General features: G+C 37.3%; 2 protein-coding genes, 4 long non-coding RNA genes, 2 other non-coding genes and 5 pseudogenes across 20 annotated transcripts, besides 27 other annotated features; 9 read left to right on the top strand and 4 right to left on the bottom strand.

Moving 5' to 3' along the window:
- Window positions 117,987-118,511: an enhancer, noted in NCBI's record as "NANOG hESC enhancer chr11:28795368-28795892 (GRCh37/hg19 assembly coordinates)". NCBI's record gives its function as "activates a minimal SCP1, AML or CMV promoter by ChIP-STARR-seq in primed H9 embryonic stem cells {active_cell/tissue: H9 hESC(primed)}" and the evidence as "EXISTENCE:reporter gene assay evidence [ECO:0000049][PMID:30033119]".
- Window positions 125,493-125,994: an enhancer, noted in NCBI's record as "H3K27ac hESC enhancer chr11:28787885-28788386 (GRCh37/hg19 assembly coordinates)". NCBI's record gives its function as "activates a minimal SCP1, AML or CMV promoter by ChIP-STARR-seq in naive H9 embryonic stem cells {active_cell/tissue: H9 hESC(naive)}" and the evidence as "EXISTENCE:reporter gene assay evidence [ECO:0000049][PMID:30033119]".
- Window positions 155,365-155,519: a silencer, noted in NCBI's record as "fragment chr11:28758360-28758514 (GRCh37/hg19 assembly coordinates)". NCBI's record gives its function as "represses an EF-1alpha promoter that drives an FKBP-Casp9 reporter gene in an ReSE screen in HepG2 liver carcinoma cells {active_cell/tissue: HepG2}" and the evidence as "EXISTENCE:reporter gene assay evidence [ECO:0000049][PMID:32094911]".
- Window positions 212,691-353,385, bottom strand: LINC02758 (long intergenic non-protein coding RNA 2758). The gene is made up of 8 exons (XR_002957243.2): window positions 352,546-353,385; window positions 349,072-349,179; window positions 336,739-336,966; window positions 328,004-330,104; window positions 268,336-268,550; window positions 230,933-231,102; window positions 213,029-213,227; window positions 212,691-212,782 (listed from the first exon to the last, which is right to left on the bottom strand). It is a non-coding gene; the product is annotated as a long intergenic non-protein coding RNA 2758 (long non-coding RNA).
- Window positions 263,332-264,054: an enhancer, noted in NCBI's record as "OCT4-NANOG hESC enhancer chr11:28649825-28650547 (GRCh37/hg19 assembly coordinates)". NCBI's record gives its function as "activates a minimal SCP1, AML or CMV promoter by ChIP-STARR-seq in primed H9 embryonic stem cells {active_cell/tissue: H9 hESC(primed)}" and the evidence as "EXISTENCE:reporter gene assay evidence [ECO:0000049][PMID:30033119]".
- Window positions 284,784-285,320: an enhancer, noted in NCBI's record as "H3K4me1 hESC enhancer chr11:28628559-28629095 (GRCh37/hg19 assembly coordinates)". NCBI's record gives its function as "activates a minimal SCP1, AML or CMV promoter by ChIP-STARR-seq in naive H9 embryonic stem cells {active_cell/tissue: H9 hESC(naive)}" and the evidence as "EXISTENCE:reporter gene assay evidence [ECO:0000049][PMID:30033119]".
- Window positions 285,321-285,858: an enhancer, noted in NCBI's record as "H3K4me1 hESC enhancer chr11:28628021-28628558 (GRCh37/hg19 assembly coordinates)". NCBI's record gives its function as "activates a minimal SCP1, AML or CMV promoter by ChIP-STARR-seq in naive H9 embryonic stem cells {active_cell/tissue: H9 hESC(naive)}" and the evidence as "EXISTENCE:reporter gene assay evidence [ECO:0000049][PMID:30033119]".
- Window positions 353,386-359,856: 6,471 nt separating the features above from the next.
- METTL15 (methyltransferase 15, mitochondrial 12S rRNA N4-cytidine) lies at window positions 359,857-783,944 on the bottom strand. 11 transcript variants are annotated; one of them, XR_007062458.1, is made up of 12 exons: window positions 783,880-783,944; window positions 781,931-782,166; window positions 778,728-779,014; window positions 681,134-681,270; window positions 601,935-602,126; window positions 595,401-595,579; window positions 540,174-540,242; window positions 530,296-530,395; window positions 498,489-498,570; window positions 467,968-468,033; window positions 365,812-365,854; window positions 359,857-365,716 (listed from the first exon to the last, which is right to left on the bottom strand). XR_007062458.1 is itself a non-coding variant. In NM_152636.3 (8 exons), exons 3-7 carry the CDS (start codon window positions 778,995-778,997, stop codon window positions 564,194-564,196), a joined length of 822 nt encoding a protein of 273 aa, NP_689849.2. In that variant the 5' UTR covers window positions 778,998-779,014; window positions 781,931-782,166; window positions 783,880-783,944; the 3' UTR covers window positions 558,825-561,936; window positions 564,167-564,193. The 11 variants fall into 11 exon arrangements, 9 of the variants coding, with proteins under 9 accessions (NP_689849.2, NP_001107000.1, NP_001284704.1 ...); XR_930849.3 differs by lacking the exon at window positions 498,489-498,570; NM_152636.3 differs by lacking the exons at window positions 359,857-365,716; window positions 365,812-365,854; window positions 467,968-468,033; ... (1 more) ...; window positions 530,296-530,395; window positions 540,174-540,242 and adding exons at window positions 558,825-561,936; window positions 564,167-564,237.
- Window positions 370,593-371,792: an enhancer, noted in NCBI's record as "MED14-independent group 3 enhancer chr11:28542087-28543286 (GRCh37/hg19 assembly coordinates)". NCBI's record gives its function as "activates an origin of replication core promoter dependent on BRD2, BRD4, P300/CBP and CDK7 cofactors, and independent of MED14, by STARR-seq in HCT116 cells {active_cell/tissue: HCT116}" and the evidence as "EXISTENCE:reporter gene assay evidence [ECO:0000049][PMID:35650434]".
- Window positions 379,713-380,213: an enhancer, noted in NCBI's record as "H3K27ac hESC enhancer chr11:28533666-28534166 (GRCh37/hg19 assembly coordinates)". NCBI's record gives its function as "activates a minimal SCP1, AML or CMV promoter by ChIP-STARR-seq in primed H9 embryonic stem cells {active_cell/tissue: H9 hESC(primed)}" and the evidence as "EXISTENCE:reporter gene assay evidence [ECO:0000049][PMID:30033119]".
- MIR8068 (microRNA 8068) lies at window positions 414,784-414,851 on the top strand. Its single transcript, NR_107035.1, has one exon. It is a non-coding gene; the product is annotated as a microRNA 8068 (primary transcript).
- Window positions 595,766-595,815: a silencer, noted in NCBI's record as "silent region_3212". NCBI's record gives its function as "represses an Ori minimal core promoter by ATAC-STARR-seq in GM12878 lymphoblastoid cells {active_cell/tissue: GM12878}" and the evidence as "EXISTENCE:reporter gene assay evidence [ECO:0000049][PMID:35858748]".
- Window positions 598,947-599,139: a silencer, noted in NCBI's record as "fragment chr11:28314740-28314932 (GRCh37/hg19 assembly coordinates)". NCBI's record gives its function as "represses an EF-1alpha promoter that drives an FKBP-Casp9 reporter gene in an ReSE screen in HepG2 liver carcinoma cells {active_cell/tissue: HepG2}" and the evidence as "EXISTENCE:reporter gene assay evidence [ECO:0000049][PMID:32094911]".
- RPS15AP31 (ribosomal protein S15a pseudogene 31) lies at window positions 604,689-605,136 on the top strand (annotated as a pseudogene).
- Window positions 630,813-631,138, top strand: RN7SKP158 (RN7SK pseudogene 158; annotated as a pseudogene).
- Window positions 722,213-722,413: a silencer, noted in NCBI's record as "peak1236 fragment used in MPRA reporter construct". NCBI's record gives its function as "represses an SCP1 promoter by STARR-seq MPRAs in K562 erythroleukemia cells {active_cell/tissue: K562}" and the evidence as "EXISTENCE:reporter gene assay evidence [ECO:0000049][PMID:32103011]".
- Window positions 747,087-747,603, top strand: ATP5MGP8 (ATP synthase membrane subunit g pseudogene 8; annotated as a pseudogene).
- Window positions 750,726-751,925: an enhancer, noted in NCBI's record as "MED14-independent group 3 enhancer chr11:28161954-28163153 (GRCh37/hg19 assembly coordinates)". NCBI's record gives its function as "activates an origin of replication core promoter dependent on BRD2, BRD4, P300/CBP and CDK7 cofactors, and independent of MED14, by STARR-seq in HCT116 cells {active_cell/tissue: HCT116}" and the evidence as "EXISTENCE:reporter gene assay evidence [ECO:0000049][PMID:35650434]".
- Window positions 750,726-752,420: a biological region, named in NCBI's record as "MED14-independent group 3 enhancer GRCh37_chr11:28161954-28163153".
- Window positions 751,814-752,420: an enhancer, noted in NCBI's record as "NANOG hESC enhancer chr11:28161459-28162065 (GRCh37/hg19 assembly coordinates)". NCBI's record gives its function as "activates a minimal SCP1, AML or CMV promoter by ChIP-STARR-seq in naive and primed H9 embryonic stem cells {active_cell/tissue: H9 hESC(naive and primed)}" and the evidence as "EXISTENCE:reporter gene assay evidence [ECO:0000049][PMID:30033119]".
- Window positions 781,811-782,040: an enhancer, noted in NCBI's record as "active region_4550". NCBI's record gives its function as "activates an Ori minimal core promoter by ATAC-STARR-seq in GM12878 lymphoblastoid cells {active_cell/tissue: GM12878}" and the evidence as "EXISTENCE:reporter gene assay evidence [ECO:0000049][PMID:35858748]".
- Window positions 781,811-782,403: a biological region, named in NCBI's record as "H3K27ac hESC enhancer GRCh37_chr11:28131476-28131976".
- Window positions 781,903-782,403: an enhancer, noted in NCBI's record as "H3K27ac hESC enhancer chr11:28131476-28131976 (GRCh37/hg19 assembly coordinates)". NCBI's record gives its function as "activates a minimal SCP1, AML or CMV promoter by ChIP-STARR-seq in naive H9 embryonic stem cells {active_cell/tissue: H9 hESC(naive)}" and the evidence as "EXISTENCE:reporter gene assay evidence [ECO:0000049][PMID:30033119]".
- Window positions 783,649-783,728: an enhancer, noted in NCBI's record as "active region_4549". NCBI's record gives its function as "activates an Ori minimal core promoter by ATAC-STARR-seq in GM12878 lymphoblastoid cells {active_cell/tissue: GM12878}" and the evidence as "EXISTENCE:reporter gene assay evidence [ECO:0000049][PMID:35858748]".
- Window positions 783,915-784,438: an enhancer, noted in NCBI's record as "H3K27ac hESC enhancer chr11:28129441-28129964 (GRCh37/hg19 assembly coordinates)". NCBI's record gives its function as "activates a minimal SCP1, AML or CMV promoter by ChIP-STARR-seq in naive H9 embryonic stem cells {active_cell/tissue: H9 hESC(naive)}" and the evidence as "EXISTENCE:reporter gene assay evidence [ECO:0000049][PMID:30033119]".
- KIF18A (kinesin family member 18A) lies at window positions 784,176-871,713 on the top strand. 3 transcript variants are annotated; one of them, NM_031217.4, is made up of 17 exons: window positions 784,176-784,268; window positions 794,339-794,709; window positions 797,532-797,689; window positions 800,819-800,923; window positions 801,605-801,715; window positions 803,611-803,808; window positions 807,524-807,700; window positions 809,089-809,163; window positions 809,364-809,476; window positions 815,163-815,325; window positions 822,909-823,073; window positions 829,816-829,937; window positions 833,171-833,406; window positions 855,668-856,115; window positions 856,838-856,945; window positions 868,482-868,591; window positions 871,050-871,713. In NM_031217.4, exons 2-17 carry the CDS (start codon window positions 794,385-794,387, stop codon window positions 871,130-871,132), a joined length of 2,697 nt encoding a protein of 898 aa, NP_112494.3. In that variant the 5' UTR covers window positions 784,176-784,268; window positions 794,339-794,384; the 3' UTR covers window positions 871,133-871,713. The 3 variants fall into 3 exon arrangements, with proteins under 3 accessions (NP_112494.3, XP_016873868.1, XP_016873869.1); XM_017018379.2 differs by having other exon boundaries at window positions 784,176-784,843; XM_017018380.2 differs by lacking the exons at window positions 784,176-784,268; window positions 794,339-794,709; window positions 797,532-797,689; ... (4 more) ...; window positions 809,089-809,163; window positions 809,364-809,476 and adding an exon at window positions 810,564-810,724.
- Window positions 784,439-784,963: an enhancer, noted in NCBI's record as "H3K27ac hESC enhancer chr11:28128916-28129440 (GRCh37/hg19 assembly coordinates)". NCBI's record gives its function as "activates a minimal SCP1, AML or CMV promoter by ChIP-STARR-seq in naive H9 embryonic stem cells {active_cell/tissue: H9 hESC(naive)}" and the evidence as "EXISTENCE:reporter gene assay evidence [ECO:0000049][PMID:30033119]".
- Window positions 784,639-784,898: an enhancer, noted in NCBI's record as "active region_4548". NCBI's record gives its function as "activates an Ori minimal core promoter by ATAC-STARR-seq in GM12878 lymphoblastoid cells {active_cell/tissue: GM12878}" and the evidence as "EXISTENCE:reporter gene assay evidence [ECO:0000049][PMID:35858748]".
- On the bottom strand, window positions 835,422-835,517 carry MIR610 (microRNA 610). Its single transcript, NR_030341.1, has one exon. It is a non-coding gene; the product is annotated as a microRNA 610 (primary transcript).
- Window positions 871,714-871,911: 198 nt separating the features above from the next.
- On the top strand, window positions 871,912-896,117 carry LOC124902655 (uncharacterized). Its single transcript, XR_007062636.1, has 2 exons — window positions 871,912-872,860; window positions 889,832-896,117. It is a non-coding gene; the product is annotated as an uncharacterized LOC124902655 (long non-coding RNA).
- Window positions 896,118-909,572: 13,455 nt separating this feature from the next.
- On the top strand, window positions 909,573-913,679 carry LOC124902654 (uncharacterized). The gene is made up of 2 exons (XR_007062635.1): window positions 909,573-910,154; window positions 913,217-913,679. It is a non-coding gene; the product is annotated as an uncharacterized LOC124902654 (long non-coding RNA).
- Window positions 957,059-958,258: an enhancer, noted in NCBI's record as "P300/CBP strongly-dependent group 1 enhancer chr11:27955621-27956820 (GRCh37/hg19 assembly coordinates)". NCBI's record gives its function as "activates an origin of replication core promoter dependent on BRD2, BRD4, P300/CBP, MED14 and CDK7 cofactors, with strong dependence on P300/CBP, by STARR-seq in HCT116 cells {active_cell/tissue: HCT116}" and the evidence as "EXISTENCE:reporter gene assay evidence [ECO:0000049][PMID:35650434]".
- Window positions 957,059-958,434: a biological region, named in NCBI's record as "P300/CBP strongly-dependent group 1 enhancer GRCh37_chr11:27955621-27956820".
- Window positions 957,933-958,434: an enhancer, noted in NCBI's record as "OCT4-NANOG-H3K27ac hESC enhancer chr11:27955445-27955946 (GRCh37/hg19 assembly coordinates)". NCBI's record gives its function as "activates a minimal SCP1, AML or CMV promoter by ChIP-STARR-seq in naive H9 embryonic stem cells {active_cell/tissue: H9 hESC(naive)}" and the evidence as "EXISTENCE:reporter gene assay evidence [ECO:0000049][PMID:30033119]".
- Window positions 958,016-958,310: a silencer, noted in NCBI's record as "tiled region #8898; K562 Repressive non-DNase unmatched - State 24:Quies". NCBI's record gives its function as "represses a minimal TATA promoter and a strong SV40 promoter by Sharpr-MPRA in K562 cells {active_cell/tissue: K562}" and the evidence as "EXISTENCE:reporter gene assay evidence [ECO:0000049][PMID:27701403]".
- On the top strand, window positions 962,203-967,971 carry LOC124902653 (uncharacterized). Its single transcript, XR_007062634.1, has 2 exons — window positions 962,203-962,361; window positions 967,825-967,971. It is a non-coding gene; the product is annotated as an uncharacterized LOC124902653 (long non-coding RNA).
- Window positions 975,218-975,497: an enhancer, noted in NCBI's record as "active region_4547". NCBI's record gives its function as "activates an Ori minimal core promoter by ATAC-STARR-seq in GM12878 lymphoblastoid cells {active_cell/tissue: GM12878}" and the evidence as "EXISTENCE:reporter gene assay evidence [ECO:0000049][PMID:35858748]".
- Window positions 975,898-975,977: an enhancer, noted in NCBI's record as "active region_4546". NCBI's record gives its function as "activates an Ori minimal core promoter by ATAC-STARR-seq in GM12878 lymphoblastoid cells {active_cell/tissue: GM12878}" and the evidence as "EXISTENCE:reporter gene assay evidence [ECO:0000049][PMID:35858748]".
- Window positions 1,001,240-1,004,161, top strand: HSP90AA2P (heat shock protein 90 alpha family class A member 2, pseudogene; annotated as a pseudogene).
- On the bottom strand, window positions 1,083,774-1,085,973 carry CBX3P1 (CBX3 pseudogene 1; annotated as a pseudogene).

The following is a 1,089,291-nucleotide window of genomic DNA, read 5'->3' as shown; positions in this document are numbered from 1 at the left end:
ATTTTGCAAGTTTTTAGGGTGAGGGGCTGGTGCTTGGCTGATCATTGAAAAGTAATGAAAGACAAAGGCAAATAAAGAAGACAGTAAGTAGGCAGAAAGATAAGGATCTGAAGAAAGAGGCTTTGAGAAAAAATTAGGAATTTATAAAATTTGAACATGGTTGGAGGAAAGAGTAAATATGAAAAGTAGCAAATGAGAAATGACAGCAGGAGCCTATAATGAAGTTTCTTCTAAGCTATGTTAAGCATCCTGAGGACAATGGTGAGCCATTACAAAGCTTCAAGTTTATAGTATGGATGGCTATGGCAAAACACAGTGGTAAGAAATTGAGTGATGAGACTCAAACTAAGGTTCTAATGTGTCCGGAATCGGTGGGTTCTTGGTCTCACTGACTTCAAGAATGAAGCCACGGACCCTCGCGGTGAGTGTCGCAGTTCTTAAAGGTGGTGTGTCTGGAGTTTGTTCCTTCTGATGTTCGGAGTTTCTTCCTTCTGGTGGGTTCGTGGTCTCGCTGGCTCAGGAGTGAAGCTGCAGAACTTCGTGGTGAGTGTTACAGCTAATAAAGGCAGTGTGGACCCAAAGAGTGAGCAGTAGCAAGATTTATTACAAAGAGCGAAAGAACAAAGCTTCCACACTGTGGAAGAGAACCCCGGCAGGTTGCCACTGCTGGCTGTGGCAGCCTGCTTTAATTCTCTTATCTGGCTCCACCCACATCCTGCTGATTGGTCCATTTTACAGAGAGCCGAATGGTCTGTTTTACAGAGAGCTGATTGGTCCATTTTGACAGGGTGCTGATTGGTGCGTTTACAATCCCTGAGCTAGACACAAAAGTTCTCCATGTCCCCACTAGATTAGCTAGATACAGAGTGTTGATTGGTGTATTTATGAACTCTGAGTTAGACACAGAGTGCTGATTGGTGCATTTACAAACCTTGAGCTAGATACAGGGTGCCGATTGGTGCATTCTCAATCCCTTAGCTACATATAAAGATTCTCCAAGTCCCCACCAGATTAACTAGATACAGAGTGCCAATTGGTGCATTCACAATCTCTGAGCTAGACATAAAGGTTCTCCAAGTCCCCACCAGGTTAACTAGATACAGAGTGCCGATTGGTGCATTCACAAACCCTGAGCTAAACATAGGGTGCTGATTGATGTGTTTACAAACCTTGAGCTAGATACAGAGTGCTGATTGGTGCATTCACAATCCCTTAGCTAGACATGAAGATTCTCCAAATCCCCAGCAGACTCAGGAGCCCAGCTGGCTTCACCCCTGGATCCCGCACTGGGGCCGCAGGTGGAGTTGTGTAGCTGCCTGTCAGTCCCTCGCCGTGCGCCTGCACTTCTCAGCCCTTGGGCAGTCGATGGGACTGGGTGCCATGGAGCAGCGGGCAGCGCTCGTGGGGGAGGCTTGGGTCGCGCAGGAGCCCACTGCGGGGGCATGGGGGGAGGGGGAGAGGGGGCTCCGGCATGGCGGGCTGCAGGTCCCAAGCCCTGACCCGCGGGGAGGCAGCTAAGGCCTGGCGAGAAATCGAGCACAGCAGCTGCTGGCCCAGGTGCTAAGCCCCGGTTCCCGCAGGCGCCTCTCCCTCCACACCTCCCGGCAAGCTGAGGGAGCCGGCTCCGGCCTTAGCCAGCCCAGAAAGGGGCTCCCACAGTGCAGCAGCGGGCTGAAGGGCTCCTCAAGCTTGGCCAGAGTGGGCGCCAAGGCCAAGGAGGCACCCAGAGCGAGCGAGGGCTGTGAGGGCTGCCAGCACACTGTCACCTGTCACTAACACTAGAAATCCTGCACACACACATGCACATATACACGAAGAACACATACATAAATATGGTTGATTTGTCTTAGAGCAGGAATGGGCGAAGTTTTTCTTTGAAGGACAAGAGAGTTAAAAAAAAAAAAAAAAAAACTTAGGTATTGTGAGCTACATGGTCTCTATTGCAACTTAATTTTCTATTGTAGCATACCTAAACAAATGGACATACCTATTTTCCAATAAAACTTTACAAAAATAGGTTGAGTGATAGAGTTGGTCTGCAAGTTGTAATTTACCAACGTCTGTCTTAGACTATGCCTAATTGAGTTAGCCTCACTTTCTACCCTAGATATAACCAAGTGAGAAAAATATTTGTTACTATTTACAATGTGCATTCAGAAATGCACTGTTTTTTATAGACAGTCATTTTTCTTTTGATCCTAGAAACTGTGGCTCTCATTTGTGAAGAATATCTGTGGATCCTCCATAGCAAAATGAATCCACAGTAAACATCTGATAAGATCCTACAATCTTAAGTGTCTCCTGAGCTGTTGGACCTGAAACAAATACTCCACAGTCCATTGACCATAAATAGGTATGAAAATTTGTTTAAATTCTAAACCATAGTCATTATTATTTAGCCATCTTTGGAAATGTTACAATCCATATACCTTGAAATTTTTACCTGCATGAACACAAAGGCAATTGATAGAAATATAGTAATCTTCCTTATAGAATGTTTTTATTAGGAACTATTCAATAAATATATCTGAGTAATATTATCAAAGTGACATTCTCAAGTTTATCATCATCATCCATTTAATAAAAAAGATTCATATCAGGTATTGGATTAGACACTGGGATGCATTTATGAATAAAACATGGTCTGAGTTTTGAAGGTAACCACAGTCCAGGGTGATTGTTGGATTGTGTAAATCCTTTGTTAAATGCCAGCATGCTTTGTATCTCACTAGTTTGAGTACAGAAACAAATTTTATGACCAATCAAAATGACTCTGGGACCAGCCATTTTACTAGTTTTACCATTTTCCAGGGAACTCCCTAGCCCAAATACTCAGTGATGCTTAAATATGTCCATGAATTAGTTACTAGTACTGCTTGTCTTCAATTGCTTGACAGAAGAACAGATTCTGAAGCCTTCTTCTGAAGGCCAGAATCTATAAATGCAGATGTTTTAATAATTGTGTGTCCTCTTTGGATGTCACCAGTGCTGCTGACAGAGGTGCTTAGTGTCCACAAGCATTTGATTGATAATGACTATGCCAAAATTCCTAAGTAGTTGTACAGTGAAGTCACTATGGCTGAACTTACCGTCCTTATTATCGCTGGAGCCTTGTTTGTGGCCCCCATATTTTTCCTGCTTCTTCCTAGACTTCTACTAATTAATACAAATAAGGTCTGTATCATATACTTTCCCCTCCGCAACTGAAACTTAAGGATGCCCTACAAGAAAGCTGCCTGGATCTTTAGGACAAGGTTTCTCCAGGCACCCCCAGGATGCCAAGATGACGGTAGCTTTTACAGATTCCCAAATTATCCACAGTGCATATCCAACAATTCTCCCACAACTACCTTCATCCCTTACTTAAATAACTGAGGTCTTTGTAATAAATTCAGGTACTGGTCCAGAAACAGCCCTCTCTTAAGGAGCCTCTCCATGAGCCCTTAAGAAAGGGCTGTTTCTGGACTATTAATATTTTCCAATTCCAATTTAGGAACCCCCTACACCTATGGACATTACATATACAAATAGATATGTGAGGCTTTTTTCTTTCCAATCTTAAAAACCCAACGAAACTATTTTAGGGACAAGTGAGTCTTAATATTACTTATGAACAGCTTAATAATAAGCATTTACTAGTTACAGTCAGAATTACTATAGCATATGCTTCCACTTAAAATATAAAAAGCTCCGAAGAACAACAGCCACACCGTAACAATGAGAAAAACCTGAAAAGCCTAAAAAATCACAACTTTTCTTGAGTCTATCAGAGAGCTGAGGTTTCAAAGCAACAGAATAACTTGAATTCCAAAGAGAAAAAGAATAAGCCCTTCCAAGGACAGACAAAATACAAGAAGCATGTCACCTTTGGCAGAACTTGGAGAAAGAGGTGAAAAACATTTTTTTTCTTATTATACAGGCAGGTAAGAAAAACATCAATCTACAACGTAATATATTATAAAAGGCCAAAGGTGGGCTAACATGTTAATTTAGAATAAACAGAGACAGGAGACATAAGGCAAGTCTATATTCACTTGCAAGATCTTTTCCATGGACCTCCACTGGGTTCTTAGAAGAAAAGTTGAGAACAGGGCAAAAGACTGAAAAGAGCCCACTGCACCATTGCAGGCATGTGGGAGTTCACTGGCAGCTACTAACAGGCAATTATGAACCTCTGCACATGCTACGGACCCTTCTCTTCTACAAAGCAAAAGTTTAAAACTATTTGGGAAAGGGCAGTAAAACTGTCATTCCCAGGACACAGAGATCCACTATGACTAGAGAAACAATAGCAGAAAAATAATTCTCCACCCCTGGGGAAGGAGGAGTAAATTATCTTGTACCCAGAATCCTGCACTGATACCAAGCAGAAGACTGAAGCTACTGCAGGAAAAACAGGAAACTCCTGCCAAAGACTAAGTGATGATGAATGGGAGAGTTTGGTTGTTAAAGTGAAGAGGAACAGCTAAGTTGAGAAAGACTCACCCCTGAGACTCACATATACGGAGCCTGCTCAGACTGAGACTGGTCCAGAATGACAGAATATAGTCCAGCTCCCACAACAAGTCCAGCACTAAGTAATCCAGAAGCAGCAGTCTCTCACTCAGCAGAAGCAAGGGTGTATAGACAGATTCCCTCTATGGCTCAAGTATACAGAAAGCTGAGGGGTATAGCACTGCAGACCACACTATAAGAACAAGGCAAAAGCAACCTACCAGTAGAGAACTGGAAACTTGTAGAGCACTGAAGGTAATAATAAAAACCCACCATTCAAAACTAGCTAGTAGCTCAGTTGCTGACTAGGTAGACTCAACTTCCATACTCAGAGTTGGGTAGAAATATTTGCTGAGATAGACCATATTCTGGGCCTTAACACAAACCATCAACAGAGGTAAAAAATTCAACATTCCCAAAATGGAATTAAACTAGAAATCAAAAAGACAAGTTAAACCCCAAATTAAAAAAATTACCACAGGTTATAGAGGAACTCACAAGAAAAATTAGAAAATATTGTCCAGAAATCATAACATGTCAAACATTGTGGAATTCAGGTAAAAAAAAAGGCTTAGAGGGAAACATACAGCATTACATGCTTATATTAGAACATAAGAAAGGCAATATCAGTAATATCAATAATACAATTGTTCTTAAGAAACTAGAACAAGAAGACAAACTCAAAGCAAGCAAAAAGAAGGAAATGCTACAGATGAGAGAAAAACCCAATGACATTGGTAACAGAAAGTCATAAAAATTAAATAAAATCAGAAGTTTTTTTCTATGAAAAGAGCAATAAAATGATTAAACCTATATACTAGAAAAAAAGAAGACATAAATTACCAATATCAGGTGTGACAAAGGGGACATTACTACAGATCCTAGAAATAGTAACAGAACTTCAAGGAGGATCATGAACAACTTCACATACATAAATTTTATAACTTGGATGAAATGACAAATATCTTGAAAGACACAAACTACCAATCTTAGGTAGAAATATATAAGCTTGAGAGTTTTATATTTATTGAATAATGTATAACTAAAAACCCCCCAACATTGAAAACTCCAAGCACACATGGCTTCATTGGTGAAGACTATACCAAACATTTAGAAAAAAAAATCAATTCTATACAAACTCTACCAGAATACAGAAGAGGAGGTGACAGTTTCCAACTTTTTATGAAGCCAGCATACCCTAATATCAGACAAATGTAACAAAAAATAAACCACAGACCAACATGCTCATGAACATGAATGCAAAAATTTTTCAAACTGTAGTAAATTGAATGCAGCAACAATTAAAAAATAATATATCATGACCAAGTGAGGTTTATTCCAGGAATGAAAAATAAGTTTAACATTTGAAAATCAGAAAACATAATTCGCCATCATCAACAGGCTAAAGAAGAAAATCATGTAATTATCTCAGCAGATTTTTTACAAAGGCTTTTGGTAAAATTAAGCATCCATCAATTATAAAAATCCTTAGCATACTAGAAATATAGTATCCTCAACCTGATAAAGTGAATATATGATATATATAGCTAATATCACGTATATGGTAAGCCTTTAATACTCTTGCTAAAATCAAGAATGAGGCAAAAATGTTTAGTCTCATTATTTCTATTCAGCATCATAGTGAAAGCCCTAGTCAATAAAATAACGCAAGAAAAATAAATACCAAAAAAAAAAAAAAGGTACAGACTGGAGAAGAAGAAACGAATGTATTTGCAAAAGACCCAATTGTTGAGTAGAAAATCCAAAACATTCTACAAAACGCTATTAGAACTAATAAGTGATTTTTAGCAAGTTCTCAGGAAACAAACATCAGTTGTCTTTCCATGCCGGCAATGAAGAATTTCAAATTAAAATTAAAAATAAAATTACCATATAACAGCCTCAGAAAAAATTTTTAGGAGAAAATCTAATAAAACATGTAAAACTTGCATACTAAAAATAACAAAACAGTGCTAAGAGAAATCAAAGATCTAAAAACAGAAAGATACACTGTGTTCATGGATTTAAATATTTAATGTTAAGAAACTAATTCTCCAAAAATAAATCTATATATTCAACTATAATCCCAATAAATAAATAAATTCCAGAAGGGTTTTGTGTTAATTTAAAATATAGTTATAAAATTTATTTTTTTTCTCTTTATTATTATACTTTAAGTTCTAGGGTACATGTGCACAATGTGCAGGTTTGTTACCTAGGTATACATGCGCCATGTTGGTTTGCTGCACCCATCAACTCATCATTTACATTAGGTATTTCTCCTAACGCTATCCATCCCCCAGCCTCCCACCCCCCACAGGCCCCAGTGGGTAATGTTCCCCTCCCTGTGTCCATGTGTTCTCATTGTTCAATTCCCACTTATCAGTGAGAACATGCAATGTTTGGTTGTCTGTCCTAGTGATATTTTGCTGAAAAGGATGGTTTCCAACTTCATCCATGTCCCTGCAAAGGATGTGAACTCATCCTTTTTTATGGCTGCATAGTATTCCATGGTGGATATGCGACACATTTTCTTTATCCAGTCTATTATTGATGGACATTTGGGTTGATTCCAAGTCTTTGCTATTGTGAATAGTGCCACAATAAATATACATGTGCAGGTGTCTTTATAGTAGCATGATTTACAATCCTTTGGGTGCAAATCCAGTAAGGAGATTGATGGGTCAAATGGTATGTCTAGTTCCAGATTCTTGAGGAATTGCCACACTGTCTTCCACAATGGTTTAACTAATTTACACTCCTACAAACAGTGTAAAAGCAATCCTATTTCTCCACATCCTCTCCAGCACCTGTTATTTCCTAACTTTTTAATGATCGCCATTCTAACTGGTGTGAGATGGTATCTCATTGTGGTTTTGATTTGCATTTTTCTGATGACCAGTGATGATGGGAATTTTTTCATATGTCTGTTGGCTGCATAAATGTCTTCTTTTGAGAAGTGGCTGTTCATATGCTTTGTCCACTTTTTGATGGGGTTGTTTTTTTTCTTGTAAATTTGGTTAAGTTCTTTGTAGATTCTGGATATTAGCCCTTTGTCAGATGGATAGATTGCAAAAATTTTCTCCCATTCTGTAGGCTGCCTGTTCACTCTGATGATAGTTTCTTTTGCTGTGCAGAAGCTCTTTAGTTTAATTAGATCCCATTTGTCTATTTTGGCTTTTATTGCCATTGCTTTTGGTGTTTTAGACATGAAGTCTTTGCCCATGCCCATGTCCTGAATGGTATTGCCTAGGTTTTCTTTTAGGGTTTTTATGGTTTTAGGTTTTACATTTAAGTCTTTAATCCACCTTGAGTTAATTTTTGTATAAGGTGTAAGGAAGGGATCCAGTTTAAGCTTTCTATATATGGCTAGCCAGTTTTCCTAGCACCATTTGTTAAACAGGGAATCCTTTCCTCATTGCTTGTTTTTGTCAGGTTTGTCAAAGATCAGATGGTTATAGGTGTGTGGTGTTATTTCTGAGGTCTCTATTCTGTTCCATTGTTCTATATGTCTGTTTTGGCACCAGTACCATGCTGTTTTGGTTACTGTAGCCTTGTAGTATAGTATGAAGTCAGGTAGCATGGTGTCTTCAACTTTGTTCTTTTTGCTTTGGATTATCTTGGCTATGTGGGCTGTTTTTTGGTTCCTTTTGAAATTTAAGTAGTTTTCTTCCAATTCTGTGAAGAAAATCAATGGTAGCTTGATGGGGATGGCATTGAATCTGTAAATTACCTTGGACAGGATGGCCATTTTCACAATATTGATTCTTCCCATCCATGAGCATGGAATGTTCTTCCATTTGTTTGTGTCCTCTTTTATTTCACTGAGGAGCAGGAGATCCTTCACATCCCTTATCTGTTGGATTCCTAGGTATTTTATTCTCTTTGTAGTATTCGTGAATGGGAGTTCACTTGTGATTGGCTCTGTTTGTCTGTTACTGGTGTATAGGAGTGCTTGTGATTTTTGCACATTGATTTTGTATCCTGAGACTTTGCTGAATTTACTTATCAGCTTAAGGAGATTTGGGGCTGAATGATGGGGTTTTCTAAATATACTATCATGTCATCTGCAAACAGAGACAATTTGACTTCCTCTTGAATACCCCTTATTTCTTTTTCTTGCCGATTGCCCTGGCCAGAACTTTCAACACTATGTTGAATAGGAGTGGTGAGAGAGGACATCCTTGTTTTGTGCCAGTTTTCAAAGGCAATGCTTCCAGTTTTTGCCCATTCAGTATGATATTGGCTGTGGGTTTGTCATAAATCGCTCTTATTATTTTGAGATATGTTCCATCAATACCTAGTTTATTGAGAGTTTTTAGTATGAACGTCTGTTGAATTTTGTTGAAGGCCTTTTCTGCATCTATTGAGATAATCATGTGGTCTTTGTCTTTGTTCTGTTTATGTGATGGATTACGTTTATTGATTTGTGTATGTTGAACCAGCCTTGCATCCCAGGGATGAAGCCAACTTGAAAGTGGAGGATAAAATTTTTGATGTACTGCTGGATTTGGTTTGCCAGTATTTTACTGAGGATTTTCGCTTTGGTGTTCATCAGGGATATTGGTCTGAAGTTTTTGTGTTTTGTTGTGTCTCTCCCTGGTTTTGGTATCAGAATGATCCTGGTCTCTGATAAAACAGACTTTAAACTGACAAAGATCAAAAGAGACAAAAAAGGGCATTACATAATGGTAAAGGCATCAATTCAACAAGAAGAGCTAACTATCCTAAATATGTATTTACCCAATACAGGAACACCCAGTTTTATAAAGCAAGTTCTTAGAGACCTACAAAGAGACTTAGACCCCCACACAATAATAATGGGAGACTTTAACGCCCACTGTCAATATTAGACAGATCCATGAGACAGAAAATTAACAAGCATATCTAGGACTTGAATTCAGCTCTGGACCAAGCGGGCCTAATAGATATCTACAGAACTCTCCACCCCAAATCAACAGAATATACATTCTTCTCAACACCACATCACACTTATATCAAAAATTGACCACATAATTGGAAGTAAAACACTCCCCAGCAAATGTAAAAGAACAGAAATCACAACAAACTGTCTCTCAGACCACAGTACAATCAAATTAGAACTCAGGATTAAGAAACTCACTCAGAACCACACAACTACATGGAAACTGAACAACCTGCTCCTGAATGACTACTGGGTAAATAATGAAATGAAGGCAGAAATAAACTTGTTCTTTGAAACCAATGAGAACAAAGACACCATGTACCAGAACTTCTGGGACACATTTAAAGCAGTATGTAGAGGGAAATTTATAGCACTAAATGCCCACAGGAGAAAGCAGGAAAGATCTAAAATAGGCACCCTAACATCACAATCAAAAGAACTAGAGAAGCAAGAGCAAACACATTCAAAAGTTAGCCGAAGGCAGGAAATAACTAAGATCAGAGCAGAACTGAAGGAGATAGAGACACAGGAAAACCCTTCAAAAAATCAATGAATCCAGGAGCTGGTTTTTTGAAAAGATCAACAAAATTGATAGACCACTAGCAAGACTAATAAAGAAGAAAAGAGAGAAGAATCAAATAGACGCAATAAAAAATGATAAAGGGGATATCACCACTGATCCCACAGAAATACAAACTACCATGAGAGAATACTATAAACACCTCTATGCAAATAAACTAGAAAATCTAGAAGAAATGGATAAATTCCTGGACACATACACCTTCCCAAAACTAAACAAGGAAGAAATTGAATCTCTGAATAGACAAATCACAGGTTCTGAAATTGAGGCAATAATTAATAGCCTACCAACCAAAAAAAGTCCAGGACCAGACGGATTCACAGCCGAATTCTACCAGAGGTACAAAGAGGAGCTGGTACCATTCCTTCTAAAACTATTCCAATCAATAGAAAAAGAGGGAATCCTCCCTAACTCATTTTATGAGGCCAGCATCATCCTGATACCAAAGCCTGGCAGAGACACAACAAAAAAAGAGAATTTTAGGCCAATTTCTCTGATGAACATCGATGTTAAAATCCTCAATATAGTTATAAAATTTATATGGAAAAGCAAAAGACAAAATAATTGGAAATTTTTTTAGAAAAAGAACCAAAGTTGTTATACATACAAAAGCCTGATTTAAAGATTATCTACAAAGCTACAATAGTCATGATAGCATAGTACAGATAAAAAGATAAACATATAGATAAATGAAAAAGAAAAGCCAGACATGTATAAACATATTGATGTCAATTAAATTTTGAGAAAGATGCTAAAATAATTAAGTGGAGTAAGAATTGCCTTTTCAGTATAAAAGTGCCCCTAAACTCATTGAGTTTATCTTAAACTAAATCATAGTTCTAAATGGAAAATCTAACTCTATAAACGTTTTAGAAAAATGTAAAAAATCTTTGGACATTGTCTAAAGCAAATACTCTTACATATAATAGGAAAAATTATAAACTCTAAAAAATGTTAATGGTACTTCAGAATTCAAAATTTGTGTTGTTTGAAAGGCATTGTTAAAATGAAAAGAAAAGCCACAGATTATAAGAAAATATTTGCAAAATCTACATTTGATAAAAGACTGGTATCAAGTATTATGTAAATAATTCCTACAACTCAATTATGAGGAAATCAATGAACTAAGAAATGGGCAAACAATTTGAACAGACATATCACAAAAGAAGATATACAAATAGCAAATAAGCACAAGAAAAGAAGTTAAACATCATTAGTCATTAAAGAAGTGAAAATTAAATCCACAATGTGATACCACTATCTATCTGATGGAATGATTATAGTGTTTTTTTTTTTAATCTGAAGATACCAGGTACTGGAGTGGATATGGAGAAACCCGCACTCTGAATTATTACTGGTGGGAATGCAAAATGATACAGGTACTTTGGGGCACAGTTTGGCAGTTTTTATTAAGTTAAACCTATAACTTCCATACAACTCAGCAATCCTGCCCCTGGTATTTATGCAAGATAAATGAAAATATGTCTACCTATCCATACATTAATATTTATAGCAGATTTATAATTACCCACATCTAGGAACAGCCAAATATCCATTAACTGCTGAAAGGATTATCAAAGTGTGGTGGTACACCCTTATAAAGGAATACTATCTACCAATGACAAGGAATGAACTACAGATACATTCAAGATACGTGGTTGAATCTTAAATATGTTACACTATTTGAAAGGAGTCAGAGACAAAGGCTACATACCCATGATATTCTTAAACAGCCAAAACTGTAGGTACAGAAATCAAATTACAGGTTGACAGTGGATAGGGTTGGAGAAAGGGACTGATTCTAATAAACCGTGAGAGAAATTTTCATGGTAATAGGTATATTCTATATCTTTGTTGGAATGGTGGTTACACAGCAATATATATTTTTCAGACTTATAAACAATGCGTATTTAATGAATATGTATCTATTTATGTAAATTATACTTCAATAAACCTGATCTGTTTCAAAATATTTTTTAAAAAATCTATAATAGGTCTTAACTCACCTTATCTTTGATGATTATAAGACAAGAGGATAATAGGAGCTTCACCTCTCAATCGTCATGAACTCTACGGAAAATTTAATGCTGAACACTTGGAAAATATTGTCTACCTCTCCCTATTTGCTTCTAAGGACTTTCTAAATGAGCATACTAAGACAAAGCTTACTTTATTGGAAATATAAAATGACAAAGTAAAAAACAAAGGCTGCCTCAAGAAACTCTTAGGAGAATGACTCAAACCTTAGTGTTTAGTGAACATGGGAGGGTCTAGGGTCAACACACAGGTGAAGATAAACATAAGTCACATGGCATTTTTCTCCGTTTAAAGAAAGGTGACCAACAAAGTGTCTACTATGGGTCTTAGCCTAAAGTCAGGGTTATACTGATAATAAGATAAATAATAACATTTCTAATAAAAATTGTTAATTGAAATTAAATCTTCCTATCTTCCAGGTCCAGAACTGATTTCTATCTCCCCAAAATCTGAATGTTTAATGAGTATGACACATATATCATTGATATCATTTTTCTCTAATTTCATAATGTTTAAAACTATTCAATATTCCATGCTTGCTTTAATTTAACAAATTTGATGAGTATATTCTGGGTAGAGCTGTCGAGATTATCAATGCAGCTGCTCTGGACTATGATGTTAGAGCTAATTTTCAAGAGAATTTCCTTTGTGACATTATATAAAATTTTTCTTTTGATTTTATCTATAAGAGTTATTGACTGGTATTTCCTAGGTTTTCTTCTAGGGTTTTTATGGTTTTAGGTCTAACATTTAAGTCTTTAATCCATCTTGAATTAATTTTTGTATAAGGTGTAAGGAAGGGATCCAGTTTCAGCTTTCTCCATATGGCTAGCCATTTTTCCCAGCACCATTTATTAAATAGGGAATCCTTTCCCCATTTCTTGCTTTTGTCAGGTTTGGTCAAATGGCGATCATTAAAACGTCAGGAAACAACAGGTACTGAAGAGGATGTGGAGAAATAGGAACACTTTTACACCGTTGGTGGGACTGTAAACTAGTTCAACCATTGTGGAAGACAATGTGGCGATTCCTTAAGGATCTAGAACTAGAAATACCATTTGACCCAGCCATCCCATTACTGAGTATATACCCAAAGGATTATAAATCATGCTGCTATAAAGACACATGCACATGTATGTTTATTGTGGCATTATTCACAATAGCAAAGACTTGGAACCAACCCAATGTCCACCAATAGACTGAATTAAGAAAATGTGTCACATACACACCATGGAATACTATGCAGCCATAAGAAAGGTAGAGTTCATGTCCTTTGTAGAAACATGGTTGAAGCTGGAAACCATCATTCTGAGCAAACTATTGCAAGGACAGAAAACCAAACACCGCATGTTCTCACTCATAGGTGGGAACTGACCAATGAAAACACTTGCACACAGGGCGGGGAACATCACACATCAGGGCCTGTCATGGGGTGGGGGGAGGGGGGAGCGACAGCATTAGGAGATATACCTAATGTAAATGACGAGTTATTTGTATGTTACAAGTTATATGTATACATGGCACAGGTATACATATGTTAACAAACCTGCATGCTGTACACATGTACCCTAGAACTTAAAGTATAATAAAAAAGAAAAAATAAATAAGATAAAATGTATTCAAAAACATTTTAAAAAGAGTTATTGACACCAGCATCTCACTGAAGAAAGCAGTGTGCTATAACATTAGGATTCTTCTTTTTCTTTCTTTTTTCCTTCTTTTTTTTTTTTTTTTTGAAAGAGGTGAAACTTCTGATAGAGTCAACCACTGAATAGGCAGCATCCACAGAAATACCAACTTAGTTACTCCAACATTCAATTTTTGTTTTGTTTCAAGATATGGAAACAAGATATTAAATTTAACCTGGCACTTACCTGTTGTTTGAAACTTTTTGCAGCAGAAAAAGCGTTTTCTTAAATTTCACCATTATTTACAAATCTTACAATGCAACATTATGACATTTCTCGCTGAAATCTGTTGACTCATCAATCTGGAGAGAAACTGTTGTTTTTCATGTATTACACAAAACCTCTTAAGCATGATGTGACATGTCATCAATACGTCAACTTACTCTGTTTGAGAGCAAAGCCTTCAATTTCTCATACTGCATCCTATCCAAACATTTTACGCACTATAATTTTACATGCTGACATCATTAGTTTCTCACCAGCTGTGTGACTTTTCCTTTTCTGGGTAATAAATTTAATTACTAAATAACTTGATTCCTGAGGCTTCTGACTAAGCATGACTTTCAAAAATAAAACTTTGCTCTAGTTTGAGAATATGATAACCATTTAATCACTAGCTTTACCTGTTCAAATGGTTGTGACTTGTGTATTAGTGACTTTTTAAAGTTTTTTTTTGAGTCTATGTTTCATTTGTAAGTTGTGATTCTTTATAATCCATTCTTTAGAAACTGACATCAACCAAAAATCCTCTTCTTCCATGTCTTAAATTATTTTCAAATAATCACTATGTTAACATAGCCAGATATGTTTTTAATATACAAAGGCCAATACAACATAAAATAGGAGGGCATAATAAATAACTAAATGATAACTTTTTAAAATACCACAAAATTTCACAATAAAATTCAATCTAATTCACAAAATTTTTATTTTGCCAAGCACACAACAGCAAAATGCAAAGGAGTAACTAAGTCACACTGCATAAAAATTATTTTTTTGTTACACAGCCAGAGTATGTTCAATCCTATGAACTAGTCAGCAGCACATAAGGGAAGGTGACAGGAAGTAAGTTAGAGGGAGAAGCTGATGTCATCAACACACTTTCCTACCCTCTCTCCAAAAGAGACATCAATAGTCAATGGCCTCCCATATTTCATGACAGAAGCTGATAGTGAATTCAACCAAATGAAATGGCCTTTCCTTCTGTGTACTGTCATAAAAGGCTGAAAGACCTATAATAAAAATTCTAATGGTGATGAGCTGTCAATATTCACTACTGGCAGTGTTAGCTTGGAAAAGCACTCAAAATCTAAGTAACAATTATTTTTTCTAATCATCATGTTTTACGGAAACTCTAACAACATTTGCAGAACCCCAGTTGAGACACTGTTATAAAAACAATTTAAATAAAATCAACAGAATATTGCTTTAGTTAAACACACAGAATTTTTGGAATTTTAGAACTCAGAATTAGATGTCTATACTGATGGGATACTATTATATGATAAACATGAAGTTTAATTCGGTGAGTAAAATATAGATTATCTAATGAAAGGTGCCGACAAAACTTGGTAATTTGAAAGAAAATAATAACTCCTAATATCCGAAATATCCTAAATAAGATTCTGAAATAAATGTCAGGTAGATAAAATGGTTAACAATAACCAAGTAAACCAAAAGACTTGCAAGAAACTCTAAAAACTATACTATCTAGGAATCAGGGAGACTTTCCTAATTCAAAGCTAGATAATATAAAAGAAAAAAAAAACAGATTAAGGTTTTTGTATAGAAAAAAATACCATTAAAAAAAGCAAAAAGAAAAGAAATTTTTCTAAAAAATGTAAACAAACAGATAAATAATGGGTTAATTTATAGAATACACAATATCTCTTACAAGATAAATACAGTCCTCTCTCAGTTTCCATAAGGGATTGGTTCCAGGACTCCCTTGGATACCAAAATCTGGGGATGCTCCAGTTCCTTGTATTAAACGGTGAAGCATTTGCATATTCCCTACACATAACTTCCCATATACTGTAAATCACCTGTAGATTACTTATAACTAATATAATGTAAATACCACATACTTACTATACTATATTGTTTTGATTTGCATTATTTTTATTGTTTTGTTGTTATTTTTATTGTTTTCTCCTTAACGTTTTTAAACCATGGTTGTTTGAAACTGCAGATGCAGAACCTGCCCATATAGAGGGCTAAACTCACTGCTAAACAAAATAAAATAATACGAAAATGTACAAATAAAAGAATACATAATTCAAAGGAGAGCAAATTCAAGTAAACAGCAAATATGTAGAAATGTTTTCAATACCATTAACTGTCAGTAAAATGTGGATTTAAGTGACAATTATATAGCATCTAAATTCAAGTGTCTAGAGCTCTTTCTGATAGGAATGTTTTTTCTTTTTCTTTTTCTTTTTTTTTTTTTTTTTTTTTTTTTGCAGGTTCAAGCAATTCTCCTGCCTCAGCCTCCTGAGCAGCTGGGATTACAGGCGAGCACCACCATGCCCGGCTAATTTTTGTGTTTTTAGTAGACACGGGGTTTCACCATGTTGGTCAGGCTGGTCTCAAACTCCTGACCTTGTGATCCACCCACCTCAGTTTCCCAAAGTGCTGGGATTACAGGCATGACCACTGCGCCCGGCCTAATTTCATATATTCTAATTGTACTGTGAAGTGCTATGGCCCTTTTGGAAGGCAATTTAGTAATATTTACTCTAAAATAACTCTCATAATATTCTACCGAATGGAAGGAAAAGTATCAACTCCTAGATAATAAGGGCATATGGATGAGGATGTTTATTTAGCCTTGTTGACAGTGGCCAAGAACTGAAACAGAGACTGCCCATCAAAAGAGGAATCACTAGCTTCATTGTTGTGATGCACACCATGCAATATTACACAGCCATTGTAAAGAATGAATTTAAACTATAGCAGATGATAGTGAGAGATTCACCAAAATGTTTTAAAGGCTGATAAAGGAAATATACAGAAAAGTAACTAATAACATGCTTTTTAAAAATAAATCTAATATCTAATCATCCTTTAATAGAAATGAAAAAGAAAAAAATATGTGGGTATTACATATGTGTATATGTATAATAATAGAAAAAATAAAGACATGCATACACTATATTATCAAAATTATTTATCTTAAGGAGTGAGATTAAATGGGCTGATATTGTGGTCATAAAGGAGAATAGGAAATGTGTCAAAGATAAAAAAATAGATAAATAATTAAATATTATAATAGTAAATAATATAAAAGAAATGTTCTTAGGAACAGAAATAAAGAATAAATACATGGAAAAAAGACATGGAAAATTAATGATAAAAATGTTAACTCTACTTAAAATAATTTGCAAATTGTGTGCAATTCTAATAAAATTAATAATAGAGTTAACACTGGAAATAGATAATATTATTTAAAAGTTCATATACATAAAAAGGAAACTTGTCATAAAGAGCCAGAAAATTCTGAAAAGAAGACTCAGAGAGTAAGTGCTTCATCAAAAATTAAAATATGGCAGAAGATCCCGTCATAAAAATGTTAGAAACTAGCATATAAACAAAGGTAGATACATGGAACAAGTGAAAGTCTAGAAATAAACCCCAATACATATGGGAATGTAGTATACATGGTAAATGTAACATTTCAAATCAATGAGTCAAACATTTAAAAAAAAAATGTTGAAACAATTGTGCAGCCATCTGGAAAATACAAACTTAGGTTATAAAGTCATCTCTGCTTCCCAAATACTGTCCAGATGTCTAAAACATTTAAATATATAAAATGAAATCATAAAGGATAACAAAAATATATGGAAGTATTTAAATTATAATATAGTAGAAAATTTTTATTTAAAACATAACACAAAGAAAATCATAGAATGATTGATGAATTTGACTTACAAAAGTTAAAATTTTCTACGAAGCGAAGAACACCGTAGACTAAGTCAAAACAAATTACAAAATGGGACAGAGTATTTCCCACACTAGAAAAAAGATCAAATACTTATAATACATAAAAAGCATTTGCAAATCAATAAAAAGGGGTTAAAGGATATGGATATGAAACTCACAGAAAAAAATAAAATAGAAATTTAAGCCTATAAACACAATACCATTCAGGACACAGGCATGGGCAAGGACTTCATGACTAAAACACCAAAAGCAATGGCAACAAAAGCCAAAATTGACAAATGGGATCTAATTAAACTAAAGAGCTTCTGCACAGCAAAAGAAACTACCATCAGAGTGAACAGGCAACCTACAGAACGAGAGAAAATTTTTGCAATCTACTCATCTGACAAAGGGCTAATATCCAGAATCTACAAAGAACTCAAACAAATTTACAAGAAAAAAACAAACAACCCCATCAACAAGTGGGTGAAGGATATGAACAGACACTTCTCAAAAGAAGACATTTATGCAGGCAACAGACACATGAAAAAATGCTCATCATCACTGGCCATCAGAGAAATGCAAATCAAAACCACAATGAGATACCATCACACACCAGTTAGAATGGCGATCATTAAAAAGTCAGGAAATAACAGGTGCTGGAGAGGATGTGGAGAAATAGGAACACTTTTACACTGTTGGTGGGACTGTCAACTAGTTCAACCATTGTGGAAGTCAGTGTGGCGATTCCTCAGGGATCTAGAACTAGAAATACCATTTGACCCAGCAATCTCATTACTGGGTATATACCCAAAGGATTATAAATCATGCTGCTATAAAGACACATGCACACATATGTTTATTGCGGCACTATTCACAATAGCAAAGACTTGGAACCAACCCAAATGTCCAACAATGATAGACTGGATTAAGAAAATGTGGCACATATATACCATGGAATACTATGCAGCCATAAAAAATGATGAGTTCATGTCCTTTGTAGGGACATGGATGAAGCTGGAAACCATCATTCTCAGCAAACTATTGCAAGGACAAAAAACCAAACACCACATGTTCTCACTTATAGGTGGGAGTTGAATAGTGAGAACACTTGGACGCAGGAAGGGGAACATCACACACCAGGGCCTGTTGTGGGGTGGGGGTAGAGGGGAGGGATAGCATTAGGAAATATACCTAATGTCAATGACGAGTTAATGGGTGCAGCACACCAACATGGCACATGCATACATATGTAACAAACCTGCACGTTGTGCACATGTACCCTAGAACTTAAAGTATAATAAAGAAAAAAGAAAAAAAAAGTGATCTAATTCCACTCTCATCATTCAAGAGGAGGAAACAGAAGTCAAGACAGTGACTTGGCTAATGATCCAGGGTAAGTTTGCTGTAGAGAGTGTCAAAAAAACAAATTTTCTGATTTGGACAGAAACCCAGGACAGAACCACTCCACCACAATGAGCAGGTTCATACTCTCTTGATTTCTAAGTCTAAACCATCTTAAAGATCATTTTACAGCAAATATTTGCCATTAACTTACGTAAATAGCCACCTCTCTAGAACTATGGCCATTAGTAAGCAAAACCTAGTAAGGTCTAAACTGAGAAATTGCTGGTTTGGGGAAACTATTTCACATCTCACTTGCTGAATGTCCAAGGTGTTGCCTGAATTCTAAAGTGAATAACCTCCTGGAGCTATCTGTATTTTCCACATTGGGTAAGATTTAGTTGGTAACAGCCATTTTATTTGTCTCTTTATGATTGCTAGAGTTGAACAAAAAAAAAATTTATAAAATGTCCAAACACTTTATAGTTAATCTGATCATTCTAAAAGGAAAAATTGAATGCACAACACATCTCAATGCTCACTTTTGCCCTAAAGTCACATTGGGAGAAGAGTGGACAGATGGTAATGGAAGAATATATTGTTTCACTGATTAATTGCCTGGCCTTGAAAAATTTCTCTCCCCTTTTTGTGTGGGAGTATCTATAAAGCAGTCATTGCTTTATAAACTTTATTCAATAGTATATTTGGAGTTTTAAAATATTTATTAATTTTTTAAATAACCTAAATGCCACAAAATGAGAAGAAAGTTAAATTATGATACATTCACATGATGCAAACTTTTCATAAAATGTTGAATTACAAATATAATAATAACAAGTAAAATAGCAACCACAACAAAAGTTTACACTACATGCCAGGCAACATGGTAAACACTACATGAAAATTATAATAGCCCTGTGAGAAAAGGCCTTTGATTATCATGCTATACATATATATATATATATATATATATACTTAAAAGTAAATATGTCAAAATGTAAACAATAATTATTTGGGGGACAGATGATTATTTTTACTGTGTGATATCCTTTTCCAAATATCTGTATTTAAATTACTCACTTTTAAAGTTAGCTAAAAGAGTTGTTTTCAAAATTGAATTAGTTAAATGAGATATATCAAATTCTATAAAATTTTGCTTGGGTAGAAAAAGTCTATAATAACAAAGGCCATAATAGTTGGACAACCATTGTTTAGTTTCTCATTTCTTTTGCATTATAGTAATACTTGCATCAACAACTGCCTGTGACAGCTCAGAAAAATCACAATCTCAAGAGCATCAAGAGCTTCATGTACCCGCCCAACAGCTAAAATTAGCTTCCATTTTGTCTGTAATGACACCTAAAATTTTACAATAATATGAAATCAATTATTTTGTAATCTCCCTGGGAAAAATAACTCATATTTCTTAGACGCTAACAATTTCCAAGAAGTTAGTTCAATGGTTCTTGACCAGGAAGATTTCACCCCCTGAGGGGATATTTGGCAATGTCTGGAGATAGTTAATTCTATGATTGGGGAGGGAAACTTCTGACATCTACTGAGAAGAAGAGAGGGATGCTTCTAATCATCATGCAACACATAGGACATATTCCCAAAACCCAACATAGTATTATGTACCCCAAAATGTCAAAAGTGCAGAGATTAAGTAACCCTGAGTTAGCTTAATTTCTTGCTATAAGAAACGGTCTTTCTAGGGCCAAGGACGAGGGTTCTAGATTGAGGTTGGCGAAAAATACTAATACGCAAAGTGGAAAGAGAAAACAAGATTAAAAAAAGTCAACCTTAGTAAAAACCCAGCTCTTCTCTTCCTCAAACTGAAAATGTAACTTTGTGTGAGTTACCACAGCCTCATTTTCCTACCTGTAAAGTAGGAATCATAATTACAATTTTTTTTTGGTAATAAGGCTATGACAAACAAGCATCTATAAAATTTCTGGCATGATTGCAACTTCAGCTGGTGAGCCAGCAATGAACAGTGATGATGATGATGATGATGATGATGATGATGATGATGATGATGATGATGTTGATGACAACAATGATTATAATGATTGTAGTAGTGGTAATTGCTATGGGTTGAATGTTTGTCCTTCAACACATGCTTGAAATTCATGTGTTGAAGCCCTAATCCCCATGTGAGATATTATAAGGCTGACTTTGGGAGGCAATGGCTTTTTTTTTAAATGGAGTCTCACTATGTCACCCAGGCTGGAGGGCAGTAGCGTGATCTCAGCTCACTGCAAGCTCAGGAGAATGGTTCACGCCATTATCCTGTCTCAGCCTCCCGAGTAGCCTGGACTACAGGCACCCGCCACCATGCCTGGCTAATTTTTTGTATTTTTAGTAGAGACGGGGTTTCACCACGTTAGCAAGGATGGTCTCAATCTCCTGACCTCGTGATCCACCCGCCTCAGCCTCCCAAAGTGCTGAGATTACAGGCGTGAGCCACCGCGCTCGGCCAGTAATGGCTTTTAAACGAGGTCATGAGGGAGGAGCTTATGATTGGATTAGAGTTCTTATAAGAAAAGAAAGAGACACCAGAGCCCTTTCTCTTTTCACCATGTGAAGACACAGCAAGAAGGAAGTCATCTGCATGTCAGGAAGAGAGCCTTCCCCAGACACCAAATCTGCCATCACATTCATCCTGTACTTCCCAGCCTCCAGAACTGTGAGGAATAAATGTCCCTTGTTTAAGCCATCCTGTCTAGAGTATTTTGTTATAGCAACCTGAGCTGACTTAGACAGTGATAGTGATGACAATGGCATTCATGGTGTCATGATGATAACCGTGATGGTGGTGCTGTTCATTATTTTACTGTGCCTTAAAATCCTCTAATGTTTTAGGCTGAAGACCATTAGAAATAGAGATGACAAACCTGCTTAGTTTTTAATTTCTCAAAAATTGGATTTATTCTATTTGTTAACATTTTGGCTACAGGAATATAACTCATTACTCAAGAGAATGATCACCAGGGACCAAGCAGAAGAATTCTGTGGACAGAGACAAGAAGAGCAGAGATGCATTAGAAAGGAGGTGCAACCTGAGCCTAACACTAAGCATCTGATACTTCCACAGAGAAACCATTCTCCCAGAAAACACTGCTGAGGTAACTACAGCTGTGGTGAATGTCCTTCTAAAACAGGAATAAGTGGAGACAGAAAACAGAACTTCAGTGGAGTCTTGAAGACAAACAAAATTAAAACTAAAAATGAAAGTCAACTATTCACTCAACTGCTCAGGACATAAGATTGTCACTGGACCAAAAACAGGCTTCATGACTTTACACAATCATTTCAAAATGTTAAGTATGATAAAAAGCACTGCCATTTTCATTATTGGATGGCTTTGGCATCTTCCAATTACTCTTCGATATGAGTTCACTTTTTTATCCCACGGATTCTCAAGTGAAGTTCAATGAGCTTGTCACTTAATGATGACCCTTGAAAGGATTTCAAGAAAAGTAATAGATTCGAGCTAACTCTACCTGTCAATCATTTATGATTTTTTTTCAATATCGACCCACTCAATTCGATTCCAGCTTGAAGGCTCTTGGGATGGTTTGCTCAATAGTTCTGTCTGTCCAAGTTGTTGTTGCAGTGTCTGGACACTTTCATCAACAAATGGCACAGTTCTGTTTAGTGTATTAGAATAAAAGTGTTTATATTGCAAACCATATTGCATGATCATGCCACTCTACCTGCCTGAACTGTTCATCTTGGCCTTTTCTGTTTGTCTACTTTTAATCCTGTTTTCAAGGTCTAGCAAAAGTTCCACCTCTATTTCTTACCTAAATTATTGTAACATATACGGACTGCTCCATTCTTTTGATTTTCCACACTTAAACTTTCTTTGCTTTGGTTTCTTTATCTGTAAATAGGGATAGTGGTAGAATTTATCTCATAGTATATAAAGCATTTTTCCATTGCCTGACACATAGAAAGAACTCAATTGTTAGGTATGATGCCACTGAGTTTATTATCCCACTGGATATTTGTTTGCTTGTTTCTCTCTCCCGTTGGGTTGTAAGCCCTTTGGGCAAAAACACAGCAGCAGTGGCAATGTGACAGACCTAGATTCTAAATTTAACATTTAGTAGACCTTCAATTTCCTCTATTCTTGTTTCCTTAAGAATATTGTTTCCTTAAGAATATTGAGAGGACAAAGAGACTTAATAATTAATTATATGATATTTAGCATATTATCTGGGTCACAATAGGAGCTCAATATATTTATTTATTAAAAGCTCATTAAGCTCTCATTTATTGAGTGTGGCTTGATGTGAAATGTGTGTTTGCATGCATTACTTCATTAAATCACATCACATCATGATATAACGCATGTGAACACACATTTCACATCAAGCCCCACTCAATAATGAGTGAAAGAAAACGGTACTGTGGAACAGGTACCATTTTGACCCCCGTTTTACAGAAGGGAAGCGAGGTTCAGGGATGCTTAGGGTTTAAGATCACAAAGCTCAAGTGGCAAAGCCAAGAGTTAAATACAGCATTGTCAAACTTCAAAGACTTGCTCTCTTAACTCCTCTGTAATTTTCCCCTTTTCTTCCCTTTACATCAATACATTAAGTATATCAGCTGTAGAATAAGTGCTTATTGGTAATTACTATGCAAACTGTGTTTATTATAATGTTGAGCAATCAAGAGCAAATAAGTACTATTTTGGCATTTTTTAATATCTGAAAATGTATTGGAAACAATTTCTATTCAGAGGTTTAATATAGGTTTCCTCAAATAGGGAATGTTTTCCCACATAAATATTCCTAGACAGTATTTATGAACCAAAACCATTTGTTTAAAATGAACATTGAACAAACTTTAATCTTACTGGAATGAACCTTTTGAAAAAACAAAATGTATCAAGAACCATAAAGAAAGTGCTAAAAGCAATGATTGTTTTGCTTAATGGAGCAAGTGGAAAGTCTTTGATGCTGCTCTTAATAGTAGTCAGTAAAACAGTTTCCAGTAAAACTTAAGTGAGGAAATTAATCCCATAATAACAGCATGCATGCAGGTTCAGCTCGAATAATAGTGTGATCACATGGAGGAAAGGGGCTTTAATTTGTGTTTTAAAATGTATTTATTGGGCAAATTGCACACTCACGTAGAGAGTTATTTCATAAATTTTTTATTATTCAGCAAGAATTTTGAAAATACAATATTAGGTAAGTCTTATATAACCTAAAAATATCAAATAATAGTTTTGCAATTGAAATGCTACTATAATCAATCATTCAGTAAATATTTATTAGGAATCCACTACTTTGTACCAGGTACTTTGCTGCTAGGCTCTGAAGCTATCAAATTATAAATGGAAGTGATCTTCATCCTCAAAGAGTTCACAAAGCAGTGGGAGAGATCAGCAGATAAATAAGATTTTAACAACAGTATAATGTAAAAAGTTCTATGTGACATAGACTGCTGTGTGTGCACAAACACCCATTTCAGTTTTCCTTCTGGGAAACTAGAATACATTTCCCAACCTCCTTTGCATTTAATTGTGGTAATGTGACTGAGTTCTTGCCAATGAATATGGAAAGAAATGATGGCACATATAAACCACCCACAGGAGATACTTTCTCTCATTTCCTCACCTGCTAGATAAATGGAACAGACTCCGAAATCTTAAACATGGCAGAGCCACAACACAGAAGGAGTTTGCATCCTAGAAACTCGGCTCACTCAGTTTTCTGCTGAATACCCCCACTGAATGCTTACCTGAGTAAAAAATAAAGATCAATTATCTAAAGCCATTGATATTTGAGAATTTAGCCAACTCTGACTAATACACACTTTATTTATTTAATTTTTTTTGTTTGTTTTTTGTTTGTTGGTTGGTTGGTTGGTTTTTTTGAGATGGAGTCTTGCTCTGTCGCCCAGGCTGGAGTGCAGTGGTGCTATCTCAGCTCACTACAACCTCCATCTCCCAGGTTCAAGTGATTCTTCTCCCTCAGCCCCCTGAGTAGTTGTGATTACAGGTGTGTGCCACCACACACCTAATACACACTTTCTACAAAGAAGATGAGCAGGCGAGCCAAAGGCGCACAGAAGCAGGGAGAAGTACTTCTGCCTAAGTCACACTCTAAAGGTAGTAAAATTCAGACTGGATCTTTAGGGACACTTTCCCTTTACAGTGTACATGTTAAAAGTGCTCAGAGATAGCCTACTCCATTCTTGCAAACCTTTATCTCAAATGAGACATGGTTCTGTTTTGATCTTTCTGGATTCGAACACTCTAGAACCAAGGATTTATGCCTGAAAATTGGCCAATCGGAGACATGCTCTAGTGAGCTACCAATATTAACATGGAGTTGAAATCATGCTTTCAGGATGGCAGCCCTCTTCTAGCAACTACTTATGTGAGATGGTTAGAGTAGGTCACTGACAATATGTTGTGCTTTCTGGTACCTAAGAAAAGAGACCCTCTGTATTCACACAGATTACTATGTATATGTCTACATTAACATGATTCTATAAATGATATGGTTTGGCTGTGTCTTCACTCAAATCTCATCTTGAATTGTAGCTCCCATAATCCCCATGTGTCGTGGGAGGAACCCAGTGAGAGGTAATTGAATCATGGGGGCATTTTTTCCCGTGCTGTTCTCATGATAGTGAATAAGATCTGATGGATTTATGAAGGGCAGTTCACCTGCACACGCTCTCTTGCGTGCCACCATGTAAGGTGTGCCTTTGTTCCTTCTTCACCTTCCACCATGATTGTGAGGCCTCCCTACCCATGTGAAACTGTGAGTCCATTAAACCTCTTTTTCTTTATAAATTACCCAGTCTTGGGTTTTTCTTCATAGCAGTATGAAAATAGACTAGTAAAATAATTTTCTTGTCTTTGTCACTATAATTTACTATTCCAGGAAACTCTTGTCAAGGAAGGTGATAATTTTAAATAACTTTATTGTTCATTCTGTGATATTTCCTGAATGACCTATTAACTGTTCTTAGAAAGCTCAAATGACAGTTTATACTCTAAGATTTTTGATCCATCACGTCAACTCTCTCATTTTGCTATCCATCTGTCCTAATGGTCCTTACCCAGTGCTCAACCCATTTAAAAGTTCACCTTCAAAATCTCAACAAATATTCTGATGACATCCCTACCCTCTCTAAGAAGATACTAAAGCTCTGTCAAGATAGGAGATAGTGTTTGTCCTATTGCAGTAAGCGATAAACTCAACTTTAGCTTATTAACAGGTTGTTGGGATAATTGATTAATTTTCTAAGGCTGATGTAACAAATTACCACCAACTGTATGGCTTAAAAGAACAGAAATTACCACAAACTGTGTGGCTTAAAAGAACAATTCTGGAGGCTAGAAGTCTAAAATCAAGGTGTTGGAAAGGCTGTGCTATCTCTGGAGAGCCTAGAAAATCCTTCTTTGCCTTTTCCTAGCTGGTTATTTCCTGGTTATTGACAGCAATCCTTGGCATTCCATGGCTTGTAGTGGGAACTCCAAACTCTGCCTCTGTCTTAACGTGAAATCTTCCTTCTGTGTGTGTCTGTGCCCAAGTATCTTCTTCTTCTAACAACACCGTCTTGGATTAGGGCCCGTCCTAATCCAGTATGACCTCATTTTAACTTGATTACATCTACAAAGACCCTACTTCCAAATGACATTAAATTCACAGGTTCCAGTGGAAATGGATTTGGTGGGGACACTATTTAACCCAGTACAGATAATATTTTGGAGCACAAGAATTTGAATTCCCTCTACTCTACCTTAGAGACACCAAAGCATATTTTACTGTGACAGAACTTCTTGTTTTTAAATTAAACCTAAAATTCAGATACAACTGGAGAGAAATACTGGTACGTAAATTTGCATTAAGCTATAAATGACTGGTATTAGAGTCTTTCCAGAAGGCAGGCTTTGCAAAGGAGATGTAGACAGAAAAAAGGAATAGTGGGTTTAAAGGAATTCTGGGACTATTACACACCCTCTGCCCCCGCCCCCCTCCCCCGACCACACACACACACACACACACACACACACACACACACACACACACACACAATGCCCCATAAATTTGGGCAAAAATACTAATATTAATTCTAAGAAAAAGTTCTGTGCTTTTTTTGGCCTATTTTAATGATTAAATTCCTCTTAAATGATTAGTCATTTGGGATCAGGGCAATTTGTCCTTAGAAAATCCAGCCTTTACATGTAAATGTTTTGGAAAGAGGTGACATCTTAAGATATTATCCGTTAACATTTTAGTGGAATTCTTTAACAGATAACCAGTTATCTATCAGAACTGCAAAATAAAAAGTCAGAAGAGGGCTAACAATACAGCAACCCCTAGCTTCTTAGCTAGGAAGATACTGGGGGAGAAAGCCTTGACAATACATTTACAAGTAGTTATTCTTTAGAGTTATTGCACCATAAAGCTAATCAATAATTTATCAACACTTTTTGTATTTGTCTAACCAACTGTAGGAATGATAATTAATATTGACTAGTGTCATCTTTACTTATTATAAATATTTCTGTTTTTCCAGAACTTTACCATGAGCAGAGTTGCCTACTAAACTTCTGATAACTGTTTATGCTTCAGGTGCCTAATAAATTCACCTGTGAAGTCAGCAAAATCCAATTTTATTGAACCTAGAAGCCCTATCAATTAATTCTGCAAATCGAGGGAATGGAACCCTTACCAGCTCCTTGATAAACACATTCACTCACTCCCCAACACAAAATTTCTGCTTAAATATTTTAGTTTAAATTTGCTAATGACTAATATAAGCTTTCTAACATCTAATTTCTAGTTTACCTGAAACCTGCCACTGTCCTCTTTTAAAATCTAAAACATGTTAATTTCTCCAAAATTTTAAAAAGTCTGCTGTTTTCTAAAAGTTATCAAAGTTTTGTGCATTTTTCTGAAAGTACATATGCAGACTTTTATATACTTTAAATATACTTTAAATTATATACTTTAAATATAATTGTCTTTGCATTACATATTTTATATATCTGGTCTTATATTTGAAATTATTTTACATGACTAAAAAAGGAATTACACCTATTGTGGGTTTCAAGTGTCTGTTATATTTATTTCACCATCTGCCAATTAAAAAGAAATGCTCTTTTGTGTAGAATTTTCTAAAATAGTGAACACATTCATATTTTCATTGATATAATTTATGCAATCAATGTGTATGGATATACATAATTTATAATGCCAAAAAGATAAAAATTATCCATTTCAACTAACCAATTCATAAACATGTGAGTTCCACAAGCAGATCACTTGAGTTCCAATCTCAAACTAGCTGTGTTACTTTGGGTAAGGTACTTAACTTCTCTGTGCCTCAGATTAATGAGGTTTTACTGAATCAGTCTGTGCAAACTGCTAAAAGCAGTGACTGGATGCAATAAGTGCTCACTAAATGGTATCATTAACATTATGATTCTCTGAGGAACCAAAAAAAAAAAAAATCCCCAAAGTGTTCCTGCCCTCAAGGTGTTTGAAGCCTGGTGGTGAAAGGCAGTATAAAAGGTAACCAATCAGGCAGGGCACCATGGCTCATGCCTGTAATCCCAGCACTTTGGGAAGTGGAGGTTGGCATATCACTAGCAGCCAGGAGTTTGAGACTAGTCTGGCCAACATGGTGAAACTCTGTCTGTATTATTTTGTTGTCACACTGCTCTAGAGAACTACCTGAGATTGCGTAATTTATAAAGAAAAGAAGTTTAATTGACTCACAGTTCCACATAGCTGGGGAGGTCTCAGGAAGCTTGCAATCATGGCCAAAAGTAAAGGGGAAGCAAGGCACATCTTCCCGTGGTGGAGCAGGAAAGAGAATGAGGGGAACTGCCACATACTTTTAAACCATCAGCTCTCATGAGAACTCAATCACTATCACAAGAACAGTATGGGGGAGACCAGCCCCATAATCCAATCACCTCCCCCCAGGTCCCTACCCCAACATGAGGGGATTACTATTTGACATGAGATTTGGGTGGAGACACAGAGGCAAACCATATCACTGTCTCTTCTAAAAATACAAAAATTAGCCTGGTGTGGTGGCACATGCCTGTAATCTCAGCTACTCGGGAGGCTAAGGCATGAGAATCACTGGAACATGGGAGGCAGAGGCTGCAGCGAGCCAAGATTGTGCCATGGTACTCCAGCCTGGACGCCAGAAGGTAACCAATCAGTAATAAAAGGTCTGTTGAGCTACTAGTCAAAGGAGGCTAGAAGACTGAAGTAATTAAGGCTTCATTGTGAACTTCTGACTGGAAGTAGGTCTTGAAAGATGAATAGGTATAGCTAAGGATTTAGGAGAATGGCAAGGAATCAGGGCCGGGGTGTAGCCTGAAGGACAGCATGGAGGTAACAATGGACACTGCATTCATCAGATAGGGAGACATGCTTTTATGGGACAGATACTTACTATTAAGCAGAATCAAGGATGAAAGTAGATGTAGCCTATTACAGGAGGCCCATGGAAACCAAGCTAAGGTGTTTTGTTCTTGAAGATCATGTTCATGAAAGAGACATGCAGCAATATTTGGCTTGAAACAAAGTCAAGACTGCTATCTGATAGCAAATTCCTATGTGAAATACTAATGTCATTAAATTATAATTTTATCCAAAATAATTTTTCAGAGATGGATTCAGCCACAATACTAAAATTTTATATTAATAATGTATAAAGATTTTGTCATTCATTCATTCCTCTGTTGTTTCGTTTGTTTTAAATGCATCAATGCTCTAGAAAAAGTACTATAGGTGACAGGTATATTATCTATACTAAAGATTATAAAACAATGAGTAAAACTGGGCTGTGTCCTCAAGGATCCCACAGTCCAATGAGAGTAATTAAACTGGCCTTAATTATTATTCAATATAGAGAATGAGCAGTGCCATAAAAGACACATTGATAAAATACAACAGGAGTTCAGAAGTGGGAGAGGACACGTCTGTCTGCGAAGATCAGGAAAGACGGTGAGTTACACTTAGACTTAGCTTTGAGAGATACTTGAAAATAGCAGCTGAGGCATTCCAGGGTGAGAGACCATGAATGGACATAGGAAACTGCTACCCAACAGTTCAGCAAATCTTTCCAGAACACATAAGGCAATGTAACACTTCCCTTAGCAAGTTAAATATATATATATGAAAAAAGAGAATCTATGACCAAGTAAGTTCAGAAAAACTTAAACAAAATGGATCCAATTCCATTATTAAAAGACTTCTTAAAGATTTTAATATGCTAATTTGCATAATAAATCTTAACACATTAATAAGCTAATTTTACTATGGAATCCACCTCCTCAGCACATTTAAAAAGATTAATATTCAATGAAGATACATTGTAAAATGCTTGGTTAGAGCATAGAGCAGAGAATGCTTAGAGGGATCTGATGACAGAGAACTTAGAGAGCCAAGCTAATGAATTCTGGCCTTTATTCGGCAGATTTCAGAAAAACAAATCAGCAAGGGAAGCCAATGTTTGCCTCTGTAAATTGATTCATTATAGAGTGTATTCGAAACATAGCATTGGTCAATTGGGAGTCATTCTTATTCTAAAGCTTACTAGCCAGAGGAAAATTGAAAGGAATTTGCCAATATGCCCATGGTAATATTCAAATGATCATGAGCCAACATTTTAAATGTGGGTGGGATAACAGCATGTTTAAGAGGGTACAAACAGGAGGATAAGCCTGGAGACCTTACTGAACAGAATGTTTTTATGCCTCTATGTCCCCAGCTATTTTATTTCTACATTTATGTCATATTGACCTAAAAAATAAATATGATAATACAGTGAATAGGAAAGAATTTTCAGTCCTGTAGCTAAAATATGCTCTATAGAAATCCAGCTTATTGGTGCATATCCGTGTTTATTATTATTTTCCTACTTTATCACTGAGTTGTCTAGGAAAGCAGAAAAAAATGGATTTTGGTCTTTGATATTCCTACCAAGCTACAAGGAATTATCAAGCCTGAAAGCCAAAGCCAATCATATCAGGCTTTAAGAATTCTTTAAGAAAAGGGACCAAATATTTGCAAAGATGCTTGAGCTCCTTAAAACAAAGATGCAACACGCTTAGCTCACATTTCAAAAAGTAGAAAATTAAATTGATTTAAAGAGGAATTTTCTCCCCAGGAGAATCTATTTACGCAGCCTCTGCTTTCATTGCTCTTACACTCCATGAGTCATCAGGAAGTAACACAAAGTCACACAAGAACACAGAGTCCTCCTGGGATTTTGAAACAAATGGATTTGAAACTGCACAGTTGATCCTACCCAGAGGATGATATATACAGGAATTCAGCATAAGGAGAGCTTGATCAGTGCAATTAAATGTAAGCATTGCACCTGTGGAATCTGGAACAGAATGTAGCACTGTGATTTATGAGGCCAGAGTGGATGGATTTCATTAATTCATAGCCTTACTATCTTGCATATTTGCCATGTAGTAAATATTACTACCATTTTAATGATACTTGAAAATTATCAACAAATGAAATAAGAAGCATATTTTTCAACTTCCTATAAATTTATTGAGTGCCTACTGTGTGTCAACTACTGTGAAAGCAACTGGGAATACAAAAGTGAATGAGAATCAGTCTGGGTTCTTTAAAAGACAACTAAAAGTCAGTGTGATAAGTAGTAAGCTATGGGCAAGCACAAGGGCCTATATGGGCATGTTGGAAATAGACTGTACCTTCAGTGTTGGGAAGAGATGAAATAATTCTAAGCAAGTTACAGAGGACTGGACAGATTTGGCTAGGCATAGCTGGGAGCAGACCTGGGAGGTAGAAAGAGCCAAGGTTCCTGACCCAGATAAGGGTAGGACTGATTTTAATTTTGATAATATAGTATTCTGTGAAGCCAAGGACTTATGTAAAGCTTATGCAGAGCTCAGAAAAAGTTTTGCCTGTCATATTAGAAAATATGGAATCTATCCTGAGAAACATGAAAGATACTAAACTGTTTTTAAGCAATGTAAAGAAAATATATATGGAGATAATAATCATTTATCTGTTTGGGCCCAACTGGCATCCATTTCTCCTTTCTACCTGCACTCCCATTTCTTCTTGGGAATGCCTTCTTACCTCATCTCAATGTTAGTGAGATTATAATTCCAGTGCTTCTGTCTTCAAAAATTGAAAAAGTCTTTGGGGGCTCCAATAACCACATCCTTTTAGTATTTTATGGATATCACTCTAAACAAAATAAACACCTAAGATCGGCCAATCAAAGGGAGGAAAACACTTTTTCACTTTTTTTTTTCCATTTCCAGCACATAGCCAAATTTATTGAGAAAGTCCTACTGGTTTTCTTTAGAATTCCCTTCTATCTTTAAACTTCCATGCATCTTTCCAATTCTTTTTACTGTATCACTTTTTGCTTTAGGTAACTAGAGATGGTTTCTCTTGCTTGCAACTGAGAAACTCTAATTAACATAAGCAATTAGCTTGATCTCTGAAGAATGACTTGAAGAAATACAAAAGTGAAGGCATGAAAACCAGTTAAAAGGAAACTGTAGGAATCTAGTACAAGAGATAATAGGGTACAAAAATAATGTAGAGGGTAGAGGGTTTGAATGAAGTGAATGCAAATAAAATATATTAAGGAGTAGTATTGACAGGACTTTGTAATTAATTAAATGTGAAAAGTGAGGGAGAAAGAAGACTCATTTCACCCAGGTTCCTGGCCTGAGCAACTGAATATGTGATACTGCCATCCACTGAGACAGGAAACACAAAAACTGGTACACAGTTAAGGACAAAGATGAGGAGTTTGTGTTTAGACATATCCAGTGAGGCATACATGTTGAAATAGCCCATCAATTATTAACTATTCTAGAGCACAGGGAGACCTTAGTAGGACATAGAAATATGGGCATTATACAATGTTAAGAAAGAATTAAATAAAACAGATGCATCACAAACCTAGTGCCTAAAGTGAAGAGAACACAGTTAAGGATGAATAGAATCTGGATTTAAGGAAAAAGCAGAGAAAGAAAATCCACAAAGGAAAGCTGAGAAAAAAAAAACAACCATAAAGATAGGCAGGTAGAAAAAAAAAAAAAAGTTGGTAATGGAAATCAAGTAACAAGAGGAGCAATTGGCCAAGAGAGATTTAGACTTATTGACTTTAATAAACAAGAGATTATTAGTGACTCCATCAGATAGCTATCCATACACAAATGCAACATGACAAACAACCCTCAAAATCAGCGGTTTAAAACAATAATCCTGACACCTCCCCAGAATTACATTCTGCTATGCTTCTTGTACAGCCTGCAGAACTGTGAGTCAATTAAATCTTTTATTATAAATTATCCAGTCTCAGGTATTTCTTTATAACAGGGCAAGAACAGCATAATACAGAAAAGTGGGCCAGATACAGTGGCTCATGCCTGTAATTTCAGCACTTTTGGAAGCCAAGGAATGTAGATTGCTTGAGCTCAGGAGTTTGAGACCAGCCTGGGCAACATGGCAAAACCCCATTTCAAAAAAAAAAAAGACAAAAATTAACAGAATGTAGTGGTGTGCACCTGTAATCCCAACTACTCAGGAGGCTGAGGTGGGAGGATCACTGGAGCCTGGGAGGTCAAGGCTACAGTGAGCCATGATTGAGCCACTACACTTCAGCCTGAATGACAGAGCAAGACCCTGTCTCAAACCAAAAAAAAAAAAAGAAAATAAAGAAAAGAAAAATGGTAACAAGGAGTAGGGAGTGGGGCTTTGCTATAAAGATAGTTGACGATGTTGAGGTGACTTTGGAACTGGGTAACAGGCAGAGGTTGGAAGAGTTTGGAGGACTCAGAAGAAGACAGGAAGATGAGGGAAAGTTTGGAACTTCTTGGAGACTGGTTAAATGGCTGTATCCAAAATGCTGATAGTGATATGGACGATGAAGTCCAGACTGTCAAGGTCTCAGATTGAAATAAGGAACTTATTAGGAACTGGAGCAAAGGTCACATGTGTTATGTCTTAGCAAAGAGCTTGGCTGCATTCTGTTTATGCCCTAAGGATCTGTGGAATTTTGAACTTGAGAGTGATGATTTAGGGTATTTGGTGGAAGAAATTTCTAAACAGCAAAGTTTTCAAGACGTGGTCTGGCTGCTTCTAACAACCTATGCTCAGATGTGGGAGTAAAGGAATGACTTAAAGTTGGAAGCTATATTTAGAAGGAAAGCAGAGTATAAAAGTTTGGAAAATTTACAGCCTAGCCATGTGGCAGAGAAAGAAAAAGCTTTTCCAGGAGAGAAATTCAAGCAGGCTGTGGAGCAACGACTTGCTAAATATATTAGTATAACTAAAGGGGAGCCAAGTACTAATATCCAGGACAATGGGTAAAAGGTCTTGAAGCCATTTCAGAGAACTTTGAGGCAGCCCCTCCCATCTTAAGCCCAAAGGTGAAAGAGAGAAGAATGGTTTCATGGTCAGGCCCAGGGCCCTGCTGCCCTGCACATAATGCTCCCCACATTCCAGCCACTCCAGCTCCAGCCTTGGTTCAAAGGGGCCCAAGTACAGTGCAGGCTGCCACTCCAGAGGGAGCAAGCTACTGTAAGCCTTCTTGGCTTCCACGTAGTGTTGAGCCTGCAGGAGTGAGCCTGCAGAGCAAGTGAGGCTTAGCAACCTCCACCTAGATTTCAAAGGATGTATGAAAAAGCCTGGGTGCCCAGCTGAAAGCCTGCTGCAGGGGTGGAGCCCCATAGAGAACCTCTACTAGTGAAGTGCCAAAGGGAAATGTGGTGTTGGAGCCCCCACACAGAGTTCCCAATGGGTCATTGCCTAGTGGAGCTGTGAGAAGGGGACTACCATCCTCCAGACCCCAGAATTGTAGATACACCATCAGCTTGCACCCTGTGCCTGGAAAAGGCACAGGCGCTCAACAATGTGAGAGCAGCCTGGTGGGCCTGTACCCTGCAGAGTCATGGGGTCAGAGCTGCCCAAGGCCTTAGGAGCCCACCCTTGCAGCAGTGTGCCCTGGATGTGGGACAAGGAGTCAAAAGAGACTATTTTGAAACTAGGAGATTTAATGACTGCCCTGCTGAACTATGAACTTGCATGGGGTCTGTAGCCCCTTTCTTTTGGCCAATTTCTCCCTGTTGAAATGAAAGTGTTTACCCAATGCCTAAAGCCCCATTATGTCTTGGAAGCAACTAACTTGTTTATTATGTTACAGGGTCATAGGTGGAAGAGATGTGCCTTATCTCAGATGAGACTTTGGACATTTGAGTTAATGCTGAAATGAACTTTGGGGGACTGTTAGAAAGGCATGATTGTATTTTGCAATGTGAAAAAGACATGAGATTTGGGAGGGGCCAGAGGTGGAATAATATAGTTTAAATATTTGTCCTCACCCCAATCTCATGTTAAATTGTAATCTCCAATGCTGGAAGTGAGGTCTGGTGTGGGGTGTTTCGATCATGACGGTGAATCCCTAATGGCTTGGTTCTGCCTTCTCAATAGTGAGTGAGTTCTCTTGAGATCTGGTCATTATAATAGAGTGTGTGACATACCAACCCCCCAATGGTCAATCTCTCTCTTTCTGGCTTCTGTTCTTACCATGTGACGTGCCTACTCCCCTGCCATGATTGGAAGCTTCCTGAGGCTTCCTCAGAAGCAGATGCCACTATGCTTCTTATACAGCCTGCAGAATAATAAGCCAATTAAATCTCTTTCCTAATAAATTACCTAGTCTCACGTATTTCTTTATAGCAGAGCAAGAATGGCTTAATACAGTAGCATATATGGTAACTGAATTTTCTGAAACATTTAGTGGTTTTTTATTAGACAGCTCTACCAGAGCCATCTAATAAAACTTTCTAGAATAATGGAAAGAGCCTTTATTTGTGATGTCCAATAAGAGAGCTACTAGTCACATGCGGCTACTAAGTACTTGAAATATAGTTAGTATGAGTAATGAACTAAATTTTAAATTTTAATGAATTCTAATTTAAACAGCTACTTGGGTAGAGGCTACCATGTAGGATAATACAGCTTAGGCTTAATTGCAGTATTTTGGGCATATTAGGCTGCTGTGTGATCATAATATCTACTAGGTATCACTGTAAATTTTTCAGAAGTCTTATCAAAAGAACCTACAGTCATACCATGTAGTTAGTCTGTATTCTGAGACCATGTATACATCAGCTATTTCCTAGATTTAATCTTCAGCCCCAGAATTTATCAGAATTGAAGTTTCTTTTATTATCTGGAAGAGTTGGAGATAAGAACCTCTTTTACTTTCCAACCCAACAGGTTATAGACTTTGCATTCTCACCAAATTTTGCTACAATCTGATTCGTATTTTTCTAAGCTTATCTCTTTCTTAAAGTAGTATATCAAACACAAGTAAAAGAAACAAGAGTGCACTTCAACATTTTGCTTAGGGTTTACTCAGCCAAGTACAAAAATCTATTAAATACATTTACTATCTTCCCAGTTATTGTAACAGACAATATTACTAATTTCATCACTATTTTACGTGGATTGCCATTTACCCAGCCTCTTCTCATTGTTCCTTCATCACTGACCTAGTGATGAGGGAACATCACTGGCTAGTTCTTTTTTTTTTTTTTTTTTTTTTGAGACAGAGTCTGTCTTGTCACCCTGGCCGGAGTGCAGTGGCACGATCTTGGCTCACTGCAACCTCTGCCTCCCAGGTTCGAGTGATTCTCCTGCCTTAGCTTCCTGAGTAACTGGGATTACAGGTACCTGCCACCATGCCCGGCTAATTTTTGTATTTTTAGTAGAGATGGGGATTTGCCATGTTGGCCAGGCTTGTCTCGAACTCCTGACCTCAGGTGATCCTCCTGCCTTGGCCTCCCAAAGGGCTGGGATTATAGGCTTGAGCCACCTTGCCCGGTCCACTGGTTAGTTCTAACACTAGCTAGTTCTCAAACTCATGCCACAAATTGTAAGTATTTAATACAGCAGCACTTCACTTTCAGGTGCCAAATTTTGTATCAGTCAGCTACTTTATTTTCAGGAAATGTAGCTTTGCAGCACTTGATTAGGCCAGATCCAGTGGGGATGGTTCCAACCTGCACTATACATCTTTCATCTTTCTCCTGGGACCAGTAGACTATCCCAGAAATGTCATTCTCATGAAAAAAGCAGGGGCATGAGAAGGTAAGCTCAGTCACACAGAAATTTTTAAGATTTTTTTAATGCCATGCCTGCTAATATCACATCAACAAAAGTAATCCACATGGTCAAACTCAAAGTCAAAAAGCAGGGAAATAGTGGTAGGAACTGCAAAGTCATATGGTACAGAGTATAGCTATACGATGAGTGAAGAATTAGGACCATTAGTGAAATCTAGCATAGTTTCTTTGCTGAGAGAATTCAGTTGACCAGTAATTAACGGAGCCAGATCACAAAAGGTAAAGAGTTAATGGCAGAAAATAGAAAGTAAGACATCTAAATGACGTACTTCATAGGATCATGGGTTACTAGGGTTACAAGGAACCATGCAGGCTATTCAGTAAAACTGTCATCTTGAAGCTTGATTTTTTTCCCTAAAAACCTCTCAGCGAGTACTCTTCATGTGACTTCTTGGGTGTCTTTACTGACAAAAAGCTAACCACATATACTTATTATACTATATTCTGAGAAATCTATGTTCTTCATGTATTTCTTGAAACTCTTTCTGAAACAAGTCAAGGGGTAATGAAATAATTCTACTGTCATGTGTCTGTGACTACTTAGTATCAGTTTTGTTCTTTATGACAATGCAGAATAAGACCATTCCTTCATTTGTGAAATAGCATTCTGAATGACTGAAGTCAACCATGATGCCCATTGCCAAAATAGCCCACCTTCAACCTATATTTACCTAGTTCCATTGGCTGTTTCCGATAAAATGGGGTCTGCTTATCTATCTGATTTGGGCTTTGGAGCACTAACAAACTTTGTATTATAGCAGAGGTAATTATCTAGTTCTATAAAAAGTTACACTACTTATTAGAATTTACAAGTACAATATTTTAATCATTGTTGCATTAGCAAGATGATCAGTTCTTGAGGAACTCGATGAAGGTAGGTTAATCTGGTTTTGATGCTGAATTGTGAGTATTACATAAATAGATAATTGTAGAAAGGAATATTCTCTGACTCTTCTTTGAAAGGAAATGCTCCTACAACATATGCAATTATTTTATATTCAATTGTGAATTCAATAAAAATGATAAAATATACTCATACAATTGATAGGGGATATTAACTTGGTAGAGTTGCCTGTAACTCAGAATAACAAAGTAGTTAAAATTAACACTTGATTAATTTTTAAAATAGTCTATCAGAAAAAGGACAAAGTTTACTGGGGATAATTGTTAGCTTTTGCACTAAAGAGCTTTGAAAAAAAGTCAGAAAGTCTGGTTAGACTTATGTACAGCATAAAAGATGGAAATATCAAGGTGGCTTGCAAGCTGGGAGGGAACTAGTACTGTTCGGTTGCTTCTTAATAATTATTAATTAGTTACAATGGATAATTAATGATAAAGAGTAATAATATTGATGAAATAAATACAAGAGAGGAACTACAAATAATAGGGTGGACTCATAGACTAGCAGAGATTAGAGATGAAGTTAGCAGGTAATACCATTACAATGGAGTTCATATTTAATGTTGATGCTTGCTTTAATTTATATTATGGCTGCCTATTAAACAGGATGAGGAGGTTTTTAGAAGTGGACCCTACTGTACACTTTTTCATGAATTTTCTAAACATATCCATTTATATTCAGATAAGATAGATACATAGAAGAGAAAGAGATGAGAACCAGATCCATATTTTTAATGTTATTAAAATATAACAAAAATCACTCAAGACTGCTTACCCAAAGCAGGGCTCTCTTCAGATTCCCATTAGTGTCTGCATGGGATTCAGCCAATGGAATATTTAATATTAATTTTATTTCTTAAGAGGGCTATGGATTTTTTAAATAAGAAAATAGTACAAGTGTGAAATGCTGGCTACATTTGATACTTTTCCTGAAAGAAGGTATTTAGTGCCAGTAAATGGCTGACATGAGCTGCTATCACTTCTGAGAAACAAGAGAGATGCCCTAGCCCAATTTCCTCATACTCTGGATGTTGCTTCATCTTACGTAAAATCCAACTGAGTCCTTATTATTAACACTCATCACGTTTTGGTTTCGTTTATTTATGCTAATTTATTCAAAGGCCTCTCGTTCATCATCTTTTCAAAATGGATTATTTCCTATGGACTGATAGGGGTGGAAAAGCAAAAGCAGAAAAAGCCAGTTATTACACACATCTCAGGCCAGACAAAGTGGTGGAGAGGGATAGTAATAGCCCAGAAAAGCACAGCACAGTGAATCCTTGTCATGAACATATTTCACATTTCATGGGGTTACAATTCTCAAGCAACCCCAACGATCCCTGGCAGTTAATCTGGGGTAATTTTGCCAGGAATGTAAATTTGAATCATGGACTTTGAGAAGCCCATGAAAAAAAAAGTCATTATTTACGACTGGAGCCACCAAGCCACTACCCAACAGATACTTCAGAGCATATGTATAATGAAGCAAAGTAATGCATATTCGTGTATTTATAAATATGGATACTTAAATATATTAGGATTTATCACTACATTTATCTAATATTTATTAAGTGCCTATAATGGTCATCAGTGTGTTATTGAGTCTCTCCAGTCCTTAGATTTCCTTTCTATAAAATAAGATTAAAATGACCCACTTTTTTCTTTGTCTTTTTGAGGATTAGGGAATATTTTTAAGGCCTGGTAAATTGTCTGACACTTAGTAGATGTTCAATTAGTAAATCTTGACAATACTAACAGTAGTATTAGAATTGTATTTCCTAGTGAGAAATCAGAGAATATATACATGTACGTGTGTGTGTGTGTGTTTACTAAGATTGCAGTTTTTGAATTAGGGTTCAGAAATAGTAGAATGACCCTTGAATCTCACAGTGATCAACAGCATTCTCTGAGCCAATGTAACTTGATTGAAATCTTTTATTTGCCATTTCCTAGATTAGTGATTTGAGCAAATTATGGTTTTCTGGGCCTCAGTTTTCTCATGATTAAATAGATAATAATGAGCACCTGCCTCAATGAGTTACTATGTGGATAAAATGAATTACTTTTTAGATTTAAATATTTAGAATAATGCTTAACATCTTATAAGTGTTCTGTAGATGTTAACCATTGTTATGAATAATAAATTGCCAAAGCTCACTTCCATTTTGCACGTAATAGTAAACCTATTTTAGCTGCTTTGCTGGGTATCCTGAATAGAAACAAGAATGAAAAAAAAAAAGACTATTGGAAAAACCAGGCAAGAGATGATGCTAGAATGCACTAAGAGTAAAAACAGTGAAAGTGAAGTGGTAAGAAGTGGTCAGAGTCATGGCGTATCTTCAAGGTAGCCACAAAGAAATTGTTGACACTTTGGATACAGGTTTTCAGAGACAGAGCAGCAGTGTGGATCATTCTAAGTAGATGGAATTATTATTAACCATATGGGAAGAACTATGGGAAATTCACTGAAAGTCTGGTTTTGGAAATGTTACAATCAACATGTATTCTGAACTTAGGCAATGGAGAGAATGAACTGACATTGGGATGTATGAGTCTGGAGGTTAAGGGAGAGGTTTGTAGTACAAATATAAACTGTGGAATCATCCTCATGTAGATGTTACTAAAAAGCACGGGACTATATGACACTACCAAGGAAGAAAGTTCAGATACAAAAGAGAAGGGGTTCAAAGATTTAGCCCAAAAATGTCCACATTAAAAAGTAAGGTAGATGAGTAGGAAACATAAGATTGAGGTCAGTGGGATGGGATAAAAAAACAAGAAAGTAAATAGTTTTTAAATATATGAGTTGCTCAGTTTGAGAGAAGCATAAGCAATGAAATTATTCAATGAAGTTTAAGGGGGAAAAAGGAGCTTATTTTGAGGGATATCATGTAATATCGAAAAATGCTGAGCAACAAGGACTCAGGGAAGATGGAGAATTAGACATCCCCAGGGAATGCACTAAAACAGGTGTCCCCAACCCCCCAGATCACAGTGGCTCATGGCCTGTTAGGAACTAGGCCACACAGCAGGAGGTGAGCAGCAGGCAAGTGAGCAAAGCTTCATCTGCATTTACGGCTGCTACCTAATGCTCACATTATTGCCTGAGCTCCATCTCCTGTCAGAGCAGCAGTAGCATTAGATTCTCATAGAAACACAAATCCTATTGTGAACTGTGCATGCAAGGTATCTAGGTTGCATGTTTCTTATGAAAATCTAATGCCTGATGATCTGTCACTATCTCCCACCACTCCCAGATGGGACAATTTAGTTGCAGGAAAACAAGCTCAGGTTTCCCACTGAATCTACATTATGGAAAATTGTATAATTGTTCCATTATATATTACACTGCAATAACAGAAATAAAGTGCACAATAAATGTAATGTGCTTGAATCACTCTGAAACCATCCCTCCCACGTCTCCTCCCCCAGGCCATGGAAAATTTGTCTTCCATGAAACCAGTCCCTGGTGCCAAAAAGGTTGGGACCAAGGCACTAGAAGACTTTAAGAGCTTACCCTCTAAAACTACCAGTTGCACAACTCAACTCCCAACTTTTCTTCACAGCATAAACTTCCAAGACCCTAAAATATGATTGACCCAGCTTTTGGTAGGTGTCTATCACTTCTCCAGTTAAAAATAGCCAGGGGTCAGGGGTTAGATTGCACAAGCATGTATGTGTGTTATCTGAAAAATTATGTCAGTTCCCAGAGAAGAGAAAATTGTAAAGTTGGTAGACCATCCAAAGAGAGTCTGCAATTTAAAAATTAATTGTAAAATCACTTGAAAATACTGTTTTCTTTGACCTCCAGATATGTTAGTTTAGATGTTTAAATTTATCAGCAAATTTGTTATAGTTATTATAATAAACTTTCCCATTGCTGGTCTAAGGATAAAAAATCCAAAATATTTAACATCTTATATCTCAGTATTCTCATCTCTATGGACAATATTGGATTTCAGAAATGGCAACTTTCTTAATCCCTATATCAACTCCTATCAATTTTGTCTAGAGAGAGTTCTGAGATAATATATAAGAGATGCTGGAAAGGAGACATTAGCTTGATCAGTTAATAAAGCCAGCCACACCTGTTAGAGGGATAAGGCCTAGCAGAAAATCATTTAGCCAGGTCCTTGTCTGGCAGAAACTAGATGGTTTATTTATCAAAATGCATTTATTGAGTATTCGCCCATGCCTGCCACAGCATTAAGCAAGGGGAAAGATAAAGATGAATTGGTAAAGTAGAGTTCCTTGTCCTGGTGAAACTCAGATTCCAGCAAGTGTAGTAAGAGTTATAAGAAATTGTCTCCAAAGGTTATTCAAGCTTTAAAACTGTATGCATTCCTGATTTTTCTGAAGGTATAAAATCTAGCTACTTCAGAGAAACTCTTTACACCCTTACTAACAGTCCACTTTCCCCCATTCTCCCATATAAGTTCATTAAGAGAGATCATTGCATAGTGATAGAGAGCCTTATGGATAGTTAGTGGTGCTGTGGGCAGGAATGGCAAGCAAATTTGCAAAACTGATAAAATGAAAACAGCATATTGCCATTGCCTCATGGAATATACTCTTAGCTCTCACTGCACACATCACTGATGCAGAGCATTTGACAAGAACACTAAATCTGCTGCCTTTGCACACAGGATGTATCCGCCACAAAATTCTGATACTCTGAATGGATTTTGCACAATTCATGCTCCTGTACCACTAGCTTCTTATTCAAAGTCTGAGGTGAGCCTGAGTAGGGAGCATAAAGTGCTTAGACATTAGCTGCAAGGAGAATAGTAACTTCAGTTTCCATAGTGTACTTTTATTACTTGGAAGAATTCTAGAACTTCCCTATTTTTTGTTCCCACCCAGTCAATATATACCCTTTTTGGGGTTGTGCCCTTAGTTACACTTTTATCAGTGGTTTTCTTATTTGTACATCAATCTTTTGTGAGATTAGTTAGCATGAGTCAGGATACTCATGTCTGATCATGTCTCATAGTCTCATATATTTTTTTAAAGAAAAATTTATGAGCTTATGAGCAGGTATTGCCCAAACCCTGGTATATAGCAACTTTATCAGGGAAAAATACTACCTTCTGAGACCTCTAAGCAGTCATCTAGCTAGACTTCTAGTAGCAACTCTGCATCACCACATGTTGGAGGGTATGTTTTCTTTTTTAGACTTCAAAAATGATAGCTGTCAATGTGGTCGAATAAAACCAACTAGAGCCACTGACATACTTGTTATCTTGCAAATTGAGAAGGAGGTTAAGGCCGGGTGCGGTTGTTCATGCCTGTGATCCCAGCACTTTGGGAGGCCGAGGTGGGCAGATCACAACGTCAAGAGATCGAGACAATTCTGGCCAACATGGTGAAACGCCGTGTCTACTAAAAATGCAAAAATTAGCTGGGCGTGGTGGTGTGTGCCTGTAGTCTCAGCTAATTGGGAGGCTGAGGCGGGAGAATCACTTGAACCTGGGAGGCAGAGGTTGCAGTGAGCCAAGATTGTGCCACTGCACTCCAGCCTGGTGACAAAGCGAGACTCAGTCAAAAAAAGAAAGGAAAGAAAGAGAGAAAGAGAGAAAGAAAGAAAGAAAGAGAGAAAGAGAGAAAGAAAGAAAGAAAGCGAGAAAGAAAGAAAAGAAAGAAAGAAAGAAAGAAAGAAAGAAAGAAAGAAAGAAAGAAAGAAAGGAAGGAAAGTAAAGGAAGAAAGGAAAGGAAGGAAGAAAGGAAGGAAGGAAGGAAGGAAGGAAGGAAGGAAGGAAGGAAGGAAGGAAGGAAGAGAAAGAAAGAAAGAAAGAGAAAGAAAGAAAGAAAAAGAAAGAAAAGAAGGTTAAAGCTATAAAGGAAACACTTGCTAGTTCTGCCAACAACAACAAAATACTGTTAGGCCATGAGTAACAGTTTCCTTTCTCCTAAATAGCATGATATAGGTTCTCCTACAACAGTCTTTCTTCTACTGGTTCCTCTAAGTACCCCAATATCTCTGTTTCCTCTACTTTCTATTTAATTGACAGGTAACTGCCAGAATAATTTTTCTAAGGCATTGTTTTAAGTATACCAATCTCCCACAATGAAAATTTTCTGTGGTCTCATTTTGCCCAATACCTCTCAAACTGATATATAAAGCCTCCTACAATCTGGCCCCACTATCACCTCAGCATCTTTCCCCACTTCCTATCCCCATTCTTTTTTTTCCTGCATGTCCTCACCATTGTTCTCTTACTTGAAATGTCCTCCCCATCACTTCCAATTAGCTTTTGATCATTACAGCTCCTACAGGAGCACTTCTGTTGAACTTTCCTTATTCCCTCAAATACGTTTACTTTCTTCCCCTTTTAAATCTGAATAGACACATTTTTCTAAATTGCATTATAATTTGCATGGAGAAAATGTATGGATTTTAGGTGTCCAGCTTACAGAGTTTTAATTCAGGCAACCCTAAGTAATGTGTAGAACATTATCACCAGCAGAGAAAATGTCCCCATGCCTCTTTCCAGCAGGGCCCTCCACCTCAGAAGCAGCCACTAATATGACTTCTATCACAAGAGTTTTGCCTATTCTGGAAATTGATGTAAGTGAAATCTTGCAGTGTGTACTCTATTGTGCCTGGTTTCTTTTCTTCAGTATATTTTTGAGATTCTTCTATGTTATTAGTTGTGGTAATAGTTTCTTCTTTTTTTTGCTGAGTAGTATCCCATTGCGTGATTATAGTATTGTGTCTTTATCCTATTTTATTTCAATTTTTTTATTTGTCTACTATCTCAGTCCATCAAGAAATGAAGCATACTGATATTTTTACCTTTCCTATGAATCATTACAATAATTTTGTAAACTGTCTTATTTGCCCTTTGTATTGTATTTTCTGTTAAAAGAAAAAAAATGAGAAGGAAGTCATTTAATTCCCATTATACTCTAAGTGCCAAGCTAAGATACTCTATTTAATCCTCACCACAGCCCTATGAGGTAGATATTATGCTCCTTTACAAATGAGAAAATTAAGGTATAAAGTATCGTGCCTCAGGTTGCACATTATGTGGAGAAAGCAGAATTTTAACCTGGATACTCCCAGCTTTAAAGCTCTTACACTTATTTTTGTGTCATGCTTTGTATCCTGTGCGAAATCCTGCAACTGTGCTTTGTATATAATTGTTTGTTGAACTGAGAGATATATTCAGTAGTTTGTAAACATTGTTAAAAGATGCATAACTTAACAAATAATAAGAGAAACAGGAATCACAGTAAACCAGTGTGATAAAATGTCCTCAACTAACCATTGTTACCCAGTCCTATGGCAGGCAACAAAGTGATGACTGACAGCTTTCCCAGAAAAACAGTTGATGCCTGTTCTTCTTCCCATGATATCTTTGGATGCATTATTATAGCTGTTTTACAGATTCCATCTACTAGGCATTCCATAATTTCAAATTCTTCTTTAGCACCATCTTTTTCAGACATTCCTCTCTAATGTGGTAGAAATAACATAGATTTAGGATGCTGACTTACCTAAATACAAATTTCACTTGCACCTACTTACCATCTTTGCAAGACTGGATAAACCATTTAACTCTCTAAGCCTAAATTTCTTTATTTTTAAATTGAATGTAAAAACATTTACATCTCAGTATTGTTGGAAGAATATACACAAGTTTGTATGACATTCTTAGCCCAGTGCATGGCATGTGGTCAATAAGTATTTTCCAAAATTAATATTGTTATCCCAAAAAAACTAAGTCTATTATGCTGATCACCATGGTCTATTAAGTATCACCTAGATTCTCTGTTAACAAAGAAAAGCTGACCCACAATGAACATACAGGAAATAATTTAAATTTAACACCTGAAGGCACACCAGCTACAGTCCTGTAGGAAAGGAGAGCTAAGGACATTGTTAGAAGGAATGACACTACATGGGGGAATATTGGAGTGGTTAAGCATGGATTGTAGAGTCATCATCTATATTAGAATCCCGGCTCTAACATCACCAATTGTATGATAAAGGCCAAGACACTTAACCTTTCTGTGCTTATGATCCTCATTTGCAAAGTAGGGTGGATAATAATGGAATCTACTTATGGGATTGAGAATTAAATGAATTCATGCATGTAACATATACAGCATACTGTCTGGCACACTGTGAATTTTTAATAATTTAATTTTTGTAATGATAAAAAGTAGTATTGTTGTCAGTACAGTTGGGGTTATGAGGGTCTGCTTTAGCCAACTGTCAGTTAAAATGATAACTGAGTTCACATCTGTTTGGTTTTCCCCAGAGGACCTGCTTTTGTGTATCTTCCCCAAGTGCTAATCTTTTCTGACAGAAAAGTACATGGTAAATGAAGTACCTATCCCGTTATTGGGGAAAATGGCTGTTTTCCACAAGTAGACAAGCTGACGTCCCACTTTGAAAACCACAGTGGTGGGAGGTTATCACAGTTGAAGAAGCAAAAAAATAGTGAGCTGCCCCAGTATGAAGGGTTAAATACAAGAGTATTACCACAACTAGGCACTAAATAATCACACATGAAGTCTCAACAGTGTTCACAGCAAGCAAAAAAGAACCTCCAAGGAACTCACAAAAAAAAAAATAACCCTGCACATTAGAAACCCTGCACATTAGAAACCCTGCACATTAGAAATAGAAGCCATGGAAAAGAGAATACTGCTATCTGGGGCCTCTGATTCCTGGAAAATCAGTGTTGAAGCACTGTACCTGAAGCCTTGAGCAGCTAGGACCTGAATTCCACCTTTCTGATAACATGTAATTGACTGTGAGAAAAGGCCAGATGTAATGGTCAATGAAACTTGTAAGTAGATCATATATGTGGTAAAGTTTTTCCACACTGGATTTCTTTGAACCTAAATTCAAATGATGAATGTTATGTAAATGCTGTTTAGAAACAAATATTATTGAATTGGCCAGGTAAATATTAGATAAACCTATGGAAAAGTTATCACTCAGAAATAAGCTGTTTCAGAATAGATTATGCCATTTTAGGATCCACTGCAAAAATTTTAGGCACAAGAACTTTGAAAGGAATGTACCTAAACAATAGTTTTCTAAGCAAATGACCAACATATATGAGTTCCTTTTTTACCAGGTGAATATGCAGAGTTCTCAAAATATAAACATTTTTTCAGTTGAAAGCTAGTAGAAAGAGGGCATCACCCCTCATTAACTAGCTATTTTCCCATCCAGAAGAGATGTCTTCTTGACATTGTAATGCTCTGTGGATGCACAAAATAAAAGCCATTACCTCCAGCCACTGGAGTTAGTGCCCAGCTCTGGGTCTCTGGGAAACAGCAAAATTGGTGGTGTGCTGCCTACAGAAAGGTCCTTGTAGGAAAAGCCCCTGAACTGGAGTGCAAATAAAGTATGAAGATTATACCCTGGCAGGGGGAGGTATCAGGGGAAAAGACAGAAAGAAAATAGAGGAGGGAATGAGGGAAAGAGGGAAGGAGGGAATGAGGGAAGGAGAGAAGGAGAGAAGGAGGGAGGGAGGGAAGGAAGGAAGGGAGGGAGGGAGGGAGGGAGGAAGGAAGAAGAGGGAGGGAGGAAGGAAGAAGAGGGAGGGAGGGAAGGAAGTAAGGAAGGAGGGAGGGAGGCAGGGAAGAAGAAAGGGAGGAAGGGAAGAAGGAAGGGAGGGAGGGAGGAAGGAAGGAGAGGGAGGGAGGAAGGAAGAAGAGGGAGGGAGAAAAAAAGAAAGAGGGAAAGGAAGAAAGAGAAAGAAAGAGAGAAGGGGAAAAAAGAGAGAGAGAAAGCAAGGAAGGAAGGAAAGAAGGAAAAAAGAGAAAAGTGGGAGGGACGGAAGGAAGGAAAGCAGCATTGATATAAAGACAAAGAGAGGTGAATTTAGATGGAGTGAGAATCAGGCCTAAGGCATGGAAGCACTAGAGTTTATTAATTTAAAAACTAACTTTTTATCCTTTACCATGTGCCAGAGATAAGCTGATACACAAGACAGACAAGGACCCTGTTATCATGAAACTTGCATTCTAGTGAGTAAAAATAGACAATGAATGAGAAAATAAATGTCTTAGTTTGTTTTCTATTGCTCTATCAGAATACTTGAGACTGAGGAATTTATCAAGAAGAGAGGTTTATTTAGTTCACAGTTCCGGACTTTGGGTAACTCGAGATCTGTCAGCCACATCTGGCAAGGGCCTCATGCTGCACCATGACCTGGCAGATGGCATCACATGGCAGAAGCGTGTGGGGAGCAGCAAGTGTCTACATATGTAAGAGACAGGGGGCACAGGAGTCTGAGGCAGGAGAATGGCGTGAGCCTGGGGGGCGTAGTTTGCGGTGAGCCAAGATCATGCCACTGCACTCCAGCTTGGGTGACAAAGTGAGACCTTGTCTCAAAAAAAAAAAAAAAAAAAGAGACTGGGGGCAAAGGAGGCTGACCTGCTTTAGAACAACCTGCTCTCTTTCGTGCTTACCCATTCTCCAGAGACAGACATTAATCCATCTTAATGACTTAATCATCACTTAAAGAAACATGAGTTGAGGTGGAGACAAACAAATCATATTCAAACCATAGCAACAAATGAATAGAATAATCACAGACAATGATAAACACTAGAATTAAAATAAAAGGATAATGTGATTGACAATGACAATGGGGAAGGGGAGCATCAGAATAGGTGGCCAGGGAAAGAAAACCTCATTAAAAAGATAATGCTGAAGTTAAGAACTAAATGATGAACAACTGTCAGTTATATGAGGTTCTGAAGAGTGGATGCTCCCGGCAGAGAGAAAAGCAAGTACAAGGGCCATACGAATGAAATTTTTTATTCAAGAAAAATGAAAATATCACATATGCCTAAGGAATGCAGGGAAGAAGCTTTGAAAGGAAAGTGAGATGTTCAAATGTTATTTTTATTGGTATGGAATATCACTGGAGCATTTTAAGCAGGGAAGTGACATAATTTAATTTGCATTAAAAGTCTTTATGACTGCTTAGGTGGTCATGGATTTTAATTAGGCAAGGGAAAAAAAAAAAAAGAGGACCAGTTGGGAGGCTCTTCCAGGATTCTAGACAAGTAAGATAGTGTCTTGAATAGACATGGTAGAGATACAGAGAAGTAGACTGTTTGGGGCTATATTTTGAAAACACAGAAGTTTTTGACAGATTATATGTAGGTATGATGTAAAGGAAATGATACATATGATTTGTTTTGCTTGGGGCTTGAGTAACTAAGTATTGCCACTCACTAAAATAGAGAACACTGGAGGAGAAACAAGCTTAAGTGGAGAGGAAAATGAAGAGTTTGTTTTGCCCATCCAGTGGAGATAACAAGTAAGTGTTGGAATATGCATGTTTGTAAGTAAATAAGGAGACCAGGGCAGGAAACTTAAATTGGGAGGTCAGCGGCCTACAGAATGCTAGTTAAAGCCACAAGGGCAGATGAGATCACCTGGGAAAATTGTGTCATCAGGGAAAAGTAGAAGAAAGAACCCAACAGGAACCTAAAGAAGCAGTAGTTAGAGGTTGAATAGAACAAGAGGAGTTCACAAAGGAATCAGAGAAGGTGCCATCTGTGAGCTGGAAGAAAATCCAGTAGTTGTGGCATCATATAAACAAGAGAAAACGTGTTTGAATTAAAATGCCATAGTCACTACATCAAAATATGCTGAGAGAACATGTAAAATGGCAGAAAAAATGGCAACTGGATTTAGCCATGTGGACTGACCTTTTCAAAGACTCAGAAAAAGACTGGAGAATGAAGCCCATTCATAGTTCATTGAGGAGAGAACAGAACATGAGGGAGTGAAGTATGAGTTATCTATAATTTTTGATGTAAAGGAGAACAGAGAAATGGTCTAGGATCTAGAAGACTTGCTTAAAAAGGTTTTTTGAGTTTATTGGCATGCTATTTGGGATGGGAGATATGAACACTACTAATTCTAACTATTTATTTTGTGGTTACTATGTGCAAATGGCTATTATAAATACAGCCCCTGATTTTTATTTACAAATCCTCACAAAATCCCTATGAGATAAGGACTACTAAGATTTCCTTTTATAGATGAGAAGGGAGAGGTATAGAATGGCAAGGTAATGTGCTTTACCTGGTGGCTGCTGGAGCCAGTGTTTAAACCAAGGCAGGCTGACTGTCAAGTTTATACTTTTAAGCCCTGTTATGAGTTGCCCTTCACTATGCTGGTCTGCCTCTACTACGTGTATTGTTATGCTGATGTAAATGAGCCAGGAGATAGAGAAAAACTGGTGTTACCAGAAAAGAGAGGAGCACTGCAGAAATGATGTCCTTGAGAAGATTTAATGAGATTGGCACAAAATGACTTAGATTATAAGGACACTTCTCCAACTGAAGGGAAAGGAGAGAGCATGGGTCTGGATGAGGAGAGTTTTATAGATTTGATGGGGAAAAGGGAGGAAGGCATTGCCAGATGTATTTTTCCTTCTCACCAAACGGTAAAGTTGAGGTCTTCTAGATCTTTCCAACCAAATTATGAAGCAAAGTAACAAGAGCATTGATGTTTTAAAACTAAGAGAGAAATAGAAATGGAAAACGTAGAGAGTTCCACAGAGTACATGCCCAGGAGCACAGTAGGATCCGTTGACAGGGTCAAGTGCCCTTTTGAGATAGGTGATCATGAATTTAGAGTGAGTCAGCATGGTTGTGTGTTTTTCTCCAGACTCATTTACCAGCTTGGGGACAGGTAAAAAGTATGCAAATTGTTGGGTTTAATCAGGCATATAAGATGGAAGGACAGTGGAGCAAGTAAACTGGGAGTGCTGTCACAAGTTGAGTTCTCTAGGAGAAAATGCTAGGATGAAGTTTGGGGTGCAAGTTGTTTATTGGGTATCAGCACCTGTGAATGGAAGAGGGACAGTGCGGGATTCAGCAGAGAAAGGAGTTAATCTGAAATACAGACAGAACAAAAAAAATGGGGCAACCTGGTGGAGAGCTCTGGAGTAAATACTGTCCCATCAGGGTTTTCTCACATGACCACATCAGGTAGAAATGGCTGAATATTATGATACCTCTACCTCGCTTAGTCAAGGGATGCAAGCTGCCCTGTAAGGGATGAAACTCCAGACGAGGTGATTCTCCAGCTGGGGCCAACTTTGTAGGATTTGAGAGTTGGAGACTGCCTGATGATGGCACTCCCTATACTTGGCAGCAAATCCTTCTGCCAAGTCGTTGGCAGAAGGGGAATCTGGACAGCCCATCTTTGTCTATTACAGAGAGGAAGGGTGAGAGAGTATGTTATAATAGACCAAAGAATTTAAGGCTAATAAGGACAACTGTGAGAGAATGATTTTTTTCTTGTATTATATAGTTTGATATCCACTCCTGGTGTAAAAAGTGTCATGTGAAAATACCAAATAGTGATGGACAATCGTAACTCATGCAGATTATGCTCATCCCTAATGGCAATTTGGAAATAATCTAAAAGTGTGTAAAATCCCAAAGCAGTCTTAGACCCTCAGATTGACGTTTGCATTTGAACACCCTCCTTCATATTTATCCAAACACCCATAGCAATGTGGTGACTGGTCAATTGTCCCTTATGAGAAGATCTAGACTCTATCACAAGAGATGAGAGCTATTTGACTTTAAGGAAAGTTTCCGTCACCTGGCGTGACTTAAATGTGATCCAGCAATAAATTAAAGAGACAAATTAGATGACCTCCTAAACTGTCTTCCTTCCTGGTAATGTCTATAATTGTATTTTAATTTTGTTTAACGTATACAAGTTTAAGAAACTAGGAGCAAAGCATTATGTATGAAGATTATTTCATTGTGATGTTACACTCACATTTAGAGGGCAAATGAGTCAGGAAATAATACCAAGAAAGCCTTTTACTTTCCTTTATTTTACTTTTTCATTATGATGGACAATAGAATATGCACCACATCACATCCTCTTCCTCACAAGAATATCAGTCCCCTTGAAGGTAATTACAGAGTCTCCTGGTTATAGACCCCACCACCTAATGTAATTGCTGCCAACTCTACCACCTACCATCCCTTTCATTGGAAATGGTCGTGTAATACCTTGCGGCTCTGTCATCTGCTGATACAAGGTAAGATATGTTGTATGGCCCTCTTTATTTTCTGTAAATCATGTGACTAAAAGCAATGGCTTTGGTTGCTTAACAAAAGATTGTTTCATCTTAAGCTGTGATAATTTTGCACTCAGGAAAAAAAGAATTATTGTAATGACAAATTTAACAGCCTGGGCTATTAGCGGCTAAGTTTAGATAGACTTTACGCTAGTTACTATGTTTAGACTTGAAAATGAAAATATTATTTCAAGATGGAGTGGAAATGCTCACCATGCTTCTTATATGGGAAAGAAATAGTTGTTTAAATGAGTTTGAATTGGTTATGAATATAATGCAATTATTCTTTTGAAAACATTGGCTAAAGGAGTTTTTTTTTCTAAAGATAGGAACCAAATAGGCTGAAACTACTTCGGTGAGGTTCCTCCTCCCCAATTCAGACTCCAGCGACCCCCAAAATACACACATCCAGATGGAAAAATTTAATATTCTTAGTCAATCAATCACTGACAAGTATTTGCCACTGAGCACCTGCTTGCTGCTCAGGGAAAGGAAGCATGACGAATTAGGAGTTGAGACTACTGCTACTGCTATATTTGTGACCTTGGAGAAGCCACTTTCTCTCTCAACCTGCTTTCTTACTTGCAAACTAAAGCCACTTTCAGATGTAAAATTCTATAATAATATCCCCATGGAAATAAAACAGCCATCTCTGATATTTCTGCATGTGATTCTAAAGGCAATGCCGGTTTTGCAGAATGAGCAAAGGATCTACTCAGCAAAGAAGGGATTGAGTCAGGTAAGCACAAAACCAACAACCTGAGATGCTTACTTTGTGTCAGACATGATTCAAGACACTTTACAAGCCTTATATCTCCTTTTATCCTCTCCAAAATACACCCATGAGAGTGTAATCACTATGAGATGGACCCAAGGGTCAGATTGTTACAACACAAAACATGTAACCCACCAAGGCATTTGAACCCTGGGCAAGGTCATATTGATTCTATGATTTCAAGCTTTCCTACACATGCAAAACTTTCCCCTACTTATAGAGTAAATTAAGTGGTGATAACTTCATATGAGAAATTCATTTCTATTTGTTTTATTCTTTCCAGATATCTCCTTTTGAAATAAAACATTTCATAATTTGAAGTACAACATATTACTTAAGAGTCAGCTTGAGTTGGAATTCCAACTTTGTGATAATTTGAGAGAAAAGAGGTAGAAAAAACACTCATAGAGATGGAATTCCAATGACGACATTCTCATTTACTTTATAATTTTGCTGCTGATTGGCCCTGATTAAAAACAGGAAGGAAGAGTTCAATTTCATCACTGGTATTTATTTTTGCTGATGCCCTTTTAAACTTGAGCACCCATTCATTCTCACCCCAAGTGGTTTTCAAGCTGAAACTGCCAATTATCCAAAATGTCTTCCTAGTATCTAATGTCCATACCACTTGGGGCTCCCTTATCCCATAAAACTAATTTAATGTATGAGCTTAATTACATAGAGGTAGATCAAGGGCCTTAGAGGCAAAAGGCTAACGAGGGCATTAAATCCTGAACCACTTAACAGCTGCCCCATCACTTGGCAGAACTGTATTTTAAAATAGTGTTTGAAATATATTTAAACTGAAATAAATAAAACATGTTTTCCTGTAAATGATGCCAAGTCCTGCCAATTAAATTCATATCTATTTAAAAAAAAAAAGATCTTTAGCTCTCAACAAATGCTGGCTGCTTCTTTCCACTAAAAGCAATTCTGAGCATTCATGCTCTCACTTCTTCCCTGTATCATTATGCTGTGTTCCTCTTGTTAATATTTAAAGCTTCTGAAACTGTTTTTCCCATATGCTTTTGGACTAGAATGAAAAACTTAAGTTTTCCATTTTTATGAAGCCTTGTAAGAAATAATCTCATTAAGAGATTACTATTCTCTTAAGAAAAGATAATGCTAATATAAACAACATAAATTCTTACTAAATATGAAGAAAAGAAAAAGGTAAGATTTTATAGAATACATTTCATCTTTATCATACTGTACTGTTGACCATTAAACTTGATTAATAACAATGATACAGCAATAATCATAATTTTTCAATGTGAAATTTCAGGTACATTCCCAAACACTTTACATATACTTTTGTTAAATTATATACTCACTACTACTATACAATTATTTTTCTTTTTTTTTTTTGAAACAGAGTCTCGCTTTGTCACCAGGCTGGAGTGCAGTGACACAATCTTGGATCACTGCAACCTCCGCCTCATGGGTTCAAGCAATTTTCCTGCCTCAGCCTTCCGAGTGGCTGGGATTACAGGCGCCCACCACCATGCCCGGCTAATTTTTGTATTGTTAGCAGAGATGGGGTTTCACCATGTTGGCCAGCATGGTCTGATCTCTTGACCTCGTGATCTACCCGCCTTGGCTTCCCAAAGTGCTCAGATTACAGGCATGAGCCACCGTGCCTGGCCTACCACTATTTTTCAAATAAAGAGACTTAGTATCAGCGATTGAAGAAACTTGCCTAAGATTTCAGAGTTGTAAGCACCTAACCTAGAATTTGTGCCCATATCTGTCTAACATGAAGTGAAATCACTATGTTATTCTGCCTTTAAATTTTATAGTTGGTGTTGTTAACCAGATATGATAATGGAAACCACAAAACATGTACATTAATCTAGATGTTACAGACTCAATGAAAGAGTGACTATTATTTGGATCATAAATCCCAATTTATGGGATGAAATGATGAAGTCATATGATCAGAGGAACTATCTTCTCTGAATTGAGGGGCTGATACATCAATACAGGATATTTTAAGGACACTGAGGTTTTGAGCACTGAAGAAGATGCACTTTCTGTGTCCTGATAGAGTGGGGATCCCAGCTGAAATGTAACGGGTTGGGGTACAAAAAGGGCTGGACATCTTTGGTAAATTGCTGGAAGAGTCCTATCTAAAGTTAATTTTAATAAAGTGCATCTTACAGAGCCATGAACAAAAAGGTGGACCCAGTTTGAAAGCCAGAATCAGAGGAGAAGAACAAATCTGACTGCAATAAGCTGTTTCTTAGATTGATCTCCAAGTACAGCCACTTCCTCAGACTAGATTCTAAGATTCTAAATCAGTGTTAATGAGAATATGAGTGAAGGGGATGGGAGGGGACTCTATATAAAACACCAAAGTTTTCTCTCTCTTCAGATAAATCTTACCTGTCTTTAATCAACTCTACAGCAGTTCACTACTTTGATAAGGACACTTACTCCTCTCACCACCCAGCTTATAATACTTTACTCTTGAGTAAGACATCAGACCTTAACGAGGCTATTCTAGCTCTTATAGGCATCAGGTTGCAGCATTCTCTCCCTTATTCTCTGTAATTTACCTACTCTGGATTTTTTCAGATCCTGAGAAGTTTCACACTCCAACTGGCACAGAATCTTTGGGTGATTTCTTTTGCTGTGATAATGGACCCCTTGTTCCCACTCTGTGCATCCCTACATTACTTAGCTAGTGCTTACTAATCCTTCAAATCTCATAGCAGTCTCTTCCTTTAGAATTCTTCCTGTGATTGTGGTCTTGTGTGCGTCATTATTGGACTTATTTGAGTAAAGTCTGGCTCTTCTACTTAACGTGGGTGCTTTTGCTAACTATTTTATATCCAGCACCAAGCACTATGCCTGGACTGAGTACACATTCTTTAAATGTTTGCTCCATGAATAAATGGACTTTGGTACCAACGGAATGCTGCTTTAGAACCCTCTAACAGGATATAACACAAGAGAATGAAAGCCAATCCCTCCTTCTTTCACAAAAGAAAATTACACAGCCCAGTGATCACTTCCTGTGTCCCATCACAGCATGAGACTGGCAAGAGCTGGCAATGCCCTGCAGCATCAGACTGCAGAACTCTGTAGAAGCTATGGAGGTTCCTGGCAGTGTCTGAAAAATGTAGTGACATTTTTACATTTAGTGGGAGTGGGAGTCTAGGCAGGAGACAAGTGGAAAATTAGTATCACCAGGTAACTAGTCAAATTGATGATGGAGATATTTTCTTGATCATGTTTGAGACATCTTCTAAGAACTCTCAAAACATAACTCTTGAAGGTTTTTAAAAATCTGAATGTCCTGATTTGGTAGATTCAGGCTCAAGTATTTAAAATTTCAAGACGAGTGTGTTAATTTCCCACTAATCCAGACCAAGGTCAAGGCCCTGTTAGAGGAAGAAAGTCAGTGATCGCTGACTCATGGCCAGCAATTAGAATGTAGGTGCTGGCTCTTTGCTCATAAACCACATGATTTAGGACAATTAGAGGATAATGTTGCTTCGGGATTTCTACATTTAGCATTTGGGCCTATCTCTTGTTTTATTATTTCTTTATTATTCTATAGTTGTAGATGTGCTTTCAGAATTTACTGAGCCTCAGTATTTAGAATAATGTATTGCTGTTAATGTGTTTTTTTAGCCACAATCTTAAACATTTCCATCTTTCTATTACTTGGAAACCATATTAGTTAATACATCAATTTCATAACATTGCAAAAAGATTTAAGACATTACACATATTACCCTAATTTGCTTCTTAGGATAATATGTCAAGATTTCTCCCCATATATATATATTTTTCAAACAACCATTCCAGATGTCTTTGGCTGTAGTTTGCTCCCAAGAGGGAAGAGTGTGGTGATGGACCACCCAGATTCTTTTTGCTAAGCTAATGCAATGGGAAATTAAGTCTTTGCACTGCCATCAGTCCCCAAGCCTTCCATTCCTTTTTCTTGTCCCTTAAATTATTAGCAATTCCTGTTGTTCATTTTTTTAAAAGCATTTCTATGGGCCTTTCATCTTGTGCTCATCTCCCCTCATGGTTTTTTTTTATATATACTTTAAATTCTAGGGTACATGTGCACAACGTGCAGGTTTGTTGCATATGTATACATGTGCCATGTGCGTATGCTGCACCTATTAACTCATCATTTACATTAGGTATATCTCCTAATGCTATTCCCCCCCTCCCCCAACGTGGATGAAGCTGGAAACCCTCATGTTCTTAATGCCAGCAACATCTGCTGGTCCTGAAAAGCTTGCTGGCTGATACACTCAGATTGTTAACATAATACTAACAGTCAAATACTTGGTGACTCATGACCTATCAATTGACTTTCAGCTCTTGTTCTTTCAGTTTAAAACTGGCAAATTAAAAAGAAAATACATGCAAATTCTGCAAACAGAGACAGCCTTTTGTCAGCTGGAATCGAATTTCCTTGTAGTCTTTTTTCAATGAATTTCTCAACTTTTCTTCTTCCAGCACACTCCCTTTTACCTCAATTTTTGCTAAGGAGTGTTTCATTTTCTTCTCATTCTTCTCAGTTGCCTAACTCTTACCTATGAAGCCTCTCTCAAGTCTATATTTTCAGTGAAGCTCTCACTCACTAATGCAATAGTTGTAGGCTTCATAGCTACTGGGAATCTCCATCCAGATGTGCCACAAGCAATTCACTTCCTGTGCTCCTAAAAAGAATTATCACATGAAGTGAGAAAATCTAAAAATGGTATTCTTTTACTATCCAGAATATTTTCCATGAAAAACCACTGAGGAAACACAAAATAATTGTGATTTCAGAAATGATATCTCAATAACTTTTCTTTCAAGACACCTTTTTCCTTAGCTAAGCTGTGATGAAATCAAACTTCTGATGATACCAACATAATCAATTACTGTGCTAAAAATTTTCCTAATCACTAAATTTTCCTGGTGATATTATGACCAACTGACATCAAATTCCCTTCCAAGTTGAATCCCTCTTTCCCTATACCTCAACAGCCTCTGTTTCCCCATTGCATATTTCAGTGAGCACCACTAAATATCCACCCAGTCCTCTGAGAATCTTTTTTCCCAATCCTCAATACCTAAAGAATTGATTTTTACATGTAGCATTTTAACATTTATACAGTTTTCCTCCATTCTATTCATTTCTGTCCTAACACTTCCTATCTTCAGGCTTTCATCACCTCACTCCTCAATTTTTGCAAGATACTCAAAAGATTTCTTCCTATATTGGTCCATACCTTGTTCAATACATTCTTCTCAATGATTCTGGAATAGTTTTCCTAAAACAAGAAATGTAATTATGTCATGTCCTTACTTAAAATTCTTTAATAAGCTCTCATGTCACTCTCAGGAAAATAATTCAAACACATTAATGTAACATTTCATATCTGACCCTTGTCTGCTCCCTGACTTCATGCGTCACCAATCCCCTCCATTCAATAAATGCTCCCATTCCTTCTGAGCAACTTTCACTTATCTGAATGCACCATGCTCTCTCATTCCTCTCTGACTTGGCACAGGAAATTCCACTTGTCTGAAACACATGCATTCCTTCTTTGCCTACGTAAATTCTATTCAGACCTCAAAATCTTCTCAGATCTTGCTTCCCCAGAAAGATTTCTCTATTTCCTCACATTTCCATCAGAATGGTTGATGCTTCCTTTCCACTATAGCACCCAGCACCATTTATAATAGTTTGTCATACTCATTGCAATCATCTGGGTCTGTGACTGATTTTCAATTGTAGAACATTATCTATCTTTGTAAATGCTAAGACTTAAGTTATTCTTTAAGTAGAATTTTCACCAATGATACTGATAAAAAGTGTCAGTTCCTTCAAAATATAATTTATAAATTTTCTACTGTCAGTTACTTATTAAGTAGGAATGGCTTCTCTCTATTTCAGCAGCCAAGGCATTTCCTACTTTTCTCAGCCTCTGTGTTCAATGCATACTGTGAGATAAGGCAGGCTTTGGTAGACATAATGGCTTCCTGACTCTACAAAAAAGTATCTTCCACCCCAGAGAAAAATGTGGATTCTAGATCTGTTCTATTGTGTCAATATTAAGTATTCTACATGACTACTCCTCATTGGCCACCTTACACCGATTATTCAGAGAAGCTACTGGTATTGACACATGTGACCTCCCTCAGGAAAAAAATCGTTGTGTTGTGTCTCTTACTATTAGCTGACTCAAGTTTTTAAAAAGTACTATTGAATTTTCAAAAGTCTAAATATTAATGTAAGTGCTTAATGAATAATAACTAAACAAATGAGGAATCTTACTTGATTAGATTTAAACAGTTTTGAAGTAATTATCCTCAATAACCTAATATAACTTAATAGTATAAAGGAAGGCTTTTATGCATTTTAATAGATGTAGAAACATATGGGGACCTTGAAGGCTTCAGTTACTCCTTAGGTGATGCTACCTGAGGGCATATTTTTTTATACTATAATAAAACTCAATCTGTTTAGAGATCACTTTGGTTCAGATGAATTTTATCCATGTGATAAAATTATCTTTTATTCTCTTTTTGGAATACTTTTATCAAAAAAATAAGAACATCTGAGTCAGGATGCACAGTTTGTCTAACACATTTTTGGTTCAAGGGGATTTTTCCCCTTACTAATACTATTATCCAATATGATTCTATGGTAAATATTTAAAGTTGTACAGGCTTTTACTTGTACTTGAGAACAACAAATTTTCAAATGCTAATCATGTTCACTTCCTGTGGTCCTAAAAAGAATTATCACATGAAGTGACAAAATCTAAAAATGGTATTCTTTTACTATCCAGAATATTTTCCATGAAAAACCACTGAGGAAACACAAAATAATTGTGATTTTAGAAATGATATCTCAATAACTTTTCTTTTAAGACACCTTTTTCCTTAGCTAAGGTGTGATGAAATCAAACTTCTGATGATACCAACATAATCAATTACTGTGCTAACAATTTTCCTAATCACTAAATTTTTCTGGTGATATTATGACCAACTGACATCAAATTCCCTTGCAAAGAATATAAGTCACCACTGGTTGTTATAAAAAGAGGAATGAAAATGGTTGGAAATAGAAGGTAATTCCTTTTAGTATTAATAGTGTGGACTTCAGAGTCAAAAAAAAAAAAAAAAAAAACTGCGTTAGAATCAGGGCTTTGTTACTTATTAGTTAGAAAGTAATAAACTTAGACAAGTTATTTACCTCCCCTGAGTTTTACCTATGAAATGAGATAATAACACAAATGCAATTCCTAAAAGATACATTTTTAGGATTGTTTGAGGCTATGTATATAAAACATGCAGCACAATGCCTGGTATGTACCAAATGCTCATTGACTGATGAGTAGCAAAGTTCAAGGAGAGAATTCTTCTAGGCATCAGCTGTGCTGGAAAGCTATTGTTGTCTTATATTTACTATTACTTTAATATTACTTTCTAAATTATCTCCAGTTGCATCAGTAAAATAGCAAATGACAAAGTCCACTTCTAAAATTTAAGCAAATGTTACTTTCAAATAATCCTGAAGCACACAAAATGACTACAACTTCATAATTCCACTCTTTGTCCCCATCTCCTCTGAGAAATTTAGGAAAAGAGAAATATTAACCCCGACTTGTACCATATTTGTTCAAAGAGTGATAGCCTCTTACCTACATCTTTAAGTCAGACAGTAAAGGGAGTAGATTTTATAAATTCGAAATTAAAAAACAAAATTTATAAAGCCTCCAGTGATTTCCTGAGAAACCAGACAACATAACTTATTAAGGACGCAAACAAAGCTCCTTGATCCCACTGTTCCAGAAAATGTTCTTTCAGTACATAAGGAAAAGCAGGGAAGAAATGAACATGAAGACTAAAAGCAAAAGAGAAAGTGAGAGTGATTGTCAATCTCAACAGCGGCATTCTCTATGGACAGAAGACTTTACTGTCACCTCTGTAAAAGATCAAAAAAGCCTAGAGTCATCATGCATTTTAAATTTAAAAAAAAATAGTTAAAGTCTTCTCTTTAAGCATTATAACACTTTTCAAATAGATGATTATTGTTATCACCAGATGACACTAATGGAAGTGCATTTTACTGACGCACTAAATTCTACCTAAAATAATAGAGCAATGCATCAATTCCAGATTTACTTAAGTTGAATTTTTTTCAGGGCTGGGAAATCTACTTCAGATTTACAGGGGGGAAAAAGTGACCGAGCAAAAAACCAACCTTCAGTCTGTAGATACTGAACTAGCCTGTGAACAATCCATAGTGATTTGGCATCCAATAGTTATATCCCTACTTTTGGCTGGAAAAATCAGTCATTTAAGTAGATGAAAATAGTCATCTAATTGGTGTGATATGAAATCACCTGAAAGATTCCTCAGTCCCCTGAACACCATGGTATTCCTTGTCATGGTGTCTAAAATTCTACCATTTGGATATTTGTTATTTTTGTTACAGAAAGTTATTGTCCTTAAAAATCTACCACAGCTCCAACACTTTGCCTTTGTGATACAGATAATATGATATCTTGCTGAAGTTTATTCATCTATTCATACAATGTGTATGTATTCTTTGACATATATTAAAAACATTTTATTTCACTGGGGATAGAATAATATGCAAGAGGCATAGCTCTTGCCTTCAAGAAGTTTATAGTTAGTGCATCCCAAGAGACTGAAGCAATATTATTGAGGGGAAGGATACTGTCAGGATAGGTACCCAGGAATATTGTATAAGAGAGGTGGAGAAAAAATGTGATAGTAATGAAAGAAGCAAGAATGCTTTGAGGATTTTTGAACATATTTCTACACATTTATAATATTTCTTAACATCAGCCAAATTTGAGACATACCCTTGATCAATAAAGTAATCAATTATATAATTCACTGATTAATTTCTTATCGACACTGATGAATGCCTATTATCTTTGGGTTTGTTATAGATTTTAATGCTGTTCTCGTATTTAGTTTCAATTATAAAAAATTAAACATATTAAAAGTACAAGTGATATTTTAACAGAGCCCTACATGTGCATACCATTAAGATGTTATATGTTAACATGTCACCATATATCTGTCTGCTGTCACTCTCTCGAAAGTGCTCTCTCTCTCCCTCTCTGAATAAGTACAGTTACAGCTAAAGACTTACCCTTTTATACCTGTTTTTTGCCTTTTTCCCTTCTCCTCAAAAATAACTAATATGAGGCTGCTTCATTTATTTATTATTTATTTATTTGATAAATATTTAATGAATGGCTACCATGTGCTAGACATTATTCCAGGTATTTGAAATGTATCAGTGAACTAAAAATAAAAAAAAACAACAACAACACAGGTTGCTGCCCTTCCAAAGTTTACAGTTTAGATGGGCAACATGTATTATAATCAACAAACAAAATTAATACATACATTTTATATTATTTGAGAGAGTGACCAATGCTGTGGTAAAATAAAAATGATGGAGCAGATGAGGAAGATCGGGTGGGGGTGACAATTATAAACTGAAAGCTGACAGAGCAAAAATTTTAAAGGGGTAAGAAAATGAGGAAGTGAGCTTAATGAATATTTGGAAAAATTAATTTCCAGACAGAGGGAATAAGTATAACAAAGACTCTACAGCCAAGGTTTACCTTGCATGCTTTGGGCTCTAGCAGAGGGAACTAAGAAATGAATTCAGAAAAATGTTAGGAGTTGGGTTATGTGGGGCCTATTAGCTCATTAATAGAACTTAATTTTAGAGAAATGGGAAGCCATTGTAGGGTTTTGAGCAGAAACACAACATCACATAACATGTTTTAAAAGGAACATTCTGATGTTAAAAACAGATGGAAGAATAGCAAGGGTAGGTGTAGAAATACAAATTAGGAGGAAATCGAAGTAGCCAAAAGGTTATGGTAGCTTGGGCTGGTGAGGATACTAAAAAGTTTCTGATAATGCATATACTTTGAAGCAGAACCTGAAAGAAGAGCATCATTCTTAATCTTTGCTACTGTTACTTAAGCATTTGTGTTTTAATTTGCTACATCCTGATTTCATTGCATGGATTATTATATTATAGTAAATTCAGTGTATCACATGTGTTTATTAACTAGATTTATATCTGTTAGGAGATGACGACCTATACACTCTGCAACTATGAAATTAAGATTTGCTGAAGACAAATTAGAGTAATTAATCACATTATCATGTGTCATTCAGACAGGCAAGAACAAAACTGCAATGAAAGGAAAGATGAAATCCAGTTATGAATTTGTAATTTACGTGAAAATTTAATACCTGCTGAGCAACATTCACAATTCAAATGTAATTCAGAATCACTTTATTCCTTTAATTGGATAGTACTATATAAAGTTTTAGTAATCAGGCAAAGCTTGTTTTGAAGAAAATATTTTGTTGCTAGCAACTTTGTTGTGTTTACATCTAAAATATTGTTAGCACAGGAAACAATCATTTATGCCCTTCATAAATCTAGTAAATTGCCATATCCTATATCAATCTTTAAAATATTTTCTTTAATGATTTTCAAATATCTCTCATTTTCACCTACCCATGTGTCTAGGATGTTCCAACCAACCAAAGTACTTTTCGTTGGAATAATAAGTCCTAATACTTCTGAAACCTTCAGCTACTTCGTACATACTGCCACATTAATACTAGAAAAAGCCATTTCTTCCTCTTTGATTCTATAAAATCATATCTAATGTATAATTTCTTACTGTATAGTGCAGTAATTTGAGTCTCTACAAAGACTTTCCAAGTCATCATAAATACTTCAGAAAGAATACATCAAAACTAGCTTGAAATGCAAGGAGAAAATAATAATTTCTGAGCAACAATTTAACACAATTTTCTTTAGTTTACAAGAGAAAATATTAGAAAAAATAATGTCACTGAGAATATAAATGATAAGATAGTAAGAGCAAGTTAAAGCATATTTATTAAAATCTGTGCCTTAAAAATATAAAGGGTATCAGCAGGATAGAGAAATAGGAAGCCCCACACCTTCCTTTTTCCATGTAGGCACCTACTCAACAACTATACATGAACAAATTCCACAAATCAGCTAAGAGGCTTCTATACCTCAGGCAAACATGCAACCAGCTGCATCAAATTGGTAAGAAAATTCATGGTATTCATTTGGTATAGTCCTTCACAATGGCTCAGCACAGCATGACCAAGTGAAAATTAACAGCTCTCAACTTTTCCTTCAGTAGGGATACAGAAGCCTGGAACATACTTCCAGTATTCAGACTTTTGGGTGGGAGGCTTTCTGAGGTTTCCACCTTGCCTGACTCTTACTAGTGACAGAAAAGGGTGCCAGGTTAAGGGCCATGCAGAATAAAGGCAAAAGATTGGACTAGTGCATACTCACTGCCATAGTTCCTCCCTTCCAGCGCCACACAGAAAAAGTAGAAGAAAATTCCTAACTTCTAGCATCTCCCTTAGGAGGGAAAGAATTAGAAAATGTGTCCAACATTCTATCATTTTGGAGGGCTTCCTGAGGGACTAGTTTCTGTCTCACCTGTCTCAGGATGGGAATAGGACTTGGCATTCCCTAGATTGCTAGGGACCAAAGAGAACAAGAGAGAACTAGGTGGCTTGCTGCTGCTCCCAGAGATCTGTGGTACAACAGACAGAAGCCAATACAGCATAGCAGCCTCTCCCTCAGTGGGGAAATGTAAGAGTGGAGCTTGCATACAATCATATGAGGCCTTTTAGCTCATTGATAGAACTTACTCTTAATTTCTGTCTTGCCCACCTTGGAGCATTCATGGAGCCTAGAATAATCTGGAATTCTGGGAACTGCTAGGAACAACAACAACAACAACAACAAAAAAAAAACTGTGTGAGTTGCATCAGCTCCAGAGAACCTGCAATGAGGCAGAGAAGCAACTGAGGGAACAAGACAGAATGAGGTCCTGAGGTAAGAAACCAACAAATCATTCTAATTGGGAATTTACACATACAAACTCAGAGAAGACACATCCATAGAAAAGGTATGAGAGGCCCCCAGAATCTCAACCGGGGCTGATTGGTGAAGATCTTTCCTGTATGAAACCAGTCCATGAAGACTGGGAGAGGTGGCTGTTTTTCCAAATGCATGAATTTTAAAACAGTTAAAAACATGATCGAATTAAAGCAATAAAATGTACCTCAAGAAACCAACTGTAAATAAACAAAAGTAAATAAATTACCTGACAAATGATTAAAAATAACCATCATGAAATGCTCAATGAGCTCAGAAAAATAATGTATGAGCAAAATGAGAATAATGAGACAAACATTTTTAAAATCAAGGAGAAATCTTAGAGCTAAAGAATATAATAACTGAATTTAAAATTTCACTAGATGGTCTTAACAACAGACTTGATCAAGCAAAAGAAAGAATCAGCAAATTTAAAGGCAGGTCATTAAAAATTAACCAATCAAAGGAGCAAAAAGAAAAAATAATTTAAAAAATTAAAGCATAAAGGACTTACGGGAAACCATCAAGTGGAAAACTATATACATTATGAGAGTCAAAGAAAGGGGAAGAGAGATAAAACAGGAAATAAAAGTTATTTAAAGAAATAATGGCCCCAAATTTTACAAATCTGGAGAAGGAAATGGACTGTCATATTCAAGAATGAATGAATCCCAAATAGGATGAACCCAAAGTAGTTTACACTAAGACACATTATGATCAAATTGTCAAAGACAAAAAGGAAATTTTGAAAGGAGCAAGAGAAAAGCAACTCATCACACACAAGCGAGCCTACATTAAAATATTAGTGAATCTCTCAGCCAATACCTTGCAGGCTAGGAAATCTTGTGGGATGATATATTTAAAGTGCTGGAAGAAAAAAACTACCAAATAAGGATACTATAGTGGCAAAACTATCTTTCAAAAATGAAAGAGAAACAAAAGATTTTCTCAGAAAACAAAAGCCAAGTGAGTTCATTACCACTCAACCTGCCTTATAAGGAATGCTAAGGAGAGTCCTTCAAGTTGAAATGAAAAGATACATGAAAGCAACACAAAAGCAAACTAATATATAAAGTTCTCTGATAAAGGCAAATATATAGACAAATACAGAGTATTGTAATACAGAACCATGGTATGTAAATCTCTTAATTATCTTAAAGAAATTAAAAGACAAAAGTATAAAACTAAAACTATAAAAACATGTTAATGAATACTGAATTGTTACAGGCAGAAGGTGTCACCCCAAAATTCATATGTTGCAACCTAATCCCCAGTGTGATGGTATTTAAATGTGGGTCATCGGACGTAATTACATCATGAAGGGGGAACCCTCATGAGTGGAATTATTGTTCTTCTAAGAGGAGGCCAGAGAGCTAGCCAGCTTTCTTTCTGCCCTGTGAAGATACAGAAAAAAACATGGCCATCTTCAAACCAAGAAGATGGCTCTCATCAGAACTCAACCGTGCTTTTACCCTGATCTCAGGCTTCCAACCTCCAGAAATGTGAAAAACAAATGCTTGTTTATTAAGCCACCCAGTCTATGGTATTCTGTTGAAACAGCCCAAACTATGATAAAAATATAAAAAGATGCTCTTGCTTATATGGAGAATCTAATAAAGTTGAACTTGTAGAAGTAGAGAGTAGACAATGGTTATCAGAGGCTTGGTGCAGAGCAGGTTGGCAGTGAAGAGGAAGGAAATAGGGAAGCTGCTTATTAAAGGATATAAAGTTTTAGATAGACAAAAGGAATAGATTTGAGATTTATGGCACACCAGGGTGTCCATTGTCAATAAAATGTATAACTTATTTCAAAATAACTAAGAAAGTAAATTTCAAATCCCTCACCATAAAAAATGATAGGCAAGCAAGGTAATAGATATATTAAGTAGCTTGATTTAATCATACCAAATTATATACATGTATCAAAACAGCACATTGTACTCCATAAATACACATAGTTATAATTAGTCAATTTTTTTAAAAGGGAAAATAAAAGAAATTTAAACTTCCACAAATTCTATCTGTATATTTCAGGACATACTCTAGGAAAATAAAGGACAAAATCATTAGGTAGGAAGACATGGGACCTGGGAAACTGCAGGTTAGAAAGAACTAGAGGTTAAAAGGCTCAAAGAAGGGAGAAGCTATTTAATTCAATAGAAAATCTGATTAAACAGCTAGATAAATTTGACTAAAAGTAAGTTTGTTCATTAATAATATTATTATAATTACATCAGAATGACCTAGCTGAATTTGTTAGGCTCAAAATCTATGACTCCCAGACATTCATTTGACTCAATATACATTATTATACTTTAATATCCAAGAAATGTTGCTGCGCATCCCAAGGATAAAGAGTTAGGAAGAATCCCTATTTCCTTACGAAACTCAGCATAGAACTGGTAGTGCAGAAACTTTGGAAACAATCACAGAGACATTTGGTGTCCTCAGGGCTTTAATCTGTGGGAATATGTGGCATGAATCCATAATAAAGCAAGCACCTTTTATCAAAGGTTATCTTTCTTACAAAGGGTACCACCAGCTGAGAGAAGAGGTGGCCACACATACTTCAAGAAATTTCAGCATCAATAAGGAGGCCAGAGTGGAAGACCATACCGTTAATTCTGAACACATCTATTGAATACTCTCTGGAAATAAAAACAATAAAATCACTAAGATTTGGGATAGGGTAGTGTTTGGTTTACAACTGTCAATAGGGCAGAGTTCCTGATCAATGAGCCAGCAACCTTTAAATTATTCATAATACATTTTAAATCATATCCACAAGCTGATAGAGATAAGAAACATTCATTTTACATGAGAAAATTTATTAAAGATTACATTGCAAAAATAATTAAATGAGAAAACACACGTTTTTTTCAAGTGATGGCAAAAAAAAAAGGCCTTTGATAAAAATTAAACAGCTGTTCCTGGTTAAAACTCTCAGAAAGCTAAGAAAAGAATATTATGAATATAATACCATAATATCTAATATAATACTTCATAATGAAACACTGGAGTTGTTCCCATGGACATCAAGAGCAAGACAATAATGTGGAATATTTCCATTATTATTTGGCATTTTCCTGAAGCTTTATCTCATAATATGTTAAAACGAAAGGGGTAGAAAATTTACCATTATTTGAATAATGCAAGATTATATGCACAGAAATTCCAGGAAGATAAACGAAAATTTCTAGAATCATTAAAAGATGAGTAACAATATTTTCAGATTAACACATTTCAACATTTTCATATAAAACAATAATAATAAGTTTGAGAATATTTTAAGTTTTGAGTTGCATAGCTATAAAAAAAAATCCAGAAACACTGCAAAGAATAAATATGAAAGACCTTTATGAAGCAAGCTATAAAAATCTCTAGAGAGACAGAAAATAAGTTTACATTTAAATATGGAATGTATTTATTTCACATTTTTGGTGGGGAAACTAAACATTACAAAGTGTGAATATGGAATTTTTACCTATTTTTTAACATGCCAGTATTTTCCAATTTTTCTAAAATGAGTGGCCAAAAAATTTATAATAAAAAAGGTAACAAGTACACTGAAGGGGAAAACAGGCTGAATGAAACACAATAGTAATTAGTGGTCCATTGTGTGCTTTGCCAAAAATGAATAATGGACATAAACAATGATGCAGGAAGATCATCTAAGGGTGTTGGCGGGGGTAGATTTGAGGGGAAACAGGCTACGGTATGAAAGACCAGCAAGAATACAGCTATATGACAAGAACTATGAAAAAGAGAGAAAAAGAAATAGTGAAAAGGGGAAACACTCTTGAGGATGAACTGATGGGTTTCTATGATAATAGAATAGAGGGACTGGAAGGGAGAGGAAGCTAAGATCATCAGTACTTCATCTTGAGGGACTGCAGTATGGAGGTGGAGAAAACTGATGAGAAGGATAAAGTAGAGAAACAGGTCATGAGTTTCATTTTGGACAGAGCACACTTCAGAAGCAGCACACCATTCTCAAGTTCAGAGTATTAGCTGTGCTCCTCATGTAGATGTATAAGTTAACTAGGATGATAGTAGTATTGGAATATGAACATCAAGCAGCAAATAAATGTCTTCAAAGAGAGGACAATGAATAAGATAGTGGACAGATGATAGTGACAAGGAGGGATGGAGGGTTGTATAGTCAAATATAATGTTCAAAGAAGAAGAAGGAATTGTGATCTGTAAGACAATATGAGGGTTATGGCTTAATTTGACAAATAATACTGTTATTTCAAATATTAGAGCATTTTTCTACATAAGGAATTTAACAGAAAATATGTTATGATTCTGCATTTAAAAAGTAGTATCTGTGTAACCCTGAACAAGAGTAACTATTTCATAATTCTGCTAGATCAGAAGCTCCTTGTGGATAAGAATAATTCTATTTGATCTTCATAAAATTCCATATTCCATACCACAGTGCTGGGTTTCCCCCTGAATCTCAACAGAGAAAATCTGGCAATGTACAATGCCACATCGTTATAAAATATTTGAGTCATCACAGCAGATATGCACAAAGCTATTTAGCACAGGTGTCTCCAAAGTTGAGACACATTTGAAGAGTAAAAAGGTACCTACGGTTCTCACACTCACACTCCTGGTGTGATTTTGTGCTAATGTTAGCACACCGAGATATAACGTTAAATGTGTCATATTTCTGGGTGACTCATTAGCTGGTAGGAATTTGTTAGAGGAGAGTCAAAGCTTTCCAATATGTCTATCTTTATTTGGTAATTTCTATGTTTATATTTCCCCATTTAGAGAAAATTCCAGAGAGTTTGGAAGCATATATAAATACATATGAATAGCTTAAAGTTTTATATGCCACATATTATTTTGATATACCCCAACTGGAGAGTAGAAACTCTCTTATCTGTGTCTCTAAAATACGCACCTACCTCTGCACTTACATGATACTGCAACTATTTATATTTACATCTATCTTCCTCAATATACTGAGAGACCCTTGACACAGAAACCATGCTTCATTCATTTCTGTATTAAGGTTTACTAAAACAGTTTCTTGCACATAATAAGCATTCATTAAATGTTTCTTAACTAAATGGATGAATTAATTAACATGATTTAAAAATTAAATTCTTATGAAACAATACAAACAATTCAGTAAAAATCTCCAAGATAAGCAATACTAATTATTCCATTTACCGAAATGTGGGAGTTTGATTAAAAAGTTTTCCTGTTATGTCATAATTTTATTTTTTCTGTCTATCATATGGTTTTAATCCTAGGTTAGAAATTATTCCTGTATATTACCTTCAATTAGGAATAAGAACAATACATTTATGGTATTTATTAAATAGCTATAAATCCTGTAGGATCTCAGAATTCACAGTTCTAGATATCACTTTTAGTTGCAAAGTTTGTAAGAGATACAGACTGAAAAAATAAAGAAAATTTGAATGGCTATATGTTATGTGAGCCTAGGATGTTATAGGAGTCAATAATATCAGATTTTTGATATTTCACTTTTCTCCTAAGACTAAATGCAACTCTTCCTTTCAACACATTACCAAACAAGAAAAAACCGATACTGAATGTATAAGGTAAAAAATAATAATTTTACATTGCTCTGAATAAATTTGATATGCACAGAATGGAGGACTTGAGGTCAAAATTCAGTTCAGCTCAAAAAACATTCATTCAGCACCCACACAGGCAGGTTCTGTGCTAAGTGCTATGGTCTGTAAAGATGCAAGCCCTCTTGGAGCTAAAAGTTCACTGGGGAAATCAGACAAAAATAATTACAATAAAAGCAAATAAGTATAACACAAATGTTCCAGCTCTGTGACTATACGTGAGTTAACCTCTATGATCCTCAATTATTCTCATTTGCAAAATAATGGAAATAGAACCTGTTTCAGATCATTGTTATGAGAATTAAATAAGACAATGTATATAAAGTTCTTGGCACAGTGCATGGCATATTGAAGCCACTCAACAGTGCTATCTATTACTAGCAATTATTTTATATGATACTCAAAGAGGTGTCATAGACAAGACAGTGATTAGTTTTATTTATAGGATTATGGTTTACAGATTATATCAATCAGGGAATAATTTATGGGGAAAGTGATATAACAGTATAAAAAGAGAGCACAGAGAGCTATGTATAAACATTAATTCTTTATTTGCTAGCAGTGAGATTCTATAAACTCCCTAAGGCTCTACTTTCTGATCCGTAAAATAAAAATTACAATGTGTACCTCATCACAATGAAGATTAAATAAGACAATGTGTGGAAAATATTGCCTGACACATAACAAGCATTCAGAAAAAGGAAAGAAGGGTGGAGGGAAAGAAAAATTCTGAGAGAAAGAGAGAACTTAACAGAAAGAGAGAAAAGAAGAAAGGAAAGAAGTGGAAAAGAGAGACCAAGGGGTAAGTAATAAAACTGCTAGAGTGTTAAATCAGTTATCATTACTGTGTAACAAATTATCCCAAAACTTTGTGACTTAAAACATCTATTATTTCACAGTTTCAGTGGGTCAGGAATCCAGTTCCAGTTTAACTGGATTCAGGTTCTCTGGTTCATGTTCTCTTAGAAGGCTTCAATGTGTTGATGAAATCCATAGCCCTTGCAACGCTTGAGTAGAGAAGGATTTACTGGCATGCATATTTGTGTAGCTGTTGACAATATTCAGTTCTTCAAAAGATATTGGCCTGAAAACCTCATTTTCTGATGGCTGTTGCCTGTAAGCCACCCTTAGTTCCTTGCTAAGTGGGCTTCTCTATAGGACAGAGGGAAGAGAGAAAGAAAAAAGTCATAGACTTTTATAACCTGATTTCAGAAGTGATACCTCTCCTTTTTTTTCTGTGTTCTGTGTATTACAAGCAAGTCATTACATATTAGATCCAGCCCTTGCACAAGGGGAGAAAATTACACAAGACTTGAATACCAGGAGGCAGGGATCACTGGGGGTCATTTTAGAAGCTACCTACTGAAAGTGTTCATACCAAGGTTGACATTTATAAATATAGTGGTTAAAAGTATGGGCTTCTAACATACTGCCTGCACTCAAACCCTGGCTCTATTACTTAATAACGTTATCATTCAGAACAAGTTACTTAACCTCTCTATTCCTCAGTTTTTCACCTGCAAAGGGTAGATGAAAATAATTTCTACAACATTAGGAGTAAATAACAATATTTAACATGTAAAGTACTTATACAGTACCCCAAGTAAACCCTCAGTACATGTCAGTTATTGTTTTTGTTATCAGTGTTATTTATAAACTGTTGAAAATAGAGCCAAAATGCAGCAAGTCACAGAGTGACAGAAAACAAAAGGAGGAAAATGAGTCTATACGTTCTTGCAACACGTTTTTCCCAAGACATCTTGGTAAGACACCTTGTCTGGGTCAGGTTGGCAGTTTGAAACAATCCTTGCCTACGGTGCAGTGCATTATGTTCTGTTGCAATAGCAAGTCACCTGGCAGCCAGGAGGAAATACTTCCCCACTGCCTTGTAATTGGCAGGTAGTGAGACAAAAGATGTGTTATCATTGGCAAGGGAGAACTTTCCTGATAATTCCTCTTAGATGAGCAAGCAATTTAATCAAATATGTTGATATAGTTTGGACGTTTGTCCCTCTAAATCTCATGTTGAAATCTGATCCCCAGTGTTGAAAGTGGGGCCTACTGGGAGATATTTTGATCGTGGGGGTGGATCTATGAATGGCCTGGTGCTATTGGTGCATTACCGAGTGAGTTCTCAAACTATTAGTTCCCACCAGATCTTATTGTTAAAAAGAATCTGGCACCTTCCTCCTTCATTTCTTTCTTCTCTCTTACCATGTGACGCCTGCTCTCTACTTTCCGCCATGAGTAGAAGCTCCCTGAAGCCCTCACCAGAAACAGATGCTGGCACCAGGCTTCTTATACACCCTGCAGAATCATGAGCCAAATAAACCTCTTTTTAAAAATAAATTACCCAGCCTCAAGTATTCCTTTATAGCAACACAAATGGAATAAGACATATATAAAATCAGAAGATTGGATCTTCCCAACCCCCTCCCCCAGAATAGCAAAGCTAGAAATATGGAAGAAGCAATCCCAGTTTTTATAAATGGTAAAAGCTGTTAATTTTGCAGTGAATTTTATACATGTTTATTCACAGCAGAGAAATCGTGTTATTTCCAGCTCCTCTTTTTATTGCTAGGAAGCCTCACAGAATTACAACCAGTGAAATATTCCCCTTTTCTCTTGGGTGATAATAAATTTCCCGGTGGAAAACAAATAGTTTTGCATTCTTGCTATATAATAACTCAAATATTTGGGCATGTTGTAGTATAACATTTTTAATTGTATAATCAAGACAAGACAATGCTTTCTTTGCTTAAATATCTAGCTATAGATATGTTTTTATATGCTTACAAGGAATTATATATGTAAAGGAGACCCGTGAAATAGCCTAATGCTTTCATTTTACAGGTGAGGTATAAGAGGCTGAAGGGCTAACAAATTTGCCCAATTTATATAATTGTTGGACTCTAATAAAATAATAGCTTATGTATTTTTAATGAAAATATCAGTACTGGGTCAGGCACTCTGCCAGATCCTTCCCACTTCTAGCTCATGTAAATCACAAACCAAATATTTATGATTATACCCTTTACAAATGAAGAAACTGAGGCTAGATAATTCATTTGCTCATTGCTTTAATACTGTTGCGCTCCTTTTATATGTCACTATGTGGGACACGGGGTGAAATGTAGTGAGATGACAGACCTAGTTTCTACCTCTGAAGAGCTTAACTTAGTGTAGGGGTGTGGAGGGGAGTGCACAACAATCAAGTACAGAAACAAATATATCAATTCAAATTGTGACTGGTGAAGGGAGCAACCAGAGAGCTATGCTAAGACTAAAGGAGGAAGAGGAACCAACCTGAAACTGATGTCTCTGAAACAGTAAATCTTCAGCTGAGCCTGAAAGAGACGTAGTCCATCAGGAGAAGAGGGGAGACAGAAGACTGCAGCCATTTGTGTTGTGTCCTCCTGAACAATATTCCATGAGAGAGGACTGAAGGGACAAGGGACCTAAGAGCAGGAAAGAATCTGACTGCTCAAAGAACTGGAAGAAGCCTGCTATGGGCTGCATAACTTGCCTGAAGTCATTGGGATAAGACCCCAAGTTTGTCTTTCCCCAGCTGCCTGACTCTAACATCCATAATCTCTCCCCTTCCTTGTGCTCATAAGTAAAGTAGGTGGTAAGAAAAGGGGCCAACATGGCCATAATCCTAAACCTCTATGTGCTCATAAAACACCTTCCTTCTACAAATCTTCAGAGGTGACAGCAACCCCAGTAGAAACTTTCATCTTTAAAATTCACCATGAGGAGGCAAAGAAGACTGCAGCCATTTGTGTTGTGTCCTCCTGAACAATATTCATAACACAAAAAGGACCAAAAAGAAGGGGCTTTCTTCTACACATCTCAAAATAAGACTACACAGGAGCTAAAAACAATACCAGAGCTGCCTCCTACCCTCTCCCTGAGGCACTGCCAGTTGAAGGTAATGCTGGCTCCCCAAAATCCAAGGCTGGAACAATTGCAGTACATTTTTTTTTTCTTTTTGATAGTGCTAACTGATAGCTCTAACTATGAGAGTAGCAAATAAGTCTTATCTTGGCATTAAAGGAAAAAGAGAATTAATAGATCCTGATCACCTATTAAATGCCAAATAACATTCTAGGCCCTATGTTTATATTACCTCATTACTTCCCTCATAGCAAACTGAGTTGTAGGTGTTTTTTGAAATGTAGTTATTTGAAAAAGGCTCAGAAAAAGTAAGATTTTTAATCTCTCACAAATAAAAATTTTTAACTCATGCTTAATTTACTCCAGATTATAATTTTTGTATTTTCCCAATACAATTGCATCTTTTGAGGTAAGATAGTGGGGTAGAGTGGCAGAGTTCATAGCATGGATGGAAGAGGAAATTACTGTATATGATGGTCCACAAATAGCCTCTGGTTTAATAGTACAGTTTTGGGATACATTTACAAAAGCAGGTTAGGGACAGATTATATTCCACCTAATTGGCACACAACCGGATACATTTTGATACACTATGATCATTGGTAGGTCATTTTACCTGAGCAGCCATAGATAAAATGTAGAAAAACCCTATGCTGTAATATGGCATTTAAATGAATTTTCCTGAATTCCAATCTGTAAGCAAAGGCAGATTCAACAAATCTCTTAGGACAGCCTCTGGTGTAGGCAAACAATCTGGCTCCGAATGCAAACACCCCCATACATCCCACATTTGTGTGCTGAGTCAAAATGCTATAAGAATATAAATTCCTGCCCAGTAGACTCTGGGACTGCGTGCTTGCTTTCAGAGATGGTTTTGTGAGGTGCTGTCCCAATTCTCTTTTTCTACACTAATGGGCAGATTGCCTTACAAGTACAAATCGTATCAAAATAGACCAGAGATTTGACAGTACCTTTCATCGGCAATTTCAAATGCACTAGCTGTATGCTAAGGTAAAATAAATCAACCTGTTCTAAAAGCAGGTAAGTTGAGCTACAAGTTAACTTCTGGAAAAGGCAAGTGTAAATGAGGCCCACAGTCCTCTGAACTGAAGGAAAAAATATTCAAGGCAGAAAGGTATTACTTTTCTTTATTCCCCCAAGCAGTTCTTAAGATTTAGATTTAATTTTTTTTCTCTTTTAGCTCTCTTGCTCATTTAAAAAATGCCAGAATATGGGTGTTAGGTTTAAATATCCCTTTAAAAAGTTATATAAGAGTGGCATTACAAAAATGCCCACATGAACCTTTGCAAGTAAAAATCAATCAATCAATTAATCAATCAATCAAAACTAACATTTCTGAGCCTCTAATGGGCCAGGTACTGTGCTATAAAATCTACATATGAGCTTGGGTATAAAAATGGGACTTTCCTGTTGTATGAGCATTTTGGCTCAAGTTACACATCTGCAGACAATGAGAGATAAGTCCCACAGCATTCTGAAGGCAGCAGTCAAGGAGATATAATAGAGTTATCTGGGTGCCATAGAAAGTGCCACGCCAGCCCTTCAACCTTCAGCCTATCACCCCATCCAGTTCATATAAGGTCGGATGGAGAAGAGTTGCCAGCCTACTGGGAAACATGTCCACCTCTCTTCCCTAGTGGGAGAGAAGAGGTAGGTGGTTCTCTGCTGGCCACTAGCCAAGAGATGCAGAGGACCAAAATAAAAACTCACAGACATCGAGAATGCTTGAAAGAAGAAAAAAATGTCATATTCTTCCATGGCTGGATGCTTGATGACCTAGAGAAACCCACAGACTCAGCTCAATGTTTTCATGAGAACATAGTGTGGGGAGAAATGTCTTAGGACCTGGATATATATTCTCTAGAGTTTTATCCTGAATTGAGATTAGTATTTGCTTTTCATCAGAAAATTCTTAAGGTGGGAGGATGACAAGAGATGCCATAAAGTGTAAGACAATAGGAAAGAGTAGCAAATAGAATAATTTTTCCTGTTCATGTTTGGAAAAGATGGTGTATTAGTCCATATTCACACTGCTATAAAGAAATAATGAAACCGGGTAATTTATAAAGAAAACAGTTTAACTGACTCACAGTTCCACATAGCTGAGGAGGCTTCAGGAGACTTATAATCATGTTGGAAGGAAAAGCAGGCACCTTCTTCATGAGGCAGCAGGAGAGAGAGTGTGAGTGTGCAGGAGGAACTCTCAAGCACTTATAAAACCATCAGATCCATCAGAGCTCATGAGAACTCACTATCATGAGAACAGCATGGGGGAACCATCCCCATAATCCAATCACCTCCCACCACATCCCTCCCTTGACACATGGGGGTTATGGGAATTACAGTTTGAGATGAGATTTGGGTGGGGACACAGAGCCAAACCATATCAGATGGAGTCTCTTTGGGCCAAGTAGATTCCATAAGACATAAGCAGATAACCAGCTTGAGGCATATTATTGAGACTACCCAAGGTATAAGGGTACAATAAGTACCTCGGGGTAAACTACTAGGACAAGATTCAACAGGCCAGGTGTAAAATGCCTTTGTGTTATCAACTGTCCAGTGTGAAAATCTATGATGGGTATTCAACCAAACCACATATTTGTGCCTTACGAAAACATGAACATTTGAACATTTGCCAAAACAGAGGAAATGACAGATAATACGAGCCAAAATAGAACTTCAAACAGGGCAAGGTAAATAGAAACCACTTTCATCCCTTTCCTCTTCTCTTCCTTAACGCTGAAGGAGCTTGAAGGGTGAGGAAAGAGGGGAGATGGAGGAAAAAAGGATACTAAAAGGAGAAACCATGCTGTCTTCCCAATATAGGTGGAATATATTTGAGACTGAAGTTTCAAGTTTACAATTGAAGTCATGAAAAACATAACTACCTGAAACTGAATGTTTATGGCAAAAATGGAATTACTCTTGTTAAAATAATCTAAAGCTGTAGATTCATCACTAGGTATTATTAGAGTAAGCGAAGTCCAACAGAGCATGTCTGAAGGGGGTAGAAAAATAAAATAGTTTCCTCATTGAACCACCCTATGTTTAGCCTACTAAATAAATTAGTTGCATGTCATCTTTTTTTTTTTTTTTTTTTTTTTTGAGAGGGAGTCTCACTCTGTCACCCAGGCTGGAGTGCAGTGGCGCAAGCTCCGCTCACTGAAAGCTCCGCCTCCTGGCTTCACCCCATTCTCCTGCCTCAGCCTCCTGAGTAGCTGGGACTACAGGAGCCCACCACCATGCCTGGCTAATTTTTTGTATTCTGTTTTTAGTAGAGACGGGGTTTCACCGTGTTAGCCAGGACAGTCTCGATCTCCTGACTTCGTGACCCACCCGCCTCGTCCTCCCAAAGTGCTGGGATTACAGGTGTGAGCCACCGCACCCAGCAGTTGCATGTTGTCTTATTGTAAATTTATGACATCCCAACTGAATAGGATTGAGAGCAATAAAACCATTCGAGGTCACATGCATTGTCATGGTTGCTCTAGAATTCACACTAAGATCTATCAGATTTCCGAGTCTTGTCTCTTCCTTTTACACAGGAGAATCCATAAAGGGGAATATGAGGTTAAACCTGGAATATCTAGAACTTAAGTTTATATGAGTGAGTGGTTAAGTTATTTATTTGGAGAAGCAAGAAAAATCAAAATGAGATTATGTATCACATCAAAGCATTAAGACTTAATTTTGTCCTCATCTTATTCCCTTTTATTCCTTCAAATAAAACAGGAATGGGATTCAACAGGTGGCCTAGGAATGGGGACAGGAATGGAAAAGGAACATAAGTGGCAGAGGGTGGGGTGACATTCCAGGAGGAACAAACAGCAAGAGCAAAAGACACATGCAGGTCTCCATCTCCACTTGCTCTTCCTTCTGGCTGAGGTGCCACCCACACAACCCCACCCATCACATCCAAAGTTTGTATTTACAGTGAAGATTTGTTGATCTCTCTAGCTAAAGTTAGGGTCCATCTCTGATTTAATAGTTCATAGTAATTTACTTTATACCACATTGTGTTTCTTTAATATGATATGTCCTTCTCTGTCTCCCCTTCAGATCCTGTTTAAAGAATAATGACTATGTGTTACATTCATTTTTGAATAGTCTGTACCTAGCAGAGTATCTGATACACAGTAGACTTGTCAAATACGATAATGAATGGATAGGGGCAGTGAGGAGGGAGAATGAGGGCATAAATTTAAAATTGAGGCAGTCAAATTCACCTATGAGAAGCAAAATCTCCTTTACAAAAGAATTAAAAAATAATAAATCCAGAATAAACTCCAAGAGAAGCAGACATATTTTGGAGAAAGAAATGAGGTTTAGTTGGTTAATTTGTAGATTAAGGTTTTAGAATCATAGTAAAGCAATATCTACATACGTTCTGAAGTTTAGATGAAGTAGTCTCCTCTGTCAAGGTAAATTTAAATTGAAAATAATTTCCATGTAAACATGTTAATTTAATATTTAATTAGATTTTGTGTTAGGCAGAATAATGTCCCTCCCCAAAGATGTCGGTATACTAACCCCTTGGGGCTGAGAATACATTATGCTACAGAGCAAGAAGGGATTATATTTGCATATGGAATTAAGGTTGATAATTAGTTGTATTTAGAATTAAGACATTATTCTAGATTATCCAGGTATGCCTAATGTAGTCACAAGCGTCCTTTAAAGTGGAAGGTGGTGATAGAAAAAGAGGTCAGAGTCAAAAGGAGATTGGAAATGCTATGCTGCTGGCTTTGAAATAGAGGGGGAAGGTCCCAGAGTCAAGGAATGCAGTGGCCTCTAGAAGCTAACAAGGCACAGAAACAAATTCTCCCCTACAGCCTCCAAAACACCCCAGCCCTGCTAATGCCTCAATTCCAGCCCAGTGAGACCCATTTCAGACTTCTGAGCTCCAGAGCTGAATGATAACAAGTTTGTATTTTTTAAGTTACTGAATTTGTAGTAACTTGTTACAGCAGCAAAAAGAAACTAATCACATGTTAGAGTCCACATTAATGTAATTGAACGGTAACATTTAATAAAGACAAGAAAATAGCCCATCTCCCATATTACTAATTGATCTATGAAGCATATCATAAAGAACAAAATCTCAAATCTTAAAACCTGCTTGCACCATATGTGACTGGTTTTTGCTGATTTTTTCTTTGCATTTTCTTCATCAATCGTTAGTTACTACCTGCCCAGAATCCCCCTCTCTTTCTTACCTATAGTCTTAGATCTGAACACAAGGACCTGGCTGTGCAGACTCCATACAATGGTGCCCTTTTCTTTGCTATATATATAATCATTAACTCACTTGCTGTTTTGAATAGTGCTTTCATTATCTCCAAATCAACATCTGTATCTTTAGTGGAACATTAAATCCATTTTCCAGGCTTGGCTTTTTTCCTTGTTTTGTTCTAGGAAATGATTTCTGAAATAACTCCGATCCATTGTGTATATAGAAGAATATTGAGAGATGGCCTCAAATTAGCTCATGTTTTATTGCCACGTGCATGAAGCAAAATTTTATTGGTCTACTCCCCTTCCATTCTGAGGACATGCATCCAAAGGATCTTGAGAGGGAAAAATCAAAATAAAGCACATCTTGATAGACGGCACAGCTAAGTCTAGGCTATCTATACTATATGAAAAGGGAACCCTAAGAGAGCCAAAGGGGCTGTGTGTTTTTTGCAACAACGTCTAGGCATCTAGTAAGTATTTCTATTTATTCTGATTACCTACATTCCAAATTACCCCAACATGAAGAGAATATCCTGAGGAAAGCATGCTAACTCATTTCTTTCATTTCTTTTCCCTTTGTTCAGTATCTCACTGGTATCATTTTAAGCCCTCTATGATATTTTCTGTTGTCATTATGGCCTTCTGAGGATTTTTGCTCTTTCTCTAGACAGTCACCTGTAACATTCTGCTTGTAAGCTTCAGGTTGGTTTGCGGTCCTGCTGGGAAGCTTTATTAATCATTTAGGTGCCACAAAGTACCATCTCTCAAGTTGGGCTGAATATAAAGGTTGGCAGGAAGTGACCTGAACAGAAATATTTTGTCCCTTCCTGCCTCTCACTTCCCGCACATGCCCACTCTTTTTTCCCATAAACATTTAGAATGTGCAAGTTAAAACTTTCTCTCCCATCTCTTTCCACCAATGAAAAATGCAGCAAATTTAAAATGTCAGTATCTTCTATAACCAAGTGCCCACATTCATTCTAGGTGCAATAAATGGTGAACCATCAGAAATACCTGTTCTAGAGTTTGTGAGGAGGTAGGACAGTTTTGTGACAGCTGAATATATGGGCATTTTCTCCAATATTCCTCTGACCTTTACGCTGAGACAGGCATTTTGGTGGTAATGAAATCCTTAGTCTCTATTGATAGGAAAAATGACAGTTTTATCACATAGTAAATTGTCCCAAATGCAGCTAAGAGAGTAGACTTACTCTCTTGACTTTGTTAAGCAGAAGCCTCAGAATTGAGCTTAAGCTGCTAATAAAAGCTTTAAAAATAAAATAAAGTGAAAACAGCAAAGCTATTCTTGGCATATATTTGGCTTTATGCCGTCTTCTCTGAAGTTCAAATACTAAAAGATGCCTTTATGCCAAAAGAAATTGCTCCCTTGCCACGTATGGAAGCTCAGTGTCACAAATTCATTCCTTCATAAAACCCTCTATGGGTTTCCACTGAAAATAAGTCAGTCTAATGTCACTCCATCTGCATCTTTCACATTGCACCTTACACTCTGGTAATTCATATGCATGTCTTATCTTCCCTGAAAAACTTCCCCTTTCATTTTGAGATAGGGACCAAAAGTGGTGGTAGTAATAGAAAAATAAGTTTTGGTTGCATACTTCAGAGACTCATTTTCAAAACTAGGCTGCACAATTTACTGGCTATATAAACTTTTAGAAAACCATTGTGCTTCTCTGCACCTCATTTTATCCTATTTCTAACTCATTTTAGTCAGAATTGTGGAGCTGCTCTGGTGTCCCTTACCATCCAATGATAATTTGCATTGACTTTTCACTAAAATATCTTGCCTTAACCTTCTTTTTTCCTAGCTGGTGTATGTAATCTACATAATGTTGGCTTCATTTCTTCTGTTGCTCGTAGACATGTGGGAAAGACCCGATTATACCTTTTATGGGAAATTAAAATATGGATTCCTTAATACTTTTGTGTTTATGCTGATGGTTGTAAGATGCCAATAGTCCAAGGAGACAGTATCAGAACAGTTATCTGAGGACAAATGTCTCTGCGTTAGCAGCACACAGCTCAGTGACAGGCCGTCATCCCTGTTACCTCTGGTGATAACATGGATGTAACAGTATCAGAACTCTAAGACCAAGGAATGTTACAATGAGAGAAGTAATTTTTGCTGTTTCTTGTGGTCATTTTAATCTTATATGCTTTGTTCAAAATTGAGACTTTGAGCTGGGGAAGGAGAATTCTTAACTTAGTACCTGAGGTTATGTTGACTATTAATAAAACTGCTTTAGCCTCCATAAGCCAGAGAGGTCTCTGCCTTTACTGCCTGCCTTCCAGTTCCCCAAAAGATCATGCTCCCTGAGAAAAGAGTCTGGGTATTAACATCAATGTAAAATATGTTTAAGAATATCCATTTGCAGAGTACTGTTTTGTGAAGTAGTTAAATTAGTGTCTAATTTTAAAAAAAATGCTTTATAAATGATTTAGTACAGGATGAATTTATAGGAACACTGTTACATTAAATTTAAACCTTCTGGCACAGTGTATAAATCCTCATGAATACATCACAAACTAGCCTCTTCAAACCATGATTTCCCAGCATGCATCTAATTGTCTAGCCACACCAGACTAGTTTTCTCCAAACACTTCATACTTATTTTATACTTATGTGAACTACTTTAAATTCTTTGTAGAATGAGAAGTGTAAATAAATAAGTGACGTTATTTAAATAAAGCTTTTGGTGCCCTTGTTATGCAGTTTCCTCTGCTTTCCTTTCCTCCCTCTCTTCACTCACCTCTAAGGTCTATCTCAAACACTCTCTCTTGCATGAAGCTTTTCCTGATATTTAGCCCACACCACCCCTGGAAAACCAAGCAGAATGAATCACTCACTTTTCCGGGTTTCTGCAGCACTAAGATTCTTCTATATTTTATCACATCGTGTTCATTGTTCATCCATCTGCATGATGGGAAATCATGGTTTGAAGAGGCTAGTTTGTGATGTATTCATGAGGATTTATATACTGTGCCAGGAGGTTTAACTTTTCTTTTACTAAGACTTCATACAGGTGTGATAGAACATCTTAAGTAGAAATGTATTAATTGGATATAAGGGACTAATGAAATCCCCAAACAAAAATACAAGCAACATACTGTATCTTTTGGCACAACTTTGCAGACAATCACATTGTACATGTATTTATTCATTCAATAAGTGTTTCACAATATATTGTTACTTTATTAGTTGCAACAAGATGAACCTGATTCTTGCACTCAGGGTGAAATTTAGTAGAACAGATAATTATCAGACTGATAATCCAACAATTAGTAATCTTTGTGTAAAGTGCTAGAATGGAAAAATGCATGTTATTATGACAACATTTAAAACAGACAACTTAAGCAAGTTAGGGAGGTCAAGACATTGATTATTAAAGTAATTTGGTCAAATAAAGACAGATATTCTGTGGTATGTGTGAAAATGCTTATTTTTATAAGGGAAAGGTTAATAACATTTGTATATATCTGTTCATTTAACCAACATGTACTGAAGTATGACTAGGTATGAAGCACTTTGGGAGAAACAGGAACAAAAGTTCTCAGCAGTATGGGTACTACAATCTATTGTAATGTAATCACACACCTTTCATGTAGTCTACTGGTTACAAACAAGTCATGTCCTGCACAGACTCAAGAGAAGGGGATTATAAAAGGTCATGAACACCAGGAAGTAGCAATCATAGGAACCACCCTAGAGACTATCTGCCTCAGCCCTCTTGGGAAAGGAACAGCATGAAACACAGGAGATGATTCTGGAGTCTGAATGAGCCAACATAATGAATCCAACCAGGTCAAAACACAGAAGTCCAAAATCAAACACAGTAATGGTTTTCCAGGTTCATTGTGCAGTGCTCATATTTCTGCAGATAATCATGCTTAATTTAGATGTAAACAATATGCAGTTTTCATTTCTTAGTGTGATGGGTAAATCATTATTTAATCAGTGGATTAGTCATAAAATTCTATATCGATTTATAATAATTGTATATATAGTTTTATATTTACAATTCATAGTTTTTATTAATTAAAAAAATTACTTTCTAGTTCCAGGAAGAAAGCTATAAGCAGGCCCTTTTTTCTTTTATAAAAGTGAGTTGATTATTGAGAACACAGACCAGATTCATATCCCAGAGAAAGAAATATTTGGCTCTTCATTAAATGATCCAAATAGTTATAAGTCAGAAGTGCCCTTGCATTTTAGGGCTGGACTACCCAGACACAAGAAATCAAAATCCTTTAAAAATATGTGGCTACATCCTAGTCTAATCATACCTCTCAAAGTGTTTGTGCTTACACACAAACTACTGTGTCAATCAAGTTGCAACTGCCTGTTTTTATATTAATTCCAAAACTTTCAAACACTTCAGGAAAGAGTCTGATAACTAAACAAAGTCAGGATTTGTTAACAAGAGATATTTTCTTAAAAGAGAGGATTTTAAATTTGGGACTTCTGTAAAGGTGTTTGTTCCTGAGAGCCACCTACAAAGGCAAGCGCAAAGTTAAATATTCCTCTAGGTGTTACTATAAATAGAAATAGACACCAACTAGTTCCTACATAACTACTGCAGTTCAGAAAATATGCCGAAGGTGAAAAACACCTGATACAGTGTGTGTGTGCTGGGTTAGAAGAAGAAGCTGTAAATTTGACTTCCAACTATTCCATAAACTGTTTTGATTTTATCAATTTCCTCCTCTGAAAAGTGCAAAGGGATTGAACTTGAAAAATCTAAAAGCCATTTTCTGCTCTAAAAGCCATGCTTAGGCCATTGGTACATTTTATAGCAACACTTTTATTGGAAATACTCAAACATAATCTTTTAAAATGTGTAAATATTTATGAGATTTCAAAAGGTACCCCACAGATGCATTTTAAAACCTCCTTATTTGATAAATTTCATAACTCACATTTGCAATAATAACCTGGTAATAAGAAATCTTTTTATTTGTTTGTGCTTTTTCCCAAGTAAATTTTCTTTCCCTGCTGTTAGCCCACCCTTTCAAATAAAGTGCCCTAAATGGAGTTTTCCTTACAGCCAGCTCAGTAACACTTTTGGCATCAACTTCCTTGGAGCATATCTGATATAGAATTGTTGGGAATGTTTTTTCCTGTCTCCAATGCCATTTTAGCATAATTCAGCAGAGAGAAGTCGGCAACGCTCATGTGAGTGGGCGCTTTCTTGGCATCTTCATTATGGGGCGTAAAAATGTGGGTGCATTTTTCTAAGCCATCTTGGAAATAAAAATGCCCAAATGGCTTATTATTAATGTATTAGAAACCAGTCTATTTCATCCCCTAAAAAAGAAAACAGTTTTTTTATGTACTTGTCATCTGCTTCAAAACCCAAAGCCAAACAGTAGAACTTGATAAAAAGCCAGAGAAAATTAGTCCCACTAATTGAATGGCCTTTGGCGTATAGAAGAAGAGCAATGCTTGATGCTCAATTTATAAATGAGAAAATTATATGTACCACCTGTGAAGAAACACAGCCTCATTTTTTTCCTATTCTAAGGTTGTTTATATTGTATATTCCTAAAGAAAATAAACCACTAATTGATACACAATAAAACTGCACTGATCCCAAATAAATCACATGTCTAGGAAGTAAGATGTAAAAATACTTAAATGCTCATGGTTAACACTCAAAATAAACACTGAAGATTAAGTAATTTTGAGAAAATGAGTCCCATTTAACTTAAGAACATTGAATTCATGAGATCTGAATAAAAAATAATTCAACACTGATAATACGCATTTATACTTAGGGTAATTAAACATTTCACTTTATACCTCCTGCTAAGAGCATCCCTCTTCACCCCAAATGTGCCCATGTTTGAATGCTAAAGTATATGGTCACCCTGTTTATAGTTGTCAATGTCTTATATGACAGCAGCTAGCAAAGGTTACAAAACATTCTAAGGCATTGATTAGAACATCTGTCTTTTCATGAGCTGCTTCTTTAATTTTTTTCCATTGTCAACCTTTAAATTGAGTAGCACAAAATGTCAAAATTATTCTTCAAGGTATCTGTGTGAAGAACCAACTCATGAATATGGAAATGGAAGATTATAATTGCGGGCCCGACCAGTGATCTTCCTGGCCCAGAACTGTTCCCGTCGTAGATGCTAAGGCAGATGTTACAAACTGGCAGCCTGTGGGCTGAAAAAAATCCCATAGGTACTTCTTGAGAGGCTTTAAACATTTTTAAATTGGCAGATTTCATATAAAAATATAGAGTTTTAGCTTTTCTTGAAAAAGTCAAATATCTGGCAACATTGACCCAGATTCCCACAGGGCAGTAACAGGCAGGACCTAGATAACAGCTGCCTCATCTATACAAGATGCTCTCTGGCATATGACAGTCCCCCATCATTATCCTACACCCAAGCCTCTCTGCTCATTGAATTACCTGCCTGACTCCCATAGGCATTTAAATTTGCTACTTCAGGGTTAGAAAATGAGAGTAGCGGCTACCACAAGGTTTGCTTTATATCTTAAATATACTCTCCTATCTCTTTCTATTTTACCTGGCCTTAGGCTAACCCTCTGATATTTCTTATACCTCTTAGTGGCATTCCTCTTTTTATTTTTTTTCCTTTTAAAGTGTAATGTTCTCTAGGGCTTCATCTTAAACCATTTTATTCTCCTCTCTTTCCTTGGACAAATTTAATCATACCTGTGGTCTTAATTATTCGTGGATGTCTCTTAAATATATATCTCAATCCCCGACCTCTATTCTGACCTCAAAGCCAATAGATCCAACTATATAGAGGACATTTCCATTGGAATATTTCCTATAAATACTACCAGCTAAATTGGACCAAAACTTTATTATCTTTTTTTAAACAAAATCTTCCTCTTTTGGTATATTCCATCTTACTGAGTGCATTATTATCTGAAATAGATCCCTGACTCCTGTCTCTAACTTTACATATTTTGTTGATTCTATATCCACATCTTCATTTTGCCACCCCTACTCATACCTATTTTCATTTTCTTAGTCAATATCCTTATTACTTCTCAACTGGATTACTGAATTATTTTATTTAGTTATTTACCCTCCATGTATTTCTCTAGTATCTAAACCAGTCTTGATATGCCACCAAAATAAATTTTTCATACCACAAATATAATTGTTTGACTCCAAATATGGTGGTCAGCCTCATGGCCTATCACTCTTCTATCTTGCCATATAAAATAATTCCCTGGAGAATTATGTTATTCTATTATTTTGACTATGATATGGACTCTTCTCTTCCCCATGAAGGCAACAGCCGTTTTTTTCTTGGACTGTCAGGTCAAGGCAATAGCTATTTTTTTCTTGGACTCTCAGGTCAAGTGTTACCTACAGGAAGCCCTACCTCCCTGACCATTTTGATGTTAGAGATGTTCGCACACTATATTCCTCCACCAATAGTGCCTATCACCCTATACTCTGGTGTTTGCTTGTTTTCTTACTTTCAATGTAGACTCTTAAAGCCTAGAAGACAAGAGTAGTATCTTATCTATATTTGCATTTAAAACATTTACCACAGTGTTTGGCACATAGTAAGAACTCAATACAGATAAGTATTTTTATCTGATTGAATGAATAGGTCTTTAAGGTTAAATGTTTAGTTCAATGGTCTTTGAAAATTTTTGAAACTTAATTGATTACACTATTAAGCCAACTTGCTCATTCTCTAAAAATGCCAGTTTTTGAGTTCCCTTTTTAAATATTATTTTTCTAAAATTACTTATTTTACATTTTAGTATGGGTAATACTAAATGTATTTCTCATGTAATAAGATCTGATGATATTTATGGACTCTCTATACATACCAAAAGTGATTTTATAGAGATAAATCTCATATCCATTATCAGTTATCCTTACTGACTACATAGCCCTAACTAGTTTTATCTTCACAGTGCAAAGATCATGTTAGGCTCTCAGCTCTGCCTTGAATGATTATGACATCTGTAACCTTGTATTATAAACTTTGTGTCAACCATGATCACTTTTACCCAATATTATAGTGGAGGCTCTAACTAAAAAAGAAGGAAAAAAGAAGACAAAAATTGCCATTTAATGATCACTTGTATAGAAAACCCAAACTAAATTATGAGAAATAAGATAATTTCTGGATATACTATCAATATGTAAATTATCAACAGTGTTCTTGTCACTAGCAGTAAATATTTGCACAATCTAATTTTTGAAGGGAGGCTATTTAACTTGCCCAAGGTCATACAGCTGTAGTAAGCAGGAGCTGGGATAGAAGACGGAATTCTGTGGACTGGCAAGTCAGGCTTTTAGTGATGGGTATGTTGTCTCTCTAGCACAGTGAGCAAATCTGATGCACTATTGTTTTAATCCAAAAGGTGTAATTATATAAAAGTTATCTAGGCTGCAGCAAAATGCCTTTTGTTTTCATTGTTTATAAAATAAAAACCTAAAATATGGGGATGAGGGTAAATGATCATCTAAGCAAATTTTTGGGAGAAACCATTTGAAAAATGTAGTTCAGTTTTAATTCAGCAAAAAGACTCAGTAATGTTTACTTTTCTCTAAGTTAAAGTTATTATTATAGTTTTTCTGAGACCCTGTAACACTTAGAGTCAAGCATTTGTTGTCATGAGTCCCTTGTTATATTTAGATAAATATTTTATCCTAAGCAGGCATCTTTCTTATAATAAAATTGGTAATTAGCCAAACACTGGATTTTACTGTAGCCTTGGTGAGCCAAGTATGTGGATGAGTGAAAACTGAAAAATTATTAAAAATTTCATCCAAATTTTCTGTCTTTTAAATTTATCCTGCTTAGGAGATTTGTAAAAATAATTGTCTCTTGATCTAAACCTTGTGCTTTAGGATGAATAATGCTCCTCAAATATGTCTATGTCCTAATTCCTGGAAACTATGAATATGTTACCTTAAATGGCAAAAGAAACTTTGAAGATGTGATTAAGTTAAGGATCTTGATATGGGAAAACTATTATTGACTATCTATTGTAAGCATCCTTATACGAAGAAGACAGGATGATCAGAAAGATAGAAGGCAATGTAACAATAAATGCAAAGATTGAAATGATTTGCTTTGAAGATGGAGGAATGGTGCACAAGCCAAGGAATGCAGGTGTGCTCTAGAAGCTGGAAAAGGCAAGGAAATAGATTGGCCCCTAAAGCCTCCAGAAGGATCCAGCCATCCAGACATCTTGTTTTTACCTCAGTAAAATGGATTTCAGATTTCTGGTCTCCAGAATTACGAGGTAAATAAGTTTATGTTGTTTTAAGTCATTACGTTTGAAATAACTTTGTACAGCAATAATTGGAGGAAAATACAGATTTGGGTACTTGGAAATGGAATGCTGCTGTAATAAAACCTAAAATGTAAAAGTGTTTTTGGAATTGAATAATGGGTAGAGGTTGGAAAATTTTCAGAGAGCATGATAGGAAAAACTTACATTGATTTGAAGAGACTGTTAGTACAAATACGGATGTTAAAGACTCTTCCAGTGAAGACGCAAGAGGAATTGACGTGGGACCTGTACCATCTGTGGAATACCTATACCATCTGTGGAATATCTAAATTGTGATAAACAGTCTGTTGGGTAGAAAAATGGACATTAAAGGTACTTCTAGTATGGTAGAAAATGAGGAATGTTTTATTGGAAACTGTAGGAAAGAGGATCCCTGTTACATAGGATCAGAAAGCCTCACTGGGCTACATCCTGCAGTTACGTGAAAAGCATAACTTATAAACAATGACTTGGATATTTAGCTAAGGAGATTTAAAAATACATATACAGTGGAAAAGTGTGAAAGGTGTGACCTGTATTCTTCTTGCTGCATATAGCAAAATGTGACAGAAAAGGGCAAATTAAGGGAAGAACTGTCAAGCTAAAAAGAACCAGAAGTCGATAATTTAGGAAATTTTCAGCCATTCCACACTGCAAAAGACGCTAAAATTAGGGAGATTCTCTTCTGGAGACAAAGCCAAGGTTTGGTTGGAAAACCTTTTTGAAGTGCCTCTGAAGAAAAAAATCATTATAAAATTTAATCACACAGAGGGATATCTGAAGAGATTAGGTATGTGATTTAGGGAGCTCTTTAACTTTCTCAGCAGATGTCAAAAATAGTGATGGGATTACCTTAGAAAGACTTGTGTAAGAACTTCCCACCTAGGCTGGGCGCGGTGGCTCAAGCCTGTAATCCCAGCACTTTGGGAGGCCGAGGCAGGTGGGTCACAAGGTCAGGAGATTGAGACCATCCTGGCCAACACGGTGAAACTCCGTCTCTACTAAAAATACAAAAAATTAGCCGGGCGTGGTGGCGGGTGCCTGTAGTCCCAGCTACTCGGGATGTTGAGGCAGGAGAATGGCGTGAGCCCAGGAGGCAGAGCTTGCAGTGAGCCGAGATGGCGCCACTACTGTACTCCAGCCTGGGTGACAGAGCGAGACTTCGTGAAAAAAAAAAGAAAAAAAAAAAAAGAACTTCATGCCTAATGGAGTAAAAGGCTGTGGCATACATAGGAGACCTATAAGGTTTTAGAAAATTTTATGTATCAGCAGAAACACTGTCAGCTTAGACTGAAATAAACAAGAGACGATGTAGTGAAAGAAGGCTGCCAGACTCAAAATTCTACATGGATGAAACAGACTAATGAAACTACTCAGCTGCAAACATATGCTACTTTTATGAAAAAAAATCATAATTCAGAGGACCATGCCTTGAGTCCAGAGGGCAGAACTTCAGTCCCAGAGGTTAGAGTCACGTTCCCACAGGGCAGAGCCAGAACCACAGATAATTAATCCTAAACTTTGAAACCTAATTAAATTTTCCTGATTAAATTTTAAAATTGCCTTGGGCTAGTGACTTGTCTTCCATTTCCTTTCCTTCTTTTTTGTGAATGTAAATGTCTATAACTGTTACCCTATTCTTATCCCACCATTGTATTTTGGGAGCAGATTATTTGTTTTCTAGTTTCACAGATTCCACAGAGGAAGAATAATTTTGCTCCAGGATGGATCAAACCAAACTCTTAGCTTATCTTATTTAGATAATGAGATTTGGGTGTCTTAAGATGATAATATTGAGATGAAATTTTGGCCTTTGAGTTGAAGCTGCAGTGAGTTGAGAATTTTGAGGATGTTAAGATCAGTTTAATGTATTTTGCATGAGGGAGTGACATGGCCAGAGAGGGCCCTGTTACAGGCTGAATAATGACATCTCCCCTTTCCCGAAAGATGTCCGTGTCATAGTCTCCAAAACCTGTGAATGAATATGTTACTTTACACGGCAAAAGAGACTTTACAGAGATGATTTAATAATTTTGAGATATAGAGATTATCCTAGATTACCCAAATGAACCAAATGTAGTTACAAAGGTCCTTATAAGAGGGTGGCAGCATGGTTAGAAAAAGTGAATGCAATGTAAGGACTGAAGCAGATATTGGAATGATGTGCTTTGAAGGTGGAGGATGGGGGCATAAGGCAAAGAAGGCAGGCAGCCTCTAGAAGCTGGAAATAGCAAAGAAATAAGATTCTCCCTGGAGCCTCCAGGAGGAATCAACTTTGAAGAAACCCTGACTTTAGCCCAGTGAAACTGATTTCACTGAATCTGTTTTCAATGAAACTGTCTTCTTGCCTCTAGAACTGTTAAAGAATAAATCTGTGTTGTTTTAAGACACTAAATTTGTGTTTATTTTTAACAGCAGCAATAACGTTTTAATATATCTCGGGTTTTTTTTTCAAGTGTGTTGAAACAAAACTCGGCCAGCTTAAACCTTAGTATGTAAAAGTTACAAATACACATCTTAGACTGATGTTGCAATCTTATTTTTAATTGAAATTTGAATATTAACTAAAATGGCATTGAATGAATAATAATATAGGTGGCACATGACATTAATTTTGTATGTAAATTGGGTCTCGAAGTACTATCATATAGAACATATACTTTGGAGTCAATGTCACGGTGCTTCTTTGCTGGTTCTCCTGCTTAATAGATGAATAACTATACAAGCTATTTTCCTTCTGTAAGCATCAGTTTTTCCATACGTAAAATTATACCACTTACTGTCTCATAGTAATGTGAAAATTAAATTATAATGATGACAACTTAAACATACATACTTTTATGTGCCAAAGAATGTTCTAAGCACTTTCTATCTATGGATTCACTTATTATTTACAAAATCTCCATCAAGTGGGTACTATTATTCCCATTTTACAGAAGAGGAAACTGAGGTTTTTAGTAAGTCTGAGGTCACACAATTAGTAAGTGGCAGAAGAAGTCTGGTGCCATAGTTTGTGCTATTTAACAACTGTGTTAAATATATTTAGACCAGTGGCCACAGAAAGGGCATAACTAGTTATATTATTAAGACTTCCTGTATCTGACTTAAGAGTCCTTTATCTTTTTTACCTCAACCCACTTCAAGTAAAATACTTCCAGAACTACACAGTTCTTGGAATAATCCCTGCTAGGTTGATCTCTAAGGTTCTTACGGCTCAAAGAGTCTATGAAATGGTCATTGTTAGTCTCCAAAGGTATTAGGTGATCAAAGTTCTTGCTCTGAGAAATAAAATGCAACTTCAATGTGTACAGATGTTTTGGCTAACTGACCAATTCTATCCCATTTAGACCACTGAATCTATAATAAACTACCCAGGAAAAATAATTTTAAAAAAGAACCTCATTAAAAGTATCTTATTTCAAAAGGCAAAAAGGATTATTATTGGAAAATGAGTTTATCACTTATTAATCCCAACATATCCTTTCTGGGAATATGTTTGTCATATTACAAGTCAAAGGTTTTGCTTCAGTACAAGATGTAGAAGGAAAAATACAACCACTTCTAAAAGGTCTTAATGGGATTTTTAGCATTTTATTTTTATCTTCAAACAAACTGAGAAAATATTTCTAAAGAAAGCCATAAAATTCCTTCCATTCTACCCAAAGCATTTGCATTTTCAGAGTAGCACTTTATTTAGCCCACTGTGCTCGTATTAATTTTCAGTGCTGTGAGCAAGCATGTCAGTGTATATTAACACCTGATCTATAAAGGGAACACTGAGGCCTTACTCAAAGTATTAGTCACTGTACCTTGGGAATGCTGTTGTGCTTCTGCTGTTGGCTTCAATGCGGAAGGATGCACATGCTTTGATTCTTAATGAAACATGCATATGAGCAAATTTATCACCAAGAACCCTGAAACTTGAACAACTTTTCCCAAGTTCAGATGGACTTTCTATGTATCCTCAGTTATATTTTTAACTTCCAGTGGTCTCTGACATATGAAATACCACTTCCCAAATAGAATGCTGGAAAGAGAATTGTAATGTGCAGGAGAGAGGCCTCTCTTAAAGATTTTTCTGTGTTTAGCACCTTTGTCAAGACCTTTACACCTGATATTCCCCCAGGTTTAGTTTTCATAAGTCAGAATTGAAAACCTCAGTTTGGCTTATTTGTCTCTCTCATCTTCTAGGCTATAAGTTAATACGGTACCTTATTCATTGTTGTGTCCCAAGCAGTAAGTGTAAAGATAGTAGCACCATAATGGGCATTCAATCAACATCATCTGAATAAAAAGAAGAAAGAAGCTCTGATACTTACCAGTTGTGTGACCTTAAACTAGTTACGGAAAACCTGTTTTCTCTTCTTTAAAATTGGAATAATAATAGTACCCACTTGATAGAATTTTTGTAAATATTGAGTTCATAAGTAGATAGTACTTAAAGAAAAGTTTCTCCCCTGGGTATTTATCTATCAGATATTGGTTAATATTTTTCATGCCTAAATAAATGTTCAGATCTCGCCAACAACTTTTTGGTTTACTCAGTTTCTCTTTTTTTTTTCCTTTTACTATTAAATTCCTGAAAACAGTAGTGTTTATTCTTTGTTTCCTTTTCTTCAAAATGTGTTTACTTCTTAGCTCTGGCAGACTGTTTTATTCTCCCAATTTTCTACATAAATTTTTCTATCGAAGACCATCAGTGACCTTCCTGTTACCATTTGTTCATTTTCACTACTTAATCACTTCATAGCATGTTGCATTGTTACTCATATATTTTTCTTGGAATTGTTTCTGTTTGGTTCTTTATTCTTGCTTTCTCAGGTCTCCCCTCAACTTTCATGATAGCAATCTTTCCTTGAAAGTTATTCAGGCCCTTCCCTCAGCCTTTTGTTCTTCTTTCTCTGTAATCTCTCCCTTGGCAGTCTCATTTATAGTTGTCTATCTCCTGACTTTATCTACCTAGTTTCAATACCATATTGTGGCAGAGACGATATACTGGCTACTTATTTTTTGCCTTTCCCTGTTATAGAGGCTAAAACATGCATGTGTGTAGTCCAGTGCTGGTTATATCAGCAGAAGTCATTAGGTAGGACTTCCTGGAAATAATTTCTAAAGTGGCAATCTTTGATAAAACACTTTTTTGGCTCTTCCTTTTATCCTTTTCCCTTTTTATTTCCCAAATACAGAGGTGTAGCCTGAAGACACAGTGGTCACCTGGCAGCCATGGAGTCAAATGCTTTTTCTAAAAAATGGTGAAGCAAGAAGACTTATAGTACCTGTATGCCTAATAGTGTCAGAGAGCAACTATACAGTCCAAAATTTTTATTCTCAGGATTTTGCTAGGGTAATATTTTATTTTATCTAAGGTTGTGTAAGTAATATGGTTTGGATCTGTGTCCCCACTTAAATTTCATGTTTAATTGTAATCCCCAGTGTTGGTGGTAGTGCCTGGTAGGAGGTGATCAGATCGTGGGGATAGATTTCCCCGTTTGGTGCTATTCTCATGAGAGAATTCTCATGAGATCTGGTTGTTTAAAAGTGTGTGGCACCTCCCCAATTTCTCTTCCTCCTACTCTGGCCCTGCAAAGTTCCACTTCCCCTTTACCTTCTGTCATGATTGTAAGTTTCCTGAGGCTTCCCCAAAAGCCAGTATGCTTCCTGCACAGCCTACAGAACCATGAGCCAATTAAACCTCTTTTCTTATAAATTACCCATTCTTGGGTATTTTTTTATAGCAGAATATAGTAAGTCAATAGAAGCTAACTTAACATCCACGTGGACATCTAGATGTTTTGCTTTCACCTAAAGCATATTTTCTAAATAGAACTAATTATCATTAATGCCAAAGCCAACTTCCATTTCAAACATCCCTCTTTCTGGCCATGCTACTACCATTTTCACAATCATCCGAATCTTAAATTCCTTTCCTTTTTCCTCTATGTTGTCAATCTCTGAGCCTTATACATATTTCTTCACAAAAACTGTCCCACAAAGCTGTTGTTCCTGTTCATAACCAGTGCCACCACTCAATCCAGTGCGCTTAACATCTCCAATGCACTTAACTACATTGTTGCCTCTTGTCTCTTATCAAATCTACATTTAAGACTCCTCTTTTGAGTTCCTTTTTTTTATATACTCAGTTCCTAATACTGAGCTGTTACATCAGAATTATCCAAATATCAATGCCATTATGATAATTATAATGATGAACGTATACCAAGAGTTATTTGATTCTTTGAGGTCATCCCATCAAATATCACTTTCAAGTAGTCTGCTCAAAGATCCCTGACCTTGCTAATGTTTGTGTTTTATCATCTTGGACAGTGCAGGATTTCAGATTCACACTTTATAATCCCTAGCTATACTTGACTTTTTATTGTTCTTTGAATTTCAGAAGTCTGACTTTTTGGACCTTTAAATCAACAAGTCATCTCTTCAGGATAAGATAGATACCATATAAAAGTGGGATACTGGAACATTTTAACTACTTGTGGCTTCAATCCTAAATTTATTATCTGACTTGCCTCAAATTATACTTTCTGTTCTAGCTGATACCTCTGCAAATAAAAATGCCAAAAGCTGTCTATATTCAATTGCATTCCAGTCATATAATCTGATCATTTTTCAATAGTTTTGACCTTTTGCTTTCTGCCTCAACTATAACTTAGAACCTCTGTTTAGTTGTGTTTCTTATATAAGCACTCAAGTAAATACATTCCCTCTTTTTGGTCAATCACCCAGGAGTTTTGTTATCCCTAGATCCATGCGGATATTGATGGACCTATAGACATAAATTGAAAACTAGTGTTTTCCAGGGTTTCTGACTGCCCCATTTACCCTCCAAGCTATATCACGATAATATCAATTAATAACAAAACAAAAAAACAGTATGGATGACTCAGAATAAACTCATTGCCACCATTAGAGAATAAAAAAATCTAAAAACAAATCTTAGAACATGGAAAATGTTAGAGAAAAAGTTGTTTCCATGCAGTCTTTTAATAGAGTCAAAATCAGAAATTGTGTTCAGTGAGAATTACTCACCTTTAAAGTCAGATTCTGTAATTCAAAATCTTTCCATTCTTAAGGCCAAAGCAAAGACTTGAACGCAAAACTGGATGAATGCTGAGGCACTGACAACAGGTGTAAAAAAACTTTTCACATAAAGAATAGAAAGCTTGATGATCTTTCTTTTCTGGACTTGACACTGAAGCTAGGAATTCTGTATGGCAGATAAGACCAGTATCAGTATTCTGGTCTCCATATAGACCAGATGAAAAATTGTATGTTGTAACCACAGATGACAGTCATACCCAAGCCTATCTTCTGGAATGTTTGTCTTCGACTAAAATGATTGCTGCCTCTTATTTGTATGTCTCTGAGTTTATAAATTTTATCAACTAACATTGACTGAATACATGTCATTAGTCAAGTACTATACTAGGTGTTGGGGATACAGAGATGAGGAATAAAACATAGTCTCTTCACCACAGTGGGCAAGACGATTTACCTCATGCAACATATTGCTAAAATGGCAAAGGGTATGACTGAATAACAGTTGGTGCAATAGTTTAAGTTCTGGACTTAGTGGAAGACTACGCATAAGCCAGTACTGTTAAGGAAACCTCATGTTTCCCTTTATGATGCTGATTAGGCCAAAATAAATTTAAATTTACTATCTGTTTTGCAGAAACATCAAGTTTACAAACCAATAAAAATAAAGAGTTTAAAGAGTTGTGAAGGGAACATATTTTGACAGGAGAAAAGTACTTGTTCCCTATGCAGATTTATCTGCCTGTCTGTCTGCTTACCTACCTATATATCTATTTATCAATCTCTGCTTTAATATTTTGGAGGCAGGGTCTTTTTAAATTCAGTTCTGAACATAAGGAGTTTCAAAACCTTTCACTACTTCCTACTATTTTTAAAAAATTTTTCTTTATCGAATAGATTTGTTGCCTGCACTAGAGTATTAGCTCCTGTAGACAAGTTCAATCAAAAAACATATGAAGAGAAAGGGCCTTCACTATACCATGAACTGACTCTCTCTCTCTCTCTGTGTGTATATATATATATATATATATATAGTTCTATATATAATTTATATTATATATTTATATATAATATATATATATTTATATATATAATTTATATATATAATTTATATATATTTATATATAATTTATATATATTTATATATATATAATTTATATTATATATATAAATATATATATATATTTGTAACCCATTAATGCAGTGGCTTATGTTTTAGAGGGAAAATTGCATGATTGATATGTTACATTCCTTGCATAGTTGTCTATGCATGAATTTATCTGTCTCCCAGTGTTAAATATATTGAATTAAAACAAGAATATTGTGTATTAATTAACATTTGCTAGTAAAACATCACTTTTTATAATGGTGATGGCAATTATGGTGATTTGTAAAACAAAAGCCATGTGCATTTTGATTATATAAGCACTTTATCTCTTCATCTCTTCCATAAAGCTTACCAGATCACTTTAGTTCTAAGTATTATTTCTTTTCTAGGAATTCATAGCACAGATTGTTTATAAATCTTCATTGACAACCACAGTTAGTAGCACCTCTTTTCAGTTTACTTCAAACCAATAAATATATATTCATTGTTGATTTTAAGAAAGGGAGTTTATGAGGTATTGTGGGAATAAGGGAATGACTAAGGTATGGTTGACCCAATCAAGGAGTAAGGTGACATATTCATAAAAAGTTAACATAAGATAGATTATGAAATATGCTATAAAGTATACAAAAGGAGCACTCAACTGTATAGGGTAAAAGAAAAACACTGAGAAATCAAAATATGTACTTACAAAATACATTCATTGTTGATACAAGATTCCATTTCCTGAGAGCTTACTTCAAGGATATTTAGTCTTATTTTAAACACAGCCGCAAGGGAATTTGTTACCACTAGACACGACTTACAAGAGATCCTTAAGAGAGTTCTAAACATGGAAATGAAAGACTGATACCTGCTACCACACACACTTATGTACATAGCCAACAGACCCTATAAAACAAAACTATGAAACAATGAGCTAACAACTTCCCAATATAATCAAAACCTCATATATCAATATTAACCTGGAATATAAATGGTCTTAATACCCCACTTAAAAGGCACAGAGTAGCAAGGCAGATTAAAAAACAAGACGCATCTTTCTTCTGTTTTCAAAAGACCCATCTCAAAACAAAAGACACCCATAGGCTCAACAGAAAGGGTTGGAAAAAGAGCTATTAAGCAAATGGAAAACAAGAGCAGAGGTCACTATTCTTATATCAGAAAAAACAAACAGACTTTAAACCAAAAACAGTAAAAAAAGGTTAAAGAAGGGCACTACATTACGATAAAGGTTTCAATTCAACAAGAATACTTAACAGTCCTAAATACATATGCACCCAATATTAGAGCATCCAGATTCATAAAATAATTTCTTCTTGACCTGTTAAAAGACTTAGACAGCCACACAATAATATTAGGGAATGTCAACACTCCAATGATAGGAAGACAAAGATCATTAAGTCAGAAAACTAACAAATTCTGGGGGCGGGGCTGAGATGGCTGACTAGAAGCGGCAGCCATCAGTGGCTTGAATGAAAAAGAACCATAATTAGCATGTGAATACTTCACCAGCAACCAAGGTATCCAGATTCTCTCATCAGAGCTGACTAGGCCGCTGATGTGATCCATGGAGAGGAAGGAAGAGCAGTGTGGTGCCATGGCTCACCTGAGAGCCACATGGGGCAGGGGAGCCCCAACCCCCTAGTCAAGGGAGGCAGTAAGTGAGCATGCTAGTCCGCCGGGAAACCATGTTTTTTCCACGGAACTGTGCAACCCACAGATCGGAAAGTCCCACTCATGAACCCATGCCACCAGGACCTAGGGTCCCAACCTCCGAGCTGAGCAGATGCTCAACAGCCTCTCAGGTGGAATCTGCCTAAGCCTGTGGAGCTCCTGGGGGGAAATGTGACCAGCACAGCTGCCTGCTGCCTAAGCCATTTGATTTCCTTGTGGGAGGGCAGCAGCCAGCACTGGGACTCATAGCTGCCTAACATGCTAAGCTTCCTAGTTGGGGGAAAGGCAGCATCCATCTCTACAGCTCCAGGCCACATTTTTGACCCTGCTGACGCCAGGGAGGTGTGACAGCTTGGTCCCCAAGAGATGTCCCCCACAACACAACACACCAGCTGTGGCAAACTGTGGCCAAAGCACTTCTTCAGGCCTGACCCTGACACATCCTTCCTCACTGGGCAGGGCTTCCCTGCAGGAACTCCAACAACTCCAGCCAGAGACTTAGGGACAGAAGCCAGATCTCCCTGGGCCTGAGCACGTAGCAGGATGGGTGGACACAGTCTGTGAGGACCAGCAGACTTAGCCTTTCCTCCTGGTAGTTCTGAGGAATCCATGCAGCCCAGATGAGTGGGTTTCCTGTAGCAAAGCATACTCTCTCCACTAAGGGACAGTCAAAGTGCTTTGTTAAATGAGCCCTTGCTCCCCGTGCCACCCAACCGGGTAAGACCCTCCAATGGGGGTTGTCAGACACCCTCCACAGGAGCGATCCTACTGGCATCAGGTTGGTCCCTTTCAAGGTCACAGATCCCAGAAGAAGGAGCAGGCACTCATCTTTACTGTTCTCCAGCCTCCTTGAGTGACATCTCCAGGTGTGGGAGGAAACCAGATGAATAGGTCCTGAAGGGAACCCCCAGCAAACTGCAGCAGCCCTAAAGAAAAGGGACCTGACCATTGAAAGAAAAACAGAAAGCAACAACAACAGCATCAACAACAACAAAAAGTCCCCACAGAAACCCCATCGAAGGGTCAGCAGCCTCAAAGATCAAAATTAGACAAACTCACCAAGATGAGAAAGAATCAACAAAAAAACACTGAAAACCCAAAAGGCCAGAGTGTCTCTTCTCCTTCAAATGATTGCAGCGCCTCTCCAGCAAGGGTGCAGAACTGGACAGAGGATGTTATGAATGAATTGACAGAAGTAGGCTTCAGAAGATGGGTAATAATAAACTGTACTGTTTTAACCCAATGCAAAGAAGCTAAGAACCTTGATAAAAGGTTAGAGGAGCTGCTAACTAGAATAATCAGTTTAGAGAAGAACATAAATGACCTCATGGGGCTGAAAAACACAGCACAAGAACTTCATGAAACATACACAAGTATCAATGGCTGAATTCACCAAGCAGAAGAAAACATATTAGAGTTTGAAAACCACATTGCCAACATAAAGCATGCAAACAAGTTTAGAGATAAAAGAATGAAAAGGAATGAAAAAAGCCTCCAAGAAATATGGGACTTCGTAAAAAGACCGAACCTATGATTGATTGGAGTACCTGAAGGAGATGGGGAGAATGGAAACAAGCTGGAAAAGCCATTTCAGGATATTATTCAGGGGAATTTCCCCAATCTAGCGAGACAGGCCAACATGCAAATTCAAGAAATACAGAGAACACCACTAAGATATTCCACGACAAAATCAACCCCAAGACACATAATCGTCAGATCCTCCAAGGTCGAAATGAAGAAAAAATGTGTTAAGGGCAGCCAGAGAGAAAGGCTAGGTCACCTACAAAGAGAAGCCCATCAGACTAACCATGGACCTCTCAGCAGAAACTCTACAAGCCAGAAGATATTGGAGGCCAATATTTAACATTCTTAAAGAAAAGAATTTTCAACACAGAATTTCATATCCAGCCAAACTAAGCTTCATATGCAAAGGAGAAATAAAATCCTTTCCAGACAAACAAATGGTGAGGAATTTCATTAACACCAAGCCTGCCTTGCAAGAGCTCCTGAAATAAGCACTAAATATGGAAAGGAAAAACCAGTACCAGCCACTGCAAAAACACACCAAAATATAAAGACCAATGACACTATGAAGAAACAGCATCAACTAGTGTTCTAAATAACCAGATAGCATCATAATGACAGGATCAAATTTACACATAACAATACTAACCCTAAGTGTAAATGGACTAAATGCCCCAATTAAAAGACACCAACTGGCAAATGGGATAAAGAGTCATGACTCATTGGTGTGCTGTATTCAGGAGACCCATCTCACGTGCAAAGATGCACATAGGCTCAAAATAAAGGTATGGAGGAAAATTTACCAAGCAAATGGAAAGCAAAAAAAGCAAGGGTAGCAATCCTAGTCTCTGAGAAAACAGACTTTAAATCAACAAAGGTCAAAAAAGAAAAAGAAGGGCATTACACAATGGTAAAGGGAACAATTCAACAAGAAGAGCTAACAATTCTAAATATATATGCACCCAATACAGGAGCACCCAGCTCATAAAACAAGTTCTTAGAGACCTACAAAGAGACTTAGACTCCCACACAGTAATAGTGGGAGACTTTAACATCTCACTGTCAATATTAGATAGATCAATGAGACAGAAAATTAACAAAGACATTCATGACTTGAACTCAGCTCTGGATTAAGTGGACCTAATAGACATCTACAGATATCTACAGAGAGTTCTGTAGATATCAACAGAATCAACAGAATATACAACATCAACCGCATTATTAGAAGTAAAACACTCCTCAGCAAATGCAAAAAGAACTGAAATAATAAACAATCTCTCAGACCACAGTGCAATTAAATTAGAACTCAGGATTAAGAAACTCACTCAAAACCACACAATTACATGGAAATTGAACAACCTGCTCCTGAATGACTCCTTGTAAATAATGAAATTAAGGCAGAAATAAAGAAGTTCTTTGAAACCAATGAAAATAAAGAGACAACATACCAAAATCTTTTGGACACAGCTAAAGCAGTGTTAAGAGGGAAATTTATAGCACTAAATGCCCACATCAGAAAGCTAGAAAGATCTCAAATCAACACCCTAACATAATAATTAAAAGAGGTAGAGAAGCAAGAGTAAACTAATCCAAAAGCTAGCAGAGAACAAGAAATAACTAAGATCAGAGAAGAATTGAAAGAGAGACACAAAAAGCAGCCCCCCCAAAAAAATCAATGAATCCAGGAGCTATGTTTTTTTGAAAAAAATTAACAAAATAGATAGACTGCTAGCTAGACTAATACAGAAGAGAGAAGAATCAAAAAGACACAATAAAAAATTATAAAGGGGATATCACCACTGACCCCACAGAAACACAAATTACCATCAGAGAATACTATAAACACCTCTATGCAAATAAGCTAGAAAATCTAGAAGAAATGGGTAAATTCCTGGACATATACAGCCTCCCAAGACTAAAATAGGAAGAAGCTGAATCCCTGAATAGGCCAATAACAAGTTCTGAAATGGAGGCAGTAATTAATAGCCTAACAACCAAAAAAAGCCCAGGACCACATGGATTCACAGCCAAATTCTACCAGAGGTACAAAGAGGAGCTGGTAACATTCCTTCTGAAACTATTCCAAATGATAAAAAAGGAGGGACTCCGCCCTAACTCATTTTATGCAGCCAGCATCATTCTGATACCAAAACCAGGCAGAGGCACAACAAAACACAAAAACTTCAGGCCAATATCCCTGATGAACATCAATGCAAAAATCCTCAATAAAATCCTGGCAAACCGAATCCAGCAGCACATCAAAAAATTTATCCATCACGATCAAGTTGGCTTCATCACTGGGACGTAAGGCTGGTTCAACACATGCAAATCAGTAAATGTAATCCATCACATAAACAGAACCAAAGACAAAAACTACATGATTATCTCAGCAGATACAGAAAAGGGCTTTGATAAAATTCAACATCCTTTCATGTTAAGAAAAAAAAAACTCTCAATAAACTCGGTATTTATGGAACATATCTGAAAATAATAAGAGCTATTTATGACAAACCCACAGCCAATATCATATTCAATGGGCAAAAGCTGGAAGCCTTCCCTTTGAAAACCAGTATAAGACAAGGATGCCCTCCCTCACCGCTCCTATTCAACATGTATTGGAATTTCTGGCCAGGGCAATCAGGCAAGGGAAAGAAATAAAGCGTATTCAGAGAGGAAGAGAGGAAGTCAAATTGTCTCTGTTTGTAGACAACATGATTTTATATTTAGAAAACCCCATCACTTCAGCCCAAAAACTCCTTAAGCTGATAAACAACTTCAGCAAAGTCTCAGGAAACAAAATCAATGTGCATATATTACAAGCATTCTTTTACACCAATAATAGACAAGCAGAGAGCCAAACCATGAATTCCCATTCACAATCGCTACAAAGAGAACAAAATACCTAGGGATACAGCTAACAAAAGAAGTGAAGGACCTCTACCACTGCTAAGGAAAGAGAGGACACAAACAAATGGAAAAACATTCCATCTTCATGGGTAGGAAGAATCAATATTGTGAAAATGGCCATACTGCCCAAAGTGATTTATAGATTCAGTGCTATTCCCATCAAACTATTATTGACATTCTTCACAGAATTAGAAAAAAAAAAAAAGTACTTTAAATTTCATAGCCAGGACAACCCTAAGCAAAAAGAACAAAGCTGGAGGCATCATGCTACCTATCTTCAAACTCTGCTACAAGGCTACAGTAACCAAAACAGCATGGTACTTGTACCAAAACAGACACATAGACCAATGGAACAGAGCAGAGACCTCAGAAATAACTCCACACATCTACAACTATCTGATCTTTGGCAAGCCTGACAATAAACAAGCAATGGGGAAAGATTTCCTATTCAATAAATGGTGCTGGGAAAACTGGCTAGCCATATGCAGAAAACTGAAACTGGACCCCTTCTTTATACCATATACAAAAATTAACTCAAGATGGATTAAAGACTTAAATGTAAAACCCAAAACCATAAAACCCTAGAAGAATATCTAGGCAATACCATTCAGGACATAGGCATAGGCAAAGACTTCATGATGAAAATGCCAAAAGCAATTTCAACAAAAGCCAAAATTGACAAATGGGATCTAATTAAACTAAAGAGCTTCTGAACAGCAAAAGAAACTATCATCAGAATGAACAGGCAACCTACAGAATGGGAGAAAAATTTTGCAATCTACCCGTCTGGCAAAGGTCAAATATCCAGAATTTACAAGGAATTTAAACAAATTTACAAGAAAAAAACAACCACATCAAAAAGTGGGCAAAGGATATGAATAGACACTTCTCAAAAGACAACATTCATGTACCCAACTAACATAAAAAAAAGCTCAACATCACTAATGTTAGAGAAATGCAAATCAAAACCACGATGAGATACCATCTCATGCCAGTCAGAATGGTGATTACTAAAAAGTCAAGAAACAACAGTTGCTGGCAAGGCTGTGGAGAAATAGGAATGCTTTTATGCTGTTGGTGGGAATGTAAATTAGTTCAACCATTGTGGAAGACCATATGGTGATTCCTCAAGGTTCTCAAACCAGAAATACCATTTGACCAAGCAATCTCATTACTGGGTATATACACAAAGGAATATAAATTATTCTATTATAAAGACACATGCACATATATATTTATTGCAGCACTATTTACAATAACAAAGTCATGGAACCAACAAATATGCCCATCAAAAATAGACTGGATAAAGAAAATGTGGTACATATACAGAATAGAATACTGTGCAGCTATAAAAAGAATGAGATCATGTCCTTTGCAGGGACATGGATGAAGCTGGAAACCATCATCCTCAGCGAACTAACACAGAAACAGAATGCCAGACACTCCATATTCTCACTCATAAGAGGGAGTTGAACTATGAAAACATATGGACACAGGGAGGGGAACAAAACACATCAGGACCTGTTGAGGGGTGGGAGTGAGGAAAGGGAACTTAGAGGACAGGTCAATAAGTGGGGCAAAGTACCATGGCACACGTATAACTATGTAACAAACCTCCACATTCTGTACATGTATTCCAGAACTTAAAGTAAAATAAAAAATAAAACTAACAAATTCTTGACTTAAATTCAACATTTGACCAATTGGACCTAATAAATATCTATGGAACACTTCATCCTTCAACCACAGAATACTCATTTTTTTCTCAATCACACACAGAATATACCCCAAGATTGACCACCAGCCAGGCCATAAAATAAATCTTAATAAATTCAAAAAAATTGAAATCAGACCAACTGTACCCTCAGACCACAATGGAATAAAAACTGAAAGCAACAAGATCTCCCAAAACCACATAATTACATGAAAATTAAACAACTTGCACCTGAATGACTTGTGTAAACAATAAAATTGAGGCAAAAAGAATTCTTTGAAATAAATAAAAACAGAGACACAACATTCCAAAATCACCAGGATGCAGCAAAAGCAGTGTTAAGGGGGAATTTTATAGCTCTAAACATCTACATCAAGAAGTTAGAAAGATTCCAAATTACCAATCTAACATCACATGTAAAGAACCTAGTGAACAAACTAACCCAAAACTAGAAGAAATAACTAAAATCAGAACAAAACTGAACGTAATTGAGACTCAAAAATACATATAAAAAATCAACTGAGCAAAAATTGGTTTCTTGAAAGAGTAAACAAAATTGATAGATCACTACCTAAATTAACAAAAATAAGGAGAAAAGATCCAAATAAGAACAATCAGAAATGACAAAAATAGCATTACAACTGCTCCCACAGAAATACAGAAATCTCCAGAGAGTACTATGAAGACCTCTATGTACACAAACTAGAAAATCTAGAAACAAAATTATAAATTCCTGGAAACACACCACCTGTCAAGATAGAATCAAGAAGAAATTGAGGCTGGGCATGGTGGCTCACACCCATAATTCCAGCACTTTATGAAGCCGAGGTGGGTGGATTGCTTGAGCCCAGGAGTTCAAGACCAGGCTGGGCAATATGGCAAAACCCTGTCTCTACACAAAACACAAAAATTAGCCAGGCATGGTGGTGCATGCCTATAGTCCCAGATACTTGGGAGGCTGAGGTGGGAGGATCACTTGAGTCTGGGAGGTCAAAGTTTCAGTGAGCTGTGATCGCACCACTGCACTCTAGTCTGGGTGACAGGATGAAACCCTGTCCCCCCCCAGAAAAAAAAAAAGAGAAAGAATAAGAAATTGAAATCCTGAACGATTGAAATCAAGTTCTGAAATTGAATTAGTAATAAAAAACCTACCAATCAAAAAAAAAAAAAAAAAAGCCCCAGACCAGATGGATCCACAGCTGAATTCTACCAGATGTAAAAAGAAAAACTGGTACATATTCTACTGAAAGTATTCCAAAAAAATCAAGAGGAGCAACTCCTCCTTAACTCATTCTACAAAACCAGCATTATCCTGATACCAAAACCTGGCAAAGACACAATGATAAAAGTAAACTACAGGCCAATATCTCTGGTGAACTAGATGCAAAAATCCTGAACAAAATACTAGCAAACCTAATTCAACAGCACACCAAAAAGTTAATTCACCATGATCAAACAGGCTTCAATCCTGGGATGCAAGGTTGGTTCAACATATGCAAATAAATAAACATGATTCACCACATAAACAGAATTAAAAACAAAATCCATATAATTATATAAATAGATGTGAAAAAGTTTTCAATAAAATTCAACATCCTATAATGATAAAAACGCTTAACAAACTAGGCATCAAAGGAACATAGCTAAAAATAATAAGAGCCATCTATGAGAGACCCATTGACATCATACTGAAGAGGTAAAAGCTAGAAGCATTCTCTTTGAGAACTGTAACAAGATAAAGATGCTCACTCTCACCACTTTTATTCAACAATGTACTGGAAGTCCTAGTCAGAGCAATCAGGCAAGGGAAAGAAATAAAAGGCAGCCAAATAGGAAAAGAAATAAAACTATCTCTCTTCATAGATGATATGATTCTATACCTAGAAACTTCTAAAGACTCTGTTATAGGCTCCTGGCACTGATAACTGACTTCAGTAAAGTTTCAGAACACAAAATCAATGTGCAAAAATTAGTAGCATTTCTATATATCAATAACATTCAGGCTGAGAACCAAATCAAGAATGCAGTCTTATTTAAAATAGGCACAAAAAGAATATACCTAGTTATATATCTAGGAGGTAAAAGACCTCTACAAGGAGAACTACAAAACACTGCTGAAAGAAATCACGGATGACACAAATGGAAAAATGCCCCATGCTCATGTATTGGAATAATCAATATCATTAAAATGGCCTTACTACCCAAAGCAAACTACAGATTCAACACTATTTCTATCAAACTACCAATGTAGAAAACACTATTCTAAAATTTATATAGAACCAAAAAAGAGGCTGAATAGCCAAAGTAATTCTATGGAAAAAGAACAAGTTCAGAGACATCCCATTACCCTGATTCAAACCACATTACCAGGTTACATTAACCCAAACAGCATGGTACTGGTACAAAAACAGACACATAGACCAACGGAACAGAATAGAGAACCCAGAAAAAAAAAAAAGCTGCACACCTATAGTCATCTGATCTTTAACAAAGTTGACATAAATGAGCAATGGGGAAAGGACTCTCTATTAAATAAATGGTGCTGAGAAAGCTGACTAGCCATATGCAGAAGAATGAAACTGTACCCCTACCTTTCACCACAAACAACAATTAACTCAAGATAGATTAAAGATTTAAATATAAGACCTCTAACTATAAGAATCCTAGAAGAAAACCTAGAAAACACCATTCTAGATGTTGGTGTTGGGAAAGAATTTATGGCTAAGTCTTCAAAAGCAATTGTAAGAAAAATGAAAATTGACAAGTGCCTTCTAATTAAACTGAAGAGCTTCTGCACAGCAAAAGAAACTACACAATAAACAGGCAACCTACAGAATGGGAGAAAAAAATTGCAAATTAATTATGCATCCAACAAAAGACTAATATCCACAATCTATAAGGAATGTAAACAATTCAACAAGCAAACAAAACAAAACAACCCTTTTAAAAAGTGGGCAAAAGGCATGAACAGACACTTCTCAAAAGATGAAATACAAGCAACCAACAAACATATGAAAAATGCTCAACAGTACTAAGTATCAGGCAAATGCAAATTAGAACCACAATAAGATACCATCTCACATCAGTCAGAATGGGTATCATTAAAAAGTCACAAGATAACAGATGCTGGTAAGGCTGTGAAGAAAAGGAGATGGCTACATACTGATGGTGGGAATGTAAATTAGTTCAGTCACTGTGGAAATCAGTTTGGAGATATCTCAAAGAACTTAAAATGAAACTACCATTCGACATCCAATGTCATTACTGAGTATATGCCCCAAAGAAAATAAATTACTCTACCAAATATACACAAGAACTCCTATGTTCATTGCAGCACTATTCATAATAGCAAAGACATGGAATCAACCTAGGTGCCCATCAGTGGTGGATTGGATAAAGAAACTATGGTACATATACACCAAGAAATACTATGCAGCTGTAAAAAAAGAACAAAATCATGTTCTTTGCAGCAACATGGATGCAGCTAGGGGCCATTATCCTAAGCAAATGAAAAGAAGAAACAGGAAACCAAATACCACATGTTCTCATTTATAAGTAGGAGCTAAATATTGGGCACTCATGGACGTAAAGATGGCAACAATAGACACTGGGGTCTACTAGAAGGAAAAGGAAGGAAGAGTAGAATGGGCTGAAAAGTTAACTGTTGGGTACTATGCTCACTTCCTCAGTGATGGCTTCAATCATACCCCAAATGTCAGTGTCACTCAACACACCCATGTAACAAACCTATATATATATCCCCTGAATCCAAAATAAGTCAAAATTATTTTAAAATTAAAAGAAAAATAAAAACTAAATGTAAAAAGAGCAACAAATATGAAGTAAAATAAACACAGCCATAAGTAATTAGCTCATATGATATTTGGAATGGCCAAAACTCATAATATCTAGCCGTATTCAAACACTGTTCCTTTCTAAGGAGTTACATCTCAATGAGTAGCTAAATTGGCACCAAATATAACTGGCCTTTTAACTTGGAAGGTGACTAGGGAATTCTAAAATGATGGGGCATAAAAGTTCCACTTACATCATCAGGGTTAATTGAAACTTTTATGAATGGTTGACAGAAATACTAAGACAAATAATAGAAGTAGAAAGAGAGTAGATGAGTGGGTGAAATTAGCCAATTTGTTTTGCTAGAGTCCTGAGGATGAGAAGGTGATGAGATAACCTAGTGTTCAGAATTGCTTTGTATCCTGAATGACTTTCTAGTTCCCAAACCACTTTCTAGTCTCCTTTGATTGTTGCTAGGTTCCCTTAGGCATGATCATCTGAGAGACATTTCTATATTTGTTATTTCCACATGCATTCTAATGAAAATCCCTCTAGCATTTTAGGTATAACAATTCTGTTTCTTGAACTAAAGGAATCCAACACACACACACAGACATACACAAAGAAACACACACTTACATGCATTACACACACATTCAGATATACTCACCCACTCTCAAAACAAGCCTTATTTTCTAGTCCAAAGAACAAGTAGTAGAATATTTTTAAGTAGCACATCAGAAGACAGAAGAACAATTTTTTAAAGAAAAATGTTTGAAGTCCAGCCACTCAACATTTTTCATTAGGGTTCATTAAATGTAAAGAATATACTTTAGGTTTCCCTGTTTTATAACACAGTTAAAATTTATAGTTTTTATCACCAAAAGAAATTTAACATGGCTACTAATATGGTTACAAAGTAAGGGGGATATATATAAAGCTTCAACTAGACTGCCATCGAACAATCATAAAATTAAGAACCCTTCAGGCTGGGCATGGTGGCTCACATCTCTAATCCCAGCACTTTGGGAGGCTGAGACAGCAGGATCACTGGAGCCTAGGAGTTCAAGACCAGCCTGGCCAACATGATGAAACCCTATCTCTACAAACAATACAAAATTTAGACGGGCATGGTGTCACATGCCTGTAGTCCCAGCTATTCAGGAGGCTGAGTTGGGAGGATCATTTGAGCCCAGGAGGTTGAGGCTGCAGTGAGCCATTAATATGGTTTGGCTCTGTGTCCCCACCCAAATGTTATCTTGTAGCTCCCATGATTCCCACATGTTATGGGAGGGACCTGGTGGGAAATAATTAAGTCATGGGGGTGGGTCTTTTCTGTGCTCTTCTCGTAATAGTGAATAAGTCTCATGAAATCTAATGGTTTTAAAAATTGGAATTTCCCTGCACAAGCTCTCTCTGCCTGCTGCCAACCATGTAAAATGTGACTTGCTCCTCCTTGCCTTCTGCCTTAATTGTAAGGCTTCTCCAGCCACATGGAACTGTAAATCCATTAAAACTCTTTTTTTTTTTTAACTGAAGATTTGATTATTGTTTATTGGGTCAGGTTTTTGATTTTTGTGTTTTTTTTCACTATACTTTAAGTTCTAGGGTACATGTGCACAACATGCAGGTTTGGTACATATATATACATGTGTCATGTTGGTGTGCTGCACCCATTAACTCAACATTTACATTAGGTATATCTCCTAATGCTATCCCTCCCCACTCCCCCAAAACTCTTTCTTTTGTAAATTGCCCAGTCTCAGGTATATCTTTATCAGCACTGTACAAAAAAAAAAAAAAAATGTGTATATATATATATATATATATATAGTAAATTGGTACCAGAAATGGGGTGCTGCTGATAAAATACCCAAAAATATGAAAGCAACTTTTGAACTGTGTAACAGACAAATATTGGAACAGTTTGGCAGGCTCAGAAGAAAAAAGATGTGGGAAAGTTTGGAGCTCCCTAGAAACTTGTTAAATGGCTTTAACCAAATTGCTAATAATAATATGAATAATGAAATCCAGGTTGAGGGTCTCAGATGGATATAAGGAATTTGTTGGGTACTTGAGCAAAGGTAACTCTTGTTATGTTTTAGCAAGAGCCTGGCAGCATTTTTCCTTGCCCTAAAAATTTGTGGAACTTTAAACTTGAGAGAGATAATTTAGGGTATCTGGTAGAAAAGATTTCTAAGAAGCAAAGCATTCAAGATGTGACTTGGGTGCTGTTAAAGGCATTCAGTTTTATAAGAGAAGCAGAACATAAAAGTTTACAAAATTTGCAGCCTAACAATGCAATAAAAAAGAAAAACCCATTTTCTCAGGAGTAATTGGCTGCAGAAATTTGCATAAGTAAAAAGTAACCAAATGTTAATCCCAAAACGATTGGGAAAATGTCTCCAGGGCATATCAGAAGTCATCATAGCAGCCCCTCCCATCACAGTCCCAGAGGGCTAGGACAAAGAAAGTAGTTTCATGGTACAGGCCCAGGGTCCTGTGCTGTGTGCAGCCTAGGGACTTGGTGCCCTGTGTCCCAGCCACTGCAGCTGTGGCTGAAAGGCACCAATGCACAGCTCAGGCCATGGCTTCAAAGGGTGCAAGCCTCAAGACTTGGCAGCTTTCATGTGGTACTAAGCCTGTGTGTGCACAGAAGTCAAGAATTGGAGTTTGGGAACCTCTGCCTAGATTTCAGAGGATGTATGGAAATGCCTGGATGTCCAGGCAGAAGTTTGCTGCATGGGCCAGGCTCTCATGGAAAACCTCTGCTAGAGCAGTGCAGAAGGAAAATGTAGGGTCAGAGACCCCACACAGAATCCCTACTGGGGTGCTGCCTAGTGAAGTTGTGAAAAGAGGACCACTGTCCTCCAAACCCCAGAATGGTAGATCCACCAACAGCTTATACCATATGCTTGGAAAATCCACAGAAACTCAACACCAGCCCATAAAAGCAGTCCACAGGGAGGCTATATCCTCCAAATCCACAGAGACAGAGCTGCCCAAGGCCCTGGGAGCCCACCTCTTGCATCAGCGTGACTTAGCTGTGAGACATGAAGTCAAAAGAGATCATTTTAAAGCCTTAAAATTTAACTGGCCTGCTGGATTGCAAATTTGCATGGGGCCTGTAATCCCTTTGTTTTGGCCGATTTCTCCCATTTGGAATGGCTGTATTTACCCAATGCCTGTACGTTGTATCTAGGAAGTAACTTACTTGCTTTTAATTTTATAGGCTCATAGGCAAAAGGGACTTACCTTCTTTCAAATAAAACTCTGGACTGTGAACTTTTAAGTTAATGCTAAAATAAGTTAAAACTTTGGGGTACTCTTGGGAAGGCATAAGTATTGAAAATGTAAAGACATGAAATTTGAGAGGGGCCAGGGGCAGAATATGGTTTGGCTCTGTGTTCTCACCCAAATCTCATCTTGTAGCTTCCACAATTCTCACCTGTTGTGGGAGGGTCTCAGTGGGAAATAATCGAATGATGGAGTGGGGTGGCGGCTCTTTCCCATGCTGTTCTCAATAGTGAATTAGTGTCACAAAATCTAATGGTTTAAAAAAATGGGAGTTTCCCTGCACAAGCTCTCTCTTTACTTGCTGCCATCCATGTAAAAGGTGACTTGTGCTTCCTTGCCTTCCTCCATAATTATAAGGCTTTCCCAGCCATGTGGAACTGCAAGTTTATTAAACCTCTTCCTTTTGTAAATTGCCCAGTCTTGGCTATGTCTTTATCAGCAGCATAAAAACAAACTAATACAGCCCTGGTTGTGCTATTGCACTCTAGCCTGGCAACAGAGCAAGAACCTGTCTCAAAAAAGAAAAACAAAAAAATCACTTCAGTACTTAACAAGTGTCACATAATTTTTAGGAGAATATTTTTCCCTAATATTTGCCAGAAAAAAAAAAGGTTTTAATGTATGCCTTTGGAACTTATTTCATAATATCATTTTTAAGTTTTACTGATCAACTGTGTTGTTATCTAATGAACTTTATTTATATCTTGGCTCTCTCAATGAGATTTTAAGTTCCCTGGGCAGGAACTAACAAACATTTGCATCATTCCTCTTGATGAGAAAATATAGAAATATTTACTTTTTAATATTCACTTACAAAGACGTAACCAAGAAAAACCTTTATTTTATATTATTTTAAATCACAAAATCCTGAAATAAACCTCAGCTCAAATATAACAACACTTTTTAATCATTACATTAAGCTTTTTCATTGTCAGCGACATGAGGATGAGATTGGGAAATAGAATATCATTAAGTCAATGATTTAGATGAAGGATAATAATTTGCTTTTGAAGTGCAGAGCACATTTCATTCACGAAGAAGATGAGTAACTAGATTTATTTTCTTTCCCCATAAAGTACTAGAATTCAAGGGCATAGTAATTATGACTGGCCTGATTGCTTTCCATGTTTGCAGCCTTTTCAGAGTTACTTACAGCATTTAATCTAACATTTAAACAAGCTCCCCAATTTGGGTTTCAATGATGCTTTCTATGCTTTGAAAATACAAGTTTAAGTTTAGCTCAATTGTACATAAACCATTTGGCCCCCAGTATCAACTGGATGCTTTGTTTATGTGTAGTTTTATGCTGGGCCTGAGTGGTTAAAGAATAGCATCTTTTATTTCTTCTTTTTTTTAAGATGGAGTCTTACTCTTTCATCCTCCCAGGTTCGAGGAATTCTCATGCCTCAGCATCCCAAGTAGCTGGGACTACAGGCACACACCACCACACCCAGCTAATTTTTGTATTTTTAGTAGAGACGGGTTTCACTATGTTGGCCAGGCTGGTCCTGAACTCCTGACCTCAAGTGATATGCCCCAAAGTGCTGGGATTACAGGTATGAGCCACTATGTCCAGCCTAAAAAATGTCACCTTCTGAGACAGGGTCCTCTACCTCATTAGGATAATTATTGAATAAAATTAGAATTCTAAAAGCAAAAAGATAACTTATTTTATAATCCAAAAACATTTTCCCAAAAGTAATCGGAACATGTTTAAATTTTGAATTGAAGTCACATGCCTCCTAATGATTTTCCAAGGTGAGTTAGATCTTAAAAACTATCTGTGAGTTTCAGGCATAATTTTTCTACCGATTATGTCACCAAAACTTCACCTTACATAGCCAAAAATTGTGAGAGTTTTTGGATGTTTGGTTTTCTGGAGCAGTCAGGTGGTTTTATAGAACATATCTGCAAAAGTGGCACCAGTTGAGGTTTACCCACAAAGGGAGGTAATCCTCCCTTGGTGTTCTTGCTTCTCAAATTATTTCTTGGCTTCTCTGAAAATTAAAGAGAAAATACATAACATTTTGTTGCTTTTGTTTTCAATTTCCTTTTCAGTTTCCACTGCAATTCTTTGAATCTTACATTACTTGCATACATACCACATATTGTGAAAAAAATATATTAATACAGAAGCTATTGTTTTACTAAAACAGGGCTTCATGACATATACATTTCTTATCATTTTCTTTCTCTCCCCCAAATACATTATACATAATTGATTTTCTTAGAAACACTGTTTTTCCCTTTGAAGTCCAGTGTAGTAATTTTCAGATAGTTCTGAAATCTGCTGATCTCAGTTAACTTTTCATGCCAGTGAAGGTCATGATTGACATAAATTTAAAGATGAAGACCAAAACTTGAACAAAAAATATTTCAAGAGAATCTATTGTTTTAACCACACTGAAAACAAATGTAAAATTTATATGTTCCCATCTTTTAATGCAATTTTTGTCTCCAGTGAAACTTAACACAAATTTGTACCTCCCAATGTATGAGAAAGGGTTGTAAGATGCAGTGAATGTCAAACAGGGGAGCTGAAAGACAACTGAGAATACTGTACCTATAGCTGGAGATCTCAGAAATTTTAAAAAGTATTGGAACATCGTTATCCAAAGTAGATGACACACGATGAGGGGCAAAAAAACTAACAATTCCTTGTTTCATACAATAGGAATGAAGTTTACCAGTGTAATCTTCATAAGACCAAATTTTGTACTTAACCTAAAAAAAAAAAAAAGCATAGGGAGATGGCTTGAAGGAAAACTTACAAAGACTCCCAATATTTACCCAAAACAGTGCCAATAGAGTGGAGGATAGAAACTCTGTAAATATAGCTGCTCATATCTTTGCCTGAGGTGAACTAAAGGGTAAAAGAACTCCCTCACAGTTAATACTTTGTCATGGAGAATGTCGGTTTAAATACTCCCTAGCCGAAAACACAATCCCGGCCTTGAAACAACGGAGACTTTCATTAACGTTTGGCCAAAGAACATAATTTACTCATTGAAATGCAAGTAATAGTTTCTAAAAATTCTGATGCCTCTTCACATATTAATTTTCTTAAAAAAAAAGAAAAGACGACAACAAATGGCAACTGACAGAGGATTACTTGTTTAGCAACACTACCTTCAATATATCCCTGTACATCGGGACCAGGCACTTGCACAGAAAAATTAAACCAATTATTTAAAGAATAATTAACATTAAAGATATTTCTAGAACATAGAAGAAGAAGTAATACTTTAAATTTTGTTTGTATAAAATTAGCAAAGCATTAATATAAGCCCACAGAAAGACAACTACAAGGAAATCTCATCTATACAACTCAACATAAAAATCTTAAATGGGCCGAGCGTGGTGGCTCAAACCTGTAATCCCAGCACTTTGGGAGGCTGATGTGGGTGAGGTGGGGGTATCACGAGGTTAGGAGTTCGAGACCAGTCTGGCCAACATAGTGAAATCCCGTCTCTACTAAAAATACAAAAAATTAGCCGGGCGTGATGGCGGGCGCCTGTAATCCCAGCTACTCGGGAGGCTGAGGCAGGAGAATTGCGTGAACCCAGGAGGCAGAGGTTGCCGTGGGCCGAGATCATCGCGCCATTGCACTCCAGGCCGGGTGACAGTGCGAGACTGTCTCAACAACACCCCCAAAAAAAAAAAAAAAAAAAAAAAAAAAAAATTTAAACGAAATACTGACAAACAGAATCCAATAGAACATTAAAAGATGAGTGCACCATGATCAACAACATAAAATTTACACAAGGAAAGCAAAGACAACCCAGTATTAGAAGCTATATTGTGTAATTTATCATATTGATACACTTAAAAGTCAAATCATAAATACACTATCAAAATGCTAAGAATATATTTGATAGACTTTTTTAAATATTCAAGAAAGAAATATTGTAAAAAGATATCTTTTAAACATGATAAATGTACATATATCCTCAAAACAAGGATTATATCTTCTGATGAAGCTTTAGTGGTACTCAAATTAAAATTCAGAGAGAAGAACTTTTTGCATACTATTACTACCGTTATATAACATTTTTCTAGATAAAATATGGAAGAATATATAATCAGTATTAATATGAGTAATCTTGGGAAGGGGGTGATGTGAAATACAAGAGACATAAAGGAGAAAAAATGACCAAACTAAAAGGAAAATTTAAAAAATTACAAAAATGATGAATGTAATTTTCTTAATGTATTACATACATATAATCAATCAAACAATAATAAAAATAACAAAAGCACTATACTGCTTGTACACCAGTGCTTCTCAGACTATATTGGTAAAACACCAATCTTTCGATTTTCAACTTATTATGGTTAATATTTTGTTTTTTTTTTATATAGGGTCTCACTGTGTTGCCCAGGTTGGAGTGCAGTGACATGATCATGGCTCACTACAGCCTTGACCTCCCTGGGCTCAAGTGATCCTCCCACCTCAGCTTCCTGAGTAGCTGGGACCACATGTGTGCACCACCATACCCAGGTAATTTTTGTATTTTTTTTTTTTTTATGGAGACAGGGTTTCACCATGTTGCCCAGGCTGTTTTTGAACTCCTGGACTCAAGACATCTACCCATCTCGGCCACCCAAACTGCAGGGATTACAGGCATAAAGCACCACGCCCGACCAGGTAATTTTTTGAATATGATAAATATGAATTTGCAAAACCATCACAACTTCAATAAGAGTCATAATCATGTAAAATTACTCTGAAAGTTTATGTTTAATTCTTGTTTTATTCTTATCGCATTGCAAACCAGTACCAGTACACAGACTATTTTACTCAAGAACTTGAAACAGTGCAAAGCTGTGTTTGTGGATAGGAAGGCCCAATTTCAACATGATAGCAATTCTCCATAAGTGAATTTATAAATATTGTAAAATCACAAAAATATACCAAGAGTTTTTAGAACTATAAAGATCCTAAAGTTTATGTGAAAAAAAAAATAAACTAATTTTGTCAAAATAGCTCTAAAAATAAAAACTGATAAAGAAGAATTAGACATAGCAGCAATTAACATATTTAGGGCTACAATAATTAAAACAGTAAAATAATGACATATGAATAGATACATATCAATGGAACATAACCGAAAGTTCAAACGTAGGCTCAAAATTATTTAGAAATTTAGTTTATTATGAATACAGCACTTCAAATAAGGGGATAAACATTAGCTTATTCAAATAAATGGTGCTGTGAAAACTACATAGCCACACTGAAAAAAAGAACATGGATTTATTAATTATAGAAAAATACATATTTGTGTCAAATATTTTAATGTAAAATATTAATTCATAAACTATATAAAACAAAATGGGAATTTTAGAAATGATCTCAGAGTGGGAAATATCCAACAAAAAGAACAAATGAAAGCTAAATTTTATTGCATTAAAATAAAAAGTACATTGTAAAAATAAGCACGTTAATCAGGTAAAACATGTATCACACACTGGAGGAAAATTCATAACTCATATCACTAAGGTTTTAATTATTTAATATATAAATAATGTCTATCAAAATGAAAACTCAATAAAATAGTCAAATTTTATTAATAGGTCACAGAAACAATAGGCAAATAAATCTTAAATATATGCAAATATACCCATATTTACCCTTAAAAAGAGGAACGCAAATTAAAACAACAATGAATTACCATTTTGGTATTTGTCAAAGAGCAAAAATTTTGATAAGACACTCTATTGAGCAAAGTGTGAAAAACCAGCACTCTCAATGATTGCTAGTGGAAATATATAGCTTTATTTTGTTTCTCATCAACATTCGTTAAAATATTCAAAATGTACATATTCTTTAAACCAGTACTTGTATCCTTAGAAATACTCTAGAGATAGAAACCCACATGATGAAAATAATATATAAATGATATTTGTTAAAATATTTTGATCATGAAAACATTGCAAAAATAAAATCCCCTTAGATGGAGGTTTAATTAAATAAATGATGGCACATCCATGAAATAGAATGCTATATAGGTATAAAAAAGAATGAGAGCAAGATAGCAGAATAGAAGTTTTTAGGACTTAGCCCCTAAAAAAAAAAAAATCAATTTAAACAACCATTTATATGCAAAATTACCTTCACAAGAGCTAAGAAATCCAGGTGAGAGATTATACCACATGAGTGGAGCATAGAAATAAGAAAAGACACATTGAAATGGATAGGAAGGACAGTTTTACATTAATCATGTAACTCCTCCTCTAAGCCCATGAAACACAATACAGAGAGAGATACTCTCCTGGGAGAAAAAGAATAAAGTTTTCAATAACTTTGCTGCACAGCCTAATTTCCAGCACCAGACTGATCTCTGCAACCCTAGTCTTCAAGCCCATCCTAGCACCAAATGTGCCATAATGGCCCTGGGATCCAGCATGGTTCCTGATGTCCCAGACTCCAGGCCTGGCTCAGCACAATGGCAGCCCTTGCAGACTCAGGCTCCAGGTCTGCCACTGTGCCAGGGCTGCTCCGACAGCTCCAGGACAGTCCCTGCAGATTAAGGCTCCAAGCTCACTGCAGTACCAAGTTAACTCCTATAGATCCAAGGCACAGGCAAGCCCACAGACCCCACCAGCCAGCACACTCAAAATCTCTGAAAGGACTTACTAGTGAAGGACTTTCCCTGCAGAAGACAGTCTATAAAGATTGGAAGAAGTGCCTACTTCTTCAAATTCAACAGATACCAAAATAAGATCCAATGATTATGAATAATTAGAGAAACATAATACCAACAAATGAACAACGACAACAAAAAAGCAAAAGTAACTCCCCTTAAATAAATGGAGATCAGCAAACTGCCTGACAAAAAATTCGAAATAATTGTCTTTAAAAGGTTTAGCAAGGTACAAAAGAATACAGAGAGACAACAAAAAGAATTTAGGAAAACAGTCCATGAACAAAAGAGGTTTAACAAAGAGAAAAAAAAAAAAAAACTACAGAAAAGTGCTAAACAAAAATTCCGTTTTTTTGTTTTTTTTTTTTTTTTTTTTTTTTTGAGATGGAGTCTCCCTCTCTCACCCAGTCTGGAGTACTGTGGTGTGATCTCAGCTCACTGCAACCTCCACTTCCTGAGTTCAAGCAATTCTCCTGCCTTAGCCTCCGGAGTAGCTGGGATTACAGGCACACACCACTGCACCCAGCTAATTTTTGTATTTTTAGTAGAGACGGAGTTTTGTCATGTTGGCCAGCCTGGTCTTGAACTCCTGACCTCAGGTGATCTGCCCACCTCGGCTTCCCAAAGTGCTGGGATTACAGGCGTGAGCCACTGTGCCTGACCTCCAAACAGAAACTCTAATGTTGAAAAACACAATAAATGAACTGAAAATTTTCATAGACAGCTTCAATAGTAAACTAAATCAGAAGAAAGAAGCAGCAAGTTCAAAGACTTGGGTCATTTGAATTACCCAATTAGAGAAACAAATAGACAATAATAAAAAAGAATGATGAAAGCCTAGGGGCTTACAGGACATCATCAAGCAAATCAATATGTGCATTATGGGAGTCCCTGAAGTAGCAGAGAAAAAGAAAGGGGACTAAAACTTATTTTTAAAATAATGACAGAAAACTTCCCAAATTTGAAGAGGGAAATGAACATTCTGATCCATGAATGTCAAAGAACTCCAAATAAATTAAACATAAAGAGATCTTCACCAACACACTATATTCAAATGCTCAATAATCAAAGACAAAGAGAATTTTAAAAGCAGCAAGAGAAAAGCAATCTGTCACATACAAGGTAAACTCCATAAGGCTATAAGAAATATTCTCAGCAGCAATAGTGCAGGCTATCTTAGAATGGGCTAATATATTCAAAGGACTAAAGAAAAAAACTGCAACCAAGCATACTATACCAGGCAAGCCTGTCCTTCAAAAATAAAGGAGTGAAAGGCTTTCCAAGATAATCAAAAGATGAGGAAATTTGTCACCACCAGTCCTGCTCTACAAGAAATGCTAAAAGGATTTAAGTTAAAACTGAAAGATGCTAAATAACATTATGAAAACATATGAAAGTAGAAAACTCACTGCAAAGGTAAAAAAGTCAAATTTAGGATATTCTGAAATTGTAATGGTGGTACATAAGTCACTTTAGTGTAAAATTCAAAAAACAAAAGCAATAAAAATAACTATAGCTAAAAATAATTTATTAAAAGATACACAATATAAAAGCTTTAAATTATGACATCTATAAAATAAAATGTGAGGGGGAGAAAAGTTAAATCGTAGAGTTTTTGTATGTGGTTGAAGTTAAGTACCTGTTATATTAAAATAGACTGTTATGTTTTATGCAAGCCTTGTGATAATCACAAAGAAAAAAACTGTAGTAGATACACAAATGATAAAGAGAAAGGAATCAAAGCATACCACTACAAACAAAACAAATTCCAAAAGACAACATGAGAGGAAAATAGAAATAAACAAACTACAAAAAAATTTTTTTAATGGCAATAGAAGGTGCTTACCTATCAAAAATTGCTTTAATTTAAATGTAAATGAGTTTAATTATCTAATCATTGGACACATTTAATTAATTAAAAAACAATATATTACTACATACTGTTTACAAGAAGCTCACTTCAGCTTTAAGAAAACACACAGGTTGAGAGAGAAAAGAAGAAAAAGTATTTCATGCAAATAATAACCAAGAGAGAGCAGGGGCAGTATATTAGTCTCTTTTATGTTGCTATAATAGAATACCAACACTGGGTAATTTATACTGAACAGAAATGTATTGGCTCACAGTTCTGGAGGCTGAGAAGTCCAATATCAAGATGCTGGAATCTGGCAACGGCCTTCTTGTTGTGCCATAACATGTTGGAAAGCATCACATGGTGGAGGGGGCAAGGGAGAGTGAGAAAGAGAAAAACTTGCCCTTTTATACTGGCACCAATCACACCCATAAGGATAGAGGTCTTATCGACTAACCACCCCTTAAAGGATCCACCACTTAATACTGTTAAAATGGCAATGAAATTTCAACATGAGGAGGATACAAACATTCAAATAAAAAATTCTGCCTCTGCCTCTCCAAAACTCATGTCCTTATTATATAAAAATATGAATATTTGGTCCATCTCAATAGCCCCCAAAGTCTTAAATTCTTCCAGCACCAACTCATAAGTCTCAATAGCCCCCAAAGTCTTAAATTCTTCCAGCACCAACTCAAAGTCCACAGTCTCATGTAAATCAGATATGGGTAAGATGCAAGGCATGATTCATCCTGAGGCAAATTTTCCTCTAGCTGTGAGCTTGTGAAATTAAACAAGTTATCTACTTCCAAAACGCAATGGTGGAACAGCCAAAGAATAGATAGTCCCATTGTAAAATGGTGAGAAGAAAGGAGTAGCAGGCCTTAAGTAAGTCCAAAACCCAACAGGCAATATTGCCAGTAGGCAATATTAAATTTTAAGATTCATAATCTGTCACTTCATGTGTCACCTCCTGGACACACTGGAGTGGAGGTTGGGCCCCCAACGACTCAGACAGCCCTGCCTGTATGGTTTTGTTGGGCTTGGCTCATGCAGCAATTCTCATGGGTTGGAGTTTTGTGCCTACAGCTCTCCCAGGCTGGAACTGAACACTAGTAGCTCTACACTTCTGGAGTCTCAGGGGAGGTCCCACTCCCATGGGTCCACTAGACATTACTCTAGTAGGGATTCTCTGTGGTGGCTTTGATCCTGTAGTTCCACTGGACATTATCCTAGTGGGGGTTCTCTGCAGTGGCTCTGCCCCTGCAACAAGCCTCTGCCTGGGCTTCCAGTCTATCCACCACATTATTTGAAATTTAGGTAAAGGAAGTCATGCCTCCACAACTCTTGCATTCTGCATTGCTGCATAATTTGCACTACCACATGGATGCTTCCAAGATTTGTGACTTGTACTTTCTGGAGCTGTGGGTCAAGTTTCACCTGGGCCATCCTGGGCCATGGCTGAGGAGTGCTGCACAATAAATAGCGGAGAGACACTTGAGAGCAACAAATACTGAGGTCTGGTTGGTGCCCTATTGACGTATTTCTTTCTCTAAGGCCTTGACACTTTGGACCTCTGATAGGTAATTTCCACAGTACCTTTGGGGACATTTTCCCATTGTCCTGATGAATAGCCCTTGGCTTCATTTTAGTCATACTAATCTTATCAAATAGTTACTGGGCCACACCCTTGGTTTTCTCTCCTAAAAATGCTTTCTCATTCCCTACCACATGGCCAGGCTGAAGGTCCTTCAAATCTCTACATTATATTGTTCTTTTAATTATGAATTCCATAGTTGAATCATTGGTTCCTCACATTTTACCATGTGTGGTTGAAAGAAGCCACGCAGCACTCTGAATGCTCTCCTGCTTAGATGGTTTTTTTATGTCAGGTATCCTAGTTCCTTTTTCTTAAACTCTGCTTTTCACAAAGCTCTTTGGCATAGATGCAATTCAGCCAAGTTATTTGACACTTTTTAACTAGGCTGTTCTTTCCTCAAGTTTCCAATACCTTATTCTTCATTTCTATCTGAGACCTCACCAGAATGGCTCTTGCTGTATATATTTCCACCAGTATTCTTATCCAAAGCACTTAAGTAATCTCTAAGAAGTCTTAGACTTTTCCTACAACTCTCCTCTTCTGAGCCCTCACAATAATTTACCTTCAGTGTAGATTAAGTCCATGTTTCTTTGTTGATTTCCTGTTGGGATAATCTGCCCAACTCTGAAAGTGGGGTATTGAATCTCCAGCTATTATTGTATTGGGATCTTTTATTTCATTGGGATCTATCTCTCTTTAGCTCTAATAATATTTGTTTTATATATCTGGGTGCTCCAGTATTAGGTACATATATATTTACAAGTGTTATATCCTCTTGTTGAATTGATTCCTTCATTATTATATATAGACCTTCTTTTCTTTTTTAATACTTTTTGACTTGAAATCTGTTTTGTCTGATATAATTATAGATGCTCCTGCTCTTTTTTTTGTTGCCATTTGCATGAAAAATATTTTTTTCTATCCCTTTATTTTCAATCTATGAGTGTCTTTATAGGTGAAGTGTGTTTCTTGTAGAAAACAGATTGTTGGGTCTCTTTTTTAAAAAATTCATTCAGGTACTCTATGTCTTTCGACTGGAGAATTTAGTTGATTTACATTCAATGTTATTATTGATATTGTAAGGACTTAGTTCTGCCATTTGTTCTCTGCTTGTTCTGTGGTCTTCTCTTCCTTCTTTCCTTCCTTCCTTTTAGTGAAGGCAATTTTCTTTGGTGGTATATTTTGATTTATTGTTTTTTATTTTTTGTGTATCTGTTGTATGTTTTTCCATTTGAGTTTACCTTGAGACTTGCAAATACTCTCTCATAACCCATTACTTTATGCTGATGACAACTTAACACTGATTCCATAAACAAGCAAAATGAAAACTAATAAAAACTCTATACTTTAGCTTCATCCCCCTGCTTTTTAACTTTTTGTTGTTTCCATTTATATCTTACTGTTCTATGTCTTGAAACGTGTTGTAATTTTTGATCAGTTCATCTTTCAGTCTTTCTATTCAAAATGAGTAGTTTACAAACCACAATTAGTGTTATAATATTGTGTTCTGTGTCCTTACTATTACCAGTGAGTTTTATTCCTTCAGTTAATTTTTAATTGCTCATTAATATCCTTTTCTTTCAGACTGAAGAACTCCCTTTAGCATTTCTTGTAGGACAGGTCTGGTGTTAATGAAATTCCTCAGCTTTTGTCTGGGAAAATTTTTATTTCTCCTTGATGTTTGAAGAATATTTTTTGCTGGAAATACCTAGGATACAAGTTTTTTCCTTCAGCACGTTAAAATGTTATACCATTCTCTCCTGGCCTGTGAGGTTTCCACTTAAGTCTGCTGTCGGACATGTTGAAGCTCCATTATATGTTGTTTCCTTTCTCTTGCTGTTTTGAGAATTATTTATCCTTAACCTTTGGAAGTTTGACTGTTAAGTGCTTTGAGGTAGTCTTCTTTGGGTTAAATCTGCTTGGTGTTTTATAACCTTCTTGTACTTGGATACTGATATCGTTCTCTAGGTTTAGGAAGCTCTCTTATTATCCCTTTGAATAAATTTTCTATCCCATCTCTCTCTCTACCTCTGTTTTAAGACGAATAAGTCTTAGATTTTCCCTTTTGAAGCTATTTTCTAGACCTTGTAGGCTTGTTTTACTCTTTTTGTCTCCTCTGTGTATTTCAAATAGCCTGCCTTCAAGCTCACTAGTTTTTTATTGTTTAATTAATTCTGCTGTTAAGAGAATCTGCTGCAATCTTCAGTGTTTCAGTTGCATTTTTCAACTCCAGAATCTTGCTTATTTTTATTTCATTTTTTTTGTTAAATTTATCTGATAGGATTCTGAATTCCTTCTGTTATCTTGAATTTCACTGAGTTTCCTCGAAACAGCTATTTTTAATTCTGTCTGAAAACTCATATATCCCTGTCCCTCAGGATTGTTTCCTGATGTGTCATGTAGTTCATTTGGTGAGGTCATGTTTTCCTGGATGTTCCTGATGCTTGTGTATGTGTGTTGGTGTCTGGGCCTTGAAGAGTTATGTATTTATTGTCATCTCCATAATCTGGGCTTGCTTGCATCCATCCATCTTGGGAAGGCTTTCCAGGTATTCAAAGAAACTTGGTTGTTGTGATCCAAGTCTTTGGTCACTGCAGTCATTATCTGCATTAGGAGGCACCCCGGCCCAGTAATGCTGTGGCTCTTGGTAGACTTCTAGATGTACTACCTTTGTACTCTTGGATAAGATACAGAGAATTCCCTGGATTACCAGGCAGAGACTCTTGTTATCTTATTTTCTCCCAAAATAATAGAGTCTCTCTGTCTGTGCTAAGCTGTTTGGAGCTGAGGGAAGGGTGACATAAGCACCCCTGTGGCCACTACCACTAGGACTGCTCTACATCAGACCAAAATCAAGCACAGCACTAGGTCTTGCCCAAGGCCCATAGTAACCACTCCCTGGTTACTGCCTTTGTTTGCTCAAGGTCCTTGGGCTCCACAAACAGCAGGTGCTTAGCTAGCCAGAGTTGTGTCCTTCCCTTCAGTGTGGCAAGTTTCGCTAGCCCCAGCTGGGTCCAGAGATGCCATCCATTTGGGAGACAGAGCCTGGAGTTGGAAACCTTAGCAATCTATCTGGTGCTCTATTTTACTGTGGCTGAGCTGGAACCCAAGCCACAAGACAAAATGGTTCCCAATTTTCTCTTTTATTTCCACAGGCAGAGGAGTCTTTCCCCATGGCCACCACCACCACAGGTCCATGGGGAATACTGCCTGGCTACCACCAATGTCCACTCAAGACCCAAGGACTCTTCAGACAGCTTGCAGTGATTACCGACAGGCCTAGGACTCTTTCTTAAAAGCACTGGGCTCCCCTCTGGGCCAGGGCAGGTCCAGAAACATCCTCCAAGTGCCAAGACCTGGAATAGGGCACCCCAGGAACCTACTTAGTGTTCTACCCCACTGTGGCCAAGCTAGTACCTGAGCTGTAAGGCAAAGTCCTCTCTATTTTTTTCTCTCTCTGTCTCAAGCATAAGGAGTCTCTCATCATGGCCATCACAGCTGGGAATGTGCTGGGTCATATCTGAGCCAGCATGACTCTAAGTCTCACTCACAGCCTGTGGCAAGTACTGCCTGGGTACTTCTGATGGTTTTTCAAGGCCTAAGGGTTCTACAGCCAGCAGGGAATGAGTTCTTCCAGGACTGGGTCCTTGTTTTCAAGACAGCAGTTTCCCTTCTAGCCCAGAGTTTGTCTAGAAATATAACCCAGCAGCTAGGGCCTGGAATGAGTGTCTCAGGAGTACGCCTAGTGTCCTATCCTGCTGTGGCTGAGCTGGTATGCAAATTCCAAGATGAAGTCCTCTTTACTGTCCCCTCTCCTCTTCTTAAGAGGAAGGAAGGCAGGTAGAGCTGTGAAGTACCTCCCAGAACTGTGAGGTACACTGCCTGGGGTTGGGAGAGAGGTGCCACAAGTATTTCCTTGGTCACCCTAGCTGGTGTTTCACTAGGTCACATGCCACCCATGTCCACTGGCTCTAGGTCCAGCATAGCACTAGGACTTACCTAGGAATTGTAGTCCTTCTGGTCTAACCTGCCTTTTAAGTTTATTTAGGACCCCAGAGCACTTTAGCCTGCAGAGACTAGACTTGTCAGAACTTAGGTTCCAACCCCTGGAAATGGCAATTTTCCTCTGGTTGTTCTAAATGCTCCCTCCTTGGGTGCCAGGTGAGTTCTTCCCCATGCTGCTTTCTGTTGTGACAAGGCAGCACTGAGTTTCAATACAAAGTGTTACAATCACTGAGCTCTCCCTCTCCCAAATGCACAGAATCTCTCTCTGCACCACATGGTGCTGCTAGGGGATGGGGGAAGGGTGGTGTCAATTCAAGACTGTCTTTCCTACTCTCTTCAGTGCATCATTTAGTTATATAAAGTTAAAACCAGGTACTGATTGCTCATCTGATTTTGGATTCTTATGAAGGTACTTTTTTGTGTGGATGGTTGTTCAGTTTGGTGTTCCTGTGGAAGGACAATCAGTGGAAGCTTCTATTTGACCATCTTGCTCTGCCCCCAGAATTTACCTTAATGCTTCACTCATGAATGCCTAGGCTTTCTCCAGCATTCACTTCAAAATTATTTCAGCCTCTACCCACTACCCAGTTCCAAAGCTACATTTGCATTTCTAGCTATTTGTAACATCCCTATTTCTCTACTACCATTTTTCTGCCTTAATCCATTTTTTGCTTCTCTACCAGAATACCACAGACAAGGTAATTTATAATGAGCAGAAGTTTGTTTCTAACAGTTCTCACAGGCTAGGAAGTCCCACATCAACGTGCCAGCATCTGGTGAAGGCCTTCTGCTGTCTTATAACATGGAGGAAATAATTACATTGTAGAAGGGCAAAGAGGGCAACAGAGAAATCAAGAGGTGCAAACCCACTCCTGCATTGATGACATTAGTTTATTCCTAAGAGTGGAGCCCTCATGACCTAAGCACCTCTTAAAAGTTCTACCTCAATACTTTCACAGTGGCAATTAAATTTCAAATTTTGGAGGGGCCAAACATTTAAACCACAGCAGGTGGCTATACCTGTGTAAGATAAAATAGACTTTCAGTCAAAAACTCACAAGGAAGATTATATGATAAAGGCTTCAATACATCAATAGGATATAGTAATGATAAATATATTTGCACTCAACATCAGTGTACCTAAATATATAAAGCAAATATTAACATAAAAGGGAGAAACAGACAGCAATATAACAGGTTTCTTCAATAACCCAGTTTTAATTACAGAGAGATCATCCATATGAAAATCAATAAAGACACACTGGATTTGAACTATACTTCAGACAAAATGGACCTAACAGACACGTGCAGAGCATACCATCTAAGAGCAGAACAAACTTTCTCAAGTGCACACAGAACATTCTCTAGAATATATCATATGATAATCCACAAAACCAGTCTTAATAAATTTTAGAAGACTGAAGTCATCTCAAGTATCTTTTCCAACCACATTGGTATGCTCATTGGTATTGGTATACCAGATATTATCAGGAGAAAAACTGGAAAATTTACAAATATGTGAAAAATAAACTATGGAACAATCAATGGATCAAAGAAGAAATAAAATATAAAACCAATTCCTTTTTGGCATTGTTATAATTGCAGGAGCTAATGAAATAGAATGATTGCCTATAGGACAGTTGGTTGGGGAGAAGGTGATTCTGCACTTTGGCTCTGTCTGCAAGATCCTTCCAGGGCAGCTCATATTCTCATAATTCCCATATAAGCACTGGAGAGGCTTAATGATGATAAAAGACTGATTTGGGTTGTATGCAGTTAAGGATACCTATAAGCAAACATCCCACTGGGAGGTTACAAATCATGTTGAAAGCCAAGTTTGTCCCCATTGACTTCTGAAAAAAAAATTAGGGACAAGGAAAATTGATTCTGTCCTACTACATCAGGCACAGTCAAGATTCTTGCTTGATTTTTTAACAAGGTTTTCCTAGATATTGAAAAGAAAGCACACAGTGCTAAAACCCGGGTTTTAAGTCTCTTTTCAGCAACAGGCAGAAACAGTTATTTTTTTCACAGATCCTATCATCTTATTACAATCAGCTGTGGTCCATTTCATTCCAATCTCAGATGTCTCATTCTTTTTTGCCTGTTGTCCCTCTGACAAAGCAAAAGGGATTCCAAGTTACTAATTACAAGTTACAATTTGCATTATCCACTGTTAACAGAATATCTTTCACCTGGTGCTGTTTTCTATTGTTACAGCCAGTCCCAACTGGAAAGGAGTTTGGAAAATATATTTCTGTGAGATACCTCTGCTTCCTGCTGCCCCTATTTCAGAAGTCAATGGATTTTACAAGACCTTGTTCAAAGTTAACCAGTGGATGTTCCAATACATGCTCAGTATACTCATTGTGGAGGAAACAATTTGGAGGAAAAAAAGTGTGAAGAGAACTTGAATTATCCAGAATAAATGCATTCACAAACCCTACTGACTTATAAAGAAAACATTGCATATTATATGTCACTTCCAAAAGATGTTGGACCAAAAGTTATGAAACTTTTTTGTGTGAGTCTTGTTATTGATCAATTGAATTTTTCAAGCAAAAAGAATTCTTACCAGTAATTCCTCAAAACCAACTGCCATAGGCACTACTGTGACCTTACTCTCACTTTTGCAGGGAACACTGGTTCTACATTGAGTCTGGGTATTTTAACTTTAAAGAATGCAGCATCAATATTACTATATGTCTAGTCATAAAACTAGCACTTTCTGTCAACTTCTCCATAGTTCCTAATATGTAATAATTGGCATCATAATCCCAGACTTAAGATTTCAGAACTGCATAAGCAGCATATTTGCACGCCCCAAAGGATGATCACATTACTGAAACATGATAAAACCAAAAGCATTTTTGTAAATGCAAATATAATATATAATTTAGGCACTATCTCTCCAACCATAGATTACTATGCTTTGTTTTGTCATTTTTCCCAAACATGTCTTTAGCCAATGTTCCACCAGAAAACCATTTCTAAAGCACAAAGAGAAACAGAGAAGTATGACATATATAGTTTGTGTGTGTGTGTGTGTGTGTGTGTGTGTGTGTGTGTGTATAAACTAAGTAGCTAACTTTTAAAAGGGATCAATTTAAACAGTTACAACATAAAAATTCTGGAAAGAACTCTGCATGTGAGGACAACAATTTCCAGGGAAAAAAGACTAATGTATTAGAAATAGCCTGAGGACAGAGGAGAGATGGCATTAATCAACCGGACCTGGGACACAGGATAAGATACAGCTTGGAATGTTAGGATCTATGCAAAATATCTCAAACAAATGACTTTATAAACTCTATAAATAAGTTTAGCTTCCTCTGAGAAAGGTATTGGGTAGCTTAAGTATTATGGAGGCTCTTTTCCTCTCTTTGAGACAATCTTCGTCTTTTGCCTTTTTTACTCTTCAATGCCACACTAAATTCATGTGGCAAATTAACCCTGAAAAAGCTGAGAAATTACTTTTCTGCAATCATTTGGAATAACTGAAGTTATGAAGCTTTCACTGCATAAAGTGCTTTGGCCTGTATCATTGCTTGTCCTGAAAAAGAACTCCAATATATAGTGTGTTTGTTTAAAATAATAATGCCATAAACTGAAATAATGAAAACCCAAAAGTCCAGTTTTATTTTAAATAAAAAATATGGAAAAGGCATCACTAGTTTTTTCCAGTACATCTAAGGATGCATTCTATTGATTGCCAATCAGTGGGAAGACCCAAAAAGTTTCTAAAGATTATCTCTGTACCATGCCTATGAGGGTAAGCAAACCCATCCTGCTTGAATAATATGGAGACAAAAAGGAACAACTGGAGCTATAAAATTTACCTCCAGACTTAGTGTCTTAAAACAACAAAGATTTATTATTTCTTATTCTTTTGAGAGTTAATTGTGCAGTTCATAGTGAGCCAGCTAAGATGGGCCTGAATGATGTTGGAAGGCCTCACTAACATGGCTAGTGATGGACTGGATGCTAGCTAGAGTGAGAGAGAAAATCTTGCCATGTGTCTTTCATTATCCAGAAGGCTAGCTCAGCCCAATCCACATGGTGGTGGTCTCAGTGTTTCCAAGAACAGCAAGAAGAAAAGCCCCATAATGCAAACACGTTTTAAGGGTCTGCTTGCATCACGTTTGCTAACAATCCTTTGACCAAACTAAGACAGATGGCCAACCCATATCCAAGGAGTAGAGAAATAAACCCCATATCTACCTTTAAAGGAGAAACTGCAAAGATGAATTGTTAACGGGCATGCATACATGAATGAGAAGAATTCGTGGTCCTTTTTGTACTCTACTGCAAGTATCACAGAGGTAGGATGGCCTTTGAAACTAAGTTTGTTCCAGGTCCTCTACGGAAAGCTAGTGTCCAAAAATTGTCTAAATGAAAATTTTTTTGTGATTTGTTGATGCCAGAATTTCCCTTGAAACAGATATATATTTCCCTAGCATGGTTCAAGGCTATACTACAGGTTTTTCCCATTCCAAAACCTTGATGTGTGGATAAACACAAACACAGCCCACCTGGAAGAAAGTGGAATCTACTGGGTAGAGAAAAGACGCTGCTTGCCATTGGAGGCTAGTAATTCCTGGGTATCATTATTCTGTCTGTTGTCACTTGTCCTAAGTTGCAAATCAATACAGTCTGAGTAGCTCAAGAGGTTAAAAAAAATCTAAATACAAAATATTTCATGTTGTGATTTTCTTCTAATTCTGTCTTGAAGCCTCTTTCTATCCCTGCTCTGTTAGAACTCCAGCAAAGGTGGTCTTGGATGTTTACGGTATGCTTTCACGGGATGATTCTTTATCCAGGCAGACAGCCTAATGGTTAAGTGCCCACCCCATGACCAGGTGTGCCTCTCACAGAAAACTTGTTTATACTGGCAGATGTTCTGTGGCTCTTTTCTGGCCTGTATCCAGTTTATTTCTACCAAGATAGCCACTTTGTAGGAGAGCCCTGACCAAAAGGAGTGTTACGTTTGAGCATGTTGGTCAGGTGAGACACAGAGGAGGCAGAACAACAAAACACATGACATAACAGAAGCATTTGATTACTTACAAATCCACAAGAAAAAAGGATGTTCACAACAGCCAACAGGAAGCGCAGAGATAGCAAGCGTTCTCAACCAGCAGGAGAGAAGTAGGAGAGAGAGGACTAGGCTTTTATTAAGCTTCATGAGCATTATCTGTTTTGCTTTTCCTCAGGGGTTTTGAATTGACTGGTTTAAAGGAAACACATGCGAAGGGGGAAAGTTACTTATATGAGTCAGGTGTTAACCATTAGGTTTATTGTGGTCAGCGGCTTTGGGATTTGTTGGGTTTTGGGTCAGTGAAATGAACAGAGGGCTATATTGCAAAGAACCACACAGAGAGGAAAAGTTTTAACTAGGCCAAAGGTGATGGAGTATAATTGAATTTCAAATACCTATGTCTGGCATAAAAATGGATCCCGAGGCAGCAACTGTATTAAACAAATTGATGTAACTCATTACTCGAATTAGTAAATAAAAAAGGTAATAAATATATGTATCTGAACAAAATAGCTGAACCTGTAATTAAGTTTAATAACATATACTAGTAAATTCTAGGGTAGATTTTTGAGCCATTTTAGATCTTGCATTCTACAAACTTTAAAAGACTACTTAAATAGTGATTCTTCTACCATTAACAAAATAATTCATGGTGAATGGCAATTTGTTTACAGTAATAATATATTTATTTACCATCAGCAATATAATATATAGTTTTAAACCTCAGACCAATGTCCTATCTTTCTTTTGTTCAAAGAATCATCTTTATGGTCTTAAGGCAGAGGATAAACAGCACATTCCATAATGGAGTAAAGTTTTCCTTCAACATCTCAACATTCATAATGAAAGCTAGTCAAGTTTGAAAATATTTTCTTTCACTTCAATCAGACATTACTGGATTAGCTACTTTATGAGTCTATTCCTGCCTGGTCTAGGTTCTTTCTAATTTTCTAAAATAATTTAACTAACAATACTTCTTAGTCCTGGAACTTCAAAGAACATTGACACTCTAAAGAAATGTAATTAACCTCTAGTTCAGAGATGTTTGTGGGATTTTATCTTATTTATCAGCTCTAATAATTTGGTAGTTGCTGCCAGAGTACTATATTGAGAATGATTCTGAGGTTATATCTGGTCTCAGGATGGAAGAATACAATGATCAATTAGTAATGTCTGGCATAGGAAAAAGAGGGATGGCAATGTAATTGCCACTTACTTCCCATCCCTACCATAAGTCAAATTTGTCATTTTAGACTGAGAAAAAAAAAAAAAACAAACAAAAACAGGCTTATCCAAGGTCTCACAGCTATTGAATGATAATGTTTAGTCTAAAAACCCACCATGACTTCGAAACAATATTTTTTGGGGAATAGACATTTGTCACTTTCCAACTTACCATCATCCACTTCCCAATATTTTTATTAGTCCTTTACTGTGTGCCAATGTGGTTGGAAGATGATTTCTAGTTCTTGATTCCTTTTGCTATTCCTTTCTCAACCACAGCAGCTGGGACCTTCCTCTACCTGGCTATACCACAGAACAGGCCAATAAGCTAGGCTTTGCTGATAAGGTGTTTGTTCTGGAACTCTGAATCTTAAGTAATGCAAAGAATGAGGAAATGGGGGAGGGAGGGTTGTTAGATGATCCCATAGCCAGAGTTCATGGATCAGAAAGTTGTTGCAGCATGATTTTGACTACATTTCCTGCTATCTTGATTTACAACTCTTGGTTTTCTAAACCTTAGACTACCAAGTTAATTGTCACTTCTGGGAAACTGATGTCTTTCCAATGCATCTCCTTTTTCTTAAGGCCAGAGATAGGTTCTGTTGCTTCAAACCAGAGATCTTGACTGATAATTTGTTTAGCTCCACAGTCATGAGCAAATGTTAGTGATGCAATGTTTTTCTCAGCCAAATTATACACTTATATTTTCAACCCACAAAAACTGAGTAAAACATTTTTCATTGAAAAATATAAAAGATTCTCCTGTGCCGAAATCATCAATGTTTGACATCAGAAAGTAGTAGGCTGAAGGGTATAAAATGATAAATACCAGTCATCATTTTGTCATTTGATAAAAACATCTACAGTCATGTTATTTCAGACAGTAGACCAGCACAATTATACCATGATATTGGGCCTCTTTTTTTTTTTTTTTTTTTTTTTTTGAGATGTAGTTTCGCTCATGTTGCCCAGGCTGGAGTGCAATGGTGCGATCTTGGCTCACTGCAACCTTGGCTCACCACAATCTCTGCCTCCTGGGTTCAAGTGATTCTCCTGCCTTAGCCTCCCGAGTAGCTGGGATTACAGGCATATGCCATCACGCCTGGCTAATTTTGTATTTTTAGTAGAGACAGGGTTTCTCCATGTTGGTCAGGCTGGTCTTGAACTCCCAAGCTCAGGTGATCTGCCCACTTCGGCCTCCCAAAGTGCTGGGATTACAGGCGTGAGCCACCGTGCCCAGCTGATATTGGTCCTCTTAACATATTTCAAATGTCATCAACATTATCTTATTCTTTCAATGGCAATCATGAAAAAGCAAAAATTAAATAGCTGAAATTACACAAAGACTTGGCTTTATGGATTAAATAAGAACTGACTGGGGAAAATTCCCTCACTTTCTCTGCTCTGTGTTCAGAATATATAATATCTGCTGACGCTAGGTAGTAAAAATATATATATATTTCTAAGATTAAAGTCTGGTTTACAGACATTTTGTTCACATAAGCTGTAACAAACTAGTAAAAAGTCTTACTACAAAAGTCTCCAGTAAAATACATTGGCAAATCTACTCCTAAGCCGTGGTTTACTTATCTGCTGTCAAGAAGAAAAGGTAAGTAGATATGCTGTATGAGAACCTTATAATGTATTTCCATCATACTGATATCACTTTGAGGCTATTCCATAGGGTATATATCACTCTTCTTGACTATTTACATTAAGACTCCATTTAACATTTTTTTCTTTTAGCCTTTCTGTCTTCATTAATGAAAAACGCTACATTAAGAAATTTCTGCTTGCTTTTCCTTCTTGTTTCATATAGAGACCCATGTGTAATCTGCAAAGTAGTCTGAAAAGAATGGCACAAGCAGTCAAAATATTTACATATTTCTCTGTAAAATATTTCATATAAAGATTTAACAGGCGTAAGTAAGCTATGACAAGCATGCTCACTTATCTGAAGAAAAATACTTTGAGCTGATTTTCTGGCACTGAAAGGAAAGCTGGCTAAGTGACATCTTCCTTTATGGAATGCAATGATTAAACCAATGAGTTGTGCTTTACCTTCTCCAGGAAGGTCAGTATGATATGGAGCTGCTTTCAGTGATGCCCAACATATTGCACTTGAACTTACAGAACCTGTCACTAATATCGGTAAGTAAAAGCAAGGCTTAATGTTGAGGTTAAAACAAAAATGAAAGGAATAGAGACCAAAAACAAAATAAAACTGTATGAGAATGTAAATATTATATGAATAATTTCATACAAAAACTGGGAAAACAGTGAGTGCTCCAATATTAAGAACTATCTCAGGTTTAAAGATGAGAAATGGAGTATCTCAAAACCAGGTTTTATCTATAGACTAAATACATTTTTCTCTCCTCCTAAATTGTAAGAAGAAAATAACTGGAGAATATTGCTGTGATCTCTTACAAGTTCTTTCTTCCAGCTTTGGAAGAAAGAGAAAAATAAACAGAAAATTCATTTATCTCGAAAGATAAGTATCCAAGTTCAGAAATCCCTGTTTGCTTCACAGAGGAACAAGCTCTAATCTCACAAGCTATGGAGAAGTCCCATAGATTCTCCTATATTGAAGTCATCAACATCTCACATCAGAGAGTAGTAGGTTGAAGAGTGTAAAATTATGAACACTGGCACATCGGGAAGACCACATTCCAGCCCAAATTTCTCACCCATCACAATGACCTGAACTTAACCTCTACTACTTGCCACTTTTCCTTACTTGGCAATTGAAGAAAATTCCTTTCCCTTGACATAATTACAGAAATGGAATGAGTAAGAAGTTTATAGCCTATGAATAGTATTGGTCCTACTTTGGACAAGAGGGATAACTTGGAATAAGGTTGGATCCTTACTGTGTAGCAAAAAGGCTGGCTACCACAAACTCCCCAAAAAGATTACCATAATATTGTACAGTGCCTATTGGTGAGAGGCCTCCTTGTTAGCAGCTCTGAGCATAACATTCACTCTAACCTATCTTAAATTGCACAGTTTGTAAATGCATAGGCAATAAGTCTTGTCTAACAGGATTTCAATAGCCTTGCAAATTCTACCTTTGGAAAATATTCAAACCAATAATTGTCATTCATATTCTTTACCACCTTCTACTCATCTGCACAGAACAAGAAGCCAAGCTGGGCCTCTTAGAAGACTCGGTTCTGGTTGTTCAGCTTCTGTGATTTGATTCCCTACCAGTGACAGACAGGATGGGCAAGTGAGGCAGGGCTTCCATCCTAACTTAAAGGCTCAGCATTTAAAGGGTGACAATCTGCTCATTCCAATATGTCTCTCAAAGGAGTTAGTAGTAGTTGTCAATGTTTGTTTTCAGTATGATGTTTTTCAAGGCACTTTTAAAACCAGATGGAATTGGCACCAACTTTAAAAAATTCAAATGGGGTTTTCCCTGAATTTAGAAATATCTGGTAATTTTTTTATTTTTATTTATTTATTTATTTATTTTTTGAGACAGAGTCTCTCTCTGTCATCCAGGCTGGAGTGCAATGGTGCGATCTCAGCTCACTGCAACCTCCGCCTCTTGGGTTCAAGTGATTCTCCTGCCTCAGCCTCCTGAGTAGCTGGGACTACAGGCACGTGCCACCACACCCCGGCTAATTTGTTTGTGTGTTTTCAGTAGAGATGGGGTTTCACCATGTTAGCCTGACGGTCTCAATCTCCTGACCTCATGATCCACCCGGCTCGGCCTCCCAAAGTGCTGGGATTACAGGCGTGAGCCACGGCGCTCAGCCTAAAATGTTATTTTTTAAAATAAAATAGGAAGTTAAAAAGCACTGTGTACTCTTACATTCTGCCCCAGAAATAATGGGATGGATGAATAATGGGTTGGATGAAGATTGGGCTGAAAAGAGATTTCACCTTTGGGAGGCATCTCAATACTTCATTTGAACAAGGTAAAATATTTTTCATGAAAATAACCTATGTATCAACCTGAAAGCCGGTATGTATATGGAATCAATTTAAAAGATGGAGTATAGAGTTTGAAGTCAGGATGGTCAGGGGGCTAATCGCAACTTAAACAAGTGACAGCTGTATTAATTATCTGAGCCTCTTTCTTATCAATCAGCGGGACTAGTAATAGTATATGCTGCATGAGTTGTTTGTAGATATTAAATGTGATGTCAAATATAAAGTGCCTACTTGATATTTTTGATAAGGCACTTAAAAATACATGTTTTATTTTATAGCTTAATGACAGCTAAAGAGGCAAATAAATATTGTATATGAGTCTTTGCCACAGCTGCATACCTACCTTTCAATTCCCTGAATCCTTAGGCTTCATTCACTTTATCTCACCTGGATTACTGTCCTCCTGGTGGTAGGATCATTTATTCTTTTGTCATTTACTGACAGTCCTCTGTGTACCAGGCACTGTGCTATGGTCTCAGAGGGCAAAAAGTGCCATACATTCTGTACTCTCTGTCTTCAAGGAGCTACGCTTCAGGTGGTGGTGAGGTAAGCAGTGGCTTCTGATAGCTTTTACAATACATACAATGATGTGTCATGATAGAGGTGTGTAGAAGCTGCTAAACTGCCTTCTTTGGGGCTGGGGGAGATAGTCAACTTCATGATGAAAACTTCTGCTGAGCTGAATGTGATTTCAGAATTAATAGCACAAAGGACAGCAATATTCAAAGACAGAGACTCCTGCAAGAACAAGGTGTTCAGTTTGGTTGGAATGCAAGAAAGGTTTCATAAAGTAGTAGTAAGTGAATGGGGAGGGGTGTCATCTTCTGAAATTACTAACTTACAAAGATAGAATAAACTTGACTGACTGAAATAAAAGCAATCATATCAGCAGTCATTGCATATTATTTGTTATGTGTCAGGACACTTTTCCATATTAACTCATTCAATGCTTAGAAACACCCTATGATGTAAATATCATGACTGTATTATCATCATTTCACACATTAAAAAAAAAAAAAACCTGAGGTACATAAAGGTTTAGCTGTTTGCCCAAGGATATCCCACTAGTAAGTAGCAGAGCTGAGATTCAAACTGAGTCAGTCTAGGTCCTGAGCTGGAGTCTCATCACAACCATATTCTGCCTCTTTTGTTTTTGCATTATTAGTTACAGAAGCTTGTATCCCAAAAGATAAATGATGAGAGCCCATGGCATATGACTGGCCTCCAGCTACAGTGGCCTTATCAGCATTACACTGACAGACTGCCACTGGAGATCTTTCTATGAGCACCGCAGATGCATACACTTACAAAATGGGAAACATTCTTACCTCAAAAGGCTCTGAGGACCCAAAGTCATACATAAGCCTTTAGCCTGAGACATGCTAAAGATTAGTTGTAAATTTCTTTCCTTTCCTTTATTCTCTCTTCCTTTTTTACTTCTTTTTTCTTTCTTCTTTTCCTTCCTTCCTTCCCTTCTTCCCTCTGTTCCTCCCTCCCTCCCTGTCTCCCTATCTTCCGTCTTTCCTTCTTCTTATTCCGTCTTCTGAATTACTACCTAGTAACTCTTCTACTTCCCTGAATGACCTTTTGTGATTGTACCCCATAATAAAGCTTTAGTGACAAGAGACAGCTAGAAAAAATCCACTAATGCTGATAATTGTTGGTGATCATTCACAGGATTACTAGATGAGTTAGGAAAAGTTACTAGATGAGTTAGGAAAAGTTGTTAGATGAGTTAAGACCCAATCTCAGAATCATGGTCAACATTGAGCTATATCCATTTATAGTTTCCACTATTAAAAAATCTCCTTTGGGAGGCCAAGGCAGGCAGATCACGAGGTCAGGAGATCGAGACCATCCTGGCTAACACAGTGAAACCCCATCTCTACCAAAAATACAAAAAATTAGCCAGGCGTGGTGGTGGGCACCTGTAGTCCCAGCTACTGGGGAGGCTGAGGCAGGCAAATGGCGTGAACCTGGGAGACAGAGCTTGCAGTGAGCCGAGATCGCGCCACTGCACTCCAGCCTGGGCGACAAAGCAAGACTCCATCTCAAAAAACAAACAAACAAACAAACAAAACTCAGGCTGTCAAGGTATCAGTTATTTGTAATATAATATCCCCATACTACCACTCAAGGCAACTGTTGGGTAACTAATGTAATAAAATTATTATTCAAGAAAGACTTTCAACAGTGTTATCATTGTAAAATATCAGGATTGAAAGTCATCAAGAAAGAAATGCATTTCCAAAACTTGGCTTGAATTTCCTCTAGAATAGACCAACTAAGTAGCAGGTCTGAGATAGAAAAACCAACCAAACAAAAAAAAAATCAGTCTTAGAGGTCCTCTCTTTATCTTAAATTTACATATACAGTTTAAGCAGGGATGGTGAAATGGCAGGGGGCTTGGGGGGAGCACTCTTTATGCTATGCCATTCTCCTAATTTCATACATATTTATTTATTAAAATTATACATATATATTATATCTGCATTTTCATTTATACACATGCTAGCAAGAATTTTCAAAAATTCTTTATAAATTTGAAACCATCTCGTTTCCAACAGAAGTCCAATTTACCTATTTTTCGACATCCTGTTCATTTGCTACTTGTCTTATGAATGAAAGTATGAAGCAAATAGTAATGTATTCATGTGCCATCTCCTCAAGTGTATAAAGGTTAAGGAAAATTGATTACAAACAAATGATATCTATGACAAAAGCAGAGGAGTAAGGTAACCAGCCCCCCAAATTAATCAGCATATAAATTAATCTTGCTTCCAAACAAAAAGTAGGACAGGAAGCATTGTCATCAATAATCTACTATGCCAAGACATTCTCCAGGATGAATACTAATGAATATAAACAAATAGTAGCTGGAAGAGAAATATAAATTCTTAAAACATTAAGAGGAAAAAGTATGAAAATTTTCTAATCTGTAAACCACACATATTTTATGTATCCTACTATCAACAACAGTGCTAGCTCAGTAATTGATTACCATTTACAGAGCACCTACTGGGTGTCCCACACTATGCAAAGACCTTTCCATATGTTACCTTTAGTTTTCACATTCACCTTTTACGATTTTCACAACTGGGCCTCAGAGAGTTTATGTGACTTACTTACCAAGCTGTAACAATATACCTAAATCTCTCCATTTTCAAAAGCTAGATGCTTTCCACAATCTAGAGAAAGACTGAAAATACTTTTTCAAAAGCAAATAATTTTAATGATATACTCTGTGTTTCTACAGTTCTGATGTGCATTGACTAATTGCTACTTTTGGTTTATTTTAGAAGTTATACAGTTTTTATAGAAAGTATTACATTTTCTTTTGACTACTTAATTTTTGATCTGTTCTAGAAATGACCTTCCATAAAGATCTGGATGAATGAAGGACAGAGATGATCTGAGGTAAAGACTGTTTCTGAGGATAAACTTTCCTAAGGGAGGAAGATTCTTTGATGATGATTTTGCCCTATCTTACTTCACAGTGTTTGCCACAGTCCTCTAGTTTTTCCTCTCTAATTGCCCCTCAATTCTCTTCTCTATCAAGGACAGAAACATATAGAAATCCTATATTTTCAAACCCAACCAACCTACATGATTATGAAGTGTTCTGAGGAGAAAAAGAGCCATGCATGGCTAATAATTCTTAAATAGACTGTTATGCATTAAGGATGAGTAGAAAATTAGCAAAGATTTTAAATGTTGACAATAAAATTGCATATGCTGTGACAGATGAAAGAAAATAAATAAATATTTGTGTGACTGTGAATAAGGGTTTCCTCTCAATTAGTTAAGTCACACTTTGCAAAAAATCAGGTTGCAAGTCTTTTTCTTTTTTTCTGTTTTTGTTTTTTGTTTTTTGTTTTTTGTTTTGAGACGGAGTCTCACTCAGTTGCCCAGGCTGGAGTGCAATGGCACGATCTCTGCTCACTGCAAGCTCCACCTCCCGGGTTCACGCTGTTCGCCTGCCTCAGCTTCCCGAATAGCTGGGACTACAGGCGCCCGCCACCACGCCCGACTAATTTTTTGTATTTTTAGTAGAGACGGGATTTCACCGTGTTAGCCAGGATGGCCTCAATCTCCTGACCTCATGATCCGCCTGCCTCGGCCTCCCAAAGCGCTGGGATTACAGGCGTGAGCCACTGCGCCCTGCTGCAAGTCTTTTTAAAATATCCTTGAATAATACCTGAAAACACTGTGTTTAGTAGCTAAAAACAAATAACCTACATTTCCAACATGACACATTATCTATCCATGTAATACTATACTGCGCAGCCACCGGTGTGTGACTGCTATAGAACAATGTCAAGAAAGAAATCTCCATGGGCCGGGCGCAGTGGTTCACGCCTGTAATCCCAGCACTTTGGGAGACCGATGTGGGCAGATCACTTGAGGTCAGGAGCTGGAGACCAGCCTGGCCAAAATGGTGAAAGCCTGCCTCTACTAAAAATACAAAAATTAGCCAGGCATGGTGGCAGATGCCTGTAATCCCAGCTACTTGGGAAGCAGAGACAGGAGAATCTCTTGAACCTGGGGCAGAGGTGGCAGTGAGCCAATATGGTGCCACTGCACTCCAGCCTGGACTACAGAGTGAGACACTGTCTCAAAAAAAAAAAGATATCTCCATTACATTGTTAATTGAAAAAAAAGTGATTATAATATTATGAACCCATTCAAAATAGTGTATTAAAAAACATACATTTTTCCATAAGGAGAACATTATTTTTATAAATTTTGGATGGACGTATTGTCTCGACAGTTTTTTTTAAGTTAGAATGTATTAAATTTACATGGTTAAGGGGAAAAATTAACATATAATTATAATAAAATATACCCAAGACATTCTATAAAATTCAGTAGCCATTCTTAATACAAACTCTATTCTAAGACATGAAAACTAATTATCAAATGTGATGGAAAATGTTTCTGTTGTAAAACAGGCAATGAACATTATATTAACTACTGAAATACCAAGACCATTCTCATTAAAATGAGACAAAATACTGAAATGACTACCATCCCTACAATTTTTCAGCATTGTGTTGTAGTTTCTAGCCAATACAATAAGAAAACCAACTAGCTATATAATTATGGGAAACAAGAAAACAAGTTTATCTCTATTTGCATACAATTTAACAGTCCAGATAAACTCTATAAAATATATAATAAATAAGAGAAAATCCTGATAAGGTTAACTAGATTTTTAAAAACTATTTATATACTTTTTCTTTATTCTAGCAACCCATTGAAATGTATGTATCTCAAATATAAAATATGTATAGGTTTATGTAATACTAATACCCTGCTGACAATAGTGATAAAATTATTATGTATCTTGTAATAAAATGTTTAAAAGTTATTACATATTTTAAATCAACATAACCTGAATAAAAAGCTAAATGGTATCTTACAGTATTATTGAGTCATAAGACAATGTCATATAAATACATTCCTCAAATTAATACATATATTTAATGAGATTCCACTCAGAATTCAAAGATTTTAAATTAAACTAGGGAGTTTTATTTTTTAAATTTATGTATAAAACACAAATATAAAAAACCTTCTAAAAGATTTTTCAAAAAAGAGATGAGGATAAATGTCCTGCAACATATAAAACATACTATGCTGCTTATTAAAATCAATATAGTAAGTGAAGACCAAATACAAAGCAAAAGTGCAGAAGATAAGTTGAAAAATAAACACACAAATCCAAGTATTTGTGGAAAAATCATAGTTTATTTAATCAAAGATCTTAGCATAAGCAGCTATAGATCTTAGAATGAAAGAATTAAATCCCTGCTTTGCAGTATAAAATATTAAATTCCAGAAGGATTAAAATAAAAAATGTAAAAACCAAAATATAATAAAAATAGGAAAATGTTTGTATAACATAGGGCAAGGAGACATTTATCAAACAATAAATCCAGATGCCATGAAAGTGTTGATAGATTTGACTGTATATGAATTAACATTTTGAATAAAAAGGAAGACCATTAAAGCGATAGTCAAATAAAAATTTGACTATTAAAAATTGTTTGAAAATGCCTTAAAGCTCCTTAGTTCACGAAGAGTCTCTATAAATCAATGTAAACAAGACAAACAATATTATTTAATGTGACAATAATATAAACAAAATAATCACAGAAAAAGGAAGAAATATGGCCAAAAACTTCAGAAAGATCCACAACTCAAGAATAAACCAAAAATACAATCAAATCAACATTGAGAATCCATTATTAACCCACTGCATTCTATTGAAATTTCAATACGTTGATCACACTCTGTTCTGGAGAGGATGTGGGAAAGCATTAATTATATATTGTTGGAGGAAAAAAAAGCATTGTGTGTAATGTAACATAGCAGTAGCTAATAACCTTTAAAACACATGCACTTTGACTCAGAATTTCTATTTTAGCAAAGCTATGCTACAGATAAAAGCATATGATCATTATAACAATCACGTCATTGTGACATGTGATCATTGTAAGATATATTAGTTTTCACAATGATTATATGTAATTTTTATAAAAGCAGTAAAGTTTTAATAAAGAAAAAAGATAAAGATCTTGCTCAGGAGATTGATGTTGAAGTTTAAGGCTGCCAAAGGAGCTAGCATTTGAAGGGAAAACATCTGGAGAGTAGAAAAGATCAAAGAATAAATTCAAAAATCTACATTCAAATTTCCACTTCACAACTGCTGACTTCTAACTTAACTGCTCAGAACTGTTTCTCAAACTGCATATATATGCTGTATTCTTCTAGGTTATTTGGTGTAGTGAGAGAAAGAAGAAAATAGCAGTTGAGAGGCCTGAGAATGAATATTAGCAGCCACATGACACTGGGGAGACAAAAGTTAAAGTTTAATTCTTGTCAAAAGTGGGAGACATTTGCAAATGTCTTGGTATTTCTCAGCCACGACCTCAGAAGGGGTCATTCTAGAATTAATGTGACACTTAGTGCCATACTTTAGAAGTAAGGACTATACCCTAGATGTAAGGGCAAAACTTAAGCATTTTAAAGATGTTTAAAACCCTTGCAAATAAAGCCTAAAACCAAGCCTCAATAGGACAATGATGATCTGCTAGTAATCTATCTACTTGATAGAAGAAAACTTAACCCTCTTTGGACAAATTTCCGTCATCAAGAGCCCCTGCAATGTTTCATCTATCAAGGCAAAAATTATGAGGCAAATAAAAAATAGGATTAAATCATTGAAAAATCAAAGTAAAAAATAGACAATATAAATAGACCTCCAGACGATTCAGATATCAAAAATACCCAACAATGACTTTCAAACAACTATGATCAATACATTCAAGAAAATAAAAGTTGGGCAAAGTAGAAGAAAAAGGTAAGAATTTCAACAAAGAATTATAATATTTAAAAAGTAACCAAACTGGGCATCCTAAAACTGAAAAATAGAAATAAGAGTTTAAAGATCTTGACTGCCAAAGTTCAAAATTCATTTATTAAATCCACAAATAATTATTGAGCAACTATTGCCAGACAGTGTTCTAGAAGTAGAGGATAAAGCAATGAACAAAACAAAATTCCTGCCCTTATGGCTCTTGTGATCTAATGAGAGAAACAGAAAATAAACCATACAAGTAAGTAAATTCTATATTAGAAGGTGATAACCAAGGGTGATATGAGAAAGAAAGAAAAGACTGAAAATGTTAATTGGATGAAATAAATAATAGAACAAGAAATAAAATTTGAAGAAGAGCCTTCCTAAAAGACGCAATAACAAATTTGAAGGCCTCAAGAGGGTGGTGATTTACCAGCTAAAGGAAAACTGAGGAGTTTAATGTCATCTTAATAGTAGGAGATAAAATTATTAACTACCAGAAGGGTTTGGGATTTTACTGTGAATGAGATGAGAAGGTTTTAGAAGGTTCTTAGTGGAAAAGTGACATGATCTAACATACATTTTAACATTTTACATCTGAGATTATAAGAGCTAAGAGCAAAAGTAGGTAGAACACTCTAGAGACTACTGCAACCATCTAAGCAAGAGATGATGTTGACTGAACCAAGATGGTAGCAGTGAAGAAAGTAAGAAATGTTTATATTCTGGATAAATAGCCAACAGGGGATATAAGAGATAAAGGGGGCATATGGGTGACTCCAAATGTTTTGCCTGACCAGTTGAAGAGATGAAATTGCCACTGAATGAAATGGAGAAAACAGTGAGTATATTAGGTTTAGAAGTGAAGGAAGATCAGAAGTTGAATTTTGTACCTGTTGAGTAAGAGATAACGATTAGACATCTAAATAGAGATGTCAAGGGCAAAGTAAAGAGTTGAGTACATTTGGGTAAAGGTCTAAACAGAAATTATGAACATGGAAGTTATTGGCATATAAACTATATTTAAAACAATGAGACTGGATGAGGTCTCCTAGATGTAATAAGCTGAGGAATATAAAAGATTTAAAATTATTATTTGCTAAATAAGAAGAATAAAATTAGGATAGAACATTTGTTTATAGAAAATGAAATGGTTTAGTGCTAGAAGTTGACAGAAAAGATGGAATCACTCAACTTCAAATTTTTTCAGCCTTCTATAGTAATAGAGATAGAAATATAATAAAACAATAAAAAGATTATATTGTACCATAATATAATAATAAAAATAAACATTTGCCCTGTGACCATTTACAACTTTTTTTAAAGATGCAGTCTCTCAATTTATCCGATAGTAAAGGATCATCTATATATTGTTTTATTACTGAATGATTTTTTAAGTGACAATCATCTTTGTAGGTTGCTAATGAATTAACTCATGATTTGAGACCTGATAAGTAAAGGCAGAAATAAGAATCAGGCATCTAACCCATCTTTCCTATCAAATTGTTTCACAGGGTAACCAAATGATAAATGACAGTTAAGATTTCCTTAAAAGAAGTATTCCACTAGTAATATAAAGGAAAAATAAAATTAGAATATCACCATTTGACATCCCCCAGTTAATTAATGGATCTAGACACTGAGAATCAATGACTGCTAAATTCATAAAAAGAGGCACAAAGCAGACAATATGTCCTCCTGATTGAAGTAACTTTGTTAAAAATTTTAACCTGAATCTATCAAGCCACAAGTTCCAACAAGTTTCAAAGCCATGAGACCCCCAAATCAAAAGTCTGAGGGATGAGCTAAATTGATTGTTTGGAAGGGAGGAAAGAAAGATTTGTTTCATCTGAAATGACATGAGGAATTTAGACAGAGAATATAGCATGTAAGTCGGACTCTGACTAGTAAGTATGCTTTGTGAAAGAGGAGAGATTTGAAAGGATTTTTTATGTTGAGAGAGCAGTCTGGGCAAAGACAGGGAGAGTTAGATGTATTTATGAGACTGCCAGTTGTACGTGTGGCTGAGGAAGAAGTTTAGCACAGCAATAAAAACAAACTAGAAAGCGAAGTTTGGGCCAGGTGCCGTGGCTCATGCCTGTAATCTCAGCATTTTGGGAGGCACAGGTGGGCAGATCACCTGAGGTCAGAAGTTCAAGACCAGCCTGGTCAACATGGTGAAACCCTGTCTTTACTAAAAATAGAAAAATTAGCCTGGTTTAGTGGCACACTCCTGTAATCCCAGCTATTTAGGAGGCTGAGGCATGAGAATCGCTTGAACCCGGGAGGCAGAGGTTGCAGTGAGCCAAGAAAGCACCACTGCACTCCAGCCTGGGCAACAGAGTGAGACTCTGTCTCAAAAAAAAATATTTTCTAAATAAAAGAAAGTAAGGTTGGGAGTGTGTGTGGGTGTAGATGTGTTTGTGAGTTTGGGTGTGGGTGTATTTTCCTTATCTATGCTTTCTAAATTTTCTAACATTGAAAAGGAATTATTATATATTATATAATTATTTATATATAAGTTTATATAATATATAAATATTATAAATATATTTATTATTTTATATAATATAAATATTATGTAATGATTCTATAATAAATATATTTCTATACTCCTATAAATCTAAATTTTTTAATGTAATTAAACAAAGAGAGTTTTGAGCCAACTAATGGAAGACTTGCAATGTCATGACCATTGTTTTACTTTTGTCCCCCTCAGCAGTCTTGGTTATGCAACTAAAGAAATAGTTGGCTGCAACTCTCCTTCATTAAGTGTTGATGCTAAGAGTGGCACCAGTCATCAATTTCAGAAAAAATTAGGTAGCTTTTTCAGTAAGCTAAAATCATTACCATTACCGAAATATTCAATTTGAAGTCCAGTGAAAGAAGTAGAAAATTCCTCCTCTATCTTCAAGGAAGTCTTGCAACCATATTTAATGGTGATGCTAGTAAACTTTTAAATACACTGTGAATGTAAACATAGTCAATATAGTTTGTAGATGTGCCGATTAAGGCAGATATTAGAGGTATGGTTTGATTTCCAAACTTGTCTTTGTCCTCCAGACTGGGGACGATTTAAGCTTTGTCTTCCAGATTGGGGACTGTTTAAAGCTTAATAATTGATAAAATATGGCCAGTCAAATGGAAAGAGCAGAGACAAACATAGAAGAATGGACAAAAACGGAAAAAGTGATCAATGGGGAAGAGAGGAATCACTTCAAAGACTTGAGAACTGCAAAGATTTGAGAAAACCACAGGTCTCTTGATCTCAGATTCTTGGTAAAGGGAGGCTAGGATAGGAGCCCAGAAGTGCAAAGCAGGTCTGCTCAAGCTGTTATCCAAATTGGCTAAGAGCAGATACACTTCAAGGGGTATGAACAATTTTAAGCTGAAGAATAAAACTAAGATCTGTTCATAGAATTGGTCTCAGGCCTAGAAGTAGTGTTTAAATCAAGAGATCTGGATCCCAGATGATCAAGATTAGATTGAGAAAAAGAGCAGGGAGGCAACAAGGTGACAAAGGGATCATTGTAACATTTGAGACCAGCAAGGATGCTAAGAACTCATTCTTGTTAGATAGTTCTATAAGGAAAGCAGTTTTGCTAATTTAAAGAGGCAATACTGGAATAAACCCTTGCATTTGGATGTCGTATTTTAGGGAAATCTGCCCAAACTTTGTGCTTTCTCTACCTTCCTGATATGGTTTATGTGTGTGTCTCCACCAAAATCTCATGTCAACTTGTAATTCCCAAAGTTGGAGGTGGGGCCTGGTGGGAGGTGATTTGGTCATGGGGGCAGATTTCCCCCTTTGGTGCTGTTTTTGTGATAGTGAATGAGTTATCACAAGATCTGGTTCTTTAAAAGTGTATAGCACCACCCCTCACTTCTCTCTCTTCCTCCTGTTCCAGCCTTGTAAGACGTGCCTACTTCCCTTTTCACCTCCTGCCATGATTGTAAGTTTCCTAAGGCCTCCCAGACATGCTTCTTGTATAGCCTGCAGAACCATGAGCCAATTAAACCTCTTTTTCTTTATAAATTGCCCAGCCTCAGGTAGTTTTTTATAAAAGTGTGAGAACAGACTAATACACTTCCTTACCCTTACTAATCAATATAAATTTGGTGGCAAGTAATGTATATTTGTTAATAGCTCCCGGTGTATGTGTGATTTGTATAATATGAAATTATTCATGGAATATGCAATGTATTCCCTGTTGAGAGCACCATATATTAATTCATTCTACAAATATTAATTGGATACATACTGTTTGTAAGTTCTGTTGTAAACTGCTAAGTATGCAGATGTGAATAAAGCAGACACGTATCTGTTCTCATGGAAGACATTCTAATGAGAGATGTGAGCATTAGATAAATTAAATAGTAACAAATTCCAGGCAGAGTCTCAGAACAATGCGATGTGATAATGACTGAGTGGCTACTCTAGATTAGGGTGGTCAGAAAAGCTCTTTGAAAAGGTGGCACTCAAGCTGCATCCTAAATTTTAAGAAACAGAAATCTGGGCTGATTGGGATTCGGGGTCTAGATGAAAGACAGGGAATAGAAACAAGACAGGTTGCATGATCTAATATCTTGGGAAGTACTGGGGGAAACCACAGGTGTTTGAATTTAATCTCACGTCTACTTTGAGCCCCTCTTTTCAGAAGCATTGCTACAAGAAAAATGTCCAGAGGGAGTTTTTAAAATTTGGAATCTTCTCTAACAGAGAAGAATAAAGAACTACTACTAAGTTGAAAGGAAAATGTAGATTTCTGTAGGGGAAAAAAGAGATGAAGCCACTAGGGTTTTATTGTACCAGCTGAGTTTCATAGCTGAATTTGATACTTGCTACATCCCCTGCACACCTGAATGAAATAAATGAGAAATGCAGGAGATGAAGGTACAAATCCAATTTCCCCTTTGCAACAAGAGTCAGTAAGTCTTTGCTGCCTTCTGCATTTGAGAACCTATCTACATTTTATCCTCCTTCATAAACAATGTTTAGATAAACCCAGTGAATAATGGGGTTGAAAGGAAATTTTAAAGGTCATTTTGTGTATACTCCTTGCTTCAGGCAAGATTGCAGTCATGCCCACCCAAGAAGTAGTCTTCTCTTATGTCAAGTTTTGTTCCAGATGATGTTTATTTTTTCCAGGGCAGGGAGTTGAAGTAGGAAGAAGAGTAATGAAGAATGTGTTTGCCTTAAAAGCATAAGCAGAGTTATTTTTAATGTAAGTGCCCTCCCCTTTTTGTAATGCCAGGGGCAGAGTATTCTCCAAATGCCTTATACACTTACTTTCAGCACTAAATGTATTTGTGCAAATCCCATGAATCATCAAGGCTTTTGAAAATATTTATAGGGAGAGAAACTCAACCCTTTTCATTAGAGTGAGTAAAACTCACACTGGTATCTTGCTATTGTTTAAGGAGAACAATGGATGGGTGGATGAAAGAGAATGTCAGCTGGATCAACAAACAGCTGTTCCAACAGAAGTCCTGCTATCCTATACAATAAAGCAGTATTAATTGCTGCCTTCCCTGGAGTCTCTAAAGATACTCGGTAAGTGTACAGTACCCTGATGAACTAAAGCCAAAAGTTAGGGCTGATTTCGGGCTTCATCACGGTGAACACCTCACCTCCAGAGAGAAAGTTGTAGGCCTTTAAAGCTTTTGATCTCAGAGAAGACTCCACCGCCTTTCAAGGCAATAAATTCTTGCCTCTTCTCCAAATACTCTAACTGAAACTTCTGCTGTTGCAGTATAATTCAATGTGTTTTTTTCCAGACTTCAATGAAAGCAAGAATTCTCATTCTGCATGTAATTATATCCCTTATAATACCCACAGCCTCCTGCAATATTACTTTTTCTAGGCCAAATAAATAATTTTTTTTCTAAAGGCAGTTTGGTATTCAGTAAAAGTTATAGTAATTGGGCACAGTTCTGGATGAGATTCTTGGCTCTAACATTGACTAATAATATGGGCAACTAATTTATTAAGTATGATACCCAGTTTAGTCAACTTTCTTAAAGAGTCGTTGTTAGGATTCAATGTAATAATACATAAGAATTATTTATGATAGCATTCTTAATACACACTGATACACACTATGTAACAATTTTATCACTGCTTATCCACCTTTTTTCTTATCAATGGATGTTTTCCAAGTTTTTATCTGTTGTTTATGTCATAGAGTACAGATACAGGTTCAGTTATCTAAGAACTGTAAATTCTTCAAGTAATGGAAAGATAACCTTACACTTCATAACTAATTCACATTTCTAAACACTTTACTAACAATAAAGTATAAATCTTGTGAATTAATATTTTGCTTATGGTCCAAAGTGACCCATAAATCTTTTTCTGGAATCTTCTTGAAGCCTATCTTAACTAACATATATTCAGAGATCATTTTTCTTTTCTTTACATAGTATTGCAAGCAGTGTTAAATTATATCTACACATTTCTCAAATTCTCAAAGCATTTTAAATACTTTTTTATCTTGGAATCAGATAAAATATTGTCAACAACAGTATTTCTGGTCATTATTCTGTCATCCAAATTATAAATAAAAATAGTAAATAAAGTCTTTATAATTGCCAATTTGGAGGGTAAAACATTTGATATATCCTATGCACATAATACATAAAAATGTGCTTTTAAACCAAATTATCTTGTACTTACGAGTCATGCCGTAGTTTTTTTTCACCAATAAAGTTCCAGAAGTCAAGGTAAGAAGGCTGAAGGGCATATTCTTAGAGACTTAAACTGCAAGAGGAAAAAAAATTGCAAGCGTGTAAGTTATAACACAACTTGGCGACTTGTTATGGAGTCCCTCTCTTTCCGGAAATCCCAGATTCCTGATAATAGAAGAGGATCCCAGACAGTTATCACCCTAAGCATTTTCATTCAAGATCACCTGAGTCTAGCTTCTGCTCTTAAGTACAAATTCTCTACCATGATTTTTACAGCTCCCCACCACTGCCTTCTGTGTTTCTCTCTTGCACTAACCTCCCCTGACAGTAGAGGAGGCAGAGCATTCCAATGAACCTATGTGAATAAAGTCTCAGAGACACAAAAAAATCTTGGCATATTAAGGAATATGTGGAAATTTGAGGTAGCTGGAGAAGACAGGAGCCTGTGAAGAGCAGCAGGAAGTGGTCCAAGGTGATAGGTTGGGGTGAGAATAACTATCAACATAAAGAAGTAGATTTAGTTCTATGGACAATAGAAAACTAACAGAAGAGTTTGGTTCTTCAGTTGTTTTGTTTTATTTTTACACAGAAGCAAGTTCTCATTAGACTTATTTTTGGAAGATGACTGATGAGTAATGGTGAGGAAGATGAACTGGAAGGGTTAACAGGTAGAAGCTGAGATCAGCCAATAGTGGAGATCTAGGTGAGTCATGATAAAGCCCTGATACAAGTCTCTGCTAAATTAATTTTCTTATCTCAGGGTCAAATAATAACGTGTTTGGGTAAGTGTGTGCAACCACCACATTAACTTTTTAATCTGTCACGAGAACATGTCTCAGAAACACAGGGCAGAGAGGGGCCATAAAAGATGTTCCTCCAACCCATGTCATGGTTTAATCTTCTCTAATTTGGAATGTCAGTTTGCAGAACACAGTTCTTGAACTAAATGATGACTGCCTGAGTTTACTGTTCAAATTTCCGAAGATTATACTTAATGTGATTTTTTTTTCCCCCAAGAATCTCTTAACCACTACATTAGCTTGGAGAGTCCTGCTACATCCATCTCTTGACAGTGAGACTGAATCCCATTATACTATAACCCTTAGCTCAGTTTTAAATGTCCTGCACTTTACTAGTAAATTGCCTACATGAAGACTCAGAAACCTACACTGGTTGTAGTCTATTGTGGAGGCTCTGTTATTGTCCCTTGGTTTAGAGTGGATGGCTATCACACATCATGAGATTCTAGAACCTGGGGCTTCTCTCGGATAAAGAAAGATAACCTAAAGTCAGCTGTATTCAAGGCTCTGACAATTGCTGATAAAGCTAAGAGGATATAAAGATCATCATAGCCATTTCACTCCTCCTGAAGTAATAGTCAAACATTATCTAACAATCAGCTGCTGGGATTAAACTGCAGATGGCTTGCTGAGATAGTCCATCTTAGTCCTGGCCCAGTCAGTATCTCTTTTGGCAGCTTAACTCCAGTGATGTCAGAACATTTCATGAGTCTCATAAGATTGACCAAGACATTTACTCTGTACTATCTATTAAAATAAAGGCCTTCTTTTTTAACCTTTCCCTCTAATTACCAGACATTCTCTCCCAGTAAACCACCAACACATTTCCCAGGAACAAATGTCAATTTCACATTTCCCACTACTAACCTTTATGATAGCTATAGATGTTTGACAGCATTTAACTTAAATATATCAACAGAGCTTAGCATATTTCCCCAAGAAGCAATTGGTGGAACTGGGAAGGAAACAATATACCATTCAGTAATCAATCTGTACCTAACTGCCTGTATGTCTCCCTTCCTGTTCTCCTTCCTCTCTGGGAGGTTGCCATGGTGCCAAATTACTTGTGTTGTGACTGCTGCTGTTTACAGTTTAAAATGAAGTATATACCTATTATAGAAAATTTGGGAAAATATGTAGAAAAGTAGAATGACCAAGAGAAAAATCCATCTATAATAAATCAATAATCATTATTTTAGAACAGTTTCAGGGTACTAGTTAATGAATGCAATTTTGGAGTTTTGCTGGATTTTTTGTTTAGTTTTGTTTTTAGTGCATGTACATTACTATGATCCATATTAACTTGTTATAGTCAAGACTCCTTTGCTTGTGAGAAAAACCCAAACAAATTAACTTAAGGGGAAAACAAAAGATAATTATGTTCATGCAGGTAACTTGGGAGAATGTGCTGAGCAGGTGTTTTTCGTAGTCATTACAAACAGGAAACATCCATATAATGTGTCAAGAAGGGGGAGATTGTTTTGATGTCTTGGCAGCTTAGGACCCCAGAGGAATGAGGGGCATTCGGGCTCCCAGGGAAAGACTCTGGTTGACCCTGGATCAGTTTCAGTGTCGGTGCGGAGTACTGTGACTGACACCTCTGGGAATAATAAGTTGGAAAACAGCAATTTCCCAAAGAAAGGTAAGGTGCTGTTACCAAAAGTGCAGCTAGGAGAAACAGTAGATAGTCAAAACCAAAAGATGAATATTTTATAATGTCATAAACCATTAATTTTCCAGTAAGTAAGAATATTTCTTATACTAGGAAGGGGGAGAGTGGCAGAACACCATGAAGTGCATTTTAAAGTAGACCTTCTGCCCTTCCTCAAAAGATTTTTATTTATCGCTTCTTGCTTCTTCAGCTGTCAGTCTTTGCAATAGTGATTCAGTGTTGCAGGTAAAGGTGTGGTGTGCCTCAAGTGTGTTGAGTTAAAAAGAAAAGATTAAGAATCACTTGTTCATCAGCTAAGTGATTAATCATAATTTGCATACCAATTGATTTATTGTTGGAGGTTTATGTTGTATCTATTCTTTTAACATTTTTAATAATGCTCTCTGTAAACGTTTTCAAGATTTATGATTATTTAAGACCAATTTTTAGAAGTAGAAATCAAAGTGTTCATTTTAAGACCCTCAACATACACTCCTCTGTATTGCTGAAACTGTATTTAGTGATTGCAGTAGCTGGACAGCTAGCCTACTTTGGCATTAATTGTCCAGCTGCCTGCTTATATCAGCTCTCATTTAGAGTTGTTAGTGCTAAGTACAGTGTCTTGAGTATGAAATGCATTCCACAAATGGTTCTCAATGATGAACAAGAAGATTCTGATGCTGAGAGTCCAGGGACTTTCCTAATTAATCTGTATTTAGGATAAAGGAGTGAGAAGGAAATTCCTTTTATACACAAGCAGGACACTGATGACTAATGACTGAGAGATGAAAGTAACTCACCTCATTCATTAAGTATAAAGGGTAATTTAAGTTTTACCTGCCTGTCTGCTGCTGGCAGGAGCTTAACCTACTCCATATGTCCAAAGAAGATTAAGCAAACCAGTATTTATGGAAAGAAGCCATTTGGTGCAAATAGCAGAAAGAGCTCCAGCTCTGGAGCTGTGAGACATAAGCTCCAGTGGAGGCTCTTAACCTATCCAAGTGTTAGTTTCCTTATTTGATCAATAGTTAAGAATGCCTGCCATGGCTGCTTCTCAGGGCTGCTGTGAGGAATGAAAAGCCTAATGCATGAGAAAGTTCTTTGTAAATTATACATTTCTCCACAAATAAATTATTCTGCCATTATTACTACATGTCCAGAAGAATTGCTCTTAAATGATGTGAGGTCATAGAACTCTTTGAAAATGTACTTGAAGTTATGAGCTTTCACTCTCCAAAAAATAAACATACTTTAATAATTATATATAATTTCAGGGAGTTTATTAAATTCCTGAACTAAAGGGTAAATGATTCTCAGGCCAAGAATTCTGGACCTAAAATATTGTAATATTTTAAAATTATTAGCTATTTCAAGCCTCAGAAACTTACATCACAGACTCCTGTGTACCCATCACTGACACTTAAAAAACATTAGCATTGTGACATATTTACTACAGATATGTAAAAAATATATAATTATAGATATAGCCGACTCCAAACATGCCACTGTATTCTACAGTATTTTATGCAAATAAAATCTAAACTGTTGTCCCTGCTTACAAATCATTTTCATGCTAATCAAATGGACATTTACAAAAAGAGAAAAAGAGAGAGAGGGAAAAATATAGGATGTGGTCATTATGAAAGCTTATAAAGATGAGAGAGTCCTGGCAAGGCTGAAGCCATCCAGATAATCATCACAGAGGAGCATCATTTGAGACAGCTTTTAACAAAGGGTTAAAGGTATGTAGGTTAGAGATATCTAGCACATAACAAGAAGTCAAGCAATATATATTAAATGAATAATTAAATATATGAATGAATAAATGAGTGGATGGATGGATTTCTTGAATGTCTGTTATGTGCCAGGCATTAAGCTAGGTCTTGGACACATAACATAAATAAATTAGACATGTTTGCTAATCTTAAGAAGATGCTGCTATAAAGGAAACATAAATGAAGGTCAGAAAAGACAATGTGATACGATAAAGTCCAGTACTTTTTGGAGGAGGGTGCAAACAGGCTTTTCAGAGGAAGTATCATTTGAGGTTGGTTTTGAAGTGTGAATAGAATTTAAGTAAAGATGACAGCATTTGGAAGGAAATGGAGATCTGAAACTGTTTGCTATTAGTACTAGAACATAATGGGAAAGCATAGCAAATGAGGCCAGAGCCAGGGAGTAGACTTGCTTTTCTAAGGAAAAGCACCTTCATCCTGAAGATAAATTCAAACTTGATAAGAATCACCAAATGTTTTATTAAAAAGCAGATTCCCAGCCTCTACCTCCCAAGACTCTCATTCAGAAGATGTATTGGGATCTCCATTGTTTATTCATGTCCTAGGGAATTATTACTCTTGGGCAAGTTTAGAAAATAATACTAGAGGTAATATCCAGGCCTGGCACAGTGGCTCAAGCCTATAATCCCAGCACTTTGGGAGGCCGAGGTGGGCAGATCACTTGAGGTCAGGAGTTTGCGACCAGCCTGACCAACATGGTGAAACCTCATCTCTACTAAAAATACAAAAATTAGCCAGGCGTGGTGGCACGTGCCTGTAATCCCAGCTACTCGGGAGGCTGAGGCAGGAGAATTGCTTGAACCCAGGAGGCGGAGGTTGCAGTGAGCTGAGATAGTGCCACTGCACTCCAGCCTGGGAGACAGAGCAAGACTCCATCAAAAAAAAAAAAAAAAAAAAAAAGAATAAGAAGAAGTAATATCCAGTGACAGTGAGGGGTTTTAAGCTGTAAAAAGGTATAATTGGTCCTGAAATTTTAGTCATTTTTTTAACATTCGTTAGATGAAGGTTGAAGCAGGAAAGTATTACAATGTCACTTAGTCACTTATAAACAAACATAACAGCTTTTTTATATCTAGCTAAATTCTTCTTTCTTTTTTTGTTTCATTTTCATTTCTTTCTTCTTGCTTAACCCTAGTGCAGATAAACCAATACCCAGTCCTTCATGACTCTGCCTCTGTTTTCTGAAGCCTTGGCTCTAAGTACTCTTTGCTTTAGCTTAGGCTTTGGTCTCCTTAGTTCTTTCCCACATTTACCCCCCACTAGAAGATGCAAGAGTTTATTTACAACAGTAGACCAATTTCTTAGTAATCCCTGCACCTTTTTATGGCTTGACATTCTGCTTACATACACTTCTTAAACAGCAAAACAAAAATGATGACACATAGTCAACCAATTCTGTCATGTATTCATGCAACAAATATTGATTGGTTATTACAGGCTAGGCACTATGCTAACTACTAGGAACACAACAACGAATAAATATAATAGTTTCTGTGTTTTAGAGTTCAGAGTTGGCAAGGGGAGGGGAAAAAAGAAATAAACAAAATTGCCAGAAAATGTACTTACATTTAGAATAGAGGGAAATAAAGTATTTGAGAAGCACAGAGGATAGAATCGTCTAGTGCTGATCAGTGGGGTCAAGGAAAGTTTCACAGAGAAGGTGATATTTGAATTGAATCTGGAAGGAATAATAGAAAGTTTCAAAGTATAAGTGGTGGATGAGGGGCAGAGGCAATGCCTGCACTCTTGGTGTTCTCCAGGAAAGATTTGGCTTTACCAGCTTCTTTCATTTGAATGTATCTCTGATCCTTGTTACACTTTCCCCTAGAAATGTATGACCACTTCTCCTGCCTGTTTCACAGCTTTAACTCACTAACAGTCCCCTGGGTTTAAGCCAGTAGAACTATACAAATGCGCCCAGGTTCACCTGCACACTCTATCATTATTGTGTGAGTCTTTGGAAACCAGAGCTGAAACCAGATAATTTTTACATAGTTTCAAGTTTCACCAACAACAATTCACATGATACCAGGCCCAATTCATGTATAATATAAGCAGGTGTAAAATTTCAGCCACAAGTTGCTATAGACATATGTTGGATGGGCCTTGAACTTGGCTTCACCAAAATGATTTGAGCTTCCACAGAATAAATTTTTCCCACTTGTCATCACTGCAAGTATCCTCTCCTCCAACACACACACCAACAGCCACTGGTCTAATTGTGGAAAAAACACTACCCGATTTGCACAACAAGGACAGCAGATGCACCATCTCCAAACTGACAGCCTGGTATGTTGAGGCATAACAATGGCCAGCCACAAAGCTTAGCGAAAACTAACACAACATTTTAGAATAATGGGAGATGATGAATTGAATCTGCAATGAGGACTTAATATGTGATTTTAAAAACCACTAACATATGAGAAAACTTTCCAACTTACAGCAGTATGGAAAGTAATGCAATAATATGTTTGATTAGAAAGTACTTCAGGATGTATTAATGTAAGCACTTAGCAAGTCTCTCAAACATACCATTCGGCAACGAGCATATAGATTTTTTCAAACATATCCATTTCCACTTAGGTTGTGCTCTAGCTGATTGCTTTAAATGCAGAGGAAGTTCTACGAGCTCTTTCATTTTATGTACACTAAATTCAAATCTCTTGGTCCCATTTTGCTTTTATATTTATTAATTTAAAAAAATACTAGAATCTCTGTATTTCTTCATAAGCAATGTACATTAGCCTGGTTCTGAAAGTATCTTTCCTCTTTGAATGTTTGTGAAACAACCATTTAACCCTATGCCCTTTCCCTCTGATTCTCTTGAGATCCTGATTTACTTTAAATTCAAAAGGGCAAAACATTCAATCAGATAATAAATCAATAGTTAACCTGGAAAGACTTATGTTTAACTAGTCTTGGCAATGTTTGAGTCCAGCTGTTCTGATACAGGGAGCAATGCTTGAGAGCCAGGTAGAAAAACAGAGAATGCAAGATTCGTGGGGTGTGTCAGGTAGGGGGATAGAGAAAGGGTTGTTTCCTTAAATAAATATGATGGGAAAGCCCAACCTCAGAGAGAAACTGCAGAAGTTTTATCAAGACTGAGTACTATATGTGAATTTTGAAAAATAGGAAGAAAGCCAAACTGAAAATGAGAAAAGGTTGCAATTGTAAAATTAAACAGGTTTATCATCAGTGAGCAGAGCCTCATCCGAAAATGAACGAGGGGGTCCTGTCTCACACTCGCTGCAATCTGACCATTAGTGAAATGCACACAGAGAAGAAAAGGTAACCCAGACGGAGGCAGTGCAACCCTGCTTGAGCCAGCCTGAGGTGGCAAAGGAGAAGGTCATTACTTCCCAGTCACTCACTTGGGTGTACACCCAAATCACCTGGGGTGGTTTTTGTAAAACTACACATGCTTCGATCAGTCATCTAAGAATCTATTTCTGAACTGTAAAATACAGATTTCCCCAACACTCCTTAACACAAGAATCTGTATCTTTTTCCCAACACCCACAAAAAATCTCTCACTAGCCATGGTTGACAGTGAATCTTAAACTTCTGCCTTCACTACATCCACAATTTTCATTAATAGCCACTGCAGTCTTCCTACAGATTCATACTAGTCCCTGGATGTGCTGAAAATACCTAAACCTTTACTTCTAGGTATGTTAGTTTCCTAGAGCTTCCATAACAAAGTACCACAAACTGAATGGCTTAGAATGACAGAAATTTATTGTCTCAAAGCTCTGTAGGCTGGAAGCCCAAGAACAAGATGTTGGTAGGGTTGGATCCTTCTGAGGGCTACAAGAGAGAATCTGCTCCATTCCTTTCTCTGAGCTTTCATTTATTTTCTAGCAATATTTGTCATTCCTTGGTTTGTGGCAGCATCACTTCAATCTTCACATGGCATTCTCCCTGTGTTTCTTTCTGTGTCCAAATATCCACTTTCCATAAGGATGCAGTCATATTGGAGTAAGACTCCCACTACTGACTTCATCTTTACTTGGTCATCTGCAAAGAACTTATTTCCAAATAAGGAAATAAGGCAGAGCTACTACAGATGTAAGATTCAACATCTTTTGGAGGGATACAATTCAACCCATAACACTAGATTCCTTCATTCATTCAAGCAACAACAAGTATTGATGGATCAGAGTCTATGAGCCAGGGACTCTAAGGGACTCATCCTAGGCAATGGATGTACCAAAATTTACAAGAGAACTTCAAGATGACTGAATTTTTCTATAATATGTGATATCAGTATATAAGAATAGTGAACACATTGCAATCCTGGGAAATAGAAGTACCTCATTAATTCATTCATCTCTCGATAATTTCTGTTATGCAGAGTATAGTGTTAGGAGTCATATATGAAGAGATAAAACATAGTTCCTGCCCTCAGGATGCTTATTTTTTAGCAAGACACACACACACACACACACACACACACACACACAAACTATTAATTTTGAAATACAGACTAGACGAGAAGAATGTATATTATGAGAAAACAAAGGAGGATCCTCTAAGTGAAGCAGGGAGAGTCAGGAACTGCTTTTATGGGGAGAGAATACTTGATATGTGTCTTAAAAGACATGTAGAGTTTGGGCCGAGGGCCAAGAGATGAAGGGTGGTTTCGGGCATAGAAAAGAGCATGTGTAAAAGCAGGGAGACCAAAAAAAGCATAAAATGTTTGGAAAATTGTAAGCAAATCAGTGAGTTGAGGAAAGGAGAAGTATGGACATGAAAATGTGACAGGAAAAAAGGTTCTGAATAGTGCTTGGGGTCTGGGTTTCCTCCAGGAGTTGGTGGAGCCAAAAGACGGGAGCCATGGGGTTGGGTATGTGTTTCAAGAAACTTATTCTGAGAACAGTGTGGATAATAGGATGGAAGGCAAGGCAGGAGGCAGGAAGGCTACTGTAATAATAGTCCACGGAAGAACAATGAGAACCTGAACTAAGGCAGTCGTAGTAGGGCAAATATGAGAAAAAGAGTTGAGTTTCATGAGATATGGTGGGGTGGGAGGAATCAAATTTACAGTGACCAATTAAATATGAGGGTGAGGAGGAGGAAAAGTATGAACCAAGAACACATGTTATCAGAAAAGTTAAATTTTGTTCCCTATTTATGGATGCTTCCAATACTTGCTCTCTGCCTGAAATGTATTTTCTTCCATGAATAAGAAAGAACTCATCCCTTAATATTCAGTCCAGCATTATGGCTGGAAAGCGTCCCAGTTCATCTCTCCCTACTATATTCTCATAGTAGTTTGTATGCTCATATTCTTGTGAACTTTGCAGATACACTCTTTGAAATAGCACATCCTTATCCCCTAGTACAGTGGTCAAATCATAGTAGATTTTCAAAAATTGTTAATTGAATAAATTAAATGTGTTTGATATTCATTCTACCTAGGCCATGTAGGTGGAATTATTGGCAATTTAGACAGTTTTTCATCAAAAGAAATTGGTAAATAAATCAAACTCTGTTGCTGGAAAAGTTAAGCTACAGTTTTCTGGAAATTTTGATAATTCTAGATCACTGTAGGATAGCCTTCTCTTGTATTTGATAGAACTTAATTAGTGTTAGTACATAGTTATTACTTAGTATCAACACTTTAACACTGAAAGTAATTATAACAAGACTTCTGGCTCCCAGTCCTTTAGTCTTTATGCTTTATCAAGTTGGAATGCAATAGTATTTTACTCGTTTTGCAAATGGAAATGGGTTGAACGCACCCATGTAAAGTACAGCAACAGCAGCACCATTCTCCTTCCTTTTATTGTTTATTTTCCTAGCACACCACCCACAGGAAAGTGGCTTCATCCATGTCCCCACATTTCCACTTCAGTTGGGCTTTTAATGTGTTAATGAAGTTAGTTAGTTGTTAAAGAAACTAAAACATTTTTCCAATGGTTAATGCTGGAAGCAATTCTTTGAACTTTGGTTCCAAAGGCATTACAGGAATCTATGAATGAAATGAAAATGTTTGGAAACCCAAGTTTCTTTAATAGGCCAAGCAATCATCAGTAAATTGCAGACTTTACAGGTATCATTTTCAGTAAGGGTCAGGAAAATTCATTCATTAGAATTACGGGAGATAAAAATTTAAACGTCTCTGTAATATTTATAGGAAAAGTGTCATCACTATAAAGCGGCCTTAAATCACATTCATTCATTCATTATTAAGCACTCCTCTACATTTCTGAGTGAAGTTTCTAATGGGATGAAATCTCCTCAGCTGCAATAACATCATGACTATCTATTTATAGCCAAGTTGTCTTTGGTTGTGGAAGTGCCCGTTTAGATTGAGTATTAAAACAGGTTTTCCCTTCAATAGCAGACATCTAACTTTAAATGAATGTAAACTATTACTTAGTAAACAGGAGAGTTCACTAAAATTGGAAACACCTACTATTTATCATTATAAAATGCATGACATGAAAGTATGGTACCACAGGTTTTCTAAAGTCTGGGCTTTGATTGAATTGTATTTTGTTTTGCCTTTTAAGGGCTAGAGTTCCACTTTCTATTTAAAAGGAAAAAACAAAACCAAAACCAAAATACAACCCAGGGAGCATAAAGCCTCATGCTTGTGCATGAAGATCTAGTTGAATATGTTTCCCCTTTACCGTTAAGCACTCTGGAGGTTAAGTAGACCATTCTCTCTTTATATCATTAAAGATCAATTATCATCCTATTAATGCTCATTTCCTTCCCACACATACCTGAGCTTTCGACAATAATAGCCCCCTTACAACTATCACTCATGAATGACAACATGCTATTTAAATATGCAGAACTGGAAACACACTGATGATGTAGCTGTTCATTTTCTATTCATAAATGATATCACCTATGTAATTATTTGCAAAATTGTGCCCTTTGCTAAGAAAGCCTCAGGTTGCAACCAAATCATTAATTATGATATGTAAAATATTTAAAGCCAGTGACAGCACTAGTGAAACATAAGAAGAACAATGCAGCAGGAGCAGAGCTTAAAAATAGCAATAGGCAATATTCTTTGCTTGCACTTCTCTGTCCCAATTACACAGATAATTCGGGCATGAGCAGGGATAATTGAGTCATTCCTCCACTTTGTTCTGAAGTTGTAGAGCTGGCCAAATACCAGCATTCATCAGGGCTGATGAGGATCTTCTTTTAAATATGCCCGGAGGCTAACAAATGATAAGTGAAAAGAATGATGAAATATACCCTCATCAGTTGGTAGGAGATATTCAATTGCATACTATGTGTATTTATTCAAGGTATAACGTTCTTTATTAGGTCAATTTAGCATGTCTGCTAAACTTTTGCCTTACAGAAAAGTTTAAGAGTCAGCAGCCCAATCAAAGAAATTCCTAGAAACATAACTATAAAGGTGATGGAAAGCAGATTGACAAGTCAGGCTATAATTTTTAAGAAAATGAGAACCAGGAGATCTAAACTTTAAACTTTGGAGAGACAGAATCAATAAAGGTTAGATAAAACTCCAATGAAGCTTTGGATGTTATTCATCAATATGGATTCAAATTGTTTTATTCCAAACAGCCTGGTGACTAACTTAAACCCTATGAACCCTCTAGCAAAGAGGGTATCTATACAACACCCTGGTCAAGTTGTATAGGAGCAATGTCCATGGTAGATGACCTAAGAAACAAAGATTAGATGTCAAGACAACTGCCAATAAAATATATTTTTACATGTAACCTTTTCCTGAAACCAAAATGAATGAATGATGTGACCACTCTCCTCTGGTAACTTTTCACCCTTTCTATTGGAATGGTGCACAAAACTAACTGAACAGAAGTTCTTGGAAAACCAATAAAATAATTTTAAACTGACAATTATAAAACATGCCCCTTTAACATACATTGGGCATATAAAGGGCTTAAACATCAATAACTTATATAATCCTCCCCAAAACCCTGTCAAGTGGGTTTTCTTATAAATGAACGACGCAGGATTTTTCTTGGTCACTTTGCAAGCTGGGGACTTCTGTGGCCAGCAACATCCTCGCCTGGGCCTTGGTCGGACCCAGGCCTGCCACAGGAGGCACCCTGTCCACTTGGCCTGCTGGGCTGCATTTGGCTTGTGCACTGGCCCACAGGTGTTACAACTCATACCCACATTTGGCGGTTCCCAAGTTTGGCCCACGTCCAAGAAGAATGAGGTTATGCTGACAATTGAAAGGTGAAGAGGGCAGAGAATAATTTTATTGAGTGATAGAACAGCTCTCAGTGGAGAGGGGACATGAAGGTGGTCTCCCTCCAAGTGTGGCTGGGTCTGGGGCTTTTATGGGTTCATAATGGGGGAATGCATGCTGATTGGTTTGTGAGTATGCAAAAAAAGTCTAAAACAAAGGCATCATTCAAAGGTGGGCATGATAGTGTAACAAAAACAATTAGGGAAGGGTAGGTATATGTAAAATAGGTGAAGGGTGAGGATCAATCAGAGGAAAGCATGCTAAACAGGAAGAGAGGTTCTCAACACAGTCTGTGGATTTACCCAGGACTTGTAGCTTGGCCTTCAGGCTTTAAACTGTTTTTGGTTTGAAGGTTGGGTTTCACCAGGGACCCACCCCTATCTGCCTAGGCATTTGACTGCCTCCTGCTGCTATCATGAAGAGGTAGTCAGAATTCTGGGAAGAGGTAAGCTGAAATCTGATTCCAGAGCCCTGTATGTTTAAGGTAATGTTTTTAAATAAAAATTAGCTTTCTTTTTCTATCTAATATCTGACGCAACTTTTACTGGCAGCTATTCCCCTGGCAAGGGATTCCCCAAATATACTAAATCAATAATTAAGACTCAGAACTCAGTGTGTTAGTGTCACTGCATTTGGTTTTCTACCAGTCTTCCATCTCTCCATGTGAGCATAACTAGGCACACAGACACTCAGGCCTCCATGCCCACCTTGCTTATCCCCTTCTGTGCATGCAGCTGTCACATCCCTCACTCATCTCAGTATCCTAATATATCATCCTAATACTGAGATATTTTTGTTGGCTTATCTTATCTCAGGTCTATACTGTTGTTATCTCTTTAAAAGCTCCTTCTCTAGAATAAACTTTCCTTTAATGCCTCCTTCTCCTATTCTACTACCTATTGTCTTAAGATAGCCTTTCTACCCACTATTCAAGGCATAGTTATCCTTTTTTTTTTTTTTTTGAGACAGAGTCTCACTCTGTCATCCACGCTGGAGTGCAATGACATGCTCTTGGCTCACTGCAATCTTCACCTCCAGGGTTCAAACAATTCTCGTGCCTCAGCCTCACCAGTAGCTGAGACTACAGGTAGGTGCCACCACACCTAGCTAATTTTTTCTATTTTTAATAGAGATGGGGTTTTGCCATGTTGGCCAGGCTGGTCTGGAACTCCTGGCCTTAAATAATCCACCTGCCTCGGCCTCCCAAAGTGCTGGGATTACAGACGTGAGCCACCAGGCCTGGCCTGCAGTTATCAATTTTACACAGCAGATCATCTGTCATATCACTCTGAAGCCAGTGGCTTTGCTGGAGGGTTAAGGAATGAAGGATGAGGTATACATGGGATCAGCTCTGAGGTCCTATGTTACATAATAGAGAATCAAGAATTCATGAAGGCTGGGGAGTCTATACTACAACATTATTCCTGCTTTGTCCAGAGCAACATTTTCTAAGCTTAAATAAAATAATGAAGTTCCATAATGATAGCTCCATATCAATATAAAACCACAGACTAATTAATATACCACTTCTTTCTCATATCTTAGTCTCTAATTAGAATTACTTCTTCATCTGAATATTTCCCTACATAAAGGTTACTAAGTTTGTGCATTCTGCAGTTTTGTTTTGTTTGTTTGTTTTTCATTTTTTGGCATTTAAAAATCAAATCATAGCACACAGTAAGTCTGGGAACAATTTGCTTTAGAGAACAGATACTTCTCTTTGTTTTAGAGAACTCAGGGTACACCAAGTCACAGCAACAGCTGACCTTCCACATACGTTCACCAAACATGTTAGGCAAAACTCATTCTTGTTCACCGTACAGTGTATGAGCAATAAATCCTGAAAACATTTTGAGCCAGACTTTTTTTTTTTTCATTTAATGTTGGAAAAGTTTAGATGGAAACCAAAATCACTACAGAGATCTCTGTACTCCAGCCAAGTGCAATTGAGGACTTTCGTTCTTTTCTGGTGTTTGTACTCTTGATTAAGCTGATTCACAGTTGGGTATTTCTCAGCTCTCCCAACAGCACTTAAAGAAGGATTCATTCTCAGGCTACTGAGCATGGCTCCACCACTAGCAACAGAATCAGTCTACAGAAGGTGGTGTTTCTTCTACCTCGCACCTATTTTGAGCCTTCTTCAGGGCTGGAGTATATTAGCCAGGAAGAGATATACTCCATTCAAGCTGTGAAGATTTGCTTAATATCTTTCAGTGAAAACCCCAGCAGGTTTCATAGGATGGGTCTCAGCTTGTGAATAAAGCACAATGACTTCCAGGTAAAAATGCAGTTAGAAAAGACAGGCAATGATGCCTAACAAGAGATACAAAAAGAGTTCAGAGGCAGCAAGAACCAACCACATGAAAGGAAAACAAGAAAGGGAACTGAGCCTGGCACTGAAGCTAAAAAACAAAAGGCTTGACTAGGCCTGGAGAGGATGGGAAAGGGTTTTTGGAGAGCTGTCCTGTGACTAGAAATGAATGAGGCAGGTGATGACAGTACAGACCTCAAAAGACCAACAATCTTGTGTGTATAGAGAAGCATTCAGAAAGGACCTCTATTGGGAAATATTGCTTGGAAAAAGTTTTAATCTCTCACAAGTACAAGAAAATGTCTTAAAAGTTGTCACTGATTGAAAGCATTTCAAAGAGCTTTGCCAATCTGGCCAAAATCAATTAGAATTAACAGTTTCTCTCAAGGAAAAGCTAATTTGACAAGGGAAATACAGAAGAATCTAGGAAGAACAAGAATTAATGTATTGAAATCTTTCTCAGCACACATGCACATGCACTCACACCCATATATAAATATTTATGAGACTTGAGAACTAGAATTCCAATTGATGTTTATTTTTTTAATAAATATTGTAGGCTAAGATATCGTCTGCATGCTTATTCACCTTTTTCATCTTCTGGAAACCACCCTGTACTTTCCATCCCATGATAGCAGTATTTCTGCCACTCCTTTAAAGACACCTGTAACAATGTTCCATTTATCACAATCCATATTTATTCTCCTACTTATTCCATTTGTTTTTACCAAAATAAGTGATTATCAAGTCTACTATATCAGTAAGTTGCTCCCATCTAAAATATTCATATCTTTGCGGATTTTTTAATTTGCAACTCACCTCTCCAAATAAAACAATAGTATAGTCAGTCTTCCTCTTAGCTCTCACTTCAGATTTATGTAAAAACCAAAATTATATCAGGCAAATGTCTGTAATCACAAATGTTGTTATAGAGAAAAGACATGCTGAACCTTGATTATTTTATTGTAGCCTGCTCTTTTTCCAACATATATCCAAAGAAACTCCTCAAAGTCCACAAGTACACTTCTGACGTGGATATCACAAAGAATCATTGTTCCCATGAAATTGCCAAAGAGGTCATTCTGATTCTCTTATATCATAATTTCACATTACACACCTAGTGTGATTTCATCAGTATTCTAGTTTTTATCTTGGCAAAATAAAAAACTACACTGAAATCACAGAAAACGTAAGTGAATAATAAGTGTGAATATAGCTATCTCCAGAGTCGTGAGGATTAAATAGGATAACCTGTGAAAACACCTTCTGTGATGCTAGTATATTAAGGCATTCAATAATTCCCCTCCCCATTATTTGATTTTTATAACAATTTCTGTGTGTATATTATCTGAGGCAGCATACTTACTATAGAGTAGTGCCTAAGAATATTTACCCTGGAATAAGAGACCTGAATTCAAACGTTTCTGTCAAATGATGTTAAGCAAGCACTTAATCTCTTTGTGTTCAAGCTTTACTTTCCCTATGAGATAAGAACCATAATGCTTACTGCCCAGAGTTTTAGTGATTATTACATATAAAAATAATAAATTTAAAGTCCCTAACCCAGGCACTGGCCCATGGTAGATCCTCAGTAAGCTATATCTATTATTCTTATTTTTTCCCTAATGCCCCTGAGGTCATTATCTGTATTTTATGCCTAAGGACACTAAGGGTGGAGAAGTTAAGGGACTTCTTAATTGCTATAAAAAGGATGATGAAGATGAGACAAGCATCTCTTGACCCTGGCTAAACTACCTCATTCACAATGGAAGGTTACAATCACAATGGTCTAGAGACATAGACGTAATCCAGACTGCATTCTCCATTGCTGGCAAAGCGAATGGACTCCAATACAGTAAATAAAGAGCCTGAAATATATTCACCACGTTAAGACATTTCATTCACTAAGTGAAAAGCCACAACTCATTTAGTGGATAAACGTCAGAAAGGTGCATGTTGAAAGGAAAAACATGCATTGTAATTTTTAGTCTGCTGTGAAATTAGAGACTTGAGGAAGAACAATGTTGACTCTTTTAGATCAAACTTTGCAGCCAGCTGATGGAATATTCTCTGCAGTATCATTCAGGTTGGTTGATTGACATCATGACAGTGTTAATTATTTAGCTTATACATCATTTTTTCTCTTAGTGTTTGGTTTTCAGATATTCTCTGTAGTTCAATTATCACCTCAACTAATGTGGAGAATCTGTATCTGAATTATTTTCAATACAGCCTATAAGAGGGCAAGCAATATCATTCTTTAGGCACCTACTATAAGCCAGCTCCACGTTTGGCTTAATAAGAATCTAAAGTTCAATTAAGTAAATACTGATTTTCCCATCATTTTGAATCTACTATTAGCTGTGAGTTCACTAACTAGGCAGATACTAAATTTTCCCAATGAAGAGGTCAAATAACAAATTACATAATGGCAGGATCCAAGTATCTATTACCGATTCAATAAAACTACCCATGCACATCTATGCATCGTTCTTTAATATGACTTTGTCATTTATATGATCAGCTCATAAACTATCTTAGCATGAGCCACTGTCAAATAAGTCTTTATTTTTTAATGGTTTCAAAAAACTATCAAATGCATGCACTGAAGTTAATAGCCATTTCTACTAAATTATAGCACAAGCATGTAACTCCCAATGGTAGATCTAATAAAACATATATGGCTATGTGTAAGCCAGCTTGATAATTATTTTAAATTGTGCTCATTTCAAGCTACCAACAAATCCTTTATTTATTTACTTATTTTTTCTGTGTGTATTTCAACAGGAGTGAACGCCCTTGGCTATTTCTGCTACAACTTATGTAGATGACCTTGGGAAAGTCAAATCACCCTTCAAACCTCAGTTTCATCATCTCTAAAATGGAGGCATTGAACAAGATGACGTATAAGGACATCTTCTAGCCCTAATGCTCTTGGATTTTGTCTCTCTTGAGGAAGCCATGCAGAAGATATAGAGGTTACTGGGTACTCTAAATCCACTTTTGGCCCCCTATGTCCTCTTGAGGCATGAGTGTTCTATTGCTTCAAGACTTTGCAGGCACACTTCATACACTTGTTGAATCAAATAACTTCTCTTAGGTATTATGTGACATAGAGCCAATGTTTTGAATAGCATTGATGAGAAGGATGGTTTTGGGGTCAGATGGATCTAGATTGGAGTCAAGGCTGTGTCATTCAGTTGGCCTGTGATCTTGGGTGAGTCATTTAATCTCTCTGAACAGTAATTTCTTCATGTGGGACTAATAACAATATCTACTTTAGGGTTTAAGGATTAAATGAAAATTCAGGCATAAAGTTCTTAATATAGTGCCTGGAACAAGGTACCAATTAGAAATACTTTTAATATTTTTTTGTTAAAAAGGAGATTCTGTTTTTAATTTCAAGTCTCTTAATCTAATCAACACATCCTTTCCTCATTAGAAGACCCAACAATTTACTCCAATAAGTTTTCTGGTTTCTCAGGTATTGTGCTTTTACATGGAGATTTGTAATGTAAGAATTGTTGGAGAAAGATTCACTTCCATAAATGGTCCCAAAGGGGTAGTTTGAATTTAAGATAGGAAAGATATTATTTGAGATAATTATGTATGGAAGCTATTTCTTCCATTTTACTAAGTCTTTAAACTCATTTAGCAAGTATGCAATGAAATCTTATTCTGTTCCAATAATCCTGTTGCCTACCCTCATGAAATGTATATTCCAGTAAGTATTCAAGAAAATTCAGAGATGTATGATGCATGCATCAGTGATAAGTTTGCTGTAATAGAAAAGTGCAGGGAAGGGACACATGTTCCCAACTTCCAGGATCAGGAAAAGTCTCCTGGGAATCTAAAAGTTGCATACGAGGAATCAAGGAAGTAGACGAGTAGCGTTCCTGGAGGAAGAATTATTGTATTTTCTGGTTTTACTATTCAATTTCCCCCATTCTGTAAGAGCTAAACCCCCCAAATTTTACTTGTTCATCTAACAAAGTGATTGTCCATTCATTTATGTACTATACAGTCATCAAGTGTGCCTCACATTCCATGCTCTGTACTTGGTGAACACAGTAAAATAGCAGTGAACAAAGTAGGTAAATGTTCTGCCTTCTTGAAGCTGAATGTATAAAGCAAGAGACAGACAATAATGAAAATAATTAGACATGCTGCCAAAAATTAGTTATCAAAAAATGTAATGAGAGAATATGTAATTAGAAGGAACATAGGGCAGTTTTTGATAGTTGTAGGAGCCAACACCCTTTTTCCCCCAAAGATTCACTGAAAAAAATCACTTACATGGGGCAGATTGATTAAACGGAGAAAAGACACACAAATTTATTTAATGTGTATACAAAAGAGCCTTCAGAATGAAGACCCAAAGATACAAGAAAAATTGTTCATTTTTATGCTTAGTTTCAACAAAGTATAGACAGCTATTTAGAAATATGATTGTACAAAAATGTTATAATCTAATGCTTATAGATATTAGCATTAGTCAAGGCTTTTCTGTCTAGATTCTTCTTGGCCTGAGCATGTATTACTTCTCTCTGTGTGTGAGATAGGGCCCTGTCTGGAATAGGAGTCTTATGACTTATGTCAAACAAGGTAGGTTAGATAACTTCTTTATGGCCAGTTTTTACATTTTATGGCTGGATTTCAGGAAAAGAGGTTCTGGTTTCCATGACCTGCCTTGGAGAAAAGGGATCCTAGTTTCTATGGCTAGCCTTGGGGGAAAATGAAATTGAGATGCAGGCGAACAGGAGAAGGTCAGAGAAACATTTTTGTTTCTGATGCTGCTGCTGAGGGCTGCATTTTGGAGGATTGTTTTCTGAAACAATACCCAACATAGTACTGTCAGGAAAGGCCTCAGAAGAGGTAGCAGTTGAGTAGAGATTTGTCAGAAGTATGTCAGCCCTACAAATATATAAAGTATATTCCATGCAGAGGGATTTCAAGTGCAGAAATCCTAAGGCAGGAATGTGCCTGGTGTTCAAGACAAAGTAAGAAGGCCATCTGTCTGAATCACTTTCCATGCGCCATGAGCTATGCTTGGCAATGATCCGTCATGGGCAAGACATAGAGCTCCAGTACTCACACAGCCTAGAGACCAGGCTAGCAGATACTAATTGAATAATAACAAATAATAGTGTGAGTAAATAAAAAACTACAAAGGAAATAGGTACTTAGAAGAAAAACTGTACATAGAAATGACAAAGTCAGAGGATTTATGGTAGATCTCCCTGAGGTAGGTTAAAATGGATTTTGCATCTTTCCACTGAAATATGAGATCACAATAGCACAGAATACAGAGACAAGATCTGCTTCAAATAACTATTTCTTTACCTATAATTATAAAACTATCTTTGTGTTATAGACCAAATTGTGTCCCCTCAAAATTCATACATTATGTTGAAGCCGTAGCCCCCAGTGCAACTGTATGTAGAGACAGGGCCTTTAGAGGGATAATTAAGGTTGAACAAGGTGATAAGGATGAGACTTTAATCTGACAGAATTAGTATTCCTATAAGAAAAAGAAGACACCAGAGCTCTCTTCGTCTCCCAACACCCCTGCCTCCCGTGTGTGCACAGACAAAAGGCCAGGTAGGACACAGCAGAAAGGCTGCCATATAAAAGCCAGGAAGAGAGGCCTCACCAGAAAACAAACCTGCCAACACTTTCATCTTGGACTTTCAGCCTACGGAACCGTGAGAAAATAAATTTCTGTTGTTTAAGCCAACCAGTCTGTAGTATATTGTTTTGACAAGCAGAGTAGACTAATACACCACCTATCTATCTATCATCTATCTATCTATCTATCTATCTATCTATCTATCTATCTATCTATCTATCATCTATCTATCTATCTTTATGTATTCTTTTCCTGTTTTCTCATGGCTTTGGTTAGCTTCTCCTAGTAGCTGCTTCAGTTAGCTGCTTTGGATAGACTAATGAATTATCTTCTCTTGCATTCATGTGAGCAACAAGTGCCTCTCCTAGCCCAGTCATAATGCAACCATCAGTGGCTGCTGGAGGTTGTCTTCAAATTGAAGTCATTTGAGCCTCTTTTTACTTTCTGCCTGAGGGTGCATAAAGGGGAAAACAAAGAAAAAGAGAGAAGGAAGAACACTGCGTCCTGCGTCCAGGTCAAAGTATGAATACCAAAGGGTTGTTTGGAGAATATTCTCTGAAGTTAGTATGTTCTCTTTAGTAAATCAAGAGGAAGGTAGGGAAAATCCCTTCATCTTAAGATACCTCCAGAGGGATGAAGAAAAATATTTTTCTTCAAACCAAGAATACTATTGAAAGTTTAAAACTAAAATCTTTCCTTCCTGAAGATAACAATAACAATAAAACAGTTAATGTTTACTAGATACTTTCTATATGCCAGACACTGTGCCAGGTACCTAACAAGTATTATCTTATCTAAAAATAACAGCTAACATTTATTTAATGCTTAAAATTTTTCAGACATTTTTCTTAGCTCTTCACGTGTATAATGTCATTCTATTACATGCCACTCCTACAAAGTAGGAGGAATAGTTTACATTTCATAAATGAGGAAATAGGCCACGAGTGGTGTCTAACGCTTGTAATCCCAGCACTTTGGGAGGCCAAAGCAGGAAGATCCCTTGAGGCCAGGAGTTTGAGACCAGTCTCAGCAACATGGTGAAACCCCATCTCTACAAAAAAAATAAAAAAATTAGCCAGGCATGGTGGCATGCCTATAGTCTCAGTGACTTGGAAGGCTGACTTGGGAGGATCACTTGAGCTTGGGAGGCCAAGGTGGCAGTGAGCCATGTTTGTGCCACTGCACTCTGGCCTATGTGACAAAGCAAGACCCTGCCTCAATAATAATAAATTAATACAAAATAAAATAAACAAGGAAACAGGCTTAGGGAGAGAACAAGTGAATTGTTGAGGTACAACTCTGGCAACCTGAAGAGCCAGGATTCAATTCCTGGCTCTCCAATATGCAGCCTCAGTGACCTAGCAGAAAGCGGGAAGGTAGGGAGAAATGCAGAACAAGGTAGTGCTACTCATTATGGAATACTAGATCCGGAAAGAACTACAAAGACGGTTTCATCTGAACTCCTTGTTCTACAAGAAGATCAACTGAGGGCTAAGGTTGAAAAAGGCCTTTCCCAACCAAAGACACACAGCTAGAAAGTGATAAAGCTAGGACTGGTCCTCAGGTCTCCTTACTGTCTATGGAAAAAGCATAAAGCTCTTTGCAACGTAGAAACCAACTGGAGTCACAGTCCATAGAAGGAAAGGAGGCATTACTCAGTGAGATGCAGACAGCTGAGGATGTGCAAAGTCCCGTAACTTCCTCCTCTTTCTCTCCCAAATAAAATAGGCTTCTCAGCAATATTGTCCAAGGTCTACATATTGCCATGTGATCCTAGTCTCTAAATTGGAGGGATTGAAAGGGCTTTGTTCCTTGAGGGAATCTGTGTTTGTTTACTAACATGAAAAGGTGAGGGATTGGACTACAAACCTCAGATAATGTTTGGGAAATGGTAAATCAAAAAGAAGAATGTTTATACTCTCTGGGAGCAGATGCTCCTTTAGAGGAGTTAACTATGCTCTCCTTTTTAATTCTTTGAATTGCTTAGGTACAGAGATGTTACCACGTTTTGCTGTTACGTTCTGGTTTTGAGGAGCCCAGAATCAATGTGGCCCAAGTCAAACTTTAGGGAGAAGAGTCAGGAGAATTTGTTGCTTTGTTTTTATTTTGTTTTGTTCTGTGTTTCTTCACAGGCCCAAGGCCTAGGAAATCAAACCAGAGGAACATCTGCCCATTCTTGCTCCCAGTCCTAGTTTTCTAACTTCCCAGCAGTTCATCCCACAGTTTAGTGACTAAATAAACCAGGACCCATTGGAGATCCTGACACTCACCTCTTAGGAAGCAGCTTTTCTGCCCTAGTACAGGGAGGTGCTGGTCATTGCAAGAATGCATCAAGTTCACTAAGGAATTTGCTATTTTCTAACATAAGAGCCATAATATTTTTCCTCTTTGCATTGATTTGGAAGGCAGCTTCAGAAGTACATTGAGAAATATATATGTAATTTTTTTCTGTCTTTGATAGCTCCCCAAAACGCAGGGCAAAATGTAAGATTTCCTTTTACACTTGGCCAGATACAAATTGCCATAAACAGCTGAAAATACTTTGGGAAATTACGAGTTGCTTGTGGATGGATGTCAGAGTGCACCACTAATTGTGTCAAAATTTCTATTGCTTCCACAAGAAGAACACTTTCAAAATAATGAACATTTGTATTGAGGGTTGGCTGGAAAAATAGTTTGTTGTTGGATGACAATTGGTTTTTGCATTTTGTTTGTTTGTGCTTTTAATAAGCAGAATATCACATATATCCAGACTGTTAAAAAGACCCTTTCTGACTTCAGTATATCTTTCAAATCAGACACCTTAGATCTTCTCAAACATATCTTTGTTTACCTTTTTCAGTAACCCACTCAACACTAATAATCCCATCAAAATATTTTCAAAAACATAAACCAACAAGAATGAGTCAAATTGACCAAAGCTTAGGAAATATAATTTCAGAAGGTGGCCCAGAGATTTGAAACTACATATTCCAATGCTCTAAACAGTAAAAAGAAAACCCTCTTTGCTCAGGAAAACAAATTTATTTCCATTATTAAAGGGTATGTTAGGCTTAGGAAATAGATTATCTCTTCTCGCCATTTCCCGGGTACAAAATATTATTTGAAATTTACAAGCTCTCTGATAATGTTAATTTTAACATCTTATTTGCACTAAAAAGGAGTTTTGAACACTCCCCAAATCTAGAATATTTGGTGGAATTTGGTGTGTTAGCAGCTGTGGTTGAGTTCTTGTTTTGCCTTGTAATGCTGTATAATTCCATATGTTGTATATGTCAAAACTGAAGATAATTTTTCTTTTGATCTAATAAACAAACAAACCCTTCTACTCAAGGAGAGAGTTTTATTAGCACTGGGCAGACTGAAGCTTTGTGTCTGTGGAGAAGTATTAATAATCTGCTAAGACACACCTGTGGATTGTGAATGGCGGCCTATGGCATGCATATTTATGAGGTACCACATCCCAGGGCATGTTTTATTGCCTTAGAAGAGCAAAATAGATGCTGACTTATCCTGTGTAAGGAAGCAGGGAATGAATTTTGTCTCAGGAAAGCAAAGTCTTGCAGATCATGGCAACAAACGCAACTCTAAATGTGTGTGTAGACGTCATAGTGAATATCAGACAGTCCCACAGCTTCTGAGTCTGAGCCCCTGGAAAGCAATGTGGAGGGAGAAAAAAAATCTAAACTCAGGTTCCTGCTCCAGCAGTGGTTAAAAATTTCTAAGCGCTCATCCCAGCTCTGCCTTTGCCAGCTATGTCCTTGTGTAAGTCACTTATATCCTCAACTAAGAACTACAGATAATCATAGTACCTATTCCTTGAGTTTACAGGCAGACTAAATGATACATTTATTAAAAGATGTCCATCACATTATTTATACTATTAAGTACTGAAAAAACCTATATGCCCAATAATAGGGGATCTATCAAATACACTATAGTTTATCTATGCAATATTATATTAAAATTAAAATGGTGCTTATAGATCACAGTACAATTTGCAACATATATGCACAAACTTGGACATTAATAAGAATTGCAAGGAAACACATCAAAATGTTAACTGGATTTGTGTCTGGGTAGTGGAATTTTGAGAGTTTAATTTTTCTTTTTATTTGTCACATCCTCTATAATGATCTTATAATATTTTTAAATCAGAAAAAAAGTTTTATAAAATGAATGAAGTTTGCTTGCCAGAGACAAAAAAGTGATATTTGCAAAAATCATCCCCTACAACGAGAACATGTAATCTGAAGTGAGCAAAGCAATTTAGGTAGCAGTGTACTATGTTTGTTTAAAGTTAGACATTGTAGCTGAATTTTTGCTGTACTATCTACTGGTTGAATTACTTTATGCAACTTACTAACTTCTCTGTTTCTGTTCCTTCCTCTGTAAAACATTACCTCATGAAGTTTTGTGAAGATAAAATAATAATGCATGAAAATTTTTTTTAATTTTTAAAAATTATTTTTAAAATGTTTTGTGGGTACATAGTATGTATATATATTTATGCGGCTTGAAATCTCTTTATATAATGCTTGTTGTTACAAAGTAGATGTTCCAAGTAGATATTAAATAAATATTTAATAAATATTCCACACTTGATACATTGCATCATTTTAAGAGCCTGGGGAAATCTTACCCCCAAGTATCCTTTGCCACAGTTTTTGTTGTCATTGTTGTTGTTGTTGTTGTTTTCAACTAATTTAAGAAAAACAACCCAAAACTTGGAGATAAGGCAAAAAGATTATAGCATTCTCTTTCAAAGCCCTACAGGGCCATTGTTGAAAAAGCCCACATTGGGGTCACTCTTTGCTTTAGGGAAAGGCAGCCGTATTTGACTTTGCAATCATCTTCATTAGGGCCTGGACTTGGTAAAGCTAGATCTTAACTTGCAGAAGATGGATAAGCTACAAATTATTTTTATCTAGTAGAAGTGCAAATAATTTCTGTCCCATAGAAAATATAACTCCAAAGGTTAAGATTTTATTCTACTGCAGAACATCAATCAGTGTTGAATCTAATTCTGCAGCCTTATTTTGGCATTGGTTTTTCTTCTCTCTCTCTCTCTTTCTCTCCATCTCCCTCTCTCTATATATACATATATTTATGTGATTTTTTTTCTCATTTTCTCTTTTGAACTAGGTCTATCATTATGCAGGTTTTCTTCTTAATGAACTAAGTAAATATTTGGCACATGCTCACTATGTATTTGTATGAAAGCCATGTTTTTAACTTATTGAAAATTATATTTTAACATTGATATTAGACCTGTTTTCATTAGAGATTCATTCCCATCTAAAAAATTTTTGACAGATGCTTACCTTTATGATCATGACATATAAAGTTTATCAGTGATGAATATAGCAGTCAAAAAGAAAGATGTTACATGAGATCTTATGTCAGGATGCCCAGATACTTCCCGGGGAGATGCATCCCTCAGAGTGAGATACACAGGAAATATATTTTGAAATCAGGAAATGTTCATAAATAAGGGTTTAAAAGGTAGTATTTACCCCAGGGATCCCATTTAAGATACTGTGCCTCTTGATCTGTCAAGAGTGCTGGTGGACGGGGGCATAGTGGCACCGGCAGTGAGAGAGGGTGGGTAATTAGCCTAGAGTTAGTCATGCCTTAGAAATGGATTTTCTCAAAGAATGGTCTGAGAACCCACAGAGGTGCTTAAGAACTTTTCAGGCACAAGGTCAAAAAGATTTTCATAACAATACTATGATGTTGTTTACACTTTCATTGTGTTGACATTTGCGTGGCTGGTGAAAAAGTAACGGTGAGTAAAACTGTTTGCACTTTAACATGACACTAATCTGTACCAGTAGTCATTATATTCTTCACTAAATGAACACACAAAAAGAAAGCCAGTTTTACTTATTAATGTCCTTGATGGAGCAGTAAAATTTGTCAATCTTATTAAATCTCACTAAGAGATTAATGTATATTTTGAATATGTATTTTTAATATTTTGTGTGATAAAATGAAAAGTATGCATAAAGCTCTCCTGTCAAATACTAAAGTTGTCTTAAAAAATGTGCATAATTATGATGCAAGCTGAATTAGCAGCTTTTTTTTCCCCATGGAACATTATTTTTACCTAAAAGAATGACTGACAAATTGTGATTATTCAGACTTGGGTATCTGGCAGACATGTTTCTCAACAGTAAATGAAGCAAGCATTTCACTTCAAAGAAAACCACCGGTAGAATTTGTTGTCAGTTAATAACTTTTCATCTTGCAAGCAAATATTCAAATTTTAGAAAAGTTGCAACCACCACTGTGAGTTTGTCAATTTCCCAAAGCTTAAAGACTTTTCTGTTGAAATAAATGGTAACATTCAGAGATGTAATTTTTATGTTGTGTAATGGACTCAGTCAACATTTAGAAGAGCTAGCTACATAACTCAGTGAACTAATATTTTCCAAATGACCATTGAATGATGCTACAGAGTTATGCACGGATAAAGGATTCACTAAAATATATGCCAATAAATTTTAATATACAAAGTACCACCTGTCAAGTTTTGATATAGTATCAAGAAAGAACATCCTCAATCTTATATGTAAATCATAGTATATAATCATAGATTTAAAACCAGTTGTAGTACTAATGTATCAGGAGAATAACACAGCACAAGCTGAGCTTAAAAATAACATCAGGTGTTAGGCAAGAATATCCTCAATGATTTAAAAAGTCTCTTAAAGTACTCCCTTTTCAGACCACATATCTACATGATGCAGCATTTTCTTCCCATAATGCAATCAAAACCACATATTACCATAGATTGAGTGTGGAAGCAGATATAACAACCCAGTTGTCTTCGATTCAGCCAGACATTAATATTTTTTGTTTCGGAGAATATATCTATATATCATTTAAAAATGTTATTAATGTTAACATATGAGTTTATTATTGTAATTTTTTAATTAATATATGTTTTTTATTTCTTAGTCCTAATTTCTAATATAGACTGTACCAGTGCATATGACCCACATAACAAAAGCTCTTTGGGGGTCTTCAATAATTTTTAAGAATGTAAACAAAAAGTTGAGACACACTGTTCTAATATATTGAAGCAACAGAGATATCACCATGCTCAATTAGATTCTACATCTGAAGAACAAAATCATTTGTTAACTGACAGCAGAAATAAATAAAGAGTTTAGGAACTTGAGGCATTGCAGAGTTTGGGAATTATTTTAAGTACAAAAGTTCTGTAAAGTTTTCACAACAGCTTGGAAAACAAACAATGAAACTATGATTTGATGAATAATTTTTATCTGTAAAGAGTCTGGGAACAGCTCATATTGAGGCTTCCATTTAAATAAACACAATGCTTATTTTAAAAAGCATTTACTTTATGAGTATCCACATAAAAGGCTTTCGTTTACAATACTGTTGATATTAATTCTATTTCTTTGTGTTAAATCTATGACCAAACATACAAACGTACCCAATGTTTACACAGATGTCTGGAATGGAAGGCCAAGAGACTACATTTGATTTTCAGTTAGTTCCAACATGGAGGTGACATCATTATCTACCTGGCACTAGAGGTCTTACAAATCCTGTTATTAAAGCTCCTTTATTGACTGTCTTTCATTTTTTCCCACATTAACTTCCCAACACAGTAAAGAATCACAGGATTCCATTTAGGTGTCAGGCGAAGTCATGAGATAATGAGGAGCCCATCAAAATAATTTTATAATTTATGTTTGGAAATGTTTCACACAATTTCTGTGCCCTAGAGCCCCCAGTGACCCTGAATTACAGGCTCAGGCTAAGGTCTAGAGAGCTATAGGCAAAGGTCTCCTCCTCATATGAGCTCTCCTGATATGTTAATTACTTTTAAAACTCATTTTTTTTGTGTGTTCTTCAAAAGACAGGAAATAATTTCTGAAAATCTGAATCCAATACACTGACCCATGCTGGTTAACAGAAAAAGTGATGAAAAAGCCCAAAGGTGCCCAATCTCACTGATTAGTTGAAAATGTCTTTGTTCAACTGCACATACAGTATTCATGGTCAAGTCAGATTTAAAGTGGTGGTGATGATGATGATAAAAGGAAGAAGGCTCCTGGGATAGTAGAGGAGGAAACTACAGGATTTCCTATTTTTCATTTTGCCAAGTAAGGGCATTAAACAACAACAACAACTCTACTATTTTCTATCTTCACTTAGTAAAAGAAAAGGCATTTTAACACCAAGAAATAAAAATGTGAGTGACACAATCTCAGAATAAAGGAAAGTCTTTCTTAAAATAAGTTGGCTAACAACCTTATACTGATTAAGTATATCAATAGAATTTGTACATATAACTATGTACTTGAGGTATATAAATACACACACACACACACATATACATAGCACAGCACAGTGCCTGGCACTAGAAAGTGTTTGATAAAATGGTAACTATTTTAACTAGGTTTTGCACAGTTAGCTTTTTAGAAGAAGAAGTCATAGTGGCGTAACACTAACAGGAGATGGTTGGCATAATTTTAAAAATTGCCTGCCTTACTGGCTTTTTCCTTCATTTTATATTCTTGCACACCATAAAAAGTTTGAAACCACTGAAGATGAATCTCCATGTTCCCCACGAAGTCTTCTAAATGGGCTTCCAAAAGCACAGTGAGGACCTAAAACAATATTAAATAAATTTCCAGGTGTGCCTGCCACTATTTAAGGGACCTTGGACTTACGTCCAAACAACAGCTCAGTTTGTGTTTTCTTTAGAAATACTGTCTTTCAAGAGATTACAAACCAAGCAGAAAGACTTGCTTAGCAATGAAACTGGCAATAGGTCCTCAGGTGAATCACAGTAGCAACTGTGTATATAAATAAGTTGGTAGTAGGCATTTAATTAGAAAATAAGCTTTCTATACAAATCCTTAGAGTTACATGAATTTAGCCCAATATTCTAGTCAAGAAAATCAAATAACTTAAAATGAATGCATTCACTCTCCTCTCTCATATCCATTACAGGTGTCATAACCATGCCTGTTTCTTCCAAGTGCAGAAAGAGTCTCAGAACGCCTTTTGACACCCAAGAGACTGATACTATCAACTGGCCACATTTAGCATAGGGAATGAAATGCATTTGCTATTTCTGATCTAGATTTCCATCTCTTTTATGAGACGGGGTTTTGTTCTGTCACCCAGGCTGGAGCACAGTGGCATGATCACAGCACACTGCAGCCAAGAACTCCTGGGCTCAAGTGATCCTCCCACTTCAGCCTCCCACGCCTGGGACAAGAGGTGCCTGCCACCATACCTGGCTAATTTCATTTTTTATTTTTAAGATATGGGGTCTCACTTTGATACTCCAGCTGGTCTCAAACACCTGGCCTCAAGCAATCCTCCCTTCTAGGCCTCCCAATGTACCTCCTCCAGTCTAACCAACTCTTCGCATCCCAGAGTTTCTCATTCTGCTTTATAACTTCATTGACTTGCAAATGCCTTCTCTTTCTCTAAAATGTGTTTTCCCCCCAACCTCCATTAACTTTAATGAAGTCCTGTTATTATTCAAATGTCGGATGAGGGCCATCTCTTTTTACCAATCCTTCCAAAATGACTTCTCCAGAGAGGGTCTGGTATCTCTTCTTCCGGTTCTCACAGGACCTTTGCTCAGCAGTTAGCATCTTGCAGTGTAATTAATAATTTATTTTTCGTCTTTCTCACCAGTCTTTAAGGTTTTGGAGGTCAATTCATCCTAACTGCCTCCATATCCCAGGCATCTAAGTCATGTTCACCACAAATAAGGAACTGAATCAATGTGTATTTAATGACTGAGTAATTGAAGTTTTTTGAGGAAATGTCTTCACTCACAATGTCTGCAGGAGTTGAAATAGAAAATCTAGAACAGGTTGGGTGCAGTGGTTCATGCGCGTGGTTTTACATCAACCACTAAAGAAGAACTTGAAAATTTGTCTTTTAGATCACCCATCAAAGAAGAACTTCAAAAATTCCACATTGGGAGTTTTACTCATTATTAAAGCAATTTGGCATATATGATATAAAACTTAAAAATGTATCAGGATCTGGTTAATCACCAAACCAGAAGAATAGAAGGAATATGCTTTGTAATTATCAGTGTATCTAATTTCAAAGTTAGGAATTTATAATCTGAACTATTTCCCTGGATAAGCCACCTAACATTACTAGGTATCAACTTTGCAGTTTTAAAAATAAGGCTAGTAAGATGTTCTTAATAGAGCTACTGTAAAGACTGAAGAATTGTGGTACTTATGACAACTATTTAAGTGCTCATCTCAAAGTTTCCACCTTTTAAAAATTATAGCTTTATCTTTACAATTTCTCTGATTAAAAACTTTAGATTTGCCCCTGACTCCTTTCTCTCTTTCTTTCACACCCCACGTCTGGTCTGTGAGCAAATCCTCTTGATTCCACTTTCAAAATATATATCAATCATCTCACCCTTTCCCACCACTTCCATCACAACAATTCTGATCGGAGCCAGCATCATCTCTCAGCTGGGCTGCACAACTCAATCACCTCCTTCCTCACACAGCAGCCAGAGATACTATAAACATATAAGTCAGACCACATCTCTCCTTTCAAAATGCCTAAAGCCCGCCAATCCCACTCAGCCCAAAAGCCAAAGTCCTCACAGTGACCTTGTAGGCTCTACCTTATCCAACTCCATCTCTCTCTCTTTGACCTTCTCTCCCTTGCTTCCTCCATTTCAATCACCCAGACCTTCTTGTTGATGTTCAAACATGACAAAAATAACCATACCTTTACTCTGGCTGTCTTCTCGGACTAGAGTACTCTTCCTTCAGATAACTGCAAGACCTACCCCTTTGCCTCCTCGTATCACCACTGAAATGTCACTTTATCATTAAGGCCCTCACTGACTGCTCACTATTAAAGAGCATTCTCTCTCTCAGTGCTCCCTATTCCCTGTTATACTCCTTAATTTCTCTTCCAGGCCTCCTATCACTGTATGTGATCACCCTCAGGGCTATTGTATGTTCCTTCCAAACATGTAGCAGCATTGTACTTCCTTACCCAAGCTGACATGAGGCACAAACATGCGACTAGCTTTTGCCAATGAAATGTATGTGTGTTCTGGCTTTAAGGGCCAGTCCACAGCTCACCATCTTTTTGGGGATCAAAATGCATGGGGGAAAATGAAGCCTCTATCCTGAATCCCTATGTAACTGAATTTCAGATCCTCTCTGCTAACCTGCATGGAACATACAGCATGAGTGAGAAGTAAAATTCTAGTGGGTTTAGCCACTGATATTTGGGGTTGGTTTTTTTTACTGCAGCACAACCTAGATGATCCTGATGAAGCTATCACCTAATCCACATTTACTTATTGATTCATTTATTATCTGAATCCCTTACAAAACATAAGCTTCAGGAAGGCAAGGCCTTTGTTTCTTTTATTCCCTGCTATATCATCAGCACACAGAATGATGCCTGGCACACAGTGCATGTCTATTAACTATTGGTGGAATAAATAAATACATGAATGAAGTCTTAATATGTGGCCAGCAATAAGTGATTTGCAGCTACCAACAATAGATTTGCAGCTACCAACGATATTATTGGTAACTAACATAATAACTATTGTTATTATGTCCATTTCGCAGATAAAGGAACTAAGACTGAGAAGGGAATGGCACCTGACACAAAGTAGAAAATCAGTAAATATTATGTCTGTGTCTTTCCTAAGAAGAGAGACTAGGAGTAATAAGGCACTAGAGCCCTTACCTAAGAAGTGGTCAATAAATGATGGTGAATGGATTTGGATAAACATAGTATCATAGAGTCTATTGAATCAAAGTAAAAGATGATTAATTTGTACCCTCATTTTGCTCTCAAAAAATGTCATAGTGAGAGAAAATTTATAGATTATTCCAAGGGCATTATGTATTTGCACCAAAATACTTCCACATAATATTCAGAGCTTTTCTTCATAGGTCTGTATTCCTTTTTTAGTCCAAGTTCATCATAAGAGGAAGAGTGGATGAGTTAATAAAAAGTAACTTCAGAAGTGGGGAGGTGGAGGGGAGGAGATGCTATTCCTAGGTTTCAATCCCAGCTTGGAAATGCACTAGATGTGTGACCATAGATTAGTTCCTTAAAAGCTCTGTCTACATTTTTTCAATATACTATAAAGGTATTAATATCTATTTATAATAGATAAATGGTACTGTGAGGAGCAAATGAAGCTATGTATACAGAGTGTTTGACAGAAACTTAACTTTAAAAAGGTAGCTATTAGTTGTAAAACAATGAAAATACATAAATGTGAATTCCTTTTCCCTCTGCCCTGCTCTATGGCAATGTTTTCTAAAATGTATTCTGGGAAACGCTAATTCTGTGGAATTTAAATAGCTGTTGCAAGAAAAGATGTTTACTGTGATCACTATATTAAAGTAAACTTAGGGGAAGTATAGCATTGCTTCCAAATGCATGAATTCCGGAGGTGCACTGCTTGACATCCATCCCATTTACTAGATGTGCAGTTCTGGACCACTTAACCTGTCAGCGCTTCAGTTTTACCAACTGTAAAGTGTAGGTAATAATTGTATTGTGCATATAATGTGGTTTTAGGTATTAAATTAGATCATCTTCATATCAAGTAACCATATAATTTGTCATCCAAGACACTTTTTCCGCAATGTTTTATTATGGAAACTTTGAAACATACAGAGAGAACTTTAAAGAACTTTTATCTGCCAACATATGTATCTTCCACTTAGATTCTATGATTAAAATTTCACAGAAATTCCTTTATTACATGTCTATCCATCCATCTTTTTTAAATTTTTTTCTAAGAAATGTTTGAAAGTGAAAGGTGACACTTAATATTTACGTGAGGACAAAGAGGTTATATTGGGACTCTTCTAGGCAGCTCTGGGACTCTTTCAGACCTGAATATGTGGTCTCCCTGTATGTCATTTACCTAGCAACAGTGATCAGCACATTGTAGGCACAAAATAAATGATAGTTATTTTAGCTTCTAGTTATCTAAAAGTGCTGGATTAAACAAAGATACATGGTGTTCTGTCCTGCAGGGACAATCCTGAATAACGTCCTGATTACTCAGTTCATTACTTACTTGAGGTTGCCTCCGTATCACAGCAAAATTTATTTTATAGTACCCTACAGACTCAATGATTATTAGTGGTCACTGTGGCATCTTTGCCCCACCTCTGTTCCTTGAGAAAATTAATAAAACCTAAAAAAAACTTGGATAGGAGGCATAAAATGTTATCTGCAGAGTTAACCACATTGTAAAATAAAACCCACTTCTGCTTGCAAAGTTTCCCAGTTGACCACTCAGTAACTGGCCTACTGAAATTCAGCCTCCAGCATCCTGACTTGTTTAATTCTTTACAGTGGAGTGATTTACCTGGAGGATAAAAGAATGGGCTCACTAGCTAGGTTTGTAGACATCAGCCAAATTGGCCAAGGAGAGGTATACTTACAAATCAGTTTGAGGTAGAGAATATTAATAAAAGTAATAATAAAATAGAACTACCATGTATTAAGCACTTAACCATATGTCAAATAGTGTGTTCAGCACTTTACATGGAGGATCCTTGGACTTGGTGTCTAAGACCATGTTTATGTCTCTTCTTTTAAAATCTGTGACAGTGTGACTTTTACTAGGCCACTTAACCAGCACTTTCTGGACAAAGATACCTGGCCACCCTGCTTCCCAGGACTGTTGGAAGGATTGATATGATACTGTAAGTAAATGTCCTCTGTCAACTATAGGTTGCTATACAGAGTACATTGTTTTATTTTGGTTACTAGTTCTTTTTCAGTACCTGGAAAATCATTTATGAATTCTACTGGTTCAGTAATAGATACTAATTAGAAAATACTAAGGTTGAAAGAAGTGAGGAATTTCTACCTGGAAAGGGAAAAAAGTTTCTTTATTATAATAAATAATAGTAATATAATAATATAATAAAGAAACATTTTCCCACCACATATAGAATTTATGAAACATCAGCTTGAGGTTGTATAACCCTGAATACATCTTTAAAGTGAGGATGCTATCACCTATATTCCAAGATTATTATGAGAAGTAAATAAGACATGACATATAAAAGCAAGTTATAAAACTGAAAAACATCCCAGAGATATATGACATAATTATTCTTCCCATGTACCTGAATATTCAGTTTCTGTAACACAGAGAATTTAGACTTCAGAACTTCTTATAATTAGCACTTAAGCTGCCTCCAGAAAGGATGTATTTTATATTCCTTTCAAGAAGGCATTTTACTTAAGTTTTAATACTCTGCAGCATTTCTAGACAAATCCAAACTGGGTTACAAAAAAATGTATTATGTCATAAAGTGTTCTGCAAAGACCCTACCAAAGTAATATTTGCAGCTTGATTCCATTTAATAGTACTAAGTGACACTAGTTGGAAATGTCCCCCATTCCACAGAGGGAGCATTATAATTCTGCTGACTGAGACATCCCATTTGCAGGAAAAATTGCAATTGAGAAATAGTGGATGTTGTCTTGTGTCCCCACCCAATATGCTTTTTAAGTTTATAAAATATGCTTTCCATGAAAATCAATCTTGTAATGCAAAATTAGCTTTTGGAGGGTCACTCTGTAGCTGTTTGCTAATAAATATCTCTAGAGTTGTCTTGTACTGACATTGTAATTAGTAACACAAAGAAAGAGAAAAAGTGGGAGGAGAGAGAGAAGAGAAAAAACCTGTAAGAGCTTTTGATGCATAAATTTAAAATAATTATCTAAATATATTTCCTGTTTTTATATTTACTCTGTAATTTCTACTCCAGAAGGAGTATGACATGGCAGAAAACATATAAACTTAAGTACTCAAGGCCCCTCTTTGAATTTCACCTTCATCTCTTCACCTGGAAGCAACCTGTTAAATACCCCAGGCCTAGCCTCATCTATAAAACGGGAATCGTGATCTTTTCTCCATATTGAGAAAATCTGGATAAGTCATGGGAGCTCCAGCCCACAATCAGGGACTAATAAGTATGCATTATCATCTACTTCTCTCTTTCTTCATTCAGTCATTACCTAATTATAACTCATTCATTTACTCATTTGCTATAAAGCAAGCCAAGTACAATATATGGAGACACAAATTCTAATTTTGTTATTTACTATTTGTATGAACTGGCTCTGAATCTCAAATTCTTCATCTATAAAATGGTGATCCGTGGAAGTACCTCTGAGGTTGCCTTAGGGTAATGTCAGGGTGGAAGAGAAGGATGGATGAATGGTAAAGCTCTGGGCTCCTACCTTCTTCCCTCAACCATAGCAGCTCTGCATTTATCTACTTTACAATTTGAGGCTTCCTGCAAGATTTTCTTGTAAAGAAATAATTCCATATATGTGAAATAAAGAAAAGAAAGAAAATATCTGGACCAGCCAAATAGCTAAAGATAGATTTCCATTTTTACTCTAATTTCTAATGATTTTAAGTGTTCCTTGGAGTCTTATTTCGTGCTCAATCCTGAAGACCTAGTTTTTCAGGGAGCTACAGAAGCTATGGGGTTTAAAACTTGGTTCCTACTCTAAAGGAATTCAATCCCCTAAAGAAGATGAGTTTTCTGCCCACATAACGGTTGAAAAATTATGGGATGTTGCAAGTGCCACTGTGAATGATAAAGTGGTGAGTTATGGGAACTCAGAGACAGGAAATTTCCTCAAGGCCTGGCATGATGAGGGTTTCAGCTAGGCAGGGAAGGGAATGTCGACTGGGGTTACAAAAAAGGAAGGCCATATGCAGTAAAGAACATAGTATAAAGCAAAGATGTGGCATGAGAAAAGAACATGGGAGGTATGGGAAACTCCAGGAGGCTGGCCATCCCCTACTGGAAAGTGATGAATGGAGATATTTATAAGGCCTTAAATGGCAAACTCAGGCATTTGGCGCTTCAGTGTATGATAATTAAAACCAGCGAGAGTTGTTTTGAGTAGGACATGATAAAAAACAAGTTTTAGAAAACTAAACCTAATGATATTGAGAAAGTTGGGGTGGGAATACCAGGTTTCTGTTCAAGAAACCTTTCAATTATCCTCATCTTACTTTGCAGCATTTATCAAAGTCAATCTCTTTCTTGAAACACTTTATTTGCTTGGCTTACAGGACACTATGTTCTGGTCTTCCTCCCACCTCACAAGCTGGTCTGATTTGCGGTTCCCTCTCATCTCTCCAGACTCCGGACCTTAGGACACCCTGGGGCCCACCCACTACCCCTCTTCATTCTTCTTTCTATATTAACGCTCTTGATGATCTCATCCAGTCTCATGACTTTTAATATCATAAATATGCTGACTCCTAAACATAAACCTCCCACCTGAACCTCACCCTTGAGGTCCATAGTGTTACAAACACTTGCTACTTAATATTTCTAATAAGCATCTCAAACTTAAATGCCTCAAACATACTCTTCTTAAAATGACAGCTCAATTTTTCCAACTGCTTAGGCCAAAAACTCTGGCAGTCATCCTTGAATAGACTTCCTTCCTCATACACCATGTCCAGTCTATGAGCAAATCCTCTTGGCTCTTACTTCAAGATATATGCAGGACCCCCTGATACTCCTTACAGTCTCCACCAATCCTACTCTGGTCCAAGCCACCATTGTCTCTCACTCTGGTCACTGCAATAGCCTTCTAACTGGTTTCCTTACCTTTTTTACTTGCCCTTTAGAGGCTGACCGCAGCAGCCAGAATAATTCTGTTAAAATATAAGTTAGATAAGGTCTTTCCTCCTCTCAAAGTGCTCCAACAGCTGTGGCTCTTACTTAGCCTAAAAGCCAAAGTTAATGGCCTTCAGGTCCCTGCCCTGCCTCTCCCATTTCCTACCACCCTTCCTCAGGCTCACCTCAGAGATTTTGCTATAAGTTGCTCACTCTCCCTGGAATGTTCTCCCACCAGATATCTACAGGACTTGCTCCCTCAAGATTTTCAAGTTTTTATGGAAAGATTATCTTCCTTTAAAGATAATCTTTAAAAAAGTAAGGATTTCTGCCCTTAAAATTGCCACCCTTACTACCAGGAAAGAAATTGCCAGTTCACCTTCTCACCATGATTTTTCTCCATGGCTCTTAATTCACACAACATACCCTTTTTCTCCCCCCAGTTTTTTATTTGATTTCTGATTTACTTACACTAGAAAGGAAACTCCATGAAGGTAGGATTATATTACAGTTTTATTAATTTCTCTTTTATTTATCTTATTTTTTGCTGCTGCATCCTTGTGTCTAAAACAGTGACGACAGTACAAACTCTAAATATTTGTTGAGTGAATGGATGTTGTTATGTTGATAAGAATTTGGACTATGGTGGCAACAACTGTTTGAAAAGGAAGAAAAGAAAAAAATCAAAGGAGAAGGGAAACAGATGGAAAAAAATCGCAAGTACTAAGTGGTCTGCTGGAAAAAAGGAGGAAGGAAGGAGAAAGACTGAGGTTGTCACAAGAGCAGCCCATTGTCACTCATATTTCTTAATATAATTGCATAAAACTAACTCTCACACAGGCACCCCTTCCCCTAAAAGTAACAATGACACAAATGAAGGGAACAAAAGCCTCCTATCATCAAAAAAATATCACTTTTCATAAGGTAAATCCTCTCAACACATTAAGGAAGACAAAAAGAAACTCAGCATGTCTCAATTTCAAAAAGGTTCTATTTTTAAGCAAGGCACAATTATTGGTAGGAAAATAGGTCTGAATATTAAATGACTTGCCCGAAAATAGTGTAACCATTCCTTGAGCACAGCGAGCCTGATAATTTTCTCGGTATATTTTCTAGTACCCAGATAGTGCCTAGCATTTAATTGACTCCTGATACATGCTTAGAGAACTGAATAGGACTAAAATACAAGGAGAAAGTTAAACATTCGTCTAAATTGCTCTCAAACCTCTATGATCCCTACTACTTGAGTTGTTTGACAAATAAGAGTTACAGTTTTTTAGATGATGTCATATACTACTCAATTTGTTGTCAACAAAGAGTTTCAGTAACACCTGAAATCCATGCTAAGTGCAGTACAAAAGACAGAAATAAATTATACTATATACCATAATCATAAAAATAGTTCAATACATATGTATTTATTAACTTAAAAGCCTGCAGTCTTTTGACCTCAAGAAACCTCCAATCTAGTGGGAAGGTGAGAAGTGCATACTAAGAAAAACTATAGAAAAATCTGATATATAATCCAATTAAATTATTTTTAAAAGGAAAAAGCCAAGTTGTACAGATATTCATGTAAGGGAAAAAATAATGTAGACAGAAAAGCTTTATATAGGTTGTGAAATAAACTAGCCCCTTTGGGGAAAATACAGCAAGGGAGAGTAAGGAACTGATCAAATGGCAGGCGGGGGAGGAGGGTTAAGATAAGAACATTCCAGATGGGAGGATCATTAAGGTAGGCTGGGCACAATGGTGCATACCTGTTGTCTCAGCTACTTAAGAGGTTGAGGCAGGAGGATCACTTGAGCCCAAGAGTTGGAGACCAACCTGGGCAACATAATGAGACCCTGTCCCCCCAAAAAAGGGTATTCCAGAGATGTCACAAACAACATAATGAAAAAATATGACTCTTCCTCAATTCCAGAGTAAGACATAATAGGCAAGAAAACATAATAGGCAACACTTACTTGAGAAACAGCCTCTGAATCCTCAAGTCTTGACCACCCTAGGAGAGTAGATGATAATCAACTCTTTTTAACTTCTCTATGATACAGAAAAGAGCCAGAGCCACAGAGAAGGATAAAGAGAACAGCTCTCTGAAAGTCCTCCTACAAACTACAGGAAATAAAATCATTGAGAAGGGAGAAAAGGAGAGCTGTACACTTCTAAATCTTGACATTGCTCAGCAAAGCACCTTGCCTTAATAAAAATGAAATCTTCACAAGTTATACATATTTAATTTACTGATTCAAAGATGAGTCAGAAGAGGAAAACAATAGTTGTGAACCTTTCAGTGGGAGGAAGAGATGTTTTCTAAAGTGTTCCCAAAGCCTTTCCGAGGTCAATCTTGTCCTGAGGTTGCAGTAAATGCATAGAATTTGTATTCTTAGAAGTGGCTTGATGAGACCAGAGTAATCATAATTCTTATGAAGTAGATGTCATTAATCAATAGGAGGGGATATAAAAAGTCACACTTCTCCCTCCCTGTGCCAGGAAGGAGGATGGCATTCCATTTCTGGATGTATGCCATAGCCGGCAGTGACTCATCCTATGCCAACATACCACAGGGACGTGAGGGGAAAAGGAAGAAGTGAGGACTGTGACAGCCCAGGAAAGCAGTGGCCACCATAATCAATCCAACACAAGCCTTTTGTAATAGCTTCATTAATAAGAGTTTTGCTGAATCAGAGGCCTTTAGAGCTGGAAGAGGCTTCAGTGAGCATGTAGTAAAAAACCCTCTTTTTACAGATGAGCAAACTGAGTCCCAGAGGAAGATATGACTGCTCCAAGGACAGAAAGCAAGTGAATGGCAGAGACCAACACAGAGCCAGGAGCCCTCGATCACATCTCTGTACTACTACTCCTTTCGTAACAATCACAATAATGATGAAAACGTCCCAACCATCTGCATTCCAGAAACCATTTGTAGGTTGGTTGGGGAACTTAGTGTCCCCATAAAAATCATGATGTGTGAGATGGGGCTTTGGAGAGCAGTGATGAAATATTTAAGGGGACTGGAGTTGGGGCAGGGGGGTAATGACAGTTTCCAGATTAGTCCTTAAAACTTACTTCATCTAAAATCTATTGGAATAACCACTCTACAAATGAAACATGATTACAGCCAAGTCCCTTCCATAGCATTCCTATGGAATAATGCAGTTGGAATATAGGTGAAGGAGGCAAGCATGTACATTGTACCCTGAATGCCAATGACTCTTGCCAGAGAATCATGGATGGAATGTGGATGGAGGAGCTGTGTTCCAGCAGCATTAACTCTGCACTAATAGGAAAGGCAAGTCTTTCATTCAGTCACTGCCTAGTTGTCCTGATAAGAGGGTAAAAGGGAAGCAACAAAGGGTAGTGCTTTACTGTGCCACTCCCCCATTCAGATGTAGGCTTTACTAAGTCTGGTTCTCAAGATCCAGGTGTGTGACTGACCCACTGTGAGCTTTGCACTGAACTGGATTCTTTCATATGGTCTAGCTTGTAAGCAAAGACTGACCATTGCTGAATGGCTAGGGAGGATTGGATATAATTGCACTGACAACAACAATAAAGATAACAGATAGCTAAATGTTACTGTTTATATATTATTATGTGCTGCGTAATATGCTAACAATTGTACATATGTTGTTGGTACTCTTTACACCATTTAGGTTGATGATATTATCCTCACTTTATAGAAGATGAAACTGAGGCTTAGGACAATAAAACAACTTATTCAGTACAGTTTATAAGAAATCGAGGATACTAACACAGAATTGTCTGACTCACAAGTTTAGCCTTGCAAAAATGCCATAAAATAAAGCCCTTCAAGCCATATTGGATTCTACTTTGGGCATAATTAGCACTGGATACCAGTCAAATGCCACAGCCTCAGGTGTCACTGAGCTAGGATGTGGCAAGACTAAAATGTGATGATTTTCATTCATCAAATACATTTATAAAATGACTATCTATAAGGAAGCACACACCATGGAAGGCACTAGAATAACAAGATGCATAAAGTCCCTGACCTCATTAAGTTTCAGAATCATATCTTTGCAGTCTTGCCCACCAATACCTTCAACAAGAGCACCTAGATCATGTGTGTGTGTTTTTTTTAATTGACAACAATCATCTACCCTGGATTTTTTAGGCCAGTTTATATTTTAAAAAACTACCTCTTGGTCAGACCACTTTATCACTTTTTTGTACACTGAGATCAATTTCTCAACTGGTCTCTCAACCAGCACTTTCTCATTCCCCTCTAGACTATCATAATTATTTCTGCCAAATTTATTCCTCTGAAGCATAGCTCCTTGTTATCCTGTATTTACAGCTGAAGAAACTAAGGCTTAGAGAATCTCAGGAGCTTGGCAAGAGTATAACAATCAAGAAATGGGGGAGCACAATTCAGAGCCAGGTTCATCTATCACTGAGTCCATGTTCTTCCTCTCACTCCGTATCTATATTTTGGAAGCTGAACCTGAATGGTCATAAAATCACCAGGTCGTATTTCTTGGAGGAGCAATGTACATGAAGGAGTCTATTTTTAGCTGATTGGAAGAAATGCACCTTTAACTTCTAAACAGGCCCACAATCTACAGGGTAGTTGGGGCAAGCACCAAGCTACAGCATGGAAAGATAGAAGCTTCCTGGAGCAATAAAGAAGGAGGAGTAATGGATCAGCCATTCTCAGAGAAGAAGGGATGGGACACAAGATGGCAGCTAAAACCTGTCTGAAAAAACAGTCAGCTTACCTCAGTTAACAAAATGTCACAGAGCTCTGTCAGAACCTTCATACCCAGTAGACTGCCCTAGAAGCTTTTTGACCAAAGAAATTCACTGTAGCCTATTTAGCCTCTGAAGGCAAGGTACTGAATCTCTGAGCTCTGCACTTGACTGCTAAACACAACTGTTCTGTGGCTTCTAATGTTTATTTTTTTTATGTAACAGTGATATTATCTGTGTCACATCTTCCTGAGACTAGGGATTCTGCCTTTCACTTCTTTGAATCTCCATGATCAGAAGCTTACACAAAGTGAGGGAAAATTCTCACTAAATATTTGTGCTCTGATTTACACACTGATCTATTCACATATCAGCCAACATATGGAGGCAGATTATGCTCTGAATAGAAATACACAGGTGGTCTACCAGCGATTATGTAACAATGCCCCTAACTCATTTAAAGATCAGATTTTTGGCGACATCATCTGTCTGAAATATAGCCACAGAGCAGAACTTCATGGGGACAGGGCTGAGGGAATAGTTCTCACAAAGGCCACATGCTGTCTGCCACAGGATGAAGTGAAACAAACCTAACGTTACCACAAAGGGCTACAGGGTGTCAGAATTTCAAACATTTTTGTTTAGTATTATGTAACATAAATAAGAATATTGGTTTCCAAGATGCAGAGGTTTAGCATCAGCAAATAAGAGGTGGGAGAGGGGTGATTAGTACTGAAGAAGTGAGAATGGAGAGCTAACAGCTTATCAACAGGAGACAGAAGTAGTAAAACTACTAAACAGGGATATAAGCATCAGTAAAAATCACTCTAAAATCATCACTCAAAACAGAGGGCTTTTAGAATTGGTACAACTAGTTCTGCTCTACTCGGTAATATCTGAGAAGGTTATACCTGTGTACAGCGATTTTTAAAGTGTCTTAGGTCCTTGGAGATATGCTTCCTCTAGATCATTATATAGGTGATAAAAATGAAGATCAGAGGCTGGGCGAGGTGGCTTAAGCCTGTAATCCCAGCACTTTGGGAGGCTGAGGCGGGTGGATCACTTGAGGCCAGGAGTTCGAGACCAGCCTGGCCAACATGGTGAAACCCCATCTCTACTAAAAACACAAAAAAATATCCAGGCGTGGTGGTGCACACCTGTAATCCCAGCTACTTGGGAGGCTGAGGCATGAGAATCGCTTGAACCCAGGAAACAGAGGTTGCCGTGAGTAAAGACTGCACCACTCTGCTCTAGCCTGGACGACAGAGTGACACTTCTTCTCAAAAATAAATCAGTTAATTAATTATAATGAAGGCCAGAGATATAAGGATCTTATCCAACATCATCCTCCTAGTTACTAAGTCTCAATATATTTTGACACAAATATACCACACACTGATATACATGTTAGAGAGACACAAAAATTTAAAAGTGAAGTGCCATCTTTGCCCTCTAGGGGCTCAGGTTTGTTCACTGTGTATTTATACTCCTATACAATGCTCTGGCCAAGAGTTCAGTTTCATCATGGAGGAAGTGATGGTGCGGCGAGGAAAAAGCTACGAAGAAAAGGAAAGGGATCACAAAGCCATCAACAATCTGAATTCATGCAAAACCAATGTAATCAACAACTGTAGCATTTCACTAACACAGGTTAGTAATTCTCATTTAAAAGAAGATCAGGTTATTGGTGTTAATATATTTCATGTGTATATAGAGACCTATTGCTCCACACAAGATCATTAGGTTTTTTTCAGTGCACACAAACCACATCTTTAATAATCCACTTTGAGATTTTGCTGGGAATTAATGTGACATTATTTAATGTATACTTTCTAGAATACATTTCTCTTTCTGTAGCGAGAACTAAAACAAAATTTGAATGTGAGGGATTAATGCATACAACAAAGGGTTAAGGAGGGCACACCTCCCCTCCCCCAGTTCAAGTAGAGAGGTACTGTCACCAGATGCCAGCAGGGGGCAGCAAATAGCAGTTGAGGCTGGGAATTTAGGGAATTCGGTCTTGAATGAAGGACTGGGTAGAAATTTGGGGTACCCAGAACACTGTAGCTATTTTATTGCAGAGAGTGAGATGGAAAAAAAATAAGAAAATAAAAACTTAGAGTTTAGGGATGGGTCTCAAAGTAATAACTTTTTAGTGGCAAAATTATAACGTTTAAATTATATTTATCACACTTTATTTAAGAAGGTAGAAAAGTGTGCCCAGCATTTTAGGAACATTTTCACTAACAGCAGTTAAACTTTGTATAAAAGTTACTGAGTGACAAGTGGAACTTCCTGTAATCTAGAAAACTCACTTTTCTGGAATACACCTATTTAAGTGAGGTTTCACTGAACTATGGCTCTATAGGTTTGTAGACAAGTGTGTGTGTGCCTATGTGGTAATGGGAGGGGGAGCGATGTAGAAAGAGAGAGAAAGGGAAAAATGAAGAGATACAGAGTTACAGATGACAGAGAGAGAAAGAGAGAGAAAGGTGATGGGGTCAGGGAAGAGTGGGAGGAAGAAATCCTTTTGGGAATAACATCAAGTAAAAGAGATTATTCACCCCAAGCCTATTTTCCAAGTTTTCCCATAGTCTCCTTAAAAATAAGTCCTTCTCAAACTAAAGATATCCACACTTCCTCTGAACTCTAAGGTGAATTTCTTTTAAAAAAAAATTTATGGGACTTCATTCAGCTCCTTTCTCGGCTACATCAAGATGAATTTTAAAAAAATTTCCATTCTATAAAAAAAGCCTGCAATGATTTTTCTTTCCACTCTCCGAACTTAACAAATAGTCAAGGCTGAAAAGTTCAAGGCTAGCAGGATCTTAGCTCTCCTTGAAGAAGGAAAACCACATCAAATATTAAGAAAACAATGGTTACGTATTTTTAAAATTATTAATGTTCAAAATTCTAGATCTCCACAAAGGTAGAACACTTCCTTCCTGGTGTTGTTGAGGACCTTCTGTAAAGTCAGTTCTGCTGAGATGTTCCATGGTTAGGGTGTCAGCTATTCCAGTAAAGTGCTACTAAAAGAAAAGGACAGAGATACTAAAAAAAAATAATTTTAGGAAGGGCTGTCAATTGTGGATTTGCTGTGATAAATTGCCTTCATTTGGTTTCCTGAAATTATGAAAGCAGAAACATCTTGGTCATTAAAGATTTAGGGAGTTGTGGGAAAGGATCAGAGGTGAAAGGGAATTTGAAGTTGTTCAAAATAAATCCCCAACCTGCCCTTTCTGTTTTATCTCCTACCACTTGCCTGTGCACTCTACATCCTAACCACATTCCTCTTTCTTCCCACACTGTCACAAACCTTCCTCCCCTCTGGTTTTGCTCTTGTACCAGTATCTAATGCTGCCTCCCCCAACAGACTCCCAGGGCTCTCTCCAGAAAACCTTGGAAATTCCTATTCATGTTTCAAGAGCTAGTCTAAATGTCACTTTTTCTGGAAGAATTCCTTGATTTTATCGAGGCAGAAATAACCACAGAACTCTAAACAAACCTCTATTATTTTACCTAAAATAGGTTATTACAGTTATCTGGATATGTTGTCTCCCTGGTTAACTGTGACCAGCTTGATGTCAGGGATTTTGTCCCACAAATCTCTGTATCATCAGTATTGTAACCTGTGGTGTGGCATACAGTAGGTACTTCACAACTTTTAAAATTACCCTGTTAATTCCTTAGTCTAAGTGTATAACCATGCAAATTCTATCAACCAACAATTCTCAACCATATTGGTAAGATTGTATATTATTAATATAATAGGAATTAATACTCAGTATTTTAAGCAGATGTCATTGCATCTCTTGAGCAGCTGGATGGCTTCTCAGAAGACTCTGGTGATCTTGAAAAGTAGATGATCATATTCTATTATGTAGAAGACTGAGGTGACCATATCCAGCCAAGATAGAAAACTTTGCCATATGTGAGGAGCATCACTAGAGAAGGAGGGTGGAATAAAGATGACCTTGAATCTATACCCATCTGATAGAGGAAGCTCTTGTGTTCCTCTGCATTGCCCTCTCCCTGGGGGAATTGTCTATTTCCTTTTCCTTGCTTTACTTTCCTCTCTTTATGCCTTCAATACTTCACAACACTTGCCAGTTTGCCAATCTGTCTCCCCTCCTCGACTTAATCTAGCACATATTAAGGGCTCCAAGAATGATTGATGAAGGTCTAGATTCATGACTAGAGAAAAATCTGAGGAGACAGCACCCTCTGTATTTTCTTCCCAGCCAGGAATCTAGGCAAAGATTCTTATCGTGGTCTTTGCACAAGATCATTGGCAAATATTTTGAACATTTGTCTGGCAAAGCTTTAGAATTCACCAGTAGGACTTGATCTACCAATTGAAAAGTCCTCAATGTACAATAGATCTAATCATGAAAACAGGATTATCCAAAATAAACTAGGCCAGAACCAAACAGGAGAATGAAGTGCTTCATGTTAAAGTGTGAACTTGGGCAAGTCATTAACATCTATGAGCAAAGACGTTCTCATGTGTTAAGAGAGAGCTAATGATATTAGGTTGGTGTAAAGGTAATTGTGGTTTTTGCCATTAAAACAATTGCAAACCCACAATTACTTTTGCACCAACCTAATAGTAAGGTTTATTGAGAACTAACTGAGAAAACCCATGTAAAGTTAGCACAGAGCCTGAAATACAGTGAGAGCTCAAGTAATAGCCAGTCACCCAATAACAACAATAATAATAAACCTCAGCTCTGAAAAATGCCTCTAATAGCTGGTGTGTCCTACGAAATAAAGCACAATTGTTTTTATTAGGCATCCCTAAACAATATAATCCCAGTTTCCCCGTCACTCTAGGATCTGCTAGAATTGAAATGACTCCCCTCTTTTATTTTGATTGTTTTCATTGACATGAACCTGAAGTTTCACATCACCAGATGCAAACAGATTAAAGAGTTTCATGAGCCCTTCATTTTCTCCTAAATATGATTCTAAGTGCCACTGATAAGGTGAGAATCCTCACTAGCTTGTATTGCTAACTGGGTAGTGGACTACCCCTCCAGCAAAAGACAAGGTTGTTTTTTAGCCTCTCTAAAAACCTTCCTTGGGGCAAAGATTATGGGCCTGTAAACTGAAATTTGTTTTCACTTCCTATGGTGAAATTTTCTTCCAACTTCCCTTTAACTTACAGGCATACCTTAGAGATATTGTGGGTTTGGTTCCAGACCATCGCAATAAAGAAAATATCGCAATAAAGCAAGTCACACAAAAACTTTTTTATTTCCCAGTACATATAAAAGTTAGGTTTATACTATACTGTAGTCTACTATGTGTGCAATAGCCTTATGTCTAAAAAATGTACATACTTTAATTAAAAAATGCTTTATTGCTAAAAAAAATGCTGAAAATGCTGACACCTCTGTGCCAAAAGTGAACACATGCTGTTGAAAAAAATGGTGCCAATAGACTTGCTCGACACAGTGTTACAACAAACCTTCAATCTGTAAAAAATAAATAAATAAATAAAACAGTATCTGTGAGGTGCAATAAAGCAAAATGCAATAAAACAAGGTATGCCTGTATTTGCTTTACATATTTGGGAGTCAAAGAAACTGATTCTTCTTTGTATACTTAAAGAAATATATATACTAAAAGCAATTTAAACAAAGGAAGCTCTGCCAGGCGAGGTGGCTTACGTCTGTAATCCCAGCACTTTGGGAGGCTGAGGTGGGCAGATTGCCTGAGGTCAGGAGTTCGAGACCAGCCTGGCCAACATGGCAAAACCCCTTCTCTACTAAAAATACAAAAATTAGCTGGGTGTGGTAGCAGGCACCTATAATCCCAGCTACTCAGGAGGCTGGGGCAGGAGAATCGCTTGAACCCAGGAGGCAGAGGTTGCAGTGAGCCAAGATCGTGCCATTGCACTCCAGAGCCTAGGCGACAAGAGCAGAACTCCATTTCAAAAAAAAAAAAAAAGGAAGCTCAAGTAGGGAAATGTAATATATTACACATTCTCCTTTTAAGTATACCATATAGGAAAAAACATAACAATCACAGCCTGTTTAGCTGAAGGTATCAGTTAAGGTGGTATTCAGTTGTGTATATCAGAGACCTGATAATAGCAGCTTAACCAAATACGACATTATTTCTCCTGTAATAAAAAAAAGGAGGTCGGCCAGTCCAGTGCAAGTGCCACTCTTTAATAACCTCATCAAATACGTGGGCTTATTCAAGAATCTTCCTCCATCATTCAAAGTGCATGACATTTGTCTTTATAAAGCAAGATGGCTATTCCTCTAGCATTGTTCCTGTGTTCAGGGTAGAAGCAGGAAAGATTGGGATGGGGTAAGGGAAAAAACTTCTTGCCCCATGAAACTATCCCTTTTTGTCAGGAATATAATTGCTTGCCCAGAATCCTCACCACCCTCTTTGGAATTTTGTTTGACTTTTATTGGCTGGAACAGGGTCTATATAGCCATCCCTAGCTGCAAGGGATTAGAGGAGGTGAACACATTTATTTATTTATTTATTTATTTATTTATTTATTTATTTGAGATGGAGTTTCACTCTTGTTGCCCAGGCTGGAGTGCAATGGTATGATCTTGGCTCACTGCAACTTCTGCCTCCCGTGTTCAAGGGATTCTCTTGCCCCAGCCTCCCAAGTAGCTGCGGTTACAGGTGCCCACCCCCACGCCCAGCTAATTTTTTGTATTTGTAATAGAGATGGGGTTTCACCATGTTGGCCAGGCTGGTCTCAAACTCCTGACCTCAAGTGATCCATCCACCTTGGCCTCCCAAGGAGGTGAACACTTTTAACGGGGCACATTGACACCCTTTACCAAAACACAGTTCTAGTGGTAAAGCAGGAGAAAGAAGGGAAATAATGAAATATGGTAGGCAGCTAACAGTATCTGATGCACTTAAGAATAATAATCATCCATTTGTTCCTGTAGGAAGGACAAATTTTTACAGTATAAGTGCTACTTGGGCAGTTTCCCTAGGATCCCCATTAATAGCCATCTTCTATTCAAAACAGAATGACTAAATGATGCCTTTTCCTTATCTTGACATTTGTAATACTGGTCCCCTCCTCCTGAGAAGGCTTTTTTCTCTCCTAGTCTCCATTGAAATCTTTCTCATGCTTCATGAGCCAAATCTGAAACAACTCTGAAGCCTTCTGCAAACATCTTACCCCACTCTATTCATGGGGTCAGCTTCTCATCCTCTGCAGTAACTCCAGAATACACTAACATCTCAGCTACACTGGGATTTTATTATAATTATTTGTTCATAATTAATTATTAATAGCTAATGTTTATTGAGTGCCACATTCTGCTGCTGTATGCTTCAGATGCATTATTTTATTTTATCTCCACAACAAAAATTGGGCACTCCAATGTTCATTAATGCACTATTTCCAAAATGTAAAAACAACCTATATTCCTATCAAAAAACTGAACAAAGAAAATGTGGTATATATACACAATGAATACACTATTCAGCCTTAATTAGAAGAAAATTCTGTCATGTGTGACAACATGAATAAAGACTGAGGACGTAATGCTAAATGAAATAAGCCAGTCCCAGAGAGACAAATGCCATATGATTCCACTTACATGAGGTGTCCAAAATAGTCAAATTTATAGAAATGAAAAGGGAAATTTGCAGAGGCTGGGGGTTGGGGTAATGAAGAGTTTCTAATCAGCTGGCGTAAAGTTTCAGTTATGCACAATGAGTAAGCTCTAGACCAGTGGTCCACAACTTTTTGGCACCAGGGATGGGTTTTGCGGAAGGCAATTTTTCCATGGAGTGGAGAGGGGGACTACAGGGGGAAATTTGGGGATGAAACTGTTCCACTTCAGATCATCAGGTATTAGTTAGATTCTCATAAGAAGCATGCAACCTAGATCCCTCACACATGCAGTTCACAGTAGGATTTGTGCTCCTATGAGAATCTAATGCTGCTGCCCATTTGACAGGAGGAGGAACTCAGGTGGTAATGCTCACCAGCTGCTCACCTCCTGCTGCGCGGCCCAGTTCCTAACAGGCCATGGACCTGTATCTGCCCGTGGCCCAGGGATTGGGGGCCCCTATGCTAAACAACATTGTACCTATAGTCAACAATAATGTATCATACACTTTAAAACCTGTTAGGCAGATAGATCTGATGGTAAGTGTTCTTACTACAATAAAAAAAAAAATACTTAAGGTAGTCCATTATTTCCTTGAGACAGAGTCTGCCTGTGTCACCTAGGCTAGAGTACAGTGGCACAGTCCTGGCTCGCTGCAACCTCTGCCTCCTGGGTTCAAGTGATTCTCCCGCTTCTGCCTACTGAGTAGCTGGGATTACAGGTGCCTGGCACCACACCTGGCTAATTTTTTGTATTTTTTAATATAGATGGGGTTTCACCATGTTGGCCAGGCTAGTCTCGAACACCTGACGTCAAGTGATCCACCCACTTTGGCCTCCCAAAGTGCGGGGATTACAGGTGTGAGCCATCATGCTCAGCCCATTATTTCCATTTTATTGATGAGTGGTAGGTCTGAGTTTTGAACCCAAGTTAAACTGACTATAGGATCTAAGATCATCATCACCATACCATTCATAAATATCTGAGAAAATTACTATCCTTTTTGAAGACAAAGACTACTTCTTAAACTTCTATTTCTTTACTAGATTCTTTATAGCATTGGACTTGGTTCACTACAGGGGATCAATTAATGTTTCATTTCACAGACAAACAGACAAACAAATTGAGAGTAAGGGAAGTTTATTAGTCACAGAGCTTGGGCAAGAACTATGTTATTTTTGCCCTGCTTCCAGTCCACTTGTCTTTACTCTACACTGTAATATACTACCCAATCTTTCAAAAAATATTGAACACCTATCATGGGCCAGGCAGATGCTATGTTTTGCCTAGGTCGAAGGCCCCTAGCTTTAAGGATTACAATCTTGTTTACTGAGAAGAAACAAAAAATACTGGAAAGGATCACACGAAATATTTTCATCTTTCAGCCTGGGGCTGTGTGAAACTGTTGCTAGCTCTGGGTCCAAGGGAATGCTAGGATGAAATCCATCAAGTCTGTCCTCATTTATCATTTTGTGGGGTTTCTGCCCCTGGTTTCTCCTCTGCTCCCTACAGACCATTTCTGATGTCATAACAGCAGCTTAGCTCTACAGAAGACATATGTCTGGAAATCCTCTGCTTTCACTCTCCTGGGTTCTGAGTCACACCGCTTCTTCCACCAGCTGAGGGATAAGTCTATCAGAGAACCTCACAAGACTTTCAATATGTCAGAATTGTCATTATTTGCTGTGCAAATTTTTTCTGCAGTCTTTGAAACCATTTGTAAAAAAAAAAAAAAAAAAGAAAACATAAACTTCAGATAACTCTAGATTTTATGCCAATGAAAGTTCAGGCCTGGCATGGTGGCTCACACCTGTAATCCCAGCACTTTGGGAGGCTGAGGCAGGCGGATCACTTGAGGTCAGGAGTTTGAGACCAGCCTGGGCAACATGGTGAAACCCTGTCTCTACTAAAAATACAAAAATCAGCTGGGCTTGGTGGCGTGCGCCTGTACTCCCAGCTACGTGGGAGGCTGAGGCAGGAGAATTGCTTGAATGGAGGAGGCAGAGGTTGCAGTGAGCCAAGATCATGCCACTGTACTCCAGCCTGGGTGACAGAGTGAGACTCTGTCTCAAAAAAAAAAAAGAAAAAGAAAGTGTAAAGAAAAGCCTTTGCCCCTTGTCTTTGGGTAAGTCAAGCCCTCCAGCCCCTCTGACATTCAAGTGTGCCCCCCACCAGAGGTAGCAAGCATGGAACTCTGCCTGCAAGGAACTCTTCATGGCAGGAGATCTTGCTGACACCGAAGTCAGCAAAGAGGTTATCTATTTCTTCATATCTGCAGTAAATGCCCAGGTACACAGGGAGAAGGAAAGAGGGCAAAAGTTAGCCATGGCCAGTGGCTACCTGTGGCCCCAAACTTCATCTAGAGAAAAGAAACCAACCTGGACCAGTGGGCTTAATCAATTATGAAGATGGCCTTCAAAGTTCCTTTTGCAGCCAGTGAATAAGCAATAAAAATGCACATCCTACCTCCACCACATGGACAAACTCTGACTTCTTCTTTCTCCTGGCTTTTTTGTTGAGAAGCTAAGGTGATATAAATGTACCTTGAAGAAGACATATTGAATTATTCATGCTTCTAGGAGTTCATTTTAACAGCAATTCTTTTCTTTGAATCTTTACATTCGCTTCTGAGGACACAGGGGTGTTTACGCAAGGCCAGTGAAGATGATTTCCTTCAAATGATCGGGTTTGATTTGGCACTCGCTCTGAGGGAAAGGGCATAAATAAGATGTGTAAAGATGAAAGGGCACATGTAGAAGATGTCTTTGGTGCCCCTCTTCCCATGCCATGGGCATACCTGTGATTTTAGCTGCAGTTATAGTGCATTATTTCAAGAGAGCTAAGACTCACCTTCCTCTGTGAGTATCCTCTGTCTTCAGCTCCGTCTGGAGGTCTTTTCTGAGGCAACAGGAGTCCATTCAGCTGGAAAGGCAGCCCAGAAATGCAGAAGAATTCATGTCTGTGGGGGTAATTCTCAACCAATGAGGTCAAGAGTTGGTGGGTACACAAGCCAGCCTCCCTCCCCCAGATAGACAATTCTGGGAGACACTCACACCTCTCAGGAGGACTGAGCAGCTACCTCGATGCTTTACTCTTACGTTGGCCTTTCCTCCTTCCCTGTCTCTCTCTCTCCTGGACTCTCCATCCCTGCTTACTGGGACTACCTTCCCAGTTCAGAAGTCCCTGTATTAGGTACTTCTTTCAGTAAAATCCAAACTCAGATGCTACTAATACCAAAACAGCTCATTATAGATTCAAGTCCGTCAACCGGATAAATTTGAGAGAAGAAAAAAAATCAACTCATACTTATTGACATTATATAAGCTTAGGAAAAAAAGTGTTTGATTAATTTTTTTAGTGATTATGTTGACAGTGCTTGAAAGCAGACTACAGGTGATATTATACTTGAAACAACTGGTCTACTGTAACAAAGGATTATGTAAAATTTATTAGCACAAATATTGCATACACTAAGCCTCCCTAGCTCCTTTCTATTCTTACCTAACATAGACCTTTTTGCCAGGCAAAATGTCCTCCAATTTGGTGGTCAGACAACAAAAAAATCATGGCTCCTGAAATTTAACTAATTTCCATAGTATAGACATATTCTAGACTATCAATATATTTGCAGTTCAAAGAAGAAAATGCAATAGGCTTCACTTTGCCATAATCAGGCCCCTGTCACATGCTGGTATTGTGCTCTAGGACTATGATTTAGCTGCAGCCTATCTGACAACATGTCATAACAGAGTAATTAAATGTGGTTCAGCTGTATATTGATAATTGTCATAATCTGGTCTGGTTTGACATAGTTATAGAAATACTGTAATTGTCTTACATAATTGAGTCATAATACATTGAAAATCAAATAGATTATGTATTAGTTAGGGTTCTCCAGAGAAACAGCCAATTGTACACACAATGTGTGTGTGTGTGTGTGTGTGTGTGTGTGTATAATGTATAAATGTATATATACACTGTGTGTGTATATACGTGTATATATATATATACACATGTGTATATATATATATATATATATATATATATATATATACACATGTGTATATATATATATATATATATATATATACATACACAGTTGGCCCTTGAGAAGCTGAACAACACATGTTTGAACAGTGCAGGTCCACTTATAAGCAGATTTTTTTTCAATAAGTATATTTGGAAAATTTTTGATTTGTGACAATTTAAAACAACTCACAAACACTGTAGCCCAGAAATATGTTTATAATTATGAAAAAATTAGGTATGTCATGAATGCAAAACATATATGTAGATACTAGTCTATTTCATTATTTACTCTCATAAAATATACACATATCTAATATAAAAAGTTAAAATTTATCAAAACCTACGCACACAAACACAGACAATATATGGTATGTTATTCACAGTTGAGAGAAATGTAAGCAAATGTAAAGATGCAGTATTAAGTTCTAACTGCATAAAATTAACTGTAGTACATACTGTGCTACTGTAATGATTCTTTAGCTACCTCCTGTTGCTATCGTGGTGAGCTCAAGTGTTAGAAGTATTCACTTAAAACTCTCTGTGATGGTAATCATCTCCAGTAAATGGTGTATTGCAGTAAAAATGATATTTCACAGTTCTTGTGTATTTTTCATTGTGTTTAGTGCAATACTGAAAAGCCTGAATAACATCATGGGACCCATATGAAGTGCCACTAGTGATGCTAGAAGGCTCCCAAGAAGCAGGGCAAGGTCATAACATTACAAGAAAAAGTCCAGTTGCTTGATAGTTACCATAGACAGTTCTGCAGCTGCAGTTGCAAACCATTTCAGGAAAAATGAATCCAGTGTAAGGATCATTGTAAAAAAAAAAAAAGCATTCATGAAGCATTTGCTAGAGCTAGGCTAGCAGCCATGAATACCTTGCACTTTTTACAAAATACCTTTTTAACTTGAATTGAAAATACAGTTGTTTTTGTGAGTACAGGATTGCTATAAAAAAAAGCCATGCTTACAGATTCTAGTATGATTTGAGAAATAGTGGACTCATCATATGATAACTTAAAGTGAAAGGGAGGTGAGGGATCTAAGGCTGGATAATTTAGTGCCAGTAAAGGATGGTTTGATAATTTTAGAAATATGTTTGGCTTTAAAAATATTAAGATAGTCCAGGTGCGGTGGCTCATGCCTGTAATCCCAACACTTTGGGAGGCCGAGGCAGGCGGATCATGAGGTTAGGAGATCGAGACCATCCTGGCTAACACGGTGAAACCCCATCTCCACTAAAAATACAGAAAATTAGCTGGGCATGGTGGCGGGCGCCTGTAGTCCCAGCTACTGGGGAGGCTGAGGCAGGAGCATGGTGTGAACCCGGGAGGCGGAGCTTGCAGTGAGCAGAGATCGTGACACTGCACTACAGCCTGGGTGACAGAGCGAGACTCCATCTCAAAAAAAAAAAAAAAATTAAGATAACAGGAGGGGCAGCTTCTGCTGACCAAGAGGCAGTAGAGTTCCCAGATATCATTTAAAAAATCACTGAGGAGAAAGAATATATGCCTGAACAGGTTTTAATGCAGACAAAAGTGCCCTATTCTAGAAAAAAGAAAAAAGCCACAAAGGACATTTATTAGTAAGAAAGAGAAGCAACCACCAAGATTTAAGGTAGGAAGGACTAGACTAACTCTATTGTTTTGTGCAAATGCAGTCAGGTTTACAATCAGGACTGCCCTTATCTACAAAGCTGCTAACCCCGAAGCCTTGAAGAGAAAATATTAACACTAGGCGCCAATCTTTTAGTTGTACAATGAGAAGGCCTGGACAAAGGGAACCCTTTTTTTGGATTGGTTGCATCAAGGCTTTGTCCCTAAGGTCAGGAAGTACCTTTCTAGTAAGTGATCGCTTTTTAAAGTTATCTTGATATTGGGCAACGCCCATGGCCACCCAAATCCCCATGAGTTTAACTTTGAAAGCATCGAAGTGTTCTAGTTGCCCCTAAATAAAAACATCTCTAATTCAACCTCTAGATTAGGGGGTCATAAGGATCGTTAGGGCTCATTACACATGGTACCCTATGGAAAAAATTGTCAATGCTAAGGAAGAGAGCCCTGATAGAATATCATGAAAGTCTGAGAGGATTACACCATTGAACATGCCATTGTTATAGAAAAAGCCACGAAAGCCGTCAAGCACAAAACAATAAATTATTGATGGAGAAAACTGTGCTCAGATGTTGTAAATGACTTCATAGGATTTATGGGAGAGCCAGTCAAGAAAACCATGAAAGAGATTGTAGATATAAGGAAAAAGGTGAGGGTTGAAAGGTTTCAAGATAGAGATCTTGGAATAACTCAAGAGCTAGTAGACACTACAGCAGAGGAATTAACAGAAGATGACTTGATGGAGATGAGTGCTTCCAAACCAGTGCCAGGCAATGAGGAAGAAGAAACAAAAAAGGAAGCACCAGAAAAAGTGATATTAGACAATCTGTCAGAAGAGCTGTGTTTATTCAAAATTGCTTTTAACTTCTTTTGTGACATAGATTCTTCTAAGACGTGGGCACTGAAACTAAAGCAAACAGTAGAAGAAGTGCTACCATATAGAAACATTTTTAGAGAAATAAGTAAAAGAAGTCAGAAATTACAATGTATTTCTATAAAGTTACACTGAATATGTCTGCCTCTCCTGCCTCCCCTTTCACCTCCTTTGCATCTCTCACCCCTGAGACAGCAAGACCCACCCCTCCTCATCCTCCTCCTCAGCCTACTCAAGGTGAAGACAATAAAGATGCAAACCTTTATGATGATCCACTTCCACTTAATAGATTATAGTAAAACTGTTTACTCTTCCTTATGATTTTCTTTTCTTTAGCTTACTTTATTGTAAGACTACAGTGTATAATATATAGAACATATAAAATATGTGTTAATTGACGGTTTATATTATCAGAAACCTTCCAATCAACAGTAGGCTATTGGTAATTAAGGTTTCCTGAGCCAAAAGTTTTATGTGAACTTTTGACAGTGCAGGGAGTGGGCACCCCCAACCTCTGCATTGTTCAAGGGTCCACATATATGTATGCATATATACATATGAGGAGATTAATATGGGAATTGCCTCATGTGATTATGGAGGCTGAGAAGTCTCACGATTGTCTGCAAATTGGAAAAACAAGAAAGGCAGTGGTGTAATTTAGTCCAAAATTGAAGGTCTGAGAAGAAAGGGGGCCATAGGTGTAAGTACCAAGCCCCAAGAACCGGGAACTCTAATGTCTGAGGGCAGGAGAATATGGATGTCTCAGCTCAGAAAGAGAGAGAGAGAGAGAGAGAGAGAACTTACCCCTCCTCCACTTATTTGTTCGATCAGAGGCCCTCCACAGATTAGATGGTGCCCACCCATGTTAGTGAGGGTATGTCTGATTCAAATGCTAATCTCTTCCAGAAACGTCCTCACAGATACTCCCAAAGTTATCTTTTACCAGCGTAAAACTTAATGATTGAATTAAAGGGCATCCTTTAATGCAATCAAATTGAAACATAAAATTAACTACTACAGATTAAAAAAATGGAGATTAGCTTGTCCCTTCCAGGTCCACCTGTGAATGACATTCCATAACATTAACACAATACATTTTAATAATTGTATTTACCTATCCTATATAACTAGATGCATGTTAAGGGACAACATGTTTTAGATGAAATTGGTGCTAAATAAATATATGCTAAATGATAAATCAATCCATCAAATATTCATTAAACCAAAATAGAATTAGAGGAGCAGTTTATTTCATAGAAGACTTAGGAAATCTCAACCAAGTTCTGGATGATAAGAAAGAATCAAAATTGCTATAATCTATGTATTTTTCCTCTTCAGAGTAAGATGCAAAGTCTCCAGAACTCATAAAGTTTCTCAGTCAAAGCACCATTTCCCTCCATCCAGAGCTGCGAATGTATGTTTTCATCAGATCACAAAGTCTGCTCCCAGGCTGCTCAGTGATCCCTGGGCCTCCTAGCCCCCCGACCCTAGCCCCTGCCCCTCCCACCCTCCACCATCCCCTCCCTTGGAGCCTATCTGTCTGGGACCAAAATTAAGTTAAATGAAGCCAATTGGCAATCCATTCTGCTACCGGCATGAACAGCTTTGTCATGTCAAAAGGGTTCCTCTGCTTATGTCTCCTGAAAATTTATTTCCTTAAGTTTTTGTCAGTCTGGCCAAATTTGCTGATCTAGGAAATGCTTGGAAAAAACTGAGAGGAATGTTTCAACTCTACTATTGTTGAATTTTATCTCCACTTAAAAAATCAAGTGGTATACCCCAAAGTGCAGTGTGTACATGAGCTTCTTGTAGCCACAGTGTAAAATCTGCTTTTATAATCAGGTTACCAAATCCCAACAAGAAGTACAAGGGCCAAACAGCTCAAAAATCATGACACTTCATTTTCTCGCCATTATTTAGAGCTAGTCATAGCTCAGAGCTGAATGAACTTAGTAAGCTGTATGGCTTATTCCATTTAACCTTCACAACAATCCTATACATTTGTTCAGTTCTTATCATCTCCATTTAGAAAACCCAGGCTGACAAAAATCAAGGAATTTGCCCAAAGTCATACAGTTAGAAAGAGGTGAAGATAAAGTCATGATGACAAAGGCAAGTTTTAAATATTGTTTTATTTTTAAAATATCACTAAAATAACCTATTAGTCAAGCAAAACTGAGTTTATTGCTCACTGCTGTGAGAATTTACTACCTTGACAGAGATACGGTAATGTTTCAAGGTAGGAGGGCAAAGCTAAGATATTTATGAGGTTGGGTGGGGTGGTGCTGGTTTAAGGTGGGCCTTTGATTTGATTGGATAAGGATTATAATATAATGGTTTATGATTGGTGGATATATCGAAGTAAGGATTTTAAAAGCAAGAGTTTCAAGGAGGCTTAGAGAGGAAGCAGTTGTTTCATGCTGTCTATTAAAAAAACTGAGCAGTTTTAAATGAGTTATGGGTAACTTGCTGAAAGAAAGAGAAGTCATTCTTTGGATTTTTAAATTTATGGGCAAAAGTTTTCTGGAGTAGTAAAATTGTGTTGGAGAAGAATGTGGAATAAAAAAATGGCGTATTAATGTAGAACAGATTGTCAGCAGACAATGGTGTTACATTTGGAAAATATAGTTACAAAACTTATCCTCAAAGGGTTAAAAACTATAAGGAGATGGAAGTTTCCTAGGTTTCAAGTTCACACCGACTACTCTGGCTGAATTTACATACCAACCTTCAGAATGAAGATCCTTCATGGGAGGAAAAGGCCTTCTAGATTAGAGACTGGAAATGAATAAACTCCTGAGGGAGAAGAAAGAATTTATTGTATTCATTGAGGATTCCCAGACCCTAGAACTGTGCCTGCAATAGAAGATGTGCTTGATAAAGATTTATTGAATAAATACTATATTATTAAACAATATAATAATAAATAACATAATTATTAATAAAAGTTCATATTAATATCTAATGAGTTTTTTCTCTGTACCAGTTATCAGGCTGGTACTATTTAATTCCCATTATGCTGGGGACAGATTTCCAAAGCCCACACTCAAAGATGCAGAGCCAGGATTGGAACCTGGACTGTAGAGCTGAGAATGCTGAGCCCAACATCTTTCTCACTATCCCATGCAGAAAAAAAGAAAGCAAAAGAATATTAGATTACAAATTGGGAAGAAGAAAATTATAAAGTGGAAACTTTGACTGTAGGATTGCTAGACATGTTTGGAGTGTGTGTAAATTCCCAGCCTTGTAGTTTCTATCAGGACATGTTTGCTTTGTTTTTGTTTTTTAACTTTTCTTCACACTTTGTACAAATTTATATTGTTATAGCAAATATCATAGTACAAGGAAATTCCTGCTTCTGTGGAGTCCCACCTACTGACCCCTAAGCTCTTTGAGCTTATCTTTGTATCTCAAGAGTCTGGCATAATTCTGGGTACAGATTTGACATTCAACAAACATATCTGCTGAATAAATAAATATCACTTTCTCATATTAAATAGCAATAAACTCTTCAAATGCAAATGCTTAGGGTGTTTCTATTTTGGGAGATTTAAAATTTGAGTCCAACAAATAATACAACTCTTCCACATCCCCGCTCTGGAGACACTGATAAATAAGACACTGATAAATATTTGAGAAAGCTGATTTTGGAGAATGTAGCTTACACCTGCTGATGTGTAGGTTTCTTCATACTAAACTTTAGAATTAGCAGACATCTATGTAGTCATAGATAGTTCTGGAAAGCTGCAGTCATCTGTCCGTAGGAACAGGGCCTTTGTCACTAAACTCATGCCCTCTGCAAGCAGGTAAGTTCCCCTGAAGGTAAAGGAGAGAAAGGGGCTGAGTTTTTCAAAGTCATCTATCAGATTAAGTCTCCCCTCCACCCTGTCCAGGAGTCAGTTAGAAGCAGGAGGACTGCACTAGTAACATTTCATCCACATGAAAGAAAACATTAAGAAAAGGATGTTTGTGGTATCGCCCAACTGTATTCTAAGACAGCCAAGATAGAGGCCATCTTGAGATTACAATGAACTGTGCAGCTAGCCTGATAAACCATAAGAAAATCAAGGAGAGGCTGACAAATTTTTGAAAAGAAGCAGCCATTGAAATTCTAAAAGTTTGAGGAGGAAAGAAAACAACAATGCAGGTTGCATTGTAGCAATGGGCTGTTTTACAAATAGAAGACCTACGTAGTTTCCTGATAAAGCTAATTATCTATCAGTGCAATTTCCGACACTATGAGGATTACAGTAAAGAGTTCCTCTTTAAGATTTTGTATAAATTACATAAAGGGGTGCCAAACCCGCCCTTTCAAGACTATATTTTCCCCAAGGTTATAGATGGTTTCCTACTCATCTTTATTGTAGGTGCTAAAGGAATCCAGAAACCAATTAATCCATCATTCGGTAGGCCAACTGTGCTTGTGATGAAAATGATCACAGACTAGCCTAGAGCTTGTATTTTCCCATAAGAGATGCTGCACAAAGAATTTGACCACTCTCCAAGAAGATTCCCCATGTTTTCACAGCAGTGGCTTCAGACTGGGAAAAGCATCGGTACCATTTACTGGCATTTCAGCGATTAAGTGAGTGAAGGAGAAAAAAGCAATTTTATTTTTAAGTTAGAAAATCCTAAAGCCAGCATCACAGAGAGACTTAGAATTCAACTGTTTGCCTTACTGGAAACCATCTCTTAAATAATGCAAAGGGAAAGCTGCATGTATATCCTCAAAGACTGAGTGTTATGAAAAGGCAAGAAAGCAGGCCTACCAGATCCCGGAAAATCCCAGTGCTGCTCCAGGGCACACCCAGGCTGTCAGGTAGGCTCTGCCTGGGCAGAAGATTGTGCAAAGGAGACCAGTCCAGGGCTCCAGCCTGGAGGTAAAAAGCACAACTCAAGCATTCTTATCACCTCAAGGTATAAGAGACATATGAGATTAGAACCACATTTTGGACACATCAGCCTTTGTTCTTGGGGTTAGTTTCTTTGTTCAGAGATTGTACCTAACACTTTGAGATGAGAGACATAAGAAGTCAGCATAGAGGATGAAAAAAAGCAATTTGGAACTCAGGATCTAAGTTCTTCCTATCTGTCGGAACTTGGGTAAATCTTTCACTTCTTTGAGTCTCAGTTTATACATACACAAAATGGTAATACCAGTCCCTGCCATGCAGGTTTATTGAGATGAACAAGTGAGATAATTATGTTGGTACATTTTGCAAAAGGGAAAGCAGTCAGTGTTCAAGGAAGGCCAAGAAAGCAGCTGCCTGAGAAACTGCCTGCAAATCGGTCTGAAGCCACAGCCAGGTCTGTCTTTAAGGATAAATGTACCTACTAAACTTTAACTTTGATCTTCACCGCTTTCCCTGCCTGTGACCCTCTCCACTTGTTTTAGCCTTCCTACACCTCCCTTCTTTCTCCATACACTTCCCCTTTTCCAGGATCTCCTACCACTACAGTTTTCCCTCGGGATTTTCATTAGGTGATAGCATTTTAAATTAATCGAGTAGCTTTCCCTTCTTTCTTTTCTTCCCTGATCAAAACTTGTTTGTCATTCCATTTCCTCAAAGCTTTTATCCTTTGTTAGGAAGGGGGAAGGAATGACTGACACCAAATAAGCTACTCACTAAACTAGACACTGTACTTATATTACCTCATGTAAGAATTCTCATACTCACCAAGAGCTCAGCATCTCCTGGGAACTTGAGAAAAAAATGCAAATTCTCAGGATCCATTCCTGACCTGTGGAATCAGAGCTCTAGGATGGGGCCAGGACTCTGTATTTTAACAAGTCTTTCAGGTGATTCTGTGCACCCCTCAAATTTGAAACCACTGATCAAACGCAATCCTCCCAACAAGATAATCATGATTTGCTTTATGCATGTAAGAAAATTGAGTCTGAGAGGTTAAGCAACTTGCTTGAAGTCATACTGTTTATAAATAGCAAGGCTGGGGATTCAGATTCAAGGCATTCTGGCCACAGTCTGGCTCAAGTCCATGCCTCCACCCATAACACCATAATGACCATGACTGAAAATGTCATCTTACTCCTAAGAGAGAATAGTTTTATCCCAGCAGCCACACAGTACTGGGGCTAGAACACAGGGTTTGGGATCACTCAAACATTCAAAGCCTGATCATGTATCTCTTAGCTATGCGACTGTGGGAAAGTCATCCTATATCTAAGACATCATTTCTTCATCCGTGTATCTTTAACTTGATTTAATTTTCATAAGCTTTAGCAACAAAGATTCCAGATAGTTCTGTCATCATTCATGCAAGAATGAGTGACATTTTAGGCAGTGACATTATCTTACCTTCACTCCTACAGGTAAACTTTTTGTTTTGAAGCTCTGGGCCTCTTTAGACTCATTCAAGTTCTATTGTCCGAGAGAGGGAGCATGACCAGCTGTTCTGTTTAAAGGAAAAGGAGAGGAAGCTATAAAATAGATATGTTATCCAACCCCCAAAGCCAGATTTAGGAACAAACAAACTCAAGTCCTTAAGGACCCAAGCTCAGTTGGAGGCAACAAGATCTCTTATCTGAAATGAGAACAAATGGAATAAATACTTTTGTGCTTAGAAACTGAAAAGGAAAATAGTCCAACTATTAGTCGAAATCAGAGAAATTGTGTGCCTGAGTCTGTAGTGGACACATACCTGAACGTAGTCTGGAAATAACAAGTCATGTTATTTCCCTGATGGCTGGTCCTGTGGAGCTTGACCCTTGCCTGGAACTGATAGACTCAAAGACTTAAGTTGTCATCTTGGGGGAATAAACAGAAGCACATTTTTCTTAGCTCAGGCCAAAGTGAAAGAAGTGTAATCTTTCTCCTTCAGTGAATCTCAATTTCCTCATCTATAAAATAGGAATAAAATGAATGATTGTTTCTAAAATGTCATTAATAACAATAACATGTATCAATTCAATTTCATTGCCAACTTCTATTAATTTTTAGTGGCAACCTTAGAGAGCTATGTTCAGAAGGATTCTGAAGCTCAGTGTCATAGTTGATTAATAATGAATGGCGCGGACATGGGGAGGCCAATGGGCTACCTTTAAGATACAATCCAAATTCCTCAATGTACCTTAAAATAAAGACCTTTGTGATAGGGACTTCTCCAGTCTCACCTCATCTCATCTCTCAATTACTCACCTCATCCCTGACCACCTAATCTGCTCTAATCAAAATAAATAATTTTCACTGTCTCAGAGATAGCATTGTAATATTGTTTCTTCAGCCTGGGATATTTTTGCTCTCTACCTTTTCTCCTCCCAAGCTTTATCATAGCCCCACACCTTCTGCCCACATGTGTACACATACACACATCCCATATTTTACAGGAAGTTATTATATCCTCCTATGATATGTTCCTTAGTATCCCATCCTAACCTGAAAATTTGATTGGGTGTGATTATCAGTTTTCTTGTCTTTCACTGGATTATAATTGCTTGCAGTCAACAGTACTGACCTAAGGAGTATTGTGTGTAAATATATAGAGAATATTTAGAAAGTGCCTGGTGTATAGCAAGCACAGCACAAATGTCAGTTATGATTGTCATTATTTGGTATTAACCTGTTATTTTGAAATCACCAAAATCTGGACAGTTTCTTAAATCTTGACCATAACAAAATAATGATATTAAATATGTGAAAAAGTCTTTAAATTTAAGTAGTAAAACCAGGAATTACAACCTCAGCACTTAATTCTTAAGTCGGAGCTCTCTCCACTGATATTATAGCTGTAATACCTGAAATACCTCCTTTCTTAAGCACTTAAACATGCAATATGGATCCCACAGTAAACTGAAACTGATTACAGCATGCTATATTACACATATACAACAAGTACAGATGATTTTATTAACATTGAAACATATTCTAACTTTGCCCACTCTAGGCTGATAGACAAAACTTGCACCTCCTATTATATACACTATAAAACTTACACATTAAAATATTAAATAATTGTGACTGGCTATGATCAATAAGTTATTTTGTCTGGCATATAATGCATTATTTATTATAACTTGCCTAATCAGCATTTTGATATTTTAAAAACACAATTTCAGAACAATATTGAATATCTAGACCTATCTATTTATTTATCCAGTTCTAAACTGTAAAGAAAGTGGTTTCAGGGGTCATGACTGAAACCTGGTCCACATTTAACTCTCTATGGCTCTCCTTGCTTTGATGCTCAAATTCAGAACACATCGAAACTCTGTACTAATAACATGTTTTCACCTCATACAATACAGGTAAAAGAGTATCAGTTGAGAAGTATGGAACGCCAAGGTCTTTACTAAGCTTAAATTCAGAATAAGATTCTCATTTTTCCCTAAACCCCTGAAAAATGACATAATTTCAGGTTCTTTGAAGAATCAGAAGTCAATATTACCTCATGTATCAACAAGTGAGTTGCTCAAATGTAGATCTACTATCGCAGATCTACAAAGATTGCAGATTGTAAAGACTGTAAGAGAATGGAAACTAATGTTGGCTGTATATAATTGATAAAGCTATGAATTTATGCACTCATAACAATATGTTTGCTTTAAGTAAGCATCTTTAGAAATAAAAGCTATTGCCATTTTGTATACGTCAAGGTGTTGGAGAGAACTACTAGTTTCAAAACAATGATGGACAACCCCATAAACCTTGGGAAGAAATTATCTTATTGATCTTTAATTGCATGCCTAGCAAAGGAAGAAACACAGACAAAGCAGGCCCTCTGGAAACATCTGTTGAGTTGATCTGAGCTGAAACAGAACTGTCATCATAGAGGATATCTGATTCTTCACAAGTTTAGTCAATTTCAATCAAATATATATATTTCATTTCAAAACATCTCTCAAGCTTGTTTAGTGTCATATACAGCTACATCTTATTTAGGGAATTGCTTTCCATTTGAAAATCCAAGCCTGAATCCAAAGTTCATAATTTCATGTGAGTTTTCCTTAAAACAGCATAAAATGAACCAGAACTCATTGGCAACTAAGGAACGTAAGCAGAATTCAACTCTCAGAATAATTTTATTTGTAAAGGAAAATGCCTCTGCATCTGTACATTATTAAAGCAAATATTGTCAGGTAAATAAGCAATGAGGAGGGAATATTGATATTGTTCATGGCACCCCAGGAAGACAGAATATAGAAGGAGAAGGATTGAATGAGTTTACCTCCTCAGAACCCTGCATATTATATTGACACCAGCTTAGTGAACAAGAGGACAAAAAAGAACAAAAGAGCTGTTTATTAAAAAGGATCTGTGAGCCTGCAGTACCCTGCAGATCCTACAGAATCTACTTGAAAAGGTGCCAAGTAGTGAGTCTGTCACCACACACACTCCAACGACATATGGCCAATAGGTTGTTGGTAAATATTTAATACACTGAAACTAGAGACTCTAATGCCAAACCACTAGGGTTACAAAGGAAAGCCATCACGACAAAGCCCAGGCCTGCTGGTGACAGTGGTGCTGTATTACTGAGCTCTGATCTGCAGACTAAAATTAAAACTCACTCCATTCACATAACACAACTCCCTGCAGGAGACCTTGGTAGATCTTCTCTTTAGTTAAAACTGTCTTCTACGGTTCGGCAGCTTTAGCACAGAGGGAAATTATATTGTTGGACCTTCACATCTATCTTACATACTCTACAGTGACTGAAGTTACTTTTTGGCCTTGGGTTTCCCAAATCCCCAATGCAATAGTGGTGTTTACTTTTTGTCAAACTTGTCATGCTGTCCTTATTCTGATAATGTGGGATATTTTCCGTGTTAGCTAATCCAACGTGAGGGAAACAAGATATCTGATTAGATATATACATATCTATAGATTTTTTTTAAATCAGAGGTCTGAATTTTGGTTGATAACCATAACCCAATTGTTGCATAGTCCTGAAGAAGTTTCAGAGTATTCAACAATCCACCAAATAGGAGCATTCATTCCTACTTCCTACCACCCAATACTGTTGACTCATCCCAAAAATTCAGGTCATCAGGAAAATAACTGGAGAGGAGAAATGTTAATAATATTACTGGCTCCTATTTTTTTGACTGCCTGTTTGCACCAGATCCTGTGCTAAATGTGGTTTGTACATTATTTCCTTTCATCTTCACCATAACCTTGTACAGTAGGTATTATTATCTATGTTTTGTTGAAGAGAAACTGAGACTCAGAAAAAGTCATCTGTCTCAGAGGGATAAGCCCAGAATTAGAATATAGGTGCCTATGATGTAAAACATGTGCTGTTTGTCACCAAACTATGATAACAGTTCTCTGAAAAGTCCTTCTAGGGGAAGGGTCCTATGGGACCAGGCAGGTAATACAGTGAGAAGTGGGATGAGAGTAAGACAGAGGTATATCTATAAAAAACTATTTTTCTCTGTTCTAATTCTAAAGGGGAAAAAGATTAATTGCAATTGACACTTTGTCTTTATATCAGGGATACCTCAAAGGGGAGAAAAGTTTAGAAGTTAATGAAGGGATACCTCATACCAGTAATGAACTTTGGCTGTCCTGGAGGGACTGGTCTGCACTTGATGTTGGAGGACTGTGCTGCACACGTCATCATCTTGCTTTAAGGAACATTTCCCAAGAAGATCACTATAAAGGGGCGATGATGCAGCACATGAAATCTTTCTTCAGATTCAACCTTCCCTTGTTTATTGGGTACCAAATATTTGTAAGACACATATAAATGCATGAAGCTGTTAGTGGATCATACTATAGTCTTACATTTTAATGGAAATTTTAATTTAATATTTTCATAAGCATTTTCACATACATGTTTCAAAACTTATTATTAAATACCTATAAAATATCTCGTCAGCCTAGGACCACCTAAATGGATGAAGGCCATTACTAATTATATGTGCCCATCCTAGTGTTTGGCCTTGGCATCTGTTCGGATCTTATTGTAAGGCATACTATTCTCCCCACCCCCAATACACACATGTTAATACACTTATGCCTGAACTAGTCACCCCTGGTCAATGCAGCGGTCTTTAGGACATAATTTGATTTACAGTCTCAACATTTTCACTGGGATTATAGATCCTCAAAAACCAGAGTGTCTGCCTGAAGGTCAGGTGACCAAGTCTGTGTTGCATTACTCATTGTCAAAATTGCAGCCAAACGAGGAACATATGTAAAATTTATAGACATTCTGGCATCACTCTTAATTAGTAACCACGATCTGAGCATTTGTTATTTAAGCTCATTTAATTCCAGCCAGATTACAGTGTGTTGCAATGCAAGCTGCCTTCTGCATCATGCAATGTTCCATTAGCAGGCTTCAGGGAAGCATGAAAAGTCACATTCAATCAGTTCTCAGAGCATACTGTCCTGAGCTGTGGAGGCTATGTGAGCTACCACGGGCCACAGCTCTGGCATGTGGACCACCAGGTGGCACTATCAGTGAGGGGCTACTGGCCGGCACACTGCAGTGACTGCCACAGGCCTTTTTAATTTTCTACCATATGTTACATAATAAACATTATTTAGGAACCATGCGTTTGTGAGTGTGTGTACTCATTCACCCATGTGAGTAGGGAGAAAGAAATATTTTTTTTTTCCAATGTAGATGGTGTGGTCCGGAAATGCCATTGTTGACCTGGGTGGAGAGTGGGATGCTTAATGAAGATTAATGGATTTTTAAAAATGAAAACAAGTGTCAAGTTATGGGTTCAAAGGTTCTCAGTTGGCCATGTGGTTGCATGTCAGAGGGCTTCATGTACTGTGGTCGAAGTGTTACAGCTCTTTCTAATAAAACCTAAAACTTTTGAATGCAGAATCTGGCAGGGTTTGTCTCTCCACAAACACGCAGGGCAGTTTGTGCCAGTATGTGCAGAAAAGCGAGCAGAAGGGATCAGGGAAGAGAAAGATGTTCAGTAAACGAATGCGCTCTCTCTCTCTCTCCTCTCTTCTCCTTTCTTCTCAGGGGGAAAGGAGGTTATTTAAGGACCTTTTGCCTATAGGGGAGGACTGGCGGGAAGGTACGTGTTTTCGACTAGAAGGAAATAAAAGGAAAACACTGGGGGAGAGTGGGGTGGAGCCCAAGGGAAAACGATGAGTCATCGAAATGTGGTCAGGAACAGTGCAGTCATCCAGTCCATCTCAGCTCTCACCTGGGATTCTAGTCCTGATTCCCCTCCTGTCAGATATGGGCCAGGACTGTATTTCCCTGGATCTCATTTTCTTCACTGGTCCTATAAGGAATTGAATGACATGACCCTACAGATCTCTTCCCAATTTCAGTATTCCATTATTATTTTATGTGATGAAGTCTAACTTCTCTGCAATTCTTATTGTTTGAAATAAACCCCTGTTTATTTAGAGAAATTTCCTCTATTTTAAAGCATAAGCAGAAATATGTTTAGCAACAACTAATCTTTTAATAAAAAGCTTTGTTATTGAACGTAAAACTTCTTTCAATGGATCAATGTGTGTTTAGGACCTTTCCTGGGCTCAGTCCTCTGGTGAGAGCTGCTGGAGATATGAGACGTAAGAAGTAACTCCTGCCCCCAAGGCGTTGGCAGGTCAGTGGAGAGAAGACACAAATACACATGAAGCAATGAGTAAATGGGACAGCATGGGATACAGTGGCACACTATGAGGGGTCCTTGAGGGGAAGAATCTTAGATAGATCTTGGAGGATACAGAATGATACTGAGCTTTGCAAAACAACCACAAAAGGGTAAAGGCAGGGGATTTCCTAAACAAAGAAGAGGAAGTCATTTATAATTTACAGGATGTATCCAAGCAGGGAAAGGTGCAGAAGGGATGGAGCAATAGCAAGGGCATGGCCTAGACTATGGAGAAGTAGTCATGGAATGAAGCAGTGGAAAATATGAGAACAATACAGAATCAAAAGACCTTAAAGGCCGGCAAAATTTAAAATATATACTATATCTATCTATCCATTAGATCTATGCTAGCTTTTGAACATAGCCTTTAATCATACTATAGTCTTACATTGTATTAGGCATTTTAATTTAATATTTTCATAAACATTTTTATTTCATATGCTTCATAAACTCATTAAATACCTATAAAATAGCTGATCAGCCTAGGACCACCTAAGTTTGAATCTTTGCCTTACCATGTGCTATTTGGGGCTGTCCTTAGACAAGTTTTTAGCCTCTCTTTGCCTCAGTTTCCTCATCTGTAAAATTAGAATATTAATAAAATTTCCATTAAAGTTATATGCATTAAGGTATCAAAAGTGTCTAGAGCAGTATCTGGCACAGGGTTAGCATTCAATAAATGTTAGCGCTTAAGTAGATTTACCATAATTTATTTAATCATTATCAAGTTTTAGGAACTTACATTATTTTCAATCTTTCACTATTGAAAGAGACATCACTGTGCACCTCTTTGTGCAAAAAGCTTTTTTGTTATTTAGAATTAGATACTTCTTTAGAAGAAAAGTTCCCAGAATTGGAATTAACAGAGTCAAAGGGTGTGAATATTTGAAGATGTTTGTAACATATTGCCAAAGTAGCTCCCCAATGGACTGTACAGCCTTGCCTGCATGAGATAGGGCCTCCTTTAAAGAGAAATAGAAAAGTCCCCAATTTGATAGAGAGGATTGGTATATCAGTGATGTCAGTTTGATTTGTATTTCCTTAATTATTAGTGAAAACCAACATCCTCCCATCTTTGTAAACAAACAACATTTTCACTTTTGTGAATTATCTTTCAGAATTTTTGCTTATGTGTCTGTTGAGGTCTTGATCACTTTAACACTGCTTCCTCTTGGCATTACGTATTCAGTTTGTACTTGGATGATATTTAACAGGCACTGATACATTCCTCCGTAGTTGTCCTCGTGTCATTTAATCCATATGTGTTTCCTTTTCAGTATAACAAGAACATTATCTCATTCCTTAGCATCCATTTCTGACAATTCTTAGTACCTGAACAAATGCTTTGTATACAGTAGGTATTCAATAAATACCTGATGAGCCAACAGAAGAATGCCATTTTCTTCACCACTTTAATCAACAGTTTTCTATAATTTTAAATTCAGATTATCTATCTATCTATCTATCTATCTATCTATCTATCTATCTATCTATATTTGTAATGCTCAGCACGTGACTCTCAACTATACTCACATACTTTTATTAGAGAAAATGCCAAACTTATGCCTTTTTACAGACTGCATTATTGAAGCTTTGTCAAGGAAGAATAGTATTCATTGATAAATCCCAATAGTATAATCAGATGATCTTGAACCAGGGAACCATTTCCTCAATCCAAAATCTGAACTCTGTTTTTCAACAAGATCTCAGGCCTGGAAAAAGGGAGAAAGGAGAACGCACTGTTTTCCCCTCATACTTTTTGGCCATGGAAGTTTTGATGGATAGCAGAGGAGTAATGAAGTGCATATTCTCCTGGACAGTCTGACGTCAGCAGGGAAAGCAGAGTGGCCTATATTTCAAGAAGTGAAACGTTGACGAGGGCCAAACTGCAAGCTCTCAGCACTCAGGTCATTTAATTAGCATTTGTTATTTTTATACATTGGTAGTTATGGATGTCAATGGCATTTTAATATCCTAGAATGGTCATAGCACCAGTACACTCACTCCCACTAATATTTCATGGCTCATGGATCATTTCTAAATCAAGAGCCTGGTTGGTAATACATTTTAACACTTTCTATAACAGAGCTAGAAGGAAGCAAAAAGTGATACTCTCTCCTGAGTACACAACATACTCTCTCCCACTTAGTTTATGATAACCAACATTATTTTTCATTTATTTTTGTGAGATTTATAGGGCGTATTTGCTCCAGAGGATTCTGTTCAGAATTACAAGTAGTTAGGTGATTTGCTTGCATGCTATTAATTTTTACTTACTCTGTTATAGTTTTAACATATGTTAGACTCAGGAACTGATGCATCATACCCCTCTTAAAGACCCAAACCAAATATTAAGCCTCTCTGTGAAGTCTTTATTTTATGACCAATACCTTCTTAAAAGCAGAATTAATATAAATTGAGCTCTCTTTCCCCACTCTATCATATTGTTACATGATATGTAGCAACATAATATAATTAAGGGAGCTTAGTTTATATTAATTCTCCCTGTTGTGTAGAAGACATCTCTTGAATGGTCTGCTCAACTCCTTACTATGTTAACCAACATCTTAGAGAGCAACAGATCACAGGGTAAGATGGTGAAAGCCACGTTTTACATTGTAGCCCACCCCTATCTACTGCTAATTGGCTCAGAAGTAGCTACCTGACAAGTTAGACCAAGCAGAATCTTTCCTAAAAATTTGAAATTAGGAGCGAGGGTATGGGGGGTGCTTTTTCACCTTTTAGCTAGGATCAAGTGGACAGAGAGGACAGAAGAGGGAAAAACTATGAAAGATGAAGAGGTGGAAGACTGAAGAATGGAAAGGAGAGATTCAGAAGTCCAGTAAGAAATTTGACTGTAATTGATATACAATAAAAAGTGGTGTGATATGGCTACCCCTGTTCAGCCACAGGTATCGGAGGGGCACAGGTGCCATGTGTCCAGGAAGAGCAGAAGAAGCAGACAGGTAGGGAGGAGCAGAATCCAAGGTGGAGAGAGGTTTAATGGCTCTCTAGATCTTGTCTCCAATCTCCTCTCTAGTCCCAGTTATGTTCTTTTCTGCTTGTAATACATGCCCTGTTTTAAACTTAGATCAGATTATTAAATTGGTTTCCAACACTTTTGACTACAGCATCTCAATATTATAATTGTAAATGTCTCCCTAGTTCGACTATGAGTTTCTTAAGGGAAGGGACTCTACTTTATCTGTCTTGATTATATCCTAAAATGTCTAAAGGAGTACCTGGCAATAGTATATGCTCAATTAATATTGGTCAAAAATATTGAATCACTGAATCATTCAACACACACCCAGGAATAACACATGAAAAAGACCCATTGTGAATATTTTGGGATAAATTTAGCAAGTATTTTAACAATTACCACTTCAGCTTGGGACTTAGTATATGCCACCCACCTTTGAATGAGATAGAGACTAGATAATTTCAGATTATTTCAAAGTTTCTTTCTGGCAAAAAGGAAATAATGAGCCACAGTATCACAGTTTTTACTTTTCTCAAAATGTTCCAGTCTAGTGTAAAATATTTTGAACCTAAATATAATTTTTTTAAAGTAAGGCCTTAAAATTTTCTAATTCATAATAGGTGGATAGCTATTCATTTATTCTGTGAACATATGCTGAGCCCCTTATACTAGGTACTATGTCAGGTACCAAATTGGAAAGGAAAGAGAGTGAGAGTCTCTCATCTTGAATCTGTCTAGGGAGAAAGATAGTTATCAAAATACATGATTGTACTATTTGACATGGTTCTAGAGTGGAGGTCTCTATGAAACATAATGGAAATCAGGACTCAGTGGGGGAAAGATAGGAAAGCCCTCCCAAAGCAAACAAGTTCTGAACCGGATACTAAATGATAAATAGTAGTTAGCACATTACAGCAAATAAAAATTATTTATATTAAGTTGTACAAAGTAGAATATAAAATAGCAAGGGTTGGGAAGTTGTTTGGGTCAGATTGTGAAGGCCCTATTAGAAGCTATACCTAGGAGTTCAGATGTTCTTGATGACAAAAAAGTTGAGAGTATAAGACTATCACACATGTGTTTAAGTAATTATTTAATAGATACCATTACTGAGAATTTAGTAAGTGACAGATACTGTGGTAAATATTTTGTAGATGTGATACTATGAATCTACAGGGAGAAATATAACTTTTGTAGACCTCTAAGTGGTATTATGTGAAATTGTATGCATAACAAGAATATGTTAGCTATCCCCCAAATGTTATTTCCCTTTTCCTTGATTGTAACCTTAGAACCAATCCACTAAATAGCAAGCTCTTTGAGAGTGAGTGCTATGTTTTATTTTTCTTGGAACTGAAGGTACACAGTAGGAGAGTAATAAAAGTTTTGATGAATAAATGGATTAACAAATTATATAATCACTAGTGAGTTGGGGAGGCACACTGGAGAATGATCTTATTTAGAGTCAGAAAATTCTCACATCTGACTTAAAGCTCTCTCTTGTATCTTTTGCAATAATCCTTTATTCCTCTCCAAAAGACACTGCCATAATGATAACAGCAATAAAGTATAAAAGAAGGGGCAGCTATTATGGGTCATCAGTGACCTTGGCCATGATAGTGACCACTCTGGAAGTATTCCTTCATTCATAGGAGTCTGCTTACCACGGGTGTGGGAAAATTTAATAGTGTGAAATGTAAGGTATGGTATAAATGATAACAACAGTATGAAATGATAAACATTGAGTTAAAATAGACAGAATCATTATTAACCCAGGGCATTGAATGATGCAAAAATAGAAGGAAATAATCAGGAGAAATAGGAGGAAATAGGAGGAAATTATCAGGAGAAAACAAGATTTTAGGCATTTCTCAAATCTTCCACTACCTGTGTCTTTTCCTTCCTCCCCAACTACAAGATTTCACCAGTTCAGATTCCATGTTCAGGAATGAGACTTAACTAATACAAATTTTTCTACAAAATGCATACAGTAATGCTTTTTGGGAGAAAAGTCAAGATTAAAATAACATAGCTGTTGTACCTCTTCAACCCAACCATCTTCAATCAATACTTAGGACTTATGGATGACCACTGGCTGTGAGCAGAAAGTATTCTCTCCCCACAGGCCTGGCATATTGGGTCAGGTGCACCAGAGGAGGAAAGATTCATCTTCTTTGGAAACATCTAAAATAGGCACTTGCCAGAGGCAGGGAACCAGGATGCAAGGCCCACTGGCCTCTGAAATATTTTGAGAACTGATAGAAAATGTGTTTGCAAATGTGACATTCACCTAACTTTCAAAAGAATCTAGAAGACCACACTGAGGTTATACAGAAAACTGAGGAACCATCTGATAGAGGCAACAGTACTTTCTGCTCATCCTTGAAACCAAAAGATCTAGAGTTCAGGCCCAGAGCCGCCACTTATTTACCAGGTGTCCCTAAGCAAGTCACTTAGGGTTTCCGGGGCTCTGTTACGTCTTGTGCAAAATAAAGGTGTTGGAGTGAACGTTGGGTGTTGGGATAAGGGACAGGAGTGGACTCTGGCTAAATTAAGTTTAAAATAAATGTATTAGAAGGATTTGGGTTGCTCACAGAATTGAAGGAAGGCCTGGATAACCAGGCCAGGAAAGGACAGGGACCAGAGATGCCCTGTGGACCCCAGGAGCAGGAACTCCTGCAGAGCCTAACCAAGATGACCATGCCAGAGAGAATGAGCATCAACTTTTCTCTTCTTTTTTTTCTGTCTTTTTATCACATTATACAAAGCCTAGAGGGAGAGAGCCCACTGACCTGGTTTCTGACTCTACCTGTCTATTGGCTAAGCAGGAGCAAAAGAAGTGCCCAATAAATCCAGTTAAAGCTGCATGTGATTGGGGAGGGATTATTCCCCAAAATGAAGTATGGCCGAAGCCGAAAGAAGATAGGATGAGCTCCGAGTTGCTGAAAATCCATGTGTCCAGTTCAGTGGGCATTAGATTCCTATAGAGCAGTAACATCCAGGGATTTCATTTAAATTTTATTATATCATAAAAGAATATTGATACATAAGTGAAGGTAATCAACAACACAAGGGAGGTATATATTTAAAGGAAAATGGTGGCTTTTCCAAAGAGTCTGATTTAGAAAGTCTTGGATGGGCCCATGAATGCGTATTTTCAGAATGTTCCCAAGCGGGTTCTGATGCCAGGTCAGATTTGAAAGTTACCACTCTCCTTTCAATGTATTGAGCTAGAAATTACACACACACACACACACACACACACACACACACACACACACAAATTTTCCCTTCCAAGAGTGCTTTCACATATTATCTAATGACAGCCAGAGTAACAGCCATACAGCCTAACATCACAGTTCCCTAACCTCCTCTACCTTATACTCTAGGCCTGGAGGGCAAGAGAGCACGCTATTGCACAGTACAGTTTAGCCCAAGGAAAAGCAGCAAATACTCTCCCACTCTCCTTTATTAGAAACACTCAATTTAGCAATCCTCCTCCCTCCTGCTGTGCTCACTGCTCCTCCTCCCCACCTCATACGCCATATGCTTTTAATCATGCCCCCACGGTTTCTCTTCCTGCAATGTCCCGGGCAAATTAAACTTGAAAAACAGAAATCTGAGAACTTGGAGCAAACATGGAAACTCGTGACAATGGTGGGAATCAGCAACCAGGCTGAAATCTCTAGCCTACAAGCGAGGAGATAGTTTTGGCCCTTAGCATAGCTAAACCCATAGTATACAGACTCCCCATGAGAGGGTTTAATTGTACTTCTTGTGACTTCCCTTAAAGATTTTCTTCATGGGCCTCTGAAAGTTCATTCTAAAAGGTCCTCTTAGATCCTTACTCAAAATTTCACAATCTCATTTTTGTATTTTTTTCCTTGCAGTTCCATTTAACTATATTTTAGGGGGTCTATGAAATCTCTGACAATGCCCCCAGAATATTGAATGATGTAATCATGTGTATTTTTCTGGGGATTTTCACAAAGATTTATCCACTTCAGAAAACACAAAATCCACTCATCTTAAAGGCTATAAATTAATGACTAAAGTGTTTAAATCTATAGGTCAGAGAAATCTGCTGCAAATCCTTTCTTCATCACTTCCAAGATATGAGACCCTAGACAAGTTACTTCTAAATCTGTGTGCTTAGTCATTTGGCAATAAGAACATCTGGTTCATCACATTGTCTTACAAATTAGATGAATTAAAAATACAAGTTATCACACAGAACCTGCTACTCCATGAATATTGGATTTTAATATTATTATTAATATTACACATTATTATTATTATTGGCAGATGCAGAATCTGAAAGCCACAGAAGTCCAATATCATCAGGTGCTCACAAAAAAAGAACGTGAAAGCAGGTCTTTCAATTTCCAGGGAGATTCACCACTGGGAACAGATTCCAAATTATTTTGGATTTATCTGGATCCTCTGGCCCAAGAAGGGGAAAATGTTATTATATTAGAACCAGGTTTGCAACATGGCAAACATCAAATCTGACAGGCTTTGCTTCTGTTAAGGATGAATTAAACTAAAAATCTAACTAATGAAATTTACAGCTTCACAAAGATTCATGGGACCTTGGGAATCATTAATCCCAAGCATTTCATTCCTGGGTGGAAAACCGAGGTTCAAATTGGTCAGGTAACTAAACACAACAGAAGTCAATTTGAAAGTAAGCCACAGGGCCAGTTTATTATGGGCTAAAAGTTAATTCTGCATCCTCATTGCATTGCCTAAAATTATACCTGAGAGTCATAAGAATTGGATTTTAATTTTCGGCTGTAATATACATACTAAATGTTTATTCTCAGAGTATTTAGCAAGTACCAATTAGGTGTAAGGCATTGTAAGCTTCAGGGAATTCAGCAGTGAGTAAAACAGATCAGATCTCTGACCTTACAGAGCTTACATTCTAGAAAAGAAGATATATACACTAAACAACAAGTTACAATTGATTACAATTGTGCATAACAACTCCGTGGGTCTAAACACGCCTGCCTCACACATAGGGCTACCATGATTACAGTGTGAACAAATACCTGTTGGGCACAGAATAGAGTGAGTGCTTCACACTCATTAGCTATTATATCATCATATCAGCTTCCCCATTCCCTACATTGTTTGCCAGATACCGCTTTGTGTGTAAAATACAAGTCAAGAAATTTCATCTCACAAAGTGCGTTGAGTTTTGACTCCAGTTTGGTGGAGGTCACCATGATTTTTTTCATGGACACCGCTGAAACACTTTCATGTTTTAGAATACTTTAGTGATCTTCTCCAGGTTTTATTCATTTTTCCCCCAGTTCTGAGAAAGCCTTTGACAGGTAAAATCATGAGTGACTTAAAATGAAATCACTTTTTTAAAAATTTAAACACAAAAAGATGTTTCTTTTTCTTCACCATTTAAAGAGGTGGGGCATAGAGCGATGTTCCGGGAGGTTCTTTTCTTCATGCTGACCTAAAAGGCCAGGACTCTGTGAAGTTAAATTGTATCCTCACTGTATCTCTAGCAGCCAGGTTGAAGCCCAGCCATCCCTGGCTTTACTCACCTTTAACCATCTCCCAGCCTCTCCTTTTTTCTCTCTGCTCCACACTGACACCACATATTCTTCCAATTCTTCTTTTGTGAAATCCCTGCCCCATGCCAGCCCCCGAGTTATCTCCTTATTATTGAAGGATCAAGTTGAACTTCTACTGACTTTCTAATCCCAGCTCTGCCTTGGACTCACTGTGTGGCCTTGGGCGAGCTCCTAATTGTTCTAAGCCTATTTTCTATGCATGTAAAAGGGGCAAATACCAAGAGTGGGTGATTGCAGGATTAAATGAAATGCCATGAATTAGCTCCCAAGGCCACATTCAGTAGGTGTTCAAAAATGTTATGTCCCTTTTCTTCCTCTAACAGGAAACCTAGCCAATGACTGGGGTTTTCTGAGGGTGTTCTGTGGAGCCCTGGCTTTCTGCGGAGGGGCCTCAGGATTACCAAGCCCAGTGAGAGGAGAGACAGACAGCCAGATACTGAACCTGCAGCCCTGCTGCATCTAGAGCAACTTCTTATACATCTGCTCTGTGTATTGGGATTCTGAAAGCATTTTGTTTTAAAAAATAATTTTAGATAAGAATGAGTTGAAAAGTGGGAAAGTTAGACAACTGTAAATTTAGAAGGAAGAGTTCACAAAAGACTCCACTCACTTCTGACACCAACTGCAAGTCCATTGGGTTCTCAAAACCACCCTCAAATACAACAATTCACTAGAAGGACTCAGAACACACTGAAAGAAATTATATTCACAGTTACAGTTTGTTACTGATAGAGGATAAAGATTGAGATCAGCCAAGGTAATAGGCACATAGCACATAGGGCAGAGTCCAGAAGGGTGTCAAACATGTAGCTTGAAGTTGTCCTCTTCCTGTGGAATCAGAGACATGTTATTCTTTTGATTTCACTGTGTGACAGTACTCCCAGAGTACTGCCATCTAGAGTAGCTTACTCGAGCCTTGGTGTCCAGAGTTTTTAGTGGGGCTTCATCACACAGTCATGATTGACTATGCACATGGAGCTGATCTCAGTCTCCAGGCCCTGTGAAGTTGGATTAATATTGTGTGACCCCAAACCCACACCCTAAATCTATTGTTACTGTCTGGTATGGGCAACCACCCCCTAAATCACTTTGTTAGATTACCTAGTATGACCTAAGGCCCTGAGGCAAAGACACTCCTATCAAGCATGACATTTCACATGCCTAGAGATTACCTCCCAGAAGCCAAGGGCAAACATCAGAACTCCTTTGAGCCAGGTTAAATTCTTTACTATACAAAAAGCTACTCTCAAATGCACCCTATCTATTCTAAATAAGTCTGTCAAGATCTGCCTCACCTTGATTTTTTATTCCTTCCCCACCGAGAATTCCCTATCACCTTCATTCTGTTTACCCCCAGATCAAGGCCTATCTCAAGTCATACCACTGCCATCAAAGCCCTCCTTGACCACACTGGTCCATGTTGACCCTTCGTTTTTCTTATTTCCAGGAATGCATTTTATCTATGTACTTTCTAACTCTTCAGTTCAACAAACATTTATTATTTGTATAGTGATCTAGAAAAAAGGAGAGACGGAAATCACCAACACATTGATCACTGATTTAAAAAAGTTTCACATCTAGTAGGACAGGCAGGTTATTTTCATTTGCTTATTTAATAAATATTTATTGAATATCTACTCAGTACCAGGACCTAAACTTGTTTAACTAAGTGAAGTAACTAGTTAAATAAGTGAATGAAACCTAAATACAAGAATATATAGTTATCTATAATTACAAACAGAAAAATATAAGACCCAATGAGAGAAGATGAGAATGACAAGATCTGATTCTTGTAGGTCTCAGTAACACATTATTTCATGAATGGTGAAACATTTACCCTAAGATGATTTTTAAAGTTAGTAGTTTTGTATTTATTTTAATGAACCTCTTAGAACAACATTATGTGACCAATATACTACAACCTGGGATTTCAGTTATTATTGTTTAAAACAAGGCAAATTATAAAGAGTAATTTTTGATTATTTAACAACTACTATGGCCATATTGCTGCATACCAGCTGAATCATAGATAACCTGCAGCTATGACTAAAGTCATGTAATCAGGATTAGAATAGCTGAAGTTTGGGAATTGCTACATTGGTAAAGGGAATGACATGCTCGGATATGGCTTTCAGTAAAGTCTCCAGGGAACTGCCATAAAAAAAATGGATCAAATTGGGATAAGCCAGTAGCTAGGGAGACCAGTGAAGATGCTATTGGAACAGTTCTGGTCAGAAATGAGTAAGATACAAATCAGAGCAGAGGAGTGGGGTTGGAGAGGAGGGGATAGATTTTTAACAGTCTTTAGGACTTTGAGGATGGACCAGAAGTAGGAGTTAAGAAAGAAGGGAAAATCTAGGATGACACCTGGATTTCTAGCTCATAAAACTCAAAAGATTATGGTGGCGACCAAGGAAACGTGAAAAGAGAAACAGGTTTGGAGGGGAATCAATTGAGTTTTTTAACAAGGTAATATGAGTCTTCACTATATTTAAATGTATGAAACTATCTCATTGTTTCATATGTATAAATTATATCTCTTCAATTAAAATTTAATCAAAAACAATAAATAATTTTTATTGTGGTACCCTTTTTTCATAAAAAATAAGAAATGATATTCCTTTTTTATATTTCCCAGGACATGTTTAGTGGAAGAACATCATCTTTTTATTGGAAGGCTTTTAGAGTCATTCCCAAATAGCTGTGTGATCTAGACAAAGTTGCTTAACCTCCCTCAATCTCAGTTCCACATCTCCAAAATGGGATAATAACATTAATAACTGCCACCACATTGTAAAGAGCTGCGCAAGTTTTAGTTAGGAGGGGGATGGGAGGTGGTCTTGTGTTGAATAAGAATTCCTTCTTAATTGGTTTGAATCTCTTTTCAAAATATCAGTAGTGAGAAACTATCTGCGAGGAGGCCTTGTTCAGTAACCACATGTATAATATTTTTCTTCCAATATAACTTTCAAAGAGCAAGGCTGTCTGATGACTGTATCTAGACTTCAAAATGAAATAGATATTTTCCTCTCTAGCCCCATGTTTCCTTCATCCTTGAGATAAACAAAGCTCCACACCTCAAATTCACTTGCATGGTCGATAGGGCTTTCTCCCTTTCTTTTCCCTCACCCACTTGCCTCAGTCTTCTCAGGCTATACCCAAGCCTAGTTGTGATATGTATTGTATATTTTAATGCCTAACTGCTCGGTAATTCTCTAATGTACAAAAAGGTTAGGCTCTCCAAGTGGAAAATGAAATCCACCAGGGTATAACTTAACAGTGTGTTTCCAACATGGGAAAAATGTCAATAAAAGGCTTCCCAGAGCTTCTACAAGAAGACAGAAGGAAAAGATCAGACTACAAAGAGAGAAGAACAAGAAGACTTCAAATACCTCAGTGCTGAAGAACACAAGTGATTTCTAGTTGCCAGGTACGTTGCACTGGAATTCTTTCACTTGACCCACCAGATCCATGGTCCATCCTCCTACATCTGACCTTGGTAGATTATATTAACAGGCACTCTCACCCTCTGGCTTCCTTTTTGATCCAGCCAATGGTAAACCTGAGCAGGAGATTGGAGGGAAAGAGAAGATTACTATGGTATGGTATTCTTTCAGCTTTCTCTCTGGGGAGGCAGGGAGAGTGGGGACAGCAGTCAAAGTGGCTGAATATCCTATCAAGTGCTCCTTTCTAAAACATTCTCCTCTGCCAGTTTCTATTAATCACTCTCTCCCCTTTCCTCTTCAGGCCTAGGGGTGGTAGATGTGCTTTCTGTGTCCTGCTATTGAGTAGTAAGTAGTATTTCTTGGGGCAAAGCCCTCATTCCTCATCTTTCTTTGCTGCATCCTTCAGTCACTTACCTACTTCAGCTACCTTTGCTCTGTAGATAACTCCAAAATCCTTGTCTCTAGCCAAAAATTATCTCTCTTAACATATTCATCATTCCTTTATTACTCTCTCAACAATTTTGAGTATCTACTATGTATTAGGTTTTCCATAACACACAGGTAAATAGCAACATCAGCCTTAATAATGGCTCACAATTATGTAGTATGTTTATATGGCAAACACTGTTCAAGGGCTTTACATACATAACTCATTTAATCTTCATACAACACTGTAAGTTAGGGTTGTTATAGTTCCCATTTAAAGGTAAATGAACAAGCACAGAAAAATTCAGCAATCACCAGAAGCGACACAGTTAGTAGGAAATAGATCCAGCATTTGAACACAGATATACTGGCTCTAGAATGTAAGCTCCTTAACCATTATGTTATACTGTCAGTGTCACACTTCTGGGGTAGTCCCCATCTATCTCATGCCAGAAACTATGGTTTTAAACTTTCTATGAGGTATATTCACAGTGCACCAGAATCTAGAGGCTCTCACTTCCTTTTTAGAGCTGTCTAGAAGCAAAAATATCTGAATTAAGCTTAAATGTAAGAGTTTGCATGTATAGTTTTTTTTTTCTAAAGTCATTGGTAATAAGTATTACTAATGTGGATCAAACCCAGTCTCTAAACCTCAGAAAATAGTATCTGGACAGAGAAATCAGACATTAAGACAGAGAGGTATGATAGAAGGAATCCACCTCTTCCCACCCTGGAAGGCAATTTGCACAATGTCTAAAAGGCTGTAAAAATATGCACATTGTCTGATTTGGCAATTCAATTCTAGAAATATATTCTGAAGAAATAATCAGAGAAGTACAGAAATATTGATAAAAAGCATGTTCATCTGGAGCATGAATTATAAGAATGTCAAACTTGAAATAACTGAAACATGTAGCAAAAGAAAACTTCTTATCCATGGAATGTACATTAAACAGTGACTAAGAATGAGTATATGTATATGTTCAGAGAGAAAATGCTCATAATTTGTTTATTTTTTAAAGTAGTTTAAAAAGAGTACATATTGTGTAATCACTTTTTTTTGTTTAAAGAATTACGCATATGTGTAAGATAATTTTAAGAACCTGGAAGCATATATACCATGTTGTTCTCTCCAGATTGTAGAGTTGTGGATGGATGATTTGTATACTCTTGTGTATTCTTATTGCTACTTCCAATGTTATCTCAATTAACAATTTTTTATAAAAAGTCGCTAGTTTCTTTAATAAATGGCATATTAAATTTTCTTCCACAGAAGCCAAATCAGAAGTGGGTATGTTAGTATTTATTTGCTAGAACATGATTATTTCCAAGAATCATGATTCTGCAGAAATCAAATACAAGTCTATTTATTGTAAATTTACAGCCACCAATTCCATGATAGATTTCTTTTCTATTTAAATTGTCAGAGTCTAATTTACAGGTAACTCTTCTTGCCTTGTTCCTTAATTAAAATTTGATAAAGGAAGGCAGACTGTTCCCTGATTGGATGGATGATGAAAGAAACAAGCATACACAAATAAATAAATAAAAACAATGGGAATACAGATCCCTGTTCTGCTGTTTGCTGGATAAATGATCTCAGAAGAAGTTAATCTTTCCTCATCTCAAGTTAGTTTCCCTATATGTGGGGATAAAAAATAACAAATAATTCAAATAAACTTAATGAGAGTTTAATAAGATGTATGGAAGAGGCATTCTGTAAATCGAAAGTGTTACGTAAATGTTAATCAGGGATAGGTGATAGTATTTTCTGTTTTTCTGTCACTAACTCATTGTGAGACCTTGAGCAAGTCACTTAATCTCAATGACTGTCAAGTCCTTCATCCTTAAAATGAAGAAATGAATGGTGCTAGTGACCTCTCGAGTTGTTTTTGACTCTGTCATTCTATTATTTTGTGACTCTACTGGGCTGTTTATGGGTCATGACAGATGTTTGCAGAGCCCTGGAAAATGATATAAACATTGAAATCATTGAGTTTGGCAGGAAACACAAGGCTGTCTTCAGTGCTGATGTGGTGATGGGTAGGATGGCTTTAGAAGAAATGCTCAGTCCTGGTTCCTCTGAATCATTTTCTCTCCAAGTGAGGACAAAGATGAAGAGTGAAGAGATTCTGCAGCAACTGTATACATGGAAACTGACCCAGAATACTTTCCCAAGGAGCCTCTTGGGAGCAATGCCCAGAGGACAATCTCTGTCCCCCTGGAGGTCTGCCGCTGCCTTCCCAAAATGCTCTGGCTGACTCTCCTGCACTGCCTGTCTTGGAAAGCCCTGTGCTAAAACTTAGTGGTAATGACTCTTTAAATGTATTTATGGTAGCAAAAAAAAGTGTGTGTGAACACTGAGCAGAAGAATGCTCCTGACCAGAGAAATGTGTTACTTATAGAAAATAACTTCTGGAAAAAACAAGCCATTTTTCTCACAGTGAAAGGTACAAAAATCTTCAGAAAAACCAAATATCAGAAGCACAAAGGTATGTAATGATTAGTTGATTCAGCTCAGTCTACTATAAAGGTGGAAACTGAGTCCAAGTGGGAAGAAGGGGGAACAATAAGGGAGATTAGTTACTCAATACCTATTGTTTTCCATTGCTTAGCAATGTCTAATTTTTATTTTCTCTCTCTCTTTCTTACACACATACACCTGATATATATACATCCATACACACATATACACATACATACATATATACATATATATAATAGATACATATTACATATAGTATATTTGTGGGTATAATACCAAAATACATAAATAGATTTCATGATACCAACTCATAAAATGGACATAATTCATTCTCCATTTCTGTAATAAGAAAGCAGAGATTAAGCTAGATTGAATGATTTCTCAAGGTCACAAATATAATTAGTAGAAGAGCTTGGGCCTTTTGTCCTTGACAATCAGAATCAGAGGAAAGAAAAACTTTTTTTTTTCCAGCTTAGAACATCCGGCCCAGGGATGAGTAAGCAGACGCTAAGGTACTTTTTTAACTTCCTAAAGATATAACAACTTGGATGCCTCTAAGTATCAGCCAGTTATTCCTTTATAGTCTTGCTTTCTATCCTGGCCACTGGCAAAGTGGCATTATTATCCTATGAGTCATCATGCTAATAAATATATCTAATTTGAAGATAACCCCTTCTTCACTTTGCAGCATGATTTAACCCTCCCTCCTCTTCATCTTTTTCCATTCCCAGCAACAGTCTCTCGTGTCTAAAAACAAAATGTCACTGAAGCCAGTTTCATGAAATGAGGAGAGGATGATAAGATCCTAAAATATTTCAAAACCATGACTTTAGAATGGAACTTTTGGAGCTGTTTAAAATGACTTACAGAGTGAGTGCCTTTGATGACAGAAAGGATGCAGGAAAGAGTGTGTTCGAGTACATACTAGAGTTTGCAAAGAGACTGTCTTCTGAAAATTACTGGTAGTGGTCAAGGAGTGATATGGAAGGGAAGCGGTCAGGTAACAAGTCCATATTTTTTCAGTTCTTCTTCCAGCCTCCCAAAGCAATTTGTACCTTGGTTTGTGATTGCATTTATCTCCCTGCCTTTTGGCTGTTTCTTTTCATAACTGTATCTTCAAGGGCAAAGATTATTGATTAAAAAGATAATACTCAGGGACTAGCCCAGAGCTTGGCATAGAGAACATTTTTGCAAATATTTGCTTACTGGAAGAATAAGGTTCACAGAAGTAGAAGTTCGGTGAGGCTGTTGAATGGTTTTTATCTGTATAACATTTCTTCCTCCTCTCTCCAATTCTACAATAACTCTTCTCACTTTGAAACATTCGAGTGGGTATAACCCTCACTCACACTGAACCCAGTGATGAGCTTCTGAACCAGGCCTAACCAGCAAGAGCTTGCTACCCCTAGGCCTACCAGGTCAGGTAAATGTGTATGATTCATGCCAGACCAATCAGGGCTTTTCCTTAACATTCTGCAAGCATACTTGGGGAAGTTTTTTTTTTTCTTTTTCTGACTGCATGTGCTCTAAAGACCAAGACCACCATGGGGCCTTTTGCTAATGAGAGAGAGAGAGAGAGAGAGAGAGAGAGGAGAGAGAGAGGTTATATGAACACTCAAAGGCTAACAGAGTTAAGAGAGAAAGCCTTAGTGCCATTCTATAAACACTTGAATCTAGCTTTTACATGAATTGTCTCTTTGTCTTTCCAGATACAAGAACCAGTAAATTATCTTACCATTTCAGTTGGTGTTCTATCACTATCAATCAAAAGAGACAATTCCAAGGCAATAAATCATGTGATTTCTCACAGTCCCTTTCCAAATTTTAGATTCTTTCATCCCATTAATGGAAAGGATGAGCTACTGGCTCATAAAAACTCAACATAAAGGTATCAACTGGGGGTTTCATGGGTGACCTATGTTAAAGAAAATTTCATATTAATGAGAGTTTTTTTCTGGTTTTGTTTTGTTTTTGTTTTTAAAAAGTCTGGCTCTGTTGCCCAGGCTGGAGTGCAGTGGTACAATTATAGCTCACTGCAACCTCCATCTCCCAGGATCAACTGATCCTCCCACCTCAGCCTCCCAGGTAGCTGAAACTACAGGTGCATGCAAACATGCCCAGCTAATTTTTGTACTTTTTGTAGAGACAGTTTCACCATGTTGCCCAGGTTGATCTCGAACTCCTGGCCTCAAGCAATCTACCTGCCTCGGCCTCCCAAAGTGTTAGGAGCCATTGTGCCCAATCTTAATGAGAGTTTTCTAGCCCTGTAAAGAGATTCTCAGCAAAAGCAGTAAAAGAATATTTTCTTCCAGAATTTCAAGTTCTGGCACATATATTTAGGCTCTCACCTGTTTTCCTTGTTACTGTTTCCTAGAACAGTCCATGTGTAATAGAATGATTATCAGGACTGGACTCAGAAACCCTGGGCTTTATCATCTACCATGCAGTACCTCACTGCAACCTTGAATAAAGTCACATTAATCTTTCCATGTCTCACATTCCTTATTGCTAACAAAGGAATAATAATAGCTATTTCAGGGATGGTCACAGAAGTTAAATGAAATTAATTACATACGAATATGGAGGCCTGATGTCAGGCACAAAATATCATTTGTGTTTTTTCATTCTAGCAATTGAATCATGCAAAAAAACTTTACTGAATGCCTACTATGAGCCTACTGTGCTTACTATTTTATTTAGTTTTTAAAAAATATTCAATGGACATTGACTGACATTTTCATGTGGACAAAAGAGAGAGGCTCAGTGAAATTTTCCAGTGAAACTTCATCAGTCTTCATTAGTTAATCTTGACTCTCTTTTTGTACCCTCATGAGATGGATGGGCATCAGCTCCTGCTCTTCCTAAATACTGTAATTCCCTCCAAATCTCTTTCCTCTCTGGAGCCGTTTACCTTTGTGAGATTCTGATGTCTGAATCCTCACACGTATTATTCTGATCAGTCCATCAAAGATTTTCATTTATATCCCTACTTTTTAGAATATACAGGAGATGTATATAGTATTTTTTTCCACTGTCACATTGATTTTTCTCACATCCTTCTCAAAGATTCCTACCATAGGTCTTTGAACCTAAGGTCTATAGTGTGTCTTTTCCACAGACTTCTTGAGCTGGAATTTTGTTAATTATTATTGTTGGCTTATTACAAAACAATGACAATATTCCTGCTATCATAATTGAGCTATCAACATGATTGATACTCTTTTTTCAGAGTCTAGTTTAGATATTAAAGCCATGATCAAATCAAGGATGCTCCCTTGTGATATTTACATACCAATGGGGAAGAAAGAAAACAAATAAATATGTAATAATATAATATGTAACAATATATCAGGAATTGATAAGCTTCACGAAGAAAAATAAAGCAGGGTAAAAAAGTTACCACTTTACATAGAGTAATCATGGAAGGCATCATTAAAGAGGTGGTTTAAGCAGGGAGCTAAATGAAGTGAAGTGATAAGCCATATGATTATCTAGGGAGAAACATTCCAGGTGGAGAAAACAGCCACTGACATGATTGAGGACCAGCAAGGAGGTCATTAAGACTGGAGTAAAGCAAACAAGGGAAGAGTGGTAAGAAACAGCATATATGTCTGGTTTTAATATAATTGTCCATTTATGTATCTGTTTGCCACACTCTACTAAACTCCTCCTAAGCAGGGCAGCATCTTTTGCATCGACATTTCCAGTGCCCAGCATAATACCAACAAAGAGTGGATGCTAAAATTCTCAGTAAATATTTATAATAAATGATACAGGCATGATTGAATTATTGGAACTCTATAAGTGATTGTCAGATTTGGAACCGAATAATACATTCTGGTCAGGCCAGATGTGACATGTTTTAAACACATGTAACTACAGAAACTGTATTGCATGGATAATAAATAGCAAGTCTTGTGTTTTGGTGCTTTTCCGTCAAATGAGACCACTCATGTGAAAAGCACTGAGGTGTTACAGAACTGCTAGTGGGCATATTTTTGTATGTGGCTCCTAATTAATTTAACGTGCTAAATGTGCTAAGAATGTGATGACTTCTGTGACTGAGAAATGTGAAATACAGGAGAAAACAGTGATGAAGGGTTAGGAAGTGAGTGACGCAAATCCATGGTTGAAAAACAAACATGGTAATGACACCAGTGGCATCTTTGGCACTGAAATGACAAAATAAATGATTACTTGCCTAATTCTCCTGTTTTAACTAGATACTGGACAAAGATATTTTTCTAGACACACTAAGAAATAGAGAATCTTTTACACTTTTAGACATTTTGAAGTTTTCAATAATATTATAGTTAAATATCAAAGTATCCTTCATATAAAACACTCAGAAAGGTGATATCACACGACTAAGGTCACACGTGTCAGGAAAGAACTTCAACTCAAGTCTTATAATTCCCAATCTAGTGTTCTTTCCACTTCAGAAGGATTCAGCCACTAACAAGAATTGAAGAATCATTTAGACTAAAGCAAACATGGAATTAAAACTTCTAGAAGTGGCTGTGTTTTTTTAAAAAAATGTCCAGGACAGGACTACTTTAAGTAGGAAATAGTCTTAATTTTATAATCATATTGAACTAACCATGAAATATATAAACATATATTGCATGCAAACTATAACAATTTACTTTTATTCAGGATCTTAACAGAACAGAATAAAGTCCAATTTTAGTTCATTTTGAGGACATTTGTATTTTTCTTATCTAGGCTAGACTTTCATGAATTTGCATGATTCCAGAACAAGGTCCTCTTTATGTCAATATACATAATTTAAATCTCTATAATTAACAAACTATAGGAAATAAATCATGCAATGGAAATATACACTTATTACCACAGGTAAAATTTTCCTCTACTTTAACATCCTTTCTTTTTACTAATAATGTCTTTCCTACCCTTTACATTATTTATGTTAATTATTTTCTATTGTTTGTAAGATATTAAATATCCAAAAATACAATGTAAACACAATGCAAATTAACTAAAAATAAAGGTACACATCTTGTAAGAGATTTACAGCTCTGTGAAGTATGTTAAATTTTCAATGCAGAACTTCTCAAATCCTCCCACAGTCATTCATTGACTCAGGAGAATATGGTAAAATTAGATCAGCTAATTAATACAGAAGAAAAATCAGCAAGGATGATGAGATATGCATTTCAAAGTAGAAAAAGTTTAATACCAAAGGATTAAGAGCAGCCCTATAGAAAATTAGTGCCATTACAGAATATTTTTGCAAAAGTAACCTTCTTAATTATCATGTTATAAAAGTCAAATGTAAACTAAACTTCTAATATTGTACTGTCATACAATTATGCTGAAAAAACTTGCAAAATGAAATCAATGCTCAGTATACTCTTTATCCTAATACTGAGCACATAGTTGCAATAATAATTTAAGCATTATTAAACATAAGATAAACTGTTTTCAAGCTTTAAAATTGTAGAAAACATACAGTGGCTAATTTGTGATTCTTTTATAAATCACCTCCAAAGCAAGAAAGGAACAAAAAACAAGAACACAAAATCCTTCTTCACCAAAACTATAGCAACTAGAATGTAAATAGTCTACATATGTAAACTACACATATAGAATTCTACATACATAGAATGTAAATACAGGGAAGAATGATAATTGAAAATTATACTAGGGTATGGAAAGACAATGAATGAGGATATCCATAGCTTTAACAAACACGGAATAGGTTATTTATCCAAAGTATGTGTCACATCTAGGGAAACAAGACTCATCAGAACAAAAGGTGAATGGCATGGGAAGCATATAAGTTGTAGTGGGAGCTTCCTTAAATCAATTTAAGCATAAAGTATAGATTAGCTGGGAAAGCATGACAAAATATAAAATATATGGAAAGCAACCTGTCAGTGAGGCATAGAAAGGAGATACATTCTATATTATCAACAGCACTAGAGTACAAATTTAGTCCTTCTCATCCAGACTAGAACTTTTCTTGCTCTCTTACATTAACCATCTGAAAAACTCTCCTAAGACCGAAAGATGCTATATGAGAAAAGGAAACAAAGAATAGGACTTTTGTAGCACAAGAAAATTGTGACAAAATGTATCACTATGAATTTTTACAACATAGTATAGTAAAAACTTTTATAAAACAGGAGCACAAAGGAGATCTAAAAGAGCTCAGGAATGCTATAAAACGTAAATAGAAAATAAAGCATTAGTATAAATAGCACAGAAAAGAAGTGGAAGAAAAATTAAAGTCAAACTGGGCCAACAGAAAGTTTCTATGAATTCCAAAAAGTAGAAAAAAGTAAAGACAATATTCCCTAATCCAAGTATTAAAAAAAAAGCAAAGGATGAAAGGAGGGAAGGAAAGAAGAGAAGAAAAGAAGGAAGGAAGGAAGGAAGAGAGGGAGAGAGGGAGTGAGGGAGGGAACTATAAATTGACAAAAAGAAAGCAACAAAAATCTGCCTACAGGAAATTCTAAACTTCTCCCAAACAAGTATTAGATGAAAGAAGAAATTAAAAGTAAACCTGAAAAATATTGTTAAAATAACCATAATTTAAAATAACCATAGTCTACATTTTGAATTTATGAAATATAGCTAAAACAGTGCTCAAAGAAAAAAATCATAGTCATAAGAACTTGTGTCAATAAAGGGAAAGAATAAATGAATCATAGGGAAATAATCATTATTTAATAAATAATAATGAGTAATAACATACAATAAGCTAAAAATAATAAGGGTAAAAACATACAATTATTTCCATAGATGTGGCAAAGGTTCATAAAATTTAACACCCACTCTTGAAAATACCTTTTAATAAAATAGGAATAGGACTTGGAGCTAGCATCTTAATTAATGAGGAAACAATGGGACTAGTTGCATAAAGTAAAAAGCTAATCGAGAATGTCTTTATCATCATTAGTATTTAACACTCTGTAGAGAAATTAACTGATGCAATTAGGAAAAAAAGAGGTATATAAACATTTAAAAGATGGAAGTAAAATTATTATTCATACACATAAAAAATGATTTCGTAGGAAACTTGGAGCATGGGTAAGAAACTATTACAAATTTAAAATAACGTAGTATGGTATCTATACACAAAATTTACATACAGAAAATAATGGGCTTAATATATGCCAACAAAACCATTAGATGAAAATATCTCCATTTACAAAGGCAACAACAGATAAATTTCAAACTTAAGAAAACACATATATGATCAACATGAATATAACTTAAAATGCTAATCATTGGCTCAGAAGTAGTAGACAAAAACATGAAAAGTTTTGTCATGATCTTGGGTGAAAAATTCAAAATCACATACTTCAGTCGTGCTTTAATCAATAAACTTAGTGTATTTTCAATTTTTAAAAAGGCAACAGATGTCTTTGGGAAATAGGAAAGTAGAAAAATATTACTATTTTTATAGATAACAAACAATAATAATCCAGTATATTTTAAATAAAGGAAGAGTGCTAAAAATAATAATTGTGTCAAATATAAGACATGTTATAGAGCTGCAATAATTTTAAAATGTGGTATATTCAGTGAAAAGATCATTTCTGGCTCTTGTCTTGGAAGTAGAATGGACTAGCTTTAGATCCAAATAAGCTGGGATCCATTTAGAAGGAACTCTGGGACTTAGAGACAAAGAATTCCCAACCTTTGAACTGTTGTAACTTTAGAGAGACTGCTGAGTTTGATGGAAACAAAACAAAAAAAAAAGAAAAGAAAGTCAGAGCCAATGATTATTGAGGAATTGGGTCACTTTCTTTCAATAATTATTTACTAAACAGTAGTAAGCCCCATGTCAGGCCCATGTCAAGCACTAAGAGATAAGAGTTTTATGATATATTCTTAAGTCACCTATCCTCACAAAGCCTATTATCCTTCTCTCTTTTTTTAACCTTTTGTTGTTGTTTTGTTGTTTGTTTGTTTGTTTTTAAGAGACAGGGTCTTGCCCTGTCACCCAGGCTGGAGTACAGTGGAGGCTGAGTGCACTGCAGCCTCAACCTCCTGGGCTCAGGCAATCCTCCTGCCTCAGCCTCCCAAGTAGCTAGAACTGTAGGCATGCATCATCATGCCTGACTAATTTGTTTTTATTCTTTGTAAAGACGAACTCTCATTATATTGTCCACGTTGGTCTCAAACTCCTGGCCTCAAGCAATCCTCTCACCTTGGGGTCCCAAAATGCTGCAATTAGAGGCATAAGCCACTGTGCCTAGCCCTTTTATATCTTTTATAAAGTTGAAAAAGTCAATTACATATTTTCTTAACCTCCCTTGTAAGGGCAGCCATGAGTCATCGTTAGGCGAAGTACAATGGGGTGTTCAGGGAAAGACACTTCTTTCCCAAATAAGAAAATGGTGAACGAGGAGAAAGGCTCTCACCACCATTGCAGTCCTCTTGCTTTCTGACTTTGAATGAAGTCATGACTTCTGGATCTGTTGCAGCCATCTTGAGAGCATAAATGATAAAACTATGGTAGAAAAGCTCAGGAAAGGTAGACCAGAAAAACAAAGAATTGTCCAGGTTCTTGTTAATATTGTCGAATAATTGAACCAGACCAGCAGCTACTATCTCCAAACTTATGAGAGAAAAGTACTCCTATTTAGCTAAGCTACTGCCAGTAGGGCATTCTGTTATTTGAAGTGGAATGCATTCCTAGTTGAAAAGACGAATGTAAAAAGCAATAAAAACTGGGCAGATACAGTTCCTGCTTTTACAGAGTTTAGAGTAGTAAGGAACACTAAAATACAATGTCAAAATTGGTTCGAATTTTGTTACTAACCCTTGTTTAGAATTTGTCTCTTACTGTCCATTGTTTAGAAATCACTTTTTATCTATTTGTTTTGACTCACACAAACTCCATGAGTTAGTCTAAATGATGGGTATGTGTGTATGCTTGTGTGTGTGTGTGGATGTGTCTATGTATGTACATACACATATGCACTACTGGCATGGAACACTAAATTGAAAGACTAGACAGAGAGTAGAATGGATGTGTGTGCCCCTAGTAAAAATGGCATGGAGAAGATTGCAACTCTTAGGTTCTAACAGATGAACTCCAATTCAGTAGTTAGTGGGTAGCTAGAGAATTTGTCACTGAATTCTCTGAAGGAAAAGACAGAGGCTGCCTTACATTTCATGTCTGTCATTAAACAGGCATGAGTGAGTAGTTCTAACTTCAACCTGGTTTTCCTTCATGTATGACCTGAGGCTCCAACTAAGATGCTACAGTTTCTTGACTCTCACTGGACAAAAGGATTTGCCCCCAAGAATACAAGAACACTCATACATATGGGCAAAGCCAACCAGAATTCTCTATGCAAAAGTCTCTTCACATTCTTTGTCATGTTTATTAATTATCCTTCCATCAGCTGGAAGACAGTGGGCCCCCTGGAACGCCAAGCTGGCTGAGGTAGGCACCGCATTCATCACCGGACAACTGGTGGAGCCTGACATAATGTATACAGATCCAATTCCAGACAGAGATAACCTTCCGTCGCAAATGCTCACAGCCGTATGGTTTCCCAGACACCCAGTGCCTAAAAGACAGGTTGACCTTTTCAAGTTTAGCTTATCAAGGTACTCGTTCACCTCACCAGAAAAAAAAAAAAAAGAAAAAGGAACATTCTGCCTATGAGTTCAACAGAGGAAGTTTCTGCCTTACCTGCGGATATACCATCCGTCTTCAGATTTTTAGTATGAAGTGGAGCCAACAAGACACTATCTTGTATATATGGCTCAAAATTTAATTCACTCACTTGCTAAAGCACATATAAAATGTGATCATGTATTTGAAAAAAACTTTATAAACACTAAAATATTGTATCTATATATGATATGAATAATAGGCGTCCTGACATAAAACAGTGACGGTGTTATGTCCTTGTTCAAAAAACATAAAAGCCTTCTATTTCCTACACAGGTAAGTTTTAACTCCTTATCATTAAGAGAGAATGGTTATTCCCCTTCCCACGGTCTCTATAAAAAATATGAGGGTACTTCAGGTCTACTTTCCAAAAGACAGTCATACTGGAGGCACATTTGCTGTCCTTCTCTAGTAAAGTGATTAATATAATTGGTGAAAACCATAACCAGAGAGTGAAGCCACCCCACTGATCAGTTGGCAACAGATCCCGGAACCCAAGGGGAGATTTCTGCTTTTCTGCTCCAGCTTCATCTCCTACAAACAGATGGAGGGAAATCTGGGTCATGTGGCCTCAAGATATAGGCTTCACTCTTTTCTATCTGTTTTCAGAAAGTCCTATCTAAAAGTGGTCCCTTGCCCCATCTGGCTCTTCAACCCAGAAACTTGAAAGTAAAAAGTGTGAGTAGGTGGAAATCAAGCACCAACCTACACTGAGGCCCCAACATCCTCAGGGCCCTCCAAAGTCCCTGCCTATGTTTCTAGCCCCATCTGTCCCTACATCTCCACAGGTTTTTCAGTGCTATGATCATGCTGGATTAGTCAACATTCCGAAGTCGTGCCTCTTCTTTCCTTCCCAGTGCCATCCTTTATGCTGTTTCTTCAACTTACAATTCTCCTCCTTCTATTTCTGCTTTTTGAGGCTGTGTGATTCTCAATCCTGGTTGCACATTAGACTCACCTGTCAAATTTTGAAAAACGCAGATTTCAGAGCCTGCCTCCAGAGATTATGATTCAATAGGATCAGAGTGGGACCCAGGCACTGGGAGTTTTTTTTTTTTTTTTTTAAGTAAAGCTCTCCAGATTGTTTTAAGGTGGAGCTATACTTGAAAACCACTGATGTGTCTTTGCTCAAGTCCTACTTACTCTATGAGGCCTTCCCAAAAATGCTTTTAGCCAAAAATAAGTAACATCACTTATTACAGGTAATAAATGTTGACATTTATTGACATATTCCATGTTCCAGGCAAGGATTATTCACAAGGGTTGTTCAAGGGTTACTCACACAGACAAATTCTTTTTTTGTTGTTTGCTTTGTTTTGTTTTGATTATTGATTAATTTTTTATTTTATTTTATTTTATTATACTTTTAAATTCTGGGGTACATGTGCAGAACATGCAGTTTTGTTACACAGGTATACATATGCCACAGTGATTTGCTGCACCCATCAACCCGTCAACTACATTAGGTACTTCTCCTAATGTTATCCCTCACCTAGCCCCCCACCTCCCGACAGGCCCTGGTGTGTGGTGTTCCCCTCCCTATGTCCATGTGTTCTCATTGTTCAACTCCCACTTAAAAGTGAGTGAGAACATGCGGTGTTTGGTTTTCTGTTCTTGGGATAGTTTGCTGAGAATGATGGTTTCCAGCTTCATCCATGTCCCTACAAAGGACATGAACTCATCCTTTTTTATGGCTGCATAGTATTCCATGGTGTATATGTGCCACATTTTCTTTATCTAGTCTATTATTGATGGACATTTGGGTTGGTTCCAAGTCTTTGCTATTGTGAATAGTGCCACAGTAAACACACATGTGCATGTATCTTTATAGTAGAATGATTTATAATCCTTTAGGTATATACCCAGTAATGGGATTGCTGGGTCAAATGATATTTCTAGTTCTAAATCCTTGAGGAACTGCCACACTGTCTTCCACAATGGTTGAATGAATTTACACTCCAACCAACAGTGTAAAAGTGTCCCTATTTCTCCACATCCTGTCCAGCATCTGTTGTTTCCTGACTTTTTAATGATTGTCATTCTAACTGGCATGAGATGGTATCTAATTGTGGTTTTGACTTGCATTTCTCTAATAATCAGTGATGGTGAGCATTTTTTCATATGTCTGTTGGCTGCATAAATGTCTTCTTTTGAGAAGTGTCTGTTCATATCCTTTGCCTACTTGATGGGGTTGTTTGTTTTTTTCTTGAAAATTTGTTTAAATTCTTTGTAGATTCTAGATACTAGCCATTTGTTAGATGGATAGATTGTAAAAATTTTCTCCCATTCTGTAGGTTACCTGTTCATTCTGATGACAGTTTCTTTTGCTGTGCAGATGCTCTTTAGTTTAATTAGATCCCATTTGTCAATTTTGGCTTTTGTTGCCATTGTTTTGGTATTTTAGACATGAAGTCTTTGCCCATGCCTATGTCCTGAATGGTATTGTCCAGGTTTTCTTCTAGGATCTTTATGGTGTTGGGTCTTATGTTTAAGTCTTTGATCCATGTTGAGTCGATTTCTGTATAAGGTGTAAGGAAAGGGTCCAGTTTCAGTTTTCTGCACAGGGCTAGCCAGTTTTCCCAACACCATATTTTAAATAGGAAATCTTTTCCCCATTGCTTCTTTGTGTCAGGTTTGTCAAAGATCAGACAGTTGTAGATGTGTGGTGTTCTGAGGCCCCTGTTCTGTTCCATGGGTCTATATATCTGTTTCGGTACCAGTACCATGCTGTTTTGGTTACTGTAGCCTAGTAGTATAGTTGAAGTCAGGTGGTGTGATGCCTCCAGCTTTGTTCCTCTTGCCCAGGATTGTCTTGGCTATGCAGGCTCTTTTTTGGTTCCATATGAAGTTTAAAGTAGTTTCTTCCAGTTCTGTGAAGAAAGTCAGTGGTAGCTTGATGGGGATAGCATTGAATCTATAAATTACTTTGGGCAGTATGGCCACTTTCATGATGTTGATTCTTCTTATCCATGAGCATGGAATGTTTTTCCATTTGTTTGTGTCCTCACTTATTTCCTTGAGCAGTGGTTTGTAGTTCTCTTTGAAGAGGTCCTTCACATCGCTTGTAAGTTGGATTCCTAGGTATTTTATTCTCTTTGTAGCAATTGTGAATGGGAGTTCACTCATGATTTGGTTCTCTGTTTCTCTGTTATTGGTGTATAGGAACGTTTGTGATTTTTGCACATTGATTTTGTATCCTGAGACTTTGCCAAAGTTGCTTATCAGCTTAAGAAGATTTTGCGCTGAGACGATGGGATTTTCTAAATATACAATCATGTCATCTGCAAACAGAGACAATTTGACTTCCTCTGTTCCTATTTGAATACCCTTTATTTCTTCCTCTTGCCTGATTGCCTTGGCCAGAACTTCCAATACTATGATGAATAGGAGTGGTGAGAGAGGGCATCCTTGTCTTGTGCCAGTTTTCAAAGCGAATGCTTCCAGTTTTGCCCATTCAGTATGATATTGGCTGTGGTTTGTCATAAATAGCTCTTATTATTTTGAGATACATTCCATCGATACCTAGTTTATTGAGAGTTTTTAGCATGAAAGGCTGTTGAATTTTGTCAAAGGCCTTTTCCGCATCTATTGAGATAATCATGTGGTTTTTGCCATTGGTTCTGCTTATGTGATGGATTACATTTATTGATTTGCATATGTTGAACCAGCCTTGCATCCCAGGGATAAAGCCAACTTTATCATGGTGCATAAGCTTTTTGATGTGCTGCTGGATTCAGGTTACCAGTATTTTATTGAGGATTTTCACATCAATGTTCATTAGGGATATTGGACTGAAATTTCTTTTTTTGTTGTGTCTCTGCCAGGTTTTGGTAACAGGATGATGCTGTCCTCATGAAATGAGTTAGGGAGGATTCCCTCTTTTTCTATTGATTGGAATAGTTTCAGAAGGAATGGTACCAGCCCCTCTTAGTACCTCTGGTAGAATTCGCCTGTGAATTCATCTGGTCCTGGACTTTTCTTGTTGGTAGGCTATTAATTACTGCCTCAATTTCAGAACTTGTTATTGGTTTATTCAGAGATTTGACTTCTTCCTAGTTTAGACTTGGGAGGGTGTATGTGTCCAGGAATTTATCCATTTCTTCTGTATTTTCTAGTTTATTTGCATACAGGTGTTTATAGTATTCTCTGATGGTAGTTTGTATTTCTGTGGGATTAGTGGTGATATCCCCTATATCATTTTTTATTATGTCCATTTGATTCCTCTCTCTTTTCTTCTTTATTATTCTGGCTAATGGCCTACGTACTTTGTCGATCTTTTCAAAAAACCAGCTCCTGGATTTGTTGATTTTTTGAAGGGTTTTTCGTGTCTCTATCTCCTTCAATTCTGCTCTGATCTTAGTTATTTCTTGTCTTCTGCTAGCTTTTGAATTTGCTTGCTGTTGCTTCTCTAGTTCTTTTAATTTTGATGTTAAGGTGTCAGTTTTAGATCTTTCCTGCTTTTTCTTGTGGGCATTTAGTGCTATAAATTTCCCTCTATACACTGCTTTAAGTGTGTCCCAGAGATTCTGGTACATTGTGTCTTCGTTCTCATTGGTTTCAAAGAACATCTTTATTTCTGCCTTCATTTCATTATTTACCCAGTATTCATTCAGGAGCAGGTTGTTCAGTGTCCATGTAGTTGTGCAGTTTTGAGTGAGCTTCTTAATCCTGAGTTCTAATTTGATTGCACTGTGGTCTGAGAGGCTGTTATGATTTCTGTTCTTTTGCATTTGCAGAGAAGTGTTTTACTTCCAACTATGTGGTCAATTTTAGAATAAGTACAATGAGGTGCTGAGAAGAATGTGTATTCTGTTGATTTGGGGTAGAGAGTTCAGTAGATGTCTATTAGGTCCGCTTGGTCCAGAGCTGAGTTCAATTCCTGAATATCCTTGTTAATTTTCTGTCTTGTTGATCTGTCTAATATTGACAATGGGGTGTTAAAGTCTCCAACTAATATTGTGTGCAAGTCTAAGTATCTTTGCACGTCTCTAAGAACCTACTTTATGAATCTGGGTGCTCCTGTATTGGGTGTATATATATTTAGGATACTTAGCTCTTCTTGCTGCATTGATCCTTTTACCATCATGTAATGCCCTTCTTTGTCTCTTTTGATCTTTGTTGGTTTAAAGTCTCTTTTATCAGAGATTAGGATTGCAAGTCCTGCTCTTTTGTCTTTTTTTTTTTTTTTTCTGCTTTGCATTTGTTTGGTAAATATCCCTCCATCTCTTTATTTTGAGGCTTTGTGTGTCTTTGCACATGAGATGGGTCTCCTAAAGGCAGTACACTGATGGGTCTTGACTCTTTATCCAATTTGCCAGTCTGTGTCTTTTAATTGGGGCATTTAGCCCATTTACATTTAAGATTAATATTGTTATGTGTGAATTTGATCCTGTCATTATGATGTTAGCTGGTTATTTTGCTCATTAGTTGATGCAGTTTCTTCCTAGCATTGATGGTCTTTACAATTTGGCATGTTTTTGCAGTGGCTGGTACCAGTTGTTCCTTTCCATGTTTAGTGCTTCCTTCAGGAGCTCTTGTAAGACAGGCCTGGTGGTGACAAAATTTCTCAGCATTTGCTTGTCTGTGAAGGATTTTATTTCTCCTTCGCTTATGAAGCTTAGTTTGGCGGGATATGAAATTCTGGGTTGAAAATTCTTTTCTTTAAGAATGTTGAATATTGGCCCTCACTTTCTTCTGGCTTGTAGGGTTTCTGCAGAGAGATACACTGTTAGTCTGATGAGCTTCCCTTTGTGGGTAACCCAACCTTTTTCTGGCTGCCCTTAACATTTTTTCCTTCATTTCAACCTTGGTGAATCTGATGATTATGTGTCTTGGGGTTGCTCTTCTCAAGGAGTATCTTTGTGGTGTTCTCTGTATTTCCTGAATTTGAATATTGGCCTGTCTTGCTAGATTGGGGAAGTTCTCCTGGATAATATCCTGAAGAGTGTGTTCCAACTTGGTTCCATTCTCCTCGTCACTTTCATGTACACCAATCAAATGTAGATTTGGTCTTTTCACATAGTCCAATATTTCTTATAGGCTTTGTTGGTTCCTTTTTATTCTTTTTTCTCTGATCTTGCCTTCTCTCTTTCCTTAAGTTGACTGTCAGTCACTGATATCCTTTCTTCTGCTTGATCAGTTCAGCTACTGAAATTTATGTATGCTTCACGAAGTTTTCATGCTGTGTTTTTCAGCTCCATCAGGTCATTTATGTTCTTCTCTACACTGGTTATTATAGTTAGCAATTCATCTAAACTTTTTTCAAGGTTCTTAGCTTCCTTGCATTGGGTTAAAAGATGCTCCTTTAGCTCGGAGGAGTTTGTTATTACCCACCTTCTGAAGCCTACTTCTGTCAATTCGTCAAACTCATTCTCAATCCAGTTTTGTTCCCTTGCTGGCCAGGAGTTGTGATCCTTTGGAGGAGAAAAGGCATTCTGGTTTTTGGAATTTTCAGTCTTTTTGTGCTGGTTTTTCTCCATCTTTGTGGATTTATCTACCTTTGGTCTTTGATGTTGGTGACCTTCGGATGGGGTCTTTGAGTGGACGTGCTATTCCTTTCTGTTTGTTACTTTTCCTTCTGACAGGCCCCACTGCTGTTGGTCTGCTGGAGTTTGCTGGAGGTCCACTCCCAACCCTGCTTGCCTGGGTATCACCAGCGGATGCTGCAGAACAGCAAAGATTGCTGCCTGATCTTTCCCCTGGAGGCTTCGTCCCACAGGAGCACCTGCCAGATGCCAGCCAGCGCTCTCCTGTGTGAGGTGCCTGCTGGCCCCTACTGGGACCCTTAGCAGAGTTTGAATGCTGTACTGGGAGGTCCTCTGCTCTCTTCAGAGCCATCAGGCAGGGACATTTAAGTCTGCTGAAGCTGCGCCCACAGCCTCCCCTTTTCCCAGGTGCTCTGTCTCAGGGAGATGGGGCTTTTATCTATAAGTTCCTGACTGGGACTCCTGCCTTTTTTTCAGAGATGCCCTGCCCATAGAAGAGAAATCTGGCAGTCTGGCCACAGTAGCCTTGCTGAGCTGCAGTGGGCTCTGCCCAGTTCGAACTTTCCAGTGGCTTTATTTCCACTGTGAGCATAAAACCACCTACTCGTTGCTTTTGGTGTTTTAGACATGAAGTCCTTGCCCGTGCCTATGTCCTGAATGGTATTGCCTAGGTTTTCTTCTAGGGTTTTTATGGTTTTAGGTCTAACATTTAAGTCTTTAATCCATCTTGAATTAATTTTTGTATAAGGTGTAAGGAAGGGATCCAGTTTCAGCTTTCTACATATGGCTAGCCAGTTTTCCCAGCACCATTTATTAAATAGGGAATCCTTTCCCCATTTCTTGTTTTTGTCAGATTTGTCAAAGATCAGAGAGTTGTAGATAAGCGGCATTATTTCTGAGGGCTCTGTTCTGTTCCATTGGTCTGTATCTCTGTTTTGGTACCAGTACCATGCTGTTTTGGTTACTGTAGCCTTGTAGTATAGTTTGAAGTCAGGTAGTGTGATGCCTCCAGCTTTGTTCTTTTGGCTTAGGATTGACTTGGCGATGCGGGCTCTTTTTTGGTTCCATATGAACTTTAAAGTAGTTTTTTCCAATTCTGTGAAGGAAGTCATTGGTAGCTTGATGAGGATGGCATTGAATCTATAAATTACCTTGGGCAGTATGGCCATTTTCACAATATTGATTCTTCTTAGCCATGAGCATGGAATGTTCTTCCATTTGTTTGTATCCTCTTTCATTTCATTGAGCAGTGGTTTGTAGTTCTCCTTGAAGAGGTCCTTCACATCCCTTGTAAGTTGGATTCCTAGGTATTTTATTCTCTTTGAAGCAATTGTGAATGGGAGTTCACTCATGATTTGGCTCTCTACTTGTCTGTTATTGGTGTGTAAGAATGCTTGTGATTTTTGTACATTGATTTTGTATCCTGAGACTTTGCTGAAGTTGCCTATCAGCTTAAGGAGATTTTGGACTGAGACGATGGGGTTTTCTAGATATACAATCATGTCATCTGCAAACAGGGACAATTTGACTTCCTCTTTTCCTAATTGAATACCCTTTATTTCCTTCTCCTGCCTAATTGCCCTGGCCAGAACTTCCAACACTATATTGAATAGGAGTGATGAGAGAGGGCATCCCTGTCTTGTGCCAGTTTTCAAAGGGAATGTTTCCAGTTTTTGCCCATTCAGTATGATACTGGCTGTGGGTTTGTCATAAATAGCTCTTATTATTTTGAGATACGTCCCATCAATACCTAATTTATTAAGAGTTTTTAGCATGAAATGTTGTTGAATTTTGTCAAAGGCCTTTTCTGCATCTATTCAGATAATCATGCGGTTTTTGTCGTTGGTTCTGTTTATATGCTGGACTTCATGTCTAAAACACCAAAAGCAATGGCAACAAAAGCCAAAATTGACAAATGGGATCTAATTAAACTAAAGAGCTTCTGCACAGCAAAAGGAACTACCATCAGAGTGAACAGGCAACCTACAGAATGGGAGAAAATTTTTGCAATCTACTCATCTGACAAAGGGCTAATATCCAGAATCTACAATGAATTCAAGCAAATTTACAAGAAAAAAAACAAACAAAGCCATCAAAAAGTGGGTGAAGAATATGAACAGACACTTCTCAAAAGAAGACACTTATGCAGCCAAAAGACACATGAAAAAATGCTCATCATCACTGGCCATCAGAGAAATGCAAATCAAAACCACAATGAGATACCATCTCACAGCAGTTAGAATGGTGATCATTAAAAAGTCAGGAAACAACAGGTGCTGGAGAGGATGTGGAGAAATAGGAACACTTTTACACTGTTGGTGGGACTGTAAACTATTTCAACCATTGTGGAAGTCAGTGTGGTGATTCCTCAGGGATCTAGAACTAGAATTACCATTTGACCCAGCCATCCCATTACTGGGTATATACCTAAAGGATTATAAATCATGTTGCTATAAAGACACATGCACACGTATGTTTATTGTGGCACTATTCACAATAGCAAAGACTTGGAACCAACCCAAATGCCCAACAATGATGGACTGGATTAAGAAAATGTGGCACATATACACCATGGAATACTATGCAGCCATAAAAAAGGATGAGTTCATGTCCTTTGTAGGGACATGGATGAAGCTGGAAACCATCATTCTCAGCAAACTACCGCAAGGACAAAAAACCAAACACTGCTTGTTCTCACTCATAGGTGGGAATTGAACAATGAGAACACATGGACACAGGAAGGGGAACATCACACACCGGGGCCTGTTGTGGGGTGGGGGAAGCAGGGAGGGATAGCATTAGGAGATATACCTAATGCTAAATGACGAGTTAATGGGTGCAGCACACCAACATGGCACATGTATACATATGTAACAAACCTACACATTGTGCACATGTACCCTAAAACTTAAAGTATAATAAAAAAATTTAAAAAAAAAACATAAAAAAGTAAAAAAAATAAAAAAAAACCAACCACCTACTCAAGCCTCAGCAATGGCAGATGCCCCTCCCTGCACTAAGCTCTAATGTCTGGAGTTGATCTCAGACTGCTGCTGTGCTGGCAGCAAGAATTTCAAGCCAGTGGATCTTAGTTTGCTGGGCTCCATGGGGGTGGCGCCCGCCAAGCCAGACATCTCAGCTCCCTGACTTCAGCACCCCTTTCCAGGGGAGTGAATGGTTCTGTCTCACTGGCTTTCCAGGCGCCGCTAGGGTATGGAAAAAAAGAACTCCTGCAGCTAGTTCTGTGTCTGCCCAAATGGCCATCTGGTTTTGCGCTTGAAACCCAGGACCATGGTGGGGTTGGCACCAGAGGGAATCTCCTGGTTTGTGGGTTGTGAGGACTGTGGGACAAGCACAGTATCTGTGCCAGAGTTCCTCAGGCTCAGTTCCTCACAGCTTCCCTTGGGTAGGGGAGAAAATTCCCCCACTCCTTGTGCTTCTTCGGTGAGGCAACACCCCACCCTGCTTCAGCTGGCCCTCTGTGGGCTGCACCCACTGTCCAGCCAGTCCCAGTGAGATGAACCAGGTACCTCAGTTGGAAATACAGAAATCATCTGCCTTCTGCCTCAGTCTTGCTGGGAACTGCAGACCAGAGCTATTCCTATTCAGCCATCTTACCAGCAATACCCCAACAAACTCTTTTAAAGACACATATCATAGCGTAGTCAGTGAGAACTGGGATCCAGATACCTTGGTTTGTTTCTTAGATCTTCCAGTTACTATTTAGAAGACATTGGGTAAGTTATTTAACTTCTCTGTGCCTCAGTTTCTTCACTTATAAGTGAGAAAAACAATAGTTTCCATCTCATAGGGATGTTATGAGTATTAAATGAGTTAATATTTACACTGGGCTTAGAAAAGAACATGGCATGAAGTAAACTGCTATACAAGGGTTTGTTGAAGAAATAAATTTAATTATTTAAAATTCACAACAAAAAAAAGACAAGCGTTCAGTACTCAAGGAACAGAGACTATAAAGCCTATAAAGTAGACACTATTCATATTTCTATCATTGATATCTGATTAAACCAGTACCCAGATAGTTCAATAGCTTCAGCCAGCTCATGGAGCCATCCAGAGACAGTCAGTGCTAAACCCATCTTCTGATTCCTCATTTAGTGTTAACTTGTTTTATTCCTACTCTTTGGGTCGCCTTGTCTCCAGGTTGGAGCTACCGAAAGAATTTGGTAGTTTACGTTATTGCAGCAGAGTTCTAGAGCAGGTAGTTGGACATGCAGAGCTGCATCTACTACCTAGAAATACTCTCCTCAAAGCTAATTCTAGGCTGGTGAATATCTGGTCATAGCTACACCTCTCCATCATGCTGCATTACAAAATACAGTAGTGTGAATTATTTTCCTTTCAACATTAGCTACATTGAGCTAAGTGGCAGTAAAGAATAGGCTCCCATCATGGCCATCACTGTGAAAATGCCAGCAGCAGGTGCAGCTGGGTTGGAGCTTATCAGGAAAAGGCAATGTGACCAGAAGCTGAACTTCAGTTCCAGAGTGGTTATGTATAATTAATTTCCGTGTTGAAAAATAAGGGAAACTTTTACCATATTACATTGTACCCCAAACCATGGCAGTCTTCTGAGCCAGAGAACCAAAGGGAAAGCAGAAGCAGGATTTCTTCAGGCACCTAAGTATACCATTAGCCATGCATTGCTAAAATACCTGCAAGTTATCTTCTAGACTTCAGGAGGGTAGGAGAGAGGGGCCAAAGATGAGGGTGTGAGCCATCTTAGTATTTTCATTTCTATCACTTATACTATCTTTGAGGAAACTTTGTAAACCAAAGCTATGTGGGAGGCTTAAGTAATCTGAAGTTGGAGCAGGATGCTGTTCCTGCTGCCACTGCTATCACCGTACGTCAAGCCGCACCAACTTGACTGAATTATGGACACCATCACTGGCACCACTACTGCCATGACTGGATATTGAATGCCACTTCTACCATTGGCATTGGTGGAATAAATTCTAAATCGCTGCTGCTTCTCTGTAGCATCTGGTTGGTCGAAGTTTAGTCACATGTCCTGGTCCTCAGGTGGTTACCAGATTCAGCAAGTAAAAATACAAAATACACAGTTAAAAATGTTATATAAACAATAAATTTTTTCAGTGTATTTCCCATGTAATATTTGAAATATATTTATACTGAAAAACCGTTGTTTATTTGAAATTCACATGTAACTGAGTGTCCCTTAATTTATCTGACAATCCCACCCCGAGGGGCCAGCAGAAAGGAGGAGTGAATGTCTGGCTTTTCGTGTCTGGCACGTAAGACGGTAAACCCAGACTTCCACAAAGATGTACACTATGATGAATTTTCCAAATATAGAAAAGAGATTATTTTGTTGTGCTGCCAGTGACAGGGATATCTACTCTTCAAAGTCAAATTAATATGCCATCCCTTGCATAACCAATATAAAAAAATACTTAGTTATTCTAACTTCTCAGGAATGCATTTTTAACCCAAACACCTAAAGGATGGGATGAAGCAGGCAGAAAGCCATGTTCATGTTTGCTTCTCATGAAAACTTGGTATTTGCAGATGTGCAAGTACAAAGCATTGGATATCTTACATATTTTTTAAAGTCCAAGTCTGGGCTTCAGCCGGAACAAAGATGTGCAGAAGGCACAGATGTAACTGACTACAACTGCATTGTGAACTCGACTGGGCTGTAGGGTTTTCTCAGCCATAGACCTTTTAAAGAATTTCATAGACAGACAGCGTGAATGCTTTGGGTAGGGGCTATTACTCAGAGACTGTGATGAGACCATTTCAATAAGCACCATATATCCATAGTGCTTCAGCAGGCCCAGCAAAAGTATGGCCTTAAGGAACCCTGCTCCAGTTTTGATAGAGAGGTGCTTCCACTAGACCCCAGGACTGTTGTCTGTTCCTGTGCTGCTGGATAGAAGCTATGCCTAGGCAGGGCCGTGAGCCCCTCTGATATATATCCCAAATAAAGGGGAGGTGTTATTGTCCTTGAAAGGCACCGTCTCCCAGATAACCAGAACCATATGTCCCATGCCTGTGGGGCTTTGTTCTCAGCAGGATGTCAGATGCTGTCCAGCCTTGGAATGTACTTGCTCCACGCAACCAGTACCAGGTGGGAGAAGGAATCCTCACTGAGTCCCTCCCCCAGGTCATCGCAGGTTTCAGAGTCTCCCCAGGGCAATCAAATCATTCATCTCTGTCTTTTACACATCCCATCCATCAACCTTTTCCAAACAGAAAAAAGGAAAATGATGTTTTCAAAGTGTTGCCCCTTCCTACCTGACACTTCGTCTAGACAGTTTCCAAAAGAGCCTCTTTTTAGAGCCCTCTTTTGTGTGCTAGATGGGGAAAAGAAAAATATTTTCTAAGTCTCATTGTGATTTTATAAAAATGTTTAAGATCATTCTATTTCATAATATCCTCCCTACCCTATCCCCAACATACACAGTCAGACACTCATCAGATATTAAATCATTTGTTAGCTTACTTTTATTTGCAAATATTTATTAAGTATGTTGTTATCATGAGGTGCCAAGTATTATGTTATGCATGAGTGATATAAAGATGAAAAAGATAAAGTGATCTTGGCCTTCACAGAGTTTTCTTATTTATATACTTCACAGAAATAAGTATAAAGCTTTACATATAGTTCGTTTCAATTAAACTAGTATTTAATGAGTAATTGGAATCCCTTGAGAGAATAAAGTCACTAGGAGAATTAAATCTTATTGAGAAGATAGATGCCCTCCCTTCCTTCCTTCCTCCCTCCCTCCCTCCTGCCCTCCCTTTCTTCTTTCCTTCCTTCCTTCCTTCCAATACATATTTATGAAATGTTCATCTTGTGTCAGGTGTTGTGCTAGAGGCTGAGTATCCAAGAATGAACAAACTCTCAGAGGAATCGCTGTTGTAATCACGATTACAGCCTAGTGGGGGTGAGGCACATTAAAATATCATCTCCAAAATGAAATTATAACTGCAAACTGTAGTAAATTATGATCATCTCTGTTGACTGAATGAATAAATGAATAAAGGGTACTATGAAAGTATTCAACCGAGGAGTCTGGTAAAGCCCAGGGGGTCAGAGAGCTTAGATTGAATTCAGCGTATGACAGTATTACGGCCAAGTGAGGAAGAGGAGGGAAAGTGAGGAGAGCCTACCATACACCAGGCACCGTGCTATGAATTGACAAATTTTGTTTCAGCCTTTTGAGGTATTCATTATTATCTGCATTTTGTGAACAAAGAAACTGAGAGTCAGAGATTTGAAGTAATTTGTTCACCATCATAAGGCTACTTAGTAATGGTAGAGCTGAGATTTGAAATCAGAACTGCTTGACTTCAGGATTCACATTGTTTTCATCACACCACATTCCCTCTCCCTACAGCTACTAGGGCATCACTTTTCAGTAGATAAGCAAAAGGGTAAACATGATGGTCTCATGTCTTAGCGGCCTGTGCTTTGCGCACTTGGCTCCACATTGGCCTTTGTGTTCTTTAATCATGTTCCCATCTCAGGACCTTGCACTTGTCTATATGTTTTTGTATCTCTGTCCCTCCCTTAGTCAGATGTTTGCTCAGCAGTGACCTCCTTAGAGAAGGCTTATCTGACCACATTTACTAAAATAGTGCCTGTTACTCTGTTTACTCTGCTTTATTTTCCTTTATACCACTTATCACCATATAATAATGTATTTGATATTCATTTGTTGGTTGTCACTGCCCCATAAAATGTAAGCTCTAAGTAAGTTAGGGACTGAATCAGGCAGGGTCTTAGCAGGACAGGAATTCTACTCTGATGGTTTCACTGAAAGGATTTAAAAAGAAAAAGAAAGGTGGGCACTTTACAGAGGTATTTAGGCAGGTTTAAAGAAAACAAAGAAAAATATTGAGACATCTAGAAGTGTGAAAAAAAACAGAAGTCATTACCACCCCTAGGCTTAGAGGGAGGGGTAAGGGGAGGAAATACTGTTCCTGAAATCAGTTATTGCTGGAGTTTGAAGGAAGGCCTGGCCAACAGCAGCTGTGGTCATAGAGGAGATGGCCAATGCTGGGGCTATGACCTCTGAGCAGAGAGAAACACCAGGCAAAAAACTCCAATCTCTCACCACTCCAGCCTCGCATCTTTTGCATTGCCTATCACTGGATAAACCCAACTGGAATCCAGCCAGCGAGGTTACACAGGTGCCGTCTACAGTAATCCAACTCCCAGGCATACAGCAGGGAAGAGAAGGTAGAGAATAAATCTGAGACTAGAAGAAAATAGGGAATAATGAAATATAAGGACTTCATGTGTTTTGTTTGCTTCATTTTCCCATCATCTAGAACATTGCCTCCCATACCTTGAATGGTCAATAATGTGTGTGCATGAATTTTAAAACAAATGCCCTGTAAATGAGAAAGACATGAGATGGACATCAGAACACAGGTTTGGTTCCATGAGGACTTCTAACCAGGTGATGCTTGTGAGCATGGAATGGAAAACCATACCTGAAAGCTGCTTCTAAAAAGTGACTAGATTTCTGTTTGTTCAGTGTAAAACACTTCTGTAAAGTCTAAAGGCCATATAAATTGCGAGACACAGATCATACCCACAAATGTTAAGGAATGCCTTCTGCATGCAATATAAACCAACATCCACCCTTCCGTTGGTCTGAGCTGGTGTCCAGGTAGGAAGGAGAAGGGAAGAGCTGAGGTTAAGTGCTCATGCTGGCTGGTGCCTAAGTTGTGGATCATCAAGATGCAAGTAATAGAAATGCACTTAAATGTGCTAAAAATCAAAACCAATAATATATTATGAGGACACAAGGCTATCTAAAGGGACCTAAAGAAAGGAGATGTAGGGGAGGGACCACTGTAATTACTCTTTCCACCTCTATAAGGCTAGATGGTCTGTCAGTCATTCAGCAAATATTCTGAACTCCTACTGTGTGCCAGGCACTGGGTTAGATTCCGAGGTAAATATAACAAAGAGTCTCATCTCTGCTTGTCTGGTTATAGTTAAATACTCTCTTGTTCTCTGTCACTCTCTCTCTCTCTCTCTCTCTCTGCCTCTCGCTCTCCAACCCACTATTTCATTGGCTTTACCTCATTTTGTGCAGGCAGCCTAAACTAGCAACTCTCACCCCTAACATGTCTTTACTGCCTTTTGAAGTCTAGTGCCTGCAGAAATATGAAGCTTCTGTGTTTTGATTCTAAGTTCCAAGCAGAGAGACTCTAAGGAGATAATTGGGGGGTCCTATTGTCCAGTCAAGCCATCAAGCAGACCAGTGGTAATTCCTGACCCATTCGGCATGGATAACAGAAGCATATTCTGTGAAGGGAACATGGGCAGCCTCTCCAAGAGGAAACTGGAGGGAGGAGACATTATTAGTATGATAGGACATCTCTTCTTCATCTCCACCCATTCAGCCTTCCCATGCCTTCTTTATTTGTACACTCCACGGAAAATGTGTAAGGACAGGATTTGAAAGAGGATATGGGAGGGTGTACAGGTGAATATAATATTCTGGCTCTATTTATGAATGCCCTGTGAGTGGAATCACACCCTCTGAGGATTTATTCTTCCAGCTTGTTTGTAGAATGTTCAAGCATAACTCATCAGACAACCTATCTACCCACAGACTCTGCCCTCTGGGTCTGTCACCGACGATACACAGCATGATATGTGGCAAAATATGAAAAAAAGGAAAGGCATTTCTGCCTCTGATTTAGTTCTGACTAAATGAGCAACTACAGTGAAGACAGGCAGATCAAACAAATTCCTGACATTAGTCCATACTAATGAAAACATCTATAGTGTAATTAAAGATACAAAAAAAATCTCTTGTAAAATGTGGAGCCCATAGAAAGATGAGGTGATTCACCCTAAACCAAATATAAAGCAGTTTAGAATCTGAGTCATGTGGTACTCAGTGAATTATCAATTCTTGCCAGTGGCAATAGTGGTAATGTTCAGAAACTTTAAAATATTAACTTTATTTAGTTCATTTATGCCTTGCCTTGAAAAAGCTGGAGAGAGGCCGAAATCCAGAGAAGACCAGAATCACATGCAATTGTGTCCATTTTACTGCTTTATTCCATTCAGGCTGCTATAACAAAGTATCAAAAACTAGCTAGTTTATAAACAACAGAAATTTATTTCTCACTGTTCTGGAGTCTAGGAAGTACACGGTCAAGATGCCAGGAAATTCAATGTCTGGCGAAGGCTGTTTTCTCATTTATATATGGTGACTTTTCACTGTGTCCTCATGTGGTGAAAGGGGTGAACAAGCCCCACTGGGCCTATTTTATAAGGGGATTAATCCCATTCTCATGGGATGAAAAGACCCCCTCATAAGGCCTTAGATCCTAATACCATCTCCTTGGTGATTAGGTTTCAACATATGAATTTTGTAGGGACATAAATATTCAGGCCATAGCATCCACATAAAAAATCGCTCCCAAAATGCCCCTAACCATGATAGGTGTCACCATGATAGGTGTTGTCAAGATTAGAGGAGTTAGAGCCATGAATGAACAGAATGGTCCATATATGTTTCTTCATCTCTGAAAAGCAGCTTACATACTAATAGGAAGTGGGCAGTGGCACTGGAATCAAAGGACTTCACGTGGTACTGAAAGGGCAAGGGTGGCCCACCTGTTTCACCCCCCATCAGCCTGACCAGGAGAACCTTCAAGAGCTTCCAGAAGGCAGTAGACACAAATATGTTTCATGTCAATTCCAAAGACTCATAGAACCAGCAGCAACCTTAGCCTTATCAACAACACCTCCTTCATTTTATAGGTGAGCAAAATTGGGACTCAGAGTGGTAAAAGCATATCACCCAAGGTTATAGGTAGTCACAGGTCTGCCATGAGAGCTGATTACCCCCACTAGCATATGCCTTCTGCTATGCAGAATTCTTGGATGACCTCCAACGATTCTCATCTCCATATAATCCCCTCCCCTTTGGGTGTGGGTGGCACCTGTGAAAATGATGAGCTATCACTCTCATGATTATGTTACATTTGGTGGCAAGGAGATACTATCCTGGGTGAGCCTGACCTAATTAAAATGCTGGCTTCTGGCTAGTGGCAGAAAACAAAGTCAGAGAGATGAGCTCTAGCTGGCCTAGAAGAAAGTATCTACTTTGTGAACTGCCTGTGGGGAGGGACCATGTGGCAAGGAACTGCCAGGGGCCTCTAGTAGTTGAGAGAAGTCCCTGGATGACAGCTAATAGGAAAATAGTAACCTCAGTCCTACAGCTGTAAGCAAATGAATATTTCTAGCCAACAAGTTAGACTGGAAGAGGACCCAAACCCCAGATGAGAACCAAAGCCCCAGCCAACACTTTGATATCAGACTGGTGAGATATTAAGCAGAAAATCCAGCCATGTTGTGCTCGAACTTCTGATCTGCAGGAATTCAAAGACAACAAATTGCTTATGTTTTAAACTGCTAAGTTTGTGGTAATTTGTTGTGCAGCAAAAGAAAACTAATATACTCCCAAATGAATTTATCTGGGCAGGGCTCTTTTGATTTCAAAGAACTGAAGCTTTATCAAACCAGCTTGAGTAGAATAGAAAATGGGGAAAGAGATAATTATTGTAAAGACAGAAATTGCATAGAATCCAAGGACAAAAACAAAATAAAAAACTGAAGGCTAAAAAGAAATAAATAAATAAACTAAAAAGACTAAGGCTGAATTCTTGCAAAACTTTTACAACTGAATCAGCCACCTCATCCACCCACCCCACTGTGAACCCCATATTCCAGATGCATGAACTAGTCAGTTATTTAAACTACTTCCCTGCCACTATGCCAGGGTAATAAATACATTTTCTCTTGATGCCCAGTCCATTTGACTAGCCATAGCTGTCTGTAGTGCTGCAATGAGGAAGATTATGAGATTGATGTTTGGGATCAGCAAGAATGATGAATTAGGATAGCAGGTAGTGGCTGCCTGAGCGAGGGAGGGGCTAATAGCCTGTGGCCATCTATTTGCTAACCCAGTGGTCTGTCACTTTTTATGCTGTCTCTCCAGCTTGAAATTGTTCTTCCTTATTTTACCCCTGCTAGCCCAAATTCTATTAATCATTCAAGGCTTCTCCAAGAAGCCAATCCTAATCACTCCTCACTCTATCCATCCACAATTAGAATTATTCTCTCCCTCCTTCTGGTCCCAGAGTACTTAAAGAAAGTATTTAAATAAAGCACTTTAAGGAAAGTGCTTTAAATAAAAATAACTCAATTTTTAAATGTAATACTCTTTTGGGTTGAATTATGTCCTCCACAAAGATATTTTGAGGTCCTAACTCCCAGTACCCCAGAATGTGATCTTATTTGGGAAACTGGGTCTTCGCAGATGTCATTAATTAAGATAATGTCACACTGGAATAGGGTAGGTCATTCAGCCAATATGACTGTTGTCCTTACCAGTAGAGAAGGAACAGAGACATGACACCCTTATGGAAAGATGACCAAGTAAAGACAGATATTCCACTTTTGCTGTCAAAAGCCTAAGAAAGCTTGCAGCTACCAAAAGCTGAAAGAGGCAAAGAAGTATCCTCCTCCAGAAACTTCAGAGGAAGCTTGACCCTGCTAACACCTTAATTTTAGACTTCTATCCTCAAACTGTGAGAGAATAAACTTCTCTCATTTTAAGCCACCCAGTATGTGGTACCTTGTTATTGCAAGCCTAAAAAACTAATACAGATACACTATTAGGTTTTCTGTAAATTTCTGTCTCCTTTATTAGAGACTAAGCTCCCTGAACACAAAGTCCGTATTGCATTTACATTATTTTTTTACATGATAGATGTTCTCAGTAAATTTGAGATAGGTGGATGGATTTTTCAACACATTTGTTGATTCAGCAAATATATATTGAGTGTCTATTACGTGTCAACTACAACTCTAGGCCCTTGGACATATAGCAGGGTATAAAATCAGCTTTTAAGATCCTGACTTCAAAAAGCTTTTCAATGAATGAATTAAAGACAAATGGATGGATAATGAACAACTATTACATCTTACAGTCTGGCAAGGATTGGTTCACGTATCTGAAGTAAGCCAAATTTGCAGAATGAGTTTAATAGTTTAATTCATTCATCTTCTAAGGTTAATGCAATGGCTCCTAACAGGGGCAACTTTGACCCCCAGGGAATGTTTAACATTTTTTGGTGACGTTTTTTATTATTACAACCAGGAGAGAGGGCTACTGGCATCTAGCAAGTAGAGGCCAGGGTTGCTGCTAAACATCCTACAACGCACAGGACAGACCCCACAGCAAAAGAAAAAAAAAAAAAATCATCTTGTCCAAAACGTCAATGATGCTGACATTGAGAAACCTTCAATTAGAATATACAGGGAAACCAGGGAATAGGTAGGAAAGCAAATGAATCTGTAGCATCTCCCATAAGCTAAGCACTGTGCTGAGATAGATATGTCAATGTACTTCATCTCACTTTATAGATGAAGACACCAAGGCTCAAAGTTAAATAACTTTCCCAAGACTGAACATTTAGTAAGTGTTAATGCCAACATTAACCCAGGTCTGACTCCCAATGTTCTTTCCTCCACATCACAGGTGCTTTGTTCAGTACAACTTCCCTGACTTGAAATTGAATTGAAGTTGATCCCCAGGCGTGAGGACATTGAATCCTAATCAATAGACATAAAGGAGACTCCTGGGGCCATTGTTATACTGCCAGGCCTTCAAGAGTGCTCTGCGGGGACTATCGGTATCATGGAGTAGGCAGCCCCATCTGGGGATCAACTCAAAGGGGGCGTGGGGAGATTGAAGAGTTGACCCTCCCCTAAACTTGTAAGCCAGATAGAAACATAGGTAATGAAAGGTTATTCTCTAGTAATACAAGAGTTCCATAAACTAATGAGGACAATTGGGAAGTGGGGGCAAGAGAGAAACATCTAAAATGAAATAATGAGAATATAAAAACTACAGCAAATAAAAAAGATAGAGATGAGAAATATCTGAAAACGAGGGTTAGAAACACAGTTTATTTATTTGTCCATTCAACTGATATTTATGAAGTGCCTACTTTGTGCTAGGTAATATGCAAACACTGGATTATACACTGGTGAACAAGTGGATGTGGTTCCCTTTATCATGAGTTACAGTCTGATGGAACACGTCAAAACAATCTCATAATAGGTGTGTGTGTGTGTGTGTGTGTGTGTCTGTGTCTGTGTGTGTACATAGATTTAGTCTCAATTACATTTAGTGGCAGTTTGGAAAATCAAGAGGCTATTATGTAACCTTGAGTTTCCATGTTTTCTTAAATTATGCATCCTCTGTCAGCCTCTTTACATGCTTTCTTCAAGGGTAACAGCATAATGATGATAATGATCTTCTTTCTTGTGTTCAAAAGATTGCTCAGCAGCCTCTGATGAGGCTTAAGCAGTAGGAGACAAAAGAAAAAAGAGGACTGGGTTTGGAGTGGCCCATTAGAGGAAATTAGCTGGGAGGATTAAGCCTCTTCAGAAACAGAAAGGCTCTTTCTAGAGTGACCTAGTTGAAATGATTTAAAATATATCATATTTGGCACTCTAATAATTTAAAATCCTATTTTTCTGGTTGTTGTTACCATCTTCATATTCCCCTCTCACAGAGAGCTTCACAACAGTCAGTTCTGAAACAAGTGACTACGGTAAATTACAGATTTTTCTGGGGAGGTCTCTGATAAATGTTTGAAGCAGGTAAATTCCATCTTCAGGGTTCATTCACGCCCAATGCCTAGAAGAGTTTTAGCCCATAGTAATTACTCAATAAATATTTGCTGAATGAATGAATGAATGCTCTTTTCTTTCAGGACAACCTCCCATCCTTGCAAGGTACTTAGTACTCTCTCTTTCTTTGATGACTGGGGGTCACCCTTGCAGTTCCTGATACCAGTCATCCATTTACGTATTTGATGAGTACTTACTATGTGTCAGGCACTGTGCTACCAGATACTTCAGGACTGAAGTTTTATTATAGTTACTGCTGTTATTGGGTTATTTATCATTATCACCGAGGAAATGATATGCACTCTTCAATGGAAAACATCAATTTTTTAAAAAGTTAATATATTTTAGCAAAAGATTCTCTATTATTTTATCAACCCATTTACCTCTGCTCCTTACTAGAATGTCAATTCCAAGGAAGCAAAAAACTTGCCTCCTTTATTTACAGCTGTGTCATCACTGTGTGAACACAGTCTGGCATATAGCAGCTGTTCAATAATTATGTGTTGAAAGAAAAAATAAATGAGTAAATTTGTCAATGCATAGAAAGAATTTTGGAAGAATATAGTGGGCAAGGAGCTTCATAGGTAGAAAAAAGGAAAGAAGAGAATGTATCTCTTTACTTAATACACTTTTATATTTTTAAATGTCCCACAAGAAGCTTGTATTACTTGTAATTTTTAATAACGTTTTGTAAAGATTTTTACAGCAAAGTTTGATCAGCTTATACAAATAGTATAACTCAACTTTCTGCAGTTGAATTAAAGTCCGATTACATGAAGTAAACCACCCTTAACAAAACATCATAGGATAAGAATATTGGGTACACAAATAAGAAATGACAGAAAATGAGCAAGGAATAACCCAGACTGGATTTAGTCATTGCTATGGTCTGAGTGTTTGTGTGTCCCCCAGATTATATGTTGATATCTTAACCCCCAAAGTGAAGGTATTAGAAGGTGGGCCTTTTATGAAGTGATTAGTTCATGAGGGTGAAGTGTTCAAGAATGCAATTAGTGCCTTTTATAAAAGATGCCTCAAAGACTTGCCTTGTCCCTTACACCATGTGAGGACACAGTTAGAAGGCATGATCTATGAGCCAGAGATTAAGTCCTCACCAGACACTGGTGGCACCTTGATCTTGGACCTCCCCGCCTTCCAAACTGTAAGCAATAAATTTCTGTTGCTTATAAGCCACCCAGTCTAAGTCTGGTTTCTTAACCCAACCAGACTAAGACAGTTATCATCAACCAATAATTTTGTCATTTTTAGAAATTCTTGTGTTAAACCTTCTAGAGAGGTGGTTCCTTCTGCCCTGCTATACAGAAGCTTCTAGAGCAAGAAGATGGTTAAAAAATATGACTGTCTTTTAAAGGCTTAATTTTGTCTGAGTGACACATTACATATATATACATACATATATACATTATACATACACATTATACTAGACACATAAGTTATAAAGGTATGTAAGGTATATCTTTCCTGTTCCCAAGAAAGAGCTGCCCCAAGAAAGAGCTTAAGGTTTGATGGGTAAGACAGATATGTGAATAGAAGAATTGTGATACAATGTGCCAACATCTGAACAAATTGTTCTTGATAGGAGTTTGCTTATTAAAGAAGTTACGAGAGAACTAGGGGAGAAATATATGTCTGGTAGTTCTTGGTGAATAATCAGTCTTTCCTATAGCAGCAACCAATGCTCTTGAACTTTTAATACACAAACATTGACTGGTAACCTAATATGTGTTTAGCAGGGATGGGAGAGTATTAGAAAGTGATAGTTGAAACAGTATTTCACTTCCTCAAGCCCTGCTTGTTTGAATCATATGTAATTAGCTAATGAGAAGAAATATACAACAAAGGCTAATAACTACCTTGATGACTACTTGCTTCAAGATAGTATTTTCATTTTTGCCCCAAACCCTAGCCCTTTACCCATAAAATAAATTTTATAAGATATTGAATAGGTAGAGCTGTGGAGGAATAAAATTTGCTTTTTCCCAAATTATACCACATGGATAAGTGGCCATGCTGCTACTTAGAATAAGAATTATCAATGGACAAAGCATCTTGCCAACACCCCTGACATTCTGTGTTCTCATTATACAGAGCTACTTGCAATTCTGCAAACACGTACATACTACTTAGGATTTTCACTCCCTTCCCACTCGCAGCAAAACCCTACTTAGAAATCACCTTCTGACTTCCCCAACTCTCGAAGAGTCTATCACTCATTCTTTCCTTTCAATTAATTCTTTTCCTGTTATGTTCTTCTCTTATAATAATTAACTCATGATAGTGTAGTTTCTGGTTATTATGGTTCTTTCCTACCACACTATCAGCTCCTTGAGAACAGAGAGTATCATGGTTCACTCAACTTTGCATTTTCAGTATCTAGCACCTTGTCTGGGACAATGGTGGTGTGAAGTCTGGACAACAGAAATTCTTGAGCCAGAATAATCAGTAAAGATATTATGTTTGTTTAAACAAAAAATCCAGGGGCACAGTTCATCTTTTCTCCACCCATCCAAAATATCAAATTCTTATACACAAAGTTCGAATGTACTAAGCCATTGTGTTTTAAACCTAATTATCAACCCCTCTGCTATGGTTTGACTGTATCCCCCAAAAAGCATTTGTTGAAAACATAATTCCCCACGTAACAATGTTAGGAGGTGGGGCCTGGTAGGAGATATTTAGGTCATGAGGGTTCCACCCTCAAGAATAGATTAATGTTGATTATAAAAGGGCTTGAGGCCTGGGTGCAGTGGCTCACACCTGTAATCCCAATACTTTGGGAGGCCAAGGCGGGTGGATCACGAGGTCAGGAGATCGAGACCATCCTGGCTAACATGGTGAAACCTTGTCTCTCCTAAAAATACAAAAAATTAGCTGGGTCTGGTGGTGGGCGACTGTAGTCCCAGCTACTCAGGAGGCTGAGGCAGGAGAATGGCGTGAACCAAGGAGGCGGAGCTTGCAGTGAGCCGAGATCGCGCCACTGCACTCCAGCCTGGGCAACAAACCAAGACTCCATCTCAAAAAAAAAAAAAAAAAAAACGTAAAAATAAAAGGCTTGAGGCTGCCAGTTCAAGACCGTTTATACTTATATATGTGCTCTTGCTCTCTTTTGTTCTCTCTTTGCCCTTCTTCCATGAGACGACACAGCAAGAAGGCCCTCATCAGATGCTGATCTCTCAGTCTTGGACTTCTCAGCCTCCAGAACTATGACCCAATGAATTTATGTTTATCATAAATTACCGAGTTTCAGGCATTCTGTTATAGTAGATCAAATGGACTAAGTCAAGCTCCTACACTCAAAACTCACAAATATATTCCTATTTCTGTGGTTCTGATCTCAGTGAATGATACCACCACCCACAGTTACCCAAATCAGAAAATAAGGCATCATATGAGGTGGACGTCTATTGTTTTATCTACCCACTAGCTCCTTACTCTCATTCTGATGACCATGCCATGAACTCTGTTTGGAGGAGCTGTCCCTGGCCAACTCTTAGCCCAAATGCTTTGGGATAACACAGTCTCTAGGGGAGGTACACATACCTTGTCAAAATCAGGCATACTCATTTCACCAGTCACAGTGATTGGCTCCAAGAAGGACAGTGGTCTAAGTTAGACAGACGATGTCCATAAGGCTCAGTTCTACGACTGTTGTTTGACCCATTGGAGAAGTGGAATCTCTCTTTCCTGAGGCTGGGTGCCGAGAAAATGTCATCCTGAGGTTACTAGGGGCATCACGCTGAGCCTAAGAATAAAGCCTGGAGAAAACAATGGACAGATGGTCCCTGAGAACATTTGACACCATGAAGTTACACCTGAAGATTGTGTAGTTACTTGAGTCAAAACATTTCCTATTTGTTTAAGCCAGCTTGAGTTGGGTTTTCTGTAATTTGCAATAGAAATTTACATCATTATGGACTCTCCCTCTCTTATCCAATCAATCACTAAATTAATCAATTAATATCTCATGAATCTGTCTAGTTTACAAGTAGACAGTGCCATATCCACTGGCAGGAGATGCTTGCTATCAGCATTGCTTACTGAATTTTAGCCTCAACTTTCCACTCTTTTTTATACCCTTTCCAAGCCAATATCTATACTATAATCAAGGTGATTTTTCTAAAATGCATAACATGATCATATTACTGTGCTGAAACCACCACCTATATTAAACTTTCCCTTACTCTTTCAGTCTACCGGGATCTTTCTTTCTGTCCTGTCAACTGACATTCATTGGTATCGTGTGCAGGCCACTTTTCCACAAACAACTCTAGCAGTTGCATGACTTTTTCCTCAACCTTCTGCCCTAGTCTTGTCCTTCTCCAGTCCAGTCTCTACACTGCACCCTGTATGAATTTTCTAAAATACGTTATAGGATAATATTATTGTCTTTCTTAAAAATTCTTCTGGCTGGGCGCGGTGGCCCACGCCTGTAATCCCAGAGCTTTGGGAGGCTGACGTGGGCGGATCATGAGGTCAGGAGATCGAGACCATCCTGGCTAACACGGTGAAACCCCATCTCTACTAAAAATACAAAAAATTAGCCAGGTGTGGTGGCGGGCACCTGTAGCCCCAGCTACTCGGGAGGCTGAGGCAGGAGAGTGGCACGAACCCGGGAGGCGGAGCTTGCAGTGAGCCATGATCGCGCCACTGCACTCCAGCCTGGGAGACAGAGGGAGACTCCATCTCAAAATAAAATAAAATAAAATAAAATTCTTCCATATCTCCCCATTGCCTGCAATATAATATCTGAAACTTATACTACATACAGGGTCTATGCTTACTTCTCTAGCTGTATTGCTAACTACTCCCCTCACCTGTAGTCTTCTCTCCAGCCACACTAAACTACAATCAATTCCCTTAATGCACTGACCTGTCTTATCTCCTGACTTTTGTTCATTCAGTTCCCTTTATTTTGGAAAGATTTCTCTACTGCTTCCTTTTTCCCCATCCGACTCCACCTAGCATCTCCTACTTATTCCTAAAACAAGTGCTTAGGCATCATTCTTAAAACAATCCTTAGACATTACTATATCCGGAAGCCTTTCATATTGTACCTCACCCAAGTCTGGGTGAGGCATACTCCTCCTGGGTGGTACATAATAATCTTGTGCACACCTCTCTTGTAGCACTGAATTGTAATTACCTGGCTTAATTTGTCTGTTTTCTGCCTATACAAAAATCCCAAGAAAGCAGGAATTGTGTCTTACTCAGTGTCATATCCTCAGCATCTGACACAGAACTTGGCACAAAATCAATGCCTAATAAATATCTGTTGACTGCATGGTAAGTGTATAGTAACTTGAAAAAATATTCTACCCTAAAGTTGATAAATATTTTCTCCTAAAGATGGGAGTCAACCTTAGCTGCTGCCTCCCTCAGAGCTGAGAACAGGTCTCATTGCAGCAGAGGGAAAAAATAAGCAGGAACAGATGATGCGGCATATGCAGCTCCTTGCTCTTTTCCTGCAGCGAGAATTCACTTTCGCTTTCAGGTAGGCCCAGGCTGCTGTGCAGTCTATTCCATGGCCTCCTCAGGGAGCCTAGAGGAAAGACAACTTGGCACTGAGTGAATGAACTGCGTTCTGATGAGAAAGTGGGGGGGATTTTCCATCGCATTATCCGTCCAGCAGACTGCTAAGCGGCTGCATTTGTTGGGTGATGGGGAGGAGGAAGGAGGACTAATAGACCAACCCTGGCCAGTGGTGCAATGCAGCTTCCAGGAAACAGAAAGCAGTGAATTTTTCCTGGCCGCACACCAGACAACAAGAAGAGAAGGGAGGTGGGGAGGAATGGGTCCTTTTGGAGGCTGATCTTGTCCCAGATCTGAGTAACTCCAGCCTTTCCTTACAAGTCTGTCCAAAGAGTGCCCTTTGCTGCATCCCTACCCTAAACCCATCACCTCAATTAAACCTTCCCTAACTCTCCAACATACAGCAATCTCTCTGGCTCTCCTACTAACCACCATACCACTTACTGACCATACATCCATTGGTACTAAGTACTGACCACTTTGCCACAAACTGCTGTGACTGAGTTGTCATGCATTTTCTTATTTAACAATAGAAGCAAGCCTTCACTTTCCTCCCCAACCAGATTGAAAGGTCAGGGATTATATTGTGTACTTCTGTATATGCCCTTTATACTTTTGCAGCATTAAGCACAGTGCTGTTTGTGATTAAGATATCAAGAATCAGGGCCAGGCATGGTGGCTCCTGCCTGTAATCTCAATGTTTTGGGAGGCCGAGGTGGGCAAATTACTTGAGGTGAGGAGTTAGAGACCAGCCTGGGCAACATAGTGAGACCCCATCTCTTTCAAAAAAGTTTTTTAATCACTGGGTGTGGAGCCACACACCTGTAGTCCTATTTACTCAGGAGGCTGAGGCAGGAGGATCTCTGGAGCCCAGAAGTTCAAGGCTACAGGGAACTGTGATCGTGCCACTACATTCCAGAAGAGGTGACAGAGAGAGATCTTGTCTCAAAAAAAAAAAAAAGAGAGAATCAATCAACAGATGAATAAATAGATCAAGTCTGGCTCATTCATGGAAAGACTCAGTGTAAAGGAATCTACTAAATAGACACAGGTAAGGCTTCCTACAGGAATCAACTTCTCCTGACCCGAAAACCCCAGAGTATCAGTGGCAGATCTTCACTTTACCCTCAACCAAATGACATTTGATAGACAGGATCAGGTGCTGGAAAATATGAGCCTCCATGGATCCTGTATCATACACTATCTATCTATGTCCTCTTATGTCTACATTTAGCTCATAATCTGCAATGCTATCCCCAGAGCTCCTAGGGTTATGTTTAGTACCACGGCTACTAGTCCCTATTAGGTTTAAATGGGATTGAGATGTAGGTTAAGTTGTAGTGAAGTGTCTGTTGTTTCAGAGAAAGAGTTTGGCCTCTGTGCATTTGACAAGTACGAGTGCACCCCCTTTCCTGTGATACGGGAATCAATGTAGAATATTCACAGCTACTACCACATTCAAGGAAAGATATTATAAGCCCTTAGGGCTTCAAGAACAATCAAGATATAAGTCTCCACTCTCAAAAGAGATTGCAGTCTAGAACTTGTGGTCAGCAAAGTGTCAGTTCACCAAAGAGTAGGAGTTCGGAAAAGGGAGTAAACATGTCAAAGGAAAAGGAACTTGAGTTGAGCACCAGTGTATACATGGGATTTAGTCAGTGAAAGAGGTTAGTTAGTGTGAGGTCATTCTAGGCTAAGGAAACTAAGAAAGCCACGTATAAAGGCAGGAATGTGCCAAACTCTTTAAGAAACAGTGTGAAAATCAATCATTTGCAAAACAGGTAAGTAAATGGATGGTTATTCACATAACAAGACTCACAGTAGCAGTCTCTTTAACAAAATTTGAAACCTATTACTACAGTCGTTTTAGAGGGTTGTTAGAAATCTACAGTTGTTTTAGGGAATTATTGGAAATCGGCACTGCATCTTTTAGGATTGCAGTATGAAGCTGCTTGTGAGGCTGCATTCATTGCTGAGAGCTGGAACAGTGCTTCTCGAATCTTAATACAAATATGAGTCATCCAGGGATTGTGTTAACATGCAAATTCTGATTCAATAGATAAGGGAGGTAGGTCCTGAAATTCTATATTTCTAACTAGCTCCTGACTGACATGGATGCTACTGGCCCATGAACCACACTTTTAGCAGCAAAGTGCTAGAACATCTTTCACTTTGTTGAAGAAATTCCTATCTATCATTACAGATATTTCATTAAACATTGTAGATGAGAGAATCCTTGGAAGAAAAGATTATATGTTGCAAAATGTATAAAAGAATAACGGTAATTAACTTTATCCCCTATATTGGTTCATACAGGGGCTGCTCACCATCAAATGTGTATTTCAGTCAGCACAACAATGTAGGACTTGTATGGCCTATAATAGGGATCACCAATCTACTGCCTATGGGCTAAATCCAGGCCCCCACTTGTTTTTATAAATAAAGCTTTATTGGAATACAGATACACCCATTCATTTACACATTGTCTATGGCAACCTTTATGCTACAATGTCAGAGTTAATTCATTGCCACAGAGACCACATGGCTCTCAAAATCTAAATTATTTGCTATCTGGCCCTTTTTTCTGTAACGTTTGCTGACTCCTGGGCCTGTAAGATTGAGGACATGATTTCTGAATGTCTTACTAGCTATGAATTTACACACTTAGCTGCCCTTTAAGTTTTCTGCCCTGAAACCCAAATGTTCACTTTCTGCCCTGAAATCCAAATGTCTAAGACAGTGTTTAGAAGAAATATAAAGTCCCCCCAAATTATCTTGTCCAGAAAATCCCTACATCATCTGACTAGTTGGAGAGATCATAGGAGATCTGAACCAAGAGGGCTTATATAAAACTCTTGGCAAATGCAAAACACTTTCAGCACATTTATATCCTTGGTGTTAGGTGTGATCTGTGAACGAATGGTGTGCTGGTTCAGGAGTAAATTCAAGCAAAGGCAACGTTAAACTGCAGGTATGTGGTTGTTTTCACCCATCCTGGAACCCAGATTAGAGTTTGGGGTCTGACCCATCTTACTTGATAAAAAGCTAATCCTTCTGGGAATCCTTGTTTCAGTGTCTATTCCAATCTTGTCATAGAATTATGAGAGCTTCAAAAACACAGGAAGTAAATCTCTGCTAACTACCTGGGGAATTTAAACTGTCCCAGAAAAGAGGCATTTTCCTGGATACTCTTCTAACCTGTTCCATTGGGCCTGGATTGGTAGATCATGAAGATCAAAAGGAAATTAGGAAGGATGCATGTGAAGGAGTGACAAGGGCAAAAGTAACGTGCCCTTAAAAGTTTGACATGAGGAAAGTAGAGGCCTCCTGAGAATTAAACTATAAAATCACCAGAAATGAATCATACTAAAAATATGAGAAGTCATGTTAAAGATTCAGAAAAGCACTTCCAGGCCTGTAAGACTTGACATTAATCCAGATGAAATTATTTGCGCATTTAAAGGGGGGAAAATGTGCCTGGCAACAGAAAAACTGCTCAGCAACAGAAGCCTGGAGTGGAGATGAAGATTTGAGAGTTAATATTTGTGGTACCCTTCTTTGCCCAGACCAGAGAAGAGGATGCTCAGGACTTGCCTCTTTGGGGATTTCGTCCTTCCTTTCTCCCTAACCTCTCTCCTTCTCTCCCCTCTCTAAAACTCCTCTTTCCCTTTCACCCATTCCCCTCTCTCCACCCCACTTTCTCTCTCTCATCTTCCCTTTTTCCTTTCCACAAATATGTATATAATATATATATTCCACATTAGGCCCTGTGCTGTACAGTCTGGGAATATAATATGGAAAAAAAATGGACATGATCTCCACTCTCAGGCAGCTCAGAAATCTAGTGGAGGAAGCAGGCATTAATCAAATAATGGTACATAGAAATGCATAATTGCTCTAAGTAATGCATGAGGTAAATGCTATAAAGCAGTAGCACAATGCAACCTTAGGGTCTTTGGGCTTGCTATTTCTCTTATCTAGAATCTGCTTTTCCTAGATACCCTTAAGGCTATCTCCTTACTTCCTTCAGGCCTCTGCTCAAACATCATTTATCAGTGGAACCTTCCCTGATAACCCTGTATGTAAAACAGCAACTTCCTCCTTCCTCACATCTCTTGTGCCATTTATATTTTCTCCAACATATTTATTACTTTCAGATATTACATATATGTATATATTTTATATTTTCTTTTGGTGGTTGTTCTTTTTTGTATGGCTCTGTTCATGGAAGGAAGGAATGTTAGCTTCATGAGAACATGGACTTTGCTCTGTTACATTACTAGTATCTATAGTAGACACAGATACATGTTTATTAAAAACATGAATAAAAATATATCTGATCTTAAAGTGTTATTACTCATTTGTTAAAAGAGTAATAGGAGTTAACTAGGATAAGGAAGAGGAAAGCCATTGTAGGAAGAGAGAAGCAGGTCAGACCTTGGAGACTAAAGGCAAACCATGAAGCTAGAGGGAAGACGAGGCAAAATCATGTCAGACTTTACGGAACAAGTTATTTTTTCCACTTTTATTTTAGGAGCAGTTCAAAACCATGGAAGGTCTTAAACTGAGAGATGACATGTTCAGATTTTCATTTTCTCAGATTAAATTTTTTAAATGTCATCCTGGCTACCAATTGGATGGTGGATCAGAGGTATCAGAAAAATGCCATAAAGCGTTTGAATCATACAGCAAACTTCCCTTTCTCTGATTCCATGCTCACTAAACTCTTAACTGATTCGAATTTGGCTTTCTGAAATTTGACAAAGAGAGACCATGACATGTGCTTTCGAATGTACATGAAGGATACGTGAGTCAATAGAAAGCAGTAAATGCATATTCTGTGTTTCCTGTCAGTCTCTTCAAACTCAGGTTCTGTGAGACTCTCCTGTGAGATAGATCCTGCCTCTGCGAGCTCACATGCCAGGTTTCTAAAGCAATAAAGCTGAGGGTCAGCCCTTAGGTCTCATCCACCAGGCTAAATTAAATGTCCATCTTGCAGTGCCTCGGCAGCCCCCCAGAGAGCCTGCCCTGATAAATCCCCAAACTCAAACCTTGCTGTCCACTCAAGTCTTTGGGCTACTAAGCAGAAAATCACTGTTGAATTCTGAAACAGGCTTTTGAGGGCTTACATGAAATTCCGAACCAATGCAAAACCTATCTTAGCTGGTGGCTGACCTCAAAGAATGAGCAGTTATGCACAAGGAAATGCAGTGGTTTGGCAACTCTGAATTTTGGGGGAGCAACTCCAAATGAACATCTATAAAGATCATTATTTGAAATGATAACAAGGTAACAAATAAGGCATTTGTTTGAAAGCAAATAAAACTAGTCACTTTGAGGTTCTGCTGAACTCATTTGGAAAGAAATTTGCCTGCTGAAAATGTGAAACGCAGCCAATGAACCAACCATACCCATTAAAGGACTAAAAGGGATTTCCAAACAATGAAGTGCAAATGAAACTTCGGAAAAGTCAACAGCTTGTTCCCTTAATACAACCCCATTCCACCAGGTTTTTTTCTATCTAGACATCTGAAGAGCCCAGCCATCACACAGCTTCCCAGATGCCCCCACACCCACTCCAAATATCGCTCTAAAACCAAATTTTTCCAGGTTGGCAGTATAACCACATGGTCTCCCATACAAAGTAAATAAAACAACATTATTTCCACATGTCATCCTTGACATTTACTTCTGTGCTTTTTTTTTTTTTTTTTGACTTCTAGTTTCTAAAGAAAAAAGTCACTTCCTCCAGGATTCGGTGTTAAGGACAAAAAACCAAACAGCACATGTTCTCATTCATAGGTGGGAATTGAACAATGAGAACACTTGGACACAGAAAGGGGAATATCACACACCGGGGCCTGTTGTGGGGTGGGGGGAGGGGGGAGGGATAGCATTAGGAGATATACCTAATGTAAATGACGAGTTAATGAGTGCAGCACACCAACATGGCACATGTATACATATGTAACAAACCTGCACATTGTGCACATGTACCCTAGAACTTAAAGTACAATAAAAAAAATTTAAAAAAAGACATTAATTCTACTCCTAGCTTTGTTACTAACTAGCTATGAGACCTTGAAAAGGATCTGAGCTATAGTACATGACATTTATTTGTTTATTCATTCAACAGCCTTTGATACTTTACACAATGCCAGGCCCCATGCTATGTTCTTAAGAAATAAGGTAAATAAGAGAAATCCTTTTATAAGCTGTTCCAAGTTCCTTGGGGACAAAAAAAGCATTGCAACAACAGCAACACGCTGTTGCAGAAATATGCACAGAGCATTAAGTGGGCTTAGAGGACAATGCAACTCTGCCCAAGGGAAGCTGGAAATCCATCCAAGAGGAAGTGGCAGCTGAATTAAGATTTAAAAGAAGAGTTGGAGTTCACCAGGGAAGTGGGGCGGGCCTCCTCTGGGGATGGAGGATATTCCAAGCAAAGACATAGCATGAGCAATGACATTGAAGTAAGAAAACAAATGTTTTTTTGAAGGAAACTGTAAATCTTCAAGAGAACCAAGGTTGCTATGAGTTGTGCAGGAGAAGAATGAACAGAAGATAAGGGATAGGGCATTGTGCCTTATACTGCCAGGCCTCTGACCGTATCCACTCAGTACTCATTGTTCCCATACATGCTGACTACTCTTTCTGCCAGCACTAGTGAATCTTTTCCAGAGTGCTTTCTCTGATCTCAGGAGCATTTTCTTCCTATTCACAAGGTGGACTGAAGTACTGAGGTGTTGAAGCCACACACCAATGATGAATGGTAGTTGGTTGATAAATACTCAACAAGCTCAGCCTCTGAGACAGTTTCTACATGGTGCCCTATAATTCCCAGTGTGCTCATAAGCACACATATTAGCTTTCTTCCCTTCCCTGTCTCACCTCTCCACTTGCCTAACATAGCTTCCTAGGATCATTCCCTGATATGGTTTGGCTGTGTCCCCACCCAAATCTCATCTTGAATTGTAGTTCCCATAATCCCCGTGTGTCATGGGAGGGACCCAGTGGGAGGTAATGGAATCATGGAGGCAGTTACCCTCATGCTGTTCTTATGATAAGCAAGTGGGTTCTCACAAGACCTGATGGTTTTAAAAGGGACTTTTCTCCCTTTTGCTTGGCATGTCTCCTTCCTGCCACCATGTGAAGAAGGATGTGTTTGCTTCCCCTTTCACCATGATTGTAAGCTTTCTGAGGCCTCCCCAGCCATGCTGAAGTATAAGTCAATTAAACCTTTTTCCTTTATAAATTACCCAGTCTTGGGTATGTCTTTATTAGCAGTATGAGAATGGACGAATACACTCCCTAAATAAATAAATAACTTGCACTGAAATCTTTGTCTTACTTTGGGGTTTCCCTTAAAGATTTCAGTACAAGTAATTTATTTGGCACGTGTACAGCATGTGCTGCATCACAATTACTAAGATGTTCATCTCCTGAGGGTTGGGATGAAATGCGGGTAGAAGGCTTAGGCATTAGCTCTAGGATTTTAAAGACAGGAATGCAATATTAAGCATAAAAATGAAGTTGTCTGTGTTGTTTTAATGGCAACAGAAAACTTGAAAATACAATGACAGATCAGCCAACTATCAACTCAGGGCATAATGTGAAAGGTGGCGCGACTCCATGGCAGCATGAAGAGACTTAATTTCCTGCAGCTTGAAGGCAGACTATGGCTGAAAATAACACCCAAAATCTGATTGTAAAAATGACAGAGTTAAAAAGGAGGCTAAATTCACAGCTCTGGCAAGACCCTTATGTGAGAGTTCAGGTCCTAAAAGGAAGGAGTGGGTTCTTGAGAACAGGAGTGAGAATATTTGGTGAATCTGCTTGAGAACAAACTCAGATTCCCCTCACCCTTCTGGGCTGGCAGAAGAGGCTGCCTCCACATGGATAAAGAAGAGCATCCCTCCATGGCCTGGAAACCATGCAAAGTCCTTCATTTGAGACAGACTCATTGTAAGATAATCTTGGCTTCTTCAGGATCTGCCTTTATCTTCCCTCATTGTTTTGAGAAGAGTGAAAAATATATTTGACTAATTAGAAAATTTATTGTTAATTAACTTTTAGCATATGTGTGGTTCTTACTGTATACACTTAAAAGAACTCTTATACTTTTAAGTGTTTTATGTGAACTCACTGAATTTTAAGATAGATTTCATTATAAAGATTTATGCCCCTCTGTTTTACTTATTTTGCAAAGGTAGAAAAGGGACAAAGATAAACACAGTCTTAATAAGTTGATTTTTCAAATAGGGTAGTGCAATTATGTCAAATATATAGAACTTTCAATCACTGCAGAAAATACTTTTGGATAGCAGTGGCTCTAGACATATAGGTTATATAGGACCAAGTCACAGCATGGCCCAAGCAGAGACTTATTGAAATGGGAAACAAGACCAAAATGGCAACCATGATCCTTGAGCCACAGGAATCTAAGGTGACTGCTAATAAACCATGCATGTGCCAAAGGTAAGGTAGATGGACAGCTAACAAGAATAAAGCTTAACTCATATACCAAAAATATAAAGACAAAAATATGACTCTCAAAACTCAATAATAACTTTCAAAACAAACCAATAAAACAGTGTACAAAACATTTGAACAGATGCCTTGCCACGAAAGAAACCCAGAAGGCAAATAAGCACTTGAAAAGATGATCAACATAATTAGTCATTAGGGAATATAAATTAAAACCACAAGGAGATACCACCACACACTTACTAAAACAGCTAAAATTAAAAAGACTGACCATACAAAATGTTGGAGAGGATGTGATGGAACTGGAACTCTCACAGAACAACCACTTTAGAAAAAAACTGGTGATTTTTTAAAAAGTTAAGACACACCTCTCATGTCATGCATCCATACACTCCTAGGTGCTTACTAAAGAGAAAAGAAAGTATATGTCTGTACAAAAACTTGTATATGCATTTTTAAAGCAGCTTTATTCATGAAAGCCAAAAACTGGAAACAGTCTATATGTCCATCAACAGGTGAATGGATAAACAAAGCATAGGATATCCTCATAGTGAAATATACAGGCTAATGAATAAACAAAGCATGGTATATCCTTATAGTGAAGTAGCAATGAAAAGGAGTACATTATAAGTAATATACAACATAGATGACTTTCAAAATGTTTACACTGAGTAAAAGAAATGGGGCTATTTCTACCCTCATACAAAGAGCAGAATTGCTTTCGCTTGCTACAAAAGCAGTAACTCCCCAAGCTCAGTGTTCCTCAACCATGTTGCAAACCTACCGTGTGTGCAGCATCTACTCGGGCCTCTCCACATCATTCCCATATGATTTTGAACAGTGGTAGTGGCAGGGATAGAGGCTATGCATGGACACAACAGCATGGTTTCCCACTCACCAAGGCTAATGTAGTAATCCCTACTGTCAAATATTTAACTTGTTGGCTAATGCCAACAGGTTGGGATACTAACACTGAGCCCTTGATATAGTACCATTCCTCAAGGAAACCAACCAGCCATTTGTTGGTAAGTCAATGATATCTGTCTCCACTCTAAAAGTGTAGTGAATCATCCTGAAATTGATAATATATTCTGGTTATGAATTTTCCTTCTCTGCCTGTAATATCTTGGTCAGCATCATTATTTAATGGTTTAGAGACTGTCTATTTACTGAGATCCCATATAATATCCCCTCAGACAAATGACTCACTTTAAGACAAAGGAGACGTGAAATGGGCATGTGATGATGAGACTAACTTTTCCTACCAATACTGCATTATCTGGAAGCTGCTGGCCTGATAGAATGTTGGAATAGCCTCTAGAGATGTAGTTAATACACCAGCTTAGGGATTAACCTTGCAGAATTGGAGTGCTGTTCTTCAAGATATAGTATATGGTTCTAACCAATGGTCATTATGTAGTGTTCCATTTCTAACAGAATACCAGAATCTGGGAACTCAAGGATGAAACAACTACTTCCAGTGATCTGCTAAGGGAATTTGTGCTTCGCATTTCCACAACTTCAGATTCTACTGGTCTCCATGGGGAGGCACTTTTGCCAGCAGACAGTAAAGGTCCTTTTAATCCTAAAGCTGTACCTGCTGCCTGATCATTTGGGGCTTTCTATTGACAGGAACCACTGAAAGTTTCTATATTGTCAGCAGTAGCTAACCCTAGGAAGCATGAGAAGGTTACTGCTATGGAGTTGGAGTAGTAGAGAGAATTGTGTGGAACTTAGGGGATTCACTGGGGCATCTCTTGCTATTTTCCGACTGTTGATAAACGTGAACCATCAATTCCAGAAGCAACAGACTGACTAGGGCCAGTAATAAGGACGCTGACCCTCTCAGGGATAAAGGTCTGGATTACTCAATAGGCCAAGCAACCTAGAAAAGCAGAAGTTTTGGATGAGGATGAGGGAAATCTAGATGGATGGTATAGGAAGGAGACGATAAGTATCAATAGTGGCTTCAGGACCATCCACAGCAGTGGGTACTGTAACTTATGCCACTAAATCTCTTTTTATTTTTTCTTCCAAGAAATTGTAATAATCCACTATAATGGAGAACCAGTAAGGGAACAGAATAAACTTAATATGGGGCACTAGTAGATATCAGAGGGCAAAGGAAGAGTCCATCTGGTGGGCTAGTAGATATCAGAGGGGAAAGGAAGCAATTCCACCTGGTCTCACAGAAGCGCCCTCAGCCTTGAGCACAATTGCCTTGCAGCAGGAAGCTTCTCATCGATCAGTCTTATGTTATCTTCCTTCCCCTCCTCTCATTTTCCCACTAGATGAGGAATGCCAAAGAGTATATGAGGAAAGTCGAACTGGATGATTTCCACATTCACTTTTATTTTAAAGTTCTGTACTTTGAAAACCAAATATGAGACTCAACCCCTTTGAGATGTTTCCCCTCATGAGCCCCATATCAAATTGAGCACATCTTAGTTCTTCTGCTTCTCAGTACTGGCAGTTTGGATGACAACTTTAATTCAGATTTACTTTACTTTCCAGTTGTGGAGTCCCAGTGTGGTCTCCCCAACTAGATGCCTCGTCAAACCATATCATCTAAAGTAGTTAGTTTCTAAGTATTTTATCCTCAAAGTAATAATAATAACTTCACCCAAGTACTCACAACAACCTTGTGAAGTAGGTTCTATTATTATTGTTCCTATTCTGTAGAAACATGAACTAAGACTTGGGGATATTAAGTTATTTCCCCAAGGGCACTCGGCTTGTAAGTGGAAGCAGCAGGCTTTGAACTCAGACACTCTGTCTTCTTAACCATTATCCTCTACCACTTCTCAAGGACTATTTTTAGTCATGTTTTTCCTTTATGGAAACCTTTTTTGAAACATTTGTCTGTATAAACTAATTATATATGAATTACCAAATTTTATTAAATAATAAATTCCTTTTCTTTTTTAATTAACCAAAGATGTATAGAATTTCCAACCATAAACTTGAACAAGCTAGTATAATAACTAGAATATAATCTCTATAACAGCTATTTGTTGAATGAATGAAAAAGCTTAGCTTATATAATTCCAGCGAAAGTTAAATACACTTGATATTTAAGTTAGCCTCTGCAACTTGGACAGGGGTATTTTCGTGTTAAGTTATTCCAGATATAAAATATCAAAAACAAATTCAACAAACTTCATTGTCACCTGCTGGACTCTAAGTGGGCTAAGGATTCCAAATGTTTCCTTATCTGCTGAACTCTTTCTGGGGGGGTTTGCAGAAGAAGTGGCTGTTGTTGTTTTGTTTTGTTTTGTTTTGTTTTGTGTTTTTGATCTTTTTCTTCTATTGGAAAGCCCCAAGACTCCTTTGCAAAACAAAAAACTGATTCCTCAGGAATGGTTCAGCTACAGTGGTAAGGAATAGAGCACTCAATCTCATTTGGACTACTCCTGATATACTGATTTCTCTGGTTTCACACTTGTCCCCATATGTCACAGTTATAATTATCACTTAAAAATACAAATCAGATCCTAGCACTCTCCTACACAAAACCCTTATGGGGCTGCCAATGTTTACGTTAAATTAAATCTCAACTTTTTACCATGGCTTATAAGACTCCGTAAGACCTATTTTCCAAGAAAAATACTATATGCTTCTTTTTTTCCCTTGGAAAACTGAACAATCTCCAGAAAATCCGTGAAATTTGGTGGATCTTCCTATTGAAATGTGTCGCTCACCATTCAATCATCTGATAGTAGTCCACCAATCCAATCTCAGACACAGAACTCTCAATTGGTCTCTCGGTGCCTCACACTTGAGTAGGAACTGACAGCTAAGGATCAGCAGGTGTTTTAGGAAGGCTTCCAACATGAAAGAAAAAGACTCAAGCAGGCAAACAAACAGAAATAAATCCATACTTAATAGCCTCACAATTAACAAAGGATAATTAAATTTTTTTGCATCCAAATAAGAAGAGGATTCCATGAAAATAAAGAAACAAGTAGCAAAGAAGAAATCACTCCTGGTAATTTAAACTAGCCAAAATAAAACACTCAATAGGAGGTTTAGAAGAAGGCATCAAGAAAATCTCTAGGAAAGTACGCAAAAGGACCAAGAGAAAATAGGAAAGAAGAAAGAAAAACAGGAAAGGAGAAATAGAGGGTCAAACAGGAAGTTTAACATCTCTCTAGTGTGGGTAGCAGGGAAACTAAAAATACATAGAAGTGATAAATTTATCAGAGAAGGGATATAGCAAAATTCCCCAGAACTGAAAAGGAAATCTCCAGAAATAAATGGAAAGAAGGACTATAAAAGAGGTAAATCTTGACTTACCTCAACACGGGCAGTTAATAACTAATGTCTAAAGTTAACAAACCAAGAAACAGCAGTATAAGCATGTTATTTAGAAACTCGGAGGTAAATACCCAAATCAATAGGTATGAGGGTTGAAATGAATCCCTCTGAGAAGAGAATCTGAAGGATAAGGTAGAATAGGGAAGAGTAAAGCAAAGGAGTGCTATTTATGTATATATATAAAAAATTATATGTACTCTTTGGTATCTTAAAATATGCACATGTATTACTTAGACTAAAATATAGAAATAAAGCTACAGTACATAAACTATGTAATAAATATTTTTTTTCCAAGGCATGGTTTTTGTCCTGGAAATTTTGGCCTTTTGGCAGCACCTTTCAGGAATATTTTCCTCACAGTATTCCTTTCAAACTGATGTGCTTAACGTTATTTGTGATATCGTCCTGATGTGAGTTTTATGGAAGTGATCTGAGGACCATGCTTTGGGAAACTGGTCTATTCCAAAGGATTCCCTGCAATTGCAAGCATTACAGCTCAGCTAGGGGTACTGCAAGGCAATTTAAGGAAAAAACAAACAAAACCAAAAACAAAATAGTTAAGTGTGACTTTAGTCTTTTTCTTTGTCCTATATCTTCCATGTCAATTGTGGAATTCGTTGTGATTATCAGAAGTGCTGGTTGAGTATTCAGGCCCCGGGGTACCCTCATTTCTCCTATCTATTCCTTATAGATATGGCTTACCGCATCCAACACAGTGGTTTGCCCAGTATTAATAACTAAGAAGGTACCTAATAGTTAGGGAAAGAAGGAAGAGACAGGAAGAATGGGATAGAAAAAAGATATGCAGGACATAATCAATTTTTTATATCTGAAATGCTGTACAATGAACAACAGTAATTAGTTGGTGGTTGGCTCTACATATAGAATGTAATTTAATTGTTTTGACTGTTATAATAAAAGACTTTCAATCTATAGTTATTGTGCATCTAAGCTAATGACCAGCACAAGATATAGAAAGAAAAATATCATAAGCATTGACTAATGTCCATAAGTACTTTAAATTCTCCTCTGGGATACAAAGTTGACACACATGAAACAAGCAAGCGTGTAGCTATTATGTGATGTGATTTGGGCAGGAAGTACAAAATAAGTCATTGCTTCTCAAACAGACCAGAAATTATTACTTGAGTAATAAAACATGTATGCTACCTATATTGTAGCACTTTTCATGTATTCTTTTACATACTATGCATAACTGCTTTGTAAGTAATTATTATTACTGCCTCCATATTAAGAAAGACTTGGAGGAATTACATATGTCGGATTCACACAGCCAGGGTGGTGATGTAATTTTAACTGATTCCGGACTTAGGTCGGCTCACTTATTGTTCTAAAGAGCAGATAACACACGGAGAGGTGCAGAAGAGAGGGAAAGCCATCAAAAGTGAGAAAAGAGAATCCGAGCTGGGATGGGTACAGGAGGATGCCCCGCAGAGTCAGTGCTGAGAAACAACTGACTGGGAGGGAGCCTGGACTCAGGCATTTACGGGCTTTGGAGCCAGACAGAGTGAGATATAAATTACAGCTCTGTATCTTACTGACCGTACGAAAGAGCAGGAGAGGTCTCCAGCCTCTGTTTCCTCATCTATAAAATGGGATAACTGCTTCTAAGGTCTGTTGTGAGATTTCAATGACACAATTTCTATTTTTAAAGAGCATCTCTCATAAATTCTTATTTCTCTTTTTTTTTCTGATTGGAGTAGAGTATGATTGATGGTAGAAAATAGTGGTGGGTTGTTGGTCACAAACACTGTCATTCAAAACAATCACCTGCACAAAAGCAGAGCTGTACATTCTTCACTGGATTTTGACAGGTTCCTCGGTTGTTTTATTTTGACCAGTTCAAGTCAGTCCAAACAGTTCGTGCAGTTCTAGGAAACAAGCTGAGTTTGGCCTGTGCATTTTGGCATCCTGAACCACAGGATCATGGTGGGGAGGGGGAGAGGAGGGAGGATGGAAAAGTACCCGGCAGTGCCTCCTGAATCCAACTTCCTGCTGGCGAAATCCACCTCTCGCTGACTCTGAGTCACCAACAGCATGCCTTCCCTCCCCTGCGGCCCATCCGCCCATTAGGCCCGGCAGCTCCCCTCCTAGGCTGACTTCCCTCGCTTGCTCCCACACGTGTGCTCAAGGTGGAGGCAACCCTAATGAGGAAACACGAGGCAGCTGCTGTGACAGGCGTTTCTTCCTTGGCCAGCAAAAGGAGGCCTGCAGCAGCCTCGCCTGCAGGGCCTGCTGGCCCACTGCCTTGCAGGTCACCCCTCAAACCCAGGCTCCCCTCAGCTCTGTAACCTGGAGCTCGCCCTTAGGATGGGGAACCATAGGAATTCTAGGCTGGGATCATAGACCCCAAAGGCACCAGAGCAGCCTCCGTGGTGAGGAGAAACCCTTAGACACTTGCTGTTGGGACTTTTCTCATGTATTAACACACCAGGAGACCTGAATGCAGTGTGATATGATGAGCATCAGGAAGATGTTTCCTGCAAACTCTTCTTGAAGCTACTGTCCCTCAGCCTGATATCAACATTCTCTATAATCTGCCTTTTCAGTCCAGTTTCCAAAATGGCCCTCTGCTCTAGCACAGCGTTCATTATGAACTTGACTAGTCTATCATGACTGCCCTCCAGCACTTGATAGAAACACAGACTGCAAGATTCTGATTCAGTAGATTGGGGTGGGGCTCAGGGATTCTGTGTATAAGAAAGACCTTAGATGATTCTCCTGATCCAGCAATATGGGGAGACGGCACTGGCCCAGTGGTTTTCAGTGTTCAGGATGGGCAGTCCTAAGGCTCGGTCGAGGTGCCTCAATGGTCACTTTAGAAGAGGGTAGCAGTTGAAGCAAGGGGAGCTCAGAATCTCAAAAATCATCCCTGTCATGGGTTGAACTGACAGGTTGAATAAAATATATGTTGAGTTCTAACCCCAGATTGCTGTGAATGTAATGTTATTTGGAAAGAGTTATTGCAGATGTTATTTGTTAAGATTAGGTCATATAGAATTAGAGTGTACCCTAAATTCAATATGACTGTGTCCTAATAAGAGGAGGAAGTAGGAGATTTGGATGCAGTTACACACAGAGGCACAAGAAAGAAGGCCATGTGAAGACGGAACAGAGATTGGAATCAGATTGCCACAAGCCAAGGAGCACCAAGAATTACTGGAAGTCACCAGAGACTTGGAGAAGTGAGGAAGGGTTCTTCTCTAGAGCCCTCAGAAGGAACATAGCCTGATTAACACCTTGATTTCATACACAGCCTCCAAAACTGTGAGAGGATAAATTTATATTGCATTAAGCCACCAAGGTTGTGGTAATTTCTTATGGCAGCCCTAGGACATTAATACATTCCCTCTGGTTGTCTTCTATCACACACAAACACACACACATGCACACACTCACACACACTTTAATTAGAACAGCTTTGTTATTTTGATTTATGTTATATTTTGGAGTTCAGCATAACCTTTCATTTGGCGAAGGAAAAAAAGGAGTTTTATTACTAACCAAAATTTGAAAATCTATCACTTTAGCCAGACTGAACCATGACTTATTCCCCAGGCATAACCTGAAGTTTTTTGATGCTATAATTGTACTCACAGCATTCTGTATATCTGGGCACTTTACCTACTTTCCTCCTGTTAAAATATCTAACCATGAAGCTCAGCTTCAACATGATCTCCTTCACTAAGTCATTCCTGATATCCCTGCAATTACATGTGACTTCTTTGGCTTCTGAATTCCAACTGAATTTTGGATCTTCTCTCAGAGCATCTATCTTATTCAACATTGTACTTTAGCTGCATGGGAAATGTCTTGGTCTCCATTTTGACTGCATCTTGGGTTCTGTGTTTTATCCATTTTTGTATCCTGTTCCCCACTCTGACCCAGTGCTTTCTAGAGTATCTTTCACAGTGCAACGGTTATTCAGTGATCATTTAATCAACAGAAGCTTGTGGGAAAATTTCACAAAAGGCCCTACTCATTTGGATTACTTGTGTTTTGTAGGTGTGATTATAATCACATGATAAAATAAAACTTTTGCAATGTTTCTTAACTAGATATTAATTTCAAATTCCCAAGCACTTTTTTCCCCCAAATATGCCTAGCCCTCAGAAAGTTTCCTTAGGCCATATTCTTTGCTAAGAAATGGCTTGTTTTATCTTACTTTAAAAATGGATATTTAATTTCATCCTAATAATCCAGGACAATGGGTTCTTACCATAGAAATCATGCAAGTAATAAAAAATGTTAATCCAAAAAATAATAAGATTGCACCTGAATTTCACAATATGTTTATTATAGTTTGATATACACTAAACTCAACTTTCTTAGTCCACTTTCATACTGCTATAAAAATACTTGAAACTGAGTACTTTATTAAAAAAGCGGTTTAATTGACTCAGTTCTGCATGGCTGGGAAGGCCTCAGGAAACTTACAATCATGGCAGAAGGTGAAGGGGAAGCAAGGCAATTCTTACATGGTGGCAGGAGAGAGAGGGTGCAGGGGAAACTGCCACTGTAAAACCATCAGATCTTGTGAGAACTCCCTCAGAAGATCTGAGAACTCCCTCACTATCATGAGAACAGCATGGGAGAAATCACTCCCATGATCCAATCACCTCCCACCAGGTCCGTCCCTCAGCACACTGGGATTACAATTCAAGATGAGATTTGGGTGGGGACCCAGAGCCAAACCATTTCATCAGTCAACCAGAATCTAGCTTACTAGATTTTTCAATCTGATGTATTTGCTTCTCATATTTAGGAGACAAGAGTCTGATGATCATAAAAGATACTCTCTTAGGGTTCTTATGTTAGCTTCCAGAATATGTTTCTGTTTCAACCTGCAGTCATCTCAATCTGTTTCAGGTTCAATGGCTACCTTTAATGTTCCTTGAATGTTACAAAGCAGGGTCCTTATCTTAATCATCTTTAAGATATCCACACCCACCGTAAAACCTGCTATACTACAATTACTCAGTGAAAAATCTATTGAATGGATAAAGAAGCCCTATTAATCCAAAGAAATCTTGCAGCGTAGCAAGATTTTCAAGTATCCATTAGAGAGGCAGAAAATGAAATTTAGACATTTGTGAAGCAAGATAAACAATTAAACAAATAATCAGAAAATATAACTGTCCGGAATCCCACAAGCTTCAGACATCTGATTATTTCAGATTTTCTGTTACCTAAAGATAAAGAAGGAAACTCCAAAAGGCCTCCCTATGTGGAGAACACTGTTTTACACCAGCGTGCTACATAAAGAAAAAGAGGTCTATTCTGGTCAGTTGGCTGACAGCACTATTTTTCAGGTATCAACAATATTCTGTATTTAGTCATCAAACGATCTCCATCAGGTTACCACGTCCTGGTGCTATTCTATTTTCATAAGTGTTCTTTCGTCACCAACACATTTTCATCCTTCTTAATATTTCCAATGGCATCACTGCACTCCACTAACGTAAAAAAACAAGCAATCTAAAAATTACCCTCTGCTGTTTCCCACTCATCCACAGAGAGTGAAGTTGCCATTTATGGACACTTGCTGTTGCCATGTTTTTCAGAAAGTTTGCCATTCCACAAGCTGTTTTTAGCCCCCATACCCACGACACTTCTACAGGCATTTAGTATTTCTTTATCTGACGCTTTTCCAAGGCAATACCTCCGCCTCCTCATTGAATCATGCGGGCTGTCTCTTAATCAAATGATATTTTTTGAAGTGTTTCCTCACTGGAACCCACAAGGTTGTTTCTCATATTTTCCCCCACACCTGCTTTGTATACTAACCTAGGGAGGACTACTTACGTGGTTTATTGTCTTTTTTGGAACAGAAACACGATATTTGTCATTTTCCTATTCTCCACAATCTGGCCCAACAGTTGAAAGTGTCTAAAAATATCAACTAATACTTCGTTATTTTCATGCTCTCCAGAAAATAATATATTTTCTCTGTTTGTATCTGGTGTTCTATAACAGCTTGGTCAGAATCAAAACTCTGTGGTGCCATAAAAACAGCTTGAAAATTAGTAGCAGAAAGATGGATTTAAATCCCGTTGATCAGAGATGTGACTTTGAGTACAAGGGCATATAAACCTCAATATTCTTGCCCACAAAATGGGGATACAAAAATTTAAATAACAAAGTTGGGAAAGAGTTAAATGAGATAATTGTTCTGCAGTTCACATATCTAACACACTGCCTGACACATGTTAGGGAACCAACAGTGTCTCCAAATATAGAAATGTCATAACTGTGGCAAGATGGTAGAGCAGGTACCTGTGCAGAGGGTGGCTGTTCACCACCCATGATATCTTAGTATTAAGATAAAAAGAAATTACTAAAATTAGAAATGGAATTCTTCTTAAGATGAAGTAGTTTTTGTTTAAGAAAAAAATCTTGATACATCTCTTAGAGAGTAGCAGTTGAAACCTATCATACAATAGCAGAAAGCAACAAAAATGTAGCTTAACTATTCAGCAAGATGAAGGAACCGAAATTTGGAGATGGGAGAAAGCAGATAAGTGAAAACAGAAAAGAGAAAAATGAAGACGGCAGAGCGTCATGGTGAGAGATTAGAGTCTAAGTTAGCCAATGTGTTCAAGGGAATTTTTAAAGAAGAAAAATGGGAAATGTCCAATGATCAACTTTAAGCTATTGTTTTAATGATATATCATCCTCCTCCATATCCTCAAAGCCTAACTCTTACATAAAGTTCTGGAAGAATGTTTCATCACTCAGGTTTTGTCCTGCAATGGCTATGGACATCAAGCAGTGAAGATAGAATTCTCCTTCTGAGGTAACATGACAGGGAGAACACATGTGAGGTGGTGAAATAATCCATTTGTAAGTAGAAGAACTTGGATTTGGAGAGAACCATGAGAATATAAGCCCCTGGAAGATTGCAGAAAACTTAGAGAAAGTAAGGTCCTTTCCATAGGACAGGAGAAGGGGGCTCCAGCACTGTTATCTAGACCAGGGTTGGCAAACTTGTCTTCCAAAAGGCCAGATAGTAAATCACGTAGGCTTGTGGGACATATAGTTTCTGTTGCATCTACTCAACTCTACATCATAGCAGGAAAGCAGCCATAGACAATGTGTAAACAATGGAGTTTGATTGTGCGTCAATAAAATTTTATTTACAAAGACAAGCACTTGGCTGGATTTGGTCCATGGACAGTAGTTTGCCATCTGCTGATCTTGACCAGGGTTCAGCAAACTACCTTCTAAAGACCAAGTATAGTCCCCTGCCTATTTATGGCCCCGTGAGCTACAAAATGTATTTCACTTTTAAAAATGATTACATTAAAATGATTATATAAGTACTTACATAATATCTACTATTTTGCTTCTTGCACCAAAAGGCCTAAAATATTTACTATCTGGCATAACCTTAAGAAAAAGGTTATGCTACGGATTGAATAATTGTATCACCCCAAAATGAATATGTTGAAATCTTAACTCCCAATGTGATTGTGTTAGGAAGTGGGGGCCTTGGGGAGGTAATTAGCTCGTAAAGGCTAACCCTCATCATGGGATTAATGCCATTACTGAAGAGGGAGAGGCATGAGATCTTGCTTCCTCTCTCTGTTCTCCATCATGTGAGGATGTGAGAAGACAGCCATTTGCAAACCAGGAAGAGTGGCTTCACTAGACACATGATTTGCCAGTGCCTTGCTCTTAGACTTATCAACCTCCAAAACTAGGAGAAATAACTTTATGTTGTTTATAAGCCACCCATCTGTGGTATGGGTATAGTTTGGGCATAGTGTCCTGAACTAAGGCAATTTGCCAACACCTGTTCTTAACCATAACAGCCAGTCGATACCTGTATTATACTGTTTTTCATACTGCTATAAAGAAATTCCTGAGACTGTAATTTATAAAGGAAAGAGATTTAATTGACTCACGGTTCAGCATGGCTAAGGGAGCCTCAGGAAACTCACAATCATGGCTGAAGGTGGAGGGGAAGCAAGGCACCTTATTCACAAGGCAGCAGGAAGAAGTGCCGAGCAAAGGGGGAAGAGCCTCTTTTAAAACCATCAGATCTCTTGAGAACTCACTCACTATCAGGAGAACACCATGGGGGATACAGCCCCATTATTCAATTACCTCCACCTGGTATCTCTCTTGACACGTGGGAATTATGAGGATTATAGGGACTACAATTAAGATGAGATTTTGGATGGAGACACAGCCAAACCATATCAACACCTGAGTTCCATGTACATTAGACAAGAATTTCTGTCCCTTTTGTTAAGGCCCAAAGTTGACATCTGAAGGAAAACATGAAGAAAAAAATTCTTGTTAACTCTTAAATATTCTCCAAAAGCCATCTCTACATATCAGTAAAAGAGGCCAGTATATACACAGTTACAAAAGCACGTAACCTGGAAGTCTTCATTAACTGTCTCTAGAGCCCTCATTTAAGGATCCACAAAGACCTGTCAGTTATATTTTGAAAATATCTACCCTAATCCAAGTTACTAAAATTATCATTGATATTATCCTAGTCCATGCTATCATCCACCTCTCACCTAGATAACTACCACAGCCTCCTTCCTATTCTCTTCCTGCTTTTCCTCTCACTCCCACCACCATATAGTCCATAACAGAAGTTGGAGAGGTATTTTTTTAAATTTAAGTTCCATGTTACCCCTTTAAGTAAAGTCCTCCAATAATAGTTCCCCTATTTCATTTAGAATAAAAATCTAAACTCTTGACCATGGCCTGCAGCGTCCTGAAAGATCTGTCCCCTATATGCCTCCCAAACATCAAATGATGTGATCTGAGCCCATTTCACTTGGTTCTTGTCTCCTTTACCTTCTCTCAGTCTCTAAGACTGGGCAAAGCTCTTTTTCAAAACAAGCTATTTGGGCTTTGCTTTTTCCTCTGCCTGAAATAATTTTCTCCTGGATTTTCACATGTATGACATATTTTCATCATTCAGTTCTCAAATATCACCTCATCAGAGAAGGCTGTCATATCTCTCTAAAGTTGATCCTCTACCCCATTATTCTGCATCCCACACCTTGTTTAATCTCATATAATGAATTTACCTCATTAGTAAGCTCCATGCATACTATGAATTGCACCTGGCACAGTGCTCAGCACTCATTAGTAAGCACTCATAAATATGTGCTGAGAAAATGACAGAATGTAACAAAGTTCATATTAATAATCACAAAACAACTCAACATTTTATTGCAATTTGGCGATTCATGAAACATTTTCAGATCCATTAACTCACTTAATCTTCATGGAACTCTGTGAGGTAGTTATTTTATGATTATTTTATAGATAAGGATAATGAAGCTCTCAGAGGTTGAGTAAATTTTATGAGATCACACGACAATTAAGGGAAGAATCCAGGCATGAGAAACATATTCTCTCACTGTACATTTGCTACTCTTTCCAAGACAACCACAAGACATCTACTAAGAGTCAAGTACCACCAACATGCTGTGGCTTCAGATGTGGTTCTTTGCAGTTATAGTTTTGCAAAGCCTAAGGGGTGAGACTCCTCAGGGGTACAAATCCTAGTAGGAGAGATGAAAGTAACTAAGTGCAGTATAAAGTATTTTGTAAACAGAGAAATAACTTCTGGGTTTAGGATCATTAGGAAAAATGTATTTGTTTCCTAAGGTTGCCATACCACAAACTAGGTGGTATAAAACAGCAGAAACTTATTCTCTGACAGCTCTGGAAGCCAGAAGTCTGAAGTTAGGTGTCAGAAGGGCCATTTTCCCTTTAAGACTCCAGGTGGAGTCCTTCTTTGTGTCTTCCTAGCTTCTGGTAGTGCCCATTAATCCCTGGCCTTCCTTGGAAGGCAATTGTATTACACTGATGTCAGCCTCTGTTTCCACAGTGTTCTATATTTCTATGTTTCTGTTTTTCCTTCTTATAAGGACACCAATCATAAACAATTAGGGCCCATTCTAATCAAGTATGACCTCATTTTAACCTGATTCCATCCATAAAGGTCCTATTTCCAAATAAGATCACATTCAAGGTACCAGAGGTTAGGACTATGTCTTATCTTTTTTGGGAACACAATTTAACCTGTAACAGAAAGCCTTCCAGGAGAAAGAATAAAGGCAATATTTTGAAGGCAGTCATTCTCAAAGTGGTATAAAAGAGGATTTTATCAGTTAGGTTTCTGCTAGGATAAGCTGCATGGTAAACAACCCCCAAATCTCAGTGACATACAAGAAATGTTTTCTTGCTAATGAGGCTGAAGGCTGGCCAGGGTAGCTTTTCCTCAAAGTGTCGGGTCAGATTCAAGCCTTCTTTAAGTCTTTCATTATAGAACCAGGGGTCATCTTCTCACAGCGGATGGCCAAAATGCAAGAAACCAAGCAATTCAGACAAGCACACATAAAGCCTCTGCTTGCCACACCTCTGCTAATGTTCCATTCACCAAAGAAATTCACATGACTTAGCCCAACATCCAGTGGAGCCAGGAAGGATACTCTGTCCACTCTAATGAGAGGCATATGGCAAAAGGAATGAAGAGTTGCAAACAATTATCCAATATTTTACAAGGTTTATTACCAAATATTTACTCACTGGGGCTCTGATATTTTCAAGGAACTCAGACATAGAGACGGGGACTGGGACTTTCTTCTAAAAGCCCTCATGAAGGTCTTACATCTGGAGATCTTTATTTATACTATGTAACAATTACATGTATCAGATATTAATAAAAATGTCCCAGGAATTTAGGTATCATGGAAAACTCTCTAGAATTAATGAGAAATTAGTTTCCCCAGGTACACATGCTCTATGTTTTTGTTTTCACAAATGGCAAAAATGGGCCCTGCTTGTATAAATACAAGAAGGCTATTACAGGGACAAAGGTCCAAGAGGCCAAAATGAAGAGAAAGATATCATATGTGAGGTCACTGGGGAGAGAACAAGCCAAAGAAATAACAGCCAGTCAAAGCACTTACAAGAATATTGAGAGTCAGAGCTGAGTGAAAATTACAAAAGAATCAAGTCTAAAACAAGGCATGAGGTCAAGTGGAGACTAGTCAGGAAGAGTAAGGGGAGTCCTGGAAATGCCAAAAGTATCTATCTCTCAAGCATCCTTGGCTTCCCTTCAGTGACTGGCATGTGTATGGCCTATTGGCACATCAAATAAGGTGAAATATAGATGCAGGGTACATGTGTTACATCTGAATACCCAGACTGCAGAGTAACATGCAAAATTAATTTTGTTTTGTTTTGCTGCAAAAACCTGCTCCACTCAGGGAAAGAATGTACTATCGAAAGGTATTGACAGCATAGAGCTACAGTGGGGGAAAATGCCCCATCAGTATGAAGTGAGTCAAAGGGGCCTGAAATGGTTCAGTTAAGACTTTGTATTTAATTAAGTAGAAAGTTATCATGTCCCTATATTGACAGAGGTGCTTCCTAGAGCCAAATGAGTGGAAACCTTTAGGTTTTCTCAGAATATTTTCAGACGAATCAGGAGAATGAAAGTTCTTGAAACTGTGGCATCTGAGAAATGCTGAAGTCCCAGAAGACTTTTTAGCCTTGAGGACCCACAAATATTTAAAGTGTTTTCTGATAGACTGTTCCACATGTTTCCAAAAGGTAGCCCAATGTATGGATACTATATTATCAGTTCAACCTATGGAATGAGAACTAGTGAGCTTCCTGTAAAGCTTAAAGTGGGGAGGGGCAGGAAAGGTGGGGCTCAGGAAAATAATCTGGTCTTGGTCTCATGTTCAAAACTTTTGGCATTATTTCTGTATGAGGTTTTGTGTTTAATTGTTGTGTTATCTTCCTAGTGTTTTCTCTGTATATGTCAAAAAATTAACATAAACATGACAAATGTAAGATAACTCTGGCTTGGCATTAAAAAAATACTTTATGAACCTAAAACAGAGAAATTACTCAGATCTCTCTCAACCTGTAAGAAGTTTTGATTCACTGCCACTTACATCGTTTGAAAGGGAGAGGACATCTATCCAAAGATGTGGGAATTTATGTACTGTACATAGTATTGTACTAGATGTCTAAGACTCCATTCAATATTGGCATTTTTAAATTCTAACTTATCTCACCTATATTTTTCTTGTCTGTAAAGATGGTTGAGAAATTCTTAGCATTTCTCAATGTGGAGTATGAAACAACATTATCTATTCCTGGAATGCTCTTTGTTCTCTCCCCATGTCCAACCCCACAACCTCCACTCCCCAACACCTCAGTAAAGTTTAGTAACTCATACTCCTCCTTCTGGTTTTAATTGGAATTTTAGTTCCTCGCAGTAAACTAATTTATCGGTTTAGGTTAAGATTTTTGTTAGACACTCAGCTACCTCACTTAAACTCCTTGAGGGGCTGGAATCATTTATCATTTTGCCAATATCTAGTACACAGCATGGTGCCCTGTGAAAAACAGAGGCTCAACAAATAGTTATTAAATGAATAAATGAATTATTTGTAATATTAATAGGTGTCGAATGAGAAATGCCGAATTAACTATTTTTAACAGGTTTCTTTTTTTTTTTTTTTTTGAGACGGAGTCTCGCTCTGTCACCCAGGCTGGAGTGCAGTGGTGTGATCTCAGCTCACTGCAACCTCTGCCTCCCAGGTTCAAGTGACTCTCCTGCCTCAGCCTCCTGAGTAGCTGGGATTACAGGCACGTGCCACCATGCCCAGCTAACTTTTGTATTTTCAGTAGAGATGAGGTTTCACCATGTTGTTCAGGCTGCTCTCGAACTCCTGACCTCATTATCCGCCCTCCTCAGCCTCCTAAAGTGCTGGGATTACAGGTGTGAGCCACCTCGCCTGGCCTGTTATTAACTGTTAATAATTATTTCCTACATTAGTGGTATCATAGAATTAAGGAAATTCATTAGTGTACAATGCTTCTCTAATGTGGTTGATTGCGGAATTTTTTTTTTTTTTTTGAGATGGAGTCTTGCTCTGTCACCAGGCTGGAGTGCAGTGGTGCGATTTCAGCTCACTGCAATCTCTGCCTCCCGGGTTCAAGAGATTCTCCTGCCTCAGCCTCCCGAGTAGTTGAGATTACAGGCATGTGCCACCACACCCAGCTAATTTTTTTGTATTTTTATAGAGACGGGGTTTCACCTCGTTGATCGTGGAATATTTTTAAAAGAGCTTCTCCTGGGACTAGTGTTCTGTGGTGTACATTTTAGAAAATACTGGAATAGAATACCACTTCCAAATTTACTAACCTTTGAGTCTATTGTCCAGAATTGGGAAGCAATGTGCTATACATGGAAAGAACAACAAACTATAGCTACTGAGACTTGAATATTTCTCAGCCTGTTTAGTAACTCCAAACAAGTCCTTTAAGCTCTCTGAATCGTGAGTATTTTATCAATAATAGAGGGACAATGATATCTGCCCTGCTTACCTCATAGGACTATTATTAGAGGATAACAGGAAAGTAAAATGTAGAGGTCAGATTCTGGTTAAAGATATTAGAATGAACAAAGAGTTTATATTCCCCTCTTCCCAAAAATACACTGAAATGACAGTAAAGTGATCTTTTTAAAAGGGCTAAGCTCACAAAAATAAAAAAAGGAAGAGGAGAATACAGCAACATTTTGGAAGCTGGAAGGCAGATGGATGAGTGATAACTGATTCAACAGATCCTAAAATACTGAAACCTAAAGAGGAAAACAGATAAGTAACTTAATTTGCACTCCTCAGCCCCAGAATATAATTGTAGGAATGAAGTCTTTGAGAAGGCAAGAAAGAGAAATCTAGAGCAAAAACAGGATGTGAAGGTCTTCCCACTTGAGGAGAAAACATAGAGGAGGACATTACCCCTCCCAAAAAAAGAGAGAGAAAGCGAGAATAAAAAACAAATGTTCCAGAACTGACATATGTTTCCTCATTGAAAGTTCCTACTGGGTGCCCAACACAATGAATAGAAGAGAACTACCACCATGACACATCATTATAAAAGTTCAGAATTCAGCAGATGAAGATAACTGAAAAGCTTTCTGGGGTGGGGATGAGGAGACAGAATCAGAATGGAATTAAACTTCTCAATAGCAACAATTAAGTTGAGAGTTTGCCTCATGTGTTTGACCATATTGCTAGTAGAGTTACACTTATGCAGAGGGTTTGATGATGAATTAGTGATTGGTATATAGAAAGCAAATCAAAGAAAACCAATAGAGTTATTTATCCTGGAAAATAAAAATATTGAAATAAATGAAATGTAACTATAAAACACCATTATCATTCACCTGCAAAAATGTGTCCACAAAATTATGACAGCATAAACTTTGAACACAAACAAAACCATTATTTTTATATACCTATATTCAAAGAATGGTTTGTTATTTTTCTATTGTGGTTATGAAGAATTATCACAAACAGCATCTGAAAAAGGTGCACATTTATTCTGTCATATTTCTGTGGGTCAGAAGTTCAGGCAGAGCTTAACTGAGTCCTCTGCTCAACATCTTACAGCCTGCAATCAAGGTGTCAGCTGAGCTGCATTCCCATCTGGCGACTTGACTGTGGAAGAAGCCACTTCCAAGCTCATTCATATTGTTGACACAATGCATTTGTATTGACTATAGGATTCAGGGTAGCTTTCTTCTTCAAAGCCAGGAAGGGCCTTTGAAGACAAAGAGATGAGTTTGCTAGTAAGATGAAATCTTATGTAATGTAATATAACCAAGGGAGTAACATCGCCTCACCTTTGTCATAGACTTTTGTTTAGAAGCAAGCCCACACTCAAAGGGAAGATATTAAACAAGAATGTAAATACCAAGAGGTAGAGATCACTGGGGCCTCCTTAAAGGCTAAAATACCAAACCCAGTACAACGGGCAATCTCTTCTTTTTCTGATACCCCGTAGTTACATGGTCTGGTGGAATTAGAGATTGGGATAGAATCTTAGCTGTTCCATTAAAAAAAAAAAAAAAAGCTTCAGTAAATTTACAGAGTTGTGTAACCATTCTCAAAACCCAGTTTTAGAACATTTCCATCATATCAAAAAGATGCCTCATGCCCATTTATAGTTAATTTCTGTTCTTAATCTCAGTCAACTACTAATGTGCTTTCTGTCCCTATAGATTTTTCCAAGCTCTTCCATTTTTTGCCATCAAAATGAGCCAGTCCTTCTTCACCTCTTTGCTTTTTCTGCTCTAAGTTGCAAGGAGCTAACTCCTGCTGCCTGCATTCTTGAGGTCCCTATATCACCAGCTTCTCAAGCAGCTCTTGAGGTTCTTCCATAAGTCTCCAACTGGCACTTGACAAGCCTACTGGAGTTTCAGCTTTCCTCAAGGAGCCTTAATCCCTAGCCTCCAAGAACATAACCTCCTCCCTTTCTGGCCCTGGGGGCAATGGTGTGTTGGAGTTGGCTCTTGCTAACTCATGAGAATCAATTGTGAAGTATTTGGGAATTTTGCAAGCCTGTTGTTAAACCACTGGTAGCTTAAAATTGAACTCAGTAAGAGTATTTATATCATGAAAAACACCACAATCAGGATATTTTTGTTTTATTTTTCAGAGAGCTGGTTTATTAGCACACCACTGCTTGGCTTCCAAAACTTGCTAATCTCTGGATTACCTCCTGTTGTATCCAGCCTTCAAGATGTCTCCCAAATAACTTTGTACCCTAATATTCACACCTTTATTATGGGAGGGACTCCTCCCATAATAAATAGGGCTGATTTGGGTAACCATTAGATTATTGCAGAAATAATGATATGTGACTACCAAGGCTAGGTCACAAATAGCGTAATGGCTTCTGCCTTACTCTCACTTGAATCATGCTGTCTTGGGGAAGTTAGCTGATAAGTTATGAGTAGACTCAAGCAGCAGTATGGAGCGGTATGTGTAGGAAGGAACTGGGGCCTCCAGCAACAAGTCATTTAATTGAGCCAGCTTGGAAGCAGATCCTTTGGCCATGTTCAGCTTTCAAATAACTGCAGTCCAGACTGGCATCTTGACTATAACCTAATGGCAGACTCTGAGCCAGCACCAAACAGCAAAGCTGTCCCTGGATCTTGACCCACAGAAACTCTATGAGACAATGATTATTATTGCTCAAGCCATTAAGTTTTAGTGTAAATTGTTATGCAGCAACAGATAACTAATACAGATTTCAGTACAAAGAATTATGTGCTACCATAACACAAGCCTAAATTATGAAAATGGCTTTGAAAATGGACAGTAGATGACAGCTGGAGAGAATGTGAGGAAAGCATCATGAAATCCTGAAGCATCTTTAAGGGTTTACTACTAGAAGACTCTGTGGAGGCTGAAGGCAAGAGCTTATAGCGGAGTGAGGAAACTATTACTAGAACTTGGGGAAGGGCATCCTTGTTATATAACGTCAGGAAGTTTAGGAGCACTGTCCCCTTTGAAAACATGAGAAATGGGAAACATACCTAATGAATTGGGTGATGTAGCTGAGGAGGTTTCCAGGCAGAGTGTTGAAGGAGATACCTCGCTTCTTCTGCTGTTTATAGTAAAATGCAAGCAGAGAGTGAAAAGCTAAAGGAAGGGCTGATTAGAAAAGGAGCCAAGAATTGTTGGATTTGAAAATTCTCAGCCTCTCCAGACAATTTATGATACTAAAATTAAGAAATAGCTTCTGGGCAAAGATCAAATCCAGGACACTTTCAGGAAAACAAAAGATGAAGCCAAAGATGTGACTTCAGAAAGATTCAAGCCAGTTCCTCAAAGAACCATTCAATCAACTGAGTTTCTAAGCAGCTGAAGGATGTTGACCCTCAGCAATCTCAGCAGCAGTCCAAGGAAGAGAAAGCCTCATCTCAAAGAAATTTGTGGATATACCTTGAGGCTGTTTAATACCTTAGAAATAATAAACAAAGGATATCTTTGCTTCTTGGTCCTATAGCAGTACTTACATCAATTCTGACTCAGTACATTGGCCTAGAGGCTTTGCAATCTCTGAGAGATTTCCATCTCAAAGATAACTGAACATTGTATGCCCTGAGTGAATCCAGTGGGTATCTGGCCCAGAACAAGTCACTGTACCATAAATGTAAACTTTCCTCTCAGATATGCTTTTGGAAATGTGTTTTTAGCTTGTCATGATAGTCTAAATTCACTTGCAGAGGAGCTTCAGTTCAACCACTGGCCATTCTTCCCTCAATGGCCCCATTTCCACATTGAAGGGAATGGATCCAGCTAGTATGGCAGAAGGGTCAGTTCCTGACTACCATATTTTTTAATGCACAAACACAAACTAGCATTCACGATTGTTCCAGAAATGACAAGAATAATGGGATGAAGAGGGAGTGGAAGAGAGACTGCAGATTAGGGGTTCTTGAAAATTTTAAAATAAACTCTCTTCCCCCACATCCCAAATGTCCCTCCCATACACTAGGAGTCCTTGAAAGAATAAATCAGCTTTAATCTAAGAGGAATTAAGTAATTCAGGGCAGTTTGAATTTCAGTGGAATAAGGGAAGAGTTTTCAGAGAATGTACAGTGAGTGTAGGGAGGCATTGTTTTGTCATAGCAAATCATTAGAAAGCATAGAAAGTATGCCTCAAACACCAAGATAGAAGGCTATTGCATGCAGGGTCAGCAAATTACCTAAACTGAGTATCTACTGTAGAGCAGATGTCCAAACCTATTATTTCATTAAAATAGCAACTTAACCACCTAGCTATGTATGGAGGGCTCTCTTGTAGACAGAGAGTTAAATAAAAATGTCCCATGTGACTAACATAGCTTCTCTGAAAAGAGGGTATCTTGTCCAAAGAATACAGAGTTTCATAAACAAAAAATAATTCATAATTGTATAAATATATTATGCAGATCTTTAAATTGCCCAAGGATAGGCTCAAATAAGTATGGAGGTCCACAGGTAGCTCACGGAACAAAGGCCATAGTGTAAGACCATGAGAGAGGACACCCCTGTGCTGCTCAGATCATTTTCACAGTCATAAATAACAAATGATAGACATTTGGGAAACCATCCTTACAACATAATCTCATCAATTTTCTACAGATAGTAATAATAGCAATAGTTAACACTTAATGCTGCAGTGAACTAAGATCATGTACCAACTCATTAATTCTCACAACCACACAATAAACTAAGTGTTACAAGGATTCCCAGTTTGCATATAGGAAGAAACTTAGATGTTAAATAACTAGCCAAACATCACATGGCTAATATTATAAATGGCCAAGCCAAGCAAGGAACTTAAGATCATGCTATTAACTGTGCCAGACAGGAACTTAAACAAAAGTAAACTTTGAGTAATTAAAAATAAAAATATGAAGCCATTTCTATAAATAAAATTCAGAGCTGTGGTTTGAGAAGGCAGAAACCAGTATGAATTACGAAGAAGAAGATGAGCACTCTATAGCTTTTGTTACTGTTGGATGTAAATTTTAGTTAAGTGCACTGTGTAACTACAAATATATAAATATTTCATTCCAACACACAGATTCATTTATGTAGACGCAGTTTGCTTTTTTGCCCTCATAAATCCTGTGTTCAAAACCATGCCAGGCATAAGCATCTTTATATCTGAAATGGATAAAATAACTACTGCTTAACTATTACAGTAAAAATAATGCTGCCCAGAGAGGGCAAAACCAAGACAGCAGCTACTTTTTAACAGGATGTTGTTTCAACAAAGTTTAGTTTTGTCTCAGAATGTAAAAGCAATGCAATCTAATCTGGTGTGACTGAAATAAAGTACTTAGTGCTCTTATTTAACTGAATGTGCTTGGACCACTTACATGAAGCATCTATTCTATTTTTACTGATTATTTCCACTAATGACACTTGCTAAAGTTGAGCAAGAAATCTAAAAAAGTCTAAGTAAATTCCACAATGATCTGGTTTTTTGAGCTATCTTCAAAATTCCTGACTCTATGATTCTAAGTTGTTGTATCTCTAAAGAAACCATCTATAAAAGTGAGACCGTTCTTTTAAATATACCTGTCACAGTCTTCAAAATGTACTTTTGTACATACCTTCCCTGACCCTGAAGATCACACCATTTCCCCTTATAATTGAATGGACAAGGGAGTAATACATATTCTCAAGGAATCACTCTTAAGAGTTTCATTTTACTTCCCAGACCTAACTGCTAGAGACTGGACAATTTGGAAAGTACCTGAAATAACAGTTGAGCATTTTGGAGAAAAATTTGCCATGTGGAAAAGAAACAAACTGCAAAAGTGATTTTTATCCCATCCATTCTGTTTAAGAAAAAACAACAACAAAAAAGAGGATTTGGGGTTGACCTTGTTCTGACAGAATGGTGTGAACATTTCTTTGTTGGGGGGAGTAATATTGAATGCAGATTTTAGTGAAATATTAAACTTTCAAATAGGACACTCAGAGACTTAATAGACACAGGAAAGCAGGTTTCAATTCCTCTTCTGTAAAATACTATACATATGCTAGTGCAAAACTTATACAAATCTAAACTTCTAATTATTTTATTCTTTTTTCATAATATGCAACCTTTTTTTTTTTATTTAAACAAGGATAGGCCTTAAAGAGCAGTATATCAGTAGCTGTTGTCCCTTCAAGAGTCACCTATTTGTTGCTGTCTTTTGGAGTTAACTCATCCTATCAGAACTAACAGCATACATGACTGAATGAATAAAATGAGGAATGTAGAAATTTAGGCAAAACAAGCAAATTAGAAGGCAATGAGTATATTGTTTTCTGTAGCCAAGTTATGGAATCCTTAATTGCCCTTCTACTCTGAAAGTCTATTGAATAAATACAACAGTTTCCTGGCCAAAATTTGATTGGTGACACTGAGTGGTCAGTGTCATTTAGTGACCATTGTTTGGTTGCATATTATATATCAGCTATTGAGCTAGGTGCTAATAGCAATGACAACTGTGAGCTAGTGAACTCTTTAAGGGTAAAACTATAACTGATACAATTTTGTATCCCAAGTGTCTAATACGTTGCTCCAAAATGTTTAATGAAATAAATGAAATAAAAACTTTTCTAAGTTTTAAAATATCTGGTTATAATATTTTCATTGTTTTTTAAACACCAGATGGATGTAGCTTCTTTTACAGATAGGACTTCATTGGACCTTGAATCCTTTGACACAAGAAAGGATAATCTAAAAAGTTAACAAAATTAGCCTCAGTAAGATGTAAACCTCAAGGCATATTAAGATGGATCAAATTCTCTTTTATCTTTCTTAAAACACAAGTGCTTAAAAGAATGTGGCCTTCGGAGATTGATAGTAAGATAAGAAAGTCCAGCTCAAGAGGTTGACTCTTAGCACTTCAGGATACAAAGGCAGGTGGATTGTCTGAGCTCAGGAGTTTGAGACCACCTGGGCAACATGGTGAAACCCTGTCTTTACTAAAATACAAAAAATTAGCTGGGTGTGGTGCCTCACACTTGTAGTCCCAGCTACTCGGGACGCTGAGGCATAAAAATTGCTTGAACCCAGGAGGCAGAGGCTGCAGTGAGCCGAGATTGCACCATTGCACTCCAGCCTTGGTGACAGAGCGAGACTGTCTCAAAAAAAAAAAAAGGTTGACTCTTGGAAGGACATGTAGAATAAGCCCAGTCCTCTGTTGCCTCCCTCCTATGCTTGGGCTCCCACTGGGAGCCTAGATAACAGAGAAACCACTAGAGGAGCCAGGATGCAGTCAAGAGACCCCTGTCTAGAGCTGAGGAGATATGGGAAGTATTAAGTGTGAATATTCTATAGACATAGAAAAGAAAAACCAATGTTTGTGATTTTTAAAAGTGGGAGAAGTGGGGAGGAGCAATTGAAAGAGGTAAAAGGTCTCAACCATGACATTTCTTTGAAATGTGGATTTTTTGGGGGAGGTAGTAAAGCTTTATTGCATAACTACTCACTCTTACTATTGTAAACTACAATGAAATTTTCTTTTCATCAGGTTGAGTCCCAAAGGGATATAGAATTGAATATACTCATTAAGACATATGAAATCTGAATTATATAGCATCTTTGCCCTGACTGTAGTTATTTATGTATTTAAGATTTACACTCCACTGAACGCAAAACAACTGAAAGCAACTTATTGGCTAATATACAATGTGACTTAAAGAAAACCAGGTATTCCCTTCACCAAGAGCAATTTCAAGGGAAAGATGTTCCTGTGTACTTAAATGAATAGATTGGGCAGACATTCCATTAAATTTTACAAAATTTAGCTCTAAACAGTCTAATAAATTTGACAAAAATGCAAAAAAAAAAAAGCCATGAAATCATAGCAGTCTTATTTCCTGTCATAAGGAAGGACTTAAATCTAGGTGCAGTCAAAACTTACCTTGGATTTAGAATCAAGAATTTATTTATCCTAGCAAAAAGGATGCTGTTTAACAACAGCATTATGGGTGCTATCTTTAGCCCCAGGTCTACAAAAAATAGAGAAAGTCTATATTAAGTGGATAATTTTAATATCAAATCTTTATAAAATCACAGAGTATCATAAACTAAAAGTCACCTAGGATATTTCTACAGAATAATATAAATAATATAGTTCAAATAATTTGCTTGACTTAATACAGAGATAGAATATAAAGCCTCCAGTTCCACAGATAATTGACATGTTTATTTAAATGTCAGCTGTCTTTGGAGAGCATTTGGCTGATGCTAAATTTATGATCAGATGCCCTAGTAATTGCCAATAGCATAAATGGTCTATGTTGCTAATTAATGACAATGGTAACTAACAAATGTAGAACTTTTTTCAGTTTATCAAGCATTTTTTATATCCATTATCACACCTTTTTATTATAATAACCCTGTAAGACAGGTTCTAGCATTGGTCTTCTTTTAGGGAAAAAAAAGAAAGGAAGGAAGGAAAGAAGGAAGGAAGGAAGGAAGGAAGGATCAGAATTGCTAAGGAGCAGGCCAAAATGGTGCGTGCAGTAGGAGTAGTCAGAACTCAAACCCACATTTTCTGACATAAAATCTCATGTCCCTTCCACTAAATATTTTCTTGTCACTTCTAGTTAAATATCAACCCAAAGTAAAATTCTCTTATGGAAGAAGTAGGTTTGGTTTGGGGCCTGATAAAAGTTTTATTTCAGCAGGCTTTAGTCAACAACATGAAGGAACATGGGAAGAGGAAGGAAGGGTGACCTGAAAATACAATTTTCTTGGATGCAGGCTGGATCCTGCCAGCCTTGGTGGCTATTGTAAGAAAAAAAACTGGCCTCTTCATGACCATTTATACTAATCATTAAGAAGCCAGAGTTTGACATCATAGACTACATATCAAAATATTTTCTCAAAATGCCTAGGGGAGATTTAGAAACCATTTTTTCCTTAAAAAATTTCATCATCATTTTCATAATTCTGTAATGTTTTTTATTGCCGTCAAAACATCCCTTCCAGGCACAATTACGAGAAAGTCCTCTTGGGGAAGACATAATTTCCTAACTCCCTTCTATTGGTTGGGGACAAGAAGGTTCTGCCAGGTGAAGAAGTCTCCACTCAGTGTCACTAATCTAATTCTGGCCAGGAAACTGTTGTATTTATTAACAGACTTGCAGAGTACAAGGGCAATTAGGGATTCCATAACTTGGCTACAGAAAACAATAAACTCATTGCCTTCTAATTTGCTTTTTTGCCTAAATTTATACATTCCTCATTTTATTCATTCACTCACGTATGCTGCTAGTGCCGATAGGATGAGTTAACTCCAAAAGACAGCAACAAATATGTGACTCTTGAAGGGACAACAGCTACTGATTTATTGCTCTTTAAGGCCTATCCTTGTTTAAATAAAAAAACCACTTTACTAGTGTCAAAAAACTTAGTCTTCTGAAGAGAGAATGTGCATGCTGGGCATATTAAGCCTATATATTCCAATATTATAAGTGCCAGGGACTTAAGGACTGATTTATTCCTGGGCACAGTGGCTCACACCTGTAATCCCAGTGCTCTGGGAGGCTGAGATGAAAGGATCACTTATTAAGCCCAGGTGTTCAAGACCTGCCTGAGCAACACAGTGAGACCTCATCTCTACAAAAAATAAAAAATCAGTAAGTTTAAAATATGTATTTTATATATATTTAAATATATATAAATCTATGAATATATATTTTATAAAAATAATTTTAATTAATTTATATATAGAGAGAGAGATTTCATATAGATATAAATATAGATTATATAAATATGGATATACCCCCAAAAGAAAGAAGGAAATACATTCTGCTGAGCAGTCCATGGAATAAATACCAAAAATTATAAATAAGTAAATAAATAAATGGATTGATTTATGCATGTTAAATAATGTTGTAATTCCTGAATTAAAGACCATTCTATAGACAAACTAAATTTTTTGACAAGGCAAATGGTAGAATGAGAAAGCCAAATGACCTAAGAAACTGTATAAAAAATGTTCTCCAATAAAATACTGTAGTCCTTGTGTATTTCAAGAAAGCTTTAAATAAAGTCATTTAGGATGACTGAGGTTTTCTAGGTGCAAGCCAGTGATATTAACATTATTTTCTCACAGGTTGATGGTGGTGCAATCTGAGGCATATGACTTTGGTATTTACCTGAAAGAGAAACCACTTGATTATCTTGATACTACAGAGTGCCTTAACAATAGGTTAGAAAGAGATTCCATTAGAAGAGACAACTGTAATATTTAAAGAACAATCATTTGTCAATCCAATAAATAACTATTGAATGGATGGCCATAATGGATGAGGACCAATGTTAAGTGCTAGGGATACAGCAGTAAACCAGAAGAGTTATTTGCCCTCACTGAGCCTCTGGTCTAGAAGGAAAGAGAGACATACACGAATCACAGAGAAACTATATATTTAGAATTGCTCTGGGTATTTTAATTGAAACTTAGAAAGTGGATATTAGCAGATAAGACTTGGAAGACATAAGTCTGGAGGTCTGGGGAATTGAGTGGTCAACACAGGCTTCCTAAGTTCCTTTTAAGGAGAGGCCTGAAACAGTGAGTAAGAGTTAACTCAGTAAAGACTACAGGGATGTGTGTGTGTGCCCATGTATGTCAGGGCATGCCTCATGCAGAGGAGGAGATGAGCATTCCAGAAAAACAGGATAGGAATGTTTAATGACACAATGGAAAAAGAAAGAGAAAGTCTATGGGGCTGGAGTATTAACTTGGTATCTGAGGGAAGAGAAGGTGGAGAACAGAATATAGAACAGATCCTGCCAGCCTTACAGACTGCTGTAAGAGTAATGGGTATCAACCTAAAAGCAGGAATGAACCTTTTAAGGAGGAAATGAATGTCATCAAATTTGTATTTAAAAACAATTACTCTAGTTGGAGACTGGATTGAGGAAAGCAACAGTGAATACAAAGAGACTAGTTGGATTCTATTGCTGGAAACCATAAAAAGATTAGAGTTTGGACTGAAGATGTGGGAATGCAGATGGAGAAAAGTGGATGGACTGTACAGGACCTGGAAACTGTTTGCATATGAAGGTGGAAGACTTGTAGGTTTTGCACTAGTGACTCTTTGGAGCTAGGTGCCATTTACTGAGATGTGAAGCCCAGCAAGAGACATTCAGGGCCTAAAACAAGTCTTGAAACTAAATTACACATACACACACACACAAATAAATTATAACTCTGGCAAAGTTATAGGAGGATTGTATGTAAAAACAAGCAATACTTAAATGTAAAAGTAAAAGTATATCAATACATCAAATTACTTTAAGGGTACTTCAACAACCAATATGAGCAATTTGCTTTTTAAAGTACTATTCTAATACAAATATTGGTTTAAATTTTCCTAGCACACTTTAGAATGCTCTCATAGTAAAAGGAAATAAGAAAGAGCTTTTAAACCTATATCTCAGATATTGACTTTCCAGATAAAAGAGACTTGGTCTTGCCCATATTCAACAGGAATGGCAGATGCAATGTGAGAAAGTTCAGGCTGTTTTGTCCCAACGAATATTTTTAATTATCTTGTTCCTTTCAGGGATGTAGATCCTAAAGAGCTTCCACCATTGAATGTAGCATTTAAATTTTAAAACAATGTTACATTAGTAGGTAGTTATTTGACAAAATGACTAGGATCTGGAAAATGGATGTGAGTCGGGGAAGACTCCTAGGTTTTGATCATGAGTAAAAATGACAGTAACTTTATAGAAATTTTACAGTTTCCAGAACACTTACATCTTCATAATCTCATTTGATTACAGTTGGTATATCTCTCACAGGGAAAACATGATGATAAGCTAGAATCCTACAAAATGCAATGAATTTTAGAGCTAAATAACTTATGTGCCCCCTTAAAGCTTAAGAAAAAACAAGTAAGTTGAAGATAATTTAAAGACGTTCTGCTTGACGCAGTGGAGAGCAAACTTTGCCAAACCAAGAAACACTTTCTTCCCCAAGAAATAGCCCAAGCCAACATTTATTTAAAAGATTGAAATAGATTAAAAGATGGCACATCTACAGTGACTTATTAAGGGAAACCCAGGATTTTGAGGGCATAGTCCCTAACATTTATGCTGGATGCCAAGGAAGATTAAAAACCTACTCTCCCACAACACAGCTGTTGATGACTCTGTCATCAATAGTTTAGGCTGGATGGACAAAAGGTCTGCTCCAAATTGGCAAGCCTTATGTTCTTATTATGTGCGTTTCATCACTGTGTTCTAGAAGAAGAAAGACCATCACCACCAACCAACATCCTCTCATTCTCGTGTCATCTAAAAATACCTGCAGACAGTATTACCCTGCAATTACCTCACACGCCTGCCCATCAGCCATAGCCACCTCCTACCTCCCGCTCACTAATAGCACAGTCCTGTATCACCTCCTACTCAGCCAAGCAACACTACTGTAGCTGCTTTAGATACACTCATATCTATATATATAGTCTCATATATAAATATATATTCAGACATATACTCATGTGCACGCAAAAAATGCTTTTACAAAAGAAAAAGGGAAAGCTAGTTATGTTAAAGTAGCTGCACTTTGGAAAGTTAGTGTGATATGCCATTTGGAAAATAGTTCCTGTTCTGTCTGGGTGTTCACCCAAATGCCTACAGAAAAGCATTTAATTATCTCAGACATGAGCGGTATTTGGTTTTATTAACTCTTGACTCTTGAGCAATTGGAGCCCCCATTTTCTAAGTCCATTGTATCACACCTTATATTTCCCTCTTTCAATATTATATTATGAACTTAATGTTTATAATATTATAGTACAATTTTTGAACGAGTCTCGTTCTATTTTAAGAAGGTATTTATAGATACTGTACTCATCATTCAACAAATATAGATTCTACTGCTACCCGTTTTTACTGTTTTTTCTTATTATTATTTAGTAAATCCTTGAGGTAATGGTGTATCATTTTGAGACAGAAATTAGTGAGATGGAAAGGAATCAGGAGCAGGCACAGGGGAAGGGAAGCAGAAACAGGAATGGGAGAGATTTGTCTCTGATAGCAACAGCAGACAAAACTACTATTAGCATAATCAGAGCAACCATGGCTTACAGCAGGGAGCAGGGAGCCTGTGACTCTCAGCTCAGCTGCACCTAGCAACAAGCCCAAATGAGCACCATGGAGTAGCACCTAGGGCTGTGAGCAGGAACTGAGATCACAGCCAGGGAAGCACTTTGAGGGTGAAAATGGCGTCAGGATGCAGGGGAACGTCTCTATGATGGTCCCATCATATAATTTGTAGTGATCATTTGTATAATGATGATTGAGCAGACAGTAGAATGGGCACTGTGCAGGCAGGACTAGGCTAATTGTCAGAAACCCGAGACTCAAATCCTGACTCCGACACTAACTAGCTCTGTGATTTTGAGCAAATCTCTTCAAATAGCTGAGCCTCAGTTTTTCCCATCTGAGCAACAGCTACCTCTCCCATCTGCCCTACAAAGTTACTGTAAACACTTAATTAGAATTGTATGTGAAATGTTCTAGAAAGTATAGCACAGGATATGGCTGCACATTTATGACTGAAAGACTCTCTATTAATCCTGAAAGACTCTGTATTAGTCCATTTTCATGCTGCCTGGGACTGGGTAATTTATAAAGGAAACAGGTTTAATTGACTCACAGTTCAGCATGACTGGGGAGGCCTCCAGAAACTTATAATCATGGCGGAAGGAGAAGTAAACACGTCCTTCACCTGGTGGCAGGAACGAGAAATGCGGAGTGAAGAGGGGGAGGGAAACCCCCTTATAAAACCATCAGATCTTGTGAGAACTCACTATCACGAGGACAGCATGAGGGAACTGCCCCCATAATCTAATCACATCCTAAGAGGTCCCTCCCATGATTCGTGGGGATTATGGGAACTATACAATTCAACAGGAGATTTGGGTGGGGGCACAGCCAAACCATATCAGACTCCATCTATATACCATCCGTATCCCAGACTAAAATAAGTATCTTCCACTGCCCGCAGCTTTTCTCAGTTAATGACATCATGTTACTAGAATGTAAGCTCCACAGGGACAGGTATTTGGAACAATGCCAGGCGTATAGGGGGTCCTCAATCAATATGCATTGTATGAATAAATGAATCAACTCAATTGCCCAATAAGGGCAAGTTATCTGTGATGTATTCTTGTTCTTCATTCTGACACATCTAATAAATCACCTCCAGGTGGCTATCACAGCTGGCTTCCTCAGTGACACACAGTGGTGTGCTAATAAATGCTTAACAACTGGCTCTCAGGGAAATATTTCTGGCATTTGCCACTTTTCATGGTGTATATTCCCACTGTGGCTGATTTCAAGCTACCACCATGATTACATGTGGATTATGGGAAGAGACGCCCCCCATCGACGCTCGTGGGCTGGTGTGAGTCAGCTCCAGCTCACCACAGCCTCCGCTGCTCTCATCCTAGTTAAGACGCTCACCTCTAGCAGCTTGGCTTGACTCCTGGATGTTCCTCATTATACCCACCATCCACACGGCCGTCAGCATGGTCTTTCAAACACAAACACCTGATCATGTTGTTTTCCTACTTAAAAAGCCCCTGGCTAACATAATAAATCTCAAATACATAGTATGACAGACAAGAGGCTTCTGAAGGCAGTTTACTGAGCCTCTTCCGTCCCAACCTGGGTGCTAGCCACACTGAACACAGTTCCTGCATTTTTATGTCTCTCTGCTTTTGATCATGCTGTTCTCACTTCCAGGAAAGGTACCTCCCTTTCCTCTCCACCTGATAGACCACCTACCTATTTTACAGGCCCAAATAAAGGAGCACTTCCATATCAAAGCTTTCTCTAATCATTGCAGGTATTTCCTCTTTACCCCTCACCTATCAGCCCCAGGTAGGATGAATTTCTCCCTTACTTGCATCTTCATATCTTTGTAATCCTACCTCAATGATAACAAGTATCAACTTTTATTATAGTTACTTGCTTATTTCTCTCTCCCTTCTGCTGTTCTATGAGCTCCTCTTAAGCAGGACCTGGTCCTTTATGAACACTCAGCAGGTACTGAAGCACTTGGTTGAGGTCTTTCAATGCTTTGTGACTCAAAGTTCTCTGTAGTTCAGCAGCATCAAGTCCACCTGGGAACTTTTTCAAATGCCATGTCTCAGGCCTCACCCAGACCTACTAAGGCAGAATTTGCATTTTAAAAAGATAACTTTATGATTAATAGGTGCATTAAACTTTAAAAAGTTCTAGTTCAAAGAAAAATAACTAGGGCCAATTATTGATAAACTTGACAACTAGGCTAAGGTATTAACATCTTTGGGAAATGGAAATCTATTGACAGTCCTTGAAGAAATATCATAGCAAAAATACCATTGATTGATAATCTCTCAGCTTGGTGAAATGATTTAAAACAATAATATTAGAGCAATGGTTCTCGACTGAGGACAATTTATTTCCTCCTCCACCCACCAGAAACTATTTGGCAATGTCTGGAGACATTTTTGGTCATCACAACTGAGGAAATGCTCCTGGGATCTAGTAGGTAGAGGTCATGGATGTTGCTAAACATCCTAAGATGCACCCAAGAGCCCTTCACAATGAAGACTCATTCAGCCCAAAATGTTAATCGTGCAGAGGTTGAAAAACCTCGGAATAAAGGAAGGAAAAACAGGAAGTTGATGAAATAATGCAGGCATATAGTTATGAACCAACACCAGTGTCAGGGCAGTGCTCGGTCAGCTCAAAGGAGGGAAAAGAATTAGAGTTGCCTCAAATAAATTGGCAGAATTTAGTGACAAAGGCTGAAAGAGAGGAAGCAGAAAATGGCTCCTTGTTTTTTCCTTTGGGTAAAAGCAAGAATGGCAGCAACACTGGCAATAATAGGAACAGCTGTCATTTCTCTTTTGGACAGAAAGAGATGCATTGAAGCAAGATGCAGAAAGAACTAGGCAAGTCAAAGGATCCTGATTTTACTACACTTATTTATTGAGCACCTACTATGTTACTGGAGCTGTGCCCTTTAATTCATGTGACCATATTCAATCCTCCTACAACCCTTAAAGTCAATATTGATAGCATTTTCCTGCTGAAGCAACTGAGGCTCAGAGAAGTTACTTAGCTTGCTAAAGAAAGAATTAGGCCTCAAACCCACAACTTCTGACTCCCAACCCCAATATAGCCTCCTCTCTGACAGACATAGCAATAGAATTTTGTCAATTGCTGCTGATTAATCATGGTATGGCTGCCTATATGAATAGGCATTCAGAGGCATGTCTGCGCTCATCAGCAAAGACCATAATTATTAATTAGACATACCTGTCACGGGGCAAGAGGGAGGCACAGTGGCACATCTACTGCATGTTTTGGGTACTCATTCTGTACTATGAGCATTCAGAGTCAGAGATGGTAGACTAACTCTGTCATTCATTCAAAGGACCAGACAAAAGTGTTTTGAATTAAAATTATTATAATTCTAACAAGCAGTAAAATTTTTCCCTTTCATGTACAAAGATCATTAAATCTATAACCGATTTCTTCTTAGAAACCAATGAAAATGTACTCAAAAATGTGGCATTGAACACGTTATTAATGTCAGCTAATATTGACATTACTAATATTCAAAAATTATTGTCATCGAGCATCCACAAGGCTCTACTTGTCTTTTTGTAAAAATAAAATCAAAATTATTCTCAGCTTATTTCAAAACTGTCGTGATAAAGTGTTATTACATTGGTGCAGAAGTGATTGCGGTTTCCCATTGAAAGTAATGGCAAAACGCCAATCACTTTTGCACCAATGTAGTATCACTTTATGGGAACATAGATTGCCGATTGTGAGACCCATAGAGATCTGAGTCAGCAAGAAGGAAGGGGAAGGTTAAAGTCATTTTCCTTTTCTGCCCTTCCTTGCCCTAACACAATTGTACCTCAGTTCCCTGCCTGACAATCCCTACTGAAAGTTCAGGACCAAACAAACATGATACCTCCTTTCTGTATCTTTCCTTGATTTTTCCAGATAGAATTAGTTTTTCCCTCCTCTGGGTCTCACAACACAGAATATATTGTTCTGCATAATACACTATGCATATTAAACATGTTAGTTATTTATTGACATGTTTATATCTTTCCTAGGACATCATTTTGTTGAAATCAGGGCTGTTTTTTATTCAGTTTATAGCATTAGCACATAGAATAGTGCCTGACTCCCAGTAGTACTCAATAAATGCTTGTTAAATTTAATTAGCATAAACTCAGTCCCAGATAATGAATGTTTTAGGTTGTATTTTTTGCCGCATCTTTTGTTCCTTTCAAATGTATTTCATCTTCTTAAGCTGTTTGTGTTGATGTACACTGTTAAAATGGTTTGATGAAGTATAAATATCTATGTTTTTAAACGTAGAATAATATTTTCTAGGTTCATCCACATTGTGGAATGTATCAGTATTTCATTCATTTTTATAGCTGAGCAATATTCCATTGTATGGATATATCACATTTTGTTTATTCAATTATCTGTTAATGGACATTTGGGCCATTTCCAGCTTTTCCCTATTGTGAATAGAGTTGCCATGAATATGCACAAATTTTTTTGTTTGAACCCCTGATTCCATTTATATGAAATATCCAGAATAGGCAAATCATAGAGACATAAAGCAGATTAGTGGTTTCCAGGGCCTGGGAGTAGGGGAAAGGAGAAATGGGGAGTGGCTATGTAATAGGTACGGAGTTTCTATTTGGGATGACAAATAAGTTCTGGAATAGACAGTGATGTTACTTGTACAACATTATTAAAGCCACTGATATTACACTTTAAAGTTATTAAAATGGTAAATTTAATGTTATATATATTTTACCACAATAAAAATATTTTAAATGATAGGTAGAAAGATAACATAATTGGGCCAGGAGTAAGATCCTTTTGTACATAAAAAACATTCCATCTGCTGTTCTGCAATTCATCCAAGTTTGCATTCAGCAACTGAGATGCTGTTGCCAATGCTGATCAAACCCTCATCTATTGCTACGAGTGGTGTCAATGCAACCATCTTTTATAGTAATTTTATAATATATGTCAGCACATATAACAATGTTCATGCCATTTAAACTTGGAATACTTCTAGGGATTTATTTTAAGAAAATATTTCACAAGAACAACATAGCTGTGTGCATAAAAACGTTTATTACAAATATGCCTATATTAATTAAATGTTGGGAGGAAATCTTTGCCAACAGTATAGAGAACTGTTATTTAACACATGCAATATTAGCATAATAAAATACATATGGAAACTATTTAAAGATTTAATGTTAGGTGAAAAGAAGGGAATACTAAGTTGTAACTCAGTATGAATATGACTTATTCAAAATGTATGCAAGGGATTGATTAACATTAGAAAATTGTATATTAAAATGAAAAGTGTAATAGGACTTTTTTCTTTTAAAAATTTATTTCCTATTCAGTCATTCAAAAAGTTACTCATTCATTCCAAAAAGGAGTTTTGAGCAGCTAGAGTAGGCCAGGCACCGTGATAGGAGTTGTGGCCACCAAGATGAACAAAACAGGTTTTCTGCTCTTATCAGGTTTCCATTCTAACACAGAAGACAGAAGCAAATAATTACGAAAGTAATTACTCAACTGCAATTGTGACAAGTGGTGGGAAGGAGATGTACAATGAGTCTTAAGAATTATGGACATGTTTTATTTGAAGTCTCTGCTGGGTATTCCATGGAAATGGCTAGTAATGGTTGATTATAAATATCTAGAGGTGAGAAGAGAGGTCAGGATTATCAATATAATTGTGGGAGTTATTAGCCTTTTGATGGTAATTTAAGCCACAGGAATTGCCAAAACTACCTGCAGAGGAAGTACAGACTGAGAAGGTAAGAAGGTTTAGGAATAAGAGTACGAGGAATTTCAATAAACGGAAGCAGTTTAGTGTAGTTGTCAAAAACAAGGATGCCATAATTATATTTCCTAAGGTCAGATCCCCAGCTCTAAGAGTTATATAACTTTCTTGGGTCTCAGTTTCCTTATCTGTAGAGCTGGGATGACTTCTCATGGGCTGTTAGGAGGATTTGCTGAGATAATGTATATGGGGTGGTTTGACAAGTGCCTGATACATATTAAGAGCTACATAAATGCTAGCTATGTGAAGGTCAGATATAAGATGAGAATAACCCAAAGGACCCTAGAAAAAAAAATAGGCAAGGAAGTAGGAGGAAAGTAACAGGAGAGTAAGGCGAAAAGGAAGTGGATAAGAGTGTCAAATGTTGTTGAAAGTTTACATAGAATGAGGATTGAAACATCTACATTTCATTATGTTACAGAGATGCTGGTGGAGCAGAGGATATGAGAGCAAGAGTTGTATAGAATAAGAAAGGAACTCTAGTTTATTGTCTCCTTTTCCTAACAACGTAATAATATTGTCGTGATGTTATGATTTTTTAAAGGAGATAGAGGGGAGAGCAAGGGAAAACCCACAGACAGCCATTGTGGCATCCTACCCCAGTCTTACAGAGGCTCCCACAGCACGGGAGAAATTACTCTTCAGCATGTTCTTTGGGATCATAACCTTTTTTTCTCTGCCACCAGACCCAGATGTAAAGGCTTAAATATTTCCAATATTGTCTTTAAAGGCCAGACCCTTAATTGCTGTCCTGACTCTTCCCTGAATCCCTTACCAATTCCCTTTGTTAGTGTCCAACTGATTGAGTTACAGAGGAGCTGGCCAGATTTATCATCACAATTGCTCTCACTGTAATCACATTTGGACCCAAATCTGACTGGAGTGAAAGTGTGAGTCTTGAGACCCTTTTGCTAATAACGAGGAGTGCTTTGGGCATTTCAAGTTTGAAAAAGAAATGCTAACTGTTGACTACCAAAAAATAAAAGAGGCTCCATAACATGACAGTGGTAAATAGTGACTATGATGATAACAGCAATGGGCAGCCCCCAGGACAATGGCTCTTGGGCCAAAAAGGCTGCTCAAGTGCCCTGGGATGGGCAGCTCAGTAGGGAGAGTCAGGAACTAGGAACAGGCATTTCTGGATCTAGCATTACCATCAACAGCGCAGGTGATGGCAGGGAACAAAACACTTGCAGATCTGATTAATTAAAAGAGTGTAGCAAATATGGAGTCCAAAAAGGCACTGAGAAACAAAGTCTGATTCAAAGTCTTTAAAAAATGCAATGAAATGGAATGGAAAGGAAAAGGAAGGGGAGGGAAAAGAAGAAAAGGAGGAAAAGGAGAGGAGGGGAAGAAAAAAGGAAAGGGAAGAAAGAAGAGAAAGAAAAAAGAAGAGAGATGGGGAAGGAAGAGGCGAAGCTAAAAAGGGCTTAGACTGGCAGCTTGAGCAGCAGAGTATTGTTTGTTTATTACTTAATCCATTTCCTCCTCTGTAAAACAGGGGTGATGTTAATGACTGCTTTAGAGGATTGCTATGGGAGAATTAAATAATGTAGGAAAATTACCTGGCCCATAGCAGTTGGTCATCAGATGTTGGTTTTCTGCCTTCCTCAATGACAAGTATAGCTCCATAAGCTGCCTGGGGATTTTAATGTCGCTATTTTTATTGAGGCAGTCAGGCCTACCTGTTGGGTCTACCCAGAAAGCCAAAATTTTAGTCTTAGAAAAGCTTTAACCCAGATAAGGAATTGGCTCTCCTAGCTTCAAAAAGCCTAATGATCTTCTTGACTCTCTACCCCTGAAGCACTCCAGTCTTTTTAGCTAAGACTCCTCACCCCTACTCTCAGTTCCATTGTACCACAGGCTGGACCAGGGACAATTCTATCACTACTTAAAGCCATCTTAAGGATCTCTGGATAAGTAGCTTAGAAGTTCAATGTTAAGTCCTCCTGCTAATGATCATGCTTTAATCCTGCATCTAGTGCTCTTCAACTGTATCCCGGTTTTGCTCATCTTAGCTTTGGTTTTATAAGGTCTTCAATGAACTAAAAGTTCGATTCATTTTCTCAGCATCCATACTTTCTTCTTAGAGAACCATACAGCCTACAGCCATGGACTCCTGATATTCATACCATGTCGTCTCTCTTCTTGATCATGGCAACTTGGACCAGAGGCAAACACTTGCCCAAGACCAACTATTCGTATTTCCTCTTCTATGCTTTTTGGTATCTGGACACTAAATGGTTATGACACTTTGAAGAAACCCAGGTTGAAACGTCATGGGGAGCAGAGACTGCCAACTAGAATATATACGAACCATTTGCTATAACTGAGTAAATAGGAACAATCAATTTAAGAAAAAGGGATAAAAAAATTCTCAAGAGAAGAAAAGATGAGCTCCCATATGCATCCAGAAACAGAGCAAGGACAGAGAAGAGAAGGCTGATGGTTTTCCAGGTTTCTCGAGGCTTGGCCGTAATTCCAGCATTTTATTTATGGGCAATTTTCCTATAATTATGCAATGCACTTCCTTGTTCTTATGTTGTGTGAATTTATTTCTTTTTTCTGTTTTCCAACAAACATGCCCAAGACACCAGGGCAAGAGTTTTATATTTGAATCAGTGTCTTGAGGTAGAGTGTTTCCTACCAGACTATCTTAATTCACCCCCCACCTACCTATAACAGTTTCTGTCCAAAGACAGCCTCTGCCTTCCTGCTGAGATATTTGCATTTGTCCCCAGACCTTTTTGACACGAACTGCCTAATTTCTAGATTTACTACTATTGTCTTCTGTTTCAGTCATTCCCTTAACAAGGCTATGGATGACATTGGACCACATTTTTTAAATAAAATGGAAACTTCTGAGAGTTTTCAGGATATGGAAAGAAATGATACACACACACACACACACACACACACGTATTGTGGTTTTTCTGTTAAGGGGGAAATTTTGAGAATTGGAAGAGTGGCTTTTGTTCTCGTTCTAGCTCTGCTGCATCCAAAATAATGTGATCTTGGACAATCACAACCTAGCAAAAATTCAGCCCTTAAACTTAAAAATCAGGGATAATATTACCCATCCCATAATGTTACTCTAAGGATTAAATGAAAAAATGAATATGAAAGTATTCTGTAAACTATTCAGTGCTATGCAAAAGTAAAGAACGACCATTTCCTTTACAGGAAGTAAACTTTAAAGGCCTGGACTAAAAGAAGCATCTCAATTTATAATGCTAGTGAACTTAGAAGCTTACATTTGAGAATCCTTTTGTAGATACCTTAAGGGCAGCACATTTACTTTGCAAATAGCAGAGACAACCATCCTTCCCCTCCCACAAAATCATATTCTATGAACATACCAGCCACTCTTTTGCTGTTTAGACAGAGATGAAGAGGAAGGGGAGAAACTGGGCTTTTGTGCTGCTATACCATGTTCCTACACTATACAAATTACATAAAATATGTATAAAGCTTCATTAGATAGGGATTTCTATGACCTGTTCATTTATTCACACACTCATTCAATGAAGATATTTATAGGGGCTTAATGTGAGCTCAGTACCATCATAGGCATAACAAGGGTAAAGAAGGAAATCCTCCAGTTCTAGCCCTCAGTGAGCTTTTGCTCAAAGTCAGAAAACAGACAAATTTGCTTTAATTCAGTACTCTTTCATGTACTCATCACTCATTCATTCAGTCATTCAATCAACTGGTGTCCATTAAGATTCCAATGTGTGCTAAGCTAGGAGCAAACTGATTCAGCTAAAGTGATGTTTTGAAGAACATCCCAGTCCCTATCCTTAAGCAGCCAATAATTCTGCCAGGGACACAGGTGAAGAAATAATTTTTTTCCTTTTCTCTCCGCTTCTTCCTTTCTTCTCTCCTTTCTTCTCTCTCTTCTTCCCCCACCCCCACCTCCTTCTTTATCTTTCTTCCTTTATCTTTTGGCTTCAGTCACTATTTATAGAGCTTCTACTATTCAACAAGCACTGGGCTCCCTGTTTGTAATCAGCAAGACAGACAAAGGCAAGTATATAGGCTGTGGTAGCTAGCCTCCAAAATGGCCTCCTGGTAGTCACACCCTTGTGTAATCCCTCCCGGACTGAATAGGAATTATCTGTGTAGCCAATAACATATTGTGGAAACAATGGTTTGCATCACTTCTCTCTTGCTACCTTGAATCACTCACTCCAGGGGAAGCCAGCTGCTGCTTCATGAGGACACTCAAGTAGCCCTAAGGATGGAGGCATGTAGCAAGAAATTTAGGCCTTCATCCAACAACCAGCAATAATTGGCTGGGTATGTGAGTGAGATCCACTGGAAGCAGATCTTTCAGACCCAGTGAAACCTTTAGAAGAATATAGCCCCAGCTGATATCTTGACTTCAATCTCATGGAAGACTCTGAGCCAGATATACAGAGAAAATGCAGGCATTACATACATAATTGCAACTACAAATAAGTAGACACATTATGAAAAATGTAATTGTGAAGATAGCAAGGTAGTGCACACACTCAAGTGGGTTACCCAACCTGGCGTAGCCAAATTGGAGACTGTTTCCTGGAATTAAAGAGTTAGTCAAGTAGTGTGACTAGTATATGTCAAGGCAAAGAGTTGTGAGAAAACTTGGAGGAATCCAGTTTATAAAAGTGATCAACATTGTTGAAAGAAAAGAAAATGTAACTGTTCTCCAGTCGTTAACCAATAAAATCCACACATTATGAACTGGAGTTAAGATATTCAAAACAAACCTTAAGAGAAAGAATGGCTCCTGTATCTGTAACCAGATTAAGAGTATGAACATAGATCAAGAAATAATCATAGGATATTCCCACAGATGAGTAAGGCAGTAGTAGTAATAGATCAGTGCCCATCCAAGCCTTGTCTCTCAGAGTGGTAAGGGGAGGAGGCTGTTAGGCAAACGAAAGTACCCTGTCCACCTCAAAGGTATATTCTAGTAGTGCAGATGGATGAAGTAAGCTATCAGAGCTTGAAGCATAAAGCATATGAGAATTATATACTTATTTATCCTCCTCTAATACTGCACTTACAAAAGGACGATGTGTTTCTATGGTCGATCTAGTTCAACGGAGAGTTGTAGATCTCATTGTAACTTAGTAAATTGGCATTCTGGCTTCATAAATCAGGTCATTGTGAATGTGGGCAGGAATAGCATTGAGATCAGATTTCTGGACCTGCAAGGATGTAGACCAGACTATGCCCTCCTTAGGCACCTGATTGGGTAGAGAGCTGGTCTTTCTTTAAATACATTCTCACTTCATCAGCATACCCTACTTGCTTTTCCAAGCATGTTGGCAAAGAGCATACACTCTGGAGCCAAGACTACTTGGATTTAAATCTAAGTTGTGTGAAATTGGGCAAGTTACTTAATCTTCTTTGCCTCAGTTTGTAAGCCACTTTGTGCCTTGTGTGTAAAATGGTAATTACAGTAGTAGAAACCACATAGGGTTGTTCCAAAGATTGAATAGGTTCATAACATACATAAATACCTAATACACTACCTGGCTCCTTCATTATTATTATTTTTCTATCCATACTGCCTACAGTGGAAATTCTGGTAACTGCAAGTAATTCAATTCACTTATAAAGTAACAAATAGGGAAAGTAGGAGACAAAAGATGAGATGCCACATGATGGAGGACCCAAAACTCAGACTTAGATTCTAAGAGAAATTAGGACCATTGAAAGATGATAAACTAGAGATTAATAATAACTGTGCACCCTAGAAAGGTCAATGTTGTAGCAGGTGGAGGATGATTTAGGAGGGGTGAAAAATTAGAGACAAACCAATTAGGTGATTGTAGCAAAGTTCTAAGAAATGGCAATGGGAATTGAAAAAAAAAAGGGTATGGATTAGAAAACCATCTATAAAGTAGTGTAAGTAGGACATAGTGATCAATTAGAAATGGGGCTTAGGATAGCACTGTGGCCAAGCGGAGACCATATGCCAGTTACTTGTTCACTTTGTGCCTCAGTTTACTCATCTCTAAAATAAGTACACACCTCACAGGATTGTGTATTAAAGTTTAATCAAAATGTAGAATGTGAATATAAGGATACAGACCCCATAAGGTTTTTATGATAAAGTGTTTAGGTTTTTAGATAAAGTGTGTGGCACCATAGTATGTGCTATGGGAACAAGTTGTACCTAGGATGCATCTTAGGTTACTGGCTTGAGTGAGTGGGTGGGTGGTAATGTGAATAACTGAAATAGGGGAGAAAAGAAGAGCAGCTGGTGTTTCAAGATGAGTTTGAAGTGCTTGGGCTGCCCAAGTACATAGTTTCAGCATATATATATGTGTGTGTGTGTGTGTGTGTGTGTGTGTGGTGTGTGTGTGTGTGTGTGTGTGTGTGTCTGTGTGAGGATGTCTTTGTGTGTTTGTGTATGCATACAGGCCCACATATGCATAATCACTCATGTAACACACTGACAAATTTTTTGCATATATCATCTTATTTACAGACAAGGTGGCTATTACTGAAATCGCAATTACTCTCTTCATTTTACAGATGAATAAATTAAGACTTTGACAAAGCAAAATAGCATCAACCTCATACGGTCGTTACGATGATTGAATAAGAGAGTATACATAAAATACTTGCACAATGGCCTGGCACACCATAAGAACTCAAGAAATATTCATGATTAACACTGTTAGTGTGGTTGTGCTGTTGCTATTGTGATTTCTCAGGGTTAGACAGCTATCGAATCACAGAGCTAGGATTCAAACCCAGGACAGACCAACTGCAAAGCAAACGCCCCTAATCACTATTAGTGTTTAAGGCTGTGACCCCTACCATGTAGATGTCTCAGAATTAGGTAGTATAAAGAATACAGGCTGGGCTTGTGGCGGCTCATGCCTGTAATCCCAGCACTTTGGGAGGCAGAGGTGGGTGGATCACGAGGTCAGGAGATCAAGACCATCTCTGGCTAACATGGTGAAACCCCATCTCTACTAAAAATACACACACACACACACACACACACAAATTAGCCAGGCATGGTGGTACTTGCCTGTAGTCCCAACTACTTGGGAGGCTGAGGCAGAAGAATCGCCTGAATCCGGGAGGTGGAGGTTGCAGTGAGCCGAGATCATGCCACTGCACTCCAGCCTGGGCAACAGAGCGAGACTTTGTCTCAAAAAAAAAAAAAAAATACACAGAGACTCTGCCCTCAAAGACCTTACAGTCTTACAGTTGCAGCTGGATGATCTGGTTGAAAAGAAAGAATATAGTGTGGGATGAAGATTGCCTAGACTAGAACAATGAACTAGGTTTTAAAATTCAACTGGTTAAGGAGAGCTGGGAGAGTACCCCAGGCAGGACAATGCAAGTGAGCAGAGTCTTGGAGGTGTGGACAAATGGAAGGAAAGATACAGATAATATGGAAAAGCCATGCTAGAAAGTGTCAGTTTCCCAAATGTAGTTTTGCATACAGGCTGGGTGCGAATCTAACCATTCCAACTCTGAAATGCCTACAATTAAGCCCTAGCATTGCCTCTAGGTTTGATTTGGAATGAAACCTTAGTTGTCAAAAGGAAAGCAGCCAGAGCTGTGTTTGCTTGGTGCTGCCTGCAGGAATTACACTCGTAAGAAATCGTGGGAGGTGCACATGGGACTCCCCACCCACTGGGGTTGATAATCCATGCTAATTGTACACATTTCCAAAGCCTCCCGTGTGAGAAGGAAAAAATAAAAATGTTCTCTTAACATTTTTGAAGTTCATAAATGTGGCAAATGTTCAATAACTATATTTAACTCCTGTTGCATATTCCTTAGCTCTTAAAATACGTTAAACCAACAGTTTTATGCACTTGACAGTAAAGGCATACTTTCCTGCTCTTTTCTCCCACCTATCTAGGTGAACATGCATGTCCATCACAGCTTTGAAGAGCTAGCTCAAGATTTGTTTTTTCCAAAGTTGTCCCTGGCTTCCCTGTCCCTTCCTTTGCTTAGCATTATACATTTGTGTTTGGTGTTGGATTCAAATGAGGTCCTGGACAGCTAGAAGGGAGACAGAAGAACTGGAAGAAAGGGTGCAAAGTGTTTAGCATCCACAAGGCAGAAACTCAAAGGTGAACACAGCAGAACTTGCTGCCCCTTTATTTGCTCTCCATGTACCTATACATCCATTGCTCTAGGTTCTTGCTCCTCAAAGTACTGTCTTTGGACCAGCATCCCTCATCAATACCTGGGTGCTTGACAGAAATGCAGATTCTCAGCTTTCCCCTGCCATACCTACTGAATCAAAATCTTCTTCTCTGTTTTTTTCTTTTAATAGTTTTAACCTTTATTTTAGATTCCAGAGGTGTTGCGGGGGATACATGTGCAGGTGTGTTACCTGGGTATATTGCAGAATGCTGAGGTTTAGATTATGATTGATCCCGTCACTCAGAGACCAAGCATAGTAACCAAGGGTTAATTTTTCAACTCTTGCCACCATTTCTGCCTCCTCCCTTCTAGAAGCCCCCAGTGTCCATTGTTCTCATTTCATATCATGAGTAATCAAAGTTTAGCTCCCACCTATGAGTAAGAATATGCAGTATTTGGTTTTCCATTCCTGTGTTAATTCACTTAAGATAATGGCCTCCTGCTGCATCCATGTTACTGCAAAGGACACAATTTTGTTCTTTTTTATGGCTGCATAGTATTCCATGTTGTATATGTACCATATTTTCTTTATCCAGTCCACCATTGATGGGCACTTAGGTTGATTCCGTGTGTTTGCTATTGTGAATAGTGCTGCAATGAACATATGAGTGCATGTGTCTTTTTGGTAGAATGATTTTTGGAATATATACTCAATAATGGGATTTCTGGGTCAAAATAGTAGTTCTGTTTTAAGTCTTTGAGAAAGCTCCAAACTGCTTTCCACAGTGGCTGAACTAATTTACATTCCCACCAACAGTGGCCTTTCCATTTCTTAGCAGCCTCAGCATCTGTTGTTTCTCAACTTTTTAGTAATAGCCATTCTGACTGGTGTGAGATAGTATCTCATTGTAGTTTTGATTTGCATTTCCCTGATGATTAGTGATGTTGAGCATTTTTTCACATATTTGTTAGCTGCTTCTATGTCTTCTTTTGAGAAGGGCCTGTTCACGTCTTTTGCCTACTCTTTAATGATTCTCTTTCTTTCTCTCTAGCTTTTTTTTTTTTGCTTAATTAAGTTCCTTATAAAATCTTCATTTTAAAAAGATCCCCAGGTCATCCTAATGTACATTAAAATTTTAGAACCACTATGCTAATATAGACTTATCACCCCCACACTACAATTGTTTGTTTCCTTGTTTGCTTCTCCTTGCTCTGTGAGTTCCTTCAAGGAGGAACTGTGTCCTATGTGCCCCGGTAGCCCAGCGCCTAGCCCAGTGCTCAGTACATAGAAATCAAATAGCTGTCACTTACGTCCTTATTATTTGCCAAGTGCCATATATACATTGTTATCATTTAACCTTTGCAACAATCCTTTGAGAAGGTCACTGTTATATCCATTCTGCAGATAACGGGGCTCAGAGACTTTAAGTAACTCACCTAAAGTCACACAAATAGCAACAGAACTGTCATTCAAATCCAGCTATATCAGATGCCACAAGATGTGCTCTTGACCGCTATTTTATATTATACTACTTTCATAGTAGACGTTTAATAGATATTTATGGAATTAAGCAGACTTTGCGCAGCAATGATTGAGCCTTTCCTTTGCTTCTTTCTGTCATGAAGTAAAAGGACAAGGGCTACAGTTTTAATCTGCCATGCAATTTCCAAAGTGCAGAGGCATAATGTCTGCGTTCACGGAAATGGCCTGTAACTATACTAGGAATTCCGCATCCCCCACCCCTCTTCTCTTGGAAGATCTGCAAGTGTTAGTAAGCCCTGCAGACAAGCAATCCTGTCAGGCAGAAGGCAGCCCAGAGCCCTTAAATAAAACATTCTCGCAGCCTTCCGCGGAGAGCATGGAGACAAATACCGCGGATGTGAAAGGTGTCGCTGGGATTACCAATGACGTGCTAATGGCTGCTCAGGCAATCTCTGAGCCTCCTGCGCTCTGAGTCACCCGCTCCCTTTGGAGCCTGCGCTCACGTCATTAAGGGACCGAAAGCTATTCACAGATCACTGACTAATGGCAAGCTTGAGCCTGGCCTGCACTCCCCCCACCAGCCTTCTCCAAAGGACTAAGGTCATGGACAGGAGGCCCTGGAGCTTTTTATCACGGCCACAATGAAGGGTGAAGGAAAAGATAAAGTCTTCTGCCTTCCTTCTATCTATTCTGCTAGCTGTACTTTTGCAAATGAGGAACTTTCCTCGTGTTCCAGAATGTGTTGGAAACTCTTTGCCGGGAACAAGCAGAATCTTGAGTAGGGCGGTTTACTTTTGACAGTTTATTATTCTAAAAAATCTTTCTGATGTTATTTTAATTCCACAGGCATTTCATTACTAATCAACCCTGGGGCTTTCAGTTTCTAGAGTACATAAACATATTTCCTTTTTTTGGATTATTTGTGTGACTGCTTGCTTGAATTTATTGTAATTTTATTTGTTTGTTTGCAACTGCCATAATGGGAGCTTCTAAAAGACTAGGAAGTAATAAATGTAATATTTTCTTTCAGATACTGCATTTTTTCCCTAGCCTGCCTAAATCCTTTGAAATATAACATCACTTGGCTTTCCTGCCAGGCACTTCTCCCTGAAATAAAGTCACAGGTCTGCTTTGGTCACTCTGTCAATATCTGTGACAGATATTTCCAAGTTAACTTTTAGGGAGTCACAACTTGGCAAGTCTAAAAAGCACTATATTTAGCTGCAATTTTGGAATGATGTGGGAAAGAAAATTGAATCTGAAAAAGCAAAGCAAGATGTGGTTGAGCATTTTGTGGAACAGGTAACAACCACAGAATTATTTTTTCCTGAATAAACCATGATCTGTTTGGTGGCCACTTCTATACTTTTCCAAAAACAATCTATTTACTTACACAAGTTCGAATTCTTCAAGATTAACCCCAGGCTTTATCCTGGAAGATAATTTTATTTATTGGTAGAAGATAAAGCTATTCATATATAAGGCAAACTGATTGGAGATACATTTGAGCTCACTTTGCTTTCTATGCTAATGTCAGAACATGAAGTTTAAGCATTTGGTTACTGAAGAAAATATCGCACACTGGAATCATTAAGATCAGTCATCAAAATGATAAAGATACAATTTTTTTCCAGAATTCTGGAGCTCTGATACACAGCTTGAGAGTACATTTCTCAGCATGAATTGCATTATTCAGTCAAAGAATGACCATGGAGCAAAAAATGCAAAATGTTTCCTATTTCTGTTAAAAGTCAGGTTTAATATAGACACATTTCCCTTAGATGTGGTCCACAGAATATCTTCTTTGGGAGATATCATTTGGAGAAAGCAAGACTTATCTTTTTGAACAAATAAAATTTTGATTGATAAAGGAGCTTTTACAATGGCATACTAGGATCAACATTGGTTGTGATCGTGAAAATAATCAGACTTTTAAGGAATTGGGCAAATCTGGTGTGTTGGAGAGCCATAAGACATTTCTTATTGCTTATATGCATCTCATACTTTGGTTCTTGAGTTTGCTTAAAAAACGCAAACACGTATACATCTAAATTGTAAATGTTAATTGCTTCAGAGTTATATATGACTGTTACAGAAGGTCACCACAATTTATGTTCCATTCTGTTTTCCCAGGGATTGATAAATCCTGGGAATAAAGCCTTGTTAATAGGCAGATTTGGACTATTCAGGAGTCACCTTGAGGATGATATCCAAGTGGTTGAAGGGAAGATGAGAAAGCAATTTTGCACAACTCATTGATTGACAATGAACTAATTTCAAGAGACTCCTTGAAATTCCACTAGGACTGTGGGAAAATGGAATATCAACAAAGTTATCTTAACATGTGACACCAAGGCAGTGCTAGTAGGACCTCAAGGTGCTCATGCTCTGTGAAGATCGGAGAGAGAAATCACAAGAGAATCCTTACAATATGCAGACACTGTTCTAAACTCAACCACATCACGTTATCCAGTCCTTACAATAACTTTGTGAGGCAGGAATTATTATTCCCATGTCACTCATTAGGTCAGAAATTTTAAGTAATTTGCAAGTCATAGATAGTGAGCATTTCAAACCTACTTTGAGAAATGTGTGCATGTATGTGTTTGTGTGTGTGTATATGGATATGGATAATGGGAGGTTGTTTATAGAACTTTTTAGAAGGACCTTATCCTGAAACCCAGCCTTTTGCAAGTGCTTCTCTTGAAAAGAAACCAGATTTATTACAGTAGTTGCCTACAACATTTTTTTAACGGATTTAAATATATTAGCTCAGGAGAGGAAATTTCTTGCTGCTTTATTGAAAAAAAACTGAAACTTACCTTCAATCTATTTTACTGTTTACCATACTTTCTACATATTTTGTGTCTATTCTTTTAAATATGGAAGAGGAAGTATCTGGGTAAAGGAACACACTTGCAGCTAGCCAGAGGCCTAAATAAGTAAATATTAGATGGGGAAAAAAAATGAGGCCTTGTGATAAGACAGACCTGGGTTCTATGTAAACTCTGCCACTTATATCTGAGTGATCCTGGTGGAGGTTATTAACCTCTGTGAGTAACAGCCTCCACATCTGTAAAACACACAAAGACATAATACATATTCATGTATTAGTTATGAGGATTAATTGAGAAAAAGGTATATTTTTAAGACCTGGTATCATGCTGTTGCTTGACAAATGTCAATTCTCTTTCCTCCTGCATGAGGTTTTCTTTTTTTTTTTAACTTTGTTTTTACCCAGTGACTGACAGAAGTCACAGGATCAGACCTAAGAGATAGCTTTCAAAGAAACCCTGACAGATTCATGTCCAACTATGCCCAAGTTGAGTTTTAAGACAAAATTCACCTGTAACAGAGCAGAGTCCTGGAAATACAGAGATTCATAATATATGTTTTAAATCCTAAAGACCTTATGACAGTATCTTGAGCTTTATATACTCAAGTTCTTTTAGCTGTCTTGATAACATTTTGAATAATAAATAATTGGAAATAGTTTTGTCAAAGACTCAACTCCACCACACGGACTGGGAAGATTGACCATCTTTTTTATGTTATTGTTGTTACTATTATTAATATAGCAAAAGTTAACTTAGCAATATGAGAGAAAAATACATCTTAAAATAATTTATCCTCACAACCAAAAATTGATGAGAACCCATACATGGCCTAAAGAGAAGGTCTTACATTTCCAATGATAGAGATACTGTCATAGATCTTTCAGTCATCAGTTCGTCATTGTTTAATTCCACAATGAACATTGATATTTTGGGCCAAAGCAAGAGTATTTATTTACCTCTTCAATATACTAGGAACTTCATCATTACTAGCTTTAAGTGTGGTCACGCTCATTGGTCAAACAAAGAGGCTATGAAGATAAAGTAAGAATCACTCTATTTCCTAAGCAATGTCATGAGTTGCTAAAATGGAATTGTTCATCCATTCTTCCATTCAATCATTTAAGAAATCATAAGCACTTAATATTTTCCAGGCATTGTGCTATGGACTCTAAGAAAATCAGATCCCCAACCTCAGTGAGCTAACATTCTAGAGCAATTCTCTAAATCAGAATTTCTCAAAAACTGTACTATTGACATTTGAGGCTGGATGACTGTACTGTAGGATGTGTCCTGTACAGTGCAGGGTGTTCAGAAGCGTCCCTGGCCTCTACCCACTAGTGCTAGTGGCACCTCCCTTCCCAGTTTTGACAACCAAAAATGTCTCCAGATATTGACAATATCCCTTAGGAGAGGTTTGGGAACAAAATTGCCCCTGGTTGAGAACCAATGGTCCAGGCCTACATATCAATAAGTGACTGCAGTCAGTGGAAGCTCCCTGTACAATTCTTGATCTAGGCCACCAAAATTCAAAAATGAATCCTAGGCTATTTTTGGCTTCTAGAAAAGTTGATGACATAACACCTTAATAGAATTCAGATGAAGTCTCTCTCTCTCTCTCTCTCTCTCTCTCTCTCTCTCACACACACACACACACACACACACACACAAATTTGAGCTTTTCCTAAGCAATCTATCATTTTCAGAAAAAAAATAGTATTCGAGTCAATTGCCTAGGAGGCTTTGATATCTACCAGATCCAATAATGAATAAGGTTTAGGCGGCATTGTTGCCTACAGCATGGCTTTTGTAGGAGGCATCACAGAAGAGCAGGTGTACTGTGATCACTGGAGAAATTGCTTTACTCACCCATACAATTCTATAATAATCTATACTTATCATCCCTTACTGGGGTCAGGAGGTTTTACATAACTTAAAATATGTTATTAGTCACCTGAAACTAAAACAAACTAAAACAAAACAAAAACTAAAAGGCCTTGAGAAAATTCCTCCACAACTTAGAATCATTTAGATTTGAGATATACCATGTATATTAACTGATATTGGTATCTGGAGTGCTGGGTTAGGAAAAATTCTAAGATCACACCTGTTGGTGGGAAAGAATATCAGCTTTGATGAATGACATCTATTCTATCCACTGAATGAAGAAATAGAAGTGCACGTACCTGGTATTTGCCATCCTTGATCCAGATACTATGTTCAGTGATGATGCCTATATTAGTCCGTTGTCATGCTGCTGATGAAGAAATATCCAAGACTGAGTGAGCAATTTATAAAGAAAAAGAGGTTTAATGAACTCACAGTTCCATGTGGCTGGGGAGGCCTCACAATCATGGAGGAAGGCAAAAGGTACCAACTTACATGGCAGCAGACAAGAGAGAATGAGAGAGCCAAGTGAAAAGGGAAGCCCCTTATAAAATTGTCAGATCTCTTGAGACTTATTCACTATCAAGAGAACAGTATGGGGGAAACCGCCCCCACGATTCAATTGTCTCCCACCGGCTCCCTCCCACAACATGTGGGAATTATGGGAGCTACAATTCAGAGATTTGGGTGGGAACACAGCCAAACCATATCAGTGCCCATTATTTATATGGACTGGATAACCCCATGAATGAAGTCTACAAATGGACTTGCTGTATTCAGTTCCATCCAGCTCTTCAATATTATAAATGTGATCGTCCTTGTTTCTACTCAACAATTTGCCTGACTATGTTTTTTCTAATATGTTATATGAGGAACAAGTAAAAACTACAGTTCAGATGTATATACAAAACGATTTTGAACCCTGATTAATTTTATATCTCAAGAACATGGTTAGGAGTGACATAAGGCTTGTCTCAGGATATACTGATAGTTCTTTCATTTTTGGTTTTATAGACAGGTATAATCTGGGGTCATGGATATATTCCATCAATATGAATTCTAGGTTATTCTAGGTTAACAATATTTTATTAAAGTCTGTATATCTCTTCTTCCATTTAAATATTTACCTTTTCATTTATTCATTTAGCAAATGCTTATCTAAGGCCATCAATATACAGGTAAGATGCCAGATAATAATTGAGTCAGACATAAACCCTTCCCTTAAGGATCTTAAAATCTAGCAGAACATATAACAAATCTACATAGCAAATACATTATAAAGTTAAAAAGGGTAAAATTACAAATGCCATTGCAGAAAATTAAAAAAAAGAAAAAGAATTGCAGGAAGACCCAAGAGATAGAGATTTCTTTCCAAATGGGAGGTCAATAAGGAGATTGCCTTGAATGGGCCTTGAAGTATTGGTGGAATAACAGCCATACTAGGCAACAAAGAAGGCATTAGTAAAAGCACAGAATGGGAAAATTTGGGATGTAGATAGAAAACAGCAAGCAGTTCTGTGTGAAAGGAATGCAGTTAAAAAAAAAAAAGTAGCCAGTAATAAATTTGGAAAGACAGAGTCTAAAATCAGAGTAGGTAGACATGATCTTTTAACAGATGAAATTCCAATTATATTTAATAAAAGAAATATTTGGGTCATAACCTCCTTTTTTATTTATGCTTCATGAATATGATTCAGTTGTTGGAGGAATGGGCTGCTTGTTCACTTATCAAAGGAAACAGGCAGCATCCCTTATGCTAATGATAGTTTTATTTTTTATTAACTGGGAGTGGCCTTTAAAAAAGAAGAGATTCATTGGCTAGTTACCAGAAACTTCCTTTTAAAAAATACTAGAAATCATTTTATTTGGTATCCATTATTTCATATTTAAATGCAGACTTAAATGTTGAGTTAAAGAGTTGTACACACAGGAAGGTTTTTCAGCTATAGGGGGGACATTTGTGGTCTGCTCTTGCAAAATGTTGGAGCCACTAAGACAAAAGTGTACTCAAACTGGTCTTCTTCAGAGAATAAACATGTGATTTTATGACTCAAGTAGCTAAAAGATAATAGTGGTAATAGCCACTATGATTGAGAGCCTACTATGTGGAGATGTTCTGTAAAGTCTTATTTGATTATTCATTCTGCAAATGTTAATGAAACATCCACGATGTAGAAGATGTGGTGCTGAGCACTGGAGATAGAGTCAGCAAAGGCAAACAGGTTTCTACTTCCATGGAACACAGAGTCCCCTAGAGGAATTAATCATATGACCACTGTAATAATGTACACAGTTGTCCCCTCTTATCCAAGGAAGATAAGTTCCAAAAACCCCAGTGGAGACCTGAAATAATAGATAGTAGCAAACCATGTACATATACTATTTTTTTCCTATTTCCTATTTTTTTCATAGATATATACATATCTATGTTAAAGTTTAATTTATAAATTAGGCACAGTAAGAGATGAATAACAGTAACTAAATGAAGTTATTGTTGCTAAAGCATTATTAAGTAAAATGAGAGTAAATTGAACACAAGCTCTGCAATATAACAACCAGTTGATCTGATAACCCAGACACCTATGAAGAGACTCAAGTGCAGGGGGCATATATAGCATGGATATGCTGGACAAAAAGGGGGTTCGCATCCTGAGCAGGCTGAAGTGGGGTGGTGTGAGATTTCATCATGCTATGCCGAACAGTGGGCAAATGGGAAGCTTATGAATTGTTTATTTCTGGAATTTTTTTCATTTAATATTTTCAAACTGTGGTTGGCCGTGGATAACTGAGACTGCAGAAAGTGAAACCGCAGATAAGTGGGGAATGCTGTAATTACAAATTGATAACAGAGCTCTAAAGGAGTAACAAGGTACTGAGAAAACACATTAAAATAAACTGACGCAGGCTGTGAGATAAAGGCTGAATCATGCAGGTCCCTAAATGAAAATGGGGTGGGCGGAGGCAAAAGCATTCGATCAAAGGGAACACAAAAGCTCTGAAGCAGTAGGGAACATGGTGTGTTTGAAGAATTCAAAGAAAGCCAGTGAGTTGGAAAGCAGAAAGAGAGGGGTGGGGAAAGAATCCATGATGAGACAAGAGAGTTAGGTAAGGTGGGACAAGGTATAGATTTGTGTATATATCTGTGATCAAAGAGAAAACAGTGAAAGGTTTAAAGCTGTGAGTTTAGAGGGGAACTTGATCATATTTTCATTGTGAGAATATTGTTTCAACTGCAATATGGAAATGAAGAGAAAGAAGGACAAAGTACAGGAATGAATCCTCCTTTGAAGGTTATTACAGTAATCTAAGCAAGAGTTGAGAATCTGTACTAACGAGGGTAAAGGAGACCCAAGGAGAAAAGATGGAAAGACGTAGGTGGCTCTGATAGATATGTAGGTGGCAGCATTGGCAGAATCTAGGCATGGGAAAGACAGAGAAGGTGAGAGAAGTGTTAAGGATGTGGCATAGGTTCTAGAATACAAAATTGGATAAATGGAAGTTCCAGTCATTGCCTAAGACAGAGGAAAGAGTGGAATGGTCCTAATTTCACAGGAAAAGAGCAATTATCTCATCAAAGTCCCCTCTGATATAACCCAGTTGTTAAGTCCATTTTACAGGTGAAGAAACTGAGAATTGTATGAGGGAAATCCCCTTAGTTTGTCTTTTTTATAAATGACAGAGCCAGAATTGGAGCACAGGTCTATATGATTGTAAAGCCTGTACCCTTGAGGTTTTCTTTTCTTTTCCTTTTCTTTATTTTCTTTTTCTTCTTAGATTAAAATAGCGAGTTCTGGTTTAAGGTGCAGAACTCTGGGAACTCAACCAATTACTTGTCTAAATTCTTGAGCAGACAAAAACTCCCTTTAGAAGAAAACGTGTGTATGTATGTGTGGGCAGTTGGGGGGTAGTGTCTTTCCCATCCTTGGATTTACTTCTATGTGAAAGAAGAATAACTTGCCACTGTTTTTTACTCATATATAATGTTGCAATAACTGCCATTATGCATAGCTCTTTATTCATATTTAGGATTTTATATAGGTGCCATATCACAGTCAATTTCTGATTGAATATTCTGGTTTGTTCTCAAAAGACCTGTAATCTTTATCATATCATTGCTGCTTTTCAAGGCGAAGGTTGTCTTTTTATATTAAACATGCAGCCAGTGGGATAAACCAACATTTAGTAGTAAAACTGTAATGCCAACTACCTACTAGCATTATTATAAGAATTAAATGACTTAAAAAGTGAAGCAGTACTTGGCACATAGTAAGTACTCAATAAACACTGGAAATTATTAATAGTTATTTATAGGATCTGTGTCTTGCTCACTTCTAGCTTGTGTCTTTATTGGAATTAGCTCCCCTCCCAGAAATGCTTCATTTTTCTCCTCTATCAATCCAAGCTCATGTCTTCATTCAAAGCTTAGTGTAAGACTCACTACTTCAGAATGAAAGCCCTGCCAGAAAAATTTCACTGGAGGGGGATGGAATTTATTAATCCCTTTGATAAATACATTTCTATCCTTGTTCTAGGTACTGAGTGCTTCAGTCAACGAAACAAAGTTCTTGATGTCACAGATTTTACTTACATTTTAGTGAGGAAGGACAGTCACTAGACCAATAAACATATAAATACATAACATGTCATTTGCCATGCAGGGTAAATGCTATTTAAAAATTAAACAAAGTAAGATCTCACTATTATTTGACATTTAAGTAGACAACCAAATGAAGCAACAGGGTAAGAAAAGAAGAGAAAAGGATGATGGAGAGCACTTTGTCTGTTCAAGGAAGAGCCAGGTAGTTGATGTGATTAAAGTAATATGAAAAAGTAGAAAAGATTGGAAATGAGGTCAAGGATTCAAGCAGAGCCAGATGCTATGCCAAGGGAAGGACATTAAAAGTTATTCTGGGTAAGATGGGAAGCTGCTGGCATATATAAAGAAAGGAGTGATATGATGTGACTTGGGTTTCACATTTAAAATGAAATCACTCTGGCTGGTGTGTGGATAATAGACAGTAGCAGGGTAAGAGTGTAGACAAGGGGTCCATTGGGGAAGACATGGTTTTGCATTATTCCAGGGTGATGGCATTGTGAGTAGTGAGAGATGACCAGATCCTGGAAGATCTAGCCCATGTGACTTGTTAATAGGTGAGATGTAGGGTGTGAAAGAAAGAAAAATATCAGGAGTGACACAAGGTTTTGGGTCTGAGCAGTTGAAAAAATGGGGCAGCCATTTACTGAGATGGAGAAGGTGAAAGAGCAGCAAGTTTGGGAAGAAAAAAGAAAAGTCCAGTTTGGACACATTAGGATGGAGTTGGCTATTAGAAATGGATGTGGAGATGTTCAAATGGCAGCTGGATAGAAATGACAAGAGTTCAGGGGAGAAGTCAGGGCTAAAAACATAAACTGGGGAGTCATCACTCTAGACACAGCATTTATAGCCAAGGGACTGAATGAGATCAATGAGAATTAATGTGGATCAGGAAGGAATTCCAAGGACTAGATCCTGGGGCACCTCAGCATGCAGAATTGGGAAGAGGAGGGGCAAAGGAGACAGAAGTAGGAATACAAGAGAGTGGTGTTCCAGAGAACATGTTTCAAGGAGGAGGGAACAATTAATTTTAGCAAATGCTGGTGATGACAAAAGAAATGAAGAGTTTTAGCACCAAGTGCCTCAAATTTTGTCATTTTTCTAACTTATTTTTTCACCAGTTTTTAGAGAACCTATCTCAAGGTTCACATCTGGCAGCCAATGGGCCAGATTTTACCCACAAGTATATTTTGTTTGGCCAGCGAATATTTTGTTTAAAAAAAATTGAATTTGAAAGACTTTATGTTGGTTGTGTGCTCCATAGCTGACCAAAGGCCTCCCTGTTTTGTTTAAAACATGTATATATTCTTGGGTCTAATGGGCATTTATGATCATGATATCACACACATGCAACAACAACAACAACAACATAGTTATTATTGTACTTAAACTTATCTCCTAAGCCATAATGTAAGAAATTCAAAGGGAGATCCTTTGGAATTTCCCATTCGTCTGGTTCTGTGTGTATGGCAGGGAGTATTATGACCCCCACTCCCACCCCCACCCCCAAGGATATTCAATGCCTTAATCTCAGTACTTGGAATATGTTATCACCTTACTTGGCAAAAGCAACTTTGCAGATGTGATGAAGGTTAATCGCTTGAGCTTAAAATAGGGATTTATCCTGGATTATCTGGGTAGACCTGATATAACCCCATAAGCACCTAAAAACAGAAGAAAGACACTAGAGAGATTCAGCGAATGAGAAGAATTTGCTCTGGCTGGCTTGAAGATGAAGAAGACCACATGTCAAGGAAATGGGGACCTCAGACCTACAACCACAATGAACTGAATTCTGCCAACAACTTGAATAAACTTGGCAGCAGATTCTTCCCTCAGAGCTTCAGAAAGAAAGCGGCTCCTCTAACACTTTGATTTTAGCCTTTGAGACCCTGAGCAGAGAACACAGACACAGTATACTGCACTTCTGACCTAGAAATCTGTGGAATAATAAATGAACATTGTTTAAGCCACTAAATGTATAGTAAAAAAGCCACTAAATGTATAGCAAAAGATAACTAAGGTAGTTAGTGTCCTTAATAAAGTATCATTATCAAAGTATATCTATGGTTATCACAAGTCTATCTTTTTCCAGAAAAACTTCTTAGATTATTGACTCGCATCCCTTAAATTCAGAGCTTTTATCTGTACCGTCTTATGGTCTGTCTTTTCTACTTAATTTTTGTTATTTAACTTTTCATGTGTATATTTACGACTTCTATTAAACTACTGAGAGCTGCTTGAAGGCAGGGACTGGGTCTTCTATCCTCAAAATTAACTTCTGAAAATCTGATTTGATCAGGTCAATGTAGTACTTAAACTATTGTATGGTTTTCAAATGCCATTATCACTAATAGTGTTTTCTGGGCATGGCCAACACAGGTACAGAGCATGATTTGGCCCCTCTCACCTTCATAGTTTCATTTCATAAGGCATCATGGCACCCTCCAGCTGGAGCTCCAGCCACAGAGGCATCAGCGCAGTTTCTCTGAATGGCCATGCTCGTTCCTGCTCCAAGACCTCTGCATATGTTGTTCTTCTTTCTTCGTGGGACTCTCCTCCCTTCTGCATCTGGTAAATTCCAAATGCTTCTTTAGATGTCAACTAAATGGTCACCACTTCCTGAGAGAAGCATTTCCTGGCCACTTTTACTAAGTCAAAAAATCTTTTTATAGTGTAGTAATTCATTTTGTGTTGCTATAAAGAAATGTCTGAGGCTGAATAATTTAGAAAGAAGAGGTTTATTTGGCCCATGGTTCTGCAGGCTGTACAAGCATGGCACTACCATCAGCTTGGCTTCTGGTCAGAACCTCAGGAAAGTTTTCCTCATGGCAGAAAGTGAAAGGGGAGCAGGTGTGTAATATGACAAGAGAGGAGGTAAAATAAAAAGGGGGAGGTCTCAGACTCATTTTAACAATTAACTGTCACATGAACTCATGGAGTGAGAACTCATTCATTGCTGAGAGAACAGCACCAAGCTATTCAAGAGGGATCCACTCCCATGTCCCAAACACCTAGCACTAGGCCCACCTTAACATTGGGGTCACATTTCAACATGAGGTTTGGAGGTGACACACTTCTAAACCATATTAAATAGTGTATCATAATATCACTCCTTCCTTATTACAGTTGCAATTTAATGTTCATCTGTTACAATCTAACCCATGTCATATCACTTCTTTATAAATTTCAACATGTCAGAGACTATTTCTATTTTTTCCTTCTAGTCCATTCTCGGTAGCTAATGGTGTTTGGCATATAATAGTTGTTTGTTTAAAAAAAAACAGATCAATGCATATATAACTCTTATAGGCAGAATAATGTCATCCCCTCAAAATATCCACATCCTTATTCCTGGAACTAGTAAATATGTTAGATTACATGGCAAAGTGGAATTAAGTTTGCAAATGCAATTAAGGTTGCTTATCAGTCAACTTTAAGATTATCCTGGATTATCTGGATGGCCTCGTATAATCTCAAGGGTCTTTACATGTGAAAGAGGGAGATAGAAGAGAAGAATCAGTCAGGAAAATGTGAGGAGAAAAAGAGTCACAAACAGAGATGCCATGTTGCTGGCTTTGAGGATAGAAGAAAGGGGACATGAGCCAAGGAATGAGGCAGCTTCCAGAAGGTGGAAAAGACAAGGAGATGGATTCTCCCCTAGAGCCTCCAGAACCAGCAAAGCCCTGCAAATGCCTTGACTTTATTCCAGTGAAACCTATAAAGCATTTCTAACCTACATAACTGTAAGACAGTAAACTGGTGTTATTTAAGCCTCCAAGTTTGTGGTAACTTGTTACAGCAGCAATAGGAAACTAATGGAATAACCTACACCATTTCTTTGCCCACAGAAATGCAATATACTTCTTGATTGACTTCAGCTCAAACAATGTTCATTGAGCAAAACTAAATTGTTAACAATGTAATGCATTATGACAAAATATATATAATTTAGAGCTAGAAAAAAACTTTAAAAAATAGCAAGCACTTCTAACTTATCTCCCCCATTACAGATAAAAGCAAAATGAAGCTCAAAGATGTAAAATAACTAGCAAAAATGTACATATCTAGCTGGTGAGAAACCCCAGGGAGACCACCTATGTTGTAAGACAGTGAGAGAAAAAAATTAATGAGAAGAATTAGGGAAACAGCTTTGGATAATCTGTTCTACATATGGTGATCACAAGGAGTAACAAGTAGTACAGCATTTTTCTGCCTTGCAGATTAAAAGGCTAGGAGGTCTCTACCCAATTTTTAAAAAGAATACTAAATAAAAAATACAATAACAAATAACAGATTGGCTGCAAGAGGAGAAAAAGTACTCTCTGAGTAGGATTTGCCACATGGGATTAGTAGCTGTCTCATTATCTGTTGCTTGAGTTTTAAAAAATTGCTCACATTGTATAAATAGATTCCTTTACTCTTTGGAACAAAAATTATATGTGTTTAGGTTGTAAAATGGAATACTGGCAAGCCAGAGAGCTAGCTACTATGCTAACAAATATCAGTGGTTTCTTTTGTGTCATAATATAGTAGGCCATTGGTTCATGTCACTAATATGACTTGCTTTTTCCAACAGAATTTATTTTAAATTGTACTGTTTGAGGCCTAAATGCATGTCTTCTGTTACCTACCAGATCTGGAGCACTCTAAGTAGAAACTAGTGCAAAGCATCATCCTGCTCTGTGAATGAGGTAAAAGAATAATGAACACAGAAATAATTTGCACATCAGTGGCCTTTGATATCAGCAGTGGACTTTAGTTGGAAACTGTCAGGAGAAGGAAAAAGCACTGGGACTTCCAAACAGTACACCTAAATGAAGACAACCAGTCACTGTGTGTGGAATATGAATATTGTAGTCTTGGTTTTTCTGTTAAATTATTAGCTTTTTTTTCAACCTGTGACAAACTGTGATGAAAAATTTTCTCAGGCTAATAATAATCCTGCCATAACACAGGTATTTTGCAAGTCTCATTAATGTTAGTAAAACCAACTCCAGTTAATAGAAAGTGCTATGCAAGTGCAAATGGTTATTAAAGAGACTGTGTACAAATTAGAGAAAAATGACTAATAGTAACATATTGTTCTGGGATGTCTTCCCCCAGGCAAGGCAAAAAAATATCAGTCAACTAGTCAGCCAGCCTTTATTTAGTACCTAATCTGTTCTCAAAAGTACCCAAGCCTAGGGATGCAAGAGAAGCAGGTGGCCGCCACATTAACAAGAACAACTAATTCTGATGGCTAATGTTTATTGAGAACTCACTATATGCCAGAAAATTTCACCTGGATTAGTCACAATCTTCATACCAACTCCGCAGTGTGTAAATTTCCATTCGCATTTACAAATGAACAGTCATGGGAAAGTTGTAAAGAAGTTAAGTGTCTTACCAAAGGCTACACAATGAGTATATGTGGAGTCCAGACTCACTCCGAAGCAGATCTTCCTTCCACTCTGTCATGTTTCTTTGGAAATGGTACAGCACGTTGCCAAGAGTCATAGAAATAGGAAAATTATCAGAAAGTAAACTGTACACAAATGCTTGCACTATTGGTCCCATCAGCAAACGTACATGCTGTCTTTAGAAACCAGAGCATGGTGGTTAAATGCTCAGACTTTGGACCAAGATTGCCCAGGTTCAATCCCACTTCCTCCATTTAGGAAAGTTGCTTGATGTGACTCAGATTTTTATCTCTACTACCACTCTCATGCGGTTGTTAGGAGGAATCTCATATACAGCACCAGCTTCCTTAGAGGGTTGCAATGAGAGAACACATACACAGCACTTAGAACAGAACCCGGCCCAAAACTAACACTATGTGAATATTAGATATTCACGAATATCTAATACTCATGTGAATCAAAGCACGAGGGGGAACAACTGGCAAGAGTTTTGATAGGCAGCATTGGATGAATAAAGCAGAAAAAAATTGAAAGATTGATAAATCTGTTCTTTTGCTAGGCATTCACTGAGTGTGAGCCTAGAAATTAATGGGATAAATTGTTGGGCCTACCCTCAAGAAGCTTTCAAATCTTCATGCATTTATCATGGACGCTAGACTAGGACAATGAGTTTGCAGTTTGGTCTCAGGTGACTCAATCACATCCAAATATCAATGCGATGCTTATTTTTACCTTCAGCCTACAGCCTGATTACCCTCTCCATTCTTCCTCACCTTCTTTCTGGAACATCCAGTTCTCTTCATCTATTCACACCTTCTAGTCAATCAAAATTGCCACCTTGAAAATTATAAAATACTTTTCAGTCCATATACAGAAGTCTTTTCTGGTTATCTCCCAACCCAAGTCTCTCAAACTCAACAGGTCTAAGTGATCTAGTTTTTTAAATACATACTACTTTTTTATCTCCTATGCTTTCTGATATCAGGGCTTTTATTTTTCCACATTGTTCTTTTGTCACATAATGACTACTCCTTCCAGAACCAGCTCAAACAGAACTTCTATGCAAAGCCATCTATTATCTGTTCAAGGCAATTTCTCACTCTTCTGTACTCCTTCTAGCTTATATTTATAGCTATGCTTCCCTTACCAAGTTATAAAGAAGCTGATATTGATTTCTTCTTACTTCTAATACCTTAAACATGAAGATTATCCCTGGTATCTGGCATTATCATAGCTATTCAGACCATTTAATTAATTTCTACTGCACTCATATTCTACACCATAAAATTTAGCCCTTAGTTTTGCGTATACAACTTGATAGTATTATTGCAGGGCCAAGACTCATCACTTGAGCAAAATGATAATCAGTAAATCAACAAATAATTGGTGGAGTCATTTCCAGCTTTCTGACTCAGTTCTCTAAAGCATACAAAGACAGTCTCCTAAAAACTCAGTATCTAATTGGAGGAAAACAATACTGATCTAGACATAGGTGACTAAATTCTTAATTATAAATCTCTTTCATACATTTTTTCATCTCCTGATACATCATCCATAGTGATGGTGCTTGGGAGATAAGCCCTAAGAAGTTGATTTATATTTTATGTCCTCCAGTTGGTTTCATTGGAGATAAAATTTTTCTTTGCTTAGAAACCAGAATTACAGGATGGCATGCGTATGCACAGATGGGTGAGCAACTATTAGCAAAGGAAGACTTTGGGGAGCCATTTAAAAAAACAGGATGAATTCTGAATGGAAAAAGGAAATTACCCTAAAGGGTAAGTATAAAAAAGCAGCATGAGTGTTCCTTATATGAAATGAGAACATTTTATAAAAGGATTTAGGGAGTAATAAAATCAAATCTCACATTTTATTATTTTACAATCATCCTTTCTCTTTGATAATAGGAATATTACCTATAATCATTATTTAGCTCATACATACAGAATTTCCTGGAAAAGAGGGACAGAAGACACCTGAGGAAAAGTATATACGTTTATGCCTTATTCAGCCTTGAAGAAATTGTTAAGCATTTTCTGCCACATGGGAGACTAGAAAATCCTTCTCTGATTTTTCCTCTGGCTCTCAAGAAATCAAGATAACTTGCTAATGAAAGCTATGCTCTCCTCTTTTAAAACTGTATGGTCCATGGTAAATTCCAGGGTGGAACTTCTAGATAATCCATGGTGGCCTTCACCCTCAACTCTTAAGAGTAAAGTAAAATACGATGGATATCAATGAGCATTTTTTTAATTCGTTGATTTATTCAACAATTATTAAACATTTCCTAAGTGCAAGGCAGTATGCCAGTTGCTATAAATAAGAAATGGAAAACTTAAAAGATAAATAATACTAGTTAACTACTAAGTGCTAAGAGCTTTACATGAATTATGTTAAATCTTGTGACACTCCTTAAAGTATTAGTATTCTCCTCATTTTACAGGTAAAGGAACTAAACCTTAGAAAGACTGAATAAATTTTCCAATGTCTTATTACTCACAAAGTGGCAAATTTAGGATTCAAATCCAGTGATATCATATTACAGAAATAAGAGGTTTTGTAGAAGAAATGACATTGAATTGGGCTTTGAATTATAAACAAGTGCATTAGTCAACTTATGCTATCATGTGCTGTGGTAACAAACAATCCCCAAATCTCAACAACAATTTCTTTTTTCCTCCTGTATTGCATGTCCATTGTGGTTCAGCTGCACATCTCTTTTATTCTGCAACTAACCTGACAGAATATGACCTATGTGGAACACACATGTCTGATGGCAGAGGAAAAAGAATAATGACAGAACCATGTAATACTTCATAAAGCTGCTGCTCAGAAGTGACTTAAGTAACTTTCATTCACATTTCATCAGTCAAAGCAATTTACAGGTCAAGTTTGCTGTCACTGGAGTATGGAGGTAAAATTCTCTTATGGGGAGAGATAGCAGTCCTTGGGAAATCTATTACAGCAAGGTTTAGACAAGTGGATATGAGGAAGAACATTCTAAATAGAGAAAATAACTTGAATTCAATCACCATAAAAAGTAACCATTTATGCATTTATGGCAAGTGGAGTTTCAAGTCAATATGGAACATTATTTAAGAGGTTCAGAAAAGGACAACGGTTTGGAAATATTTGTAGGCTGATCTGACAGAGATTGTTTAACACGGAGGCAGTTGAATAAAAGGGGAAGAGGAAAGAGAGACTGACTCAGGCTTGCAGAAGAATAGAAAAGTTTCCCTCTCCTACTGTGTGCCTAAATGTCTGTCAATAATATCTATACAATTTAGAGAGTGACACCAAACACCCCCATCTAGTTTCTGATCTACTCTCATGACTTTGAGCTGGGCTGGGCATTGAAAGCCACCTGTCTATGCTCACAGCCCTCAGGTCTGAGTAAATTGGCCACTCACTGTCCACAGCATTGAAGTAAGAAAGGCAATTCTTCTATTAACACCCTTTTTTCTCTAAAGCAACCTACACAGCTGAAGTGATTTTCCCTTGGAGAGCAACTGAGCCCCTGAAGGGTTGAAATTGCCTTAAGGTTACTTTCTGAGTTTGATCCTGGGATCAAGAATAAAACACGGCTGTTTTCTCTAATTTACAGTGAGCTTTCATTTCCAAGGAGACTTCATCTAAGCTGTCTATACAATGCCAAATACCCTGTGAATATAGTGGAAATACTAGGGAAATAGAAGGTTGGTTTTGACATCAGGTAAATCTGTGTTATCTACCTGGTGACCGATGACCTGGGATGAACTTCAACTCACCTTACCATGTAAACAACTCCTTTAACAAAATCAAGACCATCTCACTTAGAGCTTTTCAAATCTCCTACAGTAGCTTAGGTATATTTTGACACATTAGAAACCAAAAAAAGCATAAAGTTTGTCATTAGAAAATCACCTGGCCTCTTGGAGCTTCCATGGTCTTACGGCAAAATTGAGACTTAAGGCTAGGTAACCTGGGTACCATTTTTATCCTCTTTGGTTACGTGAGAGGGAAGACCTCAAAGTGAATGCCGCTTTGAGAAAGGTTAGCTAAAAATTAACTGTCCAGAATCTCAGTGATCAAGCAAAAGCAGAAACCGTTTCACATAAACTTCTAAAAAGAAGGAAGTAATATTAGAGAGAAAACCAAGTGCCTAGGACATTGACATGTCCACACCCTCTTCTTCAATCCAAGAGGAATTGTTTTGGATAAATGATGAATGTGACAGACCATTGGGGGAAACTTTTCCAACTCCAAGAATTCCCTCGAGCTTACCAAATAAGCAAAGCATTTGAAAAAAAAAAAAAAGTAAAATAACAACAACAACAACAACAAAAATGGCCTTTTCATCTGATGAGGCCCTCTGAGCCTTACTCACAGAACAGTGTTCAAATCACAGAATTTTTAGAAGTGTAGTTGAACTAGAAATTCTACACCCTTGACTTGAAGGAACCCTCGGAAATACCATTTCAAAGCATCTTCAAGGTTTCCCAGTGAGCTCCAAGCCAGTGGATTTCAAACATCTTCCCGTGTGTCCCCAGATGGGGAGAGAAAGAAAAGCCAGGATTCTCAGAATCTGTTGTGTCTCTCCATCTCTTCCATCAGAGTGTGCTGCTTTTATATGTAGTATTATATATTGAACTTTCATGAACTATTTCTCTTGAAGAATGAACTCTAGTGCTTTGGGGAAAACAAAACAAAACAAAAAACTTTGAGAACCACTGCACCCAGCAGGAGAGATTAAAGAGAAAGCTTAACATGGCAACAGGGTCCATTGCCCCTGAGCTCCACCAAGCCTTTAGGAGCAGGGAGGGTAGGACAGTGGTAAAATAATCCTCAGGAACAAAGGCAGCAGGGAGGAGGAAAGAAAACAAATTCACCACCACGTTGCTCTTGCTGCACTCAAGCAGGCTCTGGCAGCAGCTTAGAAGGGTCCTGTTCTTTGCTAAACATTGTAGGAACCCAGCTGGGCTTGTCATACCCACTTAATAGCAGCACTTTAAGAAAGTGTTGTCATTTTCTTGTCGTACTCATTTCTCTACCCTCTATTATCTTTTCAAAATCATATTACAAAATATTATGAGCTTCCTGTATCAGACACTCTGGGTCTTAGTCACTCAATTATTAAAATTGTATGATTTTTTAAATTGCCATTATGTGTGGGCTGTCTTTACCGAAGCGACAAAGCAATTGAGTTAACCCAAATGGTGCTATGATTGCAAAATCAGAACATGGAAAATTATAGCCTTGGAGAGAAAAAAACAGCTATTTCACATCAGTGCCAATAAAATCCTGGGAAACTCACCATGACACCATTATGTTAGACAGAGCAGAGCAAATGCTCCCAACGTATTACCATGCTGGGTCATAGAAAAACAAAATCATTTAGGGTTGTTAGTTTTATACCAAGTTCCTCATCTATAGTAAACGAGGCCCTCTGGTAATGTGATGTGCTCCACGTGACACAACAAGGGCAATTCTGACCGGCTGTCAGCCGTTTCTCATTTCACCTGTGCCTGTGACCACACAGTCTGCATATGCCTGCTGTCAGAGCTGCCTCTCTCAATGAAGAACTGAGGGCAGAGCTCCATGCAGCCTGGGCTGTGCAGGAGTCTTCCATGGGCCAAGCTGGCTCTATGACATCCACTCTCCTGGCCTGATGAGCTACTGACAAAGCCAACTTGAAAATGACGTGGAATTTACAGGTGCTGCCCCAGGCTGATTTTTTTTCATGCAGCCAAGCAACAACTCCATTTCCCGTCATTCCGCAGATAATGGTTAGTATATGATCTGTAGAATGGGAACAAGGGTCCTGGCTCCCTCGTTTCTCCAATATAGACATCTGTGCTGGGCTCACCTAACATTAACTTGCACATTCAGCCTAAACCCAAACTGTGGAGTCAGTCATGTTGCTTGTCAGAGAGGATGATCTACAACAGTTCAGTCCAGGAACTTAAACACCATAGGGGTACATGGCATATAAAATTGGAGAAAGGCTAGGCACAGTGGCTCCAACACTTTGGGAGGCCAAGGCGGGTGGAGTGCTTGAGCTCAGGAGTTTGAGACCAACCTGGACAACATGGTGAAACCTTGTCTCTACAAAAAATACAGAAATTAGCTGGGCATGGTGGCATGTGCCTATAGTCCCAGCTACTCAGGAGGCTAAGGGAGGACTACTTGAGCTCAGGAGATGGGGGCTGCAGTGAATGAAATCATGCCACTATATTTCAGCCTGGGCAACAGAGCAAGACCCTGACTCAAAAAAATATATATACATAAATACATATGGAGAGAGATGTCACAATAAACACCGCAATAGGGTGTGATACAAACTCTGATGATATGGTTTAGATTTGTGTCCCCACCCAAATCTCGTATCAAATTGTAATCCCAAGTGTTGGAGGAGGGGCCTGGTGGGAGGTGCTGTTTTCATGGTAGTGATAACAAGATCTGGTTGTTTAAAAGTGTGTAGCACCTCCCTCTTCTCTCTCGTCCTTCTTCTCAGGCCATGTAAGCTGTGTCTGTTTCCCCTCTGCCTTCTACCATGATTGTAATTTTCCTGAGGCCTCCCCAGTTATGCTTCCTGTATAGCCTGTGGAACCATGAGCCTGTTAAACCTCTTCCCTAGGTAGTTCTTCATAGCAATCCAAGAATGGACGAATACATCTGAAGTCCATGCTCATCCAAAGGACACAGCACAGTGCAACCCAAATTACTCTTTCTAGGACAAACATAATACTAGCCTTTCCAGATGTTTTTAAGATGTCAGACACAGAGATTTTTATGTGAAGTGAAATTTGTTTAAGTTGCCAATGCTCTGTGTTTTTGAAAGCAAAACATGTTTGTTCATGACATTAATTTCCAATTGCTGCTGTAACAAATGATCACAAAACTAGTAGTTTAAAACAACAGAAATAGGTTATCTTAAATTCTATAGGTCAGAAATCCAAATTTTACTCCTGGGATTAAATCAAACTGTTGGCAGGGCTGTGTTCCTTCTGGAGGCTCTAGGAAGCAACTGGGCTTTTTTTGTTTTGTTTTGTTTTGTTTGTTCGTTTTCCAGTTTCTAGGGGCCATCTATGTTCCTTGGCTAATGGCCAATTCTCTCATCTTCAAATCTAGCAGCAAAGCATCTTCTAAGTTCTCTCTGACTCTGACACTCTGGTTTCTGTCTTATAAGGACACTTATGATAATAATGAGCCCAATTGGATAATCTAAAATAATCTCCACATCTCAAAAATCTTCAACTTAATCACATATGCAAAGTTCCTTTTGCCATGTAAGGTAACAAATTCACCAGTTTGGGGGATTAGGTTGTGGACATCGGGAGGCCATTGTTCTGCCTGCCACACCACCATGTTGCAATGTTCTAGAAATTTGAAAGAGCTCAGAGACTTGTCCTCAAGTCAGCCTTGAGTTGGTTCTCTTGCCTTTTATTTAATAACTAGATTCTAGTATCCATAATCATGTCTTTATTCTCTGCTCCCAATCTCCTTAACAACATTGCCTAGCTTTCAAGGTTCTACAGTGATAATCTTGATCCATAGTGCAGGGTTGAGGTCACACTGGTTAACGGGATCTCAGAATTCAAACTCTTAGTACTAAATTTGTCTACACTGCCTGGATTACCTCCAGAACCTGTCTTCTCCTCCCTCTACTAAATAAATCTCTATCCTAGGAATTGTAGCTTCGTATTTTTGCATTCTGAAGTCAGTTACTCTCATCTTCAAAGCTTTGAAATTACGAATATTTTGTGAAGGATTATACCTTTTCATTTTGCAGACACTCATTAACTATCACTTGAGAGCTAGAATAGAAACTGAGATGGATGCCTGGGCCTGAGAAGTTGCCATGAAGATGGAAAAATGAGATATTCAGAAAGCTGCTCCAAAGATGTAGATTTTACTGCGTTTATCACATTGAATAGGTGGGCCCAGATTTTGACGACAGTTTTCAGAATGAAAGTATTGCAACAATATATTCCTAGGCATGTATATATCTCTTCAAAACTAATGTGGGATCTCGCTTGGACCTCCCTGCTTATAGCAAAATCCTAGTCTCCTCTCAGGAAAATGGGGAAATGCAGAAGCTAAGCAAAGATCTGATTCCTGCAAGGGCAGAGAAAAGAGAGTAAACATTGCCGATGTGAGGTTTGATTTTCCCTTCCTAGTGGTGAAGAGTTTACTAAAAATTGGAGCCCAAGGCCATGGCATTTAATTTAAGAGTTCTGGATTTCCAGAGTGATTGAGGCCGTAGCAGAATTTAACTTTGCCTAGGGATGGACAGCATCCTGCCTCCCCAGTCAGAGCAGGAGACTGGACACTAAGCAGAGGCAGCTCCATACTATTTTCTCACTTTCTCTCCCTTCCCTCTACCATTCTTCCTCCTTTCTATTTCCTAAATTTTTTCCTTGGGAACTTCCTCCTGTCTACCTGTGGGGTAGGAGTGCCTAATTGACAGGGAACATTTGTATTCGTATTGTCTCCATTTGAAAGTTGATTTTGTTAGGTGGCCTTTGGCCTGTAGCCTGTCACTCAGAACATAGCTGTGCTTTCTTGCAAGAGCCTGTCGGACCTCAGGAATATTCTTTATCTTATTCAGCCTATGCGCACAAATAGCAAAGACTATACACAGACCATCACAGAACTGGACTCTGTGCTGCATCTGCCCCAAAGACATGTTTGGCTGCATTGTTTTACTTAACTGTCAATGCTTTGAAAATCAAGGCATTCCACAAGAAAATTCAGACAACCACGCTCTCTTAAAGCCATCAAAAGATCTGGCTTATCTGGGTCTGCAGTTTCACAGACAGAGCACATCTACAACTTAGTAGCAGCTTACTCTTTAAACAGGTGCACCTCCTCTAGCTTAGTCCAGCAACCTGACTACCCCAGTAGGCATTTGAGTTTGTAACCCATGTGGTATCATGTAGTAAATAAATGTATGGAATCTGGCTGGCCTACATCTGATTCTTGACTCCATATGCAACAGCTTAGGCTATTCTTGACTCTGCATGTAACAGCTTAGGCTTCTGAAGGCACTACTAAAGCCACTGGTAAGGGATCAAAGCCCATTTCCACACAATAGGAGACTCTAAATTCTTTTACTGCATCTGAATATTCTTGCAGTGAGGATTTCTAAAAACAAGCTGGCCATCAATTGGTTCTTTGAGATCACTTTGTCGTCTACAGATTAGTGATTTGAAATTACTTCTATTTCCAATTATATTTATTACATGTGGCCCACCTCCAGTGTTCCATGATGTGGCACTGTGAGTGGGCTGTTGCTTTTTCTGTTTAATACTTGCAAACTCATAGCATGGCCAAGATGATCATTTAGTAGTGAAGGATACAATAACAGGGCCAGGTCATCTCACCCACACCACTCCTGGTGTCAGCTTCCTGGGGTATGGATTCCATTTCAGACACAGCATCTGTTCAATATCACTTTCAATACAGTCCTAAGATTCAGGAGAAACATTTTAGTGCCAGATAGATATTTAAAATTTAAAAAATAAATGTTCTCAAGAGACTGTTCATTGAGCCATTTTATTTTCAGGATGCACAGGAAATGTTTGTCTTACCAATTTGAAATAAATGTAATTGACCTTTTAAACACAGAATCTGAGTGATTTAGAGAAAAGAGAGAGAAACATTTCTACCTAATCTTATTAGAATGAATAACAATGGTGACTCTTCTATAAGACCTTCAGCTAATAAGAGCAGAATGTCCCTTCTAATGGTTGTTAAAAGACTGGATATATAGATATATGAAGACAGAAGAATTAGTAGCAGGAGTCCAGTTACCATATCCCAGAGAGAGACCATGAGAGGAGCATGACATTGCTAGGCAACGCTGTGCAGTTAAACAAGTTTTCACTGGCTCAGTGTGGTGTAGTAGGTAGGAAGCAAAATTCAAGAAAAGCACAGGGAAAAAAGAATGACATTGTTTATTTTAATAGGATAGGGATGGAGGGAACAAAGGCAGATATACAAGTTAGCTGCAGCCAAGTTTTCCAGGATATGAATGTGAATTCTAGAAAAAATAAGAATTCTAGAAAATTTTAAACATTTATTTCAACAAATTAAAGATTATTTCTTAAAAATAGGGTTGGAGACATTATGCTTTATATAAATTACACTATGGTAAGAGTAGTCATACTATTTTAAAGATAAGGAATGAAGTTCAGAGAAGTAGGTTCAAGTACCCAGCATTCGATACTAGAAACATAAGAAGCCAGGATTTGAATACACTCCTGTGTGATGCCAGAGCTCATGCTCTTTCTATTAGTCCATCCTGGGGTTCTTTTACTGAAGAATAATTCCTTAGATTTCCTGAGTCTTCAGTTGAGGTTTCCAACAAAGTCACGTATTTTTTCAAGGAAAACACATTGGTGCAAATAGCTATTTTTTTTCTCAATCATTCAACAAATACTACCTCTTCTCTCCCAAGCACTGTTCTAAATGCAGGAACTACAGTGGTGAAAAAATGAGTTCCCTGCCCTCTTGGGTTTAAGTGGAATTTGGATAGACTAGCAATAAATGAGTGAAAAATAGATTATAATATTTTAGGTGGAGATGAGTGCTATAAAGAAAAATACAGCATGATAGGGGAATAGGGCAGGGTAGGTTAGACAGATATACACAACCTCTCTGAGACATTATCAATCTACACTCATGTCTAAGGAAGACTGCCTTATAAGTTTGTTTGTTTGTTGTTTGTTTTTGCTATTACTCTGTTGTATTTGTGTATGTATTTATTTATTCATTTTCTTGTTTTTGTATTTCTACTTCAAGGAATTATAGCAATGGGTTTCTTTTCTAATTTATTGATTTTGTCCTGCAAATGCATTACCCTTCCCAAATGAATATACTGAAACTAGGACTTTAAGTTCTTTGAGAGGACCTGCCTCACTTTAATCATTGCCTCCTAATTGGTGCCTTGCTTCCATTCTTACCAATGCACTTTTGTTCTCCACACAATAATCAGGGTCATGACATTCACAGCATTCTTCTGCATGAAACCCTCCAATGTACCCCATGGAACTAAGAAGAAAATCTGCTCTCCTGAATTTGATGCCATGATCTAGCTCCCACCACCCCTCTAGTCTCATCTTGTACTTTTTCCCTGTGTCTTCTACCCTATTATTAGGCACTGCTATGATTAGGGGTTTTATTGTAACAAGGGGATATCATTGAGCTCATATCTAAATTGGTCATCTCAAACATCTTTCCAAGCTATTTCTTCTTTACTCTTCTAGTAAAAAACAAATCCTAGGGAGTAAAATTGGAATTCAGCATTCTATCTCTCCACCCTTACTTCTTACCTCCCTCCTATCACATAACGTTCTTGCCATCCAAACTAACATATAATATATGATCTATTCACACCTCCCAATTCCCCCTTCATTCTTTCATTTCTGCCTCTGAAACAGTTACCAACTCTCTGCCTCTCCCATTTCTAATTACCTATGTCTTATCTAATTTAAAAATATATCTGGCTCAGTTATTACCTCCTCCAATAAAATCTTCTTTGATTATCTCAAAGGAACAGAAGCTCTCCCCATCTCTCACAAGTTACATCTCACTTTCCAATTTGTATTGTAATTTTCTATATTTGTCTTGGTAGCTACTGTGCTGAATAACCCCAGAATTTCAGTGGCTTAATAAAATAAAGATTTATTTGTGGCTCATATCATAATTCAGTGTGACTCAGTGGGGATGGGGCTGGGGGAAAGGAGACTCCAGGTTTCCCTGTTATTTAGGATTCCAGGTTTCCCCTCAATCAAGTGGCTGTGCCATCTCCTTGGACTACTCCAAAGGACCCTCTGAATCTGAGTAGTAACAAGAACAAAGGGCACAGAGAAGACTATACCCACTCAGCAACCTTGGCCTAGGAGTGACACACATTTCTTCTCACATTCCATTCATGAGAAGTGGTCACATGTCCTTACCTCAGGAAGAGTGAGCTGGGAGGATAAGCTAGCAGTGTACCCAGAAAGAAGAGAAAATGTGTTTGGTGAGTACCTAGCCAGTCTCTGCCACTGTCCTAACTACAGATTTCACCAGAATCCCCCCAAAACCCATTGTGTTGTCTTGAATATAAAATATATTCAATATTTATCCCCAAAATAAAAAGATTATGATGGTGAGAAGACTATTGTGATGAACCTTTCATTTCCTATTCTCTAGTCCTGCTGCTCTTGTAAGCCTCAGATTTCTTATCCTTCCACATGGAGAAAGTTTGATTTCTAGCTTTCTAATTAATTATGCCCTTCCATTATGGGCAATAGAGTCAGCAGCATATGCAGATATCCCCCGAGATCTCTTTCCCCTTGTCCCCTGCTATGGTGCCTGAAATGTATATGTTAGAGTCAATCACTCAGTTATGATGGCTAGAACCAACATCACACAGATCATATTTCTGTGAATTACCAGGATGTAATAAAATTGAAAATTAATAACAAATGATTTTTAGATAAAAGATAAATATCACTAACTTATTCTTTGGTAAAGGAAAAATCCTGACAGAAATTTTTAAAAACAATTTGAGCAGAACTCAATGAAAGTACTATATGCAAAAATCTGTGAAATGTAGCTAGAGCAGTACATAGAATAAAATGTATAGCTCTGAATACATTAATTGGGAAACAAGAAATATGACAGAAAGAAAACAACCACGATGTTGAAAGAGACAGTCTGTGGTAATGATAGGGGGTAACAGTAAGTGAATAAGGCTGTATAATAGACATGTATGACTGTCCCATAAATCAAGTGAACAGTATGGAAAGTAGCTGAGTGTGAACCATCTTACTCATAAGGCCTACCTGCCAAGTTAAAGTGTCCTTCAGCAAGAGGCTGTGGGGTGTATTTCAGAAAGCACAGCTGGGGAGGGTCAGATTATATCGTAGCATAACAAATATCCCCAATCAAGAACTAGTGCAGTGAGAAGGACCTTGTAGAGCTTCTGAAGAACATAAATAAGCAATTGAGAAAGAGGAAATAAGTATAAAAATAACAGAGATTTTCTTAGCATCATGAAAAAACTATAAACCACTCAACAACCATATTGAATTGTATTTTTAAAAATCTAGATGAAATTAATAAATTTCTTGAAAAACATACAAAAAGTCAAAATAAGCATAAAAAGAAATAGAACCCATGAATATGCCAAATCATCAAAAAAAAGATAGTAAAAACTTCCTTCTCTACCAATTCTCCCACTACTACCTAAGACATTTTAGGCCTGGATAGTTGCATGGGGTGAGTGTAACAAACAATATAAAAACAGATAACCACCATATGTTGTTCCAGAAAATGTAAAAGCAATAAAAGTTAGCTAACTCATTTTAAAAGCCAGTTTCACCCCTATATTAAAACCAGAGAAGTTCATAATAAGGACAAAAATGTAAGCCAATTTTACTTATATAATAGATACAAAAAAAAACCCCTGGGAAAACTAACCAAATTTAATAGCATACTTAAAAAATTATGACAAGATTTATTTTAGAAACTCCTGGATGGCTCAGTATCAAACAAACAATGTAATTTACTACATTAGCACTACGGAAGACAGTTCATATGGTCACTTTAAGAGATGCAGAAAAAGTGCTTGATAAAATTAATACATTTTGTTTTTTAAAAAATTCGTAGAAACAAGAAATAGAAAGAAACTATTAATTTTATTTAAACAATAATAAGGATAATAATAGCCTACCAAGAACCTAGGGCAAAACCATAATGATAAATTCTTAAATGTATATTTTTTAAAGTTAGGAAGAAGAAAAAGATGTGTGCTATCATTTCAGTTGTTTGACATGATACCAGAGGTACTGACCAATACAATAAGATGACAGGGAGGGAGGGAGGGAGAGAGAGAGAGAGAAAGAAAGAGAGAGAGAGAAGGAGAGAAACAGAGATAGAGATGGAAGGAGAAAGAGAGAGAGAAAGATAAACATATTGGAAAGGAAGACACAATGTTGTTACTATTTTTTATTTATTTTTATTTTTACTTACTTATTTTTTTGAGCCAGGGCTTCACTCTGTTGCCCAGGCTGGAGTGCAGTGGCACCATCTCGGCTCACTTCAACCTCTGCCTCCCCTGTTCAAACGATTCTCCTGCCTTAGCCTCCCATGTAGCTGGGATTACAGGCGTGCACCACTATGCTTGGCAGCTAATTTTTGTATTTTTAGTAGAGACAGGGTTTCACCATGTTGGCCAGGCTGGTCTCAAACTCCTGGCCTCAAGTGATCCACCTGCCTCTGTCTCCCAAAGTGCTGGGATTACAGGTGCGAGCCACCATGCCCAACCACATGAGCCACCGCGCCCGACCTATTTGAAAAAAACAGAACAAATAGTACATTTCCATGAGGGGCAGGGAGACAACAAGAAAATCCATAGTAAACCATTAGAATTCATAAGATTTGACCAAAGTAGCCAGAGACAAGATCAGTTCCCCAAAATGAGTAGCATCTGTCTTATCAGTGATAACCAGTAAATAACATGGCAATGAAAAAACAAACACATGTAGGAATTAATCTAATAGAAGTGACCAAGACCTTTATGGAGAAAAATTTTAAATGTTTTAAAATGACTCATCTCTCTCCCCATAAAACTTGAATAAACAAAGAAATATACTTCATTCTTGGAGGAGATAACAGCACTGTAAACTTGTTAACTTTAAACCAAATGACTATATAAATTTAATGTAGTTCCAATCTAAACAACACTGAGGACTTCAACAAGTTTATCCTAAGATTTTTTAATAAAAAATAAACATCCATTAATAAAACAATAATTAATAAATCACAGTAATCAATAGTGTGGTTGTGATACAGAGTCAACAAGTAGATGAATGAAACATGGTAGAAAACTTAGAAACGGATTCATTTGTGTGAGACCCTACCCTATGGTAGAGATGGCATCAAAGATCACTGACTGATGCATGAATTATTTAGATAATGATGTCAATAAAAAATGTTATATTTCCCACTTCGTATTATACATCAAAATTCAACACCAAATGGATTAAATGCCTAAATGGGAAAGGAAAAATTATAAAAAGATAAAAACTGAGGTAGAAAATTATTTTTGGTACTTTGACGATAAGAAAAATTTTCTTAATTTAAAAAGATTCAAAAATCAAAAGCCATGAGCAGAAAAATTAATGAATTTTCATAAAAATTAAAGATATCTGTTTAATGAACATCATTGTCAAAGTTAACAGATGAGTGGCAGACTGGGACAAGATATTTGCAATATCAAAATCTGACAAGAATTTAACATCTGAAGTATACGACAAACTCCATAGAACCCACCAAAAAAAGAGGACAAAAAACACAATGCTTACATGGTCAAAATTTAAACTTGCACAATTTGTATGTGATTCAGAGTTAAGGTAAGTGAACAGGCATTCAGTCTCTATAGCACTCAGAAGAATCCTGAATAAAGCAATAATTACATACCAATTTATACCCACAAGATTGAAAAAATTTGGAATGATGGATATGTAAAGTGTTGCTGAGAATGTCGCAAATCAGGAATTACTGATCTGCTACAGGGAGGGTAAACTGGTATATCCACTATGAAGAACAATGTGTACAGTCTAGCATTCCAGTTCCTGAGTATATAAGCCAAAGAAATTTGCACAAAATTCACAAAAGATCATGTCCAAATGGGATAGCAAATATGATCCTACCCTATATCCAGAGTGAGGAAACTGACATTTTTGAACAGTCCTAATGACCATCATCATTCACCTTTGTGAACTATGGTCACAAATACTGGGTTCATTCTTCTTTCTACAAACAAAATACCTTCCAATCTCCCTCAGATGGAGGAACTTAAAGGTCTTGTTTAATCATGACATCAGTTTCTATTCACAACAGGACAGGATTTGCTGCAGTAACAAGCACTTCCCAAATCTTATTGACTTCTATTAGCAAAGGTTTATTTCTCATGTATACTATTTGCACAACACTGTGTGACAGGGTGGCTTTGATCGTAGAAATCACCTTGAACTCAGGACCCAGGCTAACAGAACAGGAATTATCTGGAACATTGTTGGTTCCAGGTGAAAAGCCATCAGCAGATGCAAAAACAAAGTACATGCTACACATGCCTCCACCTAGAAGTGACATGTGTCACTTCTGTTCACTTTTAATCAACCAAAATAACTCATGTGACTAAGTCTAAGTCCAATATAGCAGAAAAATATTGTCCTCCCCAAGAAGAGCCAATTAATATTGATGAACAGTGATAGTCTACCTCAGTGGATAATCACTGCAGCATTGTCTATAGTAGAAAAGAGTTCAAGTTATCCCATGTGTCTACCAAAAAGGGGAACAAATGAATAACATGTGATGTACTCATCTGTTATTTCATATGGCCCATAGAAATGATGATACATTTTAACATATAAGCAAAAATATATCTAAGTTCAAATATAAGAAAGAAATAATCAGAATTAAATTTATAACAATACAATTTTTGTGTTTAAAAAATTCATTCACAAGCTAAGATATATTTTTCAAAGACAAATATACAGTAGTCCCCCTTTATTCATGGTTTTATTCCCTGCAGTCTCAGTTACCCACAGTCAACCAGGAACTGAAAATATAAAATGGAAAATTCCAGAAATAAAGAATAAGTTTTAAATTCTGTGCCACTATGAGTAGCATGATGAAATATTGCATTGTCTCACCTGGACATGAATCATCCCTTTTTCCAGCACATCCACGTTGTATGGGCTACCCACTCATTGATCATTGAGTAGTCATCTGGTTACTACAACAGAAAAACACTATATATAATATGGCTTGGTACTATCCATGGTTTCCAGCATCCACTGGGGGTCTTGGAAGGTATCTGCTTCAGATAACGGGGCATTACTGTATATCCAAATAAATACATGGAAGAATCTGTCTCAAAAGAAATGCCTTCCAATGATTGAGGATAGTGTTCTATGTACTGAATATAATTAATTCTGTTCAACAGGTGTTTATTAACAAAAACTTCTAGGTCTCCTTTCAAGTGAAAATATATGATTTGAGAGAGATAGTTTAAGACATGTTAATATTTAACATCTCACACATATACCACATATGTACATTCTCCACAATAAATTACTAGATATGACCTTGGCTCCATCAGAATCTTAAGGAAATGAGACTTTGGGCAATACATGTTTTTTATATGGGAGAGGAGTGTCATGAAAATGCCTGGCACAGGATGGGTGTTTCATAAGTAGTATTAGTTTTTGTACAAATAGTGTTTTGCTATGTACACATTATCTTATTTAATCATCATAATAAAGTAGAGGATTTTAATTGCAATTTCATATATGAAGAAATTTATAGAGGGGGATGGTGAGTTGTTCCAAGTGTGCACTGACAGTAAGAAGTCAAGTGATAATAGAAATTCTTAACTTGTGAATTCTTGTTTAGTTTTCATTTGCCTCTTAACACTCAGTCTGACACAAGAAAAAAGAATTCTTTGCATCTAAGGAGAATATGGTTTGAGTCTGGTATCACAAGAGCCTCCAAATAGCCCTCAATCCTCTTTCTTATCAGCTCTTCCCACACTAATGTAGTTAGATGGGCATAGAAACAACTTCCAGAACTTTTCCTTTCTACGCTCTGTTAAACATTGCCTGGAAATAACAATTTATCCTGGTGCAACTTCCCAAAGACACAGACAGTAAAGGCAACATGTGTAAGTAGCCCACGTAGTTCAAATACTGCCACACCCTAATGGGAAAAAAAGGTGTATACTGCAAACTGTTCAAAGTCATGCTACCAAACTTTTTCAATACATAAAAAGGTTTTTTTTAAACAGATAATAAATACTTTTAAGGCAACGTCTATGACAAAATGCTAAGCTAATTGGGCCACACAATGTACTATAGGATGGCATATCATTTGCAAGGAATAAAAGAAAAAAGATATATATTGTCAAGCTGGGACCAAAGAAAGATTTGGTGTTTATTGGAGCATGAGAAAGCCTTGTATTGTAAATATGTAAGAGAGTAAGTTCAGGGCAGTAAACAAATTCTGCACAGATAGCCAAACTATGCTGAGGAGAAACCAAACAACTGTAGGTTCAATTTAGCCCCTTAAAGTGTGCCACCCAAATCTCTAGTATTTAACACAAAAAAGTTTTGAAACTACTCTTTTAGATCAGAGGTTACAGAACGATAGACCATGGCCTGTCTTACAAGGTCTGAAAGCTGAGAAAGTACTTTATATTTTTAAAGAGTTGTAAGGAAGAAGATGGAGGAGAAGGAAAAGAAAAAGAAAAAGTGACAGAGACAATAGGAGGCTCACAAGTGATAAAACATTTAGTACCTGACCCTCTACTGAAAAAGTATGCTGACCTCTGTTCAAAATCAGTGAACAAGTTAGCATGCTCCTACATTGGCAAGGAAAAGATGACACCCGCCCCCCTACAAGACTAACACAGTTGTATAGTATCTTTTACCTAAAAAGCAGGACTAAACAACCTATAGCAAATTAATTAAGGTTTCCTGTGGCACAGGTACACTCACTTGTTTACATGTTGTCTGTGGCTGCCTTTGAGCTGTAACAGCAGAGTTGAGTAGACAAAAGTATTTACTATTTGTCCATTTAATATAAAGTTTTCTTGCTCTGCCATAAAGGACAAGTGGAAAACTTGCCACTCATTATGTGATGTCCCCTTTAATACTGGTAGACTCTGACAGCTCAGAACTGAGGGACTTTTAAGCTTTTCCTAGAAGTTTTTTTGTCAATGATGGCTATATTTCTTTTAATGGTTTTGTGCTTCTGACTACTCCTGTTTTGTGCTCCATTATGTTGCTCTATTCTTTGATACTAGAAATACAATTAACTGTGAAGCCACAATCCTTGTTGACAGACACCAGGCTTGTTGATCACATGATTGGGAAAATTCAGACTTAGATAATGTCTACCTCAGTCAATAATCAATCAAGATTCTTTAGTTGAAACATTATGTGAATAAGACTTGCATTGAATAATTTCATTGTAGATAGGCTGGTATGAGCATATTGAGAAAGGTACTATAAGAAAGATATACATTATATATATATATATATATATATATATATATATATATATATATATATATATATTTGTACCTACACACACATATACATAAATACAATACAGTCACCTTTTCTACATGGATTTTGTTGAAGACAGTGTTATTTACATCACAATATTACATCACTGAATGTCTCCTTAAAGGGGTTTTTATTAAGACACTTGAGAAAAAATGTATTAGAATTTTATAGTTGGAATGCTTTTATTGTGTGCACAGTGTATACATTGTAAGTGATTGTTCTAGGTATCTATTTATTGCCTCAGCTCTAAATTCATCATTGCCTGTTCTGCAAACATGTATCTAGGCCTTTTAAATGTTTCCTTTGCTTGCCATTGTTAAGCTTTGTCAGTAGAAGGCATTGGAGGGGCATTGTGGGAAGAAGGGTTTTGATTTCTAGTTCCTGGTTTGGGTTTTTGGTTCCTGGTAAGGCTGCCTTGACTATGTACTTCTCCTCCATGTGAGCAGTTTCGTTTCTTGCAGGGGACCCCCATCACTTAGACAGGAAAAGAAGTAGATTTCTCCAAGGAGGCTGACAGGAAAATAACCACCAAGGAATAAGGTAAACCCTATTTTGTGGTATTGTTTCTCCCTGTAAGATATACTCTGGTTACAACAAAGGAGCCAGCTGTCAAAGCAACACTTATTCCCTTACCTTTCTTGCTGTTGGCTCTTTGGGAAAGGACGTGCCAAGCAACCTTTTAAGATCACCAAATTCAACAGCAGCATAGCTGTAAGATTTGAATCCTGTGCCTGAGAGAAGACATCAGGAGATTGGAGCAGCCTTGAATACTTCTACCTCTAAGTCATAAATTTAAAACCAAACACCAATTCATAATCAAGAACAAGGATATACATCTCATCATGTTTAAATAGTAAAAATGGGAGATACTGTGAATGTTCAATACAAGTTAATTAGTCAAATAAATCATGGTCTCTCCCCACCAGACACTGGCATACCATCACTAAGAATGAAATCACGGAGGAATATTGAAAGGCAGGAAGAAATGATCTTTACGTATTATTAGATTAAAACAAAAGCTTTTATGAAGCAATAAATACAAATTTTATTTTTAAACATATTTATACCCACAGACATACATGTGTACTCACACCATGCATACACACACAAATAGGAAATTTCCAAATTCAGGGAAAAATCACAATCCCTGGTATAGCTATGGAATAAAAATGTTCACTTGCTTTGCTTTCTTGGTATTCATTTCTTAAAATATACACCTTGATCAAGACTGGTTGCTGATCTCACCAACACAGGGAACAAAAAGTGATCCACCAAAATCCAAGGGTTTAATCAATTAGTTTGAGTTAATCAGTAATTCAAAAATATAAGTCCCTGAAAGTACAGACATCATGGAGATGGTTTCATCCAACAAATGGATGGATATAGATTACATAGCTGATGCTGATGATGGTGGTAGGTAGTTAGATAGAGAAAGACATGCAACAATATAGTTTTAGAAAAATTAACGTTTTTCTAAAAGAGCTTCATCTCCATGGAGGCAGTGCTGCATTTACCTAATGTGGTATTTTCATCTATGAAAGAAAGATAAGATAGCCATGGAAATAGGTAAGTGAATGTTAATATACACAGGCACAATATAAAACCACTTAGATTGCTCTTGATGTAAATTGGTTTTGGGGGGTTAAAAAGATATGCAGGATTCTCTGTGTCTATCTATTGCTGTTTGTTATTTGATTATCTGTTTACCTGGAAACTAATATTATGCAATACTGGAAGGAAGCTAAGCGTTTCAATTATTACTAAATTTTAATTTAATAACAGTTAATTGTGAAATATTACTACTACCATTTTTCAAGTGTTCACAATATGTCATGTATTTTAATAAGCATTTAATCAATACCATCTAACTTAGTGTACTCAACTTTACGGTGAGGTAGGCATTATTATTTTCAGAAAAGGAAACAGGATCGGAGAGATTCAGTGACTTGCTGAAAGTCACACAGAAAGTATCTGAAGCAATATTCAAATAAAGATATTCCTGATTCACAAATCTGTTCTCCTTTCACTGTCCTAAACTTCTGATTTTCACATGGCTCAGTGGTTTGGAGTGGTCTTGAATATACTAAACCTAGGCACGTGAGTTCCTTAAGTTCAAGGATATGAGGATGATTGGCAGAAATTAGAGCTATCAAGGATTTTATCAACATTGGTTGAACTAATAAAAGCATGATACAAGGAAAAGATAGTGTAGAAAATATAATCAGACTCTCCTCTTGTTTTCTAGGTCCATGGGAGCTGGGATGGATGGTGGTTTTTGTCATCATTTTAGAGTATAGCAGTGATAGCATCAGATTATATAGTAATCAATTGCTTTATAAAATCAGAAATTTCTTGAAGAGATAGCTTCAGATAATCCTTTTCTGCTTGAAGCAAACACCACAGTTGAATGAAAAGTACAAATGCAGTTAGAAAGCAGCAATTTCAGTTGTGAATTTGCCATTTAGTATGTAAAACAGGGAAATAAATAAACAGCTAAAAAAAAACTAGAATTATAGGACTAGTTCTATAAGTTGCTTAAACCCCCTTAGACTTCATATTCCTTCCCTGTCAAGAAGTAGTACAGATATCTATTTTATCTACTTTACAGAGTTTTTAAGAGAGACATATTAAGTTTTGAAACATTGTAGATAGACTGTATTAAACAATTTTTGCTAGAAATAATTTCTTCAGTTGGGGCCTATTTTTAAAATAACTTTTGAGTTTTTCTTTCATTATTACAAAAATAATATATCTTCATGGTCCAAACTATGAAAATTACAGAAAAAAAAATTCTAAATCTCTTATTTAGTGGCATTCTAGAGCTGCCCTGTAGCAGTTTCTGAAAGTCAATTGTGCGCATGTCTTTAGAATGGTATGTTCAGTGACGTTATGTTGGTAGCTTTAAATCAACCATGATGATATTATTTACACCATGGAAATTGGCAGATATTACCAAGCAGGGCTTTCTTTTTTGGAAACAGTTGTTATACATTTATCAGCACACCGCTGCCCATAATTCTAGAGCTTTGCCAATTTGGTAATTTAAATCAGATTGCTATCCTTTTAGTAAGTCAAAAATTGAAGGAGATTTAAAATAACCAGATACTCTGCATTCAGCCTTTAATGTGTTATTCTCCAACAGAGAAGATAGAGTCTGAATAAATGGGAAAACATGCTTTATAAGCCTTTACTGCAAAGGCCTGCATTGTTTTATGTCTTTTGCATTATTTAGGCATGTAATAGGTTATACAACCTTTGTGGTTTCTCTCTCTCTGTCTCTCTCTTTAAGAATTTTAACCACCAAATGCCAACAGGCATAGATCTTTAGAGGCTTTGCCTGTGCTTATGTTGTTTCATTAATGTCTCCTTCTTAATGATAGCATTTCTAATCTTTGCATAGATGGCCAAGAAGTAGAGTTATTGGCCTTCCCCTTAGACATTTGAGTTCCTCTTCAGCTTCCCAATTATGTATAGCTCCAAGACTCTACTTTGGTAGCAAATAGGACCAGGAGTACCCACCCCAGCTTGCCTTTTATCCCCATATTTTATGGAGCTATTTTCTGCTGTCACAACCCTTGAACATCAGAAACTAATTTTTTATGGATTTCAGAAGTTCAATGAGGACATTTGAAACATAAGATTTATTTTCTACATACTTACCCATGTTCAGTCAATATACACAAAAATTTAAATGACATTTTGTCCACCAGAGGGCACTCATATTGTTCCAAGTATAGAGCTAAGGATTATGGCAATTGGAGGAGTTGGAGAAATGAAAGAACCCCCAGGACTAATCAAGTCTTCACTAAACGCCAAACAGAGCAATACAAATCAATTTTTTATTTCATTTTATTTCCACTCCTCCCATATTCCTACCCCCGCCCCCCACCCCCTGCTATGTACACCAAAATAATCTGGACAAGTGTATTCCTCAATTCACGAAAGAAGTAGGGGGAAAAGGGAGAGATCAGGGTGAATTTCTGCGTTCCACATTTTCAAGTACCAGCTTTGCAAAAGGGCATATTTTTTCTTTAAAAAGTGGGTGTATGGAGAGTATGGAAGAATAACAAGAAATTGATTTTCATAAAGTTACATCCTTTGTGCTTTAAAATGATACATCTCAAGTTGTTTTCCAGTATGAAGCTGATGAACTGCATGCTTCAGATGACAGAGCTTCTGCCCTTCTCTTGGAACTTGACACTTCTTAAGCACTAGAAAAACCAGAGGCTGACACAAGGCTGCGGTCTAGTGTGTTGACAGCCTCAGCCACAAGTTATTCTGACTTCTCACAAAAGCAAAATAAACTTGTGATTTCTGAGACATGTCGTATACCTCATTAGTGGTTTCAACTAAGTGCTGTTTATTGATCTTAAAGTCTTTCTCTTCTCAACGTAAGCAGATTTCCACCTATGTCTTCATCCTTCCTGAACATTTTAGGATTATGAACCCACTCCATTCATGGACCCTAGAAATTGCTAAATTTAAGCCATTACACCTGAGGTAAGGATTCTACCTCATTCCAGTTATATTACTATTACATGTCAAACATTTGCCTCATGCCATTTTGTTTCTCTACAGGGCCATTTTTGTTCATAAATTTCAAAATTAGACAGATTAAAAGATGCATTACAATATTTCTGCTTCAGAATGGCTCACCAATTAAAAGTCTCAGCATTTCCTCTATTTTAAAGAGTGCTCAGTTAAGCCAACATAGAATGATCTGAAATCTAGCTTTCAATATTTAGTATCTATGCGATACAAACACACATACCACAAATAAGGAAAAAATAAGGTTTTTGTCCATTTGGAAAATCGTGGCAAAGTAATTATCAGAGAATGACTAATAAACATTCATAAGCCTGATCTTTACAACATGGCCCAAAGTGCCAGGTACTGTAAAGCTTTGAAAAAATTGGACCGTTGGCACTGCAAAGACCAAAAGCAAAATTGGCCTGCCTTCCCCAATTCACATCTGGGTTCAGTTTGTTCTCAGTAAGAAGAGCTTAACCAATCACGCTGACTTAGTCTCGGTTCAGATGGGAAAGCAGCAATGTTATATGAAAGGAGTAGGAAGAGGTGACTGTTCCTTTAAGTCCTCCCCTGAGGGAGAAATGCTGTTTTATTATGTTTGGACAGTCCTTACATAATTGCTTAGTATTAGGGAATCAGCTGGTTCGTTGCTGAGTGGTGCCTATTGGGCTTAGATAGTCCCTTTTTGAAGTATGCAGTTTACTGGTCAGAAGCCTTCAAAAATAAAGTACATTATTACAAGGGCTTTGCACTGGGTAAGATTAAGCTGAAAAGAATTAACTTTCTTTCCAATACATGAGAAAAGATGCAGAAAGAATTTCATAACTCAGGTTTAACATGGGAAATATAGTTGATATAAAAGTTATTATATAATATAGGCAGAGAATGGGAAATAGGTACAAAATTAAGAAAAATGTAAAATAATCATGATTTACACTGAGTCATTTTTTTACAAATTCTTCCCATGCATGCCACAGTTGGCAATTACTTTGAGAGTCAGAATTTTTATGGGTATATCACCTTCAAGTTTGAAAATATTTATTCCAGACAAGGAATTATGAAATAATGCCAGACCTGGAATTATCATAAGACAAAGTGTCACTTCACTGATGAGATAAAAACGCTAAGAAGGTCTCTATTAAATAACAGTAATGTTAGTAAGAAAAATGGTAGCATATTTCCTATCTGTTGCCTTGTTTTTAATCCTCTCAGTCCTAGTTAGCACCTACTTCTTTTGTCAGATCTTCGTTCAATTATCACTTCCTTGGGGAGGCCTTCAAATACCTCCTTGATTAAGTCAAATCCCTCTATGATATGCTTTCAAAGCACCATGCCTCTTTCCTCTAGGAGACAGCAAAGTTGCAATTGTGCATTTATTTTTATAGTTCTTTGATAAATATCTATGCTCTCACTGTATTAATGCTCCACAAGGATACTGACTGTGACTGGTTTTGATGTCCATTGAATCACCAGCATCTAATACTGTGCCTGGCATGCAGGGGGTACTCAATGCCTATTTATTTATTAAATTATAAATGAATGGTCAAGTGAGATAAAATTAATGTCATATTACAAAGTAGCTAACAAACTCAGAAAAGCCAGTTAGCTAACCCAAGATAACAAAGCCATTTAGTAACAGGGGAGGGTGGGATTCAACTCTATGCTACTTTCTTTACCCAATGTGCCTTATAAGAAAAACTATGAGTCAAAGCATAATGGTTAAAATCAACACAACAAAAGGTAAAGTAACTAACTAAATTTGTTTTCCAACTAAGGTAGTAAAATAAATCAAGTGTTCTTTGCTATTTGCACAAACCACCAGCCATATTCTGGGTGAAGAGCTATTTTGCAAAGCTGGATTAAACATCATTCAACCAAGTGAAAATGTCTTCTCAGAAAATAGGTATGTATTTTTTAAAAGAGCTGAGAAAAGGATAGTATTTTATTGTGTTAAAAAAAAAATCCACATCTGCTTAAACATTTCCTAAAAATAGGTAGATCCGTTAAACAAAAACAAGGGTGTTGGTTTTCTTTACTTGTCTTTAAACAATAATGTACACATTTACACATTTAATTTTCATCACTGATAATTAGAGCTTATTACAGAGGAGAAAATCATGACTGAGAAAAGAGAATTAAATTGCATAAAGTCTGTGTCAGGGCTTGCATTAGTCTGCTTAGACTGTTGTCACCAATACCACAGACCGAATGGCTTAAATAACAGACATTTCATCACCGTTCTGGAGGTTAGACCCCAAGATCAAGATATCAGCAGGCTTTGTTTCTTCTGAACCTCTCCCCTTGGCTCCCCTCTCCATGTGTCTTCATGTAATTCTTCCCTTTCCTGGGCCTGTGTCAAAGACAAAGAGAGAATCTTGAAAATAGCAAAAGAAAAGTGACTCATGTAACAGGGACTCTCAATAAGGCTAACAGCTGATTACTCACCAGAAGCTATGAAGGCCAAAGGCAGTGGGATGACATATTCAAACTGCTAAAAGAAAAATTAAAATAATTATAAAGAAATGCTATGAGCAATTGTATGCCAACAAATTAGGTTACCTGGATGAAATGAAGAAATTTCTAGAAAGACACAAGCTACCCAAATTCTCTCTATAACTGAGAGGTGACAGCATGCTGGCAGCCCTCGCAGCCCTCGCTCACTCTTGGCACCTCCTCGGCCTCGGCGTCAGCTCTGGCCATGCTCGGGGAGCCCTTCAGCCCACCACTGCACTGTGGGGACCCCTCTCTGGGCTGGTTGAGGCTGAAGCCGGCTCCCTCAGCTTGCCAGGAGGTGTGGCGGGAGAGGCGCAGGTGGGAACTGGGGCTGCGTGTGGCACTTGTGGGCCAGCTGGAGCTCCAGATGGGCATGGGCTTGGCAGGCCCCACACTCAGAGTGGCCCTGGGCAGTGAGGTGCTTAGCACCCGGGCCAGCAGCTGCAGAGGGTGCGCCAGGTCCCCCAGCAGTGCTGGCCCACCAGCGCTGTGCTCAATTTCTCGCCGGGCCTTAGCTGCCTCCCCTTGGGGCAGGGGTCAGGACCTGCAGCCCACCATGCCTGAGACTCCCCACCTCTCCATCATGGGCTCCTGTGTGGCCTGAGCCTCCCCAACAAGCGCCGCCCCCTGCTCCACAGCGCCCAGTCCCATCCACCACCCAAAGGCTGAGGAGTGCGGGTGCACGGCGCGGTACTGGCAGGCAGCTCCACCTGCGGCCCCGGTGCGGGATCCACTGGGTGAAGCCAGCTGGGCTTCTGAATCTAGTGGGGACTTGGAGAATCTTTATGTCTAACTAAGGGATTGTGAATACAGCAATCAGCACTCTGTATCTAGCTCAAGGTTTGTAAATGCACCAATCAGCACTCTGTGTCTAGCTCAAGGTTTGTAATGCACCAATCAGCGCTCTGTGTCTAGCTGATCTGGTATCTGGTGGGGACTTGGAGAACCTTTATGTCTAGCTAAGGGATTGTGAATTCACCAATCGGCACTCTGTTTCTAGCTCAAGGTTGTAAATGCACCAATCAGCACTCTGTGTCTAGCTCAGGGTTTGTAAATACATCAATTAGCACTGTGTATCTAGCTAATCTAGTGGGGACGTGGAGAACCTTTGTGTCTAGCTCAGGGATTGTAAATGCACCAATCAGCACCCTGTCAAAACAGACCACTCCCGCTCTCTGTAAAATGGACCAATCAGCAGGATGTGCGTGGGGCCAGAAAAGAGAATAAAAGCAGGCTGCGCGAGGCAGCAGTGGCAACCCGCTCAGGTCCTCTTCCACACTGTGGAAGCTTTGTTCTTTTGCTCTTTGCAATAAATCTTGCTGCTGCTCACTCTTTGGGTCCACACGCCTTTATGAGCTATAACACTCACAGCGAAGGTCTGCAGTTTCACTCCTGAAGCCAGCGAGACCACGAACCCACCAGGAGGAACGAGCAACTCCAGACGCGCTGCCTTAAGAACTGTAACACTCACCGCGAAGGTCTGCAGCTTCACTCCTGAGCCAGCGAGACCATGAACCCACCAGAAGGAAGAAACTCCAAACACATCCGAACATCAGAAGGAACAAACTCCGGACACACCGCCTTTAAGAACTGTAACACTCACTGCGAGGGTCCGCGGCTTCATTCTTGAAGTCAGTGAGACCAATAACCCACCAATTCTGGACACATAACCTTTAAGCCCTGTATGTTCTTCTCCTTACCTAAATCCTTATCTCTCATTAGGCTCCCTTCAATTTACTGTATCTCAAATATATTGGCTCTCATTCAGTTCCTAACTTCAGGAACTACACAATGTTTTACTCCTTTACCTTGCTGATTATTCCATTTTTGAGGACTCAGTTTAAATGCAATTTCCACAGACACTTTCTTGAACCCTTCACACTAAGTAATTACTCATCGAGGCAATACTAATGCTCTAACAAAGAAAATGTCTTTGACAATACCTTTCCCTCAAATACTTGTTGGGCTCCTTGGTAGGCTTTTAATCTACTTACTAATCAGTTCCATGTTCTAGTGACTATGCCCAAGATTATTTCCCAGATAAAATTATCAAGCCCAATTTAGGTATTTGCTTTCTATCTTCCAAGGCAATCTCTTTCACATTAATAGATGATATCTTGAGACCAGTGAAGTCATAGACTTGGGTGGGAAGGCCACATACCTTTAATCTAATCTGTACTTCCAGAGCTCTATCTGCATGAGTCACTGTTACTCAAAACCTCTTTAGATTTCATCTATTATCGTTCATGGTCTTGAAGTGATTTTCAAAAAAATCAAAAATTTTTGGTATTCTCTGACTGTCTGGCAACTATCCAGTTATTTCTGGATTTAGCTTTATTTTCCTAGTAACATCTTGGTAAAAAGTGGAAATGAAAACCAATTTGGATTATTCTGAGTTTTTCCAACTGTATCCCCCAGAATATAATTTTTCAACCCCAACACCATTGACACGTTAGATCAGATAATTACGCATTTTAGGGATCTATCCTGTGCATTGTGGGATGTTTGTCAGCATCCTTGGCCTCTACCCACTCTGTGCTTATAGCACCACCCCACCTTAGTCACGACAAACAAAAATATCTCCAGACATTGTCATATGTGCCCTGGGATACAAAATCACCCATCAATTAATAACTGAAACCACAGGCTCAATAGGCCCATTTTCTGCCTTCAAGTTATCATAGTCAATAACTTTACCAAATATTTGGTCAAATTCATAGAATGGGCCTTCATTTATCCAACCTTTAAGAGTTTTATGGCTGCCTAACTTATTACTGATAGGTCAATGTCACCTAATTTAAATGTTTGTTATATGTAGATAGTACCTCATTTCAAGTTTATGTTGAATCATAACTTCAGAATTAGTTTCTATATTAGTTATGGCAATTCTAGCTTCATAATGAGCAAATATCAGCATCACTGTGGCTAAAGCCAATATAAATTTATTTTCCACATGTAATAGTCCAATGCTGGTGTTTGGTTGGTGACTTCTGTGTAGTGTTTCAGAGAGCCAATCAGCTTCCAATATGTCGTTCTGCCATTTTCAACACATAGATTCAAAGGTCATGATGTTCATATGTTTCAAGTCAAAGCAAAAAGAATACAGAATATTGTATAAGGGAGAATTTTATAGGCTAGACTATGTAATGACATATATTATTTTTGCTCACATTTATTGATTATAATTCAATTATATTGTTGTATCCAACTGAAAATGTGTTTGTATTTGGGATGGAAAATACAGACTACTTATGTGCCCAAGAGCACAAGGGAATAGGTTTGATGATAGCTTTCAGTACCTGCTGTTTTAACTAGTTATATCCTCTCATTGTACTGTACCCTTTTTTAATGCCACTTATTAGAATTATAATAAAGTAATTATTTAAACAACTATTGGTTTATAATCCGTCTTGCCTCTAAATCAGTATACTCCATAAAGGCAAGAACCGCATCCATTGTATTCAATGTTGTATCTTTAGCAAATTTGCTAGTTTTCTGAACCTCGCAAAGTTCTTGGCATTTAGTACTTTTTCAATAGAAATGTTTTAAATAAATGAATAAAATAATGTAAAAGTGGGTGAATAAACAAATGATGATTTGGTCCTTGATATAGACCTAGTCTAGCAAGTTATTCTTTGCCAGACACATATGTAGCTTTCCTCCTGATCTCACGGTCTCATGTTTACTCTGCTTAATTCAAGCAGTGGCAACTGGTTCTGCCCTTGTAACCCATGGTGAAGAAGTGAGATGGTCATGTAGTCTCCAGAGCCCAACTTTTCCTGATTGTGTTGGTTCCTGAGGCTCCTTCTGCCTTCTTGTGATGGTGAAATTTATGTGTCAACTTGATTGGGCCATAGTGTCCAGATATGTGACACCTAGATACATTATTCTGGGATTTTTCTGTGAGGGTGTTTTTGGATGAGACTAATATTTAAATTGGTGGACTTCGAATAAATTAAGTTACCCTCTGTGATGCTGATGGGCTTCCTCTAATCAGCTGAAGGCCTGGATAGAACAAAAGACTAACCTCCGCCAAGCAAGAGGAAATGCTGCAGGAGACAACCTTTGGACTTGAACTGTACAGTCAGCTCTTCTTCGGGTCTCCAGCCTGCTGGGCCATTTTGCAGATTTTGCACTTGCCAGCCTCCATAATTATGTCAATCAATTCCTTCAAATAAACCTTTCTATATACTGTATACATACATCCCACCGGTTCAGTTTTTCTGGATTATCCTGACTAATACACTGCTCATATACACATATCAATTTTAGACTTCACTCTAAGGTCAATACTTCTATTTAGAGTGAAGGGAGGGCTGGCTCCAGAGCCTAACATCCCCCAGATTCTCCTGTTCATATTAAGGCACAGAGCTTTCCTATTGTGTGTGCTCAGTTTCTGATCAAATTTTTAATGATACAGCATTCATTTCACTACCTCATTACTACACACCTGTATTAGTCAGGGTCCCAACAGAAAACAGATGGCAAACTCAAATTGGAAACATTAAGGCAAGTTTAGTAAAAGGATTCTTGCCAGAGTTGTGGACAGCATATAAGGAAACTACAAGGAACAGCACATTACCCCCAAGGTGAGTAACAGAGGATCACCTCCAGGACTGAAGAGGCAAAGAAGGGAGCCAGTGGGAAACCTAGAGAGACAGCAAGAGTGGGGCAAAGAAAGATACTGAAGAGCTATGGCCTATACTTGAGAGAAACTCCCAGACTAGGACATGGAAGGAACCAGGATAATAATACCCTGACCCTACTCTGCTTTCTCCTACTAGTCTTCTAGCAATGCCTTAAGCAAACCCAACCAGAAGTGGAGCATGAGGGAGCCCAAGGTCAGCGCTGGAGTTTACAGCAGGGAGGAGAAAAATAGAAAGTGAATCTGGAGGGCCACAAACATCAAATATTCAGCACACGGCCCTACCTTCCTAAGCCTCTGGCACTGCCCCAGAAGGAATAACTTCATATGATTTCTTCAAGATAAAGCCAACAGTCTGTCTTCTCTAATAGCCTCATCTACCTCTCAAACTTATACACCCAACTCTCCCATCAAGGAGAAATCCTTCTGCAGATGGTATAGTGCTCTTTTGGCTTTTCTTTTCCCAATTACCTTGTTTACTCATAGAAATAGTGCACTAGAGGGCCCATCCCTTCGGGCATTCGGACAGGCCCTGACATGTCAGAACTGGCTGGACATGTCCAAGACACAATAAAACCCAGTAAGATATACTTGGCACTAAATAAGGGCTGATTAGAATGGAATCTTCCATTGATGACTTAGCCACATCAGGATTGTACAGGACCTCAGGTTGTAATTCTGAATATCAAGTCATTATACAAAACTGTATAAAATACAATTATGGATTTTTTAAAGGAGTTGATTTTTGCATCCTGGAACATGCATCACTGCATATTCCAAGTTAACAGTTCCTGAAGTTAAAAAAAAAAAAAGAAGTTTGATAGTTTTGTAAACCAGCCTTGAAATTCTTAGTTCTTAAAACTGGCCAAGGCCCAAAATGGAAAGAGAGAACAAAGAAAATAAACTGTTTTCATAAGTTAGAATCCAGCAGCATCAGAAATCTTGAAAGAGGTTGGAAAACATTTTCAGACTGGTTTTACAACTCCTGTTAGCCTAGTTAATTGATATCACCACCCAAATTTACTTTAACTGGGCTTTGAAAGCTTTTGAAATTCATTTTCCTAAATGAATACAGCTCTAAACTCCGTGAAGAATGGTGTATTTTCCTGCCCACTATTAAACTAACCTGAAATTTTATAGCATGCTAGAAATTCTAGTCAAATCTGAAGAATCACCTTGAAGCCATTAATTACCAGATAATCCTGAAACCAAAGAAAAGACTCATATTTATAGATGAATAAAAGAACTCCCAGGGTGGCCTAACCATAAGTTATTTTCTCGGGACCTTCTTGAAGGTAATATCTCTTGGGTGGCAAGGCTGGCACCAGACAAAGTGATGTAGCTGTTTTCACTGCATGGGCTCCAGATGCCTTTGTTGTTTCTATCAGGCTCCCAGGGCAGCCTCACCCAGGTCTTCTTGATTACCCAGTTCCCTTCTAGTTTAAACATTCCTAGGCCCCTGACTCCTTTTTTTTCTTTTTCTATTTTAAGATGAGATCTCATTCTGTTGCTCAGGCTGGAGTGCAGTGGCTTGGATCACGGCTCACTGCAGCCTCAACCTCCCCAGGCTCAGGTGATCCTCCCACCTCAGACTCCTGAGTAGCTGGGAATACAGGTATGCACCACTACTCCAGGCTCACTTTTCCTATTTGTGGAGACAAGGTCTCACCACGTTGCCCAGGCTGGTCATTAATTCCTGGGCTCAAGCAATCCACCTGCCTCAGCTTCCCAAAGTGCTAGGATTACAGGCGTGACCTAACACAACTGGCCAAGAAGACTTCTTTATGTGACTGAGTAAAAAGTTTAAATACTTCCTATCTTCCTTCCCCAGTGATATGCTAAAAACTGGTGCTTTAACTACAGTGTGTAGCTTTAAGGAGAATCAGCCGTGTTGGAAAATGCCTGGACAAACAATCAGGGGGCTTGGGTTCTTGTTTGTCCCCTACCACTAAAAGCTAAAGTGACCTTGACAGTGTCACTTTACTTCTTTGGCCTCAGATTCCTCTTCTATAACAAGAAGGTGGTTGAATTGTGTCAGTGATGTCTATGCTATTTTTTTTTAGCCTTTCTGCAAAATAGAATATTACATGGGAGCTCAATATGTGAAGGAGAAAAAAAGTACAGCTGCTCTAGTTTGAAGATGATTTCTACCAACCCTGTGCACTTGACCATCACACTTCCCAGTATGTCTTCAGTTTACTCCCCTTTCACAGTAGGACCTTTGATTCATGCATGTGGCTTATGATCTCTGAGGTTCTTCTTTTTTTTTTTTTGAGACGGAGCCTCACTCTGTCGCCCAGGCTGGAGTGCAGTGGCGTAATCTCAGCTCACTGCAAACTCTGCCTCCCAAGTTCGCCCCATTCTCCTGCCTCAGCCTCCCGAGTATCTAGGACTACTGGCGCCTGCCACCACGCCCGGCTAATTTTTTGTATTTTTAGTAAAGACGGAGTTTCACCGTGTTAGCCAGGATGGTCTCGATCTCCTGACCTCGTGATCCGCCCGCCTCGGCCTCCCGAAGTGCTGGGATTACAGGCGTGAGCCACCGCTCCTGGCCTCTTGAGGTTCTTCTTTAAAAAGCAGAACTCTGGATCCCACTCCAAAATCTGCTAAATCAGCCTGTGTAGAGGTAGGCTCAGGAAGGTGCATTTAAACAAGCATCTCAGGTGAATTTCATCCACACAAAAGTTTCAGCACAGCAAAGCAATTTGAAAAAGGACTGGGTCAAATATTTCTGATGTCCATCTCTACTCTAAAAGTCAACAGTGGTTTTCAGTGTTTAAGACTTAGAAAAATCCTTTAGGATCTGATAAAAGCAATGACTCTCCTCCCTGAGAAATATGCAAACAAACAAATATGCATACACACACATTCACAGATACATATATGAAATGTTCCCAGAATTTCAGCAAGCTTATGTACTCAGTTATATATCCCTCTGATGTACATCCATGGACACCCCATAGCCTCACAGTTAAAACCCTTACAATATTCATTACTTAACAGCGATATTTCAGGGTGAGTGTGGTGATTCACAGGAGCCCTTCTGGGGGGCTTCTGATATTGCACTAAGCCAAAGGTTGCCTCTAACTTAGGATTTCTAATTCAGTTTTCAAATTGTTTAAAATAATTGGTATGTCCTGTTTGTTTGTTTTTCTTAACTACCAGGATAGTGTTACCCTGAATTTTCCTTACTTACTTCACCACCAGTATGAGGATGACATGGCTAACCCCTAGGCAAACAGCTGACACTTTCTGAAGACCCTTGCTGTAAGGGCTGTTCAGTTCCCAAACTGTTTCAATTATCAAATTATGCTTATAGACATTCCTGCCCATGGAACAAGAGGGTTATGTCTTCCAACAGGAATGATGCAGCCACCTCGCTGCTAGAAATCCAGATATTCTTTTCAGAGGATCCAGGAGTGAGCTTGAAGCTGGTTTTCAATCTGCCAAACAATAAGACTGTGTGGTGGCGCCAGGCACTCCTATTAAGGGCTGCTCCATAAATATTCATGGACCATGATAACAACCAGGATAGTTCCTTCCCAAAAGTCTTTCTTTCTCACAGTGCCACCCAGATGTGTCATGTGGAGGGGGGTCTCTAGCATCCAACAGAGATGAGATCCTGTACTGCCTAGATAATTTCTTTATGCTTTTTTTTTAAACCTTTCTCCTGCAATCTGAGTGATTTTGGCTTTCATTTTGCTATTGGCCTGCCAGCAGTAGCCCCTCTCCAAGTCAGCTCCCCACCTACTTCTTCCCAGTCAATAGGGAACCACTTAACGACATGAACATTAACTAATTTGAAGTTTGCTTTTGAACCCAGCACTAATAGGAGATGAGGAATGTGTTTCTGTTTGCAAGTTTTCCATGTGGGTTAAGTAAAGATTGTTTGCTCAAGTTTGAAGTTTGGAAGAAAAAGGAAAAACAAGGCCCATGCCTCATCTTGTCCTTTGAAGGTAGGCAGAAGGACCATTGTTCCCCGTGCAGCTGAAACTTGTGGGCTGAGAAACCACTGGAGTCTCCTCCCTGAGGTTTCTGAAAAATTCCCCACACACATCATTGTCAGTAACCGTGGCGGGCTGTTTTGTTTCGCCTTTCATTCCTTATTTATTGCCAAAGTAAATGGCAATGACAGTTGAGAATGGAAAGAGCGGCAAGGAGTGAAATATAGAAATAAGGCATTGATACAAAGAAGAGAAGTTGCTAAAATGAGAAAGGAGTCCCTTCTCTGAGAGCTCAAAATGTGTTTCAGCATCCAGAAAGGCTGGACAGAAAGCTGTTATTTTTAAAGGTAAACAGGTAAGAAGTGAAGCAGTGAGTCATCCAGAGCTCCAGGGTGGATGCCCACCCCTCTCACAACGAAAGGATTGCCTCTTAGTTCTTTATAGGTAAAACAGGGCCCAGAACAATGGAAATAAATATGTTTGAAAGTAACAATTAGGACATATCATATTGGATGGATATCCATCCAAAGCTAGATGGATTAAAAAATAAATAAATTAAAAAACCTACCTTTCAAAATCTCAAGAAAAAAAAAAAATACCCTTGGAGTGATTCCCTCTCCTTAGCTGTTCAACGGCCAAGCTAAGGATGCCACAATTGATTGGGGGTTTGTTGGAGATTCTGATTTCAAGCTTGGCTTCTTTGTTTCATGGCATATGCAGCATTTTTCATGCTTCTCCTTACACTGTAGTTTTCACAACAACTCAGCGGAACATTCTATTCTGAATGCCCTGAGTCTGTCCCATTTGCAAAGAAAGGGCAACAGAGAGATGAAATGTTTCGATGTTCCCATCACTGAAAGGATACAATCTGAGGTCTTCAACATGGTCTAACTGGATCGCTGTCATTTGACCCTTGCTTATTGTTCCAGCTTCAAGTTCTAATATTTTGCCCCTTGAACTTTATGATCCAACAATTTCAGAAACATTAATTTCCTCCAAATCACTGCACTGCTTTAGATGTCTATGGGCATTCCGATGACATTCTATCTCCCTGGGCAACCCTCCCTTGGTATCTTCTCTTCTCTCTGCCTAATCCTTAGCTATTAAGGCATAACTCAAGTGTCATCACATCTAGGAAGTTATTCTTAACATGCTAAACCAGTCCCTCATATGGGATTAAGCACCTGGGCATGACATTCACAGGAGAATTACCATATTTATGAAACTATTTCTGTGTTTATCTCCTCCATTAAATCATATGTTCCTCAAGGGCATCTTATTTTCTCAGTATCCCCACTGCCAAGCAAAAAGTAGGCACTTAATTGAATTTAATCAAATAAAAAAAGAGTAGTATGGAGTAGAGGAAAAAGAACTTAATTTAAATTACAAAGACCTGATAGGCAAGTTTATCTTCACTCCTCAGCTCATCAGCTGAGGCTAGTTTTATTGCTGACAACTTCAATCTTCCTTCATTGCTAGCACAGTTCTTTGGTGAGCTTCATGACAGTGCCCATGTAACCTGGATCTCCATGCCCACTGATGCCCAATTCTGACAGTCTCTGCCCCAAGTCTTTTAAGCAGAACAAAATCATTCTGCAATCCCCCCACCACCCACCTGGTAATAGCCAATAGCTAATATCTAGGGCAGCACTGTACCAAGAACCAGATTCCTTTCCCCAACCAGCCCATCATTCACTCCACAATCATTCTAGATGACTGTCTTGAATTTGAATTTTCTGTAACAAGCATGAAATAAATCTATATATGTGGTTTCACTTATTTGATTGAGTCTTATTCACCTCTCTTTGTAATAACCCAACATGTTCAAAACATAGGGTACACTTGATGAGTATGAACTAATTAAGTATAACTTCTGTGGTTCCCTTTGGGCTTACGATTAGATGTTTTGTGACAGAAACAGATAGCTGTCTATCAAGATGTATGTTCACCCTTTCTGATGCTGAGATATTTCTGAGAAGAGGCTTAGCTAGAGACTGACTTAGAGACTTTCCAGCACTTCTTGCATCTATTGTGGCTATGTGTTTTTATTAATGAAATGGAAATAGGGGAAATATGTGTCTTGCCTGATCCAAGGCTTTAAAGAAGTGGTTGTAACTTCTTCATGCACTTCGATTCCTGCTGGTTCAATGTAGATTAAAAATGGGACCTATAGCAAGCATTGACAAACTTTTTCTAGGTAATAAATACTTTATGCCTTATTGCCATATGATCTCTGTCATAACTGCTCAACAATGCCTTTATAGTGCAAAGTAGGCATGGCAATACATAAACAAGTATTTGGAACTGTGTTTTAATAAAGTTTTATTTACAAAAAAAGAGGTGAAGGGCCATATGTAGCCCATAGGCTGTAAGTTACCAACTCCTGCCTTATAGGATAGCAGACCATGAGATAAAAGAAGGCTGAGTTCTTGAATCCCTCATGGAGAAAAATCAACAACACAGATCAGGATTGCCTGTCTTGGCTTGTTACATGAATATAATAGGAAAATTCTATTGTATTAGGCCATTGAAATTTTGGTGCTTATTTGTTAAGTAAGTTAGCTTTGCCTTTACTAATACATGATACTAGTACAAGGTTTATAAGTTCAGGATTAAATATGTAGAGTTAAAAGAGCCACCAAGATAAGCTTAAAGCAGAGCCACATGATTTGGTTCTCCTATTTACCAGTTCCCTGACCCTTTCTGGCTCCTAGAATCATTTATTCTTTCTTATGCTTTTCCTCCTTTGCTGCTTTCCTGTCCCCTCTCTCATAGCTTATTAGGCAGTCAATTAAAAAGTGGTAAAACGTGATATATTTTATTCCATAGGCCTGTTTTAAAACTGTAGTAGCCATACTTAATGTACATAGATATCATTATTTCTTTAAATTTAGGTGTAAGATGTCACAGATAACCTGGCAAAGAAAAATAGCCACTATATGCTCTTCACAAATGCATTGCTATCCTCTATGGCCAAACCTCTGTGGAGATCTGTGGGCATAGTAAAAGATCTAGTCCCTTGTTTTGCATTAATGTTCATTAGATGTTCTTGAAGCAATGCAGCTTGAACCCAATGTGCCTCAGAGTGTAGTAAAATTCTCATTTAACTTCTAGTTACAAAGCTATCTCAGCCTAGGCATCAAACATGTGTCCAAAGTTTGGTGGTGGCAAGGTGAACAGGGCTGGGATATAGAAGGTGTCAACACTTCAACAGGGAACAAGTTTAAGAGACAGGCACACTCTGAACTCATAAGCATTCCTGTCCTCTGACAACTAAAGGATTGTAAGTGCGGGGGATGAATTTCTTAGCATGCTTTTAGTTGCAAGTAATAGCAATTCAAAACTCAGATCAACTGATTTAAACCACAAAGGGAATTATCTTATTTGTGTGAAAAAAGCTAGTATGGAATTTAGAAATAGTTCGTTCAGGACTCTGGCTCCATTTCCTTAGCATTCTCTTTTCTCTATCCTCCTATATATGACATCTATATCTTCAAGTGACTTCCCTTGTGGCTGCAGCAGTCTCAGATCTTATAAACACATATCATATCATTCAAGCTAAGAGAGGGGTCCTATCCTTTCTCCAATCATAGATAAAATAGTCCCAGGTTCTGACTTGACTAACTTGGTCGGGTAGATGGCATATGTTGATTGGCTTAGACCTATGGTTTCTGCCCATCCCCGAAACAATTACTGTGTCAAAGGGGATGAAAGAATGCTGATTGGCTTTTGCTACTTAAGGCCCACCCAATCTGCACCCTAACAGTGTAATGGGGGAGGGGTGGAATGGATCTGGGAAGATAATTACAATGTCTACCACATTAAGTGAAGGTCAACACATCATGTACCTTCCCTCGAGTTTCTCCAAGATCCCCATTGTTGGGAACAGGCCCCCCAAAATCTGGCCATAAACTGGCCCCAAAACTGGCCATAAACAAAATCTCTGCAGCACTGTGACATGTTCATGATGGTCATAATGCCCACGCTAGAAGGTTGTGGGTTTACCGGAATGAGGGCAAAGAACACCTGGCCCGCCCAGGGCGGAAAACTGCTTAAAGGCGTTCTTAAACCACAAACAATAGCATGAGCGATCTGTGCCTTAAGGGCATGTTCCTACTGCAGATAACTAGCCAGACCCACCCCTTTATTTCGGCCCATCCCTTTGTTTCCCATAAAGGTTACTTTTAGTTAATTGAATATCTATAGAAACAATGCTAATGACTGGCTTGCTGTTAATAAATAGGTGGGTAAATCTCTGTTCGGGGCTCTCAGCTCTGGGCTGTGAGACCCCTGATTTCCCACTTTACACCTCTATATTTCTGTGTGTGTGTCTTTAATTCCTCTAGCACCTCTGGGTTAGGGTCTCCCCAACCGAGCTGGTCTCGGCACCTCATGCAGGTAGATTTCATGCTACTCTACTCTACCAACTCACCAGAGTCCTGGCTTTGCTGCTTTGTAAGAAATCATCCCCATTTTACTGCTGAGGGAACTGATAATCAGAGAGTTAAATCAGTTTCCTAAGACGTTGCAGCCGGTAAGTGGTACAGCAAAGGCATAAGCACAGCTCCACTGGACTCAGTCTCATTTTCTTATGCCCCACCCCATGTCTCCCGCCTAAAAAATAAACCAGTTAGAGGATGGCCTGCACATTTGGAGACGTCCCAGTCATATGCAAGTCCTATCTGAACAGTGGGCTCTGTTCTGCTCTCTTGACATGCAATGTTTACTGCGAGTATGGAACCTACAGTTTGAGTCTGGAAGAAAATGTGCAGTGAGTTCTTGTAATCATTTCAGTGTCTAAGTACAGTTGACCCTTGAAAAACATGAGTTTGAACTATGCAAGTCCACTTACATGCAAATTTTCTTTCTCCTCTGCCACCCCTGAGAAAGCAGGACCAATCCCTCCTCTTTCTCTTCCTCCTCAGTCTACTCAATGTGAAGACAAGAACAAAGACCTTATGATGATCCACTTCTACTTAATACATAGTGAGAGGTGACAGCATGCTGGCAGCCCTCGCAGCCCTTGCTCGTTCTCAGTGCCTCCTCTGCCTGGGCTCCCACTTTGGCAGCACTTGAAGAGCCCTTCAGCCCACCACTGCACTGTGGGAGCCCCTTTCTGGGCTGGCCAAGGCTGGAGCTGGCTCCCTCAGCTTGCAGGGGGGTGTGGAGGGAGAGGCGCGAGAGGGAACCGGGGCTGTGCGTGGCACTTACGGGCCAGCTGGAGTTCTGGGTGGGCATGGGCTTGGCAGGCCCTGCACTCAGAGTGGCCGGCCAGCCCTGCCAGCCCCAGGCAATGAGGGGCTTAGCACCCGGGCCAGCTGCCTCGGAGGGTGTACTGGGTCCCCCAGCAGTGCCGGCTCACCGGCGCTGAGATTGATTTCTCACCGGGCCTTAGCTGCCTCCCCACTGGGCAGGGCTCAGGACCTGCAGCCTGCCATGCCTGAGCCTCCCCATCTCCTTGGGCTCCTGTGCAGCCCAAGCCTCCCTGATGAGCGCTGCTCCCTGCTCCACGGTGCCCAGTCCCATCAACCACCCAAGGGCTGAGGAGTGCGGGCGCACTGCGTGGGAATGGCAGGCAGCTCCACCTGCTGCCCCGGTGCGGGATCCACTTGGGTGAAGCCAGATGGGCTCCTGACTCTGGTGGGGACTTGGAGAACCTTTATGTCTAGCTAAGGGTTGTAAATGCACCAATCAACACTCTGTATCTAGCTACTCTGGTGGGGACTTGGAGAACCTTTGTGTGGACACTCCATATCTAGATAATCTAGTGGGGAGGTGGAGAACTTTTGTGTCTAGCTCAGGGATTGTAAACGCACCAATCAGCACCCTGTGTCTAGCTCAGGGTTTGTGAATGCACCAATCGACACTCTGTATCTAGCTAATCTAGTGGGGACGTGGAGAACCTTTGTGTCTAGCTCAGGGATTGTAAATGCACCAATCAGCACCCTGTCAAAACAGACCACTCCCGCTCTCTGTAAAATGGACCAATCAGCAGGATGTGGGTGGGGCCAGATAAGAGAATAAAAGCAGGCTGCCAGAGCCATCAGTGGCAACCCGTTCTAGTCCCCTTCCACACTGTGGAAGCTTTGTTCTTTCGCTCTTTGCAATAAATCCTGCTGCTTCTCACTCTTTGGGTCCACACTGCCTTTATGAGCTGTAACACTCACCGCAAAGGTCTGCAGCTTCACTCCTAAAACCAGTGAGACCATGAACCCACCAGGAGGAACGAACAACTCCAGAGGCGCTGCCTTAAGAGCTGTAACACTCACCGCGAAGGTCCGCAGCTTCACTCCTGAGCCGGTGAGACCACGAACCCCACCAGAAGGAAGAAACTCTGAAGACATCCGAACATCAGAAGGAACAAACTCCGGACACGCCACCTTTAAGAACTGTAACACTCACAGCGAGGGTCCACAGCTTCATTCTTGAAGTCAGTGAGACCAAGAACCCACCAATTCCGAACACAATAGTAAACACATTTTCTCTTCCTTATGATTCTCTTAATAACATATTCTTTTATCTAGCTTACATTATATTGTAAAAATACAGTATATATAATACATGTGACATACAAAATACATGTTAATAAACTGTTTATGTTATCAATAAGACTTCAGGTCAACACCAGGCTATTAGTAGTTAAGTTTTGGGGAGAGTCAAAATTTAAACATGGATTTTCTACTACGCAGGGGGTCAGCACCCCCACTGTGTTGGTCAAGGGTCAACTATACCATCCTTGCATTGAATAGAGAATGTGTGTATATGAGTGCGTACATGTGTATATAGTTTATTTCCCAGTACTTTTAAAATATTAACAATAGGTGGCCTTCCTGGGTTCTCTTTAATTGTAAAAAAATCTTAAGAAGTCTACGATACATCACTAGCCTCCCTTCAGAAGCCCTCCAGTGTGTCTCATAAAGTCATCCCAGGGTTGTAACATGCACCAACCCCAGCCTGTCCAACTTGTCATTTCCAAATTAGTGCCCAGACAGACCCACACTTAACACAGGCTGAGTACTTGAGGAAGTCTGAGATTATGCACTCTGAAACCTTCTCCAGCTTTTAATTGCATCATTTGCAATGATTTGGGCAGTAGTATGGTATGTTTAGAGTATGCAAGTATAGATTAAGGCTAAGTATAAGATGTGAGAATGAGATAATCCCAAATCAGCTACTCAGTTTGCATACTTAACATGATTTTGGGCCCGTCATCAACCTCTCTAAACCTCCATTTCTCTTACCTGTAAAACTGGAATAATAATAATAACATATACTTCATGTGGTAATCATCAACATAATGTCTGACACATAGCATTCAAAATTGTTCACTGATACTACTATTATAAACATTAATGTTTATTTTATTACTGTTATGATTATTAATCAGAATTGGTATTTTACTCAAATGACCAAACTCACTCCATTTTCTCACTATTGGACATTAGCTACATATAATTTCCATCTGCTTAATATACTGCCTTTGGGAATCTAATCTTTAATTTAGATAAAGGTCTATTTTCCTCTTTTACATCAAAGGAAAATAAACAAACAGATGCAAAACATATTTTTTAATATCTTGGCTATTTACTTTCTGATTTATGGTATCTAGTACTGTGCTTAAAGTTTTTATTCCATTTCTTTTTTTGTTAGCTGAAGTAGCAGATCTTCTTATAATTTCCTTTAGTAATTTATTTTGATACTTATCAAGTCCAAACAACTGAGACACAGGCGCTGTAAGGAAAATGTCATCTCTACACAGTCAATAGATCCAGGTTTCAATGGGCTTAACCTGAAGCTCTGGCCTGCATAGCACTTCAGTGTTACATCCCAAGGGCCTCGGAGCTAATGAAACATGTTGCCATCCTAATATCTACTTAAGCAAATTGAATGTGGGCATCCAGGAAAATTACTCCATTGTCATAGTAACTCTTTTACTACTTAGTTCAAGAAGAATAGAAAAAAAAAATGATACCTGGCAGCCAACTCTACAACCTAAAATAAAGTTGCAGGAGGTACAAAGCAGAGACAAGTGAGGGATTTAATTCAATATGGAGGAAAACACCTGAAATGCAATGAGCTCCCCATAACACACTCTCCCTTAGCATGCTTAGACATAAGGTTGGGGGTGTCTAAGCAAGAAACTCACAGAATGTGAAATACAGAAGAACTCTTAGGAGATCTAATTTGAGCCCTTCATTTTACAAACAAAGAAGCAAAAGCCCAGAGAGGTAAAACAACTTACACAAGTTCACAACTCAGTTATCAGCCCATACTGAAGCAGAAACAAGGTCTCCTGCTTTTCTGCCCAAGAATCTTCCATCTTATTATTCTACATCTGGGATGTAAAGGCAAAAAAAGTTGCATCCAAAAGATAAGTCTTGCTTTTTTTTTTTTTTTAAATAAAGGATTGACTTAGTGCAACGAGAGGAAAGCAGGTTAATCTTAAACCCATTCCAGGACTGGGCAGTTGTTGAAAAAGTTAGAAAAACCTCACTCATCATACATCAATTACACATTGACTTTGTGCTAAGCACTATGCTGGCTTCCTGAGATCAAAGATGATTTTGTCAAAATGCTTCAGACATTCACAGTTCTTTCAAAAGTAGAATACCTTATGTTTACACTGAAATCCAAGAGTTTGAAAATCTCCAGCTCCAAGGGATTTATTCTCCATTTCACAAACCTTAGAACATATGGCAAAGTTATGGTACTAACAAGCAACAGCTGCAGCCTGATTTTAACTCTATGATGCTTTCAACATCAAGAAAGCATAGAAATTGCAAACCTGTGCCACAGAGGCCTTTTAACATTATCGTCAATGAAAAGGTGGACACTACCTAGTCAAAAAAAGGAGGCCCAGGAAATTTAGACAGTAGATATCATGGTCTAGAAACATGAAAACTGGCTCCCTTATGCACTACGTTGGTCAGTCTGTAGGTTAACATTACTATGCCATGCCCATCTTGGCCTCATGCCAACCCATTTGATTTACCAAACCAGGACCAGGTACTTTGGTCTTATCCCTAAATGATGTCCCTTGCCTTTTTGGTTTAACAATTTTTTTTTGGCAAGAAATAATCCTTAAATACCAAATGATTGCAGACAAAAGAGGTATTGGTAGCCCATTCTTAAATCAGCATCCCCCAAAGCCAGAGTAACCTGATGATTATACAGAATTAAACCAAGTAGGCATTGCAAGAATTAAGAGAGAGCCTATTAGTTGGTGGCCATGAAGAGAAGTGACTAAGGGACAAAAAGATCCCCTAGAGATGTGGAAACATCAGTTTATACCAAGTGAAAATATGCTCCTGCCTGATACTTGGTGGTAGATTTTGTTTCTCTAATTAGACTATCAATGGGGCACAAAATTGGTGCCAATAAATCTTCTTTGGGTGGATGGATAAGTAGGTAGTTGGATAAGAACAGAATTACAGTTAATAGTGATGGTGTTGATAAATTCTAAAATAGAAATGATGGATAGATACATTCATGCAGTCATTCATTAACCTACTGAAAAGTATTTGTTAGGCAGCTATTATATAACAGATTCCGCTCTAGATGTTAGTTACAGCAATAAAATTGACAACATCCTGTCTCTTGTATAAATTCCAGTAGGCTTTACATACTACTGACAGGAAGGAGAAAACAAAAACTGACCAAAAAACATTCCATGTGGTAATAAATGCTATGAAAAAAAAAATAAGGACTGAAGAGGGACTGGCTGATGAGGGTAGAGGCAGGGCTCTGAGCAGGAAATAAGTTTGAAGTGTTTTAAAAGCAGAAGAACAAGCATTTTACAACTGTAGTACAGGACGGGAAAAAATGACGTTAGAAATTAGGCAGACACAAGAGTACGTGTCACTTTAGGGGACATGATGAGGATTTCAGATCTTTTATAATGGGCTGGGAAACCACTGGGAGGTTTTGAGATGATAAGTTGGGTGACCTGATTTACATTTAAAAATATCACTCCAATTTCTTTATGAAAAATAGAATGAGGAGAACTGGAATGGAGTAAAGGTGCAATGTGGTGAAGAGTTTATGATAATCCAGGAAAGGTGTGATGGTCTCAGGGACTTGAGAAGTAGCAGTTTGCGGGACAAGAAGTGGTTAGAGAAGAAAATAACAGGACCAATTGATTAGATATGAAGAAAACAGAATAATTCCAAGATTATTTCCAGGACTGGAAACTAAGCACATCTGAAAAAATTAGGGTCCCATTTCTGAGATGAGAAAGAGTAGGGGAGATTTTTTGAAAATGAAAATCGAGGTTTCTGTACTGGAAGCATTAAGTTTAAGAAGTCCGTTGAATCAAAGAAGGGAAGCCATGTACATGGCTGGATATATGTCTGGAGTTGAGGGAAGTGGTAAGGTCTAAAGTGATGATACAGTTTGGATTTGTTACCCTGCCCAAGTCTCAGGTCAAATTGTAATCCCCTGTGTTGGAGGAGGGGCCTGGTGGGAGGTGATGGGATTATGGGGGTTGGATTTTCCCTTTGCTGTTCTTGTGATAGTGAGTTCTTAGGAGATCTGGTTGTTTAAAAGTGTGTAGCACCACCCCCTTCACTCTCTCTTCCTCCTTCTCCAGCCATGTAAAACATGCCTGCTTCACTTTGGCCTTCTATCATGATTGTAAGTTTGCTGAGACCTCCCAGCCATGCTTCCTGTACAGCCTGCAGGACTTTGAATCAATTAGGCTTCAGGTAGCTCTTCATAGCAATGCAAGAATGGACTATTACAAGTGGTAAGGTCTAATTAATGTAGACATTTAGAAGTCAGCAATGCGTGTGCTGACTGATTGGTAACGGCTGCTGAAACACTGTGTTAAAAAGACTGAGGGCCAGGCCCAGTGGGCTCAGGCCTATAATTCCAGCACTTTGGGAGGCTGAAGTAGGCAGATCACTTGAGGTCAGGAGTTTGAGACCAGCCTGTCTAACATAGTGAAACCCCATCTCTATTAAAAATACAAAAATTAGCCAGGCATGGTGGCACATGCCTGTAGTCTCAACTACTTGAGAGGCTGAGGTGGGAGGATCACTTAAGCCCAGGAGGCAGAGGTTGCAATGAGCCAAGATTGTGCCACTGCACTCCATCCTGGGCAACAGAGTGAGACTCTGTCTCAAAAAAAAAAAAAAAAAAAAAAAAAAGAGACTGAGATTGATTAGCAATTCAGGTACCAATAAACTCCATGATTTTGACACTTTGAACACAGCAAAAGGGATACAGGCCACAGTTACAACTAGGAAGTCATACAGAATACATAATCTCAAGTAAGATGTTTTATATGACAAGATATACCCTAAGACCAAAGTTTGGGTTAGGCATAAATATTGAATGAGTAATCTTTTATAGGACAGAATATGTATAATAATAGTTACCACTCTTTGAGTGCTTATTTTGTGCCATTTACATTATGGTTTCATTTAATCTTTTTAATCAGTTTGAAAAAATAGGTATTATTTTAAAAGTTTGTTTTCCAAGTAATAAAATGAAGATTTCAGCAACCAAGTTCATAAGGCTAGTAAGCAATGACACTGAAATTCAAAATCAGGTTTGTCTAATTTCAAAGTCTATGATTATTCTGTTACATCACAGGAAATATCAAAATAGGGACTAAGTCATAATAAAGACTGGGCCAATATGGTTAGTAGAAACAATTTCAAATCAAAAGCAATGGGGCCTCCCAGGGAGAGAGACCCTACGTCATTTGGATAACAGAGGCAAGCGGAGAGTACAGGCTGATAACTCATTTTCATTTGTTTATTCCATTAATCTATTAAACTCCAAAAGGTAGTGGGGGAAGGAAGCCAGACCAAGACTGAGTTTATGACTTAGACAGGCTTGAGTATGAGGAAGCAAAATGAGGGCTCTCACAAACTTACAGGGCAAGAGGAGTCTACCAGAGTGAAAGAAAATCATTTCCTTAACTATACCTTGCCTTTACAGCTGGGAACTTGCAAAGGGTTAGGCACAGAAGTGTGCACTCTCTTTCCCAGTGTCTCTTCAAGGAAACCCTAGGAGCATACTAACACTCAATCCATCGTCATTACACAGTCACTCAACTTTTTATAGGCCAGGAACCGACAATAATTTACAGATCATACCAGCTGAGTTATGGATCCACCCAAACAGTGAAATTCAAGATGGCAGATACTAAATTAAGTATCCAACATGTACCAGCAACTACCAGCGATTTCCAGATGAATAAGACATTTCTGCTACCCTCATCAAGTTTATTATTCTATTAAGAAATGATATAATACATATGCACACATACACAAACAATTACCAAAAGGCAGAATATAAATGTCTTCAGAGAGCTATGAAGAAAATGTTCTCAGAAAAACTAAAAACATCCTGTGAGGATTGGGAAATGGTTTATGGATTTGCTTGTTTGTTTGTTTTAATGGGCGGAGATAATTAGTTAGACAGAGCTGACCAGAAAGAACATTCCAGGTAAAGAAAAGCAGCAGGAAACTATGACCCATGTTTACACATCCGTGTCAGTAAATCGTCCTGCTTGGAATGCTTAGCAGATGGTCTGGAGATACTTCCACCAGCTACTTGATGAGTTTCCAGCCTGAAAAGTTTGTTGGTGAGTATTTTGGAGGTGGCAAACCTATTTGAGAATTTCATGAAAGTGATAGATCTTCATTCAAGAAAAATATACCCGAATCTCTATGTTAAAAAAAACACACATACACACATACACACCGAGTTACACTTTTTCCCAGTTCCTTCAAAAATTCTAGTTATCACCTTTCCAGGAAAAGCCATGTCCAGCCAGCTTCCCACCAGGTCCAGTCCTGGCTCTTTATGCCAGAAGCCAATGCAACCAGCTTTAACTAAGACTGGGAATGGCCCTACCAGTTGTTCAGTTGTAATTAACGCATGTCAAACTACAGGGCTGCTTAGTCTGGTGGTGAAGCATAAACTGAACTGAAGGGCACTGAACCACTGCCTCCTAAGCAAGGCTCCCCAGTGAATAATGACAGCTCTATACTAGCCAGAGAAAGAAAGAATTAGTGCATGTTACGTGCCAGCAGCTTGCAAAGGAAAATTGCTCTGTGGCTGTTTAAACATTCGAATGAGTTCAAAATAAAAATGTGTGCATACAACCATGCCCTTAACATATGTGCATCACGATGACAATTATTTGAATTCAGTAATTTAGCTTTTGCCACGCTGGCTCTGCTGCTGTAGCCATGGGCATGACCTAATAATCTGAGTAGGTTTTTCTCAGTTTACTTGTTTCCCAACAAGCTGGTTAGACTCTATCAGAAGACTTAGTTAAGAGATTGCAAACGATTGGCCTTGTTTGACCCATAGGTTTATTTTATTTAGCCCATATATTTTTTTAAAAAATCTTGGATTTTCTTTAACATCTTGAAATTAGGAGATTATGCATGAAAATCCAGATTTCTAATGGCTTTTTAAAAATTCTGGAGACCTGACAATAATGGGCCCATTGGACATACTTCTTGATGGCAACAATTATCTTAAAATGAATTACAACTGCTCCTTTTAGGAATAGCATGAGCTATGTAGTTTGCCCCAGCCCTACTAGCTCAAGTTGTAGTATGTTCAACATGCTTCATGCATTTATATTACCTGCCTGGTCCCTGAACATTTAAGTATGCAATTTTTTTTTCTTTTCTCCCTCTCTTTTTTTTTTTTTTTTTTTTTGAGACAGAGTTTCACTCTTGTCGCCCAAGCTGGAGTGCAATGGAGTGATCTCGACTCACTGCAACCTCTGCCTCCGGGTTCAAGCGATTCTCCTACCTCAGCCTCCTAAGTAGCTGGGATTACAGGTGCCTGCCACCACGCCCAGCTAATTTTTTGTATTTTTTAGTAGAGACGATGTTTCACCTTGTTGGTCAGGCTGGTCTTGAACTCCTGACCTCAGGTGATCCACCTGCCTTGGACTCCCAAAGTGCTGGGATTATAGGTGTGAGCCACTGCACCCAGCCTAAGTTTGCAATTCTTAATCTAGCTAATGCATCATAAATTATCAGGACAGTATAACAGGATATTTATGAATATGAGCTATAGAATCTGGCCTACCGGGTTTGAATCTTTTTTTTTTTCCCCTCGAGATGGAGCCTTGTTCTGTTGCCCAGGCTGGAGTGCAGTGGCACGATCTTGGCTCACTGCATCCTCCGCCTCCCTGGTTCAAGCAATTCTCCTGCCTCAGCCCCCAGAGTAGCTGGGATTACAGGTGCGTGCCACCACGCCTGGCTAATTTTTATATTTTTAGTAGAGACGGGGTTTTACCATGTTGGCCAGGCTGGTCTCAAACTCCTGACTTCATGATCCACCTGCCTTGGCCTCCCAAAGTGCTGGGATTGCAGGTGTGAGCCACCACACCCAGCCTGGGTCTGAATCTTTACTATCTGCTAGCTGGGTAAAATGAGTTACTTAATTTCCACAATCCTCAATTTTATCACCAGTAAAATGTTGAGAATAGTGTCTATCTTATACGGTTTCTGAGTAAGAATAAAGTTAGCTATGTTTAGCACAATGCTCACTATGTCCTTACCTGGAAATAGTGGTCAAAGTATATTGATTTACCTTTCACTAACAATTATTGTTCCTCCCTGGGGAAGGATCGTACTTTTACACCCCACAAGGGTCAGGCTTAGACATATGACTACTATGGGCAAATAAAATGTGAGCACAAGTGAGGTGTGTCACTTCCACGGGAATCTTTAAAGGCAGTTTGTACTTTACCAATACTGTACACCACTGCAACTGATGCTGCTTCAGATAGTGACCCATCTAATGCCTGAGTCCTGGGAGGCGTTCAAGGACAATGTGGAGGAGAGCCCCCAGCTGACTCTTGGCAGACATGGACAGCAAGTGAGAAATAAACCATTTTTACTTGAAGTCATTGAGATTTCAGAGTTACTACAGCATAACTTGACCTGTTTTGACTGATATTATAGTGGTAATTATTATTTTATCATTATCATTAACATAATTATGACTACTATTTGAAGTGATTTTCCTCGCCAAACCCTACTTTCCTTTATTTCCAGAGCTCCTAGCAAAGAGAACAGAAGACCCATAAGTTCTGCTCTTTTTCACGTCCCCCAATTCCATCATGTACCCTGAGCTTACTTTGCAGGTATCCACTTCTCACAACCCTCAACATCCCAGTGGTCACAAGCCTTCAGAGAAAAGGGAAAAAAATTATTTCTTTTTACACTAAGATTTCTTCTCCCTTCTCAATGTGCAAATAACCAAAATTGTATTCATATCTTATAAAAATATGCAAAGAAAATGTCAGTTTTTTCCACTTTTTATTTCCTCTTTCTTCAAAGCTGCTACCCTTTTGGATAGTAGGAGAAAATTATCTTTAGTTGAATCCAGGAAATTTAGTCTGATTCAGTAATGTAAACCTGAAGGTGGCAAACTAGGACCTAAAAGCCCACCATGGGTTTGTGTGTATAAAGTTTTGTTAGACCATATTCACCTGCTCATTTACATATTGTTTATGGCTTCTTCCATGCTACAAGGGTAGAATTGAATAGTTGCAGTACAGTCCATACAGCTCATAAAGCCTACAATATTTGCTCTCTAGCTCTTTGTAGAAAAGGTTTGCTGGTCCCTGATTAAAAACCTTTTTTTAGTAAATTACCAGTCTCTATTTGGATAAAATTCTTAATCTTTCAAATTTCTCTCGCCTCATTTAACTCCTCTCCAAGAAGATAGCTGGATATAAGGGGGTCTATGGTTTCTGTGCCCTTGTGGAAGAGCTTTTTTTTTCTTTTTTTTTTTTTTGAGACAGAGTCTTGCCCTGCTGCCCAGGCTGAAGTGCAGTGGCGAGATCTCCGCTCCCTGCAAGCTCCGCCTCCTGGATTCACGCCATTCTACTGCCTCAGCCTCCCGAGTAGCTGGGACTACAGGCGCCCGCCACCACGCCCGGCTAACTTGTTTTGTATTTTTAGTAGAGACGGGGTTTCACCACGCTAGCCAGGATAGTCTCGATCTCCTGACTTCGTGATCCGCCTGCCTCGGTCTCCCAAAGTGCTGGGATTACAGGTGTGAGCCACCGCGCCTGGCCGAGCCAGGTTCTTGAGTGCACATGGTACCCTCAGGGTTCTTGCTCATATCTACTGCACAGTGGGTGATACGGATTGCTCCCTGGACTAATGACCACTGACATGAGACTGGTCTTACTCCTGAGAGTTCTGTTGACATTCCAGGCTGAAGTTTGCAGCTGGCAAAACTCATGTCTGTTCTCTTTTTGTCTGTCATAATCTGGTATCTTCCGTGACGGTGTGGCTGTAGATGATGCTGAAAGCGCCACCAAAAGCCAATTGTAACCTCCTTGCAGTCATCAACTACAGAACCACTTTTATTTAATGCCAGGAATCTTTTCTGGCAAACTCCTCAGATAAAATCTCAAGTAACCTCTGCATCCTGTCCCAAGCGCATATGATAAACTCTTCATGGGAGATAAGGGTGGTTCTAAAGCGCTACATTCATGCTTTCTTTCCACTTAACCATACTGGGATGCCATGTTTCGCATTGGGTAGATTACCTATAAGGAAATTATCTTCTAGAATCTTAAGCAGGAAAGAGGGAGCAGAAATCTCTCAGCCCTCAGCATTTTCTTTAAATCACCAAACATTCTTCCTCTCTCTGATATTCAATTCTAAAGGTAGTAGGGCACATAGCTGCCCATCTACTGTTTCCACCCCAAATGTCTCTAGCTGATATGAGTATTACCACTCTGCTCTTGCTGTCTATTTAGGATGTCTATTACTGAAACTACACAATCAAGCCTGCCAGCCAAGGCTCTCAATATATTAAAAGGCAGGATAGTGGGAATATGAGAATAAAAGATATTTAGTATATTAGTTCCGCTTAAAAAACTTGGGCTTGAAGAAGATAAAATTGTTGCAGCTTTTAAAAATCCTAATAGGGTGTCAGAACCTAAATGTTATCTTTCTTTTCATTCCTGCTGAAATGTGATAGATATAGCACTTGGGCTTACTGAGGAAAAAGTCATATACACTGAAAATCAAAAGAGAAGAACACATTAAAAGCATTCAAAGCCGGGTGCAGTGGCTCACGCCTGTAATTCCAACACTTTGGGGGGCCAAGGAGAGTGAATCATTTGAGGTCAGGAGTTCAAGACCAGCCTGGCCAACATGGTGAAACCCCCTCTCTACTAAAAATATAAAAATTAGCTAGGCTTGGTGGTGAATGCCTATAGTCCCAGTTTTCGGGAGGCTGAGGCAGGAGAATCGCTTGAACCTGGGTTGCAGTGAGCCGAGATCTCGCCATTGCACTCCAGCCTGGGTGGCAGAGCGAGATTCTGTCTCAAAAAAAAAAAAAAGACATTGGAAAAATATTGCTCACATTGCATATGCACAGGATCAAACTCACTTGAAGAGAGCAGAATACAGGAGAAATTCATTGTGAAAACCCTACCTGCCAATGCATTGGGACCACCCTCAAGCCTGTTCTTAATCAAGGTTCACCTCAACAGATGTAGAATAGGCATTTTACAAAGTGAGATTTTCATTCATGTAAATGGGCATTTCTTGTCAAGGGTCTTCCCCAACTTTAAAATGAAGTGGTTGGATTGGAAGCTGATCGAAGTCACTCTCAACTCTTGAAACCAAGATCAGAAGAAGGCAATGCAGCATAGTAGTAAGAGGACAGTCTCCAGGTAGTACAGCCCTGGATGTGAATCCTGAGCCCACCATTTAGTCATTGTGTGTATCCGTTCACAGCCACTACAGGAGTTTCTATGTCATGGGCCTCTGTTCCTAAGGCATCAGGACTTCATCTTGGTATTTGATTATTTCCTCCCATCCAGACCCACATATTATGGATTTGCCACAGACAAAAAAAAAAAAAATAGCAATTCCAACCACCTGCCCTTTAAACAAACAATAGAAAAAGTTATTACTTTTAATTAAAAGGACAATTGCTCTACCCAGAATACCACATGCATCAGCAAAGTTAGATTTCAGTTTGGCAGGCTGTCAGAATCTGATTGAACACACCTCTCTTCTTATTTTTTCTTATGACTGTTGAAGGTCTAACCCAGTCCCTGGGTTTGAGCCACCCAAGAAACTTGGACACTGAAATTTTTGAGAGTCCCTGTACTTACAGTTCCTGACCTCTGAAATGCCCAACAGTGTCTTTTTTTGTGATCATTTTATGATTTCTCCAGACTGAGAGGCCATAACTCAAAGTGATCTCTGGTCACTTATTCAGCAGTCACTCTCAGAAATATTTTTGTTAAGTACCAATAAGTTGGGAAGAGATGATTGAGTTACCAAATTTCAAGCCATGGAAAGAATCTCAGATTGGCTACAGTTTTGATTGATATTAGATCTTGGTACAGAAATTGAAATGACCAGTATCATCTAGGAATAAAGAGAACTAATGGAACAATATGTCTCTTTTGTAGCTGTTTCTTAAGCATATCTAATATATTTATTTAGGTTAGAAACCATGCCATTTGCATAGTTACAAAGGACTTCTTATTCTTAGAGAAAAAGTGAAGTGTCATACCTGGATGTTATAATGACAATTATTGTATGAGTGTGTGTGCATGTATGTACACACACGCTAAATGTCTGAAACACTCCTCAAGCACTATTACCCTTTGTGATCTTGGGCACACTCTACCTAAAAAACAGGTTGAGGAGAACATCAGTTATCCTAGGCAAAGGTCCAAGGGGCAGGTCTGCTTGAGACCAGCAGACCCCTGAGGTAGACCCCTGAATCTGAGGCAAGGTAGAAAGCCAGAGGTAGACAACGTAAGGCCTATCATAGCTAGATCTCATTTACTCCTCACACCAACCCTGTAAGACAGGAATAGACAAGTTCAATAGCTTGTCCATGATCATACAGCAGAGTTAAGATGTATTAATAAAACCAAGCAGTCAAGCTCTAGACCCTGCTTTTCTACCACTCTGAATATTCTCTTCTTCCTCCTATAATCTGGGATACAAAAGCATAACAAAAGGAATAAAAAGTAGGAAAGACCAGACAAAAGTTGAGAAATACAGTAAAAACTTTAAGGCAAGATGTGCCATGAACAACATTTAGGTATTAACGAGTGTCCTTTTCTTGTAGGGACCTTACCGTATCATGAAGAATCTGAAATAACTAATAATTGGATGATAACTATTTCATAGACATTAGTCCAGGAACTATTGCCTTTAATCAAAGTACAGTGGGAAGTAGGCAGTGCTTACATAAAGGGATGAATCTCTAAATAAGGGGAATTTTAGTCAGGTCAGTGCAAAAGGAAAGGACAAATAGGGGTAGGAGGGAGATTTGAGGAATTGTTACTTTTACAATTGCAAAGATAGTTGCTTAGTTTTTCTGGATATATAAACAATTCAGAAAATGCTATTGAGCTTCTCTGTTAGATCCCTGAGTATAAGAATTTGGAGGCCAGGCACGGTGGCTCACGCCTGTAATCCCAGCACTTTGGGAGGCCGAGGTGGGCGGATCACGAGGTCAGGAGATCGAGACCATCCTGGCTAACACAGTGAAATCCTGTCTCTACTAAAAATACAAAAAATTAGCCGGGCGTGGTGGTGGGCGCCTATAGTCCCAGCTACTCCGGAGGCTGAGGTAGGAGAATGGCGTGAACCCAGGAGGCAGAGCTTGCAGTGAGCCCAGATTGCACCACTGCACTCCAGTTACAATCTGAAATGCCCCCGGAATTCATGTGTTGAAATGTAATCCCCAATGTGGTGGTATTAAGAGATGGGGACTTTGGGGGAAGTGATTAAGTCATGACAGCTATGCCTTCCTGAATGACTTTGCATCCACCCCTCCTTTTTTTTTTTTTTGAAACAGTCTCTCTCTGTTGTTCAGGCTGGAGTACAGTGGTGCAATTTTGGCTCACTGCAACCTCCGCCTCCCAGGTTCAAGCGATTCTCATGCCTCAGCTTCCCAAGTAGCTGGAATTAAAGTCATGCACCACCACGCCTGGCTACTTTTTGTATTTTTAGTAGAGATGGGATTTCACCATATTGGCTGGTCTTGATCTCCTGGCCTCAAGAGATCTGCCTGCCTCAGCCTCCCAAAGTGCTGGGATTACAGGTGTGAGTCACCGCATCCAGCCTTAATACCCCTATAAGAGAGGTTTCAGAGAGACTTTGCCTCTCTTGCTCTTCTGCCATGTGAGGACACATTGTCTGTCTGCTCTAGAGGATGCCATCTTGGAAGCAGGCACCAAGCCCTCATTAGGCACAAAGCCTGCAGTGACTTGATATGGACTTCCCAGCCTCTAGAATTGTGAGAAATAAATTTCTGTGGTTTATTAGTTACCCAGTCTGTGGTATTCTGTTATAGCAGCACAAACAGAGTAAGACACCCCTGCATTCAGAAGACTTATAAGCCAAGGAGACACATATAACCACAGAAAAAGCGTCTGAATTCATTTTTTGTCTTTGAAAAGGAACATATAGAAGAGTATTCAAAGTGTGTAGAATGTCATTCTTTCCCATTTTGGAGCACAGATGGAAATTAAGCTCCTTTTGCCTCAACACATAAGCTTGTATTACAGTTTCCATGCAGATTGAGAATTTATGTTGTGGCACCACGTCATTAGATTTAAGAATATTTGTGCATGAAGCAAACACTAGTATTTGCAAGCACTGGAGTCAACAGGAGAAGGTTTCTTGTAGATACAAAGCTAAAGAAAAAGTGAGTAACATTTCACTCCATTCCATGACAATTTGTCCTTTCTCTGAACTCTGAAACATGATTTAGCCCTTTATCATAGTGCCTGCTAACTATTCCCCAGTTGTTAAGTCAGTCTCCTTTATCCTTAAACCAGGTTACAAAATCCTGAAGGGCAGAGATGGAGTCTTCAGCTTCCTTTGTACTAGCCTCAATGTCCAGCTCAATGCCAAACCTGAATGCGGTGCCTGGCACTGGCTCCCTTGAGTTGACATAAAGAAAAAGAATCTCAGTCAAGAAAGAGAAGGGGAAGGTTCAAAGGTATTTGGCTAGGAAAGACTGGAAAAGGTTTTGCAGTTTTAATGATGCAGCCTGATATTTTGGAAAGACTTGAATTTTCTGAAAGGACCATACAGATTGCATACATCATAGACAAAGTTAAAGGCTGCCTAGAGTCAGGGCACTAGCTGAGCCTCAAGTTCATACTTACATTGTTATTTACTGGCACACATAGAGTCTATTGGGTTTCGTTTAGTGCTGTTTTTCTGTAGAAACTATTAAGCTAGAAAGGAGACAAACCAAGACATTGAAATATTCACTGAGTCCCATATATCCACAGCAGGCACTGATCATGTGTCCATAAAACTCTCTGGTGACCCCAATGGCAGCAGAAGCCACAACCTCTGTCCTTGCAAAACCTGTAAACTTTATGGTGGTTCAAATAGCTTTTAAGATATTCACCTGTGTTTCCCTCTGTCTTTCACTCACTCATTGATATGGTTTGTCTGTGTCCACACCCAAATCTCACCTTGAATTGTAATAATCCCCAGGTGCCCAGGGCGGGGCCACATGGAGGTAATTGAATCATGGGGGTGGTTCCCACATACTGTTCTCATGGTAGTCAATAAGTCTCATGGAATCTGATGGTTTTAAAAATGGGAGTTCCCCTGCACAAGCTTTCTTGCCTGCCACCATGTAAGACATAACTTTGCTTCTGATTCGCCTTCTGCCATGATTCTGAGGCCTCTCCAGCTATGTGGAACTGTGAGTCCATTAAACCTTTTTCTTTTGTAAATTAACCAATCTCAGGTATGTCTTTATTAGCAGTGTGAGAACAGATTAATACACTCATTAATCATTTATTTTTGCAGCATATTATTGACAGTCTATTTGTGCCAGGATCAATGATTATGCCACATCACTAGGTAACACTAAAAAAATGTTTGAAACGGACCCCCATGCATTCAGGATATCTGAAGAATTCGGTTAGCCATGAAGAAAGACAAGCAGGGTCCAAAGGAAAGAAAGTGCTGCTGTATTTGGGTTCATTTCTCAACATGGATCTTTTCATCCCTAAATGTATTTTTCCTTTTCTCTGAGCTTTCCAGCATAGTCTCTTCTTTAGGCCTGGATTTTGCCTGATTTTTTTTTTTTTCTATCAAAAAACAGCAGAGATTCTGGTTTGAGGGCTTCACTTGGCTTTCAGAAAGATGGCTTATTTGGGTTTAAATGTTATTAGGAAAGACTATGGGTCTTTTTGCTTTTCTTCCACCCTCTCATTTTTCCCATGGATTTGTTTGGAAAATGTCTGAAATCTCAGAGTTATATGAATAACTGAAACATATAAGCAAACATAAACTTTCAAGCCCTGACTTGGCAAGAGGAAGTACATTATAATTCCTCACAGTTGGATAGGAAAGCCAAGCACGATGTAAAGGAGGAGCCGAGATGGTAGTGGACACCCCCCTTACAAGCATGCTCAGCATCTTTAATAGGGGAGAGCTTGCAAATTAGCTGGACTCTCATTATTGAAGATCAAATCTAGTCTGTCCTTTTCTTTCTTTTTCCCTTTTTGTCATCCTCTGGCCCATCCTCCAGCCCTTCTAAACTACCAAGAGATTCTCAAAGACCTTTCATGAGTTGTTGCCTCTTTTGCAACAGCTCATCCCTCTGCCTGTATTTTCACCTCCCTCAGAACTTAAGCACAAGTTACCATATGGCTTTACAAGCACTGTTACTTGGCTGTCTCTATGGTTTATATTTCCTATTAGCCCCTGATGTTCATGAGGGTTGGACAATGTTGTTTTCACTTTGAATCTCTGAAATTTAACACAATAACTGATGTAATAGATGCACAATAGATATTTGATGAATAAATGAACTTAAAATAATAACCGATATTAGTTCAGCAGTGACTCCATGCCAGGTACTGTGTGAAGTGTTTTATACATATGAATTCATTTAGTTATCACAAAACCATATGAAGCAAGAACCATTATTTTCTCTGTATTAGTCTGTCCTCATGCTGCTAATAAAGACATACCTGAGACTAGGTAATTTATAAGGGAAATAGGCTTAATTGACTCCCAGTTCTACATGGCTGGGGAGGCCTCACAATCACTGAAGGTGAATGAGGAGCAAAGTCACATCTTACATGGTGGCAGGCAAGAGGGCATGTGCAGCGGAACTGACTTTTATAAAACCATCAGATCTCATGAGACATACTCATTACCATGAGAACAGAACAGGAAAGACCCACCCCCGTGATACAATTACCTCCCACTGAGTCCCTCCCATGAACCATGGGGATTATGGGAGCTACAACTGAAGATGAGATTTGGGTGGGGACACAGCCAAACCATATCATTCTCCATCTCAGAGAGATGTTATCTTCTGAGATAAGATGATAAAGCACAGAGAGGTAAGGCGACTTGCTCAAGATACACAGTAAGGGCTTGAGGCAGGATTTGAACTTGAGCCATATGACCCCAGCACCTACACTCCTACTTACCATACTACACTGAATGGGGATAGAATTGTAGAACCAAAAGAAAGATTGAAAAGTATATTGTCCAGTGGTTTTGAAACTTTTTTAGCAGTCAGACTTTTCTTTCCTGGGAAAAACCTTTAACAGCTCAAGAGGTAATACAAATGACAGTAGATAATTAAAGTGGGTTGGTGGTGAATAGATCGACCCCTGTTGCATGGCCTTCTCTCCCTGCTCTGTGGGTGCCCCTGAAGCATCTCAATGAGTGTGGAGAACTGAGTTTGGACATTACTGCTCTCACCCAGTTTCCTTCAATTAAAAAATGAGACATCTTTCATCCTAATTTGTTTGCTAAATGTTGTGTATTTGCTAAATATACTAAATCATTTGTCCAAGGACACACAGCTAGTAAGTGGCAGAAACCAGGTCTTCTGGCTCCAAGGCCAGTGTTCTTTCCACTATATCATGCCAGTGTAATTGATTTCTAATCCTAGTTTCATGCCAGTGAGGCTGTCCTAGTTCTCTCATATTGCAAGATATGTAGCAAAATTCTCAAAGCAAAAGCAGTCATTTATTTTAAGAAAATTTATTGCCATATTTTTGTTGTTGATGAGCAGAGAATGGGACAAACTTATAGAATCAAATGATAACAAGATAATGTCACTGCTAAGATATTGCAAATCTAAAAAGGTTGAAGTCTGGAGTAATATCAACCATGCAAACTAAACCCATACATTCAGATTCTGACCTTGAACAACTAATCCTTAGAAAATCCACAATCTATTAGTTTTACGCAGTTGTATTTGGAGGGAACAGCAAGTGAATTGATGTTTTTCAAAACAAGGTAATGAAAGCCCAGTGTTTACTGTACTAACATGGGATCCTCTCTGCCCAGAATTTTCAGAATTTTAATAATAACCAGAGTCGATGTTTAATTTAAAGCTAGAGCACACTGGTTAAGAAACTGCTAAAAATAGTCTGCTTCATATTGATGGCTTTGGCTTTGTTGACTCATAAAATGTCAGGGTTGGAGAAAAATAACTAACGGAAGCTTCAGCTATGATTGTACCTTTAATTATTGATGCTCCATTCTTAGTCTTCAGGCCCAACAGTTCAGATGAGACATGACAGAACAGAGGCCATATGATGAACTAAGCATGGGGAGGCTCACTCCTGATTCTGTCCTTAAGACTCCCAAACTTAACAATAAAAACCCTGGGGTCCAGGGCCAACTGATTTCTTGGCTTTCCTTTGCATTGGATGTTAAGAAAAAGGAGAGCAATGGGCATGATTTGTCAGATCTGGAACACAGAGGAGAATGAGGAGATGACTGTGTCCTGAGCACTACCACACCTGAAGGTCTGTGCTTGTGAATTTACAAGAATGATTTTCAAACAAATTCCTCTTGTTTACAACAGAGACTCCAGAATCACCCAGGATATTCATGATCTACCACTGTTGACAAGGGACCCTTATGGGATTAAAAATCAGGATAATTGAGTTCTAGTCCTGGTTTTGCCCTACACCAACTATGTATGCCTGAGCTACTCAACCAAATAATATGCCTACTTCATTATGTACCTGATGTACCTGAAAAATCCTTACTGATCTTCAACTATCATTTCCTGAGGCTAGACGCCATACTAGGTGCCTCACATACCTTAAATTATTCCAGTCTGTACTTACATAAGATACTAGCATTTTGTTATATTTTTCTGCAGATAATGCTAGTCAATGCTACAAACGCTGTAAATGCACTCATAAAGTGAAAAGTTGGAATTGATTTCCAAAAATTACAAATAGAGACCTGACATAGGCTTTCCAGGAGGTATCAACATGCAGGCGAATCACGAATTGCTCATGACAATAGGAATAAGTCAGCATTCAATGTTGTGTGTGTGTATGTGTGTGTGTGTGTGTGTGTGTGTGGCTCCAGTTGCCTTTTCTAAAATTTATCAATTTCTGACATTTCCACACAGCAAGAATACGAAGTCAAAGGAAACCTATGCACTTACCACCCCCCACAGGACCTGATTCAATGTTTTTCAGCTTTGAGGTACAGCAGGCAGATAGAAACTTTGGACATTTCAACAGCAGTAAAAGAAGCACCTGCCACAAGATGTGCCTGTCAACTCTGCTAGTCTAACAATCCAATCCCAGACCCTCCATGGGGCAGGAAGACACCACAAACTGCTTCACTTTGCTTCTAGAAAGCTAGAATGGAGAGGGTGGTTCTCAATTACAAAGCTTAGACTAGCCCTAGAAATGTTTTCATGTAACACCAGCGTCAGCTGCATATAGAATTGCTTCTCTGATAGCAAAAAACATCTTGTTCTAAACCAGCCATACTTTTGTGCTCAGACATATTTGTTGCCATCATCATTCCATTCAATTAACTTTTCCTGACAGCTTACTTGTGCCAGGCTCCTAAAGGCCTGTACCTTATACAATGCAAACAGGGTAGGGAAAGTTTTAATAGCTAATAGTGATACCAGGTGCTAAGTCCCATGTGAACACAGAAGAAAGGAAACTAAGGTAGATTATCGGGGAAAGGGAGTTCAGGGAGTTTAAAACATTAAAATAGAAGGCATCCAGTTAAATTTGAATTTCAATAACATAGTAAATACTTTTCTCTAATATAACTATTTTGGGCCAAAATAGGACATATTTATAATTTAAAAGGTATTTGTTGTCTATCTGAAATTCACATTTAATTGATGTTCTATATTATATCTGGTAATCTTTCCAGAGGAGGTTTTCTGGCTATGTCTCACTTTGGGAAAAGGTTGGAGATGTTTTACCCATGGATTTGATTTCATTAAGGATGAGTCAGAAGTACTTCCTGACTATACACAAGAGTGACCTGCCATATTCTGCCCCTCTATTTTTGCAACTGCTGGTGCTGAATCCCATCCCTGTTTATCAGCAGAGTCAATAGCCCAGGTGACCTAGCATCACCAGTTTTGCTATTGGCTCTGCCTAGACCATGCACCTGACGTGACCAATAAAAGCTCTGTGGGATATAAGAATGAGTGAGGGTCCTAGTTACTACCTGGATTTTTTTCTCTATTTCTTGTGCTCAAGCTCCTACCCTGTCCCTCAGTTTCAATAAGGGGACTCCTTCTAGAATCAAGAATGAAATGGCCATTCAATAAGCATTAAATATTTAATTCAGCAATATGAATAAATGGACTAGTTGGTCAAAGCTGGACTACAGCTTTGTACTCTTATGCAACTCCTTCCACTCTATGTCCTTGGTAAAATTATAGGGTCCAAACAGATAGCCAATCTGCTTTCCCAGCCCCTTTTAAGGCAAGTCTCAGCTGTCTTGCCTATGGGTATATCCAGGGCCAGTCCTATATATTAAAAAGTCCACAAAGCTCTTCAATTTCCCTTTTAGGGATGCCAAGATTTAATGTGTAAAGATAATATTGAGCAATAACTCATTGGGAAATTACTTTTGCTAAACTTAGACAGTGTTTTTATTTCATAATTCAACACAAAATCCTTCCAAATTTCTAATCCTGGGACCAGTTTCCAATCCTTGGAGTGTCTCTATCTTTATACAATGCCCCAAATAATCAGCCAAACCTTTTGACAAAAATGTCTATTTATGCATAGTCTTGTCATGAATGTTGCCTTTTTAGCCTAGCTATTTTAAAAGGCTAACATTTGTCTCCAACAGATAAGGACTATTTTTTTCTCCTGTAATTTTCTTCAATGTTTGTCTTTTTTTATATATTACAGTTAATAGGCAAATTAAGACTGAGGTTTTCCTCTCAAAATGTATTCAATTAAATTAGTGGTGCTCGACCCTAACTGCACATTAAGAATCACCTGGGGAGCTTTAAAAATGACTGAGACCAAGATCTCACCCTAGATAAATTAAATCAAAATCTCAGGGGGAGGAGACCCTGCTTTGCCAGTGATTTTAATTTGCAGCCAAAATTGTGATCTACTGAATTAAGCCACCAAACGTGTTTCCATGGCATTGGAGCTTTATATTATTCTTGCAAAATATGTGAAGCCAACAGTAGGTCATCCAGTCTGAGAGCATTATTAAGAGATAGATTTGGGGAAAAATCAATGTAAGAATGAATCTGAGGGTCTACAGCTACAAGGAACATTTAGCTATCATGATCATTGGGTGCAGATGAATGTTCACTGAGAGGCTTCTTGGGGTTTAGGATTAGAACAATTCTACCACCATCCCTGGCAATGCCAGGTGAGAATGCAAGAGAAGTTAACATCTCTTTCCATGGACCAGATTGCAGAATGCTTTTCAAAAATCTTTCTCAGCCATGACACCTCAACTACTGAAAAGATAAGTAAAGTTCTTCAAGAAAACTGATCTTCCTCACTCCTTATCCATTGTAACTTCCTTCTGCTTCCTCCCCTTCTTCCCTCTCCTTCTATTCCTCTTCTACCCCTACCACTAGCACCACTGTAAATGCTTCTGAAGGGAGACCATGCAGTGATGGAGGAAAACGCAGGAACAGGGTCAGCTGCACAGGGTGACCAGTAAAGAGAAGTTTACTTTTCTTTCTTCTCATGGTCTAAGTCCAGGGGCGCTCACAGAATTAGCATTTATTGAACACTTACAGTGTGCCAGCTTGAATTTCTCTCCATTTTCTTCATCTAATCCTTGCTGAAATTCTTTGCAAAGTGACTAATATTATTCTCACAATATAGCTGACGAACCTGAGGCTTAGAGAGGTGAAATAACATGTTCAAGGTTACATACCTAGTAGAAGAGCCAGTGTGCACCTTAATTGCTACCTTTCCCATGAGCAACTTCTCCAACAATGAGTGGAAAATGATCTCTCTCTCTCTCTCTCTCTCTGGGCTTCCATAGCACTCAGTCTCCCTTTCTAAGGCACATGGCTTGTTCTGCTTCATACTGTGATAAGTTTCAGACCCCCTCCTATGGATTTATACTCTTTGAAGATAGTAACTACATCCTGTTTATGTGTGTTCCCCATTATGCCAGCACTATATTTGGTTGACATGTCCTGTCGATAACAGGTGAATGCTGAATGGATTTGGGAGTGAAGGAGTGCATCCTTCAACAGCTGACAATTTTATTTAACAAGTCATGCTCTGAAGTACCAAGGAAGCTTTTGAAGAAAGAATTGTTGAATAAAGAATCTCTTGTTTTAGAATCACAAGTTCAATTAATCAAAGATATCCACTGCATAGGAAGGGGCTGGGGTACCAAACATGTGGCCTGTACTGGACTGGTCTCTAAAGGCTTTAGAGAGGATGTTATACCAGCAGCTGTCCAAAGCAAGAGGAGCTAGGAGCATCAGCCCAGAAATGGCAAGTAGATTTTGTGACACACATCTCACCCATTGAATTGGTAGTGATTGCTTGAAGAGCTCTATCGAGAGACTTCATTAAGGCTCAGAAGGAAAAGTGCCATGAAGATTAGCAATGTTTACTGTGGGTAAGGTAAAAGAAGAGAGGGTTGTAGCCATAACACATAGTTGCTACCTCTAAGCTTATTAACATTAACATCTCTTAGTGAAGGTCTGCTTGGTATTTGATTCACCACCAACTATAAATGCTAAGACCTAAGATCCAGAGGATTAGAGTTGGGATTCAGAAGGAAGAGATGGAATAAAGAGGAAGTAGGAACAGCAGGTCTAGGAAGGTTCACAAAAAAAAGTATCGTGGGGTCAGACTTATTTAGAATCAGTTGAGGTATCTGGGTGTATCTGACTGATTTAAAGGACCAGAAACAGAAGGGACAGGAATTATTCCAAACAAATTACAGTTATGTCATAACACAAAATCCAGCCAAGCTGGGCAGAGCAGAGCTACATCTTGAATTTGCATATCCCAGAGACCATCTCAGAACTGAGAATTCAACTCTTCACTAGGATAAGCAATGTAGCGTCAACTATGACATAATGAAATTAGTCCAGTTAACTTTAGTGGGTGGTAAATAGATTAGATCCTATGGAGCACTAAGCTGATATTCATTTAAATTAATTCCAGATGAGAAAGTGGAAGTGACAGGAAACAGCACAACACTCTTATTATAAAACTGAGTTGTGTTATTCTTTAGAAACACAGAAATGGTTTTAAATAAATATAAGAATAGAAAAAAAACAGCAACAGGATTTTAGGAATTTGTTATTCCTTGGTTTGAGATCATAATACTGTAAGTTAGCTCATGAAGTGTGCTTAATTTTAAACTTCTATTCTCAAAGCCAAAATTTTAAAATAGAGTAATTTTGCTTTAATTGGTCTTGTTACTGCAAAATATTTTCAGACTTGTTCCAGCAGGGAAATATAATTCATTTCAAAAATATGAGTTAAATAAGCATATTTTCATTGCTGAGTTGGAAACTGTTGTATAAATAAACAATAATTATGGAACTACTAGTCAAAGTAGAAATCTAATTTATAGAATTTCTTATTGTCCTGTCCTCAGTGTAGACACTAGCTAGAGTTCTGATGCTAGCTACAATTCTCTATTGTACCCAAAGAAGTTACAAATTTTGGCTTTTTGTGATACAAATAAAAAAAGTTTTTCTGTTTTGTGGTTCCCTCCATTTAGTAAATGTTTGCTCCTTCTTACTTCCAAACTATAGATTCATGAAAACATTTCTAATACTTCATGCAATTCAACATTGTAGTGCCACAGATGGCCAAGGAAAGGAGCTAGTGTCTGAGAGAAGAAATAGAAGCTAAGACAGAGGTAGATGGTGATAAGGCAGTGGATTGGGCTAGATTCTGTATCTACATCTGTGGTCCTTTATACCTTCTAAGCAATTGTTTCTTTTTATAGTTTAAAATAAAAAATTTTAAAAAGTTTAAAATAAGCTTTTTTATTAGAAAAATGAGACTTTATTATAGGAGAAATGTAATAGAAATATAGGAAGGCAATGAAAACTGTGATCATATGCCTTTATACCATTGAACAACTTAAGTACATAACTTTCTGGACTTTAAATATCTAATACATATAGTATGTAGAATAAATCACAGTGTATATGCTAACTTGTAACCTGTTTTTTAATTTAAAATATATCATAAGTATCTTTCTAGGTCAACAATTACTTAATATGTCAGATTCTTTATGTCTAGATATTATTTCATGGTATTAATGAACCATAAATTACTTAACTATGCTATTATTAGCTTTTAGTTATTTCAATTTTCACAATTATAAAGGCTGAGATGAACGTCCTCATAGCAAAATACTTTTGAAGATGCATGATTCTCTTAGAATACATTTCTAAAAGTGGATGTGCTTGTTTCAGAAGGTATGTGCCTTTTAAAGATTTTTGAAACATGATGCCAAATTGCCCCCCAGAAAGGCTGTGCAAATAAATGTAATGAGATTTCACTGCAATCTCACCAAAGCTGAATATTTGAACATCTTAAAAAAAACCTTTGCCAATCTAATAAAGAGAAAATGGCACTGTATTTTTTTTTCTTAATTTGCATTTTATGTGTACCTTTTTAAAGGTCGGTTTGCAGGAGATCTATTCTTAGTTTTCATGCCTGCCTGTCCACACCTAGCACTGAAAAAATGTGGCCATGGCTGACCTCACCTGGTGCTTTCTTTTCTTCCTTTTCTAATGGAAGAACTGATTCTTCCTGACAAGGTGAACAGTGTCCACATGCATTCTTCCAGGCTGAATGGATAAAGAAGTTAAGTTATCAGCTACAATATCCTGGCATGGCAAAATGACACTCTGAAGATACATTAGGAAGAAGACAGTTGAGGAGGTAAAAGTCCTTTCTGTCAGACAGGCTTCCAGCTTGGATTTATTGCTACAGACAATGAGAGGTTACTTCTGGGCAACCACATAGATGGCCTAAAGGGCAGATGGCCACCACTGCCACTAGAGAGGCGCAGGCTTTATTAACAATCCTGGCAGCATCAGGCTAAACAGAAACATTGAAAGGCTCAGTCTCATTGGCACAGACAGTAGAAAATCATAGAAGTCCACTCAGTATCTCCAGGGCCTGCCAATTTCTCTAGAAATGGACAGAACATCTGCTTTACCCAATCATCTAAGAGAGGCAGAGAAAAAAAAAAAGGAAAAAACACATTCTTTTTTCCTGTGTCCACCTGGGAAAGATTAACATGAGAGCCTGATCCAAGAGGTCTCCCTTGGTCCCCAGGACTACCGAAGGCTCCCACAGACTTTCCTGTACCATCCCCCATGAGTGAAGTGGCCTAAGATGCAGGAAAGCCCAGGAATCACAGTTTCTGGGTTTGAACCTGGCTTTCCCATCCATATCCTAGATTTGCAGCCATGGACAAGTTTATTACCACCTCTAAGTGTTAACTTTCTCATCTATCAACTAAAATTGATACTCCCCTTCTCATAGCGCTAACTATGGACTAAATTGTGTCTCCCCAGAATTCATGTGTTGAAGCCCTAACCCTAATGTGTCTATATTTGGAGGCAGGACTTTTAGAGGACATTTAAGATTAAATGAATTCTTAAGAGTCGGGTCCTAATTGGTAGGTTTAGTGGCCTTATAAAAAGAAGAGGAAGACAGGTTTCTCTCTACATGCACACGCATAGAAGAAAGGCCATCTGAGGACATAAGCAAGAAAGCAGCCATGTGCAAGCCAGAAAGAGCCCTCTCTGGGAACTGAATCAGCCTGCACTGTGATCTCGGACTGTCCTCCAGAATTATGAGAAATAAGCACCTGTTGTGTAAGCCACCCAGTACGTATTTTGTTATGGCAACCTGAGATGGTTAAGACACTGTTGTAAGGGGTGAATTAAATGAAATTTCATATAGGAAATGCATATCACATATTAAGTTCTCAATAACGTTTTATCTTTTCTACTCTCTACTCTCTCCTCCCCATAACCTGCTCCACCCCAATACTTGCCCAGCATGTATCTGAGTTTCCAACAATATGATTCATTATGTCCCTGCCTCTTCTCTCTCTGCCCCTCACTTTAATGTTTCCATACTCATCCTGGTAACTAGTGTGAATTTCTGAATGTTTCCTCTTCTTAGCGATTTGGTTTTTATGTTCTTAATGCTGAGTCGCACTTGATCTTGACTAATGAATTTGTCATTAGTAAGAAAAGACTTTCAGTAACTTAGAACTGTGACTTAGAACAGTGCCTGGCACATAGTGAACCTTGTAAATATAGTTATTGTCATTATTATATCCAGCATCCTGACATTATAATTAAGCTATTTTTCTTTTCTTTTCTTTTCTTTTCTTGCATTCAATAAGTTAGACACAGTTAGTCTTACTTTCCTTCAAATAAACAGCTGAAACAAGAATGCCCATGCCAGCTATGGCTCTGTGGGGTGTGAGTGTGTGTGTGTGTGTGTGTGTGTGTGTAAAACTTCATTTTGGATTGTGGGATGTCACAGATCAGGAAAAACTTCATTACCAGGAACTTAGCATCATAGCGAGGGAGAATCTGAAAATAATTCAAGAATAATTCCTCTCCAGGCCTCAGTTTAGCCCTTTATTTGTCTGGAAGAGATAGAGAAGCCATCAGATATACCTGATTCATGAGCAGGCACAGTTCTAAGCTGAGGCATGTGACCAACAGCAACAGAAGGTAGGCCATTAAACCCTGGTGTGGGACGGCCAGACTGTTTAGAAACCCTTTGCCAATTACCTTCAGGAAATCGTAGTTGATGTCCTGGAGTCAAGTCTCACCTTCTGTGTCTCCCACAGCTCTACTCAAAACGATCGCATTCCCAATAAGAAGAGCAGGTGAAAAAGAAGTGAATGAGTTGGTAGGAGCCAGCATAAAGGTTGTCAAGATCATTACCAGAGCACCTAGGATGTTTTGAAACCAAGGGAGATAGATCTAGGATGTTGGGGAGATACAGCTATGATGCAGAGCCAAAAGCAGATCCCCCAGAGGAACATCAGACTAGATGGCCTATATAGAGACTGCAATGGAGAAAAGGAGGGGCAAGGCAACAAAGGACATGGAAATCCCAAACAACAGCATACCATAGGCAGTCCGGGGTTGAAAGACATGTAGGCTGGGCATCCACTGGAGCATTTCTTCTCCACAGGACTCATCGGGTGACATCAGGGCAGTGTCGCATTTAGGGAGGCACTGTCGCCCAGTGGTTAGGAGAGTTGGCTCTGAAACCAGACTGCCTACGTCCATATTCCAGTCCTGCAATTTAGAGCTATGTTATCTTGGGCAAATTACTCAACTTCTGTGCCTTGATTTCTTTGTAATAAAAGTAAGCTAAAAATAGTACAGACCTTAACAGGACTGTTTGTGAGAATTGAATAAGGAATAAAAGTAAAGAACCTAGAATAATTCCAGATTTAGAGCAAGTACTTAATATGTGCTACTGTTGTCATTATTATCATCACCATCACCGTTATTATACGATTTTTGCTTTGTTCTATATGCATATATATCTTCTAGCTCCTAATATGGAGGAATAGGTCATTAAAAACAAGATGTAGAATCTTGTTTTTACTCAAGTTCTCAGTCCTACCATCTCACTCTCTATTTTTAAATATATATCAATATGCCATTTGGATATAGCTTATAAAAATAATGATACCAATTGTTTAATAACTACTTTACACTAGGTACTAGGTGTACACATTATGTTATCACATTAATCTTCATAATAAATCTGAAAACAAACACTATTAGCACCTCCTCTTAGAGCAGGGTTTCAGTACCTTAGAACTGTGAAAACTACCTTAGAAAACTACCAGTTGCAGTGCAAATCCAGCCCACTACCTGTTTTTATAAGTAACATTTTATTAGCACACAGTCATACCATTTATTGACATATTGCCCATGGCTATGCTCATGCTACAGTGGCAGAGTTGATTAGTTGAGACACAGGCTATATGGCCCACAAAGACAAAAATATTTACAATCTGGAACTTCACAGAGAAAGTTTGCAGATCCCTCCTTTAAAGAGATGAAGACATTGAGACTCAAAAATAAACCCTGGGTCCAGGATCATGTAGCTAGCTGCAGAGAAAAAAAAAGATTGAAATCCAAGTCTGCCTGGCTTACAGCTCAGGCTCTTGATCAGTATTTTAAGCCTCCAAAGTTATTGGTCTTAATGTCGAGGCCAAAGGAAGTCTCTGAGGTTTGATGAAATAAGCAGATGGAGCTATGAACATCAATTAGTCGTCTAAATATCCGACATCAGGCCCATGAGTCAACAGTTTTTCCCGCCATTGCCACCCACCAGATACGCTGGCTGTCTTCTGTCGTCTTGTCGAATGCCAGGCAACATGTAGTGAGCTCAAAGTGCTCACATAATGGGAGGTATCTCCCATTATGCCCAATGCATTGCTGCAGCATGTCTCTTTTTTGGTGTTAAATCAAGCAAAGAAATTCCTATTAGTGCTTTTTTCTAGTAAAAAATACAGTTCCTGGTTTGGGACTGGTTAGCAGCATTTTTTTTTTTCATGTTCACTGAAGTATGGTTATGTGGGGGCAGGAAAAAGGGAAGAAGAGGAGAGAGGCTGATCCGGATTGTGTCCCACAGTGGTCAGCCTTATCCTATTGTCCAGGAGGATGTCTTAGTTTGAAGTTGGGGCTGAGATGGCAGTATGGCACATTGATGAGAGCTCTCTGAATCATAGTTCAAACAGTGCTACTTGAAGTTTGGTGTGCCCACAAATTACCTGGAGAACTTCCTACAGCAGATTCCTGGGTTTCATCCTGAGAGATGCTGACTCCGTAGGTAGGCCCAAGAAATTTGCATTTCTAGCAAGCTCCCAGGTGATGCTGAGCCACACTTTGCATGTAGCCCTGAGCCAGACAAACTGGCTCTGGTCAGTGGCACATTATCTACTAACCAAGTCACTAAAACATCTGAGCTTTACCTTCCTCATCTGATAAGTGGAGCTAATAAGCTAATACACAATGGAAGAGGAAACTGTAAATATAGAACTTGTTTTAATATTTACTAATAACGAGAATTAGGATTTCCTGAGCAACTACTCAGTTCTGTGCCAAGTACTGTGCTAAGCACTTTGCATCACACACCATCTGTGATTTTCAGAAGAACCCTACAAGGAAGATATAACCCCTATATAATAGACAAGGACTCAGAGGCTCCTAAGAGGTATCTTGCCTAAGATCTACAGCTAGGAAGTAAAAGAACTGCAATTCCAAACATGATATGAATGTTACCAAAGTATGCTTTTCAATCTCCAAATAGGCATAATGAGTTGGCTATAAATTGCTTAAGTGGTAACTCCTATCCAGTATGCAGGAAAAGGCTAGGGCTCCTGATTACAAGTAGTAGCTACAGCCTCCAGCCATTAGAGAAGTGAAGACAGCTTCCCCACTTGCCTTCTGCTGATGATGCTATTTGACAGAGTGCTTGAGACCAGTGATTACCCATTCTTGAAAGCAATCATTTTATTCTTCATCCTTCAGTGGCTTGCAGCAGGGGTGCCTAGGGCTGAGAGAGTTTGCAGACAAGGGTGGAAAAAAAAAGCTCAAAATCCAGGGAGCTCAAATGAACACCTCTTGAGAAAATGTATTTCAGAATTAAACATTTAATGCTGGGTTTTCATTTTGTAACAGCAATGGGCTGTGGAAACAAGTGTCAAAAATCAGGAGGAAACTTGCAGCGACCCTCGCCAATAACAGAAAATTATTTATTGCTTCCCAAAGTGGTATTTGAGCCCAGCGGGCTGCACTTAAGATGTGACTGGATAATGGCTGTGTGACACACCCCTCTACTGGAACTGTCACACAGGCAGCGCTGAGCAGCCTGAGCTGCGGCTTTGAAGAAACTCCCTCCACTGTCAGGCTTTTGCTCGGGTACCTCTGGGCCAGGATGGGATGTGATCCTGCTGGCCGCTTCAGTGACTTGAGGGGATATTATGCCTAGCTGCCAAGAAAAGCTACCCCTCCCATTGGATGGGTGGGAAATCAGAGGGGAAAAGTCAGCTGAAGTCACCAAACCCAGAGATGGAGACTGAATCCCTTTGCAGGGACGTTCAGTGTGCCCCCAACAATTGGAACAATTGGGAAATGGCCCCATTGACAGTCTCCTACCGCCTTTTGTGTTCATGGGAAGCCTACACATAAAGTCCCTGCAGAAGGACAAGAAGGTGTATTTGTTTCCTATGGGCTGTATTCAGCGGCTTAAAACACTTTTATCGTCCTGTAGTTCTGGAGGTCAGAAGTCCAAAATGGGTTTCACTGGGTTAACATCAAAGTGTCAGCAAGACTGCATTCCTTCTGGAGCAATTTTCCACATGGATATGAGTTAGGGAGACTAAATAAATTTTTCTGAAGTTCAGAGTGGGAGGTAACTTTAGTGACATCAGGGTTACAATTGTATCAATAATGTGATACTTCCTCCCCAGAACTACCTGATTCTTAGTGCATTCCTTAATCATGCATTTTCAAGTAGATTGAAATTATGAAAACATAACATTTCTAATATTAGAAAATAATACGTTATTCTTTCTCTCTCTTCTTCCTGCCTAAACATTACCTTCTTGATCAGGTAAACCTTGCTCTCCCCATATGCTATGACTCCTTTTTTGTCCCATTAAAGGGACAAGGCTTCAAAGATCTCCTCAGGAGCCAAGATCTATGCAGCAGGGGAGTAGGAGTGTGCAAATTGAATCCAGTGTCTTTTCCTTCTGTCTGAAACTGTTGCAAGGTGAAAAGCTTACTACCAAGAAATCACATCCAAAATCTCTCTACACAGCCTTCAAATGAGAATTACGAATAGCTTACAAATTGGAATTCTAAAACCTTAATATCTCAATAGAGGAATGAAGATGTGAAACAATAATATACGATTGCAAGGCCTTACCCCTGACAGTAGTTCTCTAATTCATTCTGCTCACCAGGATTAAAAGCCAGGGTCACCGCTAAAACCAAAGGGCAACTTGAAGTAGTCAGCTAGAGCCAGCTTGTACTGCTTACGAGAGCTGTCATTACATTTCCAGGTATTGGTGAGCAGATTGTTAAACACAGCCATTAATAAAAATTTTATTATATAGATTTATAGTTTAACAAGAAACATTAAAAACAACATCAATAAATACTCTTCAATAAATACATGCTCTTAAGATTATTTACATCTATTGTATCTGTAAGATGGAAATACTATATAATGGTACACTAAGGCACATCCCTTTCCAATTTTGCATTCAGTAACGTTGTGTTGGTAGCTTAAAATCAGTCACAGTGGGAGTATTTACAACATAGAAAATGGCAAATGCTACAAATCAGTGTTTGCTGTATTGCTTTGTTGAGTATATATACTTAAGAATATGATGAAGAAAATGTTAATAATGCAGATTATACTTTAAAAACATGTCACGTCTGTAACTGTATAGGAAATAATCTTCCAGTATTCTGAAATTTTTATCTAATTCAGGAAATAAGCTACATACAACACTGACAAATGAGTAAAATTCTAGCATGTTTTCATTTTTTCACTTTCATCTTAATAGTTAATGTAGATGAAAATGCCAAGCAATATTCATGTTGGAACTACACTCATTCATCAATAACAATAGATAAGGTGAAGATAAAAGGGTTCAGCAAAAATCAACAAAAGCACTTTGTTAGATTTAGTCCACTAAATGTCATTTACAATAAAGAGTATTGCATATTCTGTGTAGTGCACATACTTTATGTTAGTAAAATGTTTAATAAACTTATAAACATGTACATATTTATATCCAAATATACACACACTTTTTTTGATACAGCTGATGATTATTATTGCCACATCGCTGGTTATGTTCTTCAGAAAGAGGAACTTGCCAAGTAAGACTAGTTACAAATAAGAAAGAGAATACTCAAAGGCCATATCATTTATCACTATTTGAGGCTGATGAAGATGGACCTCAAAATAGGAAAAGAGACTACAGGCAAGCTGGATGGAATCTATATCAGGATTACTACAAAACCTTTTGTATGCAAAGCAGGCAAAGTTCAAGAATATAAGAGTATGACTTGGAATAAAATCTTCTCAGGGCCCAAATACTAGGGTTCTTCAGAGAGACAACTCTTACAGAAAAAAAAGCCAATGGGAACCATACAAAGATCTCTTAGTTTTTAGTCCCTAAGCTGTCACTTCTCTCTTTGGATTCAGTCACTTTTACATCACTCTTTTGGGTATCTGTCCTTCTTCCTCAACTTGTCCTACAAAACATTTGTGGACTGAAATTTTCACAAGGGCAGGGCTTCTATCTTTCTTATTCATTCTGTTAACACTAGCATCTGACATAGTCATGACATACAGTAGGCACTCAATAAATATTTATTTAAAGAATCAACAAATAAAACAAAATAGCAACAACCCTTTCCTTTATTCTTAGTTCAACTGATCATGGCTGGAATTTTATAACATTACAAAAGCAAACACACACACACACACACACACACACACACACACACACAAAGAGAAATAAGCAAAAAACTAGAGTTTTCAAAGTACAAGTTTACATTCTTATAGTAGTAGTAAGAACGCCTGCCAAATACATCTCTCTATTGTTTTCACATCAATCTGCACCTTAACCATGGGGCCTCCCTTGGCAGGTGCCATGTTGTTTTCTGCTTCCTAGGAGATAATGGAATTTAAGCTTTTTACAAGTCAAAAAAACATCAACACCAAAACTCCTTTCCATTCCAAGTCACTTATGGCCCCTTGGAACCTCCCAAAAACTAGAAGATCATTTGTAAAATAGCAATAATAGCATATTGATCTTTCTTTAAGTTGCCACTGTTGCTTACTGCTTCATGTTTTTTGTTTCTGGAGAAAGGGGAGGTGAATGAATACCAGGTGGTTACCCTGAGCATCCAGGAGCAAAGCAAGCCAAAGAATGCAAGAGATGTTCCCAGGCATCCCAAGCATCAAAAGCGGGGATACCAAATCTGCTGGCACATTTGAGACATAAAAAAGTTGGAGATAAAGACAAGAGGCTCTGGAGGAAGGTAACACTGAAATTTAGTAGATACAAACAATACAGACAGAAACCATGCAAGAGAGGTCAGATAATCACCACGATTGAGGCCACAGACTCGCCTAATATTTGTCTTCTGTTGTCTACTATCTGAGTGATGGGGTGAAAATTGTCTAATTTAAAGGCACGAAATCATGGTAGGCATAGACTCATAATCACCATCTCTGTGAGTGGTCTTTAGATTCATAGCTTTAGGATATAAACAGAGCTTGAATTCATAAAAACAGCATGGTCAACATTTTTACCAAGATAAGAGGAAATTTACTCCTTCATATGGTATCTCCTTAGGATTTACAGTTTATTTAATAACTAGAGGTTCCAGATTCTTCCAGATGGTCCTTTCTTTATCTGACTAAAGTTTTAAGATCATGGACATAGGTCTAAAATAACAAAATAAAATATAAAATAAAGTTTTATAGCTGGGGTATAAGAGAGTTTGGCCATGCTAATAGATAGATAAAGGATAAAACAATTTTGAAAAGAGAACTTAGGATCTGGTGGTAGTATGTGGCCAACAGAGACCACCAACATGTAAGAACCATATCTATATAGAATCAATTATCAGAGGATGCATTCTAAAATGGAAAGGAAAATTAAAAGCTAGCAGTAACTTGAGCTTAATGCTCAAAAAATACCATACAGAAAAATTTTAGGTTAAAAAACAAATAAATATTGAAGAAGAATTCAAGGATAATGAATGGCTCAAGATGAATATTAAAAACAATGGAAGGGCTGGATAAGTTGATAACGGCCTCAAGATTGACTCCATAAAATTATTTAAAATGAAATGAGCATTCTTATAATATAAAACACCCAATCTTTGGGTCTTTAAATAGACAGTGTATAGATTTTTTTCCAGGGATGCTATAAGGGAAATCCTTATATTGGATGAGGTAGGAAATGAAGAAGGCTATTTTATGTTAGTTGTGAGACAGAGTTCCATTCAGGCTAACTCATGTTTGTTGTAAGGATCGTTGTGGCAATACAGTTATCCTTACAACAAATACTTTGCCAGATATTCAAGAATAAAAATTGCAATATGCCCAGCACTTTGGGAGGCCAAGGAGGTGGATAACCTGAAGTCAGGGGTTCGAAACTAGCCTAGCCAACATGGCAAAACCCCATCTCTGCTGAAAAAAAACCCACAAAAATTAGCCAGGCATGGTGGTGCACACCTGTAGTCCCAGCTACTTGGGAGGCTGAGGCAGGAGAATTGCATGAACACAGGAGGCGGAGATTGCAGTGAGCCAAGATCGTGCCACTGCTCTCTAGCCTGGGTGAGACGCCATCTCAAAAAAAGAAAAGAAAATAAATTGCAATATGACCATACATAAAGAAACTGGAACAAAAAGTTATTCTGTATTTCTTGAAGCTCTAGACCTCAACAGCACAAGTCTGGGGATTTTAGTCACAGGCAGACTCCCATTAACGTGGCTAAGCACTATGCTACCCTCTCTTCCTGTTTCTCTTTCTGTCTCTTGCTTCTCCTATTACTACTTGACTTCTTTTTCAACCCCATTCTCAATTTATCGGTAATTTCTGCTGCTTCATAGTTTTAAATTACTCACAACTTTGCTCACTCATGTCTATTATGGTCCTTCTCTATTATCTCACTGCTCACAATATGATTTGTTCTACAGCACTAAGAAGTGCAGTACAGAAAGGTAACTGATTATCCCCTAAGAGTCATTGGTTGAACTTTTTTAGCACTAAGCTACACCATAGATCACTGGTTAGCTTAAGGTGTGCCTGAAGTCAGATCCTCACATCTGATACCAACATGTGACCAGGGTAGGATCCTGGGTCCTGTGGTAACAACATAGCATTCCAGGGCTTGCCCTTCTACATGGTCTGAAAGGAAATATAGTTTCTCTTAGGAAAGAACGAGGACATATTGATTAACCTGTTTAGAACAGTAGGAAGGAATAAAATGGAATAAATAAGCCTCTAAGGTCTGTCTCAACTCTCAGTACGTAATTCAGACCAATGGAAATTGGCTTGCAAGGAAGATGAATACAAATACCTCACAGCCAAGCTCAGAAAGGAAACTCATCAATAATACCAAATAAGAATTCTGGTGGTCTTGTTAGAGTCACCACTATTGCCTTATCTACCATCTGGGTCATTTCGACAACAACTCAACACTCAGAAAAATGAGGTTTTATCCATAAATGATAGAAAGCATTCCCTCTTCCCAGGGACCAAAATAAAGAGGCAATAATCAAACCCAGCAGCCTGATATTTCTGTCTGGTTAATATCTCAGACAGTGTGAAGAGGGGGACAATGGGCTGGGCTTGGCACATACTCTCACGCTGAGACTGCAAGCCAGGAATATTTTTCCTAGAAAGCAACCCAGTGGGGAGCCTCTGTGAGAGAGTCAAATATAAATTATTCATTTTCTGTTCTTTGTCTACTACCCCTAGCAAGCCTGGTTCTGCGGAAGCAAACAGAAGTCAGATGAAGGTATCATGACAGGGTGCTGTGCATTAAGCTCAGCTGAAGATCACTGTTTCCCAAAAAGTGTGCATGCCACAGAGGACTGCAGGCAGCCTAGGTGGTAGCAGGAGGAGAGGACAGTCACTGGTCTGATTGAGAGGCAGGCCCCCAAATTTGCCATTGCTCAGCCACTTAGTGGACAGGCAAATTCTTCAGTTCTGTGGAACTAAGTTTTATTAAATGTAAAAAGAGGGTAACTGAGTGTGATCTGGAAGGTTGGCTTTGGAAAAACATACGATTAAGGTTGAATTCCCTTTGGACCGCTCAGATTCCCTAGCTCAGGGGAATGCTGTAAGTAGAAGAAAATCTCAACTAGAGAACTGCAACCTTGGGAGCCTAAAAGATAACACTCTGAACAGAACATAACACTAGAGGCAGTGAAGAAATTTACTCTTGAAGAGTGAATACACCCTGTAGAAGATCTGGACCACCAATGGCAACACTGAAGTAGGGTACCAGGATGTGTCAAACCATGAAAACCATTTCTCAACAGCCACACCACGAGACCATGACCAGACAAATCATTTTCTAGTTTTCTATTTTCCTGAAGTTTAGAAATGGGGCTGGACTCTTTGGACTAAGTAAGTAGAAATCTTGGACAATAGATGGAGGGAAAATCTCAGAATAATTCTATGCTACCTGAATATTAAAAAAGAAAAAGAAGTGACTTCACACCACCAAGCTGGTGAAGAGGATCATGCAATTTTCATTTGATCATTTAGAGTATCAACATGAATTACCAACATGAAGCTTGGCTGTGAGCTTAGCTTCATGGTTTCCACTCACTGTGAGAAACTCAGTCCCTAATAGGGCCTCTAGCCTTCCATAGCTTCTTTCTAGTGGGTTTACCTTCCCTTTACACCTTCCAGAGCCTTTGTTCAAATCAACTCTTGCCCAGGTGAGTACAACTGCTTAACTGACCTGTAGGCGTCTTGCTTATCCAGATCCAGTTCAAATAACCACCTTTGGCTATCAAAACGATCTGATTAAATAAGAGAGAGAGAGGATTGAGGACCTCTGCTTCTTGGTCACCTGTATCACCAGCAAGTCAGGTTGTCTTTATGGCCTCCATGTGTTAAACATAGGGCACTTATCCTGAGACCTGGGAGGTTCAATGACCAAGTACCACCATTAGTAACTGCATGGGAGTTTAAAATAGTATTGAAACAACACACCATTCACCCTCACTTGGGTTATGTAGAGTCCACCCTTCATTATCTGGTCAAATCCCACATACAGGGAATATTTCTGTTAACAGCATTTTCAAACCAAATATGGACATTTGTCACAAAAATGTGATGTTTGTCTAAACTTTTGCACCATCCGCTCTTCTTTGGTGTGGGGCCTTATTAGGCTACATCATCCTTGAATACCTACAGATTAGACCAGGAGTCTTTTCAGTTTCATTTCTTAGTAACCTGCCATCCACTTTAAGACTGTCAGGCTGTCTGTGAATATTCTCCCAAAAAAGCTGGATTTTGCTGCTTGGGTCACCTTCAGCTATTTTTAGGAGCTTACTTTCTCATGAACACATATATATCCAAATTTATGAATATATATTTACTTCTATAGCATTTTGAGGGGGCTTGCTCATATTTTTCAACAATAGTGTTAGTGACCTATTTTACAGAGAGGCATTATCATTATTTCTTGGATTAAAGAAAGGAGAATTAAACATAGACACCTTAAATTAGTGTATATTTATCACAAGGGGGGAGGCCAGCATGAGAAAAATGGATATAAATATTTATAATAAATATTTTCTGTTATATAGACATATTTAATATGTATTAAATATTTGTAATAAATATTTTCTGTTATTAAGGATAGATTTATAAATATTTACATTTATACTTGTATATACTTATACATCTATAAGTATGTATATACATGTGTATTTGTGTGCATCTCTCCATGTACAAGATGAGGCAGTAGCTGCCTTGGTGCTCACTGCTACTGGGAGAATAGATAGGGAAACAACTGACATACTCTAGAGTCTTTCACAGAGGTAGAATAGAAGCATGAAGAGGAAATATCAATTCTGCCCTGGGGTATGGGAATGGGGAAAAGGAAAGGGTGTGGCATAAAAACTTCAGATGAAGTGGTGCAAAGAGGTTGGGCCCTGAAGAAAACATAGGTTCTCACCAAGCAGATAGAGATGAAAGGCAAACACCCTGCAAGGTTAGAGTCTGCAGGTGGTCTTTAGCATTAGATGAGTGTGAGGGTCAGGCCAAGGAGAAAGATAAGGTTGGTGAAGCAAATGCAAAATTGTGGAGAAGCTTGAATGCCATTCTTTATCTCCTGCGGAGTTTGGATTCTATGCCTGGGACATCCTGAGTCCCAATTCTGATTGGCCCATAGTTGCTGCTCCAAAAATTGCACAGTGAGGGAGATTCTGTGAACTTTTCTGAGCTCTCAAGAGAAAAGAGTCATGACTTCTTGTAACATGAATGTATCCACATCCAGCATGAATGCAGGAGCCAAGCATGGCCACACATCTGCCAACTATTGATCTCTGCAGCTGAGACAGGTTAGACATGTAATAAGTATGCCTTAACTGGGGGACAAAAACAACGTCATTAGACTTGCTCATCCTAGAAACATGAAAACGTAATTAGCCAGGATTTGTTTTACATGCAGGACCTATGACCTTGCAATTTTAACTGTATTCTCCCAGGTGATTAATTTTACCACACTTGTTGGTGGCATACCACCATTTTCCAGGCACTCCTGGGAATACTGAAATTCAGGACAAATATTCTCTCCAGAAAAGCCTATTAAAATATTAAATGGAATAAAATTCCTAGGTAATCCATACTTTAAACAATACTGTCTATGTTACACACAGCCATGAGTATTGAAAACCATCTCAGCTGTTGAATGTCAATCACACCACTCTCCTCCACTAGAACTACATGCTCTTTCCTAATTTAGTCTCAGAGGAAACTTGTTAGCTGGCCTGCCTCCTTTATCCATTTATTCCTCTACATTTAGTAAGAACCTATGAAGTACCAGACTCTGATCTTCCAGAGAAACAGACCTAGACCTAGTCCTCTTGGAACTCAAATTCTAAAGGGAAAAGCAGACATTCAAGCAAGGAATTACATTTTCTACTGAGTGCTCAGTCTCTAGAATTCTCTAAGGTTCATGTCAGGAATAGCATCACAAAGAATTTCTTGTTTATTGTTTTCTTTCATCCACATGAAAACTTATTTCATTTTATTGGCAGTTGCTGTGATTTTTGTTTTCCCTCCTATTTAATATCTGCAATACCCTCTTGGCTTTTTAACCTTGAAAGTGACATCCAATCTCTCCTTGAGTTTATTTCCCCAGCTAGTCTTCCAGAGGTCTTTCTCTGTGTAATTTTTATTATTATCATTACAGGCCTGATACAGATTGATATAAAGTCCAATCCACATATTCTTTTATTCTTGTTCTTAGCCCTGTTGGACTAGATGTTTGCCTCTGATGCCTCTGGGAGTCTGTCTTTTGAATTTCTTCATGGAATCTACTTTAGAAGTACCCCAGATAACTTCCCTAGCCCTGTAATACCTTAGGTAGAATACCTGATGCAGCATGCCCCTTGAAATCCAACACCAAGGTGGCCTTCCTGAGCCCCTAAAAGATAGGGATTCATGTTGGGTAAATTACAGTTGTATTAGGAGATTGATGACTACTTTATTGAGTGCTTTGGAAGCAAATAAGCCCCCAAACTGATATCTATCAGTGGTGAACTTCCAGTCATGCTTGGCCTCTAGTATTAAATATTCAAAGTAAATAGGAGAGCAAAGACTTATAACAATTCTATTACCAAGTTCTAGTTAACACCTCCATGTGCTAATTAAGGGGACTATTTCTTTTATTCACTTTCTCAATTTAAATGGCTTTAGTTTCCCTGGAGAACTTGTACTTCAAAAAGACCATATTTTCTCAAAGTTTCTATTGCAAACCTGTGACTAGCAGGAATCCCAGCTGGACATTTTAGTCTTTTTCAACATCTTAGTCTCTTTCACCAGATTTGATCTGCCTCTCCTGAGCTCAACCTTGCGTCATTCAGAAAAATCATTCAAATAGCTTTCACCTCAAAGTAGTTCATTGAGAGAGTTTTTCCCCCCACAGAGAATGATGTCTGCTCTGATTAGCATAGAATCCAGCCAGTTCTTTTTCTATGATCAAGGACAATTTTTTTTTTCAACTGTACCAGGAGATTTATAATCTACCAGCTGGAAACTTTTTTTTTTCTAAAAACAACAATGTTAAAATCTACAGGGGTGGGGTTATAAAGAAATATCTAGCACACCCTCAGAGAAGCTTGCATTATATCTAGACCTTGGTTCAGAATGTGTTATGTTCTGTTCCAGAGATGACAAAAGATTTAGCAGAAAAGCAACCTTGCATGATGGGGGAGCTGGAAGGCCATAACCCCCACACAAAGAGAGGGCTACAATTGGAAGCATACAAATCACAGAAGTTCTTTCAACCACCTGTGTCTAAATCTTGCCTCGCAACTCAGAGTAATGATGAGTTATTCTATTGATTCAGATCACAAAAAGGAACTGGACTTTTCCTGAGAAGAAAAATGGAAAAAAGAAAATTTGTAGCAGCCAGTGTTTAAAGATGTCCCACAATGAACCACACCTTTCAATATGTATGCATTCATGCGATCCTTTCCCCTTGAATCTGGGTTGGGATTTTGATTTGCTTGAAACCAGTAAAACACAGTGCAAGGAATGCTGTATGTCTTAGGAGGCTGGGTCAGAAGTCTTGCAGTTTCCACCTTGGTTGCTAGTATGCTTACTCTGGAGGAAATCAGGCTTATATAACAAGTCTGACCTGTTGAGAAAAGAAGTCACCAACTGGTGAGAAAAGACCCAACTAGGATGTCCAGCCTTGTTGGGTCTTCTGATGGCTCTAGCCCCAGGTGATGTCTGTAACACATGAAAAAAACCAAGTGAGAACTACCCAGCTGAGCTGACTGAATCCACAGAAATATCAGAGGTAAGAAGAAGTTGTTGTTGTTTTAGGCCACTAAAATCAGCACGGGGAAAATGAGGTGATGGGGTAGGGGGATTGTGGTTAAACCAAAGTAGATAATAAGAAGAAATTATCTTAAAATGAGGGATGCTGACTCCAGATGTTACATCACATCAGCCCTGCATTATACAGGAATTTTTCGTGGAAAATGTCAAAAACAAACATGTCCCATCTCAAGTAACAAAAAGGAAATTTACTGGTTCAAGTAGCTGAACATGTTAATTGTGCTGGAGTTAAACGGGAGTGCTTACATTAGCTAAGATACCACTTCAGTTTCCAAAAATTAAAAATGGCTTAAATAATAAGGCCATTTCTCTTTCACATATAAGTTCAAGGAAGACAGCACTTCTCTTCCTTGAAGGCTTCAGGAACCCAGAATTCATTTATCTTATTGCTCTGCCATTATTAATATAATACAAAGGTTCTATCTCTTCTGTTAAAATGGCTGCTGCAGCTCTGTTCATCACAGTCACATCCCCTTAAGTAGGAAGCGGGAGAAAGGGCAAGGAAGGATGTGTTTCTTCTCTTTAAGGGCAGGACATAAAAGTCACACATATAACTTCCGCTCACATTCAGTTCACTATAACTGAGTCACTTTACCACACCTGGCCACAAGAGGGTCAGGTAAATATAGTCTTTATTGATAGACTTGTGCCCAACTAAAACTTCTATTACTATGTAAAAAGATTACAACTAGCAATCTCCAATATATGCAGTCCCCAGTATAAGGGGGTAAGAGGACTGAGCAAGGGGGAAAAAGCATTCACTGCAAATGTATTGATGAATTTTTTATGATTCTAAAACTTTTTAACAATACAAAGATTGTTTTTCCCTTGAACATTATTACCAATGGCCTGCTACCACTAATTACTTTCCATTTCTCTAGTAAGAGAGTCTACATTGTGATTGTGAGGTTTTTTTCTTTTGTTGCTTTTGTTGTTTTTTTGTAGTTTGTGCATGACTTTTCAATTAAAAAATAGAGTTTAACAGGTAAGTTAGAATATATTCATGAATATATTCATAAGCCTGACATTTAAAATTAGTAAACACTAATATGTTTTAACAGAGGCTATAGACCTTTTCTCTTTTTTCAGAAAGTAAAATATTACATATAAATTGAAAATCCCTATGTTACATTCCCGTGTCCTGTTTGCCTCCCTTCCTCTCTAAATGAATCTCATTTCATGAATTTTGTGTGTATCAATGCACATCATCATACTTTCTCTAATAATAATAGGAATTATAGCAAACATAGTGTTTATTATGTGTAGACATTCTTGTAACAGCTCTGCAAACATTAACTCATTAAGTCTTTATAATAATGAAGAGGTTGTTATCATTATTACCCCATTTTACAGATGAAGAATCTGAAGCACATAAAGGTTAAATAACTTTCCCAAGGGCACACAACCAGTATTCCAGTAGTGGTGGAGTCAGCATTCAAATCCATGCCTCCTAACTCTAGATCAAGTGCATGGTGACTACAATTAGTAATAATATATTGCATACTTGAAATTTACTAAGAGAAATCTCAAGTGTTCTCACCATACAACAAAAAAAGACTACTATGTGTGCCGATGGAATGGATATGTTAATTAGCTTTATTGTGATAATAACTTCACAATGCACACATGCATAAATGCATTACATTGTATATCTTAAATATATACAACTCTTACTTGTCGATCATAACTGGGGGGAAAAAGGTCAATCAGAAGTGACACAAATATGGTGTAAGTATTAAGTTAAAAGCTAGAGACTCCAAGATGGAAGCCAGTTATCAGAAACTGACCCAACCAAATAACATCTAAAATATTATTGCCCAAAAGTTGTGTCACATGGCACTAAAAATGCAAGATCACACATACACACACAAATGACTAAATAAATCACTAAACCCATGAATAAATTTGGAAAATGATGTCTGCTACATCATTCTTTTAAAATCTTTTAAAAGGCCCTGGAGCTTTTGAAAGGTTACATTATGTGTACAAAGCACAAAAAATTAAAATCAATTCTCAGTCCAATTTTCCATCTATGCCCCCCAAATTGGTCTTGTCTCTGCAATGTAAAATAGAGCTCCAACTGAGTGCCACCTGGGATTCAATCTTTCATTCAACCATGAAGCATTTATTGATCAAAAGACATTAAGATACAAAGACAATTAAGTGAGGTAGAGCCCTGGAATCATATGTAAATTGTGTGCTAAGACCATGGCCTGTATGAATGCCCCTGTCACGAAGCTCCCTTTGCTGACTTTGGGACTCAAGGAGTTATTTGCAAAGGTTCATAATAATCCTCTCTCACACTCCAAGAAACCTACACTAGAGGCACTTAGAGAAATTCAAGTGCTTTGGCAATTTATGACTGTATATATTATTAAATAATACTATTTTGCATAGAAATAGAATTTCTTCACAGATTTATGAACAACCCCTTGGTCTCTTAAAAAGACATGCACTAGACTAAAACAATATTATATCAAAATGTAGTTGATAAACCAGTTAAATTAGGTAGCCTGACATGCTTTGCTGTCCCAAATTTGCATGCTTGTAGCTTCTCTGGGGAACAAAATTGTTTTTTCGTGAACGCACTACCATCTCTTCATTTCTCCTCACCGTGTTTTTATCCCTGGTGCTCTTTCCTGGGAGTTACCCTCAACTTGTGAGGGAAATATCTCAATTACAGAATTTGTGACTAGAAAAAAATCCTAATAAAACATGTAGTTTAATTTCCTCATTTTACAGACTAAGAAATTAAGATAAAAGAAGGCTGAGGGCTTATCCGAACTTCCTAGAGCCAATTAGAGTCCGGGGCAGGACTGGAAAACAAGTCACTTGGGGTGTGTCACCATTAAGATGCACAAGGATGTCAGCAGCATTGGAACAAAAATGGCTGAGATGTGGTTTAAGTTTTATGCTTAGATTGTTATGTTCAAGCATTTGAGTGGTGGTTCATGCATAATCTGCCAGCTAGACAGTCCAGTAGCAAAATAACCATTTCCTAGATCTTGATTTATTTAGAATGGGGAAGTGCGACAAATAAATATATTTTGGAAGGGAAATTCATATCTCTGTTTCCTTCTCCTCCTTGGCCATGCTACTAAAATATCTCTCATGGCTCTATAGCTTACTACCCTCTTTATTTCCTTCATTGTGCATATTGCATCCAAAAAAGTTAATTTATTTACTTGTTTATTGTCTTTCTTCCTCATCACTCTCCATTGGAAAAATTCTTCCAATTTATCTGTTTCACCATTTTGTGACTGGTCCTTACTATGGCACTTGGTACAGAGAAGACACTCAGTACCTGAGTGGGTGAAGCCAAATCCAAGTGGCAAATGGGAGGGAAGAGGGCAAGATAGCTACAGAGCCCTCTGTGGTTTCTGTAGGAGAGAGATGCAAGGACTGTGTTGAGGAGGACTTCCAGACAATGGGGCAAATACCTAATGGAATGTGAGCAGTTGAGAATAAGTTAGACAGCAGTAGCTGCACTGGAGGGAGATTAGATACACGCAGAGTGGAGTAGGAGGCAGTTTGGAGCCTCTTGTCGAAGGCCTGGGAGCTGAGCTCTTCCTGAGTCAACTGGGTGGGAGTTGCCCACGGAGGTGTTATGCAGCTTGATCCTTGTTTAGGCTGAGAATAAAAATGTTACTGAAACACCAAAATCGTTTTCTCAAATGTTTCTGTTGCCACTACCCTGGTCCCCTTATCCTCCACCCCTCTACCCCTGCCATTATAAGAAGCCACCATGACCAGAGGGAGAAGTCTAGACGGTTAATATGAGTCCAGTCACATTTCAACTTTTCCGCAGTGCCTCCTCGATGAGATGCCCTCTGCAGCAACTGAAATAACCAATGACACTGTGCTAATGATCATTTAAAACGATATGTAGGGAGATCCCGAAAGGCAGCATGCCAGAATCTGGGAGAGGGATATTTCAGGCCAGGCCACCAGAATTCATGTGCACTTTTCCCAAAAAGGACTCCAGGTTTAAAACAAACAAACAAAAGAAACCTCCCTAGAGCAGAAAGTATGTGTGCTGTGGTAGTTTTCTGAACTCCCTCCTCCCCAACAGACTGAAGGCTCTACATGTGTTGCCCAGACAAAAGCCCATTTTGTCAGTATACAAACCATGGAGCCTAAATGCTTCTGTTTTGACCACCTCCAATGGCATGCATTCCCCACACCAGCCCTCCTAAAAGGATAAACTAGCCTGCGGCAGAGCAGAGGAGTAACAATTTGCAAATAGCTGAGGGTAAATGAGACTGTGGAGTTGCTGTAAATATGTAGACAATCAGGCACCGCGTGATGTACCGAGGGAGCCGCAGCACCTTAGCCGGACGGAAGGAGTGAGGCTGGGGTTGACACTGGCTTTGGATTACAGAATTACATAGTTACTGGAGACAAGCCTTTCTTAACTGTGAGAACTGCACTAACACTTCCCACACATCTTGTGGAATGGGCTGAGCTGTGGTGTGGCCATGGTTTCTGTGCTTCTCTTGTTAACTGATGCCTGATGGGCTGGGCCCCAATATTCAACTTAAGAAAACAGGTTTCTCCACTCGAGGAAGCTATCCTGTTTTCAAACTCTTTATTAACTGAATTTATTTTATTGTAGGTTTATCTTATGAAAAGTTTTGGTGGAAACCTATTATATATCTGCCAGGCACCTTCTTTTAAAAACAGTCTTCCAATTTGGCCGTTCGTCAATCTATCCACCTGATTCCTGCAGAAACTCCCATGCCAGATCCTGCCTTCTGATACTAATCACAGCAGATTGATTCAGGTGTAGATGTCTGACCCAAAATGGCGTTTGGCCAACATTGTTGTTGGCCTGGCTGTTCCTGAGACCCAGCCAAATTCATATTCTTGAGTTCCTTAAGATCCCCCCGACTTCAATTGAAGATAGCTCAAGCTAAGTTTCTGTCTCATGCAATAAAAAATTGTAATTAATACAGGAAAGAAGGGGAAGAAAGAATTAACATATACCTACCATATAGCTGTAATCAATGAGTAAAGATGTTTGAAAACAGTGATTCTCAACTGGGGGCTATTTTGCCCTCTTAGAAGACATTTGGCAATGCCTGGAAATATTTATTTTTGGTTACAAGTGTGGAGAGTGGGTGATACTGGCTTGTAGTTGCTGCCAAACATCCTACAATGCACAGGAGCGCCCCCACAACAAAGAATTATCTAGCCCAAAATGTCAATAGGAGAATCTTGCTGTAGTATAGGATAAATCAGGAGAGAAACAGATGAGTAGTGAATCAAGAGAGGCACACAAATTATCTGAGGCATCTGGGGCTGGGGGATACAGGCAAAACACCTGCTTGCTAGGTTTCTGATTTGGCAACCATTAACTGGTGGCTCCATTCACTAAAAAGAAAAGATAGGATGCAGAGCAGGTTTGGGTTTTAGCCTTAGAGATTTTGAGTATGAGAGGCTTCTAAGTTATCGAAGTGGAGATGTCTCAGAAGCAGTTAGTTTATAGGTGTGGAAGTCAGAAGGGAAACTAGGCAAGAAAAATAGATTTGGAGGTCATCAGGATATGGAAGTCAATTGAAGAAATAAAGGTAATAATATTGCTCAGGAAAAATGTACAAAATAAAAGGAGAAGACATAGGACCCCTGAAAGATCATTAACATTGAAAGGACAAGAAGGGTAAGAGGAGCAAGGAGACTGAGAAAGACTGAATGAAAGAAGAAGAAAACTCAAGAGAGTGTGGTACCAAGGAAGTAAAAGAAAGAGTGTATTTCAGAGGGAAGTGGTCATTACCGTTGAAAGACTTAATCTTTCTTATCTGAATAAGGAAAGAGCAAATAGGCGACTTCTCATAAGAAAATGCCAAGGGGAAATTGGCAAGCACAAGTTCCTTGGCCATGTGTTAAGAGGAGGCTTAGGGTATTGGTGAAGGTAGGATCCAGATCATACTAAAAAGATGAGTAGGCAGAAAAGGAAATAGAGTGAGTGTGACCAGATCTTCCAAGAAGCTTGTATGTGATTAGAAGGAAGATGAAGGGGCATCTCTTTTGTGTTAGGAAATTAAATTAAATCCAAGACATTGTTCTTGCCTAACTTCAAATCCAACAGGAAATATAGCACTTATCTTTTTGTATAAGGCAAAGAGACATCTGAGCCAAGTAGATTGGAGTTTAGAGGAAATAGTTCTCATTGGTGATCTGAGCCTTTAGGGGAAACCTAAAAGAGGTAGTAGAACTTAATCTGATCCCCAAAGAAGGAGCAGAACTTAGAAGCATAGAATGTAGATAAAGCACAGGCATACGACAGCATTTGAGGAACAGAAAATAGACTATTTTGGCTGGAGCAGAAAGATAGATTTAGGAAGGATTCACATATCATCTGTTTCACAGTTTTCAAAAGGTTCCCTGGAGAGCCCTAGGGTTTCTACAGAGATGACCACAAGTGAATTTTCTAGATTGGAGATGGTAAACTATGACCCTTGGGTCAAATTCAGCCTGCCATACATTTTTCTAAATCACATTTTACTGGAACACAACCACACTCATTTGTTTACATACTCTCTGTGACTGCTTTCCACACTGCTCTAGGCAAGTTGAAACAGAGTAGTTGAAACAGAGACTGTATGGCCCACAAAGCCAAAAATATTTACTATTTGGCTTTTTTCAGAAAAAGTTTGCCAGCCCCTGTACTAGGTAATGGAAGCCTTCCCATTCATATGATATATATATTTTTAGCTATTTTCACCATTATTGGTAGAAACTTTTGTAGAATGCATTAGAAGGCCTTATGTAAACACATGATGATAGTGTTACATGAACTAAGGCTTTCTGCATCTTACCACAACTGAAGTGAAATAAACACTTTATATTCTTTCCTTTCTTCTAAGGTAAAATGTAATCAAACACGATTCAACTTTGCTGAGATGACGCCAGCATTGTTGTAAAATTAAATCATCACCCTAGGTCATAGCGCAGGAATGACTGCGGGAAAGCTCCCTATGCCCACTCATCTCTAGCTTTATTTTGTTTCTGACATGAGGAAGGATTACACTTGCCTTCACTCTGACAGGGTTGTGTTTAGTTCCACCCAGTGGTAGAAGTACCCATGTTACTTTTCCCCTGCTATGACATTCAGTGATGAACATGTTGAGAATCAGGTGCTACATATGCAGTAGCATAAATTAATGAGCTTCCATGTGGAGTTTAGTAACCCACAGGAGCCACCGAGACCAGAGGTAGTCTTTGCATAAGAAATCATCTTTTGTGGTACTAAGTCCCTGGGATTTTGGTATTGCTTGTTAATACAGTATAACCAACCTATCCTGATAAATACAGTGGCCTCATGGAGTCGTTATCTGCATAAGAATGTTTTCCTCATGCTATGCAGTTTCAGAATCATATGACTTAGAGCCCTTCAATCTTCGAAACTTTGTATTTTTTCCTTCTTTAATATAAGGTTATCATTTTAAGCAGTTATCAGCATGTCCCACTTTCACATTCATTTATAATTTGCTGCTCCTAATCTTCTATAAGCTAAGTAGTTACTTATAATTATTATAATCATTCTAAAGTAAAATTTGTCCCTGAGAGATCTTGAGGGGATTTCTTGTGACTAAAATGTTTTTGTAGCATAGGTTCTATGATACCCATTTTGACATGCAGAGGTCCTTTTGACTTCATTTCTTGTTTTGGGTGGTATTCTAAATAAGAGAGGCTCTTGACCAGTACTTTTTGGATAAGACATGTATGGATTACCATATGTTTAATAAAACTGCATGGAATTGTTCTGGAAATTTTCAGACTTATTTGTAGGTAGATGTGATATATATGTATTTTAAAACTATGTTTACATATCTGTGATACATCTTCACCCTAAATATATGTCTAGCTTTTCATAACAGACTTGTCACCCTCCTCTAACACCTGTCTCAGTTACAGGTTTCATTATCCATGTATTCATCTGAGAAAAAATTCTGTCATTTTCTTGGACTCTTCCCTTGTCATTCCCCCAACAAACAATGGGCCATGAAGTCTTGTTGATTCTGCCTCTAAAATATGTTTCAAAAGTCTCAGCTTACATACAGAACCCTTCATAAATTGGCACTATCTTACTTGTAATGGACATTTGTTATTTTCCTTACCAATAACTTTTCCTAACTATTTGGGTAACAGCAACCAAGTTTGATTTGGGAACCCTTTCTCCCATTGTTACAGCTTGATAGGAGTCTCTATCAAGGGATTTTGTTCTCTCTAAGCCTATAGGAATCCAAGTTGGACCATTCAGATGCTATCCCACTGGTCTTTGGTGTTTAAAGGAACTCACTGAACATAATTCATCCCATGAGGCTGCCTGAAGAGACCACCATCAGTTTCTCAGGCCCACTTCCTGTATTTTTTGTATCCTGGCTCTTCAGTATTTCCTATAATTCTGAGTAGCACCAAGTTCTTACAATAAATTCTGTGTGTGTGTGTGTGTGTGTGTGTGTGTGTGTGTGTGTGTAAGCGTGTATGCTTGCAGATGTGTGTGTATGTGTATGTGTGGTTGGCCTATTTCTTCAGTTTCTGTTGCTTGTAACCAGAGAATTCTAACTGATACATTACCTTCCAGTCTCCTCCCAGTCCTCTTTTACTCACACCTCCTAGATTCCAGGACCATAAGAAGCTGAACAGTTTCTATAGCATGTCCTACACTTCCATTCTTCTTGTATTTGCCCATACTCTTCCTTATTCCCATAACACCCTTTCTTCATTTCTGGAAAATTCCAATTCATTATTAAAGTATTAGGTCAGATATGGAAGTATTTCTACGTCAAGCCCTTCTCTGGCCCTAACAGGTACAATTAAGCATCCTTGTCTTCATGTACTCATAGCACTGTATACATCTTTTTGACTTACAACATGGTATCATGGATAGTGAGTCACATTGTTCAATGCTTCCAGGAAATGCTGAAATCCTCAAGGGCACCCGGGCAAAGTTCAACAAATATTTGTTGAATTGAATGAACTGAATCACATCTACAGAGAATAAAGATTTTTTTCTCAAAAGATGGATCTCATTTTATTTATGTGTATATATTCTAAAATTTCCAATCCTGTATGTCTTTTAAAAATTGTTTCCATTTTACTTAACAATAATGTATTGTCCTTGAGTGATGAACACCCTGAATACCCTGACTTGATCACTACATAATATATACATGTCACAAATCTTCTCTTGTACTCCATAAACTTACACAAAAAAGGAAAATTGCATACTGTTAATGCTTTATAGAGTTTAGAATTAATAACTGATGAGAAGTAGAAAGCAAAAATAGTTGCCCCACATCTCTTTTTTTTTGTAATTCTCTGCCTCTCCCTTTTCCACTGACACATCACATTTCAATGTCATTTTCGTTTCCTTCCAAACTTCCTTGGCCTCTATCTTTTCAGAAATATGCAATGACCCATTATGCAATGAGCTACATTGTATAACAGACAGGATTTCCCTCCTCTCTTGAGACCATGTGGAAGAAGAAAAAAACATGAAATCCTTAATAAAGTTGCTAATGTGAATAAAGGACAAGGATGCAATTTCTTAGGAAATTCTAGAGATGGATACAGTTTGGTTCCTCATGATAAATCACTAGTGGACTATTCAATAAAAACAAAATATAAAGAAGCAAATGCCAGACGTCCTATCTACTTTCCTAAGAAGACTGATACAAAGCCCCACTTGTCAATTGCTCAAATGAATTAACTTTAATTAGGGAAGAAAAATGCTAATCAAAACGAGGAAGAAATAAATGGAATTGGATTCATGTTTGTCTTATCTAATGATGCCAACCCTATCTCACCTGCTGCCCTTCCTGACTGATCAGAGGGTTAATAAATATTTCTTTGGTATTATCTGTCCCCCTTCTTGGGAAAAAAAGGAAAATAATCTTCCTCACTTGACTTGAGTCTCTGCATCTTAACCCCTCTGTCTATGAAATGAATTCTAAATCCCTGACCTTGGTGCACAAAGCACATAATAATTCTATCTACTCCCAACCTACCTCCTCTTTCTCTCTCATTCTACTCCAAAAGATTACTACTGTGAACTTTTCCAAGTTATCCGTATACTTTTTGTTCCTCCTACTTTAGAGGATCCTCCTACTTTAGAGGAGCCTGCTGCACCTCTTAACTAGGAAACCTAATCCTCTTTGTCTTCCAGGAAAATCTTCTCTACCCTTGTTTATTCTTTTCAAATATTTAGCCCCTCACTCTTCTGAGCCCCCACAGTGTTGTAAACACATCTCCATGTGATGTGTAATTTATCTTTGATCTACTTCTCCCTACTATACTCTGAGCTCCTTGAGAGCAGGGAGCATATACCAGTCACAGTTCCCAATATATAGTAGATATTCCAATGTTTATTAGATGAGTTGATGATTACTCACTTCCAAAATAAAGCCACAGAAGGTTGTTGCTGAGGCCAAGGTAAATATCTGGTTAATTATAACATATATTTTCCCTTTATTTTCATAATATTAAAGGAAGCCAAAAGTTAAGTGTTGTAATACAGATCATCCAGTTCTGTGCTAGGCCCAATTTGGATACCTCCTGGCTTGGAGAGAACACAGTCCCTTGATAGAGTCCTGTCAAGCTGTAACAATGGAGGAAAGTTAGATTTTTCAAATCAAATTTGTTTCTGATTACTCAAGTAGGTAGAAATAGATATTGGTAAGAAAAATGACAAATGTCCATTACAAGTAAGACGGTGCCAATTTATAAAGGATTGTGGATATAGAGATACAGTCTCACATTTGAAAACTCACAGTCTAGTGAGGGAGAAGCCTCCAACTGGTAAATGTTACAAAATAATAATAAAGTATTATTTTAATGATAAATAATTTATCTTATTTAAATAAAATAAAAATGATAAAAATGTGTTTATTTAAACCTGGCTTATTATGGGAAAATAAATTTGCTATCTCCAAAGTTCACTAAAAACACTTCAAAAACACATAAATAAATGGGCCTCACAGTACTAGAGAGAATTTCATTCATCTTCACGATGCCAGTAAGCAATCATGGTATCCAGAAATTAACACCAACAGAAGCCACAAGAAATTTCTCTACATACACATAAGAGCATAAAAACAGCTGATCCATAAAACCGCTGTGGACACCAACAATAAATGACAAGGGACAAACATACACTTATCTCCAACTGGTTCTGTTTAAGGGAAAAAGAAGAAAAATGAGGTCAATGATTTCACTCAAAAAGCTATTCTAGGTTAAGCCTTTCTAACATGAGCATAGATAGAAATTGGTTTTTTCAGCCCAGATTCCAACAGCTTTAAAGAGCTTTTCTCTTTAGGGTAACATTCATTTAAGGGATCTTTCAACCTATACAATTTCCCAACTCCTAAAATTGATCATAGGAGTAACTTGATTCCAAAAGAAGATAGCATTTCAGCAATGATGGTGGGATAATAAATAAGGAATTGCTACACATTATTTTACCGGCCCTGAAATTACAAGGTAAGATGGCACTATGAAAAAGGCATAGGCTTTAGAAAGACACAGTTTCTGCTCCTGATACTGTTTCTTCCTGGCTGTCATATTTTTGCCTGTGGGATTTTGTATAATATTTAAATCCATTGGGCATCAGTTTATCTTCATCTATAGAATTTAGATTGAAATTAAACCCACTCCACAGAGGCTTATGAAGACAGAAAATGATATTGTAAGAGACTTAGCCCAATACACAACATGTAGTTACATATCAGCTAATATACATGAAATTTATAAAAGTATACTAATTACTCAGCTGCAATTAATTTGCTTGCTGAATTACCATTTTGGATAGGAAATACCAAAAGATATGGAAGACATTTCCATTTCTCCTGATGTCAGGATATAAGGGTACAGTAGAAGAAAAAGTTAGAGATAAAGAGCCAAGGTAGAGACCAAGACAGAAAATGACAGACTGAGAATGAAGATAGGAGCATTTCAATGGTGCTGGATCATTGGGAGGAGGTATATGAACATGTCAGGTTGATTAAAAAGATCACAGTCTTAGGGAGAACAAAAAGTGACTACATAAAAGAATAAATTTCTGAACATTCCAGTTGAACTTTCATTCTACCAATCGACATTCTTCCTTTCTTCAACAATAATCCTCCAAATGTCCTGCAACTACAGTGGCATAAGAAAAAGAGAAATATATTTATGTAGCCATGGATGGCCACACAAATGGAAGGGAATACGCTCTGGATAGATGTGGGCTATGTGTTGTTCTGAATAGCATCAGATAAAAGTAGTATAGGCAATCACCTTGTGGACCCAAGTGGAAGAGTAGTCCAGGATTTCCACATGGTGACACATGTTTCTGCAGTAAGGCCCTGGGCAGGTGAGAAACAGCAGCTTCATGAAGATAGCACATTGTGCCATGAACTCTCCTATAATTTTGACTTGAAAGAGGTGCATTATTATCTCTCAGAGCAGTGGTGTTAAGATCTCCAGGCTTTGGAGGAAGAGAAGACTAGGTTCAAATCTTTCCTAAGCTACTTGGGAGCTATAAAACATTGGGCAAGTTTTATGGATATCTAAGTCCCAGTTATCACAGAGTTATGATAGAGGTTGATAACATAATTATATAAATTATATATCACAACCCCCTAGTATTTAGAAAATAACAAATGGTAGCTGTGATTTTATGTGGAAGAAAAAAGAATAGATAAACAAGGCCATTTGTCCATTTCTGCAATCTGTACTAAATCCTACAGAATACTACAGAAAACTGAAGATGAGGCTCCATAAAAATGTAACAGTTACAGTATATACCAACAAAGCCAAAAGAGGTATTTTCTGCAAAGGCTACCAGAGAATATCAGACTGGAGAGGTTTTTCTGGGCACATCCTCGAAAGTCACCCCATCTCCTCATGAAAGATAAGATACACTCAGGGGTGGTGATATCCTTCTGCCCCTACAGGGTGAGGTCTTGCCAGCTGTGGGATGCCCTGAGGGGGAGCTTTACAACATTCCTATATTCCCAACTACAACACTCTAGAAATCTAGCATAATTGACATACTTAGTCACAAAAACTGTGAGCTAAAAATGATATTAGGTCTAAGTACAAATCCTTATCCTGCCACCAGCTCACCTCACTTCATTGTCATCAGATTATGTTATGATTATTCAGCACAACTCTTGCCTATCTCTTGGCAATTATGAAACAACGTCCAGTCTTTAGGCATGTGTAATAAGTGATCTCCTCCTTACAGCACCTAAGAAGGGCAGAGTACCCTGATGACGGCCTGATGACCTCAGCTCTGCAGGTGGCTGTGGCAGTTGATTCCTATAGGACATCTAGAAGACAAGAATGCTAGACGTGGGGGAATCAGAGCCCTTATGTGCCATGTGAGTTTTCGATGAAGTCACGTAGCATCTAAAAGCTTCAGTTTCCTCACTTAAAAGGGGGCAGAAATTTTTGCCCTATCAACCTTTCAGACTGCTTGAGTGGATCAAAATATAAATAGCTAAAATTTGTGCTAGTTCTGCATAAATTATAGAGTGCTTAAGGATTATGATAATATAAACAGTATTGTCATGATCTTCTCATAGGTGCTTAAAGATGACTTAGAGGATTTTTTTAAAACAACAACAACAACAAAAACAACATATAATGCTGCATTCATGTAGGAGGATTAGACAAACATAAGGATGAAATCTATTTATATAAGCCTTTTCTAAACACTCTATCAAGCCCATTTGCATGTTGGGCTTACATTGCACATATGTGCAATACCCTTTCCATGAATTCCTTCTATGCTTAAAACATCCAGAGGCAGTCTTCTTACAACTTAGAACCCAAGAACTTTGATACAAAAAATGAGTACCAAGAATAGTTGCAGTAACATTATCTAGTGTTCCAGGTATTTATTGCTATATAATAAATCAACCCAAATTCAATGGCATAAAACAACCATCATTTCATTATGCTCACAGATTCTGTGGGCCAAGAATTCAGACAGGGTACAGCAATGATGGTTTGTCTCTGTTCCAGAGTGTCTGAGGCTTCACATGGGAAGAATCACATGGCTTAGACTTAATCAGGTCTTGCAGGTTAGAATCATCTGGAGGCTTCTTCATCCACATATCTGGTGCTTAGGTTAGGATAACTCAAAGGCTGGGATTAGTTGGGACTGCCTACCAGATTACACACACGTGGTCTTTGTATGTGGCTTGAGCTTCTTAAAACATGGGGGCTGTGGCCAGGTGCGGTGGCTCACACCTGTAATCCCAGCACTGTGGGAAGCCAAGGCAGGTGGATCATGAGGTCAGGAGTTCGGGACCAGCCTGGCCAACATGGTGAAGCCCCGTCTCTATTAAAAATTACAAAAATTAACAGGGCATGGTGGCGTGCACCTGTAGTCCCAGCTACTCGGGGACTGAGGCAGGAAAAATGCTGGAAGCCAGGAGGAGGAGGTTACAGAGAGCTGAGATCGCGCCACTGCACTCCAGTCAAGGTGACAGAGATCTGCCTCAAAACAAAACAAAACAAAACAAACAAACAAACAAAAAAAAAAACAACCCTGGGGGCTATGATACAAGAAGTAGCATCCTGAGCAAAATATCGGTCAAGAGACCGAAAGAGAAGCTCAAGTGTTGCTTCTGACCAAGCAGGAGAAACCGTGCAGTAGCAGTGGGACATGGCAGTCAATGCCTGTAATCTCAATCCTTTGGGGCAGAGACAGAAGGATCACTTGAAACCATGAGTTTGAGACTAGCCTGGGCAGCACAGTGAGACCCCATCTCTACAAAAATTTTTTTTAAAAATTAGCCAGGCATGGTGGCATGCACCTGTAGTCCCAGCTCCTCATGAGGCTGAGGTTGAAGGAACACTTGAGCTCAGGAGTTTGAGGTTATAGTGAACTATGATCGTGCCACTGCATGCCAGCCGGCATGATGGAGTGAAAGCTTGTCTTTAAAAAAATAAATAAATAGGCCAGGCGCGGTGGCTCATGCCTGTAATCCCAGCACTTTGGGAGGCCAAAGCGGGCAGATCACGAGGTCAGGAGATTGAGACCATCCTGGCTAACACAGTGAAACCCCATCTCTACTAAAAATACAAAAAATTAGCTGGGTGTGGTAGCGGGCACCTGTAGTCCCAGCTACTCGGGAGGCTGAGGCAGGAGAATGACATGAACCCAGGAGGTGGAGCTTGCAGTGAGCCGAGATAGCACCAGTGAACTCCAGCCTGGGTGACAGAGCGAGACTCCGTCTCAAAAAAATAAAATAAAATAAAATAAATAAGAAACCATGCAGTATCACCATGACTAGTACAGTTTCACAGGGAGAGGGGCAGACTGTAATAGCAGGTCACATTGCAAAAGGAATGTGTTAGAATATTAGATATTTTTACAACCATCTCTGGAAAATACAATGTGCCACGCTGGAAGTGGGTAAAATCTAGGATTGGTTCTCTGACCTCAATAGGGCTGAATGAAATTTTTAAAAATCAGCTAAAATTATAGGACAGGTTTTTACAGACGCAAGACACAGAGACAAAATGGCCTTAATGCATTGTCTATGGTAACGTGGAATAAATTTTCCACTGAAAGGAAGATTTTGGGGAACCAATTGCTATCTCATGGAACAACATGAAGGGCATAAAACATTTAATATTGTTGGGATGAAGTGGCTACTTTCCAAAGACTGATAAATTGATACCATGGGCTAAAATAATCTCTGTCTTGCTGCTTCACTGAAAAAAAAAAAAAAAAAAAAAAAAAGCTAGCTGATCCCATGTGTTATTGAGTTATATATACAGTCAGTTGAGTCCATTACCTTGCCAGTACTCTTGTATGAATTAGAACACTGACCAGGAAGTGATGCATGATGAAAATCCAAATGGATACATATGGGAGGATTCAGGGGACCTGAGTATCTTGGAACTCCGATTCCCACTGAACCACTATTTCCTGAACAAATACCACCTCTTCTGTCTCTTAAGCCAGTCTCTGCCTCGTTTTAAGGCATTCTAATGACACCACCTGAGAGTTACCTTGCAAGGGACAGGCAATCTTCCTCATCCTCCACTCCAAGCCCCTCCCCATCCCTTGTGCTTTCCAAACCTTTAGAGTCATATTCCAATGTGCTCCAGTGAAGGAAATTACAAAATCAAATTCCAGAGAATAAAGCTTATTCAACAAGATAATTTCCATATATGGCTAATTTATGTTGGTGAAAATATGAGATACATTTAAGAAGAAGGAAAGAATATAATTGAATTGTTGTTCAGTCTGAATATGTTGATATAAGCGCATTTACCAAAGACTATAAGTTAAGTATGTTAACTCCAACAACCAAGAGAGGTTCTAAGTATTGGTTTGATGAGTAGACGGAAACCTGGACTCTCATTAGTGGCCCATGCTAAATGACTTAGGATGGCTTAAATTTCTGGTATAATGTAGAGAAAGTAATCCTAAGACATGGGGCCTGAAACATTGAAAAGGGTGTTTTCTATGTGACTCATACACAAAACCCTAAATATGTCTCCCAAGAGGCCTCAGAAGAACTTCTATTAAGAAGACTATTAAGAAATACACTGATTAGAAGCATATCAGTACAGCTGAAAATTACTTTTGCAATTGTTTTCTATAAGTCAGAGATGTTGTTGGGAGATACTTCAGTGGAAATGGACTCCTTAATTCCAAGATCCCGAGGGTGGCAGATGTCAAGTGGCCATTAAAAGTTAGTCAGTTTTTATGTGGTCACCATAATACCAGTAAAGCTGGAGGATTAATTGGAATGACTTACACTTAGATAAATCTTTGGTATTGGCTAACTGATCAGGGGTCCCTGGCTCTGAAATAGAACTAAACAAATTCTACTTGAGTGATATAACGAAACAATTCCAAGTCCATCAATCAGAGGATTTACTTGGGACATCACAATAGAGTAAGATCCCCTCATCAAATTCTCAGTTTACTCCTCCAGAATCACTGAACGAAGAAAAGTCTAGGTATTCTCAATAATACAGTATGATTAAAATTATGTACTGAAGTGTGACTCTTTTTCCTGTATCTTCCCATGGGATCTGTGCCAATTAAAGTTGCAATGGGGAAAGGAAAACAACCAACCAACCAACCAAACAGATTTTTCAGGAGTGGTCTAACATTGGATCTGTGTTAACACTAATCCTTGAATCCCAGAGTCAACTGTAGTACTCGCACATAGTGAAAGCTAATGATGGTGAGGATATTAATGGAATTTTGACCAAAAACCATTCCCATGAATAAGCATAGAGAGAGATCCAAAAGCCATCTTGTGGTTATTTTCCTAGTTCTTGATTACGTAGTTAGAAGTGATGTCAACTATCAGAATCCTCACAGAAATACATGGTAGAAAGGCCCAGTAGAAACACATGCTCTACTGAAAATAAGTAAATCTAAAGTAATACCACATCCTTGGAGGAAAGTTACAGATTAGTGCTATCATCAAATATGCAGGAATAAAGATTTTTTTAACACATTATCATCTAACTCAAGTGTCTGGCAGAGCAGAAGAGAAGTGATACTTAAAGACTGATAGAAGGTTAAGAAAATGTATCAGCTATTGTTTCCATTTGCTGTTGCTCTCTGAAGTGTGGTCTCTTTATTGGAGCAAATGTATTTGGCTCTTAGAACCTGGTAACTATAATCCAGCTGGATTTCTTTTATGGAAGGTGGCAGGTAGAGCCGGAGGATGCTGTTCTCTATAATGAGTTTACTGACTGAGTAGGAAAAAACTTAGGCCTTCTTTACAGAAGTTGCTACATACACAATATTCTGGCAGCAGCCATAAGTGCTTTGCCTTGGCTCTGTAAAAGAGTAGAATAGGGAGATTCTGGTATTAAAAAGAAAAAGCATCTCATTGTTTACTCTGAGGAGGTGTGGCATGATGTAGGGATCCATACTGTATCATGGGCAGGGATCAGTAGGTTGGCCAGATGGAAAATGGCTTCTAAGGAGCAAGATTAGAGAATCTATGACAATGTGATTTAGTAAAGAGGTTAATGAATGGACTTTTCAGAACTGGCCACAAGTATAACATTTGTGTTTCACATCAACATTCACCAAAAGGCTCCACTACAGAATCAGCTCTTGATAAGCAAAAGGATAAGACAAACAACTTTGTGGATATCAATTGTTCTGCTTTCCCAAACGCTCCAGTGGCTACTCAAAGTGCTCAACAATAAAGCACTCAACGGGGGCAGTGATGGAGGCTATGCATAGGCTCAACAATATGAACTATCCCTCACTGTCTGGCCTGGATCCTGTAGCAGGGACAAAATTGAATCTCTGACGTGGCATCATAACCCTAGATCCCAGTGAGTGCCTGGGTTACATAAAGATGATGTGATTTTTTTTCTTTCTAAAGTAGACATGTCTTCTAGATTTGCTTTTCCTGTCTACCTTATGTCTGCAAACATCACCACCATGTGATCTTACTTAATGTTTATACCCTGTTATGTATCACATACAGCATTGTTTCTCACCAAGTAAACCACTTTAGGTATATAAATTAAGATACAGCTGCCCTTGAATTGTATTGCTGTCATTAAATATCACCGAAAAGCAATTGATTTTACAGAATGAAGGAATGGGAAACTGCAGACCATTTATAACATCAGCTGGAAGAAAAACACATTGTGAGGTTGGGGTGCTATCCTGAAGAATGCAGTAAATGATATTGGACAAGTAACCAGAATATAATGTTTCTTTCAGGCTGAAGACAGGTGCTGAAACCAAGGTGTGAAAGTAGAAAGGCACCCCTCCCTATTATTCCAAACGGCTCTCTCCACAAAATGTTTGCTTTCTCTCCTCTTGACTTTGGACACTACTTGCTTAAAGTTTTCTATATTCAAAGGTGGAATATGTCTACCAGGGTCCCCCAAAACACTTCCACTCAGCCAGAAGCTAAGACAGCTAAGTGGTTATTCCAGGCTCTTCATTATACCAACTAACCACTAACAGGCTCATAGGCTTAGAGGGCTGGCTGAAGCCACTGATCTGACTATTCAGTCTACATTATGGGGGCAGATGGGAGTTTGGAAGAACAAACAAATAAACCAAAACCAAGAGCTCTCCTGGGCTACCTTCTATCACTGCAATGTAAGGCAATAACTTTTCTGGAAGGCTGCCATAACCCATAACCATCAGGAGGTTCAGTCTTTCCAGAATGAAGGGATCTTGGCTAACGTCACCAGCAGACGCTGCATAATAGGGTGAGCAGTGAAGGGAAGCCATCAGAAACACCAACGAAGGTGCATGGCATAAAGCAGAAATAAGAACTATAAGCTAGCTGTATTTCCTTATTTACCATGCCAAATCCATTCACTAATATACACACTGCATTTCCTTTTTCTTTTTCTTTTTTTTTTGAGACGGAGTCTCACTCTGTTGCCCAGGGTGGAGTGCAGTGGCGTGATCTTGGCTCACTGCAAGCTCCGCCTCCTGGGTTCACGCCATTCTCCTGCCTCAGCCTCCTGAGTAGCTGATACTACAGGTGCCCGCCACCACGCCTGGCTAATTTTTTGTATTTTTAGTAGAGACGGGGTTTCACCGTGTTAGCCAGGATGGTCTCCATCTCCTGACCTCGTGATCCGCCTGCCTCAGCCTCCCAAAGTGCTAGGATTATAGGCATGAACCACCGAGCCCTGCCTGTATTTTCTTTTTCAAATTAATTTTCCTTTCCTTTTCTCTCCTGTTAATCTCCAATTGATGTTGGCAGTGTAAGCTGAAGTACCCATTCCTCAGACACTGTAGTAGTCTGGGACGTGATTTTGGTTCTCCGCTCTTCCCGTAAGTTTTTTGAGCTGTGGTATCATCCCAGTGCAGTTTCCTTTTTGCTTAAATGAGCATAATTGAGTATTGTAGCTTTCAACTAAGAATCCTGACTGATACATATGGTGCAGCAGAAAGACCTTTGGAGTCAAACATAGCTGACCTGGAATCCCAAGCCCATCATTTACTAAGCTTGGATAAGTCGCTTAACCTGTTTGAGCCATGGTTTTTAATCTGTACAATGGTGATGAGAGTCCTCCCCTCACAAGGATTATATAGATTAAATTAGTATAATGAAAATACTGAATAGGTAGTTGGCTCCTAGAACATGTTTAATACATTACAGTTACCTTTATTCTATAGAGCAATGGTTCTTTACCTTTCAGGATTACGATTGCCTTTGAAAATCTAATGAAAACATTGAGTTTCTAATAAAAAATATTGTGCATATACATATCCACACAACTTATGGCTTATCATTTCAAAAGTTTACTGAATCCACTAAAGTCCAATAAGGAGCCCAAAACTAAATCCAGATTAATAACTCTTGCTATAGGTGGTTACTTTTGACTTACACATACTGTATTTTCACTTTGAGTGTTAAATACATGCTTTAACTCAGCTCTTCTGCTACCGCTACTACCATCAACATTCAATAAGCTTTTACCTTTATAAAGGATACATACAAAAGGCTTTTACATTCATCATATCATTTAGTCTTCACAAAAGTCCTGTGAGATTAGTATTATCATATTTTACAGATTAGAAAAAGAAAATTTATTTTGTATTTCCTCATTGTAAATAAGCCTCATGAGGACGTTGTTTTAGTCACCATTGTTTCTTCAACACTTTATACATTGCCTGGAACATGGTAGGTCCTTAATGTGTTTGAAATAAATGGAAACAAAAATGTTAAAAGGGAGTTTCATTTCTTGAATAAGACTTCATAATTTGATGCTAAATCAGGGTAAAGCTAAGACCTCCGTCGGCTTAGTCCAGTGTCATTGGAAATATAATGAACTCTTGGTAAGTTGTTTGGTGGATGAGTAGGTTGACAGATGAATAAATAAATAAAATCTTATTTCTAAAATATTGAACCTTGAATTCAAACAAAAATTTCCATTTCTTTTATTGATTACTGCCCAAAATACAGCAATTTAAAACAACCATTTTATTTTGCTCTCAATTTTATGGGTCAAGAATTTCGGAAAGTCTTAACTGGGTGGTATATCACTAGACCATGTGACATCAGCTGGGGTAAATGGGACTGGAAGATCATTTTCAAACTGACTTTTTCATTCACTTCCCTGTGCCTTGGCAGGAACAGCTGGAAGGCTGATCTCGGCTGGGCTCTTCTCCCTTTTCATCCTGTGTTAGTGTCTTTCCGCATTGCCCCTCTAGAAAGGTAGTCAGACTTCTTACACAGCAGCTCATGGCTCCCAGATGAAGAAGCAAAACCTTCAGGTCACTTAAGAGCTATGTCTAGAACTGAAGCGTCATTTCCACTGTATTCTATAGGTCAAAGTAGTCACAGGCTAGCTAGCCTGTGACTTGAAAGTGGAGAAATAGATACCATTTCTATATGAGAAGACGATCAAAGAATATGCAGCCATCGTTAATTGCTATGGTTTCCTTAACCAAGGCAGAAGGTTCATAAACATTAACCTATGGATTTGCTCTTGTTGCCACTCTCAATCAGACTTTCCTCATGGAATACCTTTCATTTCCCAAATATCAGTAAATAATTCTGTAAACCCTTAGATTAAAATTAAATGAAGCTTGAATGCATATCTGAATTAATTTCCATGCTTCAGTGAGCATGTCTCAGGAGTAACATAGGAGTGTCTGTGTTCTAGTTATTTAAGGTAATTCAAACTTCTCCAAATCTGGTGGGATCAAACAGCCCAAAATATCATTATAGCTAAAAATTTACTCTACAGTAAAGTGTCATTACAAATCAGCCCTGCACTATCCACCTCCTGGGCATGCAAAACTTTAGCACTGCCACTTTCAGGATATTTTAGCATCTCAACAGGGAGTATGGCTAAGTAAGAGCTAAAATAGCGCAATGATCCCAGAAACCACATAGAAGAAAGAAAATACAAATAGCACAAACAAGCACAGGGCATCTCAGACAACCCCCAAAGAGAACTGAAGTTTATTCTCAACACTAGTTTCTGGAGGCTCCATATTTTAAGGCATTTTACTTCAGAAGGTTTTGGCCACCCCAACCCTCCCAAATGCAAATTATTTCCACAGGCACAAAAACTATTTTCTCACTGTGTCATGATCTTAACCTCTTCCTGTAACAAGCATAATAAATATTATACATTTATTTTCAATGACCTGGAGCTTTTGCCATCTATTAACTGATCCAAAAAATGGTGGTGGTGGGGTGGGGGAACTGGCTGGTTTTGTCAAATGCAAATATGCACTTGGATCATTTTGGCCCACAGGAACTTTCAGAAGAAGGGATGAGCATACTGAGGAAGAAAATATTCTATAAATGCAAGATCTGCCATAACTTAGGTAGATTTAGAGAGAAAGCATGTGAAAAAATGTAGAAAACAAAATCAGAGAAAAATAAAAGCAAGATGAGATTGGTGGAAACTACCAATGTTAACCCCAGAGCAAGCAGCTGGGAGAACTGCTTGGTGTCTGATGGGGCATGATGGTCCCAGCCCAAACATAGCAATCTCTCATTCCTGAAGCATCCACTAGAATGCAAGACCCATGAGAAGCAAGATCTTGATCCTTTTGTCCACTCGCATATCCTAGAAACCGAGAATAACACTTGGCACATAATGAGAACTCAATAAATATTTGTTGGCTGAAAAGAATTCAGGAAGCTAACTGAAGGTGGATGTAGTCACCAGAGATCTATTCATGCAGCAGGAACCCTGCCCAAGGCATAAGAGAACAGAACAAAGATACCAACAAATACTGGGAAAATCTCAGGGTCTATGCCCAACAGGTAGAGTATAAGAGGGGCTCTACCATGTTAAATGGAGTGACCAGCCAGAGATAAGAAGAGAGGACCCATGCAGAAACCCTACTCTGTGATGAAAGTGAGAAGGATGAGAAAAGAGAGTAGTTATGAGGCTGCTGCAATCCTGTTATCATTTGGGCACTCAGATCCCAAGCCTGATGAGCAGAAAGGGGCATGGGGACAGAGTGGAGGGGGGACTATGATCCAAGTTGTGATCTGTGACACAAATTCCAAGATTCACTATACTTAAAGGATATGAGTTATGTGAGGAACATTACTATTTGCCCTCTTTTTCTCTGAATCGTCTCAGAATACTGGGCACTGTGCCTCAGTCCACATGAAAGGGTGGGCATGCATAAATAAGAGAAACTGATATGGCCATCCTAACCCCTAAAGCAAGGCATTTATAGTCTCCCTCCCCCTGAGATATTCTGAATCTGAACAATTTTTCAGCAAGACAGTACATAACTGCCATTCTCTAAAGTTTTGAATGCATCAAGAAGAACTGATTTGAAAAATTATTCATGGTAAGTTTTGCATCTGAAGACTCACAATGTAAAACAAGAGAAGAACTAAAATCTCAAAATCAAGGTAGATCACAAAATAATGAGATTCAGCCATTGGTTTCTGTGGCACAAAAAAAAGAAAAACCCACTAAACTGTGGGAAAAAAAAAGGAGATCAAGGTTCATGTTTTCGTTATTCAATACTTTATCACCAGGACTCCCCACAGTGATGAATTAGTAACAAATGAGGAATCTGGCCTCAGACATAGAAGACACTGTCTTAATGCTATCAGAAGCCCTGTTCATTGAGTGGTTTATGGGTAATAGATGCTGTGTTCCCTTTTAGGACATCTATTGCTTCCTGGAAATATTTCTGCATGCCTGGTCTCTTGACTCTGCCAGTCTGTTGTTTCTCTACTGCCTTTCATAACCTAATCTCATGAGAGAATTACATTCAGTTGGGCCCAAATTAAGAAGAAAAACATTAAACAGCCTAAGATGCTCAAAGTTAATCAAGGAAGAGAACAACATTAAAGAGACTATATAGTAATACACACATATTAAAAAGAAGTCTAAGAAAATATCCTAACATTAAAGAGGTGAGTGGTGGAATTATGGGTGTTTTTTTAAATAATCTCTTTTGTGCTCTTTTTATATTTTCCACAAAGAATATATATTATTTTTAAACTCAGAAAACAACATCAAATTTAAATACAGATATTTGATCCCATTTTAATTTTTATAGTGTGTGTGTATATATATGTGTGTATGTATTCTTGTATTTCTATAGAAAAATATCTGGAATTGCAGACGTAAAAACTATAAATAGTGGTTCAGTTTGGGGAATGTGATTAGGGGTATGGAAAGAGAAAGGAGAAGAAATTTTCTTCTTTTCTTTAACTCATCTATAATTTTTGAATTTGTACTTTACAATAAACATTCATTATTTTATAACAAAAAAGAAAAAGATGACTAGAAAAATGTTATAACATGTCCCCTTGATAGTCAGGTCTATGGAACATAAATCCAATGCTAAAATGAAATGAGTTATTGCTATGATGATGTGTAGTTATTGATATGATAATATATTGTTGTTAGCAAACAGGTAACAATACTTTACCCTGTATGTGTAAGGTTTTTTTTCTTTAGCCTAACCTAAAGAAAAGAAACCTGAGGGCAAGTGATAAAATATAACTCTCTGTACAGAATGAAGGGCTCACGCCTCACAGACAGCCCTTCCGGAAACCAGGATGAGAAAAACTTGTAAGATCTGCTCCTTGAGGAAGTTAGTGATCAACAGAGAAAACTTCACACAGCAAAGGCGAGAGCACCAGTGTGGAAGCTACACACAGAATTACTTTCCCTGGAGGGCTTTAAAAATAGACTGGCACATCTAGAAGAGTAGAAATGTGCATTTCTGCTGAAGTCCAAGCAGATGGCCTTGGTGACCCTTCAAGGTCCCTGTCAGTCCATTGATGGGAGCTTACACCCCGGCTCAGGTACAAGGGTCTCCACCCCACCCTACGGCCTTCACCCCCTGCATTCACTAGCTGCTTTATGTCCAGTGGTTACAGATGCTCCACATATCCTGCTATATCGAGAATTCTTGAGCCCAGCTCAATCTGGACAGAGAGTCTAATTGCAATCTCTTGCAAGAGACATGTTATTCAAAAGCAGATTTAAAACATGAGCTCTACAAAATCCAAATTCAGGGACACAATATAAAATAACAGGCCAGGCCAGGCACGGGGGTTCAAGCCTATAATCCCAGGACTTTGGGAGCCTAGGCAGGAAGATTGCTTGAGCCCAGGAGTTTGAGACCGCCTGGGCAACATGGCAAAACCTCATCTCTACAAAAAATATAAAAAATTAGCCAGGTATGGTGGCACATGTCAGTAGTTCCAGCTACTTGAGAGGCTTAAGTGGGAGGACTGCTTGAGCCCAGGAGGTTGAGGCTGCAGTGAGTCGCGATCATGCCACTGCACTCCAGCCTGGGTGACAGAGCGAGACCCTGTCTCAAAAAAATAATGAAATATAATAACTGGTTTATAATCTTCAAAAATGCCAATATCATGTAAAACCAAGTAAGGACAAGACATATTCCTGTTTAAAGGAGACTAAAGGGACATGAACACTAAATACCCTGCACAATCCAAGACTGGATTACAAAATGGTATAGAAGGCATTATTGAAACAATTAATAAAATTAAAATGTGGACTATAGATTAAAGTGTTGTATCAATGTCCAGTTTCCTGAATTTCATAACTATACCATGTTTATATAGGAGAAAATCTTTCTTCTTAAAAAAGAAACTAAGGCATTAAGTAGTAAACACACACACATACACACACAGAGATGAGACAAATATGACAAAATGTTTAAAACTGGTTAATCTGAAAAAGAGTCTACGGAAGTTCTTTGCACTATTCTTACAAGTTTTCTATACATTAGAAATGATTTCAAAGTAAAGAGTTTTTAAAAGTGGACGTTAATGTTGAAACACTGACTTAGGTGTGTTGCTCCAGGATTCCTGCCTTCTCATCTGTTCCTCACCACTAGGAAAAGTGTTCATCTTAGCCAGCCTCGGACTCCTGCTTTCCACTTCATCCTCATCTCTGGAGCTGTCACAGTTCTGCCCCTCAGCTTGTCTCTCATGTTTGCCCCTTCCCCTCTCTAACCCCATCCTCTCAGGACCAGGACTGTAGCCAGCTCCTCGGTCCCAGTCCTCATACAGCAAGCCCCACCTGATGCTGTTCACATCCTGAAATGACACTGTCTATCTTACACTGAACAAAGCAAAATAAGAAACTCTTATATTCATTCACAGGAGTTCAGAAAGCCACAGGAGAAATGCCTTGCTTACAGTTTATTTCCGTGTAGGCTACGGTGAGAATGTAAACCTAGGACAGGAGATGACTTTGGAAGGGAGGATAGAAACTATTATTTATGAGAGCCATCCTCATGCTAAGTGATTTAAGAACATTATCTCACTTAATCTTTGCAACATTTCTGCAAGGCAGCTTTTATTATCCCTATTTCATAGATGAAAACATGGAGGCTCAAAAATGGTAAGTGATTTGCTCAAATTCATGGCTACTAAGTGATTAGGCCATTAATCAAACTTTATGTTTCCAAACCTCAGCAAATTTACTACATGGCATCCCAATTCTGTGGGCTTACAGTTGAGTAGTACTGTCTGCACTAACTTATAATTAATAATAGCAAATGGACTCTAAACTAATTTATGTAATATAGTTTGTTAAATTCCAATAACTATAAGCCATGTTGGATTAATCTTTTATTTATACTTTCTTAAAGTTGTAAATAAAATTCAATCTATTTAGGAAAAAATATAAATGATTTTGTTGTTAGTACTACTAGTGGGAGTATACACTGTTGCTTTGAAAAGCAACTTGACAGTATGTAGCTATACAGCCTCCAAATGTCTATACCCTTTAACCAAGCAATTCCTGGCTATGGATCCAATATTATAACTATAAGGGTTGAGCAACTTTGTGAACCAAGATATTCTTTACAGTGTTATTAACAATAGTTAAAATTATAGTCAAAATGTCCAATGATAATGAGTTGCATAAACAAATCATGGTGTATCTCCCCATGTAATGATAATTGAGCCATTGAAAATTATGTTTATAGTTTGTAATTACATGAAAAATTGAAATCACATGGAATTGAGTGAAAAAAGCAAAATGTAATATTAAATATAAAGAATGATTGCAGCTTTGGAGAAAACTTTAATATTTTAAAAGATTGTGTCTACCTGCTGCATGGAGAATAAATTACAGGGTGGCAGATCAATCACTTATAAAACTACTACATTAGTCCAGGGGAACAATGATGAAGGTGGATTGGATTCAAACGTTAGCATGGGCATCACTAAGAATCTGTCAGATTCTCTACATACTCTCAAGTGGAGCGGACAGGATTCCCTAATGGGTTTGTCACATGTTATGAAAGAAAGAGTGGAGTCAAAGATGCCCTCATATCTTTTGGCCTAAGCAACTGGAGATGTCATTTTCTGAGATGAGGACCCTAAGGAGGAGCAGGTTTCGGGTGTAAACATCACAACTTAGATTTGGAGTGTGTTGCCTTGGAGGTCTGGTTGGTTAGACATTCATGTGAGAATGTGAGGAAGCTATTGGATATAGTACTCAAGTTCAAGGGACAGATGAGAGTTATGGGTATAAACTTGGGAACTGTCTACTTGGAGATGGCACTGAAAGCCATCTGACTTGATGATATCACTATGAAGAGCATACAGATAGGGAACAGAAGAGGGCCAACTGCTGACCCTGTTCAATTAGAGGTGGAAAGATAGGGAGAACTCAGCAAAGGACCCACAGAAGTAGCAGCCAGGAGGGTGAGCAGAATAACGAGAGGCGGCTATGCCTCAGAAGCCAAGCCAAGGTATGGAATCACAAAGGGAATGATCAGTGATGTCAAAAGATGCTGCTAGGTTAAGCAGTGATTGATTGTTACATGGTGGGACTTCAGTACTTCTTTTAATCCCACTTTCCTAATAAAAATAAGAACAGAGGTTGCCTAGAGTGAGAAAGGCAGATGGAGACAGAAAAGTGATGTCAGGGTGATGGCAATGTTCTATATCTTGACTAGTGTATGGGTAACACAGTTGTGAACACTTTTAGAAACTTATCAAACTTTACACTTAAGATCAGTGCATTTCACTGTATGCAAATTATAGTTCAATAAAAATAAAAATAAATTCATTTTTCATATTTCTGCATTCTCCAATATTACTATAATGAACATTCATTACTTTTATAATAAAAAATAAACATTTAGAAATGGAGGTTGGATTACTGCATATGTCAAACTTCTTTGAATTGTAAAGGTAAGAATTAGCAGGATATTATTTTTTCCCTCAACCGAAAACCAACGTAAATAATATTTGAATAGTGTACATAATGAAAAATTTGCCATGGATTTCCCAGGGGAAACTCACCTCTGCAAGTGAAAAGCTAATTCTTAAAGATAAACCAGGAAACATCTACTTCACAGGTCAAGACTGAACAGTTCAGGCAAGGAGTGATTTTTGCATTTTGCAATGTAAAGCAATATAAATAACACTGAAATCAGCATTGGAAGGTAATATCAAAATGTAGCTTTGTGTTACTGAAAAAGTTGGCTAAATTCTGTGTATACGTGTTCTCCAAAATGGCAATAATATTGTCTATCATATGCCACTCATGGTCTTGAGATAATGCCATGAGCTAATGATCAGGAAAAAAAAAAACTGTTTCGAAACCATAAAGAGTTTCACAAGTGCAAGGCCTCAGAAATAATTCAATTTGAGGTCATAGGCAATTCCATTTATCTCCATCACCCTTCAGGAAATATGCCCTTTGAAGGTAGACATTAAAGCCTCCTTCCTTCCTGGGAAAATAGCCCAGAGCAAATTCCCAAATAACTATAAATCTGAAACATCATCTTTCTATAGTCAGTGCATTTTGGAATGCAATCAGAAGCTTGTAACTTGAGGAACTGTCCAGTGATTCTCCAGTCTTCTTTTTCTATACCTCTTCCCCTTTCTCAAACCCATTATAACAAGAGCCTCTTGTCTTCCTCAGGTAAGTTAGTTGAAAAGAAAATTTTAACTTATCTAAAAGGCATATCAACTTCCGTATGTCCACAATTTAAATCTCTTCTTCCTACACTCAACCTGCACAATCTACTTCTTTTCCAGTGTAAAAAGCATCTTGGAACATTTCTGTCAACTCCATAAGCTATGTTTGAAGGCTAGAGAGTAATTAGTATTTTCTAGAATGAAAACCTAGACCAAGAAATTAGAGAGAAGACCAGAATGATAATCTGGGTTGATTGGAAGGGCCCCAAGTACCAAGCTAAATGGCATGGGTTTTATCTTATGGAAAAATGAATGCCATTGAAGGTTTTCCACTTTTTTTTTAAATAAGTGATGTTTTAGCAAGATTAGTTTGGATTTGGTGGGCAAAATGAATGCAAATGGAATGAAGTGATGGGAGAGGCCCCAGATGAAAATCTATTGTTGTCGTTCAGGAAATTGAAGTGAGGTCGTAAGGACATTGAGAATAGAACTGAAATAGGAAAATCAGAAATAGAATACAGTGGTGAAGAAAATAAAAATACATTTTAGGATATGATGAGTTTAAGGTGACAGTAGAATCCAAACAGAAACATCAGGAAGGTACAACTGAAAATTCAGGAGTAAGAAACAGAAGAGAAGTACCAGAGTGGCTTCAAACATAATTACTTTGGGAAGAATATTCCATTCAATGTTGTCATAGAGGGTCTGTGTCTTTGCCTTTCCCCACAAATTGTGATTAATTTATTATTTAATAACATATTTAACCTAATCTATCAGAATATCGAGACCAGCCTGGCCAACATGGTGAAACCCTGTCTCTACTAAAAAAATACAAAAATTAGCTGGGCACGTGCTTGTAGCCCCAGCTACTCCGGAGGCTGACGCAGGAGGATTGCTTGAACCCAAGAGGCAAAGGTTGCAGAAAAAAAAAATGAGACATTTCCTATGTTTTTCATACTGTTCAATAAAATTTTTGGTAATGTACCACATTATTATATAAATCCTACAAAAAAAAAAAAAAAGTAGTGTCATAAGTAAAAGCCAACCAGAATGCCCCCTGCCCCGCCCCCACAAAAAAAAATTGTTTCTACAGTCTTCAAAATCCAATGTGAATTTTATACTTAACAGCACATCTCAGTTTGGGCTGGCCATATTTCAAGTGCCTGATGGCCACCTATGGGTAGTGGCTATGGGATTGAACAGTGCAATTCTTGATGGCACCTTTCCTCCCCTCATTGCTTCCTTAGTATTAATGGCAGAGGGCTGGAGGAGAAAGAAAAATTGATTATCAAGACAGAAAACGTTTCAACAAGGCATATAAAAGTATGTTTGTGTGTGTACCTATGTGTGTGTTTGCATTTATGTGTGCACGTATGATGACATTTATCAACCTTTTGTTGTGTACCAGGCAATGAATTGAGCACTTTAGATAGATAAGCATCTTAAATAGTTGAAATAAGTCTATGGAGTAAGTGCTATGAACATTATTCCCATTTTATAAATTTAAAAATAGTCTTAATAAGGTTAATCAGCTTTTTCAAATCATGCAGCAATTAGGTGACTTTGAGAAAGTTACCCAGGCTTTTTAAACAAGGCCAGTCTGAATCCAGAATCTTTAAACTTAATTTATATAAAGACTTATGAGATTTATTTTACTTTTTTTCCTGACAAAAATGCCACTCAGGATTTTTTTCTTTTGTGGCAAAAAGTTAAATGCTATAGATATTACTACTTAATAATTCATAGTAAGCAATTTTTATATTATTAAATAATATTCAAAGTCATGATTGTAATGATTATGCACTAGATATCACATAGATGTACAACTACTTAACCATTTCTCCTCTAGGTCTTAGTTCCCTCTATATCTAGTAACACGAATAACTTGTTCACTGGTTTAATTGGGCATGCAAGAAGATACAATAAAATATATGCTGAAAATGACATTGATCAGTTCCCCAGTCATGGCTTTCTATGGGGACCACCAACACAGCCGTACTCCCTCCTGCCTCATGCAAATTGCCACAGTCAGGGTCTTAGCCTGGGTAGCTAAGAGACTTGGTAAAAGCCTCCATGTCTACCCAACACAGGAACAGCTGACAAATAAAAAGCCCTAGGAGCAGCCTTGAAGACAGTTAAGCCAACTAAATGCCAAAATTGATGCCAAGTCAGAACATTTTCTTGTATCTGGCAACTCCACAGGTGAGCAATGAACCTACATGCTCTGCTAACATGTGGCAAGTTTCCAGACCCAAGGCATCTCCTCCAATTGAGAACCAATTAGGCTGAAAGTACTTAACAATTAAATCCCTCCCCTCGGTATGTCCACAGTCCTATAAAATTCCAACAGATAATTGCAGTAGGAGTAAAAGAGATCAAACTTAACAGGGCTTATACAACACATCTCCAGTGACTCAAGGCTATGTGATGTTAGTAGGATTATTTAGTACTCACAGAGTACCTTTTCTCCTCCACCCCGCATTGGGCCCACCCACAGGGATAATGAGGGAAGACAAATATAGAGCTCTAAGTGAAACTGCACCATCAAGTCCAAGTTTAGGTACACAATGAGACAAGATACTCAACAGACAAAATTTGCCTATTCTAAATTGCATTGACTACTTGACTTGGAAACAGAATTTTCTTGAGCTCTCGTGAAGCACATTTGTCCTGCGTAACCCTTTCATTTCTGCTGTCTTCATCCTGGGTACATGCTCAGCATAGCGAGCGTTTATTATTCTTTTGCTAGCAGGAAGGTTAGTGGAGATATTCTCAGAACTATGTAACACACAATGGGCACCCTCCTGGGATTTTTCTAGGAAAGGAGTAGCCGTAACAAAATTGTCAACCTCCACAGATATCCTAGTCCCTTTAGGACTTCAATTGTTCCCTCTATGGATTCTAAAATTGTTACAAGTTATTGCAAAAGAGAAAATGCTCATCTAAGACTGAACAAAAATCCAGAGATCCCTAGCAAAGGGTAACAGCTTCCACTTTTCTGCCTCTGCTGGATCTTACACAGACATCCATCACAGCACTTACAGCACTTTTTTTTTTTGCATTCTTCACATACACACACAATTAATGGTTTTAAAAATGTGGTCTGGCTGGGCGCGGTGGCTCACGCTTGTAATCCCAGCACTTTGGGAGGCCGAGGTGGGTGGATCACCTGCAGTCAGGGGTTCGAGACCAGCCTGGCCAACATGGTGAAACCCCCCCGTCTCTACTAAAATACAAAAATTAGCTGGGCATGGTGGCATGCACCTGTAATCCCAGCTACTCAGGAGGCTGAGGCAGGAGAATTGTTTGAACCTGGGAGGCGGAGGTTGCAGTGAGCCGAGTTCGTGCCACTGCACTCCAGTCTGTGCGACAGAGCGAGACTCTGTCTCCAAAAAAAAAAAAAAAAAAAGAAAAAAGAAAAAAGAAAAAAAAAGCGTGATCTATAGACCGCCAATATCAGAATCTTGGGAGTGGGGTGGTTGATAAAATACAGTTTCCTGGGACTTGGCCCCAGGCCAACTAAACTTGAATGTTCAGAGGGTGAGAAGTGGGATTCAGTCAGATGATAAAGTCTGACAACCACTTCACTGAGCCCTAAATCTCTCAAGCACAGGGAATATGTCCCAGCAAGAGAGAAAATAGAAAATATTTGGGACCAAAGGAAGGACTTTAAGATCTACCAGACAACCCGATGTAGGACACAGGCACTCGCCGTTTCTGCCTACAAGGACAAGCCCAGTCCTACGTGGCCTGAAAAGACTCTAACAGCCCATATGCCTTGTTATAAACTCTGAAATAGTTCACTTTATAAATGAAGCTCCTAGAGAGAATAGTGCACAATTTCTCTTTCTCACTGCCTGGGAAAAGGTCTTTGAGCAAGAATGAAAACAAGGATAATAATAGAATTGAGTTCCTGGGCTGTTCTAAGGAATTACCATTAACATCAATCATGAAATTATTTTCTAATGTAATGTAAAGTGTAACTTCTTAAAATAGGAATAATAAGTCTGCATTTGCTTTTTCCCCCACTTTGTTCATTAATTCATTTAGCTATTCAATGATTCATTTTTTTTATTCAGTAAATATTTATTGAGCACCTACCATGTACAAGGCACTGAACTAACAGCTAAGGATAAACAGGATAGACAAAGTCCCTGCCCTTGTTTGGTAGAAATTTGGTTCATTTATTCACGCATTCATTCATTTATTCATTCAACAAATGTAACTAATCACATCATTTGGAAGAAACTGGGCTGGGCACTGTGAAGAATGTTTAGACAAATGATGTGTAAACCATGTCCTCTAGCAGTTTTCAATCTAGCTGGGGTGTCAGAGACCCAGCTAGAAATGATTCATTCTAGTACTAGGCAAAATAAAACGAACAAGTACAAAATGAGATTGCTTCTGACTCAGGTTGACTGAAAAGGAGAGATTTAAGCAAAACTGTAAATTGAGGCAAATTTTGACATTCAAGTATGAAAAGAGCATATTCATCTGCTGAAATCACAAGGGCAAAAGCAAGTATGCCCATATAATATTTGAGAAAGTGTAACAAGACGAGTGCTGTATAGGGTGTGTTTAAAAACTGAGGAGAAAAACATCTGACCAGTTGAAGGATATCTGGCTAAAAATTTCGTCCATGTTGCATCCCTATATGTGCATCTTCCTTTTCCATTTATTTATTCAATTATTTATGCAAAATATCTATTAAGCACCTAATATTTGTCAGGCATCATGCTAGGTGAGTGTATTAGGGTTCTCTAGAGGGAAAGAACTAATAGGATATATGTAGATATGAAAGGGAGTTTATTAAGGAGAATCGACTCCCATGATCACAAGGTGAAGTCCCACAATAGGCCATCTGCAAGATGAGGAGCAAGGAAACCAGTAGTGGCCCAGTCTGAGTCCCCAAACCTCAAAAGTAGGGAAGCTGATAGTGCAGCCCTCAGTCTGTGGCTGAAGGCCTGAAAGCCCCTGGCAAACCACTGGTGTTAAGTCCAAGGGTCCAAAAGCTGAAGAACTTGGAGTCTGACGTTCAAGGGCAGGAAGCATCTAGCATGGAAGAAAGATGAAGGCTGGAAGACTCTGCAAGTCAGCTTCACCCGCCTTCTTCTGCCTGCTTTATTCTAGCCATGCTGGCAACTGATTAGATGGTGCCCACCCAGATTGAGGATGGGTCTGCCTCTCCCAGTCCACTGACTCAAATGTTATTCTCCTTTCACAACATCCCCATAGACACACCCAGGAACAATACTTTGCAACCTTCAATCCAATCAAGTTGACACTCAATATTAACTATCACACTGAGTGTATAAAATGAGATCTCTGATTTCTACCCTTGAAAACCTAGGAAACAAGAGAGAAATAGTGAGCACATGGCATATGTGCTACCTTTTCTATCTCCCTCACCCATGACCAAAATCACTAATTAACAGAGTAGCTTTTTCTGCTGAGCCTATATACAGCCTCTGAACATTTAAAAACAGTATTCCATGCAAGCATTTCCAAAAAAAAAAAACACTCAATGTCAGAGATATATGGAGGAGGGCTGAAATTTCCCAACCAAGGCAACCTTGGATTAGCCAGGTGCTAGTGGATCTGCCAGCTGACCACGGATGCATGGAACACTGATGCATTTGGCATAGCTCAGATCTGCAAAATCTTCTATAAATCCATAGAATTGTGAAAAATAATATACAGTTGTTATTTTAAGCCACTAAGTTTTGGAGTGGTTTATAATGCACAATAGCAAACTGATAAAGAATTTGGTGTTGCACTTCGGTTCTGTCATAACTAAAACTTAAAAGATGTGACATTGGCTTTGGGTCAGAAAAGTTGGCAGAAGCTAGAATAATGGTGAGGAAGCTGTTAAAGGAGACTGGAGAAATGGCGATCCATTTCATATAACGGTGAAACCACTGTTAAGACTGTCACCTGTTATAACTAAGAAAATTTTAAATGTACTAATGAACTTTAGGATTTAAGCAATGAGATTTCCATGCAGGATGTTGAAAGTGCCAACTGGCTCTTATTGACTGTATTTGATACACTGCTACAAGAAAGATATATTCTAAATTAAAGACTAGCTATTCTACAAGAAGAACATAGAGAAAATAGGGAGTCCATGATTTTCCGGGAGGGACATAAAACTGTTTTTATCTCTAGCCCCTCAAGGGAGCAATATAACTCTCAAAACAAATTTTAGCTTGGGGGCAAAGACAAAATCACAGGCATGGCTATAAGACCCTTTTTGAAGATCCGTGAAGGAATTCAGGCAAAGTCTAGCAGGGTTTCTCTACTATGCAAAAGGGCTTAGAAGAATAGTAAAGGTGTGACTTTTATATCATGAAGTAGAATCCAACCATATTCATAGGAATTCACAATGTTTTTAATTCAGCTACATTGGCAACAGTTTGCCAGCCTGGAGGAAAAAAGAATTGAGACTCTATAGAGGTGTCTCACACTTGTAGAGAGACATCTCTGCCCCTAATTTTCTATAGGCAGGAAGCAGGAATATTTTCCAATATTCTCTTCTGAAGTGGGCAAGAAAAGTGGAAGAGACATGCCAAGAGCCATGGAGAACAATAGACTGAGGAGCATTCCCAGAAAGCAGAACGAATCAAAGAACATTTCCCATCTCCAGAGTAGGGTAAATGGAAAGCATCTGCCCAGAAAGAGTTCAGAGTTTCCATGGACCAGTGACTGCTATGTAGTTTCAATTCATCCCCTTTCTAAATGAGAATACTTATATAGGTTATTCTGTCCTCGTTTTGCCATTCTATGTTGAGTATGTTTAGAGCAAATACTTTTTTGCCAGTACATAACTTTTTGGATTAAGAGCAGCATGTAATGAACCTGATGTAGATCACAATGCCCTGGACTTCAAGTAGGATGCCCCAACTTGAAGAGATTTTGGAGGGTCCTGGGAAAGGAGGAATGTATTTCACGTGGTCAAGCATGTTAGTAATTGTGCCCTGAAGGCAGACTATGGAAGATTGAGCAAATTAGGGGACACAGGTTTTCATAACTGCTATATCTTTCCCCTTTGGTACTACTGTCACACTCTAACTCTAGGCTTAAACAGATGACTTGTTTGGATGAGTGAGAAAAACTTGAAACCAGCAGAAGCTTGAAAATTTGCTCATGCATTTCTGCCTTCTCTCTTTGATTCCTGCCACTACCATGAGAACCTACCAGGCTAGCCTGCTGAAGGGAATGAAAGACACATAGAAGAGAGCCAAGTTGTTCTAGCTGAACCTATACTAGACTAAACCATCCCTAGTCAACTTGCCAGCTGACTGCAGATGCCCAAGATGGCAAAATGAGCTGAGCCTATCCTAGATCAGCAGAATCTTTCAGCCAGACAGTAGACCCACAAGAAATAATGACCACTAAGTTTATGTCACACAGCAAGTGTGAACTGATACAGACAGCATGTGTGATGAAATCCATTTACCATCTCAGTAGTAGAGTTCCTTTTAAAGAAGTTGGAGGCAAATTTGAAGGATATTCCCTCATTAATAGATTCATCTTTTAGTGATATTCATAAAATCTCAGCTAGATGGACATCTCTAAATTTACAAACAGATGGAAAGAATAGCAGAGAGGTGACTACCAATATGAGAATTCAACAAGTCAGTGTCTGAACCATTGAAAATAGCCTTGGTCAGAGATGTGATTATGCCATCTGCCTTAGTTTATTCTCACACTGCTAATAAAGACATAACTGAGACTAGGTAATTTATAAAGGAAAGAGGTTTAATTGACTCACAGTTCAGCATGGCTGGGCAGGCCTTAGGAAATTTACAGTCATGGTGGAAGGGGAAGTAAACACGTCCTTCTTCATGTGATGGCAGGAAGGAGAAGAATAAGAGCCAAGTGAAGGGGGAAGCCCCTTATAAAACCACCAGATCTCGTGAGAACTAACTCACTATCACAAGAACAGGATGGAAAAAACTGCTTCCATGATTCAATTATCTCCACCTAGTTCCTCCCCACGACATGTGGGGATTATGGAAACTACAATTCAAGATGAGATTTGGGTGGGGAAACAGCCAAAGTAGATCACCATCATAGAACAGTTCAGCCTCTTAAATGCAGAACGATGCCCAAGGAGACCATCCTTCACTTAGGAAGGAGTCTAGTTTAACTACATTTGATAATTAGATAATGCTTCAATTAAACATTACATTTTAGATGAATGGGGGGATTCTCAGTGGTATTGGAGAAGAAAGGATTGATCTATAAGACGTATCAAGGACAACTCAACTAGTTGTAGAGTCTAGTTGTAGATGGGGAGATGTGAAAAAGGAGGCATCAAAGGTCATCACAACCTAGTCATTAATCTACTTAAAGACCTTCAATAGCTCCATGGAAACTTATGTGATGTCTCTACTAAAGTCTAAGCTCCATGAAGAACCAAATAATTAAAGATAATCGTCATCATCACCACCATCATCAAATCTAACACTCATTGACCGTATATTCTTATTACATGTCAGGCAGTGAACTAAGAAATTTGCGTTCATTAATTGTCTTGTTTACTTTTTACAGTATCCTTGGAAAACAGGAACTGATATTATCCCCATTTTACACATGAGAAACTGAAGTCTAGGGAATTTGAAGTGATTTGCCCATGGTCAGCCAGCTAAAACACAATGGAGTCAAAGTTCAAACAGAGGTCTTCCTCTGACTTGAAAGCATTCATTCTTAAACACTACCCTATTCTTCCTCTCTTATTGGGATACTTGCTAGCTCCCCAGTGTCAACTCAGGTTTGTTATGGTATATAGAATACATATTTGTTGAGTTAATGAATGAAGAAATGAGAAGAAAGTAAATGAATAAAAGGATAAATTGACAACAAATGAGTAAGAGAATAATAGTACTAATGACAGAGCCAAAAAAAAACAAAAAAAACAAAACAAAACCTGAGAGAAGTCCTGCAAGGCGAAGGCAAGGAAACTTTGGATTTTATTATGGCATTAATAGAATGACAGTTCCTCAATGTGTTCAGGAAGAAATTAACAAGATGACATTTGAAAAAGAAATTAAGTGAATATAGGTTTTTGGCATCTTTGATATAAAGGAAAATAGTTTATACAGATAAGAATGACCTTTGTATATCTAGAGGCAAAAGGCAAAAAAAAAAAATGTGGAAAAAAAGGAGGTTACCAAAATGAGCCAGTGCTCTGGGAGTTTGTTGCTAAGAAAGAATGCTTCACTAGGTTATGGTCAAACAAGGACATGCTATAAAACATTCTTCCCAGGGCACAATTGCTTCCATATTACCTCCCCTAATTAACAAGAACAGCTGAGAATTCATTGAATATGTCCCTACGTGTACTACTCACTCTGCCATACCTTTGACAATGGAATTCATAATTTAATCTTCATGGAAACACTATGAGTTCGATATTATTATTTCCATTTTACAGATGAAGTTCAGTGAGAGAAAGATCCTTCTGCTAAAAATGGTGGAGAGGTACAAACTTAGATTTGTCTAACACTAAAACTCTTTCTCGTTTTTCTATATCGGGCAAACAGAACTGCCAGACCACTGACTGAAAGAGAGCATTCGCCCCTCTTGCCTTCAATGGACAATATTGAAGAAGAAACTTCTCTTTCCTCCAATACATTTTTCCAAGGAGAGAAAAGAGTAATAAACATGAATGGCCATTTCCAATCATGTGTACATAAGTAGACTTAGTTGAATGATTACAGCCATAATTATTGATTCTTTTACTTAATTCCTTAAAAAGAAAGAGATATACCTAACTTTGATTGAACTACCAGAATATCATGAAGACAATACAAAACAGTTAAAATAGCAGCAAGTTGCCTTTTCTTTTCCAGCTCAATGTCTTTATTCTTTTCCATCGTCAATAACTATCTATACCATTTTTGTCCATGTCAGACTATAAGGTTTGACTAAGAATTTGGTCAACCCCATTATAACTCCTTGCATGGCACACAAAGGTATTCTCCATGAGATGGAGTCCAAGTCACAGAAGATTTTGCAGTGGAAAGTTGAAGTCTTTTCTTCACCCTTAGTTACACACTCTGGTGTTAATGGAAGGATTCCTCCATTCCTAATAGAATCTGGGAGAGAGTTGAGAATCCTATGATGGGCACCCTGTGGAGACACAGCTTGCTTGTTGTCCAATTAGCTGTTAGTCTGCCTCTTTCCTGGAGTGTGAGTATAGTTTTCACCAAACAAAAGCATTATCTTTCCCCTGTCTAATTACTGTTTACTCTTCTTTTTTTTTTTTTTTCTTTTTTTTTTTTTTTTTAAATTTATTTTTTTATTGATAATTCTTGGGTGTTTCTCACAGAGGGGGATTTGGCAGGGTCATGGGACAATAGTGGAGGGAAGGTCAGCAGATAAACAAGTGAACAAAGGTCTCTGGTTTTCCTAGGCAGAGGACCCTGCGGCCTTCCGCAGTGTTTGTGTCCCTGATTACTTGAGATTAGGGATTGGTGATGACTCTTAACGAGCATGCTGCCTTCAAGCATCTGTTTAACAAAGCACATCTTGCACCGCCCTTAATCCATTTAACCCTGAGTGGACACAGCACATGTTTCAGAGAGCACAGGGTTGGGGGTAAGGTCACAGATCAACAGGATCCCAAGGCAGAAGAATTTTTCTTAGTGCAGAACAAAATGAAAAGTCTCCCGTGTCTACTTCTTTCTACACAGACATGGCAACCATCCGATTTCTCAATCTTTTCCCCACCTTTCCCGCCTTTCTATTCCACAAAGCCGCCATTGTCATCCTGGCCTGTTCTCAATGAGCTGTTGGGCACACCTCCCAGACGGGGTGGTGGCTGGGCAGAGGGGCTCCTCACTTCCCAGTAGGGGCGGCCGGGCAGAGGCGCCCCTCACCTCCCGGACGGGGCGGATGGCCGGGCAGGGGGCTGACCCCCCCACCTCCCTCCCGGATGGGGCGGCTGGCCGGGCAGAGGGGCTCCTCACTTCCCAGTAGGGGCGGCCGGGCAGAGGCGCCCCTCACCTCCCGGACGGGGCCGCTGGCCGGGCAGGGGGCTGACCCCCCCACCTCCCTCCCGGACAGGGCGGCTGGCCGGGCAGAGGGGCTCCTCACTTCCCAGTAGGGGCGGCCGGGCAGAGGCGCCCCTCACCTCCCGGACGGGGCGGCTGGCCGGGCGGGGGGCTGACCCCCCCACCTCCCTCCCGGACGGGGCGGCTGGCCGGGCGGGGGGCTGACCCCCCCCACCTCCCTCCCGGACCAGGCGGCTGGCCGGGCAGAGGGGCTCCTCACTTCCCAGTAGGGGCGGCCGGGCAGAGGCGCCCCTCACCTCCCAGACGGGGCGGCTGGCCAGGCGGAGGGCTGACCCCCCCACCTCCCTCCCAGACGGGGCGGCTGGCCGGGCAGAGGGGCTCTTCACTTCCCAGTAGGGGTGGCCGGGCAGAGGCGCCCCTCACCTCCCAGACGGGGTGGCTGGCCGGGCGGAGGGCTGACCCCCCCACCTCCCTCCCGGACGGGGCGGCTGGCCAGGCGGGGGGCTGACCCCCCCACCTCCCTCCCGGACGGGGCGGCTGGCCGGGTGGGGGGCTGACCCCCCCATCTCCCTCCCGGACGGGGTGGCTGGCCAGGCTGAGGGGCTCCTCACTTCCCAGTAGGGGCGGCCGGGCAGAGGCGCCCCTCACCTCCCGGACGGGGCGGCTGGCCGGGCGGGGGGCTGACCCCCCCACCTCCTCCCGGATGGCACGGCTGGCCGGGCGGGGGGCTGACCCCCTCACCTCCCTCCCGGATGGCACGGCTGGCCGGGCGGGGGGGCTGACCCCCCACCTCCCTCCCGGATGGGGCGGCTGGCCTGGCGGGGGGCTGACCCCCCCCACCTCCCTCCCGGACGGGGTGGCTGCCGGGTGGAGACGCTCCTCACTTCCCAGACGGGGCAGCTGCCGGGCGGAGGGGCTCCTCACTTCTCAGACGGGGTGGTTGCCAGGCAGAGGGTCTCCTCACTTCTCAGACAGGGCGGCCGGGCAGAGACGCTCCTCACCTCCCAGATGGGGTCTCGGCCGGGCAGAGGCGCTCCTCACATCCCAGATGGGGCGGCGGGGCAGAGGCGCTCCCCACATCTCAGACGATGGGCGGCCGGGCAGAGACGCTCCTCACTTCCTAGATGTGATGGCGGCTGGGAAGAGGCGCTCCTCACTTCCTAGATGGGATGGCGGCCGGGCGCAGACGCTCCTCACTTTCCAGACTGGGCAGCCAGGCAGAGGGGCTCCTCACATCCCAGACGATGGGCGGCCAGGCAGAGACGCTCCTCACTTCCCAGACGGGGTGGCGGCCGGGCAGAGGCTGCAATCTCGGCACTTTGGGAGGCCAAGGCAGGCGGCTGGGAGGTGTAGGTTGTAGTGAGCCGAGATCACGCCACTGCACTCCAGCCTGGGCACCATTGAGCACTGAGTGAACGAGACTCCGTCTGCAATCCCGGCACCTCGGGAGGCCAAGGCTGGCGGATCACTTGCGGTTAGGGGCTGGAGACCGGCCCGGCCAACACAGCGAAACCCCGTCTCCACCAAAACCAGTCAGGCGTGGCGGCGCGTGCCTGCAATCGCAGGCACTCAGCAGGCTGAGGCAGGAGAATCAGGCAGGGAGGTTGCAGTGAGCCGAGATGGCAGCAGTACAGTCCAGCTTCGGCTCCGCATGAGAGGGAGACCGTGGGGAGAGGGAGAGGGAGAGGGAGAGGGAGAGGGAGAGGGAGAGGGCTACTGTTTACTCTTTAAGGTTTTATAAGAAGGCACTTTTTACCAATATTTCAAGTTACTCTTGACTTTCGATCTTCTTTAATTGTCATCTAAGGACATACATTATCTCCCCCAAGACATTGCAGTTTCTTGTAAGCAGGGATGCCTTAAACAGGAGTTTGGGTGATGGCAAAATAAAATTGAGAAGAGATACTCAGACTGAGAAACCTATTACACAAAATAGGGTAGGATAAGTAATAAGAGGCTGACCCAGCTGTACTCCAGATGGGCCAGCAGAGCTTGGTTACCATGTAGGAGAGAGGTAGCAGCAGTCCAGTCAGGCAGGCAGTATAATAGGGGGTTAAAAAGTCAGGCAGGGAGAACATGGTGATGAGCCTTCCAGATAAAGGTAATATGAATAGGTGGTCAGCACCAGAGAATTAGCATGGCTCCAGCAGGGCCTGGGCTTTAGGAATAGGATGCCAGGTATCAGGTTATAGGAAGGGGATCTGCCAGTGACAGATGCAGGCTCCAGAAGTACCAGAGTCCTGGGAAAGAAATAAAGATAGGAGAGAACAAGACAGAAACTCTAGAAGTTACTTAAGCTCAGGAATTTGGAGATGTTGGACTAGGTCGAGGATTATGTGCCATATGAGCAGTCAGAATGATGGTCTTGAGCCCCTATGTCAGATATAGAGCAAAGTGCCTCCCAGAGTCCATGTTAGTGTTAGTAGCCAGCTTGTCTCAGGGAGCCATTTATGAGGTTTACAGAAATTAAGCCAGTCCCTGAAATAACTGTAGATTACATATTTTTAAATTCCACCATGGGTTTACATCTAGAGCTCTGCATGTAGAAGACACTTAATTATAACCACATAGAACTAAGTGTATTATATGTGCTAGACACTAGTCTAAGTGCTTGGCATGAGTTATCTCATTTAACCACATCCTAGGATTGTATATACAATTATGCACTAAATAACATTTTGGTCGACAATAGACCACATATGGCAGTGGTCCCAAAAGACCATAATATCATATTTTTACTGTACCTTTTCTATGTCTACCTATGTGTAGACACACACATACTTACCATTGTGTTATAATTGCTTACAGTATTCAGTACAGTAACCTGCTATATAGGTTTATAGCTTAGGAGCAATAGGCTATACTATATAGCCTGAGTGTGTAGTAGGCTATACTATCTAGGTTTGTGTAAGTACACTCTACAACGTTTGTACAAAATTACCTAATGACACATTTATAGAAATGTATCCCTGTCATTAAGCATTTAATTATTGTACTATTATTCCTACTTAATAGAAAGAAAGTCAAGGCCCAAGCACATGAAATAAATTGCCCCAAATCTGGAAAACCAGCACAAAACAAGGATGCTCTCTCTCATCACTCCTGTTCAACGTAGTATTGGAAGTTCTGGCCAGGGCAATCAGGCAAGAGAAAGAAATAAAGGTATTCTAATAGAAAGACAGGAAGTCAAACTATCTTTGTTTGCAAATGACATGATCCCATCCTCTCAGCCCAAAAGCTTCTTAAGCCAATAAGCTACTTCAGCAAAGTCTCAGGATACAAAATCAGTGTGCGAAAATCGCTAGCATTCCTATACACCAACAACAGGCAAGCTGACAGCCAAATCATGAATGAACTCCCATTCCCAATTGCCACAAAAAGAATAAAATACCTAGGAATACAGCTAACAAGGGAAGTGAAGGACCTCTTCAAGAAGAACTACAAACCACTGCTCAAAGAAGTCAGAGAGGACACAAACAAATGGAAAAACATTCCATGCTCATGGATAAGAAGAATCAATATGGTGACAATGGCCATATTGCCCAAAGTAATTTGTAGATTCAATGCTATTCCCATTAAACTACCGTTGACATTATTCACAGAATTGGAAAAAACTATTTTAATATTCATATGGAACCAAAAAAAGCCCAGAGAGCCAAGACAATCCTAAACAAAAAGAACAAAGCTGGAGGCATCACACTACCTGATTTCAAACTATACTACAAGGCTACAGTAATCAAAACAGTATGGTACTGGTTCAAGAATAGACACATAGACCAAGGGAACAGAATAGAGAACCCAGAAATAAGACCACAGACCTACAACCATCTGATCTTTGACAACCTGACAAAAACAAACAATGGGGAAATAATTCCCTATTTAATAAATGGTGCTTGGAGAACTGGCTGGCCAAATGAAGAAAATTGAAAGCGGACTACTTCCTTACACAACATACAAAAATCAATTCAAGATGGATTAAAGACTTAAAGGTAAAACTGGAAACTATAAAAGCCCTGGAAGAAAATCTAGGCAATACCATTCAGGACATAGGCATGGGCAAAGACTTCATGACGAAAACATCGAAAGCAATTGCAACAAAAGCAAAAATTCACAAATGGGATCTAATTAAAGAGCTTCTACACAGAAAAAAAACCTATCATCAGAGTGAACTGTCAACCTACAGAATGAGAAAAAATTTTTGCAATCTATCCATCTGACAAAGGTCTAATATCCAGCATCTACAAGGAACTTAAACACATTTACAAGAAAAAAAAAATAAACAACACCATTAAAAAGTGGGCAAAGGACATGAACAGACACTTCTCAAAAGAGGACATACATTCAGCCAATAAACATATGAAAAAAAGCTCAACAGCACTGATCATTAGAGAAATGCAAATCAAAACCACAATGAGATACCATCTCACACCAGTCAGAATGGCTATTACTAAAAAGTCAAAAAAAAAAAAAAAAAAAAAACAGATGCTGGCAAGGTTACAGAGAAAAAATAATGCTTTTACACTTTTAGTGGGAATGTAAACTAGTTCAACCATTGTGGAAGACAGTGTGGAGATTCCTCAAAGACAGAGGCAGAAATACCATTCGACCCAGCAATCCCATTCCTGGGTATATACTGAAAGGAATATAAATCATTCTATTATAAAGACACATGCAGCACTATTCACAATAGCAAAGATATGGAATCAAACTAAACACCCATCAATGATAGACTGGATGAAGAAAATGTGGCACATATACAATACTATGTAACCATAAGAAGGAACGAGATCATGTCCTTTGCAGGGACATGGATGGAGCTGGAAGCCATTATCCTCAGCAAATTAACACAGGGACAGAAAACCAAATACCGCATGTTCTCACTTATAAGTGGGAGGTGAACTATGAGAACACATGGAAATATGAGGGGGAACAACACACACTGGAGGCCTGTCAGAGTGTGGGTGGGGAGGAGGAAGAGCATTAGGAAGAATAGCTAATGTTGGGCTGAATACCTAGGTGATGGGATGAACTGTGCAGCAAACCACCATGGCACACATTACCTATGTAACAAACCTGGACAACCTGCACATGTACCCCTGAACTTAAAATTTTAAAAAATAAATAAATTGCCCAAAGTCATGCATTGTGCAAATAGTGAAGCTGGAATACAGATTCAAATAGTTTGTCAACAAAACCCAATCTTAAAGCTATATTGCCAATCTTGGTCATACAATTTTATACAAAAAATATTTGCTGAAGTCTTATGTGGCAGACTCTGTGCTAGCTATTAGTGTCTCAACAACAAAAAATATATACAGGTACCATCTATGCCTTTAAGGAGCTTAAAGTGCAATGCATATACGATGCATTAAAGGTAGAAATACTTACTACAACGCTCTGATAGGAGGCTAGCGGGTGCTATGAGAGCACTTAGTACGGGAACCAAATATTCCCTGAAGGTGAGGCCGCTTAGGTGAAGTGATGAACGATTAGAGGTCATAAAAGCAAAGGATGGAGAGGAAGGGGAAAGAACAACTTGTTCAAAGCTCCAAAGACAAAAAGGAGCATAATTCTTTCAAGTTACTGAGGGATACCCTGCATGACAGAAGTTTAGAGTATATAAAACGATGTGAGAAATCAAACAAGAGATGTCACTAGAGAAGTGGACAGAGGCCTGATTATGATTATGCAGGGCCAAGGAGGTGACATTCAGGAGTCTGGACTTCACCTTGAGGGCAAAACTAGGAAAGGATTTAAAGAAGGCAGTAATATGACCAGATGCATATTTTGGAAACATTACTTTGACTTCTGTGTGGAAAGAATGAATAGATGGATGGGTGAATAGATGGAGGGATGGATTGATGGACAGAAAACCAATTCTTGCTCTTTCTACTTCATGAAACAGATTTAAGTAGGTTTTATTGTTCCTACAGCCCATCTGCCTCTCAGTCTTCTGATAGGAACTAGAGCCCAGAAGATATCACCAGAGGCCAAGTCTACCAGCAGGAAAATGATCTTATAAAAACTATGAATGGTTTTCACTTAACAGTGGGTTATTTCCATGCTCTGTATAGACTCATGCTCCCATCCCAGCAAGGAACTTGCTATAGTTTCAACAAGTCTTCTACAACCAACCACTGCTATTACAGTAGCTGTAAACATACGTTTTCTGCTTTTCCCACATCCCTGTAGTGGTACCACAGGTTGAAGCTCAATGAAGAGAAAAAGGGACACAGAGGAAGTCTGGAATGTCTGGTGTCATACCAGCCATGCAAAAAGTCTTGGCCTTATGTGATAAATCATACCTTCCACATCTCTTGGTGGAAGAATTGAAAGAGGGCACATTTCTTCTGTGTGTGGCCTAATGGCTCTCTCCCAACACTAAACAAGCCCATTTAAAGCACAGGTTGGCAGGGGTCACCTTCTTCACCATCACACATGTTTTAACAATCCAGTTACTCATAGAATATAAAAGTTCTGTAACTGACAAGAACCAAACAGCTTTGAAGAGCCCATGCTAATGCTTTTCTGAAGGGATTATGTGTAGACAACTCTAATTGTTGCATTGAACCGATGCCCCTCTTTGCTTCCCTCCTACCTGTCTTTGTCATATGTATCTGCCTTCTCTACCCTTTTACCTCAGGTTATCCTCCATGCAGAAAACTAAGTGGGAGAGAGGGGCCTATAATAGTGACTCACCTTAAGCACCAGCAGACAAAGCAAAAGGTGATGCTTTTAGATCTTTTTCCGAAGAACATGTGCAGCCTAGAAACAGAAAGGGCAAATGTTCAGGAAAAAAGAAAACAAGCAACATGCTAGACATTTTTAGTTTTCTGTAAGATGAAGTTAAGATATTTTTACTTATTAGCAAGACTAGTTTAAGAAAATTTTTCAGTCATTATGTCTATAAAAATGATGGAACATTAACATCATACGAAAATGACAAATGCAGATGTCAGTAGGGAGAACATATTGAACAGTATAAAGGGCTCTAAAAATGCAAAGCATATGGCTAGGTTTTATGGAAGTTTTTTGTTTGTTTCTTTGGGGTTTTTTAAAAAAAAGTTTTATGAGTACATAATAGGAGTATATGTTTATGGGGTATATGGGATATTTTGATATAAGCATGCATGTGTAATAATCACATCAGAGTGCATGAGGTATCCATCACCTCACACATTTATCTTTTGTGTTACAAACAATTCAATTATACTTTTAGTTATATTAAAATGTACAGTTAAATTATTAATTACAGTCATCCTGTTGTGCTATCAAATACTAGGTCTTACTCATTCTTTCCAACTATTTTTTTGGCCCCTTTAACTATCCCTACTACTCTCCATTCCCCTGCTACCCTTCCCAGCCTATGGTAACCATCCTTCTACTCTCTATCTCCATCAGTTCAATTGTTTTAATTCTTAGCTTCCCAAAATAAGTGAGAAAATGTGAAGTTTGTCTTTCTATTCTTGGATTATTTCACTTAACATAATAACCTCCAGTCTATCCATGTTGTTGCAAATGATAGGGTCTCATTATTTTTTATGGTTGAATAATACTCCATTGTGTAAATATACTATATTTTCTTTATTCATTTGTCTGTTGATGGACACTTAGGTTGTTTCCAAATCTTGGCTATTGTGAGTAGTGTTGCAATAAACATAGGGGTCCAGGTATCTCTTCATTCAATACATTGATTTTCTTTTTTTGGGGGGGTATCTACCTAGCATTGGGATTGATGGATCACATGATAGCTCTGTTTTTAGTTCTTTGAGGAACTTCCAAAATGTTCTCCATAGTGGTTGTACTAATTTACATTTCAACAACAGTGTATAAGGGTTCTCTTTTCTCTACATCCTTGAAAGCATTTGTTAGTGACTGTGTTTTGGATAAAAGTTATTTTAACTGAGATGAATTGAGATGTCATTATCATTTTGATTTGTGTTTCTCTGATAAGTGATGTTGAACATTTTTATATACCTGTTTGCCATTTGTATGTCTTCTTTTAAGAAATGTCTATTCATATCTTCTGCCCATTTTAAAAATTGGATTATTGTTTTTTTTCCCCTATAAAATTTGTTTGAGCTCCTTATATACTCCATTTTTTAACCCCTTGTTAGATGGGTAGTTGCAAACATTTTCTCCCATTCTATGGGCTGTTTTCTTTACTTTGTTGATTGTTTCCTTTGCTATGAAGAAACATTTTAGCTTGATATGATCCCATTTGTCCATTTTTGCTTTGGTTGCCTGTCCTTGTGGGGTATTACTCAAGAAATCCTTGCCTAGTCAAGGTTCTGAAGAGTTTCTCCAATGTTTTCTATTAGCAGTTTCATAGTTTGTGGTCTTAGATTTAAGTTTTTAATCCCTTTTGATTTTATTTTTGTATATGGCAAGGGATAGAGGTTTAATTTGATTCTTCTGCATATAAATATCCAGTTTTCACAGCATCATGTATTACACAGACTGTCCTTTTCCCAGTGTATGTTCTTGGCACCTTTGTGGAAAATCAGTTCACTGTAGATATATGTACAGATTTGTTTCTGAGTTCTCTATTCTGTTCATTTCTTTGGTCTATGTGTCTGTGTTTATGCCAGCACCATGCTGTTTTTGTTACTATAGCTCTGTAGTGTAATTTGAAGTGAAGCAACATAACTCCTCCAGTATTGTTCTTTTTGCTCAGTATAGTTTTGGATATCTGGGTCTTTTGTAGTTCCACATAAATTTTAGGATTGTTTTTTTCTATTTCTGTGAAGAATGTCATTGGTATTTTGATAGAGATTGCATTAAATCTATATATTGCTTTGGGTAGTATGGACATTTTAACAATATTGATTCTTCCAATCCATAAACATGTAATAGCTTCCATTTTTTGTATCCCCTTCCATTTCTTTTATCAATGTTTTATAGTTTTCATTGTAGAAATATTTTACTTCTTTTGTTAAATGAATTCCTAGTTATTTAATTTTATATATAGCTATTGTAAATGGAATTACTTTCTTGATTTCTTTTCCAGATTGTTTGCTGTTGGCATATAAAAATGCTACTGATTTTTGTATGCTGATTTTGTATCCTGCAACTTTACTGAATGTGTTTATTAGTAATAGTAGTTTTTTGGTTGGGTCTATACGGTATTCCAAATATAAGATCATATCATTAGCATAAAAGGATAACTGGACTTATTCCTTTCCAATTTGGATGCCCTTTATTTCTTTCTCTTGTCTGATTGATCTAGCTAGGACTTACAGTACTATGTTGAATAACAGTAGTGAAGGTGGCATCCTTGTCATGTTCAAGATCTTGGAGGAAAGGGTTTCTGTTTTTTTCCCATTTGTTGTGATACTAGTTGTGAGTCTGTCATATACGGTTTTTATTACATCTATGTCATTTTTTAGGGTTTTTATCATGCAGATGTTAAATTTTTTCAACTGCTTTTTCACATCAATTGAAATGATCATATGGATTTTGTCCTCCATTCTGTTGATATGCCATATGACACTGATACATTTGCATATGTTGAATGATTTTTGCATCTCTGGGATAAATCCCACTTGGTCATGATGAATGATCTTTTCAAAGTGTTGCTGAATTCAGTTTGCTTGTATACTGTTGACGATTTTTGTATTAATATGCATCAGAGATATTGAACTATAGTTTTCTTTTTTTGGTGTGTCTTTTGTTTTGGTAGCAGGGTAATACTGGCCTCATAGAATGAGTTTGGAAGTATTACTTCCACCTCTATTTTTCATAATAGTTTGAGTAGGATTGATATTAGTTCTTCTTTAAATGTTCGGTAAAATTCAGCAGTGAATCCGCCAAGACCTAGGCTTTTTTCTGCTGGGAGATGTTTTTTATTATGGTCTTGATCTTATTACTTGCTATTGCTCTGTTCCGGTGTTGGATTTCTTCATGGTTCAATCTTGGTAGGCTGTGTGTATCTAGAAATTTTATTCATTTCTTCTAGGTTTCCCAATTTATTCACATATAGTTGCTCAAGTAGTCTCTAATTTGACTATTAATTTGAGTTTTTGCAGTATAGGTTGAATGTCTCCCATTTCATCTCTGACTTTTTTGGGGTCTTCTCTCTTTGTTTCTTAGCTAATCTGGCTAAAAGGTTGTCAATTTTGTTTATCTTTTTAAAAAAAACAACTTTTAGTTTATCTTTTCTATTGTTTCTTCATTTCAATTTCATTTATTTCTGCTCGGATCTTTGTAATTTCTTCTACTAACTTTGGATTTGGTTTGCTCTTGCTTTCCTAGTTCTTTAGGATGCATTGCTGGGTTGTTTATTGGAAGTTTTTCGTCTTTTTTGATGTAGGCACTTATAGCTATAAACTTCACTGTTAGTACTGCTTTTGCTCTATCCCATAGTTTTTGGAATGTTGTGTTTCCATTATGATTTGTTTCAAATAAATTTTCAGTTTTCTTATTAATCTCTTCATTGACCTACCAGTTATTCAGGAGCATATCATTTAATATCCATGTATTTGTACAGTTTCCAGAATTCCTCATTATTGATTGCTAGTTTTATTCCATTGTGGTCAGAGAAGATACTTAATATTATTTTAACATTTTTGAATGTTTTAAGACTTGTTTTGTGGACTAACATAAGGTCCATCCTTGAGAATGATCCATTTGTTAAGGGAAAGAATGTGTATTCTACAGTCATTGGATAAAATGTTCTGTAAATAACTATTAGATCATTTGATCTACAATGCAGATTAAGTCCAATGTTTCTTTGTTGATTTTCTGTCTGGAAGATCTGTCCAGTGCTGAAAGTAGGGTGATGAATTGTGTAGTTATTACTGTATTGGGAGTATAGCTCTCTCTTTAGCTCTAATGGTATTTGTTTTATATATCTGGGTGTTCCAGTGTTGGTGCGTATATATTTTAACTTTCTTGTACTTGAATATTGATATATTTCTCTAGGTTTGGAAAGGTCTCTGTTAGTATCTCTTTAAATAAACTTTCTAACTTTGTCTCTTTCTCTGTCTTTTCTTTAAGGCCAATAACTCTTAGATTTATCCCTTTTGGGCTATATTTTCTAGATCTTGTAGACGGTCTTCATTCTCTTTTATTCTTTTTTCCTTGTCTCTTCTGACTGTGTATTTTTGAATAGCCTGTCTTCATGCTCACTAATTCTCTCTTCTGTTTGATCAATTCTACTATTAGGAGACTTTGATACATTCTTCAATATGTCAATTGCATTTTAAATTTGAGAATTTCTGCTTGATTCCTTTTAATTATTTCAATTTCTTTGTTAAATTTATCTGATAATATTCTGAATTCCTTCTCTGTGTTATCTGGGGTTTCTTTGAGTTTCCTCAACATAGCTATTTTGAATTATCTGTCTGAAAATTCACATATCTCTGTCTGTCCAGGATTGGCCTCTCACACCTTATTTAGTTCATTTGGTAAGGTCATGTTTTCCTGGATGATATTGATGCTTGGGGATGTTTGTCAGTATCTGGGCATTGAAGAGTTGTGTATTTATGGTAGTCTTCACAGTCTGGACTTGTTTGTATCTGTCCTTCTTGGGAAGGCTTTCCAGGTATTCAAAGGTACTTGGGTGTTGTGATCTATGTTTTTGGTCACTGCAGCCATATCTGTATTAGGGGGCACCATATGCTCAGTAGCACTGTGGTTGTTGTAGACGTGTAGAGATACCTCCTTGGTGGTCTTGGACAAAATCTGGAAGAATTTTATAGATTACCAGGCAGAGACTCTTGCTCTCTTCCCTTACTTTTTCCCAAACAGTCTCTCTCTCTTCCTCTCTATGCTGAGCTGCCTGGAGCTGGGGGAGAGGTCACACAGGTGACCACTCCTATGGTCACCACCACTGGGACTGCACTGGGTCAGACCTGAAACTGGCATAGCACTGGGTATTGCCCAACACTTGCTGTAATCACTACTTGGCTATTGCCTATGTTCACTCAAGGCTCTAGGGCTCTACAATCAGCAGGTGATACAAGCAGTTCTTTAGCTACCTTGGCTGGTGTCTCACTAGGTCGCATGCTCCCCCAAGTCCATTGGCAAAGCACAGCACTAGGACTTGCTGGGGAGTTGCAGTCCTTTTGGGCCTAAACTGCCTTTCAAGTTTATTTAGAACCCCCCAGAACACTTTAGCCCACAGTGGCAAGGCTTGATGAAACTTAAGTTCTGACCACTGGGATGGGTGATTTCCCTCTGGCTAGGGCTGGTCGAAATGTTCTTTCCATAAGTCTTGGTTGAGTTCTGCGTGATGTTGGCAGCACTGAGTTCCAATGCAAAGTCCCACATTCACTGCACTTTGCCTGCCCTAATTGCCACAGATTATCTCTCTGAACCATGTAGCCACTGCAGAAGGATGGGGGAGGGGTGGTGTTGACAATTCAAAACTGTCTTTTCTACCCCTTTCAATGCCTCTTTCAGCAACATAAAGCTAAAACCAGGTACTGTGATTGCTCATCTGATTTTTAGCGTTTATGAAGGGCTATTTTGTATAGACAGTTGTTAAATTTGGTGTTCCTGCAGAGAGGACGATCGGCAGAGGCTTCTATTGAGCCATCATGCTCTGTCTCTGGCTAGGTTTTTCATTAGCCCCATCTAACTATGGCATCCAACCTCTAGTCAATATTCTATCATCCATCTTCAAAATAGACCCACTGAAAAGAAGCACTTCACCTACATGAAACTCAGTAATCCAGCAATCCCATTTTACTGAGACATAAAGAAAGAAAGTAAAATGGGCCACTGATCAGGCAAAGGTGCTATAATAAAGCTCGTGGACCTTTCTCACAAGAACGCTCCTGGAGGTAACAGTTGGAGTCAATTTGCTTGTATTTTAGGCACAAGTTTAACGAGCGTGATTGTCTGGTTTCCCAGTTCAAGGAATCCCAGAGGCAGCAGGTCATCAGAGAGACATACACTGGCAGTATCAAAGAGTGACAGCTGGCAGTATCAAAGACTGACAGCTGGCAGCCTGAGAGTTGATGAAGAGGACAGAAAAACTCTGAAAACTTGATACCAGAACTCCAAACCGGATCCCCCACAGGTTCAAACACAGAGCCCTGCACTCAATAGGCTCTATTAAAGCCTGTTAGAATAATTTATGATTGAGTCATCAAGATAAGATCAAATTAGAATGTTCTATTTAATAAAGCAGGGAAGTATATATATATTTTCAAAGATGTTCACCAAAAATAGTTTAGATGAACCTATTTTTATACATATGAACTTTGTAACCAGAACAACTCATTTCCTTAATGTTCCAGATAGATAGTTGACATTTGACTGTACATTGGTCATGTTCCAATTTTAATCCTCAGCCACCTGCCCCTCAGTGGCCAGGGAGTCACACTCAGGAAACACAAAGGCATTATGCTAATACTATCCTAAGTTTAACAAAATTAGGTAGATAAATCTGCCACCCCCTCCAAGAAAAATTACACACTGCCACTCCAACCTCAAACATATGACTCCAGACTTATCTATGCTACTGCCTACTGCCAATCATATGTAACATATGTTAGCATGTGCATTGACAAAGTTTAAATCATATTTCAGCCGACCACTTAAGAAGACATTATTCTAATCTAACAATCTGAGCTTTTTGTGATTTGATTTATCTTCGAGTCCCTTGAGCCAGATTCTCAAGAAATCAAATAATTGCCATCCAATATTACTGAACTATTGAACCTGGAAGACAAAGACAATAGATTGGGACTTAAAATATGGAGCAAATACTACCATAAGTGATATTTTATTTTGCATTATTCTTTTTGCAAATACTAACAATGGAAAAATCAGGGTCACCAAAATCAGAGCAAACTTGAGATAAGAATTCTGCTGGATGGAATGCTTTTTATGCCTTTTACATAAGTCTAAGACATAGTCCTGCCTCCAGAGATGGCATGTACAACACCCCTGTTCTCTCCCATAACCATGGAAGATATAAAAAATCAAGAAAGTGCTTTTTCTCACTAAGGCCAGACATAGCCTCAGAATCATTTACAACAGAGTTCTCCAAATAGCTGTGATTAATAAATCCACAGTGGTGGTTTTATTACAGAAGGCATGGGTGGGGAGGTAAAGCAGTAGTATCCAAGTTGTTTCTATTTTTATCTCAATAAATGATTCTTTCCAAAGATGTTACAGAGGTTTGGGTTTCCTGTGGTCACACATTTCAATCTACATCTAATTTGTCTTCCTAAGTAATAGAAACTGTAAAGACCAAACTGCATTTTCAGCTAAGTTTCTACCCTGTTTTAGGTTCCATCAAGAGATGGTGGCCTTGCAGGAAGAGATTGGAACTCCTGGCAAACACAGGGTCAGAAGAATTTGTTTCTCCTGAGGCAGCTGGGAGCAAAGTTTGACAGTCCAGTCTCTGGTATCAGAGCTACAAAAGAGCAAAGTATCTGTGGAAGCCAGATTTATTTTTAACAAGTCCCTTATGGTGTTTGGGCAATTTACTGGGCTGAATTATTTCTGAATGGGCAATTCACCTATACCTGGTTTCACTCTTAGATACAGGCAAGAGAGGCTCCTGTTCTGGACCCAACATGTTAGAGGTTTCTCACTGACTTCAGAACCTTTACATGGAGTGAGGAGTATGTGAGACTAAGGGGACATACTTAATTGGAGCTCTAGCCCCAGATGGTGCCCCAGGAAACATGGACCCATATTCTTTACCCAAATGGCCCTGAGCTTGCTTCCAGGGTCTGTGTGGATCTCTTCCCTGGGACCATTTTTCTCAGAGTGTCCCACTCCACCAGTGTGGGCACCTTTAGATCTGACAGTGACCACAGGGCAACTTGTTGCCAGGGGTATAGATAGAGCTTGAACACGTGGGCTATAGTCTGCACACACAGGCACACAAGGTGCTTGCAGCACAGAATGAAGCCAGAGATGGGCAGAGAAGGGCCGGGAACATGGGTTGGGAGCTGAGGCTATGCTTTCCCCAAGGTACTACGCTTGGGTGAGAAACCCAGAGAAGTCTATTGTAAAGTCAATCTGGACTTTCCAGGTAATTTCAGAGGTACATTTCTCAAAGGAGAATAGTAAATATTTTATTTAACGATTTGAAGATTAGATTTAACTTTTAAGTATTTAGACATATGTTATGTGTGTCTCTACTTGTACTTTTATCTCAGGCCCCACAAATTTTACAAGTAAGACTGCTTAGTTCTTTCTCCCTCCTGTAAATTCTGTAAGCTACCTTGTATCCTATAATAAACCCCTTTCTGCCTAAGCTACCTAACATGGATTCTATTTTCTAACATCAAGAATCCTGGCTACTACAGCTCCCTAGATGTTTAGAAGGAGATGCTATTATCCTTTTCTTATACCTAAGTCTATATCAGCTCAAGGAATTGATGTAGACTTCATCAAATCAACTCTTCCAGTATCAACTATAGCTTCTATTTGTTGTGAGTGACTCTTCCCATTCCCAAGGCTCTGTACTGTAGTAGAAAGAGTACTGAAGGTTGAATGAGAGCATGGGTTGGAGACCTAGCTCTAACACTCACCAGTTGTGCCACTTTGAACAAGTCATTTTTGACCTCTCTGAAACTATTTTCTCACCTGATGATTGAATAAGATAATGTGTATACATATTCTTCATTGAAAAGCACTGTGCAAATGTAATATTTCCATTTCTAATGCTGGAACTAAGAAAATAGCTAATAATAGCTGGATTCATAGCTATATTCCCTGTGGTGTGTTCTCAGATACCTTTTCTTTTATTTTCTTCAAAAACTGCTCTAGCTACTTCCCCCTAGATAACCAAATCTACTGTCCTAACTATGACTCCATTAGAAAATATTTCTAGAAAGTCATTCAGATGTTTCCATTCGCCAATTCCATTTTGGCACTGCAAGTTCTAACTCTATATACTACAGAAAACCATTTCTCCCTTGCTTGCTATTTAAAGTCTTCAAGAACTTGTCAAGCATTATTATGTCATACTCACCCTACTCTGGGATTTAATCATATATTTCATCCACTTCAAAACATATTAATTTTCTGGAGTGCCCAATGACATGATCCACAATAGTAGAGATAAGGATTCAAGCATTTAAGTTCCTGTTGGGTTTTCTTGATTTTCTGAATCTTAAGGAATCTTCTACAGTTAGTCCTACAGCAATGCAAGCTTCAAATAGCTTTCACAACACAATGTATTTTCTTTTCATCATATTTTTCGGATTAAGAATCTACTACAATAGCAGTCTATGCTAGCAGGAAGATAAGCTTTCTGTGGCTTATAATCTTGGAAAAGTAAACACTTCAAAAGTCATTTTGATGGCATCTTTCAATTAAATGCCTAAGTATCTATGATGATATCAGCAAGAACTGCATTAGATAATTTCTATTTTCAAAAGATTTGTCTAGTTTCCTATTTTCCTCACCAAATAGTTCTGTGAAGTTCTCAAAAACAAAAAATAAACGACTAAACAAAAAATTGACATTGTAGAACCATTGAAACATGGCATCAAATAGTTGAAACTACATAGAACCTCTGAGAAAATGCTTTAAACTTTGAAACAATTAATATTGCCATAGATGCTGTGGCTGGGAGCTTGGGTGTGTTGGCTCTATTCCTTGCCCCTCTTCAGATTAGGTCTCTATCTATCATAGGCTGGGGGAAGAACGGAGCCCTGCAGTCTATATTTCCCAGCATCCCAGATAAGCTGTCTTCTAATTGAGTTTTAACAGAGGGAGGCACTGGCAGGAGATTGAACAGGTTCGGAAAGAGAAGTTAGGGTATTTCTCTTTCTGCTTGTTTGAATTAAGAAGTACCTTCTCAGAAGTTGCTTCCCCTGTATGTTTCCTGCTCCTTGCTTTCATTGCTTGGCAAGTTTGTCTTAGCTCCAGGTTCCATCAGGTGACCACTGCTCCTGAGCAGTAACACTGCCTACATTTTTTTATCTTTCCAGCATACAACTGTGGTTGCTGCTGTTTAACTTTGGTTTGCCTTAACATTCCCTCTTTGATCCTCACCAACTTCATCACCTGTATAATAATTTCTCTGAATAAAATTCACTGTGTTGAAAAGTCTTAAAGTCATTTCCACTTTCTTGGTTAGACTGATGGATAATATAATGCCTTGGACTTTGAAACAATGCATATAACTATTAGTGCACAAATAGGAATGTTAAGAAACTCTGCACTACATGATACGGAACATAAATTCTAGAAAATCTGCCACAGCAAGAAGACTAGATTAGAGGGACCACGGAAAAGAATAAGAATCCAGAGATTTGACTATCTTTCTTTAAAATTTTTTCTCTCTAGTTGAAACAATGTCTAAGTGAGTAGTGAGTGCACTGATAGTCACTAGCCTATTTTAAATTCTGATATTAGGCCAGTAGGTTTATTGTCTAGTATGAGCCACATTAAGATGTTCATTAGAATAGCTAAGAGACATTGCCTCCTATTCCTTCAATCCATCTGACCAACCCTTTCTCTTCCATGAAAATTACCATTTCTAGAGTCAGAAGAAAAGGGGCAGTACAAATGCTCAGCAATTCATAAGTCATTAGTATTAGAACGTGAGACCCATTTCATCCTTTTATTTCAATAAGAGTGTTTTCTATGTGGAGAAAAAACTGTGCAGATTTGCATATACATTATTTTGTTTTACCTGTAAAAATTATATCTCGCAGGAAACGAATATAAATCTTTTTTTAAGTGGAAATGTGTCTTTCCAAAATCAGTTTATGAAACATCTTAGTCCAAAAGTTTAGTTTGTAAAAAGGAATTTTAAACAAATTTAGGGAAGGAATACTATCATTTTCAGGGAAGCTAAAATTAAATGAGGAGGTAAGAATGGTAATTAAGAGGTAAAGAATAAAAACTACTAAATATCTGTTTTGATGAAATAGATATGATGGCTAACTGAGCCCATATATAAATGGTATTAAATGGGTATAAATGGGTATTCCAGTTTGAGACAAAGATGGAAAACCACTTATTTAGTAGTATTTTTTTGTCTCAAAAGGAAAACATATTTGTTCTAAAAAAACTTTTAATGAATTTTATTGTGTATAGTTGAAGTTTACAAATGATATTATGGGATGTATTACATTTTATGCATATAGATACATAGATATATATAGATAGTATAATGGTTACTATAGTGAAGCCTATTAATATATATATATCATTTCACATAGTTACTATTGTATATGTGACAGGAGCAGTTAAAATTTACTCATTTAACAAGATCTCTAATACCATACAATTTTTTAACTTGAGTCCTCATGTTGTACTTTAGCTCTCCAGACTTGTTCATTCTATGCATCAGCTATTGTATATTCTTGAACTAAATCTCCCCATCTCCTCCCCTCTGACCTCCACCTATGGTACCAATGTTTCATTCTCTGTCCCTGTGCTTCTAAGCTCTCTTTTTAATATATTCCACATATCAGTGAAGTCATGCAATAGTTTTCTTTCTGCGTTTGGTTTATTTTACTTAGTGTAATGTCTTCCAGTTCCAGCCATATTGTGGCAAATGTCAGAATCTCTTTTTAAGGCTGAATAACCTTCCATTATTCCATGTATATTCTGATATTATGGAAAGTGATATATGTATCACCTTAATTATATATCACCATAACAGAAAATGTGAGCTCTCTCTCTCTCTCTCGTTTGGTCTCTTTCTCTCTCTCTCTCTGTCTCTCCTTTATATATATATAACATTTTCATATATTATATATAACATTTTCTTTATCCATTCCTCTGTTCCAGGCATTCATTTCCATATTTTGACCATTGTAAATAATGCTGCAATAATCATGGGCATGCACACATCCTTATGAGGTGGTAATTTCATCTCCTTTGGGTATATACCCAGAAGACAGACTGCTGAGTCATAAGGTAGTTTTATTTTTAATTTCTCTGGAAAACTCCCTACAGTTTTCCATAATGGCTATACCAATCTACATTACTAACAGCAATATACTACAGTTCCCCTTTCTCCATACCCTCATTAACATTTCTTATCCCTAATCTTTTTGATAATAGCCACCCTTACAGGTGTGAGGTGATATCTCATAGTGGTTTTAATCTGCATTTCCCTTGTGATTAGTGCTGCAGAGTATCTTTTCACATACCTGCTGGCCATCTTCACATCTTCTTTAGGGAAATGTCTGTTCAGGTCCTTTGGCCATTTTAAAATCAGGTTGTTTGTTTTCCTGCAATTGAATTGTAAAAGTTCTTTATAAATTTTGGATATTAACCCCTCATCAGATAAGTGGCTTGCAATTATTATTTTCCAGTTCAGAAGGTTTCTTTTTCATTTTGTTGATTGTGGTCTCTGCTGTGCAGATTTTTAGTTTAATGTAGTCCCATTATTTATTTACTTATTTATTTGGTACCTGAGCTTTTAGTGTGATATTAAAGAAAAAATCATTGTCAAGTCCAAGATCAAGGAGCTTTTCTCCTATGTCTTCTAGGAATTTTAGAGCTTCAAGTCTTACATTTATTTAGGTCTTTTATCCATCCATTTTGAGTTGATTTCTGTGTATGATCTAAGGGTTGAATTTCATTCTTTTGCATGTAGAAATACAGTTTTCCCAACATTATTTATTAAAGAGACTATTGTTTCCCCTTCGTGACTTCTTGATGCCCTTGCTGAAAATTAGTTGTCCACATATGTTTGAATTTATTTCTGGGCTTTCTATTCTGTGTTCCCTTGGTCTATATTTCTGTTTTTATGCCAGTACTATGCTATTTTGATTACTATAGCTTTGTAACATGATTTTAAATCAAGATGTGATGCCTCCAACTTTTATTTGTATTTATTTGGCTATTGGCGATTTTTTTGTAGTCCCATATGAATTTTAGAATTTTTTCTTTTTCTGTGAAGAGCACCATTAGAATTTTGATGGCGATTATGTTAAATCTGTATATTGCTTTGGGTAGTATGAATATATTAACAATATTAATTCTTCTTATTCATGAACATTGATATACCTTTCCATTTATTTGTGTTCAATTTCTTTCATTAGTGTTTTATGGTGTTCAGTGTACAAATCTTTCACCTCCTTGGTTAAATTTATTCCTGGCTATTTTTTGAAGCTATTGTAAACGGAATTTAAAATTTTTTCTTTAGCAAGGTTGTTTGTATGTATAGAAATGCTATTTGTATGTTGATTTTGTACCCTGTAACTTTACTAAAATCATTTATTAGTTCTTACAGTTTTTATGTAATCTTTGGGGTTTTCTGCCTATAGAATCATATTATCTGAAAATAAAGACAATTTTACTTCTGCTTTTCCAATTTGCATACCTTTTATTTCTTTTTCTTGTGTAATTTTTCTTGCCAGTATTTCCAGTACTATGTTGAATGGAAGTGGTGAAAGCAGGCATCCCTGTCTTGTATCTGATCTTAGTGGAAAAGCTTTCCATTTTTCCCTGTTGATTATCATGTTAACTGTTAGTTTTTCTTAAATGGGCTTTATTATGTTAGAAATATTCCTTCTATACCTAAACTGTTGAGTTTTCATCAAGAAAGAATGCTGAATGTTGTCAAATATTAATATTTTTTGAGTCAATTGAGATGATCAAGTGTTTATACTTTTTATTCTGTTGGTGTGATGTATCACACTGATTGATTTGCATATGTTAAATCAGTCTTGCAGGCAGGGATAAATCCCACATGGTCATAATGTATAGTCTCTTTGATGTGTTGTTGAATTCAGTTTGCTACTATTTTATTCAGGATTTTTGCATCAATGTTCATTAGAAATATTGGCCACGTGTTTTTCTTTTCTTGCAATGTCTGTCTAGCTTAGGTATCAAGGTGATGCTGGCCTCGTCAAAATGTGTTTAGAAGTATGAGGTATTACTTCTAGCTCTATTTTTTGAAAGAATTTAAAAATTATTGGTAATCATTCTTCTTTGTATGTTTGGCAGTAATCAGTAGTGAATCCATCTGGTCCTGGGCTTTTCTTTGTTGGAAGGTTTTTAGTTATCTCTTCAATCTCTTTATTTGTTATTGATATGTTCAAGCTTTCTATTTCTTCCTGACTGAATCTTGAGAAGTTACATTTTTAAGGAATTTATCCATTGTCTCTGGTTTATCTAATTCATTTGCATAGAGTTTTTCATAATAATCCTTTATGATTCTTTGTATTTCTCATGTATCTTTGTAATGTCTCCATTTTCATTTCTGATTTTATTGAGTGTTCTCTATTTTCCTTAGTCTAGCTAGGGTTTTGTTGATTTTACTTTTTCAAAAAACCAACTCTTGGTTTTGTTAATTTGTTTTCTATTATTTTTCTATTTTCTATTTATTTCTGTTCTGATTTTTATTTCCTTCCTTCTGCTAACTTTGCGGTAAGTCTGTTTTTCTTTTTCTAGCTCCTCTATAATGAAGTGTAACATAAGACAATTTATTTGAGGTATTTTTCTTCTTTTTTAATGTAGGAGTGTATTGCTATAAACTTCCCTCTTAGACTGCTTTTGCTGCATCCCATAGATTTTGATATGTTGTGTTTCCATTGTCATCTGTCTTAAGATACTTTAAAATTTGCCTTTTGGGTCCTGCTTTGATCCATTTGTTGTTCAGGAGCATGTTGCTTAATTTCCACATATTTGTGAATTTTCCATATTTCTCCTGTTATTAATTTCTAGTTCATAACATTGTAATCAGAAACCATATTACATATGATATAAATATTCCTTTTTTTTTTTTTTTTTTTTTTTTGAGACGGAGTCTCGCTCTGTCTCCCAGGCTGGAGTGCAGTGGCATCATCTCGGCTCACTGCAAGCTCTGCCTCCTGGGTTCATGCCATTCTCCTGCCTCAGCCTCCCGAGTAGCTGGGACAACAGGCGCCTGTCACCCCGCCAGGCTAATTTTTTGTATTTTTAGTAGAGACGGGGTTTCACCATGTTAGCCAGGATGGTCTCGATCTCCAGACCTCGTGATCCGCCCACCTCAGCCTCCCTAAGTGCTGGGATTACAGGCGTGAGCCACTGCGCCCAGCCCGATTTAAATATTCTTAAAATAAAAATTGTTTTGTGGCCTAAAACATGATCTATCCTGGAGAATGTTCCATATGTACTAAAAAAGAACGTATATTCTGCTGCTGTTGGATGAAAAATTCTATATGTTTGTTAGGCCCATTTGGCCTAAAGTGTAATTCAAGTCCAGTATTTCCATGTTAATTTTGTGTTATTGTTGAAAGAGGGTGTGGTAAACTTTTCTTTAAAAATACTTAAAAATATAAAGGAAAAACTTAGTTTGCTCAGAGATACATACCTGATCAATTTAAGGTATTTACTTCAAGATTTGATATATATGTACATGTGTGTGTGTGCATGTGTTTGAAAACCATATTTATATTATAAAATTGAAATGACGCTCTCAATATAATGTTGTATATTACATATGTCAGTAAAATATTACATGGGCTTTTTCACATCATTAAGTAGTCTTTGAAAAATGTGATTTTGATAGCTATATGACATTTTACCATATGATCATTTATTTATCCATTCCCCTATTATTACATATTATGTCTTTTCCAATTATTATTAACTATTTTTTTACAATTAATACATTTAAAAACTATTCTTATACATGATTATTTCCTTATAATGATTTCTGAAGTGGAAATGGTGGAGTGAAGGTTGTGAATAGAGTTAACCTGACAGGACATCAAGCCAGTATAACTGAGAGAGAAAAGCTTGAAATAGAAACAGAGGTGGTTTTAGCTAGCACGGTTTTCTTGTTGTTGTTGTTGTTGTTGTTTTTAATGTGATGTAATTATATTTTACATTCTGGGATTCATATGCAGGACGTGCAGGTTTGTTACTTAGGTAAACGTGGGTCATGGTGGTGTGCTGCGCCTATCAACTCATCACCGAAGTATTAAGCCCCGCATGCATTGGCTATTTATCATGATGTTTCCCCCACCCCACCCCCTGAACCAACAGGCCCCAGTGTGTATTGTTCCCTTACCTGTGTCCATGTGTTCTCATAGTTCAGCTCCCACTTATAAGTGAGAAAATGTGGTGTTTGGTGTTCTGTTCCTGAATTAGTTTGCTGAAGATAATGGCTTCCAAGCTCCATCCATGTCCCTGCAAAGGCCACAATCTTGTTCCTTCTTATGGCTGCACAGTATTCCATGGTGTATATGTGCCCCATTTTCTTTATCTAGTCTATCATTTATGGGCATTTGTGTGATTTCATGTCTTTGCTATTGTAAATAGTGCTGCAGTGAACTTATGCATGCATTTATCTTTATAATAGAATGATTTATATTCTTTTGGATATATATCCAGTAATGGGATTGCTGGGTCAGATGATATTTCTGGTTCTCGGTCTTTCAGGAATCAACACACTGTGTTCCACAATGGTAGAACTAATTTACATTCCCACCAACAGCGTAAAAGCATTCCTATTTCTGCACAGCCTCACCAACATCTGTTGTTTCTTTACTTTTTAATAATCGCCATTCTGACTGGCATGGGTATCTCATTGTGGTTTTGATTTGCATTTCTCTAATGATTAGTGATGTTGAGCTTTTACTAATATTCTTTTTGGCCACATAAATGTCTTCTTTTGATAAGTTTCTGTTCATGTCCTTTGCCCGCTTTTTAAAGGGGTTGTTTTTTTTCTTGCAAATTTGTTTAAGCTCCTTCCAGATGCTGGATATTAGACCTTTGTCAGAAGGATAAATTGCAAAAATTTTCTCCCATTCCACAGGTTGTCCATTCACTCTGATGATAGTTTCTTTTGCTGTGCAGAAGCTCTTTGGTTTAATTAGATCCCATTTGTCAGTTTTTGCTTTTGTTGCAAATACTTTTGACGTTTTCATCATATCTGCCCATGCCTATGTCCTGCATGGTATTGCCTAGATTTTCTTCCAGGGTTTTTACAGTTTTGGGTTTTACTTTTAAGTCTTTAATCCATCTTGAGTTATTTTTTGTATAAGGTGTAAGGAAAGAGTCCAGTTTCCCTGATGAACATCAATGCAAAAATCCTCAATATAATACTGGCAAACCGAATCCAGAAGCACATCAAAAGCTTATCGACCACGATTGAGGTGGCTTCATCCCCAGGATGCAAGGCTGGCTCAACATATGCAAGTCAATAAACATAATTCATCACATAAACAGAACTAAAGACAAAAGCCACCTGATTATTTCAATAGACACAGAAAAGGTCTTTGATAAAATTCAACATTCCTTCATGCTAAAAACTCTCAATAAGTTAGGTATTGATGGGACATACCTCAAAATAATAAGAGCCATTTATGACAAACCCGCAGCCAATATCATACTGAATGGGCAAAAGCTGGAACCATCCCCCTTGGAAACTGGCACAAGACAAGTGTGCCCTCTCTCACCACTCCTATTCAGCATAGTATTAGAAATTCTGGCCAGGGCAATCACGCAAGAGAAAGAAATAAAGCATATTCGAACAGGAAGAGATGAAGTCAAACTGTCTCTATTTGCAGATGACATAATCCTATATCTAGAAGATCCCATTGTCTCAGCCCAAAAGCTTCTTTTTATTATTATTATACTTTAAGTTCTAGGGTACATGTGCATAACATGCAGGTTTGTTACATATGTATACTGGATTAAGAAAATGTGGCACATGTACACCAAAAGCTTCTTAAGCTGATAAGCAACTTCAGCAGTCTCAGGATACAAAATCAATGGCAAAAATTACAAGCATTCCTTTACACCAACAATAGGCAAGCAGAGAGCCAAATCAGGAATGAACTCCCATTCACAAATGCTACAAAGAGAATAAAATACCTAGGAATACAGCTAACAAGGGAAATGAATAACCTCTTCAAAAAGAACTACAAACCACTGCTCAAGGAAATAAGAGAGGACAAAAACAAATGGAAAATATTGTGAAAATGGCCATACTGCCCAAAGTAATTTATAGAATCAATGCTATTCCCATTAAACTACCATTGACATTCTTCACAGAATTAGAAAAAAAACTATTTTAAAATTCATATGGACCAAAAAAGAGCCCAGATAGCCAAGACAATCCTGAGCAAAAAGACAACGCTGGAGGCATTGTGCTACCTGACTCCAAACAATACTACAAGTCTATGTTAATTAAAACAGCATGGTACTAGTACAAAAACAGACACAGAGTCCAATGGAACAGAATAGAGATCTCAGAAATAAGACTGCACACCTACAACCATCTGATCTTTCTTCAACAAACCTGACAAAAGCTAGCATGGTTTTCATAATTGAATATGAGAGGTGGGTATGCCAAAGCAATAATCCTTCATAAAATAGTGGCTATGTATTTCCAACAATCATTTGAAATGGGAGCTTAGACTAAAGACTTGTAAATCTACAGCAGAGTTCTACATAGCATGTGCTGCAGATTATTCATCACACGAGATTTTCATAGATGTTAACATTTCAAAAGTGTTCTGAGGTATAGTGATTTTAGAGTCAAACAGAATTTGTTGCTATTACATTTTACTGTAGGTCTTCCCAGAGCCCGTAATGTTCTCACACGCTTTTGAACACACCAAAAGGAGAATATTATATGGAACATTTTCCAGATTTATTTGACCACAAAAACTTCTGTGCACTAAGTAACCTGAGAAAAAAGTTTTCTGTGGAACAGAGGATTGAGCAAAATTACTCTGAATGGAATTGAGAAAAAGTAAATTGTAGTTAAGGCCAAATGGGAAAACCAGGTCAAAATAAGTTAGAATAAGTTTAATGATCATATGGCAAGCACTGCATGTCTTGAAATCTTGCTTTTAATTTGAATTCCTTATTTATCTCTTTAAAAACACTGATTGATCTATATTCCTGTTAGTGCATAGCTCTAAATAAAAGTAATATTTGGCAGACTGTGAACTTAATCTCATCATGACATGCTTTTGAGGAGAGCACATAATATAGTGAAAAAGTCCTAGACCAGGAGTTAGGACAAAGTGGTCAGCTTTGCCATTAGCTAGTTTTGTGAGCTTAGAACAATAGCCCAAGCTCCATAAGCTTTTGTTGGCACGCTGCAGCTGTACAATGAATGTTTGTTCAATGAATGATTTAAACTAGATGTTCAGAAACTTTTAAATCATTCTTATTTGGTATCATTTATGGGCTTGAAGAAGATCTAATCAGTCTTTCTATGATTGGTCTTACAAATATTAAGCTCTGACATAATCATAATCTCTACTTCAGATTCACAGTATTTTTAATAATGATGCTATCAAGAGGAAGATGGGTCATTATTCAACTTCTTATTAACAATACAAAAATAAATGCGCCTCTGTCCTGTCTTTTGCCTGGACAGACATTTGCACTCCAAGGATCAGGGGCCTTGCTCATCTACATTTTCTGCATTATCTTCGCAGTGCGACGTTGGCCTATGGTTTATTTTGTCTTCCACAATATAGATGTTTAACCTGGGGATACTAAGCTTCAAAGGGTCTGTTATAATCTGAATATTTGTGTCCCCTCAAAATGCATATGTTGAAACCTAATCACCAATGTGATGGTGCTAGGAGGTGGGGGCCACTGGGAGATGATTAGGCTATGACAGCTCCACCCTAATGAATGGGATAAATGCCCTTATAAAATTGGCCCCAGAGAGCTGCCTTGCCCCTTCCACCATGTGAGGATACAGCAAGAAGATGCCACCTATAAACCAGGAAGTAAGCCCTAACCAGACAACAAATCTGCTGGATCCTAGATCTTGGATTTCCCAGCCTCTAGAACTGTGAGTAATACATATCTATTATTTATAAGCTATTCAATTTAGGGTATACTTTGTTATAGTAGTAGTAACAATTTATGGTAATTGTTTTGTTATGGTAGACAGAATGAAGTATGGCAGGATCCTTGGACCCCACGGAACTGTGTGTAACAATTTCTTTTTATATGGGCACATTTATTTTTCTGGAGAGAGACTCCATAGCTTTTAATAAACTTCCAAAAGGTATCTTTAATCTCTCAAAATATTAAAAAATATTGCTTATGGGTTTTTTAGTTTTTTCCTGTAGACCTTCTCTATGCTCATGTTTTCTAGGGTTTTTGAGGGAATACATGAAGAACAAAAAAGCCACAAACTAAAGCTTATGTTGAACACAGTGGTCTAAGTTATTGCTACAGTAATTTACCCATCATCAGAATGTATAACAGCAGAAATCACAGGATACAGAAATCAGCATGGTTTTTAAAAAAAGAATAAGAAGCTATTTAGAGTCATTTTTACTCCTCTTTGCTTCCCCAAGCCCCTGCCCATGCATGAGGAAAAAGAAAACTTGCAAGAAAAATGTCCTAATGATATGTTATAAAAACAGCTTTGCCATTATTGGCAAAAAATGACATAAAAACATTAACCCATTTCTTAGTCATGTTCCTGAAGTCCTTAAAGATAAACATTTCTATGAAATTGTCTTGTGTCATGAGAGTATCTATGACATGGTTCATTGTGTGTGGTTTTTTATGGATAAGATTTCTGGGAAAACCTATGCATGGGATAATTGGGCAATATTCCACCTAATACTGACTAATTTTGGTCATATATTGTTTTCTCCTGTATGCTCCTGAGCTCCAAGACCCAAGTTATTAACCCCTATTCTAGATTGAAATCCCAAATATACATACACCTCTGAACATCATTGTGTGATACTGATGATGACAAAATGTGGATGACAATGATAGCTAATACTGATTTAGTATTTAGTATATGCCTCAGAAAGCTTTTGAGGTCATTACTAACAAGTTTACAGACAAGGAAACTAAACTGTAGAAAAGTTAGGTAACTTATCCTGGAGCACAGAGCCAGCAAGAGGCCAAAGCAGGACTCAGACTCAGTCATATTCCAGCACTTATCATGCTATTTGGCCCAGGTCGGTAGTGTCAGACTTGAATTGAATTAAAGAACACCCAAGCTAGTGTCCACTGGAGAATCCACTGGAGAATTGCTTGGTATGTCAGGAAAACCCCCCATACATCTGCTGTCAGAAATGTCAAATGACTGAAAGTAGAGATCTTGCAGTAACATTTAAATTGACTCCTGAACAATGAACAGAAGATGGATGAGCAATGAGCAAGAATGTTCCAGGCAGAAACAATGATTTCTTTTCCTTTGGGTGGATGGGACTGGAGGCCACTCTGTTTCTGAGTGAAATAACTCAGAAACAGAGAGTCAAATATCATGTTTCACTTATAAGTGGGAGCTAAAAAATATGTACATAAAGACATAGAGAGTGGAATGACAAACATTGGAGACTCAGGAGGCTGAGAAGGTGGGAGAGGGTGAGGGATAAGAAATTACTTAATGGGTACAATGTACACTATTTGGCTATGGCTACATTAAAAGCCCAGACGTCATCACTAAGCAATATATTCACGTGACAAAACTGCATCTGTATCCCTTAAGTCTAAAATTAGACTACAAATTGAAATTTTAAAAAGTTAGAAATTTTAAAATTAAAAAAATTAAAATTAAAAAAAGTTAAGTATTTAAATGTGGCTCTGCCTCTGAAAGTGACAGATGCAAGGGTCCAGAAGCAAGAGCCATATTTGGGAAATTCCAAGTGATGAACGTCACTAGATTTCAAGGTGGGAGTGGTAGTGAGAGACAATGAAAAAGTAGTAAGTAGGGTATAGATCCAGAAGGATTTTGGGTGACATTTAAGGATTTAAACTTTATCCTGAAGTCAGAGAATCACTGGAGACTATAAATTGGGTAGGGAGTAGTGATTGGACTTAGCTTGGCTACAGAGCAGAGAAGGAATGAGACAGAACCAAGGCTGAATGATAGCAAGGGGATCAGCTAGGAGACTGTTTCAGCAATCTAGGCTAAGGAAAGTAAAGGCACTGGAGAGTATTTAGGAGGCAGAATCCACAGGTTGGATTGACTTGTTGCCACTGGTGAGGGAAAGGAAGGAGGCAGAATGACATTCCAGTTTCTGGCTTAGTTGGCTATTGTATAATGGTGACATTCCCTAACAGAGACCTAAGTAATAGAAACAACTCTGTTCACAACGTTTTTGACCTATCTAGAATATTTCATAAAGGTTCTAGAAACTACCAAAACACTCTTGGATAGGTTTTAGAAGGCTTCATGCACATGAACTGAATGCTTGCTTTAGGTGAGAGTTTTTATGTTAATTTTACATTCACTGACAAGGAAAAAAATAAGTCACTAAGTACATTTATTAAGGTACACTTTTGTAGCTTAACATTATAATATTTTTCATAGGGACCTTGAATTACAATGAAAGTAAAATAAAGTTGTTGCAGGAGTGACTTCTCTGAGCTATCTTTGAAGTATCTTGCTATCGAAGTAATTTGGCCTCAAGAACTTATGAATTACAAAGGAGTAGTGGTTTTTTTTTAGTCACTCTTAACTAGCCAAATGAGGATTGAGATCTTCATCAAAGCCAAATAAGTGCTTCCCTCTGGAGTTCAGCAAGAGCCAAATGCAGGTCTGCTGTGCACTCTGAAGGCATTCAGTTATTTATCCTTGTGTGTGGGCTAGTATGGGCTTCGCTGGTATTGCTGCTTACAATCCTCATCGAAAAGAAGAAGGATTAAAAAAGTTAAATACATGAGACAGAAATTATTAAAACAATTACTCACTAAAAGCACAGAGATAAAAAGAGTATGGTCAATAAAAGGAGAAAAACATAAATCACACACATATGAGAGAAGACCAGAAAGTTCTCTAAATTTGAAAAAATTAAAATGATGAAACAAATTCTGAGTAATAATTACTAAAAAACAGATTAAGAGATTACTTCTTAATGGAAGTCTATGGGTAAAGTCCCCTCCAAATGATTATCCCAGGCAGGTATTTGTGGACAGTAGCCATAGGCAGCTGATTCTTCCTCCAGGCAAGTCATAATGATTGTAGTGAAGATAATCAATTCCCTAACTTAGGCATTTTATTAAATTGAAACCACAAACATGGCACTCTCACATCCACTGAAATCAGTAGATTTTTGACAAAATTAAAATGACAACATTTGCCACTGGCATGTCATTTACTTTAGGAAGAATTACGCCAAATACAACTCTATCTTTTGCTCTAATGAAAACTTGCTGGCTATTTTTAAAACAGAGATTGGTAATGACTTCTTCTTGACAGCTGTTCACACGCACGAATTTTTGTACACCACATAGACTTAATGTTCTTTGTCCAATGGAAATCTTGTGATTAACAAGATAAATAAGTCACTGCTCTTCAGTGTTTTCAATTCTGTTCAATTCAATGGTGATTGAGGCTGGTTAGGAGAAATTGCTTGTTTTTCCAATTTCGATGTTATGAAAACACATTGTTGTGGTTAGGAAGCATTATGAGACCCATCTAAATTTAGCAAACATTTTCAATCCCTTGACCAAGCCCACCCACAGTAGTGGATGAAACTTTGATTTTATCCACACTCATGTGGGTAATGTAAACCCCTCAGGTTCTGTATAGACCACTGAGCAAGAAAGCTGAATGCAGAAATGTCAGGAAAATATGTAACCTTTGGACCTCAAGAGGGGTGAGGGATGGGGGGAACTCAGACTCCACTGACAAATTCAAGTTGGTTTTAAACTGTTTCTCAATTTATCCACATCAGATCTCCTTTGTTTGCTCAGAAAGCAGCTGGAAGAGTGACTAATTAGGGGAAGCCAGCTTGATGTTTATCTGAGGTGCTGGACTCAGCAATCCCTATGGTTCACATCTGAGTGGGAGGTCAGTCCAAGGTGTCATATCTCCCCTCCATGTTAATAACTTTGAGTGCAGTCATGCTTTCTTAAAGGCTTAACAAATGTGTAAGCTTAAAGCGAAGCTTGCGTCACTGAAGTCAAATGAAGCTGCTTTGTATGGTATATGACTGCCACAGTGAAAAAAAAAAGAGAAAATTTGCTTTATAAAATGCTACACATAGTAGATGATCAATAAATGATGGCTGAATAAATTGTAACCATTTAAACAAAAGGCCAAATCTATGATCCCAAATCAAATCTGTATGGCAAGATTTCTCTTTCTTTACTGCTTAAGTACGGTGGAAGAATGTGAGGACGGGGAGAAGAAAAGGGTGATCTAAGATGAGGCAAATCCAGCTAATTGCAAGAATTTCTTTAAAGTCTTATTATCTTAAAAGTTCATACAAATATTACATGCTACGTTGTGGTATATAAACATTTATTTATGGCTTCAGGTACTCCCTTGCTAAATACTTTGAGAAGCATGACAATCTGTCATTCTCCCTGATTATGTTAACCCAAGAAAAGTTTAGAAAAGGACTTTGGGAATGACTAAATACCTAACCTGAATTTATACATCCCAATATTTGTGCAAATTATACATAAAGATTTTTTAAAATTTTATTTTTGGCATTTCATTATCAATAAGGAAATGCATTTTGATAGTAGATTAGAAAGATTTTATATCTTAATATGTGGAATTGTATATTAAGGGAGAAAGGCATGTAACGAATGAATGTGTATCAACCACTTATGTGTGCATAAGGTGTGTATATGTCACTACTATACTGTAGAATTAGAGGTTATAAAAATTAGCTAATATTCTAATATATGTGCTATGAAGATAAATGATTGTTTAAAAATCCTCTTGAAAATTAGACACATTGCTTTATGATCACACCTTATGCAAATATGAGTGTGTCTTATATAGAAGTTTTCTGCAAAGGATGAAAGGAGAGTTTCATTTTCCCTAATAGTAGCCGCAGGTAAAAGAGAATGAAATTCCCTTAGTCTTGATGCATGAAAAATAATTCTAGGGCTTTTATGGTTTTAGGTCTTACATTTAAGCCTTTAATCCATCTTGAGTTAATTTTTGTGTAAGGTGTAAGGAAGGGGTCCAGTTTCAGTTTTCTGCAAATGGCTGGCCAGTTTTCCCAACACCATTTATTAAATAGGGAATCACTTACCCATTGCTTGTTTTTGTCAGGTTTGTCAAAGATCAGATGGTTGTAGATGTGCTACGTTATTTCTGAGGCCTCTGTTCTGTTTCATTGGTCTATATCTCTGTTTTGGTACCAGTATTATGCTGTTTTGGTTACTGTAGCCTTGTAGGATAGTTTGAAGTCAGGTAGTGTGATGCCTTCAGCTTTGTTCTTTTTGCTTAGTATGGTCTTGGCTATATGGGCCCTTTTTTGGTTCCATATGAAATTTAAAGTAGCTTTTTCTAATTCTGTGAAGAAAGTCAATGGTAGCTTGAGGGGAATAGCACTGAATCTATAAATTACTTGGGCAGTATGTCCATTTTCACAATATTGATTCTTTCTATACATGAGCATGGAATGTTTTTCCATTTGTTTGTGTCCTCCATAAAAACCCTAGAAGAAAACAGAGGCAGTACCATTCAGGACACAGGCATGGGCAAAGACTTCATGACTAAAACACCAAAAGCAATGGCAACAAAAGCCAAAAGTGACAATGGGAGCTAATTAAACTAAACAGCTTCTGACAGCAAAAGAAACTATCATCAGAGTGAATAGGCAACCTACAGAATGTGAGAAAATTTTTGCAATCTATCCATCTGACAAGGGGCTAATATCCAGAATCTACAAAGAACTTAAACAAATTTTCAAGAAAAAACAACCCCATCAAAAAGTGGGCAAAGGATATGAACAGACACTTCTCAAAAGAAGACATCTATGCGGCCAGCATACATATGAAAAAAAGCTCATCATCACTGGTCATTAGAGAAATGTAAATCAAAACCACAGTGAGATATCATCTCATGCCAGCTAGAATGGTGATCATTAAAAAAGTCAGGAAACAACAGATGCTGAAGAGGATGTGGAGAAATAGGAACTTTTTATGGTTTATCAATTTTTGTTTATTATTTTAAAAACCAAATTTTTGTTTCATTTATCCTTTTTTGAATTTTTTTATTTTTCTAATATACTTTAAGTTCTGGGGTACATGTGCACAACGTGCAGGTTTGTTACATATGTACACATGTGCCATGTTGGTGTGATGCACAATTAGGTATATCTCCTAATGCTATCCTTCCCACCTCCCCCCACCCCACAACAGGCCCTGGTGTGTGATATTCCCCTTCCTGGTCCAAGTGTTCTCACTGTTCAATTCCCATCTATGAGTGAGAACATGCGGTGTTTTGGTTTTTTGTCCTTGTGATAGTTTGCTGAGAATGATGGTTTCAAGTTTCATCCATGTCCCCACAAAGGACATGAACTCATCATTTTTATGGCTGCATAGTATTCCATGGTGTATATGTGCCACATTTTCTTAATCCAGTCTATCATTGATGGACATCTGGGTTAGTTCCAAGTAATTGCTATTGTGAATAGTGCCACAATAAACATACATGTGCATGTGTCTTTATAGCAGCATGATTTACAATACTTTGGGTATATACTCAGTAATAGGATGGCTGGGTCAAATGGTATTTCTAGTTCTAGATCCCTGAGGAATCGCCACACTGACTTCCACAATGGTTGAACTAGTTTACAGTCCCACCAACAGTGTAAAAGTGTTCCTATTTCTCCACATCCTCTCCAGCACCTGTTGTTTCCTGACTTTTTAATGATCGCCATTCTAACTGGTGTGAGATGGTATCTCATTGTGGTTTTGATTTGCATTTCTCTGATGGCCAGTGATGATGAGCATTTTTTCATGTGTCTTTTGGCTGCATAAATATCTTCTTTTGAGAAGTATCTGTTCATATCTTTCACCCACTTGATGGGGCTGTTTGTTTTTTTCTTGTAAATTTGTTGGAGTTCATTGTAGATTCTGGATATTAGCCCTTTGTCAGATGAGTAGATTGCAAAAATTTTCTCCCATTCTGTAGGTTGCCTGTTCACTCTGATGGTAGTTTCTTTTGCTGTGCAGAAGCTCTTTAGTTCAATTAGATCCCATTTGTCAATTTTGGCTTTTGTTGCCATTGCTTTTGGTGTTTTAGACATGAAGTCCTTGCCCATGCCTATGTCCTGAATGGTATTGCCTAGGTTTTCTTCTAGGGTTTTTATGGTTTTAGGTCTAACATTTAAGTCTTTAATCCATCTTGAATTAATTTTTGTATAAAGTGTAAGGAAGGGATCCAGTTTCAGCTTTCTACATATGGCTAGCCAGTTTTCCCAACACCATTTATTAAATAGGGAATCCTTTCCCCATTGTTTGTTTTTCTCAGGTTTGTCAAAGATCAGATGGTTGTACATGTGTGGTATTATTTCTGAGGGCTCTGTTCTGTTCCATTGGTCTATTTCTCTGTTGTTGTACCAGTACCATGCTGTTTTGGTTACTGTAGCCTTGTAGTATAGTTTGAAGTCAGGTAGCAGGATGCCTCCAGCTTTCTTCTTTTGCCTTAGGATTGTCTTGGCAATGAGGGCTCTTTTTTGATTCCATATGAACTTTAAAGTAGTTTTTTCCAATTCTGTGAAGAAAGTCATTGGTAGCTTGATGGGGATGGCATTGAATCTATAAATTACCTTGGGCAGTATGGCCATTTTCATGATATTGATTCTTCCTATCCATGAGCATGGAATATTCTTCCATTTTTTTGTGTCCTCTTTTATTTCATTGAGCAGTGGTTTGTAGTTCTCCTTGAAGAGGTCCTTCACGTCCCTTGTCAGTTGGATTCCTAGGTATTTTATTCTCTTTGAAGCAATTGTGAATGGGAGTTCACTCATGATTTGGCTCTCTGTCTGTTATTGGTATATAAGAATGCTTGTGATTTTTGCACATTGATTTTGTATCCTGAGACTTTGCTGAAGTTGCCTATCAGCTTAAGGAGATTTTGGGCTGAGACAATGGGGTTTTCTAAATATACAATTATGTCATCTGCAAACATGGACAATTTGACTTCCTCTTTTCCTAATTGAATACGCTTTATTTCTTTCTCCTGCCTGATTGCCCTGGTCAGAACTTCCAACACTACGTTGAATAGGAGTGGTGAGAGAGGGCATCCCTGTCTTGTGCCAGTTTGCAAAGGGAATGCTTCCAGTTTTTGCCCATTCAGTGTATTGGCTGTGGGTTTGTCATAAACAGCTCTTATTATTTTGAGATACGTCCCATCAATACCTAATTTATTGAGAGTTTTTAGCATGAAGGACTGTTGAATTTTGTCAAAGGCCTTTTCTGCGTCTATTGAGACAACCATGTGGTTTTTGTCTTTGGTTCTGTCTATGTGCTGGATTATGTTTATTGATTTGTGTATGTTGAACCAGCCTTGCATCCCAGGGATGAAGCCCACTTGATCATGGTGGATAAGCTTTTTGATGTGCTGCTGGATTCGGTTTGCCAGTATGTTATTGAGGATTTTTGCATCGATGTTCATCAGGGATATTGGTCTAAAATTCTCTTTTTTTGTTGTGTCTCTGCCCGGCTTTGGTATCAGGATGATGCTGGCCTCATAAAATGAGTTACGGAGGATTCTCTCGTTTTGTATTGATTGGAATAGTTTCAGAAGGAATGGTACCAGCTCCTCTTTGTACCTCTGGTAGAATTAGGCTGTGAATCCTTCTGGTCCTGGACTTTTTTCAGTTGGTAGGCTATTGCCTCTATTTCAGCCTGCTATTGGTCTGTTCAGGGATTCAACTTCTTCCTGGTTTAGTCTTGGGAGGGTGTATGTGTCCAGGAATTTAACCATTTCTTCTAGATTTTCTAGTTTATTTGTGTAGAGGTGTTTACAGTAATCCTGAAATAGGTGGGGTGAGGAACCTGGGCAATGCCCTACAATGTCCACCAAAATAATCTCTGTTCAGTCTCCAAGGATTATACAGGAACTCATTTACCATCCCTCAGAAAGTAGACACAGTATTAATTATCTTGCCATCCCTATTCCTTAACACAGTGCCTGACTCCAAGGAGGTGCTCAAGAAAATTTTGCTGACTGGCACACCTCTGAATATCAGAATCTAGTCTCTTATGCTGCACCTAACACTAAACACAAAAGACAAAAAATCCTGAGTCCCCAAATTCTGAAAGCAGAATCATGTCCCTTCTGAAGCAAAAGGGAATTGTGGGCAAACGATAATTGTCAAGTGAGGGCAGAGAATTTTTCAAATACAATAAGCTTGTGGAAGAAACTCTCCAAAAATTGATTTCATTAATTTTTATTGTAATTATGGCTGATTACTTACGATCAGCTCATCATTACTGCAGATTTCAAAAACGGTTGTGTATAGTAGGGAGAAATCAGCCATTGTGGCATCTTAAATATGATTGTTTTGAATGAATGGTTTGATTCATTATGCTTATACTTAATAAGTATCTATTATGTATCAGACATCATGGTGTATAAATAAAGGTAAGTAACACATGACTGTTTCATAGTCCAGGAGAGAGATCAGCACAAACTAACAATTACAGAAAAGGAATTATAGCAAAGGTAAGGATTTTGTTGGAAAAGTCATAGAAGCCACTTCCAGTAGACAGCAGCAATAATGTCTTTAAAAAGATGAAGAATCATTAGTATCTTTATGTGTACAACTCTTTTTCAGTGGAGAATCTTGTCATAAGATAAATCTAATATCTTCAGTGCATGTGGACCTCCCAGCAGAGGAAGATTTGAACTGAAAATGTCCGTGAAACATTTTAAGAATTTTTTAGTATTGAGAACTTTCATTCTCTGCCACCTCCAAGACCACACTCCTTTTTATAACTTCCACCCCCCTCCTTGTGAGCCAGAGTGTGTGAGTGAAATAACAAAAAGAGGGCAGAAAAGAAAATTAGGCCCAAATATGACTGAATATGACCATTAGAGCTGTGCAAATTGAATGATGCCAAAGTTCACTCACATCCCTCAGCATTTGTGTTGTGAATGAAAGCTTTTCTAACTCTTCCTGCTCCTTCTTAACTTCCCTTATGGAGATATTTTTCTTTGTTAACCATCTGTTAATTAACAGAAATGGAACTCTTATATGTCATAGAGCCTGTGATAATGAAATATAATTGCTCAAGATTGTTCCTTCCTTCCCTTACTGCCTTCTCTTCTCCCCTCTCTCTCTGCTCTGCCACTTCTTTCATTAATCTTTGGACAAAACATGACGCACAAAAATAATAAGGCACCAACCCTACTTACAAGGTGCTCAGCCTAATGGAAAAGTCAGACACATAAAAAGGTAATTATAGCAGACTGTATACATTTAAAACTACACATACACAAACACACACATACACACACATACATATTTTTTAAAAATCAGGAGTATGGATGGAGGAGAAGCAGTTGCTCAATTTGGGAGATAATTTAAAGGAAGGCTTCCTAGAGGCATAACACCTAAGTTCTAAAGAATAATGTGGTTGTAGCCAACCTTCAAGATGACTTCCAATGGTCTTCATCTTCTGGTGTTCACATCCGTATATAGTCTCTTCCTACAGTGAACCAGGGCATACCTAAGTGACCAAAAGAGTACTGAAGAAGTAATGGTGTGTAATTTCCAAGGGTAGATCATAAAAGGCATTATGGCTTCTGCCTTGGTCTCTGATATCACTTGTTCTGAGAGAAGGCAGTCTCCATGCTATGAAAACTCTCGAGTAACCCTGTGTGTAGGCCCAGGTAGAGAGGCTGTCTGCCAACAGCCAGCCCCCGTTTGCCAGCCACGGGTCATTTTATCATTTTGAAGCTAGATCGTCCAGCCAGCTGTCTTCAAATAGCTCCAGCTGGCATCTAACATCAACACCAAGCCAGAAATGCCTAACTAAGCCACTTCAAAATTCCTGACCCATAGACACCGTGAACAATAATAAATGATTATCATTTCTTTAAACCACTAAATTTGGGGTAATTTGTTATTCAGGATTTCCATTTTTAAAGACTAAATATTTCATTGTATGTATATACCACATTTTCTTTATCCATTCATTTATAAATGGACATTTACGCTACTTCCACCTCTTGAAACTTTTTTGAATAATGCTGCAATGAGCAAGAGTGTGTAAATACCTCTTTAAAATACTGTTTTCAATTCCCTTAAATGTATATTCAAAAGTAAGATTGAAGGATCATATGGCAATTTTATTTTTAATTTTTTTGAGAAACTTCCAGGCTGTTTTCCATAATGGCTGCACCATTTTACATTCCCACAAAAAGTGCACAGGCATTCCAATTTCTCCACATCCTTGCCAATAGCACTGGTTATGTTCTGTTTTGCTTTTTTTTCTTTTTTTTCCCCGTTGTCATTCTAATGATTGTGAGGTGATATCTTATCATTATTTTGATTTGTATCACCCTAATGATCAGTGATGTTCAACATCTTTTCATAAGCCTGTTAGCCATTTGTATATCTTCTTTGGAGAAATGTCTATTCAAGGACTTTCCCCAGTTTTTAATTGGTTATTTGTTTTTTTGTTTTTGTTCAGTTGTAGATCTTTATATATTCTGGATATTGACCCCTTTTCAAACAATGTGGTTTGCAAATATTTTCTTCCATTACATAGTTTGCCTTTTCACTCTGTTGTTTCCTGTGATGTGCAAAACTTTTTAAGTTTGATATAGTACCATTTGTCTGCTTTTGCTTTTTTTGCTTTTACTTTTGTTATTATATCCAATAAATCACTGCAAAATCCAATATCATGAAGCTTTCCCCTATATTTTCTTCTGGCATAGTTTCACATCTTACGTCAAATCATTAATCTGTTTCCTATATCATTTGTTGAAGAGACTATCTTTTCCACATTATATAACCTTGGCACCCTTGTTTAAGATCATTTGACCATATACCAAAGGGTCTATTTCTGGGCTTTCTATTCTGTTCCATGAGTCTATATGTCTGTCCTTATACCAATTCTACACTGTTTTAATTACTTTAGCCTTATAACTTGTTTTGAAATCAGGAGTTTGAGGCATCCAGCTTTTTCTTTCTCATAATTGCTTTGGCTTTTCAGGGTATTTCTGATTCCATATGAATTTTATAATTTTTTATTTCTTTGAAAAGTGTCATTGTTTTTCATATGTCTTTTGGCTGCATAAATGTCTTCTTTTGAGAAGTGTCTGTTCATATCCTTTGCCCACTTTTTGATGGGGTTGTTTGTTTTTTCTTGTAAATTTGTTTGAGTTCATAGTAGATTCTGGATATTAGCCCTTTGTCTGAAGAGTAGATTGCAAAAATTTTCTCTCATTCTGTAGGTTGCCTGTTCACTCTGATGGTAGTTTCTTTTGCTGTGCAGAAGCTCTTTAGTTTAATTAGATCCCATTTGTCAATTTTGGCTTTTGTTGCCATGCTTTTGGTATTTTAGACATGAAGTCCTTACCCATGTCTATGTCCTGAATGGTATTGCGTAGGTTTTCTTCTAGGGTTTTTATGGTTTCAGGTCTAACATTTAAGTCTTTAACCCATCTTGAATTAATTTTTGTGTAAGGTGAAAGGAAGGGATCCAGTTTCAGCTTTCTACATATGGCTAGCCAGTTTTCCCAGCACCATTTATTAAATAGGGAATCCTTTCCCCATTTCTTGTTTTTGTCAGGTTTGCCAAAGATCAGATAGTTGTAGATAAGCGGTGTTATTTCCGAGGGCTCTGTTCTGTTCCATTGGTCTATATCTCTGTTTTGGTACCAGTACCATGCTGTTTTGGTTACTGTAGCCTTGTAGTACAATTTGAAGTCAGGTAGCGTGATGCCTCCAGCTTTGTTCTTTTGGCTTAGGATTGACTTGGCAATGTAGGCTCATGATTATCTCAATAGATGCAGAAAAGGTCTTTGACAAAATTCCACAATGCTTCATGCTAAAAACTCTCAATAAAATAGGTATTGATGGGACGTATCTCAAAATAATAAGAGCTATCTATGACAAACCCACAGCCAATATCATACTGAATGGGCAAAAACTGGAAGCATTCCCTTTGAAAACTGGCACAAGACACGGATGCCCTCTCTCACCACTCCTACTCAATATAGTGTGGGAAGTTCTGGCCAGGGCAATTAGGCAGGAGAAGGAAATAAAGGGTATTCAATTAGGAAAAGAGGAAGTCAAATTGTCCCTGTTTGCAGATGACATGATTGTATATCTAGAAAACCCCATTGTCTCAGCCCAAAATCTCCTTAAGCTGATAAGCAACTTCAGCAAAGTCTCAGGATACAAAATCAATGTACAAAAATCACAAGCATTCTTATACACCAATAACAGACAAACAGCGAGGCAAATCATGAGTGAACTCCCATTCACAATTGCTTCAAAGAGAATAAAATACTTAGGAATCCAACTTACAAGGGACGTGAAGGACCTCTTCAAGGGGAACTACAAACCACTGCTCAATGAAATAAAACAGGATACAAACAAATGGAAGAACATTACATGCTTATGGGTAGGAAGAATCAATATCATGAAAATGGCTATACTGCCCAAGGTAATTTATAGATTCAATGCCATCCCCATCAAGCTACCAATGCCTTTCTTCACACAATTGGAAAAAACTACTTTAAAGTGCATATGGAACCAAAAAAGAGTCCGCATTGCCAAGTCAATCCTAAGCCACAAGAACAAAGCTGGAGGCATCATGCTACCTGACTTCAAACTATACTACAAGGCTACAGTAACCAAAACAGCCTGGTACTAGTACCAAAACAGAGATATAGATCAATGGAACAGAACAGAGCCCTCAGAAATAACACTACATATCTACAACTATCTGATCTTTGACAAACCTGAGAAAAACAAGCAATGGGGAAAGGATTCCCTATTTAATAAATGGTGCTGCGAAAACTGGCTAGCCATATGTAGAAAGCTGAAACTGGATCCCTTCCTTACACCTTATACAAAAATTAATTCAAGATGGATTAAAGACTTAAATATTAGACCTAAAACCATAAAAACCCTAGAAGAAAACCTAGGCATTACCATTCAGGACATAGGCATGGGCAAGGACTTCATGTCTAAAACACCAAAAGCAATGGCAACAAAAGCCAAAATTGACAAATGGGATCTAATTAAACTAAAGAGCTTCTGCACAGCAAAAGAAACTACCATCAGAGTGAACAGGCAACCTACAGAATGGCAGAAAATTTTCACAACCTACTCATCTGACAAAGGGCTAATATCCAGAATCTACAATGAACTCAAACAAATTTACAAGAAAAAAACAACCCCATCAAAAAGTGGGCAAAGGATATGAACAGACACTTCTCAAAAGAAGACATTTATGCAGCCAAAAGACACATGAAAAAATGCTCGTCATCACTGGCCATCAGAGAAATGCAAATCAAAACCACAATGAGATACCATCTCATACCAGTTAGAATGGCAATCATTAAAAAGTCAGGAAACAACAGGTGCTGGAGAGGATGTGGAGAAATAGGAACACTTTTACACTGTTGGTGGGACTGTAAACTAGTTCAACCATTGTGGAAGACAGTGTGGCGATTCCTCAGGGATCTAGAACTAGAAATACCATTTGACCCAGCCATCCCATTACTGGGTATATACCCAAAGGACTATAAATCATGCTGCTATAAAGACACATGCACACGTATGTTTATTGTGGCACTATTCACAATAGCAAAGACCTGGAACCAACCCAAATGCCCAACAATGATAGACTGGATTAAGAAAATGTGGCACATATACAACATGGAATGCTATGCAGCCATTAAAAATGATGAGTTCATGTCCTTTGTAGGGACATGGATGAAATTGGAAATCATCATTCTCAGTAAACTATCGCAAGGACAAAAAATCAAACACCGCATGTTCTCACTCATAGATGAGAATTGAACAATGAGAACACATGGACACAGGAAGGGGAACATCACACTCTGGGGATTGTTGTGGGGTGGGGGGAGGGGGGAGGGACAGCATTAGGAGATTTACCTAATGCTAAATGACGAGTTAATGGGTGCAGCACACCAGCATGGCACATGTATACATATGTAACTAACCTGCACATTGTGCACATGTACCGTAAAACTTAAAGTATAATAAAAAAAAAGAACTAGAAATACTATTTCACCCAGCCATCCCATTATTGGGTATATACCCAAAGGATTATAAATCATGCTGCTATAAAGACACATGCACACGTATGTTTATTGAGGCACTATTCACAATAGCAAAGACTTGGAACCAACCCACATATCCTACAACGATAGACTGGATTAAGAAAATGTGGCACGTATACCCCATGGAATACTATGTAGCCATAAAAAAGGATGAGTTCATGTCCTTTGTAGGGACATGGATGAAGCTGGAAACCATCATTCTCAGCAAACTATCACAAGGACAAAAAACCGAACACTGCATGTTCTCACTCATAGGTGGGAATTGAACAATGAGAACACATGGACACAGGAAGGGGAACATCACACACCGGGGCCTGTTGTGGGGTGGGTGTAGGGGGGAGGGATAGCATTAGGAGATATACCTAATGTTAAACGACGAGTTAATGGGTGCAGCACACCAACATGGCATATGTATACATATGTAACAAACCTGCACGTTGTGCATATGTCCCCTAAAAGTTAAAGTATAATAAAAAAAAAGAAAAGTGTCATTGTGATTTTGATGGAGATTGCATTGAGTCTGTAGAATACTTAAGTATGTATGGACATTTTAACAATATTGTCTTGTAATCCATGAACACAGAATGTCTTTACATTTATTTGTTTCTTTTAGTATTGCTTTCAGCAACGTTTTGTAGTTTTCAGTGTAAAGTATTTTTCTTCCTTGGTTAAATTTATTCCTAACTGTTTTATTCTTTTGTTGGTATTATAAATAGGATTATTTTCTTAATTTCCTTTTTGCCTTGTTCTGTGTATAGAAATGCAATTGATTTTTTTGTGTTGATTCTATATCATGCAACTTTCTTGAATCCATTGATTAGTTCTAACAGGATTTTCTTGTGTGGAATCTTTATTGTTTTCTACATATAAGATTATATCATTTGTAAATAGTGATAATTTCACTTGTTTTTTCTACTTGTATAAGTTTTATTTCTTTTTCTTGGTTAACTGCTCTGGCTAAGACTTCCAGCACTATATTGAATAGAAGCAGTGAGAGTGAGAATCTTTGCCTTATACCTGATCTTAGAGAAAAAGATCACTAGAGGAAAAGATGTTAGTTTTTCACCACTATTATGTTAGTTATGAGTTGTTTATATATGGCATTTATTATGTTGAGGTAATTTATTCCTATTTCTAGTTTGTTTAGTATTTTTATCACAAAAGTGTGTTGAGTTTTCTCAAATACTTTTTCTGCATTAATTGAGATGATCATGTAAATTTTGTCCTTCATTCTGTTAATGCAGTATGTTACACTGAATTGACTTTCATTTGCTGAACCATATTTGCATTGCAGGACTCAATCCCACTTGGTTATGGGATATTTGCATTGCAGGACTAAATCCTTTTAAAGTATTTGCTAGTATTTTGTTAAGGAAATTTGTCCCAATATTCCTCATGGTTATTGGTATGTAGTTTTCTTTTCTTACAGCATCTTTGTCTGATTCTGGTATCAGAGTAATGCTGGCATCAAAAAAATGAGTTTGAAAGCATTCCTTCCTCTTCAGTTTTTTGAAAGAGTTTCAGAAACACTGGTGTTAATTTTTCTTTAAATGTTTTCCAGAAGTCTCCAGTAAAGCCATCTTGTCCTGGGCTTTTCTTTGCTGGGAGGTTTTTAATTACCGATTTAATCTCCCTACTAGTTATAGGTCTGTTCAGGCTTTTTATTTTTTTATAATTCGGTTTTGGTAGTTTGCATGGTTCTGTAAATATATCCATTTCTTCTAGGTTATCCAGTTTTTAATGTACAATTATTCATACTATTATATCATGATCTTTTATTTTAATTTCTGTGGCATTAGTTGTAATATCTCCTTTTTCATTTCTGGTGTTTGTTATTTGATCATCTTTTGTCTAGCTAAGAGTTTGTCAATTTTGTTGCTCTTTTCAACAAAACAGCACTCAGTTTCATTGATTTTTATCTCTTGTTTTTATATTGTCTATTTTATTTATTTCTACTCTAATATTTATTAGCTCATTTCTTCTGCTAACTTTGGGTTTATTTTGTTCTTTTTCTATTTCTCTGAGGCATAAAATTAAGTTGTTGATTTAAGATCCTTCTCCTTTTAACGTAAGTGTTTATGACTATAGCCTTCCAGAGCCCTTAGTACTGCATTTGCTGGATCCTATAAGTTTTAGTATGCTATGTTTTAATTTTCATTTTTCTCAAGATATTTTTGAATTCCCTTGTTATATGTTCTTTGACCCAATGATTCTTCAATAGTGTTCTTAATTTTCACATACTTGTAAATTTCATGGTTTTCTTCTGCTATTAATTTTTAGTGTTATTTCATTATAGTTGGAAAAGATATTTGGCATGAGTTCAATCTTGTTAAATTTGTTAAGACTGATCTTGTGATCTAACACGGAATCTATTTTGGAGAATGTTCTGTGTGTATTAAAGAATGTACAATGTGTTGCTATTGGGTACAGTGTTATATATGTGTCTGTTAGGTGCAATTGGTCTATAATGTTGTCCACATCCTCTATTTCCTTATTAAGCATCTGGTTGTTCTATCTACTACTGAAAGTAGAGTATCCTAATATTAACGTGTTATCATTTATTTCTCCTTTCAATTCTGTCAATATTTGCTCATATATTTGGGTGCTCCAATGACAGACATGTTTGTATTATTGTTATATCTTCTTGGTGAATTGATTTTTATATCATTATATAATGTTTTTCTTTGTCTCATGCAACAATTTTTAACTTAAAGTCTATTTTTTTTCTGATGTAAGTATGATCAACCCTGTTCTCTTTTAATTACCATTGTCATGGAATATCATTTTTCATCCTTTTGCTGATGTTTATAGTGAATCTCTTGTAGACAGCTTATAGTCGGATTTTGTTTTTGTTTTTATCCATTCAGCCTGGGGCATTTAATTTATTTACATTTAAAGTAATTACTGATAGGGAAAGATTTAAAACTGCCATTTTAAACTGTTTTTTTTATAACTTGTTATTTTGTCATTCTTTACTCTCTTACTGCCTTTCTTTGTGTTTTGTTGATTTTTTGTAGTGACATGCTTGATTTCTTTCTCGTTTTCTGTGTATATCTTCTATAGGTATTTATTTTGTGGTCACCATGGAGATTACATAAAACATTTCATAGTTATAATCATCTATTTAGAACTGGTAACAACTTCAATCAGATACAAAAACTCTAGTCATTTATTTCCCCCATACTTTGTTTGTTATATGTATTTTGTATCCATTAACATAATTTTACAATTACAGCTATTTGTTATGCTTTTATCTTTTAAATTGTATGCACAAATCAAAAGTGATTTATGAGACTTCTGGTTCCAAAATGGCAGCATAGAAGTACTGGCCTCATTCCCTATCCCCTCACACACACACACAGAAAATTAAAAACAAACATGTAATGCAAAGATTATCATCAGCTAGAATGAATATTGTTAAAATGGCCATACTGCCTGAACAAATTTACAGATGCTATTTCTACCAAACTACCAGTAACATTCTTTGCAGAATTAGAAACAACTATTTTAAAATTCACATGGAACCTTTTTACAAAAGGTCCAAATAGCCAAGACAATCCTAAGCAAAAAGAACAAAGCTGGAAGCATCATGTTACCCAACTTGAAACTATACTACAAGGCTATAGTAACCAAAACAGCATGGTACTAGTACAAAAACAAACACATAGGCCAATGGAACAAAATAAAGAGCACAGAAATAAGGTTGCATATCTGCAACCATCTAATCTTTGACAAAGCTGAAAAAAACAAGCAGTGGAAAAAAGACTCCTTATTCAACAAATTGTGCTGGGATAACTAGCTAGCCATATGCAGAAGGTTGAAACTGGATCCCTTCTTACACCATATACAAAAACCAACTCAAGATGCATTAAGGACTTAAATGTAAAACCCAAAAGAATACAACCCTGGAAGACAATCTAGGTAATACTATTCAGAACACAGGAATGAGCAAAGATTTCATAACAAAGATGTCAAACGCAATTGCAACAAAAGCAAAAATTGACAAATGGCTTCTAATTAAACTAAAGAGCTTCTGCACAGCAAAGGAAACTATCAACAGAGTAAACAGACAACCTACATAATGGAAGAAAATATTTGCAAACTATAAACTTGACAAAAGTCTAATATTAAGCTTCTTTAAGGAACTTAAATAAATGTACAAGAAACCATCAAACAATCCCATTAAAAAGTGAACAAAGGACATGAATTGATACTTTTCAAAAGAAGACATATATGTGGCCAGAAAGCATGGGAAAAAGAGCTCAACATTACCAATCATTAGAGAAATGCAAATCTAAACCACAATGACATAACATCTCTCACCCATCAAAATGGCAAGTATTAAAAAATAAAAAAATAACAGATGCTGGCAAGGTTAGGAAGAAAAAGGAGTGCTTATACACTGTTGGTGGGAGTGTAAATTAGTTCAAACATTGTGGAAATCAGTGTGGCAACTCCTCAAAGACCTAAAAACAGAACTACCAGTCGATCCAGCAATCCCATTACTGAGTATATACCAAAGGAATGTAAATCATTCTATCATAAAGACACATGTGGCTGGGTGTGGTGGCTCATGCCTGTAACCACAGCACGTTGGGAGGCCAAGGCAAGTGCATCATCTGAGGTCAGGAGTTTGAGACTAGCCTGGCCAACATGGTGAAACCACATCTCTACTAAAAATAAAAAAAATTAGCCGGGTATGATGACGCATGTCTGTAATCCCAGCTACTTGGGAGGCTGAAGCATGAGAATCGCTTGAACCTGGGAGGCAGAGGTTGCAGTGAGCCAACATCATGCCACTGCACTCCAGCTTGGGTGACAGAGTGACACTTTGTCTCAAAAAAAAAAAAGAAAGAAAGAAAAACAAAGACATCTGCATGCATATGTTTAGTGCAGCACTACTTACACACTATACACAACAGCAAAGACATTGAATCAACCAAAATGCCCATTAATGGTGGATTGAATAAAGAAAATGGGGTATATATACACCATGGAATACTTTGCAGCCATAAAAATGAACAATATCTTATCCATTGCAGGGACATAGATGGAGCTGGAAGTCATTATCCTTAGCAAACTAACACAGTGATAGAAAACTAAATAACACATGTTCTCACTTATAAGTGGGAGCTAAACAATGAGAACACAGGGACACATAGAAGGGAATAACAGACACTGGGGCCTACTTGAGGGTGGAGGGATAAGAGAGAGAATCAGGAAAAATACTAATGGGTACTAAGCTTAGTCACTGGATGACAAAATAATCTGTACAACCAATCCCCATGACATGAGTTTACCTATCTAACAAACCTCCATGTGCATCCCTGAACTTAAAATAAAAGTTAAAAAAATAATAAAAATAAAAGTGGTCAAAGGACACTAATAGACACTTTTGAAAAGAAGACATACACATGGCCAAAAAGCATAAGAAAAAAATGCTCAACATCACTAAACATTAGAGAAATGCAAATCAAAACCACGAGATACTATCTCACACTAGTCAGAATGGCTACTATTAAAAAGTCAAAAATAACAGATGCTGGTGAGATTGTGGAGAAAAAGGAATGCTTACACACTGCTGGTGGGAATGTAAATTAGTTCAGCCATTGTAAAAAGCAGTGTGGCAATTCTTCAGAAAACTTAAAATAGAATTACCATTCAACCCAGCAATACTATTATTGGTTATATACCCAAAGGAATATAAACTATTCTACCAAAAAGACACAAACACATATATGTTTATTCCAGCACTATTCACAATACCAAAGATGTAGAATCAAACTCAATGCCCATCAATGATAAACTGAATAAAGAAAATAAAGTACATATTTAACATGGAACACTACCCACCCATAAAAATAATGAGATCATTTTCTTTGCAGCAACATGGATGGAGCTGAAGGCTATTATTCTGAGCAAACTAACATAGTAATAGAAAACAAAATATCGCATGTTCTCACTTATAAGTGGGAGCTAAACAATGAGAACACATGAACACAAAGAAGGCGACAATAGATACTGGGGCCTACCTGAGAGATAAAGGTAGGAGGAGGGAGAGGATCAAATCTACCTTTCGAGTACTATGCTTATTACCTGAGTGATAAAATAATCTGTACACCAAACCCCCATGACATGCAGTTGACCTATATAACAAACTTGCACATGTACCCCTGAACCTAAAATAAAAGTTAAAAAAAAAAAAAAGATTGTCACCATCACCAATATCCCAGAATTCAAATGTGAGGATCAGACAGGACCCAGGGCCACAGAGAAGTACAAAAACTCCAAGAAGGCATAAGATAATTGAACTTTCTTTTTTTTTTTTTGAGACGGAGTTTCACTCTTGTTGCCCAGGCTGCAGTGCAGTGGCGCTATCTTGGCTCACTGCAACCTCTGCCTCCTGGGTTCAAGCAATTCTCCTGCCTCAGCCTCCCAAGTACCTGGAATTACAGGCATGCACCTCCATGCCTGGCTAAGTTTTTGTATTTATAGAAGAGATGGGGTTTCTCCATCTTGGTCAGGCTGGTCTTGAACTCCTAACCTCAGGTGATCTGCCTGGCTCAGCTTCCCAAAGTGCTGGGATTACAGGTGTGAGCCACTGAGCCCAAGAGGTGAACTTTCATATTCACAATACCCCTCCCCTCAATCTGCTGGGAACAAGCACATGGTAAATTTCCCCCTGACTCACAGTTTCTACATGGAAAAAGTGAGAACATGGAAGACAACCATCTTCCTAGCCATTTTGGGTTTTTTCATGGGATACCTGCCTCGCCTCACCTACAGGAAACATCACAAGTGCCTAAATGGAGAAATATCCCTGAGGACAGCCAGAGACAAAGTGTGGACACAGAACTATCATCCCCAGACTTGGAAACTCTGCTCTGTAACTTGCCCAAAGACACGCCACATCAGAGTGGCTGTTCAGTGGCACCACACTGTAAGTGGTTTGCTCGACATGTTCCCTCAGCAAGAACCCCTAGCCAACCATTTGGAATGGGCAACACATTTGGAATGGGCAACACTCTGATTTTTTACTAGAACTGAAGTAAACCTGGGCTCAAAGAGGTAGTGATCTATTGGGGAAAATACCAAATAAACAAAAGAAAGAAGGTCCACAGGTAAACTGCAAAGAATCTCTAAGCAAGTATATCCAATAAAAATCAAAACAAGTCTGACATAGAAGATTTGGATAAATAACTAATCCTCCAATGCAGACATAAATGTACATCCACACAAAAAAAAAAAGGAAACAGGAAACCATAAAATTTGACCTTCCCAAGTGGACAAAGCAAAGATACAGTGATTGGCCCTAATGAGATAGCAATATGTGAATTATCTGACCAAGAATTCAAAATACCAGTTTTAAGGAAGCTCAGTGATTTCCAAGATAACACAGAAAAGCAATTCAGAAATTTATTAGAAAATTTTAACAAAGAGATTAAAACAATTTAAAAAATCAAACACAAATCTTAGAACCAATAAATACATTTGCTGAACTTAAACATTCATTAGAGGCTCTCAACAGAAGAAAGAATCTAGCAGAGGAAAGAATCAGTGAGCTCAAAGACAGCCTATATGAAAATATAGTCAGAGGATAAAAAAGAAAAAAGAATGAAAAAGAAGAAAGATTGCCTATAAGATATAGAAAATCACCTTGAAAGACCAATGCTAAGAATTATTTGTGTACAAGAAAGAGTTGAGCAATAGCAAGTAATAGAAACTTATTCAAAAAAATAATTAGAAAGACTACAAAACTTGCAAAAGAGATAAATATCCAGAAAGTCAGAGAACACCAAAGAGAATCAACCAAATAAAAGTATCCTAAGGCATATAATAATAAAACTCTCAAATGTCAAAGACAAGGACTGAACACAGTGGCTTATATTTGTAACCCCAGCAACTTGGGAGGCTAAGATAGGAGGATCACTTGAGGCCAGGAGTTCAAGACCAACCTGGCCAGCATAACAAGACCCCATCCGTACAAAAATAAAAAATAAAAATTAGCCAAGCACATGCCTGTAGTCACAGCTACTTGGGAGGCTGAGGAAGGAGGATCTCTAGGCTAACTTCTTTAGCCTAGGAGTTCAAGGCTTCAGTGAGCTATGAACATGCCACTGGACTTCCGCCTAGATGACAGACCAAGACACTGTCTCAAAACAAAAAAGATCAAAGACAAAAGGGACACTAAGAGTAACAAGAGAAAAGAAGTGAATGAGATATGATGGAATCCAATTTGTATGACAACAGACTTCTCAACTGAAACCTTACAGGTCAGAAGGTAGTGGAATGACATTTTTAAAGTGCTGAAATGAAAAAAAAAAAACTCTCATCTAATAATACTACATCTAGCAAAGCTATCTTTCAAATGTGAAGGAGAGAGAACATTTCTCCTAGACGAACATTTGTATATTTCCATTCTTTTTAATCTAAGATATGTTGTCATCTTTTAAACATAACTTTTTATATCAATAAGATGCTTTTAATAAGCCTGATCACAATTACAATGCAAAAACCTATAATAGATTTACTAAACATAAAAAGCAACAAATTAACAAATTAAAACATGCTGCTAGAGAAAATACTTATCCACAAATGAAGACAGTAAGAAAGAAAAGAAGATATGAGTTACAAAACAACCAGAAAGCAACAAAATAGCAGTAATAAATTATTAATTATCAGTAATAACAATGAATCTAAATTGACTCAATTCTCCAATTAAAAGGCATAAAGTGTTGGGAGGGTGAGTCAGGCAGATCACGAGGTCAGGAGATCGAGACCATCTTTGCTAACATGGTGAAACCTCATCTCTATTAAAAATACGAAAAACTTAGCCGGGCGTGATGGCAGGTGCCTGTAGTCCCAGCTACTCAGGAGGCTGAGGCAGGAGAATGGTGTGAACCCAGGAAGCAGAGCTTGCAGTGAGCCGAGATTGTGCCACTGTACTCCAGCCTGGGCAACAGAGTGAGACTCCATCTCAAAAAAAAAAAAAAAAAGCATAAAGTGGCTGAATGGATAAAGAACAAGATCTAACTATATGTTGCTTAGAAGAAACTCATTTCACTTATAAAGATACACATAGACTAAAAATGAAGAGTGGGAACAAATATTCTATGGAAATAAACCAAAAAAAGAGCAGGAATAGCTACATTTATATCAGATAAAATATACTAGAAGTTAAAGACTGTAAAAAGAGACAAAGATTGCTATATAATGAAAAAGCCAATTCTGCAAGAGAATATGACAATTATAAATATCTACACAACCATCACTGGAGCACCCAAATACATAAGACAAACATTAATACATCTAAAGGAAGAGACAGACTGCAATAGAATAATAGCAGAACGTTCAACAATCCACGCTCAGTAAGGGACAGGTCATCCAGACAGAAAACATCAACAAAGAAATATTGGAGTTAAACTACACACTAGAAAAAAGAAATCCTAACTGACATTTACAGAATATTTCACCCAACTGCAATAGAATCACATTATTCTCATCAGTACATGAAACATTCTCCAGAATAGACCACATGGTAGGCCTCAAAACAAGTTCAAAGAAGTTATAAAAAGTAGTAATTATATAAAGTATCTTTTCTGATAACAATGGAATAAAACTAGAATTTAATAATAAGAAGAATCTTGGAAACTACACAAACACATGAAAATAAAACAACATGCTCCTGACTGATCAATGGGTCAATGAAGAAATGAAGTAGAAAATTAAAATATTTCTTAAAACAAATGAAAATTGAAATACAACAGACCAAAATCTATGGGATACAGCAAATGATGTACTAAGAGGGACATTTATAGCAATAAACACCTATATCAAAAAAGCAGAAAGACTTCAAATAAGTAGATCATTCACCTTAAGGAACTAGAATATAAAAAATGAACTGAACCCAAAATTAGTGGAAGAAAATAAATAATAAAAATCAAAGCAGAATTAAACATAATTTAGACTAAATTAACAATACAGAAGATCAATAAAATTAAAGGTGGTTTTCTGAAAAGATAAATAAAATCAACAAACATTTAGGGAGGAAAAAAAAGAGTACACCAAAAATAAATAAAATCAGAAACAAAATGGAGACATAACCACTGGAACCACAGAAATACAAAGTATCATTAGAGACTATTATGAACAATTATGTGCTAATAAATTAGAAAACCTAGGAAAAATGGAAAAGTCCTGGACATATACAACTTACCAGGACTGACCTATGAACAAAGAGGAAACCTCACCAAACGAATAACTAGTAATGAGATAAAAGTTGTAATAAAAAGTCTCTTATTAAAGAAAAGCCCAGGACCTGATGGCTTCACCTGAATTCTACTAAATATTTAAAGAAGACTATACTAATTCTATTCAAAATCTTCAAAAAAAAAAAAAAAAAACTGAAGAGGAGGGAATACTTCAAACCCATTCTAAGACACTAGCATTACCCTGATACCAACACAAGATAAGAACACAACAGGTGGAGGAGCCAAGATGGCCGAATAGGAACAGCTCCTGTCTACAGCTCCCAGCCTGAGCGACGCAGAAGAAGGGTGATTTCTGCATTTCCATCTGAGGTACCCGGTTCATCTCACTAGGGAGTGCCAGACAGTGGGTGCAGGTCAGTGGGTGCACGCACCGTGCACGAGCCGAAGCAGGGCGAGGCATTGCCTCACTTGGGAAGCGCAAGGGGTCAGGGAGTTCCCTTTCCTAATCAAAGAAAGGGGTGACGAATGGCACCTGGAAAATCGGTTCACTCCCACCCGAATACTGCGCTTTTCCGACAGGCTTAAAAAGCGATGCACCACGAGATTATATCCCGCACCTGGCTCAGAGGGTCCTACCCCACGGAGTATCGCTGATTGCTAGCACAGCAGTCTGAGATCAAACTGCAAGGCAGCAGTGAGGCTGGGGGAGGGGCGCCCGCCATTGCCCAAGCTTGCTTAGGTAAACAAAGGAGCCAGGAAGCTCGAACTGGGTGGAGCCCACCACAGCTCAAGGAGGCCTGCCTGCCTCTGTAGGCTCCACCTCTGGGGGCAGGGCACAGACAAACAAAAAGACAGCAGTAACCTCTGCAGACTTAAATGTCCCTGTCTGACAGCTTTGAAGAGAGCAGTGGTTCTCCCAGTACGCAGCTGGAGATCTGAGAACGGGCAGACTGCTTCCTCAAGTGGGTCCCTGACCCCTGACCCCCGAGCAGCCTAACTGGGAGGCACCCTCCAGCAGGGACACACTGACACCTCACACTGCAGGGTACTCCAACAGACCTGCAGCTGAGGGTCCTGTCTGTTAGAAGGAAAACTAACAAACAGAAAGGACATCCACACCAAAAACCCATCTGTACTTCATCATCAAAGACCAAAAGTGGATAAAACCACAAAGATGGGGAAAAAACAGAACAGAAAAACTGGAAACTCTAAAAAGCAGAGTGCCTCTCCTCATCCAAAGGAATGCAGCTCCTCACCAGCAAAGGAACAAAGCTGGACAGAGAATGACTTTGACGAGCTGAGAGAAGAAGGCTTCAGACGATCAAATTACTCTGAGCTACGGGAGGACATTCAAACCAAAGGCAAAGAAGTTGAAAACTTTGAAAAAAATTTAGAAGAATGTATAACTAGAATAACCAATACAGAGAAGTGCTTAAAGGAGCTGATGGAGCTGAAAACCAAGGCTCGAGAACTACGTGAACAACACAGAAGCCTCAGGAGCCGATGCGATCAACTGGAAGAAAGGGTATCAGCAATGGAAGATGAAATGAATGAAATGAAGCGAGAAGGAAAGTTTAGAGAAAAAAGAATAAAAGGAAACGGCAAAGCCTCCAAGAAATATGGGACTATGTGAAAAGACCAAATCTATGTCTGATTGGTGTACCTGAAAGTGATGGGGAGAATGGAACCAAGTTGGAAAACACTCTGCAGGATATTATCCAGGAGAACTTCCCCAATCTAGCAAGGCAGGCCAACGTTCAGATTCAGGAAATACAGAGAACGCCACAAAGATACTCCTTGAGAAGAGCAACTCCAAGAAACATAATTGTCAGATTCACCAAAGTTGAAATGAAGGAAAAAATGTTGAGGGCAGCCAGAGAGAAAGGTCGGGTTACCCTCAAAGGGAAGCCCATCAGACTAACAGCGGATCTCTCGGCAGAAACCCTACAAGCCAGAAGAGAGTGGGGGCCAATATTCAACATTCTTAAAGAAAAGAATTTTCAACCCAGAATTTCATATCCAGCCAAACTAAGCTTCATAAGTGAAGGAGAAATAAAATACTTTACAGACAAGCAAATGCTGAGAGATTTTGGCACCACCAGGCCTGCCCTAAAAGAGCTCCTGAAGGAAGCACTAAACATGGAAAGGAACAACCGGTACCAGCCGCTGCAAAGTCATGCCAAAATGTAAAGACCATCGAGACTACGAAGAAACTGCATCAACTAACGAGCAAAATAACCAGCTAACATCATAATGACAGGATCAAATTCACACATAACACTATTAACTTTAAATGTAAATTGACTAAATGCTCCAATTAAAAGACACAGACTGGCAAATTGGATAAAGAGTCAAGACCCATGCCGCATTCAGGAAACCCATCTCACGTGCAGAGACACACATAGGCTCAAAATAAAAGGATGCAGGAAGATCTACCAAGCAAATGGAAAACAAAAAAAGGCAGGGGTTGCAATCCTAATCTCTGATAAAACAGATTTTAAACCAACAAAGATCAAAAGAGACAAAGAAGGCCATTACATAATGGTAAAGGGATCAATTCAACAAGAAGAGCTAACTATCCTAAATATATATGCACCCAATACAGGAGCACCCAGATTCATAAAGCAAGTCCTGAGACCTACAAAGAGACTTAGACTCCCACACATTAATAATGGGAGACTTTAACACCCCACTGTCAACATTAGACAGACCAACGAGACAGAAAATCAACAAGGATACCCACGAATTGAACTCAGCTCTGCACCAAGCGGACCTAATAGACATCTACAGAACTCTCCACCCCAAATCAACAGAATATACATTTTTTTCAGCACCACACCACACCTATTCCAAAATTGACCACATACTTGGAAGTAAAGCACTCCTCAGCAAATGTAAAAGAACAGAAATTATAACAAACTATCTCTCAGACCACAGTGCAATCAAACTAAAACTTAGGATTAAGAATCTTACTCAAAACCACTCAACTACATGGAAACTGAACAACCTGCTCCTGAATGACTACTGGGTACATAACGAAATGAAGGCAGAAATAAAGATGTTCTTTGAAACCAACGAGAACAAAGACACAACATACCAGAATCTCTGGGACGCATTCAAAGCAGTGTGTAGAGGGAAATTTATAGCACTAAATACCCACAAGAGAAAGCAGGAAAGATCCAAAATTGACACCCTAACATCACAATTAAAAGAACTAGAAAAGCAAGAGCACACACATTCAAAAGCTAGCAGAAGGCAAGAAATAACTAAAATCAGGGCAGAACTGAAGGAAATAGAGACACAAAAAACCCTTCAAAAAATTAATGAAACCAGGAGCTGGTTTTTTGAAAGGATCAACAAAATTGATAGACTGCCAGCAAGACTAATAAAGAAAAAAAGAGAGAAGAATCAAATAGACACAATAAAAAATGATAAAGGGGATATTACCACCGATCCCACAGAAATACAAACTACCATCAGAGAATACTACAAACACCTCTATGCAAATAAACTAGAAAATCTAGAAGAAATGGATAAATTCCTCGACACATACACTATCCCAAGACTAAACCAGGAAGAAGTTGAATCTCTGAATAGACCAATAACAGGCTCTGAAATTATGGCAATAATCAATAGCTTACCAACCAAAAAGAGTCCAGGACCAGATGGATTCACAGCTGAATTCTACCAGAGGTACAAGGAGGAACTGGTACCATTCCTTCTGAAACTATTCCAATCAATAGAAAAAGAGGGAATCCTCCCTAACTCATTTTATGAGGCCAGCATCATTCTGATACCAAAGCCGGGCAGAGACACAACCAAAAAAGAGAATTTTAGACCAATATCCTTGATGAACATTGATGCAAAAATCATAAATAAACTACTGGCAAAACGAATCCAGCAGCACATCAAAAAGCTTATCCACCATGATCAAGTGGGCTTCATCCCTGGGATGCAAGGCTGGTTCAATATATGCAAATCAATAAATGTAATCCAGCATATAAACAGAACCAATGACAAAAACCACATGATTATCTCAATAGATGCAGAAAAGGCCTTTGACAAAATTCAACAACCCTTCATGCTAAAAACTCTCAATAAATTAGGTATTGATGGGACGTATTTCAAAATAATAAGAGCTATCTATGACAAACCCACAGCCAATACCATACTGAATGGGCAAAAACTGGAAGCATTCCCTTTGAAAACTGGCACAAGACAGGGATGCCCTCTCTCACCACTCCTATTCAACATAGTGTGGGAAGTTCTGGCCAGGGCAATTAGGCAGGAGAAGGAAATAAAGGGTATTCAATTAGGAAAAGAGGAAGTCAAATTGTCCCTGTTTGCAGATGACATGATTGTATATCTAGAAAACCCCATCGTCTCAGTCCAAAATCTCCTTAAGCTGATAAGCAACTTCAGCAAAGTCTCAGGATACAAAATCAATGTACAAAAATCACAAGCATTCCTATACACCAACAACAGACAAACAGAGAGCGAAATCATGAGTGAACTCCCATTCACAATTGCTTCAAAGAGAATAAAATACCTAGGAAACCAACTTACAAGGGATGTGAAGGACCTCTTCAAGGAGAGCTACAAACCGCTGCTCAATGAAATAAAAGAGGATACAAACAAATGGAAGAACATTCCATGCTCATGGGTAGGAAGAATCAGTATCCTGAAAATGGCCATACTGCCCAAGGTAATTTACAGATTCAATGCCATCCCCATCAAGCTACCAATGACTTTCTTCACAGAATTGGAAAAAACTACTTTAAGTTCATACGGAACCAAAAAAGAGCCCGCATCGCCATGTCAATCCTAAGCCAAAAGAACAAAGCTGGAGACATCACACTACCTGACTTCAAACTATACTACAAGGCTACAGTAACCAAAACAGCATGGCACTGGTACCAAAACAGAGATACAGATCAATGGAACAGAACAGAGCCCTCAGAAATAACGCCGCATAACTACAACTATCTGATCTTTGACAAACCTGACAAAAACAAGCAATGGGGAAAGGATTCCCTATTTAATAAGTGGTGCTGGGAAAACTGGCTAGCCATATGTAGAAAGCTGAAACTGGATCCCTTCCTTACACCTTATACAAAAATCGATTCAAGATGGATTAAAGACTTAAATGTTAGACCTAAAACCAGAAAAACCCTAGAAGAAAACCTAGGCATTACCATTCAGGACATAGGCACGGGCAAGGACTTCATGTCTAAAACACCAAAAGCAATGGCAACAAAAGCCAAAATTGACAAATGGGATTTAATTCAATTAAACTAAATTGCTTCTAATTAAACTAAATTAATTAAACTAATTAAACTAAAGAGCTTCTGCACAGCAAAAGAAACTACCATCAGAGTGAACAGGCAACCTACAAAATGGGAGAAAATTTTTGCAACCTCCTCATCTGACAACGGGCTAATATCCAGAATCTACAATGAACTCAAACAAATTTACAAGAAAAAAACAACCCCATCAAAAAGTGGGCGAAGGACATGAACAGACACTTCTCAAAAGAAGACATTTATGCAGCCAAAAAACACATGAAAAAATGCTCACCATCACTAGCCATCAGAGAAATGCAAATCAAAACCACAATGAGATACCATCTCACACCAGTTAGAATGGCAATCATTAAAAAGTCAGGAAACAACAGGTGCTGGAGAGGATGTGGAGAAATAGGAACACTTTTACACTGTTGGTGGGACTGTAAACTAGTTCAACCATTTTGGAAGTCAGTGTGGCGATTCCTCAGGGATCTAGAACTAGAAGTACCATTTGACCCAGCCATCCCATTACTGGGTATATACCCAAAGGACTATAAATCATGCTGCTATAAGGACACATGCACACGTATGTTTACTGTGGCACTTTTTCACAATAGCAAAGACTTGGAACCAACCCCAATGTCCAATAATGATAGACTGGATTAAGAAAATGTGGCACATATACACCATGGAATACTATGCAGCCATAAAAAATGATGAGTTCATGTCCTTTGTAGGGACATGGATGAAATTGGAAATCATCATTCTCAGTAAACTATCGCAAGAACAAAAAACCAAACACCGCATATTCTCACTCATAGGTGGGAATTGAACAATGAGATCACATGGACACAGGAAGGGGAACATCACACTGTGGGGACTGTTGTGGGGTGGGGGGAGGGGGGAGGGATAGCATTATGAGATATACCTAATGCTAGATGACTAGTTAGTGGGTGCAGCACACCAGCATGGCACATGTATACATATGTAACTAACCTGCACAATGTGCACATGTACCCTAAAACTTAAAGTATAATAATAAAAAAAAGGAAAAAAAAAAGAATAATGTGGTCTCTGAGGAATGCTGAAACATTACTGTTATTTTTAAGAAATGTCAACCAATTGTGAAGAACTTTGTGTAGGGTTTTTTTTCCAGAACTTGATGTGCAACTCACTGGTTTAACATGTATTGGCATGGAGAAAAAAAAAAAAAAAAAAGAACACAACAAAAAAAGAAAACTTCTAGCCAATGTACTAATGAACATCGATACAAAAATCCTCAACAAAACCAAGAAAATTGAATTCAACAATAGTTTTAAAAGATCATTCACCATGATCAAGTGAGATTCTTCCCAGGGATGCAACGAGGGTTCAACATATGCAAATCAATTAACATAATACATCACATTAACATAACCAGGAACAAAAACCATATGATAATTTCAATAGGTGCTGGAAAAGTATTTAATAAAATTCAACATCTCTTTATGGTAAAAATCTCAGAAAAGGAACATACCTCAAAATAATAAAGGCCATATATGGCCAATTCACAACTAACATTGTACTGAACAGGGAACTCTTGAAAGCATTTCCACTGAGATCCAGAATATGATAAGAATGCCTACTTTCACCATTTTTATTCAACATAATACTGTAAGTTCTCACTAGAAAAGTTAGGTGAGAGAAAGAAAAAAAGGCATCCAAATAGAAAAAGAGGAAGTTCAATTATCCTTATATGAAAATAACATAGTTTTATACTTAGAAAAACCTAAAGTCTCTAACAAAAAATTGTTAGAACTGATAAATTCAGTAAAGTTGCAGTAAACAAAATCAATATACAAAAATCAGTAGCATTTGTATATACCAACAGTGAACAATCTGAAAAATAAATTAAGAAGCAAACCCATGTACAATGGCTTCAAATAATATAAATTACCTAGAAGTTAATTTAAGCAAAGAAGTGAAAGGTCTATACAAAGTAAACTATAAATGACTCATGAAGTAAATTGAGGAAGACACAATAAAATGGAAAAATATTCCATGTTCATGAATTAGAAGAATTAATACAGATTCAATGCAATATCTTTCAAAATATCAATGTCATTTCACAGAAATAGAAGAAAACATTCCTAAAAAAGTATACGGAACCACAACAGAGCACAAATAGCCAAAGCAATACTGATCAAAAATAACAAAGCTGGAGCCATCATGTTACTTTACTTCCAAATATGCTACAAAGCTATGGTAAACAAATAAGCATGGTACTGGAATAAATACAGACACATAGACCAAAGGAATAGAATAGGTATCCCAGATATAAATCCATACATTTATGGCCAACTTATTTTTCACAAAGGTGCCGAGAACATACAATAGTGAAAGGATAATCTCTTTAACAAATGATGCTATGAAAACTGGATAACCATAAGCAGAAGAATAAAACAAGACCCCTATTTCTCAAAAATCAAATCAAAATGGATTAAAGACTCACAACTATGAAACCATTAGAAGAAAACATTGGGGAAACACTCCAAAACATTGGTCTGAGCAAAGATTTTTCATGTAAGACCTAAAAAGCACAGGCAGCTAAATCAAAAATAAATAGGATTACATCAGGTTAAAAGCTTCTGTAGAGCAAAGAAAACAATCAATAAAGTGAAGAGACAACCCACAAAGTGGGAGGAAAAAAACTGCAAATTATTCAATTGACAAAGGATTAATAACCAGAATACATAAGGAGCTCAAACAACTCAACAGCATGAAAACAAATAATCTAATTTAAAAATGGGCAAAAGACATTCAATAGACATTTTTCAAAAGAAGACCTATCAATGACCAACAGGTATATAAAAATGTTCAGCATCACTATTAGAGAAATGCAAATAAAAAATGACAATTACATCTCATTTCACAGTAGTTAAAACAGCTTCTATAAAAAAGACAGGGAATAATGTATGCTGATGAAGATGTGGAGAAAAGGAAACCCTAGTACACCATTGGTGAGTATGTAAATTAACACAGTCACTATGGAAAATGTATGAACGTTTCTCAAAAAAACAAAAATAGAACTACTGTATGATACAGCAATTCTACTATTGGGTATATATCTCAAAGAAAAGAAATCAATGTATCAAAAAGATATCTGCACTCACACATTTCTTGCAGCACTATTCAGAATAGACAAAATACAGAATAAAAATAAGAGTCCATTAATGGAAGAATAAAGTAAATATGATATGTAGACATCATGGAATATTATTCAGCCATAAAAAGAATAAAATCCTGTCATTTGCAGCAACATCAATGGGACTATAGGTAATTATGCTAGATAAAATAAGCCAAGCAGAGAAAGACAAATATTGCATGTTCTCACTCATATATGAGAGCTAAGTGGATCTCCCAAAGCTTTAGTATAGATTGGTGGTTACAAAAGGCCAAGAAAGGTAGGGGAGATGGGGGGATGAAGTGTGGTTGATTAATGGGTAGAAACATACAGTTTGATAAACAAGACCTACTGTTTGATAGATCAGTATGTAACTACAGTTTACAGTAACTTATTCTATATTTTAAAATAGCTTGAAGAAAATAATTCAGGTGTTTCTAGCATAAAGACAAATATTTAAGGTGATGAATATCCCAGTTTCACTGATTTGATCTTTATAAATTAAGTGACTCTATTAAATCGTTACATGTACCTCCAACATATGTATACCCATTAAGTATTAATGAGAGAATAAAATTTTCAAAAGTGATTTATGCACTACCATTATGGTATTACAGGATTCTGTATTTGTTGATATATTTACCTTTACCAGAGATCTTTACTTTTCTCTTATGCCTTGGTGTTGCTGTCTGATGTCTTTTTCTTTCAACTTGAAGGACTCTAGCACTTCTTGCAAGGCAGGTCTAGTTTTGATGAACTCCCTCAGCTTTTGTTTATCTTGGAAAGTCTTTATTTCTCCTTCATCTTTGAAAGACACTTTTGCCAGTTATAGTATTCTTGTGTGGCAGGTTGTTTTCTTTCAGCACCTTGATTATATAACCCCACTACCAATGTTTCTGCTGAGAAATCTACTAATAATTTATGGAGTATCCTTGTATATGACAAGTCAATTTTCTCTTTCTGTTTTCAAGATTCTCATTGTCTTTGCCTTTGGACGGTTTGATTATAATGTATCTTGTGGTGGACTTCTTTCAATTTATCCTAGTTGGGTCCTTTGAGCTCCTTGAATTTGGATGTATATATATATATTTGAATATTTGGGAAGTTTACAACCATTATTTCCTCACATAAGCTCACTATTCTCTCTCTGTTCTCAATGTATAAGTTCTGTAATGCAATACTGGTCCACTTGATAGTGTCCCACAAGTCCCTTTGCTTTTTCTTCTTTATCCTTTTTTCTTCTTGTGCTTTTGACTTAATAATGGAAAAGTACCTGTCTTTGAGTTTGCTGATTCTTTCTTCTGCTTGATTAAGTTTTTGTCGGACTTCACTAATAAATTTTTATTTATTTTAAATTATGCTTTAAGTTCTGGGGTACATGTGCAGAATGTGCTGTTTTGCTACATAGGTATACAGGTGCCATGGTGGCTTGCTGCACCCATCAACTCATCACTTACATTAGGTATTTCTCCTAATGTTATCCCTCCCCTAGCTCCCCACCCTCTGACAGGCCCCAGTGTGTGATGTTCCCCTCCTTATGTCCATGTGCTCTCATTGCTCAACTCCCACTTATGAGTGAGAACATATGGTGTTTGGTTTTCTGTTCTTGTGATAGTTTGCTGAGAATGATGGTTTCCAGCTTCATCCATGTCTTTGCAAAGGACATGAACTCATCCTTTTTATGGCTGCATAGTATTCCATGGTGTATACATGCCACATTTTCTTTATCCAGTCTATTATTGATGGACATTTGGGTTGGTTCCAAGTCTTTGCTATTGTGAATAGTGCCACAATAAAACATACGTGTGCATGCATCTTTATAGTAGAATGATTTATAGTTCTTTGGGTATATACCCAGTAATGGGATTGCTGGGTCAAATGGCATTTCTAGTTCTAGATCCTTGAGGAATCGCCACACTGTCTTCCACAATGGTTCAACTAATTTACAGTCCCACCAACAGTGTAAAAGCGTTCCTATTTCTCCCCATCCTCTCCAGGATCTGTTGTTTCCTGACTTTTTAATGATCACCATTCTAACTGGCGTGAGATGGTATCTCACTGTGGTTTTGACTTGCATTTTTCTAATGAACAGTGATGATGAGCTTTTTTTCGTATGTCTGTTGGCTGCATAAATGTCTTCTTTTGAGAAGTGTCTGTTCATATCCTTTGCCCAGTTTTTGATGGGGTTGTTTGTTTTTTTCTTGAAAATTTGTTTAAGTTCTTTGTAGGTTCTGGATATTAGCCCTTTGTCAGATGGATAGATTGCAAAACTTTTCTCCCATTCTGTAGGTTGCCTGTTCACCCTGATTTTAGTTGTGTTTTTTTTTCTGTTTTTTTCTTTGTTTTTTTTTTTGTTTTTTTTGTTTTTTTTTTTTTTGCTATGCAGAAGCTCTTTAGTTTAATTAGATCCCATTTGTCTATTTTGGCTTTTGTTGCCATGGCTTTTGGTGTTTTTAGACATGAAATCTTTGCCCATGCCTATGTCCTGAATGGTATTGCCCAAGTTTTCTTCTAGGATTTTTATGGTGCTAGGTCTTACGTTTAAGTCTTTGATCCATCTTGAGTTGATTTTTGTATAAGTTGTAAAAGGGTTCCAGTTTCAGTTTTCTGCATATGGCTAGCCAGTTTTCCCAACATCATTTATTAAATAGTGAATCTTTTCCCCATTGCTTGTTTGTGTCAGGTTTTTCAAAGATCAGATAGTTGTAGATGCATGGTGTTATTTCTTAGGCCTCTGTTCTGTTCTATTCTATATATCTATTTTGGTACCAGTACCATGCTATTTTGGTTACTGTAGCCTTGTAGTATAGTTTGAAGTCAGGTAGCACGATGCCTCCAACTTTGTTCTTCTTGCCCAGGATTATTTTGGCTATGCAGGCTCTTTTTTGGTTCCATATGACGTTTAAAGTAGTTTTTTCCAATTCCATGAAGAAAGTCAGTGATAGCTTGATGGGGATAACATTGAATCTGTATATTACTATCCATGAGCATGGAATGTTTTTCCATTTGTTTGTATCCTTATTTCCTTGAGCAGTGGTTTGTAGTTCTCCTTGAAAAGGTCCTTCACATCCCTTGTAAGAGGAAGATATTGACCAATCAGCCTGGCTAGAGATTCTAGGGTCCTCTCAAACATTTTCAGGAATGTGTTTTCTCTAAGCTTGTGCATTTGCTTTCCTAATTAGAGAGGTTTTCTGGTTTCTTTTTTAGAAGCTCATAATATCTTTTTTCCTGCAGTATCTGTCTGTGTACTGCAGGTTTGTAAGATGTAGCAACAAGCTGCCTAGCTCTCCTTTTTTTTTTTTTCTCAGTGGCTCCTAGACATCTAAAGTATGCCAGTTCCCTGTCAACACTCTGAGTCAGATGAGACAGAAACCAGTCGCTCAGGCAGCCCCCTGAAAAGCTGAAACATTGGACTACATTTCAGTCTTCTCTTTCCTGAGACAGAAGCCACAATTTGGACATTTATTTTTTCCTGATTACACTAAGCACTTAGCTGTGCTAGCTTGGAAGGAAGGGTTATCATGGGTAAAATGCAATGGCTTTTATTATCCATTTAAATACAGCTATTCTTGGCTTTATGCTTGCTTGGGGTACTGTGACTTCTTAACTGATTTGTGGAGTTCTCATAAAGACCTTTTGGACTATATATTGTTGTCAGGGTCTCTGGGGAGGAATGATGGCTGGGGCATTTTATTCTACCATCTTGCTCTGACATAGAGCTTTTAGATAAACTCTATTTAAATATGGGTTGGCAGAGCATGCTGCGCCAATTTAGCCCCACCTTCATTCCTCCTCTTGTCTTTTATATAGCCTCAAATGATACAGAATTTTCTTACAGGCTCCTACAGACATTTTACATCCATGTTTTTTAGTCTTTGAAAATGCAGTATTAAATACTACTTGCAGGAAGCCCTACTAGGTAGGCTCCTCTCTTCTTATGGGTGAAGGGACTCACTGCTTCATGAATCAGCTCACTCAATTGATGGCAGTTGTAGTCTTCAGAAAATGAACTTTTTTCTTCTTTATTGAGCTGTAATCTGCTTCTTTATAGTTTCTACTCATTGCTCCTAGTCCTACCCTTAGTAGAAATGAGAATCAAGCTTACTTGAGGTTTTATTTTTATTGTTAATTACACAGGGCAGTATTTTATTTATAGATGGATATAATGCCTCACCATATTCTGGTCTGCTTCTGTATTAACATCCACAAGCTCTTCTGCCATATGGATTCAAGGCTTTCTCTCCATTCTTTTGCCCTCCACTGAGTCACTGAGTCACTGAGTTGCTCCTGTTCTTAATAATTTTTTTTTTTTTACAAAAGGACCCCTGAACTAAACCCAAGATTCCAGATGATCTATGACCAGTGCAAAGTGGAAAGGAATAATTACTGCCTGAAATTAACTCACTGTGCTCCTGACAATGGGATCTTTACTTATTTATTTATTTGTTTGTTTTTTGAGACAGAGTCTCACTTTGTCACCCAGGCTGGGGTGCAGTGGCATGATCTCAGCTCACTGCAAGCTCCGCCTCCCAGGTTCATGCTGTTCTCCTGCCTCAGCCTCCGAGTAGCTGGCACTACAGGTGCCTGCCACCACGCCCGACTAATTTTTTGTATTTTCAGTAGAGAAGGGGTTTCACCATGTTAGCCAGGAAGGTCTCACTCTCCTGGCCTCATGATCTGCCCGCCTCAGCCTCCCAAAGTGCTGGGATTACAGGCGCTCATGAGCCACCGCGCCTGGCCCATTTTTTGTTATTTCTAAGCAGTTAGCTCAAGTTAAACTTCTGCTTTTTCAAAAATCCCTCATACATTTTTTCACATACAATGATGCCAATTCAAGTATTCCTCATCCTATACTTATGAATGGATTCCCACAATTTCCAGCCCCAGAGTCCTAAATGAGGAATGTAATTAACATAGAAAGCAGGAGGTTTAAAGAAAAAAAAAGAGAGAAGATTCAAATAAATGCAATCAGATATGACAAAGATGACATTTCAGCCAATCCCATAGAAATACAAACAATCTTCAGAGACTATTATAAACACTTTTATGCACACAAATTAGAAAATCTAGAGGACATGCATACATTCTTAGAAACACAACCTCCTAAGATTGAATCAGGAAGAAACTGAAAACGTGAACAGGCCAATAGCAAGTTCAGAAATTGAATCAGTATTAAAAAACCTACCAATCAGAAAGAGCCCTGGACTAGATGGATTTACAGCTGAATTCTGCCAGATGTACAAAAACTGATACCAATGCTACTGAAACTATTCCAAAAAATCAAGGAAAAAGGGTTTCTCGCTAACTCATTCTATGAAGCCAGCATCATCCTGATACCACAACATGGCAGAGACACAATGAAAAAAGAAAACTTCAGGCCAATATCCCTGATGAAAATAGATATATAAAAATCCTCAACAAAATACTAGCAAGCCAAATCCAGCAGCACATCAAAAAGTTAATTCACCATGATCAAGTAGGCTTTATTTCTGGGATGCAAAGTTGGTTCAATAAACACAAATCAATAAATGTGATTCACCACAAAAGCTCATCAAAAACAAAAACCGTAAGATCATATAAATAGACACAGAAAAAGTCTTCTTTAAAATCCAGCTTTCCTTCATGATCAAAACTCTCAACAGATTAGGCACTGAAGGAATATACCTCAAAATAATAAGAGCCATCTATGACAAAGTCCAACATCATACTGACTGGGCAAAATCTGGAACCATTTGCCTTGAGAACTGGAACAAGACAAAGATGCCTACTCTTACATAACACTCCTATTCAACATAGTACTGGAAGTCCTAGTCAGGGGAATCAGGCAAGAGAAATAAAAGGCATCCAAGTAGAAATAGAATAAGCCAAAATACCCCTCTTTGCTGATGATATGATTCTATACCTAGAAAATCCTAAAGACTCTGCTAAAAGGCTCCTAGATCTGATAAATGAATTGAGTAAAAGTTCAGGATACAAAGTCAATGTACCAAAATCAGTAGCATTTTTATACACCAATAATGTTCTATCTGAGGGCCAAATCAAGAAAACAACCCCATTTACAATAGCTATGAGGAAAATGAAATATCTAGGAATCCATTTAACCAAGGAAGTAAAAGACCTCTACAAGGAGAACTACAAAACACTGCTGAAAGAAATCAGAAGTGACAGAAATAAATAGAAAAATATTTCATGCTCATGGATTGGAAGAATCAATATAATTAAAATGGCCACACTGTCCAAAGTAATTTACAGATTCAACACTATTCCTATCAAAATACCAATGTCATTTTTCACAGAATTAGAAAAATATATTGTAAAGTTTATTTATAACCAAAATAGAGCCCAAATAGCCAAAGCAATCGTAAGCAAAAAGAACAAAGCTGGAGGTATCACATTGCCTGACTGCAAGCTATATTAGAAGCCTACAGTAATCAAAACAGCATGGTATTAATACAAAAACAGGCACGCAGACCAGCGAAACAGAATAGAGAACCCAGAAGTAAACTCACAGACCTACAGCCATTGGACCTGGGACAAAATCAACAAAAACAAGCAATAGAGAAAGGACTTACCATTCAATAAATGGTGCTGGGATAACTGGCTAGACATATGCAGAAGAATAAAACTGGACTCCTACCTCTCACTGTATGAAAATTAACTCAAAATGGATTAAAGCTTTAAATCTAAAACCTCAAACTATAAAAATCACAGAAGAAAACCTAGGAAATATACTTCTTGACATTGGCTTTGGCAAAGATATGTCTAAGACCCAAAAGCAATTGCAACAAAAACAAAAGTTGACAAATGGAACCTAATTAAACTAAAGAGCTTCTGCACAGCAATATAAATTACCAACAGAGAAAACAGACAACCTAGAGAATGGAAGAAAATATTTGCAAACTATGCATCTGGCAAAGATCTAATATCCACAATCTACGAAGTACTTAAAGCAACAAGGTAAAAACAAACAATCAAATTAAAAATGGGGCAAAGGACATGAACAGACACTTCTCAAAAGAAGACATACAAGTGAAGGCTGGGTGCAGTGGCTCATGTCTGTAATCCCAGCACTTTGGGAGGCCAAGGCGGGTGGATCACGGATCGGGAGTTCAAGACCAGCCTGGCAAACATGGTGAAATGCTGTCTCTACTAAAGATACAAAAAATTAGCTGGGCCTGGTGGCACAAGCCTGTAATCCCAGCTACTCGGGAGGCTGAGGCCGGATAATCGCTTGAATCCAGGAGGCAGAGGTTGCAGTGAGCTAAGATCGCACCACTGTACTCCAGCCTGTGTGATAGGGTGAGGCTCTGTCTCAAAAAAAATAAAAAATAAAAAAAAGAAGAAGACATATAAAGACATACAAGTGGCCAACAACACATAAAAAAATGCACAACATCACTACTCATCAGAGAGCTGGAAATAAAATCACGATTATATACTATCTCACATCAGTCAGAATGGCAATTATTAAAAAGTCAAACAACAATAGATGTTGGTAAAGCTGCAAAGAAAAGGGAAAGTTTATACTACATTGGTGAGAATAGAAACTAGTTCAGCCACTGTGGAAAACAGTTTGAAAATCTCTCAAAGAACTTAAAATAGAACCTCTGTTCATTTGTGGGCATATATGCTTCAAGGAAAATAATTCATTCTATCATGAAGACACATGCACCCACATGTTTGTTGCAGCACTATTCATAATAGCAAGGACATGGAATCAACCTAAGTGTCCATCAACAGTGGATTAGATAAAGAAAATGTGGTATGTATACACCATGGAATACTATGCAGCCATAAAAAAGAACAAAATCATGCCCCTTGTGCAATATGGATAAAGCTAGAGACCATTGTGCAATATGGATAAAGCTGAAGACCATTCATTATTCTAAGTGACCTAATGCAAAAACACAGAGCCAAATAACCCATGTTGTCACTTATAAGTGGGAGCTAAACATTGAATATACATGATGATAAAGATGGGAACAATAGACACTGGGGTCCACTAGATTGGGGAGAAAGGGATTGGGGCATGAGCTGAAGAACCACCTGTTGGGTACTATGCTTATGGCCTGGGTGATGGGATCATTAGGACCCAAAGCCTCAGTGTCACACAATTTACCCATGTAACAAATCTTTATGTTGTACCCTTTAATCTATAGTAAAAGTTGAAATTAAAAAAAAGAAAGCAGTAGGTTTTAATGTTTCACTGATACCCAATGCAATATGATATGTGATCTTCCTGATATACCTTTCCTTCTACTTTTTCCTTGTGTTTTTCTTAATATCACAATCAGGACTGTTTGTTTAATTGCAATTGTGTAATTATTTGTCTAATGCTATTTCTACTTGTCTGTAAGCTTCATAAGGAAAGAAACTATATTTTGTTTGCTGATACAACTGGTGTTTAGGATAGTGCCCTACCATTACTGAGGGTCAATATGTATTTTAGTAAATAAATGAAAATGCTACCTCCATTTTTCTTTGAAGGCCATCCACGTTGTTTGGGTCTTCTAGGAAGCTGACACTGAGATGAAGTTGGGAGAATAAGTAGTTTATTGGGGGAAAATGCCTGTAAAACATAAGAAACATAAATAAGAAGCAGAATTGCACAGGGAGAGCCTCTGATACTAACGTCCGTCTTACAAAGGCTTGTCTAACCCAATGAGGAGCTTTAGAGCAAAAACTACTCATTAGAGGAGTCCTGTGTTCAGGGGAAATGTCTAGGCTCCGGGACCCCAAACTCTTGGGATCCATGAATGGTTTGGTAGTTTTTACCGATATTAAGTATTAAATAAATATTTATTAAATAAATGGCAGTACTATAGGGCTTTTATACCCCTCCCCCTACCCAGAAAAGAATTATGTGATTAAAAGGAGAAATTTCAGGTAGTATATTTATTAGAACTCCTCATTTAGAGATAACAAAAACCAAATCTAGCTAGAGTAAGAGTAAAAAGCAGAGGGAGATATTTTCTTTCTTTTTTATTTTTGAGAAATCAAAGTTCACTTTGTTTTAAATAAAATTTCTGTGATGTATCAGAAAATTAGGTAGGGTGTTCTCAAATAACTGAAATGACAGTTTGGCGATATTTTCTAAGGCCATCAGAGAAATGCAAATCAAAACCACAATGAGATACCATCTCACACCAGTTAGAATGGCAATCATTAAAAAGTCAGGAAACAACAGGTGCTGGAGAGGATGTGGAGAAATAGGAACACTTTTACACTGTTGGTGGGACTGTAAACTAGTTCAACCATTGTGGAAGTCAGTGTGGCGATTCCTCAGGGATCTAGAACTAGAAATACCATTTGACCCAGCCATCCCATTACTGGGTATATACCCAAAGGACTATAAATCATGCTGCTATAAAGACACATGCACACGTATGTTTATTGCGGCACTATTCACAACAGCAAAGACTTGGAACCAACCCAAATGTCCAACAATGATAGATTGGATTAAGAAAATGTGGCACATATACACCATGGAATACTATGCAGTCATAAAAAAATGATGAGTTCATGTCCTTTGTAGGGACATGGATGAAATTGGAAATCATCATTCTCAGTAAACTATCGCAAGGACAAAAAACCAAACACCGCATGTTCTCACTCATAGATGGGAATTGAACAATGAGAACACATGGACACAGGAAGGGGAACATCACACTCTGGGGACTGTTGTGGGGTGGGGGGAGGGGGGAGGAATAGCACTGGGAGATATACCTAATGCTAAATGACGAGTTAATGGGTGCAGCACACCAGCATGGCACATGTATACATATGTAACTAACCGGTACATTGTCCACATGTACCCTAAAACTTGAAGTATAATAAAAAAAAAGAGAGAGAGACACTTTACACATCGTGAAAGCACCATGAAGTCAGGCTTCCTAGATTCTAGAGAGCCTCTGGAACCCAGGCAGTGTTCCTTCTCAAAATCAAGCCTGAGTTTCTTTCTGTAGCTCTGACTAATTCTGTTTCTCTGCAGACTAGCTTTCTCCACTACTTGTCTTCCAAAGGGAAGTGACTATCTCATAGATCCTTGGTTTACATTGTATGGTTATAAGACAAACTAAGGAGCTGCCTCTCAGTTCCAAGTATCAATTCTTATAAGAAGGATTCGGAAGAAGAATCTGCTTGGCACATCTTGGGCCCTGTTTTTAAACCTGTTCCAATTGGCCATGGCCGGGGAGTGGAGTGGGATGAGAGGTGAGGTGGTGGAATTATGCAGTACAAATTTGGCTGGTAGGCCCATCTTACACTTGTCTATTGGGAAAGCACTTTTAAGAGAAGGCAAATGGCAAGTGAAAGAATGAATTGACCACTGGAGATCAGCTAGGAAGGAATGTTATAGTGTCTGTATCCCCAGAGATTTTAAAGAAGCCTGATCATGTGGTTTAGTTACTCTCTTAAAGGCAAAACACTCTCTTAAGGCCCCTTCCAGCTCTATGATTTCAAGAATCCTGCATTCTCTCTCCTGAGGGGTTGGGCTTCTTTTGTAAGTCCTTTAACAACATATCCAGAATCAAATTTGTTCTGTACCCAGCAGGTAAATGGACACAGGCATCAGAGCAACAGTTTCGAACCTCTCAAAAATCACTCAAGTGAAATGATATTAATGCAGTTTAGAAGTTAATATCTATATAAACAACTCATATAATTAAAGTTATTTCATATCACAGTGTAAATGATCTGGTAACCTTACCAGAGTTATTATTTTACAGAAAACATACTTCGGCATGTTTCTGGTGAGTTGCAAAACAGAATACAGCATATAAGAATTTCTTGTAGAAAGACGCACAAGTGTATGAAAAACAGCTCATTGTCACTAATCCTCAGATAAATGCAAATATAAACCGCCATAAGATACCATCTCACACCAGTCAGAATGGCTATCACTAAAAAGTCAAAAAATAACAGATGTTGGCAAGGCTGCGGAGAAAAGGGAACAATTATATACTGTTGGTGGGAATGAAAATAAGTTCAGTCACTGTGAAAAGCAGTTTGGAGATTTCTCAAAAAATTAAAATTACAACTACTATTCAACTCAGCAATCCCATTACTAGGTATATACCCAAAGGAAAATAAAATGTTCTACCAAAAAAATACATGCACTCATATGTTCACTGCAGCACTGTCTAGACATGGCATCAACCTAGGTGCCCATCAACGGTATATCGGATAAAGAAAACATGGTACATACACATCATGAAATACTATGTAGCCATAAAAATAATGACATTATGCCATTTGCAGCAACATGGGTATGGCTGGAGAACCTTATCCTAAGCTAATTAATGCAGAAACAAAAAACCAAACACCACATGTTCTCACTTCTAAGTGAGGGGTAAACATTGGGTACACATGGACATAAAGATGGGAACAAGAGACACTGGGGACTACTAGAGTAGGGAGAGGGTGAAGAGGGCAAGTGCTGAAAGACTACCTATTGGGTACTATGCTCACTACCTGGGTGACAGGATCATTTCATACCCCAAACCTCAGCATCCTGCAATATACCTGTCACAAACCTACACATGTACCCTCTGAATCTAAAATAGAAGTTGAGAAAAACAACAACAACAAAGAATATTTATGCAGGTAAATTTAAAACTAAAATTTTCTCTGTGACCCTAACAAATACAACAAATACTTTAGCTTTTGGGGTGTTGGTTTCTACAGTTTATTTATCCTTTCACATATTCATTCATTGTTTCATTTAACAAACACATCTTTAGTGTCTTTACTGTGTGAGATTCCATGCTAGGTTTTGGAGAGACAAAAGTAAATCACATAGTCTCTCCCCTTAAGACATTCATACATTGTGAAGATGATCACATAAATAATTATAAGAGACTGAAAAGTACTACAATGAAACTACATAATGGTATTAAGGGAGTTCAGGGGAGGCGGTAGCAAAGAGCAATAGGAAGGTTTCAAAATCCTGATCTCTGGGATTCTGGGTAGAAGTGTTCCACTGTCTACCTCAGATCCAAAGTACTAAATTCATCATGGGACACTTCTTCTCTGTTCTGTTTAATTTTTCATCGTTACATTTTGTGCTTCAGGGAAAGTTACAAACGTGGTGTATTTGGTTTTCTATTGATTCAATAGCAGATTATCACAAACTTAATGGCTTAAAAACAAGACCCTTTATTACTTTGCAGTTTCAGTAGGACAGAAGTCCAGCATAGCATGGCTGGATTCTCTACTTAGGGTACCACAGGGGTAAAATCAAGGTGTCAGCCAGGGCTGTGGTTCTCAGTCTCTCCAGGGCCAGAATCCTCTTAGAGGCTCATTGGCTGTTGACAGAATTTAGTTCCTTGTGGTTGTAGAATTGAGGTCTCTATGTCTGTGAAACATGGTCTCCTTCATCTTCAAGCTAAGAACAGTAGACAGAATACTTCTCATGCTTTCAATGTCACAGATTTCCCCCTCTGCTTGAAAGGAATCATTCAATCTCTCTATCTTAATAACCACAGATTTAAACCTTATTTAAATCTGTGAAGTCTCTTTTCCCACATAATGTTAACATTTGCATGAGTGTAACACTAGATAGAGAAAAGGTCATGGGGGCCCAAATTCTGCCAATAACACTTGACATATTACATTGTTCTTCTCTCGTTGCTCTTTCATTTCTTTTGAATCACTACAAAAAAATGATCAGAGCCTTGGAGAGAAGATATACTAAACCCAAGGCAATCCCGAAAGAAATGAAGATTTCTGTGCACTAGATCAGAAAATCAAAGCCACTTACTCCTAATTTGTAGTTTGCTTTCATTAAAGTCTCCCTCCATGTCTTTGGGTAGTCAGTGAAGGTATAGGTTGGGGACTGAGATGGTTGATATTTATTGAGCACTTACCATGAGTCAGGCACCTCAAATCATGTGATTCTTAGAATACGCTTATAAAGTAGGATTATCACTGTGGTTATTTGACAGAGAAAACAATGAAGGTACAAAGAGTTTAAATGGCTTGTTCAAGTCTGTAAGCTAGGAGAGAAAACTTCGGGATATAAACCAAAGTCTACTTGGCTTGAGGGCCAAAGTTTCTGACCACTACCCAATGCTGTCTTCTGGTAATCAGAAAGGAACTTTCTTTTATGTGAAAACTAGGTGGAAAAGAAAGAAGAAAGGGAGAAAAGGAAATATTTATGTATCAAGCACATTCACATGTACTATCTCATTGGATCTTCAGAAATATTCTATTTGGTAATATCTTCTCCATTTATTAAGGAGAAAACTGATACTCAGCAAGGTTAAGTGATTTTGCCAAGATCCTGGAATTCATATGTGGTAAAGCCAAAGAACTGTATGTAAACCAAAAGTATACTGTCCTTCCAGTCTACTCTATCAGCCTTACAAGTGACACACCCCTTCCAAAGTAAAAAGCAAATGTTCTGCCTACGAAGAGCAGGAAATAAAATTCAAAGAACTGTTCTGTGTGTACTGAGCCAGGATGTTAATAGCAACTGTGAGGTTCTGGATATGCCTACGGAGTCAGGCCCAAGTGTGCAGCTAACTGTGCCCAGTCTCCTCGAGAAATGAGTCCTGAGGCCAGCACACCTGGGCCTGTGTCAGCCAGGGCCAAGCCAGGTAATGCCTCTTCTTCCCAGGAGCACATCCTGGTTCAGCCAGGATGCCATATGGGTCTCCGATTAATTTGAAAATGAAAAATTGTGGCTTGAAGATGTTTTAGCTCCAAATACCAAGAAATGATGGTATTAACCTGTGAAATAATTTCAGCTTGTCCTATGAAAAGACATAATTCAAATGGTGTTTTTGTTTCCAGGCCTCTGGTTTGGCATGGTTCATCTGGTCTGAAAATGTTTTGCCAAATGAGAATTCATGCCACTGCCTTGATAGGAGTCACCTTTGGGGTCAGAGAATGCCAGGCTATTGTCTGCCCCAGTTAGAGCACCTGGCTTGGCTTTCTTTCTAAACAAACCCTGGCCTTTGGAAACTTTCCTGCAGAGAGTTTTCATTTGCCTCCACTTTGTGCCTCCATATAAATATGCTTGAACAATTTTTCTCCCATATTTCTTAACTTGTTGACTATTTTGAAATGTTCGATCTAACCTTCCCATATACTTGTATACAGAGAAGGCTCATGTCACTCATTTGACAAATATTGAGTGTCTACTGCATGCCAGGCACTGTGCTAGCTACTTTGAGCAGTAGGTAAACAAGATCAACAAAGTTTTTAACTCAAAGATCTTGAAATCCAGTGGGAGGAGACCGAAAATAGTGAAGCAAATACATAAATGGACAAAATAATTACATTGTAAAACAATGCTAGGAAAGATATAAGCAAGGTTATGAGATACCAAATATCCAGCAAAGGCAACTTTAGGTAGAAGGCCAGGGAAGACCTCTTTGAGAGGGTAACATTTGAACTGAGAGACAAGAGGGAGCAAAGAGCTGAAGTCATAAAATTATATGTTCCCTAGTAGCCTAGTGGTTAGGAACAAAAAATTACATGTAGAGAGACAACACGTGCAACAGCCCTGAGGTGGAAAATAGCTTTGTGTGTTTGAGCAAGAGCAAGACAGCTAAAGTTCCAGGAGGATAATGAGCAAAGGAAAAAGATAGTATAAGATAAAGTTGGAAAGGTATGGGGACTCCAAATCATCTGAAACCCTGTAGCAATGATATATATTATTTTATTCAATCCTTCCACAAACTTGCTAAGTACAGTTGTCCCTTGGTATGCCTGGGGGACTGGTTCTAGTACCACCACCCCCTCCCCTGGCAAATACCAAAATCCAACAATGCTAAAGTCCCTTATATTAAATAATGTAATACTGCATATAACTTATGCAAATCTTCCTCTATGCTTTAAATCTCTAGATTACTTATAATGCCTAGTACAATGTAAATGCTACGGAAATACTTGTTATACTGTATTGTTTTTAATTTGTATATTTTATTGTTTATTTCCCAAATATTTTCAATATGTGGTTGGTTAAATACATGGATATGGAATTCATGGATACGCACGGCCAATTGTATTAATATATCTTTTCTTTCAATGAAGAAACAGAGGTGTAGGGAATTTAATGTAATGGTGAATCTTCTCCAAAGACCAAGAAGACCTGGCCTTTGCAGAACTACTATTAACCTACAAAAATTTCCAAATTGACATACTTTAAATAAAATTTTTCCCCCAGGCTCTTGGATTGATTGGGCCTAGAAAAACCTCAATATTTATTGAAATGTATTAATTTTTGCAAAGTCTTTCAAAAGAGCCACCTTCAGAACAGTGACATAGGGATACGGTTATATGATTAACTTCTACCTAAAGGTGGTAGCTGAAAACAGTTAATACAAGTTGGGATAAAGGGAGAAGGTGCCATTGAGCCTTGTCTTTGTGTAGTAGCAGGCAAGTACTTTGGGGGTGACCCAGGAACATGTGGACACTTTGTGCTCTGTGGGAGTGCTTTTGTGGGTCCTTCAGAGTTCTCCTGTAGGGACCTTTCCTAGTCCCAGAGATGCACTCTTCACCTGCTCTCTCATTATTTCTTTGTTAAGGGAAAGGTCCTCTCACTCACCTCTGTATTGATGATTTTAAAAAACTGCTCAGCCTCAGTATCCCACCCATTTCTAGTTCCATGTCTCCTACTCCCTTCCATAGTGATTCTCTAAACATTTTTGTTGGCAACATACTTTGACATAACTCAAAACATACACGAAGGGATTAAAAGTTCAATACTGATTTAAAAATAAGTTTTGTAAATTGAAAAAAAGAAATGTACCCAATTATTACACCACTCACCGATTTCCCTTAAGCTTTATGTCACTATGTGAGTAGAAATATTCACTGCCCTGACCTTTCTTGCTTCTGTTGTTGAATGAGCTGAACTAAGTAGGATACAATAAAGTCAGGGTTTTTTTTCATCCACTGCTGCCCTCAAGCCATACTGCCAGATCTCTATTCTCTGTACTCTCAGACCAATTCAATAGCTTTTCTAGCCATATCTGACTAATAACAGAATAGAATCTTTCAAATATTAAAAATAAATCTAAAACGACATCCAATCTCTCATACAATGTTAGGTTCCTCTCTGTCTTAGTATGCCATGACCCAAGAATTCTATAGATTAGCAGTTAAGAAATTGATAAAGCCCACTTCTTCACTGCTCCAACATACTATTCTCCTCTCCCCCAATATGTTACTCTTGGTAACACCAGGTTGGGACAGGGAAAAGATGAAAAGGCAAAGGGGAAAAAGGGTTCATCCATGAAGAGTGCTATTGTTATCCAGTTCTGGTGTGCTCTGCAGATATTTTGTGCTCTATGGGAGTGCTTTTGTGGGTCCTTAAGAGTTCTGCTGGGACCTTTCCTAGCCCCATAGATGCGCTGTTAACCTACTCTCTCTCATTATTTCCCTCTCAGCTCCTGCTCCAATGGTACGTTCTGTAGTCTCATTTCTTTGCTGCCTTTTGGCAAGTCCTGAGATATGTCCAGCTTCTCTCTTAGAATATGAGGTTCTTCTCAGCCATTGTCTTTAATCACAATTACAAGATAGACATTAGACATTGCTTGACACCTTTTTTTTTTTTTTTTTTTTTTGAGACGGAGTCTCGCTCTGTCGCCCAGGCCGGACTGCGGACTGCAGTGGCGCAATCTCGGCTCACTGCAAGCTCCGCTTCCCGGGTTCACGCCATTCTCCTGCCTCAGCCTCCCCAGTAGCTGGGACTACAGGCGCCCGCCACCGCGCCCGGCTAATTTTTTGTATTTTTAGTAGAGACGGGGTTTCACCTTGTTAGCCAGGATGGTCTCGATCTCCTGACCTCATGATCCACCCGCCTCGGCCTCCCAAAGTGCTGGGATTACAGGCGTGAGCCACCGCGCCCGGCCGACATCTTATTACACTTACATACTTATGAGGAAAAGATCTCTTGCATCCCAGTTAAGCCCCCAATTTTTACACAAAGATTATACCTCTTACCTCATCTTTCCTTCATTCACTGGCTACCTGCTGTCTATCACATGGTAGGCACTCTTGTTTTGACACTTCCTCTAACAGACATAATCATATGAGCCTCTGTTAGAGCTAAGTAAATTTTACATATTAATCAAGGTCTGGTGGCACACCCTTCGAAATTTTGATGCCCTCCTGCCCTTCTGTGTATTTCCACTTGGATATCTCTTATCATTTCAAAATTAATATTCTCAAACAACATTTTTCTCTTCAAAATGGCTCCTTGTCAATAGGTAAGATATTCTTCCAGGCATTTATGATCAAAAACTTAGGGTCAACTTTTTGAGCCTTTTGCTATCTGCCAAGCCCAGTTGGTCATCACCCCCTTTCATACTTCTGGGGCTCTTCTCCTTTAGGCCTCACATTACCTTACTCTGAAGAGCTGCAGTAATCTTTTAACTGGAGCCCCAGAATATGGGCTTTTCTTTTCTAAGCTAGGCTGAATATGGCTGTATGACACTTAAATCCTGCTTTCATAGTGATGTTCTAATTTTACTGCTTAAAAGCCTCTCTGTTTCCCTACTGATGCCTGACAAAATTTCTAGACTCATATCTGACCATCTCTTAACACTTTAACCTTTTCTCCTGCTTTTCCGTATCATGCAACTGATATTATAAACTAGGCCATTGTTCTATGAATATATATTTTGATGTGATCATTTTGATTCTGGGACATTTTACTGTAAACATTGAACCATTGAGCTGTCAGTTTTTGCTGTTGCCTGGATGCCCAATTATCTTTCCTCCCTCAATGAGCTTCACCTCATCTTGACCTCAATACATCCATGACCCTTGGGGGTGGGGTGAAGATTGGGGAGAGGGAAAGGGAGGGCTGAGGTACTGGGAGAAATCAGAATCTGAGATAGAAGAGTTCAAAGACAGGGTAAGGAGCAGGAATAAGGTGAAACTTAGGGATGGGAAGAGGAAGAGGAATGTATATAACATTTTGTGCTTGAAAAATGTTACACATTTGACTTAGTATGTAAAAATGTCTGCATTAAATTTTGTTCTTTCCCTCCTGGACACATGAAGTTTATGATACTTCTAAGCCTTTGCTGTTCCTTGAGTGCCCTCTACTCATATTCAGGTCCACAAATATTTACTGATTGTCTCCCCTACTATCCTGCCCTAGTTGTTAGAGCAATAGAGGTGAGTAAAACATGAGGGAAAGTCCTTCCCTGAAGGATCTCACAGGCTAGGGGGTAGACAGGTCAGCTATTAAGTTTAATATGAAAAATGCTTCAAGTTGTTGTGGGAGCACCAAAGTGACACAGCCATGTTGGTGGCTGATTTCATAGGTTTCTCATTTTTACCTAAACATTCCCTCCTCCCGGCAGAAAGGTCAGACAGAATTTTCTTGCCTATGCTGTGAAGAGGTGCAGGTTAGGCCTTGGGACATCTCCAAAAGAGTTTAGATTCTCCAGTGCAACCTGCAAAGAAAGTAAGTAGATTTAAGGTAAACAGAATAATAAGTTACATTACCTAGAATCACAATACCTATACTATATACACTTGCCTCACAATTTTTTTTTCTACAGTGCCAGTTTTCACCTTTGTAACTATGACACCCTATTGGGGGAAATTAAGGCAGAATGGGTAAATAATTTGCCTCATGGTTTCAGGCAAAGTGAACCTCCTAGCTAAGTTTATAAAACGTAAACAGTCTCTTGCAACCTTTGGCTTTAACGCCTTCCTAGCTGTGAGCTTTCTTTCTTTAAGACCTGTCAATACTGCCTATGATTTTGCTCAGTTGTAAATTTCCTGCCACACCTTATTTCATCATTACATATGACTGGTGAATGTTGTTCTTGTGTACTTAAATTGCCTTAAGTTTACACTTAATTTATACTCAAATGCAAAGACACATATATCATACTAGGGCATAGGCAGCAAACTGTTCAGACTCATGGAGTTGTATACAACCTTTCACTTGGATAGTATAGTAAGGTTTATAAAACACTTTCTCACATGAATTAACTCATTGACTTCCCAATGAGGTAGAGATTGGTATAGACATGTGGGGCAGGGAGCTAAAATGAAGATTCCAGATGTTTATGCTACTTGTTTGTGTTGATAAATAATTGTTTCTGAATTCATAGCTTTGGGCCCGGTGCAGTGGCTCACGCCTATAATCCTAGCACTTTGGGAGGCTGAGGTGGGTGGACTGGATTGCCTGAGCTCAGGAGTTTGAGACCAGCCTGGGCAACATAGTGAAACCCGTTTCTACTAAAAACACGAAAATTAGCTGGGCATGGTGGCGCGTGCCTGTAGTCCCAGCTACTCAGGAGGCTGAGACAGGAGAATAGCTTGAACCCGGGAAGTGAAGGCTGCAGTGAGCTGCGATTGCACCACTTCACTCCAGCCTAGCAACAGAGCAAGATTCCATCTTAAAAAAAAAAAATTTTTTTTAAATTCATAGCTTTAAGCAGTCTATCTCAAATTCCATACGGTTTACAAGTAGAGTAGACCCTGCTGCTATTGCCCTACTCTCTAGGGAGAAATTAATGGAGCTCATTCTAATTTCTCACTGGATAAACTTCTCAAATCCAGGTACAATATGGGAGAGTGAGAGATCCTTGCTCTGAAAAGTTGCTTGGTAACCAGTGACCTAGCATAAATATATTTTAATAGTTAAGGTAAAGAATGTCTATGTGGGAGTTTGTCATTTCTGCTTCACAAAATTCAAATGTTTACATGTAATTTATTTCCCCAAATATAGCAGAAGCTCTTAGGGACAGAGATTTTTGTCTTATAGTGCTCAGACAGTCAGTGAATACCTATTGATTGATAGCATCAATTTTTGAATTATATTTATCCCTTTTCACAATGTGCTAACTGCAGTACAAAATGAATTCCCTATTTGGGGTCAGGTGCTTGACCATAAAAAGACAAGAAGTCAAAAACAAGTAGAGAAAAAGAAGGAGTGTATTAAAATTTAGCAAGACCAGGCTCTTATCCAAAAGTCCTCAACCCAAAGTAATTTTGTTTATAACTTGATTTTTCCATTAGAGGAACAATTGTTTTAGTTTACTTGGATTGATTCAGTAGTTAACATGCTTAAATTGTAGAGTATGGGTGACCTTTTTGTTTTGTTAATGCCAGATGTAATTTTGTAATAAAACTAATTTTGTTTATTTAAAAACCACATTCAAATTGTGAAATAGGAATTCTACCCTCTTTGTTCTTCTTTTTTTCTCATTTCCTTCAAATACATCTAAAATTATCCTCTTGCAAATCAATGGATTTGTGAATTTTAGCCATCATCCATAAGGAAGAAACAAGAATTTGTGGCCCAGATTTGTAAATATTCCCATGGATCAGATTATGGTGGCCATCTCTCTTTTGGATACAGGAACCGTTTCTTATTTGTCTACAGGCCCTAGAGCACATAGCATATAGAAGGTATATAAATAGTGCTTGAAAGAAAAGTATATATGGAAAGAGTAGAGAGGAAAGGCCAGAGCTTTTATCTAATAGCCTGTCTAATACAGGTGGCTATCTCCACTGTAGCAACAGAAAGACTTTTAAGGGAAAGAGAAAAACTCTGCAAGACATCCATGAAACAAGTCATTGTGCCCAACTCTCATCATTTATGCAACACCTTCTGTGCAATTCTATACTCCTTACATCATTGTTAACATTTGTAATCTTATTTTTTTATTAACTTCTTTTCTCTAAAAATATTTACAAAGGAAGCAAAAGGAATTCTGATACAAATCAGAACAGTAGTTGCCCACAAAAGATGGAGATTGACGAGGACTTTCTGGGGAGATGAAAATGTTCTAAATCTCAATGTGGTAAATATACTTGTTAAAACTCATTGAATTACATGCCTAAGAACTGGGCAGATTAAATAATTTAATTCTTTCTGCAATTAAAATATATTTAAGGTAAATAAATAGATCAAGGAACTAAACATACTCACAATTAAAGCAAATAGTGTTATTAAATTCTAGATACTACTCCTTATAGAAGGCTCTAAACCTGATACTTGCTTTCTCTTTTTAAAGCAAATAGTAAGCAATTAAAAAAGAATAAAGACATGTTAGTAGCTCTATATCTTCCTCTTTCCTTTCCTTTATTTAGACAATATATTAGTATCCTGCCTTCCATTGTCAAACAGCCCTGTGTGAGGCCGGAAAAGGTAGCCTGCCCAGATAAGGAAGGCAGACCTGTGCAGAGGAGGCTAATCTGAACACAGGGCAAGTCCACCTGCAAGGGGTGTGGTGGCCCAGCACTATCAGATTGGCCACACCCAGGGAGATTGAGCAGATAGTAAATATATTGTGAATAATGAGAACCAGGTTTTTCACTATTGGAAAGGGAGTGACAATTAAAGAAAAGATAAAGCAATAATAAACCCAGCCAAAATTGGATTAAAATTGAAGGTACTAGAGTGAGCTATTAGTTTTAGTTGTAGATGTATATAGAGATAAATATAAATGTATGTGGTTCCTAGCTATCTGCTGAAACAGCCTAAGAGTAATAGTACTCCAGTAGTAATGATCACCTAATGCTCATATCTTCATTTGAAATACTGAAATGAACAAAGACTCCTTGAAGAAATGACTGAATCCAGGGCTGAGGCTGAGAATGTGATGAGCCTGGAACACCTTTCATAATAGAAAGAAAGGAAATACTCAAAGAATGCAGACATATTAAAAGAACACAGAAGTAAGCTTGAAGGAACTGGCTCCCAGTGGCCAAAGTACAATTGAAACATTAAATAATGCTAAAAGAGCAAATTATAACCCATTGAATAATCTAGTACCCCAATGATATAAATACATACATACATACATACATACATACATACATACATACATACATACATACATAAATGGATAGACAAAGTTCAGTGGTGGCTCATGCCTGTATGTAATTTCAGCACTTTGGGAGGCTGAGGGAGTGTAGCTTGAGTCCAGAAGTTCGAGACCAGCCTGGGCAACATAGTGAGACTCCGTTCTCTACAAAAAATAAAATAACTAGCCAAGCATGGTGGCATGCACCTGTAGTCCCTGCTACTCAGAAGGCTGAGTTGAGAAGATTGCTTGAGTCCAGGAGGCTGAGGCTGCAATAAGCCATGATTGCACCACTGTACTCCAGCCTGACTGATAGGGTGAGACCCTGTCTTAAAATAATAAGAAGAAATTCAATAAATGGGTAGAAGAGTAAGCTCTTCCTTACAGCAGAAAGCTTCCAATAAATGTGGAAGGAATATTGTTTTATAAACTCACCATTTGGCAATAATCATAATAATTAACCCAAGCAAGAAACTTCAACAGACACTACAACTAGTAGGTCAAAATGAGGTAAAGAACGAGATTTTTACATAGTCTCAAAGTATCTCCATTCAAAACATTTTTTTAATTACAAAGGGAACAAGAAGTAGAGAAACCTGGTGGACGTAATCTTAATCAAGTGATTGAAACAAACACCATCAGTAATGGGACACATAGATATCATGTGCAATCTCATAGGATGGTAATGAAAATAAAATAGTAAGTGTGACAGTCAGACCAAAACTTCATAACCTGGGTCTAGTCATGAGGAACCATTGGCAAACTCAAGTTGATGGATATGTTGAAACACAACTGGCCAATCTTCAAAAATGCTAAAGTATCGGTGCAAGAAGAGGACACTGTCTAAATTCTGCTTAGAGATGTTAGGAAAGGCTTACTAAAGGAGATAACTTAGATATGGTCTTGCAAAATGAAGCAGCTGTCATATAACTTAGAGAGAAATCATTCTAGGCACAGGAGACAGCATTTTCAAAAGTGTGGAATTCCGGGTACTATAGTGAGTTGGGTGCCTAGAAAGCACAGAAAGACGGTAGCTGCAGCCAGGGAGATGGGCTGGGGCCAAATTATGAAGGATCACTTTCCTCTGTATTTTGCACAGTAAAATGAGTACACAGAAATTCAGTGATTAATCCTGAAGGAATTGGAAAAGACATTAGCGTTGATGGGTTAGTCCAGGTCCTCTGAGAAGCAGATGCCAATTCAGGATTGAATACAGAAGGAGTTTATTAGGAGAAATGCATTCCTGAAAGAAAATATCGTAGGAGCTGGAGAGGGCTGGAAGAGCCATGAGATTGTAATGTAAGTCTGACCCCAAGTGAAGATGAGAGGTAAAGATGGTTGGGTCGTATGTTCAGCAAAACCATTCATGAATCCTTCAGCCAAAGTAAATGACAGTAGTCCCCTTCTCTCCCAAGAATCAGGCTGCCCTACTATTCCTACCTCACTTTACCATTGGTAGGAACTACCCCTTGGTAGGTATGGCCTCAGTGGCAACACAAGACTGCACTTCAAAGTGCAGCAGCAGGTACCCTTGGTCCATTATGCTCCCTGTAATAGAAGGGAAACAAAGCACATTCTCATTACCACCACATCTTTTAGAAGAAGAGGTGAAGGAAATTCCAAGGAAACATGTGAAGGAGTTTAAGTGCAAGTATTTGGTATTTCATCTTTGTTCTTATTTAAGTATCAATTTCCTCTTAGTTACAAGAGTCATAGACATTTTTGAGCTGAGCCATGACTACATTTGTCAATCTGTGGTTAGTAAACATGGACATCTAATCTGGGAGAGTCTATCATTTTGCTTTGCCTTAATGTGGTCAGTCTTCTGTTTTTAGTCTTTGGTGCACCTGTGGAGGCTAACCTCAATAATACATAATTCTCTTTTCCCTGGAGTTACTTGATGTATTATGGAACACAAGTTGTTGTACACGAAACACATGCTGGTTAGTAACTATACATGCCTTAAATAAAAATAGGAAAATAAATTTGACTTCTATTTAGTAGGAAGACACATTTCTTCTTAAACATTGTTATTGTTGTAAAGTATTTTTGATTTTGAAAAGGTTGGGAACAATTGAAATCAACAAATTTTCTTGTGATTCTGATGAAGTTGAAAAGACTATAAATCCATAACAAAATTTCAAGTTGCTTTAGTTTATTCTTAATTACAAATTTTCTAAACCCCATTAAAGAAAGGAAATGGTCTTTCTAGACTCATTTTACCAGGTTTGGAGTATCTTCCTTCTCTATCAAGTGCCTAAAAAGTCCTCCAGATTGCATAAGAAACACCTATAAAATATGACTCATTGCATTTTTGGTGAGTAATGCAATTAACACTGTAATATTGTAGCCACATTTTAAAAAAATCTTATTTACATTTATTAACTGCTAGCACTGGGAACATTTTTAACTCCAAGAAAGATTCAAGATGCCCAGTGTAGATTCAAAAAAACATAACAATGTGCCCTTTCCTCAAAGGATAATGTGCCTGTTTCAAATGATGCCATTTAAAAACACAACAGAGCATTTAATTGGGTAAAAAACTGGTGCTTAAATTTCAGAACATATTTTCATTCAGTGGCAAGAAAATTGTTATTCCAAAAATGAGATGCATACAGGACGTAGCTTAACTGAGGAATCATGCTAAAGATGTGTCTTTAAAATAGTTGCTGCATATGAGTGATAGCTTTGACATTTGGTCTTCAAGACTACTCCTATTTTTATATTTTTTGTGTGATGAAGGCGGTGAAGAATTTCTATGTTTTAGAAAATAATCATTTAATACCTTTCATTATAAATGTCATTCCTGGCCTCATATATGCTGTGATTACTTGTTCCTGGTCAGGAATGCATTGATTTACTCAGAATAGACACCATCTTTTAATTCTAATGTGAAAAGCAATCCTGGTGTGGTCAGCCTGAAGCAATTTTTAAAGATGTTGCTATGAGTTTGCTTGATTTTGGATGTAGGTACAAAGGTCTGTTTTGGTCATTTTATTTTAAAGGCTGTCTTGTTGGCGCACCAAATCCACTGGTCCTTTAGAAAAAAGGAATGAAAAGATGCAGCTTCTTCATACGTAAGGGTTGCTGCATTGCAGTTCAGAGAACACAGATTCCATCTTATTCCATGTGTGATGCAGCAAAGTATTATACTCCTTTTTCTTCAAGCTAGAATTGTATTTCCCAAAATAATATATATGACTATCCTGAGTTAGAAAAGATAAACTAGGCAAGGTGCGGTGGATCACACCTGCAATCCCAGCACTTTGGGATACGGAGGCGGGTGGATCACCTGAGGTCAGAAGTTCAAGACCAGCCTGGCTAACATGGTGAAACCCCGTCTCTACGAAAAATACAAAAAATTAGCCGGGCGTGGTGGCGCACGCCTGTAGTCCCAGCTACTCTGGAGGCTGAGATACAAGAATCGCTTGAACCTGGGAGGTGGAGGTTGCAGTAGGCCGAGATCACGTCATTGCACTCCAGCCTGGGTGACAGAGTGAGACGCTGTCTCAATGATAACAACGACAACAACAAAAAAAGAAAAGATAAACTATTCATTTATTGCCAGATACTTATGGTGGGGGACTGGAATTATTTTTAAAAGGTGAAAAATGGATTATTTCTTTAAGAAAGCCAGATATACCTGTAGTGATTAAGTTCTTAAAATGTAGTCCAAATTGAGATGTGCTGTAAGTGTAAAATAAACACTGGATATTGAACTCTTGAACAAAAAAAGAATATAAAACGTTCCATTTTTATATTGATTACATGGTGAAAAAATTTGAATATATCAAACAGACTATACTATTAAAATTAATTTCACGTTTCATTTTACTTTCCTCAATGTAGCTTCTCAAACATGTATAATTACAATGTGGCTAAAATTTGTGGCTTGCATTATATTTATATTAGACAGCACTAGTCTAGAATAGTCAATCTATTCAAATCCTCAGACATCACTTAATCTCTTCCATTCTTTGTGCCCAACACAAAATTTCTGTGAGGGCCCAGCTTAGCTTTGCAGGGACACTGGCCATATTAATTGATGACAAAATTGAGATTCTCTTAGACAGTGTATGGAGCTTGAAGCACCCAGGTATGAAAGAACCAGATGAGGTTCAAAGGCAGAAATCTCAGCCTTTACCCTTTGACATATCACTGGGTCACATGTGGGAAATGTGACTTGAATTGAGAGAAGTTTCTCTAGTACAGGAGTTATTGGACTGGAGCCCATGATAGAACTGAAGAGCTTTCATAAATCTCTTGATATTATAAACAAAATTAGTGTGCATGTGCTGTTTTCATTAGTGAGCCTGTACTTTTAATTAGATTTTTCAAAGGTTCAGGAACCATGGCTTCAAAAATATTAAGAATCCTAATTCGAGGAAGATATGGCTCATTCAGACAGGTTATTATCTCATAATTACTGTTACATAGTCATCCATGTCTCTCAATATTAGTATTCTTAATAATGTGAATATGTGCATTCATATGTCATGGAGAACTAAATGGTGCTTGGTCATCCTACAGAGAGCATTTTGAGAAAACTATATCATGGAAGTCAAAGTGCATGGCGATTGGTGAACAAGAATAACAAAAAGTAAGGGTGAAACAAGTAGACTATCAATGACATTACAAGAAAAGGCCACCTGGTGAATTATGTCCCAGGAAATTAAGCTATTGATGATTCAGCAAAAAAACTCTTGTAGTTCTCACCTTAAACGAATGTTATAAACCCAGTTCTTTTTGGAAGAAAACTTCATTCATTTCTTTATTTCTTTGGGCTGTCATAGTACTTACCTTCTATTACAGAATTTTCCCTGTTTATCTACTATCTTTTCAAAATTGGCATATCTGTCTCACCCTATATTAAACAGCAGTCTTCAAGAACAAGAAGCACTTTTTTTACTCTATTGCCCCCAGTGCCTTGCAAATAGACACTCAATAGATGTTGAGTAAAATAATAAATGGTTGTTGCCTGATTTCTGTACATTTCAAAATAAAAGACAACCTATGCACAAATACAACTTTAAATATTAGAATTTATTTGGAAGGCTAAATAAAAGGCTAGAGCTGTATAGAGTTTTAGTCAAACAGACTAGATTTAGCATTTGATCCTGTTCAATGCTCAAAAATTTAACTGATCTGAAGAAAGACTGCATGCAGGACTGCAGCTGCGATACACTTTTCCCAGGCCCAAACAGTGCTGAGTCATTCACCACAGTTCGTTTGTGAGTGAAGGAAACAAACTTTTAAGTTAGAGAAATATAAGCAGTCGTAGATCTGGGAGTCATCAGGAAATGTTTGCTACTTTAAAGAACTGACTGAAAGTTAAACAGGTTAATGTGACATTTCAAAGGGATTTTGAAATTCAATAGCTTTCTCTAGTTGATGTTTATTCTCTGGTTGTAAGGCAAATGTTTAATTTCTTCTAAGGAACAAAGATAGATTCTAGAATAACTAGATAGGTTCAATGTTCACTATAAGTTTTTTTTTTTTTTTCTTCTCCCTGACCTTCCCCACCCCATGAAAAAATATTATATATGTATGTATACAATGGGAAATGAAAAAACATCTGGCTGGCATTTAAACATGGTTTTCTTCATCATCAAAGGGGTTTGTATGAAAACAATAATTTTACAGTTAGAAGTACATTGTCATCCAAAAGAGAAAAGCAGAATCATAAAGAATATACATAAATTCAGGAAGAGGACATATTCTCTTTTTCTTACCAATCAGCACTGTGTAGGAATGTAAGATGTTTGCCATGATTAAGTGAAAGTTGTATGAGTCAAATAATCTCTTTCAAAAGCACATTATCAAATGTTGGTTAGTAGGGCTAACGACAAAGATATGTGACAGAACATACTGTATTACAGACTAGGATGTGAATTGTACAACTGTGCATACAAAACAATTTCACAAAGCTTTATTAAGATACTGAAAAATCCCATTTAGGTGAATCAGTTACCAAGTAAAAGTGAAGAACATAGTTTAACTTAACATTCAGATGAAAGAAGCCTTAAAAGTCATCTATTCTAAACCTGTTATTGATTTGGTTATAAATAACAGAAATCCAACCCAAACTGATTCCATTTTTTAAAATGGGGAAGAAAGGACAGAGGAATTTCATGGCTTATAAAATCCAAGAATGGGGCCAGGTGTGGTGGCTCATGCCTGTAGTTATAGTACTTTGGGAGGCCAAGGTGGGAGGATCACTTGAGCCCAGGAATTAAAGACCAGGCTGGGCAACATAGAGAAACCCTGTCCCTACAAAAAAAAAAAAAATTAGCCCAGCCTGGTGCCACACACCTGTGGTCCCAGCTACTCGGGAGGCCGAGATGGGAGGACCACTTGAACCTGGGAGGTTAAGGCTGAGTGAGCCATGATCACATCTGTGCACTCCAGTGTGGGTAATAGAGCAAGACCCTGTATCACAAAAAAATAAAAATAAAAATAAAAATAAAAAAATAGAATCGAAGAATGGGTGCACAACTAAATCATGGGAAGGGCATAGATACACCTGGGCTTCTAGAACAACTGGGATGAAGAATGTGAATGCTCCCAGGAAGAGCTCTCCAACTCCTGTCTTTTTATTTTCCTTCTGTAAGTTGTCACTCTTTTTTACATGGTGAAAATGTGGCCCTGACAGTTTTAAGTTTTACACCTTTCAGACATTGAAGTGGGCCCAAGAAATCCCCTTTTCTCATGAATGTTTTTTAAAAATAGGAAAGATCTAGATTGGGTCAGTCACCTGTAGCCAGGATTAGCCTAGTTTTACATCATAGTCTACCCCTGGGCCAATTAACTGTGATAGGAATGGAACAAGAAATTTGGGGTGATGGTGTGGTGATAGAGGGTGGTCATGGAATGACATGGAAGATTGCAAAATGGCCACACAGAGAAGAGTCCACTCCAGAAGTGGAGAGTACACTGGCATGTCCAATACAAACTCCATCATTTTACAGATAAGTAAGTAGAGATGTGTTATTTTAGCCTATTTGACAAACTAGTACAACGGTAACTAAAACAAAAACAAAAAAGATACTACTTTGTGCATACCCTATTTAACTCTTGTATATATAAATATTCATGTTTAATACACCCACCTTATAAAATAGGTGTTAACATCCTCATTTTTCAGAAGAGTAAAATGAGGTTTAGAGATAAATTTATATGCAAGATGATTCCAAAATCTGTGCTCTTTCAAAATAATACTGAAACTAGACTGCTTTTGTAAAATGGATATACATTCATTACAAACATTTTAAAACAGAAAACATTTTCAAAGAATGATTAAACATACTAAATCCCTCCACCTAGAATTAAACATCATTAATAAAGAATATCTTTCATGTATCACTAAGGACAGAAGAGTAAATAGAATAGCAAATTTTTTTTAATTATACTTTAAGTTTTGAGATACATGTGCAGAACGTGCAGGTCACATAGGTATACACGTGCCATGGTGGTTTGTTGCATCCATCAACCAGTCATCTACAATAGGTATTTCTCCTAATGCTATCCCTCCCCTAGCCCCCCAACCTCTGACAGGCCCTGATGTGTGATGTTCCCCTCCCTGTGTCCATGTATTCTCACTGTTCAACTCCCACTTATGAGTGAGAACATGTGGTGTTTGGTTTTCTGTTCCTGTGTTAGTTTGCTGAGAATGATGGTTTCTAGCTTCATCCACGTTCCTGCAAAGGACATGAACTCATCCTTTTTATGACTGCACAGTATTCCATGGTGTATATGTGCCACATTTTCTTTATCCAGTCTATTATTGATGGGCATTTGGGTTGGTTTTAAGTCTTTGCTATTGTGAATAGTGCTGCAATAAACATATGTGTGCATGTGCCCTTATAGTAGAATGATTTATAATCCTTTGGGTATACACCTAGTGATGGGATTGCTGGGTCAAATGGTATTTCTGGTTCTAGATCCTTGGGGAATCGCAACACTGTCTTCCACAATAGTTGAACTAATTTACACTCCCACCAATGCTGTAAAAGTGTTCCTATTTCTCCACATCCTCTCCAGATCTGTTGTTTCCTGACTTTTTAATGATCACCATTCTAGCTGGCGTGAGATGGTATCTCATTGTGGTCTTGATTTGCATCACTCTAATGACCAGGGATGATGAGGTTTTTTTCGTATGTTTGTTGGCCACATAAACGTCTTCTTTTGAGAAGTGTCTGTTCATATCCTTTGCCCACTTTTTGATGGGGTTGTTTCTTTCTTGTAAATTTGTTTAAGTTCCTTGCAGATTCTGGATATTAGCCTTTTGCCAGATGGATAGATTGCAAAACTTTTCTCCCATTCTGTAGGTTGCCTGTTCACTCTGATGATAGTTTCTTTTAGAACAGCAAAAATTTTTATAGAGAGGGCACATCGGACTATGTAGCTTATTTTTTAATACAAGCATATCATTTAATTTGAATTTAACTGAAATTAGAGAGTAATGGATTGCTCAATCTAGATTTTTAGTCAAAAATGCCTTGTCACCAAAATTATAAAATGTACAAAAATGTTGGAATCATTTTTAAAATGATTTAAAAATGATTCCAACATTTTGACAGAATTGAATCCTTGTTTCTTAAAAACAAATTAGTGTACGTATACTTCTCTATCTCCTGACCCTTCAGCTTCATAATTTCAGTGAGCTGCTAGTTTTATATTTTCAAGCCTTGTGTATTTTGCTTTGTAACCATAATTCTCATGATTGTTTACTCTTAGTTCTGTATTTACATGGATTCCGAGCTTATCACAGTTCTTTTTACCAGACAACTTCTCCCTTACTGATTTTTTGTTTTTCACATCTTGATTTGCTGGATTTTATCATCGAATAGTTCCCCTTTCCCCCCTACTTTCTCCTCCTCATGGCTCATGTGACTTTTATTCCTTGAGAATGCCTCTTTCCTTTCAACTCACAGGACTTTTTTTCTTCAACTTTGATTTGCAGCAGGTTTTACTATGCTGTTCCTAGAAAGTTTGGGAGCTTCTTGGATCTGTAGTTTGATGTCTTTCATCAGTTTTAGGAAATTCTGTCACTTTCTCTCCAAATATGGCTTCTGCTACATTGTTGCTGTTGATTTTGGTCATCTCTCTTTTTGGGAGGCCAATTACACCTGAGTTAGACTTCTCATTTTAACTTTTATGTCTTTTGTACAGTTTTTTTTTTTTTGCATTCTCTTTATGTCTCATTATGCTTTACTCTAGATATTTCCTTCTGAAATATCTTTTAGTTGATGATTTTTAGTTGTGTCTAATCTGCTCTTAAACCAATCCATGGAGTTCTTAAAGTTGAGTACTATACTTCTCAGTTCTAGAATTTTTATTTTTTATAGTTTTCAGCTTTTTAATTTCCCTGAACTTATGTACAGCATTGTGTGTGAATCCCTCATGGGTATCTTTTTTATTATATGTATTCTTCATCTTTTAAAAATCACATCACATTTCTTCATGACTGGTCACTTTTTGATTTAGTGATAGACAATAAATATGAACAATTACAGAAATTATTTTAGAACTAGAACTTTTTCCCCAAAAGATTTTAAATAGCTTTTGAAAGGCACTTAGGGACTCTAGTGTCTAGGATCAATTTAATCCAACTTCAAGGGCTAAGATGATTTAAAACTGAGCTCCAATTCCTTCAAGGTCCAGTTTGGTTTCAAATTTACATGTACTTCCCAAAAGACTATCAAAAGTTCCTCTTAGTTTCTCAGCTGCCTTTTCTGAAACTCACAATTGGCAGCTACAAATGCTGATCTAACCTCTACGTTTTTTCCTCCTCCAAGATCTTTTTCATTCCTTATTAGCTCTCTGATGCTTTCACCTAGATTTCTTACAAAAAATATTTTGTCCAGGGTTTCTAGTTGTTGTAAGTGGGATGGTTAACCCGAATTATCTTGTCATTACCAAAGCTGAAGTCCTGGTTTGTAATTTGAAGTCAATTTTAACACCTTGATTCTTGCTGGTTTAATACCTACACTATAATAAAAAGTTTCTTTTATTTAAATCTAGGAAGACTCCAAACTCTGTTTCTTTCATTATTGTTTTGATATCTCTCATCCACTCTGTGGATGATCATGGAGGGATTTCACAGTATTACCCTCACTACATGCACATTCCTAGGACTAACTACCTTGTAAACAATTCACATGAGTCACCATATGGCTACGGAATAGAGAGAAGATGATTCCGTGAAAGAATCAGTGTTAGAGAGACAAACTGATTTTGGAGGACGCAATGGAAAAAAATATTTTTATGGAAGGATAAACATGATCAAATCTTGTAGAGATCAGGTAGCTAAAGATGGTGATTAGGGTGTTGGGCCTGGTAACAAAACCAACATTAACTATTAAGAGAAGATTTCTATAAAGAATACCCTAGAATAAATTTAAAAATTGATGAGGAGTTGGAGGCAGTGTAGATTCTTTAAGAAATCAAATTATGAAAGAAAACAGAAAATAGGTGGTATTTTGGTAAGAAAAACAGTCAAGGGTTTGCTTTTAGCATGGGGCCCTTTTGAAGATGTTTGCAGGCTGAGGGAAAGACACTAGCAAAGAAAGGCTTAAAGACTGCAGTTGCAAGTAAAATTGACTGAACCAAGTCTTGGTGAAGACAGGAAAAAAAAAAAAAAGAAGCAAAGATAAGCTTTCTGCTGAAACACAGGGGTAAAAAGTAGGGATAAAGGAAGAGATTTATAAATGCCCAGATGAAAGTTAAGGGGGTGGGAATTAGAGGAATCCAGTTCTGATTAACATCTATTTCTGGGTCTGTAAAAGGAAAGATCAGCTCTAATTGTAAGTACAGGCATTGAGACATGGGTCATTAGGCAATATCCTTGTGTCAGCAGTGTACTTACATAAACCTAGATAGTATAGCCTTCTACACACCTAGGCTAAATGGTATATAGCCTACACAAACCTGTATGGCATGTTACTGTATTGATAATGTAGGCAATTGTAATACAATGGTATTTGTGTATCTAAACATATTAAAGATACAGTAAAAATACTAAAAATACTGCATAAAAGATAAAAAAAGGTGCACTTACTATGAATAGTGCTTGTATGACTGGAAGTTGCTTTGAGTCAGTGAGTTGTGAATGTTAAGGCCTAGGACATTACTACACACTACTGTAGACTTTATAAACACTGTATACTTAGGTTACACTAAATATATAAAAAATATTTTTCTGGCTGGGTGTGGTGACTTGCACCTATAGTCCTAGCACTTTGGGAGGCTGAGGTGGGAGGATTGCTTGATTGTTGATTAGGGTATTGGGCCTGGTAACTGCTTTACATGCATGTCTCAGTCCATTTTTATTTCTACAAAAATTTTATTTCTATAAAACTCAGGAGTTCAAGACTGCAACAAGCTGTGATCCCATCACTGCACTCCAGCCTGGGCATCACAGCAAGACTCTGTATCTTAAAAAAAATTAAAATTAAAACATAAAAAATTTTATTTCTTCAATAATAAACTACTTTAGCTTAAAGTAAGTTTTTTACCTTATAAACTTGTTGACTTTCTTACTCTTTTGTAATAACAGAGCTTAAAACACAAACATGCTGTACAAAAACATTTTCTTTATATCTTTTTCTATATTTTTTGTATTAATTTTTAAATTTACTTTTAAAACTTTTTAGTTAAAAACTAAGCCACAAATGCACACATTAGCCTAGATGTACATAGGGTCAGGATGATCAATATTACTATCTTCTACCTCTGCATCTTGTCCCACTGGAAGGTGTTCAGGGGTAATAATGTACATAGAACTGTCATCTCCTATGGTAACAATGCCTTCTTCTGGAATACCTCCTGAAGGACCTGCCTGAGGTTAACAGTAATGTTTTTAAAAAAATAAGTACAAGGAGTACACTCTAAAATAATGATAAAACATAGTAAATACATAAAAAAGAAACATAGCCATTTATCACCAAGTATTATATATTGTACTGACTGGCAGTGCAGGTTAACAGCAGCAGCATCACAAACATGTGACTATTACGTTGCCCTGTGATGTTACAATGGTTAAGATGTCACAAGGTGATAGGAATTTTTTAGCTCCATTATAATTTCATGGGGCCACCATTGTATATGTAGTCCATTGTTGACTAAAATGTTAAGTGGTGCATGAGTGTAGTCCACCTATCTTCCACCAGTTATTTTCCCTTTAAGACCTGCAACACACACTTTTATTGGTCCTTTTTATTGGCCTCTTCTCACTGGCTTTAGAGTGCAGAATTAGAAAACTCTTTCATAGTCCTGCAACAATCTTCCATCTAATATCTCACAAATTACTCATTTCCTTTTCCCCCTCAATATGTATTTTGGAGAATCTGACTATAAAGACTCTGTAGGTTGGCCACTTACTGATATGAAGGTGGAGGAGGACAAATACTTTCTCTTACCTAAATGAATGCCAAATAACTTCAGCAGCCGGCTCCTCTTATCCCATCTTTTCTTATAAATGGAAACTCCACAAGAGCAATGACTGTATTTTATATACCCTGTCAAGGTGTAGCAAATACTGGGAGTGTTTAATAAATAATACATGGGAGTGAAGTTCCCAAATAATAAAACAGACTATAACCCTATCAATTCCTGCTAGTGATGCAGACGCTGCACTTAAAACTACTAAGGGGGGAAAAAAGACATCTTTAACCATAACGTCCAGAAATGTAAGTTAGATTTTGGTAAATCTTTTCCAGCAAAATAATAGCACTATGTACTCAGTGAGTGTTTACTATACGTCCAGAACTGTGCTAACTGCTTTACATGCATGTCTCAGTCCATTTTTAATTCTATAAAGAACACCCAAGGCTGGGTAATTTATAAAGAAATTTATTTCGCTTATGGTTTTCTAGGCCATACAAGAAGCATGGCACCATCAGCTGCTGGTAAGGGCTTCAGGGTGGATCCTCTTATGGTCGAAGGCAAAGGGGAGCTGGTGTGTAATCACAAGGCAAGAGAGGGAGCAAGAGAGAAGAGGGAGGAACCAGGCTCTTTTTAACAACCAGCTCTCTGGGAATTGATACAGCAAAAACAATTGTTACTATGAGGACAGCATTAAGCCATTCATGAGGGACTCTCTCCCATGACCCGGACATCATTTATTAGGTACCACCTCTAACATTGGAGGTTAAATTTCAACATGAGATTTGGAGGGGTCAAATAAAGCATCTCCAAAATACAGCAGTGCATTATCTCATTTCATTCTTAGAACTTTCAGTTCATAAACATTTATCTTCTATTTGATTCACAGCAACATGAGAAAGTACCAATAATATCCACATCTTAAAATGAAACAAATGAGAATTCAAGAGATTAAATAGGATGTCCAAGTTCATACATTCAGTTATTACATGTAGATCCGGAATTCAAACCCTCGGTTTTCTGAGTCCCCAGCCAATAGCGTTATTCACAATACTATACGGTCTTCTCCTCAACTTAGCACCTATAAGACTTGAATAATAAGACTTTTCCTTGTGAAATTATGAGGAATCCTATCATTTGATGGCTTAATAATACAAATCTTCACCTGTGCAAGGCAGACAAGTGTTATTGCTCAAAGCATAAAGATGGGGTTTAACGAACAGAAATAATTATTCAAGAATCAAGTGGAGCATGTCCTCTTGTTTGATTTCACCTTTGTATTCTAACATTTGAGCAATGATATATTTAATAGGACAACAGCTAATAGTAGAAAACTTGTTCAGTATTTAAAGTAACATTACCAAAGACACAATCTCCTGCTGTGCATATTGAAATATTAAATTTTCTTTACTTTGTTGCCTAATAATTTGGGCAGATTATGAGAAGGAAGTGAGGTGGCCAAAAAGTCAGTGACAAGCATTATAAATTATGACCATTGTATGTTGTACAATTCTTCATTTTAAATGTTTTTAAAATTTTATGCTGCAACTAGACTTTAAAAAAATAATTTATATGTAAACTTTCTCTTAGCATTCCTGCAGATCATCCTGTGTTACCAAACATTAGTTGGATATAGTAGCTATAAACAGATAAGATTTGAGAAAATAATATAAAAATAGCTGTGTTTGTTATACAACCCAGCCTCTTTAGAATATAGGGTTGATTTTTACAAACCATACTTCAATCAACATCAAACATATGGCATTGTGGTTATGAGAAAAATATATCTTTGATCAGAGTTTCAAATTTATATTTATCAAGCACCTCACAAAATTCTCTTTATGTTTAAATGCTTATCCCTGTCTATTATAGAATGCTGCTACACAAAAATATCAATTAGGATACTGAAGCAATTATGAAAACTAAATAGAAAAATAATTGCAGTAAAATAAATTTTACAAAATTTTAACCAGAAGCAATTTTTAATTTAGTTTTTAATCTATTAAAAAGATTCTAATATGTAAGGCTTAGTTTGTCATGGTATGTGCCAAAATTACCTAATATTTCTTTTTCCAGAGATAAATTGAAACATAATTAATGTCACCTCAAATTTACATACCAATGTGAACAGAGAAGAAGGGATGGTATATAAAAAGAGGGAGAGTGGTGAAAAAGGTATTTTTTTATTTCTTCCTAAACAGTTAGCTTCTAATATACGCTTGAGTACATATATACATATATTTTTCTCTTTTTTTAGCCATTAAGTCCCATTAAGAACTGTCTCATACTTTTTGAATGACAGATTTCAAATGAAAGTAAAATTATTTTTTAAAAGTCTGCAGTACAGATTCATTATCTCTACTTCTTAAAAACAAAAATTAGAAACAAAAATTTTAAAAACCTTAGGTATGTAATACTCTGCAAAGACTTAAGAAAATATGATTTTCAAATATTTGCAAGTGAATTTTAAGAAATATTAGTTCATTTAAAAAATCTAATTAGGCATACTGTATTCTCTTATAAACTACTGCTTGTAGCACAACAAATAGTTTACTACAATGAATTTAAGCACAAATAATATATCATATACTACATGAAATAGAAAAGACATATAGATATAGTGTCTTTCAAGAACACCCCTAGAAACTTCAAAGAACATAGTAATTAATATACAATTTTAAAAATAAAATAAAAATAGGGATATTATCTAAAAATTGTAGTTATTAAATTTTATTTAAGTAATGAACTAAAAACTGTTAAGAACTGATGTACTACACAATGACATTGATACTATGTTAAAATGATTCATAGAAGGCAGTCAAGACAGAGATTCAGAAACATTTTATTAGAAAAGTAATGCGCATTCATAGTAACATTAGCTTTTATTTCTGTGTACTGTAGGAACTTCCCAAAACCATTCTCCAAAGCTAACCATTTAAAACTCATTCATGTATTTTATTATGCATCCTACAACAAAGACTAAGAAGCAGGCAAGAATTACTATAAAACACAATCTAATTACAGAAAAGTTAATTTATTTTTACATGAAAACATTTTGAAACCAATTTTGTGTTTATTGAAGGATTTTTCTCATGCATATTATCCAAGATTTTTTTCTGTCAGAGTATTAGCTTCCTAGGATTGCTGTAACAAATTACCATGAACTGGGTACCTTAAAACAGCAGAAATACATTCTCACTGTTCTGGATGCTAGATGTGCAAAACCATGTTAGCAGGGTTGGCAACTACTGGAACTCTGAGGGAGAATCTATTCCATGCTTTTTTCCTATCTTCTGAGGGTTCCCACAATGTATCACTCCAATCTCTGCCTCCAGCTTCATGTGGCATTCTCCCCTGTGTCTCTATCTTCTCTTTCTTCCTTTTTTTTTTTTTTTTTGAGACAGAGTCTCGTTCTGTTGCTCACACTGGAGTGCAGTGGTGTGATCTCGCAACCTCCACCTCCCAGGTTCGAGTGATTCTTGTGCCTCAGACTCCTGGGTAGCTGACATTACAAGCACCACGCATGGCTAATTTTATTTTTAGTAGAGATGGGTTTTCGCCATGTTGGCCAGGCTGGTCTTGAACTCCTCAGCCTCAAGCGATTTGCCTGGCTTGGCCTCCCACAGTGCTGGGATTACAGGCGTGAGCCACCATGCCCGCCCTATCTTCTCTTATAAGGAACACCAGTCATATTGGATTAAGGGCCTGCCCTGCTCCAGTATGACCTCATCTTAGCTACTTACAACCACAACCACAGTATTTCCAAATAAGGTCACATACTGAGGCTCCAGGAAGTACATGAATTTTGGAGAGGACACCATTCAACCCAGTACATTCAGTTTCTATTTAACATAAAAAATAATTCCCATACTATACAGGGTGAAAAAATGACTTATGAAATAGGTGAAAGATTGTTGAATATACAAATGTGATCTTTTCTTTTCCAATCACATACAGAGATAAGAATTTTTTGGGAATATGTCTCATTCACAAATATGTATTATATGCAAAGAGAAATTTATACAATGTTCAAGTAGGATTCAGGGAATTAACCTAGGTGCATTCTCTTGTTTCTATTTCAACCATATTGTTCTCCAGATTTTTTTCCTAATTCTGATTTCCCTGTAGGATTGTTCAGATTTAAATAAAGCCTGTAAAGCAGAAGTAGTGAACAAGCCTGGGTACTAAAGTTAAATATTACAGAGGCAGATAAAATAAGTCTGAGGAAAATTCATGCATTTAATTCTATCTATTTTGCCCACATAGTTATGCTGATATTTCATTCACTTGGATTCACCAACCTAAAATTTGTAACTATAATGGAGAATCTTTTTTCTGTATTTGAAAAAAGTGCACTGAGCAAATTAATAGTATAAATATGATTTCAAGGATAACTAAGAGAATATTTATTTCTATGTATGGTTAATCAACATGCCCCCTTCCATACTCCATGTGCCCTTTGACTAATTATCTCCAACTCATCTTTCAGGTCACAATTTAAGTATAAATAATAAATTAGAAGTACATATTACTATAAAAAATTGACATGTGAATTATGAATCAATCTCCTCAATTTGTTAAAGAATCTTCTACCAAGTACTCTTTTCTTGAATAAACTTTTACCCATATTACAGTTACCATATCTTTGTAACAACATTAAGGGAGCATTGATTTTACTATATTAAATAGACAGTTTTCTATTTCAAATAGACTTGGCTGAATTATTTTGATTAGCTCAATTAAAAAATACAAGATTCTAATAAGAGACTTTATTACTTACTAAAGGCATTGTGAGCTATTATTAAAATAAATACAATTGACATGAAATATAAGTTTTGTGAAACAATTCTCTGTAAGGATTTTACATTTTTACTTTGCGATAGATGAACAAAATGGCCCATATCATACTGAAAAATCCCTTTAAAATAATAGACTATAATTTGAAAGATGAAATTTTATCAGTATAACACACATTTAAACTAATATTTTAAAATTTAAAATTTGTAAAAAGCCTACATTTGAGAAAGCTAATTATTCACAAGTAGGGACATTAAAATTCATTCCATAATCATCATTATTTGAGCCACAGAAAGACTGATGCAAATTGGAATATCTAAATTCAAAATTTAGGACATGCAGATATGATTACAACATCTTTCTCTTTGGTAGCTTGAGTTTACGTATTTAGATAAACACAACACAGTATTATTTTTTAAAAAATTTCCTGGCCAGAGGAAGGATTGCCTTCAAGAGTCCAATATGATGCAAAGATTAACATATTTTTCCAGTCTGGAGGTGCTGCTGCTCCCTGAGTGTAACTTTCTCTGTCATGTATTTCCTACAGTTTCTTTTTGAGAAAAAAGAAATGCTAAATGCTATCAATTTTCAGACTGTCCCACACTTAAACCTATACCAAGACATTCAGGGACATAACATGAGTAAAGATTAGAGAAATTGTGAGAAAAAAATTTGAAGAATAAGATGATGATAACTTATAATTTGATAGCTGCTCTAAGCTTGGCTGAGCGCCCTCTGGGGTTATCTTGTACATCCTGATCTTGTGGACTAAGTACCTTCTTGTGTATCAATTCCCACATTAAAGGAGCTCTTCTCATAGAGACTTCTTCCGTGTTTTCGTGATCTGAACCCAATTGAGATGTTTTCATCACTTGTTGTCTAACACTTAGGTTAAATCTTTCTGTCATGCTTATTCCAAGCAAAAATCTTTTGACGATGCGATCCTCTAGTGAATGGAAGGAGAGGGCAACAAGACGACCACCAGGTCTCAGAAACTTCTGAGCTGTCTTCAGTCCCGTGTAGAGTTCATTGAGCTCATTGTTCACAAATATGCGAAGAGCCTGGAAAGTCTTGGTGGCAATATGGGTAGATCGCTGTAGTAAGTCTTTCCGTGTATAAATAGCAGAGGGAGGAAATGCTCCTAAAACAAATGTTGTAAAGATAGGAAAAGAAGACCGGTAACATTAATATTTTTCACTGTAAATCTAATGAATTGTGTAGTTGTGTGCATATTTAGTGAACTAAGTTTTCTTAGAAAATTGTGGTGGCACTTCATTCATACTTCCCCCTCTTATTCCCAAACATTCTTCCAAGGTTTAAAACTATGTGGCAAAAAAACCTTTCATAACTCATAAGGATAATTGGAGTTTAACAAGGAGCACAGAAAGAGAAATGGTGGACATATATTTAAAGAAATAATAACAAAATCCTTCTCAAATTTGGTGAAAAACGTTAACTCAAAGATGCTCAATGAAGCACAAATATAATAAACAAAATGGCTGCACATAGGCATATCATAAAACTACTACAGCCAAAGATAACAACAAAAAAAATGCCAACAGAAAAGAAAATTCATTACATAAAGAAGAACAAAAATATTATTAACAGCTAATTTTTTATGAGCACACTGGAGGCCAGAAGATAGTGGAATAACATAAACAGTGTTGAGAAGAACACTCTGTTTACGAAGAAGGCTAAGTCTACTAAGATATTTATTCAAAAATAAAGGTTCAAAGACATTTTAAAATAAATAAAAAGTGAGACAATCCACTGTGAATAGGTCTGCATTCAAGAAATTGAAAGGAAATACTTTTAGCTGAAATAAAATGAGGCCATGTGATCATTTGGATATACAGATAGGAATGAAGTGATAAGGCCATAGCTATAAAACATTTTTGAAATAAATTAAAGACCTATATAAATGGGAAATTACTGAATGTTCACAGATTGGAAGACTTAATTACTGTATGTTCAAAGACTGGAAGATGGGAATACTACCCAAACTGATCTAAGATTTAATATAATCCCTATCAGAATTCCAGCTGACTTCTTTGTACAAATTAACAAGCTGATTTTAAAATTCATATGGAATTGCAAGGCACCTAGAACAGCCCAAATAATCTTGAAAGAAAAAAAAGAATAAAGTAGCAGGACTTACATTTATGAATTTCAAAGCTTACTACAAAGCAATGATAAGACAGTGTGGTACTGGCATAGCAACAGACATAGAGAAAAATAGAATGTAATTGAGAGTCAAGAAATAAACCCATACCTATACAGTCAACTAATTATTGACAAGAGTGCCAAGACCATTCAATTGGGAAAAGCCTTTTGAACAAATGATGCGGAGGCAATTGGATAGCCACATGTAAAAGAATGTAATTAGACTCTTACATCATATACAAAAACAAACTCAAAATGGATCAAAGACCTAACTGTAAAAGTACAAACTATAAAACTCTCAGAACAAAACATAAGGCTAAATCTTAATGACTTCGAATGTTGCAAAAGATTCTTAGATATGACACCAAAATTGTGAACAACAAAAGAAAAAATTAGATAAACTGGACTTCATCAAAATTAAAAACCTTTCTCATTCAAACAACACCATCAAGAAATGAAAGACAAGTCAGAGAATGGGAAAAAATTTGCAAATCATACATCTAATAAGGGACATGTATCTAGAATATATAAAAGAAGTAAACTGCAGAATACATGTATATTATTTATATCATATTTTAAAACATGCACATCAAAACAGGTATGTCCCATCTACTTCAATAATTGAGATAGGCAAAAATTACTAATTTCTAAATAAACTAATAAATATAATTTTCCTTAAGCTTATAACCACTGGCATACAAACAAGATATTAATGTATAATGTTCAATAGATTTATACAAAATTTTTTCCTTGATTTTGTACCATGCTCCTGAAGAGTATTATCCCATAGAGAAGTAGTGTTTCTAGTACAGATTTGTTCTTAATGAAGATCTCAGAAAATAACTGCAATCTTGGCATTTTAATCTCCTTAGCATGTTTCTTAAAGAAAAGTTAATTATACAAGGCTGGCACCTTAGTTCACATTTCAGTAATCTAAACACCTAGTAGTAAAGATCAGGCATAGCAGATTAATATTCTTTGGAAACTAGATCAGAGACGGAAAGAAATAATATCTTACATGAATCACAGAATTGAGAACCTGGTGGTTTAAAGTAAACCAAATCAGTGTGATGGTTCTTTCCTCTATAAAAATTACTTTGCCAAAAGTCTGGAGAATGTTAGACACTAGGGGATTTATCTTCCAACAACCAGGTCTCTCAGGAACATGATGTCCATATCAAAACTGAAAAGGAAGGCCAGCTTCTTACCATTTGCTATTCAATTCGTCCATTTTCCTAATAAAGAGTTTGGGCCACTGGGAAATATGTTTCAGAGTATTCTAAGAATATGAACAAACATATATTTTCATGTAAAATAGGAAGTAAACATTCATGGAGCACATAAATCAATAAGAACTGCAGGATATTTTTGCTATAATTTTTTTAAAAATTTCTTAGCATTATCTTTGATATTTTGCAGAAATTAAAATGATGGTTCAACATAACTGCTTAACTTTATTGACATTTTAATGCAGAATCTCTTAATTCATAAAATAGAAAGGCAGAAAGCTCAATAAATGTTTGCATACTATTTTCAGTAAATGTGTTTTGTAAAATTAATGAAAATGGAATGTTTCATAACAAAACCAAAAAAATAACAAAATAGTATCTGAAATAACCATGTAGTTCTAATATAAACAACAGCATTGGTTTATTTGACATTAAAGTTTGTTAGACATTTTGGCTTACTAGCTAAAATAGCACCTTCCTGTGGCAGAAGGATGGACATAATTTATAATTCATTTAGTTAGCTAGCTGTCAAACGATGAGATTCCTAATTCCTTTCATTTGATGAAATCAATTTTCAAAGCATTCACCCAAAGTGATAATTTATTAGTATTTTATATTATAGAATTTCAAGTTTATATAAATCATGTTCACATTAAGTATATCCCCTAGTATATATGAATCTGCAGCTGACAAATTAAAACCACTGCAATCAGACAAGCTTTTCTTTATAAGATCTACTTTGGCCTTGCCAATGTCATAAAGTCATGCAGAATGGATATAAGAGCTTTCAGCTATATTTGGGAATAGATGGTCTTAAAGATAATAGGGGAACTTTAATCTATGAAGCTTTCCTTCTGGGGCCTTCTCACTTTTGTTTGGGGAATTTTGACCTGCATTATGTCTGATGGATTTCCTGGAAGACGTTTCTAGATGTCGTCCTGTCAACCTCACTAAGTCCCATCTTTAGGGACCAAGAGATGACAAGAGGTCTGCAATGAGCAATGTGTTTTGTGGAGCTTTTTTGGTACTTCTCTGGGGGATCAAAGGCACATATCTTCCCTTATTTTAGATAGGTTAAACTTCCAGGGCTATCCTTCCTTTATACTGGTACCTCATGTCTGTAATTTTTAGGAAGAAAGGCTGTCAAAGCAGATCGTGTAAAATGAAATTAAAAAGAAACAAAAGAATATAAAATAGCATGTGATGCTGGGCACGATGGCTCATGCTTGTAATTCCTTTAGGAGGGAAGGATTTGGGAGCACTTTGGGAGGCTAAGGCAGGCAAGTGGCTTGAGCCCAGGAGTTCAAGACCAACCTGGGCAACATGGTGAAACCCTGTCTCTACAAAAAAACAAAAACCAAAAAACAAAAACAAAAACAAAAACAAAAAAATCCTACAATTTAGCCAGGCACGGTGGTGCATGCCTGTAGTCCCAGCTACTCCAGAGGCTGAGGCAGGAGGATCATCTGAGTCTGGGGAGGTTGAGACTGCAGTGAGCCATGATTGCACCACTGCACTCCAGCCTGGGCGACAGAGTGAGACTCTGTCTCAAAATATATAAAAATTAAAATAAAATGGCACGCGATAATGGAAATTAAAGTAGTAAGAACAAAACATCGACTGGCAATGGGACACATGGATAAGAAAAAATAATCCAACCACAAAGGATTAGCAAGGTTCTATGAATTATTAAGCTTAAAGACAATAAAAGTTCTGTGCCTCTGAGGAAGGAAAAATGGTTTTCTCCTGAAAGTCACTGATCAGAGAACAAGGAACAGAGTTATCTTAGGAATGCACAAACTAGGTAAGAACAGCTGGCTCCTGATTTAATCAAGAACACAAGATAAAAAAAAAAAACTAACAGATTCAATGCCTACTCTTATGCTGGACTCTGAATGAGGCCACAGGGAGAAAAATATTAATAAGACAGAAAAATGGTCCCCGCCCTTGAGGAGCTCACTGTTTTGCAATTCTTCTTCACCTCCTTCTCATCTCCCATATACTGTTATCAGAAATAGAAACTTATTGTTCTGCTTTTTCATCTCCTGAGTTTCACCACAGAGTCTAATATGGCTAATTCATTTGATTAAGGAATAGAGTAGGTAAGATGGAAAATCACAATTTGTGTCATTAGGTTTGATGAGAGAAAATCTCCTTTTTGTGTGTTATAGTCCATCAATGGACTTTGTTAACCTAGTACCAATATACATGAGAAGAGGTGTGCTTACCCCTAGTATAGCACTTATCATACTCTTCTGTAATTACTTGTTTACTTATTTATCTCACTCATTTGACTCTGATCTCCTTGTGAATAAGAACTATTTCGCGTTCACTCTTATATCCCTAGTACTTGACAGAGAAGCTTGTGATTCTTAATTCTGACTGTACATCACAGTCACCTGTGGTGCTTTTGACAAAAATGCCTGGCTCCACTCCAGATCTACTGAATTAGTTTCAGGGGTTTATTACTCAGGAATCACTACTTTTGAAAAGCTTCACAGAGGATTTTGACATGCAGCCAAGATTAAAAACTACTTTAGAAAACACTCAATAAATGTTTGTTGAAAAGATAATGAATAGATAAATGAAAAAAAATGGATGAATGAATGGATAAAAATCCAGGATCATTAGTACAGTTTCATTCACATCATCGGGTGTGTACGGCCTGTGTGCCAAGCCTGTATATCAAACCTATGTGCCCAAAACTTATGTATAAAGCCTGTGTGTGTCTATTGCACCTATGTACCCAAAGCTTCTATGTATAACCTGTGTATCCAAGACCTATGTCTTGCTCAGCCTAGCGGGTGGAGTTTAAGGAACATGGCTGTGCTTTGGTCAAGGATAGGCCGAGGTAGGATGTTTACATCTTGCATGACTCAGTGAGTTCAGAGCAAAGGCATATAACTTCACTTGTTATCACAGCCATGTAGCCGTAACATGGGAAGGCCATCACTTGGTTCTATGCCAATATTGTCTGTAAAAGGTATAATTGCCCTGCTGACACTGTGCAGGTGCAGCCACCCAGAGAAAGAGAGAGAGAGTCAGAGCTGTCCATCTTTGCAGACAGAGAGAGGGGAGCCAGGACAAAGCTTGGCTCGCTCATGCCCAGAGAAAGAGTTAAGCTGCTGACCCTGAAGCCAAGGGAATGTCAGCCATGCAGCTGCAGGCATGGGGGCAGCAGGAGCCACAGGGCAGGAGCAAACAGCTGAAATAAAGGCGAACAGTGTAGAGAGCTAGTATAAGAAAGCTGTCGATGAGAGCTGCTGCTAAATAAAATCATCTTTCACCTGCCTACGGCCCCGATTGTTCTTTCTACTTATCCACCCACTCCCTTCAGACCTCGGCATGGCATTTGTTGTAATCATGAACCTGACAGCGTGGGTCTATAAAGAGCACAATATTCGGTCATATCAATAAGTGACTAAATGAGCAGCATCACAATTTTAGTCACAAAAAGCATTATGAAAATACTTTTTAAATGTCATGATATGGGTCCAGTCCTCTATGCTACTTTTTGGCTAAATGTGATCATGGGAACCAAAGTATGATTTTTGTTGGAGCAAGTGAACTCTCAAATTTGCCAGCAATTTCCCTGTCTCAATACAACTGATTGCATGCACTTAATTATACCTGATAATGATTGAGAACATCCTTAATTAATCAATTATTTGTACATGCAATGGAGCACCTGCAAATAATTTTAACCTCAGAAAATCCAAGCTTGGAAGCCTTTATTACCTGACATAGGGGAAATGTGCAAGGTGAACTTTGGTTTTGCATATTTCTTTTGCAGAAAAAAATGAGACATGATAATATAATGGTAAAACTTGGAAATTTAAGTTTTAAAAATCCTCAATATCTTCAGTGATTTAAGTTCAAGTTTTTCCCCAAAGATTAATGCACAATATTGTTAAGATTTCATGTAAACTTTTTTCACTTAACAACTATAAAATCCTAAACCACAAATTTTCTCAATTCTTCAAAATAGCAGAACTGTTTCTTCCTTATACTTTAAAATAGAAAAATTTGTTAGTAAAACTGACTACAAAAGGAAATTAAAGGCTAATGTACATTTAATGGGAAGATGTTTTCATGTTAAATAAACTTTTAAAAGTAAGCGTGCACTAAACCCAGTATGGGAACAAGTTCTAATTTCAATACAATTTTGAGACATTATTTGGCACTTACTTCTCTCACAGTAATGCTGGGAAAATTCATGGCATAAGGGATTGACCCTAGCTGTGAAAGAAAATTGTTAACAAGTTCTGCCTTATTAGAGGCACTCCATTCTCACATTCCAGATCAGGTTTGTTGATGGTGGTGTATTTTAAGACTCTTGACAGTTTTATATCCTTTCTGTTTTCTTTGTCTCACATCAGCAAATTCTGATGGCTCTGCATCTGGGATATATCCAGAACCCCACCACTTCTTACCAGCTCTACCACTATGACTCTTGTCCAAGCCATCATCTTTTCCACACATCCACCAGACTGATCCTTTTAAATACAAAAATTAATCATGCAAACACCTCCAACATCCCCTGACCTTGCTCTTAACTGAACCTTGGCATGGTCCTGCCTAAGTCCTTTGACCTGTACTTAGAAGATCTACCTTCATAGCCCTGAGTGGCTTACTCCCTACTTCATTCAAGTCTCTTTTCAAATATCACATAATACAAAAGGCAGTCTCTAACTATGCTTATGAAAAACAGCACCATGTCACTAGTCCCCTTACCTTGGTTTAATTTTCTTCATAACACCTTATCAGAAACAAATATTTATTTGTTTACCATCTGTCTTCCTCCACTAGAATACAGACTCAGGTAAAATAGAGACTGTATTCACTGCTATAAAACCTTTGCACCAAGAACAGTTGGTGGATTGAAAGAATGACTACATTTGTACTTCCAAGTTATAAACACAGTCATTGTTAAAAAAAAGAAAAGAAAAAAAAAGCCAAAGGAAATATTATCATTTGTATATGAAGTCAATAGTTAATGTCACTACTCTTTAAATTCTTTAAATTCAAGAGGCAACCAAGAGGTATACTTCCTTTTTTCTTCATACACATGTATGACAAAAATACATATAGGTGTATATGTGCATATATATACATATACTTATAAGAAACGAATCATCTGTAAAATAATCTACAACTTAGTTTACTTATCTTTAAAAACTAATTTCAGTTGTATAAATGCATTATAATTCATTTTGTTTGTCCATTTAACAAATGTTTGTAGTGTCAAGTACCAGCCAACTGGAAACACAATAGTAAATAAGATAGAAGTGGTCTCTTGTGGAGCTCACATTGTCACCGCAGCAGGAACATTTAGGATGGTTTTTATTTTTTCCATCACAATAAAATGATGCAATAAACGTGTGAACTGTACATTTTATAATCCTACATAGCAGAAAAACTCTACAAAGTAAAATGACAGTCACAGTCTGGGAAAAATATTTGCAACTGTATGTGAATCTTGTATGTCACTTGGAGTTGTTAGGTCAAAGGGTAGTTATGTCCACTTAAATTTGGATCAATATTTCTAAATATACTCTCTAAATAGATTATACCAATTTACTTCCATCAATAGTATATGAGAGTCCATCTCCTCACATCCTTACCAGTACTAGAAGCTATCACTCTTTAACCCTGACTAGTCTGATAGTAGGTAAATCTTAGCTTACCGCTGTTTTAATTTTCATTTCTTTGGCAATTAGTAAGGTTGGACATCTTTTCAAATCTAATAGCCAGTTGATTCCAGCTAGAAATTGCTTGAACAAATCCTTTATCCATTTTCCTGATGTGATGTTGGTCTCTGCTTTATTGATTTGGAAGAGCTATTTATAAAATAAGGATATTAACCTTTTGTCAACTATTTACATAGTTAAAAATATTTTTTCCTGAACATTTGTAAATGTCTTTTAATTTTGTAGAGTTTCTGCCATTCAAAAATTAAACATTTTTATACAGATTTCCAAGTAGTTTTAGGTTTTATTAAATTTAGGAAGGTTTTTCCCACTCTAAGATTATAGATATAATCAACTCTATTTTTTGATATATTTCTGGTTTTATTTCTTATATTTGAATATTTAATCCACACAAAATTTGTTTTTTAGTATATGAGGTTCAAATCTAATTTTTTTTCAAAATGACATAGTCAACTTATTTATTAAACAGTACATTCTTTTCGTACCCATTTGAAGTACCCTCTTGATCATATACTACATTTCTATATACAGATGGATCTGCTTCTGGATTCTCAATTGTGTTCCATTGATGCGTTTCTCCTATTTTTCTGCAAATACCACATTATTTTAATTATTATTAAATATCTTTTCCAGTAAGTTTTGCTATCAGGTGGGGCAACCTTCTCCCCATCATCTTCTCCTCCACCAGCCCACAATCATCTTTCTTTTCAACATTCTTTTCAAAATTATCTTGCGTATTCCAATGTATTAATTGCTCCAAATTAAATTTAGAATCAAAGTATATAAAAATAAAAATTTTGATTGGAATTATAGTAAATGTGTAAATTTATTTGTGTAAAATTTATCATAATGTTGAAGCAATGCATCCAGGAAACATAGTATTTCCATTAATATTTTATATGTCTGTTATTAAAGTTTAATAGTTGTCTTCACTTAAGTCTTGGTTATGTTACATGCAAGCACTATGTTTATGCATATACATTTTAATCACTCCTATGAAAAAGCATAAAAAATTATAATACTTCTATTAACAAAACATTGTGTAATGGAAATGTCACTGACCTTCAGAGAAAGGGCTCTAAGTTCAATTTTCAGATCATTCACTTTTTTTATGGCTATTTGATGTGGGGTAAAACACTTCTGAGTTTCTCCATTCTAGGATGAAATCATAACACTTCTCACAGGATTATTGTGAAAATCACGTTAAAAAATGTTCAGAAGCATTTAGTGCATACTGGGCATAAAGTACTCATTTTATGAATGGCATAACACAGTTACTTATTCTTCTCAGTTGTAAAATGGAGTAGGTAGGAAGGGGATTTGATATGTTAATTTAAAGGTTCTGCCAAGCTTATTCTACTTTCAGCCTGGACTAATGGAGAGCGGGTAAGATAAAGGGCTATTGAAAACCCCTGAAGCATCTGACTAATGCTTATTCAAGTTAGGTATTGGACTAAAAGATTTCAGCATCCGAAATGAAGTATAAAATTTTCCTAATGTATAAATTAATGGAACATTCTCAAATTTACAAAGTAGTACTTATGTTTTAAAAGTATAGAGACTTACAATGACTTAAGTATGAAAAAAATTGTCTTTAAAAAAAAATGTTAGTTTTACCCTATTTGGTAATTGATGCTAAGGATTTTAAGAGACCAAATTTCATCAGCCTAAACCTTCCAGGTTGTATTTAAACCATCTAGCTAGAAGTTTATTTTCCATAATTAAACTTCTAGATTTCTCTTGCCACCTGAGATATACAACTTGTATTTGGGCATTTTAAGAATGCATTTTTGTTTTTTCTCTATTCTTTTCTTACTCCTGTGCCTAGTTTTCATGGAGCACCTTTCTGCACAGGTATTTTTTTTGGGGGGTCGGGGGCACAGGGTCTCACTATCACCCAAGCTGAAGTGCAATGGCATGACATAGCTCACACTGCAGCCTTGAACCCTGGGATCAAGTGATCCTCCCATCTTAGCCCCCTGAATAGCTGGGACTATAGGTGAGCACCACCACACCCAGCTAATTTTTAAATTTTTGTGTAGAGATAGGGTCTCGCTACGTTGCCTAGGCTGGTCTTGAACTCCTGAACTCAAGCGCTATTCCTCCTACCTTGGCTGCCCAAAGTGCTGTGATTATAGCCGTTAACCACCATGCCTTACTTTTTAAGCACGGCTCTACAAGGCTAAAATATATTGGAGTGATTTTAAACCACCCCCTTTGTTTTCACAGCTCAAAAAAAAAAAAAAAAAAAACTATTTATTTAGTCTATCAACTGAATTGCATCTGAGGTTACCAGAAATTGTATAGACTAAAAAAATTTATTACCCACAATGTACTAAACACTGGGGATTAAAACATTTCTGAATACATAGTCCTTGCTCTCATGAAATTCAAACCTAATGAAAAGAATGATACTTAAATATTGTGATTAAGTGCTATAAAGAAGAATTATACATGCTCATATGAGAGTGAAGAAGAAAGACAGAAGAACATTGACTCTGTATCGCACAGCATTTTCCAAACTTCAGTCCACAACCAAACACCAATGTATCTGTTGTCAAGTAAGTCTGGGAAATGCAACATGCTACACTCCTTTTTCCAGGATTCACAATGCCCATTAACATGGTAAAGCTCTTAAGATAACTGTATAACTTTGTTTACCCACAATTTCCCAACTTTTTGATAAGAAACTGTTTTAATTTTAATAACCATTCCACAGTATTTATTTTCTGGATAACACACTTGGGAAAATACCAGAGGTAGATTTTGTTTTAATCATGTTCCACATATTTAATTCTTACAAAAATTCTGAGAAGTATGAAATAGATGTTCTAATTTTCGTTCAAAGGTACCAAACTGAGGGGTTAAATGTCTCTTCTCAAGTTCACAGGGATTGTAAGTAGTCTTATTTGACTAGTTCATCTCAGATACATTCTAGGAAGTCTAGATCAGTATGAGTTTTCTCAAAAAAAAAACAACACCTTATTTTATTATATATATGTGTGTATTTTTTCAGTGTCCTAAGAATGTTGTTGAGCTTCTTTCCGTTTCTGGGTGCTCAAAACAAAGCAACAATTTTAAGATGATATGTTCACCAAGCCATCTCATCTTTTTCCTGATCAGAATTTAAGGAAGTCAAGATGAGATCACATGGCTTAGAGTGATTTCCAGAAGCTCTAATTCCACGTCTGCTATTTTATACAACGATCTCATTTTCTGGGAGAAAATGAGTGTGGAATCTTTAAACCTGAATAGGCTTTTACTGAGAGATGTTTTAATGGAAGCCAAATCACTATGCATCGAGTTGCAAGAGTTTGGCTTTCTCCCTACATTTCCCTTGGGGAGATGTGCATTGTCAGGCCTAAAGACAGCACATCTGGTGAAGGCAGCAACTGCTGTGGTCTCTTATCCTGGGAATGATAATGAATACCTTTGGCTTTTGTCCTTTTTGTTCTATTGAAAATAACTTATTGTTAGCTCAGGTTATTGACTGTACATTTGTCTCTTTTTCATCTGCTTTCTTGATAGTGGGTTTAAAAAAGAATCAGTTGCTACTGCTGCCATTGTCAAGATTTTTGGGCAGGTACTGATTACATGTGTTTGATTAAGAATCTAGACTCATCCAATGCAGTATATATGGGCTTTTCTTGACTCACTTACTAGGAAGGGAGCCTTTTACAGTTGTTTTTGTATTTGAAAAATGAGTGCTTAATATTCTCCAGTTAAGCAAGATGAGGAGAACAAGCTTGTATACAAATGTAATAAAAGGCTGAGATGGCTAAAACCTTAGGAAATTAGGCCCAGCTAAAACAATAATTTTTGTTTTATTTAAAGCTTAAGAAATGTTGATAGAGAAAACTAACTTTTAAAATACACTTGTTGTTATACATTTCTTACACAGTATTTTAGCAATGAAAGAATAGTGCTTCTTGTTCTCATTTCTGTGCTTCTGCACATACCGTTCCTTCGGCCTAGAATGCCTCCCTCTTCTTGTACTTTACATCAATTAATACTCACTAATGTGCTGTCTTCTCCAGGCAGTTCTGCAATTTTATATATATATATATAAAATCAAATTATTTACCCCTCTGTACTACTTGTCTACCAACCTCCACTAGGCTGTAAAGGGTCCAGAGATCTTTTCTTACTTTCCTTTACTTCCCCAATCCATTTTAAGGCCTGGTACACAGCAGGTGGCAAAGAAAAAAGTCCTCTCAATAAGGGATACCCTTCCAGTCCCAGATAAAGATCAAGACGTATCATAAACAATATTTGGAATGTGGAAATTCATGAACTCCCTGAAATCTTCATAGGATTTTGCATGTACATGCAATTTTATGCGGAGATGCTCTGCTGCTTCCATCAAATTCTTAAATGAACAAGTGACCCACAGTAGGTAAATTTCTGGTAAACGCAAATTGGGAGTTGGCTGAGTTTTTAGCTTACAACTTACCACTTCTAATGATATCACCCCAAAAAAACTTCTGTATGTATTTAGTTTTGTTTTTCTTTACCTCCAGAAATATTCTACCACTTAGCATCACTGGAAGCATTGATTGAGAACCCTGTTTCATGTATGATATCAGAAGCTGGAAACTCTATCAGTGAATCCTTGGTTTTCTTATGACTCACAAAGAATTTCACATAAAGTAAGAGAAAATCTTGCTTAGTAACAGTCTGCACTACATATAATAATAGAACACAATTTGTATGTGAAAGTAGTAAGATATACTTCATTCATAAAAAGCACCATGCTTCTGGCTAGATAAATGATTTGAAGTCCCAGAGAGAAATTGCAATTTTTAGTTCTGGGATACCCTTATGCTACTTACACTTTTTAAAATTTAATACATTCACGTGTTTAAATGTATTGAGATTTTTAAGCTTGTGAATGAAATTAGCATCGTGCTGTGGCTGTCAACGTGATGCACTGCAATTCCCCCTGAGTGGTAGGGTTTAAATATTAATTCAGCTCTTGCACCTGTTTGCCAGCATTCGGCTGTTGAATTTCCATCACATTTAATAAGTCTCGGTGACGCAACCCATGTCCTTTTGCCTGGGCTCCTTTAATATAGTGTTAAATTCTCACCCATCTGAAATTCAAGTAATATTACAAATTTCAAACTGTTAATTAAAATCTGTGAACTTGAATGGTTCTGGAGAAAATTGGCTTTACTCAGTGAGGTTCTTTTTAAACTTCTTCAGAGTCTCATTTAATCCCCAACTCCTACCAGGTTAAGTCTGATGACAACACGATCTCACTATGGGTGGTTGAGATTTACAAATCCTCATACAATAGGGAAAAAAAATAAAGTTATAAGTTTGAACAAAAAGGTAATGAGGAACATTAACTGCTGAAATGAAATAAGAAACATGGCCCAGAATTAAAGGAAAGAACTGAAATTTTTCATAACTATTTTTCAATAAAACTAATTCTATACTACTGTATTAGTCCATTTTCACGCTGCTGATAAAGACGTACCCGAGTCTGCACAATTTACAAAAGCAAAAGGTTTAATTGGACTTACAGTTCCACTTGGCTGAGGAAGCTTCACAATCATGGTGGAAGGCAAGAAGGAGTAAGTCACGTCTTACATGCATTGCAGCAGGCAAAATGAGAGCTCGTGCAGGGCAATTCTTGTTTTATAAAACCATCAGATCTCATGAGATCCACTCACTATCAGGAGAACAAACGGGAAAGACCCACCCCCATAATTCAGTCATCTTCCACCAGGTCCTTCCCACAACACATTGAATTATGTGAGTTATTAAATGAGATTTGGGTGGGGACACAGAGCCAAACCATGTCATTCCACCCTGGCCCCTCCCAAATATCCTATCTTCACATTTCAAAACCAATCATGCCTTCCCAACAGTCCCCCAAACTCTTAACTTATTTCAGCAGTAACTCAAAAGTCTGCAGTCCAATGTCTCATCTGAGACAAGGCAAGTTAAGTCCCTTCTGTTTATGAGACTGTAAAATCAAAAGCAAGTTAGTTATTTCCTAGTTGCAATGGGAGTATAGGCAATAGGTAAATACAGCAATTCCAAATGGAAGAAATTGGCCTAAACAAACGGGCTACAGGCCCCATGAAAATCCGAAATCCAGTAGGGCAGTCAAATGTTAAAGCTCCAAAATGATCTCCTTTGAATCCACGTCTCACATCCAGGTCACACTGATGCAAGAGGTGGGTTCTCATGGTCTTTGGCAGCTCCACTCCTGTGGCTTTGCAGGGTATAGCCCTGCTCCTGGCTGCTTTCACAGGCTACTGCTGAGCATCTGTGGGTTTTCAAGGTGCATGATGCAAGCTGTTGGGTGGATCTACCATTCTGCGGTCTGGAGGATGGTGGCCCTCTTCTCAAAGCTGAACTAAGTGGTGCCTCAGTGGGAACTCTGTGTGGGGGTCCCACATTTCTCTGCCACACTGCTCTAGCAGACGTTCTCCATGAGGGCCCAAGCCCTGCAGCAAACATCTGCCTGGGCATGCAGGTGTTTCCATACATCTTCTGAAATCTAGGCAGAGGTTCCCAAACCCCAATTCTTGACTTCTGTGCACCCACAGGCTCAACACCACATAGAAGCTGCCAAAGCTTGGGACTTCCACCCCCTGAAGCAACAGCCTGAGCTGTAACTTGGCCTCTTTCAGCCATGGCTAGAGTGGCTGGAACGCAGGGTACCAAGTCCCTAGGCTGCACAGAACAGGGGGGCCTTGGGCCTGGCCCATGAATCCATCTTTTCCTCCTAGGCTTCTAGGCCAGTGATGGAAGGGGCTGCTGTGAAGACCTCTGACATGCCCTGGAGACATTTTCCCCATTGTCTTGGGGATTGGCTTCTCCTTACTTATGCAAATTTCTGCAGTCAGCTTGGATTTCTCCTCAGAAAATGGGATTTCTTTTCTATCACATTGTCAGGCTGCAAATTATCCAAACTTTTATGCTCTGCTTCTCTTATAAAACTGAATGCCTTTAACAGCACCCAAGCCACCTCTTGAATGCTTTGCTGCTTAGAAATTTCTTCCCCCAGGTACGCTAAATCATCTCTCTCAAGTTTGAAGTTCCACAAATCTCTAGGACAGGGGCAAAACGCTGCCAGTCTCTTTGCTAAATCATAACAGAGTCACCTTTGCTCCAGTTCCCAACAAGTTCCTCATTTCCAACTGAGACCACATTGGCCTGGACTTTATTATCCATATCTCAATCAGCGTTTTGGGCAAAGCCATTCAGCAAGGCTCTAGGAAGTTCCAAACTTTCCCACATTTTCCTGTCTTCTTCTGAGCTCTCCAAACTGTTCCAACCTCTGCCTGTTTACCTAGTTCCAAAGTTGCTTCCACATTTTTGGGTATCTTTTCAGCAATGCCCCAATCCCAGTACCAATTTATTGTATTAGTCCATTTTCATGCTGCAGATAAAGGCATACCTGAGACTGGGCCAATTACAGAAGAAAGAGGTTTAATTGGACTTACAGTTCCACATGGCTGCGGAAGCCTCACAATCATAGTAGAAGGCAATGAGGAGCAAGTCACATTTTACATGGATTGCAGCAGGCAAAATGAGAGCTTGTGCAGGGCATCTCCCGTTTTTTAAAACCATCAGATCTTGTGAGACCCATTCACTATCAGGAGAACAGCATGGAAAAGACCTGCCCCCATAATTCAATCATCTCCCACTGGGTTCCCTCCCACAATACATGGGAATTATGGGACCTACAAGATGAGATTTGAGTGGGGACACAGAGCCAAACCATACCAACTACCTATGTCTTCATTTGCTCAGCATAGATGGGATACCTGAAATTGAATCATGATTCCCATTACCTATTTAGGTGGTCACCTTTATATTTAATTACTGGATATTTCACGAGTGATTGAGGCCCATTTGCCACATACAGAAGTCTAAGCAGGAGGTTCTAGCATATTTGAGACCCATTACAAAATACTTTATTTGAACCCTTTATGAATATTCTACAGGGCATGCATTATTGATCCCAGAATTGGGCCATATGCACTTCCCAGAGTTGGAAGATGGTAACACACAGATGATTAACAGTGCTGCCTTTTTCTTGAGATCAGCACATACTCATAATCAATCCTTGCACTCGAAGATAAAGTTGCATGCCTTCCTGTAGCATACTTACCTGCAATAGAACACTTCTCAACTGTATTACAAATGTTCTTCAAAAAATATTTATCTTTCCTACTGACATATAAGCTTCCAGAAGGTAGAGGTCATGTGTTTTCATCATTTTTCTCAAAACAGGCTTGTTGAAAGACCAACAGACTGACTGAATTAAAGATTACATATACAATTCTCTGATGTCCAATAGCAAATGGATTTTAATTAAATCATAAATTATAGATATCTTTTTTCACTCACATCCAAATTCAATACTGAACTTCCTCCTCCAACTTTTATTTTCCTACCTGCTCTATACCACTAAATTGCTGTAGAAATAGTGCCCAGTAAAGGCTTTTGGTTTCTAGAAGGACATGTATACATTTTGAAAAGCATGTTTCAAGGGCTAAAGGCATATATGTGCTATTAATCTCACTTTGAGACTTTAGCTTAGAAAATATCCACCTTCCAAAAAAAATCCCTTAAATATGCCCAAATTATTTATTATATAGCTTTTAATAATAGCTCCCACTTGGAGGCCAACTATCTAATGATAAGTAAGTTAATAAATTATGGTATCTCTACTGATATCTAGTATATTGGCATAAAATTTAAGTAATATAATAAAATAGTAAGTAAAAAAATCCAAAACTATATACATCCAATCACTCCAACACAACAAATGTGAGAATAAATAAAGAGATAAAATTAACATGCGATAGCATATTTATGTTATAGTTGTACAATGGTATTACAGGTTTTTAAGTTTTTTTTAATTTCCTAACAATTTTCCATGACATATAAACAAAGATACTTTTATAATAGAAAAATAAAAATCCTGTACTTTATAAACTTGAATTTTAATTACTGAATCATAAATTCATTAATCATTGATTATTAATAATGAATTCATATTTATGAATTCATGATCTTTATGATTATGAATTCATGATCTCAATGATCATGAGTTTTAATTATTTTTGCATGTGTTTGTGATGTAGATTTTATCAACAATTAGACAAGGTAAATTCTTATATTGTTTTTCTTTTGTCAAGTACCTATCATGTGCCCAGAACTAGCATAGGTAGTTTTAAAAGGTAATTTCTAATCATTACAATAATCTTATAAATTAGAAACCATTATCCTATTTTAGAGAGGCTTAGAATAGTCATGTCATTTGTTCAAGTTCACAAAGCTAGTAAATGGTAGAGATGGAATCTGAACCTAGGTTTTTGTATAACTCCAAAACTAACTTATTTTTCTATTACTCAGTGATACAATAGAAAACAGAGACATGAACTCTGACTAATAATACGAGAGTGACAGGGCTTAAAAAGAAAGAAAAAAAAAAAACAAGTCCTATGGTGGGAATGTGTTCCCCAAAGTTCATGTGTTGAAACTTAATGCCCAATGTTAACAGTATTGAGAGATGAAACCTTTAAGAGATGATCAGGTCATGAGACTGTCCTCATGAATGCTACCATCTCAGGAGTGGGTTAGTTTTTGAGGAAGTGAACTCCTGAGAAGAGGATGAGTTGGGCCCCCTTTCCTCTCCTGCATGCATGCTCTTTTGACCTTCTGCCTTTCTGCCATGAGATGACATAGCGAGAAGGCACTCACTAGATGCTGCTCTTTGATTTTGGACTTCTCAGCCTCCAGAACCATGAACCAAATACATTTCTGTTGATTATAAATTATCCAGCATCAGGTATTCTGTTATAGCAGCACAAAATTGACTAACACAACAAGAAAAAAAGAACAAAGAAATAAAACAATACAGCATATTGGCTTGGTAGTTTGATGGAAAAGTCCATTTTTCATCAAAGGAGTATACAGACGAAGTCAACAACTTTTATGTCCTACTTGGTAGATTATCATTCACAGCTACAACTTCTGAGATAGACAGCTGAAGCCCAAAGGGCTCTAGACTAATGTTTTCCAGGAGACTATGCATAACTGTCAACATTTTTTCTTCTTTTTAGGAAGCAAATGTAGTAGCTTCAATATCATTGTTATATATATGCTGTCTCTAAAACAGTTTAATGAATAACAATAATTGGGCAACAGAAATCTCCATTCAACAATCATAACTTAAATTATAATTAATAATAAAACACATTATCTTGTCAAATTCCAAGCTTACAGCTTATTATGTGAGGTCTAACATGTCACCTGGCTAATGAGCTACTGGTGTACCTGAAATGAGTTGGCCGCCTATCCTAAGAGTTCTTCAATGTGATGAAGAAAAGGGTGGGGAGGATAAAGTAGCAGCTGGGAATAACAACTTCAACAAAAAAAAGGAATGCTTTCCTCTGTCTCAGCTTTCTTACATTGCTTCTTAAGCTTTAGGTTCCCAGTCCCTTGACTGCCACTGATATCTCTACCTGCTGACATCTTAGCCATCCCTTCAAAGAGCAATGTAGCTGCTACTGGTATAGGAAGTCTGTCTTTTCTGATGAATCCATTAATGAAATTTGTATAGCACTGTCCAACTCACTCAATTACCCACTAACTCACTCATACTTACGTTTCATTCAACAAAGGTTAAAAATAAACATATCTCTAGACATCTAAAATATGTTATCTGATTTAGTTATCCAAGAATCATTTGAGGTAGCTATTACTACCCATATTTTGCAGATGAAGAAATAGATTCAGAGAAGATAAATTTACAAAGCTAGTAAATTACAGAGTCAGCTCAAATCTATGTGACTCAACCATTCTTGCTTTTTTAGGGCAGTCTATTGATTCCTTTAACACATGTTCTAAGAGATGTAAAGTATTCAAGTAAATTACATATGGTTGCTCTATCCTTGAAGAGCTCACACAGTTCATAAGGTAGACAAAGTATAATGAAGCAAATGCTAGTTAGGCATATGAACACATAATGAAAAAGTAAGCAACTTCAGGAGGATGGCAAGAAGGAAACGTTCAGGGCACGATCTAAAGTAATAATATATGAACTGAATCTTGAAAGTGAGTATGAATTTCTCACAGGAATTTCTCCCTGTACTACTTGTTCATGACATTTCCAAAATTGATAATTACACATTTATTTGAATGATTTGAATATTTATTGCCTGTTTCTCTCACTGAGAAAGAGAAAGGATTAAATAACTTTCCAAAGTCACATAACCATTAAGTAGCAAAACAATGATTTAATTGCTGCTCTTTCTGACTGTATAAAGCCTGCCATGCCACATTGCCAAGAGGAAGATAAAAGATGAACAAACTGCTGTGCTAGTTTAAATCAAAGACCATGCCCAACTTGGGAAATAATGGATGGAATCTCTCTTCCTCTCTCTCTCTCTCTCTCTCACACACACACACACACACACACACACACACACACACACCCACCACCACCACCACCACCACCACCACCACCACCACCACCACCACCACCAGCAGCAGCAGCAGCAGCAGCAGCAGCAGCAGCAGCATTTAAGCTAGGTCTTAAAGATGAAAATATTTCAACTGGTGGAGACGGAAAGAGATTTTTTTCCAGGTGGAAGATATATCACAATCAAAGATACATGAAATACAATGTAAGACATGTTTAGGGGAAACGGACAGAACAGTTAAGCCAGAATGTAGAATAAAATCAGAAAATATGAAAAAAGAATAGCTCAGACTAGAAAATAGGCCTTCAAAAATCAAGCTCAGGAGTCTGGGATCAAATGTATCCGTAACTGGAGTCACTGCATGTTTTGAGCAAGTAAATGATGTAATTAGTAAAGCTGTGATATCTTAGGGAATTGGTTGGATATTAAGGAATGGAATAAAGCCCATTCATTAAGATTCTAAAAAATTATTAAAAGGAGGTATAGGAATCACAGAAAGCCAACTGCAGGAAATATTACTAGGCCTTTAGGGAATTGAGAAGCAATCAGACAAGCATTCTTTGCACGCCTGGGTTTGGTTATATATTCATGGGTGCGTGCGTGTGTGTGTGTGTGTGTGTGTGTGTACCTCTGAACATTTCCTCCATTTTCTAGACATTCATTCTTTCCTCAAACTAATTGCCTTCATTCTGCTCTTGGTTCCCAGTTTTCCTAACTCTGACTTTCCCCTTGCTTTGGATTGACAATGAGGCAATTCTGTCCCCAAATCTATATTTCCAGTACCATCTACTTATAGTTTCTAAGTTTCCTGGCTCACATTTTGAGAGAAGTATTTAATTTACATGACTCTCCAATTAGTTGCTTCTGGAGTAAAGTGGTATAAACATAGGTGCCTAGGTTTCTTTACCAGGTGTCAGTAGTTGATGGGGGGGTCTATTAAATTCAATGGGAAGAAGATATGGGTTGGGTAGAAACTCCAAAATATGTGTAATGCAGATGGATCTGAGTGGAAAAAGTAGACGTGGGTAGGCCTCTAAGAAGTCTATTGTAATAGTCTAAATAACAGATGAACAATGGTAATGGTGGATATTTACAAGAGATGACTGAATTAAGAGCCACCATCAGGACAGAATTTAAGTGATCAAATGAAAAATTGTGTGTGGGGGGCACAGAAAAAAATGACCCAGGGATATCTCTGAAGTTTCCATCCCAGAGACTAGGAAAATGCTGTTGTAGCATCATAAAACGCAGGAGATTGAATGGTCTAATAATACACTTACCCCTTACAAGAAAGAAAATAAACGAGAACCAGAGAGAAAAAGTTATTTGTCTTGAGTAACAGTCAATTATTGGCAAAAGAGAAATCAGACTTAGGGAAACTGGACTTGGCTAGAGGATGGTGATAAAAATCTGGACCATGGGTTGCGGGGTATGCTCCAAGATCCCCAAAGCAATGCAAAAGAATACTACTCAATGGTAATAATTAAAAATGCAAAGTGAAAGGTACCCATGTTAGTAAAGATGAAAGGTAATAGGATTAGGCACTAAATAGTAAGAGATGAAGTAGAAGTTGGTTAGGACTAGAGTTAGTCACAGTTGGGCAGGTATAGACCAAGAGAAAAAACAAGTTAGCTGGGAACCAAGAACAGTTTAAAGAGGAGGTTTGTCAGTCAACAGTGGTGGGGTGTCAAAAGTGAGATTTGTGACGAGTCAAAAGCGAGATTTGTGTGATCAGCCAGGTAGTTGGCAGCAACCAAATGGAAGCCAGATATTACTGTAAGGACAACAACGCCAGGAAGAGAAGACGATTTTGGTGGAGAAGATAATGAAAATTTCAACATTATACATTTTGAGATTAAAGTATTGACATGAAATTTCGGCAGACATACAGAGCAGGCCACTACAAATGAGGGAGTACAGCTTGGAAACATAAGTCTGAGCCAGAGCCATCTATCTATGTATCTATTGATCTACCTACGATCAATCTATCTATTGGTTGATTGATAGAATGGCTATCCATCTTGCCATCCATGCCTGCCTGCCTATCTATCTATCTATCTATCTATCTATCTATCTATCTATCTACCTACCTACCTATCTATCTAATCTTTCTTTCTATCTGATGAACCTGCTAAGGGGAGACACTTTAGTGATGAAGAAGTTTCAATGCAGCCTCACATATGGTAAACAGTGGGGAAAGAGAGTGGTTTCTTGCCCCTGGAGATTTGGGGAAACTAAACGTTATCATGCTTTGGTGATATACCATAATAACTGTCATTAAAAAAGCCCTGTCAACAAAAAATTACTAAAAAAGACAAATTATAGGGTGCATCCGGCTCATATAAGATAACTGAATGATTTTAAAGGAGAATAAGAAACTTATAATCAGTTATAGCTAATTTCAAGAACTATCTGTTCTTTGAAGCACTACATAAACAATTACAATCCTGGGAGGAGTCTATTCTATGAGTGGAACTGTGTCAATTAAAAAAATTAACAAATGGGTTACACAGCAGATTAGATATACCTTAAGAGTGAACCAGTACAGTATCTTACCTAGATTATAACACAGAGATAGAAAGACGTGGGAAATACAAGAAACTAAGTGTTGCAAAGGAGTAGAGAGAATGGGAGGAAAAAAGTATGGCTAGAAATAAAGTCTGATATTTTCAGGAATATAGAAATATTAAAGAAGCTCATTCTGTTTCACGAAGGACAAATAAAAACAAAGTCACAACCAAGCACATCACAATTAAATATGAATGACAGAAAAATCTTAAAGGTAATCAGAGAAACAGAAAGAATAACTATAAAATAAAGACAAGCAGACTTTTCATTAGCCATAATAGATGTCAAAAGATAATGAAATGATATCTGCAAAGTACTAAGTGAAAATAATCATAAACCTATCAACTCTACACCCAACTAAGCATCATTCAAAAGCGAGAACAAAACAAAAATACAGTTAGACAAATGTAGCAACATACTCTCATAATTTGTCTGTGTCTTTATCTTCATCGAAGATATCTTAAAATATGTACTTGGGTAGGAGGAAAATTAATCCCAGAAATTAATGGGATTCATGAAAATATTATAAGAAATCAGTAAAAATATATATGTAGCCAAATAAATACTATGACATCTGCTATGTAACTAGGAAAGATCATTTTTTGTTAATTCTTAGAAAGTAAAACCTTTGTCTTCATCTTCATCAGTGCCCAGCACAAAGTAGACTTAGAATAAATACCTGATGGTTAAGTCGATACATAATATGTGTATGAAATAGGTGTTTCTAGGTCAAATTCACTACTTTGCTAATGAGAAAACTGAAATTACAGAAGACTGACCCTGTATTTTATGGCATATTTAGCCTGATTTACCATTTAAAAGAATAGGAAAGGTACTACAAGTGCAAAGACAATTATTACATTTTCTCTTATTTTTGTAGGTCTGAGTCTACCTAATAGCAAGTGCCTATATGCTAAAGAAACTAGTTGATTAAAAGGCCTTCTTTACTAGTTGTACCTAGTCAAGCTCATTGTATAAACATCAAAACTATGAACAAAATGGCCATTCATTTATTCATTAAAGAAATATTGATTGAGCATCTATTTTAAGACATAATATATCAAGTTTTGATGATGCACCAATGAAGAAGACACATCTAATCCTTCCCCTCATATAGTCTTGTAGTCCAATTGATAAGAAAGTCATTAAATAAATAATTATGTATTAGGAGAGGTAAGAAGTCAGCAAATATTTCTTGTTGTTTACTGTGTGTTATATGCTATCACACACACAAAAAATGTAAACAGAGGTGATCTATTCTATAGTTTATAATACAGTAGAAGTGATTCTAAGTGATTAGAAATATTTGAGGCAATATACAGTCATCTGAAGATTACAGTGATACAATAAATTAAAATGTTTGGGAAATGATGAAACTTAATATTTCTGACAAAACTGAAGAGTTATAAGAAATATAAAATATATTAAAAGTTAACAAATTCCTATTTTAAAAATTCTAACAAACACATTTCCTAGATATTCCATAATTTTTCAAATTCAGCCACAAAGCAAAAGATACAATATATAAAAATTTGGAAGTATTATTCTTCATTTTTAGTAACAAAGCTTAAACATCAAACATCAAAACTACTCTTTCTTCCATTATTACCCTCTCAGTCCCAAAAATATAATCTTTGATCTTTGTCAATCCATTAAAATTGGGAATTCTCTCTCTTTGACATTCTTTAAAATAACTTGAACATTTTAAACTTTAAAAATGAAAGCATATGCTTGTCTTCAAAGAACATCCTGAAACATACAAATATAATAGCTGATGTGTGACACTACTACTTTAAGGAGTGGAGGTGCATACTGTTGATTCTCTCAATATTTTTGGGTGAAGTAAAGAGAACATGTTATTGTATCTGCCACCTAGACAAGATCTGAATCCATGTAAATATCAAAAACAAGACAGTACAAATAATATGTAAGACTGCCTGATCTAAATTCTGAAATGGATCGTTCAGATAAATATCTGCCACCAAATTCTTAAGGCTTCTGAATAACTAGTTATAGGAACAAATAATCTTTCTTCATTTTTAACAAGTAAAAAGGAGGAAAAGATGGCCTGGTTAGTCATATATATCTTCACAAAATTAATATCAATGTGAAAACTGCTACTATATCAAACATACAATGCCAGCAGGTCACTCTAATTTTCACTTGCAGAAGTACTAAAAGTATAAAATAACAAGAAATGGAGCAATGAGGTAACAGGATGCATTTTCTTTTCTCTTTTTCCCTAGAAGCAGTCTAAAATTCATCCAGAATCAGGAAGATCTAGAGTACGTGGTTACACTAAATTACTGTCCCAAAAATCTGACCCAGCTCAAGGTCACATTTAGGAAAGGGGATTCTAAGATAATGAGGAATTCCAGGAATTTGGAATTATATTAGGTCCTAGAATCGGACTCTGAATTGCCTGTCTTCTACTCTCCTCAGCCCCCTGAAATCCCACCTATTTCTTCATTTATTTGTTCATTCATCTTTTCATGTCTGTAATTCATGAATTTCTATTAGTTGCCAGGAACTCTTCCATAAATAGGCATCACTTCTGCCCCTAAAAGGCCTAACTCAAAGGTCTCCTTGTCTATAACTTCTACTTGACCCTTCTCTTCATTAAGTCTAACCTCTCACTATACAAAAATAAATTTCTCTTTTTTCTGGGTTCTCATACCTTTTTGTTCATGACTCCATTATTTATAGCATTTATCACAAGATACAAAGTGCTGGGAGTATGGGACATCCTTGAAGACTGAGCTGTCAGCATTCTCCAGCAACACTGCTGTACCTTAATCATAAGAAAGGGATCTAGAACAGTGTTATAATCAGGAGCACAGAGTGTAAAATGAGATTACTAGCTTCTAATCCCAGCTCTAGTTGACAAGAGGAAAGTAACCTAATCTTTTTATACTTCAGTTACCTCATCCATAACATGGGGATAAAACCAGTACCAGCCTCATGGGTTGCTGTGAAGATTAAGTGAGTTAATACAAGAAAATGATTTCACATAATACCTAGTATTTGCTCAGTAAGTGTTAGCTAGCATTATTATTTATCATTATTATTATCAATAAATTAGGGTTGGGCTAATTAGTCAGTTGCGACTGGAACATTCCCTGCTCCCCATTTGGTGCCACAAACTGAGAACAGCTAGACTTTTTTAGGAAAAGTTACTCAGGTTTTCTTTCTTTTTTTCCACATTCCATTCCCTTCTGAGTTGGAGTTCATGTACAGAATGTCTTTTGAAAGGATTACTTATTAAAATAAGAAATAAAACATAAGTTTACTTAAAAAATGTCATTTGCTAATTTAGTTGGCATGTCACTATACATACAGTGTGTAATAGATTGAGTTCGAGAAATTTGAAATGACAAAAGAATAAGTGTAATTTTCATAGCAGTGGCAATGACAACTATGATATATTGGGGAGCCATCCAAATTCAACTGTAGGTTTGACCATACCATTTTCCATCAGAGTGAAAACTGAACACTCTAACACTTTTCCTTCCATTTCTTAATCACAGCAATGTTAGTATAAAGAGTATTTTTTGAGAAAAATGAAGGAAGCAACATGTAAGTTATTAAACAATAAAAGGATGTCAAATTATCTTGATCAGGAATAAGTTTATGTTCCAACTAAAAGATAATGACTATTTCTTAATAAATTTTATTATTTTATTTTATTATTTTTGAGACAGAGTTTTACTCTGTCACCCAGGCTGGAGTGCAGTGGCACAATCTCAGCTCACTGTAATCTCCAGCTCCCGGGTTCAAGTGATTCTCATGCCTCAGCCTCCTGAGTAGCTGGGACTGCAGGAATGCACCACCACACCCGGCTAATTTTTGTAGTTTTAGTAGAGTCAGGGTTTCACCATGTTGAACAGGCCAGTTTCGAACTCCTGGACTCAAGATCAGCTTGCTTTGGCCTCCCAAAGTGCTTGCAGTATAGAGTGAGCCACTGCGCCTGGCATAAATTTTATCTTATCATTATCTTTTATTTTGAAGGTTCTCTCTGGATTAACAAAATGATGCTGAAAAAAGATGATGGTTTCAGATACAGGTTGAGGCATGAGCCATTGATGCCACTGTGGAAAGATATACCTTAACATGTCCCAGTGCAGAAAAAGACAATTATTCTTCTCCTTCCTACAAGTCACATAACTCCTAAGGGAAGAACATCTTGGAATGAAGTGATCAATCTATCACAAATCACACTGTTTGGTTATGGACAGGAAAATAGAATTGGAAATGGAAGTCCACACTCAAGAGTTCCAACTACTGCATTCCTTTACTGTCTGAATTACCTTAGCTCTGAATACAGAGGAGAAAAAAAAATGCTTACAAGAATATTTGCACTTTAAATTTCACAGATAATAAATGTCATTTATTAGTCATAGCAAGATTTGTTATTCCTATTTTCCAGATGAGGAAATGAGGGTCAGAGAAGATAAGTGAACTTACTCAAGTTCACAGAACAAATAAGTGGCACAAACAGAAACAAAACTTGAGAATTTTTGATTCCATGTCCTGGAGGGTCTCACTTATTCCTCAAGCTGCTTTAATTTATACTGAAGACTTTGATGCTCAGGTTGTCTCCCTCTTCAACATGACGGAAAAAGTACAGTTTATCCTCAGTAACACCTAAGAACTTATATATTTTTTCCCCTTGAATTTTCATTTTTACTTTGGCTGGGAATGTACGTATCCTTTTATTGATTTATTTGTTCAACAAGCATTCATTAATCTCTGGTTATGTACCCAGTTTATGAGTCAGAATAAAGGTTACACAAAAGTTTCAGGAAAGGAATAAATCTATACATTTAATCAACATGAATCACAAATATCTAAGAAGTTTCTCCCCCTCCTCTCATTCAAATAATTATAAGCCTTCTGTCACCTTTTGATTGTTTAGAGATCAATTATCTATTTTATCAATTATTTTATTTTTATTTAACCTAAATCTCAATGATCTGAAAAGTGACTGGTATACTTCTTTGATTTTTAACATGAGCTCTGAGACTACAAGTGAATTTCAACATTGGTTTAAGCAAAACATAATTGGCATGGTTATGTTTACTAAAGAAAATTAATGATTATTATCATAACTATTATTTGCCTCCAGTTTAAGATGAGAAAGATGAGGTCTAGAATTATTCAAGTTTACACAAACAGCAAGTTGAAGAACCAGGACTTGAACAAAGATGTTTTCATTAAACTAGTTAGCATTTAACTGGTAATTTCCTTGATGTAACCGGAGAATGAAAAGAGCGCTAGAATACGAAAAAGCTCAAATATAAAATATGGGCAGCCAGCCTCTTGAGGAAAATACCCAGATTTCTTTATTCAAAGGGATGTCTAGAATCTATCTCATTTTTAAGACTATGCAAAACATCAATACATCAAATACATCAATTCTGCAAAATCCAGACCATGGCCATTTTTTCAAAATTAAGTGCATAAATTTTCTTTCTTCTGAAGAGCTTGAGAATTTTTATATGTGTCATTCATCATAATGAAGGATTTTTAATTAATAAAAATATTCTATCAAAGCATTATTATTCTTCACAGCATTCTTAAAGAATAAGATGGGAATTAATATCATTTCAACTTACAAAGATGAATAAAGTACTAGAGGGCAATGTAGTTTTCCTAACTTACCTGCATATGTTAGTGTTAATGTTGTGGGGGACGTATTGGTCATTTTCATGCTGCTGATAAAGACATACCCAAGACTGACCAATTTACAAAAGAAAGAGGTTTAATTGGACTTACAGTTCCAAATGGCTGGAGAGGCCTCACAATCATGGCAGAAGGCAAGGAGGAGCAAGTCATCTCTTATGTGGATGGCAGCAAGCAAAGAGAGCTTGTGTTAGGGTCTCAGGTCTCATGAGACCCATTCATTATCATGAGAACAGCACGGGAAAGACCTGTTCCCATGATTCAATCATCTCCCAGTGGGTCCCTCCCACAACACATGGGAATTATGCGAGCTACAAGATGAGGTTTGGATGAAGACACAGAGCCAAACCATTTAAGAGGACATTTGCTTTTTATGACCTACAAGACTGAACATCAATTTTTAAAATTAACGTTGAAGTTATTTTACTGAATCCAAACATTCTAAAAGCAGAGCTTTTCTGATTGAATGTGCACTTTGTTAACTGTATAAATTAACATTGAAAAAGTATTGCCAGGAGCAGTTGCTTACACCTGTAATCCCAGCTACTCAGGAAGCTGAGCCAGGAGGTTGGGGATCGCTTGAAGCCAAGAGTTCGAGACAAGCACGGTCAATATAGTGAGACCTTATTTCTAAAAATAAAAATTAAAAAAATTATCCTGCTGTGATGTTGGGCACCCGTAGTCCCAGCTACTCAGGAGGTTGAGTCAGGAGGACAGCTTGATCCTCACAGCTCACTGCAGCCTTCAACTATGATTGCACCACTGCACTCCAGCCTGGGTGACAGAAGGAGACCCTGTCACTTAAAAAAAGCTTTTTAATAAAAAATTCTAAAAAATGTATTTACTAAATACCTTTCAGGTGTCAAACATTAGGCTAAATGCTATGATACAGTAATTAGTACAAAAGTCACAGCAGGGCTTATAATCTTGATGTTTATAGTCTAGAACAATACTGTCCAAAAAAGATGTAATGTGAAACATGTTATTTAACATTTTTCTATAGCCACATTTAAAAAGCAAAATATTAATTTTAATACCTTATTTGACCTAATATATCTAAAATATTACCATTTCAACATGTAATGAAGATAAAATTATTTTTGTAATATTATAATTTTTTTCAAACTAAGTCTTCAAAATCTGGTGCATATTTTAGATTCATGGCACCTCTTAATGCGGAGTAACTACATTTCAAGTGCTTTATAGCCACATGTGGCTGTTGACAATGGTGTTGCACAATATAAATCTAAGGGAATATTTAAATAGTAAGCAAGCAATAAGATACAGCATAATAAGTGCCAGACAAGGGAATGCAGTGCAATGGTAGCACATAGGAGACCATCTCAACTAATGTGAGTAAAGTTGGAAAAAACTTTGTGAGGAAGTGGCATTTCAACTGAGCTCTAAAGGATGAGCTGAAATTAGCCAGAGAAAAGGGTAGGGGTAGGGCAGGGAGATGAGAGAAGAGGAAGGTCAATATTCCAGGCAGAAGGACATCCAAGGCCTGCAGGTGAATGACTATGGTGTGCTGGAAAGACTATAAGAACTTCAATATGGCTGGAACAAAGACTATTATGTGGAAAGGGGAAGATGAAAAGACAGGTAGGAGCCAGTTCATGGAGGAAGTTGCAAACCATGTAAAGGAGTTTTGCTTTTATTCTAAGAAATCTATCCTTTCTAAAGTCTCTACGCCTGTATTATATTTATGGAACTGGCAACTTCAGGCTGAAATGTGCTCGTCTTCACCGGAATACAATGGGGAGTAGGAGAGATGAAGATGAAGAGGCTAAAGCTAGATGACCATTTATTAGAGGTGATGAAGAATCTAGTTCTAGATTAGATGAGTCCCTTAGGCCATTTTCATCTCTTAGATTTTACAACTCCAACTCTTTAGCTAGAACATTAGAATAAACATTGTTTAACAAAATGTGGACTTGTTATTTATGAATCATTTTTGGAGGGAACACTGTATATAACACTGCATATGTGTTAAATATTTATATTAAGATTCACGGCCAGTAGTTCTGAATAGCATATGTATGAACATGTGTGGTAGTAAGAACAGTGAAATCCTACAGGTTGTTTTTGGAATTCTCTTGTAAGTTGCTTATAAATTACTGCTTTGATAATTTGCAAAGTAATTCACAATGCTTGTAAGTGCTCTGTTCCAACTTGGAGTCTTGAACCTGTCTTTTGGAATTCCCATGATATGGAAGAGTACTGGAACTGTAGTTATTTATACTAGCAAAACGCACCAAACTTTAGATTTTACAATTAACAGCTTAATCACGTGACTTACAGGATCCTACTGAGCGTGTGATTCCAAGTGTGTTGTTCTTCCTTGTCCTACTGAATTATTAGTTTTTGGAAAGCAAAGAAAGTGATTTATATTTCCATCAATATGGATTTTAATATGTGTCTGGAACTGTGCTGCATATTTCCTAGAGTGCTTGATAGTTTTGAACATATTTAGTATGAATTTATCAGAATCAGAAAACACATTTAAATATAGTCATTGCATATTATAGCTTGCCAAAATACATGTTTGTCAAACAAAGATATTGCTTAGGAATTGTACTGGGTTTATAGAGTCCCCCACAATTCATGTCTACGTAGCACAATTCATGTCTACCCAGAACCTATAAATGTGATCTGACCTAGAAATAAGGTCTTTGCAGATATAATCAAGTTAAGATTAGGATATACTGGATTAAGTGTGGGCCCTAAATCCAACATGACTGGTGTCCTTATAAGAAGAGGGAAATCTGGGCACAAAGACAGATGCCCAGGGAGAATGCCAAGTGACTATGGAGGCAGAAACAGTGATATATCGACAAGCCAAGGAACACCAAGGATTGCTGGCAACCGCCAGATGCTAGGAATAGTAAGGAAGGATTCTCCTCTAGCTCCCTTCTAACATCTTGATTTCAGACTTCAAGTCTCCAAAACTGTAAAATAATAAATTTCTGTTGTTTTAAGGCACAAAGTTTGTAGTACTTAGTAGCAGCAGCCCGAGGAAACCCATACAGGAACTTGTGCCCTTCCAATTGTGTCTCATATTTTCTTTATGTAGTACCTCTTGATTTATTGGACTGGACAGATTTAACCCTTTTCTCTGTTAAACAAATTGTGTGAGGGTAGGATTCTATTCTTTGGATTCTCTGGTATTTCTATACAGTTCTAGTCCCATCAAGAGAGCTGTGCACTTACAGCCCAGAATGTTCACTGTTGTTATTACATAATTTAATTACATATTACATAAACTGATGAAATATGAATGCAAAAGGAAAGACAGCTGCAGTTTCCCTGAAAACTAAGTTGGAAACTTTGGAAACTCTTGTTAAAGGTGAATCACTTAAAAAAAATTCAATCAAATTAGGTATGAATGAGGCAATTATAAAAGACTAAAATCATGAAAATCTAGAAAACTTCTCATTCAGATGGCTTTGCAAATGCCTTTAAAGGCTTACTTCATTTTACTAAAACTATAACCAGAACTTATAGGACATATGTCATGGGTGTGGTTTGTTAAGAATCAACTTCATGGAACTGCAATTAAAATGCAAGCATACAAATATATGTATATTTTTATAGGTTCTATAGTTATCTGCTTTTATCAAATTTTCTATTGACCATACTATCATAACTCTTGATCACAATAAATAGGAAAGAGAATTTTCACTGTAAGTAGAGGTTATTATATGATGTTTTCACTCAGTTCCCTGACTGTTTAATCTATTAGTCTATAAACTTTGTAAACACAGAGGTTGTATCTGATTAGCTCCTATTTTACCTTTAGTATTTAGGAAGTAGCTAGTATAAAGCAGCCTCTCTCAAAATATTTTTTGAATAAATGAGCACAAAATGAAAACACATTTTTGTTTTTCCCTTTTCTAAAAATTCATATTATCATTAATAAAGTTGTATTATTATAGACTGATATTTAAGACATAAAAATGGACTAATTCCAGATAACTCAATGTTTCAATGGCATTTACTAAATTGAGGTTTTATTTACCATATATGAATATTTTCACTTTTACTGTATCATTTCTCATAGCTCTAATGTACTTTTCATATCATAATCTTTCTGAAGGTACTTAAATTGTTCCTATTGTACACCTTCACATAATTTCTACTTAATGCCAAAGTGTTATTTCCGCAAGTTTACAAAGTAGGATGCACAGACAGAAAAGGTAGCTTAAAGGCAGATTCCCAATTATGCCTTAAATTCATGAGCTTCTGAATTCTAGATTACTATTGCAAGCTATTGACCCTCCCTGAGCCTCAGTTTCCTTAGTAATCAGATGAGGTTTGCTGACTAGACAATTTTTAGGATGCTCTCTAGCCCCAACACCTCATTTTCAGCACCAATTTTAGATTTGCTTATAAATAAAAAAATATCACTTCTCACTGCTTTTCTTTCCAATATGGGAGACAGATAATAACACATAGCTAAATAATTACAGAAAGGATACGGTGGAGACATGTTAGTGAGTACGGAGTGGTTAAAGGAACACCAGACAGGGGATGACTTTAATGTCGGCATGCTGGTATACACACTTTTTTAGGGGGGAAAATATGAAATATTTTATGTTCATATAACCACAAGAATTCTGCTCTTAAACTTGCCTAAAGAAATCTCAATGGTAAGTTCAAAGGGCCCTGAGATATGTGGCTTAAAAAATTAAAGGCTAGTCAGCTCTTTATATTTCATTATAATAACTAAGTAGAATATAGTCTTATTTAATTATATCATAAAACAATTGCTATGTGATCTCTAAATAGTAATGATCTAAATGAATTTATAATTAAGTTTTACTTCTTAAACTATGGATAATATTAAGAAAGAGACAGCCAATATCAGGTTCTATTTATAAGTTACACAAATATTCCTTTTTTAAAAACTTCTTAAAATTTACTTAAGTAATTTAATAGGAACCACTGAAAAAAAATCTTAATACATTTGGTAAATAAAAATGATACAGGGTTTCAGATGGTTCAACAAGATGAAAATTTTACCATTGGAATTCTGTTAAATAACTGCAAGAGTTATATTTTTGCCTTGGAAAACTTTCATCACGGAACACAGCTGTGAAACAACTTTGGCTTCAAACAGAGAGGCTATAATAAAGCGCCTCCTAGCTAGAGTTAGGTTCAAGAGGTTTATGGTGGTGAATAGCGAAATAGCAGAAAAGATGAAATGTTTCAATAAGCCCCTAAGGCTGATTTAGTTAGCATTCACAAAGTGGAATAACCTATACATCATATACCCTTTGTTAGTTGGTTGTTTAGAACAGATATATGAGTCACTGTATTTTATTTTAGCATTTGGGCAATGCAATTCTCCTTTTGCCCAAAATATTAAAATGCAGAAATGTGAAACTAAGAGAAGTAATGTCAGATCTTATACAGGTGCTTATCAACCACTGCGATGGATCAAGAAATCCTTTTGCTCATCATTCCATGTTTCACCTTGGTAGACACAAATGATAAATTATCCTGTGTAAAATAAAAATCTACTATTATACAAATTAGCAAACTACAGTATATTTTTTTAAAAATTGTATTTGGGGGAGAGGTTTTTTGGGGGAGAAGCATGCAAAAGCAAAAGAAAGCTGACATTAGAGAAGGATAGGCAAGATTCTATCCTGGATTTCAAGTACAAATGAATCCCTCAGGGAGTCTGGGGGATTAATGCACACACACATGTGCATGCGTGCATGCACACAAACACATGCACACATGTAAATATAATTTTTTCTCTTAGACACTGTTGAGAATTAATGAGGCTACCTGCAACGATGCTGGCAAGCTGCTGGGTTCTGGTGATGGGGTAGATGCTGCGTGCCTGAACAATTGCTGAAGCGATTTTCTTGGCATGCTTCTCCTCCCCGTATGTTCTTAGGATAGATGCAAGTGCCTGTTGATCTAAAGCATTCACAACATCAGCAGCAGTGGGCATGTCAGGGTACCTACGCACAAGAAGAGCCAATTAGTTCACTGACATCAGTTCTCATTGACAAGACGTGAAACTTCAGAGTACTGAGACATAAAGTCAGACACACACACATACTCTAGGAGAAGTGAGGTTTTAAAGTCAGAAACTGAAACCTTAAACAAATGAAATAGACTTTCTATTTCAACTACCCATCATTATGGCAAGTGGTGATGGTTTATAACATTCATCAAGGTCAAGGCAGCAGGAAGTCAAAATATACTAACCTTAAACTTTAATTCACAAAGAAATTTTTATTTCCTGTGTATTTTTCTCAAACTAAAACAATGAAAAATGGTTAGATTTAAGTTGTTCAAAATTTAAATTACTGCTTGAATGTTTTTTGCAGTATGGAAGATACAAGGTTTGCTGATGATATTTTAAAAAGTCTAACTCAAGAACTTGACTAAATCTGAGGCTGTAAAATAACTGATTACTTGTGGAGACACAAATTGAACTTAGCAAATCTATAAAAAACATACTGCTGATCAGTTTCCCTCACAAAAACTCATACAACTTTAATGGCAATGATACATATTATTCAAATGTTTAACAATATTTGGTCATTCTTCTGTAACAAAGGACACCATATGGTAAAACCTGGTAATCAATAAGCAGTATTGAACAAGTCTAGATAGTAATTTTAGATGGAGGAGGAATAAAAAATACCAACCTCTGGTCAAATAGAATAAATTATAGTCAGAAACAGCATTTACTCTGTCAGACCATTCCTGTTTACCTTAGGGAAATGGGCCAAAGAATTCTAAGTGATGAGTTAATTATGACTTTACGTATTAGAAAAATAGCTTTGCTAATGGTGCAGTTACTGCTCTTACAGTTAATATGCTGGATTGATTGTTGGTAACAGACTGTGAGGATCTGTAAGTAACAAGGGTATGGTAGCTTTAAGAACTGAGGGTCCAACCAGAGTGGGGTTGCCAACAAACACCTGAAACTCTCCTTAAAAATACTAAAATATACACTGTTAAGCCTAGTGCCTCTAGGAGAAAATCTTTTTGCTGTCTTTGGCTTATCCCCCGATTTGTCATGACTTTCATCTCTCTTGATGTCTCTTTGTCTCTCTTTTTTGTCCAAACCTCGCTTTTCAGATTATTATTTTTTTTTTTTTGAGACGAAGTTTCGCTCTTGTTGCCCAGGCTGGAGTACAAAGGCAAATCTCAGCTCATTGCAACCTCCACCTCCAGGGTTCAAGTGATTCTCCTGCCTCAGCCTCCCGAGTAGCTTACAATAATTGTTTTTATGTCGGACTGCCGTTAAACTCACAGAACAATGAATGTCTTGTAAGGTAGCCCTATTTCTATCTCAGTAGGCTGCCAGCACCTCTTTCAGCTTTCAGGATGAAGATCTGGTCCTTGGAGTTCAATTGATCTGGATTAGAATCCTGGTCCTGCTACTCATACTGAGTAAGACTTTTAACCTATTAGAACCTCAATTTTTAACCTGTGAAATGAAAGTAACAATTCTTAACTCACAGAATGGTTTGGATAATTATTGGTGCACACAATTGTAAAACAGAAATACAATGCCTGGAACATAAAAGATGCTCAATGCATGCCACTGTCCTTTAGATCTTCCCCATTCATAAATTTGCAAGGCATAATTCGTGGCTTAAATGACAAAAATCCCTGCTAAAACTGACCTATTTGTGAATTCAGCTGCTCAAACCACTGAGCATTTGAATGAACTGTGTTAATGATGTGAAATTTAGAAATTTATCCATGGGATACAGTCCAGCTTTACCAAGATAATATTATGACGAGTATGGATGTACTTAGCAGTTTTTAATTATACTTTTCTATGTTAAAATAAGAAAATTAAAAAGTATTTTGTTCAACACATAATTTTACTCTAAATAAATAATTGGACAATACATATAATTTTATTTTACTCTATATTAACAATGATAGAAGTTTCCATAGTGCTACAGTGCAAAAGGTGCAACACTGGAAGGTTTGGCAGGCTGCTAGACAGCTTCAGAATAGGCATTCATGTGGTCAAGGAGTCAAGATCCAAGAGCTGCCCCCCAACTAATAGATTTGATCTTGTCAGTCCTCCAGAGTTCACTGACTTACAGTGACTAAACTTAGAAAATACAGACACAATTAATTACCTTCCAGTGAAGACTATAACTGCCAACAGAACTAGACTCTCAAATTCTTGAAGCTATGAATTTCTTTCTATTGCTTCTACATGAGAAACCTTACTATAATCTGAAAGCTGCTGTTGAAATTGGAATCAGCAGAGAATAAACTATGTTTTAAGACTTTAGTGTTAAATGGCGACTGGTTAAGGAAGTCTCTTGCATCCGTCTTCATCACAGGGATACATCTCCTTTCAGGAATTGACAGGCCACATTTTTTGGCCTGGATTAGCCAAGGCAAACATATACCACTTGGATTAGCATTGCACATGTTTGAATCTATGACTTTTCTTTTTCAATGAATTCATGTGAATCAATTCCCCCTTTTCAAATGTCACACACTTTCTTCAGAGCTGTTGTAAGAGCTATCTATGACAAACCCACAGCCAATATCATACTGAATGGGCAAACCTGGAAGCATTCCCTTTGAAAATTGGCACAAGACAGGGATGCCCTCTCTCACCACTCCTATTCAACATAGTGTTGGAAGTTCTCGTCAGGGCAATTAGGCAGGAGAAGGAAATAAAGGGTATTCATTAGGAAAAGAGGAAGTCAAATTGTCCCTGTTTGCAGATGACATGATTGTATATCTAGAAAACCCCATCGTCTCAGCCCAAAATCTCCTTAAGCTGATAGGCAACTTCAGCAAAGTCTCAGGATATAAAATCAATGTGCAAAAATCACAAGCATTCCTATACACCAATAACAGACAAACAGAGAGCCAAATCATGAGTGAACTCCCATTCACAATTGCTTCAAAGAGAATAAAATACTTAGGAATCCAACTGACAAAGGACGTGAAGAACCTCTTCAAGGAGAACTACAAACCACTGCTCAATGAAATAAAAGAGGATACAAACAAATGGAAGAACATTCCATGCTCATGGGTAGGAAGAATCAATATCGTGAAAATGGCCATACTGCCCAAGGTAATTTATAGATTCAATGCCATCCCCATCAAGCTACCAATGACTTTCTTCACAGAATTGGAAAAAACTACTTTAAAGTTCATATGGAACCAAAAAAGAGCCTGCATCACCAAGTCAATCCTAAGCCACAAGAACAAAGCTGGAGGCATCACGCTACCTGACTTCAAACTATACTACAAGGCTACAGTAACCAAAACAGCATGGTACTGGTACCAAAACAGAGACATAGATCAATGGAACAGAACAGAGCCCTCAGAAATAACGCCGCATATCTACAACTATCTGATCTTTGACAAACCTGACAAAAACAAGAAATGGGGAAAGGATTCCCTGTTTAATAAATGGGGCTGGGAAAACTCGCTAGCCATATGTAGAAAGCTGAAACTGGATCCCTTCCTTACATCTTATACAAAAATTAATTCAAGATGGATTAAAGACTTAAATGTTAGACCTAAAACCATAAAAACCTTAGGAGAAAACCTAGGCAATACCATTCAGGACATAGGCATGGGTAAGGACTTCATGTCTAAAACACCAAAAGCAATGGCAACAAAAGCCAAAATTGACAAATGGGATCTAATTAAACTAAAGAGCTTCTGCACAGCAAAAGAAACTACCATCAGAGTGAACAGGCAACCTACAGAATGGCAGAAAATTTTTGCAACCTACTCATCTGACAAAGGGCTAATATCCAGAATCTACAATGAACTCCAACAAATTTACAAGAAAAAAACAACCCCTTCAACAAGTGGGCAAAGGATACGAACAGACACTTCTCAAAAGAAGACAGTTATGCAGCCAAAAGACACATGAAAAAATGCTCATCATCACTAGCCATCAGAGAAATGCAAATCAAAACCACAATGAGATACCATCTCACACCAGTTAGAATGGCAATCATTAAAAAGTCAGGAAACAACAGGCGCTGGAGAGGATGTGGAGAAATAGGAACACTTTTACACTGTTGGTGGGACTGTAAACTAGTTCAACCATTTTAGAAGTCAGTGTGGCGATTCCTCAGGCATCTAGAACTACAAATACCATTTGACCCAGCCATCTCATTACTGGGTATATACCCAAAGGACTATAAATCATGCTGCTATAAAGACACACGCACACGTATGTTTATTGAGGCACTATTCACAATAGCAAAGACTTGGAACTGACCCAAATGTCCAACAATGATAGACTGGATTAAGAAAATGTGGCACATATACATCATGGAATACTATGCAGCCATAAAAAAGGATGAGTTCACGTCCTTTGTAGGGACATGGATGAAGCTGGAAATCATCATTCTCAGCAAACTATAGCAAGGACAAAAAACCAAACACCACATGTTCTCACTCATAGGTGCAAATTCAACAATGAGAACACATGGACACAGGAAGGGGAACATCACACACTGGGGCCTGTTGTGGGGTGGGGGGAGGGGGGAGGGATAGCATTAGGAGATATACCTAATGTTAAATGACGAGTTACTGGGTGCATCACACCACCATGGCACATGTATACATATGTAACTAACCTGCATGTTGTGCACATGTACCCTAAAACTTAAAGTATAATAAAAAATAAAAATAAATAATAAATAAATGTATTCTCCTAAAAAAAAATCTTTTGATTAAGTTATAGTCTATACCATCTACCTGAAAGCCATTCAACATTTTAAGATATATTTACTTAACTCTAATTTCATCCATTAGGTATTAATTTTAAATTCTCAGTGTCAGTGTTATTTTCAAGCTCTTGGGAAAACCACAGGGACCCTGATTCACAAACTACAATTTGCTGATAAGTCTTTAAACTAACAATATGGGATTTACTACTAGTAACTAGAAGTTTTGTTCATTGCATTTCAGAAATTGGCTTGATGTTTTATTACCTCTACACAACCACCTCCATCTCCACACATGAGACTGTATTTCACCTTTACTATTAGTTACTTGTTTTTAAAGGATTTTTATTATTTTCTTTTATAATTACATTCTTCATTCTGTGAATACCAACAACATGTGCAAAAGAAGGTATAACACTTAGGAACAACAGAGTCCCAACAACTACAGGTCACAAGCCAAGTTAACAGGTCGTATCACAACATAGGGAAAAAGGCTATATGTGAATAATTACCACAAAACAAAGCAGTTTGTGGTGGGGCATGGTATGAGAGAAAAAACCACAGTTAAGTTTTACAGGTATAGGCTGTCCATTCCCTAGGTCAGTACTGAGAATAGACACAGGTCCTAATCTAAGCTTTTAACATTAATTTAGACAATTAATATAAAGAAATTGTTGGCCGGTAATGGTGGCTCACGCCTATAATCCCAGCATTTTGGGAGGCTGAGGCAAGTGGATCACTTGAGGTCAGGAGATCCAGATCAGCCTGGACAACATGTGAAACTCCGTCTCTACTAATACAAAAATAATTAGCCGGGCATGCTGGTACACGTCTGCAATCCCAGCTACTCAGGAGGCTGAGGCATGAGAATTGCTTAAACTTGGGAGGTGGAGGTTGCAGTGCGAGATCATGCCACTGCATGCCAGCTTGGGTGACAGAACGAGACTCTGTCTCAAAAAAAAAAAAAAAAAGAAAAGAATTATTTCTACACTTTCCTAGAATATGATTGTTTTTGTGTTATCTAATCTATTTGAATAATGGAGAATAAATGCTAGTATTTCCAGGAAGAGGAGGTGTAAAAGATATCTTATTATAGTACTGTGTTTGATATCATATCATAAATTACAGTTTCTCTGGAGAAGGTTCAAACAAAGTGACTGCATAAGACAGGACAAAACACACTTACTGACTTCTAGGATCTTGCCTTTTTTTTTTTTCTGTATGCTAAAAGAGGATGCATTAAATATATGTAGTTCTTTTTGCTTCTCACAAGAGGCATAGTTGGGCATGCAAAAAAATGAAATCGTTGTTGCAGTATCATGATATTTACTGACATTGGTTAACACTCTAAAACCCATATTGTGTAAGTAAAAAAGATAATCAGTATGAAAGTTATCCTCTTCACTATTTTGTGTAAAGGCAATCATTGTTTTTCTTTAAAAATCCCAAATCCAGAGAAATACTGATGTGTATAATGAGTATGAAACAAACTGATTTATTATGTATTGGTAGTGTTAGGTGTAGGCATGTAATGGAAATTCTGTAGTCTTAAAAAAATTAAATTCAGAGTGTTTTTGACAAATTGATTTCTTGTTGTGAGATGAAATGCTTTATGAATACTCACCTGCCACCATCCATTCTCATGTCCAAAGGGCCATCTTTCCGAAGGGAAAAACCTCTTTCAGGAGTATCAAGTTGCATGGAGGAACACCCAAGATCCATAAGAACTCCATCAAAAGTTCCTGGCTGCACTCCAGCTTTCATTAATAAGGCTTCTGCCTGGCTGAACTGGCCCAGCATAGCTCGGATTTGTTTACTGTGAGTAAACCCAGGAGATAGAGAAAACACTTCTGTTAGATTGAAGTCTTTCTAAAGTCTATGATCAATGGAAGGGAGCACATTCTATTATTACATGATTTAACCGATATATATTTATTGAGTGCTTAGTGTTGTATAAAGACATGGATATGGAAACTATACATCTTGGGTTTCAAACACCAGAGCTGGTTTAATGTAATTTTATTACTGCTGATAAACACAATTTATTGTATATCTTTGTGAAGGGATACAATATATTCATAAGTTAGAAAAATTCCTATGTCAAACCAGGTCTTTCATATTTTCTTAAAAATTTCTTAAATCTCTGGGTAGAGAAAAAAGCATATGTCATTCTATCAAAAGAATAACGAGTAAGCCAATTTAAATACAACACTATAATATAAATCATAAAAAAGATGTCAAATATGTTCAAACCAATCATTTTAGCTTTCTCCATGTTTTTCCTATAAATTAGAATAGGGTGCTATGCAGCTATAAACTTGAGGAATGAAACTATGACTAAAATAAATGCCTTCTTGCTGAAGCAATGTATTATCTCTCAGCAGGGATTCTGAAGTGAATGGAGCATTCAGAACCAACAGACAGGCAGGAATTGGGATCACCTTGCAGCTATACTAATTCTTCTTCCTACACAAAGTGAGATGCTGCCTTTATGGTTCTTCAGAAGCCTTAAGGCAACTAGCATGCATTTTGGAAGGTGAATGAGAAGAGAAAATTGGGCAATGCTCTCAAGATGTCATTCCCTCTGTCTAAAGGTGGGTAGAGTGAGTTTGGATTTCAACAGTGTTGGATAATTTACGTTAATGATATTTACTTACATGGTATGTTGTTTAAGGTGAACTTCAACAGCTCATTAGTAATTTTTAAATACAATTCCAATGGAGAAAGTAAATGAATATTTGCTATGGGTCAGGCATTATGTTATTTGGAGTGTACATAAAGATTAATAAAGCATGACTTTCTGTACTTTGAGCTGAGAGGAAAAGATGTATAAACAGTTTACAAAATAATCTGATGGGTGCCACTAACAGAATAATCAACAAATTGCCCTGTTCTTATTGGGAAAATTAAAATGCTAATACTAGCATTGGAAACACAGAAATAACAGAATCTTGCTATTGAAAGGCAACTCACAAGTCAATTGTTACTATCACATAACTGATACTTGAATTTTTCCCCAATACAACATCACTGCTGTGTAAGTGGACAGAAAGGAGAGTCATTGTTTTAACTACCTCCTGTATATACCATTGGTGAGAGAGGGATTCCAATTCTAAGTTGTGAATATGGCCAAACACAGGATTTCATCTGGCCCAACACTGGCCAGATGAAACAGAAGTTTGTTTTATTTTATTTATTTTATTTAACTTTTAAGTTCAGGGGTACATGTGCAGGTTTGTTATATAGGCAAACTTGTATCATGGGGGTTTATTGTACAGGTTATTTCATCACCCAGGTATTAAGCCTAGTATCCATTAGTTATTTTTCCTGATCCTCTCCTTCCTCCCACCCTCCCCACTCTGGTAGGCCCCAGTGTGTGTTGTTCCCCTCTATGTGTCCATGTGTGGTCATCATTTAGTTCTCACTTATAACCACGAGCATGTGGTATTTGGTTTTCTGTTCCTGCATTAGTTTGCTAAGGATAATGGCCTACAGCTCCATCCATGTTCCTGCAAAGGCCATGTTCTCATTCTGTTTTATGGCTGCTTAGTATTGCATGGTGTATATGTACCACATTTCTTTATCCAGTCTACCATTAATGGGCATTTAGGTTGATTCCATGTTTTTGCTATTGTGAATAGTGCTGCAATGAACATATGTGCACATGTGTCTTTACAATACAACAATTTATACTCCTTTGGGTATATACCCAGTGGTGGCATTGCTGGGTTGAATGGTATTTCTGACTTTAGGTCTTTGAGGAGTCATTACACGGTCTTCCACAACAGTTGAGCTAATTTACACTTCCACTACAGTGTATAAGCATTCCTTTTTCTCTGCAACCTCGCCAGCATCTATTATTCTTTGACTTTTTAATAACAGCCATTCTGGATGGTGTGAGGCGATATCTCATTGTGGTTCTGATTTGCATTTCTCTAATGATCAGTGATGTTGAGCTTTTTTCATATGTTTATTGGCTGCATGCAAGTCTTCTGAGTCAAAAGTTTATTAATCACATATATTCCCCTCCCAGCCGAAGGGAAGAAGACATTACTTGCCATGCAGGGTCACATAGGGGTTGCACTCAGGAAGAGACTGCAAAACCAGGGGCTGTGAGAAGGAGATTTTAAGAGGTTGGGTTGCCCCCTGGTCCCCAGAAGAATGTGATTGGCTTGTTTGGATAATCCCTTGAGCTGGCAGGAATTGAACCTGCTAATGAGGGATAAGCAAAAATTATGCCTGATCCCCTTGATAAAAAGGGTTGTTTGGCTAGGTAACCTTATCTGCAAGAATACAGTGGGGAGAGAAACTTGTGGCTAGGCTATTTGAGAAAAAATTAATTTATTTATATATGTATATTAAAAATATAAATTATAGCTCCTTCCACGCCACCACAATGGTGCACATGGATGTCCTGGCTGATGCTCTCAAGAGCATCAACAATGCCAGAAAGAGAGGCAAATGAGGTTCTTATTAGGCCGAGCTCCGAAGTTATTGTCCGGTTTCTCAATGTGATGATGCAGCATGATTACATGGGCGAATCTGAAATCACTGATGATCACATTGCTAGGAAAATTGTTGTGAACCTCACAGGCAGGCTAAACAAGTGTGGAGTGATCAGCCCCCAGATTTGATGTACAACTCAAAGATCTAGAAAAATGGCAGAATAATCTGTTTCCATCCTGCCAGTTTGGTTTCATTGTAATGACAACCTCAGCCGGCCTCATGGACCACGAAGATGCAAGAAGAAAACACACAGAGGGAAAATGCTGCAATTCTTTTTCTAGAGATGTAATACAAATTTACAAATAAAATGCCTCATGAACACACACACACACACACACACACACACACACACACACACATTGTCTCTCTCTCTCTATATATATACATATGGTATATATATGGGTTATATATATAGTGAGACGTGTGTGTGTGTGTGCATGTACATATATATGCACTCATATATATGTACATATATATAGTGCGGAGAGTACATATATATATATATAGTGTGGAGAATACATATATATATAGTGTGGAGAGTACATATATATATAGTGTGGAGAATACATGTATATATAGTGCGGAGAGTACATATATATGTACACACACACATATATATATAGTCTGTGTGTGCGTGTGTACATACTACTGGTTCTGTTTCTCTGGAGAATCCTGACAGACATAATATCTCAGGTACTATTTGATATTAATATGAGTAAAATAAAATTATACCTGTTTTCTAGTGAACTCCACTTAAGCAAAACACTACTTTCCCCAGAAGTTAAGGAACACATAATAACTAGGCCTTAATCTGGGGTCTTACACCACAGTCCTCAGCTCACGTTTGAACATTCTCAGTAATAGGAACTCACTACTGTTTTGTTAAACAGTTCTTTTTTACTTGATAGCTATTTTATCACTATTTCTATAACTTTTGTCCCTAGTACTCCCCTATGTCAAGCAAGTTGAAAACCTATTCCCCAGAGCAGCCTTTCATACATGTACTGTTAGCTACTGTAAAGGATATTTGTTGGCTACCTTAGTTTCCAATCTGTCAATTCTAAAAGGAACTCATAATTTCAGTTACATATTTTGGGAAAGATTGATCACATCCATGGTAGTTTATATGTCAACTTGGCTAAGCTACAGTGCCCAGTTATTTAATCAAACCCTAACTTATGTGTTGCTATGAAGGTATTTTGTAAATATGTGTAATATCTACAATCAACTGACTTTAATTAAAAGCTATTATCCTTAATAATGTAGATGTGCCTCATCCAATCAGTTGAAAGGCCTGAAGTTTCCCAGAGGAAGAAGAAATTCTGCCTCAAGACCACGACATCAGCTTCTACCAGATAGTTTCCAGCCTGCTGGCCTGTCCTACAGATTTCACATATGTCAGACCCCACAATCAGGTGAGTTAACTCCTTGAAATAAATTTCTTCATATAATAAGATATCATATATATATATTTATCTACTTCTTATTGATTCTGTTTCTCCTAGTAGCCTGATAGATATAATATCTCTGCTCAAGAGGTAGATTTTTGATTAGCTACACTACTTTGTGTACATTATCCCAATGGCCCACTATAATTGGTTCAGAAATTGGCACAAGTCACAACTCTGGCCAGTGAGATACAAGAGATACTTCCTGGGGTCAGGGGAAAGAAGATTCTTCTTTTTTCCATCGAGCTACTGGGGAAAGAAGGTTTTTCTAACACTTGCTTGATATGAAAGAAGCAGCACACAGCTCTGATTATTGCTAGCAAACCAGCAGTTAAATTGTCCCAAGGAAGGAGACAGTGCCAGCCAATTTTGGCCAACACTATAGAAAGCAAAGTAGAGAGAAAGATTAACCAGGCCACTGAATTGAGCCTCACCTAAAATACAATGTACTCCTGAAGTTTTAAGTTATAAGAACCCATAAATTATCTTTGTTACTTAAAACACTTTGATGGGTTATGATTTTACTTGTAATTGAAAACATGCTAACTACTATAGCTATCATGTTCTTTAAGTCTTCTTTACTCCAAAGCAGGGGTGTCCAATCTTTTGGCTTCCCTGGGCCACTGGAAGACGAAAAATTGTCTTGGGTCACATATACAATACACTAACACTAAGGATAACTAATGAGCTAAAAAAAAAAAAAAATCTCATGATGTTTTAAGAAAGTTTATAAATTTGTGTTGGGCCACATTCAAAGCTGTCCTGGGCTGCATGTGGTCTTTGGGCCGTGGGTTGGACAAGCTTGCTTTAAACCATGTATGTTAGTTCATTCTCATACTGCTATAAAGAACTGCTTGAGTCTGGGTAATTTGTAAAGGAAAGAGATTTAGTTGACTCACAGTTCTCATGATTGTAAGGAAATTTATAATCATGGTGGAAGGCAAAGGGGAAGCAGGCACCTTCTTCACAGGGCGGGAGGGAGGACGGAGTAAGTGCAAGCCTGGGAGATGCCAGATGCATATAAAACCATCAGATCTTGTGAGAGCTCACTCACTATCACCAGAACAGCATGGGGGAAACCGCCTACAAGACTGGATTCCTTCACCTGGTCCTGCCCTTGCCAAATGGAGATTATGGAGATTACAATTTGAGGTGAGATTTGGATGGGGACATAGAGCCAAACCATATCACCATGTATATTTTGTTTCTTTAGCCACACCCCATATAAAAAAATATTCTCCATGCTGGCTGCTCTTTTCTAAATGTGTTCCAGTCTGCCTATGTCCCTAGATCTGAATTCCATAACGATCAGCAAGAATAAAGTAAATCCTTGCTCCCCTTGTTCTAGTTATATTAATAGAGCTCAAGCTCAAGATGAAATTAGTTTTAGAATTTATTTCACACTGTTGACTTACATTGCCTAAATCCCTTTAGTCTTTTTCATGTACACTGCTGCTAAGCCTATTTCCTCCATACTGTACTTGGGCAGTTTTGCTATTTTTTTAAATGTAAGTACAATTTTTGTCTTATGCATTTTCTACAGTCCTTTTAGGATTCAGGGATTATCTTCAACTACAGAAATCTTCTTCATACTGCAGCAAAAGCCTATAACAAATCGCTACTGTCCAGTCTTAATTCCTTAGATATTATAGTTATTATCCTGCTTACAGCTAATGTACTTGTAAAAATAAACATAAGATCTTATAGAGGATGTTTGCATTCTTGGATGTCCTCAAGCTTAGCTGTTTAACAGAAAATATTCATATAGTTTCATAACTCACTATGAGTAAATAACAAAGATGTAATAATCATTGTGGTACAAAGCTCAACATTATAATGTACAAGTATGAAAGTATATAAAAAAATGATGCACCACCACAAAATAAATGTGTTTAAGACAGAGTTTTCTGATGCTACATCAGTTATGTGTTTCTAGAAATGAATTGTTCTCTGAATAAAGGAAACATCATTGAAGTTTGCTTACCAACTGTTGAAAACTCAGCCACAACTTTAGACTCTGCTCATTATCTCATATATGCAATTACGTTAGGCTAATTTTCCTAGATAGGCAGATTACATGCCCACTTTTCCCTCACCCACTCCCCTTCCATTGCTCTCTTCTTTCCTTTACTTCTTCTTTTCCTCCATTCTTCCTTTTTCCTTTCACTTTAATTTTCAGTATTTTTGCATGTGCATTTTACAAGTGTTAAAAGTAACAGAAAAGTAACATCCTGTGTTCTCCAGGATGTAAGTAGAATGTTGCTTGTGATCCAGAACACTTTTTAAATGAGAACACTTTCTCAATCCAACCCCACTAAAAGTCAACGGACGCAGCAGTAGAATGCAAACAATACCTTGGTTGTAGGCAGCCATTTCTGAGGTTCTCTGACTGTAATAAGTATTGTTAATCCTGATACTGGCAAGTCATCTGCACTTGTAGTACAAGTTATAAATCTATTTTGCTATAAACGACTAAGGTGCTCTAGTATATATCTGAGACTGAGTGATACAAGAATAGCTACCATTCACTGTGTACTTATTAGAATTGAACATGGAACATGGACCTTCATCATTCTTCTAACGGCATACAATCTAATAAGAGGAGTTAAGAACAAATTGCTTCACAAATTATAAAAATCAGTCCACTCACAAGGTTGGGCATCCTGTAGTTAATAAGTGCTCATCCATCTTGGCTACAGAAATCTAAAATTCCCATGGTTTCTAAGGTGCTTGATATAAAAGGGTACTTTTGCTGTCCAGGAATAAATAATTTTATTTCACAGACAGAAGACTTATTTATGTAGAATCAGGGCTGCTGGATAAAGCAATTTAAAAATATAAAATCTGTTCACAAATTTTCAAGAAAAACTTTGAATTTGGAACTAACTTTCTGAGACAGCACAGGAAGAAAAACATCTATTCGTTTATCCTCCTAGGATGTAACACTCTTCCAGCCTAACCAATAGTATTAAATAAAGGCTTTAAGTAATTATACATCTTTAATCTCAAGCACAGTAATGAATACTACCATAATATGCAAACAAATGTAGAATGCAGACATACACAACTGAGAAAAACATAAAAATGGTCCATGAAAATGATTAATAATGATGGTCATGATTCTCTCTGGATCACTTAATTTTTGCTATGTAACAAACTACCATAAAATGTAGTAGCTTCTTATGATTCTATGGGTCAGCAATCTAAGTTGGGCTCAGCTTGGTGATTCTTTTGATAGTGGGTTGACTGAGGCCTAGTTGGTTCCACATGGCCTCACTTACACATTGGGAAGCTGGTTGGGGTAAAGATGATGAATGGACCATATGTCTCCAGCATTTAGCAGGTTAGCCCAAGTTTTTCCAAAGGAAGAGTGGTCTTGTTTCAAAGTAACAATGTAGGGCAATCCCAGTGCACCAGAACTTTTAAAGTTTCTGACTGTGCCCTGTTTTCTAATATCCTATTAGCCAAGGCAAGTCAAATAGCTCAGTTCAGATTCAAGGGCTATAGTAACAGACTTCACCTCTTGATGGAAAGTGTTGATAGACATTATGCAAGGAATGCATACAGAAAAGAGAAAAATTGTAGGAAGCATTTTTATAAACAATATATCATACTCTTTTTATATTTAGGAGTTAATTTGTAATTAGGAAGGAGAAACTGTACTTTTTTTCCTCTAATCTAGATTCCCTGCTGCTGATTGAGAATTTTTATTGTTACAAGGTAGTTTCTTTTTAAAAGCACTAAGAGAAACATGCAGTGTCGGTTGGTGATTGACAGTACAACTCCTAAGTAGACTAAAGGGCAAGGTTCCCGTGCCAGAAATACAAATCTGGGTAGAGACCAAATAGGAGTCTGTGGCACAGGGGTCTGTCAAAGGTGAATACATGATAATCTGGGAGAGAGTAGCATGTTAGCAGTAAGGGTTCTGTAAGAAGATAATGTGTATATAGACCTAGTCATGTTAGCATCAAGTAATACTTTGAAAGCATTATCTTTACTAACCATTGTCCTTCCTTCCCTTCAAGAAATACTTTTTAAAAACTGATTTAGTCATTCATTTGTAGCTCACACATTGACTTTAACAAAATATATTTTAGAAATAATAAAACACAATTATATTTCTCTCACTCAGTAACCCTTTTAAAATTTATTCAGTGGAGTAATCTTTCCCCACTCTGGAATAACAATCTAGCAGGTCCCAAACCTTTACCACTCACTAATATGTAATAGGCAGTCCCATGATCACTGAGTTGCAGACATATTCATCTCAGGAGTTAAGACTGTCCAGTGCTCAACTATAAAAACAAACAACAAATAAATATTTACTGAGCTTCTACTAAATGTCAGGCACTTTTCTAGTCACCTGAGATACAAAGAAAATAAAGTACCAATGACTGTAGAGCTTGTATCCCAGGAAACAATAAAAATCAATACATTTGGAAACATCTATTTCTGTTTACAGCAGTTTAACTTGATCAGACCAACTCTTCCAGAGAGCAAAACTAGAAAAGCTAGATAAGACAATTATAATTACCCATTTGAAGGAATCAGAGAGCTATAAAAACGGCTAAGACTTGAGGGAACAAAGAAAAGTGAAAACAGGTGAGCCCAACATTGGAGCAGGTATTCCACTAATGGCCTACTTATTTGCAAGCGGATGCTGAGAGCTGAAGAAACTGAGGAGAACTTTCGGCAGCTTCATTGGATACAGGAGATAAATATTAGAGTTCAGGACCCATCCAGGTGGATATGACCAGGAAATAGCCCCAGAATTTCAGATGGGGCTCTAAAGGGCTAAAACTGGGATTAAACTAGTAGAAAGGTCAACAAAAAATAGATTATTACACAAGTACTGAAATTCAGTTTCCAATCAACTCAAGCTTTATTGCATTAGGGTAACATAGTCTTAGATGAATTGCCTGCCAAAAGCAACATTAAGTGGTATCTGGAGGAAGGCACCTTCAAGACTCTCAAATTATCACAATAATTTTTTAAAAAACAATGTGTGAAATAAAATAAAAATTACTAGACAGACACAAGGATAAGAACACATACCAAGCTTAAGGAATATGTTATAGAAACAGACATACAGAATACAGAATAGAGTTATCAGAATGGACTATAAGATAACTGGTTAATATACTCAAGAAAACAGAGGACAAACTAGATAACTTTATCCCAGAAATGGCTCTATAGAAAACAGTTAAATAAAATAAAAATCAGACCAAATGGAAAACAGAAAATTATAATAATTAAAATTAAGAATTCTATAGATGGGCTTAAAAGCAGCTCACAAATAGCCAAAGAGAGAATTAGGGACATGAAACGCAGTTCATTAGAAACTATTCAGATTGAGGAAGAGATTGGAAATAATTTGGAAGATACAAAAAAAAAAAAAAAGCATAAGAGACATGGTGAGAAAACCTAACATACATATGACCAGAATTCCAAAAAAGAGGAAAGAAAGAATGGAGTAAAAGCAATATTCAAAAACAATGGCCAAGCTTCCAAAATGATTCAAGATTGCAAACCACAGATTAAAGAAACACAATAAACTACAAAGAAGATAAACATAGATACAAAAGCAAAAATGCAAAACTAGGACCATCATAGTAAAATGTGAAAAGACAACAGGAAATAAAATTACTAAGAACAGCCAAAAGAAAAAAGATAAATTACACTCAAGAGAGCAACAGTCAGAACTAAAATAAGGGAAGCCAGAAGACAAAAATTGCTAACAATCAAATTTCCATCAAAAATTAAAGGCAGATAGAGATATTCTAAGATAAAGAAAATTGAGTTAGTTCACCTGCAGGAGACCTATATTAAAAGAACTATTAAAAACAGTTTTCTTCAGGCAGAATAAAATAATCACAAATACAACCGAAGCAATGAATGGGAAAAATGGGAAAAAATGGGAAAAAAAGCAATGGAAAGTGTAAGTATATGGTAATTACAGATTAATACAGACTGTACAAAATAATAATTTTGGGGGAGTTCAATATATATGTGGAATTAAAATATATGGTAGTGGCACAAAAGGAAAGAATAGAATTAATGTAGTTAACATGATCCAAGGTCCTTGCAATTACAATGTCCTGGAAGAGGTAAAATTACTAATTTATGTTAGCCTTCCTTTTTTTTTTTTTTTTTGTTTTGTTTTGTTTTTGAGACAGAGTCTTGCCCTGTCACCCAGGCTGGAGTGCAATGGCGTGATGTCAGCTCACTGCAACCTCCGCCTCCCGGGTTCAAGCGATTCTCCTGCCTCAGCCTCCGAGTAGCTGGGATTACAGGCACAAGCCATGATGCCCGTCTAATTTTTTGCATCTTTGGTAGAGACGGGGTTTCACCATGTTGGCCAGGCTGGTCTTGAACTCCTGACCTTGTGATCCACCTGCCTCGGCCTCCCAAAGTGCTGGGATTACAGGCGTGAGCCACCGCACCCGGCCATGTTAGTCTTTCCTAAGACAATCATGTAGGTTGTGATCACCAAAGTAACCTCAAAATGAATAATAAAATAATGTATAACAAATAAGAGAGCAGATGAAGAAATGGACTAATTTTTAAAAGGCAATAAAGGAGAGAAAAAGGAACATAGAATAGGTTGAACAAATAGAGAACAAACAGAAACATGGTGGGTAGATTTAAACCCAAATATATCAGTAATTACACCAAGTATTACTGAAGTAAATACTCTAATTAAAAGAAAAAGGAGTGCCAGATTGAATTTTAACAATCAAATTTTAGGCTGCTTGTAAATGACACAATTCGAATGTTAGTATCAAAAAAAGGTGAAAGTAAGAAGACAGAAATAGATGTCATGCAAATATTAAAAAAAGGAAAGATGGTAGAGTTACACTATTATCAAAATACAATTCACCAGGTCATCATATAACCCTGATACAAAATTCAAAAAAGACATTACATGACAAACTAAGGCCAGCTGGGCACAGCGGCTCATGCCTGCAATGCCAGCACTTTGGGAGGCCGAGGCAGAAGCATTGTTTGAGCCCAAGAGTTTGAAACCATCCTGGGCAACATGGCAAGACCCTGTCTCTTTCAAAAATACAAAAAATAGCCAGGCATGGTGGTGTGTGCCTGTGGTCCCAGCTACTCAAGAGGCTGAGGTGTGAGGATCGCTTGGGTCTGGGGAGCGGAGGTTGCAGTGAGCCAAGATTGTATCACTGCACTCAAGCCTGGGTGACAGAGCAAGACTCTATCTCAAACAACAACAACAAACTTAAAGGCCAATCTCTCTCATGGATAAAACAACAAAGTAATGAATATTAACAAAATATGTACAAACCAAATTCAACTACCTATACAAAAGATGATATTATCACGTTGACATCCAGATGGCAAGATCCATGAGGCAGTCAAGTATGCAGTACTGAAGACAAGAGAGAGGTAAGGACTGAAGAGAGCTTTTGTAATTGCCTTAGAATAGTAAGACTTAGTAAAGGTTTAATAAATGAATATATAACAAATTTTAAAATGGAAGAATTCTTCTTAGATTTACGCCAAGACCCTCAGGAGATAGATATCTGATACTAAAAGAAATATCAAATAAAAATGTGATTTTCTCAAATACAAGGCCTAGAGGTTTCATTAATCTTGGGCCCTCACAGGGAAGTTTATTTACTTTAATATTATAAAACAGATTAGAAAATGAATAAGAAAGAATTTTTAAAAGAAAACTTCCTTGGTGAGAACTGCTTTATCCCTTGATTTTCTTAACATTTAATTTTATTCTTTTTACATGATGTTCAAATGCTGAATCCTATATTCCACATAATTGTCACATAAAAATGTCTACTTCCTCTGTGCTTAAATTCCAATGCCCCAGTGTGTGCCTGCTTCTGACACCCACACGAATTCTCTCTCTCATATAAGGCCTATACAATGCTTGGTGATAATTTCTCCTTCTAGACACCCATAGGGCTTTTCTGGGTTGTTGTTTTTGTACAAGTTTATGGGGCAGATGTGAAATTTTGTTACAAGTATATAATGCATATCCTCAAGTCAGGGCATTTAGGGTGTCCAGCACCAGAGTACATTTTTTAAAACTATAATCATTTTATTCTGCAATCAAACACTGAATTTATTCCTTCCAACTATATGTTTGTACCGTTTAACCCACTTCTCTTCATCCTCTCTCCTCCCCAACGCAGTCACCTTTCCTAGTCTCTGTTATCTTTCCACTCAACCTCCATATGATCAAAATGTTTAATTCCTACATATAAGTGAGAACATACAATATTTGTCTTTATGTGCCCAGCTTATTTCAAATAAGATAAGGACCTCTAGTTCCATCCATGTTACTTCAAATGACGTGATTCCATTTTTTTTGTTGCTGTTTTTTTTGCTTTTTGTTTTTTTAAACCGAGTCTTGCTCTGTCAGCCAGGCTGGAGTGCAGTGGTGGCTCACTGCAACCTCCATCTCCCAGGCTCAAGCAATTCTCCTGCCTCAGCCTCCCAAATAGCTGGGATTACAGGTGTGTGCTACCGTGCCCTGCTAATTTTTGTATGTTTAGTAGAGACGGGGTTTCACAGTGTTGGCCAGGCTGGTCTCGAAATCCTGACCTCAGGTAATCTGCCCGCTTCGGCCTCCCAAAGTGCTGGGATTACAGGTGTAAGCCACCATGACTGGCCAATTTCATTCTTTCTTAAGGTCAAATAGTATTTCATTATGCATACACATACATTTTCCTTATCCATTTATTTGTTGATGAACACTTAGATTGATTCCATATCTTTGCTATTGTGAATAGCACTGTGATAAATATGCTAGTACATGTATCCCTTTGATACACTAATTTCTTTTCATTAGGTAGATACCCAGCAGGGGTATTGCTGGATTGAGTGGTAATTCTATTTGTAGTTTTTGAAGAAATCTCCTTACTGTTTTCCATAATGGCTGAATAGTTGTTAAATATTTTCTCCCATTCAATAGGTTGTCTCTTCACTCTATTGATTATTTCTTTTGCTATGCAGAAGCTTTTCAATTTAATTCCCATTTATTTATGTTTGGGTTTGTTGCCTGTACTTTTGAGGTGTTTGTTATAAATTATTTGCCTAAACCAAGGTACAGGAGAGTTTTCTTCTAGCCTTTTTAATAGTTTCCGCTCTCACGTTTAACTTAATTCATGTTGAGTTGATTTTTATATATGAAGAGAGATAGAGGTCCAGTTTCATTCTTCTGCATGTGGCTATCCAATTTTCCCATCACCATTTACTGAACAGGGTATACTTTCTCCTACAGCTTTGTCAAAGATCAGCTGGCTGTAAATATATGGCTTTATTTCTGAGTTCTCTATTCTGTTCCATTGATCTATGTGTCTATTTTTATACCAATACCAGGCTGTTTTGGTTTTGTAACATATTTTCAAGTCAGGTAATGTGATGCCTCTAACTTTGTTCCTTTTGCTCAAGACTGCTTTGGCTATTCAAGCTCTTTTTGGTTCCACATGAGTTTTAGAATTGTTTTTTCTAATTTGTGCAGAATGACATTGGTGTTTGATACAGATTGTAGTGAAATCTGTAGATTGCTTTGGGCAATATGGTCACTGTAATGATATTAGTTCTTCAGATCCATGAGCATGGGATGTTTATCAATTTGTGTCATCTTCAATTTACTTCATGAGTGTTTTGTAGTTTTTCTTATAGAGATCTTTCCGCTCCTTGGTTAAATTTATTCCTAAGTATTTATATTTTTATAGCTATTGTAAGTGGAATTGCCTTCTTGATTTCTTTTTCAGTTAGATCATTACTGGTGTATAAAAGTGTTACTGACTTTTGTATGCTAATTTTGTATCCTGAAACTCTACTGAATTCATTTATTAAATCTAAAAGGTTTCTGGCAGAGTCTTTAGCTTGTTCCAGATATAAAATTATATGATCAACAAAGAGGAATAATTTGACTTCCTTTTTTCCCATTTGGATGACTTATTTCTTTCTCTTGCCTGCTTACTCTGGGTAAGACTTCCAGTACTATGTTGAAAGGCAGTGGTGAATGTGAGCATCTTTGTCTTGTAACAGTTCCTAGAGAAAAGACTTTCAACTTCTCTTTATTCAGTATGATGTTAGCTATAGGTGTGTAATATATGGCACTTAGTATTTTAAGGAATGTTCCTTCTATGCCTAGATTTTTAAGAGTTTTTATCATGAAGGGAGGTTGAATTTTATTAAATGTTGTTTCTGTGTATACTGAGATTAATATATGGCTTTTGTACATCATTCTGTTGATGTGATGTATTATGTTTATTGATTAGTGTATGTGGAATCATTCTTGCATCCCAAGCATAAATCTCACTTAATCATGGTGAATCTTTTTGATGTGTTTTGCATTATTTGCTAGTATTTTGTTAAGGATTTTTGCATCTATGCTAATCAGGGCTACTGGCCTGTAGACTTTTTTTTTTTTTTGGTATCTTTGTCTGGTTTTGACGTCAGGGTGATTCTGATCTTGTAGGATTAGTTAGGGAGAATTATGTCCTCTGATTTTTTGGGATAGTTTCAGGGAAATTTGTACTAGTACTTCTTTGCATTGGCAGAATTCAGCTATGAATCCATATAGTCCTGGGCTTTTCTTTGTTGAGAAACTTTTTATTACTGACTCAACCTTGCTACACATTACTGGTCTGTTCAGGATATCTATTTCTTCCTTGTTCAATCTCAGGTTGTATGTTTCTCAGAATTTATCCATTTCTTCTAGGTTTTCTAATTTGCAAGCATAAAGTTGTTCATAAGTCTCTAATGATCTTTTTTTATTTCTGTGTTATAAGCTGTAATGTCTCCTTTTTCATTTCTGGTTTTGTTTATTTGGGTCTTTTTTTCTTGGTTAGTCGAACTAGTGGCTTATCAATTTTGTTTATATTTTTGAGGAACCAACTTTTTGTTTCATTGATCCTTTATATTGTTTCTTTAGTCTCTTATTTAGCTTCCCTTTGATCTTTTTATATATTTTCTTCCACTATTTAGGGATTTTGTATGTTCTTGTTTTTCTAGTTCCTTGAGGTGCATTACTAGATTGTCAGTTTGTAATCTTTCTAATTGATGTAAGCCATATATTACTATAAACTTCCCTTTTTTTGAGTCTTTTAGCATTCTTTAATTATATATATATATTTTGTATTATACTTTAAGTTCTAGGGTACATGTGCACAACGTGCAGGTTTGTTACATATATATACATGTGTCATGTTGGTGTGCTGCACCCATTAACTCGTCATTTACATTAGGTATATCTCCTAATGCTATCCCTCTTATCCTAGTATCCATTGATGGATGGACTTTAAAATGGCACTTTAAATTCAATTTAAATAAAGAAAAAGCAAAACTACATACAACCAAGTATCTAAAAATGAAAGGAAGATGTATAATGGAAGTCAGCAGTGCTATTCAAATAAGGAAACCATACATTAGTTCAAAATTACAACTCATGTAGTCTGGGGTTTGAATTTTAAAATTAATGAACATTTTTTATTCTACTCTATATATGTATTCATTTTAATATAAAATAAGTTTAATTTACTTGTTGGCAAGTCAAATTGATGCTCCAGGAAGACATACTATGTCTTTCCTTAGCCTTGAATACTCACTGACAATGCTGCTGAAAAGTACTAGAATACTGAAATGATGCATCCAGAGAAGGAACAGAAACTATGACAAACCTTTTTTCCTGTTGGCTGTTGTCATTAGCTTCAAAACTCTGTAGTTATTACATAAGAAGAATATTATGGCAAATAGCTAATGGTTTTAGTCTAAGGAAAAGAAAATATACCCTTTTACATCTCTGAAAAAAGTTCATTAAAACTTAAAATTGGTAGTATGAGTTTTAGTGGATTTTCATTTCTTTTTTTAAGTTCAGTAAGAGTAAGAAAAATTAATTCCTTCTGTAAACACAAATTAATTAGCTGGGTGTGTTTCAGAAGAAAATTTCTTTTAGCCACACTCTATTGAAGTGACTGCTCTCTGAAAGGGTTTTTCTGTGCCTTCCATTTGCTGAGTTTTATTCCTGTGAATACTGTGTATTATTTCTCATTTTAAAAGAATATGCAAGTGTATATTAGTACGAAATAATCTCCCCAACCAGGCATTAGCTTAGTTTATGTAGATCTTAATTGCCATTGTTTTGCAAAAGGGTGATTGGTGATTAGACGGAAATCTGCAAGTGCATTGCAAGAATAAGCCTTAGAATCTAATTTTTGTTGAGTTAATATTACCTAATACAGCATTCCTTTTTGGTCTGTGAGATTTCACTTCCTATACTAATAAAATATACATCATGAAATATTTTTAGATGTGGTCCAGTGTACTGAAATTCATATCTTTAGTCCATTTACTAACATTAATACATATATACAGTGTCCCAATAATTAGAAACATTTTAGGTAGTTGACTACTGTGACAATTAGGTAGGTTTTATAATTCAATTATTATTAATTTTAGGTACAAAATATATTTTCAGCCACTCAATATATATATGTGACACCTGAAATAAATTATTCAAAAATCTGAAGATTAACTACAGCTCTAGGTGCACAAAAATAGCAACAGTTGTTGGCCATAGTAGATTTAATAAACTTTTAACAATTTCTTTTAATTCAAACCCTACATTACCTTGTAGAAAATAGGGCCTGCTGATAATAGGGCACATATAAAAATGATTTTATCTAGTAACACATTTTCTTGCAGTAAGTCCCTTAGGAATGTTCCACATAATTCAAACTATATATGAATACCATTACATAATCAAAAGAATAAATTATGTGTATTTTAAGCTTAACTTCGGAAATAATATCCTAAATACAAATGGATGCTTTTGAGATCTTTAAGAAAATCAGTCTGCTGCAGACATTTTCTGAATACTTCTATGTGTCAGGTACTATGTTAGATAATAAGGTAACAAAGGAAGACATAGTCCCTATTCTCATAAAGCTCACAGCAAATAATACTAGTATACTACTTTATGATTCACAGAATATTTTAACAGAGATGATCATATTTTGACCTGTATCACAATCCTATAAATTATATAATGTAAACATTTTTATCATTATAGAAACGTTGGCTTAGAGAATTTTCTATTAGTTTACTTAGTAATAGGGTATAGAATAAGTGCTCAATAAATATTTGATAATGATGGAGTAAAACAGTTGCTCAAGGTCACACAGCTAGTAGTGGTAAAGCTAAGAATTAAACTCAGGTAAAGTAAATTCTAAGACCATGAAGTCAAAGTATTCCTGTAGATAGCTTTAAGAGGTTGATTCAGGGCATGGGTTTGCACTCCCCTCTGTGATGAACCTGATTCAGCAACTGCTTGATATAGTAATTCTTTTTTCTTTTATTAATAAACTTTAAGTTCTGGGATACATGTGCAGAATGTGCAGGTTTGTTACATAGGTATACACGTGCCATGGTGGTTTGCTGCACCCAACAACCAGTCATCTACATTAGGCATTTCTCCTGATGCTATCCCTGTCCTGAACGCACACCCCCTGGCAGGCACCAGTGTGTGATGTTCCCTGCCCTGTGTCCATGTGTTCTCACTGTTCAACTCCCACTTATGAGTGAGAGCATGTGGCATTTGGTTTTCTGTTCCTGTGTTAGTTTGCTGAGAATGATGGTTTCCAGCTTCATCCATGTCCCTGCAAAGGACATGAACTCGTCCTTTTTTATGGCTGCATAGTATTCCATGGTGTATATGTGCCACATTTTCTTTATCCAGTCTATCACTGATGGGCTTTTGAGTTGGTTCCAAGTATTTGCTGTTGTGAACAGTGCTGCAGTAAACATATGTGTGCATGTGTCTTTATAGTAGAATTATTTATAATCCTTTGGGTATATACCCAGTAATGGGATTGCTGGGTCAAATGGTATTTCTAGTTCTAGATCCTTGAGGAATCGCCACATTGTCTTCCACAATGGTTCAACTAATTTACATTCCCACCAACAGTGTAAGAGCGTTCCTATTTTTCCACATCCTCTCCAGCATATGTTATTTCCTGACTTTTTAATGATCGCCATTCTAACTGGCGTGAAATGGTATCTCATTGTGGTTTTGATTTGCATTTCTCTAATGACCAACCAGTGATGATAACCTTTTTTTCATGTTTGTTGACCACGTAAATGTCTTCTTTTGAGAAGTGTCTGTTCATATCCTTTGCCCACTTTTTGACGGTGTTGTTTTTTTCTGTAAATTTGTTTAAGTTCTTTGTAGATTATGGATATTAGCCCTTTGTCAGATGGATAGATTGCAAAAATTTTCTTTCATTCTGTAGGTTGCCTGTTCACTCTGATGATAGTTTCTTTCGCTGTGCAGAGCTCTTTAGTTTAATTAGATCCCAATTTTCAATTTTGGCTTTTAGTATAGTAATTCTTGACCTATATATTTATTCTTTTAAAAGGATAGAATGGCATGCCAGGAGAAAAAGTCTATTGATTGATTTAGTTTTAGCATCCAATCTTGCGGTGGGTGGGGTGGGCAGAAGACAGTGGGAAATAAAAAGAAATTATAGAGATCTTGCATTTTTGTCACCAGTGTGGATCGTTAGGCCACTAGCAGGTATTATAAGACAGCAATCATCTACCTGATAACAAACTTTATTGTGTGGTTGAGAATATTAGTATCAACCAATGTCAATCTTAAATTAGAATTAACCAGACTAGCCTCATGCCAACCTAAGTAGGTTTCCTGGAGGGACCACATATCTTAACTTAAAAAAGAGCAACGACAAAATCTGAAACCACATGATTTTACACAAGTATTTAAATGAATTCATTCAGATTTAGGGTCAATTATTTGGGTTAATTTGTGTTAAAATGAGCCTTATAATAAATATTTATTGTAAGGGTATTTGTGGGATTGCTAGGTGGGGTGTGAAAATGTCCAGAAATGCTGTGTGACCAGAGAAATCTTTTCTGCAGTCCGGCCTGTTTAATAATGACAAAATGCCAGGGCTAGACTTAATAGATTTCTAAAATAACAGGAAGCTCACATTCAGTGATTTTTGATATAATAGCTAACATTTATTGAACCCTTACTATGTGACATGCATTGTTTTAAGCACTTTCCTTGTATTGATGCATATAATCTTCAGATACATGTATTAAATATGTGATATTATATTCCCCTATTCTACAGATGAAGAAACTGAGGCAGTGAAGTTAAGAGACTTCTTGAAGGTTACACAGCTAGTAAATAGTACAGCTGGGATTCTAACCCAGGTATTATGATTCTAAAGCCTGTACTATTAAGCACTATGCCATACTACCCCTGCAGACAAGGAGAATTACCAGGTCTAATATAACAAATGACTGATAGCTACCATTTGAGTTATTACTATGTGCCAGACATTGAGTTAAGGGCTTTCTGCTTATTTCATTGAATCCTTATAAAAACAAAAATCGTTGAGGTAGTTCCAACTACACCTATTTTATACATCAGATAACTGACTCAGAATGTTGAAATAATCTGTCTATTGTTACGGGTAGTGGCAGGCTGAGATTCTAACCCTGGTTGTTCTGTTTCAATGTCTCTATTCTTGATCACCGCATAATATTACAATGTTCTGGAATACTACTTTTAGAGTTGGAACTCATCCTACATATTTTGTACCTCAAAAGACTCTTGATAGGTTTCAGGAGAAAAAGATGGAGCTGGAAAAGGTTATAACATGCCGAAGGAGTTACCAATATGGAGTTCTCCTATCAAATTCATGTGTAATGTTAATTAGATGATTTAGCTATTCCACAACGTATACATATTTCAAAACAACATGTTGTCCATGATAACTATATGCAATATTTGTCAGTTAAAAATAAATATGTCAAAATACAAAAAAATGCCAACACGGGAAATAATGATCAGATGCCATATTTTAAAAATTATATAAAAATTTGAATTTTCCAAAGAAAAATAATTCAACAATATGTGAGGATTACTAAGCAGATAATTCATAACAATAACAGTAGTAATAATTATTGAATTTAAGGTGTCACTCAGGAATTTGAGAGAATTAACATTCTCTCCTTATACACAGGCATCTCCTAAACTGACTGAAGTTAGTTATTCCATAAACACAAGTTTAGCAATGTTTTTATACAGGGTTTGAAGAACAACTAGTTTACTAAATAAAAATCTAAAATATTTTCCTCTGCTTAATTCCAAATGGTGGTCCCATCAGATCCAATTTAAAATACACTGGCAGAGATCAGCATGTAAGCTGGCACTAGGCCGGCTCAGGAGTCAAGGGACTTTAACTCCATGCATGGATGCACAGCACATATTTTAATATTTTCAGGGGAAAAACAGTCAAAGCTAAGCAGGAGAAAATCCTGTCTTTAACTGATTATACTAAATGTGTACAAAATGGTATTGCCCCTATGAATTCCCAAAGAATCTAGTGCTGATAGTAAACAAATGTTAAGAGGCCCTTTTAAAATAATAACAAAAGCACTAATACCAACAAACATGGTAGTACTATGCAGCTAATCAACATCCATATCCATAGTAATAACAACAACATGCAGTTAATTCGTTTCCATAAAATAATAATCAGGTGTGAAAATAAGAAAAATAAAACTATGACACTCAGTTTTTGAGAAGAAACTTTTAAAAAAGCTTGATATGTATAATGTTAAAATAAATATGAATATATAAACCTATATTTAAATATATTACACATTTTAAGGATATAAAGCATGTGCAAGTTACATACATGCACATGCATATATATTCATGTTTTTTATATATATATAATTGCTTAGTTCTAAGAGGGAGAGAAATCTAATTGGTCAAAATCAGTCATAAAATTTTAACCATGTTTCTGCAAAAAACAGCAGTGCCAAAGGGTAATGCATCGCTAATGGTTTCCAGTAGAATAAATAGCTACTCTGACGTCAAAACTTTGTTACACTCCAATAACTGGATCACTTGGGGTTTCAGGTACAGCAAGTTACATGTCAGTTTTAAATAAAGTTATAAAAATAGAATGCCTGGTGAAACATATTGTCGCTATGCAACCTGATACAATATGATTTATATCCAATAAAATGTAACAGAAGTGATAGATTATACCAAAATAGTACCTGGTGGTTTAAGATGCCTAGCTTTCTAAATTTCAAATGAAAAATACCATATTTTACTCTCTCTTGTTCTAAAGCAGTATACAACTGAGTTATCCACTGTTAGTACAAATGTGAAATTAGGAATATTTACATACCCCAAGACAAAGTGATTCTTACACTGCTAAATCTTCCCTGATAGATGTAATAATAATATCCTAATCAGGGACATGGGACAATAAGAAAGTCTACAGAATGCAAAAAATGGTTTATGTTATTTCATATAAGAATATCCATCATTTTTCAGAAAGGATATTTCTCAAATAAACATATAAATTTACAATCAAAACACAGCAATTGTACTACCTTATCCTAAAACTAGACTTGAAACTGTTAAGTTGAAAAAGCCCTGAAGGATGTACCCCATTTATATAGTATATATAATAATGAAAAGATGCTAACTGAAACAGTCAGTGTTATCTTAAAGAGAGTACAAATTAGATCTTACACAGCTTGAACAATTCCATCAAACACAATGTACAATCAGAATGATAATGGATTCTCTATACCAGTGTCTTGCTATGAACTACAAAGAGCTTATATTTGTGTAGGTGAAGCAGGAAAAAACTCCTAATCATTTCATTATCAATACTTACTTAATATCAAAAAAGGTAATTATATTTAAGTTACTGATGAATATAGCAATTTCTGTGTAAAAATATTTAAATTCTAGTATTATACAATTATTATTTCTATACTAAAATAGAAAATATTTTAGTCTTTTTTTTTTTTTTTTTTTTTTTTGAGACGGAGTCTCGCTCTGTCGCCCAGGCTGGAGTGCAGTGGCGGGATCTCGGCTCACTGCAAGCTCCGCCTCTCGGGTTCACGCCATTCTCCTGCCTCAGCCTCCCAAGTAGCTGGGACTACAGGCGCCCGCCACTATGCCCGGCTAATTTTTTGTATTTTTAGTAGAGACGGGGTTTCACCGTTTTAGCCGGGATGGTCTCGATCTCCTGACCTCGTGATCCACCCGCCTCGGCCTCCCAAAGTGCTGGGATTACAGGCGTGAGCCACCGCGCCCGGCCAATATTTTATTCTTATATGTAGACATTTATATAAAAGTGTTTATAAAATATCATATAAATTCATCCATATACATGCATTATTCTTTTCCCTTGTTTTCACATACTTTGTATAAGGAAGGCAAGGAGCAGGAGATGTATATGTGTAAATCTCAGTTCCACTTTTACCAGATATTGACTTCAGCCAAGTTAGGTAACCTCTGTGAGTCATATTGTTTCATTGGTATACGTAGAGAAGACAATGAAATGAAATAATATTTGAAGTCTGTGGAACAGAACTTATAACATGCAATATTCTGGGCACTGTACCAGGCTACAAAACAGAGTTCTACCCTCATGGAGCTGATATTCTAATGGGAGTGGGAGATAGTAAACACTACAAATAAGTAAATCATAGAGTTTAATAAGTGACAAGTAATATCAAAAGATACAAAGTAACATAAAGTAGAGAAGAGTGAGATCAGTAGTGCTGGAATTATGATTTTAATAAGGTGGTAAGGTATGCCTTATTGAGCAGGTAATGTCTCAGCAAATACTGGAAGGGGAGAAAAAGTGAGAGAAGAACATCCCAGGTAGAGAAAAACAGCTAATGCACTGACTTTAATTCAGAGGCATGCCTGGCAATTTTGAGGAGATGAACAAGGAAGCCAGAGCGACCAAAGTGAACAAGGGGCAAAGAAGTAGGAAGAGACTAGACACTGGAGGGCCCTAGAAGCCACTGTACATTCTTCACTCTTTTTTTTTTTTTTTTTTTTTTTGAGATGGAGTTTCATTCTAGTTGCCCAGGCTGGAGTGCAATGATGCGATCTTGGCTCACTGCAACCTCTGCCTCCTGGGTTCAAGCGATTTTCCTGTGTCAGCCTCCTGAGTAGCTGGGATTACAAGTGTCCACCACCACGCTCAGGTAATTTTTGTATTTTTAGTAGAGATGGGGTTTCACCATGTTGGCCAGGCTGGTCTCGAACTCTTGACCTCAAGTGATCCACCCACCTTGGCCTCCCAAAGTGCTGGGATTATAGGCATGAGCCACCACGCCCAGCCAATTCTTCCTTCTTTGTAAAACAGTTACCACTACAGAGTTTTGAATAAAGGAGTGGCATAAATCTGACACGTTTTGAAAGGATCATTAATGGCTGCCATGTTGAGAATAGTTTACGGAGACATAATTATCTGGGAAAGAGACTGTTGCACTGATCCAGGTAAGAGAAAGTAGATGGCACAAGGGTGGTACCAGTAGAGGTGGTGCAGTCTATGTCCTAATAATATATTTTGAAGTTAGAGGCAATAAGATTTCTGATGGACTGGATGTAGAGTGAGAGAAAAAAAGAGAAATCAAGGATGACTATAAGGATTTTGGGCAGAGCAACTGAAAATGTGAGAAAAGCGGTAGATAAGTATAGCAGGTTTCAGGTGAAAATCAGGTGTTCAGTTTTAGTCACATTAAAATTAAGATCTCTTGTCCTTGTGATAGTTTGCTGAGAATGACGGTTTCCAGCTTCATCTGTGTCCCTACAAAGGACATGAACTCATCATTTTTTATGGCTGCATAGTATTCCATGGTGTATATGTGCCACATTTTCTTAATCCAGTCTATCATTGATGGACATTTGGGTTGTTTCCAAGTCTTTGCTATTGTGAATAGCGCCGCAATAAACATACATGTGCATGTGTCTTTATAGCAGCATGATTTATAATCCTTTGGGTATATATCCAGTAATGGGATTGCTGGGTCAAATGGTATTTCTAGTTCTAGATCCCTGAGGAATCGCCACACTGACTTCCACAACGGTTGAACTAGTTTACAGTCCCACCAACAGTGTAAAAGTGTTCCTATTTCTCCACATCCTCTCCAGCACCTGTTGTTTCCTGACTCACTCATAGGTGGGAATTGAACAATGAGAACACATGGACACAGGAAGGGGAACATCACACACTGTGGCCTGTTGTGGGCTGGTGGGGGGAAGGGATAGCATTAGGAGATATACCTAATGTTAAATGATGAGTTGATGGGTGCAGCACACCAACATGGCACATGTATACATATGTAACTAACCTGCACGTTGTGCACATGTACCCTAACATTTAAAGCGTAATAAAAAAGAAATTAAGATCTCTATAGACATCCAGTATCTATCAAATGTGGAGATGTCAAGAAGATATTTGGGTATATAGGTGTGGAGTTCAAGAGAAAAGATTTGTATGAAGACAGTGCACGAAATCATTCAACTTGATGACTTCACTAAGAGTGTGAATCTAGATAGGAAAGAAAAGAAAGCCAAGAAATTTCAAAATTAATACTGAGGAAGAAATGCTGATGAAATTGATTGACATGATATAAGTATGTTTTAATATTTATTAATTATAAAAATAATAATATTCATTAAGATGCTCATCCAGATACTACTGTATTTGGGGCTTTCATGCACGTGTATCTACACTCCATGTAAAAGATAATAAAGAGAAGGCCTAAGGACTGACAATTTCGTTTTCTCACCAACTCTTTCATGCTTTTCTCAAAGTTCTTTCTATCCTTTCTATGATGATGCCAGTGAGCATCTACTTTCAGCAAGGCATAGCCTTCATCATCATATTCTATAGATTACCAGTTTAATTGAGTAGCTGAGACCTTGTGAATTTAGGGAAAGAGACAAGCAGAAAGGGCGGGAGAAGTGTGATGGGAATGAGGATCAAGTCTCCCTATGATCCACTAAACAGGATTTGTTTCTACACTTATATTTATAGATTTAAAAGTTTATGTGTTGTTTTGTCCTTGTATTCTGTGGTAGCAGCCATCTTTCATAATTTGCATTTACACACTCTTATCACACCACAGAATCATTTCACAAAGCCTCTGATTGGCTAATTCCATATTTTATAATTGCCTTGGCCACCGTCAATCACATAGAATTGTATATAAGTGATGAATAAATTATAGCTATTATTGATATGAAGCAATACTATAAATTCTTAGATTAATAAAAAAAATATTTCCTCCCATACATATCACTTATGCATGATCATATCTTTCTACAGTCAGCATTTACAACTTAAATATTACAAAAGATCTCTGATCATATGGCCAAAGTAACTCTTCATTGTATAGATAAGGAGAGAAATTCAGAAAGGAATGGTAATTTGTCCAAGCTCAAATTGTTAATTTGTGGAAGAACCAACTCTATTCAGAAATGAGGTCTGCAGTACTATTAGAAAGGGCTGTGAAGAGGGTACAAAAAGGAATATAGTAAGGAAATTGCATTCTAGGGCACTATAATGTTTTACATGTTTATCCTCTAATACCCAGGGGAAAATCTTGATACATAATGATTTTTCTTGGCTTCTGCATCACAGGATTCCTGTATCACAACTGATCCTTAAATTGATTGATAATCAGGTGACATGTAACTATAGAATCTGGGAAGACAGTGTAGTGAGGCTCTTTACAAAACAAACAAACAAACAAACATATTTTAAGGTAGGGTTCTCATTCTACTTTGATTTTTGAGTAATTATTACATTTTAAAAAAACAGACAACTACTAATTATATTGCTTTAATTATCAAAGCACAGAAATTTCTCATAATCAATAGGGGAAATAATAAAATATCAATAAGGATTATCAAATGTAAAGTACTAATTCAGGTAAGGAGTAAAAGTGAATTGCAATATAAATAGTAACATAAATACAAAATAGTCTATGGTGATTCTATCCAAAATATTATACTGGAGAATTAAGACAAACGAAATGCTTTCATGTTTTTAAAAGAGTTTTCTTTCCACAATGTGAATCACAAGATTTGAACGGGGATTATGGTGGCAGAGAATCAACAAGCTGTGTGACAGGCATAAAACTGTGTAGGCCTAAATTTTAAGGTTCTATGTGGTTAAACAGCTGAGAATACAATTCAGGTGTACAAAGTTAAATGCTACATGTGTAGCATTGGGCTGAGCCCTATGGAAGATATATAGAAGACATATTACATGATCCTTGCCCTCAAAACACTTACCATCATCTTGGGAGGATAATAAGTTACGTTCATAGCAAAGGGCAATATATGACAGAATACAACCATACTTTTAATATGTAAATAAAACAGAAAGAATGAAGGAAAAAGAAAGATAAAAACGAAGCCAAGTATCAGAGATATTCACATATATAAAAAGACTATATTAAAAATTATTGTTTTCATTAAATCTGACAGAGCACCTTCAAAAATATGCTTTTGAACAATTACTCAATTCGAAAAAGGTCCATGAAAAATGTTGCACATCTATTAAGTTCCAGAAACTGAGCAAGACATTATGGATGGAAAGACGAAAAACATCTTTCTAATGGAAAGAAATGCAATTACAATAGAGAATGATTAATTATATAATAATGTTTCAAAATTCACAGACACCTAACTTCTTATTCTATTGTCTACAAAAATAAATCATATATTCAGGTTTCAATAAAACTGAAGTTTAAAAAGACATATACATTTAACCGATTTTCTCTCTGATTTAGTTTTTGTCTTTATCACCTTGACTACAAAACTAAATTACACTTCATCAATGTTATCTATGCCTATAACACCAAAAGGTAAAAGGTATGCCAATAATATGTGAACGATAGAGAGTCTCATTTTATATTATTACATCTAACTTGAGAGAAGTGGCTATAGCTAATAAGATGTTACATCCTATGTAAAATGAATCAATGACATTTCTCCATTTCTTACTAATAGGAGGCTCAATTCCAGAGGACAGGAAGACAGAATGTCACCATACTGTATATACTCTAATGAACATACTGTTCAGTTCGGAGCACCACATTTTAAAAAAATATACTGACCAAGAGGTCAGTGAAGTAAAGCGTTTGGAAATCATTTTTTAAGAGATTAAAATGGAAGAAAGTGGAAATAACCCAATTAAAAAAAAGAAAACAGACATGGATTGAAGTACTCTACTCATAAACATTAAAAATATTAAAATCTCAAGATCTATAAAAACATTGTACATTAGTTTCCTCTTTGTGGATGTAGTTTTGAAGCTTCATGTATGTGAGACCAAGAAGACCTGGACATTTGGATGACTCTGCCTTTCTTCTCTACGACCAATGAAAAGCCACAATAGCAAGAAAAGGATCCAGAAATATGAAGGTGCTTAATCTGAATGAGAAGGTGTGGGCTACTATACAGACACACTGTTTTGGCTCAGGAAAGATGGCATATCATATAAAAATACTTGCCTAATGAAAAGCTATTTCTCCCTAAAGAATATGGCAAGTAGGATCCAGTATCTCTGATTAACCTAGAAAGTGAGAAGAGAAATTTTTAGTCTTGAATTTCTATTACATCTCAGTCCTGAAAATGTCATCTCTGTGAATTCAAACACAATATTTTTTCACCCTAGCAGAAGTAATTATGCCATCTTTCATTACTTCACAGTGAAGCGAATGTTTATGCATACACATATATATAAGACTATGTAGTAACTATGACTATGAAAGTACATATCTGTGTATATAGCATATATATAATATATATACTATACAGTTATACTATACACATATATATCTCTGTAGTTATATAGTGTATATATCTGTATGCATAGTTATTACATAGTAGTCATATATATGTATATATACATATATATCTATGTGTATAATTATAGTTATTGCATAGTCAGTTCACATGTTAATCTTCCCTTGGTAGACTGTGAGCCATTCAAAATCAGAAAACTTTCTAGCACTAGGTCATTCCTACAATATAGTAAACAGTCAAGACTTATTTTTTACAAAAATTAACAAATCCACTGGTTTAGTGATTTGTATTAAATCTGCTCTCTTATGGCCTGCCTTAAGTGTTCTTCTAATAGGCAAGACATTACAGTGGTTTAAGAGTAGACTTTAGAGCCAGACTGCCTTGGTTTAGATTCTGGCTCTGCCAATGATTAGTTCTCTGTGATCTGAATAAGCTACTGAACCTCTTTATGTCTTAGTTTCTTCATCTACAAAAACATAGACAGCAATAGTGGTCTATGTGGTTAGTTTATAATGAAGATTAAATAACACTTGCAAAGTGTTAAGAACATTGATTAGCACATAGTATGCAGTCAGTAAATAGTAGCTATTATTATTATTAACACATCAGATGTCAATGTCTTCAGTGTATCAGAGAAATGGATGTAATTATAATAGCCAACTATTTTTACTCCTGACTCTAGAAAACGTAAAAGAAGTATTAAGAACTGTAGTCGATGTGCTCCTTTCAAAAGTTATCTTCAGTTACGGGTGGTATAAAATATAAAATATTTATCTCTTACATCATGAGCACAGAGAGTGACACTAAAGAAAAATACTTTGCTACTACTACTAAAATACTACTTTAATTATTTTAAAGAACTACAATATACAAAATAGGAAACATGAGGATGATCTGGCTGCAACATGTCAACCCATTGATCACCAGAGTTGATTCAGCTGATCTGGCTGACAAGGTGGGTGTCCCCTTCCTCCCTCACTGCTCCATGTGTGTCCCACCTAGATCTGTATACTTAGTCAAAGACGACAATTTTCCCTGAAAGAAGAGGACCATTCTCCAGTCAAGGGTTTATGAGTAGCTGTGCTTCCCCACTAAAATCTCCAAAGAAGCTCTCAAAGTAGGTAGCTTCTAATGTAATTGTGTTTTGTTTTGGTTGGTGTTTTTCTTTATTTCTTTGAGCCAGAGAAAACACAGGTCTTGGTTAATTGGGATTTACTATAGTCTGCTTTACCAGAAAGTAAATTAAAATGCCAGAGATTCAAAGTTCACGGAATCTTCAGATATTATATTCTGATCAAGAAACTGTGTGAAATATGCCATTTTGTTTATGGATTCCAGATGATAAAAGACAAACACGTGACTTTTATATTACCACCCCTGGTTCCCATATCTACAGCAGGTCTTCCTTTGAAGCCCATAAACCATAAAAAATAAATAAATAAAAATGACCCAGGTACAGTAACTACCAACCAACAGGCCTTAACTCAAACTATAGTCTACTTGCCATTCCTACCCTACAGCCTATGGTTATGGCTCAATCAAAGTAAATTTCAGATTCTTTTGGTAATACCTGGGTAAGAAGTGAGCCTGCCAGCACAACATCTATGATTCCTCAAGGCTCCAGTTGCATAATATGTGTTCTCATAATCCTAGAGCCCCCATATTCTTCCCTATTTTAACAAAAATCTTGCTATTTTGCTTAGAAAAGGTTTTCTGTGTCTATAATACTTTTAGTTTCCTCTTCAAATGCATTTATCTGCTCAACTGTAGAGAGACTGGGGGTAGTAGCTCTTTTCTGTCTTTAGTTTGCTCTGGGAACGAATCAGTCAACAAATAGTTGTTGATCACTTACCATATCCCAGAAAACAGAGGGAAGAAGTAAATAAGACAGCAGACTTATTCTCCCTGACAGCTGCAATTCTAGTGGGAGGAAAGAGGTAATAAGTATTGAAAGACATAAATAAATAGGATAGTTCCAGGTAATGATAACTAGTATAGAGAACATAAAATATGGTAAATGGAGGAGAGTGATAGCGGAGGTAGTGATAAAAAGGGGTCATTTCAGCAGCAGTATGAAGAAAAAGCCCTTAGCTAAAGGCTGAAATGTTTGAGCCTGAATGACCAGAAAGTGACATCTATGAAACAGGGAAGAACGTTCTATGCAAAAGGAATAACAAGAGCTAAGTGCCTGATATGGAAATGAAACTGATATGTTCTTAGTACAGAAAGGACAGTATGTTTGGAACACTGTGAACAAGAAGAAGCTTAGAGAAAGATGAGGTTGAATAGATTACCAAAGCCCAACTGAGGCAGACAGAAAAATTAGAAGACTTTTGCAGTAAGCCAGGCTACAGATGATGGCAGTTTTACTAAATTTACAGCAGTAGGGATGGTGAGAAGTGGCTGTATAAGGAGTATATTTTAAAGTAATCAGAAGTATTGGTGAGGAAGAGGAGTCAAGAAGGACTTGTTGGGGAAGTGGAACAAGATGGCAGAATAGAAGGCTCTACTGATGTTCCCCTACTGCAAGGACACCAATTTAACTATCTACACAAGAAAAGCACCTGCATAAGAACCAAAAGTCAGGTGAGTACTCACAGTACCTGGTTTTAACTTCATATCACTGAAAGAGGCACTGAGGAGGTAGGAAAAACAGCCTTGAATCACCTGCAGTAGAGGCGTGGTATGGAGAGTGTTTCTATGCTCAGGGGAGAAAGAAAGTGCAGCATTTATGAGGCACTGAAGTCAGTGCTGCCCTTTTACAGCAGAAAGTGAAACCAGACCAAATTCAGCTGACATGTGCAATGGAGAGAACATTTAAACCAGCTATAGCCAGGTCAGAACTTAAGTACCTATGCACAAGTCTCACCACCAACGGATAAAGAGCTCTGGGCCCCTACATGAACTTGAAAGGCAGTCTGTGCCACAAGGACTGCAACTCCCAGGCATGTCCTAGTGTTGAACTGGGCCCAGAATCACTGGACTTGGCGGGTACATGATGTACTCAGACACAGGCCGGGGCGGCTAAGGGACTGCTGGCATCATCCCTCCCCTAACGCTAGGCTACACACCTCATGACTCTAAAGGAGACCTGTCCCTTCTGCTTGAGGAGAGGGCAGGACAAATGGGAAAGACGTTGTCTTGCATCTTGGAAACCAGCGTAGCCATAGCAAGACAGGGTACTGGTCAATCATAAGGCCACCCTCCCAGGCTCTAGCTCTTGGATGACATTTCTAGACACGGTGTAAGCCAGAAGGGAACCCGCTGCCTTAGGCAAGGACCCAGTCATGGCAGGACTCATCATACCTGTTAACTGGAGAGCCACTGGTCCCTGAATAACAAGCAGTGATACCCAGGTACTATGTAGAGGGCCCTGGATAAAACTGTGAGACTTGCTGGCTTCAGCTGAGACTCAGCAAATTCCCAGCTGTACTGGCTATGGGGCCAGACTCCTGCTGCTTGAGAAAAATAGACATAAAAGTAAAATGGACTTTGTCTTGCACCTTAGGTACAAGCTTAGCCACAGGAGGGCAGAGTAGCAAGTAGGCTCTTAAGGTCCCACATTTTAGGATTTGGCTCTTGGACAGCATTCCTGGATCTGCTCTGGGCCAAAGGGGAGTCCACTGCCCTCAAGGGTGAGTCCTAAGCCAGGCAGCATTTACCACAAGCTGACAAAAGAGCCCTCGTACCTTAAGGGAATATCAGCAGTAGTCTGGCAGTATTCCCCATGGGCCCATGGTTGTGGTGGCCATGGAGTGAGGCTCCTCTGCCTTTGGAAAGGGGAGAAAATAGTAGGAACGACTGTGTCTTGTGGTTTGAGTGCCAGCTCAGCTACGGTACACTAAAACACCAGACAAACTTCAAAGATTTTTGACTATAGTCCCTGGCTCCTAGATAGCACCTCTGGATCAACCCAGAGGGAATTCATTTTCCTGCAGAGAAGGACACAAGCCTGGGTGGCTTTGCTACCTGCTGACTGTTGAGCCTCAGGGCCTGAAGTGAACATAGGCAGTAGACAGGGAGTAGTTATAGGAGGCCTTGGGCAACATCCAGTGCTGTGCTGGCTTCAGGTCTGACCCAGCATAGTCACAGTGGTGGTGGCAACAGTGATGCTTATATCACACCAACCTCAGCTCCAGGTAGCTCAGAACAGAGAGAGATACCCCATTGTTTAGAAGAAAGTAAGGGAAGGGAGTGAAAGTCTCTGCCTAATAATCCAGAGAATTCTTCTGAATCTTGTCCATGACCATCAAGGCAGTACCTCTTCAAGCCTGCAAAAACCAGTTTTACTGGGCATGGGGTGTCCCATTAAGCAGATATAGCTTAGATCACAACTTCCAAGTCTGTTCAAATCTCTGGAAAGCCTTCCCAAGAAAGATGGGTACAAACAAGCCCAGACTATGAAAACTATAATAAATACATAACTCTTCCATGACCAAACACAGAAGAACATCTACAAGTATCAAGATGATCCAGGAAAACATGACCTCACCAAATGAAGTAAAGCACCAGGGAACAATCCTGAAGAATTAGAAATATGTGACCTTTCAGACAGAGAATTCAAAATAGCTATGTTGAGGAAACTCAAAGAAATTCAAGATAACACACAGAAGGAATTCTGAATTTTATGAAATAAATTTTACAGAGATTGAAATAATTAAAAAGAAGCAGAAATTCTGGAGCTGAAAAATGCAATTGGCATACTGAAGAATGCATCGGAATCTGTTAATAGCAGAATGGATCAAGCAGAAGAAAGAATTAGTGAGCTTGAAGACAGGCTATTTGATAATACACAGAAGAGACAAAAAAAAGAATTAAAAAACATGAAGCATGCCTACAGGATGTAGATAATAGCCCCAAAGGGCAAATCTAAGAGTTACTGGCCTTAAAGAGAAGGTCTAGAGAGACAGATAAGGATAGAAAGTTTATTCAGAGGGATAATAACTGATAACTTCCCAAATCTCGAGGAAGATATCAATTTTCAAGTACGAGAAAGTTATAGAACACCAAACAGATTTAACCCAAAGAAGACTACCTCAAGGCATTTAATCATCAGACTCCCAAAGGACAAAGATTTTAAAAAGGATGCTAAAAGCCACAAAGGAAAAGAAGCAAAAAACATACAATGGAGCTCCAATAGAACTAGCAGCAGACTTTTCAGTCAAAATCTTACAAGCCAGGCAAGAGTGGCATGAAGATTTCAAGTGCTGAAAGAAAAAAATATTTTATCCTAGAATAGTATATCCAGTAAAAATATCCTTCATACATGAAAAGACTTTCTCAGATAAACAAAAGCCAAAGGATTCCATGAACACCAGACCCATCCGACAAGAAATGCCCAAGGGAGTACTTCAATCGGAAAGAAAAAGAATAAAACTAGTGGAATTTTGGAAACTATACAAATACATGCAAAGTACAAAATATACTCCTAAATGGCCAGTGGGACAATGAAGAAATTAAGGAAACTGAAAAATTCTTGAAACAAATTATAATGGAAACACAACATAACAAAACCTGTAGGATAAAACAAAAGCGTACTAAGAGGGAATTTTACAGCTGTAAATGCCTACATCAAAGAAGAGGAGAAACTTCAAATAAATAACCCAATGATGAATCTTAGAGAACTAGAAAAGCATGGACAAAGCAAACCCAAAATTAGTGGAAGAAAATAAATAATAAAGATTAGACTAGGAATAAATGAAATTGAAATAAAGAAAACAATATAAAAGAACAATGAAATAAAAAGTTGGTTTTTTGAAAAGTTACATAAATAGACAAATCTTCAGCCAGATTAACCAAAAAAAGAGAGAAGATTCAAGTAAATAAAATCAGAGATGAAAAAGGAGACACTATAACTGATACAACAGAAATCCAAAGCATCATTAGTGACTACTATGAATGACTATATGCCAATAAATTGAAAAATCTAGAAGAAATGGATAAATTCTTAGATGCATATAACCTACCAAGATTGAACCAGGAATAAATCCAAAACCCAAAAAGACAAATGACAAGTAATGAGATTGAAGCCATAATAAAGAAGTCTCCCAATAAACAAAAAGCCTAAGACCCTATCAATGGCTTCACTGCTGAATTCCGCCAAACATAATTTAAGGAAGAACTAATGCAAATTCTACTCAAACTATTCTAAGAAAGAGGATAAGGGAATATTTTCAAACTCACTGTGTGAGGCTAGTATTACCCTGATACCAAAACAAGAGAAAGACACATCAAAACCGACTACAGGCCAGTATGTCCAATAAATATTAATGCAAAAACCCTCAATAAAACACTAGCAAACTGAATTCAACAATACATTAAAAAGATCATTCATCATGACCAAGTGGGATTTATCCCTGGGATTTAGGAATGATTCAACATATGAAAATCAATTGGCCAGGCACGGTGGCTCATGCCTGTAATCCCAGCACTTTGGGAGTCCGAGGCAGGCGGATCACCTGAGGTTGGGAGTTCGAGACCAGCCTGACCAACATGGAGAAAACCCATCTCTACCAAAAATACAAAATTATCTGGGAGTGGTGGCACATGCCTGTAATCCCAGACACTTGGGAGGCTAAGGCAGGAGAATCGCTTGAACCTGGGAGGTGGAGGTTGCGGTGAGCCAAGGTCGTGCCATTACACTCCAGCCTGGGCAACAAGAGCGAAACTCCGTCTCAAAGAAAAGCCATATGATGATTTCAATCGATGCTGAAAAGCATTTGATACAATTCAATATACCTTTATAATAAAAACTCTTTAAAAAACTGGGTACTGAAGGAAAACATCTCAACATAATAAAAACCATATATGATAGACCCACAGCTAATATCATACTGAATGGGGAAAAACTGAAAGCCTTTTCTCTAAGATCTGGAACACAACAAGGATGACTACTTTCACCACAGTTATTAAACACAGTACTGGAAGTCCTAGATAGAGTAGTGAGACAAAAGAAAGAAACAAAGAGCATCCAAATTAGAAAGAAGTCAAATTATCCTTGTTTGCAGATGATATGATCTTATATTTAGAAAATCCTAAAGATTCCACCCAACAAAACTATTAGTACTGATAAACACATTCTACAAAATCAACATACAAAAATCAGTAGCATTTCTATATGTCAATAGAAAACTATCTGAAAAAGAAATCAAGAAAGTAATCCAATTTATAACAGCTATAAATAAAATTAAATACCTAGCAATTAATTTAACCAAAGTAGTGAAAGATCTCTATAAAGAAAATTATAAAACACTGATGAAAGAAATTGTAGAGGACACACAAAAAATGGAAAGATATTCCATGTTCATGGAATGGAAGAATATTGTTAAAATGCCTACAGTACCCAAAGCGATCTACAGATTCGATGCAATCCTTGCCGAAATATCAAAGACATTCTTCACAGAAATAGAAAAAAACAATCCTAAGATTTATATGGAACCACAAATGTCCTAGAATAGCCAAGGCTATCCTGAGCAAAAAGAACAAAACTAAAGCAATCACTCTTACCTCACTTCAAATTACACTACAGAGATAATAGTAACCAAAACAGCCTAAACAGACACACAAGCCAATGGAAGAGAATAGAGAATCCAGAAAAAAATCTATACATCAACAGTGAATTCATTTTACACAAAGTTTCCAAGAAATATACTGGGGAAAGGAGAGTCTTCAATAAATGGCGCTAGAAAACTGTATATCCATTTGCGGAATAATGAAGACCCCTATCTCTTGCCATATACAAAAATCAAATCAAAATGAATTAAAGACTTAAACCTAAGACCTCAAACTATGAAGCTAATAAAAGAAAACATTTGAGTGACTCTCCAAGACACTGAACTGGACAAAGATTTCTTAAGTAATACCTCACAAGCAAAGGCAACCAAAGCAAAAATGGACAAATGAGATCATATCAAGTTAAAAAGCTTCTGCACAGCAAAGTATACAATCAATAAAGTGAAGAGACACCTAAAGAATGGAAGAAAATACTTTATGAACTACCCACCTGACAAGGGATTAACAACCAGAATATATAAGGAGCTCAAATAACTCATGGGGGAAAAAAATCTAATAATCCGATATAAAAAGTCAGCAAAAGATCTGACTAGTCATTTCACAAAAGAAGACATACAAATAGCAAACAGGTATATAAAAAGATGCTCAACATCAGTGATCATCAGAGAAGTGCAAATCAAAACTACAATGAGATGTCATCTCACTCCAGTTGAAATGGTTTATATCCAAAGACAGGTAATAACAAATGCTGGTAGAATGTAGAGAAAAGGGAACTCTTATACACTGTTGGTGGGAATGTAAAGTAGCACAACCCTATAGAGAACAGTTTGGAGGTTCCTCAAAAAACTAAAAATAGAGCTACCATATAATCCAGCAATCTCACTGCTGGGTATATACCCAAAAGAAAGGAAATCAGTATATTGAAGAGATATCTGCACTCCCATGTTTGTTGTAGCACTGTTCAGAATAGCCAAGATTTGGAAGCAACCAAGTGTCCATCAACAAATAAATGGATAAAGAAAATGTGGTACTTATACACAATGGAGTACTATTTAGCCATAAAAAAGAATGGATGAGATTGTGTCATTTGCAATACCATGAATGGAACTGGAGGTCATTATGTTAACTGAAATAAGCCAGGAACATCACATGTTCTCACTTATTGTGGAACCTAAAAATCAAAACAATTGAACTCATGTAGATATAGAGTAGAAGGATGGTTACCAGAGACTGAGAAGGGTAGTTGGCGGGGGGAGGGAGGGTAGGAGATGGGGCTGGGGGTTGGGGCCATGAGGGGATGTTTAATAGATGCAAAAGAAAAAAAATAGAAAGAGTTAATAAGACCTAGAATTTGACAGTAAAATAGGGTGACTATAGTCAATAACTTAATTGTATATTTTAAAATAACTTAAAGAGTACAATTAGATTGATTTTCACTCAAAGAATAAATGCTTGAGGGGACGCATACCCCATTCTCCACGATGTACTTATTTCACATTGCACACTTGTATTAAAACATCTCATGTGCTTCATAAATATATACACCTACTATGTATCTACAAAAATTAAACAAACAAACAAAAGAATGACTTGTTGCTTTCTTGGCCTAAGCAACTGGGTGCCAATTACTGAGATAGGAAATGGAGGATGGAGGTGAAAAGGAAAATATCTTTCGGTTTTCAGCCTACTGAGTAGCAATTTCAAGTAGCTAATTAGACTAAACTTCAGTGGAGCTTAGGGGAAAGGTTAGGGCTGGGGATATAAATTACAAAGGTATCAGTCAAGAGATGACCTCAGAAGCCATGGGATCATATTTTGCAAAAGTGTAGACAGTGAAAAAGGCCAAGGACCAAGGCTGGAGGCACTCCAAAATTAGAAGTCTGTTAGAGGAGGAGGAGACCAAGAGGCAGAGTGAATGAGGGAAACCAGTGACTCTGAAGTTACAGAAGACCAGAGAAAACATTGTAGCTAGAAGGAAAATGTAGTTATTTCAGTAAAGTAGTGAGGATGAAAACTCAATTGGAGTGATTGCAGGAGTGGAAAGAAAGTGAAGAACTGGAGGGAGTGGACGTGGACAACTTTATTAAGGAGTTTTTTTTATAAAGTGGAAGAAAATGTAAAGCCAAGCTGCAAAGGAATATGGGATCCTGAGAGCATTTTTGAAGTTGTGATATTAAAAATGTTAGTTTATTGATGAGGATGCTCCCATAGACGGGGAGAGACTGATAACCCAGGCAGGGAAAAATTCTAGAAGCAAAGTTCACTAGAAAGGAAAAAGACTATAGGATTCAGTGCTTAAGTGAAGAAATTTTCTTTAAAAAAGAGATACTTCATTACAACTAAAGGGAAGACATAATAAACTCATACAGATACAGGTAGGATGGTGGAGCTAATGGCAAAAATGTGAGACAGTTAATGTTTCATTGTATCTCTTTTATCTGTGAACTAGGTAGGTAGCTGAGAAATAAAAATAAGGTAAGGGAGTTACAGATTTAAAGAAAGTCAAGTTTAAGAGAACGGGAATGGCAATTTACTGGCAGTACTAAATGTTCTTTGAAATCTGTGATGCCTTCCCTATTAGCTAAAATTGCAATTCCTCCCCACTCCTCCCACCAACATTTCCTATTCCCTTTCCCTTCTTTATATTTTCCTTAGCACTTGTTGATAACTTCACATACATTTTATATTTCATTCATTGTCTGCCTCCCACTTGAGTATATCCCCTATGAGGGCAAAGACATTTTTGTTGTTGTTCACTAATATACCTTCACATTGAGAGCATGCCTTGCACATCGTTGGTGCCAAATAAATATCAGTTGAGCAAATGAATTTGTAGAAGCAAATTTGAAGTTAGGCCAGCCAGTACAATTACAGGGTTTTCTCTAATAATGTTCAGTTGAACATATACATTATGGAGTTAGGTGGGTTTAGCAAAATGTGACAGTTTTGCCCAGTAATATAGCAGAGGAAGAAAAAGGAAGGAAGTTAAGGGTACTTACAAAGTGTCTCACCATGATGGAGTGAAAAACAATTATAGTCATTGGGCAGTGACTAGAGGTGGGAGGTCCCCATGGGCTGAAGAATAGTGCACTTATTTTTTTAAGGGATCAAGTGGTACAGGAAATGATGACCAGAGTGTGAAATGTTAGAGATCTAGATTATAATCATGTGAGTAGATGGCTAAGGTAGAATGGAAGAAAAATTCAGAGAGTTATGGAAGCCAAGGAACCAAGAGACTACTGTGTTGAATAGATTGGCTAGCAACATAATGCTAATGTTGATTCCTGGAGCACTTGATACTACCTAGTATATGTGACAAATGGGGCTTTGTGAGTTATTATGAAAAAAGTCTTATTCATTCCGGATGGCATGAAAATCTCAGAGCCCTGCAGTAACGACTAATTTATATGAGAAAATTGATGACCTAGCCAAATATAAAATTAGCCTGTAACAATTTCTGGATAGAAATGTTTAGGAATTTGGAGTTAGTAAAAAGGAATGTTCAACCTAAAGTTAGCAGCTTTCTTACTTACAAAATTTACTGCTGAGAGGGTTATTTGTAAACTTTGAAGCAAAACTCTAGTCAAAATAGCATGTTTCTTGTTTAGCAAAAGGAGGCAGGACCAAAAAAGGATAATTCTCATTCATTCCTTTGCTTGAGAATATAAGATTTGGTAGGGTGGAAGAATAATATGAAAAGGGAGTAATTTTGCCATCTCTTCAAATTTGCTTCAAATATTCCTCTAGTTAATAGAAATACCAGAGATCTGCTCTACTGAGAAACAAATGGGAGGTTAGAAAGTCACAGAACCTTAGAAAAACAAGATATATTTCAAAGGTGATTGAAGGAAAGCTTTGTTTAAAAGGATGAAGAAAAATCCAGATCTGATAGTGTTGATTTAAGAATTATCCTTTCACCAAAATATCTGCAGAAATCCCTGAAATTCTTCTCTTACACCCCCAGCCACAAATAATGCAAGGAAAATAGGGGAAAAAAAGGGCTCAAATTGACAAGGTGGTTGACCTGATATATTTTATTAGTGATGCAGAAATAGCAAAGTTTTGAATGTTACTGACAAGTCAAAGGTCACTGATAACAAGAGAGAAGATGCTTTTTCTGGCAGGTAAAAAACAGAATTGAAGATGATTTTCTGGACAAAGAGAACCAACTAAGAGAAGGTTGATTTGGCTTTTGAATCAATAATTAATTTTGCTGAATCAGCCATGCACACTGCCTCTGGACTGTTACATAGGCTACTCTGTGCTACTTTTCTGAGAAAGAAGCAAATGATGTAGGAAAAACATCATTTTTTTTTTTAAAAAAAGGAGAGTAACTTCTAAAACATCTACATGAACAGACATTTTTCAAAAGAAGAGATACATGTGGCCAAAGGCATATGAAAAAATGCTCACCATCACTAAATATTAGAGAAATGCAAATCAAAACCATAATGTGGTACCATCTCAAACCAGGGCATTTTTTAAAAGTCCAAAAATAGCAGATGCTAGTAAGGTTGGAGAGAAAAGGAAATGCTTATACACTGCTGGTGGTAATGTAAATTAGTTTAGCCATTGTGGAAAGGAGTTTGGTGATTTCTTAAAGAACTTAAAACAGAATTATCATTCAACACAGCAATCTCATTATTGGGTATATACCCAAAGGAAAATACATCATTCTACCATAAAGATACATGTACACTATGTTCATCACAGCACTATTCACAATAGCAAAGACATAGAATCAACCTAAATGCCCATCAATAGTACACTGAATAAAGACAATGCAGTACATATAGACCAAGGAATACTATGCAGCCATAAAAAAGAATAAGATCGTGTCTTTTGCAGCAACATGGATGGAGCTGGAGGTCATTATCCTAAGCAAACTAACTCAGGGATAGAAAACCAAATACAACATGTTCTTACTTTCAAGTGGGAGCTAAACACTGAATACACATGGACATAGGGGAAAAACAGACACTGCAGCCTACTTGAGGGTGGAGGGTAGGAGGAAGGTGTGGATAGAAAAACTACCTATCAGGTATTGTGCTTATTACCTGGGGGATGAAATAATCTATACGCCAAACCTCCATGACATGCAATTTACCTATATAACAAACCTGCATGTGTATTTCTGAACTTAAAAGTAAAAAAAAAAATCTCCTTAGTGTAGTAGCAAATTAGTACAAGATCACACAATAGCATTATCTGTGTAATAGGGTGACAGAACTAAATTATATAACACGATATACATACTGAGAAGCATTAACTCTTTAGTGATGTAAAGACACGACTTATCCATTCATGAATACTTACTGACCCTTCCTTTAAAACACAAGGCAACAAGAAAATACAATATTTAAGAAGCATAAACCTTCCCATCACAGAAACTAAAACCTAATTTAGCAATTAATATATTTACATATTATAATATAGTATCGGGTTGAGTCACTGGAGTAAACATAAGGGTATTTCAATTTTTAGCTAAGTACATAATGAAATAAAAGTAGCAATAATCATCTTCATTATCTTATATTAATTATCCTAATTTGTTGAATGTGTACTATGTGTAACATGTAAAATTCTTAGCTAAGTACTTTATAAGTATCTCTGTCAAATCTCGGAAGATGCTTATGAAGATAGGTACCACTGTTATCCTCATTTTTAGATGCAAAAGCTCAAGTTTGAAAACATTAAAAAAAATTACCTAAGGTTTCCTCATGTGAGCTTGTGAGGGAGTCAGTCTAAATCCTGAGTCCATGCTTAATTCTTGACTAGTACCTCATATTGTCTCACTTATCTAGTCAAATAATAAAGCATTATAAGATTTCTAGGAAAGGATGGTCCCTTTTCTGGTAGGAGATAGCTTCACAGAATGGTGAGTTTAATACAGTTTAAATGAAGAAAGTAAAAGAGAGAAATAACAAAGAAAGGGTGAAGACAGAGCAGTCTGAAAAAAAGATTATCAAAATATTATTTGTGTTCAAGATTAACTTAGAGGTATTGAGTTTTGTGGGAGAGTGGCATGTTGGAAGATAAGTTACTTAACCTTAGTGATGCTTTTTTTTTCTAATAATAAAATGGGATAAATAAAAATACCTATCACAAAAGTTTATTGTAAAGATTAACTAAAATAAATTGTAAAACACCATTAAAAATAACTTTCATTTTGTGGAATATAAAAGAAGCAAAGTAAATAGGGACTTTCTCTAATATTAGTTATCTACCCATAAAATGCCAAAATAAAGATAAATGTACATTCTCTAAAAAAATTATAGTTTAGAATAAGTGGTTTAAAATGTGCATGGATGTTATATTTTTACTTACAAGGCTAATACAATGGAATAAAATTAAAGGGAGGTGGATCTTTCACTTCAGGCAAAATGGAGAAACAGAGGGCAGAGTTATCCACTGGCCTGAATCAACTAAAAACCCAGACAAAATCTATGAACAAGGGATTTCAGATACTGGATGACAAGCAAGGCAGAATGGTGATCGTAGACAGATGGGAAACCAATTAGGTCAGCCAAAAATTACCCCAACTTTCCTTGCTAGGAAGTATACAGGCAGAAATGCAAGTAGGGGAAATTCTGATGGAGCTTCCTTGTCTCCCTGAGGTCAGTATTAAGTGGAAATATGAGGAGGTCTCATTGTTCATGGGGCAGGAATACTGCATAAGAGGCAACTATGCAAAGAGAAGAAAGACAGGGACCATATCATTAATGGCTTTCAACCGATTACAAAGGATTTTGAATTTCATCCTGAAAAGTATGAGAAGTGACTGAAGGTTTTTAAACCAGTGGATGATAAGATTTATAGAATAAACCAAATAGTGTTTATTCCCCCAAATACTCTTATTGCTATCTTCAACTAAATACAAATTACCAAGAATTTGAAAGCCCAAAGACATATTTTGACAACTTAAAAACTTTAAAATCAATATTATAGCTGCCCTATTTTGATTATTTTAACCAGCAATTGTTGGTTAAAATAAGCTACTCAACAACTTTCCTTTGATTATTTGTATGGTTGATCCTAAACCCTTGGTTGACTTGTTAGTAAATGATTTGAAAATAAAACATAATGCAAAAAATCTCGTAACGCCTTGTTAACTCATTTTGCCTGTAAGCCATCTACTGTACCACTAAAAGTTGATTATGGGACAAAGACATCAGCAACCCAATAACGAGAGAATGAGTTTTTAGTTCCGTATTTGTAAATGGTACTTTCATTCCCCACAAGAAGCTCAGTTTAAATTACCGATCAATCTTAAGTGTTCTTAGGTTTTGAACTTACATAAAGCTTCATTTTTGGGTCAAATTACAAAAGATGCAAATTGACTGACATTTATGACATTAAAGTATGAATTCATTTCATAAACCAGTGAAAGGCATAAATGCCTCCATTTTTCAGAAAGATTCCTTTTCATGAACAAAATCTGTGTCCTAAGGAATTATGAAAATCAGTCACAAAACAAAATTAAAACTGTTATTATAAATTGTCTAACTGTGGCAATATCTACAATTTCAAATATGTAGAACTTTTCAATTCATTTATTCAATTTTCAATAATTTTGCCCCCTGAAAAATTATAGAAATCAACAAATTTATGTCTCATTAATAATTTTTATATTCAGATATACCACGATGGACATATTTATACATGCAAATTTGTTTACATTCTTTATTTATACTAAGTATTTGAAATCAGTGTGCATTCACAGCACATCTCAATTCAAACACCAACATTTCATCAGAAATACTTGATACGGTATTTAGAAATATTATAATATTCTAGTTAGTATATAGCATATAGAAATACAGTATTCTAGTACACATCATACTAATACAGTATTTAGAAATACTAAGTATAGCATTTATAGTTCATAAAATACACAGTGAAAGAGGCAATTTATATGCTAAAGTTGTTCAAAAATGCTTAAAAGTTTTCCAATAACTAAATCAAGTATTGTTTTTATATTTAAATTAAAATTTAGAATTTAGTTCCTCAGTCATATGAGCCACATGTCAAGTGATTAACTAGCTGCCACATGTGGCTAGTGGCTACTATATTGGACAGTGCAGTTCTCAAATATGGTAACCCTTGCTCACAGACATTACCCATGTGTATCACTAATATACCTTAGTAGGAGATGTGAGCATGAAGTACTGTTTGGTATCCCATACCAATCCCATAAAAGCCCCAGGACAGTTTTCCCTTGTTGTCATGGTAATAGCAATATAGTAGCTAGAACTGCAATTCTATTGATCATTTACTTTGGCCCATAATAGGTAACACTTACATAGCACTTATTACCTGCTAGGCACTTTTCTAATTATTTAACATTTATTAGCTCAGTTAATTCTCCTGACAATGTTATGATGTACAAAAGTTGCTCGCTTACTGCACTCCTAATGTCTCAGTAATATTTTCACATGACCCCCAAGCCAAAATAAATATCTAAGAGTTCCATTTATTATGTAGTTAGGGCCTAATAAGTACATATGTCTTAACAATTTTGAGCAGTCACTTGAAATACATACTAAATAAAAGGATAAATAATTTTTTATTGACACATAATACACATATTTTCAAACACATATGATATTTTAATACATTCATATAATGCATAAGATGAAATTAGGGTAATTATCAATTTCCTTAAATATATTTTCTTTATGCTAGGAACATTCAAATTATTTTCTTCTAGCTATTTTGAAATGTACAATATATTACTATTAACTATAGTCACAATATTGCTCCAAACATTGCTTTATTTCTTCTATATAGTTGTATATTTGTATCCATTAATCAACCTCTTTTCATCGCCGCCTCGCCAGAAATAATATTTTTATTTTATTCTCAAATAATCATACTTACTTACTGATTTGGTTTGGCTCTATGTCCCCACCCAAATCTCATGTCAAATTGTAATTCCCATGTGTAAGGGGAGTGGTCTAGTGGGAGGTGATTGGATCAGGGGTATGGATTTCCCCCTTACTGTTCTCATGATAGTGAGTTCTCATGAGATTTTGTTGTCTGAAACTGTGTAGCACTTCCCTCTTCACTCTCTCCTCTTCCTGCCAGCCACGTGAAGACACGCTTGCTTCCCCTTCACCTTTCGCCATGACTGTAAGTTTCCTGAGGCATCCCCAGCCATGCTACCTATACAGCCTATGGAACTGATAGTCAATGAAACCTCTTTTCTTCATAAATTACCAAGTCTCAGGTATTTGTTATATTAATAGCAATGTGAGAATGGACCAATATACTTACCAAAGGTATATATATGCCTGTTAGACACTGCACAACTTTTCCAATTTTGAAAATCAGGTTGAATACTATCATCTTATTTACTGTTCTACGTTGATTTTCATGTGATACTTTTTTTTTCATGATCACTAAAAAAATCAAGCTTTGTAAAGATATGACACCACTGAAGGAAATAATACATGATCTAATGCTGAAACCACTAACCACCTTGAAATAGTAGTTTGGCTGTGTACAGCAGGTTTTGGGTATCACTGTTTCTCTTGAAAATTTCAAATATCCTTTTATGGCCACAGGAATTTGCTTAGTCTTCCTGGTGCACAGTTTTTAAGTGACGAGGCAGATAATTATTCTCATCATTTTACAAATGAGGACACAAGCATGGAGATTAAGTAATTATCCCAGAGTCACACAGTGAGTAAGGGTAGAGCTGGATTTTGAATACAAGTTGTACAGCTCCATTGTCTGTAATTTTTAACATTTTGCATTTTTGATTCCCAACGGATACAGCCCAAAGTATGAGAAGCAAATCAATTAAGAATTAAGACATTGCCTGTCTAGCTGAACATCAGTTCAGGTCCTAGACCTGCCTATCTTCAGATCTATCCTTTTCCTGCTCTGCTTTGTATTTCCGGGGATTAAACCTTGCAGGCTGCACAAAGATTTTTATCAAGGTCAGCCAATAGAAGATATTACCAAAATATCAGAAGAAAGGAAAAAGAGAAAAGACAGGATATCTCTACTAATTCCTCTCAGTTTCTTTTCCATAGCTTCGGCCCCAGCCAGGTGACCCAGGTCCTTGAGCTCTAGTACCCCCAGCCCAGAAATGTAGTGGCTTCTGACTGTGCCTCCCTGTTTGGCTTCTCAACTATTCAATCACTGCATATAATCCTCTCATTAAAAGTGTATACCTTTGTCCCAGAATATTCCTGACACTTGCTAATACTTTTCCTAACAAGTATAAGGTTTGGATAATAGATACAGTAGTTCTCAAACCTGGACATATGTCAGAATAACCTGTAGGAGTTTTTAAAATGCAGATTCCTGAGCCATACCAAAAACAAACTGAACTGGAAAATCAGGAGTTACAGCCTAGGAATTTATATTGACCTGAGAGACTGGGGGCAACAAACACAAATTAAAAAAGAAAACAAGCAAACAAACAAAAAAACCCAATCTTATGTAGCTGAAATTGGAACTACTTAAATACCACAGAATATACAAAATGAATGTTAAATTAACTCTTATCTACATAATATCATGTTAAAATTCAAGCAGAATTTTTAAAAGTCAGGACAAAAAATTACAATAAATGTTTCTTTTGAGATTAAAGAATAACAATTAAATGGATACTCTTGCATACACTTACCAGGCAAAGAAAAAGAAAATGACCTTACCTTCTGCAATCTGATTTCCTTGCCTAACATCAAGATGAAACCAAGATCTAGAATTCTGCACAAATAATTCCCTTGCTTTTTAGTTGTATGTTCTTGGTTTTTTGTTTTTGTTTTTAAACAATCTATGAATAAATCTTCAAATAATATTATTAGGTTGCCTATTTTTGAACTTTAAAAAACATCTGTTTTGAGCTAGCTGTCCCAGCAATTCTAGCCAATTGACCCAATCAGCTAAGGCATCAGTCATTATAGAGCAAAAATGAAATATCCCTCATTGTGTCCTGCCCAAATTTCTGACCCACAAAATCACTAATATAACAAAATGGTTGTTTTATGCCAGTGTTTTGTAGTAGTTATGTGGCCAAAGATAACTAAAACAAAGATTTATTGAAAAGTTCTTATTTTTTTCTTTCAATATGACATTCTCCGGGGGAAGACTCATGAGGAAACAATGTTCCCTCAAACATATGTACTGAATTATTTTAGGATTTGCATAGTTAAGATGAGTTTTCAACGATCAGTAAAATTGATGATTTGTCATATACTTTATACAGTGCTATCATAATGTACTTGGAGATCCTGGAATGCTACTCTTAATTTGAAATAAACTTTAACACTAACATCTTGCTTAGGTATTTGAATGCCGCAACATTGGCAAAGAAAGAAAAATAAAACAGAACAGTTTTCCTCTCAAAAAAGTAGCTGAAATGCCTATAGTTATGATACATACTATTTTTATTAAATCAGGTAGGAAGATAAAAGGGCCTTCAGCCACAAGAAATCCAGGGAAGTAAAAACATAGTTTTTTGTTTGTTTGTTTTAGTATTCTATCCATTTGACTACTTTAATTTCACCAAATATTACACTGCATGAACTTCTATTGCTAAGGAAAAAGGTACGGCCAAAAGAAGTCACAAGACTAATTCTAATTTTACCAATATTTCCACAGCTGACTTCATACTCTGCTTGGAATAGTGCTGCTGGGAGACTGTTAAACTTACATCAATGACGGCAACAAGTTTCCATATTATTTTAAGCTCCTCTTTGGCATTTATCTTTAAAATCATCTAAAAGTCCCTCTAGAATGCCAGTTTTTAAACATACTATTTTTACTTCCACACTGTTTTTTTTTTTTTACACTCCAATCATCAGGCAGAATTATATTTTTCCCTCAATAAGGTCTCTCATTATTAAGGAGATTATAAAAATACATAGGGTCAGTTCTGGCTAGAAAGTTTAATCTCTATTAGCACCTTTCAAAAGAACACTCGCTCAATGACGGACACTTATATCATCAAAATTATTAAAGCGATATAATGTCTAGAAGACAATGTAAAAAATTTGGTCTCTGCCACTAACCAACTCTTGAAGAAGGCTGGCTAGATCTGAGAGATTTAGTTATCTGACCACTTAGCACACCCTTTCCTCTTAGTACAACCAGAAAAACATTCCACCAGGGTTCATGGAGAATGCTTTGAAAATCACTAGTCAGATCGGCTTTAAGGTCATCTTTCCTAATGCTTCAAACTGTTGTTATCATTTAAAATTAAAATAGATATAGAAACCCAAGTAAGGAAAAACAAGAGTTGTGTCCATAAAACAAAGGAAAGACACTGATGAAAGTGAAAAGCAATAATATAATAAACTCAGAATAAAGGAAACTACCATATGACTTTATAATTGGATACAATCATTTTCTTACTTTTAGAAAAATGAGCATTTTTATATTCTAGGAATGATGTTCTCTAAATTATCATTGACTGAATTTTACTATTTAGAATTTGCCCTTTAGTTCATGCTCAATAATTTTTGCATACTAACCATGCATTTGGGCTTTTTAAATTTAATTCAAGAAACAAACTTTGAGCACTGAGAATACAGTGGAAAATAAGACATCATTTCTGTCTTTGAGCTCATATTCCAGAGTAGAGATGGAGCATGAGAGGAAACCAATAAACCTAAATATAGTAACAGAAGAATTTTAACATGAATGAATACTTAATAATGATTGACAAATAAGTATATGCTAATAAGATGCAAACATATGTATACTTCTTCTATACAAATACCAAATACCTGATTCTGACATTCTCAAAATTTTAGTCAATATTCTAATCTTAAACAGAGACTTTTATTTATATTTTAATGGATCCCTGTTTCTAGCTTCCCTGCTTTTGCCCTAGGCTCCTTGAGAGTGTACTCAACATAGCAGTCAGAATAATGCTTTTAAAACATGTCAGACAATGTCACTCACTGAAAACTCTGCAATGATTTCCCATTTCACTTAGAATAAAAGCCAATGTTCATTCAATGGTCTAAAAAGCTCTTGCATGATCTGTCATCTGAGCACACCCATTAGCCTTCTGACATCATCTCTTTTTCTTACTACTCTTCTTGCTCCTTATGTGCTCCCCATATGGGCATCTTTGCTTTTCCTTGAAACCAGGCACATGTGGTATAACTTTCAGGCCTTTACCTTGCTCTGGCTTTTCCTTTGCCTGAATGCTATCTTCTCAGATTCATTCCATTCTAACTCCGTACCTCTTCCAAGTCTTTCTCAATATGTCTTATTCTTGAGACCCTATTTATCCTTTGGAAAACTGTAAAAAGCTTTATCTACAATCCCCATGTTCCCAATCCCCTTTGCTTTTCTCTGGTTTTCTTTTTTTTTTTTTTCTTTTTTTGAGACGGGGTCTCCCTCTGTCGCCCAGGCTGGAGTGCAGTGGCACAATCTCTGCTCACTGCAAGCTCCGCCTCCCGGGTTCACGCCATTCTCCTGCCTCAGCCTCCCGAGTAGCTGGGGCTACAGGCGCCCGCCACCATGCCCAGCTAATTTTTTTGTATTTTTAGTAGAGATGGGGCTTCACCTTATTAGCCAGGATGGTCTTGATCTCCTGACCTTGCGATCCGCCTGCCTCAGCCTCCCAAAGTGCTGAGATTACAGTCATGAGCCACTGCACCTGGCCCTCTGGTTGTTTTTCATCATAAGTATCACTTTGTTAACATACTAGAAAACTTACCTATTCTGCTTATTATAGGATCTGCCTTGCTAGAAGTTAACTCCCATGGTGGCAGTGTTCTTTGATTTATTCACTGATTTATCCCAAGCACTGAGAAAAGTACCTGGCACATTGTAGGTGTTCAATAAATATATGCTAAATAAATGAGCAAATGACCTTTTTCCTAGAATAAAACAGTACTTCAAGAAAATACTGAGTATATCATTATTTTCAGAAACATATAAGCTCTTTAAAAGTACAGCTTTTATTTTCTGACAATCAAATCTTCTTAAATAAGTCACTTGGCTTTTTAAAAAAAGTTTGAAACACATCAGACAACTAAAAGATTAAAAGGGTTATCCATTATTCAATTTTTTAATCTTTATTAAAAAAACTTGGCTATCCCCTATGCTTTTCCTCTATCATCTATGTTTCCCTTCTTTTTAAATTTTCTTAACATCTGATAAGAAATTGGTTAAGACCGATTCAAGTTAAATTTTGGGAAACCTAGGACAAATTAAAAGATTGCCAATACATCAATGCAGATCAATCATTTAAAAGATTAGGCATATTTTAAAGGAACAAGCACTAAGCTCTTACGCATATATTTAAGATTTTAATCCTAGTAGAACAAGCTATTTGCTATATGACTGGATCTCTGTTACTACACCTCAAAAACTGGTATAGAAATCTTAATCGTACATTTAATCCTAATATTCTACACAGTCAATGTGATGATCAAATGAAATAAATGAATGCGAATACACATTAGAGTTTAAGTTTTGATGAAATTTTGTTAGCTATTGTTATTTTTACAACTATAGTTTCATAGTCTAATCCATTTAAAAGATACCTATGTTAAAATCCTTGATTATTCAGAAATCTTTCTAGATTATATAACTTTGTTACTTAAAGCACATTCTTCTCGTTTAACAAATATTTACGAACAAAGTATAGCTGATCTTTACATGATACTTAACAGCTGAATGAACGAATGAATGTGTTATATATATTTACTTAGTTTTAATGAAACTGAAGTAGCTCATGAAAAGTCAAGTATTACAGGGCAGCTTTATTTAAAGAATATTTGCAACTGCATCATTTATAGTGCAATAGATCATGGGCATCTATTCTATTTTACTTGCTATGTTTGTTGCTTGATTGATCCCTTTACTCTTTCAGCAAATATTTATTGATACCCTATTATGGCCAGCAACTGTTATAGGTATTAGATCTATAACAGTAAGGGAAAAATACTCCTACTGTCATGGTAGTTATATTCTAGTTGGGGTAAACAGACAATAAACTAGTAATTATTATTTAAAATAAATATGTACTATGTCAAAGGGTGATGTTGTATAACAAAATATAAAGCAAGGGTAAGGAATTATAAAATACTACAGTTGACTTGTAAATTTGATACTTTATATAGAAAAGTCTGACAGAAGACATTTGAGCAGAGACTTGAAAGAAATGAAGGAATGTGCCACAGAACATCTGGGAAGAGGAAATGGCTTGGAGGTGCAAACATGCTAGGTGTACTTAAAGAACAGCAAGGTAGCTGGGAAGCTGGTGGGGCAAGAACAGAGTAAAAAAACAGGGGTCAACATAGCAGAGGAAAAACATGATCTAATTTGCTTTTAAGAAGGATAACTTGTCCTGGGGCTGATAATACACTATAGAAGGATTTTAATGGCAGAAGCTGGAAGACAAGTCAAAACACAAAACTCCAATTAGGAGATGATGGTGGCCTGGACCAGGGTGGTAATGCTAAGGTGATAAGTAGGGGTCAAATTTCATATACACCTTGAAGGTAGAGTTAATGGGATTTCCAACAGAATTGTACTGCCATATCAAAAGGATTAGTATGCTTTTTTATTATTAAAAGAATTTTATTTTGCCTGAGCAAATAGAAAAATAGAATTGCCCTTAACAGATGGGCTGGAATCAGGGCAAAGCATGTTTTAAGGAGAAGATCAAAAGTTTTGTTTAAACATGTTAGATCTGAGATTTCTATTAGCCAGCTAAGTGGAAATGCCAGCTAAGCAGTTGGATGGGATAAGGCTGAAGATAAAAATCTGGAGTCATCAATGTGTAGATAGTTTTTACAGCTCTGAAACAAGGCAAGATTATTGAGGGAATGAGTGTAAATAGAAAAGAGGCCTGTAGAATGAGCCCTGAAGAAGAACAAATATTAGGGCAAAAGAAGGCACACATGAAGAGTTTGACAAGGAACAGTACAGATAGGAAAAAAAAAATCCAAATAAAATCATTTGAAGGAATAGGAAATAGTCAACTATGACACACGATGCTGATGGCTTATGTGTTTATCTAAGAAAAATCAGAACTAACCACTGAATTTGGCATTGTGGATATCACTGGAGTCTTTGACAAAAGGAGTTTTGGTAGAGCCGTGGGGTGGGGCAGTTGAAAGCTTTATCTGGGGGAGTCTAAGAAAGAATGGAGGAGCCAAGATGCCCAAATAGGAACAGCTCCGGTCTATAGCTCCCAGCGTGAGCGACGCAGGAGACGGGTGATTTCTGCATTTCCATCTGAGGTACCGGGTTCATCTCACTAGGGAGTGCCAGACAGTGGGCGCAGGACAGTGGGTGCAGCGCACCCTGTGCCAGCCAAAGCAGGGCGAGGCACTGCCTCACTCGGGAAGTGCAAGGGGTCAGGGAGTTCCCTTTCCTGGTCAAGGAAAGGGGTGACAGATGGCACCTGGAAAATCGGGGCATTCCCACCCGAATACTGCGCTTTTCCGACGGGCTTAGGAAACGGCGCACCAGGAGATTATAACCCACACCTGGCTCAGAGGGTCCTAAGCCCACGGAGTCTCGCTGATTGCTAGCACGGCAGTCTGAGATCAAACTGCAAGGCGGCAGCCAGGCTGGGGGAGGGGCGCCCACCATTGCCCAGGCTCCCTTAGGTAAACAAAGCAGCCGGGAAGCTCGCACTGGGTGGAGCCCACCACAGCTCAAGGAGGCCTGCCTGCCTCTGTAGGCTCCACCTCTGGGGGCAGGGCACAGACAAACAAAAAGACAGCAGTAACCTCTGCAGATTTAAATGTCCCTGTCTGACAGCTTTGAAGAGAGCAGTGGTTCTCCCAGCACACAGCTAGAGATTTGAGAACGGGCAGACTGCCTCCTCAAGTGGGTCCCTGACCCCTGACCCCCGAGCAGCCTAACTGGGAGGCACCCTCCAGCAGGGGCAGACTGACACCTCATACGGCCGGGTACTCCTCTGAGAAAAAACTTCCAGAGGAATGATCAGACAGCAGCATTTGCGGATCACGAAAATCCGCGGTTCTGCAGCCACCGCTGCTGATACCCAGGCAAACAGGGTCTGGAGTGGACCTCTAGCAAACTCCAACAGACCTGCAGCTGAGGGTCCTGTCTGTTAGAAGGGAAACTAACAAACAGAAAGGACATCCACACCAAAAACCCATCTGTACATCACCATCATCAAAGACCAAAAGTAGATAAAACCACCAAAGATGGGGAAAAAACAGAGCAGAAAAAGTGGAAACTCTAAAAAACAGAGCGCCTCTCCTCCTCCAAAGGAACGCAGTTCCTCACCAGCAACGGAACAAAGCTGGACGGAGAATGACTTTGACGAGTTGAGAGAAGAAGGCTTCAGACGATCAAACTATTCCGAGCTACAAGAGGAAATTCAAACCAAAGGCAAAGGAGCTGAAAACGTTGAAAAAAATTTAGACGAATGTATAACTAGAATAACCAATACAGAGAAGTGCTTAAAGGAGCTGATGGAGCTGAAAGCCAAGGCTCGAGAACTACGTGAAGAATGCAGAAGCCTCAAGAGCCAATGCGATCAATTGGAAGAAAGGGTATCAGTGATGGAAGATGAAATGAATGAAATGAAGCGAGAAGGGAAGTTTAGAGAAAAAAGAATAAAAAGAAACAAACAAAGCCTCCAAGAAATATGGGACTATGTGAAAAGACCAAATCTGCATCTGATTGGTGTACCTGAAAGTGATGGGGAGAATGGAACCAAGTTGGAAAACACTCTGCAGGATATTATCCAGGAGAACTTCCCCAAACTAGCAAGGCAGGCCAACATTCAGATTCAGGAAATACAGAGAATGCCACAAAGATACTCCTCGAGAAGAGCAACTCCAAGACACATAATTATCAGATTCACCAAAGTTGAAATGAAGGAAAAAATTATAAGGGCAGCCACAGAGAAAGATCGGGTTACCCACAAAGGGAAACCCATCAGACTAACAGCTGATCTCTCAGCAGAAACTCTACAAGCTAGAATAGAGTGGGGGCCAATATTCAACATTCTTAAAGAAAAGAATTTTCAACCCAGAATTTCATATCCAGCCAAACGAAGCTTCATAATTGAAGGAGAAATAAAATACTATACAGACAAGCAAATGCTGAGAGATTTTGTCAACACCAGGCCTGCCCTAAAAGAGCTCCTGAAGGAAGCACTAAACATGGAAAGGCACAACTGGTACCAGCCACTACAAAATCATGCCAAAATGTAAAGAACATCGAGATTAGGAAGAAACTGCATCAACTAATGAGCAAAATAACCAGCTAACATCATAATGGCAGGATCAAATTCACACATAACAATATTAACTTTAAATGTAAATGGACTAAATGCTCCAATTATGAGACAGAGACTGGCAAATTCCTCGACACATACACTCTCCCAAGACTAAACCAGGAAGAAGTTGAATCTCTGAATAGACCAATAACAGAATCTGAAATTGTGGCAATAAACAATAGCTTACCAACCAAAAAGAGTCCAGGACCAGATGGATTCATAGCCGAATTCTACCAGAGGTACAAGGAGGAACTGGTACCATTCCTTCTGAAACTATTCCAATCAATAGAAAAAGAGGGAATCCTCCCTAACTCATTTTATGAGGCCAGCATCATCCTGACACCAAAGCCAGGCAGAGACACAACCAAAAAAGAGAATTTTAGACCAATATCCTTGATGAACATTGATGCAAAAATCCTCAATAAAATACTGGCAAACCGAATACAGCAGCACATCAAAAAGCTTATCCACCATGATCAAGTGGGCTTCATCCCTGGGATGCAAGGCTGGTTCAATATACGCAAATCAATAAATGTAATCCAGCATATACACAGAACCAAAGACAAAAACCACATGATTATCTCAATACATGCAGAAAAGGCCTTTGACAAAATTCAACAACCCTTCATGCTAAAAACTCTCAATAAATTAGGTATTGATGGGACGTATCTCAAAATAATAAGAGCTATCTATGACAAACCCACAGCCAATATCATACTGAATGGGCAAAAACTGGAAGCATTCCCTTTGAAAACTGGCACAAGACACGGATGCCCTCTCTCACCACTCCTATTCAACATAGTGTGGGAAGTTCTGGCCAGGGCAATGAGGCAGGAGAAGGAAATAAAGGGTATTCAATTGGGAAAACAGGAAGTCAAATTGTCCCTGTTTGCAGATGACATGATTGTATATCTAGAAAACCCCATTGTCTCAGCCCAAAATCTCCTTAAGCTGATAAGCAACTTCAGCAAAGTCTCAGGATACAAAATCAATGTACAAAAATCACAAGCATTCTTACACACTAATAACAGACAAACAGAGAGCCAAATCATGAGTGAACTCCCAATCACAATTGCTTCAAAGAGAATAAAATACTTAGGAATCCAACTTACAAGGGACGTGAAGGACCTCTTCAAGGGGAACTACAAACCACTGCTCAAGGAAATAAAAGAGGATACAAACAAATGGAAGAGCATTCCATGCTCATGGGTAGGAAGAATCAATATCGTGAAAATGGCCATACTGCCCAAGGTAATTTATAGATTCAATGCCATCCCCATCAAGCTACCAATGACTTTCTTCACAGAATTGGAAAAAACTACTTTAAAGTGCATATGGAATCAAAAAAGAGCCCGCATCGCCAAGTCAATCCTAAGCCACAAGAACAAAGCTGGAGGCATCACGCTACCTGACTTCAAACTATACTACAAGGCTACAGTAACCAAAACAGCATGGTACTGGTACCAAAACAGAGATATAGATCAATGGAACAGAACAGACCCCTCAGAAATAACGCCTCATATCTACAACTATCTGATATTTGACAAACCTGACAAAAACAAGAAATGGAGAAAGGAGTCCCTATTTAATAAATGGTGCTGGGAAAACTGGCTAGCCACATGTAGAAAGCTGAAACTGGATCCCTTCCTTACATCTTATACAAAAATTAATTCAAGATGGATTAAAGATTTAAACGTTAGACCTAAAACCATAAAAACCCTAGAAGAAAACCTAGGCATTACCATTCAGGACATAGGCATGGGCAAGGACTTCATGTCTAAAACACCAAAAGCAATGGCAACAAAAGCCAAAATTGACAAATGGGATCTAATTAAACTAAAGAGCTTCTGCACAGCAAAAGAAACTACCATCAGAGTGAACAGGCAACCTACAAAATGGGAGAAAATTTTTGCAACCTACTCATCTGACAAAGGGCTAATATCCAGAATCTACAATGAACTCAAACAAATTTACAAGAAAAAAACAAACAACCCCATCAAAAAGTGGGTGAAGGACATGAACAGACACTTCTCAAAAGAAGACATTTATGCAGCCAAAAGACACATGAAAAAATGCTCATCATCACTGGCCATCAGAAAAATGCAAATCAAAACCACAATGAGATACCATCTCACACCAGTTAGAATGGCAATCATTAAAAAGTCAGGAAACAACAGGTGCTGGAGAGGATGTGGAGAAATAGGAACACTTTTACACTGTTGGTGGGACTGTAAACTAGTTCAACCATTTTGGAAGTCAGTGTGGCGATTCCTCAGGGATCTAGAACTAGAAATACCATTTGAGCCAGCCATCCCATTACTGGGTATATACCCAAAGGACTATAAATCATGCTGCTATAAAGACACATGCACATGTATGTTTATTGCAGCACTATTCACAATAGCAAAGACCTGGAACCAACCCAAATGTCCAACAATGATAGAGTGGATTAAGAAAATGTGGCACATATACACCATGGAATACTACGCTGCCATTAAAAATGATGAGTTCATGTCCTTTGTAGGGACATGCATGAAATTGGAAATTATCATTCTCAGTAAACTATCGCAAGGACAAAAAACCAAACACCATATATTCTCACTCATAGGTGGGAACTGAACAATGAGAACACATGGACACAGTAAGGGGAACATCACACTCTGGGGACTGTTGTGGGGTAGGGGGAGGGGGGAGGGATAGCATTAGGAGATATACCTAATGCTAAATGACGAGTTAATGGGTGCAGCACACCAGCATGGCACATGTATACATATGTAACTAACCTGCACATTGTGCACATGTACCCTAAAACTTAAAGTATAATAATAATAAAAAAAAAGAAAGAATGGAGTCAGAGGAATTCAAAACAGTGAATATAGACAACTGATGGCATAACTACAAAGGAGAAGTATTCCTCACCACTCATGTATTTATACTTGGATGTTAGCTGAGTGACTGACTCCAAATTAATAAAAGCAGGAGAAACAACTGTTATGGTAACAATAATTAGCATTTATTTCAATAATTATTATTTTATCACTTATACCTCACTCACCATAAGGAAGATGAGGTGACTGAGGCTTGGAGTAACTTGCCCAACAATAGAGAGTTAAGAGGGAAAACTGAATGCAGTGTTGTATTCCAGAGGGACTTTTATCCTTTAAGTTAAAAAAAAAATTAGCCACAGTCTATATATGAGTATTTAGATGTTACATAAGGAAAACAAAAAAAGCTAATGGTTTACATAAACAAAAAAATGTAATCATTTATACAAGAAAATTACTTTAAACATGTATTTTCATATTCTGTCTTATAACTATCCTGATTACTTCCAAAGGATTCTACTAGGATTACTACACAAAGCTTTAGTCTTCTTTTAATTATTATCTATGTTATTAAGCAGTATATTATGTCCTAACAATTGAGTACAAAGGAGAATTCTTGATTTATAGTGCACTCTATTTTTGGCATTTATAGTCACTGCATTTAAGAATACAAATGTACATTTTAAGCCACTCAAAATAAAACTATATTCATGAAATTAGATGTGATTCCTTAATGTGATAAGATTGTTAAGGGCATAATTTAAAAAAAATAAAGGCTAATTTTGTTGTCCGCTTCAATTCCTTGCATACAGGTAGATAACTTTTTGAAATTCCAAGCTTAGACTAGTCCTTATTCTATCTTTCTTCATGATGTGTATGCTGCTATATTAATAAGAGAAAAAAAATGGGTCAAGCCCTGTTAGATATTCAGAGTGTGGGTGGAAATCCTTTGACGAGCTTTCTGGGGATGCCTATAACATGGGAGTAGCTGTTGAGATTCCAGGAGAAAAAGATAAAATTCTGTCAGCAGCAATATCTCTTACAAATAAACCCTTTCACGCCCACTAAAACGGAGGTTAGAAAGGTGCCTGAAATCTAGCAATTAACCAGTATCATTGCAAAATTTTAGTATAGAGAATCCTATGCTGGGCCTACACATTGCACACAATATGTTCCTTTTAATATACTTGCTGATATGAAAAATGCTAGAAGACACAAAATAAATAAACGTGTTCATATAAAAAGTACTTTTTAAATTATTGCATGAATTATAATATCTTTAATTATTATTTAATAACTTACTATTATATAGTATACTTTTTCTTTCAAAGAAAAAATTTTTATGCATAGGAGTTCGCATGCCAAACATGAATTTTTTAGATTCAGTGAACACAGACTAGCATTATTCAAAAATAAAGTTTATTTATAATATAGAGTATCTAAGCATCTTTTTCTAGTGATAATATATATAATTCCCATATAGATTCCCTTGGCACAGGACTGCAAGTGGAAATAGTAGTGAAAACTATTTTCTCCATAGTAAAAGCTAGTAATAAGGATTTTGAGCCCACTGGAAGATAGGATATGGTATATCTAATCAGGGTTTATCACTTAACATTTTTACATAAATATTTACTGAGGAAGTGAATCTGCAGTTTACTCCACAATTCTCTCTAGAACTTAGATCTAGACTTATAACATATTTTAAAGAGTAGTCTGGATATTTTTAAAGGTTCTATTTACATTGTAAAATGCAAATTAAGATGAACTCAGCCCATTATATCTAATTTCTATTTTATACATTTGATATAGAAAATGAAAAAATCATCATCCATTCATTTATTCATCTAGCCATCCATCCATATGATATTGAGTATGTACTATATGCCAGGGTTTGAAAAGTATAAAGTCTGTTAAGATACAGCAATACTTCAAGGAGCATATAATATATGGAAGTAAACCAAGAGAATGATGAAAAGCTTGGATAAAGGTAGCACAAGGTGTGCTGAGGAACAGAAGAGAAAAATTTAAATCAAATTGGAAGTATCTGGATGATTTTGCAGAGAAAATAGTGCTAAGTCTTGAAACATAAGTGGGATGAATAACGCTACGTAAATAAACAGCACATAGACATGAAGAGAGGTATGACACAACATTGTGAGCTAATGTGAAAGTAGTTTAGATTTCAAGGAGGGTATGAAAAAACTGTTGTAAAATTGTAAGAGATGAATCTAGAGAAAAGAAAGGCCATATCCTCAATGGCCTCCTGTGGTAAGCAGAAAAGTTTAACTTTATTATGAAAGTAATGGTGTACCATTGAAAACTGTAAGAATTTTACCATAAGAAAAAAAGCCTGTTTTATAGAAGTATTCCTTAAATAGCTAACTTAACTTGATCAATGATATCTTAATCAGCGATATCTTATTATTTTATTTGTCCTATGAAAGGTCCATAATGTGTCCTATGTAATGAGTACTCTTCCTTCTTGTAATTATTTGTTGTAATGGTATTTTATTTAAATAACATAGTTATTCCATGCTATTTAAAGCATACTGCCTTGGTATTTAATGTTTTTGGGTCCTGACACTTATCTTAAATAAATACTTCTTAATTATCTGTCTTTCCTGATAAAGTAAGAAGGCATTATGTTGACCTTTTTATCCAGCTGTAATACCAGAATATGATTTAATATCTGCCCCAAAACAGTGTCTGGAATTGAATTAAATGAGTAACAATGCTAACAGAGAAAATAAGAATGTATATTCCTCAAATAATTTAAGTTTGAATTTAGAATATGTTTGGTATTTTCCCTGCCAGGAGATTTACTTACCTGATCTCATAGAGGTTTACTTGTCTATCTATTAGACAATGAGCTTTATCTTGTGGTACAGAGGCCTTATCTTGAGCTTCTGAGCATTCCCCATGCCAAGTCTATTTCCCCATACACAGCAGGCACTAAAATGTACATTGAATTGTGCATTAAATTTAGATTGCATTCTCTCAGGAAAAAAGGAATAAAATACTAAAGTAGATAATCCAATCCAGCAGCTGTTTGTCTCAGTTTTACTTTAAATATCAGGCAAAAATGGGGGGTGTCGAGAACAGGAGGATTATACATGTAATTATAGCAAACTCATTTGACTTAATTAGTTGACGATTTAGAGAAAATACAACTATTGTTTTCACTCTTTTAATAACTCAGAAGCCCAAACATGAAGGGTTCTACTAAAATTTTCTCATATGTAATAAAATATGTCTCTAAATATGTATTATTTACCCAAGATAAAATGAAGTCTTTCTAGGTATAGTCATTCTTGTACTGAACAAGCTGCTATTCTTATCCTGTACCATATGGATATGTTCAAATGACGTAGGCAATAAAAATGGATTATCTCAAGTTTGTGAAGAGGTAATTCATTTTCTCAGTTATCATAATATAAATATCATTTGCATTTCAAATATACACGTTGACTTTCATGAATCAGTTTTGAAACTTTTAAGCCAAATATTCTAAGAATAAATATATAATAGTACTTAGGAATGGATGCAGAGGTGTTAATTATAATATATAGGTCTATACTTATATTTGTATTTGTCAAAAGAGAAAAAAAGAGTTTATTTAAAATAAACACAGATTCTGTCTCCTCATGTCAGTAATGAGCTAAATAAATAATCAACAATGAATGTAAATGTAAAGGTAATGAAGGTGACTCAAGATTTTAGCCTTGCAGAATTTTCAGGCTTCAGAACAAGAAATGGCTAAAAATTAAACCTTGTACCTTCTTTACTGAGAAAAAAGTAGCTTCCAGAAAGCCAGCAGCATATGAATATAGAAGGAGAGGGTCAAAGAATAGAAGACAGATAAGAAAGAACTTCTGATTTGTTGATGACATTTGTATGATATTAGTTATTTTTATCTAAAGCCAAGAAGTGATGGAAAAATCACAATCAATAAAAAGTAAGTCTGGGGTTAAAAGAAGACACTAATACAGCTCAGTGCAGCAGTGTCTGTAATTGTGACACGCTGTCTCAGTCCATTTAGGGTGCTACAACAAAACATCTTAGACTGGGTAATTTATTGAAACGGAAATTTATTTCTCATAGTTCTAGAGGCTGGGAAGTCCAAGATCAAAATGCCAGCAGATTCAGTGTCTGGTGAAGGCATGTTCTCTGCTTAAAAGGGAGCCTCTTGCTGTGTCCTCACATGGCAGAAGGACAAAGCAACTCCCTGCAATCTTTTATAAGAGCATTAATTCCATTTGTGAGGGTAGAACACTCATAACTTAATCACTTCCCCAAAGGTCTCATTTCTTAATACTATTAGGTTTCAACACAGGAATTTAGGGGAGACACCAATATTCAGAGCATTGCACAGGTATAGCCTTCAGTATTTACACTGACAAGGGGAGAAAGTCTATAACAAAAGGCAGATGCCAGAGCACTTTGCAAGGTGAGGGAAGTTGAATGCAGTGTCCCAGGCCTCAAATCTTAAACAGTTCTATCTGTGCATATTAAGGAACCAAGCAGGTAAAGACAGGAAATAACTGCCAATCATCATCTTGGTGTATGCCAATGAAAGTTTCCAAAATCTTAGCATAATGACAATAATAATTAATATAACTATGTATTATCTTACATGATAATTCTAAAAGCAATTATAACTAACATTTATTAAACAATGTTATGATAAACAAATTGCATAAACTTATTTAATATTCATAACATCCCATGAGGTAGGTATTAACAGTACCTCATTTTAAAGGTATAAAAATACAGACATAGAAAGATTAAGTCATTGACCTAAAAATCTCATAGCTAGAAAGAGGCAGAACTAAGACTCTAAATCAAGACTGTTTGATTCTAAAATCTAAACTACTTTCTCACCTGTGGGGATGGACATTTGAAATAAGCCAGATCCAGATGAGTTCAAAGAGGGAGGAACCAGCTAGAAATAAAGAAGTTTCAGATACCTTGTAAGTCTGCAAAGTTTTTGGCAAAAAATTAAAAATTTAAAAATAACATATCCAAGCAGGGATATGACATGTTAGACATAGTTTTTGTCTTCAATGAATATTTAATATACAACATGAACAATATATGTGGAATGTAGTCAAATAGCATGGTGGTTTTCAAAAAATTTTGATCAAGACACTTCATCAACAATAAGGTTTAACTGCAGTCACATATACACAGAAACTTACAATACATATATATGTATATGTATATATGTATACATAAAATTCTTTCATTAGAAACAATACTTAATTTAACTTCATATGCTGTACTATGATATTCTTATTCCATTCCATTAAACTCTGATCAGGACCCAACAAAATGATTTCATGACTCATTAAAAAGATATGCTAGACAGTGTTCTAAGCCTAATCCTATCATTTCTAGGAAGTATGTAATGTTATTATTTCCATTTTTAAAGATGAGAAAACTGAGTAGCAGAGTGGTTAAGTAACCTATTCAAAGTTTTATAGTGAGTAAATAGCAGAGCTGAAGTTAAAAGAAAAAGCTCAGCAGTCTGGTTCCAGAGTTATATGGAAAAGAAGGAAAAGAGCAGTCAGATACTAAAGCAGATAAGCCTTGAGGTAGACATGAAAAAGCCTTACTGATTACACACAAGGGAGGAGATTCTGAGAAAAAGGTAATTACCGAAAGTCTTCTGTGAGAATAAAAATATACTGCTGGACTTGAGAACACGGTAAGACTGAACTTATTCCTTGTCTCCTTCCTTATACTGGCTAAGTCAGAAGAATGGGAATTCTTGAGGGTCTTACAAAATTTAGTGTCACAATATTAACTTCAGTTTCACCTATAAACACAAAACATACTTTTATCTTGGAATAAATTGTTTTAATTATTTAGAATATCATTAAAACGGGAAGCCAGAGATCATTAAAGCAAAGTAGAATTTCTAATAGAATGATCAGGAAACAAAAATCTAGGCCCAACTATCCTCAGCTTTCAGATACAGCAGCAATTCCTAGCCTTCTAATTGATCTCACTGAATCCTTTCCAATTTTGCCCTCCTCCTACTCATTCTTCACAGAAACAAGAAGACTATTCTTTTAAAAGTGCAAATATGATCATGTCAGTTCCCTGTTTCAAAAACTTTGGTGCTTTCCCTTTGTTCTTAAGGTGAAGTCCAAAATCCCTAACAAGTTCCTGTATAGCCTAGCCCTAACTTACCACTCTGTCATTCCTCTCCCTTTCTATCATCCATTCACATTACAGTTCTTTCAATATGCCATTCTCATTTCTGCCAAAGATCTTCGAATATTCTCTTTTCAACACTTCAATTCTCTCTCTTGCCAGAATAGCCCTCCCTCCTTCACCCAGCTAACTATCATTGATCTTTCATGTTCTAAATTGAATTCAAATACTCTGGAAGTCTTCCTAGATGTTCTAAACTAGATTAGATCCTGATATCATATTCCTGAGATCATACGCTACTCATTCATAGCCATGATCACAATTTTAATTAAATAATTAGTTGTAAAATTATCTGTTTTCTGTCTAATTTCTGCTTACATTGTAAACTCTATGAAGTCACAGACTATAGGTCTTAATCCCTCTGGAACCGTCAAAACTAGTAGATTGCCTGAAAAGTAGTTGGTATAATACATGTTTATGGAATAAACATATATTCCTCAAGCCTCGGAACTATGTTTGGTAGACTAGAGTCAAGTTTTACCTCCTCAAAAAAACAGCTTCAGCTTACAAGGCTAACATCTCCTGAGCGAAGGTTATATTTAATAATATTAAATGGGGCAAAATACAATATCCTATTTTCGTAATGTTTTTGTTACCAAAAACAATGAACAGGTAACAGATCATCATCAATAGTTCAAAATGGTTTAGATAATTTTTCCAAGTTGTCTTTTTTCATGCTTGTTTATATTTGTGACAATTCTTTCACTTTGACAGTGTATGACAGAACTGACCTCCCATGGTTAGTAAGATTAGTAACAACTGTGTCTCATATCTAATCCTAAAAGTCTAAATTTTAGGTAGATAGGGCTGTTTAAGAGCATGTATTCTTTTATAAGATTTTTACACTGGCCTTAGGGTCAAAATGCTTGGGTTTCAGTCTTGACTCTGTTCAACAATGTGACTAAATTGCTTCTTGAATAATATTGTAGTGGTGTAGAAGGAATACAAGCAGCAAACCTGACGCTATGAGTTCGAGACTTGCCATTGCTCTGGCTTCCTGTGTAAATTTGGCCAAAAATTAAAAATGGCAGCTTAAAATAAAGAGAAGGAAAATGATAAACTTCAAGTGCTAGAAAATAAGTCTACACAACTTAGATCATGTGGGTAGTTCAGAATATATTATATCATATGAAAAAATATTTTTGTAACTCTCTAATTATATTACTATGTTAGCTGGCTTCCCTCTTTTTGCTCCACAGTAATATAATTTGTTTGTTTAATCTTTTCTGAAAACAAACAAAACAATGGAAGTTCAAATTGTATAAATCACTAAAAATAGTCCCCAAGGATATGGCAGAATACAGAAAACCTACCCCTTCTTACCAAATGTAAATCTGAACCCTGATTCAAGGCAGTGGAGTGAGTTAGGAAAAAGGTTAAGAATGTTCCACTCACACCCACTGCCTCAGAGACACAAGACAGCACCAGAAGGAACCTATTGCTTGATGTATATACTCTGTTCACAAATAAAATATAGAAATGAAATGGTAAGAGAAGAAGAAATAAAAAGGATTTGGCAGAAAGGAGAAAGTCAACAAATTAAATAAGAAAATATTATATAAGAAAAGATAACTTCTAATTAGCTGAATTAAAACTTGAACAATATTGACAATAAAAACCATAAACAACACTGTAGAAAATAAAATCCTTAACCCAGAGAATAATCTCAAAGAGATTTTGCAGAATACTGCAGTAAAGTGAAAATAGCTGAAAACACTAACAGATTAAATCAAAGACATGCAGGACAGATAATACACATCTAACCAACAAATAATGAGGGCTCATAGGGTAGAAAATAGAAATAAGGGTAGAGAGGTTACTAAAACAAAAAGTCATCTTTGTAGATGAAAGACCTGATCCACAGGACAAAAATTGTTCATGGAGTATACAGAAAATTAACTAAAAGTGACCAACCAGTAATATTTTTTAGTACAATTTATAAATATCAAACGTTTTCAAAGAACTGTATCGAATAAGCATCCAGCCAGGGGGTGAAAAGAACAAGTGAGAAATAGATTTCCAAGAAACAGAAATAAAAAAGAAAAAAAAAAACTGGGTTGACCTCAGACTTCTCCACAATACTACAACCAGAAGAAAATGAGTGATATCTATAAAATTCCCCGAATTCTATACTCTATCAAGTTATTGCAAATGTAAGAAGGCATGAGAAACACTGTTTTCTCAGGTAAACAAAACCTCAGATGTATCCTTTCTGCATATTTATCTTAAAGATAAACTACTTAAAGACGTAATCAATTGACTGAGACATGAACCCACATAAGGAACGCAAAATGGAATTGAAAATATTATAAAAAGGCTAGTAGGCCCATTGAAATAAATTAAAATGGCCAAACTATAAAGTATTATTTTAGATAATACAGCCAAAACTGTAAATGCTAATAGTTATCATAAGAGTAGACACTAATATCTAAATCCCAAGATAGAATTTAAAGAGCCAAGAAGTAAGATAGCAGAAGAAAAAATACAAATAAAGGAGTATTACTTTATCACCTTACATGATGGTGGTTAATCAATAAATATTATTTTAAAAACATACTTAAAAAAGTGTTTAAATACTTTTTATCTTAAAAAATACTAAAGTCAGTGATGAATAAATTAAAAAAATAAAAGTGATTAGTGTCACTAAATCACTAGTGAAGACGCAAAATCAAATAGTGAAGAGGCAAAATCAAATATATATAATGGACATAAGAAATTATAAAAGTTCAATAAAACACAAAAATTAAAAATACAGAAAAAGATAACACCAATGTATCCGGATATAATTACCCTTTTATAGAAAACACACTCAGATTTGTTTATGCAAAACGCATCAGATATTCGCTATTTATTAAATCATCAACAATATGAATATAGATAAGAGTATATAAGAATTAGGGTTCTAATAAATTGTTATAATTATACGATAAAAATACCCTACAACCAATAAAATCGTGTGTTTTAAAACAATCTAATGAAAGAGGAATGTGCTGATAATATATAAGTAGAATCCACTTAGGAAAATATACATCCATGTATCATATATGAACATATATGCATAGATAACCAAAGTAATTAGAAGGAAATATTCCAACCTGTTTACGTTGGTGTTAGTTCTATGAATTATTTTAATTTTTTCTCAGTACTTTCCTGCATTTTTTAATTTTAATTAAGAAAAAATTTCACTAAGAAACACAAAATACCAGAATAAGTGGAAAGATATATCAGGCTTCTGGATTGGGATACAGAATAAAGATGTCAATTCTTTAAAATGCAGTTATGCATTTAATACAATTAACCAAAATGGATTTTAAACTTTGCCATGATATTCTAACATTTTAGAAGTACAAAAAGTGAAAGTGTCCAAAAAAAAATTCAAACAGGAAAGAGTATACATAATGAAACACTGACAATTAGAAAGATGAAATGAAAAACGTAAAATCACTAACCCCGATTACCTAAAGTGGTAAAATTATGGGTGAGTTTATACTTTCATATTATAAATTTACCCCAGTATGCATATCTTCTTTTATAAAATGTTGAAAATAACAGTTTATTATATTTTTAGAAACAAAATTATAGTAAAATGATGGAATGATTTTTATTTTCTTTATACATACCTATATTCTCTAAACTTAGTATACATAGTATGTATTATTCCAAAATTCAGAAGATAAAAAACTTTGATTTTTAAAATTGTCTTCCAATATCCATCTTCCACTACGTTAAAAAGTCAACCAACACCTCATTGCTGCAAGTTAAATGTGTTTCCTCTTATACAGTCTTCAGAGGCAACAGCAAAAAGTTTCAGTCTTCAAACAACAGGTGATCTGACATGTCATCTTTTCTGAAAGAGCTAAAATGGGTTAGCCTAAAACTCAGCCTTCCCATGAATTGCTCAGTTTTCTGTAAAAATGTTAGTTTCTATTTCTGACTTAGTTTTGACAGAGTAAAGGACATGGGATTTTTTAAGAGAAACTTAACTCCTCTTTTAGAATAACAGCAAAATAAATAAAAGAAAAAAATTACTATGTTTCTTCAAAAGGTGTTTACTCTAAAATGACAAACTGTTTCATTCTGTGCCCTACTACAGGTTGCAATTACATAAATATTTTTAAGAAGATATGTAATCTATCTATGCATCCTTTCAACCAACTATCCATTGATCGATCCATTATTGCCACAAATACTCCCAAACACAAATTTGTGTTTTTCTTTCTCATGCATACTTCATTTTATTACTACATATGTGGATATTAATAAATTATATATAACTCTGAATTTTCTATTTTGCATAAATATGCAGAGATGTAAACATAAAATCTCTGGGTTTTTCTTAGTCATTGTTTTATCTTTCCCTGAACCTCCCTCCATTGTTAATCCTGTCTTTTTCAAGTTTTCCATGATTATATATACACAAGCGATGTATATATAAAGTTTGTAGGAAATGTAAAAACATGTTTCCTTAGATATTCTTTTACTTAGATGGAAAAGATTCTAAGAAGATTATGTGTTTTATATTAAAAGATGTCCACCCAAAATAGATGAAAGTATCCTTTTCTGCACATCCTCACTAGCAAAATTATGTTTTTCAGTATTATACCATTATTATTTTGATTGCCCTCATTATTGCTACTGAATTGGAGCATCTTTTCACAGTTTAATCTTCTATGAATCACCCTTCTGTATGTTTTGTTGTCTTCTCTCTAGTTTTGTAAGAACTTATCCTATATAGTAGATATCAATCTTTTTCCTATCTTCTATATTACTAACATTTATTTTTCAAATTTGCTGTTAGAAATTACCAAACTAGTCTTGCCATAGGTTTTTTAAAATTACATAATCATATTTATTTTATAGATTTATGATTTCTAGTCTAAAGAAGTTTCTCAGAGGGTGGTTCCAAGATGGCCGAATAGGAACAGGTCCAGTCTACAGCACCCAGCATGAGCAAAGCAGAAGATGGATGATTTCTGCACTTCCAACTGAGGTACCAGGTTCATCTCACTGGGGATTGTAGGACAGTGGGTGCAGGACAGTGGATGAAGCACACCAAGCGTGAGCCAAAGCAGGGCGAGGCATCGCCTCACCCCAGAAGTGCAAGGGGTCAGGGAATTCCCTTTCCTAGCCAATGAAAAGGGTGACAGACGGCACCTGGAAAATCGGGTTACTCCCACCCTAATACTGCGCTTTTCTGACGGTCTTAGCAAACAGCACACCAGGAGATTATATCCTGGGCATGGCTAGGAGGGTCCTATGCCCACGGAGCCTCACTCATTGCTAGCACAGCAGTCTGAGATCAAACGGCAAGGGAGCAGCCAGGCTGGGGGAGGGGCGCCCGCCATTGCTGAGGCTTCAGCAGGTAAACAAAGCAGCTGGGAAGCTCAAACTGGGTGAAGCCCACCGCAGCTCAAGGAGGCCTGCCTGCCTCTGTAGGCTCCACCTCTGGAGGCAGGGCATAGCTAAACAAAAGGCAGCAGAAACCTCTGCAGACTTAAATATCCCTGTCTGACAGCTTGGAAGACAGTAGTGGTTCTCCCAGCATGCAGCTTGAGATCTGAGAACAGACAGACTGCCTCCTCAAGTGGGTCCCTGACCCCTCAGTAGCCTAACTGGAAGGCATCCCCCAGTAGAGGCAGACTAACACCTCACACGGCCAGGTACCCCTCTGAGACAAAACTTCCAGAGGAACGATCAGGCAGCAACATTTGCTGTTCACCAATATTTGCTGTTCTACAGCCACCTCTGCTGATACCCAGGCAAACAGGGTCTGGAGTGGACCTCCAGCAAACTCCAGCAGATGTGCAGCTGAGGGTCCTGACTGTTAGAAGGAAAACTAACAAACAGAAAGGACATCCACACCAAAACCCCATCTGTACATCACCATCATCAAAGACGAAAGGTAGATAAAACCATAAAGATGGGGAAAAAACAGAGCAGAAAAACTGGAAATTCTAAAAATAAGAGTGCCTCTCCTCCTCCAAGGGAACACAGCTCCTCACCACCAACGGAAAACAGAGAATGACTTTGACAAGTTGAGAGAAGAAGGCTTCAGACGATCAAACTTCTCCGAGCTAAAGGAGGAAGTACAAACCCATGGCAAAGAAGTTAAAAACCTTGAAAAAAAATTAGATGAATGGTTAACTAGAATAACCAATGCAGACAAGTCCTTAAAGAACCTGATGGAGCTGAAAACCATGGCACGAGAACTGCGTAACGAATGCACAAGCTTCAGTAGCCGATTCGATCAACTGGATCAAAGGGTATCAGTGATGGAAGATCAAATGAATGAAATGAAGCGAGAAGAGAAATTTAGAGAAAAAAGAATAAAAAGAAATGAACAAAGCCTCCAAGAAATATGGGACTATGTGAAAAGACCAAATCTACATCTGATTGGTGTACCTGAAAGTGATGGGGAGAATGGAACCAAGTTGGAAAACAGTCTGCAGGATACTATCCAGGAGAACTTCCTCAATCTAGCAAGGTAGGCCAACATTCAAATGCAGGAAACACAGAGAACACCACAAAGATACTCCACGAGAATAGCAACTCCAAGACACATAACTGTCAGATTCACCAAAGTTGAAATGAAGGAAAAAATGTTAAGGGCAGCCAGAGAGAAAGGTCCGGTTACCCACAAAGGGAAGCCCATCAGACTAACAGTTGATCTCTCCGCAAAACTCTACAAGCCAGAAGAGAGTGGGGGCCAATATTCAACATTCTTAAAGAAAACAATTTTCAATCCAGAATTTCATATCCAGCCAAACTAAGCTTCGTGAGTGAAGGAGAAATAAGATACTTTACAGACAAGCAAATACTGAGAGATTCTGTCACCACCAGCCCTGCCCTACAAGAGCTCCTGAAGGAAGCACTAAACATGGAAACGAACAACCGGTACCAGCCACTGCAAAAACATGCCAAATTGTAAAGACCATCGAGGCTAGGAAGAAACTTCATCAACTAACGGGCCAAATAACCAACTAACATCATAATGACGGGATCAAATTCACACATAACAATATTAACCTTAAATGTCAATGGGCTAAATGCTCCAATTAAAAGACACATACTGGCAAATTGGATAAAGAGTCAAGACTCATCAGTGTGCTGTATTCAGGAAACCCATCTCATGTGCAGAGACACACATAGGCTCAAAATAAAGGAATGGAGGAAGATCTACCAAGCAAATGGAAAACAAAAAAAGGCAGGAGTTGCAATCCAAGTCTCTGATAAAACACACTTTAAACCAACAAAGATCAAAAGAGACAAAGAAGCCCATTACATAATGGTAAAGTGATCAATTCAACAAGAAGAGCTAACTATCCTAAATATATATGCACCCAATACAGGAGCACCCAGATTCATAAAGCAAGTCCTCAGAGACCTACAAAGAGACTTCGATTCCCACACAACAATAATGGCAGACTTTAACACCCCACTGTCAACATTAGACAGATCAACAAGACAGAAAGTTAAAAAAGATATACAGGAATTGAACTCAGCTCTGCACAAAGCGGACCTAACAGACATCTACAGAACTCTCTACCCCAAATCAACAGAATATACATTCTTCTCAGCACCACATCGCACTTATTCCAAAATTGACCACATAGTTGGAAATAAAGCACTCATCAGCAAATGTTAAAGAACAGAAATTATAACGAACTGTCTCTCAGACCATAGTGCAATCAACCTAGAAATCAGGATTAAGAAACTCACTCAAAACCACTCAACTACATGGAAACTGAACAACCTGCTCCTGAATGACTACTGGGTACATAACTAAATGAAGGCAGAAATAAAGATGTTCTTTGAAACCAACGAGAACAAAGAAACAACATACCAGAATCTATGGGACACATTTAAAGCAGTGTGTAGAGGGAAATTTATAGCACTAAATGCCCACAAGAGAAAGCAGGAAAGATCTGAAATTCACACCCTAACATCACAATTAAAAGAACTAGAGAAGCAAGAGCACACACATTCAAAAGCTAGCAGAAGGCAAGAAATAACTAACATCAGAGCAGAACTGAAGGAGTTAGAGACATAAAAAAACCTTCAAAAAAATCAATAAATCAAGGAGCTGGTTTTGTGAAAAGGTCAACAAAATTGATAGACTGCTAGCAAGACTAATAAAGAAGAAAAGAGAGAAGAATCAAATAGATGCAATAAAAAATGATAAAGGGGATATCACCACCGATCCCACAGAAATACAAACTACCATCACAGAATACTATAAACACCTCTACACAACTAAACTAGAAAATCTAGAAGAAATGGATAAATTCCTCATCACACACAGCCTCCCAAGACTAAACCAGGAAGAAGTTGAATCTCTGAATAGACCAATAACAGGCTCTGAAATTGAGGCAATAATTAATAGCTTACCAACCAAAAAAAGTCCAGGACCAGACAGACTCACAGCCTAATTCTACCAGAGGTACAAGGAGAAGTTGGTACCATTCCTTCGAAAACTATTCCAATCAATAGAAAAAGAGGGAATCCTCCCTAACTCATTTTATGAGGCCAGCATCATCCTGATACCAAAGCCGGGCAGAGACACAACAAAAAAAGAGAATTTTAGAACAATATCCCTGATGAACATCGATGCAAAAATCCTCAATAACATACTGGCAAACCGAATCCAGCAACACATCAAAGAGCTTATCCACCATGATCAAGTGGGCTTCATCCCTGGGATGCAAGGCTGCTTCAATATACGCAAATCAATAAACGTATTCCAGCATATAAACAGAACCAACGACAAAAACCACATGATTATCTCAATACATGCAGAAAAGGCCTTTGAAAAAATTCAACAGCCCTGCATGCTAAAAACTCTCAATAAATTAGGTATTGATGGGACGTATCTCAAAATAATAAGAGCTATTTATGACAACCCCACAGCCAATATCATACTGAATGTGCAAAAACTGGAAGCATTCCCTTTGAAAACTGGCACAAGACACGGACGCCCTCTCTCACTACTCCTATTCAACACAGTGTTGGAAGTTCTGGCCAGGGCAATCAGGCAGGAGAAGGAAATAAAGGGTATTCAATTAGGAAAACAGGAAGTCAAATTGTTCCTGTTTGCAGATGACATGATTGTATATCTAGAAAACCCCATCGTCTCAGCCCAAAATCTCTTTAAGCTGATAAGCAACTTCAGCAAAGTCTCAGGATACAAAATCAATGTACAAAAATCACAAGCATTCTTATACACCAACAACAGACAAACACAGAGCCAAATCATGAGTGAACTCCCATTCACAATTGCTTCAAAGAGAATAACACACCTAGGAATCCAACTTACAAGGGATGTGAAGCACTTCTTCCAGGACAACTACAAACCACGGCTCAAGGAAATAAAAGAGGATACAAACATGTGGAAGAACATTCCATGCTCATGGGTAGGAAGAATCAATATAGTGAAAATGGCCACACTATCCAAGGTAATTTATAGATTCAATGCCATCCCCATCAAGCTACCAATGACTTTCTTCTCGGAATAGGAAAAAACTACTTTGAAGTTCATATGGAACCAAAAAAGAGCCCACATCGCCAAGTCACGCTAAGCCAAAAGAACAAAGCTGGTAGCATCAAGCTACCTGACTTCAAACTACACTACAAGGCTACAGTAACCAAAACAGCATGGTACTGGTACCAAAACAGAGATATAGACCAAAGGAACCGAATAGAGCCCTCAGAAAAAATGCCGCATATCTACAACTATCTGATCTTTGACAAACCTGACAAAAACAAGAAATGGAGAAAGGATTCCCTATTTAATAAATGGTGCTGGGAAAACTGGCTAGCCATATGTAGAAAGCTGAAACTGGATCCCTTCCTTACACCTCCTACAAAAATTAATTCCAAATGGATTAAAGACTTAAATGGTAGACCTAAAACCATAAAAACCCTAGAAGAAAACCTAGGCAATACCATTCAGGACATAGGCATGGGTAAGGATTTCATATCTAAAACACCAAAAGCAATGGGAACAAAAGCCAAAATTGACAAATGGGATCTAATTAAACTAAAGAGCTTCTGCACAGCAAAAGAAACTACCATCAGAGTGAACAGGCAACCTACAGAATGGGAGAAAATTTTTGCAACCTACTCATCTGACAAAGGGCTAATATCCAGAATCTACAATGAACTCCAACAAATTTACAAGAAAAAAACAACCCCTTCAACAAGTGGGCAAAGGATACGAACAGACACTTCTCAAAAGAAGACATTTATGCAGCCAAAAGACACATGTAAAAATGCTCATCATCACTGGCCATCAGAGAAATGCAAATCAAAACCACAATGAGATACCATCTCACACCAGTTAGAATGGCGATCATTAAAAAGTCAGGAAACAACAGGTGCTGGAGAGGATGTGGAGAAATAGGAACACTTTTACACTGTTGGTGGGACTGTAAACTAGTTCAACCGTTATGGAAGTCAGTGTGGCGATTCCTCAGGGATCTAGAATTAGAAATACCATTTGACCCAGCCAGCCCATTACTGGGTATATACCCTAAGGATTATAAATCATGCTGCTATAAAGACACATGCACACGTATGTTTATTGTGGCACTATTCACAATAGCAAAGACTTGGAACCAACCCAAATGTCCATCAATGATAGACTGGATTAAGAAAATGTGGCACATATACACCATGGAATACTATGCAGCCATAAAAAAAGATGAGTTCATGTCCTTTGTAGGGACATGGATGAGGCTGGAAACCATCATTCTCAGCAAACTATCGCAAGGACAGAAAACCAAACACCGCATGTTCTCACTCATAGGTTGGAGTTGAACAATGAGAACACTTGGACACAGGAAGGGGAATAGCATACACTGGGGCCTGTTGTGGGGTGGGGGGAGGGGGGAGGGATAGCATTTGGAGATATACCTAATGTAAATGATGAGCTAATGGGTGCAGCACAGCAACATGGCACATGTATACATATGTAATAAATCTGCATGTTGTGCACATGTACCCTAAAATTTAAAGTATAATAAAAAAAAGAAGTTTCTCACTACTAGATTGTGTATATAGTCTCTCCAATTTTCTCATAGAACTTGTATATTCAAATTTTCACAATTTTTTCACACCATCTAGAAGTTATTCTTGAATCCAAATTTTGAAATGGATCTATTTTACTTTCTTCAAGTCTGACAGGCATTGTAACAGCATCATTTTTTAATTATGCACCATTTTCTCAATGAATTAAAATATTTTAATCTTCAATTAAATGCCTTTATTTAGCAGAATCAATTTTTGGATTATTTCCTCCATTAATCCACTTGCCTATTCTTGTATCAATATTGTATTGATTCATTACAGTGATTTTATAGTGTAATCTTATATCTAGTAAGGCAGGTTTCCTCTTACTTTTTAATTCAAAAAACATCTTGTCACTTTTTGCCCCATACAAACTAAGGAGCACATCATCCAAATCTAAAAAACAAAGTAATTTACATGTACAATACATGTATATATTAATTTAGGGAGCATTAACTCTTTTCATTTGTATTCTTTCTGATCTGTCTATCCTTCCATGCATGCATCCATCCATCCACCCATCTTGAGACAGGATCTTGCTCTGTCACCAAGGTTGGAGCGCAATGTCATGACTACAGCTCACTGCAATCTCAACCTCCTGAGTACCACCACAGCCTCCTGAGTACCTGGGACTACAGGTGCACACCACCATTTCTCTGTAAGAAACGGTGTCTCACTATGTTGCCAGGACTGGTCTCCTAACTCCTGAGCTCAAGAGATCCTCCTGCTTTGGCCTCACAAAGTGGTGAGGTTGCAGGTATGATCCTCTTCGTTCCATCCTCTTTTTATAATATTAATTCTCTCTACCTCAAAAGAAATATGTCTTCCCTTTTGTTCAAATCTTCTTGTATGCCCTTCAAAAACATTATAGTTTTCTTTAACTTGGAAGTGTGCTCTTTGTTAAATTTATTACTAAATATTTTATACAATTTTAGGAGCTGTTGTGAATAGAATATTTTTTCCCATTTCCCTTTCTAGGTACTGTTGGGGCTCAGAAAACAATAGCCCCAAGTGAAGGCCTAAGAAGCAGACTTAGAAGCAAAGTTACCTTCTGACCACCTCTTTCCCTGCTGTCTCTCATTCTCCTCAGAGGCGAGCCACACTAGATTCCCTCTTCTCCAACGTGGGTCATAGAAACCAGAACCCCTTTCCTCCAAAGCCAGCTTTAAAGCCTAAAATATTACTCTAACCTCCCCTATAGAAACCAGAACCTTTTTTCTCCAAAGCCAGCTTCAAAGCCTAAAATATTAATCTAACTTCCCCCACTTCTTTCTGTGTAATAGAATAAATGGCCATAAAGAAATTAAGACCCTCATTCACAGGGGTCCTACCTTCACACCCAGCAAAAAGGAATGTTGCATAGAGAGGCCTTATTGAGTTCCCCCAACTCAGTCAGTTAGCATTAGACCATATATCCTTTTTGTCCAATCATAGTTCTACATGCTCTCCATACTTTATTGAATTTAAGCATAAAAAATGGATAGTTCTCTCTATATCTTTGCATCTTCTTTCTGAAGGCTCCTATGCCATGTAAAACTATGTCAAATAAATTTGTTATTCTTTTCTCTTGTCAACCTCTCTTTGTTATAGGGGTATCAGCTGTGACCCTTATGCTGGAAAGGAAAGGGCTTACTTCCTTGTTGTCCCTAGAGTTCTTCTATTCTGAATAGAGTTTTAAATTTTTAGCTAAACATCTTATCATCTTACTAATTTTATAAGTATTTGGAGTTTTTAACTATTCAGTAGATCATTATAAAAAGAATATTCTAACCTTGCTTTAGCCTTTGTCAGACCTTCAAAAAATATTGAGAAATACTATTTATAGAAAAATCCTATTTACATCCTAATTTTGTCTTAAATAGTTACAGTACTTCACATTTTAGGAAAATAATTACTGCTTGTCCTTGATTGAGAATATTTTACATTTAAGTAGTTTCCTTATATTTAACAGAAATTTAAATAAGAATAGCTAGCTGATTATTGTCATGCTTATCAACCTATCATTGATTAACTACCTGACACGGAACATCTCATCTTCATGAAATAAACTTCATTAGGCCACGGGTATTACTGTTTTAATTAAATAACAGGTAAATTAGATATACTAGTATTTCCTTTTCAATTTTTGTATTTCTATACTTCAGCAAACTTAGACCTTTTTCCTTTTTATACTATCTCTATCAAGATTTGGTATTAGGCCAGGCATGGTGGCTCATGCCTATAATCCCAGTCCTGTGGGAGGCTGAGGTGGGATGATCACTTGAGCTCAGGAGTTCAAGACCAGCCTGGGCAACATAGAGAGACCTCATCTCTACTAAAAATAAAAAATTAGACAGGTGCATACCTGTAGTCCCAGCTACTTGAGAGGCTGAGGCAGAAGGGTCACTTGAGCCCAGGAAGCAGAGGCTGCAGTAAGCTATGATGGCATCACTGCACTCCAGCCTGGGCAACAGAGTGAAAACTTGTCTCCAATAAAAAAAAAGATGGGTATTAAAATCATGCTAAATTCATAATGTTAACTGAAATAACTTTCCAAATTTACCATGGTCAGGATTAGTGTAAAAGGCATTGCTTTGGCCGGGCGTGGTGGCTCACACCTGTAATCCCAGCACTTTGGGAGGCCGAGGCGGGCGGATCATGAGGTCAGGAGATCGAGACCATCTTGGCTAACACGGTGAAACCCCGTCTCTACTAAAAATACAAAAAATTAGCCAGGCACGGTGACAAGCGCCTATAGTCCCAGCTACTCGGGAGGCTGAGGCAGGAGAATAGTGTGAACCCGGGAGGCGGACCTTGCAGTGAGCCGAGATAGCGCCACTGCAGTCCGGCCTGGGTGAAAGAGCTAGACTCCGTCTCAAAAAAAAAAAAAAAGAAAAAAAGGCATTGCTTTTTCCTATTTTTTTTTTTTTTTTTAAGAATTAGATAACTGCAAATCCATTTGGTCAGGGTCAGTTACCTTCTAATTTCTATTACGGTAATGACATTCAAATTTTGTAACTATTAATCAAGTTTTAATAATTTATATTTTATTAGGATATCATTCATTTCATCTAGGTTTTGCAAGTTACCAGAGAATTGCAGTTTTATTATCTTATGATGAACTTATCTTGTGTCTATGGTTGGTCTTCCCTCTGAATCTTAATCACACTTTTTGTCTCTAGAAATCAGGTTCAAAAGTGATTTTGCTATTTTCAAAGACTGATCTCTTGTGATCTCTTTATCCTTTCAATTTTTTTCTTCTTTTTTTGTTTATACTTTCCTTGATTCTAGCTTTTATCTGTACTAATTCCTTCTTCTTGGCTTACTCTGATTTGTTTCCTTGTTCTTATCTAATTTATTATGTTTGACAAAGAAATCATTTTGTCAGTGAAGTAAAAAAAGTCTCAAGATTTGAGCCAAGGCAGTAATATTTAATAAAATGAGGCTAGAGATTGGAATACATGTCGCAGGTCTGTCCCCATAAAGTCGTTTATGCCTTTTAGCAAATCACTTCATCTATCTGGCTAATAGTTTCCACATCTATAAACTGAAAAGAATATACAGCCTGATAGTTCCTGTTAGGTTAAAAAAAAATTACACATGGTAAAATTTGTAAACTTTAAGCTACATTTGAGAAAGTGTGGTGTTTAAAGGAATAAGAGCCACTGAAATCATTGGATTGGGAATCATTGCCTTAAGAAACAACAATATCTTACGAGAATTCAGTTTTTCTATGACAGTAAAGTATGACTGGCCCTCCTTATCTGTGGATTCCACATCAATTGATTCAACTAACTGCAGATCATAAAAAAAGACACGTGCATCTGTATTAGACATGTACAAAACTTTTTTCTTCTTGTCACTATTCCCTAAACAATAAAGTATAACAACTGTTTAAACAGCATTTACTTTGTATTAGGTAAGAAACTTAGAGATGATTTAAACTATATGGGAGGATGTGTGTAGGTTATATGCACATACTGAACCATTTTATGTAAGGGAATTGAGCATCCATGGATTTTGGTATCCACTTCTCCTCAGGTACAAAGGGACTGCTGTATAAAAGAGGCCTATACTTCATGAATGTTCACATCATAACCAAGTGAACTCATACAACGTTTCGCAAATATGAATGCTCTAATAAAACATCTTCTTAAAGAAGGCGCATCTAAGTTACACTGCAGAAGACAGATAGATTTAAAATATTAAAAATTAGTACCATGTCATTAAATCACGTCTTCATATTATTCTCGGAAGAAATGAAATAATCTGCGGTCAAATGGTAGGTTTCAGGGACTCCATAAATCCTATGATCTTGTAAACAAAAGCTTATGTGTATTTATTTATAGTTTTATGGGGAGAGTTAATCACATTCATTAGATTTGCAAAGAGTTTGGGACCAGAAAGAGGCTGTAAATACTATTCTAGATGACGAATTACACTTCCTATTCTTAGTGTCTGATTAAACTTTTCCATGGTCATACTTTTCGAACTTCACCAAAGAGACCATTTTGTTGTTGAATAGCTACAACTAGTAAAAACTCTAGTCCACATCAAGTCAAAACTTCAACTTTTGATGTGAACTACAGTTCACATCAAGTCAAAATTACCTCTCAAGTTCCCATCTATTTTCTTGACTCCAGTCTCTGATGAATGACAGAATAAAACAATTTCCCATTCCTGAAAACAGCCCTTTATGTATTTGGAGAGAGCCATCTTAGCTCCAAGATATTTTTCTCTTTTAAAATGATGGCTTTAAACAACATACCATGTCTACTCCCTAATTCAAAATGTTTCTTTAAAGGCAGATGGTTTTACCACTCATTCATATAATATTTTATATTTTTAAAAAGTTCTTTAGTTATACATCACTTTTTCTGATAGAAGGATGGATCACTCTAGATTTACTTGTGAATTTCAGAAAATTCAAAGGAAACAAGTATATTATGTTGATGTATATGTCCTCATGAGTTCTACAGAATTCTCACATACTTATTTACTCTGCTAAATTCTTAGAAATAAACTCATAAAAATGTTTAAAAATTATTTTTTGACTATGAGTTATTGTCAAAACTCATTTTTTGTGGATGGATTCCAAAACACTTTCAATCTTGTAGGTGGAAGACATTTTGTATTTCTTTTTATGGATTCAGAAAGGATAACTGGAAAATAGCATTACTTTAAGTGGTACTAAAAACATCACTTACATTAATTCTTTTTGGGGAAAAAAGAAGAAAATATTTACTGGAGTAAAATATAGCCCATGCAAAGCAGAACAAATTCCAAGGTGGTAAACCAAGCTCTGTAAAACTAAGAACCAAAATCAAATAAATATGCAAGGGTATTACTTACGGATACAACTCTGAAAGATGTTCAGCTAATGCATAAGCTGTTGGGTCTCTGTCCAAGGCATAGAGAACAATATCTGACTCCTTCTGCAGAATGGCTTTTGTGTGCCCTCCCGAACCAAATGTCATATCTAGAAAAATCTAGCAAACACAGAAAAAGAAAATTACAACTTAGCATAAACAAAACTTATTCTTGACAACTATCTCAATTTCTAGAAGCACACAATGATTTTCAGACTTGACAGTAAATAGGAAAATAATTACAATCGTTGTGCCTATAGTTGAATTTGTTACATGTGAGATCTGGCTCAATTATGAGTGATAAGTCTAAAAGAACTGATCAGACTATCAGTAAAATAACCTCTAACACAGACTGGCTAATTCAAGACAAATTTATATTTCTCTCTATAAGGTCAAACTGGTCACACTGTTGTGCCCCCAGCTCTTTAACACTTCCCAGCATCCAGCTGGTAATAACATTTTCAATAATTTCTCATTTAGAGATGGCTTACAATTAGTGTGGCTCATTTTATCTCAATTTCTCTTAAAGCTTTCTATGAAAATGATACTCAAGAACAGAAAGACAGAGAGAGAGAATAAACATCCCTAATAATAAATAAGCACAGGACAAATCAGATAAAATCTGGAAAACTGACAAACTTACAGATTGTATCTGTAATAATAAAATAACAAATATGAACTGAGAAGAAAAAAAAATGCTTTTCAAGTCAAAATACCTAGGGTAAACTCTAGGTTTGACACAAAGTATCTATGTCTTTGGGATAGTTACTTAAAGTCGCAAAATTCCAGTGTCTTCAGCGGTTAAAAAAAAAATGAAGAAGAAAAGAAGATACCATCACCACCTGCCTAATTGTTAAGGTAACATATCATTTCTCATGTAAATCAAAACATTTTTAAGAGTGAAACATTTGCCAGTAATAATTTTGCCAGGACAACATGATAGGATGTACTTAAGTACAAATCACTCAATGCTTGGCTCATTCCAGATATACAGTATGGTTAATTGAATCTGAATCTATTTCTTGGCTATTTTATTTGGCCACACTCTAAAGAGAATAGTCACGTCACAGTTGAGCAAGCAACCAGACCTGGATCATAAGAAACATATGTGTGTACAAGTTAGTTGATTGTAACTAGTTTGCAAGTCAAGACATTCTCCACATATTCCCTCAAAGTTATGCTCTTAGTTTAATGGGACCTTTCAGTAAACTTCATTGGTGTTATGAAAATAAAACAATTACTCTAATAATATTGACTACAATGACAACATAAGTCTACTGGCTAGATTTAAAAATATCTAAACATACAATTTTCTTAAAGTTCATGTGCATAGTACATAACAAGGGAAATTCCTGTCATGGATTTGAATATATTTCCATGCTCTGAATGTTTCCACTTATTTCAGGGACAGTGGTCAGAAATTGGGCATGCAATTATGCTTTGATTTTTTGGCTCGTATCTACCATGCTAAGTCCCATCCGCTGATCAAGTCCTCATAAAAGTTAGCCTGCTACTGAAAGAATAACATGGAGGAAATCGTCTGATCAAAATTGGAGGATGGACATAAAATATAAAAAGATGTAAATGTGGTGAAAATGTACAAGCAATGCTTTTTAACACAAATGTTGTAGTGTGACTTAACTTTGTACTTCTATCACTATCACCATAAAAGGCATGGCTAAATATATTTTTACCATTTTAAACAATATCTTTTTATTTATAGAAACACTTAAATCTCAAGATCAAATAATTTCCTTTGCCAGTCACTTATTTTACACATCGATGAATTGGCAAAAATCTTCCACTATGCATTACATCAATTTGAAAATTTTAAGAAGTTCAACATAATTTAACCAAAGAATTTTTTCCAAGGCAAAACCATAAACTACTTCCTTGTCATGGGATCAATACCTAGCCTTGCTGTAACTATAGATTTAAACTAAAAGTAGATTAAATAAAACAATTTAGATACAATTACCCTTATTCTGAGACAAGAAAGTCCCAATCAATATTTAAAGAAAAATCATCATCATTAGCAATATTCTGAAAAATGTGAGTGATTATAATTTACATGATTATTTTTAATGTATCATGATTATGCCCTTGTAGATGTACTGACAATCAAGAAAGTTTCCACAGGGGAAAAAAAATCTATTACTACCAGTCAAGTGTAACACAGAAACCAAAAAGTGGCAGACAAATGGAATTTATGAAACTAGAAGGGAAACCCATCATATGTCCTGAGTTAATACGTGATTGGAGCCATCAACTCTCATTTTTACAATTCTAATATTCATTGTTCATCACATGTAATAGTGACATCTAGGCCTCATGAGCCAACCAGCACCACAATTGAAAAGGGAGCCAATTAGTTTACTCCTTCTTCTAGGTCACTAACATAAGACCACAGTTTAAAATCTGTAGGAGTTGCAAATAAAAAAAGCAACTGAATAATAATAAGAGACTTTAACACCCCACAGTCAACATTAGACAGATCAAGGAGACAAAAAGTTAACAAGGATACTCAGGAATTGAACTCAGCTCTGCACAAAGCGGACCTAATAGACATCTACAGAACTCTCCACCCCAAATCAATAGAATATACATTTTTTTCAGCACCACACCACACCTATTCCAAAATTGACCACATACTTGGAAGTAAAGCTCTCCTCAGCAAATGTAAAAGAACAGAAATTATAACAAACTGTCTCTCGGACCACAGTGCAATCAAACTAGAACTCAGGATTAAGAAACTCACTCAAAACCACTCAACTACATGGAAACTGAACAACCTGCCCCTGAATGACTATGGGGTACATAACGAAATGAAGGCAGAAATAAAGATGTTCTTTGAAACTAACGACAACAAAGACACAACATACCAGAATCTCTGGGACACATTCAAAGCAGAGTATAGAGGGAAATTTATAGCACTAAATGCCCACAAGAGAAAGCAGGAAAGATCAAAAACTGACACCCTAACATCACAATTAAAAGAACTAGAAAAGCAAGAGCAAACACATTCAAAAGTTAGCAGAAGGCAAGAAATAATTAAAATCAGAGCAGAACTGAAGGAAATAGAGACATAAAAAACCCTTCAAAAAATTAATGAATCCAGGAGCTGGTTTTTTGAAACGATCAACAAAATTGATAGACTGCTAGCAAGACTAATAAAGAAGAAATGAGAGAAGAATCAAATAGATGCAATAAAAAATGATAAAGGGGATATCACCACAGATCCCACAGAAATACAAACTACCATCAGAGAATATTACAAACACCTCTATGCAAATAAACTAGAAAACCTAGAAGAAATGGATAAATTCCTTGACACATACACCCTCCCAAGACTAAACCAGGAAGAAGTTGAATCTCTGAAAAGACCAATAACAGGATCTGAAACTGTGGCAACAGTCAATAGCTTACCATCCAAAAAGGGTCCAGGACCAGATGGATTCACAGCCAAATTCTACCAGAGGCACAAGGAGGAATTGGTACCATTCCTTCTGAAACTATTTCAATCTATAGAAAAAGAGGGAATCCTCCCTAACTCATTTTATGAGGCCAGCATCATCCTGACACCAAAGCCGGGCAGAGACACAACAAAAAAAGAGAATTTTAGACCAATATCCTTGATGAACCCTGATGCAAAAATCCTCAATAAAATACTGGCAAGCCCAATCCAGCAGCACATCAAAAAGCTTATCCACCATGATCAAGTGGGCTTCATCCCTGGGATGCAAGGCTGGTTCAACATATGCAAATCAATAAATGTAATCCAGCATATAAACAGAACCAAAGACAAAAACCACATGATTATCTCAATACATGCAGAAAAGGCCTTTGACAAAATTCAACAGCCCTTCATGCTAAAAACTCTCAATAAATTAGGTATTGATGGGACGTATCTCAAAATAATAAGAGCTATCTATGACAACCCCACAGCCAATATCATACTGAATGTGCAAAAACTGGAAGCATTCCCTTTGAAAACTGGCACAAGACACGGATGCCCTCTCTCACCACTCCTACTCAATATAGTGTGGGAAGTTCTGGCCAGGGCAATGAGGCAAGAGAAGGAAATAAAAGGTATTCAATTAGGAAAAGAAGAAGTCAAATTGTCCCTGTTTGCAGATGACATGATTGTATATCTAGAAAACCCCATCGTCTCAGCCCAAAATCTCCTTAAGCTGATAAGCAACTTCAGCAAAGTCTCAGGATACAAAATCAATATACAAAAATCACAAGCATTCTTATACACCAATAACAGACAAACAGAGAGACAAATCATGAGTGAACTCCCATTCACAACTGCTTCAAAGAGAATAAAATACCTAGGAATCCAACTTACAAGGGATGTGAAGGACCTCTTCAAGGAGAACTACAAACCACTGCTCAATGAAATAAAAGAGGACACAAACAAATGGAAGAACATTCCATGCTCATGGATAGGAAGAATCAATATCATGAAAATGTCCATACTGCCCAAGGTAATTTATAGATTCAGTGCCATCCCCATCAAGCTACCAATGACTTTCTTCACAGAATTGGAAAAGACTACTTTAAAGTTCATATGGAACCAGAAAACAGCCCGCATTGCCAAGACAATCCTAAGGCAAAAGAACAAAACTGGAGGCATCACGCTACCTGACTTCAAACTATACTACAAGGCTACAGTAACCAAAACAGCATGGTACTGGTACCAAAACAGAGATATAGACCAATGGAACAGAACAGAGCCCTCAGAAATAATACCATACATCTACAACCATCTGATCTTTGACAAACCTGACAAAAACAAGAAATGGGGAAAGGATTCCCCATTTAATAAATGGTGCTGGGAAAACTGGCTAGCCACATGCAGAAAGCTGAAACTGGATCCCTTCCTTACATCTTATACAAAAATTAATTCAAGATGGATTAAAGATTTAAACGTTAGACCTAAAACCATAAAAACCCTAGAAGAAAACCTAGGCATTACCATTTAGGACATAGGCATGGCTAAGGATTTCATGTCTAAAACACCAAAAGCAATGGCAACAAAAGCCAAAATTGACAAATGGGATCTAATTAAACTAAAGAGCTTCTGCACAGCAAAAGAAACTACCATCAGAGTGAACAGGCAACCTACAGAATGGCAGAAAATTTTTGCAACCTACTCATCTGACAAAGGGCTAATATCCAGAATCTACAATGAACTCAAACAAATTTACAAGAAAAAAACAAACAACCCCATCAAAAAGTGGGCGAAGGACATGAGCAGACACTTCTCAAAAGAAGACATTTATGCAGCCAAAAAACACATGAAAAAATGCTCACCATCACTGGCCATCAGAGAAATGCAAATCAAAACCACAATGAGATACCATCTCACACCAGTTAGAATGGCAATCATTAAAAAGTCAGGAAACAACAGGTGCTGGAGAGGATGTGGAGAAATAGGAACACTTTTACACTGTTGGTGGGACTGTAAACTAGTTCAACCATTGTGGAAGTCAGTGTGGCGATTCCTCAGGGATCTAGAACTAGAAATACCATTTGACCCAGCAATCCCATTACTGGGTATATACCCAAAGGACGATAAATCATGCTGCTATAAAGACACATGCACACGTATGTTTATTGAGGCACTATTCACAATAGCAAAGACCTGGAACCAACTCAAATGTCCATCAATGATAGACTGGATTAAGAAAATGTGGCACATATACACCATGGAATACTATGCAGCCATAAAAAAAGATGAGTTCATGTCCTTTGTAGGGACATGGATGAAATTGGAAATTATCATTCTCAGTAAACTATTGCAAGAACAAAAAAACAAACACTGCATAGTCTCACCCATAGGTGGGAATTGAACAAGGAGAACACATGGACACAGGAAGGGGAACATCACACTCTGGGGACTGTTGTGGGGTAGGGGGAGGGGGGAGGGATAGCATTAGGAGATATACCTAATACTAAATGACGAGTTAATGCGTGCAGCACACCAGCATGGCACATGTATACATATGTAACTAACCTGCACATTGTGCACATGTACCCTAAAACTTAAAGTATAATAAAATAAAAATTAAATAAAAATAAATAAATAAATATAGCAACTGGTCAATTTTTGTGGTTAACAAAGAAATGCACAGGAACAAATAAATCTGAATGTTTCAAAGTAACCCTTCTATGGATCTCATCTATACATACATTTTAAATGTATATTTTGTGCTCCAAAGACACATGGAACTTCTTTGAAATTACCTGATATAATTTATCTATAAACAAAACTCACATTTTAATACTAAGTTTATTCTGGTTATTTCACTGACAACCTGTATAATCGTAAAGAAATCACTTGAATTCTTTAAGCCTCAATTGTTTCATCTAAGAATAAATGGGAATAAAAAGTACCTCTATTTATCTTACAGAGATTTATAAAGATTACCTTATATCATCATTACAATCATGAAGGAGATGTCATTAGATGTTATATACACATTTTACAAACTAAGACTGCACTAAACTAGTAAGTGGCAAATGCAGGAATTGAATAGAGATGAATCTGGGCTTAAAACCTGGGTTCTTTCACATACCTCTCTGTGTCTTATTAAGTCATGAAGTCTGTATCTGCTTATTGCTTTATGGTTTACCAAGCATCGATGTTTTCCTACTTGGTCTAACAAATGCTCCGTGAGGGAATTAGACAACTGGCATTATATCCCTTTTTACAAAAAAAAAAAAAAAAAAAAAAAAAAGGAAAACTCAGGTGCAGAGAGAAAATGTGACTTGATTAAGATCCTATTACTAGTAAGTTAGGGGAAGTGAATTCTAAACTAGGTCTCGCCAACACTAAATTCTCTGCTCTTTCTGAAGAGAGAAAGAGGAAGAAAAGGCAAGAGTGATAGAAAGAACAAAAAATGTAAGACATAATTGGGGTTCAGAATCAAAATGAAAGTGAATTAAAGTAGAAAATATACAAACCAGCATTTGAGGAAAATGATTCTTGATTTCTACAATCCCCCAACTTTACCTCCAACTTAATGTGGCAGCATCAGTGCAAAACAGTAGGTGCTAAGTAATGTGATATGAATAAAGGAGCTCAGCCTCCCAAGGTAACTATGTTAAAGGTAGCAATTTTCATTTGTGCATTTGAGTCTAGAAACATTCTTCAAAATATAAGACTCATTACCACAGGACCATATAAAGTAGTTATAATTCAGCTCAAGATGTCCAACTTTTTAGAGTCATTTAACATCAATGTATTCCTAATATTGCCAACTGATTCATTAATGAATAGATCTCTCCTAGAACACAAATAATGATCTGTTATTAACTCTTTTGCACCATGTTTTTATTTGCTAATCACTCTCCTTTACATTTGAAATGAGAAAACAAGCTTTTCTTATTTTAGGCTAGTTCTTTTTAATCAAATACAACTAAATGTCATTTTATCCCCAATGTTCTTCAAATATGGACAGACACAGACACCACATTTCACAGGTCAAAGGGACATAACAGACTATTCCAATCCCTCCTTTTACTTATGAGGAAACCAAGGCCTGGAGAGGTTACCTGGTCGCTAGTTGGGGCAAAGCTAATAGTAAAATGTAGATCCTATGTCCTTTCCACATCATGTTGTAAACTTCCCCACTGAAATTACATAATCACATTGAAATAAAAACAATTGTTTCTTCAAAAAGTTTTCTCTTTCTTAATATGAAGATAGATACATATGGAAACATTGTTCCTATACAAGGATTCCTCCAATACAGTTAAAAACAACCAGTGTTCTACCAACCTAATTTTTTAAGTCTTTTAATTCAAACCTGCTAATTAAGTCTCCAAGAAAGATAATTATTTTGTATATGATTTAGTATAAATGTCCACCTATTATCTGTACCAGTTACTGATGAAGACTGACTTACTGACAGGTTATAGATTCCAATTTGATTTTGAAATTTAAAAATGATTTTTAAAATCATAGACTCATAGGTGGTTAGAGCAATCAGGACCCATGGAAATAATGCACATTTAATTCCTTTATTGTACATACTGTTCCACCTTTCTAAAGAATACATAGCTCTATACTTTCATACCTTTCAAATTTGATATCCTTTAAGACTCATCTCAGACTCCTCTCTGGAGTTGGAGATTGACAGAAATCAAGGCATTTGCCCAAGATCATCTTGCAGAGACTAGATAATTTTTTTTTAATCCAATCATTCTAATCATTGAAATTTTCACACTGTAACAACACTGTCGAAAATGAACATGAAAACATTTTTAGCCATAACAGTATGAGGGCAGATCTTAAAATTTCATTTTCCTAATGTTGCTTAGTCATTTTCAATCTGCAGAATATTTTTAATAGTAAGTTCCCATCTTAGTTTGGAAACAATATGGCCTGACTTCACTTTAAAACTTCATCCTATGAATCTTTTCTGGCAATTGCTAATTTGAATTTTTAGAATTGAAGTGCTTTTGAAAAAATTTTAGTTAAACTTCACCTATTTGCAACTAGTTTCATTTTGGAGTACTGAAATGTGCCAAGCACATGCTGAACTATATAGATTTTTTTTTCAGGAGGTAATTTAAAATGTTAGGCATTAATTAATCATCTGTATATTTATTGAGCATTCAGTGTAGAAGAGATGATAACAGGTAGATATTACATTATAGGCCTTCCAGTCTTGTGAGGGACTTTAGACATGCAAACAAACAGCTATAAGCCTAGTTAAAAAAAAAATCAGCAATGTAAGAAAGATATACATAGCATTCCATAAGGAGTCAAAAACCAGACATTTATTCCAGTCAGTGGCAAGATGGACTAAACTGGAGGAGGGTACAATTCAATTGATCTTTGAATGCTAAGCAGAACTCAGAGTTCATCCTATCTTCTCACTCTCCCATATACTCCAAACCCAACTGGTTACCAAATCCTGTTGATTTTACCATGTCTTGAATATTTCCACCCCCACTTTAATTTAGGCCCCCATATTCCCATGCTTTACTATTGAAATAGGCCCACAATTGATACCAATTCCTCTAATCTCACTTCTGATTTTTCTTACTACACTGTTAACAGGCTATACTATCTTACATAAAACTTTAGCATGTCACATCTGCATTTAAACCCCCTCAATGGCTCTCCAAAGCTACAGGATAGAGTCTAAACTTCTAGGCATAATGGGTAATATTCTTCATATTCTGGCCTTTGCATTTCTTTTCAACATTATCTCCCACTACTCTCAAAAATGAATTTTACAACGTATTTTCTAGCCATACAGAATATGTGAAATTGTCAAACATGCCAAGATGTCTCATGTCTTCTCTCACTTTTTTGCCTTGTTCCATCTTTGTCAAATTTTATTCTCAAACAATGAGGACAGCCCTAATATATCCACAGCATTGTTCTAAAAACTAGAAATACAACAGTGGGCCAAAGTAGATATGGTCTCTGATCTCATATAGTGATCCCCCAGAAATACAAACTACCATCAGAAAATACTATAAACACCTCTACACAAATAAACTAGAAAATGTAGAAGAAATGGATAAATTCCTGGACACACACACACACCCTCCCAAGACTAAACCAGGAAGAAGTCGAGTCCCTGAACAGACCAACTGCCTCTGAAATTGAGGCAGTAATTAATAGCCTACCAACCAAAAGAAGCCCAGGACCAGATGGGTTCACAGTCAAACTCTACCAGAGGTATAAATAGGAGCTGGTACCATTCCTTCTGAAACTATTATAAACAATTGAAAAGTTGGGACTCCTCCCTAACTCATTTTATGAAGCCAGCATCATCCTGATATCAAAACAGGGCAGAGAAAAGAAAACTTCAGGCCAATATCCCTGATGAACATCGATGCTAAAATCCTCAATAAAATACTGGCAAACCAAATCCAGCAGCACACCAAAAAACTTCTCCACCATGATCAAGTTGGCTTCATCCCTGGGATGTAAGGCTGGTTCAACATAATCCATCACATAAACAGAATCAGTGACAAAAACCACATGATTATCTCAATAGACTCAGAAAAGGCCTTTGATAAAATTCAACATCGCTTCATGTTAAAAACTCTCAATAAACTGTATTGATGGAATATATCTCAAAATAATAACAGCTATTTATGACAAACCCACAGCCAACATCATATTGAATGGGCAAAAGCTGGAAGTGTTCCCTTTGAAAACCAGTACAAGACAACAAGATAAGGATGCCCTCTCACCACTCCTATTCAACATAGTATTGGAAGTTCTGCAGGGCAATCAGGCAAGAGAAAGAAACAAAGGGGATTCAAGCAGGAAGAGAAGAAATCAATTTGTCTCTGTCTGAAGATGACATGACTTTATATTTAGAAAACCCCATCATCCCAGCACCAAAACTCAAGCTGATAAGCAATTTCAGCAAAGTATCAGGATACAAAATCAATGTGCAAAAATCACAAGCATTCCTTTACACCAACAACAGACAAGCAGAGAGCCAAATCATGAATGAACTCCCATTCACAGTCACTACAAAGAGAATAAAATACCTAGGAATACAGATAAAAATAATTTTTTAAGGACAAAAAAAAATTTTACTTCTCACAATATTAGACCGCTGGTAGGGTGTGAGAAAATAGTGATGACCTGAAGGCTTCCACTAGCGTAAAGCACCCAGTTAAGTAGAAACAACAGGCTGAATGGGCATCAGGAATGAAGAGTAATAATAACGACTATGTATGTTACATTTATGGAAGCTTATTTTATGACAAGCACAATGCTAAACATTTTACCATTCATTCATTTTATACATAGGCATAAAAACACACACATACACACTTTCAGTTAATTAAGTAATTCTCAAAGCTGTACTCTGAGGTAAGTCACTATTATTATCATCACTATTTTACAAAGAAAGGGAGGTTTAGGAAGAGTTAGGTAAATTGTTTGAGGTACAGCTAATGAATGGCAGAGATGGATTTCAAAAACAATTCTGTCTCCTGCCCACCTGCACAATTACCTACTTTGCTTTTTCACAGAAGTAGAATAAATTAGATGTGGTGAGTAGAGAAGTGAAATAAAAAATAATCACAAAGCATGCCATTTGGATAACTTGGAAGACAACAGATACAATTTACTATGCAATTACTATGCACCAGCACTCACTATGATAAACCCTTTAAAAAGTCAACTTTGGGAGGCCGAGGCAGGTGGATCACCTGAGGTCAGGAGTTCGAGACCAGCCTGACCAACATGGTGAAACCCCGTCTCTACTAAAAATACAAAAAATTACCCAGGCATGGTGGCGGGCGCCTGTAATCCCAGCTACTTGGGAGGCTGGGGCAGCAGAATCGCTTGATCCTGGGAGGAGGAGGTTGCAGTGAGCCGAGATCATGCCATTGCACTCCAGCCTGGGTGACAAGAGCGAGACTCCATCTCAAAAAAAAAAAAAAGTCAACTTAATTTAATTCTTACAACAGCCTGCAAGATGGATAATGTAATCCCATTTTACAGATGAGTATATTGGAGCCATTTACTTCAAAAAACATGATAGCACAATTAGAGATAGGCACAGAAATAAGCATTTTTCCCTACCTTCCATATCTCCCTCCCAGCTGCCACCTCTCAATTAGTGTTGTACTGGCCAAGAAGCAAATTCTTACTCCAGAAGAGAAAAAATTAAGAGCGTTAAAAAATACAGGCATTTTAAGAGAGAAAATCAGGCATTTTAAGAGAAACTTCTTGAAGAGGTTTAAGAATTTCATGTGGGAATAGAATAATTATTTATAGTAAACTTGGAACAGTGAAGTGAAGGGATTGCTGGGTACAGATTTTGAAGAGAATCTACAAATATAAGAAAAATTGATAGCTACTTAATGTAAGAGGGCTAACTATAGCAGCATTAATCCACAGTAAGATCAAGAAGGTTGGTTTGTAACAGTGCTTAAAAACACTAAGTTCTAAGTATACTTTTAAAAGATCATCCTAATCAAAAACATTGATTCATGTAAAAAACAAAAAAATAAATTAAATTACCTTCACTGTATATACAATTCATGGGGTTCAGCCTTTGGGAATATTGCGCCTCCAAACAAGGTCAACCTGGCAAATATTTGACAACAGAGGGATGCTCCTTTGACATAATTAGTAAGGTCAGTGTTAAGAGAGGGATGAGCTAGTATGACAAGTTTATTTGGACATTAAAAAAAAAAAAAATCACTAAAAAGAGTTCATAATGCCCCTGAAATGTTTGTAATTGCTAAGGCAAGCTATTGTTCTACCATTGTGTGCTGAATCACTCAAGACTATATTACTGACTTCTCTAAGGCTCTGCATGTTTTCTGTCTAACATGTCGACAACTAGAAATCTGTCACATTTGATATAGTTGTTAGACCTGAAATAAATTAGAACATGTAACTGTGAACACAGAAGTCCAACCTTATAGTTAGCTAACATTTTTTAACAAACATTTCTCCTACCAAAACCCTTGATTTATTATTGTCTTGTGAAGCTCGGTCAAGTATCTGTCTGCTAACACTTACTTTGTTTTATTGGTAACTATTATATGGGCTTATACAAAAGGGAAAAAACTCTCAGAAGCACATAAAAGTTTTACAACAAACAAAACAATTAATGCATTGCAATAAATTTATATCTCTTCCCATTTTATCAGAAGTATTGGTGTTACTATGATGACTCATTCTGCCTAATTCTGCAAATGTTTCCTCTTGTAGCTTAAATCCTTTCCTATTCACAAAATAAATCTTTACTTGTCATAAAAGTAAAATTTATTTTCTCTTCTTTTAAAGTATGTCCTTCAATTACATTAAATAATTGGAGTATTTATCATTCTTTGTGATAAATAGCTTTCACTCTTATGTGTAACATAGGATGTATTTAATCATAGTCCAAGTCACGTACAACAGAACTGTCACTTAATCTATTTACAGATAGAACGGCTAAATTAACACAAGTAGCTAATCTCAAAAATCTAATTTCACAGAGGTCTCTGTCCAAGACAATGCCAATCTGTCAGCGTCTTTTTTAAAAGACAAATAGTTTTTATCTACATTATCAAGAAATTCACATAACCCATACTGGACAAACACCAATGAACATACTAACTACTAAGAATGCTGGAGAGGTACTTTCTTTTAAGAATTACTAAATATATAGACTGTTTATAGTATTTGGAAAAACAATGTGAAAACAAAGAAATACTGAGCTCTTTAATCAATGTGTTCAGCAAATGCTCTTTTCAAAAAAATCTTTTTTGGCACAAGTCATTTTAGTGATGGCAGTTTCAACATGGTTCTAATATTAAATTCTTCTCATAAGCAATAATTAAATTAAAATAAATGATGGTAAGATTTTCTATGACTTGGCCTCCAAGTAACATTAATTTTACACAAATCAAAGCAGATCAATACATACAAGTGTTGGTGTACAACCCAGAGTGTCTATGTGTGCATGTGCAAACATGCATGTACAATTACATATATGCACATATGTGCATATTGCAGGGAGAAATAGAAACTTACATATTCCTGAAAATGTTTAAACATGTGACTTCAGATAGCACAAGTTTCAGACGTAGAAAAGGCCATACTATACCACCAGGAAATCCTTGTTAGGCAAGTTACTTAACTTCTCTGAGCCTCAGTTTCCTCGTGTGTAAATGGAAATAAATACACCATCCTAGTCCACATCACCAGGAAATTGGGATATGCAAATAAGACAATACACATGAACAAAATCTGAAAAAAGTAGTGTCATATAAATAAATAATATTATAAAACGGATTTTAATCAAAAAAATAATTATTCACAAAGGCCTAAATTCCAAAAAATTTTATGCTAAATCCTAAAGTAATTTAGCAATACAAAAGATATTTTATGGCTTCTGAATTTGAATAAACAGTAATAGAACCTTTGGTTGACAGAAGGTCTTTTAAAAAGGAGACTCTCGATAATACACTTCCAGCAGGAGAAATTTCAAAGAACTTAAAATTCAATAAAAATTACCGTTGTATATCTGAACTACGGCAAAATTAGTCCAACTATGCTGCGTTTCTTAAAACTAAGAAAACAACTTTGAATTAACTTTCATTCAAGCCCAAATTGAAAAAAAACAGCTTAACAGATGATTTTTTAAATGCTCTTTAAAAATATAGTTTCAAAATGTAAATATTACTTTTCTTTCTCGGATACTAATACTTTAAAAGACTTTGGTATTGCTCTTTAAAATTTTATCATACCACTAATCATAGTTTGGAATTTGTAAACAACTCCATGGAGGGACGATGAATTGAACAATAGGCCAATTTAACTATATTGGTACCCTGACTTATTACTAGAAACAGGCATTTGAAATATCTCAATTTTTTACTGACCAGAAAGACTTTATACAACTTTCAAAGTGGCCAGTTGACTTAAATGAAGTAATATTCATACTAAGATCAATTAATTACTTTAACAGTAAAATTGTTTGTTCTTATGTCAGTCTTCTCCTTTAAAAAAAAAAAGTCTTTCTTAAGAGGGAATCAAACTATTTGTTTGCCAATGATATGATCTTATATACAGAAAAACCTAAACTATCTTTCAAAAGACCCCTAGATTTGATAAATGAATTCAGTAAAGTCTCACGTTACAAAATCAATGTATATACATCAGCAGCACTGCTGTACATCAATAAGCTGAGAATTAAATGAAGAACTCAATCCCTTTTACAAGAGCTGCAAAAAAAACGAAAACAAAGAAACTTAATATATTAACCAAGGAGGTGAAATATCTCTACAAGGTGAGCTACAAAACACTGCTAAAAGAAATCATAGATGACACAAAGAAATGGAAATACATCCTACGTTCATGGATTGGAAGAATCAATATCATGAACATGACCATACTGCCCAAAGCAGTCTATATATTAAATGCAACTGCTATCAAAATACTAATGTTATTCATCATAGAATTAGAAAAAACAATCCTAAAATTCATATGGAACCAATAAAGAGCCCGAATAGTCAAAGCAATCCTAAACAAAAAGAACATATCTAGAGGCAACACATTACTTCAATTTCAATTATATTATAAGGCTATAGTAACCAAAACAGCATGATATTGGTGTAAAAGTAGAAACACAGACCACTGGAACAGAATAGAGAACCCAGATGTCAAGCCAAGTACTTAACAACCAACTGATCTTCAACTAAGCAGACAAAAATGTAAACTGGGGAAAGGGGCACCCTATTCAAGAAATGGTATGAAAATTGGAAAGCCACATATAGAAAAATGAAACTGGATCCCTATTTCATTTCAGACCAACTCAAGACAGACTGAAGACTTAAATCTAAGACCTGAAACCATAAAAATTCTAGAAGAAAACCTAAGAAAAATTCCTCTGGACATCAGCCTAGGCAAAGAATTTATAACAAAGAATGCAAAGGCAAATGCAACAAAAGCAAAAATAAATAAATGAGACCTAACTAAACTAAAATGCTTCTGCACAGCAAAAGAAAAAATCATCAGAGTAAACAGACAACCTAGAGAATGAGAGAAAATATGTGCAAACTATGCAACCAACAAAGGACTAACATCCAGAATCCACACGGAACTCGAAAAAATGAGCAAGAAGAAAACAATCCCATTAAAATGCAGGCAAATATCATGAATAGATTATTTCTCAAAAGATGATATACAAATGGCCAAACATAGAAAAAAATGCTCAACATCACTAATCATAAGGGAAATGCAAATTAAAATAACAATGAGATACCACCTTACCCCAGCCAGAACAGCATTATTATAAAGTCAAAAAACAATAGATGCTAGTGTGAATGTGTGGAAAAGGGAAAACTTATACATTGCTGGTGGAAATGTAAATTAGTATAACCCTTATGGAAAACAGCATGGAGATTTCTCAAAGAAGTAAAAGTAGATCTACCATTCAATTCAGCAATCCTACTACTGGGTATCTACCTAAAAGAAAAGAAATCATTGTATCAAAACAATACCCGCAAAAAGGATACCTACATGCATATGTTTATTGCAGTACAATTCGCAATTGCAAAGATAGGGAATCAACCTAAATGCTCATCAACCAAAGAGTGGATAAAGAAAATGTGGTATATATACCATGGAATACCACTCAACCAAAAAAAATGAAGAAAAAAATGTCTTTTGCAGCAACTTGGATGGAATTGGAGATCATTATTCTAAGTAAAGTAACTCCGGAATGGAAAACCAAATACTCCATGTTCTCCCTTATAAAGGGAGCTAAGCTATGGGTGCATAAAGGCAGACAGAGGGGTATAACGAACACTGGAAACTCAGAAGACGGAGGTTAGGAGGCGGGTGAGGGTTGAAAAAAAAAACCTATTGGGGCACAAGGTACACCTATCACCAAGTGATAGGTACACTAAACTCTGAGACTTCACCACTATACAATTCATCCACGTGGATAAAAACCACTTGTACCCCTAAAGCTAGTGAAATAATTTTTTTTAATCTTTCTTTCTGACAGTGGTCAAAAAATTTAAAAATAAAATAATCTTTTATTTTTTTCTTTTTCAACAAAGATATATTTTCCTTATTAAAAAATGTATTTGTCTTCTATGAAGTTAAACTCATCTACATATGTCATCATGCTTGGTCACAGTTCTGTTACCTTGATAGTTTCAACCGCAGAATGAAAGTAAATAGCCAGACATGGTGGCTCATGCTTGTAATCCCAGCACTTTTGGAGGCCAAGGCAGGTGCATCACCTGAGGTCAGGAGTTCGAGACCAGCCTGACCAACATGGTAAAACTCCATCTGTACTAAAAATACAAAAAATTAGCCAGACATGGTGGCAGACGCCTGTAATCCCAGCTACTCAGGAGGCTGTGGCAGGAGAATTGCTTGAACCCAGGAGGTAGAGGTTGCTGTGAGCTGAGATCGCACCATTGCACTTCAGCATGGGCAACAAGAGCAAAACTCCATATATTAAGAGAGAGAGAGAGAGAGAGGAGAGAGAGAGAGAGAAAAAGAAAGAAAGAAAGAAAGAAAGAAAGAAAGAAAGAAAGAAAGAAAGAAAGATCAACCATCAAAGCAAGTAAAGTCCTTGAAAGAGGGCACTATGTAGTAAGTTAAATGACAGAGCTATTTTGGAGACTGGGAGAAGGAATCAAATAAAACATAAAGGGATTGCAAACCGGTATTGTGGGCAACCTTGAACAAAATAGATAACCCTAAGAAAAAAAGATTCAAGTAGGAAACAATCTTATAATAGAAAAATACAAAGAATACATTAGGGATAGTTAATGTGTAGGATTTAAATGTCAAACTAAAGAGTCTGGACTTTAATTTACAGCCAATATTCTTTAGAGATCCTGTGCCAAGGGGAGTGATATAATTTGAATGAAATGAAACATAAAAACTTGAACATGGGATATAGTTATAGCAATTTTTTATATTGGATTTCTTTTTTCTCAGAGTCATCCTGAAAATAGCTAATGATATGATTTTCGGTACACACAGATAAACCTTTGGAGATGTCAATTTGTTGAGATCACAGTTCTAACAGTATATAAACAATTATGGAATGGGGGTGGAAGGTGATATGGTTTGGATCTGTGTCCCCACCCAAATCTCATGTTGAATTGTAATCCCTAGTGTTGGAAGTGGGGCCTGGAGGGAGGCAATTGGATTATGGGAGTGGTTTCTAATGGTTTAGTACCATCCCCCTAGTGATGTTCTCATGATAAGAGTTCTTACAAGATCCGATTGTTTAAAACTGTCTGGCACCTCCACCTTCTCTCTCTTCCTCCTGCCCTGGCAATGTAAGATGTGCCTGCTTGCCCTTAGCCTACTGCTATGACTGTAAGTTTCCTGAGTTCTCCCCAGCCATGCTTCCTGTATAGCCTCCAGAACTGTGAGCCAAAAGAACTTCTTTTCTTTATAAATTACCCAATCTCAGATATTTCTTTATAGCAGTGTGAGAACTGACTAATACAGAGGGTAAACATCTATATAAATATATCCTTTAAAGAATTTGGAGTCATGGAAGGAAAACTTCTAAATTCAATGAGAAGTATAGTGTTGTATTCTCCTGAGATAGAATGGCTTAAAATCCAGTGGAATTTAGTAATTAGTCTAAAAGTTTAGTCTTCTTATACTAATGCTGAAAGCCTAAGATTTTAATTATAAGCAGACATAAGAAAAAGATAAAGTACTAAGATTGTACAGATAATAAAAGAATAATGCAATATTATGAAAAAGTCTACACACATAAAGTCAACAACTTAGCTGAAGTGAACAAATTCCTTGTAAAACACAAACTATCAAAATTTACTCAGAGAAGAAACAGCTAATCTGGGATTTCTCAATCTTGGCACTACTGACATTTGGGGCCAGATAATTCTTCGTTATCAAAGGCTGTCCTGTGGATTATAGGGTATTTAATAACATTAGTGGTCTCTACTATTGAGATACCCTAAAAAGCTCTACATCTATTTTTAAAATTGAGTTGATGGTTAAAAACCACCTAATAAAGGAAAGTCCAGTTCCAGATAGCTTCAACAGTGAATTCTATAAATTCTAAGACTTAATGAAGAAGTATAACCACTATTACAAAAATATCTTCCAAGAAATAGTAGAGGAGTGAATATTTCCCAATTCATTGTATGGGATCAACATTACTCTGATACACAAATCAAACACATTATAAGAAAATTACAGATCAATAACCTTCACAGAACATAGATGTAAAAATGTGCAAAAAAAAAAAAGGCAAATCAAATGCATTAATATATAAAAGGAATAACTACATTGTGGTCAAGTGGGGCTAATCCCAGGAATGCAAGGCTGGTTCAACATTCAAAATCAACTATTATTTTGGAATTGTTGCAATAAATATGATTCCAAAATAAGTAGATATTCACTTAAAGCCTGGAAAACTTTTTGATACATCAAGTTGTATATTGCAGAATGTGTTATCATTTATTGTCAGACAATATTAATTCTGCATTCATAATGCAAACTATCAAGTATTATATGACATAATCTTAAGACGAGATATCACAAGATACCAAAGACATGATCTCAGAATGAAAACCTCATCAGGAGAAGACACACAGATAGACACAAAAGAAACTTTAGTTGCCTATGTTTGATGTAAAACATAGTAACTCAAATAACTTGAGATTATCTGGTTAATCATTATTTTAAAAAGGCTTTAAATATATAAACACTGAGTATACCAAACAGAGGTCAGGAACAGGCTGATGAAAAATAATAATTATTAAAATATTAACCTCAGTTTAAGAAAATTCTTATTACCTTTGCTAAGGGAGGAAAATTAGGCAGAAACAACTAGCACTTTATGTTAATTGTTTTAGGTATTTTACAGTCAGAACACAATGCTAAGCTCTTTTCTGACTACTAGTTTTCACAATAGGCTTAAAAATAAATCAACTTTGCCTTTCAGGAGTTTATCTAATTTCAGACTTGAAGTTTTGGTTACTTCTTAAAATATTTCCGTGCCAAAAGAACTCATCCATAATATATCACCACTTGCTTATAATACTTGGAGTTCATAATTAGACACTAGATTACTAACCATAGAACCTGAAAATATACAACAGATTTATATCCATGTACAGTTTTATATAAAGATTTTTTAAATTGAAAAGATACTATTATTGACTACATGTTGTACTGAAAAAAAACCTTTTGGAAGATGCAACCCTTAAAAGGTAGATTTCTTTACATTTATATAAAGCATAAATAAAACTCAGATCTTCTATTTTAATCCCTTCAACTTCTATTTTGGGATTTTTTTAAATCTTCCTATTTTAGTTGACTATTAAATTCTCAGGAACATCCAAAGTACAAAAAGCTGTAAAAACAAGGAGAAAGAAAGGGTAATTTAAATTACCTTGATACTCAAATCAGATAAAGATATTATAAGAAAAAAAAACTTTCACAAACTTCAATTTATATATAGTTAATATTTGGTTTTAAATAAAAATTTTAAATAAAAGTATTGTAATCAATATTGAAATTCTACAGGAAATTGCAAAATCATTCATGCCAGTTCCATTCTAAAAAACAATTTATAAAAAAGGGATAAGTTTAAAATACAAACCTTATAATAATCATATGAAAGAAGTATCATTTGCCTTCTAGGAGATACACAGTATCTCCCTGCTGTCAAGCAAACTTATTAGTAGGCTCAGTGTTATAACTCCATTATACAGTATAATGTAAGTGAAACCTAGGATAAGGCTCATTAGTGCCAGTTTACACATGTTACTTTGGTTGAACAAGTTATAACTAAAGCAAACGAGCTAAGTACATAAAATATTGCCTTATTCCATGATTACAAATGTTTTTTAAAAGATCAGTTAATTTTGCTAACATTTTAATTTGTATTAATTTACAATTCTATCTAAGTAAACATTGTCTCCCTCATCTATCATTATAATTTACCTATGTTTCGATACATTCCTAATTCAGTAGAAAATTATTAAACACTTCATATATAAGCATCATACTAAGCTTTTTATTTAATAATATGGCCACATGACTTCAAGCAAGTCACTTTATCTTGCCTGAAGGTAAAATTTATACCTTAATTTTCTCAATGATAAGGCCAGGAGTTTCAAAACGACAATCTCTTCACATTCAAATAATTTGTAATTCTAAAATAATTCTAAAATAAGATAAAAACATGTCTGAACATAAATTAAGAACGATCTTCTTTGCACTCTTAATAGAGTTACGTAGTCTTGAAATAACTCATTTAACTTAACACCATGACAAGTAAATTGGAATTTACATCCAAAGAGTAGACAAAAACTTAACAAATGTTTGAAATGATTCTGCCTACAACTTCTGAGAATAATAATTGACCTCTATTCATTATTTATAAAAATATAAATTCTCTTTGTTATTGTAAGGAATTTTATCTATATTCTAAATGCAAAAAGACACCATACATTTCCCCTCTCTAGGTTATAGTCACAAGCAAGAGAAGAACTATTAAGAGAAATTAGAAGCCAAAGATTTCTCTTTATGAGGAGTAATCTTAAAACCATTACTAATAAACAGCACTAAATCAACTTTTGAACAACTATTGATCAAGAAAAAATTAAAGTAGTCAATAAAGTATAATCACCACTTAAAAGCAGATCAACAGCATTAACTCAAAATACAGAGCACTCTATGGAACTCTAGCAGGAGCCCTGAAAAAAACAAATTATAAATCAATAGCATTGCAAATATATATGAAGTCTGTTTCAATGAATTTTGTAGTAATGGCTTCATAACTAAGTACTATCACAATGAAAACACAGCTGATTGTGATCAACTTACTTCCTTCATTTTGTTGAAATTTCGATTACAATGTTATCTGAACAAATTATAAAATACTCTTGTATGGCTCCTAGTGAAATTTTACAAAATGTGAGATTGACTGTATTGGCTAACTAATCACCACAGGGAATCATCAAATGGACATGATTCACTCATGAAAGCTTACTCTTGTAACTATTCACCAGTTGTAAATTTCAATTGATAAAGTACTCGCATAGTCAAGAGGGTTTTTAAACTGGCCTGTGTTATTTACTACCACTTGCTCCATGGTTAATTGAGATTCTGATAAATTCAGATTTGTTCACATTTGTCAAAGTAGGTATTTGAAAAAATGCTACAAGAAGTTTATAAAAAAAAACTACATTATTCCAATTAGTGCTTTAGCTAAAATCCTTGGCAGTATTTCATGGTATCTTTCTTCAAAAATAATATTTGATATTGACTTTAGACATAATCCTATATTTATCTATTATAACATTCTGTAGGCTTTGTTCCATTCTTTGGGAAATAAAAAATGAAGATACACAAGACAGAATGTCATTACATTCAACACACAAAAATCTCATTTTGTAGTTCAAATTAGTAGTGACTTTGTAGCAATTTTTATATGCTCAAATTTCAAAACAGTATGTTAAAGAAAGAAATGAATCATGGAATTGTGAATTAACACTATTTAATATTTCCTGTGGGCTTCTGAAGGAAATGAAAATTCAACAACATATTTATTGGCAAAGTATTTAAGTCAGTTTATAATATTATATGTTTTTGCTTTATTCCAAGTTCAAATGTGTTCTAGAAAATGAAACAACAAAATAAGCTACACACCTACATCACACATTGAACACATTATGGTAAACGATATTTTACAAATGTAAACATTAAAAGTTACCTAGGATGAATAGATTACTAAAAATAGGCTTAGATATTTTTATGCCACTATTTAAATGAATAATCACAGTTTCCTTTAGGAAATAAACATTATTATGTTACACATAAAGGAGTTCGTAATGACACTTTCCAGTATAAGAAGAGAACAGAAGAACTGGCACCTATACTTATACCATTTACATTGGCTTTGGGGAAATAATAATAAAAACTATGCTACCAAAGACGTTCCAAAAGGTATGGTTTAGCTAAATGAGTGTACGCAGGGCAGCAAAACTCTAAAACTAGGCAGATGATTACTTCAGGTGAGTTCTAACATTAGCTTTGAAACTGATACGATATATATCAATTTTTGAATGATAGTACATACCTTCCTGTTTCTTCAGTACTTAGATTCAACAATTACTTACTGTTAAAAATATTAAAATATTATAAGCTAGTAAGTAAACATTTGGACATGAGTCAATTTTTAAAACATTTGTTCATTATCATTAATTACATCAACTCTTCATTCAGAGCAATAAAATTTCAGTAAATGAATAATATCTGACTTGACATTTTACATTCTTAAAAATCCAAATAAAAAGTCAAAGCTATTTCATAATTTTCATTGTTAATAATTACAACAAATGTAATACTATATATGCCTTGGTTTAAGACTTTGTCAGAGTATTAAAATATCTGTTTGATATGTTTGAATTTTTTTCAAATAATATATGTGATTCATGTATAGTTTGGTGAAGCAAATGTCAGCAATAGGCTGGTTCAACTATGATATGTCCCAAAATGTCTTTCCATTTAAAAAGCTAATTGGATAAAATTTTGTAATGTGATATTCACTATATTTTTAAATGCCACAAAAACTAGTGGAAAGAAAGGCAATGAATAGAATTTCAACCTGATCTACTGGCCATGAGCCAGGGGTGAGGGAAACCTCTAAGAGTACATGGCTAGTGGTGAAACATGTCCAAAAGAACAATGCTTGCGTATTTAAATAATATATTCTCAAGCACTATAATCTCCAAAGACCTTTTCATATCAGAAGATACATTTTAAAAATTTATTTTTTAGGAAATTTATTAGAAAATTTTTATTTTCTTAAAAATAAAATGTATTTTCTTTTGAAATTACAGAATACTTTTTGTTGTTACCATTTGCAACATTTCAAATAATAAATAACAATGAAAAGTTCATTGTAATTTTCATCTCCTCCATCCAGCCTGCCCAATATAAACTTAGAAGTGCTTCTTTTTCATACCTTGTTCTATACAGGAGCAAACATAAACATATTCATTTATGCATACATATATTTTTCCCTATAAAGATAACAAAATAAAATTATACTATATGTCTAGTGTTGCAAGTATGTGGTGACTATGTTTCTATTATTTTAATATAAGATGGACATCGGTCCGTGTTAAAAAAAAAAAAAAAAGCACAAACATTTATTGTGTTCTTATGTACCAGGTACTGTCCAATACGCTTTCCCCTTTTCAGTCCTTCTTAATGACCCTGAGTTATACATTATTAATATCACATACCTCCCCTACGAGATCTACCTCATCCATTTTAAAAGTTATATGGTATACCAATGTACAATCTTACTATTGAATTTAAGCACTTCATAAGTGATGAATTTTCAAACATTCTAAAAATCTCTAGCAACTTAACAACAAAGATACTCAAAGCTCAGCTGTGATTTATTTATTTGGTCAGAGAAGGCCATAGCACTGGGATAATTATCAAACTCACCTACTTTTGTTCAGAACAACTTCTGGATTACTGGATAAATTTAGTTAATTTTATATTTACTAATTTTTAATTTTAAATAGCTATCATATCTCACAGAAATTTGAAGCTTTCTATTATTTACTTCTAAGAAGTTTCCAGGAAAGATTTGTTTAAGGTTATTCCAGTTTAATCAAGCTCATGAAGAAAAACATTGCTTTTATATTTTTAAGAAGTTTCTTTATAAGTATATTAACACTGTAGTTATTTTATATTATGTGATTAAGGAAATGAAGGTATGTGTTTGACAGTGATTTAGTATAAAAATAGAGATTAACTCATTCGTGCATATCTTCACAGGTTCCACTACCCTAAGCTACCAAAGAATCCTCTTGCTATTAACAGATACATTATGAACATATATTAAACTTACTTAATCACAGCATCCTCTTTTTTAAAAAAAAATGTTATATTACAATAGTGGCTGGTAAAATTAAAAGGTAATTATTAAAGAAACAAATATATTGTTTTTTAATAAAAATTAACAGCATTATTATCAAACTAAATATGATCAAGTTTTTAAAACTTCCTTCTCACTTTAACCTTCACTATTTTCACCTATAACACAGTACTATATATTTTTGTATATGATGAAAAACTAGGCATTTATAGTTATCTATAATTAAGTCAAGTAAGCTTTGTGAAATACACTATTTTTATCCCAAGGGGTTAACCAGTAAAATAACTTTTATTGTAACTATAAAATTCTAAGTCATAAAATTAACTCTCCAAACAAATCATAAATAATGCTGTAAAGAAAGATTATTAAGATATATACAAAAAAATTCTGAAGACATAAAATCATTTTTTGTTGACTAAAATATTTTGCAAATATTGATAATACACAAAATCCCATTATATAGGTTGGCTATACTTGCTGTTCTTATAATATTCTCTCATTCCAATCAGCTTTTCAAACTCAATCATTTCCCTGAAACATCTTACAAAATCAGCAATGACTTCTATTTAAGCAAAATACAGTTCTTATCTTACTTGACCATGGCATTTATTATAGTGGATGATTTGTTCCCTGAATTACTGTCTTTCCTGGCCATAGCTTTAAACAGTTTCTATGGCCTAACCTTTCATTTGTTCATTAGAACCCCAAACCCAAAGATACCATGTTTAACATTTCTCTATTTGGATTTCTACTATGCATCTAAAACTTAACATTGCTAAACAGGACTCATAATTCCACTACATATTTATAAAAATGAATGCACACATATATTTTAAAAATATATGTATATATATTAGATACGTGTGTATATTTATATATTTATTTATATATTAATTATATCTCCCCAAATACATCAGAAACTCCATGAAAACATAGATATTTTCATGTTAACTGTTATATCTTCAAGGCTGCGAACAAGACCTGAAACATGATTAAAGCTCTAAAAATATTTATTAAGTGAATAAATAAATAACATACAGAATTAGAATAATTCACTTTGCTTTGGCCTGGGACTTTAGAATACAAGATAAAACAATTTAAAACCTAAAAGCATCAAAGGGAAATAATCAATCCATTATTTTACTTCTAAGTGGATTAAAGAACAATCAACATATTTCTTTTGTTTCACCGCAAACTGAAGTTGATCCTGAACTATCACTAATAAAATTGATGGCAACAGCTACTAATTGGTTGACAGTTATAATATACTAGTAACTTTTGAAGATGATTTGTATATATTTAGTCTATTCTAAAAGATAACTTTTATTATCTATCCAAATATTAACAATAACTTATAAGCACAGGCACAGAAACCAAGGCTCAAGACCAAGCAATTTGCCCAAGCTTTTAAGGAAGCAGGGCTGGGATTTGAACCCAAAACAGTCTAATGAAAAATTAAATATTGTTTAAAAAAAAATCTGTACTCTAGCTGCCTTTCTTTTTAATTCTAGTGTTTCGTTATTTAAAATGGGATTCAATTTAATCCAGAAAACAATCAGTGAACAGCTATTTACCATACATTATATTAAACAAATATAGAAAAGATATGATCCCTGGTTCTACAGAGTTTATATATAATTTAAGGGACCACTGTAGATTGACTTCAAAATTAGAAAACAGTTAAAGACTCTATATAAAACAGTAACCTTATAATTTTTAAAAATGCAATATCCATTTTCTTATATATGTTAACATTCAACACATTATGTAAAATGTGGATTAGGTGGGACTCATAATTAAAAATAAACTTTCAATATATTTCCTTTACTCAGGAACTGTCTATCAGACCATTCTCAATGATCTGGTATTTTCCTTGGATACATGCAATAGCAAATAGCTTTCATGCAACACACATATACTCCTAGAGGCCTACTCTGTAGAGAATATAAAATATCCTTTATTTTTCATTTTTAACTAGTCCTTATTATTTAACATTTTCCTTTCGCATAAGAACAGATATGGACATATCTGCAAGTTATTAAGTGATATATTAACATAGCATTAACTTTAATCAATCATAATTTTTGAAATTTTAAAATGTTTCAATATATAGTAATACATAATGCTTGTTGATAATTGTAAGCTAAGTACTGTACTAAGTATTTAAACGTGTTATCCTTCAGAAATAAGAAACTCACTCAAAACTGCACAACTACATGGAAACTGAACAACCCACTCATGAATGACTACTGGGTAAATAATGAAATGAAGGCAGAAATAAAGATGTTCTTTGAAACCAATGAGAACGAAAACACAACGTACCAGAATCTCTGGGACACATTTAAAACAGTGTGTAGAGGGAAATTTATAGCATTAAATGCCCACAAGAGAAAGCAGGAATGATCTAAAATTGACACTCTAACATCACAATTAAAAGAACTAGAGAAGCAATAGCAAGCAGTTTCAAAAGCTAGCAGAAAACAAGAAATAACTAAGATCAGAGCAGAACTGAAGGAGATAGAGACACAAAAAACCCTTCAAAAAAATCAACGAATCCAGAAGCTGGTTTTTCGAAAAGATCAACAAAACAGATAGACCGCTAGGCAAGACGAGTAAAGAAGAAAAGAGAGAAGAATCAAATAGACACAATAAAAAATAATATGAGGGATATCACCACTGATTCCACAGAAATACAAACTACCATCAGAGAATACCATAAATACCCCTACACAAATAAACTAGAAAATCTGGAAGAAATGGATAAATTCCTGGACACACACACCCTCCCAAGAGTAAAACACGAAGAAGTTGAATCCCTGAATAGACCAATAACAAGTTCTGAAATTGAGGCAGTAATTAACAGCCTACCAACCAAAAAAGTCCAGAACCAGACGAATTCACAGCTGAATTCTACCAGAGGTACAAAGAGAAGCTGGTACCATTCCTTCTGAAACTATTCCAAACAAAAGAAAAAGAGGGAATCCTCCCTAACTCATTTTATGAGGCCAGCATCATCCTGATACCAAAACCTGGCAGAGACACAACAAAAAAAGAAAATTTCAGGCCAATATCCCTGATGAACTTCAATGCGAAAATCCTCAATAAAAAAATGGCAAACCAAGTCCAGCAGCACATCGAAAAGCTTATCCACCACGATCAAGTCGGCTTCATCCCTGGGAAGCAAGACTAGTTCAACATATGTAAAATAATAAACATAATCCATCACATAAACAGAACCAATGACAAAAACCAAACGATTATCTCAATAGATGCAGAAAAGGCCTTCAACAAAATTCAACAGCCTTTCATGCTAAAAACTCTCAATAAACTAGGTATCTAAGGGACGTACCTCAAAATAATACAAGCTATTTACAACAAACCCACAGCCAGTATCATATGGAATGGGCAAAAACTGTAAGCATTCCCTTTGAAAACCAGCACAAGACAAGGATGCCCTCTGTCACCACTCCTATTCAACACAGTATTGGAAGTTCTGGCCAGGGTAATCAGGCAGGAGAAAGAAACAAAGGGTATTCAAACAGAAAGAGAGGAAGTCATGTTGTCTCTGTTTGCAGATGACATGAGCGTATATTTAGAAAATCCCATCATCTCAGCCCAAAATCTCCTTAAACTGATAAGCAACTTCAGCAAAGTCTCAGGATACAAAATCAATGTGCAAAAATCACAAGCACTTCTATACACCAATAACAGACAAACAGAGAGCCAAATATTGAGTGAACTCCCATTCACAATTGCTACTAAGAGAATAAAATACCTAGGAATACAACTTAGAAGGGAAGTGAAGCACCTCTTCCAAGGAGAAATACAAACCACTGCTCAAGGAAACAAGAGAGGACACAAACAAATAGAAAAACATTCCATGCTCATGAATAGGAAGAATCAATATCGTAAAAATGGCCATACTCCCCAAAGTAATTTATAGATTCAATGCTATCCCCATCAAGCTACCACTGACTTTCTTCACGGAATTGGAAAAAACTAGTTTAAACGTCATATGGAACTAAATAAGACCCCGCATAGCCAAGACAATCCTAAGCAAAAAGAACAAAGCTGGAGGCATCACCCCACCTGACTTCAAACTATACCACAAGGCTACAGTAACCAAAACAGCATGGAACTGTTACCAAAACAGATATATAGACCAATGAAACAGAACAGAGCCCTCAGAAATAACACCACACATCTACAACCATCTGATCTTTGACAAACCTGACAAAAACAAGAAATGGAGAAAAGATTCCCTATTTAATATATGGTGTAGGGAAAACAGGCTAGCCCTAGGCAGAAAACTGAAACTGGACCCCTTCCTTACACCTTATACAAAAATCAACTCAAGATGGATTAAAGATTTAAACATAAGACCTAAAACCATAAAAATCTTAGAAGAAAACCTGGGCAATACCATTCAGGACATAGGCAAGGGCAAAGACTTCATGACTAAAATACCAAAAGCAATGGCAACAAAAGCCAAAATTGGCAAATGGGGTCAAATTATAATAAAGAGCTTCTGCACAGCAAAAGAAACTATCAGAGTGAACAGGCAGCCTACAGAATGGGAGAAAATTTTTACAATCTATCCATCTGACAAATGACTAATATCCAGAATCTACAAAGAACTTCAACAAATTTACAAGAAAAAAACAAACAACCCCATCAAAAAGTGGGCAAAGGATATAAACAGACACTTCTCAAGAGAAGACATTTATGCAGCCAACAAACATACGAAAACATGCTCATCAACACTGGTCATTAGAGTAATGCAAATCAAAACCACAACAAGATATCATCTCACACCAGTTAGAATGGCAATCAGTAAAAAGTCAGGAAACAACAGATGCTGGAGAGGATGTGGAGAAATAGGAATACTTTTACACTGCTGGTGGGAGTGTAAATGAGTTCAACCATTGTGGAAGACAGTATGATGATTCCTCAAGGATCTAGAACTAGAAATATCATTTGACCCAGTAATCCCATTACTGGGTATATACCAAAGAATTATAAATCATTCTACTATAAAGACACATGCACACACGTATGTTTATTGCAGCACTATTCACATTAGCAAAGGCTGGAACCCACCCAAATGTCCATCAATGATAGACTGGATAAAGAAAATGTGGTACATATACACCATGGAATACTATGCAGCCTTAAAAAATGATGAGTTTATGTCCTTTGCAGAGACATGGATGAAGCTGGAAACCATCATTCTCAGCAAACTAACACAGGAACAGAAAACCAAACACCACATGTTCTCACTCATAAGTGGGAGTTGAACAATGAGAACACATGGACACAGGGAGGGGAACATCACACACAGGGTTCTGTCAGGGGGTGAGGTACTAGGGGAGGGATAGCATTAGGAGAAATACCTATTGTAGATGACGGGTTGATGAGTATGGCAAACCACCATGGCACGTATATACCTATGTAACAAACCTGCACGTTCTGCATGTATACCCCAGAACTTAAAATACAAAAAAAAAAAAAATTAAAAATTAAATAAATAAATAAACGTGTTATCTTTAGTATTAGCAAAAAATTACTTAAAATTTATTGTGACTCATTGATATCCCTGTGTACATATGTATACAGACCATATGTTTTATAATCGACTACTCATTCCTCTGGGCATACATATTTTTCTTTATTATTTATCTTGACTTTTCATTATTTTCTAGCTCCACAGGACAAAGAGGAAAGGAGAGAAAACAAATTGGCATCAGTCAATATTATTACCTCCCAGTGGCTACTGTCAGAGTTGAGAAGTAGAAAACGAAACCTAGCAAAAAATCTGAAAGATTTAACGTGCATGTACATTTCATTTATTCATGTTTTTACTCTCTTTACCAACAATAACTGAAAATAAACTGATAACAAACACTTAATGGCAGTTGTCAGAGTTCATTTTTCTTATTTAAGTCCTAGAGTCTACCAGTCGAAAACCTAAAAAAATTAAAATACCAGTACCACAGGACTGGGGAAATTGGTATTTCAAATATACTATTCTTTTCATTTGTATTTCTTATCAAAATCACCTTGTTCCTACCTCACTTTTTGTCATCTCAGAAAACAAGACTACTAAGAAATTGCATACTAATTCTTAAGAGGGAAGTAGTACAAAGAAAGGTTGAAGAGAAGTACAAAGAAAAGGTTGCCATAGTTTGTTAAATATGTTTCTGATAAACACTAGCATCCTTAAACGACAGAGGTTTCAGGCCCTTCTTAGTTCTAGTCCTTATTTAAAAATAGTTCTCATTGACTAGACCAAACAAGTCAAAAGGGAAGGAAAAGCAGACAACTAATTACAGTTTTAGATTACTTTTTCAAAAGTAATAAATAAAAACAGACTATATTTTAGACAGCTCTAGTTTCACAACAAAATTGGCCAGATTATTTTTAATTCGCTTCTGCTGAATCCAGGATTGTTCAAAGATTAAGGTGATAGCAGTGATATCAGAGAGAAAACATTTTAAAATGTCTGTTATATAAAATTATAAAAACACATCAATTTGAAAAGGATGCATAGGAGTCAAGGGTTCATTTGCTCATTCATTCACTCAACAACAAAACATAATTTGTACTCTTACAGAACATTATGGTCTACCATAGTACTCAGACAAGACAATATAGATTCCTGGTTTAACAACTGAGTAGGATTATAGCTTTGTTAACTGAAAAGTGGAAGGTATGGGTGAGGAGATAATAAAGATCCCAACTTTAGACCATTTGAGTTTCTCAGGGGTACTTAATATCATCATTCATCAAGTAAATACAAATTAATACCAATGACATACCATACACCAGAAAGGATAACATTAAAAAATATTGTCAATGCTAAGTCGCATTGCATATGTGAAACAACTGGAACTCTCATACGCTGCTGATACAAATGTAAAGAGATTCAACCACTTCATAACACTGCTTGGCTCTATTTCCTAAAGTGAATCAATAATTCTACTATTAGCTATATGCTCCTGGAAAACGAGTGCCTATGACCACCCAAAAAATACATATGAGGATGTTCATATGAGCTTTATTCATAATAAACAAAACTAGAAAATATCCACAAGCCCATCAACAGGAGAATGGACAAATAAATTGCTGTATAGCCATATAATAGATTACTGCAATTTTAAAAAAGAATGAACTACTAATCCCATCAACAATATAGATGACTATCACAAACATGTTGAATGCAGAAAGCCAGCCATAAATTAGTTTATGATTTCATGTGAATGAAATTCAAAAACAAGGAAAAGAAAGTGACAGAGTAAGAAAAGTAGTTATGTTTGAGACAGGCTTTCTGAGTGAGAGATGTTACATATCTTCATTTGAGTAGTAATTACAAGAGGGTATTCATTTAAAAAATCATAGAATGGTACACTTAAAACGTCTGTATTTTTATACATGCATTCTAGACTTCACTTAATAAAAAACTGTTACAGAAAAAATAACGCATAATGAAAAATTAACAGAGGGTAAATATAATATGTATTTAAGCCATACAAATAGGGGGAAAAACATAAGATTATAGACTTCAACCCACATTGATCAGTGACGATATTAAACGCAACTGAACTAAAAACTCTAATTAAAACATTTCCAGATTAGATTCAAAATACACACACAAACCCATGTGTGCACACAGGTGTGTGCATTTTCTCTCTCTATTTAAATCAGAGAGGGGAAATGTTTTCTTTTATCATAAATTGGGTAAAAATAACAGATTACAAATAGTATAAAAACAAAGTGCAAGAAGAAAATACAAGTGAGTATCAATCATTATAGTTCTGGAGTACAGAAAGTCTACCCTAGTCTGAAAACAATTTGTACTTCTTGTTTTCTTGATGATGTCAAAAAAATCACCAAATTGGTTCATAAAAATGAGAATTTCTGAAACATACACATATACGAAACCTATAAGGAATATTTACACATAAATCTTTTTAAACTGGGTAAAATATTCGCAATGAATAAGATTTGAAAGTATTAATGTAAATAATGTTTTTATTCAAAACAATAAAAAGATTAACACTTAAATTTTGAAAAATGGGACTATTAAAAAGTAACACATACAGACAAATGATTAAATGTTACACTTCACATACACTAAGGGAAAGCACATTAAAATGTAAAAATAGTGTTCTTGACCAAAAAAAACCAGACTATTAATATCTGGCCTTGTAGGGAAAGAGTAATGATAATACTGCTAATAGAATGTCAACTGGTAGATATTTTCTGGAGGGCAATTTAGCAACATATATCAAACACAATAAAATGTACGTTACCTTTGGTGCACCTCAAATAATTAATCCCAGTGAAATAATTACATGAGTTAATAATTTTGATTGCAACACTACAGATAATACCCAAAATGGAGACAAAGTAAATTTCTAATAGCAGCGAATTGTTAAAATAACTGATACATTTTTATGGCAGAGTATTCTCCAGTAAACAGGTTTTGTTTACTTATGTTTACTAATATAAAAATGTTAATGATATATTGCCACCTAAAAGAATGCTGGTTTATGAGGAGTGAATGTGTGTATGTGTATGGGTATTCATAATGGCATATTCCTGAATAGACAACCACGCTGCCTGTAAACTTCTCAGTAGAATGTCTGGGCAGGCAAATGATAACTCATGCAAATTGGGCAGCCACTCATCAAATCACTTCTAACCTCTATGGAAAGTAAAAAGAAGGTAACTTGGGTTAAATATTCTTTCTTTTCCTGAGATCAAAAGTGTTTAAGTCCCAACCAAATCAGCAATGTAATAATATAATAAGAGTAACTGTCTTCGATTATGCTTATGTCTTCAATTTTGTCCCATAGCCTTACAATAAATTCATGAAGGGTTATTAAACTTTTGTTTTTAATCCATCTATCTATCCATCCACTCAGTTATCTGAAGTAACTAGAACTATTGACCTCTCTTCAGGATTTCACATTAAATGCTCCTGCTAAGGACCCAAAAAAACTCTAGCAGATCTAATTTCCAATAGACTCCAACGCTTTCATTATATCAGATGAGGAAACCAACGCCAAAAGAATCATGAAAATTAATAAATTAAATGTAGAAAACATTCAACATCAAATACTTTCCTAATTCGTTTCATCATGTAAGTAATATAACTTTCAAATCCCCAGAGTTCTATATTCTGATTTTCCCAAAAAATCACTTTTTCTTACCTAATCCATACAACTTAAATGTTGGGCCTACATTGCCATATTTCATATTAAATACAGCTTTTTACATGCATAGAAAACATTTTACTTGGAGTCTTCACACAACCTAAAACACTTGTCTCGAATGAAACATCTGCTTTGCCAGCAAATGTTTCAAATTTGAAGACATTTGTTTCAATCATCTTTGAAGAAACCAGCATTTTTCTTGATTTCAGGCCAAGTACTTTTTTTAAAAATCTAACTCTACTAAATCTTTTCAATTGGAAGCCTTATTCACTGATGGAAATCTGTATTCATAATAAAATGTCAGATGCTAATTCCTTCTTTACAAAACATATATTGCATTTTACTATTTTAACACAAAGTTTATGTATTTTCAAACTTCAAATATATATATTCTTTCACACACTGTCAGTGTTTATTTATAAAAGGACTTACCAAATATCTTAAATTAACAATGTGGAAGACCAAGAAATTACTACAATGGGAATTCAGCTTTTATTCATACAGAACTGTCCTTCTAGTGTATCCATCTAAGAATTATTATATTTATAAAAGAAAGGCAAAAAGTTTATCAACTTATGCCTTCTCAATTTTGAAAATATTATTGAAAAGTTTAGACTTTTGATGTCCATTATCCAGCTATTCCACTTTGACAAGAATAACAGGTAGTATTTATCAAGTGTGTATTTCTTGCCAGGCAGTTTTCTAAGTTGTTATTTCATATGGATGTTTCCTTTTTTACAAAAACCATACACAGTAATATCATAATTCCATTTTACATGTAAGGCAACTGAATCTCACAGAGCTAAGGTCAACTGCTAAAGGTCAGATAGATAATAACTGACAGGTTAGCCAAGTCCACTTGGCCACAAAGACCACACATAATACTGTCTCCTGAGACTGCATACCATATGATGCAATACTATACAATCAATAAAAATTAATAGTGTAAAGGAGTGAATGGTAATGATAAGAAATACTTATTAGGTACCACATGCTATTCTAAACATTTCCTAATATTAACTGATTTAACCCTTATTATACTCCTGTACTAATTTTATAGATGAGGAAACTGGTACACAGAGGAGTAGAGTAACATGCCCAAGGGCATAGCTAGTAAAAATCGTAAGGCAAGGATTCTGACTCAGACACTGTGGTTCCAGAGTCAGGCTTTTAATGACTGCATTAGAGAAAAAGACATTTAAAACTTTTGCTAAATATGACAAAATACAAATAGTATGATTGTAATTCTGTAAGAAAAGAAAAACTGTATAAACACAAGCAACACCTTGGAAAGATACAAGCCAAGAGATTAACAGTTTAACAGCAGGATTACAGGAGAAATTTTTTTGTCTTCCTCAAGTCTATCTATATTTTTTAAATTTTCTAAATATATTTCTTTTGAAATACAAAAATACAAATTTTTAATTTATTTTTAAAAATCTATGATTTCCTTCCACCACTGCCATTATTCCAGCCTTCATTACTTTTTATTCATTAACTGATCTTACGTTCAGTCTTCTTTCCTCTTTCTAAACTCCTTAGTAATATTAAATTGACCTCCCTACAGCAAAATTTACAACTTTGATTATAGTATCATCTCATCATCTAAAAAATTATATGCCTATACATATATATATATATATTTGCACATTTATTTTCTATCTCTTACACCAATATATGAGATTCTTGAGGGCACGAATTTGTCTTGTGCATGAAGAGCAGAGCAGAATTACAGTGATCAAAGAAAATGATAGTAGTGGCCAAGATTAGGGCAATGGCAGCAAAAAAGAGCTAAATATATTTTAGACAATTCTGGATATAAGTTCAACAGGGATTGGTGATTTAATAGGGGAAGAGTAAGAAGTTTGAAGGTGATACTCAGATTTTTGACTCTGGCAAATTATGTGCTCATACCATTTACTGAGATATGAGGAGATGCAGGTTTAAGAAAGTTAATAAGTCATTTGGGCAATTTTTAACTGATGCCTGTAAGAATTCATGTAAACTAGTTCAACCATTGTGGAAGTCAGTGTGGCGATTCCTCAGGGATCTAGAACTAGAAATACCATTTGACCCAGCAATCCCATTACTGGGTATATACCCTAAGGATTATAAATCATGCTGCTATAAAGACACATGCATACGTATGTTTATTACAGCACTATTCACAATAGCAAAGACTTGGAACCAACCCAAATGTCCAACAATGATAGACTGGATTAAGAAAATGTGGCACATATACACCATGGAATACTATGCAGCCATAAAAAAAGATGAGTTCATGTCCTTTGTAGGGACATGGATGAAGCTGGAAACCATCATTCTCAGCAAACTATCGCAAGGACAAAAAACCAAACACCGCATGTTCTCACTCATAAGTGGGAACTGAACAATGAGAATACATGGACACAGGAAGGGGAACATCACACATCGGGGCCTGTTGTGGGGTGGGGGTAGGGGGGAGGGATAGCATTTGGAGATTTACCTAATGTTAAATGATGAGTTACTGGGTGCAGCACACCAACATGGCACATGTATACATATGTAACTAACCTGCACGTTGTGCACATGTACCCTAAAACTTAAAGTATAATAAAAAATAATAATAAAATAAAAATAAAGTAAATTTAAAAAAAAAGAATTCCAAAGAAAATCTTCAATACATAGAAAGATGTATGGTTTTACAGTTCAAAATAGAGATTTGCTTTTTTTGCTTTTTTATGTTTTTTTTTTTTTTTTGAGACAGAATCTCGCTCTGTCACCCAGGCTGGAGTGCAGTGGCGCAATCTCTTCTCACTGCAAGCTCCGCCCCCCGGCTTCATACCATTCTCCCGCCTCAGCCTCCTGAGTAGCTGGGACTACAGGCGCCTGCCACCACGCCCAGCAATTTTTTTTGTATTTTTAGTAGAGACGGGGTTTCACCGTGTTCGCCAGGATGGTCTCAATCTCCTGACCTCGTGATATGCCCGCCTCAGCCTCCCAAAGTGCTGAGATTACAGACGTGAGTCACTGTGCCTGACCCAAAATAGAGATCTTAAAAAAATATGTCTGGAATTAATATTTGAGTCCCTACTTTATGCTGTAGATATTATAATAAATTTGAAATAATGCTGCATATTACAGTAAATTCCAAATAGGGTTGGTATTTAAAGGTAAAAATAAAACAATGCGGTATTAGATAAACCTTGGTTATAATAAAATGCAGTGGGAAAACCTTGGTTATAATAAAATGTAGTGGGAAAATCTCACTAACTATGATTCAAAATCAAGAAGCAGTAAAACAAAAACAATCGTTCTTAAGTATAAATAAATATCCATGAGTCCATACTGATATAAATAAAAGATTGGACAAACAAATAAATGGAGAAGAGACGAATTGCCTGTGTAGAAAAATTCCAAATTAATTATGTAGATATTCCACCCCCAATGAAGGCAGTGTAACTCCCTACTCCTTAAGTATGCACTGTGCTTAGTGACTTCCTCCCAAAGAGTACAGCATGGCAAAAGGAAAAAATGAGTAACTTTACAATGGAGAAATCTGTAAACACAGCCAGGTAATGGAGGTCAACATCAACAATGAAAAATCATATTGATAGTACATACCCTTGACATGACATAATGAAAATGGCACTTTACCTCTGTAGTCTTCCTCCCCGAAACCCATAACTTAAGTTAACCATGAGAAAAACATCAAGCTAACTCAATAGAGAGGCATTCTACAAAATACCTGATTGTATACATCTCAAAACCACGAAGGTCTTCAAAAACAAAGTCTGAGAAACTGTCATAGCCAAGAGGAAGCTAAAGGGACATGACAACTAAATGTAGTGTGATATCCTGGATGTGATCCTGGAACAGGAAAAGAACATTAGGTAAAAGCTAAGGAAATATGAGTAAAGAACAGACTTTAGTTAATGATTGTGTATCAGTATTAGTTCAATAATTATAACAAATACACCATACTAATGTAAGATGTTAAATAACAGCAGAAAATGAGTATAGGTTATATCATGTCTTAGTACTCTTGGGTTGCTATAACAAACTACCATAAACCAGGTGGCTTATAAGCAACAGAAATTTATTTCTTGCAGTTCTGGAGGCTGTGAAATCTAAGATCAAGGCTCCAGCAGATTTGATGTCTGGTGAAGGATTTTTTCCCGGTTCACAGATGGTGCCTTCTTGCTGCATCTTCACTTGGTATAAGAGACAAATAAGCTCTCTAGGAATTCTTAGAGGGTACTCTTCCCCTTCATGATTGCTTCACCCTCATGCCCTAATCACCTCCCAAAGGTCCCACCTCTTAATACCATCACACTGGAGGTAAGAATTGCAACATATGAATTTGTGGGGAACACAAATATTCAGACTATAGCTTAGGGAACTCTGTAGTATCTTTACAAGTTTTTTTTAATTCTTGAACTGTTCAAAAAAACAAAATCTATATTAAAAATTTTGTCTCTTTTTTTAAAAAATAAATATCAAAAAAGTTAAAATATGCTAGAGACTTTTCATCAGTTACTATCAAACCTCTTTATAAGAGTTTCGTTAAGTCTTTAAGATTCTTCATATTGAAATCAGTTGTCCCAATCACTCATTAATTTCTAGTCTCCTGAAATACCAAAGTGAAATGTGAAAGAAGAAAGGAAAACAAAAAAAAGTAGCCAACAAAAGGAGAGATATTCTTCTAAGCTCTCCATACTTTGCTCTTCTTTCCTTGAATAGTTTGCTCATAGCTCTGTATGCTATTTTCTGTCTATTCATTTTTGAGAAATACACATAGGACTGATATTAGAAAATCAGAATACAAAAACTGTTCTCAGCTCCCTCACAGGCTACTAGTACCTAACGCAATGTCTGAGACAATGAATAAACTGATTCAGTCTTTCTTTGCATCAGTCTCTTTATCTCAAAAATGAGGATTTAATATGTATTGGGTGACTGTGAGGACACAATGTAAAACAGAATGTAAGGCAGTTAGTAGAGTGCTAAAACGGTATAATAAATGGAAGCTATTAGGAACAATAACAAGGTAGAATACAGGAATGAAGTAAAGAAAATTAGCAATCTCTAAAGCAATAAAAAAGTAAAAAGTTAGTAATACTGAGCTTTAATTATCAAATTAGTAACCTGAGCTATAGCTGCTGTGATGCTTTTGAAGCTAAGTTGCCGTATTTTAAATAAAAACATATTGACTCTATTAATGAAATTTCATTCAGTAAACTAATCAACCCTAGAATAATACAAGCTACCAGAAAATAGGAAAAAGGGAACTGATCTATTTATCCTGTCTTTATAGATCAGCTCCAGTTCATTTAAATGGACTTTATGCTAAAATTGTGCTAAAATTTGTGAAGCCATATTTTGTCTTGTTTTGAAAGAAAAAAAAATCACATATTCCTGAATCAGAAATATTAATTTGTCTGATTATGGTAGAAGTAAAATTAAGAAAACATGGCCAGGTAAAGTGGCTAACACCTGTAATCCCAACACTTCGGAAGGCTGAGACAGGAGAACTGCTTGAGCCCAAAAGTTTGAGGCCAGCCTAGGCAACATAGTAGAACCCCATCTCTTCAAAAAAAAAATTTTTCAAGACATTTAGCTGGGCATGGTGGCATGTGCCTGTAGTCCCAGCTACTGAAGAGGCTGAAGCAGGAGGATCACCTGAGCCCAGGAGATTGAGGTTGTGGTGAGCTACAGTTTTGTCACTGTACTCCAGTCTGGGTGATAGAGGAATACCCTGTCCCTAAAAAAAGAAAAAAAAAAGAGAGAGAGAGAGAGAGGCGGCGGGCAGGGGAAACAAAGATTTGAAAATTTTTAAAAATATATAAATACTCAAATTATGAAAGTATCAAAGAAGTAAACATTCAAGAATATGAGGTTTTCTGTTAGGAACCCAATAACATCACTATATTTAGCATTGCTCAAATGATGCTAGTTTGCTAATGATAAAAATGTGTTAAAACGAAATGTCACCTAAAATGTTTAGAAAACTGTTCATTCTCATTACTGAAAACTGAGATTAAAATAAAGTCAGAATTACCTACAATTAAGACAAATTGTTTTATCTCACTTTCCAGTTACGTTTTTAAAAAATTACATTAAGAACATTTGGCAAACCTTTTCATATACATCCTCTCTTATGAGCCTCAATACAACCTAATATGATGGGTAATATTGCCTCTATCATGGAAATAAGAAACAAAGGCTTTAAAAAGCCAGGCCACTTACCTAGTGCTGCACTACAAGTCACAAAGAGTTAAGACTGATCTGAGGTCACTTGATCTCAAGTTTAGTGTTCTCCGCATGACACTTCAACTACCATGCATTATTTATCTTTCTCTCATTTTAAAATTAATATTCACTCCCAAAACTCCACTTAAGCTTAAAGAAATATAAAAAGGTATAAATTCCCAAGAACAAAGATGAGAGATGTCAACAAGTGCTCAAAGATGGAACAGAACATAAGTGGAAACCTAATAGTCCAAGGGAGCTGAAGTAGTGGCCAGCTTCTCCAGAAGACAGAAGAGATGGGATAGAAAAAGCAGTAATGGTTGGAATTCTGCATAAGGATTAGTTTTCTCAGAGGTGTTCGAACCACAGCGACTCCATCTTGAATAGGGGCTGGGTACAATAAGGCTGAAACACAGGAGGTTAGGCATTGTAAGTCACAGGATGAGACAGGAGGTCAGCACAAGATACAGGTCACAAAGACATTGCTGATAAAACAGGTTGCAATAAAGAAGCTGGCCAAAACCGACCAAAACCAAGATAGCGATGAAAATGACCTCTGGTCCTCCTCACTGCTCATTATACACAATTTATAATGCATTTGAATGCTAAAAGACACTCTCACTAGGGCCATGACAGTTTACAAATGCCATGGCAATGTCAGGAAGTTACCCTATATGGTTTAAAAAGGAGATGAACCCTCAGCTCTGGGAATTGCCCACCTCTTTCCCAGAAAACTCATGCATAATACACCCCTAGTTTAGCGTATACTCAAGAAATAATTATAAGTATTATCAATCAAGCAGCCCAAGCTGTTGCTCTGCCTATGGAGTAGCCATTCTTTTATTCCTTTACTTTCTTAATAAACTTGCTTTCACTTTATGGACTCACCCCAAATTGTTTTTACACAAGGTCCAAGAACCCTCTCTTGGGGTCTGGATTGAGATCCCTTTCCGCTAACAGCTTCACCCACAACCCCTTCCTCTCCTCATGCTTCCTAAGAGACAAGAAATTCATTATCTGGAGAAACCAACCAGGAAAACCTAGGTGCTAGGTTACCAGGCACAGCAGAGGTCAGAGAAAATGAAATGAAAGCAATTAAGTCCAAGTCCCCATCCTGTGCTCTGGGATCACAGCTCCGTGACTTGGTTCTGAGCAACCTATTGCTATCTTCTGGTGAGAGATTAGAGAATTCTCTGGAAAATCTGATCAGCAGAAGAGAAAAGACCTACAGTCACTAAAATTTAGAATCTCCCAAACAAAGCAACCAGCTGTCAGCCTAGTCACTCAGTACAGAAGCCCAACAGGAACCACATCCTACCCCCCACACCAGAGCATACTTACTCAACCACCCACTCAACCAGGGTTATCAGAGTAGAAGAAAATCATTAGTAAATAAGCAAATACAAATTTTGCTTGTGTTCAGGCTTTAGGAAAAATTTTCAAAATCACTTTATTTAAAATAACAACACTCTGCTGCAAAAGTAAGAGAATAGAATTATTCTTATCTAGTAGGAGTTTGCATTAGGTTTTGAAAACCAAGTGTTTTGTGAAAGAAAGGCTTATATTAACTTTGAATTATTTATATTATTCACATAGCCATAGATTTATGATTAACGTAGTTATCTAAATAAGGTTTCACAACTCTGGTAAATAGCTCAAGAAACGGGAGTGTTTACTATGTGTTTCTTATGTTAAAAACAAGTTTTAATGTTAAAAAATAGTGTTCATCATTCAAAAAAATGACTAAGGAATTTCAAAAACAAAACAGAAATCACCTCCTGTGATTCCACAGCCAGTAATTCTGGTACATCATCTTTCAGATCTATAGATCCAGATCAACATTTTAATGCTTGTTTTCTTCTATATCAACTTGCTTTTAATTTCTAATATAATTTTAAAAATATTATAGAAATATGAAAGCAGTAAAAATCTTCAAATCATAATATCAGTTTTAAATCTAAAGCTTTCAAATATTTGAACAACCAAGATAAAAAATATCTGGAGAATCTTTACTATGTGAAGTTGTCAAAGTACTTATAACAGCCACGGCTCCTGAATTTGTTTGTCCACTAATAACCCTATCTAGTTTTTTGAATACAGAATTCATATTTCTCTGTCAAATCTATTCCCCTCTCACAATAGTAATGATGATTGCTTTATTTAAACTCTCACCACCATTTGCCTACATTATTAAACATACATTTTAATCAGTTTTCTCTACCAGTCTCTCTCCATTTTGGTCTAACCTCCACTTTACCTTGTGAAACTTCATCTTAGCATCTTATGGGCATGTCTCTCTTCTATTTCAAAACCTTTAGTGATTCCCTGTTGCCTACAGGTTAAAGTCCAAATTCCTACTGTGGCCCAAAGGTCATTCTAATCTGGTCCTGACCTGCCTCCAGTCACTTGCTTCCATCTTCTGTCTTACGCTCTGGCTTCCCTGAATTGCCCTCTGTTTTCAGTGTCAGCATTTTCCCACCGGCTGTTTCATCTGTTGCAATGTCTTCTCCATGTAAATTTTTAAATGGTGTGATAAATACCATTTTTTGGTGTGGAATGCACTAACATTCCACAAATATGTTCTATATTATATAATTCAGGTACATGAGAATATGGGTAATATTTGTACTACAGTTTGTGTTTTTCTGTATTTTAAAATTTCTCCTTAACAAAAAGCATCACAGGGCTTGTTGTGGCATGGGGGGAGGGGGAGGGATAGCATTAGGAGATATATCTAATGTTAAATGATGAGTTAATGGGTGCAGCACACCAACGTGGCACATGTATACATATGTCACTAACCTGCATGTTGTGCACATGTACCCTAAAACTTAAAGTATAATTAAAAAAAAAAAGCATCATTTAAACTACTGATTGTTTGCTCTAAAAGAACAAGAATGAATGCAAGATTATGTTCATTACTTACCCTACTCAATATGATCTATTTAAGAAAGATTTCTGATCTTTATAGGTTTTTTTTTTTATTTCTCAATTACAGCAGTAATTGCTTACTTGCTAATGAAATTAGTTTACATATGCTTGTCTATCATTCTACACTGGACTGTGAGTTTCCTCAAGGATGAGGATGAGGGTGACATTGTCTTATTTTTTCTAAAAGAAAAACATCCATGCCTGAATATAGAAGTGTTCAATAAATATGGGCAAAGACAAAGAGGGCTTAATACAGGATGGGAGGGAAGAAAACCAGAGGAAGAGAAAGAAAAAGAAAGTAAAAAACTGATGTCAGTATAGGAATCTTTCCCTAAATGTATATAAAAATAATGAATTACAGGTTTTAAATAATCTTCATTTCGATCTTCTAATTTTAATTCTAAAAAAAATGGACTGGTGCATTCCTGTCTTTTAGAATATAAAAAGGTTTTATAAAATCAATGCAATTTTTGTCCACCACTTCAAAGGCTAAATATTAAACCAAGGAAAGAACCTCAATAAAAAAGTTAACTTATGTTGGATAAAAGAAAATCTAAGCAGATGATAAAGTTGATAAGGTGTTGAAATAACATCTGAGAAAGATTATAGGATTTTGTCATTACAGTATAAATTTATATATTTTTTCGTATCTAGTATATTGATACTAGATATGAATCTAGTATATACAGGTGAATCTCGTACTGTGGGATTCTGTGATAGGAAATGCTACTCCATCTCATCTTATGTAAGCCCCAGTGACTAGATGATCCATTAGGCTCTCATTCCTTAGCATCAAATGACTTATACTTACATAATTAGATGTTCCCAACTGGAATACTGAATCCTGGAGGGCTGCTAAGACTCAGGGACAGTTAAAAAATTATCTGCATAGAGAAAAAAGTACTACGGTGGTAACAGTGTTGAGAATTCAGCAGCAACAAGATTGAGAATCCAGCAGAGCTGAACCAGTGACAGATTCGCAAGGTGGACTATTTGGTGGCACGACCCTGGTTGTGTTTGCCACTGCTGAGCTTTCCTTGATTTCTGCTCATTTTCAGATCTGGTTCTCCCATGTTCTTGCTGATTCTGAGAGCTGCCCAACCTACTTCAATAAATTCCTTTTCTGCATAAGACAGCCAGAGTCAGTTTCTTGGTTACAGACAAGACTTCCAACTCATAGTCACCCAAAATATACCCATCCTAACTCCCGCTGTAATAATTAGCCACATTCATTTGTTTAAATAAGCAAAGATCACTCAAAGTTCCTGAAAGCTCCATTATTTAATGACTGTGTCTATCAATACCAAACTTCCTAATTCAGAAGGACAAACAAAAGAACAAAAGAATAACAAATACAATCAAAAGGTTAGGTCAGAAGTGCCGGATATAGAAAGAATAGATGAAATATGCATTTTCATTTTCAGTATTTTTATTTATTTTTTTGAGATGGAGTCTCACTCTGTCACACAGGCTGGAGTGCACTGGCACGATCTTGACTCAATGCAGCTTCCACCTCCCAGGTTCAAGTGATTCTCCTGCCACAGGCTCCGGAGTAGCTGGGACTACAGGCATTCACTACCATGCCTGGCTAATTTTTGCCTTTTTGGTAGAGACAGTTTTCACCATGTTGGCCGGGCTGGTCTTGAACTCCTGACCTCAGGTGATCTGCCCACCTTGGCCTCCCAAAGTGCTGAGGTTACAGGCATGAGCCACTATGCCTGGCCAGTTTCAGCATTTTTTCATTGTGAAGTCCCAGCCTAAGATTCCAGAACCACTTAAAAGTAATTTAATAAAACATCACAAATGAATCCTGAACCAGAACGTAAGTTCTCTAGAATTCAGAATTTAAACTACACATTATGGCTCATAATATCAAAAATGAGGATGATAACCAAGAAGAAAGCTACAAAGACATAAAACAGGCTAGGAAATTTGTATTCTGTACCTCACTCTACTTTTACCATGACATTTCTTGTGTACCTACATTGCTTTCCAGACTAACCAAATGAAACCATAAATTCACATTATCTTTGAAAACACAGAAACTAATCCTACATCATATCCAGGCACTAATAGCAGAGAATTAGATAATCAGCATAAAGATTAGTGTTTGCACAAGGAGGGAAAAGAGAAAATGCAGATTAGTTAAGTATACCACCAGACTCAGAAAACATTGAGTTTACAATACAATCTCTATCAAAATTCCAGTGTCATTTTTTCCCAGAAATGAAAAATGCAATCCTTAAATTCATATGTAACCACAAAAGACCCTGAAAAGCCAAAGCAATCTTCAGCAAAAATAACAAAGTTGGAAGAATCACATTCCCAGATTTCAAAATATATTTGAAAGCCATTATAATCAGAACAGTATGGTACTGGCAATAAAAACAGACACATCAACCAATGGAAAAGAATAGAAAGCCCAGAAATAAACCCACACACTTTAGACAAAGGTGCCAAGGCCACAAAATGGGGAAAAGACAGTCTCTTCAACAAATGGTGTTGGAAAAACTGGATATCTTCATACAGAAGAATAAAAGTGGATCTTTATCTGAGACTATATGCAAAAATCAAGTCACAAGCTGAAGACTTAAATACATTATCAGAAAATACGAAAACTACTAGAAGAAAACATATGGGAAAAGCTCCACGACATTGATCCAAGCAATTTTTTTTTTATACAACCCTGAAGCATAGGCAACAAAAGCAAAAATAGACAAATGGAATTGTATCAAACTAAAATGTTTTTACACAGCAAAGGAAATAATTAGTTGTAAAGAAATAACCCAGGATGAGAGAAAATATCTGCAAACCATACATCTAATAAGGAGTTAACAAACTCAAAAAACTAAATAGCAAGAAAACAAGTAAACCAATTAAAAAATGGTCAAAGAACATGAACAGATATTTCTCAAAAGAAAACATATAAATGGCTAACAGGTTCATGAAAAAAGCTCTATATCATTAATCATCAGGGAAATGCAAATTACAGTGAGATATCACCTTATAACTGTAGAATGGCTATTAACAAGAAGATGAAAAATAACACAAGTGTTTTCGAGGATGTGGAAATAATAATCCTTGCCCTTTGTTGGTGGGAAGATAAATTAATACAACCATTATGAAAAACCATATGGATACCTCAAAAAACTAAAAATAAACTACTATATGGCCTAGCAATCAAATTCTAGATGATACAAGATAACTGAAATCAATATATCAAAGAGATATCTGCACTCCCATGTTCATTGCAGCTTTATCCACAATAGCCAAGATACGGAATCAACCTAAACATCTACCAGTGGACAAATGCATAAAGAAAATGTAGTACATACACATAATGGAAAAATATTCAGCCTTTTAAAAAGAAGAAAATTTTGTCATTTGTTACAACATGGGATGAACCTGGGAGGATATTATGCTAAGTGAAATTAGCCAGATACTGCATTATTCCACTTATATGTAGAATCTAAAAAAGTGTAACTCATAGAGTTAGAGAGTAGAACAGTGGTTACCAGAGGCCTGGGGAGGAGGGAAGAAATGGGAGATGTTGCTCCAAGGGTACAAAGTTTCAGTAAGACAGGAGGAATAAGTCTCTGAGAACTACTGCAAAGCAGGATGACTAAGTTATATGTAACAAACCTGCACGTTGTACACATGTACCCTAGAACTTAAAGTATAATAATGTATATTTCAGAATAGCTAAAAGAGTTAATTTCAAATGTCTTACCATAAAAAATAAGTGACATGTTAATTGGCTTGATTTAATCATTCCGTATTGTACATATGCAGCAAAACATTACACTGTACTCCATAAATATATATTATTATAATTGGTCAATTAGAAATAACACTTTTTTAAAAAATTGAGATAATTATAAACTAATTTTCCAAAGTGAAAGAAAATCATGTATGGCTAAATATGGGGGAAAAACCTATAAATTATGGCAATGTCAGTTTCACCCACTTTCAAGCAGAAACATACATATTCCTTTTAAATAAATACGTTCTACAGTATCAATAGTGAATTAAAACAGTGGTCATAAGGTACTTATAAACCCTGAAACTGAAGGCAATGGTTCAGTATTTCTTGTTTTATGACATCCCAGGAGAATGATCACATTATGATAACATCACTTCCTAATGTGTGTTTTTAAGTAATCATTTTGTTCACAAATAAGCCGTTACGTGTGTGAGCTTCTGCATATGTTGTGTTTGTGTATGTAATAAGTGAAATATTAACATAAAGTACCCAAAGAGATATAGTGATTTTATTTTGGCAATAATCAATCTCCAAAGATAATTAATGTTCATATTTAAAGAGCTATACATGTGATATTTTGATGTTTGCATTTTCTTCTGAATTACAATTACCTCTAAAATTCAGATTTAAGTTAAAACATAAATGTAATCCCATTAATTATAAAGTAAGAAAAAATTTTGGCTTGGCTCTTTAAAAAACAAACAGAATCTCTCCTAAAGAGACATAAATCATAATTTGAAAAATGTATTAAAATTATAACTCTTTCTAATACAAGAGGGGACATATGTTCAGTTGTGGCAAGTTTTCAAATTGAGGTTCCTACTTTAATGATCAAAGAAAAAGCTTCCAGGCTACAGAAAAAAAGGACTTAAAAAATTAACAACAATAAAAATAGCTCACTAAATTTTAGTTAAAGATATTTAAAAAAAAGTATATTAAGTTCTCAGGGTATAAGCCATTTTGGGGCAATTGATTCTGGGGGAAAATTAAATAGATAACATTATTTTACCTAAGTCATTGAAGGTGAGGAAATACATTTGATTGTGTATTCTCCAGACAAACACACACACACACACAGAGAGAGAGAGAGAGAGAGAGATCAGTAAGAAGAAGCATCTTATTAGAAAGATCTATGCAAAATTAGATAACCGAGTAACAGCATGGGGAGAGAGTTACAAGAGGAAAAATTTGGAACCGATTTCAAATGACAGCAAAAGCAGGGCTGCTGTAGAATGAAGTTCTGGTAACAGGTGCAGAAAGATGAGCACATGGGAAAAAGACCATGAAGCCTGACAGAATTCTGTGAATAAAATAATAATATTTAGAATTTATGCCATACTTTTTTTTCTTCAAGCATTTTACACAAATCAACAAATTAATCATCAAAACACCCACATGAATATTTCTCCACTCATTATCACACCCAAGAATGAGTTGCTTCTTCTTGACTACGTATTACAAATCACACTTTTTTCACTTTTCACATTAAACTTTTCAGCAATATCTGCCTTTTCATCTAGAACTAATTTAATCATTGCATTTGGTATTTTCAACAAATTCTATTGCCCCAAACAAATCCAAAATTAGATTGCTTATTTCTGATAGATTTCCCTTGAGAATAACACAGAATTTCTTAAAACAATCTACACCATGTTTGCTTAAGCTCAAAATACTACCTATCTGATAGAATACAGATAGTCCCCAATTTATGATGGTTTGACTTACAATTTTTTAACTTTACTATGGTGTGAAAGTTATATGCATTCAGTCAAAACCATACCTTGAATACCCAGACAAACGTTCTGTTTTTCACTCCCACATCACATTCAATAAATTACATGATAATCAGTACTTATTATATTATTACAAAATAATTTATTTTACCTATTTGTCTACTACAAAATAGGCTTTGTTTGATGATTTTGCCCAACTATAGGCTAATAGAAGAGTCCAGAGCACGTATAAGGTAGGCTAGGTTAAGCAATGATGTTCAGTAGGTTAAGTATATTCAATACATTTTTGACTTATGACATCTTCAACTTATGATGATTTTATAAGGATGTAACCTCATCATCAGTCAAGGAGCATTTGTATCTTAAAGTCCAGAATAGCTAATGGACAAATAAAAAGCATATTGAAAATTTCTAGAAAGTCTCATGAAAACACATGCTTAGATCATTTTCTTGGGCTTTGCAACATTATTGAATAACCATTTACCAAAAAGTTACTAATCATCAAATCTAGTGGCCTTTTCTAAACTGCTCTGAAACCTGTGATACTACCTACCATACTCTGTTTCTTAGCCTTCCAAGACAATGTACACTCTAATTTATTCTTTTACCTAACAGGTGTTTGTTTCTTGTTACAGTTGCCTCCAAAATTAATGAGCTCCTCAAAAATCCTTCCTTTGGAAGAAGGCTCTAGAGCCTGGCTGCCTGAACCTCTATCCAAACTCTACTACTAGCTAAGTTGTCTGAACTATGGCAACGTCTTGGTGTGTCAGCAGTTTCATCTGCAAGAAGGATATGTTGGTAATAATGGTACTTATTTTACAGAGGATTTGAGAGAAATATGTGAAAAAATAAGTCAAAAAGAGGAACAGTGCCCGGTATATAATAAACATCAACAAATGTTAGCAGTTTTTATGTTAAATTTTATGATTACTATTATCCTATTTGCAGTATCATCTAATCTAATGGCTTCAATAATTCCTGCTCTGTAAGTGACCCTCAAAACTAAATCTTGTTGACATAACCTTATCTGAAATTGTAATTTTCATTTTCAACCACCTGCTTAGTATTTCCATCAACAGTGCCTTGCCAACAGCACATATTCAAAAGATCCCAGGCTGAACTCACCATCCCAAAATTATCACTCATCCTATGTTCCTTTTTTTCAAGATGTAAAGTTTCAAAATACAAGTCATATTTTCTATTCAATTTTCATTATATCACCCTTTACGACAACCTAGACAATTAGTATAATATTACAATTAAAATAAGGCCCAACTCATTTTCTTCAATTTGACAGGATATAATTTGTCTTCTCATAGTTTTCCTTCTTTGGCTAAAATTATTTCCCTTTTGCTTAAATCAAAAACTAATAAATGTGACCTGCTATTACTTATTCTAACATCACTTTTTATTCTAGTGTCCATTTGTACATCAATTCTTTCAAATTAGTACCCTTTATGTAAGAAATGATTTATGATCTTCCTACTTTTCTTAATTCCAAACATTCATAGGTGCAAGCAGGCCAAGGCAGGTGGATCACTTGAGGCCAGGAGTTGGAGCCAGCCTAGCCAACATGATGAAACCTAATCTCTACTAAAAAACAAAAATTAGCTGGGGTGGTGGCCTGCATCTGTAATCCCAGCTACTTGGGAGGCTGAGTAAGGAGAATCACCTGAACCTGGGAGGCAGCAGTGGCAGTGAGCTGAGATTGTAACCCTGCACTCCAGACTGGGCAAGACAGCAAGACACAGTCTCAAAAAACAAAAAACAAAAAAAAAAAAAAAAAAAGGAAGGTGCAAACATCTGACTATATCACTGTCATCTTTCATTTGTATACTGTAATACTTAATACTTAATGTGATTTACTTTGCTTTTATTTCTTTCAATTACAGCTAGTATATTATATTGATATTTTAGTGTGTATTTCTGACTGTATTTTCCAGTAAGAGGGTGCCTACAAAATATTTATTATAAAAAAAGGATGTTGGGTCTAATATGATTGAGAATCAATGTACTAAATGAAGAGCTACCTAAATAAGTTATATTGTCTTGCTAGGCTTATTAAAGGGATGAAAATTTTACTCTTGGTTTGTTTATTTTATTATTATGGTTATATAGTACATTTATATACAAGAAATGGAGCAATGGTAATTGTTACCATTATTGTTAAGATTTTCAAATAACTATAATATGTTATTATTGCAAAATCTCACTCACATATTGATATCATAGGCACAAGTTCTTTGGCAAATTTAAGTATACCAACTCCAATGTATTACAATGTTTTTAAAGAGTAATCAGGATTGCCTTTAAGAAGCCAGGGTCACACAAAAAATAAACTCAGCAGATCGATATTTAACCATGAACTTGTATTTATAAAGAATATCAAGGAAATCATTCTTGAAGAAATTAAGCTCTACCAAAATCTTAATCCTGAAACTTAAGCCAGGTCTTTAGTTGTAGAATCCTATTGTTTTACATAAATAATTCTGAAAATAGTATAATACCCTTAAGAGAAGGATTGTGTCATCATTTCCTCCTTGATCACTTCCCAACAATAGGCTTGTATTAGTCAGGGTTCTCTAAAGGAACAGAACTAACGGAATATATATATAATGGAATATATATATTCCAATAACGAATGGAATAATATCCAATAACTAATGGAATATATATATATATTCCATTATATTGCATGGAACTCAGTTCGAGTGCCAAAACTGAAGAACACGGAGTCCGAAGTCCAAGGTCAGGAAGCATCCAGCATGGGAGAAAGATGTAGGCTGGGAGGCTAGGCCAGTCTCTTCACATTTTTCTGCCTGCTCTTTTATTCTAGCCATGCTGGCAGCTGATGAGATTATGCCCACCCAGATTAAGGGTGGGTCTGCCTTCCCCTAGCTCACCGACTCAAATGCTAATCTCCTTTGGCAATACTCTCATAGACATAACTAGGATAAATACTTTGTATCCTTCAATCCAATCAAGTTGACACTCAGTATTAACCAAAGTAAGTCCACCCCTTGTCAACTTGAACTCATACACATCTCCTGAAATCACACATAATCTTCAAAAAAAGACAATAAGGTCATAATTATGCCTAACATAATACAACTATTCTTCGTACAACTGGAAATGCAGCAATCCCTAACCCAAATACTATTACATAAAGTTAACGATACTTAAATTCTGATGTGAAGTCAATAAATCTTATGTCACATGATAAAGGAGAAAGGAAATAAAATGACGATATTTTCTTAGTACAAGTGTATACATGCACAAACATGTTTTTAACAAAAGAAGGGGGAAAGACTCATGATAATTACAGTCTTCATTTCTGCAGCTGGTCACGTGGTCATAGCTGGTATTGATGACTACCTACTTCTACTACCCATTCTGTATTCCCTTTCCCTTCAGCAAGCACCTCAGCAGGTTGTGTTTTTTTTTTTTTCCTGGTGGAGTGATTCAAACCTTCATTCATGAAGGGTCTGGATCACTTGTAGTCCTGCCTGGATTGGGCTGCTATAATTTCCCATTGACCTTAATCACAGGGCATGGTAATACTAAGAGATGCCCTAATGGATCTCCTGTATTCCATGCAACTCTTCCTCTTCCTTACCTCCGTTGCGGCGTAGTAGACTGATTTCATCTTCATAGTCCAGGTCAATCACCCCAGCCAACACTGTATCTCCCTTCTTAGCCTCTTCACTTAAAGGTAGGAGGAACCCAAAGTGTCCAGGTAGCAATCTTAAGTTTCAGTTTAATGGAATTTTTGTGTCTCCTGGTGGCAGCATTCCTCCCTCTAGAACTAAGACCTCTGTGCCAGCAGAAAGTAATGTCGCGGGAACAGGAAGCAAAAATTTTGCTAGTGTATCACTAGGGTTGATGGTAAGTGGTGCCACTTCCACTTCCACCCCTTGATTCCTGGACCCGTGAATCCCGGCTATGGGAGAAACAGTACCATATATTGGACGCTGATTCAGAGCACACACAGCCTTCTGGAGAACTTTGCCCCAGCCCTGCAAAGGATTGTCACCTAGTTGGCATTGTAATTGTGACTTCAAAAGGCCATTCCACCATTCTACCAATCCAGCTGCTTCAAGATGATGGGGAAGATGGTAAGACCAGTAAATTCCATGAGCATGAGCCCACTGCTGCACTTCTTAAGCCATAAAGTGAGTGCCTTGGACAGAAGCAATGCCGTGTGGAATACCATGACGTTGGATATGGCATTCTGTAAGTCCATGGATGGTAGTCTTGGCAGAAGCATTGTGTGCAGGATAGTCAAACCCATACCTGGAATAAGTGTCTATTCCAGTGAGGACAAACCTCTGCCCATTCCATGATGGAAGAAGTCCAATATAATCAACCTGCCACCAGGTAGCTGGCTGATCACACCAAGGAATGGTGCCATATCGAGGGCTTGGTGTTAGTCTCTGCTGCTGACAAACTGGGCACTCAGCAGTGGCCGTAGCCAGGTCAGCCTTGGTGAGTGGAAGTCCATGTTGCTGAGCCCATGCATAAACTCCATCCCTGCCACTATGGCCATTTTGTTCACAGGCGCATTGCATGATGACAGAAGTGGCTGGGGAAAGAGGCTGAAGGTGTCCACAGAACGGGTCATCCTATCCACTTGATTATTAAAATCCTCCTCTGCTGGGATCACCCGTTGGTGAGCACTCACGTGAGATGCAAATATCTTCACAGTTTTTGACCACTTAAAGAGGTCCATCCACATACCTGTTCCCCAAATTTCTTCATCACCAATTTTCCAATCATGCTTCTTCCAAGTCCCGGACCATCCAGCCAAGCCACTGGCTACAGCCCGTGAATCTGAATACAATCACACATCTGGTCATTTCTCCTTCCACTCAAAGTGCACAACCAGGTACACTGCTTGAAGTTCTGCCCACTGGGAAGATTTCCCTTCACCGCCGTCCTTCAGGGGTGTCCTAGAAAAGGGCTGTAGTGCTGCAGCTGTCTACTTTCAGGTGGTGCCTCGGTATTGTGCAGAACTATCTGTGAACCAGGCTCTAGTCTTCTCTTCCGCTGTCAACTGATCATAGGTAACTCCCCAGGAGGCCATTGGTGCAGGCTTGGGGAGAGAAGGCTGGGTGGCAGGAGTGGGGACCGTGGGCATTTGCGCCACTTCCTCATGTAAATTACTTGTGCCTTCAGGACCTGCTCGAGCCCGATCACGTAGATACCACTTCCATTTGATGATGGAATGCTCCTGTGCATGACCCAATTAATACCTAGATGGGCCAGAAAGTACCCAGTTCATGACAGGCAGTTCAGGTCACATGGTGATGACATATAGTCAAATGTTCAGTTTCCACCAATGCCCAGTAACAGGCCAAGAGCTGTCTCTCAAAAGGGGAGTAGTTATCTGCAGAAGATGTCAGGGCCTTGCTCCAAAATCCTAGCGGCATCCTCTGTGACTCACCTATGGGGGGCCTGCCAAAGGCTCCAAAGAGCATCCCTATCTGCCACTGACACCTTAAGCACCACTGGATCTGCTGGGTCATATTGCCCAAGTGGCAGAGCAGCATGCACAGCAGCCTGGACCTGTTGCAGAACCTTCTGTTGTTCTGGTCCCCACTCAAAACTGGCAGCCTTTCAGGTCACTCAATAAATTGGCTGGAGTAACACACCCAAATGAGGAATGTGTTGCCTCCAAAATGCAAATAGGTCTACAAAGCATTGTGCCTCTTTGTTGGATGTAGGAGAGGCCAAATGCAGCAACTTATCCTTCACTTTAGAAGGAATACCTCTCCCAGGATCAGTACTTTGTATCCTTCAATCCAATCAAGTTGACACTCAGTATTAGCCATCACAGGGCCTGCAAGTAAGAATCATAAGACCTTTTGCAAATAAAAAAATAAAGAGTTTACGATTTCAGGAATAAGGGTTAAATACCATTTATCTTATATCTATCACAGATTAAACAAACATGTTTTCAGAAACAATTTAAAGTGTCTGTTTTTGCAATCTTTTGCTGTCAAAGATATTTTTCTGTGCCTTTATTTGTGTTTCAAGGCCATTATCTCCTGGGTGGATCCAATGGATTTGTTGGTAAAGCTACCAAAGTATAAAATAATTGTCTATATTATCATTTATAAGTTTTTCAGTTAATATATATAATCTTATAACACAGAAATGAAACAAATTTGTCTACAGGCAAATCTGAAAGCTCATAAAAATAATAATTTTTGGAGTTTGTATCATTTAAAAAATTAACCTTGTACACATGTTTGGTTATCTCATTCCCTTTCCCTTCTCCCTGGGAATAAAGCCACTGGTAATTTTTAACACTTCAGAAGAAAAACAAAAGTGACTTAAAACATCTACAAAGTAATGACATAAATGTTTATGGGCAAATATATTTATCTATTTGAAAAGGTCATTTTTAAAGGCTTCTGAGATTCTGTTGTACTGAATATCTACCGTCAGGAACAATTATGGCATTTTGAACTAAATATACACTTTCTTAACACACTGAAATCTATTTATGTTGAAGTCTCAAAAACATGAAATGCATTTATGACATGAATAGAAAGATAAATTTCTAACCATTTTACTTGTTTTAAAAATAGAAAATGTCTCAAATTGTATATGACTTAATAGGGATTTCAGGTCCTCAACTCCTACTTCTTCCTCAACTGGGTACCTTTCAGGATCATGTCTTCTGTAAAGACCAAGGGATGAATGATATTTTTTTATGAGGTGACTTCCAAATCTTATTTCCCATCCTGGGGTATATTTTAGGCTCTAAAGTATAAAGAATAATAACACATTAGACACACATGGGAACATACAAAACTTTCCAAGCAAAATATTAATCTTAAAGAAGAAATTTACATTTATTCAGTCTTCAACTTCAGTCGTATTAGTTTCTGCTAAGTCACGTTTACCACACAAAATGAAGATCGCGCTATTAATTACTATACTTACTCTCAAGTGGCATATAAGTGACCTTACAGAGACAGCCTGCTTCCTGATGTAATCCTTATAAGATTCTTAGTAAAAAACCTTTTAAAAAATTGTAATACTAGCTACCATTTATTTAATGCTTACTAAGAATGAAGCACTGTCTTAAGATCATTACCAAATACATAATCTCATTAATACAGTCCTATGGGAGTTATTATCCTCATTATACTCAAAGAAATTGAGGCACACAAAAAAGCCAGAATTTGAACTCACACAGTCTTTATCCAAGATCTAACCTCTTGTCCTCTTCCCTGCATTGCCCATTCTTCCTTGGCCTTCACACAAACCTACAGATCCTATATGCAATATGGTCTCCCTATCCTCTCCCTCTCATCTCTGTTAAGAGGGTCCATAAGCCATTAATTCAGACAGAGCACTCCAGAAACCTGGCAGAGGTGGGAAGGAAAAGACAGTGAATTCTAACAAAGTTAAAAGTAAAGAGAGAAAGGATGCATTATTGAGGCTGTAAAGTAATAAGGTCCATGTTCCTGGACAGATCAAGAATTGGCTCTAAAGGCAAACATTTAAATCATCTAGTTTAATCTCGTTCTCTCCTCCACCCCTTGTAAAAGAAGATGCTGAAACTTAGAAAAGTTAGTTGTTTTTTCTTCAATGCCTAACAAAACTAGTTAAAGAACCAATGCCATATTCCTATTGGAGAGCATTACATTCTAAAAATCATTATGAATGGGGATGTATTGGATCTAATACAATCCTAAACCAGAGAGAAACCTTAACAAAATAAAGGAATGAGATAGAAAGAAGCTGGGACCAGTTTCCCATAAAATGCTACCTTAATGCTGCAGACATCTAGAGAACACCTTACCTTTAACCTGCTTTCTTAATTCTCTTTTCCTTGTATTCTCAATCCTGATCCTGCCAAAATAAATCCCATTAGGAGAAACTTCTATCTTTTGTAGTTTCTTAATGGCTCTTCCTTCCACAAAGAACTGGATAAAACTTGCCCAGTTTTGTCTCACAAATTCACTTAAGTCATACGCTAAAATCATCTTATACTGAGAATGGCACAAATTCAAATGCATAAATTAGAGAGATACTCCTTTGTGAGAGAGAACTGAGAAAAACAGAGACCCTGTGTAAGAGGGATTTAAGTGCAGTAGCATTATTAACTACATACTATATAATCAGGCATTATAATTGACATTTTGCAGGTGTCATTTCTTAAAATCAGCACAATCCTTGTATGAGAGAGTTCTTATTATTCTATTTTATAGGTAAAACTAATAAAGCTTAAAGAAGCCAACAGACTTGCCCAAAGTGACACAGTACCAAGTCACAGACCTCTGACATTACAACTTTATTTATTCAAGTACTTATCTAATAACAAAATTTATATATTTTTCATACACTTATTCCATAAGCTGTGATATGCCATTTTATTCTACTAAAATCAGTTCTAGAACTAGAAGGTAAACTAGAGCTTATCTATACCCTCATACAAAATTAATAAACAAAGCCCAAAGATATAAAGTGACTTGCCAAAGATTACAGAACACGTTCATGGCAAGGAAGAAACTACAAATTGTTAAGATTTACCAAGAATTTACTACCCTATAAGGTAGGTATTATACTATCCACATCGTACAAGTGAGAAAACAAAAAAAATGGGAAATCAAGTGGCTTGTCCAAGATCATAAAGCAAGTAACAAGAAAGAGAAAGAACATAGATTTGTCCTCAAGCAGTCTGGCTCCACAGCCTGTGTTGTTAACCACTATGCTAGAATCTCCCCTTCAATTACGAGTTGTACCTCCTAATTTCCTTCCAGCTCCTCTGAAATTAAGATAAACTTTGCACTTATGAGTTACACATGAAAGAATCAATAACAGAAAAATCAGGTAAGAACCCACTTTGAAAATTCAAACAGCTCCATTATTTCAATTGATATTTAGAAATTTACATTAAAATGTAAATGAGTCAATTTATAGAGATTAACAGAGGCTCAAATTTTAAACCAGAACTTTTCCCAGCACTACCAATTTCTGCGCTTAGCTCATCCTTCCAACTCTACCACATGGATATTTGTAAAATGAGCCTAACGATTAGATCCTCTGTCCAGAATCTGGACAATTTAGAATGCTAAATTGGGACCTTAATTGTTTCTGTTTCATGAGTCAGTGAGTATAATATTTTATCTGTTGGATTTTCTAAATGCCAATTCCATCATGTTCTAAGCACATTCTTTGCCCACTCAGTAGACTGGGTCACTCAAACAAAACTTAAGTACAACAGTAAAATGAAGTTTTCTAATTCTTTATTTTCTTACAAGCAACCAACAGACTAATATTTTCATGGGCTCATCTACCTATGTATCTCAAATTTTTCTTTTATCTATTCACTCTCTCTCCATTTATCCAATCCCAACTGTGTAAATCACACATTAGAATATAGTCAGCCCTCCATATTAATGGGTTCCCCATCCATGGATTCAACTAACCAAGGATCAAAAATATTCAGAAAGAAACATTCCAGAAAGTTCCAAAAACCAAAACTTGAATTTGCCAGCATGGAGAGTACTGTTGAATCCCATTGGAGTAAAGGGATGGAGAGGCATTATATTAGATATTATAAGTAATCTAGAGATGATTTAAAGGGAGGATGTGCGTAGTTATGTCAGAGGTATTCGAACCAGAGTGAAACCATCTTGAATAGGAGCTGGGTAAAATAAGGCTGAGACACAGGAGGTTAGACATTGTAAGTCACAGGAAGAAATAGGAGGTCAGCACAAGATATAGTCACAAAGACCATGCTGATAAAACAAGGTGCTGTAAAGAAGCTGGCCCAAACCCACCAAAACCAAGATGGCCATGAAAGTGACATCTGGTCCCCCTCACTGCACATTATATGCTAATTATAATACATTTGCATGCTAAAAGACACTCCCACCAGCACCGTGACAGTTTGCAAATGCCATGGCAACGTCATGAAGTTACCCTATATGGTCTAAAAAGGGGAGGAACCCTTGGTTCTGAGAACTGCCCACCCCTTTCCCAGAAAACTCATGAATAATCTACCCCTGTTTAGGATATAATCTAGAAATAACAATAAAAATAGCCAAACTGCAGCCCTTAGGGCTGCTCTGCCTATAGAGTGGCCACTCTTTTATTCCTTTCTAATTCTTTCTTGCACTAGATCTAAGAACCCTCTCTTGAGTTCTGGATACGGACCCCTTTCCTGTAACAGTTATATACAAATATGACATCATTTTATATAAGGAACTTGAGTATCTTCGGATTTTGGTATCCAAGGGGATCCTGGAACCAATCCCTCATGGACACTAAGAGATGGCTGTATTTTACTTTTTCAAAATTATTTTCCAATGTACAAAAAAAAAGGCCCTCAAAGACTGTGAGTTAAAAAAAAGAAACGTTTCCTAACATTTTTTCCCTTTTTCTCTGTCAAACTATATTTAAAAAACAAAATTTAGTGACCATCATATGGCTATCACTAAATACATAAACAAATTCCTTTCAACAAAATTGACTAAAAAGAAAAAATTTATATCCTAAAGCCTACTTCCTCCTCACCATCCATTTGGAAATGAGAAATGAATTCAACATAAGGGACATTAGTACATAATTTAAGACAGCAGCTTAGGCCTAGTGCTTATGAGGTTAGCAGTGTGCTGCAGTTAATTAAAAAAAAAAAAGCACACATAGGCTTTGAGGACATATAAAACTAATTATATCATTTCCTAGCTCCATGATCTTGGGCAACTCATTTCACTCCTCCAAATCTCAGTTCACCTGTCTAAAATGTATATAAAGTAGCAGGTGTGGTCCAGGAGACAGAAGGGAAAATCTAAAAGTCTTGGGAAATAAAAGTAGAAATACAAGATCCACTAACTAGTGTTATATAGTATAAATAAACCAGGCACTCACGCTGGGAATTGACCTTCTTTATTTCAGAAGCAAATAACTATATTTGATTATTGAAATCTGAAGGAAGAGGGTGGGACCAATAACAGTGGGTATAAAAATTAAAGAATTATTGAGGGGAACACTCAGGAAATTGACAGGTCTTGAAGAACAGCTATAAGCCTACTTAAGATTCTAAACTTTGTTGGGCTGAGACACTCAGAAATTTACAAGATACAGAAGGAGGGACAGTAATGCAATAAACTGTTATTGAATGAGGTACTGTGCTAAATGCTAGAAATATATAAAGTAGGTATGAACCCTCCATAGTTTTAAAGAGGAAACAGGCAAGTTAAGAGACAATTACAAAAAGTGTAATAACTCCATCCTGGAAGAAAGAGCAAACAGGGTAGTGAACAGTGCAATAAATGTCATCATGGAAGAAAGAATGGACAGAAGCAAGTGCAAAGTCAGAGACCTGAAAAGAAAATTATGTGCCTCATATGGTTATCAAGTAGGAAGTAACGCATGTTGGCAGAAGGGGAGGTTGAAGAGGTAAAATGGGCCTGGTGGTAAAGGAACTTTGTATATTTTGCCAGTAATTTGCAAACCATTACCCTAGAAAATGATGTGATGAGATCTAAAGTTAGATCCATATAACAGTAAATTAAAAGATATATTGAAAGTAAGTGGCCAATTAACAGGTTCTTGCAGTCAGCACGGTAAGAGATGAGAAGGTGGGCACATGATGTTTTAAAGAAGGGAGAGGGGTGAATAATAAGCAGTCAAGTATGCTAATAGTTTTAAATCCAAATACCAACCAAAACAAGTAAATTATATATAGTATAATATTTAGAGTTATAACTTTGTTTTTAATTCAGGTCCAAATACATCTTTTGAACATCAGATCCAAATATTTATCATGTGAAAACAATTCGTCCCAATGAAAACCTTTCATCACAAAAAGCACGGAAAACTTTCCTTATTACCTTTTTTTCCTTTTCTTTTTTTTTTTTTTTTTTTGGTCACTGTTGCCTCTGAACAGATGGGAATTTCCTCCTCTTAATCTGATGGCAAAAACTTCAAATGGGAAGAACTTTCTGGCATGGATTTACAAAGAGTGCTTACATCTATTCCAACAACATGGTGTGGGAGTATTTCAGCACAGGCTGGAACAGTTTCAGGTTCATCATTACCTCCTGAGAATACCTTTGATAAATAAAGACTCATAGAAAAGTAAAGCTAAAGTCTCAACTCTTGAAAAGGCAGCAATGATTTTCTTGGTTTTAACATTCCAACCCTAATGAGCAGGATTTCTAAACTGATAACTAGAAGGCGAGAGCAACAAAGCTCTTTCCTTTAGAATGAAATTATATAAATTTTAGGGGTTTTTTTTCTATCACACAGGCGATATGTGTATAAAGGAGAGGGATTTTTCATTTTTTAAAATCACCCCCATTTTAAAGTTAGTACAGATATTTTTAGAATACTTTTTCCAATTCAATATCCTCACCTTTTCTCCTTTTAATTTTCTTCTCAGTGTCTCCTCCCTCTTCATATTCAAAATAATAAATGTTAGTTTGTGTGTTTGTTTGAGGAAGAGGTGTTAGTGAAGCTTTATCAGTCCAATTCCTTTTTTCCCTCAATATCTCTCACAAAAATCCACCTCAATTTCATGGCCTAAGTAGACAGTAACAAGAAGAAAGAATATAGAAAATAGGCAACAGAAAAGAGAAAACAAAAGAACCAATGAAACACAAAAGCCAAATGAAAAAAGATCAATACTATACTAGTGTAGTATAACTAATAAATTGAAAGTTATCTTGGAAATCTTTTAGCCCCACTCTGTTGACAATAAGACACAAAAGAGCACTGTAGGAGATTGGAGGGCTGGGGTGCAGTGGATAAGAACTGATTAAACCTTTCAAACCTAATCTGAGCAGGAGTTTAGGACTGCCTGCCCAAGAGATGTACCCTGAGAAATGGCAGGCCTATAGTTTCCTATATTTGAAATTCAAAGAAGCGACATTGGGCCCTGGGTTTGCTGAGAGTGTAAATTTATCAAATATTATTCAATTTATTTTTCTAAATTCCTCAGTTGTCTCAATGAGTGTTTCCAATTGCAAGGCATCTCAGAGATGTTTTCTTGCCTCAGAATTTTCTTTATTGACTCTCAATTTGAGAAATGCAAATATATTTTAAATAAAATTTAAGTACTGTTTTGTTATAGTGCTTTTTTATATAGGCCTTTTTGTATCGAAAATAAATTTCTATGGGAAGCAGATAAATTCCAAAGTCATATACCAGTTCGGTTTTGGGTAATCCATCAGAAACAGTGCAATGAGATAAAAGAGATGATCCTACTTACATGTTCTCCTTAATGGATCCTCAGCCACTCCTTGCCTATCCCTAAAGAATCATATATTTTAAATCTAATAATTACCTAATCCAAATTCATTATTTTATCTATGAAGGCACCACGGCCTAGAAGGAAAGGTAACCTGCAAAGTAACACAGAGTTGGGATAAGAACCCAGGTCTCTTGATTTCCAGTCTAAAAAATGCAAACTGCAAGAATGGCCCTGGTGTGGTACATCTGATACATGGCTAGTTTGGCTAGATTAGAGCACATTTGGTAGTTCAACACCCACCACTCACCCCTGCCACACAAACACACACACACTTCAGCTACATCCATAATCCAGTATTTTTGTCATTATATTATCATCTCTGTCTGTGCCAAGTACTGTCAGTTAAACACTTTATGAACAACCTCTAATTATCAGAAAAATCCTATTACATAGGTTCCTCAAAGTAGAAATGGCTAAAAAAAAAAAAAAAATCAGAAAATGAATTGAAGTCCAGAAGATGTGATGATAAAGTACCAAGCTCCTACTTGAAATAATTCAAGTGTTTAAGCTAACTATATGGCAGAATAGAAAAAATAAAGTGTATTATTGCCTTTCTCAAAAGCTGCCTTAGCCTAGCAGTGTCTTAGTCTGGCCGTCAAACTGCTAAACAATGTGGTACCAATCCACATTTCTATTCTCATTTCCCATCCTTTTAACGCAGTATTATTATGCTATGAATGCAGTAAGTTATAAATTAATGGGTTTTTCCTCACTGAGATCAGAGTGTTTAAAAACACAGAATATATAAAGTCTAAGATGGTTAGCACAGTGATAGGAAGAAAACAAACTTAAGAATACTACTTGACAGGACTGACCACCACAAGCATAGACCATGACTACAAATACAATAGGTAAGGAAGAATTTTGAAAAAGTTGAAATAAAATCAGTTTATCTCAATCCCTTGGTGACTTACATGTGATAAACTACTGTGACAATCGGGGAAATTGGTAAATAGAAGCTCATTTAGCTTAGGTATAAAAAGCCAAAGACTTAGACAAGTTCTCTTGTAAAGTGCTAAAAGTAGGACTAGAGAAGCAAAATTATAAAAATGGAAAATACAATTGGAAATAAGCATGACCCAATATTACAGAATTAAATAATGCTGATAGAACATAGAATCAGTAAATAAGTTGAGTCCAGATTTTTGAGAGAAGGTAGAGGGAAGTGGTGAAGAAAGAAGATGTGAAGGCCAGGGAGTGAAGAAAGAAACAAGAAAAATAGCAGGGAATAGAGATTTACTCTTCAGAGAGTCTCTGTTCATGAAAAATGTTGTACCTTTGAAGCAATCAGCGTAACATGGAAATAAGGCTACCATAACCTACTGACTTTTAGGTATCATAAAATGCAAGAAAAATTGATTTCTTTCCTTTCCAATTTATACATGAACATTAATTCTCTGTTTAGAATCTTTAATGAAACTCTAAACATCCAGTTAATAAATTTCAAATATCACAATTTGCTAGCAAATGAAAAACTATATTCCCAAGATATGACTCAAGAAGTAAAAGTTGAAACAAAAGAATAAGAAATTGGTAATGTGGTTCTGGCCAATCTATGAGCAAAATATACATGAATAAAATGAGGTTGGATAAGAAGACTGAAGAGAAAACTGTGTGGACCCTCAGAAAGATTTAGACTCTAACTGGTAATACTCAATTGTAGGTAAAAAACCAAGTAACCCAGCATTTCCCAAAGTTAGATAGAGCATTAAACTCCTCAGGCACATTCATAATGTCCTTTGAAAACTAGGTAAGTAAAAAAGAGTTTGTCAGGGTGGAGGAAATATATGATCAAATAAGTTTGTACAATGGGTTAAACAAAGGTAAAAATGTTGTTTTTTTGCTAGAATTTTTATATGCTAGTAGGCACTGAAAATCTCCAAGAGAAGGATAGATTATGCTGTGTTTTTAAAACATATTTGACCACAGAATTTTTCAAAGATCATCTCATCAGAACTTAGGGATAATGAACAAAAACCCAATAGGTTACTGTTGTTCTTAAAATTTCCTAAGGAATGATTAAGATCATATACTGTATCCCATCAAAGACTGACCATCTACTGTACTCTATCAAATCTAAGATGATACTGATTATGAGATGCAGCATTAATTTTACATACTATAAAGAAAAGGTACTGCCAATTAAATTATAACATGTCATCAATTATAAAATGTGTCTCAATTTCAATCAATAACTTCAAAAGAAACATTTCAGAGGAATGACTGAAAGATATGTAATCCACTTATTGCCCTAAAGATTGTCTACTCTGTAACTAGATCAAATGCTTCTCCTGAATTTTCCTTTAGCATAACGCCTGAATCTGGCACTAGACAGCACACTAAAATGCTGTTGTAGATTGCATTAGGTGTTTATTATACAGATATTGTTGAGGCTTCAAGATTCACATTTGATTATAGGTAAATAATTCCCATCTCAGAGATGCTGGAAGGATTTAGAAAAATAATATATATAAAGTGCCTGAAACCTATCAGGTATTTAATATGTGACTTCCCTTCTCTTCCTCTTTTATTCAGTAATCCTTTCTAGCATTTTATCATTTTGCCAGAACATACTTGCTCTCTTAAGCCAAAATACCTTCCTGGTCTTGATTTACTTTTGTTTATTCTTCTATAAACATGAAGAACACCTAATCAATCCCTCTTTGCAAAATTCTTTATATAAATGAAATATTTTCTTTCAAATACTTTATTTTAAACAAATATGAACCTAATGAAGGAAAAGACTTTTAAAAACGTCATTTTTAATGAATTTATTAAAGTCAAATTAATGCAATGTAAAGGAATGTAAGCAAGCCACTTAATTTGTTTTTTATTAAGTAAAACGTAACATCTAATTGGATAGTGGGCTATTATTGAACAAATCAATATGCTATTACTTATGAACTAGTTTGTGTGAGGCATAACACACTTTCTCATAGATTGATAAATTAGCAAGATAAAAAGAAAAGATATTGTATTGAATATTTTTAAGAGAAAAAAGGCATCAAACAAGGAAGAAATTAATCACAATGACACAGGGTTCATTACAGGATTCTAAAAAATAAAAATCAACATGGTAACTACAGGTCTATTCAACAGATTTTTAAAAATCTATGAAGCAGAACAAAAATCTAAATACCAAAGAACAATTAAGCAAGTTGCCAAAAGACAAAATACTTTGGTAGGATGTCAATCAGTAACACTGAGCTGACAACTGTGCCTTAATTAATCTTGAAACTGTTTCCAATTAGTTAGTATAGAACACTAGAGGCTTCATGCTGCCTATGACTCAGTACACTGACTCATCTACCAAAACTTTTCTTACACAAGAAATATCCAAGCACTCGCCAGGATGCAAGATCAAAAGGAAAGAGGGTTCACCAACCTTCTTAGTTAAAACCTTGTGATAAATTTAGATGACCGGAAGGATATGGAACAACTTTCCAGAAAGTTTTAACAGTCAGAAATAGCTTGAAAAGTTTGATTTGTTAACAAAACAATGAAAATATATTATTTTAAAATCAGTCTTGCAAATATATCTATAAAATATGCTAGCTGTTTTTTAAACTATATAGAGGATATAAATAATATAACCAACATTAAAGTGTTCAATGAACTTCACCAAGCCATATTTAAATATCTCATATTTCCTAACTCATTAAAATAGCAGTGGAAACAAAATTCAGATGCGAAGAAAAGCCTAAAATCATCATACATCTACCCCATAGAAACTTGCTTACATTTTCAGATTTAGCTTATCATGGTATAATTCAATTACAGACTTTTCTAGAATAAATCTAAAGCTTTAAATGATTCTTCAAAAAAATTACAAAACATTAATATGAAAAAGAACACAATAACTTTTATTATACAGTTTATCTAACTCAGTTTATTAAATCACAGAGTAATAATGTAAGCAATTATATTAATAATTTTTTTAAATTTTAAATAGTTTTGAAATGCCATTGGGTTGGGAGAATGGGTAAAGGACCACAGAAATGAGGAGCAAAAGACCACTCGTTGCAGGGAAAACAAAGAAGACCCTTTATTCAGGAAATAGAATGCACAAGACGAGGTGTTCCACAGGCCAAAGCCAGTTCTAACATCCTGGAGAGTCTAGGAATCCAGTGAGAGAAATCAAAGTTAGTACCAAGTCAGTTCCCAAACAAATTACCAATAAGAGATCCATTATGTTATAGATGTCTACAAGTAATTTTTTCATGCCATATGAAAAATTTTAAAAAAATTAAATTTAAAAAATTCTGAGATGACTTACAAAGGTAAATTAGTACAGAAAGTATAACAGTAAAGAAATGGAAATATGAAAGAGATGAAGGTAGCAATAAAGATAGGAGGAATTTTAAAAGTATAATTAGCTAGCCATTTGGGGCCATGGATTTTTCATCCTAAAACCATGGTCTGATTTGTCTGGAACCTGGAGGAGGAGGCTCCAGCGCTGGTGAACACTGCTGTGACGTATTTGAAGCCTAGATTGGCCACATTTAGATATTAAGCCAAAGTTGAGCTAACTCCTCCAACTCCTACTGAGATCCTGACAGCTATTCAGAGCCTGAAAAAAATAGTCAACAGTGCTTACACTGCTAGCTTCTAACAGCTGACAGTTAAGGAAGCTGTGCTGAATGGTTCAGTGGCCACTGAGGTGTAAATGTGGTTTTATATTGGAGCAATCATAAGTAAGCATTGCACCATTGCCTATAATGTATGACAAGTCTTTAACATCTGATTATATTTGACTTACTATTTCAGTGTTCTTGGATCATGTGTGATCAGACTGCTATCTGAATAAAGTGTGTCAATAAAAAGTATAATCAGTGGTATGACTGTTACTCAAAAGAAAGGACATAAAATGTTTACATCCTTTAATATAAGCAGACCACAAAATTTACCAATGAGTTTCCTAAAAACCACTACAAGAGAGAAACATAAATGGTTGCATTATTCACTATATCCACCAAAAATTACACACACGCACATATATATATCTAAACCCTGGTCATTCAAAATAAGCCTTCCTGCTACTGCACTTTGAAAAAAAAATCCTATTAGTCCTCATAAACTGATAAGACAGTAAATTACCACTTCCTCCTCCATCTCTGGAGTAAACACAATAATGAGTTTCAAAGTTGCATTACTTTTAATATTTCTCTATATAAGCTATGGAATAACAGTGAAACATGAGTATGAGTAATTCTAAGACTGCGAATATTATATGGTCCAAGTACACTGCAGTCCTTCATAAATTTTATTTCCCCCAAACTTTTTATAGGTATTAGGTGACAGAGAGGTCAAAGTCATAATCTGATATAAGAACCTGGAGTACAGCTATTTTATGTTGTTTTCTAAAGAACAGATCTATATATTTTGGCAGTAAGCTAAGTAGAAAATATTGACATACACATATGAAACCTAATGAGCCAAACGAGAATACCTGCCTGAATTAATTAAACAAATGCTTATTGCAATCCACTACATAAAAGATTACACTTACTGGGGTTAAAATGATGAACTTGTCTCTCATCCTCCCAGAGGTTAGAGTCTATTGGGGACCACATGCAATTAAATAAATAATTATAGCAATGATAAGGACCATAATAGGCAATCAGTGCCTGCTGGAGCAGAACCTAACCTGGAAATGAAATGTCAAAAAAGGCTTTTCAAAGAAACAAATGCCTAGGCTGCAGCCTAAAGCAAGAGTTAGCTCAGAAGTTCCAGTCAGATGTCAAAAGAGATCCTAATCAGTCTCCTCTATGCTCATCTTCCTAAACCGAGTCATTAAATGATGGAACTACTCAACGATCAAGATATCTTTTCTCAAGGCAAAATTCATCTAGACTCATGGTTTTAGTTTTTACTTACATGCTGATCATTCAGTTACATGACAAAAATCATTAATGCGTCTTTGTTCCCATAACTGTTCTCTGACTTTCCCCTTCCTAAGGCATCAAAGGAACATCTGGCTTTATGCTACCAGCTTCTTTCCCTATCATCCACTGCAAGGAAGGTCCTATGTTGTCAAAATAGGAACCGTTACATCAACGTAAATAGTACAGAGCAAAGTACAAAAGAAGAAGGATGAATTAGAATAAAACTAGCCTGGATGAGAGTAGAGGGGTAGCTTCTTCAGTAGTTTTTGAAAAAAGAATGGAACACCAGCTACATTTGATGAAAACAAAAGATGAGAAAGGGAACAAGAGCAATACTAGAGAGTACTGCTGGGAATTAAGAGTCCCTTCATGGTTTTGAGAAATGCATAAAGAACTTGCTTCGTTTTTAAATAATTGTTGTTTTAATGTACTGTGTTCTTTTGACTATAAGACTCCTCAAGGACTGTATCACATGGGTTATGACTTAATAAGAATTAAATCTGGTAAATCTTTGTCTCATGCTCAGACATTACCTCTGAGCTCCAAAACAGACTCTTGAAACCCTATTCTGGCTGTCTGAAAAGTATCTAAAAACATGTCCAAAAAAATGTGATCTTCTATTAAGGAAAAAAAAAATAGGGTCCTTGTTCATCCTACGACAAGGCCACACACCTACCTTTACAGTTCCCTCTCTTCACTTACCATATCTAGCTCTTAACCAGATTCTGTTTATTTTATATTCAAAACCCCTCCTATCTGCCCACCTCTCTCCATTTAAACTGTTACCACTCTATCTAAACTACCACCATCTCTTTCAATAAATACAATTGCTTTCTAACTGGTCTCCTTTCATCTACTGTTGCACAACCCACTCCCAGCCTACCACTTCTAATCTATTTTCCACTAGGCAATCTGAATGTTCTTTACAAAATATCTATCTAATCTAGTTAGCCCACATCCTCTGCTCAAAATGAATTTAATGAATTTTCAATGAATTCCCACAGCTTTTAAAGACCAAATATTCTTAACATGGTCTAAGGCCTAGCATTTTCTGTTCTCCTTAACTTCATCTTTTTCCATACATCCTTGCTGTCTACACTTAGCCACAATGGGCTTTCACGTTAAATAAAAATTATAGAAATCTACTGTTTTGGGCTAAGCTCCTGCACTAGGCCCCAACACACTAGACTAAAAATCAAAATCAAAGCATTAAAGTTCCCTATCACCAAATCAAAAAGTTATCTGACTTTCCAATAAATCAGGAGAGAAAAATAATAGCCAAATTTCCAAAATAGGCCAGGCAGCAAGACAATCAAGTTCCTTCTTCCTTTAACACTTACCCAAAAATAAGTAAACTTAAGTAACCTGATATTAATAGTTATTTTTTTATTGTGCTGTTTCCCTGTTCTTGCCTTACTAGAAAAGTAACTTTGAAGTGACCAATCCACTTCTTGTTCTTTGTTTCTCTTTTCTTTGGCCCTTTTCTATCTATAAAACCAATCTCCTCTAGTCCACTCACTGTAACACTCATTCTATTTTATGGAATGAAGTGTTGTACAATTCTAGAATCATAAACAAAGTCAATTAACATCTTTAAACTAAATTTGTTTTCATTTTGTTTTTTGACATTTGGTTTCTCAAAAGTGTCCTGCTTTTTCCCATAACAGTAAAACTGCCTTTGCAAATAATACGACTGAGAGAAATCTAACATAGCTGACTTCATCTCACTTCTAACCTCATAAGTTGTCTGTACGTTCATTCCTCCGTGTAGGCCAAGCTAACCATAGGAGGAATTTAGTTTACAGTTTGAAGCAAGGATGATAATAGTCCCTGCTTAAAACTAACCTCCTCTTTGTTCAGGATGGAAACTGCCTTTGTGAAAATAATGAAAGGCCACAAGGTTAGAATTATGGTAAGGACCTAAATTCTGTTAAGCTGTAAGCATCATTAAGCAATAACCAGCCATTGTTCCCTAGCTTGCTTACTACTCAGGAGTCACAAGATTTTATTTTATTTTATCTTATTTTATTTTGTTTTGCTTTGTTTTGATACAGGGTTTCAGTGTGTTAACCAGGCTGGAGTGCAGTGGTGGGATCTCAGTTCACTGCAGCCTTGACATCCCAGATCAAGCGATCCTCCCAACTCAGCCTCCCAAGTAGCTGAGACTACAGGTGTATGCCACCACGCCAGAATAATTTTTTTTTTTAATTTTTTTGTAGAGATGGGGTTTCACTATGTTGCCAAGGCTGGTCTCCAACTTCTGGGCTTAAGCAATCCTCCTGCCTCTGATTTTGTCTCTGTCTCCCAAAGTCAAAGTCTTCCCCAGTTGCTCCTTTAGATAACAGCACTATTATCAAAAACTAAGATTGATCTTTCAGATATTTTTCAGACTCGTGCATTCGGCCATACCACCTGATACCAACAGGACCGTGATTCATATCAAGGAACTGACTCAACCAGTCCTGTAACACCTGCACCCAGATACTGACTCAGCACATGAAGACAGTTTGGACAATACCATGATTTCATGCCCAGTCAATCAGCAATACCTATTCCCTAGTGCTCTGCCCACCAAATTACCGCTAAAAACCCTAGCCTCCAAACTCTTAGAGAGGCAGATTTGAGAAATATCTCCCATCCTCCTCCCAATTAAAGTGCTATGACTAAACACTATCTCTGCTGCAACTACTGCTGTTCTCAGCATATTAACTTTCTGGGCATCGGGCAAGAAGAACCTATTTGGCTATAATAATGAAAGGAGTTAGCCAGCTTCAGGCATACAGTAAGGCAAGGATCCCTGGAGAACCTCCCACCTTTGTTTGGTCCAGATAAGGGAACTTGAACAGGAGCTTTGCCTAAACATGCCCGCAGCGGACTAAGTGCCCACACGCCCACAGGGGAAATGGGGTGAATCGACAAGGAATTCACACCTTATACAAGTAGGGAACACAGCCCCATCAGCATGTATGTAAAATGCCCTTGTATTCAACTGTGAAGGGGGCAACCAGCAGCCTGCTTTCAGGACCCCTCTTTTTGCTGAGAGCTTTCCTTTTCACCTAATAAATTCTACTCCACTCACTCTTTGATGTCCACATGGCTATTTCTTCCTGGTCATGAGACAAGAACCTAGACCTAGCTGAGCTAAGGAGCAAAAAACCCTTCATCATTTTGGGGGCTTGTCCAGAATACCTGGCAGGTGAGTAAACTGCAGATCTGAAACCTTTTGCTTTCATTTCTGAGTCTTCTCCTCCTCAGACTTTTTCTGAAGGCAGATGCAGCACCAAACCTCTGGTGAGCCAGATAAGAATGAATGGCACAGCTACAGAGGACAGGATGCTGGAGAGTACCCCCAAAAACCCCTATCACTCTCAAGGGTTGGGAATGTCAGCCTTATTCCAAACCAGTCTTTTCTACAGTATTTTCCTTCTTTTGTTCCAGGATTATCCTGGCACTTAGCTCTTCTTTTATAATGTTAAAGATGTTGCTGCAAACTGCAGATACTACTAGGTAGAGTGAGCATTTAGCCCAGCCATCAGAAATGCCATTCAGAACAATGCGATTTCCATCTGTTCTTAGAGGCACATCTCACACCCCCACCCCAAGGGCCACAGGCACACGCTCGGAACAGAAAGGCAAGCGGAGGCACCCATCCTCCCTGCTTCCCTCCCAGCTAGGGTGTATGGACATGTCTGCACATGCACATGCTCCATCCAACAGCCACATGGGGCAGGAATGAGCTGCAGCCACCAACTCCCGCCATGGGTCTCCACAGAGTCTTTCCACCCCTGGCCTAGGCAAAAGGAGGGAACAATGATTAAGAGTTTCTCTCCCTGTTGGAGGAACCCATTTGCATAGAGCTAGAGGATTTTCCCTCAGGCATTTTCTCCATCCTGCATTTAAGCTGTTTTTTTCTTTTCTTTTCTAACATGGCCCTGTGAAAACAGGGAGCTTTTCTATGCAAGAGTTTTGTTTTTTTTTTTTCCTTTTGGAAAACATCTTATTAAGCCAGGACCCCAACTCACAAGACACCCTTTACTCTCCCTTGTTTGAGGAGGACTCAGCACCACAGATTTACCTTAGCATGACTAATTCCTGCCAGTTAGGACCCCTCCCATTTCATGGATAGAGGTCATGCTAGCATCCATGGCACAGACAAGGTCTAGGGAACTCAAAGGTTACTGACAGCAGAGGAAAGGCAGCATGTGGGTAAATGCGGATAATTCCCACCTCCTAGGCCCCCTGTTAACAAGGGTGAAAAGCCACATTGGCACCCATGGTCTGCACCATCCCAAGGTTACAGGGACTCAGGGATGTGAGGACAGCTCTTCTCTCTCTCCCTCACATAACCCGGTTATTCCCTGGGAGAAAAAAGGAACTAGGGATGACTTGTTCCCCTCTTTCTAGTTGAGTAACCAATCATCTTCAGTCTGTATTTCTCTCAAATGCCTCCTGAATCACTGGGATTCCTTTGAGGGAAAAAAAAATCCTTACTCTGTCCTCTCTTCACAGATGGGTAATTGTGTCCCCATACCACAGGACACTCCCCTCAGATATATCCCCCAAAGTAGGAAAAGTTAGTTTCCCCAAACCTTAAACTGCTTGGCTTAAAAGTGAGCTCAGGGGAAGGAAACCCAGAAGTCTGACATGCTGGTAAAAGAGTAAAAGTTCTTAACAGCTGGACTTCGGGCCTCCCTCTCCCTGTGCAGACCGGTTGAATAAATGATAAAATTACTGTTTGTGTCCTCTGTGAAGTCTGGATTAATGGAAAAAAGGATTTGTGAGGCTAGTCTTAGGCTGTAGCCAATCTGGTGTGCTTTTTGTGTCTTCCTGTATGGTTCCATGATAAGGAGGAATACCTTAGGATAGAATGCAAGCCTAGGACCCCATAAGCCTGTTGTTCAAGCCAACCAGCAAACTGGGCAGTAACAAACATTGCTGCAGGTTTCCATTTTGTTTTACGTCCTTGGGAGCTTGACCTTGTAACCACGTGGCAGTACCTTCTTTTGGCCTCTGCCATTTTAAAATGGTGGCCCGGGTTCAATTTTGGCATAGGGAATGAGTACTTTCCGGTTAGTATCTGTGTGACTTTTAGAATTTGCTGATTCTCTTCCCGTCTGTGAACAAATTCTAGCTTTCTTTCTTAAATCTTTCTTTCTCTGAGCCACCTTTAAAGATTCTAGATTTTGTAGGAAGTGCTTACCACTTCTTTGAAAATACCTTGTACACTCACAGTTAAGCCATAACCTTGATTGAGGCTTGTTGGTTTCACCTGTGAGGTTACTTTTGGTAATGTTCAAAAGTTAGAAATATTGGCCACTTGGCATGGCTAAAGTAGGGTAATGAGGGATTTAAAAGGATTTTCTTAAAAAGCACTCAGCTTAATTTAAAGTGGATATCCAAGCTAGAGGTATATTTAAAAGGCCTTTATGTTTTACACTTCATGGATCTTGTTTTTCTGGAAAAAGGACTTTCTCTCAGTCAAATGAATTATTTTTCTCCATTTCATTTTGCTACTCTTAATGCACACATGAGAGGCCCTAAGATAACTTCTGATAGCCTAGGACACCTGGCGAGAAACAGAGAAGGTGCCACAAACCCCATTTTGGAAAAAAAAAAAATCCCTTGTTTTCCACATGGAACTCCAGCAATTAAAATTGGATAGATTCCTCTCAAAATCTGTTTTTGTCTTCCAGCTATACCTGTTTACTGGTCCCTAGAAACTGCATGCTTTCCTAGCCCTGCTCTTGAAGGGTACCACCCTGAGGCCAATGATCTGACTAGGAGATTAGAAAATGAAGAATCTTACAATTACTGGATCTTCTTCTGTCTGTGTCTGTATAATCATACATGTGTTATGTGTGTGATGGTTTTATAAAAAATAGCTCTAATTGATTGGCCTAAAGAAAAATAAGTGCTTAGATCCAATATTTTTTGAAAAAAAAAAAATAAAAGCTGTAATGCCTGTTAGTTCAAGTGACTTTAATCTTTGAGAAATAGAAATATTTTTGAAGACAAATGGTAAAATACAAATGTCTTCAAAATGTAAATATGTGATCTGAATTATGCTGGTCAGATACTAGGTTTGCTACATGTTCGAAGGTTACAAACTGCTTCTTTGGCTTTTGAGAACTGTTTGACTTGCCTGCTTTACAATTTGATAAGGCTTGAGGACATATGGAATTAACCACGCCCTTAACTATGTTGGAAAGAGTCAGACTTTATCTGCACCTAGCACATAATTAAAACAACTTGCCAGCCTTTACACTAAAATTAAAAATTGCTAACAGTTACTGTTATAACATATAATTGAGATTATTGACAACAGATTCACCCGCAAGGTGCATAAAGAAAGTAAAATGTGTTTTTAGTAAAAGATTATCAGAAGGCATGGGAGTGTAAATTTCAGACTAGGGTTAAAGGATTGTTTATAAGATAAAGCTGAAGGTTTAAACAAAGAGTGGAAGGTTTATAAAAATTAATCTTCCAAAAGAAATTCTATATGAGAACATATTGATTAACTTCAAAAAGGTATTATACGGTCTTTCCATAAATTGCGCATTGAAATAGAAGTACAACAAGGTTTTATTAACACACTGATCTGCTACTTAACAGAAATTTGTAAAGTGTGATAAAAGGTTTACCAAAATCTCACCTCATGGTCAAACTGGCTAAGATTGGATAAAAATTATCTATAAAGTTCCACTAAAACAAAAAATTGGGGTTGACATTAATAGCAGACTAACGTAAGGGTGAAATCTGGCTTTTTCTCTCTTAAACAGGATTTTCATGTAACAGTAAAAGATAATGAAAGGTTTTACCTTTTTTTTTTTTAAGTCATCATTTTGGCAAAAGAACTTACGGTAATCTGGAATTCTATTCCATAATATCACATGCTTTTGAACCTCTAACATATATATTTAACATATTTCCCAAAATCAAACTTCAGCTTCAAAAATTGTCTTTCCTGACCCCTAGCTTTTGGATGCTAGAGGACCCCTAGAGCATCCAAGAGAGAGGTAAACAGGATTATTTGACATGTTTAGTTACAGAGGATTGCCAAAGTGATGTTTAATCTTCCATAGGTTATATTTTAATGAATAATATTAATATGTGTTTTAAAATCATATAGGATGTCTACCATTCTAATGTCTGAGTATATGCTATCAATCATAATTAAGGTTATTATGTTATTGTAAACCACATGTATTAGTCTGTTCTCATTCTGCTAATAAAGATATACCCAAGACCGGGTAATTTATAAAGGAAAGAGGTTTAATGGACTCACAGTTCCACACGGATGGGGAGCCCACACAATCATGGCAGAAGGCAAAGGAGAAGCAAAGGCACATCTTACATGGCAGCAAGCAAGAGAGCTTGTGCAGCAGAACTCCCATTTATAAAACCATCAGATCTCGTGAGACTTACTACTATGAGAACAGTATAGGGAAAATTGCCCCCATGATTCAATTATCTCCACCTGGCCCACCCTCGACACAAGGGGGATTATTACAATTCAAGGTAAAATTTGGGTGGGGACACAGCCAAACCATATTGCTACAGAAATAAACAAATTTCTTTGTCCATAGTGTTTTTGAGGTAACTACCCTGGACATTTTGCTATTCACAGACAATTGTTGTCTAGCTTTGATCCTTTTCAAAAGATGGCTTATAATCAGATATAGTACTTTGACAGGTGCTCTTAAAGGCAGGTTTCTGATATCTTTGGAGATTGGGACACTGGAATAGAGAGAAACATACAGGACTCATGAAGAGCTGAAAGGTTCATGAATATCAAGTAGAACAAGAGTTAACAGAATGGACTGAACTAACAGAAAACTGAAGTAATCTTTTTAACCTTTTGTGCTTAAAATGTTGCTCATCCTTGTTTTGTTTTTAGAGTCAAGGAAATTTATTTTGAGCTAATTACAGCCTTTAATAATTGAGTAAGGTATACTCCTGTGAACAAAATTTGGAGGATATTTATTTCTCCCCGCCTGGCATCTCCAGAATTTGGAAACTATTTGTGAGTATTCTTTAACTTACGGCAATATAGTTATTTGCATCTATGCAATAATAATTCATTTTCCTTTGCAACAGGACACAATTGGAGAAACTGGTTGTTTCACCAAGGTTTTGACTGGAAGGGTTTGCTTCCCTTTAAGGAATCAAGCATGGCTTGCAGAGCCAATAAAAGCCCCTTGGGAAATCTGGCCTCATACCTTGTCTACACAGTCCCCATAAAGGGTTACTAACCTGTGGTGAGTAAAGAATATCACTTTCTCACAGGCCCAGGAGCCCCAGGTTCTTGTGACCTCAAAAAGGGAGGAATTTACCCAACTCATAGGTATTTGAGGGTACAAACCCATGACTGGGCTCAGCTTTTAAAGGTCTTATCTGAGATTCCTTGTGGAACAGAGTTCCATTAAAGCCAACTTAGAAGCCTATGTGAAAAATAATTATTCTTGCTGCACCAATAATCTGGTCAAGTATAGGACTAAAGTTTATTTTGCCAACAACTCAGTCCTATCATGATTTGTTTTTCACAAAAATGAGGACTGAAGAAAGAAAAATTATGCTTCAAAACTTATCATATACCTGTTATTAAATTCTAATCTCATCAGTTGTTTTTAAGTTTTTGCCTACATTTTAAACTAACCCTGCTTATTCCTGTGAACCAACCAGCAATAACTGGCTGTAGCTCAGAAGAAACAAAAGGGATGGGTGATAAAAATCTGGATCAATATTCTAGTCCTGGAAAATTATCCTGCAAATCCTACCATATGATAAGAGTAAACACAGAGCCCATAACTCAAGGTTTCTTTGTTTGGAAAAATCAAGAGAGCTACCAAAGCCAAGCCCCATGCACCCAAATCTTAGCAGGTATAGTAACTATAGCTAGCTACCAGCTATCTGAGCACATTGGCAGCCTTGGGATTTTTGAGCAGTCCTTAACCCCTTGTTTCGTTTTGATATATGTCTTCTAATAACCCGAATTGTTCCTTTTTGCTTGGAGGCCATTAAACTTCAAATGGTGATGCAAATGAAACCATGCATGGACATGCCATTCTTCCCAGGACCCTTAAACTGACCTCAGGAGGAGTCCTAACTGCCGCTTTTCCAAAACAGCGCCTCCTGTCAGCAGGAAGCAGTTAAGAGAGGTCTTCGTCCACTTTTTCGCAACAGCAGTTGCTGAAGGAGGGAATGAAAGGGGTTAGCCAGCTTGCTTTTGACAGACAGTACCAGAAGGATCCCTGGAGAACCTCCAACCCATGTTTTGTGCAGATAAGGGAACTTGCACAGGGGCCTTGCCTAAATATGTCCACCGCCAACTAAGAGCCCACATACGCACGGGGGAATGGGGTGGAGCTACCAGGAATTTGCGCTTTATACAAATAGGGAACCCAGACCATTGGTATATATGTAAAAAGCCCTTTTATTCAACTGTGAAGTGGGCAACCGGCAACCTGCTTTCAGGACCCCTCTTTTTGCTGAGAGCTTTCCTTTTCACCTAACAAAATCCACTACACCTACTCGCTCTTCAATGTCCACGTGGCTATTTCTTCCTGGTCATGAGACAAGAACATGGACCTTGCTGAGCTAAGCAGCAAAAAAATCTTGAATCAACAACAGGGCCAGTTCACATGTTGTTCCGTTAGGAATATCTTTCCTGTTCTTTGAATCTGAGCTCACAAGCTTTTCCCAAACCTCCATATTAAAAAAGAAGTCTGTTGGTCACTCGTATAGTAATGCATACCTTTCCTTTAGAGCAGTCAACATAGTTGAAACTTTGCCTTTATTTCTGTGTATATTACTTCTGTATCCTGCATAAAAAATTACCCTAAAATTTAGTGGCTTAAACCAAATATATATTCATTATCTCATGGTTTCTATGGATCAGGAATTCAGTAGCAGCTTAACCAGGTGATTCTAACTTGGGGTCTCTTTCACAAGGTTGCGGGCTTGGTTAAGACTAGAGGATATATTCCCAAGACTGCTCAACCACTGGGTGCTGATTGTTGGTAGGAGCCTCAATTCCACTCTACATAGGCCTCTCCATGGGCTGCTTAAGCATACAATGATATGGTAGCTGTCCCACCTTGAGCAAGCAATCCAAAAGACAGCATGGAAGAAGCCAAAATTTATTTTATGACTTCCCCTTTGAAGTTGCACACTATCATTTTTGCAGTATCTTATGGATTACACTGGTCAACCTAATTCAATGCAGCAGGGAACTACATTTGAGCATGATTATTAGGCAGTGATAATCAATGGAACCCATCTTGTAGACTGGCTACCATAGTGTGTTAAGAGAAATATATTTTTTTCAAAATCTTCCTCAATTGATCAAATGCCAAGACCTAAAGTGACCACAGTAAGCCTGAAATTGTCTTGAAGGTTTTTAACACGAGTCATAGCTCCCATCTATAAGGCATCTATTCCCTGCCATTGTAGTAAAAAACGCTCCCTTTAGAGGATTCTACAATCTCCTTGCACCCTTGAACCACCATTTCTAGCCCAGCTATTCCAAGAGACATTTTAAAATCAATTTTTCTAAATATTCCAAGAAACAAAAATTTACAAAATTACGATACCCTAAGATCTTACTTTTCGTCTTTTTCTTAAATCAGATTGCTCTTAAGCCATACCCCCAGTTAGGATATTGTTCTTTATGACATATTTCAACAAATAACACCAATTAATACTTTTTACTTTGTAAGACTTAGAAACTGTAATTAAATTCCTTATGCATCATAATTCTAATATGTTTTTGGACTGCCTTCTAAGGAGATAAAAATTAAAACTCAAAAAAATGTATCTTCTTGTTAAAAATACAAACACCAATTTTGTAAGTAAGTATTAATTCAGTACTCTAAGTTCAAATAAAACATACTAAGATTATAATATAATGCAGTGGGGAAAATAGAAGATTTTGAAATTCAGTGTTCACAAACTTTTCAGGAATCTGTGGTAATGAAAACAAAACACAAGCAACTGTATCATATATCAAAGATGATGAAATAATTCTCCTGAAATGTAGTAATACCATAAGCTACCCCAATGTGAATTTTCAAAGGATAATTTAAAAATTCACTGTAGGGTAAATATAAACTCAGTTATAGTTTATGAAAATCTCATGGAAGAAACCCTCCGCAAGACAAACTTAAAAGCAGCTGAAATTAATTAATTGATTTAACTGATTCATTTTCAAGATTATGATAAAAACAGAGAGAGAGAAGAAATTATTTTCAACCAGTTTAAAACACAGAATAAGTAATATATTAAAGGTAAGGTTAAGGGACAAGAACAAATTGGATTTTATGAAATATTCAATTTTTCTCACATAAAATTATATATATTTTAATATGAAAGAAATGTAACTTAATGAAAGATACCACCCATATCACCCATACAATATAATTGTATATTATTACATATTACCATTTAAATCAGTCAAGAGACCATTATACTATTCCATTTTAAGACAATGTCTGTTGCTATGACCTTTACAGGGCAAAAAAAGAGGTTCGTTTTTACAAGTCTGGCTTCTTTGCAAGGAGACCCAAGAAGCATAACAATTAATGCTAATCATAGTGATTTCCATAGCATGGGCATTTCCCCTAGGAAAGATATTGAAACTAGAAATATATTTCACAAGGTATGCATACTTCAGGAACTACTTCTAATCTTCACTATGGGTTTTACATCACAAATGAAGCTAAAAACCTCATCAGACTTGGTTTAATGCCCCAGGTAAATAATCATTTTTTTAATCACTCTAAATTTTATTTAAAATGAAGAATACTGTTCCACATTACAAAGGTCACCAAATTTAGAACAAGTACAACAACTAAATAGCTCAACAAGGCTAGACTTTATAACATTAATCTTTTGAAAGTAATACTTCCGATTTATCAGGATCATTAGAAGTAATCTGCTGCATATGAGACGATTCTTCCAAGACAACAAAAACTGTTAAAGTTGGCCAAAGGTGGCTCTATTAAAACTTTATCAATTTGAACAAAAGATAAAACTGCAATGATCATCTTCACTGATTCCAATGCATTTTAGTGCATTTGGATATGTTCACAATCAAACAGAAATACAAAGATTACATTTTATGCAACACATTTACCTAACAGCAAGAAAAAAATAAGAGAAATAAACATTTACCTGAGAAATATCAGGCATCTTTTGTGACTGCCTTCAAATGGCAAAAAAAAAAAAAAAAAAAATGCTTGGAAGTATAGTAGAAAGGAAGAAAAATGCTAATTTAGTTAGAAAGTATGCTGAAATTACACACTTTACCAAAACCAGTCAAGAATTCTCACTGGGGCCACCGGTGTTAACATAACCAGGCTACCAGGTAAACCTGGGCTAGAGATGGTGCGAGGAAAGAAGCTAAATGTGGACAGGAGGTTGAGATGGTAAGAAAACTTTACCACCTTGCCTCATGGCAATTTTATTTCAGGAACGTACTTGAAACTCTGTTGCCAGGTGATTCTCTGCTTCACATCTCTATCGTATTGGTCACTGTGCAAAATAGAAGCTTTCTCCTTGGGTCTAATCGACATATTGCTCTGTGCCTTCTTTCCTCTAACCTAGAAATGCTCAATGGGGGCATTCTGAAAATGTGTTTAGACTGTAATTTAAAAAAAAAAAATGGGAGGATGCCACTAGCACTTAATGGGTGAGCTACAGGAATGGTGGATATCCTGCAATGCACAAATGCACAGCACATGCTACAAAATAAACTGATCCAAGGTCTCCATGACTTACAGTGTCTATTCATGAAGGAGAGGGGGCAGCAACAATTATCCAAGCCTAAAACAAAATGTCATTTTTCATATCACACAGTACTTTTTATAAGGATTTAATTAATATACACTGAATTTTCTAGAAATGTAACTATTGCATAAATCAAAAGAAACTTAACCAAGAATAGCTCTCTACTTCAGAAAATCAAGTCATATTTAGCAATGCCATATGTCATATTTAAGTGGTCAAGTTTAAGTGTTTGTACTTATAAACAGAATAACCATGAATGCAACATCTGCGCATGTAGACTGACACAATGTCTCATACTTTGACAATATGTACACCTCAAATCCAGTGACCTTCATCTCTCTCAGTCAGTTGCTAGACCTTTCCATCAGCTCAACGTATTCTAACTGAAATTTGAAATATTCTGTTCTTTAAAGATCCAGTACTCACATGTATACATCTGCTTGTGTTTTCCCTTCTCTAATTTGAACAGCATGCCTTTCTTATAACACTTATTTTTTCAAATAGTATGACTATTATGGTTATGTGCATACAAACTATCCTACCTATTGGATTATAAACCCTGATATTTAAATCCATCCTCACACATATCACCCTACGCAAGGCTGCCAAGAAGGTGTGTTGGTTTTTGTTGGTTTTTTGAGACCAGGTCTCACTCTGTCACCCAGGCTGGAGTGCAGTGGTGTGATCACGGCTTACTGCAGCCTTGACCTCCAGGGCTCGTGTGATCCTCCAACCTCAGCCTCTCGAATAACTGGGACTGCAAGTGTACACCACCATATACAGCATTATTTTTTTTGTTTTGTAGAGATGGGGGTCTCACCACCTTGCCCAGGCTAATCGCGAACTCCTGAGCTCAAGCGATCCTCCAATTACAGCCTCTCAAAGGGCTGGGATTATATGCGTGAGCCACCATGCCAAGCCTGGTATGCTCTTTAAATGAAAGCCCTCTTCTCTTTTCCCCATGAATTGTGTACCCTAGCTTTTTCTCCATCAATTATAGATTTAGGTGATCAAATTGTATTCAGTGTCTTCTTAATACTGGTATTCCACAAAATAAGCCTTTAATTATAAGATAAATCTTCTGGGCATAGTTTATCCCCTCCACACTTATTCACTCACTATTTTAGCAATCCCCAGATCCCCCAACACAATGCAAAATACATAAAAAAATTAATACATGTTTATTGAATTCAACTTTTTAAAGTTCTTTTATAGCATATTTAAAAACTAATTATAAGGGGCTGAGCGCAGTGACTCACACCTGTAATCCCAGCACTTTGGAAGGCACAGACAGACAGACCACTTGAGGTCAGGAGTTCAAGATCAGCCTGGCCAACACGGTGAAATCCCATCTCTACTAAAAATATAAAAATCAGCCAGGCGTAGAGCTGCACACCTGTAGTCCCAGCTACTCAGGAGACTAAGGAGGGAGAATCTCTTGAACCTGGGAGGAGGAGGTTGCAGTGAGCCAAGATCGTGCCACTGCACTCCAGCCTAGGCAAGAGAGCAAGACTCCGTCTCAAAAGAAAAAAAAAAAAAAAGTAATTTTATATGATTTGAAGATTTTTTCCCAAGTTTTATATTTAAGAAAAAGTACAAACACCAATGTCAAAGTATGACTGTGTTTTTCTTCTGCAATGTCACAAAATCACTATATAAAATGTTAAGAAAATTGGGGGAAATCTAAACAATTTCAAATATTCAAGATAACCACTTATTCATAGACATGTTGACCTAGTCTACTGAGTTGCTGTGTAAATGAATAGCATCTAAAAGATTCCTCAAGTGTTTGACAGAGGAATACCTTTGTAAGCTAACCTTGAGAATATGTTATTAGAACATGTTTCTTTCTCCATCATGTCCTATGAGGACTTTCTCCATCATGTCCTATGAGGACAAGTTGAGAAATCCAGCAACAAAAGGACCATGTAAACAAAAAAGTTAGAAATTAAAAAAATAAAAAATAAAAGGATCCCCCAGTCTGAGTCATTAGAATAAATTAACCTAACAAAGAGGAAAACCATCAAAGGCTAATTTATACAGTATAGTGAATTTAATGTATTTGTACTCTCCTAAAACACCATTAGTACCACTTTAGATTAGACTAAAAAATTTAGTTGATGGTCAGAATATCCCAAATCACCTAAGACTAATTAAATAATAAAGTCTTAAGTACTAAATCTGAATGATCATAAAATTCATTTTATAGAATTTAGTTTCCCTACTCACACTTTTACAGCAAATCCCATATCCCTGAATTCTACAAAGGGAAAAAGAGTGATTGCATAGTTTCCGCTCACTTTTCAACTTTTACGCAAAACATTGCAAAATAAAACCACAGCGAAAGATTCATATAAAATGTCCATTGTAAAAAATTTAAGTTTCTATCACTAGCATTAAAATTATTTTGAGGAAAAACTATAGAAACTACAACATGTCCAATTTTTAAGAAGCTTGAAAATAAATGTATATAACATACATACATAATGTTGATTTTCAGCAAACAACACATTTACAAAACTGTACTCCCCGAATGTCTTTCTCATACAAACTATTTTCAATTTCTAGCATTATATTGATTAAAGCTAAATTATTATTTATATGATTATTTTAAACATTCTTATAGAATATGAATGTAGTATATAGTACCTAACAGCAACATGCATTAATCTAGAGATTATACTGTTATTTCTGGTTAATTTTTTTTCTATCCTTAATTTATTTTTTACCCAACCTATAAAACACCATTAATACATAAATAGGGAAACAAAGTTTCTATCTTGGCTAAAACGGTTGCCATATGAAAATGCCCACAGAGCATTCAATGGAAATTTACATGCAAGAAAATCCTTCCTTCTTTTCTATTAGGCATTATAATTCATAAAATAGCTATGAAAAGATACAAGTAAGAAATCACATTCAGACTCAAGTGGGTGTTGCCTGACACTTAATTTACCAGTCTCTGAATGGTGGTAAGTCAACTAATAGGTTGAATATTAGTCCAAGGCAATGTAGCTATAAACACATGAAAAGAAACAGCAAATTTCAAATAATGTACCAAAGATGAATAATGTCATGGTTACTAAGCTGGCAAACTTTTAACTGTCGGGGTGATTTCTTTGGTATACTTTCATGTAAATAAAAGTTTACATAAAATTTTTACACAGAAAAATTTATATAATTTTATATAGATTAATAGTTATAACAGTATTAATTGGTTCTATGTGGTAATGCTTATTCTACATAAAATAGCAATAAAATGCTTCTTTCAAATAAATTAAAGTCACTTTACAGATACAAGTTTCTAAATGAAATAAAATAATGTGTATACAGTGGATCAGCATGTGGGTGTTTTGGAACTTAAATATGATTAACAATAGCAAGGAAAAAGTTAAGAATAAATATTAAGAAAATAGCCCAAGTATTGAAAGTATCATAAACAATTTACCTTTCACTCCAGCTTCATGGCGCCAGAAAACAATCTTTTTCTTCAAGTCCTAGGTCCTCAACAGATACTGGATCTGTGGGCACCTTGATCTCAGACTTCCCTTCTCCAGAATTGTGAGAAATAAATGTCCATTTTTTTTTAAGCAACCTAGTCGTTCTAGCAGCCTGAACTCACACAGTATTTAATAAATGTCAGCTTTGTCCTATGCTTTTTACCTCTTAAATCTCCCTCAAATCTGCCCATTCTTCTCCAATGTCTCAACTATTACCACTCATTATCTTTTGTCTGGACAAAAGCCTCATAAGTAATCTGGACCAATCCATCCTCCACAGTGTAGAGAGAATTATCTTTTTAAAAAGCAGACTTAATCATCTCTCACCTCCACCTGCCTCTCCAGCCTCATCTTGCACCATCTCCCTCTTTGCATTTTCAGCACACTCACTCAGTGGCTTGCTTACAATCTTTCATTCTTACCAAGCTCCTTCCCAGCACAGAACTTTTGTACATGTTCCCTTTCCTCTTTGAAATGTTCTTTACCCTCCTCTTAACCTATTTAATTGTCTAGATTCTTTGTCCTTATGATTACTTCCCACTCAAGAAAATCTTACCACTTTAAATCCTCCTGTTCGGAGATCTAAGAGCACTATATACTCTTTCATGGCAGTGGAAATTTCATATTCACTTGAATAATTACTTGATAAATGCCCATTTCAACCACTAAATTGTAAGCTCCTTAAGGGCTAAGACCATGTCTAATTTTGTTCTATATTGCATATCCAGTACTAAGTGCATTGTACCTGATATACAGTAGAAACTTAATAGACATCTTCTGAATAAATAAGAGAATGGTTTAATTTTCACACTAAAACTCAGATATAACACCTCACTGCCATTTTTTAATTTCTCCCTATCCTTGCCTCTCTTCACCCAATCATTGCCACATCTATCTCCTCAATGTCTCTTTCTGTAGGACCTTTCTTTTCATTCCTCCATTCAATAATTATTTCAACAAATATTTATGGGGTATCTTCTACATATCAAATGCTCTTAGCACTGAGGATACAGTGGTAAAAGTCAGACAAAAATCCCACCTTTCAAGCTAGTGTGCTATGGAGGAAGGCGGTAGAGAAGGGAGTTGGGGGAGGAAGGGGCAGACAGTTAAGAAGAAAAAGAGAATGGTATATACAGCATATCACTGTTAAGTGCTAAGGAAAAAACAAACAAACAAGCAAGGAAGGAGGATACCAAACATTTGAAGATGGTAGTTGAAATTTCAGACAGGGTGGCCAGGGAAGGCATCCCTGAAAAGGTAACATCTGAATAACAACCAGAGTGAGAGAGTCAGCCATGTGTATATCTGTGGGATGTGTACTCTAGGTTTTCTGATTTAATGTGCTACCTACTTTCACCAAGAAAATCCCACCAATTTGCTTAGATTAAATGTACTGGAAAATTTCGTCAAGAAGATTCAATTGCTGGAGTGAGCATACTAAGATATAAGCACTAGCTGAAAAGAAATAAAGGCACCCAAAAATACATAGCCATGTGTGGATTTGGAGAAATAAGGAATTAAGTCACTTAGAATTCCACTGATGCGTAGAATACGGAAACAAAAAATATTCAAAATTACTACCTTAAGTCGATCAAGAACAGTTTAATTAAGATGCATATACTATAAGGTAAGTTTACATTTCAGAAAAATAAGATTTTAGAAGATTTTTTATCCAAAAAAGAACTTAACAAAACAGTTACAGCAATTTAAGTTGTACCTGGAATACGCAATCATCGTAACTCAAAATCAAATTTGTTAAAAATTGGTTTATAGTTACCTTATTTAACCAATAAATTATTCTAATTCCCTTTATTACAGAAGTACAGTGAAAGGTGTGAGAGACCTGTAACATTGCGGTTTTGATTTTTTTCCATATGTAATCATAAAATCAAACGTGTAAAATCAGCTAGCTTGGTTCCAAAATTCAGAATAGAATACACTGAAATAAAAAAAATGAAACAAAATTTCAGAGTTTTGGATGGATACTCGTTTATCCAACTGCATAGAACTCAGATATAATATCATCAGCACAATCAAACCAGAATAGTGTCAATCTATACACAGATTTCACAGGAAATGGAGAATTTGACCCTACACAACTTACTCCTGGCTTTCAGAAGGCATACTTACCTTAAACAAAACTGATATATCCCTGATATAAATTGCTCAAAGAAATTTTAATACCTACTCTGAAGAAATCTTGAAATAAAAGTATTTATTTTATATGCTATCAATCATGCCTTTAAACTCCTCAGGGGAAAGCTTAATAACTTTAGAAAAATCTGGATGGTTTCTATTACTAACATGATATTACAAAAATAAGTACAAAAACAAGAAAACATTCTACAACATTCCTCTCTCACAGTTATCTCAATTTTCTGAAAAACCTGTCTGTATTTAACTTCTAAAACAGGCCCTAGCAAGAGAAGTTACTTACATTTTCATTCATAAAAGTAGTTCACTATTTCGGTAATTTTAAATTGGAGAAAAATCAAGTTTTTCTACTAAAAAATGTTGGTTTCATATGTATTGCTCAAAGAAGAAACTGTCTTGGCGATGATATTCTATACCGGTAGAAAAATTAAAGTATTCATATAACCATTATATAGGTCATTTAAAATAAGGGGGTATAAAACTGAGGTCAATTTTAATTCTTTCATATTTCTGCTACAAAGTTAAGAGTAATATTAAAGCCATAGACAAGAGACTAATGGTACCTCGGTGCTAGAGAAAGCAGGGAAAACGTACAGAAAGGACAGAAATTCATGGAGTTTTTGCTTTCCTTTTTAGTATTAACACTCCATTTCTTCAAGTCATCCTCTTACAGTTTTTTATTTCCCTCAACACCACAGTTTCTCTCCACCCTCATTTCTAAGCCTCAGTCACTTAATGGCTCTAGTTGGCTTATCCCATATCTTTCTTTGAGCAATTTATCTTCTGATACTGTCATTATAAATATAAGGTTTCCTTGCACGAGTGAGAGATCAATCTGAGATCAAGCTCTGAAAAATTCAGTGAGCTAGCCAATTAGATGTGTCTGCACTCCTCTGCAGAGGGTTATGAAGACAAGAACAGCATAACGTGCTCCAAATGACTGAGCTTGGGCATAGTCACAAGTGCTCAGGGGGCTAGTGATCTATTCTCTAGTAACGTTAGGCCAAATAGCTGTCCTAAGGGATTAAGGGGCCTGATAACAAGCTCTGAAGATCTTCTAGGGTGTCCTCTAGAACATAAGAACACTTAGGTTTGAGGGGAAAAAGCATACTGTATAACCTGATTATTAGCTAGAAGCATTCAAGTCCAAAAAATGTCATTTATTACTATATGGTTCCAGTAAAACATATGCATTAGAGACATTTCCTGTCCTTCTTTCCATATCTGACATGATACTTTGCACAAAACACTACTGAAATTAGTATTAATGAAAAGCACAGTCAATAATATATAAAAGTGCTTCATAAACAGTAAAATCTTATACAACTCTATGTTGTTATTATTAATAATCTTCTTCCCAGTGTATACTCGCCTCAAGTGGGAAATTCTCCATCTTTATGAATATATTAAATATCCACAGTTTACTTCTTTTGCTTGCCAGAAAGAAAAATACATGTAACAAAAGAAAGATTTCAGTTTTATCTTGAAATTTAATTATATAGAAACCTATTACAGATGACACAGGCCAAATAGGACAAAGATAAAAAATATATGCCTAAATTAGCATGTAATTTGATAAAATGACATCTCAAACATTGAAGAACAAAGGAAATAGTTTATACAGACCAACAGAGAGAAAATAAGTAGCTATAAAAAATGCACATACTTTCTAAAGCAATATTCACCAAGAAAAATAAAACATTTAAATGCATATTACCTCCTGGTATTTGTTTCACCCAAAGGGGACAACTACTAGCAACTGACCACAAAGGAAAAAAGAGAGTTTACAGAACATTATAAGATGAGTCACCATAAGGCCTTGCAACTTGGTTTATTGTAAAATAACATTTTACGTATGCTACTTACACCTCAGCTCAGTAGTTTGTTACATGAGGAGAAGGCAGTGGAAGAAGAGTAAAATAAAATGTTATGAGAATCACAAGGTCAAGGTACACTTCCTACCACTCTTCATAAAACAACATGCAACTTAGGGGAACAATGGGAAAAGACAGAGCCACTAAGCCTAGACTCTTGCAGTAACTATGATTAGACTATTGATCAGGGACTAATGCTGACCTAGAGAGTAACAAGTACTGAGGATGACTCGTGTGTATGTGCTTTAGGAACAGAAAAACCTCACTCGTTTCTCCCTTTTCTTTCTATGAGCTTCTCATATACAATGAACCTGTTTTCTGCCTGGGTCATGTCTATTTCCTGAACCAGAAGAATGGCTCTTAAGCAAATTTAAAATTTGGATTCAGTACATACGTCTGATTTTTAAACATGAGAGTGTAACATTTTTATCAACTATGAAACCATAATTTTTTGGTTAATTTTAAAAACTAATTTCTAATTACCTTGGAAGCTTGATTTTTTTATCTTAATTCTTATATTTTAGTAGCAAAGAATTAGTTTGGGACCATGAGAAAGAACAACTAGAAAAAAGATAATTTAAAGCCACTGGATAGGAAAAATAATTGAATAAGTTGTTGGTCTTAATTATTTGATGTCCTAGTAATAATTTGCTTCACAATTCAAATAAAGAGAATTATATATGATGAAAATGCATTAATTCAGTGGTAGAAAAACAAGCATATTTTCATGAATGCCAAATTTTAAAAAAAAGTTATACATTCAATATACACTGTAATTATTAGATTTGAATATGAAAACCTAATTATATAGTTACTTATATGTATACATAAATGTATATATACACACCTATATACATATATATATAAAAACAATATTTTAAATGTTAACCCGTCATTATGGAAAAAATAAGCATGAAAAAATATGTTATTTTCATTTTAGTTATAAATAATGTTTACTTCTAAAACTCTAAAAAACTGTTAAAGAGATTAAGTAACACTTTAGGCATAACTACCTCATTTACCTAAAAGACTATATATATATATATATACACACACACACACACACACACACACACACACACACACATATACACACATCTATATACTAGGATTTGAAGAGATAACCAAGAAAACTAATTTCTGCATCAGTTTTTCACATTTTATAACATGATATGAACAAAGCATTTTATAAAAAATATAATCCATAAACATTCTCATTTTAAAAAAATGTTAAATTTACCTGTAGGATTCATATTCCCACACTCCTCACACCAAGACTCTGTAAGAGGAATTTCTAAACTTGATACTTTGAGTGAGTAAGATGGAGTTAATACACATTACAGTTTTAATAAACTATAACTTTTATTAACTAAAAATATCATATACAATTTATTAAATGATCAAATATAAGAATTCAACATTTAATTGTTGTCTAGTAGTTCTGCATTTACTTTGACTCCCTAAAGATTTTAAATACCTTAACAACAGCATGCAAAATATTCATCACATTGCCAGGCAGTGCGAGTTACCTATAAATGCTACATTTATCCCAAATAACAGATAAACATGCCACTCTTAAAATATTGCATATAATAAACATAAAGCTTATCATAAAATCCAATACTAATGAGACTTTTAAACACATATCAAAGATATGCTTTAAAAGTTTTCATAGAAAAAATCTTCAATATAGAACCTTCAACAGTAAAATAAAGCAACAATATTCATTTTGCTTAAGATATCATCATAAAACAATTGTCTATTTCTAAAAACCATAAATATGAAAAATAAATTGTTTTCTTCAAAAAGATAATTCGCTTCTAAAATGTGTACTATAATATTAATAACATGTTGTCATTCTCAAGTTCTGTTATAAACCATTAATAGCTATGTTGGAAAGTTCAGGTTAAGAATATTTTGAAACCCTTTTAAGGTTTATTAGAAGTGTCAAAATTTCTTCTTTCTAAATCTATTACACAAATGAAGCAACAAATTTTTGTATAGCACAGGGCCCAAAGACAGCACTCTCCTCAGGTCCCAGTGCATAAATTAAAAAGCCAATTAAGTTAAATCAACTGATAACACTAATAAATCATCAGTTCAACTACAGTTAAAATAAATATTTATTGCCCTCCCACTAAGAGTCAAGCACTATACTGGTGCTGGGGAAGCAAAGAAGAAAAAGACATTGTCTTTATTCTTAATAAGTTTCCAATCAATAACAATGAAGAAATAATTATAATACAATGTAATACACTCCATAATTTTAAAAAGGACAAGGTTCAATATAGTTAGGTAGAATGAATAAGATTATTTAAAAGCACAACAGGGTAACAGTCAACAATAATTTATTGTACATTTTAAAATAACTAAAATAATATAATTGGAATGTTCAGAGCACAAAGAAATGATAAATGCTTGAGATGACAGATGACCCATTTACCCTGACGTGACTGTCACACATTGAATGCCTGTGTTGAGACAGCTCATGTGCCCTATAAATACATACACCTGCTATGTACTCATTAAAATTTAAAAAAAGAAAAAAGGAGAAAAAAAGGACAAGGTTCTGAAGCAGTCAAGAGAAGAAAGAGTGAATAACTTTGCAGAGAAACTTTAAGAAGGATAAGTTGACAAACCCAGATACTGAAATATGAACAAGATGTTCTCAGACCAACAAGTCACAGGGAAAAGGGCAAGTATAAGGGCACAGAAGCATCAAATACTACAAAGTGTATGGAAAACTGCATCGTGATTGATACAAAATTCAAGAAGAGGGAAACAGAAGTTGAAGAAATAGGCAGAGACTAAATCTACATTCCATGACATCAGGAACGTACCCCATGGAAATTTGCAAATACTAAAATCAGGATTTTTTTTTGTTTTTTTTTAATTCACATACCACCCCTTACCCCCAGAGAGCCAGGTGTTAAACCTTTACCAGAACAGCACTGGCAGTGTCACATTTCAGAAGATATTTTAATACAAAGGCCACTTAATGTGCTACATTTTTTAGAACATTCTCCAAACAAAGGAAGAATGCAATGTAAAATAAAATTTGCTTCAAAGAAACCTGTATTTTAAAAAATAACAGAGGGAAAACACAACATCAACAGTCCATCTCATATGAAATTTTAAGTTTTTTCTTAAGAAGAAAAAAAAAAAAAAAGGCTGGGCACAGTGGCTTACACCTGTAATCCCAGCACTTTGGGAGGCTGAGGCGGGCAGATCACGAGGTCAGGAGATGGAGACCATCCTGGCTAACACGGTGAAACCCTGTCTCTACTAAAAATACAAAAAAATTAGCTGGATGTGGTGGCAGGCGCCTGTAGTTCCAGCTACTCAGGAGGCTGAGGCAGGAGAATGGTGTGAACTCAAGAGGCAGAGCTTGCAGTGAGCCAAGATCGCCCCACTGCACTCCAGCCTGGGCGACAGAGTGAGACTCCGTCTCAAAAAAAATTTAAAAAGATATCTCCCTCTAGGTGCTATGCCATTGGTCCTATTCCTTAGAAAAGTTTCTCTTTAACAATTTGGAGTCAAACAAAATAAACTCCCGTCATCAGCCTCCAATATTTAAAGAGAGCAAACATACAGTTTTAGTATTTTTCTCTTTGATGTCTACTCTCCATTAAAGATTGCAAAGATTTTTAAATAAAACAAGTAAAATACTGCTACTGATCTTAAGAAAATTCCATTGTACAGAGCATAATGCATTTAATAAAGAAAATTATCAAAGCTAGTACCATAACTATAGAAAATCTAATAATTATAAAAAGTAATACTAAACATTATAACTTAAAATAGGTAAAAACTTACTTTGAAATATTTATAACCGAACCTAGCAAATTTAAACTATTTGTCATCATAATCTATTTTGCTTCCGTTTAGGTGCCAGCTTATTTTCTCAGCCTTTGTATCTGTTTTTTCAGATCAGTTACTTGATCAGACCTGGCCTGCCATACTGACGCTGAAATTATATAAAAGTCTTGAGCCAGAGAAGCTACCTCAGTACCCAAGGGACATTCCTCTTATTGGTGCCTCACATCTGTCTTCTAGTTTACTTTGACTTTTATTCATTCACTTAAAACATCATTACAAAACTACCATGTGGCAGGCCTTGTGCTAAGCACTAGAGATATAATGGTAAGCAAGACAAATATGTCCATGGCTTCATGGAGGGCAATCTACTAAGAGAGGTGTATATTGAACAAATAATCTCATCATAATTATAATTATGACTTATTAAGTTGCTATGAAGAAAAGTACATGATATATAATTGGGATACCTGTCTTCTGTGGAGGCTCATGAAAAGTTCCCATAAAAAGGTAAAACCTGACTCCAGGCCTGAAGGATGAAGATGAGGAGAGTTCCAGAAAGAGGAAACAGTACTTTTTCAGTTCCAGACAGGTTGGTTCCACCTTTGCTCTCCCCTTGCATTTTTCTCCTGAATTTCTTTTTTAATCTAGCTAACAACTTTGACTCTTTCTATTCCCATAGTAACAGCTAATGTTTATTGGGCTCAACTACTTGGAAGATACAATTCTAAACAATTTATGTATATTAACTCATCTAATCCTTACAGTAACCAGGAGTGAGATAGGTTCTCTTTCCTTATTTTACAGATAAGGAATCTGAGGCACAACCATGGAAAGTTAATTGACCAAACTGCACAGCTACTTGTACTAGTGGGGTACTTGTACCCTTATAATAACACTCAAAGAAGCCCCAAGGCACCAAGCTAAATTAGCACTACTACTGGGGCAAGAGTATCAGGTTTCCTATACTCTCCAAACTGCTACCATCTTAAACTAAGCAGAATTTAGCTATTTAGAAAATAACCAAACTTTTTTTTCTCCAGTTTTCAGAAATCAAGAATAAAAAGTTAATCTATTAGCCCAGACTAAAATATCTCCAGGAGAAAAAAAAAAGTTCTTAGGATAATACATTTTCACAAAAAGTTATTCACCTAGAATATGAAATGATGCAAACTAAGCAGGGAGAAATAATTATAATTTCTTTAATTTCTCCTTAACAATTAAAATTTTAAATACCTTCCAAGAGAAAGAGGATATTTTTCTCATAATTAAAACTAGTAAATATTTTAAGTGTATTTGAAAAACAAATCTGTAGTAAACTACATAGGTAGTAAACTAGCTATGATGCTAAAGAAATTCCCAAAATCACTATTTTCTTTAGGTGAGCACCTTTCAAGTATTAAAGAAAAAAGAACTATAAAATGCCTTGCACCTCACTTCAAATACATTCAGATATTTTTTAAAGTTCCTGTTACATCAAAAGTTTCATCTGGAGAATGGAGTGAACCTGCGAGGTGGAGCTTGCAGTAAGCTGAGATTGTGCCACTGTACTCCAGCCTGGACGACAGAGCGAAACTCCGTCTCAAAAAAAAACAAAAAAACAAAAAAAAGTTTCATCTGTAAATTCATCATTGAAGGTGATGCAGAAAAAGGTAATAGTAAGTAAGTAAGTGACTGATGCAAGTGAGTGTATGACTCATAGTTTGAAAAGGAAAATGATTTTGGGGAAAAGGCTCAGGAAGAAGAGAAGCAAATAATGGATTATGGACAAAATGAAGACCTTTCCTGTCCAAGGACTGTCACCAGTTCTTTATTACTTGAAGATTAAGGGAATAGTGAATAAAGCTGTCTGCCAGACAGCAGAAAAGGTAAGAAATAACATTGTCTCTAAGTGTACCTCACAAGAAAGTTTTTAGAAGTAACATTGGAAACATTAAACTTCTTATAAAAAGTTACTGGAAAACCCAACTCAAATCAGAAAAAGGAAAATGCCAAAATAAACCAACATTACATTTGTAGGTACTTGAACAGAATGAAACAGCAGTGTAGGTCAAGTTGTAGAATTATCTAATTTTATTCCACTTGGTTTTAGAAAATAGTTGGATACAATACTGATTTGCTAGAAGATGTAGTGCAATTTGTTTTTGTTTGTTTTTCTACTCCATGGCTTAGTGCAACATAAGCATTTGGCTTTGTTACTAGGGTTTAATAAACTAATACAATGTGCTTCGGTTTTTAGTTTCAGAAGTCAAGTTCAAGCCACTGAATTTGGTTCCAATTTTTACTAACTGCCCCTATCCTTTCATATATATATATATATATATATATATATATATATATATATACACACACACACACACACACACACATACATATATAGGTGTATATATGTATGTATATATACACACACTAACAAATATCACATATATTTCAATATACATTTTTTAAAACTCACACTTATGTATGGATTTTAATTGTTACCCCTGCATTATGGATCTTTTTAAAGCACGAAGAGAATTTCATTTTGATGAAGTCACTCACATTCAACAAGAAGTTTTATCCAATTTAATATTTTAATTTACATTTTCATGTATATTTGGAGTCCCACTACATGACAGCATTGAGCTAAATACTTTATACACGTAAATTCATTTAAGAATACTGGGTTTATCTGGGTGCAGCAGCTCACACCCATAGGACCAGCTACTCAGGAAGCTGAGACAGGAAGGATCACCTGAGCCCAGGAGTTCCAGACTACAGTGAGTTATGATCACATCACCATACTTCAGCCTCAACAACAGAGACAGACTCTCTCTAGAACAATTAAAATTTAAAAAAAAATTTTTTAAAGAATGCTGGATTTATTTTGTGTGTAAACTTGCCTGTGTATACTGCCTGAGGAGAAGGTAAATAATATTTTTATGAAGAACCCACATCGTATCACTGATGGCTTTTGTATGAGCAACATCTAGCCATTGTAGTACACCTTATACATATAGCTTAAATTTAGTTCATGAAAACTGCCTGATCCAACATGAAAAAGTTTCAGAAAAAAGAAAAGCTGGGTGTGTGCACACATGCACATGTTTCCTAGACAAGAGCTTAGAACCTAGGCAGTCCAGTTCCAGAATCTTTGCTCTTAACCACTAAGCAGTATGTTGGAAAAAGAAGAAAGATATAAAAATAACTGATTTAGATAAAAACAGTAGCTTCTAGAATAAGGGATCACATTTCTGAAGTCAGTACACTAAGAAATATAAGCATTAAATTATCTTTAAAAATTGAAGACAATCTACAATACTTTTTTCTCTTGTGAATGAATATACATATCAGAAAGTTTCTAGCTTTTTCGTTTTCAATATTATATCAACCAACATTTTTTACATTGCTTTAAAGAGATCATACCTACCTTACAGTATTCATGGCAGGATTAAAGAAGGTCTTAGATTATGACTTTAAATAATAATCTAAGACCTTATTTAATTTAATCTAAATTAAATATCTAGATTATGATATAAGGTCATAATGAAAGATCTTATGTAATCCTTTAATCCTCTCTTTCTATAAAGAGAGAGACTTATGTTAAGGAATTGGCTTAGGAGATTGTGGTGCACTGGTAAATCCAAAATCGGTAGGGTTGTGTGTGTGTGTGTGTGTGTGTGTGTGTGTATGTGTATGTGTGTGTGTCTGTGTATACATGCATATATGTATGTGTATATATATACACACATATATATGTGTATGGGTATACACACACACACACGATTTATCCTTGAACAACACAGGTTTGAACTGCGAAAGTCCACTTATTTGTGGATTTTCTTCAGCCTCTGCCACCCTTGCAACAGCAAGATCAACCCCTCCTCCTCTTCCTCAGTCTACTTAACAAGAAGACAAGGATGAAGACTTTTATGATGACCTACTTCCACTTAATAAATAGTAAATATATTTTATCTTCCTTATGATTCTCTTAATATTTTTGCTCTAGCTTACTTTATTGTAAGAATACAGTATATAATACACATAACATATGAAATATGTGTTTATGGAAGGGTGTGTTGGCTCACACCTGTAATCCCAGCACTTTGGGAGGCCAAGGTGGGTGGATCACCTGAGGTCAGGAGTTCGAGACCAGCCTGACCAACATGGAGAAACCCCATCTCTACTAAAAATACGAAATTAGCCGGGCGTGGTGGTACATGCCTGTAATCCCAGCTACTCGGGAGGCTGAGGCAGGAGAATCAATTGAACCCGGGAAGCAGAGGTTGCGGTGGGCCAAGATCATGCCATTGCACTCCAGCCTGGGCAACAAGAGCAAAACTCCATCTCAAAAAAAAAAAGAAAACGAGAAAGAAAAAGAAAAAAAGAAATATGTGTTTATGTTTTCAGCAAGGTTTCTGGTCAATAGTAGGTTATTAGTAATTTTTTGGAGAATCAAAAGTTATACATGGATTTTCAACTCTGTAGGGGTCAACACCCCAAATTCCCACATTGTTCAAGGGTCAACTGTCTGTTGGTTTTGATTCTCTGGGGAACTCTAATACTTCAGGGTAGTTGAAAACCAAGGCTTAGAAAACAGGAAAAGGAATTCAGATTCATATCTTTGTCTCCAGCCATTCCTGAAAGGATTATGAAATAAAATTCTCAAGAAGCTCTACTGGATTCAGTTTTCATACCCTAACCACTCAGCCAGTGTAATGTTCTTTTTCTTTTAAGACTGTAATTTGACAAAACCAATCAACTCTGAGAAACAGTTTGTCACAGCCTCAAAAAGTTAAGCCTAGAGGAATTCCACTCCTAGATATATATACCCAAGAGAACTGAAAACATATGTACATACCAAAACTTGTACAAGGCCGGGCATGGTGGCTCAAGCCTGTAATCCCAACACTTTCGGAGGCCAAGGCAGGAGGATCACCTGAGGTCAGGAGTTCATGACCAGCCTGGCCAACATGGTGAAACCCCATCTCTACTAAAAATACAAAAATTAGCCGGCCACGGTAGTGTTCACCTATAGTCTCAGCTACTTGGGAGGCTCAGGCAAGAGAATCGCTTGAACCCAGGAGGCGGGGGTTGCAGTGAGCCGAGATCACACCACTGCACTCCAGCTTAGGTGACAGAGCAAGACTCTGTTTCAAAAAAAAGAAAAGAAAACTTGTACACGAATGTTCGTAGTAGCATTATTCACAATAGCCACAAAGCAGAAACAATATAAATGCTCATCATTTGGTTAACGGATAAACAAAATGTGGCATATCCATACAATGCAATGATTCAGCAATAAAAAAGAACCAAGTACAGATACATGCAACACCATGGAAGAACCCTGAAAACATGCTGAGTAAAAGAAGGCAGATAAAAAATGCCACATATCTATGAATCCATTTAAATGAAATGTCTGGAATAAGCAAATTCATAGAGACAAAAAAAATAGCTTAGTGGTTGTCAGGGGCTGGGGGAAGGATGTCAATGGCGAGTGAATACTAATGGGAATGGGGTTTCATACTGGGATGACAAACACATTCCTCAATTAAACAGTGGTCATAAGCTTATCAATACAAATTCTCCTCAACTTACAAGGGGGTTATGTCCTGACAAACCCTTCATTAGTTGAAAACACCATGTGTCAAAAATGCATTTAAGTACTTAACCTACCGAACATCATAGCTTAGTCTAACCTACCTTAAACATGCTCAGAACACTTACGTTACCCTACAGTTAGGCAAAATCAGCTAACACAGAGCCTATTTTATAATCAAGTTATTGACTATCTCATGTAACTTATATGAATATTGTCCTGAAAGTTAAAAAAAGCATGGTTGTATGGCACTGAAAAGTACAATTTCTACTGAATGTGTATCACTTTCGCATCAACCATCAAAAGTTGGGATTCATCTGTATACTAAAGGCCACTGAATTGTATACCTTAAAATAATGAATATTACAATAAGTGAATTTTATCTCAACAAAAACTTGCTAAAAAATAAAAATTCAACTCACCTGTCCTTTTTGTGGTGACAAACAATGAACAACTTCATCCACCATTACTGGAATATGTAATTTAGCCATAGTTTCAAAATCTCTATCTTGAGATCTGTGTAACTCCTGGGCTTGAGTTTGATCTGTTTGCTCCCGGGCTTCATATTCTCTATATTTTTCTGCTGTAGTATGTATTCTGTTTGGCCAGACACCTAAATTAGGTATGCCAGATTCCAACCAACATGAAAGGCATTCTTTATACATTCTACAAAAATATGGATACCGAAGCATTTTGTAGGTAAACAAATCTAGAAAAAAAAATTAAAATATGATTGTTGGATTTTTTTAAAAGAATGTTCTAATACTTGGGGAAAATCAAATTAATATGCAATATTTAGCACATCAAAAAAAAGTTAAGACTCATGATCCTAACATCTTAAACAAGTAAAGGTGACAAACCCTTCTTATATATACAAAGCAAGGAACCTAAGAGGACCCAGAGACGTAATTTAAACATAATTTAAATACAATTTTTAATGTAGCCTAATACATTCTAATATCATTAACATTTTAACCATTAGGGATATGAAAATTGATTATTAGGTCAACATTTTTATGAAACATACTTTTTTGAATTTTAATTAAGGCTAAAAAGTAGATTCAATGAATTAAAACTGTTTATTTGAAAAGTAATCAGGATGACTGAACGGATTAAAAGTATTACATTTTAGATTCAGATGGTCTTCTATTTCAAGCTCTTGTATTTGTTTTTCTCACAATGCTAAATTCTCATCTTCAGAGACTATCCCTGGGAAAAGACTACGCATGCACATCCAAAAAATAAAAAAGATAATCAGTCTATCAGTCCGATTCTCTGACGAGATCATCTCCCTGTACCCTGTATCAGTGGAGTGTATATCAGTTTAAACTATGACTGTATAAACACTCAACTGAGCACACTTCGGTATTTCATGTCTACCTTTAATTATCTGTCCCCGGCACCCAAAAAACAAATAATTGATATATTCCTTGGATTTACCATAGGTGCTCCATTTTCTTCAGCAATCCATAACTCTTTAAAATGCAGAAGAAAAAAAGGATTTATGTACATATATTAACAGGAGACCTTTTGAAAACACCATGCATTTTATACCCAGCTGGTTTCAAGCAAAGTTTTTGATACTACCACAGTAAACACCGCTTGATACTACCCAGTTAACACTATTCTTTCCTTACAGGTTATTAGTTATTTAAGAATATGACCCACACCTTCGTATACACAAAATAAGATGCACATCAGTGCTTAATAAATGTTTTCTGAAGAAAATGAATGAATGGATTAATTCCAGACTCCACAGAATTAGCATTGTTATCAATCCTCACTTTGGGAAATTTCCCCTGCATGACTGACCCCACCAAAAACCATATGTTCTCAAAATACTACAAGAAGCATAAATCCCACTTAAATATGTCTGTCTTTCCTTTTGCAATAAAAAAAATTAAAAACGTTGAAAAGCTGATCACACGTAATAAAACACAAAGAAATACAAATATGATGTAACATCAACAAGATGTTACCTTGAGGATAATATGTTAACTTCACCAAAGCTATAATCTGCAGAATTGTGTGGCAAATGTGACATTGAAAAAATGTCGGTGGGGGGGGGAATGAGTGATCTAAGTAGATTTTTGGTTGCTTGGCAGCAATGAAATAGCCAAATTATTAATTATGCCTAAGGTTTCTGGAAAGCGTACAAAAGTAAGCTCAACTACCCTCTGACTTAGTGTTTCTAACAGTTTACAAAATAATAGCTAACATTTATTTAGCACTTACTAAGCACCACTTACTATTATAACCACACTACATGCGCTACCTCATTCAATCCTTACCACGACTCTTGAAATATTATTCCCATTTTATAGACAGGGAAAACAGAGAAGTAATTTGCCAAAGGCCACATAGCTAGAGAGCCGTAAAGCTAAAATTGTAACACAGTCTACCCCCAGAGCCTGAACTCAATCTCCATGCTATAAACATTGCCCACTGGAACTATTTAATCCACTTATGTAATTTAATAGTACTTCAATTAAATTGACTATATATCTGTAATATCTCATAGATTCATTTTATTAAGGAACCGACATCCAATGGCTTGGCTCTGTTCCACTTAAAAATAACAGTATGCTGCGGGGTTCCCAGTAATGAACGTACAATGTATACGCCTAAAAAGTGAACTCTGGAACAACCTACCCTATATGTCCAGATTTTGATAACTAAAAAGAAAAGTAGTATCATCAATTCTAACATAGGAATAAGAACTATACAGGAAAACGCAGAGTAGCGGGGGAAAAACAAACAAAAAACGCTATCACTTGCATTTAATTTTTTTCTATTGCATTCAGTCTCTATGTGTTTATTCAACTATGGTCAAGGCACAAAGCCTGAATATTTTATTATGAACTAATTGCCTGCCAACTTGAGTCAACCTGGAGAAAGGGTGACAAATAGTTCATTTGCCTCTTGTTTCCTGCAATACCTCCCTAAAAAAATGGAAGCTGGGGGTGTGGCATGCTCTAAAGAAAATTATATTCTTCTCTTTTGGAGCCCAGTTTCCTACCAGACAACTTGGAGCTCTCCTGCAGTCTGCTAGTGGCCAGCTACCCTAAATGATTTAAGATTAAGTTCCCTCTGGTCATAAGGAAGCAGGGAGTCAGGAAAACTGCCTCTGTGATCTCCTAGTTAAGTCATTTAACTTTTCTCTACAAGCAAAGTTCACTTTTGGCTGTTGAGAGCATAAAATTGCCAGATTACTCTTTTAATTGTGAAAACACACAGGTGAGTGATGCCCATGAAGGATACTCCCTCAAGGGCTCTAACAATTATAATCATTGCAGTCAATTTTGTCTGGCAGGGAAATCCTGTTTGAAAATGTAATTTTTAAGGACAAAAACGCGACGTGGCGGCTGGCACACGAACGCTGAGAAAGTGAAAGAGGTTCTAAGGAAAGAGAAAAATACACCCTTTTGCCTAAGAATTACGCTCTGACGAGGAAAAACTATTCGGAAACTTCCAAACCCAGGTTGAAGGCGTGTTGAAGAGAGGGAGAGGGTCAGGGGCGTATTTTTCTTTTGCTCCGGACGAATCCAGCGACCCCTGTGGAGTACCCCCAAAGGTTTGGTGGTTTCCAAAACGAGTTCCCGGGACTCGGTCCCCTTCTCCTCACCTGAAGCACGAAGACTTCTCAGCTGGCCTCTAACTCGGGCCAGCGACTACCACTACGGTCCAGGAGAACCTGAATGCGCCGCGCGTCTAGGTCCTGCCCCTGGGGGAAACTTGTAAGGACGGACAGATTGGGTCCACGTCCGCCCAAGCAACTGAGGACCGTCTGCCTTTGGTTCCGCTGTTTCCAGCCTCAGCTGCCAAAGGGTCCTGTTGGCCTGGGGTTTCCAAACGACTTTCCTGGGGGAAATAAATAAGACCTCACTATTGCCATGTTTAAATTCACTTTTACTTTTTCCATTTTTATTTTTTGGTCTGAAACAACTTTAAATCTAACTTTTCATTTATCCTTATCTCTGCTCTTTGGTTTACAATGAAAGTATATTAAACTTGTATTCTGATAACACAGCAGTTATACTCCAATTTTTAACTAAAAGTGGGAATTTCTGTCTCATTAGCTCTATGTTTAGAAACTACAAGGAGCAAGGTGGCACAGTAGTGGGATTGATTGTAATGTCAAAATCTCTCTGCTTTAACCAAATGTACAATTCCTTTAAAATATGGACCTCATCATCTGAACACTGTTAAATGGCAAGTGTAACACTGAATTTGAAATCTAAAGTACTTGGATTAGGTGTGAAAACATCTGTGGCACTGATAAACCTTATACAATGTGGGTGTCAAAAAAGACAAACTTTAAAACACTTCTATTCTTCACCAATGATCCATGCAATTTTACAAGCAACTGGCAAAATATGCATATTTTCAGACTGGATTAAGATATTCTCTTAATGTCACTTAATCCAGAAAGTATTTCAGAGACAAATGACTCAATTCTGAATTGCCTTGCCTGTATAGTTCAAGACAAAATTTTGTGTTAGGAATTTTCTGAAAACTTCAGTTTTCTCTCAGAAAAATGAAAATAATATTACCTACGTCTCATGGGCTGTTTTGAGAATTAACTGAGAGACCATATGTAAAGGGACTAATAAAATACCTGGGAAGTCAAAACGTAAAGTACTATACAATGAGTTCTTACTGGAAATAAAGACATCTCGATTTTATTACCAAGACCAGCAGCACACAAATAACCATTTCATTAGCTAAGATACACGTAATACAGCCAAAAATAAGTAGTAGCTTTATTGATCCTCTGTCTAGTGATCAGAAACAATAATATAACATGCATCACATACAGTACACAATACTCCCGATTTTCCTCAACAGGAAATAAATGTCCATAATACAGAGGTTTCCATATATTGTTGCATTTATAATACTCTGCATGGGTATGAGTCATCCTATTTATAAAGTGATATTGAATCCACAAAATATAAGCTCCAAGAGGGAAGAGTTTGATTCCATTGCATACTATTGTGTCTAAAATCTAAATAATTGCTAAATGGATACAATAACAGTAATATATAGAACAATGAAATTCAGATACTGTTATTAAAAACACCCTGCCAAATAAAGTTATTTTAGCAAACGTATTTCCGATTTGTTCCAGGTATTTTCTCTCTTTTTAAAGTGTCTATGCTGAAATAATATCTATAACCTGGGACTTAAAAAAAATCACTTCACCTAATAATAAACCAAGCCAAAATCTTTAAATTTATTTTGTTATGCCATCATTAGACAGAGAATGTAAAAAGTAACCAAACAGAAAATAGTTTCACGGTCAGTACTAATGGGAGTAGGCCTGGAAGTCCTGAGAAATGAAGCCTGAGGCCTCAACCCAAAAGATCTCCAATTAATTCAGGTGAAGAGACCCCACATTTTGGCCCATATTAATGTGTCTGGAAGAAACAGGTCCCTACAACTTCTTGGAGGCCTCACTACTCAGAGAAAAGAAAATAAACACCCAGAACCCATTAATCCACACCCAAACTCCACCTCTCCCCCTAGCAGAGGGCATAGGCCAACCCCTGCCCGCAGCAGTCTCACTCACACCCTTAACTCTGGGACCGGGCCCTGCACCCGCCGGTCTACAGGAGGCCTGGTGATCTCAAGTGGCTGCCTCCCACCAGCAGCTCCGGCCTAGCCCCGCCCACTTTGGCCACCGCCTCCGGAAACGGCCGCGCGCGTTGCCACGGTGACGAGCAAGCAAAGAGCTTCCCCTGCGCAGCCAGGCTGAGCTTCTTGGCGCCAAGCTGCCGCGAGCCGTGACAGCGTCCGACGTGATGACATCACGCGAGCGGCAGCCAATGAAACGAAGCGCTGAGGAAAGTGGCTTGGGTTTGAATATTGTGGTTGAGTCTGAAGCGCTGGGAGGCGGACATTAAAGTGAAGTGGTTGCGGTAACCTGGCCTGGGCCTGAAGTGAGTGAGAGGCACATGAAGGTAAAACTGGACTCTGGGACGCTCCTTTTGGTGACTTGTATTATTGGGAACGGAGGGTCCTGCCGCTTCAGGTCTAGAAGACCAGGTGGGCTTCTTGACAAACACAGAAGCGTTGAGGGGTGGGGGATCAGGGTACCTGGGGAGAAAGTGAAAGGAAAAAGGGATTCGAGAACCTGCTAAGAGCACAGCTCTGCTTGACCGTAATCCTCGACTGCTCAGCTGGAAGGGCAGGGATCTCCTTAAGTCCTGAGAGGAAGTCTTAAGTTTTAAAGGGCATCTTGGCCCCTTTCCCAGACTGGCAGAGAACTTTAACTGCCCAGCACCTTGTAGTGTCAGCTTTTTTCCGGACTCCAAATTGGGAGTGTTTTGTTTCAGACTCACATATAAGCGTACCCAGGGGCTTACCTATCAAACGAGGAGCTTTTGTTCATCACTGCATAAAATTTTTGTCTGAAGAGCTTTAACTGTTAGTCTTGCACTGGTCAATCGGGAACCCCTCCTGAGCCCCAGTTGTAGGTAGCATCGAGATAAAAGCCGCTCTGACTGCCTAACGGGATTGCCGAGGATCAGATGAGGTACGGAAGAGATACTGTTTGGCAAATGCTCTGCAGATGAAATTAAACTGTAAACATTTAGAATCAGTCCTATAGTCTGTTCTTGGTTTCCGCAGGACTTTTTTTTTTTTTTAGGAGCTCATTAGTCACTCAGTTACAGAGAAGCCAAGACTGACTGCTGTTTATTATATGAGAAGAGAGTATTTGACCAGAATGAACTGATTTTGTGGTATAATATATAGTTTAGATTATGGATAATTAGGTAGAAATTTAGGCACTCTACAGATTTTAATTTTTAGTGTCATTCCACCACGTCTAGCCTCCTGTTTCGTTTTTGTAAGGTTTTTATAAACTTTGATGCTAGAGAATGTGATATCCAATGACTAGATAGTGCTTCTTATTAAGTTCATAGTTTGTAAGAACTATTTCAATAAACAAAGATTATCTACAAAGCACAATCACAAAGAAAAAAACTTAAAAGATTATCTGCCTTTAATAGTAGTAATTAATCTCCTTTTCTATTATTTATTCATTTATTTGAGACAGAGTCTCGCTCTGTGGTCCAAGCTGGAGTGCAGTGACGTGATCGCTGCTCACTGCAACCTCCACCTCCCAGGTTCAAGCAATTCTCGTGCCTCAGCCTCCCGAGTAGCTGGGATTACAGGCGTTTGCCACCACACTCGGCTAATTTTTGTATCTTTGGTAGAGACGGGGATTCACTGTGTTGGCCAGGCTGGTCTCGAACTCCTGACCTCAAGCCATCTGCCCGCCTCGGCCTCCTAAAGTGCAGGAATTACAGGTGTGAGGCAGGGCACCCAGCCCTTCCTCTTCTACTATTGAAAAGTATTTACAAATACATAATATTTTTATATTGAAAGTGCATCTTGTCCCATCATAGAAATACCCCAAATCAATTAAGAGACACGATAAAAATGATTTTTTTTTTTTTTTTTTTTTTGCTGACAACTGTGAAAACTAAGAGGAAAAAAAATAGCTCAGCTGTCAGTGCCGGCCTTCCCTCCAGTTGAACCTTTTATTCTTCCCTGATGGTTGTAAGTTGGTGGGAGTAGTGCCCCCAAGACTGATATTCCAAAAAGAGCTTTAAGATGGACTGTAGATGATAGTGTTGAGTATCGTTTTCAGTCCTATACAGTGTTTGTTGAATCTGAATCTAATTCAGGTTTGAGTTTGTATTTAATATATCATAACTGTCACTCTACTTCTGTATCATTGTTTGGAAGCATTCTCTTCTGATTCCAGTAGAACCTAGCTGTTAATAACATGGACTTTAGATTTGTACCCGTTAAGGAGTTTGTGTTTTATTCTTCTGGTGAGAAGTCATTGGAGACTTTAGAGCAGGTGAATGCCATGTGATGCATCACATGATCTGAATGCTTTTGATGAACGTATCAGTGAATACAATCAATGAATTAAATTTATTATAGTACTTTCATAAAATTAGGGGTGAATCTTTGACTGAATTGACTTATATTTGACATTTGGTTGCCCACTTGTTACGTCATCTTGGAAAAGTTACTTATCCTAAGGCTAAGTCTTTGTTTTTGTAAAATGGAAATACTACTACAACCTACCTTACGTGATTATTATAAGGATTGAATGCAATGACGAATGTCAAGTGTTTACTATAATGCATGAGACAGAGTGTACATACTCAAATGAAAAGCATTGTTGTTCATTATTAATAATTATCACCATATCAACCTAATCTAAGCATTGTTAAAGCATACTTATTGAGAATGGCCACTCTGTGATATCTGACAAGTACAGAGAAATCATAATCAGTTTTATTTTCACATTCAAGAGCTCCTGTGCCAGGCCCTGAGGTTTCTATCAAAAGTAAGGAAATATAAGAGAGTGGTACCAGAAGCTGAGTTTTGGGGGAAATAGGGAGATTTTGGTCAAAGGGTACACTTTAAGTTATAAGATAAATAAGTTCATGGCATTTAATGTACAGCATCAATGGTGATAGACGTATTAATTTAATTGTGGTAATCATTCCATTGTGTATAAGAATATGAGACCATCACATTGTACATCTTCGTTTTATACAATCTTTGCCAATTAAATGTTTTAAAATTTCTAAAAAAGTAAGCAATATATATATTTTTAACTTCTATAAGAAAATTTCTGAGGGTTATATATTTACATCAGGGAGAGTAGTGATTAAGTATTTGGCCTTTAGATTCAGTCAGTCTGAGTTCAAATCCCATGGCATGTGCTTCCTCAGTTGTGTGACTTTAGCCAGTTAATTTCTCTGTATTACACTTTCTGCCTTAATAAAATAGGAATGACAGTACAGGGTTTATGTCATAGGTTGTTATGACGATTTAGTAAGAGTATGTCAATTGTTAGTACATTTCTATTTGTGGGATATGAGCTCAATAGAAAATATAACTTATTGTTACTAAATTAAATGTTGCGATTAAGGTAAATTTTAATAGTGGTTTTGTTGTTGTTGTTTGTCTGTTTTGAAATAAAAATACCTAGACCTTGTTTAAAATTTAAATATTACAAAAGAATATGAAATGGAAAATAAACCTGTCTCTCACTCAGACCTTCATATTTCCCTTCTATAGGGAAAGTGGTATTATCAATTTCTTGTGTACCCTTCTGGGAATGACCATGCATATACATATATATCTTTTAAAAATACAAATGGTAACATGCTATAAGTCTATTAAAACTGTACTGGTTTATTCATTCATTTATTCAACAAGTATTTATTGGGTCCTAAATATTTGACAAGCAGTGTCCTAGGTGCTGGTGTGCAGATGAACTCCGTGCTCTCACAGTGCTTACATTCTAGAGGGAAAACAAGCAATAAATATGTAACCAGATAACATATACTTTCCAATTAGTGCTAAACTCAAGAAAGAAAAATAAACCTAGTAAGGGATTGGAGAAGCAAAGGCAGGGTGACACTATCTTAGATAGATTCTTTAGGGAAAGCCTCTGTAAAGTGGCATTTGAAGAGACCTGAATAATGAAGTGAGGGATTACAATTTGCAAATATCTGGAGGTAATGCCTGCCAGTAAGCAAAAATAAAAAAGCCAGGAGGCCAAAACAAGACTGAAGTGTTTTAGGAATGCTAAGAAAGTCATTGCAGCTGAAGCAGAATAATGAAATGGGGAGACAGCAGTAGAAGTCATTGTCAGAGAGGTAGGCAGGGCCATATGTGGAATTTATAGGCCATGGTAAGGAGTTTGTATTTTATTCTTATGATGAGAAGTCATTGGATAGTTTGGAGCAGGTAAATGACATGCAATACATATCATGATCTGAATGCTTTTGAAGAAAGTATCAGTGCATACAATCAATGAATTAAATAAAATTTATTGTACTTGCATATAATTAGGGGTGAATCTTTAATCTGGGATGAGCACTAGCTACATATGTTATAAGTTAAAAATTGACCTGTTCAACTTGGCTTATTACCATGCAAGTATTCAGGATAAATAGATTTTAATACCTCATTAAACATTGCAGAGGCATGAGCTGTTCTACATAAATGAATCTTCCAGAAAATTGAATATTAGCTTTGCTAAGTAATAAAGTATTTTAACCACACTTAATGATGAAAATAAAACATGATCTTGCCATTTCTTTAATTTTCTAAACAAGAAATTGGGAACATTATTTCTTTCTTATTTTTTTCTTTTTGATGCCTCAGGGTTCTCATTGTGATTGCCTGTTGTTGTCAACTATTGTACTCTAATATGTTGTTTCTCTTGGAGATATACATTTTCTTTTTCCTTCTACTCTAAGTGAGTAAATTGCTTTTTGGGGTCTGTGAGCATTTTTTATAGTTTATTAATTCATTCATTGGTATATTTGAAAATTTACTATATACTAGACTCTCTATGAGAGAATAGGGATATAAAGTAAAAGTCTATTAACTGTCATTTCTTATTCTCTTGTACCCTTTTCTAATCATGCATAATAATCATAAAATTTTGGAGCTAGAAAAAGACTTTCCGTATCATATAATCTAACCCTTTTGTTTTATACATTAGCAAGTAAAGCCCCTTTCCTTAGCCCCTTCATTCTTCTTTTTTGATACCCTACTCTCTCTAGACTAGACAAATATTCTTCTTCAGGTTTAGTATCTATTATATAAAATGCTTGGTACCAGAAGTTTTTTTGAATTTTGGAATTTTTTTTTTTTTTTAATTTTTGCATTGTGCTTACTGGTTGAGGATCTCTAATCTGAAAATCCAAAATACTCTAATGAGCATTTCCTTTGAGTGTCATGTTGGTGCTCACAAAGTTTTAGATTTTAGATTTTCAAATTTGGAATGCTCAACCTGATTATAATGAATAATCACGTTGGAAGTATTTGTCTTTCATGTTTTAGTTCCACCAATGAAATCCTACCAGTTTGCTCTTTTGATTCTGTTCAGTAAATACCACTTAGGGGTAGATAGGACAAAATTGATCAGAGGCTATAATACTATCTTCTGAACAGCTGTCTGAAAAGAATTTGTGAATCCACACATTCTTGCGCAGATAACGATATTTAGGCTTTTCTTTTGCTGCTTCATATTAAACATGGTTGAAGAATTTACTCTCTCTGTGCCTTATTCAGAATCAACTAAATGCTCATTTCTTTTAGTCAGCCATCCTAGAAAACAAAGAAGGCACCACATAATAATGTAGGAACGATCTCATTAATTCCTGCAGATGTAAGTATATTTGAACATAGATTAATTTTTACATTTGATGATTCTGTTGACCTTAGGCATTTTTATTAAGAAAATTCTATCCACATATTTGTTTTTAAAAGATAGGGAAATACATGATACTTTAAAAATTAACATCCATGTCTTTGTTAAAATATGCAACTAGTTGTGAAACAAAGTTATATTTGACATTATACTTAAATTCTATTGACTGAAAGAGTCAAACTCTGTAAAATATTTGAAGAGATTTATTCTGAGCCAAATATGAGTGACCATGGCCCATGACTCAGCCCTCAGGAGGTCCTGAGAGCATGTGCCCAAAGTGGTCAGTGTACAGCGTGGTTTTTTATATTTTAGAGAGGCATGAGACATCAATCAAATACATTTAAGAAATACGTTGGTTTGGTTCAGAAAGGCGGGACAACTCAAAGCGGGGGCTTCCAAGCTATAGGTAAATTTAAACATTTTCTGGTTGACAATTGGTTGAGTTTGTCTAAAGACCTGGGATTGATAGAAAGGAATGTTCAGGTTAAAAATAATTGTGGAGACCAAGTTTTATTTTGCAGAGGAAGCTCTCAGCAAATTTCAGAGAGAGAGAGCAGGTTGTAAAATGTTTCTCCGCAGAGCTAAAAGGGTGCCTGGCTTTTAGTTGATTATCTACTGGATCTGCAAAGAAAAGAGGAAAACAAAGAGGGAAGGGGATTCTCTATAGAACGTGGACTTTTCCAACAAGAAACTTTGCAGGGCAATTTCAAGGCTTGGCAAGTAAATCTATTTTGGGTGTTAAATATTTTTTCTTTGTCTCATAATGTTATGCCAGAGTCAATTGAAAAGCAAGTCACAATATACGGGGTCAAATAAAACGCATCTAATGAAAATCCATGATTTATAGGGCGTGACTCCCCAGACCCCTTAGATAGGAATTTGGGCAAAATAAAAAATCAGAGTTTAGTCCTCATTCCTTTAGGTAATTGTCCAAATTTCTCCCTGGAATGTTACTTAAATAATCCCCTCATTATAGTCTTATAAAGCACTGTTAACCTTTTCCCTATAATGGCACTTGTCACAGTTATACCTTTACATGTTTGTGTCAATATTTTATTAATATCTGTTTCCCTCACTACACTGTAAATAATAATAGCAAACACTTGTAGTTCATACTCTGTACAAAGTATTGTTCTAAGTGTGTAATCTTTACAACTTTATGAGATAGGTACTGTTGTTAGTCTTACTTTACAGATGGGGAAGCTGAGCCACAAGGAGGTTAAGTAACTTATCCACTATCACAGTCAGTACGTCATAGAGCTGAGATTTTAACCTAGGCTGCCTGGCTCCAACATGTAATAGTTGTCATGAATTAATTAACTAATTAATTAGGGAGGGATATCCTCCAGCCTTGAGATTCTAAGGTTTATTTTGAAATAATCACTTAGTATTTTATGTTTACTTTGTTAACAATTTCATTTATGTATATTTAATCTATCATTTAAAAATAGTATATCTGTTAAAATATTGTTGAATATTTCTAAAAGCTTTTAGAAATGTGTATAGGAGATAGTTTTTGTTATCACAAGGAATATGGGACACTGCTGGCCTTTAATAGACAGGGGAGAGAAATGCCAAACATCCTCTAATAGGGCAGTTCTAAATGCCCTATAACAGGGCAGTTCTAAGCAAGGAAGAATTGGCCTACCCAAAGTGCTAGTCATAAGCCCATTGAGAAAAACTCAAAAGATGAACTCAGTCTCTTTGGCAAGAAGAAGCAGGAGTGGGGCAGATAGGAAGAGAATTGGTATTTACTGAATACCTTAATACTTACCCCTTTTAGCCTTTGCAACAAACATTGAGGTATTATTATCTCTTTTATACAAATAGAAACCTGAGACTCATGGGGTTAAGTAACTTGTCCAAGGTCATAAAAGTGAGGTGTAGGTGCTTTGTGACACTTGGCTAGACGGAAGCTCAGGGATGAAAAACAAAGTAGTAATTCACCTGGGACCTGACTTAGAATCCAAATGACCATCCCTTCCTTTTCAGTATTCTATTTTTGGCCAAAGACAGAGTCCTAAAAAGGCAAAGATATGTCTAGCATCTACTGCTTTTAGATTCCTTTGAATTCTGTCCTTATTTGAATTCTGTCCGAAAGTATATGGCTAAGTGGTTTTGTGACATATTTCAGCTTGAATATTGCTATTTCTCCCATTTAAAAAAAAATACAAACAAAACATCTTGACACCACCCCCCCCCTTCACTCACACCATTTTTCTCCTCCCTTTGAAACAGTCCTTTCCATATACCTTGTCTATGGATCTTCTCCTTTCGGGTTTTTTCCCCACTACTGCCCCAAAATTGCTTTTCTCGATGGCCTCTGTGTTAGTAAATCCCATGGTTAATTCTCAGTAAGTACTTGACCTATTAGCAGTATTTAACACAATAGATCGCTGTTTCCTCCTTCATTTAGGATTTCCCGAAAGTTTTTAAAGCTTAATACTGCATTAAGACTGAGGACAGCCTTTATTTTCTTATTTTCTTAACTTCCACCTGCCCTGACATTTCCACCTGGATGTCTGTCAAAACTCTGAGACTTAAGCTATCCAAAACTGAACTGATCTGACCCTGCCTCCCACCACTTCCCGCCCTGCTGAAAAAAGCCCTGCTTCTTATTTCCATCTCAGTTGGTGACTACTTTATCCTTCTAATTCTCAAGCCAAAAACCTTGGAGTTATTCTTCAATCCTGTCTCTCTCTTTCACTCTACATCTACCTGTCAGTAAATTCTGTCACCTTTACCCTCAGAATACACCCATAATCTGACCACTTACCACCTCTGCTGCCACTACCCTATTCTGAGCTGACAGAGTTGTCTCTTGTCTACATTACTTCAATAGACTAGTCTATTATATTATCCACATAGCAGTGAGAGTGATAGATTATGTCACTCCTGTGCTCAAAACGACTTCCAGTTGTTCTTTGTCTTACTCAGAGTACAAGCCAAAGTTCTTTTAATGGCCTCCATTTCTCCTCTCATGTCTTACTACACTCCCCTTTGCTCACTCCATTCTGGCCAACATAAAGTAGCACCCTGGGTCCTTCTCTCTATGGGGAAAAGCTTCCTACAATACCTGTATGACTAACTCCCTCACCTCCTTCAAGTCCTTACTTAAATGTTGTTTTGGGTGAATTTATTATTTTTGTCTCTTTTATTTTAACTTACAAATGACAAAAAAAATGTGTAAGTTTATAGGATACAATGTAATGTTTTGATACATGTGTACACAGTGGAATGAGCATATCAGGCTAATTAATTAACATATCCATCACCTCACATACCATTTTTTTGTTGTGAGAACATTTAAAATGTACTCTTAGCAATTAACCATGGTCACCTTGCTGTGCAATAGATCACCAAAACTATTCCTCTTGTATAACTGAAACTTTGTACCCTTTGACCAACATTTCCCCTTTTACCACCCACCCCACCCTCCTCAGCCTCTGGTAACCATTACTCTACTTCTCTGTGTTCATATTTTTAGATTCTGCATAAAAGTGAGATCATGTGATATTTGTCTTTTTGTACCTGGCTTATTTTACTTAGCATAATGCCCCCTAGATTCATTCATGTCGTCATAAATGACAGAATTTTAGTCTTTTTTAAGGCTGAATAGTATTTCATTGAGTGCATATACCACATTTTTTCGATCTATTTATCTGTTGATAGGCACTTAGATTGTTTATATATCTTAGTTATTGTGAATAATGTTGTAGCGAACATGGCAGGGCAAATATCTCTTCAACATACTGATTTTAATTCCTTTGGATATATACTCAGAAGTGGGATTGCAGGATCGTCCTAAGTCTCACCTTTTGGTCCTTACTCAGATCTTGTTGTTTTGGGGTGTTTTATTTTGTTTTGTGGTTTGGTTTTTTTTTGTCTTTTTGTTGTTGTTGTTGTTTGTTTTTTTGTTTTGGTTTTTGGGTCTGCAGATTCTAGAGTATTTTCTGGATAGTTGAGACTTCCAAATTATTGATCTTTGTTACTTTACTTTTCTTCTTTGCATGTGAACCAGTCATAAAATCAGACCATAATTTTTAAACCTGCTATCATTGATTCCTTAAACTTGCACACAATTAGAAAGCAGAGAGTAGGATCAATATTCAGAGACTAGGTCTCTGAATACACCAAGGAGTCTATGCCATCTCTATCACCTTCAGACCTGAGCTATCTAGTTGAATGCATCCTTGGAACTATTTTTAACCCTATGGGCTTCTGAGATACAGGTAGAGACCAGCCTGGGTGTATCACTTTCCACGGCCAAGGGGCTTGCAGCCAAGATCACTTTTACTAAAAATAGTTCACAAGCTAAGGCTCTCCAATCATACCTTGATATGGTTCTGGGAGATCCTTTTCTATTCATTCCCATGACCTAAGCTGAAATAGTGCTGGAGGGCTTGTGAAAATCAAATCTGGGTTTTAGGATAGCATATCTGTGATTATATATGGTTCAGCTATAGTATTTGAGTTTAAGCCAAATATCCTACTAATATTTCAGGTAAAGAGATTTTTATCGTAGTTGTGTGTACGTATGTGCCATTTAATTGTTTGTTTTAGGGTACTTAAGTGCATATGTGTGTATGTGTGCATATATTTGTGTGTGTGTGTTGTGTGTGCCTACGTATGTATGTATTTTTCCCCCAGTGTTTACCTAGTGAGTGAAACAGAATTATTAACATCTTTTTTGAATGAATACTACATGCCAGTTGTTTTGCATGAAAGTAAAAACTGATATTAAAACTTTATTTTCTTTTTTAATTTCAGAGAAGTATTCAAGTATTTATACAGATAGGAATCAAGATAATCAACAATGTCTGTCACTGAGGAAGACCTGTGCCACCATATGAAAGTAGTAGTTCGTGTACGTCCGGAAAACACTAAAGAAAAAGCAGCTGGATTTCATAAAGTGGTTCATGTTGTGGATAAACATATCCTAGTTTTTGATCCCAAACAAGAAGAAGTCAGTTTTTTCCATGGAAAGAAAACTACAAATCAAAATGTTATAAAGAAACAAAATAAGGATCTTAAATTTGTATTTGATGCTGTTTTTGATGAAACGTCAACTCAGTCAGAAGTTTTTGAACACACTACTAAGCCAATTCTTCGTAGTTTTTTGAATGGATATAATTGCACAGGTATTTGTTTCAATTTGGGATTTAATTTCTCTATCCGATTTCACTTTTGCATTAGGACGGACATCTACTTGACCCTTCTAAATATAATCAAATTTAAGGAGCTTGTATGCTAAAAATTCTTAAGAAATTCAATAGACTTGAACTGTAAATATAGACTTTGAAATTTTAGTTATCATATATAACTTATACATCATTTGTAAACCTTTCTCTTCCAGGGCCTTACTGTGGCCCCTATAGACATCTGTCCTTTCAGTTGCCTATGTTATTAAACCACATGCTTATTGCAATTAACATCAGTTTTCTCATAACCTGTATTTATAACTTTTCCTACAGCTTACCTATGTAATTATCTATTCCTGGAGAGTAGTCAGACATTTCTGAACATTTGACAGTTTCTTTTCAGCAGTTTTTCTTCATGGCACATTGAAATAAAAATGTTTAAGTTGGCGAAGGATAGGAGGAGACTGAGGATCAAAAAACTACCTATGGGGTACTACACTCCTTACCTGAGTGATGAAAAAATCTGTACACTAAACCCCGCAGCATGCAATTTACCCATGTAACAAACCTGCACTGTACCCCCAAACCTAAAATAAAAATTGGAAAGGGGGTAAAAGTGTTAAGATCCCATGTTAATTATCTCATGCCCTTTAGCTCATTGTTAGCCCAAGAAGCATCTTTAGTGCTTTTTTTGGCCTTTCAAGAAAGCCATGTTGATTTCCTTTTTAAAAAAAAAAAAAGAGAGAGAGAGAGAGAGATACCCAAGATGCAAAATGGCCAGTTTTTCAGTGCCTACCAGGCACTAAACACCATTATTAATATCTTATTTTTGTAATTATTAGTATTTATGATATTTTCCCCAAGACAGCTCACAACTATAACATGTTTCACTGTCTTTTCCTGATTCATTTCAGTTTTATCATGGAAGACATACCCTCTTGATCAAGTAAGGATGGAGTGTGGTTTATTGATTGGTACTACTGTGATTCCCATTTTTAAGAAGATATTCTTTTCCTCTTTCATGAAACTTCATATGTCTCTAGAGATTTTGAAATCTTCTTAACTCTAAGAAAAAAAGTAGACTCTCTATCAAACTACTATTGAATTTTTGGTTTCTTTTTGGCTTTCTTTATATTCTTACCCTGTCTTTAAGACAGCTTAAGAATAAGCTTAAGAATAAGCCATTTTAAACCTTCCTTATATACCAGCTTACATAAAATAGAACAAAGTAAAATATACACCATCTTAATTCATCCTACTGAAAAGTATTTTTGTGGTTTGTTAACATTTGGTTTAGCAGACAGATTGAATTTATAAAAATATTTTCAACCAATAATGATATGAGAAGTTATTGCCTTAACTGATTATTGTATTGGGTGTTTACCATATGTAATTCACAGAGTGGATTTTTTTCTTTCTCTTTGTCTTTTTTTTTTTTTTTTTTTTTTTGATGAAGTCTTGCTGTGTTGCCCAGGCTGGAGTGCGCTGGTGCAATCACAGCTCACTGCAATGATATGAGAAGTTATTGCCTTAACTGATTATTGTATTGGGTATTTACCATATGTAATTCACAGAGTGGATTTTTTTCTTTTTCTTTGTCTTTTTTTTTTTTTTGATGAAGTCTTGCTGTGTTGCCCAGGCTGGAGTGCGCTGGTACAATCACAGCTCACTGCAGCCTCAACCTGCTGGGCTTAAGCAATCCTCCCATCTTAGCCTCCTGAATAGCTGGACTACAGGAATGAGCCACTGCCCTCAGCTAATTTTTTGAAAATTTTTGTGGATACAGGGTCTCACTGTGTTGCCCAGGCTGGTCTCAAACTCCTGGGCTCAAGCAGTCCTCCCACCTTAGCTGTCCAAAGTACTGGGATTGTAGGGATGAGCCACCGAGCCTGGCCCACAGAGTGGATTTTTTATACATTGGAAGAAATTCACATGACTTTCTTGTACTGAATAGAATCTAGGAAACAAAGTAATTCACCTAAAACAAAAACTTAAAAAGGAATCTTATAAATGGCATCTATCTGGTATTTATTCAAGTACCTGCTTTGTGGCAAGTGATTTGTTAGGTGATAAGGATACATGGCCTCTGCCTTGGTGGAGCACTCAATTGGAAATACAGTGTGATACATGCCAGAAGAGAGGGATGTGGATATGCAGCATATACTAAGGGCTGAAGTGAAAGAGTGGATGTGTCTGCCTAGGACAATGAGGGAAGGCAGAGAAAAATGATATTTGTGCTGAGCATTTAGAAGCAGGTGGAAGTTTTCCAGCTGGATCAAGTAGAGGGACTCCTCAGAACAAAGACAGCAGAGTAGAAAGGAGCAGCAAATGCTGAGAGTATTGAATAATTAAGTATCCCTAGATCACAGCAAGGAAGCAGTAGGCTGGCAAAATAAGCAGGCACCCTCTGAGTGCTTTATAATATTCCAAAGTGAGGAATTTGAACTTATGTAAACCTGGAACAATTAAGAAGGTTTAACGTATTCCAATTTCTTTTTCATAAAGATGACTACAAATTGCAAAGGATAAAGAAGATGGAAGATGAAGACTAATCTGTAGGGAGATTTTAAGATTGCTTTGAAAGAGTAGTTGTTAGAGTGGGGGGCCGGGGGTAGTGATACCATTTATCAGAGTAAAGAACATAGGAGTAAGAGTAGATTTGTGGTAACATTCCCAGGTTTTAAGGATAAGACTATAATTTTGGATTTGTAGGGTTTAAAGATACTGTTCAGGATATCCAGATGGAACTATCCACTAGATAGTAGATATAATAGAGTTATATTTCATAACAAAGAGTTTTGATCCCTTTCTTAAAAACTCAGTACTTGCCTATGGTGCCACTGGTGCTGGGAAGACCCACACTATGCTAGGATCAGCTGATGAACCTGGAGTGATGTATCTAACAATGTTACACCTTTACAAATGCATGGATGAGATTAAAGAAGAGAAAATATGTAGTACTGCAGTTTCATATCTGGAGGTAAGTTGGGAATTTAGATTAATCAATAGTTTTGGGAAATCATTGACATGATTCATACAAATGATTTTATTATATAAGAGTTTTCCGGTGAATATATAAAATCATTAAAATTCCTTGTCTTGAATATTTGTTATGCATCTTTTTCTGTTAATTTTTTTTTTTTTTACTTTGGCAAAATTTCAGACTTATAGAGAAGTTGCAACAATAGTACAAAGAACTTCCAGATACCCTTCATACAGATCCCCCATATGTTAGCATTTTACTGCATTTGCTTTCTATGTGTGTGTATACATTTCTTTCTTTCTGAGCTAGGTTGCAGACTTGTAAAAACAGGACTTTTTAAAAATAACTGCTAAATAGGTACCAAAATCAGGAAATTAGCAATGATACAATATAATTATCTGTAGATCTTAGTGAGATTTTGCTAGTTATTTCATTAATACCCTTTATTGTAAAAGAAAATTGTATTCAGTTGTTATATCTTAGTCTCCTTAATCTGTAATTTTTTGTCTTTTATAACACTGCCATAAAAATCCTTAGTTTGGATTTATCATGATTAGATTCAGATTATGCACTGACAGTAACACAAGCAAAGTGATGTTCACTTCTTACTGCATCAAAAAAGGCTTAAGCCGTTGATTAGTCCCCATACTGGGAATGTTAACTTTGATCAGTTTTATTATGCTGTGGTCTGTAGAGTTTCTCCACTTTGAAGATACGTTTTACCATTTATAATTAGTAAGTACTATGTATGTAGACAATGTAAATATTCCTTACTCCTCAAACTTTTATCTATTGTTATTAGTATCCACTGATGATTGGTGACTGAATCAATTACTATTATGATGGTAGATGATGGTGATTTTTAAATTCCATCATTTCTTGTACATTTCTTTATTGACTTTCTACTATAAGGAAGAGTTTTCCCCTTATTATATCAGCCTCCTGCATTTTTACTTTATTGAATAGATTATAATCCCTTTCTGTAATCATTTTTTGTATGTTCAAATTGTGTAAGATTTGGCTAGTTGAGACTTCTTCATGTTGTCTCTTGTGTCCTTTTGAAATACCCCATCATTCTTTGAGGCCTTCTACCCTCTTAATAGTCAACAAATGGTAACTAAGTGGCAGACACTCTAACTTTGCATTCAAATAGTGTTTCAGAAACCAGTGCAGAAACATAAAAACCCTGATTTCATTGCCTATTTATTTCTGGTGCCATAAAATTTCTCTCTTATTAACATCTTGTAGTTTGGTCCCTACTGAGAATTTCTTCCAAAGATTGATTAAAATCATATATGTTGCTAAAAATTTCTTCATTAGAACTTATAGATAAAAAAGAAGTAAAACTCATTTTCTTTGGTTGGTTAACTATGAAAAGAATTGTTCTGAACTCAATTGGGAAAAGAGGGTGCCAGCATTCATTATTTTTTCCTTAGATCCTTTTTATAACTGGGAGAATTTTGAAGTTTGGTTATTTTCACAATTTTTATTTTTTCTTTTAATCTACTTTCATATTATTAATGATAAGGCAGTGTATAATATGGTTTTCTACTCAAGCTGTGCACCAGAATTGCCTATAGAACTTTTTAAAAATAGGCCTAGGCCTCACACTTGGGATATTTTAATTTAGTAGGTCTGGGGTGTGGCTGAGGCATCTGTGTTTTTTAAATGCTCCTTGGTGAGTGTCATACATAGACCAGCTTGAGAACAATTATTCTAATTTTTGATTTGTTATGATTGAAGTGGGTAAGGGGAAGCAATAGTAAAGTGACTGCTGCTCATCAAAAAGATATGATTTAAAAATATTTCTTCATATTATCATTTTACTACTTTTAAGGGTTTATTACATTCTAATGCCTATCATTCATTGTAGAGAATTGTACCAGCAATGAATTATCACTATGAGCTACTTATTAGAACACAGAAGGAAATAACACAAAATAATTTTTTAGAGACTAAATTTTGTTATTTTTTTTCTTAAATCTTGTCAGTAATAGTTGTAATTGTCATTTGGTTAGCAAGTAATAAACTTTATACCTTTAATAAATTCATAAAATCGGGTCACTAGTACTACATAGAAATGTGTGTTACTTATAAAAATTACTTTTTAAAAAATGGCCAGAGATATAAACTACAGATATGTATTCAGTATGATGCAGTAGAGTGAAGCTGTCTAGGCTCCAGTTCCTACTCTGCTAATACCTTTATGACCATGGACAAATCATTTAACCTCTCAGAGTCTTAGTTCCCTCATCATTCAAATGGGTCTCCTTTTGAAATTTATTATTAGTAATTATATGTCAAAATTAATGTAATTGAAGGATAACCGAAACAAATACCACCTGTCCTTGGTATGGGTTTTCTGTAACATTTAAGCTCTAAAATTTCAAAAGTTTGGACTACTTGGACATTGTGAAATAATAGATATCTTCCACAGTAAGAACCATGCCATCTCCATACAACCTGCATTTCCCAGAGTTTCCCAGTACCGTGTGTTCCATACATTTCCTGAAAATAAGAAAATGGGCCGGGCGCGGTGGCTCACGCCTGTAATCCCAGCACTTTGGGAGGCCGAGGTGGGCGGATCACGAGGTCAGAAGATCAAGACCATCCTGGCTAACATGGTGAAACCCTGTCTCCACTAAAAATACAAAAAATTAGCCAGGCGTGGTGGCAGGCGCCAGTAGTCCCAGCTACTGGGGAGGCTGAGGCAGCAGAATGGTGAGAACCCGGGAGGCGGAGCTTGCAGTGAGCCGAGATTGCGCCACTGTACTCCAGCCTGGGAGACAGCGAGACTCCGTCTCAAAAAAAAAGAAAAGAAGAAAATGCACTTCAGCTATCTTACTTATCTCTGTTTCACCATAGTCATCAAGGCAGGAATTATGAGTGAGGGGATGACTCCAACTTTAAGTTTCAATTTCAAACCTAGGTAATCAAACTCTTCAATTTTCTGGAATGATAGAAAATTAATGGCAACATGAGATCGAAGGTATGAGGTGAATAAAAGTGAGGTGCTGCTTGTCTTTAGGATAAAATTCTAATAACTTTAAATTAGCAGTGTATGTGTGATGTAATCACCATTTTTTTTTTTTACATCAATGCTAAAGCAGTTCTTTTTATTTTAAGGTATATAATGAACAGATTCGTGATCTCTTAGTAAATTCAGGGCCACTTGCTGTCCGGGAAGATACCCAAAAAGGGGTGGTCGTTCATGGACTTACTTTACACCAGGTATGTATATAAACATCTTTTTCCCTGTTAGAATAGCAAATGTGACTATTAAGCTATTTTCACCAGCCATGCACTTACTTTCCATCCTGTTTGAGAAAAAAAACTAATGAGGTACAGAATTTAAATGATTAGGGTATATTTTTAGTCTTATTTTGTTTTCTTTTAAAATAGAGTGAACTTTTTAAAAACATTTTTTAAATTTTATTTTTAAATTTTAATCTACGTATGTATGTATGTATGTATGTATGTATGTATGTATTTATTTATTTATTTATTTATTTATTTTGTGACCGGGCTATGAGACTGGCTAATTTTTGTATTTTTGGTAGAAAGCGGGAGTTCACCATGTTATTCAGGCTGGTCTCAAACTCTGGGGCTCAAGATCTGCCTGCCTCAGCCTCCCAATGAGTGAGCTTTTCTTTCAAAAATCTGCTTGAACATTTAATGTCATATTATTCTACTCAATAGACTCCACTCCTGAGAAACTAGATTTTATCTTTTATTCTTCATATAAACACACACAATACTAAGCAGATGAGACAAAGTTAGTATTTAATAGGATTGAATTTATAGAAAACATTTTCTTTTACCTTTAAATCTTTTTGTTTTTTGAACATTTATTGAAAAATTTAAAGATATATTGCTGATTTTTAAATTTTGCTTCTACTTAAACTTCTCCAGCCCAAATCCTCAGAAGAAATTTTACATTTATTGGATAATGGAAACAAAAACAGGACACAACATCCCACTGATATGAATGCCACATCTTCTCGTTCTCATGCTGTTTTCCAAGTAAGAGGCCACTAGACTATCACTCTTAAAATTGGATTTAAAATAAATGAAGCTAAATTCATGAATCATCATTTTCATACATGTGAAAAAAATCTGTCTGTAGACTTCACTTGTCAGTACTTTCCTTTATAGCTTTGAAAAGTTTCTGTCACCAAGAGTATTTATAATTGAGATGCTTAAAACAAAAATACAAAATTTCTACCTTTGTAAACATACAGGAGGATAAAGTTGTAGTAATAAAAGTTTTGTTTTTGCTGAAAATATTTAATCTTTCCAATAAATAATCTTATATTCACAGTAAAACTTATCTCTATAAATCTAGACTTGTAGAACTAATAATTTGGGAACATACTGATTCATCTTTAAAAGATTTCACCATAAGGACCATGTAAATAGTCGCATTCCTTAAGGAAGTATGATTCAGTTGGCACAGTAAGTCTTAGGAATACAATTCCAGAAAGAGCTAAAGCATAGGTTAATAGCTATTATTTCTTATAGTTTCTAGTCCTTTTAATACCCAAATGATAATATAAAGCTTCTTTTAGTATTATGCCATCTGAGATACATCTTATAAGAAAGAAATTGTTATAGTTGAAAGAATTGATATTGAAGGCAATCAAACCATTCATATAGTCCCTGGTCAACAAAAATTTCATTAATCTTTTTTGTTCTTACCACTAACTCTTCGGTTATTAATAGTCTTGAGAGAAATGTTTCTCTGTGAAACTGAGATGTCTCTGAAATATCTTAGATCCTGCTTTATAAAACAATTTAATAAATGGGTTTATAATTAAGTAATATCTTACTTTCCTCATCTTTTGTTTGCCACCTAATGTAGTTCAGATAATCCTTACAGAGTAGCTTAAAATATTTGAATAAATTATGCTTTACTAGGCAGTTGAAAATGACAAGTAGACTTTACTGTATAGTCATGTGCCGCATAACGACATTTCAGTCAACAACAGTCCACATATACAACAGTGGTCCCATAAGATTACAACAGAGCTGAAAAGTTCCTATTCATCTAGTGATGTCATACTCATCATAATGTCGTGGCGTAACACATTACTCAAATGTTTGTGGTGTTGTTGGTGTAAACGAACCTGCACTGCCAGTCATATGAAAATATAGTACATACAATTATGTACAGTACATGAGACTTGGTAATAAATGACTGTGTTACTGGTTTATGTATTTACTTTTTATTGTTATTTTAGAGTATGCTCCTACTTATTACCCCAAAAGCAGTCTGCTACATTCTGTTTACCAAGTCTGTGGATTTTATCATTTTCTCTCATGTTTGATTTATGATATTTTCACAATGAGGAAATCACCTAACAGTGCATTTCTCAGAAAGTAGCTGTGTTGTTAAGTGATGCAAGACTGTACTATCTTTTTTATATATGATATTTTAATTATGAGGACATATACAGGTTTGGGGGATTAGAATAAATTTACTCTTCAGTTTGGATCAAGATTCGAATTCAGCTTCCCTTGAGGGGCAATCTCTAGATACATACAAGGCATTCTAACGAGTAGCTTTGGTTTTTTCTTAGGAACGTTATTTCTATAGGACCTGTGTTTCTAACCATCACCTCTGATAATTCCATGTCCTGGTTCAAGGGGTACCAGAATAGAAATGGAAGTTTTGATCTTCTATCAAGTCAAGAGTTATTTTTCCTCTGGTACACATATAGAAAGTCTTTTCATTTTTATATTTTTCTCAGCTATAGTGATTACTTATAGTGCTCTTAAATATCAATTAGATTATACCTTGTTCAGTTGTTTTTTAAAATGAAAATAATTTTGATTTTGTGCTCTATTAAAGTATATATTTCCCTTTTAATTTTGTTAAATCTTATCCTCATTTTTTTCTATTTTGTAATTTCAAAAAGATTTACTTGCGACAACAAGACAAAACAGCAAGTATCAATCAAAATGTCCGTATTGCCAAGATGTCACTCATTGACCTGGCAGGATCTGAGCGAGCAAGTACTTCCGGTGCTAAGGGGACCCGATTTGTAGAAGGCACAAATATTAATAGATCACTTTTAGCTCTTGGGAATGTCATCAATGCCTTAGCAGATTCAAAGGTAGGCATTATATGTTTATTTGTTAAATAGTTTGAAATATTGAAATAGATAAGAAAGATACTATTTAATATGATTTTGTTTTAAAGGTCTGATATATATCACATTTCAAGGGTATATCAGTAATGTTAATATATAGATCAAAGACCTCAGAAAACCTAGTGTATTAAACTGATTTTTATTTCTTTTTTAATTTCCAGTTTTATAATGAGAATTGGTTAAATAGAAAGTAATGAATACCAGATTGATAGTTAATATTTTATGGTACATTCTCATCACTTATTTTGAACTTGGTTTTTAAAGTGATCACTACACAGCAAACATGTTAATTAAATTGGCATGAAGACAAACTAACCATATTTTTAAAAACTAAATTCTGTTGTTTAGTATTTTATATATTATAAAATAGGGTTAAGTATTAAAGAGTGTTGATTTTTTTTTAAGGGGGGTTTAAGTTATAAAATGTCATGAAATCACCTAATAAGGTAATGTTTACTAGATGCTTCTGGGCATATTTAAATATAGTTTACATATACCATATGCCAGAAGTGCTTACCTAGAACACAGTGTATTTCACAACATAGATATTTGTAAAAATGACATCCTTTCAAAAAAATTATAATATGGCAATTTAAGTTAAACCATACTCGAAAGCTTTAGCTTGTTAAACTGTTCGAAAAGCTCATCATTAGTCATTAGAAAAATGCAAATCAAAACCACAATGAGATACCATCTCATGCCAGTTAGAATGGCGATCATTAAAAAGTCAGGAAACAACAGATGCTGGAGAGGATGTGGAGAAATAGGAACACTTTTACACTGTTGGTGGGAGTGTAAATTAGTTGAACCATTGTGGAAGACAGTGTGGCGATTCCTCAAGGATCTAGAACCAGAAATACCATTTGACCCAGCCATCCCATTACTGGGTATATACGCCCAAAGAATTATAAATCATTACTAGAAAGACACATGCACACCTATGTTTATTGCAGCACTATTCACAGTAGCAAAGACTTGAAACCAACCCAAATGCCCATCAATGATAGACTAGATAAAGAAAATGTGGCACATATACACCATGCAATACTATGCAGCCATGAAAAAGGATGAGTTCATGTCCTTTACAGGCACATGGATTAAGCTAGAAACCATCATTTTCAGCAAACTAACACAGGAACAGAAAACCAAACACTGCATAGCAGGTTCTCACTCATAAGTGGGAGTTGAACAATGAGAACACATGGACACAGGGAGGGGAACATTACACGCCAGGCAGGGCCTGTCAGGGGGTGTGGGGGCTAGGGGAGGGATAGCATTAGGAGAAATACCTAATGTAGATTACAGGTTGATGGGTGCAGCAAACCACCATGGCACATGTATACCTATGTAAGAAACCTGCACGTTCTGCACATGTATCCCAGAACTTAAAATATAATTAAAAAATTAAATTTAATTTTTTTAAAAAAGCTTTGGCTTGTTAAACTGTTCAAAATGTTACCTTTGATTTAGAATAAGTATATTAAAATAATTGGAGCAGGTTTTTTTTTTAAAAAAAGGCAAATTACTGAAATCACATGAAGATTGCAAAAGCAAGATGTCTTTTATATTCTGAGTTAAAATCTCAAACTTGTAAGCAGACAGCATGACACAGAGACGGATTTTGTAAACTTAAGCCATTCATAAGATTTTTGCCATATGAACTAATCTATAATTTTTTAATAATGACTCCTATTGAGTCATTTGTGAGTCAATGTTTAATATATGTCTTGTACATGTAAAATCACTTAAAATAGCACCAGCAGTGCATATTTCACACTGTTTGGGAAAGACTGCTATGGTGGAAGCACATTGCTACTGAGAATTGGGGGAACTAGGACCTATTTCTGGCTCTTTGAACTACTAGCTTTGTGACCCTAGTCAAATCATTTCACTTTATGCTTAGCTTCAATTTCCTGTTTTGCAATATGAAAGGTATACATTGGATAACATTAGGTTGCTTTTAGCTTAACATTGTAAAGAATCTGTTCTTATATAAACATTCTACTTTCTGGAAAATTTATTTGTTACTTCAAAATCAGAAACAAAACTTAACAAAATTTATTTGTTACTTTTACTTTTTTCTTTTTAGGTAAAAGAAAATCTTGAAGTATTAGGTTCTTTTAGAACACTATAGTGATTTCAGGAGAAATGTCTGTAACATTGTAATTATAATTTATTTCATATCGATATTAGATGGTTATTTAAGGAGAAAAGTAGCTCTAAGCCATGCAGTTATTATTCCTCTAGTATATTTGTATAGGACATCTGTTTACTTTTGTGTTTTAATTTTTTTCAATGATTGGAAATATTTTTAAATAGACATTTTCAAATAGTTTTAGATTTACAGAAAAGTTACTAAGATGATACAGATTTTGTTAAATATGCTCCACACCTGGTTTTCCCTATTGTTAATTTTTTATATTAATATGGTACATATATCACAACTAATGAACCAATATTAATGTATTATTTTATTTTGAACTAAAGTTCATACTTACTCAGATGCAGATATTTTTAAATATGATATTTGTTTCATATATTCACTGAATAATCCTGTAAGATTCTTTGTCATCACCTCAATCACCAATTATAAGTCTGGATAAAATTGGGTAGCGCTTAAGTTCTTATAGTGAAGTGTAGGGTCAAGCCCTACGGGACTTGGCAGGTGTCCTCCCCGTGTGCGGAGACGAGAGATTGTAATAAATAAAGACACAAGACAAAGAGATAAAGAGAAAACAGCTGGGCCCCAGGGGACCACTACCATCAAGACACGGAGACCGGTAGTGGCCCCGAACAGCTGGGCGCGCTGATATTTATTGCATACAAGACAAGGGGGCAGGGTAAGGAGGGTGAATCTTCTAAGTGATTGACAAGGTGAGGCAAGTCACGTGATCATAGGACAGGGGACCCTTCCCTCTTAGGTAGCCGATAACAGAGAGAGAGATGGCGCATACATCCGTGTTTTCTTCTGTGCACTTATAAGAAAGATCAAAGACTTTAAGACTTTCACTATTTCTTCTGTTGCTGTCTACTGTGAACTTCAAAGAGGAACCAGGAGTACAGGAGGAACATGAAAGTGGACAAGGAGCATGACCATTGAAGCACAGCACCACAGGGAGGGGTTTAGGCCTCCGGATGACTGCGGGCAGGCCTGGATAATATCCAGCCTTCCACAGGAAGCTGGTGGAGCAGAGTGTTCCCTGACTCCTCCAAGGAAAGGAGACTCCCTTTCGCGGTCTTCTAAGTAATGGGTGTCTTCCCAGACACTGGCATTACCACTTGACCAAGGAGCCCTCAAGCGGCGTTTGTGCCGGCATAACAGAAGGCTCACCTCTTGCCTTCTAGATCACTTCTCACAATGTCCCTTCAGCAGCTGACCCCATACCCGCCGGTTATTCCTAGGTTATATTCGTAATGCAACAAAGAGTAATATTAAAAGCTAATGATTAATAATGTTTATAATAGTGATTGATAATTGTCCATGATCATCTCTATATCTAAGTTGTATTATGACTATTCTTATTCTAGCTATTTTTTTCATTATACTGAAACAGTTTATACCTTCAGTCTCTTGCCTCGGCACCTAGGTAATCCTCCCCCCACAGTGAAGTGCTAAAGTGGTAGCAGGTTTGCATTTAAATGTGGAAAATGACATAAGATCTCTTTTTTGTGCTTTCAGAGAAAGAATCAGCATATCCCTTACAGAAATAGTAAGCTTACTCGCTTGTTAAAGGATTCTCTTGGAGGAAACTGTCAAACTATAATGATAGCTGCTGTTAGTCCTTCCTCTGTATTCTACGATGACACATATAACACTCTTAAGTATGCTAACCGGGCAAAGGACATTAAATCTTCTGTAAGTCTGTTTACTCTGCCTTTGTTGTGAAGGTATTGTCTGCATATGATTTTTATAATTGTAATGAAAGTATTAATTCAGGTTATGTTTCTACATAATGAGTTAGGCAGCTGAGGGTTAGAAGGGTCTTTGCTAACCTGCTTAGTCGAACATTAATTTAGACGGTTAAACCATAAAGCATCTTGATTATATATATATATATATAATAGATACTATTATTCGATCTTTTGGGTACTATGGTACTTGAGTGGCTTTCTCCCTAACCTCTTTGATGTCATGGCGTATTGTATTTGGATGGCATCTTGGAGTAATCACTCAAAACTTGAACACATTTGTTGCAGCCCAGGATGATGCTCTGCTTTAGCTGAGAACCAAAACTTTCACCTGAAAATCTTGGATATGTTAGTTAAGCTTTCCAAGCCTATTATTTCATCTGTAAAATAGGTATAAAGCTTATTTTTTAAAAAGTCTTTTCTACATAATTTATAGTCCACATTCATGATGTTGATGTACCAATCTCTGTATTTCTCCAGAAATATAATAATAATAATTGGTTACATTAGTATTTTTGCCAAAGATGTGTTGTACTTAAAAACATGTATATCAAAATATGTATGTTTAAATTATAATATATCGGGGTTGAAAAAACCTAGAGTTAAGCTGTTGTGATGACTCCTCCTCTTCTCCCTTTCCCCTCTGCCACTCTCCTTAAGTGTCTGAAGATGAGCATGTTATTGTCATCTTAAGAAAAATGTTCCCAGGCTCATTATATAATTAATTGTAAAAGGTCATACTATATGGGTGTACAGAAAGGTTTGTAACACATGATTTTCATGTAGCCCTTACACTAGCCCCTTGAGGAATGAATTCTTAGCTCCACTTTACAGATGAGTAACCCAAACATCAAACAGTTCGAATTCTAAGTCAGGTTAAGTGAGAAGTAGGCAAGGTCTCAATATCAAGTATTTGGATTTATATGTTTAATATCCTCTCTACTATACCATAAATGTCAAGGGGCCCATACTATGATAAAAATGTTAAAATATAGTAAGAACTCAGTGAAAACCAACTGAATTCCTGAAAGGGTAGCATGAAAAACTATCTCTGCATTACTTAGAAGTCAAAGGAGTAAGAAAGTAGGGAATTTTATTATATTGCAATTACATGCTTATAAATACCTTTTCTCAATAAAGTAATTTCTTTATAATTTCATTTACATTATTAATGTGCTCAGCAGATCCTCTTGTCATAGATTTTAAATGTGAGCATAATTATCACAAATTCTGAATTCATGGAACTCAATGAAAATGCAATGTCATGTTATTCATGTATTTATCTCTGTGATTATTATCTCTCTATAAACAATCATAATTTCTATCTTTCAACAGTTGAAGAGCAATGTTCTTAATGTCAATAATCATATAACTCAATATGTAAAGATCTGTAATGAGCAGAAGGCAGAGGTATGTCTGTTTATATTTTTATGCTAGTCTTGCGCAGTTCTTCATTTATAGAATTTTATAATCTTAATTGTCCAAAAATTTAACATATTTTTCTATTAAAATTAAAATCTGGTTAATTCAGTTATTTTTTACAGCTAAATTTGGCTGTGGCCATGTAAATGACTTCTTTTGTATTTTAACTAGTGATTTCTCTCTACTAGATTTTATTGTTAAAAGAAAAACTAAAAGCCTATGAAGAACAGAAAGCCTTCACTAATGAAAATGACCAAGCAAAGTTAATGATTTCAAACCCTCAGGAAAAAGAAATCGAAAGGTAAACATTACATTAAGATCTAATTTTGAGGAATTTATTGTTTTAAAATTTTGTTAAGTATTTTATGTTAATTATCATTTGTTATGTCTTTTATATGTACATAGATATGTATGTTTATAATTTTATATATACACACATACATACATACATACATAACAGGCTTGACTCAGAGATATTGCAGATTTAGTTCTCCAGACCACTGCAATAAATGAAATATCATAATAAAATGAGTCACACAAATGTTTTGGTTTTCCGGTGCATATAAAAATTATGTTTACACTACACTATAGTCTATTAAGTGTGCAATAGCATTATATCTGAAAAGATAATGCCTTGCTTTAATTTTAGACATACTTTATTGCTAAAACATGCTAATGATAATCTGAACCTTCAGCAAGTCATAATCTTTTTGCTGGTGGAGGTCTTCCCTCAATGTTTATGGCATCTGACTAGTAAGAGTAATGGTTGCTGCAAGTTGGAGTGGCTGTGACAATTTCTGAAAATAAGGCAACAATGAAGTTTACTGCATAGATTGACTCGTCCTTTCATGAAAGATTTATCTGTAGTGTGTGATGCTCTTTGATAGCATTTTACCCACGGTAGAACTTCTTTAAAAATTTGAGACAATCTTTTCAAACCTTGCCACTGCTCTATCAGCTATATTTATGTCATATTCTAAATCCTTTGTTATTTCAACGTAGATAGCATCTTTATAGGGAGTAGGTGGTAAACTTTCTCAAGAAACCATTTTCTTTGGTTATCCATAGAAGCAGCTCTTCATTTCTTCAAGTTTAATCATGAGATTGCAGCAATTCAGTCCTGTCTTCAGGCTCCACTTCTAATTCTAGTTCTCTTTCATGTCCACCACATCTGCAGTTAGTTTCTTCACTGAAATCTTGAACCCCTCATAGTTATCCATGAGGATTGGAATCTACTTCCTCCAAATTCCTATTAATGTTGATATTTTGACCTCCTTACACATATCACAAATGTTCTTAATGGCATCTACAATGGCAAATTCTTTTCAGATGCTTTTCAATTTATTTTGCCTAGATCCGTCAGAGAAGCATGATCCATGAAAGAAAGTATCTATAGCAGCTATAGCCCTACAAAATGTATTTCCTAAATAAGAAGACACAAAAGTCAAAATTGCATGATCCATGAGCTGCAGACTGGGTGTTGAGTTAGCAGACATGAAAACAACATTAATCTTCTCGTCCATCTCCATGAGAACTCCTGAGTGACCAGGTGTATTGTCAGTGAGCATTAGTATTTTGAAAGGAATCTTTTTTTCTGAGCAATAGGTCTTAACAGTGGGCTTAAAATTATTAAGTAAACGGATGTGCTGTCCTCTAGACTTTGTTGTTCTATTTGTAGAGCACAAGCAGAGTTAAATTTAGCATATTTCATAAGGGCCCTAGGATGTTTGTAAATGGTAAATGAACATCGACTTCAACTTAAAGTCACCAGCTGCAAAAGCCCCTGACAAGAGAGTCAGCCTGTTCTTTAAAGCTTTGAAAGTAGGTATTTACTTCTCTCTAGATATGAAGGTCCTAGATGGCATATTGTTCCAATTAAAAGCTGATTTGTCTATCTTGAAAATCTGTTGTTTAGTGTAGCCACCTTCATCAGTGATCTTACCTAAATTTTCTCGATAACTTGCTGCAGCTTCTACATCAGCACTTGCTGCTTCACCTAGACTTTTATGTTCTAGAGAAGGCTTTTTTTCTTACACTTTTAAACTTTATGAACCAACACCTGCTAGTTTCAGAATTTTCCTCTGCAACTTCCTCACCTCTCTCAGCCTTTGTAGAATTGAACAGATTTAGAAGGCTTGCTCTGGATAAGGCTTTGACTTAAAGAAATGTGATAGCTAGTTTAATCTATCCAGACCATTGAAACTTTTTCCATATCAGCAATAAGGCTGTTTCACTTTCTTAGTGTGTGTGTTCACTGGAGTAGCACTTTTAATTTCCTTCAAGAATTTTTCCTTTGCATTCACAACTTGGCTAAATGTTTTGTGCAAGAGACCTAGCTTTTCGCCTATCTTGGCTTTCTACAAGCCTTCCTTAGAAGCTTAGTAATTTCCAGCTTTTGATTTAAAATGATAGACATGCAACTAACTCTTTCACTTGAACACTTGGAGGCCATTTTAGGGTTATTAATTTGCCCGATTTCAACGTGTTTCAAGGAATAGGGAGGGCTGAGGAGAGGTAGGGAAACAGCCAGTCAGTGGAGCCGTCAGAGCACACACAACACTTGATTAAGTTTACTGTCTTATATGGGCACAATTTGTGACACTCTAAAGCAATTACAATGGTAACATCAAAGATCATTGGTCACAAATCACCATGACAGATATGTAATAATGAAAAAGTTTACAATATTTCAAGAATTGCCAAAATGTGACACTGAATGCTCATGCTGTAGGAAAAATGATGCTTATAGACTTGCTCACAGCAAGATTGCCACAAACCTTCAGTTTGTTTAAAAAAAAAAAAAAAAAACAGTGTCTGCAAAGCACAATAAAACAAGGTATGCCTGTATATATATTCTCAACTGAATTCAAGAAGTCAGTGATTTCTCTTTATATTTCACACTTTGTAGATCAAGTAATTTTAGTTTTTATTTTACATATATTGAAGAGAACCAGAACTTAGGTATAAGATAGTGGAGACAAAGCCAGTTATGTCACCCTGTAGACTTAGTTTAATTTTAGTGGCGCTCATATTGTTCTTTTCTGACATAATCATTATTTGTATATTTCATGTAAATCTACTCTATTCTTCATTTTATTAACTCTCTATAGCTTAACTAATCTACTTATTGAGCCTGAATGGGTAATTATTTGAATGAACATCTGTCAGTGATATAAACCAATACAGAATTTTGAGAGGTTTCTACTAAGCTTCTTAGCAGGTAAATTTTTAAAAAGAAAGCAGTTAGTAATACAGTATGCAAAAGTACTTTTTCCTCAAGCAGCTAAGACAGTTTTCCAAATTGACCCATTGAGACACTGGATCAAGATGTTAATCTTGAGTACTTCTAGGAGGACAATAAGGAATTCCTGTATAAACAAGTTTGGAAATTACTCCATAAGGAATCTAGGAAACTTCCAAAGTACATCAGCTTATTAAAGGGAAAACCTGTAGTAAAGGAATCTGTTCAACTTTCATTAAAATTGAGTAAAGGTAAACTTATTTGACATTCTGCAGAGCCAGTTATCTGTTATTAGTATGAGAAACCAACTACAACTTAAACCAATGGTTATTCATACTGTTTTGGAGCTCTAGAATTAGTAGAAAGTGTCTCAGTATCTATAAGGAAAACAAGATTATAGTCAAAAGTGGCTTTCAGACCTGATTCAGCTATAATTTTTTAAAATTGCATTTGTGTGTTGAAGTTTTACATAAAATATTTTACAGTATTTCTTAAGAAATAAGTAAAAATGATTTCTGGTTTTTCATCTCATCAAAGAAAACTTTTAACTCTGATATAGTATTATTAGTTGTTGTTATTTCATTTTGTTAGTTAAATGTGGGAGCGGTCCTCATGTAATTGGATATCTATTAGAATTCTCCAGCTTCTCAAATTTAGAGTAACTGATTCCATAAAATTGCTCAGCACTGCTTAACCAAGTCTACTATACCAATTAAAACCTTACAGATTAGTAAACTTTTCTGGAGTTGATGGCTTTAAATAATTGAACCTTTCTTTCTGGTAAGGCCCTCCTCTCAGGAGGGAAGGGCCTGAGCTATGAAATAAGTATTTATTTGGATGTTTTTCATATTTCAACCTGACTTTTGACCAACAATAAAAGCTTTGATTTTAATTCTGGCAATATGTTAAGTAACTTACTTGTATTTATGAAGAAGTTAATGATAAAAATTATGTACCAAATAACTTTTGTTATTTCCCCTAAAAATTACTGCCTTTTGAAATAAATGTATGAAATATCTTTTATTTTATCCATCATACTGTTACATGGGACTTTTTTAATGCCATGAATTTTCAAAGTGTCTTTTGTTATAAAACTTAAATAACATTTTTATGAAGTTTAAACAGATAAAAGGAAGAATCTGCAGTATTTTCTGTCTATCAGAGCTATTTGGAAAGGTAATTCTCAAAAGGAAATCATAAAAAGAAAACACAATTGTTCTTTTATAAAGAGTAATTATAAAACTTCACTTATGACTATACCAAGAAAATTGTGGAGTTTAATACTCATGTATTACCTAAAAATATTGGTGCAGATACTTTTAACTTGAATGTTTGCTTAGAACTCTTTCAGTTTTAAAACGATAGCTTTTTTTGGTGTTGTTAAGGAGCTCTCTAGAAACCTTTGATACCAATTCCCTTCCTTTCATCCTAATCAGTGAACACCACCACCTAAAATAAGTCTAGATCACAAAATTGACAAATATTAACTTTGTCCTTGAATAAAAAGTTATAGAAAAACTAAGAAATTATCTCTTTAAGTATAACCTAAAGATAACTTATCAATTCATTTACTGGCATTACCGTTGGTGTAATATAATGCAATGAAATCACAGTGTCTGTACATATTTCCTATGAAATATTTATCAGTTTGACAAAACTGCAGTAAAGTCAGTGTTTTGTGGCTTATATTCATTCCCAATAGAGTTTCATTAAGAGCTACTGACGTAAATTGGCAGTGTTTTTACCGCTGATCCTTATGAGTATATCTAAAATTCTGGCCAGTTTAGAACATTTTTTTTAAATGCATGTACTTGATTTTACTTTATTTTAAAGTCTTCACTGTTATGAATGTTTATACTGTTACTGTAGCTCAGAGCTGATCTATGACTTAAAACCATGAATATATTTTAAAAAATTAAAATATTACTGTGACCAGTGTTCTACTGACCCAGAAGGATACAGGATTGCAGGTTCCATCCAGAGTTTTCATAAAATTTAATCAGCTTGAAGTCTGTGGCCATTTGGAAATATGAATCAAACTCCTCATCTTTGATATTCTAGACCTACATTGCCCTTAGGAGGAAGCACACTGCAGCAGCTTTTCTAGGTTTACCACATTATAAACTTGGATGTTTTAAGTCCTGGAAGTGTCAGTTGATTCTTAGCCAGGCTGTAGGGGGTACCTAACCGTATGGTCTGTTTTCACTATAACAAATTCTGAAGCTAAAAACTGGCTCTGTCACTTTCCCTAGGGGGCCATGGAGGCACCATATGATTATGCCTCCTACTGCTTATTCCTTCACGGTGAGCCAACACCGTAACAACACATAATGCTGTGTTGCTAATAGGGCCTTGTGAATTTGGATAGTGCATGCCCAGGTTATCATCCTTTTCCAACAAACAAAAATTATTTTATTTTTGCTAAGCAATAGGATTACATATAGATGTAAGCATAGACAAAATGCAGTATGTTAGCAATACCAGACACCTTATGATGCCCATATCTTTCAGCAACATGATCTTCCTTGGGTGAGAAAGAAACCTAATGTAGTATAAGTAAAGTTAATAACTTTTTCTAAACATTTTTTATAATAGGAAATAGTCATTTTTACCTATTTGCTGTTTATCATTGAGTGTAGTTCTGTGAATTACATATATTCCTTTGTTTATGCATTTCTCTTAAGTAAACTTTGTATGATTTGCTACAAAATTAGTGAGATTCTGTAATGTGTTTTAATTTTGGTAGGTTTCAAGAAATCCTGAACTGCTTGTTCCAGAATCGAGAAGAAATTAGACAAGAATATCTGAAGTTGGAAATGTTACTTAAAGAAAATGAACTTAAATCATTCTACCAACAACAGTGCCATAAACAAATAGAAATGATGTGTTCTGAAGACAAAGTAGAAAAGGTAATTAACAATTTTATAATTAAATTTTAGAAAGTATAAAAACATGGGGGCTTTTTTTTTTTTTTTTTTTTCAGAAGGAGTCTCTTCTTCTGTTGCCCAAGCTGGAGTGCAGTGGCACAACCTCAGCTCACTGCAACCTCTGCCTTCCGGATTCAAGCAATTCTCCTGCCTCAGCCTCCCAGCTAGCTGGTATTACAAGCGTGCACCACTACGCCCAGCTAATTTTTGTATTTTTAGTAGAGATGATGTTTCACAATGTTGGCCATGCTAGTCTTGAACTCCTGACTTCAGGTGATCCATCCGCCTCAGCCTCCCAAAGTGCTGGGATTACAGGCTGAGCCACTGTGCCCGGCCTGGTGGCGGTGGTTCTAACTCTGGAAATTTTATAGTCAAGGCTACTTACTCACCCATTCTTTACAGACATCTGGAAATGTTGGAGAAAATGTAGCAAACATTTTTTAAAATACATAGTTAAGTGCACAAGAAAGAAATTTTAATTCCTGGATGTCAGTAACAAAAAGGAAATAAACAAAAACAACAGAATCTCAGTTACAACTGTTGTTTTTCTGGGCATTTTATGGAACTTTTAACACGAAGTTTACCCACTCAGGTTAGCCAGTTACTAAAGGTAGAGCAATAGAAGCAGTCTATCCTGGATGCAGGCAGTAGCTTACAACTTAGACCAACAGGAGATTTTTGTTGTCAGAGAAGAATTTTATCACTGAAATTGTTAGATGTGCCAGGGCAGGGGCCTAATGAAAAGCAGACCAAACATTTAATCAGTTTTACTATTTTTTTTAATACAATAATATACTGCCCTCTCCCTTCCAAACACAGACCACTCCCACTCTTCTAACTTTGATTACATCACTACTTAGATAAGAGACCCAAAGGAGACGGTGAGTTAGAAATGAGAGCTCCTATCTAAAGCCTGAAATTTCAGTGGCCTATATCCTTTATACTAGGGGTATACCAGGAAAAAAAAAATTCTTGCCAACCATCACTGTTGGCAAGGATGGTTGCTTTTCTTACCCCAAGTAACCATGCCTGGGGTAAGAAAAAAAAGTCATTTGAACACTACCATTATAGGCTTGCTTTTCACAATGATTGAGGTTTAAATTGTTACAACCCATGTATTTTGTATAGAAAACCCCTAAAGTTGGTCAATTACAATGCACATTATCAAACCAATGATACCACTAGAAAACCTGGCAGAAGCAATGCAAAAATCAGCCTCTTAAGAGAAACAGATTCTCAACTCTAGCCACTAATAAATTCAACTTTCAAAATTACAAAACAGATGGAGAAATAATTCACTCTAGACAAGATTCAGTACTCTTAGCAAATATGACAGAACTCCCAAATCTTTAGATACTAGAGCAATCTAATAGAAAATATAAGAATGAACAAAGATAAAGGAATCAAAGATAAAGACACCACAAAAAAAGAACTTTCAAATATGAGGTAAAAAACACATGAAACTTCCAGAAATTAAAAATTTATTCATTAAAATTAAAAACTCACCTTATTGATACAATATCAGAAAATGTTAAAGCACTTTACATATATTGACTCTTTTTAATTCTCAGAAAACCCCATGAAATATTTAGTAATATTATCCTAATAATCAATGAGGAAACCAAAATACAAGTCATTTTGTCCAAGGTGACACAGCTCCTAGGTGCTGAGTTCTGATTTGATCTGCAGCATGCCAGATCTAGAGCCTGTGCTCTTATGTTTATGCTTTTTTACATGAGCTGGGAGACAGATTTGAGAAAATTACACCAAATGCAGGATAAAGATAACACATGTGGACAAGATGTTGTATAAAGGATAGACTTCATGTAACAAGAAGAAAAGTCATACATGCATCTAATAGGCATTTCAGAAGGAGATATTTAGTGAAAAAGAGCAATATGCAAAAATTTGTGGTTGAGAATTATCTAGGACTAATAAGATGTAAATTCAAGAAGCATGAGTTCTAAGCAGTATAAGATAAATATATACCTAAACGTGTGAAACTACGGAGCACCAAAGATCAGAAAAATAAATATTTTGAAAATACTGACAATTCTCCCCAGTTTCGATATTCATTGGTGATGAGTTTATTTGTATTTTTATGTATTTTATGTAATTTAATTACATAGACATATGATGTTCAAATACTACTTATTAAAAAGCTTTATCTTATAAGTAACAACCCATTCCTCTCAAACTACCACCCCAAACATGTTTTCTTCTTTTCCTACTTTCACAGAAGTAATAATTATATAGAAAAATTTTGCATTTCTTAATGTCCAGAAGCTGTCAGATTTTAAAGAGTGCTTTTCAAAGCTAACATTTTAGATTTTTGTTAGCCTATGAAATGGGAAAGATACGCTGTACCGGAAATTAATCATAAAGCATTCAGTAATGTATCATTGATACCAGTTTGTCAGTAGCTATTAAACTATATTATCAAAATTAGTAATATATTTATTGAGTGTGTGCTTTTTATGCCTTAATGAAATTTTCTTTTCAATTTTGTGTTTTGAGATGCATTTAAGATGTTCCTTGCATTCTTTTAAGGCAGAAAGGAAACAATTTATTTCTTCGAATTTATATCTTGCTGCTATATTTGTACTTTCACTTTCATGAACTTCAAATTGTTGCCAATATTCTTTGATAAATGTAATGACTTCCAAATAACTATCTCATTGGATTAATTTATCAATTTGTTGTTGTGAACTTCTTTCATATGGTTGCTGAACAGAATTCTGGAATAGTACCATATTATATAAGAATTATATATTTTATTTCAAATTTTTAAGATGTTTTTCTTCTTTTCTTTATTTTTTATGTTTATTTTATTTTATTTTTGGAGATAAGGTCTCACTCCACAACTCACACAAACCTCCCAAGTAGCTCAGACTCCCAAGTAGCTGAGACTACAGGTGTCCACCACCATGCCTGGTTTATTTCAATTATTAGCACTTATATTACATAGTAATCTTCAGTGGGTAATAATTCTTCTCAGTTTTGTGTAGATTATATAAGTGTCAATTATTTGAATGTGCAGTTATCTAAGATTTACTTTTTGACAAAAGGCAAGAAATGCAGCCATAGGAAGCTGATATTGACTTAACATCTCAACTTTAACGAAACTCTTATTGAACACTTGTTTACATGTAAAACCCTTGTGCTTGACACAATGGAGGTAAAGAAAGAGAAGTGTTTGTCCTTCAATTATTTACATACTAGTTGGAGCAATAAAAATAATAAAAATGATAAGGCACTATATGCTTGTCATATAAATAGTAATAATAAAAACAGCTGATATTGAACGCTATTTGCCAGACATTTTTCAAAGTTTTTTGCATGGATTAATTAATTTAGTATTTATAACAAGCCTATGAGATAGATCTAATATTATCACCATTTGTGAGGAACAGAGGCACTGAGAACTCAAGTAGGTTGTCTGGAGTTACTTACCTAATTAATGTGGCTGAACCAATATTAAACCCCAGCTGTCTGGCTTCAGAGCCTGCACTCTTAATCACTCTGCTATATTCTAAGTACCGTGAATGCTATAGCTATTCAGAAAAGTAAGCAGTGACTTCCTATTTTTAGTAAGAAGGCTTCCTGGTGGAAAGATGAGATTTGTACTGGGCCTTGCATTTCTATACATATTGTCCAACAAATGTGACTTGCTCTGCTGAGTTTGACCAGAGCAGGTCACATTTGTTGGACAATACGTGTAGAAATGCATAACTATACTCAAAACTTCGTGCCAATTCCCACTCCCTTACCCACAGCAAATTTCACTGATCTGTGGCCATACCTTCTCTCAGAATTTGAAAGTAGCCAGAACCACAATGAATGGACTGGAGTTGGCACATGATGTTAAACATATTTGCCATGTTAGGAATTATTAACAATAGATTGGGAAGGTAGGATATTGGTATAGATTGTGAAATTGTTGGTTGCTAGGAGTCTAAAATCTATTTTTGTAGCCAAAATGCAGTCTTTCAAGCAAGGGAGTAGCATTATCAAAACTTTGAGTTCCATTTTTTAAACACTTGAATATTATTATTTAGTATAATTAATGAGCTTGGACTATGTAATCCCAAAGTAATTTAGATAATTGTTATTTTACTGTCTTAATTCCTCCATTGAATTTTGAATGTGGTTATCTAGAAAGATTAAGACATAGAGTAATAGAATGGGTTTGACTGGTTTTATGGTTTTGTTTTTTTTTTTTCTGTTTTCATCCTTATTTTTCTGCACAGTAGCTTAGACTTTTTTCAACCCAATTGCCTTTTCTGATCTCTTACTTTTGGTCATTTCAATCCTCAGGTTCCCAATTATCATAGCTATTCTTATGAGACTAGGTAAGCAGTGGAGATAAAAACTCTTGAGTTATTGGGTGTAGTTAACCCACTGAAAAACATAGGAAGACATCTAGAGGTTGATTCGTTTTGTTTTTACACAGAAGTGTCAAACTGTAGTATGAGTAAACTGCTTTTCTAAGGCAAGGAATTTTATGTTTTGGATTCTCTCCAATAGAGGTTTGTTATCAGAAGTGCTGAAAGAATCTCATAACATCGATTCAGCTATAAATAGTTCTGGAGTATGGATTTTGAAATTACTATTAAAGGGAAGCTCCTGGGTAATTTCATGACCCCATAAAAATAATCTGTAAGATTGTTTTTAATGTAAAAATATGAATTTACCATATTAGCAATTATTTTACACAAAGCAGTAGTAACAACTAAAATTGTAGAATTATGTTTGTTCTCTCGCAAGACTTTTGTGGTGTGCAGGGGATTTTGTTAATGAAATATGTAAAGCTTTTTTAAAACTTAATGGGAAACATTTCACTCTAATGTCAGGGTTTAACATGCATATTTTAGAATGTATTCCCAAACACTTACTTGCCATTTTAGAGCAATGGGTGGTGGTAGTATTCTGATGGAAAATGTCCTCTGAGAACCATCACAGAGGATACATTTGATGGACATTAGAAGTAAAAAGTCATAAATGGACTTTTTGAGGTTTCATTTAGGATTTTCTGATATTAAATATTGCTGCCACCAGACCCACATGCCCTGGTTTCTAAGAGTCCCTACGACTGTAAATGCTAAAGCAAAATAAAGATGATTTAATTAGCTGCCTGCCTTCAGTTAGGTACAATATTTTCATCTTCATTTTTCAGACGAAGTAACTGAAGACCCACTAAAATCTGTTTGCCTAAATTTTTACATCTGCTGAATAGCAGAGAAAAGTCAATAGGTCACACCTCCCACCTTCTGTTATAGCAGTGGCTCTAAACTTCAAGTTTCAGGACCCCTTTCTGCTTTTAAAAATTATTTAGGACTTCAAAGAGCTTTTGTTTATATGTATTCCCTCTACCAATATTTCTATATTAGAAATTAAAACAGATTTATAAAAATATATTTATGCATTGATTCATTTTAAAATAAATAATATTAAATAATAGCTTAATTGTAAATAATAAAAATTATATTAATAAAATATAATAAATAGCAATAAATTATAAATAATTAAATGTTAAATAATAATTAAAATAAAAATTATGTGTGGTTACATAAATAATTTTATTTTCTCAAAAATAGTGAAAATAGAAGAGTGGCGTTGTTTTACATGTTTGCAAATTTCTTTAATGCCTGGCTTTTCATATCAGCTCTATTCTCATAACTGCTGAATTGTTATTCTGTTGTGATGTTACACATCATTTAGCCTCTAGAAAACTACTGTGCAACTAACTGTATGAGCAAACAAGAATTTTAAAAGACTAATAACATTTTCCTGATATTATAAAAATGGTTTTGATAGTTTTAACCTTGTGAACTCTCTGAAAGGATCTCAGGAATCCTTAGGGGTCCCTGTACCATGCTTGGGTAACCTTTGCATGATAGCATTCTTTTTTTAGTTTTTGCTGTCAGGGTCTCACTTTGTTGCCTAGGCTAGAGTGCAGTGGCACAATCATGCAGTCATGGCTCACTGCACTGCAGCCTCAACCTCCCGGACTCAAGTGATGCTCCCACATCAGCCCCTCCACCCCACCAAGTAGCTGGAACTACAGGCACATGCCACGAAACCAGCCTAAATTTATTTTTTAATTTTTGTGTGGAGACACGGTCTCTCTATGTTGTCCAGGATGGTCTTGCACTTCTGGCCTCAAGCAGTCCTCCTGCCTCAGCCTCCCAAAGTGCTAGAATTACTGGCATGAGCCACCATCCCAGCCTGCATTGTAGCATTCTGTCACAATTCTCATCCTAGCGCTGTGGTCAGTTTGATGGGTTACATTTTGTTTTGTTTTCTCTTCTTGACTATCCAGGTTTTTGTTTCTTTGAGACATTTGTTTTGTTTTTGTTACTGTCTTACTGTGACAGACAGAGACTAGGATATTATAATTAACCAGAGAAGCCATAAAAAAGAGTCAGGAACCTTAGTGAGAATGACGGTGGCTATCAACTATTTTTCCCTTATCTATGACTCTAGCCTGAAATGGAATCTGCTTCTCTCTGACTCTTGTATTTCCCTTGAGGGGAAGGTAAGTAAAATTTTATGAATATCTAAGATTTGGTTATGACTTCATGATAGCCACCTTTGCCTGACCTTAAATCATTTATAAGCTCATATCCTCTATCCAGATGAAGATAACCATATTTTTCTATTATATGCCCAAGTCTCAATAGTACATCTTTTGTCAAAATTAAGAGATATTTATCTCCCAAAGAGGGGGAGTTCTTCGACCAAATTCAAATCTAGTTTCTGCTCTTCTTTTTTTTGATTTCCTGCTTCCAGAACCAGCTGCAAATGCTTATTTTAACCTTTGGGGATCCACTGTTTCAGGTCTACCCATCCTATCTGATAATTATTGACTTTAGTGTCTGTGGGCAAATACCCCAGAGACGTCAAGATGTTCTGGCCCATTGTTTTCATGATAGTGTGCAAGACCCTTAGGGTAAGAAATCAAAGACTAATTTTAATTTCAATTTGTGCCTAGGTAAAACACCAAAAATATTTTGAATACTCATTATGGCTCCTGAACCAAGCTACAGGCAAGATCAGATACTGATAAGCACTCTGATATAAGCTCTTTTTTCTGTGATTTATATCAGCCAATTTGAGGCCTTATAGGCAAACACAGAACAATAGAACACATTATTTCTTCACATCAAAGACAAGAGCAATATATGCATCTGCTTTGATTTTGAGTAAGGAGATCATGGAATGTATCTGACCTTGTATGAACTTTTCAAATGAAACATACTGAAGGGACTGTACTTTAACGCCAAAAAAAAAAAAAGTTATAGTCTTTGATTTGGTCGTTGTATTTCTTAAAGCCATAAACTCTCAACCTGTAATTTTATAAAAATGACTCACAGCTCAATTTCCTATTTTCTTGCAAGCAGTAGTATTCTGAGATTTCAAGGGGGAAATAGCTTTAAATACAAAAATGTAGCCTAACTTAATTTACTACAATAGTACACATAAGAAAATATACTAGTTTACTAATATCATGTACATCAAATATCATAAAAATTAGATTTACTGTTAAATGAATCGTGTTTCAGGCCACTGGAAAACGAGATCATAGACTTGCAATGTTGAAAACTCGTCGCTCCTACCTGGAGAAAAGGAGGGAGGAGGAATTGAAGCAATTTGATGAGAATACTAATTGGCTCCATCGTGTCGAAAAAGAAATGGGACTCTTAAGTCAAAACGGTCATATTCCAAAGGTACAAATATCTCTGTATGTTCAGATTTAATTTGTAGGAACTGAGCTCCTAAAATGTGTTCTTTTTCTTATTGAGTAAATGTCTTTCATAAGACAACTATTATTGCCTCATAACTCTGAGATTTAATTTACTTTTAAATGTTATTTCTAAGTGATTGCATCCTTTTATAAGGTAGCTTTTAGGTTAAAATAAACAATTCTATTTCAACCTGCACTTGAGGATTCATTATGTAGGTAATTTGTTTGAAATCTTGATATTTTATGCAAAAATAGTTTAAATGAGGTCAACATTAAATGTGTTATGGTTAAAGAAAGTTGATTTGAAAGGGGGTGTGTGTGTGTAACTGAAGATATTCCACCTTAGAATGGCAAAAGGTTTTATTTTTGAAGTGTAGTGATGGGTAATGACAGTATCATATTAGAATTATGTTCTGCTACAAGGTTGCAGTAGTCTAACTTTAGTGCCTTAACTAGTGTGGGCTGTCTTTTGTTCTCTTAACAATAAGTCTTGGAAGTATGCAGTTCATTTCTAATGCAGTACCTTTAAAATGTCATTATCGTGCTTGTCGTTTCATGATTGTAATATTACTGTTTCATATCTAGTCTCAAGTTTACACACCTAAGCCAGAAGAAGAGGAAAGAAAGGAGGAGGGATGTCTATATCAGGAGAGCAAAGATGTTTCCAAAAATTCCTAACAGACTAATGTATTGGCTAGAAATATGTCACATGGCTATCTGTAGATAGAAGACACTCTGAAAAGATTGTCTTTTTTTTTTTTTGCATAATTACTCTGAACAGTATTGGAGCTCCCTTTTTTTTTTTTTTAACTTTAAGTTCTGGGATACATATGCAGAATGTGCAGGTTTGTTACATAGGTATAGATGTGCTGTGGTGGTTTGCTGCACCTATCAACTCGTCATCTATGTTTTAAGCCCGGCATGCATTAGGTATTTGTCCTAATGCTCTCCCTCCCCTTGCCCCCTACCCCTGACAGCCTCTGGCATGTGATGTTCCCCTCCCTGTGTCCATGTGTTCTCATTGTTCAACTCCCACTTGTGAGTGAGAACGTGCAGTGTTTAGTTTTCTGTTCCTGTGTTAGTTTGCTGAGAATGATGGCTTCCAGCTTCATCCATGTCCCTGCAAAGGACGTGAACTCATTCTTTTTTATGGCTGCATAGTATTGCATGGTATATATGTGCAATATACCTTTTCTTTATCCAGCCTATCATTGATGGGCATTTGGGTTGGTTTCAAGTCTTTGCTATTGTAAATAGCACTGCAATAAACATATGTGTGCATGTGTCTTTATAGTAGAATAATTTATAATCCTTTGAGTATATACCCAGTAATGGGATTGGAGATCTCTTAATAAGAAAGAAGAAGAAAGTAAATGTGGGCTAAGCAACTAGGAGCAACTGCTATGAAATAACTAATTTTCACCCAAATACTTAATAGTTTAAAAGAACAACTTCTTTTCAGTCTTTTTCTAAAAGAAAAAATATCTACAGTCTCTACTTTGGTGATGCTCTTCTGAAATTCTATAACTCTGTATCAGCTAATTGATATGGAAACTTCTAAAATCTTTGAATTCCTAGAAAGGCACCAGACAGAAAATACAGGTGAAGGAAAATATGAAATATTTACCAACAAATGCCAGAGATCTTTAAATGTTCAAAAGTACTAATTTTTTTATAATTCAAAGATACTAGTCAATGCATTATGACTGGGGAATGGATTCTCTGATGGGCTAGCAATGGCTGTAAATGATTATTCTGTTAATATGGAAGCTCAGACATGACTGGAGAGAAAAGACTAGCAGTAGTAGTTAATGATGACAGTTCAAAGTAGTGAAAGGAGCAAGCAGCAGATATCCTGTTTCCTAAGAAGGAAACCAAAGACAGTATTTCCTTATTGTGGATATTTATTGAGCCAACAATTTAATCTGCACCTCAAAATATCTTGATAAAAGCATACCAGTCAGTTAGTTAAGTAGATTAGGACATTAAACATAGAATACAGCACATTCTAGTAATATTTTGCAATAATATAACTTAGTTTGTAAGGCACTTTAAAATATTCCCCACAAAAATAATGTAAACATTGGGAAAAGGATAGACTTTGGAGTTGGAGTGTTTGGTAATTCTGGCATATAGTAGTTGTTTTGAATAACAACTCTAACAATAATTATATGACTTTGGACAGTGTGTTTAACATTGATGTCTTAATTTGTCATCTGTAAATGTATTTAAGATATTATGAGCTTAAGTGGAGTGCTACATTCAAAACCTAGCAACACTTAACAAATAATAATGGATGATAAATAATAGTTTAATACTATTCTAAGCAACAATAGCATAGACATCAATATCCAAGCAAGTTGTACAAAGAAAAGTGTACATAGTTAACAACAGAGTTAACTGCATCATATAATATAATATAATATAATATAATATAATATAATATAATATAATATAATTTCTCTTCCAGAACAATGATTCTGACCTTTTTGGGGGTCATAGATGCCTTTGAGAATCTGTTCAAAGCTGTGTAGATTTTCTTCCAGCTGGGAGATTGGGGAGGTCAAATTTATACAATTTTGCATATTTCCTAAGTCATTGGGTTTCCTAAAGCCCTTCCATTGACACAAGATTAAGAATATCTACTTCAGAAGGAAACTATAGCACGTTTTTTTTAAACGTTGTGTCCATCTTAAGATGATATAATGACTCAAAAGGAGTAAGCAAAAAAAGACAAGATTCATTAATAAACTATAATATAAGTTAGCTAGGATCAGAGGATATAACTTCTGAAATTCCATATAAAGCCATAGAGGCTCATCATAGAATGCAACAGGCTCTATCACAGTGCCTGTAGGAATACTGAAATATGGTTATGTTGTTGATAAAATCACTTCAAAGAAAACAGCTGGATAACCCTGGCCAAATGAGTGTTTCTCATTTAATACACAAGAGTTGATTCTCTTGGATTGGTAGCAGGTGTGGAATGTTGACAGTACTTTTCAGTTTATTTCACTTATTATTTAATAGTTTATTTGGAGACTGTATATCTAAAGCAGTCATATTCTCAAGATTATCATTTTCTAAACTACATAAAACTAAGTCTTTTGGTTAGTATTAAACTTTGACCTCATTTAAAATTAACTACTGAAGCTTCCTTAATTTGTTTGTTTACTTATGGCTGTGATATTCTCATAGATTATTTACCCCTTATAGTTGGCAAAAATTTTCTCAAGAAGAGTCTTGAAACAATTTTTTGTGTGTAGTAAAATATAAAATAAAATTTACCATCTTAACCATGTGTACATATACAGTTCAGTGGCATTAAGTATATTCATTAAAAATTTTAAATATGTTTGTGTATATAAGTTTTAAATGATATTGCTAGAGTATTTTCACCTCTCAAGATCCTAACTTAATTTACATTATGCTTGTATTATATGTTTGTCCATGTAATCAGCATTCCAACTACAGAAGTACTAAGAACTTATGAAGTATTAAGCAGGCAAAAAAGTCGATTGTAGAAATTTACTAGTTTGCCTTTTCTATCCCACATTACCGTAAGCTTCCAATTTTAAAAATGGTATGGTATTGTTTCTGATATCATTATTATCGCTATTTTGTGTTTGCTTTTTTGTCTACTTAGTAGTGTTTATGAAGTTAATCAATATTGTCTGGATTTTTAATAAATTAAAACTTTTTCAATATGGTCAAATCTAATTTTTCTAGCAATCTGTCTTCTAGATTTCTCTTACGAAGAACTTTTGTACACCTGAATGTGAACCTGGAATTGATTTTTGTATCTTTGATTTTTATGCATTTTATCACAAATAACTTGAGCAAATAAAATTAAAACCATTTTCATTGCCATCACCCAAATCTAACCCTCAATTCTTTTTTGTGCAGATATTTATAGCTGAAAAAATAGCTGAGAAAATTATCTAGTTATAAGCCATTATTTTTTACATAAGCAAATTGAGACATAACTTTACGATAAAGGGACTTATCCAAGGTCACACAACTCTGGACAGATACCCAGAACTTCTGACTTTCAAATTGGTGCTGTTTTCTCTGTACTCTCCTGCATTATTTACTCTTCAATATTCTGAATCTATCCACTTCTCTTTATGCCCCTCTGCTGCTATCCTAATGCAGACTCCTATGCCCCATTATTGGACTGCTACGTTTGGTCCTTCTGCTTTCGTTCATGTTCTACTGCAATTCATTCTCTCCACTGCAACCAAAGCAAGTTTTTAAAACGCAAAACTGATCTTGTTGTTCTTCACTGCCTTCTCCCTAGAATAAATTCTCCATTGTGATTTACCAAGCCTAGCATGGTCTGGCACCTGAATACTTCTCAAGGCTTGTATATCACCTTTCATTATACTCTATACTTTAGCCATTACTGGCCTACTTATAGTTCTCAAAATAAGCCATGTTCTTCCAATCAGATTTAGTCATTAGTATGTCAAGAAAGACTTAAATTGTAAACTTGATTTTCCAAAGTTAACAGGCTAGCCAAAGACCCATTATTACTAATACAATTATACAATCAAGTCTTGTCTCTTTAAAAGAATGACTCAAGAAGATAAAGGAATAAGATTATCAGAGGATGTATATAAAGGAGGGATTGTTTTTTCTTTATACTTTAAGTTTTAGGGTACATGAGCACAACATGTAGGTTTGTTACATAGGTATACATGTACCATATTGGTTTGCTGCACCCATCAATTCATCATTTACATTAGGTATTTCTCCTAATGCTATAAGGAGAGATTTTTTTAAAGGAAAAAAGATGCAATATGTGGCAAACATGTTCACACTATTATGATCATCCAATTTTCTAACTAGTAATAGAAAGAACTGAAGAGATCATCTGATCCAGCTCTTAAATTTTAGTCAAGTAAACTGATCTCCATAAAGGGCATATATTTGGCTTAAGGTGACATTTGTTTCAAGGCTAAGCCCGTCTCTAAAATCACATGACTCTAGCCGTATCGTCCTGCCTCCATAAAGATAAATTTTTTTCTAAAACATTTGCTATATTTCTTGAAGTATAATGAATTATATAAATAACTCCTAACTTTAATATATAAATATACTATATTTCTTGAAGTATAATGAATTATATAAATAACTCCTAAATTTAATATATCCTAACTTTAATATATATAAATAACTCCTAACTTTAATATATAAATAGGATGAGTGACATTGTTCTCTGTCATAGTCTCAATAACTGGCATTGGAAGTACTTTCTAAAAAGGAGAAAAATAACTTTGACATTTTAGAAAATTATTGGTCAACTGCAGATTGGAAAGGAGTTTTATTAAATTTGATTTATTAAAATTATTTTATTAAAATTGATTTAATCTTAATATTCTTTAAAAGAATCTGAAGAATACTTTGCATTGTTTCCACTCGCTAAAGCTAAGATGGATTATGAGAATTGTCCCTAGGAGGAAGTTTCCAGTTTCCAGGCATAGCTCCCCTGCATATGGGGTTCCTGTCTTAGCCATTCAAAATGTCCAAAGAATTTAAATTTTTTTCATTGTATTGTTTGAAATTTTTCCAATAAAATTTCTGAGAATGTTACTAGATTATCACCATTTATACTTTGGTGTAATCCCTTCGCTGATATATTCTGTAGATAAGGTTTAGTAGGTTTAAGGAAAGACAAGTAACTTTAGGTGGTAGATTACAGGACACCTGGCCCTAGACAGATGAGGCTTAGGAAAATGGAGCCTGCAAAAAAACATTTTCACACTTTTGCCTAGGATGGAGCTAATATCAAGAGTGGGTCTCAAGTCTTGTCTCTTTAAAAGAAGAAAGATTCAAGAAGATAAAGGAGATTATGAGAGGATGTATATAAAGGATATTTTTCTTTTAAAGGAGAACAGACGTAATATTTGGCAAACATGTTCACACTATTAGGATCATTTAATTTTCTAACTGGAAAGGACTGAAGAGATCATCTGATCCAGCTCTTAAATTTTAGTCCAGTAAACTGATCTCCATAAAGGCTGTATATTCAACTTAAGGTAGCATTTGTTTCAAGGCCTTATAAGCCCATCTCTAAAATCACATGACTCATAGGCCAGTGCTCTAACCATGTCATCCAACCAAAGGTGATATCAACCATATGATCTTTTGTTTCATGCAAAAACAGAAATTTTTATTGCACACAACTCAAGACTTTGTACACTGGGGCTTTAACACTGAACTAACCTGACTCGGTGCCTGTCCTGGTGGTAAACTATATGTTCTGGTGTGAACAGAGAAATTATAAATAAATGAATACATCAATGAAATTGTTACTCATCAATAGAGTAAATGCTATGACAATATTGAGGGGTGGAGAGTGTCTATCCAAATACAATGCTCAAGGAAAGCCTTTCTGAGGAAGTGACATTTAAGCAAAAACTGGTCATATTTATGTATTTTTACAACATTGTGAACAAGTTGGATAGACCAAGAAGCTGTCATCATAGTAAAATTTCTTCTGAATTCCTAACATTCAGTTTCTGAGGAAACATGAAAACTTATCTTGCTTGTAAATTATAGACCACCTTTTCCAGAACTCTTATTTTTCAAATTGTTTCTAAACATATTATTTAATATCTAAAAAGAATTAAAACTATTGGCAACAATATAAAATTATTAAACTGATTTAATTTCAATATTCTTAGAGTGATCTGAAGTACATTTTGTATTGTTTGCCCTAGGAACTCAAGAAAGATCTTCATTGTCACCATTTGCACCTCCAGAACAAAGATTTGAAAGCACAAATTAGACATATGATGGATCTAGCTTGTCTTCAGGAACAGCAACACAGGCAGACTGAAGCGTGAGTACATACATTTACCTATTTTCCAATTTTAACACTATATCTGAAGCACAGAAGTTCAATTTTCCACTGCCAGAAAGTTGAGTTTTATGTGTTACAGGATACATTATTTTTAAGTGTCTGTCTGAACCAGAAAACATTAAGAGAGTTATTTCCTTCCAACAAAGTTTTTACATTGGTTTATAAATTTGAAAGTGTTTTTCTTTAAAAGTATGTTACTTTTACTTAATATATGCTATGTAATACAAAATTTCATAAGTACCTACACACATTGAAAAGAAATCTGCCTTCTACCTCTATCTTCTAGCCATCCATTTCTCCACTTAGAAGCAATTGCTGTTAACATCACTTGAATTTTTAAGTAGGCAATTGTTAATTATTCATAATTCCAGAATTTTTTGCTGTCATTACAGTGAAGTTGCTAAATATCAGGTGTCCTGATTTTTATGTGATGCTATAACAGACCTTTTATGTTCTCTCTTCTAGCTCAGTAGTAACATTAGTCATTTAGTTTTTAAAACATAATAATAAAAAGTATGGCTTAATCTTTTTTTTGTCACATTGGATACGTCAGTCAACTCCTTAGGCATCACTTTGATGTTCCATGCAAATGGGATATTTATTTCTCTAAGTGCTTTCTGCTACTCTAAGAATCTATTCATGTTCTACTGGTATGCTCAAATAACTGATAATTATCTTGATTTAGAGGAAATCATATTAGTATAGCTTTTTTTAAAAAAGAAAAATGAAAAACTTCAGGGAGTTACTCTTATGTGGATGGAAGTTCAGACTAATCTCTTTATACTTTCTGTGTCTATTCCTAGAGCAGATATTGAATATTCATTTACTAACACTCAAACCACTTACAAGAGCTGAAGTCATCAAGAAACAATAATTTCTTTTAACCATATTACATTTGCTATATCAGACCCCAGATGAATATACTATCTTAAGATAAACATTTACCTTAAAATGGGGGGAAAAAGACTAACTCAACAATTTAGAAAACTGGTGAACCAGAGGATCACAGAGGAAATGTAGCATAGAAGAAAGAGGATGAGTTTTGGAATCAATCTTGAATTCTAGCTTATATGAGCAATATAACCTTACGCTGATTATTTAGCTTTGCTAAGCTATAGTTTTCTTATATAAAAATAGATTATAATACAGTTCATATAAAGGTTATGAATAGATTATAATACATTTCATATAAAGTTTTTGAAAAGATTAAACATAAAAATAAATAACATGATATAATTCCTGTGTTATAGGTGCCTAGGACTACTTTCAGGTTCAGTGATTCATTAGGAGGACTCACAGGACTCATCAGATAGTTGTATTCTTAGCTGTGCTTTATTTCAGCAAGAGGCTACAAAGCACATTCGGCAAAGGGAAAAGGTACAGGGCGCAAAGTCTGCAGGAACCCTGACACAGAGTTTCAAGAGTCTTCCTCCAGTGGAATCACACAGAATGTGCACAATTCCTCCAGCAAAAAGTTGTGGCAGCACATGTGAAATGTTCTCTGCTTTGGAAGCTCTTTTGAGTTCCATGTCCCAGGTTTTTATTGGGAGCTGGTTGCATAGGCACTTTCTGCCAGGATGTATCAAAATTCCAGACTTTTCAAAAGGAGAGAAGGTGTTTTAGCATAAACCACATTGTTTGTGCAAACAGTTTAAGCACAGTGAGCCACTCTTGTCATATGAGTTCTGGAAATGCTGGGAACCCTCCTAAAATCCATATTTTAAAATACCAGCCAGGTATCAACCTTATAACCAAGCCTTTCTTAGCAGTGTCAGACCTACTATGATAACTTTCCTGCACAGTACCTGATTAGTGTAGATGCTAAATAAGTAATTGTTTAAATGACTTTGATTAATAACTTTTTCTTGTACTTGTTACCTACTTGACTTAAATGCAGCACCCTCCAGCCACCCCCACCAAAAGGAAAAAGGTCACAATTTCTTGTGCTGCTATTGAAATATTTAAGACTTGTAGGTTAAAAGGTGGTATTTCTTTGTGTATGAAAGTGAATGCCCGATTAGTCTTTTCCCACTACCCTATCCATACTTCTAATGGTTCTCTTCTCCTCGATGTTATGAGTCAACTGGAACATCATCTATTGATGGACTCAGGATTCCAGGACTGAATCATTTCAAGATCATTCATGTTGTTAGACATATTTCTTTATAGAAAATTTGGGAACCACTGATTGAGTGTATAAATTTATAACTGTTTAGCTGTGACATTTCTTCAATGAACACTTACACAGAGGTCTGATACACAAAAAATTACATTCGGTGCTGCTGTAATTGTTGCTAATAAGGGAGATTTTGAGTTAAAGCCGTGAATCCAGTGCCCTAACGATTATTTATACTCCCCATCCTTATCCACAACTTTTCTCCTTAAAATCCCTTTAAGTGCCATTCCAAAAGCCATTTCTTTAGGTCATTTAACTTAAAGGAGAGGTAGGTTTTGTTATTTTGTTATGTGTTTGTGTGTGTGTGTGTGTTTTAATGTTGTATACCTAAAATATGTCTCATCATTTCACATAGTATATTAATTTTTCATTTCAATTTTATGATAATTAGTAGCAGTAACAACATCTGTAGTTTGGAAATCACATTATGTTTTGCAAAAAGCTTTTATGTACATTTAATTCATTTAGCTAGGGACAGTGGCTCATCCCTGTAATCCCAGCACTTTGGGAGGTGGAGGCAAGAAGATCTCTTGAGGCTAAGTGTTTGAGACCAACCTGGACAACATAGCAAGACCCCATCTCTACCAAAAAATAAAAAAATTAGTCAGTGTAGTGGCACACATCTGTGGTCCCAGCAACTTGGGAGCCTAAGGTGGGAGGATCAAGTGAGGCCAGGAGTTCGAGGCTGCAATGAGATGATCATGCCACTACACTCCAGCCTGGGCCACAGAGTGAGACCCTGTCTCTAAAAAATAAATAAACAAATATACTTAACTCATTTAGCCCTCAAAGCAATCTCCTATTATAAGTAGTGGCTATTTATCTGTCCCTCACATTACAGAGGAAAAACTTCAGTTTTTGCCTTGTCCAAGGTCATATGGAAGCAAGTGAAGACAATCTGAGACTAGAACTCAGTTCATACATGGGAAATTATTTTAATGATATGCTAATGCTTTGGGTGTTACATAAAAGAACTAAAATAATGTGTTTAAAATGTCATATTTATCTCTCCTTTCTTCTCATCTTCTGTATATAGAGTATTGAATGCTTTACTTCCAACCCTAAGAAAACAATATTGCACATTAAAAGAAGCCGGCCTGTCAAATGCTGCTTTTGAATCTGACTTCAAAGAGATCGAACATTTGGTAGAGAGGAAAAAAGTGGTAGTTTGGGCTGACCAAACTGCCGAACAACCAAAGCAAAACGATCTACCAGGGATTTCTGTTCTTATGACCTTTCCACAACTTGGACCAGTTCAGCCTATTCCTTGTTGTAAGTATAACTTTCGTTTTAAGTAAATAGTAACATTATTTCTAAAGAGAACCTTTGTATATCAATCTATAGAACAGTTAATTTTAATAGGTTTGTCTATTTTATGAAAATTAATGGGAAAATTAGCTTTATAGTCATTTCAATTAACCAGTATCTTCCAAAGATCTAGAACAAGTATGCATTGATGTTCTATATAACTCTAGCAGTAAAATTCATTTTACAACTCTTTTCTTTTTTTTTTTTTTTTTTTTTTTTTTTTTTTTGGTGACAGGGTCTCACCCTGTTGCCCAGCCTGGAGTCCAGTGGTGCAATCAAAGCTTGCTGCAGCCTCCACCTCCTGGGCTCTAGCAATCCTTCCACTTCAGCCCCACAAGTAGCTAGGAATTACAGGCATGCACCACCACTCCTGGCTTTTTTTTTTTTTTTTTTTTTTTTTCCTGTAGAAACAAAGTATCACTGTTACCCAGGCTGACCTCAAACTCCTGGGCTCAAGCAGTTGTCTCCCCTGGCCTCCCAAATTGCTGAGATTATAGGCATGAGCTGCTGTGCCTAACCCATTTTATCTATTTTTGATGGAACAATTTTGCTTCCCATCCTTCTTTAAAATGTAACCTCTATTAAGGGCAGGAAATTATAATTAATCATATCATATTTTATGATAATAATCTGTTCTTAAGATCAACTAACAGTGTAGAGTTTACTATTTTTCTATTGACAAATCACTTGATATTTCTCTTTCTCTCATAAAAGTATGTGTGAGACATTTTAATTGCAAAGCTAACATATAATCTTAGTTAAGAAAAAAATTCAGACAATGTAGAAGAAAAGAAGTAGACTGCCACCTTCAACTCTTCTCAGAACCTCAATTTTATGCCCTATCTCAGAGATTAAATGCTGTTAAATATTTATCTTTGCAGTATGTGTGTAATACACATGTATTACATAAAGCTTTTTGTTAGGTTTCACGTGAATGCTAGCACATTACACATAGTGACCTGCAACTTTTTTGTTTAGTTTATTATGTTTATTGGTTTTATTTGTTTATTATGAACATTTTTAGGGTGCATACATGAAGAATCTACCTCATTTTTTTATTGTTTTTGAGAATCCAGAGAATAGATGTACCATAATTTAATTAACCTTTTTTCTATTAGTGAACAGTACATCAGAGAACACATCTGTGTATTCACATTTGTGCGTGCATAGCAGAATCCTAGAAGCTGATTTGCCAGGTTAAAGGACATATCATTTTTTTTTTAATGCATCATGTTAAACTGCTTTTCATAATTTTTTTCTGTACTTAGTACCCATGAGAGTAACTGTTTCATCTTTACCTAAACCAAAAATAGTAACAACAGCAATAATAATGCATAGTCTTTTTTGTTTTGTTTTTTTTGTTTTGTTTTGTTTTGAGACCGAGTCTCGCTCTGTCACCCAGGCTGGAGTGCAGTGGCGCGATCTCTGCTCACTGCAAGCTCCGTCTCCTGGGTTCACACCATTCTCCTGCCTCAGCCTCCAAAGAAGCTGGGACTACAGGTGCCCGCCATCATGCCTGGCTAATTTTTTGCATTTTTAGTAGAGACAGAGTTTCACCATGTTAGCCAGGATGGTCTCAATCTCCTGACCTCGTGATCCATCCACCTCGGCCTCCCAAAGTGCTGGGATTACAGGCGTGAGCCACCGCGCCCAGCTGCATAGTCTTTTAAAATGTGTAACTCTCAGATTATCGATGAGGCCAATTCATCCCCTGTCAGGTATCCTTTGCTCATTCACACTAGTGGAAATTTTTGTTTATTTGTTATGGGTTTGAGGGGCTTTTTGTTTGCTTGGTTTTTTACTTGGCACTTCGTATCTAATAACTCTTTGTTCATTTGGTGCTGCTTTTTTTTATATATATGTTGAGCAATAATTGATCAATTTATTGGACTTTTAACTTTTATATAGTCAAATCTGCCTATATTTTCCATTATGGGGAATTTTCTTGGGATCTGGTGTTTATTAGCCCCTCACTCCCAACTAGAGTCCATTTTTCTTATGTGAGCTAAATGTGTGCTGGGACATTTGGCTCAAATGTGTCCCAGCACACATTTAGCTCACCTAAGACAAATAGACAAATAGTTGGGAGTGAAGGGCTAATATGTAAGACCTTATTCACAGAGAATAATAGTCTGTTGAAGTCAGATTTTATGTTAAGTGTTGCCCCTCTGAATACAATCTGTCTTCTGGCTTATTGAAATATTTCCTCAGTCTTTGGCTTGTAATAGTTTTATTATGTTATGCCTAGTTGACTTTATTTTTACTTCTCTTAAGTGGGTTCCTGACTTTCTGAATTTGTTTCTGCATTATCTTTTGTTTGTTTTGGAAAATTCTTAACCATTATCTCCTCACCTATTGCTTTTGTCACTTTTGCTCTCTCCTCTACTTCTGGGACTCCAATTATATTGCATGGCACTTTCCCATTGTATTGTCTATGCCCTTTACTCTTTTGCTTTTAATGTTTTTTTCTCTTCCTGGATAATTTTGTTTCTCACATTCTTCAGTTTACTTTCTTTTTTCAGCTTTATCAAATGATCCTTAAATCCATAAAATTTTTAATTTCAGTCGCTATATTTCCAATTCTGGAATTTCCATTTTATTCTTTTTTATAGTTTCATATCTTTGCAAAAATTGTTATTAAGCACAAAGGGTATAATTATAGTCAGCCATCCATATTCCATGGGTTCTGCATCCATGGATTCAACCAACTAATCAAAAAAAAAAAAAACATGGATGGTTTCATCTGTACTGAACATATAGACTTTTTTTGGTCATTATTCCCTGAACAATGCATCATAACTATTTACATAGTATATATATATAGTATTAGGTATTGTAAGTAATCTAGAGATTATTAAAGCATATGGGAGGATTGTATAGGTTGTGTGCAAATGCTGTATTATTTTATATATAAAGGATATGAGCATCCATGAATTTTAGTATGGTCATGCAACCTATCCCTCACAGATACTGAGAGACAACTATAATTTAAAGTCTGTGTCTGAGAATTCCAAAGTCTGTAACCACTGGATCTGTTTAGACTGATTTTCTTGCATGTGGTCTTAATTCCTCATATGCATGCAAATTTTTTGTGTGCCAGTCAGGTATTTGCAAAATTATTTGCAGAATATTTTGATGCATCTGATCATGATATTAAATATCTCAGAGAATATTTACAGTTCCTTCTTTCATATTCTAGGTAGCATTAGCAATTCAGAATCACCTCAGTCCTATTTCAGAGACTGAGGTAATTTGATACTAAACTGTAGTTTCCTGAGGTCCTGCCTATTTCTGATTTGCCCTCTACAGTATAGCTGTTCAGAGTCCCAACTCAAAGCAAGGAAGATTTACAAAGATCCTAAATTCCAGTTCCAGCACCCTATTCCCCCAAAGCTCTTAGCACTGTTGCTATGCTTTTCTGCCAGCTCTTCCAGCATAAGCAAACAACCTCAAGGGGAAATTAGCTGAAATTGCAGAAATTACTTTCCTGAGCCTCCAGCTTCCTCCTGATACTCACCTGTAATTTTTCACCATCTTATTAATAATCCAGTGCCTTCAAACAGATGTTTTTTATATTTTGTCCAGACTTTTAGTTGCCTTCAGAAGAAAGGTTGGTCTGAGTTATCTCCATCTTTATTATTAGCAGAAGTTCCCTATATTATACCTTTACATTAAGAAAATACGGAAGTTGGATAGATTATCTTAAAACATATATATTGTATATACACATATGTATTCTTTTTCTTTTAATAAAGCATTAGACCTGACCTAGTTGTGATCTCTGGAAAGCAAAACTTAAGTTTTTTTCAGATTCTCTCATACCTTTCGGGCATGATTCATTTTTTATAATGTACTCAAGATGTTAGAAAGGAAATAGGATTTTAACACCAAGATTGAGAAATACTGACCACCTGCTATATGATGCTCATTATTCCTTATTTAAAAATCTATATTTCACATACAGTATAATTGCACAGACTATACTTGTCAACAATAAAACAAAAGAATTTACTTGACTCTTAATTCCTTCTCATGATATTTTTGAAGGAAAGACTTGAAGCCATGTTACATTTTATAATTAACGTGTTTTCTCTTGAACACATATTAGAAGGTGAGTTTTGTTTTTATAATGTTTTGTTCTTGGTTCGTTACTTTACTATTTCATTCAAATGATTTTAGAGATCAACTATTTATTTATTATGTATTTTCCATTTCATGAATTATGTATGTTGTATACATGACTAATAGTGTCAAGGAGGAATAATAGGAACGGTGTTTATAAGTGAGTTCAAGTGCCTTAGGGACCTTTAAAAGTATTTACTAGATTAACTATATTCTTTTTACTTAAATACACACACATGCAGTGCTTTTAAGAATCTGGGCCAGGGACAGTGGCTTACGCCTGCAATCCCAGTATTTTGGGAGACTGACGCAGGCCGATCGCTTGAGTCAGGAGTTCAAGACCAGCCTGAGCAACAGGGCGAAACCCTGTCTCTACAAAAAATACAAAACTTGGCAAGGCATTGTGGCCCATGCCTGTAATCCTAGCTACTTGGGAGGCTGAACTGGGAGGAACACTTCAGCTTGGGAAGTTGAGGCTGCAGTGAGCCGAGATTGCACCATTGCACTTCAGCCTAGGCAACAAAGCAAGACTCTGTCTCAAAAAAAAAAAAAAAATCTGATGAGATTAACTATAATGAATATAGTCTATATTGTTGGGCATTTGGGTTGTTTAATAAATTTTCACTATTATTGCCAATAATGTTTTAGTAAGCAAATATGTATATTTATCTTTGTGCTCATATCTGACTATCCCTACAATAAATTCTTAGAAGTAAAATTTCTGGCTCAAGATAAATGCCCATTATGCAAAATTTGAAATATATATTGCCAAATAACTCTCCTCCTTCAAGTGATTTAACCCCCATCAAGCAGTATAAATGAAGGAGCTTTTTTTTTTTTTTTAGCCTCACCAGCTTTTGATGTTAAAATATTTTTAATTTCTACCTTTAGTAAATCAATTACAAACATGTATATAAGCACAAAGAATACTATGAGTACCATGTGCCCAACACCTAACTTTAAAACTTATCAGCTCATGTCTAGTCTTGAAAACCCATCTGCTTTCCTCCACCCCAGCTCTTACACTAGATTATTTTAAAGTAGATCTCGGAGAACACATGGACACAGGAAGGGGAACATCATACACTGGGGCCTGTTATGGGGTGGGGGAAAGGGGGGAGGGATAGCATTAGGAGGTATACCTAATGTTAAATGACAAGTTAATGGGTGCAGCACACCAACATGGCACATGTATACATATGTAACTAACCTGCACGTTGTGCACATGTACCCTAAAACTTAAAGTATAATTAAAAAATAAATAAATAATAAAATTAAAAAAAGATTAGGATTCATTTAGTTGTAGCTTGCAGGCCAAAGCTGATTCACTATCTGTTTTTTATGTCCCATGTGCCAAGATTTTTTTTTTCACATTTGTATATGACTGGAAAAAATTAGAAAAATATTTTGTGACACCTGATAATTATAAAACATTCAAATTTCAGTGTTAATAAATAAAGTTTTATTTCAAAAAACAAAACAAAAAAAAGTAGATCTCAGACAGCACATCATTTCTTCCATTTACATCAAGTGTGTATAAAAGAAAAATGTCATCAAATATCTAATGTGTGCAAATTTCCCCCATTGTCTCATAAATTATTTGTTTCTATGATTTGTTTGAATTAAGATACAAACAAGGTTCATGCCTATGCAGTCTTTTTTAATCTTGGACACTCTCTCCCACTTTTGTCTTTGCTAATTTTTAGGTTAGTGCAGAAGTAATTGTGGTTTTCATCATTGAAAGTAATGGCAATGCTTGTTGATACTTTGCCAATAGTCATAAATACTATCTTTTTTCCATATTCATTACTAATATAGTTGAGTGTGTTTTTTTTAATTGAAGAGTCTTTTTTCTGTGAATTGCCCAGCCATCCTTTGACATTTTTCTGATATAGTCATCTTTAGTAACAATCGTTACTTTTTTACAAGATCTTAAGTGTAGGTTTTTTTTCATTCATTCAACAGTGTTTAACTTACAGCAGTATTTCAGGCACTTGTCTGATGATAGGGATCAAAGTATGAAACAAACTCCACCACCCTCAAGGAGCTCACTTCTAGTAGAGAAAGACAATAATATAGTAAATAAATTAAACAGAATGCTAGGAGGTACTACATGCTATAAGAAAGAAATAAAGGGAGTTCAGGAGTGTGGCCAGGGAGGAGAGAGATTGCTATTTTCAGTAGCATGGTCAGGGAGGATCTCACTGATAAAACTTGAAGGACTTCACAGGACTAGCTATATGAATATCTGGGAGAAGAAACTTTTTTAGGTAGAGGGACACAATCACAGTGCAAAATCTCTAACATAGGAATTTGCCTGACATATTCAAAGGCTGGTGAGGATATATAACTGGTACAAAGAAAAAGAGAATGAAAGTAGTGAGGAGATCAGAGAGATAAAGGGAAGGAAGGCAGATCACATAGGGCCTTGTAGGTTACTATCAGGACTTAATTAGTCTTTTACTCTGAATAAAACAAGGAGCCATGACATGGTCTGAGCAGAAATGTAACATACCTCAATTGTGCTCTTAAAAGATCTCTCTGACTGCTGTGGTGAGAATAGATTATACTATGGCAAGGGCTGAAACATGAGGAGGCACTAGAATAACCCAGGCAAAAGATGGAGGTTATTCAGACCAGGATAATAGCATTGGAGCTGGTGAGAAGTGGTCAGATTCTAAAATGTTTTGAAGGTAGAGCCAGCAAGATTTCCAAGAAAATTAGATTTGGAATAGGAGAGAAAGAAATGCTTAAGACTGAATCTAAAATTTTGGAACTTAGCATCTAAAAGAATTGAGTCACCTTCAGAGAGATAAGGAAGACTTCAGATGGAGCAGGTATACAGGGTGGAGGTTGTAGAAAATTAGGAGTTCAGTTCTAGGCATGTTAAATTTGTCTAAGATACATCCAAGTGGAGACATCATGTAGGCAGTTAAGAATCTGAAGTTCAGGAGAGAAGTCTAAGCTAAAACATAAATTCGAGAGTTGTTAACATTTAGATGATATTTAAAGCCATAGGACAGGATGAAATCACTAAGGGATATTAACTTTTTCCTGTAATATACATAGTATAACTATACCCTTCAAGATTTGCCACTTATTCTTGCTTTTGTTTGAGGTTTCCTTTTTAATGCTGAAAGTTAAAACATTTATGTAGTAAAATAGCTTTTTTCTCTCTCTTACTGCCTTCGGGATCTTTCCTCAAAAGGCCTTTCCATTCATAAGCTTTTAAATTTTTGTTTCCACTTTCTCCTAATTTATGTTGGTGTTAAATGATAGGCAAGAATCTAAATTTATTTTTTCCAAGGAGACTAGCATTCTTATATAGATATATTGGCAATGCATCCTTAACAGCCACTGTGTTTTTTGTACAGTAAGTAGTCATATATAATTCTGTTTACTCAATTTCTACTCTATTGTTTCACCTGTTTGTCTGTCTTAGGGCCAGTAGCTATTATTTTAATATGTGATACTTTATAGTTTTTTTTATATAGTATGCTAGCCCTTCTTCATTATTCTTTGTCTGAAAAATATTCTTTGCTTTGTCTAGGAAATGAATATCAGAATAATTTCCAGTTTCAAGGAAATGAAATTTTTTTAATTCATAAATTGACTTCACATATTTCCAATATCAAATCTTCGTACTCTAGAATAGTTTGTCTCCCTGTATGCATATCTTTTTGTATGTTCCTCAGCAAAGTTTCAGAGTTTTCTTCGTAAGTGTTTTATAAATTTGACTGAATAGATCCCTAGATACAATATTTTGTATTTTTGTGACATAGACTACTTTTTACTTTTCTTAAATTAATAAGCCTAAATTCTTATTTTGGAAGAAACTAATTTTGTAAATTTTATGAATTTTAATTATTTTCTAATAAATAGACTTGATTTTTGAATAGATATTTATTTGACGTGAAATCTTTACCTTCAAACTACAAGTGTATTGACTAAGAGTAAAATATGTACCTATTTTGGGGTCTGGAAAATAGATAGCACACTCACTAAGTGTAGTGCAAGACGGGGGTGCTGACAGCAAAATTTATTTATGGAACTGATAAAATTTCTGACATTAAATGAAAAGTCAAGATTTCCTCATTATCCATCTGGAAACTCACATTTGGTAATACTTCTGTCTGTAACCTTTCCTTTTTTAAAATTTTGCACCCAATGTCAGTGATTTTATCTTAAAGTACAATAAAAGATACTAGGAGAACCAGTCTCTTAACATAGTACCAATATTCTGATTGAATATAGAGTTCACACATAAGTTTAAGTTTCCCCTAAAATTACTTGAATACAAGGAAATTTCATTTGAAAGATAGGAAATCTCTATACTAATTTCTCATATAACAAATATAAAGCAGGAAAATGTTAATAAACCAAATCTTCCATATTTTTTCCATTTGGCAACAAAATTTAATCATGAAACAATGGAAATCATGCTTGTATCCCTAAATACATTTTGTTTGACTTATCATCCCCATGTACATAAGACAGTATTTAGTTATTCATCTATAGCTGCAAATATTACTGTGAATTAAAAGGTTCTTTGTATTGTCCCTTCTTTTCCATCTTTGGTAAGTGTAAATACTGAGAAAATGAAACTGAGAGAGAAACATGATATCTGCTATTTCCCACAGAAAAAATATCAAAAGGTTATGGGTTGATTTATTATTCAAAGTGCTGGATTAATTTAAAGGACTATAATAGTTCCCTATGTATTAGGACAATAGTTCCCTATGTATTAGGGAACTATTATACATCCCTAACCATGAGAGTGTCTCATAAGTGTATTATAAAATGTTTATTAGTTTGGTTAATTTAGTGGTACCTTATCTTATATTTGGTTAATTTAATGGTACTTTATCTTATAAGATAAGTTTACGTATCTTATAAATAGTTAAAATTCATTTACCTGTATCATTTGCAACTATGAATTCCATGAGTCATAAGGCTGTTAAAAAGAATCCAGATTTATGATGAGTACACTAATTGTATCAATCATTTGTAGCCTAGAAGTTTTTATTGAAATGTATACATTAATATTTGATTTCACTTTAGAACTTTGCCAACTAATTTTGATTTAGCACAGTTTCCCAGAATTTCTCCTCACGTACATATTAACAGGAGTGCTTGCTTGCAAAGGAAGAATCCTTGCCATCGTTTTGTACCAAACCTCAATTAGATCTAATCCCATTCATCAATGTCTCCCTGTCATGAACCCTACTTTGCAGCCTATGACTCATGTTTGCTAAATACCGCATTCTTCCTTTACAATAACATACAGCTCTATAAATCTCTTAACGTTTACAGTCTTAAACTTTTGATAAATTACTTCCTCTGGGTAAAATCATTCAGAACACATGATATGGCACATCAAAAGATGACCCCAAAAGCCCTGCCCATTTTTAAGAGAGGGATTTTAAACCCATTAGTGATAAATTATCTAGTCTCTTTATTTTATGTAAAGGAACCATCTGTGAAATATTTCCAAAAGCTGAAAAATAAATATAAAGCCCCCTCTACTTAAGAAACCACATGAATTGCCATTTAGCAATTATGTTTTAGAGATTTATTTAAAACAAAGAGAGAAAAAGATGTTTCTTAATTTATTTTAAAATATTTTTAGAAAATTTGGCATAAGAAATGAATAATATAGTGACATCTAAACTAGTTTTAATTTCTCTTGTCTCTTTCCACTGCAGTCTACACTTCACACTGCCAACAAAGTGATCTTCCTAATAAAGTGTAGACCTCTCAGAAGAGTCTTCAAAGGCTTTCCAAGTCCAGTGTCAAGCTATAGGCATACTTTTGTCCAGCACCTTGTATCCCAACCTTCTGTTATCATGATTTCTGTTTCTGGCCTCTGCAATTTCCAAGCTTTTCCATCAATTTCAAATGCTTGTTTTCTCTACATCCATCCCACTTCTTGGCCTAAATCTTTCTCCACAATGAGAGTCCAATTCAGATACTTCCTTCTTTATTAAATCTTCCTTTTAATGGATCATCTTTCCTTTGCCTGCATATATTCATCTGTATTCCCATGGCTTTTAAGTTTTTTATTCCTTTCACTAGTGTTTTAACCTTGTTACTGTCTTAGCAATAAATATTTGTTTATTTTAATTTGGAAAAAAGTGAAGCCAAAAGAAACAAGATATACTTTATTAACTTATATTAGTATTTAGTTTTAATAGCCTACTGAACTTTTTTTCTAAGCATACATTTGTGGTTTGCTTTTTTAAAACAAGAACAGTGGAATCTATTATATATATATAGTTGATAACCAGCCTCTTTTTCACTGAACTACTTGCTGTAGACACATTTTGCTATCAACGAATATGAATTTAAGTCATTTTTAATAGCTGCATATTATATTTGCCTAATCTCCTGCTAATTAACATTTAGTTTGTTTTCACTTTATTATTACAAGCGACACCCCATTAAATGTCTGTGCATGTGTATTTATTTTGCAACTTGCCTAATTATTTCCTTAGGCTAAGCCCTTAGAAGAAGAATAGCTTAATCAAACAGTATGTATACTTTAAAGGCATTAGATATGCATTGTCAGATTCCCCACCCCCAGAACTATTATAAGTGTAGTCTACCATTGTAAGTGGGTAATGAAGGTGAAGGTGAACATTTTTTCATGTGCTTTTTGTCTAGTTATAGTTTGTTCTGAATTAACTGCCTCTTCCTTTGCCTTATTTTGCTCTTATCCATTTTGTTTTGTAAGAATTATTTCTCTCAGAGACAGACCAGCCAACCTATATACACATGTATACATAGACATACATACATACACATACACGAGCTCTAAATCCTTTGCCAAATGTGTTACATGTATTTTTTTCTCTCTTATTCATGGTTGGTTTTGATTTTTATGTAACCCAATTTTAAGTTATGAAGATATTCATATTTTATTTGCCTACTTTCTCTTTTCAGTAATAATAGGAAATAGCATTTCATTTTGGGAGCAATGAAGTAGTATGTTGCCTCCTATTCATATTTTTGAGTCTGTGAAGAAAGTTTTATTTTTTTAAGTCTCCATTATGTTTATTATATATGTTATTACTCTGTATTACTTGCATTACTTTTTACCTGACTTCTACCTGGAAAATAAGAAACATGACTCCAACTCTGGCAACAACAAATATAATTGCTATCATGACTTTGAGAATGTCATTTTCTTGCTGTGAGCAACAAATTATAAAATAATGAAGTTTAAATAAACACTAAAACCATCTAGTACTAAATTCTGGTTGTTTGTATAAGATGATCCCCATTGTAACTTTCCTGGTGGCCAGTAGTTAGGACCACTCTTTTAAAGTAGAGATTCAGTGAAAAATAGATATAGATTGCTAAACTATATAATTCCCATGACATAGAAATGTCATAGTTAAAGTACGTAAGGCCTTATCTTGCTTGAGCCTTTCAGTTTTTGCTATTAGGAAACATTTGTGTGTAAGTTTATTCCTTTTTTCTTGTAGCGATGGACTAAAACCAAGCATTTGGTTTCAAATTATTTGGATTTGACTTGTCATTGACAACTGTTTTAAGGACATTTCCAACATTTCTTAAAACTATCCTTAGGAAGATATAAAATTACTGGGGATTTTTCTGTTTTCTATTGGAATATATGCTGGATGATTATATATAACAAACTTACAATATTTACAATATTTCTTTCTCTTTTTTTTTTTTTTTTTTTTTTCTGAGACGAAGTGTTGCTCTTGTTGCCCAGGCTGGACTGCAATGGCATGACCTAGGCTCACTGCAACCTCTGCATCCCAGGTTCAAGCGATTCTCCTCCCTCAGCCTCCCAAATAGCTGGGATTACAGGCGCCCACCACCAGGCCCGGCTAATTTTTTTGTATTTTTAGTAGAGAAGGGGTTTCACCACATTTACCAGGCTGGTCTTAAACTCCTGACCTCCGGTGATCCACCTATCTCAGCCTCCCAAAGTGCTGGGATTACAGGCATGAGCCACCACAGCCAGACAGTATTTACAATATTTCTTTTTTTTTTTTTCATTTAATTTCAATATTTTTTTTCTTTTTTTTTTTCTTTTATTATTATACTTTAAGTTTTAGGGTACATGTGCACATTGTGCAGGTTAGTTACATATGTATACATGTGCCATGCTGGTGCGCTGCACCCACTAACTCGTCATCTAGCATTAGGTATATCTCCCAATGCTATCCCTCCCCCCTCCCCCTACCCCACAACAGTCCCCAGAGTGTGATGTTCCCCTTCCTGTGTCCATGTGATCTCATTGTTCAATTCCCACCTATGAGTGAGAATATGCGGTGTTTGGTTTTTTGTTCTTGCAATAGTTTACTGAGAATGATGATTTCCAATTTCATCCATGTCCCTACAAAGGACATGAACTCATCATTTTTTATGGCTGCATAGTCTTCCATGGTGTATATGTGCCACATTTTCTTAATCCAGTCTATCATTGTTGGACATTTGGGTTGGTTCCAAGTCTTTGCTATTGTGAATAGTGCCGCAATAAACATACGTGTGCATGTGTCTTTATAGCAGCATGATTTATAGTCCTTTGGGTATATATACCCAGTAATGGGATGGCTGGGTCAAATGGTACTTCTAGTTCTAGATCCCTGAGGAATCGCCACACTGACTTCCACAATGGTTGAACTAGTTGACAGTCCCACCAACAGTGTAAAAGTGTTCCTATTTCTCTACATCCTCTCCAGCACCTGTTGTTTCCTGACTTTTTAATGATTGCCATTCTAACTGGTGTGAGATGGTATCTCATTGTGGTTTTGATTTGCATTTCTCTGATGGCCAGTGATGATGAGCATTTTTTCATGTGTTTTTTGGCTGCATAAATGTCTTCTTTTGAGAAGTGTCTGTTCATGTCCTTCACCCACTTTTTGATGGGGTTGTTTTTTTCTTGTAAATTTGTTTGAGTTCATTGTAGATTCTGGATATTAGCCCTTTGTCAGATGAGTAGGTTGCAACCTACAATATTTCTAAACAGTATGCTATACTGCTGTTTCTTGATTCATTAGTGTTTAGATGTTATAACTTCTAATCATGAGAGATGAAGAATTAGCTCACTTACAACACCGCCACCTTATTTCTTCTCTGGTTTTGCTAATGTATTTTAGCAGGATCAGGTAAGAAGTGACATGTGTATGTTATATAATATATACATAAAGTATGCAATTTCACATTATATTTATACATATGTTAATATGTGTAACATTTAGAGCCTACTTAAGGAAATATTTTATAATTAAATAAAATATTATTTAAAACATTTATTAGAAGTAAGAATATACTGACATTTCTTAAAACTAATTTTAGGGAAACAGACATGAAGCATCTCTTTTTTTTTTTCCTTTTTTTCTGCTTTTTACTGGAAACGTTTCACAGTCCTCAGCCAAATCTGTGAGATAGACTTCCTGGAGAATTGAAATATTTGAAAGATGCAAATACTGAAGTAGATTGATTGTCCTTATAGGTAGACTTAAGTAGCTTAAAGAGCAATACCACCAATAAATACATTTGTAGATGTTTCTCTTGAGGTATAGGCAGTCAATTTATCAAACTTTTTTCAAGTCTTTTTTATGTACTTCATCAGATTATCCTATGTTTTATTGTCAAAATCAAAATGCCCAATTTATTGCTTTTATTACACTACCATTCATCAATTATATGTCTTAAAATCCTACACATTTGAGAGATAGTGAATGGCAGATGAATATCCAAACTTTGTTTACTTTTTTAACCACTTAACCACTCACCAAATATTTATTTATAATTTTTATAACCACTTAGCAAATGTAGTTTGTCATGCAAATTAATTATGTTTTCATTATGATTTCACTGTTTTTGTTTTTATTTTTAGCTGTGGTTTTATTAATAGCAAATTTAATACTCTATAATACTAATGTTAATATACTTCTGTTGTAATCCATGTTACATTGTTTTAGAACCTGGGTTATTGATGAAAATATTTGTATTTCTTCTCCATCTAATCCATGATTTCAGTGCATGCATTTACAGTTAATTTTAAAAGTGGTTTTAATACTTAAAAGTCTTTTGAGAGGCTTCTAAAACTTGGCAGTCTCAACAAAATGTTTTTGTCTAACTTCCTTTTTAAGTCTGTCTTTGGACTTACAGTAAACAAACTTTTTGAAGCGGGAATCTCTAGCCATAATGCAGGAACAGATGAATAGAACACTCGCCACTTTATCCTGAAACGCATACTTTCAGTTTTTTATAGGATGCCTTAAAGCATCATATAAATATTTTAAAAATGTTTGCTAAACTATTAATGAGTAACTATTACAAAACTAGGGTTGGACTTATTAAACAAAGCTCTGATTTATAGTTATCTCCAGAAAACTAGTCAATCTGGGGGAACCTACAGATGTCCATCTTTTTTATTTTTATGTTTCATTTACAAAGAACTTTTTGATTTTCCATTTAGGGGGTATATGGGCCTGGCTACCAGTATTACAGAGAAGTGGGAGAAAAATCAGCATATATTTATTATTAAGAAATTATTTAATGCACCTAGTGTCAGCTGTGCATGTTGGCCCCAGTCTACAGCCTATCCAGAGAGTAAAACTTCATGTCTTTTAATAGGGTAACAAAGGAGCAGTTACCTAGCAATGTAGGTGATGGTAATGGGGTAAGGGAGATCTGGGAATCCAACTTCCTTATACAGACTTCCAAGAATTCTCCTGTTTTAACTCCACCCTGTGCTTTCAGAGACAACCTCATGCCTTCAGTTCCTGAGATCTTCAGAGGTTTGAAAGAGCTGATTTTTTATTGGCTTCCTACCCACCACCCCAAACATTATTCCCCCTTTTTTTTTTTGGTCATTTATTATTTTACAGAGCAGGATTATATTTATTATATAAAATAATCAAATGTATAAAAAGGAAAATAAAATAATTCATTATTTTCCCAGTGAGCTATAAACCTGTGTTAACATTTTGATGAATTGGATTATATTTCCTTCTCTGTTTTCTATTACTTTTCCCCCCATTTTTGCTCAGGAGGTTTGTGCGCTTTGATTTGGTTTTTGTTTTTGTTTTTGTTTTTGTTTTGTCAAAATTGGGATCATACTGTATACTACCTCATTAATGAACATTTTTTTATATCATCAAATAATCTATAAAATATAGTTTTAAATATCAGTGTAATTGTGGATGTTCATGTTCATTTAGTTATTTAGTCATTGCCTAAGTGATTTAATTAACTTCTGTGGTAGGGGCTCAGCATTGTGTGGTGGTGAAGAACTTGGCATCTGGATTAGCAAAAGGTCTGAGTTTGTATGCCAGTTCTGTCATTTCTTTACATTTTCTTTTTATAGGTCCAGTGAGTTTTCTGTTTGCTTATTATAATTATGTTTTTTCCTGTAAAATTAAGGGGAAAAAATATATTCCTGTCCACTGATCCAACAGCCCAGGGAATGTAGGGAAGGAACCAGAGCCACAGGTAGTCTCAGCTAGAAATCTGCCCCTTTGCCCAAGAGTATCTCATCCATGTGTGATATAGCCAACAGTGATGGGAACAAGCCTGATAATATCGGGTACTTTTTAATATTTTTTTTCTGCACTGAAACAACTGAGCCAGGACTGAATTTTAGAGCCTCTTAGCGCTACTTTTAGTGTTCAGATGTTGCCATTTTACTATATTGCATAGCTGTGTCTCACTCATTCTCCCCAACTCCCACCTTACCCCATCATCCCTGGTTCTAATTTAAGGCCCTTTACTGATATCTGCCAGTGTCTTTTACTTAACTCCTTGGGATAGCACTGAAGGGTAAAGGATAGGGAGTACTATAAGTCATTCTCCTCCATGCCTTCCCTTAAGAGTCTGAGCTATACAATACTCTTTAGAAAGTCCTCTAATGTTCTGGCACTCAGATGATAATGTTTTCCCATTACCAACATTAGGTCAAGTTTACCCTTTTTTTAATGATGTGATCATTTTAAAGGGAATCTGAGTGGGCGCTAGATGCCTCTATTCAGGTTATCACTTTGGTTAAAATTGTCTTTTGCAGTTAACCTTCAAATGCCTCCTTGTACTATGGGTATTTCTCAAGTGTGCCAACCAAGTACTGTTTCTAGTGAGAAATTCTTCAAGCAGCCAGTGTCTTTCTAAATTCCTTCCCTATCAAAAAGAAAAGATTCTAATATGTATATTCTTTTATCAAAACTCATTCATTACAAGTTTGCATTTTGCATTTTCAAGCTTCCTTAAACATGGATCAAAATGCATTGGCTCCTTTTTAAAGAACTGAATGCTATACTAACAAAATATTATAAGAGGAGCAATTAGACCTTGTATCTGAAAACATAGTATGTCTATGCCTGGAACTGTCTATAAACCTGTTTTAATTGTTTGGGAGTGTCCAGAGATGAATATGCAGAGACAGTAGGGTGCCTAACCTAAAAAGAGATGCTGTTTTTAACATCATTCTACCAACTTAAATCTTACCCATTAATTGCCTTTGGTACAACTTCCTAGGAGGTGAACTTCATTTTCAATACTGTCTCTATCTGCTACTTTTGTTCTAGGACTGTTTCCTACTTATCCTTACTCCTTTTCTTTCCTTTCCCCTACCTCAGCATAATAATAACACTCATCGTCTCTGAATAAGAAATCACAGCCTCAAACCCCAAAGAGTTTCTACTGCCTCAAGTCTCTATGAGTGTCCAAACTAGAAAGGGAAAAATGCAGATTCCAGGACTCCTACAGTTACATGGATCAGAACTCCTGAATAGAGGACAGGATCCCAAGCTTGATGAGTGGGAGTAGAGGGAAGGGGATGTCAAAAAAAAAAGAATGCCAAAGTTGAGGGAATGACATGCATAAATGGTTCATGGTTTTATGGAGCATTGTCAATTTCTCTTAATTTACTTATGTAGAATTAATATATACTACTTTCTGTGAACTCTTTATTATAAGGCAGCTAATTACATATATAGATATTATAATACCCTTCTCACATCTCTCCATCACTGCTCCTACCACTCTTACCCAAGCTGTCATTTCTTGCTTAAGCTATAGCAATAGCCTTGTTACCGATTTTTCTGTTTTCTCTCTTGACCATTCTTGACACAGCAAGCAAATCACTCTTTTTCCTAAACATCAATCAGATCACATTATATCCATATTTGAAACCCTCCACAGATCTCCCTTTACACTTGGAATAAATAAAAACCCTTGTCTTGTCCATAAATCCTAACATAAGTTGCCCCTTTTGATCTCTCTAGCCTCTTATTCTGCCTGTCCCTCTAACTCACAGCACTTCAATCAAACTAGCCTCTTTTCCTCGAGCTCAACAAATTCATTGTTGCCGTTGGATCTCTGCACATGCTATTTTTTCTGCCTTTTCCCCCAGATCTTCATAGAACTGCCTCCTTAGCCATTCAAGTCTCAGATCACATATTCCATCCTTAGAATTGTTATTCTAGCCATCATAGTTAAAACATCCTATCTCCCATCACTGTCTATTCCATTTCTCTGTTTTATTGTCTTTACAATTAATTTATCATCCTAATTTATTTTATTTGTTTATTGTCATCTGCCTTCTCCCCTCAAAAATGTAAATTCTTAACTGTCTTGTTTACCACTGTACCTAGCATGGTATGGTAGGTACTTAATAAATATTGGGTGGGATGAACAGTGAATTCTTTTTATGCAGGTGTACTCCTTTTAGATTGTTGCTTTTGTACCATAGCTGACTACAACTTTTTTTCATAAATAAAACATATGTTGATCCTGGATTCAAAATAGTAGTAGTGATTTTTTTCTTTTAAATTTTTTGACATTATGCTTCCTGTTATTATTTGGGCATAAATTTCAAAAAGTCCTATTCACTTACATCCCATGGGTCATAATCATTCAAGGTAATAGAAATGGAGCACACTTACAATATGTTGAGGAGTTAAAGTCTCAAGAGATGTTGTGGAAATAGCAAAATTACTCAGAAACCATAACATACATTGCTACCCACTACCTCTTATATTTAAGTATATGATACACTGGACTAGTTCCTTAGATAGACCCTAGAGATATGTCTTCCCAAGTGACTGCCAGTCTTCCCTATTCCAGTTTGCAAGAGCGTGCCTTATAACAATGCATTTTTAATTTCCTGTTCCCTTCTGTGTAGCACCCACGTTGCTAGGGTATTTTATGGGCTATCATCATCTATATGGTCTCTTGTTCTGCAAGGCACAGCCTGCAACTTTGTGATTCATTTTCTCATTTTATGGGGCCTTTCTGAAGGAATTATAATCTGCCTCCAAGTTCCTTCTTATCACTTCTACTCTATAAGCACAAGAATTATGGAATATTGTTAGATAGTGTTTTCCCAAGCTGAATCAGGGGAAACTACAACTGTCCCATGCCTGCTCTTCTGGAAATTTACTGTACACCCTTTTCCTCTAATGGAAAAGTACAGCAGATCTCTTTTATAGACATAGACCTAACATATCCAACAGTTCTTATAGCCTATTGAACTTTCTGATCCCCCAACTCAACACTCTCCACTTGCCATACCCACATAAAGTTCTTTATTACCTAACTTAGCTAAAGGATAATAATTATTTGTTATGTAATTGTATTTATATATTATAAAAATTGTATTCAGAGTAAAATTTAGTTGTTTATGCTTTTAGTTTTCATTAAGTTGGGTCATTTTCCTTTTATGTTTATAGTTACAGAAGATTGACTTAAATTTTTATTTAAACCTTTAAATTTTGTTTTTGCTCTGGTTAGCTCCTGAAGCTTTCTAAGCAACTAATCAGCCTAAGTAGTTCTGAATTGACCATCTGCCTTCTGCCCTTTTATTTTATCTGAACTTAATAATTGAGAGAATGAAAAGAACTCTTTAGATTTATATCATATACATGTTGTGTGTCTGTAGCATCTCTTCTTCTAGGCCCAGTAAAACAATTGTATGTAAATCCACATTAACTACCACATCTCCATGCTATTCCTTCAGCTTATACTCTGCCAGGAGAGCAGGATTATAGCTAAAGATATATCACTGTAACACCACTATTCCTTTTACTGACAAATTGTTAGTCAGTCTGATCATACTAAATTTGATGTCGGGTGTATGCTTAGATTATCCCAGAGGACACGTGGATATTTCTTCAGTGTTCTACCAGAAGACTGTGATTTTTATCACTCTTTACTAGCAGTAGGGAAAATGTGGTCCACCATGATGGGAATTTGCCCAGTTGCCACTCCCAGAGATTATACCTGCTAAGTATGTATTTTAAAAAATAATGACTCTATAATTCTTGTCCCTTGAGATTTCATGTTCCATTGTATTTTAAAGTTTAAAATGTTATTATAAGGTCTGCATTTGCAAAGAACATATATACCTGTTTCAATAATACCTGTGGTTTATATTAATCATCAGCCTTGATAAACTGGATATCTGATAAACTGAAAGTGAAGCACTGTTTGAAATATATTGTTTTAGAGATAACAGTAAGTTTTTGATGATTGGAAAGTAAATTACAACTCTCCTTGTAAAAGTTGTAATATTAACAGTTGAAACATATTTGCATTTCTAGAGCCTTTCTTTGAACCCTTATCATATAATCCTATTCATATATAAAAAGGTAATATCCGCTTTTTTCTAGGGGATATTAATGCCCACACTGCTTAAGTGAGTTGCCCAAGGTCACTTGGTGAGCTGTTGGTGGAGCCAGAAATAGAATCCAAGTCTCCTGACTCCCAATTCAGTCCTCTACCCTCCATGTAGTTTTCTATCCCCTATACCCCTGCTGCCTCTCATGGGAAAAGAAGTTAATCTGCCAGCTATTAATAGCCACCAAATTGGTGGTAGCAGCACAGTGGAGAAAAGTAACTGTCTTTACTCTGCAGCATTAGTATAAAAATATCTGGTAATGGAAAATTTGACAAATGTCATGTTAAAGGGAGTGGAAAATTATTTTAAGATCTGGATCTCATTTATCTAGTTCTCAGAAAAGTAAAATTCCTCAGTAGAACAGGGATCATATTTTTCTTCTGTTTTTGAATTTTATTTCCTAGAGGGTAATTGTCAACCTAGCCAAAGCAGAGCATATTGTCAACTAATATAATAAGAATAGTGCTTGTACTGTTGCTGATTGTTTAAGTGTATTTTCTAACTTGGTTGAAAGTTTGAATTGCTTTATTGAAATGCATAACACTTATCTTATTCTGCTTTCAATGTTCTTTAAGTTAGTATTATACAGTAAAGTAAATATCAACTGGGAATTTTACTTCATGATTAGACAACGTGAATGGAAATACACGTAATAGTTTCTTCCATTGACCGTACACTCCAAGCAAAGGTATTTCATGTCAGACACCATGAAGTTCACCAGAATGAAGTAGGTAGAGTAGAAAAAAGTTAATTGAAAAATATAAGATAATCACACTGAAGTTGATCAAGTGTATTGTTACATATGTCATTATTTGGGGCATTAATAAAAGGTGTTTACCAGATGTTTGTGTTTTTAAATGTTAAACATTAAATACTAAATCTAGTATTGTGGTAATAAATTCTAATGAAACAATTTGTTTCTTAATTTTGGACCAAGGACCAAGAATTACCCAACTAAAAATATCAGCATATTTTGTTTCTATTTAAAGATTACTAAAAAGTCTTTAATCAGAAGGATGACATGAACAGAATTATGTTTTAACTATAAGCATAAAAAAGACAGAATTGGTATACATTGGAAAATGCAAGGGAAAAGGTAGAAAAAAAAATCTAGTAATTTGGAACCCAGGTGACAGAGAAGGTAATGGTAAGAGGATAATTAGAAATATGAGAAACTGTGTAGAACAAGGCAACTAGAGGGTCAAGTACAGCTCCTTAGGGAAATGTGTACATTTACTAGATGGAAGAAGAGAATAACACAGATGTTAGAATAGTACAGATATAATTTTGAAAAGCTACAGGAATTATCAGATAAGGCTGAGAAAGATCATCAGACTTAGTGACCTCTTGACATTTGGGAGACTGACTTCTCCAGAGTGATGAGGGTGAAAGTACTCTGAACTCTCTGAATTATTTCATTTATCTTTAGTATTAAATCTTGTTTTTACAAACCTATGAGTTATGTATGATACAGGAGACAAATCAGTTAACTAGAATGCTTAATTGACTACAGTTTTCTCTCAATATCCTGGGGACAGGCAAGTTGATTCCAGGAACCCTCCCAGATACCAAAATCCATGGATACTCAAGTCCCTTACATAAAATGGCATAGTATATAGCCTACATGTATCCTTCTGTGTACTTTAAATCATCTCTAGATTACTTATAATACCTAATACAATACAAATGCCATTAAGTGGTTGTTATATTGTATATTTTTTTAATTGTTTTGGTTTATTTGTTTGTTTGTTTTGTGAATATTTTCAGTCTCTGGTTGGTTGAATCCACAGATGCAGAATCTGCAGCTACTGAGGGTCAACTCTGTATACCTGACACTGTAACAGAAACAATGCTTTCATTCACCCAGAATTTTACTGGTTATTGCCATTCTTGTTCATTTAGACTAGACTTCCACTCAATTAGTAATAAACTGGTCACTGACACCCAAACCCTAGCATCACCCAGTATACTCATATAACAAACCTGTACGTGTACCCGCAAATCTAAAAAACAAGGCAAAACAAAAGTAATAAACTGGTAATATTTTACAATGGAACAAGTGTTAACCTCTGTGCCTATAAAAGTTTAATACTGTTTTCATCTTAAACCCAAATCAAACATGAAAGCTAGAAATTGTGAATTTTATTGGAATTGATTGATAATTTGTTTCCTAATTACCCAATATCTCAAGAAAGCTATACCTATAAATTAATATTGATATTAGCAATATATTCTTTTGTTATAGAATTTCTTTATAATGAGTTTATCTTTATTTAAAGTTTTTAGCAGTAAACCGTGATATTTTCCTTTCCAACTTATATTTTTCAGATTTTTATCAATTGGCATAAAAATACCTTATTATTAGGGTTTCTTAGTTTTAAAAGTAATGGGGGTTATTTAAAAAACTAGGAAACATTATCGAGTGTCTTTTTTTATTTTTTTGAATAGGCTCATCTTCAGGTGGAACTAATCTGGTTAAGATTCCTACAGAAAAAAGAACTCGGAGAAAACTAATGCCATCTCCCTTGAAAGGACAGCATACTCTAAAGTCTCCACCATCTCAAAGTGTGCAGCTCAATGATTCTCTTAGCAAAGAACTTCAGCCTATTGTATATACACCAGAAGACTGTAGAAAAGCTTTTCAAAATCCGTCTACAGTAACCTTAATGAAACCATCATCATTTACTACAAGTTTTCAGGCTATCAGCTCAAACATAAACAGTGATAATTGTCTGAAAATGTTGTGTGAAGTAGCTATCCCTCATAATAGAAGAAAAGAATGTGGACAGGAGGACTTGGACTCTACATTTACTATATGTGAAGACATCAAGAGCTCGAAGTGTAAATTACCCGAACAAGAATCACTACCAAATGATAACAAAGACATTTTACAACGGTACAAAAAAATAATATTTGCCAATTCTTTTTTTTTAACATAGACTTTCAACTATTAGTTGAGGTTTATTTCATAAACCAAGTGTGCCATTTTGATTATAAAACAGTCTGTTTTATTTTCATTAAATTTTAATTATCTTTCTCTCTGAATATTAATTCACTAACAAAATATTTTAAAGTCTTAAATTTGATATCTTAAGTCAGTTGACCGTCGTTAGTCTAGGAGAGACCTTAAGATATGTTTAGTTTGTTCTTCTTACTCTGAAGGTGGATTATACAAGCTATTGTTGGAGGATTATCATGTTTATTATTCATTAATATTTTCACTGAAGGAAATTTCACACTTTCTATTGATGTTTAGCAAACCTCAACTTACTCTGAAATGGTCATACCCCTAAAGTATGGTTGAATGTGTGTCATCCAAGCAAACATATCCTTCTCACTTTATCTGCATAATCATACCCAATCTAAATATGGAAAGAAAAATACCTTCACTATTCTATGCCACTGGGAATGCAGAAATCTCTTGATAGCAACTTTACCTGTGTTATAAAGAGAAAAGAATACCCCAGGACAAGCAAGGGAATCTTTACAGTATAGCAGAATGTTTTTCTTTATATATTAATACCAAATGGTTTTCTAATTATGGACACATTTGCTTCCTTTTCTCTTCATAGTTCAAATCAAAATTATTATTTTTTATTTGTCACTATTAATATACAGGCTTGATCCTTCTTCATTCTCAACTAAGCATTCTATGCCTGTACCAAGCATGGTGCCATCCTACATGGCAATGACTACTGCTGCCAAAAGGAAACGGAAATTAACAAGGTATGATTAAACATAAACTGGTTTGGTTCTGTAGTTATATAAGATAATCTTTATATATTATATGCTATTGCTTTTTTATTTTTTATAATTAGACTCTCAATTCATGTTTAAGCATACTTAGGATAAATTTCTCTGAATGGGGTACTGGATTTATATTATCAAAGGGAGATCTTGAAAAACTCAAGTATTTCACTTGATATTTTATAAAATATTTCATATTACAGACTTAAAAATAAATTGAAAAGTTTTCTGTCAAAAACTACTTAATTTTAACTTTTCTGGGGTGACAATTTTTACTTATTTCGTTATTTCTACTTACTTCATTATCCTTTTTAAACATTACCAAATTTCTTCCATCATAGAATTATGTTATTTTAATGGATTAAGATATATGACTAAAATATAATGAGTGAAGAGACTTTTATTTCTGCCTAAGACAGTGTAGCTTGTATCAGACCAAGCTACCTATCAAGAACAGTTGTAAAAAGTGCATAAAATAGAACCAACAGCTGCTTGAAGGCAATGGAGAACAACCATGATAGCCAGGATGGAGAGCCTGAGATCCCAGAGAAAAGAGAAACATGCTATAGACAGCTAGACTTTCTCTGCCTCTGTTTTTTATTTAGCATTTGCCAATTTATGGCATAAGGCATAGAGGCCGAACAGAAAATGGAAACTTAGAGCTATCAGCTGTCTTACTCTGAGCTAGGGAAACAAAATTATTCTGTACAGGTTTTGTCCTCAAGGTATTCGCCAAGTTCTCAGCTTTGTGGAATGAGAGGCTAAGATGCCTAGCTGAAAGTAGCTGCTAAGAGGCTAAAGTATTAAGCAGAGTTTTGATGTTCTTATGAGGCTTTCACAGAAAAATTGGAGTTCAGGGACCACCATGAAGAAAAGACCCTGTTAAACACATTAGGATTTTATTTGAGATCCCTGAAGGGTGTTTCACTAGGAGTAGGGCAACCTAGAAATAGGCCAGTTCTTGAAAGTCTGAAACAGACCTTAGACCAACTTAATTCTTGATTGGATCAAGGTGATTTATCTTTGCTCTGCATCAATGTTTGGCACTTAAACAAAAATTACAAAGTATGCCAGGAGACAGGACCAAATGACTAAAAATTAAGAGAAAAAAACATCATGGGAGCAGTGATTCATACGTGAGGCAGATATTGGAATTATCAGATAGGAATTTAAAAATTTTAACTGTAATAATTTCAACAAATAGATACTTCCCCAAAGAACCAGATTCTATTAAAATTAATCAAGTGGATATTCTAGAACTGAAAATATAGAATTTACTGAGATGAAGAACTCAATAAATCAATTCAGCAGATTACATACAGCAGAAGAGAGTATTAGTGAACTGAAAGATGGATTTGTTTTTTACTTTTTATTTTTGTGGGTACGTAGTAGGTGTATATATTAGGGGGTGCATGGGATATTTTGATACAAGCATACAATGTGTAATAATCACATCAGTGTAAATGGAGTATTCATCCATTTATCCTTTGTGTTATAAACAATCTAATTATACTCTTAGTTATTTTTTAAATGTACAATACATTATTGTTGACTGTAGTTACCCTGTTGTGCTATCAAATACTAGATCTTATTCGTTATATTTAGATTAAGCATCCCCCCATTAACCATCCTCCCCAATCTCCCGAAAAACCCTTCCCAGCCTCTGGTAACCATCATTCTACTCTCTATCTCCATGAGTTCAATTTATTTTTTAGCTCCCCAAAATAAGTGAGAACATGCCAAGCTTATCTTTCTGTACCTGGCTTATTTCACTTAACATAATTACCATCAGTTCCATCCATGCTGTTGCAAATGACAGGGTCTCATTCTTGTTTCATGGCTGAATGGTACTCTATTGTGTATAGGTACTATATTTTCTTTTTCTATTCATCTGTTGATTGGCACTTAGGTTGCTTCCAAATCTTGGCTATTGTGAGTAGTGTTGCAATAAACATGGTAGTGCAGATATCTCTTCAGTATACTGATTTCCTTTCATTTTGGCATGTATCTAGTAGGGGCATTGCTGGATCGTATGGTAGCACTATTTTTAGTTTTTTGAGGACTCTTCAAACTTTTCTTTATAGTGGTTGTACTAATTTACATCCCCATGAACAGTATACAAGTGTTCCCTTTTCTCCATATCCTTGCCAGTGTTTGTTGTTGACTGTCTTTTGGAAAAAAAGCCATTTTAACTGGGGTGAGATGATATCTCATTGTAGTTTTGATTTACATTTTTCTGATAATCAGTGATGTTGAGTACCTTTTCATAAGCTTCTTTGCCATTTATGTCTTCTTTTGAGAAATGTCTATTCTTTTGCCCATTTTAAAAATCAGATCATTAGATTTTTTTCCTAGAGTTGTTTGAGCTCCTTATGTATTATGGTTATTAATCCCTTGTCAGATAGATAGTTTGCAGGTATTTTCTGTAATTCTGTGGGTTGTCTCTTCACTTTATTGATTGTTTCCTTTGCTTTACAGAAGCTTTTTAACTTGATGTGATCCCATTTATCCATTTTTGCTTTGGTTCCCTGTGTAGGGTATTACTCAAGAAATCTTTGTCCAGTCCAGTGTCCTGGAGAGTTTCCCCAATGTTTTCTTTTAGCAGTTTCATAGTTTGAGGTCTTAAATTTAAATTTTTATCCATTTTGATTTCATTTCTGTATATTGCAAGAGATAGGGATCTAGCTTCATTCTTCTGCATATGGATAAACAGTTTTCCAGCACTGTTTATTGAAGAGACTATCTTTTTTCCCAATGTATGTTCTTGGCAGCTTTGTCAAAAATAAGTTTATTGTAAATATGTAGATTTATTTTGGGGCTCTCTATTCTGTTCCACTGGTTTGTGTGTCTGGTTTTATGCCAGTCCCGTGCTTTTTTGGTTACTATAGCTCTGTAGTGTAATTTGAAGTCAGGTAATGTGATTCCTCCAGTTTTGATCTTTTTGCTCAGGATAGCTTTGGCTATTCTGGGTCTTTTGTGATTCCATATAAATTTTAGGATTGTTTTTTCTATTTCTATGAAGAGTGTCATTGGTATTTTGATAGGGATTGCATTGATTCTGTAGACCACTGTGAGTAGTGTGGACATTTTAACAATATTGATTCTTCCAATCCATGAACATGGAATATCTTTCTATTTTTTTGTATCTGCTTTTCTTACATCAGTGTTTTATAGTTTTCATTATGGAGCTCTTTTACTTCTTTGGTTAACTCCTACTTATTTTATTTTTAGCTTTTGTAAAGGGGATTACTTTTTTTTTCAAATTATTTCAGTGTTTGTATATAGATATGCTACTGATTTTTGTATATTGATTTTGTATTCTGGAACTCTACTGAATTTGTTTCTAGGTTCTCATAGTTTTTTGTGGACTCTACGTTTTTCCAAATATATGATAAGATCATGTCATCTGCAAACAAGGATAATTTCACTTCTTCCTTTCCAATTTGGATGTTCTTTCTTTCTTTTCTTTCTCTTGTCTGATTGCTCTACTTAGGACTTCCAGTAATATGTTAAATAATAAATACTGGTGAAAGTGGGCATCCTTGTCATGTTCCACAACTTAGAGAAAAGAATTTCAGATTTTCTGCATTCAGGATAGTACCAGCTGTGGGTCTGTCGTGTATGGCTTTTATCGTGTTGAGATATGTTCCTTCTATACCCAGTTTTTTGAGAGTTGTTTTTTTTTTTTATGCTTTAAGTTCCACGGTACATGTGCATAACGTGCAGGTTTGTTACATATGTATACATGTGCCATGTTGGTGTGCTGCACCCATTAACTCGTTATTTACATTTGGTATATCTCCTAATGCTTTCCCTCTGCGCTCCCCCTACCCCACAACAGGCCCCGGTGTGTGATGTTCACCTTCCTGTGTCCATGTGTTCTCATTGTTCAGTTCCCACCTATGAGTGAGAACATGCGGTGTTTGGTTTTTTGTCCTTGCGATAGTTTGCTGAGAATGATGGTTTTCAGCTTCATCCTGTCCCTACAAAGGACATGAACTCATCCTTTTTTATGGCTGCATAGTCTTCCATGGTGTATATGTGCCACATCTTCTTAATCCAGTCTATCATTGATGGACATTTGGATTGGGTACAAGTCTTTGCTATTGTGAATAGTGCCGCAATAAACATACGTGTGCATGTGTCTTTATAGCAGCATGATTTATAATCCTTTGGGTATATACCCAGTAACGACATGGCTGGGTCAAATGGTATTTCTAGTTCTAGATCCTTGAGAAATCGCCACACTGTCTTCCACAATGGTTGAACTAGTTTACAGTCCCACCAACAGTGTAAAAGTGTTCCTATTTCTCCACATCCTCTCCAGCACCTGTTGTTTCCTGACTTTTTAATGATTGCCATTCTAACTGGTGTGAGATGGTATCTCATTGTGGTTTTGATTTGCATTTCTCTGATGGCCAGTGATCATGAGCATTTTTTCATGTGTTTTTTGGCTGCATAAATGTCTTCTTTTGAGAAGTGTCTGTTCATGTCCTTCGCCCACTTTTTGATGGGGTTGTTTGTTTTTTTCTTGTAAATTTGTTTGAGTTCATTGTAGATTCTGGATATTAGCCCTTTGTCAGATGAGTAGGTTGCGAAAATTTTCTCCCATTCTGTAGGTTGCCTGTTCACTCTGATGGTAGTTTCTTTTGCTGTGCAGAAGCTCTTTAGTTTAATTAGATCCCATTTGTCAATTTTGGCTTTTGTTGCCATTGCTTTTGGTGTTTTAGACATGAAGTCCTTACCCATGCCTATGTCCTGAATGGTATTGCCTAGGTTTTCTTCTGGGGTTTTTATGGTTTTAGCTCTAACATTTAAGTCTTTAATCCATCTTGAATTAATTTTTGTATAAGGTGTAAGGAAGGGATCCAGTTTCAGCTTTCTACATATGGCTAGCCAGTTTTCCCAGCACCATTTATTAAATGGGGAATCCTTTCCCCATTTCTTGTTTTTGTCAGATTTGTCAAAGATCAGATGGTTGTAGATGTATGGTATTATTTCTGAGGGCTCTGTTCTGTTCCATTGGTCTATATCTCTGTTTTGGTACCAGTACCAGGCTGTTTTGGTTACTGTAGCCTTGTAGTATAGTTTGAAGTCAGGTAGCGTGATGCCTCCAGTTTTGTTCTTTTGCCTTAGGATTGTCTTGGCAATGCGGGCTGTTTTCTGGTTCCATATGAACTTTAAAGTAGTCTTTTCCAATTCTGTGAAGAAAGTCATTGGTAGCTTGATGGGGATGGCACTGAATCTATAAATTACCTTGGGCAGTATGGACATTTTCATGATATTGATTCTTCCTATCCATGAGCATGGAATGTTCTTCCATTTGTTTGTGTCCTCTTTTATTTCATTGAGCAGTGGTTTGTAGTTCTCCTTGAAGAGGTCCTTCACATCCCTTGTAAGTTGGATTCCTAGGTATTTTATTCTCTTTGAAGCAGTTGTGAATGGGAGTTCACTCATGATTTGTCTCTCTGTTTGTCTGTTATTGGTGTATAAGAATGCTTGTGATTTTTGTATATTGATTTTGTATCCTGAGACTTTGCTGAAGTTGCTTATCAGCTTAAGGAGATTTTGGGCTGAGACGATGGGGTTTTCTAGATATACAATCATGTCATCTGCAAACAGGGACAATTTGACTTCTTCTTTTCCTAATTGAATACCTTTTATTTCCTTCTCTTGCCTCATTGCCCTGGCCAGAACTTCCCACACTATATTGAGTAGGAGTGGTGAGAGAGGGCATCCCTGTCTTGTGCCAGTTTTCAAAGGGAATGCTTCCAGTTTTTGCACATTCAGTATGATATTGGCTGTGGGTTTGTCATAGATAGCTCTTATTATTTTGAGATACGTCCCATCAATACCTAATTTATTGAGAGTTTTTAGCATGAAGGGCTGTTGAATTTTGTCAAAGGCCTTTTCTGCATCTATTGAGATAATCATGTGGTTTTTGTCTTTGGTTCTGTGTATATGCTGGATTACATTTATTGATTTGCGTATATTGAACCAGCCTTGCATCCCAGGGATGAAGCCCACTTGCTCATGGTGGATAAGCTTTTTGATGTGCTGCTGGATTGGGCTTGCCAGTAGTTTATTGAGGATTTTTGCATCAATGTTCTTCAGGGATATTGGTCTAAAATTCTCTTTTTTTGTTGTGTCTCTGCCAGGCTTTGGTATCAGGATGATGCTGGTCTCATAAAATGAGTTAGGGAGGATTCCCTCTTTTTCTATAGATTGAAATAGTTTCAGAAGGAATGGTACCAGCTCCTCTTTGTACCTCTGGTAGAATTCAGCTGTGAATCCGCCCGGTCCTGGACTTTTTTCGGTTGGTATGCTATTAATTATTGCCTCAATTTCAGAGCCTATTATTGGTCTATTCAGAGATTCAACTTCGTCCTGGTTTAGTCTTGGGAGGGTGTATGTGTCCAGGAATTTATCCATTTCTTCTAGATTTTCTAGTTTATTTGCATAGAGGTGTTTGTAGTATTCTCTGATGGTAGTTTGTATTTCTGTGGGATCGGTGGTGATATCCCCTTTATCTTTTTTTATTGTGTCTATTTGATTCTTCTCTCTTTTCCTCTTTCTTAGTCTTGCTAGCAGTCTATCAATTTTGTTGATCTTTTCAAAAAACCAGCTCCTGGATTCATTGATTTTTTGAAGGGTTTTTTGCGTCTCTATCTCCTTCAGTTCTGCTCTGATCTTAGTTATTTCTTGCCTTCTGCTGGCTTTTTAATGTGTTTGCTCTTGCTTCTCTAGTTCTTTTAATTGTGATGTTAGGGTGTCAATTTTAGATCTTTCCTGCTTTCTCTTGTGGGCATTTACTGCTATAAATTTCCCTCTACACACTGCTTTAAATGTGTCCCAGAGATTCTGGTATGTCATGTCTTTGTTCTCGTTGGTTTCAAAGAACGTCTTTATTTCTGCCTTCATTTCGTTATGTACCCAGTAGTCATTCAGGAGCAGGTTGTTCAGTTTCCATGTAGTTGAGTGGTTTTGAGTGAGTGTCTTAATCCTGAGTTCTAGTTTGATTGCACTGTATTCTGAGAGACAGATTGTTCTAATTTCTGTTCTTTTATATTTGCTGAGGAGTGCTTTACTTCCAACTATGTGGTCAATTTTGGAATAAGTGCAGTGTGGTGCTGAAAAGAATGTATATTCTGTTGATTGTGGGTGGAGAGTTCTGTAGACGTCTATTAAGTCCGCTTGGTGAGAGTTTTTATCATAAAGGGATGTTGAATTTTATCAAATACTTTTTCAGCATCTATTGAAATGATCATATGGTTTTTGTTCTTCATTCTATTGATACAATGTATCACATTGGTTAATTTGCATATGTTGAACCATCTTGCATCCCTGGGATAAATCCCACTTGGCCATGATGAATGATCTTTCAGGTTTGTTATTGGATTCAGTTTGCTAGTATTTTGTTAAGGATTTGTGCATGTGTTCATCAGGGATATTGGCCTGGAGTTTTCTTGTTTTGATGTGTCCTTGTCTGGTTTTGGTATCAGAGTAATACTGGCCTCATATAATGATTTTGGAAGTATTCCTTCCGCCTCTGTTTTTCAGAATAGTTTGAGTAAGATTGGTATTGGTTCTTTTTTAAATGTTTGGTAAAAATCAGCAGTGAAGCCATCAAATTCCAAGCTTTTCTTTGCTGGGAGACTTTATTATGACTTTGATTTTGTTACTTATTATTCATTTGTTCAGGTTTTGGAATTTTTTCTGAAAGATAGACTGGTAGGAAAATATCCAAACTGATGTGCAGTATGATAAAAATATGGGAAGAAGTGAAAGAGACATGGGACACAATTTTTAAAAGTCTAGAAAATATGTATTTTGTGTCTCAGAAGGGAGTGAGAGAAAGAATAGGGAAAAGTAATATTTGAGATGATGGCTAATACTTATTCAAAACTAACAAAAGACATTAAACCATGGATTTGAGTAGCACTGCAAACCAAAAGCCGGGTTAATATAAAGAGAAACATACCTAGGTATATAGTAGTAAAACAACTAAAAACTAAAGATAAGGAAAAATCTTAAATATATTGAGTTATATGACTAGAAGTTCATGATGCATTCTTTATATCCTATAAATTGAATGCAATGACAAATATACTCAATAAATATAAAATGGATCTGACTTCCTCTACCTCTTTTTCTTTGCTATGTGATTATGGGGAGAAAAGTTTATAGAAGACCTTAAAATGACTCTTTTTAAATGTATTTTCCACCAGGAGCCTGTTATCATTTAAGTAACAGGAAGCGAATTTACAAGTAGCCTACTTATTTGTGCTACATAGAGTATCTTCTCATAAGTGAATTTAATATCTGTCCTTGTCCCTCCTAAACAAAGTATAACAGAGACTTGGAATGTGTAAATTTAAAATTTATGGATTTTTCCTAAATGTCTCATCTATGACATTTAAAATTTTATATTTGCTAAGGTACAAATTTGATTTGTACAATTATTCTGGTTTATATACAGAAGTCTGTCACTTTATGAGTGAGCCTAGCTAACCACAATCATCTGTTTCGTCTACTTTTATCACTAATTTGCATAGTGTCAGTTTTGTCATTTGTTCCATTAATTAATTTTAGTGAGTTTTCTTGTCCTTCACTGGTAGTATGTTGTGTTTACTAAGATGTCACAAATGTTTATAGATAAGAATAATTTTTAAATATGAACTTAGCTATTATAAAATCAAATAGTTTTTCAGGAAATGTCCAGGTATGTGAATTGTGTATTTGGAGTGATTTTAGATAAGTTAAAGGGCTTCCACATGAACAACTAATATTGTGAAATAATATTAAAGGACATGTAAAGAAAGTAACTTGATTTCTTATAGCCTATTAATTGTTCTATTACATTCCCTCTGGTACCAGTAATTAGATCCTGCCATTAACTAAGGTTAAAAGAGATTAATGCTAGAAATGTACATGATTACTTTTTTTAATCTTCTTTTTCCCCAATTAAAGTTACATGCGCTTCAGAGTAATAAACTGTGGTATTTTCCATTTAGCAGCTTTATATACATATTTAGTTGTGTATATATTCTAATATAGTTTTTAAAATAAAGAAGGGGAAGCTCTCTATATATGTATTTCATTTATTTTGCATAAAATGGCATTAGAGTTTGAAAGCACTGGATATTCCAAAACCTACCCAACAGATTTGTTTAAATAATTGAGTATATTAGATTTTTAATCTTAACAATTTATTTAATATTTCTCTAGCACACTATTTTACTAAATTGATTAGCCTATCAAATATTTAAATATAATGCATACATAATGTTAGCTTTTACTTCTCAATTATATTAATCAGAGTTTTGGATTGTTTGTTTTGTATTTGTTTGGTTGATTGGTTTTTTGTTTGTCCACAATCTTCTGAGCACCCCAAAGCAGTTTCATATTTGCCATACACTTTTATTTTGTTTTGAAAGATGTCTAATTATTTCAACTAGAAATTATTTCAGATAAAATAGTAGAAGAGGTATTATGTTGAGTAGAAACATTCTACCTATATAAGGGAGCAAAAGGTTAATTCTTAACTTTATTTATAGTTATGGGAATATGTTTTGTGCACAACTGGAAGTGTCTTTGGATTTTTCAGTATAGCCTTTAACATAATTTGAACTTGCGCTCATCAGTTTTAAGTCTTTGTAGTTTATGACCTACAACATAAATGTTAAACATTTCATCAGTGGACTATTTAACTAAATCGTAAACATGTTTGGGTATATTTTACTTTTATATAAATACGCAATTTATTAGGGTTGGATTTGATTTCTAGAAATATGAGTTCTAATCAAATGGCTTTATTCAAAAGCCTAATTTTCAAGAAAGAACATGCTATGAGTAAAAAGTAGGGTCCTGGAACTAGCCATAATGCATAATCGTACTATGAAATAATAAAGACAACTTTGGGATAAATTTAAGAAAAAACAATGTTTTATCAAAAGTAACTAATAATATTGATCTTTATATTTGAAAAAATAAAATCACCAAATGATCAAAAAAGAATTTCTGCCTTGGACAGCTGATATATACAAAAGTGTGTTTAATATGCAAAACAGAATCATAGTAATTTATCACCATTTAAGAAGTGGGGACTACTGTAGTTGATATAATATTTGTGCATACAAATTTGTGATTTTATCTTCTTAAACTGTGTCATTTTCATTACTTCCACTGAGTAGTCACCCCTTATTCAAGTTTTGCTTTCTGTGGTTTCAGTTACCCATGGTCAACCGCAGTTCAAAAACAGGCGATTGTAGAACAATAAGATATTTTAATAGAGAGCGAGACCACATTCACATAACCTTATAATAATTATAATTATAATTGCTCTATTTTATTATTATTGTTAATCTCTTACTGTGCCTAATTTATAATTTAAACTTTATCATAGATATGTGTAGGAGAATACATAGTATATATCCGGTTTGATACTATCCTCGGTTGCAGGCATCCACTGGCGATCTTAGAAGATATCCCCCCCGTCGATAAGGGGGATTACTATATAGTATCTTTATTAGCCAGAATTTCCCTAAGCTTAGGTTGTTTGAATCAGCGTGGAAGGATGTTCTTTTTCCACCCAACCCCCCCCAATCCTACCTGTTAAAAATTGATCCTCTTTAGGACTAGGAAGGATTGCTGTTTTTCAGGACCCAGATCAAATTCATTGCATCCACAAAATTTCCATTATTCTTTCTTACTCTACACTCAAGAATCTATAGCTCCTTGTATTATGGAAACCTTGGCACTATATTTTTACTTTACCTTATATTATTTCATGTATTTATCTTATTTTTTTCTCATCTCCACTGTATGTCTATTCTATAAGTTTTTAGGACAGGGATTTTTGTGCCTTGTTTACTTGTATATCATGTAACACAAGGCCATAATAGGTGTTTACTAATATGGCAACTCAAATTGAGTAAGAAAGTTGAACCATCAGCAGTGTAAGACTGATTAAATTTTTGAAGCTAGAGCAAATGAAAACAGGTCATTCTTTTTATTTCAGTTTCTGTGATTGTAATAATTAGAGATTTTTATTGTTACCCTGCTTTCATTTTAAAACAAGGTTTTTCAAACAATCTCACTTGTTTATACCTTTCACATTAGGATTCTTGGTCCAAATTTGTAACATGAGCTTAGTTTTTTTTTTTTTTTTTTTTAACCTCTTGTGACTATGTGCTACTGATCTCTACATTTTGAATAATAGTGCTTACTTATCTGCCAGCAAAGCACCCTGGAATATTCTGCTACAGAATTGTAACATACACCTACAATCATAACATTCAATTTGAATAAAAATATAAAATATCCAATTTAAAATCACACACAGCTAAATTTCTCTGTGGGCCAAAAATGTATTTAGTACCTCCACTTCTGTGAGATTTCACAACTTAATATTTTTGTGTTTTATTTCTTTAATCATTGTCGCATGTACAATATGTATTAGAACTTTGAGGTATAAAAAAAATGCTTAACTAAATTAAAAACTTTTCCTCTCAAGTTCTACATCAAACAGTTCGTTAACTGCAGACGTAAATTCTGGATTTGCCAAACGTGTTCGACAAGATAATTCAAGTGAGAAGCACTTACAAGAAAACAAACCAACAATGGGTATGTCTCAGCTTTTAATTTGATATTTAATGGTATGACTCTGTAACACACATATAGTACTTTACGTTTTTTATTGTGTTTTCATAAGAATCTCCCTTTATTCATCACCTTTACTATGTGGTAGAACAAGTATGATTATCCACATATTATAGATAAGGAAACTTTAAAACACAAAAGCATTTACCCAAGATCACACAGATATTATATTGGTAGAGCCAAAACTCAAGAACCAGATCTTAAAACTCTACTTTCTACACCCTTTTAGTTATCCCTACTGTCTCATAATAATTGAAATAATTGGCTAAATGTATTACTTAATGTTACTAATTAAGTGTATTTTGCAGATAAACTATACCCACTTTAAATTTTTCTCTTAGCGTAATATTTTGAATAATTTGGCCTCTAACTCAATGTGTAACTACTACACAGATTCCAGTCTGTATCTAGTTACAATCATATTGTAACTCCCATTGGCAAGTTGGAAAAGATACTGATGGATCTTTCCCATCAGTATGAAAGATACTACATTCCATCAACCGCATATGGGAGTGACATGAGTTTATGGTAACAAAACCACTTCAGTTAAACTAGTGGTGTATCATGCCAGCCAGTTTTCAGGCCCCAACATCTAGACCTCTGTCTCTGATACTACAGTTCCTAAGACTTCATTCAGAAACTATTTATTCACTAGGCATTTACCATGTCCTGTGATGAATACAGAGAGCAGTAAGACACAGTTTGATTGTTCTCTATAGGAACTGATAATTATAGCAAATGCAATTTAAAGGTGTCTCATGATATAATTTTTCTAAGGATAACATGAAAGCTATTGTTAGTTTTTTTCTGTCGATGCCCTTTGATTAGAGTAATATAAAATTCCTCAGTAACTTTGTCAAACTATATTGGTAAATGCCTGCTTCCTGTAGTAGCCAGTGTTTACCTTAAGTTCAATGGAAATTGAAGCATCAGACAGCAAATTGAAACATCAGACAGTAAGGTAGTAAAGTACAAAATTTACCTTGATCATTTGGTTTGACATGTTGTATTTAATAATGCTTAAAAATGTGTATCTGTAGTTAGTTTAGGTGTGTACTGCCCCACTGATCTTCTTAAAAAGTTCTTCAAGAATCATAATTCTACAGCCAAATAATAAATTTATAAAAACTCTCAAATTGGCCGGGCGCCGTGGCTCACGCCTGTAATCCCAGCACTTTGGGAGGCTGAGGCGGGTGGATCACGAGGTCAGGAGATCGAGACCATCCTGGCTAACATGGTGAAACCCCGTCTCTACCAAAAAAATTTTAAAAAATTAGCCGGGCATGGTGGCAGGCGGCTGTAGTCCCAGCTACTCGGGAAGCTGAGGCAGGAGAATGGCGTGAACCTGGGAGGCGGAGCTTGCAGTGAGCCGAGATCGCACCACTGCACTCCAGCCTGGGCGACTGAGCAAAACTCCGTCTCAAAAAAAAAAAAAACTCAAATCATAGAACTTGGCTTTTTCTAATATGCTTATTATCTGAAGATACAAATTCATCAAATATTTCATGTATAAAGAGATGTGAGTAAAAATATCTACTATGGGGAAAAAAAAGTGGGAGATGATAATAAACCACAATGCTTGCCAAAGAGGTATTAGTTTGTAAGGAAAGATATTTTATATACATTATAATGTTCAAGTGAAAAATGTATTAAACCAGTTTTCTAACTAACAATGTACAAATAAAGAAACATAGGACCATCAGTAGGGAAAAAGGCAACTCCTGTTAACTTAGCAGTTAGAGAAATAACAGAGAGTGTTAAGGGAATATGTCCCTCTAAAACTAAAACCTAATATGGCCAACAAAGTGGATAAGCAATTAAACTAATCCTGAAAAAAGTCAATGGCACCCTGTTGTAACAACACTTTGTTGAGTAGAAAATGACGGTGAAAGCTAATGAAGAACCAGAAGAATGGGCATAAATAGAACATACTTGAGAGGTGGCAGTAAAAGAAAAAAGAGCTATAGGATTAAGATCAGCCCTTTAGGAAGTACTAGATGCAAATGATAATTTTAAAATTGGAAAAATATGGAAGTTTAAATCCCTGGGGAAATATAATCCAAGGAATGAGAAAAAATGGTGATACAACAAAGAAAATGAAGAAATGCTTGTAGAAATGGTCTTTTATTAGTCAGAAAGAAAGAAAATGAACATAGTATTTAATTCAGCGACTTCACCCGATGTCTGTGTATGTGCACGCACTCACTGAAACTTTAGTTTGCAATATGAATTTGAACAGCTTTTAAACCAAAGGTATTAATGTCTCTTTGTTGTTGTTATATTTTAAATTATGTTAACTAACAACTATGAATTTCAAGAGTAAATTTTTCTTTCTATGGTCATAATTTTTATAAGTTGAACGATGAAAACTTTTTGAATGATATTTATGCCATATTTATGCATCTTTTTATTTCTTCTCTAGAACATAAAAGAAACATCTGTAAAATAAATCCAAGCATGGTTAGAAAATTTGGAAGAAATATTTCAAAAGGAAATCTAAGATAAATCACTTCAAAACCAAGCAAAATGAAGTTGATCAAATCTGCTTTTCAAAGTTTATCAATACCCTTTCAAAAATATATTTAAAATCTTTGAAAGAAGACCCATCTTAAAGCTAAGTTTACCCAAGTACTTTCAGCAAGCAGAAAAATGAAACTCTTTGTTTTCTTCTTTTGTGTTCTAAAAAAATAAAATTTCAAAAGAAAAGGTTGTCTTTTAAGTTTTTTAAATATTTGTTGCCTTTTAAAATCCCTGAGTGTAAGTTACCATGGTGGCAGCTTAGTTTTACTATGCCACAACAAGTTGACTAGGACATTTTAGTAAATGGTAGTGAGTTAAATTATCTTTATTATTTTTTAAAAATAAGAATTTAGAAGTGGTAAAATTATGGCCCAAGATGTATTTGGTTCTCTATTATGTTTTGATACATTATTTTAATCATATATATGACTTTCCTTTTCAAAAATACTTTAATGTACAAGTGTAAATATATGTGCCCATAAAATCATTGTAAATATTATTTAGTCATCACAAATAAAATATTGTCCCTTGCTACTTGATATATTAAAGATGTAGATTTTAAAGTGTTTCATTTTCTTGTCTCATTACTACCCCTTTCATACTCTAAACCAGTGGTCCCCAACCTTTTTGGCACCAGGGACTGGTTTTGTGAAAGACAAAACCTCAGACTGAGAGTAGGGGGTGGTTTCAGGATGATTCAAACACATTACATTTATTGTGCATTTTATTTCTATTATTATTACATTATATATTACATATATAATTAAATAATTATATAACTCACCATAATGTAGAATCATTGGGAGCCCTGAGCTTGTTTTCTTGCAGCTAGACGGTCCCATCTTGGGGTAATAGGAGACAGTCACAGATCATCAGGCATTACGTTCTCATAGGGAGTGTACAACTTAGATCCCTCACATGCACAGTTCACAATAGGGGTCACACTCCTATGAGAATCTAATGCCACTGCTGATCTGATACGTGGCAGAGCTCAGGTGGTAATGCCAGCAATGGGAGCGGCCACCTACCACTCGCTTCCTGCTCTGCAGCCTGGTTCCTAACAGACCACGGTTGGGAACCCCTGTTCTAAACTATTATTTTATAGAAAATGTGAATTTTGTAGATTTGTATTTCAGGTAAGATCAAGATATGTGGCGCCAGAGCCAAGTCTGAAAATAATCCACAGGCCTCGTAATGATAATGGGAAAAGATGTTTCAATCATTCTTGCTGCTATAGGAAGTACATGGAGCTGCAACTTAATTATACACTGTTTACTTGCCTTGCCTGTCCTGTTTGTTTGCTGAATGTAACATATTTGGCCAAATGCACTTTTAATTTTATGCAGCACAGGACCCTTCACACCAAAGCAAGCAAGCTGAAATATTTTAAGCCTTTCAGCTAATCAAGTTTATCCACTTAAAATCTGGCTGGGAGAGTGTGAGAATAATCTTTGAGGTCCCTTTCAGCTCTGACACTGGTGATTCCATATTTATAGAGCATATTCAGGATGTGTCATACAGAAAACCACCATAAACACATTTTTTTTTGGTCCCTTCGACATTTGGTTTTTGGTTGTGTTGCCTGTTTAACAATCACTTTCACCTCTCTATTCCTTTCAATTTTAGGTAAAAGAAACCTTTTTACCAGATAGTGACGAGTGGCTACCATGATTAATAAGTGACTAGACCTCATGGTCCTCCTCATACTAAAAGGTATGAGCACGATTTTCTTATATACCATTTTTATCAGGTAGAGATTTGGACTTCTATAAAAATTAATAAAAGGGACTTTTGTCATATAACTATATTAAGGGGAAGTTGGGGTAATAAACCATAATGAATGGGAAAAGACAGCTATTAACTATGTGAATTTAAACTAAAACAAGAATGCTATTTGATAAGTCACTGTGAAAACATTTTTAAGTGAGCCTTATGTAAAAAGTAGATCACTCATAAGTGAATATGTAACAGTGAATTTTCAAAGTGAACATGCCCACATAACCAGCACTCAAATGATGAAATAGAAAATTATCTGTACCTCGGAAGACTCTCTTACACCTTCTCCCAGTCATCACCTCCCTCAGTGGTAACAGCTATCCTAACTTCTAACACCACAGTTTAATTTTTAATTCTTTCTTAAAAAATTAATATATGTACTTTTAATTGGCACATAATAATTGTACATATATGGGGTACAATGTGATATGTTGATATATGTATACAATGTGTAATGATCAAGTCAGGATTTTAGCATATCCATCACCTCAAACCTTTATCTTTGTGTTGGTAACATCATAGATCTATTTTAACTAAAATAACTAATTTTTATTTTTAAAAAAAGTGTTGTTCTAAAAAATGATACAGAACAGTACGAAGTAAATGTGCTTCCTCCTCACTGCCTACTAATATCATTCCCACGTGTAACCACTGTTAATATTAGGTTGGTGCAAAAGTAATTGCGGTTTTTGCCATTACTTTCAATGGCAAAAACCGCAATTGCTTTTGCACCAACCTAATAGTTTAGGTACCATGACTAGACATTTACTTTTGTTTTTTATATATATATATAAAACAAATAATATACTTATTATATATATTTATATAAAACAAATAATATATTTATTATATATTTATATAAAACAAATAATATATATATTTATATATAACAAATATATATATTTATATATAAAACAATATATTTATTATATATATTTCAATATACCTATATTCTTGGATTTTTTTATGAAAATAGGATCATACTTGTTATATTGTTTTGCACTTTTCATTTTTATTCACATTTAAAACCATCATGGACATATTTGTAAAATTTTTAAGTGTGAATTTCATAATACTGCTATGATAATTTTTATATAGTAAATATATCGAGAGAAACGTAGATAATGGTCTCTTTTGAGCTACACTGTTCAGCATTTCTGAGAATACTTTGGAGTAGTCACTGTTATTTCTACATTATGATGTGTTAAGCATGTTCCACAGAACACACCAAGTGTCATAAACGACAGCACTGCTATAACATGGCATATGTGTTCATAAAACACAAAATGCTGTGCAAAGTTGTGCAATGAAACCACAAGGTTTATGGGAAAAATGGGGTTAGTAGCACAACACTCAAAAGGTTAGTCACTGACACATTAAAAGAAAGATAGGAACCTAATAAAAACAGTGGCCTAATTTTACACGTTAACTGGTTAAGAAATGTATGAGTACTATGACAAATATGGCACTTTGCCTTGAGAAGGAAAGTTTGCTTGGAAGTTGATGTGGAAGGATTGTAGCTTGTGAGTTACTAGGAAATGATGGAAGGAGGGTGATCTGAATTCAGACAGGAATTTATAATGCCAGATGTGGATGGCTGTGGCCCACTGTCATGAGGTATATTCATTTTGAATATTCTGATGTAGCTTGATACCACTGAGTGGAGCTTTCTGTTCACCTAATGTTTCATCCAGATGAAAGCTTGTGTATCCAGGTACAAAACTCACATTAGGCCCAAATGGTTCCCTAATGTACCAATGCCATAGGAGCAAATCTGTACTTTCAAAATAGTTACAGCAGAACTGACTATATATATATATATATAGTATATATATTTATACACACACATATATACAGCAAAACTGTACATTTATATGTGTACATGTATACATATACAAAACTACATTTATATGTATACGTGTATACATATACAAGCATCTACTACAGAAAACATGCTATATACATATACATGCTGTATATATATATATAGCAGAACTGACTATACATATATACACGTGCATATGTATATATAATTGTTAAACCGAAGAGGGATTCATATTTATAACAACTGCATTTTGTTTTATATTATGCTTTGACTCATATTTAAATAACTTGGAAATATCTACAGTAACTGCTCAACAAGAGCTTTGATGTTAATGAAGTTGCAAATTCTGGAATCAGATAGGATAATCTGACCTTACTCTGAGAACAACTTCCAACCACAAGCCTTATAAAGTGTCCCTTTATTTGTAAAGGGGCCCTCAGTCCACATTTGTTAATGAACACGTAATAATAGTCATACTTTTTTGAGCTCTTATCATATGATAAATGTTTTAAATGCATTTTTCACTTATTCCTCAAACAAGCTTTTAAAGTAGATGTTACATTTCATGTTGAACATGATAAATATGTATAAGTTTTATTTATCAATTAAGTACATTTTTTAAAAAAGTAAATGTTACAGATCTACAACTTCTTATTCAATTCCAAAACTCCACAGATTTTGAAAATCAGGTTTTGTATAATTTTTGTCTGTAAAACCTGACTTCTGCTAATATGAGTCTATTAATTGTATTTACCCTACTTAGTATAAACATTCAGAGGCTTTGCTGCAGAAATGTTAACATTCAGTTATAGAGTATTAGCCCAGACCCCACCAGGGTGAGGGTGTTATGTATAAATACAGTATATGCACTGTATTGCATTTCTAAAACAAAAAGAAAATACTGAATTATAAAACAACTACCCATGAGGATTTCAGATGATGATGTCTAGATAACATATTTAGTTTTCTAATTGAAAAAGGAGAAGATGCTTGGAAAATTAAGTAATTTGCCAAAAATTCCACAGCTGTACAGTAGCAGAATTGGGATTTTTGAACTAAAGTTGATATAAAATACCTCTATCTACAGTGTGGCTAACACTGCATATGGATGGCTATACAAAAAGCATCTCTCCTACACAAAACAAATTTGAGTCACCTGTTCACTTGTGACTGGTAATTAGCTTTAATTTGTGGGTGAAGTTCAGTAAATTATATCCAGATTTGGGATTGATTCAGTGCATTTTATAATTATAAACAAATTATATCTAACTCACCTTGTTTATATTAAAAACAAAAATGGGCTGGGCACAATGGCTCACACCTGTAATCCCAGCACTTTGGGAGGCCAAAGCAGATGGATCACTTTAGGTCAGGAGTTCAAGACCAGCCTGGCCAACATGGTGAAACCTCGTCTCTACTAAAAATATAAAAATTAGCCAGGCATGGTGGCAGGCACCTGTAATCCCAGCTACTTGGGAGGCTAAGGCAGGAGAATCGCTTGTACCTAGGAGGCGGAGGTTGCAGTGAGCGGAGATTGAGCCACTGTACTCCAGCCTGGGCAACAGAGCGAGATTCCATCTCAGAAAATAAAAAAAAATTAAACAAAAATAAAGTATTGTGATTTGTACATGTGGAAAAGTCATTAGTATCACTGAAGGCATTCACAAATCCTATGGACTGATTTTTCAAGGATGTTGTTTCTTTACAATCAAAATTTCACACATATATTGCTTTTTGCGTATTCACAACTTACTCATAAGTTGTTAACCACTCAAGGTAAGATATGTTACAAAATCACTCGTTTACATCCTCAATTTTTTTGTGTTAAGACTCCATATTCAAAGTCTAAAGGCACAACTGGGACATTAAGACAAAATATAAACATACGTTTCAGGAATTAGTACAGGGCAATTGTTTTTGAAATGTATATGCAGAGCACTAAGCTTGTCGCCTCCTATGACTTCCCCCAAAGAGTAGTAATTGATAGATAGTCCATACTTATCTGAATGAACATCATCTTGACAAATCACTCAATCCTTGCAAATGGCAAATTCTACATAACAGCCACTATGGGGATTAGTCCCTCAAGTTAAGACCTTTTGGGGAAGTTTAGTTCTGAAGTATTTCTGTCATTTATATGTACATACAGATGCTCCTCAGGTTATGTCCTGATAAACACATAATAAGCTGAAAATCTTGTGAGTCAAAAATGCATTTAATGTATCTAACTTACCAAACATAGCTTAACCCAGCCTACCTTAAATATGCTCAGAATACTTATATTAGCCTACAGTTGAGCAAAATCATCTGACACAAAGGCTATTTTATAAGAAAGTACTGAATATCTCATGTAATGTATTTAACACTGTACTAAAAGTGAAAAACAGAATAGTTGTACGGTTTCTCTCACAATGCTGGGCAGCAGCAGCAAGCCGTAGCTCCCAGTCAGCCACACAGTTCAACTTAATGAGACTTTGAATTTACGATGGGTTTATCAGGACATAACCCCATTAAAAGTAGAGGAATATCTGTATGTGTGTGCCCAAGTGAGATATAAGACAATTTTTTTCAGAAGTCATAATTTAAATATATATATATGCATTCTTATACTTTTAACTAGATGGAAGGTGAAAGGTACCTGTATAATTAAGAAGAGTAGAGACATGAGAGGAAAATAGTTCTATGATCAGGACCTTGGACACAAATACTGTGTCTTCAGCCTTATTTCTCATCCCTGCAGAATAATCTTCCCCTCTGCAAGCCACTTCTCAAATATGAAATGCTGAAAATCCTTTCTAATATCAACACCCTTGGCACACATCCCTTTCCCATTATCTCCTTCAGTGTGGTTATTTCAGAATCATTGTAAGTCTTTTTAAAAATTTTTAACCCCTCCTGTTCTTCCCAATAACAATTGTTAATGTAGATTCTTAACTTCTACCACAGTTCTTAATCAATACAAAATGCTACTTCAAAATGTTTTTTCCCAAGTGCTCTGTTCCCCTGAATTCTTCATATCAAGTTAAAAATATTAATCTACCCAAATTAAGTCTGAAAGATCAAACTATTTTATTAGTCTTCAGTTAGCTCTGCTCCTACACTTTGAAGAGAATCTTCTCACTCAATGTACATCCCTGGCAACCAACAACCTCTTTACCATCTTGTGCTACAGAGTATTACCTAAAATGACCCCAACTCAGTAAAATGTCCCCATCTACCACTGAGCTTAATAATCACCACAGTGGGCTTTGGGCCTATATAAAGGTATTTTCTAAGTTTGAATGCATACGTGGGTATTTTTAATTATTAGATCAATGTTAGAGAGCCTGTACTTTTTTTCTAAAACTTTAACCTGTTTCAACTACTAATTATTTTACATATAAAACCTTAGTTTTCTATATAATTTAAAGAGTATGGTGAATTTCTGATTTTTTGTTAACATCTTCACTTACAATGCAATGTTGAGATTCATTTTGCCACTCATCCTGGAACTATGTTTCTTTTAGGCTTTTGGTTAATTACTAAATTTTGTTCAGTCTTTCTAGCCTTTTCTTTCCAAAAGTAAGTAACATTTAAACCTGTAAACATTATTTGTTATAGTAATATTTAAATGTTTTACAAGTTAAAGTATCAAGTATTTGTTCATATCTACACTTTGATATTTGAGTGGTATAGTAGACATCTGCTATTTTGCCAGGTCCACTTAACCTGAATTTGATTAAAACATCTCACTTCTTTGGGAAACCACTCCTTTCCTCAGTGAGGTCCCAGTGGAGCTATCTCTGTGTGCGCACACACATGTAGACACACACTCCACTCACGCACATGTAAACACACCTGTTTTTCCCCAGCACATTAAGGCCCATCAGTGTAATAATCATCAAAGGTCTTCCTGACAACAGTGATTGGTTCCAAGAGGACTGATCCACTAAGATTGTAAGAGACTTTTTGTCCCAGGTTACAAGGTATAAGAATCATGTAAGCCTTAATCTCTGGCGTCTTCCGCAGCTTCATGGAGAAAGCTGTCTACAGAATTAAGTCAACACAGAAAAGTGAGCAGAACCTAGAAAAGGAAAAAGAGAAAAAGCTCCAGATGACATTGTGTGAGCTCCTGAATCCAGGTTTGCGTGAGGCTACCTAGATTCAACCCCTGCACTGCCAAATTCCATAAACCAAGTAATTCCCTTTTTCACTTGAGCCAAATTTTTAACTCTATGCTAAGATAATTATAGATTCAAACAAAGTTGCAAAAATAGTACAGAGATGTCCTGTGCACGCTTTACCTAGTTTTTCCCAATTGTTCTTAAGTAACTGTAGTATAATATCAAATCCAGGAAATTGACATTAGTGCAATACGTGTGAATCATTCTATGCCATTTCATTATGTGTGTATATTCATGTAACCACCACCAAAAGTGAGACGCAGAATTATTCCATCACCACAAACTTCTCCTTCCTATCCATTCTTGCCTTTGGCAATCACTAATCTGTTCTCCATCTCTATAATGTTGTCATTTTGAGAATGTTATATAAATGGAATAATATAGTATATGACCCTTTGAGATTGGCTTTATTTTTCAATCACCTTAATGTCCTTTAGATTCATCCAAGTTGATGCATATATCAGTAGTTCATTCCATTTTATTGCTTAACAATATTCTATGGTGCGAATGTACCACAATTTGCTTAACCATTTACCTACTCTAGGACATTTTGATTGTTTCCATTTTGGGGCTATTACAAATTAAATTGCTATAAACATTCATGTACAAGTCTTGTGTTTTGAGCCACTTTTATTTTCTGTCCATTGCAACCAAAAGTTTTAAATAATTCAAGCAGAAAAATGACAAAGCAGTGTAAGGAATAAAAATTTTCTTCATCTTTATATATTCTTTCATTTACCCATGAAATAGAAAGTAACATTTCCTCTCTTTCTCTGAGAAGAAATAGAGAATCTTCTTTCTTTACTTTCTTATTCACTCTTCCCAAAAAGAAATGATTTGTATAATCTGGGATTGTAAAATACCATCATCCATCGTTCCACATTCCTCTATTGGGTTGAGTTAAAGTATAGAGCATTACTACTCTATTTCATGTGTAGCCAACCCTCTTGCTCCATTTTCTCAAATCTCTTTTTGCCTTCTCGTGGCCTTTGTTCTCCCAGTTTTTACTTCCATACAGTAAATAGCCACGGTAGGTACACAAGCCAAGAGCCCCACTGTCCTTCTCTTAGCATTTCCATTTTTGCTCATTTGTGTTCAAAGCACATTGGTTAGGTCATGTTTCTTCATGGGGCTGGCTTGATAAGAACCAAGATCTAAACTTGGGGAAGAAGTAGCAGAAAACCCTTTATTTTGTTAGTACGCCCATCCCAGATCTTATTTATGTCTATTTCTCAGTTGGTTTTGAATCCAGAAAAGAGATGTGAGAGATTCGTTTTTCCCAAAACTCCCAACATAAAACGCTTATATATACTATATGACCTTTCAAAGATATGCCACATTTAAATTTTTTTATTTGTATAAATTTAAGGGGCACAACTATAGTTTTGTTACATAAACATATTGTGCAATAGTAATGTCTGGGCTTTTAGCGTAACCATCACCCAAATAATGTACACTGTGCCCATTAAGTAATTTTTCACCCCTCATTCCTCTCCCCCATTCCACCCTCTGAGTCTTCATTATTTATCCTTTCTCACTCTATACCCATGTGTACACGTTATTTAGCTCCCACTTATAAGGAAGAACTTGCAGTATTTGACTTCCTGTTTCTGAGTTGTTTCACTTAAGATAATGGCCTACAGTTTTATCCATGTTGCTACAAAAGACATAATTTCATTATTTTTTATGGCTTTTGTAAGAATTTTATTATTTTATGGCTTTTTGTATTTCATTGTTTATGGAATGTGTAAAGGACAAGGACTTACAATATATATGTATACACAATAGAGTACAAAAAGTAAATATATATATATAAATGTGATATACATATATCACATTATTTATATATTATATATCAGGGTGATGATGGCTTGAAGTCTAATCTGTTCATATTCACTCCCTCGCCTGCCCCTCCTCCTTGATAGATATAGATATAGATAGGTATATCTCAAAATTAGAACATTATTTTCTGAGTTTCTCAATTAAATTATTTCCTATGCACAGATGATCCATAACTACATTATTCAATTCCACTGACTCCTTCAACTAAGTACCTGTCCTCAAGTTTTCATCCTAGCCCAAACTATCTTTATTATAGCAATTAATGCTACCATATTTTTACATTTTTACACTACTATAACATACATTTTTTACATTACTGTTTTTTACTCATGTATCTTATAAAAATCTACCAATTTTCCCTTATAACCAATCTTCCCTCCTTTCCTAATAAGCTTTTTTTTTATTTAATTGAAAAAAAAGCCAAAAATTGGTATCAGTAAGGCTTGCATTTCCCTGCCTGGCCATCATTGGCACATGAGCAGCAAAGCCAGGAGGAAAGGGAAGGTATCAAAAAGAGATATACATGGTAGGAAAAGATAGGCCATCTATTGGTAATTACAGCAACACAAGCCTATGTATCTTGGCCATCCTTCACATGGACTTTTTAAATATCAGTGTTTAACTCCACTAAATACATGTATTGGCCATTAATTTGATAAAGGCCCCCTTATACTTGCCCTCTGGAGAATAAATCATTCAAGCAATTTGGTGCTTACACTGCTAAAGGCTAAAAGTCCATGATCCTAAATATTGCTTTCAAAGCCTATAATGAGAGAGTCTTCCCTTTTGGTTATCTTGTCTGTTTTAAAGCAGTGAACAATCCTAATTGGCTCTTTGTAGTACCCAGCCAGCCAAACATACTCCCTTAAATGCTTCAAGTACTTTGATGATCTTGAAGAAATGTTCCATTGCTGTCTTTCCTTTCATGTGAAGATTTAAAGGACAAGCCTTGAGAACTAATTGAACTAAATAAACTGTACAGGTGAACTTTAGCACTTCTTGGTAACTAACACAATACGTTTTGACTCCTATAATAATTATTTTTCTGTAGAGGCTGCTTCCTCATGCTTATAAGTTTAATTTGGCAGGCAATATTATATAAAGAAATTTGATTTTATTTAGTAATCTTCATATCTCCCTTCAGATCGACTCATTCTGCCTCCCAAAAAAAAGAAATTGTGGATAAAAATTCATGATATTTAACATCTTTTGTAGATATTGGGTAGGTTTCATCATCTTTTTCCCACTATTGGAAGTTAATTTTTAACCAAGGAGGGTGGGAAGTGATGGCTGTCAGAATTAGTTGGAACTCTTTTCAAAATTCTCCATCTGTCTGTAATTTAGCATCATTGCTCATAGACCCAAGATGATATAGTCGATTGCAAAGAAATGACATTTCCAGATGAAATCCATTTATAAAAGTAAACTAATCCCCTGTCATGACCTTAATGACCATTAGAGGGTCCCTTAGCAACCAAAAATAAGCTGTGAGGAAGAGATGAATGCATTTATTCATTCATTTCACATGTGCCAGATATTAAAATTTTCTAGTTTCTTCCTTCAATTCATTTAATGCTCATTTTTTGCACACCCAAAAGGACTTGATATTTAATTCTTTTATAAACTGTAAACATATCACAGTGGTATTTGGATATCTTACAGACTTTGTCTGTAAACAGAACTTGCTTCATGGCATATTCCAGATACTAGCGGGTACAAAATTTTATATACTTAACAAGTTCTTCAATTGAATGCCAATAATTTGTAACATTCGGATAGGAAAAGCACATTTAATACAATGAATGTTATTTATGTTTAGTCTTAGTGGCCATAATAAGGGCTATCTGTAAAAGACATTTGCAAGATAAATTCTGAATTATAGGAAGCATCTTGAAACATATCTACACCTAAAACACATATTTAAATGAAAATTAAATATTCTACATCCTATCATATTAACTAATGCCAGATGGAATGTAACATAATATTGCACAACTTAGCATGACTCAGCAATGTTAGTGGCTTGGATTTAAAATATTTTTCAATTGTAAGTGGCATTAGAAAGAAAAGTGTTAGGTTGGGGAAAGAGAGAAAACCTGTTCCTGAATAATTAAGTCTTCAGACTATTACAATGCTGAAGCCAGTTGCTGCTTTAGTTACCCATCTGTAGCAAAATGGACCTTTTATATGAAAACATGTCTATTTTTGAAAGGGTCAATTAGCCTCTCCACAGTTGTACATTAAGAAATATTCATAATGGTAAAAATTTCAAATGAAATCATTGATGCAAAGATGAAACTACCTGTACCTTAGAAGAAAACAAAAAGCTGAGTAGGAAAACACCCATTGTAAATATTCATGAGACAATCACAGACTTTGAAAACTTATATTTTGTATTATAAAATTAACTCACATACAAAGAGTTTGGAAATGTCATCTATGTTTATTTTACTTAACTAAAATCAGAACCAATAGTCCAATAGGTTTATATAACCATAAATGTTGGGCAGAAACCATTGACTTATTTATAGGTAAGCTTGCATTTCTTGAGAGTGAACCTATCTCTACTTAGGATGTGAAAAACCATAAAGAAAGTATTTCCCTTATAAAGAATAAACAAGCAATGTCATATTCCATTGCATTTTTGTTGTGTGATGTTCATGGCAACAAGACTAATAGGGTCTATGAAATCCAGGATCACGTTGCATTTGTTTACCCTTATACGCCAGCACCTAACACAGTACCTGGTCCTATATTTGCCTGTGTTCAAGAAATGCAATGGGAGACCCTAATATGGTTCACATGGCATTTGCCAGAGAGAAGCAAATTGCTTAATCTAGGGGAAAACAACTCGAATGCTGTACAAATAGCATGGTGAATTTATCTTGTTTCCACAGTAATTTTAAAAGTGACTTATTTCTTATAATTATCTTTTAAAATATGTTCTAACTCCTCCAGATTGGCCTAGGTCATATGTTCTATATCTCTCAGGTAGGGAGTGAGTCATATAATTTGAGAGGTATATGCTATTTCCCCTTCGTGTGGGTAGAGGGATATGCGTTTCTACCATTCTTGGCAAGGCTGTCATTGTAGGCCTAAACATTGAGTTGTTTTGTTTTGTTTTAAATTATAACTTTTGTCAAAATTTTTAAAAATCACATCTTAACATATTGGACTTTAATGTAATGTCAACATTATGAAATAATCACCTGGAGTTATAACTGTAATTGTTTAGATAGTATTTTTAGCTAAAAGTAAAGAATTTCTTTCCTTTGCTAAATTAAAACTCACGTAACACATCCAGTAGACAGCTTTTATTAGTCCTGTGTAAATTTACCCTGTCAATATATTTAAAAGTTTAGGTTTTGTAGTAAGCCCATAAAAGAAAGAAAAAATAATCATACTTTATATGTAAATTAAAGGTTTTATTAATATTTTTATGAATGAGAATTGCATGGAATTACTATTAGCTCTAATTGGCCTGAATAATCTCAATTAGAATAGAGGAATTGGGTGTTCTGGTCATTTTAATTGGGATTTAACAGTTTTAAAGAAGTTTTTTTATTTAAAGCCTTTTTGATTTTGGCCCTTTAAAGGAAACTCTATTTTCTCCTCTCCAAGGAGAACTCCTTGTTTATCTCTATTCTAAATACTCAACACTTCACTACATTCTCAAAACTTCACTCTGACACCATATGTGTGGATGTTTTGCTCTTACTAACCAATTCTCCAACTCTCTGGGCACCAACTGAGTATCCTGCAATTCAGTTATCACATTGACTACCTGAGGTTAGTGCACATCCCACGGGTTAAGGGCTTAGTCCCACAAGACTACTTCCCACTTCATATACCAATTGCAAGTAAAGGTCCCCAGGTTACCCATACATCTGTCCAACGTGGCTACAAATTGAGGTTCCCAAGACCCCTCTTTGGGTTTGGTACTTTGCTATCAAGACTTATAGGACTCAGAGAAACACTTTAATTATGTTTACATCTTCAATCTAAATAACTAACAAAAGATCTCTAAAGGAAAATTATACACATTCAGAAACAGCATTGCAATGGGAGTATGTGTGCTATAATAAACTATGTATATATTCAAGGAGGTAGATGAAGACAAAGTTTAAAAACAATTGAAGAGAATTGTATGATTGTTTTGAGATAATTATCCTTGACTACAAGGAGCAATAAGAAGGGTGATGCTAGTCAGAAATTAGATATGCAGTTGTTGGGCAAATGTCCTCACTGAAGTATTAAAAAATAGATTTTGATGGCCTTTGTGCAAGTTTGCAGTTTTGGCAGTATTTGGTGATAGTTTGGTTATCAAGCATTTATGCATAAAAACCCTTACTTTATAACCTTCCTGGCTCTATTTGTCAGGATTTTTTTTTTAACACAAGTGATTCCATTTTGATCTGACAATGTTCACATTTCCGTCTTTTGATCAGTATCGTTCTTCAAAAGCATCACTGATCAATCATCTGTAGTTAGGTTTTTATTGTCCCCTGGGGCCAGGATGGACCTATCGCAGTTTGTTAGTCTAGTCCCACATCGGAGGGAGTGATTGATAGCTTGGATTTAGTTTCAAAACCCTTTTAGCCACATTTGAGCAATATGAAAGTTTTGAAGGGAGTAGTCCTGAGGCTAAGTCTACCTAGAGTCCATTAATAAGTTCAATTTTATCTGTTTCATTGTCTTTTGCTATCAATTTCAAAGTGCTGGCCCAGCATTATTTTGTTAAGGGTTGTACTTCTGCAGAAATTTAACTAGTAACAAATATAAAGTCTAAAAAGGGAAAATACAAAGTAAAATTAACAGTAATATGTCAATCTCAGTTTGCATAATGTTTTTGAGCCAAAAACCTCTGCTTAAAGGCAACCAATTGAACAAATCAAACGCCTGTTACCCTGCCAAGTAGAAAAGGTAGACATTGAGAAGGGTAAGAGTTTTATTACAATATATAGTCTTGTTTTAGTGTCTTGGAAAAAGTTGTCTACAGCATGAAAACATCAATTTCTCATCCTGACTTGTAGTTTAAATATCTATGGTATGACATCAGACAGTTTGGTGAACTTTTTATGTGGCCCATACATCAGACACAACACTTGTTCCTTAAAATTCATCTAGTATTAGCTTGCAGGGCTTTACGAACAGAGCAGTTTCCATTTTGAGTAACTTCATGAAAAAAGTGTTATTGGAGGAATATAGAAGGATTAAGGATCTAGTCTCGTTTATATGCAGATAAAAACACTTGAAAACAATATATAGAGTTGCAGTCTAATAACAGGTGTATTATAGCTTTTCTTTAAAAACATAACTTTTTCTCTATATATAGATCACATAGGAATCTCAGATTTTAAAACTTTTTGAGGTTAGGAAGCCAAACTAAGGCAGATTTTAAATTTTAGCTACATTCTTAAAGTTCCTGAGCCTACACAGAAGTGACAATTTTTTTTTACTCACTGTAAGGCTGGGAACCCTTGAAGCCAGGTATTCTATACACATACTCAAATATAATATTTTATGCAAAGCCTTGGTAATATAACCAGTTGTATCCTACCATAAAGAGAGAGCAGATTATTATTAGACATACAAATAACCATATTGACCTAGGAATACACAGGAGTAGTTTTCAAATTTTAGAGTAATCAAGTAGGCATATAAATCAAATGTTTCTATCTTTATTTTAAAAAGTATACTTTTCATAATATGAGAAACAAAGTGTTTAAGTAAAGACCAATAATGTTTCAATTAAATGACATAAAACATTATCAGTTATTCACTCTCATGTAATTATTTTTTATTCTGCTTGAGCATGATTAGAAGTTTTATGAACCCATCAGTTTCTTCATTAGAGTTTTGAAAAAACTTAATTTAGTCCACTGATCTTAAAGTTAGTAGAAAACTGTATTTTAGAATACTTTTCAGAGTCTCTTCCGGGAATTTGATTGTGAATGCCTTTAGAGAAGAATTTAAAGCAATAACTATAGATGACAAAAATTTAGGATAGCCATGGTTGAAAATCTGATGTAAATTCATTATAATCAGTAATTGACCAAAAAAATTATTTTTTTGTGGCATAAAACATCATATCCAGAATAAGACTGATGACATAGTTGATTACTGAAAGTTTTATATAATTTTAGGACATACCCATAAATGTAACTGAAAAAAGATTCAGCATCACTTACCATTTGACAATGCTTCCCATACAATTTACCAAATAAGCCTAATAATTTAATATGTCTACAAGATGAGAGATATATTATTTGATGCTCTACAGGAGCCCAAGTGGATAATCTCAAAGTTAATCCTTGGTCAAAAATACTTAATTTAGAATGTTTATCCTGGGGAAGGCTGTCAAAGACATCAAAACATTCAAAATGTTTGACTAAAGTGAGAGTACATGTCACTATGAAATAATAGTCATTAATTTAACCAGAATAATAATTGAAAGACTTCAAAAGCAGTACAGAAAGGTACATGGATGTAGAAACCTTGAGCCTTTCAAAGTTCACTATTTCTAAGTAATCAAAAACCTAATAGATATAACTCAGGAAATTATCCTGATAAAACGTAAGTTATTTTTTAGTCCAGTTACCAAGAAAAGTTAAAAAGAAAAAAAAAACTTTTATGTGATTGCTCCTTCTTTTGGGAAGCCTATTTAGATAAACCAGAAGTCAAAACTGATGAAAAAGATACTTGAATTTAATCAGACACAGGAAGAGTGTGTCCAAGGTTACGAGTGCTAATTATAGTCAACTTGGTCCCACACAAAATCCATTTTATCCACAGTATCCTTCATGAACCTTATTATGACTTGCTCAAACCTTTGACAACATGTTTAGACTCTGTTTGTCCTGTCTTCCTCTTTCTTAAATAATCAGTCATTTACTTAAGGACAAAAATTTATCACACAAGATTCTTTCTCATTCAAAATTATTTCTTTTTTTAACCTTCCTTACCAAAAATACATTTTCATGCCTATAACTTTCTTCACATATTTTTCTCCTATTTTTTCCTTTCAACCTTTATTTATTTCCTTCATAAATCTATATTTTTAAACAACCTTTAGATAACCTCTGAATTAGATGAAATTATTTTTTCTCAATGAAGACTACATTTTTATGCCTTTCTTATAATTTTTCTGTCAGTAAAAATATCTCATTTTTGGTGCTCTTTATATACAGAATTATATATATAATAATTAGTTATAACTCTCAGTAACCTTAATTTTTAGCAAGCAATTTTGAACTGTCACATATCAGTATCTGATAGATGAAAACCATTTTACACGTTTTAGAAATCTGTTTCCTCATAACATAATTGTTATATGTATAAATACACCAAATAATATGATATATTTAGTTTTTTTATAAAATTTTAAGAAGTAAAGAACAAACATGTTATTATCAGTAATATATTTTAGTTTTTATCTTATTTGGAAATTACCCAGATATTTAATCTATCACTTAATAAAACATAACATAATTTAAGATTTTAAACTACATGAAAAGTTTATTTATAAATATTTACTGCATTTACATTTACCTACTTTATTTTTAAGTATTATAACTAGATTACTTATGAAACCTAAGATATTAGACAAAGTCAACATTTCAAGTTATTTTCCTCTTAACCATTTTTATACCCTGTGAATATCAGGTGTTCACCTAAGTAAAAAATATATGGATATTTTCTGGTAACTCAGAAGATATACCTGTTCTTGTTAAAAACCAACAATATTACATTAGCCTTAGTCATCAAATAATTATACAATCAAAGATCATTTAGTGTTAGACTAAATTTATAGTTTTATAACCTTTGTATCAAACCTTGACACCTAAAAAGAGACAAATATATAATTGTCTGATGAGTAAACCCAGGCAAAAATGTATGCTATTTTGAAGACATTTATTTTTATTTTACCAACAATATAAAAACCAGCTTTTTAAAGATTTACTCAAGTCATGTGAACAAAAAGCCATTTGGGTTGATGACTGTATAGTTTATATAAGCACTAATGCATGTAAGCCAATCTGAATAGAATTTCTTAAGGGATTTCTGGTTGACTATAACAGTTTTCACCATGCAGTCATGACATACAGCTTAATACATGTACATGTGCATAAATATACCTAAACACATGTACACACCCAAAAATAGTATTGCTTTTATTTAGAATATTAGTCTTGACACAGTAAAACATACTAACTCACCTGTTTGTAAAAGACATTTAGATACAAATTATATTTCTGTTAACATTCAATTTTCAAGCTGCTGATAAAGACATACACAAGACTGGGAAGAAAAAGAGGTTTAATGGACTCTCAGTTCCACTTGGCTGAAAAGGAAGGCAAGGAGGAGCAAGTCATGTCTTACATGGATGGTGGCAGGCAAAAGGAGAGCTTGTGCAGGAAAACTCCCCCTATATAACCATCAGATCTCATGAGACTTATTCACTATCATGAGAACAGCATGGAAAGGACACACCCCCAAGATTCAATTACCTTACACCAGGTCCTTCCCACAACATGTGGGAATTATGAGAGCTACAATTCAAGATGAGATTTGGGTGGGGACACAGCCAAACCATATCATTCCACCCCGGCACCTCCCAAATCTCATGTCCTTATATTTCAAAACCAATCACGCCTTCCCAACAGTCCCCCAAAGTCTTAACTCATTTAAGCATTAACTCAAAAGTCCACAGTACAATGTCTCATCTGAGACAAGGCAAGTTCCTTCTGCCTATGAGCCTATAAAATTAAAAGCAAGTTAGTTGCTTCCTAGATACAATGGGGTATAGGCATTGGGTAAATACAGCCATTCCAAATGGAGAAATTGGCCCAAGAAAGGGGCTGCAGGCCCCATGCAAGTCCAAAATGAAGCAGGATAGTCAAATCTTAAAGCTCCAAAGTGATCTCCTTTGACTGCATGTCTCACATCCAGGTCACACTGATGCAAGCAGTTGGTTCCAATGGTCTCAGGCGGCTCTGCCCTTGTGGCTTTTCAGGGTACAGCCTCCCCACCTGGCTGCTTTCATGAGCTGGCATTGAATGTCTGTTGCTTTTCCAGGTGAACAGTGCAAGCTGTCGGTGGATCTACCATTCTGGGGTCTTGGGGACAGTGGCCCTCTTCTCACAGCTCCCGGTAAGGACTCTGTGTGGGGGCTCCAACTCCACAATTCCCTTTTGTACTGCCCTAGCAGAGGTTCTCCATGAGGGCCCCACCCCTGCAGAGAACTTCTGCCTGGGCATCCAGGCTTTTCCATATATCCTCTGAAATCTAGGTGGAGGTTCCCAAACTGAATTCTTGACTTCCATGCACCCACAGGCTCAATACCACGTGGAAGCTACCCAGGCTTGGGGCATGCACCCTCTGAAGCAACAATCCAAGCTGTTTCTTGGCCCCTTTTAGCCATGGCTGGAGCAGCTGGGATGCAGGGCACCCAGTCCCTAGGCTGCACAGAGCAGAGGGGTACTGGGCCTGGCCCGCGAAACCATTTTTTTCTTTTAGGCCTCTGGGACTATGATGGGAGGGGCTGTTGCAAATTTCTCCGACATGCCCTGGAGACATTTTCCCCATTGTCTTGGTGATTAACACTTGACTCTTTGTTATTTATGCAGATTTCTGCAGCCGGGTTGAATTTCTCCTCAGAAGATGGGTTTTTCTTTTCTGTCTCATTGTCAGGTTGCAAATTTTCTGAAATTTTATGCTGTTTCCCTTTTAAAACTGCATGCTTTTAACAGCACCCAAGTCACATTTTGAATGTCTTGCTGCTTAGAAATTTCTTCCACCAGATACCCTAAATCATCTCCCTCCAGTTCAAAGTTCCACAAATCTCTAGGGCTGGGGCAAAATCCCACCAGTCTCTTTGCTAAACATAGCAAGAGTCACCTTTACTCCAGTTCCCAACAAGTTCCTCATCTCCATTTGAGGCCACCTCAGCCTGGATTTCATTGTCCTTATTATTAGCATTTTGGTCAAAACCATTCAACAAGTCTCTAGGAAGTTCCAAACTTTCCCACATTTTCTTATCTTCTTCTGAGCCCTCCAAACTGTTCCAACCCCTGCGTGTTACCCAGCTCCAAAGTTGCTTCCACATTTTCGGGTATCTATAGCAGCACCATACCCTAGGTACCAATTGACTGCATTAGTCTATTTTCACATTGCTGATAAGGACATACCCAAGACTGGGAAGAAAAAGAGAAGTTTAATGGACTTACAGTTCCAATGGCCAGGGAGACCTCACAATCATGGCAGAAGGCAAGGAGGAGCAAGTCATGTCTTACATGGATGGCGGCAGGCAAAGGGAGAGCTTGTGTAGGGAAATTCCCCCTTATAAAACCATCAAATCTTGTGAGAGTTATTCACTATCACGAGAACAGCACTCACAGTAAAGACCCACTCCCAAGATTCAATTATCTCCCACCAGGTCCCTCCCACATGTGGGAATTGTGGGAGCTACAATTCAAGATGAGATTTGGGTGGGGACACAGCAAAACCATATCACATGGCTAACCTTTATTTACCCCAATAGGTAATCTAATGAAGGATATGGACCAAAATTGGGTAAAGCAGTTTCCATTGTGGTTTGGTTTTGAAAGACCTTTTTTTTTCAGTTTCAAATGAGTGGAAGATTCAGTTTTCAATCTTTACATTTTAGCTAGAACTGGCTGAATTGTATAAGGAAAATAAAATCTCTAAAGAGCCGTAACTTTTAGTAACAAATCTATTTTTTGTTGGCTAGTTGGATTTGATTGACTAATCAGTGCAGATGGAGAAGTATTTTAGCAGGGTCGTTTTTTTGTTTGGTTGGTTTTCTTTTGGGCTCCTGTGTGGCAGACAAAGCAATTTTTATGATAGATAGAGATAACTTATATTATTGCTGTGAGCTCAAGGTTTTGACCTGTTTGATCATCTGTGATCTTAACTTCTATAAGCACTTATCTAGTTATTTTCTTTTATAGTATCAATCCTTCAATTAGCTGTTCTGTCATCCTAAGCAATTGTTAGGCAAACCTGACTAACAGGTTTACTTAAATTTACATTTTAAAAAGGTGTCTAGATTGTTGTTTATAATAGAGCTGTTTTAATTTGTAAGACATTAATTTGAAAGCCCTTTAAGACTGTTTAAAAGTCTTGACTGAAAAGCCATAAGCAGAGAGTTTTATTTCAACACCAGTAGAAAAGTTAGAAAATTAGGCAGAGAAATGAAATAGAGGGATAGAGAGAGCTAGGAAGGCTCTACACATTAATTCTGTAATTACAGGGGATTTTTAGAGAGTCTGAATAATGATCAATCAAGCCTTGAGTCTTTCTTAATGTAATTTGCCCATCAGTTTAAAAATGTGCATGAGAACAGGCCATAATACGTAGTCAGCTAGAGTCCCACAAACCCTTGGCATGCCTTAATGTTTGAGAATTCCATTCTATTTCTCATTAATCTCTTGAAAGCAAAGCTAATTTTATAAATCCTTTTGGACCAGTGTTTTAGATGGTAGTGGCTGTGGCAGTGACTTTTAATTAGCCATCCTGAACCCATCATTTAAAATATTTATTTTTGCTTTCAGAAATTTTGAAATAAGTAAGGGAAAAAACCAAATTATTTACAGATACACATAACCAACCCAAAATAAAAGCAAAATACTAAATTAGGCACACAGAAAGAACTAAAAGTAAATTCACTAGGAAAGACACTCCTCAAAGATAGAATGTAAATTTTGTGAATCCAGAGTGCTCAAACCAGAATAACGCTTGTCCTTATACCCTAAAGGACTTGCCAAGAAAGATAAAAAGTATTTTATTATCCCAGAAAGAATGCAAGGTTCTTCATTTCAGTTGGCTTATAACAACAATAACAACAACAAAAAAAAAAAGTCAGGCACTTCTAACAAAAAGAGGGAAGCTTGGCCTGACAGAAGACTCACAATGGCAGAATAGGTGAGTTGTGGAAGCAGGGAGCTGAAAGGGCTCAGAAGAGTACTGCATACCAGTTCCAAATATTAACAATTCCTTTTGATAATAGTCTTTCTTCAGATCCCACTTCTGACACCATTTACGTCAACCTAAAAAACCAGAGAGGGGCTCTCTAAAAGAAAATGATATTTATTTGGGAATACGGCATTGTGATGAGAATACATGTGCCATAGTAAACCATGTGCATATTCAGGGAGGTAAAAAAGACAACGGATTTTAAAGAAAAAATGAGCAAGATTACACAGTGGTTTTGAGGTAATTAAGATAATTATCCTTGGCTCTAAAGATCAATAAAAAGAGTAATACCAGTCTGAAGTTAGACAGCCAGTTGCAAGAAACATGTCCTTGCAGAAGTAGTTTTTGTGTAAGGTTGTGATGGCCTTTATGCAAGGTTGTGGTTTTTGCAATCATTTGTGATAGTTTTTATCATCAGGCATTTATGTATACGAACCCTCTTTTCATAGCCTTCCCTGGCTCTAATTTTCAGATTTTTTTTTTAATAAACATGAATCCATTTTGAATCTGATAAGTTTCACAATGTGTTTGTCTTAAAGAATACAACTCAGAAACACCCAAACAAGAGGAGGTATGGGGAAGGCAAGTGGAGCTCCGAGGTACTCTTCAGGTATACCACTCTCCCAGCACAACCAACCTGTTCACCAACATGGAAGCTCTCCAAACTTCTTTCTCTTGAGTTTTTATGGAAGCTTCATTATGTAGGCATGATTAATTAAATCATTGGCCATTGGTGCTTAAGTCAATCTCTAGGCTCTCTACCTTCCCTTCAATTACATGGTTGGGTCTCTTGGCAACCAGCCTTCATCCTATGATTATCTAGGGGCTTTCCAGAATTACCTCACTAACATAACCCAGGTGTGGTTGAAAATAGCTTGTTATGAATAACAAATGATGCTCCATTCACCCTTCTGTTATCACTTAGGAAATTCCAAGGGCTTTAGGAGCTCTGTGACAAAAATAGGTACAGACACCAAATATATATTTCTTATCACAGTATCACAGACCCTAATTGTTGAAAATTGATATTAGAACCTTACAGTTAAAGAAACACTATGAGTTTCTTTCCATCCCACTTAACCTTCCGTGCAGTGCTGGAATCTCTTCTATGGTATTCCTACCTCTTTCTGAAAATTTTAATGGATAGGAAACTAATGTCTTTGGAAGGTAACACACTCCATTACTGAAATATTATCATTGTTAGAGAGTTCTGATTTCTATTAAATCCAAATCTGGCTCACTGAGACTTTGGTCCGTTGTTTATAGTTTTATTCTTGAAAGCAATAAAAATTACATATCTTGCCCCCAATTTAACACTTATACCTAACATAAAATCTGCCATGAAGTACTATCAATGATTTGTTATATAAAAATTACAGGAGGTCATTGTTTTGGACTCGGCTCCTGTACTAGGCCCCAAAAAACCAGATTAAAAATAAAAATGGACTCAGCTATGCTGAAGTACCATTTCACCAAACCTGAACTAACTTGATATGTGACTTAGTAATTAGAAGAGAGAAATAACAATTTCCCAAACAGACCAGTTTAAAATCTTTAATCAGCATAATAATGAAGTTTCCTCTGCTTTAATCCTTATTCACAAAAAAGGTAGTGTAAAGTAACCTGATGTTATTTAATGAGTTATTTTTCTATTCTTCTGTCTAAAAGTAACTAATATACTCTTTGTTCTTTGTTTCTGCTTACTTCAGCCCTTCTCTGTCTATAATGCTAAACTCCTCTGCTCAGCCCGTTGGAACACTTATTCTATTTTATGAACTGAAATGTTATCCAATTCTAGAATCACAAATAAAGCCAATAGAAGTATTTAAATTAAATTTGTTGTAATTTTGTCTTTTGACACTTTCTTACAAGGGCTTGATAATGTCATTGGGAATGACCCAGTTCCCTAATGTTTGCATTTCTTGTATTGGTCAGAAATGCCTTCAGCTGCAAGGAAAAGCATACTCAAATATAATAGCTTAAGAAGTGAAGACATGCTCACATAACTAGAAATCTAGAGATAGGCAATTGCTAACGTTTGCGCAACAGTTCAGGGATGCTCAGGGATATTTTCTCTGCAGTTCTCTAGGTCTTTATGGTCATTTCCTTTGTCTAAGGCAGGAAGAAAAAGGAAGTGCTATATCTTTTATTTTCTCATGAAAGCAAATGCTTTCCCAAAAGTCCTGCAACCAGACTGCATGACTTATTTACCATTAGGTTTCCAGCCCTTAATAGAATATGGCACCTATTATGTGAGCACTAAATGTTATAAAATTAATAAATGAATGAATGTCTTATATCAACACAACCATATGAGTAAAACTCTGGCCTTAAAGGTATTCTGACTAGAGGAGAGATAAACATAAAATTAAAATACAAAGCAATCAAAAAGCTCTCACTTTTCTTTAAAGGGAAAGGAAAACAATCATAAGGAAGCAAAGTAGACTTATTTAAGTGTTATTTCTTGCTTGCTAGTAATTTAAAATTGACAAAGGGAGCTCCAGTGGCACATGTTTAATGATTATTATTTTCAAATAAAATAATAATAGAAAACATAAAATAAGTGATCAATAAGTTGGTGTTGTGGAGTCTTCCCTGGTAAAATCTCAAAACACCAAGACTAAAAGTAAAATAACAAAAGTTTTAAGGAAGGAAAAAAACCTGAAAGCTTGTGAGATATCCAAAAATCTCAGACTTCATTCCAGATCTCCTGAATCAAATCTGTATGTTAGCAAGATTCCCAGGTGACTTAGAATGTGCACATCCTTTCATTTTTTTCCTCACTTCACCATCCATTTCTCTTAATTACATTATTATGTAATAAGTGTTCTATTCTTTTACATAATTGTACTGAAGACTCCCAATATTATTATTATATTTTGTACAAGTCATTGATATAGAACTAAGTAATATGGTTTGGTCTGAGATGAAGGACATGTGTACTTTACATCAGAGTTTCACGACCTTGACACTATTAACATTTTGGGCCCCACTGTTCTTTGCTATGGAGGGCTGTCCTATGCACTGTAGGACGTTTAGCAGCATTCCAGGCCTCTACTCACTATATGTCAGTAGCAATCTCCACTCCAGTTGTAAAAACCAAAGGTATTATCAGACATTATCAAATTTTTCCAGGAAACAATATAGTCCCTGATTGAGAAACAATGCTCTACATTAAAACTTTGCCATTTGATAGGAATCTTCCAAGCCATGTTTCTAAATTTCTTTTTATATCTTTTTTTAACTCTTCAGTTTATAACCAGCTGCCACTGTTTACTGTATGTTATGTTATTCTATTACAGGCATATGTCCAAGATATTTTGGGTTCGGTTCCAGACCACTGCAATAAAGCAAATATCGCATTAAAGCCATCATATGGACTTTTTTGTTTCCCAGTGCATATAAAAGTTGTGTTTATACTATCCTATTAGTCTATTAAGTGTGCAGTAGCATTATATCTACAAATCAGTGGGCATGCCTTAATTTTAAAATGCCCTATTGCTAAAAATGCTAACAATTATCTGAAACTTCAGCGAGTTATAGTCTTTTTGCTGGTGAAGGGTCTTGCCTCAATATTGATGGCTGCTGACTGATTAGGGTGGTAGTTGCTGAAGGCTGGAGTGGCTGTGGCAATTTCTTAAAATAAGACAGCAATGAAATTTGTCACATCAGTTGACTCTTCCTTTCATGGAAGATTTCTCTGCAGCATGTGATGCTATTTGATTGCATTTTACCTACTGTAGATGTTTCAAAATTTGAGGCAATCATCTCAAACTCTGCTGCTGCTCTATCAGCTATGTTTATATCATATTCTAAATTCCTTGTTATCATTTCAACAATGTTAACAACATCTTTACAAGGAATAGATGGTGAACTTTCTCAAGAAACCACTTTTTTTGTTCATCCATAAGAAGCAACCCTTAATTTGTCCAAGTTTAATCATGAGATTGCAACAATTCGTCACGTCTTCAGGCTTCATTTCTAATTTTAATTCTCTTGCATGTCCACCATATCTGCAGTTACTTTCTTCACTGAAGTCTTGAACCCTTCATGGTCACCCATGAAGGTTGGAAGCAACTTCCTTCAAACTCCTATTAATGTTGATATTTTTACCTCCTCTCCAAAATTACCAGTGTTCTCAGTGGCATCTAGAACGGTAAATCCTTTCCAAAAGTTTTTTCAATTTACTTTGCCCAGATCCATCAGATGAATCACCATTTATGGCAGCAATAGCCTTACAAAATGTATTTCTTGCATAAGAAGACTTCATAGTTGAAATTACTCCGTGATTCATGGCCTGCAGACTGAATGTTGTGTAAACAGACGTGAAAACAACATTAATCCCTTTGTACATCTCCATTAGCAATCTTGGGTGATGAGGTGCATTGTCAATGAGCAGTAGTATTTTGAAAGAAATCTTTCTGAGCAGTAGGTCACAACAGTGGGCTTAAAATGCTCAGTAAACTATGCTATAAACAGGTACACTCTCATCTAGGCTTTGTTATTTCGTCTATAGAGCACAGGCAGAGTAGACTTAGCGTAATTCTTAAGAGCCCACAGATTTTTGGAATGGTGAATGAGCATTAGCTTCAACTTAAAACTCACCAGCTGCATTAGCCCCTGAGGGGAGAGTCAGCCTGTCCTTTGAAACTTTGGAACCAGGCATTGATTTCTCTCTAGCTGTGAAAGCTGGCATCTTCTTCCAGTAGAAGGCTGTTTTGTCACCACTGAAAATCTGTTGTTTGGTATAGCCTCTTTTATTAATGATCTTAACTGTATCTTCTGCATAACTTGCTGTAGCTTCTCCATCAGCACTTGCTGCTTCACCTGGCACTTACATGTTCTGGAGAAGTCTTCTGTTAAACCTTGTGAATCAATCTCTGCTACCTTCAAACTTTTCTTCTGCAGCTTGCTCACTTATCTCCCAGCCTTCACAGAATTGAAGAAATCTAGGGACTTGCTCTGGATTAGGCTTTTGCTTAAGGGAATGTTGTAGCTGGTTTGATCTTCTATCCAAACCACTAAAACTTTCTCTATGTCAGCAGTAAGGCTGTTTTGCTTTTTTTATGATTCATGTGTTCACTGCAGTAGCATTTTTAATTTTCTTCAATAACTTTTCTTTGCATTCACAACATGGCTAACTACTTGGCACATGAAGCCTATCTCAGCTTTCAACATGTCTTCCTTGGTAAACTTCATCATTTCTAGGTTTTGATTTTAAGTGAGAGATGTGCAACTCTTCCTTTCACTTGAACACTTAAAAATTAGGCAATTGGAGGGTTATTAATTGACCTAATTTCAATATTGTTGTGTCTCAGGGAATAGAGAGGCCTGAGGAGAAGGAGAGAGATCAGGAAACAACTGGTCAGTAGAGCAGTTAGGACACAAACATTTATGAATTAAGTTCCCCATCTTATATGGGTGAGGTTCATTGTGCCCCAAAACAATTCCAATAGTAACATGAAAGATCACTGATCACAGATCATTATAACAAATATAATAATGATGAAAAATTTTAAAATATTGTGAGAATTACCAACATGTGACACAGAGATGCGAAGTGGGCACATGCTGTTGGAAAAATGGACTTGCTCAACGTAGGCTTGCCACAGGTCTTCAATTTGTAAAAAACACACAATCTGTGAAGCTCAATAAAGCAAAGTGTCATAAAGCAAGTCTATACCTGGATTTGCTTTTTATTTGGTACTATATCTCCTTGGGTAATTTTTCAATAGAGGGTGTGTAGACATAGACTTCTTAAGTTCTTATTTGTCCAAAAATAAGACAATTTTGGACAATTAAGTTCTTCTTTGTCCAAAAATATCTCAACTTGGCTCTTAGTAGCTTGGGTGATTAAATAATTCCAAATTTAGCATTCTTTCCACCCAGAACTCTGAAGATATTGCTTCACTGGCTCATGCAGTGTTGCCTATGTGAAGTCTGATACCTGTATTATTATTCCTCATAGATTTAGGGATATATCTACTTACTACAGGTTGAGTTAGATAAAACTGGCAATGTGTGACCATTTTTTTCTTATAAAGCAACAAGTTCAGGTAGTTTAATCTAATATTTGCTATTTGTCTTTTTATTATATTTATATTATTATATTTCCTTTCCTCCCTTGATCAAATTCTTTTGAATTTTTTGGTTACATTTTTCTTTATTAGTTTGAATGCATACTTTCTTTTACTGTGAGTAATTACACTAGAAATTATAACATGCGCCATTGACTTACCAAAATCTAATGGTACTTGGCAATGTTACCTCCTCCCAGACAATACAAAGACCTTTACACACTTTCACTTCATTTACCTTCTCTTGACTTACATGTTTTTGTGTATATATAAGTTTGCTGTACATTTTAACATTAAAAAAGTTGCTATCTTTATACAATGTTGATTTAGCTTTATTCCCATCACTTTGCATTTTGGTTGCTTTCCATTCCTCCTGTGTCTTCTGGATGCCACTAAGTACTCTTTTCTTTTGGCCTGAAAAATCCCCTTTAGAGCAGTTTGTCTTGTGGATTTTATGAGTACTTATTTACTGGAGACTATCTTATCCCAGCTTTATTTTATTTTATTTATTTTATTATTTTATTATTTTATTTTTTTGAGACAGGGTCTCACTCTGTAGCCCAGGCTGGGGTGCAGTGGCACAATCACGGCTCACTGCAGCCTTGACCTCTTGGGCTCAAGCAATCCTTCCCCTTCAGCCTCCCTAGTAGCTGGGACTACCCACATCCACCTAATTTTTAAAAAATTTTTTGTAGAGATGAGGGCTCACTCACTATGTTGTCCGGGCTGGTCTCAAACTCCTAGGCTCAGGTGAATCTCCCACCTTGGCCTCCCAAAATGTTGGGATTATATGCCTGAGCCACCGTGCTGGCACCATATTTATACTTGATGAATATTTGATTGGCTATAAAATTCTAGGTTGGCAGGTGTTTTCTTTTAGTGCCTTAATGACATCCATTCCACCGATTTTAATTAGGAGGAGTCAGGGTCAGTATTACTGTTACTCCTTTAAAGACAATGTCTTTAATATTTTTTCCCTTTGTTTTTGGCTTTCTATTTCTACACTTTCACTATATTTGGATGTGGATTTCTTTCTTTTCTTTCCCCTTTCTTTTTAAATCATGCTTGAAACTCAATGAACATCTGAAATCTGTAGATTGAGATCTTTTATCAGGGAACTTTTCAATCATTATCTCTTTAAATACCTTATTTCATCATGTTCATAATACTGTCGATTATAACTTGCATGATTAATTCACATATCCAAGAAAAAAAAAGAAGAGACTCATGGCTGATTAAATAAACTCTAACATACACCACTGTCGCTTAAGAATTTGGATCTTATTCTTCTTGCAGAAGCTCTTTTTCTAAGATAAAATTGTGTTATATGTCATTGTTTAGATCTATATACATTGGGGTTCTGCAGAGAAACAGAGCCAATATGGATGTGTATACAGAAATAAATATATTTATTTTGAGGAATTGACTCATGTGATTGTGAAAGCTTAGTCAGTCCAAAATCTGATAGGAGAGGCTAGCAGGCTGGACACTCTGGAAAGAGTTTTAGTTCGAGTCCAAAGGCAGTCTATTGGGAAATCAAGAAGAACCAATATTGCACATGAAGTCTAAAGTCAGTCTGCTGGATAATTCCCACCAGCTTAGATGAGGTCAGCCTTTTGTTCCATTCAGGCCTTCAATGGATTGGATGAGGCCCACCCACATTATGAAGCACACTTGCTTTACTCAGAGTCTACTGATATAAATAAATGTAAGACTCATCCAAAAATACACCCATGGAAACATACAGAATAATGCTTGACCTGATATGTGGGCACTGGGGCCCAGCCAGGTTGATACATAAAATTCATCATCACAATACCCATCAAGGAAAATATATGCAAAACAATTACCAACATAGATATTCCTAAAACTTTTTCCCACTAAGAATCCAAATTTTCCTAATCACATTTTGACTACTGTCCGTGTATAGCATTTTCTCAAAGATTCCATAAAGGAACAAAAAGCCATAGTGATAGGCTCTCAATCTGGCTTTGAAATTATGTAAAGCTAGCCTACTACTGACCTCCTTGAGAACATTGTTAAACAGTTCTGATTGAGCTCCTTCATTCCCTCCCCACAAACATTTGTTTCCTAGGAAAGTGAAGAGAGTGCTCCATTATTGTCCTTGAGATTTTATTCCAAATAACTGACCTCCCATTCTGGAAGTTTTCATGGTTATCCTTTTGATATTCAAACATGCACAAGAATGATCATTGATAACTGATGCCCAGCTTCAGTAAAAGTGATATGCTATCAACTGTAAGATACATCTTTATTTAGAAAAGGTAAAGTATGAAAAATAAATATGCAACTCAACATCAATTAAAGAATTTATAACCTCTGCCCTTTCCCTTTTCTCCTTCTGGGACTCCAATTAAATGCATGCTAAATCTTCTATATATTTAAGTGTCTTTCTCCCCAAATTTTTTTTTATCATTTTACTGCTGCGAAATTCATCATATAAGTCCTTACTTTCTATTATTGCATTTTCAGTTCTAGAATATCTAGTTGATTCTTTCACACATAAGCAATGTTCCAATTTGTATGTATTCCAGGTACTTCTTGAAATTTTTATGTTTGTCTTTTATCTCCAGGAGTATTTCAGGTATTATTTTACAGTTATATTTTATGAAAGAAAAAAAATTAAATAAATGAATAAATGCATGCTAGGGAATAAAAACATTATATGCAACTTGCAACTACAAGCTGTGTACACACCACAGATCATAAAGCGTCAATGATGAATTTTTCTATTAGTTTCCAGTTCCTCCCTGATAAAACAGTAGTTGAATATAGAGGTCACAAGCAAACTCAGTTAGAGAATTACCTTTGAATTCTAGCCAGATAATCTTGGGCAGTTACTTTTTTGAGTCTATTTGTTTTTGGTTTTTTTTTTTAGTCTATTTGTTTTTAATTTGAATAAATTTACAGGGTACAAGTGCAATTGTGTTACATGTACAGATTGCATAGTGGTCAAGTCAGGGTTTCTTGGGTATCCATCATCTGAGTAACATACCTTGTACCCATCAAGCAATTTCTCATCATCCACTACCTTCCTCTACCCTGTGTTTTCTCATTATCCACTGCCTTTCCCTGCCCTCTTCTGAGTCTCTGCTGTTGATAATTCCATTCTCTATGTCCATGTGTACACATTTTTAGCACTCAATTATGAGTGAGAACGTGTGATATTTGACTTTTCTCTATCTGGCTTATTTCATTTAAGATAGTGATCTCCAGTTTCATCCATGTGGCTGCAAAAGACATGATTTTATTCTTTTTAAAGACTGAATTGTGTGTGTGTGTGTGTGTGTGTGTGTGTGTGTGTGTGTGTATACATATCTCACAATTTCTTTATCCAGTCATCCACTGATGGACACAGGTTGTTTCTATATCTTCGCTATAGGGAGTTTCATTGTCTTTATTCATATAATTAAGATAGTAACTGTAGTGATTTTAAAGTGTTTTCTTGGATCAAGTTAGAGTAAGTATGGATTGAGTACATAATGCACTAACATAGCGCCTGATATATAGTCAACATTGAATAAATGTACTCTATTATCATTAGGGAAGTGATGATAACCAACCCCTTATCTGAGACAGTCTGTGTCTTCCTTAAGAATGTCTTACTCTAGTCACATGTGTGGCACGGATTCTGGAGTGTCTGCTGTTTCTTTTAGGACCTTTCTACTGAGTCTAAAGCTTTGCTGATGCGTTTGCCCAAAAGTTTGTACATATGGTACATCCTTAATTTCTAGGGCTTTATCCACTGATGTATAGCCTACAAAACCTTGATTTCTTCTATGTTGCTCTGCAAAGTGCTGGCCATGCATCATGCTGCTGTTTTCTCTCTCATGAAAGCATTCTTGTCTTCATGAGCTTTGGCAATTGTGGGGTAGGAGAGAAGAAAGGAAGAAGGGTGCAGTTGTGGGAAAAGTTGAAAAGAACATCTAAATTACCTGTGGCAATACAAACCACTTCCTGCACAGAGTCCAAATTAGAAACAGATCTTCCAATGCACAAAAATAAAGGTGCTGAGAAAACTTGTGGACCAGTCTGCACACCTGGCCCCCTTAGACTTGCTCAGAAGTGGTTTACAGGTGTTTCTATTGTGCTTTTTACTTATATAACATTTTAAATCTCCATGAAGGGGAGCATATGCCCACCAGTGCAGCCTGGGAAGGTTACATGGGAGCACTGGATAATCACAAAAGTGGAAAATGTTAGCTAGGTATATGAAAGATTGGGCTCAATCTTGATTAGCCCCAGGAGATGCCTTGCTACTGTAAAAAAAAAAAAAAAAAAAAAAAAAAAAAAAAAACACAAAGCAGAATCCTCAAGTTTACCTTACCATCTTTTATTTGACTCCTTCCTCCTTAAACCTGATATAGCTGGAAACAGCTATAGAATAGCTGGATGTGAGTTAAGAAAAAGTGTAATTTTTATGAGGGTAGAGTCATGCCTCAATTATCTCTGTATCCCCAGGGACAACCCTGTGTCAGGAACATTATTGCTGCTGCTTAATTCAGAAACAATGGTATTGCTGAACTTGGTTTACTACAAATGATTTGATTCATGATTAATCCATGTTTACAGAAGAGTAACAATACATGCTTTGTTCCCCCCAACACACCTAATGGTAAAGAAAAAAATGAAATATTTCTAAAAACATTACTAGACAGTGTCAAGATATTTATTACAATTTTTATTCATGTAACTTGGGAGCTTATGAAACTTCTGTCGCTTCTCTGTTGAAGCTATTCCACTCTCACAATACTGTATGATGTAGTGAAGATTAATATTAAAGACATATCACGATTATCTCTTTAAAAAGTCATTTTCAGTTTAGTCTGTAATATTAACATGAATTCACTGGCCCCAGCCCCTGAGAAGGAAAGTTCACTGTGATATTTTTTCTGTTACAAATGTTTTTAGCAAGCCTTGCTGTAGTCATAGTCACTGGGAAATATTTAGTGCCTGGCTGTGTGCATAGCTCTAAAACAAATGTGATGATGGTCATTTGGGGGCAGAGATTGGATCCCACTTATTATTAACCTTCCTCCTTTCTGAGGCTAATCTCTCCACCTGGCCTCTGGTCACCTCTCCTTCTGCCTGCCCCTGAAACTTAGTCCATTAGTTATGCTTTTTCCAGCACTTAACTCTTTATTCTTCTCCTTCTCAGGCTCTTTTCTCACAAGTTAATTCTTTAGTTCAAGAAACTTCAATGAAATACCTGCCATATGCTTTACACAATGCTGGACACTGGGACAAATGCAAAGAACATTAAGACATGGTCTTACCTTCTAGATTCTAGAAGCTCACAGGAGGTTGACAGCTAAACAAAATATCAAAATACATATGCATGGTAACAGAGGCATCTAAAAGTTGCCATGGGAGTAAATATGGTCAGATGTCTCACCTAAAGCAATTACGGTCCTCCATTCTTCCTTTCATTGTAAAGTTTCTTAATGTAGTATTAGACCATATGTACTAATGTCTTCCTATGTGTTGGGTACTATGCTTGGTGCTTTTACCTACATTATTTTTTAATCTCCACAACAAATCCAGAGCTAAGTTGTATTATTATCCTCACTCTACAAATGAGGGAACAGAAGTAGAGAGAGGTTCAATGACTTGCTTTAGATCACACAGTTACTAAATAGTATCTACCTGGTTGGTTAAGATGCTTTCAGTTGCAAGTAACAACAACAAAATCCTTCAAGCTGGATTAAATAATCAAGGGAATTTATTGGTTTTTATAAGTGAAAGAAGTAGGACGAGCTTCAGGCAAGGCTTGGTGCAGCAGCTCAGTGATGTAACCATAGGCCCAAGTTATTTCTCTGTCTTTTGCCTTCTTTGAAATCTTGTTAATTTCACCCTTACGTTGATCCAGCTTGTGGTAGTGAAATGGCTGCTGGAGTATCCTGTATCACATGCTTTCTGCTTCTTATCCAGAAGAGAGAAGTCTCTCCTCCAGCCATCAAACAAAGATTCTGGGCTTCCCTTTGATGCTGTCACTTCTACCCCTGAACCAATATAGAAACACTGCCTCAAGGAGAATGAAATGCTGAGAGATAATCCTCATTGCCTCCTTTACTGCAGAGTTATTGGGATAATTGGATGGGATGATGTATGTCAGTACTTAGTATAGTGCTAGCATACAGGACGGCTCATAGAGGTTACCTATTACTATTATTATTATTAACTATAGTTATGTGCTGCATAACAACTTTTTGGTCAACAACAGACCGCATATAGGACAGTAGTCTCATAAGATTATAAAACTGTAATTTTACTGTCCCTTTTCTATGTTTGCTATGTTTAGGTACACAAATACTCACCAATATGTTGCAACTGTCCATAGTATTCAGTACAGTAACATGCTGTTGAGATTTGTAGCCTAGGAGCAGTAAGCTATATCGTATAGCCTAGGTGTGTAGTAGGCTGTACCAATTAGGTTTGTGTAAGTACACGCTATGATGTTCGCACAATGACAAAATTGCCTAATGAAGCATTTTTCAGCATGTATCTCCATTGTTAAGTAACACATAACTATACTTCATTATATGTGCATGTATTCAACATTCATTCATTCAACCAGCATTTACTGTGTACCCTTAATGTTGTAGGCACTCTTCCAAGAATACCACAGTGAACAAAACAAAGTTCATGCTTTTTGGAGCTGATATTCCAATAGAAGATCAATGAGTAAATAAACCACATATGAAAAAATAAAAAGTGAATATGTACAATGAAGAATAGGAAAGGGTGTGGGGGATCAAGTGAAATGAAAGAGTGCACTTTTATAAAGAGTGATCAGAAAGTGATATTTGAGCAGAAGCATGAATGAAAGGAATCTGTGAACCATGTGTGTGTCTGAATGCAGAACATTCCCAGAAGAAGGAACAACACATGCCTTTAACCCCTGTGTTGCCTCTAGTGTTCAGGGTCCCAGGATAATGCAAGGATCATAGGAAATTTCTGACAGCGTTTTCAACACCAAGGTGAACACTTACAGCAAAATGCCTGGAAGCCACACAACATTTCATGAGTCTTAAAACCCACTGACTCTACTATCTGCCAGTGCCAGCTAAACAATAATATACCTTCCACTATTTTCCCCTCCTTTTAACTTTGCAAACTAGTGCTTTGGTATAATCTGCTAGCAAGTCCTCTGCTAGCAAGTTTTCTGACAAATGTAGTTTTCAGTCTTGCAACCTCTTCATTAAATGGGATAGACTCGAGGAAGGAAAATGAAGCTGAGTTGTCAAAGACATTTATAGGCACATTTATGAATACTATTTTTGTCATTTTATATATGGATCCTAGAGGGATAAATGGAGACTATGTCCCTTATACTTCTTGCATGAATACCATTTTTCTCAGCTAAGTTTTTGGCGGGGACTAGATTGCAGTCAATTTAATGTTAAACTCTGGTATGTGCCTGGGACCTGGAATTTTGGCTGACTGTTTGAAGGCTCATCCATTTTTAGTTCTATCTGTGAGAATGATAAAGGCCAGGGTCTCTTATAAAAATTAAAATGCCTAGCTAGTGACCTCAGGTGTTGGGCCATTCCACTGCCATACCTTATGCATGCCAGAGAATTGGAGAAACATTGAATCTGTGTAAACAGTTGCCAAATGTCAGGAGTTAGTCTTACAGGATTACAGGATTATGAGGGACTGTACACAGTCTTCAGGTGTGTGGAGGTAGTAAAGCCTGTGAGATAAGCTTGTAGGTGATGATAACAGATAGATCAGGGTTTATGTGTGCACTTGACTCTTGGTATGTATTCAAAAGACAGAATATGGTACCCTCTGAAATTGTGATAATGTAAGGATGATCTCTATAGAAGTTCATTTTACTTATTTTGCCTGGCTATAGCTTCCTGTTGTTCCCTGACTTAAAATATCTGATCTTTCATTTAACCTCACTCAAATAAGATTGATTGTTCTTAAATAGGATTAGTTGTTCTGCGCTAGACTTTTGAGCAGCTTTACTTAGTCTATGCCATTAAAATTAAGGTCCTGACGTTAAAATATGTTTGGCATTTATGATTTTATTATATAAATCTTTAAATGATCAGTGGAAATTTCTTTGCAGGTGTTTTGATCATTGCTTCCATATTTAACAGCCATTGCTTCCAAAAGCAGGAGACTGGGTTCTAACTAACCATATTAAAAAAAAAATCTGGAGAAAGCAACACTTGACCCCCAACTTGTCATTTGCCACCAAGAAAAGCAAATCATACAATATGCTGTCAACTACCTGACAAAACTCAAGGCCCAGTTCAAACGTGTGTTTCTGCTGAAGACGTTTCCATCTGTTCAGGCCAATACTAACTCTCTACCCATGCAACTGATGATGCTTATGATTACAATAATAATGGCAATAGTTGACATAAATTGCAGACCTTGGCACAGATGGTCAGGTTCTATTATTGCATCTATAGGTGCAAATATCTTTTGATTTACTTTTTCCCACTAAAAGAGAACTCAGTTAATACAGGATTAAAGCCCTATTCCTTTTTAAATGCCCTGTGCCAAAATGGTTTCTAGCACTAAGTAGACATTCAATACATGATAACTGCATGATGAATAAATGAATGAATGAAGTCTGAGTCCCAGTGATAAACACGAGGTTTCTTCCACTTAGACTGGAGACTTGAATGTGTTTAAAATTCCTTTATAGGGGTAATGGTATCTGCTGATCTCTGCTCATTGACCCAGATGTGGCCTCTGGACTTCTCATCAATCTTGTTACCTGATATCCTTTAGTCAATGGGCTCTTGAGGAGGGAGAAATGGGCAAAGAGCCTGGAGTAAATGAGTAAAAAGTGGAGTGGGATAATATTATGGGACTAAATCCTAAAGAACTGGCAGGTGTCAGTTGCTTAAGAGAAGAAAAACATCATAGCTTCAAATGTGGGGAGTATCAGTGCAAAAGAGATGGTAATGTTTGGGATTCCCTTCACTGGTCCCAAGGCCCTTTCCTATCTATTTTCTTATTTGTACTAAGACAGAAATGATCTGCCCTGTGAAAGAGAGAAGAGGTGATTTTACAAAGAGCTATAATAAGGAAGATAACTGAGCTGGAGAAAAGAAAAAGCAAAGGCAGCAGCCCTAGAGTTGGAAGACAGGAGTTCTAATTCTGGCTCCACCCATTTGTAGCTGGTGATCCCAGATAATTTTTATACGCTGTATAAGCCTCAGTTTTCTCATCTATAATATAAGGCTAGATTCCTATCATACTAAGTTATCATTAGGACTAAATGAGACAGTAAACACACACACACACAATTGAAATGATACAGTTCTACGTAAATGTAAGGATTTTTTTTTCACTAAACAGGTGTTACAATTAAGATGGACAAAATTTTTATAATGAACATATGTCTCTATACAAATCAGAAAAAAAAATTTAAACCTACCTAATTGTATGTACTTTGTATAAATTTCAGTCCACAGGCTCAGGAACACAAAAGCTCACCTTCACTATAGCTGAACTTAATGTGTATGTAGGGCTCTTCATTCCCCTTTGTGACAGGAAACTTAATTTTGATCAATTTAGGGTAAATCAGCCAGTTCAGTGGTTGTGTCTGTGTTTCTGAAGGAGCTTATAGGGTATTAGCATCAGAGGTGGTTCCTGGTCCTCAGCCATCACCTCTCCCTTATGGCACCTACAGAGCCATTTGCCACCCATCTTCATGCCTCTACCTGGCTTCACTGCAGTGGTTCCCGTCTGAAATGTCTTTACGAGAAAAGACCTGCTAACAAGAATCCTCATTGCTCTGGATGATGGAGCCTGCATGGGAGCATTCCCCACTGGCTGGTCAAATAGGGGCTGGTCATAAGATTTATTTTATCTAGAAGAGAACCGGAGCAACATTTAAAACAAGCCACCACTGAAATATTTGCTCCTCCAAGCACCTTAGAGAAGATTTGGTGAAGAATCACCCTAGTTGTGTCAAAGTAGACCTGAAGAACTTTGACTTGCTCAAAGTTCCTGATCTGGGTCCCCTGATTCCAGGCCATGAGTCCTTCTTTTAAACCATCATATAGTGTGTGAGCTGTCATCTGAGAGAAGCCCAGTAAGTATACCAGTCCTCAGAGTGCAAGGAGGCAGTTATTTCATAAATTACATGCTAGTGTTTTATTCTGGTCTTTTATTTAAGCAACAACAACTTGAGTTTCTTGAGAATAATATTTATATTTTTGGTGTGAGTAGTCTTAATCCTTTGTAGCATGTGGTAGGGATATAAACATACCAACAAACAAATGCGTAAATGAATTTGTGCTCTGAGTACAATCTGAATTCTTACAGTGGAATGCAGCATAATAAATCAATTAAATTTAATAAACTTTTACTTAGTGTGTTCATGATGATGTCTTGTACTAGCTTCCAGATCTAAACAAAATAAAACACACTGATTTGGCCCCAAAAGGCTCATAGCATAGTATGTAAGTATAGCATCCGTAATACCTTTTCTGGCCAGGAATGGGGCATAGAGCACAGTGTGCAGAAATAAGAAAGAGAATCAAAGCTACCATGGAATGAGGACTAATGGAGTACCAGGCACTGATCATTTAATCCTCACAACATGTCCATATGGAAGGTACAAGCACATTGTTCCCAGGTTCCCCCCCAAAAGAGATCAAAGCAAACCCTCCACTTAAGAAAGCTAAATATAAACTTTTATTACATCCCAATGCAAGATGTTTCCAATACAATCTATTTCCTTCAAAGGTGGGGTGGAGAATGAGGGGTGGGGTTTGGGCCACATATTTTTATGTTTACATTTTATTTCAGATTGGAAAATTTGTATTTCACTGTCAAATCAAGTAAGAACACATTTATTACTTAGTGTTGCTTGAAATAATATCTACAATGTTTAAAGTTTCATTTAAAAGCATAAACTTCTTTTAAGCTCAAAGTTAAAAACACAAATATAAACTGCATTTCATGTTCTGTTAATATTTAGCTGTGTGGCAATGGATGAGTATTTTTTCTCTGTGAGGCTTTGTTTTCTCATCTGGCAAATGAGGAAATTGATGCAGATCATCTTCAAGTTCCCTTCATGATATTTAATATAACTATTTATGTCATGCTTGTAAATAGTAGGTGATGATGAAGGTTACTGTTCCCCACAGGTGAATGCTGCAATGATCATTGGTAGGACTGTTAGGCTTTGTTTCTCAAGAGGATAATCTGATTGGGAAAAGAATAAGAGTGCAGCTGCAGCCCATCCTTGTGAAGAAGGTACCAGTGCGCTCTCAAAGCCAAGTCTTGAAAATAATAGCGAATGCTGTATTGGATAACAGCCATGCCAGGTGATTCATAGATTTATCTTATTTAATCATGGTAAGAAGCTTCCAAAAGAGTTTTCTTTGATGCTGAAATAAAACAAATATTTAGAAAAGTCAAATGACTTGCCCAAGGTGATATAGCTAGTAATTCACAAACATTCACACTAGAAATTCACACTCAGAAGATGTTCAAAAGGGGTTGCTTTGATAGGTCAGGCTAGGGCTGACTGGGCCCTGGGCTACTGTAACTAATCCTGAAATTCTCTAGGAGGCAAGGGTTATCAATACCCTCACCTGTAGCCCTCTAACAACAAGCTTGTATGTTGGTGTTATGCCACCCCCGCCCCCACTTTTCCTACCACAAAAGACTCACATAGTGTCAGTACAGAGCTGATGGCATGGATTCACTGGCCCGTGCAGGGGGTTTCAACATTTGAGCCAACATTTAAAAATTAGGAGATCACACATGAAGATGCATATTTCCAGTTTCTTTTCAAAAATCCAAACATCTAGAAATACATAGCCTACACTCTAGACTGCGAACAATGAACTGGAGCCAGGGCTGCCCTCTGCCTACATTGCACTTTTGCACAAATTATAAAAAAGGTGCCCCACTGGGCTGAGGGAGGCCAGTGGGGTCACAGCTTGGTGAGAAGAGAGCAAGCTGAATTTCACTTGCTTTTTTGATTCCATAGCCAAAGCCCTTGTGCACAGTTGCTTGGGAAATAGGGTAATTGCAATCATGCACCGTTACCCATGGCAGTTCTAGCCAAGTGGCTCTTTCTGCAGATGGTGCATATACTCTTTAGTTTGATACAATCTCTAACACTCCCTTAATCCTCTCTAGGAGTGAGGCCCAGTACCAATTAATTACTAAAAATCTATGGACTTTCAGAATTCTATACCCAGCCCACTTCACTCATTTCTCTTATTTCCTGGCTCCTGTAGGTCTTTTCATTTGCAACCCTTGCTCTAATGAGTCATGGAAGAAGGGTAGCATGGCGACCTTCATATATATTTGCAGGAATTCTCAAAAGATAATGGCAAACAGGCAGGCATAGGCTAGAGTTATCAATCTTGAGGGCAGCTGATCCCAACCATTTAAATATTTCCACAGATGAACTTAAGTTCCTCCATTCCATGGGCCTACTTGGTCTTCCAGCAACCAACTCTCCTCTTGAGGTGTGTCTGAGCCTCAGGAACTACTGCTGGGGTGGCTCACCTGCTCCAACCATTAGCTTTGCCCAGACTCACAGCTCAGCCACTATGGATTTATCCTTACCTTCTCTTAAATGCCCTGAGCATTCCCTTTACTGCCCTTTCCTTATATCTCATGGAGCACTGACTCACAAATCAATGTCAAAAGTGCCACATTTGATCATTCCAACTGGACACAACCCTCTTCTCAATTAAGGAAGCAAGCCCATTGCTCACTTAAGCCCATTGCTCCCTGTTATGGGCTGAATTTTGTCCCCCAAGAAAATGTGTTGAAGTCCTAACCTTCAGGACCTCAGGAGGTGACCTTGTTGGGAAATAGGGTAATTGCAAATATAAGTATTAATATGAGGTGATACTGGGGTAGGGTGGGACCTTAATCCAATATGAATGATGTCCTTATAACAAGAAGAGGGCTGGGTGCGGCGGCTCATGCCTGTAATCCTAGCACTTTGGGAGGCCAAGGCAGGCAGATTACCTGAGGTCAGGAGTTCAAGACAAGCCTAGCCAACATGGTGAAACACTGTCTCTACTAAAAATACAAAAAATTAGCCGGGTGCAGTGGTGTGTGCCTGTAATCCCAGCTACTCGGGGGGCTGAGGTAGGAGAATTGCTTGAACCAGGAGGCGGAGGTTGCGGTGAGCAGAGATGGTGCTACTGCACTCCAGCCTGGGCGACAGAGTGAGACTTTGTCTCAAAACAAAACAAAACAAAAAGAAGAGGAGAGACAGACAGACAGATGTGAGGAGAACCATGTGATGACAGAGACAGAGGTTGGCATGATCCATCTACAAGCCAAAGAATACCAAGGATTGCTGGCAACAGCCAGAAGCTGGGAGAGGGGCATGGAACAGGTTCTTTCTCAGTGCCCTCAAAAGAAATCAACCCTCCTCAAACCTGGATTTTGGACTCCTAACCATCAAAACTGTGAGAGAATAAATTTCCATTGTCTTAAGCCATCCAGTTCATGGTAATTTGTTATAGCAACTGTAGGAAACCAACAAGCTTCAGTTAATAAAAATCAGTGTAAGTCTGGCAGCCCAGGCCTGGACTGTTAAAACAATGCAGCTGGGATTTATTTCAAAAGGACAAAGCCCAATGGGCGACCCCTTGGCTTTGGCCTGCTCTTGATAGCCTGGGTGAACTGAGCAGATTGGAGACTGCAAATTTTTCTTTCTGTGTCTTAAATATGAAAAGTCTCTTGAGTTCTCCTAACTTGCTATCCGACACTCTACTACTCCCTTTCTCCCCATCCCCTGACATCTCCGCTGGTAGTGTGTTAAGAGCAGTGTTTCCCTGCATGGATGGTGCTCACTTCTTTTCAATAACACTCTCTTCCCTGAATAAACAATATCCTGACCTAAGTGATGGTGTATTTAGGTCATTAAGCAAGGTAGCTATGGCAGTAGAAATGAGATGCAGCTTTGTTTCCAAGGTATTTTTGCTTTTGGTCCTATTTATCTGGATAATGTAGTACAAACACAGCTTCTGAAAACTGACTAACGAGAAAACTGAGAATACAGAGTTGTTGCCATTGAGCAAGGAAGCCAGGAAAAGGTGGAGAAGGAGCTCTCATAGGAAGAGGTGGATCATTTTGGGTAAATCACATCCCCTCTCTGAACTTCAGGTGTCTTAAGAGGTGTAGAGTAGAACAGATATTATCTTTTCTGCATCCCTGTGCTAGAGTTATTTGACTCTATTGTCTTAAAAATGACAATATCTAAAAAGTCAGAATATGCAATAGCCTCAGGCTTCAGGTTTGCTCCTTTTCAGGGGAATGTTCATTAAGAACATAACTGCTTTTCGATGATGGCTTTTGTAATCCTTGAGGCACGCTATGGACATTGACTTACCATGCCTTTCTACTACAGATACAGAGAAGCCACAGATGGCATTGTCACCAGAAAATGGAAGCACAAAGCGCTTTGGGTAACAGCAATTCAAGAATGACTGCAGAGAAAATCTATTAAGAAATTCAAATGCAGATTTCAATATTTACTCCTTTTCATTCTCTTCCTCTCTCTCTCGCTCACTTGCTCTTTTTCTCTCTCCCACCTTGTTTTTCTCGCTCTCCTTTTTTTTGCATACAGTTTCTCAGTAAAATACATTTGATTAAATTTTATAACAAACAAGCTTATGAAATGCAGATATACAAAAAGGAAAACATAAGAAGCATGCATAATTCTACCACTGAAAAATACTACTAAAATTTGGTATTTAAACTTTTGAATGTTTGTCACTGCACTTGCATGTGTGTGTAAATATAATCTCCAACTCTGCAGAGAAATACAAGAATTGTTATGAACCTTAATAAACTCCCAAAAGATTTCAAAAGCAACTTCTCTGTCATTAGAATATACTCAGAAAGTCAATAACATATTTTAATCCATTCCAAGAGCCCCATATTTATTGGGTCTATGAGAAAGCAATTTATAGCGTTGGTTTTTTTATAAGAAGAGTAGATGGCCATTTGGGGGCAAGTCATGTGTCATTTGGAATAACCACAATAGGTGGAAAAAATGCCTCAGATTCTGCTGCAAGACTAAGAGCCACAAGGAGCTTTTCGTTCCATCACTAGTTGGACATTTATTGGACATCAATTTCATATACAATCTCATGGTCTGCACTGGGGAATGACAAAAAAGTATAAGAAATTATCTCTCACCTGAAGAAATGTATAGTGTAGGTTTGTTAAAAATTAAGTTTTAGAACTCATTTTTCAAACTAAAATCTCATGCTAAAAATAATATATAGAATAGATCAAAGCAGACTATTATGAAAGATGCAAAGATAGATGGGCCTGGGGACCCATCCATCTGTTTTCCTCAAGTACCACTTAAGGCCCCCACAAACTATAGAGTGGAAACCAATAGCTACAGGAGATAAATGAAAACATTGACAGGTCAAGGTTTGTGAATATAAGTGTGGTTGGTCATGGTAAAGAAACCACAGTTAATACGCTCCCTCTGCGTGCTGGATGCTCATCCTGGAGCTTTGCCTCTATCAATTAACTTAATCCTCACAACAGTCTCGATCTGTAGGTATAATAAATCTAGGTTTGAAAATACAAAAATGACTTGTTCAATATATCTCATAGCTATATTTAGCAGATCTGAGTTTCAAATGCAAGTCTAGATGACTCTGACATCCATGACAACTCTTACACCTAAATAGAATGCAAGATTTGAATAACTATACACACACACAAGCACGTGCATGCACACATGCACACATGCACACACAGGATATACATGATTAATTGTGAAATGAGAGGTTAACAGTCAGGTTTGATGTGTCCTGATTAGTGAGGGGAAGAATTTACCTAAAAATTCTGGGTGTAGTCATTCAAGTATGACGTAAAAGGGAATGGATTGCCAGGTAGATCATGATGAATGAACAAAGATAGAGATTTGTGGATATATTACACAAACTGTGTGTGAGAAAATCAGAGGATGGAAATCTTTATTGTTAGAATATCTGCCTGGAGGAAGAAGGACTTGATTTAGAGTTAAAATAATGCTTGGTAGCCTCAAAGGATCTCCTCCCCAATATTTATTAATTACTGTGTTGTTTTAACATATGTCCACAAATCCTTTGATACTCCTCCCTCCAGGTGGTAGAAATTAATGTTCCATCCCTTGAGTATAAGCTAGACTTAGTGTCATGCTTCTCTGAACACAGTATTGGGAAGAAAAAACACAGTAACAAACTGACAGACACCGTCTTAACCAAGAGATCAAGGTTAACGTCACCAGCAAGGAGTCATATTGGTATCATGCTGAATGACGCTATGAGAAAGGCATTTGCCTAGGTGGCATTCCTTCCCCTCAATCCATAACTTCATTCTAAACATGAGACCATCAGTCATGGTACTTCTAGATTGAAGTAGGTTGTACAAAATACCTGACCACTACTTTTCAAAAGGGTCAAAGTTATGAGAGACAAGAAAAGACCAAGACACTGTCCAGACTGGGGAGACTGGGGACACATGGTGATTGATACAATCTAATATTCTGGAACAGGACATTAGTAGAAAAACTGGAGAAATATTAAGAAAGTGGTTTAGTTGTTGGTATTGATCTGTTGTTATTTTCTAACTTTTTTAAAAAAATTATAGATGGATTTGTATTTCAAAGATAAAACAAAGGTGCTTCTTAGAATTACTGACATAGGGCATAACAAATTTCCCTATAACTAGGGATCTAATTTTGGGTTCTCTATTCTATTTTCTTAGTTTTGATTAATGTAAGATGTTATGTAAGATATTAATATTAGAGGGAAGCTGAGCACAGGATATATAAGAATAATCTTTGTAAATGTTCTATAAATCTAAAATTATTTTACAATAAGAAGCTTAGCTCTTTTTTTTTCTTTTTTTTTTTTTCAAAAAAATGGTGCTTGATATATTAATGAGTGCAGAGGAGTTAAAGAATGTTTCCAGTTGGGGGAAGAGCGTGCATAAAGGCACAGAGGCTGAAAAGTGTGAGACGAGTTTCAAGAATGAGTTCATTTAGCTGGTTTAAAAGCAGCCCTGGAACCAAGTATGAATAAGGATTTAGCCAACCTAAACCCCAAAAGACGCTCTGGGGGCAGATTGCAAAACATCCTGCGATTAAGATTGAGAATTTTGCCAAAAAATATTATCTAAACCCCATGCACTTTTAAAAGTTTGTGAGGCCAGTAAATTAATAACAAAAAGGAGACAGAACCCACAAATGAAGCAGAAGAATGAATGTTACAAGATATAGGTAGTAAGTTCAATACCATCATAGGGCACTGAATTAAGTGTTTCTGACACTTAAAGCATAAAATAAATAGATTGTATTGTTGCCATCCCCTGATTTAAAAAAAATGCTAAATTGTTCCTTTGCAGAAGAAAAAAAATACTATTTTTTTAAGGTAGGAAAAATCATGTAGGCTATTTTATAATTCATTGGTGACCAGACAAAGAAGTTTTAAATGTTGTGAAAGACACAAAGTTTTAAATGTCGTGAAAGACATCAGATAGATGATCCTTATAAAGGTCTTTGCAAAAATGCTTCATGTTTACAATCAAACTGTAATTCATTGAAGTCATTCCTGCAACATCTGAGATAATGTAAACCAACTGGTTTGTTTTATGACTACCTAAATTGATTCTGAGAAAATTGCCCTGAAGAATTGAAAAGAATAAATAGTTAAAGCATCACTTTTTATCACACCTCTCTCTTACTAAAGAGCTTACAATGATTCTCCATTACCTGCAGGCTTATAACTAAATATTCCATAGTAAAAGAGCTGTACTTCTGAGACTTGTAGAGCATTCCCTCATAAACTATTTGTAGCATTAGCCATAGGTTTACATATTACTAACTTTGGTTGGCAAGCATCTTCATCCATTTCTGCTGCTACAACAAAATATCTTAGACTGGGTCATTTATATATAATACAAATTTATATCTCTCAGTTCTGGAGGCTGAGAAGTCTAAGATCAAGGCACTGCTAGACTTGCTTGCTCTCTGCTTCCAAGATAGCGTCTTGTTTTTGTGTCCTGCAGAGAGGATGAATGTTGTGTCCTCACATGGCAGAAGTGGCAAAAAAGCCACTTTCATGCCTTTTGTAAGGCACTAATCCCATTCATGAGGGCAGAACTCTCATGACTTAATCATCTCCTAAAGGCCCCACCTCTTATTCCCATTGCACTGGAAACTCAGTTTCAGCATGAATTTTGAAGAGACAAAAACATTCAAACCATAGCAGCAAGTATCTAGAGGATTTGTGAAAGGAGGCATAGAAAGAGGCTTGGTTGAATGAGACTGAGAAAGGTGTGCATGCCGTAGAGATAATGTGTGATGCTACTGGGGTGTTCCTAGTACCAGGTGATACATGTTTGCCTGGGAAAGTAATGACAGGACTAAAAATGATGATAGACATTACAGAACTTCTTTCATTTATTCAAAAATAGGCCAGGCATCGTGGCTCACACCTGTAATCCCAGCAATTTGGGAGGCTGAGATGGGAGGATCACTTGAGGTCAGGAGTTCAAGACCAGCCTGACTAACATGGTGAAACCTCGTCTCTACTAAAAATACAAAAATTAGCCAGGCATGGTGGCACATGCCTGTAATCCCAGCTACTTGGCAGGCTGAGGCAGGAGAATCACTTGAATCCCGGAGGCAGAGGTTGCAGTGAGCCAAGATTTCACCATTGCACTCCAGCCTGGACAACAAGAGTGAGACTCCATCTCAAAAAAAAAAAAAAAAAAAAAAAAAAATTTGTTGAGAACCTCCCACTGCTCTGGATTCTTAGAATATGTCAATAAACAAAATGCATAATAACAGACTGCCCTTGTGACACTTATATTCTAGTGAAGGGAAATAGCAAACAATTAGATGAATAAGTAAGTTTTATAGTGTATCACTTATAGGTGACGAGTGCTATGGAAAAAGAAAAAAAAAATGAAAAAACAGAGGAAGGTAAAGGAGATTGGAAGTGCAGTGGGGTCAGGTTGCAATTTTAAATAGGTGTTCAGGGAGGCCTTGCTAAGAAAGTGAAATTTAAACAAAGTTTAAAGGAAATGAAGCAGTTAGCCATGTAGATATATGAGAGAAGGTTCTCATCAGAGGGAAAAGCCAGGGCTGAGGTGCAGCCAGGAGTTAAGAGCCACAGGAGAGGAGTAGGACAAAAGGTCAGGGAGGTGACGTGGGGTCTGTGGGCTGGTGTAGGAGCTTTGGCCTTTACTCTGAGGCTAACAGGTAGCCGCAGGAAGGGTCTGAGTAGAGGACTTGATCTGGGTTAGGTGTTAAAGGCTTCTGACTGGGGAATGGGTAGACACAGAAAGAGCAGTTTATGAAGGAAGACCTACAGAGCCATGGAATTAAACAAGGTCTAGTGCCAAGGACTGCTTATGAATGACTTCATCTGAGCTGGCCCAAGAGACTTGTCGTAACATAAAGATGTCCAGAGGAAGGCTCTTTCCTAGTTTTCCCAGTTGCATGTTTCTTAGGCTGGGTAACTTGGACCAGAGATCAATTCCTGGATGTCCTGGTGATCACAGAGCTGGCTGACTTCCTCGCTCACTCAGATTTTAGTCTTGTAGTCATATGTGGCTGCCATATTTTCTTTTTCTTTGATGATATGAAGAGCCTTTAATAGCTCATGTATGGCTTTTTTTTTTTTTCAAGGCAGTGACATTCACAGAGGACTCTTTCCCTGGAAAAGGGTCTATTCCTTTCTCCCTCGGAGCCTTGGAGTTCATTCCCAATCTAGGGAACAAGAACAGTCAAGACTTCATTTGGACAAGGCCCGTCTATTTCCTAGATCCTTTTAAAGTGATTCTAACACCATCGTGCTGGGGAGAATCATGTCTTTTTAACAATTAAAGAGGAGTTAAGGAGGCTAGAACTAGCTCACTTCCAGACAGTTCTTTAGAGAAGTGCCGCTCAATAGCAATATTATATATGCAAGCCACATATGTAACTTTAAGTTGTCTGGTTGTCACATTTCAAAATGTAAAAAGAAACAGTAAAATTAGCCTTATTTATTTATTTTGAAACAGGGTCTCACTCTGTGACCCAGGCTAGAATGCATTGGCGTGATGATAGCTCACTGCAGCCTTGAACTCCTGGGCTCAAGCTATCCTCCTGCCTCAGCCTCCTAAGTAGCTAGGACCATAGATGCACATCATCACACTCAACTAATTTTTTAGCTGTTTGTAGAGACAGGGTCTAACTATGTTACCCATGCTGGTCTTGTCCACCTAGCCTCAAGCAATCTTCCCACCTCAGCCTCCCAAAGCATTGGGATTACAGGCATGAACCACCACACTTGGTTAATTTTAATAATATATTTTATTCAATTCAATATGTCTAAACTATTTTTTCAATATGAAAAATAATCAATATAAAACTATTAAGGATATATTATTTAAATTTTTTTCATGCTAAATCTTCAAAATCTGGTATGCATTTTATACGTCCAAGCACCTCTCAATTCACCCTGGCCCCATTTCAAGTGCTCAGCAGGCACAGATGGCTAGTGGCTATTGCACTGGATAGCACGGCCCTGGAGTTACAGATCGTAAGATGCTTGGGTTTCTCTAAGTTGACTAGCTTTGCACAACTGTTTTGTGCAGCAAGTGACTAATGATCTAAAACTTTGTGAAAGTGGAATTTGGTATCACATGGTGGATGAGAAGCAGAGACACCTTGATCACATCCTGTCCTCAACTGCAAGTTATTTCCTACTCCCCACAGTGAGAACATGATAAATGAGAAAGAACTTTGTAAACAGAAAAGTGTTTTGCTCAAGCTTATTACTATTATTAAAGTGCTTGCTCTATCTTTGGAGCGTACACACTGTCTCAGCCAGTATGTACTTGAAGAGTGAAAAGGCACTCAAAGAGCAGAAAGTCTGCCCGTGGTAAGAGTGGTTGACTCACTCCAGGGGTTTAGCCCCAGGAAGATGGGACACTCTAACATGGGGCAAACAGATCTTTATGTGAACCAGGTTTTCTCCACTTGCTATTGTCAGAGTAATTTATGGCTAAGGTTTGGTTTGTTTTTCACCAAGGCAATTTATTTCCAGCCCCTGTCAAGGGTCTCCATATTGCCTGTCAATGATTACTGGTCCTGGCTGGGGGAAGTTTCTCCAGCAAACACAGCCAGCAGAATGACAATTTGGGCTTCAGCAGATGCTTGCACTAGGTGGGCTGCATGCTGTGGGGTGGAGAAAACGCAGCTGAGAGGTATTTCCATACCGCATATAGCGTTCTTTTTACTTCCTCCTACAGTCAAATTCAGGCTGTTGAACAAATTCAGGACAAAGTGCTAAAATTGCCAAGCAGGCTAAATCAATAACAAGGATGTTGAGGGCAATAGAGGAAAGAATTAAGGAAATATACAGGTATTTTACTAGACTGCAAGCATCTTGAGGATTGGGTCTATTTTGATACCTCTCCCTCCACCTTTTATGAGTGAATAAATTATGTAACTAATACATTGTATTATTCTTTGGCCCAAGGCAACAATTAACTCAAATGCTTATACCTTTCACAAAGTCAAGTTATAGAATTCTGAACACTGTATAATTGGACTAGATGACCTGTAAAGTCTTTATGAGACTATGATTCTGTAATTTGACAGGAAATGTGCTAATGATTATCAAATGTCATTAGGCCTGAAAAATGCAAGCTTTGATTGAATTTGGGTGTAGCTATTAAAAACAATACTTGTTCATTTTTTCATGGCCCACTCTAGTCCAAGAGCTGGGCCCAAACTAGTGTGGATATGAGACTCTACTGAGTGAGGAGGATCTTCTGTGATTTGGATTAGTGAATAAACACTGGACGATGCAGTCCATGATATTAGGCACTGGCCCTGAATTTTTGTGTCTTGGGCAATAATTTCACCTCTGTGGGACCCAGTATTTATAACTGGACTAGATGATCTGTCAAATCCCACAGGCTCTGACTTTTTAAGTGAGTTTCAGTAGAAAAGCTGCCCAGGACCACAACTTCGCCCAAGCATTATGACACATACCTTTAGATCCCATAATTCCCCAGGCATTGAATGGGATTCTTTTGCTGTCTCCACGTTCTCAGCTCAGTATAAATGTGGAGAATGATTCATATTGGCACAGTGAAGGTCATCAAATTCCAGGAAGTCCAGGACATTTTGGGAAGCTCAGGAGAGGACCCATTTATTTGAAAAGTGAGGAGTTGACAGGCTCCGGGGCAGACATTCCCAAAGGTGGGTAGGGGAATAATTTTTCTCTAAGCAGTCTCTCCTCACCTAATCCACCACACAGCAAGAGTAGTTTTGTTTTGTTTTGTTTTTCCTGCCCAAAAAACCAAAGTCAGATCTAGTCATTCCCTAATTCACAAACCCTAAATGGCCCCTCAACACCTGCAAAATGAAGTATAAACACCTTCATGAGGGATTTCAGGCTGTCACCATCTGACTCCAACCCATCATTCCAACCTCATATCATGTTACATCCCTCTATGTATACTGGGTGATGTCTCAGTCCACTGGACATCTCATTATTCCTTAAATTCAACATGCATTTTCTCCCTTACATCTGTGTTTTTGACTGCAATGCCCTTCCTAGCCTTTGTGGGTCTACTGAAATCTTTCTCATTCTTTAGCCCATTGTAATAACTCCTCTGATGTCCACAGTCTACCTAGTACCCCTAACCCTTATAACATATTGCTTATATCTTATTATTGCTCTAATTTAATTCTGTCTTTGATTAGAGTTCATGGTATAAATGTCTGTTCTCTCTTCCTCTGCAACTTTATTTTATGGGAGCTCTGATGACATGGATTACATCTTGCTAATTTTTGTTTTTCCCATAGTTCCTATTATATGGTCTTGATCATGATAGATATTCAGGTAATGTTTGTTGGATAAGAGAATGGGAAGCTGACTTAGGTCTCTTACTTGAGCTAGTTTTCCATCTGGCGTTAGTGAGATAGGATTTGTGATAAATTCTTCACTGATTAAACAATTGGAGACCATTTGGAAGAAGATCTTTGTGAGAGAAAGAACATTGGAGTAAGATTCAGAAGACTCGTGTTTGGATGCTGGCTGGGGAAGCAACATACCCAGTGGATGGGGCAGAGAGTGTAAGTAGTCCCCTAGTATGTGTTCTTCCTTTCTCTCTTGGTAATAGGACACTCAAGTTTTAGCTGGGTTCATGACTATCCAGATGAAGACTACATTGCTTAATCACCCTTGAAAACAGGTATCGAAGTTTTAGCCAAAAAAAAAGTGAAAGGAAGACATGAGCAACATTGGAAGTGTGCCCTTAAAATGCAAAGGAATGTCTTTCACCTCCTTTCCCTCCCTGCTCTTCCTACATGCAGGAACGCAGAATTAGAAGGTGTGGCAAATTATATTTGGCCATGAGGATGAGGGCAATTTCCTAGGGTTTGATGGAACCATCCATTCCACCTGCAGTCTTTTCTATCTTGGTGTCTTAGCAGTCTTTTCCTTCCAGTTCCTTAGGCTTAAAAACCTGAGGAGTTACCCTTCCTTCTTTATTCTCTTGAAGAAAGGTGTCTGATCCAGCAAACCCCATTGACTCTACCCAGAAATCAATCCAAAACCTATGCACTTCTCACCACCTCTATTGGTCCTCTATTGCTGTTCCTTGTACATTCAGCACACTAGCTCCTGGGCCTTTGCATTGGTAGTTCCTTCTTGATGCTTCTAGTCTAATGAAGGATCCAAACAATAAACAGAATACCCATATTTATATCAATATCTATGTCACATATTTATATGTTTTATGTTTATTCATATTATGTAGAATTTATTTCTTAAATGTGTATGGTATGAGAAATGGAGGTAGGTGCTATAGAGAATAAACTAGGGAAGGAGGACAGAGAGTGCTAGGGGATTGCAATTTCAACTGGGAGCCGTCAGAGAAGCCTTTACTCATAAAGCGAGATTTGCATGATGACCTGACAACGAAGAGGAGGCAAGCTGAGAGTTCTTGGAAATTACATATTTTGTTTACCAGTCAAGATGTGCTACAAGCATCTTATGGCTCTAAATATCAAAGGTTTATTTCTTGTTCAAATTATATGTCCATTCTACTTCATCAGGGAGCTCTGTCTGATATTTTCCTCACTCAGGGACAAAAGCTCTACTGCTTGGAATGTCATAGGTTACAGAGGTAGAGGATAGAGAGGGCTGGAGAGTCTCATGCTGGCAATTAAGTGCTCCAGCCCGAAAATGACACACATCACTTCTGCCTACACCCATTAACCAGAAGAGGTCATATGGCCCTGACCAACTTGAAGGTGGCAGGGAAGTATAATCCTCCCATGTACTTCAAAGGGGTGGAAAACAGGATGCAGACAATAGAAAATCCTACGACATTTAATAATCTGCTTTTTCCACATAATAAGATATTACAAAAAATATTTCTAAGATCATCAATATACATATATCATCATTTAAAACAGCCTTTAAATTAAATGAAATTAAAACATCTTATTAATTTCCCTTAATAAAGGGAAATTCCAAATACAGGATACAAATGCAAAACAGGATACTATGATGAACCCCCAGGTATCCCTCGCCCTTCAACTCATCACTATTTCTAAGCACTGAAACTGTTGGCATTGTACAAACAAGCTTTATTTATCCAGTCACCTGCATTGGACATTTAAATATTGCCAAATTTTTGTCACTATAAATTATACTTCTCTGGACATTCTTACTCATAATTTTTTCATCATTGTGTGATTATTTCTGTATAATAAAACACGTGGCCCTTTTAATCACAACTTCCCAGACTCATCTTGCTTTCTACCAACTGACTTCCTGAGTCACTCAGTGCTTATTCCCACAGCAGGGTACAGTCCCAGCATAAAGGAAATGGCAGGGCAGCAAGTCATGCCCAAGCAATATATTTTTCTGTCTCCAACAATGCTCTATACCAATATATATTCCAAGAAAAATACGATTGATTAATGCATAACTTATCAGACTGAATTAAAATGATTTGTTATTTAATTAGAAAAACAAATTTTAATCCCAAAATGCTCTACTTGCTAACATAAACCCCCTTATTGGAATGAGTACTTTGAGTGAGGGCAACCATGCAATTTGATGGAAAGACATGGACCCTGGTGTCAGGCACAAGCTCCGTTATCTGTAAGCTGTGAGACCTCAGTCAAGTTACTTGGCTTCTCCAAGCCTCTATTTTTCCCCATTTGTGTAGTGGTGATTCTAACTCAGAGGTTTGTTGTGACATGTAGATAACATGGTGTTTGTAAAAATATCTATGACTGGGGTTGGCATATGGTAGATGCACAATATGGAGGCATATGGTTAGTGCATGAAAGAGAATAAATATTTTTTATTTTCTTTCTCTTTTATTTTCAGGATATACTCAAGGCATGAGTACTGCAGTAATTTTGAATGAAGGTGTTCATGTCATAGTTCTTAGTAATTACATGTCTTCTAGAGGACACGTTCGACAATTGTTAAAATTAGTTTGGAATTAGTGTTTTTCCATGACATCAAAATTTGGAAAATTCTTTCAGGTAAGCCCTTTATTTGGAAAATCCCCATTCCCTCATTTGCAGGAGCCAAGTGCTATTTACCCCAGGACCCAACACCTTTCAATATGTTATTTTCAATGTTAATAAATGATTTAGTTCATTTCCTGTTTTCCTCTGCTCACCAACCTGCCAGCAGCAGTCACAAGCCAGCCTTAAAATAACTGCACTGGTAAACAACTGATTCAAATTATTAGTAGGATATCTGTAATTGTGTTACACAGTCAACCCCATTGGAAATAGGCAGACATGGCTCCAAGCATGCAGCTGTGCGATTTTGTGAATGCAAGTGAAGAATAGTTTAGGAGGGCTTGGAAAGAAGGTTGTCATAAAACCTTGAAAGATGTATTCAGTCAAAACCTTTTTTCCTCTTTTCTTCTTCTCCTCAAAAAAAATGAATGAATAAATAAATAAATAATGATGTTGGTTGCACAAGCTTGTAAATACACTAAAAACTACTGAATCATGTACTTTTTTAAAAAATGAATTTTAGGGTATGTGAATTACATCTCAATTTTTTTTTTTTTTTTTAAGAATTTAGGCTTTTGGAAACTGATGCCAGAAAAAGAGACTTCTCCTTCTTCTCTTTGTCTTGTCACTCTCCTCCCCTCAGGTAACAGCAACAAATGAGGTTAATTCTGTTAAATTGATCAATATTAGTGCTTACCCAGGCAGTTTAACTCCAAAGACTAAGACCACCACCACCCCCCAAACTTTTTTTTATATCTGTGACACTACTGAGCCATCATCAGGGGTTGTGACTTACTTCTTTCTTCCAAATGCCTCTCAGATCTACCTGTGACTTTCTGTCCCCATTATCATAAAAAAAGACGTATTCAAGTTTGGTAAAAACAGAAGGCTCTGTCTTGCCTGGCACACATCTCGTCCACAATAGGCATTAATAAGTATACCTGGGTTGAACAGATGCCAGAGGAGCAAGTGTTTTCCCTCCCTAAATTATTTTTTCAAGACCATTCTTACATTTTTAGTAGTTTTCCTCATTTTGGGTTTCTTTACTCCCATTGCCAAACTCTTCTTTATATTTCTCACTGTACCTAGCAGAGAGGTCAGCCCTCAGAGAGAGTTCAGTAAATATCTGTTGAATGAACAAAAGGTACAAAAGGTTTTCTGCAAAATATATAAAAAGCTAAGCTTTGTACTTTGTACGAGAAAAAGAAAGAGATGCAGGGTGGAGGGGAGAGATGAAAGGCATGCCTTTGTGCACAGATATGTACAGATATGCACTTACCTATGTGATTTTAAAGGTGCTCCCCCACCAAGTGGGATGCTAGATCACACTTACATACTAAGATGTGTATTCATTACTCCTAACTTTGTGATGTTGAAACTTAATTAAGAAAACTTGAAGCATTATTCAAATCTGGTTTCTCAACAGTGATTTTGATGACTTCAGTTGTGTTTTTTCAACATTATTGCTTTGAGATATACATAAACCTTTTTCCTGCTCCATTCTTTTCCATGCAGGTGAAATGTGATACTTTTTCATATTCTTGGGTTCTTTTGGAATCCAGACTTTTCACTTCCTCCACATCTGCTATGAAACCAAATATTGATTAATGTGACCTGTAAACCTAACCACTTAAGAAAAGCTAATGAACAATTTCTATTCCTGAATTTTTAAGAAATTTTTATTATTTTTTTTCCAGTATCTCTATTCATGTGTCTTTTTTAGTTTATGAAAAGATTAAAGGAAAATTATACCAGCAGTAAAGTTCTCAGCTACATCTGAGGATTAAATTCCAAGACTTTTGACTAACATTAACCTAGACCATTTCACTAACTTCCAGATAAAAATGTTTCTAACCTTGCCTTTTTTGTCCTATAAAAATTACAATGTGATATAAAAATATACAAAACCTAACCATCTCCAAAAGGTAGTTCTTATTTCCTTGAAAGACTCGTAAGTATGACAAAGAATAATTAGCAATAAAACAAGGCCATCAGTTAGTGATTCCATAGGAAGAAAATGTACTTAAAGAGAAAAAAAATTGTAAGCCTAAAGGGTCTGATATTCTGACTTGGACGGGTGAAAACGATGCTTGCTTAAGACTTGAAGAATGACTCTTCAGTGATAGGACTACTTTGCCCCAAACAGAGTAGGCTATACAAAGAGGCTCAGCATTACAAAATTCCAGGAGGAGCTATTTACATAGAATACAATGAGACCAGGACTTTGTAGTTGTGCAATGTGACCTGAATGTATGCATACCAATGAGCGGAGTAGCCACCTCTGTAGACAGCATCCTTAATCCAAAAATATCTTCTTGTTCAAAACTTTGGAATTACCTCAATGTCTATGTTATATTCTTTGGAATGGCCTAATAGCTGGGAATAATCCTTCAGTAATAAATTTGACATTTGTAAATTTAAAAAATGTTCAGGTACCAAATCTCATCTAAAGAGTACAACCTAAGGAAATGCCATTTTTTGGGTTAAAAAAAAAAAAGAATTCTGAGGTGTTTGGAATGATTTTTCTGTGTGATTCCAGTGACTATGAAAGCTTTTCCCAAGAAGGTAGGAGAAGGCTAAGAACAAAGGAAACCTCAGTAGAAACAGCACGTGGCTTCCCAATCTAATTTTGAAGGGAAAAATGTTAATTTGAATATTTTATATATTTTTCCAATTCGTATTTCGTTAATATCACATGGAAAATTTAGTCTGAGTGCTAGTGTTGGGACCTCAGTCTTCGCGGAGGTGGAGCGGGGAATGGGAAGAATGTGCTTTAAGGAGACTGTTTCTGAGAATGTGTAAATTAAGACGTTGTGCTGGGGATTTCGGATGGCAATGTTGAATGGAGAATTTTCTTGCAAAAGCCTCTGACTTGCGGCAAAGTCCTTGATCCCCTGCCCCAACTCATTATGGGCTTATCAACACTAAAACTCTACATTCAATATCACCATTTTGCAGAAGGGATGTCTAGGGGGAGCTATTATGAGTTAACATGATTGCTAGAAAGTTGTATTTTCACACTTCACCTGTTGATTATAGATAACGATTCTGCACAAGATTTCCAATGGTGGACAAAAACAATCAATCAACGGACATCTTTCTCTTGATCCTTTTGGTTTGATAATGAATCCAAGTGCTAATTAAGCTGAACATGCTGGACTTCCCTAAAAAGCAGGAAAGCACCCTTGCTTTGAGAAGGGACAGCCACAAACTCAGTAAATAAAACCAGTCTTTACGCGCAGCACTGGTTTCTTCTACCAACTGAGAAGCTTCCCTATTTCCTAGTTGCTTCTTTGGGAAATAAAATCTTTTACGATTAGTCAGGGCAGGGGGAGTTGTATGGGGTATATGTATTCTGTCTTGTGTTGGTCTGCTATTGTCATGGAACTCACAGGATCATGGGAGGCAGTGTTGAGTGACCCCTTTAATGTCTAGACAGATACTCATAATGAAATAGATGTCTGGCTCTTGAAACTAACTTCTTAGTCTGGAGTTATTGTGGTTTACAAAGGCCCAAATAAGAATGGATAACATTGTCTTGGGTGAAGCCACAGAGACTAAGAGGAAAAATGAGCAGGGCATGTGGAGAGGGGAAGGAGATCTCCTGTTGAAAGTTAAAATGTTGTCACCTAAGGCAGAATACTGACTATAATAAGAATCCTGTGTGTTAAAATCATACCAACCTAGAAAGTTTATTCTTTAAATCCAACTTTCCCAGACATCTAAATAACCTGCCTTGATCTTCTTAATGTCCCAAAATAATTGCAAGTTTTCTCAACAGCTCGTTTTCTTTTGGTATTCTTAGAACCCTCGATTTTTGCAGAAGCTAGAGCAAGCCTCTGAGGGTTCATATTACACAGCTCCATCACCATTTTATGCATTTCTTCATAAGGAAAGCCAGTTGGGTGCTTGCTTTTTTCCTATTCACCCTCATCCCCACCCCTTGCCAATTTTCCATACTGTAGAATAACAATTGAAAAGCTTTTCTCGTGTGACTACTTCTGTCTGTTAATGAAAGTGCATATCTGTTGCTTGGGCAAATTTAATGACTCTGCTTTATCCACAAATGAGGGTGTAACAGATTAAATAAAGTTAAAATTGAGTGAGCAGAGATGGTAGGACTTTGTAAAAACTCCTGTCATTTTTTTCCTTTTAAAGTCTTACAGTCGTCTACCTGCCAGGTGGAACTTATTTGGATAATACAGCACAGATGTACCTTGTTGTACTCAACAGATGAATTCCTGAAAAGCTGCATTTGATAGAATTTTTATAAATCGAATCACATTTTCCTGTAGACTTGCATTATAGTAACAGAAGCCATTATCCACATTTGACTGATTTTCAATTGGCAGAGGCCTCCAACACTTGAGCTTCAAGTTTCTCAGCCAAATCTCTATGTCAAACAGTTAATGATCTGGAAATAATAAGCACTTATGTGAGCTAGGAGAGCACTATACTTAAAGGAAATTTGATTGTATTCCTCCGAAAGTAAAGAATCTTTATTCCATGGTGTGAATTTTCACTCATGGAATCCTAGGTTATCAAGAACATTAGAGATGATGCAGACTAAACCTCTCTTTTTGCAGATGAGGGAAGTGAGACCCTGAGTGTTTGTTTATCTGTGGCAGCAGGTAACAATATAATATAAAGAAAGAATATTCATGTTGAGGTTGACAGACTTGAATTCAAATGTTCCCTTCCAACTGTATGTACTAGCTGTTTGGCTTTGGGCAGGTTATCACAGCTTTCTGAGCCCAGTTTTCTCATCTTTAAGACAAGGGCAGTATGACCTACCTCTTAGGGGTTTTGTAAGAATTAAATGAGATAATGTTTATAAAGTAATAACACAGTGCCTAGAATATAATAAGCGTTTAATGAATGTTTGTCATCTCTTCTCCCCAATTTGGATTTTTAAAATACATCTTTTTTAAACATACATTTCTTTTCAAATTACAAAGGTAATAATGCATGTGGTTGAAATTTAAAGAAGATCAAAGAATATAGAATAAAAAGCAACTTGTCCCTTTTTGTTCTCCCACAGCCCCTGCCCCTTTTCCCAAACCACTTTCTAAAGGAAAGTACTGTTGATAGTTTGTTTTTTTATTGAGAACCCTGGTCCAGGAAAGTCCAGGAAACATATAGCAGGAACACTATCCCCAAATGTTATTTGTGTATATTTGTGAAATTGCCACTTCTCCTCCAGAGCTCAACATGCGTTTATCAAAGCATGAGGTTGGCAGCCAATATTCTGAGCAGGCCAGAGGTTCTGGAGTTGGCCTTCCATCAGTCAGCCATAATTTTTATGCCAGTGTAAACCTTTGCTTAATTGCTCTGGCCTGACCATCTTAGAATGACAAGCCCATCAGTAATGTGTGGAAATATAGAATGCAGCTTGCCTTAAATGTCAGTGGTGTGGCTGCAGTGTTGGCCTGACATGGGATCCAACCCAACTGCCCTTTATAATTTGTTGTGTTAACAGGCAGAGTTGGTAAAGGGAATATTTGGGGGCCACCTGAAGAAAGACTGGCCCACTGAGGCTGTGAAGAGGACTTGCTCCTGTTCAGGAAGGAGGGGAGCCAGGTGGGGAAGATGGTGCCTTTCCTCTTAGGGTGGTGCTGCGATCCCACAAAACTGCCTTGATCTCCCTCCCATTCCCCTCCTCCACTCCCTCAGGTTTACCTCAGGGCTGTCCCATCCTCTTTGTGTGTTACTTAACGTTATCTTTTGGATAATCATAGTGTATTTATATAATTAACCTAATTGTGGGTAATTGTGTGTCGCACTGTGTAATTATGAAACCTAGCCTCCAACACTGTGGCACAGTATGTAGTCAAAGAGACACCGTACATGCAAGCAGCCACTTGATCCTTCTTCCCATTCAGGAATTTTTATTCTTTCAAGGTGCCAGAAAAGAAGAACAAACCTCTTTGTAAATCCATTATCTGCAAAACAAGGCTCCTGACAAACACGTTTGCAGAAAAACAAGGGCTTTGTAAAGAGTCTTGTGTTTTGGCACTGGAAGTCAAAACCATGTGCAGAGGGAATGCTGTGTTGTTGCTGGAACTGGCGAAGGTTTTATTTCTTACACTGAGCAACAAGGGGGTGGAATTCCAATCTTGCAGCAGATTCTCTAACCCTGAGCAATCTCACTGAGGGTGGCTTTGAACCCAGGCCTTGAATATGCTGGTATTTATATAAGCTCATTAGCGTGGATTTGGATGTGGGATGGTCCTTCCTCTCCCAGAACATCTCTGGTCTCAGCCTGACTACAAATAGCATATTCTGGGCTTCATACTGGTCAAAATAGCAAACACGTGTTGACTATTTAAAATCTACCAGGCCAGTCACTGTGCTGACCGTTGACATAAATTATCTCATTGAACCCTCTATCTTTTTTGAAATTTACTTTTTGATATTAAAATTTTTTGTAGAGACAGAGTCTTGCTGTGTTATCCAGGCTTGTCTCAAACTCCTGGCCTCAAGTGATCCTCCTGCCACAGGCTCCCAACGTGTTGGAATTACAGATGTGAGCCACTGCGCCTGGCCAGAACCCTCTATCTTATACCACCCTTGTTGAGTGGGTACTACATTTATCCCCATTTTATAGATGAGAATGCTGAGGCTTCCAAAGTTTAAGCAGGTAGACCAAAATCCTGAAGCCAATGAGTAGCTCCACAGCACTTTGAATCCACTTCTCTTGAGCCCAGAGCCCTTGCTCACACAATTCCTTTGGGATGAAGGATTACGCATTAGTGCATATTTACTTTAATATTTACTATCAGCTGGGCACACTGACTCACGCCTGTAATCCGAGCAATTTGGGAGACTGAGGTGGGCGGATCACCTGAGGTCAGCAGTTTGAGACCAGCCTGGCCAACATGGCAAAACCCCATCTCTACTGAAAAAACAAAAATTATCCGGCGCTGGTGGCAGGTGCCTGTAGTCCCAGCTGCTTGAGGGAGGCTGAGGCATGAGAATCACTTGAACCCGGGTGGTGGAGGTTTAAGTGAACCGAGATCACACCACTGTACTCCAGCCTGAGAGATAGAGTGAGACTGTTTCCAAAAAAAAAAAAAAAATTTACTATCCTGTTTTCTTTCATTGGCTGCCTGCAGGGGTAGGGTGGAAACTAAGTGGAAACTCACGCCTACTGGTGTGAGTTGGGGCATGGGGCACAGCTAAAAGGACATACCAGTGCTGGGGACAGTGGGGGGAAGCCAGAGGAAAGGATGACGATAAAGTGTTGAAGGGGAAGGTAATGAGGGATGAAGAAAATCAGGTGTGTCAGCACCCAGACTTAGTGTTATATATGCTATAGACAGAATCATAGATTTCAGCAGAAAGTTAGCTTCCCTGAGCCAGCACTGTTCTCTGTCCATACCACCAACTCTTAGAAAATTCCTGGTACCCCCACAGATGCTCAGAAGATATAAGTTGAATGAATGAAAATCTTGGGTGACGGATAACAAACCCACATGCCTACAGAATCCTAGTGCTTATGAAAATGAATGATGCTGGCCAGATTAAAAACAAACATGAAAACGAACAGCACAGAAGTGACAAATGCTAATAGGGACAATGGCATGGAGAATGTGTTTGTGACTTCCCAAAGTCACAAAGCTGATGGGTAGCAGAACTGTTAATAGCACCTGGGTCTTCCAACTTTCTGTCCAGTATTTTTTCCATTACTGCTGCTACAAAAGCTTATCAAATGTGTTCTTCTTGCATCCATAATTACAGAGTTATTGACTTTGAGCCATTGTCTTCAATTTATAATAAAGAAACTAAGGCCCAGAGAGAAAAAGGGATCTGGCCAGGATTATACAGCAGGTAAGTGGCACAGCCAGGTCTCCTGGCTAGGGCTACTTCTACCCATCCACAGGGCCTCATATATACGCAGAAATTACCCTGGCTTTGTGGGCAGCCAAAACACGGTGAAAGTGCAGTGGATTGTTCTCCTACCTGAAAATTAGGACACATTTTAAAATATAACTTGAGAAGTAAAACATTGTTATGCCAAAACTTACATTTAAAGATGATTCCCCCACAGCATCAGAGAATGTTAGATCTGGAAGGGCCGTTAGATAGCAAAGGAGCTACCACCCTCATATTAAAGATAAGAAACTGAGGCCCAGAGAGATTAATGCAATATTAGTGTCACTTGCATTATACTACTGTCTCATCAGTGTTATTTGGAAACCAGGGAATAGCAGAAGACTAGTAGACAAAAGCAAGTTCTTGGCCCTTGTAATGAGCAATTCTTTCCCACTCACAAATGCTCTTTTTCTTGGAGCACTTAGGGCACAGATAGAATGAAGTTTCATAAAGGGACACAAGCAGGAGTAAATAATGCCCATTATCAGAAGGAGGAAAGACTTGGTCTTTGTAGAGGATGCTCTTCAATACTTGAGGGAAAGGATTCATACCAGGAAGGGAAAGCCTTGAGCTAAACTTTGAAAAAGAAAAGCAGGGAAGAGGCAAGTTTGTGGACAGTGCTCCTGCAAGCTCTCTTAACCATATCACAGTCATTGGGAAGTCTTCAATGGTGACACCCAGGCTGGAAACTCAGAAGCCTACAGAACCAGCAGGAACATAAAAGAAGGAAATGGAGAGTGTCTCATCTCATCATCATATCCAGGGACTGTAGCACTATTGGCTCTATTTTTTTTTAAGACATGCTAGACACCTAATTTTTAAAAATTAGAAATTAAATATATTTATTTAAAATGCAGTGTAGGGCAAAACCCACAAACAAAATTCCACATCTGAGGTCAGAGTTGACTGCTGGCCTGCCTCCATGTAACCTCAGTTTTGGAACTTAGCTGAGATGACCAATCAGATCAGAGACTGAGTCCTCAGTAGCTAAGGTAGGGCCAAAGAGCAAGGCATGTGTCAGGTTCGTTTGGAGTCTCTGTAGAGAGTCAAATTGTTTTGAAGATCCAATTCCTCTTTCCCACCAGGAAGAAAATGCAATATCTAGGTGATAGTCAGTGGTGTTATAAAGAAAGAGCACTGGCTTGGGAGACAGGTGTTCCATTCCTGGTGCCTTGTTTTTGGCTTAGTGACCGTATTAGTCCATTTTCATACTGCTATAAAGAATTGCCTGAGACTGGGTAATGTATAAGGGAAAGAGGTTTAATTGGCTCACAGTTCACAGGCTGGGGAGACCTCAGGAAACTTACAATCATGGCAGAAGGTGAAGAGGAAGCAAGGCACCTTCTTCACAAGGCAGCAGGAAGGAGGAGCGCTGAGCAAAGGGGGAAGAGCCACCTATAAAACCATCAGATCTCATGAGAACTCACTCATTATCATGAAAACAGCATAGGGGAAACCATGTTGTTTACCTCCACATTATTGGAGGTAATAATCCAATTACCTCCACCTGGTCTCTCTCTTTACCTATGGGGATTATGGGGATTATAATTCAAGATGAGATTTTGGTGGGGACACAAAGCCTAACAATATCAGTAACCTTGGGAGAATCATTTCTCTGTTTGACCCTCCAGTCTATAAAGTGAGGACCCTCTCCCTGCATTAACTACCTCACAGGTTTATTGGTGATCAAGTAAGATAATGCTGTAAGAGTACTTTATAATCTGTAACATGCTATACAAATAAGGAGTCTTAAAAATCTGATGAATCTATTTTTAATATGAGAAAATGGTGATTATAACAAAAAAAGCACAGATTTTGAGTCAGAGAACATAAAGTCAAGTTTTGGACTTCCCACCAACTAGCTGTACAACCTTGAGCAACAGTTCTTTGTTTTCAGGCACAATTTCCTTATCAACAAAATGAGATAATACTGCTTTTCTATATAATATTATTGTGAGGATTAGAGGAAACTATGCATGTGAATAATGCACATAGTACAATAGTAGGTGCTCAATAAGTGTCATTTTCTTTCTAAATATATAATTAGAAGTCATTGACTCAGAAGGCATGACATTACAAAAGAGAACTAGTAATTAGTATTTTCCTCCTGTTTCTGAGAGGATAGGATAGTGAACAAAGGAGAAAAAGAGATTTAGCAAGTTAACTTGGTCTCTTGAGCATGAGAAGGTACTCAGGCTTACCATGGGCTATGGGAATGAACCTGCTGATATGGTTTGGATTTGTGTCCCCATTCAAATCTCATGTTGAATTGTAATCCTCAATGTTGGAGGTGGGGCGTGATGGGAGGTGATTGGATCATGGGGGCAGATTTCCCCCTTTGGTGCTGTTCTCATGATAGAGTTCTCATTGTTTAAAAGTGTGTGGCACCTCCCCACTCTCTCTCTCTTGCTCCTGTTCTAGCCATGTAAGACGTGCCTGCTTTCCTTTCCCCTTCCATCATGATTGTAAGTTTCCTGAGGCTTCCCCAGAAGCAGAAACTGCTATGTTTCCTGTGTAGCCTGCAGAACTGTGAGCCAGTTAAGCCTCTTTATAAATTACCCAGTGCCCCATATTTCTTCGTAGCAATGCAAGAACAGACTAATACATTATCCAAGTGGGACAGCATGGGCAAGGTGCTGGAAGAGAGATAGAGTAGGCTGCATCCAGGAAAGGGTGGGGTGGGACACTCAAGGTGTTAAAAGCATACATCCTGGGGTGATGGAAGAGAGTAGGGACAGCTATAAAGGTAGGCAAGCTTGGTTTGCTTTTCTCAGGAGTTTGCTTTATTCTGTAGACCATAGGATGCCATCCAAAGGTTTGACATAGGGAGGAAACATAATCGAACTCATTTTACAGGGAGAACTTTCTGGCTGAAGCATGGAGACTGGATGGGAGAAGAGTAATATTAGAGGTGCAGTAACCCATTAAGAAGCAGTTGAACTAGGGGAAGTGAGAAGAGTGTAGTCAGGAAAGACCCTATAGACATCTTAGAGACTGATGCTGGATTTGGCTTGTACCCTTGTAACACAGAGAAATGTTGGTGTATTACTTCTGGAGGATGCATTTCCTTTTCCCAACTGAACTGCTTTTTTAAACCATTATTATTCTGGCCAATGAAGGAGACTGTAGGAGGCTTTAATTGGCTTTCTGAGCAGACAAATTTTTAGAGGATTGACTAGGGAGACGAGTGATAATAGATTCCATCTTACTAACTTGTATCTGTGTCTCTTTTTCTGGTAGCCTTTTTTGAAATAATAATATGTGATTTCAACGTGTTCTCTCATTCTAAAATAAAGTCAAAATGATGCTTATTGTATTCTAAAACTTAGAGCAATCAGGCATCATTAGTAATATCAAAAAGGATTATATTAAAGTTTAATATTAAGATGTTAATGTCTGGTCTCAGAGTTTATTGAACTTTTCAAACTTTTAGATGAAGTTTTAGATAAAGAAATATCAAACTTAAGTGAAAGTACCTTGAATGAATAAAATAACTTTGTCCTCCTGACAATGCTGGAAGAGAATCTTCACAGAGAGATAAAAAAGAACACAGTTAAAGAGATATTTTGCACTGAGCATCTGAAGGGATCCATTTAGGATTGGTCTGTGCCACATACGTTAATTTTGTTTTAAATTAACAAAAGAAGGAAATAACTTTGCCTACCAAGTTCTTAGGTTCCATTTCCCAAGCTGTAGCAATCAGTTTCCCAATACAAAACAGATGGCCACTCAAATGAGGGTATTTCAGGAGGGCTTAGTGAAAGGATTATTACAAAGGTGTGGGCAAGATGAAGGAAAACCAACAAGAGATGAGGAAGCACCTTGCTTCTATTAACAGCCTGAGGATTTAGAGTCGTTACCACCTGCAGGTCCAAAGGAGCAGGAATGGGGTAATTAATGGAACCCAGAAAAAGCAGTAACTCCAGGAGAGAGCCATCTGATAAGAGCCATCCATGGCTTTGGTAAAGAAACATGGCCACTGCTAAGCCATGATCTGATAGGATATGAACCGGGGAAATGATTACTCTGACCTCACTCTGCTCTCTTCCATCCTACCTCGCCTAGTCTCCTGTGGGTATTTCTATTGGCCAAATCCAACTGGAAGTCAGTGTACAGGGCAGCCTGATGATACAGTTCATGAACGTCAGCATCTCTGAGCACAAGAAGGGTGGAGAAGGGTAGAGAGTGGCTCTGGAAGGACAAATGTGGAATACCTGGTGTAGAGGGCCCATAAGTTGTTGATACCAGATGTGCTGAGGAGGTAGTTGATGTGGTAATAATCTTGGGTTTCGAATTATCCACCATGCATTTCTCAGTTTTGACATTCATTATCTATTAGCCATGGACAATTTTCTCAGGTATGAAATTGTTAGGTAGAACCCATCTCTTAGTGTTAGAGTTTTTAATTCTCCAATTATGATTTTCCCATCTTGAAGAAGTCATTAGCCCTTCTGCTTGTCTTCTATGTAATAGGATACAAATATCTACCCAACAGGATTGTTAAAAGGATTGAACCAAATAGTATGCTGGAAAGCATTCAGCCCAGTGCCTGGATCAAATGCTAGAGAGAGAAAATAATAGATCCAAAACTTCCTTGAGTTCAGACAAGATTAGTTTTTCAGAAGGAGGCTAAGATTTTAGTATTTGAATGACTTCTCCCATAGACACAGTGGGTTGGTGTAATTGACTGATACTTCTGGGGTAAAAATCTTTCTAGGTTCTAGAGTCTGGAAATTCATTTAGGCTCATTCTATATTGTTTTATTATTATTCTTTAGAGCCAATAGAATATTTACTTTGGATGTTCACCTCAATTTTTTTTCTAGCCAAGAGCTGAGGGAAAAATAGAGTGAATCTATATTTTCCCCAATAGGATGTAAGCTTCCCAAGGGCATGGACTTTGTCTTGTGTTCTACCCTATCTCCAGCTTCTAGCTCAAAATTGACACTCTGTATGGATTGCTTTATGGTGGATGAATAAAAAACTATTAAAAATATATTGAGAAATCAAGACATCTCTGTGAACCACCGCAATTTCCCAGAAATACATGTTAATTTTTTGTCCTCTTTTGGAGAGTTCAAGGAGCTAGAGAATAGTGTTCAAAGATATTGGGTTTTTCTGAAATTGTCTCCAAAGCTTTGACTCTTATCGCTATTGAAGGGCACAAAATTCAGGGATCATTCCAAGGCCTCCAGTGAAGCCTTCCACAGACCTCCTTGTTACAACACAACTGTGAAGCCTTAGGTAGAAGGCCCTCCAGGGTTTTCTGGGGAATGTGGCTCTTCCTCCCTACAAGAGGTGCTTATGTATGTACCATCCAGGAGGCAGAGACTTAGGCCTTAGATCTAGGAGCCATGGCTCCCCAGGAGAGGAGAGCTGAGCTCTGTGCAATGTGTAAGAATGCCAGTGTCTCTGTTGGCTCTAGCCCTGGGGATGTGTCTAGCTTTATGGTTGGGTCACTCTTATTTCTGGGCTCTCAAACTCTCTCCTTTATGTTGTTATGTTTTAAGGGTTACCAAAGATTAAATTCTGTGTTTCACCTGAATTTATTGATAAATTAAAAACTTACTGCTGTTTTTAGTCTAGTCTATGATGAAAACAGTGATTGGATTCAGCTAGATGGATTTGGTTACCTACTCATCAAATTACAGGTATTGATTGCAAGTTACTACACCTTAGCATCTGATACCCTAAGGATGTTTAAATAGGCACTATCTCATTTCTTCAGGGGGCTAGCATTCCATAGCAAATGTATTTTCTAACTAGTTGCTTCCCAGATAAACAGCATTGGAAGCATATTTAATGAGGGTCTACTAAAGAAAATTCTTTTCATACAGCATTCTATTTCTTTCCCATAAACTCTTTTTATAGTTTTTGGTGAACATTATTATAAACACCTAAGTGTGATGCTAGTTCACCTTGCGGGTTAGATAATTCCCTTTAACTGCATACAAATTTCCAGCCTGTTCCCTTCCCTGAAATCTATACTCGTATATCCAACAGCTGACCTAATATTTTGACTTAAATATGTAACAGGTATTTTGAACTCAACATGTCAATAATTGGACTCCACTTTTCCCATTTCAATAAATGACAACTCCGCTCTTCCATTTGTTCATGTTGGAAAACTTGGAGTCATATTTGACTCTATTCTTCCCCTCACACCCATATTCAATTCCATAGCAAATTCTCTCAGCTTTTGCTTCAGAATGTAACCAGAATCTGCCCACTCATCACTACCACTGCTACTATACTAGGCCAAATGTGATTACTTCTCACCTAGGATGGCCTCCAAAGGTAACTCTTTGTTTTCATTCTTGAGTACCCCTGACTCTATTCTCAACAGAATGACCAGAGTCATCCTTCAAAAATCTAAATCAGATCAGCAACTCTTCCCTCAAAATCCTCTACCAGCTTTCCACTTCCCTTTGATTTAAAGGAAAATCCTTAGAGGGGAAGGAGGCATCATCTGTCTCCTTCTCTCATCTCTTAGTTCATTTATGCCTGAGGTTGCAGTTTTTTGAATTTTTGCAATGAGACCTTGACAATGACCTTGAGCAGTAGTATATAAGTAACTCCCACATGCTTCATGGTCCAATAATGGGACACTAGGCATAAATGGGCTATTAGACATCTCCTTCTTCCTTCTTCATTAATTATACCTCTCTTGCTATGTTTTCCTCCCTGCAGTTCTGTGAACATTCCAAGGAAGACTCTGTCTCAAGACTTTCTACTCTTGCTTTTTCCTTTGGCCTTTCTTATTCCAGATATATTCCTTCATTTTTAAAAAGACTTATTATGATAGAGGCCTTCTCTAGCCATTCTTACAGTCCATATGCTGCATATCCTACTTTATTTTTATCCCTGGCACTTAACACTACTCGATTCAATCTGTCTCCTTCATTAGATTGTCAGCTCCGTGTGGGCAAGAACTTTGTTTTGTTCACTAGCTGTTGTATACAGTGAGTGCTCAGTAAAGATTTTAGGAGAAAAAAGAATGATTGGATACACTAAAATTCTTCTGTTAAAAAACTACTTCCTGGAGCTCTTAATCAAGTCACCAAGTGAGAATTGGAGAAATTGCTAAGAAAGCATATTCATAGCCATCTATCCATACAGTGACAATGATTAAATGACTGAAGGAACGTTGGAAAGGCAACTAAAAGTCCTTGAGTTACAATATAACTAGAAAGGGCATATATATGACATGAATGAGTGAATGAATCAATGCACAACTTACTATCAACTGGTTTGTTGAATGACTGTTTCTTTCAAATGAGGAATGTCTATGATGTTTTAAATCCCTCAGTGATGACAAAAGATCCTCGTTTTCTTCCCCACTCAACCATTCATCCTCCAAAAGAATATTCTCTTTTACCCTCCCAGCATATGTTTCTGCTCTTTAACCTGACTGACACTCATAATTTCCTTTCTATCTCACTTCTACTTATAGGAGCTGAGCCTTCCTATATCAGGTCTCAGCTTAGACATCATTTCCTGGGTCCTTAGGAGGACTGACCATCCTGATCCTCTCCTGGTGAGGTGGGGCTGGAACCAATTTAGCCAATGAGTTGTGACCAGAAGTGACATGTGTCACTTCCAGGCTATGGCATTTCACTGGTAATTTTAGACCCCCCTAAGCTATATTACCTCTATAATTGCTGGTTACTCCATTAGTGTGGGTTCCCTGACAACCTGCAGTGGGCCTCTAGCATGGGGAGAAACAAGCCTATGTTATTGTAAGCCAGTGATGTTTGGGGATCATTTTTTAACATAGCATAGTCTGGCCTACTCTGACTGAGTCACAGGACTATGTGCTCATCCTATGTCCCTCCACAGCATTGTGGACTTTTCCAGTTCTTTATATTTACAACCTATTTACTGACCAGGTATGTGTTATGTCTGTCATATTCACCATCATATTCTCAGTAGTTGGGACAAAATGTGCTTAATAAGTATTTGTCAAGTTGACTTTTATAGTTTTCCCTAAACAGCTCTGAGGTTTGAGCTTATAAAGGAGTCGCAATGCTTTAAAATTCATAGATAATGCAAAACTTCACTTTGATCCTTTACTTGAACTCATTCTTCACACATCCTATTAACCAAAACCAAATCGACCAGAATCAGATTCTTCTTCTCTCCTCTCCAAGCCACCTCTAGCTTTAGGGGAAAAAAACGGCAATCCCAGTACTGAAGGAAAGACCTAGAGGGGAAGATTGATATCTACTACTGTTTAGAAAGAGTTGAATGACCATAGACAGCCTGCAGAAGTAATAGGCAGAGCATGGACTTTGCAGGAAAGTCCTCCTCATTTGAAGATTTAGGAAGAATAAATATTACACCTAGCCTGTATCATCTGGCAAAATCTCAGCATCTTCTCAAGAAGCAAAAGGAGCAAAAACAAAGTGGAGAAATTAGCTGCCAGCTCATCTGAGGGACAGCATCGTTAATAACCTCAAGGAGATGCACAAATGAAATGGCTCATTTGATAAAGCTTGGTTTATAAAACCAGAGATGACAAATGGAAGGATTGGGACAGGTTAATTAGCTGAAATGTGTCCTTTCCTTTCTTCTCTTTCCTTCCTTTCTTCATTAAGTCGACAAATACGTACTAAACAGACACTGTGATGGACACTTTGTATATAGAGAGGAAATAATCCACAGTTTAATAAGGGAGACAAACAGGAAGCGTCACATCAGATTTGATAAGAGCAATTAAGAGGAATCTACAGAAAATGAAGCCACACAGGAAGGGTCCCCAACTCTGCCTAGTGGGTCTTGGCTTTCCCTGAGTGTTCTGTGTAGGGAACCATTTTCATCATGATCTTCACACCTCTACAGCCCCATGACCTGGCTGTTCACATGTCAAGCTCTTTTCCTTTGTACTTGGTGTTCTCTCCTTGCACATCCCTGATTATTTATTTATCACAAGCAATCTAAATTTTATCATTTGTTTATTAATTGTTCCCTAGTCTTGAGTTTAAGGTCCTGAGGGCAGGAAACATGCCAATTTTGGTCACTCTCACAGGCCTGGTGCCTGGAATAGACCTTGATAGCTGAAAAGCCCTCAGTAAATAGGTACTGTGACTGACTGAAGAAATGAATGATCAGCTCAAGCTAGAACAGAAACAGGAGTCTGGTTAGATGGACATGGATCAAGTTAATCAAGGTCAGGTAAAGCAGAGAAGGGTGGGCAGTAGCCCAGGCATGGCAAAGATTATCAGATTCTGGGAGGGCAATAGTAGGGATTAGGGATCCAGGCAAAGATGAGAGAGATCAAAAACTGAGACTGAATGCTAAACAATGAATGGTCCAGACCTCATCAGAAAGCTGAATTCATAGGTCCAGGTACCCAGTAGCAAAAATGAGCTGGCTAGAACCAAAAGCCTTCTGTGTAGGGCCTGAGTTCATCTAAAGCACACAAGCTGAAGCTGGCAGGACCCCTGGAGTGTGATGCCTGACAAGCCTGGAGCAAAGAACTTCTGAGTATGCAGACACATTTACTCTCAACACCTTTGGATTCTTAGGCAAAACACCAACAGCCTCAGCTGGGCCAACTGTGGCTGGCTTCTTACTGTACTAGAATGGCAAGAAGGGATGATGCTGTGATTTGTATCTATGTATATAAAAAGCAAACAAATTTTTGCAGGAACACTAATCTTGGATTTAATCCTAGCTCCACTACTTACTTGCTCAATAACTTAGGAGAATTTACTCATACTCTCTGAGCCTTAGTTTGTTCATTTGTAACATGGGGGTGTGAATGCCCAGCTCTCTCAGTTTTTGTAGGGAGAAAAGAGACAATGATATAACCCACTTAGCATAGTGCCTTGCCTGTGGCAAGCACTCAACAAATGGTAGCTATGTAAGATGAAAGTATACTTACATAAGGGAATGTGGTCATTTGCTTGTTTATAGTGGGGACGCATAACCCAATCCACACCCTTGTGTAGGATTCACATTCTGTGTAGTCCTCTCCCTGAATATGGGTTAGCCCTATGACTTTAATCAGTAGAATGCAGAAATGACACTGTGCCAATTCTGAACCAACACCTTAAGAACTGATAGCTTCTACTTTCAGGAGCCCTGGACCACCACATAAGAAGTACAGCTACCCTATTGAGGAGATCACATAGAGACTCCATGTGGGAAGGGAGAGGGCTACCTGATTTAGAGTCCCAGCTAAGCTCAGTCTTCCAGCTGTCCCTGCCAAGCTGGACATTTCCATGTCCCAGCATGGAAATCAGTTATCTTGGATATTCCAGATGATTTCAGTCCATGCCACCTTTTGATTTCAACAGCATGAGCAGCCCCAAACAAGACAGCAGATGAACTGCCTTGCTGAACCTAGTAGACATACAAGTGTGAGAGATAATAAAATAGTTGTTGTTTTATATCATTAAGTGTTGGGGTGGTCTGTTTTGGTTCCCTGCAATAGATAAGCAAAAGGCTGAGGTACCTAATATTTAATTATCAGGAACTGGTTTTCTCTTGACTCTTTGCCTGACCTACGGCTAAGGCCTGTTTTATGGGGGCACTTTCCACATTGGATCCACGCTGGCCAACTGTATTAGCAGGCATGATTAATTAGCCAAAGTCTCCACATGGTCTGCAAACTCAAACACAGAACAAATTGAGCCAGTTGCCTCTCCACGTTCAGTAGGTGATGGCTTAACAAAATGTGTTTCAGCTGAAGTTTGCAGCTTCTGTTCTCAGCCTGAAAAGTAATCCTGTGATCCTATCCTGAGTGGGATGTGAGAAACAGAAGAGGGGTTAGGGGGATGTCACAGATTGCTCCTGTCTAGCAACTGGTCAGTAAACCTGAGACTAAGGGACCCTGTGGAGATGAAAACAAAGTTGTAAACTAGGACCATCCGGCCGATATTAGATTTCAGCCTGCAGACAGTAGGGTGAGTGTTATTGGAGTTCAGCCCTTTCTGAATGGCTTCAGAAGCCCATGTTGCTGAAAAGATAGTCAGGAAGCTATTATATTCATTGGGCAGCAATTAGACTAAAAGTGCCAGGGAACCAGACATCCATAGTTTGCTCCTGTTGGGGCAGGTTTAATTTCATCAGGCATCACAGGGTCGCTGCGAGAAAGGATGGAGGGAGGATGGTGCCAGTAGCAGGGATGGGAGACAAGTTGGAAGGCTCCCTAGTCAGCCCTCTTGCAGTTTTCCTTTCTTGTCCTCTGAAACCTGCCCCTTTCAATAGATGTCCCCACTAGCCCCGCTACTGCCCAGCACAGTAGTTGTCAGCCAATGAGACAAGCTCAACAAGTAGAGACAGGCTGATGGACAGGCTCTGTATATGGGTAGGTGTCAGGTTCAAGAGGGCCAAACTCTAAAGTGAGAAAAGATGCCTTCAATATGGGTGGGTCAGAGAAACAGTCACATACAGCTTGATGATTTAAAATATTTATCTGACATCAAACATCATGCATTCAAGTCCCACTTCTGTAGGCTTCTACGGCTGTATGGCTTTAGGTGAGTTATTTAACTTCTCTGGGTTTCTATTTCTTATATGTCCAATGGGACTAATAGTAACAGTGCCAACTTAATGGAATTACTATTGAGAGAATTAAATGAGACAGCCCACAGGCCAGGCAAGGTGGCTCATACCTGTAATCCCAGCAATTTGGGAGGCTGATGCCCGAGGATCACTTGAGCCCAAGAGCTTGGGACCAGCCTGGGAAACATAGCAAGACCCCATCTCTACCATAAAAGTATAAATAAATAAAGACTGAGATAGTCCACATTGAGCACAAGCACAGGGCCTGCAAACAGTAGGTGCCCAATAGATGGTAGTGGGTTTTTTTGTAGTTGTAACAATAGTAACATCTGCTCTCATTCTGCCACCTCCCGGGGAAAATCCTAGTCATACTGCTAAACCCAAGAAGCCTTCCCTTACCTTCATTGCCCTGGAAAGAATTCACCATTCCCTCCTCCAAGCCTTGGATTTGTCTATTACTGTACTTCTCACCCTGCCATGTAATGGTTTCATGGTAGCTCTTACCATGTGTTAGAGATTGTTCTTACCATATGTTAGAGATTGTTCTAGATGCTTTGCATTTATTATTTAATCCTTGCAACAATAACACATAAGGTCAAAACTAATATTATCTCTTCCACTTTATAGATTAAGCAACTAAGGCACAGAGAGGATAAGACATTTGCCCAAGGTCATACAGCAAAGGTCAGAGCAGATTCCATTCAGGCTGTCTGACTCCAGAGCCTCTAGCACTTGCATTTCTTCATGCCCATTTTCCCTATTAGACTGAGGGTGGGCATGGTCTTAATTCATTTTTGTGCTGTCAGTGTTTAACGCAGTACTTGACTAAGAGATAGCATTGTGTAAAGGTTTGTTGAATTTAGTGGCATTCAGTCTGAACTGAGGAGCATCTTTAGGAACTTTTTTCAGTGCAGCCTGGACCTTAAAATTCAGCTGTGAGATGTTAATGTTGATTTTCCCAAAAGTTCCTTATTTGTTTTCCTAACCCCACATCTTGACAAGAAGGAAGAGTATTAATCCTCTCATTAAATGCATAAATTAAAGGATGAAAATTAAATGAATCCATTACTGAAGTAGCTTCGGGGGATCAATTCTGACAGAGTTTATGCAATAATGGAAGTAATGCCCCAGAACATAGGAGGTGATCAGTGAAACCAGTTCTTCCTTTTCTTCTGCAGGCTGTCCTCTTCTCAGAGCCCAATGCACAGGTAGTTGCTTTGCATAAATAGGTAGAACCTTCAAGTCTCAGCTCAGGGGTTTCTGTAAGTACGTGTTGAACAGAGAAATGATCTGGCTTTGGACCCAACTCTTCCACTTTTAATCTAGGTAACTTTGGGAGAGTTCACTGGCAAATGTAATGGGTCCCTACCCTGAGGGGATTTTAAGTCTACTAGGGCTCTGAGTTTGTTTATAAAATGGGGTGATAATGCCTACTTCCTAAGGCCATTGGGAAGATTGAATGCTATGGTATGAATGAAATATATTTGCATGTGGTACTTTCTATGTGCTTCCTATCACTGGTACAAAGAGCATCTGGCCAGGAGTTGGCAGATCTGGGTCTCAACAGAGCCTCTCACTTGGGGATTACGTGCATGCCACATAATATCCCTGTACCTCAGTTTTCTCATTTGCAAAATCAATATGATGATCTCCAATATTTGTTCTTCATAAGATGGCTGTAATGATTGACAGGTTACCTATATGAATGTAAAAAGCAGAGTACTACACAAATAAAAAAGATAATCGTTGAATGCTTCAAACAGTTCAGCTTGACTGTTTTTACTTTGAGCAGGTGCATCTCTGTATTTGCAGTACTCATTTTCCTGGCTGGAGGACAAATTAATACGATGACAAACACTGACTTCTGAGAGTAGCTGAGGCCATAATACTTGAGGCTGCATGAAAGAGCACCCAGAAAGGCTTCTAACAAGGCAAGTCTCCTTCCTTTAGTTCCTGAATTTTCCCTGGTGGAGGTGGGGATGGGATAGAGAAAAGAATGATGCCCAAAGGGATCTTAGAAGTCACAGGGCTTTACCAAAGCACTAGCAGAGGCCTGGAGAATTGAAGTGACTTGCTCAAGGCCACAAGCAAGTTAGAGGCAGAGCCAGGAATTTTTTGTCTGCACTGTGTTCTCCCCTAGAACCAGCATCTATTTTATTATTTTTTCTTTTTTTTTTTTTATTTTTTTTGAGACAGAGTTTCACTCTGTCTCCCAGGCAGGAGTGCAGTGGTGCAATCTCGGCTCACTGCAAGCTCTGCCTCCCAGGTTCAAGCGATTCTTGTGCCTCAGCCTCCCAAGTAGCTTGGATCACAGGCACCCACCACCATGCCCAGCTAATTTTTATATTTTTAGTAGAGACAGGGTTTCACCATGTTGGCCAGGCTGGTCTCGAACTCCTGACCTCAAGTGATCCTCCCACCTTGGCCTCCCAAAGTGCTGGGATTACAGGCATGAGCCACCACACCCAGCACCCATTTTAAAAATGAAGAAATGGTGTAGGGTTGGGGGATGGGTGAGACGGAGCGTGCATCAAAACTGTGAAATGCCCCGGTCATGCTATGTTATGAGGTGTGGTAATGGACAGTATCCCAAACAAAGCAGGAGAGGTGGACCTTGACAGATGAACTTGGATCCAGGTGAAGAAATTTCAAATCTGCCTAAGGCAGCTGAAAAAGAAATGCTAATTATCATTACAGCTAATAATCACGAGGCCTTACTATATAGTAGGCATACTTTTAAGTGTTTTAACCTATTTAATGCCCATAATAATACTCTGAGAATGGATACTATTACCTTCATTTTACAGATGAGTAAACTGAGGCACAGAGCGATTAAGTAACTTGTTAGATGTCACACAGTGCTAAGATAGAATCACAATTTGAACTCTGGGCATAACCTTGGTGTTATACTGCTTTCAATTGCCCTCCCATCTCCCCTGACCATACTTTGAGAAAGAAAAATAGCACAGGGACTGGCATCAGGAAGCCTTATCAGACCTAGTAACCTCTTTAACCTCACCATAAAAGAGGAAATTATGCCTTCCTAACAAAGTCCTTTTATAGAGATAAGAAGTACAATGTGCTTCACATAGGGCCTGGTGAGCTGGAACCAAGCAATATCCAGTGACTCCTTCCCTGTTCTTTGCATGCTTCTCTCACTGTTGGGACCAGGATTTTCTATGGAAAAACAAAGAGCTAACCTTTTCCATGGGGCACAAAATTCAACCATATACCAACTTGTTTTCCAAGTAGAAAAAAAATGGCCTAAACACTCCCCCATTTATTTTCCTTCTCAGGAAATATTTGGAAACATTATTGTTGGGACAATGAATTTTCTTTTTATTATTATTATTATTATTATTATTATACTTTAAGTTTTAGGGTACATGTGCACAATGTGCAGGTTAGTTACATATGTATACATGTGCCATGCTGGTGTGCTGCACCCATTAACTCGTCATTTAGCATTAGGTATATCTCCTAATGCTATCCCTCCCCTCTCCCCCAACCACACAACAGTCCCCAGAGTGTGATGTTCCCCTTCCTGTGTCCATGTGTTCTCATTGTTCAATTCCCACCTATGAGTGAGAATATGCGGTGTTTGGTTGTTTGTTCTTGCAATAGTTTACTGAGAATGATGATTTCCAGTTTCATCCATGTCCCTACAAAGGACATGAACTCATCATTTTTTATGGCTGCATAGTATTTCATGGTGTATATGTGCCACATTTTCTTAATCCAGTCTATCATTGATGGACATTTGGGTTGGTTCCAAGTCTTTGCTATTGTGAATAGTGCCGCAATAAACATACGTGTGCATGTGTCTTTATAGCAGCATGATTTATAGTCCTTTGGGTATATACCCAGTAATGGGATGGCTGGGTCAAATGGTATTTCTAGTTCTAGATCCCTGAGGAATCGCCACACTGACTTCCACAATGGTTGAACTAGTTTACAGTCCCACCAACAGTGTAAAAGTGTTCCTATTTCTCTACATCCTCTCCAGCACCTGTTGTTTCCTGACTTTTTAATGATTGCCATTCTAACTGGTGTGAGATGGTATCTCATTGTGATTTTGATTTGCATTTCTCTGATGGCCAGTGATGGTGAGCATTTTTTCATGTGTTTTTTGGCTGCATAAATGTCTTCTTTTGAGAAGTGTCTGTTCATGTCCTTCACCCACTTTTTGATGGGGTTGTTTGTTTTTTTCTTGTAAATTTGTTTGAGTTCATTGTAGATTCTGGATATTAGCCCTTTGTCAGATGAGTAGGTTGTGAAAATTTTCTCCCATTTTGTAGGTTGCCTGTTCACTCTGATGGTAGTTTCTTTTGCTGTGCAGAAGCTCTTTAGTTTAATTAGATCTCATTTGTCAATTTTGGCTTTTGTTGCCATTGCTTTTGGTGTTTCAGACATGAAGTCCTTGCCCATGCCTATGTCCTGAATGGTAATGCCTAGGTTTTCTTCTAGGGTTTTTATGGTTTTAGGTCTAACGTTTAAGTCTTTAATCCATCTTGAATTAATTTTTGTATAAGGTGTAAGGAAGGGATCCAGTTTCAGCTTTCTACATGTGGCTAGCCAGTTTTCCCAGCACCATTTATTAGATAGGGAATCCTTTCCCCATTGCTTGTTTTTCTCAGGTTTGTCAAAGATCAGATGGTTGTAGATATGTGGCGTGATTTCTGAGGGCTCTGTTCTGTTCCGTTGATCTATATCTCTGTTTTGGTACCAGTACCATGCTGTTTTGGTTACTGTAGCCTTGTAGTATGGTTTGAAGTCAGGTAGCGTGATGCCTCCAGCTTTGTTCTTTTGGCTTAGGATTGACTTGGCGATGCGGGCTCTTTTTTGGTTCCATATGAACTTTAAAGTAGTTTTTTCCAATTCTGTGAAGAAAGTCATTGGTAGCTTGATGGGGTTGGCATTGAATCTATAAATTACCTTGGGTGGTATGGCCATTTTCACGATATTAATTCTTCCTACCCATGAGCATGGAATGTTCTTCTATTTCTTTGTATCTTCTTTTATTTCATTGAGCAGTGGTTTGTAGTTCTCCTTGAAGAGGTCCTTCACGTCCCTTGTAAGTTGGATTCCTAGGTATTTTATTCTCTTTGAAGCAATTGTGAATGGGAGTTCACTCATGATTTGGCTCGCTGTTTGTCTGTTATTGGTGTATAAGAATGCTTGTGAGTTTTGTACATTGATTTTGTATCCTGAGACTTTGCTGAAGTTGCTTATCAGCTTAAGGAGATTTTGGGCTGAGACAATGGGATTTTCTAGATATACAATCATGTCATCTGCAAACAGGGACAATTTGACTTCCTCATTTCCTAACTGAATACCCTTTATTTCCTTCTCCTGACTGATTGCCCTGGCCAGAACTTCCAACACTATGTTGAATAGGAGTGGTGAGAGAGGGCATCCCTGTCTTGTGCCAGTTTTCAAAGGGAATGCTTCCAGTTTTTGCACATTCAGTATGAAATTGGCTGTGGGTTTGTCACAGATAGCTCTTATTATTTTGAGATACGTCCCATCAATACCTAATTTATTGAGAGTCTTTAGCATGAAGGGCTATTGAATTTTGTCAAAGGCCTTTTCTGCATCTATTGAGATAATCATGTGGTTTTTGTCTTTGGTTCTGTTTATATGCTGGATTACATTTATTGATTTGCGTATATTGAAGCAGCCTTGCATCCCAGGGATGAAGCCCACTTGATCATGGTGGATAAGCTTTTTGATGTGTTGCTGGATTCGGTTTGCCAGTATTTTATTGAGGATTTTTGCATCAATGTTCATCAAGGATATTGGTCTAAAATTCTCTTTTTTGGTTGTGTCTCTGCCCGGCTTTGGTATCAGGATGATGCTGGCCTCATAAAATGAGTTAGGGAGGATTCCCTCTTTTTCTATTGATTGGAATAGCTTCAGAAGGAGTGGTACCAGTTCCTCCTTGTACCTCTGGTAGAATTCGGCTATGAATCCATCTGGTCCTGTACTCTTTCTGGTTGGTAAGCTATTGATTATTGCCACAATTTCAGAGCCTGTTATTGGTCTATTCAGAGATTCAACTTCTTCCTGGTTTAGTCTTGGGAGGGTGTATGTGTCCAGGAATTTATCCATTTCTTCTAGATTTTCTAGTTTATTTGCGTAGAGGTGTTTGTAGTATTCTCTGATGGTAGTTTGTATTTCTGTGGGATCTGTGGTGATATACCCTTTATCATTTTTTATTGCATCTATTTGATTCTTCTCTCTTTTCTTCTTTATTAGTCTTGCTAGCAGTCTATCAATTTTGTTGATCCTTTCAAAAAACCAGCTCCTGGTTTCATTAATTTTTGGAAGGGTTTTTTGTGTCTCTATTTCCTTCAGTTCTGCTCTGATTTTAGTTATTTCTTGCCTTCTGCTAGCTTTTGAATGTGTTTGCTCTTGCTTTTCTAGTTCTTTTAATTGTGATGTTAGTGTGTCAATTTTGGATCTTTCCTGCTTTCTCTTGTGGGCATTTAGTGCTAAAATTTCCCTCTACACACTGCTTTGAATGTGTCCCAGAGATTCTGGTATGTTGTGTCTTTGTTCTTGTTGGTTTCAAAGAACATCTTTATTTCTGCCTTCATTTCATTATGTACCCAGTAGTCATTCAGGAGCAGGTTGTTCAGTTTCCATGTAGTTGAGTGGTTTTGAGTGAGTTTCTTAATCCCGAGTTCTAGTTTGATTACACTGTGGTCTGAGAGACAGTTTGTTATAATTTCTGTTCTTTTACATTTGCTGAGGAATGCTTTACTTCCAACTATGTGTTCAATTTTGGAATAGGTGTGGTGTGGTGCTGATAAAAATGTATATTCTGTTGATTTGGGGTGGAGAGTTCTGTAGATGTCTATTAGGTCTGCTTGGTGCAGAGCTGAGTTCAATTGCTGGATATCCTTGTTAACTTTCTGTCTCGTTGATCTGTCTAATGTTGACAGTGGGGTGTTAAAGTCTCCCATTATTAATGTGTGGGAGTCTAAGTCTCTTTGTAGGTCACTCAGGACTTGCTTTATGAATCTGGGTGCTCCTGTATTGGGTCCATATATATTTAGGATAGTTAGCTCTTCTTGTTGAATTGATCCCTTTACCATTATGTAATGGCCTTCTTTGTCTCTTTTGATCTTTGTTGGTTTAAAGTCTCTTTTATCAGAGATGAGAATTGCAACCCCTGCCTTTTTTTGTTTTCCATTTGCTTGGTAGATCTTCCTCCATCCCTTTATTTTGAGCCTATGTGTGTCTCTGCATGTGAGATGGGTTTCCTGAATACAGCACACTGATGGATCTTGACTCTTTATCCAATTTGCCAGTCTGTGTCTTTTAATTGGATCATTTAGTCCATTTACATTTAAAGTTAATATTGTTATGTGTGAATTTGATCCTGTCATTATGAGGTTAGCTGGTTATTTTGCTCATTAGTTGATGCAGTTTCTTCGTAGTCTCGATGGTCTTTACATTTTGGCATGTTTTTGCAGCAGCTGGTACCGGTTGTGCCTTTCCATGTTTAGTGCTTCCTTCAGGAGCTCTTTTAGGGCAGGCCTGGTGTTGACAGAATCTCTCAGCATTTGCTTGTCTGTAAAGTATTTTATTTCTCCTTCACTTACGAAGCTTAGTTTGGCTGGATATGAAATTCTGGGTTGAAAATTCTTTTCTTTAAGAATGTTGAATATTGGCCCCCCCTCTCTTCTGGCTTGTAGAGTTTCTGCTGAGAGATCTGCTGTTAGTCTGATGGGCTTCCCTTTGTGGGTAACCCCACCTTTCTCTCTTGTTGCCCTTAACATTTTTTCCTTCCTTTCAACTTTGATGAATCTGACAATTATGTGTCTTGGAGTTGCTCTTCTCGGGGAGTATCTTTGTGGCGTTCTCTGTATTTCCTGAATCTGAATGTTGGCCTGCCTTGCTAGATTGGGGAAGTTCTCCTGGATAATATCCTGCAGAGTGTTTTCCAACTTCGTTCCATTCTCCCCATCACTTTCAGGTACACCAATCAGAAGTAGATTTGGTCTTTTCACATAGTCCCATATTTCTTGGAGGCTTTGTTCGTTTCTTTTTATTCTTTTTTCTCTAAACTTCCCTTCTCGCTTCATTTCATTCATTTCATCTTCCATCACTGATACCCTTTCTTCCAGTTGATCGCATCGGCTCCTGAGGCTTCTGCATTCTTCATGTAGTTCTCAAGCCTTGGCTTTCAGCTCCATCAGCTCCTTTAAGCACTTCTCTGTATTGGTTATTCTAGTTATACATTTGTCTAAATTTTTTTCAAAGTTTTTAACTTCTTTGTCTTTGGTTTGAATTTCCTCCTGTAGCTCGGAGTGGTTTGATCATCTGAAGACTTCTTCTCTCAACTCGTCAAAGTCATTCTCCATCCAGCTTTGTTCCATCGCTGGTGAGGAGCTGCATTCCTTTGGAGGAGGAGAGGTGCTCTGCTTTTTAGAGTTTCCAGTTTTTCTGCTCTGTTTTTTCCCCATCTTTGTGGTTTTATCTACTTTTGGTCTTTGATGATCGTGACGTACAGATGGGTTTTTGGTGTGGATGTCCTTTCTGTTTGTTAGTTTTCCTTCTAACAGACAGGACCCTCAGCTGCAGGTCTGTTGGAGTTTGCTAGAGATCCACTCCAGACCCTGTTTGCCTGGGTATCAGCAGCGGTGGCTGCAGAACCGCGGATTTTCGTGATCCACGAATGCTGCTGTCTGATCGTTCCTCTGGAAGTTTTGTCTCAGAGGAGTACCTGGCTGTGTGAGGTGTCAGTCTGCCCCTACTGGGGGGTGCTTCCTAGTTAGGCTACTCGGGGATCAGGGGTCAGGGACCCACTTGAGGAGGCAGTCTGCCCGTTCTCAGATCTCCAGCTGCATGCTGGGAGAACTGCTGCTCTCTTCAAAGCTGTCAGACAGGGACATTTAAGTCTGCAGAGGTTACTGCTGTCTTTTTGTTTGTCTGTGCCCTGCCCCCAGAGGTGGAGCCTACAGAGGCAGGCAGGCCTCCTTGAGCTGTGGTGGGCTCCACCCAGTTCGAGCTTCCTGGCTGCTTTGTTTACCTAAGCAAGCCTGGGCAATGGCGGGCACCCCTCCCCCAGCCTGGCTGCCGCCTTGCAGTTTGATCTCAGACTGCTGTGCTAACAATTAGCGAGACTCCGTGGGCATAGGACCCTCCGAGCCAAGTGCGGGATATAATCTCCTGGTGTGCCATTTTTAAACCCGTCAGAAAAGCGCAGTATTGGGCTGGGAGTGACCCGATTTTTCCAGGTGCCATCTGTCACCCCTTTCTTTGACTAGGAAAGGGAACTCCCTGACCCCTTGTGCTTCCCGAGTGAGGCAATGCCTCGCCCTGCTTCAGCTCGTGCATGGTGCGCTGCACCCACTGTCCTGCACCCACTGTCTTGCACTCCCTAGTGAGATGAACCTGGTACCTCAGATGGAAATGCAGAAATCACCCATCTTCTGCATTGCTTACGCTGGGAGCTGCAGATGGGAGCTGTTCCTAATTGGCCATCTTGGCTCGAATCCGCGACAATGAATTTTCTATTTCCAGTTTTCTTGTTCATATCTAAGGACTTTCATTACAATACAAAATTTAACTGCAAGACAAAACATAATTTATATCATAGTGGTTCTCAAAGGAGGCAATTTTGTACCATGGGGGCATTTTGGAAATTTGTCGGGATGTTTTGGTTGTCAAATTACTGCAAGAGGCACTACTGGCATTTAGTGTGGGCTGGGACCAGGGATTCAAAGTGAATTTTAATATGTGGGCCACTTAGGAAGAATTGTTCTCTGTCTTGTAGGACTTTTGAATGTCCCACTAAGCCATCATATAGGTAAATCAATCAAACAGTCTACTTAGAGTTAATTGAGTTTAAAATTGAGCTGAATTTTACATATTAACATAGGGTGTACACCGAATTTTCCAGCAAGGCAACTACCATGTGAATAAAAAAGACTTCTGTATCCTGTGTAGAACTTTACCAAGAGTAGTTCACCCTTTGAGAAAAATCACATCATTGATAGCAACACACCTTAGGGAATTTGAGTTATCAATACCACACCTTCTTATCGGTCTGCATTTGTTGCTGTCACATTCCTAGATATTTAATGTATAAGTTATAAGTGCAAGTGTGTGATTACTTCAGTAGATGTTCTGGTGTAGTGGTAGCTAAGCGTTTACATATTGAGATAGATGTTAATTTATTTTAAATTATTTTACTTTTATTTTATTTCTGTTATAGTTAAGGTATAATATGAATCTTTTTTGAAATTTTATGGGTAGGTAGCCTACATTATCTATGACCTTCATTTTAGGATGATAAAGGAAATGTTATGAAATGTTGTTTATAGAAAAGAATCACTCTGTCTGATATGCTTGGAATGCTCTGACGTAGTGGAGCTAGTTGTGGACTCCTATTTTCTGTACAAAACACTACTAATTGAGACTGTGCCTGCTAAAAGTTGAAATCGTTTGATTTGGCTGAAGTTTACTACTAATTGCTAATAAAAAATAATTTGCTGATGAATTGAATGGTATAGCATTTCCTCCGACGAGTTTTGTAGGACTCTAGTTCCAAGTGAATGGATAGTTATAGCCAAGGAGAATATAAGACAATTTCATAGTAAAATTACTTTGGGAAATGGTTGGAAAAATAAGCTAAACAGGGTTCTTTGCTTCAGGAACTTCTCGTAGCCTTTAATATGAATACACTGATCTGCAGTATATGTCTCCAAGTGGACAATCAGCATGGTATGTTCATTTGACCAAGGAATATTTGGAATTATGGCATATTCTTTAAAAAGCAAACTTCCTAAAGGACTTTAACACATTTTTGTTTTAAAGTTAACAGGTATTGCTAATTACCAATGGATCTTTATATTGAGGAAATTATGTGTAACAGTGTTTTCACAATGATACAGTTCTACAAATGCAAAGTGTTATATACAGAGAGCCTGTGGTGAACATGGGCTGTTTTTGTCTGGCCAGTGCTCTTCCTTTTCTTCTGGTAACTGTGTCCAGTCCCCATCTTTTTGCTTTAGGGAGCTGCATCTTCCTCTTTTCTACCTGTAATTCTGATGGGACTTCATGGTTAGGCACATGACCCTAGTCTGACCAGTTGCAGTTTCAACCCCTTTGGCTATAGAGGTAGGTCTAGATTTTTGGCATGTTTCAACTGTGGACCAATCAGAATCCATTCCCTGGGATGTTTTTTATACTAAAATTGGGTAGAAGAAAATCCCTCCACCTAAGCCACAATACTTCAAGATGGAAGGTTGAAGTTACCAACGGATGGACTTCCCACCATGGGGAAAATGCCTTCTGCAATAAGTGAAAGTCTTGGCAGCACTGGCCTGGTTGCTGTGAGTTGATCACTCAAGCTAGTGTGATCTTCACAAGCCCCTCTAAGACTCAAGCACTTTGTTCATTAATAAAATGGTACAAGATACCTGATCTGCTTATCCCTCAGACTGTTGGAGGGTACAAATGAGACCCATCCTAATTTGCCCCCAGCATATACTGTAATACCTGTTTTGCCAGTAAAGCAAGTCCATTCCGAGCATTTATTTGTCAAAATCACATATGCAGATGTGTTTCACTGGAGCCAGTTGGAGTTTCTGAAGTTTGTATGTCAGAATGGATTACTTCTATCCAAATGAAGGAAGGACTTATACTGGCAAGATACAAAGAGGAAGACTAGACTTTGTTTCCAAATTAGTATGGTCCCAAAATCACTACCATCTCTACTCCCCTAGAGAAAAAAAATATGTGTTCATAAAAAAAAAAAATCTAAATTCTGACAAACCTTTTCAATAAGAATCTATAGATCAGACAAATTCTAAAATCCTTGGTAGCTAAGAATATGTTTTGGGTTTTGTTGTTGTTGTTGTTTGTTTGTTTGCTTTTGAGACAGAGTCTTGCTCTGTCACCCAGGCTGGATTGCAGTGGCGCGATCTCGGCTCACTGCAACCTCTGCCTCCTGGGTTCAAGTGATTCTCGTGCCTCAGCCTCCCAAATAGCTGGGATTACAGGCCCCTGCTACCATGCCCGGCTAATTTTTGTGTGTGTGTGTGTGTGTGTGTTTAATAGAGAAGGGGTTTTGTCATGTTGGTCAGGCTTGTTTCTAACTTCTGACCTCAGGTGATCCCCCTGGCTCAGCCTCTCAAAGTGTTGGGATTACAGGCGTGAGCCACTGCACCTAGCCAGTAGTTTAATGCACTCCCCAAATGATACTCATGATTGCTGAATTTTTAGGTCCACCATGTTAAGGGAAAGAGCACCAGCAGTAAATTGAGATACCTGATGTCCATTTATAAGGAATCAGTTAACTAAGAGTACACAGAAAGTTCGAAGTCAAACTCAAATGTATAGTTCATAAAATTGTGTGATATATTATTAAGAAAAAACCTTGCAGAACAGTATGTATAATACACTTCCATTAAAAATTATGTTGGCATAATTATGCATGCCAACAAAAATTATGCATGGCATAAGCATAGAAAAATTGGACGGCTCTACACCTAACAGTAACAATTATTGTAGAGTGCTTACAAGGCACTATCATCTCATATATGTCTATGGTGCTTGAGTGTTTATGGTAAGACTGTGTTACACATGTCATCGTGAGACATTTATAAAGAGTCTATCATCAATCTATCCATCTACTTACCTATCTACCTACTTACCTACCTACCTATTGCTGCAACCATCCGTCTCTGTGAAAGAACACCAAATTGGATTTCAGATTTAAGTCCTCGTTGGGCTTTCAACTAATAGGGCTACAGGAAAGCAATGTGATGGTTAAGAACTTGATCTCTAGATTCAGAAAGACTTGGGTTCCAAACCTGACTTCATTACTTATATTAGTGACATGACTTAATTCTCCTTATTTCACTAAGTGTTTGTTTTCTCATTTGCAAAGGAGGATAAAAATACCTACCTCACCTTCCAAAAGCCTGTAACCCCAGTCCAATCATGGAGAAGAAGATCAGACAAATTCCAATAAAGTGGCATTCTAAAAAAATACCTAATTGGAGCTCTTCAAAACTGTCAAGGTTATCAAAAACAAGGAAAGTCTGAGAAACTGTCACAGAAGAGCTTAGGTAAACATGACAACTAAATGTAATGTGGTAACCTGGATGAGCTCCTGACATAGAAAAAGGACATTAGGTAAAAGCTAAGGAAATCATTGGAATGAAGCATGAACTTTAGTTAATAATAAGGTAACAATAGTGGTTCATATATTATAATAAAAGTACTACACCAATGTGAACTATTAATAATAAGATAAACTGGTTATGGAGTATATGGAAACTTTCTGCACTATCTTCTCCATTTCTCTGTAAATATAAATCTGTTTAAAAACATAAAAAAGACAATTTCCTAGAATTGCCATGGGGCTTAATCAATACAAATGTTACAAATTAGTACCTTGAAGGCACAGAATGGGGGCCTAATAAACAGTAGCGATTACTATTATAATCTCATGTCTCTGTTTTCCTCATTTCCTATCTCTAGCCCATGGGGATTGGACTCAACACGCTGTAAGATCTCTTCCAGCTCGAAGATTCTGGGCCTCTGTAGCTTAAATTCCTGAGGCATGATTCGCTGAATGTGAGTCATATTCACCATCCTTCCGGCTTCTGTGGATTTGTCTCAGTGATGCCGTACCTTGCTATTTACTTTCTTCATTCTCTGGCTGTATGAGGGACTTACAATCATTCCGCAGTTTCTTTCATAAAATGATTGAGACTCAGAATGACTAGCCACACACATTCCCCACAAAAGACCTCCAAGAGTTTCCAACCAGATCCAGATTCTGACATCAGAGGGGCTTCTACTGTCCCTACCACAAGCGTCTGTGTATCTATGACTGTGATAAGGCCCCAGAGAGGACAGAGAGAGAGAGAGGGAAAGGGCCACCAAAAAGTGTTCCAAGAAAGAAAGAACTCCCCCTTCTCCTCTAACTAAACCCAGTATCCTCAGGCAGGGTTCCTATCTGTGTGTTTTAGGACTGCTTCACATCCCATCAGCTCTCTTGGAACCTAATCGTTTGCAGGGCCCCATCAGCTCTATCCAAGCAGAGAAATTACGCGCAAGCTGAAGTGTGCATGCTCTTCTGTGTGGCCCCAGAATGACTTGAGTCTACTGAATGGAATTTCATACATGTGTTGGGTGAGGTGATTTATTATAGGCGGTAATGGAAATTAATTTCACTTTGAACCCTGTGGCACCAGAAAATGCCTAAGTGCTGAGCCATTTTCTTTAAGTAGGCCGTAAAGCTGCTACTTGCTTCTGACTGGGCAGCGAAGTGGCGATGATCACTTGTAAAACAATGAGCTTGAATAGGAGGTTAATGGGCCCTGGCCGACCTCGTGCAGCCTGCAGTGCTCATCCTACCAGCCCCTGCAGTCACGGGACTCAGTCTTCCTGGCGCCACAGAAAACAGAGATGCTGGAGCAGTATTTGTATGCTAAAGCAGAGCCAAAGAAGGGGAGAGGGAAACATTCCTGGGGAGCCAATGACCGTGCTTTGACCATGAGTGTTTGGCTGAAAGTGGTGGCCTTGTCCCTAGAAGTTCCCTTAGTAGGAAGCAGAATGGCTCAGAGCTATAAATGGGCCTGAGGAGATCCTGTTTCTAAAGACGGCCTCAGTAAAGGCTCTTACTGCTTAATTTGAGATACAGAGTATTTTCCAAGACAGCTTCTGGATTCTAAGGCTTGCCATCATGGTCTTCTGATTTAAAGTTTTATAAAGGCATTTTAGTCACTATTGAAGGGCACAAAATTCAGGGACCGTTCTAAGGCCTCCAGTGAAGCCATTCCACAGAACTTGTTGTTACACCACAATTACAAATTTAGGTAGAAGATCCTTCAGGGAGACGATCCTTCTGGGAGATGGGGCTCCTCTTGTAATTCATACAAAAGCCACACATGTGCTCACAATATTGAAGGAGCTATTGCTGTGTAACGTCATGTATTAATATAAATACATATATGTAAAAATTAGTTATTGCTTATTTCCTCATTAGAATTTTTTGTTTAATACCATATTAGATTTGTTTGCTACTATAGAACTTAGATGGCTGGCACATAATAGACCTTCAATACATTTTTTTTAAATGAATGAACTATAGAAAGTATTTTAGTGACTATAAAAATGGACAGGGCACTGAACGGGTCTTTAAATAATTTCCAACTTATTAGAGAAAGGAAGCATTCATTTTATTTATTCATTTATTAATTTTTTCAACAAATACTTAATGCATGTTATACTAAGTACCAGGTGATATTCTGGGATTTAGACAATGAATGAGATCCATTCTGGGTTCCACCTAATGACTACTAAATTGGATTATCCAGCTGTAAGTCTCAGGAATCAGTATTTTCTAAATATCCCCAACCCCCAACAAACAATTATATAGAACAGCTGGTTTGAGGAGTCTCAACCCAATATCACATAGGACTGTCAGAGGTGTTTAAACCAGAGCAACTCCATCTTGAATAGAAGCTGAGTAAAGCAAGGCAAAGACCTACAGGACTGAATTCCCAAATGGTTAGGCATTCTAAGTCACAGGATGAGATAGGAAGTTGACACAAGATACAGATCATAAAGACCTTGCTGACAAAAGAAGTTGCAGTAAAGAAGCCATCTAAAACCCACCAAAAGCAAAATGGTAATGAGAGTGACCTCTGGTCATCCTCACTGCTACACTCCCACCAGCGCTCCCACAGTTTACAAATGCCATGGCAACATCAGGAAGTTAACCTATATTGTCTAAAAAAGGGAGACATGAATAATCCACCACTTGTTTAGCATATTATCAAGAAATAACCATAGAAATGGGCAACCAACAGCCCTCAGGGCTGCTCTGCCTATTCTTTTATCCCCCTACTTTCCTAATAAACTTGGCTTCACTTTATGGATTCACCTCAAATACTTTCTTGTATGAAAGCCAAGAACCCTCCCTTGGGATCTGGATTGGGACCCCTTTCTGTATCATCTTTCTCATGAACCCCAAAGAGATAAAACTGAAGAAACCCCCGATCCAAAGGAAAATCATCTGCACACACAGATTGGCTGACTTTGGGTAAGTGGGGTGCATTTACTGGGGTAAAAGGGGTTGGGTTAGAGGCCCAACTTAGAGGAGTTAGAGTCCCTCCTAAAACAGACAGGATTAGAGGCCCCTCTTAATAAAAGACAATGATGCCTGACCAAACCTGGGTTGGAAGCCCAACTTAGAAAGGTTAGAGTCCTTGCTAAGATTTAAGGGGTTAGATGCCCCATTCAGTAAGGTCCCTTTTAGCTAAGAATGGGTTTGGCACCAGGGGATGTTAACTGCTATGCTCTTTGTATTAACCTGCCTTGTCCTTTTTGCTACATGAATCAATTTCTTGGTTGCTGTCTCCGTTTCACTGTCATTTTCTGGAGACTTCATTTAACTAGCCAGTTATGTCCTTGGGAGCTTGACCTCGTAACCATGTGGTGGTGCTTTCTCTTGATTTCTGCCATCTGGAGGACAGGAATTTTGGGGTTCATGTGAGTAACCCTAAAAATTATCTTGAGCAGTTAAAGGCCTTTGAAAGCTCAAAATTAGCTGCTGTAGGCTCCTGGGAAGGGCAATGGAAACTGCCCAGTGCTGTGGCTCAGTGGTTAAGACTTCACCATTTTATAGTGGCAGCCTGGGTTCAATTCCTGGCTTAGAGAATAACTCCTTTCCTATTTGATATCTGTTTGACCCTTACCATTTGATGATTCTCTTCCCCTCCATGAACCATCTTGAATTTTTCTTTCTCTGAGCACAGAAATATTGGCTGTTTGGCCTGGCTAAAGTTGGGTAATAAGAAATTTAAAAGGACTTTTTAAAAAGAGTGCTATGGTTAAAAGTCAGCTTAATGAAAAGTGGATATTCAAGTTCTAACAGCGTGGGACACCCTGGGAAAAACAGGAGGTGCTACAGACCCCGTTTTGGGAAAAACCTCTGTTTTCCTCATGAAACCACAGAAATCAGAAGTGGATAGATCCCTTTCAAAATCCTAAGGCTTTCTTCTGTTTTGCATTGTGTTATCTGATGTTTTTGAGTTTTGGGGGTGTCAGAAATTACTTCGCATTGTGAGAGAGCTTTGGTGTGTAATAACTAGGTAGGAAATATGCTTTTGGGGACAGCTAACAGCAGTTATGGGGGATACTCAACTTTTCACACGTTTGGATCAGAGAAGCATGTTCTTGGCCACCTAGAAATATGGAGATGTCCCCACCCCTCACTGAGAGATAAGTCTTCCATGGGATGGGCTGATTCCCTCTTTCTGGGATCCAAGATTTGATATAAATATGGAACCCTTCATTGGGGGGATCTGTTTTGCCTTTCAGCTGGGCCTGCTTGCTGTAGAAACTGCATGCTTTCCTGGCTCTGTTCCTCCTAGGGCTCCACCCTGAAACCAGTAATCCAATTAAGAAACTGGCAAATGAAATATCTTACGAGTACTAGATCTCCTTCTGTCTTTGTATTGTTTATATATGAAAGAGATTTGATTGGCTTAAAAATAATAAGTGCTTAAATCACATATTTTGTCAGAAAAGTAAAAATTGTTATGCTTTTTAGTCCATGTGACTTAAATAATCTTTGGGAAAGAAAAGCAATTTTATATGCAAGGAGTGTAAGGACAATGAAATGTGTTTTTGGTAAAAGATTATAAGAAGTCATGGGAATGTGGACTTTTTTGCCTAGTTTAAAGAGGATTGCTTTAAGTTAAAAAAGACAAAGCTGAAGGTTTAAGCAAGTTGTGGAAGGTTTGTGAAAAATTAATTGTAAAAGCAATTCTGCGTGTGGACATATTGGCTAAAATTAAAGGGGTATTATTCAGTTTTTTTCCATTAATTGAAAATTGGAATAAAAGTACAACAGGTTTTTCTTAGCACTGATCTCTTTAACAAAAACTTGTAAAGGATTATAAAAGGCTTATGAAGAAGAACATTAAAATTGGGTAGATATGTCTACAAAGTTTTATTAAGGATAAGATTTAACATTAATAGTATACTAATCTAAAAATAACATTTGGCTTATTTGGTATAAAAGTCATACAGGAAGTATAGTCAAATATAAAATGGTGCTTGGCTTTCTTTGGGGTTTATTTGTATAAATGTGTTCCAAAATTATGAGAAACTCCTATATTTCTAATATGTGTTTTTAATAGTTACAATTGTTACATAAAATCTTTTTGGTTTTTTTGCTTAAAATGTTGCAGATCCTTTGTTTTTCAGAGTCAAGAAAACTTTTATTTTTAGTTATTTACAGCTTGTAGCAATTGAGTAAAATATACTCCTATAAACAAAATTTGGAGCATTTGTATTTCTCTCCACCTGATTTCTCCAGAATTTGGTAACTAGTTGTGAGTATTCTTAGCTTATGGCAATATAATTATTTGCATAAGTGTAATAAGGGTCTGTTTTCATTTGTCACAGGACACAATTGGAGAAACTGATTATTTTACCAAGGCCTTGACTGGAATGGTATGCTTCCCTTTAAGGAATCAAACTTGACTTGTAGAGCCAATAGAAGCCCCTTGGGAAAACTGACCTCATACCTTGTCGACACAATCCCTGTGCAGGGTTCCCGATCTGGTAAGTCAAGAATGTCACTTTCTAACAGGTCCAGGAGCCCAAGTTACCTTTAATTTACCCAAGAGGAGAGGAATTTACCCAACTCATATAGGTATTTGAGGGTAGAAACCCATGGCTGGGCCTGGCTTTAAAAACAGTCTTATCTGAGGTTCCTTATGGAACAAAAGTTCAATCAAAGCCAATTAAAAGAAGCCTGTGTGGCAAATAATTATTCTTGCTGCACTTCATACAAATAATCAGGCCAAGTATAATAAAACAAATTGGTCTTACCATTATTTGTCTTTAGTAAACATGGGAGACTGGGGAGAGAAAAATTATGTTTCAAAAACTATGTTACACCTGTTATTAGATTCTAGTCTCAGTTGTTTTTTAGTTTTTGTCTGCAGTTTAGACTAACCCTGCTTATTTCTGTGAAACAACCAGTAATCTCTGGCTGCTGCTCAGAGGTAACAAGAGGGTTGGGTAATGTAAAAATCTAAACCAATATTCTAATTCTGGGCTCATTTTGGAATCAGCTAGTGACTCCATATCAGCTTGGTTCCAACAGTTGCCCAGTTCACGGAAAGCTTTTTAATTTCATTTACTTGGGATAATTTTACTTATTTTGCTTTACTGTTGTGGAATGTATTGTGGTTGTACATTTTGTGTAGGAATGCAGCATACGCTTACTAAATGTTTTCTTAAATACTTATTATTCTTCCAGATATTACCTTTTGTTGGAACTTAAGAGTTATGAATGGCCCTCACCATACTGATGCTTTCTGACTGAGCTGCTCTCTTCCCTGAATACAAGAGACTCTAATAGTTAGGCAGGAATATCATTACCCCTATTCAGCATGAAGAAGTTATAGAAGATGGATCTGTGTCCCTCTGCAGCCCTTAGGATTAAGCGTTCTCCTATAAAAGGGAGGGGGGTAATAATCAGAGGCATTTAAACCAGAGCAACTCCATCTTGAATAGGAGCTGAATAAAGTAAGGCTAAGATCTACTGGGCTGCATTCCCAGATAGTTAGGCATTCTAAGTCACAGGATGAGATAGGAGTTTGGCACAAAATACAGGTTATAAAAACCTTGCTGATAAAACAGGTTTCAATAAAGAAGCTTGCTAAAACCCACCAAAAGCAAAATGGCATTGAGAGTGACCTCTGGTTGTCCTCACTGCTACACTCCCACCAGCGCCATGACAGTTTACAAATGCCATGGCAACATCAGGAAGCTACCCTGTATGGTCTAAAAAAGGGAGGCATGAATAATCCACCCCTTGTTTAGCATGCAATCAAGAAATAACCATAGAAATGGGCAACCAGCAGCCCTCAGGGCTGCTCTGCCTATGGAGTAGCCATTTTTTTATTTTTTGACTTTCCTAATAAACTTGCCTCCACTTTATAGATTCACACTGAATTCTTCCTTGCGTGAAATCTAAGAACCCTCTCTTGGGGGTCTGGTAAAAATCATGCTTGCATTTTTATGTATGAATTTTCTCTTTCAACCATTCTACATCAACTTTTGTTTTTCTCTGAGTTGTAGTTTCCATTGTCTGTTTTACTTTTTTATTTGTAAAAGAAAAACATAAAAAATATGTATAATCATAAACTACCTCAAATCCTTTAGGGAAAGATACAAGGCATAAAATTGTACAAATAAAAGTGCATTTTTGGGCGGTGGCTCACGCCTGTAATCCCAGCAGTTTGGGAGGCTGAGGCCAGCGGATCATGAGGTCAAGAGATCAAGACCATCTTGGCCAACATGGTGGAACCCCGTTTCTACTAAAAATACAAAAAAAATTAGCTGGGCTTGGTGGCATGCACCTGTAGTCCCAGGTACTCGGGAGGCTGAGGCAGGAGAATCACTTGAACCTGGGAGGCGGAGGTTGCAGTGAGCAGAGATTGTGCCACTGCACTCTAGCCTGGTGACAGAGTGAGACTCTCAAAAAAAAAAAAATGCATTTTTGGTCTATTTGTAATTACATCACATGAAAACAGGTGACCAAATTTTCACCAAATTTGGAGAATCCATTTGTGATCACTAGATCTCAAATAGAAGCATTATGCTTGTTTTACATGGAATTTACTTCAGAGGATCATAAGGAGTACTTCAAAGAGATGGACAGTTATCCTCCTGAGGAGCTAAAACAGAGGTGCATGAGCCTAAATTATTGACCGACCATAAAAGATGTACCATGGATATTAAGATGTCATGGTCAGAGGTAACAAACCTTAGTTTCAAATTTAAGTCCCAGATTGAAAGTCAGAAGCACAAGACCCTTCCAATGGCTACTTCTCCCACAGGCAATTCTCTGTAATAAGTATTAAGTTAAATAGCAGGAATTAATTACTTAAATGAAAATTAAATCACTAATGATCTATTTCACAAACCTAGGAATTAAAAAATAAAATAAAAAACATATTTTGGCAACTTTAAAGGCACAAAGAACACTGACAAAAAAATGGACCATGTAGAGTAAGAAGTTCATACACACTAAATGCAAGGCAGAGACAGATGGGTGAAACTAATGGAGCTTAAGCTTCAGGGCTCGTTTGCATTAGTCCCTTCCAAGTCTCTGGGGAGAGCTCTAGGAATGTGTTTATGTGGTCATATGTCTTGTTAATCTGCAATACTTTACACTCAACTGCACTCAGTCAAGACCACTCTGTCCCCCTCCAAAGTTCCTGTTCCCGTACTCCGCTGCATGTCTGGTATTATTGGTAACTGGTAAAGCCACAGGCATTCTAGGGACCTTAAGGGCAAGTTGAACTGGGGGCACAATAAACTTGAGATTGATGGTGGATCTTCATGTGGTTTACAGTCACTTCCCTATATGGTTGAGTTACAGTTAGCTATCCTGGTCTAGAGATAGCTTCCAGGAATAACCCTATTGCCTTCTGTGCTGACTCATCTGGTGTGGTAAAATGAAGGCATAAGGCCTGAGGCCATATCGTGACATAAATGTTTCCTGTGGCACTCAGCATCAGCAGTATGTGGGGAGTGGTGGAGAAACAAGGTTTGGAATGTATAGAGCCAGGAGCTGGTCTGTGGAAAAACCTTCCAAATTTAACAACTTGATAAAATTTTTTCTAAATTTGACAATTCTAAAAATTTACATGATGAAAGCTAAAATGAGTTGCAAAACTGAAGGAAACTTGCCTAAACTATCAATATTTTTGAGATGTTTATATTAACTGTGCTCCACAAAAACCACATCCAACCTTAACAATGGGGTGAAGCCACTGGTAGAGACGTTAGTGCCCCTTACCCTGCATAGAAGGGGAAGGCTGGAAGAGCCTAGACTTGGAGGAACCAGGCTCTCAAGTGTCTGACAGCCCCTAGGGAATGCCGCAGCAGCAAAGGAGAAGAGACTAGACAGCATTTTTGCAAAAGTGGACTCTGTATTTGGGAACTGGGCTTTTTGAAAAGTGAGGGCCTGGGAGTGTCTTGACTCTAACTTACCATGTGAACATTTGAGGATGAAAAGTTTAGTGTGTAGCTTTCTAGTAGAGAAGAACAAGAAAAAATGTGAAACATTGGGTGGAGGGAGAAGGAGGCACTGTGCTTTCTTTGTAACATCTTCTGTATTCTGGGAGAAAATGATTCTCTCAGCACTAAGACGTGGTCACCTCTACTTCTTTAGCAGAAAATTATATGTAAACCGAAGAAGGGAAAGCCTATGTTTCCCAGGCATATTTGGATCTATAATTATTTGAGGTCATGAACCCACTTATGAAAATAAATGGCCAGTGGTTCTTCCTTAACATAATTGGGTTAAGAAAAGAAAGAAGCTTCTGGTAGAATTGCTCTTCCAGCTTAAAACTACATCTGGAGCTGTTAGGATACTGAAAGCCAGCCCTCTCTAGCTGCTTTTGCCAGAAGGTAACTGTATTAGTCAGGGTTCTCCAGAGACACAGTACCAATTATATATATATATATATATATATATATATACACACACACACACACACACACACACACACATATATATACATGTAATATATAAAGAGATATATATATATATATCTCTAAAGAGAGAGATTTGTGTATTTATCTATTATAAGGTATTGGCTCATATAATAAAGGAGACAGAAGTTTCATGATCTGTTGTGTGCAAGCTGGAAACCCAGGGCAGCCAGTGATGTAGTTCATATGCCTGAGAGCCACAGAATCAATGGTATAGATTCCAGACTGAATCTGAAGGCCTAAGAACCAGGAGTATAGAGGGTGGGAGAAGATCGATGTCCTAGCTCAAGCAGTCAAAGTTAATTCAGCCTTCCTCCATCTTTTTATCCTATTCAGTCCCTCAGTGGATTGGATGCCTGATGGCCATTCACACTGGGGAGGGCAATCTGACCTACTCAGTGCACCTCTTCAAATATTAATCTCTTCTGGAAACACCTTCACAGATGCACCCACGATAATGTTTAACTAGCTATCTGGGGAACCAATGGCCCAGTCTAGTTGACATCAAATTAACCATAATAGTAATCCAGCTGGCAGGCTTCTTCCCTCTTTGCATTGGAAGCCGAGGAATGCTCAGAAGGGCCTTTCTGGTCTTCTTAGTCCAAAAAGACTTCCATTCTGGAATGTCTGGGCAGGAGTTCCAATCATAGATCTTCATCTCAGAAATCACCTGTGGCTTTCAGAAATGAAGCTGTAGTACAAAATGATCAGCTCTGGAGCCAGGCAACCCGGTGGGGGCCCCGCCTCTGCTACTTTCTAGCTGTACAACCTTAAGCAAGTTATTAACTTCCTTGAACCACATTTTCCTCATCTGAAAGTTGCAGAACTCTTATGCAGAAGGTGGTGCCTGGCACTTGAAAGCATTCAAACATTTGTTAGTTCTGCATTACCTCATCTACATCTCCCTCCTCAGTTTTTTTTTTTGGATGGAGTCTCGCTCTGTTGCCCAGTCTGGAATGCAGTGGCACGATCTCGGCTCACTGCAACCTCCGCCTCCTGGGTTCAAGCGATTCTCCTGCCTCAGCCTCCTGAGTAGCTGGGACTACAGACACATGCCACCATGCCCGACTATTTTTTATATTTTTAGTAGAGACAGGGTTTCATCATGTTGGCCAGGATAGTCTCGATCTCCTGACCTCATGATCCTCCTGCCTCGGCCTCCTAAAGTGCTGGGATTACAAGCATGAGCCACCACGCCCAGCCCTCACTTTTCTTTTATCATAGGTACTTAGACTCTTCAAAATGTACCTTCTCCCAATTTCATACTTTGGATTTTAAATATGGTGGCTGAGCCTCCCTGATGGTTTGGATCTGTGTTTGGACCCACATCTCATGTTGAAATGTAATTCCCAAGCTGGAGATGGGCCCTGATGCGGGGTGATTGGATCAATGGGGTGGTTTCTTGTGGTTTAACACCATTTCCCCTTGGTGCTGTCATTGCAATAATGAGTGAAATCTGGTTGTTTAAAAGTGTGTGGCAACTCCTCCCTCTCTCTCTTCCTCCTCCTCCAGCCATGTGAAGTGCTGGCTTCCCTTTGCCTTCCACCATGATTGTAAGTTTCCTGAGACATCCCCAGATGCCAAGCAGATGCCACCATCACATTTCCTGTACAGCCTGTGGAACTGTGAGTCAATTAAACCTTTTTTCTTTATAAATTACCCAGTCTCAGGTATTTCTTTATAGCAGTGCGAAAGCAGACTAATACACTGGTCTTTGGTATAAATGGCCTCTTTTGTGCTTTGCCCATTTAGAATTACCACTAGAGATAGTGCTTCATTAGGAAAAGAAGTGGCCTCACTATATCATATAGCTCAAATTTGAAAAATGTATGGACCGACTTTAAAGGGAAAAATGATCTCATGAACTTCCAATGTTGACAAATTACTTTTGGTAGCACGTTATTTAAATATGTACAATATGAAACTAAACATAAACTCCACATGCTTCTACTTCTCAATGATGTATAAATAGAAGCACAATTTGTTTAAATATAAGCAAACTATAAACGTAGTAAAATGTAAGTCAACACTAACATTAATATGACAAATTAAGTTATTTTGCTGAAACTAAACGGCCACTCTTTATGTTGTGGTGTATGCTTATGTGGTGTATGCTAATTTTATGTGCCATATAATTACTTCATTCTCTCACCACTTTTTGCTATTACAAGTACTACTAATCCTTTGTATGATGTGCTGTGGTGGTGTTTACCCTTCACATGGTACATAATGATTAATGTACATATTAAGTCTGCAAGCCTTTGTTAATAGCTGGCTATAATTAAATTAGTACTATTTAATGACACTACCAAACATTTATATATTTACTTATTATGAACTAAGCATTGTTTCAATATATTAATTTATTTAATCCTCCTAACATTCCTATAAATAAGATATTTTAATTTCTTCATTTTACAGATGAGGAAATGGAGGCATAGAAAGACAAAGTAATTTGCCCAAAGTCACACATACAGTAAATTGCTGACTTGGGATTCCAAACCAGATGACATGAATCCAGTATTCTTATTCTTAACATACACTATTCTTTTGAATACACTATAACATAGACATAAAGTGAACATGGACATTTAAAATACATGGTTGAAAATACGTGGTAGTATTCTGTTGTAAGTACTCCGTGACCACGGAAATCATCTAGAATATGTCATATTGCTTTTACTTAAGAACGCTATGGAAATAAACATTTTTTTCTAATTTCCCTATAGAACCCATGGAATCCTGAGAATATATCCATAGGAGTTTATAAGGTTAAAAAAAAAAGAGGAAAACCATTGAAAGAGATTGACCTATAAATAATGACCTTCAGCACTGCTCAGGAAAACTACATCTCCAACTGTAACAGCACCTCCACTTAATCTGCTTTATTTTCTTAACTTCTTTTGTTTGAGAAAGCAGGATGTACTGGGTTTCTTGTTTCAAGGGGTCTCAAGCTAAGGATGGATGACAATTTAACAGAGATATCGTAGCAAGGATTCATGCATTGGCAGGAAGGTTACCCTAAATAATCTCTAAAGTATCTCCGTCTATGAGAAGCCATGATTTTATGAAAGCGTGATGGGCCCTAGGGCTAGGAAGAGAAAACAAGGAGGTGAAATTAGCAGAAACTAGTTGCTCAGAAAATTGACAATGAGTAGTTGATCCTCAGACCTTCTGAGCTGTAGACAACAGGGTCTCAGAGGAAAGGCCCTGTAGAGCTGGTGCTCAGACTTCTGAGGAAGAGGCTCCACTTAGCTGTTGCTGGTACCTCTGTCGGGGCAGCACAAGGCTAGTCTGGAACTACCAACAGAAGCTGGGTTTATCTTAAAAATTCAAATTTGGTTTTACATTTGAAAATCAATCAAATTTATTCATCACATTAGTGAACTAAAGAGAAGAAGCCATTTGATTATCTCAATAGACAAAAAAGCATTCAACAAAATCCAACACCTATTTGAATATATAAAAATATTAGGCTAACATCAAAATTAATATTGAAACAGTAAATTATTTCACATTCAGAGCAGGAATAAAGCAAGGATGTTCTCACCATTTCTATTCAACAGTGTACTGGAAGTCTTAGCATGTGCAATAAGAAAAGAAAAAGAAATAAAGAGTTTACAGCTTGGGGGAAAAAGTAGTAAAACAAAACTGCCTTTATTCACAGACAACATGATTGTGTGCATAGAAAATCCTAAAAATCTACAACAGAGCTGCTAGGACTAATGAGGGTTTTAATGAGGTCTTAGGAAATAATATCAATATATAAAATTCAACTATAATTCTATATACTAACAAAAAATATTAGGCAATAAAAATTTTAGATGGTATGTACAGTAGTATCAACAAATATTAAATGCTTCTAGATAAATTTAACAAAATATGTAGAAGACATGTACAATGAAAACAGAAATACATTGCTGAGAAATTAAAGACCAAAATAATTGGAGAAAAAACATGTGTTTATGTGTTGGAATAATTCATTATTATTAAAATGCTCATTCTCTCCAAATTGAATCATAGATTTAACACAAATTTAACCAAAATACTAGCAAGGTTTTGGGAAATGGATATGCTGATTTTAAAATGTATATGAAAATGTAAAGGACCTAGGATAGCAAAAGCAATTTTGAAATAGAAGAACAAAATTGGACCTGAAGTCTTACTTAATTACTGTAAAGCAACAGTAATCAGGACAGTGTGGTATTGACATAAGAATAGACATATAGAAAAATGGAACAACAGAAATTCAGAAATAGAACAACACAAATATGGTCAATAAATTGTTGACAAAGTGCCAAGGGACTTTTCAGTGGGAAAAGCTTTTATGACTAATGATGGTGAAACAATTGAATAGCCACATGCACATGCAAAGCAAACCCAATGGTGTGAGGACTCTTACCTCACACCATACACAGAAAATAACTTCAAATTAATCATAGACTTAAATGTAAAAACTAAAACTGTGAAACTTTTTGAATAAAACATAGGAGGAAATGTTTTCAACTTTGAAATTTCTTAGAATGGAAAAATTAATAAATATGGACATCATTAAAAGTAAAATCTTCTGCTCATCCAAAAATCCAAAATCAGCAAGAGGAAAAGAGAAGCCATGGACGAGAAAAAAAAGTTAATACATGTATCAGACAAGAGACTTATATTCAGAATATATAAAGAATATTGATAACTCAATGATAAATAACCCAATTAAAAATGGGCAAAATATTTGACCAGACATTTCTCCAAGGAATACACACAAATATTCAGTAAGCACATGAGAAGATGCTTAACATCATTAGTCCATCAGGGAACAGTGAAATTCAAACCACAGTGAGAGACTACTATATACCCATCTGAATGGCTAAAATATCTAAAAACCCATAATATTAGGGTTAGCAAGGATATAGAATGACTTGAACTCTCATTCATTATTGGTGGAAAAGTAAAATGGTAAGTCCATGATTTAAGAACATAAAAATTCGTGCATAAGTAAAATGCTTGAAAAAAAGTTTGCTAGGTTTTTTTCTTTCTTTTTTTTTAACAAATTAAGAATACGCTTACCATACAACCCAGCAATTCTACTCCTAGGTATTTATCCAAGAGAAATAAAAACAGATATCCATACAAAGACTTTTACACTAATGATCATAACAGCTTTACTTACAGACAAAAACTGGAAATAAACTAAATGTCCATCAACAGGCAAATGAATAAACAAATTGTGGTTATTTAAATAATGGAATGCAATTTAGTGATAAAAAGGAACAAACCGTATATGCATAACATGGATTACTCTCAAAAACATTACGCTGGCCAGGCACAGCGTCTCACACCTGTAATCCCAGCACTTTGGGAAGCCAAGGCAGGTGGATCACTTGAGCCCAGGGTTCAAGACCAGCCTGGGCAACATGGTGAAACCCCATCTCTACAGAAGATAGAAAATAAAAAAATTATGTTGAACAACAGAAATTTGGCACAAAGGAGTGCATATTGTATGATGCTACTCACATGCAACTTTAGAACTAGCAAAATTAATCTCTTGTAACAGAAAGCAAATCAGTTTTTGCTTGTAAATAGGGAGTAGAGACTGACTGCAAAGGGACATGAAAGAACTTTTTGGGTTGCAAGAATTGTTTTATATTCTTCCCTGTGTATCTGTGTCCTAATCGCCTCTTATTATAAGGACAATAGACATATTGAATTAGGGCCCACCCTAATGACCTCATTTTATCCTAATTATACCTATAAAGCCCCTATCTCCAAATATAGTCACATTTTGAGGTACTAGGGTAAGGACTTCAACATCGATTTTGAGGGGACACAATTCAGTTCATAACACTTATACAACCCCAAATTTATTTGTATGTAATGAATTTATAGAGGCTATAATATTGGTGAGGCCTGACTGGGATGTCACAGGAGTCTCAAAGAATTATTGGCCAAAAAACTGTTTCAGACCAGTCATGGTGGCTCACACCTGTAATCCCAGCAATTTGGGAAGCCAAGGCGGGAGGATCACTTGAGCTCAGGAAGTTGGGACCAGCCTGGGAAACATAGGGAGACTCCTTCTCTACAAAAAATTTAAAAAATTAGCTAGGTATGGTGGCATGCACCTATCGTCCTAGTAACTTGGGAGGCTGAGGCAGGAGGCTCACTTGATCCCAGGAGGTTGAGGCTGGAGAGACCATGATTATGCCACTCCATTCCAGCCTGGGAGACAGAAGGAGACCCTGTCTCAAATAAACAAGCAAAAAAAACCTTGCCTCCATGCTGTGGATCATAGCTTAAATTTAAAAAATTGAGCAGATAGAATGGGGAGGCTGGGTTTGGGGGAGAGATGGGTGAGAAGATAGTTGCTTGAATGGCAAACTTTCAAAAAAACTATCAAGTGATAAAAAAATCTTTACTTGTTTATTTGTGTCAAGAATTTGGGTACTGTATTATTTAGATTTTGAGAGTTTAAGAGTAGTCTTTCTATGATTACCCTGTTGTAAGAAGATTTGGAGAACACACCTTTCTGAACTGCAGCTTTCTCAAATGTTTAAGGCTGACACTGCTGAAGTTACACCTGCTTGAACGGTTTTTTTCCGAAAAGGAACTAAAAAGGTTACACTTATATTTCATGGCATAAATAGAACCTTTCAAAAAGGTGTTTCTTCTTCAAGAGAAATAATATAAAGATAAAAATCATCTCAGATGTCAAATGAGAAACCCAATGAGTTGATTTCCTGTGACAACATTCCCATGGAGGGAAGAGGGAATGCATCTGAGGAAAAAAAATGGGGCATAGCAGTATAAAGGAAATCTCTCTTTTATTGATAGTCTCTTCAGAAATGGGTACAGATAAATTCACCCTCTTAGAAGAATAGTTTGGGCTGAGCAATTACCTTTACAGCAAGGTTAAGCAATGGTGAACTCTACCTTTAGAATGAAATCATTAACAAAATCCTCTCTGAACCCTGAAGTATGCTATTTAAGACCAATTAAGATTTCTCAGCCAGTGATATTAATCCTCTAGTAACTTTGAAAGAGCATTAGCAAACATGCATGTGTATGTGGGGATGTTCGATGCTTCCCAATAGCTGTTGGAAAGTAGAGAAAAATCAGTCCATTCTGAGACACAGCAAGAATACAGAAGACACCTTCACCCTCATTCCCACCACAAATCCTAGAGTCCCAGTGCAGCTTGCTAGGAAGCATACTTGAATAAATGACCTGCTAGGCTTCCTGACAGAGAAAAAAACAGGGTGTACAGTGAGATGCCTGTGAGTATCTGCACCCACTTGGTGGGAATTTCCATGCTTAGAGGAGCACAACATTAAATAGCAAACAAAAAGTACCATGACAGATTGAGAGGGAGAACATAAGACAGAAAAAAGAAAAAAGAGTTACAGTTTAGTACATTTTGTGATGCTTTTTTTTTTTTTTTTTTTTTTTTTTGGATGGGGTCTCTCTTTCTCATGCAGGCTGAAGTGCAGTGGTTCAATCTCGGCTCACTGCAACCTCTGCCTCCAGGGCTCAAGTGATCCTCCTGCCTCAGCCTCCCGAGTAGCTGGGACTAGAGGCACATGCCACCACACCCAGCTATTTTTGTATTTTTTTTTGTAGAGATGTGGTTTGCCTTGTTGCCCAGGCTGGTCTCACACTCCTGGGCTCAAGCAATCAGCCTGCCTTGGCCTCCCAAAATGCTGGGATTACAAGTGTGAACAACTATACCTAGCCAGTTTAATATATTTAACAATGCTTTTTTTCCTGCTTCTTGGACAAGAGGCCCTTTCATTTTGCACTGGGATCCTCAAATTACATAGCCATTCCTGCATATTTCCCTGAAGAAGCCAAGGTGGTAAGTGCCTTTCAGAGAACAACCTGAATTCCCTGGCTGACAGGCAAGTGCTCGCTCACCTGTTGGTCCTGGGACTTCTCTCTGAGGTGGATCCTGCGTCTGAATCCAGACCCCTTACCCAAACTCCTACATCTGTATGCATTTCTGTAATCCTCCTCTACATCTTTACTGCCTGCCTGGCTCTAGCCCCTTTACATTTACTGTCACTCTGGTTTGTTCAGTTGGTTCATATTTGTCTTTTAATCTGGGAGCTCACCATTCTCCTTTCTCTTCAGACATTTGTAAAACATTTGGTGTAATGGAAAGGATGTTATATTTAGAGTCACATGTCCTGAATTTAATCCTGGCTCTGTTATTCACTAGATGTATGAACTTGGGTGATTTATTTAAGCTTCCTGAGCCTCAGTTTTGTGATCTGTGAAATGGGAAGATAAATCCTGATCTCCAGTTCCTTGATTACCCAGCCAGGTGGGGCATCTAGAATTAAATCCTGGCATCTTTGCAAATCAAGTCAGTACTTCTATATCTGCTTTACTAGACATGATCAAAGCCTTTGTCACCATGTTCTTTAGGTCAGAAAGTGTATCTGAGCTTCCCATTCTCTCTTCAAATTCTGGTATTCCTAACCATTCTCCTACTCTGCCTCCCGTGGTCAGCATGTAGAATCTCCCACTCATTATATTCCTACCCAAATGACCCATGGTAAGGACAGTCTGGTAGTATATTGATTTTGGTTTGTCCATAAGACGTCTCTCCTTAGATAGCCATTCAGTTCCATGAAGTGGAAGAGGCAAAAAGCAAATGATGTTTCCCCTGGATTCACTTTTCCCATCCCAAATCCTTGCCTAGCTCAGATTCCCAGGCCCTGCCAGGAACTCAGACCCCAAGCCTCTTCTTTTCATGAAGAGACACTCAATGTCATTACTGTGTTTTCCTTTTGCACTTTCTGCCCAACCTCCTTGTTACCCTTGGCCTGTGTAGACAAAAGACATGATGTTTAATTATATCATCATCTTCATCTTTGTAAAAGTAAAAATTTTGAAACAAGTATTTCACCAGAAGACATATATCCAAGAAGCACCCTCTCCTAATGAGCTCAGTGCTAGAGATGGTGGCGGCATCTTTCTCCTCCCCTGGGAATAGAAGCCACAGCCAGGAGGCTGTACCCATGGTTTTATAGGTGGGGAACCACAGGCATCAAGATGCTGAGTGAAGCTCCTGGAGATCAGAGAGATTTTGTGAATGAGGCTCCAAACGTAGGCTGGCTTACTTCTCTCATGGTTTTACAATGGAGGGGATTTATGTCTTGGCTTTTCCTGTCAGAAGCCTCCAAGTCATAATATGATGATGGGTCTAATCCCCGGGGATCTGCGTATGAAGAGAGAATGGTTTTGGCCATCCTCCTCCCCAATCACATCTCTGCTTTACAGAAAAGGCAGTGTTCTCAAGTTAGGCAGGATTCGGAAATGAGGTGTGCACCTGGTTGCAAAACCAGCTAGGGGAAATCCGCCTGATTATGGGTTTTAAGAAATGACCTTCTTGTGGTTTTGGCTCTCAGCTGAAAAATCCCACAAGTTAATGGGTCAAGATTATGTGTAGTCTTTTGACTATATACAATAAGATGATTCTAGGAGAGAATAATCACAATCTTCACTTTTCTTGCCTCACACAGGGCCTGCCACATTGTAGGTACTTACTCAAGAAATCTGAGTTCAAAGAATGAATCTGTTCAGTCTGGTCTGAGAGACAAGACAGGGAGACACTTGCAGTGAGGAACAAAGGGCCCTGCCAGGGACTGAAGAATCCAAGAGTATTCAGCTACTTGGAAGCTTTTATTACCTACTTTATCCACCTATTCTGCCATAAAGGCTGTGCCCCCTCCTTTCCATCTCCATTACCACTTCCTTAAATAAGGCCCAAATAATCCCTTGCCTGGGTCATTGCAGCATTCGTCTATTCATCTATTTTCTTCCAGCACTGACCAGCGTCTTCTGCCATTCCTATGCTCCCTTCAAACTGCCACAAAAGTGATGCTTCTGAAATGCAAGGCTAATCCTTATTCTCATCTGATTGCAACCCTTCAGTGACTTCCTATTTCCCATTACAGGGTTCTTAGTCTTTTATCGTAATACCCAGCTCCTCATATGACCTGCTTTTTAAAATCTCAAGCCTGCCACAGTTTGAATATGCTCCATAGGGCGGTCTCCTCTCTCCTTTTTCTGAAATGGCAGATCGTCAGTTCCCTGAAGACAGAGAACAAGCATCAAGAAGAATTTGCTTGTCTTTATGTTAGCTAGTGTGCATTATCAAAACAATGGGAATTTACGATATCAAAAGTGCTTTGAAAAAAATATACTGCCTGATATGATTTGGCGCTGTGTCCCCACAGAAATCTCATGTTGAATGATGATCCCGAGTGTTGGAGCGGGTGCTGGTGAGAGGTGATTAGATCATGGGGGCAGTTTCTAATGGTTTAGCACCAGCACCATCCACCTAGTGCTGTCTCATGATAGAATTCTCATAAGATCTGGTTGTTTGAAAGTGTGTAGCACCTGGCTGGGCATGGTGGGTCATGCCTGTAATCCCAGCACTTTGGGAGGCTGAGGTGGGCAGATCACCTAGGGTCAGGATTTCAAGACCAGCCTGCCCAACATGGTGAAACCCCATCTCTACTAAAAATACAAAAAAATTAGCCAGGTGTGGTGGCAGGTGCCTGTAATCCCAGCTACGAGGGAGGCTGAGGCAGGAGAATTGCTTGAACTTGGGAGTTAGAGGTTTTAGTGAGCTGAGATTGTGCCATTGCACTCCAGCCTGGGCGACAGAGCGAGACTCCCTCTCAAACAAACAAACAAACAAAACATGTGTAGCACCTCCCACTTGGCTCTCTCTCTCCCGCTCTGCTATGTGAAGGTGCTTGGTTCCCCTTAGTCCTTCAGCCATGATTGTAAGTTTCCTGAGGCATCCTAGTCATGCTTCCTGTACAGCCTGCAGAACTGGGAATCAAATAAACCCCTTTTCTTCATAAATTTCCCAGTCTCAGGAATTTCTTTATAGCCATGTGAAAACAGACTAATACACTGCCCAAGCAGTGACTCTGCTATTTCCTCCTAGGAATTCATCGTGGTGAAGTATAACTGCCCTGGAAGGTAGAATCCACACATTGCATATAAGGTTTTTCATAATCTGGTCCCTGTTGACCACTCTAACTCCTTGCCAGCTTACTCCATCCCTGTGTCCCCATCAACTCCTTGTGCTAGTCACTGTGAACTGCTAGTCATTCACCATGCTGTTTCTTGCCCTTATACCTTTGCACATGTTATTTTCTCTGTAAGAGCCAACATTGACTGCATGTTTGCAATGTACTGGACTCTATTTTTATTGCTTTACATATTTTAATGTGTTTGACCCTCAGAACAACTCTTATAAGTTACAATTGTTAATATTATTATAAAAAATGAAACTGAGGCTCAAAGAGGTTAAGTAACTTATCCTAGTCTATAAAGTCAATGGTGATAGAGCCAGAAATTGGGTACTCCCAGATTGCATGTATTTAATTACTGTGCTGTAGCTGCCTCTCCTATGGCTTCCTGGTAAACTCCTATTCATTCTTCAATACTTAACATTAGCACCACCTCCCCCATGAATTTGTTCCTGAGCTCTTGAGGTAGAGTTGAATATATGCTCTCTTGCACTCCACTGAACTCTAGACTTAACCTCTGGGATAGCTCTTAACAGAATGGGAGGGAATTATTGGTCCCACCCCTCCACCCATGCACCCATGGGAATTTCACCTGTGCATCTCTGGTACCTAGGCTGTACATCATAGATGCTCAATAAAGTTTTGTTGAATGGAATTTTGCATCCTTCACATATGAATCATTTCCTTTTTTAGCCTTAGCTTTGTGAATCAGCTCTGCCTCCCAGTTATACTCAGCATCCCTCTTCCAGAATATGTTTTTAGCTTTAGCAAACACAAAAGCATCTTTACAGCAATGGGAGAAATATTGAGGTTCAGCTCTAGTTAGATCAGCAACATACAGGCAGACAGCTGAATTGCTGAAGCCAGCTTTACCCAGCTTCATGGAATATAAACCATTTTTTCATGATGACATACATGTGCTGTTTGACATATGACTCTACTCTACCAATAAGCCTTTCCTGGACTCAGTTTATGCATTCTTCTTCCATTATCTATTGCTACCAAATAAACTTCCCTCAATCTTACTACTTTCTCTTGCTCATGAATCTGCAGTTGAGGCCAGGCTGGGCAGGGATGACTCATCCTGCTCTACTTGATGCCTGGAGTATCAGTTTGAGAGAATGGTCGAGAGTGGGAGTGTTTGGGAGCTGCCAGGCCAATCTTTCCTCATGCAGTCTCAAGAGCTTGCCATGTGGTCCCTCCATGTGCTTTTTCTAGCATCATGGCCTCAGGGTGGTTAGACTTCTTTCAAGGAAATTGGCTTCCCCAGAGTGCATCCTCGATGCCCAGGCAGAAACTCCAAGACTTCTTATCAGCTCGCATCTCCATTTTAGGACATTATTTCTACTGTATATTTTTGCTCAAGCAAGATGCTAAGCAAAGACACTAAGTAAGACACTACTATATTCTTTTGCTCTAGCAAAAGGCTAAGCTTAGCCCAGAGTCAAAAGAATAGAAATCAGATTCTACATCTCAATAAGATGAGTAGAAAAGAATTTGAAGCCATTTTACATTTACATTAATACCCAAAGCCAAATAACAAGTAAAGCGTGAATTAAAAGAGACATTGGTATACAGAATGTGATAATTTAGAAACCAAGAACAACAGGAGACCCAAACAATAGGAGAAGACCTGAAACCCAGAAGAATGAACACACCATGAGCCCAGAGAAAGAAGAGTTTAAGGACCACTCCTCAAAGCTTTGTGTTGATCTGAGGAATTTTCTCATAATGAGAAAAACAATAAGAGCTAACATGTATTAAGTGCTTGTTATATATTATTTTCTCTTTTAAGAGGTTTAAATCTATTCACTTATTTAATCCTCTTAACGGAAAACCGAGGCCTTAGGGGGTTAAATGACTCATCCAAGGCCACATAACTGGCAAGTAGCTGAGCTAGAATTCCACCCCTGACAGTCCACTTCCATTGCCAGTATGCCAAAGTCCCATTCCATACACAGCTCCAGCTCTAAAATATAGGGCTTTTTGTTGTTGTTGTTGTTCTAGTTTATGGGCAGATGTGTGAGGAGGTAGAGCATCTTCCCAGTCTTTGGTTCATCTCTAAGTCTCTTAGTCTTTAGCTTAAACAGAGATTTTTAAATTACGTTTATCAGGAACGAGCATATACACTCCTAGATGACACTAATGGGCAACCAGGGTAGAGGAAAACTGGGCTAAACTGTGCTGAGCTGCCACATTCCAAAAGTTAGCCCTGGTTTTTATTTGACTTGACTATGACACCTAGGATCCTAACTTAGGTCCCGGTTTACTGAGTGGATTAGAGAATGCTGTAAGTTCCACATGAGTGGGCAAGTCTGTCTCCCCATCCTGCCCTGCATCAGTTCATCTCTGTACCACACCTTCTCCAGAGGCTGGAAGCCCCATGATAACAGAAACTGTGCCTGACTTGTTCTCCACTTTATCCACAGCATCTTGCAATGTTTCTGGCATATTACAGACATCGAATAAAGAGGTGTTGAAGTAATGGGCCGATGAATCACAAGCACTTGTCTACAAGGGTCTACGTGGCAGAAAAAGCAAGGACTTTAGAGTCAGGAAGACCCAGGTCATAATCTCAGTCCTACCTTCTAAGAGAGTTGCAGCTTATATGGCAGTGATGTTCTTAAGTGTATTACACAAAAATAACACAATCAGAATCACCTTTGAAAATCTTTATAAGGTTGCCTCCACTAACACAGCCAGAATGTCTCCCAGAACCAGATCTCTATTTCTCCAATCGAGCACCAGACCAACATGTCATAAGAAAAATATTTACCTTTAAACTTTGCAGCTTGTCAAGTTGCTGTCTCTCTCAGCAGCATACAGGAATGGAGACCGCCATCCCCATCCTCCCCCAACATCAACATTATAGCTCCCTGAGTGCAATGGTGGGCACAATTAATGGCTCACACTACTTACATTTTTATATGTATGCCATTTTATGATACATATTTTATATTAATGTATAATTTTAATATAACACGTACTTATTATTTTTAAATTATCTTATTTTGTTTTATTTGCATTCCTACAAGTTAAATGCTCATATAAAGCCCCAGTTTGCTTCTTTGTCAAGCAATATGACGGCTTTGGTCTGTCAACAAAACAAGGAAGGAATACGGGGAAAGGGAATCATACAAAAGATCAAAGAAACCAGCATGACACAAGAGAGCAGAGACATGCTTTGTACAGTACATGGTCTCCTTTCTTACTTGCTCCAACAAAATCCCTCTGGGAATTCTACCCTATCCTCTCCATTTAATTAACCAAATGCTCTTGCAGTGTTAATATGTACCAGGCACTATTCTAAGCGCTTTATAAATAATGTCTCCCATGAGCACATTACTCTCATTGTACAGAGGAGGAGACTGAGGCATGGAGAGGTGAAGCCATTTGTCCACGGTCGTTAACTAGTAGGGAGCAAAGCTAGGGTTTGGGTTCAAACCCAGAAGGTGTGGCTGCAGAGTCCCTGCTATTATCTGCTGCTCTAAGCCACCTCCCCTCTTCCTACTGGCAGTGCCCTGGACATTCAGCATCTGTCAAAAGCACCACTGCACTGGCCTCTATTCTGCTATTCTGGTCTCCTACCTTCAGTCTTGACACCTGCAATCCATCCTTCAAACCTCCATTCTTCACATTGTTTAATTAATCTCTTAAATGGTGCTCTGAACATGCAACCTCTACTCTCTTACCTGTAGTAGCATTTGCTTGACAGGATTTATCAGAACTCACCATCGAGGTTGTGGGACAAACTTTTCCAAAAAATGTTCTATACTCTTCTCCTTCTCATGGGGAGAGACCCCTTAGTCTGTTAAAGGTGTGCAAGAGTCTGCGAGTAAAGAGCTCACCTTAGCTCAACCCAGCACTTCCCAAATTTACTGGTGTGCTGGTTTTGTTCATGAAGCGGCGCCTTACATCTTCCACGGTGAATGCTTTACAGAACAGGTCTTGGGAAAAGTTGTCCTGCAGGACAAAGTCTAAACTCGTATTTTGTCAAGAAATGCTTCCCTTATGGCCTGGCCTGATGTACCCTTCCCTCTCTCCCTTGCTGCCTCAATGAATTTCCCTTATTTGAACATGCCATCTCCTTTCTTTCCTCTGTGCCTTTGCTTCTGCTGTTTTCTCTCCTTGGAACGCCCTTCCTTTCTCTCCTGGTTGACTCTTAATCATTTTTAAAACCAGTTCCAATATCCCTTCCTCTCTGCAGCCTTTGCTACTCAGATTCATTTCCCCCACCTCATAGTGGGATGCCTTCCCACCCCTTTTGCTCGCATAGCTCTTTATTCATACCACTGTTTCTTTTAAAGCTGTCATGTTTTCTATCACTTTATATCACTTTTCTTTTATCTATCATAGCACTTTTAAGCTATAATTGAGTGTATATTATGCATCAAGCTCTGTATTAAGCATCTTATGTGAATTTTCTCATTTATGCTTTATCAAAACCTTATGAAGTAGATGTTGTTGTTGTTATTATTTGCAGTTTTTTTTTTTTTTGAGACAGGGTCTCACTCTGTTGCCGAGGCTGGAATGCGGTGATGCGATCTTGACTCACTGCAACCTCTGCCTCCCAGGCTCAAACAATCCTGCTACCTCAGCCTCTTGAGTAGCTGGGACTACAGGCATGTGTCACCATGCCTGAGTAATTTTTTTTTTTTTGTAATTTTTGTGGAGATAGGGTTTTGTCATATTGCCTAGGCTGGTATTGAACTCCTGGGCTTAAGCAATGTGCCCACCTCAGCCTCCTAAAGTGCTAGGATTATAGGTGTAAACCACTGTATCTGGGTATTATTTGTATTTTAAAGAAAAAAATCTGAGATATAGAGAAGTTATAAACCTAAGGTTACTCAACTCCTCAATAGTTGGAGCCAGGGTTTGAACCCAGATATTCTTGGGAACTCATTATATTCATGTTAATTCTACATGTCTGTTTTCTTCCCTAAAATGTAATGATTTCAACATGGACCTTTCTTACTCATTTCTCTACACTTAGCTGCTAAGCAGCACAGGATCTGTGAGGAAGAATGTAAATAACTACCTGTGTTCAGTAAATGAACTATTACATATATGGATGGAATGACTAGATATATTTCCAAATGATGAAAATGAGGACTCTTTAGGTTTAACAGTGCTTTCACCCTGACTTCTAACCCATCAAGTGAGACCCTTCTCTCTGCCATGTAACCTCTGATAGCAGGAAAAAATAACCTACAGAATCTTGGCACTGCAGTCCTCATCAGAGATGGGATGAGCTCTGGATCTCATACATTTTGCTGAGACTCATATTTTGCAGTTAGTATTTACCAAGTACTCCCAATATGCCAGGCACTGTTCTAAGTGTTTTACAAACATTTTCATCACAATAACCTGAAGGAGGTGCTATTATTACCCCCGCCTTAAAGATGAGGAAACTGAAGTACAGGGAGATTAAGAAACCTATCCTAGCTCCCACGGCCAGGGAGCAGTACAGCCAGAATTCTGTACAGTACAGCAGTACAGCCAGACCATCTGGACCCAGAGCCCACACTCCCACTCCCCACTCAATACCATGTCCCCAACAGACCATGCAAAGAGAAAATCATAAGTCCTATTCCAGAGAGTGAGAAAAATGAGGTTTCTGTTTTGTTTTGGAATTTGAGTGACCAGTTATCTGATGTCCTCAACAAACCTGTTGCTGGCTTAACTACATTTCCCCAGGAATCTCACTGAGGTGAGTGCCCTGCCTAGCATCTCTTCATTGCTCTCTTTTCCCCACTCCCTTCCCAATCCCACAAAGACATATCAACATATGCCTTTAATAACTTGAGAGGTTCACTCCTTTAATAAAAAATAGAGTTCAGGCTTTACAAGCAAACTTATTTTGATAGAGGTGGGGGGCAGGGGAGGAAATCTGCCTCTGTTTACAGAGAGATTGTGTTGGAAGGACAGAAGCAGGAGCCACATCAGGTGAACCAAAGACTCCTGAACCGGAATGAGCCTATAGCCAATTGGATAATAATTGTATCATTTATTACCTTATTGTCTAAATCATGTCTTGAGTTTCCTGACTCTTAATCCAAGAAATCTCCTCTCAGTGCTCAGGTGGTAAATTATTTATCTGCCTTTCTTCCTCTTTCTTTAACCTTGTCTCCCTATGGGAATGCAGCAGTTACTAGCAACTTGCCCCAGACAGAGCACGGTGGAGCAGAGCCAGGAGAGGTTAACCCCGAGCCCTCCCAGGGATTTCAAGGCATGGTGATGAGTTTCAGGGAGGCAGTGCTGAATGGGAGGTCAGAGCCCAGCTTTCAGAACCAGAATGTGTAGGTTCAGATCCTAACTCTGCCCCTTACAAACCATGGGTGCTTGAATAAATTATTTCATCTTGCTTTGGCTCAGTTTCCTCATCTGTAAAATCAAGATGATAATATCCACCCCATAAGGCCGTGAAGATTGTGTGCATTATGCATTTATAACATTTAGAAGGCAGGTTTGGTTTTGTTGTTGTTGTTGACATTTTGATTACTGTTGGTAGATGAGTAGTTGTTGGCAAGAGGGGCTGGTTAAAAGGGAAGAAATTGATTGAAAGCCTTCCATTTATTTTCATTGACTCTCCTTGGTTTTACTCTATCAAACATTTCTTGATCAGTGTCTGGCCTAATGCTGAGAATTCCAAAAGAAATAAGATGATAAATAAATGAATGAATAACCAGATGATAGATAGATAAGGCTGTCCTAATACCCAGAGGCGTAAATCCTCCTTGGGAAGTTAGATACAATAACACAAAACTTCTATAAAATGTGTTACCTGCTTAGATAGACAAATGTAAAGCATTTAGGGAGACCTCATCAAGAGGAGAACATCGAGTTTCAAACAACACCAAGGATGAGTAAGATTGAATAGGTAAGAATGGGATTGAGGGGGAGACCACAGCATGAGCATAGCATGGGGCAGTAAAACAGGCCACCTGTCAGTGAGGCACAGAAGCTATGAGGTTTTGCCACATTACAGCAGAAAGCTTAGGGGATGAGGCAGGTAAGAAGGGGGCCAAGTTAAGGATGGCGTGCCAAGTATCCTTGGATTTTTACTTTGTTTTTTCAGTGGAAGTATACTCTACCTCTTAACGGAAGAGTGAAAAGAATGCATTTTAGAATAGTATGTGGAATGGAAGATACAGCTGCAAACAACTCTGGAAAAATAAAATCTATGTGACACAAGGACACTCCCAACAAATGTTTTCAGAATATACACTAGTCCCCGTTATCTATGGTTTTGCTTTACATGGTTTCAGTTACTTGTGGTCAACCACATTCCAAAAATATTACATGCAATAAAATATTTGAAAAAAAAGAGACCACATTCATGTAACTTTTATTATGGTATGTTAATAGTAATTATTGTTAAGCTTTTAGTGTCCCTAATTTACAAATTAAACTTTATCATAGGTAGGATGTATAGGAAGAAAACACAGTATATACGGTTTGGTAGTATCGTGGTTTCTGGCATTCACTGGAAGTCTTGGAAGAATCCCCCATGGATAAGGGGGTACTGCTGTATTCTCATTAAGAATATTTGCTCTGAGTGGCCCTGGTGTTTCAGACAGGCAGAAGAGCCCTGAGATCACACTGAAAGAGAATCCATACTTCTGAGGGCTATTTCATGCAGGAAAGAGCACTAGAGTAGGAGACCAGAGACTTGGATTTGAGCCCAGCTCTTCTACTTATCAGAGGCGTGGTCTCGGGCTTGTCATTGCTTTCTAGACCTCAGTTTTCTCTTCTGCACATTGAAGACACAAAAAACACTTCTTTTTTTTTATTTTGAGAGAAAACTGGAATTTCAATAAGATACTATAAGGGGTTTCACTACAACTGTGTCCAGCCTCCTTAATTCCTTTGCCAACTGACTCTTCTTATGGAGGTAGTGTTACTCTAAATGGCCCTGGGTTATCCAGCACAGTCTTGGATCAAGCTGGTAGTTTTAGCACAATTATGAATAGCACCACTCTTTACTCTCAAAAATGTTGCAATTTAGATAATTTATATATGATCTATAAGCTAGATCATATATAATTTTATATGATTTATATATGGTAACTTATATGATCACTATCATGACAGGACACATGGCTTCTTCTTAAGGAGAGAGTTACTAGCTATCTTTTGTCGTTATATGTTAACATTTGGCTTATTTTGTGGCTAAAGCTTCATTAGGTCTGAGAGCTGACTCTCAGTCTAGATCCTTCTGATTGCAAGCAACAGAATTCAATTTAAAATAGCTTAAGCCCAAAATAGAATGTATTGGATAGGTTCTAAAGTATCTTGCAGAAGCTAAGGACAGCCAGACATCTGGGTACCTAGAACAAAGGACAGTAATGTTATCAGGTGCTCAGGGAGTACTATCTTTAGGTCTCTGCAGTTTATGTCTCTTTTTTCTTTCTTTCTTTCTTTCTTTCCTGCCTGTCTGCCTGCCTGCCTGCCTGCCTGCCTGCCTTCTTTCTTTCTTTCTTTCTTTCTTTCTTTCTTTCTTTCTTTCTTTCTTTCTTTCTTTCTTTCTTTCTCTCTCTCTCTCTCTTTCCTTCTTTCTTTCTTTCTTTCCAGACTGGCTTTCTCTGCATCTCCAAATACATCATGGTCAGAAGATGGCTGCGTATGGCTACCATTTGTTTTCCTCAGTTAGAGCCATGCACATAGACTAACTTATTACCTATGACTCCTAGTTTCAAATTCCTTGGAGATAAAATGTGATGAATCTACCCTAGTCCAAATTGTTAAGAGTAGAGTGAAAGACAAACAAGACACTTGAGGCCCATTCAGTGGGTGTAGAGGATATTCTCATAGAAAGTGGTTGTGTCAGCCCAGGTCCTCCAAAAAGCAGATGTGAAGAGAAGATAAAAGTAGATAAAATATGTTCAGGGAAATGCCTATGAAATAGATGTTAAAAGGGAGCCAGTGGATTACATTGGCTGTAAATCTGACCCCAAGTGAAGGAAAGAGGAGGGTGGGAAGAAGGAAGGAAGGAAGGAAGGGAGGTTGGATGCATCTTAGACTAGTTCTAAGTTCCAAGGAGAGTTCAGCAAGGCCATTAGAGAATCCTCAAGCCAAGGTTTCTCATCAGATGATCCATGTCTCCTAGGAACAGGTCTGCCCTAGTACCCCTGGTAGACTCAGTCACTGACTGGAAGTAGTCACTGGAAGGAGTGCCTTGGAGCAAACATGGCAATGAACTTCAGAGCTCAGCAGTTTAGGCCCTCAGTTGATTATACTCTCATAGTTGGACATTTGAGAGGCACATTCTCATAGCCACAACAATAGACTCATTTTGGTCTCATTCAGAGACCAAAAGGTGTCTAAGTAGCTGGTTCCCCAAAATGGCTTGAAGGTTACTCAAAGCTCAGGTAGGAATTTTTATTCTAGACAAAAGGAGAAAGCAGAGGAAATAATAGTGGAGAAATGAGACTGAAAACTGGAATGGTAATACTCTAAGATAACTCATGCTTTCTTTCAACAAATGTCTATTGACTACTTGCTATATGCAGACAATGTTCCAGGTTCTAGGAATACAGTGCTGAATAAGGCAGTGATTCTGCCTATAGTATTTGAAGGGCTTATAGACCAGTGAGGCCATGATGAGATTTGGTGATAAGTGTCATTAAAGAGATAAACACAAAATGTTAAGGTTGCACAGAGGATAGATACTTAGCCTTGTTGAGTACTGGGCTGTCAAGGAAGGCTGGTTGGGACTTTAACACTGTCTAGCATAATTCTATCCTCATGCCGAATCTAAGCAAACAAAAACCCAGTTTGGTAAGGTGCCTTGCTCAAGGTCAGGTCTCCTGTTCATTATTGAAAGATGGGTTTTAGAACTCGGGGTTCTTGAACTTCACTTTGGTTCTAGGCTTTGTGCTGATGGCAACTTAATTATTGCTGGTCCTAGGTAAGCATCCATTGCTCCCAGAAGAGCCAGGGGTTGTTATTATTTGCTTTGAACCTATTAACAACAAGACCAAAAATATGGATGATTAAAAAATCAAGTTGATGATGCTGCCTTTTAGAACTCTTTGAGGGTTTCTGAATAATCAGGAAACTTTAGCCCGTATTTTCAGAATATGCTGTCAGGGAAGGTCATCTGAATCATATCCATCAAATGTTGGAGATGACTCACTGTCAAACAAATCTCACTTTTAAAAAACTTGTCTTTATAAATACACAAGAAGAAATCACTTCTGTTGCTTTTGAGAGGGTTCTTCATTTCCTTTACCTTCCCTCTGGCCCCCACCCTGAGCCCCTCAAACAAAAGGTCCTGCAAAAGAGGTACATGCTCCCTAGCTGCCCATAGTCTGACTGGCTTTGGGTGCCCAGTATCCCCCAGAGCAGCTTCCCTCCCCTCATTTTGTTCTTCTCTGGCCCTACTGGGGCTGACTCACTGAAGCCTGAGGCTTTGCCACTTCAGAGTTATGGCCCGTGGGGAAGGGAAAGAGCTGTTTGCTGGAGCCAGTGGGTAATTTAAGATATGCATGCAGCCCAATAAGATGCTGTTACTCAGAAGAGGCTTCCAGCAAATTTACGCCAAGAGTGAATGTTCCAAAAGAGAAGCCTGAGGCTATATTTCTCTTTATTGGGTCATCAGTGGGAAGGGGTCTTCCAAGCCATGTCCCGAGTACCTTTTCTCCCAGCTTCTTCTTCTGGATGTGTTCCTTATCCCAACTCCTCCTTGATAGAAGAAGTTGTTTACAAGCACAGCCCAATTTGCCCATTCTCCAGCCTTTAAACAAGCTTTATTCAATTTTGCCAGAAAAACCCACACACTAAGTTTCTCAAGGAGCTGCAGCAAAGGTCAAATTATGGCACCTCTTTGGCGTATAACTTCAGGACCAAAAACAGACAAACATAAATAAACCAACCCCATCCTTTTGACCTAGAAGTAGCAAATCCCTCTCCCCGCATATCCACCTTTTAAAAAAATCATGTATGCTTGTAGAAAATACAGAAACGAAAGATGGCTAAAAGTCTGTCATTCTTCCCACACTCCCCTCACCTCCAAGATTTTTACTGCGAACATTTTGGTGTACATCCTCTCATGCTTTTTTGCCAAGTCCAAATATATACACATAGATACACATACATGCTTTTTTTTCAATTATTCTGGAGCATATTTTCATGTTAATATAGTTTTATAGAATAATTTTTAATGGCTACATAATATTTTATTATTTAAATGTACCATGATTGATTTGATCAATATTCCCTTGAATATTTAGGTTGTTTCCTATTTTCAGAAAAACCCCTTTAATCTTTACCCCAAGTCCCTCCTAGAACCATGGAAGTTTAGTTTAACAAAATGGTAATATGTTGGCTACCTCTCTCAAAATCACTAGTTCTCGACTAGGGGTGATTTTGCTCTCCAGGGGACATTTAGCAATGTCTGTAGACATTTTTGGTTGTTAAAACTAGGGGACTGCTACTAGCTTCTAATGGGTAAAGACTAGAGATGCCGCTAAACATTCTGCAGTGCTCAGAACAGCTTCCCGCAACTGAAAATTATCTAGTCTAAAATGTCAATCATGCTGAGGTTGAGACACTTTGCTCTAAATATTGATCTAATTGTTGTTATAAATTCAAGTGAGCTGTCCATCAGAAGCTCTCCACGCTGGACCCCTTTCTCAGAGTTCCTTGTTGCCACTTTTTCACTTCCATTCATCAAACACAAATAGAGCACTGTGCTGGACACAGAAGTGATAAAAATTCAATTCCTTCCCTGCACTGAATCACACCTTGTGTTGCAAAAGCTCTTTTTCCAGATCAGTAAAAACTGTGCTTTTCCTTGTCCATGTTGCTCTTAGCAACCAAACTCTCAGTCTTTATTCAATTACTCAGTCTGTAGTCACACGCTTTTGAGTTACAGGATCCCTCTTACAGCCACACCATTCTCTTTTCTGGCCTCACAGATAATTTAAAGGAATTCATTTTACTTACTGGTTGCTCCATTCCCCATTAATTTAGTTCTCCTCCCCTCCAAAAGGCTGTATAACTTCCTCCCTCCCTTCCACCTATGAAGGTGTCAATGGTCACATGCATCCTTGCCACCTCCCCTTCTTCTAAGAATTCAGAATCCATTCTCCTGTCATAGGCTAATCCTTCCACACGTCTTACGTAGCGCCCCTTAATGCTTCCTTTAGTCACTACCGCAATGCTACAATGTTGCACATTGCAGTATCCTCAAGAGGCCTCTGCTAGAGCAAAGCTCTACTTTCCCTCCCAGTCCATGACGCGCTGTGTGTTTGGTCAACTTGGCTAAGGCTGGAAGCCATGTTTCCCAGGACACTCTTCCCTGTATGGCTGGGTCATTGTTTGCCAGTAGAGGAACTGGTGTGAAATTTGGAGGGCGGAGATGAAACAGAAGACATTGTTTTCAGAAGGTCATCACAGTTAGACATGGTGACAAAGGAACAGATGCAGGAGTGCTAAGTGGGTGCCAGCTTGTTCTTGCTTGCCTCCACTTTGTGTCTAGCTCATCTTCATGACTGCTAGGCCTGCTGACCAACAACTGCCCCAGGTCCACCAGCAGACCCACAGAGGCAGCAACTATGCAGAGCCAACAGCTACCCCAGAAGCAGCAGTTTCCACAGACACCTCCCTGCAAGCTCCCACTTTGTGGTCCCACTTAAGCAGCCAGACCTGCTTGTAGGATTATCCTGCAAGCTCCAAGTGGCCATTTGCACCAGGTCTTTAGAAACAGTCTGCACTAGACTGTTTCTCTGAGCCTCCCTCTCTCCAGACCTTCACTTCCCCAGCTCCTTCCACATTTGTATAGGAACCAGTTTCTATAATGAATCTCTAATTTCTGTATTACTTACAGTAGCTGTGTTTCCCTGAGTGAACCCTGTCTTATACACCTTAACTAATCATCTTATCCAAAGAACTGTATTGGGCCTTCACATGGTTAATTCATGCCAAGATAATGAAGCTTTAACTGCAGGTACAATCATATTCCCACCTCCTGGCCCTAGGTCACCTGGGATAATCCACCTCAAAAGGAAATGACCTTGGGCAAATTTCTTAACCTCATTGGTTTTAATTTCATTACCTGTAAAATGATTATAATAGCACCTCCCTCAAAGGTTTGTTGTGAACATTAGAATAGTGCCTAGCTTATAGTGAGTACTATGAAATTGTTTGCGCTCATGATTATTATTAATATTATTATTATATATTTTCAAATGACACTGCTCTTTCATGTCTACTGACATTGCCATAGTTTAGGCTTTTGGTATTTTTGACTATTGCAAGAGCCTCCTAACTGATCTTAACTCCAGCTTTACCTCCATAAAATTCATCTTCCACAGTGTTGCCAGAGCAAGCTTCCCAAGATAAATCTTTTCTGTACAAAACTCTTCAATGGCTATTTATGATCTAAAGAAAAAAGTACACAGTCCTTTGCTTGCCTTACATAACTCTACATGTTCCACTCCAATCTCTCTACCCTTATCTTCCCCATGTATAATTTATGCATGGTTTGTCGACAATGCTCTGGGTCTCTCTTAAAGGCATCTCCTCTTACAGCATCCCCTACTCTTCACTAACACACCCCAATTTGAAGTTTGGTTCAACAATCTCCTCCCTGAAAAACTTTCCTTAAAAACCTCAATCCATTTCCCTAGGCCTGTCACAGCCACCCCTTCTTCAATGTTACCAGACCTTTAGTGTATAGTTTTAATAATAATGACCTGTTTACTTATCTCTCTCCCACATTAGACTGTGAGCTCCTCCAGGGAAAGGACAGTGTCTCAATGATCCCTAGATACCCCAGTGCCAACCCAACACCTTAATAAATGTCTGAACAAATGGTTGAATGAAAGCTCTTTGGAAATTTAGATAGTGCTATTTGACTTTAAGAGCGAGGACTGAGACTTAGCAGGGAAAGTTCCCGTTATAATAATGCTTGATGGAATTTGTTTCAACACCATGTAAGACCAGGAGGATTTTGTCTTGTTTTCTACTTGCATTATCCAGCTTTAGCATTTCCCAGTTGTCAGTATTTGCCTGAGCAATGTTCATGGGAAATTCTCTGGAAATGCCCCCATGTAACCCCAAAGGCAATCTGACTTCTACAACAAAATCCACAGGGCTATTTATTGCTTGCTTATCTGTTTCCACAGGTAATATAACATTGACAACTGAGATTGGGACGTTCCAAAAATAAAAAACTGCTGTGGCTTGAGGTTCCCAGAGATGAACTCAGAAATTAGCTCCCTTTTCCTACTTCTAGGCCCATCCCTCCACTCCTAGTTATACTTGCCAAGCACTTGTCCAATTGGTTACCTAATTATGGTCCCGTTCCATCTCTCAGGCCCCCTGCAGACCAAGTCTCAGGCAGCGTAAGCATGACCAGCCTTCTTCCTAGTCATCGCAGGGTAAAAGTGGAAAGGTCTGGAGTATGAGTGGAAGGGCCTAGAAAGCATAATTTGCAAACCCCATGGTGCCTCTCATTTGAAATATTCTGTCTCTAGAAGGTCCTTGCTAACAATACAGAAATGTATTCCCTGGAGATGGTGGATTCTTTCAAGGGAAAGGGATACAATAGTATCTTCGAAGGGAATGAACCTTGCAAACTGTTTTAAGGGAAGAAGTGTGGAGAAAGACCCTGGCATGGAGGAGGTGGCAAGATAGACAGGTGGGTGTAAATTGTGAGCAGGATCAGAAGTAGTTGGGATAAGAACTGGAAATTAGAAGACAATTTTCTTTTCTCTTTTTTTATTCACATATTTTTTACAACTTTATTTCATTTTATTTTTTTCATTCTCTTATTTTAAGTTCTGGGGTACATGTGCAGGATGTGCAGGTTTGTTACACAGGTAAATGTGTGCCATGGTGGTTTGCTGCAGCTATCAACCCATCACCTAGGTATTAAGCACAGCATGCATTAGCTATTTTTCCTGATGCTGCCCCCCCGCCAGACCCTCCTGACAGGCCCCAGTGTCAGTATTGCTCCCCTCCTTGTGTTTATGTGTTCACATTGTTCAGTTCCCACTTATAAGTGAGAACATGCAGTGTTTGGTTTTCTGTTCTTATGTTAGTTTGCTGAGGATAATGGTTCCAGCTCCATCCACGTCCCTGCAAAGGACATGATCTTGTTCCTTTTTATGGTTATATAGTATTCCATGGTGTATATGTACCACATTTTCTTTATCCAGTCTATCACTGATGGGCATTTGGGTTGATTCCATATCTTTGCCATTGCATATAGTGCTGCAATGAACATACAAGTGCATTTATCTTTGTGATAGAATAATTTATATTCCTTTGGGTATATACCCAGTAATGGGATTGCTGGGTCAATGGTATTTCTGGTTCTAGATCTTTAAGGAATTACCACACTGTCTTCCACAATGGTTGAACTAATTTAGATTTCCACCAACAGTGTAAAAGTCTTTCTATTTCTCCACAGCCTCGCCAGCATCTGTTGTTTCTTGTTTTTTTTTCAATAATCACCATCTGACTGGTGTGAGATGTTATCTCATTATTGTGGTTTTGATTTGCATTTCTCTAGTGATCAGTGATGTTGAGCTTTTTTTCATATGTTTGTTGGTTGCATAAATTAGAAGACCATTGATTAATACGGAATGACTTTAGTGCCTAGGTAGTAAATGCAAATGACCACAGACCCCATTCAGCCTATTGTTGCTTCCAGGTTAGGAGTGATTGTATTAATAACAACAGTTAACATTTTGGGAGCTGATAGGTGTCAGGCATTATACATACAAGCATTATCTCATTCAATACTCATTATAACTTTATATGGTGGGATTACAATTATTTCCACTTTAAAGATGAGGACATTTAAGCAAAGAGGTCAGGGAACTTGCCCCAGGTCACTTAGCCAGAGAGTGGTGAGCCAAGTTGTAAATCCAGGTCATCAGATGCCCAATTCAACAGCTTTCAACTGCTGAGTTCTACTGTAAATTAAGTCTGGAGTCCAGTTATGAAATAGTGCTCTCTCCCTCTAGCAGCAGCCAGCAAATCTTTGCCTCCTCAAATAAGGTTAAAAGAAGAGCACAGGCTCTTTTTTCAGGTTTCTGTCCTGCTCACTCTGTTTTTGCTGGCTTTCTGAATTTTTGAAACCTGCCTCAACCTCTTCCCTCTTCTCCTGCATGGTAGGGGGACCAACTTGTCCCATTTTGCTCAGGGCTTTCCCAGTTTTAGCACTGAAATCCCTGGTTCCAGAAAACTGCTCTGTCCAGGGAGAACAAGAACAATTGGCCACCCTGCCCTCATGCTTCATTCCAATCCCTTGCCCTTCCTTGTATTTAATTTTATCTGATTTCTTATCCTCTGACTTGCCCATGTGTTTGGCAAAACTTAGTTCTACCTACACTGCCCACTTTGAAAGTAATGTATTTCCAAAATTTTACACACAAAATGCCAAACTCTCTTAGTATTCCTATAAGTATATTTCCAAGACGATTGTGACCTCCCCAACGTATGTGTGTGTGTGTGTGTGTGTGTGTATCCATACTTTTTTTATACAGCTACAAATCCTATGTATATGCCTTGTGGTTTTCTTTTGTTCTTAATTAGCATTCTTTCCTATTGTGTCCACAGACTTATATGTATTTAATGTGTCATATGTATTGATGTTTCAATTTGCTTAACTGTTGAGAGTTTAGGCATACTATTGTGCTATTCTCTCATGGGGCAGTGGGGAGAGTACTGGCCCTAGAGGAAGAAGACCTGGTGATTAATGCCAGTTTTGCTCCTTACTAACTCTGTCCATTTTCTTGTGAGTAAGAGTAGATGGTGATAGTATTTTCCCTCTTGAACTCCCTGCAGTGTTACACAGCTCAAATGGCATCATGAGTATGAAAGCTCTGGGTCAACTCTAAGTCTAAACTATTGAAAAAGGTATTATTATCATAAAAGGTGCCACTGTGAAACACAATCAAAAAGAAGAAAATGAACATCAAGCTTGATATGGCTTGGCTCTATGTTCCCACCCAAATCTCACCTTGAATTATAATAATCCCCACATGTCAAGGGCAGGACCAGGTGGAGATAACTGAATCATGGGGACAGTTTCCCCCATGTTGTTCTCATGATAGTGAGTGAGTTCTCATGAGACCTGATGGTTTTCTAAGAGGCTTCCCCCTTCACTTGGCCCTCATTCTCTCTCCTGCCATCCTGTGAAGAGGTGCCTTCTGCCATGATTATAATTTTCCTGAGGCCTCCCCAGCCATGTGGAACTGTGAGTCAATTAAACCTCTTTTCTTTATAAATTACCCAATGTTGGGTATTTCTTCATAGCAGTGTGAGAACGAACTAATGCAAAGCTTATTACTGAAAGAAAAACATATCACTTAATACCATGGTCTGAACCCTTCCCCACATTTTTTTTCTATGTATATAGAGATATATGTTAATTTATAACAACTCAGTACACTTGCTTTGCATCTTGCTATTTCTTATGCCATTATGAATGTCTTTGCTTTTGATGCTAATAAAATGCTAACTTACATTATAATGGATAATGACTACATACAATTCTGAAGTATGAAAGTAGCATGATTTACTGTAACAATATTATAATTTGGAACATTTTGATTATTTTAATATTATTCATGCTAGAATAAATACTTTAAATTATATTCTTAATTATTTCTTTAGGAAACATTCCTAAAAGTGGAATTTTGAGGTTAAAAGTTAAAGTACATTATGTAAATCATGGTTTTTGGCAAATGTTGTCAAATTTCCCTTCTAGAAATATTGTAACAATATATATACACACCAGGAGTTTATTTCTCCATACTCTAGGTAACATTGGACATTAACATTTTTGTTTGTTTGTTTTTTTGCTTGTAAATTCAGTAGGGCAAACATGTCAATCTTGTTATTGATTTGATATCATTGCTCTTTTCATTGAAGGAGTCTTCATATTTCTGTTTGTGTTTCTCTAATGGGGAGCTATATACTATCAAAAGGTCTAAAACTCTTTTACTTTTGTTTTACTGTACTTATTTGAAAAGTATACATTTTATGTCCATCTTTCTACTGGTTATCTTGAACATTTTACCGTACCTACTCAAATACACGTTTCTAATGTGTAGAATTAATACATTTCGATCTCCCCCTGACAAGCTAAGGATTTTAGCTCACTTTTACATCCCTCTGATTTCCCTGCCCTCATGCCCCAGGTCAGCTGTTTGTTTTCTAACTATAGCTATTAAGTCTGTATAGCCCATTAGGCTAAATGAAATTCTTCCTGTCCAGGATGAAAGCCGAGCAGGAGAGACCATGCACTATGCAAATTATCTCTAAGGAGGCAACTTAAGCAAAATAAAGAAGACTTTATTGTCTCATTATCTCATGTATCCAAAGGTAGGAAGAAAGTCAGGCATCTATAGGGAATGGAACCAATAAATCAAAAACAATGGAGAACTCAGCATGCACTTCTCATCTCCCATCTCCTCTTCTTTCAGTGCATCAACTTTTTTCTGAAACTTTTCTCTGTTACTCAGTGTTACAATGCAGAAATCTCCCTTGAGACTCATGGGAATGACTAGAGTGAGACTGGAATTTCTTTATCCCACTTCCAAATTTCTAGGAAAGTGGCTATAATTGACCTATTTTGAGTCAGGTGACAACTCCCAGACAAATTGGCTACAACAAAGGGTGAGATTTGCAGGGCAGAAATTTGGCTTCCTATCTCTGTGGGATATGGCCATTTCCCAGAGAAAGACCCAGCCCAATGAGTATCAACCACAGAGTGAAACTCCCAGAAAAACAAAAGCATTAAAGCATTACAGTAAGAACCTTGGTGTGTGAATGAGATACAGAGGTCAACAAGCACAGTGATTCCTGCTTGAGTAGCTTTTTAAAAATGTACCTGCCTAGGCTATACCCAGATCTACTAAGTCAGAATGTATGTGGCAAAGAAGAGGGTGTATAATACCAACTGAATAAATTGAGGCCCATGGAAAGAAAATAATTTGCCTTGGGTCATTCAGCAACTATAGATGCAACTGGGATTAGAACCCAGGACTTTTTCCAATAAAGACCTGTCTGTGTCAACTGTGCTAAACCCATACAAGCAAGAGCCAGGGACTGGAAGAGGTAGAGGGATGCGAAGTTCACATGTGTTCTTGCAAGAGGGAAATGAAGTTGGAAAAATGCAAATGTTCTGGGGATACAAAATTGCTCCAGGAAGGAGATAAATTTTCCTATATTTTATTATGAAAATATTCTAAGCTTTAGTAGCTTTGTTGACTCTGTACAGTCATTCTCTGGGCTCATACCAGTTAGCCATGACCCAGAAAGTAGAAAAGTATGGTTGGGGCTGGGGACAGTGGTTATTGGAGTGATTTTAGAAGTTCTTCTCTTTCACTCTCTGGTATCTCTACACTACCAACCTATCAAACAATCTGTTCAGTTTTGTTATTAGACCCTAAGCACATAGAATTAATCATAATCCATGGTTCTCAAGTCACTCTTGCATTGGTCCAAGCATGGCCTTCTTTTCTTTTTTACCTTGTCGATTTTTAAACAATATATGAATTCACCACCCAACATAGACACCAGGAACTTTGGAATAACTTGCATATACTCATGTATTCCTTCTTCCTTCTTCATACCTCCTTCCATGTGATGTATTTGCCAACGTGAATTCTGTGTTTGTCATTCCTTTGCTTTTCTATGTGGTTTTATCTCATGTATATTTATTCCTAATAAGCATTTTTTAAAAATTAGTTATTTTTAACTTCATAAAAGGGTTATAATCTCTGGGCTTCCTACTTTTATTTAAAATCATATTGCTAAAGGGGAAAAGGGTAACTTCACAGTAGAGAAGGCTGGCAGACACCATTTTAATCAAGGGAGCAAAGTGAACCTCATCAGTAATGGGACAAATCAAAATCATGTGCTCGATAGGATGCAATGAAAAGAACACAGCATTGCTTCTGGGATATCCTTGGCAAAAATACGTAACTTCAATCTAATCATGAGACTCAGCAGACCAAAGTCCCACACTGAGGGACAGTCTATGAAATAACTCTTGTGTAATCTCCAAAAAATGTAAAGGTCATGAAAGTCAAAGAAAAATTGAAGAACTGCTCCAAATGAAGGAGACTAAAAGGACATGACAAGCAAATGCAAAGTGCAATTCTGAACCAGACTCTTATGCTCTGAAAGGTATTTTTGGAACAACTGACAAAACTTAAATGAAGTTTGAGAGTTACGTAGTGGTTGAATATTAACGCAATTTCCTGATTTTGACGGTTGTATTGTGGTTATGTAAGAGAATGCCCTTGTATGTAGAAAATATATCCTAAAGTATTCATGGGTGATGGAGCAGCAGATTGGCAACTTATTCTCAAATGGGTCAGAAAAAAATGGCATTTGTACCGTACTTGCAACTTTTCTGTAAGTTTGAGATGGTTTCAAAATAAACAAAACAAAAATAAACATAAAAATATATTGCTAAGATTCATCCAATTTTTTTCATATTACTATAGTTCATATATTTTGACTGCCAAGTAATATTTTATTAGAGTTCATTCATTCACTCTCTCAGTGATGGATTTTGAGTTTTCTTCATTATTGCTATTGTGGCCAGTGCATCTGTGAATGTTACCCTATGTCTCCTGGCATGGATCTGAAACAGTTTATCTTAGTTATGTACCTAGGAGTTAAATGGCTAGGTCATAGGGCATATTAGTTTCCTATGGCTGCTGTAACGATTAACCACAAACATAGTGGCTTAATGTAACAAAAATTTACTCCTTTATAATCCTGGAGGCCAGCAGTCAGAAATGAATTTTACAGGGGTAAAATCAATGTGTTGGCAGGGCTGGTTCCTTCTGGAGATTCTAGAGGAATATCCATTTCTTTGCATTTTTAGGTGTCTAGAGGCTGCCTGTGTTCGTTAGCTTGTGGTCCCTTCCTTGATCTTCAAAGTGCATCAGTCTAGTCCCTGCTTCCATCATCACATCATAGTCTCCTATTACTCTGACTCCCTTGCATCTCTCTTATAAGGTCAGATGTGATTACATCAAGCCCATCCAGATAGTCCAAGATTATCCCTAATACAGACAAGTCCTTTTTGCCATATAAAGTAACATTCACAGGTTCTGTGGATCAGGATATGTACGCTTTTGGGAGGCCATTATTCAGTTTACCATGTAAGGTATATGAATATTTAAGTCTATTTGAAATTCTGCCATTATGGATCATTTTCTTTGAATTGTTAAGTGCCTAATTTTAAATGACAAGTACCCTGGGAAAGAGAAAAATGATAATCCATTACATATGTAAAATATTTGAAGCATCTCAATGACATCCCTCATGCTCACTGTTTCCTTTACTCCTCACAATTCTCTATGTAGTGAATAGGGCAGGCACCATTAGGTTGAACCATATAAGTTGCTGATATTAGGTTATCTTTGACCTGCAAAAATAGGATTTTCATATTTTCTAACTTAATATTATATTCTCATTTTATAGAGGAGGAAACAGCCCTGAGAGCTTAGGTGACTGTCTTCAGGTCATGCAACTAGTAAACATCAGAGCAAAACTTTAGACCAAGCCTCTTGACTCCCCAAATCAGTGCTTCTTCCACCAGGTCATACGGAAAAAATGGTTGTAGGTGTGACTATTATCACTAGATAAACTTTATGGTAAACTGTGGTAAACTACTGATTAACCAAGATATGGGGAGTAGAGAGGGAAGGAGATCATCATGGAAATCTGAGAAGAATTGAAGAATTATCAATAGTTCTAAGTCAGGCTTAAAGCAATTCCACTGTTAAACTTCTATTATGTGAGATGGGAAGGGCTAGGGGATTAAACATGAGGCAGAATAAGGTGGAGATCTGGATCCTGTTCCTTTTCAACTAGAGCAGCAACTCCAAATTTTCTAAAGCCCTTTGGGGAGATAATCTCATTTCAGGTTCCTATTGCACCTACGCCAGGGTTCATCCACATCTAGACAACCAAATTTTGACTACAAATGCACTGACAAATTGACCTAACATTTGTCAGGGTCTAAAAAAGAAATACAGGTTCTGCTGGTATAGGAAGGCAGGTTAGCCAAGATCATGTAGGGTCAGAGGATGGGAATGTGTAGGGTCAAAAGGACCAGTGTATATGCTGTAGGTGACATAGTATCTGGCAAGTGACAAAGTGGAATTTGGGACAGAATAGGAGGGTGTTGCCTATTGCTGCTGCCTAGGAAGCTCTGCTGAGGGAAGCCCTGGACATCCATCAATATAAGCCAGAACCTATACTCTGCCCAACCTCGGTAGGTCACTTTCTCTCTCTGGTCATCTATTTTCTCATCATTTGCATCAGAGGATTCAATAGCTTGATCTTTTAGCAATCTTCCAGTTTGAATATTCTACGAGTGCTTCTATACATTGCAGAATGGGATCGAAATGACCCAATTCTTCCAAAGGCAAAAGGGGAGCCTTCTTCCTCCCTTTTGTATAGGGTCTCTGACTGCTCTGTGGAAATGTCATTTCCCCTCCTAGGACACACATTATTTGGAGTACAGGGGATGCACAAAGTCAAGTAGAATTTCCCAAAATGGTCCCACAGATCATTAGTCCCAAAAGACTTCCTTCAAAAAACATTTTATATTGTAGCAGAAAATATCCCATTTATAATAGCAACAAAAGATGAAATATCTAGAAATAAATTTAACAAGAAATATATGAGATCTACAAGATAAAAAGTTTAAAACTCTTGAGGGATTCAAAAAAAATTTAAACAAATGGACAAAGTATGTTTTATTGTGGGAAAGGAAGCTAAAACCTCAAAAAGATGTCAATTCTCAGTAGGTAATATATAAGATAAAAAATAATCCCATAAATATATCAACTATATATTTTTTGAAATAGATAAGCTAGTTTTAAAATTCATTTGGAAAAATAAACAAAAATGTGTATCCAGGAAAAGTCAGAAAAAGAATGACAAGAGAATAAGACCTATCAGATGCTAAAGCATACTATAAAGTTTTAATAATTAAAACAGTATGCTACTGATGAATGGAAAATGATCCACATGATAATTAAAAGTTTTAAAATAGACCTAAATATGCATAGGAACTTAATAAATAATTAAATTGGCGGTATCTCAAATCATTGGAAACAAGATGAATTATCTAATAATTGTTGCTAGTATAACAGAGTGATTATCTGGGGGGAAAAAGGATGTATAAACCACACCTTGCCCTAGTATAAATTTCAAAATAACCAACTACTTAAATGTAAAAATGTAGACAGCACTTTGGGAGGCCAAGGCGGGCAGATCACCTGAGGTCAGGAGTTCGAGACAAGCCTGGCCAACATAGTGAAACCCTGTCTCTACTAAAAATACAAAAATTCGCTGGCCATGGTGGCAGGCACCTGTAATCCCAGCTACATCGGAGGCTGAGGTAGGAGAATCGCTTGAACGTGGGAGGCGGAGGTTGCAGTGAGCCTAGATTGTGCCATTGCACTGCAACCTGGAGCACAAGAATGACACTTCGTCTACAAAAAAAAATGTAAACAAAAGTACTAAAAAAATGGTGAGAGAATTATTTTATAACTTCAGATCAGAAAAAGATTACTAGCTATAATTTTTAAAATTTAAAAGCCTAAAACAATTAATTTTGATTACATTTAAAATTCTATATGGCAAAAATACCATAATTAAAGATAAAAGGCAAAGAACAAATTGGGAAAAATATTTTTCAACATATATAACCAAGGGCTAATTTCTCTAACACCTAAAAAGTTCTTATAAATCAATAAAAAGAAAACCAACATCTCAATGGAAAAAGAACAAAGCTCATAAAGAGTTCACAGAAAAAGGATATACAAATGGCTTTAAACATGTGAAAGAATGTTCAACTTCACTCACAATAAGAAAAAATACAAATTATGAGTTGCTTCAGCATCCTGGTGTTGCTGTGCCGTGGGTCCTGTGCGGTCACTTAGCCAAGATGCCTGAGGAAACCCAGACCCAAGACCAACCGATGGAGGAGGAGGAGGTTGAGACATTCGCCTTTCAGGCAGAAATTGCCCAGTTGATGTCATTGATCATCAATACTTTCTACTCGAACAAAGAGATCTTTCTGAGAGAGCTCATTTCAAATTCATCAGATGCATTGGACAAAATCTGGTATGAAAGCTTGACAGATCCCAGTAAATTAGACTCTGGGAAAGAGCTGCATATTAACCTTATACCAAACAAACAAGATCAAACTCTCACTATTGTGGATACTGGAATTGGAATGACCAAGGCTGACTTGATCAATAACCTTGGTACTATCGCCAAGTCTGGGACCAAAGCGTTCATGGAAGCTTTGCAGGCTGGTGCAGATATCTCTATGATTGGCCAGTTCGGTGTTAGTTTTTATTCTGCTTATTTGGTTGCTGAGAAAGTAACTGTGATCACCAAACATAATGATGATGAGCAGTACGCCTGGGAGTCCTCAGCAGGGGGATCATTCACAGTGAGGACAGACACAGGTGAACGTATGGGTCGTGGAACAAAGGTTATCCTACACCTGAAAGAAGACCAAACTGAGTACTTGGAGGAACAAAGAATAAAGGAGATTGTGAAGAAACATTCTCAGCTTATTGGATATCCCATTACTCTTTTTGTGGAGAAGGAATGTGATAAAGAAGTCAGCGACGATGAGACTGAAGAAAAGGAAGACAAAGAAGAAGAAAAAGAAAAAGAAGAGAAAGAGTCCAAAGACAAACCTGAAATTGAAGATGTTGGTTCTGATGAGGAAGAAGAAAAGAAGGATGGTGACAAGAAGAAGAAGAAGACTAAGGAAAAGTACATCGACCAAGAAGAACTCAACAAAACAAAGCCCATCTGGACCAGAAATCCCGACGATATTACTAATGAGGAGTACGGAGAATTCTGCAAGAACTTGACCAATGACTGGGAAGATCACTTGGCAGTGAAGCATTTTTCAGTTGAAGGACAGTTGGAATTCAGAGCCCTTCTATTTGTCCCATGACGTGCTCCTTTTGACCTGTTTGAAAACAGAAAGAAAAAGAACAACATCAAATTGTATGTACGCAGAGATTTCATCATGGATAACTGTGAGGAGCTAATCCCTGAATATCTGAACTTCATTAGAGGGGTGGTAGACTCGGAGGATCTCCCTCTAAACATTTCCCGTGAGATGTTGCAACAAAGTAAAATTTTGAAAGTTATCAGGAAAAATTTGGTCAAAAAATGCTTAGAACTCTTTACAGAACTGGCGGAAGATAAAGAGAACTGCAAGAAATTCTATGAGCAGTTCTCTAAAAACATAAAGCTTGGAATACAAGAAGACTCTCAAAATCGGAAGAAGCTTTCAGAGCTGTTAAGGTACTACACGTCTGCCTCTGGTGATGAGATGGTTTCTCTCAAGGACTACTGCACCAGAATGAAGGAAAAACAGAAACATATCTATTATATCACAGGTGAGACCAAGGACCAGGTAGCTAACTCAGCCTTTGTGGAACGTCTTGGGAAACATGGCTTAGAAGTGATCTATATGATTGAGCCCATTGATGAGTACTGTGTCCAACAGCTGAAGGAATTTGAGGGGAAGACTTTAGTGCCAGTCACCAAAGAAGGCCTGGAACTTCCAGAGGATGAAGAAAAGAAAAAGAAATAGGAAGAGAAAAAACAATGTTTGAGAACCTCTGCAAAACCATGAAAGACATATTGGAGAAAAAAGTTGAAAAGGTGGTTGTGTCAAACCGATTGGTGACGTCTCCATGCTGTATTGTCACAAGCACATATGGCTGGACAGAAAACATGGAGAGAATCATGAAAGCTCAAGCCCTAAGAGACAACTCAACAATGGGTTATATGGCAGCCAAGAAACACCTGGAGATAAATCCTGATGATTCCATTATTGAGACCTTAAGGCAAAAGGCAGAGGCTGATAAGAATGACAAGTCTGTGAAGGATCTGCTCATCTTGCTTTACGAAACTGCACTCCTGTCTTCTGGCTTCAGTCTGGAAGATCCCCAGACACATGCTAACAGGACCTACAGGATGATCAAACTTGGTCTGGGTATTGATGAAGATGATCCTGCTGCTGATGATACCAGTGCTGCTGTAACTGAAGAAATGCCGCCCCTCGAAGGAGATGACGACACATCATGCATGGAAGAAGTAGACTAACCTCTGGCTAAGGGATGACTTAACTGTTCAATACTCTACAATTCCTCCGATAATATATATTCAAGGATGTTTTTCTTTATTTTTGTTAATATTAAAAAGTCTGTACGGCATGACAACAACTACTTTAAGGGGAAGATAAGATTTCTGTCTACTAAGTGATGCTGTGATACCTTAGGCACTAAAGCAGAGCTAGTAATGCTTTTTGAGTTTCACGTCGGTTTATTTTCACAGATTGGGGTAACGTGCGTTGTAAGATGTATGTAACATGATGTTAACTTTGTGGTCTAAAGTGTTTAGCTGTCAAGCCGGATTCCTAAGTAGACCAAATCTTGTTATCGAAGTGTTCCTGAGCTATACCTTGATGTTTAGAAAAGTATTTGTTACATCTTGTAGGATCTACTTTTTGAACTTTTCATCCCCTATAGTTGACAATTCTGCATGTACTAGTCCTCTAGAAATAGGTTAAACTGAAGCAACTTGATGGAAGGATCTCTCCACAGGGCTTGTTTTCCAAAGAAAAGTATTGTTTGGAGGAGCAAAGTTATAAGCCTACCTAAGCATATCATAAAGCTGTTTAAAAATAACTCAGACCCGGTCTTGTGGATGGAAATGTAGTGCTCGAGTCACATTCTTCTTATAGTTGTAACAAATACAGATGAGTTAAAAGAAAAAAAAAGAAAAAATACAAATTATGGCTACACTGAAGAAAACATTGTTCACCTACCATTTTGGCAAAGCTCCAAAAATTTGATATGGGACTCACACACTTCATATATATATACCTTAAAGTGTCTGTATTTTTGCTGTGTTGCCCCATTCTTTTCAAGATGGTAAAGGCATGCACCTTGGAGTCAAACAGACATGAGTTTAAATTCTGATTGTGCTGCTCCCAGCTTGTCATTTTGGGTAAATGATATCATTTCTTTAAGCCTCAGTTTTCCTCATCTGCAGAATGGATAAGACAGTTTTGTGGGTCTGTTTTGGACAGCAAAAATTCTGACAGGAGCTACCACTTTCTGACTACCTGCCAAGTGTTCCACATACATGATTATCTCAATTCATTCTTGAAACCACACATTGGGATGAATATCTTTTCCCAATTTTCACTGATTAGGAAACAGCCCCAGATGGGCTAAGAAATTAGCCCAAGGTAAGTGGCAGAATCAGGATTTTCAAAGTCAGGTTGAATCTAGCCCCAGTGTCTACACCGTTACCACTACGTAGCACTGTCTTTCACAATATCTGATACAATGTCTGAGAGGAGGTGCCTGTGCCGTTCAAGCTTTCTTTTTCCTTCTTTCCTGCAATTCCCTTCCCTTTATCCTCACAGTCTGGCTGAAATTCCACCCCCTTCCAGGTCACACTTGTCCAAAGTAATGTCCTTTGCTCTTCCAACAATGATGATCTACACCACTCATGATCCGTTTTTTGATTCCTCATCTACAGCCCATCTACTGTAGTCAGGTACATCTACTTGAACCTCTACTGTGTATGCCGTTTCTCAAGTATATGCCTCTTTTTTACCCGTCAGCTTGTAGACTTTTCATTTCTGTATTCTCTATCCCTGGGGCTTCTCTGGTGCCTTGCACATTCTGGTCAACTAAATCTGTTTGGCTCCTCCTCATCTTCTGTATTGAACCGTAGGTGGGAGGACTTGGAACCTCTCCAGCTGCCTGGCTCAGGAGTTCTTGGTCCTCCTCCATAGTCTCTGCTTTTTCTGCCTGGAGGCCCACAGTGACAGATCCCCTCACTTGTTCTCTGCCTCACAGGATTCACGGCTCAGACATACCCAGTAATAAATAACAACTTAGATGATTGTGTCTGGTAGCTAATTGACTATGTAACATAGGCTACCAGCCTCTGGGGCAGCACAGCATGCCGCTTGTAATTAATCACCCTCATCCCAGCCTGACTACCCAGCTATGTTGAATCACAGAGCAACTAGGCATTTTCTGAGTGGGTTTCCCACCTAGGTTGAGAAGGTGGAAAACATCCTATTAATGTAGCATTCTGTAGGTTCTCAGAACCATATTGATTCTATGAGAAGTCAACACTGTGCTGGCACTGTGTTAAATGCTGCAGGACTTGGCAATATGAGGAAAAAATAATCTGTGCCCTCCAGGACTACATAACTAAGTTGGAAATATAAGACAAAATTTTAGTAAGAATAATTTTCCACATGTCATATGAGAGGTACAAATACATTCCTATGAAATAGAAGGTACATTTTGACTAAGATATGGGGAAGTTAGCAACATGAAGTGCAGAATCATAATATAGTATGATGGTTCATACTAGGATCATCCATGAGAACAGTTCAAAGATATAGATTCCCAAACTCTACCCAGTACCTACTAAATCAGAATCTCTGAAGAGGCAAAAAAAAAAAAAAATCTCTATCTAGGTATCTGAGAAATCCTAATGCCAAATACGTTTAGTGCAGCTACCCAGCCCACATTTATGCTCTAAAAGCTTTGGCTCAGTCCTGTAAGTGTGGGTTGCTACAGCTCTCTGAACCATGTAATCCCTCCATCCCAGCCTGTCCTTGCCATAGCTCATTGTTCTAAGGGTGTGTACCAAACTGAAGCTGAGTCTTTTAGGAGTTGAAAGTCAGTTCTGATTGATGAGTTGAGTGTGCTGGATCTAGAAGGTGAATTGTATTCTGAGCCTAAAGGAGCCATTTGAAAGCTGTACACAATAAGAAAGAGACAGAAATTACTTCTATCCTTGAAAACTCTTTGGTCTCCAGTCCCTGTCCCTCATGTGACACTTATACTTTCTGTAATAAGTTTTACAAGAATCTTTGTTTTCTTGTAGGATGCCTCCATTAGTTAAATGTGCTTGTGTGAGTTTCAACCTTTTCTGATAGACAATATAATTTATAGGAGAGTGACCTTCTCAAAATAAAAGACATTTCAGAGGCCAGCTATTCCAACCTCCCACTTAAGGCAGGATCTGTCCTGTCCACCTGACTCAAAGTTAAATTGCTTATCACTGTGTTTAGCAAAGTAGACGCTCAAAAAAGCCCCTGGGCCTTACACATTCTGAGATAGGAAACTTGGTACCTCCAATTTGGATGCTTTGACTGCTAGAAACTCCTTGTTATTGGGCCTAAATCTCCTGTCCTATAAATTTGTATCATTGGATCTTCTCTCTGAAACCAAAAAGACTAACTCCATCCCCCTTTCATCATAATAGTAAACAAATTTTTTAAGACAGTTTTCTCAATTTTCCCTCCCCATCTTTTCTTCTTCAAGGTAAGTATCTTGACTTACTCAAGATATTTACTGTTCTTTCAATGATCTCTACTCCAGACCCTTCATCATTCTATTTCCCCGAAAATTGGTTACTCCAAGTTGTCAATGTTCTAACATTAAAGTATGATGCCCAAAATGAGACAAGGATTCTAAGGGATGTCATCATCCCTGTTTCTATTGTAGTCTTGAGAGGCAAAATAAATTTGCAGTTCAAATGTAGTGTAGTAGTTTCATCTCCTTTACCTTTTCCAATAATCCTTTGAGGTAGGTCTTACTCTTGTTCAATTTTACAGATCAAGGGAAAATAAATACTGGAGCAGTTATATGTATTGTCTAAAGTCATACAACTAAAAAGTGATGGAGCCAAGTTGTTAGGAGGTGAATTGTGCCCCAACCCCCCGCCATAATTCATGTTGAAGTCCTAACCTCAGAACCTTAGAGAATGTGGCATATTTGGATACAGGGACTTTAAATAAGTAATTAAAGTAAAATTAGGTCATTATCATGGGCCCTAATCCAATATGACTGGTGTTCTTACAGCAAGAAGAAATTTAGACATAGACATGCACAGGCAGAAGACCACATGAAGACAGAGGGAGAAGCCACTCAGCTAAAGGCCAAGGAAAGAGTCCTCAGAAGAAACCAACCCTGCAAATACCTGGATCTTGATCTTGGGCTTCTAGCGTCAAGAACTATAAGGAAGTCAATTCCTGCTGTTTAAGCCATCCAGTCTATGGAACCCTGTTATGGCAGCCCTAGAAGACTAATACACAAGTATTAAACCTCATCCTTAGATTCCAACTGCCATGTCTTCTCCCCTTTATTACAGACTCTTCTGCCCAGATTTTCTTCCTAGACTAGCCTCATCTCAGGGCATGCTGAAGATATTAAAAAGGCTCAGCTGCAAACTATCATGAGTGAGTTCTCTCACTGTTATAGAAATGAATGCCTCAGAGTAATGACAAAGATGGAGCCCTTTGATTCAGGTCCAGGCATCCAGACATAGGACAAGTCCAGATGGGACATAGGAGAGTGAGCTGGATCTGAGACTTGGGGACCATTTTGAGTTTTCTGATGGAACATGCGCTCAGGCAGAGCTATAGCACCAAGGTGGGCACCATCTCTGATTTTTTTTCAACGACAACAACAAAAAAAACCGATTTATTTGCAACAAACCCTGTCTCATCATTTAGCTATAGCACAGGAGTAGAAAGGAGTCACACTGCAAGCACCATTTATTTCAAGGCACAGTTCCATGTCTCCCAAAGACAACAAGCCCATCTCCCTCAGAGACCCATGTCCAGATCCAAACTGAATACATGAAACAGGCAAGCCCAGAATAAAGTCAGATCCAGGCCTTAGCAGGTTTCACCCTTATCCCATAGTCCTTCCTTCACAGCCCTCTACTCCCCTGTACCCCCAGTCAGGCCAACTTCTAGCCTCTGAGCCACCAGGGAGCTGTTTTTGAGGGGTAGTTGATAGGGATTTAAGCATCACATAAGGAAAATACTCTGAACTCTATTGTTCAGAGTATTGTTTGGCTCTGTGTCCCCACTCAGATCTCACCTTGAATTGTAATAATCGCCATGTGTCAAGGGCAGGACAAGGTGGAGATAATTGAATCATGAGGGTGGTTTCCCCCACACTGTTCTCATGATAGTGAGTTCTCATGAGATCTGATGGTTTTATATGAGGCTTCCCTCTTTACTCAGTTCTCATTCTCCTTCCTGCCACCATGGGTTTACTTCCCCTTCCACCATGAGTGTAAGTTTCCTGAGGCCTCCCAGCCATGCTGAACTGGGAGTCAATTAAACCTCTTTCCTTTATGAATTACCCAGTCTTGGTTATGTCTTTATTAACAGCGTGAGAATGGACTAATACAATCTCATGAAACATCTAGATCATGAGAATTAGAAACAGACAGACTTCGATTACTCACTAGGTGTAGAGGCATTACCTGCGATGCTGTTAAGAGTGTCAGCTTTGGAGTTAAGCTATTTGCATCTGACCCTTGGCACTACCACTTAATATAATTGCTTGTTTGTTTGGGGCCTTCATTTACAAAATGAAAGGTTTTCATTTGTAAAATGGAGGAAATACTTATCTTACAGGTTTATTGTTAGGATGAAGTGAATAATGCACATATAGGACCCTGCCTAGCACATAGCTTTTGTTTGTTCGTTTTTTTCTCTGATGGAGTCTTGCTCTGTCGCCCAGGCTGGAGTGCAGTGGTATGATCTCGGCTCACTGCAACCTCTACCTGCTGGGTTCAAGCAATTCTCCTGCCTCAGCCTCCCGAGTAGCTGGGATTACTGGTGTCTAACACCACGCCCGGCCAATTTTTGTATTCTTAGTAGAGATGGGGTTTCACCATGTTGGCCAGGCTGGTCTCGAACTCTTGACCTCGTGATCCACCTGCCTTGGCCTCCCAAAGTGCTGGGATTACAAGCATGAGCTACCGGACCCGGCTAGCATATAGTTTTGACTTAAACACTGATATTGTACTCACTATGTGCCAGACAGTGTTGTAAGCACTGTACAAATTAACTCATTTACTTCTCATGTCTACCCTATGATGCGGGTGGAATTGTCATCTCTACTTTCCAGGTAAATCAAATGAACCATGGAGATGTTAAGTGATTTACTCAAGGTAAATGACAGAGTTGAGATATAAACCCTGAGGTCTCAGTTCGAGTTGATTCTAAATCACTACACTGTGCAGCACTCAGTAAGCCTTTCTTATTGTTATTATTAGGGGTGTAACCTTGAGCAAGTCCTTTGGTCTCTGTAAGCCTCAATTTTCTCACCTGTAAATTAGAGATAGCACCAATGTATGTTGTGAGGACATAATGCATGAGAACAATATAGCGTAACCTGCAAAATACACGGTAGTATTCAAAAGATGTGTTTCTCTCTCTCTCTCCTCTAGATCTTCTTAAACTTCTTTCTGTGGTTATAAGAACATCTCCAGCCTGAGGAGGCAGATACTGATCTAGCACAAAACCTGACTTGGTTCCAGTTTTTCAGTACTGTACTGAGGCTGTTTAGTCTGTTCTTTAGACCTTAGGACACCTTGCTTCAACTTCAGGGCATGTTAAATTTTATCGTTCCCCTCTCCAAAACTGGAATGGCCCCAAGGCTGAACTTTGGCAGAAAGACTTTTCAAGCTCTGAAGGGTGTGTCTGTCCATTTACTGCATTTCTGTTTAGATGTGAAACTTCTGAAATGACTGGAATGCTCCTTATAAACATTCTTAATTCTCACTTGTTTGCTCAAATTTTTTAACCCGTGGCCACACCCAAATCTTTCAAAGTGCTTTTAAAGTTGGCAATTTACAAAGGATCCTAGATTCATTTGTTGCCACTTTTATGATTGTCCAGGCTTTGATAGGAAGTTTAGAGGTGAAACCAAAGTGTTAGTCATACAGTTTGTTCTCGATTTTGCTACTCTGACATGGTCAGAGAGAAGGCTAGCTGCAGATTTGGAGTGTAACTGTATCATACATACAAATGCACTTAGAATCATCATTCCTCATTTCCTTTCCCACCTATTCCCTCCAAGCAATTGACAGTAGGAAGACCAGGATTCTAGTTCCCTCATTACCCTAACTAGTTCAGTGATCAATTAAATCAAGGGTCAGCAAACTTTTTCTATAAAGGGCTAGATAGTAAATCTTTTAGAGTTAATGGGCCATATGACTTTTGTCTCAACTACTCAAATCTGCCCTTGTAGCTAGAGCAGCTAATTAACATGTAAACAAGTAGGCATTTGGTGTGTTCTAATCAAACTTTATTTGCAGAAGTAGGTGACAGGTTGGACTTAGCTGGCAGGCCATAGTTAGATGACAGCTAATTTAAATCATATTGAAAAACATCTTCATTGCAGAAAGTTCAGGAAAGAATAGAAATAAATAATAAAAAGAAATAGGCAGTTTATTGTAGCCGTCAAATACAAAGACTCTGGAGGCAGCCTGCCTGGATCAGGGTTGTGGGACCTTGAGCAAGTAAATGCCAGCTTCTTTTTCTGTACAATAGGAATAATTACAGTATATTCCTTATAGTTAATGGGAGAATAAAATGAAATGATGCAGGTAAGAACTGGAAACCTAGTCTCTTAGTCAATTCAGGCTGCTATGACAAGATAGAAGATTGGTAGCTTAAAAAACAAATATTTATTTTTCACAGTTCTGGAGTCAGGTAGATCTGGTGTCTGATGAGGGCTCGCCTCCTGGTTTGTAGACAGCCATCTTCTGCTTGTAATCTCACATGGCAAAGAGGGAGAGAGAGGAAGCAAGCTCTCTCCTGTCTCTTCTAGTAGGGTATTCATCCTATTATCAGGGCTTCACCCTCATGACCTAATGACCTCTTAAGGGCCCTACCTCCTAATCCCATCACATTTGGGGTTAGGATTTCAACATATGAATTTTGTTGGGGGTACTTAGGAGTGTAGTGGGCACAAATATGTCTTCATAACACCTGGTAAGCACTCTGTGCTTGTTAGCCGTGACAGAAAGAGGCAGCCGGGTATTGTGGGCAAATGTAGAGTCAGAGACCAGAAAGCCTGGGTTTGCAGCCCAGCTCTGGCTGGCATTTACTAACTGTGTGACTGTGGGCAATTACTTAACCTCTCTGTGTCTTAGCATCCTCTGCAGCAGCAGTCCCTGTCTTATGGAGGTGTTATGTTAGATGAATGAATACATTCAAACTGCTTAGAACAGTACCTGACATTTTGTAATTATTTCAGATGCTACTTTCAAAATTATCATCATTATTATTAATAATAAGTCAACATCACATGCCGTGAGGCAATCACTATTAACACATTGGACCCTTTCCTTTCAGTAACTTTATATGGTGTGACCACACTACTGATGTATACATAATTTATTTTTTATTTGACATTTTATGTGATTACGTACCCCTCTTATTAAAAATCTTTTGCTAAAAGACCATTTTATTTGCTCTGTAACAATGTATGGAGTAAGCGTGCCATAATTTATTCAATCTTTGCCCTTGTCATGGACATGTTGTAGATTACAGCTATTGTTATTTGAAATAATATTGCTATAAATATCTGTGGGCACATAGCTATTTGTATATTTTTTTTTATTCTCTCCTTAGGACAATTTCTCCAAAGTGGAATTACTCGGGCGAAAGAGTATGCATATTTTTAGGTTGTTATATATGTGTGCTCAAATTACTTTCTGTCTTAGTTCATTGTGTGCTGCTATAACAGAATGCATCAGTCTGGGTAATTTATAAAGAACAGCATGTGTATGTGTGCATGAGAGAAAGAAGGAAAGAGGGAGGGAGTTGGTCCCTTTTACCAATAAGGGACCCACTTCCTCCTACTCCCTCAATAACAGCATTAACCCGTTTATTAGGGCAGAGCCTTCATGACCTAATCACTTCCTAAAGGTCCCACTCCCAACACTGTTGCATTGGAGATTAAGTTTCCAACACATGAACTTTGGTGGGACAGATTCAAATCATAGCACCTTCCAGCATGGATGTACCCATTTACAGTACTTCCATCACATTCCCATTCACCACGTTAATTTCCTCCTCTGTCAAGTGAGGCTAATAAAGCCAGGTTGAGGCTAACAAAGCCAGCTTGATCTTCTTTATGCAGTTATTGTAAGAATCAATATGTATGTAGACATACTTTGGAAAAGACCATGTGATATAGCATTGTAGTCATTTCTTTTGGATAAAAGCATCTGATTAGGCCAAGTGGCATCCAGAGGTTGGAATGTTGTACTAAATGTGACTCCTCCACATTGAGTCTACCTGTGGTGTAAACAGCCAACACATCTAATTCAATTAAGATTATAGGTACATTATGGTCCTGACCAGTTTTTTAGACTAACCACAGTAAGCAATCATTGTCATGATTTCATGACTTAAGTAACTACTATCTTAATTTGGGCTTCCCAAAGAAGAGCACTGCTCACTGATGATGTGGAGCTTTTTCCGGAATGGGAAATAAACACACGGTGGCCTATGAACAAGCACCGTCTTCATTTCCGTATGTATCAATGGCTATGAGTTTTTCATACTTTATTGATGTATCAACATATAAATTCCCTACAAGCCAGCCAAGGTATCATGGAGAAAGCACTAAACACTGAACACAGAGACCTGTGCTTAAATCCCAGGATTGCGACTTATTTGTTTGATCTTAGATGAATCACTTCTCTTGCCTGAGCTTCATTTTCTTGACATTTAAAATAAAGATACCAGTACTAATCTTACCAACATTTTGAAATTTGGAGGAGGCTTAAGTAAGATTATATATGTGAAAGCACAAATTAAAAATCTAGTCAACTGCCACATAGTAGGTGTTCCTTAAAGGAAAGTAAAAATACAAGTATGTCAAAACACCTAGTATATTGCATGTCACTTAGCAGTTGATCAAAATTATTTGTCAACTCTATTTCTGGAATAACCATTTGTTTATTGGCCCAAGACTTTGGTTACTTGGCAACTTTTCCAGGAAGTATTTCTGGAGCCTTTTCAAACTCCTACCTTAGATAGAATTGACCTGATTGAGTAGAGGCACCATTATTTTTTAAGCAATTTAGGTTGTTTTCCAGTTGGAAAGGGGGGGTTGTAATAAATAATGTCATGATAAAATCTTTTTGCATAAAGCTTTCTCCACATTCAGGAATTTATTTTCCCCCCATCATTTAGGTTAGATTTCCCAAAGTAGAATCACTGGGTCAATGGGTCCACACTGTTAAAGCTTTAGTTATATTTTCAAATTGCTTTCCAAAAAGTTTATACTAATTTTCACTTATATATCAGTTGTATGCCTTGAATTTTACCTAACCCTCATATAGGTACCTCCTACACACATCATTTATAATACCAGCAACACAATGTCATAATTTTCACATATGTATTAACCCTTGTAAATTGGGAGCTCGCCGGGCCAGATTTGTTGACACTTGTTGAAGCATGAATGAAAAGGGAGAAAAGAAAGAAGGAAGGAGAAGGAAAGAAATAAGGAAAGAAGAAAAGAAGAAGAGAAAGAAATAGAGACAGAGAGAAAAAAAGAAAGGGGAGAAGAATATATAGATATAGAAGACCTGCAGGACCAGATAAATGAAGCATGGAGAGGAAAGAGTTTATGGTTTTTAGCTGCCAGCACTAATTAAAGCCTCCTATGGAGCACTTTTCCTCGAAGAGAGGAAGGGCAGCATGTCACATACTATAAGGTGCATATACATGAGTAAATAAATTGCCAACCAATACATTTTTAAAGGGAGCCCATTATGCTTATTTATTGAAGCTTTCAAGTGTTACATCGGATCCTGCAATGAAGTAAATTATTAAGCATCTCTGTATCTACTCTGGAAAATATCATGGCTGCTTCTTTTGAGCCTTATTTCTATTTCCACTCTGAGTCTTTCTTTTGGGGCACTTGGAGTAATTCTTTGTGATATGCATCACTAGAGTGCCTCTTAAGAAAATGTCAGAGACCACCCACTCCCAGTTTTTACAGAAGTCTGGTAGACAGAAATTATCTGTGACTGATTAATATGGATATTGAAAATCAAAGTAATGTTTATCATGTTTGTTTTTCTGTGATCCCTTTCTCCCTTCTCCAAGTTCACCTGATTTCTACCACTTTTTCTTAATCTTGCCTCAAAGAAATGTGTTCGTTTGTTGTTTTCTTTCAGAAACTAGAAATTGGAAATAGTTGACCTTGAGTTTGACTGTAACCGAAGTTGTCAGTCATTTGACTGCCTCCAAAACCTGCAGAGATTTTACTTTCAAAGTGAAGGCAAAAATAACTATACAACTCAGTCAAATGAAAGCAAATGCAGGGGCCAGTAAATTAGAAAAGAGTTTCAATCCTATTTTTGTGAAAGCTCTAGCTCATTGATTTCAGTGAATTCAAGCTTCCTTTCCAATTTTATCACCCTCAGCTCCTCTGCATGGAACCAGGTGGGGAGAGAGCGAACCTCAAAGTCATGCAAAGGGCTTCTTAGCCTGGCTTGACCACTTTGGAACAGGCTGTCTGTGGGCAAAGGATTCAACCTCACTGAACCTCAATTTTCTCAAATGCAAAAAGGGTATGCAGCAGTACTTATTAGATTGTTATGAGGATGAACTAAAAATAAGATATTCATGTCAAATATCAGCATAGTTCCTCAATTTTCCCTATGGCTTACACTTTCTCCGTATGGAATTCTATCCATTTTTCAAGACACAATTCAAATACCACCTTCCAAGTGAATCATTCCTGGACCCGCCTCTGATATCTTATATATACCATCAGTCACACACACATCTCATATGACTTGTCACTTTTACTGCCTGGGGTTCTTTGAGACAGCCCTAGACCCCAAAACTTTTTGTTTTTAATCCAGAGTGATGGGAATGTAGGTCCGTCCCAATAAATCGGTATTTTTAGCCCAACCAACTCATTTAGCAGGGCAACAGTACTTAAGAATGGAAATGGCAAAGCAATCAAAATCTCTTGCAGGGAGGCAGATTCCGATTTTATCAAACATGAGACCTGTCATTTCATTTTCTCTTCCTGCATGACATCTTTTTGGTGGGTGTAGGCCTTATTCCCTCAACTAGAGTTTAAGTTGTTGAGGGCAGACAGTAAGTCATATGCTACTTTCCTTCTCTCCTTCGTATCTGGCATAGCATTTGCAGTAGATTTATTCCAACTGAATTTTTACAGTTGTCTGGAATGTCAGAAAAAAAGTACTTATTAAGCAAGGGGACAAACTTGAATGCAATGTATGGGATTTATTTGGGAAGACAATCACAGTACTTACCATATTAGGAAAGCAACCCCAGGAAAACTCTTCCATGGGAACATTACATTGCTTTTCCTTCATGCCTTCATCCAGCAAATACAAAGTGAGAGCCTGCTACTATACAGGTCTCTGTTCTCAAAAAACTTACATCCAAATTGAGGAAATAAGTCTCTAAACCCATAAAAATGATCCTGGCAGCAGTCCCTAGATTAATGAAAATGAGATGCCAGCTCCCATGCTTGATAAATGATATGACTCATCTCAGATTAGGTTGGATTCTCATTAACTGGTCACAAATCTGTGTCCCTCATTTATCTAGGAGCTATTCAAGGGCAAGAGCCATGCATTAATCATCTTTTTATCCCAATGTGTAGAACAGTGCTCAACATTCATTCATTCATGCATTCATTCACTCAATGCATTTTTAATGAGCATCTACTATGCGCAGGCCATAGTAGATGTTCCTCTTGTCTCAAATCTTTCAAGACCCCTGTCCTTCTAAAGTACATCAAAATCGATCTCAAAGGATGTCATCCTTTTAATTCAGTTAAACAACACATTTTTAAAAAGCTCTTACTATGTGCTAGGCATTGAGGAAACAGCAAATCAGATGGACACAATTCTTGCTCTCCAAAGGCTCTCAGTCTAGCATGAAAAGACAGATTATTCTGAACAAATATCATATGCCCTGAGGGACATCTGCATCTATGCTTTCATATCTAACTGCCTCCCCTCTCCTCCCCCATTACCTGTTTTATTCTTACAGCTTTCTCTGCTACGTGACTCATCTCAGTTTGTGCCCCTCCTAGTCCTTCCAATCCAACCTACCTCCTGCCCACAACCCAGCTTCACACACAGGCTCCTGGCTCTGGCTCCCTGTTGGTTTGTAAACCATAAACCATCTTTGGGGTAATGCAAGTCAGCTCAACTGGGCTCTGGAGACCTCACCCACTCATTTACCTTCAGGGTGTAGCCCCCAAGGCTGCCTAGGAAATAGTGTACAGTAGCAGACACTCATTTTATATTTGCCAAATGAAGGCATGAATGAAGAGGCAACATAACTTTTCTTTCAGCGAAAAGGTTTGCCAGGGGTCAGCCTTCATGTTATGATAAGTATAAGTGCTGCAATTGTCTTCCTGGCAATGGAGCCTTTCTAGCACTCGTGGTCGAGGGGGAGGAGTGCTTTAAAAACCATTTTTAATTAGGCAATTATGACAATTAAATATTTGAGACTCGGGGTTCCTAATCCTTATTTGATTTCCACTTCAATTTCCTAATAATGCACATCTCTGTTCTCATTGTAATCTTTCCCTTTGAATCTGTGTGGGATTCATTTGCTCGAGATAATTGCTTCTCTATAAGGCTCTCTCTTGTCACATTCACAGTGATCTAATTAAGTGGGGGAGGAGCACATATTATTTACTGTCATGAGAAAAATTTTTAGAAGAGTGGTGAATACCGGCTTTCTCATTTTATTCCATTAGAGACAATGAAATAAAGAGGTGACAAGAGGAAAGCAGCTCTGACAGTTCTGATAAGAAATTACATCAACGTGTTTCCTCTTTGCCAGGGTTCCTGAACTCAAGATAGAACTAGAAGGGGCCCAAAAGAGGAGACACAGCAGCAACTATTTATTGAGTGCCTACTAAGTGTCAAACTCTGTGCTAGACATTTTAAAGACACAGCTCATTGGGTTGTGATCACAGTGAGAGAGGTAGCTATTGTTTTCCTTATTCTATAGACAAGGCTCCAAGAGTACATTCATTGCCTAGTTTAAATAATCAGCAAATTAGTGACCAGGCTGTAATCTAGGTGCTCCTGAGCCCGTAGTCTATGTCCTTTTCACCCCACTGTGCTACCTTCATTGACCTTGACTTCAGAAACTATGTGACCTTGACCAAGTTTTTATTTAACCCCTCTGAGCCTCAGTTTCTTCATCTGGAAAATGGGAGATGGAGGAACCTTCTCTGTGAGAATGAAACAAAATATGCAAAATCCTTGGCACTAGATACACAATAGCTTTACAATTCAAATAACTGTTATTATTATCCTTTATAGAAGAGGAGCGTGCAGCTCCGTAGACACCTGAAGCATTAGTGGGTAACAATACGATATGACTATTGAGACTTAGTGTAGGCATCTATAGGGCTGGGGCCTCAGACCAGGCAGCAGGTTCAGTGTCCTTGCCCCTCACACTGTACAGACTCAACATGTGCTCTCTGTGTTTGCTTTATGGCATAGGCTGGGAAGCAGAGGCAGGACCTCACCCTCTGCTGAAACTGGTAGGAGTCAGGGAGGGCACTGTCTGGCACCCAGCAGAAAAACCTGGGGTCCCAGATAGGTCACTAAGCAGGGACACCAGCAAAGGGGGCAGGGTTACCCCAGAAGGTAGGAATCTGAGTATTAAAGCTCTAGGCTTCCAGGAAAGGTTTGGTTAGAGGAGTAAGGCCCTAATTCAGAACCGATTTGACCTGCTGACTGGTCATCACTTGTATTCCAGGTACGGGGCTAGGGACTGAGAACACAGCAGTAAACAAGATAGAGTTATTGCCCTCAGACAGCTCCAGGACTAAGAGGCAGGAGAGTCAGGCACATTAACAAATTTCTGTAAGAGAACATGACAAACAACTCTCATCGAAACATATATATATATCAAAAGCCTCAGGAAGAATGAGAGAGACGATAAGTTGCTGGAATCACCAGCAATTAGTTGTTAGACTAGGACATTAAAGTCAGACTGATGAGTAGCCAAGTCACCAAACACTGTGCAGAGCTTTTTAAAATCACCCCTCCCTACTTCAGCTGGAAATAGTCCCAACAGAGAGAGACTCAAAGCCCAAAGCTGGAGGGATGAGAGCGATGGGAAGGCGGCTAGTCTTGGCTGGTGATTCTCTGTCCCCCACACCCTTCTCTGATATTGTTTCTACAAATACCCTCACACCTACTTGGCTGTATCCTTTCCTCTTACAAATACCATGGCAGACGGGAAGCCTTTGATCTTCACAGAGCTCTCAATGCCCATTGTGACTGGAACACAAAATATTTACCAAGTCGCCAGGTTGATGGCTCCATGTCAGGTCTCGCTCAGATCAAATATGAGATATTGGCTTTGTAAATCACCATGCGTAACACCAAGAATGGACAAGAAGTTTGCACAATATCAAAGATGCTTCCTGCCTCTGCAAATCTGTGTGTTTTCTGTAGTACAGGATGTGATGGTAGCAATGAACATATAACAGATGTGTGTGTTCACGTATTTCATAGGCACACAACCATGCATTTGGGGCCACAGGTAGACACTTGCACTCATGTATTCATTATTTCAGATGCACACCCTCACATGCACACACATCAGTAAACACAGTCACAGCAATCCCAGTTGCTGTTGAGGCATTTGCCTGGTATGGCAGATGGAAGCCCATCCTAAACCCAATAGCCATCTTCACTCAAATACTGTGTTCAGTGCAACCTTAAAAGCACAGTGGGCTCATTAGGATGCTATTACCTGCATTTGTACAGAGATGGTGTGATTAGCCCATCCACAGAGGCAGTGGAGCCTGTCTGCCTGCCTGTTGCGGCCTGCCCAACACATCCTTAGAGGAAACGGGCAGCACCGTGTATCTACACCTGAGATAAATCTGTCCCCAGCTGCCCTCCTGTTTTCACATCTGAACTCCACTAATAAATCTGGGACCTCGGGACAAGAGCCTTAAAAACTCAGTGCCAGGACTCTTGAGTGTGTCTTTCCTTTGTCCCCACCTTGCTTTGTGCCTTAAAGGGCCACTTCCCTTCTCAGCATTGTCTGATCTGTAAAATGAAAATGTTTTTCTAGATTCAAAACTATCTATTCATCAATAGCTACTAGAGAACTTAAAACATGTAAATTATCAGGTTCCAGACCTCATGAATCCAAATTTCCCTGGGTAGGACCCCACAATATGTATTTCACAAGTTCCCAAAGAGATTCCAATAAATATCTGTGATCCGGGGTTGGGAACACATATTAAATGTTTCTAAAGTCGCCTTTTGGCTGCCTTTCTGATTCTTTAAATGTAACCCCTTCAATACCAAGTGCTTTCCACTAACATAGGAATATATACGTGGAGTTTTCTAAAGCTATTCCATATCAGTTATCTATTGCTGTGTAACAAATGATTCCAAGGCTTAGTGGTTTAAAACTACAATAAACATTTATTATCTCTCATAGTTTCTATGGGCTAGGAATTTGAGAGTGGCTTGGGTGGACAATTCTGGCTCAAGGACTGTTATGAAGTTGCAGTCAAGATGTGGGCTACAATCATCTGAAGGCTTGACTGGGGCTAGAGAATTTACTTTCAACATGGCTCACTCACATAGCTGCCAAGTTAGTGCTGGCTCTTGGCAGAAATTCTTAGCTTCTCTCCACAAAGGCCTCTCAACAGTGTGCTTGAGTATTCTTACAATATGGCCAGTGACTTCCCCCACAACAAATTATCCAAGAGATGAAGATGGAAGTGATGATGTCTTTTATAGCCTAGCCTTAAAAGTCAGACCTCTTCCCGTGTAATAATCTATTGCTCATACATATCATCCCTGATTCAGTGTGGGAAAAGACTACACAAAAGTGTGAATACCAGGAGGTGAGGATCACTGGCGGTCATTGTGGGAAGTTTTTTGAAGGCCAAGCCTTGGAGAGAAGACATGCAGATATCAGTGCACTAAAGGCACCAAAAAGATGAGACTGGGGCAAGCTACCCATGCCGTTTTCTGAGCCTGAAAATCCCCATCTTTCACTGGTCTGCTTAGGAGATCACAGATAAGCCCCTATACTGTGTTTATCAGCCCTCTGATTTACATACATATCCAAGAGGGCAGGGGGTTTCTTCTGCAAACACAGACATTGTTGGGGTGAGTGAGAAGTTCATTCCATACCCTCCCATAGGCATCAACACTGAATCTAAGATACTGCCCCAGCTCTCCTTAGCAGAGAGAGAAACCGAATACAACCTCTATTTCTCCTAGTATTTTGGTAGTCTTTTGCTCACCCCTGATCTTATCTACAGATTTTGCTCTGGATTCATTATGCACAATACTTGATTTAACCCTTATATTAACCTTGACAGCTTCATATCTGTATCCCCATTTATGAACAAAGAAACTAAGACTCAGAGAGAGTAAGTGACTTTGTAAAGTCACACAGCCTTTCAGAGGTAGAACTCCAGGCAGCTTGGCTCCAAGCCACAGGCAAAAGGGACTGTGTCTGAAACAGGCTTTCAGCTGCCTCAACATCAGCAGACCACCTACCCAGCATCCGACAAGAGTACTGATGTCTATCCAGCAGAGAGGTCCACCCAGAAGTCTCTCCAGCATAACGGGTCATAGGTGAGCAAGGGGTTTAGAGTTCCTCTAAGGCAACGGGACCTCCCCACATAGCCTGGCCTCAGACCTGGTGGCTGGAATGTCCTCAGTTGCCCAGCTTTGAGGGGCCAGGTCAGAGGTCAAGCTCTCTTGTAACCAGAGAGCCCTGCTCTGCTGGGGCCACGCATGTCAACGTGCTAATGTTTCATGATTGCGACTCAGTCCCTCACTTCCACACAACCTCCCAGAGCAATCATTGCAAAGTGATACCTGCCGGCTGCCCTCTGATTATTTTACAGCCCTCCCCGGCTCCAGCTGCACCAGCCTCTCCTCTCTGGTTTCTTTTCCTTCCTTGTTCCTGGCAGGTGGGGAGGGGGTTTAGCACAGAGGGATAGGAAAGGGGAAAGAAATGACTATCTTTTTCCTACTGCCCTCTAACCACTCCAGCCTGGGATCCCTCAGAGAGGGACATCTGAGCTGCAGCAGCTCTGGTGGGAAAAGAAGACTAGTATCTCCCCAGCACCTATGCTGTGCCAGGCATTGTGCTGGGTACTTTATATATATGATATGCCAAATCCCAACAGTAGCCCTGGAAAATTGGGGAACTTTCCTGCTGCTGGTTGCTGACCACATGATCTGGAGAGAAGGAGGATCCAGGGTGGCAGAGTTGAAAGAAGCTCCAGAGACCACGCTTGTCCAGGGATCTCATTTTTCAGTGGTGGCTGGGAGCCTCCTCTCCCAAAGTCGAATGGCTTTGTAGCTACACAGTCAGGCCAAGAAGCCAGCTTTTCCTTCCTCTGGTTTCAGATCTTTCCAATACCCCAGGCTGTCTATCATCATCCCTGTCATTAGAATTATATCTGTGAAGAACGATGAGAAAAGCTAAGAGCATCACTAGCACCTGGATAAATGTATGAATAATCGATTTGAACATATATTAGAAAAATCAACTGGTATATCAAACCTGTGATTTTCTTATATTTTGTAATTCAGGATGAGGCAAGATATATTAAAGTAAAAAGTATTAAAAGTGGGTTGTTTGAAAGAAAAATATTAAATTATAAGGCTAACATAATGAGACTATTGCAAAAAAAAAATCATGAAAATAGCAAAGAGATAACCAGAGTTAGGAAAATGCCTGTGCAGGGCATGAGATGGAAGCCATATCATTTGTGTTCAAATTCCAAATGTTTACCAGCTGCCTGATTTGGGGAAAGTCTAACCTCCATTTCCAAGCCTGTAAAATGAGGACAAAAGAAGGATTATTGTGAGACACAGATTGTGTAAGGCATGTCAGGCCCCACAGACTTGCTCTCCCTTCAGGGGTGTTCTAAGAGGTGAAGGCCAAGCTGAGGTGGATACTCAAGGTCCAGGCTGTGGTGGGTCTGGAAGGCCAAGCTTGCACTTGGTATAACATGAGCTGTGGGGGCCAAAGAGGTGGCCCTGGCTCTGGTCCTGAGCTGGGTTGACCTGTTTGCCATGGACCTCTTGGAAATGAATCAGAGAGTGTGCACTGGATAGAGCAGGCTGGGTCCCAGCAAGCCAGCAAGCAGGCTGTGGTTCTCATCCAGAGAGAGAAGGCCAGGGTCTGGACTGTGGTCTGGAGGCTGGGAAAAGGAGTCAGCCAAGAGGTAGGGTGAAGAAGGCAGCAATGGGGCAGCAGGTGGATGTAGAAATCTATATGGGCAAGTGAGGCAGGGATACCAGGAGCCCAGCCAGACCTTGGAAAAGAAGGCCCTGCTGGCAGCCCATGCCTTGGACAAGAGCAGATGATGCAGTGTACTGCTGAAGAGCAGGAGCTCTGCAGTCTGGATGCAACCCTAGTCCACCTTTTCTGAGCATTCATTTCTTTACCTATAATATGGGGGTAATAATTATATCTACTTTGTAGGATTGTTTTAAGGATTAAATGAGGTGATGCGTGTGAAACACTCGCTAGGCATGTGATAAATACTTCGCAAGCGTCATCTTTGCTAGGTACCTAGCATAGTACCTGGAAAATAGGAGACATTTAGGAAATTTCATTTAACAAATGTCTAAGTGACCTTTTTACCATTGACCACATCCAGCTGCAACCTTGTTTAAGTAGAAGTGCCCATTGTGCTGCAGTTTAATGTCAGAGAAGAGAACAAAACTGTCCAGGCTGACCTAGAGTGTGAGACAAAATGTACCCTCCTGCCCCAACCATAGCTTGTCTGGGATGCCTCCCAGATGGTCTAACATCCAACATTTCTAGGATCACAGGCTCTTGAAGAGGGGCAGGAGGCTTCATACTGTTGTTGGTGAACCCCTTATGGTGCAGATGGACCACATAGAGGCCAGGGACTTGCTGGAAGTCAGCAGCAGAGCAAGGAGTAGAACCTGGATCTCTCATTCCCAGCCAGAACTCTTTCTCCGATGCTGACACCTGCTCTTTTCCAGGTGTCATTTGCTCCAGAGAGCTGGGTCAAGGCCTGAATCCCTCCCTCTAGCAGCCACAGACAGCTGGAGTCCCTCCCTCCCTGGATCCTTATAGCTGGGAGCCTTGTTTGTTTTCTGATTTTGAATAGAATAGACACCCTATTCAGAGATGTCAGAGGGTTTAGGGAGGAGAAAAAGTGTTTTGCAAATGGAAAATACCAATCCAGGCCCAGAAGGAAGCAAGGGCTTGTTGCTAGTCCTTATTCTGTGGGGAAGGAGAGGGGAGTAAAAGTCCTGGGAATGCACCTGCAGGAAAGAGGCTAGTTTGAGGCTTGGCAGGTCCTGTGGCTGGAGAAACCTGACTGGGGAGGGAAGGTGTTGGGAAGGGAAAAGCTGTAGCAATAAGGTAAGAAATTATGACAAGAGGTTGTGATATTTGATGTAATAAGAAATATATATGTCTTCATCCGCAGATCCTGGCACAAAGCTCCTAAAAGCCTTGTAAATAGGGGTGCTAGGAGTGTCTTTTATTCTAATATTTGGTCTTAGACCTTGGTTCTTGACCCAAAGCTCCTAAATCCCTTGGAATTTCCTGAGTGATAGGAGCTTCTGACCCAGAGCTCCTAAATCCCTTGGAATTTCCTGGGTGATAGGAACAGCTTTTGCTCTAATGAGGCCACACTTGGAGTGCTCCTGGATGAGGACTGATCACCAGAAAGGCCAAGCCATGATTAGAAGCTTGGAACTCAGCCCCACCTCTCATCCTCCAGGGAGAAGAGAGGAGTTGAGTTAATCACCAATGGCCAGTGATTTAACCAATCATGCCTACATAATGAAACTTTCATTAAAACACAAAAGGACAGGTTTCAGAGAGCTTCTGTGTTAGTAGAAGGTGGAGGTTCTGGGAAGTGGCACATGGAAGCTACATGTCTCTTCTCCCATATCTTTCCCTGTGCCTCTCTTCCATCTGGTTGTTCCTGACTTATGTTCTTTTATGATAAATAAGTAACTTAAGAAAAGTGTTTCTCTGAGTTCTGAGAACCATTCTAGCAAATGATCAAACCTGAGAAGGAGGTCGTGGGAACCTCTAATTTATAGTCCATCAGTCAGAACTACAGGTGACAATGTGGACTTACAACTGGCATCTGAAGCAGGGGCAATCTTGTGGGACTGACCCCTTAACTTGTGGAATCTGATGGTGTGTTCAGGTACATAGTGTCAGAATTCAGTTGCAGGACACCCTGTTGGTGTCCACAGAAATTGGAGAATTGCTGATGTGGGTACAAAAACTCTACACATTTGGTCACATAACTGTGCTGTGTTGAGTCTAAGTACAGAGGAAAATAGTTTGTTTGTACAAACAAACAGAGGTTTGGGCATTTTAATGTTTACTAAGATTCCTCAGCTCCACTCCTCGTAATAACTTGGTCTAGGGTGGACCATGAATTTGCATTGTATCAAGCACCCCTGATTAGTTCGGATCATTGAACTCTGCAGATCACTCCGGAAGAAACACGAACATTTGAAACCTGGGTCTGACTTCGTACTTATTAGCCATATGATCTTAGGCATAATCTTTCTGAGATTTAATCTCTCTGAGCCTAAAATTTCTCATCTGTAAAATTAGTATATCAGTAATACATTTCTAGGAGGGCTATTGTAAAGATACAATTAAATACTGTCATGCATCACTTAACAAAGGGGATATGTTCTGAGTCATTTTTCATTAGGTAATTTTGTTGCTGTGTGAACATCATAGAGTGTACTCACACAATCCTTATGGTATAGCCTACTACACACCCAGGTTATATGGTATAGCCTATTGTTCATAGACTACAAACCTGTACAGCTTTTCCTGTACTGAATACTATAGGCAACCGTAACACAATGGTATCTGTGCATCTAAACATATCTAAGCATAGAAAAGAATACAGTATTGTGAATTTGTGGAACCACTGCCTTGTATGCAGCCCATTGTTGACTGAAACCTTATTATATGGCACATGACTATAGCAAACTTGAAGGACTTAGCACTGGGACTGCCATGTTGGAGATCCTGACATATGATATTTATTAATGTAACAAGCAAGAATTTTGTTTTCTAGAAATTTTCCAGGAGTATTCCTCATAAAGAAATAGTCAAAGCAAGAAAAGAACTAAACTTCCTGGAAGGTACTGTGTCTTCTACAGGGTTTGTACAAAGAACAGAGGACCCAAAGCTGCCTAATCCTTTAATAGCCGTAGGAGGTTTATCTCCAGATGCCACTTCTGGGAGGAGAATGGCATGGGTTTTGAGGAGAATATGAACAGGGGAAGAGAGAGGCACTAGAACAGTTTGGGGGTAAGAATAAATTAAGGAAGAGAGACAAAAGGATTTTTAAAAGTCTGTGCGATTTATGAAATGCATCCCATTTATTGTTTTTTGAAAGCAGCAAAAATTCCTTGAAGCATTTACCTTGTCTCCCTCATTTGGTTATGGATCTACTGGAGAGCTCTATTTTGAAGTTTCTTGGACAAAGTACTTCTGAAAGCCTGCCCATGAGCTCCACAGAAACCCTGACAGAGATGGCCTAGGCTTAGCTCAAATACTTCCTCCAAATATATGAAGGGTTTTTATAAAGAATCTACTGTGTAGGTGTTTTTGCCAATCCTTCAGGCCAATCTAGAGGAAAATAACTGTATTAAGCTGTAAGAGTAGAACAGTGAGCTCAAGATACAATTCGGTGTAGAGGTTAAATGCACAGTTCCGGAGATAGTTCATTGGGATTTCTATCCATTCTCTGCCACTCACTAATCATATGACCTTGAGAAAATTCCTTACCCTCTCTGTACCTCAGTTATCTCATCTGTAAAACAGCATAATATTAGCACCTACCTCATAGTATTGCTGTAATGATTAAATGAGTAAATGTCTCTATGGTACTTTGAACAGTACCCATAACACAGTAAGCATTATATTAGTATTAGCTATTAATTTTATTGATTGCCCAGGTGAGAAAAACAGGAGACAAACCATCAGTGGAGACCACAGTTTATGAATGCCCCTTTGCTCTCCAAGAAATCAAGAGCATGTTTTAGACTAGGGTTTGACAAACTGTCGTCCACATGCCTGAGCATGAAACTATTATTGGTGCATCATGGCCAGAGAGGGACCTGAATAACCACAGCTTTATGTGCACAGTTTAGGGAACGAGGTATTTGCATTTTGTGTGTATTGTGTCTATGTTTACCCCCTATTTCATTTCTTTAAATTAAGCTGATGATGTGTTAATGGTGTCATGCTCTAATCAGGAAGCCAGGAAAAACCAGTTAGGAGCCCCCAGGCTCAGTTTTTGCTCTTGGTCTCACTCCACATTCTGTTCCTATTCCACCTGATTTTTTTTTTTTTTTTTTTTTTTGAGACTGAGTCTCACTCTGTCACCCACGCTGGAGTGCAGAGGCATGATCACTACAACCTCCACCTCCTGGGCTTAAGTGATTCTCCTGCCTCAGCCTCCCAAGTAGCTTGGATTACAGGCACATGCCACCACACCAGGCTAATTTTTATATTTTTAGTAGGGACAGGGTTTTGCCATGTTGGCCAGGATGGTCTCAAACTCCTGACCTCAAGTGATCTGCCTGCCTCGGCTTCCCAAAGTGCTGGAATTACAGGCATGAGCCACTGTGCCCATCTTCCACCAGATTTTTGATTGTTTGCTTTCTCTCGTTTCCAGCCCTGCTCACTCCTCTTAGAATTCAGCCCCTACCATTCAGCGCCACCCAAAGGAATCAGCTTTTGCTCACTCAACATTTCCTCCTGCCCCTTGCTGCCTTGATTAACATGCCCTCTTAGTCCCTGAGCATCAAAGTTTGTCTGTGTCTACACAGTCCCCCTAAGTGGAGGTCAAATGTTCACTACCACCTCCCTCACCCCCCTACCAAGTAATGAATAAAAATGAGAACCACTTTGGAAAGCTGTCTCCTCCCTGATGGAGATGTCCACCAGCCTTAAAGTTCTAGGTTGGGCCAGATGTGCCCTAGCAGCTCCAGGGTTTGGTGGAATACACTCCCAGACATCATCCCCATTGCCTAGCATTGAGACTTTCCTACATGCCTTCCACACCAAAGAGCCAGCCAGACACACCATGAAGACAGTCCACAAACTGCAGTGCCTGCCTTCTGGGGCTCAGGTTCAGGGATTTGTGATCCTAGCAGTCTTCATGCCAAGTGGTTTTGGACAAGCCACAGAAGCTCTTGGCACCTAACATTCCCCCAGGTGGTCAGTTCTCACAGCTTGGCTGTTGTTGCCAAAGGGAATTGCCAAAACTGGTGTCTCCCATAAATGCCTCTTTGAGGCGAACACCTGGCATAACAGGATTGTGAAGGGCATCTTGGTTCATTCCAGAGTTGAGTGGAATCCAAGGCCTCATTAACTCTTTTTTAGGTGAATTTACAGATGCTGGAAACATCCTCTAATTTAACCGAGGCTGACATCTAGCCACAGCCACCCCAGACGGTTGTTTCCTCCCCCTCCTCTAGCTTTGGCTTTGCAACCAGCTCTAGGAGACTCAGGAGTGGTCTTCTTTAGCAGTACTGATGGTAGGAGCTGGGAGGGAGTAGAAAAGTTGCTAACAAGCCGTCCACCTGGCCCCATTCCAAATCCTGGAACTCCAAAAGGGAAAGCTGAAAGGGGCAGGTTGTTTCCTCTCTTACAGAAAGAAAATACTGTAGCTAAGGCCTATTCTTCATGGCAGTTACAACTTGTTTGACATTTGAGTTAGTGGTGCTGAAAAGAGGTAAATCCACCCTCCAGGAAGGAATGCTCTTTCTGTGGCTAATTGACTGGATGACACCTCCCTTCCTTGTTCCCTCCCTCCCGGGCCCGCCAGGCAGCCTAGCTGGGTTATTTGCCACGGATGATGGCCTCAGCAATTTATTGCACCAGGCCAGAGGAAAGCTGGGCTGCCAATTCTGCAGTGTGTTTGCTTTGGTTTACCGGAGCCATTCTCCAGCTCACGGTGGACACATTTGTTCCCCATCAAAAGATTGTCTAATTGCAGAACTGGGATCACCTGAAATAGGCTTTTCAGGAACTGCCATCCCAAACTGGGGCTTGAGAATTTGCAAAAGAAAGGTATGGCAAGGCAGTTCTTGAGGCTGTCCCTTCCCCTTCTTTGTGGGGGAAATGAAATCAGAGGATTTGTTGGCCCAAGAGACAGGCTACCATGCAAGCCTGTCTTCTGCCCATAGAGGCATCGGCACATTCTCCTCTCCTGTGGCTGGGCTTGCTCAATATAATCCCCTACTGATTAGAAGGCCCAGCGGAAATTCCAGTAAAAAGGTAAGTTCCCTAGCTTCTCAAACTTTGTCTACATTCAAATTACCTAAGAGAAGATCTTATTAAAGTGCAGATTCCAATCAGTAGTTCTGGGGTGGGGGCTGAGATTCTGCATTTCTAACAACCTCCTAGGTGCTGCAGAGGCTGCTGGGTCTCAGACCCCAGTCTCTGAGTAGCCAGGGTCTAGAGCAGTTTTCCAAATCTACCCTATCATTGCAGACACTTGGGCCACCCCACCTCTAAGATTCTAATTTAATTAATCTGGAATTAAGCCAGAGGAAAGTTTTTGTTTTAAATCTCTTCAGTATTTACTAGGGAGACACTCATATATTATAGGTTTAAATATACTTAAACTATTTCTGGAAAGATGCACAAGAAATAGCAACAGTAGTTGTTCCAGGCCAGGTAAAAGAAACTGGAAAGCTAGTGTGATTATTCACTGTATACCATTCTGAACTGCTTGCACTTCTTTTGAACAAGTGCATATGTTACTATTTCAAATGTATTGAAACAAAGAAAAAAAAGAACTCTCTAGATGGTCTCTACAATCGCCAGGTATTAAGGGCTGGATTGTGATTGTGTGTTCCCGTCACGCCCCCAAAATTTGTGTGTTAAAGTCCTAACCCACAGTTACTTCAGAAAGAGGCTGTATTTGGAGATAGGGCCTCTAAAGAGGTAATTAAGATTAAATGGGCTTTTATGGATGGGCCCTAATCTAATATAACTGGTGTCCTTAGAAGAAGAGGCAATTAGGGTACAGACACTCACAGAGGAAAGACCATGGGGGGAAAAGAAGGGTGGTGAGGAGGAGATGACAAGCCAAAGAGAGAAATCTCAGAATGAAACCAACCCTGCCAGCACCTTGATCTTGTACTTCTAGCCTCCAGAACTGTAAGGACACAAACTTTTGTTGTTTAAGCCACCCAGTCTATGGTATCAGTTATGGCAGCCCTAACAAACTAATATACTGTTTCACCATCACTGATTTGGTAGAGGAAGCAATTGACCCATAATAATCAAAAGACTAAACTTGCTCAGTCACCACCTTGGCATGAGGTCCTGGGCAGGTCTCTTCTGCTTCTGGTCCTCAGTTTCCTCAGATGTCAAGGAAAGGAAGTTACCTAAGTGATCCCTAGAATTCCTTCATATTCAGAAAGGTAGATTCTCGAATTATGTAAAAGGAGGCAGAAAGGGGCAGCATTGTTAAGTATCAGTGATCATCTGTTATAGTCCAATGAGCTTCCAATTTTTTTAAAGCATGAATCTATTTTTAAACATAAACCATTATGCAAAAGTCCAATATATAAATAATGTTATTGAAATGAAGCTACTCTGGCTGAAGCAGCTAATGTCCAAATTTGCCTTTGCTTTTGTGGTGGACTCTGCCTCCCTTCTCCCTGAACCATCAGGGAACCTTGGGTTATAGTCTGAAAACAACTTATCTGGTCTCATCCTGTAATATTCCAGGCATGGAAACTGAAGCTCAGTAATGTTGAGTAACTCAGCTCAGCTCAGAGTCATCCAGTGAGTCAGTGTGAAAACTGGGCTCTATTCCTGACCGTCTGGCTCATTAATCTTTTCTCTGTATTTTGTGAGGCATTAAGAATAATTTGGTATTGCTAACAGCAAACTATAACTTCTGTTTTTTTCCTGTAAAATGCACTCAACATTATTTGTATAAGAGGCAATATTCTACCAGAGGAGCCAATTATATTCACCCAGGTGTAGACACAGGTGAGGTTGTATACATCAAGAATAGCAAAGTTTACCCGTATTAAAATTTCTCTTTCTCTTCTGAAACTCAGCAGGCTACCCTAACTTCTAAGGCTAACCTTCGTCAGCATCATGTGACTGCGTTGAGCTAGACAAAAGTGGGGAGAAAGAGGCAACAGGCCAGATAAAAATGCTCAAATAGATTTGAAAGAAGGAAAAGTAACCAAAATATATCACAAAAAACAAAGAGAACTTGAAGAAAGAAAACATCACATAATATGGACTCTGTGATTCTTGGCTCCAGCATCCACTTTCATACCTTGTTTCCTTCAAGAAAACCTAATTTTCCCCCAAGCTGTCTCCTGATTGACTTTCACTTGATACGGTTACTTGATAGCACCGATCAGTTAATCCTTCCATATGGTTAAAATTAAACCACCAATCCATGCTCATTTTCCCCCTTATGCTTGCTAATTTCTTGTGAAGATTATCCTTCCAGCTAAATTACCCTCATTCCTTTATCATCACATCCATATTTCCCCTGGAAATTGTAAGAGTTCTCAGGGAATGGGAGACTTGTTTGTTGGAGCACTTCCTCTGTCTTGATGTCCTGAACACTTTTGTGTCTTTCCCAGATTAGGTGACAGCATGGCCTGGGGTAGGGGCTTTGCATCCAGTGACCTCTTAAATTTCCTGTAACCTAGGGACTGGTTATGTGAGACCTTTGCTATGATGGGGATCTTACTCTCAGAATTCTTCACTTCTCCCCTCTTCTCTGAAGCTTAAAGCAAGACAAATAGTCTTCTGTGTCATCTTGACCCTGAAGGCCAATGCCCTGAAATTATTTCCTTTCCATGGTCACGGATTTTGATTCCTAATACCTCACTGCAGTTGTCCTGAAAGAATCTGATCTGGTCCTGTGGTCTAGCTTTCATTTTTAGAATAAGAACTTGTCATAAACTAAGATTATCAAGCAAGATTTGAACATAGGTGCAGGAATAAGTTACCCAAACCTTTCTGATATCTAACCCAACGCCTTGCCTAATGACAGTTGTATTAGTCAGTTTTCACATTGCTGATAAAGACATACCTGAGATTGAGTAATTTATAAAGAAAAAGAGGTTTAATGTACTCACAGTTCCACATGGCTGGGGAGGCCTCACAATCATGGTGGAAGGCAAAAGACACATCTTATATGGCAACAGAAAAGACAGAACTTGTGCAAGGTAAACTCCCCTTTATAAAACCGTCAGATCTCATGACTTATTCACTATCACGAGAACAGCACAGGAAACACCCACCCCCATGATTCAATTACCTCTTCCAGGGTCCCTCCCATGATAAGATGAGAGTTGGGTGGGAACACAGCCAAACCATATCAACAGTTTTACCAACCAAAGTGACTAGCTTTTTGATGGAAAACACACAATTTATGAGCTTTCAGGCCTAGCTTGAGTCCTACAAGGCCCTTGACCCTGAACAGTCACAGTAGACACAGTGCTGCTGAATCTCCAGGTGGAGTAAGCTTTGGGCCCTAATGAGTGTAGATCTTGAGCACTAGTTTCAATATTCTGTTCCCAGGGTTGTTTTCCATTCAGGCAAAACACCCATTGGCATCAACAGGAGCAGCCCATTATTTTTGTTCCTTTTATGACTCTTGTTGTTGTTTCTTTCTGCCCAACTTGGCTGCACACGAGCCCAGTCCCACACAGTGCAAGCAAAGATAGGATTCCTGCCCCAAGGGTTCAGCAACCTCATATTTTCCTCTCTGCTGCCTCTATTTTTGTTCCACTGTACCATGAGTTCTGAAGCCTTGGCGGTCCTAAAACACTTTACTGTGTTTTGTTTTGTAGGAAAGACTTGAGTTTTACGGCTGTGGGTTATAAAAGGTTTTCTCCCCCCTTCAACTGCTTCTCCCGGGAAATTCGATGGGTGTGACCATTACCAATGAGCCCTGCTGGGAAAGTCCAGGCCATGGTCAGCTTTCAGTCTGAGCCATGACTCTTTCCTTTTTGACCACGGCCTGGTCCTAATTTTGTCCCTCTCTGGCTGGTTTTGTTTATTGGCATTAATGTTTCATATTAAAATTTAATATTTAACTTTTGCTTTCAATATTTAATGTTCTGCACTGCATCTTACATTTGGACGTCTCCCTTCTGGGAGCGGTCAGCTGCACTGCATGATGCAAGAGCTAATCCCTTTGACTTCCAGTAAAATGACTCCCCCTCCTTTCTTTCATTGTTCACCATCACTCTGCATTCAAATCCATCATGGTAACTACCTGGAGAACACTTCTTTCTCCCATGCATTAATTCAACACATATTTATTGAATGCCAACTCTGTCAGATATTATAAAAGGTGCTGCTAGGGATGCCCCAAAAGGAATAAGACCCAAGTCTTACCTTGAGGTAGTCAGAGAGAGAATATCATATAGTTGAGGTGACTAGTGTTTAACAAAGCTTTGTGGGAGCACACAGAAAGGACAGACTAGCTCGGTCTCAGGATCTAAGGAAGGTTTTTCTGGAAGAGAAGTCATCTGAAATGGGTCTTGGAGGCAGCAGAAGAGCTTGTCAGGTTGGGTAGGGGAAGGAAAGACATTCTATACACAACAGGCAAAGTCATCAACATATAAAACCATAATGAATAATGATGATTACTAGTGATGGTGATGCTTTATTTGTGGAATGGTGAAGAAATTAATTATGACTGGAAACTGGGCTGCGTGTGTAGGAGAAGCAAACAGGATGCAAGATGAACCTGGTGACATAGTTTCGTACTCAATTATGAAGGACTTTGTAAACCATGATAAATAGTTTGAGCCTAATCACTTATCATATAAACCTGTGATAGAGATTCTCAGCAAGTGAGAGTTCTGGGAAATGTCTTTTGCAAAATACTGTTGGGAAACGCCCTTTACCAGGGAGAGAATCTGGGTCCAGGGCATAGAAAACATATTTAGCTCCTTCTAGGTAAGATAAAGAAAACTATTACTTAAGATATCTGCCTTTGAGGAATTTAAAATGCAGTTGGAAAAATAAGGCAAATACCAAGAACCGATGAGAGAACTGTTGGGTATTTAACCTAATGCCTAAGGGTGTGGCAAGAATATGAATTCCTATGGAGTCAGAGCAGGGAGCTTTATATACCAACCATCTTTCCTTTGGGACCTAAATGCCTGGATCTTCCCCATTTGATGAAGTTCACCTTCAAAGATCATTGGCCCGTTGACCAGAAAGGGAGTTCTAGGACCTCAAGGAGGTATGAGCAAAGGGAGAAGAACAAAAATAAACAAGCTGAGAGATCAAAACTAGAGTTGGTAACTTGAAGGAACCGCTCAGTGAGCAAAGCAAGAAGTGGACAAGTGAATGGGGTGAAACAATTCAAGACAATTTGTGAATTCTAGTTGTCTGCTGAGGCATTTTCATAAGTCTCACTGAGCTGATGACAAAAATCTTTTTGTAAAAATCTCTATGAAATTATCTTTGTTTTTGCTAATTATAAAAGTAATAACCTTTGTCAAAAAATTTTTTTATTTCACTAACACATAAAGTAGAAACTGAAATCCTCTCTTACCCCAACTTTGGACAACTACTGTCAAATCCTATGCTATATATATATATATTCCAAAGGGCTGACTATAGCAGACTTCATGAAGAAATGACACTATAGCACTGGGTCTGGAGTTGACCGAAGGATTGGTAGTCCTAGCACAGTCAGGCATGGGTAAGAGAATGTGCTGGACCTGGAAGCCAGGAGTAGAGCTCGGCAGTCTTCCATATTGGCAAATTAAAGATCAGGTTGGTATCTGAAGCTGAGGCAGGGATGGAGCCTGAAATAAGCAAAACCCACACCTTGAGTCAAGAAGACACTATGAAGAACATCAGAGTGTGAGCTCCACTTGGAGAAAGCATCTGTCTCCACACAGGGGCTTCTCAGACAGACTGCCACTGAGGGGCTTCAAACACAGTTGGGAAAATAAACATGGAGTTAAGCAGGGGTTTTTAGAAAGACGATGGATTTAGAGACTAAGATTAAGGTCTGCTTCTTAGCTTTGCTGCCTTTCAGCTCCCTGACTCGAGATATTTATGGCTCTGAGCCTCCTTCACTTTTTGTTATAGATGTTGATGACCAGAATAACACCTGCTCCACCGAAGTCTCAGAGCAGCAGTGGGAATCACGTGACACAGTCATTCACTCAGCAAGTGTGTGTGGAGTGCCCATGACATGCCAGCCCCTCTTCCAGGAGCCAGAGATAGAGAATGGAGTTCCAAGTATGTGAGTGTTTTGTGCACTGCAAATTACTGATTTAACCTGAGCTGCTGTGCCCCGGGCTTAAGAGGGTTCCTGTATTCTGCTGAGTAGCTTGCTGCACCTGAACAGTGAGTAAATTGGTATGTAAGATCTCACTGGGGCTTTGAATGGACAGGAGCTGAGTACCCAGAAAGGAGGAAGAAGGATTTCTGATAAGTTGGCCAAATGGATGTAACCATAGGAATCAATAGAAAAAAAAATCTAGAAAAAAATACTGGCTTTGAATAGGGTGAGCCATCTCTTCACAAAATTAGTTCAGCAGTTTACCCAGGTACCTGCTCTTAATCTTCTCATAGGAGGCTGGGATCCCTGGACATGAGGCTGGATTTCCCGTAATAGCTGGTATATTAGATGGCCAGGTGCAATGAGCAGTGTGGCACTGCAGGAAGGAAGCCGTGCAGATTTGGGAAAGAATCCACTACCATCTAGGGCACTGTGCCAATCTCAGTTCCGTTTTTCTCATATTCATTGGACAGATTGATTTTACATTGAGTTACAATTTTGACTAATTTTAAGCTGTGGATGGAGGTTAAAGCTAGATAAGACGGTTTTGAAGAGTCATTCTCAGAGCTGGAAAAGGAAGGAAGGTGGGGGAAATCTAACACTGAGTAAGCAACAGCTAATGCACTGTTAATTTACATGTTATTCCATTCACTCACTCCTGTTATCTGATAATAATAGCTAATATTTTTGAATGATTATTATGTGCCAAGCATTAGGCTTAGCTTTTTGTATACATTATCATCTGGAATCCTTTCAACCACCCTCATTCATTCAACAAATATTTATTGGGCCTTTACTATCCAAGTCAGATACTGCTACTATCTCCATTTGACAAACAAGAAAACTAGAGCTCAGAAGAGTTTGTTTTTCCAGGTTTGCTTAACTATTTAGTCACAGAGTTGGAACTCAAATCCACATAGACAATCTATGCACACAACTTTTATCCATAATACTAGCTAATATATTATGTTTCTGGCATATGTCAGTGTGCCAAAACATCAGCTATCATATTTTATTAGCATCCTTATTTGACAGATGATGCAATTAAGGCCCAAATAGGTGACATAACTGGAAACTGGCTGAGATGGGATTTGAACCCAGGTCTTTCTGGGTCAGCTCTTTTTGTTACACAATAGTGCCTTCCGTAGGCTAGAGCACACCCAACACAACCACCAATTCAGGAATCTTTTCCTTTTTTTCATTTATTCCCTCAGTACATCTGTAGATGTAGTCATAGCCTCTCCTGTACAATTGTAAACACTGTGGCCAATGATAGTCAAGGATGCCTACCCTCTGTGCCAGCCTTATCCTTCTCATTCACAGAGTGTCTTTCTTCACACCCTTTCTTCCAGACTTGCACTTGGTTCCCACTGGTGGAAGCACTAGGCGTGCATTGAGGTCACACTGACTTTGCTGTCCCCAGTGGAGACTGAGGCTGATATATGATTGGTCCTGACTTGCTTACCAGCCTGTAGCTTGTCCTCAGGCCAAGCAATACCTGTGTCCAGTGGGTTTCCTCTTCATTCTTTCTCTCTCCCCAAACTACTCCCTCTTACCCACCCTGTACCCCAACTCCAGTCTTTCCCAGTGTGTTTGCTGTGGTGGGGCTGAACCACAGAGAAAGAGAAGCAGGAAAAGGTGCCTTGAGGTCAATTGACCCCGCAAGTCATACCACCAGGCTGGCTCCACTGTCAGCTAAGCCAGCCTACTGCAGGGCAGCAGACACTCTGAAGTTCTGAATTCCCTCTGGATTATTCATGAGTGCACACCATCCCTTCTGACAGTCACAGGTAAATCCCAGATCAAATTTTTCTCTTCCCCTGAAAAGGACCCTATCAGTATCCCCGGGGTCAGGCAGATCCTCCATCTAGCCTTTCTTACCTGGGCTGGGGGGTACTTGAAGGCCACTTGGAACTTACCAGCCCTGATTAGGTTACCTCCTACTCATTGTGTCCTGGTGAGTGAGATCCGGTGGTGGGAGGTGGGGCTCACAGAATTACCTAATGGTTTGGGGCAACTCTAAGGTAGTTTCTGTGCTTTTCCAACATATTCCATTGCTATACAGCCCACCCTGCACCCAGACCCTGGCCCTCCAATCTTTCATGCTATACTCATCTTCCTTGAATGCCTTTGCATGCATCACCCCACACCTAATGCCTTGGTAGCTCTGCATTGCCTCCAGGTTTATTCCAGTACACTGATGTATTCCAATCCCAATTAGGCATCAGATATGTCTCTAGTAATTTATGCTTTAAATAGTAAGAGTAGCCACATTGGAAATAATTAAATTATTTAAATTAATTAAGACAAATTTAGGGTCATCCCTATTGCCTCATGCTTACATAATTGCATTTTGATTTCATTCCTTATCACACTGTTTTTAACCAAAAATCTGTGTGTGATTACTGTATACAATTTGCTGAGTTTGGAGATACTGATACACCTGTAATACCATTGCCACAATCAAGGTAATAAACATATCCATCACACATTTTAATATGGCATCATATCACGTGTCGTAGCCATGCGATCCTAGGAAAAGGACTAAGTCTCGGTTTCCTCATTTGCCAAATGAAGATTAAAAGGGTACACAACTCGGCCGGGCGCGGTGGCTCATGCCTGTAATCCCAGCACTTTGGGAGGCCGAGGCGGGCGGATCATGAGGTCAGGAGATCGAGACCATCCTGGCTAACACAGTGAAACCCCGTCTCTACTAAAAATACAAAAAATTAGCCGGGCGTGGTGGCGGGCACCTGTAGTCCCAGCTACTCGGGAGGCTGAGGCAGGAGAATAGCGTGAACCCGGGAGGCTGAGCTTGCAGTGAGCCAGGATCGCGCCACTGCATTCCAGCCTGGGCGACAGAGTGAGACTCCCTCTCAAATAAAAAAAAAAAAAAAAGAGTATACAACTCATGAGATTAATTTATTGAATAAATATTTATTAAGCTTCTACTATGTGCCAGTCACTGCTGCTTATAACTTTTTGCATAATTGTGCCTGTTACAGTGAACAAAACAAACATCCCTGGATTCATAGAGCTGTCTCCCGATAGATTTCAGTAAAGATTAAATGGGATAATGAGAGCTAATGCTTGCTGAGGGCTCAGAACAGAGCCTGGCAAGTGGTAAAACCTCAATGAGTGTTGTACTTGCTTAATCCTTAAAATAATCTTGTGAAGTAGGTGCTATAGTTATCCTTATTTTGTAGTTGAGCCTAAATGGAGAACAATGGTTTAAATAATTTGTCCAAGTTTAACACCTAGCAAATGCCAGACAGGATTTGAATCCAGGAAACCACTATATATACGTTCCTGCATCTGGGTCTTAGCTTAAAACACCTACGATAACGGCCGCCACAAAATAAGTATTTAGTCAAAGCTATTATTCTCAGGCTCATTTTCATTATTATGTCTCAAACTCAGAGAAGTGTTTATAACTCACTTAATCTGTTGCTTATATTCTTTTGCATAATCATGCCAATTACCAATTACGGTAATGCAAATGCCCTATGCTACTATTTGTTTACTTTCATGCAAAGTATTGTTTTTCATCAAAATCTGAGTGCACCATGAGAATGTACTGTGCATATGAGTGTCTTTTGCCACATTTGTTATGGTAGGAGAGAGAGAAAAAAACTGCTTCAAATAAAATCTTAAGAAGGAATCTGCCTTTCAAGGTCACAGTGAAGAATTGTGATAAAATGGAAAAGACATTGGTTTTGGCATTAAATAAGTTGGTGTTCAAGTTTCCAACTCTGCCACTTAGCTGTGTGTGCTTCCGTAAATGGCTTACCTTCTCTGAGCCTTCGTTCCCGTGTTCTGCAGAATCACAGGGTTGCCTCAGGTTATCACTCTGGTCCTTTCCAGCCCTCAAGTGTGTGATTTGAGATGTAAGTATGGAGTCTCATAAAGCTTTTCCATAATCCAATTTTCCTGAGACAAGTTGTTATAGAAAGACTATTAGGCTATGGGAAAAGAACATTCAGTGACAACAGCTCTGAATTCCGTTACTAATAGAAAACCAATAATGACCATTTAACATTTTCAGGTACCATAAAAATAATTGATCATGGATTTTCCTTTAAAATGCAAGAATTTAACCTCATACCTTGTGTATTAGTGTTTGAAGTTATTTTCAAGTGGAAGGTGTATAATACAGGATCGTTCATTTCCATAGACTCCTCCCAAAGATCCGGCACACTGAGATGAGAATGAAAAGAAGTAAAAGGTAGTTTATCTGAAAGTAGGATTGAGATTCAAATGTGTGATGGAGCTTTGAGACTTCACTTTCTTTCTTTGAGTTATGGGTAAACAAAAAAAAAATGAGTCTTTTCAAATAGAAAGACATCATTATCTTAGAACTTATGAGGGGGAAAGAGGGCTTGGGATTATTTGGCCACAACCTTTTCATTTGGCAGATGATGAAATTCAGCCTCAATAAACCTCATCCATAAAAGAAAGCCAGTAATAGTACCTGCTGTGAGGATTAAATGAGTTATGCTTCTGAATTACTTAGCACAATACCTGACATGAAATTAGTGCTCAGTCAATTATAACATCTATTTATTATCATTTCTCCTTAATAGTTTATACTTGCTTAAAGCCACATAGGTTGTCTTGACATAGTCAAATAAGAAGGTAGGACTCCTCAAACTCAGACTAGTGCTCTTTTCAAAATATCATTCACTCAACACTTATTATCTACTAAGTTCTATGTACTTTTATAAGTACTGGGCCTACAGCAGTGAGAAAAACAGATCACCAAAAATATCCTGGCCTCATGAAGTGCAAAATCTAATAGTGGAAGGTAGATAATAAACAACATAAACATATTTAATATATAAGATGAGAAAAGAAAGAGGAGAAGCAGTATGAAGTTTTTGGCAAGTAAGAATGCAATTTTAAACAGGATGGTCAAGAAAGACAGGAGGTGAAGAAAGAAGCCATATGGATTTCTGGAGGAAAAGCATTGCAGGCAAAGGGAACATCAGGCATAAACATCTTGGAAGGGTATAGTGGCTCACATGTGTAATCTCAGCACTTTGGGAGGCTGAGGCTTGAGAATTGCTTGAACCTGGGTGGTTGAGGCTGCAGTGAACCATGATCATGGCACTGCACTCCAGCCTTGTCAACAGAGCAATACCCTGTCTGTTTTTTTTTTTAAACTTAAATAAATATCTTGATGCTGGAGTGGGCTACCCATATGGGGTCCATCAAGAAGGCCAGTGAGGCTAAAGGACGGTGAGCAGCTGTGTGGTAGGAAGATGTGCACAGTAAATGTGCAGGACTTTGCAGACCATCATCAGCACTTTTTCTTTTATTCCTAAAGATCTGGGAAACCATGAAAGGGTTTGAGCAGAAGAGTTACTGAAGGAGGCAGACTTGTTGAAACTGCTTCTGAAACAGAATACCTGGGTTCCTTGGGTTGGCAAACAATATTAAAGAATATGAGACCGAAGAGGGGGAGTGGGAAAAAAAGAGTATGAGACTGAGATTATGTGTGTTCTGAAAAGCCTGAAATATTTATTATTTGGTCTTTTTCAAGCCAGATAATCTACTCTGATCTGATCAGGCTAGATGAAGGAAGGAAGGAAGGAAGGAAGGAAGGAAGGAAGGAAGGAAGGAAGGAAGGAAGGAAAGAGAGGAGAGGAGAGGGGAGGGGAGGGGAAGGGAGGGGAAGGGAGGGGAAGGGAGGGGAAGGGAGGGGAAGGGAGGGGAAGGGAGGGGAAGGGAAGGAAGGGAGGAAGGAGGGAGGGGAGGGAGGGAGGGAGGAAGAAGGAAGGAGGGAAGAAAGAGGGAGGGAGGGAAGGAAGGAAAGGAAAGGAAGGAAGGAAGGAAGGAAAGAAGGAAGGAAGGAGAAGGAAAAGGAAGGAAGGGAAGGAATGAAGGAAGGAAGGGAAGAAAGAAAAAGGAAGGACAGAAAGAAGAAGAGAAAGAAAGGAAAAAGGAAAGAAGGTAGGTAGGAAGAAAGGAAGAAATCTGTATTGGTTATCTATTGCTGTGTAACAAATTATCCCAAAACCTAAGGGCTTAAAAACACATTTTTTTCTCCCCTTATCTTGCAGCCTCTATTATCCTGCAGCTATTTGCACAGCTTGGCTGGGTGTCCCTGGTTCAGGGTCTCACAAGGCTACAGTCAGTGGGTCAACCAGGGCTGCAGTCATCTCACAGCTGCTCTCGGGTGTGATCTACTTCTATGCTAACTCACCTGACTGTTGGCAGGCCTAGGGTACTCCCCAGCTACTCACCAGCAATATTAGTTCCTTGGCTCAAGAGACTCTCCATAGGGCAGCTCACAACTTAGAAGCTGACCTCTGTCAGAGCACGAGAGAGAGAGAGAAAGAGAAGACACCCAAAACCGAAGCCACAGTCTTTTATAAGCAAATATTGGGGATAACATCCATTGCTTCTGCCATATTCTACTCATTAGAAGGAAGTGGATAAATTTATCCTCCCATCAAGGGGAGACGATTATGTAGGACATGAATTCCAGGAGATGGGAATCACTGGGGGCCATCTTCAAGATGGGTCACACCACAAGTTCAGGAAACAACCACTTTTCACAAAAAGAGGATAAATAACAGGTAAAAATTGCAGGAATTCCAAGATCAGTCTCTTCTGATTTCTGAAAATAATCAATTTGGAGAGTGGGCCAGGGTTCTATGACCAGGAGTAGCTGCAAGGGCTTCACTTAGTGACTCACAGACAGGGTGATTCCAAAGCACACACTTAACTCCGTGTCACAGGCAGCCAGTCAGTTGAATATGATAAGGTGACCATCGTAGGCAGAATAGTGACCCCCAAAGATGTCCACATCCTGATCTCCAGAACTTGTGAATATATGACTTTACAGGGCAAAGAGACTTTGTAGATGTAATCAAGCTAGGGGTCTTAAGATGAGGCAGCGATCTTGGATTATCCAAGTAGGCTGGATGCAATCATGAGGGTCCTTATATGTGAAAGAGGGAGGTAAGAGTCAGAGAAGGAGACATGATGACAGAAGCAGACGTCAGAGGGTGTGATTGCTGGCTCTGAAGGTGGATGGAAGCTATGAGCCAAGGAATGTGGGCAGTCTCTAGAAGCCAGAAAAGGCAAAAAAAAAAAAAAATAGATAAATTGGATTTTCACCTAGAGCCTCCAGAAAGACAGTGGCTCTGCTGCCATCTTGGTTTTAGGCCTTTGAGACCCATTTCAGATTTCCAATCTTCAGAACTGTAAGATAAATTTTGTTTTTGTAAGCCACTAAGTTTATAGTAATTTGTTACAGCAGCAATCGGAAACTAACATCATAGCCTGGTTCTTTTCTATTTTAATTCTTCCTGATCTTTGCCACCAGTTTTTCTGTTTATAAATAGTCACTATCTTCTTTTTTATATTTAAAATATTTTTATTTTTCATTATACAAGTAATATCGAAATACATATAAAAATGAAAACGTATGTGAAAAGTGAAAACATAACACATACAAATGAAATTTCTTATGATCGCTCCCTCCAACCCATCATTCCACCAAGTAATCATGGTTGTAATTTTGGTGTATATCTTTCTAGACCATGTTCTACGTTCTTTCATTCCTAGATAAAATGCACACCCATTCAATAATTAGCTCTTTCAGCAAATATTTGTTGTGTCACTAATACACGTGAAGTACTATTCTAGATGCCGGAGATATACCCCCAAAGCCCTGGCTTCATGGAACTTACATGCATAAAAAATACACACTAGATGAGGAAAATCCTGCAATGGAAAACAAGGGGTTTTGAGCAAGGACCGTCAGTTGCATCTGTACTGTCCATTATGGTAGCCACTGGACACATGTGGCTATCAAACACTTGAAATGTGCCTAGACCTCATTGAGGTGTGTTGTAAGTGTAGGTACATACTGGATTTCAAAGACTGTATAAAAAAACAGAATGCAAAAATCTCATTGATTTTTATATTGATTACATATTGCAGTAATAATATTGTGGATATATTAATGGGTTGTAGAAAAGATATTATTAAAATGAATTTCCCATGTTTCTTTTTACTTTTACTAATGTAACTGTTAGAACACTTAAACTTACACATGTGCCTCGCATTATGGTTCTGCTGGGCAGCGCTGTGGTACATGTTTTGTAAAGAGGGCTCTGGCAGCTGGTGAATAGACAGCAGGAAGCAAGAGCAGATGTGTGGGAACCTGCGCTGGAGGCTCATGAGTCGCCCATACAGTGCCAGGTGAGGCAAAATGTTGGAGGAAGCCCCAGAGAAGTCCATTCGATAAATTTTGCCCTCCAATTCTTCTTGAACAAATTGGAGACAGAAAAGAAACACAAGTCCAAAAACTGAAAAATGGTGCTAAATGACATATGATCTATTGCCCTGTTTGAATGTCAGAAATGCATGAAAGACAATAGACTCTAAGTTTCTTCCGTCTCCTAATCCTATCAGAATTTCAGTGGAGTAAGGAGAGGAAGGAGTCTAGTCTAGAACTTCTTAATACATTTTCTTGATCATTAGTTAGAGCCCAGAAATTAGAGGCATTGAGCAGGTGGGGCCCCTTTCTTCACTTTGATTGGGTCCATCCAAGGTAAATTCCTTAGCAATACTGGGCTCTCCATCAAATTTAGGCTCCTCTCCTCCACCTATAATGCCTTTTATAAGAGTTCCAGCATTCATTACCCTGATCCCTGAAAATCTGGGGCTTCTGACTGCAACAGATTTTTAGCCACCTTCACCCGAAACCCAGGCAATCTCCAGGCTCTTTCAGGGGCCATGTGCAAAGCCCCTCACAACTCTTCACCACCTACGTAGATGATTCCATGACCTCAGAACCAGTTCTTCCTGCCTCTTAAAACAATACAAAATTACTATACTGTGAAATTCACAACAAACATTTGCAAAGATCAAATTTTTATAATAACTCTCTGAAGTGGGCAGTGAAAGAGGAAAGAAAGAAGGCATTGAAGGAATGACTTTTTCTTAAGCCTTCAGTATTTTCCAGTACATTTCAGATCTGATTTGGCAGCAGATTATTCAGTTAATCATTTTACAATTCACCTATTGATTTTTCTGTGATACAATCACCAGCTTCCTTGCACTGGAACACCTGGGCAGGTATGTGAATCTCTAGCACAAACACACACAGCCTCCTGGTGTTGGATATGTAAATCCATCCCAGCCCTCTGGTCTCTCTCTTAGTTTCTATTCTTTAAGAAACTAAAGAGACTTTAAGCCATAACCCTCCAATGAAGAAATTGAATATAAACTTAACTATATGGGCTTCATTTAAGAAAGGAATAGCCCTTTGAGCCCCAGTTGGGAGACATAAAACTGCTGTTCCCTTTGTAGTCTCAGTTCCCTCTGGCCTTTCATAGTGTGGGCACCTTGCCTTGCTAATTTTTATTCTAACCAAGATATATATTTTTCATTCACTGCTGTCTTTATTACATGCTACTGCACATTACCAAATACATTATACATTTATAAAGACATATACATACATACACAGGGTTGTCCACAGCAAACTATGTGCATTGTTTTACATCAATTATTTAAGGATTCTTTTGAGAACACTTTTGACCACATGCAATTTTGCCTTAGGTGTTAACTTTGGAAACTAGCTTGACATAAAATGCAATGCCACTAACTTTTCTCCAATATTCCCCAGGTCTAATACAGACCCAGGTATACAGCAAGAAACTGCATGATGAGTGCCATGCCTTTTGGACCACAAAATCTTCAGAGCTCCCCTAATACCAGTGCCCTCTGGCCTGATGGGTCAATCAGACCTTTGCCTGTTTCCTTTTCAGGGGGGCCTGAGAAACCTACGACTTCCCTTTTAGTGTCTCTGAATTCTGGGGTAAATAGAAGAAATTATCTAAAACAGGGTCCAAGAGAGCAATGAATGTTCTTTTGATACACTTGGAAAATGAATTGATCCCCTATCTCCAGAGGAAAAACACATGATGTTTTCCATCTGGCAAGGCTGTGGAAGAATAATGTTGTGGAAACAAGAGCCTATTCACTGAAGCCATTGTGGCACAGTCCTGCAGCTGGGAGTGGTGAGTTTACATCACCCCAACCACTTACAAAAACTGAAATGTGGAATTCTGTTTACTGGCAAGTGTTTTCAAACTCCCTCCTCCTCATCCCTTTGAGTAACTTTTGTCTAATAAATGACTAGATGTCATTATGTTATCTCAAAGTTAGAAGGGCAGTCAGAGGTCCTGTGGCCCTCAGACCATACAGTGTTTGATAAAGAGCTAACGCCCTTCCCCAGGTCCTAACTGTGATGCTTTGGGATACATGTAACATTATGCCCTGACTTAGACCTAAATATTAGAGGAAATTGCCTCCCACAGCCAGGAGCAGGAGATGAGTCTTAGGCATGGTACAACAGCAGTTCCACGATGTCATCAAAGACCCTTCCTCCTCCCAGTTCTCTGCTCTGCAACAGCTTCTTTCTAGGGCTGATTCCTCGTTTAGTCACAAGATACTTGTGTAGTTTCAGATGCCATGGCCAGGATCCAGAGATAGGAGAGGAATGGTTTATTCTCATGTTTTTTAAAATAAAAAATATTTTCCCAAGCCCCTTACCAACCCCCAGCAGAGCTCCCTGCTCATCTCTTTGACAAGAACTAAGTTATGTGTCCACTACAAAATCAATCACTGCTGGGGGAAGTGGGACACCCCATGACTGGTTTGACTAGTCTGAATCCAGTTGAGCTGGGAGTGGGGGCAACTGCCATTGAGGCATATGAGTTGTGGAGGAGGGAATGGATCTCTGGGTGGGGAAAGAGGGAGGAGATGTTCTATCAGTAAGAGAAAAAGAGAAGAAATGAATTTTTGAGTAGACAACAATATCTTCTATATTCATCCACTTGTAGAACACAGATGGTGGGATAACCAAGTATATAAGATTGTCATTACAAACATAAATAGAGGTTTATGTCACTTGATGTTGAAATTATCAAGATTCTTTATTTGACTTTTTATCCCACTTCTCTCACTCTTGGATCTCAAATTATAGGCTTTCACAATCACTATTATTATTTAAAATCACTGAGCACTTAATACATGCCAGGCACTGTGCAAACTTCCTCTCATGAAATTCTCCTTTAATTTCTCACAACAGCCATGTAAAATACATGCTGTCATCCTCATTTTACAGTCAGGCAAACTAAGGATGTGAAAGGTAAGTCGCCCAAATTTGTACAATTAGTAAAGTGGAGGAGCCCGACCTGGAATCACGTTACTAAAATTCCAAGTGAATAATCATTCCTTCAGTAGATAAGTCTCCATGCTAGGTTCTGGGGATAGTGGTAAACCAAACAGACACAGTTCTTGCCTTTGTGGAAGCTACAGTCTAGCGGAATAGAAAAATAGGAAACAAATACATTACACAAATGCTACAAAATTCTGGTAGGTATTACCAAAGAAAAAGAGTGAAGGATTGAACAAGGGCCCTTGTTTATACTGTGGTGATCAGAAAAATCCTTTCTGGAAGGTGACTTTATCCTAGCTCCTAAGCGGTAAAAGCCATATGAAAAGAGAGATTGAAACATTCCAGGGAAAGGATCTGAGCTGGAAAAAGGCTGGCACATTTAACACACTGACCAAAACCATCGTGACTGAGTGAAAGGAGAACAGGGAGAGCAGTGCAGGGGAAAGGAATGGGAGGTACCAGGCAGGTCATTTGGGCCTCTATGTCCCTTAAGAATATCGGATTTTATTCTAGATGCATTCTGAAACTACTGAGGAGTTTTAACCAGAAAACTAAAGTGATTAGATTTGCATCTTAAAACTTGATCACTCAAACTATTGTTTTGAGAAGAGATGAGTTGGAGAAAAAGATGTGAAGAAATTAGTTGGGAGGATGTTGTATATACCAGGAAAGCAGTGATGGTAAGTGACTGTGGAGATTGAGAGAAAAAGGTGGATTCAAGAGATGTACAACAGGTAGAAGTGACAGGATTAGATGGGCTCACATACGACAATAAGGGGAAGAGAGGAGCTAAAGATGATTCTTAGCTTTGGATCCTACAACTGGGTGCTAAAAAGGGGGGTCACTGAACTAAAATGAAAGATCAAGGTTTAGTTTGAGACATGTTAAGTTTGAAAGGTGAGGTGTCAAGTAGGTTATTGCATGTAATATCTGGAGCTGAGAAATTTGCTACAAATGTGTTTGAGCATAGTTGGCATATAGATGGTATTTAAAGCCTTGAGAGGAAAGACTATATTGATGGTATTTAAAGCCATTTAAGGGATATTGATGGTAATTAAAGCTTATGAAAGTTCTTCTAAGACAAAAGAAAACAGAGAGCCCAGAATCATCATTTAGAATACTAGTATCAAAGGAGGTTGGAGTCGGCAGAGAGCTGGGAGGAAAACTAGAAGAGTGAGACATTAGCCAAGTCAAATACAGGAGTGTTTCAGGAAGAGAGTGGTCAGTTACATTGCTTGCCACTGAGAGTCAAGTATAAAGCCTGAGTTTATGTATGGAAAGGATCCATCTGTTGGTCAATACTCTGAATTTAAAAGGACGCACACCAAGGCACATCCTTATGAAATTCCATTACATTGCAGACTAAAAATAAGATTCTAAAATCTTCAGAAGTGGTGACAGTGAGACAATGGGAACAAGCCACATACAAAGAGTTGGGTTTAGGATAGCATAAGACTTCTCTAGGGGAATAAAAGCTAAAATACAAATATACGATGTCTTCAAAATTCCAAGAGAAAATTATTTACAACATATAATTATACTCAAGTAAAATTGGGAGAAAAATCTATTTAGACATGCAAGATTTCAAAAAACCTCCCATATGTCCTTTTTCAGGAAGCTACTGAAGGAGGCTGTCCTGCAGAACGAGAGTATAATCACATAATCCAAAAAATGGGATAAGAAAAAAAGAAGTGAAGGAAATTCAGAGTAGTGATAAGAGAAGTTCCAGGATGACATCTCTGTAGCAGCCTTAGAGGATATTCGTTCCCAACTGCAGTAGCAGAATTGAGGGCTCTAGGAGAGATGTCTTGTGGGGAAAATATGGTTGATAAACTACTTGATATGATTTACATATTGAATGGAGTTTTAGAAAGAAAAAAAAATTTGAGGCTGAATGAATAACAGGCACACAGAGGATAACACAAATGGAAAAAAAAATGTTCATTTCAGTGTTAAAGACTAACTTTAAGAAAAGATAAAGCCTACTATAATATAAAAAGAACATGTACCGAAGATTTTATTAACTCATCACTTTAGAAAGGAACTAATAAAATTCTACAACCAGTGCAAAGGGTGAATTCAAAGAGCAGAAGCACAGATAGGGAACAAGGACTTCTGGAATCAATTTGGTCTATTCAGCAAAATGGTCTATTCAGAAAGCAATAATCAATTGAGTCCTACTAGTTTTCTGTTGCTGTCTAACAAATTTCCACAAATTTCACAGCTTAAAACAACACACATTTATTATCTCACAGTTCTGTAGGTCAGTAGTCTAGATGAGCTCAGTTGAGTTCTCTGTTTAGAATCTCTTGAGGTCAAGATCAAGGTGTCAGCCTGGTTGGGCTCTATCTGGAGGCTCTGGGAAAGAATCAGCTTCTAGGTGCATTCAGGTTGCTGGTTGAATTGTTTCTCATGTGGGTATAGGACTAAGGACACCGTTTTCCTTGTTTGTTGCTCACTGAGATTGCTGTCAACTCCTAGAAACCCCTCTCTGGCCCTTGCACACACCCCCCTCACCTTCAAAGCCAGCAACTGCCTGTCAAATACTTCTGGTGCTTTGAATCACTCTGATTCCCTCTTCTGCCACCAGCCGGAGAAAACCCTTTACTTTAAAGGGCTCATGTGATTAGGGATTATGTGCTTAGATTAGGCCCACTGGGATAATCTCCCTTTTGCCCTATAATATAACATAATCATAGGAATGATATCTTCACAAGTTCTGCCCACACTCAAGGGGAAGAGATTATTCTAAGATGTGGGTCACTGGGAGGTCATTTCAGAATTCTGCCTACCCCAGCATTCCACCATACACAATCAATTCGCATTTCAATCGATAACAGTAACTTGCATTCATACTGGTTTTCTATAACTTACAGAATTGTTAAATAGGCCAAAGAGAAAAAAAAAAGGCAAAGACAGCCTGGATGGGTGAGCCATTAATTCTTGTTTTCCCATTTGAAAGTTTTTCATAATTTTTTGACACTTGTTATGCAAGAAAAGAAATATAATCCATAACACAGCACATGGCTCACTTTGATCGATATTTAGGTAACCACTGAATATCTATGTAACCAAAACTTGTGGTGTAGCTATATGTGGAGAATGAGAATGAGGGACTCAAGATGGTGGGGGCAGGCTGGTGGGGCAAAAGTGAAAATCTTCCTCTTTCATAGTAGCAAGTCAACAGGTAATGCCTAAACTGGAAAAATAGAATTCGGACATAAAGTGAAGAACGTATTGTTTGGAAATATGATGGTGAATACAAAGAAATAGCTTTAAGACTTGCCTCTGAAAAGTGGGAATGGGGGCAATGAGTGGTAGGGCAGAGGACTGCTATATTTCATGTGTAGACAATGCATAAGTAAAGCCTGGATGTGAAGAAGCAGAGAGAGTGAGAACGATGTTTTACCTACCTTATACTTTACCATACTTTACCTTTGTTTCTGACATTTCTATGCAGAGCTGAAGGGACCTTTATCATCATGGCTGGGAAATCCCAAGCCATGGGTAGAATTATCAGTTGGTTAGGGACACAGCTACTACAGTTGTCCTTATTTCAGACAAGATGCAATGACATATCTCCTTTGCATTTTCAGTGATCCTCTTGAGGATATGACTCAGGGAAAAGAAGAGAAATGACAACGAAGGAGGTAGAAATACTTATCGCACAACTATATGTTGGGCATTTTATGATGATATCTCATTTAATGCTGTTAGCAATCCTGTGAGGTAGAAAATATTGTCATCATTTTGCAGAGGAAGAATCTGAGGTTCAGAAAAGTGAATAATTAATAATATGAACAACAATATTAGTTAACATTTATTAAGTACTTACTAAGTGCCAGGTACTGTGCTAAGCAGCTTGGATTACAAGGATTATTTCAAATCATCCCCATAGGAACCTCTGAGATGGGTACTAGTTCCCATTGGGCAGAGGGGAAAATTGGAGCTCAGAAAGCTCTCAGCTCACATAGCTGAGAGCATCAGAGTCAGATGGTCCTCACCTTTCACTTTTCACTTTTCATATGAGACACAGAAGAAGGTTGCTTTCTGTCAGGCAAATGAGCCTCCCTTAAGAGTGGGGAAAACAACCTGTCTAACCCTACTGTATATGGTCTTCCCATTTCATTTCTAGCTATGTGTCTTGGCCTCAATGACTACTTGTTAGTTGGTTTTGCAGAATAACCAAAGAGCTGCAAAGACTAGGCATAGTCCTTATAAGGACATTTCTTGTTTTCCTCCTCCTGGAATCCCTACCCCTTTCTCCTAGTAATAGCACCCTGATTTCCAGTTGAAGACTCACTCTTCTTCTATTAAGGAGGGTGTTGCATAACCTAGACTTTTCCAGTCCAAATTTTCTAACCTTCTGGCTACAAGGATTGATTCAGAAATGGTCACTATGACCAGGGACTTTACTGGAAACATTGAGAATAAGATGCTGTCTTTCTGCTGGTCTTAAAAAGATCACTAGATGTGGTTGGAATCAAGCCTGGGAATCTGGGGACCAGAATATGCAGAAAATTGCCTGAGAATAAAAACCTGGGAATCTGGAGGCCAGAATATGAAGAAAATTGCCTGAGAATAAAAACCTACCTGGGGAAAAACAGAGGCAAGAAGATTAAGTTCTTAAGATCTAGTTGAAGTATCTGGTTTCAGCTTTGTCTAATGATTCCATTGATAAACTTCCTTCTATTATGTGGGGTGGTTATTTGTTCCCCAGCCATAATCTGGGAAGCTCTTTGAGCTTGGGATTACCAAGGAATGTAATCCTTGGTAAGGGAGAAGGAAGCTACATAGATCAAGACAAGGAAACTGGGGATTAGTAGGAAGAGAAAGGAAACCCTAAGGTGTGCTTTGTTTTCTACAAAGGTAAAAATTTTAATTTTCCTTAAAATATTCTTAGCTGCCTAGAAGAAGCTGAGAATGTGGTGGCTCCCCAGAGTCATCACTATATTTTTTCCTTTTTTTCAGCCATATTTATTGCATGGAGGTTCCTCAACAAACTGAAAATAGGATTACCATGTGATCTAGCAATTCCACTTCTGGATATATATTCAAAAGATTTAAAACCAGTGCATTGAAGAGATATCTGCACTCCTATGTACAATTTAGGCATTATTCACAATAGCCAAGTTATAGAATCAACCTAAGTGTTTATCAACAAATGAATGGAGAAAATGTGGCATATATACACAAAGATATACTTCTCAACCTTAAAAAAAGAAGGAAATTCTATCATTTTCAACAAGATGGGTGGATCTGAAGGACATTATGCTAAGTGAACACTATGCTAAACCAGGAACAGAAAGTCAAATAATGCATGTTCTCACTTACAGAGGAAATCTAAAACAATCAAACTCACAGTAGCAGAGTAGAATAGTGGTATATTCCTTTCTACATGTTATATGTATACAATGTATCCACATTGTATACATATAACATCACTTTGTACCTTATAAATATACACAATTATTTGTCAATATATAGTAGGGAATTTTTTAAAATTAAAATTTGCATTTCTAACAAGTTCTTAAGTAAGACTGCTACTACTGCTCAAGGGACCATATTTTGAATTACACTGTGCTAGGTAGGAGTAATCAACAACGTAGGGCAATCTGGGACTAGTTCTTTGCTTCCAAACCTAAACAGTCACAGTAATAACCTGGTGTGGTAATTGGCAGATCACCCAGGGATGGAACCACTAAGTGAGGAAGCTGGCTTGGGGAAAATCTCACCATAGCTGATGGGTAGAAATTCAATATCTGTTTGAAATGAAATCAGTCTGAGTCTTGCTTCTCTATACATCAAGAGGGAGCAAAAAGCTAATAACCTGGGAAAACTGTGCATAGAAAGTATACATGAAAAATATATACCTCTACATATATATGTATACATATAGGTACATGTGAATTGATTCTTTGGTATCACCAGAAAGAAACCCTTAATAACCAAAATACTTTTTGTTTTTATGGTAGTCTTTCCTGAAGAATTTGAAAGTTGCTGACAGAACCCATTAATCTTTCAAAACCTCTAAGGGGCTTCTGAGTGTTGCTTGATTCATCTTTCCAATTTTTTTTTTAAACATACAGATACTAGGTTTTTCTCTTCGGTTCTATAAGACAGAAAACTTTTTGCTGTGTCTCCTACACTGTATGTTTCCTTTTGCTTTCAAATGACCCAGCTTGAAAGCCTACAAACCATAGTTTGCAGATCCTAATTTAAATATTTATTTCAGATTTTTTTCCATGAATTGAAATTTGATTTCTTCACATTCCCAGTTCTCATTTCCACATAATTCTGCCTACTGAATGCATAATAAAAATGCATTTTACAAAAGCTTCTTTTTGAGAGTTAAAAAATCTTGACACCTATTAGACGTCTATCTTGTAGACTAAGAAGAGAGTGACTGTCCATCAGAAGCTGCCAGCTTCATCCTCTTTGGAAAAGTTTGAACTATAATATTTCAAAACTCAAGAGTGTTGAGTGTGGACAGACAATAAAAAGACCCAGGACCCAAGAGTTGGCAAGAGAATAAAATCTACGCAACAGAGCAATTCCTTATGATGAGTTGTAAAAATAATACAATGGATCAAATGCTTTGTACCACAAGGTTTTTTCACACCCTCCAGGGAAATTGCCAAACTTACTTAAAAACATGGTAAATTGAAGTTGGTTATATCCATCCCCTTCACAAACATTTCTCTCACTGCTTCTAATCTCACACAGATGTGGCAAGAGCATCAAAGATTGGGTTTGACACATTTGGACCTACTTAAAAAGAAAGCTGAAATTTAAAATATTTTTGAATTTGTGCCACCTACTGGCAACTGGAAGTGATAGAATTGAGCACCGTGTAATCACACTTCCTGGTTGAGGCTGGTTGTGGTCTTCATCTGGGGGATAGCTAATTAACACATGCTTTAACTGGTCTTTAGCACATGTAGCTGATTTAGTGAGAAAACTGTGGATTGAATTATTTGGAGGCTAGTTTCCAGGCCTTGGAGCAACTCTTAACGATTCCTGCCTGGTAAACCTGATTACAAAGTGAACTTGGCATTTTGGGATTCCCTTCCTTGTTGATGTGAATCATAAGGCTTCAGTGTTGTTGAGAGCTGGTGTTCAGATGGCCCTGTTGTTTGTCCACTGTTGCATAAACTTCACAGGCAAGACCCATGTGTTTGTAGGTGTAATTCTAGAAGGCAGATAGTGTATATTTGTGGACTGTGCAAAATGAATCTGAGTATTGATTTGTATGGCATCTGGAATACATTCTGGAAAGTTCTTACGGGGACAATGTGTAATGATTTGGAATTGCCACCCTGGTGCACACAGCCAGGATAGTGGGGGAAGATCTTTCAGCTTGAATTATTAACTAGTTTCTGATGATAATTTTGACAGCCTAAACCTAAACTAGGTTCTTGGATAATCTCTCCAAATCCATACTTTAACAAAATAACCTACATGCAGCATCATCCTTGTCTTAACCTTGTAACTCCCCTGGCCCTGTTTTGTCATTTCTTAGTGTGCCGAACTTTACTTCAAAAGGTTCATTTCATTCCAAGGGGCAACCAGAGAGGGATCAAAGACTTTACTTCATTTTGCAAAGGCCAGCCTGGAAAGTTTATTACGCTGGGTCAATCTCTCTTTGAAGATTGCTATCTGTGGGTGTGAAACCTGAGTCCCTTGAAAGACAGATGAGAAAAGCTCTGGGGCAGCCACCAGACAAGAAGGTGTCATTTATACCAAGATTGGAAAGCAACGTCAGAGACGTTGGAGAAGATCAAAAAGTTGAAGGTGCGTTGGACATATGGCAAAGAGTAGCGACCATCTGGAAAAGTGGATATTGTAATGGGACAGGCAGCAATCAAAGGAGAGTTGAAATTTTAAAAAGGAATGAAATGAAAGAAAAGAGAAAAGAAAGAAGAAGGAAGGAAGGAAGGAAAAGAAAGAAAGAGAAGGAAAAGAAAGAAAGAAAGAGAAAGAAAAGAAAGAAAGAGAGGAAAGAAAGAGAAAGATGGAAGGAAGGAAGGAAGGAAGGAAGGAAGCGGGGGAGGGAGGGAGGGAAGGGAGGGAGGATGGAAAGAAGGAAGGAAGGGAATTAAAGGCCAAGAAATACATTGAGTGATAGACCAGTAAGCATGTTGAAAAATGAGGGCTGTTATAGTGACAGAACCAGCTCTAGGGTTAAGCCATACTCAGTTTCTTTTACTTCTGCAAACGTGGTATGCTCTCTGGTTTCTATGCCTTCATGCATGCCCTTCTCCCAGCTGGAATATTGTTCTGTTCCTGACCTCTCTGCATTTTCTTTTCACTGAACCAACTCCTCCAACTTATGTTGAGATGTCAGCTTAAGTCTTTCTTTCTCTGGACAGTCCAGGAAAGTCCCCTTTAGACCTGAGTTACTCCAGCTCTCATGGTAGAGTGCTTACTTCCTTTGTCATAGGACTTTTCATACTTCCTCTTATTGTTTAACACCTTTCTTTCCTGAGAGCCCTATGCTCAATGACAGTGGGAACTTGTCTGCCTTGTTCTCCTCACCACTACAACCTCAGCACCCAGCATGATACCTGTAGTATGGTAGGTTGTTACTTCTCATTTCTGGAATAAATGAATAAAAACAGCTCAAGGGGACCGGCCAAGGTATTCCTTGTGAAAGAGCATTCTATCAGTTTACCATTTCTGGAACAAGTTCCTTTCCATTGGGTGGGCAGAGATGAAGACTGACACCATCTTGATGCCTCACATTTTGTAACTGCAGTAGAACACGAGGTCAAAGACACTGGCGATTTTAACAAATCATGACTGCCCTCTCTTCCTTCCAGCTGGAACAAGGCTATTCCTTCAAATATGTCAAACTTTGCTGTTTTTGCGTATGTTTGGAAGTGTATGGCATCAAATCCTATCATGTACCAATCAGAGTAGATAAGCATGGTCTCAGTCATCTTCTCCAGAAAATATACTCTATTTTCAAGTGAAATCTCTCCTTAGAGCTCCAACAAAGGGATGAGATATTTTGCTAGTATAGCTTTATATTAAAAATTTAGATCAGATCATTTACCAGATTTAAGGTCAACAAGAGGAAGGCAAGTTGAGGCACTGGTGTTTTGCTGTGTGTTAATGTTGATATGGGACAGTTTTGAGTGTGTATCCTTTTGTAAATTGCAGTTTTTAATATAGTTTAGAGTATATTTAAAATTAAATACATACCAAATTTTGGGGAACCTCTGTAGTACTGATTTGAAAAACACCTCTAAGCAAGACACAATTCTAAATGTTTTGCCCATATCAACTCTTCTACTCTCCAGAACAACCCCATTAGGCCCATATTAGTACCTGACTTTATAGATAAGGACACCGAGGCACAGAGAGGCTGAGTAATTTACTAACTCACAGCTGGTAAGTGGTGTAACCAGGATTCGAATGCAAAAGTCTGACTCCATTTATTCATTCTTTTAACTAATATTTAATGTGTGTCTACTATGTGCCATGCACTGTTCTGGGCTGTAGGCACACAGCAATGAACAAAACACAAAAATCCCTGCCCATGGAGCTTCCTGTTCTGGTGGAGCTCCATTCCAGCATCCTCGTTCTTACTCATTACTACTGCACTCCTTCTGTCACTGGTTGCCTTCGACTCTATGGGAGAAAGGCAGGGTGATATGAGGGTGAGAGTCAGGAAGAGACAATTAGGCTGAGACTAGGAAGGTGAATAGGAGTTGGCAAAGAAGGCAGGGTGGGGAAGGCCTTGTAGGCACAGGAAACAGGTGAATTGTGGAGCTGAGTGGCATCCTCAGCATCATACCACCCTCCTCCTCATTGTCCTAGCCCAGAAAAGGGGTCAAAACCTTTGGTGAAATGGATTGCTGGGGAGCTTCTTATTTGACAAAGATTAATCAACCCGCCCCAATTTCTTTCCTCCTCAGTGTCCTTGCTGCTGTCCACCATTGTCCCTCGCCTTGCCTCCTACATCCTGCCTGTTCTACTTTGATGTCTAACTAAATCAATTTCCCCAACTCTTAGTTTTCCTGCTTCCTTCCCCAGCCCCAACCCCAATTCCTATCCCACATACTCTCCACACAAGTAGTATGCAACTCTCTACATACTCACCCATGTGTTCTCAGATTAGATGTGTCTTCACTCATTCCTGTAACATTTATTGAGTGCCTGCAATGTGCCAGGCACTGATTCTAGTGCTGGGTCCGTGTGGGAGGCTGAAAAATAGCTCCCCCAAATATATCCATGTGCTAACCCCTGGAATCTATAAATGTTACCTTACATGGCAAAAATACTAGAGATGTGATTAAGTTAAGGTTGCTGAGATGGGGAGATTAGCCTAGATTCTCCAGGTGGGCCTTAAATGCAATGATACGTATCCTTATAAGAGAGAGACAGAGGGGGAGATTTGACACACATGGAGGAGAAGGAAAGGAGAAGACAGAGCAGAGAGAAACCTGAAGATCCTGGCCTTGAAACCTGGAAAGTGACACAGCCACAAGCCAAGGATTTCTGGCAGTCCTCAGAAACCGGAAGAGGCAAGGTACAGATTCCACCTTAGAGCCTCAGGAGAGAGTGTGGCCCTGGCTGTTACCTTGATTTTAAATCCAGTGATATGGATTTTGGATTTCTGGCCTCCAGAACCATGAAATAATAATTTTCTGTTGTTTAAAGCCTCCAGTTTGTGGTCATTTGCTACAGCAATGTCAGGAAACTAATACAGTAACCTTTTTAGGTACATCCTGGAATTCCCAAGGTATTCCAGTCAATTCCCACAGCATCCTGTATTTTCCCTACTCTACGACTTACCACATTGTATATTAACAGCATGTTTCTGCATTCTCTATTAGACCAGAAACTCCGTGAAGGCAGAGACTACACCTCATTTATCTTTATATATCCCCAGCACTTATTTCACATTGTTCTTTACATATAATAAATGCTCAATAAATTTTTGTTACATGAGGCCAGGTGCTGTGGCTCATGCCTGTAATTCCAGCTCTTTGGGAGGCCGAGGTCGGGGGATTACTTGAGGCCAGGAGTTGAGACCAGCTGGGCCAACATTACAAAACCCTGTCTCTACTAAAAATACAAAAATTAGCCGGGCGTTGTGGCACACCCTGTAATCCCAGCTACTAGGGAGGCTGAGGCAGAGAATCGCCTGAACCCGGGAGGTGGAGGCTGCAGTGAGCCAAGATCGCACCATTGCATTCCAACCTGGGTGACAGAGGAGACTCCATAAAAAATAAATAAATAAATTAATTAATTAATTAAATGTTACATGAATAAATAAACTATGATGAGGGATTTTACTGTTACTTCATGTTATTTCATTTTTTAAATGTGAAATCGTTTTCTTTTCAATTAGACTGTGAAAACCAAGGTGCGTTGCTCCTAGCTGAAGGAGGGCACACAGGTTTGATCTCTCATGATTAGTAATGGCTGCCTGGACACTCATGGAAATAGGACACCTTGAGCAAATAATGATGTCTGTCATAGACGTGATCATAGGAAGGGGTGATCTACGTATACCTACTTGGCCATCCCTGACACAGTTTTTTTCCATGAATAAGGGTTTTTATATCAAGACATAAAATGAATGATGTTGCTGCCTGCAGAATCTTAGAACTGAAGTTTGGCATTTATAATTTATCCATGGTAACAGTGTCTTCTCATATTCTTAGTTCCTGCTGTGAAAACTGACCAGTATGTATGTTCTTCTTTCATCCAACATTTTCAACATCAGACACTGTTCTAGGTGCTAGAGCTATACAGTCCCTACCCTCAAAAAGTTTAAAGACTGATAGTGAAGATGAAACGTTTTTGGTGAATCCAGGTCAGTAGTGTGAAATGGGCTATAGTGGTGGTCTGTGAATGGTGTAGTGTGGCTGTGGTGGAGTGAGTGTCTTAGGAGGGAGGGAAGAGGAAAATCTTCAGGCAAAGACCTTGGATTAAATTTGGAAACTGGCTCTTGAGGCACTGACTAAAGAGAGGGGGAAAATTTGCCCACTGTGGATCAGGAGGAAGTGTGTGACTCAGTGGCTCTCCACCTTTAGCTCTGGGTCCCAAAGGAGGCCTGGGCTGTCTGGCTGATTTTGCAGTGAACCTGATAAAAATTTAGCATTTTGGTCACTCCCTGTCCCCTGAGCAGAGCTCCGGAAGCAGGATCAATAGGGAAACATCGTCAGCAGCTAAAGGATGCTATAAATCTTTTCAACCCTGAACAGAACAGAACAGGACTGGCTGAGGCTCTGGGAGGGACTAAGGCAAAGTTTGGGTATCCATTCTAATGAGCACTTTCTGCTACTGAAAGCTGTGCTGTTGGAGAAAGAGAGCAGGGAGATGGTGTCAGTGATTTTCTGTTTTCTATAGACCATGGAGTGGAAACAAATGACTTCACAGCTGTAAAAATGCCCTCTTTTTCAGCAGGTATTTGCCAAAAACATAATATGCATATGTCAAGGTGCTAGTTACCTCCACAAAGGTAAATGCAACCTACCCACTCACCACACAAACATAGTGATGTGGTGAAGAGGACATGGGCTGTGGAGCAAAAACAATCTGTGGTGGAGTCTAGCCTGCATTTCAAAAGCTGCGTGATCTTAGGCAAGTTCCATCATTGCTCTGAGCTTCAGTTTCCTCCATCTGTAAAATGAGAATAATATTACTGCCTATATTACTGAGTGCATGTTAGCATATAGGAACTTAGACATAGAATATAATTAATGTTAATTACACATAACTTTTACAGGGGATCTAAGGCTTGCCCTGGAGTCTAAGATGCAAAATCCTAGCTTTGTCTGAGGGACTCTCTTAGGGGCTGAGAGTTGATCCACTTATGGTAAGAGTGGAAAGCAATAGTGTGATTAATATCTGCTACACCTCATTCATTTATTCAGCAGACATTTGCTGAACTCCTAGAGTGAGCCAGCCATTCCCTAGGTCCTGGAGGTACAGAGATGATCAAGTATTTCCAGCTGTATCTTAAGTTCTGTGACAGCAAGGATCATTTCTACATGGTTCATTGTTGTAGCTCTAACACCCAGTATAGATAAGCAGAGGTGGGTTAGTAGGTGTTATTTCTCTTTTTTGTTGATATATAATATTTTACATATTTATGGGATGCATGTGATTTTTTTTACATCTATAGAATGTGTAATGATCCAGTCAAGATATCTGGGGTATTCATCACCCTGAGTATTTCTCAGTTCTATGTAATGAGAACATTTCAAGTTCTATCTTCTGGCTGCTTTGAAATGTACAATACATTTTTGTTTGTTTGTTTGTTTGTTTGAGATGGAATCTTGCTCTGTTGCCCAGGCTGGAGTGCAGTGGCACAATCTTGGCTCACTGCAACCTCCGTCTCCCAGGTTCAAGCAATTCTCCTGCCTCAGCCTCCCAAGTAGCTAGGATTAAAGGTGCATGCCACCATGCCCGGCTAATTTTTGTATTTTTAGTAGAGATGGGGTTTCACCATCTTGGCCAGGCTGGTCTTGAACTCCTGACCTCATGATCCACCGACCTTGACCTCCCAAAGTCCTAGAATTACATGCATGAGCCACTGCACCTGGCCAAAAAATTATTTCTTAATGAGAAATGATATTTAAGAATTATTTTTAATTAGAAAAATCATTAATAATAATATATATGAAAAACTATGCATGCAAAATTTGGCTAAATACTGTCAGATAGCTCTCCTGAAGCACTGTGCTACCACCACTCCCCATCAGCAGTGGATGGTCCTACATCCCTCATCTTCATTTATACTTGGCACTTTCCAGCTTTCTAATTACCACCAGTATAAAATGGGTGATGCGACAACTCATTTGTTTTAATTCATTTTTTAAAATTACTAATATATGTGAGCAAAACTTCAAATACGGATATTTTGGGTTTTCTTTTCCAGAAATTGCCTGTTCATGTCCTTTGCCCAATTCTATTCCTGGGTATATGTTCCAAATAGATTCTCAAATGTGAACATAAAGAGTAGTGCCTAAGAGTAGTCATTGCTGTTATTTGTAGTGGCAGGGAGCTGGAGACAGCATACAAATCCTTCACTCAGAGAATTAAGTGGTAAAGGTGGCGAATTCATATCCTGAGATACTGTGCAGCAGTTCTAAGAGATGAACTAGATATATGAGTAGTGCACAGATGATTCTTAAAAATATAGAGATGTATGCTAAAAGAAACAATACTATTCATATGTAAGTTACACTTCTGTGCATGTAAAACACTTGTGTGTGTGAGCATGTGTATATTTTTTAAAGAATATATTAAACACATTACAGTGATTAATAGAAGCAGGTAGTGTTGGCAGGGAATAGAGGTAAAGAAAGGGAACCAAAAAGAATAAAGAAGTAAATTAAATAAGAGAAAGGACCTTGCACAGTCTAGTGATGATAACATGTAAAGAATGGAGAAGTAAAAGAAATTCAATCCTATGTACCTGAGATCTGAAAATAATAACAGTTGTTAATAATCATAAATATAATGATATAATGCTTTCTATTTCTATGGTTTTTTGAATCTTTCAAAGCATTTTATAGCTATTTTATTTGGTGGTGGAAATAGAGAAGACATCCTTCTCCCCGGTGTAGATAGAGAGAAGGAAACCAGAGTTTGATTTTTCCAGGGAAGACGCTAGGACCCAGGAGCTTCCCCTGCAAACCTGTCTTTTTTCTGCTACAGTGGATTGGTCAGCTGCTGTCACCAGGCTCCCTAAAGGCTAGTGAAATTTGAATAAAACCCTTCATTTATCTTTCTTCATGTTCCTTCCTGCCAGATAAAAATGCATGTGCTTTAGTGGGCATCCCATTTTCCTACTACATCTCAGCTATTAATGCTGTTCACACATAGGGCTCCCATTGACCCTGGCTCTCTCCCTAATTGAACCTGAGGACTAAAACATCCTTTACAATAAGCACTTCTTTGCAACAGACAGATTTCCTGGACCCATAAAACAGCTTTTAGAAAAGGCGAGCCATATTTAAGGAAGACATTAATATAGTGCCACAAAATGAGGTTTGCTGACATATGACTCTCTGAATAATTTACTTTAAATAAATTAACACTAGAATTTACATTTACCTTTGAAAGTCCAATTTACTGGAGACACTGAGGATGTGTTCCCTGGAGAATGGAAACAGTGAAAAACACCAGCCTTTGTTTGACTGCTTTGCTAAGAACCATAATGATAAAATGACTTATTTTTCTGGAGAAATCTCCCTTTTGTCAACACTTAGACCCATCTACTGAAGGGGCTCCCCATTTCCCCCAGCAAACCTTTTGTAGCCAACAAGGTGAATTTAGCACCCAGGTGGGGGCAAGAAACTGGGGATGGTATGGAGTAAAAAAAATTCAGTATAATTGAAATGTTAAGAATCATCATCATAATAAAATAGCCAGAAGTTACTGCTAAATTATTTGCATGTATTATCTCATTTAATTCTTGTAAAAACTTGACAAAGTTGGATCTCATATTAACTCCTTTTGACAGATGAGGAAATCATGACTTAAATAGTTTGCTCACAATCACATAGCTAGTAAGTTGTGGATGTAGTATTCAAATGTAGGGAATCTTACTTCAGAGTCCACACTTAGACTTTTCTTTTAAATGATTGTCAAATTATCAATAATTATTAACAGTAATTTAAGTAGTTATCAAATTTAGATAATCATTATGAAAATTGGAAAAGACAGAAAAAAAAGAAACAGAAAAAAAAAGCACCCATCCTCTTAAAATCTAGGGTTAATTATTACCCGGGACCCTCAAGGTTAATTATTTTGGCATATTCTTTTCTTATGAGAAGACTTGATTTCTGTTTTTCGGAGACTGAGAACATTTCTCTGTGCTTTGGGGTCAAGGGTGAGTAAGGAGTATCTTTTGTAGAGTAGAAAGGTAAAGCAGCGACCTTTTGGCCTGTGAACATGAGGACATGAATTTATCTGTCCTTTCCAACTGGCTTCCAATCAGAGAGGCTGATGAGCATAGCAGGATGCCTGGACACATGTGGCTCCAGCATATGGAGCTGCAGTGCTGCCCTGGGCCTGGGAATGACGTCTCCTCCTCATCACTCAGGGGCATGGAACAGACCTGGCCAACATGAGAACAGGGACAAGGAAGCCGCCTGAATCCCTGGCCTAGAAGTGGTGCCTGTGGTCAGCAGATTCACCCTTAGTGGTTTCTGGCCCCCAGCCAGTCCTTTGCAGGCCATGTCAAGGGAGTTCGTATCTGACACCATCCATATTCACACATATGTGATCCAACAGCACAGCATTAGGTGAGGAGCTTGGGCTTTGGAATCAGAGATGGGGTCCAATTCTGGCTTTGCCCAATTAGATCTATGTGAATCATGGCAGGTTATTCAACCTCCTAAATTTCAATGTTGTCAACTATAAAACTAGGCAGTAGAGTGCAACAGTTAAGCATGTGGGCACTGGAATCAGACTCTGTATTTTCCAATCCTAGCTCCATTACTTACTAGCTGAGTGACTGTGGGAAAACTATTTAACTTCTCTGTGTTTCCATTTTTTCATGTATTAAAATTAAATAGGAATAATGACAACACCTACTACACAGGTGAAGATGAAACAAGATAGTACATGCAAAGTGCCTGATATAAATACTCAGAAAACATTAGTTGTTTTTATTATTATTGAAATTAGGTGATTAAGGTACATGCCTTATAATATTGTTGTGAGAATTCTTGAAGTAATATAAATGAAGCACTTTAGAAAATGTATTCTGTTGGAAATATAGTTGCTTAGGTCAAACACCTTGAAGTCACTCTTAATTCCATTTTTTCCCTCCTAAAATTATTCTATCAGCAAATATTGCCAGCTGTACCACAAACAAATTTCCAGAATCCAACCACTTCTCATCTCCCCCCTGCTATGCCCTTGTCCAAACCACCATCGTTCTCACCTGGATTATTTCCATAATAGCCTCCTAACTGGTTTTCTGGCTTCTGTCCTTGCCCCTATACAGTCTATTCCCAATACAGCAATCTTTAGTCGAAGTTGTTTTTAGTTTTTTATCATTTACATGTTTAACTTTTTATTTTGGAATACTGACTTTTAGAAAAATTCCAAAAAGACTTTACAGAGAGCTCACATATACCCTTCACCCAGCTTTCCCACAAATTACATGATAGTGCAATGATCAAAACCAAGACACTAACAAATATGCATACAATACTATTAACTGGAGTTCTATTTCAAAATTCACAATTTCCTCCATATTGAGTGTGTTTGTTTCTGGTCCTAGATGCAATCTGGGATCCTATGTTGCGTTAAATTGTCACTCTTTCATCCTCCAGTCTTTGAAAATTTCTGTTTTTTTCTTGCCTTTAATAATCTTTTGATGATTACTGGTTAGTTATTTTGTAGAACGCCATCAATTTGGGTTTGTCTGTTTTCCCATGATGAAATTGAGGTTATGCTTTTTTTTTTTTATCCTTTTTTTAGATGGAGTTTCGCTCTTGTTGCCCAGGCTGGAGTGCAATGGCACGATCTCAGCTCACTGCAACCTCCGCCTCCCGGGTTCAAGCGATTCTCCCAAGTACTGAGGTAGTGCTTCTTTCAGTGCCTTATCCACATGATACGTAATGTTGTCTTATTGGTGATGTTGGCCTTGATCACTTGATTTAAAGTGGCACTTACCAGGTTTCTTCACTATAACATTACAGTTTTGTTCCTTTGTAACTGGTTCATGTTTTGGAAGGACTTCTTTGAAAATGAGGTAATATTCTATTCTGTTCAAATTTTTACCTTCCAAATTTAGTATTCATTGGTGGATCTTACCTGCAGCAATTACTACTGCAATGTTCTAAATGTGATTTTTTTTTATTCATTCTACATTACTAATTTAGATTCTTCTGTAAGGAAGAACTATACTTCCTCCCCTATTTATTTATTTATTTATTTATTTATTCAATTGTATATTTATATCACTATACTTATCTTATTCTATGGATTTAATCAAATTTATTTATTTCACACCTTAAATTTTCCTAGATTGATCTTCAGGTTGACTTCTATCTTTTTGCAACATGTTCCCATCTTTCTGGGGGACATTTGGGGACACTTCCTTTGTTTCTGGCACCATAAGATATTGTATGTTCATCTTATATTTGTCCTGCCCCAGCCCTGGAAAAAACTTTTCTAAAAAGCCTTTGTTTCTTAATTGAAATACGGTCCCGCAGTCCAAATCATCCAAGGCAAGATGGTGCTAGATATGCTTGTTAGAAAGAGGGTGTGATTGCACCTAAGCCCCATCAGTGGAGAGAACTGGGAATCATATGTTTATACACTAACACATACAAAGCAGCTTTTAGAATGTAAGTCAGCTCAAGTCATTCCTCTGATAAAAATCCACCTTTGACTTCTCACTCATCCTGCACAATGGCTTACAAGACCATCCCTACTTGATCTTGGCCCCTCTTCTTCTCTGACCCCATTTTCTTCTATTTTCACCTCACTCTAGCCACATTGTTTTCTTTGCTTTTTCTCCAGTGCCAAGCATGTTCCCATCTCAGGGACTTTCCTCTAATTCTCCCTCACTGCAACTCTCCTCACCTAAATGGCTCACTCCCTTAATTTAGGTCTCTGCTTAGATCTGTTCTGAGGGATAACCTTCCTTACAACCCAATATAAAATGACAACTTATCCTCCCTCCATCCCAATATTTCCTATGCTCCCTATCTTGCTTAAGTTTTTATCCTACACTTGTCAGCATCTGGAATACTATAGTTTCACAAGTTCACGGGGTTTTGTCTGTCTCTCTGTTAGAACATAAGCTCTGTCCTGTTCAATCCTACATTCCTTGTACCTAGAAGACTGCTTGTCACACAGCAATAAATATTGGTTTCATGAATGAATGAATAAATGGTCAAGAGTATGAGCTTTAGAATTAGAAAAAAATCTGTGTACCAAGTGTACCAACTACACTACAAAAACCAGCTGAGGGAAACTGGGTAAGTTTTGTAAGTGCTCTCCCGTCAGTTTTATCATCTGGACAAAATAATATTTAAATCATAAAGGCTAGTTGTGAGAATTAAGACAATGTGAAGTGATCTTTATTGAATAAATGACTGTTAAGTGCTTGGCAAATAATATACTCAATAAACTGTAGCTGTTAACATCATCATCATCATGATTAGCTTTTAATGAATCCAGAATTGGGTTCACCGTGGGCTCTCCCTGATCCATTCTTGTGAGCCATGTGTCCTCCTCCAACCAAGGGGCTTCAGAGGCAAGTTCTTGGTCTCACCTCCTGCAACTGTTCCAGAGAGTGTTTTTCCAGAGGGCCTGGGACCACTGGGACATTCTCCAGAGCCCTCAGGCATGTTTTAATGTGCTGACCTGTAGGAGGAAACTCAAAAGTTATAATTAATTTGTTTAGCAAAAATATCAAACAGGCCCCTTCTAGTTACATCTGGAGGGAACAAGCAGGGAACAAAGAGGGGCCCAAGGTTTGCCAGGATGACACCAAGTCCCTGCCAAGAACAGCTCCATGTGAGCCTCCCCTAGAGGGACTAGGCTGGGTTGGGGGACCCTAACCTCACCCCCAATGCCACTCTATGCACTAATTCCCAGACAGTCCTTCAGGGTCTCTGAGGGCAGCTGAAAACCAGGAGGGGTTTGGCGTTTTCAGCTGTTACCTGGATCAGGGGCTCTCCAGGGCACCCTCCAGACAGGTTCCTATCCAGGCTTCCCTGTGGGCTTGGGTTTGCTTCCCTCTCTCCTGGCGCTGACACAAGGAGAGTGTTTCCATTCGCCAAATTCTCCTTCATGCCGTTTCCCAGTCTAATAGTCTAATGCTGAAACGTGTGTGTAGGCTCTGTCACAGCAGCTGTGTGCCGGGAGATGGGCCGAGACACCTGGAGGAGGCCTCCCAGCCATCCAGCCTCAGAAACTAAGAACACTGGCTCCTTGCCATGCAGTGTTGATCCATCTCATTGCAGGCTTAGAAATGTGTGGCATGAACCCTGGGTGGTATCTGGACCCCGAGCTTGAATGAGGGGCCATACGATATACTAGGTGCACAGGACCCAAAGTAGTGATTTTAAAGAATTTCTAGAAGATTTAAGGCAGGAGAGGAGACTGGAGGGAGTGTGTGGCTGATTTCCTAAAGCAGCAATCCAGTGGTAGAAAGAGCTGTAAGTTGACATGAGATGCCCAGTGTTCCCCTACCACTAGGCCACTTGGTTAGCAGTAATAGTACCTAACTTGAATAAATTATTATGAGGATCAAATGATATTAATGTATAAGAAGTCTCTTTATAAAGTACTATATGAATGCAAAAGTCCATCACTACCACCTCCCCATCTCTAATATATTCTAATCTGTCTGTTCTCTGTTACAGCTCTTTCTCTGTCTCTCTGCACATACACACACACACACACACACTCATCCCATTTTTCCAGTTAGGTTGTAAAATGGACTGTTCTAAGAACTGAAAACCCAGAAATAAAGCCAACTACATAGAGCCAACTGATCTTTGACAAGGCATACAGAAACATAAATTGGGGAATGGACACCCTATTTAATAAATGGTGCTGGGAAAACTGGCAAACCACACGTAGAAGAATGAAACTGGATTCCTATCTCTCACCTTATATAAAAATCAACTCAAGATGGATCAAAGACTTACATAAAAGACCTGAAACTATAAAAATTCTAGAAGACAATGTTGAAAAAACTCTTCTAGACATCAGCCTGGGCAAAGAATTCATTACTAAGACCCCAAAAGCAAATACAACAAAAACAAAAATAAATAAATGGGACCTAGTTAAACTAAAAAGCTTCTGCACAGCAAAAGAAATAATCCACAGAGTAAACAGACAACCCACAGAATGGGAGAAAATATTTGCAAACTATGCATCTGACAAAGGACTAGTATCCACAATCTTTAAGGAACACAAACAAATCAGCAAGAAAAAAACCAAATAATCCCATTAAAAAGTGGGCAAAGGACATAAATAGACAATTTTCAAAAGAAGATATACAAAAGGCAAAAAAAAAAAAAAGAAAAAAGAAAAATGCTCAACGTCACTAATCATCAGGGAAATGCAAATTAAAACCACAAAGAGATACCAAAGATGTGGAACCAACCTAAGTACCCACTGACTAATAAGTGGATAAAGAAAATATGGTATATGTATATGATGGAATATTACTCAGCCATTAAAAGTAACAAAATAATATCTTTTACAGCAACTTGGATGGAACTGGAGGCCATTATTCTATGTGAAGTAACACAGAAGTGGAAAACTAAAACAGTATGTTCTCACTTATAAGTGGGAGCTAAGCTATGAGTGTGCAAATGCATACAGAGTGATATAATGGACTTTAGAGACTCAGAAAGGGCAGGGTGGAAGTGGGGCTAGAGATAAAAAACAAACATAAAAAACTACACATTAAGTACAATGTACGCTGCTCGGGTGACAGATGCACTAAAATCTCAGAATTCACCACTATATAATTCATCCATGTAACAAGAAACTGCTTGTACCCCAAAAGTTATTGAAATAAAAAAAATTTAAATGGACTGTTCTAGAGGATTCATCCATTCAGGATTAGTGGTGATGTTAGTAAACATGTGGGCTTGGTGCTGGACTCTCTGGTTCAAAGCACAGTTTTGCTGCATTCCAGCTGAGTGACTTCTGACACATTACTTAACCTCATTGTGCCTCAGTTTCCTCATCTTAAAATGATGATGGCAATGATAATAGCCCCTAGCTCCACTAAGAAGTTGTGGTTTTTGAACCATGTTTGTACGTATAAATACTCAATGAATATAAGCACCAATTTTCTCATATACAAAGCAGTGATTTTCAAAAAACGTAAATGTAATCTCACATTTACTTTATGCTAAAGCTACACTGTACGAATCTGAATCTTTCTGTTTTGGTTGAGAAGCCATCCTAAGGTCTTAGAGAGCCCCAATTAACATTATGAACATAAATTACCGTTGTGTGAGATGGAGAAAGAGTTGGTTATTTGAGCTCTTGTATTGTGTGGATTCTGGCTGCTGAGATGAACCTTTCGGGTCACACTCAGTGATTTTAATCTGAAGCTAAAAGGGCCAAATAAGAACAATATTATTGCTAAACTGAAGTCACTAGACAGTCCCTCTTTTGAATGCCTGAGGCTGACATTCAAAAATCTTGTCATTACTTGCATTATGACCTCTTATGTAGCTGGACGCCTTGTTTCAAAAAACAGAATTCCACTGGTACACTGCATTTCCCAACGCCAGTTACATGAAACACTTGTTTCTTAGGATGTTAATAGACATTGTATGAAAAATAGGCCCATGTTGCATGTTTAACTACAGGACTTCTCAGGCCTTTAACATGCTAATTCATGCTATGAATCTTCAAGATTGGACCATTGTACAAAACATGCCTCAGATATCCTTGACCCCAAGCATTTCTATTGTGGAGTTTATAGGGCCTTGAGAAATAGTATGGAAGAATATGGATTTGGAGTCAAACAGAACTGAAAAAGTGAACTCTCAGCTCCATTACTACCTGCTATAGTAATTTGTAAGGCAAAATATTTCCTTTCTCCTAGCCTCGGTTCTCTCACCTATAAAACTGGGATAAAGTACATACTTCCTGATTTGTTACATAGATAAACCATATTTTGTAAAGCAAAATGATGCGTATATGTATTATCCAGGGATAAAAATTAATGCTGATATTTCTTGCCAAAAGGCTCTGGAGGTAACAAGTTTCTCCCAACTCTCCACATCTGTTCTGTCTTATGTGGTGACCACTAACCATGTGTGCATGTGTGGCTATTAAGTACTTGAAGTGTGGCTAGTTTGTAAATTATTAAAATATGTGCCAAATTTTGAAGACCTAGTTTAAGTATACACACACACGCACACACACACACACACACACACACACACATCAAATCTTTTACACTGATTACATGTTCAAATGATAATATTTGGTTACAGTAAATTAAATAAAATATACTATCAAAATTAGTTTTCATAATACTAATTATCAAACTAATTAGTTTTGATAAACTGTTCCTGTTTGCTTTTAAAAATAAGTACATTTCTAAATAATTTTAACTCATATAGTGGCTTGCATTTGTGGGTCACATTAAATTTTTATATTGGAGAGCATGGTCCAAATGGTTGAATGGGGCTTAGAATTGTTCCACTTTCTAGCGTTGTTACCACCTCTTAACTCATTATCCAGAAGCTGCATAGAGCCACTGAGTGCTTTCTACGCTGCCCAGGTGGTCCTTTGAGGGGCAAGTGGCCTGACTGAATTTCCAGGATGTGGCCAGCATGTTTCCTGCCACTTAAATGCTCAGCTGGGTTTAGAAAGAGTTAATGAATTTGCCCAAGAAAATGAACAAGCTGTTAATGATAGAGATAGATTTTAAAGTCAAGTTGGGAGACAGCATGATTTGGTCTAGAGTCCACTGTTTTGGTCTGGACTTGATATTATACAGCTCTACGCTTTATCGGCACCTCACAGACAGGCCAGCACAGCCAATTTAATCACCAATTAAGAGTATCTGTGTCAACTGGATCTTTTCTAAGGGCTGTTACAGAGGTGAGTTAAGCAGATCATTGGCCTCAGGGACTTCAAATAGGTATTTGCTTTAAGACAAAGAGTTTCTGGGTCCACTAATGTCAACCCATCCAAGAGGATCAGGCTTCAAGTTGTATTAAGTACCTGAATATAGGCCAGGTCATTGGACAGAGTGGGAGATGTGGGAATAGCCAAGATGAGGGCAGAGAAAGGAATAAAAAATTGCCCTAGGGCTTTGACTGTGTCTGTTTAAAGACACATACCACTCTCTGCCCTCTGTATTTGTATGTGTGAATATATCTGATCTCTAGAACATAGCACTGAGAAAGTTTCCAGTGAAGACTCATACTCGTATCTGATTCATCTTTGTGTTATCATCTATAATACAGAACCTTAAACTTGAATTCTCTATAAATGTATAAGGAAGTAAGTGAGAAAAAGAGGAAGGGATGAATGGAAGGAAAGAAGAAAGAAAGGAAAGGAGAGAGGGAAGGAGAAAGGGAATAAAAAGAGGAAGGAAGGAAGAACCAAGAAACACATTATGTTAGAAAATATTAGTCTGAGAGCTCCAGATAGTCCCCCAGGCTACTTCAGGCTCCCTGAGCTTCTCAACTAAAATTAACCATTAAACTTCCGGAGTTGCTCTTACAGCAAGCAGTCTTAGTATTTCCTCAAAGGAGGTCATCCATGTGGGATCTGTAAACATCAAATAAATCCCCTTTTAAATTGTGCTACACACACACACTCACACCAGTTTCTCACCATCATATCATTAAGCTTTGGTTTTTATTTCAACTCAAAGAATTGCAATTTTGTTTTTCATATTTGTACCTAATCTCATTCCACAAAGACCTGAGAAGATTTACCACAGACAGTGACACCTATAATGAAATAATATACCTATCAAATGAGAATCAGACTTTGGGAAACTAGAAACAGAAAAGGTATGCCAGGTAGCGATCAACGTGCGAGCTAGACCGTGTGTCACCTGGGGGCTAGAGGGGAGCCTTAAATTTGGGTCTGAGCTCAGTCAGGTAGTGTTCTGGCTACAGAACTATTTCTGCAAGCCTTTTCTTTATCAGGCATTGAGGCCTTTAAGCCTCCTCAAGACAATTCTCTTTTCTTCCCTGGCCAGCCCCAAAGGACAGACTGGTCTCCCGGTACTACTGGTACTACACTGCAGTGGACAAAGTCAGGAGGAGGGGCAGGAGACAGAGCAGGAGCAGCAATTAAGAAATACCGATTACTGCCTTAATTGAGCTGAGGGGAAGCGTGGGACAGCCAGCAGTGTGGTTTGCGCCAGCATCCTTCCAATAAGCAGTGTCTGTGTGGGGAGGAAGTCTGGGCCTTCCCCTCATCCATTCTCAGCATTCCCATCAGAAGTCCCGGAAGCACAAGCCCAGAGCTGTTGGCAGGGCCAGGCTTGTGTGGGTAGATGGTGTTCTCTGCTACTTACTCCCTGCCAGTCTTGTCTTTCCCTACCAAAGCCCAGGCCTCAGCACGTCTCCTCTTTCCTGTAAAGCTGGTGGCATTCTGGTTGGCAGTGTTTCCTAAGGAACCCATGGCACTGTTGGGGGCCTAATTAAGGCCTTCAAGCACAGTGGCCATGGAGGTGGCTGAGGATGTCCAGAACTGCTCAAGGCAGCTGGCTGCAGCTGCCCCCGGGAGCCCCACCACAGCGTTCCCAGCCCTGCCCTCCCAGCCCACATTCCTGTTAAGAGGGGTCTGAACCGTAGCCCACTGCCTGATTGGAGATGATGATGCTATTTTTAACAACCATTCCTCCCTAATGAGCGTATACGTCCCTGTTTCCAGTCAGAGCCCACGCAAGGTAGGCGCTAGGCAGGGCCTGTGTCCGTAGCAGCTGGCTCAGCCCAGAGGCCCTCAGCAGCCTCATTATCACAATTCCCAGAACCCATGCAGCCCTTTGTCTAGGAGCTTATAATGTGTTAGTGGCTTAAGGTTGATTCATATCTTTCCTGCCTAGATGGGAATGGCACAGGCCCCAGATAAGCATTTATCTGGCTCCATATATGTCAGGTACTAGGCACTGGAGAAGCTGAGACCTTGTTTTCAAAGATCTCACACTTGGGGTAGGGGTAGCTGAGAGGAAGACTGTATGGATACCCACAGTTATGATCCAACATAATTCACACTGTCAAGCATGTAGCACACCCAGTCTAGAATAAGACAAGTATAACCCAGAGGTCATAGTTGGGGGATTCTTCTTGTTCCTTGAGATACAGATAATATTGGTCCGAAACTCCCCATTCCGTGGCCCCATAGAATTCCAAGACCTGCCCTAGATTTCTGCAGATACATGGAGGGCTTACATTATGACTGTCACCTCTGGGCTCCTATATCCATGCAGGGTGCCTGTATCTTACAACATGGACCCAGGGACAAATTCAGATATCTTCCTAGAATTTTACACTGAAACAAACACACAGGCATACCTCAGAAATATTCTGGGTCTAGTTCCAACCCACTGAAATAAAGCAAATATTGCAATAATGTGAGTCACATGAATGTGTTGGCTTCCCAGTGCATATAAAAGTTATGTTTATACTACACCATAGTCCATCAAGTCTGTAATAGCATCATGTCTAAGAAGACAATGTACATACCTTAATTTAAACATACTTTATTGAAAAAAAAGCTATTATCTGAGCCTTCAGCAAATTGTAATCTTTTTGCTGGTGGAGGCACTTGCCTCAGTGTTGATGGCTGCTGACCAATCAGGGTGATGGTTGCTGAATGTTGGGGTGGCTGTGGAAATGTCTTAAAATGAGACAACAATGACATTTGCCACACGAATTGAGTTTTTCTTTAATGAAATATTTCTCTGTAGAATGCCACACTGTTTGATAGCATTTTACTCACAGTAGAATTTCTTTCAAAATGGGAGGAAATCCTCTCAACACCTGCCATTGGTTTATCAATTATATTTATATAATATTCTAGATTGTTTGCTGTAATTTCAATAATTTTAATAGCATCTTCACCGGGAGTAGATTCTATCTGAAGAAACCACTTTCTTTGCTCATCCATAAGAAGCAACTCCTCATTTGTTCAAGTTTGATCATGAGATTGCAGCAATTCAGTGGCATTTTCAGGCTCCACTTCTCATTCTGTCCTCTTACTATTTATACCACCTCTGCATTTACTTCCTCCACTAAAGTCTTGAATCCCTCAAAGTCACCCATGAGGGTTGAATTCAACTTTTTCCAAACTCCTGTTAATGTTGATACTTTAACCTCCTCCCACAAATCACAAATGTTCATAATATCATCTAGGATGGTGAATCCTTTTCAGAAAATTTTCAGTTTACTTTGCCTAAATCCATCAGAGGAATCACTATGTATGGCAGCGATAACCTTACAAAATGTATTTCTTAAATAATAAGACTCGAAACTGCAAATTGCTCCTTGATCCAGAATGCAAAAGGGATGTTGTGTTATCAGGCATGAAAACCAGATTCATCTAACTGTACATCTCTGTCAGAGCACTTGGGTGACCAGCGCATTGTCAATGAGCAGTAATTTTTTGAAATGAATCTTTTTTCCCAAGCAGTGGCTCTTAATAGTTTAAAATATTTAGTAAACCATGCTGGAATTTAGGCTTTGTTATTCTATTATTAGAGCACAGACAGAGTAGATTTAGCATAATTCTTAAGGGCCCTAGGATTTTAAGATGGTAAATGAGCATTGGCTTCACCAGCTTTATTAACCCCTAACAAGAGAATCAGCCCATCCCTTGAAGCTTTGAAACCAAGCATTGACTTCTCCTCTCTAACTATGAAAATACCAGATGGCATCTTTCTCCAATAAAAGGCAATTTTGTCAACATTGAAAATCTGTTGTTTAATGTAGCCACTTTCACCAATGGTCTTAGGTAGATCTTCTGGATAACTTTCTACAGCTTCTCCATCAGCACTTGCTGCTTCACTTTGCACTTTTATGTTATGAAGATAGCTTCTTTCCTTAAACCTCATGAACCAAGCTCTGCTAACCTCAAACTTTTCTTCTACAGCTTCCTCACCTTTTTCTCATTCTGTCCTCTTACTATTTATACCATTCATAGACAGGAAGAGAGTTAGGGCCTTGTGCTGAATTAGGCTTTGGCTTAAGAGAATGTTTTTCTATCCAGACTGCTAAAGCTTTCTCCATGTCAGCATTAAGGCTGTTTTACTTTCCTATGATTCATGTATTCACTGGAGTAGCACTTTTAATTAACTTCAAGGACTTTTTCTTTGCATTCACAACTTGGCTAATTGTTTAATTCGAGAGATGTCTCCACAATCCACTTCTCTGACTCCTCTCTTCTATCTGAGGCTCTCATCTCCCTGCTGTCTCTCAACTTTTGAGAAACAGACCCAAAATAAAACATAATTTATCTTATTGAATCTTGAAAATAAAGCTTAACTGTGTCATTTTATCACAAAGCCTCCTGTTCCCTCCTATGGTCTCAGTACCTAACAGTCTTTCTTGAAGTTTTTGAGATATTTTCTCAGAGACAGTTCCCTCCCTAAGATGAATTCTGTGCTTACTATTCAGGTAATAATATTTTCATTTTATTACATTTGTTAAGGTGCCCTTCTACAAGGAAGGTTGCTTGCTAATTCTCCTACTAAGCCCTAGAATTCATTGTTTTAGCAGATATTTTGGAGGGCTATTTACTCATGGACTGAATAAGAAGAATCAGCATTGGACAAGACAGAAAAAAAGATTGCTCTCCTCATGTAGCTAACACTCTATTGAGGGAAGACAGAAAAGAAATAAGTAAACTAATTCTTTATTTTGAAAACACTAAACTGTAGTAAGTATCACAAAGAAAATTAAGCAGAGAAATGTGTTTGAGAATTTCTAGCTGAGACTCCCTAGATGCAGTGATCAGGGAAGTCTTCTCTGAAAAGGTAACATGTGAGCTGAAACCTGAATGACACAGAAAAGACAACCATGCACAAGTCCAGAGAAAGTGCAGACCAGGGAGAGGGAAGAGCAAGTGCAAAGGTTTCCAGGGAGAAAGAGAGAATGAGGAGAGAGTCACAGTGAGTAAAGGGGAAAATGGTAAAAACTGACGCCAGAAAGGAAGACAGAGGGCCGGTCCCACAGATGTCATAGGCTAGTTGTAATAGGAAGGCTTTGAAGAACTTTAAGCAAAGAAATGAAATGATCTAATTTATTTATTTATTATTTTGTATTTTTGTTGTTGTTGTTTTTGAGATGGAGTCTCGCTCTGTCACTCAAGCTGAAGTGCAGTGGTGCTATCTCTGCTCACTGCAACCTCCACCTCCTGGGTTCAAGAGATTCTCCTGCCTCAGCTCCTGAGTAACTGGGATTATAGGCGTGTGCCACCATGCCTGGCTGATTTTTGTATTTTTAGTAGAGACGGGGTTTCGCCGTGTTCGCCAGGCTGTTCTCAAACTCCTGACCTCAAGTGATCTACCCACCTTGGCCTCCCAAAGTGCTGGGATTACAGGCGTGAGACACCACACCCAGCCTAGTTTATATATTTAAAAGATTACTCTGGCTACTGCTTGAAGAATTTATATTAGATGGAGAGACCAAGAGTGGAAGCAAAGAACCAGGTGGGAGGCTATTACTATTGTCCAGGCAAGAGGTGATTGTGGCTTTGACCAGGTTGGAAATGAGATGAGGACAGGAAGACAAATGTGGGGTAAGTTTTAGAGATAGAACTGAGTTTTTGCTATTATTGGGTTGTTGGGGGGTGGTCAGCTAGATCTACCCAATCCACGAACATTTTTATTTCAACATCTTGAAGTGATGTTATACATTTATTGAAGGAGGTGTAAATGTGATTTGCTGAGTAGCTAAACAAGCATAACATTACGCAGAGAAAACTAAAAGCACTACAGTAGGGCTCTGGAATTAGCTTCTAATAGCTCCTTCCTAGGAATCGGTTAAAGATATTATGTGAGTTTTTTCTTTTGTTTGTTTTTTCTGGTTTCTACTAAAATGTAAGCTCCTTGAGGGCCAGGACTTCTATGTTCTAGTCAGTAATGTATGTCCAGCATCTAGTATAGGCTGCCTAGCACAAGAAGGTGTTCAATAACTATTTCTTGATTGCCTTTTTTACTCAGTACCATACTGTATTCTCCTTGTAACAGACCAATCAGCATGACACTAAGATTACTACTAGTAATAATAAGAATATTTGCTGAGTGCTTACTACATACCAAGCATTGTTTTTAGCCCTTTGCATTTATTAAACCTTGTGAAATAAGTGCTATTTTCTTGATTTTAAATATGAAGAAACTGAGGCACAAAACAATTAAATAACTTGCCCAAGATTGTTCTGCTAGAAAGTGGTAGAGATGGGATTTTATTCTAGATCCTCTTTGGCTTGCATTTACTACACTAGACATTCCCTTTCTTCCTCAATGCTTTTAATACAAATTACAGGGCATTCTTAGTTTCTTGGGTGCCACAGTTAAAAGTCTAAGCTCTGTGAAGTATGGGTATTGATTGTTAATGAGGCTCACTTTCCTCTGGTTCTGTCACTGTTGGGGTTTTTTTGAATGAATTATTGCTGTGTCAGCTCCCTATTAGCCTTTTCTGTTCTGCTCTAGTGGGATGGAGATTTTATCCATCTCTAAGTCTTGACAGGACTCAAAACTTCCAGATTGAGGTTGAGCTTGAGGAAAATCTCCCGAATGTGCAGAAAAAAGGCTTGCTGGAGATTTCCTATGCATCATTCTCAAACATCCTCTTGGGCTCCAGCTCTGTGGGGTTTTGCTCTGGAACCACATCAGAACAACTAGCCCAGGTCACAAGTGCTCAGAGGGGCAATAGCAACCCATGACTGGGGAGATATTGATGAAAGATGTAGGGAGAAAGAAACGGAAGCTGGGCCTTCAGGGATGCTGAGGGAAACACTGGTCCCTCTCTCTCAGTTCCAGATGTCACCAATCCCTGTTTGCTTTTTATCTGTTTCATGAGCAAAGAGGGTTGTGTTAAAAAATGTCTTTCTTCTTCAAGGACATAGCAAAGGACTGGAACTAGTTGCAGGGTAGTGAGTATTAATGACTAAAGCATGGGACACATTAAGCATGTTGCCTGACACATAATAAATGCTAGATAAATGTTAGCAATTATTGTTATTGTTAATATTTGTTAGAATATCATGTTAAAATGATATATTACATTTTTAAGCATAAGTGTGCACCATCTGTGATAGATAAAACTCTGCCTCAAAGCAGGGTTTGACCCTAGTTCCTGTGGAAAGCCCATTATCCTGGGAACTGATTCTGCCATCCATGATAGTGGCTTGCTCTTGGATCCCAGTTACAGGCTTCACAAGAAATGTTTTCTTACTTCATGTTTAGAATCATAATTTTACAAGATTGCAGCAGATGTTAGAAGTCATTTCTGTCTAAGTTAGGTGGCCTCTGATATGCTTACCTTGTACTTAGACCTGCTTTGCCGCTCACATTACTGGGATAGAATTAACATGTTAGTTAGCAGTATCCCCACTAGACTGTCAGTTCTTTGAGACCTGGGACTGCATATTGTTTACCAATATGCACAGGTATTATACCTGGCCCATTTCAGGAGCTCAAAAAGTATTGACTGAGTAAATAAATATGTGAATACCAGCCACCACTTATCTAGAAACTAAATTTCTCCATAAAACATCCTTAATTTGTAACTATGCAGCTATTTCTGGAATCCTCCAGAAACAGGGAAATCATAGTTTTCTTGCTGCTAGAAAGTTCTTTTTGTTTAATCAATACCAAACCTACTACAACTTCTATCCATTGGCACCCATAGTCTGATGGGAGCCGAATAAGTTGCATTCCATTCTATTAACAGCTCCTCAAATACTTGCAACAGCTCCTTTCCTCCTCTGGGTCTTCCCACATGTTTCTCTTTCTATCAAGGAGACTTTGTCACCACTTTTGGCTTCACAAAAGTCTATTCCACTTTTATGTTCTAACTTTAATGTCACTTTTCTAACAACCTTATATGAGCCATGTTCTCACTGTTATTCTCTTTCATAGTCTTTTGTTCATTTCCCTCTCTGTACTTTTCACTATTTATAATTATTTATGTGTCAATCAGGACAGAAATCCAATACAAATTAACTTAATCCATAGAAAGAAATCTGCTGCCCTATCTAACCTGAAAGCCCTCTCTAGATCCAGAAGTTAGCTTGCAAAACCAGGACTCTTTCTCTTTTCATCTCCTAAATTCTGCCTTATTCTATGTTACCATCATTTATTTTTAAGCAGCTTTTTTTCCTATGAGATGGCAAAAATGATCATTGTCTCTTCCAGTGTTATACCTCTTTATAGACCATGATTCCTAAGAAAAGAGTGCAATTGTCTGCCCAGTGACTTATGCAGAACTTCTGGGCATGAACTAAATGGCATATCTTAGATCACATGGCCGTGGTTAAACCAATCACTGAAAGCAGAGGTCACGGATGGACCAGGTCTGGACCACCTGGCCATTTTGGGCTCAGTGGATGTGTAGGGAAATTTGTGAGACCAGGACTTTAGGAAACCATGTGCTCCTTTATGAAAAGTAATGGACCATTTCTCAAAGGAAGAGATCCTGGGCAAGCACAAAATATGGGGTTTTTATAATAACCCCCTTTTGTTGTTGTTCTTGTTAAATACCCACTTCCCCTCAACTAACACATGCTATATTAGCAGGAGCCATTTCTGTTTTCTTTCATTAGCCAGAGAACCTAGCACATAGTGGACACTCAATTTATTGAGTGAATTAATATTTGAAATGTGACTTCTCTTCTTTAGACTAAAGCCCACTCCCACTCTGTTCTTGAAACCTTCCTTCAGATCACCTGGTTTTCATCATTGCCTGAAATTACTATCAAATTCTGGATCAACTGATACCATGAATGAGGTCTTGGACTTTGGGAAAACAACTCGGAGCCAGAGATTCCTTATCTGTCAAGTGGGAAAAATGATCTCGACATAAGCTTTGGAGAAGATTCAATGAGATAATAAAAGTGCTTTGTAGATTCCTCCATGTGAGAATTAAGGTAAAAGTAGTACGACCTGCTAATGGGCTCTCCCAAGAGGTGCTTTCAGATTTGGTCTTCCAAAGAATGCATGAAAATCAGAGGTTGAAGATTCTTTACGCTGAGCTCAAATTTAGTACCTCTGGAAAGCTTTCCAAACTCTTTTCTAGTGTTGGCATTGTATTTTTCAAGATCCCACTGCCTACTGCAGATTCCCAGCTCTGACCCAGAGATCTGAAAGAAAGGACCATGCTCACTTCTGCAACATGCAGCACCATGGAAAGAATGGGAAGCCCATGACACAGATTGGCAGGGATACCACTGCACATCTACTGCTTCATAGTCTAGTTCTTTGCTTTAGCCTTCTCTCTGTTATAAATGATGTCTAATCCATGTAATGAAAGAAAAAAAAGCCTGCAAATCTTAAGACATCTGGTTTTTTTCTTGGTATGAAAATAAAAACCCTAATGCAAGAGAGGTTCGCCTTCTGATGTAAACATGTTGATTAAATATGTTCAAGTCTGTAAACACTTTACAAAAGCTTTCCTAACTTGATTCAAACATCTTTTATCACTCTCTTGAAGGTTCTGGTCTAGCCTTGGTGAAATACTTGCAGTTCCTCAAACTTATCTTCTATATCTCTGTTCTTTCTGGGTTTTAATGTTCCCTCTGCTGTGCCTTTTTCCTCACTATCTCTTCTTTTTTCTGTAGCTCATTTCTTCCGGGAAGTCTTCCTTGGTCATCACCACAAAGGATAGGTTATGTGGCCTCCCATGTGCTGCCTGTACTTACCATCTTGTCAATGAGGGCAGGACTCTTATCTGTCTATATTTTTCATTGCTCCATTTTCAATACAAAAAGTGTATGGCACATAGTAGTTACTCAGGTATTGTTTTTCCAATAAGTGAGCTCCCAACTCCAGATAACAAGAAGATACATCTTCTACTCAGAAATAAAATATGAAGCATAACCCATTGTCTGTCCCTCTATCAATCTGGGTCTTTTCAATAAGGTCATTTAAGAGTCATCATTTTCCACCCACACACATGGAATTTGAACAGTGGCTTGTGACATTTGGAATGGATTTAGAGATCTTGGTGATTATTTGGATGGATTTGTATCATATTGCAGTCCCCATAGCATGTCAAGCCTTTGATCAATATACAGAGTAGATGTGGGCCAACCAACTGATAGGAGCTAGCAATGGACCCAGAGCATCCTTTCCTAGGAACTAAGATACATGTGGCCTTTTCTATACTACTTTGGCCACATTCTTGAGAGCTCATGTTCTCTATAATCAGGGCCATGACTTTTTCAGGGATGCTGACAAATACAAACTCACCAGGAGAATTCTAATCATCCCTAAGCTAGCTGGAGCTCTCTAACCATGAGTCGTAACCTTAATAAGTATAAGTACATGCCATCTGTCCATCCACCTCCGCATGGCTGCACTAGCCCCTTCTTTATCTGCTCAGTCTGGGAGAGTTGCCAACTTCCTATTAGGGGCCTTTCTTAGAGCAAGGAGAGGGCCCCATGTTTCTCACTAGGTCCAGGTCTTGACCTTCAAATGAATCAAAAAGCAACAATGTGTCTCACTGATTTAAGGGTACTTCCCAATCTATCCCCTTTTCCAGGGATTCAAAGATTTACACTTTCGAAATCATTCCCTTGGGTTATAGTAGTATTCTACCCAAAGATCCCTGAAAATGTGTTCATCAAATAGCACTCTTTTACTTTCAAGTGATTGAAAACCTAAATCAAACTGCCCTGAGACAAAATGGAAATACATTGGTTCATATCACTGAAAAGACTGGGGGTAGTGCTGGCTTCAGACAGAGCTTGATTTAAGGGATCTAACAATGTTTTCAGGAACCAGATTTCTTTCTACATCTCTTCCTTTAGCTGCTCTGTATTAACTTCTTCTCACCCAGCCTCCTTGGGGGACTCTAGCAGCAACTTTCTGTTTCTCCCAGTTCCACGTGTAGCTCTTGTGCCCCTGTGCTCAAGCAAAAGTGGCATAATTGGCCTTGATTGGAGGTAAATATCTCATCTTGGGTCATACGCCCATCGCTAAATGAATCACTGTGATTGGGGAAATAAGATGCCCTACTGGGCTAGGCCTGAGGTCATATACCAAAGGGCAGAGTTAGTACCACAAATGTGCATGGAGTGGGAGTGTGGCACTAATTGTTCCTCAGAGGAAATTCAGAATGCTACTTCTAGAAATAAAGCAAAATAAAATAGATACTGTGCAGCAAAAAATGGCAAAATTCTACCACTAAATGAACTCATGCATCAGAAACCTCAAAAATGTTTATTCTCTCTCCCAACTTCACATTCTCTCTCATAGATAATATTATATGTGTATGAATGTATACATATACATACACACATATGTCAATGTCAGATATACAAACATTTATGCTCAAAGACACAGAGATGATCATTGCATTATTATCTAAACAAGAGGGAGTTGGCTACCTATATTATGAGAAAGTCAAATAATGAATTGCTAAAATGGTATTTCTTAAGAACATTTCATGGCATAAAAAAGTGATCATAATATAAAAAGAGATAAATTAAATGAATATACATAGTATGTGTAAATTATGTTTTTAAATACTTATTCATAAAAATATAGACGTTAAGAGCAAAATGTTAGCAATGGTTATCTATGTTTTTAGGGGGTTTTTTCTTTATATTTTCTTAATTTCTTTTACAATCAGAAAAAATAAGTTAGTTCATTTTTAAGGTAAAGCAACCATGTTACCTGTGGTTGTACAGTCACATTGCTCAGATTACCAACACCAAGCACGGTTTTGAGGTCAGATAAATTTTGATGAAGAGAACATTTCAGGGAAGATTTGCTATATGGAGGTCTTCCCTGAAAGAATCTACAGAAAAATATTCTGTGAGCCAACTAAAAGAAAGAAGAACCAAAAACCTGAAGCAGGAACCAAGAAGCACTGCAAAAAGGAATAGCTTTATGCTAGGTGGGCTCAAATTAGTTCTGGGTGGGCCCGTATTATCTTTGCCAAAATTATTTCACTTCAAACAGAGGCTTCTACAGAGGTGCAATCATCCTTAGCTCATTAGAAAAAGTGATATGTAAAGCATGACTGAGACTAATAAGTCCTGTAATTCAAGGCATGTGAGGACAGTAGTATTGTCCCATGAGCTTTGGGCATGGGAGAGACTTCTCACAACTTTCCCCAAACCTGCCATTACTTTGAGGAACAGCTTGAACAATTACAGAAACCACAATAATTAAATGCCTTATGCATGTGTTATAAGGCATTCTATACTTTTCAAAAGTATCCTACCTCTTCTGATCTTTAAAATCTCTGTGACCTAGGAAGTACCGATGTTCCCATTTATCAGATAAGGAAGGCAAGGCTTAGGAAGAGAAGAAAGTTTAGTTGGAGAGAATTTTAATAAAAGGTGTTGGATTTGCATTCAACTGATTTGGGGGTATGTTGTGAGAAGAGAGCAGACAATTCTGTGGACCCCACAAGGTTAGGAGCTGAAGTATAGCCATGCCTCATGGAGCCTACAAAATAAAGGATCAGGTACTCAAGCTCTTCTCGGGAGCAACATTATACGCTTTCTCCTCTCTGCTCCTCTCTGCCAGTGGGTCTCATTCTTCTTCAGATCTTCCTCTACTTCATCATCTTGCACATGGCCCAGCGTGGTCCACCTGCCCTAAAAACTTGATGGCCTTACAAATCCAGGGGCCACCACAAACCAACCTCTGTGCATCTTAGTCCAAACTCTCAAGGGCGAGAACCTTGCTGGCTCAATACAGCCTTTGAATAGGACCAAGATTAAAGTAAGATATTCTGAGGCCCAAAATACTGAAAAGATCATACTGCCCGCCTCCATGAATAATTGAAAATAAAGACAAGACTATTTCATAAAATACTATTTTGTATACTATTACATGTGGCAACATTTTGACACACACACACACACACACACACACACAAGCCTTTAGGACAGGGGTCCCCAACGTCTTGGCCACAGACTGATACTGGTCCGTGGCCTGTTAGGAACTGGGCCATACAGCAGAAGGTGAGCGACAGGCAAGTGAGTGGTTTTTCTTTTCTTTTCTTTCTTTTTTTTTTTTTTTTTTTTTTTTTGTTGAGACAAGGTCTTACTTCATCACACAGGCTGGAGTGCAGTGGTGCAATGTTGGCTCACTGCAACCTCTGCCTCCCCGGTTCAAGCAATTCTCCCGCCACGGCCTCCCGAGTAGCTTGGATTATAGGCATGTGCCACTACATCTGGCTAATTTTTGTATTTTTTGGTAGAGTCAGGGTTTTGCCATGTTGGCCAGGATGGTCTTGAACTCCTAACATCAAGTGATCCACCCGCCTCAGTCTCCCAAAGTGCTGGGATGACAGGTGTGAGCCACTATGCCTGGCCAAAGCTTCATCTGTATTTATAGCCACTCCCCATTGCTGGCATTATCCCCTGAGCCCCACTTCCTGTCAGATCACTGATGGCATTAGACTTTCATGGAAGCACAAACCCTAGTGTGAACTGTGCATGCAAGGGATGTAGGTTCACACTTCTTATGAGAAACCAATGCCTGATGATCTGTCACTGTCTTCCATCACTTCAAGATGGGGCGGTCTAGTTGCAGGAAAACAAGATCAGGACTCCCACTGATTCTGCATTATGGTGAGTTGTATAATTATTTCATTATGTATTACGATGTAATAATAATAGAAATAAAGTGCGCAATAAATGCAATGTACTTGAATCATCCCTTCTCCACCCAACCCCAGTCTGTGGAATAATTTCCTTCTGTGAAACTGGCCCCTGGTACCAAAAAGGCTAGGGACCATTGCTTTAGGACAGAGGGAGTTTTTATATATTCAAGGTCTTTCAAAATGCCTCATATTATGGAACAGCCTCTCAATTTCATTTTGAACAAAAGAGGACTGTTTAGGGAAGGTATGTTAGCCTATAACTGCCTAAGTTTAATGCTGGTATGGGATAACTCAGAGGTTCCTGGCAGAATTGATAAAAAAGGAGACAAATTCAACACAGGTTTACTACTCATTATGATTATGAACCGATAATTATTATGAATATGAGTCCATAATTGTAAATGTTGAATATTGTTGTAAACAAGCTTCTTAAAAGTCATTTTAATGTGCAACAGAGTAAGTGCTAACATTGTAGAAATTGTAAATATACACATATGAAAACCTCAAAGATCTTGATATTATGAAAATAGGTCCTTGTATGCTTAAGATCAAATATCCAGTGACCCGTTATATGAGGATTCAGTAAATGCTCTATCACTAACAAAACATGCAGAAATGTAAATGATGTTCTCTAAAAATGAACTTTTTGAGTTAAATGCAAAGGAGATTCAAAAAGTAGTTCTAGTGAAAACAAAAGTATTGATGTCAAAGATACTTTTTTGCATAAAGGAACATAAAACTATTGACCACTGTTCACAAGTATTTACAATAAGGTAAACAATATACAGTTGGATAACATTCTGATTACTGCCAAGTGGTTTTTCCTGGCTTTTGCTGAACCGGTAAAGCAAATACTGAAAAGACTGAGCCTACATGTAAGGAATGAGTTGGCGTAAAAAAAAAATCAACAACAACAACAAAAAAACATGCAGGTTGGCTGGGTGCAGTGGCTCACGCCTGTAATCCCAGCACTTTGGGAGGTCAAGGCGGATGGATCACGAGGTCAAGAGATCAAGACCATCCTGGCCAACATGGTGAAACACCGTCTCTACTAAAAATACAAAAGTTAGCTGGGCGTGGTGGCATGCACCTGTAGTCTCAACTACTTGGGAGGCCGAGGCAGGAGAATCACTTGAACCTGGGAGGCAGAGGTTGCAGTGAGCCAAGATCGCACCACTACTCCAGCCTGGCAACAGAGCAAGACTCCATCTCGAAAACAAAAACAAAAAACAAAACAAAACAAAACAAAACTCATGAAGGTCAATATGTTAGATTACAAAAGGTTGCTCACACATTTATGGCAGAAGGTCCTAAACTAGCAACATCTCTAACCATCTGATTAGGTTTCTATAAGCCAGATCTTAGATATTCCATGAATCATGACCTTTTAGTCAATGTAGCAACAGGGATTTCGACATTTTGTTAAGGAATGGCCCGCTAGAGAAATTTTTTAAATGTTTATTTAACTTAGTTGTGTTTAGCTCATTAAAACACACTGGGATTTGTCTAGTTTCCTCATCTGGATGGGGAAACCTCCTGTGATGACAGTGATAAAATTTTTGCTTTTAGGAATTTTGCAAACAAACCACTGCATTTGTAGATATAGATGCTTTAAAATTATCCAATTTAAATTGTGCTATTACTTAGAATCACTTATTTCACTTGAAATGTAGGCTTCAGGAAAATTTTCAGTTTAACTTGAAGTGATTACCTCTTATTTTGCTCAGAATAAGGGCATCTCAGAAACATGGGTTTACCTGTGATTTTTTGTTCTGGTGAATGTTTAAAAAAATTTGCGTGCGCATTTTATGTATACACAAACAAAAAACAAATAAAAAACCTAGAATGGTCCTTAGACTTATGAGAACACAAGTTCTGATTGAGTAATGACTATGGACATAACCCCAAACATTTAGAAAAGCTGTTCTCTAATGCAGAGGAAATGATATACCATGGTAACAAATGTTCTTTTCTGATAAAGGAAGCAACTACAGAAAGCTTTTATTTATTTGTTCAAAGTAACCAGTGCTACGGATGAAAAAAAAAAAACCCAACAACTCTTCCAACGCTACTTTCAAAATGAACATATCAAATTTGATTCCCATTAGAATGTACTTATTTTGTCACACTAGTATATAAAAAACCAAGATCCAAATTTTATATATATATACATATGAGAATCCATATACGAATATACATACACACACATATATATACATACATAAACAATGTGAACAATTATTGAGCTTCATCTTCCGGACAAGCATGCCAAGTTAGTCTCTCTTCATAAAAAGCAATTATAATTTGAAGATACTTCATATTCGCCTCTTTTGAGGCCAGCACTGAGTCTGCCTCATCTGAATCTTTCCATTTCATGAGAAACATCAATTCCCCACTGCCGTCTGTGGCACCAATTACTCTTTCAGGATCACGACCTCTGGCAAATCCTCTTGGTTTGTCAGCAGCTTCTCTTTTCTTCTTTGATTTGCTGTCATCAGATTCACTGTCAGATAAAGATTTTCTTTTTGTACCAACTTTTTCTTTGCCAGCTTTTTGAGAATTAAGAAATGCTTCAATCAACTCTGGACAATGTAAATTTTCTTCAGATTCCCAAGTATTGTCAGCATCTGTAAATCCCTTCCACTTCAGAAAATATTCCACTTTCCCATTCACTACACGTCGATCTAGTACTTTTTCCACCACAAATTATTCAGGCTCTGCCTCTTCAACTTTTTATTCTTTCCATTCTGTTTCTTTCTCATTTTTTGCCATGTAGTTTTATTGGAGGCTATTTTATTCACCACCTCCGAGTTGCTATGGGTCTCAGGTCTGCGGTGTCTCAGGCCCTTCGCCACTCCAGGTCCCGCCACATCCGAGGCAGGAGGGAGGCACGGAGCGGCGTGCGGGGCGGGGCGGGGCGGGGCGGGGGAGAGGTGGCTCCGCCCACGCCGGGCGGCCGAGGGTCCGGGCCTGATGTTAAAAATACTTTTGAAGAGTTTGAACAAGAGTGTTATGTGATCTATGAGAAAGAGGAACATACTTCTAAATTGATATATTTTGTATATAATTTATAGTATGTAAATATAACTACTTAATGAATTAGATACAATATGCATGCTTTTAATTATTTCATCTACATACCTAAAAGTTTATCACTCACATTGGCAAACAAAACTTTCTTCTTGACTTTCTCAATGGGAGAGCAGGGAATGACTTCATATTAGGGTACTCATATTCATGCATATATGACAAATATAAAGAATTCAAGAAAACTTCTGATTTTTGTCATGATTACTATTTTAATTTTTTTGAAATATCAAATATCAAAATATTTCAAAAAGCTTTTGGGAGTATGTTTGTCTTTGATTCTGCTAGTGCACTATGTGTATGCTTGACCTACTCGTTAGCTCATCGTGGTCTCCTTGGGTCTGTTGTCCAAATATTATCCAGTAGCTGAAATCTAGGAGGGATAGGATCATGTGGTACAAAAGCAGCCACATAGACTTCCCTTTCAGGGTCTGGGACAGATCCTAATTCCCTCTATCTCTCTCTGTAGGGATTAGAATCCCTTTATCCCGGTTTTTGGCCTCCTGTCTACTTAGGGAGTGCAATAATAGCAAAATCTCATTAACCCCTCTAATTAGTGTTCTAGTACAAACACTTGATGGCTTAAAACAACAGGAATTTCTTTTCTGTTAGTTCTGGAATCCAGAAGTCTGAAATCAAGGTGTCGGCAGGGTTACTTCCTTCTGAAAGCTTTGGGGGAAAATCCATTCCATGCCTCTCCTAACTTATGGCAACTGCAGGCAATCCTTGGCATTTCTTGGCCTGTAGGCACATGGCTCCACTTTTTGCCTTTGTCTTCACATGGCCTTCTCCCTTGTGTAACTACATTTCAAGTGCCCCTTTCCTTTCTCGTATAAGAACACCAGTCATTGGATTTAGGGCCCACCCTAAATCCAGGATGATCTCATGATCATTCTTAATTTAATTGCCCTAAATTAAGAATCTACGAGATTCTTTTTCTGACTAAGATAATCTTCACAAGTTCTAGGTGTTAGCACTTGGACATATTTTGAGGACCACCATCCAACCCACTCTACCTCCCTTATTTCCTAGACAGTAATCAACTATTCTTTGGTAATGATAGTTTTGAAAACAACACTCAGAAAGCTGCATTTCTACAGCACTTGACTGTTGGGGCAGGCACCTTTTTGATTCATTATGGAAGTCCGAGTAGTTCCTGGACAAGATAGATAGAGAAAAGGACCGGTATGGAATTTTATCCAGATTTTTTAACATTATTCCTAGTCTGCACTGGGGTTAGATGGGGATCATGGAAATGAGCAGCTGAAAAAGTGAATTTAACTTAAAAATAAACCACAGGCCTGGATTGGATGCCCCTTCCCTGTACTTTTCCTATAATTTACTTGTATTCTTCACAAGACTGAGGTCTGAGGGGGCAGAGGCTGTCTTGTTCACCATTGTATCCCTAACACAGGTCTGATATAAAGTAGGCACTCCACAAATATTTGTTAAATGGAAAAACCAATGAATGAAAGAAGGGAAACTTCTTTAGCACATTGAGCCATGTATCTGAGACTTCGCTTTCACATGGGGTCCTGTCTGCCCAGTCCACACTTCCTCTCACTTGAAGTTCTAGATACTCAAGTTTTAAACACTCCCCAAGAGATTGGCTGTCTATAAGACTGAGGCACCCAACTCTCCATTTTTCTACTGTTTTTTTTTTTTTAAATATGCTTTCCATAAAACAAGAATTAAAATGGGGCTAAGTCAAGAAGTCTCCTCATTAATGAAGTCCTAGATTCCCAGATACAGATACAAAGAAGAGTCAAACATAAAGCGCCTCTGTAAAACATCTAACAGAAATAAACAATTTTATTAAGGAAGCTGACCTGGGGAGTGTGTGTGGATGTGTGTGTGTGTGTGTGTGCGCGTGTGTGTGTGTGTATGCGGAGTGAGGGGTGTATTCCCAAATATCAAAACTGAGAGGCCATAGGAGAGATGTGTTTTCTAGAAAATCAAACTAGAAGTTCAGCTCCCAGAAGATAAGATCAAAGTTCTAATGCTGGATAACCTGGACTCCCATGGGATTATAGCATAGGCTCTGAAAAGGTACAGTTAAGTAAATCCCCCATTCCCATCTTCCTTCCTGACCCTACTATGAATATTTCACTCTTCAATATCACTGGCCTCCCTCCCTCTTCTGTGACCCATTCCTCCATGGCCTTGACATGCCTTTGCTATTAATTAATGTAATAATTAATACCCGAGCAGTTATTGGATAAGATAGGTAAACTATCCATCCCTCCTGGAAGTATTCAAAATTTGATAGGATAGATCAATGAAGGCCCCATAGCCTTCCAGCTGCAAAGGAATCACTCCTTGTCATTCCTCTGAGTAGCAGTGGAAGTGGGGGTGAGAAATATATTTTCCACACCATCTGGGCAGACATAGACTCTGCCAATTTGTAGGATCTGGGCAGATATGGATTCTGCCAATTTGTAGGGCCAGCGTTGGGAAACAATATTCTCTCTCTTCTTTTTTCTATCTCCTTCCTTCTATATCTAAATCAACAGTCGCTAGTTTCTACTATGCTTCTTAATGACATTTTATTCTATAAATACTTCCTGCTTAGTCCAAAAATGATTAGACAAATCAAACATGACTTACCTTTCTGGCTAATCTCATTAGAACTCATTCCAAATTGAGCAATTAAAAAATGGCACCCAAATTTTATCTCAGTTGTCTTCTTCCCTATAACCTAGTATAGTTCTGGGCAGAAAGGAGATTCTCAATTTATTCTTAATATATTGTAAGAAATTAGATTAACTGTCTCTAGGATAAGGAATGAGTTTAATTTAAGTAAATTGTAATTAAAGTACAGAAAAAGAACATATTAGTTGAAGAAGGATGATTGTAGGTTCAATTTGGAACCACAAAATAATCTGTCATTTTGGGGCAAATTATATAAATTGATTTTCTCATCTGCAAAATGGGGGTGTTAATAAGTAACTCACAGGGTTGTGGCAGGTCTTGAAAGAAAAAAAAATATGGGTCTGGGTGCAGTGGCCTGTAATCCCAGCACTTTGGGAGGCCGAGGCGGGCAGATCACGAGGTCAGGAGTTTGAGTCCAGCCTAGCCAACATGGTGAAACTCATCTCTACTAAAAA

Source organism: Homo sapiens, chromosome 11, assembly GCF_000001405.40.
Source record: "Homo sapiens chromosome 11, GRCh38.p14 Primary Assembly".
Classification (NCBI taxonomy): Eukaryota; Metazoa; Chordata; class Mammalia; order Primates; family Hominidae; genus Homo; species Homo sapiens.
The sequence above is the reverse complement of the archived record's forward strand: the minus strand, read 5'-3'. Positions and strand labels throughout refer to the sequence as shown.

Coding starts and splice junctions, on each gene's coding strand:
- KIF18A (NM_031217.4), top strand. CDS start 794,385: ATGTCTGTCACTGAGGAAGACCTGTGCCACCATATGAAAGTAGTAGTT. Junction 803,809..807,523: donor ATGCCTTAGCAGATTCAAAG/GTAGGCATTATA, acceptor TTGTGCTTTCAG/AGAAAGAATCAGCATATCCC. Junction 809,477..815,162: donor CAGGAAAAAGAAATCGAAAG/GTAAACATTACA, acceptor TAATTTTGGTAG/GTTTCAAGAAATCCTGAACT.
- METTL15 (NM_001113528.2), bottom strand. CDS start 778,997: ATGCTTCGGTATCCATATTTTTGTAGAATGTATAAAGAATGCCTTTCA. Junction 681,271..778,727: donor TGTCACCACAAAAAGGACAG/GTGAGTTGAATT, acceptor TGTGTTTGCTAG/ATTTTTCTAGATATGACATT. Junction 602,127..681,133: donor CATCTTTCAGAGTTGTATCC/GTAAGTAATACC, acceptor GTTTACTCACAG/TAAACAAATCCGAGCTATGC.